Consider the following 876,329-nt stretch of genomic DNA (forward strand, 5'->3'; position numbering starts at 1 on the left):
TGCTACTTTGCAAAAGAGTGGGGAGGAATCACATCAGGAAGATTTACACATCTGTCTGAGCGGCCCTTCATTTCCATGCAGATGGAGCTAGGTAATAGTACATCTCTGTCTCCTTAAAGTCGTAAATAGTATCTCTACATGCTAGTGCATCTCTTGCCTATCTTACACTTAATTTTTATGCTACAAGTATGTGTAAGGTATAGATTTCTGTTTTGTTACACTGTTAATACTCTTTCTGCATCTGCTTAGTATGAACAGCATTTTTACCAGCTTTTGAATTAGATTTTGTTATAGGAAAAAGTTCTCTTCACCGTATGCTAAATTAAAATTTCATGCCTCTTCAGTCTGCGTATGTTTTTTGTCAAGGACGATACTGAAAATATTAAGGAGTTCATTAAAAATTATGATTAATTAACTTTATTACAGTAGCACTTAAAAGCCCCTGCTGAGACAGGAGACCTATTGCACTGGGCACTGTAGGGACACATAAAAGAGTGAGTTTCTGCTTCAAAGAGCTGAAAATCGAACCAGAAAAGACATGGTTCCCTTGGCTTCAAGGGAAACTGAATAAGGGCTTTTGTGGTATTCTTGAGCAAGCTGGACGCCCCATGTTTCATTGAAAACTTTTCTTTTTCGTTCCACAGTTTCACAAAAAATATATAATGAATGAAGCTGGATTCAATTTTCAATTAAAAGAATCTCAGGCGATCTGCTGCTCTGTCTCCACACAGCCTGCTCCTTTTGCTTTCTTCATTCTTCCTGTGCAGGAACTGTACAACAGCCCTGTGTTCCCGGTTCAGCAAACCTTTTCAAACAGCTACATTTGTGTCTTGTCATCACATTTCTAATATTGAATTTCCGCGTTTCAAAGGGGATTTTACTTCTCACTTTTGTTAGCTCTGTAGTCATGTGAAAATATTCAAAACTTTCAAAGTAGTAAAAAAGAAAAGGAGCAAGGACAGAATGGCCTCCCCTCTCTCATTCTCCTTTCTACTAGCTCTATTAGCAAAGGAGTTAGCAAAATGCTGTACGAGAAGTGCAATAGTTGAAGCCTATGCTCTCTCTTACCACTAGCCTTGAGTCAGCTTTTCTTCATTGTACAATAGGAAGAGGAAAAAAAGGAAGGGAGCAGAGCTGAAGGCTATTGCCTTTGTCGATGCAAAGGCAGAGAGAAATCTACCTTGAGAAACAATGTATATCGGCAGGCTACCAAGTTCACAAGATAAATCTTGCATTGTGCTCGGATTTGGCCTTAGTTTTCCTCAGTTTCTGCTCTGCATCTAGTGAGATGTCCCTCTAAGCTCTCTCCTGCCAGCCTAAGAATTTGGGAAAAAGTAGAAATGAGAGGGGAAGGAGGGGCTACGTGGGGGGCAGCCCCAGAGGGTGCCAGGCAAACTGCGAAGTGACTGATTAGTGCAGACAGGGACGGAGCAAGTTCCAGCCAAGCGTGATCACTTCTAAGAGGAAGCGGCTTTGTTTCAACTTGACTATTGTTCTCTGATAATCTGCGAAGCTGGAATGGAATTCAAAGCAGCGCTGGTCTGAGCATTAATCTCATGCACAGTGGTTCCTTGCATCTTGCTCTGATCTCCAATGCCTTTAATCTTGCAGTAAATTTTGATTTGATTTCTCTCTGTGATATACCTCCCCAAGGAGACGGTAGACAGGGAGCTGAGGGAAGCTGCCCAGGCCAGTTGAAGTACTAGGGGGCCTGCTTGAGGCCATTGTGAAGAAAAAAAAGACAGCTTCTCAGACTCTCTAATCTATTTTCTCTTATGAAAAACAAGCTGACGGTTTTAAATTGAGTAAAACAAGTGGCTAAATCACCTTCTGAAAATGAACTACTGAACAGGAACACAATCTCTCTCATGAATTTTTGTAGATGACAGCCAAGTTCCCTGTAGTCTCTCTCTGACACACAAAACTTATTTAGTTTTCTGTGGAATCCAGTGAATTATATTAGCTGACTCAGAAACTCCACGAGGACTACTTCTGTCTGCTCCAAAGCACCTGGCTTTCAGGGGTGTAACTGCCATTTCCCACTCTAAGCATGAGCTGCTGCAGTCCCCAATCAGTTGCAAGGCTCATGATGCTCCGGCACACCAGGACTGGCTGGTCCAAACCCAGGCAGCGGGACTCAGGGGAGGCCTGGATGCAATGTGAGAGCCAGCCTCTTCCCCAGATTTCTTGTTGTCGACATCTACCTGCTTCTTCTCGGGGAGGCTGCACCACCAGCTGAAGCGAGACCTTTCATGTGCAACCGTGCCAAGCTCCGGCAGAACTTTGTTCCACGAGGAGTAGCCCCGGCTTTCCCTCAGCTGGGTGATGCTGCCCAGGGGCAGAAACGTGGCTGTATCCCGCCTCGCTTCCCTTCGATTCAGCACATGCTGGTAGCAGCCTTGCGTTGTACTCGATCTAGTGAAAACTTGGGATCAGTTGGGGTCTGCCATGGGAGTCGGCATTTTAGTGTTTTCTCAGGAAATATAAAACAGGCAGCCCCTTGCCAGCTGCTCAGCTATGGATCCAAATGGAGCTTCTGAGAATATTTTAGTCTGTGTGCATTTCTTCCCCATTCCCCAAATGTTAGGAAGGTTAAAAAAAAAAAAAAAAAAATCCTTGTAAATTGAATTGTGCTGCTGTGATAATTTTGTAACCTTTTTTCTCATTCTGTACAATTTTAAAACTGTAATGGAAAATGAATTGGAATCTTTCAACAATTTTTAAATGTTTTTCTCCCCCTTGTATCAGGAATTTTATTATAACTGATATTTCCCATTTCAGTTGGGTGAATTTACATCTTTTTACCAAAAAAAAAGGAATGGGAAAATTTCTGACTGATAATCGCGACTGGCGTGAACCTGTTCGTATTATGCTTGTGGATTATCTAGGCAATATCACAGGAAGGTGGAAGTGCTCTTAGCTGCCGTTCAAATAGCTTGGTGGCACACGAGGCGTGCAGACGAGCCCTTTATGCCAGGCTGCGCAAACCACTCGGGTGCCCCCAACCCCTGTCTCGCTTCACCGGGGCTGCAGTGCTCTTTTCCCGTCCTGTGGATATATCGGGGGACTCCGGTTAGCCGAACTGTCAGTAATGGTAAATTCACCAACAAGCTTTTAATAACTAGGATAGTCCAAGAGAGATGTCTGGATTAAATTTGAAGCGAAGGTGAAAGCGGGAGGTGTATTTCAGGCACAGGTGTATGAGATTTGCGGAGGAAGAATGCAAAGTAGGCATAAAAGGATGAGTGGATTATTTTGTTCATTTGTTTCCTTTTCAGATGCCTTAGATGCTTCATGTTCTGCCGTTTCCAGCTTCTTGGTGTGCGCCTAAGTTTAAATTTTCATAGTACTCATCTCACCGCTTAGCCGTGTCATGTCGCGTTACCCTGTAGCACCAGGCATCAAAACTGAATAATGGAACAAACACAACAATCACTTTAAACTAATGCTGCCCCTCTTTCATTATTCAGTGAGTTACATCATGGGCTGCTGACAAAGATGGTCTTGTAACAAAATTTAAAGGCATATTTACATAAAAACTTCGTGTGTGTGTGTAAGTTAGTCATTTCAGTGTTCTTTTTCTGTGCACTCTGTTCTCCTCTTGGGAGAAAAGAGTCCTCATTCAGTACATGAATAAAAGGAAGAGCGAAGAAACACAAACACGAATTCTCAAAGAAGTACTTTATACACACAATACTCATTTGTAAACTCCGCTTCTTTCAATTCGGGAAGGTTTGCATCAACCTTATGGTTAATATGGCCTTATTTTACAACTGTAATTTTTAATATCATTCTACCTCCATAAACAAAGTTAAAAAAAAGGGGGAGATAGTCTTGGTGCAGTGTCTTGATGATGAGTTAAAGCAAGATTGTACTATAATGGTACGGTGAAATATTTACCGTTAGTTAGTTGTTGGCCGCCTGATTGGGGAAAATAACAAGACAATCTTAGTGGCTTTCTCTTTCTCCACAAAAATGGTGGGAGAACTAGTATGAATGGCAGAATTTGGCAAAATAGTGAGCATGCAATTGAGCACAGTAATAAAATAAACAGGCAAGCTGATCACAATATGAAGTCATACTGATCATTCACTTGGCGTGTGGGGGTTTAGTGCTAATTATTTATGATACTTCATACTGTGATAATGAATATTCTTTGGTATGTTTTGGAAGGCTAATGAAGTTCTACTGCCAGATTCTGACACCTTTATTTTTAATTATCTGTCAGTGATCATGTACATGATTCCTCTGACTTAAGGAGTACTATATCTCTGAACATGGGAAAGAGTAACAGACTTTGGCTCTTAGAAAAAAAGCAAAAACATTGGACATGTATGTGACACAGGACAATCTGAATTAATGAAAGGTTTTGCACTGATGTTCTATGGAAGCAAGAAATATATATCTGTTTTGATTTCAAGAGGTGTCTTGCTGGAAGAGGCTATCAAAAGAACTCCAGCAGAGGACACAAAAGCATTTAGAAAAGGCACAGTGAATTTTGACTGCCTTTGAATCTATTTATCAAAGCCATTGCTGTTCCCATTTCGACGCAGGTGGAACAATAATAAATATCGAACAAAGCAACTCCATCTGTATTCAGAGCATTTCAATACATGGAAAGTTAAATGCAAAAAGAAAGAAAGCTTGCAGAGTCAGACCTATTGACTCTTGCTACTTCTATTCCTCATTGAAAATGAGTGGCATGGATGGTGCACAAAGATCTGCAAGATATTTACGTTACTGCGATTAACATATAATAAGAAGCACATTCAGCAATGCAACTTTATTATTTAACCGAATCAATACTCTTTTACATCATAGGAACATAATTTAGCTGTAAACCTCGGCACTTCCTTTCATTTTAAGTGACTAACTTTACATGTCAATTTTCTGAGCCAGTGAAGCCATATTATTTCCCTAGCTGCCTTTTATCCCTATAGGAGGGACCTTGTGCCATGAATGGGCCCCTGTATGATAAAAACCTGCCTCTTCTGTGGAGGACAGGCAATGGGAAGACTCCACATTCAAGTTGTGAGTCCTGGCTTGCACAGGTGCCATCCCCTGGGAGCAGACAAGTGTGGCACCACCATCTCTTTCTCTCTGCCAGTCCTTGTTCGTAATCCTTTAAAGACCGTAGTGTCTGCAGAGCCTTCCTCCCTTGGGTTTTTCTCCCGCTGCCCCTATATTAGATACTTAAAGAAAATCACTGGAGAGTATTTCACCTTGCTCGGCCAGCGCGGCAGCTGAGGCTGAAGCCTGCCAGGCACTTGGCGGAGGCGGTGCTAATGAACCCGCCTTCAGAGGCAGGCAACTTTTTGCGTAATTCCTACTTCAACCAGAAATCCAAAGGATGTCCTTGATGATACAAAGGAAAAACAAATAAACAAAACCTGAACATATTGGGTCATTGTAAAATGCAGTTAAACATCTAAAGGACATCACAAGATCACAGAAAAAAAAGACTAATGCTCAGTTTACTGCTGCTGTCTGGGAAAAAAAAAAACACCAAAAACCCAACCCCACAAAAAACAACTTAGTCTAAAATTGCAATGGGTATGTCTCCTGGCCAGATCTAAAGTGCTCTGAGACCAATGGCAGAAACCTCATTGCCTTCTTTGCCTCCTCTGGCTTTTGGGTCAAGTCATCCAGTATAAATGAGTCTTTTATCTCCATGATTAGTGCCTTGCAGCAGATGATAAAAATTCAGTCTCTCTTTTTTGTCTTGAAATTTCCAAGGCTTACGGGTTTTGCCTGATTTCACCTGAGTATTCAGCAAACAGACTAGCACATCACTGTTTGCTTTTGGTCATTTGATCTGTCCTTTGGGCAGTCGTGCAGGCGTTTTTCATTTCAGATATCCTCATTCACAGTGCGCTGTAGCACTTTCCCAAAGCTGGTTCAGACCCTTAGAGCAAAGCAAAGAAGTGGATTTTAATTTTGAGTTGCAGCTGCTGTTGTCAAAGTTCAGTGCATTAAGCATGGATTTTGTTTTCATTGCTCTCTCATAACACCAGGAACTACATTAACTACAAAACACACATGCTTAAAGTAAAGTAATGGAGAAATATATTGTTCTTGTTATTTGAAATGTCACAAAACATTTTGGGTTCATTTCAGTAGCACAATGAAACCATGAAACCAAGCTGCAGTTTTCACAAAGGCATAGTTTTGGATGCTTAAAGTGAATAGATGAAATGATCTTTTGTTTTCTTTTGCTGTTGCTTCACAGCAACACAACAAACAACTGCCTCCATGTTGTAGCAATGAAGATTGCGCTGCCTTCTAGCTGCCTTAGGTTTTGTGGGAGTTTAGGGAGGAGGATCTGATGATCCCACCTCATTTACAGCCATATCCCCTCTGTTCAATTGGGCATGCTTTGCATCGCCTTTTACCCATGTATTTTCTTATCTCAAAAGCCATTACACTGCAAGTAACTACAGTGTTAAACTATAACTTGAATAAATTCATGTGGGAAACAGAAAGAGTTGGACAAAAGCCCGCAGCATACGTAAAGGATGGCTTGGGCATCGAACATACATTAAGGTGTAACTTCCCCAGCTGGCTAACACGGAAAGAAAAGGGCAGTGCTGCTCACCCTGGTGAGGCTGTCTTGAGTAAAGGTGTGTAGGCTATACTGTCTGCCTCCCTCTTTGCTCACCCCCCCATATTGCTTCCGTTTCCATTAGTAAAATTTTCATGTTTTCTACTCTACTTTCTGAGGGTTTTTCTCACCCTCTTCATTCCCTGGCTGTGTCATTGAATAGGTGAGACAATACCTGAGACAATCTCACTGCCTGGCTGGAAGAAAGGAAGAGGGAAGATTGGTGTTGCTATGGAGCAATGTTAAGGTTACTTCAATCCCTTTAGTATCATTTTGGCTGCAAAAGGGTTGCAGGGGAAAGTGCTTTCCAGAAGCTGCAATAATCCTGTTATTTCTTCTTTTTTCCCCACCCTTGATTTTAAAATGTAAGTACTCCAGAAAAGAAAAACAAACAAACATTAAAAAGCAATAATGTAAACTGTTGTAAAGTTTCTGATTGTCCACAGAGACATATGAAGTACAGCCCTTTATGTGAGCATATACATTGACATATATGCACATACATCGTTGTGTTTGTACATATATATTTATATTTATTACACTCATACCTTCTGTGCATGCCCATAAAAGCGTCAGTGTATTTATGGAGTGCCAAGATCTCAGCAACCCGCTGGAGCTCTCTCTTATACGCTGCCCATAGGCCCTTTGTAGCCATGCTGCAAGTGGCTGTAGACTTTTAAGAGAACAGCAATTTCAAGCTAACCAATTTGTCTGCACGTAGAAGGACCTCAGGTCACCTTTCTCTGTCCCGTGTTCTGTAAGGGCAGACAGCAGCCCGCGCTGATTCTATTCCAACTTTTCCAACGTGGTTGGAAAGACTTGGACAGTCGTCTACAGGGCATCAGTGGGGCCCCGGTACAGGCTTAGGGTGATGTACCCCCCACCCCTGGCTGAGCCAACACATTTTGGTGTGTCTCCTTGGCTCACTCATGCATCATCTGCGGGAAGCAGAGGTTGGCCCTTCCCTGTCCCGTTGCGGAGGCTGTAGCAGCTAGTGGTGGCAACCTGAGGCAGAACCGGGCTGAACAAGCAGACTGCTGACAGGCTTTCAACCAGCTCACTCTTAAGTTAAAAGCAAGGCCATCTCCGTGACCAGAATTGTTAATACAAATCAGAAGGCCGTCACCTCCACCCATCTCCAGTGGCCATATTTAAGACATGAATATTACGGAAACTTTTTTAAAGTTTAAATTGCCATCCTGAGTCCTGGGATCTCATGCAATTACATATCTAAATCTTGTTACTGGTGGATTCCTGCGTTGCAAAAAAGGAATTAAATCACTATTTGAACAGCTGGCTACAAATGATGAAATAGATGTTATCATATTACCAAGCAGAGATTTGTAATCAAATGATAGTTCTTTTTGTGGCTTGTTAAAGAGGATTTCATGGCATCAAAGAAGTTCCTAATAAGGAGATATTAATGATACAGAAGAGAAAACATTTTTGCACTCGGCATACTTATTGGAAGTCTCAGTCCAAAAGCCAAGCATATAGAAGGTGTAAGCATACGAATGGAGCTGTGACACTCACTGCTGCCTCTACTACATCTGAACCAAATTTTCCACATAGACTAGCTCTACAACAAGTTTCTTCAGTTGCAGTTAGGCAGCATTCACCACCGTGCCCTGTACAGCTTGCGCTCAGGACTTAGGTTCATAGTGTTATCGATCAAGCAACATAAACCAGCTTGAAATATTACTTAAAAATCAATTAACCCAGTGATTAGTTAAATAAGTTATAAGGTTTGACCAAATAAGAAAAGGCCCGGTATCCCACTCTATCTCCACTTATTGGCTGAATTGCATGAAGTGTAGAAACTGTCCTTCAGATTTCAGTGAGCCAGACAGAGCGAGAGAAGAGTTTCTTCCTTACAGAAGATTTTGAAGACCCTTGCTATGGGGTTGACTTCTTGACGTTTCCATCTCCATCTCTTCCAAATATGAAGCTACATTCCCTCCTTAAGTATTTGAAAGCTTTTTTTTTTTTGAAAGCCTCTGTTTTCATATATTTGTTTTGCTCTTTTTTTTTCCTTTTCTTTTTTTTTTTTTTCCTGTAACACTTCAGAAGCACCGTATAGCCAAAAAGCACTTGAAGGCCATAACTGATTATAAACTCCCCTCAGCGATGTATGGACTTTCGGTGAGCTGACTGCAAGAGAGTTTTCAATGAATAATGTCATCACTCTTCACTTGCTTTTACATCCTTTTCCAGAGATGGGAATCTGATTGCTCTTCTTTTAATCTGTTCCCGAGGTTTGCTTTAATTCTGTCTGATACAATGTGCGTACATCCTGTGAAAGTCTGTCAGACAGAAGTTTCTCACTCTCCTACCAGCTCTTACAGACAATCGCAACTGTAAATTGATTTGGGTGACTTGAAACTGCACAGATGTGAGCAGCAACTGAGTGTCCCATTGACTCCCAGTCCCAGTTCTTCTGAACTGGTCTGGCTGAAATGCAGATGCAAGCAATTAGAAAAAAGATTTACAGATTTAGCATCCTGCTTTAACTCTCACTTAGGTTTGCCTAGCTATAGAGCATGGACAGACATATAGGAAATATGAAGGATAGCTCTTTGCCACCTTCTGAATAAATTATTAGTTACTCATCTGAATGATTGCTTCAGTGCAGTTTTGGATTAGTGTCTCATGACGTGTAAGGTGAACACTGAGAGTCTGATGTCCCAAAGTACTGATGTTCAGGTTTTCAGTACAGCCCAAAGCAGAAGTTTATAGACTTCTCAAACCTGAATTTTGGCACCTTGGGATCGGGATGTTCCTTTTATACAGGCAGGTTTGGGAAGCCTGATTTCACAAATAGTGAGATATCCAGATAATGCCAGGGAATTAAACTATTCCAGAGTACGTTTTTTCCATAGAATAAATAGCAGAAAATCAAATTTGTGGCATGATGCAATTGTCTCAACTACAATCCCTCAGTGTGAGGCAGATGATGCATGGAGAGAATTAGGAACTGCATAATGCATGAGTTGAGAAAGAATAGTTTTCACTTAAATTATAAGGTTGAAAAAACCTGCACAAAATTTGAGAGAGAGGGAAACAGGCCAATGCTATTTTTAAGGCTTTACTTTTTAGACATTTCCTAACCAAATTAATAACACAGGCACTAGTTAAAACAGTGTAATGTGACACCACTGTGCGTTACTAAGCCTGGTGAAACTGATGGTAATTCATTACTTCACGCTTCATGGAATTTCCCAGTTCAGACTGACGTTTCACATCAATGATAGAAAACATTGTGCTCTCTGCCTGAAATACCCAGAACACGGTACTTACAGATGAGAAAAGACTTTGCTTAAGCTGCATACATAGAGTGAACATCTACAGTCAACTCGTGCCTACCAAGTAATCTTTGCATGTTATTGAAAGATAATCCAGGCCATACAATGACGTATAAACACTGCTTTTTTTCACACGTTTAGGCTCCTCTTTGCATTCTCGAATCTTTCCTTTTCGGTATAATAAATAACATCATTAGTAACAGGTTGATTGTGCAATTGTTGCTGTAAATGGGTCACTATATTGCTACTAGGAAAACATGACAAACGTAAAAACTGAAGGTGGGGAAACACAAAATAAAACATTAGATGATTCCAAAGGCTTTTTCAATATTGGCCACTTTTTCATACACCATATGTTCAATATCATCTGCACCTGCAAAAAAAAAAAATTCTGATATTTCAAAAGCTGTCTCCAAGCCAGGTTTGCAGCACTGATGATGTACTTTCCCTTGGTACTACCATGGGAAAGTATAAGTTTGGAGGCAGAGTAACAGCTCAAGATCTCAGCAAACTTTAGATAGTCCTTTCCCTTCTCTTCCTTTCCCTTTCCTGGTCAAGACTGGGATTTACTCTCCTACTGCAAAACCTGTGGCAAAGGAAACATTAGATGGAGACCAAAAGGATATATCTACTTGACAAGGACAAAGATAGACCTGATCGTATTTCCCATAAAACCTCAAAAATCTCATGAGTTAATCATATAACTGTCAGGAAATATTTAATTTGTAATCTACTGAGCTTATGCATTATCCCAGAAATAGTCAGACAGAAGGGTTACTATTCGTGTGTTTGACTTCTGGGAGAGTGCTGTGCTATTATCATTTATTTTGATCCGATAATGTAGTGCTGCACGATGATTGCAAATAGGTAGTAACAACCTTGGTAGTACAATTCATAAAAGCACATCTTCCAATAAGAATGGTGTGCATGCATGTGTGAAGAAAGGAACACTGGGGTGAAGGGAGGATGTTGGGGAGTTAATGAAAACTTCTCTAATTCAACTAAAAAGACAATAATTCTAGACATGGATGACAAATGGGTTTCCACAGCAATAAGTAAAGATATCCCCCTCTGGCTCTTTTACCACCTGTACTCCCCAAAACTGTGTATGTAGCACAGGAGGTTTATATGATAATACACACGAGAAAAATCCTGACTGAGCAGAGCCATAAATGCTCTGTTGCTGTGTGGTCTGCCATAATAATTCAGCATTTTTTCTTCACAGTTCTGACTGTTCCTTTAGCAATACAATAATTTTTTATTCCAACATAAATGAAGTTTTGATAAGGCTGAATACTTAAACTGTGTTTATATTTATTATATATCTTACAAGCTCTATTGGAATTACCCTTTTTTTAGATTTGTCTCTTGCTCACAGAACTTCTCCCAGAACTTGCTTTATGGCACCATACTTAGAAGTGAATTTTTCCTTGGGTTTCTTCCTGCCCTATGCCGCTCCTCCTAATCATCAAAATTGAGTATTGACATTTCCATAAATTTTTTTCCCCCATAAGACTCAAAATGCCTTAAAAATGAGAAGCATCTTTATGTGTGCTTACCAACTGGGAAAATGGAAAACAGAGGGGAAACATTTTGTCTGTGGCCACAGAGTGAATCACACAGAGCTTGGAATAAACCCCTAATTTTTTATTCCAGCAAGAAGATGTAACGAGTTCAGGGCTGTGTTGGGTAGACACAACCATCGTGCTTCTGGTTGCGAAGCTGGCATGGGCACTTCTTGCAGGGTGCACTGTCGTCAGTTTTAAGCCCTCCTCTCTAACACACAATCTGTGTTTCCAACCCTGTGTTTGATAACAAACACTGTAACTTATCTCGCATGCCTTGACCACTTATATGACTTTAAAAAATGCTTAACTATGGGTATTCTTTGCAGAGCTGGTTATGGAACAGAAAATATGCCAGGTAGAATAGAAGGATATATGCAGGTGAAAAGGAAAGAAAATAAATGATGATTATAGTAAGGTTGCTTTTTTAAAAAAAGAAATTCAGATGTTTTATTTACATTTGTTATTGTTAATCTGTTATTTAATGTGTCACAGTTGGTCTTGAGTCGTCAGTGTGGATATACCCATACGTAAGTGCCGCAGGGCTGAAAGCTGCATTGGATATTCCTGTATTCTCTCGTGTCCAGCCAGTAGAAAAAGATAACTATTTCTTTTCTATTATTTATTTAATTGTTGTTCTAAATATTATCGTTTATTAATAATTTTGAACCATAATAGTAGTAATAAAAACTCATAAAATTATGAAATGTAACACTGTAACCTTTGGAAGATGGGCAGTCAGACTTACAGTGTTTAGCATTCATGAGAAATATCTTTGTTTGGAATAAATGTCAGTACGGACAATATGTTAGTAGTATCCAAAATGCCTAGTACTCAGAATGCCAGTGCTCCCTTCTGTGGAGGATGGTGATTTAAGATTGGTCAATGCTTGGCTTCATGCGTGAACTTTATTACCAAAAATGGGCCATCTGGAAGAGAGAGGATGTTTATTCTTGCTTGAGGTATTACCTCTGGGAAACTAGAAAAGAAAAAGGGTGACGTAGCTGAGTCAGGTCTGGTAGTGAAGTGGAAGGAAATGATGGGGGGTGTCTTATGCAGGGCTTTGTCACAATTGCATATATTAAAAACTACTGGCAACACCAATAAAAAAAGAGAGGGACATTGGTCCAAAATGGAGGGAGCAATGGAAGAGGGAATAGCATGATGCTTTGCATTTGAATCCTACTATCATCAGGACTCATAAGAAGTATGTCTTTGGTCATTAACTTTTATGAAGCGCTGATTTCCCTTTTGGCTTCCACCAGTCTATCAGCCCTGCAGCGAGGGCTGTCTTTCTGCACACAGCTGAGGCGAGTAATTGCTCGGTGTGATCCTCGAGTACAACATTTTCTCACAACCAACCTCTCACCATCTACCTAATAGCTTTGAGACAGCCTCAGTCTGTTGGATTGAATCTCCACTAATGACCCAACTGTTCTTAGGAAGACGTAGCCTGTTTTTCTGCCAAGACTTAAAATGTTTCTATTATATTTAGTACTCATTGGGTGTATGATGCAGTGTAAAGCCAGCACAAAGCAGCCAGGTGTTCTCAAAGCCCTCTTTCTTTCCCCTGCCTCCTTACGTAGCCTCCTCATTCACTATAAATTACACAAAGCTTGCGTGTACAGCACTCTGAAAAGTGCAAGCCAGGGCTGATGGTGCTCTCTATGGCCATTTTGAACAGTTAGTGTGTTCGTTTTCAGAAAATAAAATGGTTCTGAGATGCAAAAACTTCCACTATCCCACATCAAGTCTTTTCTGACTTTTTACAGGAGAGCACAGATAGGTCTGAAGACTGAAGTGCAGTAGTATAAGTTACAACTTCTTTCACAACTTCACAATTATTTCACAATTCACAACTTACTAAGTATACAGTCTAAAGTATCAAACCAAAAAAAAGGTTCATGCTATGTGCTATATAAATATACAGGAAGAGAAAAGGATAACCCTGTAAACTGCATTCTGTACAGAAGGGTTTTTAATATCTCTTCTAAGGGACTAAGGCACAGAGAAACAAAATGACATGTTGACAGTGGCCAAAGGACTCATTGAAAAAAAACCACCAAACCACCCCAGAAAATGGCAGTCATTTGCTAACTGGTGGAGGGAACGTGGATCTGTGTGGGGGACCTTCTGTATTGTCACCAACTGGTCGTGCAAGGGAGTATCCAAGGCAGATGTTCCTAGAAAGGAAGTCTGGGATTGTCCAAAGTACCTGTATATCCTTAAAAGAAAGGACTCTTAGAAAGTCACCAGACCTTTTATTTTCTTTCTTTTTGCCACACCAGGAGGTTTAAAATCGCACCTGGATGGTAACCAATATGACAATGGTTAGAAACAGAAGAGAAGCTGAAAATAAGGAAGCTATCCGTGTGGCTAATGTGCACGGAAGTATTTCTAGTTTTCAGCGATTAAATGTGGAACTTTAACTGAACAACTTTCTCCCAGCGAAATGGTCGGTAGTTTTTCATCAAACACTGATTAAAAAATAGGTACAGCAAATATACAGATAGCTTTATAAAAAGGTATTTTTTACTTAAGTGTCTGCCCTAGAAAAAAAATGGGAGAAACAAGACAAGGGTATGTTTTCATGATATGGAAATAAAATGAAACCCGTGGAAGAGATTAGGTTTTTAAAGATTTAAATGAATGTTGTCTCTCACATATTTTTCTCTTTTTTAAAAACACCCTAATTAGGTATTCCTTTTCAGTTTCTCCTTGAAGAATAAGTAAAAAAAGTATCCCTTTTTAAGACAGCACTATTTTTGCGTTGAGTGCTAAATTCACTCTGTAGCCTGAGTGCTAAATCTCTACACTGAAAATCAAAATTTGTTTTGTATTTTATGAATTCAAGAAATAAGGAGAAAAAAACATAGTGCAATAAGACTTAAATGAACTAAAAAATTTTCCCAGTGATACCTTACATGAAGGCTTCTGCAATGCTTAAGACATAATATGAACCAATTTATACTCCTTCTGCACCATTTGACTGCGTCACTTCTGTGTCCCCTCATTGCTAGGTGTCACTGTACATGACCAGCACGTCACCTTCACTTTCCTCCTTTAATACTGCCAGGCCAACGTATCTATGTTTGTATGTAATAGAGCAATGTATGGAATGCACCAGTAAATGTAAAAATGCCTCTCTTTCTAAGAAGATATTTCTCCAGGCTATATCAGGCTGATTCCTAGAAAGGAAGGAAATCATCTCATGCTTCCGCTGAGGACCTCAAACTCAATGGCCCGTTCTGGAAAGGGGGGTTCTTCCGTCACCCTCCTCATCAGGAAACTCAGCACCTTGGTTTTTTCCTCTTTGCAACACTGTCCTCACAAAAAGGATAAACTGCCCAGACACTTGCTCTCAAGGAGCAGCAACCACAAAAGTGCGCTCTGAAAAATCTGGCACTAGATTTTTTGAACAGAGAAGGAATTCAGTAATGCTACTAATCCTTCTGCAGCAAAAAGCAGCCGATATTTTAGTAAACATTCCCTTTTGATATGAACTTTTCCCCTCTCCTATGTTAGGGGAATTGTTTACATATAATAAGAAAAAAAATCCCATTTCCATGTCTCAAAAAAAAAAAAATTGCCTCTGTGGGCCATCAGAGCTGAAAATAAACCAAGCTGGCTGCCTCTGGGGATTTATTGAATTCAAGTGCCTGTGACTTATTCCATGATTACAAAAAAAAAGAATACCTTTCAAATTTGCCACATGAGAGACTGAAACAGGGTTCTCAATGCTGCTGCCTGGTAGGAAAGAGGAAGAACGGAAAGGCTATACCAACTCCAGTACAAAATGTGGCCCTGTTTTTCTTCCCTAGCATCCAGTGGCCACCGCAGTCAATGGAAAAAGGTTTTTAAAAAATAATATCTGCTTTAAAGAGGAAGAATTTGAAATTAGCTGTGCATGCACTTGACAAGGGTCATCATCAGAAAGAAAATGAATGGTTTATGTGCTGAGAGTAGTGGACGCAGAAACAAAGATGCTATTAATAGGTGTTATTAGGAATACATATTGAAAGAACAAAATGTATGGGGAGACTCTTTCATCCTGATTCTGGTGAGGATGGAAGAGAAAAAGCTTTACTGCAAGGAGAGTGGAGACTGAACATTATGAATGCCAAATGAAATAGCAGGAAGTTCCCAGAAACAAGGAGTACTCTCAACACCATACCCTGCCCTCTGAAGAGTTAATGCTGCTTCTCCACTCCCAAGGTGGGAAATTAGGATAAAAGGGGGCAGCTGTGCAAGGGAGAAGGCCCACTTTAAATACAGGCTTCTCCAGGCAGAATGCCCCTATATGAAGTGGAAATGGTGCTTGGGTAAGCTGGGACTATGCTTGGTTTCAGGCTTTGCTGCTTGCACTTTCACATCCCTTCTTCTTCGTGGTTACACAAATACCTGTTTTGTTTGCTGCAGTCGGTAAAACCTGGATCTCCTCGACTGAGTGAGGACTTGTTGCAGTGGTGGTCTTTAGCTGCTTGCAAGCCGCCGATGAAATCTGTAAGTACTTCAAAATTGTGCAAGGCTTTGTAAATAGTAGATGGGACACTGCAACAATTTGGTTATACTGAAGATATTGGGAAGGCGGGGAGAATCTACAAGTGTGAGAGGGCTGCAGTTTGAAAAGAGAACGAACAAGGGAATGAGAGTCATGTATTTGAATGTGGGCCAGCCCATATTCTGCACTGGGTGGAGGTGCCTGATGAGCAAGGCCTGAGCCTCCTCTTGTAAATATATCTGTAGCTGCTTACCTACGTGAGTTGGTCCTAGGACAAATTTCTAGCAGGCAGGCAGCTAAGTCTAAAAAGTAATGCATCAGTAAAAAAAGAAAATGCGGATTAAGGCTGCTTCCTTACAGTCCTTGTTCAACCAGTCTTTGTTTATTCATTGAAGCAGGAGGCACCTTATTGAGAGGAGCTAAGTGAAAAAAAAATAAGAATTGAGAGTGTCAGACTTTAAGAGAAAGAATGACTTATGTTTTATGCATTCCTTATGCGTTTTTAGCTTTCTGGGTGAATTATGAGGATTTATTACTCAAAAATCAGTTCTTAAGTGAATTAATAAGCAATTAGTAGCATCGCGATCATCTGTTTCTGTATTTTATGCCTGCATGTCTCATAATGCCAACTCCTGCAGTGCCCTACAATTCACCACATGGAGCTCAGGGGATCCTGGCCCCAGAGAGGGAACGTGCTGCAGGATGTCCCTGGCCTGGTCACCTGTATGGCAGCTTGTGGGTGGCTGTAGTTCAATAAGTTGCTTTGGGAGCACAGGTGACGTGGGTCACTTCCAAAGAGATTAAAGTGACTCCTCTTTTGTATAGTCATGGCTGTAAAGTGGTTTGGCTTTCCTGTGAAGCCTTGGACCTATTCAAAGGAAATAGAAAGGACAGATGGAACATTTAGGGAAATAAGCAGAGATGTTAGTGGTAATGGTCTGAGTTTCTCTTTTCCTTTTTTTTTTTTAAAAGAAAGCATTCTCAATCTCTAAACTGCTGTGCTTGATGGAGGGGGGTGGAAATTGCTCTCTGCTCCTTCTGCTAGAAAGAATACAGAGGAACAGGAAAGGAGACGTGAACAGGGAGCCAGATTGTCTGTCCAGTGAAGCTGATAGTATCCATGATTGTGGATATCTTCTCTAAAAGATTGGCCCAAGGGAGATGGGAAGGACTGGAAGAAAAAAGGAAGAGATGCTAGAACTGAAGTCTCTTCTTTCTCACTCCAGCCCAGTTACTGAATCAACTGAAAATCTGACTTTTAACTCTACCTCCTCTTCTGTTGTTTGATTTTGAAAAATTCACCTCTAATAGACAAGAGGATACAGTTTGCTACTGGTTGATCCAATAGGATAATTCCTTCATGAAATCAGATCTCTCGCGCATGCCCATCTGCACTGAGCACAACATCTTCCCTAGAAGGCAGGCTGGCATTCATCTGGAGACATTAGACGCCCACTAATTCCCTAAGTATTTTCTTTTCCAACTTAAATAACATCTATAGAATCTGCTACATAAGATACTATGTATCTGGCTTTAAAAAGAAATCACAATTTCTATAGAATTTCAGGGTCAAATGCCAAGTAGTCAGTGTGAAGAATAGACTGAAAAAATAATTAAATTAAATTAAAATTCAGGTCTAGCTTTTTCCACACTTGTTTCAAAGTCTGTTGTCATAGCTACCGCAGCATAAGCTGGCTCAGTATGTTCACTTTTTCTTTAAAGACACATTCACATTTTTAAGAAAATTGAAGTAACTGAGCAAATATCTGTGCGAGAGGGGAAAAAAATAAAATCAAAGTTGACATTTGTGCATCCATAATTTTGTCATGAGCTATTATTTGGATGAGGAATATTCAGCCTTTATCAGCTAGGATCTGTTTATTCCTCAAGGCCAGAGAACCAGAAAAAGAATTAGATGCACTATAGTGCAAAACAGTTGCAAACTTCAAAAGGGTCAAAATTCAGCATGGCTATTTTCCCTCTGTCTCAGTTGTTAACATGACTTATCTAAAGATGTGATGGCCTCAAACTTTTGGCTTCCAGGAGCAACATAACGTTTCTATTTCTGGACTCAGGAGAGACGCAAAATTTAGACATCTCTGAAAATATCAACCTTTTAAATTTGGCTTAAAGTTCTGACAAATATCTGGGATTGCTTTGCTCTTCATTTGTATTGCTTATCCTACAATCTCATTCTTTTACTTTGAAATATCTCTAGATTTAATTCTTATATCACATTATTGGAATTTCTTGAGAAGTCAATTTAGATGAAACATTTTGCTTAGGTAAAAGTACGGGTTTTTGGTTACACTGGAAGTTGGAGGCTAATTATTATTTTGTTGCAGGTCAAGCATAATTTCTCTGTCACGTCTGTCTAAATCAACACGGGTGTCTGGGCTGTGAGCTCTCTCCTCTATCGTATTCCTCTTGTGCCTTCGTCCCTCTGCATGACTTGGGTTGTCTTGAGCGCGTTTCTTGGCAACTTAGCATAATACCTGTTATGGACTTTGTCCCTTAGCTGAGCTGTATCCTGTTTTCTTATGTTTGGGGAATTCCCTCTGGTCAAGAATTGCTTTAGATCTGCAATATGTCAAATACTAGGTACTGGCAAATATTTTCTCTATCAATCCTGTAATGATCTGACAGATGGGTTTCTTATCTCAAGAAAATACCAAAAAATAAATGTCTTGCTGTGCAGATAGGAAATATCTCTGAAACCCATGTGTCATGCACCAGTTGATAACATACACTGCCTCTGCTTTGCCTGGTGGCAAGCAGTTTTTTTGCCTTGCCCGGCATTTTTGACCTACAATGTGGACACTTTGAGTCATATTTTTGTCAGATTTTGAATATTCCTAAATCCATAATTTCATACTTTTTTTTCCCCAGCAGTCTGCAGTCCTAATAGCTATTTCTTTCTTTGCAGGGAAACTTGTTTCTATAAAGCTGACTGAGAAATGAGGAGGAATGAAATGGGGTGTTAATCAGTTTCAAGACAGTTTTCTAGAAGTTCCTACTAGGCACGTCTCTGACAAGAGACAAAACAATGGTGGTGCAGAATGCTTGAGCATTCAGACAATCCTGAACGTATAAGAAATCATATATCGAAGCTGAAATCAGTGCCATATTTAGCTTTTTACTCTCAACATAGTTATTTTTTTTGCTGTCCATGGGCTCGCTCACTGGCTTAGAGATATATATATATATGTGTGTGTGTGTGTATATATATATATTTCACTTGATTTGGATGTAATTAAACAAATTCAATCTAGTTTTGCCTCTGGCTTTTCTGGCTGATAGTGATGTAGTAATTCACGTGGACTACATCTTCCCAATTTTCACTCGTTTCTGAAACATGTAGTCTTTTGAGCCATGTAGAACAGTTCTTAACATGATCTACAAAGACATAAATTAATGTTTAATGCAGCATTTTACATAGACAATTATTACATGTTGCATATTACCAGTTATGAACTAATGAAGTAACTGTCTACAAGTGAAAGTTCTTTGAACTTCTCAATTATAATGTTCTCTTGTTCTGGCACTTGGCTTTCCTTAAGCGCAGCCCGAGAAATACCCTGTTGGTTAGCTGCCTAGGTTGCACTGCTGCTAATTTTTTCTCTACAGTATGGTCCCTTGTATAGAGGCTTAACGTGCCCTGTTGTTCAATATTTTAATTTTAAAAGAAGGAAGCTTCCTGTGAAAATAGGAATAAGCATGGTTTGGTTTGTGTGTTTTTGTGTAAGGGGGGGGTTACTAAAATGCTTAATGAACAAGCTTTAAGAGAACTGTGTGCTGTAATGGGGCTGGGAGGTGTCAGTATGCAAATGCATATATGTAAGCATGCAAACACCCGCTGATATCAAAGGGAAATTTTGTAGCAAAATCAGGGTTGTATTTTTTTTTCAAACAATCAACTTTTTAAGGACACTGAGCCGTATTTTCATGTAAAAACTAAAAATGCTTTATGTACACCTGCTCCCTCTTCCTCCTAGAGACATTTTGTGCCTAGCATAGCATGAATGGCATGGTTCCTCGTACATCTGGCTGCTTCAGGTGTGGGCATGGAGATAGGTTCAGCAGCTCACATCCCCTCCTCCCTTCTCTGTTCCTTATTGGGCAACATCTCCTTAGTATTTAAAGAGCTGTATCAGCTTTTTCTGAGCTCCCTTTGGCTGGGTGGAAGGCTTTCATGGCAGACTCAGTTGTAATGTGACTGAGAGGCCATGCTGCGCGCTCAGGAGGATGGGGTTAGTGGAAATGCAGCCAAACCCAGACAGTAGCTTGATGTAAAACACTTGTACAGCACAAAATGCTTCCATGTCACCTGCAAAGAGGGCTGTACAAGTATATGCTTGACTGGTGCAGGATGACACTGGGAAAAAGACAACTGTGCACTACGGGCCCTCAAGGCACGATGCAACCAGACTCCTTGGTTTCTGCAAACAAGCAGGTCCAGGCTGCAGTCGGCAATACTGGTGCATTACAAGTAAGTGTCTTAATTTAGCATGTCATACTAACTCACACTTAGCACAAGCTGTCATTTCACTGAAAAAGCTTTGAAGTCAACTGTAATGGGGAATTTTGCTTGTCAGCTGTCTTTGTGTTGCTGTGACGTTAATATTGCCAGATCATAAAATACTACTAGATAGCTGTTCAGATCTGGTAATACAAAACTTGGATCTGTCTCCCTTTTCTTTTTCTGAGGATTAATGCCCAGCACCCCCTGTTGCCTCTCTGAAATGGCTCTTGGGAACATCTATACCAGCCACCTCCCACTACTCCTGGGTGATGGGTCGGTCCATGAGGTGAAGAAACCTCTCTTAGAAGAAAAGAGTTTACTGGTTATCTTAGCTTTGCCTTCTCTACAAAATAAGATGGCCAGAGAAAGCTCGGGCTGTAGCATTATGGCCAGTATGTTGCTGAAACTATCCTTCAAGCAAGGTATAGTTGCTACAATAACTTCCATGTTCTGTTTGATTTAGTAGCACTAAGACTCCTTGACTTTATGAGAACAGATGAATAAGTAGATTTGGAAGGAACAATACAAAGCTGTCTCTGTTAATAACTGAATCAGATAAAATGTGATACGTTTGATGTGTTAGATGCTTTCTGAAGTCTGCCATCTGAAGATGCTTGGTCTGAAGTTGCGGCAGGGGAGGTTTAGATTAGATATTAGGAAGAATTACTTTACTGAAAGAGTGGTCAGGCACTGGAACAGCCTGCCCAGGGAGGTGGTTGAGTCACCGTCCCTAGAGGTATTTAAGAAACGTCTAGATGTGGCACTTCAGGGCATGCTCTAGTGGCAGAGATTGTAGGTTGTTTCGTTGGACTTGATGATCTCAAAGGTCCTTTCCAACCATGAAGATTCTATGATTCTATGAATATAACAAGCTGCTTCTGACATTTGTTTCATGCATTGTTTATAATGGTGTTTGAACATGGCAGCTTCTGCTGTTGTTCTGTTTCTCAGGCATGTTATCTCCATGAACTTCCTTTCACTGTTCTTCCAACAACCAACTGCATATGTAACTTTACCGCTACACTTGCCTCACTTTTTGGATCTTTGTAATGCCTCTGAATAATGAGTATGAATGTTTAGAGTCCTAGTCATGACCCTGTGGCCTATAAAGTATACCACATATCAATGGTCTGTACAGAACTCGGCTTATGACCCATTTTTAGTGCTTTCCATCACAAGCACACACTACACTGTTCCTTCTGCCATCTTTTTCTCCAAAGTTTTACTGCAGAATGTTTCCTGCCTGTCAGGTTGAGGGCTGCATTAGCCACTCTGAAGGCCAGGAAAAGTCTTCCCTGCAACTGCCTTCAGTCAAGAAGCTCTGATACTTCTTGCATCCTCCTTGTGAGTTGCAGGTTTCCTCTGTGTTAGTTACTAGTCCCTCAGATTTACATGAAAAACCTAAAAATGCTGAAAAGATGGAAATATGTTACCTGATGTGATGCAAGTTTGTGCCTCAGCCACCTCCCTGCTTCCTGCACGCGTAACCCACACCAGCTCAAATGTAACCAAAATTGCTGCTTCTTCAGAAGTGATGCTTTCTCAAATCAACCTGTTTATGTTACAGTTCAGAGCTTATGTGAGTTAATGTGATCTTATATTTCTGTTTTGGAACTTTCATGATGGAGAGATTTAGAACAAAGTATCTTCATGCGATTACCTGTAACTGGGTTTTTATAGGCAGCTGTGCTCTCTTGGGGGGAAAAAAGGTGAGGAATTAAGTTTGCTAGACATGTCCGTGATGAATCCACCATTAGGTTAATAGTATCAGTCATCATGAAGGTGGTTAAAGGTGGATATTTGTAGAGTATAACTCAAAGACTTTCTGGTTAGTGAAAAAAGACTCAGCTTTTATCTGAGGTGTTCTGAATCACCACTTGGCAAACATCCCTGATAAGACAGGGAGTCTAGACTGGTAGTTTAGGTACCGAAGTTAAACAGCAACAGCTCAGCAAGTGCTCCTTGATGTTTTCAGCAATAAAATTTGTTTGGATGGGTTTATGTGGGATATTTTTTTATATAAAGCATTTTATTATGTCATAGCAATATCCCAGCAGGTGCTCATCAATTTTAAGAGATACCGCTCACTTTATTAATATTTTGCATGCTTGTTTCCCATAAATTCATATTCTCTTTCTAAATTATATGTCCCAAGATTTTCTTTTAAATCTTTTAATATTTTATAATGGCATTGCGTTCTTTGACCTTGTGCATCCACTAAACACTGAGTGATCAGTATATATAAGAATATTCACCTCCTGTGACCCCTGCAGAAATGTGAAGCAGTCATTCTCTTCCAACAACAGAATCATCATTCATGTCTCTATTTCATTTGCATGTGTAAGCACACTTTCTATTTTTTCATTTTTAAATACTGCAGAAGTTTCACCTGTAATTTAGCAAAAACTGTATGTGAAACACAAAAATCATCTCTCTGCATCCCCGAGATAGTTTCTCTTCAGAAGTTCACATTAGAAGATGCTCAAGGGTAGTGACTGCAGACGATCTAATAAACCATCACAACGACATAAAGTCAATAGCACATTACTCAGGTGTGTCTTAGTCCCTGTAAAGGTATATTGCTTCTTTAAGAGATATAAAGTTTTAATAGCTTGGTCACTCTCTAGGTATGCAGTGAGAAGCACAGATGAGACAGAAGCATTTAGGAAGGGTATAATAAAATGCAGCTTAGATCATCCTATCTTCTGTTAATCTCTATTGCTGGCAGCTATCTAAATCAAAATAGTGTTGTATGAGAAGGGAAAATAGACTGTGGCATTCATGTAAGTAAGGCAAAGCAGCTTAGCCAGTGGATTTTTAACCAAAAGCACTGCAGAGAACAGAGCTATGCAGAAGGGCACTAACAGTCCCCATCCTGAGGCAGGTGGATAGGCTCTCAAAGAAATCTGCTTACTGTCCAAAACTTATTGGAAGGGAGGAAAATGCAGATACAGAACATGGGTCCTTCGTGGAAGTCTCATGTAAACAGACAGGAGAAATCCAGAGGGGCTGTTGATTACTCAAGCTTATTTTTTCCAAAGAATAACAGCCTCATAGAAAAAAAGCTTTCCTGAGGAAGTAGTCAGGGAATATTGGAGACAACCAGTAAGAGTATAGCCATGCATAAGGTTTTTTCAGGTAGAATTGGTACACTGAGGAATGGGGTCTTAATGGGCAATTTAGCATTAGGAAAAAGTCATCAGAATAGCTGAAGAATGGGGTGGAGGCGGGGAATGGACACAGGTTAGATATAAATAAGTTCTCATTAGAACCAGTTTGGCTATATCTGATAAACGTGAAGTACAACGAAGAATCATGTGTATGCATCAACAGCTGACCGTGACCTGCACAAAGCTCCCAGGAAGGACCTACTCATCCCCCTTTCACAGCAGGAGGAGGGACCTGCAAACAGGGAACCTCTCAAACTTCAGTGCAAACCGCTGCTTCTAGGGGAGCAGGAAAAGCAGAGTATGTCGTTCAGGCAAACTCAAGCAGCCGTGGGGGAAGAATTCATTTTAACTATGGAGCAAAATGAGGAATAAGAGGAATGATGTTTTTCTGACTGACCTATAAAGTTCTCAGCTGATGTCAAGACAAAAGTAAACTGCATCCCAGAGAGGAAAGATAGGGAAAGTTCAGCTTGTAGCACAAATATCTGTTTTGGAGCTGTGGTAGAAAAGCTGTTTCCTCAGCATAGCAGGGAATTGCGCTAATAAGCACAAGAGAAAATGTTAACAACTGGGTGCTGGGTGGCACGTGCATCACAAAAATGGGGTAGGGGGGAAAGGAGATATGATTTTTCTGGATGTGTTTGTTTAGGGTAGTCTACTTGGCCATTGCAAAAGCTCCAAGCACAAAACTGACTCGTGTTAAGAATAAGGCCCGAAGTGAAGGAGGATGACGAGGGAATTTTTGTAAGGTGATGTGTGGCTATTTTAAGAAATAAGATAGATGTGACCCAGACCTGTGAAAATCTTCAAAAGCGGATAAACTCTGTCACTTCAGTATTTTCAAAGAAATGGAAGGTCTTCACAAAAGTATTAAAATATGTATATTTATTGCAGGCTTGGTTAGATAACTGGGAGTCTACTGTTTCATTTAGTTCAATTGGATAAAAAGGGAAAAGAATGTATTGCTTTCAGAACTCTATTTGGAAGATGTCATTTCAAGAGAACATCTTTTGCTGTCTCTTCAGCACAAGACATATTCCAGAAATGATACCACACCATTTTTGCATATGGCAGGATCTGAAAGAAGCGCAAGACAAAACTAATTGCATGGCTGCAGATGAAGGGAAGCTGAATGTTAAAATGAAATGCAGACAAATGAAATTGGTGCTGACAAAATGAATTACTTGTGTCACATCCTGGAAAAACAAATAATTGGACTAGATTGGAACAAACTGAGAATAAAGCAATTCAAAGCAACAGTTCTTCCTACCTCTTCTTTCTGACCATTGGGTTAGGAAGGATTAGAGCCCGCTGATATTATTCTAGATAAGTAGCAATCATAGCACTTCTATAACACATTGAGTAGAAGGAGGGGGGATATCTTTAAGGAGCAACTGGGACATAGAGAAGACAAGACTTCCTGAAGAAAACTGAAGTTGGAAAACAAAATGCTAAAAATCAGTGTTTCAGAAGCAGTAGCTGGAGCTGAAACATTCTTGTAAGAAAACTCTCTGGTGGCATTTGGCTCAAGACTGCAGATGTCAGCTCTGCTGTCCTTAGCTCTTGTCACTGGATGTCAGAAAGGTGTCAGGGTGTTGCAGGGGGAGTGTGCATTGTGTGGCTGTATAGTTAAAATAGATCACAAAACTCACAAAAACATTCTCAATATAGCACTAGCTTTTGTATTGCTGAGACTCCTGTGTTTGTTCTTGATGCCACAAAGGTGAAACCTAAGGTGCAATATTGTTCTGAAAAGAATTTTCAGTAGCAGATTTGTTTCTGCAGTGTTTCAGAGAGATCGAAATAAAACAAAGAACAAAAGATAAAATGTGAAAGACTCAAAGGAACAAGTGAATGAGACACAATAACTGTTCTGTATAAAGACGCTATCAGAAATAGCAAAAGAAAGAGGTAAGTATTCATATAATTGTCCTGAAAGCAGCAATGCAGGCAACATTTCCTGTAACGAGTTCAAGCCAAGGTAACATTCAGCAGATGCAGTGTGGTTTTCATTATGGCTAGTGGATCTGCATGTGCCCCTGAAAAAACTTCAGTGGTTTTCAGTTTGCCTTCCATGGGCTAGCAGAAAAATAATCCCATGGACTAGCAGGAAAATAATCCCATGGTCCAGTAAAGCAGGTCCTAAACAAGGCTAGAGGAGGTGTTCAAAACCTTACCTTGGTTTTGCAGAGCATTCAAATCTCACCTGTGCCGTCGGAATTTCACCCATACATCTTGACATCTACAAGCATCTCTCCTGATTCCCAGCATTATCAATCATGGCAAAATGAAAGTTGGTTGGAGAGAGGAAGGTAGTAAAGTTCCCGTTGTTATAAAATGCCATAACTCTGAAATCTTTGAAACGAAACTTCGTAACTGGGGAGCTGATGTAGCTGGAGTTCAGTAACCAAGGAGCTGAGTTCATGGGAAGTTAGGGAATAGGCATCTATCTAAGTGTCATGTCAGACACCTGAGGATTGCTCCTATTAGTGCAGCCACACCTGATGATGAAAATACTAGCCTGAGGTGCTGAAACGGCCAGTGAAGAGAGCACTTGCTGTGATCCCAAGAAACCATTAACAACCACCTACCACGCAGAGAGAAGACACTAGGCAATTACAACTGCCACCGCATGATCCTCAGATGCCACTAATGGTCACGTGCCCAGGCACAAGCAGCAATGCTCCCTGCACAGTCTTGCCCAAAGAGTTGAAAACTGTGTGATACTTCCACCTAGGATTAACATGCAGCTTCATTAGTAATGACATCTCCTACCTGCCTGTGTGGCGAGAGTGGATATACTGTATTTTTGCCCACTGTGATAACTTCAAATTAATGTAATCAGGTCCTTGTTTTTCTGTCTCGGCTTTAGATCAACCTTGTTGTGTTCGGTTGTCTGGCATCAGCTCACTAACTGTGCTTAAGAATCCTGTGAGTCCCCACACAGCTATTTTTTTTTTTTTTTTTTTTTTTAAAGCTAATCCTCCCTCACAGACAACAATGGTGGCTTCCATGGGAGGCAAACGATTCATGGCCCAGGGAACGACTAAAGCATCTGCACTTCATTTGCTAGCGTGCTCTGTGCATTGAGTGTCCTTCCCAGTCACTTGTAAACTCCTGGAAAGCATTTCTGCAATGATTTAAAGTCAGTATAAGTTTGCAGGGCAAATTTGATAAAATGGGAAGCAAATGAAATAATAATAATGAACAGACCTTAGCAATTAGAGCAGTGAAGATGCTACTACTGGAAAGAGTAAGAAAATACAATTTTTTAAAGAATGATAAAAAATCCTGTTCAAAAGGTGGTTGTGTATATCAATGTTTGTCTGATATTTTGGGGGGCATGTAATATAGTTTTTAAGTGGTGATGTCCAGGAAAGCAAGTGCAGTCATTAGGGATAGTTTTAAGAGGTAGGGAGTGAAAAGTAGATAAGAATCGTGCATTATGACAATTTAGATATTTCTAAGATCTTAGGGTTTCAGTTAATAGGCTTTTGAATATTTATTGATAGCCTGATAGATAAAATTAAAATTTAGTAGCTGCACCGTGGGCAAATTTAATTTGAAAGATCTACCTCCTCTTCTTCTGCAGGCTTTCATTTACACATGCTGAAATCAACTCTCCCGCCCCATAAATAAATACGTAAATAAAATGGCTTTCCACATAAGCAGAACCAGTAAGGGGCGGGGTGGTGGTGGTGGTGTGTAGCTGTGTGTAAAGGGGGCTGGAGGCAACCTTTAGAAACAAAAGTCCTCTTCTGTGAGACTGGTTGCAGGGAGAGAAGGGCTTCTAAGTGCTCCTCCCCTTGTGCTTGGGCAGCTCATGCTGAGAGGTTCAAAAGCAAGGCTTAAAGGAGAAGGGAACTGTTGAGAAGTTAGCAGAGAAGTGGCTAATGGTGGCCAGCTGTGCTGCAAGTGCCATGGTCAAACAAGGAGAGGGGCTGAGAGGTGGCAGCTAGACCCGGTGGAGAGAGATAAGACCCCGGCTGTTGAAGCCTGTTTAACCTGTAGGCTTAGGATTTCTCTACACTGTGATCAGTTGCTTCCATTTTTGTTCATAATGAGCTAACCTGCTGTGACATGTCAGACTCTTACTGTCTTTTTCCTTGCCTGGCCTTTGAAGAGAGGGATGATCACCTACTAAAACACCTCTGGGCACAGAAGTCCTTATTTTCAAGTTGGTGCCTACAAAATTTTCCAGACTGTGTGCTTTGTAAACAGCTAGGTGGTTTGGGCATGGAAATGAAGGAACCTGTAGCACGCATAGAAGCAGACTGCAATTCTGACTGTGAGTGAAAGTGCTACAGGTGGATTTTGTCTTTTCCCTGAACATAACATACATACTTCATATTCATATTTATTTCAACTTCTCCATTCTCCTGTTAGAAAATCATTTGTTGTCTCGGTTGTAGCTCTGTAATTACTCAAAGCCACAGAAGTTTGCTTGATCAGTGTCTGCTTGTAACCAGACCATGTTGTGTATCTGAGGAGTTGTAAGACATAGTAACTGAGCTAACTGTTTTGTGTAGGGATTTTTTTAAGCTCTAATATTTTTCTCTCCAAGCTATGCATAATATTAGTGGCAACCAACCAGAAGATAATATCTCTAGTTTCAAATATCAATAAGCATCCTATTAAGAACAGTTACTCATAATGCCCAGGTGCATGTGCTCTGAGATGCAGGACAGGTGAGCCTTTAGGCAACGATGTCATTGTCAAAAGGTGATTCTGTTGGTTTAATTTCTGTCATTTCTCAGGGCTCAGTTGTCTTAATTTTGTGTGGGTTTTTCATATATATTTTTTCTTTTAATAATTCTTTTAAAATCCTAGCTAGGATTTTTCTCTGACTTTCAGCTCATCACCTGCATGTGCCTCCCTTCTGAGACATCTTTTGTTGTGTGGGGTAGCGACAGCAGAACTCTCTCATGAGCTGTCACAAGTACTTTCAACCGTTGTTTCCCCTTGGCATCCCCCAAGGCGTTGTTTTCATTAAGTCTCTTGGCTAGCGATGTTATTCACAACACAGGCTATTCCCATTTCTGCAGATCCTGACTCTGAGGTTTGCAGGTGACTTCTTGGCAAACGGCAATCTCTTCATAAAGAGGTAATTCTGAGTCCTGTGCTCGTGGCTGAAAATAATGTTCTGTCTCAGTCCAAAAGCACAGACAAGTTTCTTATTAGGGAATTGTGTAGGCTCTCAAATTCATAAGATGGGTTTCTGAACTTCAGAAATCCTTCCCTGTTTTTTTTTTTAACCTTTACTAAATCAAGTCTATGATTAAAAGAAGAAAAACCAAACCCCCTTGTGTCCTTTATCTTCACCGAGTCGGTAATCCTCAAAGTATGCCATTACAATGTTACATTAGGGTCCTAAACACCGTAACAAGTCCAGGCCTTTAAGGTATGTGTTCCTTTTCACTGCCATGAAGTCTGCTCTTCAGACCCTGTTAGAAGTCTTTAACCTTCTCTAGTCACTCTTCCCGTTGTTGAAGGGTTTGTCTTTTTTTCCCCTGACTTTGGCAGAGCTGTTAACTGTTCTGAGGGGGTTTTTTGTTTGTTCGTTTCCATTTGGAGTGTTTCCCTCTGTTACACTCCCAATAACAGAGCCAAAGTGCCTAACAGAGGTCTGCTTCATTCAGTGTCTGATCGGCAATGCTCAACATGAACCCCTCTACAGTAAAATCACCGTTTCCAGCTGCCATTTGCCAGAGTCAAATGGTGGCATGGTGATTTTGGTAAAGTGACAAAGCCAAACCTTAAGGGAATTATGGGGGCTGGGAGCCTTTACAGAGGAAAGCAGCAGTTTTGCTTGGACAACTAAGAGCTAATAGACTCCTTGGGAAGCTTATGGGCCCTCCAGCAGTGAGTGACCATTCAGACTCCTCACTTTATTGGTGACCTAAAGTCAATTATCAGCTTAGCATTTCTTTGCGGCCTTTTCACACTGATCTTTGAGGCATTGATCTACCTCAGTAACTGAAATGAGCTGATGCTGCTGTCACGACTGTCTTCGTACTTGCAGCTTGCAGTCAGCCTAGCAGAATTTAAAAAGATGGTTTTCCTTCCCTGTGAGGAAAGCCTTATTCTCCAGACTGACTTCCGAGGCTTCTGAGAATCAAGACTTCCAAACCTGGCATGAAGACAAAGCAGTCAATTTTATTTTAGGTCACCAGAACTTCTTAGGTGCCTCCTCTAGATGCATCGTTGACTTTTGATCTTGAGAATAGGTCCTAGACCTTGTAGATCCAAAGTACTGATAAGAATTTGTTTATTTGTTTTCTGATGGGGGGGGGGAATAGTTTAAAAAATACGTGGTTTTAACTGAATGGCCAAGGACTGAATTAATATCAGTATGATTTGCCTTCCAGAAGAAGGGCTGAGACACTGGCAAGACAACGTGCAGCGCCCTGGCTTGCAATCTTACAGCTTGGCTTGTACATGCTTGTAGTGCATGACTGCTTTATATTTAGTGCATTCTCATGCTGCCAAATGCTGCTGGTTAAATTTTTTTTCCTTTTCTTTTCTTCTTTTTTTTTAAATGATGTTAATTTGTATAGTGAATTTGTAGTCTGAACATTATTTGATCACAATACAGATTACTTCTTCCGTCTTCCCTAATTCATAACCTAGAAAGGATTGGAACCAGTGACTTCAGGCCAGCCCTTAGGAAACAACTGTTTTGAAACAGTGTTTTAACTGGAATCTTCTGAAAAGAAAATGCTGTATTGCCACAAGAGCTCTTTAGTTAGTGCTCTAGGTTTTATTCTGTCACTTGTCACTGCATCGTTTCACTCTGGTGGAAGAAAGGAAATGCGCATTTTCTTTGTAATGGAACGAGAAGTGACAAACATATTAAAAATGATTCAATTACATTATTGTATAACAGCTTAAAATTCCTTGACATTTAACAATGTTTACAAAGGATAATATTAACAAGTAAATATTTTTGAATAGCATAATTAATTCCACAAAACTGAAATTTGATGAAAAATCAATAAACAGTAATATATTGCTGTTTAACAAAATAACTATTCAACCATAATTAGATACACATAGGATTAATAATTACTTAGAAAAATATTTCCTTTTAGGAAAAGTAGGGAAAGCCATGGCGTTGTTCTCTGCTCCTATTTCCACTTCCTGAAATATTAATTTCTTACAGTTCTGCGTTGCAAGAAGATATATTAAGCTCGGAATCTGCATGCAGTCAAAGGGAAAACCCTGATGGGAGACAAGCACTTCCCATAAATTAGTAGCTTTATGAATGTTTGAGTTGGTTGCACTCATGGAGCATCCTAGGGGGTCGGGCCTGCTGTCGCTGTGGCTATACAATTATGCTTCTCCATGACATGCAAGTACTGAGCGTAATGGATCTGGGTTGGCTGGAGGCACACTTTCTGTACACTGATTATCATTCTGCACATGGAACTAGGGGAAGATTAAAATGGGGATAAAGAATGTTTTCTGTTAAATTATAAAAGAGAAGCATGCTGTATGGATTGCCCTCCTGTAATTTTCACTGTGTATGTATGTAATGAAATAATGCACGTTAGTCCTCATGAATCAATCAGGAATATGTTAAAAATGTTTAACTCATTTCTTCTTGCTGTGGGTGGCACTTTTAAAGACACCAAATACCCCGGACGTATTCCTTCAAAGGGGTAACACTTGAAAGGATAATAGCTGTGAACCCAACACACTATGAAAGATACTACTTGACTGTTTAAGATCCTCCTTTCACCTAAGAAGCTCTGAGTAATTTACAAGCAGGACTATTTCTAAGGTGTGAAAGTATTACTGCATCACCTAAAGCAATATGAGGAGCCAGCAAGGCACATTGGTCACCATCTAGAAAAGACACTTTTCTATTTTCTATTGTGTAGACAGAAGTCCCTGTTTTTAGAATGAGAGACAGATGACCTGAGCAAGCCAGTATAAGAAATCAGTGTCCAGTTCTCAGGGATACACGTGGGTTGCTGTCTTGGAGCTCCTACACAATTTCATACACCACCAGGGTACTGAGGGTCACCCCAAAGCTACTCTTGAGTAGCTGGAAACACAGGTTCATGTCCCAAGGAGATTCAAGAGGGGACAGCTCATCTCGTGTTCCATTTGGTGTCACCAAGTGCTCCCCAGGCACCACCAGAGATCTGAGATCCCAACAACTTCTGTTAGCTGGTCCTTCTGTAAGCACGTTTGGAGAACTGTGATGTATAGTTTAAAGAGTAATAGAAAAAGGTTAGTAGTTTTCATAAATGTGTAATTAATAGAAAGGTGATTAAGTAATGAAGGGCTAAAATTCTGTGGAAAGGGTTTTGGGTGACACCATGAACCTCAAGTGCAGAACAGCAGAGGTTTTCTCATTGTTAGCAGATGCAAGAGCCCTGAAAGACAATTTTCCTTTTTCTGAATATTGGATTTTTACTAATAAAGTATTAGAGTATGTCGGCAGCCTATTTCTGCCTCCATTGCTGTGCCATATTGATTATCCAGCAAGTCTAAGGATTGATGTTGTCAGTAAAAAGAACTTTTGCAAGAGAACTGCATATCTTTTGGGCTCACTTTTAACAAACTAGCTGATATGTTTATAAGTCTCTCTAAGTCTGGCAGATATTTTTACCCTTCTTCCCTAGAGCTACTTACATTGCATCTTCTATATTAGGCAGAGACATGCATAATTCAAAAGACATCATTAGAAAATTGAATATAAACACTTTGGGATAACTGTATTATGAGCACTGGAACTATTACTGTAACAATATGAAGCTGTGTTTGGTCTGCATATAATGTTACTGGTTTGAACAGGAGAAACAGGCTTTGAGAACTAGTCACATCTCAGACTCCTATGGAATCAGTCAGCCTGCGAGCAGTATTGCAGCCTGCTTCTGCAAAACCTTTCCAGGTGCCTTTCTGGAGAGGGAGAAGAAATAGCCAGCCATATGCAGATTAATCCTGTTGCAGAATGAGAAAACCTGTAAATTGCCAAGAAATTTTACAGGTTGGGAAGCCCATTTCCCATAAATCTTTATTAGCCAAATCTTCTTATCGTAGTAGAATGTTACTTTTCATGCCTCTTGACAGGTCCCAGTTTGACAAAGGAAGCTTAGCTTTAAAAAGCATCACTACAAAAAGCAAAACCATTATGGGGATTCTAATTAACACTTTGACATTGTATTATAGAGCTGGAGGTGTATGAAATTATTCCCCAGGAGTTTACCACCGCTGGGAAAGATGATTGATTCTGCTACCTGTAGAAAGTAATAGATAATGTATTAAGTAACACAGGGATGGTTTGTTTTGTTCGCACTAAGTAAAAGACAAATTTCATCTTCATTTTAATTTTTAGGTGAGAGGCAGCACCACACAGAGGCACAGCTGCAAAGCTCAAACTTCTGCTGCTCCATATTGGGACCCCAATGAAGCAGAACATTAATCTGTATAGCAAACAAATGACTATCATTTACATAATTACATTTAGTCACAACTTATAACATATTCATAAGCGCATGAGTGAGAATGATGCATTTGCTATGTAAGGGATAGAAATAGTGGATCAGCTTGGGTGTTACCGGGACAGGAAAAGTAACAGAAAGAAGTGATTTGCCAATTATGTTAGAAAACTCAGATCTGTGATTTGAGTCCAGCCATCAGTTACTTGTCCTTTCTGGTCTTTTTATACAGCTGGGTTTTACTTCTGCAAATGATTGTGGATTGAGGCTTCCTTTGTGTAAGCTTGTGGTAAGTCTTACAGTGATCATTGGGGAAAAAGGGCAAAAATTTATCTTTCTCTAGAAATGTTTCCATTAACAACTCATGATTTACTTGGAAAGGAAAGAAAGTGGATAGAAATGAGAGGAACCTCCAATAAACCTGCCGTGTATCTCTATTGCTCTTATGACTACCATTGTTCTACTATGTCAGTGACTAAATAGCAGAGAGTAAAGCTTCCATAAAGTTTAAGTCCGTGACCATTTCTTTCCCCCAAGATGAGTATTAACTAATAATCTTAGGCGCCATTTTTATCCCTCGTTGATCATCAATGCTTGCTTCCTCCTCTCTTACCTTTTTTTCTTACTTTTCTTATTTTCACCTTTCCTTTTCTCTTTTACTCTCCTCTTTTTCTCTTGATTTTTACAAGTCAAACAGGGAAGCAATCATCCCAACAGCTGTTATAAAAAACTGTTATGACATTTCTACCAGTTCCATCTCACTCTTCCTATTTCACATCATTTCCTTTAATTCTGCCATTTTTTAAGTTACTGGACATCTATTTCTGAGATTTCTCATTATTTGCTTCAACTATGTCTCTGAGGTTTAGACTTCTCACATAAACATGTCACAGCACCAGCTCTGTCATTCTGAAGAACGTGCAACTACAACACAGATTTTGGAGAAAAGAAAAAATAAAGCCATGATGTAAAAAGCACCTTGCCTGATATAATCAATTAAAACAGGAAAAAAAATACATGATTCAACTAAAAACAGTCTTGTTTTCTCCTGGAAACAACAACTCTGTCAGATAACTCTCTGTACAGAAGACAATCGGTCTTCTGTTCAGACTATTTTTTTTCTCCTGTTTTAACCCGGCAACTTGCTGAGGGATTGCCATCTGCTCTGAGAGCAGCAGATCAATAGCACAGCCTGGGGCAGTAAGGTGGAGATGGTGCTCCTCATTCCCAGCGTTGCCCAGGGTGTTTAGCTGACAGGGTGATCTGATGTTGCGTGTTCGGCTCTGGATGTTTGAGGGGTTCAATGGCAAAGGGAAGGACTTGCAAATAAGTAACCATGTAGTGAATGAGAACTACTGAAAAGGCTCTGGGATGTATGATAGTATATTGGTTTGGGCTGTACGTCACATATCCACCTTACAAATCAGCAAAGGGTCCTCGATGTTAATGTATCCCTCCTTGAATAGTGTTGCATTTAAACAGGAGGTGAGCAAGAGGGATGACAGTTTTTCTTCTGAATCAAAGCCTTCGTCTAAATTCATCTTTGGGAAAGTTGCCTACCATGAGTACTAATATTCCTACAGCTAGTTAGTTACTCCTGTCTTTTTACTGACTGAGCTATGTGACTATGTTGTGTTCAAAAGCGATGCAGTCAAAGAAATCCCAAAGAGAGCTTTTAATGCAATAGCAATGTTCGTATTGAACTCCCACCCATTTTATAAAAAAAAAAAAATGTGATAGTTTTTAGAGTAATTTTCATGAAACTATTGCTTTCTTCATAAAATCCAGTTTGATGCATCCTAATTGCACTTCGCATGACTTCTGTATTTTCAGAGATTTAAAAATCCCAGAACTCTCTTTTCATGCATTCTTAAACACTGCTTAAAAGGAAAAAAAAAAAAAAGTAGTATGTTACCAGAAGAAAAACTATTCCTCAATCAAAGTTTTATTTTTATCCTGGAAAATAAATTTACTAAATTAGAAAGACACATCTTGGAAATGAATTTACAAACAGTGTACATTTCAGGCCATCAGTACTGTCCTTTTTTTTCTTCTTTTTTTTTATCTAAGCATTTAATTTTTTAGGGAACATAGGAAAAGTTCTGTGACCACTGGATCACTTCAGGCTTCAGTCTTTTTTGCTTAAATAAATCTTTTGCCTTTGTGCAACTCTTATTACCGCTCTGGTAGTTCCCATGATATAATGTAGCTTTATGCAGAGCAAGACATTATTTTTCCTTTGCATGGGTATCTTGTATTAGCTTATCTTGTGGTTAATCTCTGGCCATAGGCAACAAGTGAAGCAGTTACACACTGAGTTACTGTAGTCTTCTGTAAATGAGGTTGTGCTGAAGGATTCAGTACTCACCTGTGAGGTTTCTGTCAGGGGCTCCTACTTTATCTTCTGGTTTCATCTTGATCTTGGGAACTGCAGGTATTCCATTCTGCTGGCCAACTGACTGTATGACTGACCCAGCCCTCTGAAATTTGAAGCATCAAGGAATAATTAAGCTTGTGAAACCTCAGACTAAGCTTTGGAGGCATGTTTTCCTTAATTTAGTTCTCGATGAGAGACCAGATGGCTACTGGTTTTCCTTTTTGAATGTTATCCCAAAGACCCTAAGGCCAATATTTCTAGAGGTCCAATCTTTGGTAAAACTTACAGAGAAATACTTTTCAAAACATCTGTTCTCTCTGGACTCAGCCATTCCTTTCAGCCGTACATGACTGATATGATATTTGATGTAGAGTAAGTAACCAATACAGAGAACTGAGGGACACAATAGAACAGGTTGGGATTTAGAAAACATGAGATAAAAGAAAAACTGAAAAAAGTGAAAATAAAGTAGTGAAGGATAACAGAAGACTGTAAAGAAGACTGAAGGGACGGAGGACACAACATTACAAATATGTAAAAGGCTCCTGTATATAGGAAAAAAAATGTATGGCGAGAAGAGTTACATTCTGGAAATGATTGTCCAGAGGAAATGGTAGAAATTGTATCACTGAAAGCTCTCTTAGGGAGGGTTAGATCAACACCTAACTGAAGGTATGTAATTTCAAAACCTTGTTCAGTCTGTTATGGACCCCTTTATCTCATGATAGCAACCTCTTCTCTTTTGTGAGCGTGTGAAATGCTGCACACCTCAGGCTGAGCTGTGCTCAGAAGGATGGTGTAAATATGAAACCTCCTTATGAAAGGGGGAGGCATTACTGTGGACTTCTGTAAGCAATGCAAAGGGATGTAATGGGAACTAAGGGGAATGCGTTTGCCTAGAAGACCATGAAAGCTCTTCTCAAGAGCGCCCTACTGTGGAACGTTTAATTCAGAGAATGTTGGAAGCATAAACAAAATAATTGTGAGTAATTTTTGTTACTAGGAAGTTTAAGTAGTTTTTAAGAAAAATCTAAAAATAAAGGGTTAATACATTTTTTGATGTGGCTGATAGGAAGAATTAGAATTGAGGCATATTCCAAGGGATCAGTAACATGATAGCTTAATACTGTGTGGTGAGTTGTTTTATTGTGTATAGAAATGTGTTATTGGAAAATGGAGACAACTTCCAGCATATGCTTTTCTCAATGAAATTATACAAAGAGGATCCCTAATGTCAATCAACGTGATCATTTAGCGCTAATAAAAAGCTACCTTCTCATTTATATTCACTATGCTATTACGGAACTGTGCTTCAGTAGGAAGCTGACAAGCCCCTTGGAAGCAATAAAACTGATAAGTTCTTGAAGATCACGTTCCAACCCAGCCTTCTGTGACTCTATAATCTTTAACAGGTTTCAAAACTTAGGGGATTTCTAACTGACCCTCATAAAAATGATGTATAGTTTTGATGATTAAATAACACTTGGGAAGGACCAGATCTGGAATGGTGGTCAAATCTGGCAAAGAAATCTGAGAAGAAAAATGTAATGAAAACTTGTTTTCTAGCCATTATGAAAGGGATCTCCATGATGAAGAGACAGCACCTGTGCTGCACAGGAGAAATCCAGAAACATAACTTCCTTCTGTATATCAACATACTCCAGCCCTGCCAAGAGTCGGTTTGTGGTACTTGCAAAGATAAGAATGAGAGGATGAAGGAGAGCACACTTTAAAAGAAGTGTCTATTTTCTCAACAGCTTAAGAGGATTTAGTGTTCATTTCCTGATGACACGATAAATATTGTCTTGGGCAATTCTTAAAACCTTAAGTTGCCTAAAGTATCCTAGCATGCTGATAATAAGCTCTCAGCTGTAACGAATACTGCGGGGTGGGTTTTGGTTTTGTTTATAGGATTAGGTACTTGGCAAAAAAACCCAACCCAAACAATAAAAAAAAAAAGGGTTTTTTTAAAAAAATAAAAGGTTTTCAGTTTTCTATAAAGCTACTGTGGTACAGGTTGCTATCTATGCACCCTTTTGTGGGAGAGCAGAGGAGAAGAATGGATTTACCACACAGTAGGGTGAATAATAATATTGTGATGAGTCATAATTTATGCAAGTGCTGTGAAAACTTTTTGCCTCTGAGATTTGTGAACACAGTTCAAGTTCAGTAAATTAAGTGAGCTGCTCGTCAGTCAATGTAGAGTGCTAGTGTTAGGTTTATCAAATCTCTGGGAGTTAAATGGCAATTTTATGATCCAATTCCATGTGCTGCACAATGGCATCAAGGAGGAAAAGTAATCTGTTATGCGCGTTTCCCTTCACACTCCGTTGCACTTTCTGGCATGGTTATGGTGTCCAACTCAAAATCCAGGCTCCTTTTCCTCCAATTTGCACAGGTGGTTCAGATCATGGTTACTTACAGCTTCCTATTCTGCTTCCTACCCCCTATTCCACAGTTTAGTTTTAGGATGTACAAGGCTTTGGAAAGCAGGTAGAACTTTAAAATTCACCCTGGTATTCAAGTCTGTTTGTCCCCCAGTGAGCCGTGCAGAGAATAGAGCCTGGTGGTTATTCCTTTTAAAGTAACACATCTCAGATCAGAGTATCTGCTTCCCCTCAGGGGACAGCTATGAAGTGATTATGGTGACTAGTGCCACAGGCTATAATGCATCCATAAGAAATCCTGACCTGACGTGCTGTGCAGCTTCATTTGAGCCCTGGCCTGTGTCTGGTTATCCATCCAGTCTGCGTCTACCTCAGGTGTCACAAAATGACAATATGTTTATCCCAGGATCATTTTCCCTTTGCCTGTTGGCTTTAGGCTTTGCTCACATCCTGTTCTCTTTGTTGCAATATTTCCCTTTCAGATCTTACTACTGGGGAAACACGTGAATTATTTGAGGAACAGGTGTATGTATGCGGTTGCAGTAATCACAAAACTCTCTTCAGAAGTAGAATACCTTTTTTATTTTCTTGAGTTTCAGCAAACTCTAGAAAAGATCTTATCTAACAAGCTGGCACAGGCAACAACATATGCAACAGAAAGAGGTAACTCAGCAACAGTACAATGATAACACAAATTAGAAGTTATCTTTTTATAGTACATTTATAGAAATCAATCATGGACTTTAAAGGTCACATGACAGAGGCTGATAGAAGATGACATCATATATTAAGTAAATGTTTACTGGTCTGGGGGCCTGCATCTCTTGTGTCCAAGGCTTTCTTCAGCCCCAACATGCAGTAATTGCTATTTTCACAAAGTTCAGCTTATTAGAGTATCTGAATGTCTCAGGGCAATGGAGGGCACATTGCAGCTGAAAGATCAGTGAGAAAACATCTTCCCGGGAAAAGTACCCTGTAATTGAAAAGAATGACTAGTTACAAATGAATCATTTGCCTTCCCTGGGAATTACTGGGTGTGATTGCACTTCAGGCCTGTGGTCATTCCACTTGCTGTTGGCCAACATGTAATGTTTGCTCACTGTGATCCCATTAAACCAGGAAAAAAAAGGAGACAGCAATAATTATGACTCCTGTGGATTCTGTGTTATGCTTCTACTTGATGCCCTTTCCAGAAAGGGGACAGCTGGGCCTATATGGAAATCAGTTCTGAATGTTGGTTTTAGGAAGAAAAGGGGTAATTTTTGCGTGGTTCACTAGTTGAATTTTGCATCTGGGTAATAAATAGGTCAATAAAGAACAATGATCTGGATGAGGGGATCGAGCGCACCCTCAGTAAGTTTGCAGATGACACCAAGTTGGACAGGAGTGTTGATCTGCCTGAGGGGAGGAAGGCTCTACAGAGGGATCTGGACAGGCTGGACTGATGGGCCGAGGCCAATGGTATGAGTTTCAACAAAGCCAACTGCTGGGTCCTGCACTTGGGTCACAACAACCCCATGAAGCACTACAAGCTTGGGGAAGAGGAAAAGGACCTGGGGGTGTTGTTCGACAGCTGGCTGAATATGAGCCAGCAGTGTGCCCAGGTGGCCAAGAAAGCCAATAGCATCCTGGCTTGTATGAGAAATAGTGCGACCAGCAGGACTAGGGAAGTGATTGTCCCCTGTGCTCAGCACTGGTGAGGCGGCAGCTCGAGTACTGTGTCCAGTTTTGGGCCCCTCACTACCAGAAAGACATTGAGGTGCTGGAGCGGGTCCAGAGGAGGGCAACGAAGCTGGTGAGGGGCTTGGAGAACAAGTCCTCTGAGGAGCAGCTGAGGGAGATGGGTTGTTTAGCCTGGAAAAAAGGAGCCTGAGGGGAGACGTTATCATTCTCTACAACCACCACCTGAAAGGAGATTGTAGCAAGGTGGGTGTTGGTCTCTTCTCCCAAGTAGCAAGCAATAGGACAAGAGGAAATGGCCTCAAGTTGCTCCAGGGGAGGTTTAGTTTGGATATTAGGGAAAAATTTCTTCACTGAAAGGGTTGTCAAGCATTGGAACAGGCTGCCCAGGGAAGTGGTTGAGTCACCATCCCTGGAGGTAGTTAAAAGACATGTTAGCTGTAGTGCTTATGGACCTGGTTTAGTGGTGCACTTGGCAGTGCTAGGTTACCAGTTGGACTCAATGATCTTAAAGGTCTTTTCCAACCAAAATGATTCCTTGCTTCTAAGTCAGAGGCAGTGTGCCTGTCTAAGCATCAGGCTAAGCCAAGCAAATTGCAGTTTCACATAAGTTCCACAGAAGTGGTAAAGTGGGCAAATTTCCTTGACGTGTTGCCTAGAGATGATCAGGGTCTGTGAAAGGTTTGCCAAGTCCCCACAGCGATGGACAGTTTGAGATGCTGCCTTTAAGGCAATCTTCAAATCTTCTTTTGTGATCTGAGGCTCACTAGCATCTATTCCTGTTACCAGAGTTCTGGAGACAGACACGTTGCTATTCACTGAGTAACTTTTCAGCATTGATGGTGTTAATCTAAGCCCTCCTCCTCATTCCCAATCTTCTAGTGCCTTTTGCAAGACACTACCTTGGGCTAGCTACAGTAAAACACATTGCTATTTAGCAGACTATGGGAAAGCTCAGCAGTGACAGTATATTGTATCCAGCCTTGAAGCAGATGCTACCTTTTAGTATAGAAAAGGATGTGAAAGCTTCAATTTGACTGTGGTGTTTGGAAAGAGGAATGCCATAGGAAAATCTGCCATAGAGAGACTCAGGTACTATGCAGTTACTTGGCTTTTTTGAGGAATTTCTTGTGGCAGACATTACAGGGAGCTTCATTTTTAGCTAGTGATTGCTGCAGAGAAAATCACAAAAAACTGTAGGCGCGGAAAAACAGTCTCAAGGAAAAAAGTCTTAAACAGAGTAAGTCAAAGGGGAGAGCGGCTAAATGGTTAGGTTAAAAGGAGCACCATCATAAGAGGAACAGTCCTACTGAAAGATAAAGATTGCAGATCCTCTTAGAAGAGTTTATGTCTAGATCAATATGTTTTGCGTCTGAGCTACGTTCTTTCTCTGATTACAGGACCTTATAAGGAGAGTTAGATATTTGTTTCCTTGCATTTCCCAAAGGCCCCCAAACACTCTGCCAACACAAGAGTGAGAAATGAAGAAGGTGGATTAAAGGCTCGTTTATACACATTGCAGAAACCTCTTCAGGAATTAGTTTGCCATGATGGAAATCCCAGAAGATCAATGACAAATCGGTATGATCAGCATTCTTTATTGACATTTTGAACCCTCAGTAGGGTTCTGCCTTTATGACCAAGAACAGTAATTGCATTTTAAATTGACTAATGCACGTTAGGTGGTAAAACCAGTATTTCAAACATCAGAAGCTGTAAGCTGAAACAAAATTCAAATTAGAAGTAAAGTGAAGGGGAATTTGCCTTGGGAGTAAAGGCACAAAGGAGGAAGTAGCATACCTCTCACTTAAAAGTTTCTAAAGAAGACAGGAAGACATGCTTTAGCTGGTTAGAAACTACTCTGCCCATTGCAGGAGGAAATTCTGCTATCTCTTAGACCGATGGTTGGGTTTCAAGGACCGTGTGATTTAGTCTAGCCTCAAGTCTGTAACCCCTTCCTCTGTAAAAAGACGCTTGCTGCTGAAGCTTCACTGGAGAGGGAAGAAAGGCATGCACAAAGTTTTGCCTAACCAGTGCTTAAGGTTGTAGGGCCAAGGAATACTCCTGCCAATAAGGAGAGAAGACTATGAGTCAGGACTGGCTGACCAGAGCCCAAATTCACCAACAATGCTTGAAAACGCAGCTCCAAATACTGTCATGTGTTTCCCCAGGAGCTGTGTGCAGTGCCTTTGCCATCTTGCCTCTGCTGTGGTGTGTTGGGAGTATGGCCAACAAGACAGGGAGACAGTGCAGATATTTCTCTGCTAACTAGATTAATTAAAGGTACTTGCTTGTCAAAGCACCTTCCCATGATTCCCTTGCTGCAGCTGGAACTGTCAAACTGCTGCATCAAGCTCGTGGTGCAGCTAAAGCCCTCATTCAAAGCTCTGTTGGCCTGGCACAGAACATGGCTTCCCATCGCTACCTACCCAGTGGTGCTGTCTTACATCCCACTTGCTTCCCGGTAGGAGTTTCAATGAACTCTTCACCACCTTCCTTCAGGCCACAGCACATGAACAGCCTCTGACTCTCCTCAGAGATTTATATTTTTGAACAAAAGTAATTCAAATGTAGCAAAAGAAATTCTTCCACTTCTATCTATCTGCCCTGGTTTCAGCTGGGACAGAGTTAATATTCTAAGTCATTGCTGTGTTTTCGGATTTGGTATGAAAGGAATGTCAATAATTCATATCGGTTTAGTTGTTGCTAAGTGATGTTTTCACTGGTCAAGGACTTTTTTCAGCTTCCCATAGAAGCTGAGAAGGAGCAATGGAATGGCCGATGGAATATTCTGTACCATAGGTATTATACTCAGTATATTGCCGGGTGGCAGGAATCCGCAATCACTGCTCGGGTCGGGCTGGGCAACCAATGCACTGGCTGGTGAGTGACTTGTCTTCTATATCCTTTACCATTATCATTATTGTTGTTGTTGTTCTTCTTATTATTATTTTCCTTTTCCACTATTGTTCTATTAAACTGTCTTTATCTCAACACATGAAGGTTTTTTTCCCCCTTTCCTCTCTCTTTCTCCCCCTTCTCCGTACCCTTCTTCAGGGGGGAGAGGGGGTGAGTGAGAGGCTGTGTGGCCCTAGTTGCTGGCTGGGGTTAAACCATGGTGCTGTCTTGCATTTCCTAGAGCTGCCTGTGCATCTGAAAAACAGCATCGACATGAAGATCTGCAGTCTTCAGTTCTTCACAGTTTCATAATGACCATATGAAAAGCATCTCCCCTTTCTTGGAGCTATGGCTGATATACCTCTGTGCATCTTGGGTGTCTGCTAACCCATGATAGAAGGCGTGCTTTTTGTTTCAGCTTTGCTTATTTGTCTGACGTGCTGTCGTACCTCCTCTTCTCAGCATACGTACCTTGCAAAGTGAGGCGGTCACAAAAACATGTGCTGAAGTTAGACACAGTAACTTTTGATTTGCCGCCCCAAGCATCAGGCCACTTCCTCTCTTAGGACCTCCATAGTTGGTCTTGAACCTATTCCCTTCGACACACCGTGCACCTGTGGTGTGTGCCCGTAGCTGGTTATTGTCTGTTGTCCTTGTTTCCTGCAGTTCATCTACACTGAAAGACAAATATAAATAGGAAAGATTTAGGAACAGATAGGGATACAAGCAAAGATTAGCAGCCTCAAAATGTATTGCTTGTGCACACTCCTGGGAGGGGATGGAGGACACAGAAGACAGAACTGCAAGCGTGTGGAATACTCTGCCAAAGATGCTGCCTCTGCTACAAGGACTCACGCAAATGTTTTGTTTTACACATGTGGCCTGCAAAAGGAGGACATTATCTGGGGAGGGAACTGAACATTTAACTTCTTTTATTCTCAGTTCAAGCTATGCTCTTCAGCAACACTGAAAATGCTGTCTAGGTTCTTCACTCAAAGCATTACATCAGGGTCTGAAGTGTTTCAGATTGATCCAAACTTGTTACGTAGCAAATAACCATGTTGTCCTTCCTGACTTCAGTGTCCTTTTTTTTTTTTTTCTGAATCAGAGGTTTTACAACGGTTTCCCTTTTGATCTGTCTCTATTGCTGGAAATCGCAGCTGTATTTTGCACAGTTTGCTAATTCGCAAAATTAGAGGGAGACTTCTTGCACTACCAGGGACTACGTGGCAATGAGGGGCACCACGCAGCCCCTGGAGCCCTCCCAGCAGCTCCATTGGGAAAATGCCAAACCTACCACCATCCACCATCAGCTCTCTCAGAACTGCAGCTTGATCAAATGTTCAAATGATTCCTTTAATTATTATTCACTGAAAAGCAATACGCACACGACCATCAGCAGCTTTACTTACCGCCCCCCATGACATCTAGACCTTATTAAATCTGTAACTGGCATAATACCATGTTTTGTTTTGATAGAGCCGAGAGGAAAACAATTTAAAGGGCATCCCTGTAACAAGTGATTTGGACTCTGAGGTTCGCCTTCACAAAGAAACAGATGAAGGCTTTTAAAATAAAATTAATTTGCACATGCTTAATTGTTTTTCTCCTTTAAGAAAATGACAAGATTTGAGGGTTTAAAAGGGGACTGTGTTTGTATCCTGATGTGTTTCGCTTCTTTCTGTGGCATCCATTTGTACTGGTTTACTGTCCTAGTCTTACTCTGAAGTAAAGCCTTAAACACCGTTTTCATTATTATTTCAAAACAAGGCTAAATGAAACACGGATAATAGTAAAAGAATTTTCTGTATTTTAAAAAACGGATTAAAAAAACCCAAGAAAGGTGTTTTAATCTTGCCTAAGTGTTCAGTGGTACTTCTGAGCTGCAAAGTGGAAGTGCCTATGTTTTTTCGTTGGTTCTAGAGGGCCATGAACTAGTACCCCTCCGAGCTATGGTCTTTACAAACACAAACCAGAAATGCTGCCTTTTGCCATTTTACAAAATAATCGTAGGAGTGCCCTAGCTTGGGCGCATCATTCGCTTATCCATGCATTGTCTGAAAGGTAACAACGCTCTGGGGTCACCTGTCGGCGTGTGCTGTGTGCTCTGAGAAGGTAGACCTTTGAAGTACTGATGTATATGCTCCTTCTTTCCATGTTTGTCAGTCACTATCCGTAACAGGAGCACAGCTGACAGTCAGCTGGCAATCTGCTTGAAATGCTGATGAGGAATAGGAGGTGAATATTACAACGTGGCTTGGGTACCTGAGCAGCAAGCAGTGCTTCCCATTCCTGTGCAGACAAAGCCTCTGAAGGAAGAGTATACCCATGCGAATGCTGCCTGTCTGCTCAGCTTCTGTTGGAAAATCAGATAAAAAATTGTTGGCTGTAACTCAGGGCACATCAGTAAGTCAGAATGAGTTCTCCCTCGACAGCCTTAACCTTATGTGCACTCGGCTTCGCTGTACATGGAATGCATAGATGTTTCAGCAGTTTAACCAACTTCTTTCCCTTTCCCACAACAAAACTTTAGTTTAAGCAACTTGCTGTTTCTTGTTCTTACACTACAAACAAAGCTCAATGATATGCAAACAGGGAAAAGCTATCTGAAGTAATAGCAGGAGGTTCTACTGAAGCTGGTCCTTTCTTTCTTCATCTTCTGCTGAAGGTGTGATGACTGAGATCCTTTTCTTCTCTTTTTTTTTCGCTAGGTTATCTATCACACATTGAACTGACACTTTGCTGAAAGATTTTTTTTTGGGGGGGGAAAAAAAAAAGTATTTATTTCTGTAGTTTCCACAAGATGTGAAGTGATTCACAAGGTTAACGAAATAGTTTCTTTATTACTTTAGGTCATTCCAGTTCCTAGTGGTTTCTGTTTTGTCCTTGACATCCCAAATTTTATTATTTTTTTAAAGTCTTTAACTGGATATCCTATTTTATTACATTTTATAGTAGATTAATTTCTCATTTGTAACCAGTAACATGTACTAATTAAATAAATACTTCTAAAAAGCATAGAAATGAATCTGATATAAAACTAATGAACAGGCATTATGTTCCACAGGGCATATTCCATTGAGCAGCATTGAATTCCCATATAAAAAGTCCTTCCTTTCAGACCAGGGCAAACTTTAAGAATTTGGCCCTGTATTCTGATGCAGACTTTTAGCTTCTAGTATCTTTTGTGTGGTTTTACGATAACTCTTTCTTCTTGAAAGCCTTTCCCTGCTTATCTGTTTTCTTTTTATAGTGTATTTATTTAATCACTGAGCCATAATTAATGTTTCACTTTTGTTTTCATTATTTACTACATTAGCAGCTGCTTGGTTAAAATCTTCCCACACACCAAAATGCAAGTCAAAATATTCAAGTGAAGTGCAGCTCAGTTTTTTTTCTATTTATGTTATTAAGAACTGAGCCTTGCAGGCAGAAGGTAAATCTGTTTGAGTAGGTTACTAAATCATTGCCTCCTAAATATAATTAACACATGATAGTGAACTTACATGGTCAAATGAAATTTTTAGTGCCAGAACACACAATGTTAGCAAACTTGGAGCAGAGGGTTTGGAGATTTCTGTTGCAAAATCTCTTCCCAGTTACTCTGTCAAGAGCAACTTTTAACTTGTCTCTAACTGGTAAGTAATGGTTCTTTAAATCCAGTGATCTTTGCAGGTCAGATGTACGTGGATGGTTTTGTGTCTCTCCAGGAATGTCTACGTTGGCAAGCAGTGTGGACCAATACAAGTGGTTTCATAATGGAAATCAATTGATGCTGAAGACCTGATGTCCACGTGGTGGGCATCTCGGGGAGCTGCAATTCAGATTAGGTCTAGTCTGATCCTGGGGACTGTCTGAGGGTAGGACTGCATCTTCCAGTTATTCTTATGCTCAAGAAATAAAGTTCAAGCAAGATCCCCAGATAAAGTTGTACGGACTTTGTTACTGGGCACCACAGAAAGATATAGCGAGTGATTGCAAATATATATTGTTAAAATTTCTTCTGACCTTCTGTTTGCACTCTTTACAGTCATATTCTTACACAGATCCAATCTGTATTTTCCATGTGCCATTTGAATAATGAAGCAGAATCCCCTTGGCTGGAGGATACACTGCAGATATTTTTTTTTCTGGATTTTTGTTCTAATCACATTTCAATTTTCTTTAGCACTGGCTATTGGAGGATGGCATTGTGTTTAAACTCAACTGGGGTGAGATTATCATTCAGCAAAAAGAAACAAGACAAAAATATTCTGCCTTTTTTTTTTTTATCTATATATTCTAATGTGAGGATAAATGTCACAGTCTTGCAAATTGCTTTTACTTGGAGGTAAACAAATAATGTAGTCATTTGGGGTCAGTGACTGACCTTACCCAGGGAAACTATGATAGAACCTGCTTTTTGTCTGTCCCTGCGATGGATGGGGAAAGCGTGCTGTGATAGGTAGCTGCATAAAGCGATAATCAAATACAGTGACCTTTGATGTGCTCTTACTTAAAAGCATGTAAATCTTCCATTTCTCTTCTATCAATGAAGTGTTTTCTCTTTGGCTCCTGTAATACTCTTGATACAATATTCCTAAATATCTTTAACCTCATTGTTCATCCACACAACATCTCCTCAGAGCACTGGTATCAATCCTATGACAACAAAGAAAAGAAAATAAATTATTTTCCCTTGACGTGCTAACAGGAATTCTTGATGGGAGCACTGTCTAAGGCCAAGTTCTTGCTTTCCCTTGTAGTCTCTTCAGGTTTAGATAATAAACGATTAAACACTGAAAATCCGTTTCTCTGAATTACTTCAGCCTTTTTTTATTCTCTCCTGAGAAGAGATTTCAGTGGAAAAGAGTTTTGGAACAGTTGTTATACCTTCCTGATGCTCAGGGGCCAGCTGTGTGTCCATTTTGAGGGCGGTTTGTGGGTCAAAGCACCGAACAAGCTGCTCTTCCCTGCATGTGCCTATTGCATCATCCCAAGGACTCTTTCAAAGTTGCCGCTGGCACCATGGCCTGCACATGTGGGTTCCTCTCCCTTCTTCTTTTGGTGTAGTGCGGTGCCAGCTTCGGATAGGATGTGTCTGGGCAGTGGCGAGGCTGCTCAGATAGAAGACTTCAGAGCTTTTTGTTTTCTGGAAGCCTGTGCAGACCTAAGGTAGGAAAGCAAGCCGTTCTGTGCGGTTATGCTTTTTCACAGAGCATTATGGGTGTGCTGTTAGAGGCACACCGGTTTGCTTTTTTAAACAAGTATTTTGGATAAACACTTCTTCTTACCCTTATAAGCCTTCCATTCCTTTGTGTCTCACGTATCAATGGATAGGAAGGGATTTTCTTTCTGTGAATGAAGGGAAAAATATATTCTTTTCACCTTTTAAAACCAACAGAAGGTAATTTATGCCAAAACAATTGAACAATTTTTATGTTTTTTTAGGACAAAAGAAAGGAAAAAAACCCCAAACCTCTATACTCTGCAGTTTTTCAGTATAAATAAATCATATATCTTGTGGTAGAAAACTATTATTTTTTAATAAACTTGTCCTTTCAGTTGTCACCCTTGAGTTTGCCTTATGGTTGCACAATGTGATGGTCCTCTTTCCCCCTGTTTGCATTGATTTACTTTCATATGTTCTGAGATAACATGTGAAACTTCGCCTACTTTTTTTCACTTAGTTAGCAAACACGGTGCTCTAGAATTCAAGTAAGTAACGCCTCTTCTGCTCCAACAGCTTTCCAGTTCACTGCAAATACCCACTACTGCAAAAATGAGAGCAGAGGGGGGCTGGTTTGTTTGCTTTTGTACTTCATGCCTTGCACTTCTTCATGACACAACCCCGTGTCACCTGAGCACCTATAAAATATTTTTTGTTACAGTAAAGTTGTTCTTAAAGAGGTTTTCTCATTTTACGCTTGGGTTAATGAGGGATGGAAAGACAGGAGGCCACAGTCGGATCTCCTCCTATAGCATTAAGGCAATCCTGTTGCTGTGTCTTTCTGTTAAAACTTTGGTTTTAACAGTCATTTCTTGGGTTTGGGGTGGGTGTATGTTGGTTTTTGGGGGGGTTGGGGTTTTGGGGGTTTTTTACATCATACAGAGGAGTTAAGTTGTCAGTGTTTGAAACTGAGAGATTAAACTCTGTACATTTTCATTTTAAAGATCTATCTTCAGCTATAAAACTAATTTTGCAACAAAAGGTGGGTTTCTGTGTCATCTGTTCTGCTACTCTTATCTAAAACTCCTCAGTTTATGGAACCTGAAGGGAGATGGAGGTGTAGAATGCAATGTGAGAGGGTAGCTAGTCAGGGTGGGATTCATCCTGGGTTTATACCTGTTCTCCATCTATATCACTCCTTTGATTGCAGCAGTCACGGCAGCATGTGATTAGAGTAACATGTTTGTATAAATTGGATTATGTAAAGTACCAATTTTGGGGCATGAATTTGTATGGATTATTTTCAGAGCGAAATCAAGAGCTCCCACTTTTGTAGCTCCTTCTGTTCCTTCAGAAAGTATCATTTTGGCAGTACTGGAGATATAACAGAAAATGTGCATTTTTATAAAAGCATTGTACGTTCTCGAGTGTTTGGCCTGTTGCATGTCCTCTGGCAAACAAGCTTCAGATTTGTTCTGGAAAATCTGACACTAGAAGAGGGCTCAGCTATGTGGCTTTGGCCCATCTGTCAGCGTTCCTCGGAACCAGTGGTTGTCATAGCCTCACATGGACACCTGCCTGCTCATTCCTCACCAAGGTCATTTCATGTCTCCATCCGTGCGAGATGGGGATGCTTTTTGGGATGCTGTCGTGAGAGGGTGGATGATATCTATGACAGGAGCTTGCATCTCGGATGGGGCCTGAAATTTTTGATTGTAAGCACATCGACATGATATTGGGTGTCTCTGAACTATGCTGAATTTCTATTCTGTTTTGTTAACTATGCACATTCTACCTAGGCCCATGGAAAAAGAATTTGTATTTTACAAAGTGGGAGGTTTGCTTTTTTCATTCCATACAGAAGTAGGCAGATTTCAGGAGTAGTAGAGACACAAGAACTGAAGAAGGAGAAAACAAGGACACAAGCAGTTCATACTCAGCCAAGCAATTTTGATGAAGTCACGGTGGCCACCGAAGTTATGATTTGAGCCGAGAGTAGTGACCTACTTGCTTCACCACATTGCTAATCACACCTTACGTTTATGGCGTCAGCCTCAATAACCAATGGATATCAAACTTTTCACTTAAAACTATTTTAGATTATCCTGAATCATATTCCATCCCAGCCCTGGGGAATATTAATCACCATTTTATTACATTCGGCTGGAGAAGTTGGAATTCATTATCATAATTTTTAACTACACATTATGGAGTAACAATGAGATTGAACTAACATACACACTTATTAATTAGCATTAATGATAATTAGAAGGAGAGGAAAACAATATGCTAGCAATAGATTTTCCCATATGATTCTGGACACTGTAGCATAGAGCCACCTGAATTACCTTACTTTGAATGCTTTATACAAAATTATTGCTCAGCATTTCAAAAGTACAAGTCCTTTTACCGTGAAATACAGGTCAGATCGTATTAGACTGGAATCTAATTTAATGTAGCTCCTAGTACTCTCTTAATTTCCCAAAGCACTTTACAAAGCAATAACAGGAACTAGTAGTGTGATACGCAAGCAGGTAAATCTATAACTTATTTGCAGTGGGACACTTCCAGGCTTGCTGTTAGCCTGTGTAGTTCCACTGCATGTGCCGGGTGGTGTGAGCCTGATTTACACTAGCTAGGATTTGGTCCAAAGCCAGAGGTGCATACATAGAGTGGTAAAGCATAGGAATTTTAATTTTAAAAGAAATGTTAAAGGTTAGTCAGGAGATCCCATTTATTCCTATTACTTTTTGGAGCCTCTTGATCCAGTACCCACAGAATTTAATAAGAAGTTTTGGCTCAGATCCCACATGAGCAATAAGATCCTAAATTTTTTCTCTAAAGGACACTAGCCAACGGACAAATGAGATCTCGTTAAAAGTCCCATCCATGAAAAGCTGCTTTTATAAGTGAAGGTGTACTGCAGGTACAGAAAAGTGTGTGAAAGAACATGTATCATTATATGCTCAGAGGAGAAAGATGGAAATACAGTATTGCTCCTGAAACTGTTTATTGTTTGCCCACTTAATAAATCACTGGCATTTTGCACTTTAAGTGAGAAGCAAATCTGAGGACAAGAAGTTGATCTTCTGTCCAAGTACTTGTCTGAAGAACACGCAGAAGTATCTGTAGTCTCACTGTCACAATTAATTTTTTTTTGCCCTTCTGTTTTCTAACCATCGTTTCCCACTGAGGGCAGCAGCTGCATGACTATATGTCGGGCGCCATTGGTACACCAGGGGTCCAACTTTAAGGAACATCTTATCTTTTGTCACTCAATGAAAGGCTCGTGGCTCACAACACTGTTCTAATATTGATACAGATCCAGTGGTCATTGCAGATAAATCAGAGTTTCCAAATTGCTCGTACTTTCTTTTTCCCATTAAAAATGCCAGCTCTGTTTACATAGCAGCTTCTGAATATCCTGCCCTTGACCTCTGTTGCTTTTGATATCAAATGCCTTCCATTTATTGCTTGCACATTTTATTTCTTGACTGGACAGCATGACCATAAATATACTACAGAAAGAAGAAGTGAGTCATATTTTGCATAAAATTTGCTTTGTTGTACACTACTTTGGTATTATGTGTACTTAACAATTTCCCTTCAGCTGTACTTCAGATTGAACTTTCTGGTTGGAAAAATAGGAATAACATTATTCCATTGTACACTATATATTTTGCTTATTTATGTTGAAATATCTTGGAAGGAGGAATTGCTTTTTCTGGTGCTTTTTTCCTAATAGTGTCACGGTAATTCATTTTCTACAGTAAAGCATTGATTTAAAAACTTTTTTATTTTTTAGCAAATCTGCTCTTTTTATTAGACTTTACCCTTTCATACATGCAGAATCTATGTTTGAAAATGCTGACTTTTTAGTGGGCTTAGGGTCTTACAGGGTTTTTTTTCCAAGCAGCTTCCAGGTTGTTAATTTTTTAATATTAAAAATCAAAAGAGTCACTTAAGGTGTTTGAGCTCTGTTGGCCATTGTTTTGGTACTGATGGCTGCTACTGTCCTGCAAGGAGCAATTCAAAACTGATAGGGAGAGAAACTTAAAGTTCTTTTTGTTCTCCAGAATTCATAGAATGATGAAAAAGAAAAGAAAGCAAAATTTAATGGCTTTGGCAACTTTTATTAGGATTTGAACAGTGTGGCTTTGACAGATATCTCAGGTGAATATGGTCAGTCCTCTGGACTGCATAAAATGAGACTAGCTCCAGCCAAGTCAATGTCATGTCACCGTGAGGGCTGAGTGCGGATGTGGCGTAGCAATAACCTGCTCACAGGCAGGCATTTCCTCCACGGCATGGGTTCGTGCCCATTTACGGAGTCAGCTGAGTATTTTATTTCACTTGGTGGAGATGGGAGACATAACATGTAGGTGGCGTGGATGTGCCTTCAGCACTGACAACTCTGCTCTCGAGCAATAAAAGCTAAGTTGATTTGTGTTTGCATTCAGGAACGACCCTGAGTTCCAGTACAATTGCCAGAAGAGGGTTTAGTTTCACACATGTATAATAGAGATATCGCATGTGCTGTCGTCTTGTCTATTATTGCAGTCAACCGCTTAATGATACTGTCTCCAGCTTTCCAAGTGAGTTCTATTAGCACCTATCTTCAGCAAATTGGAAAAGGTGACTGGCTCCTCCAAGCATTTCAGCTGGAGGTTTTGGAAGTAGTGATTATTTCAGCCTCTCCTTTATCAAAATGTCTACACATTCAGACAAAAATATCCAGCACTCGATCTACGGCACTGTTAGCTCTCCAGAGAAATGGAAAGGGAAGGAATCTCCTGTGGGAATTCTTCATGAACAGGCAACAGCAACACATCAGCTATTTTAGCTACTTCTTTGCAGATGGTTTGACAGTCTGTTACAAGTTATACCCCAACATGCAATCTTCCCTCTCTGCTTTCCTTCAAGTGATGATGTCTCTGGGTATGTAGCTCCAAAAAGTATTCTCCTTCGATCCTAATGACACTCTTTGTATGATGAGCTTTCTACAGATACGCACTGATCAGCAGGATGACTCCAGATCCTATTATAATCTGCCAGGTAGAAACAGATAAATCCATTAGCCGAGGCTGAGCTTGTTTCATCATTGTGACAGCTTCCCATGAGCCTGCATTCATCAGATTCCCTCAAAACAGCCAGCCCCCACATCATCTGACAGATAAATTTCCATGACCAGACTCTAGGTTAATACACCTTTAATCTTTATTTAAATACGCATTAATAATCCGGGTCCTGATCTATTTGCTTCCCCTTCCTCCCCCCTTCTCCCCTTTTTTTTTAATTTTAAATTGATTACTGGATGTTTACTGGGAGGCCCAACTGATGGCTAAAATTGCTGCCGTGAATGTTTTGGCCTGAACTTCCTGGCAATTATGTTAATCAAAATAAAAGAAGCACCTAAACGTCTTCTGCTTCTTATTAAAAGACACTGGGCCCATGCAGTTAAATATAGCAACAGGGTTCTGTCTAACAGAGGTGGCAGAAAGATTACTGTGCTATTGTACACGCTGCCACAGCCACTCTGGAAATCACATCAAACACGCGTATAAGCACTCTCCCTGCAGACCCTGCCTTGTGAATTATCAATCCTAAAAACATGCGTTCTGTTTTCAGGTGTACCAGCAAAAATCAGGAGTAAAAACAGATCGAGTGTAGAGTAAGTAGAAGGGAAGACTCAGACAGTTTTGATATACCGTAACTGTCACATTTCTGAGTTATCCCCACTTTTTCTACAAAGAGAGTATTACTGGAAGGTGTGAATTCCTGTTGTATTAGATTTAAACTGATTCTGGTTCTAATTTTCTAATTTTCAAAGTTCCTTGTCAATATGTACGTCAAAGGGAGAAAATCTGAGGTAAAGCGGACTGAAAAGGGCATAACCTTTTCCATCCCAGTGTAATTTGTTGAACAGTCAAATTGCATTAAGCCTGTATTTGCCTTTCTAACTACTGGATCTGCTCAAGTTGACCGCGTTATACTGTAACTATCTATCAGATTTCTGCATGGCATCCATGTGAGCTTTCCTGTCACCCAGCACGGGCAGACTCTCCTGTGAAGCTGCACTGAAAAATGTAGTGGCTTTAACCCTGGTAGGGTCAATTCTTTATTCAGTATTTTAGATCTTCAGCACAATCTCTGTCTCACTCAAGTCAAAGTCACGTGCCGTTTTCTACCCCTTTTCTACTATTCAAGTCACTGAAGTTCATTTTCCATCTTCGTTTTGTTGAAGAATTAGAAAAGGTAAAATGAAAACAGTTTCATCTTTACAGATAGAAAAATGGGAGATGCCCAAGCTGGTAACCACAGCATTGCTCTGGCTCTTCACCAAAAGCATGTATTTACCAGAGATAGGTGTTCCTGTGCACACTTTAATTCCACAGGCAACAATAGTCATGGTGGCTTTGGTTTCAGCTAAGTATCCATGGTCTTGTCTCAGCTTTGCAGCTTTCTGTGCATGCAAATCTGTTCATAATGATGTAAGATCATTGCACCAGGCCAGCCTTGAAAGTATAGCAAGGTAAGATATCTTACCTCCTATAGTAGAAAGCAGCGTACACCTAAGACACAGTAATATGGTCTCTGAACCTCCTGTGAATTGCAGCTTAAATCTGGAGACACGTATAGTGCCTGCATGGAGAGAAATCTCAGTGCATTTGCTTTTCCAGTATGTTTTGCAGTTACTTTTTGAACTCACATAAACTTCTAACATCTCAAGCATCATGCATCCTGTGGTAATGAGCTCCACAGTTCTAATTGCATTTTGTGTGAAGTTGTGGGGTTTTTTTCTTACACTTTCAAAAATCTGTCATCTATTCGCTTCATTTAGTTCCCCTTAATCTTTGCATTAGAAGAAAAATGAATAATTGTCCTCTGTGCACTTTTCCATTGCTCCATTGATTTTATAGACCTCTATCCTGTCTTCTTCACTTATCTCTACTCCAGAGTGAAAAGTCTTAATCTACTTAGCCCTTCCTCATATAAGAGAACTGTTCCTTACCCTGCTAAGATTACTATCTTAGCTAGCTACGTAAGTACAGATTGCAGTATGTCTAAACCATTGACAGATTTTTTTTTTATGCTGGCTGTAATGTTAGAAAAGAGGTAACAGCTCTATGGTAAATATTTGTCTTCAAAGATTTTTTAGTAGTCGACGTCTCTTAAATTTTCTGCACAGTAAGGGGAGGAAGTAGTGTTCCCAGTCTCCAACTGTTGCATAAATATTTTTCAGCCCCAGGATGCTGAATTGATTGAAGACACAGCTTTAGTGCCTGTTGCTCTCTATGTTAATCCACAGATCTCATCAGATATCACGGTTCTGATGAAGGAGAATTCCATGGAAAACAGAGGATGTGGAAGAAGCATTGCGGCTAATTAGCTCAATGACAAGAATATCACTTTCTTCGCTAATAAAGCCATTGTTTCTTCATAACAGTAGAGGGAACCGCCTCATGAGCAGCAATACCCGATTTATGGTTTCTGGCACTTGTAGTCAACCTATAGCCCTTCCCTGTTTCTGTTCTATGTAGCAGTTCTGCACCTGGATCCTATCTCACAGCTTTTACCTCTGGCAGCGAGGACCCACGCTTCTTTTGATGCAGCCCAGGAGATGGTTGGTTTTCTGGGCTGCAGACACACATTGCTGGCTCATGTTGAGCTTCTCATCAACCAACACCCTGAAGTCCTTCTCCTCAGGGCTGCTCTCAATCCATTCTCTGCCCAGTCTATATCTGTGCTTGGGGTTGTCCCAACTCATGTGCAGCACCTTGTACTTGGCCTTGTTGAACTTCATGAAGTTGGCCTGGGCCCACCTCTCAAGCCTGTCCAGGTCCTTCTGGATGGCATCCCTTCCCTTGAGCTTGTCAGCCACCCACTCAGATTGGTGTCTTCGGCAAACTTGGTGAGGGTGCACTCAATCCCACTGTCCATGTTGCCAACAAAGATGATAAACAGCACCGGTCCCAACACTGACCCCTGAGGGACCCCACTCATCACTGCTCGCTACTTTGACATCAACTGCAGCTCTTTGACTGCAGCCATTCAGCCAATTCCTTATCCACCGAGCGGTCCGTCTGTCAAATCCATGTCTTTCCAATTTAGAGACAAGGATGTGGTGCAGGACAGTGTCAAACGCTTTGCACAAGTCCAGGTCGATGATGTTAGTTGCTCTTCCCTTATCCACCAATGTTGTAATGCCATCATAGAAGGCCGCCAAATTTGTCAGACACGATTTGCCCTTAGTGAAGCCAAATAAATAATTGCAGCTTATGAATCCAAACTCGCAGGCCTACGTAAAAATCCATCTACTAAGAGAAACAGGATTTTATCAGCTTTCTAGGCCAGCCACTACACGGCAAAACTGTTATAAACCTTCATTCAAATTCCACCTCGGGAAGGCACTGTGACGAAGCAAACATGACACCAAAGCCATGTCTCTACATGAAGATGCAGAACAATCCTCTTCTGCACGGAGCTTCTTAGCTGGGCGTCCCCTCAGCAGCAGTGTTCCAGTCGGCAGGAGTTTTTCCCCAGCTGTCACATATCTCCAAATGTTGGACACAGAAAGGCATTCAGCTGTTACAGTACAGGGACGCTCTCCGATTTGTGTTCGTCTGGGAAACTGCTGGTGATGCGCATTTCATGTGTTTGGCGTCTAATGACTTCCTGGAGCAGAAAGGGGCAGGGATGGGTTTTGAGCAACGTCGCAGGGAATGGGCATGCGCAGTAAGTCACACAGAGAGACTGTAACATACGACAGCTTTCAAGTAGATAAATTGAGACTGATAAAAAAGCAAAATCAGCTTTCTCTATTGATCTGAGAGGGAGAAGGGGAGTCTCCAGTATCTTCACAGGGAAGGTTTTTTTCCTCTTTTTTTGAGGGATTGAGAGCTCTTCAAAATGAAAGTCAGCTAAACAGGAAAACCAAAACAAACAACACAAACACAGAGCTACACATAGATCAAAAAAAAAAAAAAGGCCAAAGAGAAGAGGAAAAATTTATATTAGCCTAGCAGTGGAGCTAGTACTGTGGCTGTGCCTTCAAGGTACGCTGTCCATATTTGATCACCCTGGCTTCAACTTCTCCTTCCTGGCTCCCCGTGTATCCACCAGGACACTGCAGTGCTGATATGAAGCACCAAAGAAGAGTGCAGTCCTGGGCATCGCTTCCATGGATCGCACTTCTGAGGAGAACACTCAGTGATTAAAGCCCTGGCGCTCGTTTTCACTTGTGACTTGAGTTGGAATATTCAATTTAAATCTCAAAAACTGGCAGTTAAAAGCTGCCAGTCTAATTGATTCAGTACTCAGAATGGTTTCCCTTTCATTTCCAAGCAAGGGTTCAGATTGATTTTTATTTTTAAATCCACATCACTGTGTCTACCCTGTTATGAATTACAAAGAACTTTGCTGGCTGGTTCCAATCCATTCTAATCTGTCAGTCTTCGGCAGAGACTACAACTATAGGCACTTGAAATTAGATTAATTTCTGCTAAGGCAAAAAGAAATTGCTGTTTTATTGTCAGCATCTATTTCAGAACTTGGCTTTCTGAGCACCGCTGGGATGTGGAATTATCGCTTTAAACCCTCTGGGCCAGCCCTTAGCATCAGTGCCACAAATTTGCTCCACCTCGAGTCACATCTGATTAACAAGAGGATTAGATCGATCCATTTGGCACTGTGGTTAATTCATGTCACTGTTTCACCAGCATTATCACGTACTAACCACGGCAAGGGAAGCAGCCCGGCCACCCGATATCTCCGTGGTTGTCACGATGCTGTTGGCATGGGTAAGGTTTTGTTGTGGTACCCAGACTCTTTGCCTGAGAGCATTCACTGCCAGTCATTGCTGCCTTGTCCCACACTCCTATAGCTTACGTGCGTTGTGACCCTGAAAGTCTTTGCCTTTTGACTTCCATGGTTTGCAGTGGGACATATAGCTCTGCTCTGGATACCTAAATCACATGTTTCATGTTCCTTCTTACGCTGTCTGGTTAAATCTCTCCATTTTAAATCTATGGCTGCTCAATCAAGGGAACAAAGGAGAAAATGCTGACTGCATTGTAAAACTCTCTGGGCTGGGAGGCTCATAGATCAGCTTTATTTGAGTAGTAACACTTTTTGGAAAAGCTACTGGCAATATGTCCCTGGGTTAGATGTGTGTTGAATATATAATTTCCTTTCTACCTGTTTTAAAATGGTGCAGATAGACTAACAACCCAACGCTGTTAATAAACCCTTCCTCCTGGAAGGACAGTTTGTTTCTTTTTGCTCATGCTGAAGAGTAGCTCACTATACTAGCGGTCCTTTCAGTTTCAAGAGGATTTCTGGGACTGGAAGGCACAAGTGGGTAGTGTAACACAAACTAGCATAGAGCCAGCAAAGGCTATATGCCTGGTCAGAGGCCAAATTAATTACCTTTGTATTTTGCATTTGCATTTCACTAGCTTTTCTGCTCACCCTCAGGTTAAGCTGGCCCGGCCTGGGAGAAAATAAAATAAAAACAAAAGCAGAAAATAAAACTACAGCATGAAGTTGTCAGCAAACTCAATCATTCACCTCTGTGGGAGATTCCCACACCTGTGTGATGACAGACAGCCATCAGAAGGAAAATCAATATATCTGAATCTATTTTTTTCATATGACTGGATGTGTGGCATACAGGGAGGAAAGCTGAGCAGAAAGGTGGTAAACCAAACTAAATTATTTCCGGATGAAAACTAGTTTTCTGTGAACAAATGAAAATATTCCTTTTAGCACTCTCTCTCTGGAAATGCTGCTCATTCGGGTTAAGATCCTGTTGTAAATTGGGGCTTCACTGAAGTTTAAGATAGTAGAAGGTTAAGAAACACTGGACCCGTATACATAACCTAGAAATAAACAGTTGTCTCTGCATGAGATTTTGCTTGTATTAAAACCAAATATCACAGTAGGAAGTAGATTTCACATAGTGGGAGAAGATCTTAGGAAATTTTGAGTTGAGTCTCTTTACATTTCACTCTCAGTAGACAATTCATATCCACAGACATCGGCACGCAGAGTCGCATTCATGCTCTTTCCATGTTCTAGAATGTGGAATAACATTTGTGGCTCAGGAAGAACAGAAGAAATCTCTGGTGTCTCTCACATGGTTCTTGTTCTGCATGGGACATTTGTTACGTATGAGCTAACTGGCTAGCAGCAAAAAGTTTTTACAAACATGTTATTACTTGCTGAATTTCACTGCTGCATGCAAGTAGTCTAATAAATATTTAATGAACAGTGAACTATATTCAGAGTTCAAAACAATGTGACTGCATTGAAATCTGAGTAAGATGAACATGCTAAGGTTTGGTCCAGCCTTGGATCTATTAAAAAGCTCTTTTGTTAAGCACAGCAGAAGACAATTTGCATTAGTGAAATGCAAAATAGAGAAATTAATCAAGGAACATCTTTTCTGAATAATATTCTGCCCGCTCAGTTTATGATGGATTTGCTGTTGACAATAATGCAAAATTAGCATGCAGAACAATTCCATCCCCCCGTAACAGATCCATGAAGGGTTTGAGCAGGAGCAGCTGGTGTGGAAGAATCTGTAGCAAAACAGAAGGATACAGTTACTGTGAAGCTGTTTGAGAAGAGGTGGACTTCAAAGGTGCACATCAATCAGGGAACACTGGAGATTAATACAATGTCTTGGGAAAAGCCTGAGTGAATCTTAGACAACGTAAGGTGCCATAAAGATGGATTTATAATTTCAGGGCTTTATATCTCCCAGAGTGCCATTTCTATAATATTGATAAAATACAGTGAAAAGTTGAAATTAAAATGGTTCCTTTAGATACACTATTATCAAAAGTTCCCAGCTTTTCTTTTTTTTTTTTTAACTTGACAACCCCACTTCTCTCTCCAGGTACCCGGCCTTGTAAATCTCTCTTCTTGTTAGACAAAAGTGCCATCCTGAAAATGAATAAGTAAACACATATCCTTGCTACCTGGATGTTCAAACACTCTCTAATTATCATTCCTTTTAAGCTGCTGATGCCAATCCATATTTTACCTACATACACCTATGGATCAAATTCTGATCTAAGGTATTTTGCCTTGCTTTGATCAGTGACGCTGCAGCTCATGTTCTGCACTCTGCTCTTAGTGACTGGAACGTTCAGGAGAGAGAAAAAAAAAGAAAAAAAGTATTTGATAATAAATTTCCAAAGACAGCCCAGAAAAGGGTGCACGTCTGGTGAAAGGAGAGTAGGAGGATCAGAGTGTAATCCCAATCTCTGGTTGCAGCAGAGGGATTGAAATTTTCCAAGGATTTCTTGAAGCTTCATGCTCTATTTTCCGTGGTGGCACTGTGCACTGGTTACCTCCGCTTTAAGCAGGATCACTACTACTACCATGACTGACCATATTAGTTACTTATATTGCAGGTAAGCACCAAAAATACCAATGCTGGGTATGACTGCCAGGTCGTGCATGTACCAGTGGTGATCAGCAGCAGTGAAATGCGTGTTCTTTAGCCTTGCGCAAGTCCAGTACCTAAGCGACCTTGCCCAAAACAAGTGGAAGTTCCACCCTTTGCCACAGCTATTCATGTGGTCAGTGGCACAAAGGAGGTGGCTACAGTGACAGCTGAGTACCTAAGACAAGCGAGTGTCATGCCCTCAGGGAGTGTTGACAGCAGGCAATTACCTTAGACCAGACATTTAACTTTTCGGCAGGTGAGATCAGCCCTGTTTTAGGTATGCAAGGGCTGGAATGCAGCCCAGGAAAACCGTTCCTGAGCATTTTCATCCAAGTGAGGGGAGAAATAACATCCTCCAATCTTAGGGCAAAGAGGAATTGTTGTTAGAAAGCAATGCTAACAGCTGCTGTAATCTTTTTCTAGTGAAATTAATCCCTACAAGGCACTCCAGTAAAGCTCTATTCACAACCTGTATTTTTCTCACATCCTCTCAACAGGATTGAGAAGACGTTGAGTGGTGCCCTCTCAAGCAGTTTGGCTAGCATCCTTGCCATGTAAATAATTTCATCAGTAAAACATGGGATTTTGTGATTTCTTGAAAATCCATAGCCCTACAAGCCTATGAAACATGGAGAGTTAAGGAGACTGTTGATAAGAAAGAATCTGTAATGAGATAAGGAAAAAGTACTCGGTGGTCTGCAAGATGGTAAGAAGGTCAAATAGTCAAAGCTGCTCATTGGCTTTCGGTGTATCTCCTTGGCTTAGTGTCTCATCATCTTAATGTGGATTAGGTCCGTTAGAGCCACAGGAACTGAAGAGGAAAACAGCAGCAGTTCCTGACACTCTAAAGATAAACAACAAAATATAACACTTGCAGCACAAGAAAGGTTGCCAGTTATACTTAGAAATATCTGTTTCTTACCTTACAGTGAAAACTCCAAGTTAAACTACAGCGACATTGGATTTTTTTTTCTTTTTTTCTTTTGGTTTTTCTGCTATATTTTTCAGTTTCCACAATCTCTTAATGTCAGACCTCATAACAGGAGAGGCAGTGGACATGATAGGGATAAATGAATCCAATAATTCCAGGGAAATAAAAAAACCTCACACAGATCAGTCATGTATTCCGAAGTAGTAAAGAATTGACTACAGTAAGATAAAGAGACAATAGCAGATTAATAACTCAAAAGTTATAAATAGAATGCAAGCATCCAGTTTAAATAAAGATAAAAAGATCTGGATCTGGAGTCAAATTATGTGCCTTGGTGGGAACGTGTACACTTTAAGGCTTCTCGGTCCAAAGTATTGAAAAATAAATATAATTCAGAATTATGGAAAATATAAAACAGCCTTTCTACTTTGTCTTACCAAACTTATTAGATGGACTCTCTCGCGACATGTGGTTCGTAGACTTACAAGTGCTAATGTTAAAGCAAGACAAAGAAACTTATAGCATATGACGTGCTGTTTAACTGGTGACACATATATGTCCAACTAAACATCTCTCATATCATTTGTTCTTTTGATGAACCTCAATTTGCTTTTGTGTGTATGTAACGTGTATTTCAGATGATGTATTTCTCACATGATGTAAGTCGAATACTGTAGTAAGATGACTTTCTCAGTCTGACCTAACCAAAATCATCTGACCAGAAGATCAAAGCACAGGCTGCAAAACATTACGTGCTCAACTCGTTACTTAAAGGCCTAAAAAAAGGTCAGAGACAATTCAACTACATAGAGAGAAGACGTATTTCCCAGGCAGCAGCAGCAGCAGCAGCAAGATTTTTCTTGCTCCTGCTAATGACATCAGGTACAGAGAGGCTGCAGGTGTGGGGAGACTCTGTCCTCTCATCTCGTTTGCTAAAACGTCTCCCTTTAAAACCTGCAGGTTTATGGAATGGTTGTTTCACATCCTTCTAATGCCGCAATAGTCCCTCTGCTCCCTGCTGCCCTCCTTCATGCCTTCCCCCCTGCAGCAGCTTGGTGCGTGGGCTGATGGATGGTTTGATACAGCAGCGCACCACTTGCTTCAATGGAGGCTCCTAAGCAGCTGCTCATGGCTGGTCAGAGCTTTGAGGACCAGTTCAGCAGCACGTTAAATCCATTTTAATATAGGAAAGTGTCTAACAAACAGGTATTTAACGCTAACTGCAGTGAGATTTTACCCAGTGCTAAAGGTAAGCAACAGCTGAGTTGCTACTCTGAAAAAAAAGAGGTTTCACCCAGGGATCTGGCATAAAGTTAATTTTCTTTGTGGATTCTTGTTTTGGATTTCCTATTTTTATGCTAGAGAAAAAATTAATTGCATGATATGTATAATTTTTGCCATTTTACCAGGTGGTTTTGTTGTGGTTTTTTTTTCTTTTCTATATCTTTGGAAAGTCAATTAAGTAATAAAATACATTTAAAAGTAAAAGTGACCCTCTGTTAGCCAGGCATTCTTCTAATAAAAACCAAATTATCTCCTACTGAGTATCACACCAATACACCTGCTTTCTGTAGGAAAATTTACATTACTATATAGATAATTCAATCTTGAGGTGATGTAAAAATGAAATAATATTTTTAACTACTGATAAATATCTTTTTCAAATTATGTTAGGTAGGGAAGAAGAAGACGTAGTTATAAACTGTTTAATTCCAAATGAAAAATAGATGAGGCTGCGCTGAACTTTGAAACACTGAAATCTACATTAAGGAAATTATTATAGAATATTGAAATCATAATAAAACATGGATTTCAAGTGCAAATACCAGCCATTTCAATGCAGATATATTCATATTTAATGCCCAACTGATGTTAATCTCGTCTCAAATGGAATATTCTGAGATTACACAAGCATTCTGAGGTTTTTCTCTCTCTCTAAGGATGTTGAAGATTCAGCTGTAACAAAGACATCCGTCTTGCAACAAATACTGAGGAGTGCCTTACTCTTCATTATATAGCCCTTTCTCTAAAACAGTTATTCTTTCTGTTACAAAGCCTCCTAAAATATAATTCGAAATTACTCAAACAACTTTCAGAGAGGAGTTAGTGTTATATATCACCAGTGGCACCACTTATGTTTAGATACAGTGCTAATTTATCTAGTCTTAAGAACAAACATCACAAAATTAAAGTGTTGAGCGTAATTTTAAAACAGATGGGTTGTGGTCCTTAAGATTCAGGGTACAAACAGTATGTGTGCAGAGCTTTCCAGATGTAAAAACACCTGAATCTCACCTATTGTGGGATTCTTGGGACCTCACTGAGATCCTTCCTTTTCTTTTACTCTACAGAAAAAATGTGGAGTAACAGTTACACAAACATAATATGTGCTAGACAAGCCGGAGTTAAATGTGTAGTGACTGTTCCCCTGTTGCTCAGGGAAATCCTGGTTCTCTGTTTACTGATATTAGCCTTTTTTTTTTTCAGAAAACTTCACTTCTGGCTTCCACTGCAGAAATTCAGCTATATACAGCATTGTAGAAAAGGTGAAAAATCCCAGTTTTGAAAACAAGTGCCCATGGAGGTTTTTGAAAGACTGTTCAATAAATTATATAGCTCGAAAACATAAAAATAGCATTATTTTATGCAAAGAATTTACTAGCAATATGGTAACAGAAGCCCTAACAGGGAGTGGGGAGGGAGGAGAGAAGAAATGTGTACTGAATGATGGGTAGCTTCCTACTTTAATGCTTCCTAACAGCTAGCTTCTGTGGCTGTGCAGCTCTCAAGTATAAGTTCAAAGATTGATTAATCATCCACTCAAATGCACCATAAAGTTTTAGAGTTTTTCCCTTGGTGGATGTCTGGAACATTTGGGGAAAAAAAGTAGGCAATTTACAAACAAGGACAAGGAAACCTGAATAGCTGTTATGATTTAAAACCAAGCATTTTCTGATAAAAGCTGCCTACTCACTTTCAAGTACTTTGATCACGGAGGATTGAGGGGGTTGACTGCAGTATGCCCTACCTTATTGAAGACTTCCCTAAACTGGGGCATGCCAGCCCTGTGAGCCATTAAGTGTTTCTTGGCATGACATGTAATTTCAGAATGTGTTAGTTTAGTAAATGATGCACTTTCATATTCAAAAGTTCTTCTGCGAGGGTTTGTTTTTTTAAAAAAAAAGAAAAAACACAAAAGAAGGACCTCAGCTGGAGTGAAAGGGCGCAGTCCACTGACTCCGTTAGAGCTATGCCAGGTAAGGCCAAACAAAACACCTGAAAAGCTGAAGGAAAGTGTTTCGAGGAAGGTATATCCTACCCAGGTTTAACCCTTATAAAGAAGCTGAGTTCTTGGTGGAAATAGCTAGGAAAAGACACAGAACTGAAATATTTTCCAGGTGTCAATGAAGAAGTGAAACAGCTATGTGCTCTTGAGCCTGGGACATGGCTCTGTCCTGACGGCCAGCATCCGGACATTGGTCATAATCTTTCTTCTGCATCCTTTTGTTCACTGGGACTCTTACACGAGAAGTCTAATTTTAAGTGCATCCTTGACATTTTCTCCCTCAGCAATAATTTGACATTTTCCACATCTTATTACTTGTGAAACCTGACATCATGTCAGTCTGCTAGCATGAACTTTCAGCCACTTCACTTTTCTTCCTACTTAATTACAGCCATGATTGAAGGAAAATTGTTAGCTGCTTTTGTCCAGCTAGCCCTCTTATGGGTAAATTATGACATACCCAGATCCGAATCATGTTTCTCAATTTATTAGCATATTAATATAAGGCTACAGATGTATGCATATATATTTTATGCATATTTGAATGTGCATGCCTGCCTAACATGTGTGTAAACATTTTACAGCATACACATCTCTGACAGTAAAAAAGTGTTAAATGACCATATTTTGCAAGGGACATTCAGTGTTGAGTCACTGTTAATTAAATTGCTTTATTTGTAGAGCGCGTGCACTGTTCCGACTATTTTCTTTTCCCTCTTGTTAAGGTAAACACTTTCAAAACTCTATACATCAGCACTTTACGAAATACAACTGGTCTTCTGCTCAAACAGCTTACCTGTGGCTTTGTTAGCCGCTTGCAGACGAGGATTTACCCGGTAGAAAACTATGCCCTAAATAGAAGGGAAAGCAGAGGGAGTAATTTATAACAGATCCTTTAACTATTGTGCTTTGATATGGCATTATCAGAAAGACAAAAAAAACCCCTGCTGCAGTTGTGTGATCTCTAGAATTTCAATCTTTGCACCTGCAGCTATTGGTACTCCTTTTGGCTATTTGGAAAGGAATGAGTAATAATGAATTTAAAGGCAACTTTTGTATCTTGTTTTTACATGAAGTGGAACTTACGTAAGCCCTCTGCCTCGTAGGAAAGCAGTGCTGAGAAAAATGTGTATAGTGAAAAGTCGTACTGCTTCTCTGTAGAAAGAGCCAAGGAAATCTTCAGGAGGGTGTTGAGTCCTGGGTGAGATCCCAGAGGCTTTGGGACACCTGGGCCAAGCCCCGGGAGTGGCTGGAGAAGCAGCAGTTGTGTCAGTCCCGCACCTTCCCCTAACTCCGAAGTTCCTGCTGCTTCCTAACGAAGGCGTGATCCCTCCCGGCAGATTGAGGGTAGCACGTAACACTACACTTAGCTTATTCTCCTGTTTTACTCTCACAAAAAATCCAAACCCTGGTGGATTTACTTCCCAGAATAGATATTTTTATTCTGCTGATTGGGGATTTTTAAAAGTGGATCCATGCTCCAAATTTGGGCAGTGAAACATCCCCGCTAGCCCCAGAAGCAAAACAACGAGTGCTGCTCAGGCGTTTTGGGATGGGGAGCTGGCGAGGGAGGCTCAAACTTCGGGGCCAGGCTGGTTCGCTGGCATGGCTGCGCTCTCTCCCATCTGCTGAAGTGGCAGCGTGCCTGATTAAAAATTACTCAGGGCTACAGAAGTAGGTTGTGTGCTGTAGGTGAAAATGGCAACTTAAACATTCATATTTGTCTTGTAAAAATGTGAGCGTTTTTCAGGAATTTTCAGTTGAGTTCCTTTATATGTACATATGGTGGGTGTTTGTGTATATATATATATTTATATGTTATACGCATATATGCGTGTGCATGTGTACACACAGATATATATGCCTCTTGTTTCCTCCAAATATAGATTATTTCCAAAATTTGTTTTCTATCTAACGGCAGTCCTTAAAATTGTAGATCCTTGTTTCTCTGCCCTTCATTTGTAACCATCAGTGCAGTGAGGAAGGACTGTTACCCACTCTTCGGGTCCTGTTCGTTGCCCTGGAGCCCAGCAGCTCCATTCCACAGTTCGCTGGGTTCCTGCCTTAGCTTGGAAAGACACACTCTCCCCGTCCCATCCTTCTTTCTTGTCCCGACTGACTGCTGAAGCTACACCTGGATGGGGAACGTAACATCAAAAATTAACTTTTATGAGGTGCCGAGATGATGGTCATGGCAGAAATGTATAAATTGCTTTTGCTACAGTGTGAAAAGACTTCTTTGAAGCTGTTAAGCTCCAGAATCCAACTTCCATATGGAAATAATAATTGAGAAGTTTGGGGGTTTAATGTTGACTCTTCTGTACGATACGAAATTTTCTGATTCCCCTGGTGACTGAGTGGAAGCGGCTTAGACTGATTTTTTTTCCCTTACGACCATCACTCACTTTCCATCTAAAAATGTCAACTGAGTTTCAGAGTGAAGTCTGAATTCATCTGGTCAAATTAACCTTCTCAATAGTCTTAAAGCGAGAGCTGACCTTTGCTGAGGTATAACTTACATCAAATGCTTTAAGGAAATCTTCAGGTTGTTCTGCAAGTGAGTTGCTGTCTTCAAGTTAAGAACACTATTTAATATATACAGAACTTGAATTTAGTCAAAATACATCAGAAAAAAATTTTCCCAGTATTTTTCCTTGAATCCTGAAGTAGAACGTTTAAATGGAGCCTCAGTTTCCACTGTAACAAAAAATTTCAAACTGTGAACCTGTTTGTCCATCTTGTACGATAGATATATTATGGACTAGATTTAAATTTGAAGCATAGTTTTCTTCTGCCTATGAAAAATTAATCTTGAATATGATTTGATTTCTTGACTCAGCATTTTGGGAGGAAAGGAAATGCCGGGAGGAATCCCTGCATGTCCCACAACAGGGAAAGAAGAAAAACCACAAATGAGACCCATGGTTTTTGATGACTGAAACCAGTCTATTACAAGCTCACTGCTTGATTGTATTTTATATAGCAAATGAAAATGAGGAAAAATACTGGTGCAAGTGGTAACGAAGCTGAATTTGATACAAATATTTCTGGGTTTAGGTTTGGGGGCTTTTTTTAGTCATTGTAATGCTCTGGGCAGCACTGCTATATACCCCAAGTCCCTACCTGTTCAAGGGCAATTTGATGCTTTGTTCTTTTCGGTTTGAAATTTGAGTAAGTGTTGACTCTTGATTTGCGTTGATCAGTACCGCGGTTTGTAAGGAAGAGGTACCCAAGGTCAGCTGCAAGAATTCAGAATAAATCTTACACATATGACACACTTGTTCTAAAAGCATAAATTGTAGGATTTGCAGATTCTTGGCTACTCTTAAGCATCTGTCCTACTTTTCTTCCCAGGTCTACAAGGGGCTGTTTGAAAAAATCCAGGAGCATAGAAATATATCTATAAGGCAGTGCCCTGCTCTTCTAAGAGCTCCAAGAGCTCCAAAGTACTTGTGACATTTTCCTTATACTGCAGATCTTGAATAGATGGTTATTTCAGCAACTTAGAACGGAGGGGATGATACTGAAGTTTAGTTGTCCCTGTGAAAATCTCAGTTGGAAGCATATGCCACAAAGCAGCAATTACTAATGATCTAAGAAAACTAGAAGAATATATTTTCACATATTAATCAAAGAAACTTTACTCCAACTACAAAGCAGCCTTGGGAAGGATTCTCCCTAGGGGAATAACATAGGTATGGCTGGAACTTGTGACATCTTTCCATCTTGCTGCTTAAATGGATTATGCAATTAACAAATCTGCATGTCACGCGTGCAGTGGAAATATGCCTGTTTCTTCTCTGAGCTGCTGTGCCTTGTAGTGAAGAGTCAGGACACCAGAAAACCTATGAGGGCTGGCATACGAGTGTGAGTTTGTATGTATCTGCATAGGCACAGCCTCCGTCTTTTTAGAGCCCCTCTTGTTCTCTTTCAGTGTAAGAAAAACAGACATGCTTTGGTTTGTTTATTTTTACTAGTAGTATATGGGGATCATGAAGGTCAATGCAGATCTCATCTGTGGTGCCATTCAGAGTGACAAGGAGGAGTTATAAGTACCAGCTTTTAGTATCAATTTGGAATCTAGGTACCACAGAGATGGGCTGAGAATCATAAAGAAATGAGCATCTGTTCAGCTTCCAGTGATGTTAAGCTATCTTATTCCTCTGGCACAGATTTATTTATATGAAGTGAAGCACTGAAACAAAATGTTGGCTTAGCATCAATTTCCTTTTTTTAATTTTTTTTAATCCAGTGTCATGAAAACCATTTTGGTTTGTTTCAATTGTAAGTTACAGTTCCATTTTCTTTTTTGTCATTGTGGAAAATTGTTTTCTCCAGGTAAATATTGGCAGTTGACAAAGGCTTATATGAAAACTGAATGGAAATTGTGTGAAAAATCAAGGGCTATCCTGAATGTTGTAAACTTTTCCCACCACCCTCCTCTAGGAGAAGAATATGGAGCTATACGTGCATTTCCAAGTGCTTCTGTACTTGAACTCGAAAGCCCAAGGTGGATTTCAAATGCATAGGTTTTGATCAACTTAAAAAATTAAAAGCAGCTGTGTTTCATATCAGATAAGCCCCCCAAGGTTAGATACCTTGGTTTAAAAGTAGGTTGGTTTGGATCTGCCTATAGCCTAAGGATTTCAACAGAAAGATTCAAAGGTCTTAATGAAAATTTGATCATCATCTCCTGAGAGGGCAGGGTTGTGTGTGAGAATTCGGCTCTGCCTATCTGCTTGGATTGGAACAGCCCTTACAGCTGTGTTTCAGCTTCTAGCCTGAACAAAAGTGAAAACATAACTTACTCTTTCTGCAGCCTCATTAAAATTGAACTAATTTTTAAGAACATTATACCGTAGTTCCGTACTTCGTAATAAACTGTTTATTTTTTCCCATATAAATGAGTGTGAACCATTAAGCTTTCGACAACAGCACCTGAAATAATGAGGAGGAACACATTTTTGTAATGAGGATAATTGTAATTGCAGAACTTTCCAAGTGATGCAGTAAATTTTCTCTCAGCTCTAAGGTTGGAGTTTCTGTAAAATAGATGCTTTAGTTTAAGTTATTAGGCTCATTACAGAAGTCACTGTGTGAAGTTCGGTGGCCTAAATTTTCCAGAACAGACTGACTGAGGCTTATCCTGACCTTAAAAATCTTTGAGTCTTTGAAAGAATCATTTACCTCATCATTGAAATCCATTGCATTTTTGCCATTTTTGTCACTCACAGTTTCGTCTGCTACCTGCCATGGTATTGAAAATTAGTATACACTAAAAATTATTTATGATGATAGAACAGGAATCAGAATTTTCTGCACAGGAGAAAAGCCACTGGTGTCCAGGAAAGGGTAATCCGCCCTCACTAGCTGCTGTCCTAGTCAGAAAATCCCCACTCTGTTCTCTATGGCCAGCCGCATAAAATGTTAAAATGGGTATTTCCCTGGGATGTAGCATAAAAGCGACATAACTGCAATCACGTCTTTACTTGGAATAACATTTTCTTCCCTGCTTTTTTTTTATGTAGTAGCCACAGGGTTAGAATCATAGAATCATAGAATTGTTAGGATTGGAAGGGACCTTAAAGATCACCTAGTTCCAACCCCCCTGCCATGGGCAGGGACACCTCCCACTAGACCAGGTTGCTCAGAGCCCCATCCAGCCTGGCCTTAAAAACTTCCAGGGATGGGGCTTCCACCACACCTCTGGGCAACCTGTTCCAGTGTCTCACCACCCTCATGGTGAAGAATTTCTTCCTAATGTCCAGTCTGAATCGACCCATCTCTAGTTTTAATCCATTTCCTCTGGTCCTACCATTACCTGACATCCTAGAAAGTCCCTCACCAGCTTTCTTGTAGGCCCCCTTAAGATACTGGTAGGCCACTATAAGGTCTCCTCAGAGCCTTCTTTTCAGACTGAACAACCTCAACTCTGTCAGTCTGTCCTCATAGGAGAGGTGCTCCAGCCCTCTGATCATCCTCGTGGCCCTTCTCTGGACACGTTCCAGCATGTCCATATCTCTCTTCTGGTAGGGGCTCCAGAATTGGATCCAGTACTCCAGGTGGGGTCTCACGAGAGTGGAGCAGAGGGGGAGAATCGCCTCCCTCGACCTGCTGGCCACGCTTCTCCTGATGTGGCCCAGGATATGATTGGCTTTCTGGGCTGCTGGTGCACACTGACGGCTCACGTTGAGCCTCCCGTCTACCAGCATCCCCAAGTCCTTTTCTTCAGGGCTGCTCTCACTGCCCAGCCTACATCGGTGCTTGGGATTGCCCCGACCCAGATGGAGGACCTTGGATGGAGGTTAGAGGTAGTCGGTTAGGCAGGGGCTGTTCTTGTCCTTCATGAAGATAAGCATAGGGGAAGACAACTAGAAAGAACATCTTCCTGCTCCTTCATACCACACAGGTGGTCACACTCACTCCCTTCTTTAGGGTTCATGTCATGAAGGGGTGAGAAAGGCTCCAGGTCTCCTTCAGCCTCCTGCTGTCCTTTAAATTACCCAGCAGAGCTCCACAGAATATGGGGTGGTTATCCTCAGAGATGCAACGAGTTTTTCTTGTATTTATTTCTAAGGATATGTTTAATTTCCCTTTTGAGGCAGGGCACGTAAGGGATTGTACGGCATTTGGTGCTTCCAATTAGCTTTCTGTTCCAAAATCCGACATCAAAACCTAATGAATGGCCCTTCAGGGTTTGACTGAATTGCCAGAAAAAAAGGAACAAATCTTCTCCGTGCACTCCAGAAGGAATTTCTGCTTTTTTTTTTTTTTTTCCTCAGTAGCAGACAGATTGATTTGTTCGTATGTCAATTTAACAAAGCAAACAGAACGGACTTCTAGAGAAGGAATATCAGAGTGAGGCGAGGAGGTCATGAAAAACACTAAGTGATGATTCATAAAATGATGCAATTATTTATGTAAGGGCTTCCACCCCCCACACCCATCTACGCACCACAGTTCAAACAGGTTTTTTCTTTGAACCGGTTCATCACATAAAATATGCATTGGAATCCAGGGAAATGTTTATTTAATTAACTGTCATATAGGCTGAGACAAAAAGAAAAAGCCTCCTCTATCAAAATATGCTAAAAATAAGGATGATACCACAACAAAGTGATTGTGTCAAGGATCTGAGCTTTTGTGCGGAGCTCTCCTGAATATTGGTTTGCTTTTTCGGTTTGACTGCTTTCACTGTAGTGTTGAACAGTCAAACTACAGCATCAAGGCCCCAGGCAAATGATGTTTGTTCTCACCAGACACCCAGCCCAGCACACCGTGATTAGTTAGCACCTCTAGATTCAGGGCTTAGCAATTTGGTCTGCTAATGTGCTTTTGGGCTGCCAGTTCTGGTACGCGCATTAGTCTGAGTATCATCCCTTTTAATGTCACTTTAAATGTTTAATAATCTGATTGTGATAAATGGTCTGGATATTTATCTCCTTCCTCACGGAGAAGGATCCCATTAGTGAATTCAATAATTTCAGGAGGGCCAGACTTGCCAGAAGTTCAGATCCAATTTAGCACAGGGTCCATTTCTTTCTATACCTTATGCCCTTATCAGAGGTATCATAAGGGTCCATTTTTCCACCACCAAATAGAGGACGAGCTGCCAAATGGTGGTGTAAAAAAACCAGTTCTGCTGAAAGGATCCCCAGCAGCCCTGAGGACCTTCAGAACAGCTAACCATTTGCTTCCCCTGACTTTCTGGATGCGCAAGCATTCACATTACTTACTCCCGGCTAAGAGACAAATGTATATTTCCTTCAGAAGGACATTTCTGCATGTCTCATGGAAGAAAAATTCCATTTAAATCAACAGAGAGGTTTCAAGTAAATTAGAATACAGCTAGTAGATGTCTCTTGTAAGATGCCGCTGTAAAACCTCAGGAAAAGTTTTGCTAGTTATGTAAATTATACTGTAAATAACTGTTGTACTGCGTGACTCTATTCTTGCCCTCCCCCATTTGTCCTAAAAATAAAATTTGCCACATGTTTCGATTACAATGAAAATCACTCTCGTGCCATAAGAATCTTCTTTCCACTATTTCTTGCCATGTCTAAGCTATTGCAAAATAGTAGCTCCAGGTTTGAAAAGATTATCTGAGGTCGGCAAGTTTTGAAAGACCTACCCGAGACTCCTAGCACACGTTTCACCAAAAACACGTTGATTTAGCTTAAAGAGATTTGCATCTGAAGGTGGTTTTGGGCACACTGGCCTTCTCCGAGTGATGTTATAATGAGATATTTGGATTTGATTATGGTGACTCAGAGATCATTAAGAGGGTGAGGAACTGCCTGGGCATATCCTGGACCGAAACAGGAAAGTATCATGAGGTCTTAGTGTCGCAGGCTTGCCGCAACGTCAGTCTGCTGCTGTCAGTGTTCTTGGGCTATTAAGTTGGTCTTGCAGATTTTGGTGTCAGCTGACTTTTGTTTAATATCACTTACTTTTAACTAGGTGATTTTTCTTCTTTTGCACACATGTTAATTCATACAGGCAAATCCTTCTGGAGCACTGGCTTGTGTCCTAGATTTCCCCTTCTGCTGATGGTAAGAAAGTACTTGAATGGCCCCCATAATTTTTCTTTTCATAGACAGGAATGGTATTAAAATGTAATGAAGAAAATTATAGACAAAATAGGAGCAATGAATGGCAGCTTTTGTCTGCTCTGAGATTTACTGTGCAGTTACAAACCCATCAACATATCGCAGACTGGAATATTTTGCCCTGTGTGCACACACACACAGGCGCTTCTTTGCCTGGTGCCTGTCACGAGGAGCAGCTGTAAATTCCCAGGGAGAGAGAGCCACTGTGAAGTGTGAAATCAAGTGTTTCATGCAGTACCCTGGATTTTCTCTCCTTAATAGGAAAAGCCTTGCAGAGGACACTGAGCATGCTAGCTAGTAAAGACAAAAAACGCTCTCAGCGGAGGAAATACCAGTTTAAGAAGAAAGCTTTTTTTGTGCCATTGGTCCTCATTTTTTCCTGAGGCAGATGCCTCATTCGCATTCATGTCAACACAAGAAGCCAAATCTTTCTAGACTGTGAGGATAAAATACATGAACTTGGACAAAAAGAGCAGGAGGGATCTTTCCCAGCTGCATCTCCAAACTATCTCTTCCCTCTGGCAACCTGCTGGGTGTCTGCTAACTGGGACTGTTAATGCCTCTCTCTCCAGAAACCACGTCGCTGCTTCTCTGATTGCCCCAGGGAGGAAATGCTAAAGAAAGTGGAGGTTTGCTGTCTCCTCCCTTGGACGGAGCGGGTGCCCCCTTTCCCTCCCCGCCACGATCTCCTCCCATGCGCTGGGCACGTGCCACAGGGCACAACTCTTTCCTTGAAAACAGAGCGGAGCTGCTCGCTCGGCTCCCTGGAAGCCTTAGCCAGAGCCTGCCAGTGGGGCCAACATTTTAGAAATCACTATTTGAGAGTCACAGACAGGCCATCAGGGAATGAAGATCAACAACACTAGACACAACTTGATTCCCTCGGGATAGTCAGGATACAAGTTGGATTCAGAAAGGCTTTATTTAGCCATGACCGTCTATGCTGAAAGTTACCTTGTTTGGGTTTTTTTGTTTGTTTGTTTGTTTTTTTAATTACTCTCAGGGTAGACAAACAGGTTCAAAGACATTTAAAAAAATATATCTGAACTAAGGTAATCCTTATTACTATGGGCAAGTATAGTCTTACATCTGGGAAGTGTTTGGCCCGAAGACTTGCATTTTCCCTCTGTTTTTCCTAAAAAATGAAACACATACAGCAATGCAAGTGATCTTTCACCAGTGTGAAAATTATGACCGGATTTCAGCTTAAAGTCTGAGGGCTGATGAGAGCACTCGGTGAACGTTGTGACTTGAATTTATCTTGCCTATCTTCGTGCATCTTGTTGAGTTGCCTCAGCACCTTGGACACCTTGGATTCCTTCTCTGGGTGGTGGGTCTTTGTTAGAGGAGTCGCCCTGGGGTTTATTCTTATCTTTTCCTCGATTATCGACACAAAACTTAATGCTTAAGTGGCTCTTGTTAGAGGAATCTAGGCCTTTGTACGTGCTTACTTTTAGAGAGTGGCTAGAGAGTTTTGTTCAGTTTTGGAGTGCTTTGTTGTTTTCTTGGTTTGTATACTGCCAACATCTGTGCTTCGATCTGATTTGGATTTTTTATGTGGCTGTGACCAGCCTTGTTTTCTGCTTTCCTATCAGAAAATGATGAACTGAACCTTTAAGAAGACAGTGATGAACAGTCACCCCAAATGCTTTGACTGTGATGAGTTGTTGCCTGTTAGAAATTGTTAGCAGCAGCTGCAGAGGAGACTCCCTTTTCCTTTCTTTCTCTCTTTTTTTTTTTTTGTGGGTTTTTTTTGTAAAACATTTGCTGTTTTACTCATAGATTTAATAAAGATGTTCAGCTCTCAGTCATCACGGCATGTCTCACGTGTACCAAAAAAGTGATGCCTTAGATAAAGAAAAAATTTCCTAGGTGAATGAATGATTTCCTGACATCAGTGAAGCATCCTCCAAGGCTGGTAGCACTTACTGTATAAGATCTACAGGAAGAGTCAGATGTCTCCCAGAAGGAAGATGGCAAGCCCCTAAATAAGAAAGTCATATGCATGACTTTCTTCAATTTTCAATTCTGTTTTGTTAAAATTTACTTAAAATAAAAGAGGCATCCTTATATAGACTATTGCTAACTACAGCAGCTTCAGAATATCTTCATTAGTTAAATCAGCCTATATTTTTTTCATAAAGCTTAGGCTTGGAAGGCAATGTGGGGTGTAGTCTGAATCCATGTGCCTTATCTCAAATATCGTGGATGCTAGTATCCACTTACACTCAAACTGTCTGGGGCTCCCACTGCTAGGGAAACTCATGGGATCGCAAAAAGAAGGCAGCGTAAGAAAACCCAAGCTAGTTATGACAGTGTTATGTGTTGAGTATGATGGAAAGACCTGGGGGAGGAAGAAACGATTCTCACAGCTCTCAGTGCATCCTTTTCCCCGGAGCACGGACAGGCTCAAAGGTGGGAACAGCAGGTGACAGGTCCCTCGGCACCCCCTGAGGCTGTGCCCGGGAACGTCCCTTTGGGGAAGAAGCAGTGGCAGGGGATGGGCGTAAACATTTCGTGTGTTAAATCACTAACTGGTCATGGTTTTAGACAAAAGTGCATTTCCTTTATTAATCCATATTTTTATTTTTTAAACAAATACAAGTGGCACTGCCATTCACCTTCAAAACAGAAACATAATTAGATAAGTCCTGGGGAATGGAAACATTTCTGTTAGATATGTATATTCATGAACATACAGGGAGTTACTGTAAGCCTAGGGAAGCCATTGCCATTTAATGTCAATTTTCTGTAGGTTTTATAAGTCTTATTTCACTCTGCTGTTTCCCCCAAATGATTGTTACCTTAGCAACTGCCAAGTTGCATACATACGCTTGCTCCGAGAAGCAGAGCTTAACAAAGCAAAGCACCAGTGTTTAAGGAGTCACCAGGAACAGAGTTTATATTGTGGATTTTTTTACTCTTATATATACACTTGCCTACATAAATGGTACATTTTTTTCTTTCACATTTTCCGAAACACCTTTTAGCAGGTAGTCAGCCATAGCATCGACTTTGTCTCTTCCTCTTCTTCCAGCTTCCTAACTCTTTTCAAAAACTAATATTCAGTTCATAATAAGGGTGATGAATTACTGCAAGGTCAGTGATGTGTGTGCATTGGGTTGGGATTATGTTGAATTGGGTAAAACGGTGGGTAAGGCTTCATGTGCCAGAGGATTCATATTCACTAGTTGTGTCTATCTGAGAGATGTTTTGATCCACATGCAGAGTATAACATTTGGCATGGAGGTACAGGTTAGGATAAAATCCAAATGAATTTTGAACCTTTTACCAACCACTCAAATCTGATTATATTTTTTATAAGATTTGAAGAAAATAAGTTGGAAACCCATCGACTTTGCAACCAGTCTTTTGCTGTCTTACCCTGTGTACTGCCGTTAACCTTAAATGAGTAGGAACTCTAACCTTTTATGCAGTAAATGAATATAGGTACCTTTTGCATCTGTCATGTTTGGTTACTCTTCCCCAACGTACCCATTAGGCAATCCTCTATCTAAAGAAGTGCATGTCAATAAGGGATGTCACAGGAGCACATATCGGTTTGTTCAAAGCAGCTTGTCAGAGAGGGCAGCCTTTATACTTGTTTTCCAGCTGATTTCCTAAGATGTAATCAGACAAGTGATTTATCCAAGGTCGCACGCCAAGTTATTGGCTAAACTGAGACTGTAAGATCCCGGGATGCTCCTCTTTCACAAGCTTTTGCTTTGCTTACTTCTGCCACAAGACCCCATTCCTGTGCTGAAGTCCCAGTACAGCGATCTTAGAATTGAACATTATTAATATCAATGAAGTCTTTTGTGCCCAGAGCCTTCATGGTTGGGGTTTTTTGTTGGTTTATTTGGTTGTGCTTTTTACACCAGCTGTCTTCCTAGATCTGGTCTTAGCGTGACACTTGGCTGGAAAAAATCAATTCCTTCAGTTTAAATAACCTGGTGAATACACAATGTGTGAGATATTTCTTAATTCATTTTGTTCTAAATCCAGTAGACAACACTTCTGCAGGACGTTATACCTGTAATACAAAACAGGAGTCACTAATAAGAAGTAGGCATCAGGAAATTACACTGAGTGGAATGAGTTTAATTTGAAACCAATTTCAAATTTGATTTCCTATACAATGATCTAAGAGCATCAACTTAAGTTGATTTTCTGGAAAAGAGTCACATAGCCACACCATTGGTACTCTTAAATAACCTCTTCTTGGGAATATTGAGGTTTTTATGTATATAGTTACATGGGTAAATAAGGAAGCAGGCAAGGGTAAGCCTTTTAATTTTGTACAAGCCTTTTAATTTTGTCTGTGCTTGAGTCATAGTCATCCAATCCTACGCCAGCCAAGGGAGGGGAGAAAAACATGAAGGGAAGGAAAAGGAGGAAGAGAGGTATTAAAATTCAAAGCTTCACTGCCTTATTACTTTCTCTTACAGATTGCTCTGTCATAGGTAAAAAGTCAAAATCAGCATTTTAATAAAGTGCATTGCGAAGAATTTGTTTCCCTTTTCTGCAGGTGAAACAGAATTGAGTCCTCCATTTATCACAGCACCCTGGCATTCCAACATGAAGTTCAACCATAGTTTTATTTTATTGAAAAATAGTTTCAAAGTTATGGCATTTCTGTTATATCCTATTCTCTTTCAATCTTCTAGCTCTGTTTTTTTTGCAAATATTTATATCAAAATCTTTGGTGTGGTTGAACATTTTAATCACGTTTCTTGGGCCTGTGTGCTTTTTTCTTAGCAGACTGTAAAAGAGTCTAGGACCTCAGAGCTCAACATTGAAATGAGATAGGTGGGAATCCAGCCATTCTCTTGAAAAAGATTTAAAAACTTAAAGAAAAAAGAAAAAAAAATCAGATTTACAGTCTGATAACACTGATGGGTATCATTGCAGGGTACTGCAATTCATTCAGCCCGTCCTGGTCTGCTTGGGGTGTCAGGGAGTAAAGTACCCGTGCAAAAATGGCAGAGAACTAAAACCAGGAGATAACAGAACAAAAAAGAATTGTGCATTTCCATTAAATGTGAGGAAAGAAGCAGAAAAGGCCTACTTTGAAAACTTGCAACCAAAAATACAATCAGAAGGTGAAGAGAGAACAACTGCAGCTGGAGTTAGTGCAAAAGGAGATGTCCAGCCACATTTTTTCAAGGAAAAATTTGAAACAAAAGTGGTGGGGGGGTTTCAGATATCAAAACCATACCAGCAAAAACCATTTTTTGAAACTTACTTTCGTTTCTGATCCCTCTTCCTGGTTCCAGAGAAGACCATTAATAGTGCTAAATATGTAAATCAACATGGTATATTCTTTTCCCTTCTTTACCAATGGTCTCTAAAATAAGACCTCTCAAGTATAAGGTAAAAGGTGAAAGCTGTATCCTAACATGAAAAAAATCCACATCTAACTGAATTAGCCAGTTTTCTTGGGTAGATAACGGCGGGAGGCTAGGGTACCATACTAACGCAATGATGAACCTTGCTAACGAACTAATTAGCCTGCCTACACACACCGTGTTGTTTCTCAGAGCGGTACCTGATAAAGACATTTGAAAATAAAAGCACTGCCATGGGACAGAAGGGCACCAATCCTCTTCTACTTGCCAAGCTCCAGTTTGGCTGTAGTTCATCTCACTTAAATTTTCCTTTTATTCTGCCACACATAAGAAGCCTTGGGTTTTATTTTCTACCTTCAGTTTTTAGGTGCTTCTTGAAAATCAATAAAATATAAAGGTTAAGAGAAAGGACAATAAGCTAGAAAGTATCAGATATCTCAGTGAAGAACTTTGGAAGAAATTACTTAATGTATTTGGCATTCATATTCTTCACAAGGAGGATGATAACACCTTCCAGACTGAGAGAGGTGTGTAAGGGTTGATATTTGCCAAACTTTTTAAAACATTTAAGTATAGGCTATGCTGAAGCTGAAGAATAAGATTTGTTATTGTTATTAACGTAAATAACAGATGAATTAACCACTGTGACAGTAGCTCCGTTAGTAAAATTTGAACACATCTAAGTGTAATATATATTCACTTAAGTGTTTTTAAATGGTAGCTGCTAGCTTCTGAAATGAACGGTGCTAGTCATAAGTCATTCTTCTCATCACTGAAGAAGTTCTTTTAGCATCCTTTGCTTCTGGAGGGAGTACACAGAGGCTAAGTGTTCTAGTTTATGAAAAGCAGTCTACATCAGATTGAATTCAGAAAAGCTCAGGTGCTGTCTCTTCATACGTGCTTCACTGCTAAATCTGTGAAGCATTCTGGCACAAATGCAGCAGCTGCCACTTGGCGGGGGGGGCGGCCTCTTCGTGGAAATGAACCTGAAGCAAGTTTTTATGGATTCAGTGATCTCAATCATTCATCTCAGTGGTTTTTCCAGAAGAAAGGAAGCAGATCTTCATAGTACCATAGGTGATCTTCCTACCTCATGTCTTTGGGGTCATTACAGTTTATGCCAATAGCAGTGTGGAAGAAAAGAGATGAAAGCAGACCAAGGTTTTAGCCCAAGCCTGCAACAAAAATCAATCCAGATCCAGTTGTTGTAAATGAAGCCTTTCTTCCAGGTTGGGATAAACTCACACCTTACTTTGTTCTACTGCCGAGGCTTCATGGAGGATTTGAGGTGTAAAAGATCTGTCTTCAGCCCAGTTTCACTCCCACTCCCATCCCAGTCTTCACCACTTGGTGAACTTTTGTGCTCTGGTGCACCAGTGCCAAGGGATGTAGATTAACAACTATTTAACAGAGTTGGTGCTACTTTTGAACTACAATCCTTTGTGCAGCCAAAATGCAACAGAACAATCCTTTCAAATAGGGAAAAGGCAGAGGGGAAACTTGACTTGTATTTCTGAAGCGTCAGAAGAGCTGGAGGATAATAAAGAGGCTTTCTGGAAAGCAAAGCATCTCTAAATTCATCGGTCCCTTTTCAGTCGAAGGAGCACAGGCTCAGCAGCAGCCACGCTGTCTCAGAAGGGAGAAGTCTGCCAATCAATCATTCAGTAACAGCGAGTTCAGCACTAGCAGAACAGTTTGCCAGATCAGTGCTAAAGCAAGTGGGGATTAAAAAAGTTAAAAGTAACATGGGGCTTGAGGGCTTTCTCCAGAGCCCACTGTTTCAAGAGAAACAGCTGACTTCAGGACAGTGATGACATCACGTGCCAGACGTGACTTTTGTATCTGATCTTTTTTATTCTGGGTTTTCAAATGTTTTTCACTTTCTCTTAACATACTGAAAGAGAAAACCCCAAGCACTAAATAAATAAGGAAGAAAGAAGAATAAGGAATAGGAGTGTGTATAATAATAGGAGGGGTATAATGTCTCAATGGGATTTATTAACTGAGTCTGCTGATGCAAACAATTGGTGGGTTTCTCTTCCTCCCTAAATCCTTGACTAAAGAAATGAAGTTAGAGGCAGCTCAGAAGATCTTCCCAGCCTTTACCTGAGCAAGGTGTAAAGTTTGAGGTATAAAGTTAAAGGAGTTAAATCTGAGCCACTGGAAGCAGTGAGACTTCTCCACAAAATGGGGCCAAATGAGCTAAGAAAGTTCCTCCTCTCTGGGGCTATTTTCTTTGGTCCCTGCAGCCCTCCCTCTGCTCCTGACCATCTTCCCTGGGCAGCAGAGAGATGGAATAAGCAGCTCATGGAAACAGAGTCAGAATAGTGCAACAGGAAAATGGAAGCGACGCTGGCATCCTGAACATTTCCTCCGTTGCCAGAAGTTGGAACAATGGGCTTAAAAAGAAAAGGGGGAAGGAGAAAGGAATACAGTAATTATCCACACCGACGACTGCAGCAGGGATGGAAACAAGCAAAACCTAACACCTTATTATAGTCTAAGCCTCTACTGTGTGCCAATACTGTCAAGAACACTGCATATGAGGCTAAAACAAAGCTATGTAAAATTATCGAAATCTGTATGATGAGCTCTTTGGGGAGGTCAGCAAATCCAGAGGAAATTCCTACTATGCAAATGGCTGTAAAACCTTGTGGCAGTTGTGGGGACAGAGATTATTGCTGCTGCTTTACATAGAAATCCCCTTGTCTGCACCACATTTTAGCAAAGAAATGTGAGAAACATCACTTCTTAGGCAAGCAATTCTTTTGTACATGCACATCCATGCATTGCAATCTTCTAAACAGTTCAGGTTTTTGCTCCTCTTTCTAAATCTTTCAGGTTACAATGTGGTTATGATATGACAGGCAAGATGAGATTATTGTATTTTTCCTCTATTGCCTTCTCTCAAAAAATCTATGAAATGAAACATTACATGGGTAAGCTATCTGCATGCTTGATATTTTCATTCTATAAATGGAAAAAAGATGAAAACAGAGGAAATTGTGATTCATGGAATCCCTTTGTTCTGCTGAGCTTCTTATACCTTGAGTGGTACTTCTCTCAGTTTAAGAAAAATCACTTCTCATTCCGTCTTCCTTCAAATACGTAGCGCTTTTGCTGCAGGAGTGAGACATTACTTAGATGCTGGATGTTTATCCAGCTCCCAGATCTACTTCTGTGTACTGCTGTTATTGTCGGAGCAATTCCCAAGAATTATACCACCTCTTTCCACAATTCTTTGAGAATTTTTTTCCATCTCTGCTTCTATGTAGTTACCACGATTGTAACAGAGGAGAGTAGGAAATCCTGTGCCGGAGGGAGTGAGTTGGACTCGGTTGTCCAAAGTAGAATTGTGGAACTGTAGTAGCCGAAGACCCAAGCCCAAGCTTTTCTCTTTGCAGATGGTTTCCAGGGTCAATTTCCAGCCAGGTACATCCAAGAATTACTACTAAGCTAAGAAACACTGCAGTGAATACATTTTTACAAAAACTACATTGAAATCCATATTCTATCTTGTAATGAAACTGTCATCAAAATTCATACTCTTTCCCTGTAAAAGTTTTTTTCTGGTAATTCTTCATTTATGTAACCATGCATATTTCTTTTTAAGCAATACTCTTTCCCTTGCCACTTCCGTCTCTCCAAATTACGCCTCATTTCTGTGTTTGTGGTACTAGAAGCTTTTTTAAATGAAGACATCTGAGGCTAGAAATCGTCTAACCGAGCTGCAGTGACAGGTGAGAGCGTGACAGGCCTTCACCCACTTGCCAGTTTGTATTCGTTGGCAAGGGAAAGATCTCACCCAGGTCAGTATGCAGCAGTCAGGCGCTGAAGGGCTCACAATTTCCTCACAGAAGAGCTTCCTCTAAATACCATCCAAACACGAACCACATTTAGCAATAAAGCTAAGTTATGAGAGCCCTTGGGAAATCCTATTATGCTATGAGCCTGAAAACTATCATTTCTGCCTCGTTCTTAAGTAGAATAGGAAACCTTATTTCCTAGCAGCTGCTGGAAGTGTGGAACGATATTGTGGCTTTTGGTGTAGGGCTATTCTTACATCAATCATAGTTTGTCCAAGGCAGGCAGGGCAAGGCCAGTTCTGTCAAGCAGTTCTGTTCTGGAAAAGGCACTGTCCCCTCCTTATCTTTGTCCAGCCTTTTGTAGTTTTGAGCAACCACTTTATTGCTCATAAAACTGAACAAAATGACTTTGGCATTTGCAATACAATAAGGATTGATCAGCGGGTGATAAAAGTCACCTGTATCTTTTCTTGGACTGTAAGATGGAATCTGCCTTACGTTTATTTAATGTCTTTCCAACCTGTTCAAATCTGCATATCTCTAAACATTGCTTATTCGCATATTTCATAAAACTATATTTATTAAATCTGGATGAAAGAAATCTACCTGCAAGCGTTTCCATAATCAGATAGGATGCTGGTAGGTACCTGGAGCGCCTGACAATTTATGGATGTTTAAGGGAACTCAATTATGTCATACACTGCAAAATTAACAATACTCATAAGCAAAATATTTATCGTGAGAGCACTGAAATACTTTCCTGGCCAAGCAAATAATGGTAGGTGTTGTAATGACAAAGCATAAATGGTTCCGAACATTTCAAAGTGGCAGACAGAGCAGCTGCAATATTTCTTATTTTGTAGGATGATAAACAGAGCTGCATTATGAACACTTCTCCTTCTGATGGAAAAGCATTTGTTTCTACTAAGGCTGCTGCCTCCATCACCTTAGTATGAAAAAAAATAAAAAAAATACTCTCAGTTAATCCTGAAAGCTTTCAAGACGAAAGTCAGCAAGATGAATGAGCACAGAAAAACCACCCTAATATGTGAGCTTACTTTTTCCGTACTTCAAAATGGAAATGAATCCTTGCCCTGAATATCTGGAGATGACCACGAAAAGGGTAAAAGGGAGGTTAGAAACATGGGATTTTTTAAAAATTTATTTGTAGCTGGAGGATTCAGATGGCCGCTTTCCTAATGAGAGATTTGTGGAAGAGGAACTGCTGGTCTTTGTCTATAACTTTTTTTTCAGATACATGTAGCTCCCTGAAGAACCACCAACAAATTCTAAAAGCATCCGGGCCCTCCCTGGGGTGTCTCGTGTTTGCTTTTACTTTTAGGTCTTATAGTTCTCTTGTAAGCATTGCTCCTGGGAGTAAGTTAAGCAGTTTAAAAAAAAATTGAAAAAACATGACTGTGAGGAAAAGATTACTATGAATAAGAGGAGCAGAAGGCCCCAGTGATAACAGCCCAGAGGCCAGGGTGGAGGTCACTTTGCCATTGAACTATCTGTGAGGACATAAGAGGAAAGGAAAAAAGAAAGCAGAGAACTGGAAAACCCCACAGGACATTTAAGAAATCATGCTAATGTATAAAAAAGAAGCATGTGTAGAAATAACTGGCTGTATGATTAAGGTCTATACACGTACCTGAGCAAGGTTTAAAAGGAAGGAAGGGCATGGAAATTTGAGATGAGAAGACATCAGCACTGGAGTACTTGGCTGTTCTTCTGGAAGTGGAAAGCAAACAATGGGAATACCATGAGCTGGAAGGAAATCTTATCTACGTTGGAAATATCTGAAGATAGTCTGGAAGTATTTTAGAAACCTAACCTTCAGAAACTTGGTGTGGGACACTGAAATTGGTCTCCTTAGCACAAATCATTGCACAATTCCGCTAGGATATGTTACGTGGGTTACCAGGAAAATGACAAGATATAAATCTCTTGAAGACAACCATTAGAGATAATTGAGAAATGGATGATACAAGGAATGATGAACTCACGAGCTGATACTGAATTCACATTCATCTGTCTCATCAAGATCTATAATTATACAAAATTACAAATTAAGTGTACTTTCATTAGGCTCACGCGTAAAAGGAAATGGCTTTTCTAATGATACAAGTAAATTTGCACTGGAGGCCCCCCAGTACCTGAGCCAGATCTTTTCTGGCAGCTTAAAAAGGGCCCCATTACCTTTTTAAGGTGAACTGGAAGAGCTGAACCCCACACTAAATTTGAAAGTACATTAAGCAGAACTAATTACACTGAAACCTCCCCTCAGCCTATCTCCTGTTTTCTCTCTGCCTCCGGGGCTCCTGTGTCTCATTTGTGAAGTAAATTAAGGCCATTGTTCTAGGATGAGCCACTTGTTAAGCCTCTTGAGCTCAGTCTTGTGTAAAAAAGTGGAACACTGTAAAATTTAAATAAATAAACAGACTTATTTTGTCTCGGCTTTTGCATAATAATCTCATCATTCTCTGTGAAACATTTCTCCTTATATCCCCGCAACTCTCATATTGTTTAGCCAAACAGTATAAATATACTCAGACAAGAGTAAAAGAGAGAAACAAAAATATTCCTCTGAGTTGCCTGGATTCTTTTCTTTGTGTGAAATGGGTGCAAGACCCCTACCTGGTTGTAAACCCTAGGGCCAAATCCACCAAAACTTGGAGTGAATGCTTCACGCAGAAATAATTGCAGTCCATTTGTGTTCCCGCTGGGCAGCCCCAGCCCAGTGGGACTAGAAATGCTTAATGCTGAGTGCTTTGTGAAATACTTACCTGGGCTGGGCCGCTGTGTGAAGGGGCCCCAAGACTGAGCTCTGTTTGATTGGCATGGATTTGTTATCTTCGTTTAGTAAGAAGGGGAATTAGGTAGCCTTCTTCAAATCCTCCTAAAACAGTTTTCCTTGTTTTTATATGTGAATCACTGGCAACTTTAGGAAAATTTGTCATGTTCGTGTTGCAGAAATGAACACCTGAATCTAAAGAAACGCCAAAACTAATGAAGGCAACATCAACTTTGGGGCCTCGCCGACCGGCATTGTCAGAAGCATTGCCTTGTATACCTCAGCAAGCTGCGTTCCCGGAGAGTTATCCAGCGGGACAGAGCGCTTCATCTCGTTGCTGTCTGCGAAGCATGAGGAAAGCTGAGAAGAAAATGGATGAGTAAGATCGGTGGTGAAGTTATTAAAATAGTGCTTAGAAAGATGGAAACTTGGGGGATCGTAGTTTTGTCACTTGGCTCACCAGAGCCAAGATGTCATTCAAAAAGTCCTAAGTCAATTAAAATATACCGAACAACTATGTCAATGAGGTAACTGTAGATCTAAAAGGAACACATACAAACTGATAAAATATGTCAATCTCATATATAAGAAAAAATGTTTCACTTCCTTAGATATTGTAACTGTGGGCTACAATGATGAAAAAAAGGGAAGGAAAAAAAAAAGGAAGAGGATATTTATAAAGCCATAATGTCAGTATTTTCTGATTTCTTGGCATCTTTTGCACAGCTTTAAAATACCCTGCTTTCCTATGGAATTTACCCTGAAATAAAACAAATATCGTAGCTTCAGCGTCCTTTACAACACAGAGATATCATAGGGAAGCAAGGGTCTCTAAAATGTTGGTAAATCAAATATGTATCAGACATCCGTCTAATTCCATTAAAATAGAGTTTTAGAAAAGATGACTTCAAAATAATCCCTTTGGATCAATTTGCCAGTAAGTCCCTTTTTGCCACACCCTCCTCAGGTTGCATTACGCAGCTCATTTTCTTCCTGTAATCCTGCCAGTCTCCTGTGTACTGCACATTAAACAAAAAGGAAAATTATGAAAGCAAGGAGATAAAACTGAATAGACAATTTGCAGATGTGAACCATATTGAATAGAACTATTGCTTCAACTGAGGAAATATTAATTTTCCCTGCTTTTTAAATGGAGAGGAACATTGTGAAGAAAAACAAAAGTCAAGGTAGAAAAGGATAAAGGGAGAGAAAGGAGTGTGTCCACTTACTCATGCAGAACATAAGAAATATTGTCAATATTTAGAACCTCCTTTTCTTACTGCTAGGAACAGAGTGCTATCAGCAGCTGATCTGGAAACAAAACATTCCATTTTTCAGCACAAACCCAAATTTTCCCCTTCCTAAGTGCCAAAAATGGTCTGTGCAAATATGCTTTGCTCTCAGCAGTGTGCAGATGAGCAGCAGGCAGCTTCTTGTTTCTGTGTACCGTGTCTGAGAAACCCATCATTTATTAATAGCTCTTTCGACGGAGTCACCTGGAGCCCCTTCATTTCCTCTGATTTCTTTAAATCCAGATTTGTCCAATGGTCCCTACAATTAAAGACCCAAATTCGCATTCTGTCCATTTCCTAAGAATTCCTGTTCAGGGATTACGTTTCTGCAGCTTTTCCCTAGCAGAACTAGTTTTCTTTTTCCTCTCCAGAGGGGTCTCACATCTCTTTCCCCTCTGAGGAGAGGAATGAAGAGGTCATTATATCAGCAGAGAGCATCTTCCTTTTCTCAGTGCTGGAGCGACAAGGGGTGGAGAAAGGTGCAGTGAGCTCCTTTTTCCATAAGGGCCTGCAACTCTGCCTCTGCTCACCAAGATCAGAGGTGCTGGCTGGCAGGAAGGAGAGAGAAAGCCCCATCTTACTGCTTCTTTTGGAAAACAAGAAAGACAGAAATTGCAGAAGGGATTCTCAAGAACTTTTAAGGATTTAGGGTGTTTTTTTCAACAGATAATGTGTATTCAAAGCCAAAACATTCTAAAAAAAATCAGTTTAAATACACTTCTAATTTTGTAATGTAAAGGAAGCTGATGAATAACAGCTTTTACATAGTTAGAAAACCTAACTATAGGCTTCAATAGACACATATGCTTTAATTTCTCAAGCTTTTATGGGAAAAGAATGTTTCATAAACTTTCTTTTCACCTAGTCTTCCAGTGAGTTTGCCCCACATGGATATCAAGGACAGAGCAGTTGAAAAAGGATTTGTCTACTCTTTCTTTTGCCTTTCTTTCTATAAATGAACCATCAACAATCTAATTACTTGTTTTAGACATTTTTTTATTATTCAAGAAAAGACAGCAATACAGTTTTATAACTACATATGTTTATTTAAGTGTTGGCAAACTGTCCAGATTAAGTGCTCTTTTCATGCCTGTATGATGTCTGGGGTCACCACTTGGGTGACGGATTCTTCATGACACAATCTGCTTTTTATTGCCTTATTTCATACCATAACATTTATAAATAGAAATAGCACCCCAGACAGGAAAATGTTATAGACAAAGAGGTGTTAAGAAATTAATATTACCATTCCGAATTCTCCCAGAAAATTGTATATGTATAAACACAAAGCCCCATTTTTCTAGAGATCTGTCCTTCTTCCTGACAGAGGCAGCAAAACATAAACCACAGCTAGCTGTTGGCAGCCTTTGTGTTTACTGTGCCTCTGGTCTATTCCGACTGCACCTCCTGTATGTACAAAGTTGCTTATGGCCAAAGCTCTGTGCTGTAAGTTAGTTTATATGAATAAAGCTAACACAGTCATCTTGTTTTGTGAAGACTGGGCAAAACGGGTTTCTTCGTAGCTCAGCAGTTGACTAGTTTGGTTTGCCTGAGCCAGTTATTTAATCTCTCTGAATTCTATTTTTCTCAGTTTTGAAATAGGCACAAGTATAATCTGGGGGTTTATGTGAGAAGTTTGGTCTGAGATCCAGCCAGTTTAAGGCTGAGAAGAACTGGTTTAAATAATTTGATGGATTGGAGAGTTTGCATTATTGTTCAAATATGGATGCCTTGAAATGGACATTCCTAGAAATGAAATACAGTTTCTGTTGACTTTGGAGCTGAGCTTAAGAACTGTAATAATGATGATGGAAATTTTCTCTCTTCAAAGACTTGTTTTTCCATGTTATTGGAATTGCCATCATGTTTCTAAGCAGTTGCAACACCGATCTCGGTGGTCTCCACGAGATATGTGGGGGTAACATAGGATTATAGATACTGTTGCTCTCTTTCTCCTTTCCTTTTCTAGAAAGATTTTTTTCTACACAGGTTCCTTTTCACCTACGCTGCAGCAGAGCCATATAACAGGTTGGTGGAAGAAACTGAGGTGGGCACCTGCAGATTCATGAGACATGTGGAAACTGCATGTAGCATTTCTGACCAGGAAATCTGAAGAGGAAATGTATTCCTCGGGTGAAACAACTAAGCTAGCACTGAAGAATTCCTGGCTTTTTCAGGCATTCCCTATGCAGTGATTAACAGCGTGCCTAATTCTCCAGGTTTACCTGTCCTTATCACTCTGCCAGAAATCATACTCTTTTACTCTACTCTTTGTCTTAACTTCTTTAAATCACAGTGTCTTCAGTGAGGAACTTCTTCCTCTGTGTACACCCAGTGAAAGTTTCAGCTCTGTTTGTGGGTGCTGGGTTTGCACACATTTGGATTCAACTGATTGCTGACAAGTGAGTGGGCAAATGTTTGTTTTAAATGAGCATTTTTGCTTGAAATCAAGCTCTAAGTTCCAAAAGGATTGAATTTTACTGATAATTAATTTCCAAATAGGCTATATCGAATAACATTAAAGGCAAGAAGAAGAACTAAAGTCCTGCAGATCCTAGGTCAATGAGAAACTGATTTTTCAGGTTTTCCCTTCTGCTGATTTATCTGGCTGCTATGGAGATTTATATTGTATTGGAGAGGACAAGAAAGCACATTGATCCATTTGTACACGCATCAGATACCACTGCCAACTGCAGTTAACTCCTTCACTCTACCTTTTAAAGTCTTAACCTCATACATAAGAGTTCTCACCTGGTTAAACTCACCCACCTCTATAGATTTCAATCAAACAAAGCACCAGGCAAAGTACCAGTTGTATTGCTTCGGTCAACCAATACCACATTTCATTATCTCTTCTGAAGCTGATGGTTTTCACTGACGAGATTCTGCTCCTTTAGTCCATTCTCACTACTGGCAGGAACTAGCACTTCCTCTGTTATTCTTTTCCAAAACCTTCGTTGAACTCTAGAATTTTATAATCCAATTTATGAAGGATCACCAGGACCTGGGCATTGTACTTAGCATTATACACCTGCAAAGCATGGTTGGGTTATCTTACATAATTAATATCTTTTCTTTGTCCACGTCTCCTCCACATGCCCTTTTGCAGTTGTGCGTTAAAATAAATCAATATCCCGTTTTGTGTGAAATATCACAAAATACAAATAAACTGCAGCAAAATGATTCAGAAAGAGAATTAAGATTTCATCATGAGATAAACCTTCCTGCTTCAATAACATTTTATTTTTGTGACATTTTATTTTTGTAAGAAAGAAAAAACTTGAACATTTCCTTCGCTATGGGGCCACTATCACTTCACTCATCTATGGGAACCAGCCTGAAATTGTTCCTATCAGGCACATAAATTGCAAATGAGAAAGTTGGATGACTTCTCTCCTTTGGCACCAGCTTCTCAACTGTCTCTGTTATTTTCATGTGATGTTACAGTTGTTTCTAAGACTAACATCCTTGATGCTGGAGAAACTGGATACACTGGCTGCGTTGCCCTGCCTGAAATAGGAGAATAAGGAACAATTCATGTGTGCTCATCCTTTGTGTTCACCACTGAAATTCAACATTTACTGCGCACATAAAAGTCTTGGGTAATGCTTTGAATTTCTGCTTTCCTCTGGCCTTCTACAGTAGATTGGCAAACTCACACGGAAGACTATGATGTAAAGGGATGCTGTTAAATCTTGCGGGATTTTAATTTCTGAATAAAATTAGAGGCAGCAGGCCTTGTTGGGTTATTGATTTTCATGTCCCCCTCTAGATGAATGGTATATCTACCAGTCCCACCTGCTTATAGCCAAAGGCGCTTAAAAGTTCCATAAATGTGGGTACCTAGGTAACTGCCTTGAATCCTCAATATCATTGATAATAGCAATGTGAGTATAAGAAGGTATTATATAGTTGTAATGCGCTCTCAGTGACACTGTGAAGTTTGGTTACCAATGCCTTCGTGTTCCCTAGGTTTTCCTTAAGAAAAAGGCTGATGATTTAAACAAAGACATGAGATACTTACCAGTATTATTTCAGGTGAAACCGAGCACTTCCTTGCTGTGTTTATGGTAACAGTATTTGTCTCTAGCAATGCAAAAGGCAGAAGTATTTAAATTTATTTAATATTTACGGAGAATTCTGAATTATGTTTTTATGTACTGTTTCAATGCTTTGTTATTACGCACAGATGAGGCATATTATGTAAAGACAGATTTAGAAGAATTTTTAAAATGTAGATTCTTGAGAACCATTCAGCAAATTCCTAGAGAAAATGTCAAGGTACAGAAACTGAAAGACTCTGGCAGCTGGAAAACTAAAGTTTTAGACTATGGTTAAAAGGAGAGCCAAGAAGTCAATCACAATTGTAAAAGTTGCTGCAAGAAAGCACTGCATATGACAAAGAAAAGGGCATACTCAGAATATATCAAAGAAAAAATATGAGCAGGACATCTTAGAGAGGATGTAATGTTCTCCAATTCTTATTCTGCTGCAGAGGGGAAATAAAGAAAAGATGAATGGGAAGCATTTAGGACACCTCAAAGTTGTGCAAAAAAATTTAACAAGAGAGAATTAAAAATATAAATAAGATGCATATCAAAATTAAAAATAAACAAATGACAAAGTTACATATCATGAAAACAAAATGCCTTTTGAGATGGCATGACCCCTAGGGGTAAAATTGGAAGGCTCTAGGTATTTCACTGCTTTCAGACCAGCCAGTAATGATGAAGGAAATCACCCCCATGAGAAAAAGGAGGAAAAAAAATGGGAAAGAGAAGTAAGAAATTAAATTTCATCTTTCTCGTGAAAGGCTGTTCATATTTAGATGTGTGTCTCAGCCTCTCCCAAGTGATCACAGTCAAAATCCACAGACTATGCCAGATGGAGCACCATGCTCCCTCAGCTGGATTTCTGCAGAGAAGTGGTGACATCCAGTGACTTTCCCCCCGCTGTTTTCAGTGAATTTGATCTGTGTAGGCAGCCCACCTGTTGTGGCTTTTCAGGAGCAGTCCCTTTTTTTTACAGCTGACGTTCCTCATCCCAGACAAATGCTGATAAATACATTGATGTATTGGTCCCTTCCTTTGATACATGTGTTTCCTCTTCTGTGGACTGACTCCTTTCTGCAACAGCATTGTTCATAGGGTCATAGAATAGCTTATGTTGGAAAGGACTTTTAAAATCATCAAGTCCAACCATTAACCTAACAATGACAAGTCCACCACTAAACCGTGTCCCTGAGCACCACGTCTACACATCTTTTAAATACCTCCACTTCCCTGGGCAGCCTGTTCCAATGCTTGACAACCCTTTCGGTGAAGGAATTTTTCCTAATATCCAATCTAAACCTCCCCTGGTGCATTTTGAGGTTGTTTCCTCTTGTCCTGTCACTTGTAACTTGGGAGAAGAGAGCAATACCCACCCGCTACAACCTCCTTTCAGGTAGGTGCAGAGAGCGATAAGGTCTCCCCTCAGCTTCCTTTTCTCCAGGCTAAACAACTCCAGTTCCTTCGGCTGCTCCTCATAAGACCTGTGCTCCAGACCCCACACCATCTTCGTTGCCCTTCTCTGGACCCGCTCCAGCACCTCAATGTCTTTCTGGTAGTGAGGGGCCCAAAACTGGACACAGTACTCGAGGTGGGGCCTCACCAGTGCTGAGTGCAGGGGGGCGATCACTTCCCTAGTCCTGCTGGTCACACTGTTTCTCATAGAAGCCAGGATGCTGTTGGCCTTCTTGGCCACCTGGGCACACTGCTGGCTCATATTCAGACAGCTGTCGAACAACACCCCCAGGTCCTTTTCCGGCGGGCAGCTTTCCAAAAGTTCCTTTTAATTCCTTCTGTTCAAGTGCAACCCATTGTCCGCATGCCTTTTCAGGACTTTCTACGTTAAGCATTCAAGATTAGACAGGCTGTTGAGAATGACAAACATAATTTCTGCCGTGCATTGCAAGGAGAGAGTAGTAGGTTGTTTCCCAGCCATACACACTGATTTGCTTTATGAATTCTAAGAAGAATTTTAAGGAAATCAAGAGGGATCTAGCAGAGCTAAGGTGATTAGAGGAGGTGATGACGCAGGAGTCATTTGAGAAGAATAAAAATGCAACACAAACTGTAAAGAAATGAGTTATAGCTAAACTGGCTTTTTTAATGAAAGGAAGTCCCGTTGTGGTGAGAGACTCGGCAAAGATGTCAACACTGTGCAGTAAGGGAAACGTAATAGTACTGTCATGACTGTTGACTGTATGTGCTTATCTGTTTCAGTGAAGGATTCTCCTGTGAATGAATCAAATACTGACTACCAAATTCAACTCTAGTGTTCTTCCCTGCAGATAACCATATGGCAGCAGAGCTAGAAAGCCTTGAGGAATGATTACTAGATTAGTATGGGAACTTGTACAGAGAAATTCATTTGACACTGTCTCTTAAGTGATGTGCAACAACGTGTTCTGTTTGCTTTATGGAGAACTATTCATGGAAGGAAGAAGAATTTGGCATGTGCTGAGAGAGCCATGGGGAGGCAGCGGGGCCTCTTGGACCGCGTGGCTTCTGGCATGGAGCTGCCATTTGGGTTCCTTCCAAAAGGAATCTGCTCTGGGGGCACCAGATCGCTCTGAGAACTGAACCAAAGGGCAGTCAGGAGATCCACTTCACAGTTGCCCCATTGGTCTGCGGCAAACCACTCATTTGGACACAGCCCAAGCATCCCCCCCATTCTCTCTTCGGACAGTGTAGTGGTTTGTCACTTTGCATAAATAACAGGATAGGGCCTCTTGATGCAAGTGTGTTTTGAGCATCTCTGTGGAATAACAACAAAAGGAAAAAAGTTTAAGCAACTCGGTGGGAAATGGCAGGGAATCTGCTTAGAAACAACACTAGGAGGTTTCACGTTATCAAATAGAACTCAAGTCACTGGCATGACCCAGAAAGAGAGAAGCCTAAAATTCCCTGCCTGTCACACCTCAGAGCAACGCAAATGGTAATGCTCACAATAGCTGAAATCTCTGTGTTCCAGTCTTGATTTTTACCTCATTTATCCCAATGGAGCAGCATGGGGCTGAGTTGCAGGAACCCTTATTTCCACCAGCATTGGTAAGATCAAGATCTTGTTTTGCAAATGAAGGAAATCTGACATTTGACATTACAAAGAGCAGTCAGTTAGCTGGTGCTTTGTGACAGCTTTTATATATGCACCTAACAAATGGTGGAGAATGATTACAACTGGGGCACAGAAGTAAGCATGGGTGCTATAGCAATAAATAAGAGCTGGTATAAATCACTGGCATTTTATTGACTTCAGTTCTGCTGGCCTGATTTAAATCAAGTACGAATTTGGCCCTAGGGCCTTGCAGAAAAATCCCTGGGTCTGAATCCTGCTGTCCTGACTCAGACAAATTTTTCCTAAATTTCAGTGAGAGTCATGGTTGAACAAGGATTTCAGGATTCTGCTGTCACATAACACAAAAAATAGCCCTCTCATCAGCAGTTCGTTTAGATTTGAAATGTATCTAAATGTCTTATGGAAATTACCAGCTTTAAAATTGTTCCCATTGTGTTTTTAATACTGAGGCATTTTCCACTCTTCATATGTTCAAAAATGTCACATTCCACAGTTTATAAAAATCAGCAGCATATGTAAAAACACTTCAAACTAAATAAATAAAAATTTTTTTTCGTGTTATCTAAAATCTAGAAGTTGCATATTAAATAGAAACAAGCAAAATATCAATGGATTCATAGGCACACAGCACTGTAGGTGGGGAAGTCAAGTAATATGAGGTTTCTTGATTTTTGTTTCTTGTTGCTTTTATTTTGGTGATTTCAACATAGACTCATCAACTTTACAGGAGTGTCAGACTGAACAGAGCCACACGTTAAAATAATTACTAATTATGGGAAAAGAAGAAAAAAAGTACACGAAAAAGACATTAATGTTTTAAGAGACCCAGTTGTCTCAGGGTTTTGTACTTCCCACGGAAAAGTAATTGCATTGCTTTTGAAATCGCAAACCAAGGCATGAGTATAATTTCATATTGCAGTAAGAGTGCTACAAGTGATCTATTTTTATGAGCCTCTGTCTCATTTTCAGGAGACTTTCCGTATCTATGTGTAAGAGAAGGACGGCAGGTTAGACTCAAAAGGAGCACGAAGCATAGCACAGCTTGCCTTGCTCCAAAAAAGCAATGTTCGTAACCTGGCATCAAATGTGGGAGTGCACTGAATCTCCCGTTACACCATTCACCAGCGTGACAACAGCCACGAGGGAACGGGAGGCAGGGAGGACAGAAACTGCCCTCAGACCTGGACATTGCTGGTCTGCACCACCCCTTAATTAGGTTCAGCTGCAAAAACACCAATCAACCCTAATAAGGAAAAAACTGGGAGGGCAGGAGGTATATAACCATCTCAGCTGTTGGCTTCTTGAGTCTGCTGGTTGGAGGCTTGTGCCTGTGCTCTGTTGTGAGGAAGCTTATGTTTACTAGACTGAAGTAGAAAAGGTATTTTTCCCTTTTGGCCTATGAAATATGTGGATGTAAATAATCATTTGAGGGTGGTAGGCTCAGGTGGTTTCTGGCAGTTTTTTATGCAGGTAGTGACTCAGACAAGAAAAATAATCAGGTCAAATGGAAATGAAATTTCTGTTTTATTTTTGATGGGGTGGGGGGAGAGAAAGAAAACCAATATGAATAACTAGCAAATTTATTTTAATCCTGAAGTAAGTATTTTACTTTCTGTGGGGAGCAGGAGATTGCATTCAGAATTAAAATTGTATGAATTTCAAAACGCAACTCTTATTTCCACATGAGAAAAGGAAAGTCGCTGTTTCCAAGCTGTTGCCTTATTTTTTTTTTTCTGTTTCCTTGCTGCTTTGTTCTGTTGAAATTGCTTGACCAGTTGTTGTAGACTCACAAAGTGATTCAGGCAAATGCGTGTGAGGGTTTTTTTTCTATGAACAAACTAGTCTTCTGAAATAGTTTTGTATTTCTTCTTCAAAGCACATATAAAAAATACTGAATTTGATCTTTGACTGGATAAGTGGCCCAGAGGAAGTCTTGAGTGTCCTCTGTTTCCACTGAAGCCATGAGATAATGTTCTGATGGTGCGTTGCGTTTCCCAGGGTTAGGTTGCCAACTCATGCTAAAGCCCTTGTAAACGCTTTAGCCTGCTCCCGGAACTGGGGCAGCAGTATGGCTCTGAAACGCCTGTTCTATGCAAGAGCGCTCTGCTCACATGCGTGTGAGGAAACTCATTGACTTTTCTGTACTGCAATATCTGCTTTTTCGTAGCAGAGAGTTTTACAGTCTGGATCAGGGTTGAGCAGCTCAAGGGAAATGGTGAAAATACTTAAGCTTTTTTCCTTTAAGATGCTGTGAGACAGAAGAAGCCATAACGCCAAGAAAGCAAAAGGTTTTTAAGCAAAACTTACCTAGAAATAATTTACGTTTACATACAGGCAAAGGCAATCCTGCCTGTTTATCCACAAAAATCGTATTTCTGAAAAGAAAATTCCAGAGTTCTATAGGGCACATTATGAGTACTCTTCAGCAGAAAAATTCAGTGAATGTCAATAGTCCAGGCAGAGAAAAGCAGTGGCCACAAAGTGGCTTTTCAGAGGAGCCAGCTGGGAAGGTGCATCCCCTCGGTCAGAAACCTGGCCTCGCAAGAGTTCCTGCTGGCTGTCCCCACCCAAGTCCTTTCTGGGAAAATTTGTGTGTCATTTGACATGTGGCCCTGCAGATCTTGCTACAAAGAGAGAACTGCTCTTTAATTTATTTTGCTTTGACTGTGTTAGACAACCATGGAGGAGTATGGTGCAATTCCCTGCAGGCCTGAGCACCAGCACGGTCACTGCTGTGTCACTCAGCCGTCACATTTTTAGATCGACCCCTTTCTGCCCTCTCTTTCAATGCAGGTTATTGCTGTCATAGAATCATAGGGTTGGAAGGGACCTCTGGAGATCATCTAGTCCAACCCCCCTGCCAGAGCAGGGTCACCTGGAGCAGGTTACACAGGAACATGTCCAGGTGGGTTTTAAATGTCTTCAGAGTTGGAGACTCCACCACCTCTCTGGGAAGCCTGTTCCAGTGCTTTGCCACCCTCAAAGTAAAGAAGTTCCTCCTCATGTTTAGGTGGAACTTCCTATGCTCAAGTTTGTGCCCATTACCTCTTGTCCTGTCCCTGGGCACCACTGAAAAGAGCCTGGCCCCATCCTCCTGACATCCACCCTTTAAGTATTTATAAGTGTTGATAAGATCCCCCCTCAGTCGTCTTTTTTTCCAGGCTGAAGAGACCCAAATCCCTCAGCCTTTCTTCATAAGAGAGGTGTTCTAGTCCCTAATCATCTTTGTAGCCCTTTGCTGCACCCTTTCCAGCAGTTCCCTGTCCTTGAACCGGGGAGCCCAGAACTGGACACAGTACTCCAGGTGCGGCCTCACCAAGGCAGAGTAGAGGGGGAGGATGACCTCCCTCGACCTGCTGGCCACACTCTTCTCGATGCAGCCCAGGATGCCATTGGCCTTCTTGGCCACAAGGGCACATTGCTGGCTCATGGTCATCCTGTTGTCCACCAGGACTCCCAGGTCTCTTTCAGCTGAGCTACTCTCCAGCAGGTCAGCCCCCAACCTGTACTGGTGCAGGGGGTTATTCCTCCCCAGGTGCAGCACCCTACACTTGCCCTTGTTGAATTTCATAAGGTTCCTCTCTGCCCAGATCTCCCACCTGTCCAGGTCTCTCTGTATGGCGGCACAGTCCTTCCGGTGTGTCAGCCACCCCCCCCAGATTTGTGTCATCAGCAAACTTGCTGAGGGTGCACTCTATCTCTTCATCCACATCATTGATGAATATATTGAAGAGGACTAGACCCAGTACTGACCCCTGGGGAACACCACTCGTTACTAACCTCCAACTAGACTCTGTGCCCCTAATCACAACCCTCTGAGCTCTGTCTTTCAACCAGTTATCTATCCACCTTACTGTCCATTCATCTGGCCCACTCTTCCTAAGCTTCCCTATGAGGATGCTGTGGGAGACCGTGTCGAACGCCTTGCTTAAGTCAAGGTAGACCACATCTACTGCCCTCCCCTCATCTATCCATCCAGTCATGCCATCATAGAAGGCTATCAGATTAGTCAGACATGATTTCCCCTTGGTGAATCCATGTTGAGTACTTCTGATAGCTTTCTTTTCCTCCATGTGCCTTGAGATGATGCTCAGAACGAGCTGTTCCATCATCTTTCCAGGAATGGAGGCGAGGTTGATCAGCCTGTAGTTCCCCGACTCCTCCTTCTTGCCCTTTTTGAAGACTGGAGTGACATTGGCTTTCCTCTGGTCCTCAGGCACCTCGCCTGTTCTGCAGGACCTTTCAAAGATGATGGAGAACGGTCCAGCAATGACTTCCGCCAGCTCCCTCAGCAGTCTCGGGTGCATCCCATCAGGGCCCATGGACTTGTGAATATCTAAATGATCCCTCATTTAATCCTCCTCAACCCGGGAGAAGTCTCCCTCTTTCCCCGTTACTTTCTCCAAAGCCTGGGACTCCTGAGGGCTGGTCCGAGCAGTAAAGACCGAAGCAAAGAAGGCATTCAGCAACTCCGCCTTCTCCTCATCCTCCGTCACCATGGCTCCTGTTTCATTCAACAGTGGGCCCACAACTTCTCTGGTCTTCCTTTTGCTTCCAAGATGTTTGTAGAAGCCCTTCCTGTTGAGCTTGACATCCCTGGCCAGGTTTAATTCCAAGGTGGCCTTGGCTTTCCTTGTTTCATCCCTGCATGCTCTGGCAGCATTCTTGTAATCCTCCCAAGGGGTCAGTCCCTTCTTACACTTATTGTAGACTTCCTTCTTCCACTTGAGCTTTTTCAGAAGCTCCTTGCTCAACCATGCAGGTCTCCTGCGTCCCTTGGCCGATTTCTTTCTCTTAGGGATGCACCGATCCTGAGCTTGGAGGAAGTGGTCTTTGAATATCAACCAGCTTTCTTGAGCCTCTTTGCCTTCCAGAGCCCCAGCCCACGGGATCTCTCCAAGCACTTTCTTGAAGGGGTCGAAGTTAGCCCTCCTGAAATCCAAGGTTGTAATTTTACTTCTTGATGTTTTGTGCTTGGTACCCGTGATCCTGAACTCTATCATTTCATGATCACTACAACCTAGGGTGCCCCCAACCTTAATGTCCTCCACCTCTGTGTTTGTGAGTACCAGGTCCAGAAGTGCTCCTCTCCTTGTTGGCTCCTGCACCACCTGTGTCAAGAAGTTATCATCAATGCACTGGAGGAGCATTGTTACTGATATTCCCTGCTGTTGCTCGGCACTAGGGCCAGAGCCAGCAGTGTCAGGTTTACTTTGCTGCTCAGGTTTCTCAGAAAAGTGCCCATGAGCCAAAGACCAGCACTAAGCCTGCAGCAACTGACTGGAAAGCAGTGGTTGACATACCCTGACCAGAAGGCCTGCCTCTACCGCTTATTATTTTGCTTCAACTCCACAAACATTGGTGTGCAAAATGCAAACCGTGGAGGAGGTCAGGGCACTGCACATGAGTGTCAAAGTTGCCTGCGAGTGTGAGAAGAAAAGGCAGCGATGCCGGTGATGGAGGCAGCAGTTGGCTGTCAAGCCTCGGTCTCTGGCACATTACACAAACTGCGCTTTGTGTCACATTCCTTGCGTGCACCTGCCAATTCTGTAAAGCACAAACTTTGCCAAGGGAGAGTTTCAGATGGCTTCTTGCTGTTTTGTGAGGATTTGGGTTTTTTAGAAAAGCGTGTTGGATGATTTTCCTTTGCAAGGCCGTAAAAATAAGAAATGAATAGTGGAGAATGGAAAATAACTGTTGAAGTAAGAAATAAAATGTATGTTAATTGGTATGTTTGCTTCAATTAAATTGGAATACTTTGGTATAAGATCATCCCTGTGTTCAAAAAGAAAGGTGCCCTTTATGTATAGGATAAAGCTATCTTTGGTAATTACTGTTTGCTTAGCCCTTAAGTAAAAAAAAAGTTGAAGAAGAAATGAGCAGCAGTCAACGATGTTTAGCAGAGTGAAATGATTAATCCTGTGTTATGTGGCTTAGGCATAGATATACATGATCAGTGTTTCAACTGAGCAAGGGGGGAAAAAAGGCTAACTTAGTCTAAAATGCAAATGAGAAGCAAATGAAATATACAGTGAAGGAGTATTTCAGCCAACTGGGGTAAAACACCATTGGTAAGAAAGGTCAAAGCAGAACAGGATTCTGCAAAAACAACTTGTAAAACAGAGAGTTTACACTTAAGAGCAATATTTGGAAAGAAATACCATATGATGATGGTCTTCCCTGTTTCTTGCAACTTTGAATGAAATACATTTAGTTCGTGCACTGTCTGGGTGAAGGTGATGTGTTCTGCATATGCTCTCAGCCCAATTTTTGCAGAAGAGGTAGGTGCGCGTGCTTCTAGGTGTATGGATGATTGCCTGAGCTATAGCAAACTTCAGACTCTTCTGAGGCTGATACGTGTGTTGGGTCTGGGGTGCCCCGAGATGTTCATCTTGACATTTCACTTCAGTGACAGAAATCTTTGGATTACACATTACTCCTTATTGACAGTCACATATCTCCATTAATAGGATATATATATCCATCACTACTAAATATTCAGAAAACCTATCTAAAGACCAAACTGTGAGCTGGGAAGAAGCTTCTAATAATAGTGTGGGTACTCAGCTAAGATGCTGTTGGGATTTGAGTATTCTAAACCTTAGTATACAACTGTGTTTTGGTGTTCTTTGAACCACTCTTCCCACGTACTTCTAGGAAAAGCAATTATTTGTGGACAACATATCACACCCTTGAAGAATAATCAAATGTTTTTAGCCACAGGAATAATGGACGGCAGCACAGCTTCAATGCAGAGCACAAATGGGTGGACATCCTAGGATCCTACCAGCTAACCCTTCCGTTTGGAGTGCAGCAGTACAACTGCCTAGACTGGGAAGTCATTCCCAGTCAAGAAGGTTGGTCTTCTGGGGAAAGGGGAGGGGCCCCCACCCATGTCTCATTCAACAGGATGAAAGTCCTGAAAAGGAAGATGTCTTTCCTAGCAAAAAATTGGTTTATGAATTAATTATTCAAAGTCATTTTTTGTTATTTCTAGAGTATGACATGAGACCCTGTCAACAGTGATATGGCTCCCTCTAGGTGTCTGACAGCCAACATTTTGTCAGCTTAAATACTGATTCTCTCCTAAGGCCAGTCAAAATGGTGGGAGAGCCTGGATTCAGCTGAAAGAAGGCTCCAGAGAGGGACTAGCCTTCCAACTGCCTAGAAACAAAAACCCACCTTTTTTTCCAAACCAAGAATGCTGCACAGAAGCTGAATCTCAGCAGCTGAGAGGGACCATTTTATCTGTGGCAGGTTGCTCTCCATCCACAGTAATCCCTGCACAGAAGAAGCAGTAGCTGTTGTTACTGTGCTCTCTGAAAAACATCTCCCTGCTCTGAGGGCAGAGCCCTCCTGACACCCTGCAGCCACCTGGGATGGAAAGGTGGGATGTTGCCACAGGGGACAGTGGGGTGGAGAGAAATGCATGCCAGTCCCACACAAGAGAGAGGGATGCCCTGAAATGCAATGGAGTGGGAAGACATAATTGCAGATGGGCACAGATTATATCAAGATGCACTTTCTTCCAAAATATGGAGGTCAGCGTGAGACACAAAATCAATGTCCCTTAGCTGGATGAATTGAATAGCTTAATGACAGGGTCTAACATTAAAGTGATATATGGGGGGAAAAAAAAAATGAAGACGACATCCTTCCCTTGGCATACAGAAAATAGTCTTCAGTTACAGTTATGTTCAGAGCATGCTCTAAGCCCAGGGATCGTGTCGGTTCTGGTGACAGCAGCCACCTCACTATAGAACGGTGATAACAGTGACACCAGGTTGCCAGTGCTTTTGATTTGTATCATCGCCTTGATTCTTCTTGATAGATCAGGTCTGCTTTTTGTGATGGCCACAATCTTACGTTAGTGTGGAAACGTCTTTCTTCCCTGAAATGGGCCTGCTGCCAGATGTGCGTGGCACTTTACATTTAGCTCTGTAAAAGACTTCACAGCTCCTTTAGAACTCTGCCTTAGCAAGGTGTCTCGCTACCATGGTTTCACTAATTCACACGAGCATGAGATCACCCATCTGAGCTTAAGCAAATTTGATTCCGAAACTGAGCTGTGTTCTACTGGCGTTAGTGTTTTGAAGACCATTCAGATGGGTTTTGAATGATTTGCTATTTATCAATCTGGGCCATAATTTATTATACAAACCTTCCTGTTCTTAAATCCATGCACAAATCTCTATTTTCTGGGAGACTTGAGTTCTGAGAGATGAAGAGATAAAAGAAGCTACATTAATGGCTTAACATTTTTGACAGTTCATAAAGTTCTGAAACATCTAAAAATTCTTCTCGGTTTCAGTTCCGAGCAGCCCTAAAGACCTCAGACAGCAACTTCAATGGAAACGCTGAGAAATTTAGTAGTCCCTCTGTTTTACGTTCAAAAATGCAAGCACATAGAATATTTTAAATATTTTTACTTTGGGTTTATATACCAATATAAGGAAGTAAATAAAGAGTTACCATGAGAAATGTCTCTGAAAGAGAACAGTCTTGAGTCTCTCTCCATGCAGCAAACCACAGTTTAACTGAACGTTTAGCAGCTGCCTCCAGCTAAAGTGTGCCACTGCTGGACATGGGATGAAATAAAGCAAAAAACCAAAAACCCTGTGACTTACGGCATTTACATATGCAGGGGATTTCCCTTTCTTTTCAGCGTAGTTGGTTAGTTAATTTGCCAGTTGTTGATGGGAGAAGTTGTGTTATTTTTGTTTGTCTTGTTGGATTAATGCTCCTGGTTTTCTTTGAATTTCCGCTGAAGTGAGAAACTCAAAGCAAGCTAAGACTTAGGGAAAGTGCCACATCTAAACTGTATTTAGAGATTAGTATTGAGAAAGATAATTGTGGAAATAACAAGGAGATATTGATGCTAATGTTTGAGCCTTTGTCCGACATGCCTCAAGAGATTAAATTTTCTGCTTAAATTGATATCAGAAGAAATACGGTAATTATTTAATAGTATTTAGAAATTAAGCTGAAGATATTTCATGGATTTGGCTGGTTTAAACTTAATACTATTTCAAGAAGATCATTGTTTTCTTAATTAAACGTAATTTTAACTGCTGAGTAACCTGGGACAATTAAATACATCCTTTTACGTTGCGGTTTTTTATTTTTAAACCTCCTCCCTTATTCTTCAGAAGATAAAAACAGTAGGAGTTTAATCTCCTATGTTTCTGCTTTTTGCACCAGCTGAAAGGCACAGATCAGTGTGACAAAGCATCATGGAAAAATCCTATCAGTCTTCTCTGTAGACCTTGTATTCTCTGCAGAGCCTGGTGACGTGAGGAGAGGCAGGGAAAAATCATAGATAGCAGCTCGTGGGAGTTTTCCCTGAGTTGGGCCAGGACAGGCTCTGGAAAGTCAGTTGTTCTCACAGCAAGGTGCTGGCCTGTTTCCAGATTTCCTAGGTTAAGTGCATGTCTGGGATGGGTGCTAGCCTCTGTATTATCTCCTGTGTCTGACTGACCCTCCTACATTGCTTCTCAGCATTCCTGGAGCCAAATAGGAGGCTGGGATGTCCCTTACCCGCTCCGCAACACCCACCTTGCCACATTTACCCCTGCCAAGGCCATGCAGCTTCCTACAACTCAGCATGGGGGGCCTTCAGCCCCTGCCTGTTGCTCACAGCAGCCCACCATCTACCTCCCATCTGGTTCTGTGTAGCATATGAGTACCCTGACTTGTTATTCTCAGAGATTCTTCTCACAGATGCGAACATGCCAAATGCAAGATTTGACCCTTAATACTAGATCTTCACTGTTTTTACCTCATTGACTGCGTTGTTAAATGACTAGCCTCTTCTGGGGACTTATGAGAAATATATAAAGGTGCTTTTGGTAATTTAATTTATATTTTCACTGCCTGGCAAGCTGGTTGTAGTGAGAATGGAAGCAGAGAAGATTGTGAGTGCAGTGAGTGCCTTCAGCTATGCCATAGCAAAGTCAGAAGCTCTTCCACTTAGCCAGTGGGAGGGTTACATTTAAAACTCATGAAGACAACCTGAAAAGACTAGATTAGTTCTGATGTGTTATCCCAGCCTTTACCCATTATACAAGCAGCAGATGGTTCATCATGTTATATTTTATTGACCTACAGGAAGTGATAGAAGAGGTGTTTTTGTCACTCCTACTTGCTACAAAACCTATAAAAGTTGCTTTTAGCTGTTAACTAGTGACTTTAAATTAGGTATCTGTCTTGTTTAATAAGGAGAGGAAAAGAGTAAAAAAAAAATCAATGAAAGTAGGGTTTGTAAATACGTAATCTGAATCCCCTGAGCTTATTAGGTAGGATATTCTCGTAGACAGCAAGAGCCATATGGAAATCCTTGAGGTAATTTCATGCCGTGTTGTTCCATACTTGTAATTCTTTGGCTGCGCAGATGATTTCCTATCTGACCAGCCTCAGTAAGATGGGTGAGTCACCAATTAAGAGGATTAAATGCTTCTGGCTAGAAGAAAGCAGAGACCAAGCTTTCATGTGTGTCATGGAGTCAAGCTACTATGATAAAAGAAACACAAAAAAACAATCTAATTTTCATTTCTGACATGCTTAGATAACAGAAGAATTTGGAGCTGCTCTATTTTAAATGAGAAACCTAAATGGCTTACAAAAGACCATTCGGGGTAAATCAAGTTTTGAATATGGACTACATGCCTAAAAGCAACCTTTGTAACTTTTCTGTGAGCTGTTCTCCTGAAACAAACGTAGTCTGGAGTTGTCAGTCTCTTGAATGTTTTATAGCCTTAGAAAGTTATGTCAAGAATGTGAACTTTGACAAAATTGTAACTTTAGGGCAAAGGAACTCCACCTTTTTAAGCTTGTACAGAGAGGTGGTTCTGTCTGAGCCAAATTCGGACAAATGGAGACTGGGAAATGTGACTGCAATTCCTGTAAGCGTAGACAAAACCCATGAGATGTGCAAGTGGTTTTGTTCAGTAAAATCTACAGATCAGTCATAAAGCTGGAAGGAATGTATGGACATAAAGTATTAATTTCAATCAGCAGGGCACAGGTGGCATTTACATGTGAAGGACTGAAGCAGTGGGGGTGAACAGATAGAAAAGCAGAGTTTAACAATGGGTAACAGTCCTCTTTCGTATCTAGCTTTGGTATGTTTTGCCACCTGGAACTTTCAGGAGAAAGTTGCATGTACTTAATTGAAATAATTTCTGAATGATGAAGGCACATAGCGGTGGCTCTGCTCCACAAATTGTTTGGCAGGTTATATCCCCAAGGAAAAATTTCAAAAGCAAAGAGCTCCGAGGTATTTAATTTCCCTGGAGTGGGTTTTGAGAACGTAACTTAGTATCAAATGCCTATCTAACTTTACTGTTCCTCTGTGTGTACCTTGGATGAGTCACCACTCTGTGCTTCATGCTTCAAATCTTAGAGTTTACAGGAGAGCGGCTGGCTGATGATGACTTGTGTTTTCTTACTGTATTAAACAAGCAAGGTACTACCATTCCACACAAAAAAAAAGGAAACGCGCTTCTACAACCCAGAAAAGAACAGAGTTAATTTCCAAAGGCTTCTTGAATAATAGTTGGTACTTAGGGCAAGATCCTTTAAGAGCTGGCAAACAAAGTTCAAGGCCAAGGCAACTATGGGCCTCTCAGAGGCATCATGCCTCGGTCTGTCATTTATACTGTAGAGAGGCACAGTGGCTGCTTGATGAAATAACACTCAGCAAGTTTCAGTTGGCGCTCAGCATATTTTTCAACTGGGAAATCTCCTGTCAGCTGTATAACAGCTCTCATTGACTGACAAGAGGCGGCCAGCATAGCCAAAGACAAGGGAAAGAAGTAAAAAATAATTGACTTAGGGTAATGCCCACGTCTTGTGGAAACCTGCTGTAGTAAAGAGTGGAAAAAACTCTTCTTAAACATTATTTCTACTTAAGCGTATTTTGAGTTGCTGAAGAAATGAAGACTAACAGCAATAAATCAGGGTCTGAACGAAACATGCATTTGAGATAATTTTCCCATGCGTCCCAGCAGCTTTACTAAAACAATTTGGTGTTGGCATCTACCTCTACTCATGCAACAAAGCTTTGTCTTCTAAATACAAATACCTCTACTCATCCAACAAAGCTTTGTCTTCTAAATGCAAAATAATCTCTTTTTGCAAACTGAATTAAGTCACCCAACTTGATGATTTTTCTCTAGCAAATCAAGCGTAAAAGCAGTTTATTCTTTGTCCTCAAAGCTTGGTGCAGACTTGGGTTGGGAACAGAATGAACTCCTCCTCTACTGTTCATAGAATCATAGGGTTGGAAGGGACTTCTGGAGATCATCTAGTCCAACCCCCCCACCAGAGCAGGGTCACCTTAGAGCAGGTAATCATGTTGAGTACTTCTGATAGCTTTCTTTTCCTCCATGTGCCTTGAGATGATGCCCAGAAAGAGCTGTTCCATCATCTTTCCAGGGATGGAGGTGAGGCTGACCGGCCTGTAGTTCCCCGGCTCCTCCTTCTTGCCCTTTTTGAAGACTGGAGTAACATTGGCTTTCCTCTGGTCCTCAGGCACCTCACCTGTTCTGCAGGACCTTTCAAAGATGATGGAGAACGGTCCAGCAATGACTTCCGCCAGCTCCCTCAGCACTCTCGGGTGCATCCCATCAGGGCCCATGGACTTATGAATATCTAATTGACCTATTGTTCCCTCATTTAATCCTCCTCAACCCAGGAGAAGTCTCCCTCTTTCCCCGTTACTTTCTCCAAAGCCTGGGACTCCTGAGGGCTGGTCCGAGCAGTAAAGACCGAAGCAAAGAAGGCATTCAGCAACTCCGCCTTCTCCACATCCTCTGTCACCATGGCTCCTCTCATTCAACAGTGGGCCCACAACTTCTCTGGTCTTCCTTTTGCTTCCAAGATGTTTGTAGAAGCCCTTCCTGTTGAGCTTGACATCCCTGGCCAGGTTTAATTCCAAGGTGGCCTTGGCTTTCCTTGTTTCATCCCTGCATGCTCTGGCGACATTCTTGTAATCCTCCCAAGAGGTCAGTCAGTGGTACCTTTGTGCTATCCTTTGGGTTCTCTCTTGATGAGGTCAGCAATAAGATCAAGGGTTTGTATTCCTTTACGTTAGCAATAAAAAGGGGGGATGCTATACCCTTATTAGCTGTTCTTGACCTTCCCCAACACTGGGTCTCTGACAACATGATGCTGCTATTCAGCATGGTAGATTTATCTCTGAAGCCTGTGATGTCTCTTAAAAGAGCCACATCCAGGGAGATTTGTCTTTTCTCCTCTAAGCAGAGAAACATTCTTTCATTCTAACAGGATCAGAGTTTATGGTGCTCTCATCTATTCCAGCATGTGCTAAATCTGCTAATGGAGGGAGATGCCAGGTCTGTTTTCCTTCTAACCATTCTCCATAGCAAAAGCAAAAGAAAATAATTAATGTGCTGCTCTTACAGGCTCAGTCTGTCCTCTCTTCAGAATTAACAGTGGACACTGAAAAAAACACTCTGAAAATGAGGGTTTAGTTCCATAACTTTTTTACTGTCCATTTTTGTTCATCTCTCCTAAACCATGGCACAAACAGAGCCCTAGGTCATGTTTCAGAGGTGATACAAAACAATGGTAAACTGTAGATTTGGTCCCAATGACTGAACAAACTCATAGAAATTTGGTGGTTGGAGACCAGAACACAGCTTCTTGGAGAATGTGGCAGGATTACCTGTGTAGGAAATCCAGCCTGCTTGGGCCATATCTCTTCTCAGTATGCATCTCTGTGTCCTCAAAATAGCTACCCTCGCCCCTTACCCCTGCGTCCTGTCTTCCTTGGCTGTAGGCATGGGGGCGATTGCCCCATGCACTAGGGTCTGAGCGCTAATGTGTTGTGGGCTGCGGCTTACTTGGAGACTAACTGGAGTCAATATAAGAATGAAGAGGTTCCAGCTCAGGAAGCATCTGTAAACGTGTTAGCTCTGTAATGTGCTTGGACTCGAAATGCAATAGTGGAGAGAGAAATAACTCTAATTCACTCACTGAAGGTCAGAAAAGGGGAGCAAAACATGAAAAATAGCAGAGTGGTGGCTACAGGAGGTACTTTATCTTGTATTCTTAGAGAAAAGCCCTGCAGAGCTGTGGGTATGTTGAGTTCAAGCCAGTACTTTTTTTTTTTTTTTTTTCAAAACTGCAAGCTTAACTGCAAAGCCGTGAGAAGTCTCCCTGCATTTGTGAGCAGTGGCTCGGGGCCTGAGAGCTCAGGGCCTGGCTGGCTGGTCCCAGGCTCCCCCCAAGCTCTACTTCTTTGTTTGCCCTTCGTTTGCAGGCAGGTCTCAGCCAACTTACTGAATGACAACTTGGGACAAATCGTGGTAATTTACTGTGTGAGCTTTGCTTTGAGCAACTTGTGCACACTGTGAAACGTACCTGCGTTGCCCAAGTATTTTTCCTAAATAGTATGTATGTAGTCATATTGAGAGCATATTTGGTATTTGAGAACTGGTTATGCACGTGAGTTGTTTGGCAAATGTTTTCTGAATAATGAACAAACAGTTGAGAAACCCAGTGTTCACTGACAATACACGCAAACAGAGCAAAGGTAGAATTTGTCAGCTACATTATTCATTACAAGTTATTCAACCGGTTCTAATATACTTTCCTTCCCTCTCTTGAGAAAAGATTAGGGAATACATTCGTCGGTATATTTCTGTTTGATTCCTTTTCTCACTGACTGGCTTTTACGTTTGAAAATTATAATCTGCTGCAGGTAAACTTTGTGAAAATGGTCTATTCCCCTATGTCAACCTACCATTACTTTTCTCTGTCCTTATGATATCCTACTTCCCCCCTACCCCCATCCAAAGAGTAGAATAGTATTTCCAAATTCCCAAGCTACAGCTCATTACCCTAGGAGGATCTCGTAGCCAGCACTTGCAAGGGGAGGCATGGAGGGGGATTCACACTGCTGTTGGAGCAGAACAGACAGAAAAGCTGTTGTGCTGTTATTTTAAACAGCTGGGTCTTCTCGTCAATAAAGTTAACAGACCTGTGCAGGACCAACTGCAGTGAAAAGATGGTTTCATCACCCTTCTGCTAAGGCTAGAAAATGTTGTTTGTCTCTCTTTTGAATTCATGAGTTTAAACCGTTCCTCCTGGATCAGCGAGATCTGGGGGATGGGGAGAACAGGGCACCCTGAAGGGTGTTAAAAATAGGATTTTCTCACCTCTCGGTGCTGCAGGCTCAATGGCAATGATCTGTGTCTCCAGCCAGCCGTCGGCAGAGCCCTTGGAGCCCATGCGTGACACAGGCAAGAGCTCAGATAATTCAGTATCATCTGTGCTCTCACACCCACTTTGCCAGCTCTCTGCACAACAGCAAAAGCCAAACCTCAAAGAAGCTGCTTTCATAAACTTGGCTGTACAGGTCGTTTGTTGGTCTGTGCCTTTTCCCTCTGGGCATCCCCAGGGATTCTCTTCTTCCTCCGCTGCTTCTTAACCCGATACCTGAGGGCTACGTAGTGTTGCTGTCGCCTTGTCCCTGCCTGGGGGCTGCCAGGCCCCCTCTGCCAAACCTGTGTTCTCCCAGCCCCTGCCAGCAAGCCGAAGGGGCCGTGGGACTAATACTTAAATTATTTGCCAGGTGCCACCTGAAGCTGTGTGCATGATAGTGTTGCATATGAATTTACAGACCGGCAGAGCCATGCTCATCGCCTGCCCTTTCTTTGGAAGAGAAGACAAGCCAGCCACCTTCACCTCGGCAGTTGGAAATAACAGACCCTCCCTGAGCTTGTTCAAGAAGCAATAACACTTCTCTTCCCCGCTCGCCTTCCCCCTCAGATGCTTGAGGCTGTTACCGTTTTGAGGTATCTGAATTAAACAATTCTTGTGTTTATTCTCTGGGTGTTTTCTCCCGGGTTTTTTTGTGGCTTTCTCAACGTGATATTTAAAATAAATTCTATTTTGAAGTGCTACAATATTTAAGGCTTTTCTCCCAGCAAACCCTGGGAAGTCATAGGCAGAAACACGTACATTTTCTGTTTTGACATTGTGTGCAGTAAGTGATATCTATTCTTCCTCATTGGTTATTTTTATCCACTTACCCTTTCTCCTCTTCTGTTGCTACTCTGCAGCTTTTCTAACCCTTCTCCATTTCTGTAGCAAAAATGAAACTTGGACGAAGAAAGTTTTTCAGCTTTTGGAAAGTTACCATGTTTCAGTTGTCCTTTATAAAAGTGAGATTGCCAAAGGTAAAAAAAGAAAAAAAAAAAAAAGACATGGAAAAAAAGCATCAATGATTCTGTTACATTCAGTGAAAACTTTAAGGTTTAGTTTTTAAACTCTCTCCTGTGGAATTTTCCAGGGCGGGGGGGTGGGGGGAAGATGTTGATAAAGAACTACTGGAAAAATGAACATTTGCTTCTGTGAAAGACATAACTTGGAGAAATCGGTCTTCCCTGGCACCAGCATTTGAATGATTAACAAGGAAACAGTTTCAGTAATTCTGTGGATAACACAAAGCTGATCAGGCAGAATTTGGCTTATTGCTATACCTGCTTCTGGAAATTTACACTCTATTCATATTCAATACGTGGCACAAATGTAGTTTGAGATCAAAGGCTACTAAGAATCAGAAGCAACCAGGAGATTGGGATTCTCATTTTCCAGAGCGGCTTTTTAGCCAGTAATTTCTCTTGGCTTGCTGGGTAAGAGACTTTGCACTGTTTGCAGAGTCATTCAGTAGCTGAAGGTCTGAGCTAAATGTGTCTGCAGCTCATGGAGTATTTTAGCTCTCCCAAGAACTCTCTTACTGTCTATGACAGGGAAGGGTTATGTTCGTGGTGAAACTGGTGATGTTTGGCTTTGTAGGAAATGGTGAGGTTGCTAAGGAATGGTTGGCTTCTCCAAAGGCAGGGCAGTACTGTGGGATGAAGTGAAGCTCATTAACACCCTAGGTTTTTTTCAACATACTACCCCCGTGTACGGGTTCAGACGTGGCTCAGTCTACTTCACACTATTGACCTAAGCAGGTGGCACAACGCAGCATTTTATTTTCTTGTTGTAGGGCTTGGGAAATTCAGGACCAGTTATTGATGCTTATTTATATTTGGATGTAAACATATCAAATGTGCTTTTACTGCCATTTCTTCCAATAGAAAGGTAAAAATGTATAATCTAAATGTAGACTTGTCCGTGAGTAATGAATAAAAAAGGACGACAAATAATAGCTAGTAAGTCAGCAGGCTTACTGAATGTGAAATACTATGGAAAAAAAAATAGAATAAATGCATACAGAAGGAAAAACAGAAGAAAATACATTTATTTTGAGGCAAAAAGTACAAGGAGGGAGACAATTGTAGTCTAGATTTCCATTCTGTCAGAACACAATATAATAAGTGCTCTCGATTCTTAAGGAAAGTCTTTCAATGTAGTTTTCTGCAGCTTTTAAAACAATTAAAAGCTAGGAATTAAACATGGATTACTCCTCTAAGGAACGTCTGCCACTGTATGCTTTCTCAAAACCCGTGTCAATAGAACCTCTATGCCATTGTGTTGGGAAAAAGAAAAGTGTATTTACCATTAAGATGATCTTCACAAGAACAACGTAAGGCAATAATAAGGTACTTGAGACAACAGGTGGCTTTTCAGCACCAAATAGCATTATCGCATGCTACTTCCCAAAGTCCGCATGGCTTTCATATGCAGCCCAGTAAAGCTGCCTTGTGCCCATCTTTCCCAGAGAGCGTCATGAACTTGTTAACTGTCATAGTGCAGCACTATTTGTAGCAATCTCAGTATTATCAGTATCAGTCTCTTCCACTTAGGGATTTTGCGATCGTATCTTTCAGATTGCATCAGGGCGACACGGTAGGATTATGCAAAAAGCTGGTGGGAGCTTTCTGTGAAAATGCATTTGGCCAATTTTGAAGAAATCTTTTAGGGATACACTTCCAGACAGTCTTTATGGCTGCTGGAAAGGAGAATAGGGCACAGGATCAAGGGAGGAGAGATGTTCACTGCTCAAACTCAGCAAATGCAAAAGGAACATTTATCTAAATGTAACTTCCTGCAAAACTATAAAAGCAAGCCTACAAAGGCTTTCTATGTTAAAGCCGTGTCCTTCGATGTGCTTAGCCAGGCTTAGTGGTGCTGCAGGCTAATGCCCTATCCATTCACCTTCATGCTAGTTGAGACTATGTGTAATTGCAGAAGAACAGGTCTCCTTTGGTCCCAAAGGGAACTACAGAGCAAGTACGACTAACAAAACTACTTTCTTTGGACTTGTGTCCCGTGGGTCAATTCATTTTTAAACTCAGTTATAGATGGAGTTTTTTGCTGGCTCCATGTATACCAAAAAGATTTCTCTGCCTTCTTTCCCTAAAGCCTTTCACCTTTTCCCCACACTGAATACTTGGCAGCAGTCAGCTGCAGAAAATAGAGATCTGCGTTAAACATCATCAGGGTTTTGTAAACTGCAGCCTTTCTTTCTCCAATGTCCTATTTCTAAAGCACGCTAAGGAAATTCCTGATCTTTGAGAGCCAGGAAACATGGGCATGTTCGGTCACTAAAGTCAGTCTAAGACAAAAGTATTGATGTAGCATTGTTGTGTGGTTCCTGTGCCATCAAAAACCTTTGCTTTTTTCCTTCTGCTGCATGTATAGTAAGGAAGTGTGTTCAGTAGTTGCGTGAGGATTTGCAATTGTGTGTATCCTTGAATCTCCTGTGCAGTAGGTGAGCTGTGTCTCGGAAATAATCTCATGGAACCTGTGCAAAGCCCCTGTCAGGTCAGCACTTTGCAAAAGGTACGTGGCTTTGTCTCGTACAGACCTTAAGTTGGTTATTTCTCAACTTTGAAATATTGCTTAAAATCTTTAGTAACTTGAAATAATAGAACACCTCAAGAGCTGCTTTTTAGAAGCCTTTATGACACTTGGAAATATATCTCCATGTATTTAACTCCCACGTGAGGGCACAAAGCATTCTTGACTTTGAGGTATCTCCATGCAGCAGTATTAATTTTGGAGGGTGAAAGTTGTTCTTGCCAGATATTGCACCTAAGCTGTGGATAAAGTGTTATTTATCCCATCCGATTGCGTTTCAGGGTGGGTTTTGGTGCTTTTCTTAGCACAGTCATAGTTGTGCTGCTCCAGTGTCAGCTAGGAGACAGTGCTGAGATTAAAGAGATCTGAGCTGTTTGACCATGTAGATTATAATAAAGACCTCAAAGATTTTTATTCTACGTTAGAGCAGGAGATTAGAATAATTTATTCATTTTTTTAATAGTAGCTTATTACGAAAGTCTCAGGTTTTACCACTGGTAAAATTATTCAGAGGACGCACCGAAGATTTTAAAGCAGAACAAATATCAAAGCAAAAGGGATTTTTGGCTATCAGAGTTCCTGAGTGATACATCTGAGGAAGATGCTTTTGTTTTACACCAGTTGCTTACCTTCTTAGTTTTATGTTGCAAGTCCTGCATGTTTTGGTTTGTGGTGCATTGAAAGATGAACATATGTAGGTTTTCATGCCATAATCTATTAGATACACTTGAGCAAATAATCTAATTTTAGGTTGACTTTTCCTTTCCCTGTCTTTCTTAAAGTAATTTTCAAAATCTTCTAAAGGCTGCCACTGGCAACATCACCTCAGAAAAACTTTTAGATTTTTCTGGATAACTGCACTGCTCAAAAGAAGAATGGAAATGTATTTTAACCAAGGCATTTAATTTCCCAAGTTCTTAATTAAATCAGTGCTTGCTTAATTTTCTTTTTCTTATTTTTTCCTTGCATCAGCTTTCCTTTTAACGTTCTAATGAAGAGCTATGAATCTGGTGTCCATAAGAGGAGTTTTTATCACTATATTTTGTCTACAAAATTCTGCTGGCACTTAACCATGACTTTTCGATTTCTTTTCAATATTTTCTTTTTTTTTTTCACTATTTTTCATTATTTGCTGTTAAACTAAGCCATCTTCTTCCCATCATAGTATTTGTCCACCTAAATATTTCCATTATTTCCAACAGCACTAGTCATGATTAATTCATTTTGGCAAGACAGCAAGCCTTTCAGCCACAATAAGCTCGAGTACAGTATGTTGGCAAAACTTTTGGTCCTTTTGCTCCCACAAAAGCTGATGAGTAGAACAAGCATGTTTGTCCCAAGTGCTGATGACATTAGTATCCTGGAGACTGATTTCTCTGCTTTTAAGATAGAGGAGGACTTGGTAATTTTTGTCTCTCTGGGTAGAAAAGCGTCAGCCACACTTCCTATAACTTCAACACGTACATGTAACGCAGGGAAAGTAACTATCCACTCCCTTCATCTGCCCTGGGGGTGCCACACCAGGAGCATCCTATTCCCTGACCCTGTGACTGTTGTTTCCCTACGTGCACTACACGGGAAAGAGACATTTCCATATATCATCGCTTTACTGTCCATCCATTATATGCTCTCTGGATGGTATACCTTGTGTTACACTGTGGAATTTGGATAATGAGGTGAAGTCTCTGTGCTCAAAGAGCAATTAAGACTGGCTTTGCTATCTCTTGTGCAACCCAGGGGAGTGAAGGCTTGTCCGGCTATCACAGGATACATAAATAACGGGGTAGTCTTGGGGAGCCAGGACAGCCCTGCTTTTTGTCAGCAGAGGCAGTAAAATCAAGATAACAGAGACTTTGTGTAGCTCTTTGTTTCCTTGAGAGGCTACCATGCCCGGTAATTGACCTTTGCCTCGTTACCTGTGAAATGCATATTAAAGTTGACACCCCTGTATACGCTAATGAAGATTTTAGAGATCATGCTAAACATATATGACTATAGCACTCGTCTCTCCACCCAAATCATACTACACGTCACCTAGAGGAGGGAAACCTCGTAATTTTGGGGATAAAAGGATGGAGAAAATGACTGTTAAATTGGGAGAGAAGACGGACCAGTCGACGGGCTGCTTTCTCTCCCTTCACCCCAGGCAGGGACGCCTTTCTGGGTACGCGCTGCGCCTTTCACCCTCTGGTGAATGTTACCCCGGGTTGTTGTACTATCGTTATTTTTGCTAGCAATATTAACCTTAAGTAATTAGCGCTATTGTAGTCAGTGAATTTATCAACGGCAATCTCAAATCTGTGACTGTCGCTCTCAATAAAGTAACTAATTTCGATTATTTGTGAATCTGATTCAGTGAAAGTCCTTTGGTGGGACTCTGATAGTAAATCAGTGAAAGTCCTGGGACTCTGACAGACAAATATCGAAACTACAGTCCTTTTAACGTGACATGCACCCATTGAGAAATATGTTTCTCTTTGTTAACAACGGAGAAACAAATCAGCCCAAAACATAATTTTCAAAAGGCACTTTTCCAGATCAGGTTGAATAGGCAAGAAGAGCTCCTTTGCGCTATTTCCACTGGTGTGTTAATGAAATATTATGAACAGGCAACTGCAGCAATAAAAACTCAAGAGCATCAAAGTTATGTCCCTTATAAATCATACTTTGCAGGGAAGTAATGCTTTTTGGCTGCTTTGACGTTTAAGAGCTGGATGTACACACTATCCGTATCTGGTGGTTGGGTTTGGCTTTGTCCCTACATGGTCTGATCGTTGGGAAAGGTTTCTGATGTCGTTATAGAAGGTAACCAAATTCGAGTTCGCTGTTTTGTTCAGTCCCTGGTCTTTCCCCAGTACTTCCCATCCCTATTGCCCTCAAAGCCCCCTCAGCCTGGCTCCTGCGAGGCCAAGCCTTTGCACAAATTATGAGTGCAGCGTTGCACCGGCAAGGCAGAGTCAGACCAAGAGTGCTGAACGTTTTCCTCCCTATCATGCTGGCTGTTGTCCCTTCTCTTTCTAGGAAGCTACTTATCGTGTCTTGCCTTCAAGGACAGTATTTCATTTTGATTTGTGTGGAACAGCAAGGAAATGGAGATCGAAGTGATCAGCTGCTGAATTGTGTGTCCTTTACCTTTTATTAGAGGTGTTAGTTCACATCTTCATGAAGGATGTGTTTCGTGATCATAGAAATAGAATAGATTTACCTCTTTTTAAATGCCTTTTATCAATTTCCTCTTGCCATAAAGTATGAATTATTGACATACCCCAGGCCTTCTGTCACACCTACCTCTCTGGTTTAATAGCCCTCTCCTGCATGCCCTTGTTGCTATGGTGCTCCATTTCACAGCTACAATGCATTATATATTGTAATAAGTGACATATGCTCAAGGCAGCCCGAAAACTCGGCATGCTGGCAATTAATAACTTTGAATTCTTGACTTAAGCAAAGTTTTTTGAGGGCATAAGGCAACCAAAGTGTTGACAGGAATGGCAAAGATGCTCATGAGATAATTCCCACGATACCTACCATTTGAAAATGCGTCATGGGACAAGGAATTTGCCTAGAAGTAGCAAGGAAAATATTGAATGTGTGCAGCAGAGAGACAGATCTCTCGGATATAGGTTATCATATTCTATTGACGTTTTTATTTAAAAATAAACAAACAAACCTATGTCTTATGCCGGTTTCCTTCTGTCTCATAAGTATAAAATTGGCAGAAAACGTGATGATGTCTTAAATGTGTGAGATCGCCGAGATTTTTGTGCAGCAACTTGAAATGAGAAGTCTGGAATTTTTCAGAGAGGGAAAAAATAAAAACCAGGAATCTTTGCATTACCTCTTTCCTTAGGATAACAACTTCTATTCTGTATCTTTATTGTGTGCAGAACTGCCAGAAAACCAAAAACAAAAAAAAAAATTAAAAAAACCCAAAAAACCAAAGGACAATCAAAATTTCTGTCTTGGGAATTGAACCTTCAGTGTATTCCTGTCTAAATTAATGAGATGGTGCTTCCACTTGTTTAAGAAGCTAATGGACAACTGTCCATCTAAAAATCACTTGCAATCACAGTATATTAAAATATACATTCATTGTAATACAAATAAAAAAATTTTGTAAAGCTACACTTATTCACGGACTACTAATATTAATAATAACAGCCCATGTATATTAATGTGCAGTAAAGTGAAATAAAATAAAGATATAAAGTAGCATTTGACAAGATATGCTAGAAAGTGTTGAGAGAAATGGGTCCAGGTGTAACTCATTTCTTGCTACGTTAAAACACAGTTGTCAGGAGTCATTTTAGAAGATCCTTTCTGCTAATGCCATGCTGAAGCAAAATACGTTTAAGTTGGCCAAAACCTTTGTTGTTTGTTTGTTTGGGTTTTTTTAACCTCAAAATGTGGAGTATAAAAGTGAGAAATAAGCCTGGTCTTAATATAAAGATACCGTTCTCACAAATTAATGAAACTGAAGCGCAGGCCCCCGGCTCCTCTGATGCTTGGTTGGGCATGCCCTGTAATGAACCGCCCACCCTGCTTTCAGCACACACGAAACGCTGGTAACAAAATGGTCAGAGCTGGCCAAGTCCATTATGAACATCTTAGAGAAAACGTTGAGTGTCCAGAGAAGTCTTGGTGAACTTTGAATTTTCTGGTAGTGTCAAGTTCCCTGCAAGGCGTAACCCACTTGGGAAATCCTCCAAAAGGAGGGGGTCATGTCTGGTTGGGGTTTTTTTTTCACATTTGCTTAATCCTGTCATCGCTGTTTTTTCAAGGTTTAAATCCCTAGCCCTTTTCTGGCTGCCCGGAGGTTGTACTGAGCTGATGCCCGGTGCCGCAGCATCCGGCACCTCACCCGGGCAGGTGGTGGGCACCGCTGCCCACCAGAGGTTACAGCACTGACGCTTCCCCTGTCCTGGCTACCAGCTGTCTCCTGCTGCCATGAAGCAGACATCGGTGTCTACCTTACTTTTTCCCTTGTGTCAGCTCATGATGTTTATCTAGTGAGCAGGAGTAACCTTAAAAATATCTCTTGGGAAGAAGTCTAACACCGACTTCGTGCTGTCTTTAACCTCAGGCAGACTGTTGTCAGCAAGAGACTTTTTAATGATTTTTTTTTTTATTATTTTTTCCCCATGCCAGCTTTTTTTTCTGCCAGATAGCATTGTACTGAGACGTAGAGACATAGGCTGTATTCCCAGCTCTGATGTTTTTGGTACCTGTCCTGATCCCTTTCCAGCCCTTCCACCATGTACCTGGCGTGTCATACACGACCTCTCTTGGGCAGCGATTGCTCTTCGCTGCACGCTTCTACACCACCTACCGAGTCTCCACTGGGGTCTCTGGTTACATGCAAAAGGTAAATAACAAAACTAAAGGGAAATTGCTAATGAGACCAGTCTCAGTATTTCTTTTTCAAAACATCCTGCTAAAAAGTCTTAATAAGAGGCATGAGGGGAAGATAGCCAAAAGCACAGGCTTTGTTTTCGCAAGAGCTAAAGTGATGTGTGTGTGTGTGTGCACTGTGACTGACAGGCAGAACTGAACCCTGTGGAAACTTTTGATACTTTAAAATGTGTTTTCAACCCAAATTGGACAAAAGGCTACATTTTGAGAACCTTACACTAAAATGCTCCCCTAACGTATTTGGAACTGCTGCTGTTTTGGTTGTGTCAGATCATTTTCCAGAGTGTAAAAGATATTTCCTTGCACGGAAAGAAAACAGATATCTTCTTTGGAATAGGGTCAAAACATTATGATATAAACATCAAATGACATCCATTATTAAGTAGGCTATATAAATAGCAATTACCGCTAAGTATTTCAAATCATGAAATCATTGAATAATTTAGGTTAGAAGAGACCACTGGGAGGGTTAAACAGTCCGACCTACTGCTCAGAGCAGGGCTAGCTTCAAAGAGCAATCAGCTTGCTGAGGGGCTCGTCCAGCCGAGCACTGCACACCTCCAATGATGGAGACTCCGCAGCCTCTTTGGACAACCGTTGCAGTGCTTATGCTTTTCGTGGTGTTTTGTTTGGGTATTTTCCCCAGCTCTAAGTTCTCTTGCTGTGATTTATTAACATTTCTTCATTCTTTTACAGTCCACCCCCAAGAAAGGTCTGGCTGTGTCTTCTCTGGACCCCTGTCTAGGTGGTTGAAGACTGGAGCGGGTTGCTCTTTTTCCTCCTCGTCTTGAGGCTGAGCGAGCCCGGCTCCCTCAGCCCCTCCTGTAAGTTGTGTCCTCCAGCCTCCTCCATGGGGGTATCAATACCTCTCCCCTAGTGAGGGACAGTGTTTGGGACACTGCACATCCGATGTGGCCGTGTGGGTGCCCAGTGGAGGGAAATAATTAATTCCCAACTGCTGGCAACCATCTTGCTCAAGCTGCCCAGGATGAGGGTGCGGGGCTTGCATTTGCCGCTGAGCTCCTTGAGACTCCCCTGGGTCCATCCTTGCAGCCTGCCACTTTCCCGGAACAGTAGCCCTGCCCTCTGGTAGATCCTCTGCGCACTGCAGTGTGGTGTCAGCACAAATTTGCGGAGGGTGCATCTTTTTCCAGTTATTTGAGTCCCTGGTAGAGATACATTAGTCCCAGTATTGACTCCTAAGCACACCACTCATAACTGGCCACTGGTTTGAACCCCTGCCCGATTTAAGCCAGCAGTACAGTTCAGGTTTTTACCCATGCCTAAAGAGAATAATCCTTATAGTGATTATAATATAATCATTATATTATAATTTTTAATACACTTAAAAATGAAGGCAAAGAGAGTCAAAATGGGAACACTGGCATGTTTTTTTCCAGAATTGAAATGGTGTTTCATCATACTTTAAAGCTGGTAAAAGTTATTTTGATATATTCATCTTTCCTTTCTCTGCTTTTCGTTTAAAATTAAGAGATTGCCAGAATCAACTTATAAATTATTGTATTTTTAAATAAAATTAAGTAGAGACACTGTCTCTGCCTGTTCTGAAAGTAGTATTAAGACATAAGAATGATCCTTTGAATTTCTAAAGGAGAGTTTCAGGATATTTTTTTTTTTTTTTTTGTTAAAGCAAAGAGCCAGATATGGTTGCCAGCCTGGATCTGAAATTATGAACACCAAGGAATAATAATACACTGTTGCTCAGTTTCCTGCTTTTATTGGCTTGCTTGAGTGTTATGCCTGCTGTAGAGTATCAGTTCTGCTGAGAATGTGTTTGACAGCAGCCAGACAGGTTCCCGCTGCAGAACCAGCACGAGCCCGGCATCTGAGCTGCCACTGCTTGAAATTCAACAAGGCGTTTCTCCAAAGCCCAGTCTAAAGGTTGTAATGGCCAAGATTTATCTTGGTAATTTTGGTCTTGGCCTGTTGGAAATGTTTTTTAGCCTTCAGACATGCTGCTGGTCAAAGCTTTCCAATGGGATGTGAGCCATAGACTTTCTCAGTCGTCGTAGCTGAGTTATTTTGCTACTCAGCTATGCAGAAGCAGCAGGCCTTTAGGCTAATTAATAAATCATCAACGCATTTGTGGTGTGAAAAATGAAATATTTATGCTTGCCAGAGTAATATTTCTGTCTTGCAGCCCCATGCTCTGTTGATGCCTGATGGAGGATGAAGTAAATACCAGCTGGTATAGAATGAGCAGAATATAATTACTTTCTACAAAGTTAACTGAATATTAAAAATAGAAGTCAGAGAAGCTGGCAAAAAGGGAAAATATATATATATACATGCCTGAAAGGCAGGACTTAGCCAATACACGAAGGGAACACTTGCCTAACTAGTGCCGTGGGGATAGAGAACCTGCAGGATCCATATTGTGTACAAATGTGTCACACAGAGGTCTTTTCACAGAGCAGTTAGTGACCAGCTGGAGTAGTTAAAAGGCCTGAAGGGAAGCCAAGGATGCTCTAATGTTCCAGTCGGTCATCATTAGGGGACTAGTGAAGGACTTAAAGCATCAGATGTTGTTGCTTTTCAAAAATGTGTCCACTATTAAAAGAAAGAAAATATTACCTCTAGGTTTTAAGGCAACCAGGAGCTAGTTTTGTTCTTTGTGCTCTGACACAATAGTAGATTTAACGGAGCTGCGTTGGGTGTGATTTTTGCAATCACTGCCCCAGTCCCTCTCCATGGAGTGAATGTGTGAGCACCAGGCCAATCAAACCCCTTGGAGAAAAACATTCTCATACAACATAAAGAGGATTTAACCCCTTATTTGAAGTAGAGGCTCTTTACAATAATCAGCTAAAAGCGATCTGCACAAAGGGCTGATTTCACATGCTGGCAGTTACAATCAGAGGGATTGAAAGGGCGCGCCATCAAAAAGCTATCCGGGCAGGTGGAGGGGTGGCATTGTGTGGGTCAGACATCAGCCTCCCCCGCATCTCCCAATTCTAATTTCAGATTATTTTTTTCCTGGACGATTTAGTCTGACTCTTTCCCATTGTTTTGTGTGCACAGTCTGAGGTTCTGATAAGAGCCAAATGTCCAAAAATCCAGGAAGAACATTCAATTCTTGTGAATTTTTTTATTTGCTTTCACAGCCATGGGAGATTACGTTGTTCAGGTGTTCAAGTGCAGCTGAGCAAATGAGCCTGTGTCTCAGCCAAACCTCAATGCCAAACCCTTCAGACTGGTGATACCACCTCTTATATATGTTCGAGTTTGGTGATTTATAGTAGAGTCAGTATGGAAGGACAGGATTCTAACTTGGATTATTGGACTGTTTTGCAGTGAAGCATTTATTTTAAAATAGCAAAAGAATATACTGTTCTTTTCAGGTCTTGACATTTCTGAAGTCGGTCAAGGACCTGAGGTTTGCACCCAAGACAGTGGCCGGCTCATCAAGCTGTTCCTCTTATGGGGAGCATTTGGCATCAAGAGGAAGAAAAAAAGTTTACAATTTGTGTTTTGGGGTTGGTTTTTTTTTGCTGTTAAAGTTTTTCCATATGATGTGCTCATAGCATTGCTGTCACTGTTAAATAATACAGTTGTCTTTGGTGTATCGTCAGGGCCATGTAATGATTGACTCAGTAGCGTGGCACAAAGCTGTCTCAAGGCCACGTGCTCTCTGCCCTGGAGCCCCCACCTGGGAGTGGAGGAAGCCAGAGTTTTTGCCCCTTTCCTCCCCATCGTTGTGAAGGTGCGAGCATCAGGGCAGTCATGCAGCGAGGGACAGTGGCACACAAGAATCTGAAAGCCCCGTTCCCATGTGGCAGCAGCAAACACGATGCAGCCAGGTCCCCTCAGTCCCCTCACCATCAAGCTGCCTGCTCATTAGGATTTGAATGAGCCGGCAGTATAGGTACGGAGAGGGATGAATGTACCCTTTTGCACTTGTCTGTCAGAATAAAATCAACTGCATTCAACGAATTTGAGAAATAGGTATAAATATTTCAGGAAGAGGTAAATTTAAAGATCTTCAAATGCTACTTTAAAAGGATGCTGGACCATTTGAGACTATCCCTTTTAAACAGAAGAATTACAGAAGTATTACAGAAGTAGCAAATGATATCTCTTCTCTTCCCTATTTGCAACAGGGATTAGAACTAAATGTCATATTTTAGGTCCATGCTTCATGTTTGCTTCTACGAGAACAGACAATTTAAATGTCAGTTATTATAGCTTGTCAATAAATTTCAGAATCTAAGCAAATCTGGCAAACATGACTGACAGCTACAAATTAATTTAGCTTCGTTAAATAACCAGCCAGCACTGCACTGCCATTGCTGACATGCATCAGAGTATAACACTAGTAATTCAGAGTGTGAGCTGTTGTGTTGTCATGAAATACAAATTATGCAGATTGTACTCATCTCCTAGGAAGAGAGAAATCTTTGAGGCTGTGATGCCCTTTAGGAGAAGCAATTAGTAATCCAAAAAGCTCTATGGTTTTATACTTAACAGAGCAGTAGTATGGTTTAAAACAAAGCAGGCTATCATCAGCGCATAAAATCATAACCACCAGTGTGGATGGTAAAAATTAGTATTTGCTGCTTAGAAAGAAAAGAAATATTGTGGAAATGAAGGCCCTCGCAAAGTTAAAAGAGTCAGTCAAAAGCCAGCACGAGCTACCGCTAGGTAATCAGAACTTTTGAATATGAAGCCATTTATTTAAGCACTTTCAAGTCACAATAGACTAAGTACAGGTGTGTGTGAAACACTAGGCTATATCCACACTGGGGTGTTGTACCTGAAAATAATAATCATATTAATCTTCCAGGTTAGAATTGCCAGATGCTTTTGTGGTAGAGCATATGATAAACAGTTTTCTTGACAGGAGTATTATTAAAAAAAAAAGAGAGAGAGAAACTGTGTAAGGAGATGTTTTATTCAGAGCAGGTGGCCAAATAGGGATGATCTAAAAATTCCCAAATTTCTTCTTTGACTCATCATAGAATCATTTAGGTTGGAAAAGACCTTTAAGATCATCAAGTCCAACAGTTAGCCTAACTCTGACTACTAATGTTAGCTGGCTTCATTGGATCATAACCCATACCAAGTACCCAAGGAAAAGTGGATGTTCCTCTCACTGACATAAATCAATGGTCTTGTCTTCAAAGCTTTCACCCTCTTCCAAGGGCAGTAGGCTGTGGCCCCAATGTTGTAGGTATCACCCACGATATTTAGTGGGGTTTGCCATGAAGCCCAGCTAATGAGCAATTCAGAACCTCTCCCACTGTGTGAAACACTGTGTAGGAGTTGTTCTGCACCCACTGAAGATTGATTGGAGGTGCGTGCTCAGGCATGCATGTACGATTAACTTTCTTGCTGAGCTTTACATGGCTGCAATTTTAAGGGTTGATTCTTTTTTCTATTTCCTTTTTTTTTTTTTTAAAGTCTGTTTGGTTTTAATGACCACATATTCTTCCCACACAGTTATTAGGGATTAACATGGGTAGAATCTTTCGCTGTTCAGCTCCGTCTTCAGTCTTCCCTGTTATGGATTTGTAGCTTGAACTTTTCTTTGATATAGATAGCTTACTAATTTATCATGTCAAAGATATGATATAGCTATGAAATAGGATTGCTTTTGATCACGACTGACACAAGTTGATGTGGAACGTCCCTCTGTCAGAGCTGGCACAATAGATTTCAACACTGATTTGTAGGGCAACAGATGCCACTGTATGTATTGTGCTCAAATCCTCTAGAAATATTTGACTTTTTTGTTTTTTCTTGGGTTTTTTGTTTGGTTTGTTTTGCTGGGTGTTTGGTTTTTTTTCTTAATTTTTCTCCATTTGACAGAGTGTTATGAAGAAGGCAAGGAAATTCTAGCTGTACTTATCGTAAGGCTACTCCTCCACCTGCAGAGGGATTCAGGCTGTATCTTCTCGCACAGAAAGCATAAAGTCATTAACCTACAAAAAATACAAAAGGCCTCAGTTATTTCAGCTGGCTGTTAGACCCAAGGTTTAAGGATGATGGTGCAAATTTCAGCACTATTAATTATTTCATGGAGACGTCTAGCAATGTTTCTGTCATTTGAAGCGTTTTAAGAGGCCAGTCAGCAAAAGTTAACTTTGGGGCTATAAAGGATCAAATAATACTCCAATTAAAGATTTTGTACTTCAGTAGAGAACCTGAGAGAGTAAAGAAGGGGGAGGCGAGATTTGTGGATCTCAGAGGGGAAATAAAGATATTCTAGGAGAAATAGAGGGACTGGATCATTTTAATAGTCAATTTTATTTAAAACCATTCAACCACAGTATGACTGATGTACTCTGTAATTCATTTGGACTTTCAGAGCTGTTGAGAAAGCAGGTTTGAAAGCACTTGAGCGATATTCTGCGGGGAGAACGTGGCAAAGTGGTTACAGTTTCTGTGTATGTACTAGCAGGCACCTCATCATGTATTTTAAAGTAACCCTTTCTCATTATTTGCCATTCATCTGGCTCAGCATCCCTCAGTCGGATTGCCATACGGTTGTAGTAGCAATTGGATCTGCCTGGTGCTGAGCATTGTGAAACCCCAGCTGTTTCTTTAAGGTCCAAAATAAGAGATGGTCTTTGTTTTGATGAAGACTGCCATGTGGCAGCCGAGGCAGTGATATCCACACAGAGAGGAAGGTTCCTTGAAAGTCAGGAAGCGTTTTGAAAGTTTTCAGTGGTTGCTTAGGCCATTTTCCCTGGCTGTAATCTTAATAAACTAAAGTTAAAGGATGTAAACTTAATAAACGAAAGAAATTCCTATGAATTTCAGTCTTTTCAAAGCCTACGAACAACCCTGTGACATCTTTAGTTTCGATCACAGGAGCCTTATTTCATCATGCGTTAAATGAATGTGTTATGACAAATACTGCAATATTTACCACTGTTAACATCTTATGTTGCTAGGTTCGGGGCTTCATCTCCCCCATCCAAGGGCTCAAAGTCCCTGTGCGTTTGATAACCACTGTAGTTAGCTGATCGAGCTTGCATGCCGTAAACATGTCAGGGTTTGGGGTTTGGGTTTTGTGTTGTTTATTTTTTTACTTCCTAAGAAAGCAATCATCCCAGAAAAAAATGTGGTATAAACAGAACATGTAATGAAATTGGCCTGAGTCTGAAACTCATCAATCTGGAACTCATAGATGCTGTAAACCCAACAGGTAATAGATAAAAGGTCATCCTATTTCATGGACATTGCTTTAGATAAAATAGCTGTTAGAGTTAATAATTCTCACTATAAATCTTACTAACATAAAGAGCTCAGTTATACAACTGTAGTTATTTTTATATCAATGACCTTAATTATTAATATGAACCCTTCACTGTAACAGATTTTGCTCTGTCAACTGTATGCCCAGAGTTTGGAATTCCCCAAGATGACCACTAGGGAAAGGAGTCCATATTATTGCAGTATTTAATATGCATCAGGTACCTTAAATCTACAATGGACCAGTTCTATCGTAATTAGGCTCACCATCAAATCACAACGTTGGCAGGGAGCCATATAAAGCACAATCGCTTTGCAGCACAATCTGCAAGCACAAACCTTGCAGAGCCAGGTTTTAGCCTCAACTTTCCTTGAAAAGGGCTTTCAGACCTGAAGAATGACCTGTGTAATTTTTTCTATGCTTTCAAATGATACGAGCTGGCCTAATGAGAGCTACCACCTCCCCATATAAGTCTGGCTTCCATATAAGGTCATATTCACACAAGTTAAATCCATTGGTTAAACATAAGATCAGGCGTGAGCAGCAATCTGGTCAATACTTCACATGGGCCACCTTTAGTCTGCCTACACTGCCTGAGTTTTCAGGTCTAACATGACCTCTCGCTCTTCTGAAGCCATAGAGCCAGACTGAGGCGGTCAGTGTTTAGTTTGAATTTAAGTGTAAGTGTCTGGTCCTGGGTTGTTTGTCATCATTATGTGCAAATATTTTTGCACATAATTTATTCTCATTTATGGAAAGCTTGCTTTATTTTTGCACTGGGAAAAAAACCTGAAAGTTTTCTGTCTGCATGGAGGAAGCCTGAGAACCACCTTGGGGGATCAGGGGCTAAGTGTTGGTAATTTACCTTAGTAGGTCTCCAAAATGAGCTCACTAGAACTTATCACGAATGTAACATATGTCTCGCCTAAAGATTATGCTCCTCTTCTTTGCCTGGAAAGAAGAAGCAGGGAATTACAGGGAAGACTTCAGATAATCTCTATGTTACTGCCTTGCTAGCTGTGACTTCATTCTGGTATTGTCTTGTGTTTTACTACTCAAAGATAAACTTTCCTTCTCTCTTAGATCATCAGTTTCCTTTCATAGCATCACGCGGGGCCTGCTCTGGGTATCACACCAGTCATTTGTTCCAGGACTAGCAAACTCCTTCTCCTTTGCTGCTGTGTTCATGAGAGAAAGGCAGATTTGGGGTTATTTTTTGAGGCTCCAGGATTTAGATTAATTGGTCAAGAGGTCTGATTCAATTTTCTGTAATTGTGCAGCCAGTAAGTGTCCACTGCCTGTGTTTATTCTTCCACTTCCAGCCAGAGGGCTGGGATAAAGTTTTTTAGTTTCTGAAAATAGGAAGAAACTGTTGTTGTTTCACTTCTTATGCAAATGGGGCACATTGCATATGAAACAGGTCAACAGACTCAAAAGTTACTTAAAGATGGAGGGGCAGACAAAGTATATGATCCCTTAGGTATCAGTTGATAGGTGGGTTGTCAGCAATAGCTTATAGGTGTGAAGAGGTAAATAAAGTTCTATTTTTTTGGACCTTCAAAACTCAAGATTATAATTTCTCTGCTCATTTTTTTTTCAAGATGACTCTTGCTTTGAGTAAGAAATAACAAGAAAAAAAAAAGAAATTTGCATTACAGTAGGGTACTTACGTGCAAAGCACCCAAGAAGACTTTGTAATAAGAAGCAAATAAAAAATAACTTATAAGACATTCTTCACTAGCATACTGGATTTCTTGGTGTTCAGTTAAAGGCGGAACTACATGAACTGTTATGCTTTATTAAGTGACATTAGTAGAGAAGGAGCTAGGGGAAGTAAAAACAGAAGAGCTGTAAGAAGCTAATGGAGTTAAACTCGTGAATTTAACATGGAACATTTCAAGTTTTCTCAAGTAGAGATAATCAAACCTTGCTAATCTATTTTACAAATTCTCATCACATAGGGATGATTATATTAAAATTAGTTCTTAGTAGAAAGTAGGATTCACTACCCATACTAATGTGATAGATCTCTTAAACTGTGTGCTTCGATGGGTGTTCCTTTAGTATGGTTCAAGGCATCCCGAAAGCTTGCAGTGAACTGACAAAGGTGCCTTTGAATACTTTAATTATGCATGGCCATCTTTATCCTATTTAGACTGAGACTTATCTAGATTACATGATTGGTTAGCCTTTCAGAACAAGTTGACCCTTAAATTAAAATGTTGCTTCTTTGAAGACTACCAATCAAATTAAAACAACCAGCCACACTTTAACCTCTAAAATAAATTGTTTTTTAAGTGTTCTCTTTTAATGATCAGTTCCTACAAAATAATTTATAGTTGTCAGCGGTCCACACTAAAGAAATTCAAACTCAATTGAAGACTGGGACTGTGATGGGCCCTTCTCCCAGCGCTTTGTGATCTTTGGAGCTATGGTTTTGGTAAGATCATAGAACAAATTAGAATAATGCCACTCTCAAATTGGGTTGATGGCTGAGATGAACTAAATAGAAAGCCTGAAAATCAGTCCTCTTCTGACCACCATGTGCAGAGTCCAGAGCTATTCTTCCACTGTTTATTAAACTCTGGCACATTTGTGGGGCTTCCCAGCATATGCCTAGTCCAAAGCCTTTAGAAAAGTTTCTGTGTTTTCACCATGTCTTTGCAGCTGACTTTAAGCATGAGACCCATGGTGGCAAGCTCCTCTCCTTCTTTTAGGTGTTTTGCAGGCAGTATCACACACATTGCAGGAGGCTCACTGAGCCCTAGCACGTTGTGTGGCTCCAGAGGGACCACTGTTTTCTCTCCTCCTCTTTGTAAAGCTGAAGTTGATCTGGAGGCAGCAGATGAAACTGCTGGACCTTCAGGAGAACATACTGCTGGTTTTTTTTTTAAATTTTGGCTTTCTATACAATCTGTTTAAAAAAAAGTATTCTGTAGCATACTATTCCAGTACAGCTAGCTGGCAGCAAATACTTTGTATATTTTTTGTAGTATTTCACATACCACTTCTCTAAAACACTAACTGTAAGAGCATTTCATGTCTATATTGACAAAACTGGTAATTAACGGCTGATGTAAAATTCCTGCATAAAACTTCCACATCACTCCTTTAGTGCATGATAATAATGCCTTTCTATTACTCATATTGATTTAAGCCTCAACATTGACAAAGTGAGTTTGTATCAAAAAAATGTGGTGTTTGATTTAAAGCAGTTTGTTTTTTGAGTATGGCTGCAAAAGTTGTAAACCTCGGAGATATCCTGTCTGTTCATTACAAAATACCTGAGTCTACATTTATTTTTACACAGATGTGATCAGTACATTTAAAATATTACTTTATTGCGAAATAGCTTGAGGCTGAAAATGTTTTTGACAATAAAAGGTCTGCATATGTCACGATGCTATACATGAGATAGGGGGGATCTGCTGCATCTTCATTCTGGTCCTGGTTTTCTTGCTAGGAAAAAAATTGGTGGTCTCAGGGAAGTGTTTGTCCCGTCATTCACGTTTCTGTCACTTTTCAAACTATTTTATTACACATGCAGTGCCTTTGAGATGATGCCCATTCTAGTCAGTATGTGTCAGCTGCACTATTGCAAACTGGTATTGCATCAATGGCCGAATTTAGCTATACCTATTTCAATATTTCCATCATACACAGGCATAGGCGAAGACATGATTATGTTCCTGGGTGCGGTTATTATTCTAACTGAGCAGTTAAACTGTGTCTCAGGCTTGAGCATTATATGCCCAGACCTCATGGACAAGTGTTTATGCAAAAGCTGAAGGCCCCAAGCAAGCGCTGGTTGATGTGGCTGTGCTTACAGTTTTAAATTAACTCAGCCGACGCTCTGATTTAGATGCTGGCAAAACCTAATCAGAGTGTGTTTACCTGGACATAATTCTTCAGTTGCTAGTGAAACCAGGAGAAAACGTACTGCATGAGAGAGCAGAGCATCAGCATCAGTAAACATGGCAACAAAACCAAAATCAATAATTATAAATAATAAAAGGTACCGTAACAAGGAAATAGCCTTTAATGCCAGTTCTCTGTCCACTTCCATAAACTTCTGAGGCGATACTTTTATCTGCCACTTCCTTCTTTCCCATCTCCCACACCATATATAGAGTCACATCTAATTTTTTATTAGCAGACACAAAAATCCCGTGATACAATGGCCTAAATACAGAGGTGCAGTGAGGAAGGCTTTTCTTCCCCACTTAATGAAAGAGTTATTCCAAGTCTCTCTATCTAACCTAGCTATATTGATTTCTGCTTCTCACATGTTAAGTAGGAAATTCTCTCTAGAGTTTTTATTTGTACTGGCTCTTTGTTGCCTTGAGGTTTCAGTAAATAGCTGAATTTCACCCAGAAGTTTCTTCTTTGTAAAAATCTTCATTTGAAGAAAGCAAATAAATGTCAAACAGCTGAAAAGGTGTCTACTGTTTTAGAATTGCATCTTTTCAGGGATCTTCCCCCTTTATATTTTGATATTACTTTACAGTTGGTTAAGAATTTCTGTACAGGTCTGGAGGCATTTCGTCATTTGGAAGACTGATGAATGGAAAGCTTATGCAAATAAATTTTGTCTATATTTATACTTTCATCTGTTTCCAAGTGCACCTTGGCAGAATACTCCTTTTTTCTCCCTGGTCACCAAAAAATGATAATGGTGACCTCCTCTAAAGCTTCCCTTGCTGTCTCTGATCTTGTGGACTCTTCAAGTGTTACTGGTGTAAACTGAAATTGCTTTCAAAAGCCCTTAATTGGTTTGTCCTGGCTTAGCATATGACTTGTAGTATTTTTGGAGGGTTTGTTTGGTTGTTTGCTTAATCCTCCCATAACCGTCTTGTTGATCTAGGCCACTTTAGATCAAGTGTTGCAAAAATGACATCATGACATTCTGGGCTTGTCTGTTTGAGCAAAAAACCATCTGTCTGGAGTCTGAGGGATCACAACTTAGACACTTCAAAGAAAGGGTATTTTGGTGATTTAACCTCTTGATTCTAATTAGAGTATATAGATAGATGTGTATCTTCTCTAGTTCATGGTAAATGAGGGAGATACTTTGAAGAGAAAAATCTATGATTATACACACACACACACACAAGAAGCCCAGCAATTTTAAACACACTTTGATTTTCTCCCATTTTTACTTGACTGTTGGAGTACGCAAGCAGAATAAAAATTAAAATGCTGTTAGATGACATTAATGTTGACCACAAAGCAACTGCTTTCCGAATACCATTCTCATGAGGATTACTATTGCATAATTATTTGCAAAATTGTTTGATTTTGTTATGACCTTTTATTGTTTGAGGTTTACCCAAATTTATATAATTGATTTTTTTTTCCTTTGTGTAATAATGTTTTGAGGGAACTTCTTCAGTGACCTATAACCCTGCCTGCATGATGCTTCTTTTTACTTATGGCCACTGCAGTTTGAGCCACTGGACAGAGGATACGTTTCAAACGTAAATCTCAAAGGATTTAACCTGTTCAGAAGAAAGTTTTGATTTACTGAACAACAAACTCCTCATTTAGCTTCATATGCATAAGAATGATTATTGCTGTTGGTTTCTAAGCCTCGTGCATATGTTGCTTGGAAATCCCACCTACTTAAAGTTTTAATGGCACACTTGAAGTGTTCTTTACCCATCTCATTATTGCAGAAAATTCATTAGTCTGGCCATATATTTGGGGAAAATGGGAATGCTATCTGAAAAGATTAATCCTTGGCACATGATTCTGAACGCAGTTGAGTCTGGGAGAAAAGGTTATGACTGAAGTTTGTCTTGATTCAAGTTTCTCTGAAGGGCAGAACCGACTTCATTAATGCAGTCCATGGAGAACATGGGCGAGCTCTACAACTCACTGGGTAATGCCCCTACTAAGGGCAGTTAATGTGTTAATGCAGTTTTATTTCAATGTGCTCTAAAAAAATGGTATGTTTTAACATCACCCCTCCCAACCCATCTCAGAACACAGTAAATTAGAAAACAGATTTCAAACATGTTTCTGTGTTCTTCCACTATAAAAAAAAAAAATAAATAGGTCTTTTAGGAAAAAAGCTTCAGAAATATATTGCAAAGAGTTGGACATCTTTTCCTTCTTTTTTGTCCCTCCCTAGCTGTTGCAGCATTCCCTCAGGAAGTCGCAGGCTCTGCAGGGAATCTCAGAAATGCTGTTTTGAGGGATTCTTTCTCTTCATGCTGGAGAAGCCGAAGTCGGGATATGGTTAATTTTGTAGGTGCTTTGGAAAAAAATCTTCTAACTATGTGCAAAGACACAGTAAGGTTAAGGGCATTTGCTATTATTCTTTAGGGAGAAATTGTTAGTGCTGAGGTTATAGTCCCTTGCCTGGTTTCTCTCTGTATCGGGGTTAATGTTAAGGTTGTATTCACAACAGAAGCTGAAAAACAGCAAAGTTTAATTTCTCCATCTACTGCAGAAAATTGCTCATAATTTTTTGATAGCCATTTAGTCTTGCTAAGGTCACATCCTCCAGCTAAACTAGGCTTAAACATATTTAGTCACCCATATTTAAGGCTGATAGCAAACAATATTTTAACTTTAACAAGTATTTCTAGTTCAGGATCCGTGTCAGGGTTTAAGCCAAGGGTTGTGGCTGGTTTCTGGAAGATGTGAGCTGGCCTACATTAAGGACTGTCCTGCAGGATGAGCGCCCTTGCCCAAGGGATCCCAGAAAATGGATCCATTTGCTCAGCTTAGTTCGAAGAGACAGCTGTTCACTATTAGTTATTTAGATGTGGAGTGCTGAGTTTGGCGAGCTGTGTTTAAAACCAAGGCCACCAGGCTGTATTTAGTGGTCACCCCTTCAGTGGCACTTGGGCTGTACTTACTCTTGTGGCTGATGGGGACTGCTTGAGTAGGATTTGTCACAGTGATGGTCCATCATTACTTAATTGGGGTTTTGAGATCCCATGAAAAACAGGATTGAAAACACAAGCCCCCACTGCCAAATGCAAGCTCCAGTCAGTAGCAGGTATTGTTCTGTTATAGTTGCCATCCTTGGAGAAAAAAAGTACAGTACGTTACAGCATTATTTTATTGAAAGGCTTAATAGACTTTGTGTTTCAAAAGCTTCCAAGTAGTTTACCAGGTTGCAATTCATCAAGAAATGCATTTGATATTAGTCCAAAAGGCACTTTCATAACTTGTTCGTTCTTTGGGAACATAATTGAACACTAAGTAAAATATCCAATTGCTAATAGGTTGATAGGATAAAGGTTGGGTTTTTTTTCTGGTGGGAAGAGAACAGAAATAATCCGAAAGGCGGCTTTGCCAAGTGTCTGGGGACAGTGCTGCCGCTCGAGGTGCGGTGTTTGCGAGCTGTCAGTAGCGGCAGGGAAACAGGCAGTCTCCTTCGCTTTCCCATTGACTTGCAGGCTGCGTCTGCCCAGGAGCAGAAAATCAGATTATACTGGATGGAAAAGGGAAGGCAAGGACTTTGCGAGGAGGCACGATACCAGGAGACACACAGAGTTGGTAAGTTTCCCCAGCAGCCTCTGCTAGGCATTAAAACTGCCATGCCTTGATAGACGTCTGAGAGGAACACGGGGTCCCAGAGAGGCCACCTGTGAATTCAGGCAGCGTTATGGGAAGACAAGAAATATAAAAACCAGCAGAGATGCTGGAGGTCTATTTCTGTAATCAAACCGATGCAAACGAGGTAAGCAGGAATGGGACTGTCAACAACACTGTTTTGACCATTAATGTATTTAGCATATAGAATTAAGTTTATGCAAGTATGTTATATTTAATTTTATTAAAAGCACAGTATCTCTTTTTGTGCGTTAGATAACTTAGCTGTGGAGGTTAGGTCTTTGACTCACTGTTGGACCTTGTTGTGACAGCTGACAAGGGTATAATCTGCCTCCTGGCCGTGCTGGAATTTGCTGTCTCTGCAACATCAACAGCCGAACAGGTCTCACCCTCCGCACCTCCGAGTGAAATTTCCTACTGACTCATCACCCATTTATAGCAATTAAAGGGCCACCCTGCAGAATGCATTGAGGCAGTGGCAAGCATGGCAGGTGGGTGAAGGTGGCCACTGAGGCGGCAACCTCTTGAGGTGCCGTGAAGCTGTAAGAGAGCAGCATCCCCAGTTGTCGCCCAGCCGTAGCAAGGGTGGCTCCCAGCACGTCAGAGGCTCAGTAGACCAGGGATTGCCCAGACTCGGGCCTTTCCAGTGGTGTCTGGGAAAGTCAGTAGGGTGTGACAGCAGTGGCTAAGCTGGTCCTTGTGCCTGGGTGGGCTGGCAGTTGTAGGTGATGTGAACAGACTGACATCTTACCGTGCAGCAGGCTGCTTCGCTCCTGGCATCGTAGGACTCCTTTTCAGTGTTTCATTAGCTTCTAGCTTAGCTGGTCATTAGTTGCTGGTAGGAGACTTGCAGTCCACAGCTGTTTCATGCTGCCATTTGATCTAAAAGCTATTTCAAATGAGCGCAAAAAAGTTTGCCTTCTGACCTGCGAGGAGCTAACATTTCAGCTCCACGTCCACGTCCAAGCCTCATGCCAGCGATACAAAACTCTGCATAGCCAATGTAGTCTGGTGTGTTTGTGTGTTTTACACATGTTCCTAAACTTTATTTACCTATGGCAAAGTAGTTATTTAAGAGATAGTAATAAGGCATTTTGAAATAGTTAACATATATAATTAGTTTATGTTTATATAATATTTCTTAGGTGACATCAACAGTGTTCATATCAAATTGATTTGAGTCTAAATGTTTTGATTTCTCGTTATTTTAGTTTGGATTTTAAAAATAAAAAAAAAAAACACCTCTTTTGAGAGCTGGCACGCTCATAGGACCTGGCAACCCTGAGCTCCTCATCATGTTTCCTAGACACCCCTTGCCAGGCAGCCGTTGGCAGAGCAGCCATCCTCGCTGTCGGCGCTGCAGCGTGAGGAGCCACACGGCCAGCAGCGTCAAGGGCTGTTTTGCCCACTTCGGCAGGCAGTGCCCGAGGCTGCACTGCCTTTGCATTTATGTACAGACTGATGGCGGCCTATAAGAAAAGATGTCGTATCCACTGCTCCAGCCAGCTGGGGTATCCCAGGGCCAAGACAAGGGATGGTGCTCCAAGAGCAGCCAGCACAGCAACAGCCTCCTTTTTTTTCCCCCTTTTTTTCTCTTTTCTCTTGAACTCTGGCCAAGGTAAAGGATGCAGCGCAACACAGTTCTTTGGCCTGGGTGTATTTGTGTGTGCATAAGTGCGGGGAGAAGTGACTTGAGCACCTACATAGTGTACCTCCGCCTAGGACGAGCCGCAGCAGGGCATCAGGCCAAAGCACTGACGGCATTTCCACTGGCTCACCTCCTGCGCTTTTAGAATTACTTTTGTAGTTAATGTACACACTGATGTCAAACAAAATGAAACCGTTACGGTGTTGTAAGTTGTCTGCGTGTTCCTTTGAATTTAATTATTTAAATGACCTGCTATTGTTCCTAAATTAAATATTTAAGCTTGCTAAATGGCTGCCATCCTGGCTTAGTTGTTAATGCATCATGATTGGTACTGACAGAACTGGAGTTGGATGCCAGTATTGGGGGGAATCTCAACCTTTCGCTGTTTTCTTTAGCGCTGTCACCATCACTGTGAGGGCCAGTTCCGCACCCCGGTACTGCATGGCAAGGCTCTTCCATGGAGACCTGTTTGCAGCCTTGTGGATGGGCAGCTATTTCTGGAGGCAGCTAAAGTCTCTGAGAGCCCCGGTTGTCCTCCTGCACTCACACAAGAGCACCTCATGCACACTAACACGCACAAAATGGGGTATTAACCCTCTTTTAAGGGTTAAGGTCTTCCCACCCCATGGGAGAGTCCAGGATGAATGGCCTCGCTGCTAGTGCCATGGGCACAGGGAGGAATGCCCTGGAGCTGTTTTTATGGAGCTACAACAGACTCACCAGGTGCAGGAGATGGGGCTTTTGAGTGCCCGCGGCAGGCTTTCCCCAAGCCCTTGAGATGAAGCATCGGTCCTGCTCATGGGACTGTGGCCCTTCTTGGTGAAAAAGGAGTCAGAATTCAATCAGGGAGAAAAATAGCCGGTCATTTGAGTCGTCATAAAAATCAATAATTTTCCTGAGGTTTCTCAGTTTGTATCTTTAACTTTTCTTCTGTTTAATAAGATAATGCAAGAAAGTCACTAGGGGAAGAGAGTCTAATTAGTACTGTGATCTTTATTTGATTTTTATGGATCTAGGCATGGATTTTATGCATCTATCTGCTATTCTAATTGTAGGTTTCTTTGTGTAGACCATTTCAAAGTCCTAAGACACTAAGGCTAACCTGTACTCAAAAACCTTAATTTGAAATGAAGAAGTAATAAAATAAAATATTAGTTTGTTCCCATCAGTGTGCTGAACAGAAAGGCCTGGGAATGTCTGATTCACCTTTGTTGCAAGCCTTTTGTTTAGGTTTTAATTAGCACAAAAAATGTTTGGGTTTTCTTAAAAGGCAGATGTTAAAATTCCAGCTACATGTTTCTTCTTTTGTTTTTGCATGGACTTTGAAACTTTTGAGGGCATGTAGAGTAGGTGTAAATACTTTTTAAATTATTTTTTAAATATGAAGACTAGGGGACAGTCCCATTTTCTTTAATGTAGTGGGAGAGATTCTAATGGTTATTTAAATTATTCATAAAACCTAAATAATTAGTCACTCAAGTTAATTTGCAAGTGGACAGACAAAGAATATATACTAACTAAATAAGGTCAGAACTCAGTTTTAGGTGTTAAATAGCATGACCGCATTTGTAAAATGTGTCTTCTAAGAGGTCCACCTTGTGCTTTTAACCACACAGACATCACATATTTCTTCTCAAATCTTCTGTCATCAAGCACTGATTCCATCCACGTAGAAGTTAATAGTTTTAGCAACCTTAACATTTTTAAGCCCTTTCATTTGTTGGTTATGGCACAGCGAGAGCCTGAAGGAAAACATGAGACCGGCCAGGCTGCATTAGTTCTACGTGCCCCTCATTATATCTCCAGTAGACACCTGGGTATGAGCTTAGGAGCAAGGCAAGTGCAGACTGATGTCCCCAGAGTACTCTGTCACCCATCAAGAATTTCTATGGCAGCTAATTTCTGAGCCACACGTACTGTCTTTTAATTTCTTTATCCTCACTGGATTTTTTTCCTCCATGGCTGTGTCTTGTTCAGTTTCGATTCCCTGCAGCCTAAAGCAAAGCTTTATCTCAGCATAAATTCATACCAAGAGAAGAAACACTTCCTTATGTTTGTTTTGAAACTAGCAGCCATCTGCTTATCTCCTTCGATTGTTCCTAGTCATTGTGTTCGAGATAACTATGACTATTTCTGACACACACCCACGCCTGTTGCCCAGATTTTATCATCCTCTACAAAGCTGTACTTAGACACATTACACTTTGGAGTGCTCTTTTTTACTTAGTCCTTCCGGGAGAAGCTGGTTGATACTTGATCATCCTTAGTCCCACCTTTAGTTTCTCTACACCCTTTTATGAGACGGAGAAGAGGGAAGAAAGCAGCACCGCAAGCAGTAACCGTGATGTAGGCAAACCAGAGATTTATATAATGTCTAATGATGGCTTTTTTTGGGCTCTGTGTCTGGCTTAAGATTCCTAATATCAGATTTCCTTTCTTCTTATTGTTGTTTGACTGTTAGCGCTGTGCTGATGCTGCCTTAATGCTAGCGTATGGGTATGGCATTTCCTGTTGGTTAGAGACCGGACAGAAACAATCATTTCATATGAAAAGCTGCAGGGGGGTGGGAAGGGTCTCCCATGTTCATTTCTGGCACTGAGTTTCCTCTGCTATTGTTTTATCTCTTAACAATAATTTTCTTTTAACCACTTAAGAGTCATTAAGTCTCGGCGGTTCTTTCTGTGGACCTGAAGGTGTGCCCCTCTCCTTTAAGAACCACATTTACTATCATGAGCAGATGTCATCCCCTCCCTATTAGCCACTTTTCCAGTCATTTATGACAGTGCATGCCTGCACTGGTCCCTGAAACCACCCCAGTATCCCTCATCTCGACTGTAAAAAGTGACACTCACATGTCATACTGGACCCTATTCTTCAGGCTCTTGCCTGGAAATGCTAAAAAATCAGATTTACATGAAGCCTGCCATTTTCCAGGGACAGAGTTAAGCTGTGTATTACACATGGCAGCCAGGTGTGCAGACACCCCGTCCTTGGGTTCTTGCAGTGGGTGACAACCCCTGAACAACCTGGTCTGTCATCACTGCTGCCTGGCACAGAGTGGCGTTTGGAGCCGGGGGGCGGCCTCTTGGCGTCCCTTCCAACTGAGGTGTCCCACGGGTCTGTGACTGCCACCCGCTCTTGGCAATTACTGTTCATCTGTTTGTTCCATAATGGCTTTTACCACTAACGTGTCCAACAATGTCTTCATTGTTTCCCTAATCCTTACCCCAAAACTTATGACCCAAATCATAGAATCAGAGATGCGGGTGGTCCCAGTGCAGGACTCTTGTTAGCATCTTCTCACATCACCAGAGATACCAAGTAACAATATTTTTTTGTCACGGGAAGACAAATACAGACCAAAATAAAAGAAGTAAGTACCGATTGCAAGTGTTCTGAATAGCATTCCTGTAAAAAAGTGGCATGGCAGTATCCTGTTGCCCACTCTTATGTGAATAAAATGACTCCAGACTTGCAGACACCTTTTGAATATCTGCCTGTGTGATACGTTTGGTAATGCAAGAAGGGCTGGAGCTCAAATACATTTTCACATTTAGAGACTGTAAGGACTTCTCTCTGGGGTGAAAAAAAATGAGGCACTTGAGAGCAGAGCAGACTGTCAGCCACGCAGAGACATGGCTCAGAAGTGACCAGTTTCGAAACAAGGGACTTGCTTATTTTCAGGAAGCTGAACTGTATTTCTTTCAACTCTAAGAAACAGAGACACATATGAGACAAATGTATGTCTTTGTAGTTTTGGACAGGGAAATTGATAAGGTGGTTTGTATCAAAGTCCTTAAATCCACAGGACTTTAGTGTTCACAGAACTTTATAATTATGACAAAATAATGCTGCTTTTTTTTTTTTAATAAACCTGAGATCTATCAGCATTGTTAGCACTGGGCCATTGATTTATTTAAAATTATTTTAAATGTCACATACTATCAGTATAGAAGGGATGATTCCTCGTAGGAATTGAACCACTCTGTAATTATAATAATTGTATTTACAGAGGGGAAATAAGTTTCTCTCGTAGGGAGGATATTTTAATCCGTCCTGCTGTTTGTGATGGCTCAATTTTATTTTTTTTTCACCTAGTGAGTAGGTTAAAACGTAAAAAGACAGAATTCTCCCCAGGAGATGGGTTCTCCCCAGGCACAATATATATTTTAAAAAGACTGCCGTCAATGTGATGTGGTAATAGACCTTCATCCCTAATGCAAGCGCTGGCAGCAACTGAGGCATCTGAGGCATCATTTACTAGAATATATCTGAGGATGACTTTTTGTAGCTTTTTGTAGCAATCTGAGTTCAATTCAAACCATAATCAGCTAATCACTGGCAATTTTCAGATATGAGTCAAGCTAATTTCAAGACAATCAGCCTTAGATAGTTTCATTGAACAGCCCTGGAGATGATGTTTATGTTCATGTCCATTAGTATTCCAACTGACAGCAATGTGCGCTCGGCAAAAAGAAAAACAACAACAAAAAAAAGCCACCGCCGTGCCACAGAAAAAAAAAACAACAACCGTTCTCTAAAATGAGTAACAACAGAAAGTCTGCAGGCCTGAAGTGCAGAAAATGGAAGTTTGTTTTTACCCACCGGTGTTCCCCAGTAGGTGATCTGAACCTAGGGTCGCTCTGTGGAAGGAGGCGGTGGGTCATTTAAGACGCTTACCCTGGTTTGAAAGCGTGGCTTGGCTTCTGTTCAGCTCTGAATGAATGTCAAAACATTTGCTCTGCCTAAAAATCACGGAAGCAAAAAGCGGTGTCAGAATCAAGTGTGTGTTGTGTTACATTTTGCAAGAGCTTTTAGATTCAAACCATACGCAACTTCCCTGCCGTGCATCACTATGGTATGTAAATGAGTCTATAATGGCACATGCTTGATTGAGTATTTTTTTTCCCTTTTTTCCCCTCGGTTTTTTTTTTTGTTTTTAACCGTTTCTTTAATTTCTTTTCCCTTCACAGCCTATAGACCTAGATACACATAACAGCCCGTTTGCAGAGCAATCTCCTTCAACCCGGAGGGATGCCTCGTGGAATCACACAGCCAAAGTGAGATGTTGTGAGAATAAAGTGGACAAGGAAATCATAGGAGCAGCTTTCCTTTATGCAAGCACCGTGTCAGTCCACCGGTATGTGAGCAGATATTGGATGGGTAAAGCCTGTCCCTGGCATGCTGCCACAGGGAGGTGTTTTCTGGCATCAACTGCAAGGTACAGGGGGAACCCTGAGGTCTGTTTCCTGAAGCAATATGGTATGTGACAAAGTTATTGAGGTATTAACTTCACTAAGAAGTATTAGTTTCATTTTGTCGTTCTGGTTAGCAAACCATGGAGATACTGCCATTGCTTCCTTGGCCTTCTGTGCGCCATTAACACGAAATTCAGGTGCTGTGGGCTCTCGTGGCCTCTGCCTGGGAGCTGCTGAGGGAAACCCCTCGGTGCCTCAGGGCCAGAGACCCGTGGGGTCCGTCCCTCCTGCATCAGAAGTGGTCTGGGCACCTCTTTGTAGTGGAGGAACAAGCTGGCGTTGTAGCGTGGAAGAGCATTTCTTACACGTAGACCCTGATGGGGAACCCACAGAGAGAGAGAGAGAGGAGTCTTTTATTAAAGCTACTGTTACTTGATCTAGTTAGAAAACAGGAAACCCCACAAAAATAGTGAAATATGCCGATTAAAAAGAAATCTTTATTTCAAATCATTCACCACTTAAGCAGACTGAATTGAACACTTATAAAATAAATAAATAAATTCAACCCCAGTGTACTGGGCAATCTGATATTCGGTGCTTCATACGAAGCAACACCAGCCAGGAAACACTTAAGCATCTGTCTCCTGTTTGGAGTCTGAATTAATGTGATCACTGAGGAAGGGGCCCTGTGCTCATAAACACCTTTGCGCAGAGTACAACAGGGGTCAGACGGCAACCAGAACTTTAATGCAGCTAAAAATGGAGTACGGAATAATAGAAAAAGCAGCAGAATGCTATTTTATAAATCAGCGCTCCTTCATCTTGAATAGCGTGTTCTGCCGGCTGCGTCTCAAAGATGTGAATGGCAGAAACAGGTCTTCAGAGAATGGAGATGAAATGATTGGTGTCATAGAAAAACTTTCATAGGGAGAGAACATGAAATGACAGTACCCATTTACCATGGATGAGATCAATCAGACAGAATAAGCTCCTGTTAGACAAAATAATTAATGGCCTACTTGTGCTCAGAGAGTTATTTTTTAATGAGATTTTTAAAAAATAAAGCACGATTTAATTATGGTGGGGACAGCAATCGTAAAGCTTACACTGACTATACATTATGTATCATACATTGTACATTATATTACATGTTGCCTGCTATGTGTTGCATGTCACATGTTACACATATCTTCTATATTATGTCATAAGTTATTTATTTTACATTTTATGACATATTTCGTATTATATTCTAATGTATTATATTATCCCACACATTACATATATATGTATATTACACATGTATATTATATACATATGTATATTATATACGTATATTACATTATACAATATAATACATTATGTATAGTATATACAATATATTATATACGCATATAACATATAATGTTATATGTATGTGTATATATATATATAAAAAATAAAAAATATAGTCAAACACAGACTTAATATGTTAACCACAAATATTTTTGGCCACGTGCAGTCACAAGTAACAAAGACTTATGAGGAAATAAAAGAAAGGAAGTTTAGGTGGATAAGAAGAAAATGCCTAAGTATTTTAGATATAATTACATAATCTCTCTATAATTTTAAATTATATGAGTAAATATATTTTTATAGACTACAGATGTTGAACTGTATGTCTAGAACACATAGCTTTAAAATAAAAATATAAACACAAATAAAGTATGTTATTAATTATTCTTAGGTATTTATAAAATATACATATATATACACACACACACATAAAAATAAGATGTATACAGAATAAGGGAGATGTCATCATGTTCTATGGGTATACTGATTGATAATTATCTTGGATAAAAAGTAATTTCGTCCACACACAGGTCATTCCATAATTGCCCACTGGTAAGTACGTTGCCAGAATAACGAAGACTGAGTAGCGGCGGGAAAAAAACTGCGGTGAATTACTGGACACAGATTTATCCCTGTGTCAATCTGATATATAATTTAAATGGTGTCACATTGCAAATGTCTGAAAGCAGGTACAAAAGGAAGCTTCAAGTAAGAGCCTTTTGTAGGAGCTCCTAACAGACCCAACTGCAAAACCCAAGATATATCCAATTGCAATTGTTTTGAATGCTGTTTCTTTGCTGTTGTAGCAGCTGATGCACTAGCCAGAAAGGTAGACTCGGATGCTAATTTCCTGGGGACGGGGAGGTAATAAGAACATTAACATGCATTTGAGAAGAAATCGCTGCTCCCTGACGGGGCTCCCAGCTCGACGGTGGGCAGCTGCTGATCCCAAAAGGCTCCTTGAGCCGTTTCTGCTCAGTGATGGGCAGCAGGTGAAGGTCATGCCAGTGTGAGGAGACCAGAGAGCGATTTAAAACACCTTTCGGTGCAGATTTTGCACAGCAAAAGCCAGCTGCACAAATATTCATGGAGAGCAAATACAAAAGGTGTTTGTGCAAAATGAATACCTTCTTTTAAAAGAGTTGTACAATATTCATAGGAAATATTTCTAGCATGAACTGGAAATTACTGACACATTTCTCCAGCTTTAAGTACTTGACGGTGGTTGGATTGCAGATCCTCAAATTCCTGAGACAGTCTAGGTCTCGGGCAGCTCAGATACGTGAAGGCTGAGACCCAAAGCTGAGGACTTGGGTCTGAGGGCTGACCTGAAATGTGGAAGTGGTCTTGTTATTTCAACGTCTGCGTAGCTGATCTATTGACGGGCTGCACCGCTGCTGTGCAGGGTCACACACCTCCAGCACTGGAAAAACACTGGTCCCAGCGTCCTCTATAAGGCTGTGGCCAACGCAGCTCTGCAGAGCCGGACGCCTCCTTCTCTCAGCAGGCCGGTGCAGAGGCTCTCTGGGCTGCCAGGGCTCCGGTGGCTGTCACTGACTGAAGACATGGTTGTGCAGCTCTAGCTGACAGAAGTCCTCTTCTCACCCCAGCTGAGACAGACGAGGTTAGGAAAGCACAAAGAGACAAATTCCTCTGCGTTTCATCTGGGATTTTTTTTCTGAGTTAATGAGATCCACCTAACTTAAAATTTCAAATATACTTTCCATTGTCCTTGTTTTTTTTGCTTTGGTTTGCATTCAATACCAAGTTACGTTCTTAAACAGTTTGCATCTGCACTCGGCAGTCTCAAGAAGTTTGCAGGGGTCAGAGACGAGACAGGACTGACAGAAAGGAGCTCCTTTGAGGGTTTCTGCATGCACAAACTGACTCGGGCAGCCCCCTGAGCTGAAAATGGTCAGAGGCGGGGAGACTGTTAAGAACAAGTACCCATGTGCTTGTTCTGTACTTTGCGGTACGCAACTGTACCAGGCCGTATGGACCTCTGGTCCAGCCTCATGGAGATATTCTGCTGGAAGCTCTTAGAGTCAATGTCATAGAATGACATGAATGTCAAGAATGACTTAAGTTAGGTGCTGCGATAGGTCGAAGTCAGAAGTTTAATGAAATAAATGTGGAATTGCCCTGAATAAGTACAACACAAGGAAGAGTATAAAAAAAGTTTTGCTATTAAAATGAGAATTTAGTCCCACATTTAAACAATTTTACGTTAAAAAATACAGCTCAAGCAGTAGACCTAACCATAAAAGAGAAAGGCAACGTCATGTTTGGTTGCAGGGATGCTGAACCGTAGTATCTCTGGGCTTCTCAGAATTATCTTTTAGCAGGATTAAGATTTATTGAGCCTTGTTCGTTTGAGATGAACAATGGCTTCCCCTCCATAACTGGTTACTGAGAAGAAGGTATTCATTCCAAAGGTGAAGAAAGGAATCAATATCCATTCCATTGGATATTGATTTATCTCCATTTTAGACTCTTACTTCCTTGAAAATGATGAAATAGTGTCCGTGTGGTAAACTTCCAAATGGATCAGCGTTATTAAATGGTGCTTCAAGCCATGGCTACAGCAGAGGCCACAGGGATCGTCTTTCTCAGGCTGATGTCTCAGATACATCCCTGTGTGAGATCTGGGCAATGCACCTGGAAGGCTGTGAGGAATAGAAAAAAAAGAAAAAAGGTGGTGCATTTAGCACAATCCCCAACCAAGGCACAGGGCACGGCTGACAAGCAAGAGATCTAAGACTGAGAAATGAAGTGAAACGAAAGTGAAGGCCCGCACTGGCAGTTGCAGCCTGGCTGTTCCTGTAGAATGCGGGGAGGGACGGGGACAGTGTGCCCCAGCCTTTCCCCACGCTCAGCTGCCTTTCCAGGGGGCAGCTCCAGACAGGAGCCCAGTCCCATGGCTGCGCATTGGCGGCTTACGTGCTGATGAGGAGCTGAGTGCAGTCAGACCTGCACCATCACCTGCAGGGACAATCTGAGATCCGAAGCCTCCAAGTCCTCCGTAGTAATTAACAGTATCAGAAAGCATCCTGGTGATACATCCTCCTGAAAGACACAGGCTTGGAATAGTCTTAATGTTCATTAATTTATTCATGTGCCAGATGGGCACCCAAACACCTGGGGTGATACCAGGGAAAGTCTGCAGCAATCTTCACTTGTCTCCAGGCTAAAGCCTCAACTTGGAGTGCTCCTGGGATGACTGGGAAAGGGGTGCCCAGAGACACAGTTGTCTCACATGTGCCCTTATTAGCACCCACTCATCTACTGCCATATGGCACCTTATGTTGAGATGTGCTGTAAACAAAATTGCAGGAGTCTAAATAATATTTAAGAAAAAAAAAAAACACCCAGAAATAAACAGCGTAGGCCCAGGTGTTTCTCAGTACAACTTAGAGGTGTAATTATTCCTTTTTCTCATCATTACAACTCAATCTGCTCAGCTGCCCTTACAGTGAGTTTCATCTCTCTCTAATTTTTTTCAAAGTTATAAGTGAAAGTTCGTTTGTAATATCAGACAATAATCAATGAATCACACAGCATTTGCATCGCGTTAGTGGAGTGCTGCTATGATAGCAGCTCAGCTGGGCTTCTATTGTAAAGAGATTGAATTTTCAGTAAAACTGGCATTCTTGCAGAGCCCACAGTGAAGTATGGTGTCTGTGGGAAGTCAGCTTTTCCTGGCAAGAAAAAAATTTAGTGAAAAGCAATTTTCACTTAAGAATTTCCTCTCTGCAACTCCTTCTGATGAATTCTGGAGCAAGGCTTCAAGTTTCTTTGTCCCTGACACCCACAAACATATGGCGGTACGACTGTAACACTTACTGGAGTAGTAGATGGAGAGTTAAGATGATGAAAGTAGTAGTGGTTACAAACATTATTCAAATCACATTTCAAGGAAATTTATTTTTTTTGTCTTTTGGAGAAGCCTTCTGTTGTGCAGCAGGACATGGAGGTACCACTTCTAGACAAAACCTAATCAGCTTCAATATCGGCTTAGCTCTGGCAAATCACCAACTGCAGCATATACCATCAGATGTATGATTCTTGTCATGCACACATTAAAAACACCATTTTCCTTCCTCTTTTCAGTAACTCTTTCCATTCAAAGCATTAGCTGATCACAATAAAGGACAAAACCATAATCACTGTAACTATGTATTATACCTGCATTTAACCTGACAGAAGAAAGTCCAGAAGAAAGTCAAAGAAAACCTTGCTCTAGTATTGGAAATACACTTTAAAAAAAGGGATCTTAAGCTCTGTCTGAAGTTAATTGGCAACAATATTTTTTTCCCTTCCCTTTCATTCCCAGAAGCATGTTCTTTGCTTTTTCCTACAAGTCACCTAAATCTTGGCCCTTCCTTGTGATGGCTGTATAGTATACGTGTCAATTAGCTACGCTGAGATACGTTTAGTTGCAAGTAATTATGTTTGGCCAGATGAAATTGTACAGTAAATCTTAATTATGACCAGATCTGTTCCAGTATAGCCTTTCAACCTTTGAATTGCCCAATATGCTCTCACCCACATTTTGACTTTATCTCATTAATTGACTCGGTAAGTAATCACAGACAACTATCTGTAATGTAACCATAATGAGGGAGCTATAGTAACTAAGCTAAAAGACTACAGGCCAGGCTGTGGCTTTACCTAACAGTTTCAGTAGCCTGAAAGCCCAGCATTTGAAAGGGCTGGCTTATGGTCCTGAGTCACTCCAGTGGTTTAGATGTTACCTGTTAACCTCCCTGCCAGCACGACAGTCACAGCTTCATTGAAATGAGTAGACGGTTTTTGTTTGTATCTACATTTATGACTCAGGTGACGCTGGGGACAAGACATGCGAACGGAATACATCACTTGGGTTCCCATTCACTTGGGTGAACACAAAGCAGAGGAAGAGCTTTGCCTCACAGGTTGGCTTTTGGTTCTCAGTGCAGTCCCACGGACACTAGTCTATGGGGCAGTCCATGTATCACTGCTGGTCTTCGGGCGATGCGTTCCTTTTTCAGAACAGCCCCGAGGGTACTAGAAGCAGGAAGATCCTTTGAAGAAGAGAGGAGCCAGGCTACTGAGACCTTTTCTCTGTCAACAGAAGTAAGTTCTTGCCTTTTTCTTTTATATGGCTCCCAACCACCTCTTTTCTAAACTCGCATTTCCTCTAATAATGATATATAAGACCGGAGGAAAAAAAAGGCAGAACTTTTACTGTTTATCCAGGAATCTTTGCTGAGTTTATTATAGGTATGACAAAATACCTTACCTAAGGGCTTATTGCCATGGTTTATTTAATATAGCTATATAAAAAAAAGATATTCCAACACCAAATTTTATGCAGAAGAGATAATTTATAAGGCATATGTTTGTTTATTAAAAAAATAAAATGAAGGCAAAACACCTTCATAATTCAAAGTATACTGATAGCCAATCTGCGCTTCACCACTGATACCGTGTCATCTCCTCTCCCTTTTGCATGCCAAAGAGGTTATCACTGGATAGGATTATTAAAGTAAAACCATAATGGACATATTTTTCATCTCCATATCAACTGGGATGTAAAAATGAAAAGGAGTCACGAAGCTTCCCTTTCTTAGAGAAGACTTTAAATGATGAAGGTAACACATTTTTGAAGTGTGTTAACCCAAAAGGCCTGGAAGAACAAGGTTTAAACTGAAGAGGTGGAAGAAGGGTGGGAGGAGGGGTGTGGAATGGTGGTGTCAATTAAACCCTGGGTTAGGGAATGAAAAATGACATCACCTGTGTATTTCTGACACCCACACCGCCACACAGGGCTGAGAAATACAGCAAATTCAAACTTGGTGAAGTGAGAAAGTTATGAGTAGATTTAAAGGGACAGCTTTGTCAAACGTGCTGTTTTAGAGGGGGAGAAAAAAGATAAAAATAAAACATTTTGACTGTGATGTATGTTTGATGCTCATCCAATATGATTTTGCCTGGCTCCTGAATTAGTAAGCTGCTTTCCTTAGAGGTGATCATTCTTCCCACCCTTTTCTTATTACTTTCGTTCCCTCCCACAAGATCAAGCTCTTAAGAAAAAAGGAGGAAAAAAAAAAAAAAAAGCTTTGAATGAGTGAGTAGCTCGTCCTCAAGAGCCTTTTATAAATGGAAGGCTCAGAGGTACACAGAGAAATTAAGGACTTGGACGGGAAGACAGAGTGGCATTTATTTCATTTCGTATATGCCATGTCACATAAACTGTCAAATGATCTCAGACTCGTGTTGTGGTCATATTTCTCACTAAAAGCCAGCGATCTTGGTGGGGCGAGGATAAATCTCCCTTGGAAGCACACAATTATCCTCTACGTGAAGCTGACCAATGGAGTTTAGAAAGCAATTACTTGGCCAACAAGCCAGGAGTTCATGGCTCGCCTTTGGATCCTCTGGACACTCGAGCCATTCTCAAAACAGAATAGGCAACTATCTCTTTTTTCTTTTTTCTTCTTTTTTTTTTTTTTTTCTTGGGTCCTAGCTAACAGAAGCATTTAGGATCCTGAGTGAGCAGATGTGTCTATGCCTTTAATATGGGTGTTATTGACATTTGGCTGTTACTGAGTGTGCACAGACAATCAGGGACAGGAGATGGGCAGAGTGCCACAGCTCTATGCTAAAACTTTACAAGGTAACTCTAACCTTAGAAGCTCATGAGCTGTGCTGGCAACGAGGAACAGCAAGACGCCTGGATGGATACAGGCCAGACCTTTCTCCAGTTGTGTGGTCACTGCTAGTGAGGAACGGGGAGAGCCTAACACATCCACATGGACATTTGAATAGCCCAGTCCTCTATTTTAAAGAGAGAAGGAAAAAAGCTGATAATAATAATTACAGATAAAATGTAGTTTGTTCCAGTAGCATTGGTTTCCAAAATTAGAATAGGCCTCTTCCACTGCAGTAAAATCCCACTACGATAATAACAATAAAAAAAAATAAATTTCCCAGGCTGCTGCTCTTCTTTTTCCCAAAGTGAATTTAATGGTTCAGAAAGTGAGAGACTCAGTCGTAGAGTCAAGCATGGTGTGGGCAGCTGCCCTGCAAACCTCCTCACGGCCCATCGCTTGAGTATCTTGCATCCACCCAGGCTGGCTGGCAGCACCCACGGCTCCCACATCCCTGCCCGATGGCCACCACACGTCACTGGGCTTCCCTCAGCCCCAGCAGGGCTCGCTGCTGCCCGCTGTCCCCAGCCCCCACTTGCTAATCATCATCAAGCGCCGTATCGATGGTTACAGCCGAAGGAAAGCAGTTTGCCCCTCGGGAGGTGAGTCCTCTGAGCAACTTTGCAGGGTAACCTCACCGAGCGGCTCCGGAAGCACAAGGTTACTGCACTAGCTTAATATGCAACCCAGCACTGTGTGTTTTCATACTTAATATGCAGATCTAATTGCTTGCCTGCATTTTGATTACCTTCTCTTCCTGGAGTTTGCTCTTGTGTGGCTAATCCTAGTGAACTTCAAAGCATGAACTCGGTGGCTTCTGGTTTTTTATTTCTGCAGTTTGTGTCTAAGACCAATGTCAAAACCCTTTGTTCAGAAGCAGGACTAATTTTATAGAGATAGTTTAGGAAAAAACAACAACAACAACAAAAACCACCCTTAGCATTCAGTTGTGCTCTTTTTTTAACCTCAGGACCTTTATTTTAGCTGAACTGGAAAGTTGCACATTTGGTCTGGTCACAGTTAAGACTTCCACATTTATCCTCCTGCCAGCAGCATCCTCAGTCCTGCTTAACTAATGCTAGCTTCAAGGATGGCTCATAGGTAGTTAAGAGAAAGGCTATTCTTCATTTCTGGGTGTAAATGTGAAGAGATTTGACTACTTCCCTGTTTCAAACTGCTAAAGCCAACCCACACAAATGCATTTTCCTGTAAGTGCCCTCACCTTCCTCCCTCTCCCCTACTTCTCTTTTCTTTTCCCATTATCCACCTCCCCAGCAATAAGTTTGTTTGCTTTTTTCGGCATGGTGACTGTCCACTTTAAATGCCACCTTGTTTAAAGATTAAAAAAAAAAAAGAAAAATAGCCACAGAACAAGCTAATCTCCTTTTCCAAATATAAAACAAAAGCTGCCTTATTTTTAGGCTTTGCAGCAGCTCATGTGTCATTTTCCTCATTTCTCTCTCTCTCTCGATGACTGAGAGGCAGTGAGAGGAGGCGAGAAAAAACTTTTTTTGTTCCTCCTGGAAAATGCATATTCAGAGCTTTCCTTAACCTGATTTCTTTCTACATTAAGTCATCCATAAACAAAGCTAAACCAGAACCTCAATGACCCGATACTTCTGTCAGCTTTCAGTGACCGGTACCTTGGTGATTAGACTAATAAAGTGACATCGGCAACGTGATACACAAAGGCTGTAATTTTTAACATTGTAAATCGTTAGATTTGCAGCCCAGGGCAGCAAACCAAGGGAAGCAGGGCTTCTAGAGATGATCGAGAGCAGGCTGTGAAGTAGGGCAATTAGGTTAGAAACAAACCAGCCCTTTACCCTGACAGTGAAAGGGAAGAAGTAGTGCAAGAATTGATTTTGGGTGGTTGTGGGCCCATTGGGTATCTTGCGTGAAGTCACGCAGGGCCTGACTCCAGCTCACTCGGATCAACAGAAAATGTCCCCGTGACTCCAAGGACAGTAGACCTGGTCATTAATTCTCTCAATTTCTTGGACCCTTCATGAGTAAAAAGATTTATATTTTTCTTCCCTTTTTTCCCCTCAGCGCCCTCCAGCAGGCAGATGCCAACACAACATGAGGTTTGAGCTCCTGCTCTCGAGACTTAATTTCCCCCAAATGAAAAATAATACGTACAGCACTGCAGCACTTATGGCAGCTGTCGCCTCAATGATCATGGGCAGTAATTCATTCTGACCTCTGTACATTTCTTCATATGAGGTTCTGTTAGCCAATGTATTATGATAATGGAAACATCTAATTTGGTTGCACAATTAAAAACAAAGCATTCTGTGTCTTAAGTATTTGACTTTCAGCTTAAAATGCCCCCCCCCAAAAAAAAATTGAATGCTTAGTTCATACTACCATGACTGGTTTATATCAAAAAGCCCTTTCAGTGTGTAAATATAATCTGCTGAATTCCTCTAGCGAAGGAAACGCGAAGTTGCCCAATAAGTGCTCTTGAAATACATTCTTCTATCCTCTCAGCTGCAGCAAAAAGAGAGTTATTCAGGGACTCTGCTAGCTGATGCACATTATGGTGATGTTATTTGTCTTTTGGGACCTTTGGTTGTTGATTAGAAGTTCCAAGTGTAACGAGTGAGCGCAGACGTGAAGAGCAGAGCGGGGCTGTGCCGGCGGGTTCCTTATTGCAGCCCTGCGCGCCGGCTGGAGGTCTGGCACCACGCGCTGTACTAAAGCAGTGATGCTGCTGTAGCCCGAGCGCCGTGTATAACTCTTCCCTTTTAGCCCCAGCGTCAAGCCTGTTTGCTCACCCTGGTAGTTAACCTAAATATTCGCTGCCTATACCATAACCCTATCTCCTGCTTCTGCCTTAGTCTTAACGGCCAAAAATCCACCCCGATCTGTCGCTGAGCTTTTTGCTTGAACCTTTGTCCCAGCTTACCGTCAGCCCTACAAAGGACTGGTCCCTCTACGCTAGACATACACCACCTTCCTTCACAGTCCTGCCCTTAAAAATAAAAGTTTTCCTGTTTCTGTCATGGACTGCTAATGCCTCTGCCTGAGGAGCTGGAATAAATTCTTAGTCTTTCAGCACACAGCTATCAATTAGCACTGAGTGTTTGAAAATCTGATAGACCTATTAATAGTAAAAAAAATCAGGCATCTAATTCCTGGACACTACAAAACTCAATTTCAATTCTGTTTGACCATCCGTGATTTCTCTTTAAAATTATCATACATATGTTTCTGCTAAACTGTGTTTCTTTATCCTAATGTTATCAAATTTGGTGCAAACTTGTTCAATGGATGGTCTGGATAAAAATAGGGCATGCAATCACACTTCCAGTTCGGCTGCAGACCGGGCTCACGACTAACGCAAGATCAAAAAAACCTGAGCAAAATGTCACTCCATTTAAAAAAAAAAAAAAAAATATCCTAAGGAAAAAAGACAGAAAAGATATTCAAAAGTGAGAAGTCCCAAGAGGTCTTTTGCAGGACTCCAGTACTGGACACTCAGAAGACACAATTTTTATTCTAGAGCTGCAGATTAACCTCTTCGCTTGTCAGCTCTTTTAAGGGCTTCGCTCTGCCCTGATCGTCAGCCGGAGCTGGCCGAGACCCAGCCTTCAGTACAGGGCAGCACAGAAGCTACGCTCGGCTGCTTTTAAATCACATAAATGGCATTAAGACAGGAGTAGTGTAGAGATGCACAAAAGCAAAAGTGTGCAAATCCCTTGCTTTCACCCTCCTGGTCCTGATCTCACACAGCAGCTTGGTAGTTTCCTACATGCTTTATGAGTAATAAATTTAAAGTCACCCAGTCATACTGAGTTGGTAGTTAAGTAGCACCATGACTTTGTTGTATTTCTCCAAATTCCATTCCCTTTCTTTAGCTCTATACATTGAAAGTACGTCTGTGCAGCCCTGCATACGCTAACTGCAATGAACCCTAACTTGGGTAGCCTGCAGAAAGATTTAAGGGGATATAATTTATTTCTTGCGTAGTTACATAGTGTGAATCTGAATTTAGGCCCTAATGAAAACACTTAGAGGGATCAGTGAAGATCATTCTCAAATGAATTCATCCCATCATATTATTTCTTCTATTCAAGAAAACATATCTGTGAATAGTTTCCCATGCTATGCAAAATGCTGAGTCTTTTCTCTCTTTTGCGTTTACACATTCACAGTCCCCTAGAAGTCTTTTCTTCATCTTTTGACGGAGGTAGGGTTGTTTTCTTTTTAATTGGGAAAAAGAAAATAGGTGGCTGGATAGATGATGAGAACTAAGTAATATGCCCAATAATAATAGTGACCTGTCCCTTTAGGAGACTTGAGGTGCAATGTAACATTGTCTCTCAGTTGTTTTTTCCTTTAATATTCACTATTTACCTATTGTTTTATGAAAGTCTCATCACAATTAGAAATTCCAGTTCTCATTCGTTAGCACTTAAAGCACACCATAATGTTAATGGCACCAGGCCAGAGCAAACAAACATCCTGCTTGTAGGATTATAACACTTTCTATATGCAGCATCACTCTTCTCATTCTGGTGAATATTACAATATCCAATATATTTTACATTAAAAAAAAAAAAGGAAACCAAAAAACCAAAACCAAACGAACCAAAAAAAGCACTGCACTGACAAATATATATAGAGTATGAATCTTGTACATTGTATCCTTTAAAAAAGATAAGTTCACCTTATTAGAGAAAACACTATGTTTCTGAAGTCCAGAATAACGATTTAAAAGAAAATATTACCTTAAAAGTGAGAAATGCTGAGAGTGAACAAATTATTTTGTAAATTGCTGTATTTATGTGTCCGTGCATGATCGTATTCACACCCTCATCACAGACCGTACGTGTTCCTCTGTCGTGCACTGTTCTGGACCTAATGCCATAGAAACTGATAAATGGTGATAAAGAAGCAGAAGCAAAGATGGGAAAGCTGTGAAGGATGAGGTTTTTATATCCACAATAGGGACCTGACTTTTAAAGATAACTATGCCCAATAAAGATCAATAAAAGAGTAAATTAGATTTGATTCAGGTCCTGAAATGGATCTATGGGACTTTGGTCTTACTTAGCTAACTAAAAGTCCTGTGTCGGTCTGGGGGAGCTGGGACAGGCTGTTTGCATGAATGAGAAGCTCCAAGTCAAACCAACGGCATCAACCGCAAGTATTGCCCTGTTTGTGTAGCCAATACTAGTACACGGGAAACAGTGCACACTGGATCCTTTGGAAAAGCAGAATCCCAAGAGAACAACAGGGTGTGGGGGACCAGGACCATCAACAAAAAATGTTGAAGTGTAGAACAAACTCCACAAGGACAAGATCTTTGCAAGGCAGCAAGCAGGGCTGCTGTGCCAGGACTAAACACAACTGCTCGTGAAAAGACTACAAGAGAGTCCTTTGCTGTAATTGTGAAAATCCGAATAGCTCTGTTTTATTGTATAAACTCATTTTTTCTCTCAGATGATATTCAGGAGCTATGCACCCATGAAATAGGTGAGCATATCTCATTAATCCTGAACCTTCTCTACACTTAGCGCTCCCCTAGAAGTAATAGCTCATTCCTCTGATCAAACACATTAACATTTGGAGCATATCCAGAGCTACAAGATCAAAATCCACACTTCTCGGGCAATAACTCACACCTAGCTAAACCCCCTGCCCATGCCAAGAATGCATCCAGAATCATAACTGTCTAAACAAACCGACTAAATAAAATTTATTCTTTTATAACGTAGTTTAACATTTTGGTATTTAGCCATTTTTCAAGTAAAACGTTTCTCTCTACAGTAATTAAATAACAATAATTTCAGACTCAGACGTACATTGAGGAAGAGTGCAAAGGTCAGTCTCCGTAATAATTTTGCTTTAAGATATATGCAAAATAAATCATACATTTATTTTAGAGAGAGTGAAAGAATAGCATATATATTTAGGACTCACATATATTAGAAACCTAAAAGGAGGGAAGACTGACGTTATTTATTTAAAGACTCAAAGCTGTGTAGAATTCTAAACTCGTTCAAAGACAGAATTTTAGAATTGGATGATTTTAAGGCTTTTCTCTTTTTACAGATAAAAGTCCACGATAGAATTACTCACTAGCAAAGGGAGGCTCTTAAACACTTTGTCTATATCACAATTCTTACAAAGTAAAAAAAGGATACCACAAAGGGCAATGTTCTCCAGAAAAGACTTCTCTATAAATTTTATATATTTCTCCACCGTGGACTTGCATTTCTGTCATGCAGTTGACAATCTCTCGATATGGAAAGATGAAAAGTCAAAACAACGTCTGTTAAAAATAGAATTTTTTTACAGTTTCAAATAACATTTAATTTGGAGTTACACAAGACATTTCAATGAGAAGGTTCAAAAGCAGATATTTGTCACAAAATACCCCAGAGGACTGACATATTTTTAGTACCTACAGAGGTATCTTCAGGGCAGGAGCTTTTCAGTCTTCCTCTCTCAGTTTCCTGACCTCTTGACTGGGAGAGTAATTTTTAGCCATCAGGATGCTTGTAATGAGAAACATGAAAAACAGAATTACTGTGAGAAAAATTAATTTTTTGAAAAACACGCAATGATATCATATTTAAAACTAATTCTAAAACTAAATCTGATTCATTAAACATCTGTATTCACAAGTCCTAAAGAATGATATTTATCCTGACATACAGTTTGAGTTGAAAATTGAAAAGAAAAACTTGTATTCAAGAGCATGGAACAAGAAAGATTTAGTAACAAACAGAAAGAGAAAAAAATATAGAAGAAACAAAATATTTCAGCAGAATTTTCAATAGTAATTTTTTCCCAAAGTTTTCTGTAAAGAAGTTGCACCTAATTTTATCTCCAGAGACCAGTAGTGTTTACCACTGATTGATTCATGATATTAATTATAGCCAAATTTACCAGACTGACTAAAAAAATCAGTTGCATAATTTGATGTCAGCTAATTTAATTAAATCCATAGAAACGGTGTTTTCTGTTGATTTCCATTGCATTTTTCATCTCCGTTTTTATCCTTCTGAATGTTTGGGTCCAGAAGGTGTAAGGACTCTCTTTAAAAAGTGTACATGTAATTTCTCAGCTATAAAGAGGAAAGTATACTCACAGTACACATAACTCTGCAATTTTTTCCCTTTATGGAGAGACTTGCCCCACTTGCAAACGCTTTGACTCCAGGCTCCTCCTACTTTTGTCTCCTGGTAGGCACTGTCAAATAGACTTTGATACCCTTGGTCCACAGCCACTGAAGCGTGCAATTCACTGACCTAACTGGAGTCAATTGTATGATTAATTATAGAATCATAGCATGGTTCGGGTTGGAAGGGACCTTAAAGATCATCTAGTTCCGACCCCCCCTGCCATGGGCAGGGACACCTCCCACTAGACCAGGTTGCTCAAAGCCCCATCCAGCCTGGCCTTGAACACTTCCAGGGATGGGGCATCCACAACCTCTCTGGGAAATCCGTTCCAGTGTCTCACCACCCTCACAGTAAAGAATTTCTTCCTACTATCCAGTCTCCCCTCCTTCAGTTTGAAACCATTACCCCGTGTCCTATCACTACACTCCCTGATAAAGAGTCCCTCCCCATCCTTCCTGTAGGCCCCCTTTAGGTATTGGAAGGCAGCTATAAGGTCTCCCCGGAGCCTTCTCTTCTCCAGGCTGAACAGCCCCAACTCTCTCAGCCTGTCCTCATAGGAGGGGTGCTCCAGCCCTCTGATAATCCTCGTGGTCCTCTGCTGGACCCGTTCCAACAGGTCCATGTCCTTCTTGTGCTGAGGGCTCCAGAACTGGATGCAGTACTCCAGGTGGGGGTCTCACCAGAGCAAAGGGGCAGAATCACCTCCCTTGACCTGTTGGACACGCTTCTTTTGTCAACACAAACTGTCAACACAGTGTTACTTTTGTAGGACCAAGATGGCTTTTTTTTCCTTGTGGTAAAACAGAAGGAAAGTTTTACTAGGGTTAAATTAAAGCTAAGCTAGAAGTACAGGTAAGGATTATTAACAGGCAAGTTATTTGTCCTTTTTATTTATACTATCTCTAAGCTAACAGATACTCAACTCTGTGAGATATTTAGATACTAGGTAGAAATTTGGAGGGCAAATTGCACGCCTATGTTCCTGGCTTTCCATGAGGGTGAGACAATTTGTCTTTTTTTTACCTTGCCAAAATATTTATCTTTTAGAATAGCCTTAAAACATGTCCAGCAGACTCTGTTTCACATATTGAAGAGCAACAGCAAAATTATGCCACTGCTGCACAGCGTGTCTGATGACGAGGGAGTTAGTTAGATTTTTGAGAGCATTCAATACACCCATATGCACACATATACTCATACCTACAAGTTATTAACAAAAATAAGAAAAAAAAAGTAGCGGTTAATCTGACTTGTGTTCAAATCATCTGTTGGTTAACCTCACTGCATATCAAACAGCTCACTTTTACCCTTTAGCAAAAGAGTTGCTTGAAAGCAGAGCAGTGACTGTTCTCTGGCTTTGCAAGCAGTTAAAATTTTGCTATTGTACAAAAATAGGATTAAAAAAATATATAGCCTGGGAGAAAAGACCAAGCCACTATGATCTTGATATATGCCATTTAAAATTCATCTGATTCTCCCCCGCTTTCCCTCATAAATCAAAACTGAATACACAGATCCCAGGGATGAGGAGCAGGTGGTAAAACAGCCTAAAAATCTCTTTTCTATACTTCAGCAGAGAACTAATTTCATGTTGAAAAGAATGGGTCATTTTTACTGCTAGTTTAGCCACATGGCTCCCAGGTACCAATTTTGTAAAGTATTACCCATTTTCGCTCCGGGTCATTTTTTTTCTCTGCAAATTTCCTTGAGACTTACAGAGCTGATACGCATGGATTTTTCCATCTATGCTTTTGAGCATATAATGGTGATTGGACAGGTTATCTTTATTTTAATCTGTGGAAGACGTGACAGACAATGCAGAAATTTTATCCTCTGTAATATAATACAACTTTCCAATCACAGCACCTGAAGGAGGCATGGGCATTGATACTCGGTAAATTGTCTGTTTCCCACGTTCCTGTAGGCCAGCTGTAACTGCTAAAAACAATACTGCCAGGCACAGAGATTGTCTTAGAAACAGAGGCACACAGTTGGAGGTTTTCTGCCGAAAAGCTGATTGCTTGGGTTCGTTCGAGAAAGAACTTTGTGCTTGCACAGAAAACACTATTTCCCTTAACCCTGTTACCAGCTTCTATGCCAATTACACAAAATAATTTGGTTTTCCTAATTCTTGAATATGTGTTTCTAAGTCTCTAGGCCCAGGTTTTCCCAGTTTCTAGCCCTGTGTCCTTCATACCAAAAACTTAATGATATCAAGAGTAGCAAGTCATACGCTGCTGAGAGCTGATACATGAGACTTGGCTGTCACCAAGTCACAGGTGCCACTGAGACCCTGGACCAAGCAATGACACAAGAACCCTCATGCTACGGCCACAGAACTCCTTTGGGGACAGCCCAAACTAGAAACCTCAGATGGGTTAAAACTATTACTTTTTCTAGCTTTTCTGTCTATACATATATATGTGTGTAAGCGTGTATGTACAGCGAGAGAGGGGTGGCAGCTGCGTAGGATGAGAGAGCTGCTGAGCTCTCGCCAAGGCAGGGCTGTGCGATCCTGGCACACAGGATAGGGCATGGGAATTAAATTCTTCTTAGTCATGGGACGGGAGAGGGCTGTGCTCAATCCTCAGACGTGGGAAGGAAATAAAAACCACCCCAAACCCAAGAGAGAGCAAAGGAAAGCAGTGCCCGGCTGTGCAAGGCTGAGCAACTCTTCTGTTTCCATGATGAGTGCGTTCAATCACACCGCGTTGGAAAACTAAATAATATTCTGGATGCTGAGTGCACTGAATAGAAATTCATATCAAGTTCATTCCACGATAGCAGACATGGTATGTCACTATGTAAGGAAATGTATTTGAGCTACACGAAGGCTGATGCCTTATGTTTTTTAATAAAGTTGAGGACAGATTACAAACCTTTGCTTTCAGCCCAAGGTTGCAGTGTATGAAAGCTATTTCCTTTGACATACTGAATAATTTGCCTTTTTTGAAGTTACAATAAGATAATGTAAAAAGCTTTGAATACCACATAATGTGAAGTGGTAAAGTGTTAAACTATAGCATCTGAAAGAAAAATGCCGTCGAACATACAAGAAATAGGTCAGTAGAACTAAACACAATGAAAGCCAAAACGCCCATGTGGTACCAATCTCAAGTGAAGGGTAGACTGGACGTTTGCTCCTTTAATTACAGTTTCTTGGAACGCTTTAACAATTTTACGCGGCACTCCTGGTTCCTCTCTGTGCTCTTGAAAAAAAAAAAAAAAGGATTTCCAATATTATTTTTAATGCTGCAAAAGTATTAGCATTGCATACATCGCACCACATCATTTGCAGCCATAAGGACAGCAATCACTGGTGACACTTTAGGGGGAACCCCATATCTATGGGGTAAAGCAAACCTTTACAGAGCTGATAACTCAAGATGTGACTCATCTACGTCTTCTTTCTTCTGGCAGTGCTCCTCAGCCATCAGGTCTCTCCAGCTCCCCCATGCCCCAGCCCCTGAGGCCAGCTGGCCCAGGCACAGGACAGGTGACATGTCTCCCTCCTCATTTCATAGCAAGCGCAGTCGGCAGCGAGGAGGGATGCTACATGGGCTCAATTGCACGGCACAGGCAGGATCCTGGAATGAGCCCTTTGTGGAGCAGCCTACATCTAAATAGTGGACATGTAAGACAAGTGAGGATACACATCAGGAACTCGGCTATTGGCCCACTGAAGTTAGTGAAAATTTTTTGATTGACTCCAAGAAGCTCAGAATGTCACATGAGTATTGGGATAAAGGAAAGAAGGATGTTGGTTACAGGAATAAAATGGCATAGTTACTTGTTAAAGTCCCCTGATCCCTTGAGGGTCCAACTATTTTGAGACATTGGGTATGAGTTGTATCCAGTCTATCTGAAACACAAAAAGCTTAGAGGCACAACTCTTTAGGCAACTGTTTCGGGTTTTGCTTTTTTACTACTGTATATGCTTTAATTTAATTTCTTAATTTCAGCCAGTGCTGGTTGTATAACTTCTTAAGAGAGCTTTTGAATACTGCAAAGAAAGATTTCCCAGAAGCAGATTTCAGAAAGCGGTTTAAAAATCTTTATCTGTCTCAGTGGCCTGGCATCCTCCCACCACAAAGCTTTCCAAACACAAATATGTGCATTTTTACGATGTCTCAGAAGAGGTATGTCAGCCTTGAGGGCTGGTTCCTCACGGTGTTGAGGAGGCTGTACAGCAGATGTAGGGAACTAAATCAAGCCAGTTGATCCCTGTGCAGTGTCATGACTGTAAAATCCTCCACGAGGAGCAATGTGGAAAGCGGTTGTACTTGTGCATTCATCATGCATGCTATGACAAATGACGGTTTTATGCTTAAATGCACTTGAATGGAAGGTTAAGGTTCATCTCCCTTCTCTGCCCTATACTTCATATATCACCTCAGGTAAAACTAAGAGCCAAATAATACCTTAAACAACAGATTTACTTTCCCTTGCCTAGCATTTCCAACTCGGGTGCAATAGCGATTCTTTCCAACCTTGTCTCTTCAGATTAGGCACATATGCCTGGAGGTTTGCTTGGGGCTTGGAGCAACGGGAAGCCTGAAGTCAGGCAAGGAGCCTGAAAAGATATACAGCAAAAGCAAAATACAACAGTACACAAAGCAGGCATAAATGAGGTCAGTCCTAACAGCAGTGAGAGACGGTGTTGCGCCATCCCTTTCTGATGCTCTGCACTCTCCCTGAGTCACCTCTCTTTTGCTGAGAGCTCCTGCATGAAGTTAGGCCCTTATGCTTTTCCACAGTTGTATGAGGAGCCCTGAGATTTAATTGAGCCACTGGCAGTTCCTATGGCATTAGGCAGATAACAGGCAGATTTTGTTCTCTCGTTTAAATAGGTGAATTTCAAAATACTCAAATCTGCAAGGAGTAAAGTACACATATTCTATGCATAAAACTAGGAGCTTGCAGTAGCCAAAATGTTTATTGAGGTTAAATTAACTGAAGCAGAAAAATACGTAAAGCAAAATGCTTACATGATTCTTGAAATTAAGTCAAAGGTAAGATTCTGAACATCTATGAAAAGCAGAAGGCAGTGAAACGGTGGGGATTGTTGCCATTTGACAGCTTAAGAACCTGTTTGTGTCTCCTCCCCATTACCTTTGCATGTTATGAACTATGAACAAATCTATTTCTCACTTTTAAAGGTCCATCGGTTCCTTACTCAGCCATGTTTATATACCATGTAATTTTTGGTAAGGGTTCAACCGAGTATGAATCTCTAGAGTCCAGGTATAGTAGTAACAGATTTAACATATACTTCCCCCATTCATTACCCATAAGCCATAAATACATCAACAGAAATAGCAAAATATAGGTAACCTCAAGTGGAAATATATCCCCAAAAACAAAGAGCTTTTGGAAAGATGGAAAGGAAAAGATGAAAGAAAACTGGAAACTCATTTTAGGGCCACCATGCAGGACTGGAGAGTGAACGCAGCTGTTTGGAAACTGGGGCAACAGGGAGACGAATTCAGTGAATGACAGGCAATGCGGGACCGCATTCTCAGATGGGGATGCGCATTCCCATACGGCCAGCTGCCCGGGATCGTACAGGCTGAGGACAAACCTTTGGGAAAGTGCACTGAAGGGATGCTCTTGGAAGATCCTACCATCTGCTGGGTCGCCCAGGAGAGGTCTCTGCCCCAGCAGTCGGGCACACCAGCCCAGCAGGCGAAGGCGCAGGCTCAGCCGTCGCACTATGACATCTGCAAAACGAATCAGCAGCGGATGGAGACAAAAGTGACCTCAGCAAGTAGGTGTAGCCTACCCTGAGCGCCAGGGTTTCCCCAGCTGAACCGACAAAGCATGTTGAGATTTATTTTTGCCTCGTATCTGCTGCAAGGAAAACAAGTATTTTATACCCCCCAGAAAAGGAAGGACTGTGTAGGTTAAATGCAAGAAGAATGGTGAGGAACAGTGACATTTCTTGGAGCTACTCATTTCTCTATGGATAAAATAATTTCTGAATTTAACTGTCTGGGTTTTTTTCCAGCACAGTGAAAGATAAGACGGATGCTGGATAATGATTGCACTGAGCCTAGGCTCCAATAACATGATTGTGGGCATGATGGAAGCTATATAATGCAGAGATATTGCACGTGATTTATAGGTTGTGAGTAGAGAAGAGGTTTTGCAGAGTTTTGTACCTTTAGCTCTGTGTACTAAAAGAAAGGATTTATTTAACAGTCTGGTTGTAACACTTTAAATGGATAGTATTGTACCTTGAAAGTACTGTGCTATCCTTGTCTGCTTAAATGTATTGAAACTATGCTTTATTCCTTGTAATTCCCATCCTGGACAGATATTTCAGAGGCCTTATGTGTTCATTCTGCATGCACAACTGCTTTACTTTTTGCTGCTTTACTGCTGGTAACCAAATGCCACATTTCTCCACTTTGGCTTTTTTAATAGGAATCAGAGGGAGACAAAAATCGCATTTATAAGGAAAACATGGCAGTGGCTTCAACTAACAATACCAGAAGAATAATAGTAGAAGACATATAAGACACAGACAAAAGAAAAATATATTCTTGCTAGAAAAGATTGTAGGAAAAAATCTGGGCATTGATAATCCATGTCATAAACTGCTTAGAGGAGAAGAGAGTCCTGAGTCAGTATTTCCCACAGTTTTTTCTGTGCTGAAGTCCCTTAGTAGCGTAATAAAAAAATCCTGGGTGGCTCATACCCCTCCCAGCATGGGCTTCTGTTTCTCCTCCTGTCTGTTTTTCCCCTCTTCTTTTTTTCTTTCTTCTCTATATCTGTTTTCACCCTCTCTCATGCTTTCATTCCTCTTCCTCCATCTCCTCCCTTGTACATCTGTTTTCTTGCTGGTAATTCTCTTGTTCCCTTCCCGATTATATCAATTTTGCCAGGTATTTTCCCCCCTACAGTGTTTCTTCAGAGATGGCGGAGATGTAAACAGTCCTGATAAAACTCAGGGCTGAACTGCTTATTGCTGAGAACAGAGTGAAGGAAAAAAAAAAAAAAAAGCTGAAGAGAGCAGGAACAGCTGCCTGAAATCTCAGCCTCTCACCCCTTCCGTATCAGCTGCTTCTGCGGGAATGTGTCCTGGGGTCAGGAGGAGAGGAGAGTTCACTGTGAGAGGGGGGAAGGATGCGAGAAGCTCACACTGAGGTCCAGACCTAGATCTGAGAGCTTTTCACGGACATAAATAGTGAACTACCCAGGAGCGGGATCCTGATAAAAAGAGGCACTAGTTGCGCAGGTTGGGAATTTGGAGCATTCAGAACATTTTTCAGACATACCTCTCTTCAGGCTAATTATTTCACATTTTTCATCCAGAGATGAAGGTCACTTGATGCATTGAGCTATCATCCAGGGATTTCGGGGCTTGGAGTGACAATTGCTCCATTACGAGTATCAGCTGTGATTCTTCCCAATTATGCTAAGAAATGTAAAGCCCCAAGAGAGCCTTAAAGAAACAAAACTTGCCAAATTTGTAGGGGACTCTATCATTCAGAGGCCCTGACAGGCACTAGTTGGATCCAGCTGTCTTACAGTGCAGCTCCCGTGATCCAGGATTAATCCATCAGAACTCAGCCAGAGAATGAAGCAAGCCCCGAGAAAACCCCTACAAAGCAGAAATTGCCAATGAACCAACTTCTCTTTCAGCTCTTCAGCTCATCAATATTTCTGAGGCTTTAAGAATTATCCCGCTTTAATAAAAATGCAAAGCTATTAATAGAAACCTCCATATGGATATTCTTTATACTGATTCCAGTTCCTAATCCAATAGCTTTACTAGAGTCTTGAGAAGAGCAGGTATAGCTTGATCAAGCTAAGTCTTGTGTTTTTCAGGACAGAAATGATGCAAAGCGTAGAAAAAACATTTGTCCACTGAGGCAAATATAACAGCAGAAAAAAAAATTTATTTTGATTTCATTGGACTTTGAGGTCTTTGGAGAAGCCATTTCCACGGATAGAGCCAAGCCAGGCTACTTCACAGTGCAAATGTGACCATGTATTTATGCGGTAGTTGCTGGTATCTAAAACTGCCAGCATCCTCAAGCTGGACGTCAGACCAGAACATGGATGTATCACCATCCGCTGGCTGTTGACAGCTCTGTGGTGACATGCTGTTATAGCAATGGATGAAGAAAAACACTCAGGACGTGATTAATTGCACTGAAACAGTTAATTTTTGTGAGTTTGCACATTTCGTCATGTGTCAATTTGGCTGGAAATTAATAGGATTATTTTTGACTGGCTGAGGTTAATGGTATTACCTGTTTGGCTTTTATAAAATCTCCATAATTTAGTAATATTTATCTAAGTCACCATAAAAGTATAGAAATTGATAGTAAAATTACAGACAGCTGGGTACGGGATGAAATGAAACAAATTAAACCAAACCCATGCTCTTAGGAAAACACAAATGCCAAATTAAGTATGTTAGGCTAACAGTTTAAATGATCCAATTTAACACTAATAAAGGTACTTTAGACCCAAGCCCTGCTAGATTTTATAGTGTCTGAGCGTGCAGAAGAAAACATCTGCAGAGACGTAGACAGCCTGGGCTGAACAGGGATACCAAGGCAACGAGCAGCTTGGACCACTGCAGCTTTCCATACTCATTTCGCATATTCCTAATAGTTTTTGATGAAAACTTCACTAGAGTAAACTACTTGGGCACAACCAGTTTTTGTCCTTGAGAATTACACAGGGACAACACTTATAATGGACAAGCATATGGAGCAATAATTTTTGAAATTTTTTTTTTTAAGGCTTCATGGAACAAAGGAGCAGCAGCGAGGCATTAGATAACTCTGAAATGGTTTGGTTTCAGATGAGCCTGGCTATGGCCAGCACTGCCCCTACCATCAGACAAGGTAAAATAAAATGTTTCCACAAGCCAGTGCCCAAGCAGCGGCGGACCAGACTTGGCGCTTTCTTTCCACAGACAATTTGGTGTCTGAGATGCTGAACCTGGCAACGTGAGAGGACAGTGGGAAAGATAACTCAGCCTGGATGGCATTGAAACGGGGTAGAAGTGGCGGTTCACCTGCAATAGGAGAGATGGCACGAGGCACCGCCTTCCTCTCTCCTGCTCTGGGGTGGTGGCCATGGGCAGGGGGGCAGCGGCACTGCCAGGCTGTGCGTGGCCCCTGCTAGGTGCATCCAGGGCATCCTTCCTGTCCCAGAGATTTCCCCCGGGGAGGAATAACTCATTTACACAGCAAGCAATTCAACCTGATATTTTAGTCCTGTGTGTAAGCCACTGTAGGACCTAGCACCCGCAGCTGGAGACTCCTTGAGACGAGGATCAAGTCTGTCTTTCTATTTCTCATTGCCTGTTCGGCCATGGAGAAAATAATGTAACTACATAAAATCAATACAGTTTTAAAGAAAATCCTATTAATAAAAAGATGGTGTTTGATTTTTCTTGGCTATGACTGTCATCTTGATTGTCATTGTCTCATGGCTAATATAGGCCTGATAAGTCTTAATATTTCTAATTGGTTTCTGTTATACACAGAGAGCCAGAGGCTGTTTTAACTTGTGGGTTTGTACCAGTGCCTCGTGGTTGCAGCTTTGTATGAAAGCGATGATTCAGAAAATTCCTCTTTGTATCAAAGGTATTATTTAGAAGCAGATTCCATCTAAAAGGGTTTCCTTATTATTTGTCCCTTCATTTTTTTTTTATATTAGCTAGTCCATTAAATATAATACATACAGGTTTTAAATAGTGATGCCTCTTTGAGAATTTTATTTAATGGCTGTTTCAGAGTGTGTTTCTTCAAAGGATATAAATCTTCCGTTCCCACAAGCAGAATCAAAAGAAAGGGTTTCAAGGTTTGAGAGTTTTGTTTCAAAAATGTACAGCATGTGGCCAGGAAACTAAAGTCAAAGAAATACAAACAAAATTGTTTTATGGCATGCATCAAAAGATTTCAACAGTTGTTCTGAAAAGCAAAATAACTGAATGCGACTGTCACCCAGAAAGAATGATGATGCTGTAACTTTCACACAAGATGCAATTTCCAAAGATCCTTGACTCTTCTTGCCACACGTAAACATTTTATACATTTTTTTCCCCTATTTTCTTGTAGCTATTACACTCTCCATCTGTTGCTATTTACATCTAATATGTGAAAAAATAAATAGATACTATGGGATGCTTGAGATTTTACAGATGTAAAAGATCTATTTGGATCCTGGCTAGAAGAATGCCCTCATAGGAAGTTTTACTCTAGTGGGCAAATACTAGCAGAGGCAACACTTCATCATGCATTTGTTTCAAAGTGAGAGGAGAAAAAAAATAAATCCTAGATTCGTAGCCTTGGAAAACTTTATGTATTCCTCTGGGGGGGGGAAAGGTATAGAAAGAGAAAAAGAAAAAAAGAAAGGGAAGTTAATAGATAAAGATACTTCATACAGTCACCTACATCAATTACCAGTGTATGAAAACATCCTAGTATTCTTGTACAAGAAATTCCACAGATATCAGTAAAGTTAGTCACTCAAGTCATTTTCATGAAGCAGCTTTTACTATCAGCACCTTAGACTTGAAGCCTTCTGATTCAAGGTCTCCTGAGGACTTTTGATGGATTTACAACAGAGAGAAGGTTGTCTGTGTTGACTTGCTGGAAAAAAAACAAACACACAACAACATATATATATTGCTGCATAAACATTAATAAAAATATGATTATTTGCAGCTCTACATCTATGCCATGTGGAGAATTCCTGGGATGCCGTATCACAAAAAAGAAAAAGAATAGTGATATCTAAATTTAGGGATGTCTGCTATTTCCTATCATAGGACTGTACATTCAGGGCTCATACTATGGCTGAACTCCTGCAGTTTAACATGAATTTTTCCTTATTTAAGCTAAACTAAAAAAAAAAAATCAGGCTAAATTTGAGATTAAGGAAACAATATTATTTCTCACAACTAATTTTTTTTTAATAACTACTTTATTGAGAGATTTGATATCCTTCATGATTTTGAAGAAGAAATAGAAATGCAGTTCTGTACCTAGACTTCTGCATGGGAAGAGATTATCTATATGCTGTCAGGTGCTCCAGGGTTTGGTTTATTGGGCTTTCCTGGAAAAGTGCCAAGCTGGAAAAGCACCTCCTCCTCTTCCTGTGGCAATTCAAGTGGGTAGAAGGAAGGGTAAGCCAGGAAAGTCAGGGAGGGACACGCTCATTAAGCACAAATAAACAAGACCTGGGAGATAGAAAAAGCCACCCTTGACCAGACAAAGGGATAATGGAAAGGACAGAGATTGAAATGCAAAGCCAGGAAAGAGTCAGGGGGCACCTACGTTAACGTTTTAGCTCAGGTTGCTCTTCCACTTCTGCAAACCCCTGTGTTTCGGTTTCCATCAGCAAGCAGTCTTGGGACATCCGAAGTGGGCTCCTTTCAGATTAAATTAAACTGAAAGGTGTTCTCCAGCCGGTCACCACAGGACCAGACTAGAACTTACCCAAAGCAAAATCTCCTAAAACGTGTAGAGGGTGGATGTCAGCCACCAGCTGCACACAAAGCACTGTCCTCTGCAGATCTTCTCCTTTGGTCTGTACTCATTTGTTAATGTCAGTATAGCCCAAGAGACCAAGACTTCTTGGGATGCAGGGACGGGGAGAAGACCCAAGGTTCTGCAGGCTGGGACTTCACTAAGAAACCTGGAAGGGTAATGCCTGGTGAAGCATCGAAATAACAACACAGAGGCTTGATCCCTCTTCAGCCAGTGGAAATAAATAAACTATAGTAGAGGAACTAGAGATTAAAGAAAGAGCTGGTGACCTGTCAGAAAGGTGAAGAGGGAACTGGAGGGGAAGGCTGAAACTGAAGAGAGCTCACAGACATTCTAGCTTGAAATTGTGAATATGCTTTATGTCATAACAAGCGTTTTATCAAACATTCGCTTTGATGCCAAAGCAAAACAACGTCTCTCTCTGAAAACTCTTATAATGGGCTCTGTTTAAAGTGGTTTTGAAATAATGCTGAAAGTGCTTGAAGTTTCTCTGCTACCAAATTAAAGCTTAGGGAGTTAGACTCATAGCCTATTAAAATTCTGTTTAGCATGCACATTTTAACACAGATGTTTCAATAAAAGGGGTTTCCATGTAATTATCTAATGACTTGCTACGTCAATCATGATAGGTCCCAGGTTTGTGACTTGCTCCTGAGAGTTAAACAGAAAATAAATATACCAGTTCTTACCTGCTGCCCTTCCAATTTGAGTTGCAAGCAGTAAATAGTCTCATGAATGTATCTGATTCAATTTGCATTGCTGAGAAAGTACATCCTATGAGAAAGAAAACTAGGCAAAAAGATCTTCTATTTTCTTTTCATTTAGTCAAAGTCATGTTCGTCTATGTTGGATGAGAATATAATGTCCCATATTTTCAACTTAACTGCGTTCCTTAGTTTCTCCACTCCCAAATGTTTTCATCCAAATGGTTACAAATCAGCAGATGTTAGCATTTCATGCCTGAACATTACTTGATTGAGCTATAGGATAATAGGATACTTCCCCCATGTCATGTCTCGGTATGAACTAATGCTCCCAAGGAAATCAAAAAGCTTACAGGCATCGGTTGAGAAGAAATAAAGTCAGCCAGATAGCACCCAGCCAGAGATACACAAGAGTAGGAGATGCAGCATCAAACAAATCAGGACAGCAGTGTTTGAGAGACTTAGCTCAAGCAGGAGACAAGCTAAAGGTTTCAGGAAACTGCATGGAGATAAACTGAGACTGAAGAGTAGATTCTTCCATCTTCAGCATCTGGTAATGTGTCCCAGATGCTGGAGAGCTGTCTTGGCCATCGCCTTCACTGGTGATGCCAAGAGAACCCTAACTCAGGCCACGACCTCCTGCAAAAAGGCAGAGCTCAGCCTGTCTGGCCCCAGTAGACCGTGACTGTCTCCCAAACTGTGGCGCTACACTGCTAGCTGGGTATCGGGAGAGCAGAGCAGAGGGATTTGGCATGCATCGGGACCACAAGGAGTAACACCCCCATCATTTACTGTTTTATGGCAGCCCATCCATCACATCCCATCAGGTTGTTATCGCCTAGTGGTGCCGATGTAACTAAGGCAGTACAAAAAGGATGCTAAGCCTCTGCATTACTGCTGGCAGTAGCACAGAGGGTCTTTCCTCACAGTGAGAAAAGATTTCTACATAATCAAGGTATTTTCTGAAAAGTTTCTAAAAATCAAGAGTTCTGCTTACAAGAGCGACCAGATTCACACACCGTTCCCATGACCAATCCTTGCAGACTCACAAATAAGCAGATTTATAGTAAGGACTGGAGAACAATTTACGTATCCAGATTTCTTCTCAAAACTTTTTTCACGTACTTTCGTGCCAGCAATGAGGGAACTATTTTCATTCCCCTTTTCCCATGTAAACGGGGCTCTGCACCTCGCAGTCCCTGCTCTTGTTGCTCGAGAGACCTTGCACACTGCTCAGCTGCACGCCCAGAGCAAGTTTAGGAATAAGAGCTGCTGTTTTTCTGAGCAGCAGTCGGTGAGGCTCTCCTCCTCCGAGGGGAGGGTCGGTGATGGTCGACCCGCACTGCACAACATCTGGAGATGTCTCTATCTAAATCAAAAAACAGGCTTCGTTACTATTGTGTTGTAATATTGCAACATGAAAAAAGAAGTAGCAGATAAAGTGTTATAACAAGCAAGAAGAATAAGTAGAAACTTACTAAAAATATGAAGGCAATATTTATGTGACTCATCATCCAAAAACTGTATGAATACTGTGCCTGCAGAACTGTAGAAAAATTAAGAAAGAAAAAAAACAACACATTTGCATTTGTTTATCAAACAGTTTAGAGTTACCCAGTTATTGGGATTTTTTCCCTTTTCATAAAGAGCACATTAAAAGGGGAGCTCATTGTCATTGTGCTGTTGCAACATCCACACTAATAGGGCTGTCCATCTTTCCAAAGAGCTGCTTCTTTGAAGGAAGCTACAGTAAATTGTTTAGGGAATTCACCATTCAGTGGTTCCCTCAAGTGCTGCATCCATCTTTCACTGATTAATAATGAAGCATTAATGAAAATGTTTCTGTGTCTCCGTGCTCCTACCAATTAAATGCGGTGCAGAAAAAAATACAGTCTTTGGAAATTGTTATTTGTCTCACTTGCCAGACAAGCAGTCGGGAGAGTAATTCTTTACTGGGAATATTGGTAAAACAAGACCTGCATTTAGGGGATTCAGACTGGTAAAGATGGATTTTTAAGCTGACATTTAAGAATCACTGACTCTCAAATACCACATTAGCAATCAAGAAATCAACAGTGTTTAGAAGAAATATAATTAGCTCAGCATGCTCTGCTTGAAACCACTACTGTAGCTATCAGCTGCACCAAATGCCAGAAGAGGAGAAACAGAGAATTTGTTTTCCGTTGAAATACATTCTATTTTACTTTATTAGAGGCATGAGAGCTTGAGACATTAATATTTCTGAGAAACTGATGGAGCTAGCTTAGATCAGGCTGGATTTTTCTCCATTAACCGAGCAAATTCTGGGAAAGCAATCCGTCTTTCTTTTGCTCGGTCTGTGCTAAACGCATTGCCGTGACATTGTGCAAGACAGCCGGGCAGAATGTGTGGTAGGTTATTAATATGGTTTCATTTCATTTAGGTACAGAAGTTACTGAGATCGTGGTTTATATGTAATTGCATTATGCATTATCTGAATAGACCTTCTTATTCTAGAATTAAGCGCGGAGGATGTCAAGCAAACAGACAACGAAAGCCAATACTTCTGGACACAGATGGCAAAGCGTACATGTAGAGAGAGAGGAGTAATTGCATGCAAGGCAGTAAATATTTACTCAAATCCGGTCAACATTGGTAGTGCTTTAATTTGACAGCTGCTTTGAAACTTATTGGAGTATATGGTGGTCTCAGATGACTGCAGAGCTGAAAGCTGCCACCTTTCCTGGATTTCTTAGCAAAGAAGATATGGATTAAATCCTAAATGTGTCTGGGAATTGAACTGTACTGTATACTCAAAGCTGATTGCTCCAGTGTATAATGTAGGACGACAATTAGCTTCTGCTGTACCTCTTCTCCAAGTGAAAAGAGGCCTTAAGTTCTTCACTGTCTATCACTTTAGCACTTTTCACAAGTATCTTTAGTGCATTTGAATTTTGTAGAGAGAGCTGGAGCATGAAATCACACTTCCTTAATTTGCTCAGTGCCAACACCACACTTTTCTCAGTACGGAATAAAAGGAAGTGACACCCTTCATGCCCTCGGACCTCACCGACACTAAAGGCTCTGTCCCTGCAAAATCAAAAGGTGCAGTTACCCGGGGGAAGCAAGTCACCAATCAGTTGCTGATAAAGCCCCCACTTTAGCCAGCAGTCTCTTAACCCCACTGAACCTGGACGCGTTCCTGTGCAACCTGCTCTAGGTGACCCTGCTCTGGCAGGCAGGTTGGACCAGATGATCTCCAGAGGTCCCTTCCAACCCCTACCATTCTGTGATTCTGTGATAGCGTGAGAAGCCTGTTGGTAACAAATTCATAGGACCACAGACTGACAAAGAGTTTTCTAGAATAGGCAAGAAAAAATTGAAAAGTACTGGGTTGGAGAAGAGTGACAGAAAAGGGAAATGTGCGTTTGAGGAGGAGGAGGAGGGCAGGGACAGAATTTACGGGGTCACGTTGCTCTTAGACTGCAAGCCAGCGTTCCTAGGTGCCGTGGTCAGATAAATAGCAATGCATTAGTTCTAAAACGCTGCTCTGAAATGTCACCTTCATCTCCATTGATCCCTATTACCAAACAGGTCCTTCACTGTCACTTGTGACAAAAGGCATTAGTCAATGAAAAGCTCTAAATAAACTTGAGGAAGACAAGCGAGCTCTTCTCTCATAGCCACACACAATAACATTATAAAAAAGCCGGAGAAAGTAGGGCACTGAAAAAAAGCGCCTAGTACTGAAACTAAAAATTGAAATATTCTATTCTAAACCTGTCAGGCTTATCAAAAATATTTGGCGGTGGGGTTTTCTCTCCCCCTCCAAAAAGGATGTTTTTGTCTGGATAATGAAATACCCTAGTGAAACATTTTTAATGTATTTACTTTAATCCCCACATTACACCAGGGTAATCAGTACCCACCCATCTCCTGTAAGGCTGAAATTTAACCAAGATGTTCTAAGGCTGAAGTTATGCTTGAACCACTGAACCATCTTCAATGAAACACTGGAAAGAATTGGTAGCTGGAAGACAGCGACCATACAGGCTACTTCAGCAGCCTTTTCAGACCACAGGGCCTCTACCACCTCTTATGGAAACACTGAAGCTCCACACACCCTGGCATCTCTCCTGCTGCATGACAAGACATTCACCTAGTATGTAACCGGAATGATGTGTTCCTCCGTATACTTGTGGTCACACTCTGGATGAAGTTTTAGGGTAGGCAGCTCCCTGGCCTATGCCTCAAAATGTATGTGCTCTCCTGTTTTGAACACAGACATGCATCCATTGTTCATACAACAGACAAAACTTGTGTTTTGGGTGACATGAGGTCAAAGCCTGGCTCACATATCACTCCCTGGTGCTCTGAGCTGGGGAAATGTATCATTACTGGTAAAGGACAACAGCTGATGGGAGAGAGAGGGCATTGTTTAAATTTACCCCATGGGTGTTTGCAAGGTTAACGCTCCATTTTCCTGTCCCAAGGGTCTATTGCGATATTTGTTCTCTGGGCAACAACCTTTTCTTGGTGCTCAAGACACGCAGTGTTGCCACATGTACTTGGTGTTCAATCCCAAAAAACATGTTCGTAAAACCAAGGAGAGTCAGTCGTGCTGTACAAGCACTTTTCACCTTCTGCCTGCAGTCAGCCTCTCCCAGGCTACGCTCCTCCAGCCACGCTAGCTGTGGAGGATTCTACCTGCCTGCCATTGTGCAGACCACGCCAGCATTTGGGGGCACATAAAGTGAAAACTTGGTTTGAACAGAACATCTGCCTACCAAGGAGTAAAACAGTAGGGGGTCAGTAATGATTTGGAAAGCTGGTTGCAGGAATTCATATGATCAGTTTGGACAGGCACAGCCACATAGGGGGAAAAAAAAACAGTTTTGGAGACATTCTTGTCATCACTTCATGTCCGTGTGATGAGCTGATAGCAGTGGCATCGCTGTAACCACTAACATGTCCATGAACTGCCACCGCATCCGTTTGTCAGAGCTTGGGTATTTCAGAAGCTGTCAGCGGAGAGGAGTCTCCTGGGAAATGATGTTTCTCTGTTCTTCCCTTAAATCTTAAACTGAAGGCAGACAAAGGTGGCTGTAAATCCCCCTGATGGTTGCCCAGTCAGAGGGGCACCTCCACAGCAGCGAAGGCTGAGGCGCAGTTTGAAGCAGCCCTTTCTGTAACACAGCCCCAGGACTGCTTTTCTCTGCTGACACATCCTTCATAGCAGAAGAAAAGAAACGGAGGCAAGAAGACGACGTTATGAGGGAGGGTGTGCATGTACTGGCTCCACACCACCCAGTACGATGCAAAGGGAAAGCTCAGGGCTCCCCGCGGGCCACCCCGAGCCCCTGCCCTGCAGCTTTTCATAGTTATTCCCTGTGCTCTTGTACTCTCCAGCACAAATGTTGAGCTACAGCTTCTGGCCCTTGTTTTCCATAAATATTGCAGTGGAGAATTAGCTGAATTTAATTACAGTTATCATGAAATAGCAAGCATTAATCAGATGCCAGTAGCAGCTGTATTTTGCTCTTTTGAAAGCAAGAAACTATTTAAAAACGATTTCATTAAAAGCAGAAAACTATTTTAAAAACAAAGCAAAAAGCGTTCTATTTATAGAGTGGCATTATCCCAGCGCACACAAACACCCTCAAAATAATAATAAAAAGGCCCTCTTAATAGGTTGCTGTCGTAGGGAACAAAATCTAGAGAAACATTTATTTGGACTGTGCACTGGATCTAAAAGAGACAGAACAACACAAAAGATATCTGTTTTCCCATCTCTCCTATTTAGGCTGCTGACACGTACTTTCTGTAGAGATGCCCATCTAATTACAGAACGATAAAGTTCTTTAAATGTGCATAAATTGCTCTAATTCACACATCAGTTCCTCCTTTGCACTTCAAGAAACATGTCAGTGCAATGAGGATCAAGCCCTTTTATAGATAAAAAGCTGTTTGCTTTTGAGATCCTCTGCTCATTAGCTTTCTGTTTTCCCTCCTCCTCCTGCAACGTGGGATCCATCTGGGATCAGGCGTAAAAGCTCAGAAGTGCTGTGGGAGGTTCCCACCTGCAGACCCCTGAGGACAGTGGGCAGGACAACATGTCTCAAGGGAGTTTTAGGGGAATGGCTGCAGACAATCGCGTTCGGCACGGTTTGTTGCCGGTCTCCTGCCAGAGCTTCAGGTTTCTGCACCGCTTGGGTTCTCCTGCAAGGTTTTTCTATGCTACAAAATATGGTACATGTATAATGTATATCTATAATGTATATAACCATTGAAGGAGTTCTGATTTAGGCACTCAAAATTAAGACAACACAAACTACACAGCATGTGGAAGATCAGTTATTAATTATTATTCACATGAATTATGATTTAGATTCTCTTTCTACTTTCTAGAAGCTGACGATCTCATTTTTCGCAAGCACCCCTTCTAAGCTTAAGATGCAGTTTTTATGATGCAGCTATTGATACTTATGATTAGACATCAGTTACCTGCAATCAACTGGATAACTCCATCATGGGCAGTGGGAAACACGTTTACAGCTGAACATAATCACAACTGGAAACAGTAAGTGCACCCCACTCATAGTTCAAACACCATCAAGCACACAAGCCCCCAAGACTTCTCACCCTACATACACATGACACAGTCTCATAGGTCCACTTGTCCATCGGCTGATGGGACGGACCCTGGGACATGCAGAAGCATTTTAACAACTGGTTTATTTTCCTCCAAAGCTGAAGTATACTATAGAATACATCAAGGCAGGGTTACAGTGCTTTACAGACATGCCATCTGGGGCATGAGGCCATGGTAAGATATGGCTTTGCATAACTCTTACATTGTAAAACAGTTTACACAGATTGCTTTTTTAACACTGGTACTTTTAACTCTCCTCCTGCCTTTGAAACCACTTCTGCTGCTTTCTAGGGCTTCTCAGAAGCAGCCAAGGAGTAACATATTTCATAAGTGCAGAGATATTAAAATGTGAATCATCAAGTCTCTCCCTATCCCCGATGAAGAAACTTCCTGTGATTCTTCACTACAGCAACACAGAAAGAGAAAAACTTATCACCTATGTCCGGCAAATATCTCAGAGCAAGGTAAGGTAAGCAACATAAATGACCTTCTCCCCCCCCACCCCAAAGTTAAAAGGCAAAGTTAAAAACATCCATTAGGATATCACGTAATATATTTATTCCTCCAGGCCATATGCTTGCATTAGTAGTTCTCAGTTTCTAGCTCCTGACACACTGCAGTGAGCACTTTGCACTGGTTATTTCCTCCCATTTTTGACAAATGAACCCAGATAAGTCTGAGATGCAGTCCTGTCCTCCCCAAACCCAGTTATTAGTTTCCATACGTGCTCCCTAAAGAATCCTAAAGACCACAAACACTTGCCAAGGACACAGAATCACAGAATCTTCATGGTTGGAAAGGACCCTTAAGATCATCGAGTCCAACCAAACAACCTACAATCTCTGCCACTACAGCATGCCCTGAAGTACCAAATCTAGATGCTTCTTAAATACCTCTAGGGATGGTGACTCAACCACCTCCCTGGGCAGGCTGTTCCAGTGCCTGACCACTCTTTCAGTAAAGTAATTCTTCCTAATGTCTAATCTAAACCTCCCCTGCCGCAACTTCAGACCATTTCCTCTGGTCCTGTCATTATTCACTTGGGAGAAGAGGCCAACACCCACCTCTCTACAACCTCCTTTCAGGTAGTTGTAGACACACGCGGGTTTGGTAAGTAAAAGAAAGCCAATGCAACAAAACGTACACAAATTTACAGGCAACACACCCCTTGGCACCTCAGTGTCAGGGAACCTGCCTGCATGGGGTCGCTTTTACGTAGGAAAAGGAAAGGGGACATTAAATATCTCTGACTTCAAAGGAAAGAAGAAAAGGATATATAAAGAATAAAGATAGATATATATATATATAGAGATATATATATATACACACACACACTGATGGCGTCCTCCATGCTGCATCCCTTTCTCTTTGCCACAAAGAGCCTCATGCCCGCCTTCATCCCTGTCACAGCAGAGTCTTGGTCCAGAGCCCAGGTCCAAAGTCTTCAGAGCCTGAAAAGTTTGGGCAAGTGTAGTGGTGAGGGGGAGATGCTAAACAAAAACTACCCAAAAATACACCTGCCTTCTGATACAAAGTCCCACTGCCTCCTGTTTTTCTTGGATGACTCCCCATGCAAATTCTCAAAAGTGAAGCCTTATTTAGCAATGAGATAAATCACAATTGTCACTGCAGAAAAGGAAAATGGCTGATTATCTTTACAGCAATCCCTCCGAATTCTAAAAATGGTGCCTAGGTCTTTCAGACTTTAATTTTAAAACGTCGTGTTGTAGGTAAACGGAGAAAGAATAGGTCTTTGAATGAATGAGTGCTGACAGCTGTAAAAAAAAAAAAAAAAAAGGTAAAAATCAAGCTTTGGTTTTGGAGCCTGCTGTGCATGGGAAACATTAACCTACTTTGAGTAAAGTTTGCTAACTGAGCAGCAGAGAAAGCAAGCAGGGCGTGCTAAAGGGAGTTGCGCGCAGCTCCTTCCTCGTGCCTTTAGAGCTGCAGGGACTAAACACAAGGAGAAAAACCCAGCCGAAAATCTGGCTGCCATCCAGAAGTTTAAAGCCTTTGAAAGAGCCCTATGGTGAAAATGAAGCTACTTAACATTTTGATTTTCCCCATCTGTTTGGAAAAAAAGGGAAAGACTAGATTTAATTATAATCAGCGGTCAAAAATTGAGTAAGTATTTTTTTGTTTGTTGTTCAAATGTTGGCATTGGTGGCTGTAAAAACCTGCCTTGGGTTGTTTGCAGGGTTTCAGATACCAGTTTGTCTCTGCGATAAGGTATCAAAAATTATTACTTATTGAAATGTGTAATCCCTGCTAAGAACAGCACTGCCAACATTTCCATCTCGTTCTGAGGATTATTGACATTTCCTGAGTAGGAGAAGGGATAAATGAGTATGGACCTCGAAATACGCCGAACATTTTTATCACGACAAAAGAGAAGCAATGCGCTGTAAAGTGGAAAACAGCTTTTAAGACATCATTTTCCTGGCAAAATTGCTTTCCTTTATGGATTATTTTTTACAACTTTACAATAAATGCTTCAAAAAAGGACTTTCCAACTGAGTATAAAGAAAACTTATATCCCTCTTTAACACAACTCCATTGACTTTTCACTCGTAGTTTGCCTCTTTATGCTAATTATCATATGCCCTCTATTATAGGAATAGATCCTTGCAGGGGATGCAATTAAAGATGTAAAAGATCTTCCACCCAGGTTTCCTTTTTTCCTCCTGGAGTTTCTAAGTTTCTGGCATTTGATTTTTAAGAAAGCTTTTAAGTCGGAACGGGTGGCATCGTAGTTTACAGAGCAGAAACCTCTATCGTATCCCAAATAGCAGCTGATGAATTTCAAAGGCTTCTTCTCAGATAAACATCTAAAACCCTGGATAGTTATCAAGCTCACCCAGCCTCCTTTTCTCTGGAAAGCAGAGGGCTGCGTGTACGGATACAGATGGTATCACAAGCTGTCCAGTCGTTGAATCTCAGGCTGCTGATTTCAGACAGGTCAGAATTTGTGTAAGGAGAGACATGCTCTTTTGATATTTCCATTTCAGAAAATTGAGATGTTCGCAGAACCAGAGAACACAGAGCTGCCTCTCGGCTTTCACCAAACTCTGAAGCCCCTGAAAGGCTTGCTCTGGGTTTGGAGCAGTAGTCAGATATAAATTCAGATTACTTTTTATTTAACCCACTCAGCTGAAAGCAAACCTAAGCATACTGCACTAAAGTTTTGTCTCTGCTCAAAGCCTGCTAGAAGATAACATTTCTATTCAGTACATATACAATTTAAAGAAGTGTAGTGATGAAAAGAAACAAAGCAAAACTCAGAACTGCAGTGTTCTTCATAAAATCTCTGTCCTCAGCATTTTAGACTAAGCCTGAAGAAGGAATACATTAAGGGGTTGAGAAGGAATGATAGACTAGAAATGATGGAAAGACTTTGAAAATTATTCCAAAGTCTGTGGGGGAAAAACCAGCGATACAAACTATTCCATTGCCTGGACAGTGGCTGAAATGAATGAAAAAGGAGCCGTCTGAATCCATGCAGAAAGCATTGTAGCATGGCGCAGACACTGACATCTGCATCACTTTCCCAGTAGCCCCCACTTGCCTGTGCATGAGCCCTTATTTAGCGCCATCGCACAAAGTCCTTGCTAGGTTTTTACCATCTATGGGAGGGGCTTTTTCTTTCTTTCTTTCCTTCCCCCCCCTCCCCCTTCTTTTTTTTCCTCCTTTGACATCTGTGGACTTTAAATCTCAAATACTTTGGGGCACCTTTGGGAACTAAACAAAATGCTGGCTCTGCTCTACAGTGTACAGTGCGCAACCTCTGACGACTTCAGCTGGACTAATCCCAGCAGAATCTGCCACATCTTTCTAGGACTCCTTAACAAGAACATTACTAACAGAATCACTGAAAGGTAAATGACGTAAGCACAACACACATAGAATATGCTTTATTTTGTTTGTGTCCCTCAAATTATCAACTTTAATCTGTCCCTCAGTTAGTGTTACCTCCTCCAGAACCTGTGTCAATGTCATATTTTTAAACAACTTGCCATGAGTTTCAAGACAATCCCAGGTTTCTTCTGAGTGAATAATTGACTCTTATTTTCAGTTTATAAAGTGACTGAAATATCAGAAGCATTTTCAGATCACCTGCTGGAAAGTTGCTTTTTCGAGAAAAAAAAATCCTCATGAATGTTGAATGAGCAATATCGTGGTGAATTCGGCAAAAAGCCATACAACCCGTGTAAAAAACAATACTGATTAATGAGCTTTGTGAAATGATTTGTCCAATAACATGGGGAATTAGTCAAAGAAAAGAATCAGACTTTCCCTGGGTACCGAGTTTAATTCCGCTTCAAGTTTCCCTCTTTAATTGGTACCTCAGGGGTAAATGTCGCCCTGACTCTTGGAAGAGCACTGCAGGCACCAAAAGAAGATCTGAACAGAAATTTCAAACACCTGAGGGTTTCTTTTTTCCTTTCTTCAAAATGGACCTCCCTTTCAAATTTCGAGGTCTTTCTGGGGGAAAAAATACAATCAATTTGTGGGGAATTCTTTTAAAATAATGTTTAACAAAAAAGATTAAAAATGAGGGGAGGAGATGGGGAGGTTGCTGAAATGTTTAAGGGAAAACTCTGTTTCAAACAGGACTGAATAGGAAGAGAACAAACAGGGAGGCAGGAAGAGATAAGGACAAAAGCTCTGGCTCTGTTCATTTTTTTGTGCTAGGATGTAATTATTCTGCTGCACGTGGGAAGAACAATGGGGCAGGGAGAAGCTCCGCAGATAAATCCTGCAACTTACCTCAAGGATGCTGCAGCACGACAAACTCGGCAGCACGTAAGGGCAGGCTCGGCTGCGGGGGGAAAGCACTCGCAGGACGGTGAGCGAAGGGGAAGGACGGAAGCCACACAGAGCAGGCACCGGTCACAGCGATGGGAGAGGAGTTACCACTGAAGCAGTGGTGGGAGGGGATCACATTCCCCAAGTACTTAACCTTTGTGCAGCAGATAAAGGCTTTTTTTTTTTTTCCCCTAAATATAATTATTGTTAAAGCGTCCGGGTTTGCTTGAAGAGTTGGGAGGGCTGTATTCAGACAAATGCGCGTAGAAACAGCCCTGCTGCCAAACACCTGTTAATTAGCTATCATTAAAAAAAAAAAAAAAAAATTCAAATCAACCATCAGAAGTTAACTTCAAAAAATGCTTCTGCCAGCAAAAGCAAAGCAATCCCCTCCCCAGAAAGCTCAATATTTAAAAAAACAAAATAATTCCTGTAGTCCGGTGTGAATTACATGGCTTTAGGATAAATTGAGATTAGAACCATAAAAGTTCAGAACCACCCAAATCCCCGAGTTTACAGAGAGTGGAAGGTAGGAAGAAAGGGGAGTGATCAGGCCTCCGAGTTCCTCTCCAGAAGGAGATAAACTGTCCCAAGTTTATCACCCTAGGGACAAACCAGAAGCTGTCCCCAGCTGGAATTTCCCTATAGACGGGTGCTCAGGGCTTGCAATCAAGATCAGGAGGAGGTATGCTGAGACACAGGTACACTCCTCAGAATTCAGGGGCCAAGGATGGAGGTGGATTCTTAGACCCATCTTTCCCCCAAGACTTTCCATATGCCCTCTAACTGATACTTTTAAAAGAACACCACTTCTAGTCTCACCAAGAAAGAATTCAAATTCAAATCACACAAAGGTGGGTTCACCAAGAGCGTACAGATCTCCTATTTTTTCCCTCCTTGGCCTTGAAAATTAGTCTGACTCTGCTCAGCCTCCTGAAAACATCTTGCTCATACCAAGCTGCGCGCAGAGGCTTCACGCAAGATCAGGATGGGAGCCAACAGTTTTTCCTCTCCTTAGGGCTCTACCAGGGTGTGCAAATCACTTCAAGATGATATTTTTCTGGCTGGCTTCCAGGGCTCAGAGCAGCAGCAACAAGTACGAAGTTGCTGCGGTGCTTGCCGAGGATGCGCTGTGCCGGTGACAGTAATCATCACCCTTGGGCTGCTTCTAGCCACGGGTGCGCCTTTTTACGTGCGTTTCCATCCTTCCTGCAGAGCGCTGAGGTAAAAGTCAAAAAAAGGGCTTGTATGGAGACGCAAGACACCATTTTCCTTCCCCGTACCCTTCCTCAGGGCTTGGGGAAAGAGTGAGCTGTAGTGCTGTCTCGCTCCCTCTCGTTTCACGCACCGAAAGCGATTTGGGGAAGCCAGAGGACACTGCTAATGAGGGAATCAAGGGAGTTACTTTTATTCTTTATGATCTTTATTTAATGATTTAACTTCAGAGAAATGGAAGATGGGGTCGTTTGGGAAGGTAAATTGTGGCTCAGGAAGACATAGAAAACGAAGCAAATAGGCTGTAGGTATCAAAAAACCCCAGAATTAATTAGACCAATGAAGAGAAGGTGCAAGCCAGTTTGGGTTCACTGAAATGAAATGAGAAATAAAAAAAAAACCCACCAAAATTTCCTCATCAAAGTTTTCTTTAATTCAACACATTCTCCCTCTTCGAACCCTGAAAAAAAAAAAAACCTGACTTTTTTTTTATTGACAAAAAATAGTTCAATTACGCATAGGTAAAAAAATTACCATCTCAAGCAGTATGAAACAGTTTGCAAGTGATGCAAATTCTGTCTCAGCCATTGCTTTAAAATACCTTTCTAAACCAAAAAAGATGATCAGGTTTCTTTCCAGTCTCACCTTTACTGATAGGGTTTGTCTAGAAATAGATTTTGGGGGCTTTCCAGTTAAATGAAAACCTATAAGGGAGAGATTTTGGAGGTGAGAGGGATGGGTTACTGCAAAAATTTCTGGGGTAAAAGCTGTGACAGGTACTGCAGCTCTCCCATTTTTTTATTGTTGTGACCAGGGTCAGAACCCACTCTCAAAAAACGCCACGATGGTAGCTTTTAAATACATCAGAAGGAACAGAAGTGTTCTCCTTTCCTAAACATCGTACGGGGTTCTTTTGCACCATTTAACATTATCTAAGAAGACAGCAGAAAACAGAAGCATAATATATTCAGATGTCTATATGTATATGTTAAGCTTTTTAGAAGCTGTTTTGATTTCTAATAAAGTGGATAGAGTTTATTGTCAAACATTATTTTTCCAATAACATTGTTCTAATACTATAAAACCTCCTATTTTTCTAAAAGGCTCAGCTGTGTTTCAACAGCAGGAATGAACAGAAATGACCTTTAGAAGTTGAAAGTTAGGTGTCAAGTTTCAGTCTGAGCAAACCACCAGTGCCTAAGGAAGGGATCCAAAGCATAACCTAGTTCTTCCAGGAGAAGAGATGAGGCTGTAAGTTCAGTAACGTAGCAGCTAACTTAGTGTATAGCAGCTGTAGGCTCAGAGGCACACTCCTCCGCAGCCAGGGGAAGGGTGAGGTAGGACTCTCACCTGAGTCCCACCACTCTCTCACTGCACATACAACAGGCAATTTCCATCAGCTGTCTGTGATAACAGCTCTTTCCTCCTTTGTACATCAGATCAATTCCGCCAGGCACACACAATTAAGGAAAAATATCTGCATGACCTTCTTAAACACACAGCCCTGCCCTCTGCACCAGGGAAGTGGGATTGGGTCTGTACATAGAGAAGATCATTACCAATACTCTGCTTAACCCATAAGGGCCAGATTCCCTCCCAGATCCAGAGAAATCCTTTCCAAAGAAATGGCCAAAGAAATAGGGCACATTCCTTGGGCTATTCAGCACAGTTTAACACATAGCATCTTCTCAAATGTGGCAGTCTGCGGTTGCAAATATGGTTATATCCAAGCTGCTCTGGTGAACCTCAACTCTTTCTCTCACTTCTTCTCTCCCCTCACTGAGGGGAAACCATCCCAAGCAACATGGCTAAGCGTGCTTAACCTCACACACGGAGCATGAAGAAGAGTAAAACAAAAGTTGGGGGGGGTGTGGGTGTGGTGTGTGTGTGCGCAATCTAAAACCTGGTTTTGTCACTTTTGGAGTTCACGTCAGGCTAATGACAGCCTGTGATTTCCGAGTTCCTTTTTCCAAAGGGGACAAGGATCGTAACTCAAAATGTACACCTGTGCTCATGATAACAGCTGAAGAGATAGGTAGAATAAGCATTTATTTTACATACCCTAACGCTACTAGATAAAGGCTGGCTGTTCAATTGCACAGCAAGATTACACAAATGCTTTAGAATGTAGTATACATCAAAATCACCTATACACTATAAAAGATTCCTTGCTTTAAACGGACCAGTGTGGAAGCAGAAAGACGAGATGAGCCCTAATAAGAGGCCATCTTCTCCAGGATGGAGGAGAGACCATGAAAAAGTCTGTCATCCTGGAAGTATAAAAATGAGTAACAAAAACGCTGACAAATGAAATGAACCTGGCAAATTCATAACCTGAAACTGAAAGCTGATATGGTTGAAATAGCACAGGTGTTTTACTACAAATCTGACTCTACTTACAGTTTTAGAAAAGTGGGGGGAGGTTTATTCGGTTTTTTTTCCCCAAAGAATTCTCTCAACAGTAGGAAGGCAGAAAACGAGCAGCTAAGCTGTCAAGCCCCCTTGCAACACATTTATTGATCATCCTGCCGAACACACATTTTGTTTTGATTTTGCCCATGCTGGGTTGTACAGTGCTATTCACTTCTCTGTACAAGTTTCTGAAATGGCTACAGGGATGTGTGGGCCAGATCGACAGTTAGCAGGCACTGAATTAATATTTCTACTGTTTTCAGTGGCACTGGCGCAGCCCCTCCGAGATGAAGGGGTCTCCACATCTACCACAGTTCACCTCAAACTCCTCTGGCAAAGCTCCCACCGCATTTCGCAGCCCCGTCCAGCTCATCTCCACAGCACCAACGTCACAGCTGGACTTGTCTCTGTTGCATGCCATATATTTTTATTTTTTTTTTTAGTTTTAGCAACAAATCATATGCTGCTCTAGGTATGATTATTAGTGTATGAATAGAATGGGAACATTTGACTTTGTCATTAATCACCTTGTTATATGTTGATGTAAGGAAATAAACAATTTACTTACCGCTCCATAACAAGTATCACTGAATCATATGTTACTGATATGAAATGTTTAACTTGCTCTTTTCAAAGGATGGTTGATTGAAGTCTTTGTACACCAATGACTGCTTATGCTTGAGGATATGAGGGGGACAAATTATGGCAGAATGAGTGTTAGAAATCCCCTGGAATGATAATGAATGATAAATTATTATGTGGTTGTGAGGAATTAGCTGAAATCTTCAACTACTTCGAGGCATGGGAGATTTTATTTCTGCTCGATGGAAGTAGAGCTCAATTACATTCACCTAAGTACAACTGTTACGTTTTCCTGTACGGAAATTCACTCTCATCCCTTTTCGGGATGTTAATGAACATGCAGTGCCCTCTGAATATATCTTCTTACCTAAATTAATTTTCACAGTAGTGACCAAGTTGAGCTACAAGTTAATGTACAACCTACTACTCGAGCAATCCAGATTTTTTTCTAAATCTAAAACTAGTTTCACTTCATAAATTACATGGAAGAAAACATTTCTACAATGTAATATATCATGGAAAGAGATTTAATGTCAACAGTACTGCTCATGAAAGTCACATCAGTGGTTCTTAGGATCTCAACCCAGGAGAGCATCGGAGTTTCACGAGGCAGAGTACGCTCAGCTCTGCCAAGGTCTGCCTGGCTGGGGTTTTTGCAGCTTTCCAAGAATTACAGGAAATCATAGAATATGTTGGGTTGGAAGGGACATTTAAATGTCCTCTAGTCCAACCCCGCTGCAATGAGCAGAGACTTCTTCAACTAGATCAGGTTGCTCAGAGCCCCGTCCAACCTCACCTTGAATGTTTCCAGGGAATGGGGCATCTACCACCTCTCTGGGTAGTCTGTGCCAGTGTCTCACCACCGTCATCGTAAAAAATGTCTTCCTTACGTCTAGTCTAACTCCACCCTCTTTTAGTTTAAAACCATTACCTCTTGTCCTATTGCAACAGGTCCTACTAAAAAGTCCATCCCCATCTTTCTTATAAGCCCCCTTTAGTATTTAAAAGTGCAATAAGGTCTCCCTGGAGCCTTCTCTTCTCCAGGCTGAACAACCCTGACTCTCTCAGCCTGTCCTCACAGCAGAGGTGCTCCAGCCCTCGGATCATCTTTGTGGCCCTCCTCTGGACCTGCTCCAACAGGTCCACGTCGTACTCATGCTGAAGGCCACAGAACTGGACACAGTACCACAGGTGGGGTCTCACCAGATCAGAGTCGAGGGGCAGAATCAATTCCCTCAACCAGCTGGCCACGCTGCTTTTGATGCAGCCCAGGAGAAGGTTGGCCTCCTGGGTGCGAGTACACATCGTTTTCTCATATCCAGCTTCTCATCCACCAGTACCCCAAGTCCTTCTCTGCAGGGCTGCTCTCAAAGCAGAGACTTTGCCCTCAAAGTAAAAAAGACAGACTTGGCCCTCGTCTTGATAAACCTGAAATATTCAAGCCCTCCAAAACCTGAAATGGGACTGAAGATTTTTAAGCATTTTTCAGTTTCTGGAGGGGGTTTCAAGTCTTATTACAGTCAGCTGCTGTTGATAGGGTACAGGTCAGGATCTGCTGCATGAGGATGTCAGAGAGTATCTTGACAGCAGGAAACTGTCAAGGAATCATAATCAGAAGACACGAAATATCTACATTGTGCTAAATAAATTCATTGTGACGGGGTTTATTACAGCGAATAGTAAATTAATTAATAATAGAGACACCTGAAATGCAGCAAAGTATTACTGAGCTAGGACGCCTTACACTCGAGGGAGTATTTAATGGAAAAGCCATGTAACAGTAGAAAGAACTTAGTTACAGGCTACCGTCACGGCTGGTCTCTGATAATAATAAGATTAAGTGTCAGAATCCTACAACTAAGATTCCCCCCCCCAACAGAAAGAAGGTTGGAAAAATGCAGTTTCTCAGCACTGTTTCAGGCAAGGTGCATCGCACCAACAAGAAACCAAGCTTCCATGTCAAAGGGGAGGGTCGGCTCTTCCACCTGCTCGTGCACGGCAAGCATGAGTAGCAGCAAGAGGCAGCGGTGGTGCTCTCGCTGTGCCTGACTCATGCAGTAATGAATGTGGTGTGTCAGTTTTGGGGACTGCACAGTTGACAACCCCGCCTGCAGCCCTGGCGGCTCCGCAAAGCACAGCGAAGGTCACAGTCAGCGACTTCCCGATTTCAGGTCAGTGTTGTGCAGAAAGCCTCCCTCCAGCAGTGTATGCGTTTCACACCTAGCTGCTCCTTTTGTCAAGCTGTCATATTTAATTAAAATGCTGACAGCCTTTAAGAATCTCTACAATGTGCAAAAAATACATAAGATCAACACTTCACACTTCTACCAGCGATTATTCTTTTCATACAGTAATTTAATTTGCTTCCTCTAGTTCTTGACGGTTTTAAATTATTTTTTCCTTTTGCTGTTCTCCATGAAAGGCAGAATAAGAACCTTCTAATCAGTGCCCTGAACTCCTTCATGCTGGTCTGTCCTCAGCCAGGACTTTCTCTGCCCAGAGAAACCCTGCCCCTGTCTGCTCGGCTTCTGCAGAGCGTGTGCTTGGGCTGCCCAGAAGAGAGCTCTCACTGCACGCTGGCCCTCTGGGTCCCTCATCAGAGCAGGCTTGGTTTGTTGGGTTTTTTTGTTTGGTTTTTTTTTTTTTTTTTTAAAACCTGCAAATACTTTGCTTGGGGTTAAATCCGTAGGAGGTTAGGGGAGGTCTTTAAAAGCCTTATCCCACTTCTGTAGTATTAACTCAGTATTAACCAACCATTAGCTTGGTTTCCTGAAGTTGTTCTTCAGGAAGTACCATGAGGTGACAATTTCACCACTGCGTGTACTCACAGCCAGACCCTCTCTCATCTCTTTCCTCCAGGCACCAGGAAACCTCAATGCTACCTGGGAAATTCTCTTTTTTTTTTTTTTTTTTTAAAAGACAGCAATAAGATACTATCATCATTGCAAATAATTCACAAGAGCTAGAAAGCGGAGGGAAATTCAAGGAGGTCTATGAGATATTAATCTTTATCAGCACAGGGCTATTGGCACTATAATTTTATGTGTGTCTCTCTCTCTCTGCATTAACCTGCTCTGGTACTTTGTTTTTGCCATTGCATACATAAATATCGTGGCTAGTGACACCCTGTGATATTGGGTCCCGAGTTGTACCAGATGCTCTACCTAAATAATTCCTATTAGCTGTGCGCATCTGACAACCTAGACAGACCAGGCAGGCTGAGAGAAGGAAAGCTCTAATACCCAACCTGGCCAGCGTAACACAAGAAACCAGAGACAGAATCTGAAATGGGCCTGATCCTCGTGAGCTGCGGTAACTAAGAGACCATCTACCACTCCCATTCTTGCATCTCCATGTGCAAACTTGTTCGAGATAAGCTTGCTCAGGCTGTGAGCGTAGCTATTTGCCAAGGTAAACTTACAGAGAAAAGCACATCCCCAAAAACCCATGACAAAAGACCTCTAAATTGAAGACAGTTCAGTCAGAAAACACTGATGAAATAGAAATATTCACTCCCAGAGCTCCCCTCCATGAGGAGTTCAGTAGCAAATCACTCATTGAACAGCATTTCTGCTTATCATCATTTGTATTTGCTACAAAAACACAGCAGCACAAGCATTTTAGTCCGGAGCAGGAGCGCACTTCTGAAGCTCCCCCACAAGCTCCCCCGTTACCCAGGCATTGCACTGAGGGGTGACCCCTGTGAGGTGCCGTGCCTCAGGAGCCGTGGGCAAGCAGACACTGCCCTGGACCTGCTGCTCCATGGCCACAGGGCACATCCCAGACCCACACCGAGCAACACTTCCAGCCTCCCACGCACATTCTGGGGGGCCTTTCCCAAGTTGGTCGGTCCCCAGGGTGTAGGAGCGGATGGGATGGGGCAGGCCGGGTCTGCCTCCTCCTCCTCTGTCTTGATCACCTTCATCTCCAACGATGGAGCCGAGTAACACCTGCAGGAGCCCTAGTCAGAGCCCCAGCTCCTTCCCCTGTTTAAAATCAGGTGCAAATAATTTCTACAGCTGCTCAAGGGAGACGCTTAAAAATGGCCAACGTATTCAAAAAATACTGCCTATCAGCAATTCATCTTTATAAAAAAATGCTCATGGGAAGTTGAATTGGTAGAAAATGGATTTTGCTTTGCAAATGTAATGATTCATATCATGATTATCTGTGCATTCATCCAGTCGCAGCAGAAGAACAATGTCATATTACGCATCTGACCAAACACAATTAATCAGTATAGACTGATTAAAAACTCACAGATACTCACAGAGGGGTTTTGTTGTGTTTTTTTTCCTTTTCTTTTTTTGTTTTCCAAATCAATCTGTATAGTTACATAAAATTTATACAAGACACTGAATTGATAAAAAAAAGTGATATTTTCTAAAATAGAAAATCTGTATAAATTACTCATTTTGATTTAAGTACTCAGTTGTAATAACTACTTATTCTATAAATACATTTAATATATATATTTATATAGTCTGAGACAGTGGAATAAAACTGGCTAGAAGGTCTAAAACTCGGGAGGATATACCTCAAAAATTATTTATACATACTAATTTAGAATATTAAATATTATTTAAGAACTTTAAAAGTTAACTGAAATTCTTTAGTATACATGAAGATTCTTCAAAGCTTCCATATGCCAGCTGCTGATTTTAAAGCCCTTGGTTTTATGAAGCTGAACGCGCAAAACTTTGCACAAAGATATTTGTATTCGTAAAAGGGATTCTAACAGGAAATCATTAAAAACGTCTTACCTGGGACCTGAATGAACGAGCTTAAGAACGTGAATAAAAATGAAGGAGAAAAAGCAATGAGCTTTGGACCAGTCTGCTTGGAAATAACTCTCTATCTGAAATTTATCAGAGGGTTTGTGCCTGCAAACTGCTGACTCCTGAGCTGGCTACTGGGTATCCCCAAGACCCTCATGCACTCAAAGTCACGAGGATGTGGGGTACCTCACCCAGCAGCAGGCCTGCTTAAAGTTGGCTGAGGAAATGCACCCAAAGGTGGATTAGTCCCTTGTAACCCCCGTTCAGAAGAAGCAGAAGCAGTTTCATTCCTAAAACACAAAATGTAGGCCATTCAGTCTCTGCAAAGGCCCAGATCCAGCTCTCACTAATGGCTTAAATTAATTGTGTCGTAGCTGAAGTTCTACATATGTTAGGAATTACGAAAAATTAAGCTGTGAGCCCTCTGGTGACTTGTCAAGCTCCAGGACACTTGGTGCATGGGCACTGAAATGGGCAGGTTTTCCAGACGCCATCTGGGCACCTCTCTCTCCGAGGCTACTCGATGGAGGTAGTTCACTCACAAAGGCTGCTCCAGGTTGGGGACTTGCAGATTCAGGTCCTACCACTTAAGCAGGAGGCTCAGTAAAGTGCTTCATGTTTCCTAGGAAAGACATCATTTTCCAGACTTCCTGTTTTAGACAGCTACAGAGTTGGTGCCTGTTCTCTGTAGATTAAAGCTAGAAAGTTTGGCTGCTCCTATGGGCAGCTGCAGAGCTCAGTGGAGGAGCCCAGTGTCATCTGCTGTGCTTGTCACCTCTGTGTCCTTATTTACCCAGGAGAAGTCAGATAATGAAAAGCAGGCTGCTCTCAGCCCTCCCATATTCCTGGCTGCCACCACAGGACTCGGCGGTGCCAGCGATGAGGTGCCAGCATTGCTGGGAGAGTCGGATGGTGAGCGGCACTGACCCGCAATGGCCACAACTCTGCCCCTGCTCCCAGGGACCGCACGTCATCCTCACCGCAGCCGCCCGCTGGGCTGTGACGCCCTGAGGCTGAGATCCCCAACCTTTCAAGCAGAAATCTCGAGCAACCACAGCTCTGCATGTAACATCATACTGCCTCAACTTGGACTGTTTACAGGAATATTGTTCCAGCAAATATCTAAGAGCCTCATGAGCATCATGTTGGCTGCTACCACTGGTTGGGACATGTTGGCCAAGGAGAATCAAAGAAAAGATATTCAATATTTTTTTTTGTGGGGGAGGAGGAGGGAGATCTATAATTTTATACACTGTCAGAAATTTCTGAATGACTCAGTTGTTTCCCTTTTTTTTTTTTTAATTATGAAGTAACGTCTTAAAATAGTCAAGGACTCATAATACACAGGACTACACTTTGGCAAGACACAAGCATATGCTTTTAACTGTGGTCACCTAAAAAGACACATCTAAAAGAGCTACTTTCATGGAGGGTTGGTTGTTTTTTTTTCTTCTTCTTTCTTTTCCTCCTTTCCCTTCAACATACTGATGTCAGTTGTTCCCAGAATGATTCAAAGTTGTCGAGAATCACAGTGACATGACAGAAGAAATTGAAAGCAATTCCTACCTAGCATGTGTCAGCTCATTGTCAGATGCCTGCTCTTCGGCTGCGCACATTTATGCACGTTGCTTCCATTTCTCTGTCTAGCTTTGCTTCTTTATCAGCACATCTCAGCGCAAGTCTCTCTTTTCCCCTTCTCTCCCACACTGTAGCTCCTTCATAAATCTCTCACAGTACAATGAGGTGTCACTGTGTTTACCCAGATCCAGCAACACAGGAATACATTGCAGCACACAGAATGGGCTCTTAACTCTTCTCTTGTTTATTAATCTGCTTGAAATGCATAGTGAGAACACGTCGATACTGCTAAGGTTAATGACTGATTGATTCATAGCAAGAGAGCGCCAGCATTTACAGTCAAATGATCCTTAGTAATTGTTGTAATAAAGACTGCAGATGAGCTCTCAAGGTACACAGTTACGTGCAGACACTCTCTGAAGCACACCTCAGTAGGAGGGCCATCGTTTAGGTTTCTTACAGAGGAGCAGCAGGTGCTGGAGGGAGCTGAGGAGATGTCTCAGCATACGGCTAATTGTCACCAGCCTGGGCCTGTACCTCCTGCCATACAGGGCAGTGGAAAGCCCGCTGCTCTCCCCAACAGCCTTCTGATGAAGAGATTGGTACTTGCACCTTCCACACTACAATAGATGATGCTGAGAACCAATGCATGCTACATTTTCTTTGTGTTTTATAATAGAGATATACGGTAAGGCAAAGGAGAGCTGGCTCTACACAAACAAAACCGTTCTTCACAGCGGATTTGTGTCACTAAGAAGAGTGTGGGAATTAACAGCTCACACTGTCACCATTCAGATAATAATGCTGTCCCTTTCAATAAATGAATATTCTAGCTAGGTAGTTGGTGTCAAAAGGATGCAATTTGCTGGAGAGATTTTTTAACCTGCAGCTTCAAATGCAACAGAAGACAAGATTACCACAATTCCCACTGGTGAATGATTGACATCAAATGAGCTGGGTGAGGACTTGCCAGGTACAGGTGAAAGAAGCAGCTTTGCATTTGATGGTTCAACATCAACAGGAGCCTACATTCACCGCGGGGATTTTATCTCAAAATGACAGCACCTAAAACCAGGGCTTTTGGTGGCCCTGGCTTTCCTCTGCAGAAGTACTCCCTGAGTCACATACCACTTCTACCACAGACTAAGAAAACCACCTGCACTCTTCCCGTCTCGAAGATCATTACCTTATTTTAGCTGAAATCACAGCTCTGAGTCAGAGAGAGATGAGATTCAAAACACCTTTGCAAACTCCAGGAGCCCTTTACGCACTGAGCTGTTAAATGAAAGGAGAGGAGCTCGGGGCTGCTTTGGATGAAGGAACCACCTTGTGTTGGCCTGCCCCAGAAAGTGCCGCATTCACTGCTGAGAGGGCTCTGCCCTTACACACAAGCATGTACCTCAATATTCAAGCAATTATGCATGTGATGAAGTGCAGGAATTGAGGCACTTGCTTTTCTGCCAGCAAACTTTCACGAGTGCCTTTAGAGCCGACGCTTTTCCAAGGTTAGACACAGGAGAGTGTCACCCTGCCAGCACGCACTAGCCTCATTAATGATGGTTTGCCACAAGGCTGAGTGGGAAAAAGAATCCCACCCCATGCTTTGACGTATCTTTGTCCCCTGAAAACACTGTGATTTGCTGGTGGGTGTTTTCAGATTTCTCTGTCCACCTCCAGACTCAGCTGACAGAGGTACTGGGAACACACAGCTTCAGCCCATCCCATGTTGATCAAAGCCAAATGTCCCTTTTAGGCAACGTAACCACGAACTAGGTGACGCTTCAGTTAGTTTGCCTTACTAGTTCAACATCAGTGATCCACTTTATGTAATTAATTTCCATCTTTTACATTTGGCAAGTTATACTTTTCAATAACAGCGTAACTGCTTATTTGCAAACTGAATAGAAAATAGCACCATTTTGCACAGTGTACGTGGAGTATTATCATGACCTTCATTTACATGAAGTCAGAGGCACTGTTCTCCTCATAAAATGAATCTCTCTCAATATATTTATTTGGAAGAGATCTCAGTCTCACCTTGTCCTACTTAATGCCCCAGAGGAAAGAGTGAACCTGTGCCAAAGGAAAGGCCCTAATCCCATTTTAGGCTGTAAGTACAGACATCCTCTCTGCCTCTGAAAAGACGAGGAGCAACCCCCCTCCATGCAGTCCTGCAGGAGCCAATCTGGATGCAAAAAGTGAGCAGTATCTGCTGTTTCCTTCAAGGACAGAAAAGGGAACGAGGTTTGGACTTCATTTAACCTGCATCCACACGCTGTGCTGCAAGAAGAGTTGAGCTGTGGCTGAAAGGGAATAATTAGCAATAATTAATTTCTGCTGCAGATCGTTAGCAATTTACAACCCCTGTGAGCAAATGAAAAGAAAACCATGGTTCATCAAACTCCTAAAATTAGCCCTAACTGAGTCTCTAACACTGGGGATGGCAGTTCTTTCCAAAGGGCTGGAAAGCAGAGCGAGGGACCTCCTGGAAAGCAGCTGCTGCTTGCCTGCGCTCCAGCAAATGCAGAGAGCTGTGTCTGCATCTCAGCTCTGGGGAGGACATTCACGTCACCAGTTCACCAACACCAGCAGCTCAGAGGAAGGCTCTCAGGACTTGAGATACTCAGTTTTCAGTAAGCGTGACTTTTAACCCCACCGACTGCCTTCCTGGTGGTTCTCCTTTTTCTCATTAACAAATTTTCAAAGTTGGAAACTGACTCACTACTCAGAGACGGATTATGTTAAAGCCCTCCAGATTTAGGCCTTTGTTTGGGAAAATTAACCGGAAGAAAAGTTTCTGTTCAACAGGTCTGTAGGTTATATGACATCAGCTATTTTCTATCTGGTATTAGGAACTGGAGAGATTTCTCTCAGACCACAGGAATGCAACAATTCATTAGTACAATTTTTCCCCCACAAATCCTAGCTTCTCTTCTGTTAACACAGACCTCAATAATAATAATAACTTCCTTCATATGTTCCTCAGGAAAAACCCCAAAGTAAAAAGATAACTACTGCATATGAGTGAAATAGATGGCCTAATTTGAAATTAAATGTTGCTGGCATGCCAGAAACCACAACAGAGGGCTGTACTGCATCTCTCATTTTGCGTCATGCCAAGATATTCTTCAATCAGGAATTCATTAAACTGAAACCTGGAGCAGGTCTTTATCAGCCTTGCCCTCCCAGTTCACATTTGAAATTGCTTTAAGAAATTTTTTAAGCCAGAAGTTTGCTTGCCTCTTCCCACAGAAACACGCACATCTCCACCTGAGTCATACCTGACATATATTACTCATGCTGATTTCAGTGAAACTGTTACTGAGGATCCATTAAAATGCATGGGTAAAGTTAAATCAGCTCGGCTATAAGCAAACTGCTGATTTGTGGTATAAAAAACAGACCGAGATCCAAGGTTTCCATCATATGGGCTGTTCCCACTCTTCTTTACAGATACTGCTCTGATTAGACTGAAACCTGGGGCTTCTAAGTTTTCCTATGGCTACTGAAAGTAGGTAGTAAAAATATTGTTTACCACTAACTGAAGGTCCCCAGGTAACTGGAGCCCTGCAGGGGGGACCCGCCTGGCAGCCCTCTCACTGGCCGCCTGGGGTGAAGCGCTCGGGACGGGGACTTCCCTGCTCCCTGGATGCTGAGCTGAGCCCGGCTTCCCCTGCAGGGAAAGGAAGGACTGCGGTCCCTCATCCAGACAGCAGGCTATCCCAGAGCCAGGACAAAACCAAAATTACCAAAATTAATAATAATCAGTCAAATGACTGCAGTATCTGAAAATGAAGTTTTTAACATCACCCGCCGGTATTGATGCTTTCGGGTAAGCCTATATACTGTGTATATACATCGAGAGTTTGAAAGATTCTGCTAAATTTAGGAATGCAATCTATTTCTGCAAGGCTCAGGCTTTAGCTTCAGGTAGTACTTGCTCATTAACACAAATCTCCACACAGGAAATACAACTTGAACTTTTAACTTGAACTTTGGTAATTGTAAAATGGTAGAAAGCACATTTTACATTCTAGACTTCCAGATTAAAACAATGTAATCTCCTTACTCTAGCATCAGTTACTGCACTGCTTTATTATCATTTATACATATTTATGCACATTCGATATCCATACGTATGTGGACTGTTGGTATAACTGATTGTTTATGGACACGGTCTGAAATCTGAGACGTTTTTGGCTGAATTCCCAGTCTCCTCTATGAAACTCTCTGAGACCCATGGGAAAAAAAAAAAAAAAGAAACTTTAATCTATTTCAGGTTTCTTACCCGAAACAAGGATGAGAAAACAATGGAGGTGATAATGCCTCTTTAGACATTCTTTGTCCTACAGATTTACATATAATAATAGTAACATCTTTGAGAACGAAGCATTTTTTACAGTATAAATTTGTGCAGAACTAGCAGCCTTGGGGGCCCAAGGATAATATTGTAATATAAATGATAATTAATTTATATTTAACTGGGAAATTTGTGCTATAAATATACCCAGAACAGCAGTCAATGGGAGATCACGCTATGAATCCACAAACCAGATGTGGATTGGCTAATGTAAGTAGAAATATATGTTTCCCTAAATACAAGAAAGCAGCAAATCTGTATATTGCCTACGGTTACGATGAGCCAACCCGCTGACCTGCATCGGCAGATGATAAAGCTTTCTGTGCAGACCTTTCTTTCAAGGAGGCAGTAACGTTGTTCATGCAGGACGGGGTTCCCCAGCTCTCCGGGGTCCCGGACCGACCCCCCAGCCACTGGCGCCAGCAGCCAGGCTCCCGCCTCTCCTCACTTCTCTGCTGGAAACCCACCCGAGACCGCCTGCTCCACCTGCATCCGCACTGGACACAGGTTTTTAAAAGCCGTTTAAGCACTTAAGTTCTACTAAAATTCCCCCTTTAACGTCCGGTCCTTTGGCAAAAACAGCACTGACCTGCCAGTTGTTTCAGCCCCGCCTGACAAAGCACACTCAAGTTTGGGCAATTTTTTTCCCCCTTGTCCTTTTCTCCAGCTTTCCAGCTGGTGAGCTCCCCATTTCCTCTCCTGGAGCTAGCAAAAGCAGCCTCAGCAGGTCCACGGCAGCGTCTGAGGATTTTCCATGGGCTGCAGAAATGCATTGCCACGTCTGTCATCATGCCTAAATAGCCTTTGGAGTACATCCCATGCTTTTGTTGCCAGATCTGCTTTATCGCTTCCTTTTTTTTTTTTTTTTCTCTTCAGGGGAAAGAAAAGAAGGAAGAATCTGTTAGAAAGACAGAGGCTCCTGGGTACCCCGATCAGCTGCAAGGCAGTAAGCACAGACTTACTGACACCATGCGAAATGCTTAGAAAACCAACATTAATGTAATTGCTTTAGGCAAAGTTAGCAGCCAAAACACTTTCTAACAGCTCCTGCCACCCTGTGCCATCCCTGCTCCTCTGCTGATACCAGCAGAACCAGCAGTGACCTCTGCAGCACTTAAGTACCACAATTAGGAGATATGCCCGCTTACCGACGATTTTTACTCGTTGATGAGATTTTTTATGAAGTTGTACCAACATGCACTCTGCAAGATCAGGCATGGTACTGTTTTCGTTTCAGCATTTCCCATGGAGACTTTATTTTTCCATTTGTATGGTTAATTATATACTCTTATATTGGTTCCTAGAGTAACAAATATAATTTGGCAGAGTCTGTAGGCACCTACCAAATGTGACATAAACACAGTGAAAAAAGTATTTTTTTATATCTGTCCCAAATTTATAGCTACAGAAAATAAAATATCATATCAAGTTTTTTTTCTATTCTATTATTCTTTTACTTTGTGTATTTTAAAATACTGTCTTAATATAAAGCCATATATAACCTGTAAATCAATACATTCTTCAAAGTGCTCAAACTGGAGTTTTAAATCCTTCAGAAATGGAAAAAAAGTTACTGAAGTCAATACGTATTAGCAAAACATATTACTGTTGTCAAATTTGGATATTTTGATGAGAAGCTTCATGCAAAAAGTTTCATTCAGACCTCTGCCTCCATGAATTTTCCACTTACAGTCTGTTAGATGTATATCCTACAAGTTACCCTCCTACAGAAAGTATCTGTTAATGGGTCACCGCTACAACTGAGAAAGACAAAATTAGATCTGTCTGAAATTGAATATTTCATTCTTTTTGTTTACCACTGTCTTAGCCTTCTGTGAGCATTTCTATTCTGCGCCCACAAATTCTCCCGAGTTACTTTTCCTGATTTGTGTCCATTTAACTCTCTTAAAGCAAGAGCACTTTCTTTCCTCAAATATTACCTCTGCTAACACGGCCTAAAGAAACTATTTGAACAGAGTCTAAGTTGTACAGAAATAAGAAATTATGAGCTGAATCTCCAAGGAGGGCTTCAAGCTACAGCTCCTGAGGCAGAGACTCTTGGGGAAAGCTTTGGCTTGGAGCCGGGAGCCGTGCGGGTGCCTGCAACGCGGCAGAGACGTCGCCCTCCGCAGGGGCGACTGGCTCCAATTTGGCAGGGACAGGTGGAGCAGAAGCGATGGAGCTCCCTTTGATCGTGACTGTCATTTTTGCTACGTCCTTTCATTAGCCAATAAAAACATCAATAGCTGAAGCGCCATCGCTTGTGCTACCTCGCACGGCAATTCAGTTTAAATCGCCAGAGATTTGTCGGCATTTTTAAGGCTAGTGATCCAGTTATGACAGCAGATGTTTGAAGTCCGATGGTTCGTATTAATTGCTTTATGGAACAACGTGAGCCAAAATTGATTTTATTGTTCTGAAGTCAGATTGTTTATATTAATTGTTTTTTGAACAACATGAAGCAAAATTGATTTTATAGTGTTGCAGACTGATTTATTCGGCATTGCATAAGTCATCCTCCAGTGTCTATATCCTATAGTTAATTGGCACTTTAAAAGTCCTCTCTAAGCCCTTCTTGCATCCGCTTGAATATGATTACAAGTGCTATGTATAAATCAATTCACTTAATTACGATTAAAGATTTCCAAAAAAACCCTCCTGAAGTGACTAAATTCATGTGAGTGAGAGGAGAAAGTGCAGCATAAGAAAGAGTTAAAGGAGTAGCAATATCAAATATACACTAGGAAAAATAAGATCACATCACTGTAGCTACCATTCTCTAATAAATAGGGACGATAAAGAATTTCCTTTCAGAACCTGGCAAAGGAAATGTTGTCTCCATGTACCTGCATTTTTGCACAGCTCCCTTTTCATAGAAGGACTCTTGGCCTGGAGACACAGATCCATTTTGGATCCCTCCCGAACAGCCATCACGCTCATGCCTTTTCTTTCTATTGATGAGAAAGGCAGACAGCACCAAACGACTTCTCTCTATTCAACACTTCGGAGCCAATGGTACAAACTGACAGCAGACCAAAGATCTTTTTTTTTTTCAGCCTGCTGTAACATTTCTATCCAATCCAATTAGATTTAAGAGGTGATCTCTTCATTGTATCAAAAGTGTTAAAAAAAAAAATAAATTAAATGTCTTTTTTCTTGTCTTTTTCATACTGGTATAAATTAAGTGACTTTTATTGAGTGGTATCAGATTTGCAGCACAGTAATTATTAGTAATAAGGGTATTGTCGTAACATTTTGGTATGTCCTAAATATCCCCTTTGTTTTCTGCATATACTGATTTTAAAATCCTATCTAATTTAAATATATAAATAACACCAGAAAGCAATCAAGATTTCTTCAGTATATGCCTCTCTCAGGATAATTTTCTCATACATATGTATTATGACCAAAAGACATGTTCTGCATACTAACAGTCGTTTTACAGCTCAGTGTTCTTGTTTGCTATGATAGGTCAAAATTTTTTTTTCTAGTGAGTTTTTAGTTGAACACTTTTTTTTTTTTTTTTTAACGATAAGGTGTTGCTTGCTTTGGTAAAGTTCAGTTTCTTATCAAAATAACAAATAGACAAATATCTCAATCTGGAAAAAAAATATCAATACTTCACAGAAAATGAATGTGTCTCTTCCTCCTTTCTCTTCTTTATCTGCCATTAAATTACCTTCGCACACCTAGCACCACAGTCCACTAAGTCCCATCGCAAGAGAAAAATCATGATGCATCGTTGAAGATAGAACCTGAGAATGGTGCAGAGAAACGCAAGACACCTAAATCACGTCCCCAGAGGAAACACAGCGGTAATTCAGAATTAAAATATTTTTTCATTTGGAACTGGAATAGATCAGGTTTTGATTTGCAGCTGAAAACAAAAAATATTTTCAGCTGAAGTTTTTACAGAAAGTTCCACATTTTCCAGTCGTCACTTTTATCCGTGATTTACACACCAGCTGAAGAGTATGCATAAACTTGCAGTATTTCTGGAAGAGAAACTTCAATTCCATAATGAGTTGTTGATAATAAACCTTATTACTACCACATCCATGATTCACAGTGTGCAGGCTACAGCCAAACATAGCCATATGCATAAAGGAGGAGGATACCGTTCTCTTTGCAGATGTGGATGATAACAAAGAAATATGCTTTATACCAGACAATGGAAGAGCGAGTCTCCTCACAGCGCTGAAGTATGCTTAATAACTTACTGAGAGAGTGACAATATAAACTATCTAGCTATTTTTTCCAGTATCTTAATGTGTCTCAGTGCATCTTTTTCATAAAGCTGTGTTTTAAAACAGCAAATACTCCTTTTCAGCAATGATTTAGGTAGGGACCTAGGCCTAATTTTCAGAAAGGACTAGGCATTCCACAGCTAACGGACCTGCTTTCAGAAAAACAATTTACTAATACCGAATTTCACTAAGCATTTAGTGTTGGTGGATGCTGAAACGTCCTCCCCTGTATATCCCACCAGCAGAGGAACTACTTATTGAATGCCATGAAACAAATACTAGTCTGTATGGTGATGCTCACACTTTTATATGCCCAACCTACATAATTTCCACTACCACCACACAAACAAAAAAGCTTCAACAGACAAATTAGGGAGGGCTTCGGTGCAGATTTTTACAGAGCTGAATGGTAGGAGAGTTTACACGTGGGCAGGGAAGCAGCAGCCCAGGATTGCCTCTGACAGAGGAGGGCTCTCCGTGGAAGTTTCTCATGGCTTGTGCGAGCCACCACACAGAAGTCCTTTATTTCGTACAGGATCTGGTCCTGTAAACATAGTTTGGATTTTTTCAGAGCCGGATCTGAAGGTGAAGTAAATAGTTTTGTGGGGTTTATAGATCCTGGTAGTTCTTATGCTCCAGCTGCCTAGTCTGTAGGGCTTTTCTAAGTATACCTTGAAGCAAAAAAGTAAATAATGAGGGAGTTTTGCTAAGAAAACCATGGACACCAACACAATTCAAAGTAGTCTAGAGTTAGGTGCAGAAGAATAAATTATGGTTGTTATATGTTAGGCTTTGTCACCTAGACAAGGCATCTTCTGTTTGTGGATCTAATCTTTACATTATCTAGAGAAGTGTTTTGTTGCCAGTAAGGAGGGAAAAGCTGTGGGAAAGGAAGGATGAGGTTTGCTTTTGGGTAAACCTGTGTGTGATCTCTGCCCTGGACACCAGGAGATTCCAGGAAAACTCACCTTCCCCACCCTTCATTCCTAGAGAGCCGCAAATTAAAAAAAACATCATTCAAATGATATTTCCCTCCACCATTAATAAAAATCTAAAATATTCAGAAGATCAAAGCAAAAAAATAGAAAAAAAACAACCCCACGTACACAACAAAACGAACGTAACAGCCACTTTGCTGTTTTAAGTAGTATCCTCATTACTGACCTTCAGAAGAGGTAGGGAGGAAAGGCAAGGAGGTGAAAATTAATAACCCTCCTTGCATACAGCAGAGAGCTGTCACAAGTTATGTGATCAGGCATTTCTATCCACTCCCCCCGTCTTCCAGAAAGACATAATTAATTTATAGCCATTTTAACCTGCAAATGACACTTGTGCATTTGGAGGACTGACAATCAACTTCCCATGCTAGCAGCAGGGTGTAAAAGTCTGAGTGCTGCAGCGTTCGTGCGGATGCACTGAAAAATATAATTGATGGGACCTCCTACCTTGTTAAGTGCAGTGGCACTAGCTGTAACTGCACACAGGCATGGGGGATACACACGTTTCTTTAGCAGAGAGAAACAAAAGTAAATAACATAAATTAAACAGTCGCTTAAAATCCTATCTTAAGGGATAGTTAACAGTAATACCTATGTCTGTCTGGGTTTTAACTCATAGGATGCGGTGGTGTGCATGCAAACTGTCTGGTATGCAATTTTATCTCATGTTTCAGATTGCAGTGAGATCGGGACATGACGTACACAGTTTCTGCTAGAATCACTGTAAATGACAAAACTCAATGGTAGACCTGGGGCGGGGGGGGGGGGGAGGAATAGGAACAGTAGACGTATGTGCATATTTGTATAACAGTTCAAGGAACCATAGATCACAAGGTCTCCTTTGCTAAAAAATCATTCAAATAAAATGAGCCCAATTTAACAGGATTGTAATAATACACAGCATTTTCAACACCTGGAACACCCAGAAAACAGACCTAACCTACGAACCTCTCCTACTATCACGTGCGCACCCAGGGCTCGATGGCCAACACTGTGTTATTAGTTGGAATTGCTAGTCTGAAGACTGGAGAACCTTACAAAGGCTTAGCACCTGCTTTACTGAGTCAGGCATTTTCTGTGACCTTCCTGGGTTACTAAAGTAGCATTAAAGTATTTGAGTTGGCAAATATCCTTAATATTTTTGTTAATTGAGGGCATATTCACTGCAAGGCTTGTCTTCACTCAAGAACTGCAGTCTTGTCAGGCTAGGTGACCCTAAAGCTACCCTTTTCTCATAATTACCAGAAAATCCGTGAACCAGTCTCACTTACTGCATTAGGTCCTTACAGTTACACATTTCCACCCCCTCACACCTCATTTTTTATTCCCTCTACAGCCTGGCCTTGCTTCCAACATACACAGGATGGTGAATACCAGTGACTCCAAGAGAACAGCTTCAGGTCAGGTTTTGCTCAACAGAAATAAAAGAGGCAGCGCCATTCAGCTCATTAAGCAAAAATTCTCTCCCCTTTACTCAGGCTGAAAAGTTTCCTTCGTTTAACTGGGAAGGAAGACCTTCCCATCTTGCAAAAGTACCTCTACAATCGGCCCTCTTTGTGCCACTTCGGCCAAAGCAAGCCCTTCCCCTTCGTGCCCTTTTCCAGCCTTATTTATGGAAGTCAGCAAGTACCATGCCCCCCGATACTGCGTTTTTATGGGACAGAGCTAGCTTTCTGCCAAGCCCCTAAAGGGTCAATATTCTTATTACAAATGCACCAGGTGCATGGTCATGTCCCCCACATCAGAAGGAAAGGCCTCTGCCTAAAAGATGGGTAGGGGCTGGCAGGCAGGGAAGACATCCACCCTGCTCTGGGTAGGAGAATACGCACAGGATACGGTCTTTTTAAAAAAGTTAAAGAGTTTAGAAGCATAGATCATCACATACTGCAAGAAATATATATATAGGATATATAACATATGTAGTCTGACAGAAAAACAGGCCCAGAGATGATAAATTCAATGCCACTGATTTAAAGTCGTAGAAAAATGAAGTTAAGTGGTAATCAGCATGTTATCTCCAAGCTCAGGTACCTAAAAGCTCTGTTGGTTATCAAATGTCATGTTAGTCAGGAGTTCATTACATTTCTTGAGTAGCACAACAGATATGAGCCTGCCTTCCGGAGGTGGGAGTTCTCCTCTTCTGTGGGAGCAGTGGATACCCTCGGGGCACTTAGTCATATGATCCTGTACCACTAAGCTAAAAATAGGGAATCGTGTCAAACTAGATTTATGAGATTGCTTTCTCTGCGTGCAGACAGCCTGATTTTAGATTTACATCCCATCTATGCTCCAACTGCATGAAAGTGGTCCCTCCTGAACACCTTCAGAGGCCATAAAAAAGTCCAGTGTAATACAGCTCTAGGTATACAAGAATAACTGTCCCACTGCCACTGACTCAGCTGGAAAAAAAAAGAAAAAAGGTAGAAAGAAGGGAAGCCTGCAAGAATAAGCAGCAAACATCACAAGCACCAGCTTCTGATCCATAAGTACATACATACAACCGTAGACACTTTAAAAAGAGATATCAATTTTATCAGGTCAAAAGTAGAACACGTTTTCTTTGGTCTTGGTGGTTTTTCTCAGTTTCTCTTCATCTAATCACTTTTCATTTCGTGACAGCTGAACTTATATTCTATTTTAATTCTTCCTTTAAAGGATCTACAACATGCTTCTGGTATAGCTCTGCCCACCCAAAGTGTAGAAGACATGACAGTATGGTATGAGGTAAGAGTTTTATTGGCCTGTATTTTGGATGACCAAATTACTCATGAACAGTGAACTCATGAATAAGTTATGAAAGTCATTACAACAAGTGCCAATAAAACCTTTTTATACAAGATTGCCATATATTCTACATATGCAACTTATTTTGCAGGAAGGAAAAAACTCTATATAAGACCCTTTTTAGAGAGTCTTAAAAAAATTTTATGGGGACCATTTCTTCTATCCTTCCAACTGCAAACCAGACTTTAATTAAAATAAGCCATGCTGTACTGTGCTCAGAAGTATAGAAAATTTAAAATATCTCTCAAACTTATTGCTGCAGCTTTTACTTTCTCAGAACTCATAACCCACAGCTTGAAAAATGTGCTGTCCCATTGGAAAAATACAGCTTCCCCTTTCGCAAAGGTGAAAAACTTCTAGGTACAATTCTGGGTGATCGCATAGTTAGAAATCTTAGGTTTATCAATAATCCAGGATCAAATATGGTCATGAATCATTACAGTCTTCTAAGGGAAGGAAGATTCCAAAAGGAAAAGAAGGATATGTTATGGTTAAGTTGGCTTTCTCAGAAAAATACCAACTTTTTGGAGATACTTAAAAAATCAAATCCCAAGAAGCTGAGTCAGTGGAGTGTCAATGAGGAAGCTATTGATCCCTGCCCAATTTTAATTTACCTCACAACTATAAGGCAACAACGGGGGAAGAAGGGCAAAGAGGATAAGTGTGTACACACACACACTTTTTTAAAAAAAGAAAAAAAAGAATTACACAACAGTCCCCTTTTAGTTAGACAAATTGTGATAGCAAGGATGTTTCTTGATACATTAATTTGTCCAGCATTATTCTCAGAGTTAAACACCTGCAGGTATTTTTTTCCTTACCAAAAGCCTGACAAAGGCTCAAATCCCCAGGAGCTGGTAACTGGCATTGTTTTCAGGGGAGCTGCGGGCACAAAGGGTATGAGATTCATTTGTCTAAATACAGGTTTCTCCATCTAAAACTTTTATTCCTTCCTGAAGAAATTAAAAAAAAAAAAAAAAGGAAAAATGAACTTAATCAGAACCCCAGATAGACTAGTTTTAAGCGAACAATTTGAGCTCTGGCAGTGCTTTCTTTCCCACAGCAAATGCGGCTCCCTCAATTCCACCCGTCTTCGCAGGCAGAGATGAACCCAACCCGACAAGTCTCATGCCGGCTGCCAACTTCTATGCTGGTTCGCTCCACACACAGCCACTTACACACATGTAAAATTAGTCATCAAAGACCTTTTTAACTTGGTAATGTTTTCAATTCATACTCTGCTAGGTCAGTGACTCCGCAGAGTGCATGTCAGCGGTTAATTTGTCCACAATTTTCTTTCTAGTGAGAGCAGCACTCCAATCAATGACGTGGCTTCTGCTGATACTGAGTCTGCAATTTGGACCACATTTTCACACACTCGCCAGACACATAAAGATATTACCTGGTGATTTTTATTATTTTTTTTTCAATTATCAGTTGTAGTACTGAAATACCCTTTGCTCGCCTACCTTGATTTCTGAAGAGATTTACCACTGTTGTCAAAATATCCGTGAATCAAGAAGCAAGTGTGTAGACATCAGCACTCCTTGCTGATTGTTAATTCTGTGTCCCCAGTACCATTCTTCCTCAAGAAGTTTACAGGCACAATTTACTTCAGATATAAGTGCTCGTGTTGTGCCTTACTACCTTTTCAAATCACTGAGCTGCTCAACTGGGCTCTTGTGCTCTTGCCCAGTGATTTTCAAGATATAATGTATGCGGCCAGTGGGGGGAAAAGAAAGAAATGCTAAACATACGCCACACTCCTACTGTTCTCCTGACTGCTGTACGGAGCGAAACCTCCATCTTCCTGCCAGAGAGCCTAGGGTCCTGCTGTGGTATGGGCTTCTCGTAAAGCAAGAAGGAGCAAGATGTGACAGGTAATAAAAGAAGAGCACGATGCATCCAACAGCTAAATAAATAAAAGACCTGGTAAAGCACTCCCTCGGCCCAGGCTGACAGTCAGACAGCCTGGCCAGCAAGCCAAGGCAATTAAGCCCTAGAAAAACTGGGCTGCTGGCTAAAAAGCCAGCCGATAACATCCTCCCTCCATCCAGAGTAGGAAATGTTCAGTTCAAAGCACTGGACAGCAGGTACACATGAGGATGGGAAGTTTTACAGCAGGATCTAGTTTGTTATGAAGAACTAATCTGGCTGCAATCTGTGGCATATCAGCATGGTTTGAACCCTACTGGTCAATCATTCACATGCTCTGATGAATCTTGGCTGACCACCATTTACATCCAATGTGTGTCCTTTACGTCAGCAATAGGAGGCAGTTCAGGATTAACACGCGAGGGCAACACAGCATCCAAGCCATGAGCGTGTGGAGTAATTTCCATTATTTTCATACAGGCTATTCCCCCAGACTCTTCTGAAAATGTGATCTCTAATTCTGGGCTTCCAACCTGCCATCTCTGTCCCATGCTTGGCCTCTTGATCTCCACCACCTGTTGATTGAGATGGCCACACTACACCACACAGTGAAGGCTGGCTGACCGCTTTAGGAATTTTTTTATTTTTTTTTTATTTCCAGCTGAAGCGAAACAATAGGGAACTGCACGACAGGAGAACAGACCAGTCCCTTGACGGCACTGGATGGCAAAAGCTGGAAAGCACCCGGAAAGAGGGTTCCTTCAAGCACCTGTCACAGCAACCTCTCATTGTCCACGATTTACATACTTACATCTAAACTCCTTGGGAAACAGGGGGAAGAAAAGCAACATGAAACACATCCAAGTTGCAGGGTTTTAACAGAAGTTAAAGCAGGAGGTACAAAAACTATTAGTGGCAAGGGAGGAGCGGTAGGGAACTGGGGGAAAGAACTTTTATACTAGCTGGGAAACAAATAAAGAAGGTTTTTTTTGGTTTTGTTTGGTTGTGGGTTTTTTTGGTTTGGATTTTTTTGTTTGTTTGTTTCATTGGTTTTTTTAAGTGCACACCACCAATTTAAGTTAAAAAACCCAGTAGCAGATTCTATAGTAACTGTGCGATGTGGATTGAGAATATCTGGACAGCCTAAATATTAGGCATTATCTCCAAAACTTTATTGATATTTGGAATAGTGTCCTATTCCCTGGGTCCTGAGCCCACTCACATCAATAACACACAAAAAAAGAAATGCAACCAGCCAGTCTCTCAGGGTAGGGAGAAAATGGGCTAGACTAGCATCCGAGCGGAGGCCAGGTGGTCCCCAGAAGCAGCAGGACATGGGGCAGCCAGGAGGCTGCTGTAATGCCTGCAGAAGGTCAGACTGGCCTCCAGCTACCCCTAGGCCTGGGAATTTGCAAAAGTAATTTAAAGAGATCATAGACAAGTTGAACAGGGCTTTTTCTTTCTGTCTAGTTTTAATAGCCTCTTCAATAGTCACAATAAAACGCAGCTCATCCAGTATCTCAGGATCTTACTGTAAGCTGAGTAATGAAGTCCCCGAGCATGCTTGGAGCAGGGACTTGAACATCACACCTTTCCATTATAACTCAAAAGGTGCAGTAATTGGCCTGGCCGGTGACACATTCTGGTTCCCAAGGCTGAATCAGTGTTATTTAAATGGGGGTGCCCAGAGGTAAGAAAACTGAAAGGACAGGCAATTTTCTTCTTTTGTGTGCTGACTTTGTACTGCAGCCCCATCCCTTTCCAGCTGCTATTTGTGTGCCCCTTCAGATGCAGAAGGGTAGCAAAGTGAGCCACCCCTATCTGCCCTGTAGTTTAGAAATGCCCAGCCCCATCTAATAGATCTGGTGTAAACCCAGGCACTAACCAAGACACCGAAGCAGGAAGCTCAGCGCCGGCTGATTTACCTCGGGCTCAAAGTTCAAAGCTAAACTACCTCGTAGTCTGCACCCTAGATACTTGCACTGTGTTTCTCAGGCTTAAAACACTGTCGTCTGTTTTTCCCCTTCCGGCTTTACTTGCCCTGATCTGAAGTGTAGCCATCAAGATGGAAAATGAGTTGGAGAACACAGAAAGAATGTTAACATTTCAGTTATGCCATTGTTATTTATACCACAGTGACCCCAAATCACTTCTGCATATAAAAGTGGCTGTAAACACTGACTGTATTTATGCCAATTATTCTGCCTGGCTCATTGATTTTAAAATAATTCTTCATAACTTTAGCACTTCCCTGAACTTTTCTAAAATCCAAGAAAGTCCTGTCTGTCAGCAGTGGCAGACACTGCTTTGCTCATCAAGGCAAGCTACTGAGGTACCAGAATTCAATAACAAAAATAAAAGATCTAAGGATAAAGGAGAACCACCTCCTTGCCATGAAGGCAATATACTGAGAAGAGCTCTGCCAGATTAACCTGACCCAGCTTGTGATCAGAGTCTGTGGTCAGTCCTGAGCAACCGAAGCGTTTTAGGAAAGACATTCCTTCTTCAGGGATCCCTGCAACCCTTGCCAAAGCATAAGCAACTCGGGGAAGTGCAAATCATCCTTACAGGGGACTGAAAGGGGGCTAATACTGAAAACACACGTGATACATCCCCTATCTAGGGCACCAGTTTTAGACCACATGAAGTTTTTTCCACCCCCTGGGGCAGAGGGGGACAGGTGAGACAGGCATGGTAGGCAGCAGCTCTGCCCAATCCTTCTTGAGACAAGCAACTAACCTCTGCTTGCTACTGCTCTAAATCCGGGGCAGTTTATTCCTCTCTCCAAACCAAATGCAAATCTCAGTCTAGAAATCTAGGTCTCACGATGATCTGGTCATGCTACCACAAGGCATGTGGTAGTTCTTCTGTGACAGAGCACATATACATATATATATATATACACACATACATGTGATACAACGATATCTTGGCTAAATCAAGTGTTTGCCTCAAGTCCAGAAAGCCCATTGAATTAGTCCAGATAAGGCATGTTATTTTTGATGGCTGCATCATGTTTCACTCCCAGCTCTGAACCGCCAGCGATGTACTTATGGCTCAGCTGGAGGCAATTCATGAGCTTGACACCAGACTCACACTCAAACCACCAAATCCTGACTACCATATCTTAATCCATATGTGCTTAAACAGCACCCAAGACTGCGCAACAGATGGCTGAGAACAGCTGTCCATGAAACACTCTGAGAAACAAGGATGAAACCAGAAGGAAAATAAAAAATCCCAAGGACTTCTTCCTCAGTGAAGGGGTAAGTTACTGCTTGGTCTTCTAAGAACCGAAGATAGCATGCAAACTCTTCAGCTCTACAATAAAAACTGTTACAAACTTCTTGAGAAGTGGGCACACAGTTTTATGGAGTGACCGGAGTGGTGAACAGCCTTTGCAGCAAAGTGTGTTTAAGAGAAAAGGCAAGCAAAAGATAAAAAAAAAGTGTACTTTTTGCCACTCAGAATATGTTTTCAATTCAAAATCATTTTATAGCCTAGCACAAGGTGCAACATAATGCTGGAAAGATTTGCCTGAAACATCATCCTGAAAAATATTTTCACTGACTTTCTTAGCAGAAACATCTCAGTTATCAAACACTGTATCAACAAAACTAGACACTTTTAAAAGCTTAAATTTAAAGTAGAACTATTGATTTTTAATGGCTTTCTCAGAAGACAAAATGAAAGATAAAAGAAGAAGACAAAAAGCTGAAAGACGCCTTTGATAGAAGCACTGTACTTTTTTTTTTACAGGGTTATGTTTCTGTATGTCTGAGCAAAGTATAAAGTTAAATATTTGTTTAATATAGGCAGACGTTAGCCTAGGACAACTTGGGGAAGCCAGTTAACACCTTGGGTAACACAGCAGAGAAGAGTGCGTCCTAAAAACCTCCAAAGGAGAGAGTCCCCTGCGCGGAAGGGACGCAGCGGCCTCGGGAAACTGAGGGGAAGTGACAAGTGCCATCCAGCAGTACCTCAGGTTTGTAGTGGGGACTGAAGCTGATTCCTAAACCAGCTGAAGCAATAGCAGCAGGCAGGGCTGCAAGAGGAGCTTCTGTGGGCCACGAGTCAGGAACTGGCAGCAATACGCTGGCCAAAAGGGCCAGCTAGTGGGCCGGCTACAAGCGAGGTGGGCGGTTGGGCAAGGTCTGGGGTAACGAAGCAGCGGTGGGTGGCTGCAGCAAGGGTGCCGAAAGGGGAGAGCTAAGGCAAGAACTCACACACAAGCCTTCCTGTAGGTCAGCTGGGGTAAGGTGGGAGAAATGCTGGAAATAGCATATGGCTTAGAGCGGGAGAGCAGTCTGTGCAGCGGTGGGGTTCTCCCAGCCCCAGCAAGGTCCTCAGGCAGGCAGAGCCACGGGAAAAGCTCCAGGCCAAGACTCTCAGACGATGCAGCTCAGGTGGGTGGACTCTGCTCACCCAACGTGGAGGCACCTTTCTTGGAATTTAGTGCATTTTCTTGCTCTGCCACTCTGGAGCACTTCTGTTCTAACTGTTCTGAGTGAATTAATGAGCGTCAGATAGGGAAGTCCTTGGCTCTGATGTCAATGTATGTTGTTAGTTTAGTTTTTACATTTCTGGATGGTGCCAGCTCCGGTTGTGTTGAAGATCTTCAACAGAAACCCCTAGAAATGGGATCTCACTCGCCTTACAGCCAGTCAGTTCCCAGCAAGATGACTTAAGATACTACCTCATCAATAATAAAATACACATTTAGCCAGCTAACATATATGATTTACTAAACACAGCAGTCAATGCACTGAGTATTCAGTGAGTACTCCTGACATCTGTGAAGAGATTTGCTTGATAAATAGAGATGCTCTAAGTGTTCCTGCCATATGCTTTTAGCTACAACTTTAAGTAACAGACTGGGATGTTTTGATGCTAATCAAGGTTTGGATACCTCTCCAACAGCTGAGAGACCACAGAGAGCCGAGAAGGCCAAGAGTCAGACTGTGGAGCTTCCAGCAAGCTCCTTGAAAGCTCTTTTAATTTCACTTTTTGCCTTCAAGGACATTTGCTGGGAAAAAGATTGACTTCTCTGACCGGCTCTAATTGCCAGCTCTGCCACCGACCCTGCTGTGAGACCTTTTGCAAGGCTTTGTCCCTCTGTGTCCTTTCTTACTCTTCACTGGTTTTTCTTATTTAGAATCAAGTTCTTTGTGAGGCTGTTCCCCAACATGTATTTTCGCAAGTCTTGGCACAACTCAGCTTTAATCTCTAGATGATGTCATAGCAACACAACCACGACACTGCAGTGCTGATAGCAGAAAGGCCAGACCAAGGGGTCATCTGCCAGAAACTCCCACCTGCAACACTTCCACTCTCTGGGTCGGGGCCAGGTCTCAGCATGACCACTTTCCCACGTGTTAGGAGCCCGCTCTTTGCAGAAACAGCCCAAACACCCTCTTGGGTGGTGTTAGCATTTAACCGAATGGCAGAGGAGGGGAAATGGCAGCCAGCCAAAGCCCTCCAAGCCCACAGAGAGCTTTGGAGACACGTTCCCAGGGACAAGTCCTTTCCTACAGCTTCTTTCTGAGGCTGCCCTCCGTAATTACACTATTTATTACTTTGAGGGATACACTGGGTAACCTGTGCATCTTCTGCGATTACATGAATGTGGTTGGTTTTATACTAATAGCTCTTTTCCAGAAATTTGATACTGGTACATCGTTGACCAGACAAAAAAAAAAGAAAAAAGAAAAGCTATTACTGAGGGTTACATCCAGAACGCATGCAGAAAAGCACAGTGGGCCTAATTTGGCTTCATTGTGTGCGTGCAGATCAGAATGCCTTCATTTTGGCAGAAATTAGCCCAACACTGGGACTACTGAAGCCTGTGACTGTGCATAAACACCCCTAGACAAGAGCGTAGGATCGTCATTGCATTTCTGTACTTGACGAAGCCAACGCGAGTCTGCGTATTCTGCTTCCATGTAAAAGGTGCAAAAAGACATACTCCCATTTAAAGGAAAATTAATGGCACCTTTATCCCTGCCACCAGTTCCATGGTTACCTTAAGAGCAGACCGCAGTGATGCGTGCAGTAGCTCTGCGTTGTTGGCAGCACAAGAGATGCCTGCAAGGGTAGGCAGAGCGCTGTCTTTAAGCACAACAGGCTTTCTTCTCTCCCTTCTGCTGCTCAGAGCATCCCTTTCCGCACACTCCTGTTTGTCATAAAAGTAGTAAGGTCTTATGTAAACAAAGTTAATCACTTTTTTAAAATACTAACTAGACTCTTAAAAGAACCATTCACCCATAGAGACTATCAGTGTTACTTCAGTAATAGTTCAGATGCAAGAAGTTGGCTTCTTTAGCCACCCCTATCTCCGCCAAAAATGTCGGTACAAGATTGCTGTGCTTTCAAACAACCCTTTCTGGAGCAAAAGAAAAAAATAAACTAATTTCCATTACAATAGCTTTCTATATTTTTATTTTTTTTTTTAAGCCCCAATTACGGCCTGAATACTTTGTGCAATTCTTCTGAGGAAGTAAACATTTTAGTAATGCTTTTCGTGTTGCAAAGGTGGCTAAGGACAGATGTTCAATACTTTTTTTCTAGTCTAACAAGAAACAATTTAAACTGCAAAAATGGTATACTATTTACTACAGTCTTTGCAGAAGGTTCCTATATACTCAGGAATCTGCAAAAGCCAAAGGCAGCACGGCAGGGACAAAATGCTTTCTACAACTCTCATATCCTTGTTTTCTTCATTCGCTGAGCAAACTTTAAGAAATCTGCACCTGAGCATATTTTTTTCCTCATGGTTTGCATGACCCAATGAGCATCTTCAGGAATTTCTGGATTTGGAGCAAAGAAAGATATGACTAGATGAGTTTCCATCTTTTTCTGTCAGACAGAAATGCAAAAGCAGAACAAGCCACAGAAGTTTAATATACGTTCTTGCTGCATTCCTCTCAGGCATTCATACATCTATCATAAAATATTTTCACTGTGTGATCAACAAGCTGTAAATGAGGTGACTTATTCTGATCGCGTACCCTCCTCTGCTGTATTTTAACAAAAATAAAGATTTGCAAAGGTGATCTGGGGTGCTAAATGCCCATATTCCTTTCAGCTTTCCATAACATAAAGGCTCTAAGCCAGGCATCATAGAAAAGCATGCTACTGTCTGTCATACACGCATGTTCTAAGATGTACTGGCTTGCAAAGATCACGAGATTGTTTGCCATCTTCTGATTGCAGCTCATCTGCTAATACCTGTGACCACCCATTGTACTGAAGCTCTATCAGTGATTTCTACAAGACTGTTGTATTATTCCTTCTAAGAGAATACTTTTGTGCTAAGGGCTTTCTTAAAAGTCCTTAAGTATACAGATTCCATAGTCTACTAATTTATGACTGAAATCCAGGAGGAAATGTATATAATTTATCAAAGCCCACAAACCTTCTTGATTTTTAACTGCTGTAGAGTCCCTGTTACTAACATCCTTGAAATTCACTGGGAATGCCACGTACCTCATTCCTGTGGTGGCAAATGTTCTCTTATTACTACATTAAACTTGCTAAAATAGTTCATGCTTTGATCATGTAATCATAAGAAAGAAATGAGCTTGGACTCAGTTGGAGACCAAGTCAGGGACCTGTAGGATGAACAAGTAGCACGGCAGTCTCTTTTCCAGAGTATTCTAGCAACAGATCACCTATGGAGCTGAAATGAGCAACCTGAAGCCTGCTTTTTTCCGTCGTTGCAAATTTCCCCATGACTTCTTTTAAATACTTTCCTTACTGCAGCAACTATTATTGTTGTGCTTTTCACAATAACTGAGAAAATCGCTGGCGTTCCTTCCCTATGTGGGAGCTGCACAAGCGGGAATATTGATTTCTTCACATATTGTTCTGCTTGGTATTACTGCTTGGCGTGTTTCTTCTTTCATTTCTCATTCCCGGCTTACTTTACATTTCTAGTAGTCAAGCACTATTGAGCATTGCCATAGCTACATATAATATTAGTTAGTTCCAAATAAACTTTTTAAGCATCTGAAAAGAGTGACTGCTTTTAGTAACATATGTATTTACCGTGGCCTTGAGTTGGCTGAAGGTTTGAAATGGATACGATTATAAACACCTTTCGCTGAGCTTTGCAAAAAAGCTAAAATAATTAACTTCTGAAATGCATACAGCTCAAAGCGAGGTACACCAAGGAAAAAAAAGAAAAATGGGGGGAAAAAAAAAAAAAAGACGACCAGCTGTCCTCCCACCTGCTTTGTCTTTTCAGGCAAATTCATTACTTGGTTTTATTTGTTCAATAAATTTCTGAATCACTAGACGCAGCACAGTGCACTTTGGACCCTAATAAAGTCTTGCTATCACTTCTGAAGCCAATGTCCTGGCTGCCCTCTCCTCCTCATTACATGATCTTCAGGAAAAGTTAAACCACCCAGCTCTGCACCACGTGCCTCCCATCCCCAGGATCTTTCCTTTCCTCGCCCCACACATGCCCTGAAGATGCCCAGGTCCCCAGGGTTAAAAGCAGTACCCCATGCCCTGTCTCACCCTGCTGCCTAAGCAAGGGAGCGCGGCACAACCGTGAGCAAAGCGAGTGATCAAAACACCCTGTCACCGTCCTGGTGAGCAATGCATGTATCACAAGGAATAACGTAGCCAGGGGCGTCTTGTCAAGAAGAAGGAAATACAGCCCACAACGAGTTTCAAAACCTCATAAAAATTAAATGCAATCAGGAAATAACAGCCCGTCCAAACAAGAAAGAAAGAAATCTTCCTTTACACCTCTGCACAGGCCGCGCTGTCTGTGCCTTGCCATAAGCGCAATAAATGAGGAAAGATTTTGTTCCTCTGCTGCAGGTGCCCCCCAGCATTACGATGTCTGAGAAATGCTCATCTATTAGCCAAGACACAAGTAACATCCTCTACAAGATGTAGCCTAAGAGGCTGAGAAGCTTCACTGCTGATATTACCTGCCAACATGATGCCTTGCTTTCCTAAAATGTAAAGGAACATCAAAGCTCCTTCCAGCACAGACAACATCTGGAGCCATTTGCCCCTGTTAATTTTGGAGCAGAGTCAGGAAGAGAAAGCCTGTTCTCCTGCTCTCGAGGCAAATATTTATTTGCCTAGATCCTGAATGAGTGGGAACTCTGATTGATCCCACCTCGTTCGATGTTGCGAGTGTTGGGTCACGTGCAAGGCAAGTGGTTTCTGAGGTCAACTGGTGGGTTCTCCACGTTGCTTACAGTCACCAACAAAATTCTGCCTACCCTGGGATGAAACTCGCCAGCTGCCATTCTCACAGAAATTTCCTTTTTACCCTTTAGGGCGTTTTTAAGTTCTTGAACCGCATCTGTGCTGGGTGCGGTGCATGCAGAGGGACTCTGATTCACCCTGGCACCACTGCCCAGCCCCGAGCTGCCGTCCCTGTGCTGGTGGGCGCTGGGGTACCAGCTCACTGGGACCAGACTGGGAGCTCTGCCACGGCACCGCATTGCGCCGTGCCAATTACTAACATGCTCTTTGTCAAGTTCAGCAAGTGCAATCTTCCTTGTTTTGCCTTGTACTTTCCTATAAATTCTTTTTCCTATAGCTTCTTTTTCCCTTTATTTTAGCAGTTCAAGCTGAGCTTTGGCTTCCCTAGCTTTTTGCTTCTTTGAACCACACTGCTTCAATTATTACTCTAGTCAGTGGTACTTTAGTGTTTATTTTGTACAGTGTGCCGAGGTTTGCTGTGCATCCTTTTATAAGCATCTCTTTTGAGCGTACAGAGTTTTTCTTGACTGATAAAAGGCTCAGCTTTTTATTTAAGGAATCCTTGCATTCTAGCTTTAACCCTTGAATTTCCCTGTTTCCTCTACATTTTTTAGACTAGTTGAAGAAACTTATTACTGTTTCTATACATTAATTTAGATTTAAGGTATTTCTATACAGACTGGGTAGCTGCTGTCATTTTTTCTTCATTCTTCCTTACCTCACCCCCCTGATACGCCTGTACCACCAGCCCACAAACATTTATATTCATCTTCATCTTTATTAGCACTGGTAGCTTCCACTTACAGCTCAAAGCACTGTTTAGACTTTTCCCTTATCTCCTCAACCATCTCCATAATTTTTAGGGCTGGAGAAGGATTTACAAGTTGAAATTCACACAGACTCCACAACAGCATAATAAGAAAAAAAAAAAAAAAGAAAAAAAGAGAGACAGAGAGAGGAAAAAGTTCTCCCTGTTCACCTGAGCAGGAGGTTCACCAAAGCAATGTCATCTGCTGCCTCTCCCCAGAAACCGTAGTTCTTTGCTTCTTCTTCCACAACTAGGGATGGCTGAGATACAAATAAGGTAGCACGCAACCAGTCTTTAATAATAGGAAATAACCACAAATCCATTCTACCTCTCTATGACAGGAGTACCTTAACAGAAAAGAGTGACCAAAATTGGTCCATCATATACCACACCAATACTGCTATAACGTAGCTCAGGGTCTCTTCACTGTGCCAGCAGCAACGTCCTGTGTGTAGTTGCAAAACTAGGTACCTAGGCAAGTAGGCAACTCAGAGACTATTTGGGGCACCACAGTTCAATGATGACAGAATAAACCCACGCACTTTTTGATCCTATCTAAAGCTGTCATGCCAGTGTCTTCCCTCTAAAAACCTTCAAGAAAATGCTCTTTGCTTACACATGACACGTTACAGTAAAAAACAGAAGTAGAGTATAGCTCTTTTTTTCTGACGCAACTGGCCCTACCAGGGATAAATTCAGAAACACCAGGGAAATAAAATACTGCCCTTTATTAAAACAAACGAGTTCTCAGATGTTATATCTAGTGTTATAATTTGTTATTTATTTTAGAGTTCTGTCGTATCATTCCATGTTTGAGTGGTTCCTCCTTTACAATACCATTATGAGATATAACTTGGTCAACCCCAGCTCGGAGACAGGAGGAAGAGGAAGAAGCGCTTTGCTGTGCACAGACCATAGTGTGAGAACTTGCAAGCTTCCTCATGCTTTTTGCACTGCTCAGCGCCGTCCCCCCTCAGTTTATTTTACGTTTGTACCTATGCAAAGGTTCTATTTGAATTCTGTGCTGGTCGTAAGCTCTAGTTTGACAGCTCTCAAAGCTGAAATTATTTATTTATCTAGAGAGCAGGCCTTGCTGCCCTATTGAAGACATTCAGTTCCTACCTGGCCTTATCCTGTAATAGGGAGGAAAGGACAATTCATCTCCCGGACTCATTCGTTATTCATAGCTCTCTAATGAGACTTCAGCCAAAAAAGCCAATCTGCACCAGGTGAGACAATGGCTATTGTTATGAGAAGTCTCGTGTGAGACCAAGGGTTCATTTCACACCGTGCTCATCTGGCGATTACAGCAGCAGTAGGGGCTGAATTCACGCTGAAGATCCTGGAAGTTAATTCAGCTCTGGGGCCTTTTAAAGAAGAAAGAGGAAAAAGCTGAAACCAGAAGAGCCTGAAATTAATTTTCTAAATATATCTGGGAACTGTGCAGAGAATGATAATTCTCAGAGAGTTGGGGAGTTTCAGCATTTCACTTTATTCCAGTTTGGAAAAGTTCATAACCTCCAATGCTCCAGTAGCCCAGAGCCATAGACACGCTGTTTTTCAGAGTTTTTAGATATTTGTCTCCCCCTCAACCCACCAATAGAGTGAGAGGACCCAGACAGACAGCTGACTGGGAAGTTTTGGAGCTGGCACCTCAGAGGAGTTGCCTTTTCATTATCTTGGGGTCCTAATGCAGCAAAGCAAAGTGGCAACAGGCCAGAGAGGACTCTGTCAGTCTCTCATTAGTCAAGACAGTCTTCCTGGGACAACTATATCTCAATGAATCTGCACATTCTGACATACCCTTGTTGCACCAGAGAATTTTGAACTAGGTCTAATGACACTCAGGCATCAAAAACACTGACCCACTGCCACCAGCCTCTGCAAGAGCTCTGTTACCTCTGGAGTGCTGCTTAAAAAAAAAATAAAAACCTTCCTTCAAGTCCCAATGCCTGTTTTAGGTTTCTGTTCACTAGAGGTATCCCTTTAGTCAGAGAAACAAAAATTTGAACACAAAGGAAATATCCTGAATCCTTTATCACTAATTATAGGTCAGAGTTGAAGGACCTCTGGAGCACCTGAAATGGAGTCTCATCTGTCTGTGTCCAAGAAAGACCACTTTGAATCGCTGCCTCACTCGCTGACATTCCATTTTATTTGACAACTGCTGACCATCAGTGCCCCGAGCACTTTTGAAACTCTAAGTTGTTCTTGACAAAACCTCTGACACCACCATCAAATGCAAAGTATGAAAGCTTTCGCAGTAAATGCATCCATTTGTCACTGCTCTTCTTATGATCAGTTCATCAGCCAAAACAGCAAGCGTTTTCTTTCGTTCTTCCCTTTCAAAGAGAAGGTGCAAGTGCTAGGCTTAACTGAGTTAATCAGGTCAAGAAAAGCAGGAATAACCAAGATACAGACAGCTGAAACACTTGCTTATTTGCCTTGGCCAAAGGGTAAGTGCAAGGCTCAGTGACCTCCTAAGGCAGGAGGGGCACAGGGAAGGGTAACACTGAGCTCAGACCCTACTCTCAGGTACAGGTGAGGCACCTGGGGTGAACTTAGTCTGATTTGCCTCAACACCTAGGCTAAAAAAGTGACAGAATTGGTAACAGCCTGTGGTGGACACTTGTCTCCTGCGCACCAACGAGGAGCAACCTGGTTAATTCCCCATTTGTATTTAATTCGCCACCATCTGCCATACTTCCAGGAACCCTTTTTGAGAAGGGTCAGGCAAAGGCAGGTCAAATGGGGCTCGGAGTCCCTTCTCTGGACGTATGGTGAGACATTTCACTCCCATTAAATCCACTATAAAGTCGCGCTTCAACATACATCACCTTTGTTCTTTTTCCTTCAGAAATTAGCACACACCAAGTGACTACATCTATTAGAGAAAATTGACCCTGGAGTCATTTAGCTAAGGATTTGCCAAAGCCCAGAGGTATTTATTATTCTTATGAGCAATGAGGCATATGGTTGACTTTTCCAAAAGCCATTTCAGAAAGAAAAGTAAATGACCGTTTCTTAAAACTGAAACAAGAGATATTTAAGAACCTTTAGTCCAAATCTGGGCAAGAAGACTTCATCATAAGGCTATATAGAAATGCACAAAATGTGAAGAATTGCTCTATGTCTGCTTCAGGATTAACGCTTCAGAGACCACATGCTGTGGCTCCTCCATGGGTGCTACTACTCTACCCATACTACACAAGCCCAGAAGCGGTCAGTGTCAATAGATGGGCAAAGTGCTTACCAAGTGGCTTTCTTACCTGTGCTCCAAAAGTTACATGGAGATGCTGTAGCAAAACCAGAGAAGGGTTCTTTAAGAGGGGGCCAAGGTCTGACACGAAAGCCTGGAGAAATTTCATTTTGAGTAGAGTCAAATTTGTAACTCAGATTCGAATCTGCAAGAGGTTGGATTAGACAATGGGTTCCAAATTTTCCCTTTTTTTGGGTTACCAGAATTCAAATGTTGTCTGTAAAGTGCTAAAATAGTGCTTCAGCAACAGCACAAAGCTGTCAGCACAAACCAAAAAAATCTCTTTGATGAAGAGTTAGCCAAAGCCACACATCATTTGTAACCAAATAGCAAGAGTTAGCAGAAGAAAGATGAAAGATGCCTCATCCTTGGCCTCAAACCAGACCAATATCTCTGTATTTGGCAACCTTCTATTCTTCAATCAAGAATTTCAGAGCTTCTGTGCACAAGAACAAGATATACAAGCCAAGTTTTAAAACAAACAAACAAAAACCAAACCAAAAAAAAAATTAAAGAAAAAACCCTATGGTTTTTCAACATTATTTTGATTACTTATCACTGCTTTGGAAGTCAAGAAAGGGTAAACTTATCTTTATGAGATAGTGTAATAAACCTAAAGAGGTTATTATTATTTATTACATGCAACATAAGTCTTTGAAAATAAGACTCCCTATATTTGATAGACAAACTCGTTTAACAATTTGATGAGCATGGGCATCAGTGAACTTTACTGTCTGTATTAGGAAAGAGAAGAGTAAAATAAACCCAGGGGTTTTTTGGTAGTAGAATAATTCATTAGTCTCAAAAAAAAATCTAATGCTATTTTTTTATGCGGACAAAGAATAAGAGATGTTCTTCACATTTAAGATACTCAGTTGGCTGCCTATGTCAGGAGTTGGTGCTGCCAAATATAAGGGCTGCTTTCCCAGAATTTAAACAGCCATGGTTAAAAAAAGGAAGATAAGCAGTAATATCTGGACAAGAGAAGTGCACAAAAGAATGAAGCATGAAAGAATGCAAAGAATCCCACTGCTCTGAGCAAATCCAGAGACCCATTTCACTCTACGAAGAAGTTCTCTGTGCTGAAATATGTGCGTCTCATGGAGACACCAAAAGCATATTTGTCATTTTTCTGCCAGCTACAAAGACTTACATAAAAAGTGTTTGCAACCTGCTTTACCAATCAGTAGTCCTTAAGTTTAGAGCCCAGCTGGTGATGCCTTTTCTAGCAAATAAACTGACCGTGCTGCTGTTGTGTTTCCAGTGCTATTCCCAGTCACTGCCAGCTGCCAGAATGGCTTTGCTGCTGTACACAGCAGCATTGGCCTGCCTTGGAAAAACCCCAACTTCTGAACTTAAAGTTACAAAGAATTATGTTTTGGCATGCACTCAACAGGAAAGAAAGAGTGCCAAAGGATGCTGGAATACCTACAACAAGAAAAACACAAAAGTTATTGTTCTACACAAGAGGAACGTTCACACAACACAGAATATTCCAGGCATGACTGGTTCAACATGCATTTTGCTTCGCTGAAAGCATTAAAAATGCACCAGGATGCCTAACCACAATGCATTAGTTCCTATGGAGCACCATTCACTGCAAAAACTCTTGGGAATCTTACAAAGACACATTTCTCCACCTGAAAATGACACTTTGTTAAAGCTCCACTATTCATGGGAAGAGTCATTTACAGCAAGTTCTCTTTTAAAAAAATATCAAAGTTGAAAGAGTGGGATATTATGACACTGCTAAATACAGCTTCTTTTGATGAAGGAGAACATCTTTTTTGTTTCAGAAGGTAGGTTAATTTAGGATTAAAGAAACTAGAAATGAAATGCTGTAAATGAACTTGATTTACATGACTGTTGAGCATTCTAGACTCATGAAAATTTCCAAGCCAGGCTGCTCATGATAATCCAAAATTCAGGAAAAAAAATAGTCTCATTTCAAAAATTTTTTTACATTATGGATTCATTTTGCCAATGGGATCAGTTCTGTTCAAAACCTTTCAGAGCCAGGTCAGCCTGTGAACCCGACAAGCAATTCTGACACACGAGTTCTGCATAGCGAATTCAACTCATTTCATGCCGTTTCCAGTGGAAGAATTCCTTTTACATTTTATTTTTTTTTTTTTTAGGAGTCCCTTCCCCTACTGTATGTTCACAGTGTGCGAGTCATTTGGGATTAGCTTCCTTTGACTCAAGGAGCTTGTTAGGTGCTGGCATTACAGTTTTCTTTGAGTTGCTAATCTGGTGGTGCTAATTAAGACTTGCAAAGACTGTTGCAATATTCTAATTACAGCAAGTACATGTCCCTTAAATCCATTTACTGTAGAACAAAGCGGGTTTTGCTATCCAGATTTTTGGCACTACGTTCACAGCAGTACGCTATTTCTTCCCCACGTTGAAATTATTTAAAAATCTCAACCATTAGAGGGACAGGAGAAAGAATTAGAGAGGGCAGCAGATACTGAATATCAGGATAATCTTAACAACCCCCTCTGCTGGAAAAAGTGTTCTTGCAACTACACACAAAGCTACTGCACCCGTTATAGGCGCCCTCCGAACCCGATGCTCCCGGGATGCTGGAGCACTTTCCTCTTACCCTCAATTCCCCTGCTCCAGCCATGAGCTGCCTGCAAGAGCTCAATCTGGGCCTTTCACTGGCCTTTTAAATGCCATCTCACAAGGGCACAACGAGAGAGGGAGCAGGTAGTGTCATCCCTTGGTGTTCCTCAAACACCTTTGTAGGCCTCTACAATTTACACGCTTTTACATTATTTCCTCATTACGAAAAAGCAAACTTTCTCTTGCCCTCCAGCCCCTGCTGCTCTTTGCGGAAATGCAGCACCACTGCATCTGTACACCACTTTGGCCTGGTTATTATTCACGGCAAGAATAAATTGGTCCTGCCTGGACCTTTGCAGGTTTGGCTCTCTAGCGGTTCCGACTTCCATTACATATCTCTATCACAGAAATTTGCAATACACGGTCAATGCTCTGCCCAGATGGTTGGGTCCATATACATTTCCTAGGAGATATGGCTTTGAGGACCAAAGTGTTCTTTCTTTTCTTACTGAGATTTTATTAAACATTTCATTTAGCAATTTCTACTTAAACTTAATGCTCCCAATCTAATATATTCCAAAGCCTCTGGTTTTCCTGCACATTGTGCTGAAAGGGGAGAATTCTCAACTAATGGTACGCAATTTCGTTTCAGCTCATGAACTTTTCACCATCTCCTTCATATCCTTTGCAGTCCTTTATAATCTGGTAGGATTCAGGTGGTGTCACGTTAGTTTTACCTCTTTTTGCCAAATATTATGCTTTCTTCTCAGCATAGTGAGGAACAAGGAGGCAACAGAATGCAGATGGGACAGTCAACTTTATTCCCTTATTTCCATCGCTGTAAGTTTGCATAACCCATTTCAGCTCACAGGTGTCGGAACATTTCTACAGTTCTCCCCACTCCAAACTGGGTTAAAAAAGAAACATCTCAAAGGAGCAAACTGAAAATCTGAAGCAAAAAAAAAATTCAATGCGTTCAAACCACTTTGTTTTTATTTCAGCTTCCCAATCACAAATTCACTTATATTTCAAAATGGAAAGCTCTCTTGAGGTCCAAACGCTCCCTTTCCATATGTGTTAGAACTAAAATAAAATCCACAACAGTGTGAAAACCAAAATGAAATGCAGTGCAAAGTGTATGGTTGGTGACACACCAAAGGGATGGAAACCAGCGTCTGAGAAGACTGCGAGCTGGTGTAAGGTTTTGTCACATCTTTGCAAAGAAGAAGGGGAAGTAAGACAAGCTTGTGGAGCGTCAAAACTTTTCATTCACTACCAAATAAAATTATTACCTGGCACACAGCTGTGAGTAAAGGATCGGCCAGGGTGGTGAAGCTGTAAGAGCGTGCCCCTTTAATAGAGCAATGAACTCATCTCGTTGACTAATGCCAGGACAAAAGGTAAATTGTTTCTAATGCTCTGATGCAGAGCTGTCAGAGGAAAAGAAAAAGTGTAAAACTCAATATCAGTAATGCAACCCCCCCACCACCCCTCAGCTCAGAACAAGGGACTCACGGAAAGCACTCTTCCTAAATGTCAAAGCTATTTCAATACTACATACAGCTAAGTATAAAGAAAGCCAGGTTAGTCAGGCGACCACTCTACACATCTAGTGACACTTGTCTTTTAACGTTTCTCTTACTTCTCTCACAGTGTTTTCAACCTTGCTGTTTGGTGGAAGAAGAAAAAAAAAATAAAGAAAGGGGAAAACTGGGAAAACCAAGTCCTCACAGCTATTTCTATCACACAACGAATATTGATTCCTTTCTGATTTTCATAGAAATTTGTCAAGAGTCTTGTCAGTGCAAGATTGATTTCTCTGCTTCTGGGAATGGTAGGTTATCAATATAATTGCTACCATCAGTGCATTTTCACAATCCTTCCTGACATTTCTGCTCCGGTGGCAAATTAGTGTGATGTTGACTATTTCCTCACCTGAGCCAGCTACCAATGCACAAGGATTTTTTTTTTTTTTTTCCCCTCCTTTTGGTAGAAGAGACACACACCTGCCCCAGCCCCAAAGCACCACCTTTTTACTGTCACTAAACACTAAGGAAACTGAAAGAGGATAGATTTAGATTAGATATTAGGAAGAAATTCTTTACTGTAAGGGTGGTGAGACACTGGAACAGGTTGCCCAGAGAAGCTGTGGATGCCCCATCCCTGGAAGTGTTCAAGGCCAGGCTGGATGGGGCTTTGAGCAGCCTGGTCTAGTGGGAGGTGTCGCTGCCCATGGCAGAGGAGTTGGAATGAGATGATCTTTAAGGTCCCTTCCAACCTGAACCATTCTATGATTCTATGAAGAGTTAACCAAAAGCCTAAATAACCATATATCTTTCCACTTATTCTGTTTAGTCAGGTTCTGATGCTTTTTCTTTTTTTCCCCCAGATAGCAATTCAGTGCACGCGCACGTTGTACCTTCCTGTGAGAGCATAGGGAATTTAGTGAGCCTTAAGGCTTATGTTGCATTACTGCACTTCACAAGTAAATAACAAAGCAGCAGAGTCAGTCAGGTGCTGATTGTGCAGATGAACCATGTCCGTGTTGCAACCAAAACCAGGAGATGCTGGGAAGCTCCAGCCCCACAGGAGGTTTCAGATATTCGTCGTCTTTCTGCATTAACCTACCGAAATGTGCTTAATTCCTTAGGAGCTAACACCACTATACAGTAGCTGGTTACACTGCAACTTGAGCATAGGAAGTTCCACCTAAACATGAGGAGGAACTTCTTTACTTTGAGGGTGGCAGAGCCCTGGCACAGGCTGCCCAGAGAGGTGGTGGAGTCTCCATCTCTGGAGACGTTCAAAACCCGCCTGGACGTGTTCCTGTGCAACCTGCTCTAGGTGACCATGTTCTGGCAGGGGGTTGGACTAGATGATCTCCAGAGGTCCCTTCCAACCCTACCATTCTGTGATTCTGTGTAACCCGCCTACTCCTCCAAGTTCCATGACCATCCCTGTCGCAGTCTTTTTAGCCAACTTTTTTCTCCAGCTTTAATTTCATCATAACTTGTAAATAAACTCTCCTCTCCCGTGGAGCCACAGATCACAAATAAAAGGATCTGCAGCTCACGGAACAGACTGGACACGGCGCTCAACTTACCAACCTGTCCACGAGAGACCTTCCTGCATCACCTTTTCCTAAGTATGGCACCCAGATTTTGGTCATCCTATATACACTATGAGAGGAGAAAGTAGGCTGGAAGAGTGAAAGCACTCACCCGTGCATGAATGAAATCCAAAGCAGCGCCCTGAGGCCGAGCCAGGTTTATTTATGACCTTCTTGCCAGCTCCCCACCAAGAGAAAAGCACACCATAAGGGCTAATTGGGGACCCATTGAAGTCTCTGGGCTTTGGAGCAGACCTTTAATTCCAGCCATCACAGCTTACCTGTGGCTTCCCCACATACAGACAGGTGCCTTGGAAACATCACATCCCACAGTAGCAAAAGGCTCAGACTCTCACTTGAATTGAGCTTTGATTTGGCTCTCAAGAGCTAAAGGATTTAGGATCTCTGGTGAGAAGTAATAGCGGGAGCTTTGCTTATCCAAGCCTTCACAGTAGCACATCCTTTGAAATAGAGCAGGTCAGAAACCTTCCATCAAAAAAAAAAAAAAAAAAAAAAAGTTGCTGTTCTTTCCCTTTTCAAACTGAGGACTTATTAAAGCAGAGGCTTTCTATGAGAGAATATCAGTTGGAGAACAAAGTGTTTCTTAGGACAGCATTTCTAAACGAAGACCAGTGCTGACCCCCCCCCTCAAAAAGAACCAGGGCACACAGCTGAGTGGAAACATGACTCAAACCCAAATTTGTTTGCCAAAAAGGCACCTGCTAGTCATGTGGCATCCCTATCCCTGGGATGCTCTAAATTCCTGTGCTATTTCTGGAGACCTCCCTCCCTTGGGCCTCTGAGCATTCACGTGCCTAGTTTTAATTGCAGTGAAGTCAAACGAACAAGCGTTGAAAAGTCCGTGTGTTTCTTTTGGTTCAGTGGAAGTTTGTTTCCAAGCCAAGCCTGGCTCTAAGCTTCTGCCATTTATCTGCCTCCCGCAGAGGCTTTCAGACACCGCCAGCCATCTCTGTCCCATTTGCAGCTGCAGGCACGCGCTGAGCGACATGTTAGTAATTCATCTGACGATAACAGGACCAGCAGCAATAATACCCTTATTGTGGCTAACAGGAACTCTCAAAGTCTTCGATAAAACCCTGCCTCAGTTCTGTGGAGCACAAGTTTGCCGTAAATCTCAGTAATGGGTATAAAGGTGGCCTGAGACAACTTAGATAATACAGTTTGCTGCCAGCCTGGGATGTAGGCTGAGCTGAAGCTGTACGTAACACCAGGCCACCGTCCCAAGGTGCACACCAGCTCCTAAGCTTTACTGCCAACATGTAACCACAAATTATCGACCCTGTGTCCCGTAAGGAAGGGTTGTTTGCACGGAGGAGACTTATTTAAGCGCTAGCGGGGCTGCGTAGGCAGCACTCCTAGCAGCGTTTAAGGCTGCAGAGACCTCTGCTCCCGAGAACTCATTTGGCAGCAGCTATGGTATTACAAGGTTAGACACAAATTCGTTTTCGCTGAACTCCTGGCCTATCAAACATACATTTACAGCAGATAAATATGTACAACATAAACAAGTCAGGGGGATTACCAGGATTAGCCACAGTCTTCTCTGCTGCTGCCAACGTTACAGGCAATCCCTCATATACAGCGAGCGCAGCACATCACGAATGCGTGGTACCTATAAATCACATACATTTGATGAACAAATGCACTCACTATGAAATGTCAAAGATACGCATGAAAAAGGTTTTGATACCTGCTCCTTCCTCCTGCTCACCAAAAGGAAATTACTGGAAACAGTGCACGTCTGTGAAGAGCATCGCCAGGTCAGCCAGCGCCGGGGCCGGCTCAGCGCTGCAGCTGGCAAACCGATGGCAGCATGTGGATCTCTTTCAAGTGAAGCCTCGAACACCTTACGTTATTCCTGGTAGCCCTCCAAAACACTGAAGGCCTGCTCACTTAGGAAAGACTTACAGCAGTCTTCTGCATCTAGTCTGCTCTCTCTGAAAGAGCCTGTGGGTTGGAGACGCCCGTGCCATCGCTTGGCAATTGACTGCTTTGTGCTCCAAACCACAGGAGCATCCTCTCTAGGATGGAGAGGAAACGCCAGAGGCAGCTACCAGCACTGGAGGGTAGTTTCGAACTAAAAAGATTTCATTTGGGGGTTTATTTGTCGGGGAGGGGGTGGTTTGGTTGGTTTTTACCTGATAGAACTTGATAGATTTTTTCCAATCCATTACAATCTTAAACACATTAACACAGTTAAGCATCTCATACAGTATCTGGGGGGACTCTGGGTATCTCTGTAGCAAGTGATTGTAGTCAATTATAAAGAGCCCCCTGCTCTGAAAGCTAGAGGGGTTTATCTTCTATAAAATGATACAGAATAAGTGCTCTTCTATAATATATGGGTATAAACACACACATCCACGCCCATCCACCCTTTATTTAACAAATAATGCCTCATCCATTAATATTCTACGGTAGTGAGGTCTGTCTAGCAAAGCATTAATATAACATTTCTCAAACAAAGTTCTTGTTCTGCTTGATCTATTTTGTAAATGTTTGGCAATCTATCTTGATATGCTCCTGTCTGCCAGGGGCTGCTCTACTTCACGCTTTTTGCTAGAAAAGGCAGACAGTGGCACTGTGAGGTACCTTCCTGGGACACTATAGCCTTTCTTCCTTAATTATATATGGGAACAGTTTCACTGATTTCAAAGCTGATGCAAAACATGAATAATTAGAAGCAATATGCAGTATTTATGGTCAGCATTTAACAATATATAAAGAAGCAGCGATGTTTAACTCAGGCTAGAAATGTCTCCAATCTTCCTTTCCTGCACTAAGGATGAGTACAAGCTTTTCACCAAGGATTTAGTACCGCAAAATTACAAGACAACCTGCATGGAAGCAGGTGGCTTCATTTTTGAAACTTATTTCTGTTGTATGTACCTTTTTGGATTTTTTTTCTGCTAATAATTCTGTATTTTACAAGCTAAGTTAATTTTATCTCTTTAGCCACTTACTAAAAAGGAATGGTGTCAAATTTGATAGCCACATAACGTGATTCACCATGGATATTTTCAGAGAAAAAGATGTCACTGAATTCCCTCTGTGAGGTTTGCTGTGGATTTTTCAAGTTGCTGTCTGTCTGTATACATTTTGCTTTCTCAGGGAAACCATAAGTTGTGGGTTGTTTTTTTTTTCCTATAGTTTTTAAAAACATGACAAGCCTCAAAATTCCTCTAAATCACCAAACCTCTACTATACCTCATTATTCCAAGGCTACTGCTGAGTAACAACCCACAAGGAATACCTGTGTAGTCATACACAAAGCTCCTGACACAGCACCACCTTCAAAAACATCAGATGCCATGATATTCTTGGTGGTTTTGGAAGCTTCTGGAGTAGATACTCCTTCTAGCAGGTGATGTCCAGCACGCCAGCTGCACAACTTGTTCCATAAAGTCTGATATTAAGGCCTTTGCTCCTGACCAGAAAACCTGCCTTCAACAAAAGGAGCAATGCCCAAGGAAAACAACGATTAGAAAAAGAGGGGAAAAAATAGAGAAAGAGCAAAAGAGATGGGGTAACGATGAGGCTTTGAGGGGGTAAGTCACTTCAGACACCTCCTGTTTCCTTCCCCTCTTCCCAGTTGCTACAGATATCTGCTCTCTCTGTCACTTCTGCATTCACTTTTAATTGACTTTAGTTGTTCCAAACACCTCTTTTTTGACTAGGAAAGGCCAAATAACAGAAGTTGCTACCAGTGCTGTAGCAGTGAGTTGTAGCTGGCCCCACATCAGGGCTGAGGTGACACCTTCATCCTCTTTACTGCCTGCTCATCCTGCAGGCAGCAGGGCCACCTCTGAGCCTAGGGCAGAGGGAACAACCTTCCTTCTGCTTAAGTGTTCCCCTTTCCCCCTCCATTTTCCCTTTTCCCCTGTTTTCCCAGGGCTGCTCAGTCTGGTATGGCACATTTGCTCGAGGCTCTAAACTCTTGCAGTCCCTCCTTGTACCTGCCACCCTCCTTCAGGGCACTGGAAGCCGGCAGACGTGGAGGTGAGTGAGCAAGCTGTCCTAGCACAGACACGCAACTGTGGCTGAAGAGACCTAGTCATGCACAAGCACCAGAAGCTGCACAAATAAAAGAGGCTTCCCAAGTATCTGCTGGCTTGAAAGCCGGTCACCCGCAGAGTGACGAAAGGGGTGGGAAGGGCATGGGCACAGCTCCCTTGAGGAGCACTTACATGACAGGGGCATGCAGCCATGGCTGGGCTGACCTGAGCAGCATTGGACTGACACAAGAAAGTTAGCAAATAAGGTTTCCCACACCACTGATTTTTATCTTTGTTCCTGCTCCTCTACTGTCCTTCAAACACATCAGAGGGACAGCCTTGAAATCCCTCTCAAGGACCTTTGGGTTTGACCCATAAGAATTTAATTTTTTCACCTCAGGCCTCCCAGAAAATGATGATAGCAGCACCCACGACAGCAGGCTTGGCAGATGGACAGGACCCAGCCAGAGATCCTACTGCGTCACTTCCCACTGAAAAATTGTTAACAATGGACCAAAGTCAAGTTCCTCAAAAGCACCTACATCCGTCTCATGAAACACAGATCCAGGCACTTCAGCACACTGAGGGTTAGGGAGGATTAGGAAATTGAGCTGCAGAAATAGAAATTATTTCACTTGCTTTTTTCTTGCTATAACTTTAACTAAGATAGACCACATTTTAGAAAGTACGAACTACCAAGACAAGCTCTCTTGAGCAAACACGGATGCCACTGCACAGGGAGGGGTGGGTGGACAGGGTACGGCCCCAAGGGCCACGGCTGCCCATGTCAGCACAAGGCTGCACAGCTCCAGCCAGGGCCACAAGGTGTTGCCCCCCAACAGCATTTGGGCACAGAGGGAGCACTTCTGAACAGCCACAAGGAACTGGAAAAGGTAAAATAAAAGGTACCTGTAAGAGGGTAAAAGAAGGGAAGCAGCCGGATGGGGAACTCAGCCAAATTAGCTCTGACACTAACGTGAGCTGTTGTTCTCCACCCTGCATGAATCCTGTCCCCAAAAGGCAAGAAGTATGCAAGGCCGTTGCTTAGCTACTACACCTGGACTTTGTGCAACTCATAACACTCCTCTGCCATCTGCTAATGGTATTTCACTGTAAAAGTTCTTAAATTGCGTACACGCGCTGCAAGTGGTATCTTCTTTCATGCAAACTATTAGCACAATCACATAAAAACCAAACTGCATTTGCTATCTACATTTGCATATGTTGGCAGCAAATTGAAGGTAAGAAATTAAGCCAGGGCTTGCGGTTTCAAGGGACAGGATTTGTGGTTCACGAGCGCTAGGACTGTGTACGATGTGTTACTGAGCATGGCCTCAGAGGAGCACTTTCTTTAGGTTTATCACCTTGCCTGTACATGGGTCTGACATTTGGAAGCTCCTTAGGTACAGGCCTCAAGTTTCTCCTTTTCGATGACACTCGTATAGTTTCCTCTGGGTTCTCGAGTAGTTTGACCTTCGGATACTAGTTCTCCTCCACAAAAACACAGGGAGGATTTTCAGTGGAGCGCTGCTTTAGAGCTGGAGAAAAGAGTCCAGAGCTCCCCTTCTGAGTAAAGGTAACTCTTCTGGCGGTAAGCCAAGGTCATCGCTTAGAAGAGAACGAGACACAGGACCTGTGGAGAAATGCCTGCTTTCAGGGAGTAAACACCCCTTGGCATGTGAAAATAAATACATGGGGGTTTGATTTGTCATCTCCTCTTCTTTTCAGTGAGGAGCAGAGAGGACCCTTTTCCTGCGAAAGGTGATGGATGCCCAATTCCTCTTTCAAATGAGGTGTATCGATTGGCTCTTGCTGCACAGGGATGCGGGTGGGAACGTGTTCTGGAGCTCACATTTAACCAGCACTGTTCCTGGGTCAGAAACGCAACTGCTAGTTAACACAACAACACACAGGAAGCATCCCCCTGCCCAACGCTTTTTTTAAAGGAGCTCCTTTAAAGTGAGAAAAGACTCCTTTAATTTACATAATGAATAACTCTGTTCACCATGTTTTTAATCTGTGTGTGTGTGTACACACAGACAGTCACCCGCACAGGTAAAAAGAAAGACTGTGCTGGTTTCCTGGAGGCAGAGCTTCACTGTGAGCTCAGTGTGAGTCAGCCCCGTGTTCTCCATCCAGAGGCCTCCACCTAGCATGTTTTCAGACACACAGGTGATAGTTACTAGTACATTAAAAGCATTCAAAATGAAAAAACAGGTTAATCGAGTATTGGAGAGGTAGAACAGAAGAGACAGACAGTCATTAAGATTTTGGGAAAGTTCGAAGGGTACGGCTCTTTTCAATGAGGCAAGATCAGTGTTTGGAAATGAGTCCTGTGTGTCTCAGGCCCGGGCACCTTGAAAGAAGAGCGGTCACTTCTCATTTCTGTTTGACCTTGAGAACCTAATTGCTAAAGCGGTGTCAGTGTGTTTCTGTTAGTAATTGGCAGTCACTGAGCTGAAGATTAAGCTGGCATGAAGACTGAATTACCACTCGAGTTTTATAATAAATTGGAAAAAATAGCTAACTAGCCTATATTACTACATAAGAACTAAAGGTTAAAAATGGCACCTTCTGCTCTTTGGGTTCATAAGTTACCTGATGCACTGAAAATACGATCAGTATTGACTTTAGAATGATACAGCCTATAGTGAAGGCAGCAAAGACCTTCCCCAACTCTCTACACTAATACAGGAGATCTGAGGGGTTTTTGCTGTGTGTTTTTTATTTTAAGTGTTCTATAAAACGTGCAGTACATAATGAAAGGATGCCTGAATAGTTTGTATTGCTAATTCTGCAGTTTTCTGAGGAATATTTCACAGCAGTGGAAGCTGAAGTTTCTGTAGTTATATTGATATATAACTCAAGAAGTAGAAGAATCAAGCCAAGGATATTTTTTGTGGAATTGAAGTGCACCTCCGACATCGCTTTTACCTCCTCCTCCCATGGAGGTAAGCCAGATCACTGCACTAAAACCAAGGAAGCTGCTTGGGTAAGGCTAAAAGGAGAACCAATGGACTTCATCTGCTGTCTACTCAAATGCGTTTGTAGTTGCAAGCTATAATCTACCACAAATAGCCACATTTAAAGAACGCAATTACACGGAACAAAGCTGATGACTCTTTCAATGCACAGAGATCATTAGGAAATGGTAACCAGTTGCAACCTATTATTTCTTTGCACCAGAGAAATAAATTGATTATGTGTCAGCTGATTTTCTGTCACACACAACTGGAGGTGTGCTTATAAAATCTACTCAAGCCTGCCAGCTCTTGCCCTGATGTTCACAGGGCAGGCATACAGAAGGAAAATAAGCTGTTCTGGGGACGCTGGGGAGGCCGCCAGAACTCCATTTGCTATTGCTGTTCCCCAGTATAGGGGAATACAAATTACAGCATCACTGGGGATGCACCAGCTCACCCCAGAAAACGGGTTACTGTCCAGAGGTAGGGCTGTCAAATGGCTTAAGACACTACTTGTGCACGAAGCCCAGATCCAACCCAAAAAGCTAATAGGATGGTTTCTGTAAGAGGTTGAATTTGGTACACCTTCATTTTTTGCCATCCCTTTGCACCAAAAATAACGTAACATTGAAGGATCTCCCTGGCGCCTATTGGGTCTCTCACTGCCATATGAAGCAATCGGAGTTTACAAAAGACGCTCTCCATTGGGTTACTTCTTTGTCTTTTCATTATACACCCAGCTCAGCTCACCCAACAGAGAGAGAATTTAAGCAGCTCGGCCTCACTTCAGAATGTTTTCAGTGCAAAGGTTGGGGACATCACTGTGGTTTTCCAGGGAAAACAAAAAATTACTTTACGCTCCAAATTTTACAGTATCCCAAAATAGTGTGCTTGGGTGACTCCCAAACCTTAACCTTTTGTAACTAAGTTCTGAGGTTTTTGCTATCATTATTCAAGGAAGCAGCTTTTCAATCTATTGTAGCCAAAAATCACTCCAGTGTCTGCTCCCATGCAGGTCAGCTGCCCTCGATGATGAAGGCATTTTGTCATTTGGAAGGAATTAAGTAATATTTACGGGACAGAAAATATTTCACCAAAGTTGGGTTTGGGTTTTTCCAGTCCCATTGTTAACTCTCAATACAAGAACAAACTAACATCTTTTGTAATAGTTTTCCCAATACTTTGCATTCCAAGAAAATTAGATTCACCCCCTATTTTAATTGGGGGAGGAAGTCTTCCAGTAGCAATTAAACTCACTCAGTTTATCCACAGAGAAACTTCACAGAGACACCATTCATTTTAAAGATTCTTCGCTGAACTCGTGAAACTTTAAAATGAAAATCTTTTGACTATGAACTGAAAGATCAAGTAGTTCATGTACAGTAAGAAAAAACCACCCTCAGAATCTCACATTAAAAATAAACACAGACAAAAAAATACCCTCACAAAAAAAGGTCAAAATCATCCCTTTAAATTCAGACAAAGCTTGGGTTACTCCATGCAGCTCAAATTAACAAAGCCACAGGGTTGCGCTGCTCTCAGGCAGCATTTGGGTGATCCGAACAACCCTCAGGAGTCTCCGGCATCATCAAGGCAGGTCACAGCCTCCACGGCTGCTGGAGGAGGCATCCTCACAGGCTGTCTTGGGCATCGCTCCACCTGCGGAGCAGGTGCTGCTTATCTCCAGTGCAAGGCTCTGTCCGGAGCGATGACCTTGAAAAGTAATTTTGTTGATCGATACCTGTTAGGGCTGAGATTAAGCAAGAGCATGCGCTGGTGGGGAGGCTGCGGAGAAGCTATCAGACTGGTAAAGACCATGGTTTCATCATTTCTTTTGTCTTTTACTCTTTGATATCGACTGCTACAGCTATGCAACCAGTTTCATCTTTTTACCTCCAGTTCTCAACCACTTCTATGTATAACAGCAGCAACACATAGTGATGGTCATCAATCCTTTGACCTGGCTAAAAAGATGCAACCCTAACAGGCTTATTGCACTAAGCTTGGCTTTGTATCCCAGCTGAGACACACTTAAGAAAGAAGGGAAGCAGTAATTCCCCAAACATGCACAGAGAGGGCCACGCTACCACCTTAAGGAGGGACAAAACAGTTGCACAATTCATAATGGGCATTTCAGAAACACCATGAAAAAATTCCACTTTCCCTCACCTATTCAGACAGAGGGGGTCTGTATCCTGGGAACCTGGAGGTGATGCATCTAAAAGATCTGTTAAATTCCCTCTAACCTGCCTGCTTACTTGCAATAAAAGGTTAAAAACAGTCTCTCTCAGAGTAAACACTAAATTCCCCCTTCAGATTCAGGGAAAGATTTCTTTCCGTTAAACAGTACTAATTTCAAGCTTTCCAGACAAAGGAGTTAGAACCAGAGGAAATTTTGCAGCAAGTAAAACCTTAAAAAAAAAAAAAAGGATTACTTTCTAAAGCTAAAATTTTAAATAAATACTTGTTATAAAACGCTTTGCTTGAAGTCTTCAAAGAACAAGAGCAAATAAAACAATGTTGGAGAAACGTATTTTCCAGATATCATGGTGTATGGTCACAGCTTCATTACTGCCACAAAAGGCTTAATTGCAATAGATTTTCACTAGCTCTATCCTACCTCTCACTTCCCATGCAGGCAGCAGGGTTAGACATAAAATAGAATGGCTTCTCTTCAGGAAGTGTAATTAAATAAAACGGGAATATAACTAAGGAAATGAGCCCTTTAAGATTCATTTAAGAAACAGCACACTGGTGCTGGTAATCTACCAAGGACTGTAAATCCTGGATGAAGGAGAGGCATAGAGGCTTCCAGAGAGCCTGTTGGGAGTCTCTTTTCTTCTGGAGGAAATACGTGATTGATAAAGGCAGAGAGTTGGTAAATTTTTCTGCAGGAAAGAAAACCATCCTGTCTTTTGTCCCTACATTTCCAAAACATTCTTGTGGCCTTACTCTCACTATTGACTGTATCTGTTCTTCTGCATCACCCTGGTGTGATTTTTCTTTTCTTAAATCCTAAATTGCTCGTGCATTATTATGATAAGAATACTAATATCTGGATGTATAAGTAGAGTACTAGGTATTAATTGCTCCCTTCTCCAGGAAATAAGTTTCTTGCAAAAAAGATAATTCCTTCCAGAAATACCAAGTTGAATTAGAGATGTTGCTGCTGAGGCTTTACCTATTCTTAAACAACCCAGGATTCAAGTTGACCATTGGCACTATAACAGATAAAAGAGTAGGTGAGTCCATGCCATACGTGAACAAAACCTACATCAGATACATTTTCATTCTTTCACCTTCTGAGGTAAGAGCTGAAACTTCTATTTGTACTATCCTCCAGGGTATTTTTGCTCCTTCTACACAGAAATTGCGGGGTTTTTTTCACGTTTAAGAACCTTGATAACTCATAAAACTGTGCTGGTTATCTGTATGCCTGGGATGGCTGTATTTTCTTACAGTTCTCACCCTGTGGAAGTACCCTGATTGTGGCTGTGAAGGCTATAAAAGCCCATATTTCACAGTCAACCTCGAAATCTGTTCAGCAAGATCACTCTGAAAATATATATTTAAAAAAAACCCAAAAAACAACATGTATATGTCTTTATCTCTCTCCATTAACAGTCAGCTTCTATAGTAGAGACCAGGAGGGTCACCTTTGCTGTATTCTAATTGTGATGCCCATACTGATTATTGTGACTGCAAGAACCACAGCGGCAGTGGTTGACCTGTCATCTCAAACAGGGAAAGGGTTTCCTACTTTGAGACATGACTGAGTAGTTGGTACCCGTGGGTGCTCGGTGTACAGACAGGCGGCTTCCACTGTCAGAGAGCTGTGCTGGGATAGAGAAGGCAAGGGCTATCAACTATTTCTAGCTGAAGGAAACTTGAGTCAAACCAAGACAGAGAGGGCAATGACACTTTATCCTGGCCCGGACAGGGCGGGATATAGGAGCTAATAAGCTATGGAGGTAGCATTTTGGTTTTTTATTCTGAGTGGGAGATGGTCCCCAGCTCCAGCTCCTCCATAACTAACCTTTACAGCAGGGTAGGTGTTTTGGACATGCCTCAAACTGGAAGAATCTGGTGACTTTGGTAAGCAAGGGAGGCAATACTGCAGAGGGTAATTTCTGATATTCTGGAATGAACTTGTCATTATATTTGACTAAAAATGTTTTGTTTTCCTCCCATCAGAAATACCGCTCTACAGGCAGGGGCAGCAAGTCTTCATCAATAGGTGTCATTAAAGAAAAGAGCCTTCATTCCTCTGATTAGATACTTGTACAAACAAAAACAGGAACTGGAAACAAAGGGTTTACCCTAAACCCACAGAACATTTAAGATTTCAGATTAACAAAGAAAATGACGAAAGGATCTAGACACACAGTTGGTGTCGATAGCTAAAATGTTTGCCAGATAGGCAAGGTAGGAAGGGGAAGAAGCTTAAAAGGACAACAAAGCCACTTTCTAGCCTTCTCAAATTTTCCATGGCATCTGAAAAAAATTCCTTCCACAAGAGACTGGCGAGGGACAGACAGGCTGCATGCCATTTTCTCTGCCTCAGTATCCTTGGTCACTCTTGGCTCAGCAATGCAAAGGGAGGTGTGGTTCAGATCCCAGCTGGAAACTCACAGGAACACAGAAGGATCATTACCCTTCCATGCTCCTGAGGGGGACCTCCATCTAGCAGTAAGACAGCATGTTCCTTTTTCTGTTTTTTTTGTCCTTTTCCCTTTTCTTTTTAAAAGCATACAGATAAACGTCAACGTAACAGCCACTGAAGTCATGCGAAACAAATCCACTTTCTCCCCAGTTACACAGGCTGACCTTTAGCTCAAAGTTGTGTGACTAACTTCCAGACTTTGGTTTGGGGTTTAAATGCTGCTCTGGGGAGAACATGCAACACTGCTGTTCCCTTGGGCTCCAGTCCTCAGCACACATTTGCCTCATCGCTTTGGGAGAAGAGCTACCAAAGTCTGCTGTAGGGACTTTAACTGGGCTGACACTTTTATACAGTTGCTTACAAAAAAACACTGACACCACCACCACAAACCCCTCGGATTCTGGCTGGGCAAGTAACAGCTACTGGAAACCAATGCCTGCTTAAAACAGTTTTAGCTTTATCATGAACTTTACTGAAAAAAAAAAAAAAGTATTCAGCACATCACTCAAGAAGAGAAGTGTGGAGAAATGTCATTACTCTCTCCAAAGTACAGAGCAGCTCTGAGTGACAGGGCATGATTACTTCCTTCCAGACAAGAACACAGAGAAAAGGGATTTGAGAAAGGAGCTGCCTCTCCCAGAAAGACCAGCTCGGGTCTGAGCTGGCAAGTCCTTTGGACCAGAAAGCTCCAAAGGATCCACTAAGACAGCTGGTTCAAAGGATGGTAACTGAGCATAGGCAGAAGTTTTATGGGGTGGGAGACACCTACAGCCAGGAAAAGGCTGAGAATAAAGCGATGGACTCACAGCGATGTATGACTGGATTGAGTAAGGAGAGTCCCATCCTATATATTTCTGTTTGTTATTCATTTATTCTTCACCAGCAACTTTCTGCATAGACTTCAGGCCCACCAGTTGTGCCTTAATGTCGACCAGAGACAAGCATGACCAGGAGCGCGTAACGGGACGACAGGGGCGGACATGAGCCGGTGCGGCTCCCATGGGACTGAGCTCTGCTGGGGCCGGAGCGGATCCGGCAGCTCAGACCCTTCCTGCGCTCTCAGCCCTGCAGCTCGGCAAGCACCGAGCCGCCTCGGAGGTGGCTCCCCCACAAGCTGCCAGGGAAGCCACAGGTGAGCAGGGCAACGCTCAGGTCTCGCTCTTTTTTCCAGTGCCCTCCTCCCAAATTAGCAGGTAGAGCCCATGCAGCAGGGTTTGTACAAGAACAAGCCTGTGTAGGGGGCGTGGTGGGCAGGCAAAAAGACCCCACACTAACCCCATGCTGTGCCTTTTCAGAAGGGGAAAGCCAGGCTTCTTAAATCCATTCTCCTTTTGAAAGGGTCACAAAGGATGATCCAGTTGGCATAATAAAGGTGCATTTTCAAGAATCATTTGAAGCTGTTCCTCAAAAGTACTTCTTAGTGCTACTCGGGTGTTAAGCAATAGCAAGAGAGCGTTTCTTGGACTGAGAATGGATTCATCTTTTAGCAACTTCTCTCTTTACACTTGACTAAAAGATTAAAAACACAAAAGTGGAAACAATTGGTCTGTTTTCAAAGGAAGTGCACTCCAAGAAAAAAAATATTTCTCAGCTTTCTGACTAAAAGGTGTCCTTATTTCAATTTCCTACTTCAAAAATGAGGATATCCATTCTTAAGGTTTAGAGGAAAACAATGGCTTGCTTTATACATGAAAAAAAAAAAACCCAACCCGCACAGATACACCTCAAATAGGAACGAAAATAAATCTTTTTTTGACAGAAGAGGTATATATTAAATATACCATCAAACCATTTGGTTTTTATTATTTAGCATGGAAAGAAGAAAGGCCTATACTGCTGTATAGGAGTAAACATTTCAATTAAACTCCTCTGGGATGTGTCAGAACACTTTCAAACACGTCTATACTTTAATAATGGATCAGTGATATATCAATTATTACGTACCAATAATCCAATTAAAAATACACTCTGAATAAACAATCTGGCCCAACTCCAAATCTGCAGACTATTTAAACAAGCTAATGGAAACATTAGGTGCCAGGATGCATATTTTGTTTTCCAATTAAGGTAGTATTTGGCTGACACAGAACCAATTTACATGTAAAAGCCAAACAATTAAAAAGAGTCGCACGACTAAGATTTAGGCATTTCGTACATGCAAATTGAGCTACCCGGTATAGAACAAACCCACATGTGCAAACAAGACTGAGTTACATTGCACGTGTACTCACTAACACAGAGACCTGTACCCAACCTGTGGCTTTATTCACCTTCTAATCACCTACAATAAAATCTAAAAAGCAGAAGAAAGTTAGAGAAGCTCGGTTATGGATGGTAGACTAAGATTCACACCATGCTTCTCTCCTCAAAAGATAATGGGAGCTGACTGCCCATCCTCTGTAGCAGGCTGAATATTAAAGTGTTCACTGATGGGATCAATTTTGGATGCCCCAACACAATTGTAAATCTCCTCCGCATCCGCAGGGCCAAAGATAGGCTCATAGTGCCTAAAGGAGAGGCTGTGAGGAACATGAAACATGGAGGCTCGGTGGAAACCAGACACGAATGCTTCTCTTGCGGGGCTGGGGAGGCGTGTGTCTGCCTGGGGCGGTGGGTGGCGAGCACGAGCTGGTCCTGCAGAGTTCCAGCTGGGGCCGAGCCTCTGCTCAGGCACCCCCACGTTCCCAGCCCTGGACTCAGTTTGCCAGCGGTGGCCTTCAAAATAAAGGCTACTGTGTGACGGCTGCAAAGGTAACTTACTAAGAGGAAAAAAAGAACTTACTAACAGGAAAAAAAAAAAAAAAAAAAAAAGAGTAAGAAAAAAAAAAAGAAAATACAGCAGCAATTGCTGTGTCTTGAAGCCTGACAACTTACTTAGCTTACCACTTTTTCCAGCGCTGACCCCATGCGATGCGTGGGGGCAAATCTGTGCTCTGCCCCTGGGCAGGCTCCGGCAAGAGGCACCAGGGAAATGCAGAAAAGCAGTCGGTACAGCGGGTAACGAAGCCAGCCTCAAGGACAAATATAGGCCAAGCTGAGAAGTCTTCTTGCTCACACTGGTGATTATTTTAACATAAATCTGCTATATATTGCATTCAAGGGACAAAGTTTTAAATCTTTACTAGCTAAACAGAATTAATGTCAGATATAGGAATTCAGATTTTGAAAGGATTTTACTTTTCATTGACTGCCGATTCCCGCCCCACCACCTCTTCCCTCTCCCTCAGCTGCACAAACCTACCCGAGCCAGCAAGAAGAGTTACTCCTGAGTTCACAAGTTACTCCATGAAAAAAAAAAAAAAAATAGGTGAGTCCAGTGGAGGAAATATCATTTGTGAGCCATGTCAAGCGTGGAGTGAACCAGTCCTTCGGGAAGGAAAAGAGTTTTCATGTAGACAAGTCTCAAACGCAGGAGCAATTAGAAAGCATTGATAAGATATCTGCAGTTAGGACTGTTGAAGCACATGGGAAGGACAAAAGAAAAAGACTAGTTAAAAATCTCGTCTTCCTGAGGCAACAAGACAGACTTTCAGCTCCAGCAAATCTTACTTACAAAAAAAGTCATTATACACTTGCAGCCTCAGTAAGGCGTCACGCCTGGTGTGTAGGAATATAGTTACACCGGCACAGTGGGACGAGTTGAATGCTTCTCTTTCCCACTCCTTTCCTTTTCCTTCAATTATAACCAGATCCCTTTTTTTTTTTTTTATTAATATTATTCTGGTTTGGAAATCTGAGAAAATTGCTAAGTGTGCCTGTCACAGCGAAGAGGGGTCAAGCCTCGAGGCGACATAATTAGGCACTGCACGATAGATGACATTTCACAGAAAGTTAGCCTTCTTTATGCCAGCCACAGCAATAGATGAAAATTTTCGGTTCTCCTGGAAGTTGGAATTAGAAGAACAGATTATGATTCAGCCACGAGGATGACAGCTGGGAATACAAGATTCTGCTAGACAGCAAGTAATGCCCTGGTGTTGAGGCTAAGGCCTTGCGACCTCTTTCTTTTGGGCATTACTCTTCACCTCACCAACTAAAAAACCCACACAACCCACGAAAAAAAAACAATGAAAAACCCCAACCCATACAAACCCACCACCCACCCCCACCAAAACCTACATACCACATGTTTTACTGCAACCTTAAAGGTAAACGTGCAAAGGGAAAGCAGAGAAACATTCCACATTTTATCTCTTCCCCTCTGAGAAGAACAAAAAAGAGACAAACACACTTCACAGCAAAAATAAAAATCTACCTGAAGAGAGGAGCAAAACATTTTAATTTCAAGGTTTTCAGCCAGGAAGAAGCTGGCTATTTTGTGCCCAGTTCCTCAAAAATGCTTTCAGTTTTTCAGACAGATTGATTCACTTACACAAGATAATTCTTTGTGCTTTTAAAATTATCGCACTTTGAATGAGAGCTGTAATACAGCAAATACAGGTAAAAATAAATATTCCATCCTACTCCCATTGCAAGAGGTAACACTGCCTTTGTGTTTACAAGCTAAGAAATATCATCTCTTTTAAAAAAAATATATATGACAGCAGATGCCGCATGAATTACTGAACTAAATTAACAAAAAAACCTGGAAAAATACAAACAACATTAGCATGAATAGAATATAAGCAAAATTTACTTGCAGTTTATTTAATAGTCTCTGCATTAATAGTCCTCGAAATGTACTTTCTTTCTCTATACAACATTAGGCGTGAAGTAATATCTGTTTACAGTGCTGAAAGACTCCTGTATTGCTTTTATTTTTGAACAGTTGGATTCTCTCATGGGACTTAAAAGTCTATACGACCCACAAAGGTGGGTTATACGGGATGTCTAATAAATATAAATATATTTAATATAAGATATCTAATAAATATTAAGTATTTGAAGATTTGATGAATCTGAAACGTTTTTACATCCTCAGAATTCCACAAGTACACATCCATTTCTACATTATCTGTGGGGCCGCAACAGAAAGGATCCCAGCTGATGACCACAGACCCCACAGCATAAGGCTCTGCCCAGAGGCAGAAGAAAGTGGCAGGTGCTTTGGGTGTCTCAGTTAAGAACCGCAACGTGAAGTCCCTCCTCTCGGCGTTCTGCTCTCCTGGCAGAAGAACACAAAACTTGCTGTCTGAAGTTTTTCAATTATTAAGATGGAAACATATTCAAAAATAATGAAAGTTTCAAAAATGATCAAAGTTAAAAAAAACAAACAAAAAACTACAGAACAAAGCAAACAAAAAAAAAAAACCCCAAACCCTTCCACAAATATTAGGGTATGGGTTTGAATCAATCATCCAAAATAGTGAAACAGCTTTGAAATCGCAATCCATACATCTGACATGACACACACAAAATCATGTTGAGCTGAATTCTACTTTGATCAGGGACTATCAAAGGGGTTCTGTGGAGTTAAGCTTATAAGTCTCACTAAAGTTTAATAGTTTGGAGACTTTAAATGTCTTAGACTCAATCATAGCATCAATTTTACCTTTTTTTTTTTTGGGCTGTCAGAAGACTTGAGCTATTTCTCTCCAGTGCTTGAAAAAACAAAGACGAGTGACATCTAAACATAATCAACATGTGCCACCATTCAATCTCTCAATAATGACTTAATAAACCCATCATAACTAAAAACAGGTAATTTAATGCTAATTATTTCCAATTAATTACTTCTTTTACAAACAAAAGCAAAATGCAATTTTAATATTTCTGTCTTTAATAACTATGAATACTCTTAATTTGCAACTCACTGAGTAGTCATTTTGACCTTTGTGGTATTTGTGTAATACTGACTAGCTAATTTGAACACAAAATTCTATGCATTTCCCACATAGATGAATTACAGACCCTCAGTTCCAATGTAAGCTTTGATCGAAATTCAACTCAAGAAAATTTTGAATATATTCCAATGCAGAAGAACTCTAGAAGCATGAGAAACTTCAGAGCAAGACTTTTTTTATTATTATTTTTTTTTTCTTAATTCATTATTATCTTATCTGCTCATCAAATCCCACATATACAATAGCTTTTGTCTTTGAGAAAATAAGCACTTTATTGGTGAGGAAAAAGCTAGAATTTTCCCTTAGGCTTTACTGAAATATAACTTTTTTTTTTTTTTTTTTTTTTAAAACTATCACCTCTTCTTAATGCCTGTTTATAACAGTTTAAGGTCAAGCCAGAAAGACAAAGTCACAACTGGTGAAGTGACCCCACTGCCAGCCCCGAAGCGTCTCATCTTGAGCCCACCCCGGCAGCGGTGCCGCTCGAGGCACCAGCCAGCCCCCACACAGGCTACCGACACGGCCCTGGTGGCACAGCAGAACTACTTTCCATTCCCCACCCTCAGGAAAAACTAAAACCCAAGACGCCAGTCAGTTCAAAAGCAGGGAGATTTCTGGCCGCTGGCACTGCGCACCTTGTGCCTCCTTCCACCCGCCCTGGATTTACAAGCCAGGCTCAGCGCACCCTGGCCAAGCCCGTCTCCTCCATCGCTCCCTCCCTCTGACTCCCTGCCTATCCACTAATCCGGCTGAAGCTGGACTCTGCCTCTCCCAAACAGAAGCTGCCTCCAACCCAGGCGCGACAGCTTTCCCCGATTGCTCTCCTTCCATCCCAAGGGGCTGCTGCCGCCTCCCGCGATTCCTCCCCAAATGGCAGAGAAGTGCTTCCTTTTCACAAGCCACGCAGGCAAAGGGATTAAAGTGATAAAGAATAATTAAATTGATGGTCTAATTCAACACTTTACATTTTGCGTGCACTTAATACACTTTTCATGGCAATTAATGCTGTGGAACTAAGCAGGCTTTACAACTAAAGGCCCGGGACCTGCCCAACCGCTGTTTAACATCCAGGCCAGCGCTGTAGGATGCTTCTTTCACAGCCTCATGGTCTCAGGGCGATGTGCCTACACCACTTCAGGAACTTTGCTCCGGGGCCAAGGAAGCTGTTAACCCCCCCACACACTCCCATACTGTCTCTCCCTATTTTTGAGATCTCTCTCCCATCACTCTGCTCCACCAGCCTTTTCTGGCAGCGATCCTTCAGCCCTTAGAGGTGTGCCTCATCCTCCAAATGCCACCAGGCAGAGCATGGGGGGGCCTCCACCTTCATGGCCCCCATGGACTGTGGCCAGACACTCCCCCCACCCGACACCCCTCTTGCTGTCCACGGTGGGTGGTTTCCCCTCCTGGTACCCTGGCAGTTTTTCAGGTGCTGTCTCAGAATAATCAAAGTTATCACCCGCACCGGCCTTTGGAGCAGAACAGGGATGATCAGCAGCTGCATGAAGCTGTCAGGAGCTGAGAGTGACAGGATTGATACCCCAGCGCGTCAGGATGGCCTGCATTTGCTGCATGCAAAAGATGAAACATCTACTTTCCAAAAAGCAGGGCTTGCTTTACCACAGACCTCTGCAGTGCCCAGAGCACTGATTTTTTTCCTGTCACTGAATGTAAACAAGCTACAGTCTGGAGTAAAATATGGTTTACGAAGCCACTGAATTGATAGAGCTTCATATTCCTCCGTGGCAGATGTTACAAATACGCAGACAGACAGTCCTCATTGATCCAAATGGTTTGCAGAAACTCCATTTGAAAGCATATGTTTCTCTGCTTGACATTTTGACATGAATGACAAGACAAAGCCAGGAATGCAAATACACAAGAGGAAACTGTTCTTGTGCTGTAAAAAGCACATTCCCCCTGTCAAAGAGTTGGGTAAATGTTGCACAACTAATCACAGCCCAGAAGAGACGAGCGAGCCCATCTACCGACACAGAACAGAGGGGGAAATTAAACCGCACAGACCTGAAACGGCAGCTCACAGCCCGACACCATCGCTATTTGTTCTCTCCATGTGCCAGGACCAGCCTGACCCAAGTTTCCCCATTTACCACCACGTGGATTTTAGGAAGCTTTTATGCAAATAATGACGGTGGCATCCAGCAACCTCCTTGTCCGCGGTTCATACCCTGGTGGGTATTCATACTCTGACACAGCATTTTCCCCGTTTTACTTCCAAGCCTCACCAACCCTTGCTGAGGGGTAATTCCTACCTCAGCGCCTTGTCTACACCATCAGGATTCCTCTATGGAGACCCTCGCCCCCCCCCCCCCCCAGCTGCTACCCCTGCTCTCCAGGGTGCACCCACATCCCCCTTCCCCAGCAGATCCCCCTCCCGCTGACGTTCTGGGGCTCTCCTCCACTCCTCCTCCATCACCAATGCAGCAGGTACAAACTCTCCAGGCAGCTCACAGCAAACGCCGACAGATGCCCCACTCCACATTTGCTTTGCCATCATCTCGGGGTGCCCCCCAAGGATGCGTGCCGAGCTGCGGGCATGCTGGTTCTGCAAGTTGAAAGCTCCCATAACTGAAGCACCCTCCCAAAAATTGGTTCTCCCCATAATTATTCAAGCTGGCTTTAGAATCAAGAAAAATACTGCAATGTATTTTCCTGGCCAGCTCTTAAATAGCAGCTGAAATGCAGGAACTACTCATTTTCAACAGCTTGTGAACGCTGTATCTGCCTGCGCCCACTGCTGTTCAGGAGGGTTTCTCCTATACACATTATCCACCCAGCAGCGGCAACATGGTGACACTGGAAAGCAGCACCCTGATGGACACATGGACACGTCCCTCTCCTTCACCCAGAGGAGGTGTCCCTTCTGCTGCCCTTCAGCTTGCTCCTTCTGCCGGGGGCGATGGCCAGCAACCAGGGCAGAGCTCCGTCCTCTGGGATCCGTGCTGATGTACCAAGATAGAAAAGGGTCTGCAACTGCAGGTAAAGATTTCCACCTACTGTCATCCCAGATTTATTCATGGGTGAGAACTCTCTGTCTTGGGATGAAGAAGTAGTTCCCAAGTCTAAGCTCATCCCCGTTTCCCTGTGCTGCTGGTGTGGCTGCTGATGGCCGTGGGACGCTACACCACGTCACGAGCACTTGGCACAACGAGCCCGGTTGCAGGGCAGCGCTGCCAAATGCCTGAGTTATGTCCTTTAGATTTTAACCAATAAGTATACCCACTGCAGCAGATTAAAATGATGCTTTCTATATAAGACAGGGAAACGTTACCGGTGTCTGCTTAGATTTATTTGCAAATATGCATTTCAGCACTTTGGTGGGCTGGAATATTTTACTTCTGGTAAGTATTTAATCTGATGGTATTGATCCAATATAAATCATATAAAAAGTACATTAAACAGAAGTCAACTTTTTTTCTGCTGATATATAGCAAAAAATACTTAAGTCTGGGATCTCTCTTCTTCACAGTTCATCGTTGTGGTTGCATGCTCTTTCAGCTGCAATGCTAACCTGAAGTGCTGGGCTCCTTTGTGCTATACTTAACCACTTTGAAAATAATTCCATCAGAAAACAAACACGTACATTTCACGAGAGGGAAAGAAATCAAGAAGAAATTGAAATACAGAAAATCTCAAAGATATTTCCTTTAATGAATGAGTGACTTTTTAGAATCAGAGTCTGAAAGTAGTCTGATAATTAACTAAAGCTGTTTTAAACCCTCTGGTTCCATATCCCTTCACATCCAGCTTCAGTTATGACATTATAACAAAACAATTAATAAAGAAAAAAAAAAAGGCATTCTTTCTTGTGAAAGCAACCTGGGGGCACATTGAGCTGTGATTTGTGGTTTCCTACCTGGAAACGCTTCAGATGATTTCTACGGTGCAGTCAATCACATGTAACATATCATTCAGAAATCGTTTTCTGTCCCAGCCAGTTATTCAAGCAATTGAAGCTTTGGCAAGAGGTGCAAATATATTTCTCCCCCCCCCCAAGTTTTATCCCTATCCAGCTACTTTACATATCTCTGTCTATCTACAATTGTAAGGACTTATTTTCTCCCTCTTACATTATATAGGGGGCAAAACAGATAGAAACCTTGATACCCTCAAAACTACAGGGCTTTATAACTATAACAAAAGAACTGAGCGGTTACTGAGAGATGAGACACCTTCTAACGAGACTCAGAAGAAAAGAAATAAAAATAAAGACAGAACAACTTCCTTGAGGTGGTGCTCCATTACAACATGACATGAAGGTGCTACCAGCACTAACCAGTTTCTAAGCAAGCTATCTGATATCAATTTAAATAGTGAAAAAAAAGAAAGTCATTTAAGTAACACGCTGTAAGTAGGCAGTTAAAAAAAAAATTTTTTTAAAAATTCCCTTTAATAAACCTGGCAGTAAACTTCACAGAAAATAAAACTCAGTGAGAGACTGAAGCACTTCACATTACTTGCTTCTGTTTTTAATTACCTTGTAAGCTCGGAGAGACAACACTTCTCTGCCGCTTCCCTCCAATACGAACATCAGCAAAGCAACATCCTTATCCAAAAATCCAGAGACACATACAGCAGATACTGCTAAGTCTTGATTTTAACCCCAAACCAGAGACGTTAGAGGTTTATGGGTAGCTGAGTGAGGCTGACTGGTCCCAGCTGTGGACCTAAACAGCCTTTGGGAGGGTTATCCAGCAAGCGGCCCCACAGCTGCTTTAGGTGCAAATCACTGATTGAAGCCGATCTTCCCCAGCTGAGTGAGAATCAAGCCAAAAAAAAAAAAGCTGGCATCGCCAAACAAATAATATAACAACTGTTTCTGGTAGAACAAATGCTGTTTTTATTTGTTTCCTAAAAATTTAGAAAAATAATAATTAACTGAGGCCACTGCTTGTATGATGGAATCTAGGCTTCTCATTCGAGTAATACAGCTTTGCTGGACTATGAGTTGTAATCACCCTTTTCTCCCCCCCTCCCCTTCACACGTGTTCATTTTTACCTTCAATTTTGCTTCTCCTCAGAGTTTTCTTCTAACTTTTTCCTTGCCTTTCCCAGGGTTGCCAAAGGATGTGGATTCTTTGGGAAATTTCCAGCAGGGTCCCCTAAATGTGTTGTATTTAGATCTATGTTATTCTTTAGCTGCTCACAACATAAGTTCAAGTCAGCAAAGCAAAATAAAAGAAAACAGAAAGGTCTGAGCAACTGTGGTTGCTGTACTGCCCAGTAACATGATTTTCTCTGAAAAGAATGCTCTGCTTGCCGCCAAGCCAACGGCTTTTAACCTTTCTTAGAGGAGAGGTATGCCTAAATTTGAACAGATTTTAAGAGAAAAATTGTTCTCTCAATTATTTCAGCATACAGTTTAAACTCAAATCCATGCCAAGTGCTCAAAATAATAATAAACGTTCCCCTTTCTGTTTCATTTTTGAGACTCTCAAAACATTTTCCTGTTCAGAGCTGTTGTTGAATACAAGTTTATGGGAAGCAGTGCTCTCAAGCCCAATATTAAGAGCCAAATCCTCACCAACTAAAATTCGGTATGGCTGACCCTTTCACTGGAAGGATGCTGATTTACACAGGTGAGAACCCAGGTTTAAGTGTTTTATTCTATCAGCAGACTAAGAGAAAGTGAGTTGTTTTGCTGAGACTCATCTACAGCGCAGCAATGGTTATCAAAGCAAGGCAGATATTGGGAATTTCACTTTGCAAGACAAATATTGCACATGTGTAGTTGTAACTCAGCATAAAAACGTTCTATCAAGTTTCAACTCTGAAATAAAAAAAGCACAATTACTGTTTTTTCCATTGCAATAGGAAAACGTGACATACTGAGAAATAAGAGCAATGCATTCTTCAGATTGCAAGCAGATTGCCTGTGGATTGCAAGCAAATAGGAGAAACAGCGTCACATTTTTGTATGAAAATAAAGTCATTTCTAAACTAATGGATCGATAGAACAAGACGCACTACAAGTGCTGTGCCACAGATGTCATTTTTGCAAAAGTTCATCAGCAAAAGAGCACGATAAAAGAAAGGTATAGGCACTCGTTTTCCATTTCACGTACAACCACCTTTGCAATGTAAACATCCTGGAGGAGCTGGAGTATTTGGGATCACACATTATTCCCTTTTCTTAAGCACGCTCGGGGCAAGTTCCATTGGAAAATCAAGGGCACAGCTTGGTCTTCAAAGTTTTCAGGAATTTCTGCAGTTTTCCTACTTCAACTTGCCAGATATTAAAAGTGAAGGGTCAAATCTGCAGACGGTGTAAATAAGCACAACTCTGAGAGAGCTCTGAGCTTGTGCTCATTTACTTCACATGGAAATTACATTTCTCACTTCTGTGAGTAACCACGCATGTATATTTATATGCATGAGTGTGTGGCGAATACATACTATATAGAAAGTGAATGCTTTGATCTGTCAAAATGAAGATATAAATATAAAACAGGAGACAGAATATGGAAATCATACATTCTGCATTTACTTTGAAAACGGAAAGTTACGGGGAAAGAAACATTGTTTATGTTCAAGGAGAACCCGGTGATTTGCTTAAATAATCTAAAACCAAACCACCACCACATGAAAGATTTAACAGCTTCCTGTCATGGTTGACAGGCTCGAGCTATGACTTGCTAACTTTTATATAAACAAATAATTACTAGATGGTGACATATCCATTGTGGATTCGTACTTTTACAGTATAGACCCTGGTGCAGCAAAGCACTCAAGACGGTTAACTTTAAGCAACTGAATAGTCCCAGGGAGTCACCTGCTTAAAATCAGCCATATATTTAGAGACGTGCATTTTAACTCCATCATTAATCAGCAAAGCACTTCAACCTGTGCATAACGCAGCTGCTTTCTATAGGGCTGACACACATGCTTAAATACTTTTCAGAGTGAGGACTGCGTGGTTTGATTCTTCAAGGTCTTGATCATTTTAGATGTAATCCTGCAGAGCACTCAAACAGGCGAGTCATATTTTACGCGTAAGAATCAGTGAGATCCAACGTTGTTTACAAGTTAAATCACGCTTCCAAACTTTATAGCATGTGGCAAGACTAAGCCAGGAGAAGAACACTGAATGTTAAAAGCTAATCCCCAAAATATACTGCATTCACAACTTATTGTACAAAGGCAGTTCTGTTTAAATTATTCAGTACAGTGGCTTAGACTATAATAAGAAAAAGACCTAATACGTTGTGTGAAAACAATGACACCTCAGTAAAGGAGGGTTTCAATCCCCTGCTCTGAGCTTTGCTGCACGAAATAAATAAAGTGCTTTGTAGGGAAACGGCAAGGGAACAGCTCAGGCAACCTCTGACAAGCTGCTTTGCTACAACATCGGTGCAGGACGTGGCTGGACAATTGCCTCATGCTGCCAAGGTGGCCCAGTGAGCTGCTCCCCGACCTGTGCTCCAGAGGATGCTCAGGACGACGGACTCCCCACTCTGGTACTGCCAGGGAGGGAGCACCAACTCCATCCAAGCCCTAGTTTTCAAATTGTACCCTTCTGGCTACGCAAGCATTTCCTTGAACCTCTTCTGGAGCACGTTCCTCCGTGATTGCTAAAATCTTAAATTGGTAGTAAAAATGAGGGATTTTTTCCTATGCAAATAGTTGCATGCTTTCTCCTAAGCATCGTTACAGATACCTAGGTGTGCATAGTCCTTCTGCGCAGCTACTTCTGCCAAAACGAATCAGAGTAGTCACGGAAGGTGGAGAAAAATCAGGGGGAGAAATCTCTCTTGTTTTTTTCCTGTGGTCATAGGTTTGTTAAGATAATGATAAGAAAAAGTATGACGAAAGAAGAAAGAAAAAAATCCCAAGAAAAAAAAGCCAAGTCTCTAAATAGGATAAATCTAGTCAGCTGACCACAGCATTATTCATTTTTAATTAGTTTGAAGCAAATAGTGCAATTTGTGCCAAGCTGCAAAATCACACTGTCTTCATGAGGAACCAGCTTGACAACAGAGACAAATTAATCCCTGCAAGAGCACTCCTTCTGTAAGCTCACCATCAATAGTCCTCATTTAAAAAGTAGTACGCTGAGTACGCTCTTCCATTAGGCTGGTTTTGTATCACAGTTTGACTTTTCTCCCCTACTGCTTTAACTAGAAATGTAAAAATTCGGGAACTTTTATCATCCCATAAATATACCTGTTGTGCGATTATGCAAATCAAATTTGGAGCAGTCAATGAAATGTTTATTTATCCAAAAGCCTGACCCAGATTGCCTGCTGACCGTCTCGGGATGTGAATGCATTTTTACCTCTGTTCAAACACAATTTTTCACCTTAATGCAGGCAGTGATTTTGTGGCACTGAGATCTACGGCCTTTCCCAAATAGCAGTGTTCTAATAAAGTGAAGAAATCCAGCTACAAAGGGAAATTACAAGCTACCTATAGGGATACATTCCAGAAGACGCTAAATTATCCCGATTTTGAAAGACAGTGATGGTCCATTAGCAATAGTGGGCGGTGGGGGGCTGGGATCAGTTATATTGGGCATTTGAACTACTATTTGGGAAGGAAACTGTGTTTTGGTTTTGTTCTGATTTTTTTGTCACTTGAAATTGCACTGATAATATTTGCAGAACAAGACATTAAATTCACAATATGTGTTTATGTTTGTCCTCTGATTGTGTTTCACAGAGAAAAAAAAAAAAAAAGTTGTTTTACAGCTATTTCTACCAAGACTATAAACATGGCCATTAGAATATTTCCTTTTACAAAATTAATGGGGGAAAAAAAAGCAAAGCTGTGCTTATAGTCATGAGCTTAGCCTTGTCATTCAGGGATATGACTTCTCCAGAGAGTGCTGCATCCATTATGCAGCAAATTCCTTGAAATCTTAAAGAAAGAGATGGCACCAGAGGGCACAGTCGCTGCAATGCCATTATTGCCTGCTCGTTGAAGCTATTCCTTGCCTCCCTCCTTTCAGCCATGGGTTCCCCCCCATTTTCATTCGTGTACAGAAGACACACAAAAAAAGAGCCGATCAGTTTTTCTTAAAAGCTTTCCCCTTAACCTGAAACCTGTTGTTTATCAAAGCATTTATATATATATATAATATATACGTCATATACATAATATATATATAATATATATTATATATATAACAGAACACAGAAGGTTAAATAAAAAGCGCCACACAGCACAGCAGACATGTGAAAACACACTTCAATAAGCCTGTGTTTAAACTCAGAAACTGTGTGGAAGTTTAAATCGTGGTTAGAAGGAAAAAGTTCTCTTTTTTTTTTTTTTCTGTTTATTGTTCGTTGGATTTTAGTTGTAATTCACATTTTAAACATTTGTTACTGCTATGCTAATACCAGCTGTTAAATTCTCTGAGTGAACTGCCATTTTGACTATAAAATAGGGTTCTGGGGAAAGGAGAGATCTGAGCATGGTAAACTTTTCCAGCAAGAAACGGGAAATATTTTTTTCTCTTAAAAAAAAACCAAAACAACTGTAAGGGAATAAATGTTGAAATCCACGGAAAAAAAAATGTACGGCCCTCAGTCCCAGTAACTGGTCTTCTTTGGCACTTGAGAACGATCACAAGTAGTTTGCCTTTTTATTCATATAGAACAAAATTTACAAAGTCATTCATACATTTTTGTTTGTTTTTGTTTTGTTTTTTACTGACTTCGAAAATTGGGAATATTCAAAATACACTTTTACCCCACTTCATTCTTTCATTATTTACAGGTATATACAAGAAAAATGTAAGAGTTTGTTTTGTGGTTTGTTTTTTTTTTTGTTTGTTTGTTTCTTTTAAATTTTGTATTAAAAAGCTCTGCTGGTTGTTTTACTGTTTGTTTTCATCATATGGATGTTCCATGCGAGGGCTCCATTGCTTCTGGAATGACTCCCCCCGGCACAGACTGAAATGACATTGGGATGGGGGTTTTCACGGGACTCTGACGAAATAGTCCTCCATTTGGCGACCTGTGTTTACACTGTATGGAGGGCATGGTGGCCGAGCTGCTCAGGGGCAGCGGCAGGTTGCTGCCGGAGGCAGCTGTGAGTGTCCTGCTGGCACCATGAGTTGTCTGTTCTGGTAAAAAGGTGGTGACAGAAAGTTGCGTGTTCTGGTATTCGCGTACCGGCTCCAGGGTCTGAGTTGGCTGCATGCCACCAATCTCCAAGGCTGAGATTTCAATGGACGCCGGAGAGATCTGCTTGTGGGCTATGTCTTCATCAATTAAACTGTTCATGCGCCTGTGGACCTGCTCCAGGTTCACTTCTTTGTCCTAGGGAGGAAGAAACCAGAACAATCAGTTCAAATGCAATCTCCAATCCCGTCCGGCCCCACTCCAGTTCCTCTGTGTGACAGGAGTTGCTGTTCACTCATTATATCACTTCGATTTCATCTGTGGCTATGCAAAACCTCAAGGTCTGCCCAACACCTCCAGCTGAGCAACACATGCTGAAGAAAACACCAGCTCAATGTCAGCCTGCAAAAGCCCCTGATGCTGTCAATCTCATCTTCCTTGGGGGTAAACCGATGGCTCTGGTTCAGCTAACAGGAGCTGGCACCAAGGACCAGCACCTCCCACAAGCCCTTAGCTCACCTTGCACAAGCCCAGACAAAAAGCATACGGCAGGAGAACAAGCGAGTTGGGACTCCAAATTCCAGCTAGCAGCTCGCCACTGTCTCATCTAGCTGCAGTGCATTTTCTAAGGAAGTTGTCAGTAAAACACCGTGCACAGCCTAGCTGACTCCAGGGTAGTCGCTTCAAGTGCCAAAATCTACTGGCTAAGAGTTGTGGTGGTGAGGAAGTCTCCCCTTCCCAGCAGGAGGCCCTGGGTCACCTACATGGCACAGACTATAGACTGGAACTGCACTCAGACCCACTCTGTGAGCCCTGGGCAGGGGACTGCTCACTTGTGTTTTGAACAGTTGTGTGACCAACTATAAGCTGCCTGTCATCTTGACATGTCATCTGCTAAAAGTCTCTCTGTGGTCAGAGCTTGGGAAAGTAACGCTGGTCTTCAGAAAATGCATCACCATCTTCTGAGAAGGCGTTGCCTAAGGCTCCCGGAGCGGTTTCTTCAAAGGACTTTTGGGAAAACTTACTCAGCGTGTTTTAGCTTCTGTGAGGAAATACAGCAGAAGAGGTTGTGTTTAAAACCTGAAGCAGCAAAGACCTACAAAGGGCTGTTTATCACCCCAGCGTGCCATTCCAGGTGCTCAAATTGGAAAGCAACAAAACTGGCAGGGTACAGTCAACCACCTGGGATGCTGTGTGACTGGATTTTAATAGCTAGCATTGTACTGCCAGTAAAAAGGTATTACATTATATCATTTCTCTATATTTCATAAAGCACAGCTATGATCTGCAGTTGTAGTTATTTGGTGCAAGTGTAACATACAGCAGAACTAGCAGCAAAGCACCTAGAAAAACCCAACAATCCTGGAACTGGAGAAATTCCCCTGTCTGAGAGAAACCTGTAATTTCACTAGGCAGCCAGCAAGATTCCAGCCTAAGAAGTGGGACTACCTGAAATTTTTGTGTTCCAGTAATCCCTGATTGGCCACAGATAAATGTGTGCTTAAACATTGGTCAAACCCAACACCAGCAGCCTTTCAGATGCTGGGATTCACACTAAAAATGAGGCTCTGGGAACAGAGGAATATAAGGTGCCTGTCCCTGCCACCCACCCCTCCTGATCTTTTGCCACTGGTGTTCAGGTGGAGCACAGAGAATTACACTATTATTCCAGCGGTATCCACTGCTATGCAACTTGGCTTTCACCTGTAAATCGACAAGTCAACGCCAACGCCCTTGATTCCAGTTCGTGTCAACTACAGATTTGATCCTAGCCTCCTGATTTAACACCACTTCTACATTAGTCAAGAACCATTGGATTTGCTAATCTCTGCATGGATTTAGAAATGAATTAGTGTTACTCGATGACGAACCCAAACCTCTGTCCCTATCTTAGGCTAAACCCCTATTGATTTCAACTGGAGTACAACTGTTCAACAATTACAGGGCTGAGCTGCTTGTTGCACCTCCTTTGCTAATCGGTAATGAATTCCTATTTCATTTACATCACAAATCCACCAAGCCCTCAATGAAGCTCCCAGAAACCTCGGGGATATCACCTTCCTCACCAGAGAAACAAACTATTTTTTTTTAAAAAATACTGATTTTTCATCTGCATCCTCTAATCAGATAATTTTGAGTTAGAGAAAATCAATGGACAATAAGTAAAAAAATAAAATTTTGTGGCAGAAAGGGACCGCACAATACTGGACCAGATAACCCCTGCAGCTGCATTAAGTCCTTCTTGCCAACAGCCGTACCTGACCTTTAAAGATCTTCATTCAGCGAAGTAGACAATGCATGAAGCTGATGGTAACACTGAGGCTCTTTCATAAACTCTGTAGCTAGGTAAATTAAGGATTTGTGGTATAACAGGCCAGAGGATTACATGGATTTAATTAATAATTTTATTTATTTCTAGTTCTTGTGGACTGTGAGAAGTGTTCTTATATTATCCCCTGTCGGGGGTAAGGGCTCAACCTCTATGGGTGGGTTCCGTTTGCACAGACGTCCGGCTGCGCGCTGCTGGGTTTTCCTCAGCTGTCTGCCAATGAACGCTTGCTGCAAAGTTCTGCTGAGCCACAAACCGCCACCACGTAGGACAATACCTGTATCTAAGGAAGCTAAATCCTAGAAGCCTATACAATATTTCTTTAGGTACCCTGTACTATTTCTTTTCTCAAAAATGCTGCTAGCTTTGATTCAGATTCCTAGGTTGGCGTTCTAGTTATCTGGGACCCATATGTTTGCTAAGCCTTTACTACAAAAAAAGAAAAAAGTAAAGAACTCAGGTTAGGACTGAGCAAATGCTAGAACAAATTTTCCTAAATAAGACTTTGGAGAAATGCTCATGACTCATTTGCATCTTTCTGAGCTTTTGCCAAATACTAATGCTTTCTTCAGATCATTTCAAGTGAATATATACATCAACATTTTATTTGTATTTTTTGATTGCAAGCACATCCTCAGTGCGTTCCATCCTGCCTTGCTACGGGAACAACTATCACGTGACTGGGATAACTAGCCAAGCCAGAGGGAAAGGCGGAGGGAGGTTCAGTATTTGCAACATGCAGTCATTAACTGTTTGCAGAGGAAAAATGCATCTGTGAACGAAGCGGGCTCTTCCTTTGGAGCATTTGTGCACAAAAGGTTACAAAATTCAAAGGAGGAATTAATCGTGCTTATATATTTAGCTTAGCTCTTTTAAGATGTAAACATGAAGGGCCACAGATGGGATGCTCTGAAGAGACATCTCCTGGTCCAGAGCAGAGGGACCAGGTCGTTTGGAGAGTGTCCCTCCGCTGGCCTAGCAGGATTGCCCTCTTCTACTACACACGGTCCAGCCCTGGGACAGCATTCCTTAGAAAATGGTGGATTTGCAATTGCTTATATTTCACAATATAAACTTATGTTTCACTCTGCTAAAGTTTTCATTATCAAGGAAAAGAAACACAATTTCTGCGCGCAGACATCACATGTTATCTACACCAGAAGATGAAGTAAGTAGAGAAGTAAATGCTTGGGGTATTTTTTTAGGAGGTAGGGGTGGGGATTTCATTTGCCTACTTCTACCTCTTTTTTCAGCATTAAGGACAACTTTCTGGCCTTATTATGATCAGAGAAAACTTTCTAAAGGCTTCCAAGAGCCCAGAAGTTCACATTATTCCTTCTTTTTGTTGTTAAAATAAAATGTTTGTAAAGGTTAAGGAAAACAACTCTGTCTCTGAGGAATAATAAAATCACATTTTTAAAGGTTCTTCACTTTTCTTTGTCTTATTAGATGAAGAGCAGCTAAATACCTAAATGTCAAGCTTTGTATGAAACTATCTTAATGCTGAATGAATGATTTTTCAAATGCTTTAAAAAACCCCTAAGATAAAAATCAGAAACCCTTGAAAAGATTAGTTTGTCATTACATACTAGAATACTGCCTTGAATCGCAAGATTTCCAGAACTGAAGATTTTGGGATAGCTTTATTTGAGAAGCCACGCTTTCAGAATTTGTAAATTCTGTAAACCTCATCTTTCTTTTCCTTTATTGTTTTCCTGGAAAATTCAGTAACAGCATAAGTTACTGAAAATTAATATGGTGAAAAAGGCATAAATGGTAATAAAGCCAGAAAAAAATACCTTAAAAGTTATGATGTTTTCTCCCTTGTCAGCTCAGTGTTCTCCTTTATTTTTAGTTCTATAATTCTCATTAAATACGAGCCATTTGTTATAATTTTTAAGCACTTAGTTAGCTTGCATTTTTTTTCATTTCCTGAGGCTTTGTCACCTTAATTGTGAAATGGTAATGTAGCATTGCAAAAGATTTTCAAGCTCTCTGATGCTGTAACTGCTCTCTGTTTTTGCTTTTCTCTATGACAAAAATTAATGAATTAAATTAAACAAATTACTATAAATTAATAAATTGAGGCTTGGAGCTAGGGAATGACAGAGGCACCAGACCTGGCATCTGGATAGAAAAACCAGGAGCCATAGTAGAGGTTGGCGTGCCAGTTTTCTAGCACAGAGACTTGCCTTGCCCAAAGGAGAGTCCCCCGAGGAGGCCTCACTGCTTCTCTTCAAAAGGTTTCTGGCTTCAGCTCCACTTAGCTCCACTTAGGTCTCTTCGAGAGCTGAATGAATGAGCTCCAAAATTAATACTTCAGTGTCTGTGACAGACATGTTACCAAAGGTTTATTCCTGCTTTTTTTTTTTTACTTAATATGCAAAACTTAGTTAATATTATAAACATGTCACATCGCAGACGTTTCATGCCAATTCAACTTCACTTTTCATATATAGCTATATTGGATAAATGTATACGCTTGTGTTGCCAGAAGATCAAATAGTTTTCCTTTACTACCTTCATAATTCTATTTTCAATATTAATATTGTACTCCAAATAGATCAGTTGAAGAAATTAATCAGTCAAGGGAAGAAAAAAATAATCACGTCAGGAAAATGAATTATAAACACAGGCTTATCCTCCTCAAACTTAAGGAAAACAGCTAACTAAACATTGCTGCTGGTCAGGAAATCATTTTATTCATAAATACCAATTTAAATGTCATTCTTCCCCAAGGAGTTTGAGTTCTGGAAGGGTGAATGAAGGGCATGTTTCTGATATGTCCCAAGCACCTGATCATGAACGACAGGTTCAATGGCCTATGACTGACAGCAGGAGCCCACCGTGGCAACCGTTGGCGTGGATGTGAAAGATGCTCACCAGAATTATCTGGGAACGACTAACACTGCATGACCGCACCTGCAAGAAACTATGACTCGCTCTCAGGACTAACGAAGTTTGGCCTTATCAAGTGGAGAGAAATTATGGCAAGATATAAATGCAGACAGGATGATTTACAGAGTAATCAATATTTATTTCTAGCTTATTTTCTGTGACTTTTGACAGTGGGCTCTAATAAAAGCACGTGGGCAGTCAGATTGAGAGAATATGAAACTACTTGGGAGGTTTGGAGTCAGTTAACATTATCAAATTTGAGAGTCATCTCACTGAGTGTTGGAAAGGAGCTACTGGCTGATGCTGTCAAGAAATTGCCTACATCACTCTAAACACAATTAATACAAAGGTAATACTATTCAGCTGCCAGGCTTGCAATACTTGGGATTTTCCAAAGGGGAGTTTTTTGAGAAAATTTTTTTTTTAATGACACTAATGTGGCTTCTTGGTCTTACTTGTGATTTCCTTGATCTTATCACAAAGTTCAAGAGAAGCCTCTCAAACTGATAAAAAGCGTTCCAAGCTGATGAAGCAGTTTCAGTGAGGCCAAAAAGGGAGACAAATGCCCCAAAAGGAAGGCCAAATATCTGCAGAAATTTGATGCTAAAACTCAAATGCCCCAAAAGGAAGGCCGAATATCTGCAGAAATTTGATGCTAAAACTATGCCAAAACTGTGATGAGTTGCATCTGCATCCCACACATGCAAATAAAACCACACTAGACTAGAGAAGAAAAAGGCTGATGGTCCTGACCCTAAATATCAAGCACTGAAAATTCAGAAATGTAGCCAATATGGGGAGACAGGCACATACACCGAGGGACTACCGTGAATGTGTCGATACCTCCCGGTCAGATGCTGATAACTGTGCCAAGTATGAAAAGCCTGTGAATGCAGTTCTTAATAAGCCTCAGGAGACAGGCAGAAAATAATGCTTTTAAAGTAATATAGTCTTAATCATCAGTCATGGTGCATTTCTGGTTCGTTTGTTTGTTTCTGTTTTGGGTGACAAAATGAAGGATTATCTTTCGGTGAGAGAATGAAACCAACACATAAATGTTAATATCACATTTTCCTTCTGTGAAAGAAGTATTTAAAAAAACAAGGCAATTTTGTGATGAGGACTGGGGTTCAAAATCCGAGTCAAGCCCCAGCCTCAGACAGATATTTCCTCTTCTGGCTTTGACCAGGTTACATGTCAGTCCCTCTACTATCCGTATAAGACACCTCTTAACCCATACCCATATGTTAAAAGCCACAAGTGTCAGCGGTCATGAGACACAGATGATGGAAGGCAGACGTGCACCCAGCTAGGCAGAAGGGAAGTCTCTGAGGCACTTGCATGCACAGAGAGACATGCCGTGTAACTGAAAAACAAAGCAGAGAAATAAAACTGGAATAGTGAGGTTTCCGCGCTCAGGTACCCACAGGCTATTTTCTTCTTAGCTCAGCGTCAAAACCCACAGCTCCACCCAGCTACCAGCTCCTGTCCGTGGGGTTTCAGACATCATGTACTCAAACATTTAGCTTATTAAGGAGAAATGAAGCAGCAGCAGCTCTGCATATGTACGTTTGTTTAAGATTATTTTGAAATTCTGTATTCACCCAGGGTCATTATCATTACTTTCAGCTGCAGCTACTGCATATGTAAAGCTGTAATTTTAATTTATTCCAGGAGGCTCTGACAGAGTGGCAAAACCAGACATAATTGGCTTGCTCACGAAGAAAAAGCAGTGATGATATATGTAATAGATGTGCTGCAAAACAATGACAACACAGTATGGTGTTATATTAATACAAATAACCCCTTTGTAATACGACTCAGTTTGCCACACTCATTATTCCAGAGATTCCACAGTCGGCAATGCAGTGAAATGCAGACAGATGTGTAAACAGATGCAGCGATGATGTATGTTTGTGCCATTAATTTAACACAGGCAACTGACCTAGTCACATAGCACTTACATAAAGTTACATAAAATTTGCGGAGTGGTTTCTGAGTGTACTCTGCTAGATGCCGGTTTAACCGTGACAGTATCTTATGGGAAATAAGTACAGATGCACCTCAAGAGTCCACTTGAAAAACTACTTTTATAAATAGGCTCAACTCTACAATCAAGCTTCTGCTCTTGTAAGTGGAAACTATACTGTGTATTTTAAATTAGCAATTAACTAAGCTATCATCCATAAAACATCTGTTAGAAGAATGCATCGGGACTGACATCAGTTGAGGTCCAGTAGACTGTTATCCAAATGAAAGGATAAAAGAAATGAAAGATTTTTGCAATATATTAATCTCATTCAACGTATAATCATCTTCAAAGAAAGAAAACTTCATAAAAAATTATGTACAAGAGGCCACCTTATTCACTAGGAGGTGCTCTCCTTCACCAGGGAGCAGAAATTCCTTTATGAAGAGACAGTAAGATTCTTTTCCCTTCTAAGTAAACCTGAAAAAAAGTGAGAAATAATAGAATGCTGCAAAGATGATATTAATGTAATAGAAAATGGTTTCAAATAAATGGCCAAAGTTTATTCCCACCTACCCACAACCAGAAAATATCTATAATTGGTGAGAGTAAAACCAAAACCCTAGAGATCAATCAAGTAATGGTGACTTCTTAGCTTCACAAAGGAGCTTCGTGAAGCAGTCCATCTCTTCCCACACTCATGTTGGCTGCCCCTTATCCAGGTTGGATTTATCTAACCTGAAATCACATCTAGCCAGGGAACTAATTCTGATGTTGGCTGTGACTGTCCCATAGTCCGTGCCCGTGAGGCTTCTCCAGAAACACACCGGACAATAAGCTCCCCACCAGGACGCTGAAGCTGATGATGCACACCAATTTAAACCAGCTAAACATCTGCCTTTGTTTTCTTTTTAATCTTCAACTGCATCCACATGCAATGTGAGAATAAATATGCAGGGCACAGTACCAATGTGACAAACATTGCACATCAGGTGACAGCAGGTAGCCCCCCAGTCTCTTGCAGTGATCTGCTCCCACATTCATCACAATCCGTGAACTCAGCGCAATCGCAGAGAAACACTGGCTAGTTCTCACAACCAACAGCAGACTCAAACCCGCAAGGCAAGAGGCTGTGATAGCATCCTCATTTGTTACTCAACAAGAAAGGGGACATTCAGCCTCATGCTGAGGTATTCAAGCTTTAAAATCCTTACCAACCTTGGTTCACAAGCATTAGAAGCTGGTATCTCAACTACAAAGAAAATGAATGACTGATTCGCATTACACAGATGTTGCCACAGTGTTCATGAGGTTAAAAATAAACAGGATAGTAAGAGAATGCAAAGAAACATTTTTCAACACGAGCAGCAAAATGCAGTACTGAATGAGTGCTGGTTGGTGAGCATGCCAATGTCTCCGCAAAGGAACTCTTTCAGGAGAAAGGAGAACTTGCACATAGGGAAACCTTTACTGTGCACACACTGCATATATTGTAGTTATAGGCATTTCCAACAACATGAACGTTAGGTTCAAGGGGAGTTCCAGGGAGAGGTAAAGATGAGGAGAAAACTTGCAAGGATTCATCTGTGCAGGCATTTTCAACAACAAGCCAATTATCTGTATGTTTATCATAAATTCTCACCATGCTTCTGAGGCCCAACATCACATTGGCCATCTCCAGATAGAAAGGGAAAGGAAGACGTGGGGAGAAAAAAAAGGATCAAGATAGTGAGGCTAACAATGTGATTAATATTTCACTCTTATTAGCAAACATATACTTATTACTTCTTATACTTCTCGTTTGAAATAGCAAATTCTAGCCACTGCAACCAAAGAGGATGGCCCTGAAGAGGGTGGCATTTTCAGAATCCAACTACATCTAAAATGACCCTGTGAGGTGACGGATTATTCTTTTACAAAGAAAAGATTAAATTAGCGAAGGTTCTGTTCCAAAACGCACTAAAAATTAATGGATTCTTTACATTGCTTTACACAGCTTTTAAATCCTAAATTATTATCTAGTCCACAAGGGATGTAATTTTTCACTCTACTGAGCCCAAAGCAAAGCAATGCTACCCTTTAACAGACTGATTTACTCTACTGGAGCATCAGGCATAACAGATTGCTCTATCATCAACCTTCTTCACCATTCCAGCCTAGTCACATTCAAATCTCAAAAGTTCCCATTTTTTCCTATTATGCCAGGAGTACAAGAGAGAGTTGGCACAGGAGATGCAAGGAGTTGCTTCTACAACCTGTTTGATGCCCAGCGATAGTTGCCTTGCAAAGCCTCTCCTCTCTACTCCAGCCATGTGAAAGCCTTAGAAAACCCCTACTCTTGTCTGTTAGCCACAAATGTTTTAATTAAAAAATTAATTTTGAAAAGGTTTCCGCACCCTCATTCAGAGCTTTATCTTGGATACTGCCCAAGCTCCTATTTTGACATGAGAAAAGACATGGCCAGCCAAATCATTAAAATAGATCAGCGTAATAAAAATCTGGCCATCAGTTTCCCAAAAGAGAAATCGTGGATACTGACTACTTCTGAAGAAATAGTACTTTTTACGTTGAGTAAGTCCAGGTAGGTCTTTTCTATATATGTGCTCATAAATGTGGTTCTGAACTTACTGAAAATCATAATCAAACCATCAAGTTGGTTTTTTTTTAATATATATTTTTTCCACAATATTAGTACCTGTGATTCCTTAATATTTTGCTAATATTGAGCACAGGTTATTTCAGGTATTATAAAATTATTTAAATTCAATAGATATTTATAATTTGCTTGTTAATATTATTGTACGGTAAATTCAGTCTTCAGCAAATCACTTCAATGCACAGGTAACTTCTAGTTTATGCTTTATACTTGTTGGTTTCAAAGCAACTCAAGTTTGATTTCTACACCACTAAAATGAATGGAAGTGTTTTGGTGATTTGGGTGAGATCAGGATCAAACTCTCATTTAATTTTACGTACATTTAAATGCTTAGTTGGATCAAGAACTAAGACATTTTACAAACCACAAAAATGAAAAAAAAAATATTGAGAAAACAGTCACATTTTATGTTTTTTATTTTAAACTTTTACTGATTTTTGTTATTACTGAACATTCAACCCCCCCCTTAGAATGTCACCTTTAAAATACCACTGTAGGCTGAGATAAAATATACAAACATTAGCTCTGTAAACATTGTGTGAAGAATCTAAGAGAATCTGACACATTAAGGCTCCAATTCAGTAAAATACATAAGCTCATGCCAAGCACGAGTAGCCACAGACGTTCTCTGGGGTAGGTGATGTAACGCAACTTAAGCAAGTACTTAATTTCATTACCAAACTGGAACTTCAAAAAGGTTGTTTCTTTTTGACTTCCCTGCATGGCAACATTCATTTTTTAAAGTTTATTTCTGCTCAATATTTTTTCCCCCCTACTAAGATTCATACTGTGTAAATCCAGATTATATCCCTAAGAATCCTATTAGCGGGGTTTTCTTACATGAGTGAGAGAAAAATTAAACCAACACAAAAATCCCTTCCTTCCAGCTAGGGAAATATGCCAGAACCAAACTTGAATGCTTCAACGCTGCTTTGGATAGCAGACGCCTGGGCCCACTGTTATTAATCATGGGGGTGACTTGTCACTTTTAAATCCATTACAGCCTTGACCTAAATCTACGGTGATCGATAGCAAGAGTTGACTGATTTCATTGGATTCTGGATGAGCACACTGTCTGTGACCAGATATTTCAGCATATCTGCTTCACTGCTAAGGGATCTCTAAGGAGAAAATCTTGTTTCTTCACTCATGTAAGAAGCCAACACTGAGTTAGTTAAGATGCCCTTCCAGCTATTACCAGTTTCTGTACAAGGCAATTTATATATTATATCCTCCTTTCTTTTTTTTCCCCAACTGATTCTTCCAGCGTATACTTCATCATCAAACATTAAACTTTGCATTCTGGGATGACCGATTCCTAACACCGCTTTGCTGATTTAAAAATGCTAGTTAAATGAAGTTTCCCAGCTTATTATATTCCAAGCTAGTCTGGAACTGAATTTCTACATGGCATTAAAATGCATTATTTTGCCAGTGTTTGCATGATTTATTTTCCCCCAAAAAACTTTATTTAATCTTAGAAAAGTAGAATACAATACAGTGGTACAAACAAATGATCATTTATATGCAACTGAGCAAAAAACGTACAAAGATTTCAGACGTCATAAAAATACAGAAAAAAATAATTTAAAATAAAAACAAGATAAAATATAGAGGACATGCAATGAAGGGAAAATAAAATATCCGTTTGATGATCTTATGTTTCCTTTCACTTTCAAAAGGAATCATCCCGGGGGAAATCAAATTGTCAGATAAAAAGATAACACCACAGAGGAGACAAGGTAAATGAAGTGACAAAGAAAAAGACAAGGAAAGTGAAAATAATGGTGAAAGCATAAGACTCTTTAATAATCAAAAACAACACTGCTGACACCATGCTGAAAGTACGGAAGCCTCGATTGCCACGGAGTAATACCTGGCTGGAGAACTGAAGTGAGATGAACACGGTGCAAACCACAATTCTTAGCAGTGACAAATTATGATCCATCGGACTCGTATCTGCTAGCTCATATTTCCACTTCTAAGGTACACTGAGCCTCATAGTCTTCTAATACCAGAGGAGAGTCCTAGGGGGTAACTTGCATGACTGCTAAAGCTGGAAATACGGATTTTTGAGGTAGGCTGGAATTTGCATATCATTGAACATGGAAACCAGGGAACTTAAGGCAGATGATACAAGGCTGCCGTGGCCAGAGATACAGGTTTTCTTTCTTTTATGCTGCATACTGCCAAGATATTTGTGATAATTTTTAAAGTAATTTTGCTACTTCCCACTATCCTATAGAGCTAGAGAGTATTGCAGAGTCTAGACTTTTTGAGATTCAATAACATTCAAAATATTAAGCTGGGAGTAGCAGGAAAGAGGAATGATAAGATGCTGTTACTAGTACACAAGTCTGTTCCCACTCTGGACAGTACGTGAATCGCTGCCCCCTTTTAATTATTTAAAAATACAAAGTGAGAACAGAAAAGTGAAAAGAGTTTGTTGAATAAAATGATTTTGCAGAAGCATGAGAAAGTTAAGAAATCACAAACTAAGCTATGAAGACTGTGATTGTTAATGAGTTATAAATTTGACACAAGTTATGAGGCAATGACTAGTAGCAACTCAGGACGTGGAAAATTATGCTATTACTTAAAAAGAAAAATCCCAAAACTTCATGCACTACAAAATCGCAAACACGCTGGTTAAAGTTTCTGAAACACTCATACTACTAGGAGTAGCACAGCCAGTTTGGAGAAAATACATTTCTGATGTATAACGTATATTATCTGAGCTAGAAAGAATCAAACCAAGAGTTTCTTGAGATCATCCTAACATTGTCTTTCAAGACCTATACTAACAATACATGAATCAATATCACCTTCTACGGTAGATGCAACAAATATCATTCAGCAGAAAAATCATTCTGTGTAAGTAACTAATGTTCTTTGATGTGGGGTTGCCTCTTAATTTGTTTTTAGTGAATACAACTTGTGCACAGTGAAAAATACAGGAATTCAACTTTCTTTCCATGAATAATATGATATTTTATCTTTGCTTCTAAGTTTTCATTGGTTTGGAGTATAGTATGTGGAAGAACTAGGAGTGCTTTCTTAATAGTTCTGAAGAGATCTCAGAAGTAATAATCTTCAAGGGGAATCGTACATCACAGTAAGACACAGCTGATAAAGCACAGAGGATGCTGGGGAGTCCACTGCAGTAAGCAGCTACACTTGATCATAATGACAATGAAGATTTGAAAACTGTCTTTCAGTGTGTTAAATGGAATAAATGATACCAACAACCTGATGATGTGGCGAAGCCCTCAGCAGTTAAATGATCCAAGTTATATTATAGCTTACTGATATCATGAAATAAATGCATAGGACTCATACCAAAACATACAGAAAACCAGAGATAATTGTTGAAAGCTCGACATTTCTACGGTACCAGGTTTCAATAACTTTATCTGATTGCTCAGTTATTCAGAATGGATATAGAGTGACTGAACAAAGATGCCAGAACAAATATTAATTCTCATTTTTTTGTTTTACAACTCCCCAAATTCCTGACTTTTATCAAAGTCAAAAGATCAGGTATGAGTATTGCAGGCTGAGTAGCAGCTGTGTAAATCTGAGATTTTAACACGCAGAGATATACGTATGAGCTGGCTAAATATGAATGTGGATATAGGACGGCTGAGTAATAACTATGATTAGGAGACGATGATTATAAATTCTAGTAAATCCAATTTCAAAAAGATGACCAAATGTAATTTTTTCTGAATTAGAAAATAATAAGGGCATTTAAACATAAACATTACTAGAGATCTTTCCAACTTTAAGAGATTACAAACTTGAGCCCTGATAGAAGGTCATGGCATGGTGTTGCAGCTATACATTGTTTCCTGATGTTGGAGCTAATCTTTCTTTTGTTAATCTGATTTGATAAGGATTAAATGAAGAATTAAAAGATTTTTACAGCAGAACTCACTAGAAATGTTTTTACAAATCTGCTTCAAATAGAATGAAAATATCTTGTATCGACACCCTGAAAAAGAAAATCAATCCAGCCTTCACTCTCCTAGCAAGACATTTAGCTATTCCTTGCATGACAGAATTGTGAACCAAAGGCAACTGTAGTTGTGGGAAAGTAAAGGAAGTCCATCTTTCCTGGAGATTTATCTCAATGAATTGACTTAATGGGTAGAAACAATATTTTTTTAATTGGGTGGGGCAGGTTTTCTTCATATGCAAACACTGTAAAAAATATTCCAATTGGAAGTAGTCTGCATCTGACAACTCTTCCTATAAAGTCTCTACAAATGTAGATCAGATTAATATCAAAGTCCAAGTTAGGCTGTCAGGTTTCAAAAGGTAGGCTTCCAGGCCCTCCCAGTTACATAGTTAACACTGTATTTTTCACACTCATTGTAATTAAGAGCTGTGATTTATACCACACAGACATCTGAGTCCTTGAACTCAATATATTGTCTCAGGATAACTTCCACAAAAGCCAAGGGACTACGAAGTGGAAAAGACAACGAACTGGCAAATATCAACACCTTAATGTCAGCTGAAAACATTTCTCCAATGCTAATGAAGGCTGTGCACATTCTTCCAGCCACAGACTTCAAAGACCCTCACCATAAAAAATGACAGTCTCTAAAAAAATCCTTTCTCTCTCTCTCCAGCAAGCTGCACGGCTGCCCAACCCTGTCATAAATCTGCCAGAGCAGTCATGCATCCATCTTCCCAACATCTCTTTGTCTTTTGAGTTGGCACTTGTTGGCATGATATAGCCTACCAAGTGGGTCAAGCCAAAGAGAGAACGTTACACAAGAGCTCTGCAAATTATGACAACTCCTTGTTCAATCCTGAATCCACTGTAATTTTCTACAATGGATTTATAAAGCTCCTAACAGGGTAAGGGTCACAGAAACCAAACACTGCCTCCTTGTCCTTCGCCTCATAAGGTGAATTCTGCATGAGGTGACAACAAAGTCTAATCTTAGCCTGCAAGAAAATCAGCCCTTTCCGTGACTCTCCTCAAGGTCTGCACTTCACAGAAGAAAATGGTTGGGAGACAATCCAGTTCCCACAATTTTTAGGTGATATCACAACACCCGTGTTTCGCCAAAGCCTTCCCAAAAGTAGAAGAAAATCAGCAGCATGACTTAAGTTTGCAGCTGTTACTGTACTAATGAGTTGGCTGGAGTATCAGATGCGGCTAAGAGGCAGATTTCCATGTTCTGTATATGCTATGCATATGCAGCTCTGTTGTTATGGCTATTGCTGTAGAAATGATGGATAATACACAGTGACAGAAATGAGATATCCCAAATACACTCCCTCCCGGAGATCAAATCTTTTTTCTTTGGGCCCCCTAAGCAATGCTCAGCCACTGTTCCTGACTCAAGCAGAGGGGTCCCCAGGACTCAATGTGCCCCTCACCCCTGGATGTTGTCCTTTCCAATGTTTTGAAACTTGAGTCTCCTAAATACATTGAAAATCTTCAACCAATCTACACCATCTCTTCTGAAACTTGGTTTCCTATCTTAATTACTGGAGCCATCGGCAATCCCACTTCAATCCCTCCTCACTAGTAGTACATAAATAAAATATCACTGCCCACTAATCTACCAAGAAATACCTGCTACATTTGTTTGCTAAGTTATCTGAGTGGATGTTGTGGCCACTGTGATCAGAGTGCCATCTCCTGGGGCAGGTGGCCATTAGCTGTGGGCGAGCTGGTCACGTACCCATTTCTGCTTTACAGGGGTCCCAGAGGCCCGGGAGAGGGGCCAGAGCTGCTGTGGCTGTGGGGCTGAGACCCCCAGCCGGGGACACCACCAGCCTTGGGTATGCGCTGGGAGCTCAGGGTATGGTTAATGTGTTATACAACCCGATCTGCAGGGGCTAGGGGTGGAAATGAAGCTTAGATTGTACCAACAACATGGCTGTGCCATGGTCCAGCCGAGGATCCCTGAAGACCCTGCCAGCCCATGGCACTGGGCAGCAGCCACCCCTCCCTCCATCTGCTCTGACCCGATCCAGAGGTGCTACTAGCCGCCTACCTCTCATTGCACCCAGCTGTGCTGCTCAGGGACCCCTCATGATGTTGCATCCCACCTACCCCACGTGCCCCTCTTACACTTTCCACCTGTCCGGCTCGGCCTGTGAGCCCTCATCCCCGTGCCTTCTCCTCGGGAACACGCACTTTCTCATTCAACCTTAACACCTACTTGTGCCAGGGCTCCCACTGACTGTTCCCTCTCTCTCCGCGGCACCCACACCACTGACCCTTTCTGAGCCTGTTCCTGTGCCTCAGTTTATTTTGCTTCCCAAAACCCAGACTGGCTGCATGCTAAGGGCAGACCCAGCCCCACACACAGGTGGATCTTCCCAAGTATGGCTTTACCGTATGGGTAACTTTAGTGTACCTCAAAAAAATGGAAGCTTAAAAGTATTCTACCGTTTGTCACAGAAACTGCAAAAGAGGACGTGCAGAGCCACTCTAATTGAGAATGCACGGGAGGGAAAGGGGAGGAGGTGCAGAGGGATGGGATGGGGTAGGCAGGGATCTGTAATAATCCATCTCACAGATATAAGAAAAGAAATAAAGGAGGTGGGCAAAAATAAAATATTTAAAGTCAGGAAGATGGAAACTGAGTATTTAAAACTCCTTGCAATAAAAGAGTGAATTATTTCACTTTACCCCAATATGAAACTGCCTTTGGGGCATATCCTCATTTCGCTCTACAAAGATGCACAAGGATGAGTCCCTGAGGGTAGAGAGGGGAACACGCTGCGGAGCACGGCAGGACGTGTGCACACGCAGCATGAGGACACTTCAAATAACGTCCTGGCCCCTTGCCCTGCCAGGCTTTCGCAGTGAGCAGTGAACCGTCTACTGCTAGGGTTTAGCCCTTAGCAACGCTAACGGGCGGGGGGGGCCTTTGGGGTTACCTGACAGCAGGAGTGACTTCTACAAGGCAGCAGGGGCAAAATGCTACAGTATTTAACCAAAGAGCAATTAAATACGCACTTCTGTTCATGTGAGAGCTTCTTTATAACCAAGAGTACCTACTCGTGCTCTCCCTGTGCCTGCTTTTGGAGTGCTGCATTGTGCAAAGCGGAGACATGCTTCCTTTCACCAAAATGTCCCTTTCGCTATTAAACGTTGCGGAGCCACAGGCAAGTGACTTTGCAGCTTTGTCCCACAAACACGGTACAGATGCTTATCACCGAACACTTGATGGATGAATTCAAATGCGAGAAGCAGGAGCTCAGAAGAGTGGAATCTTACTGATAAATATTTCACAGCATTACAGACTGCAACATATATCTTCAGATCCCCTTTGCCAGAATTGCTTACAGGTAATAGGTATGTCAATTAGTGTAGTACTCCTGGCAACCTGAGAAACATAGATTGGAATTGATGGGCTATGTACTATTTTCCAGCTGTAATGCACCTCACTGCTATTATTTGCTTGTAAAAAACATCTGTTCCAAGATGAAAACACCTACAAATGCCTCAGTGTCTCCAAAATTACAAGAGGTTAGTTTGTTAAACATTTAATCTATGTAAACAAACACAGGCTTCATGCAAGACAGATCTGAGTATGGACTAATTATTCTATCATAGCATTGCTAACTATTACTCGCTGCTGCACACGAAAACTTCAAACCCAAGAAATTCTCAGATATGTTTTCCAAGGTAAAATATGTCATATGAAGGTCGGTTTACTCAGAGGCTCCTATTTTTATAAACAGAACTGGTTTCAAAAGAAAGGAAGCATTTAAACACTGTCATGGCAATACAGCTTACTCAATTATTAACTAGCTGGTTTATTTTTAATTGCTCGTGTACCTTGTCAAACTCAGCCTAGGTCAGCCATGAAGGAAAACAGCTACCCAGCTGGCTGGCAGCTGCACAGCCTGCGCAGGATGGACATGGTTCTCGCAGCCGATGGATGGGGGTCTCAGATCAGAGAAAACATTACCACGCATGGCACAACTGGGTGCCCGTGACTGGCCTCCCCGTCAATCACAGCAGAGAGGCCGAGGGCATGTTTCTGAACTACTCTCTTACCCCTAAAGGTGGTCTCTCCAGGTCAGGGTTGAGGCACATTGGTGGGGCAATGTGGGGAAGTTTGCACTGCTGCTGCCCGTGCTGTATCTGCTCTATAAATAAATAGAGGACTTTAGTCTCCAGGGCTGTCAGTTTGGCACCTTCCATGTGCACAAAAGACATGGTTTGTTTTTTTTTAATTTGTTTAGAAACAACCACCCAAAAAGTTATATGCAAAGCTTAGTATGGCAAATCAAAATAAATCAAATTTATTGTATGAGAGCACCTAAAATCCCACAACTTCCACTCGCTCCCTCTTTCTTTTGTGTTTTCTACTTTTAATTGTGATAAGAATAAAAGTTATGGACCTCTTTCGGTGTTTCTTGATGACAACGGTTGCTGTTCCACCACAACTCCAATGCTGCCACCAAGCACGCAAGAAGAAGGCCTATTGCTAAAATGCAGAAAACGCCTGCAAAACTGTGAAGCTTGAGTGCCTTCCCATCTGTCTGTGCATTGGTGTGGCTATTCAGGTCACAACGTCCCATCCGTGGCCACCATTTCTGCTTAAGAACATCCAAATCTCCGCTTTCTTGCAACTCTAAGATCCTGCAGAAATTTCAAAACACAGGTATTACTTGCAATGATACTTTTTCAGTTTTTTGGTCTTTTCTGCATGTCACGTAACTCTTAAATTTCCTGTCCCACAACTGAAAAGTCCATCCCATCACCACCACCATGTATCATTCTTCATCTGTAACTCAGTTATACCAGGATTTCTTCCTACTCACAGCAGCAGGTAAATTCCACTGCGTGACTTCAGAAAAAGAAGAGACTGTCAAAAATTACACTGCAATGCAAGAAGCGTTTCCAAGGGAAATCACTATACTCCAGTTAGTCATGGCTGGTCTGGCTACATTCAGCTGCAACAGCTGGTCCCACAGGCAAAATGCTCAACCCACTCCACTGCTGCTCTCCCACAACAATTTCAAAATCATGCGAGACTAAACATGCTACTATTTGTGCACCACTTCATACAAATCTGTTGAAGCAGCGACCAACTCATTTACTTCAGCAAATGTAGTTTATTCAAAAGGGTTTTACTTCAATGCTGTTACTTCACGCCTGAATTACTGTGTTAACGGTTGCTAATTAATCATTGTTTTGCCTCTTGTGAAGTGTCCCTTCTCTCTGTGAATGATTCATTTTGGATTTGGTTTGATAACTGTTTTAGCTGTTTACTAACAATCTTTTCTCTTGAGGCAGCTTTGTCTCTGGTTATGCAGCTGAAGTTTTACCCCTTTTTATAAAGGAGCGAGACGAGGAAACAATGCTTCAGCTCCCTGCCTGGAGCAGAGCACCCGCTCGCCTTCTGCTAAGGCCACACATGCCTGCGCAACTGCATGTCTTCATTTCAGGGTACGCATTCCCATGAAAAAGGTATTCCTAGCTGATAGCTCAGAGATCACTAAATGGCCTAGTTTTGTAGTCTCAGTCTTGGCAACCCCACGCAACGCTCAGCACTTCTTGTTTTCCTGTACCGTTGTGAGGCTTCAACCTGTCTCTCCATCCCTGGTTTATCCTGTAGGAGTTATTCCTTGCTTACTGTAGGGAGCAACACATTGTTTCATAGCCTGCAAAACACAGCATGAATCAAAGATCACTCTTCAGCGTCTCCCTTAGCTCACCCATGGCTCTGAGGACATCAGCCCTTCTTCTGCCAGAGGCAGTGCTGCCTGGAGGTGCGCAGCCACACACAACTCCAGTCCCCTCCTCCCTAAGCAGCTGCACACCAAGCAGAAGTAGCAGCTTTGCTGAAGCTGGAACTCATAACCTCTCTGCTGTCACTTACTCGCTGTCATTTATTCAGTAATGGCCAAAATTAATGCAAACCACATATGCGATGCCTTGCTGATTGTGGAGAGGAATCCTATAAAACGAGCTTTGTTTCAGTTTACCTCTGAGAGAAAAGATCTCTGTAGGGGCTCCCATGCTGGAGTGCTATCCCGTATCCTTTGCTGCTGATGCTGTTTCCAATGACTGTCACAGAGCATTCATCATCCGTCAGCGCAGCATATTCCACCACCGTCACATCCCACAGGAAAGCATAGTTTCCTTTCTTCGCCTGCAAATACACCATGAACACAACAAAAATCTAAACTAAACTACATTTCGAGGTAGGGCAAAACCCAAGCAAGCAAACAAACCCTCAGCTTGTCATTACTCCACAGTAGTATTTCATCAGGTCACAGTTTATCTGTAGACCTCCAACATCTTAATACTTTTCTAACACACTCCTCTCCCAGCAGGACCTCATCTACTTCAAACCTTGCTAAAATGTCTTCCATTTTTAATAGGAATACATAGGATAATACAGCCAACCGTAAGTGTAGGCAAGGCTCACATAGCAGGTAATTATCTATAAATGAAAGCTATTGCCTTAGTTGATGAAATTTGATGTATGTTTTGTAGGAGACATGAGTTAGCAGGAGTGTGACCGGTTCCACACATTCATGGAACTAGACAGGTACGGTATGAGCACTAAGTAGTGCTTCCAAGTCATCACAGTTAACAAAATGGTAACTTTACAGCTTTCCTCATATAAACCTGCAAATAAATAAAGTCCCTTCTGAGAGCTATGTTAGTCCTGTAACAAAAGGCAGGCTCTGAGCGTAAAGAGTTCCTCTTTTTTTTCACAGGTAAGAAGAGTCACCAGCATCTCCTATTTTCTCAGTTTTTGGGACAAATATTGTTTTATTTTATCACACACCCACGCAGATATCCTTAAATGTCAGCATTAATTGGGATTCAAACCAATGCCTGCACGCAGTGCATATGATGAATGTAAATCGTCTTACTTAACATAAGATGTAAGAAACATCTCTGGATAGGGATTCAGTAAAGAAAAAAAGTCATCATTTTGTTTGGTTAAAGTAATCATTGGTCTCCTAATATATTTAAGTAGTATGTTTTTAAGTCTCTAGTGAACTTACAGAGCACAATGGAACAGATGGGCTGGAACATCTAATGCAAATAAATGAGTAGTCATGAATGTACACTTACAAGGCTTCTTTTTTTCCTTTTTTTTTTTTTTTAAAACTTTGGATGATTTCAGACTTTCTTTAGGTCAGAACAAAGCAAGGCTGGGAGCTGAAGTCCTGCATATATTTCTTTATGGGAATCATAAGTCATCAAGCTCCCCCAGCACACAGCTGCAGCTCTGACATGGAATTAGCTTATCCTTCCCCATATTTTCCATTTTTGTGTAAACTCAGTTTTGAATTCACCTGTAAGCCTCCCTTAGTTCTTTTATTATATTGGATTCCTCAGTTGAGCAATTAAGCTAATTTTACTTCACCGTGCTTTGATATAAACCATAGCTTCCTGAAGTCCCTGACAATTGTTTAAACATGACAATAAATCAAACAGGCGAGTTATCCTCTAGTGGGTAGAATCTAGGCAAACAAAGATTAAAGGTATGTCGTTTGGATTTTCTGTAAGCTACTTGCCACAATCCACCTCTTTCCCCCTCCCCTTCCCTTTTACCTGCATCAGGGCAATCAAAGATCCCCAAATTCATTTGCTTCTGAGTTAAACCAGAGTAAAAATGTGATATCCTTCCTCCTCGCTAAGATTTAAATGAGCTTGTACCGACTACTTGGAAAATATTTTTTGTTAAGGGTATGCCACCATGATGGGGTTTTCCCCAGTTCTTCCTTTGCCACCTCCCTGGTGAGTTATTAATACATATAGCCTCAGACAACTATTATTATATTAGTACAAAACATCATTAAAATCTAAACTAGAGTATGGACCTTACTGGAATTATTCAAATACAAGCCACAGAACTCTACTGTTAAAATCATACGCTGATTTAGGTGACATAACTTATTAATCTAGCATGTTCATAAAAATGTCTCGCACATAAACGTCACTATATGAAACCAGACCAGAGCAAGACTGCCACATCTGCATTGTGATACTATCCCTGGCTGTCTACCTAAACTGGCAATGGTGGCACACAGGAGGAAAGAAAAAAACCAAATCACTCTCTACTATACGTGACAGCCAGAAAAGGCTTCACAACCTATCAACACAGGGATGCGTAAAACATTAAGGATGGCAAGGGAGTGATTCCTCAAGGCATCTAAGCCTATAATTCAGCCAGCAACCTACCTTCTTGGAAGTCTAAAATGTGCTTTTCAAAAGTATTTTCGGAATGATCATGTACCCATAACTCACTGGATTGTTAGCAGCAAATCTCTGCACCCTGCCCTCCACTCTTCCTGTGATTGGCTTTAATGATTCACATTTTATGTTTTCACATCAGTGATGGTGCTGATGGGCCTCCTACCTGGTTATGGACAACTGGCAACGGGCACCAGTCCCACTGGTGTTCCTGGCAAGGTAGGACCATCAAAAGCCCTATTTTAGCACATCCCAGGCAGGTTGTGTTCTACGGTAAATAATACACAGGCTTTTGCTACCTATGATAGAAAACTGTCCAAGTTCAAGCGCATTAAAAATACGTACTCATGGGACCAAACACAACAGCATTTGTTACCGTACACAGAATTTATTCAAAATCTATGTTATTAAAGAACAAAAACTTGCCTGATGGATGTACAGAAAGAGGAGACCCAGAAAAGATCTGGCCTAAATCACTATGCTAAAACGTGTCTTGCAGTTTTCTGGTTGGTTTTTGTTGTATGTTTGTTTTAAATAGCTGTATATTTTAGTTGTTTCAGAATTGCTCTGTAAATCATCTTTTCCAATTTACAATTTACAAAAGAAGAACACTGACAACATGTCATACATTCCTCATCTTTTTCTTAGTAATACGTGAGGAACCCAGTCTTCCTCAAATATTCGATTTCAATTATAAGGCAATGTCTACAGCAAAATCACATTATTGATTCTACTTTTCAAGCCCAAGTTTTCTGTATGTTATTTTTTTATAAAAGAGCTTTGTACACTGACTTTCAGTGTTAGACAGATGATCTTTTGACAAGGTCTACTTCTCTTGCATTTGCAATGCTGCTATCCTAAGTTATGTCATACAACTGTAAGTCTACCAGGTCTCTTCATATCAATTTTATATTTTTTATGACATAAATCATTCTATCCAGTACCACATCTGTAAAGCATTGTATCTCCGACAGTCTGATCATTTTAGCATAAACAGGAATCTGAGTTTTAAACTCTTAGTTATGCATACTTCTCAACTCCCTGAAATAACGCATGTAAGGCTGTTTCTCCTCTTTGACTGCCAAAACCAGAATCTCCAAAGATCCCTTTTTCCTAAGGGAAGACTTGTCTCTTCCAAAACTTATTCCACTTGCCTAACGTTCTTCTCTGAAGACCTCATACTATTAGTGTGTTCATTGCATGGAAAGCTTCTTTATGACCAAATGTTTAGTTGCTGTCTAAATTCAGCATCCTTCATGTCTGTTGTGACAGCTAAGCAGTATCATTTGTTCAGTTTAAAAAAAAAATTACAAACTTTGAAAAACATATGTACAAAACACACAACTACAGACACACACGTGTGTTTGAGATACGTTTACTTTCTATATACCTTCACTAGGCAAGCAGTAAAAGCCAAATAAAATCAAATTGACACTTATTTTCAACTAAAAATCAAACCAAAAACTTTTAAAAAGTAGCTTACACATTTCATTTTCATCACGTGAAAGAATGTGTGCGTGCACCTGTGCATACCCCTCAGCTTCCAGGCCAGAGTGGTACTGGATGCAGGAAGACTAAGAACTACAGGAAACACCTGGCGCTGACCCATGGGGTGTACGAGCAGGAAGCACATCAAGGCTCCCTAGTTGCATATGACACAGATGTACCTACCCACGCAACCGAGTCCTGATCACAATACAGCACAGATCCATATCCTCAGGCTCTTGCATTCACAGCTCAGCCACCTAAAGCCTGCATTGTATGTTTTTAGGGCCCAATATAGAATAAAAATCTTCTAGTGATCAGACATCATTGCAAAGATTATATATAGATTGAGATGGTAAAAGGAAATGTGGCAAATGCCAGCTGAGAATAGGTAAGAGCTCGAATAAAGAATGACTGAAATGAAACACAGAATAATAAGCTAGAATTTATACTTTAGACTTTTAATTGGCTTTCATATTTTGCTCCTTTGCTATGGCCTTATTGCGACTCTCAGCATGCAGGCATATCACAGAACAAAACAAAAACGGTTCAGTTAAATTTTCAAAAAACCTCTTTAACAGAAATTCAGCCAAAGCAGCACTCATTTATTCCATGCAGGTGGAACTACTATGGTGGTTTACACCAAAGACACTAGATATATCTTTGGTTGAAGAGGTTTAAGAAAAATGATTTAAGAAAAAATGACGCCCCTAGGGAAAACTTCTATCAAAAATATTTCTTCTTCACAATCATAAAAAATTAAAAGGCCAGGGAAGATTGCCTCCTAGATATAAGAAGGACCACAAAGAGAATAGTAACACTTCAGAAAAGCAGTAAGCAACCTCATAGTGTCACTCTTCAACATGGAGGGAGACGGAAGAATATCGTTCAAGGATCCTGGCTTACTGACATAAAATGATGTTTTTGCAAAGAAAGCATGGTAAGAAATAATAACAACTTGAAAAAAGATTAATTTCAGATTAACAACTGATATGTCTGTGATTTATCTGAACCTTATGAAGAAGCTACCATACTAAAGACAAAAGTGCAAGAATAATGCAACATTCATCACTAATTTACTGCCAGAACGGAGTGTCACTGCAGCTGATCCCATTATATGTCTGGTACTTACAGAAATATCAAAAAGTGACCTTTACATTGGCATTAGTGGAATAGTTCGAAAACATGCCTGGATAACATTTATTATCTATAAAAAAGTGCTTTAAGAGAAGCAACACAGTTCTAATAAAGAGAAAACATGCCATTTAATCCTGTTGAAATGATTGAAAAATTAATATAATTAAGGAGCCACTAAAGGATGTAATATATTCAGGCTTTAAGGAAGCATTTTCTTTTACTCCAAAGGCTGATGGGTCAAGAATGGAGAAATTTATGAGGAACCATGAAAACACACGGATGAACAAGCACAATTCACAATAAAAAATTCATTGTGGACAATAAATTACTAGAAAAAATAGTTCTAAAAAAATTCTATTCATTGAACTTTTAAATTACGTTTGCTCTCAAAATAAAAATTAACAGAGGTGACTGTTCAACGAGAAATGCTCTGATTTAATGTTTAGTGTTCATTAACGGAGAGAAACTTTTTGAAGGAAGCAAAAAAGGGAAGGAATAGACTCTTAACTGTGCCATTGCCTAAATGAATGATACAGTCACATTATTTACTGTGCTTGGTTTTTATCACTTCATCAAAAGTGACATAGAGGAAAAAAGGAAGGATTCAGAGTAATTTTGGCACCAAATTGATTGCAGAGGGGAACAAACAGTCTCCACCACAGTAAGGCATTTAAAAAATACAGTTTGTATTTTTCAAATACAATTTTTAAATACAGTAACAGTTTAATTCTCCTACGTATCGATACAAAAGATATATATATATATATGGGAATACACAGGGATCAGACTACTTCATTCGTTCAAAACAAAAATGTCTGCCCACAAGGCAAAAAGCCACAGGTTATTACATATGTTGTGGTAACTAAATATGTAGAAGAACTGATTGCCACCGGGAATTATGCAAACAGTTTGCTAGATTTACAAAGGCTTAGAAATGTGTGTGATTCCAATACCAATGTCCACCTGGGACGAGAGGGCAGGAGCTACGCGCTGCATGCTTCTTGGGCATCCTGGCTGTAGCTTTCCATACGACAGCGTTAGTCAACCCTCATCTGTTAGAGTACCAGAAAACTCAAGTGGCAAAGCAGCGCTTTGTATGGACTGGTGATTTGTCTGGTAACCTCTTCTTACGCTATGCAGACACATTTGTGAATAGGAGGACGTTTTCCATCTGCAATGACCACTTTCAATTGCCTTGGGAGTACGACAAAAGCAACTTGCGCCCCCAGCTCTGAAACACCCTTCTGTCGCTTATGTGACTTTGCAGTGCATTAATGCCCTTTCCGCGGCTCTTCCAGTGTTGGAAAAGCTGTGCCTTGACAATGGGAGATGGTCACTGTGACTACAGGGACTGTGCTGTGTCTGAAAAGAGACCTCTGCCATGGCAACCAAATGCCACAAAAGCTTTCAGGACTTTCTTCCACTATTATCCTTTTGTTTTTAGCCAGTCAAAGGGAGTAGGAAAATCTCTGGGAAATGGAGAAACGTAAACTGAATAGAGACAAACATCTGAAATACCTGCCTGTACCATAAATAAGCAGCACTCTCCTGTTTTGCATTGAAGTGGCATTGCTCTGTGTGTAACTGCAGCTGAACTGTGATGCTGTCTGAAGAAAATGGAAAGGAGAAGGAGGGGAGAAAGGGTAGTAGTGATTTTTTTATTATTTTTTTTTTGCATTGTGCTGGGCAAGTCCTCATTCAGAAAAATGTGTTAGGGATCTTTTTATGCTAGGGAGCTTTAGATTTCCCATTTCCTATCAAACACATTTTTAAGGCACATTTACATCTCTCTCATGCAGCAGTACATGTTTATGGATGGAAAGTCCCATTTCCTTGGTTGACATCAATTCTCCTTTAGAAAAACAGAATTTCTATCTTTAATACTTGACACGGAAAACTTGTCTGTTTATTCAAAGAGCTCAATGAGCTAGGAAGAGCGATATTTAAACTATAAACACAACACTTCAGTTGACAATGTTATTAAATATTAAGCCAAATTTATGTAGGTGTCTAATCAAATAGCAGCCTTGGTCAGCTTTGGGGACTGAAGTAAATTCGGTTATTGTTGATGTTAATTGAATGAGCTGATCAAGTTATATAAAAATCACCCTACAATACTGAAATCAAACTTAATATGAAAAGTTATTATCACATAGATAGGACAAAGCTGCCAGCTCCATACAGACAACGTAATTGGTATTCTAAACAGTCTGACAATTTACAGTTACATTTCTGGCTTAGGCAAATCTAGCTATCGTAAATGGCAGCATGAAGTAGGCTTACAGAATAAGAGTATTTACAATCTCACAGCTAAAGAGCATCCACTGACATAAGAATGGTAAAAAAATTACATGAAAGCATGGTGACATGTGAAGGAGTATATGTGTTTTCTTTAAGTTTGGAATAAACAAAGAAAATCTTGCATTAAATTTCTGTTCTAAGAGAAATTAGTGTATGTTCAGTGAATTCCTTGATTCTTACTCATGTTTCCAATAAGTTCAATCCATCAACTCAGGAAAAAAACTCCCTCAAATGAGCAAAGGAAAAGAGTCAGCACCTGGATAATATAATGAATGACATTCAAAGCCATATTATCGGAGCTCCCAAAATAATTAGAAACCTTATGGCCAGATCCAAAGAAGGACTTACATACTGAAGACTTAGGCAGCGCAAAGGCAGTTAAATTCAAAACAATGACCCCAAAATATGATTCTTATCTGTCATCGAGTTACTAAAAGGAACTTTAGATAGGGGTGGGGTTTTTTTAATGACTATGTAATTGCTTTCCTGTGACTTAACATTGTTAACTCCATGCAAACAATATTGACACCGCACAAAAATTAAATAAAACCCCCTGTGATTCAGTCTTACCTTCCTGATGCCTTCAGAAGGGTTCGATACACAATTATCTGCCCCATTATTCTTGCTGATAGTCCTCCACAGTTCAGCAAATGTGTTATCCTGCTCCAAAGGGTTTGTCCCTTTTGCTTTAAAGTATTCATACACTGCTGAATCCCTGACTGTACCGTAAGATATATCCATTTGTTTGGACAGATCTTGAAATGTTCTGAAATTCAAGCAATATTGAGATATTAGTATTACACAGTACATTACCAAGATTTCATTCATTAAAAGGTTTACTTGTATGTCTGTCATTAGTCAGAAAGCACTTATCCTCACTGAGTAACATTTGCGTATTTCATTCTTCATCATAGAAGAAAACCAAGGAGTAATTTAATTGTATTGAGATCACATGAATTTAACTATACCCAAGCAACTTTTTGCCGCAGTAAAGATTTTTTTTTGGACAGATAACATTCATATTAAATATTACAATGCCAAGTTTGCACAAGAATATCATGCAATAAAGACTTACTCAAGCACAGGAAAAACTCAGATTATAAATATGAACTTCCAGCCCCATCAGCATCACCAGAAATACTTCGCAGAATTCAGTGGAATTAGTTTGCAGTTACACCAATACTCCATCTGACTCCAAATCGATACGACTGTTTTAAACAAACAAATAAAAGTCTCGCTTCCAATTTCCACTAAGTCTCTCTCTCTCTCTTTTCACAGCCTCCGGTAAAACAGGCATTTTTCATTCACACACAGGCCTACCTTTCATTTACTCATCATACCACTCTAGAAGTGTAAATGGGCCTCAATGTGAGTGGCTGTGAACGCACCATTTATTTTCAAATTGCACAGAATGTAATTCACTCCTGTTTTACAGCCTTTTCTGCAGACAAAGGTGTAAATCACTGCCTGCATCAATGAAAACCAGGCCAAGCTTCAAAACACTTAAGGTGGCATCATTGCCTTCGGAAGAAGCATCCTAGCTGTTTTCCACCTTCACACATTCGCCCCCATTCCTGTGACTCCTTCCTTTGTCCTCAAGTATCGCTTCTGTGCAGTGCCACCATTTTTTTCATCTGCGCGTACACACACACAAACACACATTTAACCACTGACCACCACATGCTGCAGCAGGGACCAAACCGGACCTTATAAATAATGGTTTATTTTATGTTTTATAAATGCATAACTTGATGTAACAATGACATGCTTCTGATATGACCAACTGACCAGCTGTTTGAGATCAGTCAAACGGAAGCAACCCTCCCCTGCCTCCCTCTGTTTCTTTTTCCCCAAAACTGTCTTTCAGAAAAAGAAAAGTCCTCCTCAAAACACGCGAAAAACGCACTCATGCCACCTCCCACCTGCCTCCAACTCCTGGAGCCAGGAAAGCAAAACATTTTGCCTTGCAGCTCTCACAGAAGATTTCTTCGCAATGCTCCTGAGGAACCTTCCCTTGGCCCTGAAGCTGTTTTCCACAGCTGAAGACTTGTCACGGACAATATTTTTCTGCCACCCTCTTCCCTGTTTCAACTGGGGGGATGCCACTGCTTACAGCTCATATCCCTGTAAGATTCCCTGCAATGCAATTTGAAGCAAAGCAATCTGGGCACATCCACAACACTACATAAAACTCTTCCATCTTCCAGCCTGTGTGTGGCCAAGAGAGTTGGGGTTGTTCAGCCTGGAGAAGAGAAGGCTCTGAGGAGACCTTATAGCAGCCTTCCAGTACCTAAAGGGGGCCTACAGAAAAGACAGGGAGGGACTCTTCATCAGGGAGCGTAGTGATGGGACGAGGGGTAACAGTTTCAAACTCAAAGAGGGGAGATTTAGATTGGATATCGGGAAGAGATTCTTTACTGTGAAGGTGGTGAGGCAGTGGAACAGGTTGCCCAGGGCAGTTGTGGATGCCCCATCCCTGGAAGTGTTCAAGGCCAGGCTGGATGGGGCTTTGAGCAACCTGGTCTAGTGGGAGGTGTTCCTGCCCACGGCAGGGGGCTTGGAACTAGATGATCTTTAAGGTCCCTTACAACCCGAACCATCCTATGATTCTATGATCTTCTCCGACACATCTCCTCCCAAGTTTGGCTCCAAAAGGGCCCCTTTGCCTGGACACCCTGCGTGGGAGCCTGCCAGCCCTGTCCCCAGAGCTGCAGCTCAGCAGGGATGCCTCTCCCACCCCCGCCAAAACTCTTCGAACTCACAAGGCTGCTTCAAACAGTTTAAGTGGTTTAAGTTCTTAAATTGTGTTAAGGACTTTTTATCATTTTAAGCTGCTAAGCAGCTTTAAGTAAGACTGTGTGAACAGTTTTTCTCTTTATACATTGCACACTTGTGGATTTGGGCTAACTCTGGGAGTTGCATCAAAGCCCAAACCTCCTGTTATTTCCCTAGCTCTGTATATGGCACTTTGGTAAAGTACAAAATGAACACCCTGGAGATTGCTGGAAATTCAAAATTCTAATGAAAAATTAAGGAATTCGTGTTGGTTTTCTTTCTATGTTTAGCAATCCCAAAAGTTATACTCTGGTCTCCTAAATGTTTCCTGTACATGTCAGTGAACAGGACCATTTTTCCTCCAGTCTTGATCTAAATAATTACATGCTACATTTAGGTCCTTCTTTATTTTTTATGATAAGTTACTCATATTCCATGGAATTGCTTCCATCCTTGGGATGGATGATCCGGCTGTTAAAAGACACGTTTCTGTCTATTCTATGCACAAATGACAAAGAAAGGTACTCAATACACACAGGAGGGTTTCTGTGGCAACCTTTTTCACACCCAGTTTGGCGTACAGATTTCAGCGTGTGTAGGAGTGCATGTGTGGTAGAAGCACAGTAGCAGAAACATGTTTAGCTAATGTTCTTTAACAGAGCTTTCAGCTGATAACTTTACAAGTGCCTACTGCTCACGCTGCTCTTCTGTTTGAAAGTTTGAATTCGAGAGTTTGGATATTAAAAAAAAAAAAAAGAAATTAAACCTGCAATTTTAATAATGTCAGTATTTTCTGGATCAATTCTACTGCCTTTACTGCTGTGGAAGCTTTTTGTCAGAAATATGCCTTTTGTTTTAGCTAAATTGTACTTTATTGACAATCAGTACTTTTGTTTTAGCTAAATTACATTTTATCGACAATCACTACTATACAAAAGCACAGCACATCCTGCTTTCCAAGCAGCACTTTTTCTTCAATTCTCTAAACATCACAAGGAAAAGCGCGCAAATTTGGGGTTTAAATCAAGTGCTTTGCTGGTCCAATAAACAGATAATCAGTAGTGGTGGCAGGGAGGGAAGCACAGCCTTTGCCTGGGTGTCGGGAGCGAGACAACTACTGCCCCTTTACCTGGCAGAATTTCCTTAGAAGAGATAACAAGGAGTATTGCATGCCCTGAGGATTGCATGTGCTTTTCTTGCGGTGCCCCCTTTGATGTATTATATGAACAGCCGCTGACACAGGAAATTCTCTGTTCTGTGGCACCATTGGAAATGCCTTGTGAGAGAGAGAGATGATCACCGAAGGACAGAGTGAGGGTCACAGCAGGTAACCAAGCTTACCATCAGTTCCTTTAGCATAAATTCAGAAGGACGGTGACTGTTTGAGTGAGAAAATAACCTTATGCCTTTACCAAATGGCCCACTTAGCCAAAAAGCTCCCTCAGAAATTATCCTGACAGGGAATGCTCTAGATCACTGTTCTTACTCGGTATAAAAAACGTCTCCATACTGTCTTTCTGTGCTGAAAGTGGAGGCAATGCTTAGCATCTCCATGGCCAGGGAAGTGATCGAAAGATCTGGGCATGGCGGGTATGGTCACATACATAAAAGACACCGAATGGAGATTAGTATCTTCTGGCTTTTACAGGATGGATTAAGATAATCACAAATGCAGGTTTTAACTATTGGTATTTTAACTCCCTCAGATCTGCCATCGCTAGACAAAATCATTCACTGCCACATTTTGGATACTGGTTGTATCTTACAATTGTGTCATTCTCTAAAGACAGCTGCTGTCATTGTTACTACACTTTATTTTTGCAACCAGCCATTAGCTGGGCCCATCTTCAGCAGCTACTCAAATTCTTGGCTCACTTTCTTATGGCAAAGATTTCATGCATTTAATATATAAAATTATTTGCAACAAAAATGTGTAGCATAGCAAGATGCCCCATTAACCTTACCACCTCAATTATTGGATCTCACAACCCATTAAGGACTCTCTGTAAGTGTGATTAAAGATAAAGCTTAGTAAAGCAGAAAAAGCCGATGTTCCTCACTTACAGTTATAGGAGCCGAACTTCAATTTGTAGATAAATACATCCACTGTGTGATTGCTGTAATAGGCAAGTACGTGTAAACCAATTGATTTAAGTAAATGTATCTGTGGTCAATCTAAACAAAAATGGTGTCTTTTAAAACTGTATTACCAGCCAAAATACTTAACATGTGAAGTTATGCCTGCTAGATAAATGCAACAATTGAGACATAATTTCCAGGGGAGCTGCAATTACTTCATGTAGAGTCAGCTGAAAACTGGACTTTCTGCTTGTTTTATTTTTTAGAAACACATTGACATAAACCATATGCTGCAGAATAAACAGTCAGGCAATAGCTGTACTAGCATTTATAATTAGACCTCTAGAAATAATTGCCAGAATAACAATACTGGTTACGTTACACTTTTTGGAGATGTTTTCTTACTAGTAAAAGATTCATGTAGCTGTAGATACCTAGCCTAAAAATGTGCTACCAGTATAGGTTTGTTTTACTCCAGAACTGCTATAAACCCAAGATTTTCTGGATGAATAATACGAACAAATCTTGTCTAAGTGCAGACTAAACCTGTCACTAAGTGCTTTGAAGTAACTGCGGATCAATTAACTCAACTGGAGTCATCAGGATCATCAGATGTGATCAAAGTATTAAAAAAACCAAACCAAAACAAAAACCTAGACAGGCTCCTGTCATTTCTAAGTTTTAAAAAAAATGGTATTTTCTTTCTTTTCATTGCAACTTTTTTTTTATTTAATATAAATAAAGTCTTTAAACAAAGGAACAAGGAAAATAGGCAAAAAATACTTACTGAGTTTTTCCTCATCCTTACCATTCATTTTTTTAAGTTTGCAGCAAGCTGCACCCCTGGACTCCGGTGTATAAAGTCTATGACTACAAAGAAGCCAATCAGCTAGCATCGCGGTGTCATGCAGCACTGATCTTTTACATTACAGTAATAACCGTAGCATTTTATCTTAACTTCAGCCTTAGAAAAACCATAATGGGAAAATCCTGACAGCTCCTTGATTTAGAGGTAGTTTCTCATTAGCATTCACAACTGCCTGTGTTCTGACACTGTAAAACTGGGGATTTTTCTAGTCTGTTATTACTTATGGGAAAATAATATTTCAGCAGTTTCTGAATCCACAGTACTATTTAAAAATGATGCAAGATTTTTCGTACTTAGCTCCTGTTCGTTTGCCTGCACATATACAATTACAGAATCACAGAATGGTAGGGGTTGGAAGGGACCTCTGGAGATCATCTAGTCCAACCCCCCTGCCAGAGCAGGGTCACCTAGAGCAGGTTGCACAGGAACGTGTCCAGGTGGGTTTTGAATGTCTCCAGAGACATCCCAGTGCTCTGTCACTCTCAAAGTAAAGAAGTTCTTCCTCATGTTTAGGTCATGTTATGCTCAAGTTTGTGCCCATTACCTCTTGTCCTGTCGCTGGGCACCACTGAGAAGAGCCTGGCCCCATCCTCCTGACACCCACCCCTTTAAGTATTTATAAGTGTTGATAAGGTCCCCCCTCAGCCTTCTTTTTGCCAGACCGAAGAGACCCAAATCCCTCAGTCTTTCTTCATAAGACAGGTGTTCCAGTCCCCTAATCATCTTTGTAGCCCTTTGCTGCACCCTCTCCAGCAGTTCCCTGTCCTTCTTGAACTGGGCGGCCCAGAACTGTACACGGGAAATTTATTAGGAATAATAAAGCTTAAGGTTAGACATGGAAGTAGTGATCAGCTCTCTACTCTTGTTCTTTCACGTTGTGAGTACACTTCAGAGTAACCTCTCCCTTCACAGCACTACGTATGTTTTGTCAAACAATACAATATTAATAATTCCTCTCAACTAAAACTAATTAATTTTCTAAATTAATATTAATCCCTAAGTCATATACCGGCAGTAAAAAAAAATTACTGCTTTTTCCCTATTTGGCAGAAAAGCTCTGTTCTTTTACCTAAGGAAGTCAGTACCCTGAGATTTTTTTGCTCAATGCAGCATAATGTTTTAGGTGATGGCTGCCATGAAGATAAAGCGTCCCAGAGATGATGAGACTTTTTAAGCTGCTCTACCGAAATGAAGCCTTAGAAATGCATACATAAAACGTATGGCACAAGTCCTAAATTTCTAAACACCTTGAAGCTACTTTATTTTCTTTTAAACTTTTTTTTTATTTTTCAAAAGCTAGGAATTCATGACATCTAAGTGTACGTGGAGTTCCTAACTATAGCTGTTTTCTCAACAGGATATATGGGAGCGAAACATGTGCTTTACACATTGGAAAAAACGTAATCCCACTAAACATCTAAGTAAAAATAAAAGTAGCTGAATTGATTTGACAATCTTACACCACCAGTATAAGCCCAAGAAACACCTATGAGCTGAAACCTAGAATATAAAATCCTATCTGAAAAGAGATTCATTTGATAAAGTTATCACCAGTGGAAAGCAATGAATTGAAAGAGAATTCTGCCTACTGTGAACTTCAGAAAAATGTTCACATTTTGAGACATAAAATTGCTCACAACTACACCCTCCATGGATGTATTCACCAAGACAACAAGAACAAATGAGAAAATAATGTTTATTGCTGGTGACCACATCAGTCCAACCACTGAGAGACGGAGCTGGAAGCCAGGCAGGCTTTGCAGGATCAGCTTCTCATTTGTACAGGTCTCCAGCGAGGGAACAGTCTGCAAAACTGAATCAAGGTTGTGGGTGGCAGTGTGGTGGAATGGATAATTTCTGCATGAGCAGAAGATCCTTCCGTTCAGAACCCGAGTCCCGTGTATTTTCTATATCCATTTTGCGAAGCAACAAGGCAATGGATTTGAGCTTTAGTCCATTACTCACCGATGAACAATCTTTGGACTTTGGATCTCCAGTTTTAAGTATGATTTATGAATGAGTATATCGTGTCTTAAAACATCTGAAAATGAGTTCAAACTTCCACATAAAAACATTCTCTAGAGCTAGTCTATCCAAAGTTGAATAGTTTAAATGGTTGAAGACCAGGAAAAAAAAATAATCATCTGTTATGGATATTAATAGCCACTAGGTGATGATAGTCTCATTGACTCTGAGACTTACGTGAAAAGTTTCAGCGTCTTATTGAACCCAAGTTACAAAAGCACAAGCCCACTTGAAAATGGAATAAAGAATAGCAGTTAGTCCCCCTAAATATTAGTGAAGCCAATACTTAATAAGTCTTCAAATATACTGGAAAGGGCAATGTATTAGCTGAATAATGAGATAACATTAGAATTGATCTATCTTTAGCATCTGCAAACCTCAAAAGTAAAAACCCATCCAAAAAAAAAAGTATTCTGACATATTGCTATAAATTTCCAACAATAGTCCCAGGTCCAAATAGGAATGTTACTAGGACGTCTTAAACTGGATGTATGATAAATAACCTAAGAGATGGGCAATTTTAAAGATGATTTTTAGTGAGGCCAATAAAATTGTTCAAACTATTGTTAGAATGACAGTAGCCACAAGAATATTAAAATCAAAGCAAGTTTATCTCCACATCTAATAACCTTAGACTTCATAAGAATTAGATCCATGGTTTTAATTTGTGCATCTCTTTGACTTTCTATGAAACTATGAATAATAAAGCTGAGCTCTTAAATCAATCACTAAATTGCCAACTTCTCTATAGTGACATGATCAAATTCTGCATTGTTCCATTTCGCTGCAAATCAAGTCACTTTAAACGGTCTTAATTCTGCCTCAGTGCAGTGTTATGCAGAGCAACGGGTTTCTTCAACAAATACACTAAGCAAAATCTTCACTTTACCGATAGAGTTAGCCCAGCAGAAATCGGCAGCAGTACTTGCATGCTTAGTATACAGTTTGCAGGATCAAGTCCTTTACCAGCAAATATATCATTCTATAGTTCATATAAAACTCATTTCATCAGCTGTCCATGAAAAATACCATCCACTTTATTCTAAACAAAAGCCTTCACAGAAAAAAGCCTCACGGGAGTTTCTACAAAGGAAGCCATAAGCACTGACAGATTAAACTACACTGAATCAATGGATTTGCAGCCCTTCACACCAGGACTAAACATTTCCAGATCACGGAAGGAGACAAACAGCACAGGCAGTTATGGCTATGTATGCACTCGTCATCATCAGTGGAGCAGGAACAGCTGCTACACAAGATTTCAAAGAAGCAGGGACTTTCCTCCAGTGGAAAAACCAATCAATTGGCATGTGTCACAGAACACGTTGCCATGCCAACTACATACTTTTACCATAGTTAAAACAAACAGTGGTTGAACTCCTCAGCAGGTAATGGGCACTACAGCAGCTGCTTATCATAGCAGCTGTTTTCATGGTCGTTACTGCCAGTGTGGTGGCATCTATGAGCCCGTGTCTGGACTGGGACTCACCTTCCTGTATTGGGTGCAACAAAAAGCAAAATACAACATTTAGTTACGGATTTACTAGGGGAAGGAAGCTAACGCCAGCTTTATTTTTGCCACAAGAGGCAGGGGTTTGCTACACCCCCCCTGCGCCACATGTGATGGCAACAGTTCTGTCACCCCTCCAGCGCAGGAAAAGGACCCTCTCTCTCCTGCTGGTCCAAAGAAATTTCTTTTTTAGGGTACCCAGCATACCTAACAGGTAGACCAGTACTGCTGAGATCAGTGAAACTACTCATGCACACAAAAGCACACACTCGAGGGTTTCCAGGGTAGGAGACAAAAGTGTAAAAACTAAGTGAAAGGCAAAACAAAATGGCCAAATAATACGTACACAAAGTACTATAAGCGCAGAACTTGTACAGCCTCCACAATGATTTTATTTCTTTAAAATGACATCCACCAGCCTCCATTCCAACATGCAAAGGGAAAGACGAGAGCACTAAGCTAAACTGTCTTCTAAATTCCCAATACAGCAATGCTTTCAGTGCAGACTGGGACTCTGTTCCTGCAGAGCTACTTCATGATTAAGTTGTATAAGAGGAGAACAAACTGTATGTACACCCACTGAAATGCAAAGGCAGTCCAGCTATTAATAAATGATACATGAACATGTTTATGATTTTAATAGCAATTAATTACTAGCCACACACATTGTATTGGCAAAACATGTGTAGGCTTTGTGTACTTTTTCTAAGAGTCTGAGAAGCAGCAGGAATACGCTCTATTACCATCACTTGAAAGCTCACTTTTGCTTTACTGATCTCAGAGCAATCTGCAGTATTTTTGCTAAAGTCAAAGAAGTGTGGGGAATGTAGGACAAAAATCCATACAACTAGGCTGTGTCCCATTGCTCACAGAACTTCATAATATCTTCCAGTGATTTATTTAGGAAACATGCCCATTTTCAAAAAAAGACTTAATAGTTTTTCTGCCTGCGAGATTCAACTTTGGATCCAAAAATCAAACAGGATTCTCATCATCATCAGTAAAACAGGTTCTTCTGTAAACAAAATTAGACCTCTGGTTATTCCTATCCATTGCTATTTCTAAACGATGCCCTCAGGACCACCACAGCAACTCCAGTCATCTGCAGTGATCTGCACAAGTGTGACTTGACTTGTCGCTGGATCACAGAAGTTCATTTTGCCTAGAGCTGACACTGGCTCTGCTCCAGCACTGCACGTAAAGAAATCTGTTAAACAGCTAGAAATAAGCTAAACATCTCCTGATTGCCAGTCCAATGTCTCTAACTATACTTCCAACCTTCCTCTCTTCCAAACCTCCTCCAGGCAATAAGAGCAAAAGTCACTTAGATTGCCGATTTTTCCATTAACTAGGTGGGGGGTTTTTTGTTGCTTATTTGTAATAAATCTTCTCTTTCCAGATGTCCTGTATTTTCTGCATTGTTACCATATGAGAAAGAAACCGTGATGGTCCTTACAGTAGAAGTTACAATTACTTTGCTTAAAAATATTTTTAAAAACAAACAATAGCATAACAAGTAAATCCATTACTAGTGGTAGCGACAGAAGCTAGTTTCCGAGGATTTGCATCACAAAGCTGGATCCACTGGTGCCCAATAGTTTGTGATGTCTGGATGGTTTCTCTCGTGGCTGGGCATTTATGATCGCGTGTGAGTTTATCTCACGTCTAATTGAGGGAGTGAAGTCTGGAGGCAGCCTTTACTTTATATTTACAAGGGGCATTTACAGGACTCTTCTTCACCACCCTGTTTTTCCATATTTCTAACAAATACCCTTGAAATATTACCCAGTTTGGCCACCATGTTTGCAATTAAACAATAGAAAGAAATAGACTGACAAAGAGAAATTTAGAGTAATCACACTGGAGTTTTTTTAAGATTTTTTTTTTTAAGATGTGTCCTTTACCCAAACTCCACATTCCATTCAACAGTGAGGAGGAAATTAAAACACAAACATCTCAAGAGCTTGTGGCCTGTTTGAGGGAAAGAAATACATCATCTGGACTACATTTACATATTTTTTTGCTTTACTTTTAAACCACTTTGCCATTGTGACCTTTCTCTGAGTACCTTGAAGGGTTAACATGTTAATTAAAGCAAGGTATTCTATGCCTTAAATTATTAATTAAAATAAAAACTGCAGCTGGTGTTTAACAGCAACTCGGTCCCAACAGCAGGTTTTAGTCACTTCACCTAAATCAAACATATCATAAAGTTGGCATGAAAATCATATTGTCTGAATCAAACACATCTGGCGACTGACACACGCTTTTAACTATAATGAAAATAACAAACTACCTCTATTATTTATGCAGATGCACTTTAAATTGTTTGCTACGCTGATGTCTTCTATCGCTCACATTTGGAAGCTAAAAATCCTAATGAAGATTAATGATTAAGATCCAGAGGGAAGAAATTGCTTTCTTCCTTCTCAACTGGTGTTATAAGTACTGCTACCACCGCCATTCCGTTTTGCACTCAGATGACAAAGAGTAGCTTTTTAATTAAATAGAGTGGGGAACAGATAAGCTTGGATCTTGGTGCTGGCTTATAAAGTCCTTACTCAGGGCGAGTGGTACTTTATACTGTGACTGTTAGGATATCATTATACTGTGAGTAGTTCCATTAAAGTCCATGAAATCCCAGTGTGGGATAAGGTCCTACTCAACTCTTTATTAATTTTTGATTTATCAGGAGCTGTGGCACGCTGCGAGAACGAGGATCTCGGTGTGGAAAGCTCTGGGCTGCTGCCTGCACCAGTGTCAGCAGTCTCGTAGCCAGCATGCAGGGGCTGGGTGAATTCACATGGCTCAGACCTGTCAGAGGTACAAAGTGATGCTGGAAAACAGCTTCACACCCTTCCCTTACCACAGGGAGTAAAGCAGAAGCTATCGATGTTGACAGAAAGAAGAGACGAAAACAGAAGGGCTCTGAAGAGGCATCTTGATTGCTAGAACATGTGCTGGGTACTCCTGGGAAATCAAAACATAGGGCTCTTCATTAATACTGAAAGCAGATATAGCATTCATCAGTTATTATTGATGTCTAAAGTGCATGCATTACATATGCATATTTTAAAGTCTGGAGGCCCACTTGCCTGTTTCTCAGAGGACCCAAACTACAAGCGCTGGGTATATGGTGTGCTTCCCACCTCATCCTGATGTACAAGGAGGGAAACAGAAAGAGAGACCTTACCCTTTTGCCTCTCTCTCCTCACCCTGAACATGAGTCTCGCCTGGATACCGAATCTTCTACTAGAAACACTGACAGCACTGCATCAAAACAACTAGCTGTTCCTTATATTGAGATCAATTAGTTTATTGGGTAGCCTAATTACATACCTTGAATATGAGCTTGGAAATTGCATTACTGCCATGTGAAGGAAACGTAGTTAACATCCACCCCATTCTGACTGATGGTTTTCTGCTCTTTTTTAGATAGATATGACTATTCATAAATCAATTAAATTAAATCAGTGGCTTATTCTCCTAGGCTGGTTTTAATGGTTTAGAAGGCAAACAACTTCAGTGCATGTGATTACATTTCTTTTAATGGAACTTTGGCAGCTGTATCAAAATAGCTTTTCTAAGGCAACACCCTTCTCTCCCTCATCTCCAGATGAGTCTGGAAACGCTCCTGTGTTACATTATATGGGGGCACACGTGCAGAAGAAGAGAACATTGCTCAGTAAGGCAGGTGAGCCCAGGACGTGGAAAGAACACATGCAATCCCAATCCTTCCCTTAGCAACACAGTATTATTTCCAGAAAAGTTTTCTTACCCTCTAGAAAATCTTTTGCAACACAGGAACTAAGAACTAATAGGAAAGCGCTTAGGGTAATAAACAGTAGCATCTTAGTTTCCAGAGAAAATAAGAACCCCCAGCTCCTTTCCTTCCCAAACACACATAACCTGCATCTATTGAAAGTGGGTTTGCTGGGTTTTTTTCTTTTTCTTTTTTTTTTTACACCATCAAGAAATCTCCTGATAAGGATATTAAATTTTTAAAGCCTTTTCTTTAAATGGCAAGTTTTTCACCTCATTGCAAGATGGTCTATAAACATTTTAGAATCTATTTGAACAACTTTTATTTCAGAAGACGAAATACCATCCTATGTATCATTTAAGGTGTTAAGAGTTTAAGGTGTGAGAAAGAATGATCTTCTATCATGGAGGCATTTATAAGGGGAATGGCTACTTCAGATTTGAATGAAAATGTCAAAGAGAAAAGTAATCAGATTAAAAGTGTTTGCAAGATGATAGAGCTCACCATCCTGAGGGCAAAAAAAAAAAAAAGAAAAAAAGCAGGAGTAACAGCATAAATATAATGGATTTCAAAAGACCAGACCTCAATAGACTTAAGGCACTGGAGGATAAAGTCTCTTGGGAAACTGATTTAAAGGATAAAGGACTACAGAAGGGCTGGCAATTCCTGAAAGAGACTGTGAGGAACCTGAAAACCAAAAAAAAATTTTTCTAAGTAATTATAAGAGAGAAATGTAACCATTTGAGTCAATATGCATACATCGTACAAATGCACGGGAGGAAAAAAACCCAACAGAGAATCAAAAATAAATCCTCCCCACAACACCAATGAATCCAGCTTATATGATTTAAGACATTACTGCACAAAGCTGTTTGCATCATGCCTCGACTGAAGCCCCTGTGTCCACAGCAGGGATGTCAAAAAGACACGTACCCCAGCTATCTCGTACAAAGTTACATTTCTTAATTTATGGCTGATTTCATCAGCACAAGATGAAAGAGACGACAGTGCACTGAGCTCACCAAAACTCAAACTCTTAACCTCACAACATACAGCGTAGCCATGCTCAGTCTTTAGTCTCTGAAAGAATGGCTGCTGAGCTTTGCTCCAAGAGATCAGCTTTTGAATTGATTGTATGAACTGAACTTTTAGCCTATACGATCATTACTTAATTTTTATTGCTGGCTATTAATTGAAACCTTGCAATGTAAAAGACGAATCATCTAAGTGGAGTACAGGACTGGCCATAGCACGGTGACACTTGTCAGTGTTAACCAACCAACCAACCAACCACTGCTCTGGCAGGATGGCTGGGCGAGCATTCTTCCTCTGCTCCTGCTGGCAAGTTACCTTCTTTATCCTCTTCTCCCTCCATCCAAAATAATCTAAAGAAATAAACAATTCAATGCATGTTCCTTATACTCACAGTCATCCTGCTGACACTGAATATGTGACAATGAGCAGAAGGTGGGAAAATTACTTTCCTGGCAGGAGGCTGGGAAATTCTGGTGCCTAACCACTGTGGTACAAGAATGACAGAACCGCTACTCGCATGGAGATGTTGGTGAGGAAATGTGCAAGATGGGAAGACTTCTTTTTTCCTTTTTTTCTTTTTTTTTTTTTTTTTTTACATGAGCAAATGAAGCATTTTCCAAAAGATGCAACAGATTAACAGAGTTGGAAGCTCACGTATGTCCTGTCTGAGCTGACAGCAAGTAAGCAAACAGGTACAGCTTTCCCTTCTTACAAGTAGGTACACCTACTTTCAACTTCATCTCATCATTTCACAGGGAGTAACTCACTGTGACAAAATGCTTACTAATAATAATATGTCCCACTGTTACACTAATGACTCCGACCAGCACAGGTAACAGTATAAAATACACAAAATTTTACAGGTGTTCTGCGTTTTCCAGCCAGCTGCTTCACTAGAAAATGTCATGAAGATACTTTTCTTTTTTTTCATGTTCTACCTGGCTTCCCACTTTGAGGGTCTTTGTTCAAATACGCTTCTGACAAAAAATACTAGTGTTTTTACAGGAGTGAAACTCAAATACTTGAGCACACTGGCCAGCCTGCTTTAACAGCTGTTCCGCACCCAGAATCCATTTCCAAAACAGAGTTCACCATGAAGTTTTTCTTCCTACTCCTGTTTTTGTCCTTAAAAACTGGTGGGCTGAGGTAGTCTTTACAGTTAAGAGACATCTGAAGCTTTAAGGCCACCTCTGTTTGAATTGCTGTAGTAATCATTGTTTTGCCTTTTTAATATCCTGTTACATTAAATTTCATTATCGGTTCATATAAGACATTAAATTAGCTTCTTTAGAGAAAAACAATAGAAATATAAATATGCTATTGGCCAAAAATCTTCTATTACTGCATTTTGTATTGTTTATCCCTTAGGAGCCAAATAGAAAGTAAAACCCTACAAAACAAGCCATAGGTACTATCCTTGAAATAAAAAGAAACCACATAGTACAGCAAAGAATGCTGAAGTCAGAGGCCAATGGGATTTAGTGTATGCAGAAAGCGTACAGCTACTCTATTCTATGGACAGACAGTGAATAACCGGTATTATAACATGAGAAAATCTGACTTAAAAGGTGACTCAATCTGAGCTGAGAAGAGACTGCGTATCAGATCTCAGATTTGAACCAATCCATGTACGTTTTCATGGGCTGTCACGAGGGTTGCTGCTCTTGCTAGATTTTTACCCTTCCAAAGCAAAAAAAAATAATAAACAAAAAATCATTTTATTACCTGCACAGATGGTAGATTTTGCTAACGTCATATCCAAATCATTTTCTTCTCTAAACTGTACGTGCATCTGAATGTCAATGCCTCAACCCACTTAAGTCACAGAACTTCCCAGTAACAAGAACAAATGAAGTGATGTTATAAGATAGCTGTTGTAAAAGTAAAGTTGACGAGGGTGTAGAATCACAAATCTCTTAGTTTTCCATTAATGTCCAATATATGCCACATTTTTATAATCACAGCTGGAGAAATGGAATGCAAGCTTGATTTTCAGCTGTGCATTCTCCTTTTTCCCCAGAAAAAATGTCCTTGGGAAATATTTGCACTTATATGCTTACCTGCTTGCTCAATTACAGGAGTAATTAGGAACCATTTTAAACCGCGGTTGAACGGCATATGCCAACATTCAGAAAGCTTTTTAAAAGGCTCCAGACTTTGTGAAGTCCTGGGTTTGCCAGAAGCACCCACTGGGCAACACCATCAATGAAAGTGAAATGAAAAGATGGACGGCGGGGGGGGGTTCTAGCACTGGCAACGCCACAGTGCCTTGTCCTGAACAGTGCCTGAAGGCAAACGCCTGGCAAGCTCTGCCCTTGAGCACTGCTGCCCTGCTGCACAGGCTGCAGTGCATCACCCATGACATCTCCTCCACGAGGTCTAAACAGGTAATTTTCTAGAAAGAAAATAAAAGTTTTGATTTTTTTGTCTTTGCTCATTCACTCGCATCTTTCTTACACTCTTTTTTAGCCTTCGTTTTCATGGATGAACTTAATCTAGTTATTTAATGATTGAAGCTTTTGCTCACAGGCATTAAATAATAATCACGATAATTATTTTTTATCATGCTCACTCATATGTGCCTCCTGCCAACGTGCCTGAGGTGCTGCACAGACACTGCAAAACATAGTACAAATGGAACATAACAAAATTAAACATAAAAAAAGAAAATCCAATGAAATATTTAGAAAGCCATGTATGATATTAACAACAGAAAGGCTGTTTTCACACACAAGGAATTTCAAGGCAAAATCACTGCAAATACAGAAGGATTCCTGTGAGGTTCTTGCTACCAACCCTATCAAATCCACTTAACTACAGCAGATGAAACCTTTGTTCGTTTCCCTCTAGCTGGCATCTTCAAAATATTTTCCTCATTTTCTTTTAAAATATATTGAGATTGTTTCTGGTTTGTATGCAACCCAGAAAATCTATCTTTTTTGATACCCGCAGAGCTATTATAATATGGTCATTTCTGGCCATCGTCTTTAAAGCAGCTAAACTGACAATGTGCCATATAAGATATTAAAAAATGTTTGCTCTGTTGTATAGAAAGGGAACTGAGGCAGAGAGGAGGCTAAGCTTGCCAAGATCAAACAAAGCCTGTGGTAGAAATAAAATTTGCACTCAAGTCTTCCAAGTGCCAGATTATGACCCCAACTAAGCTGCAGTAAATCTTCAGCTGTCACCAAAACACATGAAGTTTGGGGATTAAAACGCAAATAAAGAAATCCCGAATCATGAAACAACAGCTGTGAACTTGAAAGCAGATATAACATGCGTTTGTAAGCAGTCCACAAATGTGTATATATAGATGCCTTTCAAAATATCCATAGCATGTGCAAATGTTAACGATCAATTTGTTAAAATCTTAATTTTAAACCCTTTTGAATTTGCAAATAGCCTACTTTCTTATGTCCTATTTTTCCTGCATGATTCTTAACCTCTTGTCAGGCAAGCTCTCCTAGACCTGAGCTTCAGAGTATCTGTGCAGCTACTGAACTGCATGTAGTCTGCTTGTTAACAAGAAATGAAGCTGGAAGTTAAGTCACTGCTAATTAAACTCATAATTACAAATGGAAGGTCAGACAGCAGATCCAAGGGCTGTTTGAAAATGTAATAAGACAAAAGAAAGAGCAAACTCTCATGTAATAATTCAGCCCTTACTTGGCAGACTGACCCATTAGAAGACTTCTCAGCTGCATACAGTTCTGAAGGCAAATATTAGAATAATAAATGCAAAGCATTTGGGTTTAAACAAGTTTGTCAAGGATTAGCACAGGCTCTAAACATTACCTAGATTTCTATTTAAAAACACAAATTAAGAATTAATCATTTACAAAGCTAGAACATGGATCGCGGCCTCCTAGCCTGAGCTCCAAAGTGGTTGCCACCAGCACATTCACAGAAAATGCCTTCTCCTTTACAACGCCCACGCACCCACGCACGGTTGGGAAATCTGCTTGATGGTTCACTGTCCTGCCTGTGAATCTCCGCGAACATGGAATTCCTGAGGTAATGACTATATTGACTTTGCTCCCTTGAGATGACATTGGAGCAGAGACAAGATGAGAAGAGCAAAAGAGGTAATTTGGACAGAGGGCTCAAAGAAACAGAATTAAAAGAGCAAAGGGGTGCAGAAGAACCAGCCTCTAGCAACTGGAAAATGGAGGATAGCTGGGGAAGGCTCACACTATTTTCTGCTGTCTTTGACCTCCTGAAGGGCCAGAGGTTTTGATGTGGGTCTCAAACTCCACGTTCTCACCCTCCATATTGCCCTGTCACAGCGGGACATGATGGGCACTCAGGACACGTGAAGAGCAAGGCAGCACGAGCAGCCATGCCAGACCACAAAGCCAGTGCCTCTCCCCGTTATCATGCTTATGAGGAAGCCCTTGAGGGTGTGGGATAACCCGAGGAGAAGATTTTTGTTCTTTCCAAGACAAGCACATTTCTTACACGGGATGCGGGCACCAGGACAGCACAGCACTTGGGAACCCATTTGAGATTTAGGAAGTCTCTGTCAGGAAATACAGAAATACAGGCAGCATATCAAAGCTGCTTTCTGCTGTGCCTCCTGCTCTAGGTATTTCACCTCTCTGTGAGTCACAGGCAGTCCCTGAAGCTCGTGGCAGGGTGGAAATGCCTTATAAGTCTTGCCAATACCACAATTTAAAAAAAAAAATCCCTTATCAGCAGGCTTTCATCTGACGTGCTAATTCTAAAAATTTGCCTTCCAACAGTTCAACTTTGCTTCAGTGAATGTCTCACCAAGCCCTTTCTAATAAATATCATTTATGATTTCTATGACACACTTGTTTTGCAGTGAAATTGTGGAGGTAAGGATCACTGGGTTGATTGACACCTAGTTATTCCATCAAACGTACTCCTATTCCACTAGTCACAGACCACACATGTCAAATTTGATGCTGAAACAACTTTCATAAGGCATTCTGGAGGGGGCTTGAGGAGAAAATCAGTCTTGTAATGAAAATCTTAACTACGTTGCAGCTATTGCAGCACCATAATACTATTTTCTCTCCTGCTGGCAATTTAGCAGCAGCCGTACTGAACACCAGAGGACTTTCCTATGGAGAGAGAGATAACAGCACACATTTACAGAGAGGGTGGGGGGGCTGGTTTCTTAACAATGGAAGTACACACAGATGGATTTGGTAGTTCTCAGCTGGTGAGCAAATTTTCAGCTATAACTCATTGTGCCTCTTTGGGTGGGAAAAATGGATTTCAAGTAAGTATTCCTTTATGGCCCCATGAAAGATATAATATAGGCAGGCTGAGTGGCAAATTTAGAAAGGCAAAAATAGTCACTCCACACCATACGATGCTGAAGCTAAGTAGTACGGGGAGCTGAGAGACCAGGCCACAATGCATTCATGTACGGCAGTAACTTACTTCCTCAGGAAAAATATTTATTCTAAGTCTGACCCAAAATTTTGTACGATGTTTCTCCTAAAGAATGAGGACATGAAAATAACTTCATCATAGCTTCGAAATGGATGAAGGCTCAACAGAGTTTCCAGAGAACCTATTCCTTTACCCCATCCTAAGGGACTAGCAGTTTTCGATAAGAAGGTTTAGTCCAGATCTCTCTCTCTCTCAGAGTAGCAGGATCTCAGGGAGATTCTGCAAAATTTGTAAAATAGCCACAGGCAAGCCAAGCCAAGCAAGTCCCTTAATTGGTTCAGTTATGCCAACCAGTAAGCAAATCAAAGAGTTTTCTCACAGCGACCATTTCAGATTATTTGGGGGATGATTTGGGTGCCTAAGCCGAAGCATCCAAGATCACTTTAGACACCCCAGGCAATATGAATACTCCACATTGTGGCTGACACCACCTAATAGAGACTTCTGCCCTTATAGCCAAGTAGCTGGAGCACAGACAGTGAAGCTTATGGCAACTCAAATTACTTTACACATTTCTGGTTTGGCACCTGAATGACTCTGCTGGTGTTTGCAGATCACACTGGAGTGCTTTCTTCCTTTTGTATCCTCACCTTGTACAAGGGGATGTGGTATTGGGAACCTGAAAAGTGGCAGCTCCAATTAGGTACAGAAACACATTTAATTATAACTCTTCAGCTGCCATCTCTAACAGGAGAAGGGCATCTGGGCTTTAAAGCCCCAAAACAACACCAAGCAGCTCCTTTATCCAAAAATCTTCTTCCCCTCCCTCAAGATCACTAGCAATGCCCTTTCATTTAATAAGAAGGGGAATCAAAACCCCTTGTAAATGTAAAAGCTCAGCCTCAAAGGCCTCCTCTAATAATTCATAGTTCTGCTCTTAAACCCATCTCTCTCTGCAGATTCCTCACTGCATTTCACCCCAACTTTCGTCCGCTGAACTTTGCTGAGTTTTGGGAGGTGCTCAGTAGACCAAACAGATGATTTCTTCTGCCATGAAGGAACTAGAACTTTCAGAAATTTTTGAGAAAATCATTACTCAAACCTTATGGATAACTATTTCTGTCTTGGGTTTCAAAAGCAATTTATTCATTGAGCTTAACTTTATTCCAATTTCAGCCAGGCCTTGCAGGTACTCTGCAGTAGTTTTATTCTGTTTTGTTTCTCATCTTATTCCCAGAAATTAGTTCCAGTTCTTATTTCTATTACTGTTAAAACCCACTTATTTTGTCCAAACTAAGAGAAAATTAATTTAAAACCAAAACTTTTTATGGTTGTGGGCTGGTTATTATTATTATTATTATTATTATTATTATTATTATTATTATTATTATTATTATTTATTGTTATTATTATAATACTATATCCATACAAAGCATTACATTACCTGCAAGCACACAATGGCAAGTTAAAAATTGGAAATACTGTCAAACTCATGTTTATGAGAAATGCACTTATTTACGTCCTGTGCAGATACCACAGAGAAGGCAAAAGCAGCTTTTTTAAGTGCCAGCCTCACCTAAGTGCCAATGCCTCTGTTTCAGGAGCCTAGCACAAAGATTACAGCCCCAGTTTTCCCAGTGAAACCCCCAAGTAAGACCAACAGAGTAAACATGTCGTTCTCTAGCACCTAAAATCCTTGGCTCAGCATTTTCTGTGTCACACTGCCCATCATCCTCTGGCCACCTCTCTATCACCATCAGACCAAACATGAGATACCAGGCTCTAATCCCGTTGACACTGATGACAGAAGATCAACGGCCCTCCCAGTACTTCATGACAGTGTGAAGTTGGAAATTCTGTCCTTGTTTTGAGAGAAAAAATGAAAAAATTCTTTAGCCTTTAAATTTTCTGAAGAAAAAATTACACGCACACACTCAAATTGCCACCAAACAAGCAGCAGCTCTCTGGAGCTGCTCAGGGGTCTGGTATATCGAAAATATTCTCATTGGGTATGGATTAGTAGGCAAACGGCAGGGGAAAGAAGTCAAAGGGGCAAGATAAATTGCGTTTGTTACAGAAGCTGTAATTTATCATCACAATATTGCCAACACAACTGTAGAGAATTAGACATAAATTTAATAAAACAACTGCTATATTACATCTATTATCCTGGAGTCAGGTTCGGTTATCTTTTCCTCCTTGCGAAGAAGCTTTTTCTGCAAATAATGTCACTGAATCTGGCCGTTTATATTTTCGTCATTTATATTTTAAAAGACTCCCTATATTACCTTACATGCAAATAATAGCATAAAACCCAATGTATATCAAAATATTGAGAACATAAAATTACACATTGATGGCAAGAAGTGGAATGTTATATAGTTCCCTAGAGGTGACAGGTCCCTCTGATATTCAACAAAGAAATAAAGACAGCTGAAGCAGTTAGAGCTCTAGTTAAGCAAAATGCATATAAACATGAAAGACATCTCTTCTAGAAAAATACACAATTAAAGTGCCATTGTCCCCTCCACGCAACTGCCATAACTGCTTGGGGGTTGTAGGAGTGAAGGAGAAGGGGGGCTGAGAAGAGAGAAGCAGCCACTGCAAATATGCAGAGTATTTTATGAGAGAGTTATCGCTTTCTTGCAAGAATGAGTGCTCAAATGGATAATACCTTTCTGTGAAATCCAGGTTTCCAGCTTCATGTTAAGAAGAGACTCTTACCTTATAGGATTATCCATTCTTGATACTGTGAGAAACGCTGCTAAGTTGGCTGTGTAGGAAGAGCACACGATAAGGGTGAAGAGCCACCAGCTTCCCATTACAATGCGCATAGCCACAGAATTGACAGTAGATTCGCCCCCTACATATAAACAGAGAAAATGAGGGTCTCTCAGCAGCTTCCATTTACCATCACCCTCTGCGTGCCCTGTTATGTTAAATTTTGTTGGAGCTACCCCTCTGCATTTCTACTTCCCCTCCAGATTGCCCTTTCACTGTGAGAAAATCACTGCTTCCGTTAAGACTGATAATTTACAAACATTTTCTCCAGTCAGCCTCTTACCCTGGATACTGTGCTAGAAAATCATCTTTCAAGCTATTTCCTTTGGGAATTATTGAGGAGCAAATCTACAGAACATGAAAAATATTCTAAATAAATAAAGTTTAATGGTGAAGCATGACTAATATGCAGGAATAAAATCATTAGTGTTCAGAATACAGTAATATTCAATGACCATTTCAGATTCGGAAAAAACCCACAAAACTCCAATGGTTTGTGTGCTATCTGTGCCATATTTAAATCTGCGAAGACTGAAGCATTAGTGTCATTACTCGTTACTCTTTACAACATTTCAAACAACGTGAAGTGTTCTTTCTAGTAGGCTTCAAGCCCAGTTATGCCTGAACATTGTTGAAGGCCAAACCTTACCATACAGCTGGTGCTAGTCACTTCAGTGTATGTTTGCGCTGATTGTATCTTACTGTACTTAAACCCATGAGGGATGCCACCTTAATGAGATGAGGGACCAAGCGTCATTGCAATAGTAAGGATTTTCCAGCTGAAGCTTTATAAGCTTGCAATCACAATGCAAAAAAATGCAGGCAAATGTTAACGACATAGCCATATGTTAGCACTCAACAAAACCTGCCTTCCAAGAATAGAACTAACATTATAGATATGGGACAAAAACCGTGTGTGCAGATTTTGCCAACAATTATTTACAAAAATAACTTTGTTTTTGGTAGCAATCCTACTGAATTCAATAGGATTAGTCTTATGCCTAGAGATTCCTGAGCGTAAAGTTACTTACCTGACTACAAATCATTCTCCTATTCAGTTCAAAGAACCAAAAGATAAACTCTCACATTAGTTCAAAAACATATAAATTTCTAAAATTAAATTTAAACAATTAGAATAGGTGCCAGTTTCAAAGTTGGAGAAACGTTGCAATTCCGCAGCAAGCAGCTCTGTAGTTTATTTATCACGCGGTAATTTTCCTGAAGTGGAAAAGTCTGCATGGTGTGTTTTTTCTGAACTTACTGAGACAGAAAAGCACAACACAACCCGCCCCAAACTTACCTACCTCTTCCCACTTTTCATTAGCTGCTCTAATAAAACACATTACCTCCCTGTATGAGCCTTTTCTTTCACCTTTAGACCGTTCTGGCCAAGATTAACATGTCCTGACCTGCTTTATCCAAGGCAGAACATTTCTGAACATCCGTCAGCGGTGTTTATAAGAGAGTAAATACCTTGCTGAACAAAGGCGCCGTACACGACCCAGATGGCACTGTGGAGGGTGGAGGAAGCAGAAGGGCTCGGCTGGGAAGCGTTCTGTGCCCTGACTGCCTGGATGCGGTTCAAGACAAATATCAAGACACCAACTATAGGGATGGCTGCAGCAATGCAAGCCCACACCGCAAAGTCGAAAGGAGCAAAGAGAGAAAAGATGTTGATTTTCTCTTCGGGCTTTTTGATTAAGATCCCCACGGAATAGTCCATGTACCGCTTGCTGAAGTCCACAACGCTCTCTCGTTCTGGTGTTATAGTGATGGCTGAGATGGCCAGGTCTGCTCTCTGCGAGACAAACACAACAGATCAGATCTCTTCCTTTCGCCCTGAACTCTGCTAGCGTGAGCTTTAACGAGAAGCTTTTTAAGAACAAAGGGACTTCACGCATTGCTTTCTATAATTTGACAGATTTAGGCAAATTAAAATGAATTGTCTAAAAATAAAACCAGATTCAGTTTCATCATTTGAACACTAATTAATTGCACTAGTCTAAAGCAAAATAGTGAAACATAACCCGTCAAAGTATTCTACAATAAAAAGTGTCACCCTGACTCCTCTCCGGAATGAGTGCAATTTATTTAACATTTATCCCTCACTTGTTTTCCAAAGGATGCCTAAAACTCCAAACCATATTAACCTGGTGCACCGCAAGCAATACAAAAGAAACACCATATTTAGCTTGTGTATTTGATAGCAAGATGCGAAGAGCTAACATTTGTTGTTCTCCCTGCAGAGTTGCCAGCTGCCCATATTCATGAAGGGATTTCATATGACAACTGGGGAGATTTTCTTTGTTTTTTACAATGAATAAAGTGACTGCAAAAACTAGTAACTGGAATAACGCAACAAAGGCAACTTAGCTCCTGAAACTGCTTTGACCTCGACATTTAAAGCAAGCAGGTTTTACACATAGAAGGTCCTTAAAGAGTATGCAGACTCAATGAAAGATAAAGCAGGAGTTAATAAGTAAGATTCCCACAGCTTTTGAAGAGCTGCAATTAAATTTTGAAATTTTTCCACCTTAATAAAAACAGTTCTCTTCAAAAAAACAGAATGTACTTTTTGTTTCCTTTCTCTACATTTTGTTAGGAAAGTAAAGAAAATGTTAGGTAAGGGAGATCTGCTTTGAAATCCTTTGGAGTCAGTGGAAAAGCTAGTAGCAGAAATATCATTAAAAAAAATACCATAATAGATTGCTTCGAAGAAAGCAATTTCCAAATAAATTTAACAGGATTTCTTACCACATTTTCAAGTCAATAAAAGTCAAACAGCTTATGTCAATGCAAAGTAAGTAAAAAATTCTTTATGTTTCCTAGCACCGACCAAGAATATCCCATTATCATACACATGTTTGTTATTGCTTTAATTGCTTCTATTTCTTCCTAAACATCTACTCACCAGGTACTGAGCCGCCTACTTACTAGATAATGAGAAAGCTTTCACTTTCAGTAATAACTCCACTGCAGAACAGTAACCTTTTCTACAAAGGGCAGCAACATGGAATATTAATTCCTTTGATTCTCCTTCTTGATTAACATTTGTCCCATGTCAGATAGCGAGAACATGAACAAAATACACTCATTTCATTCTCCGGGAGATTCTAAGCTATGGACTTTTCCCATTTACTTCAATGGAGTTCAATTAACTTACTCCTGATTTGCAAGACTGTAATTAAGAGAAGAACTTTGGTCCTCTCTGTTTTAAATGAACAAGTAATCTTGAGATCAGTTTAAAGTATGGTCCTTCAAAACACTCCTTTATTGTATATTACTAGGAAAGCTTTTCCTGTTTTGGAATCAAACAGTCGATCATTACCAAATGCAATAAATTACTTTTTTCTATTTTCTATGGTCATTCACTCACACACACGTATCCTCTCCTCTTATTCTTACAGCTATGTAAACACAGAGGTTTACACTGATATAATTTATGTTGAGAACAGTTGGGAGCAAACAGAACAGCAGACTCTCTAGTTTTATCCTGTATACAGGGCCTTAAATTACACAATTTACACCACACTCAAACTACCCCATAGCTCAGAAGCGTTCTGCACTGGTTTTCATCCTAATCCATTCTCTTGATTTGGAATGGAGGAAGGGGGGAATTTAAATGACACCCTTATAAAGCTTTGGCAGCCTACTCCAAAGAGTCTTTTCATTTATTTATTTATTGATTTATTTTTAAAAATACAGCTTCTTCTCTGTGTACCTTATTAATAAGCTCCCCAATCATGCCATTCCAGGAGCTGTTTTGTAGCTGCTGTCCATATTTGCCATCAGGAGCTTGATATATCTCATATTTGAAGCCCAGATTCTTGGCAAGTGCATCCAAGACATCAATGGAAAATCCTTTATATCGCTTTGGTTGCCCAAGTATGTTCTCCGCCACCATCACAAAAGGTTCTTCCTGAGAACAAAACAATATCTTAACTGATACTTGAAACAAGTTTTTTAGTTTGCTTCTCTTATGAAAAATATGTTTCCTGAGTTAATTCTGGACAACCTGGCACGGATTTTGAGACACTTACAACCTTCTGAAGCAAAAACTGTAGGCCATGCAGGATACCATGAGGCATCCCAGGCAGACACCAGGGCTTTAGCACCTGAGTCCTGTCCATGGCCTTGGGTTTTCCACAGTTCTTGAGAAGAGGCAGAGAATCCAGAGGACAATTCAACCCCCTCTAGCACCTCCCTGGTGCCCACAGGATGAACTGCTCTCTGAAGTACCTGTCTCTTATCACTGGCTATATAGAGGGCACAGACACCTACCTTAGTGTCCTAACTAGCTGTCTAGAGTACAGATATTAAATTAAGCACATGAGTCCTAGATAGGAACATTACTACTGTCCATCTATCTCAGAGCATATCAGATTTAGAAAGCCATCTTTTACAGACAGTGATTAATCTTTTATTCAGGAGACATATTGAAACAAGAGCTAAAAATGCTGCATTTTGTGAATATTTAATATTTTGAAAATTCAAACAATAACCTTCATGGGTACTGGTTCCTGCAGTATTTTATATTAATGTACATTTTGGGACCATGGAAATGCAGCATTTTGTAGTATGTTTTCTGTCAGGCATGGGTGTCCTGCTCTCCCATGGGGGATTGCCAGGGCTGTTGGTGGCAGAGCTACCACGGTTGGGTGCCTTTTGCAACCTGGTACCTTCCATTCTTGTGGAAGGGATCTGCTCACCTCCCACGTAAGCTACAGTCAAACCTCACCTGTCACCAGTTAGAGGAAAGAAAACTGGGGGCTGGAAAGAGTGCCTGAATAATCTTACGTGATACTTCCTATTTGTACCATGATTCAGAAAAAGAGAAATAAAAATCACAAAAAGCAGCACATTCTGCAAGCTGCAAACTACAGTATTTTAGGCAGGAATGCATTCAAGCCCTAATTTGCCCCTAATTTAGCACTTAGCTGACAGGAGCTCTGCTATCACTCCGGATACTAACAGACAGTAGTCCCAAAAGCATAGTGATTTTTTGGAAAGACTACGCCTTTCTAAAAGATATAGTTTATCTCAACAGGAATTTATGAGCTTGATGGAGGAAACACTTGATTGTATTTTACAGCCTGCAGTGCACAACAGCCAAGATTAGATTATCATAATTGGTCCATCTGATCTTAAAATCCATGAAACGCTGGAAACTGCATAGCCGAGTTAGAGTACTGTATCTAGAATGCACCCCTGTGCACTCAGGCCCTGTGCCAGTTCCATGCCCAGTAGGAATTATAATGCAGAAAAATAGCATAAGCAAGCAAACAAACAAATGCTCTGTATCTCTGACAGTGCGCAGCTTCACATAAAATAATCAAAGGCCACCATCTATCTTCCTTGCTTACGTAACCGATCATCCAAAAATACAGAACTGAAAATGATAGGGAAAAACACTGAGGGAAGTGCCCAAAATACTTGGTCAGATCCTTTTTATTTTCAGCATTTGTTTCCTGAACTCAAATAAGATCATACCAAGACAGTCACCACTTTGAGTGTCAGTCCTTGTAAGTCATTGCCCAGACGTCGTTCTTGTAGACTGCCGTTCAGTCCTTTCTCAGAGTCCCACGTTGCCAACTAGAACAGAAAGTACAGTGAATCTGAAGGACTGTTAGGCAGAAATCTTTTAGTATTTACATAAACATTTAACAGTAGCTTGACCAAATCCAAAACTGATACAAAGAGGGTAAGAGAAGTGTGTGTTTTTTAATGCAGAATCAGAATTAGTGAGATTCTGGACAGAGATAAAAAGTACCTTGCCTGAATGCATTTTCATCGATGCCTGTAACATAACTGCTCTATTATCTGTAGTATTTGTCACATTATTTCACTTAGATCACTCCGATAGGACATTTTTTTCCAGTAAGTTTATATTGCTTGACAGTTTTCAAGCTTACCTGTGGTTTCGCTATACCACATTTCCCTCTCTGCTCAGATCCCTTCCTACTTTTCAAATCATTCCCTACTGCTAATCAGAGAACAACCTTTCCTCCTGCTGCACAACGTTCTCTCTCGCTGATGGTCATATATTCTTGACACAGACACTCAGACTTTCTTCAGATCCTGTCTTAAGTCCTATTTTCTCTCTTCTTGCCCTACTTCTACCTCATCAGTAAAACAATGACAGCCTCTCAAGTTCCCAGGCTCTTGATGATCAAATATGTCATAACCTCTACCAGTACCACATGCATCTGGATGTACCCAGATACATATTTCAGGATACCTCCATGGAACGTTACATCTAAATATTTTATTTTTCAATTAAATACATAGCTTTAAAAATCAATTTTACTGCATTTTCTGAAGAGAAATGCAGTAAAATTCAATACAATAGGTTCAATAGAAAAGTCAATCTTAAGTGACTTTTGGATTATTCAAACTGAATATGCTCTTCAGCAGTAGCAGTCAGACACTCCATTTGCCTTCAAACACAATCCATGGTGTCGTTTTGTTCAGAAGAGTCATAAATAGTATCAAGTCGAAAGTGTTTCCTTCTTTTTTTTTCAGCTCTACTCTTAAACACCAATACTATGCTCACATATGTGGAAGCAGTGTTGTTAGCTGAAGGCACGCCCCATAGAAATTAAACATAGTCCAAGACCTGTGAAATGTGGCTTCTTCCTGCCAGAAGCTAAATTTCATGTAACAAGTCAAAACCTTCTTGGAAAGAACTTATTTCACTGAAAACGCCTATGGCTAGATGTCCTACACGATTTATTTTTATGACTTATCCTAAAGCCTCAAAAATCAAACCAACAAATAAAACGTGATGGGAGAGATCTGTATAGTTTTATTTTTGTTTTGCTGTACTAAACTGATAAACAGGGAACTAGAAAAGAACAGGAAATTCAGTGAATATTCAGACACCATAACTATCATACAAGCATAAATGATGAAAATTATTCTATAGTCATTAAATCTTCAAAGTTAAGACACAGGAGAGAAAAGAATTAGGCTACACCTCCTTTATCCAGATGACTTGGAGGATGGAGGGGAATGACTGAATAATATTCAGCTTTCTAATGTCACTCCTGAAAGCTAAAGTATCTCAAATTGAAAATCCTCCCCCTGTGATTCCAGTTTGGAGTGACAAATGACCTTCTGCACATAAAAGTGTCTGCAGCAATACAGGTAGATACCTATAGCCACCGTATCTTTTAAATTTGAATTTAGATGCTTGCTCTGAAATATGTCCAGATGCTTCTTAGCTTTTGCTTTCGCCACACCAAATCGACCAATTTGTCAGATGATACAAATCAATATGGTTCAACAGACTTCAAGGACCTGTATAGGTGGGTGTGGTATATATTGTGTCTCAAATCTGTAAAGAATGTTTACTCTCTAAGCCTTCTTCAGTTGTCCTATGCAGTAAGTATATAATAAAGATACATGGAAAGTTTTGGCCAAAATGGCTTGCACAATCTACAGATGATGATTAAATATTTATTAAAATATGGGAAATGCAATACATTCATTTATTACTTCGCCACTGGTACACTCACATTTCAACTCCTTCTCCCACTCCTTTTCCCTTCAAAAACTCCATCTGGTTTCATATCAAGGCCTTAAGACTTTTTGAATACCCTACGTTTCGTATTCAGTGTTAACACTAAGAATTCCTAAAAGAAGTTGGAGACATGTCAGTGCAAAACCATAAATTTATTCCTTTTATTCAAAAGGAGAGAGACAAAAATTCGCATTTTACGCAGTAATGGTAGGTGCGAGGAAGAGCATATTTTATTTCAGCACAGAACTCTATAGTGTTCTCTATGGAGGTACAAACTTTTCAGTCTCTAAAGAGCAAACTATGCAGATAAATTTAATAAACAGAACATGAGGAAAACTTTTTCTAGAAGGGACTTTTTCCTGTGCATCCTTGTGCTTCAGAACATTTCATCTGTTGAGAAGTGTGCCAATTTTAACTTCCACTTCTTGCAGACAGAATTTTGTTTATAGGGCCGATGTATTTACAGATACGTCTACCAATTTGTGACAGCTGACCTGTCAAGATCAGTGCCCGAGAAACTAATTTCCAGCACTGTTAAACACAATGAGTACTGCTGTTATTTGATAAGGCCGTTAGAGTTTCATTCTTTGTAGAAATATGTACCATGTTCCTACCAGAAGTCTGAAGCCAAAGGTTATAGCACAACCATCGGCTGATAGGAGATAAAGGGCTTTTAGATCTGATTATGACAAACACCTTCTAGCAGAACCAGCACTTGTAGGACGTGTTTTAAAAAATCAATCGTCTCTGGAACATATATTTAATGGCAGTCTGGGTGGGGTTTTTTGATTTCCAAGTTACTGGGTTATGGCAGTTCAAGTTTTGAAAACAGCTACTTTAATAAGGCTTTTCAACTTAAACCTTCTTCCTATCTTCTCTTTCTGAAATAGCCATATCGCTGGGAATCCTATAGTTCTAGCCATACATCAGAAACTCAATCATCCAATAAAGACAAACCAGAGGAAACAACTGTGAAATTCAGAAAAAAAGGAAATTTGTTGGAAAATTCTGACTCAAGACACGATTCTGACCTTCATCAATATTTACTGCACTTTCAGCCAGAACTGCAAGAAAAAACTGGGAGAGAGAAAGTCACAATTTTAACATTGTTTTCAACATCCACAAGCAACGTATAGCTTCAAACACACATACTCAACACAAAAGCAAAACAACTACATGGCTAGGCAACCTGGGAATGCCAAATGATAATGGATGTCATCCAAAGTATGACACATGAACCTGCTGTTCAGGATTTTGACCTGAAAGGTATTGATATCTGTCAGGACCTCCAAAGAACATTTGATGCCACTTTAACTTTGGGGCTCCTGAGTTCCCATCGATAAATTAGAAGCCAAATTTACAAAGGAGTTTCATGACTTTGTTAATGATGCTGATGCTGGCTGCCTGACACTCACTTGAGCGATTAGTTTCCCAGAGGAAATGTCATGGTAAACTCATACCAGAGAACATCAGAAACAACTCTGCAGAAGTGTGAAGACCCTCATCAGCACAATGAGGCAGACAATCCTTCTTTTCAAATAAATCACGGCTGCATGCATTCAACCCCGATTTGCAAGATTTACTACCTCTTGCCACTTTCCTTTAGGAGATAAAATTGATGATAAACTCAGTTATTTGTCACACATCTGTTTGTCTGCGAGGTCTGGATGTTCATGCTGCTCTACTAGCCAATAATTACCTATTCTTTGAACCAGGAACTTGAATTTAGTTTTCCTAACTTTGCTGTGAACACTCACACCACTGGACTACAGCAAGTGTCTGTCTCCAGCCCAAACAAATGGAGACAAAAATTATCCCAACCTGCTAGTAAATACAGTTGAAAACTGACATTAGCATAAAAAGTGAATATTTAATGTTTATATCACAACAGTGAATAAAATCATCTACATTATTATAGTTTATGATGCAGTAGCTCCTGTCCAAATAATGCATGTCACTGCTGCCTAACACCATTTAAAGTATGACACCATCCTAAACATGATCTACTTTTCAGGGAAAATGTGATTCCCGTAAGAAATAAAACAAGATAATTTTCAGCAGATGTAGAGTAATGTTTGAAAGGGCTACAATCCATCCAGAGCACGCATCTTCTATCTTACCAAAAGCCTGTAAATTCTTGTCTGGTGACTCCTTTGGAGCTAAGGTTACACCATCCAAAGAAATAAAATTTGGGAACCCCTGCATTGAAACCTGAAGAACTTCTAACAGACAAGAAGTGAAAGAGGGAGGGTGAAGCAGGCAGTTCTCATGCCGTGAGACAGGGACACCTATATCAACCCAGAGCGCGTGTTCTGTAAATATGAAAGCTGTTCTGTGCACTGAGTTAAATAAATTAATCTGTGCCACTCACAATCTGATAATGCTTTTAGATTAAAGTTGAACTGAAATGGATTTCACTTGGATGACAACCTGTTTCTCAAACTTGAAGTCAACATAGTGCATATCAAATATGATGTCCTTGTACCACGTACGCATATATTGCGTGTTGGGGCTTCTGACTCCCTTTGCCAGGCCTGCAATATGGCTAAAAAAATCAGTGACATTTGACACTATCCAAGCAGATTTTAAGCAAACACGATAATCAAAAAACCCTCAAATAAACAAAATGTAAACAAGAAAATTAATGCTTACAAGAAACAAATATAAAATAATGCAGTGGCCCATTAAATAAATGGAGCAAATTGGACAACACTGCTGTGTTGCAGTTCTAAGGAACAAAAGGAATTCCATTTAAATAGTACATAAAGCAAACGTTTACATTTAAGCCCAGGATTCTTTTTTTTAAATGCAGTTATGTCAGTAATCTAGGGAATTTGCTGTCATTCAATATAATTCACAGCAAGGTATTAGTAGGACTCACACATTGGATTATGTGTCATTCTCAAGGAACTGACAGGATTCCCTGCAACATCATTTCCCTTTTTGTGACTGGAGTTGCCTTGAACGTACCAAAATCTTTTCATTTGAAATACGGGATCATAATAAAGAAAAATTAAAAACAAACAAACAAAGAAAAATTTGGACCATGCATTAGTATAATCCATAGTTACATAAAACAGGATTAGGAAAATATAAAAGTATCAATTCTCATACTTGCAAGCAAATCCAAACACTAATACAATTTATTTCTACAATAGCTACATGATTATCAGGAATATTTTAACATTTCTACTCTGAACCATAAGCTTATTAAGGATAAGATACTAGACAAGATCACCAGCTAAACTCATTTAAGGTATATTATGTGATCCAGCATAACTCGACCTTGTTTGCAGTGAAATACCTGCGTCCAGATGCTTATTCTATTCCAATATGCTGCACTTGTTTGTATTAAAGATGTAGCTTGCTCCTGAACATCCACAGTGGGTTTGGACTACCTTTGCACCCATAGCCACAGAGCTACCAAGAACTCCAAAATATATTAAAACTATGAAACAGAGGATTGTGAACCGAGTCTTAAGTAGTAGAGAAACTCTCAGTCTTTTGGGTCAAAATTTAATCACATCTTGTTCAATGCTCAAAATGCTCCATTTGCCATTACAGGGCCACACAAGGATTGCATCTGCACGGTAAAAGTTCAGAGAAGGGCACAGAGATCACAGAAAGCTGTTCTCTCCCATTCCCAACGCTTCAGCAAACAGCATCATCCATCTCCTGGGACACTAAGCCCTTTTAAAGGCAATGACTAGGCCAATATAAATATAAGACCAAGAACTAGGGAAGGGCTGCCTCCTCTGGGGCTACCCTGCCACTGTTGTCTGTCCAACAGGACCCTGGGTTTTCTGTGCAGGACAGTGAAGCACATTGATGTGACTGTTGCTGCTTTAACGGGCCTTTAAGAATGTGAGATCTTCAGGGAGAAGAACGCAGCTTATTCTAATTTTAGCGTTTTGCAAATTTATGGTGCTATATAAATGATAATAAAACATCTCTGGAGAATCACAGGAAGATGGGCATTAGGCTGCAAGGCCTTAGAATGAACAAGCCATTCTGGACAAACTTGACTGCTTTTTCAACAGTACTGCAGAATTAATAGGTAACTGAAATATGATGACAATATACTCATACCTGACTTTTAGTTCTGTTTCATATACGGTCTTGTGAAACCTCACCTAGGACAATTTGAATTCATTTCCTGAATAAGGGCAACATCAGATGATTTACAGGCTAACTTCTAAGCAACAACGAAGAATGATGTATCAAGATAAGGAGGGAAGTTCTGATGTAGCTTAGAGCAAGTCAATGTTAAGATCTTATTTACTTAATAGCTTTTTTTAATGATTTGGAACAGGAAATAGCAAATTACTGAAATTAAAATGTCTAAGATGCAAAGATATCTCAAAACCGGGAAGCGCTGCAAATACTTCAGACTAGAACAGTGAGAAAAATTAATGGGAGAGGGAAGAACCCAGACATGAAATAATAATATGCATCTTGCATAACTAGAAGTAAACACTTATGAAAAGGAAAAATAAGAAATAGAGACGCTTCAATTGAAGAAACAAACATGGAAATTAATGTTAAAAAATTGTGCAGGGTAAAAGTGAGTTGCAAGTGGGTGATGAGCTCGTAATACAGTATGGCTGCAAAAGTACCAGTGTGATTTTGGACTCCACAGGTCTTGTGGCATAGGCTGCACAGAGAGCAGTCACAACACGGCTGAGAAGAATATACAGTCTTAATACCACGTTTAGCATCTGACGGAACAAGATTTAGGCATGCTGGAAAAAAATCCAGGGAGAACAGAACAACTACTGGGGTGGAGGAGTCAGTTTGTACGAGAAGAGTGAAAGACATAACCATATATATATCTAATGTAATGATGACTAGGAAATGGGAAAATTAGAAACAAAACTAGATATAAGACAACAGAACCACTGCTGCTGACTTCTAATAATCTACAGAGACCCTCACACATGAAATACAATCCTTTTCCTAGAAACATTTATTCATTCTAAATGCAGACTGTGAAATGAGAAACAGATAAAAGGGCAGAGCTTTTCTGAGTATTTCTAAACAAAACAATTTTTCACAGGAAAGGTGTGGCACATCCAGCATATGAGGAAATAAAAGAAAAGCCTGACAACCCGGTGGTTCCTGAATTCAGCAGAGATATCAGGTCTGAGATGGTGTTTCACACAATGCTGGATCCCAGCCAAAGGTGACTGGGATACTTTTCTCGTATGTGGAACAACTTCATTCAAGTCCCCAAGTGCAAGGTTTAGCCTGTGATCTCATCAATTTACTACATTTCAGGTGAGTGGTTTAATCACCATCTTTAAGGCTACTATGGGGGCACATTATAATTCTCAAAGGTATTTGTTTAGTCTTTATGATGAATGGCATAATTCCTGAAGACTTGAAAACCTCAAATATTTTAATTTCCAACAGAAAAATCCATTCCCCACTGCTGAAATGAAGCCATTCCTAGAACTCAGCCAGGAAGAAACTCTGTAGAAAGTGCACAGGAGCAATTTAAGGTCCCAGCCTACAACCACTTAAAATTGTGCTTTAACTTAGCAAACGTACATAATGCCATTAAATCCCGAGAGTTACACTTATACAAAGTTAATTGAGCATAGACCTAGAATAGAAAATAAAGAAAGTTCAAGAACACTGAAGGGGGGATTTGAGTAGGAAAGAGCAATTCACCTAAACTGACATATCTAAGGAAACAGATATACACCACTGCACTTCTGAAAAGCACAGAGAGATAAACGGCAAATGTCTAGGATTAAGATGCCACATGAAGACTGCCCTTGAAATAGCATACTGCCCTTCAAACCATGCAAGGGAGCTGGCTCACAATTAAGAGAGAAGAGTGGCATTAACTGAGTCACTATCACATGGATAGTCCCGTGAAATTCTTATTTAAGATTTAAGAAAACCCAAATCTCCAATTGTGCAAACAAAACGTACTTCGACAAGGAGCTGCATAGTAACAAGCAGAAAACTTACACAAATTAGAACGAACATCAAAATAATTCAAAGGGCTCAAACCCAATGAAAAATGATAAAAATTTCATTAAAACAAAATGCAAATTAGTATCAGAAACATGTTTTGGCCATGTAAGATCAATTACAGTATTAAACCACTATCATCCAGAGAGTAATTAGAGTCTAGAATACATAGTCTCTCTCTCTGTATCATTTACAATAATTTCTACAAAATAGATAGGGAAAACCTACAGGGGAAAAACTATAACACCTAACCCAGAACTATGGGGGCAGTTTAGGAGGACAGCCGATTACAAACAGAGGTTCTGGTAGAGGAATTTCAGCATTAATATCCTTCATTCTCTAGAAAGCTGTGTATTTATTCAGCTCTTGCTCTACAAATCCTGCTGTTCATTACAATCAACAATTTTGACCTTACCTAGCATAACTCAGCAGTATCTTGCTCCACTATCTTTATGGTTCTTCATTGCAGAGAATATAAAATATTTTGATGTGAGAGAAAGTGGTCTCCTTTATGGTTTTAATTAGCCAAAGATCAGCTGAAATAAATGTAATGGCCATATTATTAAAAGCCAACTATTTTACATATAGTAGAGCTCTGCCGCATAAAGGAAGATTAGACACATTATGCCTTATACTACTAATATTAAGGAAGCTAAGATATTCTTGTACATGCATTTGTGTATACAGAACCTTTCTGCAGTACTATGACTGAGGAATTTCATGCAGAATTGAAGCAGTAATTTTCTGTAACCCTGCAGCTTTTATTGACACAGTATAAGACTTCTCATACCCCTTGGGAATGGATCAGCACCGTATACTTTATATTTTATATTGCATATACATCACATTTAATATTATGTTGAAAGACATAAATTATGAATATTATCTTTTTGCTGAAATAAGATATTGCTCCATTAATTGGCAGAATGAGACCATATTTTGCCAGCAAGTCAATGAAGGAGCAATGATAGCCAATTCAGGATTACTTCTCTTTCCATATTATGATAGCTGGTGAGCACCTCTGATCTCCTATGCAAGACAGAGAAACACCTCTGTTCTACTGTGCCAAGCCTCAGCAAAGCATGTACGGGGCAACAAATCTGCATGAAGCAGAAAAAGCAGCTGACAGGACATGACAAGATAAATGTAACCTGTTAATATTCATTATATAAAAGTATAAATAGGCCATCTTCAGCTCTGGTAGAATAAATCGCTTCAATTAATACTAGTCTTTGAAGCAGCAGTGACTGCAACATGCTGATGTTATTAGTGGAGGATGCTGCAGCAACACCGGCACTGGAAAAGATGTAGTATTAAATGAAGCAATCATAAGAGCGATGAAAACAATATTAACAAGAATATTATCCTCTGATGGCTTCTCTATAAAGTGCAGGCAAGTATTACCCTGTCCCCAAATTTTTGCATTTCATTTCCCTAACATAAAATCAAAATGCGGCAAAAACGGTGTTGAGAAGAAATTGGAGCTATTTTCTCCTAGGATCTCACAGCAGGTGTCAAGCAGGCAGCTGACCTCTACCCCTGTCCATGTGCAGTTTTGCCACTTTTCAAGGCTTTAAGATACGAACAAGACGCTACAACATAGCAACGCTGTTGTTGAATCAGATGGCAGTGCTGCTATAGCAAAAGAAGTATGTGCAGCATCACAACTCCTGTAAGGGTTGAAAAAACTAATTGTGAGTACCTAAGATACTGCTGAATCAAGCACTTCCCAGAGGCATTGTAAATTACCCATTGATAGGAATGAGCAGGCCTCTAAGCGTAAAATTAAAACTGACAAGTATTCATAAAAGTTACCCCAATCCAAATATAAAGTCTGCAACAGATGTCACAAGTGACCGGCTGAAAAACCCTAGAGCATGAGCTCCTTGCCACTGAGTTACCTGTTTGGAAGACAAACAAGCCCCTCATCTTCTGCAGTTTTAAAAACAAACAAAATTGCTGCCCAGTGAGAGATGGTGGGTGCTGGACTCCAAGGATACTCTGAACGCTGCTGTTAAGTACTGAAAGTCATGTAGTTCAAGAGTAGCTGCTTGTAGGCAAAACTGAACCGATTCCCCCTGCCATTACTCATTATGTGTGGGTAAAATGGAAACGAATCCACTTCACACAGAGAACAGATTCTTTTCAAAGCTTACAAATGCTTTTTGGTGGGAAATGACTAGCTTTTGAGAGTAGAACTACCTGTAGTTACCTAATGCAATAGTGAACTCAACAGACTATTCTGTAGACAAAAAAAAATATTGAAAAGTTGGATCTAACAACAAATACAAATTCATATTGATTTTATGTAGGTTCCTGTCCTTCTCTTTGCAGTGTAATAACAAAATACAACCCTGTAGTGATGTTCTGAGAATTTTACTGGGGTGGGAGACCAACAGAGGATTGTGCAACTGGAAAACTACATCTTTTCCAGTCGTTCTACGTGAGAGTTCTGCACGTAACGCAATTAACTGGCATGCTCCAATCAGCTGGCTATGCCAAAACATCTGCTCTTTTTTTTGCAATTATTTACTGTATTCCTTGGATATTACCTGAGCTGAACGCTTTTGACTTCTCACTACACATTCAAGAACGCTGTATACATCAACAGTTCTAGCAACTGAACTTCTCATAGCCTCCCCCATTCTGCGGTCATGGTAGAAAGGGACCATGGTGTGATTTCATCAGCTGTAGACCTTCTGAAGCTTGGCCACCATGAATTCACTTTCTGATTCTGGTTGATGGCACCGAGTCATCTAAGAATGAAAGCAAAGTTCAGCCCACTCTTTGGTATCACCTGTCGAGCTAGTGCTCAATTCTGTATTGAAAAATGCTCCTCTCTCAAACTCCATATACTTTTGAAAACCTCCTCAACTTCAAGAGTATTTTCTTGTAAAAATTATTTTAAAAATAAAATTCTTACTAAAATTTTTGATTGCAAAGGTTTGAGGTTCAGTGTCTTCTTACATTTTCCATTAAATTTGGATACATTTATTATTTTATTTCATTTTCCTACCATTGTTATTCTCTAATTATCTCATGATATTTTGGTGGCGGTGTTCTAGAGGAAAAGATATCCTATTCACATTTTAACTCAGAAGTTGTGGATTTATAAATATAATTTATAGAACAAATTGAAAACCTTAACACAAAGAGGTCAAAGTCTTAGATGAAATGCCGATACTATAAAATGAACGTTTTAAAAAACAATTAATATTTTATCAGAACTGCTGTCAAGAGAAGTTAATATCCTCTGGTGACATAGGTAAGAAACCTAAATGCCAAAGTTTTCCTGCTGAAGGTTTTAAGTTAATTTTGACCGGCTCTGGTTATCAGCACTGGAATCTAGATCTGTATCTATGGAAGAATGGAAATTCCTACAATAAATTTAAAAGTTCAGTTTTTAATTAACTTTCCCTTATTTTGATCTTTACAATATGACTTCCTCTTTATCCTTGCTTCCCATAGAACATGAGATAGAATGCCTTCAACAATTTGCAAACATTTTTGTCCTCAACAACAAAGAAAACAACTGAGTGGAAAAAACCCATAACTTGGTATTTGGTAACAGAGAATTACCTCTCCAAGAAACAGAACTGTAGATAGTATTAAAGAAAATATGAATTTTCTTCTGTGTAATAATATACATTTAATGGTTTTAATTAACAACAAGTTATACTGAGACAGCTTTCAAAAATATATTTATCCTTTTGGCTTTGTTACGTACATAGAGCAGGTTTTGTAAGGCAAATAAAATCAGCTTGCTCACAAAGCCAATTATCAGAGAATATACAAATATTATATCCAAAGATATTATCATTTCTATAAACTATATACCAGTTGCTAAGTATTCACAAGGAATATAACAATACACTTAGCTAATCTTTGACCATTTTTCTTAAAGAAACCGAGGGTAAGCACGGAAAATACTTTTCCATGTTACTGTTTACAAACCTTTTGCTTACAAAGTTTTTGCCCTCCTTTGTTTTTCCCCACTTCAAATCAACATTGCGGAGATTTTTTAGCTTTTTAAAAAAATACTGGAAGTCCAGAAGTTCTGAGCAATTTTACACACTGACAGACAGTGCACGTAGGGTATATAAGAAAGATTACAGTAATAAATACTTTTCCCCAGCTCCACAAACTAACATGTACCTGCATAACTCCATCACTAGAAAGGATGTGGCAATTTCAGCAGTCAAACGTAAGAAATGAAAGCAGGTAAGAAAGGCAGCCTGTACTATCTGTAACGCTTAAAGGCTCGCCTTTTAGATTCCCTACTATAGCTTTAAAAATAAACACTGATCTCCAAGAAGCTTTATCAGAGAGCCCTACATCACGTTTGGAAGGATAGACAAATTTAGTAAGTTTATGTAATTACTACAAAGCTCATTTAGTACTGCATTTGATGCTTTGATTCATGATGTTCCCAAAGTATTGAGAAAAGCTTTTAGACAGGTCAAACCTGACCAAATTAGAAAACAAGACATGATTGATGCGTGGTCCAAACTTCTCAGTGGGAGGAGGCACACTCTTTAGGCCCATGGTGGGCCACAGACATGTAGCAGGGCCTCTGCTGGGGAAAAGGCAGGAGCCCTCTGGGAATGGCCCACCGGTCAGATCTCATTTGCAGACCACCCTAGCTTAAAACATTACAAAATGTATTCCTATAGTGTAAATGGCTCTTGGTCACTGCGGGGCAAGTAGTCTTTCATCAATAAAGAGCAGAATATTTGTACGCAGCATTAGGGCTAAAATGGGCAATGCTTTCAGAGGAATATGTATGCAGAAATATGGTGAAGAACTACCACAAACGTATCTGAGTAGCAAAAAAACACTTTACCTTCATTAAATCCCTTCCTTACTGCTTTAACCTGATATTCTTTCCGTTGCTATGGTGATTGTTATCCAGCCATTTATACATTTAAAGAAAAAATCAGTATTCTCTCTCATGAAATTCTAAGTGTGAGAAATATCTCCTTAATGCAATATAAAGACTATTTCCTCAGTGGACCCATCAGGCATTCATTTTCCTAAGGTCTTCTGAGTCCATTTAAATTTCTTTCTTCCACACATTCTGTGGCAATGAATTTCAAAATATAAGCATACAGTCTCTGAAAATGTACTTTCTTTTATTACTTGGAAGCTGGGTACCTGTTCATTTTATTAAGTATCCTCCAGGTTTCTGTTATGAGAAAAAATGAATAATTGTTCCTATTTGGTCTTTGTTTCATAAACACATAGCCACAGTCCCCTCTCTTTTGCCTGTTTCCTGAGCTAAAGAATTATGTTCTCTATAGTCTGTTCATATAGAAGCGATCCGATATCTCCAATCACCATTTTTCCTTCTCTGTATCTCTTCCGGTTCTTCCATATATTTTTCAGAGAGGAAAAAAAAAACAAAACCTCACAGAAAAATCCAACCCTACCCAAATAATAGAGACTGGCCAAAAATCAGCCCATGGAAAACTGGCTTTCGAAAGCCAACTTTCTGATTCAGTATTAAATCTTTATTTTAAAATGATCTTAGAAGAGTTGCCTTAAAAAACCTACTTTTTCGTCAACACTGCATTTCAGCATTAAAATGCAGACACAGCTGAACAAGGAAAGTGGAAAGCAAATGTCACTTGCCAACAGAAATTGAATATATTTAGATAAGATACACTTAGAAAATGGAAAATAAATGCTTACCTACTACATGCACAGTAAGATGTAGAATTATTTAATTTTTCTTTTTCTTGGAAAAAGAAACTTTCATTCAGCAGAAAAAATGATAACACCCTCCATTGTATTAGTTGGGAACTCTTCCTAAAACCCTTCCCTTGCATAAGCAAAAGGTGGCATACATGAAGTAGAAAGCTCTGAGCTAACAATAATCTCCCTCCTCTCACTAGGCTCAGAGTTAAATAAATTGTTTGTTGGTATTGGCTTCCTGCAGCAACTCTTCATAAAGCTAAGGGGAATTTGCAGCAATTGCTGAACTTTCAGCATTTCTGTAGACTGTTCTTCTGTCTGCATAAAGCACATCAGGCCTCTACAAATGTTCCAGCCAACATGGATTTTTTTTGGTAATTCACGGAATTGCCTTGCGGGTCCCAGAATGTCTGAAGGCTACAGACTTTGCTCACAAATCAGATTAATTAAAGGAAACGAAATTAACAGAGTGTTAATAATTATGTGTTATTGTCCACATCTCCATGGTACAATATTCCCAGCTGCTTTGGAGCAGGCTTAGGGCAAGCACTGATGGCTGAAAGGCCCTACAATCTGCTGGCTCTCCATCAACTTGGAAGCTCGTGACACTTGAGTGAAAACTTGCCCATTACTGAAATAGAAGGGTCCGTGACAGATTTCACACTGTAGCAACTACAGGGAGGGATGAATGAATAGGTGACAAATATCATCATCACATCAGCCCAGGTGATGCTCCTAAAATGCTGCTGATTAGTGCTCCCTGGGTCACAGCTAGCCAACAACCTGTGCTCAGATAGGCATATAAAGTGGACAGTCAGAGATGGAGAAGAAACTCCAGCAGCTGAGGCCCTTTCAGAGTTGGCAGCTCAGACTGTGAAAGCTATGTCTGCTCCCTGCTCAGAGGCACAATAAAGGCTCCTACACTGAAGGCTGTCAGTCTGGTACCAGCACAAGCACTCACTTATAGAGTCCAGGAAGGGAAAAAGATGCGTGCGTCTCTCACCCAAAACTTCTTGAAAAGCCTGGCCAGCTGGATGCTTTAAGTACCCAGCTCAGAGGCACTGCATAACAAGAGTGACAAGATGCAACTCTTCAGGTGGTCCTTCAAAAGGCAGATCCTGATTAGAGACAGCTCCTCCAGTGAAGGACTTTGCCTTCACCCTGCCGAGTAACATAGACTTAATCATCTAAGATAACTGAATTAGCTAAAATGTTCTCCTTTAAAAATATATCCCTCCCTACATTCACCTAGAGCTGTCATAAAAATGGCATTTCTTTATCTCTCCTTTAGGTAACACGCACCTGGCATTAAACATATAAATATATGATATACGTTATATATGTAGACAGGTATATATGTATGCATAAAGAAGCCTGTGCAGTTATCCCTCATAAGGATGTGGCTAAGTTTAAATTGCCTTTTAGTACTAAATGTCACTGTGGAGAGCGACAACTTAAAGAAACTTACAGAAATAAAAAAAAAATAAATCCTCAATATTCTTAACTAGTTTTCATAGTTTTTTAACCTAGTTACTTGTTCTTCTTCTGGGACACTTCTATCTGCTTACACCAAGCCTTCTGGTCTTGAAGTGGTACCATATCAGTTAGGGGAAAGAATACTGGACCTCTCAACAAGCAGGAGTTTGCTGTTAGCATGAATAAATCTGCTGTCAATGACTTTCATCAGGACTTCAGTCTGCAGTAAGTAGACTGGCAATGTTACAGAGGCTGGATGTATACACAGAAATTCAGAGAGAACTAAGGCTTATTTGTATAATGGACTGCATATGAATACGTCACAAACTTGGGGTCAAGGAATCTCACAAGACTAAAAGACCAGCAAGCACATCAAACAATGGCAGTCACTAGAAGGTCACAGCCCACCATATCAACACAGATTTCTTCACAGACACGATAAATGTCACCTAGAGGATGGTGTGAAAATTGCTGACATTACAGCTCATGCATGATTTCACATTCAATATTCTTCAATAAAACAAACGGACACTCTTCCCATCTACGGCAGGTATGGCTTAGCATCTGATAAACATTTCAATGATGGTGTAAAGTACTACGGAAGGCTGGCTATTAACATGTTCCAGGCAAATATATATTATCACATTTTTAAGCAAAATAACCAAAACACTCATAGGGGGGTTGATTTTTTTTAACACCTTTTTTTTCTGCACTTTCCCTGAAAATATAATACTGCTGTAAAGATGACCTGGAAAACAAAATGTTCTACAATGGAGGAAAACAGAGAAAACACCTTTCTCTACTTTCCTGTTTAAATAGTTTCACTAGTTCTATTGAACAACAACTTTCAACGGAGGCATTTTGGGACAGGGAGGAATGGGGGAAGCAAAGTGCAGAGCATGTGCCGGCACCATCCCCTGCGTAACTAGAAGTTATATAGAAGCACTTGCGACTCAGGGTGTTAGCAGCCCCTCTGCTACATGTAGAAAGACTAACACCAGACTCATATTTTGACCAGATTTCTTATGTAACAAAGCAGTCACATATAAAAGAAATAAGGTAAAAGAAGGAAAAATTGAGGCATACTAGATCAAGCTTTCCTGCTTTTCTCAGATTTTCTATTTTTAACTTTTTTCATTTACATGTAAATCCAAATTGAAGCCTGCTTGAGTACAAACCCGTTAACCTCAGCAGATCTGCACTCATTCTGCTAGTTCTGACCTGTGGTCCTATCCGTTTCTGTTGCTTTACAGTAAACACCCTGCACTGCAACACAGACCAAAGGCATCTACCTCTCACCGCCATCATTCCGGCTTCATTACTCCTGACACCCATACTCTAGATCTCATTAGCTTTCTCCCAAGATACCTACCCTAAAGTAACATAAGCACAAAAGTTCAGCTCAGGCGTACTGCACCATGTCATTCCAGCTGTGGAACCGCTTCCCCAAGCACTGGCAGTCATTTCATTTGTTTATGTATGACTCACACAGCTTTTGTTAAAGGGTCAATGGTATTTCCATAACTAGTCCAAATCCAACATGAAGATGGATGGAAAACTGAGGAGAGAAGACTGAAACGTCAAGGTAGGAGCCTTAGGTTTGCATGGGTGGATTATACTGAAAGGCCAGCAACATATGATAGTGCCGTTTCTGCAGCTGAAGTATCAGAAGGAGGGACAGTTATTTTTCCATCCCTGTAACAATTTGATTACTCCTGGTTTTATCACTACAGTGATACTGAAATTGATATAAACACATTAATGCTACTGGAAGTCATAAGGGGTTTTGGCAGGATCTATAAAATGGGGAGGGAAGAGTTCGTTTGTTCCATTATGCTGATAGTACTGAAAAGCAAAGTGTGCCAGCCAGAATCCACCCCACACAACCCCAAACCTTTAATTAACAAAGCCTGATATTAAGTTGTACTCAATTACAACATGCGTAATTTGCCACTGTGTTCCCAGAGCTGGTCCATATGCTTGTGAGGTACCTTTTCAAAATCTCTTTTGGGCACACTATGACTATCATACAATGTGCTTATATTATAATTAAATTTGGCATAATTACTTTACAGAGTGATCAGTGACAGTCTATTGTTCAGGAAGAATTAATCCTCTGAGCCTTCCAACATCATTTTAGTTCCTGGTTCTAAATGAGATTTCAAAGAATGTAATTTATAATAACCAAAATCCCAAATGCACACTTTAATATAGCCTTCCTTTGTTATAGGAGTTCACTAGTAAAATGCTCCTGAATTAGAACATTCCCAGCATAATGAGTTACCTATGCTGCACGGGACCACTCGAAAGGGAAAGAAACCCAGCAGGAACGCTTAACAAAATCTACTTTGATGCTTTCTCCTTCTGCCTCCCTCCCAAAACATGGATGCTGCAGAATCCTTTCAGAACCCATTCTACTATTTAAGTATCATCCTTCCTCTAGGAGAATGCCTGCCTTTCCAGAAGCAGACCAAGAATTCTCTCATCTGAAGCATCACACTAATTGAGGTATATATTTAAAGGAGGCATGACGATTAGACTTGAGAGAAAACTGGAACTGCTATCATAGGAGAAACCAGGCAGTTTGATTTCCTCCTGAAATGGGATGTAGCGCTGAGCTTTTCCACAGAGAGAAACTCTGAGAAATCTAAGTTGGGCAGTGTCAAAACATTTTGTTTAGACATTTTTAATTCAAGTAAAATGTTTTGACAAAGTGGAATCCTTGGAAAAATCCTTTGCAGATCTCATCCATTCCAGTATTAAAACACATTTCCCTATTTTCTATTCAGTGCAATCCTAGTCCTCAATTTCTTCACGTGGACCAGTTGCTAAAACATATTATGTATCCCACTGAACAAATTCCTACAATGCACTCCAATCCCTCAGAATCATCATGTACAGGAAATACATAAGAAAACCTGACCCACGATACAAGACAGAAGATATTAAAATAGTTCAATACTGGGGTGGTTTTTTATTATCTTGTCAAAATTAAACCCATAAGGCCACTTATAAAATTCTAAATTTCAATTTAATAGGTTTCTACCAAACTAAGTTCTTTCTTGTGCAAATTTATCTACCAGAAAATCATTCCAATGAAAAACTCCCAATCAGCTATCATTATGGGTGATTTTTATTGGTGTGATTTTTTCTAAATACTATGTTAAAAAGCTTTCATTCAGTCTACATGATTAAGTTTTCTGAACTATCAAAGCTCAATCATTTTTAATGTCAGCAAGGTTCATCTGTGCAACCGAGGATGCTGGCCACTCAGCTTCCAAGGTGAGATTCCAGGGAAACTTCACTGTTAAGATGATCAGCACTCAATAATATGTGATATTGAAACTGAATCAAAGATCATAGCAGAACACATTTTAGGCAAAGTCTGATGAAATCTGCATACTTCACATGTCTGCCATCTAATAGGTAGAACATGAATTTGTTTAGAAAGCATATCAATTCTTTTTTATTGGTGGAAGTAATTTAGCGAAATAAAGCAGAAGACTATAGATTCGGTGCCAAGCACTGGCAGTCATTCTGTTCATGCATCGTGTATAAGGTTAGTAGGTTTACGAATTAGTTTGTGAACATTAACTGCAATGTTGCCAACAAGTCTGATGAGAAGCTTTGAAGTCTCCAGATGCTGCAGTCATATGATTATAAAGCCATCATATCTCTAATTTTAAAGAGTCAATCTCTAGCCTTTATGGCTAAAAGAAAAGAGATAGACAATATTAAAGGGAAATGTACGCACACCTGGACAAATTAAAAAGCCCTTATAATTTTGCTTAAAGCAATCAAGTTGATAAAAAATTATCTTCCTGTGTTTCTTTCTGCATAGAGATATGAACGGAAATATCTTTGTTGGAAAACAAAGATGTTTGCTGGGAGAAAAAGGAAGTTTTAAGTAATGGCATGCAAAATAAGATTTTTGTGCAGAGTTCAGCTTACCCTCCTCTCTAATGTAAAGTGTACAATAATGAAGACAGGGAAATAAGCAAAATTATAGGAGGAAGCAGAAGTGCCTAGTAGTAGCCAACTTGGTTGCAAAATCTGTAGGATACTATCTGACTTCTTGCTGAACTTAGTAACACTATCTGGTTTATCAACTTTCCCCTCAATAAAGATCTGGCCACAGCAATCCATAAATTAGAAAAAGCTCTTACAGACAAGACTAAATGCAGAGAATGAAAACATGTGAAAACTTCAGCTGGTACAAAAAACATCTGCTCTTTGGGTTAAATCTCAGTTGCACACTATCTGCCTTCCTCCTGCAGGTTCCCTGTCAATTTTCCATGATAATTTCAAAGCCTCATATTAAAATATTCATTTTGAGTATTCTTCATATTCAAATCAATCACAGTGTAAAATTTCAACTATATTTTGATCTATAAACCAACATCATAGAGGCATTCTTCTAAGACAGTGCAGATCACTAGACCTGGGTCACTTCCCAGAAGCGGACATCAAACATTCCTCATCAAGAGAACTGAGCTATAAGACAAACTTCCCAGGTGAGGAGTAAAATTAAAAAAAAAAATAATTTGAAAACATCAAAACCCAATTTCTTTGAAAAGGACACCGACAAAATCTTAATATCAGTTTACTATAGAAACAACAGTGGAAAATAACATAGCTTTTAAAACAAAAACAGACAGAAAAGAAGGGTGACAGGAGGTGTGCAGGGACTTGATACACCCAACGATACTATGTAGGTGATGGACATAAAAGAGAGAATATGCATGTTTGCATGGACACAGTTTAAAACTCAAAGAGCAGTGGGACAGAGGGTTGAGAGGAGGAGGAGGGAATGCCCCAGAAAAACATAAGCAAGAAGGCCAGGAGGTGGGAGAAAGATGGACAGAGGGAGAGGCACTAAGGACTGAGCAGAAAGAATGCCACGGCACAGAAGAGAGAGCAAGCAAGCAGGGACATGCCGCTTGTTTTCCTTGACTGCAGTCACCAGAAGCATCACTTACTGCTAATCCACCTGACAGGCTGATCAGCATATTAGCCAAATAGCACCCTTTAGAAAGAGAGGAACATTTGTTCCTTCCAGAACACCCTCTGATGTCATGGCAAAATATTATTAGTTGTGCTCTGATGAGCTATCTAATGAAGACCTCTTCAAGTCCTTCCTTCCACCATTCTGCAGATACCATAATGTGATATCCTCAAATTACTTGATAAAGCTGCTGTATTCTAACATAAACATTTCCTATAGCAGCGTTAGCAGAACTTCGAATGATAAAATATCAAGCATTAACACCTGCAAGTATGCTTATGATTTACATTATACAATCTCAGTTTACTCTTGCAGAGTAAATATACAAAGGAAAAAGGCAGATACATTATGGTTTTGCTACTTCTGTTCGTTTTCTGTCTTTCATTCATTTCTTAGAATTTGGAGATGTTAGACAGTTTTGAATATGTCTAAATTACTTACTAACTGTAACACTAGCACTGACATAAATTAATCCACAGTACAATAAACAAGTGGAGTAAACTCGTTCATGTTCACACACAAACTATTATCTTTTCATTTGAAGAGATGACAATATGTGATAAAGGGAGCTTGCAAGATAATTAGAACATTGTACATTGACACAGTCACCACATTCACTCCAGATTTCTTCTCTGGGATGCAATTTATGCACCACCAGCCAACCTGCCCTTAGACACAAGTATGAGGCTCTCACTGCAGACAACAAGAACTGTGTACATTAATAATGGGCAAAGTTTCGGCCTCAGTTCAGGAAAGAATTTAAACATGCCAACAGCCACTCTGGATTTTGGATTAGACTCAGGTTAAAGGCCTTGCTGCATCAGGAACCCTTCCTTGAAATTTAAAACATCATAACAAATAAATATGATTATTAGCCTCTCTCATGAGCTGTCTAGATAATTCCTCTGGTGCTCAGAGAAATCTGACAAGAACAAACACCACAAAATAAACCTGGTTTTGGGTAGCCAGCATCTTGTGAGCAATATAAAATTATCTGGAAAGAAACCCCACCACACTTAATTTGGTATGCCACTGCTTTCTGTGCTTTGTAAGTGCAGCCACTGTGCACAGGTACACTGTGAACACCAGAGGCCTAAAATAACGCCAGATCAGAATCTTCTAGTCTTCAAAGCCCCCACAGTCTTGAATTTACCATGAGAGGTGTAAGACAGACAAATCCCATCACTCCATGACATGGTAAAGGCTACAGAGCTGTACAGGTGGACCATCCCTGCAGCTGCCCTCACCTCCAGCAGCACTTCCCACCCACTCAAGGGTCCCTTTATTGTATGCAAATGGTGAGATAAACTGCAAGGAGGCAGAAACATTTCAAAAATATCCCTTTCAAGATAGGCTGCAAGATCATCCATTATTCAACGAAACATTAATCATCTTCTACACCTGGACACGTCAGATAAAGATTCTGATCCTGAAATCCATATTCAAGAACCCCAGAGGAACTAATTCAACATATCCAGTCACTCATTTAAGTAAGGGCTAGAAGGCAGGTTTTCAGAGTCAGCTGGGTTCTTGTTTGGTATAGAATTAAGTCCTTTCTGAGACAAGGAGCAGGACAGCCAACCAGTCTTTTTCCCCACTAACGTAATTCCAGCTTATTCTTGATTTCGGATCAGAATCAGGCATGTGTAAACTCTCTAGCAGACATATTCTGCATTCAAACGCTCTGCTCAAGCACATTAAAAGAGAGTTGCAGGATATCAGCAGCATTCAAATTTTTTACATCAATGAACATTTCAAGACAGGATGGATCCAGATATGAGAAATCGCTTGTTAAGAAACAATGACAAGTTCTTCAGAGGGAACATAATGCAGTTTAGACAATGAAATATTTTAGAACACTGACACTCTCCTACTTATCCACCATTTATTAGCACAATGCCCAAAGTAACATATGGTTGGATGAATATAAGCAGTTAATATAGCAGGCCTGTTTACAATAATTTGCATTGCTTTTACTGCATCTGTGTGACTGTACTTGCAAGGTTTTTAGCATAAACAAAAATGGGTTTTGCAGTCTGTGTATGAATTCCATGTTGCTGTGAAAATGAAACTAGCAATATCTAAATTGGCTAATTTAAAGCGAGGTTAGATATGGCTAGATGAACTGTTATTACACAGACTGCAGAGCAAATAGATGTTTTAATCCTATTGGACAAATCTGATCAAGACCCCTTGACTTGACTGCACTTACATACAGCAACTGAGGTTCCAGGTGACTCTTTCCCAGTGGTATCTTTGCTAAGTGCTCCTAGTGATTTTCTCTCTGCATTAACAGGAATATTTCAGGAACATCCACTCAGGACATTTTCACTTAGATCACTGCTTTCTATACTACGATATTGTGAACATCCACGTCATAGACTATATCACCAAACGATCACAGAGCGATCTCTGTGAAATTGGTATCTTAGATAATCTTATTTACAGCTTTTTATTTTTGCCAACTTTTTATTGGCTTCATTTGGTCATTCTTAACTTACCACTAATACAAGTGAATGGCAAACCAGTCTCTTTACACCTCCTAAAGTACAGTAGAAGCCTTAAATTGTTTTAATGTAATGAAGTGGTGAACAAGCATTCCATTTATAAGAAAACTACACTTTGGAACTATAGCACAAAACAAAACTATGTTTAATTTTACAAAACTAGAGGTTTTCCAAAGGTTTGTAAATGAAAGGAAAAATAATTTTTACAAATATGGTCTTAAATTTAATACTTATTTAGCTGTGTATATTGCTCAAGACGTACTGTAGGCTCACAAGAAAATAAGAACAAGTGAGTGGTCTTCCTTGCCTTCCGTTCTACACTGATCTCCTTTCTCTTCTCAATTAATTAAAACATGTTGAATATAGAAAGAGCTTCAAAAACATCTGACAATGTTATCCGCTACAGCAGAATTATGACAAGGTTAATCACCTGGTTTAAAGGAGTCTAACTTCCCCTTGCAGGCAATTGTTGCTACCAGTTTTCTTGTGGAAGGACAGTCAATAATGTCTCCTAATCTCTTATAACAGACATGGGACAAACATTCTATTACAACCTAAATAAATGAGAGGAACTTTAATTTTCAACCTGTCTATCAAAGTGATATTCCAGTAATTATTACAGCTATGGCTGGCATCTTTTTCTTTTTTTCTTCTCCAGGTTTATTTTTTTTTTTTAGCCACCGCTTCAATTAACTCTCATAATTATTACAAACAACGGCCACTTTTTGATACGAAAATACAATTATTTGCCACTTAGTCTTTGTTTTCTAACTTTAAAATATTCCCAACTCTGTTCTCCCCTTTTCAGTCACTTCTATATCTTCCTCCGCACTGCTTTCCCATTATTCCCCAAGTTAATTTATCAGGCTATTTACTCCATATTTAAATACAACTTCTGTTGTGCTCCTGTTGTCAAGTAAGTTTACTTTTTGAACAGCTACATATAAATCACATATCACCAGGCATATTACCACCTGACCTCCGTATGTATTTTTAGAAAGCAAGATATTCAGGGCAGATATAGCACAGAGAAAAATGACGGTAGCTCAAAATAAATAAAACAATGCAAAATTTTGAAAGACGATATAAAACACCACCAAGGTTATGCACCAGCTTTTCACTCGTTGCATCTCAATATTACATATACATTCGAAAACATGGAATTAGACACATATATCAAGTGTGAGGAATAAGAAGTCTTGGCAAACTCACATTTTGTTTTCACTATTTAGGTACAGATATTAGGCACTCTTAATATTTTGTTTCAGATTGCTCTGTCACAACAAAAAGGAAAAAAAGTAAAATGAGTATGATTCCAACATTCCGAATTAAGAACAAAAATGTAAACAACACTTCTACTAAACCCAAGCTCCAAGTGTATTTTTGAGCCAAGTACTCTTCTCAGAAATTCATCCACTCTGGGTTTTCAGTCTCACAGTAGTACAAAGAATACATATTTGTGAAACAAGGCTTTCTTTTTAGTAAGGTGAAAAATATCAGACAAATAAATGCATTTGGATATTAATGGGTACTTCCCTGTATTGCTAGGTTTGAACTGGACTCTTAGATAAAAAATAAGAATCCCAAGCAGGGTAAATCAGAGGCAACTGAAATCCAAAACGTTGTTTTTTTCCCCCCATGGTGGACACCAATCATGGAAGTCAGTTCCATTATCAGATTTTGGAGCTATTAGCCTTGATTTTAAGGCCAGAAGAGATCGCTATGACTACCCCACTTTGGATTCTAAGATTCTATGATTCCTGTACTACAATGATTGAAGACAAACACTTAGGCCTGTAGCCTCTATTAAAGTGACAGCATGTCTATTAGACATCTAACTTTGTCCTGAAAAATGAACTCAGAGATATTCCACATGTGTGCATAGAAGTTATTCAACTTTAGTTATCCTCATGTTAAAACAACGAAAAGTGAGTCATACACTTTATTCCTCTCTAAAAGTGGAGAAAAGCAAAGAAACACACAAAACCCTCAAACACAGCAAGCAAAAGCCATAAGAAGTTTGGAGCTTATAGATTTGGTTTCTGGGGTTTTCCTCGTTTTAGTCAGAAATAGATGAAAACCACAAAATAGACACTTCTGATATCAAACAGGATATTAACCAGATTAATCACTAACAGAATTATGCAAACCACTTTTAAAATTAGCCTACAGAGTAAATAAGATGAGAGCGTTCTGCCAGGTTTTTCAATACTTGCTGAAAAACATGACAAAAAACTTGATTTCCATATGTTTTGACACAAAAGGGAACTCTGAAGTACAGAAACAGTAAAATAAAAGGACATGAAGGTCATCTATCAAAGCTAGCTTGATAGCATGGAACATGCCTTCAGCTGCCTTGATTCTTTTCTAGATCAGAGAGAAGACTACAAATGTACTGACAATACTCATGCCCACAGTAGCCATCTACAGCAGTAACTAACCACCTAACTCATACAATCTTATCTTCCCAAATTAGGACGCACCACTGTTCTGGGCTCCAATATAAATTCTAGAATATAGAATAAGTATTATGGCTGTGGTGTTGATAATATTAATCAAACTACCCTGAACATTAACAAAACCCTATTCATTTCCTGGTTATGAAACTGACCCCATGATACCCTTTCACCGTCATTAGAGTAACAGGTGACAAGAGAGCAGCGATGAGAGAACACAGATCCTTTAATTTTAACCACAAAACTTCCAATGGCACAAACGACAGCTATTCTTGTGCAATGAAAGAAAAACTCTTATTAATAATTTCAGTCTTTTCATCTTCAACCTACTAATTTTCAACACATTTCCTAAGAACATATTTCTCCTTTATTACAGTTCTTGATTTAACCCAAAGTTAGTATCTTGTTTCAAGCACGTTGTACCATTCTACCTCATACCGGCAAAAAGCTTTTAAACAATCATCAATTCAGTATAACATCTACTGTGCTATTACCATAGAAAAGTGTTACTGTTCAAGAATATTTCCTCTGGATCATAATTACAATAAGAATAGGTTCCTGAGGGCATAATGTAGCGAAGTCCTGAAGTTGAAAGACTGTTTAAAACCTTATTGAGGTAGATGTCTGCTATTTTATTTCAAAAAAAACACATCTGAAGTTTATAACATGTCTGAATGTTTTAACAGTTTTCATTTTTTCTTGTATAGATGAAAAAAAGAACCACATGCAGTTTAGAATTTCATCAGTCAGAATAATCATTGTGCTACAGCGATTTTCATCCTAAAGGGCGCTCAATCTTTTTTCACTTGTATTCAGTCATTTCTGTGGTGAAATGTAACAACTGCTTCACAACATCAGCAGTTTAAGACATGCCAGGTAAATCATTTCGACGTACACAAAGTTGGAGAAGGGGAGAAAGTCAAGGGAGTTTTCAGGGGGATGGATACTAGCAGCTTACATTTATCTCAACAGAAGTCAATTCATGTCATGCATTAACTAAAATAGCTAAGAATCTGCTTCAAACACAGAAAAACAACGCAGCTGAAAATAAACTTCAAGGAGAAACTAGCCAAGCACAAATGGGCTAATTTTTGCACTGTAATACAAGCAAGTTAAGAAAAAGGTTATGGCCAGTATTATACACGTAAAGGAAACATTGGCTAGCATAGGAAAGAGACAGTGCAGAAAGGCTAATGCCCTGACTTAGGGGGCACATGCACACAGCACAGCGTCGTGAGCCCTCGCCTTGGGACAGGTCCAATCTTTTAACAAGGCAGCAACCTGGCATCGTCCTCCGGTGGCACACAGCAGGCTGGGCACAAGGGACAGACCCACAGGGTCACTCATGCTGCGATCAGATCCGAATTCATTTGGACTTCATTCATTTGTCTTTGGTCACCTCAAAGGCACCTGATTTTCATGAGATGCCACGCAGCTGCTCTTCTTGGGTGTCCTTTCCCCCCACCCCATATTCTCCAGATACATCCCTTAAAACAGGCGTACAAAATCATATGCACTACCGAGACTGGTTAGAAGCATTTTGATAAATAAGGCAGTTTCTATGAGCTTGTATCCTCATCCCCTATATTTAATTAATAATTTAAATTAAATGAGTTAAAATATATAAGTCACTATCTTCCAAATATGCATATTAAGAGGCAGAAACTATCAATCTGGGAGATGTTCAAGCAGATCACATCTTCTGTAATTGCAAAGAACTGGATTTTTTTTTTAAAGTACATTACTCTAAACAGTAAGAGATAATTTTTTTTTAAAAGTGATAAATTGATACCGGCGGTGCCCAATACCTATTGCCATTTGGAGGCAGTTGGCGTGGTTTGGGTCCTAAAGCATACCTGAGATCAGTATGACTATGCACCTTGTTCTCCATCTTGCTCTTCAGGAAGGAAATTCATATTCACGTTATACACAAGGCTGGTTCAGAAAATGAAACTTTTTGTATTATTAGTGAATTCTGTTTGAACAATTTGACATAACTGTTTATTGCTTTTCTGCAGCCGTCAGTCAATCACCTTCAGCATCCTCACTAGGTAAGATAGCTACCCACAGCTATGACACACAGCTGGGTTACAGCCTGCGTAATTGCATTTGAACCTTGAAGAACACCCTACCGCGCTAACTTTGATGGCACTGCTTATGCAGCATCAAAAAACTGCACACAGTCAATAACTTTACTGCCCAAGTAAGGTTACTCCCCTGTTGTTCAGGATACCTGCGCTAACAACCTCCAACATGTATCCTTTCAGAAAAGTTGTGACTGGCTATAAATAGTATTGTGGAGTCCTATCACATGCTGTAACTAACAGAACACAATAGTTTTGAAAAACCTATGCATGAAACGCTCATCAGTGGATATTCTTCTTTTCATTGCAAATTAGCTTATTTTCTTTGACCATTGGAGAATTTAAAATCCATTCAAAACCCATTTCCAAGACAGCCTCATTTCCTCTAACGGAAAAATAAAGATCTGCAGATGTACAAAGGTCTCCATATGAAGGTAACGTTAGGGAGATGGTATTTCTATGGAGACAAAACAGTAGCAGTAGCAAGAAAGACAACAAAATCCAGCTAGCTAGAAATCAATATTTTAGTCTTTACAAAGGAAAAGTAAAAAGGAAAAAAAAAAGAGTTTGAGCATTCTGTTTCAGATAATTAAAATAAATGCCAAATAAGAGTAAATTTTAATAAAGTAAGCTTTATAAATTAGAATCACAGACACACTCAGGAATAGAAAATACAAGCCTTTAATAATCTCTCAACTGAGGCATATATATGCCTAGTTATGACACACAGCCAAATCAACGGTATTTAGAGAGGCTGCAAAGAGAGGCAACAAGCAGAGAAAAACAAGACAGAGGACCACTACATGTTTTGCATGTTTAGCTAGATTACCTTACATGTGGTCCCTTTCTCCAAACAGAACCCGCACTTGCATGGGTTGTACTCGCTGCCTGACAGCTGCAGTGCAAGGAGTAATTGCTTATTATCTGCGACACTGGGGCAACATTTAGTTAGGCTTTCACGACTGAGTTCCTCATCCTTTACAGGAAAACAGCTAATGTATGTATATACATACATACAAAAAAATAAAATAAAATCCCTACATGGAATTAACGCACCAAACCAAAAATCAAAATGTTAAAACTGATAGTAAAAATATTTCTTACCTTTCTGAAAAACTGAGAGAAAACACGATCTAGACTGCACACTATCTCTTAGTGTATGATAAACTTCTATTGTTTTGAAAAAAATTACATCTGATTTAAATAAAACATGAAATATTTCTTCATGTGCTGAACTACCTTCTATTTTATTTATATCCAAATTTGCCCTCTCTCTATCTCTTTCTGAACTGTTACCAGAAAACCTGTTACCCATTTTTTGTCATTGCCCCAAAATACCCCTCAAACGCTCATCAGTTGCTAAGTGATACAGTAACTTCCAATTTTACATACTAAAGCGAAGCATCCCAGATGTCACCACCTTTATAGTATTTCCCAGCACGTTTGTGGCACACGAGCGCATTGCCCGTCCTTTGAGCAGATGTGAGTCTGCTCTCCCTGTGCGGTGACCAGACCAGGAGTCACCCAGATGTGCCACCTTGATGGGCGCCGGAGCTCAAATCCTCTGCGGAGTGGAAGGGTGAGAGCTGAGCACCATCCAGAGCACTAGAAGGGAGCCGGCATTACTGTCTTCACAATGTTATGTAGAGAAAACAGGGAAAGGCTTTTCTTCGCAGCAATATCAACATAAGTCCTAACGTACAGCCTGGAAAACATAATTGTATTTCTATCTTGTAGTCAGCCAAAAAACGTACTGATATCGTCTGTCAAGTTTATTGACGATTATTATCCATAATTTTTTTCTGGTTTTCTTACACCGCTGTATTTCCACTGGGCATGTTTTGTTTCTCAAAACCTGTGGTTTTGACAGCATTAGTCAGCACATCAAAGTAAAATAATGAATCTTACTGCTATGTTTTTTCCATCTCTAAAAGTGTCCATTACAAAGCCCTCAGAATGCCCCTAGAAAAATTGCTTTTTGTTGACTTGTGGTATTTTAAGCAACTGACAAGAAAAGCAGATTCGAATATGCCACAGAGGAAATTAAGATAGAGTGAAATCTATATATGCATGTATGCATGTATATGAGTTTGCATATTTTATAATCTTCCCCACAATTTAAGGACTCAGCATTTCTATGTAAATGGTTTACAGCAACAAACAAAAGGAGAACATCTAGATTTGCAGTTCAGCATATTGAGACATAAAAAGTCTGAGATACCGAAGACCAGGCATAATTCAGAATAAATATACATCAGGAAGGCAACAGAACTAGGCCTGATGTGGATTTCAGTAGAGTTGCTGTCAATCAAACCAGTATTTAATTCAACAGATTTTGTCAGCTTGCTTAAGTTACAAGGCCAGCTGGAGATCCCTTCCTCATTAATCACTGCATCCCCAGGTTTCTGGATTACTCAAATTAGCTGCCTGTACTCTTGGTGCACTCCCCCACAGAGCATTGTTCTGCTGCCTGGGTCTATGCCCCAGTTAATTTGTAATCAGGCATTTAGAGATGTCTATGGAAACTAAATAAATTCTGGAACTAAGGCAGATCAAGCTAACAGACATCCCAATTTCTATCCCAGAATCCGTTGCTAATGTTTTATTTTTGGTGATAGGAAGCATGGGGAACACCGCAAGACTTGAAGCGGTGACAGTGCGCAGGGTCATGGCCGCACACAAATGGCTTTGGGTTTAAGGTGCGTTAATTTCTAATGGAGAGGATGGAGGAAAGAATCGATCCATTGATCTGGAGCAGGGTTGATCCACATACTATCTTTCAGGACTGGACCATGCAACACCTACTGAAGCAAGCCAGAGCTAAGACACGAGATATCCGAGAGGTGTTTCAAAATCAGGATTAAAACACCTCACTTCAACAGGAAAGTCTGCCTGTACAGAGCCCTGCTGCTGGTCTGATCCTGAACTTCTAAGTCTTGGAAACAGTCATGGTTAGTATGAATTCAGAAAGGACAGGATTTCTGAAATAAAACCAGAGAAGCAGTAGGTACATTGACGTACCTATTTTATACCACCTACACCTAGAAAGTTAATTCAGCTCCAGGAAAGGATATTTAAGCTTTGCTGCAGCCTGGCTAACTACCATGGAGCAATGAGGATTATTAACGTGGGCAGGCTGCGTTGGGAGACACAGGAGGGGAGGGAGCTGAAGGGACCCTTGCTGCTTCGATTCCTCCTGTCCTTCAGGAGATCCCACAGACTCTTTCTTTGCTTCTTAAACAGTGAGAAAACAGGGCAACTCACCTTCAAAATCCAGCACCACAATTCAAAACACCTACTGTAAATCCTCCTGTACAGAGACACCAGCAAAACTAGTACAGGTCCTTAAAGTACATTTTGCTCAAAATCTGTGAGAGCAGAGAAGGATAATCTGGCAGGCGGCAGGAGCAGCGCACAGCGGAAGATCCTCTCTGAAGTGCTGCAAATGGTCAAGACCAGGCTGTACTTGTTCTCCTCAAGTGAAGCCAGAGGATATGTGCAGTGAGGGCAACTGATGTATTTTAAGCAAGGAAATTTGTTTCCTGGTTTTATTAGGATAAAATACTATAAGGGCAGCTATAGCTCAACCTATAAATGCAATGAACTCCTACGACATTTTATAGCCAGCCTGTGCTATAAAGAGCGTATAGAATAAAAAATAACTTGCAGACAATGCGTTGTTTCTTGAACAAGACAAAAAGCAATTAGACAACATCACAAGCATGCAATTAATGCAAATAAGAAACAGAAGATTGCTGCTTTGTGCCAGGCAGCGCCAGCAGACTTCAATTTAATGTGCTTCACGTATGTCACAGACAGAGAGGAATGTCCAACCTCATTCTCTCCACCACCAGTGACCCTTTCCAACTAGAAAGCACCCCTTAAGATGAAAGTTATTTATTTTCCAAAGCAGAAAGCAGTGGCTGACAACTCAGCTGTCAGATAATAATTACTCTCATATCCTCATCAGAGTGTCCAGTATTGAACTACGATATACTCAACAAATCCACCTTAATGATCACACCAAATTGGCAACGGGGAAACCGTGTGCTTTGCTGGGATGTTGAGTGTCCCTGCCCCCAAGGCTGGTTCAGTAACCGTACCACCTCGAAGCACAAAGGAGGTTGCTACAGAGATGTTTTGCTTGCAGCATGCTTGTTAAAACAGAGCACTAGCGCTGCGATAAGCTCTTTCTTGTGAACCTGAAAAATCATAATAAATTATACTGAAAAACTAATGTAATTGCAATAATTGTTCTAAAGCCAAAACTACTTAATGCCTTAAATTTTTCATTAATTCTGCAAAAAAGCCTCACTGGTCTAATCTGAACTCCTTTCCTTATGAAATCTGACTGTCACCAAAAGCTGAATTTATTAACAAAAGGCAATTCAATCCTTATTTTCCATTTCTTGTTCTTCTTCACTGGCTACAACAAATGACTGTTTTGCACAGCATCTTGGAAATGGAAGAAATAGAGAAAGGTCATGGTATATGGATAATTAAAAAGATTCAACAGGAGTCATCTTGGATGACGTGTTATGAAGATGGTAAGTCATGGCTGACATAGCTATAGAATTGATAATGCACAGAAGTCTTGTAATACCCATAGGCCAAATCTACAGAAATACACTACATAAATAATGAAAACATATATGAAAACTTCTCCCTTTCTTCTTCTGAGATTTAGCACTAGGCATTTCTTTTCCTTACTTTTATATTAAATCAAACCATAGTTAAAATAACATAGTTATAGATCTTGGAACAATTCGCCTGTCTTAGCCCAAACCCACCATCAAGATTCAAAACAGCAGCAGAGAAGAAACCAATATTGATTTGAATTCTACTCTGTCATATTGATTTGTGGAATGGATGGCATCTATTTAATTTCTCAGTTCACAACTATATGTTGTGTTCTATTAAACGTTGTGGTTCGGCAGCACAGAGGTACTGATCTTTCAGAGCCAAATCGCACACAAGGTCAGACTGAATTGCTTGCCGGAATAGGGGAGATCAAGGCTTCCATGGAGGCAAATGATCGTCCTCAACAAAGAGAAGCTTCCAGGGTGCACAACGCAATACACAAGTAAGGACCACATAGCTGGGGACGAAACTGAGGGATGCACAAGAGAAAGAGAAGCAAACTAAGTGAGCAAGCTCCTGACATCAGAGAGTTACCTTGAGATGCAGAGAAGATTGGACATTTTGTTTTAATCAAGAAAGTCACTAAAATGTCCTGCAGTGAGGTCTGTACCCTAGATTCAGATTCACTCTTTCATTTTAAGCCAGCTCAGACAGCAAATCTACGTTTTATGCTTCACTAGTTACTGTGTTCCCATTTGTGTTCAAATGAAAAAAAAGCTCTTGATGCTGAATGTCCTTTCAGTGAGTCTATCGAGGAAAAGTCCTCCCCTGAACACTCAGAAACCAATCAGAGTTAAATGAAAAATAATAACAAAATCTCAGTGCTCTTCCCTCACGCCCATAAAGTAAAAGTTTTGTGCTATCTTTTGCCCTCACTTGGTCTTATAAAAACATGGAGTAACAACACTTATTTCTCTTTACTATTTCTGGTGAAATTACCTTGTAATATCAATGAGCAAGTTCCAAAAACCTACCAAGAAATGCTTCACTGTCAATTTTTATTTTAGAACTGAGGAAGGAAAAAAAGCAGACAAAACTTCAGATTCAACTCCAGAAGTGAGCTGCTCCCTCTTCCTCGAGTTTGAACCACGAGTAGCAGTGTTTGTTATATCTAGCCTGAAAAACACACCGGATCCACAAAACTATTCATCCCTATCTTAAGCAAACGCCCAGGAGAAGTCCCCAATACTGAATGTTTTTAAAACTTAGGTTCTGGTAGCATTTCTCGGTCAGGATGGCAAACTACAATAGCACAACCACATGGTTTATGTATTACAAAAAATAATAATAATATAGTTAACTACCTGGGCAACTCTTGGTATAACAAAACTGTAGCCTCCAGGTGCTACTGAAATGTAAATAGCTGCAGTAGCCTTGTAGATTGGTATTGAATGGGATCTTGAATGAGAGCAGAGAGAATGAGAGAGCTCAGTTTAGATTCAACGCAGCTCAGACAGCAATCTTGCAAAGCATCTACTAACTTATGCCTTACTGTATTATTAATCTTATAGCTGAATAAATCGCACATAAAGCTTTAAGAAAATTATAGGTGGTGCTAGAACTACTCAAACTGAAATGTTCGCATAGTATTAAATATCACCCATGCTCCTAGTTACTGGTTATTAGCTTTGGTTTTTTTTCCATGTAAGCAATTACCAGTTCTTGCGCTTGTCTAGGACTACTTTCTGGTAAGGCTCTGGGGACTAAATGCTGCGGTACCTTCAGTCGCCTATCTGCCCAAGCACTGTATTTGGAAAGCTTTAGCCTGCTTTGTGAAAGAATACCTATTTTTGCACTCTGTCAACCTTGCATATATTTAGATAACAGTCCTTACTTAAAAACAAAACAAACGCCCAAGAACTGATATCAGCCAGATACCATCCCCAGATGGTACCATCTCAACTATTTTAAAACATACTCACTTTTCTCATAGCATTGTAACCAAATACTTAAAATATATGCATATATTACTATATATTGCTTAAAGAAAAATATTTTGTTGCCAACATACAGCTTAAAAATGTGTCCAGTTAGCAATCATATTGTGGGAGAGCTCTATTATATATTTGTACATCAGACTCATTATCATATTAAAAATACAAACATACTATAGCCTGTCACATAGATGTTGTGGTTAGGAAGAATACTCCTTTTTGAGAGTTATTATCTATGCCTCATACTGTCTCCATTCCAGTAAAATCATGTTGTCTCAAAATAGAAAACAAGTTTTATTTTGGGATGTCTGTGTATTTTACTCAAGTATATAAATTCATTCACCCCTATAGCAAGAGACGTGGTACTGGACCAGGCACATTTTAGAATTCTTTCCTTAACACAGGCTCACATTGATTGTAGATTGTACCTATTTTAAGGTAAAACTGAGTGTTTTCTGTGGGATCTGAAAACAGAAAGTCCTCAATTTAAAGGCAGTTCTGCCAGGCATTGGAACAGCAGCAGGCAACCTCTGCCAAGTACTGTTATTTCAGTGAATCAGCCAGTACAGACATAGAGGTGTCAGAACTCTGATGCCCTTTTGTATCATGTATCTTTCCAAAAGAGTAAACTGAGGAATTAAGGTTATTCTTTTTTTTAAGTAAAATGAAATTAGGGAACCATTCCAAAGAAAGTCAGATAGTTTGGGGCACTTTGTGGCACAGAAGTTCCTCATATCCTACACTTGGGCTGACCACTAAGATATCTAAGTTAACCTTTCTTTTGAAAACCTTCATGTCAAAGTGTTTGCTGGGATACGGTAATATAATCTGGCACGAAATGGGAGAAATAAAAGCAAAAATAAAAGGGGAATTTTAAATAACTTCTATTTCTGTTGCTTATTTTAATAGGACTAAACAGAAACCATAAAATGTTGTCATCTTTCTTGACAAAACTATGACGTAGCATGACCAAATAGCTTAACTACCTGTATTTAAACATCCGTTTTTTGACATATTGAATATATCAGAACAATATACAGATGAAGACAACATAATTATCCTGGATTTTAAAATTACTGCTGAAATAAATTACTTCATAAACTATGCTCGGCACCTACATGTATTTGCAGTTTACCAAATGATATAAGACAAGAATTTACTGTTGTCTTAATTCTTCTAATTAAGAATTAAATGCGTTTCAAACACTACAGAAGGGAAACTGTGCGTGGTCTCCCTCAACATACAGTCCTTGCAGCTGTCCTTGACACTGAAATCATGCTACAAATGTGAAGATGTTAGATCTCCTTAGTTCATGGACTTAAGAAAGCCAAGATGACGTCTATTTGACTTGTTAGTTAAAATAACTGCGCTTGTATTTTGCCATTATTGTTAATATTTCTCAAAGCAATTTTGCTAAACAGACACTGTGCTAAAAAAGCTAGGCTGATACTCAACAGAAAGTTCTTCTGGTTTTGGCATGGTTTTTAAACAACAGTCATGATTCAAAGATATTTCTTAGGGCAGAAAATAAATTAAAAAAAAGGACAGACTTTCCCTCTTTTCTGGAGTAGTGGGCTTATTGCCTTTGTTTAAGATTGATGCTGTGCAAAAGAGAATAGCAAATAATCTCTGTCTTTGGATTTCCAAAAAGGAAAAAGAATTTGTGAAGCCTTTTTTCAAATACTTTCTATTTTCTTTGGTGTTAAGCTCAGAAAATCTTGACCTGTTTCCCTATGGAAATAGATTTTTCTTCATAGTGCGCACACTTGAGCACAGAATTCTTCATGAGTAGAGCTACAGAAAGGGGCTTTCTCTTCAGCCCATTTGGAATACTCTCCCTAGGATCCATCAATAAATTATAGGAACTTTGAAGAAAACTCCATAATTAAAGATGTAACTGTCTTTAGAAGGCTGATTTTAACACTCCTAACATCCTAATTTTATATATTATTGCATATGTTTTAAAAAAGGAGAATGTTATACCCAAGATTCATTATAATCTCGTAAGTATGACTTAATATGTGACTTATGAATTAAACCAAATTTCTAAACGTCCAGGCAGTGGCATATGCGGGCTGAAGAAACTTCACCAGCGTCCTAATTGCTGTAGGTATCCTGGCCCTGCTCATAACTCAGATACGGCTGCTTTTTAAAATCTAGCCTCAAGCTTCATGCTGTGAAAATGTCATATAAACAACTGAACAGCCTTCCAAAGGAGAAGACCAGCATGATCTTATGCTTGGAGGAGTTCCAACCGAAATTTGCAAGACATCCCTTTTACTCGGGGTTGACACTGGTATAATTTGCAAATACGTAAAGCATTTTGTGTTTGCAAATACAAATAACAGTTTATGCAAAAGCATGGGTCCCATTGGCAATGCTTTCCAAAAACATAAAATAAAATAACGAAATTAAAAAGAACTATGTAACACATATTTCTAAATACGTGTTTACATACTTTTCAGTTAGTGAGTGTAATACTTCAGCTGTAGAATCATAGAATCATAGAATTGTTGAGGTTGGAAGGGACCTTTAAGATCATCGAGTCCAACCTTTAGCCTACCCTGACAAGAGCCACTTCTAAACCATGTCCCTCAGTGCCCCATCTACCCTTTTTTTAAACACCTCCAGGGATGGTGAATCCACCACCTCCCTGGGCAGCCTGTTCCAATGTTTAATAACCCTTTCAGTGAAAAAATGTTTCCTAATATCCAATCTAAACCTCCCCTGACATAACTTGAACCCGTTCCCTCTCGTCCTATCACTTGTCACCAGGGAGAAGAGGTCAGCCCCCATCTCTCTACAACCTCCTTTCAGGTAGTTGTAGAGGGTGATAAGGTCTCCCCTCAGCCTCCTCTTCTCCAGGCTAAACAACCCCAGCTCCCTCAGTCGTTCCTCATAAGGTTTGTCCTCCAGGCCCCTCACCAGCTTTGTAGCCCTTCTCTGGACACGCTCCAACACCTCAATGTCCCTCTTGTAGCGAGGGGCCCAAAACTGAACGCTGTAATTCTACAATGAAATCATACGGAACATAAAATATTTTAATTACCAAAAAGCCCCCAATTTGCAGAATTTGGGCAAACAGGGACCCCACTTCATTTCAGAAAAAAACACTCATGTTCATCATGTTTCTTCTCTAGTATTCTTCCATAGTTCAAAAATTGTTATTGCCATTTCCTATATGTTCAGCTGTATTTTTCACCATGAATAATTCAACTTGTGGAATATGCAAGGAATGCATTTATTTTTACTACTCAAATCCATCTTGTACAGAAAATTACAACCGAAAAATGAAGGATGTTTATTGTTTTGAGTAAAATACTCCCAATTTTTCTTCAGTTTGACATGATATATTTATAGGATGAATCGGAATACTCTTTTTTCCAAATTATTCTACTATGACACCCAATGAACTCAAGCAGAAAGAGAAAGTTAAACCAAATATAAATATCTGGAAATGTATTTTACCCAGAATGAGAGGACTGTTAGCCCTTCCCTTTGCAAGGTAACAGGGGATCTTCAGTGACCACAAGCAGCCAAGAGTTCTGCCTTACATTTCAGCTGAAAGATACCTTGGCAACACAGATTAAACTGAATTACTATACCCAAGTGCATGTTTATGAAGTGCTCAAAGAGGAGGCAGGCATCTGTTTTACATCTAAACTCAGGCAATTTAGTTATGTATTTTTCCATATGAGTAAAACTGATCCAATTACAGTAGTAACCACCTAAGATAATTCTCTTCAGTATATATCTTTTAGTGGCATATAATGTGACTTGGCAATATTCTTGCAGGTGAAAACACTTAATACTGCAGACCCCTAAAAATACAGTTCCATTTTGCAATGAATAAGCATAGGATTTCTCATCATGATAATGATGAGATTCTGTTTAAAAGTAACAATCACAATTAAAACACTTTATCAGACTTCAATAATGGGGCTTTGACAACTATGAAACATATCACAAAACTACTTACAGTGACTTCTGCAATCAGCCTCAGAAGTACTGGAGGAAACATTTATAACCGTTTGTGAAGCAGATGACATTTTGAGAAAATCAAATTTAAAAAAATGAAAACATACCAACTGACAGAAACAACTAACCAATGGTAAACGTTACCATTTTGAACAGAATGTTTCTTATGAAATACAGCATGTGTGTAAATCCTTAATTCTGCTTTTCTTAGAGCCAGCTCTGGAAAAAACTGCAGATTGCTTTACAAAAATATTATCCCTGTCATAAAATAACTAAACAACAATATAATTTCACACTTACAGAAGATCTTCCTGCCAAGGATGAAGATGACGATAATATTAAAGCTTCTTACAGGCGTTACCTAACTAAGCCTAATCACATCCCTAGAAGGGTAGTTAGTTGTTATGGTGCTCTCCGAATACATGGTCAAATGAGAACAAACAGGTTTACACCCCAAGAGCTCACTGTGACCTAGTGAGTCACTAGGAATACCATCCTGGAGTCCTGACTCCCTTATTTTTGCTCCCACAGCTGCATCATTAAACTATTACATTGCGTGGAATTCACCCAAGTGCAGAAACATAAGAAATATGAACCGGCTCAGCTGTTCTGAAAGTTACAGCAAGGCTTTCATTAATAAAAACTAATAATATAGATGGTCACTAGGGAGGGAATTAATCTAGTCCTGACCTCCTTTCCCATTTCATGTCCCTTGTACTGTGGAAGTGGGACATAGCTCTCCATTGACAATTCCAAACAAGCTCTGGAGGGACGGTCTCTCATACAATTACGAATATACAGTTTTTAATACTACGATTCATTCAATTTCTTGACGTCTTTGTTATAGTCCTTTTTTTTTCTAGCACACTTCAAAACTTTGTACAAAGCAGGCACGTACCCTCAACTCCACGCTACAGATGGGGACAGTGAGCCAACGAAGCAAAATGACTTAACAATCACCCCCAGCCATTGCCAGTGCTGGGAATAAACCAAAGGCTCGGGAAGCTTAAGGTAGAAGACATAAAAATGTAAACATACAAGAGCGGCTTTATGCATCCACGTGGGTAAAAAAAAATAAATTAATAAAGGCCAAATAAATAAGAATTTAAATGAGTAAAAAAAAGGGTCGTGTTGGTGCCTATAAATTCAGCACAAGACCATTCCTGTTGTATTTGATGCATACGCTCTTAGCATGGGAGGTGGACATGAGAGGTGAAATGAGAAGAAAGGGGTTTTCTATCTGCTACAAATGCAAATCCCCAAAGTCTCAAAGGGTTTTGAACATAACGGACTATTAGACTCATTCCAGCTGCTCCATGTGCTTCACCTGAACACTTTATACCACTTCTTCTTACTTTTACAAGTTATACTTCCTCTGTGTGTCTTTCGTTCTTTCTTTCATTCAAATTTCATTCAATTTGAAACATTAGAGTGGCATCAGCTATTAAATTTTCTTTACTTTTTCTTTTTGATTGATTTTGTTATGTTTTATACTTCTTGCAGTTCCCTTATCTCTTTATATCCAGTTCTTTTTCTTTTTTAAATATACAGATACTCAAGTTGCTATTTTTAAAGGTGTTTACAGACATTAGGAACATAAATCATACTGGCAGTTGTCAAGCACTAGACATTTAAGCCTTTTCAGTTTGGCTGACAATCTTATCCTTCAACTTCCAAATGCCCTGATAAGTCACCACATTGATCTCTCTTTTAAGCATGAATGCACTATGCCTTCTCAACCTCCGCATGCACACAGTGAATAGCAGGTAATCACCTGAGCCTTTTGTGAAGTAAGGTGGTATGCCTTAAGGGAAATACTGTCTTCTTTTGTGTTTAAACCAAAGAAATTAGAGCACTTTCTGAAGTTTCCCTTTCACTAAAGTACACCCAAACAAAGGAAAAAGAAAACACACACACACACAAAATACACAGAAGCCACTATCAGCCTTTACCACAAAAATATGGAGTTAGACTCATGCAATACAGGAGAAGGTACACTAAGCGAGCAAATACCTGTATTTATTTGCACTCATAACTCAATCACAGCTAGCAGAAGGAACTACTGTCTGCAGAAAGACCAGATCTCAGGGCAACAGGGATGAGTCAAGATGCCTGTATAGAAAGGCCCTGAAAATTCCTGCCAGATTTGGGTTACTGTCTTGGACATCCTCCCAGGAGTCCTTCTGGTGGAAATGATCCCTGAGAGACTTTCTTAGGGATGTTGAGTCTTAAAGGTTCACTAGCTTTTGACTGTATTCCCTCTAATGCTCAACACTGAATATTATATTTTTTTGGTCTACCCTGTCACAGATCCTAAGTCCAAAGACTTTTTCTAAGGTCAGGGCAGGGATGAATAGATCCGGCTGCATACAGAGGAAAAGAAAACTATGCAGAAAGAACCCCCTGGTTTTCACCAAAAATGTGTTCCTCCACAGATAAATCTGAGGAGAGGCTGATATGGAAACAACTGACAATAAATCAGAATTGATCTCTCATTCAAGTAATATAAACAAGACAAGCATGACTTTCTGAGCTTTTAAAAGTACTTCTGAGCTGTAACATATTTTTGCTGCAATAATAAGAAGTCAGACTGCCTATATAATTGAATACCAGCAGTTCCATGGTATTTTACTCTAAGAAATGTCATCTCTTCCAAGTTCTTCTGGAGACTTCTCTAGCATATTGCTGACTTCTTACTCTCTATATATTAGGCTAAAAAGATCATTTTCAGAACTTCATTTTAGCTCAGAATAGCATTCCACAGTCAGTAGCTTTTTATCCATTTAGAATTATGCTCCTTTTCATTTTGGAACCTGTATAGTGTTCTGCATTTAAATCCAAAGAGTTAAGCCTTCCTATGTTAACCACCTAATGCCAAAGTAGCAAATTAGGGATCAAAAGTAATCAGTAGTATATCAGTTTAGCCATTTTAGTCATTTTTCCATTTAGTCATTTTACCCATTTCTTTGCCTTGTGGTCCCTTTTGAGTGATATTTCAGGTATGTCTACTTCACACACCCGGATTATATCTCAATTTGTTCAGCGTGCTACACATACTGAAGTGCGAGCTTTTATATATGTGTTACCATATTTGAAATGCACAGTAGAAAAAAAAGTAATAATGTATACTCACACATCATAATTTCCCTTTAAGGCCTCAAACCTGTTCTGAGAGGTAATCATACCAATTTTACGGAAAGGTTAAATTGAAGTATAAAGTGATTGTGTGACTTTGAGTAAGTCACTTGGGAAACGTGTAACAAAATGAAACCAAACTGCAATGCCCCATGGCATCCAAGATATCTGTTAGGGGTAGCGCAGTACTGACAGAACACTCATGCCTTTCTGCAGTGGCAGCTGGAAACACAGTAGGATACTCCACAGCATCTCGCATGGCACCGGATACTTCTGGTTTTCATACTTGTGCATGAAGTGAGGTACATACTTCTGTTGATGAACTGGAATTGCTTCCTAGACTTCCTAAGCCAACTCTGTTTTATTAAACAGGCAACACTGTTTCCAAAATTAAGATAATTTTTTATCAATTCAGCTCGCGTTTGGAACTTAAGACTTCCTCATTTGCAGTAGAAATCTTCTAGAAGTGAAAGTGAACTGAGAAATAGCCTTTTCTGGTCATTACAATACAGGAGGGTGCCTAGCCAATCTGAAATCTTCAGAGACATTTTTTGGCAACAGAAGTTTTTCAATTATATCTCCTGGAGCTTTATGCATTTCAAATACTTCTCTTCCTTCTGTTGAATTTCTAATAGGTGTTGCAAGCCTTTGGCTGCATGTCCAGAATCCTTGTGCCAAATAACTGAAAGAATCTCAGGTCTAGCTGTTTAAGATGATAATGTAAACACAAGTTCTTTGCTTGTTTTTCCATTTAGACTCATGTAATTCAGGTGAATCAAAACAAAACAGAGAAACCAATCGTGAAATGAAAATAGAAAATGTCATAAATTTTAATCCTGCTCGGAATCCTTTGTTCAGCTGTGATTAATGTAGAAACCATTGACCATACAGTGGTAACGTCCATATTTCAACCAGTTGACCAGTTTGGGGACATTTTGTAGCTTGGGTTCCAATCAGAACTCACTGTTCAATTGAGAGTTTCAGGTATTTTTGGAGCATCCCCTCCACATGAACATGTTCAAGGCCGGCTTTTCAGCCTGTGACAATTTATGTTAGTAACCCCATGGAAGCACTTTTAACTGCCTTCTAATCCCCATCAATCTTTTTTTCCACCAGCTACTATTGATAGGTCATCCTTTACATGATATAGCATCAAATATTTTGGAAATTATCTTCCCTAGAGTTTTTTTATTTATCTCAAATTCTTGCAGCAGCGATACTTTGAAACATCCTTCTGTGTTTAGGCAATTTGTATTCTCAGCTTCCTTAGTAAGATAAGTGCCAGTAACACCAATTATATCTTAATTAACAACAAAATACCTGAGCAGAATTGTGCAGTATTCACTATTATGTTCACAGTATTGTTATGGCATTGCATCATTACTGCACATGTGGAAACAACTTGCAGGGCTCCTGCCTACCTATATAAAACTAGCTTTCAAGATTTAAGCATTTAAGATATTAGAAAATATTTCTCCTATAGTAAATTTCTTCTGCAGTGTAGCACTAATTCATTCTTAAAGAATACCACTTTCTCCTGTGAAGTAGAATGTATATTATTTAGAGGAAAACCAAAGACAGAAAGAAGCAGCATATCTTTACCCTCCGCACATCTTTGCCAAATGTTTCGCTGTAGCTAGTGCCCAGTATTTCGAATTGAACATAGGGGTTGGCGCCATCTTCTCTGAACTCCATAACACCAGTAAGCCCAGTTATGTGGCCCTGAGGAAATAAGTTTCAGAAATTTTAGAATAGAACAAATCTGCCTTTATAAACACTCCTTTTCATTAAAGGTATGTCAAATCTGCTTTCAAAGTGTTTACGGTGAACTTAAATGTGGCAATTACATGCTCTTCAATAGCTCAAACATAGCGCCAGACAAGAGAGGCATGAAGAAAAGATAAAATTTTATGTATTATTAAAACCTCTCTGTAAAAGCATCACCGGGTTTGATTTTGGGTTTGTAGCAAAGAAGCTTGAGATGACACTAAAGCTTGAAATAATTTCACAACAAAGGATGGTGTCATTAGGACCGGTTGGAGCCTAAAATAACACTTGATCAAATTGCATCATTTTACTAGAGGAAAATGATTTCATCAATATATATGGGCAAACAGGGTTTTTTTTTCCCCAAATACTTGCTAAAGTTGGTATACGGTAAAAAATGATATTGTTTTCCACTAGTATTTGTGATCAAATAACTTACAAGAAGTTACCATGCATCTGCAAAGCCACAGTACTGTCCATATTTAAGCAATTCAACATGCTACAGTAATGCGTAACTGTTAGTGACAACTTAGCTGAATCGCGTCCCTTTTCCTCTGGGCTACAGTACACAGATACTTACCAATGCTCAGCCAACTTACGGAGCCAGTTGAGCTGCAGTAAATGGAACATAAGTCTTAAACCTTATCGTTGGTCGGCCCCTTGAGCTCCTTAAGTTCTTCCCTTGGGGAAATTATTATGATGCATGCACACATCAATTTGTACGACTATTCCTAATCACACTACCTCCATAGAAGGTAGCAATGAGAACAACAGAAGTAGAACACACACCACTGCAGTGTGTGTTATTTGTTTGTAATAAATCATTCGCTTGTTTAATAGCTGTAGATCATTTCTGGTAGTTGTAAATCACTTGCTTGTAATAAATCAAACAGAAATTGAATAGAGGTCAAAAACCTCTTCAAAAGCTAATCTCAAGTGGAAATGAAGTGTCTTTTTCAATTGCTCACACAATTGTGGTTTGTCTAGTCTCACCTTCTTAATAGTCTCTAGCATGGATCGTCCTCCATTCCAAGGTTTGGTGGATTTCCTCATGCAGTTCAGACTTGCCATGCTGTGCCATTTCCTGTCCTCCAGTTTTCTGTGGAAAGCATTGGCCAGCATGAGCACACTGTCATACAGGTACAGGTTGGAAACCTGCAAACAATAATAAAAATGAGCCTCTTTGTTTATTTGAGCATCCTTTCAAAGAAACTTCAAAAACCAGCAAACAAACAAAACAAAAGAAGGCATAAGTAAAAAATAAATCTGGGTACATTTGACATGTTCAACAGTCAAGACATTCAACAGTCAAGACAATTCAGACAAATTCCAGCGCTCACTCCCATCTTCTTTCCTGCTTGGCACGTGGGCCCTTCTGGTCAAGGGACTCTGGCACACTTGCATCGCCTGTGCATTACCTACACCACTGCAATGCAGTGCTGTAAAGACGTAAGAGATCGCAGTCAAATGTAAGCTCAAGCTACGGACGGGAGTACAGCTATCTATCAATGAAAGACAAGGATTGCTACTTCGTCAGTCCTTTCAGCAAGGAGAAAAAGACAGAATAAAATTAAGCTCTTGTTCTTTCTGTTCCTTTGAGCAATCTCCTTGGTAATTTCTGGCACAACAAAATATAATACTAATGCAACTCTTTAGAACAGCAGGAGGAGAACTGACAGTATTATTTTGGTCTTATCATCTCGCTCCACCAAATATACAGGAGACTGGTTACTATTCTGCTTTCTCTGGAGCTATTGATTTTAGTCTCCTTATTCTTCAATCTACACAAGAGATAACAAGAGCAATAACTGACGGCAAAGGCTCTATTAAGAACACCACACTAGTAAAGCTCAACTATGTATTTCATTTTTCAAACCAAGACCTGGCCAGCAATACAAGATCAGATCCTTAACATGCAGCAGTACCGACCACAATTTGTAAAACTTTAGCAGTGGTAGTTGGTCAAGAGAAGTGATTAAAAAAATAAAAAATCCACAAATTTGCCATTTATCTTTCGGATTTCTCTAATTCACTATAGAAGATGGTGCCTAGAGACCAGGAAAGGGCTACGTATGGATGTTAATGCAGCTGCAGACTTTCTATAAAAATGCCACTCAGCTGTGAAAGCTTAAACATATACTACTCTTGGATCACTTGCTCCAAGTAAACTTCTGGTATCATCTTAAGATCCTAATCTTCAGAAACAAAATGCTTCATATATTTCATAATCTGTAATTTGACATAAACTGAGAATCTAGGCACTTAGAAAATCTTCTAGTGTAAGTGAATCTGAACAAAAGATATATAAACAAAATATCATTTTGAAAGACTCAAAATAGGAAGAAAATACACAAAAAACAGGTTGAGGATACCCACTTATTTAAGTGACTAAACATAAAAAGGGATCTTAATGTGAAAATCATGCAAAACCCATACTTTCACTGAGAATCTCTCCCATTCGGCATTGCCATCTTCTTCCCTCCTTTTCTTTCCAGACTTCCTGAACAAGCAGTCCATATTCCCTATATTTGCTATCTTATCCAGTTAATCCTTTTCCTTTTAAAAGAGTTTCCAAAGCAGCTACTTCCTAGATTTCCTCTCTTTTAAAGAAAATTAGGTAGTTAAAGAGTTAATAAGAGTCCCAGCAACTAAGGCTCTTCCATTGAGTTGCATTTGTCTCCATTTCTTCAGATATTTTCCAAACAACTTTCAAATAAAGCAACCAATCAAATCCTTATTATTCAACGGGGCATTTCTCCTCCTCTGTGTTAAGCTACTCTCCACAAAAGAAAAAAAAATCAAAACAAAAGCCCAAACGCACAAAATAAACCACCCTAAACCACAAAACCCACTTGCTTAGAAGTAGATTTTACCTGTATAAGGAAAAAATGCCATTTCTTATGTGCCATCAAGATCCTCTTTCCTCCCCACTGAAGTTGATTCTACACCCTCACTTATTGCCTTGGAACAGACACAAATCAGAAATGCTTTGTACTTTCTCAGTTTGTCACTGTTCTTTTTCAGTTCTGGAAAACGGCAGCCTTATTCCCAAAAAGAGTTTGCTTGATTTGCCAGCAGAGAGCTCTAGGGCAAAATATAAGATATACTTGGGTACACCGCTCTCCTTCCCTTTCTCTTTTTATGCTTGTGGAGAAGCAGCCACAGTTCTGCATGTATAATGCACTGAAAGCTTGAGAAAACTGCTTTTGAGGATCTTAGCCTATGTGACCATGCATCCAACTCAAATTACCTGATGCTGTAGAGCAAAACGAAACAATCCCTTATTTACCAACCTAATCCACATATTTTAGTTAGACCTATAATGGATTCTGTATTGATATTGTTTCGTTGTTTTCTTTTGAAAGAGTGATATAAACCGAATGACAGCAAGAAAGGGAGTTTCCCACTACTTAGGTCCTTCTGTCATGTATCTGGAGATACGTACCAAGGCAGAATAAAATGATGCAGTGGACACAGCGAGTTACTTTTTGCTATGAAAAGACTATTCTGCACAGTCTGTTGTACACACTTATCCACTGGTATTTTGCCACTCCAGATCTCTTCTACTGCAAGTCTCTTCCAAGAAATGAGTATATGGTACTTTTTAATGAGCAAAATTCCTTTTTCTCATATAATCATACTTTTGAGTATTTACTCCAGGAAAAATGATATACATGCATTACTACGTTTTACTCCTTTTTTACACCCTACTCACTGAAGAGTCAATATCCTATGAAAGAGGAAGTTGAATTTTATCCACACCATCAACTTTTCTTTTTTAGAACAGAAAATATGCAAGCTAGGAAAAAAACCCCAAAACACAACAGCAAAACCTCCACAACCAAGGCTGAAGTTCTAATATTTAAAAAAACAATTTTCCTTTTTTAATATTGTATTTGTTCAGTATGCTAGTTAAGTCATAAATTAACACAAAGTGTAGTAGTCCATCCTATTAAGGTCAGAACCCTTTAAAGCTTATGACTTATGACTCAAAACATCTGATTTTGCACAGCAATCAAAATTCAGTGTGTAAACAATTTATTTATTTAAAACAAAAGAAGGCAGGATGTTCACGATTTTATTGTTTTGATAGTACTCTAGGTCAAGGGCCACTTCTTTGAAGCGCAAAAAATAATGAAGAACAAACAAAAATATCCTAGTATCTTAGAAAATAATGTCCTTTTGATCCTTCACAGCGTGCAGAGCAAAACCCAGCTTCTGAACATCCACACTAGTACAGATTGAATGTCTTTGCCTAATCCCAAATGGGAACTAGCTTTATGCTGGAAAGCAGAATTATGGAATCAGGTCTAATCTGATGCCTGAGTATTGTTATGTGAGTGTAGCTGAACAATTGGTTCCTTCAAGGTCTACTATTAAATTACTGAGGTATATTTTTATCTTCTTTTTTTCCTGATTCCTTTCTAAGGTAGAAAAATAAGAATACTCAAACACCTCAAATATGCTCCTCTTCTCAAAATAATATTCACTTTCTACTGGAATTTATTACTATGGATGCATTTTCTTGTAGAAAAAAGTTACTTAAAACAAGACTCAGAAGTTCTGGCCTGATCTCACAGTAAATCCAAGCCTATAATAATTTCCCTTTTTTTTTTTTTTCTATTATATTCCTTTTAATCCAGCAAAATCTCTGCATATGTACCAGATTGTATTCACAACACAAGTTTGCTGTAACCTCCAGAATAGTGGTGCTGTGAAAAGAAAAAGGGTTCAGCAGACAAAGCCTGTATACCCTTGTTACTGCAACTGCACACATATTCTAATTTTCAGCTAACTATGGAACTCCCTCTGAATACAAACATGACCCCTGAAGAAGAATTTGTGAGATACCTGAGGGATCAGCTATGCTCTGTTTCCACCAGTGCTGTCAGAGGTACGAGAAAATAGTAAATTTAAAAATTAGTCTTCAGGTAGCATTCAGAATTGGTAGCAAAGCAAGGGAGAAGAAAAAATAAGGCAATGAACATGGCTATTTTAGGTTTCCCAAGTTCTAGAGCATTTCTTATTTCCCCTATTTATATATTCACAGGGGGAACAGAGGAGGGAAGGACATAGAATCATAGAATAGTTTGGGTTGGAAGGGACCTTAAAGATATCTAGTTCCAACCCCCCTGCCCTGGGCAGGGACACCTCCCACTAGACCAGGCTGCTCAAAGCCCCATCCAGCCTGGCCTCAAACACCTCCAGGGATGGGGCTTCCACAATTTCTCTGCGCAAATATGTCTGCCTGCAGGGATTCCCCTTCATATAACAAAACCTTCTAGATTAGAACAAAGTGTTTCATTTCTGTCCTGTTTGTAGAAAGAAACTCTAATTTTAAGTTCCTCTTTCCCTTCATAGCTGAGAGCTGTAAGAGCTGGAGGTGGTGTGACTGAAATGCTTCTTGATCTATCTGCTACAAGAACGATGGTGACTGTGTCACCAATATATTAAGGAGTTTGCCCTGTACATGAGTAATCTTAGGCATGTTCTGCTATATGTTCTGATAATTACTCCAGACTTTATGAACCTTTATTTTGTGATGAAGAAAAAATCCACCATACACTAGTAGAATAGAGCAGAAATTTTCAGTGAGAATGGAAATCTCTCCCTATCACATTATCAAATGTCATTTTATAGAGGGTTTTATGTGAATTTCATAAGATTTGCCAGAGTGATTTCACTTTTGAAGTTACACATGAAGATAGCTTTTAGCTCCTTCAGAGGCACTAATCATAGACAAGTGCTCTTCTGGGAAGGCCAGCAAGCCACAAAGATTGACCCCAACTTCTGAGTTGCCAGCAGAGCCAGTAGTCTAGCCAGACAAGGCCGCTGAAGAGACCAGCTGGGAAGACAAGCTGACACCCAGATGCCACTGCTTCAAAAACTCATTCCCAAGCTGGGCATCTGTACCCTGCTGCTGCCAAAATCACCCTGTGTGTGGCCACAGCAGTCAGCTCCAAGGATGAAGCAGATGGAAGAGGGGCTCAGACCAAGCACAGCCTGCCAGCAGCAGAAACTCTTCCTGCCTGGGGAGTGATATCATTGTGTTTGCGTATGCACACACCAGCATGCCCTAAAACCGTGCTTCAACTTTCAAAGTTCAAGTACTGCCAAACAGTTACGCACTCGTGTCTCTAATGACAGGATGCATCTTACTAGGAGCAGTGAAGACCGATGGATGGTTTACTTATGGTATAATGGTGTGCTTACAAGGATATTGTTAGGTTGGAGAGACTGAACATTTGAATTATTTTATTTTCTTAAATTAGTTTGCAGAGGCCATTGTGAGACTTTGCGTGAATGCCTATGTTTTAAATACATGCTTTGCTGCTCATGGAGAACAAAATCTCAGCCAGCAGTCTGGCATTCATGAGAAAACCAGAGTTAAAAAACAAGCATTCATTAAAAACTCAAATGTCAGCTTCAAACTTCCAAAGGGCTATTTATTATCACTGAGGCAAATGAAAGCCTGAATAAAATTTTCCTAAAACTACAGAAAAACAGACCTCAATTGCATATTTATTCAAGCCTTCTGGCAGTTGGGAATCTAACCAATGTATTATTTAGTGCTTTGCCCATTCTAGTTTAAGTGTCTCAAGCAATGGGACTTCCAAAGATTTCTTTGGAAGACTGCACTCTCGGAATCTTTTTTTTTTTAATTGATAAGCAACTTTTCTTTCCTTTTTGATTTCCCCCCCTTTCTACCGAGTTACACATCTCACACCACTTTTCCCTATCTACAGTTTCTATTCTCTGAATGCTCATTGTCCTTCAGCTATTTGTTATGAGTATTTATCATAATTATGAATGTTTTCTTACTCAGTGTGTTTTATAACAACATGTTAACAATAATACAAACCCTGGATTACCCTGTAATGCTCGAGCTTGTTAGCTGCAGGCATTGGCTTCACTCGCTAAACGTCTCACGAATTTGGCACAGCTAGCACTAACTGTCCAGGGAAAGTCTAGCAAGAGACATGTGATGAAGAAAACTGAACACAACTAAGAGTCAGACGTGAGGACAAGAGGTAATATTGGAATTGCAAAACAGAGTATAAGATTATCGTTTGCCTCTACCTCATTTATCAATAAATATGGGTGCAAATTAGGTTTCAGAGGCAATAAAACAATGAAAAATGGAGGTACTGACCCTTTCTTCTAGCCAACTGTTGCCCGCTCTCTGATAGAGCACTGAACACAAATTCAATGAAATACGCAAACAGAGAACTTCAGCAGTCAAAAGAGGCAGTCTGAGCAGAGAGGGAAAGCTCACTCCAGAACATACCCGGGGTTCTAGTCTCCAGAGCACTCACAAAATCCCACATGGCCAGAGGACACCCGCAGTTGTTTGGGCACTTTTAATCAATTCTTCTGCTAATGCGCCTTGTATAAAACACATGCCATAGGGCTTCAGGGAGAGATCATGCTGTGCAATGGGCAGTAAAGTCAGTTCAGGGATGCTTTTCATTCATGTGGTACTCAGGAACAGTTTCACTGCAATTGAACATCTGGCCAAAAGTCCAAATTAAACTTTGCTAGAGAGACATGCAAATACAGGTTTGTAATGAAAGGAAAAGAAAAATGTGGCTCATCAATCCTTTATGGGAGAAAGCAAATGCTTTAATAGGGCTTAATCAATATTTACTGCCCCCAGTAGCACTTAACAGCTGTGTAATAACAGCAGCGTAAAGAGGTCAAATGAGAGTAAGGCCATTTATTTGGACATAAGTGCAGGATCAGGCCCTGAAGTTTAGGCAGCCAAACACACCTCCAAAAAATAACTCCACTTACAGTAGTTAAATTGCAGTCATTCCTGAAGAGAAGACAGTTAATAAATAAAAACGCAGTTCTGTAGGAGCAACTGCTAAGAGATACCTACAAAGATGTCTGACAGTCAAGTCTTTGAAGAACGAAATTTTTACACAGGGAGAAGAGCAGCTCTTTTAAAGAATACCCTCCCACACTTCTCAACATTTTCTCTTCAAATATGCCAAAGCAATGCCTGGAACAGTTCTTCAGTAGGGAGGTTGGACTCTGAATCCTGTGAGGAATAACCTCAATAATTTTGTGACACAGTTTGCTGGCGTTTTCTTTTTGCCTTTTTAATCTTACTATATATTTTGGACCATGCTGTATGATTTCAGACACACACTGTGTCCCTGTGATACGTTTTAACAGAAATAGAATCTCACATAGATTGAACTTATTAACTGTATAAATGGTAACTATGGGAAGAACCAAACTGTAATGTGAATTACTTTTCTAAAGATAAATCTTTCTTCAAAAACATGAACAGAAAAAAATTGATTTTGAGTTTATGAACACATTGTGAATAACCTGATGAACAAAAAAAGATCTTCAAAAATCAAGTTTGTGGACAGGCTTCAAAATAAATATTTAAAGGGGAAGATTTTGGAAAGAAGCAGATTATGCATTATAATTTCTTCAAATTGACTCTGTAAACCTATGTCTGAAATAATCTAAAGAGTTTAAAAGCAGTAATCGCAACATTCAAATGCCACGCAGGGACACATACTAGGCCTATTTAGGACTAACTAGATTTAACTACAAATCTTGAAGCGCATCAGTATTCTCTCTCCAGATGAGGCAACCCTGACAACACTGATGGCCCAAACTACAGGATACTCATCGCCCATGGCAGACAGCAAGTTCTAATCTGTCTCTTTTCCACTTATAAAAAAAGTAAGAGAGCTGGAGACAGAAAATCATATATGAAGAATGAAAAAGAGACAAACGTAGCCCTCTGAAGTCAAATAAAATGACCAAGACAGGAAACTTTACAAAGCTTTTTCTCCAGTTGAAGCAGAAACCCAGCTGGGTATATTATATGTGCAAGAAATAAGGGCATTAGCAAAATTTTGACAAATGGGTTGATGGAATAAGATTGGATTTCCACAAAGCATTCAGAACAGATGAGTTTTTGGATGAGCTTGCAGAACAGCCTGATCTTTAAAAGCCTTGTCAGAATGCCAAACTGGGATGATCACCCACTGAAAAACAACTTTCCAGGATATGGTACTAAAGACACTGAGAACAAAATTGTTCCAAAAATATTTTAATTAATTTAGCCAGAACAAAGTTAATAATCCATGACGTAAATGTTTATTTCTTTACTAGCTTGTTAAAACCACTCAATTCTCCCCTATAAAAACCTTTCAGCTAGAGGCTGACAGAGATTAGCTTATTCTTCTTCAAAGTCATTAAATAAATAATTAACCAACAATTGCTGGTAAGTTACCTTGACAACAAAGAATTATTAATATGAGATTGCCCAGGGGAGAATGAGCCAGGGATTTCCAAACTGTGGTGTTAATCAAACTACTTCAAAGCAACGCAAGGACTCGGTGCTGGCAGGCGGTCACTGCCTCTGGTGGATTCATGCAGCCTGACACGGAGCTGGGAGCTACTGCAGCCTCTGGCAACAGGGGTAATTTAGTGATGTATTTCTGTACAGCAAAAGGTCAAAACTATTTTTTAAGCAAGAAAAAGGAAACAGAAGATTGGAAGTACCTGAATTGCAGGACCATTAATAACATGTCAGTCATACTTGGAAATTAATATGAGCTGTATGCCCACAAGGTGTTAGGTAAGATGTTTTGGCAAAGTCTATGGAAAAAAATGCAGCTACGAACTCTTCAGATGTAACTGCACATGCTAAAGCTTCCTATATTCAAGCTGTAGAAACTTAGAGATAACACAAGATATACCGGGGGCAGCTAATTTGAGAGACCTCACATGCACCCTTCACCTTTCATGATATTTCATTCCAGTGTGGCTGGACACGACAGCTATGGAATCAACTTCCAAAAGGTGAACTTTATGCCTCCACACTTCTTTGTATCTCTTTCTTGTTTCTAAGTTCGTAGAGAAGAAACTAATGGGCAAAGAATAACATTACTGTTCCGTTCTCTTAAAGAGAGTTTCTAAGGTGGTGTGTTATTTCTCAAAGATAGAAACTCATAATGCTTTGCTTCTCAAAACCCACATTTGGGAAGCAGCAGGAGGAGGGTCCTGTCTAAAGGGTTCTTGTCGGTAACGTTTAGTAATGGGGCTATTACTGCTAGCAAACCAGTTACTGTTTTAGCAACTAAGAACTTGCTCAGAAAGGTCTGCCAGAGCCCTTCAGATGAGTCTCTGAATTAGACTGTGCATAAACTAGCATAGGCAGCAATACTCTAAGTCTTGCTGTAATGTAAGATTGTTCCACAGTGAGTGATTTGTTGGTGCAGGACAGATAATTTTTTCAACATACTGGAAATTGCTTTGATCCTCTGAAATGAGTTGCCTTTGTTCTTATTACAGCATGCCTCAGAGTTACTAACAAAGATCAAAAGTGTCTTTTCCTTCTAAGCCAAAATAGGCATGGACTTTCCTCTATGCAGAAAGAACAGACCAGTGCTCAGAACTGCTGTGCATATGATTGGCATTTCCCAAACTTTGCCACTGCTATGACAGAACCTGAGTTGGCAGAGGTTTGCTTCAAGGAGGAAATGTCCGTATCTCCCCTCAAAGGATTTCAGTCTCTCCAGCTACAACATTTTAGCAGTGTGCAAACAAGTGAAAAAAACCATCCCCATCCATGTTCCTTGGAAAATTGTGACCTACCCACTTCCCTTCCTGAGAATCTCCCTACCTTTCCTGGTTTCCCATAAGCCTCGTTCCTTGCTCTGCAGAGCAGAAGCTCTTCCAAGCCAGTCCAAGTTATGCTCTGGGACGGACAGGACATCGCCTTCCTGACCAGCTGCCAGCAGCCCCCTCCCCACAGTCTCAACAAGCCCTTTCTAGATTCACACTAACACACCATACATGTGCTTGCCAACTCACAGGCTCAACCGCTGTGTCCTCACTCAATCCATCTCGGGTTAAGACTGAATTTGCAATAAAAACGTTCTAATCAAGCTTATATACTCAGTCTCACTCAAGTTTTCAGTTTTATCCAACAGCTTCAATAGCGCTAAAAATGCGATTCTTAACGGTGTCTAAAGGAAACAGGAAACACATGGAGTCCCACTGAAAGTCCAAGACCCGTGTTTCTAAATTATTGCACTACCCTTGGAAATAGCACCTAAAATTACATTTAAATTACTGCCAGAAAAATTCTGATATCTGGGATGAATTGCCAAGAAATCTTGACATGTTGCTTACGCTAGAGTCAAATCTGTTACCAAAATCTGGAACTTGAACTAGTAGTGCATATTTCACACGCTCAGACAATTATCAGCTGCGAGAGACTTCTGAGACTATTGAAATGGGACAGATTGAATACATCAGCTGGATTCAGTTCATTTAACTAAATATGAAATGCTCTACAGCCCAATACCCATCAGAGCTCTGTTATCCTCCCAGATTAACTCTTTCACAACAGATTTCTAACGGGCATAACAATCAGCAGTAACACCACAAGACTATAATGGCACAACGTTTTCCTTTTTCAAATAGAAGAAAATTCTTAAGAGTATCACATATCCCAAATCAGCTCTGAATTAGTGCAACCACTTGCTAGTATGGGTATATGGGTATAACATCACACATAAAGCACTCAGTCCTGGGAAGGAAAAGAAATAATTAAATCAAGAAAAGTTGAACAAAGGTTACATGCTTAGATTTATCTATACTAATTTTATTCTTCCTCTGAGGTAATACAGTCACAGAAAACTATCTCATGTCAAATTCCTAAGATGGACTTTTCTGCTGGGCACAGCTACTGACCTGCAGCATCTGAAGATAGCCTTCTTGTGGGTCGCACAGCAGTGACGATATTCGGTGATTGTTCCTCATGCATCTCTGATTGTTGTCCCTTGAGAGAGGGAAAATTTGCCGGATAACTGTCATCCTCCCCAGAGCACTATGTACCAACTCTAATATTTCATTATCAGTGATTTCCTGTGAATGGAGACACAGTCTTTTAAAAACATGTATTTGTCTAGATATTTTATATATTTCTTTCATTATTTGATAAATGTTTTTAAACAGACAATAGAAGAAAAAGATTACTGATGCACATGCTTAGTCTAGGCCAAACATTCTTATTTTTTGTTTGATAACAACAATGGTATTTTTTTTATGCATCATCTGAAACAAAAAGAAAACAGCTTAACCCAATACCATCTGTCTCGGCAATACTAACGTACTTCAGAGGTAGTTCATCACAGAAAAGCACCAAGATGGTCTCAATAGGTTTCTAAGTAAAAACCAAGAGCCTTCAAACCAAATTTATATAGACAGAGTTTTGGTTTAGCAGAATAGAACCTCACTGCATTCTCAGAACAAAACAACAAATAGAAAACGTAACCACCTTTAGGAAATATGGCTCTTAAACCCGAGAAAAACGTTTCAAGAAAGTACTTTTCCCATAAGAACAGTAAATCATTTCTGCAGACTAATCCTGATAATGACTTAACGAAGTCTTTTGATGTTATCTGTATTAGGAAATAAAAAATAGAAGCAACTTCATGGAAGAGATCGACACATTTAGGAATGCAAGTTTCTGCACACAGGATAATGTAGAAAAAGATATAAGGAGACCTCAAGGACAGGCTGCTCTTCTTTCCAGGCATTGCACTTTCTAAAGCTTCTCTGCAGACCCTCCCATGTCCCTGCCTCCTAATCCATCCTGTGACAGAGCCTGCATCTACTGCCCTTATATTGCATCTGAAGACAACTCAACTACACGCTTTATGTATTTTGTATTTAAAAGAAAACCACAAAACAAAAAGCTCCTTTTTTACCACACGATAAATAGTCTGAAAATCATGGGCTTAGCTGATCCTGAAATCACAGCAGTGGTACAGCTTGCGATGGTTATTTCCTGCCAGGAGTTCGCTGTGAGGAAGGACAGGCAGCACAACTGACTGCATTCCTTCCCCCAGGCGCCTTCTCCGCAGGGAGCATCTTTACACTCTTACCACTCCACAGCTCCTTACCGCTGCCACCAGCAGCCTCTGCATGTCACATCAGCCCATCTCCAGCACACGTTGGCTGCACAGATGGGCCAGCCCACTGCCCAGCCTGCACAGGGCTGCTCTGAGCCCCTTGCAGGGTAAGGGAATGCTTCTTGTAGCAAGATGCATCTTGCTCTACTTGTTCAGTCAACAGGGCCCACACCTTGCCATGTGTCATCAGCAGAAGCGAACCTGGCCCTGTAATTTAACATTCAAGAGAAAAAAAAATTTGTTTTCTTGCCATTTTCTCTGTCAAGCTGTGAGTGAAATGACCATGGGGTTATTATAATTACTTGTTACGGTTGACTAGTACTGTAGCTTTGGCTCAATTTAGTTGTTCTTTGCCGATTTCCCATCATTTTTTAGGAACATGAATTTTTAGCTTTGCAGAAGGTGAAATTCATTGCATTAACGACAGACATGCACACAACTGGTGTGGCGTGAAAACAGAAAATCAGAAAATAAATATATTCTTAAAGAAGACAAAGATTTTGAGGCTTAATAGAAAATACTGGGTGGCACCCATAGCCTCGCAGGGTAACTCCGAAGGAGACCCACAAGCGCTACAGATCCCTCCAGACTGCTGCCTTGGATTTCTCTTCTGTGGGGCTGAGGGGTGTTAAAGCCACATAGCGTGGCTAAGCTGCAGTCTGAGGGAGAGACAATTTTATGGGATACCTTTAACTCATAACCCTCCAGGCCACAACCCTTGGCAGGCTAATGCTGACTGAGTAGGTGGAAATGGAAAAAAAATAAAAGATCACGAATCAGCCAAACCTTCAGTTTACACCATACACATCTTGTGTCCTCCCCAAAAGCCTTTCAAAGATGTCTCATAACCTGCGTTAAAATGCTTGACCTGAGACACAAGCCTACACGTAGCACACCAGAACGGCTTCCTCCATGGGATTTCCAGAGGTAAGGCAGCAGCAGAGATAACAGTGACAGAGATTGTAGGGCTTTTTATGTGTGTGTATGGTTGGACTTGATGATCTCCAAGGTCCTTTCCAACCATGAAGATTCTATGATTCTATAATGATGTTAAGACACATTGACCCAGGTTCTTCCCACGTAGCTATAGGCACCAAGTGAGTCCTGAACGTAAAAGCCTAGTCACTGTACAGTCAAAGAGGAAAAATGGGAGCCTCTGGAGGGAAATTCAGAACGTAAATTGGGCTAAATCTGACTCTGAAGTGCCACCTTTTTCTGTGTGCACAGCTAAGAGTAGCTAAATCCTTCAATGTCTCAGTTCAGTACACCACCAAGGGGAAAAAGCTACTGTATCTTTTTCAGCTGATGGACATTCATACCAGCAAATGATCCATTCCTTTTACAAACTGGGTTCCTTTTTAGAAATGTAAAAGCATAGAAAAAAAGAGAAGTTGTTGGAAGAACTGGGAACAAAAGGTCTACATCCGCATTTTTGAGCTGGTGCTCTAAAAGTTCAAAGGTAACTATGGGCCTTTCCACATAGTTCCATTATGTGGCCAGTCCACAGGGCAGTACGGCCACAGGGCATCGCAGGGCACCTTGGGCATGTCCAGGAGCAGGACAGCGTGGCCGAATGCTGGGACTGCAGAGGAGAGCAGGTCACCACCATCCCACGTCGGTGCAGCTGGCTGCGGCTTCCCTGGCCATGGGACTGCACCCCTTCCTCTTGCCTGGCACAGGCAGGCCCTGCAGACTCACTTCCAGAAAGCTCATGGTCCTGGCTCAGCAGCACATGAAACCTTAAATGTCACATGCAGAAAGGTCACCCACATTCCAACTGTGATAAATACAGGGTGGGGGGGGGAAACCCCAAGGTAAAAAAACAAGCCAAAAAAGGAAAAACAAGTTTATGTGAAGTTGGTTATATACAAATATATATATTTATTTATTAAAAATATATATACACACACACATATATATATATAAAAAGGTTGGACCAGATGATCCTTGAGGTCCCTTCCAACCTGGTATTCTATGATTCTATGGTTCTGTGAAGTTGGCTCTTACTTTTACACCCATCAGAATAATAGCATATATCCAAAAAATAGTTCTAAGCCTTGGAATCACAGGGGAAAAAACATTTCACATTGATCATACAATTAAAATCTATTAATTTTTTTTCAAGTAATGCATTTTCTTTCCTGTACTGATATGAAAATTTTGTTTACACTGTGAAACTGACAACTAAGCAAATAATTTAATTTGGTGCTATAGGGTTGGGTTTTTTTCAAACAAATATATCCCAAATTTCCAATCTTGTTCTTGGATCATTACACAGCACAAGACAACACACATGCGTGAATGCTGTATGCTAAGCACAGTTTATTAGCTGGTTTGGCCAGGTAAGCGCTCCATACTAAATTCCATATCACATGCCCACTTTTTGGCCCTCATGATCCCATGATGTTGCTACTGCAACGTGGGGTAAATCTGCACTTAATATAGATTCTCATTATTGAATTTCTTGAATGAGGATGGAGGAAGAGCACTTTACTCAGGGATAAAAGATGTTCTCTTATCCTGAATTTTTCCATTATTAAGGGAAAGAATTTGGATATTCCCAGTATTTCAGGGAGCACTTAAATATTTCCATAGGCAGGCATAAGTGCAAGACTGACTATTCACCCAGGCTAGTAGTAGTTCTCACCATCCAACTCAACACTGAAAGGATATTCCTTTAAATACTATTTTCTGTTAATGTGGCATATTAATGGCAAAGTTTACTCTTCAAGAATTTGTGGTGTTCATTTATCTATTTATTTGCACACAAATATTGGTCATTTGGGGAATTCATTTATCTATTTATTTATCTGCACACAAAGAACTCCAGTTAGCTTGTAATACCTACCCATATTGCTCAGGGGAATATTTAAATCTGCTCTAGTTGTGCTCAACTATCATAACACAAATTGCAAAATGAGACAATTATGTTTCACATTACAATCTCTATTTTCCTAGAGGTAATGACAGAATATTATAAATTTTAATGACATTAATAATTTAAAGAACCAAAAGAGATTTCCAGAAAGCACATCCCTGAGAAAATCGGAGGATTAAACTGAATGGCAATGAGGACGAGGATGCTCACGGAGACAAGCTACAGATTTATGTGGAATTTTTGCATTAGGATCGATACTGTTTGTTGGGCTACTCTAATTCCCCTCAATGCACTACGTACACCTATAAAAGAACACTTGTTCACTTGTTGAAAATCCAGAAAACATCCCTCAATAAGCTGTTTTTTAAAACGTTCGCGACAGTTTACCATGCGGATGGATTTATTCAACTTTAACATTATGCTGGCTTCTCTGCATCCCACATGAACAGACACACGCACATATATATAAAGGTTAATCCTTTAAGGCAAGGGCACAATGCATTTTTCATAGCACAGAAAACATTCTAATACAAGTGTGCATGACCACCTGTCCAACTCCCATCCTCTTTGTCCTCCCACACATTCAACACTACCTCACTTCTCTTCCTTTTACTCAACGCTCGTAAAAATCTCTACAGAGATGTATTTACAATTTAACTGATTTAACTCTATTTCTAGATATAAGGATTCTGCACTGGGTGTTCAAAAGTCTTTCTCACATGATGGCAAGTGCCTATACGGTAAAAGATCCTCTGATTTAACAAAATATTATTCCATACTAAAAAGTAATTATCTCAGGGGATTAGAAAAAAAAAAGAAGAAAAAGAAAAGCACATAAAATGATAGTTCTCAAAAGCTGAACAAAACAAAAAAATCACTGTTGATTTTAATGTGGATTTCACTGGTAAAACAACTCATCAAAGCTCATCTAACCTTGCTCCCAGCTGACTATGACTGTTTCTGTGTAATTCAACAGCATTAGGATTATGTCCATTCTGAACCCTACAAATTTCTTTGAGCAGGATGCAGGTACACATGCAATACAGTTTCATGCCTAAATATACCTTTCAAGCATATATACAAAAATCACACATTTTTGTGAAAATAAATAAATAAATACAAAATCTGCAGTGTCTAAGATAGCAGCCATTTTGGGGGCAAGTAATAAATATAGATTACCTGGAATAAAATTGGAATAAACGGTAATTGTAAATTGGTACATTTTGCATTGAAATGTGTCAATTGCTAAATCTTAAGAAATTTTCCACAGTGTGTTCCTTGTATTTCTATTCAATTTTTTGACTTCTTTTCTCTGTGCATTTTTGTGTAATTTGAAAAGATCTTAGAATGCTTGCCCTACTTGGATTCACAAATTACCATTAAAAAGTCTGCTTTTTTTCAAGAATAAAGAAGGCATGGGAAAGCATAAAAGATTTATTAACTTGCTATCACAGTAAACACAAGCATCATTACACAGATTGATGCTTTAAAAAAAATAATAAATCTTTGACACTTCCATATGTAGAGAAAGACTGACCAGAATTCCAGCCTAACAGACAGTCCTGTTCTATCCAACTAAAAATGAAGCCATAACAATTTGCACATGCTTCTGGGTCTGTTGATCACCCAAAGTGCATATAAGACAGGAATTTCTACAAAAAAAGAAAAAGATTTTTCCAAACAAAAGTGAACAACAAGTACTGCATTCATAAGGGATCTTCTTCCAAAGTCGTAATTTTCCCCAAGACTACTCTACAAGCCCTGCACTAGGAAAACACTGTTCATCATGCATTATCTAACACCTTCCTACATGCTACCCTTGGGGAAAAAGTAGTTTGCTCAGATACGCTTTATCTGATAATTACTATTCTATTTTCTGCACATTTTTCTCAACCTTTAAAAAACATTTTCTAGAGGAAAATAAGAAAGAAGTGCCCAGATGATAGTTGAGAAGCCATATGATCCTCAAATCAAGAGGATGAGTAACTATGGATATAATAGGCATGTCTGACATGGTGAAAGGAAAGAAAACAACAATGGGCAGAAGCAATGGAGCTGCAGGATAGAAACGGAAAGAAATACGTCACACCAGGAGAGAGATGATGGCACATTTTCTCACCCCTCATATAACGAACTGCCTCCTAGAGACAGTGGGAGGTGGGTGGAGAGGTGAAGAGAGACCTATGAAAACAGCAGAAATAAAAGAACTGAGCTAAAGTCCAGAAAAGGATTAGCAGAAACGTGTTTTGAGTGAATGCTCTGAAAGGGGAAAGGAAATTTGTTAATAACAAATACCTCTTGGTATCTGATCTGATGAGGGTTAACCTGAATCAATGAGAATCAATTCAATGGAAAAAAAATAAATGAAAACTGTAGTCAAATAGAAGCTCTAACCTTCAGTTTTCAGACTTACTTTGTACATCTTACAATTAAATCTATTTTTAAAACACTGAAAGTGCCAGTAATTCATTACTAGGCATCTTTCTATCAAAACTACATACAATTACAATATAGTCTTCTGTTTTAAATGACTGATATCAAGAAATATGATGGTAGGTTCATCCCTGGCTAAGTCAAATCACTGGGGCCACCCCAAGAGTGGATTTAGCTGACAGAATCTAATAAAACACAATAACTCTAGCTCGCTCAGCAGTAGACAGAAAAGGATGGAGTTCCATACTGATTGGAAATCAAATATGAGTCACAGGTCCCATTAATTTCATGTTTGTCAACAAAAGCATTGAATAAATGATTTGATCAGAAGTATATGCAGTGACTATTTGTATAAACTGTCACTGCCCTATCGAAAAAAAGATATGTGGAAGAACAGAAGGTGCAGATCAGAAAACACCCAATGATGTTCATAATACAGTTGTATTTGTCTTTCCAAATTGAGATCTGAAAATATTTAGCAGACTTACATAATGTGTGTAGGATGCTGAAAAACAAAGATAAAAAACCAATAGCAGAACCAGGTGTGAAGACAGGGAGATGATGAGATGGAAGAAAGTAACCAAGGAAGTTGCTCCTATTCATTATCATATTTAGATCATAAACCATTTCCCAATACTCCATCTAATTTTTATTACAGATTATCAAATTGCATTTTCTTTATCTTTCCAGAGTAAACACATGATCATATTCTTCTTTTAATTATATCTGTTCTACTGCTACACCCCTCTTCCTCCATCTTCTGAGTTTCATAGGAGACAAACATAATTATTTCAACCTTTCCTCATGGGTCATACTTTACTGAGCTTTCATCAGACTAGGTGCTCTCCTCTGGATTTTCAGAATTATTCTGCATTCTCTTGTTTGGTTTTAAAGTGTCTTGCCCAAAACTTGTGATACTGTTCCAACAAGGCCAAGTTGATGTCAAGCACAGCAAAATAATCGTTCCCCTTATCTTACAAAGGATGTTTCCAGTAACATATCTGAGGACTAGATTTGCTTGTTTTGCAAGACCACAACAGTATTGATTCATATTCTGTTTGTTATCCACAAGGATTCTAAGTTGCTCCTGCAGATGCTCTCCAGCTATACCTCATTTCGTAGCCACACCCGAACGACTCAGCACTTCTCTATACTGAATCTCATCAGATGGAGTGCCTCTGATTTATTTAAATAAACTGGAACTACTACAATATGTTTTATCAGTCTGGTTACAAGCAATGGTTTCTATAAAGCCAGCATCAAGTAAGTCAGTAAACATTAAAACCTCCTTTTTCCACTAAGTAATCACCTTACGCTGTCCTTTATCATCTGCTGTATCTAACTTTTCTCGTTGCTTTTTATGGCCCCTGGTATGAGTCATTTTGCACCTCAGCCTCATTTTCTAATAATTTACTTCATTACAGCTTTATGCTCCTCCTTAACCCTTTTGTTCACAACTTTTTCATCAGAATTTCTCTGTCATTTTGAGATCTGTAAAGGTAACATGTTGGAACCATAACGATACCTTATTATGCCTTCATCTTCGCAGAACTCCACAGTTCTTCTGCCATCCTTTACTCACCGTGTTATCTTTCCAAAAGCAGTACTAGTTTCCTAAACTTGTGAAGTTGGAGAATCTTTTTATTGATGTCCATTATCTCTATTCTCCTTTTCTCACTTCTTCCTCTTCAAACAGAGCATGCTACCATGTCGCAATTTCTTTCACACCAATTATCTTCTGACTTCCTTACCCCATTCTTCCTTAGCCATGATGAAATCTGAACTGACGGCTGCCTTAACTTTTTAAACATGTGGGGATAATATTGTCAATCACAGGAAACTGTGACATCTTGTCTGTGTCCCAACATTGCTTTTTCAACTTCCAAGGAAATAAAAATCCTGCATTATTTCCATTTCTTGTCTTCGGGGCATTTCTGTCAAAAATGCTTTTTCAAAAAAAAGTCTTCCTCGGTGTATGTCTTTTGTGTATTTCCATGCAGCTATTCAACGAGTGTGACCCTCACCCCTCCTCAGCTTCAGAGCAAGTATGAATGGTTTGGACATGCAATGCTACATTGTCCTCAAGTCTACCTGTCCTTCACGAAAAATTATCTCCTATCGGAACCAATAGCCTTGTGATTTGTCCTACCATGTCCTACAACTTTCAATTAAACCTCTGAATAGTGATGAAAGTTTGCTGAAAAAGAAATTAAAGGAAGGATATGATAACTGTGAAACAACTCATTTGAGTTATCAGTCACATTCAGTACCCACTCCGTTTCCATGAAGAGTAGCTGATTGCTTTGTGTACTTTACTGATTTACATGTTAAAATAATGAATGTTTAGAAACTTGGAATTAGAATTAAATATATTGATATAAGGGAATATAATACTGTGTTTAATTTGAATATTTTTGATCCAAATTCCAGTTTTGCAGAACAATTTCTTTTCTCTCCAATTTGAATGGAGAAAATTTCAAAACCATGAAATGTCCCACAAAATGGGAAACATGGTTTCTAGTGCTATTTATACCCCTAGACCTATACCCCTAGCTGCTGCTAATAAAAAAGCAGACATGGACTGCTGGAGCACTGCTCCTAGTACAACCACGTACAAATTCAGTTTCAAGTATTGCTCTTGTGCATCTCCCACAGACATATGCCCTGGGCAATGCACAGCATTTTCTCTGAACAGACAGAAAAAGAGAAAGGGAGAACGAAAAATGTCAGGAGGAACCGACGGAGATGCTTGATGTCGGGCACCAAAGAGAAAGAAATGTAAGAGAAAAATAAAAATAAGAAAGAAAAACAGGAAAAAAGAGAGGAAATAATAAACAGGAAAAAAGAGAGGAAATAATAAACACCAAAAAAGTGGGGGCATCTACAACTGTGCCAGTCACAGCACAAGAAGAAACAGCACACATCTATCAAAGCTGGTAGGTCACTTCATCAAAACTTAAAAGCATAAACAGCAAAGGTACAAGCGGAACACCAGATATATTCTAACAGATCTTCTTTAGGGTCAAAAAATGCTGGTCATTGACAACCCCCAACACATTCAATTGTAATGTAATGTTTTGGACTAGGACTATTCTGAGACAAAGCTAAGCATGGACTGGTCATTGTTCTGAAGAGCTGTTTGCTTTTGCAAGCATCTATACAGAAATCACAGATATTCCTGGTTTTAAAAAGCTATGTGGCATGTTTAACACAGAATTCAGATAGAATCACTACCTAAATGAATGCAAGGAAAGATTCAGTATTTCTAGTTGGATAAAAGTGAAGACAATTAAATATAAATCTAAGAAGGGAAGGGTGGTTAGAAATACATTTCTTTTTTTCCCCTCAAATCTCCACTACTTTTGACAGCTCTGCATGTTTGAAACATAAAATGCCTGAAATGAGAAAAGCAGACATACTTACAAATATGTATTTTTAAAACAGTAAGGTTTTTATGACTTTGGCTTCAAAGAGGACATTATAAGGGCATGATATTGCCTGCGAAGACCTAACCCTGTGTATTCTCTTATCCTGAAAGACTTATCTTGGAACGTTTCAGCCTGCCAACCCCATACAATGAATCCAACTCCCAATTCACTAGCCTTTTTATAAAGATGACGGAGTCCTTTTGCACCCCCAATAGCATCCAAACTGAATAAATACCTCAGCACAGAGACTTGCGTTATTGGAAACTAACAAATGCAGAATCATGACAGTAAAGCTCTGTAATTTGAGACGAACTCGTATATTCCACATGTGTTCATTCGCTGTGTAATAAGCTTACCATCTATACAGTTTTAAGTTAGTTCATCACAAGCTTGGTGGCATTTGCTTACCTAAAAAAATTAAAGTGATAAAATATGTTTGAACTCCAAAACTTAACATCCTGCTGCATGGGACAGGAGCACAAGGGAAAAAAAACCCAACCCCAAATGTTTATTGGATTGTCAACACAGAGAGAGTAAAGTAGATCTAATTCAAGTAAGACAATAATAAAATCTTTTATTGAAATAATACTGTGCTATCCAGTCACTCTCACTATAGCAAGATAAGTCCAAGTTTCAGATCCTCCTTGGCTAGACGAGAGTCAGGAGACAAGACAGACTGTGAGAAAGTGCTCAAGATCAGGAGACCTCAGTAGTTTAACCTGTACCAGGCCCTTAAATGGTTCCCTGAATCGAGAAAGGCCTAAAGAGCCTGTTTACAATCCAACGTTCTTCATGCAAGGAACCTCAATGGAAATAATTGTTACTGTGTTCTCTTCCTACTACTGCCCCTTCAGGTCAGTTATCCCTGTACCTCTCTTTCCTTGCAAATGGGATCATTAGGTGACATAGACCATAGGGTGAACAAAAAAGCGTAGGATCCTCAATCTGCCTAGGAGAAAAAAAAGGACTGGCTAAGCGTTTGGTCCATTTATAGAATGGACTGCATCTGGCTTGCTACTATGGGGAATTACATCAAAAAGAGATGACTTGACTGTTGGGAATTAGAAGTTAATTCCATTCTGCAAGTCATAGCACCAATCAATGTCCAGTCAAAGAATAAGATCTTTTCCCTCTGGTACCCTTGCAGTTCTCACTGATACCAACTGGAAACACAGACATGGAAAGCAACATCACTCTGTCCTCTGGCCAGCACGGGGGTATGCACACTATTAAATAGGAAGCAAGCCCTAAGGAACATCCATCTTTCTACAAATATATCCATGTAGATGCTTAACATATCTTCTTTTCACAGTAGCTTTAAGCACACAAAGACCAACACTTTTCTGTTAGAAAAAGGATAATCGAGACATTTCCTCCTCGTTGTGCCTGCAAAGAGTTCTCCAAAGTTTCATGAATTTGAAAAGTTTCTGTATGTACGTGTACTAATGTTTTTTCACTAAAATGTTATACTTTAGATTTACATTTTGCTATCACAGCTTCCCTACGCAGTCTCTAGCCATAAAAGAGAAAAAATAAAACTTCCCAAAATACAAGTAGAATTGACATCCTGTGTGCTGTGTATGTGTGTGTATGCACATGTTTGTGCACGAGTGCTGAAGGTTTTTATTTGTGGTATTACAGATTCAGGCTTCATGAAGTAAGTTTTAACATCTGAACAATAACAGCGGCATTAAAAAATTCAAAAACATTCCCCCTCTATAAATGTTTAGTGAAATATGCACTGTATTATCTTTATGCGAATATAAACATTGACTCTCTGGGCATCTTGTTGATATTTTGTAATGGGTCATTATTGCAGCTGACAAATCAGCAGGTACTTAAATGTAACAAGGACTAGAAAGAATTTATAAAGCTTTTATAAGCAGAGATTTCACTCGCTTTCCATAACCCCTATTTAATTACAGAGCCTTTCTAATGCCACACAATACAATTTATAGTTACTATTAAAAGTAGCCTATCCAAAATTATTAGCTAGGTGCAGAGAAAGGAATGAGAAATTAACAAAGGAACTGGTTATTAAATTTGAGGCTATGCATTTATAATATAAAAATAAAACAGTGAACATGATTCTTTTTAACTTAAATATTTCACTATCTTTTAATGAATCATCATCAAAACTAGAAATATATAAAATGGTGCCATTTATCCTGAGCAATCAGTGATTTATAAATCATTATGTATCCTACAACATATTTTCAGCTTTCCATTGCTTTTTAAATACATGTCTGCACTGATCCCCATTCCGGCATCGTGGTACTAAGGTAAAATAAATAATCATAGTAGTAGGACAGGATACCTTTTGCTGCAAAGGGGAAATATCACATTTTAAAACTATGCTATCCTGGATCTTGGCCAAAACACCAACACAATTCTGCACTAGAGAAAACCTGCATATCATGTAAACCCATATTGGAACGAGCTCAGCCTGCACCTAGCCTCAGAAGTCTTTCCCCTCCTGGCATCTGAGTGCAGGCTTTCAGAGCATTGAAAGGTTTGATTCTAGCAAATATAGATGTGTGTACTCGAGGTTTCTTTTGAGATATTCTCTGCTTCCTAAATAGCCAAGAAGTAGGGTCAACATGAAGGTAAAATTAAAGTCTCCCAGCTACTGTGGGGTATATTGGAAGCTTTATTTTGACCTTTAGTATTCAACCTAAGCCAATTCAATTGAAAGAGAAAAGCAACGACACCACAGAGTTTGTATCTTGTACCATTCAAAAAAGAAAAATGCTAAGTGTATGCTCAGTTTGATGTGTCAAAAGTTCTGAAACAGAAGACAGTGATGAGAGAATGTACCAAGCTATGTTGTCTCTTTTGACTTTCTTACCTCATTTACATAGACCCAGTGACTATCCTTTGATGCAAGGTTGGTTTCCACAGCCTACAAAAATAAAAAAGAAATATAATAATAAAAATAAATAAAACATGTGAAACATATTCCAGAGAGAATTTACATTAAGAGGTACTATAAAGCTCATTTTGATTGCTTTCATTGCTATTGGCATTGTTTCAGTACAGTTCTTTTCATCTCTTCCACTGCTGCTTCATGGAATGGTATCTTATCGGTGGTAGTCGTATTTCTCTGACTTCAGTGTCTAAACTACAGTAACATGAAGATATTCCCTAGAGGTACCACAAAGGCATATTGGAGCAGGGTGGTACCTCAACATGATAAGGGATCCTATAATGAACAACTGCACACAGAACATGCAGTTCATGAGATTTAACTTCTGTATGATAATGCATCCCAGTAGGTTAGGTTTCTTTTCAATACGCCTCTCAAAATATACTGCCTCTGCCTCATTACAACTCTGATAGTTTAACTGTTAGCTAACCTATTAATGAAAAACACCACTCTACAACACTTGAGTGAAGTTCATATGAGTCATCCTCTCTTCAGATTTACATAAGACCCAAGAGAAAGTTATGATTTGCATGGACACTTTTTCTGGCTTCCCGGTGTGGACTTGGATAATCATCGTGTATGATAAAGAAATAGCCCATCTCATCGGACAGCATATTTATGTGTACTCATATAACCCTCATGCTTCAGTAAGACACAAAAATTGGGAAGGACTGCAAGCACAAACAGCACTACTAGTACTGAGGACCTCAGTGGAAGGATTTGGCAATATACAAAGAAGTTTCCAAATGCCCCCTTTGTTTGACATAGATAAGCTCACTTCAAGATATTTTATAGTCTAATAAAGCAATATCAAGCATCCAGAGGTGCACACTACAGTGATAACGATACTGCTAATGTCCTGCTTAACACACAGTTAAACAACCACTGTGATTCATCTCCCTTAATAAAACAGGACAGTCCCAGCACACACACGTATTTCAGGAGGCAGTTCATTACACAAAGTTTTGAATGTCCCTGCCTTCAACCACTTATTTCTTCTGTGCCAATATGACCCCATTTATTGAACTGATATTCTTATTGCTGTGTTATAAATGGCCCTATGAATCACTAAAATGAACCTGCTTAAAAAAAACAAATACAGATGAACAAAATCCTTCTAGTTACTGTTTTTTAACTTGGAAAATTTTGTCACTCTGTTGATTGCGTGTGGCCTCAAGAAGCACTGCACCACTACAGAGAGGCTCTGTAGACTGCGGCACTGAGCTGGGCAGGAACATCATCAACCACCTTCCTCTCCAGAACACATTTGCATAATAAGCCTCTCAGATATTTAGCGTCAGATGGCATGAATCACCTTCTTCCATGACACTGACTACAGATGACTGGCTTAGAATAAACGCCCACGACTTATAAAGCTGCAGCAAAATGACAAGGTATCCATCCTTAATATAGGCAAAGGGAGCGCTGTTACCTGATCCTAGCAATAAACAACCCAAAAACTGGCTAAGTACCCAACGCCAACATTTTTAACATTACTCTTAGTATGCTAACACATTATGCTGTGTTAAAAAAAAGGGGGGGGGGGAGAAAAGAAGTAGAAATTACTTGCCTGAAATTACTTGCCTAAGTAATTGTGTTTCAAAACTTCACTCATTTGTGTAGCCTGCATAAACCTAAGAGAAAATTGTGGGCAACACACACACCTCAAACTATTTCTCATGTCCACAAGGTGAAGCACTCCTTTAAAGAGACAAAAATCCCAAAAAAGAATCCACAAAGAAGCCGAAAGAGAAAAATCAACGCAGACAGGGCACAGTATTTCTCATCATCATCATAAACAGCATTATGGGAAATTAACTATCCCTGGTGTCAAAGCAGATGAGAACCACTAGAGACAACACTTCTGACAAGTTAATCCTCTCCTAAGCACGCAGTGAAAAATTGTCTCCCTTGGTAATTGTCTCCCTTGAATTTCTTTTAAGCTGGCAGGAAAATTAAACTGACCACCTAATTGTGGAATCACAGCTATTTGGAAAGCTAACAGTAATGAAAGTGAGGGCAAAAGCTTGTCGATTTTCTCCCTCTTCACCCTTCTAACACATTCAGACAAAGCCAAAATAGCCAGATGCTGTAACATATAGAGGAAAAGCAAAGTGCTGCCAACATTAGCAAAGCAGGACTAAATAACGCTCAGGTGCAGAGTTATTGCATTGGCTACATTTTGTGATTTATCTGCAACAGTGAGCAATTTGTATGAATAAATGCTAAGTCTGGGGAGCCGCAAGAGCCAGGGAATTTGAAATGAATTATTGTAACGCATTCTTCTGGGTTCACATATCTAGGCCAAAGTTTTTAAAATGAGGTACCTAAATTTAGGTTGCTATGAGTTTATCTTTAGTCATCGGAGTGCTAGACCATTCAGCACCTCCTACAGAAGTCAATGGCTCTGCACTCTAAAAGCCTAAAATGTATTTAAAAACACAACCGTAGGTAGCCAAGTTTAAATATCTATAAATATCTTCTGTTTAGGGCTGCAACACATAGCACGAAGCTTTGTTCTAAACCTATATATGTTGAGAGAAACTTCTTGCATGCTGTGCATCAGGTTTTGCACCATATTTACATGCTTGCTGTCCTAAAGTATCCTAAAAGGAACTACTGAAAGTCACATCACTTTCTGATGGCATTGGTGTCTCGGGGGTGTATTGCTAGAGGCACAGGGAAGCTAAACAGTGTGAAGAGCAAGGTCCTGAAGACCTTGTGATATCATAAGCAAATTCTCAGAATAAGAAACAAATTAGATACGTTTGTAACTTAGGGAGTTTCTTTAAAGAGGAAAAAGTAACACCACTTGGGAGATTATGGTCACCTGTTTTCAATTATTCAAGCTGTTCAAGATCTTGCCATTTGTTTAAGCTTGTGCCTCCATCCATTAAAAAAAAAAAAAAAAAAAAAGAGGTCTATGAAACATCCTGAAGGATCTATTACGGCCTGTTTCATGAATGCACTCTATATTAAAGTAAAGTAGTCCAGGAATTTGTGTGATCACCGTGGCTGAGGAAAAGTTATGCCATCTATGGCAGGATTCATGTGCTAAAATATGTTAGGGTTGGGGGTTTTTTGTGGAAAAATATATTAATATATGTGCAAAATATCCTAGTTCTTTATGTACTCTATATGTATATAGGGTCTAGTTGGCACTTGGGAGTAATGCCTCACAACACTTCTATCAAATAGAAAATCTGCTTTTGAGATACTGGAAATTAAAGAGCATCTGTCATTCCTTTATTTTCTCTTAGACTAGCAAATAGCTTCTGCAAATTTGGAAAAAAAGAGGGTTTTTTTGAGACTGTATGCCCTTCCTTCCTCCACATCCTTAAAATGCAGAACCCAAACAAGAGAAATACAATTCACTCAGTGGACCACTATTAATGACAACAAATGACTTTATCTGAATTGGGCCAGACTGGGACGAGGGGAAGGGGAGCAGTGAATGTAGAAAACTGTTTATAATGTCTCAGTAGAAAGCATTTGCAATAGAAATGAAATAGGGAGACACTGAACTTCAAAATACAAGCATTAAGATTTCAGATCTCATACCAACAATGATAAAAGAAAAGATGCTTCATGAGAAATGATCAAAGGTATTTTCATGTATATGGATGACTTTGTTTACTTATAAATGTATAACTTAAAAAAATTTACTGACAATAATCCACGACAACATTATTTTATTGGAGTACAGCGGAGAACAAATATTTACATGCCTTTATGAATAAGTAACTTGGTTCATTATTTTATCTAATGGCAGTTGCAGGATTAAAAGGAGAAGTTAGGAAAGTAAGCAATAAAAAGTGCTATGTTCAGAAATAAAGCAATTCTGCAGGAAAAAAAAAAAAGAAAAAAAAAAGGAACGGAAACAATCCTTTCCTGACCTTCTCAAAAAATCTTAAACTGAAAACATTTCCAAGTGTATAAAGGCTGGCTAGTAATAGGGAAGGTTCTTTTCCACAATACCTGGCTGCTTTGCCAGGGTCAGCACCTTGGTATTAACAGCAAAAGGCAGGTTGTGCGGAAAGGAATGTAGGGATGAGTGGCTGGACACAACTTAGAGAGAAGCTGGTGGGCGTTCAGACAGACACGGGCAGACTGCATTCCAGTGACAGCAGGATGTGCTGAAGAGTTTAGGCTTACACGCGTCTGTGTTATAGTTACAAACCTGTTGTCTCCTTACTGTGTACCCAGGGGGACAGGCAGTAGGAATGTCTGGAAGCCCCATATTCAAGCCCAGGATCCTAGAAGGAAACGTCTTGCAGATGGCAAGCACAGATGGTCCTGTTGCATCTACATTTTTGGAAACAAGGGCTGCCACCCTGAAATCCACAATAGGAAAGAGACACCAGAATGTTTTGCTAGGAGGGATATCAAAGTAGTAAAGGCTATTACTTGCACATCCTTTACTGTAATGGTGAGGATAAAGAGCATCATAGCTTTCTAGGAAAAAAATGAGTAAGAGGGTAAACTGAGGAGCCCACAGTTAGAAAATAATTGGGAGAGAGTGTCCTAAGAGATACTGAAAGAACACAAAACCAAAGTTGTTGCTAACCCATGACAAATTACAGCTGGCAGCAGAAAGGAGATACACCTGCAAGGTGGTGAGTGCTCTCTGTAGGCACCGGCAGACACACCTGACCATCTTGAGACCACAGCTCTGGGAACCAGGCCCTGTTACAAAGCTCCTCCTATGCAGCTGTCTTCCAGCTTGTCAGCACAGACCCCTGCCAACCAGACAGACTGTGAAGGGCCAGCCCCCAGGATGCTTAGAGCAGAAAACCAGGCACAGAGAGAGCTAGCCGGAGAGGGTCTGAAGAAAAAACCTGCTGGAGACCCGAGTCCTTTCAGAGACCAGCATGGTGGGGAATGATATTAGGACATATGCAAGGTCAGCTTTACTACTATGGAATAAGTAAAAAAAATATAAAATAGATATGCCTCCATCACAGACAAATATCACAAATCTCTGGTTCTTCTGTGGTCATGTGTCATCTTTCCCTTCATATTTCTAAAGCGACCAGCACGACAATGACAGATAAGCCTCTTTTTTTCTTCTTTTTTATTATTCATAATGAAGGCATAAGTAAAGAAGGGTTTGGGGAAGTAATCATGTCTAAATCTCAGCTCTTTACAAATGTTTCATGAGGGATCAGTCACAGCCCTTACAATTCATTACCTGCTCACTTTACATTTGCCACTGGACAGGTTTCAAAAGAAAACCATTTCCAGCTCCTATTGTCCCAAGCAAGGTTCAAGCCAGCGACCTGCTTCCAAAACCAGCTTTTTTTTTCCCCCTTCACATCCTTGGAGAAATTATTTAATTACTGTCTTTTCTTCCCCCCACAAAAACAGAAGAAAAAAATTTCAGAACCATTTTGAGATCTATTCTAGCAAAACAGCAACGGGAAAAAAGTCAATACCTTCTTTACAACACTTTGTAAGCCTGAACCAAACCTAGCTCCAGCCTGCTGACTTTCATTGCAGGAGATGGACTTGCATTTTTTGAAATGGCTTTGCTCTTGATTTAAGTGTCCAGGAAAACATCCTAGGAACCAGGGAACTGTTTTAGATCCCAAAGAAGAGATACAGACCAAGTTTCCAATGCAATACATCTGACACTAATTAATTGGATAGTATCAAAGTGCACCTGTTTATCTGAGAAGCTTTGTATATGTCTTGGATACAAATAAGTTAAGATAGAAGACATGAAAAAGTCAATTCTGGTAGAGCAGATGGGTTCAATCTATATCCCCTAGATACCCGATTTATACTTAGAAACTCCTTCAATTAAAATAGCGCAGTTCATGTCCAGGAGTGACTTGCATAGGTAATAGAACTTCACAGAAAAACAAATTCTCTGTACCAGTTACTGAGATTCTTGCAATTCATTAGAACTTTTCTTTCCTTCGCACTTAAAAAAAAACCCAAACAAACCTCTTGGCTCAGTATCTCCAAAGCAGCATAAATCCTATAGTGTTTAATAGATTAAAAATAAATAAATAAGCATTTCTAGCCACAATAAATAAAGTATTTATAAAAATAGTTTTCTAAAAAGACGGTCTGGTCTAATCTGCTTCTAATACTTATAGTGTACTACAGAATACTGCAAACTGATATTGTTTCTAAAGCTTAATTGGTAAGGGTACCATTAGAGTACAAGGATTAAAACAGAATTTTCCAGACCACAGTACAACATCCCAACTCTAGATGAAAAGTCATGTAAGCTAAGCCATTTTGGACTAAGACTCTTGAAGAGGAAAAATTCAGTTGCAGTAAACTGGATCAGGACTGTAAGTTTACTTTTCTAATTTAAATACAGGTTAATTAAAATTCCTAAATGTCATTTTAAAATGAAATATTAAATTCTTCTTTCTCTAAATGGTAAAATGGGAATTTAAAGAGGTTCCATGCCATACTTTTTCAGATCAGAAAATTCACTGAACCTGACCCTTTCTTACTGAACGTCATGCTTCATGGAGAATTTGTACTTTTAATAAAAAAGGTTTTGCCAGAAATTCTATACCCTTCCCTTTTCTGAACGTTTACCTAGAAATGTGCACATACACACTTTTTAAAAAAAACACGTAGCAGGCTCACTGAATCCTTATCTTTCAGTGATCACTACCTCATGTCAATGACACAGTTAATTTCTCTCCACTTACAACAGAAGCTATCAATTCAGAATCTCAGTATATATTAGCTTCCTACAAGTGATTAATGAACCACCAGCATAACGTGCTTTTAACTACTACATTTCTTGATAATTCAGCGTGCGTATTACTTCATTCTTGGTCTACGCTATATAAACATATTACTAAAGAAACCTCACTCAGTGGGAACAGTTTTTTTCAAGTTAGCATGCACTGTTACATTAAAACATGAAGCCTGGTATTTCCTTATTACTCTTCTGCAGAACTGTGTTGCTAAGAAAAGGTATTCTTCCCTCAGTGGTACCGACAAAGCACAAGCAATTACTGAAAGGCTATCAGGAGTTTGGATGGTATTTTAATGATTCTGGTTTTCTCCAGTAGTATAAGTGTATAAACCTGGCATATTCAGCTTGATTCTCCCGTAAAAGATGGGAGTCATATAGATCTCTACATTCTCCCACTCGGATGTCTGGTCATTAGTCTTGGATAGCTATCCAGTGTTCTTGTTGCCCACAAACTCCGTAATATTTCATTCATGGTCTCTGTCCAAAAGGTATGAGACGGTCCTTTCTTGACCATCTCTATCAATTTTTCCACAGGCTAAAAATCTCAACCTAATAAATGAAAAAAAAAAAGAGGGGGAAAAGAAAAAGAGGAAGAAAAAAAAGAAAAAGAGGAAAAAGAAAAAAACATCCCACAGCAAATCTCCAAATACCATCAACAACTGAGTTCCGTTTTCATTTGCTAAGAAGACATTTAATGTATACAGGACTAAATATGACCCAAACCTTCTCCAGCTTTTAGCACACACCCCTACAGTTGACGAATGCTAATTAGAAGGTGTACGTGACATTTTGCATGATATTATTTGATAATAACCCAAACTGAAATATACTAATAATATAAAGTTTTTACTGTACTAGTTTCCTCTTAGTTCATAGGCGATCAGAAAAAAAAACCTATACTGAAGAAAACCTACATAAAAGTTTAATATTAATCAAGAGAAATACTGACAATGAAGAAAACTATAAGGAAGAGTGGGAGAAGAGAAACTATACACTACAACTTCTGGCTACACAGCTGTAATGTAGAGTATCTACTGTAATATATGTGACATTGCCTGTTGTTTTAGCATTAATCATTTCAATGTAATGCCTTGGGATCTCTGTTTAATCTTATTCCCATTTTATAGGTAATGCTTATTATATTCAATCTCTGTTGTCATTCCATTTAATGCATATTCCACTGAATGATACATAAAAGTAAAGTACTATGTATGGAACTCTTCCAAAGGCACTCAGTAAGAATTTAACTTTTCAAAGCTCAAATGTCACATACTATTTATAAACGTGGTAACTGTTGACCACTTAACTACGTGGCACAGTGGTGACACCAGATAATTGCACAGCTGTCAGAAAGCAACATTTCCATAAAGACATAAATCTAATGTTAACTAAAAAACATAACCTCTGAGAAATCTTGTACTTAAAATTTTACCAAAGCCACACGCTGAGTTGACTTTGAAGACCCAATGAAATCTTTGAAAAGAATTAACTAAGTTTTGCTCACTTAGACACTGAATTTCTTTTTGAAGATAACAGCTTTGTACATCTATATTCTACTAAAAAGTCTCGGCTTTTTAGAGACAATTTTGTAATGCTTTGTTAAGAGCTGTTCTCTAGAAACAAACTAAAATTCATCAGAACTCGCCAGCATTTGGAGCTTGGGTTTTTTTGGTTAGTTTGCTTTGGTTCTCCTCTTAAGAGAAGAAATCACCACTAAAACAATTTAGCAGTTTAAGTTTTCTGTTTGTTTGGAATGCCTACATGGGGTTGGCTAGACATTTAGTTAGAAGGTTGAAAATGCCTTTTAAATCTATTTTCAGCATGGATGATTGCTCTCTATTGTCATAATGAGCAGCCGTTCCACAGTTGGGGTATAACACGTTTCAATATATACCACCACTCTCATACACTGTGCTTTCTCAGCTCTACTCAGAAAAAATAGCTTAAGTTCCAATTTCAGCTCACACTGGAAGTTCAATATAACTTTATAGAGTTTGCACAATTTTTCCCAGAGTTTGATCTTTTTGCAGGTACAAACAGCAGATGGTAATTATATCATTAAAGAAAGATGCAAACTTCTTAGTTTTCTACCGTGCACACAACACAGTGCACACAACACAGTGAAAACACAGTTTATACATTCCTAATTTCCTCTTTCAAAAGAAGTGCGTTTTGTCTTGACAGTATGATAGCTGTAGCTTCAAGAATCATGTTTCACATAAACTCTGAACTGAAAGAAACAGCTATAAGGTGAAGAGACCACTTTTTGATTTTCCTGAACTTACAGTTTTAATACTGATTCATTGCCCCTCGCACAAAGTTGCCCATCACATTGCAAGGCTGTTATTTTACATAGGCTATGGGTTTTTAAACTCTATGAACTTGCAAAAGTATAGCCACATGAAAGGTTACCTTGTCCTTTATCCATCTTTCAATCTGTTCACATCTCTTCTCTTAAATTTCTTAAAAAAACGTGTCTGGTTTTAAAGGAAAAAAGACAACACTAGTCTTGCCTCAGCCTCAAACATAATCACTTTCAAACCAGTCCTTTTCTGCCTACAGCGCGCTTATTTTAAATTGCAAAATAAATACATGAATAAAGCAAAATCCTTACAAGTCTGAGGACCTTCTTGTCAGTGATAGTGCATTTTACATGCCCAAACAGTGCCACAGGCTGTAAGCACTAAAGCACACCTTAAAGATCACCTTAACCATCTCAAACCAGAAGACACTTCCTTCCTCATCAGCTCTGCCGAGAGGAAAGAACATTTGCTTTTCTTTACACTGCAGGAGGACACTTGGCTTCTGTGTACTTGTCAAGTGACAACTCTTTCAGGCTGCTCCAGGAGGAAAGAAACCTTGGGGAGCAGTAATGGTGGTGATGGAAGGGCCAACTCTCCCTTTGCTTGTCCACAGTCTTAATGACTTTATGCAAAGCTGTACAGGCTGCGCAGAGGTACGCAAAGGCAGCAGTCACCTCGCACCGAGTACATACACAGCACACACCAATGAGAAACAGGCACAGGGAAGTTCACTTTTTGTTTACAGATTTTTCATCCAAGTAGGTGTTCAAATATTCACCATTTGGGTCAAAACCTATGACGCCTTGCACCCACACTTTCTCAAAGCTTGCAGAGATGCACTGGAGCCCCCGTGGTTACCTCATTACTGCCAGACTTTATCAGCTTTATCTTTGGCAGAAAGAATGATACTAAAAATATATATTACAGTAATGGGGCATGAGCAGATTTGACTGGAAAACATATTTACTTTTCCTAAATGCTTGCATACAGTTATTCAGAGGAGCGTGGTAAAGTTATTAATTTAAAAATACATATTTCATCCTTTCAAACAATTTCCACTTCAGCTGCCTAACACAAGCTCACACAGTGTTTGCAAAGTTATAGACAAATGGGTTTTTGAGAATGAACCTTTCTACATTGTCTGGAGCAACAGCTTATCTTCTGACTCCAGGGAAACCAGCATTCATTACAGATTATGTCTTTGATTCTGTTCTTGAAACCAAATCGTTTTTAGCATTTTAACTACTGTAATTTTCTTCCCATTGTTTCTGAGGTAGAATTTAGACAAAAACCAGATTTCTATTAGAATTTCCATGTACCTGAACTTCCATACAAATCCAGAGGAAGAAAATAGGGAAACTAATACGTTTTTCATTTTAAAATCTGAGCCTGTTTGGCTTGTGATATACTATCCTTAGCACTGATTTCTATTATTCCATCCATGCAGGTATGAAAGGATTCACAAGGGAAACTTCCATTATGTCTAATTAAAGTAGCCTACACCTCACTGACAAAAAATAAAGTACACATGGTATATCCTTTAGGCAGAATGATTTACATAGAGGACCATGAGTCTATGTGTTAAGCCTCTCATGACCAGCTGAGAGGAAAAAAACCCCAACAGTTCCCAAATATTATGGGATGAGCACAGTTTCTAAATTAACCACTGTGTTTGTGACAAACTATGACTAGAAAACAAATATTGTTTCAATGTATGTCCCATGAATAGGGATTCAGGTTTCAGACTAATACATGAAAAGCATCCAAAAATGTTAATTTATTTTTCTGAAGACAAAGTGAAAGTAACATATTGTGTAACAATACAACAAATAGTGCTGAACAGAGAATTTGGCACGAAATTTGTCCTCCTTGAGGGAAAATCTATGGCAGATGGAAACAGGAACCAAGTCTATTAGTTGATGATAGCTTTGTTCATAAAGTCTGTGGGGGGGTCAAATTTCCCAGTCTGCAGAATCTACTTGGGCACAAAGAACTTTTTAGTGAGACAAAGGCCATGTATTTGAGAGCGTACTGCAGGTATCAACAGCTATGGCTGATGAGCAGTTTAACTGCAAAACTTTAAAAAAAAAAAAAAAAAGATTTTTACCTATGGAAAATTTAAAAAAGACAGTGTCTTAGAAAGTTGATAAGCAGAAGGTGTCAAAAGGGGAAGTTTGTGAGAGTTAAATGTAATGATAAAGAGAAGAGGAAAAATGACATCGTAATGGACTGTATATTTATATAAGGTTTACATCTGGCTTTATAGGAGTCTCAAAAGAATGCGAAAATAAACATTACTAGCTCAAAAAAATGAATAAAGACACATCCTTAAGTGGTTACCTGATGGGAACATAATGCTATCACCTGACAGAAATTGTGGAAGTGAATAACTAAGGACTAGAGATGCATCTGGAGACATGAGAGAAATTCAGAAGTTTTTTGAAGTGAACACAGAGGAAAGAAGTGAAAATATTAATTTGACATGATGTGAGTTATAAATACCTGCAAACAGAAAGACTTGGAGCATGTAAGCACAAAGACAAGACAGAGGAGTGATCAAATATGTCAAGAGAAAGCATTGGTAACAGGGCAAGATAGCTGCATAGAGAAACAGAAATGCTGCATAGAACAAATGGACAAGGAAAAAAGAAATCAGATGAACCCCCCAAGCACAGAGCAAGATAAAATCCAAGGGCTGAGACCTATGGGTGGTGAGAACAACATACAGAAGATTAAAAAACATAAATGAAGGAGAGGGGAATGGGGACAGGGGAGGTAGGAAGTAAGAACAAACCAGATGAAGAAAAAATAAAATTGAGAAGACGGGAGATTCACACAATCCCAGGAACTGCTGAATTGCGTAAGGGACAAATTGACTGGCCTGTCATCAGAGAGCACAGAAGGAAGAGGTCAGCAAGCTATGACAAGAGACAGGGCCTTGAGGCAGAAAAGAAATAAGAAAGAATAATAAAAAAAATAATCTTTGTTCGCTTGGGTCAGGTGTCATTGTAAGGTTACTGCTGGATAAAGTTATATTTATACACAGGTGAGAGATGCACAGTGCAAATCAAAGTAGGATGTAGCTAATGAAGATGAACAGACAGACAAAAAAAGACTTGTGGTGAAAAGAAACAGTAAGTGTAACCACTGAAAAGTATTTTCATTAAAATGGACCTTTCTTAGGTGATCCTTTCAGATAAGGCTTTCAGTGCTGGCCTTGAGGGCGTTAAGTCTGAAAGTACTAGAAGAAAATTAAATATTAAAGAGCACACAGGGCTCACAGTCTCTAAAACTACTTTTAATTTGTGAAGCTATAAAAAAATATGTTAATAAGGCTATACTAACAGATATGTCCAAACAGAGAGGGCAGCGCAAGATATAAAAATAGCAATAAGAAGAATACAGGTATGATGACATTAGAGTCAGAAATAGAATTATATTTATAGCAAGATGACAGAGAACAAAGAAATAAATAGGGACATCATGGTAAAACAGACTGAATCTATGTAACGTGGGGGAAGTTTAATAAAGGAAAGAAAGAATTCCGGGGATAGGAGCCCTACAGTCAATGTTGAATATAAAAGAATAACACCTATGAAAAAGTTCTGCAAGGGTGGTGTGCATTTAATAGGTTTTAAAATCTTAAAGTAAAAAAAAAAAAAAAATAATTGATTTTGTTGGATAGCACAATCACGAGTTAAATGAAGCTAAGTACAGACAAGGTTCCTCACTTCCAATAGAGGACCTTAAAGAAATTCTAAGTTTCATCCACTACCTTTAGATTTTGAGCTTTTCAGTTATCCTATTTTCTCAGCAGTTACTCCATTTGAACCAGAGAGCTTTAGTTGGTTATTTAATACTATCAGTAATGATACTGACAAATACGATTAAAGGAATTAACTACAATAGGAAACTAGGAAGTATGATAAATACAGAGGTATTTACAGAGCATTTAAAAAGATGATGACTTCTGAAACCAGATAACATAATTATGTTGAAATTCACTACTATGAAAAATAAGGCCATGCACTCAGAGAACAATAAAAAATTTTGCTATTATTTGAGGCTTCATCAGTTCGAGAAACCAGTGGAGGCTTATTAGACCATTATTGTCTGTGATCTAGCAATTTGTGCACCCATGAACAATTGGACCCTAAGATGTATGAGCTGGAATACTGCTAATGGAGTAAGAAAGTATTAATACCAACAGAGAGAGACTCCTGTAGTCACTAACAGGTTGAGAATAGAGTTTAAGTTCGAATAGTTTAGTAGCAGAACAGTAATACAATGTGCTCGCTGTACTTCAAGTACTATTTTAAGTACCTCAGGAGTATTAAAAACAAAGCATTCCATTTGCTAAACTCACACTGCCATGCTAGCACCAAGACAGATACAAGTAGGATCACGGCTATATTCTGGCTGAGAAGGTTTCCAAGTATTATGGTGAGATTGTTGAATTCATCTCACAACAGCAGCGGCAGGCCAAAATACACACAGTTCAATTTCAAGAGAGTGCATGACCAGTTTATGGAAGTGATTATGGAATATATATTTATGTATTATGGTGGCCTCTGTTCTCAGGGGACAGGAGCCAGTAAGCCAGGAGTTCATTTCTCATCTTGTACCCCTGAGACAGTATAGAAATCCAGCAGCAGCTCCTGGGTTTCATGAGAAAGACACAAAAATATGCACTTTATACATTATAGACTACAGCAGAACTGAAGGAGTTAATATTGAGTCCCTGTTTCTATTAGGAACTCAGGCATTCAAGGTTTAATATCTCAGACGTTCCAAATTGCATCTCCTGGAACTTGGCAAACATCTTGTCAGCTTCAATGCAATTTGTTTTTCCAAACCTGAATTGTTTTTAAAAGATTAAGGTGTTCGAATTTTTTTAAGCAGTTAAGTACAAAAGCAGTAATCCTTTACCATCATGATAAGGATTGTCAACCATAATCTTTATTATTTACTAAAGCTTGACTGTCAAAAAAAAGGAACTAATTTTTCAAAGTCTCTTTAGGTAGCTGAGTTGCTATATTCTGAATTTAGGGCTGAGAAGAGAAGACTGATTACTTCAGCTCTGAAGAACTCAGTTAAAAAAAATGATGGTATTCCATGGAAACCACATGACTCAAGAATTAATTATGTAATAGGGGATGAATATTAGCCCCGTTCAAGTCAAGGGGAACAAGATTTCATTCACAGGAGTTTTCTGTCTCTCAAATACTGCTTCAAATCCTCCAAAACTGATAGATTTAGAAGATTATATTAAGAGCCAGTTAGTCCATATGATTTAGTAAAGTAACTCAGTTAACAGGTCCCTCTGGCCTGTCGACTGCACCACTCAGCTTAGTGTCATCAGCAGACAGGCCAGGGGGATGGGATGTCATCCAGAGGGACCTGCACGAGCTAGAGAGGCGGGCCTGAGCCAACCTTACGAAGTTCAACAAGGCCAAGTGCAAGGTCCTACACTTGGGTTGGGACAACCCTCGTTATCAATACAGGCTGAGGGATGATGTGATAGAGAGCAGCCCTGCGGAAAAGGACTCAAGGGTACTCGTGGATGAAAAGCTGGACATGAGCCAACAATGTGTGCTTGCAGCCCAGAAGGCCAATCGCATCCTGGGCTGCGTCAAAAGAACCGTGGCCAGCAGATCCAGAGAGGTGATTCTCCCCCTCTACTCTGCTCTTGTGAGACCCCACCTGGAGTCCTGTGTCCAGCTCTGGAGCCCTCAGCACAAGAAGGACATAGACCTGTTCGAGAGGGTCCGGAGGAGGGCCACAAAGATGATCCGAGGGCTGGAGCACCTCTGCTGTGAGGACAGGCTGAGAAACTTGGGGTTGTTCAGCCTGGAGAAGAGAAGGCTCCGGGGAGACCTTATAGCAGCCTTCCAGTACCTAAAGGGGGCCTACAGGAAGGATGGGGAGGGGCTGTTTGCAAGGGCATGTAGCGACAGGACGAGGAGGAATGGTTTTAAGCAGGAGCAGGGTAGGTTTAGATTAGACATTAGGAAGAAGTTCTTTACAATGAGGGTGGTGAGACGCTGGCACAGGTTGCCCAGAGAGGTGGTGGAGGCCCCATCCCTGGAGACATTCAAGGCCAGGCTTGATGAGGCTCTGAGCAACCTGATCTAGTTGAAGATGTCCCTGCTCACTGCAGGGGGGTTGGACTAGATGGCCTTTAAAAGGTCCCTTCCAACCCAACACATTCTGTGATTGTACGAACAGGTCCTTACAAAAGACTATCTATTACAAACAAATACACACCAAACATAAGCAAAGAAATCTCAGGCTCTGTTTTCTTGATGAAAGTAGGTATAACAGAGTTCTGGGGAGGGGAAAAACCCACACACCTACTATGTGTGGTGTGCAAATCAGGCTGGTACCAGTCCCAAAACGGTGAGCCCCAAGATGATACAAAAAGAGTTTTCAATAGAATGAAGAAGAAAAAGATAATAATAATGTAGTACTATTAGACTTTTTTTTCAGCTGGAAATTAAGACAGAGAGATCAAGTGCATGACAAACATCACACACAGCACATGACAGAACAAGGAGCTCAAGTCACTCGTCCTTGTTCAAGGCCTTCAATAGTAATCCTTGCTTTAAAAATCTGGATCCTTTCTTGCCTTCAGTAGCATTAGAAGGATTCATCACAGCAAAGGATGGGCTGAACCTGCTGCTTTCTGCTCCAGAAGAGGGAAAAGACAACACATGCTTGGAGATCCTCCATCGGCATCCCAGAGGCCCTTCATCACAAATGCATTCTTACCGTCGTCCCATTTGGTATCTCCGCTTGAAGAGTACTTTAGAGATGTGCACTCTTGGCTACAGACATAAATCATTGCCTTTTATGGATTTCTCCATGACAGTATTCAAACTGAAAACAAAACCTTAACTTACAAGAATATCACTGCAAGTTGCACTTGCAAATTATATCCTATTGGGTCGTGCCTCCAGCTACTCTTAAGCCTGGGGTTTGATTGTTTTCAATTGAATGCTGGAAGGTGGTAGAAGTATTTCTCCTTCATGAATCTGAAGCTGATAGCCAGAATTGTCCAGACACAACCTAGAATCACCCTATCCATCTCTGGATAGATACACACGTGTGTTTTCGTATGTGCACATTTGTGTGGATATACTCCCACATTTATGTATACCCACACAGATGTTTGGGGACAGGCACATAAAACAAACAGAAAAAGGAAAACGGAGGGAAGAAAACCAGGCCAGCAGTAACATCCAGAACATCCAGCTCCAAGCATAAAGGGTATTTTAAACAAAGTTGTGTTCTCGCCAAACTGAATGGGGACTCAGAAAAACTGACTCTTGGATTTATCATAAAATTCCTGGAAAAATATGAGCAAACTTTCTCAAGTTTGATGTATAGGAATAACTAAACCTGTATTACGTCTGTGCATTTAGACAGATACACACATAAAGTGTTGTAAATCTAAGACAGGTAGGCAAACCGTTGGTGGAACTGTTCCAGGGACCTGCATCATCTAGAACAACAGAACTGTATTAGTAGCTATGCAAGTATTAGTAGCTAACAAGTAAAAATTGTTTGCATATGTTTTGGCCATTGATTTTTAAGTTTGGCTATATCTAAATAGGATTTATTGGTCAAATTATACCCTTACCTGGAAATCAATATAAATCAATACACCACACAGTTTGTTTCTCTTCTGCTTATATGTCATGTATTCACTCCCTTCTGTGCCTTTAGAAATAAGAAAACAGAGGAGGGTGGTCCTTTTGAAATGATTTGCACATGTACGTTTTTCTGTTATCATTTGTTGGCTTCTGGGAGAACGATGCCTTTCCACCCAGGGCAAAACTTCTGGGACAAGTGGCAAGAAGCCATTTCCCCCACTAGATTTACTATTGCCTTGCCGTTGAGAGCGCATTTCACTGCTACAGTTGGCTGTGTCAGATGAGATACCACATGGCTGAGCTCTCTGCAAACTGCCTCTCACAGCAGCCCACGTACCATGCTCAAACATCACCTTCGCTAACCTCCCGTTGTTCCCTGTTTCTTTTCATTAAGTCTATTCAGCAATTCCCTCTAAAACCTGTGTCTTGGCTGTCTCTCTGTCAGCTGACTTCTTCCTGCCCCTTTCAACAAGCACAAGACATTACTCACCTATCTGCTGCACAGCTGAAACAGAAAAACTATCAGTCAAGTGAGAAGACCACAGCACCCTCCTATGCTATTATTTTCTTTTCCCTTAGCTACTCCATGCTCCCTATTTCAGAAAAAGATTTATTTCCCAAATTAGTTACAAGTACCTGACCAGTCTTAATTCTGGAACCCTCACCAGCTACTTCCTCCATTCCAAATCTGGGGACAGATGGAGCAGTTTTATCTGTAGATAAAACTACAAACATAAAACTCTTCCTCTCTCTCTGTACCACCATTTTTCTCTTGCCTCCCCAGACAGATTGAAGAGTCTAAAACAGCTGTCCAAAAACCCTACACCATTGATTTTCCTGCTCTTTTAAAAACGACAGACAGAACCTGGTATTTTGAGCCACACGTCTCTCTTGTTTTCTGGGTGTTGGCTAAATAAGGTATATTAGGCTTAATAAGGGATATTCAAAAATACTTTCATTTCCAACCCTAACTTTTTTTTTTTTTTTAACTAAGTTTTGGTTACTCCAACACCTTTTCTCCTCATACTTGGGCCTTCTTTGCTCAGAGACCTCTGCCTCTATACTTGGGATGGAGCTAATGACAAGATTCACCAGCTCTCACCCTCTCTGTTCTTCAGGGATGTGACCCTGCACCACCTGAAATTGTGCTGTGAGAAACAGACATGCAAAATAAGTCTTCACCAGCTTTCAAAAGCCAAGAAAAATTGTTTTTTACCCCGTCTGCCCATTTGGTTATAAAATAGGGGGGATATTTTTTCTTGGCCTCAGTAAACAGGAATAAATAGACTTTTCAATCCTCAATTCTCATTTACCATAACTACAGACACATAGACTTATTTGTGCAAAAGCTATGCATATGTGCATACATAACCCTACAAATACCCTCTACCACAGCATACTGTTGCCATCCAACCCAAGTGCCATGAATTCATCAGAAAAATTATACTTGCTCAAAAAACCAAAACAATAACAACAACAAAAAAACCACCCAAAACAACTATCTGGCATTCTTACACTGTTCTCATTTGAAATTCCCCTACTACAACCCATGATGGATTAAGAGCAACCAAAAAGCATAACCCCAGGATGGATTTTAAACAGTTTTATTCACATAATTCAAAACCAACTAGGATATCATACAGCTTTCCCAGGCTTCACAAGGGCCTGAATCCTTCTCTGTGACTACTGAGCGTAATTAATTTACCAAACTTGAACTTTCTCTTTCATTTAATAACAGATGATTAATTGCTCAATATACTGATTGCTGCTCAAGTCCTGCTCTTGAGTTACATGCCTGTGCAGCTTGGGAAACCACTATATACAATCCTAAGCTTTGCTATTCCATCCTATTGCAGGGAAGGCTCAAAATGTGTCTCAGATGAATAACTGTGGTAATAACTGAAATAAACTGAGATGTCTTTTTTTATCACTGTTTGAACTACTAGCACAGAAAATGAGGAGCCTTGGAAAAATGTTAGAAACACCTGTCTGATGCAAAAATCAAAGTTCCTTTGATGTTTTAAGTAAAGTGACATCAACTCAAAAATGGGTGTAAATTTTCAGTAATGTACTTTTTAAATAAATAGGATTAAAATGTACGACTAATTAGGTTCATACAAATCCCCCTTTTGAATTTACATATGTAAATGTTTGCAGAATTATCCTTTATCTAAGTAATTATACCACCCTTAGTTACATGATCTCTATCATATATGGTACAGATAAGATAGAAACAATGATAAATTACTGATCGACCTACAACAAGCTTTTCTCATTGAGTAATCTAATGACAAGCATGGGTAGCAAGGAGAAATTCAGAACAAAGCATCACCACTCCTTCCATCTGAATGTATCAAAGGCACATGGTTAATATCATACAGTATTTTCACAGCAAGGCAAACCCTGGCAGCTTTTCCCCAACCTGCACCTCTGACAGAGCTGACAACGTGTTGCTGCCACCAAAGTGCTTCCAGAAGACCCGTCATAGAAATACACCTTCCCTCTCTCTTCCAGCCAGGCCTGTGATTCTGCAATTCTTCATGCCACATACACGTCCAAGCTGACGAGACAGATTCGGTATCAGGAGGTGTCTTTGGTGCAGAAAGAGCAATAACTGAAATTTTCACCCTTGTTTAAATGGAGAAGTGGCAGTGGGGAGGGCTAAGAAGAGAGCAGCAGGAATGCCCCCCATGCCACCGTTATGCCCTGTGTAAGGTTTCAGAGAAAATGATGGAGGACTATCCCACATTCAAATATACCACAATAAAAATAGCTCCGGGGGCCTGGCGAATTTGTTGGCAGCTTTTGCTGGCTTTTGTTGGTAGTTTTACAGCCCACTTTGAAACACCTGCACTGAGGATGCTTTTCGGGGCCTTTCATGCCACTTCGTTCTTTCTATTCCATTTCTATAATGGGAGGTGGATCCTGAATAAATGACTCCCCTCAGCCTTCCTTAGAGATTAGTGCCTTGATCAGAAATCTATAGAAATTAGTCGGGCTCTCCAGTTGTTTCCAACAAGCATAGGCCCAGGCTTAGCAGGAAGAATATGAAATAAACACCAGTTATCTGTTTTCATTAAAACATTTTCATTAGACCTTATCATTTTTTCCTCTGGGAGAAAACTACTGCAACAGCTTTAATGAATATCTTGGCAGAAGAAATAATAATTTACATGAGAGGACAAATTAATATCTAAATAATAAACTCTCCATGCTCTGGAGTCATCTCTTCACAACTGAGCCCTACATGCATAATGTACCACTGCTGAGCGGATGACTTTGAATAATCACAAGTGACCTGAAATAACAGCAAAGTAACAGAGAAAACTGACTCTTTACCATCGTGTCACTGTCTCCCATAGGGACGTAGGATCCATTGTTCCACACTGTAAAATATTGTTCATGTAGATAATAATTTTGTCTTGTCCAGCTTTAAAGTTCACATTCACAGGCTTTTTTGATTAATGAAATGGCTTTGACAGCCAGCAGCTTCTTCCCAATATTAGAGAGAATGCGGGTGGGTGCCAATTTACAATTATTCAAACTAGTAATCTCCTGTGTCTCTGACTGCTATTATTCCTTTGCCTGTGACCCAAGCACTTAATGAAGTGAAATTAATTTACAGTAATAGGAAATTCTCAGAACTACATGAAAGCACAAGCTTTAATATGGGAAGAACAAATGGCCTTTTCATGCAAGGCTGACCACAAGCATTGTAAAGAAATTTGAAAGGACTTTATACCTTTTTAAGTAGCTATGGTATTAGCTGAAACAATACACTGCAGTAAATATGATAAATCGTCAAATGCCTCTTCGAAATAGAAAGCACCAACACAATTTTCTTTTTGTCACACAGCAGAACTTTCTCATTTGCATATAAATGTGTGACACAAATATTTTGTAAAGGTAAAACCAAGATCTCATCATCCTTCAAATCCCTTCTAACGCTTCTACCATGATACCCATGACAAACTGCCAACAGAAAACCAGTAACAGGGAGGTTGACATTTATTTTGGTTACTCGTCCTTTGCAAATGTATGTATCAGTGTACACTAGAATTGAAATAAATATGGTATTATCTTAAATGGCAAAATACAGCTCACATTTTTCTTCAAATATATTGTTTATCTACAAAATTCTATAAAAGGTTGAAATGGTAACTCAAACCCCTCACATTCAAGTATTTCCTTTCAAGTAGGAAAAATATCACTTTCCTAAGTTTTGCTCTATCATCCCTTCCCCACCTTTACCCTAAAAAAACAAGAGGGAGAGGTGTGCAAGAGACACAACAGCTGGAACTGTTGTTTTGGGGGTTTTTTTCAAAATACAATTCTTTAATTTGAAGTGTTCATAGAATCATAGAATGGTTTATGTTGGAAGAGACCTTGAAGATCACCTAGTTCAACCCCCATGCCATGGGCAGGGACACCTTCCACCACACCAGGTTACTCAAAGCACCATCCAACCTGGCCTTGAACACTTCCAGGCATGGGGCCCCCACAGCTTCTCTGGGCAACCTGTGCCAGTGCCTCACTGCCCTCAGAGTGAAAAATCTCCTCCTGATATCTAATCTAAATCTACCCTCTTCCAGTTTGAAGCCATTACCTCTCTTTCCATCACTACATGCCCTTGTAAAAAGTCCCTCTCCATCTATCCTTCAGACACTGGAAAGCCGCTGTAACGTCTCCCCACAGTCTTCTCTTCTCCAGACTGAACAACCCCAACTCTCTCAGCCTGTCTTCATAGGAGAGGTGCTCCAGCCTTCTGATCATCTTCATGGCCCTCCTCTAGACCCGCTCCAACAGGTCCAAGTCATTCTTCTGATGAGGACTCCAAATCTAGATGCAATACTCCAGGTAGGGTCTCACCAGAGCAGAGTACAGGAGGAGAATCACCTCCCTTGACCTGTTGGCCATACTTCTTTTGATGCAGCTCACACGATGGTTGGCCTTCTGGATTGCAAACACACATTGCTGGCTCGTGTGGAGTTTCTCATCAACCAACACCCCCAAGTCCTTCTTGGCAGGTCTGCTGCTCTCAATCCATTCTCCACCCAGCCTGAATTTGGGCTTGGGATTGCCCCGACCCAGGTGCCACTTGGCCTGGTTGAGCTTCATGAGGTTGGAATGGGCCCACCTCTCAAGCTGTCAAGGTCCCTCTGGATGGCATCCCTTCCCTCCAGCACGCTGATGGCACCACACAACTTGGTATTGTCGGCAAACTTGATAAGGGCACACTCAATCCCACTGTCCATGTCGCCAACAAAGATTTTGAACAGTACTGGTCCCAGTACCAATACCTGGGGAACACCACTTGTCACTGGTTTCTACTTGGACATTGAGCTGTTGACCACAAGTCTGAGTGCGACCATCCAGCCAGTTCCTTATTCACCAAGTGGTCCATCCATCAAATCCATGTCTCTCCAATTTAGAGACTAGGATGTCATGCGAGACAGTGTCAAACACTTTGCCTAAGTCCAGGTAGATGACATCAGCTGCTCTCCCCTTATCCACCAATGCTGTAACCCCATCATAGAAAGCCACCAAATTTGTCAGGCATGACTTGCCCTTGGTGAAGCCATATTGTCTGTTAGCAACGACCTCTTCATTTTCCACGTGCCTCAGCAGAGTTTTCAGGAGGAGCTGCTCCATGATCTTGCTGGGCACAGAGGTGAGACTGACTGGCCTGTAATCCTCCGTGTCTTCCTTTTTTCCATTTTTGAAAATGGGGGTTATGTTTCTCCTTTTCCAGTCAGTGGGAACTTCAGCAGAGTGCCATTAAATGTGTCTAACCTTTTTTCTAACTAGCTCTAATATTTGTTGTTTTCTCCCTCATACGTGCTGTATTTTTACACAAATTTGTCAAGCCTTCTTAGATCCCTTGGGGGAAAGAACGGTTTTCCAATGAAGCAGTTAACACAATGATCCTTCAATATGTCTGGGTGCTACAGAAGGACAAAAGCCACCACACAAGTATTCATGTATTCACATACTCTCGTTGCACACATATGGTTGTGATAATTCAAGCAATAAATTGAGAACATCCTTTGACATTTCTCATCACCCTCTCCCCCAAACTGGATTAAGACAATCTGAGATTTCTGGTGCATTGTCACACACTGTAGCTCTTCTTATTTCTGTTTTGCTTTTCCTTCCTCCCAGGCAGTGGTTGGTAGAACAGGATAAATCTTTTTCCTTCAAAAAACCTAAGGTGGCAACAAGAGGTTGTGGCAACACTTCTGCTTCAAGTAGAGCGTTTCCTGTTTTGCCCAGAGTTTCAGGTTATTTCCAGCTAAGGTCAACCTATCACTACACAATTCTTGCCTTTACAATTACTAAGGTTGGAATTGTTTTCCATTGTTAGTGAAAATCTGGATCAACTGCTAACAATGGATGGATCATTTGTTTCCGAAGAGATTGTTAATAGTTCATTGAATTATCTCACACAAACCAGGTTTACTTTCTACCAGACTTGGAGATCCTTATGCAAGGTCTGGGCTGCTACCTGAGGTATTATTAGCAGGTGTAACAGTTTGAGCATTAAACATGGTTTCTTCTGTATTTATCCTTATTTGCACACTTCTGCTAAGGAATATATACAGTCTAAACCAGTAAAACAATCTGTTGCTTTGGTCAGAGAACATGCCTGTTCACTACACATGCAAATTACACAGGACAACCAATGCTGCGGAAAAGCAATCATACTCTTTGCAAACACAATGCAAACTCAAGCCTCTTTCGGGTCCTTAAGCAAAGTGACTCTGATTGACAGACAGACACAGTGAGATACATGAAGAAAAGTTTTTACAAGATACCAAATGATTCATATCTAGGTGACCCTGCTCTGGCAGAGGGGTTGGACTAGACGATCTCCAGAGGTCCCTTCCAACCCTATGATTCTGTGAGATAATTCAAAGAATTCTCTCTCTCCTCCTTTATTCATTTGCTTGCTCAAATCAACTGAAAATCTACTCCGTCTACTTGATATAACAAACTCACCCTTTCAAAAACTGGTTTTCAAAACTACTATTTCATTTCTTTTCTGGCAGTGCATCTAAATCTTCTGTAATTCAAATACAATATACACACATTACCCCACTAAAGCTGAACAGGATGCGTTGGTTTGGCAATGTGTTCCAAGCAATTTTTCCTCAGGAATCCTAATAGATAAAAATGAAGAATCTTCATCTACTACAGGACAGCAGCTCAGAAAATATAAAGAAAAATATTTCAGTATTATGAATAAATAACAAAAGACAAAACAGAATCTTAAAAGAGTTAAGTGCAGTTCAAAACCAGTAATTTTAATTTTTAACGAATCTCAAAAGGCCCAGGAAAATGCAAAGTATTAATAGTTCCAAAATATAAAAAGATTAAGGGGGTGATGTACAGAGTCATACAACATGGATCCTGATATTCTGAGGTAATAAAATAAAATAATTTATCTATGACCGGTCAACCAATAATTAGATATTTAAGAATATCTATATTTGAGGGTTTGCGGATGTGAGTGTTTGTTTTGGATTGTTGGTTTTTTTCTTTAACAAGCTTACTGGTAAGATTCGGAAAAAGAAATTAACCATACAAATTCTTCAAGTAATTCAACTTAGTACTATACAATGTTTAATCTTTTAATAGAGATTTTATATGGATTTAGAAGAACAAACAGTGAATGGACTAGTGAATGGTTAATTCCCCTTGCCCTATCATTATGTTAATTCTGATAAGAAGTGTGAAATAAATTACACAGCCTGCAATAACCAAAAAGGTTAGATTATCTTTTGGTACCTTTTAGTATTACATGTTGCGAAATTGTAAAGTATTGAAGCAAATTCAGAGATAGTTACAAATACTTCAACCCACACAACCTTTAGCATTTGCCTATCCAGCATAAGGGCATTACTGGATTCACACCAGCTGCAGCATACTCTTAAAGCAGCATTTACTAAGACACTTGCTGCCATTTGCACTTACAAAAAACATGGGTTTTGCTCACCAGAGCAATCCATGTCTCTGACAGCCTGGGTGGCACATGAAGGCCGCAGGTTACAGGGAAGGAACTCAGTTGAACCATTACGCATTTGAGAAAAAGTAAGTTTGCACATTCAAAAAACGTGCTTAAAAATACTATTTAAAAATTGAAGCTCCATTCCAAAGCGCAGTGCATTCATCAGAAAAAAATGAAACCTAACTAGTACTCTCTGATTTACTTTCTACACACAGTGTGTCAGAATTCATCTCTCTCTTCTACCAAAAAAACCCCTAAAAATCATGACTATAAAGGCAGTAACTTGAAGTATTTTTACTGTGAATGATGGCCTATTCAAGCTATATACATCCTTATAAAAATAAGCAACTGCCCTGAGATTAATACATACTATTTTAAACTCCTTGACCTTCCCAGATTTCACTTTTAACCTTGAGCAGATGATTAAATATCCAAATACTTGGTTGCCCAGAATAAAAGAGGATATTAATGCTTCCTTAGATCATAAAGCTGCTGTGTGTGAAAAATTTATTGTTTCTAAAGGCTCAGAAACTATGAGGGCAAGACCCAGAAAAGTACACAAATACAGACACATATTTTGGGCTACAAAGTTCTCATTTTAAACGTAAATACAGAAACCTTAAATCAAACTCACCATTCAAAAAAATCTTTGGCTTTAGCAACTGAAGCAGTCTGGAAATTTGTATGTATAAAAGTTAAAAATTTATAACTCCTGTTATGGTTTGCCTTATAAATTCTCCATATAATTGTACCTCGGCACAAGGTGGGCATCATCCATCACTAATAGAAATTGATGATCTTATAGCACCTGAAGGTTGGTCAGAAGAGTCACGAGACACAGAAGACGGGAAAGCCATAGAACCACCAAGGTCCCTTCTGAGCAGCATGCTCACTACAACAAAAAGCAAGACCAGACTAAAGAAAAGAGGATCCTGAATCATGACAATACATGAAGCCTAACTGCTTGCAGACACAGATCATCTGCAGGCAGTTGCATATGATTTCTAATGGGTAAAGTGTAATGTATTTAGAAATCCATTTAAAATTTTGGGGGGTTACTGGCTTAAAGTTTCTTGCAAAATTCGGGAGGCACTTCTGGAATACCGGTGAGTCTGTATCTTAGTAAAACTCTGAGACTATGACTTATCTATACAGGGAAGCTGAAGTGAGTGTCAGGGTATGAAGTGGCAAGCACAGACAAGGTCTGCCTCTGAAGCCTACGACCTTGGACGTAGAGAGGCTGTGAACGCTGCCTAAACCAGCCAAGACCATTTAGGCACAAACTAAGGATGAAAACCATCAAAACACTAGTAGAACTGGTGTAAAACAACAACTCCTCACAGAAAATATGCTTCAGAATTTGTTTCCATTTCACATTGAAAGAAAATTAAATGTCTCTAACTTGTTTTCATGAAGCATGTGTCTCCAGCACCTCAGAATAACCAGCAGCAAGACAACTCCATCTTTCACCATAGCTCTGAGAACTACCGGTTTTGACATGAAAGAGTTGCTCTAACTTTCCCAGATCAGAACTTCCATCCTGCATCTAAAGCACAATCCTAACAACAGCTTTGTCAAATCCATTACGTTTCATAAAATATCTTGCTTTTAATAAAGCAACCAACTCAACCCATCACATTTGCAATTACAGGTGACAACAGGTGAAAAACCCTGTTACGGGCTGGAAGTATTGTTTCTTTACCCCCTCCTTAAGCCCTTCCAAAATTCTTCTCAGCATTTACCCAACTGCTGCACTGCATTTTGAAAGAAGGCTAAATTATCAATCAGACTTTCAGAATGACCTCTTATTGTGAGCTTCCTCAGCTACAAAGTTCACATTCAGAAATGAATTTACAGTCTTTTTACAGTGGGAATTGTGTGCTTTCTGCTCTAGATGTTCCAATAGCAGCTCCTTTAAGAGCATTCATTTAAATCTACATATGTGCAAAGAGATTTTCAGAAGGATGAAAGCTGATATGTGTAATTAAAGATCTTTCAAAAATCCAACACATTCAAAACGTAGGTACTCCAATCCAGTGTTCAAATATTATTCTCGTAAAAAGGTTGCTCATAAGGATTACTGAAAAAGAAAGGCTTCATAGAAAAATTAACACCACCTGAGAAATCTTCTGGAGATGGCCTGATACGTGTTGAAATACAATCTGAACAAGTTGTTCTTTGCCAACAGGAATGCAAAAATTCCCTGAGAATCTACTCATGGCAGGAAATGAAAACAGACCTTTTGTATTCCCCTGCAGACTTGGCAGCATATATCCATAGCCAATTCACACTTGACTGACTCCAGGGCTGATCCAAAGCTCACATTCCTTCCAGCACTTGCCAATGTGCTTTAAAGAAAAATCGAGCATCCCACAATCAAGTATGTACATAAAGGCAATACCTAGTATCTAAATGTGACAGAACAGGCAGTAAGTTTTGATACAGTATATAATGGCAGAACTCGTTAGGATCACTAACAGCTTAATTTTGGAAAAGATGTAGAGGAAAAAAAAAAGGGAAAGAAAAAAAAAGTGGTGCTGATAATCTGCAAAACTTTTCTGTTTGGATGCATCGTCTGGAAGTGGACAAAAATTACATGACTCTTTCTCTGTTCAAGTAAGCACTTGGACATGGTGGCCCATGGCTGAGCACCTTTTGAACAGGTCTATGAATGTTTATACCTTACCAGAGTTTTAATATTTACACCTCTATGTTGCTACTCTGAAACTGAGGCAATATTACAATAGCAAGACCACGGAAAACTTGGTCCTTGATTGCTCAGAAGTATAAATGAATATAGATACTATCTGTTTATATATATATAGATCAATGTGTTTGTACATATACACATTTTCCTACTCTCTGAAAGCTTTGGTGGAGAGCAACACAAAATTTACAGCAAACATTGTGCCTTCAAGAGAGAAAAATACGTCCCAAATTATATTCTAATATTATTAAGGCATTTGCTTATTTTTTTTCAGATCCTCTAAAGATTCTTCAGTTCCTCTTTGTTATTAGAATATCCCTGGTTTGGGCTTTTACTCCATTACACAATTATAACAAATTTGCAACTAAACACATAAACACTGTAGGGTAATATTTGGAAGCCTGTATTAGTGGCAGGAATGAACAGCAACACTCTAATGTTTCTGTGTAACAGTGTATATGAAGTGCTCTGTTTAACATTTAAGAGCTCTATTACTTTCTGCTAATTGGTGTGGCAAGAGAAGACTTTCCTCTTCTTTCACTTTAAGAGGGTGTAGGGAAAGATAAAACCAAACCTTAAACTGAAAAGCTGTTTCTGCAGCACAGTCTCTTACCTCATCTAGAGACTAGAGAGAGAGATAAGAAAAAAGGTGCTAACTGCTGAGGGATATAACAGCATGTCACTCACATTATCAGAGGAAAGGCGGGGGGGAAGAGTACCCTGAGTATGACATGAGAAAATGAAAATTATCGATATTATCCCATAAACAATAAAAGGCAAGCATCTACTATTTTACTAGAGCAGAAAGTGGTTCTCTGTAGTATAACATTAATATTTTTATATAAAAATGTTCCTGTAAGTGTGAGTTCTTGCTATTCTCCAAATTTATAACCTATTTGTATTTATCGTTAATAAAGAAATCCTCTGGCAGGATTTTTGGCAGAAAATCCTTCTAAGAAATTAATGTGTCTCACAGAATACAATTTTCTTGTGGATAAAAAAGGAAGAACAAATAAATTACATGAATATACTATATGCCTTTAATATTTTGACAAAATGCGACTTCATTTCACTTGTGAAAATAGGCTCAGGAAAATAGCGTGATAAAATTCCTGTAACATATGGACCTCCCCACATCTGACCCTGGATCAAATCCAGTCTAGGTCAATACCGATCATTTATCACACATCTAGTAATGATGAGATTTTAGCTGTCTGAAATTATATAAAGTCAGTTCCTGAGGAAAAATGGCTACATTTTAACATATTTGGAAGTCGCATAACAAGGAAAAACTAAGTTATAGTCTGGGTATGAAGGCTTCTTGGCAGGACTAGATGGGACCTGTGGATTACCTGCTTTACGGATAAAAATGAAATCCAGTCTATAGTAATCTTTGTATAGCAATTTCTGTGAACCTCCAGCACTGCATCTCAGTGCTCTGGTACTTGGGATCATTTCAGTTCACAAATACAGCTGAACCAAGCTCATTGATTTCAAAAGGCACAATGTACGTTTAAATGACTCAAACACTCTGTCTCCCGGTTATTCCATTCTGTCCAGTCAATGCTGAGGAAGTAAAAGGCAATGCCAAAACTGAATAAACTTCTAGTTCCATTGCCACAGTGTTGCTGGAGGTCATCTCTCATTAGTGTCTTTGTACTAGGAGTACCAAACTCTACTGGTGGTGAGTATTTTGGAAAGCAAGTTGAAGTCTTTGAGACAGGGTGGAAGTTTATGCTATGGGATGACACAGCTTCCAAACTCCTGTGCTGTCCCTTTCTGAAGTGAGATCAACAGTTCTTGACAGACATACGGTGTTTTGTGGGCGTCCTGAAATGGTTCTACATTCCTGCAGCGTGCTATGGAAATTCAGAGCAGTAACAATGGAGCCAAGGAAACAGGCAAAGGCAGGGGAGATGGAGCATGTTTCCAAGGTCAGAGACAGTCACTGTGGGACACATGATGAATAATAGCTCTATCTACTAATGGAGCAGTTCGGGGTTTTTTAAGTTGGTTTTTGTTTGTTTTGTTTCGTTTCCTTTTCTTAAAATTTTCACCACTCCTCCCAAGGGGCCCTAAAAATAGTTATGTCAAAGTGCCAATTTCTGACCCATAAATATTTGCTTTAAAAAACACATGACATTCAGTTTGAATGACAATGTAAATGCCTTTTGGTCTTAACTGCTCCGTTCTTTAGTTTGCAGAAAATAATGTCCTTTCACTTGAACAGCAAGGGGGAACTTTTCAAAAGAATAGTCAGGAAAATATTACTAATGACTCATACTATTAAACCTCTTCTAAAGCCAAGGATATTTTCTTGAAGCGCAATTAGCTTTTTAATACATTTCATGCAGTCCTGTTTAGTGTCTAAGATACTATGATTCCAAAACTTTGCTTTTTATAAGCAATTTTCATGAAACGATCATTATTGTCAACCTGAATATCCCATGTCATTAGGTGGTTAAGTCGCAGTCCCTTGTAGAGATCTGTACTGCACTCAGCACCACTTAATGACTTTTCATTTAGGTAATAAAGCTAAATGTGATAACGAGCAACATATTATTTTCAACAACAATTTTTTCCAGCATTAGAAACATTGAAGTCTTTCCTTCCCATGCACTTCGAAGAAACTTATCTCAGCTAACTTTAGGTATGTAAAATTAGGTGCCTAATCTAAGCAGCTCACTAGGAAGGCCTAGTCAATAGAAATAGATATACAGCTGCAGAGCAATTTATCCTATTCAAGACAGGTCTAATGAATCACCCTTTGAAGGTGTCTTTCTTTTGATTACGGAAGAAACCTAGATGATAAGCTCAGAGAAGGCCACAGTACTATAGATTTTCCTTGTTTTTCCAGTCCTTGTTTATTATAGCTCTGAGATGCTCCAACCAAGATTGGCAAGTCAGCAAGCCGTGACCAGTCCAACAACTAACTGGTGGAGTGGTGCAGGGAGTTCAGCTCCTCAGCCATGTCCATGAGCACTGGTGAGGAAAATGGCAGATTGCCCACAGCAGCAAAGTGTCAGGGACACCAAAGCCTGCTTTGCCCTATGTCAAATCAACCTTTTCACGGTCGCTGTAGTCATGGAGGGACAACAGAAGGACTTGGAGGGAATATGCTACTCTTCAGAAACAGCAGCTGACAATCTCCCTTTCAGCTTTTCTGATGGCAGTAGAAACAATAAGCATAGTTCTCCCAAACTCTTTCCTTTATGGCTATTTTCCCTTCTTCCATTTTCAATAGCAAAACCTCTGGGGTCTACATCCCAGTCCATAGGTTGCAGACCGAGTGAAGACCACAGGAGCAGTGTTAACAGAAGGGAAGCAGAAGCCAAACACCAGGGACTTTCTAGAGGGACTTGTAATAAAGGGGCCAAACAGTCTCTTAAAATTAGCAACAAAATGTGAAGACCATTTAGAACAGATATTTGTGTACTTCTGTAACGCACAGTAGAAAAACCTGTGAGTAATCTTCTAACACTGAGAGTCGGTTCACTTCAACAAGTGAAGAGACAGTAAAAAAGAAAAAAAACAACAAACAAACAACAAAGCAACCCACAAAAAAAAGCTGTCCACTTTGCAATTTCACAAAGTGCACAGCTTTTCATTACAATGTTTTTGTGGGTGTGAATCACACTATCAAGAAACAACTGCGGTATGAGTCACACAATGGAAATCTCAGCGTAACTCACTTCTCCTGACTGTCTGCACTATAAAGCATACAGAAGAAATGAATCCCTCTCTGCCTGAACCACACCAGAACGGCCAGCCATGCTCTTGATCCAGTAGCGCTCTTAATTAATCATGATTAATTCTGAGTTAGTTAGTCCTGTTTCCGAAAATGTCTCTGTTCATTTTCAGCTTAATACACACTTAGGTACTTTCCTGAACTAGAATCCATGTTTTGATTGAAGTTCATAGTTTTACGTATTTATGTGTTAGTACAGCAGAAAATGCAAAAATAAGTATAATCTGAAAGCATGAATTATAAACATTTTAAAACATAAACTGCTTATTAAATACCGACTTGAATTTAAAAGTACCATATTGTTTAATTCAAAGGCTCTATACTTGCTGACTTAAAATACATCCACTTAAGAATATAAAATTAAACAGCTATAAAAAATGCAATGGTCTAGAGGAAAAGAAATAAATAATAATGTTGTAAATAAAGCAAAATATGTATTAATCGTAACCAGGGAACAAAGATTTTAGTGTTATAAAAAAAAGGCTCCAACATTAAAATTCCACTAAAAGGGGCCACACAAGAAACAGTATGAGGGGAACCGTGAAGCTTTGTTTCTTCTTTGTCCCTCAAGATCAACATGTTTTTCCCTTTCACATTTTAACCCCTCTGCAGTTTCCCTGCTTTCCTTGACCATCTCTGCAAAGGCAGAAGGATTTCAAAACAGATGCTTCCAAAGGTCTATTTGGATAAGAGTGGTTTGGTTTTTTTATCCTGTTAGACAATAAAGGAAAGTGAATCATATACATAGGTAATGGTGTTATTAACATTTAATATCCACGTGGTAATAGGATACCATGTAAGCCTCAAAAGAAAATATTACCTTGCAAAACCGGATTAAAGATGCTATATGACAGTGCAATTTCTCTCATACCATTAACAGCTTGCTTACAGTATCTCTTTCTGCCAGGAAGAAAGTAAATATTTGAGGATTTCATAACCTATATGCTACAACTTTGAGAAAAAGAGCATCTTTGACCATGACTCATGACATATCTTTATATGACAATCCTTTTTTTTCATGTAATATGTCCATAAAATAAAAGCTATACGGGTTAATGCACCATTTGAATACATTGATGCTTCCACTCCAGGACACTGTTATATAGGAAATTTTTACAAGCAATAAATCTTTCATATGAAAACTCAGGAGGTTTGGTTTGTTGTTGTTTTTGGTTTTTTTCCTAAAACTTTTCTATTTCAAGAATAATCATAAAAGAAAAAAGCTACCTAGTTTATTCCTAGCATAATTTAACAGTAGAATTCTTCCTTCATACAAGTTAAAGAACACCTTTATTTTCAGAAAAGATTTTGCTGAGAAAGGCAGAGGGGGGTTGTGTTAAATATGATTAGGACCATAAAATGTTTTCCTTATGTGCCACATTAAAATGCTTTGTCCTTTCATAAAAAAAAAAAAAAAAAAAAAAAAAAAACCAACAAAAAACCACAACACTTTTTGTGATTGATGTAAAAATCTGTTCTTTATACTTGAACGTATATGCCTTATAAAGCTACTTGCAAGGCAAATTATATGCTGCTATAATTTCCTGTGTTTAAATACTTTTGATTAGAGCTCAATTAATAATGGCTTTTTTTGGTTTGGCAGACAAGTTTAAAGAAATGCATAAAACACAGTTTCAACTGAAGTAAAACAGTCTTTTCTTAAGAAAAGTTTTTCTGACAAAAACATTTTAAAAATAACGAGAAATTCAATTTTACGTCAAATGACAAAAGTCATTCAAACCAAACCCTTTTGTTTCTGTCCTAAAATGTAGCCGCTTTTCTTTTTTTAACAAAATGTTGTTTTCAAATGAGAGAACTCAAAATGCTGCATTTCAGTGCTCTGTCTTTGACTTAGCTACAACTAACGCATAAATTAAAATCACTATAAAGGTCCACCAAGCAGCTTACAACAGGGCTTCGGAAAGTGAGATAAATCCCTTCTATTCCTTTCCCATCTCCCTTTGTTTCTGAGCTTAGCCACAGGATAATATTGGAGTACTAACTGCATTAGGAAAGAGGGGAGACATCATAATAAATATGTTTTATATTTCTTCATTGTAGTACACTGCAATAGCTTCTGCTAACTCCCAAGAGATTTTTGTTGAAATTCTATCAGTAAAGTTAAGGGATTTTTTGCACAACCTTTTAGCCCCAGAACTACAACTTCTATGTCTTTTGCCACAGCTGAGAACCTCTAATAGGCATGTCATTTTTAGGGCACCGATCTAAATACAACTAAGTAGTAACTTTCCTGAGTGTATTAGCATGCAGTCTGGTCTCTGAAAGTGATTTTAATCGATGCCAGTGTTACTGGGCTCAGCGTATTTATTCAATATGTTGCATACATTGCGAATTCTTTAACATGTGGGTTTGGCCATACCTTGTACCACTCAAGCAGAGCACAGAGAGTCTCACTAGGGGGAGAGTAGGAGGCTTAGAGAGTCAGATGTGACACTGCAGCAGCGTGGATATTTCAAGGCTTAATATACAGTTTCATGAGACACTGCGAGAAAAGCTTTTGGAAAGTACCTTGTATTCATATACAGCATTCAGCCCTTGAAACTTTGGGGTAGGTGATAATTGATAGAAATCTTCCATAGCAAAACTTTTGGACTTAACATAAACTGCATAACCATGTAAATTCTCATTCAAGAAGCTGAAAACTAAAAATATGCTAACTGAAGACATAAGAACTAGATGGCAAAGACCTGGCCAGGCCACAACTGGATAAAGAGGGACAGTAAATCCTCCATAAAAAATGTGAACTGGGTCAGGATTTCATCCCTGTATCCTTGTTCTTTTTGCACTGGTATTCCAGTTATTTGCTTTGGCACAAATTACTGTTAATTTTCTTTTCTTTATGTCCTCTTTTTCATCTTTTCTTTTTTATTTATGTGTGTGTTTAGCATCTCTTGTCAGATTCGAATTTCCAGTGCTGATACCTCAATTAGGCTGTAAGAACTTCAAGGAGAAAAAACAGATTGCAAGAGAAAAAAAATACAGCTTTTTTGACCCATATTTATGACTGAAAACTGTAATAATATACCATCAACAATCCTGGAGAGCAGAAAGAACAGGTTTCACTACTGTTGGCTGTGTAGTAAAAGTCAATGCTTCTTTTGGAGAAAAGCTTACTAGAACTTTCTCCTTATTACTGCTATAGATCTTTATTCCTATACAACTCCTTAATGAAACTATAAAATAATGCACAATTTTTAAACTCCACATAAGATGTTCTCACCTGCTGGGTTTCACTTAAGAACCCTAGAATAACAGTTAAAAAGAAACAGCAAGTAAATAGTTGCTGTTTGACAGTTTTGCCCTATATTCCACTAGTGCTCATGCTTTAATAATTTCCAGGAATCAAATTTCACTATCCAGTACCACCTTGTTTATAACCTGAGGACTTCAAGAACATGGACACTACAAAAATGACCAGATCTCTTTTGTTTCTTCCAATGAGGCTTTAAACTGCTGTGAAACATTTCCCTTCCCCAAGTGTTACTACAAATTTTGACTCAAGCTCATAACAAACGAAACCAAACCTTTTAAAAGGTAGATCTTCTAAAGAGAAAATACTATGTATTTTCTAGCAATAAACAAAAAGCCCCATTTGTCACTGAAAGAGACAAGGATTTTATCATATCTATTAACATGGTAGCAACAGGAAAGATTCCTACTGATACGTAACTGCCAGTAAAATTTTACTACCAATATTTTCCACCAAAAGTTCAAAAAGTTATGTTAATCTAAAATTACCCTTCACAGAATTGAGCGATACATCTTAATGCTTTACCACTTTACTGCAGCAAATATACAATTAATGAAAGGATTTGGCATTATTCATTGAGTAATTTTTTAAGAGGGTGTGTTAGGAGGGCTTTTTGCTGTGCACCACATACACCAAACTGCACAGGCTTGAATTTGCAGTTTTCTTTTAGTTTTGCTTAACCACCAGATCAGAAAATGACAATTTTTATTTTTTTTTTTACTGTAAAACAATTGTGCAGTTACAAACATTACATATATACACGGAATCTGTTTACAAAATATATGTTCCAGGCATTACTTTTAAATCACAAGGATGCTATGTATATCCTAGAGCCTTAAGTTACTTTCCTATCTGACATGAAAATTTAAATTCAAATTTTTCCCCCCATTTCTTAAGTTTTGTAAAAGTATTATTTTTCTAAAAAAGTTAACAACTAATTTTAAATAAGAGGCTTCATTTAGCAAATGTTAAAACATCTTGTTTGATTATTTTTCCAGCATGACATTTTTTCAAAAATAGACCCTGGCAAAGAGTTTTGGCTTTAATTTAATGACACAGCTTGATGAAAGTTGACATCAGGATATTGTCCTCCATTTCTAGTGTTACACACAGTGCTGCTAATTCCCTCTAGGTTGCTCTTGAAAGTGTTTTAATGCTTGAAATCTTTGAGATTCAAAGCTTTGAGATGTATTGTTGAAAACCTCTGTCTAACTGCCAAGTACATTATTTTGCACACAGTATGGGATGAACTACTTGTCTTAGCAGGCATGGGCAAATACAGACACATGAGAGCAGATCAGTGAAGCCCCTCACCCCCAAGACACACATAGCAAGAGATTTTGGTCACAAGCAGAAGATTCATTAAGATCTTTAAGGCCCTATTTGTGATAAGAACAAATAGACACTTGAGTTGCCTAGTTTCCTCCGTACCCTATGAAAAGTAGTTATGCGAGTTCAGCGTAGCCAGAAGCCATTCCTCATGAGGGGAGACAGAGCAACAGCCTTTTGTAAGGAAAAGTCTTAAGGACCAGAATTTGCTTTATATCACACTTTTCCAGGATATGACTTTTATCTCCAGACGAATATTCATATAGGCAACAGCCCAAATTAGGTAACTCTTCAAGTACAAAGGCAGTCACTCTTAGAAGGGCAAGAGTCATTTCGTTGTGCTGCTGCTCTCATCCAAATGGATATAATTCAACTTAACTACACAGTGAAGGTATGACTTAGGCTGATCACAAATGTGGCAACTACTGATTCCCACAAGAGCAGCCAAATAACAAAAATGAAGAATATATACATTCTTTTTCAATCTGTAGAGATTATGCACTGCATTATCAATAGTGATAAAGCTGCTCACAAAGAAGCATCTCCTCTCCTGTCAGAAGAGGTTTCACTTCTTGCTCATCACTGTGAGAAACATCATGCCACCAAACAAAAATGACTCTCACTCTATCAACAGATCCAGGTCACAGGAAGACAATTCTGATCTCTACATTCAGGAAAAAAAAAAAATAAAAGCAGGTTTTTTTTAAAGTAATTCTTTTATCTGCACATTACCTATATGAACATGAAGTCTGGAATATTTCTTGTTACACACACCTTTCTGGAGTGCAAAGAAAGTGAGGCAACAAAAAACGTGTATCTGAGAAAGATGATACTTTAACACTTGACTGTAAAGAACGGCATTTGAAATGGATATGCCGACAAAGCCACACGATCAAGAACAGCATCATGCAACAAACTGGTGTAAATTGTATCTCTGGAGAATAAAAATCAACACCACCACCTACTAATTCTTTCACACACCCCCATACTAATTTGAGATTCTTTTATGATTAAACAACTCAGAGTAATTTCAGGCTGGTGAGACACCAGTCCAGATTGAACATGATCATGTTACAAACACAAACAACAAACAAAAGCATAGCAAATTAAAAAACACACAGAGAAAAGAAATGGCACTGCAGGGATCTAGTGGTTTTAAGAGTAAACTGAAGAAGCAGCTAGTTCATGCTAGAATGGACATCATTCTTCAACACTAAATGCTAATATTGCAGCTACAGATGAGAAGAGAGATTATTAAAAAGCTACTTGGCTGATGCCCCTGCCAGCACAGTGTCTGGAACATGGACAAACATGTCAGCAGCACCACATACATCATCATGGCTACCACTGAAAAACACCCTAATACAGTTAAAACACATTCAAGACAGAAAATGGGTACAAACAGGCTGTAAACATGCCCTTGATAAATGGAACTATAATGGACCTATACCGCGCAGAGGGCATAGACAGCTTTGATTATTTTTTTTCCATTGAGTTTAATAAAGTGAAATAGGACAATCATTCACTCAAATTCTGCAAAGTGTCCAGTCTAGTGAAGAGCCCAATCTTACAAACGTTTCTGAGTGATTTTGCAAAGTAAATGTTAAATAACATTCACTTTGCGTTGGAGACTTACGACTCATACTCCACCTCCAACAATCCTTGGTTTCTGTTATAATTAGGAAATACTATTTATTTTCATGGTAGTGCCTAGAGACCCTATTCCCCGGCACAAGGCACCACAAGAATACATAGGTGATCTTTTTAGTGTAAGCTCACTGAAAGTACTCTAAAAATAGAAATACCAATTTTTCTCTCTACCACTTCTCAGAAGGAACATAAGTAGCATGATAAGAGTCTCCGAACGTATTAATGATTTTATAAATGTACTCAGTTCTGAAGATGCTGAGCACTTCAGTGCAGGAAGAACTCTGTAGCATATGGCAGTCCTGCGAAAATCCTGTTTATAAGTGACCACAAGCCTCTCTGTGCTGGGAAGAAATGCTGGTCTGGGATTGAAAAGGCAGCCCAAATCCATAAACTACAGATGTGCTCTACGTGATTCGTTTTGCCTAAGTTATTTACCGTCTCTGTCCCCTACTTCCTCATTGAAAGGGCAGGCATCTCTGTCAGGCAGTGAAGTTAAGAATATAAAAAGTTGTGAGGAACTCAGACCCTGTGGCAAGGAGGGTGCACAGATTTATTTTAATGGACAGATACTTTAAGTAGAGAATATAGAATTCTTCGGCAGTAATACACGATATGCTGTTTCTTTCTAAACCACTTCCACTTTGCAGAGTCTCCTATTTTAAAGGTATAAATAATACTTTTCCCCATCATGTTTAAGTAACTGTGATTTTTGCAAAATATCCCCCCAGGACGACTTCTCAGTCACTCCGAGCAATGTGAAGCAAAGTAGTGGACAGCCTGCAACAAGCAATGCAGTGGATACTAGCAGATTAGAGCAATAAGATAACCATAGCAACAAGTGATCCTAATTGGAACCCTGTAATTAATTGTAATAGTCAACCTTAATTATGAGAAGAGTAAAATCTCTGACCTCTGCATTTGTTCATGTCTACTACATTATAGCTTTCCAGAAAAACTTCCAAGCACTTTACAAAGGTAAAAATGAGGAAGGGAAAACCAGAATACAATACTAAATCTAATAAATAGAAATAATACTAGGCAGCAACACATTGGCTCAGTAAAACATTCTCATTGTTGATTTCTACTAAGCTGCAAGCTATTGTTTAAGCGAATAAGAGCAACACATCCCCCGTCACTATTTATGTCACTTTTAAAACTCTGCACTATACCCAAAGCCTAAGCAGGTGCCAATGTTATATAAATGTCATTTTTCTCTCAAGTCCTGACAACTCTCTAAAAAAGTATGCAAAGGCATTCCAAGCCTCTATATAAATGGTTCTTACCCACTGACTTCACAGCCATGATGTAAAAATGTGGTTTCAAGTTAACCAAGAGAGTATCTGCCAATCAGCCCAAACTCTCACTGTTATGTTGGCATAAGAATATCCTCACAGTGGTAGCCCGGTATAGGGGGATGAATGTGACAGACAGAATTTAGAGTTCTTTATGAACAACCGTAAAAGACAAAGACGCAAATCACAAAGGGACATAAAAAGTTCACAGATTTTCACGTGTTATTTACCCAATGAATTTCCTTTCTTCCATTTTTTATCCTACAGGGTCACAATAAAATGATGACTTGTAACCTTAAAAGTGAGGTAGAAATATGCCCTCTTGGAGCTCATATAAATTTTAATAAAATGATTTTTCTGTGGAAATTACATACTGAACAAATAAAAATAAGAATTAATGGGTTCTTTCTGATATTGCAATAACTATTTTATGAACGTTTTGTTTCCTCATAAAACGTATTAGTAAAAGAGAACAAAAACTCCTTGTTGTGAAGGCTCCTGAAGGAAACTGAAAACTTTTTAGATGTAAGGGTACAATATTTCACCTGTGCAGACAATTCACAAATCTGTCTGACATATATTTCATTTCATTTTAAATGGAATGCTTTTTTCATAAGATTTCATCTCCTCCTGCTACTTATCCTCTTGACAATGCTTATGTATGCTCTCACCATAATGGGATTTAGTAGCAGAAGTGGGTAAATTCTTATAAAATAAAATCCCATTTCATGGAAATTTTCCTGGTAATTACAGCAAGAATAAGGAGAAATACAGAAAACCCATTGTACAAAGACAACTGTGTCTGCCTGGAACGTTTTACAATCTGAACAGCTCTAATGTAATTCAGAGACTGAGAAACTGAGGGGACCAAGAGAATAAACAAGCCGTAAATTCTCAGAGCCTAATGCAAAAATAATAATGAAAAAGTAAATTTGATTCTTTGATTTCAACTGAATTTAAAAGAATAGTGACATTTAAAAGTCACACTGTGAAGAAATAAATGCCATTCTATGAACTGCTGTTAGTTTACCTTGTATCTTGCTCTTGTATCTGACAAAGAAAATGAATCACATTAGGCATGTTTATATTCTGTTTGGTTTTCTCTAATGTTGTGCTGCACTGCAAGGAATGTAAGGATATTGATTTGTTTAAAAACAAGCTGTTTCAATTTAAAATTAAGGAAAGAAAGCACAGCACATTTCTATTCACCTTTGTTTTTTCAAAAATTTTGAGCTATCCGAAGCATACACCATCGGCCACATGTTGACACGTTATTAGTTATTTTTACTGTCTCCAGGTTTATTAACAAAAAGTGTATTCTGCATTTACAGAAACACAACTGTCTGTGGAATGATGTCACATTGAATGAACTGAAGCCTACTTACACTGTAGCAGGCCGTACCTCACCTCTATGTCATTACAAATAGTTCCTTCAAGCACCTGGTATTGTGCTTAGCTGAATATTCTCAGTAAATATTGCATAATCGAAGTCTATAAGCTTTGTTTGTCTATTTTGTATTGTACATCTATTGTTTGTCTATTGTTTGTCTATTTTGTATTTGCTGGGCCGCTCTCCATCATCTTTGAAAAGTCCTGGAGAACAGGCGAGGTGCCTGAGGACCAGAGGAAAGCCAATGTCACTTCAGTCTTCAAGAAAGGCAAGAAGGAGGAGCCGGGGAACTACAGGCCGGTCAGCCTCACCTCCATCCCTGGAAAGATGATGGAACAGCTCGTTCTGGGTGTCATCTCAAGGCACGTGGAGGAAAGGAAAGCTATCAGAAGTACTCAGCATGGATTCACCAAGGGGAAATCATGTCTGACTAATCTGATAGCCTTCTACGATGGCATGACTAGATGGATAGATGAGGGGAGGGCGGTAGATGTGGTCTACCTTGACTTAAGCAAGGCGTTTGACACGGTCTCCCACAGCACCCTCATAGGGAAGCTTAGGAAGTGTGGGTTAGATGAATGGACAGTAAGGTGGATAGATAACTGGTTGAAAGATAGAGCTCAGAGGGTTGTGATTAGGGGCACAGAGTCTAGTTGGAGACCAGTGACGAGTGGTGTTCCCCAGGGGTCAGTACTGGGTCCAGTCCTGTTCAATATATTCATCAATGACCTGGATGAGGGGATAGAGTGCACCCTCAGCAAGTTTGCTGATGACACCAAGCTGGGTGGGGTGGCTGACACACCGGAAGGCTGTGCTGCCATACAGAGAGACCTGGACAGGTTGGAGATCTGGGCAGAGAGAAACCTTATGAAGTTCAACAAGGGCAAGTGTAGGGTGCTGCACCTGGGGAGGAATAACCCCCTGCACCAGTACAGGTTGGGGGCTGACCTGCTGGAGAGCAGCTCTGTGGAAAGAGACCTGGGAGTCCTGGTGGACAACAGGATGACCATGAGTCAGCAATGTGCCCTTGTGGCCAAGAAGGCCAATGACATCCTGGGCTGCATCAAGAAGAGCGTGGCCAGCAGGTCGAGGGAGGTCATCCTCCCCCTCTACTCTGCCTTGGTGAGGCCGCACCTGGAGTACTGTGTCCAGTTCTGGGCTCCCCGGTTCAAGAGGGACAGGGAACTGCTGGAAAGGGTGCAGCAGAGGACTACAAAGATGATTAGGGGACTGGAACACCTCTCTTATGAAGAAAGGCTGAGGGATTTGGGTCTCTTCAGTCTGGAAAAAAGACGTCTGAGGGGTGACCTTATCAACACTTATAAATACTTAAAGGGTGGATGTCAGGAGGATGGGGCCAGGCTCTTCTCAGTGGTGCCCAGGGACAGGACAAGAGGTAATGGGCACAAACTTGAGCATAGGAAGTTCCACCTAAACATGAGGAGGAACTTCTTTACTTTGAGGGTGGCAGAGCCCTGGCACAGGCTGCCCAGAGAGGTGGTGGAGTCTCCAACTCTGGAGACATTCAAAACCCACCTGGACATGTTCCTGTGTAACCTGCTCTAGGTGACCCTGCTCTGGCAGGGGGGTTGGACTAGATGATCTCCAGGGGTCCCTTCCAACCCTATGATTCTATGATTCTATGATTCTACAGACTTAAATATTAAACAACTTGACTATCACTGCAATATCAGAAGTATGCCAGCACACTATCATTCATGCTACAAATTAGGAGTGAAAAAGTCAATTTATGAAAGATAAGAAGTAATGCATAAGTGGCAGAACGAGGTTTTACCTTTGGTAAAGCAATATACCTTTTTTGGGTAAAGAGTTAAGTTTAGGTAGAAGGCTAAAAGTGGAACAATGCTGGAACGGTAGACTTTTACGCTATATTTCAGTCAAAGGAAAATACTGGTATTCCTCCAAGAAAAACAAACCAGAGATCCAGATAAACAGCAAAACTTGAAGATGCTTATTGAGTCCAACTTTTACATCACTTTACATCCACTTTCAATAATTTATTGCTTATTTATTGTATGCTGAGGGGGAAAGAATCTTTCTGGTATCAATGTTCAGAGCAAAATAGCTGTAACGTCTGTCTCATCAGTCTGGACATATCTTAGAGAGATTCACTATCCCACTACACATAAAAAAGACCCCACTAAAATCTCGGATGCTTTGTCATTGTGCATCTGTTGTTTTGCAGGTGACTTCTGTTCCATAAACTAACTTCAATTCTTTTAAAAATGCCTTTTTTTTTTTTTTTTTAAAGTTAATGAATTCAAGTAACTCCCTTGTCCAAATTTTCACACAGTCTAACTGACAGCAAAGCCAATTTATCAAAATAGGAGAAGAAAAAGCAGGTTATATAAGCTCATAAGTTGCATTTAGTGTAAGTATTTCAAATACAGCTGGTCCTTTTGATGCCAAGGTTCTGATGTCTTTATAAGCCTTTATTAACCATGTGCATTTAATATCAGTAGAATTTCAGCTTCCAAAGAAACATGAATAACCTCCATTCTGCAAAGAAAACCTATTTTACAAGACACTTAGAAGCTATGTGAGACCAGATTATAAAAATTATAAATCAGAAACCATGTTCAATTTAGTGTTTTCCCAATGAGTTGGTCATATTCTACACTGCAACAGAAGTGTATTTATTTTAACTGAAAAACAGTAGCAAAGGACAACTCAGTCCTCACAGAATGAATCCCCCATTTTTCATCAGCAGGATCTGCACTTTGGGCCCTGTGTCTACCGTAGTAAATGTAGGTCTAAGAACCTTTTCCCACGTGAGACATTGTGAAAATCCAGCTTCTAAAAAACCAAAAGGTGCTAGTTAATAGACTAAATTCCTCCTGCTCAGTTCTCAGTCCAGACAGAAAATGATTTGACACGGTATCTCACCAGTCTCATGCATACACAAGAGAAACAAATTGTCAGGGAGGTCATAAAAGAGGACGCACCAAATAAAAAATGCATGCTAGTGTACACAGCAGTTTCATAGCTCTGAAAGCTTCAAAACAAATTCTGCTGTAGACACAGGGAATTGAATTCTGCAGTGATGATTAGCTGTAGCAAAGCATGGCAGAGCCTTGGAGCCAGACCTAGTAAGAGTCCACTGTAACAGAAAGGTGGGGGAATAAACCTTTTGGCTCTTCAGCTCAGGTAAACAGTACAGCTGGGTTTCCCTTTCTTCGTTTTCATACCAGAAGAAAATACAGAAAACAGGAGCAAAGAGATTATTAGTTTTTAAAAGTCAGACAAAAATTCTCCCAAATGTAAGCAGTAAAGGCAGAGCAGAAATGAATCTACCTGAAACATCTTTGCTGAGGAGACTCGTACAATAAATCCCAAGGGCCCCTATAAGCTCAGACATGTGACGACTGTGTTGCTGTTCTTAAGATTTGAACCAATGGTGGTGAGGAGTCTAAGTATTAAAAAAAGAAATGTGTATTTAAGCTTTTTAAAAAGTTAAGAATTAAATCTAAAGTAGCCCTTTGGGCACTGATACATATATAAATGCACTTAAAAGAAAACACAGGCTGTAAAAATGTTATTATTCAGGCAGAGAAACCCCCCCCTTTTTTTTTTAAATATCAAAATAGCAAAGTACAACCCAAAATAAAAGGCAGTCAATGCACCAGTGTGCCAGTGCCATGAGAAAGCTTACCCAGCTTTCAGGTTCAGAGCTGATTTCAAAGTCAACCCTGTTCTGAGCCTGGGATTGGACCAGAATAGGACCATTAAAACATCAATTATCTATTATATGGTGTTAATATAATTGATGTTTTAGCGGTCCTATTCTGGTAGATTATAGAAGACATTAACCTTGCTTCAGCCATAAACAATTTATTCTGAAATTGGGGTGTTCTATTCTGCTTCAACCTGCAGCAACAACTTCTGCTAAATGTCAATATGCGTTATATGAATCTGTCCTGGAAGGAACAGACATCCTCACAGTGAATTACTATACATAAAACTTCCTTATGAATTACTATACATAAATCTTTCCTTGGGTTTGGGTTTTTGGGGAGCGCTGAGGCAGGGAGAAAGCAGCATTTCAGAATTTTATACCATTTTTGCTACGTTTTTGTTGGTACAGTACAATATTGCAAGTAATTTCAAATAAAACATGACTCTTAGTTCCTTAATGACCTAAAATGGTTCCAGTACAATGGTTTTTCAGCAAACAAAGTTGAAACAAGTTGGCCGTGTCAGTCAAATGACTCCTCCACACGAGAAGTGACTAAATAGACTACAGCTTTTCAGCTGGGACAAGATATGACTGAGGGGATGTAGAATAGTAGCTCTAAAATTTTAAATAGCCTGGAAAAGGTGAATAGGAAATGATTATTCACAATTCAAGAACTAGACAGAGCCAAATGATACTATCAGATCGTAGTTTAAAAAAAGCACTCCTCCACTCAAAGCACATTAAAGTATGCAACTCACCTCCAAAGAACGAGTAGAAATCCAAAGATCTGCCTTCACGAAAGGAGGAGGCAGATTCACAAAGGCTACCTCCACCTCTCATGGAGCTCCTGGCTCCAGGAGCATTGAAACTGCGAAACACCAGATGCCGAGAGCGCACCTCTTCCCGCGCCCACTGCCTTGGCTGTCAAGCATCTATGACTGGGTGCTTTTACACAGAGGACTAGACGGGCCACTGCTCTGACTCAGAATAGCAGATGTTAAATTTTTAATTAAGGTGTCTACATCCCTTTGAAAGGATACCTGTGCACTGGGCTGGGGAAGGAGAGGGGGAAACAGGCTGGCGTGCTCCACCAGGTCCCTGTCTGGACAGCCAGAGGGAGGACCTGCAGCTGAGCTATTACAGGAATGAGGAATGGGCAGTAACCTCATGTCTCTATTTGTCTTTGGACTATGGTAAAGTGGGTGTCTGTAAGGAAACTTGTCCTTCTGCTGCTTGAAATAAACTCCTTGTGAGGGTGAGGAGAGGACGTCTCATTCCAAGTCTCTGCATCAGATTTCCTCTGTGACTGTTCACATGTGCAAGGGAAATAAAGCAAGCACACCTAGTGCCGACTCACCACGCAGCACTGAGCCTGGGGAGTTCGCAGCACTGATCAACAGATGGCATCCCTGATTTGCATATCATCAAGATTCACGGCCACAGTTTTCAATGATTAAACTATCAGAAAGATGTAACAAGCTTTTTAATTGGGAAAGAGGAAGGGGAGAAGAAACGATCATGCTCGGCCTCCGTGTTCTTGACAGCCTGAATGACACGCTGGCATGATAGTTATTTAACAGGATGGTTACTTCTAGAATATGGCCACTGTTGACTGAGAGCTTGGGGACAGATCCAAGCACGTACAATGAATACAGAGCACGGCAGACACAGAGGACAGGCACCACAGCCTGCAGGCACAGTCCTGCCGCTGCCTGACTCAACCGTGTGGCAGCCCGGGACACTCAGCAGCCACACTCTGCAGCCTTCATGCTTCCCTGTGCTTGGAAATTCTGCGTCTGTTCAGGACAATTTTGCTGTGCCGTTCCTGCCTCAGCCAAACCCAGGTCCAGAAAGCAGTAGTTTGCCTGCATAAGTCTGCCAGGCACTCACCCTGCTTAACACAGCCCAAGAGGGACTCCAGCCAGCGTTGTGGCCGTGCTTGGCTTTGTGTCAATGCACGGTCACACTACTCCTCTCCCCTTTCTCTAGCTGCTTAGAGGTGTCACCGGTGCTGGGCAGCACAGAGGAGCTGCTCACCAAGTCTTCTTGCAAGTGATACTGCTGTCTGTAATTCCCAGCAAAACACTTGCTGCTCTTGCAATTGCACGTTTCAGCTTGTGACACACTATAAGCATGAGATCCCTTCCCACTGGGCCGTTATCTCTATAGGCAGTTGGTCTCAATACTCTTTTTCGTTTTGAAATACAGACACAAGCTGGTTGAGATGTACCAGCCCTACATACCCCAGGACTCAGCTCCCCAGTGCCTTGGTATTCGCCAAAGTCAAAAAAATAAACTGATGGTCGGGGATTTCATCCCGCCTGAAGTGTCGTGCCTGGGAGAAGTTTAAAGAGAAAAGTTTTGTAAATTTTCTCTGCTCTTCTTCTAGGCTGAAAGACATGTTGTGTCAACAGTTTTAGTCATGTTAGTCATCTGCTTACACTTGTGCATTTTATCAAGGACAAAAGGACTGAAATTCTTACTTGGCTAAGGTGGTTTTAGTTTGATTAACAAGTAGCTGCAACACACCTTGAAACAGAAGAGCTTGAGCATAAAGGACTCACCACACTTAGGGATGAAAGTCTGTCTCTAAAGTGTATTTCTAATTCTATTCTTTATTCAAATTGCAGGCTTCATTTTGAGGTTTTTTACCTCCATTTTTAAAACACAAGCTTAAAGCAAAAGCAGAAAGGTAATAAGAAAAGCTCAGAAAGAAACAGAGAGACTCTTAAATATATCAGAGTCATGGGGATATGTGAAGATGAGAAATATTAGATCTGAAGACTGAGGAGAATTTTTAATTACATGTATTTAAAAAGCTAATTGGTAAGGATCTCTGGTACTAGCAAAGAACATAAAATAATGTATCACGATATAAAATGTATGTATAGGAAATTATGTACATACCGTGCATATACAATGCATATGTATATATTATTGTATATTATATATTTTGTATTTATTATGGATGTGACGTAATAGTGGATTCTAAAAAATGTTACAAACCTGTTACTGTTACATTATTCCAACTATCACAGAACTTACGCTTTTCAACATATGACACATTTAATGCTGTAAGCCTTTGCAAACCATTATGCATTTTATACCAAATGAGCAATACTAAAATACTGCATCTCACCAAACTTTGTCCAGTGTATTGAGGAAGCCCTACAGGCGTATAGACTTAACTTTAAATCTTAACCTAGCTTTGCTCAGATGTCTTTATAGCTGTTCGTGGCACCACTTCATCTCCTTAGTGAAGCTCCCTTGGAAATTACTCCAAATAATAGTTACTCCAAAGTCTCCTGAAAGACCATCTTGATAGGTACGGCAATTACCTGGTACTCAAGAGATTTAACTTCAGTACCTCTAACAGATAAACATCTCATTTTAGAAAAAAATTCCTTCGTTTCCATTTGGGCCTTAATTTCCTCACTGTAAAATGCACAAGAGATATATTACCTATGCATAAAAAACCCTAATTGTATATTAAGTTCTTTAACCTGTTGTCTTAACTGATACAGTAACAACACTTAGTAGCTTGCATGATGTTGTATTCTAAATCTGTGCTTCTGTCTTTTCCTAACTAACACACACCCTGGATCGTAACACAAGTTTAGCTCAATAAGTCTCATGCCATTCATTAAGTTAATGGGTAAGAGATGTAATTGTCTTGTATTGTAACGCAAACAAACCATACAAAAAATAATATGAGCAAAGAGACCACGTTCGCGAAAAGTTTAACCCTACACAAAACTTACAGATGAGAGGAAAATTTCACTGACATTTTGAAGGAACAAGTCTCATGTAGTTCAACTACCTAAACAGGGAACGCTTACTTTTATCAGAAAAGCACTGGAATCCCTGACGGTGTATCAGCCACTTACAGAGATTCAGCTTCGTGTGCATGGTCACCGTTACCACTCTGCGTTTTCAGCTGCTGAAAGAGGCAGAGGTCACTAGACCAGCTTTTCCCTCACGATATTCTGATGCTGTCTTTGTCAGGAGAACTAAATATTTATTGCAAAAGAGGATATAAACTGCCTGCCCTCCCTGACATTTATTGAACCAATACTCAACATTAAATTTCCTCTCTGGCATCCTAGAGTGAGATAAATAGGGATTTAAATGGCAGCAGAGCAGCAGAGGAACAGTGGATTTTTATTTATGCATCCCTTCTCCTAGAGCTAAGAATAAAGATGTACCAGAAAACAACATGCACAATGAAAAGTTAACATTGCCATCAAACTATAGGATTTCTAAAAGAAAAGGGGTAAATCAGTCTCTCCCTTAAAAGCTGAACCTCACTTGATAATCCCTAATAAAATTTGCCTAGTATAGAGCTGTTAAATAACAGAATTTTATTCAACAAATGAACTAGAGCAATAAAGAGATGGCGTCAGTAGCGGCATCTTCAGAGAAATATGAAGAAACAATTCAAAAGAGAAAGACATATTTATCTTATCATAGAAATAGTCCCAACTCTGTTCATTAGGGTCTTCCCCCCAGCCCCCGAATTATCAAGCCCAGTTTTTTCAACTCCTGTCTCTGCATCAGCAGCCCCAGAGCTTTCATCCACACAAAGCTCCCTGTTAGCAAAAATACATCTGACCAGGACTGATGACCTTCTCCTCTTGAAATCGACTCACAGAAAGTAGTTGCCCTCAGGGGTTTCTGCTTCCTGTACAGAAATACACCCTAGATCGGAATCTTCTTAAGTCCCTTGACCACATTCACCTTTTTTCTACTATGCAATGACTAGATAGATCTTTTTTTCCACTGGAGTTGTGTTAAACTTAGTTATTTAAAAAAAATATTTCAAAATGTTATAAAATACTCATTAAAATGGTTTTAAATTCAAGAGTAAGGACAATCAGTCAACGTTTTGAGGCAATAGTCAATTAAAAATAACACAAATAGCACAACGTGAAAACAGGTATGTAACTAAAGCATTTGTTGAAATATATCACAGAATCTGAGTCTGTCATTTACAGTAAGAACTAACTGAACAACTAAAAAGACATTTCTTCCTGATGAGTACCTGAGTTCAAGATATGAATATTTTTAATCTATCTGCCACACATACTGAAATGAAAGATTTACTCTCCAGTTTTGCAACCCCGGAAAATAATAATTTTATTCTTGTTTTCCATTTATAACTTTGACAAAAGATACTTCTCTTTCAGGTTCTGACACAAATACGTGATGATAGGTATGTCTCTCTCCAATCAGCAGATTGATTTTAAGAAAATACGCAGCTCTGGGAAAAATAATGTGTTTTAAGAGTCACTGTTACCCTAAGAATCTCCAGACTATCATAATAATTTGTCGTTTTATGGAATGTTTCTAAGCCTTGAATCTTTAGGGGAAAAAAAATAATAATAGGGGAAGTTATGATCTTCTCAGCCTCCTCAGTTACGTACAGACTACCCCACTAGACTGCTCCCACCGAGGCCTGCCCAGTCCTACTGCCATCCACGCTGCAGGCCTTGCTCCTGGCATGCCATGGTAATCGTGAAGTGCAGACACATTAATAGCTTGAGGCCAGCGACCAGCTTCCTCCCTCTATCTCAGCTAACTCCTCAAAACGCCCTGCCATCACCCAAATCTGAAAAATGGGTAAAGGTATGACTGTGGGTGGGTAGGAAAGGACCAGGACATATGTATCTTCTGCTGTCCACACCTGAGGATTGATCCAGGATGGTCCAAGTCAGCCTGAATTACATCTCTAGTATATGCTTAAAGACCAGACTAGGAAGTAACCTGGAATTGGGAATGAGTTATCTCTCAGTGGTGCCATGGTGCTGCTTGTCATCTGGGTTTTAACTGTATTGGAGTTGGGAGAACCGAAGAATTCTTTTTAGCCAAGGATTTCAAAGCTGCCCAAGTAACTCAAATGCTTAGATCTGTCAAAATGAATGGGATGTTGAAGTGCTATAGTCAACCTAAGCCTTCAGCTCTACTGTTCCTCGAGAAAGTGGGTCCACAGTGGGCACCACAGAAGCCCACTCCCCACAAGTATTTCCCCGGAGAGTACCCAGATAAAGAGGATCTTTCCAATGGCATCTGTATGTAGGTGGGATTTACTCCTACAAAAACTGTTACAGATGTGAGGGGGAATGGTTACATGCCTCAATATGGTTGTTTTCATTTTGGGTTTCTTATTTGTTTAAATGGCTACCGCCTGAACACAAGCACCGCAATCACAACTTTATTGACCTGGGAGCAAATGAGACCTCAAAAGGAAAGAGTCTCCTTCTCCCATATATTTTAAAATCCAGTTGGTGCAAGCCATCACCCCCCTCATCCAGCCTTCTTTTCTCAGAGGTCCCATTATTGACAGCATTCCCCCTGTGCTTTGACTTCAACATGAATCTTTTTGGACTTCCAGTTTTTTCATTTGCAGCCTAAGATAGATCTGAAATCAAAACAGTGATTTCACTTAAATTGTGGCCATATTTATTCCACTGGATGATTACTTCAACCTTGATTGCTTTCAAGCATCGTTGTCTAATTGAATTTGAATTGAAAGGAAACAGGAGTACGTAATACCTTATTTCTGATTCAAGTAACATTACCCATCAGAAGATGATTGGCTTCCAGTCAGGTTTTCTAAAACGAGTAAATATTTCTGAGTTGCTGATACACATTAAACTAATAGGGGTCCCTGCTTACTTCAGCTGGTGGATGTATAATATTTTTCCTTCAAATAATTGTTAAGAATTGCTGAGAGACACAATAATTCTCATGCTCTATATTCTTTATAGATCATGCTTATTTTAAAAGTATTTCATAACAACACAAGCATTATATAGGTTATTTTCTACAGAACCTGCCTTCCCCAGTGAATAGCAATGGTCAATAATCAACGCAGAATACTGCTACTGTAAATTCTTTTTGATGGTAAAATATTCAGACAATACAAAGAAGTAGCGCTCTTTTTAGTGAACTAAGCTTTTAACTCTCTACTAGTGAATAACGGAAAATGATGGAGGACAAATGAAACACTGCAGAGATTGTCTTATTGTTATTATGGTATTATTAGTCATTTAAAGATAAAATCTAATTTTAAAATTCTAAGAGTAGCTTCAAGTGTCCTGTATATTAATAGTCATAAAGGGGCTACTCTGCCTGACACAGGCTGGCCTGCAGCCATTCCCCTTCTCAAACCACAGCCTTGGATAAGGAGACGGTCATTGACTTAGAATTAGCATCTCTGCTGGAGTGGTACTTCATTCCAGGTAGAGCAGCATTTTTGTATTTTCAAAACACAATCAGGTCACAACCTAGTTCAGTATCTTGGTATAATGAGGTATTTTTTCAGTATTTTCAGTATATTCTGTACCTAAAGTAAGTGTTGTTAATGCCATCAGAAAAGTCCGTTCCACCGACATTAATGAGTTTGTATCACATGCTTTAAAAATATTTGCAGATATAGACTATCATAGCTAAAGCCAGATAATAATGTTTCTCAAGTGAAACTGAATCTTGATGAAAATTAAAGAAATAGCAGTGTTTGTATAGATAAATGAGACTTGCTCAGATTTTGAGACGTTATATATTTTCAGTATGCTGTACTAATCAATACCAGCTAATTAGTATAGTGAAAAGAGCCAAGTTTACCTTGGAGAAGGAGAAACAGTTCTTCTCTTGCTACCATTTATACAAAAAAAAAAAAAAAAAAACAGTCTGGAAAAAAAACCAAACCTGCTTCGAGCTTTGTAAATATTGAGATGGAATTGAAAAAGCACAGATATTATTGTCATTCCACATATGATGATGAATGAAGCTATTAAAGATGTTTTTGTCTAAATAGAAGAAGCTATCCAATGGGCACTTGAGCTTATTACTCATAACGTAAGCAAACATTTTCTATTTTCCACAACCAATAACAAACAGAATCCACATAACTTTTATTTATAACAATGGTTGTTATTTGTTCAAATGCCTACTGCATAAATGATTTGCCAAACTACTCCTGTGGAAAAAAAACAACCACCACAAACCATAACACCATCCCTTGACTAAAGACTAAGTCTCTGAGTTAGTCTAGGAAAGTGGAAATATTTTCTCCATAATGAAAAGGCAAACACAAGTCTAACTCAGTTTGTTTCTGTGCTTGTCAATATTTTTCACCAGAAAGTGTTCTGAGTCAGAACTAGTCTCAACATAAAAAAAAAAAAAAAGAAAAAGAAAAAAGAAAACAAATCAAAACCAAACAAAAAACCTCAAACCAAAACTAAAAAAAACCCCACAACTACAAATACAGGATCAAATTCAAAATTACAAGATGAAAGTAAAAAGCTTTATACGCCACTCTTAGTCAGCAAAGTTAATAGGACTGGGTAGTTCTATTTTGAGATCAATTTCATATATTTATAATCTTCATAATGGAGTAGTAAGAGGAGGCATAGGGTGAAAAAGAGACAACCTATTGAAAAATATGGTTCATGCAACAGAAATATGACAGCCAGTGCTCAAAGAGAAAAGTGTGAGCAGACAGGGGAATCAGTCACATTTTCTGCAGTGTGTTAAAAATAGCCAGGTGGAACATGCCAGATTTTTAATATATACTTTCTCATCTGATGCATGTTCCCTCAGCAGTCACTGCAAACCACCCTCGACTAGATATTTACAACAGTGTTGATTTTCTCCAGGACTTTTCTGTTATTAATATTCCCCACCTCTAAAAAAAAAAAAATCCTAAACCAAAAAAAGAGTAACAAAATGCAGAGATAGGCAATCACAGCACTGCACTATGCTGCTCAGACTCTCTGTGAAAAGTGCAGGAAATTTACTAGCTTTAAAACCTGTTTTTCCAGGCTTCTCCTAGTCATTTAAAAGCTCGTATTATTACCCTGGCATTACTTTCAAAATTCCCTTTAAAATTTACCTTATTTCTTTATAGCATAACTTTTTCTCTTTGTTTAATCTTGGTGTATAAATCCAGTTTTACTTACGTACATACACTGCATCCATTAGTGACTGCCAGGCTGCAGTACTGTGCTGCACACATTAATGTGTTTTACATAACTGGCATTAATCTAGAGAAAAAGGCACCTCCCGTATGTAGACTGTACAACCATGCATCAGCCGAATACCTGTAAACATTATCTTCTAACAAAAACAAGTTTTATGCATTTATTTTTAAGCCCTAGTATTTCTGTGATATAAATCTTCATGTGTAAGTCATATCTTCCCACATGTGAGTGATTTTTGTAGATTTATAATGGAAACTATGTAAATACTGATCTCCTTGAAGACATTCCTAATAAATTCTTCCTATTTTGACCTGCCCATCATGCCCTTCTTCAGCTTTCAGCTTATTTCTTCCCTAACCTACTATGAATTCCTGTAGCAATTAAAGTTATGAAAAAATATCCACACTGGCCACAAGATTCATATATATTTTGCCACAGACAGGCCGTGTATGCATCACATTCCAAAATATTTGCATATAAATGAAATTTTTGAAGATACAGGCTTATACGTGGCGGTGAAATTTAAAAGGTGTCCTGCCTCTATTAAGCCAAAATGATAATTTCCCAGCACTGCCATAACTGCACCGATCATTTAACAGTTTGTTAATTTTTAAAATCTCCATCACGGAATGTCCTTTCATTAAAATGCAGGCAATTAAAATAGTTTATTGGAGAAAGCTACTGTGTACCCCAGTGGGAAGCTGCTGCTTTTTCACATTTGTTTATTCTGCAAAAATTAAATACTTAGTGCTAAAATCACGAAGGTGACTTGGAAACCTAAACATTCCTTTAGCTGCTGAGGTCTGACATGTAGTAATAATGATGTTCACAAACCTCTGTCACCAGAAAACTCAAGAGACCTTCCTTGATTACAGAAGATGGAAATTTAAGCCTCTAGAGAAACTTTCAGCTAAGGACCACATTTTTTACATTATTAGCCTTATTTATTCTTATGGAGAAATTGTTCTGGTGTGCTTTCCAACTGTACAGGTACCACAGCAATTTAACACCACCAGAAGCAGAACATGTTCAAAGGCAGAGTTGCTGCTCAGTGATCAGAAAAGAGGTCAAACAGGCAGAGAATGCACAACCGCCTTGGGTAAAGCCATTGGGAGAATACACATTAATTCATCCAGCAGGGTCTCAGATCATTCAAAACAAAGAAAAGATTATATGTTACTGGATTTATGCTGTAGGGAGAGACAGGGCTCAGCATGTGGGACTGGTGATGCAGTTCTATACCTACAGCTCATTCCCAGTCCACAGGAATAGAGTGCTACATGAAGAAATGTCACATAGCTTGGCTCACAAGATCTTTTAAATGTCTTGATCCACATTAATAGCTAATAGCAAACATTCGTTATCATCTTTTTAAGCAGTTGGTGATTACAGATGGCACATTTTTAACTGCTGCTTTCAAAAGTTGTGAACAGATGCAAAATGCTGCCAGTGCAGTCTTAGTTCTGCTCTCCCAATTTACAAATATTCAAGTTTTTATCAACAGGGTGCTCATTCTCAAAAGGTACTTGATATCTGGCAGAGTTTTACATAACTGATTAAATAAATCTCAAAGTTTTCAGCTTCCTCCAGTTTAATATCAACTACATTATTCATCAATGTGCTGTAAGCCAAATAACGAAGACAATAAACTATATAGGAATCCAAAAGGTATCTCTCTGTTTCACTAATTTGGTGGAGCCAAGTAATTATCTTAACTTCAGTGGAACTGTACAAGCATTTCAACAGGAGAAAAATCTTACCATTTCAAAATCTCCTGCAGCAGAATGAGTTCTGGAAAAATGTTCTGGACGTGACTGAAACAAGGGCATCATTTGAAATATTAATATCTGACAGCCTAACTTTCAAAGCTGTCAATTCTACATTATAACCGTAAGATTTAGAGTCTCTGATGGTGAAAATATCAATATGAAATTAGAAATTGTCACTACTTGTATGTGCACACACGCACACCTACACGTAAACCACTGTTCTGACAACAGGTATGTGGTCCTTTTACAAATCATTTCCCATTAGCCATCACGCTCACAAGGTGCAATTAGCTTAGCACAGCATTCAGGAAACAAAATAATATTTTTATGCATGCTCTTTTCGACCGGAATGCATGTAACAAATTATGTTTTACAATTAATCACTAATTGATGAAGTAATTCACATTATTATGGAGTGCCATCTGAGAAACAGTACCTACAGTATTTTGCTTTGAGAGAGTATTTTCCTGTGACAAGCACTCCTAAAGTGAACAATGCAGACAGGATGTACAATGCAATTCAGGACTTTGTTGTTATTGTTACCCCAGAATCACATCAGGCAAAATTTCTGAAGCAGACAAAGAATGAAAATTACTGCAGAATATTAAGGAGAGATTAGAGCGTGCCAAAGTTGATACAGAGGTAGCAACAGCTCATGCTGATTCACACAAAGCTCAGATCTAATAGTGCCAGGGAACAACAAACAACAGCTCAGTTACCAAAACACTCTTTTCTTTTTCCTATGTAAAAAATTATCACTATTAAGGTTTTTTGGAAATTTTTAATTGAACTCTTCTTGTGAATTGTTGTTCATGTAAATTATTGATCTTCTACAACGAACTTTCAAGTCTTCATTTAAATACTAGTAGCTAATAAAAAGTGAAAGTCCTCCAAAGCATGGATGGGAGAGGGGAAACTACCTTGACATAACAGCTTATTTTTGGTTACATCCTCTTTGAGAAGTTTTAACATGGACACGTTAACATACCAAAGTAAGTTTTCTTCAAAATCTCTCTTGGTTTGGAAAAGCATTCCCAAATATTAAATCCAACCCTGCTCCAGTGCACAACCACAGTAGAAAAGCATTGTTTCCCAGACCATACTCAGATGCAATTTCCATGATCTTAAACAGAAAAAGTCTCCCAGCATTGTGGGAGATTTCTATCACCAGGCAGGAACACAAATCCAGACTTTATCCCTGATTTAGTTTCTAAACCAACACATAAAATATGTCTGATTCTGCAAACAATCTGCTTTTCCAATATGAAGGTATATGTTTCAGAGGAACACTGGGAATTTAGCCACAATCCATCCAGTTCTGATTTAACCAGAACCTCTACCAGTTGAAATCCCATTGACTTTAAACAGAGAAGCACTTTCACGTCCCAAGTTTGCCGAGTCACCCAAGTATCACCAGAATAACCTTAGCTTGGGCTTTACTATTATTTCTGGATTTATAGTATTAGAACTTGATCCCATATCTCAACTACATAAAGATAAATGCAGCAAGTGGAAGTTCTGCACAAGAAAAGTCTGTAGGGATCAAAAGAAAACATAAGTAGAACAAATAGTAAAATGAGTACTTTTTTGTAATATTTAACTTAAGGCAAAATTCCATGGCTTTTGTACCAAAATAGTGTCAGCACACAAATGTTCTAAATTAGATTTTTCTTAAAGTGACCTTAAAGACTAAAGCACAACTAAACAGAGCTTCTTTATCTTCATCAAACAGAGCTTCAGTATCTTCATCAATGACACAGACAGTGGCATCGAGTGCACCCTCAGCAACTTTGCAGATGACAGCAAGCTGAATGGTGCAGTTGACACACGTGAGGGATGGGATGCCATCCAGAGGGACTTGGACAAGCTCGAGAAGTGGGCCTGTGCGAACCTCATGAGGTTCAACAAGACCAAGTGCAAGGTCCTGCACCTGGGTTTGGGCAACTCCCATTATCAATACAGGCTAGGACATAAAGGGATTGAGAGCAGCCCTGCCAAGAAGGACTTGGGGGTACTGGTGGATGAGAAGCTGTACGTGAGCTGATAATGTGTGCTCGCAGCCCAGAAAGCCAACCGCACCCTGGGCTGCATCCAGCAGGGCAAGGGAGGAGATTCTGCCTCTCTGCTCTGCTCTGGTGAGACCCCACATGGAGTCCGGTGTCCAGCTCTGAAGTCCTCAGCACAGGAAGGACACGGACCTGTTGGAACAGGTCCAGAGGAGGGCCACAAAAGTGATCAGAGGGCTGGAGCACCTCTCCTATAAGAAAAGGCTGAGAGAGTTGCAGTTTTTCAGCCTGGAGAAAAGAAGGATCTGGGGAGATCTTATAGCAGCCTTCCAGTACTTAAAGGGGGCTTATAGGAAAGATGGGGACAGACATTTTAGCAGGGCCTGTTGTGATAGGACAAGGGGTAATGGTTTTAACCTAAAAGAGGGTAGATTTAGACTAGACATAAGGAAGAAATTTTTTACACTGAGGGTGGTGAAACACTGGCACAGGTTGCCCAGAGAGGTGGTAGATGCCGCATTCCCTGGAAACATTCGAGGTGAGGTTGGACAGGGCTCTGAGCAACCCGATCCAGTTGAAGATGTCCCTGTTTACTGCAGGGGGGTTGGACTAGACAACTTCTAGAGGTCCCTTTCAACCCAAACTATTCTATGATTCTTTCGGAACAATCTTTTTAAAGTTTTTTTAAAGACAAATAACATTTATATTGCATGTCAAGTTAATTTTGAGTGCCTCAATGGCATTTGTATCTCAAGCCCTAGCTTAAGGAAACTTCACAAACTTCTAGAACTGTTTCCTAAAACTTTTGTGTAAATTTAGCCGCAAATCCATCAAATTCATGCAGACTGCAATAATTTTTGATCACCACTGCAGCGGCTCTAAAGACAGATGAAATTGTGAGTTTCTGAACAATCCCCATTTCTTCTTTTTTTGAAACAAACAAACAAAAATAAAATTAAAAAACCCAACCAAACACCACAGAAATTATCTGAATAATTTTTGAAAGTCGCTGCATGAGTAAGCATTTCTTTTTTGTGAATGGCCATGATCTTATGTTTTTCTACAGATGAGATAACTATAGGAAATTCTGCTGATAAAAGATTATTAGGGAACGTCAAAAATCTAATGGTGTAACATGATGTTGTAATGGAAATATGACTACAAAGCTTCGTAGTTCGTTAAGGTTGAGTCATTCCAGAAATGAACAGAAAATGAACACGTTGTCGGACATAAAACCAGATTTCAAGAAAGCGAACTGCAACAGGCACTTTAACAGTACTATAAAAAGTAAAAATACAAATAAAAAAGGAGGACAATAAAACCCTGAAGTCTAATAATACTGTGATTGTTTCAAGGATACTTTTTGCAAATCTTTCTTTAATGCACCACCACATGAGTAGTGCATGATATTTGTTGGAAATGGAGTAGGTTACCATTACCCAAACTATTTCTTTAAAGCTAGCTATCAAGGGAGAACAAGAAAAGCAAGTTAGATATTCAGTGTCTATATAGGTCAATTTTTAGATGTGTGTTGATAACACATGGAAGTCTGAAGTATATGCCACAGATGTGATTTAGCTCACTATTTCAAAATCATTGAATTTCAAGATTGGAAAGCTCCATTATCCTATTTCATATAGCTGTGCACTGCACAACTTTACTCTCCAGACCATTTTCTAGAGTTTTGTCAATTCTAGTTATAAAAGTCTCAGGCGAATGGGTTTCTAATATTTCCCTAAAATGACTACTCCACAACCTAATATATCTCTGCCATAAAGTTTTTTTGCCATACAGTTTAATTTCTCCTTTGCTTGTTTTCATCCTATGGGAATAGCTCCCTGACCTTAACACAGCTCGGCATGTGCTTACATTTAAACATTACATTAAGAGCCTGGCACAAAATACCTTGGTATATGCAACAAAATGAGGTAATGGAACAAAGCTAGCTGGGGGGAAAAAAAGCTTGCACTATTAAAGATCAATTCACCAGCACAGATATAGTTCAAGTATACAAAGAGAAAAAAATGCTTTTGTATTTAGCCTTGAAGAGTGAAATCCATTTTTTACATCTAAAGACAGTAATGAATTTACTTAATTCCATCAGTACAACAGAATCCATACAAAACACTAAGCAAACGATTTAATTTCTGCTTCAATTCCCTTTGTAAAAGAGAGGTAATGATTCCTTAACCAGAGATTACTATCTGCTTAAATTCACTAGCTATCCACGAGGATAAAAATTATACAAAGAAATAATATAATCTCTGCATTTCTTTGACCAGTTGCATAGAATATTCTTCTTCACACTTATTTATAAATACATATAAAATACTGGACTGCAATTTTGCAAGTTCTGTTCCACACTCATGCACTGATAAATAGTGTTCACACAAAAACATGCCATTATCTATTTCATTATTCATTAATTCATTTTTATAGCAAAACTGTTTTAGCTTTTTATTTTAAATATTTTTTATTCCTTTTAGCAGGACTTATTGAATAATTTGATTACAGCAAAGACAGTGTTGCCATTTAATCGACATTGAAAGTTAAGCAGCAAACGTGAAGGAAAAAAAGACGACATTAGAAAAAACCATAACGGTAAAAATACTTTGCAACTGCACTTCAGACTTTTGTATTTACATTGCAGGGAGGGAATCTGTACAACACTCAAATTGCATTTGCTCATGCACTTAGATGAAAAATCCAACAGACTGCTTAATTAACTTTTTTTTTATACAGTTTTAGATATGAAAGGTCCCTTCCAACCTAGGCAATTCTATGATTCCATGAATAATCATAAACAAGCTTTTGTAAAGAAAGTCTACTGTCTTTACACAAGCTTCTTTTAGGTTATTTGGAACTTCATTTTTTGTTTCTGTAAATACAGTGCAAATATTTGTCTCAAAACAAATTGGCCACAAATGTTCCTAAATTTGGACTAAATATTAGACCTATGAGTAATTCTCTAGCTGTAGCTGTACGATCAGCCACTCTTCGGATAATCTACGGTCACATTAACTTAGATTTGGAATCCAACTGTTTCAACTTCAGAACAAGTGAATGACTGCACGTATTTATTCCCAACACCAATTTATCTCCGTGAAATACACAGGAACATTGGAGCAGAAACATCCAAAATTGATTTATCAAATAAAGAATTTCCTAGGTGCAGATAAACACACTGAAACGTAGAGAGCTCTAGAAAATGGATAACTGCCATCACTGTACCTAGACACATTAAAGTCAGCAAATCTAAATCAACATGCAGATAGATTAGTATACAGACATACAGGAATAAGTGAAGTGGAAGGCTCATATTCAGTGAGCTAAGCACAGATCATAAAAACACAAGCTTGAAATCACTTATGCTGCATTATGATGATTAATGATTTTGGCCCTGTGCTACAGTATTGCAGCAGCCCTGAGAAATGGTGCAATTACTTCTTTTGAAGAATGAAGTTAAAAAGACTTGCTACTAAAGGGCAGTGCATACAGTCCAGTGGTTAATTAAGACTCTTAGTGAATGGTTTCATTACCTTTCTAAATCCCATTCTCATCAGTTTTCCAACATTTCTATTGTTACAAAGTAAGTTACAAGTAATAAATTGACTAACTCACATTAATTAAAAATTATTGTAATTTAAAATTTTTCAATCACCTCAGACCCACCCTCCCAATCATCAAGCACTCAAACGTTAAAAAAATTATGAAAATCAGACAGAAAAGATTGTGTAGGTTTCTAAATTCTCCCTTTGCTAGTGACTACAGGTTTTTCCAGTCTTGCTGGCATGACTTCTATAATTTATTTTTCAGCCTAAAAGACTTCACTATTTATTCTACAGTCTGCTAGCTCTCACTCTTCAAAAGCTTTCCCTATTACCTTTTCTTCTACCTACCAAACACAAAAGCTGTGGTAAGTCTTAGGGCAAAAAAACTCTAAATTGCATTTCAAATTCAACAGTCTGCGCTATACGTAAGCGAATACAAATAATTCTACAAGCCCAGTGTAAACACCCAATGTAGCAAGGAAAAGGGATGTCTTCTATATTAATGTAGAATTATTGCACATACAAAATATTTACTTTTTAAATAACCATTAGTGCTCCATGCAGACTGTCCCTTTAACCATCAGCTTGTTATATGCTGCCTTTGGCACCATAAATTTACAGAAGTAATATATTAAAGATTATATAATGGCACCACTTAGACTTACAAAAAGAAAGGCTGGATCAATCGTTATTTGTGAAAGATAGCACTATATTCAACTACTGGCTCAGCGTCTTTAAAGACCGTGCAGAAATGGATGGAGGCACAACAGAGAAGCGCATCTTTGAAAGCACTTAAGCTCAGTATGGGAGAAGGCAGAGGAAAGCACTCAAAGCTGAAAATATCACAGAATCTTCCCACCCCTGTATTTTTTTCTAAACTATCTTCAGTGAGGTGCCATCCCTTTTACATTTTCTGAATAGCGTTAAATGCAGATGACGAACACCTGAATTTGTATTACTAACAAGCTAAATCCTTTTTCTTTTCTGTAAGACAAATATAGATACAAAATTTAAAAAGCAGTAATAAGCAAAAGGTTATTTTAAAAATTAAGTGTTAAGTAACCATGTTAAAGAAAACCCCAGAAACCCAGCCAAAACCTTCTAATTTTACTGAACTCCTCAAAGTTAATCATAGCATTAGACTAATTGTTAGAAAGCAATTTTCTTCAGAAAAGCCTATGTATGAAAGCTTATTATAGTATTTTAGTCCCCAGATAGAATTTATGCTGTATATCTTTTTGCTTGGTTACTCCAATTGCTTACAGGTAAAATTTGTTTTAAAAGTTTGCAGAAAATGCACTCAGTCACAGTCATCAAAACATGGAAGAAACTTGCTTTTACTTCATATGAAGGAGAAAAGGGAATGGAAGAAGAGATTAATTTTCTTCCGTTCTTTTCTTGTCAGAATTATTTAACATTAATTTCACAGTAATGGAAGTGAAAAAAGAGAATGCACCAAATACACAAACCCAGCAATTCCCAAAAGGTTATACAATGATGAACAAAGCCATCTATAATCAGAGAGCTCGTATCCTCAGCTGCACAGTCCAGTTGAAGGCACCTTCATTACACTACACAAATATGATGGAACAGGCACAACTTTTAGGGTATTTGGTGGCAGACTAGGTTGTGTCTTCCCTCTGACACAATGCTGATGTCAGATCTGATGAGAGTTCATCACAAGCTACTCAACAAAGCTAGTCTCCTCCAGCTGTCACAAAGAAATATCTACCAATTTCCACAAGTGGAAGCCATTCCATCCCTAGCAAACTGCAAAATAAGTTGTTCCATTATATAAATGATTATTAAGTTGATGTATCCTTTTGATTTACTTTTGTTCAGTCAAGCCTGTCAAACATGCTTGAAACCTTTTAGAAATGTTACCTAAATAGAAGGTATTATTCAAACCATGTGTGTTATACTGGGGTTCTGATTAGTAAAATTCAATCTAAACAATACAAGTTAATTTCATTTCTTTAGTTCAGATTCCTCTAGTGCTAGAGAAGTAATGTAGATTTTTCTTCCGCAATCATTTCAACTGACATTTTCTGATTGACAGAACATTTTGAAAAGAAAGCATGAAATTGTGCAATTCCTTGAATAAAACTTCAGACTAAAAGTATTAGCTCATACAGGAAAATATACACATTTAGCTGCACTGGATTATACATGTATTACACTGGTCAGTCCTTGCCAAAGTTATTTTCCATCAGAAGATGCTACTGTAGTGAAATGTTTCAACTTTAATGATTATTTAACAACTATCAGGTTCCCTTTCTCATATGATTCAGACTATTAATCTAAAATATCAGGAAGATACATTTTTTGTATTGTACTTCATTATAATATTTCAACTTCATGAAAAATTACTGTTTCTGAAACAGCACTCTGATGTTCTGAAATGTCTTTGAAAAGTTGAGGTTTGACACATTTTGAAACTAAACATATACTGAAACAGCAGAATTTACGAGATTCAAAACTTCTATCTCTACGAGGTCTCTGGGACTGTGTCACACAGCAGGCTCACGTGGCAGGTGGAGAAGCATGGCCTGAATGAACAGGCAGTTTGATAAGCTGGAAATGTGCTGTTCAGAAGGCAGCAATTGACAGTTCACCACTGGTTGTTGACTATGGCTCGTAGTGGGCAAAGTATCCTAGAGGCTGGTTCCAGAACTCTTATCCCATTGTCTTCATCATCAACCTGGATGACGGCACAGCAGCACCCTCAGCAGATTTGCAGGTGGCACCAAACTAAAGGGAGAACCTGACACGATGCCTGGCAGAGCCAGGTAAAAGGAAAGTGCAAAGTTCTTCTTGGGATGGTACAAGCCAGGACTGGCTGGGTAGTACCTCTCCTGAAAAGGACCCTGGGTTGATGGTGGGTGACGGGCTGAACAGCTAAGTCAATACAATCATTATGTCCAGGCCAAAGAAGATCAAGAGACTCACAATACGGTAATAAAGGGCCAAGGGATTACAAGGAAAAAGCACACATGGAATTTGGGTTACCTAATTAGGAAGGATCCAATGTCAGATGTGAAGCAACATATCTGAAAAAAGATTAAATCTATTACATTTTAAGATGTGGACAAAGGTGTCAGCTTCTGCCCTGGCTCCTCTTTCTCCATCAGGTGCTCTGTGAAGCACCAAATGTGTTCTGTGTCCCCCAGCACAGTGGTAGCCACGGAGCCGTGCAGACCTATTGAGGCTGGACTGTGTTTGCTCCTGCAAAGTCAATACACTTTATTAAACGTAATGTCAAGTTTCACTTCACTCTCAAACCATGATTTTGGAAAGCTATCATACTTTGAAATAAAAAGCTACAAGACTGGAAGGCAAAGAGCAATAATAATTTGACTATCAATGATTATAGTTAATATCAATACTTCAGTATTACTGACTTAATCCCTGCCCACTGATTTGATAATACAAAATCATTTATATTAATATTCCCCTCTCAGGACTGACCGCGGATATGCTAAACTGTCAAATATTGCATTCAAATATGGTAAAATTGCATTCAAATAAGGTAAATGTCTATTCTTAGTTTCAGGTTTAATGCACAGCTGAAGCTACTGTCAAGCCTACAAAAAAATCTCAGTGGCAGTTCTTACAGGATCTAGGTAACGTCACAGGGTAACATTAAGATATTACAAGGAATACAGGCCCAGCATCTGCCTTGGAGTGATGAGGCAAAGTCATGTTATAAGCACATATAGGAGTCATAGTCAAGAGCAAGAGCAAAGAACAAGTAAAAGGGTAAACAAACATCTCCTGTTGCTCAAAATCAGGACTTCCAGAGGAAAACACTCTATAGACTAAAAAGGCAGCCTGAGAATACACACTAGAATATGGGTTCACCTGTAAAGCATACACCCTAGGTCTTGAACCAAAGCCTCAGGTTTTCTCTGATAGGAAGGAAAAGTTGACTCCTGGGAAACGATACAGGAAAGGAAAAAACTTTACAGAAGGCAAAAGGGGTGTTGCAAGTCCTGAAGAAGGGCCAAGAGCACAGGGCATAACTTAAATCAGGCCTGAAAATATTTAATGTAATTACTGTAGCTGTATAACACAAATACAGGGCAGTTTCAGAGTGTGAAAGATGAGAGCTAGATACAAAATTATAAGTTGTATGCCTGCAATCCATAAAAGACTAAAACACACCTGGGGCAATATCTAAAGATGATCCTCAATGGCAGCATGAATGAAATAATGCTGTTCTTCTATGTGTGCTTAGGACATGGAGAAAGTGATTGTCCAAATAAAAAGCCCCTGAAGAATGGGTAATTTGCATTGATACACAGTACAGAACTACACAAATCAAAGAAGTTGCAAGTTGTTTTCTTTGGATTTGGGCAGCTATGGGGTGGGACAGCATTGGGCACTGGCTAGCCATAGCACCCGGAATGGTACCCCACTGCCCTGAATAACGAACCCTCCATGACAAAATCAGGATTGCACTGATCCTCATTTCTGGGCAATACTGACTGATCCAAAGACAGCTGAACTCAGATTGCAGAACAGCCAGCAGTGGCTGGGGGGGCACTCTGTAATACTAAAACTGCCAGCAGCTCTCGCCAGTGACTGCTAGGTAAGGGCAGGCATTAGAAGGAACAATTAAAATAAGGAACCCTTGTATTAGGGCAAATTGATTGAATTGATTTTTTGTAACAGATGAAAATCATTGGGAAGTTTATGTGATGTGTTTCAATACCAAGTGTGAATCCTACCTTGCAAAAAGGGAATCAAGGCCAAGCCCATGCTGCATAGTGGAGAGCAGAGCAGGGAGCTCCAAGCTAACACAGTCAGAGACCCCAGCTCAGTAACACGAGAATAATTCCACCTAGAGGGTGCAATTGCAATGTTTCCAGCCTGAAACTGTTCCAACAAGCCACTGAGGCCATCTACAGTACCTTCTACAATAGGCACACACCATGGCCTGCTGCCAGGTCAAGGTAGATGTCGACTCTGTCTAAAGTCAGACATCTTTAGACAAGATGTCTAAAATGACTCAAATGTAACAGAGAAATAAAGTTTCCCAGAAATGTAGGTATGTCATCATGGGAGAGCAGGCCAGTCTGGGTTGGGATTTAATCTGAAAACAAAACATTAGAACAGTTCAGCTGCAAGAGTCCCAAACCCAAATCCACTCTTCCCACTCACCCCAAATGCCAAGTAAGTAAAAATTCACAGTCTGTGATACCCAAAGGCCATGCTCACTTCCTGGGATGTTGGCATTTCCATTAGAAGCACACTCATCTAGCACAGCCCAAGAAGGTAACGTAAGACAATGCTGTCCCATAGCCTTAATTCATTTGGTCTTTTTTTCTGTATGTACCAGAACTCTTCTACCAATAGAAACTGTCATAAATTACATGGTATTTTACCTGTTACCACCATAACTGTTTTCAGTTAAACCAAGCTATATCTGCTGTAGTCTTTTAAGAACCAGATTTCAAACAGTGGTTAACATACCATTCAGTCTCAATAATTACTACAAATACATGGCATTTTGTTTCTTCATAGCTTGACTTCACTGGAAATAATATAGTTCTTTGGTCTCCACACAGTAATTGCCCTTACCCAGGGATAATTCTATAAACATAGATTGCCTCTGCAGCCATGACACTGCTTTTGCATCCAGCCCTGAATATACTTATATAATTAAAAAATAAATCTCAACATTTTTTTACGTTACATGTTGTTGATTTATGTGACCAATAGCCCCTCTGTCAAAGCTCTGAGGAGCTAATGAGCCATGGAGAAAATCTCCACTTAGGCTGTTTTCAAATTTCATGAAGTTAGATAATGCAAATGAAGAGAGCATATGTGCTGAGCCTTCCAAAGTCCTGATAAGGTGTTAATAAACCTTAGCAAATTCCGATTATGGCTGTCTTATTATGTATATTGTTGCATTTTCTACAGATAGCAATGTTGGTAAATGAAATGCAAAAAGTGCAATGTTTGAGTCTGCTCACCTGAGTGAGCAATGATAAGTAATAAAGGGCAACAGACAGAATCTCCCTATTTTTCTCCCCAGAGTTCACCAGGCCAAAGCAAATTTGTAGTTGTTTAAGATCTCTATTCTATTTCTAACAAGTATATGTCACTTTTTAGGAGCCAAAAGTGCATAAAATACAGTATTTTATTATCTAAATTCTTCAAACACTTTACCTGAAAGCCCAGGTGCCACCTCTAATCATAAAACAGCATACACCAAGCAAATTCTTTTGCCAAAATCTATTACATTCTTTGTTATTACACCATATTAGGGAACTGCTGACTCAACAACAGCTATTTTGCTGTAGAAGGGACGAATTCCTAAATAGGCACAGATGCGTCAGGCAGAAAATATTAGCAAAATACTTTTCAATGACGATATACATGCAAAGACAGAAGTAAATGCATTCTTATTAAATAGCCTTGTTCATCGTAGGGAACACGAGCTACGTAAAACATCAAGGTACCCGCTTCACCACAGACTTTTTCACAAGCAGGACAAGCCATGTGATTGCTTCTAGCCTTTTATTCTGCCCTTAACTTGGCTATGTGACCCTGGGAAGTCAGTCTGTGTTCTCTGCACCTCTGTAATGACACTGGGAAAACCAGATGCGAACTCTTAAACAACACTACATCTACAGATAAAAAGTTCTGCACACAAAAAAAGGAATTATTTTTAGCTCTTTCCACACATGAGCTGAATATTGGGTGACAGCAGTGTGGCAGAGCTGAGAGAAGCGGATCTTCACTGATGAGTGAGAAGCGGCAATGTGGTGATTGACAGAGGTATGTGGGACATGCCAAAACCATTACAGAAGTTAACTCAAGAAGTCCTGCAAAACTCTTGCAGTGGCCTGTAACAACAGCAAGGAAGAAAATAATGATATATAAACTTAATCAAACTCAGCAAGGTTCTCATTAGAAAGAAACCAAGGTGGCAGCAAAATGGGTGGGACAGGAAATACAACAAAGATTATTTGTCCAACATCACGCAGCAGGTAAGTAACAAAAACAGAGGCTAGACCTTATGAATCCAGAAGAGGAGCTTTCACAGTAAAAGTCAGTAAAAGAACATAAAAGCAACAGACATGTATACATAGACAAAACAAATTTTCCCTCTAAGAAGTAAAAAGTGTTTTATGAACCATCAAGAACAAACAAATAGGGGGGAAAAGTCACATTTTAATGTAGCTGGTCTCTCAAAAAACCTCACTGGCTTCTTTCTTCCACAGTGATTCAGATGTTTTCTAGAGAGAGGGAAAAGGCCCTTAGGTGTGTCCAGTTTCTGCTTCTTCTATTCTAGCACCTCCAACACTTACCAGTAATACTTAGGTTTAATTAAAGCATGAGGCTTAATGAATGTTTAGGGGAATGTAATACTTTAATAGTGTCATTCAAGGACAACTTTGTTTTCCAAGGTAGCAATCAGTCTTTCTCCAATCAAAATAAAATCAATAAAGTGGAACTCAGCAAATCAGACACAGCACCAATAATTGCAACACTAGTAGTCCTGTGTTAGCCATGAAAAACACTTAGCAATTGTCAACTGATGGTATGCGCATGAATCTGGATAAAGCCTCCTTTTATGCCATCCCTATACAGCAAATCATTCCTTGTTACACTTTTGGAACACAAGGAGCACATACAGTTATCCTTCACAAAGGAGTGCAAGAACAGAGTTGCAAAGAGTGCAAGAACAGAAAAACAAACGATGTGACGGACCACCTCCCCACACTTCCCTCTATTCTTGATTTGCGATGATGCTTTCCTGTGGAAGGGGCTAGAAACCTGCCAAATATGTATATTTGTTGGCGACGTGTCTGGGGGGTTGTGAGCACTTTTTTCTTTTAATCATTTCAGCAAACAGCTGTCATCTCCCAGGTCAGTCGTTGGGCTGCTCCATTCTGGTACTATTTGTAGTCACTCCTGCCTCTGCAGATAATGCAATGGCTGCAGAATGTGGCAGAGGAATGTGAACTGAATCCCAAGCAGGATGTGGCTGTTGCTAAAGCTTATGAACAATACAGATTATGGGCACTGAGAGAAATATAATTAGCACCAACACACCTTTGTCTCTTCCAGCTATCCAGCAGACCACGTGCCTTTTTTTTTTTTTAAACGAGGCACTGATTTTTAATTGTTTTTTTTTACTGTAGGAATAATGAGGGAATTACTCCACATGACACAAGCTTCATAGCACTGACTTTCTATACAGCACACTATCCTTCACAACTCTATTCATGACGTTCTAGTTAAATCTCTGACAGCATTCCTTTCAGAAACTTTTTTTATTAAGGACTTATAAAAATCATAAAGATGTGCTCTGGGCAGAAACTCAGCACATAACGGCTCAGCGAGGGAACACTCACACCACTTAAAGTGAATTTGGTATTTGTAAAGGTAATGTGAATGGAAGAACCCTCAATATCATCAGTAATTTTATAGTACCGATGATAACACTAATGCAAAATGTCTCCTCTCACTTTTCCCTCCCTTCTTTCCCTTTTTACTTCCCTCTCAGTATTATTCCACAATGATAAAGCACAGCCACTTCTTGGAGTGGGAAGATAATTCAATATAACTGACAATTCATCACTTGGGCTTCCTGCTGAAAAATCTTCCCATTGAGGAAGGATGCTCCTCCACACTAAAGGGACTTGGCCACAAGTGAGGTGTATCGGCTGATTTGATACCGGTTGTGTGAAGACTCTTAGAGGCCAAATGTTCAAGTCACAGAAGAGGTATGCTGGAATTCCTACTCCAAGGGCTTTACTCCACTTTATTTTATTTAAAAATCTATTCCATCCCTATACTCTTAACTTCATACAGAAATCTCTTATAAACCAATTTGTTGTATAGTCTCAAATTTCCTTCCTCTACAGAAATATAAAAAGGAATTTGTTTCCAACTTGAAGGCACCTGGTCAGCAATATGTGTAAATATACATATTAGAAGTGGCAAAGAAAAAAAAAAAAAAACACAACAGTTTGGCCTGAAATGCACGACAACTATCTTGACACTATGGAGAGCAAATGCACCCACTGACTGTCCCCTCTCAAAGATAAACTACAACGCTCTCAGCTGCATAAGGATTCTTTCAAAGACTGATTTTTTTTGCCTTTCTTTCTTTCTTTCTTTAATTACCGGAGGTGTTTCTGCAACCAGTCAATAAGGGAAGACAAGAAAAGGGTTTCTTCCCATAGTTCTGATTTTTGTGTAGGAGAGTGCCTTCTGCTGCATGGAGCCAAGTGACTGTAAAGAAAAAGGGTTCTCAAAGTCACAGCCAGGACCCTGGAAGGTCCATGGGGGTTCCTCTGATGTCCTGCTACTTCATTAACCTCTTACTTCTTAGACAATTTAGCTCCTCTCTACATACATCCTGCCACAATCCTTCTTTCCTAAAAAAAAACAAAATCAAAACAAAAACAAACAAAAAAACCCCCACAAACACACACAAAAAAAACCCTAGCAGCACTATAGTGCAAGAAGTCAGATGTTCTTTCTGCCATGAATTACATGCAGGCAATTAATAATCTTCTCTCAATGTTCTGCCAAAGATTTGGTTAATCAGGTTGCCCAGTTTAAAGAAAAGAAGAAAAGGAGGAAATCTAAAGATGGAAAGATGGCACTCAGAAAACATTTGGTATGTGCACAATTCCTGTGATTAAGCATTTCCAACTAAATTTTGAAAATACATGGAGAAAATGTATACTTGGATTATAAAGACTGGGTATTAATTTGATTCTTCTTTCAGAAATCAAAGTCAGGACATTGTAATTTGCCAAGCAAATGGTCCTTGTATCCTGTCTGCGTCAGTGAAGACAGCTTGTGCTAACGGTTTGGTGTAAACTAGATCAAACTTAAGTATTCCATGCAATATTTCATGCAGTGAATCTTTGTGAAGTGAGATGTGAGCCTCTTTTTTCATTTTCTTGGCTGCCTTACTCACATGAAAATTCTAATGGGGTGGCAGATGAAAATTATTTTGGCAGACCCCTATAACTTGTTTAGGAAGATCATAAAATCTTTCTATAATTTATACAGAAAAAATATCACTAAAAATATCAAATTCATAAAAATTAGACAGAAAATATTTTCAAGTGAATTCTGAGATGTCTAGGTAGCTTTTTACATACAATAACTTAGTATGTCTCGATACCAGCATGTCCACTTGAATCAGCATTACTGTCCCTTGATCAGTAGGCTGGTGATCTGATATTTTCCTCATTTGTATTGACTCCAGAATTGCATGAAACCAAAAAGAAAAAAGTTTGCTTAAAATACAGTTTGAAAACTATAGTTGGGATTGAAGGAAATATTCTGTTGAAAAAAAAATATATATACTATTTGCTGACACACAGTATATGTTTTTAAATTTCAGCTTTTACAAATTAAAAAATTTACTGGAAAATTGAACTTTTTTCATTTATTCAGCTCCACTTAATGGCATTTCATAAGAATTATATAGACCTACTACATTTACCCACACATCTCCCAGAAGTAGTGTGAGAAATAAGTAATTTGAAAACACTTAGAGTGTGAACATTATTAGTTGATCACTTGACTATTTTTAGTGTTTCCTCTCTGAAGAGGTCAGTACGGCTTCATATGGAAAAAATCTCCATTTTAATGGAAGATATTAAATAAGCTGAGAATATTGTAATTCTTAGGATTAAATGAAAAGCGAAGAATTATAACCGTTTTGGCACACATAATTTACTGCATTAGTTTAATCTATTATATTCATTGCAACACATGAAAAATGGTGACTTTGAAGTATTAAGCATTTGTGTGGTTTTGCATCACAACTTTATTACCCTCGCTTAGCCCTAAAAGAAGATAACCAGGATCAGACATCAGATTATACATAAACAAAAGTAAACAATAAAGGGGTATAAATCAGATTATTAGGATATAAATCAAGTGATTCATAATATAAAACTTGGAAATTAAAAAAAATATTTTATGCCTTCAAAGCATTCTATTTATTTTTATTATATTTTACAGAATATTTTGTAAAGGAAAAGTTTTTGATATATATCTGTCAGCAAAATAGCTGGAGGGACAGCAGGTCACATCCAGCAACACTCACAGTTTTCTCTCAGTGCAATGCTAAAACACCTCATTTCTGTTGCTACACTGTGCCAGATCCAGGAAGGGAATTAGTGAAACCATCAGGTGTGATTATTATGGACTCTCCATACTTGTAAACCTCTTCATACAACCCAGAATCTGTGTGTTTACGTGTTCAGGAACTAGCACCTTTCCTACTATTAGATTGTTCTTCCCGTTTGCTCCCAGTGACTGGAGAGCAGCTCATCCTTGTAAGCCTCTGGTATGCACTGGCACAGCCATTTTCATGTCCTCATGTGAAACAGGACCCACACTTCACTATTCCCTCTGCTCTTCAGGTGTTACTACAAGAACATCTGACTGCCAAACAGCTGCCTCCAGATGTTTTTATGGGCATCAACAAATTCCACAGAACGACAGCAGAACTTGAGACAGAAAACCCTTCAATTCAACCCTTCAACCCAAAAAATGGTCAAAGCAGGTACAAGAATGAAGAAAATGAAAAACTCAAAGACACAAAGTGCCATGAAGACCTCCATATTGTTTAATCTAGAGGCACTTCAGTTTCCTTCAAAGTACCTTTTGACCAGTCTGCAAACCCCAGTACAGGTAGTAGCTATGACAGCGGTTAACTCCTAGCAACTACCCAACCTAACCTGTGTCCCCAGTGTGGTTTGCAGCCCCCCACCCCACCAGTCATGTCAACACTTTGAAGTCACCAGCAGCCTGGAAATGAACTGGAAAAGTTGGTATCATCTTTGCTCCTACTTTTATGTCCAGAAATCAAAAGGGCAGATAGATACTATTACCACCCCTCTCTGCTCATGGAAAAGTCAAACTAATTTGTGCTCTTAGGCCTTAATGACAGCGGGAGATACTCTGACTCCTTGCTCTAGAGAGACTTTTGAATTACCTTGAGAGTCTTGAATTATCACTGTAAGCTATAAAAACCACGCTTATAAGCCTCACAGTTTACAGCTAACACCAATAAACCCTTTCCTTGCATCCTACAACAGATATGTGATAACAGCAGTGCTTGCAGTGTGGACTGGAGCACACACATTTATTCCAAAAGGGTCTGAAAATGTATCAGAGAAAGCTCTGTGGTGAACAGGAGAAGGACGAGATCACATTACAATCAAAAAGGGAAAAGGATCCCTGCTCAGCATCATCTTTAGAGAACAGAGAAAGAAGACATGTAGAGATGCTTAAGGTAGCTAAGGAAAATTATGGCATTGCTTAGGAGCAATAAGTACATGCAGCTCCTGGCACTTGAACTAGAAACACATCAGCATCGTGTGTTTTCTAGGCCAGAAGAGACTGCTATGCTTGTCCTCCAAAGGAGAAAACACTGTGTAGGTGGAAGTAGCAGATGCCTATGGGAGGAAGGATGGATGCTGTGATAAAAGGGTAGAGAGAATCATCTGATGTGAGACTGTGACTTCCTCTCATTTCTCTACTGCAGAGTCCAACCCACAGCAGACGCCATTAGTACAATAATGTTATGCATTTCATTTCTGAGTACATCCACTTTAACACATTTGAAGTTCTTCTGTTTTCTTAAAAAACAAAACAAAACCAACCAACCAAAAAAAAAAACCAAACCCAAACCACAACACTTCGTGATCGACTACTAGAGACAAAATAATGAAGTGCCCAAACTTGCACTGCTGAATACTGAGAATTTTTTTGTTGTCAGAACTCAATGAAGAAGAGTATAATCAATTTAATCATGGGCTAATAATGGGACTGAAGAAGAAAATACAAATGACGGGGAAAACCATTGTTAGAAGGAAAACAATAATCATAAGTTAATGAATCAGGGGAGCATTTTGGACTCCAAGTTATTTACTATGCATTTGCTAACATTTTTCTGAGGACACAATTTTGCAGTTACAAAATATTTGTTAACTGAAGCATTCCTCCCTCCCCCTCATCTCAAGGATACCTATTTTGTGACATCTTCTGAAACACAGGAATATCTATGTGATGTTTCACAATTCACCAGAAAACTCCCAAGTCTTTATTTTAATCTGCCTTGCTTCCATGCAACTAAAAACTTATGTTTTAAGCAAAAGGCTGACAATACTGGGTATTATTTATAATACATAGCCCTCTAGTCACTACGGCACAAAATTGCACTTAATCTTCTAACAGGGCAAACACATCAAAAGAAGCAGATTAAAAGTATTTTTACAATGGTTACATAGAGGAGCAAGTTGATGCAGAAAAAAATTGACAATGCCCTAAAAAGAGTCTGTTCCCGAAGGTCGGGAGCAACAGGTAAGTGAGAACACCTTAAGTGTAGTTTTAAGCACACTCCGAATGTTCCTCATTGAGACAAGCTCTAACTCTTTGACTGCTGGGTTGAGTAAAATAGATGGATTTTTAAGCACTACATTATTTGTCCTTGTAATTTGGTGGAAAAGACTTTCAAATGGACAGAGCTTTTCAATTGCCCGTGAAGTTCATCAGTGACAGGCAGAGAGGCACAGGAGGGGAAACTGCGAATGAGCAATTCCAAGGTCTGATAGGCAGGAGAAAAACATTTATACATAGTACCTACAATGAGAAGATGTCACATATTTAGGTAACATCCTGACAAAAAGCAGTATTGTTCTGAAGTTGAGCGTTTTACCTGGTGCTCCTGGATTTAGCACCTATGCTGCTGAGCTCATGGATCTCGCATTGCACGGTGCCTAACACCAAAAGCTGGCACGTACACCTGCAAGCTAAATGATTACAGGTGCTGCTTTGCTATACCACTTCCCTGTATAATACACTTTCTTATATCTTCACATACATAGCAAATATTAAAGTTCAGCTCTGCCTTAAATCAGGAGACTATTAAACAAGTTTGGTCCTCCTTTCAGTTCATGTGCAATACTATTGTAGAAGAAAGTGGAATTATAAGATGAGCTTTATTTTTGCAGAGAATACAAGAAAATCATCGAGAATTGAAATTTCTCATCGTCTTTGAAGTTCAAATTATTTTATACCTTTTGCTATCTCAGGCATAGCACAGCAAGTTTATAAATACATCAGGAAAAGGATTAAAAGGAGGGTCAGTATGATTCAGTGACTGAATTACAAGATCACTGAAAAGGCCAGTTGTATGGTTCACTACACAAGGTGCTCAGTAATTAGATAGCAAGTGACTGAGGCCAAATGGAAAGAAGAAAAAAAGACAGCTACCTCACCCACCTAGCCCTTTACCGGAGAGACTATTTAGCACTGAGCTTCTGGGACAGTCCCTGCTGTGCTGCCCTGCGACGGGCGCACATGATTTACAAAGAGATACAAGAGCAAGGGTTGCTCTGGAGACAGAGGTCAGCAACCCACCAGCAGCCAAACGTGCAAGGTGAACCTTGCGGGACAGAGCAAGTATTGGGAAATATGGAGGGAAGCATGAAGCAAGACAAAGGCAGGGAAAACACAATAAAGAACAAATGAGGCCGTGTTCTGTGTCACAGACCAGATCTGTCACGCATCACACTTCCCACCCCACTGTCCCCTGTAGCATCTGCCTGCTTCTTCTCTGGCAGGGGTGCCCTCCAACATCCCATAGAGAGAGTGTCCAGGCTGTGTGTGATCTCTGTTTCTCCTTTGCCTGCTCCCTGTAATCACAGGTCTTACACTGACCCTTCAACTTTCCACCGCTATCAGCCAACCTTCCTTCAAAAACAAGGTTTCTTTCAACATCCTTCAGCAGATCCTGCCGTGTCACTTTCCGCTTAATTCTATAGGATCCTATGCAAGCTTGGGGTCCTGGAGGAGCCTGAGGGAGGCCTTATCGATCTCAACTACATGGAAGGAAGCTGTAGAGAGATGTGCGTTGGTCTTTTCTCCCAAGTAACAGGCTATAGGACAAGAGGAAAAGGCCTCAAGTTACACCAGGGAAGGTTTAGACTGAATATTAGGAAAAATTTTTACACTGAAAGAGTTATTAAAGCATTGGAACAGGCTGCCCAGGGAAGTAGTTGAGGCACCATCCCTAGAGGTATTTAAAAGATCGGTAGACATAGAGAGATATGGTTTAGCGATGGTTTCTGTTAGTTAGGGTGATAGTTGCACTAGATGATCTGAAAGGTCCCTTCCAACCTAGACAACTCTATGATTCTATCTAATAATGTCTAACTACCCCTTTCAAGGGGTTTCTGTATTTATGCCTATCTTCCTTGTGCCAACCCTTCCCTCCCAAGGCTTGCCTATGAGAATGATCTCTTCTATTCTTCCGCAAGGGCCCTGTGCACCCCCCTTCCACCCTTTAGTCACCCCCGTGCAATATGCACCAAGGCAGGTCTGTCCCCTTTGCTGTGATGCTCGTGACGGGCTCCTTCCCCCAGACCAGCCCAGCACCAGCAAAATCCCCCAAAGGCAGATCTGCATCTTCTGTCTTCCACCTATGGCATGAAGTAGAACTATCGTTAGGGTGAAGGACATTACTTGTTGCCACAAAAAAAGGTCTTTGATCTACAGACAAATGCAAACGTGTTCAAACTCTGCTAGAAAGTAGGCTACCACTTTTCCCTGGGCTGACGTTCTGATATTTCCCCAAAGCAAAACACTTCTGGCCAGAGGTGCTGAGAACATCCTCTGATATTATAGAATTGATCAGGGCAGCCTTCAAAGGTAGGAGTTAAAGACAGATAAATTAGGTCCTGAGATAAGGTGTCAGACTAGTTGAGTAAGCTCACAGATGAAATTATGAGAAAAAAGAATCAGAAAAGAAAAAGGCAGATGCAGAGAAGGGCAGAGAGGAAAGAGGAAATTCTGTGCTGTTAGCTCCATACTCTTAACACTGAGGCAAACACATTTTAACCCTCAGGTTTTCTGAATTATGCTTTTCACAGGCTAGGCAATAAATGCTAGAAGGCACAAACCTTATTAAAAAACCAAAGTTTAACAGAGAGGTTGGGGGGACAAATATTAGAAATACACAAGTAATCTATTAAAATTCTTGAGGACTAATTCAAATTTTACTGAAATGCAAGCAAAGTCTATCACTCCAATCAAGTGAAGGGCCTTGAACAAATCATGTCACAAATACTTGATAAATGTTACTTGAAAAACCTCACTGAACTCCAAAATGCAAACATACTGTGAGAATAACATAGCAAACACAGGGCAGAAATTTCAAACTTTGGTCCCATGCTGTGTAGGAAACCGTTTAAAGCCCCCTGATTATTTCCTAATAGCAAAAGAATAAAAATGATAGCAACGATGCTAAATACTAGCACCCTCTAGCGTGCACCTCTGCTCCAAATGTCCTCCTTGAGTTTGTTCCTCCTCTGAGGTCACACAAAACTACAGCTCTCCTATTCGTTCTTCACAGTACCTGCCCACCTATGACTCACGCGAAAGTAATTCCCATTTATATCACATAGAATTGATGCAAGTTCACATCAATTAAAAAAACTCTTTTTCTTGTTTTCTTTAGTTTTCTATTGTTTTGTGGTTCACATAATAATATTTCCAGGCAGCCAATTAGCAAAGAAAGTATTTGCCAAAGAGCAGTCCTAAAACTTCCCCAGAGCTAAAATTAAAATATACATAATTACTCAGCTAAAGGTTTGAGATACGATTGTTTACATCTTAAATTATTCTTACAAAAAGGATACTCTATTAGGGAGCAACTTAAATAAAATATAAACAATAAACTAAACTGATAAAAAACTTTCAATTGGCTCTTCATTATAGAACACCTAACTTTTACCTGGAATGTTTTATATATTTTGTTCTAGTTCTGTTTTTTAATCATGCAAATTAATTTATTCATTAACAAGGCTTGAAAGAACAGTATTTGCATTTTTATAGTGTGTTGGCGGGATGAGATTTTTTTGAGACTAACACTCCACAAAAAAAATAAAAAAATCTTTTTCTAATCTTTTTATTAAAGCAATCTTTTTTGCATTTATAAATACAGCAGTCACCATTTCGATGTCAGCATTTTCTAACGCTTATGCAAAACTATCAGAGATTACATGAGGATCATCTATATGTAAGTAGAAGCTGTATGCTATAACTGAGAGGCAAAGGCTCACAAAAGTTGTCTTTCCAAAGAAAAATATATTTTGTTATTCTTTTTTAAATGAAGAAATAAGACGTTAAATGGAGTCATAGAATTTCTTCTTGCAGAGTTTGTTCCTGCATGAAAATGTACAGAAAAGGAGCTTGGGAAAGGATCTATAAATTATATACTCGAGCATTCAGCTGGATGAGCGCATGGAAAACAGCTACAGGAGAGCTAATGGGCATCGTGTGTCGATGTGGAGATACAAAAAACCAAAAGTTCCGGGACTGAGTGAAGGAGGAAACACCTCTCCATAAACACGAACCATCCTTCTCAGCAGCACAGCAGTGATGGCGAGAGCAGGGTCCTTGCAGGCGGCAGCACCCACGTGTCCCCAGGACACCTGGAACACCCTGGGCACAGTCGATGCAGCCTGCGAGGAGCCCTGGCCTCGTACGACCCTGAGCCTGCAGACTAAGTAGCGGCTGAGATGGGCTGCGGGGCCCTCAGCCGAGGCGTGCAGCAGGCAGCCAAACCTGCCACGGCAGATGGTTCGAGACACAGCAAATGGGGTGTCGCGTGCCTGAACAGAGCATCGCGGGTGAGGGACCTACTGGGAACTCCTCTCCTGTTTTCTGGCAGTTCTGGTAGGCTTTCGTATCTGTTTACTCTTCATATAGACAAATGTCTAACACAAAACACAGTCAGGCTTGGAATGAAATCTTCTCTGTGCTATTACACTTCTATTACCCCACTACTTTAAATGTAAGACCTTGTTAGGGGTGAAAATTCCCAATAAGCAAAGTCTAGCAGCACTGACCAAGTTTTACAACATGCTCATTGCCATCACAGCCAAGCACAGTGCTGAGGCCGGTGGTACAGAGTAAACAAATCTCAGTTTCCACAACATCTCTTACATTCCCTGCATGGTCGGCCTCCAAACCACCCCCTGGAAGGTCTCCATGCCATGAGCCATTCATGATCAGATGCGCAACTATTTTCATTGTCTGCTTCTCACCTGAAGCTGCCATTCTCCAGCACATCACAGTTAAACTTTTGTAGGAACACGAGTAGCTCACAAACAAAAGTAAATAGACAAATATTAATTATAATAAGGGAAGAAGCTCTTGAGAAAGAAAGAGCTGCTATACCAAACAGGAGTTCTTAAAATAAATAATGAGTCAGGAGAAACAAAATATGTTCAGTTAGCAGAATTGTTTCTATATAGACTGCTCTAAAGCTTTCCATATGGATAAACAGATGTTAGCATGTACTAGGGAAACAACAGATATCCCTTGCATGACATCTTGCACATTATTCCATTGGATTATATTTTTACCAGCTAAAAATATCACTTGCTAATATAATATGAAAGAGGAGGTCTATAAGTACAAAGAACCAGCTTTGTATGCTTTTAGAACTATTTAAAGCATCCTGTATCATCTTGGGCATTTCATATTTTCTGTGCTCACATGCCTTTTTAGTTTCAGGATGGTCATTTTTCCCTTCCACCTTCCGTGGTAAGCACAGAAGAGACTCCTGTTGCTCTTATACGCCAACTCACGAGCCTCTCTAATGCTCAAGGTGCCCACTCAAAAGTGCTCTGTGTCTCATTTAATCCTGTATTTGAATCATTTCTTGCAGTAACCAAAAAAAAACGTAAAAGAATACCCAGCGCTAAGTGTCAGATGCCTTTGCAATAAACCGATGATAAAATCAGATAGGAAGTCTGAACTGACAGCTGCTCTTACCCTCCCCTAACCAACAGAAGAGTAAAGCGGAAGCTAAATCAAAATCTAATCAATATCCTCCATGAACACCAATTCCTGTTCTGTCCTGAACCTAGCAGAGGAGAAAAAAATATTAGATTTCTTTATTTTTGAACAAAGCAATGATTAAATTTCACTGATGACCAGTAGGCTTCATGCTCTCCTCCTGGGACCACACAAACAGACGAGCCTCTATTATTTTACTATACTATCATTCATTCCTTCCATTTTTGTGGCTTTCGTAGTCTTCATCACATTGTCCCAACACTAAATTAAGAAAGACCTGAAACAGGGATTGGTTCACGTCTTTTGACTCTGCTTGCCCAGTGGGTCCTTGCAGCACTAACCCAGTGCAGCACGGGGAGCTCCGCCAGGATGGCCAGGCAAACAATTTCCCAGAACGTTTATAATGGCACAGCTCCACTTCAAAGAGCGGCAGTCCAAGGACAGCAACTGTGATGGTTTATGGTCAGACCTACATTGTGCCTGAAATACTCATGCCTTCACATGAGGGGAGAGCAGAGAGAGTACCTAAACATGTGCTAATCCTTTTCCCCCGTATCCCAAGAGATGGCAGCTATACTGGCTTTACTGGTATCTTCCTACAACCACTGCAGGACTGTGCCGCCGAGTCACTGAGGCAGGTCCTCAGCTTAACAAAACATTACTTCAGTAAATGACCTGGGGTTTCTCAATGGTAGAATACAGTAAAGCAGAAAATGCAGTATACGTTATTTGCTATGCCATAGCAAGCTGCAGCAAAATCTGCTTAATTCTACTGATACAATAAAAAGGGGTTTGTGGCAGTAATTGGAAAAAGTATTTAAAAGTCTGTCACACGTTGTAGGAGAAACAATTAGCAATGTGGTTTTATAATGCACTGGAAACTGTTTTGAGTGAACCTCAAAAGAAAAGAAATCCTTTTAAGTTTCAAAATATTTGGATCCCCAGGTGAGTTCATCCCATCTTTTTTTCTTTTGCAACAGCTTGATCCCTTTTTCTTTCTTTTTTTTTTTTTTAAAGTGGATTCTGTGCTTCCCATCCTCATTCTGCTAGAGCTCCAAGTCCTACTAATTAACAATATCATTCTGAAAACTTCTGTTCTCTTTTCCCAACTCCGATTCCTCCCTGACTCACATTTTTTTAAGGAACAATCTTATCCAATAATTTAGTTTGCTATTTCTATTAATGCTGTGAGGTTCGGTCACTAGTGCCTTTCATTCTTCCTAGTGATGAGTGTCTATAGACTATCAAAAGAAGTTACACCCCCATTCTGACGCATGATATGAGTTATTTAGAATATCTTACCATCAATGTTACATTTATTTAACAGGAAATAAAAATGCTACAAATGCAACTGCACGCATCATTTTGCTCTCATTCTCATTTAATACCACCATTTGATCTTAACAAATGTATTTATGGAAGTTAAAAAGGAAAATTGTAAACACTGTTTCCAGTAATGGGTACCATATAATACAAAATACCGTCCATTATACTCTTATTTGCCAAAATTACATTTTTCTGTTTTAAAAAAATCTTCTGTTCTTGGCAATCTCCAAAAGAATGGGTGCTGTACCCCTCTCTCCACACACCACTCCTGCTCCACTACATTCATGCCTGCCACTCTTTCCTAAGACTTGCTCCAATGACTTCTGAGGTTTGCAGAAAGTGAGAAGTGATGTATATATCATAGAATCGTTTACGTTGGAAAAAACCTTTAGGATCATCGAGTCCAACCGTTCACCTAATGCTGCCAAGTCCAGCACTAAACCATGTCCCTCAGCACCACATCTACATGTCTTTTAAATACCTCCAGGGATGGTGCCTCAGCCACTTCCCTGGGCAGCCTGTTCCAACGCTTGACAACCCTTCCCATTAAGAAGTCTTTCCTAATATCCAATCTCAGCCTCCCCTGGCACAACTTCAGGCCGTTTTCTCTTGTCCTGTCACTTCTTACTTGGGAGAAGAGACCAACCCTGACCCCACTACAACCTCCTTTCAGGTAGTTGTAGAGAGTGATAAGGTCTCCCCTCAGCCTTTTTAATATCCTTTTTAATTACAAAATATCTGGACCCCCAGATCTAAATACTCATCCCAGCCTCTTTTATTTCAAATCCACATCTTTATTCTTTCAAAAGCATGTCCACATGGACACATTCATGCTATTATTAGGGAAATCAAAGGAAAATGTGATTGCTGTTTACAAGCAGAGCAGCAGCAGTGTCCACAATTAGGAACTCAACATGGGCAACCTTTGCTTTGCTTGAAAGAAATTGATTGAGATACAACAGCATGAAATTATACACTAAGAAGCCAGAGCACAACAGTGTGGAAAAAACCCTAGCAAGATCTTAGAAGCAGCAACACCCCTCCACAGCACTTGCCGAACCCAGCGTTCAAGGAAGCTGGACCGAAGAACACGGCTTGCACGTGTGTGTGCATGCACGCACGGACATGAACGGCATACTTCCCGAGCATATTAAAATAACCTTTTTCTATTTACATAATAACTTACATAAGAGGTAAATAATAACAGGAAGTCACTTAAAACTCAAATAAGCCAGTTTCTGAGCAGCTTAACTGACACGTTAGTATTATTCCTGGAGTCTGAATTCCTGGAAACCAGGAGGTTGTCACAAGTGAACAATTTACATTTTTAAGCCAAAATAATTTGATTCATCCTAGATGAAGATTTTGATTAATTTTATTTGGTGCTCTGTTTAGAGGAAGTGCATTATGTTTCTATAGCCTCATCAGTGGATTGGTTTGCTCATTTATTCTAAAAGGCAAATAATATTTTTTAAGTTATACATTTGTTCTGGATTTAACTTTGGAAGCAAAGAGCGAGGTGTAGCAACACTACTGTGCCCTGCTCCCTCCCCTCGATACATGGGAAAGTAACAACTCTGAGGTTTCTACTTCCACAGAAAATCTGGCTAAAATAGGTCAACAAGTGTAAATCTCTAGACAAATCACACACGCTATCATCACGTAGTCTCACTTCCTTTTGATCGTTTAGCATTTTAAAAAGCATGGCATTTTTTGTTTAAAATGTCACAAACAAGGGTGTAATTACCTCAGATGAAAACATTTTATTTTGGGAAAAACATAATTATTTGGACTGATCTTTTTCTTTCAAAAAAAAAAAAACAACCCAAGAAAAAATGGTTTTGTTCAATCTAAACTGATTCTGTATCTGACTGTTCCAGGCTCCAGATCAAGAATTTCCCCCTCATTTGTTCAACTGCACGTTGAACCTGAAATAAAGCTGCAAACAACATTTTTAGGTGAGGTCTGGCATTTTTAAAGATCTACTAATGAGTAATATTTCAGAAAAAATAAGAAAATAGAAGCAATATACTTTGGCCACGTTCTCTTCAACACTTATAAGCAGAGACATTGTAATGCTGTAAGGGTCTGAGTTTCCTCCTTCATTAGTATTTATTTCACTGAGCTCCAAACTTTTTTATACCTGTCACTTCAGATGCTCACAGTTTTGCTGTCTCCTTCAAGATGGGTGTTTTGGGTGATGAAGAGCATAAGGGAAAGCCAGAAAGAGAAGCAAAGAAAAACAGAGCAATGAAGCAGTTGTCCCCCTCAATAGGTAACAGCTTTCTGACAAATAAGGTGTCATCCCATACTCGTACAGTTCATGTTGAATTCATTTACCTGACAAATTACTCCCCCAAACTTCTAGCTTCATTATTTCCTTAGATAATTATGCCTGCATTTTTTTTCTTCTGGAGTGATTTGTGATGGTAGCGAACATCTGGCATCATGTTATACACAAGTTTCTTTCCAATTAACACAAAGAAACAAATGTCAGTTTAGGAATGTTTTCTTTTGCAAAAAGGTTATGTCCTAGGTAAGCTTCACATATAAATGTAAACACACACACACACTTTTTCACACAGTCAAATACAGTCCAGTGTATGCAAAAATCAGTCGCATAACAAATACATGTAACCTTTTCACCTCACTGTGCTTATAATAAACATGGTATGACCTGTTCAGAAAGAGCAACAACAAAACATTTATCAGAGACTCACTTTCAATAAAAGCCAACAGTTACTAAGCTCTGTACTTACCTCTATTCGAGGACATCTCAAGCCTACATGACAGCGTGTTGCTCTGGAACTATTTATTGCCTTTTCAATGCATGTACTTTTTTGTCTTTTTCTCACTAAAAATCAGTCCTCTGGTAGAGCTCTTATTCCATGCTCCTGGTTCCCAAACTGAGGATGGAAAACCTTAAAATGTACGTGAAGATATTTATTATACACAGAGATAATTCTGTTGCAGAAGCAGCTGTGCGTACACTGGAGGGTATCTGAGTCAAGTGTATCCTCTCTGCACCTGGGTAAAGATGTCTGAACTAACTGATCCAAAAGAGGAAAGGTAACAGGGGAGTCTTTAAATCCTTCAGATTTTCAAATCCTTTGTTGAAATTCGTACCTCATGTACACGTCACATTCGTGCCCTGCACTGGGCTCAGACTAGATGGATTAAGCAGGTAGATTAGCCAAATTTCCCTAGAGAGTTCACAGTTGCAATGAGCCCGCTCCTCTTTGTCTCTTGGGATGGAATTTTGCAGGTAGGCTCACCTTCCTCTGAATTTTTGCTAAGAAGTACTTGTCTTCAGCAGTGTACTTGTCTTCACTGGTGAAGGCCTGGGCCTGCCCAGGTGTTCCCATCTGCTGCCGCAGCACCACAGGACACCATGACAGCCCCCCTCTCCAGCACAGTAATGTTTACAAACACCAGTTCAACAGCTTATTCCTGTGACAGAGGAATTAATATTCTCTGGAGCTTTTGTATTCCAGGAGACTTTCATACAACCGAACAATTGCTGAAGGGAGAAGTCTGATGAGGACGGTGGTGCTTTGGCCTCAGCCGGCAACAAGGAACCAGAGGCCGCTCTCTCGCCCCCCCACGGCCGTGGGAAGAATTGGAAGAAAAAGGCAAAACCAGCAAAGCGGCAAAGGTGGAACAGCACAGGGAGCAGGCAAACACCACCAGTAACACCGAGAGAGGAATGTACAAACGCGATCCCTGCACCTGCGGCGGCTTCCCGCCCCCTCCCGGCGGCTCCGGGCCACGGGCTGGGCACGGCCGCGTGGGATGGAATCCCTGTGTCCCTGGCAGAGCCTGGGGACAATTAACCCTATCCCGCGCGCAACCAGGACAAAAACAAACTCAAATTAACGCCAGAAGGAATAGTGCTAGGGCTGAAGGGTTCCTCACTGGAACGGAGCCAGCATATCTATGTCTGAAGTCTTAATATTCGTAGGAAATGCCACATGAAAAATCTCATGTAATATATCAGACATGCCAGGGCAGCAGGTCTCCTGTCTGTCCCATTGACATCTGTTGCATTCGGCTACCTAACAGTACCCGAGTTCTCGATGGTGAAGTTCCATCCAAATAAATACCAAAATTCACAGTCTGTAGGGCTGGCTGCAAACTAATTCCTTATTAAAGTACAGCGGGAGGCAAGGGAGCCAGTTCCCACATCACTGCTTGTGACTGCAGCATCTCTGGCATCAAACCAATTTTACCACGTCACCACAACCTCGACTCAATGTAGGAGGAAGAAAAGAATCTATAAAGATGGAATGTGCATTTATAAAAATATATAATTTCAAGCCTGAGGACAATAAATTGGCCATTTAAAAAAAAATCTTTAGCTAAACTCTCCTGTAACCCAACTTTTGCAGTGATGGGTGCTACACACAAAAGCTTCCAAATAACAGTAAACTCGACTGAACCAGGTCGAAGAAACTGCAAAGAGGTTTTAAGTGAACTCGACAGGTGTTCGCCCAATGCCTTGCTCCTGACAGACTCAATCAGGTACTGTCCGAGCTCCTAAAGATGTCCAGATCTGAAGTTAAGAAGTTTATTTTCTGTTTTCAACATTCCAAAATACAGCATGTGAATGCTGTGAGATAGGCCTGTCAACCTTTAAATATAAAAGGGAATTAATACCCTATCGTCTACTGGTGGTTTTTTGCTTTTCTTCTACAAATCCATGATATAAATTAAATGCCATAAAACTGCTTAGTATCTTTTCTTCCATTCAGCTTCTCTGTCTGTGTTATCTGCAGCTAATTTTATTTCCCCTGCCACTGTCTGAAAGGATGGGAAGCAATTACATGTACATTCACTAAAACTATGTAAATCCTATGGAATTAAAAGGATGGCCACTCACACTGAGCTTTGGAAGTTTGCATTTTATCATGAGAAAATAATTTTTACAATGACATATTGAAATAGAAGGGGGGGGGGGAGGGAGGCTTCTTCTGCCTGTGGCTACCTCATTACAAGGCCGAAATTGCGACTATTTGTAATGCTGTGTTTGTAGAACATACGGCACCAGTGTCAGCATCGTTCAACATGCTTCGACACAGATTTATTACCCAGAGAACTTTAATACTGGTAACTGTTTAATTTATACCTTCATTTAAAATTATTAATCTAATAGCAAGGCAGATGGATGGAAACTAGTTTCCATTTCCTCATGTAGGGCTTTATGCCATGTCCCAAACATTGCTGTCTTCAGCTGGGAATATTCATCTACTGAGGTCAATGCAAAATGCAAATTTACTTCAATGATACAAAATCAATTCTTAAAATCTGTGAAGTCCCCAAACCTTTCAAGGAAGTTTATTAATTGATGAAGCCTCATAAAGCTGCTGCTGGAGTGTAGCAAGGAGACTAAACCAAGGTGAAAGAGTCAAGAGTTCACAAAAGGAAGAAAGAAATGCAAATATGTTCAGCTTTCTTGTGGTGTTGTTCTTATAAGACAAATGACCATGTGCAAAAGGACAACATAAAATTCAATAGAGACATAATGAGCTTAAATGGGATTTTGTCCATGTTTTAACAACCGAGTTTTTCTCCGATCATGAAGAAGCATCAAGGGTCACACTAGACACAGCTACCACTGAACATCAAAGGCAGTCTCTCAAAAGCTCAGTGGGCATCAGACAAATAATTGATGTTAAAAGCAAGGACCTATACATTATATTTTGCTGGAGTAAAGGGCTTTCAGCAGAAGCCCCATGGCAATTTTACGTTGCAAAAACTGAACTATATTTACTATTTTCCCCATTTATTCATTTCAGTCTTTGAGCAAACTCCATGAAACCTTAAGCCTTTCAATAAAGCCAAAAATGAGCACAAACAACTCAGTGAGTTTCCGTAATGAAAACACCCACACATACATTGCACGGTGAGACTGTAGCCTGTCACAGTGAAATACCATTAAAGTTCCTATGCCTGTGCAGAGCCTGCAGAAAAGCACAGTATTTAACTGTCGGAATTTTCCCCAGTGCATAAACTTCAATCTTACATGATCTGAAATTACTGAGGTATTTAATGTTTCCTAGATTTCCATATCTTTCACTCCCGCCTGTATGTTTGTTTACTTTCCGTCAGGAAAATGTAGAATTCCATTGACAAGAATCTCCTGGGAACAGGATAGTTATAACAGAGATGATTGTTCAGTTATCGTCATCAACAACAGGACTTAAAAGAACATGCATTGGTGCCTGCAGAATATTATCTTACTAGCAGCTTTCATGACCCGTCAGGAAAAGAAACAAACCCACTGAAAGCCATGGTAACCACTTCTAGGAAAGAGTCAACAAATCCTTGTTGTCAAATCCTTGAAGTCTGAGAAAAGCCCTAATATAATTAGCAAGGGTTTCTTTGACAAGGCAAGGCAATCTAGCAGTTACTGCACTGGACTGAGATCAAAAAGCTGAGAGCTGATTCTTTGACTCTGCCACTGATGAAGCGAATGGCCTTGGGCAACTCTCTGCGCTCCCCTCTAATTTTCCTGGAACAGAGGGAATAAAGCTAATAATGACAGTTTGAGAAACAGGCCTGTGTCCCCCCATGAGTTCCTGTGGCTTTTGAACAGCATTTATCCTCAAATCCTTCCAACCACACTAAAACTTCCATTCTGGAGTAGAAACACGACCAAGGAAAAAGGCCTCTTCGGAAAACTAGAACATGGTCATTGTGAGGCTGCTGACATCAAATGTTCTTCCAAAAGAAGGGCTAATCAAGGAGGAAGCATTGATCACCATCACCTAAAATATCAGCATACATGCATGTATATTTTTATATATATACATGATATTCTATGATACTTCTCATACACACACCCCCACCTAAAACTTGGCCGAGCACTTTGCAGGCCCAGCTGAAACCCGTGCTAAAACCAGTGCTGACAACTCGAAAACTACCTGCACACCCCAGACTGCCCATTTATATCTAGCTGAACTGAATTCATACCGCACTGCATCAGTGTTACAGACTCAGATTTGAAATGCCCTGACAAGCCTACACAATAGAACAACTGTGTTTTGAGTATTGCATTCTCCCCTATACCTGAGCAAAGAGGTTTACAATTTTTCATGAGACTTGGGATGCAAAAGAAGCCCAAGTGGTCCTTTTTACACTGTTCAGTGCAAAGCCTGCCACTGAAACGTAGAATCAGCAATAAGGAGGTTTATGGCCTGAAAAATAATGTGCCTTTTTGTTTCATTGCTGCTGTAGATAAACTCCCAGACAACGCCCCTTACTGATGGAGAACCCCATTATTGTGTCCTTACAAAAAACTAATCCATCCCAGTACTTCAGTGAATTATCAGTCCCTTCCCAACTGCATTTATTCTACAAAAAGCTAAAATGATGAACAGGCTTGTTCATTGGGAAAGAATAAGGGCTCTAGACGGTCTCTGCACTAGAGACCATCAACTTGATATATTTTTCAGGAGAATTTTACATAGAAGTAACACCAGTGGAATAGAAGAAAGCACTTAACTCCATTTAATTACTACACCATATAATCTTACCTCCGTACCTCATCTTTACTACAGCACAGCACTTAGAAATAGCCCAGTAAGAGTAAATCTTTTGTCCATTATTTAGACAGAGGAAGATGGAAGTTTTTCTTTTCCATACAGACAATCCTACTTAAGGTATCTAAAAGCACTTTACAGGCCAATGAGTTAAATGTTGGCAGACAAGCAGTTATAGCTGAAACACAGCTGGGACCTGTTAAGGTCCCAATCCTGAAATGTGTTTATCTGCAAAGTGTGAGACGGTTATCAACCGCTGTTGCCTTCGCTGTTCTTATTTCAAGAGTTTGCTAGAGAGCGCGTGAATTTATAAGGAAACAGATTTGAAAGAAATCCACATTGTTTAATTCTAAGCATCGGGTACAAGGAAAAATAGCAGTTAGAGCAAATTATCTAAATGCCTTACTAGTGCAGGGAGATGCGCTTGAATATAATAAAATTATTGCCTTTATTTCAGAAGACAAATTTGTTCTTTATCACTTCGTATTAATTTGGCTAAATATTATTCCCACTTTAAAGCTCAATTCAAAACATTTGTATTTTTCTTCTAAAATCTTCAAATGAACATCTGTTTTCCTCAAAGCCTGTTAATAGCAATGGAAGGAGTCTCCAGCTACACTCCCTTTGTTCTCCTTTTTTCTTCATAAGGGTATTGCTAGCCTAATTAGCTGACATGCATTATCCCATTTTACAAAAATTACATGCCTCAAAAGTGTCAACAACTAAAAAACCGATAACAACAAAGAATTAAACTACACAGAAAGACCACCATGAAAAGACTAGTAATGACAAATCGAGGATTAAAGCGGGAATGCCCTGCAGTTTACTCATGGCAGAAGGCTGAGCCATGCAATAAGGATTATTTACTTAGGTAACATGACAAAAGAGGCGCCTGCTGTGAACCTCTCCTTCCTAAGAATTGCCTTTTGAACCAACACACAAAGCTGAGTGAATGTAAGACTGATTCTGGGCAATTTGCTTTCTTCCTATAAATCAATAAAATAGTTGTTTTGAGATTGGTCGTATAATCAATGATCAAGTGGGGGCACTATTTTCTCAAAGAGTTTTGTTAATTATCTTAGATGGGGATGATAATTTGCAGCTCCATTCATCAAAATAGTTGTCATTTCAAAATCTTCCTACAGAGAGCAAAATCCCAAAAGCTGAACTCTTCCTTTACCCATCAGTCTCTCTATCTTTCATTATCTTGAGTAAATCGTCACTTTTAAAAGCTGTAGCTGAGCACAGACAGGAGCACGTGACTTGGTCTTCACAAAACACAGTGTGGTTTATTCCAAAATACAGGCAAACTCATTGAATCTTCACACCAGAACATTCAATGTTTGGCAGAAAACCTTTGCTGTAATCCATTCCACCTCTGCATCACTAAAATTTTTTTCATTCATTTTTTTCATTTATTCTTCATTTTGCAAATCCACTTATTCCCAAAACCCAAACAACTTTGTCCCCGCAGGATGACACTCCCCTTAATATTTCCAATTCATGTGTGTCCAAAAAAACTGACTTAGGTTCTTCTACTAGGTGTTATGGCACTAGTATCAGATAGCTAAGATGATATATCCATATGTTTTTAAACATACCTTTTCTTTCCCGTAGGAACTTTAACTCTTGGGTCATGAACTAGAATTTGTTGCTACAGAAGCCTGTGGAGGCAAACATTTCCAATAGGTTCAAATTAATAGATAACAGGTTAAAAAAAAATACACTAGAGAATACAACCCTGCCAATTCTCTTTAATATTCCTAATCCAACAGGTGTGGATGCTGGGGAGATGATGGGCAGCAGAGGGTGGCCAGGCTTGCCTACTGTCCCTAACTAGCATCTCCTGCTGCCACCATCAGAGACAGAATGCTGCGAATGTTAGTCTGACCCAGCAGGGAATTTAAATTATTGCTATTTTTCTGAAAACTCATTTTTGAGCGCGGTCATTTGCCTTACCCTGACTTTATCACTATCTGCAGCTTTTCTTCTCAGTTGTGGTCAAACTTTCCTTTCTAGTCTACACAATACCTTCTTTCTTAATTATAAATACTTCAGATTCATTTTGCTTCTTCTGTGTAAAGGTCATGTTTGCTGCTAAAGCATCACTCTTCTACCTGACTGTAAAATGCTGTGACAAACCGTGTGGAGTACTGCAGATAAAAGAAAATTAAAGTTAGAATTATTTAAGGTTGGGGCTACTTCAAGGCATGCGAAGAAAAAACATATCATTGCACCTCAGTTAATTTCCACTCTTATGCCCTAGGCAAGAAGCAAGCATTAAGCCAGACACAGTTCCATGGGTTTAAAAAACAGCTGAAATACCTATGTATCATATGAAGTCTTAGGTAGTCAAAGTCAGAACTGCAGCTGAAGTATGCAAGTCAACGGGTAACACAAGAAGTAGCCCAGCACTTAGTAGCTACTCGAGGGGAATACTCTGAAAACAGACTGATGTGTATTCAGCCTTATGTGATAGACCCACACACACAAGATGAAGGAACCAGATAACAATGACAGAAAATGAAGACATCATCCTATATTCTACTTTACAATTTAGTAAGATCTGGTGAATTCCTAGGAAGAGGCCAGAGTGAATTTCTGAATTCAAGCTTGAAGATCTACTCAAGGCAAAGAGAATAGCTCTACATCCTCAGCCAGAAGATACGCATGTCTGATGAATACAGTCACTCACAGAATGCACCCACGTCCTTGTACTATGACTTAAAATCTCACTCTTGTTAAAGTCAATTGAAATAGAAGGAAAAAAGATTGCAGAATAATTACCATGAAAGTATGCCTAAAACAGTAATACACAGGTATGATTGCTAATCTTTACCTATTTCCATCACAAGAATCTAAAGTCTGCATGGTGAGGGCTCTTGTAAACATATTTTTTTATATCATTCAGTAAGTAAGTATAAGGACAAATACACATTATTTACATATATTATATCCTATAGAATGTATAATATGTGCATTATGTATATTTAATAAGAAAATACTAATTTAAAAATATAATACATTAAGCAGTATTTTTCATATACATATCTCAATCATTCATCATGTGCAAAACCAGTGTTAAAATATCTGTAAGAAAATACAAAAGATGATATCCAAGTGCATTAAGCATGTTTTAACTTAAGATAAATAATTCTGAAATTATTCTGATTACTCCATTTTGCCAGAAAGCATATTTACAAAAATAAGACAGGTTTTTAAGACATGAAGCTGGACAGAAATCATTAACTGGAAAGCCACACTTCTCAGTCTGAAACTACTGAACTGGACGTATTAATGTTGGAGTAGATGTGAAATTGGTGGAGGATTTTGTAACTTATCGTTACAAAGTCGCAAAAAAATAGGGGGAAATGGTGTATGACAGAAGTTCATTTACACATTAAGAATTAATATTTGTATCCAAATTACTTCTTTACAACTGAAACTTTTAATGAAGCCTCCTCAAATATTGGTATACTTGGACCATTTAGGGCACAAAATTTAAGACATAGCACAGGTAAATTTTATCTTTTTAATAGCATTTTTTTCCTATAGTTTCAAAACCACTTTAAAAAGAAGGTGATGATCCCTATTTGACAGATGGGAATAGAAGAAACAGAAGCAAGACAAAGTAATTTCCTGAAGTTATACCGTCTGTCACAGCCTGGAACAGAAAGCACTGATTTCTGTATCAGTGACCGGCTGGAAAACTCTTCTTATGTGAGGATGAATAAGTATAGTCTCCTTTTAAATAGAGGTGAAAAGACCAACCGTTGCTTATGCTTGTTTATAAGAATATGTTTGATCTTCAATGTGTTTTAAAGAGGAGGTCAGTGTCATTAAGCTCATTCTTACAATGTGGAAACTAAGGCACGCAGCACAGTAATGGCTTGCCAAGGTCCAAGGTCAGCCAGGCAGTGAGTGATAAAGCTGGGAACTGAAACCAACACAGCTCACTCTAGTCATGTGCTATCATCTAAGCTAGGAAACATTTCCGCACTGCATGCCCTTGGTAAGTACAACTCCAGATCAGTCATGTGTTACATCTTCAACATTCTGTTTCTTTCTTATGTACTGATTTTATTTTTCAGGTCTTTATATTCAAGGAACGGTAGCATTTCTTCCCCAAAAAAACATATAAGTAGTCGGGATTTCCATATAACAAGACTGGGAATTAAAACAGAGTTTTAAACTTACACTTCATTTACAGTTTAAATTATTTGAAACCCATGTACTATCATTGTATTATATATACAAATATACAGAAATCAAGTATACTGATGATGGGGTGGAGAGTGTTTGGATTAGGTTAAGGGCTGATAAAGCTGTTATTGCTGTGGGAGTCTGCTATAGACCTCCCAACCAAAGCAGTGAGGCGGATGAAGCTTTCTATAAGCAGTTGGGGAAAATCTCACAGTCACTTGCCATTGTTCTTATGGACTTCTTATGGACTTTAACCTCCCGGATATCTGCTGGGAATACAACACAGCAGAGAGGGAACAATCTGGGAGGTTCCTGGAATGTGCGGAGGATAACTTCCTCACACAGCTGGTAAGTGAGCCAACCAGGGAAGGTGCCCTCCTGGACCTGCTTCTTGTGAACAGGGAAGAACTTGGGGGGGAAGTAAAGGTTGGTGGCCGTCTAGGGCACAGTGATCACGAGATGATTGAATTTCTGATTCTTGGGGAAACAAGGAGAGGGGTTAGTAAACCTGCCACCTTAGACTTCTGGAGGGCAAACTTTGACCTGTTCAGAAGACGGATTGACAAAATCCCTTGGGAGGCTGCCCTGAAGGATACAGGAGCCCAGGAAGGCTGGACATACTTCAAGAGAGAAGTCTTAAAGGCACAGGAGGAGGCTGTCCCTGTGTGCCAAAAAACAAGTAGGCGGGGAAGGAGACCGGCCTGGCTAAATAGGAACCTTTGGCTGGACCTCAAGAACGAAAGGAGAGTCTATGACCTCTGGAAGAGGGGGCAGGTCTCTCATGAAGGCTATAAGGATATAGTGAAGCTATGCAGGGAGAAAATTAGGAGAGCCAAAGCACAGCTAGAGCTCAACCTAGCTACAGCTGTTAAGGATTACCAAAAATGTTTCTATAAATTCCTTAACAACAAAAGGAGGATTAGGGAAAATCTCCCTCCCTTACTGGATGCAGAGGGAAACATAGTCACAAAGGATGAGGAAAAGGCTGAGGTGCTCAATGCCTACTTTGCCTCAGTCTTTAGCAGTGGAACTAGCTGTTCCCTGGGCACCCAGCCTCATGAGCTAGGAGACAGGGAGGAGAAGATGAATGCGGTCATCACAATTAAAGAGGAAGTGATCAGTGACCTGCTACACTGCTTGGATGCGCACGAGTCTACGGGACCGGATGGGTTACATCCAAGAGTGCTGAAAGAGTTGGCGGACGTGCTCACCAAGCCACTTTCACATTACTTACCTGAAGTCACAGCTAACTGGGGAGGTCCCAATGGACTGGAGGGTAGCAAACGTAGGACCCATCTACAAGAAAGGCAGAAAGGAGGATCCAGGAAACTACAGGGCTGTCAGTCTGACCTCGGTAGCAGGGAAGGTCATGGAGCAGATCATCTTGAGTGCCATTACATCTCATATAATGGACAAGCAGGGGATCAGGCCTAGTCAGCATGGGTTTAGGAAAGGCAGGTCCTGCCTGACGAACCTGATCTCCTTCTATGACAAGATGACCCAATTATTGAATAAGGGAAAGGCTGTAGACATTGTCTACCTGGACTTTCAAAAAGCATTTGACACTGATCCCCATAGAATTCTCATGGAAAAACTGGCGCCTCGTGGCCTGGATGAGCATACGATCTGCTGGATCAAGCACTGGCTGGATGGACGGTCCCAAAGAGTGGTGGTCAATGGAGTTAAATCCAGCTGGCGGCCGGTCACAAGTGGTGTCCCTCAGGGCTCAGTGTTGGGACCATTTCTGTTTAACATCTTTATTGACGACCTTGATAAGGACATAGACTGTATCATCAGCAAGTTTGCAGATGACACCAAGTTAAGTGGGAGTGTTGATCTACATGAGGACAGGGAGGCTCTACAGAGAGACTTGGATTGATTGGACTGATGGGCCAATGCTAACGGTGTGAGCTTCAACAAGGCCAAGTACCGGGTCCTGCACTTGGGCCACAACAACCCCATGCATCGCTACAGGCTTGGGGAAGTGTGGCTGGAGAGCTGCCTGGCAGAAAGGGACCTGGGGGTTCTAATTGACAAGCAACTGAATACGAGCCAGCAGTGTGCCCAGGTGGCCAAGAAAGCCCATGGCATCCTGGCTTGTATTAGAAATAACGTGACCAGCAGAAGGAGGGAGGTGACTGTCCCCCTGTACTCAACACTGGTGAGGCCACACCTTGAGTATTGTGTCCAGTTTTGGGCACCTCAATACAAGAGAGATATCGAGGTGCTGGAGCAAGTGCAGAGGAGGGCAACAAAGCTGGTGAAGGGCCTGCAGAATAAGTCTTACGAGGAGCCATTGAAGGAGCTGGGACTGTTTAGTTTGAGGAAGAGGAGGCTGATGAGAGACCTCATCACTCCCTACAACTACTTGAAAGGCCACTGTAGAAAGGTTGGTGCTGGTCTCATCTCACAGGTAATTAGCGATAGAACAAGAGGGAATGGCTTCAAGCTGCAGCAGGGTAGGTTTAGGCTGGACATTAGGAAAAAATTCTTCCCAGAAAGAGTGGTTAGACACTGGAACAGGCTGCCCAGGGAGGTGGTGGAGTCACCATCCCTGAATGTGTTTAAGACTCATTTAGATGTGGTGTTAAGAGATATGGTGTAAGGGAGAACTTTGTAGAGTGGAGATGATGGTTGGACTCGATGATCCCAAGGGTCTTTTCCAACCTAAATAATTCTATGATTCTATATTACAATGTAATACATTATTTGTCTTAATTGCAAGTATCTAATTTCCAGTGTAATGCCAATCTTCTCATAAGCATGAAATATCATTCCCTTGATTATCAGTTTTAAAATATATATTTTATTAGGTTAACTGATGTCTACTCATCAATAACTCATTCAAATGTGCTGAATAACCTTGCTCTTCTATACTTCTGCTTAGGTCTAACTGGCAGATAATGTGGAAAGGAAGATCAATGATGAACAGAAGTGAACTGTTCCATACTACAAAGTTGCCCGTGTCTTTAATCATCAATGCTGTCAAAGACAATGTAACTAAGAAAATCTTTAATCATTATTAGTAAACTTGATAAGTAGAGAAAAAAACTGAATTCTAACAGGCAGAACTTGAATGATGGCAACTATCAGTCATTAATGTTTCAAACCGAAAGGCACTTTCCATGTATCATATATTACACCAAATTAAATGTGTGTCAGCCAGTCAAATAAAGGACATTGATTCATTAATAGAAGCCCCAAAGACAAATAGTACATGTGAATGAATCCATCAGTCTTTACAGAGTTATTTAAAACAATGCCACAGTATTTAATAAAAGTCTGAATTTGTCTTCGGTTGGTTAATGCATTCGGTTCCCAGTTCAAATCAGATGGCAGCTTAAGAAAGTTCATCTGAGGTCATTTCTGTGCTACACCACTTTCCATCTGATAATTTGTGTCCAGTGATGTTCTTTTGTATTGTTGCCCACTTTGCTTCATCACATTATGGTGCATATATGCTTTATGCTTCCTTTATTCAATTTCTTGGTATATTTAAAAAATGGCTTTCCTAGAGATCACCAATGGTGTCCGTTTGCAGGACAACACAGGCAGAAACCCACAATACTTCTATATTAGGTAAAAGAACTTGAAGAACTCAAAATGACAAGAATTCTCAAAAGCCAGGGAAAATTACTAGTAAGGAGAATTTAAATGATGAAATTACATTTAGCAAGATGATGAATAAAAGGAGATGTAATAAAAATACACTGAGCAACAAATTATCTAGAGAAAGCCGCCTTTGAGCTGTTATTTTGTTTGCCTCATAGAACAGTAAAACAAAGAACACTTTTCTCATATGACATTAAGTAAACTAAAATTCTATTACAGAAATCATGGAGATCAAGAATTCAGCATGCTTCAAAAACAACTGACACTAAAATAGACGTAAAAGATATGTAGAATTAAGAAAATTAATGATAATAAATATTTTGGAACCAATTGCAAATTTATTTTATGGGACCTCTCTCAAATAGTATCAGCAACTTCAGCATGTGGGTTTACCCAGTCCAGAACTTCCATGTTTCCTTCCACCCATGTGGTCCTGGGCATTAACAGAGCTTGATTTCATATTAACTCATCTCTGAGATCTGGTATGGTCGGGCTATTGCTACACTGCAATGACTTCAGAGCCAAAAGTGTAAATTCATCCACCCTAGGACATCTGAGGCCATCAGGAAGGGATGGCTGAGATCATAATGATTCATTTCTTGGGTCTTAGCAATTGTTGTATGCTCTCCAGGGAACGCAAGGGTGATTTCAGATATATGAGCAGCCTGCCACACTGAATGTCTCTCAAGAGGTAATTACTTTTGGTCAATACCAACTTATTTGCAGCAGTCTGGAAAGTGTTTGCCTAAAAACAGCACACTGCGAAAAAGTAATTACCTTGTTTGCTCATTGTTATGGAAGGGACACTGCCCCTGCCACACTGTTGCTGGGAATTTGCTTTCCGAAGTAACCAAGACCACCAGCAAGGAAGCCTGGGAGCAGTCATGAGAAGGAAAAAGTTAAGACGACAATTTTGATGGCCTCTAATTTGACCTCCTTTTTTAGGAATGAAAGCTTAGCTTTGGGAAATGAATGCAGTCTGACACAGCAAAAGGTGTGGAGTCTCTCTCAGATTTGAGCTGATATAGATGTGAGGATACAGACCTGAGATTGGAGGAGCAGAATTTCCTGTGGCCTGATAGAAGCAGAAACCCCTAAGTCTTGAAACGTCCAGGGTCTGGAGGCCAAAGGGAATCCAACCCTGTGTTACAGTTGAAGTAAATTTTAAGCTCTACTAGTTACAACAAAAAACAAGCTTTCAGTATGTGACCCAAGGGTAAGAGATGATACAACACTCTCCCATGAGCCTGCAGTCAGCCTGAAAGCGTAATGTGGCACTGGGAACTCCCTGGACCCTTTCTGGAAATACATTTTTAGAACCTACAGTCCTCGACACATTAGTATCAGCAAAGGAAAAACTTTGTTTATTACAGAAATTAGTAGCGTTACTTAAGAACATATGCCACTCCAGAATAAGTGCTAGGAGGTCCATCCATACACAGCCTCGCAATCAGATTCCAGTGTCATCCTGTGTCTGAATTTCTCCTCCTCTAAGATTTGCTTGAATTTTATTCCAATGGCATTTATCTCTGATTGACAAGAAATGATTTTAAATGCCCCGGAGGCAGCTGTAACCAGTCTGTTAACTGACCTATGAACTAGGAGTGTACTAGAATGCACTAAAAAACAATTCAACACAACAAAGTAGTCAAACTGAAGTAACTGTTTCATAGTCTTCTGCTTAATACAGGGCCCCTTCTCACCTAATTTCTATTACACAATAACCACGTGGCTTTACATTACAAAACAAACCCATTGCTCGCTGATAGTTCCAATAGAGATGCTGGTTGTAAACCAGTCAGTCCTCTTGACTTAAGTCAACAGTCCAACTCCTTGATTTCTCCAAAGCAACAGCAAAAACAGTGGAAAGCCGGTGACATTCATTGACAAACAGATAAAGCATCTGAATTGTACTTTATTGTTGAAAGAATATGAAATAATGATAGCACTGCTACAAATCAAGCAATAGAAAGGCCCGAAAGACACTAATGTTCAAAATTGCATGTATGTGAGTCAGCTGTATCTGTAAATGACCGTGTATCTAAGTATTTTCTATTGATCTGTTCTTCCCGAGACCTAGCCGAGCTACTGCAGACAGGCAGGAAAACTAATGAGTCATGGAAGAAGCTGAAATAACAAGCCATAAAGTTAAATCAGAGATCAGTTTAGTTTAGTATAATCTAGTTAACAACTTTCTCATTAAGAAAAAACACTCTACACTAAAACACCAAAGTAAAACAGTAAAATAAATTCTGTCAAATGTATCTAGCACTCTGCACACATTCTGTAGGTAGCTCAATACAGATATGACAACTTTGTGTTGGCTGTTTGGGTTTTTTGACATCTATAGGCAGAAAATACGATATGATCCTAAGTATGACCTAAGTCAAACATAAATTAATATCAACTTAAATTCTTATTATCGATTTTCTATGAGAGGCATGCCATTAAGTAGAGCTCCTAACATTTTTCAATTGTCTACTTATCTCAAAAGTAGCAGTTGCATGATTAAAACCATTTTTGATCCTATAAACAAGGATCTCCAACCAATTTTGAGATCCAATCAGACAAACAAAATATGGAAACGTCTGTTATACTCTGTTAACATATTGTTCTAAAGCAAGAACTATTGAGAACTGCACAGCTGGGGAAATGAGGATGAACATTGCGATCACTTCAAAGAGGGTATTACTGTAGACTAAACAAGGTAAAGCAGAATCCAAATTTCAGAGGAAAATAAAAAAAAATAGTGCCATTGCCAAAACTCATATATTTTACTGGATATAACACTTTACTGCCTGCATTTTTTGATTTCTCTATCAAAATTCTAAAGTAAAAGATTTTCTTAAAAATACTTGCATAGAAAAATGAAAGCACAGTAAGAAAATGCAAGCAGGGAGAGATAAGCTTGGGAAGCCTCCACGTTGGATAATGCAAAGAAAATTAAATCAAGAAAACAAATAATGAGGTCCCTAGACAAAGACCAAGGAAATCTGGAACCATCACAGATACGTAATAACAGATACACCTCCAGGTAAATCATCCAGTAAAGCCATTACCTTTATCAGCCACTACTCCCCTCTCTTCCACCTTATCCCTTGCAAACCCAGATTTTGGCACATATTAAGGTGGGCTTGTGCCTTTTCAGTTTGACATTCAAGATGCCATGCATTGAAGATGTCTGTAAATGTGGCTTATTTGCTAACAGTAGGCATTTTACCCAAAACAAAAATAGAGGCTTTCTTTTAAATTGCATTAAAAATCGTATACATCGCTATTCATACAGCTTTCTAACAACACTGATAAACTGTCTAAAGACACAGTAAAGTGTTTGGATATGAAGAGGGTAGTTACATGTCCAAGATCTAATTTATGAGCCCAGTTGTAATTATACGTTCAGAATATTATAGTCCATTATAGTCTATGCATATAAATTCATATTATATAGCAATACTCATACTATTTAACTACAACGAAGTCAATATACATTACATTTATTATATCCAGTTATAGCCACATGTGTGGATTTGAGAAAACTCATATGTAGCCTTAGCAACGTAGGTAATGAACTAGGTTTCTATTGGTAGTATTTTTAATAGCTTATATCATACTTCATTTGGTAATCTTAAAGGGAATTTACTATTTACTGGCAGAAAGAGCCGCTAACTCAAACCCTTCTCACTAAATTCCATTTAAAATTCATTATTTGTTCATAAATATTTAAATTAAATACAAACGGGATTCTTGCAAGGCAAGCCAAAAGACTCCCAAAAAAAAAATACAAGTGCCTGCACGCTCTCTCCAAACTTCGCATTCCCTTTTCATCATAAGTATTCCCTCTCAATGCTTTAGGTTAAAAATAAATAAATAAATATAAAATGCAGAATAATAGTGCAAGCAACATTCAAATATATGGGACAAGCAGAGGCTAGGAAAATTCAAGATGTTTGTTGAACCCTTTCCCTCCATGACGCACTTGTTCTTAGACATCAATGCATATTACCAAATATTCCCTTACCTGTACTAGCGTCACTGTCTTCTATGCAAAACAGGTATCACTCAATTTTCAGTCTCAACATTTTAGGACTTTTATTGAGCTCTAAGGTCTTGAGGGTGAAATTTACCCTTGATTAGGCCGTTAGCCTCCCATTTAATCCTGCTGGCCTCCTCAACAGAGATGAGATATAACGTGAATGTTAGCTTTATGAATCTGCAGACAGCGTTTCTTGATCTCAAAAGGCACTTCCCCTAATTCTAACAAAATCCTGTGACCCTGCAAGCCTTTCTTGATGCTCCTCAGCCTGCTTTCAACTTAGTTTTCAAGCATCACCAAAGGCACTCACCAGCACAGTCTGAATTCTTATTTTCACTCTATACTTTCTCTTTTTCTACCATCCCATGAAGTATGATTTTCTCTTTGATGCACAGTCAATTTTTTTCAAGTATTTGCTCCCAAATGGTTTGGGAATGTGTCAGGAGAATAAAAGGAAAAACGGCTCCTTTTTCGCTCTCGGAAAAAAAGCTGCTCTTGTTTTGAAGAAAAATGCAATAAATACACAACCAGAAGGCTCTTTACATAGATGTCTAAGAGTTCCCTTTGACTAGACTTTCTTCTAATTGGAGAAGGAAAAGAGGAAGACAGCTCTCACCTGCACCCCAGTCTATAGAGATCAAGTTTTGCCATTGAATAACAGTAATGCACTCAGAAAAGAGAGCAATGGAGAGCACTTCAAAAGCCTAATAAAGACCAGGTGGAAAAGTGGCAATTTCCACTTTCCATAGCCACACTGCGAAATTCTCTGCCAGTCTGCATCTTGTTTAGCCTAACTGAGGCACTTAACACAAGGAGCCTTGTGACACGCTACAGTGGAGCCTGCTTTTCTGAACACGCGTGCACTGCCAAAGACTCTCAGCAGGGATGCAACACTACAGGAAAATATCCATCTTATGACAAGGTTTGGAAACCTCTCGTGTTGCTTATTTAAAAGAGAGAAGAAAGGTGGTTTTCTGTTTGGTTTTGATTTTAAACAGGTGCCCATATTCATTTTCATCCATCAAACCGTGCCTTTAAAAAATTTCTTTGTAAAATTGAAAACTCAGTTTTGTTTGGAATAGGAATTGCTTATGCTGCGTTATGAACGTAGCAGGATTGAACTTTGTCTGGGGGACAGGTACCCTGCGGGCTTCTTCACTCAGGCGAAGGCGTTGAACAGGAGGACCTGTAGTCTGACCACTAACGTAAGAGCCTAAGAGATGAACAGAGGGCACAGGCACCTCCAGGTATTTAAAATACCTGCAAAGAAAATGGCTGGCAATTCAGCAAACAGGCAATAGAAGCAATTGTCCGTTGTCTAACCACCACCAGGTCACCATTTTTATTCAAAGAATAAAATTATTCAAAGAAATAATAGTTATTTCAAATAATTATTTGTTTTAATATATATACGCACACACACCCCCCACTAGTGCAATACAAAAGATGCAATTACGAGAATGTGGCTCTAATAGAACATTGCTATGAACAGCTCGACCTATCAACCAAAAGCCATTTCTTACCAAAAGCCATTTCTTACCAAAAGCCATTTCCACCAGCATCCACGTGTCAGAACCTTGTGCTTGTATTGGTCAATAACACATCCTACCCAAGGATCAGCTGTAGGAGCTAATTATTTGAAGCTTCAAGTGAAAGTGAGAGTTCATACCTTTTATAAGAGCTTCTTAATTGAAGGCAAAGACTATTACAGCACACAGTGGAAAAATTCTGCTCAGTGGTAAGCTGGCTGACCCTCATTGACATTTAAAAGCTTTTTCTATGCAAAACGGATCTGAAGTCTATGATCATTCAGTATAAGACAATAACGATCAAAAGAAGGATGCCCCTATGACAACATATGACAGGATTTCATTATATATTGCACAGTTACAATATGGGGGCGGGAGGCGGAATCTAACATTGCTCATTGTCTCAAATCAATAGATTAAGTTACATTGTGTCAAAAGTGTAAAATATCCTTATTTAAATTTCTTAATTCCAACAGATGTATTCATTTGGGTTTATGCCACCATGACATGATAAAAATCAGAAAAGAACAACTGAAGCTCTTCCAGATTTTCACAGAAAATCTGCAACTGGTTTTGCCTGTTGGACAATTACTGTGAAATAATGACAGTCTGTGTTACTCTGCTGTATATTCATAATAAATGGCTTTTGAGCCTGATTAGTGAAAATAAAGTGGAAACATTTAATCTTTCTCAGGAACTAGTCATTGCTTGCAGTCAAGAAAGAGCAAAAGATTATTCTTTAATAACATACAAACTCAAAGTATTTGAAAACAAAAACTTAATTCTGGCCTGGAACACCACCCATTCTAGGACCCCACCACCAAGAAGGAAAAGGAATCATGTATTTCTCATCCAGCAGTATATAATCTCAAAAGGTTAAGCACAGAAATGCAGAGGGGTGGCTGAGCCCTCATGCAAACTCAGCTGAACCCAGGATTCTCACCAAAAATATTTCTAGCTTTGGAACAGTGGAGTTTTACAGAGGCAGTATATGCAGGGAGCACCAAGAGGAAAGCAAGGTCAAGCTCAAACAAGGGGACTGGCACCAAATCTCTGGCTACCTTTGCTGCCAGAATTCTGGATGAATAGACTCTACTTTAACTTTTCCAGAAGCCATCCTGCCAATAAATAGTGGCAGGAAATGCACAAACCCAGCCATTTTGATATAGTTCTCTTGCACATAAGAGGACTTCATGTCCTCTTGTCAAAAGCAACAAAGAGCTGGAGGGAGTTTGCATGGGGTTTTCTTCAATAACATTTTGACATTCTTTAGAAGATTCAGCTGATGAGCGGAAATGTCCCTACTTGAACGAAGGCAAGGCAAACGCGGCACTCCTCTATTCCATTCTCTCTCGTCTCACATACAGATGATGTTAGTTTGCCCAGCTTTTTAAAAGACTAACCCTATTCCCTTTTCTTCATTCTTACGCAGAACCAAGGGAAAACAGCACAAGATTGGGGGAAAAACATGCACAGTAATAAAAAGGTAAGTTCAGAATCACTGTCCTCCGAATGTTAACACATTGTACAGAAATCAGTCATTCTTGATTACTGAAGAATTTGTTGATTAACAAAAAAGGTTTTCAAAGCACTTTCAATCGTTAATTATATGAATAGTTCAAAGTCAAGACTCTGACATGACTCTTCTTCAACAAACATCTGAGTTGCCCAGTCACCTAAACTACCCATCCACTTAGTTTGTCTTGTTCTCCTTACTTTGCTGTCTGGTGTCTTATGAGTGTTAGTGGATTTTAATCCTCACGTTTTTCCTGTCATAGGAAGAAGTTATCCCTGAAATATGCATATAATTACGTTTACTGCAAATAGAATCTCCATCTCCTCAGTCTTGATCTAGAAGATAAGCATCTGTTTTAGGACTGCTTATATTAACAAGTAAATAGTAAGCATTAACAAAAGCAGTGGCATACATGCTATGATTTCCCACACTACATTTGTCTTTATCTTTATTAAAACACAGTTGAAGCATTGCTGCATTCTCATTCTTTAAGCTTCATTTAGTTGCTTTAAAAATGTCAGTACCAAAGTACTTTTCTAACTCACACGTTTTTTCGGTTGGTTGGGGTTTTTTTGTTATCACAAGTCGCCATTGCTAGTTTTCCTGATCCTTTCACAAGCAAGTGACAGCGATAAACAATGAAATCCAGAGCCCTTGGAAAGCTGCTGCATCTTGGCTGGAACACTTGGCTGAAGTAATGACTCGATTCCAATAAACAAACAGGCAGATTCATTTGCAAATCAATATCAATGAGTTGAGTGGGAAATTGGGGGGTGCCATTATGCTCTAGAGCAGCCCACTAGCCTCTTGATTTATCTGTTCGGCCACAGCCACTGACAGTGTTCACAGCTCCAGCAACGTGGTAAAATAAATGGGACCTAAGCATTCACTTTTAATTATAACAGTCAAGATCAAAGCTTCAGTAGTTTGGAGAGATTTTTTTTTTGGATAAATTTTTGGCCAGGGTGAAAAGAATTGACTTCAGCTTTATACATAAGCAAAGCACCTTGATACAGCAATTGTTTAACTGGGTCATTACCTCCCTGTAAAGATTGATATGTACTCTTGTGCTGGTCTTCGCTGGGGTAGGGTTAATTTTCTTCATAGTAGCTGGCATGGGGCTGTTTTGGATTTGTGCTGGAAACAGTGTTGACAACACAAGGATGTTTTTTTCGTTATCGCTGAGCAGCTCTCACACAGCGTCAAGGGCTTTTATGCACCCCACCTGCGAGTAGGCTGGGGGGGCACAAGAAGTTGGGAGGGGACACAGCTGGGACAGCTGACCCCAGCTGACCAAAGGGACGTTCCATGCCGTGTGACACCACCCTCAGCATATAAAGCTGGGGAAGAAGGAAGAAGGGGAGGGATGTTCAAAGTGATGATATTTGTCTTACCAAGCTTCCCTGGGGATGGCTGAACACCTGCCTGCCCAGGGGAAGTGGTGAATGAATTCCTTGTTTTGCTTTGCTTGCGTGTGGCTTTTGCTCTACCTATTAAACTGTCTTTATCTCAACCCATGAGTTTTCTCACTTTTACTCTTCCGATTCTCTCCCTGTCGCGAGGAGTGAGCAAGCAGCTGTGTGGTGTTTAGTTGCTGGCTGGGGTTAAATCATGGCAAGTCTTAATTCTAATTTTAGATTAGCAATTGCAACAATGCAAACATATCTCATTAAGTGCCTACATAGCTCATTTTAACATCAGCACCACCATTATTTACTGTTAGGATCTCTTAAAACTCTTAATCTATTTATCACAAGTAGTGAGTTAAATTTATCACAAAGGGAAACATTTGAAAGGGGAGTGAAATAAAGAGAACAAGAGAAAGACATAAATTCTCTGGCTAGAAAAAAGCTGAATTTCATTTTTCAAAGTAGCAAAATCCAGAACAGAGATAAAGATTACATACACCCTGTTGTGAGAACCTGACTGTTATACTCCTGACATATAACACAGTCGCTATCACCAGTGCAAGCTGTCCAGTATAGACAGGTTGATGTAGAGCTCATAGCTTTTCTACTTAAAAGTCTACAGACCTTGCAACTCCTTTTCACATTCTTATTAACCACTAAATACAAGTAGCCAACTGGGCCTTTCTTCTGCAGACATGAGGAGGACAAGCCTTGAAATGGCAAAACTGACTCTTCTGCCTCAGGTCATTCACAAATCTGTTGATGCTTTGGCACTTCCAACTCAGACATTTCATTTGGGTTTGTTTTCCTTTTCAACTGTGATTGCAGCATTCCACAAGTTTCAATTAGAAATCACAAATAAGAGCTTCTGCACAAGTTACCATTAAACTATGGAGCATTTTTGGACAGAAGGCTGGCTGACTTTATCGCTTGCACTGAAGCGTTCCCCATGTTCCCCAAGAGGCCTCTGCACTTTGTGAGGATGCCAGCACCGGGGAAACTTTTCCCTGCTCACTCTCAAATTCAGGCTTTAACCTTTATTCATTTTACTCTTTGTGCCTTCACTGTTCACTTAAAATTCAGTGCCAATGAGCCTGAGCACGGTGGGTTTTCTACACTGTCTTTGTTCCATTTGATCAGTGTTGCAAGTCCCCTGTGTGAAATAATACCCAATTCCAACAGGCTTTTAAAGATACAATTCTCTACCTAGTTTACACTGAAAGATGTTGACACTATTTGCAAATATCAGTAGAGCACATCAGAAATGTGAATATTCTCAATGAGCTGAAACAGAGCAACTCGGAGGAGCTTGCACGCTCTGGTTCATTTCTGCTCCAGTATCTTTATTTTCTTTTTCCAGCTGCACAGAACACAAACATTTACTCTTTAGTCTTCCATATTTCTACACATACAAATTCCTCCTTAAGTGACTGACCTGGGTATGATATAGTATGCATGTTCTGAGTGTATATAATAAATACAATATAAACAATTTTTATATATATTACATAAGCATATATATTTTACTCAAACATGTTTAGTGTTACATATAATTGTTATTAACTAGCTTTATTAATAATTAACTATTCATTATTTTTGTATGGATATATAATAAAAACTGCTTGGGTGAAAATTAGATGATCTTTGGACAGACATTTCTTTTAAAATATGGGTAATATTGTTTTAAAGGCTTTTAATCCCTATCCATGGGGAATAGCATCCCTATTGAAATCCAGACATACATTAACAAAAAAGTATAAAGCATATTCAAACATAGTGAGAAAGATAGAAAAAGTTGAAGATGTAAATATAAACTGACGTTATGAGTATCCAAATTAGGAACCTAAACATGAGATTTGCGTGGTTCTCCAGTGGTTTGGGCTGTCTGAACCCTTTTGAAGAATTCTATGCAAGTTCTTTTATTAACCTTTTTAGAGAAACACAGAAAAAAAAAAAAAGATCAAAATTCTATTGTATACAATTCTATTTATACTACACAACATAAAAATTTTCCCAAAGGAAGATGGAGGATAGTCTGATTGCTGACAGAGGAGGTGTCCCGATGTACAGGATCCTAAAAGCCTTTACGCGTGACAACTACCTAGAGCTCAATTGTGCTGTTGGCAGCAATGTTTCACGCTTTGGACTCTTAATGAGAACCCAGGCAGTGACAATCCCAGCCATACATTCCCAAAGATTTAATTTGGCTTGGCATCAAGCCCCGAGGTCGTCTCTTTATCACAATTTTGTCTCTTTGGTACTTTTTTTTAACACTCCTTCATGCAAGACATTTTCCAAATCAGACACTTCCACTGCTTATTTGTCCTGGATGATGTAACCATCTTATCTACACAGTGGCATTTCCAGTTTTAGGGTGCCTCTTGGTTATGTGAGCTACCAGGGATGCATCTGACTTGAACTGCATACTTTTATTAAGTATTCATAACAGCACCCAGGCTGAAGTGCTGCATTTGCTAGATTGTTCTGACTTTAAATCAAGATGCATTCAGAACTGGCATCAATTTTTAAAATACCTTGAATGCTAGTACAGTTTAGAAAATAAACACTATGGTGTTATGGTTTTTGTTTGTTTGTTTTTTTAATGTACTGATATCAAAATATCCTCACTACTATTTAATAATTTTATGGGAAAGCATGTTGGGGAACTTGTAATATTTTGAAGTCCATGTATTTTCATTAAATACACAAAGTCACTGTTGCACCTCAAGGCTTGCGTTTTTTCCCTTTTCAATATTATCTAAAAATAATTTTAACGAGATTTTTTTCCTTTGGAAAGTTGGAAGCAAAATATGAATTATATAGCAAGACCAGTCACTCAAGGTGCTTTCCAAAAGAGTGTCCTTGGAATCCAATTGCTATTTGCACACACATTAATAAAGTGCAAAGCTTTTAAATCTGATTGCTTCAAGTTGAACGGATGGGTCAGTGCCAAACAAATTGATCTCATACACAGAGCATGGTCTATAGCAAACTATAACTCCATTACAATGAAAGGGCTCAATTCAATAAATAAAATACAGATTTTTAAAATTACCTGAGCAGCTCTTTAAATGCTCTGTAGGACTATATGTGCAAGCTGCATTATTTATCTGAAACTAAAGCTAACATGGACTAGTTGAAGAGAGTTTTAATATTTGACACAATGTGTATGGGTTAAAGGCTGCACATCTGACTAAAGGATCACTGTAGTGACAGGACTATCAGTTCTGTCAAATGAAACAATAGTTGTTGGGGTCAACGGTGGCAAAGACATACCTGGCAGTATCAAATGAAAGGATGACCTTTTGGGCGAGTTCTTGGATTGACATTTAAAAGTTCAGTCCCCATTTCAAGTGAACTCAGTAAATTGCCTGCTTTCTCTGTACCCCCAATGCCCCAGCTGGAAAAAAAGGGGACTAATAATCCTTTAGCTCCACATTTTATGTGCTGTAGGGATAATCATTAGGTACCTGCCTCAGCAGGAAGAGATCAATCTTGAAAAATGATCCTTGAAAAAAAAAAACAAACAACCAAACTTATGAAAATGTATCTGAACAAAACCCTGAACAAGCAGTGAATAAAAACAATGGCAAAACCAGCAAATCCATGTACAGACGCCTGATTATATTTCCTTCTATTAAAATTTCAACATGAAGACTTTTCCAGTAAAAAGACATTACTAAAAACTAAAACTCTATCAGAAATTGTCCTTACGACTCAGTTTATGTCCTGCCCCCCAGAGGATGCTGTCAGAGCTGCGCTTATTCCCTTAGCACTCACACTGCAAAGGAAATGATTCAAAAACCTGCAAAACTGTCTCTTTTCTCAGTAAGACTAAAAAAGGAAGGAATTCTGCGCATGGCCCTTTGCTTCATTTTAAAAAAAAAAAAAAAACAACACCCAAAACAACAACAAGAAAAAAAAAATCACAACAAAAAAAACAAAACACCCAGGGAGTAAAGTCTCTACTGCCTACTGATATACAGCTTTCCAACAGCTGGAGAACAACACACCAAGCAAACTGCATATCTGATAAGAACTGCAAAGATAATCGGGGTCAAACTCCTAATTTGTCATCCTGGAGAGCACACACGACCCATCTGAAAAGACGACGTAAGCCCCAGCCCGCAGCAAAGTGCTGCCACTGCCAACCTGCCTTTTCACTCCACATGTGCAACGTCTTCCAGTTCCTGGTACCTTTGAAGATATCTTCCACACAGCTGCCATTATAAGAATTACAAGATCATCTTGCATTCCTTTAAAGCAGCTGGTGTTGTCCCAATTTTCAAGAAGGGTAAGAAGAAAGACCCTGGTAATTACAGGCCTGTCAGTCTCAGTTCAGTGCCTGGTAAAGTTATGGAGGAGGTTATTCTGGGAGCTACTGAAAAACACTTGAGACGCAATGCTGTCATTGATCATAGCCAGCACAGGTTCACAACGGGGAAGTCCTGCTTAACCAACTTCATTTCCTTTTATGACATGGTCGCCCACCTAGTTGAACAACCAAAGCCAGTAGATGTGGTGGGTTTGGATTTTAGCCAAGCTTTTGACACTATCTGTCACAGTATCCTTCTGGCCAAAATGTCAGCCTTACAGCTAGAAAAGTCCATAATACTTTGGGTGAGCAACTGGCTGACAGGTCATGCTCAAAGAGTTATAGTAAATGGGGTTACATCAATCTGACAGCCAGTCACCAGTGGGGTTGCCGAGGGCTCAGTTTTAGGCACGAGTGTTCTTTAATGTTTTCACAAATGGCCTGGATGCAGGAATTGAATGTACATTAAGTTTGACAATGATACTAAACTAGGAGGAGCTGTGAACTCCCTCAAGAGAGACCTTACGAGAGATTTGGATAGACTAGAGAGCTGGGCAATCACCAACTGTATGAAATTTAACAAGAGCAAGTGCAAGAATCTCCACCTGGGATGGGGACAAGAAGCTGGAGAGAGTCCTGAAGAAAGAGATCTGAGGGTTTGGGTTGATGGCAAATTGAATATGAGTCAACAGTGTGCTCCGGCAGCAAAAAGGGCTAACGGTGTCCTGGGGTGCGTCAAGCACAGCATAGCTAGCTGGTCAAGGGAGGCGATTGTCCCACTCTACACTGCATTGGCACGGCCCCACCTCAAGTTCTGTGTGCAGTTTTGGGCACCTCAATATAAGAAGAACATCAAACTATTACAGTGTGTCCAGGAGAGCGATCAAGATGGTGAAAGGTCTCAAGGGCAAGACTTACAAGGAGTGGCTGAGGTCAGTTGGCTTGTGAAGCTTGCAGAAGAGAAGGCTGAGGGGTGACCTCATTGCAGCCTACAACTTCTTCAAGGGAAGCAGTGGAGGGATAGGTGCTGATCTCCTCTCTGTGGTGACCAGTGAGGGGACACGAGGAACTGGAATGAAGCTGTGTCAGGGGAAGTTCACATTGGACATTAGAAAAAGGTTCTTCATTGAGAGGGTGATCAGTCACTGGAACAGGCTTCCCAGGGAAGCGGTCACAGCACCAACCCTGTCAGAGTTCAAGGAGCACCTGGATGACACTCTTAGTTATATGATTTAGCTTTAGGTAGTCCTGCGAGGAGCAGGGAGCTGGACTCGATGATCCCTTCCAACTTGGGATAAGGGAGGGGTATAAAATACTTTCTGGCCTCAGGGCTCTACACCCATCACCCCGTTCTCCCTTTCCCGTCCGCCTGCAGCCCCTTTAATACGTGGTTCACATGTGCTGCCTTGAACCTTCTTCTGATCTTAGTCTAGATCCTCTTCATTCTGGTTTCTATCTTCTGCACTTGACTGAAATTGTTCCTACTGACATAATTTATTCACTTTTTTAAGCCAAACTCTAAAACTGTTACTCTCTTCTCTTTGACTTACCAGATGTTTGTTCTTGATAAATCTCATCTTCACAGCACTTCTCTCCTGGGTTTCCTCCTATGCCACTCCTTCAGCACAGCCTCTCCAAGGGATGCTTTTTTATATTCTTCAAGATCCCGAGGACGGTCCCACTCCCATTCACTCTGTAATATCCTCTCCTTACACCAACTTCATCCAGCAAGCAAATAAGTGAAAAATCCACTGCCATTCTCACATGCTGATGAGTCTTGATCTACCTCTCTGTGATGCATTTTTCATACTCCGTTCAGTCTAAATTGTTAGCCTGGTTTCTTGATACCCTCATAAGCTTCATGTAGATAATGAGGTTTCTCAACTTTCTGCCTTCAGGGAAAGGAAATCCTTTTTTCTCAGTCAAAATGGACAGCCAGAACATCAGACCTGCCAATTTGGACTGCAATCCCAGTGTCATCTTTGACTTTTACTTCTCTCAAAGCCTATCCTCCAGGATAAGCCCAAAATCTCGCAGATTCATTAGACATAACCTTTCTAATAAACAGTTCTTTTTACCTATCTGTAATGTTAAAACTCCTTTCCTAGCTCTGATGTCATTACATATTGATTACTACGAAGTTCATCTTTCTGACCTTAAGAATTGCAAGTTCCTCTCATATCTCACTGAAACTTCTGCTACAAAGAGGATCTATAACCCCTCACTTTGATCATTTCACCCATCTCTTCAAATTGCTTCAATAGCTTCCTTGTTATCTGTCACATCAAAGATATGCTAACTACCTTCACTTCCAACACCATATACTTTTTATTCCAATCTCCCAGGTTGCTTCTAATTCATCATCAACATATTGGCCTTGTTATCAACCTTCTTCACCTACCCCCATTTATAAAAAAATTTCCACAAATTTCTTAAAATCCCTTATATCTTTTTTTTCAAAATGCTAGTTTCTAAGATCCTGGTATGAAGACACTATTTCTGTCATTGAACAACATTCATCATCAAACCCTTTTACTCCCCAAATACCTCTGTCACCTCTTGCACACTGTAGATTCTTTGGGGGCACATATTCATACAGCACCTAGTAAAACAACATCCCAATTCATAACTAGACAGTTGGTCTAACGAGCATACTAGTTATAATAGCACCACTACTAACAGCAGCAGTAGGAAAAATAATTATTAGCATTGGACTATACTGTCTTTTCAAAACAATTCTTAAATCCTTGCTAATTTTTAAGGTATTCGCCACCCTCCAAGGTACAAAGGTAAATGAAGGAACTGACACATCGTGCTTTACGCTGATGATATACTGCTCTATTCATTTGACACAGAACACTCTTTGCCTGAGGAAAAGACAGTCTTATTGCACGGTTACCACACTGTCTCAAGTTATAAGCTTAATTTAATCATATCTAACTGCTTGTCCTTGATGAACAAGGTTCCCAAATATTTCTTCCCTTACATTTCCGGAGAGCTTCCACGAGCCTCTGTTTTGGATTTATTTTTTTTTTCCCCTGAAGGTCTACACTTTGAACTGTGAAGAAACGGGCATAACATTTAGTACTGTCTCCTACACACCGGGCAGTGCTGCATCACCCACACTAACTCTTTCACCTAAGCTGTGCACTGCCTGCCTGACATAGAAAGAGCTTTAAGAGAAAGAGAGCATCAGTCCTAGGACACCTTGCTTGGCATTAATCTTCCCAAAGCAAGATAAATCTTGCCCAAGCGTTTATCTCACACATAGACAGCACTATGCTGTACGCTCCAAGCAATTAATGAAGGCTTAAATCATTTTCTAAATTAGTTTGAAACTAAGTCTTGTGTAAATACCATATTATTTCACCTACTAAAAGGGATTAAAAACCTCCTGTGAAAAGATGCAAAGCAGGTGCAAATTATTATTTGCAATTATTACTCCTCCCTTCTAAGGATAAATGGCCTTCCTCTATAACCTCTGAAACAACTAATGAAATGATTCTGTCATTTTCTTAATCCAGAACACCAGGTCTAGCAACACATTTTAGGGGAGAGATGATTGACTGACTGTACAAAACCCTGTACTCCAAGTCAATCCTTGTGCTTAGAGACACTCACAGATGTGTCCGTGAAAACTGGTCAACTTGTAGCTATGATGTGTACACGCTGATTTTGAAGATGCAAAAAAATGAATATATAATAATTGAAGCATGTGTTTTCTAATCTTCAAAGTCAAGTCTCCCTAGCACATTAAGCTGAGCAATTCCCTGAAGTTGCATGAAAAAGTAAAGCTGGAAGATGGCAAACTGCTTCCGTAGGACCATTACTGTTTTCTGATTTTTATAAGGTAAACACATTTTCTCATGTACCTGTACTGCTTCTAATAGGCAAACACTGGTATAGTGATGAAATGCAAATGCAGGAGCTTATTTTAAAATTAATCATCCATAATTAATTACTAATCTCTACTTTCTGGTAAATTATACCTAAACTGCAGAAAATTATCCTTGCTGGGAATGATAAAGTCATCTGCAGATTTGCAGTATTTTAGAGAAACACTTTGCATATATTTACGTATTATAATGACCACAGATATGTCAGGGTATTTAACTTTCCACTACATTAAAAATATATATGTGTGTGTATATATATATAATCCTTATCCTTAAATTGCACAGTATTCCAGGAGTCAGTTGAACAATCTGACATAAAATAATTTGGAAAAAACAGACACGAAGGAGGAGATGAAGACGGGGTTAACTTTTTGGTAGCCTTGGTTTTTTAGTGCTTACTGGAGAGTTGTCCTGCTTCAGCTCTTGCAAAAGCTGATACTGGATGCTATTAAAGACAGTACTAAAGAGAGTGAACCGCATGTAGCCCAATACAACATTTCTGTGTTTTTAAGTCATTAATACCTCCTCTTCCTTCATCTCTCCTCCCTGCCCCCAGAAAATACAAACCCACCTGACAGTTAGAACTCCTGGTAAAACCTGTGCAGAGAGCTACTTCTGGAACTATGTTAACGTGGGGCTACACTGGAAGGAGAAACCCGTGAGCCCCAATGCAGTGCTACAGTAACACCAGCTCCTGCTTCCAGGACATGAACGTCAGCCTCCACATCCCGTTGCCTTGCACTGCACAGACATGTCAGCTTTTTCAGGGCCCTCCCACGGGAACAGTCTTACCCTACACTGTGCTGTTCAGCTTCCACATTTAACAGCGAGATTGAGGAAAGACAAGATATAACGGATGAGAAAAGTAACAAAGAGCAGGAAAAAAGGAAAATTAATGAATGAAAAATAACAACAGCAAAAAAGAAACTTAATGAAGCCCATGAAACAAAAGCGAATTTTAAGTTATTTCAAAAATTTTGTCCGTCAGATACCTGACACAGTTTCCTTTAGACTTGATGTCATTACTTGCGGACAGTAACAAAATTTTTGGGAATTGAGTCACGTTTTAGCAACTGAACAGCTGCAATGAAACAAGGACCCAAAAGTACACTGAGGATTAAGCATTTGGAGCAAGAGGAACGCCCAGTTCCTGTATATACAGATTTAATGACATTTAAAAATAAATGATCCCCTATGCATAAGTGCCCAGTCATCTAATTCAACATATGAGCAAAAAAATCTAGTTACTTCAGACCAGACATATTATTACCTACATTGAGGGACTTAGTAAGAATGCTAGTAAAGCAGTTTCTAGACTGATAAGGACTTTGTGTAACTCTCGCCAATGTATTCAATTTCCATAATTTTTTTCTCAATTGACACATAAAGCCTCAGAAAACTGCTATCGGTTATTGTTAGGGATGTACAAAATCGGATGCGACTTCATGTTTTGCATGATTTCAACATTGAGGTTCAAAATCTGGTGCAACGTGTGCTCCACTAGTGCTCCACTCTACTAGTGGCGTCAAACAAAGAAGATTTCTAAAATTATTGTCACTTAAACATACCTGCAGTAGTGAAAGGAACGTCGTTTACGTGAAGCTATGTAAGCAATTCATAAAGGCATTTATTCACGAAATTATTTTATTTTTCCCCTCTACAGTGCCTACAAATCTATAACAACATGTGTAAATGATTGTTCCAAACATATTCTCAGTGATTCCATAGCTTGGATTAATCACAGTGAAACGAAATGTGGGAGGGTTCCTGTTTTGGGGTTTTGTTGGCCCATTGAAAAGAAACCTGCTTCTAAGCCAATTTATCCCAAAATGGGAGGCTTTGTTTTCAGTTAGGTTTCAGCAGTTTAATGAGGCTTGCTTGAGTTTTAATTATAATTATTATTCTCTTTAAGCACAATGAGTCTTACTGTATTGCAAATGTCAACAATAGCAGACAAGATTTTAGCTTGGAGGAAGAAATAGAAAAACAGAGGAGGATTTAGGAAAAAATAAGGCGGGTATAATTTAACTTGAACTATTGAAAGAAGAATGTATTATTTCTACCGTTCTATTACCAGCACTCACAAATCACTACTGGCTCTTTAAACAAAGAAATTGCCTTCTAAAGCCAGAAAAGGCATAATATTTTTTTCCCCAAATTATATATCAATATTTCAAGATGTTTATATACTGTATATAAAACAGAGATACAGACTAATATGCCAAACATTTGCAACATAAATAAGAAAGAGATGTATGCCAATATGAAATGCCAAGTGCCAGAAAATTAGTAATAAACTTTTTTTTCCTATTAAATTCTGAAAAGTAAAGGTCTTTGCTTCCTATGAAAAACCTTTTCATACAATTCCTTGTGGGTGCAGACTGTTCAAGATGCCATAAAGAATTCCTGCAGCTCCAGTCAAGTAATAGCACGTCACCAACTGCAGAAGGGAGAGAGAGAAGTCTGGAGCATTGTTCACAAACAAGTGTCAACGGGGAGTATGGTACTCAGCATCCTCAATGACCAGGAATGAAAGAGGGCCACACAAATCAGTGTGAAATGATCCTGCAAAAGCAGAATATCTATATTTTTTAAAAGAACCCGTCAGAACCTTTGACATGAACTAGGGTAAAAGAGAAACAGAGAGCAGTCTTTGCTTTCCAGTGAGGACACAGACGTGACTACATAAACAGGACTGAGATAAGATACAACTGTTTAACAAACTTAGTATTATTTTCTGGAAGTTTATTATTATCTGGAAGTTTATAGCTTCAGCTCAGGTTGGGATTGCAGTGATTCAGAAAACCCTGCTGCAGTGATACAGGGCTTCAGTATTAATTTTTAATGCAATTAATCTGTTCTCTTTTATTATTAAACGTTGGGGGTTTTTTAACTTGTTTACTACACTAGGCATGCAAAGAGTTCTGCTTTCAGCTGGCATGCTGCAGTGATATGCATATATACTAGCACCCTTAGTGCAGTAAGCTTACCAGCTTACGGGCAAGATAGTCACAAGTAATGATAGCATTTTCAAAGAGGCACCTAAACAGAAATATTTTTCACTTCAGTGAAGCTGCCAAAAAACAAGTCATGCTGAGTTAAAGGTTTTGTAAAGCGAACAATTCCTTCTCTTTTCAAATCAATAACCACATGCAACTCTGTTGTAGCCTCCATTTTACTGGTTTTCAGAAGTAAAGGTACGAATACTGGAAAGCAGGATGATTGAAGTCTATAAAGCAACTGATACCACCTACAGTTTCAAAGAAAAATCTCATTAAAACACATATCCCAAACAAATCGTATGTGTGCTGTCAAGAAGAAAAAACCCAAACCCTCCACAGCTAACAGTTGCTGCACACCTGCAATAGGAAATTTGAGAAACGCTAAACTACAAGTTCTCTTCCTCCTCTTCAAATATGTCGTATACGAAATGTACAAAGTCTGAACTCATTCACACAACAAATGCTTCCTGACATGCCTTCAGAAGGACCCTGGGTCACCTAGAACATCCTTCAGACTAGTTCAGGAAAGATGGCTAGACTCAGTTACCCAAGTGTTTTATCTAGTGAGCTCTTGAACACCCTGAAGAACGATGCCTCGCTGACCTCTCTTGCCAAGCACTCACATTGTCTAATTGACCTCCCTGTTAGGAAGCATTCCCTGTTCAGCTTCAGGTCATTACTTCCTGTTAGACCACCCATCATCACCTTAAATGATTCCTCCTCCCCCTCCTCTCATGTTTCTTCTCAAGTATTTGTCAGTTATGTTCCTTTAGGCAGGCTGTATATAGCGTGTTCCTGAGACCTGCCTTCATAGGTCATGCTCTCCTACCCTTTTATCATTCTTGTCACCTCTCTTTGTACTGTTTTCCATGTATTCATGTCACTATGTAGTGTAGAGCCCTTAATGATAAAAGCAACCCATACAAATATACCTCTACTTGCAATAAAAGAAATGTATTCATTGGTAAGTGGAAGGGGCAGGTGAAATCTGGCTGTCTCCACAAGCAGGAGGTGAAGTGGGAGCCTTCTGAGTCTCAGATCTTGGGTCTGGGACAAAGAATCTAACAGAATAGCTGAAAGTAATAAATCCTCTTCCCATTTCTCAATTATTGGTTTTTCTTCTTTTCTTTCTAACGTATTGTCTTGCAAGGAGATCACATAGTCTTCAAAATATAAAAACATTTTTGCTGTTACATGCATGCATATAAACTGATATATAAGCATATAAACTGAACAATGCCAACACGCCAAACATATCAAGGATCTTTGCAGGTGGAGCAGGGAACATTTTTCTCAAAACAATTAAGGAGGGAGACACTTTCTTTAGATTAGATTTGCTTTAATCCCAAAGTGACCTTTTAATGCAAAACCTAGGGTAGCATTTTATAAATGCGTTTACCTTCTGTTTTCTGAATAAAGGCTGATTCTATGTTTATACCTATACCATTGAAAAGATTTTTCTTCCTCCTTCTCTTTATTCTTACAGTCAAATAATAAACCTTGAAAATTTACGAAAACATCAGTAATTTCTGCTGCAGTAAATTTGACACATGACAGAACCAGGCACTGAGGATGCTAAGGCAGTAAAGTGAAAATGATGCCTAAACAAAAATTAAAGAAATAATCCTAAAATTGAGTTCTTCTAGGATTTATACAGTTTTTCACATATGAGATGTCAAAGTCCCCTAACTCTGTGCATCCAAAATCAAATGAGATCTTTCTGGCCAACCCAAGAGATGATAAGTGAGGCTGAAATCTGTATCCACAGTTTTAGCAGGAAAAATGCATGACTTGCAATATTGAAATAGACAAACTAAATGTACCAGCTTCCAATGGCCGATGTTGATGATTTGTGCTAAGAAAGAATTCTTAAGACCATTCATATCAGTGTTCATAATCCAGACACTGTCCAAAAAAGTCTCTTATTTTGGTTCTGCATTCCACAGGAGGGTTTGTGTGCAACACCTAGTTTTTATGAAGATATGTTACTAACCAATAGACTTTAATAAGATCTAGTTGAAGTTTTTCCAGACTTTTTTTTTCCTGCTACAAAATATCAACTCAGCAAAACTCAAAATCTTAATAAGAAACCTCTTTTTCACATGGAATTTTCCATTTCCAGAAATTTATGGAAACAAAGCTTTAAATCCAATTTCTTTTCTTTTTTATTAAGTTCTTATTTGTATCTTGAGATAAAACAGAAAAGACAAAAAGAAAATATACCCCAAATTTAAAAATAAAGTCTTTGAATTTCCTTCTCAGATTACTACTTACATTTTTTTAGAGATCTAGATTTTTTTTTCCCCAAAATCTGAAAAGGGAAATTGTTTCATAACCTCAACTTCCAAGATGCAGAGCTGGACCGGTAACACCACTAATCCCTATATAGCTATAGAGTACCTATAGCATGGAATATGTAAACCCAAAGGCACTTACTGCTGCACATTGTGAATGATGTATTTCTGTAAATTATCTAATTATACATATTTCATTGAAGCTGAAAGCTATTATTTTAGACTGTCTCAAATTGTGCTATAGATAACCAGTTGCACCTACCAACTGAGATACTGAGGAATCACAGTTACCATAACTCTCCACAAAACGTAAACCCAGTCTCCGCTAGCGAAGGATTCTTCCCTACACTATGCACCTTGCAACTCAAGCCTTTTGAGAGTTCCTTTCTAAGATTTAAATTTTCTTTTATAAAGCTTTTCTGAATCAATAAAGATTCAATATAGGAAGATTGCCAAATAAATTACTTTTCATTTCTGCCCACAGTTAAACTCCTGCAGGGATCTGGAAATATATCAAGATCATTAGCCTTAATGCCTATAATACACACTGCTTTAAGGTGAAGTGAGTAGTAAAACAGTTTAATGCATTAGCCCCTACACTCGAGAGCCGTGCAGGGTCCTGACGGTGCTTGCACGTAACTCTTACAAACACTTCTGGAGCCTTGTGCACTGAAGGGGGACAGACTTTCTACCAGCGTGGGTCTGAATAACACACACGTGTTGATTTCTTTTTAATACCTGGTTTGGATAGTCTGTTAGGACTCACTGGAAAACTAAGCAATGTGTATTTTTGCTGGAGGCCTGCTATGAAGCAAATAAAACCCCTGACTGAGCTGTGTATAGCTTACTACACTTTGAGGGCAAGGACTGTCTCGTTCCTCTACTGAAAATCCCTGTGTATGCACAAACACGAGTAGAATTTGTCCCTGTACTAAGTTGTTCCCAAGCTTCCCGTCTGCCTCATTTATTTAGGATGCAATTTACTCTATTAATTTAAAAATCACCAATGAACATAAATGTGGAAAATTTACTTATGCTGATCTGATAAAAAAACTTAATGAGCTAATTTAAGTTGATCTTTTTTTTAATTTAGCAGACTTTGATGCAGCAAAACTGATAATTGGAAACAGGTCTTATCCATATTTTAATTTCTTCGTTCAGTCTTATCCCTGGTTAGTTAAAAAAAAAAAAAGATTTAAAAAACCCTACTTCATCGCCAAATTCTTAGCTAATGAATACATGTAAACTTATACTAAGGATCCAACTCTCATTCTCAACTCTGACACATAGAGCGCTGTAAAATAATTCATTATTTAATATTTAAAAAGCTGGATAAAACTAATTAATGTCAAAAATTAGCCCAGAGCGCAACATTAATTACTAGTTTGCCCAACAGCCACCTCCCTGTCCTAATTAGCCTCGTTGATTTCAAGAAACCATTAAGAAAAAGAGATAAACATATAATTCCTACTTCATACTTGATAAAAACCTCTGTGATTCGGCTTTCAAACATCAATAATGTGCCCTTTTAACAGGAATTTGGAGATTTCCACAGTAAAGACAACTCTCTCAGGCAAGTTATGTTTCATTTCTAATAGACTATAGTACATTTTTCTGGTCACTTGTTGACAGTGGTTGAAATCCAGGTCAAATGTATTGGTATGGAAGACAACCAGAAAAAAGAGCTGAATAGTATATTGAAAATGCCCATGGGGCCCATGCTGTCCCATTTGCATTAGCCACAAAGTATGCATTACATGGAGTACCTGATACTTCAATTCTTCAACACTAGGGTCTGACAATCTTATTTGACATTGACCAACCAGCACTGTCAAAATTTGCCACTTCAGAAAACAAGGCAAGGTATCACATAAGTCATCATATATGTTCCTGAAACGTTGACGATAAAAACAACTGTGCACTGACCTCGTTAATAAAAGTCTGGGCTCCCCGTGGGCTTAGGAGTAAGATAGCCCTTCGCAGTGTGTCCCGATAGCGGTTCAGCTCTTCTGTTTTCATGGTAGTGAAAAGGTTGGCAAAGACTCTGCTGATGTTTCTGTCCACTTTTTGTAATGATACATCAAGTCCCAGTCTTGAGGCCTGATCGAGAAATCCCTGCAGCCCGCGTATATCTGTAACACAGGAGAAAAAAAAAAAAACAAAAACAAAAAGAAAGAAAAGAAAAAAAACCACTGCATCAACCTTCGCCAATTAGGCAAGCATCACTAATTAGGTGGAAAAAGACTCTTATTTCCTGCAGTGCTGTCGGAAGAATAGAGTATTCCATACAGCCATGTTCCATAGATCCCTTTCATAGCCAATGCCAACAGGGAAATACCATCATTTACTTTTCCCTGGAGGTCTCTGAATGGCTCTTCGGAAGAGCCAGTACATGCATTTGGGTGGTTGTGGACACTTCCCCAGAAGCTCAAGGACACAGGGCTCAACACTGCACCAACAAAAAGAGACTCCCACCCCAACAATATCAGAGTTCAAACACACAAATCCAAAACAGATGAATAAGCAGGGGGATAAATCACTTACCCCTACATTTCTCTTCTTTTACCACAACTCATCTTACATAAGATCATGTCTGCCTGAAATAATTACAGTAACCAGAATATACACAGCCTTTCTTTTGACCCCCCCCTTTTCTTTTGCTCTTCCCCTCCTATAAATAACCTGCCTAACCAGAGCTTTACCATTAACCTGTAATCCTATGAAACAGTACACAAAGCCCCAAACTACTAGGATATGTTACAGTGTAAAAAAAATGGCTTTCAGAAGAGGAAATAACGCAAACAAGCTCCTTTAAAACCTCTTCCTTTGATCTCTATCCCTCAACTTCAGGCTGATTGAAAAAAATAAAAAAAAAAATAAATCTATTTTCCTCACGACGTTTCTTAGGACATTAACATGGAGGAACACACATATTATATTCATGATGAATATGCTCGTTCAAACTGCACTCTCTCTTCATGACTCTCAGCATTTTTCTATAATAGATGTCTGAGTTTTTATTTTCTAGTGAAAATTAGAGCAGGAAAAAGGTCAAAGCTTACATTGAACGAGGTTGCTCTCAAAATTACCAGTGACCTGATCACAGTTGTACCATGTCATTAGGAGCCCTTAAGTCTATCTAAAACACATATCACTTCTCTTGAATAAGAAAGTATTTAACTTTTTCTCACATTCATTTCTCACATTTTCATCATCAAATTTCAGCTCGTGGGTGAAGCTGAATGGTGTAAGTTAGAGTACATTTATTGTTCCCACAATAAAACCTGTTCCTCAGAAAACTTTACTGTAACGCTAATGAGCTCTATAAACTAGACTGTAACAGCTGGTGGTTGTTTTGGTTTTGTTGGTGTTTTTTTTAAATTCTGGAAATAACCAACTTCTGATGAAATTCTAAGTGTCAACACCACAGACATTGCTACAGTCAGGGGACTGAAAACCAGTCTAATTCAAGTGCCTCATGTTGGTGAGCTCTTAGACCACCACCAACCTTGGTGTTGCACGGCCATAGAATATACACATGAACTTCTTTTTTCTTACCCTAAAAAACATTGTGTGAAACCTGACACAAGTAACATCTTGCAAGGATACAACAGTTAGAGAATTTAGCTCAGGTACAGGTGCAGTGTATTATGGTCAACAAGGTAACTAGCAAAAGAAGAGCACTGAACGTTACCTTGAGTAGCTTTGCACTCTTATCCAAACATGGAAACGCTTGTTAATGTGATTAATTCAGCTTCAGAAAACAGCAGAATTACTGAGATACATCAGAAAGGAACAGAAATTAAGCTATGAATGTGCCAACCACAGCAGACTCTTTACTGCCTTCCTAACTTGCATTTAGTTGATAGGATCATTGCTCCAGCCAACCCCACCATCAGGAAAGATGCACTCATAAGGGTTTTGCTGCTGGCTTAGGCAAGTCTACGGCAGTTTTATCACACTGTCAAAGACCTGCTAGACTTGCTTACTGTCTGAAATCCTGAGTCACTGAGGAAAGGAAGGGGCTTATTGTTATGCAGGCAGTTCTGGAAAATGCCAGAAGACTTAAGCACTGGTATAACTGCTAAATATTGCAAGTATGTTGAAATAATGACGGTGACAAACAACTATTGTTTACAGGTTAAAGTATTTTATTAAAGTTGTCAGGCTAAGTTTGGATTTTGCTAATTTAAATTCAGTAAACTAGCATTCATTACTACACCTATGCTCGCTTTATGGATCTGTGCTACGTGAAACACAAAGATTTTTCTTTTAACGATGTTTAGTCCTTCAAAATTACTGCAGTGCTTGACAAGCAGTAAGAAAACTCCCTTTTTTATAGTTTAGTAATGACTTGTCTTTTTGTGTGAGCATCTAAAGTTATCACTGCACAAAGGAAAGCTGGTTACAAAAGATTAACTGTGCTGATATTGCTCTAGGTTTTTTCCTTTATGTTTTCAGCTGACCTGCTGAACTACTGGTTAGAAATATTGTTGTAGACCAGTGCAAAGTACTTGACGCACATGGTAAGGCGATTTGGACTTGGAAGAGCATTTTGCATTGCCTTACAAATTTTTCCCCCCAAGGAAAACAGGCTATTTCCCAGTTTGAAAAACAGAACAGATTCAGACTTCTACCAGCTTGAGAACAAAGTAATATTTAAGATGGAAGAGACTGTCCAAGCTCAAACGCACAAGCACAATCTGTCAGTTTTTCACAGATATAAGTGAATGTGAATTTATTTGGTGTTGGCAATTAGGAAGAACTGCATGACTGTATCTTCCTGAACGCTGACATGCCTGTTCCTACGTGACACCAGGGAGGAGGAGAAGGCTTGGTGGGAATTCAGAGGTGGAAGCGGGAACTGAAGAGCAGTGTTTTCAGAGGTGACAAACAATTTTAGCTGGTGCCTACATAACGGGATCTTTTTTCACAAATAATTATTTGCAATCACTACCAAGAGGGCAATCCTTTCTTAAAATGTATCAGTACATAAATACACAGACACATGCACATATGCAGGAGCATCTGTTTATAAATCATAATGAATTAGGCTCAGTTTTATTTTATCTGACATATCACATAAGAAAGTGAGTTTGATGCCCTCATTTTTTTTCCCCTCCATTTAGTAGATCACAAATCCATGCAACATAAAACTGAGCTTTGTTCCATGGCAACTCAAACAGAAATATTCACAGAAAGGGTTATGAATTTCTTTCCACTTCTCACAATTTAGGACAGTTAATCCTTCATTTTCTTCAAGACTAAAAGGAGTCTTACAAAATTCACATAGAATTTAATAAAAATAAAGGATTCTATAAATGCTTTTGTCTCTTGTAGCCTTATCAGTGACTTTTTATTAAAGAGTTCAGATTCTAACATTAGAAGGTTATCCTGAGCTATTACTAGTAAAATAATTCTTTATGCCCATTTATTTTATACTTTATAGGAAAAGTATAGCAATCCAAACTCAATCACAGTTAAACACTTCTGTCTAGAGCATGTGACAAACAAAAGACCAGTTTGCTGTAACTACACAGTCTACAGCTACCTCTGTCTTAAGTTTTCTGATTAGTTACTTTTGCTCAGCGTATGGCCTACATTCAACCATAAAAATCACATAGTACTATTTTAATAACCTAATTGCCCACCTGATTTGCACATGGTCAACATGAAGAATTTCAGAGACAATATTTGAAAATTTCTCTTTAGACGACATCGGTTGCATGAAGATGGTGATCTGCACTCACTCCAGAAGGAAAATGACACTATAAAAAATGCTCTCAGGGGAGCATTTCTCATAAAAGTCATCTGTAAAACCATATAATAATTGGATATGCTTACAATACTGTAGTGTCCACCACAATTGTATGAAACTAGCAGGTTGGAATTGGGACTAACTCACAGAGCTTCAAAGAAAAGCAAACTTCCTATGAACTTTGTGTCTCTTCTGTTACATCTGGCTGTTACATCATTCTTCCTCACTCTGACAGATACACCACGTGTTCAGGTCTGACAACAGAAGAACGAGACAATTTCATGGATAACTGTTACAAGGAGGGAAGGAAAGCCTTGATGCACTGCTAAGATATGAATTCTATCACTGTGACTGCAAAACTAATGCTTGCCATAAATAAAGGGCTTTATTGTACTATAAGGGATAATGGAATGTATCATTTCCCGCTGGAGGTTAGGCTGGTCACTGCACTGGTTGACTGGAACACAAACATAAGAGAATAGTACTAAATGTGGAATTAGCTACCTATATGTAAAGCTTATTGTCATCTACAAGTAGTTGCTTTTTTATTATATTATCTATAATCTTGTTTATATAGAAAAAGTTTGCAGAGTCTACCACAGCATTCATCTTTCATTAATTTACAGGATCTGATTCCTGTCCTTGACACAAGCAGCTTTAAGCTATTATTTCTGTGTGAAACAGCTGTGTGGCTGAGCACAGCTGGCCTTTAAGGATGGCTCACTGTAGAAAGAAATTTCCAGGAGGTAGGGAGCATTATGTTGTCTTTTCAACACCAGTTCCTAACCCCACTTGACAGAAATAGAAGCAGCACATGGCCAGGAAACATTTTACTTTGGGTAGAAAAAAGCTGGAAGCAAACTGAAGTACGAAGCCAGAGCTGAAGGCAAGGCTAAAGAAGCACCAAGAAATAATTTCACACTCTCTCGTTCTTATCGATCACCAAGCAAAGTCTGGGAGGACTGGAGTATTGTCACCAAGCCCTATTTTCAAACCAACCCTTTCACTTGTACATTTGTAAGAGGGAAAAGTAAATAAGTGTGAAAAACAATGAGATCATGCAGGAAACTCTCAGCTTTTGAGTTTTCTCATTTGCTGATTGTAGGCTTCAAACTTTCCCCCCCCCCCCCTCAGGTTTAGTTTTATTTGAGCGTTATTTTGGTGATATATTTAAGGTAGTGAGAGAAGTGTCAAGGAGACTCGGATAGTTTCATTATTTTAGTATTTATAAACTTGTAAACAACATTCAGCTTTTCCAACACTTTAGGAACAATATCAAGGCATTTTTCCTTATACTTAAGCTCCAAGAGAAGACAAAAATGACTATTTCTTACATCTAATGCAAAGGCACTCCACTTTATTGCAGGTTTGTCTCTCTAGACTGCAAATTGGACAGAATACTTCCCGCTTATTATTTAATTTCTTAAGACAGAATAAAATACACATTCCAGGATTCACTGATTTGGAACATAACCTATAAGCACTCTGAAACAGGTTTCCTAAACCACTTCCGTTTCGTTGCTTTCATTAATTTTATTTGGCAATGGCTGTTGTCCCTCATTTTTGCAACTGCAAATTGTTTAATATAAGAAATAAGGGATAATAGAATGGTGTAAGAAACAGAGATGCACATCCTGATGATTAGACTCCTGTGACACTGTAAGCTTTCTGAACGAATGATCTGAATATTATCTTTAGGTCCTTGCTACAGATAATAACCTACTTGAAGGATTTGAATATACTCCAGTATTTTAGAAAACTGGAAGTGGACATACTTCAGAAGTAGCTCCTATTCTTAAGTTAATAAATAACAAAATTCTCTTCCTTCAAACAATAAAGGAAAAATTACTATTTATGCTTTGAAAAGGGAATTATTTTGCCCAAATCATCTAGAAAAAAATTAGACTTTGAGCAAGCACTGAAATTTTCAACCTAAAATACTCACAATATGATTTTAACTGTTCAAATAGAGTGATTAGACCAGAAAGTATAATAACAAAGTCTGTTACAATAGATATGACTATATAAATATTTGAATGCAAATGCTTATTGGATCCCAGTGCAAATGTGAAATAATATTAGTAAGGTATATTTTCTAATTTTTTTCTCTGTTCTTATTTATTAATATTTTTTCCCCTGTTCTTAAAATTATTCTCCAATCATGTAACAACTCTCTCCCCCACCACATTTCCTCGTGTGTCTCTGCCTGCCATATTTTCCCTCAGACACTGCTGAGATAATTGCTATCAGACAGATAATTTTTCTACAAATGTTAGAACTCACAATTTCGAAACAATATCTGTGATTTAGTCACCCCTTTCCTAAGGAAGTTTCACTTCAAAAACTTTCTGCCAAAAAAAAAAAAATATCTTTGCCTTCTTACATGCTTTTAGATATGCCAGAGCTCAAAGTAACACTTTTTCAATTATACCCTACCTTTTTTTTTTTTTTAAAGAAAAGAAGGAAGCAGTAACTAGGTAATAGTTATTATAGCAAGTGCATATAATAACAAGCACAATAAATCCATGAATTAAATTGGATTTTTTAATCGTTCAGCTTATATAAGAACAGCTGTACCAGAAGTTCTGCTGAGCTCCATAACCCATCTCTGATAAACGGAGTGTAAAACAGCAGCAGTTGTGGAGCGATACTTCCCTCTAACATTCTCCCAACAATTCACAGTTTGCAGCGCAGGGGACTCCTCAGGCAGGTGTGCTCTCTATGTATTTCTGTGCACTACACAGGCATATTTCTGCATTATAACCCTTGACGGCTTTCTCCTCCATAGAACAGCAGAGTTTCCCTTTAAGCCCATGTACGCCACAAGCATCCAGATCAGTGCACCTTCAGCATTTTAACCTGGGAATTTTCAGGATCCCATTCGACTCTCCTTTCCCCCCTTTTTACACCTTTTTCTCCTGGATAGTTCTACTAACATCGATCGAACGCAAAGCAACACGCCAACACCTGCGCTGCTGGACCAACCAGGCACTACATAATACCATTTGGACCTAGAAGCTGCAGAGCCTCTTCTCAAAGTGATGAGAGAAAAGCAAGAAATCAGAGGTTTCTGGAAAGAATAAAACAGGCTATCAGAAATGTAATCTTTGAAAAATACAGGGAACATTGATTTGCCATTTAAATCTAGATCACAGGCTGACATTTGACCACCTCTCTGTAGAAACTGAAAATCTTACCACATGTGTTTTGATACAAGCATCAGGATTAATCAAATGCATAGGTCTGCTCAGAACCCCTTGTGAGATCAAAGGCTGAAGTCTGTATAACAGCTGCAGAATTTTTTTTATTGGGCAGTTATGCTACCTACATTGATTTTGTTATCAGGCTTTTAAATATGAAAAGGACTTTGAATCGAGACATGTCACAGGTATTGGTGATTTTCACTCCTGAACAGATGGGAAAGGGACAGAACACACCATAAAGCCAGATGTGTTGCATGCACAAACAGGTGTTTTGAGATTCAACTTATCATAGAAGGCAGACATCACTATTAAAAAAAATATATTAAAAAGTTACTCTGCACAACTGATGCTTAGTACCTGGAACAGCTGATCCAGTCTGAAGGTAACTGGAGCTTCCCAGGGGGCCCAGGAGCACAAAAGCCTTTTAAAGGCTACAACAGCCCTTTCGCATTTAGCATGAAAGGTCAACTACAGGTCTCTCCTGCTGGATTTTAACACTTAGCATTCAAAAGCACAAGAGGAAACCACCTCAGGAAATTCATTACTGTTAGAAAAAACGTGGACATATGCTACAATTGATGTAAAAAGGGAATTCACTGAAGAACTAGCATTTCCATTCAAATCATCCATTTAATTCTTCCAAGTGCAATAATTGCCAACTGCTTGCCCAATGGTAAACCACTCGAATGAGCTGTAACAGCTTCTCATCTCACTATTACTGTTAATACATTAAAACAATTTTAAAGGCACTACACAGTGTTATTGCTGTCTCTTCTTATGAGACAAAAATAGATGTATTGACAGAAATTATGCTTTTGCTGACATATATCATAAGTTTAAACAAAATATTTCTTTCACCTAAATTAACTATTACATTAAATTACTGAACCTAATGTTTGTTATGGCCAAGTATAAGCAATTCTAAAGATCCATCCACCAGTACATACCGAAAATATATCTTTCTTCTTTTGGAGGGCTGAGATGCACCTTCCTGAAGCCATATTATTTTACATGAACATCTGGATTAATAGTGTCCGTTTAGTATGTTGGGACTGTAAGGCTGTCTGCTTTAACACACATGCTATTACTGTATTGTAAGTTTGGTTATCACACGCTTTGACACATGGAGTATGTTGTTCATAAATAAGACTGGCAACCCTAAACTAGGGATAAGCAAATGCAAATAAGTGCATCCTGAACAAACCAAACGTGCGAAGGGAATGCCTTAAATAGAGAGGCAAAAGGTATCTCTTCTATTCAGAGAACACCAGAAGTCACCTGAGAATTTCAACGAGATTCAGTCTGTCTGTGTGTGTAGCTAAGCATCCAGCAAAGAGAAGGCAGAAGCACATCCCTTTGGTTTTAATGGATTGCAGAGTGAGTCTCCCTCTTGTTTAAATCAACTTTAAATACTGCACATTCCAATCTCTAGAGAGACTGCAATAAAATTACTGCAGATAAAGAAATTAAATTCCCCCTTGAGGAAAGGCTACTGGCAGGAAGACCTTCTTCTTTTATATGGGTAACAATAATTATTGCTTGCAACACCTTTCAGCTAAGGATCTCAATGTACTTTATAAACAGCTGTACAGTATAATAAAGTATACACTATAAATAAACATTACAGGAGCTAGTTGCTGTTATACCTACTTAACTACGTGTCAGCACATAATAATTCATCTCTCTATTGGAGAAACTTTCTACCGTTGGAGTATTTTGGTAGGTTCAGGTAAAAGTCAGGCGTCCCGGGCACAAAAGTAGCAGGAAGGCTGTCAGAGCTGCTAGCCCTCATGTTGTTGGCACCATCTAGGGATGGAGTCCTCTTCACCAAGGAAACTGGAATTCTCTTTAAGGTTGCTATTTCTCAACCAGCCTCAGAATTTGGACAACAAATTCTGTTAATTTCTTACTATCTCCAATCTTCTACATTGAGAAATCTAGAAGTCACTTTGGCAGATGCCAGTTTCACTCCATTGCTCACTTTTCAGAGTAGTCAGTACAAGGTAGTACAGGGGCACTGAATCTGTGCCTTGTCTTGAGCCTTATCACCGTTAGGTACAGTGCTTTCTGATCGAGTCAGCACCAGGCTGCAATCATCAGTAAGGCTCTGTGTCACCACACCACATGCACAATATGGTCACCAGCTCACATAGAGCCTGAGATGCACAGAGCTCACCTGCCCTGGCAAGTCCATCCTGGACTACCTGGCAAGCTAAGGACAACCGTGTGCATATTTTGAGCTCAGAACCCAGCAAGAACCACCCTCTGGCCAATCTTTATGTTACTTAAATGATGTCCATCAGGCTGAAATGAGGATGGTGGTATGTGGAGTTTAACTTCACATTTCAGCTAGCTGTTTGACTCACAAGGCGCATTTTCATATAGACACTGAATTCAGAAAGTTAGAAAAGTTATCTATCCCTCTTTAATTTCCTACTTTTTTACAGCCCATTTTTGGAATAAAGCCTCCATAAAACTCTGTGCAAAAATGCAAAAGGATACAAAAATCAATTATAGACTTATCTGTTTTTCAGTGTTTTCTGTTAAAAGCAAGATGAGAAGGATCCCTACTGAGTTAACAAATCTCTTGGCGGGAGCAGGAGGGTGTTGAAAACAAAAACTAAGTTCATGTCACATATAATGACCATCAATTAGTCCCTCTTGTAAGAATATGCCAATAACAAACAGGAAAAAAAATCAATTGCCAATTATTCATTTGCATTATGACAACTACTTTTAGTACGATGACAAATACATGTACTCGATTCTCTAACAACATGACTCTGATCCCAGAGGAGGAAAAAAACCAAACCACAAACAAACAACATGCTAGAAAATAACAACATGAATCTGGTTATACTTTATCATCAGCTAAAACCTCCTCAGGCATCCCTCTGGTAGCTCCACGCTTTTGGAATATAACGAGTAATGATTAGTGAAAAGACAACTGGTAACACTGAGGTGGTACGCTGTACCAAGATTAGTGCCAAAAGATTCCCCACTCATCATATTGTAAAGAAAAGTAACACATTTTAACAGACTGAAAAATGAGATGTTTTAGGCCTTAGTCTTACAGACATTCAAGTGTGTATTTAGCTTTGTGTGAGGAAACTCAAGCCAAGTCTCCTCCCACGTACGAAATCTTTCAACACATGAATAAGCGTTCAGATAGCTACTACACACTGTGATTTATTCCTATGATGATAACCAACATAAACACTTGAAACATGTTGAACGCATTTCCACCTTCCCAGATTTGAAGCCTTTCTTTCTTAAAACAGCAATGAAAGACAAGCAAAAACTTTCACTCCTTTTTAACCAATCCTCCTGCACAACCCTCGTCTCCAAACTACAACCCTGATATTTTAACAGCTTGTGCTCATGCCTGAATACATGGTCTTTGTGAAGGCACGGTAAACTTGCTCTTGACAAGCATACCTATGATTTGCTTCATACGTGCCCAGACGCAAGAGCAATTAGCCAGGTTTCACTGAAGCACTCCATTTGAAAATTAACAACCATCTGTAACAATAGCTTTTCTTCTTCTCTTTACCATATTTCTATAGAGCAACAGCACAGAGAAATATTTACAGGCTTAGGAAAATTGCATCTCCTCATTATTCAGCTATAGAAAAGGATAATGGGAAAACAGGAATAAAAGCAGTCAAGTACAGTAAGAGAATCCTTTGTTTAGTAGTCACAGCCATCCCGTTTAGCAGCAGAGTAAGTCTCCAAAAAAATTCCAGTCACAACTAAGTAGAAAGTTATTTTGAAATCTGCACTCAGGGATACCTAAGTGCTTGGACAAGGGAAACAAAACTTCACATTCAAAAGCAAGAAGTATTCAGAGTTCTCAGTTTGCTTCAGTGACACTAAGGAGTTTTATTTGCGTATTTATAAAATTGGGGGTTACTATAGCATCTACTTTACGTAAATATATGTGTAAATGAAATGAGAGCTATATGCCTCAATAAATTTAAATTGAGATTTGATTGTGGGACTCATTGAGACAAAGCTTCAGTGCAACTCCCCCAAAATCTGACAAGCTTTTATCTACTCATTACAGCCATTAATATGAAGGCCAGTTAGGAAGCCCAGTATATCCTAAGGTTAACATTACAATCAAGAGGTCTATTTTTCCCCCCTCAATTAACTTAATTCCTCAGCAAATGTCTTCTAATTTACTGGAAAGGAATTAGGCGATTCAGAATGTCAGTGGGAAAAATTTTATCATTAGAAGAGGCTGTGAAGAACACCTCTGGCTGAGCAGCACTATGCAGGTACCCGTATCATTCGTGGGTGCTGGCAAATCTGCACACCTTAATATAGTTCAGAGAAGCCGACACTGCTCATTTCAGCTACTTTAAATAAAGCAATGGCTTGGAAGAGGACAAGATGTTGTGCCAGAAAGGATAGGATAATATGTTACTGACGACCATCCAAAAATCCATCAATCATTACAGACAAGATTTTAACGTAATTACTGACTTCTCATTTTTCTATTCTCGTGGAATAGCTGGAGAGGGGAAAACAGAACCCTCTCCTTAAGAAAAGATTACATTACTACAACTCAGCAAAAAGAAAATATAGAAGATTGAAAATATAACTAGTAAATTCACATTACTTTTACATATTTCGATTCCTGAAAAAAAAAAAAAATCTGCTGAGTTCATGAGAACAATTTGACCATGTGGTATTTTAGTATAAAGGCCTGGAACGTCTATTTTGAACTCTAGATGAAACAGCTGCAGGTTTTCAGATTAACATACAGAGTTGTTATCTTTATCTTTCATTCTGCTCCTCACTTCAGGTAGAATCCCAGGTTTTTATTCCTGGGGAGCAACACATCAAGCTCTGTGTCTTTATAGCTTTAAAATAACTTCCACATACTGCAATTAATCATAAAATGACCACATAAAGACTAACATTTCTCATTCTACTGGATCATTCATGCACCGAGTACAGCTTATGCCTCTTGTAGTTGTTTTAAGGTTTAAGTTTAATCATCCTGATCATCACAGTGCTTTGATACTCCATAATATGTTCTAGCACTTCTGTATCTTTGAAATATATTTGGTTAACATGATTAATAAGTATTTGGGGGGTGTGGGGTGAGAGACTTCTTGTCAGGAGAATGTGACCCAGATCTCTGAGAGACCACTTAAGAATGCCAGCTGGAAATTTGTGGAATGTAAAATAACACCAAGTGATTTTCTTTATCTTAGGCATCTTTGTTATTTTATCGTCTCAATCTCCTCATTTTAACAAAAGTGAGGTTTATTCCAGTTCAGGTATGTCTTCAAATCTCTTCATTCACTCATACAATCATTCCTCTCGCTATCATGAGGTTGCTCTTGATCACTGAGTAAGAGATTTCATCTGCACCTTCTTCCTTCTCACCCTGAATGTTTATTTAGATGCATCTTCTGACATATAACTACAACGACTTCTACAGCAGCGCAGACAATATAGCTGTAAACTTCAGGGAATGAGACAGCCATGTAAACTGCTGGAAACACCCTTATTTCCAAACCTTCTGGCAAGAGGTTGCAGATACAGTTTCACACTTCATTTCTTTTGACATGTCCCCAGAACCACTGCTGTGCGTATCTAGTGACAGTATTTGAAACCTCACATCCCAGCCACCTCCGAGGCTCTATTACACTCTCTACTGTTTGCAAGAAAAAGAATCGTTTTTTTCCTCTGGAAACAAGCATTCAGTGTTTGTACGAACACAGCTCTTTTGCTCAAAAGAGTGGAATGAATGACCAGCAAAATGTGCTTTAACACCAGAAAGAGAGCGAGCTGGAAGTTATGCTTTTGAGAGTTCAGAGGTCACAGATTAAATTCTTTATAGAGAAGGATCTATTCTCCCCTCCCCCTTTCTTTCACCCCCTATTACCAGGTCTTCCAAGTTTGAAGAAAAAAAAAAAAAAAAAGACAACGTTTTCCTGTTCTTTCTGCTCATGTATCTCTGATTTGTGTACTAACATTCGCTTCCAATATGGTAACTTCCACATCCTCTTTTATTTCATACAAATAAAATGGGATCATATGAATGATACATGAATTTATATAATCTTAATTTTTCTATTTGATATTTCACTGATTAAAATATACAAAGTGGAATAAGTCCCTACTTATATAGCAGTCATTCATTTCCACCTGAAGTGATCAATGACCAATTTATTGATTCTACAATCTTGAGAGGTTTACCTACACTTATGTAAGGACTCTTTCCCAGCCCCAACTAGGAAAAGTCCTATCAAAAACACAAGTATCTGTTCAAATCTCTGTAGTACGAGGGGCAGGTAGGCGTAATAGGACTCCATTGCTATAGCAGTAAATAACAAGCAATAAAAATATTTCCCTTGAGCAAACATGGTACAATTTAAGTGCAGAAGCCAAAGGAGAAATATTAGAATGAATACAAACTAGTTAATTGAAGATAAACATACCAGGGAAAAAAAAAAAAAATTCTTGAACTTTGCAGTATGCTGATGACAATTTGAAGAGGCAGTGAGTAAGAAACCTACTTAGAAGAGAGGAGAATGAATCATCTGAAATTTGCAATGGATTTAGTGAAGTGCATAGTCCCATGGGCTAAAGAGATGTGAAGAGAGATACTAAGGTTGACTGTGAAAATGAAAGAACTGGACACTGAAGAGTGTCATGGGAACACTGTGGCAAATTCTTTTAGCAACTACTGAAGAATAGAAAGGAAAAAAAAAAACCAACACAAACTGAAGTGTATCCTCAAGCCTGTTACTTCATTTACATTTTTGACCTGGTTCTGAAGAACAAAACCAAAACAAACAAATCAAATAAAATCCACAAACCAAAGCCAATTGAGAAAAGTCCAAATGAACCTCCATGATAATGTCTGTTCGGTATTCAAACAGTTGGATTCCTTCTCTCAGAGGAAAACAAAAAAAAAAACCCAAAACAAAACAAAACCAAAGGTACATATTGCTTTAAACTTTTACTCAGAAATCAAGCATCAGCTACACTGTGCAAGATTTTAGACAATGGGCAGTTATCCAGGACAAGCGCCCATCAACATGGATGAATATCATAAAACCTGTTAAATTCCACCTTCAAACTGCCCCCTGTGCTGCCACCTCCCTGTTTCCACATGGATGCCAGCTCCTCCTCTTCCTCCTCCTCTCTCCCATTCCGCACAAGGCCAGGGTCCCCTTCTCACTGTGCCTATCCCTGCGATATCTGTGAATCATGTACATGCTCCCAAAGAAGGGACACTAAATAGAGTGCAACTCTCATCCTCTGTGAATGCCACTGCTGTCTTATGTGGAGATCCTGTTTTCCTTGTCTTCCAAAAGAACAGCTGGGAAAAGAAAAGATGTTGCTATGGAGGGTGCTTCCAGTAAATCATCATTCTAAAATAAATAAATTAAAGGTAAAGAATTCTTCCTAAATCACGTCTGAAATCTTCAAATTGAAAACGATTTCTGTGGTTACTGTTTTGGCCAATCTTTACTGCATTACATTAATTTTGACGGAGAAACAGACTCGTGTGCTGCTGAGGAGTTCATTCCTTCAGCAGAAGCATAAGCAGGTAATATCAAGCAGGCTCAGAGCTGCGGTATCACTTCAGTCAACGGCATACGGGAAGCAGCTACTTCAACACTGCTGTGCAGTTCCAGTGCCCACTCTTCAAAGGAAACATTAAAAACCCAGGGCAGAGCTACAGAAATGACTGAGTCTGGGAAGCACGCTTTACAGTGAGAGACCGAAGAGCTTCCATCTACTTCGTCTATAGAATAGAAGGTTAAGTCTAATGAAAATTTAAACAAGGATAAAACTTCTGATAGAACACTCTTTCAGTGAGCAGAAAAACAGCAGAGGGAGGTCTGTCAGGCAGAATCTAAATCCAATCAGAAAACACATAAAATGCATTTCTTAAACTAGTGAAAACAACTGGACTTATTAGAGCAATTTCCTTTGGGATGCGGTGATTCAGATTAAATGTTTACCAGTCCCCAATTGAGAGTTTTCCAGAAAATATGCAGTAGCTGAAAGAACTCCTGAGCTTAATTGGAAAATTAAAATATGATGTTCTATGGCTTGTGTTATGTAATGAGTCAGAATATTCTGGCCTTAAATCTTTGACTCTTTGAATTTAATCAACATTTGTGTGGTTTTGAAAACATATTTGCAAAGGTAACAAAGCAACAATATAAACCTGAAAATAAACCTGAGCAGAAACCAAGTACCTTCTCAGCAGTGCTGCATCATTGTGAGGAGGTGACTGCATGAGTGTGAGGAAGTACACACAAGGTTTCATGGAAATTTCCATCTCATCTGCATGAGGCATTCATACAGCTTGACCACAGAAGTTAAAAAAAGAAAGGATATATGCTGAATAACCGAAAACTGAGAACAAAACAAACGGAACTATCAATTGCCTTTGTATCACGTTCTGTAGGATTAGACGATACCGTGACTTCAGAAAGGATCTATCCCAAGGAAAGAAAACATTGTATAGGCTTATTGTCTTAATTCCTCCCTCACTCTGAAATCTGCCTTTACTAATATTTAAAGCAATATATTTTTTAAAATAACTACTAGAAAAACTCAGATACTCTGAAAACACCAAGTTAAAAACGTTTAAAAGAAATATCTACATTGGTATTCAGACAATATCCCACGAAAACTGCATTACATGGTTTGAATTACAGAAATCATACCAAAACCACTTTGAATCATCATCAAAATTTGCATTTTATACATATTATGATGAAAATAAGTTTACAGAATAACTGTTCAAAAACTTCTCCTTGTTTCCAATTTTATAATTCACTACTGGCAATGATTTTTTGTGATGTTTATCTTACACTCTTTGATGTTTCATATCTTAGTTTCTTTTCTTCCTTTTTTTTTTTTTACCCAACCTATCCCTTACTCCCATTGCAATAAATAGTCACTTTGATTTACAATACTCTTCAGCCAACTGAATAGGATTATATATATATTTAGAAAAGAAAAAATAGAAAAGCTAAATGGAAGTTCATATTTTATAGATTATTTCTTTTGCTAAGACAAGAGTTTGAACTTTCCTTGTTTTCTATTTGTAATTATGTTTACAATTTTATTGTGACATTGTCAGTGGAAAGATGAAAATAAGCTGCAAATACAGCCTTTAAAGATAGAAGCAGCCATTTGTTGCAGTTTTCTACATAAATAATTGGACTGGACAGTTAAAAGGACAAGTTATATGATGGAGGTTTAAAAAACGGGGTTGAACATCATTCTGATTTTAGACAGATACTACTACTTTCTTCCTCCTAAAGATTTTCCAAAGGTCTATATACACTCAAGCATCCGATGTCTCATACTCATCAAACATCCAGTGCCTATTTCTGTTGCAGCCTGCCCTTCAACTAATTTGAATGTCTATTATTAGTTCTCTAACTAATAGATTTCACAAAATCTGATTACTGTTACAAACAAAATGGTCAAGCCCCCCTTAAATTTTCCCAATTTCTTTTTAGCTTCTACTAAAAGCAGCTGAAAGTCATGTTAGACTGAAAATTAAAATTACTGTATCTGCAGGTTCATTAAATGTATCTGATACAATTTTTAGGGATTACACTACATGGAAAGTGATAACTCTGTACTTTTGCTTTCAATATGTCCATCTAACTAATGGAGATTTAATAAAATTAGAATTTATCCTTCTTCATGGCAGCAGTTATAAAATCTTTAACATCGCTCTTTCTTCTGTGTAATTCTCTGGACTTGACTCTGACCCCATCTACTCACCTCTGCACAGGAGCACCCTCACTTTCACCCCCATCCTCACCTACCAGTCACTCCTTCCATGTAATCATTCATGGTCTATCACCTTCTCCCCTTTCCCCTAAAAGGGCTCTGCCCCATTTTGAAGCATATCTAAAACAGTGTTTTCCGAATCCTTAGGGATTCGGTAAAATGGCAGGCAGAGCTCTCCCAAGCACTCCAAGTCAGCCACGGTGGCCACTGCCCTGTAAAGGACTTAGCCAAGCAAGGAGCTGGAGTCCCAAAAGCCTTTCCTAATTCATATGTTCTCATTTTTGCAGACTGGCTTACCCCAAAAGTCCCCTTGCTACAGGTGACACTGTAACATACATTTCACTAATGATGATGCCAGGATCCTTTCCTGCATCTCCAAACATGACTCTCTGCAGTGCCCATCAACTCCACAAGTGTTACTTTTCCCACATTTCCCATAGCTGATGCAGCAGGGAATGGCAGGATGGAGAAGAGGGCAAGAGTGCCACAAGAGTGGGGAAGAAGAGAAACCAGGGCTGGGTGAGGTGTTTTGGAGAACCATTGCCTTGTAGGCTAGGACCTGGCTGTAATTCAGAAAGTGAATGGTCAGCTCCTGAAGATCCATTGTGACACTTCTGCAGTATCAAACTCATGAAAAAGGCTAGAAACTCATTAGGATCAGGCCAGAATTATTCTCCTACAAGAAGGAATTAATTCTAAAGATTATTTTTTTTTTAGTTTGACAGTATATTTTCTTTTTATATACTGCTGCAGTTAAGAAGGTGACATTCCATAGCACACCCCCAAACTCCCCCATCACACGTGAGTGGCATGGTACCCCCTACCTCTCACTTGGACTCTAAGGCTCAGTGCATCCAAGTTCTTAGTGCAATATTCCTCCCCCTGCTGCTCCCCCTTCTTTTGCCTGACAGAGACCAAGACCAGAAAAGACAGCTTGGTCTACCATTTCCAGACAGAGAAAGAAATGGGCAAAACCAGTCCATTTGGATAGAGGTGGGATGTTGAGTTTATATAGAGAGAAAAGCCAGCTCTCCATACAGGAGCATTTTGGGTTTTTTTTTCCCATAGCTTCCTGCTGTCTTTATCCTGAACAATCTGTAGCGAACTGTGTTCATCGGTCTGTGCTTTGCCAGGCTGACATGCCCTTCTCTGCAGGTGGCCATTCCAGCAAACATCATCCAACTATTTTGGAAAGGCAATAATATTAAGAAAGCACTGTCAAGAAGTCTTTTTGTACTAGCAGATTTTGCTCATGATAATGCTTATTAAATCTGATACACTGTATAAATACACACATTTTTATTACACATCTAAGGAACTGTATTATCATGCATATAAATATTCAAGTTCTGATATTAACCTTTACCAAATGCTTGGGCTATGGTGAAAGAGATAAAATAATTCTAGGTAAAAATTTTGAAAGTACTGGGCTACTTAAATGAATAGACCCATGATTTAAATTGTAAGAACACTGTGTCTGTTCACCACATACAGGTAAAGGTACAGGTAGAGAGAGTTGAATATTTTGGCCACCAGCTACAGCATGCCTGGCAATGCAAAAACATAAACTCTATTAAAATGTGATTTATAGCATTGGCAGTGATTAATTTTAATCAGTTTTAATAACTGTAGCACTAGAAAGTTGAATTCCATATCTTTATTACCCATGTAAGTGGGCTTGTGATTATTATATTCATTAAAAAAATATAGCTCCTGAAGGACATGAGCCATAAAACAAGAGGGAAGATGTCCAGACTCCATTTAGACATCAAAAAATGCCTAAGTGATACAAAGTAATGATATCTGTAACTTTGATTTTAGATATGTAATTCCCAACTATTACTGGAAGAAAAATTAATCTTTTGAACAGTCTAACATTTGGCTTTACCTTAAACAATTTCCTAATATGCAAGGCACATGTGAATAAATATCTTGCCAATGCTTTTCACGTTTTTTCATTAGCAAATCATTCTGTGTTTACTTCATTGGGGAATAACAGCACACGGAGGCCTAACTTGCATGTATGTCATCTACCCAGCGATAGGTACTGTTAGCGCTTTATGAGAGAGGATTTCTCCTCTAAGGAATTAGAAATCCAATCAGAAAGGGAAGTTGAAGAAAGAAAAAATCAGGGAAAAATTATTTACACCTTCAGAGTTACATTAGAAATCCAATACTTCAGGTCTCTGTTCCACCTCTGTCATCTTGGAAGTCTTACAGGACCATATTCTTTGGCGTACTTAGAGGTCTAATGTTGCAAAGAGATGCCTCATGACAATTTCAGAACTTTTGAGTCTATTCCCCAATAAAACTGTTAGACAACTAGATACTTTTAACGCTTTTCTAAAAGAAAATAAAAATCTAATTCTAGACGTCTGTGCCCCCATTCCCAATCTAAATCATTAAGAGTATTTTTTCACATGGGTATTGCAAAGACAAAACACTTTAAACCGGGTAAATGATCCAGATTCTACACAAACAGAAGCAATACTCTCTTACTTTAAATAAATCATTAAGAAACACATCCAAAGGCTCAGAAACTCCTTACATTCTATCTTCATTAAGATCCAAACATCTGAGACTGACTTAATCCAAGTGACTGATAGCTCTGGCGTGTTTGCTTGTCTCCTGCTCTCTTCCCCTCCCCAGGCAAGAAGGGGGATTTGTAAGTGCAAACAGGTTCACGGGAAGCTGCTGCTTGGTGGGAAAGGTTTAAGAAAAAGCAGCAGTTGGGAAGGAGATTTGCACATGGAAGTATGTAAGGGGGAATAAAACAAACAAACAAAAAAAAATAGTTTTCACAAAGTTGTTTGGGTCTTCATTTAGGAGTGAGGAAGGGTCATTAGTGAACATGACTTGAACATTTTGGGTTTATTTTCCCAGGTTACTGGATGGAGACTTGAGATGTTGCTTATTAGTCAGATCGACAAATACCAGACCTACCCGGTACCATTAAAGATGTGAAAGGGGTGTTACATGGTTATTCACTTTTAGATATTGAAAGGAGTACTCAAAGTCTGTCTATGTAAGTAGCTCTGGTAGGAGGACAGACACTGACTCTTCTTTGGGATTCAGAAGAGAGGAGGCCCAAAAGAGCAAAAATCTCAATATGTTTAGGATGTTGCCACAACCTTCTCTAACAGAAGAAAACCACGTGAGGAAAAAGGCATGTGCATACATAGTTTTGTGTTCTCTCTCTTATCCATCAACTATATCTCTACATAGCCCATTAAAAAGTTGGATACTTTTCTCCTTTTGTACAATGATGCACTTTACATAATGTTTCAGGTGTACCTATGCTATTCTTGTGCTGGGGCAATGTGCTATACTTGGAGATGTACTAAAATTGAGTAAAAGAATTATTTTCCCTTCCAGAAAGTTTCCTATTCCAGACCCAATCTGCAACATCAGGAAACACTACCATAAGCTATCGTGCAGCACTATATGGGCTGCTATGAAGAAAGGAAACTCCATCCTAGCCAGGCTCATAGAGTTGCCCAAGTCATCCACTGCATTTCCCTTCTGGCATTGCTTGTTGCCATTTCACTCTCTGCCCTGTCATAGAATAGCCCCAGAATTTTACCCAGGGATGGATTTGCAATCCCACAGTACTAAGAGACAATCAAAATAGCAACATCAGCTCAATTTTAAAACCAGACACTAGCTAGATTTCACTTACTAACTTAAAATCAAACAATATCAAAATCTTTAATATCCTGGGACTGGATAGATTAAAACCATTTGCACTGTGATAAAATCTATTCCCTTACATTGTTTACTGCCAGCATGAAGGAATTTAGCATCTATAGTGAGTGGCTTATTAAAAATATTACCAGTGATTCTTTTTAAAAATCAATTTGCGCTGATCATTTCAAAAAAACACTAATTAGAAAGCTATACTGGCAAAATAAAGCTAGTCTAATAGGATCCCGGAAGAATCAATCACTATAATCATCTGCTGCCATAAACTCTATGGGAAGATTACAAACGCGATGCTTCAAAGGAGGGGAAAATTCTTTTAAAATATAATTTGAACTTTACTTCTGAAATATCATGACCGTCGTGATCCATCACCCACAATCACTGCCCAGACTTACAATAAATCAAAGCTATCATTCAGTGGTTACCATCAATCACGTGAGAGCAAATGGTGGGAACGGTACTGCCATGTCCAATACATGCATTTTAGATTATACGTGATAGACCGTGTTAGTAAATGGCAAACAAAAAGCTGAGACTGAATGCACAGGACTAATAAAACCTTATACAACAACTAATTAAAGCAAACAAACCGAAAAAGACAGAAAACCACCACAGAGATACAGCTGAAGCAAAGCTACATCGCCTAAGGTGCATGGGAGAGAGTGATTATTTACACATTGGAAATTAAAAGCTTACTCAAAAGACATGTTATATGCCACTCTATCAGAGGAAGTAAACAACCTTGGAAGAAGTTTAAGCTGTGAAAGAGTTATTTAGATAGAAAAATGACCAATTACCAGAACATAACTGGGGGCTGTTTTGCACGACCCTCAGAAAGTAAGGATTCTGGGGATGGAATTTATACAGGAATCAAGATATTTGCCCGTTTTCAATTTGTAAGAAAGATCCACTCCAGGCTACTCATACTTACAATCAAGAATTCAGTTTAAAAAATCTGTCCACATCAGGTCTATAATACAGTTTTAGTCTAAGAAAAGCCTGTCCCAGAAGAAAATCTCACTATAGATGACCAAAAAAATCCAGAAGTATAAGTGTGCAAAATCACATTAGATAATTTGCTAAGCTATTCCAGACACAAGATTATTTTTTTTAACTGTATTTGCATATCTACAGCCATGTATCTTGCTACCAGACAGCATTCTGACAGTCTTAGTTGCTGTAAGAAGTCATCAACCTTTTACTTCTTATTGGATAGCTACCAAAGACAAGTTGCTTTAGTCAAATACCTCTGCAAAGACTTTACCAGGATGGATGATTTTATACTTGCGCTCTCTAAAAATAAATCTAAATTGAATAATTGGAATATATCTTCTTCACAGCCTGCTTATATACTTCATGCAATCTATCTGAACTCTTATACTTCCATGCAATAAATTGTGAGAAACAAATCGTGAAGCACCATTTCAGAGCAAAGTAGTATGTAGTATAGCCTTCATTCACCATACAGGCTGAAATTTTAATACAGAAATTGCTTTCATTTCCTGTGAGGAATTAGAATGGCTTTTCTCCAGTAAACTGCAGATGTCTATTAAACAAAGTTATGGTGAGAAACAGAAGACGAACATTTAAATTCGCTGTCAAGAGTTTTCATTTTGATTATAGCAATTTCCAGTTTAAAGGAAATGAATATCCAGAAAAGCATTTAAAATTAATCCTTCCCTTCTGAAGTAGCACTAAAATTCAGTTAGGAGTGAAATATGATTATTTCATTTCAGATCTTGTCATCTAGAATAAAAAAGATTCAATTGTGTATTTATTTGGCAGTAGCTCACTAGGCAGAGTAAGGTGTCAAAGTCTTTAAAGGAGTTCTAAAATTCCAATTTCAGTTTTACTGCTTTCCTTCATAAACTATAGATCAGTGATAATTATGGTGCCAGTCTAGTTGTTCTACGTTTTCTTTCTTCAAATTCCAAGTATAAATATCAGTGAGGAGCACTACTATATTTTAAGGTAGAAAGGAATTGCAAACCCTCTGTCTGCATAAAGGTCATCTTACCTCTTCCTTTTCTAATGCAAAATGAGACATTTGAGCACAGACAAAATACACAGTTAAACATAACGAGAAGGCTAAATGCCATTTCAAGTCTGTCTCCAATTACTGCACACAATAAGCATTAATATTAATAGGAGTTCAAGGAATCCAACAAAACAACGACTTGAGCCTGCCTCCCATCATCTTGGGAAGGGCTGTCCTGGAAAAATTGTGCTTGTCATTTTTACTAGAATATGACTGTAAGAAAACTTGTTATCCAAAGTGATGTGTGCTCAAAAAATTACTTTAAGCAAATTGGCATGTTCTACTAAGACATTTTACTTCAGACAAGCATTAACATTTTGACCTGCCCTAATGTTAATCTGCCCTCCAGTATCTTTCCTATGTGGTCTTTACTTCATCCCCTCTTCTCTGGCTGAACAGCAGAAGCAGAGTTCCACTCTCCTTCCCAGATACTTCAATATCTACACACTGGGTCAGTCAAAAAGTTGTTGCTCCTTTCTTTGTAATATTTTTACTGTCTGCTGTTTCCTTTCCATCCTGTCACCACTGTGATATAGGTCTCTTATTTTTGATGTTGAATATGTACTCTTTTGAACTTTCCTAAGAGCCACTGCACCTTTCCAGTTCACACAAAGCGCTGGTTATCTTCCTGCTCCACTGTTTAGACTGTATCACCCTTGTGAGAAAACTTTCAACAGCACAACTGTCCTTCCTCACACTGTTCCCCCCCGTTTTCCACTCTACAGATTACATGGCACCCTGAGCGTGCTTCACCAAAAACATCAGTTCTATCCACCAACTTGCAAGTTCCTAACATCTACCCACCTGTACCTTTTGCTGCACTTTCAAGAACTTCAACTAGAATTTTATCCTATCAGGCCCCAATACTTTTCTGACATGAGTCTTGCTTAGAAAAAAAATACATTCTCGTGTATTTCATTTTTTTATATTTATGCACACACATGCTGTCTCCCTACATTTCTTTAAAAAGTTCAAAAGGAAGTCTGATAACACTTGCTAAATGTCTGGGAAGTTGGCAGAAATTTGAGATGGACAAAAGACACTGTTACACCTAATGCATAATGAGTCAGATTTCAGCTGTTATCAGGGGGTACCATTTCCCTTCCCACATGTAGCACTGAACAGAAAGATACCTAAACTATCTTGGACCCCAGAAATAGCTCAGGCCACTCCCCTTAGCTTTTGCCATTCTTGGCAGCGCAAAACTCAAAAGGGATTTGCACCGCGGTGTTTAGACCTGCCCTCAGCAAGGTGTAAACTCAGTAATGGCACGCTCAAGAGCGCATCTACTTCTAAGACAGTGAAGCTTGTGTGAAGGTCGCACAAAGCTTATTAAACTAATCAAAGCTGCCTTAAAACCACCAAGTGAAGTGATTCTGTGAGATCCCAGCCTTTCAAAGCTTACACATATCTACTTTGAAAATAACACAGCAATATGAAAAATAAGGTCCTCATTTTGAAAACTACGCTGTTCAGTATCAGAAAGATACCTCTCTGCTAAGGAAAAAACTAAGACCTTTAACCTCCCCTCAGTCAGATGCCATGATTCTTTCATTGTCTTTCCTATTTTAGATGGACCAGGAAAAATAAAGGGTAAACTGGACCACTTGAAAGACCTAACTATTGTCTGCTTTTTACCTTACTGACTCCGGCTCACATTGCAATTTCAAGTGTGTTGTTCCTGTAAGTGGCCCAATGTCGACAAACGTCTGGAAGGAAATCTTTCCCCTAACAGCAGTAGAATCTGTGTAGATATAACTAACACTGAGCTGCTCTGCTTCTCAGAGGTTGCTCTGTAGCAGCCACAGTCCACAATGACCTCAATCTCCCCAAGTAACCAACTCCCTTCTGGTAGAATAAAATATTAATCTATTGGGAATCCTAGTCCAGGAAAGTTGCTACTGACACACCCAGTTCCATGTTTCATTTAGGCATTTAATATTTTAAGAACAAACGTACGGGTTAATATTCAGAGTTCACCACTGATGTGACTCTGTTTAAAAGCAATAGCAATCAGAATAATTAAAGCTTAAATACTTTTTAATAAGGCCGCATAGCAGCTGTTTTTTAAACTATTTCTCCTTAAAAGCTTTATTAATATGGAAAAGCCTTGCACAGTCCAGGAACTCTTCAACTAGCTAATGATTTGAACTGAAGCATTTATGCCGTCCTTGTCACCATGGTATCCAGTGCAAACTCTGATAATTCCTTCCTACTTTGCTTATTTCAAGCACACTGGTCCAGCATTCATGCTAAAACTTATCATCCTGAAGATTTCAACGCTACCTTGCAAGCACTTAGCTCTACAGTTTCCACTGATCTTAATGAGACTTGTACATTCAAAAAATGTAAGCAGAGGTTTGAAAATTTGGGGCTAACATCACATGTCAGACCACATCAGCTCTTATTGCTGGCTGCAAAACAGCCCTTAAGCACATAACAATTTCTCAATAATTCTAGAAACACCCACTCTAAAGTACATAGTCATAAAGATAAATACGACCATCCTAAAGGATTTAGCGAAAACAGTAACATGGATAAAATTATATCAACCCCTCAGTACAACGTGTTTCATGGGCTTCCTGAAGAAATTGTTTTACAGCCTCCGTCCTTTCTTCCCCATCATTCAACCAGCTCAGGCTCCACATCCTTCAAGCTCTGCCACCTTGCAGGTGCACACTAATGCTCCCTCAGCATATGGCAAATGCACAGAGACTAAATCAATCTTCTCTTTCTCCCTGTCTCTTTCTCTAAAATCAGGTCAGACGTAATAGAAAAATACCAGTTTTGCACTATCTACAGTACGTGAATTACTCTGCAGTGCCTTTGGAATGGGCAATATCATTTCAAGAACAGGAAGACAGCGTTACACAGTCACCTGTCCCGGCACACCTACGCACACAACTGCACGGACACGCTCCTGCCATGGGTGGGACTGCTGTGCTTCCAACGTGTGGCATGCAGAGCAGGAGCTCAGAAGTATTTCTTCATCTTTATTATTTTTATGCCCTCTCATGCTAATCAGGGAAGGCAGAAGAGCAGGAGAAAGGAAAAAAGGCAATATATGCAACTTCTGCCAGATTAATTTCTTTTTAGGCTGGTGGAGAGTTTAAAAAAAAAAAATTAAACAAGCATGATTCATTTCCTATTATTCACTGTGAGATCCATTCAATTACTGCTCTAACAGTACGTTGGAGCAAGGATAGCTCTCAGACACAGGGAAAAGTCAGTCTGACCTCTACTTCTAAACTCAGCCTAACACTTGCTTCCAGATCATTCTCTTCCAAATGCAACAGTGGAGAACAAACACATGAGTCCATAATGCAACCTTGAAGCTGAGGACCCACTCTGGGTAAGAGAGGAGCTGTGAACCTTAAAAAAAAGAAATTATAGAGGGTATTTGCTGTGGGAGAGGGTATTTGCTGTGGGAGAGGGTATTTGCTGTGGGAGAGGGTATTTGCTGTGGGAGAGGGTATTTGCTGTGGGAGAGGGTATTTGCTGTGGGAGAGGGTATTTGCTGTTGGAAATAAACTGGATTTGAGGAGCCTGGCTCCAGATACAAAACAACCTTTCCAGTTTCCTAGCTTGCTTAAATACAACAATTTGTTCTGGTCTATTGTATACAAACTAATTATGCCTATGGGTAAGCACTAGCCTCCATAACATGCCATGGGACTTGTAGCGTGGAGAACTACCAGAAGAAACTAGCAAAATATGCTGTGAAAGGGGAAAAAACAAGCGATTTTATTTTCTAGTTCCCTCAACCCTAGAAGGAGCATGCCTTGTGGTGGATCTTCCCAGACTGGGCAGGGGGAGAAGTCACTTGCAGCAAGTCTTTCACATCAAACAGTTTAGATCAGAGGCTTAGGCATCAACCTCCGAACAAATTCAGACAGACAGAAATGTGGATAGAGAACCATGAAGATTATTTCTCAAAGGAAGGCAGAGGACAGATACACCAGAGCACCAAAATATGTGCTTGTAATTTTGCAGTTGTCTCGTAAGTGCTCGTGTCTTCCTGTCTCGGGGCAGGGGGGTGTGCTACACAAACAAGGGCAACGTTTTTCTTCATCAGTGATGAACTAGCATAGAAATCTGCTGGTAAAGACCAAACTGTAGAGACAAACACAGTTTTACATCATGCACTTCAGGTTCTGGTTCTGAACCTATCTCCAGCCCCCACCAGCACAGCCTCTGCTCTCTTTAGTGACCCCTGTCCTTGCCTTGATTCCTGTCCCCCCCACCTCAGTTTATATTTCCACTCTCACTCATGTCCCAACCCACCTCCGTCCCACAGCCCATCAAGACTCCCAAGCCAAAATAGAGAACTCAAATAGGTACTATTATCTCAGCGTAAGATGAACTTGCCTTTCAAGGAAAGAAACTGGTTGCGTTAGCATGATCAGCACGATAGATCATATCAAAACCAGACATGAAGCCCCTATCTAGCTCAAAACTTCCACAGTTTAATTTTGTAGGTTTAGTAGGTAGCCCACTGGTATTTAATTTCATATATATTAAATTTGTAATTGTTTGACAGCATTTAGATTTTGGACAGTACAAGATGCAAGAACAATGCTGACTTCAAACAGAAGGAGGAGACAAGCACGTACCATTTGACAGCTACAAAGGATACACATAGTTTTGTAAGCTCTGCTCTGATCTCTTCTTACGCAAGCGTGCCAATCCCACTTTGAAGTTAACAGACTGCCCCTTGCAGAATACACTTCAAGCAATAAGAGGAAAAGCCCCGGTGTTTTGACAAGGTCATGTGTATACGTTGTCTTATATTAAAAAGTCTTAAACAACTGTATTCAAAGTATCTTATCTATGAAGTCACACGAGTCACCCACTTTCCCAAGCACATGATGCAGCGGTTTTTCAGTGTGCACTTGGACTAAAAACAAAAGTTTAAAAAAAAAAATCCTTTTTGCACTGTACAAAATGGGAGCCTCCATTACCAGCCGCAGCTCTCCAGCTCAGAGGCCAGGCAGGTTGTGATTGACTGGGTGTTTAACAGAGAATGGCATTTGACTGTCTAGTCTGAAGGGCTGCAGCGTGAAGCAGCCAAAACTCTCCCCTCAGAAGACAAAACCCATCAACTCCATTACACAGCGTTCTCCTCCAGTTCAAAGGACTAAAGCCTCACTGAGCTTATCAAAACACCTCTTCCGCTTGGCAGGCTGGGAAACAAACCAGCATACATATATTCGAGACGACTGACAGTTCAAGGGAAACATAAATAACAAACAATTTAACCTAAAATGATATTTAAGAGCTCTAACATTCCCCAAGCATTTAACCACAGTTCGCCTCTTAAATTATTAATCTTACAGAGGACATTTGCACAACAATTTTATCTGATTTAAGAGGCAAGCTGTAATCTTCTGCTGCTGCTGATTCCCTCCCCTGTAGTTACACTCCTGTATTTTGACACAGTCATTATTTTAGCTCTAACCAATGATGCCACTAAGTGATGTCTATGACTCCAGGTGAGGAATACATAACAGCAGCCACTTGTTAGACAATCATAGGGTTTATGTCAGCACAAAACTTTGGAAAAGGGTTAAAGAAATAATTTTCTTTTACATTTCAAGCCATTTTAATGCTTCAACCCACTTAATCTTGATCTTGATCCTGGGTTTCACATTAACCCACTGTGCCAAAATGCGACTGTTGCATTGTGCTCCGCTGCAGCCCACAACTAGAGGAAACTACCGAGTTTCAATTGACTGTTCTAAAAGTCATGACTTCAATCGGTACTCCTCAAATCTCAGCTAAGAAAAACGAAAACGACAGCATTTAAAGATTAAGGATTTCCACTTACTCCCTGAATAAATACAGCACAAAAAGCTCTAACATAAGCTGCTACTGTGCCGTTCTCCGGGCCTCAGGTTTGAGCCACAAGGATCATTTTGCAGGTCAGTACAGTGTTCGTTTATTCAGCTCAGATAAGGGTCAAACCTATACTTAGTTCCAGGTTAATTCTCAGTATGAGTATTTTTACTAGAAGCAAAACTCACATATGTATAATTAAGCTTGTGTCACGTACTTCAAATATTAGTGTTAATCACTGCCATGGTAAGGACAAGAAGCTTGCCAATACATAATAGTATGTTTAGTGCTGCAAGTGAAAATTTAAAAAGCATTCATACAACTAAGAGTCTATACCTTATTTCTAAAAATAACGTAAGTACTTGGACCAGATACTTGGACATTTGAAGACTATGGAATTTTCTAATTCACACCCACTGTTTAAAGGAGTTGGAGTTAGCGGAGTCAGCAATCCACCTTAGTTGTAAAAACTGTTATAGACAAAGGCATATGCTGTTCTAAACTTGCCTAATTATCAGAACATTCCTGTACACTATTTGTATGAATCCAAGATAGAGTAAATGCTTAACCCAAGTTTTTCGTAGTGCTGTAAACCAGTCAGTATTTATTAGTAAGTTGAAGGTAAACAACTGAAACCAATGAAAATGAGAAAAAGAAAAAAAAAACAATAATCAAAAACCCAGTTAGAAATCAACAGCAGCAAAAATTCAAACATAACTGCATGTATTTACAGACCCTCACGTATTTTTAATATTAAAACCAAACAGTGCTGAAAGTAAATTGAAAAGGGTTTTAACTTCTTAGACACAAGCAAAATATAATAAGACTTTATTGTGTTACTTGCACAGCACTGCATCGTGGACTACAACTCTACGTGTTACTGGTTTGTTTAGTTTAATTGCTTCGAAGTCAAACCAAAGGTAAGAATTTTGTCCCAGCTGTGAGACCTGGACCCACAGCTAAACAAACAGATGAACAAACAAGTTAAATGACCTTCTATGTTTGGAAAAAATCTCACAATATGAAACATCATCTTTCTTGATAGATGCATACGTTCCACATCAAATTAGATCTCTACATAGTCTTTACGATTCCATGGTTTAGTATTTAGGAAAGCAGTATATAAATATTTAGCATGTGTGAACAACACAAAAGTCAATTTTTGTGAAACTGGTGTTTGGAGTGCTTAAACAAACAATACTGGTCATAAATTTTGTTTTTCTTTATTCAAACTAATGTGTTCCCCTTCACATCCTACCAAGTATACATCAATTAGATTATCTGTGTTTGCACACGCTGACTTCCATACACGTGTATGCAAATGCTTAAATGGAAGCTTGTGCTCTATTCAGTGGGTTTGTGATTTCATAATAACAGGTTCTAATCACAGTTATTACCATTATTTATTACTCGGATCATACCCCAGGTGTGCCTGGTGCCTTACGGGCAACGAAGACGGATTTCAGAGCAAGAGAGTTGACTGCATCAGACGCCATTGAGGAAACAGCAAGCACTGAGACAGTGACAGGACTAACAGCATGAGCATCTCTGCAGCGATCATAAAAATATGCACATAAAACTAAATGCAATTTTAACAAACTAGCCTCGTTCCACAGCACACTTTCTTCCCTGTTCAGATACAGCAGCAAATACCTGCTGTGTTTCAAAGGGAACAGGTGGCCGTGGCTTGTTGTAAGACTTCTACTTTCCACGCTCCTACCCTACAATTCAGAATTCCAGCTTTTCAGTCACAAAAAGTTTCTAGCAATATAGCTGCGATGAAGCCATGCAAACTGTGGTCAGACTCAAATGCCTGAGGAATATCCACTGCTCCATTCCTTAGAGATGTCAAAATTGGACATCTGGTTTAACAGGTTGGATAAAATTTTTTAAAATTTATTTCACTAATGAACAGGGCATGGCAGAAAGCAATGTGCTATTTCTTTATGTGATGTCTGATCTTGAAAGCATCCATAGATGGCCTACAACAGTAATTTATATCATCACCTTCTCTGATCCATTCAGCCTCAAAGGCAGAGAAGAGGCATAAATCTCTGTTAACCCAACGCTGCCTTTCTCCCGAAACTGCCAAGCCATTTGAAGACACCCCAGAGCTCTGGAAAACAGTGGGTGGCTTTTGGCCTATAGCTCTTCACCAAGTCAACTGGTCCCTACGATCTGCTCAGAAAACTTAAGCTTAAAACATGACGGGAAAAGAGCTTTGAGTGAAGACTGAGTTGCACTGTAGAAAGCGTACATGAAACTCACACACCAACCTGCTTTACTGCGGTCCATGGAGCACTAAGCCTTCCCTTAACACATGTAGTAAAACATCTCCAAAGGCCTTTGCTTTTAATGTCTTTTCACTTAAGGGAATGTTGTAAATCTTGCAAAGAGCAAAATATTCCTATTTTGCCATCCAGGCAAGCATATGCCACTTGTCAGTATAATTATTTGTACTCATGTCCATTTTATACACGTGACATTATCACAAATGTAATGATAGCAACAGAAAGCTCTAACATAGTCTACCTTCGCTATGGAAGGATGCATGAAATAGTACTGACCATACTCACATTTCTAAATAAAACCAAAACAGAGTACATCTCACCCTCTTTTTTACTTAACACATGATCAAAAAAATTAGTTGGATGGGGTTTGGGGGGTCTTTTTGTTTGTTTTTTTGTTTGGTTGTTTTTTTGTTTGTTTGTTTGTTTTTCATGTGCCTCTAATAGCTTTTTTTTTTTACCTCCACATTTTCTTCTTCCTTGACAGTTATTAGAAAAGTAGCATTTGGGTGTGTTATCTCTTCTTTCTTTGTTTCACAGCTTACAATCTTGCTTATAAGAATTTCAAATAAAAGCTTATTGGGCTGTATGGTAAAAATCTTACAATAAAATGTTCTTGCCTGGGGATAAACATTTTGTCAGGCTTTTATTCCCCTCCAGATTCTTACAAGATACCTGTTCAGCCTCGTTCAAAATCGTACCAGTGAATACGCAACAGTTGATGGTCAAGATTAATCCTTTTGTTTCTAGTAGCTGGATAGCATTTTGATTTAAACGAATTATGGTCTGCAAGTGATCTATAAAATGACTGACTTTGTAGCAGTGTCATTAAGTTGGAAAAGTTTCAAAAGCCTTCCTAGTTTGAACTGTTATTTTCAAACACGTCTTTCCTTTTTGTCACAAGGACTTGGAAGGGTGTTTTCTCAGCATTTCTTTCCCTGAGACTGAACAAGGTAAGGAACCAGCCAGCAGCTCTATGCACTAGGGATTCTGAACAGAAAACGGATCAGTGCAAGGATATCGCATTTTCCTAAAAAACCAGCATAAACAAAACCAAAAAAAACCTACACAAGCCAATGTGTTGTCCGATGTCTTTGCCATTTTCTAATTGGAATGGCTACAAGAAACCACTTGTTATTTAACATTCTGTAGCTGGAAATATTTGGTGTTTGTCTTTTGTTGTTTTAAAGAATCCTCTTATATCCTGCAGCTCTTCATGGTCAAGGCGACTACATTTCCACAGTGGAAGTCACATTGACAACTGGCATCATTTGGTTTCACTTACAGCCCCAAAATGCTCTACGTGCCTCAATGCACTGGCCAGAACTACACAAACTCCACCCTCTCCCCTGCCTACCAAAGGTGTATAGTATAAGTAGCTGCAAAATGTTCTGTGGAGACAGGTTAGTACCAGATTGATTACGCTGCCCGGGATGAATACAATATACCCTGTGTTCTTTCCTGTCAAATCATGCAATAATTTATACTGATTTTGCATGGGATCCAACCTCGTAATAAAGCAAAACTAAGGTCTCCTTGTATCAAAAACTGATCCAGACACTTAAATTAATTTAAAACAGGTATGATGTAACCTACTTTCACGGAACTACTATTTTTGATAAATTTGTCAGTTATTTTTAGGCTAGCTACCCTCATCAGTATGCTATAAAATGCCTCACAAAAGCTTCTGATGCAGGATTTAGAGCTTACAAGGGACACTCATGCATGGCTGAGAGTGAAAACAAAAGTATCACTAATTGTACACATAAAAACTTATGACTATAACCATCAGAGCTTGATTTAATGAGAAACGTTATTGCACCCAAAGTCAGGATTAGACCTTCTCCCCCCACCTTTCTTCTTTAGCATTGCCATAGGACACTAGCTTCCACTTGCACATCCATCACCAGAAGAGGCACAGAAAAAATCAGGGCTTATATCATCTTCTCTGAAGCGTAAACACCACCAGTTCTATCAGGAGTAAAGACAACAAAACTGTACTCACTCAGAGTTCAGAATTTAAACAATGTTCTGAAGATACTTAGACATTCATTTAAGTGTTCTGCAAAAATCCAGAGCACCTCAAACAACAAAGAAATAATACATTTTTATCTCATTTAAGAACCGAACAGGATTATTACTTGGACCTTTTAACTTGTGCATCTCACTCAGTATTTTATGTAGCCTTTAAAATGGATGTCCACAAAAAAACCCTCAGTAAAATAGAACCTAATTAAATATCCCCATCTGTTCCCCATCTTTAACTGAAGTTTTTAGTTGTCAGACACATTGGGAGCAATTCAAACACCTGCAAACAGGTGTGTCATGACATCTGAGATACAACGCGGGGCCTGCAAGTGACCCTGCCTGTTTTATAGTGGCCTAATGGAAGATAATGTAGATACCCCAGGCACCTACAATAGCATTAACCAGCTATTTTTAGGTACAGACTCACTACCTCCATATTTTCATAGGCTATACAAAATATATTATTCCTTTCTGCCAAAGTACATGCACTACTTGCTAATGTTAAATGGATTTACATGTATGCAACAAGAGTAAAGAGCTTACTTTGCTCACTTTTCTTTGCTCATAGTCAAAGAGTGATAAAACAGTAATGCCAGACACTCATAATACCCTTGACATCTTCTAAAGTGAGGAAAAAAAATCACTCCAATGTGATTACATGAACATGGTAACTAAGAATTGTCAAAAAACTAATTCATTTCTCAGAGGCTAAACTTTTCATATGTGAAATATGAGATGACATGATTTCCCACAACCACACATTCAAACTTGAAAGATGGTTTTAGCACAATCACACCAGTGTGTCTTGTCTTTTTACTTGGTACAAACATCTGAAAGCTGTTAAATAATCAAATGAAGCTACTGTAAATCTTTAATATATTTGGAAATTCATATTCAAATTTATTCTTGGAAATTCAAAAGTACTGATAAGCTTCATAATCACGAGGAAATTTGTGATTCGGGTGAGAAGCAGCACAAACGCTGTAAAGGTACCCTAGTTGTGAGCCCTCTAGAGATGGGTAATAATTTTTTTAATGTAGTATAGAAATGGTTTTTCACATCGGACAGGTGGAGTGTGAATTGTGATTTCTTCATCATACTGTGATGTGAGTAGCAAAGTGCAATTTCTTACCCAGTATTTCACCAAGCTTCAGCAACGGGTAGAAGACAGCACTTTCCAATGCAGATCTGAAATTATTCAATATTTGGATCTAAAATACTAGATTCTAGTTCTGGGCAAACAGAGGCGAAAGGCAAAAAGAAAAATTAAGAAAAATAGGGCCAGTAATTGTTGTTGCAATTGTGAACTTGTCTTCATATTGTGAACACTCTCAATGTGCTCTCGTGTCAAAGTCAGCCATTAGGAACTACAACCACTTGGCACAAAGGCAGAAAGAGATACTCTCAGTGACTTAATGAGAAATGAATTACAGGGAACACACCCTGAAACGAAACCACATCCAGATTGCCACATATAGATCATGCCTCCAGTTCAAGACACATTATTTGTGTCAAATTCACAACAAATTAAGAATTCTGAGCTCAACAGAACCTCAGTTCACAGAGCCACAAATGACCAAACTCCACTCTACACGTTACAGCTTGATTAAACTGTAATATTAATCATGCACTTGAAGTATTCTCTAATTAAAGGGTATATGGAAATCAGAATTAAGATGGTGGCTGACACACCAGAAGGCTGTGCCACCATATAGAGAGACCTGGACAGGCTGGAGATTTGGGCAGAGAGAACCTTATGAAATTCAACAAGGGCAAGTGTAGGGTGCTGCACCTGGGGAGGAACAACCCCCTGCACCAGTACAGGTTGGGGGCTGACCTGCTGGAGAGCAGCTCAGCTGAAAGAGACCTAGGTGTCCTGGTGGACAACAGGATGACCATGAGTCAGCAATGTGCCTTTGTGGCCAAGAAGGCCAATGGCATCCTGGGCTGCATCAAGAAGAGCGTGGCCAGCAGGTCGAGGGAGGTGATCCTCCCTCTCTACTCTGCCTTGGTGAGGCCGCACCTGGAGTACTGTGTCCAGTTCTGGGCTCCCCGGTTCAAGAAGGACAGGGAACTGCTGGAGAGGGTGCAGCAAAGGGCGATGAAGATGATTAGGGACTAGAACACCTCTCTTATGAAGAAAGACTGAGGGATTTGGGTCTCTTCAGTCTGGAAAAAAGACGACTGAGGGGGGACCTTATCAACACTTATAAATACTTAAAGGGTGGATGTCAGGCGGATGGGGCCAGGCTCTTTTCAGTGGTGCCCAGGGACAGGACAAGAGGTAATGGGCACAAACTTGAGCATAGGAAGTTCCACCTAAACATGAGGAGGGACTTCTTTACTTTGAGGGTGGCAGAGCACCGGCACAGGCTGCCCAGAGAGGTGGTGGAGTCTCCAACTCTGGAGACATTCAAAACCTGCCTGGACGTGTTCCTGTGCAACCTGCTCTAGGTGACCCTGCTCTGGCAGGGGGGTTGGACTAGATGATCTCCAGAGGTCCCTTCCAACCCTATGGTTCTATGATTCTATGGAGAAAACATACTGTCAACTAATAATGGAAGATAAGGTATAGTTAGTGTTCTCCATTTACTTTAAGAATAACAGAACAGTTTTCTAAGTACACTCAGAAAATAAATTATTGGGAAAATATGAATTGACATTTTTGTCTCAAAATGAATGAATGTAAAATTCATAAGTTACAAAGAGCCTATCCCCACTTGCTTCCTCACTGGAAAAGACCAAGTTTCTTGAATGTTCAAACTTTCAGAGTTTCATTAGATTCCAAAGCAGAAAACATTTCTCCCATGACACAGGGAGGTACAGCAAAGTTGCCATTCCAAGATTCATTGCTCTTTAACGACAGTAAAAGTACTGGAAGGCAAAGAAAAAAAGTTGGAAAACAAGTCCAAGTAGGCTAACTACCACACATATCATGCAGTTTCCACCTATACAGACTCATCTTTCCTCTCATTTTTTCACTACATAGCATAATGCTAAAAAGCCTAGTTCTTCCTAAAGGACGAACATGTTCTTTTTCAGTGAAGGAGAGGAAAGGAGCATATTCTAGAGTGGATAATGACTTAACTAAAAGAAAAAGAAATGCTAATTTTTCTTGAAGCTATGCAGACCTTCTGAATCCCCAGTCTCAACATTCAGAACTTAATCCAACACTAGCTGCAGTCCTTTGCTAATCTTTTTATTTTATTGAAAACAGCCTCTTGGAATCTAAAATTAAGGGTTGTTTTTCCTCCCCAGCAGAGTAATTTCTCATTTGCATACTTTGATGACTACTTTCGTAATGATTCAAACCTGACTTGAAAAGAACAACTGTTGTTCTATTTACTTCCTTCTTGTACCTCTGTGGCACTCGTTTCTGACAGAGCAGTAACTGTAACACCTTCATCTGCCTATCTGCACAAACTGAGGGCAGTAAATATACAAAAATAATAACAATGCCTAGCCCTGAGCCTGCTGGTTTAATCCTGCTGGTCAGAGAGCAAAGAGATCATAAACACAAAAAAGCAGCACTTCTGCCCCAAGCTTTTTGATAGTCTGAGCAGATACTTTTAGAGTAATTCAAATACACTGAGAACTTGGCATTATTCATGTTTTACTATTTTCAGCTGGTTCGTTTTTCTAATCTAATCAGCTAAACTTTGCCTTTTGAAATCATTTTCAGAACAAGAAATACATAATTCTTGATATTCATTCCACAAGACAAGTCACATGTCAGCTGAGAAAATCTGTGGATAATACGGGATGAATTGCTGCCAGGCTAAACTCAGAGCCGTCCTGTGTGACAGTGGCAGAGCTGTCTAAAGGGCGGCATATTGAAAAGAGGTCCTCCTCACGGCTGGACTCAATGTTAAAGGCCTTTGCCAACCTAAATAATTCTATGATTCTAATATTGCCAATATACTCTAATTCCGACCTTAAAAATTCCAGCATGCCAGGCTTCTAGTTCTCTTGGGGTGACTTTCATGCAAATTCATGACAAATTTTAAGCAAATCTGGGATAGAAGAAAGATGTTAGATTGACAGGGATGTCAACATTTTGCAAAAGGGGACAGACACTGGCAGGGCAATTGCAGCTGAAAGAGCATTGAAGACCGCCTCATTTTTTTTCAGATAAGCTTATTTCTGGAACAAAAGATTAGTTTCCTCTAATGCCACATACTGGTTTCTCTAAACCAGGATTTGAAAGGTATTAGCCACTATGTAAATAGCCCAGCAGATTTTAACCCAACATGTTAATGGGTGTAGAAGGCACACTGCCTTACCTACACTCAAAAGGCGATACGCGAGTAATTCACATCAACTTGTGTTTTCCAAATCCCAGACAACCCAACTCTTCCTGACTTTTCATGACAACGTCTGGACAGCTGTTCACCAGAAAACTAACTTTCTGTCCAGCCATTTTGCACTTACCTGCCAACAATGCAGTTTAATTACTACCACTGCATTTTAGCATAAATAAAGTGAGTACATAAGGAAAAATCCGTGGTATGAGCAAATCCTCCCTAATTTGCAATTCAAAATGTATACATTCTGAATATAAACAGATTATCACAAATCAAATCACGCAGACTAAAACATTATTAAAAACGGCAGGACATCTTGCTGTGATGTTCAAATTTCACAACCCTGCTCCATCCATTTGTCTTCAAAGTCAATGTTAACTGGATTTTCTCTCCATACACTTCACTAGAGAAATTCCCTTCCTTCTAATGAAAAGCACTCTGCCCTTAAAAACCGGTAGAAGCTTTTCAGCAAATGCGCTAGTAGGAATACCCGCTTCTTAAAGTATGATTTTCAATTCAGTGGGTTTTCTTTTTTTACCACTGATTTTTGTCCTTTAAAATGCATCGATTTCTTTTTTTGCTGACCTTTACAGTATAAATGTCATTGGCAGATAAAATAATGGAACCCAGTAATCTATGCACAGACCAAAGAAGATCTTTCACTGATTTCAACATGATATATCACAGTCTAATAAGAATCTAACTGTATTTCTTAGACATGTTTCTTTCCCTTAGTCTGATTCAGGTGGTAGACAGAACACAAAGTTTATACTGGGGAAACATTCTGAAAGTGATACTGATTGCTAGTTGCCATGGAAATAATAAATTATTAACGTGGTAAATGGTGCCCTCTCTTTGGTGAACAGGTAACTGCATGCAGCCCTCTTTATTTCCACGCAGGACGCAGGTTGCAAAGGAGGGTGCCAGCAGTGGCTCAGCCATGACACCACCCACCTTCTCCACGGTGCTTGGGCAGAGGTTGACCACGTTTATGTAATTTTTAGAGAAGCTGGAAAAAATTGTAGTCTGCATTACCGACAGTCAGACAATCTAAAAGCTGTATCATTTTTTGTATGTGTCTAAATTTAATCCTTGCCCAGTCCCATTCCTATAATCCATCTCATTAATGTACAACGCTGATGAAGCCACGTGCTCGCTCTCCTCCCTTGACTGCCAAACAGCATAGAGCTAGCGTGCACTGCTGGGTGTGAAGGCCTATCCATTGTATTTACCTGGAAACTTCTTATTGCCCTCAACAGGTATCAGATTAGGCCTTTAAGTATTATATTCTTGAGTAAAAGTCCTATTTTCTGTATGCCTTCTGCAAAGGGCAGTGACCAATGCTTTACAGTAATAATAAATTTGTCTACTCCACTGTTCAGTCACTGAGACACCTACATATCTCAGCAGGGGGGCAAGAAACTAACAGTCTTCTCAGCCTGCTTGCCCCTCTGACAAGATTCATTTTTATTGCTTTAGGTCAACCCCTCCCCATCCCTTCTGCCAAAGCTGTTCCACTGCACTGAAAAGCAGGCAAGATGCATCGATCCAAAGAGACAAAGCACAAACAGTAATTTTAACCCATTAGGAGGCAAAGCTCTGTTTTGAGAAAAGGGATGAGCAGTTATGAGTACAAAACCCCCTCAGTTTCCTCCTTCCCAGGGCAGGACAGTAGCCGCAAGCCCTCAGTATGCCTCATTCCTTTGGGTGACGGGGAACACTGCAGTGCCTGAAGTGGCAGCACTGGCTGGCCCTGCAGCCAAGGACGTGGCGGGGCTGTGCCTTTCAAAAAGCTTTGGTCTGGGATCCCCAAAACAAGCATAAGTCAACAAGGGCCTAAGATGCCCAGTTCTGTGAAGACAGGAACACTTCTGGGCATAAGCAGGAAGGAAACATTTTGTACCTGGAAAACCAGCAAAAATACAGGAAGCTTTCAGCTGTGTATTTCTGATACAGCAACTATTATGCCACGTTGACTCCATCCTCTCAAGGGGTTTCTGCTCAGGCTGTAAAATATTCAAAAACCACTGGAATCTAAGGCTGGAACCTTATTTATCTGCTTCATTGGCTCTGTTATGAGCTTAACTGGTGCTTTGTGAATGATGTCAGTCCTTCCTGGAGAAGACAGAGAGGTTGTACAGGGTGTTCAGTTGGAGCAGCTGCTTTTTCAATCAAGAGATACTTAATTAAGCAGAGAGGAAGAATACATAATGTACAGAAACAGGCTAGCTAGGGTTTTTTAGCCAGGCAATGAAAAAAGCGAGCTTGCAAGAAAAATATACCCGCCTATGTCCTTTGTATTAGGCTGGCTTTCTGAAGGAAACCTACGAGTGCTGTGAAGCGTGTTAGAAACACAACGTTCAGGAAATAAGAAAGGACACATCTGGGGAAGGCAGTCCATAGTCCGCTATGACCAGGGATGTCTGCTCCATGAAATTTCAGGGCAACAATTAGTGTTCACTTCCAAAAATATATAGTTCTTTAAAGCAAATGAAGCATGAAGGAAACCCAATTACAGTAAGTACAGAAATGATCTGAACATACAACAAAAATGTCAGTGGTCTTGCTGTGCAATGGTGTCATGCTCTGTGCCTCCTACCAGATTATGGGACTGTTTAAATCTATTATCACTTTTTAAACACTCTTTTCTAAATTTAATTTCATTGATACATAAGGAGAACTCTCTTCTCGTTCTTAACGAATTCAGCAGTTTTACTATTACTTTATGAAATGTCTGCAAACTCTCAAGCCCAGGCAACCAAGAAATCCAATGATCACAGTAGGTGTAGCAGGCTCTCATCTGCCTCTGGGCATTCACAAGCCTGTTATCACTTGAAATGCCTGCTTGAGATTGCACCAGCGTATAGTTAAATATTGCATTTTCATCACAAACCCACTTAATCTGGTCTTACACGTGGCATGCATTTCCTCCTCTGTCATGGTGGCTTAGACGTGCTTTTGGGGTTATTAGTATGGGCTGCAACACGAGGACTGAAAACAACGGTGGAGATTACGGCTCGTTCCCACAAACTGCTCACGCTCGCTTATACTGACGGGGTGCTCAGTTCCACTCAGATTTTACTACCTGAGTCCCCCAAAGCTCAAAATCAACTCTAGCTGCATTGTAACCCACATTACAACTATTCCACAAAGAGAAATAAAGCAGAAATTTCTATAGCATTAGCCTCCCATGTAGGAAAATAGAGCCATAGCTACGCAAAGAGAATTTTTTAAAAGTTACAGTAAATTGATGTAGAAAAATATTAAGAACTACACCATACCATCCTTGCCATATCCTTTCCATATTTTCAACATAAAAGAACACCTTAGACTGTCCTGCTCTTCACAGAGAGGAAATAAAAAGGCTGTCTGTGGCTTTCCAAAAAATTTTTGTGCTTCATAGACTTAAATCATATTACAACACATTTTTCTATACAAATTAACACCTGAATTGTCTCTGCCTGTATAGTCTTCATTTGCTAACACACAGTTGTTACATTTTCTTTCTCTACTATGAAAACCGGAGAAACAAAAAATCCCAAAGAAAATACATACATCACTTGTTTCAAGATATCTGCTTCAAAGATCACCAGTGAGGTAGCCACAGTCCAGACTGTTCTGACAACAATTTTATCCCAAGTTTACCACTTTGAAATTGTCTACACATAATCCTCTCATATTCGCCACCCCTCAGAGCTGGCTGCTACCTGAATAATTTCAGGTATCGCTAAGTCTATTCCACATCTCATATTCAGATGACTCAGTTTCAGTGCCAATCAATGGCATCAATTGTGCAGATTATGAACAGAACCGTAAAATTAGCATTAACAGCTGAGCAACTGTGGAACTGATAAAATCACTTTGATGTAATGGTGAGTAATCATTGCTGAACCTCTCCATAGGAACTCGGCAGGGAGGGATGGGTTAATCATGTGCATTTCCACTGAGTATTACAAATGAAATACATATCAGCCTTAACAAGTAGCAGTTTCCAGTGCAGATGATTTTCTTGGAGAAATCTGCAAAGGCATATAGCGATCACAGGCTTTTGTTGCCCCCTACCCCGCAACGGTCAGCATCTCAGCTCTAATTCATTTTGATGCCTGCTGTAAGGAGCCTGGACTGGAACGTGTACTTGGTTAGCCAAAGTGTGAATAACCACATAGCATCAAGATACATCACTAGCATTACCTACAAGCTACTATCTACAGGGCTGGGCTAGCATGACCCATAAACAAACGATTAGCACCAGTAACTCCAAGGAAACACTGGGATTTTTATGTTTCATCAAGAAAGCAGGAGCTAATAGCACTAGACACCAGACTATTGTCTAACTAAAACCTACGTGAGTCCACCATCTGCTTCTCCTCTTTCCCACACATCTATGAATGCATTTTTGATGTGGCCAGCAACACCAGAGCTTCTCAAAGGGAAGAGACAGCAGAACCATCCAGTGGGTTTTGCAGAACCTAAAGAGTGGAGTGAGTACTGACAAGCAGAAATGTTGCGGTCAATATTTACATTGGGGAACATTCTTCCAAAGCATATCCCTAATAAAAATATAGAGACCTACAGAAACATTGCATAGCTCTCTGTCATTCACTGGTTCTTGGACAGGGCCCTGCCTTGCAGCTTCTAACCATGGATGCAGCAAAGTGCCTGTTGCTTGCTCTCCTCCCTCCTCACAGAACAGAGGGCACCGAGACGCGGCTGCATCACCTCATGCCTATGATGTCACATTGCCCTGTGGTTACTCGCAGGCATGGGAGATCCCTGGGGTATTTTTTTCTTATTATGTTTCATATTATCCTTTTAAGCTTTAGGAATTTGTAAAATCAGTATTGCTGGTCTCAACCATCCAAAAATAAGGACTCCTAAACCAGTAATGCTTACTTTAAAAATGCAGATAGCTAGGTAAGATATGCAAATTTTTTTTCCTTTACTTTATATCACAGTTAGAATTCCAAGCATTTATTTTTTTCCCTCCCTAAAATCAGGCATAGGAGACACTCATGTTAAATAAACAAATAAGCAAATAAGCGTTATAACAATCACATTCTGTCATAACTCCTGGAGCTGGGATGGGAAGGGAAGAAACCAAATAGCACAATACTCTTGATGAATTCATGGAACTTGACAATACACTGCTGACGAGACAGGAGACTTTGAAAAGACCAAAACAATCCCTTTGATGATAACAACCTGAATTTTACCGAATCCTCAACACTGAATCCTGAATAACCACTTTTTAAAATGTATTAAAATTTACTGCAATAATGCCTTCCTGTCCATTTCACCACTTATAAAGCACAGAGCAGTCATCTAAATCTCCCATGGTAACATCTTCAAGACAGGAGCTTATCAGCAGCATAGAGAAGGAAAAATCCCATGGGTTGGGATTACACTTTTGATTATAAACTTCCTGAGAGAAAGATGTCATCAATCTACATTCTTTATGAACTCTACCACATAAAAGCCTCTTTTACACTAATAATAGCTGTCACATTTTGTGCAAGCAGCACCTGCAACAATCCTCCTATGTGGAAAAGAAAAACTTACTTGTTAGATACAACCCCTCAAAAGAAAGTAAGTCAGCATTTTTTTTTATTTTTTTTTTTTTTAAACAAGGCCCAGTTTATTTTTATCTTTCCATTGTCATCAGCATACCAGCTGTTACATATCCCTTTAAGGAAGATTAGAGATTAATAGACCTGTTTTCAAAATATATTTGAGTACTTGGTTCCTTACTCTATAATAAGTACATCCCAACACAGGAAACAATGGAAGGCCTATTTCTAGACATCACCAAAAAAAAAAAAAGAAAAAAACAGGTGATGAAGAAAAGTTCATCGGGATCCTCCCACACACTTTCATTAGAGATGTCAGTTCCACATTCGCCATCCTGGCCCCATTCAGCTCTTCTGTAGAGACAATGGCAAAGATCACAGTAAATTACAAGTGACTCAGAGCAGGAGGAAGCTCAGAAGCCCCTGGAAGGAGGCAAGTTGCCTGTTTCAGGGTCTAGGCAGGTGCAGAAGGAGTTTGTGTGGCAGAAGGAGTAGGTACTGCAAAGTGAGCTCAAAAGACTTAGTTCACTGACAGCATGTTGGTGTGACACTGCCACATTGTGAACCGTCACAGGAGCAGAACATGCGAACACCAGGAAGAATGCAAAGATGCCCCTATTAAACAGGCAATGTAAGCATTTAGGGCCTATTCAGATACCCACTAACCAATGTAATTCTGCATTTATAAAAGCACACTGTGGCACATCTCAGAAAAAAGCCAGTAATGAAAATAAAACCGGTTCCAAAATGAACTCTTAGCTCATACTATCCCTCTGACCTATCCCTACCACTTTCAGCACAAGTTACCCCTTCGTCTTCAGCCATTGCTAGCATTCTTTATCAACCTCCATTGAAACCAACACGTTTCCATATGGCATTGCACAGAAAACTTTGCTGAAACCCAGACATATAAGAACCACTGAATTTATTGTACCTAAGTAATCAGTGGACTTACCAAAGAAAGATATCACATTAGTTTAGTATACTTTGCCTTTAAAAATGTCATCTGGTTTTATCCCATTTACCTTCACCCATTTAAAAAATAAAACCAAAACACGTCTCCCCCTCCTCTAAATTTTTATTCTCTATTCAAAGTAGACTTACAAAGTCTGTTCTCCGGATTACTAGTTCTGTCTCTCCTCTGCCCCTCCACCACACGAACTTCGTAAGTACAATTCCTGAATATACTATTATGGTTGCTACTCATCAGTCACACAGTAATACCACTAAGTGGGTACAATCATCAGAAATGTATTTCTGTATTATCATAAGCCAGTTCTTTACAAATTCCAGCTGAGAGGTTAGCAGGTCTCTTCTGTACAACTACACCACACACTTCGGACTGTATTTTACCTTTACTTGTGCTGCTGTCCAATGCCTTAGCCTCCCTTTGATTAGCCATTCTAATTTTGCCAGAGTGGTCAATATTCACCAATCTTACTGAAATCCAAACACAAACTGATTTACTGAGATTTGCGAGCCTAGCTAGATCATCTTTTTTCTTTTTCACGTTTTTCATTGCTTGTTATTTATTTGGACAGAGAACCTTTTATTTATAAGTATTAACTCAGCTTGAATGCACCAGTTCTCATACAGCTCTAAAATACCTGGCCTCTAAGATGTAATATACTTCACTCGTAATCTTTTCCTTCTTTACTTGTTCTTTGAGATGATCGTTCATCCAGGTGAACGAGGGAAGGAGCGGGGTGTGTGTGGTGTTGTTTTAAAGAATCATCACACTCTCTATGTTCAAGTTCTTGAGCTCTTTGGTTCAGCAGAATTTGAGAGTTATCTCCTTCACTTTCTCAGAATTTCACCTTTGAAATCAGAAGCTTCAGATATACACCAATTTTTGTCTTTCCACTTAATTTAAAATCAGTTAATTTATTCTCTTCATGTCCAAGCTTCTTCCTTTACCTAATTCCTTTCTAATAGATTTCCTATTACCAGAAGAAAACCTGCAATAGTATTTTGTTGGTCCAGGGGACCTGTAAATAACATCATCTTTCTTTAGCTAAATCATCCCATACATTTTGAACTACTGTCTCCTCTTCATTTGGATAGGCCTCAGAGATCCAAATGCTCTATCCTCTTGCTCTTGATACAAAAAAAAAAAAAGCCAAAAAACCCCCCAAAACAAACAAACAAACAAACAAAAACAAAAAGAAAAAGGGAAAGATAAGAACAGAGAGGAGGAAGAGACTGTGTCTTGTTTTAAAGTAGAGGAAATGTGAAGATCAGAGAAAACTTCAGGAGGAGGTTGGTCATCGTAACACATTGTGTAAGCTCTGGGCTCAGGGCCAATCACCAGTTAAATTTGTGCCCTGGGCTTCAGCTGGCCGTGCCAGAAATAGTGATGCTATTCTAGGGAAGGTGCAGCTGGCTTCTTTTCTGTGATTCTGGCCACTAGCAGGTCACATAAAGGGACTAACCCAATTAGAGCAATAGGCTGGGCAGTGATGCTCAGCATAAGACACACCTCAATTTCTGTGCTTTAACAGGGGACCTCAGGCTTCAGTTTCCTTCTTTGGGCAGTGACGCCTTCAGCGCTATTTCAAACAAGAGTTTTGTGCTGAATCAAAACACAGTCAAAGCTAGTTTTGCATTTCTTCCTTTGATAGTTCCATTATATGCAATCGCATATTAAAAGAGACTGAAATACTTCACTTGCAGTGTTTGCTCTTTGTTCTTGAGAGAAATTCAGGGACCTACCTCCTGCTATGTTGGCTCTGCAGCAAAATGCTTTCAAAACAAAACTTCCAGACTTTCTATGCATGCTATTTATTAACCTAGGTTTTAAAGAAACATTTTGTAGTAGTCAAACTAGGGTTTCTCTGACTCTCATTCATAACAAAAAGGATCAGGGGGTTTTCAGGGTGTTCACTGAAAGTGCAAACTGACAAATCAGATGATGGAAACGTTCTCAAACAGGAAGAAGAAAAGAAAAAACTCTTCCCTCACCCTCCAAATAAATTCAGCGCTTCTATTTTATTTCCTTCTAAACAAATGTTTACTTAGCTTTCCTACTGCCCTGAGGTATAAAATTACTCTGAACTGATTAATTACAAAAGCATCAAGTAAGTCCCGGTACCTGTGTAAGTGCATGGTCTGTATTTGAAGTTACAGGTAAAAGACCATAATCTAGTCTCCCTGCACTCCTTTTGATAACTGAAGCAAACAAACACTTTCTAAAAAGCAGTATACAGACACGGCAGGCGAATGCTTAATATCCAACCAAACTATTCTTGACTTATGCTTTACCTTGTGCAGACATAAATGATAAGATATTTAGGAAAAAGTAATAGCCATTTATCCTTTCAAAAGCATAGTTCCTTCATTCTGTGCAGTTCAGTGCACAGCAACACTTACCTTGATCTCAGCTAAATCGGTACATCAGCAGCCTAGGAGATCACCACTGACAGTTATCTGACGTCTACATGACAATCATATTTCATAGAGGTGCTCAAAATTTAGCCCACACATTTTCAACCCGGCTCACATTTTCCAGCATGCAGACTGGAAGAATATAGTTTCTCTACTGGCACTCCTCTTAGCAAGCTGGGAAGACTTTCAAAGTTGAAACTAAATAACTCGAAGAAGGCATCAAGACATAAAATACCATTTGCCAAATACTAGGAGCATTATTGCTACAAAGTGGAATGCTCTCACTGGAAAACTGTACTACAGCGGATCTAACGCAGCAGTCAGCTGGAATGAGAGACTCTAACTGTGCCATTGCAGTGCACATTTTACAGGTCTGTCTAGAGCAAGACACTTCAGAAAACGAATGTGTTTAGTGAACAAAGCAACTTCATTATCCCAGCTGAACTTGTAAACCGGTATCTTTGATTACACCTCTGTTCTTGAGTAGCAAAGCTGCAGCGTTTTCTCAAAAGGTCTGCTGATGAGTGGCATATCCATCACACCTTTCTGCCCCCACACACATACGACCACCAGATCTCCTGATGACCAACTTTCCACATGTAGCACTTTGGAAGATAAGAAGCGGGGAGTATCAGTGGAAGTAGCAATATTGAGAGAAAGAAGCATTTTATATAAATAGCCAGCTGCAGACTAGCTAGAGAAATCCATACAGTACAGCACTTGTGTACACAACTGTTGCTTCTGCTGCAATTCCTCAGCAGCTGCTACGTTTGACCTGATGCAGGAAAAGAGAAAAGTGAAATCAGGACAGGAAAAAAAGAAGTAAAAAAAACCCAACCCCGAAACACAGTAACAGAAAGAGAGCAGACAGAAGGAGAAATAAAAATGTTGAAGAAGATATAAGAAAAGACAGGAGAAATATCTCACCTGATTTTTTTCCATGCAATACAAGTCACTTAATTTGGGGGCACTGAGTCCTACACTAGCTCAGTATTTACATATATATTTTATACATTTTATACTTGGGTGCCTTCTAGTGCACCTTTACTGGAAGACAGCTAAACATTTACAAATATTAATTCAGCCATCCAGCACCCTTTCCTGACACATTTCTTTCCTTCTTATTTTTCCCCAAAACTAGTCTTCATCATCACAATAAAGGTATGACATCAGCTACAGACTCTGTTAATAAATCTTTGTGCATGTGAACATCTCTCAGCATAGTTTGTGCAACGCAGGAAAGGACTTTTCATTAGTTTCATAAAAGAATTTATGTGATCGTAAAAGCACCATGAAAGGAACAGTGCATAAACACAAGACAGGACCGTCTGAACAGAATGATTCATAAATAGCATACGAATTCCAAAGACCAAGATGAAGACAACTCTGAATTTTCAGTAATAATGTCGGCAATAAGCCTAAGAACCAGAAATGTTCTTTTGTGACCTTTGCATAATTCATTTGCTTTTACATGCAGTAGAAGAACCACCATTACCGTTTCTTGTAGAACATTTCCAAACTCATTTTTTTGAAGCCTGTCACATTGTGATGAGTTTTACAATAACATTCCTGCCAATGCCACTTTCATTTTATTTCAGCTACAAGTTCCTGCCATGCAGTAGCCTGTTTCTCCATGTGCAATGCTCCCATATTTTGATGAACACAGAAATGATTCAATGAAAACACTGTTTTCAACAATGCCATCCTGGAAATTTTAAAAGGCGTGCAGCAGCCCCCGTCTTGGCCAACGCACATGGACGCAAACATCAAAGAGCGAGAGCAGATCAGAAAGGAAAGGTCCAAGAAGAATATCTGTCAATTCCTCCTCCTCATTGTAACAAGGAAGCTAAAAAACATATTCATCACCAAGTAAGGATGAAAGATGTGTAGCAGGGTTAACAGAAAAAGACAGAGAAAAGGAAAGGAATAGGTGAGAAAAGACTGTTTTGCTTTGTTTTTCCTTTTTCTCAAAAGAGGGTTAAGTGCAATGCCTAAAACGGCAAGTCAGAAAAAAGAAGTGAGAATCAGACTAATGGCACCATCTACTTGAGGCAAATGGCAGATTCTCCTTCCTTTGAGGTCCTTTGTTCAAGGTGAATAGCTCTCCAAGCAATATGCTATAACTCAATCAGTCCACTGCAGAAGTGATATTCAAGATAGATCAGATAAGATAATCCTCTCTGGCCTTAAAATACATGAATTCGTAAAAGGCTTAGATAAGGAAGTGAGCAGAGGTTACAGGATACAAAGGGCAAAACAAGGAATGATGTAACATATGTCAAAAAGAGTAACAAAGAAATTATGACAGTTTTCAAGCTTCAAAACAAATGTGTACCCATTTTTATGGGCATAATTCTCATTTTCATATAGATATGTACTCTACAATACTATTTTCTTTCCAAGACCCTGAATAAATACAATTATTTCCGTTGCTTTAGTTAAAAAAAAACCAAACAAACAACCAAACAAACCCAAACTAAGAAATTTAGGATGCAACTTTCCGTGAAAGAAGATATTCCACCGTTTATTAAATAGTACCTGGCAGGTTTCAAAAACAGAGCATGGCATAAACTTTCTAAGTATTTACTATATACAACTGATAATTTCTTAACGTTCAAGAATATTATTTCTTCTTGTAGAAGTAGTAGAGAAGACAAACAACTCCAATCAAACACAATTTCCAAGAAGAATGATTCAGACATTTCGTATTCTCAAAATTAGCAGGTATTCTTATGACAGAGGAATTTTCCAGTCCAGGTTTGCAATTACACAGCTATTTTGCTTGAAAGTCCATTGCACACAAGATTACAGTTTTTGTGACAGAAAATTTATATTTAAGATACAAAAACAGAACTCAGTGGCAGAGACTTCAAGCACACAAAATAGCAATAAAATAGTTATTACTGTCATTGAAAGTTGCCCCAGAATATTTCATGTTTCACAGTTTACGTGAGTTTAAATTTATGTCTGAATATATATCTCTTGTGAAAATATACTGCTGCTATTTTAGGAATCATAACTTTAATTTTTCCCCCCTTTTTGACACTGAGATTCCTTGCTTGATGTTTCCTTTAATAAAGTAAGGAAACAAAACAAAACGAGAAAAAAAACATGTACTGGCAGGAATATAGGCACTCTTGATACAAACACTGAATATGCAACTGAGATTCAACAAATTGCACATTTAGTTAAATATACAACACCCAGTTACTCAAACAAAAGACAAAGAACAAAGCCACAGAATAAAGTAGTTAGTACACAATAATATTTTTACTGCATCATTTGAGTTCACTTCAACACGCAGAACTCCCAATAAAGCCATGGGTGTTGTTATTCCATGTTTCTGTTGCCATTTGTATTTGGAGCCCCTCAGCCCAACACTGGTATGTTCAAAGTCAGGCGCTAAGCAACGAAACAACATTTTAACATTTGAGTCTCCTTATTTGCAAAATGGACTTTTCTTCATTAAATAGTGAGATAGAAGGCTTTTTTAATATCTGAAGTTGCTGAAAGACTTAGCAAAGGCCTTTAAGAAAAATATTATCTGGAGTCTAGTAAAGTATGTCCAGTAAAGCAAAAACCCAATATAAATGTATTTTCTCTCAAAGACATTATGCTAGTGCAGCCCAAATGACGGTGAGGCAAGTAGCACCAAATCGAAATACAATCATTTTCTAAACAATTTACCATTATGATAAGAGTAGCACACAAGACAAATGTTAGCCTAATAAATAATATATTTGGAAATTCATGCAACATGAAACAGATGTTGAGAACGTGACTTACCAGCAAATTCAAAGTTCCTTGCAGAAGCCATACCTGTGTACCCACAGCACTGCTCTGCACAAAAGCCCTTCAGGCTCAGTCTCATCACACAGGTGAAAGAGAATTGCAGAGAAAGCAGCTTGAAGTTTTCCAAGACTATGTCGTCAGCTAGAACGGGAATTTAGGAACTGAGTACTTGAAAGATGGGTGATTGCCTCAAGGCAGGTTGTAGCCAGCTGACTTCTGCTGCCAGCCAGGTCTCAACAGCTGCCCGAAACATCTAATTGTCCAGACAGTCTCAAATAATACCAACTAGCGTTTGGCAAGTCGGAAGCCAGACTTTGCCATCGGGGCTAGTGGGAGCACGTTGAAATAGAAAGTGGGGGTGTTAGAACATTTAACATTTCCTAACTTGTATTTCCACACGTAAGGTAACTAATAAATAATGTTTCTCCCCACCTGAATGCCTCAATAGCGAGGAGACTGATCACGCAAGTGAGTGCTCTGAATAAGAGCGTATCAGTGCAGCAGCCACAACATGAGTTAAAACCAGAAGCTGAAATGTATTTGGTGGAAAGCTCACCAGACCAGTTAGCATCTAAGCATGTCAAAAAGTCACCATGCCAGATTTCACCGCAAATACTCACTTTGGCCTTGAGGCAAGAGATTCAAGCCTGCTGCATGGACTAAGCTGAAGGAAGTTGTGAATTAAATTTGCATTATTGGATTAAAGTTACAATCAAATCTGATGCTGACTCAACACCAATGTATTGCCCTTAAAGTCAGTCCCCGTAGCATTCGCAGTCACAGCTGAGCATCCTATTCTTTTGGCTCCACTTTTCACTGCTAAATACTCCTTTAAATCTATCAGTATCTACCATTCTTCTCATATTGCCAGAGAAAATAATTCAGTTAAAGACAGAAAAAAGATGTTAAGTAAACATACACAAAGGAATTGCAGGAAATGGAGTAAAAAAACGCCAATACTAACAAAATGATTAAAGGTCCAACAAGTACTACTAGTAATATGGTACCTTTACTCTAAGATCTTAGCCTCAGTCCTTAAAGGAGGTGCACTGCTTCCACACACACCTAAGGCGGTGGGGTGTGTGTGTGTGGAATATGGCTTTTCTAGGACTTTCTTCAAAACACAATTCATTGGCCAAGAACTAAACAGTATCATGTTTAAAAGCCTATCCTACACGCACGATACTGAGGACATCACATATGGTCAGCAAAAAGCTGAGTGCACTTAGTGAATTGCAAGGTCAATCTGAAAATATTAAGAGCTAACACAATACACTTAATACATGCAAGATCATTAAGAGTACAATAGAAGACACTGGAATTTTAGTATGCTGAACATCATCTCTAATTTTCAGCTTGACGCTTTCTCTGCTGAGCTGACCAAGGCTTGCTATTGTTATTCCAACTTATTTAAAGATGGAACCTACAGGGACATGTCTTTTGGTCTTAATACATTTGCAGATGTAAGCCCATATTTATATTTTGAGCACACATCGGTTTTGATCTATCTTTAATTGAATAACTGGAAGCGGAAATGTTATTGAAGCACTTCAGAACTACTTTCACATTTATGTAAAAAAAATTTCACCTGATCCACATTGTTCAAATTGATATTGTTTCATCTTTTATCTCATTATATACAATCTCTCTAAAAACTGATCTAAGGAAGTTATACACAGCTGAGATAGGCATGGTACCTTAGAAAGTGAACTTCTACTTTATCTACATCATCTAATGATGACAGTTTATCATGAAAAAAATCATGAATATATTTACTCAACCTTTTCCCTGACAGTCACAAAAATACTAGTTTCAGAGTAATATTTGGGGAGTAGAATTGGGAGGGGGTGGATTTTGTTTGTTTGCCTTTGGGGTTTTTTTTACTTTATAAACGATTCCTCTGGAGTTCTGTATTCATAAATGAATTGTGCATTCTGGACAAGAATTCTTGGTGGAGTAAAAGACTTTGTTGTAGTCGATCATAATATAGGTGGCAAATTATTTGGATCTCAAGCTGCTACAATCACTAAAGCCAAGGTATCTAAATTGTGTGCACTCAAACACACAAACAAGCTATTATTTCCACACTTAACAAAACACCCATACTGAAAAACTGAAATCCTTTCAGATGAGGAAGGAAGCCAAAAAAGGCAGGAGCTGGGTACTGAACTACTTGATCTTCTTTCAGTTTGTACGTTCATTTTCTTTTTAAATTAGCAATATGAAAGCAGAGATCTCAAACATGAAATGCAGAGTAACTGACTAGAAAACATTTTTATTTCCCAAACATTGACACCAAACTCTTCCTCAACAGATCCCAGAATATGTAACAGAAAAATAAAGGCCCAATCTTCAGTCAGAAAAGATAAAGCAGGAAAAGCTAAAGCACAAGACAGAGAAAAGTCAGCAACTGGCCAACAGAGGACCCAAGAATAAAAGCCCAAACCATTGCCATATTAAGTTACTTATACTTCTTCCTGCCCAGACAAATGTTTTTGATCTGATGTTTCTCAACACAGCCCTACAAAATATAAATTCCAGTTTCTTTCTCATCAAAGAGAGAAACAAGTGTGACAGGCAAGAGTTTTCTTAAATTGTGGTTAATCACACACACACAAAAAAAGCTTTAAAAATATTTTCAGCCCCAGTTCTGCAAATCCATCCATGAAAGGATGTTATATCCCCTTGTGTGGAATAATTACTAAATTGGCCAAGAATACAAAGATACAGCATTGTTCACACATTAAGGAAAGTCAAGCTTCTGAGGTAGAACACAGCCACAGCTGGTACGTGAAGAATGCCACATCTGTGATTCCCTGTACAAGGTTGTTTGCGAAACTACACAAGGGATGGAACGGAACGTGATTGTTCTGTGGCCTTCCCTTGTGACGAATAGCAGATATGGGAACGAGATGGTACTACTGAACAGATAAGCAGCCTACACGCTACCCGAGCCAACATTTCGTCAAATGTTGATGAAATGCTGTCCTTTGTGCGAACTTTGCTCACCACAATGTACCAAAACACACCTCCATCCCGGAGGCTATCCGCCCCTGAGGTGCAAACACTCCTCCTTGAGTACATTAATCATAATAAAAGTACGTATGACTAAAGTCATTCAAACTCCACTTTGAAGATAAAAAAATAGTACAAAAATAGCCCAAGAGAGAGGGGATGCTAGGGAAGACACCATCACGAAGAATTCCATTGCTGATTTCCAGGATCAGTCAACAGGCTGAGCCTTTCTTCCCCCCCATAGGGACGCCTTTGGGTAAGACTTCGATTACACCGAGTGCTTTCTCAGGGACTTAGAAATTTCTCTAGAGAATCTCTACCCTACATTTATAGCCAGGCTGTATCATTTATAATTTTGTCACGTGTTTGTATACTTAACGATACCTTTATTTGCACGTGCTTTGCAGACAGTGTATTTATCACCGGCAATCCTAAAGAACCTGTATATCTGTTGTTTAAATAAACTGCACTGTTAAAGTAGCTAGTCATTTCGCTTTCTCACTGAACGCGACCAAAGACTCGAGAGAGGTCGTGCTAGTTCAGGAGCATGACTAGACTGAAGGTGCAGTCCACTATTAGTGTATCCAAATCGTAATAGTTTAATACATATTAAACGCGATTGGACTGATAGTGCTAAATTGGGCATCACTCAGAATTTAAACCTAGCCACACCTGGCCTCCCGCCTCAGTGAGGAGTGTTAGAACGCAAGGGGGTTTATCTTCTGCCAAAACCGCTTGACCCCTTTTCACGCAACACCTTGTACATACCACCCTTCAAGGTTTGTGTTAAAGTATCTTTCCTAAGCAGAAGTCATGAAGGAGGGGGAAGGTGTTGAAAAGGGTGAAGGAGGGAGCCTTCATGACAGCTAAGCCTAGAGAAAGAAACAAATGGCCAGCAAATGGTAGCAAATGGCTACCTCTGCTAATTCCCAGAGGTAGCTATGAACAGAGAATGCAGGTTTGCCAATATATGAATTTCTGGTTCCTGGCCCACAGTACTGTCCACAGTATTACCCACCTATATTCAAAGAATCAAAACATGGAACTACAACAGTTGATTTACAGTTTCTTCAACATTTATAGACCAAAAGACCCTGCTGCTACATGAAGTTCAGTGACGTTCATTGGAAGTGATGCAAATTCTAATTTACGTGGAAAGTAAGAAGTGGAAAGGAACAAGGTGGGTTTCATCTGCCCTATGTTTCTATGTAAAAAACGTACTCTGCCTGTTGATTTTCAAAGAATCCTAAGGCTAAAATATGAGACGTGCTGGTGCTAACATACGTGGAAAAGAAGACTTCAAGTTCAAGCACTAGCTCCTGCCTTCCATAAACACTTTTAACACATTTTGCAAAAATGTGCAATATCTTCCAAATTATATTATATTGTAATCTAATGTTAGTAATCACTGTAGCTAAAAAAAAAATTACAGGCGTTAAAAAAATAGATAACTAAAACTCCTTGGCACTTCTCAGTGATTCTGCACGTCTGTAATTTATCACTGTAATCGTATCACTGTTATGCCAATGACGCTCAAGCCTACTTTTCTATTTGCAGTAATATATCTTGCAAGACAGAATGCAAACTACCGTGTTTTGACTCTGAAGCTGTGGTTGTCACATAATTTTTTAAACCACATACTTACAACTCTGGGTATCGCTTGCTGCTCTAATTACCTGACTTGGTGCTTTTTGTTAATTTTGAAACCTGACTACCATCCCATCATTTTGGGACAATAGTTAGATTAACACTGGACTTTAAAAAACATAGGAAAAAAAATATCCCATAAACTCTCTTTATATGCAGTCAGATAGGCTCTTCTTCATCAACCCCACCACATAAGTTTGTAAATATGTGAAATGCAGCTAATTAAACCATTGCAAAAAGCACAAAGAGCAAACTTGCATAATAGCAGTTTTATACACTAAGACACTAGAGTAAATCTTATAAAAAGAAAGCTAATTATTTGCTCTTTTCCATTACCTTAAACTCAGGGACAATAGACATTTCCCATCCATGCTTTAACTGCTGAAACAGCATACCAAATTCAGAGTTCATTTCCAAGCTAAACACCACAAACACTGAAGAAATAAACAGGTGATATTCTGGTAAGATTGAATTGCTACTTGATTTTAGCATAAAAACAATTATTTTTTTTTTTTTAAGAACCTAGCTATAAAGAAGTCTTAAAGGTTAATTCCCATTCCCATGAAAGCTTATCTTAGTATATATTTGCAAACTTCTCTATCATGTTCCTTTTGGACTTCCTTAGCTATGCACCAAAAAGGAAGCAAAGACTTATTCACTGCACAGTCCTTTATTGACAAGACCTTTCTTTCTTTGCACAACACCTCTGCTGTGCTGTTTAATTTGTCGTCCAATATTACTATTTCTATTTCCTCTTTATATTTAAACAATAGCAAAAGAAAACTTTTTTTTTTTCATTTGTTTCCAAATTTTACAGGGCTACAGATTTTCTTTTTGGAGTGCCGTATGGGACTTTGAGACAGCAGTTCTGTTCTCGCTTGAAGACTAGGAGTTATTTAACTAATAATTTTTAAATCTAGATTAAGGATATCTTAATGCGATAAGCTTTAAAAATATGTCCCATTGCTTAATCTCTTTGTCATGCAGTGGAAGATACTGTCTTTGTATATGGGGTAAAAATTAGCAGAGCGCTAACTAGCCAAGTTAAAAATTAAAAAAAATAATTCAAATTTAGTACCTTGATATTATTATAGATAGTGGAAAACCTTATTTAACCCTTTGCAAAATAAGCTCCTGAAAGGTAAAGAGAGTTCATCAGTATTGCATCAATTAAGCACTTTTATGGTGGAATGCAAGGGGATCACATTGTCATCAGCAAATAGGTTATTTATTGCTTGTCTCCCTTTTGTTTCTAAAGAAAAGTAATAATAAAAGTGAGATGAAGTAATTGTCTTCAGAAGAAAACCAGCAAAACAGTGTCATGGGGCCTTAGGAGACCAAGGAGGAAAGGAGCACAATGAGATACCACCTCAAGGTGGTTTTGTTTTTCTGGTGGTTTGGTTTTTTAAAAAATTTAAGTCAGTAGGAGTTTTGCTTTCTGGCAGTGCCAAAGTAGAATCGGTTTGTTAGCTAGCTGCATATCCTCTCAGCAGGAGAGAACAGACCTGATTCTTTGCTGGAGCTGGGCTTGGAAGAAGAATAATTTGTGGGAGAAAACAAACCACAGTGCAGACACCTGTCATGACTGAGCAGAAAAAATCCCTCCTCGCTTTTTGTATGGGATTCTTTATACACCAGATCAGTGGAGGTTTTCTTTGCCCACAAATCCAGCATCGCTCCTTCCCATAAAGTATTCCCTGTGGTGAGAGGTCAGAGATCAGAACCCCATTACAGTACCAACACTGTATTCCCAACTAGAATTAAAAGCAACAGGATATTGTAAAGGCTCCAAATATCTGCCCCTGAGAAGCAAAACTGTGTAAGAGCTTGTTTTGCTCGGAAAGTCACAGCACATGAACCTTTCCATCAATTTGCAGGACAGTACAAAGAAAGCCACTGAAAAAATTCCCCACTGACTTTGGTGTGAATTGAGCCAGCTGCTCTATACATTCTGCCCTGCTTCACAGATCCTGCCCCTTTCTCTCTGTGCTTGCCTCCTTGTGGGCAGAAGCATGATAATAATGGGAAGTCAGGTGTGCGAGTCTGTGTAAGACACGTTTCATTTTACAGCAATCTACTTGGGATAAGATCTTCTACCTGCACAGTCTCTTGTAAGCCTCTCTCACAGAGATGGCTCCTCAAATCCATTGATATCTAAGGCACCTCTCTACAAATAAAGAAAAGAACCAACCACATTTAAATGATGTAAACAAGCAAAGAAAGGAAGAACGGATGGGGAAAGAGCTAAGAGAGAGAAAGAAGCTACTATCAGAAGTTTACATGTCTCCATCATACAAACAAAAACCAAACTAAAGCAACAACAACACCAAAAAAAAAAAACCAAACAAAAAAACACCAACCAAGCAACAGTTGAAACAAAGCCTTCAATAAACAACGTCTTTAGCAACTGACTTTTCAGTGATCTCTCTCAATTTCCACCTCATTACCCAGGAGAGGTAGCAGAGAAGTTAGACACATATTAATGGTCTGCAGTACATTTGAACTCTCTTGCATTCAATTACAAAGCATTCTGCCTGAAGCTATTACATTAGTTCTTTGTCACACACACCTAAAAGCCCACCCACTCTATATGAATTCAGATGTGATACTGTAAGATAATTACCCGTTCAGTGGAAAGTCAATGTTAATCTTCTCAAGGACTTTTCAAGGATTATCTCTGATACCTACCAGTCACTTTTTAAACACATAAATAAAATAGAAAACTCACAGTCTTTTCAGCTATTTCTTAAATTGATTAATAGTCCAGAGAGTTTTGCTGAAGGCAATGAAATATTCAGTCATTTAGGGTGAGGGGGGTGGGGGGCGTGTGTCTGTTCTAGTCCCATTGAGGAGTCTCCACAGCTTTTAATGTAAATATTAAAATTACCCTTCATTATTTCTTCACACAACACCACAAGTTCCTTTGCGTGTTGTCCAGTCCCTCACGGTTTGACTTTCTTATTGTTGTCTTGATTAGATCACCAATGGCTTCAAGGGTTTTCAACAATTATACTGGAAATTACTGCAGTAGCGCATCCTATATTTTTAAAGAATAGAAGAATAAGAGTAGTCTTCCACAGAGAGAATGATAGGGATTGTCAGAAAGGATTGAACTTAAAGATTTACTTTTTTTTTTTTTTTTTTTTTTTAAAGAAAAATAGTAGCTAGAGATAGAAATAATTTATGAATGGTGAGGAAAATCAGAAAGAAAACAGGTTTACCATGGCTGACAGGCTCTGGAAACTGACCTTACAATTTAAGGGAAAAGTAATGTAGGTCAGCAGTAAGTGCTTCCATCCTAGCAAAAGTTACATTGCCACATTCAGCCAAGAAGCAGCTCTGGCTGGCTGAATATAAGGTGCTCCCATTGTATGAACAGAGTGGACAAACATCATAGCTGTTTTGATGGATATTTAGATGTCACATAGATTCACGTGGCATACGAACCAAAACAGGCAGTTAGCACACGCTACATCTAAACAGACTTTGGAAAACAAGGAGGAGGAAGAATTGCAGGAAGAGAAGAACGTGGTGGGAAGTACAATGTCCCATATTCCAGTACTGCTTTTCTGTTTGGACAAGGCTCAGTCTTTCAGGAATGAAAGTCACAGCCACATTAATCCACGCATATGAACAGTTGTGAGATCTTTAGCTGGAAGAATTCCTTTAAATACCAAGACCTTTTAGGAATATTAGAGTGCAGCTCACCCCAGGTTGTGGATGTCTCACTTGGAAGCCTAATTCAGTGGCCATATTTCTATGATGTGTGCTACAAAGAAAGTAGGTTTGAAATTGTCTGTAGTCTCACCAGGAAGTGGGAGGTGATTGTTACAAAGTAGAAAATTACTTTCTGGTAATTAATCTTTTCATGAGAAAGCTATTCACAATGAAAAGTCCTCAAGTGGACTGTAACAAGCGCTTCACAGAGCTTCTAGAGCTGCTGATTAGCATTCTGTCCAAGCTATCCCAACTGTAAAATCTGGCACTTAACCTTTGAAGTTGAAAATACCGATCTGAGCCCCTGTGGATAGAAGTGTGCAATAAATGTGGCCAATAATCTTTTTAATGTGACAGTTAAAAGGAAAACAAAGAACACAGGTGATGTAGAAAGTCAGGCTTTGAGGTCTTCACAACTGAAGGTACACATGGCTTGTGACATGCCCAGGTTTGCTGGAGAGGACATGGTTAAACCCATGCTTTATTCACAGTTTTTCTGAAAAGTAAATCCAGAAAATACTACAGGACTTCAATGCTTGCAAGTCTTCACCGGCCAAACATCTGTTATAATTAAAATGGGCTCTCAATCCTGCTTTGTACAAACAAAAGAACCCCTGCTGATTCAGACCTTCTACATTTTTCAAACCAGCATGACAAAGAATGGTCCGGGATTAATCTTTTTTACTTCAGTGAGAAGTGCTCCTATGTTCTTCTGCATTCAAAAAGACCAACATGAGTTTCTGCACATGGGAGGATGCATGATGCATTCTCTGGGTGCATGAAGGAGCACCCAGACAATGTTGGATGGAAGCTGAACAGACAAGCAAGCTGAAACAAAAAACCAAACCACAGAGACATCTCAAACTTAGGCTGATGAGCAAGGAATTTGCTGTCTTTCTCCTACTCTTATAGTTTCTTAAGAAAGACTAAATGGAAAGGCAGTACCTTTCTCTTCCTCCAGGTCAACAGAGACACAAAAGAAGCTTAAAACAGTAAGAAGAAAAAAAAAAAGAAAGGTGTCAGTGATCTTTCCCGAGCATTAATCTCTACACTGGTAGTGCATCCCACTTGATGCTTTGACTGGACTCTTACTGCACTGGAGCATATCTAACCCCCGTAGTCACAGAAAACAGATGATGATTCTTCCTTACTGATTCTAGTGACACAAAATCTGTAAGTTCTTGACTGTTTCGATAATGCCTGAAGCTCCCTGCAGCATAACCCAGTCTCCTCAACCCACCAAGTTTAAGAACTAAAATTTTAAAAAATGAGCAATGAAAGCCCTGAAAAAGAGAAAATAGTTGCTTTCTATCCTGGCACTTCTGCTGCTGTTTGGAATTAATTTAATCTAACATTTATGAAAGCAGGATTAAATTAGTTGTATTATTCATTTTAGCTGATGGCTAGTCCAAACTACCATACTCAAACTCATGCCTTGTTTTCTTTTAATTATATACACATAACCATGTATATATTGAGTCTTTTTTTCCATCATTTCTTGAAATGACTTAGGCAAACAGCTGCTTCCTTCACATACTGTCAATTAAACCCAAGGCTTGAAGAACTAACAAACTCCTCTAGCTTTAGCTAAAAACTCAATAATGCCTAACTGGGCAGCAAGGGGCTCTCATCATCTACAGATCAGGCCTGAGGGAGAACATATCTGCCCCTAGAACGCCCACAAACACATAGAGAGGAAAGAGTTCCACAATCTCATGTTAAAACTCTAACTTAAATTCTAGTTCTGAACCAGGTTTTCTGAGAATTGAAATAAATGGTTTATTTTACTCCACTGATGATGCCAACTGGAAAAAAATTCATCTATCAAGCAGTAAGAAAAACATCCCACACATTAACTTCAGGAATAATGCTTCCCACTGAAACATTTAAGGCTTGATTCTTTAATTTATAAATCACAGAGAGCTGAAGTTCATTCATTGAGGAGCACTGCTTAACTGTCTCTTCCTAAACTTCTCCATTAGAGACCACCTTACATCTACTTAGCAGCTTTGAGATTCAAAGTTTTATTCTGGGAAATGTCTTCTAGCATGAGAAACTTCTGTGCCTTGAACCTCACTTTCATAAACAAACAAATATTCAAGCCACACACAGGACCAACTTCTCTCTCTTACATTTCAAGCATTTTCTGGGTGTTGTATGGAACTCCTGAAGTTAGTTAGTGAGAACAGTTTTGGGAAGTTTCTTCCTTGCACAATTAAAGCTGCTGAGAAGATCTAAACTGACAGAGAGCAACTCTGGGAGCTGGAAACTGGCCGGAACAAACTTAGCAGATCTCCTTTCCCCTTACAGGAATGCTGTGTGATAGCGAATGACAACAAGCAGCTGCATCTGCAGTGGTTGTATCTTAGATCGTCTGTGCTGCACAGTTAATGGTGGGGTTGCAGCTTTCATAGACACACATAAACCAGCTTTCAAGTGACAAACGCAAATACTGACAGTGCTGTGACCAAGACAGATCAGCACGAGAAAACTGAACTTAAGAAGTAGGGCACTTAGACCTCGTAAGTTTTTGTTGTTCTTGGTAACTGAATTAATCACATAAAAAATTAGACATGCCTTCAAAAGCTGTGGTCCAATCAAATCCTACTCTAAACTGTATTTCTAGAAACATAGAGCCTTCCCCAGCCGTTCAAAAAACTATACTATGACTACCTTACCAATTCAAACTAGTTCTTCCAGTGAGTCTTAAAAAAAAAGAAATTAAAAAAAATTTAAAATCGTCCGAGCATCAGCCGGTTTTAACGCTCTCTTTAATTTCTGAGGGGGTCTTCAGCTGATCCACATCTTTATTAAAACAGAGAAAGGGAGTGATTTGCCAGGAGTAGCTCCTCACAGCATGCTTTCCTGATGCCTTTCAGGCTGACAGTGCCTTGGCTTCTGGCTCCTTACCCCACAATTGTACCTGTTATCGTGGAAACATTTTCTCTATTTCTGGTGATTGCATGTGGGACTGACAACTTTTTCCTTCTGATTCATGTATTTCCCCTTGGGCCTTTAGACTGCTCCTTTACAGTATAATCAGTCTCAGCAAGTGACTAGTAATTACCATTTTAAAACACACATTTTCCAATGAAATAATTTTTGACTACGGGCTGTCCAAAAAACTAACTTTGTACAAGACCCCAAGTCGACTCCATTTTCTCCTGCACCGTAACAAATGAGTGGGCAAGAAGGGCAAGCTTATTTTTTATATTTTCTTTCATTACATCTTTACAGTAACTTAGAGGAGCTTTCCCCCTTTCTGCCCCTCTCTTTGGGCTGTTCTTTGAAAGGCCTAGATGTTTCAGCAATGCCTTGCTCCCTTTAACCATTACAACTCTAACCATTCTATGATTCTACTTAAGTCCAGAACCTCATTTGAAAATGAATATATAGATACAAACAGAGCGAAAACTCGGGATTTCCTGTGGCTTCTCTCAAATAGCACAGCTCTTAAAGCAACTCCCTACCTCAGTGCAGAAATCACAACACACGTAGAGGGCTCCACAGAATTATTAAAACTATTTGTATGGCATCATTGCTAGAAATCTCAACTCTGATTTGATTCGTTCTCACAGTACTGGTGGCCTAGCTGTGACAGAAAATTTTAATGCTGAAAAGCAGGTAGATCGTAGAAGATGACACAACAGGTGGCACTGGCAAGAAATAGTCTATTCACATGGATTTTCATAATGTTATAGTCTACAGACTAAGTCCTCACATCAGTGTTATCTATTTTCTTTTTTTCATCAAATGCTTCCCTCTTCTAACTATCAGTTTAGCACAGAATTCAGTTCCAAACCGTTTTAAGAAACCACAGACTCTATTGGTACGGCAATAATAATTCTATCTCATAAGTGCAGGCAACATCTACAGGCAGCTCTTTGGCCTACTCATTTCAAAATCCTGCGTACTTACTTTAATACTTTCTCTATGCTTATTATATTTGGGGCTTTTTGTTGTTGTTTTTAATACTGGGGTGAACTTATTAAAAGGATTAGGCATTATTGCAGTTTCATATACCAATCCCGAGCCTTTGCTGATTACACTTGATTACTGTTGCCAAGGCAAGTGGAGACTGTTGCCAAGCATTTTCAAATCCAACAGGTATCTGACACTACAATAACTGTATTTTCCTATCTTGGTAAATTATTTCAGAGGAGGCAACCAGAAACAAGGGCATCCATTTTCCGGCCCAACCCGCAGAATTTACTTTGTGAGCAAAGCAGCCTACGGAACCAATAGCTCATTGGCCTCTTGAGTCACCCCATGAAGACTGCAGTAGGCTGTCTCTATCTGAATTGGAATTTCTGTTACGTCAGGTCATGTTAAGTCCCATAATACTCCATACTGTCAGCTTGAAGGAGAACATGGTGCAACCTGACATGGTGAAAAACAACCCTGCAAATCTAATCTGAAGTGATGTGGCAGATAATACACTGAAACACACATTGGTTTCAAAAGCAAATGTAGTAACATACTGACCCTCTAGAAGTGACCCTCTAGAGAGAGAAAATATTAGGTGATCTCTCATTCTCTCTCTGGCAATACGTTATGTCTCTTTACTCCATAATTTAGGACCTGTCAAGGAATCCATTGCTGAACACTCTCATCAACAACAGGTTAACAACGAAGACTGATGGGCAGGTGACAGCTAGCCTCAATGGTGTGCTCTGTTATAGGCATAAGCACGAGTCAAAAGATTCAGTCCAAAACTTTGGATTCTTCGTTGAGCATATAGATAACTAAATCTCTCCCAACACTTCAGAATACTTCTGAAGCTGCTCTTTTAACTGTAATTATTGGTTTCCACAGACCAAACAAATGTAACGACTGTGGAAAAAGCAGGTCCCACCCAAGCTTTTCGTAATACTGTATAAAGACCTATAGTTTCTGATAAATATAAAAATATGAGAATGAGTTTAACATACATGTCAAATCATGTTACTTATAAATACATTCACACACATATGCATAAACACAAATAATCAACTATTCCTCAAACACACTTTTAAAGGACATCCATGTTCCATGTGACTACCTAACTTCAATGGGATTTACAACTAATTGAAAAACTGAGAAATTAAAAGAATTGGTTCTATAAAGGTATGGAAAAACTGGGAGCATTTTTGAACAAAACCAATTTTAAAATACCTTTGAAAGTTGGAAAGCACAAAGGATAAAACAAATAATCCTTTGTAGTCAATACTTTTTGCTAATTTTTAGTCAGTGTTAATTACTGATTCAGACAAATTAAATTGGGATGTCCAAACTGGAGACAAAAACTTGAAATCATGTGAAGAAAACACTTTTTTTTTTTTTAAAGTAGCGAATATGGCAAATGGAGCAGAAATACATTGACAAATCTGTAGAAAGGGAAGACTGCTTAGATTTAACATCATCTTTCATTAATACTTCATGTTATACGTAACAATTTGAAGAGCAATTTGCACATAAAAAAAAAAATAGAGTAAGTCAGCAATGAGCTCTTGATTGAGTAGTCTAGCTCAACTAAGCCCCCTAAAAAGCTTATCAACAGCGTTGTGTTTCTAAGACTGGAGATTATTTCCATTTTATTAGTACCGTAGAACTTGCAAAATACAATAAGGCTGTAGGGTCTGATGTACTGAAAGGGTTCTTCAATAAATACAAGGGTTAATAGGAAACAAGCAATGAAAGAGATGTCAAATGTTGGTAAAGTTTGCACTAAGTGCCTATTTAATATAAAGATCAATGTGTTGACTGAAGCCCTGCAATAATGAAATACAAAGTGCCTGCCTGGCAACAAACAGAAAACTAGGGGAAAATAATTCCAGAGATGAAAAGTAAACATTTCCCATTTACTTTTCAATTTATTTAATGTCTTTAAAAACACAGAAAAGCTCTGGAGATAAAAGTGAGATGCCTGCCTTCAAAACATCACTGGTCATTATTGCTGTTCTTGGAAGGTCAACATGCAAAAAAACATCTGCACCTGAAATTAATTTGGCCCTTTTCTCTTAAGTGTTTTCCAGAAAGACACATATGCAAGAGGAATAGTATTTACGTCTATAGATGGAATATATATAGAAGATTAAAAAATAAAAATGTACATTGAAGCACTTACAAACGAATTCAAAATGTCCCAAAAGAAAATAAGAAGTAATATAAAAGTAATTTTATATTTTGAACTCATGATCAAGGTGTTAAATTCTTTTTTTTCCATGGAGCAAACAGGCCCAGCTGAGTCAAATGTTTACTGACAGCGGGTCTGTCATGTCACAACAAAACCAGTATTTCTGAAGCTTCAGCTCCTTGCTAATGTCTGAAGATCCTATTGTCTCTGTATTTCTGGTGAACAAGAATTACTAGCAAAAACTACTTCTCACTTTTGTGAAAGAAAAACGTTAACAGTTTTTAGAGCATCTTGCAGCCTAGAAATGACCGAGATCTCAATTGTTCTGAAATATGTTGTAGCTGTTTTCTCATCAGCCCTCACCTGCAAGAAACCATTAGCGGATGCAGAGAACTGTCCCATGTAAATACCAAAACCCAGCCCTTCTTCAGGGCTACCACTGTGAAACTGGAAAGAGACTTTGTGTGGTCAATTTGTATTGAATCCATGTAACTCATAATGATCTATGACAGATGAGAGCTGTGAGAAAGACATCTTTTTTTGCCATGATCTGGAGTCATTTTGCCATGACCTGGTCTCTAGCATTTGGGTTTGCCAGCACTCCTTCTGGAGCCTTCTGATACTGCTCAACATCAAACCCCTCCTGACGCCGAACCCTTTCTCCAGCACTGCAGCACAAAGCGGAGTGCTGTCAGCGGGGACACCGCCTTTTCACTCCCCAGGGACAGATACATCCCCCACTGTCCAGGCATAACGTTGTTCAAAAGATTCTAATAAACAAGTTATCCTTCAAAGCATTATGAAACAATTCCTACCCTGATACACTCTTAATAACAAAACACAAAAAAATAAAAAGCCTGCTCTCCTGTCCTTCTTCCTCCCCTTCACTAATAGACATCTTCCATTAAAAAAAATCTTCAATCAGAAGAAGAAGAGAAGAAGATTAATTAGACATTTGCTATCTAAGCAAGTCCTACTCTCAAAAGAAAACATAATCATTTTTATGCAGGAAACCTCTCTGTGTAAACATATTAAACTTTCAATCATCAGTATACAAGGACATTAGAGAAAAAGAGTATTATCTGAAGCAGATAATACTCTTCTAGTCATAATGTTTGCCATATAAGTGTCTGAGTACAAAGAAACAGAGACCAATACAGTGGGAACTCAAAATTAATAAAGCATGATAGGACTGAGATTCTGTAATTATTTCCCTTTTAATGCACATTGGGTAGAAGAAACAAGTTCTCAATTATCAAAATGTCTTTGGGGGTGGGAACTAGCTTAGGCATCTTCATTCTGCTGTATTATGCTTCGTATGTCTGCTGGCCTGTATACCTTCTGTCAACTGCCTTAATAATGATATGAAACACTGCACATTACAGAAAGAAAATTGGGGGGAGGCTTTATTATTTTTTTTTTTTTTTAACTTCCCAACAGTAAATAAAACTGTTTAAAAGGGAAGACCAGCACAGCAAGGCAATGTCTCTTCATTGGTGGATCGTCTCCCGAGCACTCATTCTTATAATATACAGACATTCGGGTGGAAGTCCTTCAAAGTCCGATTAAATACACACTAAAATATTCTACTACCTCACAACTTTCAAACATCTTACCATCACATTTAATTTTTATCTCTCAATTTTACGTAGGACATATGTTAATCTCTGAAAAGAAGCTGCGTTTGACCTTGAGGCAAGTCCTTCAGTTTTTTATTTCAGTATCCTATAGGTTACAACATATTTTACCTTGACTATCATCAGGATTTAGAGCCAACCATTTCCAATATTTATCAGCTTGTCTGACTTTAATTATAATAAGCATGGAGCTAATTTCAAATACCACATCTATCAGATTAAGTTCGCAGCAGCTCTCAGGAAAATCCAAGCATGAATGCTAACTAGGGTAACATGGACTTCCTTGTGCTACTCATTTTATATCAGGCATTAATAATGGAATGCTGACTGAACGAGGAGAAATCAGGAAAAAGAAACTTCACTGTATGGTGAAGACAGCAGTACCAGGGCTGTCTTACCTTGGAAAGCCCCGATAACCGAGTGCTGGGCATACACTATGGTATATGCTGGAAATCATAGATTTTCCATTTGATATACCAGAGACACAGAGGGGGGAAAAGCAAGAACATGAGAAAATTCTAGAAGGTGGTCGGCTGCCAGTAAACACACAATCTCCTCTGGGTTTGCCAGATACTTTATGTTCACAAATCAGCATCACCTTACCTACATAGCCTGACCTTGACCAAAAAAAAATAAAATAAATAATAATAATAAAAAAATCACTCTCCAGGACAGACCAAACACAACAAATTTAATCTGGAAAGCAGAATGGTAAAGAAAGCTACCAGGGCTACATGGAAATAAAGTTATAACTTGAAAAGCTTTATAGCTCTAACAAAAACAGGTCCTACTCATCTCCAGGGGGTTTTGTTGGGTTTTTTTTTTTTCCTATGTTTACTTGCAAAGACAGTGCACATAGCTAACATTTGTCCTGTGCTCACACAGAGGATCTAGCACAATTGTACATGGTTTCAATGAAGATATGTTCCTATGAAGCCTGAATGTCATGCATTAGTTCTTACCCTCCAACTTCGTAACACTGACTTATTTGGGAGCCTGGAAAGCTAGATGTTGATTTGCAAAAAAAAGAAATTTGCATTTTTTTCCCCAAAAGATTCACTTTTTTTTTTTCTAATGTGTCTAAATGATACCAAACCAAACTCCTATTCCTACAAGCTTTTTCTATGCTATCTCTGTATTTAAAGCTGACCTTCTAATTACAGACTCCCGGTAACTGATGTTCATCAGGATAAGCACAAACTGCCTTTGCTCTTTGTTTACACAGATGCATAGATGTTTGTATGCCTATTGCTCTGTACATGTGTATGCAGATAAGTAATGTATGCATGCATTACACACTTCCAGGCAGCACGAGGACATGAATACAAACACAAAAATGCACCCTTTGAAATAAGTCTAAGCACATATGTGCATGGGTGTTGCGTGCATATGGGTTTATCCCATTATTCTCCTATCCCTTACTGATCCTCCAACATTGCCAATTAGTCTCAGCAACAGGTGGCTGGCCTTAAGGAGAGGCATGCAAAATAAACAGCACTTTCTCAAAAAGCTGGCTCTGCTTTGTTAGTTGCTGTGGCACGGTACAAGCTGCCGCTATCAAAGAGGCATATCCCTAATTGTGAAGACTGCAGGGAAAGGACGACAACCAGCTCCTGATTAGCCCCCTGATTAATGTTACCCAAATGACTCCACAGCTTTTCATGTCAGGAGGGAAAGCTCACAAGCAGAGGAAGGACAGAACCATAACATAGGCCATGAGATTTACATTCGAGTGAAGCCTCTGAAGCAATGTGTGATCACAAAGGGAGAAAGGCAGATCATTTTGATGGTTGTGACATGCAGCCTCAACAACTAAAGTGAGATATAAGCCTCGCTGCATAGTGTGACAGTGGTTATGGCTTCTCACCAATTACTTCTAATAGGGGTGGCTCCATTCCCCATTGCTGTATGAAGTGAGTAGAGAGACAAAGACTGTACCTTAAATAGACACAATAACTGTGAAGTGCATGGCTATCAGATGAACCACAAATGAACACGGAAGCCACTTCAAACTTAATAAATACTGATCTAACTTGCTCACCCTTAAAATAAAGAGAACAAAACTGCCTGTGAGCACACTGAGGCCCCTCCCAAAGTTCGTACTTCAGAAAAAAACAACCAATGGTTCAATAATCCCTTACCTTATTAAGCACTTTGGGTCAAAGTGTCAAAGAGAGGAGGAAGAGCCTTCTCCAACAAGAACGCTTAACAAATACAACCCCTATTATGAAGTAATGTTCAAAGTTTCTTTTCAAAACTGATGATAAAGTAGGACCATACCACCTTTTCTCTAAAAGTGAAAATTCCCAAGAAGTTTGTTTGAGATGTATGAACAACTAGATTCTAGGTTGGCTTCTGTTACTACCATTTTACTAAGAAGTGCTAGGGGCTGAACTTCAGCTCACCATAGCCATCAACTTCCTTTGTGATAAATAGTTATCCCTTTTAAAGGAGCAAACGATCTAACACCACCACCACCCTGCCCCACACCTGAGACCTGAACATTTGATAAAAGCTGTGGAAAAGTCACAGCAAGACAGATGTGAACATTCCTTGGTCTTAGTATTAGATTTAGGACTGCTGCAATCCATGGGATAACTGGAAGGTTGTGGGCCAATGCATGTAAACCTGACTGGTGAAGGCCATGTGCAAACTACTCTGATTGATACGAACAAGGTGCATTAAAGTCTGATTAACTGATTTGGGCCAGGATTCATATGACTGATGAGGACATCTACATGCAAGTATGGTTGGTAGGAGTATATATAAATCCTTCTCTGTGTGGATCTGCAGTCTCCTGAGACATTAGACTGAAATAGGGAAGATTCCATTAAATTCCAGTAAAATTCAGTTTTGCCACATTTTTTAAAAATGTAAAAGCATGTCCAAATGGCAAAATAGTCACTGGACCAAGCACTTAGATCACGTTAAAAACCAATGGAACTTGCTCATCACCCTGCCATTGGACCTCCAAAAACTTCTCCTTGGAAATTAAATAAAGTTCAAAGCATAGAGACAAAGCATCTTGCCAGCTTCTGTGGTCTTTAAGTTTAAGAATTATTTTGGCTTTATTTTGTTTTAAAGATACAACATTTCATATCAACAGGTCAAGTTCTGTAAGAGACACCCCACAATAAGACAGGCTGTAGGGAGATTCTGGTGTCTGAAAACATGGCTACATCCTACACAAGATTTTCTAATGAAAAACTTGTTTGTGGATGCATTTACACATTTCAAATAAATAAACTAGAAATTAACATCACACATTGCCATTGCTATACAATTACCACAGTAATTAACAGCAATAAACACTAAATGTTTAAAATCCTTCTTTCAGATCATTATCAGAGTCTTTCCTTTTTCCTTAAAAAATAAAATAAAAAAAGAAAGGCTATTTTCCCCTAACAAAAGATCTCTTTAGTACATAAGCAGCCATCCTCCCACCCAAGACATATGGGAAAGAAAGTTATTTGCATCTAGCCCCACAGGTCTCCTTTTGCTTGCCAATTTCCAGTCTTTAAATCATTATTAAGGGGAAAAAAAACATTTAGCTGCTAATTTTTGTTAGCATGTTTTGCTAAAGAGAATACTCAATATCAATTCCTCATAGCAGCATTTCAAACAGGTGATTTTATATTTTTTTTTCAGTTAGGTGGGTAATATAAATAAGAACATTCAGGAACACATTGATCTAAACATCTCCAAAATCACTGACATTTACACACAAAAGCCGTAGGTATTCTTACCTCCTAATTTTCTAATAAGTCCATGACAAAAAAAATGTCCCTATAGATTCTGCTGGAGCAATATTTGAAAAACAGCAGTGACCACAAATAAGAGGAAATTCGACTAGGCTTTTGCTTTTCTAAACAATCATTCAGAATCCCCAGATGGTTCTCCTGATGTTCTAACACTTAAGCTTTCATCATTATTAAGAAACAAAGATCTAATTAGCTATTGTTTTGCAAGATAGCAAAGGTAATCTTTCTTCCTACATTAATATTAAAAGCCTGCAATGAAAATGCACTCCTCTCCTGCAAAGGGTCAAAGCTTCTCAAATACTCCCCCCTGCCCCAGATCATTATTAGTTTTGTAAGGATTTTCCTTTCCCTCAGGTGGCACTGCCAGCCCTTCTGCAGCAGAAGGGTCTCGAATTTGTCTGGTTTCACTATAAAGTGATTAATAGCCACAGTGCACAGAAGAATAAATTTCATGAAGTCCCAAGAAAAGGAAAAGGCCACCTTCAGAGGAATTTTTTAAAAGCGAACAAGAGAAAGGCACATGTTGCATTAGCCATGGCAAAATTCAATTTTTTTCGGCAGATCTTAAGAAAGCACATTGACTACTGTAGATCAAGGTTTTCAAAAACCGTTTTAGAGATGGTTTACTCCATCCCAATCCATTATTCATTCTAATAACAGCGAGTCTTCCTGACATCAGCAAGATAAAACACAGAAGGTTAAACACTGGAACTTTAGCAACAAACCCTTTTCCTGAGCAATGGCAGTCATGAGTCCTGTGGTTTTGTGTTTGATGGTTGGATTACCTCATATTTAATAATGTCTAATTAAAACTTTTAGCGCTCTTGAATCTTCTGTAAGACCTTTTTCTTTTGGGATTCCCTGACTGTCAAACCCGAGGGAGCACCTGCTGATGTTGGGCTGATTCTTTGCTGTCTAATAGTTTGCCACTGAGTTCCCAGGGCAACCTTTTGCACAGCAGGAATCTGGACCACTCCCTTGTGTTTACCACCTATTTTTTTTGAAATTTACAGAAAAGTCTTGAGGCCTCAATTAGCTTGGCTTGAAAGTGGTGAACAATATCAAAATTATTCAAGACACAAGCAGCCAGACAGACGATCTCACATGTGCAGAGTATAATTGCAGAAGCCATATTTTTTTCAGGAAAGAAGTAAAATTCAACACAAACTGAACAATCCAGTCCTTGCATACATGTAGACAGCCTGTTCTGCAAACAGTTGTATGTGTTTCAATCGGAGGTTATATTTAGCCTTTACAAGCCCTCTATTCAGTCTAAAGATAGAGCACTTGGCACACACATGCATTTTGCAGGATAGGAGCCGACACAGTCCCGCAGGCCTCCTGGCATGGATGGTATTGGGCTCTGCCGCTTAAAAGTGCCTCATGCAGGTGTTTCCTCACATCAGGCAGACCTTTCTGCCACAGGATTCAAACTCAGGAGTCATTCTGAGTATTTTAGATAGGCTATAAATTCTCCAGTTCCATTCCTGGGATTACTCATTTCTATCTGAATTTCAAGGAGACTATTCACTCATTTAGATTTACACTGGTACCTCAGTTCTTGCGTAATTAGAGAATCATGTACATGTCCTTTCACTGACAAAGAAAGTAATAAAGTTTTCATCTTTATTCTCTATTATTTAAAACAACACAATCCAGATTCTATAATGTAAACAACAAAACAAAACTCAATCGACAAAAACTTCCTTCTCTCCTTCCCCCCCAAATGAAGCTTTTAGTTACGTTTTAAGCTGTTTTTTTTTTTAAATATACTGCAATGAAGTTGCTGAGCCAGTGAAATTAAGCCCTTCTACCACTGTCACTACACAAGCTAAGCCCATAAAGGGAAGCAGCCAAATCTCACTAACTTTGTAGTTTTCACTCTTGTCACTTAAGTCTAGTAAGCGTTTTTTCAATCACATCATGTTATAAACCATCAAATGGTTTTCTGATGCAGCTGTCTGAAGAGGCCCTAAATGTCTTATTGTTCTCTGACAAAACCACAAACATTCAAGATTTCTATTATTGCTAATTAGCTAATTTTCTGTCTGTTACTGTTGCACAGCAGGAGTTATGAAACCAGATCCAAAGTGAACTGGCTAAATTATAGTAATCCAAACAGAGAGTATTACTGGATACTCCGTAAAAGCCTACAAATACAAGGTCTGCTTCAGTTCTGCATACAGAGATGGACAGAAAACACAGAAGTACTGAAGAACGGGAGAACGGTGCCAAAAGGTGCACCACTATGAGCTTGGGAGGGAAGTGGACAGTCTGAGATTCCACCAAAAAAAAACCCAACGCTTCTGTCACCTAACGACATTACTACAATTACAGCAGCGTAACATCTTCCTGTGGACAGTTTGTGGTTACTGAGAGGGTTCTGTACTTGCCAAACTCACTTGTCTCTGGGCTTCCAACCCCTTCTGTTACCATCTTTTGTAATTTTGTTCCTTTCCAACGGTGCGAGTAGGATTTGAGAGAAAGAATACTTAATTAAATCTGTCACCAGTACTCAGTCAACCCCATTAATTGGCCAATAATCCAACATTTAAAGTCTCCCTCTTTCTTTGCCTCCCACCCTTCCTGGTGCACGGCTGCCCTTGTTAATTCCTCTTTTAGTACCGTAATATATTGTTTCGCTTAATTGCGGCTTGTCCAGACTTCGGTGACTGCACAAGATGGGAGAGAATAAAAGATATAAACCACCACAAAGACTCCCACAGATACTACTTTGTACAGCAGGGACAGAGTATATCACCAAATATTGCTTGCTAAAGTGAGAGAGAACGTGCCTTGGGCACCAGAACTATCATCTGCAGTCCGTGCTATTTTTTATTTATTTATTTTAAAATTTGATGAGCTTTTATATACTTCCATACAAGGTAATCATAACACAGCATCCTTCATGCAGAGCACCAGGGAAGATCTTCACTCAAAATTAAAGCACACTGCTGTTCCTTCAGCCAACAGGATTTCTATTACACCACAAGTGCCTTGTGGGGTATCCAGCTAGGTGTTGGTGCTCAGGCTGCGCTGACTTATGAACACAATGCCAGAATTTGACCTTTAATTATTCTTCCGCAGCAGGGGGGATTCATATTCCTACTTAAAAAAATAAATGGCAGACAGACAGTTCCTTCCTGTAAAGATTCAGTCATTTGAAGGATAAAGGTGATTACAGAGAAGTGTTGGTTCTAGTTAATGGATTATTCTTTTCTTAACAAAGTTTCCTTGATGTTATAATATGGCTTTTGGAAGACACGATATATCTTAATTCCTGTTAATGGCAATGTCAAATATTTTAATATCAGTGGGTCAAAGCGAAATGACTTTCAAAATCACTGAGGAGTTGCATTAGGACAAATGAGATCTCTGGGTTATGGTCCGTAATGCAAGGAAGGCATTTGGTATTTCAGAGACTGAATATTTCTGGGTCTTTTTGTTATAAGCATAACAATCATTCTTCCACGGCATAGTTTCTCTATTTTCCTCACTCCGCATGGGTTCTTTGCCACAAAGATATTTTGCTGCTGATATAAGCAAATAGTGGCTAGAGGCAGACCAGAGGAAATCACGATCCCATTGAAAATGAAATTCAAGCCAGCCATAATATATACCAGAGCTGAATTACTATCCTGAGCTCCCTTCCAAGTCTGCTATGTGACAGCTGAAGATTTATCCAGCCAAGGCTTCGATTCTTACTGATAGATGAGATAAGCTGCTGGGAAATGGGGACCATCAATAGTTCCTGACCTCGTAAGGCCTTCCAATGATGAACTAAACTACTGCCTCCAAACAGTGTAACGGCAGCTATATTTCCATTCAGAGCTCTCCCATTTCAGGGAACCATCAATGAAATTATTGCAAGACATATCCCCACTTAATTTTCTTCTCTTTCTTGAAGCCCTCCATGAGTCTGCCATATGTTTGTTAGAAATAGCCTATTTGGGTCTTGATTACTAAAGTGAGAGATATGAAAAAAAAAAATATCCAGTATTAAAAGGATCTCTGTAGGACTCACTGTTCCCCAGTAATGAGACTAATCCTATTTATTCAATTTGTACACAAAAAATAATGCATTATTTCCATTTAAACAAATGCTATAATAACATGATGAATATTAGATCACTCTCCAGTGGAACTCAGACATCCAGATTACATTCCTAATGGGCTCTGACTCTGAATAATCCAAATTGTGAAGCCTTTTTTCCTCCACTTTTTATTTAATTCTTCACAGTCTAATGATGCATTTGCTTCTATAATGATTGAAGTAACTCTTAAAATAACTCCCGAAGCAACAGATCTAAACATTAAATACACCAGGAAATAAACGCAGAAGGCACAAAAGTCCTGCGCAGCACAATTCAAGGAAGAGCAAAACTCTGCTACCTATGCACACCTCTGGCCAGGAAGGGAACCTTGCATAGCTTGGCAGCTATGCTAGACATTAAAAACAAGTTTCAGAACCTTACTGAAATCAACGCAAGATGCCTAGTTTGTAGTCACACAAATATCTTAGCGGTCCAACAGTGCCCATGTCTCTGCAATTTTTATACAACGGAACAAGCACAGCCACCTCATCTTGTAGGATGATGCATTAAACTGTAAATTGCTCAGCTGCTGTGATAAAAGAACCTCACTAAATGGACAGTTTAATGTAAAGCCATAAAGGTAGTGTATCACACAGATAACTTCAGTATATACTGAGCGTACAGCCTGGGGTTCTGCTCTGAGCCCAGACAACTCCAAGTGCTTTGAGATCCACACAGTTGAGGGGGTCTCCACAGTTTCACACCGAGTACTTCTTAAGAGAGGGAGTATCGAGATGGAAACTTGTACAATAGAAATCCCAAGAGTCCTTCACTGACAGAAAGTCATATTTCTTCATTTTCTACAATTTCCTGATTTAATAACCTCCTAGGCAGACTACAGAACTTATCTTTGCATCTATCTCCACCTGAAAAAAAAAAAAAAAAAAATCAGTCAAGCTTTGCTTATCCTTCTTGATCATTGCCCCTGTTTTTTTCAGCTAAGGAAAAGTATCTTGCTTTCCTGCTTGCTGTTACAAATTAACAGATTATCTTGCATTTCCATGAGGGCTCAGAGAACGGCCCTTGTGTTTAATTCACAGTATGAATGATACTTATTTCATATTCCACGGAGATCACTGCAGTACAGACTGTTTACAGTCTGAACTTGTCTTTTCAAAAAAAAAAGGAAAAAGAAATTGTGGCTTCACATTTAAATGCAATCTTGGATTGCACGGATCAGATCTTTCCAGTTCCTGGATGCTGAACAAAAGGCTGGCTCTGTCTTATAATTTTCCTACATTATGTATACACAAATGCAGTAGTGTACCACTTTACAAATGCATGAATATATCACAAGCATATGAATACTGTGCAGGAGTGGTAATAGTACAAATTTATTGATAGACACACCATATGTAGAAAACCATTTTGACCCTCAGGGCTCTCTCGAAATTACATTCCCTGCCATACTTTTCCTTTAAAAAGATTTCAGGAGTTTTACATTCATTGTGGTCCTCAAGATTAATCCCTTCTACAAAGACAATGACTAATAACGTTATCTCTTCTGTAATATACTCAGCCACCATGCTTTACAAGCAGAGGAGAAACAAAAATAAAGCTTCAGAGTACATTCAGTCGCTGTTTATTATCAATCAGCACAGAAAAGGAATAGTCCTGGCCTAAGCGCCAGCCCCAGCCTATGGGTGCTGAAGAAAGCCAGCAAACCCACCAAAAAGCTTAGCCATAAGAAAAATAAAGAAATAAAGCACAGTATCTAAATACAAAACATAAGAGGAGGAGAAGGAATGGGATTTCTGTCTCAATAAGGAAGACAGAGCAGTGATGGGTATAACAAAAATATTCCTCCATCCAGGAGGAAAGCCAAAGTCCTGCCCAGGATGGCATCAGAAAGATTACTAGGAGGGACCAGGCAAAGGCAGGAAGGGAGCAGAGGCAATACATTCCCTTGCTTCCATATATGAACTCATGTATACATTTACTCGCAAACATACACACACTCCTATGCCACTTCCCTTGAAATCCATACATAAATATAGGTGTGTGCATCCATATATGTGTAATCTCTCCCTCTCCCCTACCACTTTCCATGAAAGACAAGAGAAACTGGGAACCTATTCACCAAAGTTCATCACATATTGAGATATGTGAATATATTTTCTCAGAATGATACTACTACTGCCTTAAGCCCTACATACAACCTCCCGGACAGACTTCTATCCTTCTGCTGTTCAATTTCCAGCTATGCATTTATTGAACAATTTCTAAATGGATGTATAAACATTCACTCTCTAACAAATGGGAACTAAAGTGACTCCCTTCTGGAATTAGTTCCTCAGATTCTCTGCTCAAGTACACCAAATCATCCTTACATTTTTCCTTGTCATTCGCACATGCCTGAACAAACAGTTTAGCCTTACGCCACGGCTTGAAAAGTCAAGAGATTCAAACTACCATCAGTCAGGGAAAGAAAGTCCAAGAACTTAGGACCTTCTACAGATGACATGTACAATTTTCAAAGACCTCTCTGTTCAAAATGAATTAATTTGCACCCTCCAGTTCCAGGCTGCTGAACTTTGCACTGTCTTTAGACAGTGTGAGCTGTATTATGAAACATTTCTCTGTTTCAGAATATAAAGGGGAAAAAACAGAGTCACCAATAGCCACTAGCCTCTGCAAAGTTGAGCCTGGAGACTGTTACAATGAGTTGAAAGAGAGACAGTAAAGAATGCACAATGAATGCCTTCAGGACTAGATTAATAATCACTTTTGACCAGATGACTGAGCTGAAAAAACAGTGGAAAACTGCTTCTAATAAAGTCTTTAATTTTTTCGTAAGCTTCCCCCCAGAAATATACTTCTGAAGTCTTTTAAAATACAAACTGATTTTAAAAATAACTGCTTTGAATAATGAGTGCAAGACTTCTGTTTTCAGAGTATCACTCCATGGTATTTTTGATTTTTCAAAAGAACTAGCATCCTCTCTCTGCAAAACATTTTCAAACTATTTGAAAGGTCAAAATTATTTCCTTAACTTGCCTTGAATTTATGAGTGAGAAAAGTTGCCTGAAACTTACTGTCCAAAGATCTCTGACTGGCTTCTACTGCCATTGACCGTCCAGGTAGGTTAGCACTCATTCAGATTAAAGGCTTTACCATAACTTTAAGATCATTTGTATATCGTATCAGGCACTGTCCCAAAAGTATTTAGTGAATAGCTTTTATGGGAATCAACCTCTGTCCACTGCTCCCATAAACCTGCGAGGAATTAGGGGGAGTTAGAGAGGGGGAGGTCTTACTTCTGCTATTAGCACACTTACTCATACACCTTAAAAATCAAAGTACTAAAATTAATTTATAAGTAATAATTTGAAGTGAAATTGACTTTCTTTAATTACATTTACTGTTATATACTGTGATGAATTACTAAATAAAAAAATACTATCAAAAATGACAAAAATCCATGCTTAAGTAGGCCAATTACCTTAAGTGCTGCTACAGTCAGAAAAGTGATTCAAGGATAAACATGGGAACACACAATGCCATTTCTTCAATAGCTTCCAGATCAAATTCAATGTAACGGTCAAAGGGTCAATTTTTTTCCCCTCTACCCCATGGCATCACAAACTCCCCATGGGACTTGGAAAACTTGGCTGAATGCTTTCTTTTCTGGCATTCTCTGCAGCAGCAATGATGATTATACACTGTTATGAGACACACTCTTTTCACGGGAAAGCTTTCATGTTTTCCAGGTAGAAACTGAAGATTTTATATTAGTCTGGAGTCTCAACATCCAGCATCCCTAGTTATGTGTGAATAACCAGGCAGAGCAGAATTTGTGTAGAATAAATGCTCCAAGGATTCTGTTCCCTGTTGGATGAAAAGGCTCTTACACCCAGTCTGTTCCTCCCTTTATTATCTTACACAGCAGCATCAAGGACAGATGCCCCAGGATTCCCTCCCTAAGTCATTGCTGTTGCAGACTGATGACCTTAAAGAAGTTATGTTTCTCTGTGGCTGGCTGCTTAAACTCTATACATTTTACTATTGAAACATAGCAATTGCAATTCAATCTTCTGTGCAACAGTTCCAGCTGGGATGCCCCAACCAACCGAGAAACACACACAAACTCAACCATGTAGCACATGCAGAAAAAGTGTAACACTTTCTGGTAGTGTCAGATTTGCTGAACAGGCAACATACCAACATATGCAGTTGGTTCAGCACTTCTCAAGCGCCAGATTCCCTGTATTTGCATTAAACAAGGCATGCTCACTGGAAAAGCCTGTAGAGAAATATGGCAGCCCCAGTGATGCAGAAGTGGTTGTCTGGCAGCTGAGATAATGATGCAGGGAGCAGAAGATAACTTATGCTACACTGACAGGAATAAAAGAAATCTTAAAGAGAAAGTAGAGTCGGTAAGATGAAAGTAACTTATGTGCAAATGTTCTATTTTGCTTTTGTTGTGACAGCCAATGCTTTGCATCACAACTAATTTGCACATGGATTACGTAAAAGCATGCATTTCTCAATTTTCATTACCATATTCATTTGCAAATTAAATAACTGCAAGAGTAATGGCCTGTACAAAGGGACCTTTACAAAGGAGAGACCATCCCAGGACCAGTAGCTAGTTGTAAAACTATTGATAGCTTAATTGCTGTAACTTCCAACCCAGGGTGAGGCCCTTGACAGGCAGGACTCCGAAATAAAGCTGCCGTGTAATTGCTGTAGGAAACAAAACTTCCCAGGAAACTCATCACATTGAAAACCCAAGTGCTTTCTACACAGAAAGATTCATCAGGAAGCATTCAAAATTAGTGTGGCTTCAAGAATCGTAATAAAAAAAAAATCTCTAATCTTTAAAAGAAAAAAAATCAATAAATCGTGGGTTTTCTTTTTTCCCCCCTGTAGGAACAAAGTTCCATAAATGGATTTGAAAGGTCCAAAATCCTTCAAAAGTTTCTTCTGTAAAACTTTTGTACAACACTTTTCTAAACCACACAACACTCACTTCTTGACACCAAAATTTAAGAATAAAATATTACAGCTCCCTTTCACAGGTCTAATACCATTTTCATTGACAAAATGGAGTCATTAAAAAAACCTGTTTTATCTTACATTTTGTGATCTGGGTATGTGCGCATGTACTCAGGAAAGCAGAGAGACTTAATATGACCGCAGCGAAAAAGTGTTTTTCAACTGTAAGATTAATCTAGTGAAAACATAGCTATTACTCACGTTTCTTTTCAGAAACATGACTCGGTATTCCTCATTGTTTTCATTTTCACATCCAGCTTCCAAAATCCTTCTCAAGTCCTTCCTCTAACCATACATCTTTTTATTTGCTCACCCTAGACGCACACTTTCAATGTTTATTACCCAACTTCATCCTACTGTGGGGGCAGCACCCACTGCTTTTAACCTATACTCATTTTACAGCTCGGTAAGATTCTTTATGAAACTTGCCACGCTACCAATTTTTGTGTCAGAAAATTTGATTACTGATGCTTCTACATCCAGGAGGTCAGCACAATAAAACATTCAACTTTCCAGCAGGCCTTTACACACTGATATAATGTACGTAGAGGCACAAAAGCTCTCCTATAGAAGAAAAAAACAGTTCAAAACACATCAGTGCAGCTGAAGCTTTCTAGGGTGACACAACAGATCTGGCTTCTGTTGCAGGTTCTTCAACAGGTGGGTAGACCAATTTCCACAGAGCATTGCCTGACAGCCATTGATAACCTTGGGTCAAATGCTTTTTTTCTCCCAGAACATTCATGCCAAATACCATGATTTAGCACAGGATTTTCACAAAGACATTTAAAGTAAAATAGTGTATTTAACATGACCCTGGTCCCTTGAGATCTTACTGGAATTGCCTTATTCCTGAACATGCCATTTAATTCTGTTGCCTAAAGAATTTCTAAAGAAATTTCAAACACCACTTCAGTTACGCTGGGAGGAAGGTTTTTCTTTCCATTTCACACATGGGAAAAGGAAGCACACAGGGGCTAGAAAGCCTTCTCAAGATGACATGGCAAAGAACAGCAGGGACAGAGAGTGGGCTCAGTCTGTCTCATTCTGACCTCGAGTTCCAACAGCTCTACAACATATTAGCAAGAGAGGAGACTTGTCATCTTAGCTATAACTTACTTGACTTAATACAGTGCCTAACCATCATTATCATATCAGGCAGCAGTCTCATCAGCAGAAAGCTCCCATTGCGATCAAGGGGGAGTAGATTTCTGTGCATCTTCTGAAATGATGCACAAACCGTAAATGAGAGAAGTGGAAAAACAAGGGCTGAATCATGAAGATGCAGTATCTACGTGAACCTTGATCTTTCCTTGTACAAATACAGGAGAACTGTATGGATATATATCAACTGACCTTTCCCCCATTGGTACTGCTCAGTAGGAGAACAGTGTATCATCAAGAAGAGTTTGAATGCTGCGACTGTCAAGTCTGTGGTCTTTGAAAGGTCATTTCTCAAGAACCAAGCTATTACCCATTCCTTGCTATTATCCATTTCTTCACCACAAGTGATTAGATCTAAAATCTGGCTTCAGTTAGGTGGAATGCCACAGTTTATGCCTTGCTTTTAATAATTTAGCAATCTTCTTCTTTTAATCTTTCCTATGAAATCTCTTTATTTCTTATTACAGAATTTAAGGCATTTTACTGGAAAGGTCCATATTATTTCATATACTATTGTGCATACAGATTGCTATCTGTAGCTTCAGTGTAAAACAAGGCACATTTTATCATAAGCACAACAATATTAAGGGTTGTTAGACTGTTCAGTGACTAGTCTGTATTTCTAATTGCTAAGTCTGTTACTCTTCCTTAATTTAGCCAGCGCAGAAATTATAATCCAAAATGTATGTTTGATGAGGGACAAGTAATTCATGAGGTAAATAATTTTCAGCTCCAGCACAGCATTACTATAAACATGGGACTTCTTTAAATTGTGCAATGTTATTTTGTCATCAGAAAACCTAACTGTTTCCACAAGGAGGACACCAAGGGATTGGCCGATTTTTAGAGATCAGCAGATGGACAAATTAAAACATTACTCAAGGGGATAGTATAACTTCCAGAGAGCAGGTAGAGGAAGACCATACATTACAGTAAACCACAAAAGCTCAGTACGTGAAACTCTCCGTAATCATAAACACATGTTCTTCAAGTGACCTCGCTCCTCGTGGGCAGTGGTCAGCTCCTGCACATTGACTGGGGAAGCGTTGCTGGCGACGCATAAGCACGGCTCTGCTGAAGGTAACTAATGAGGGCAGTAGGCATGCCCTGGGACCCAGGCTGCTGCTCTTCAGCTCAGCGTGCACTATCCCAGGAACGAGGTTATTTGTCCCCTATTCACCAATGCCTGCCCAGCGCTGGCAAGGGTCAGTTGGCTTCTCTCCAGCAACTCCTCCCACCGAATTCTCACAAAAAAAGTCCTTCTAGTAGAATTAATATAAGAGGGTTGTTGCATCCGAGAGGAAGAGGAGAGGAAACAGCTGCAATACGCAACATGCTCTCCACTGGAAGGAACAGAATGCCTGTGGCAATTTTCCACCTCCTTTAGTGTCTGTCTTACTGGTACAGATTGAAGGTCAGTCTGTGATAAATGGAAAAGATAAATTTGATCATAACTGAATTTACAGCGCATGTGAATTAAGGGTTTCAGGATTTGGTACAAAGATGTTAACCCCTTGCAAAAAGGCAAACACCCACAGATACACTACTGGAGTAAGCAATACCATCATTCAGTAACCAGGCTTGCTACCAGGGAAAATGGGTGACAGCAGTTTGTACATAGAGCATCTGGGGTGTTACCAGGGCCAGGATTCCCAGTGGTTGAAAGATCCCCAACTCAAGCAGTTTTGAAAGGTTAAAGCTACAAATCAGCAGGAAAGAAACATGGGTAACTATCAAAGGACATTTGCAAGACATCTTCTTAAGAATTTTTTATTATTTTTTTTTTTTTCATTCTTGGAACTAACTGCTAGAATAATGCTAACTTTTTAAGCCAAATCCTCTTCTACAGAGCAACTTTCTCATCACTACCAGAAGGTCACCAAAAGAACACATACCACACACATCATGGGTTTTGCTTTCAAAGTATTCACTGGTCAAGCATTACATGGGACAGGAATTACATGGCGGTTTATTTGCTGGGTTGCTGGATTTTTGAGTCTACAGATTAACTGTACAAGTATCGAGGCATCCTTCTCATGCTTAAAATAATTCTATATAATTAAAAGGATGTTACAGCCTCAGTTGATTTCCCACTTAAAACCACTCTCATCATCTTCAGTCTACCTGTTAAAGAAACACCAAGTGACATCTCTGACAACTGAGAACAGAAAGCAGCAACCAAGGCTTCCAGAACTCATTCGAGCTCAGGTCCCTTTCATCAGCCCCCCCCGCCCCCTTTTTTTCTTTTAAACCAAGAGTACCCCAGCTTCAAAACAAGAGATGTTATTTCTCTCTGATTCACCATTGAAAATCTGTCATTGTATAGAGCAAATGCAAATAAAGATCTGTTTTGCAATTGTGGAAGACTATGTATAAAATGTAAACTATATGTGCAGATACACATAAGATTATTTTTCCAACTGCAGTTTAACCTTAATTTCCTTTCTTTGTATTCTGTTCATAGTACGTCATCACACCAAAAGCATACGCATCACATCTTACACCAAAAGTGTTTGTGGGGTTTTAAAACATACTACAGAAAATTTATTTTCCCCATTACAGATCATATATCCTAAGACGAGAGTACTGAAAATACCACAAGTTAAACATATGGAACAGTGCTCATATAAGTTGAGCACTGGGGGGGGGGGGGGGGGGGGGGGGGGAGATTAAAAAATGTTATGCACACAATTCCCTTTCACTCTGAGAGCTTGTCACAATGAGAGATTTATTTTTCATTGCTTCTCTATGCCCATCATAAGGTACTAAATTTTCTTGTGCAGAGACTCTTTCTCCTCAAGTTTCAGCCCAAAGTAAAAGTTTTTCTGAAGGAAATGCATCAGATGTAGTCAAAATGCTAAGCCTACTTTTTGGTTTAATGCCAGGAATAATATCACTATGAAATTTAGTCCAAATGGAGAATGGTGTGAGGAAGCATGTGAAAAAAAGATACGGTAATAGTTATTGTGGGAATTAATTTTTAAAGAGAACAGTACTCAGCTTTGATAGAAAGCATTTTCTGGGAATGGGTAGAGGCCGTGTTGAACTTCCTTGCACAGCTATGTGACCCCTGCCAATCAATGTCAACACTTTATTAATATTTTACTGAAAAAGTGCGAGATGATTCAAACTTTGGCTGTCTTGGTAGGTGTTGCTAAGCAACTTTGCTGCTTATCTGAGAACTAGTTTTCACAGCAACCTATCCTTCAAACCAAAGGCCTGCATCCACTTGAAACACTTTCCCCTTTGTCAATGAAGATCCCACCCCTCCCTTTATATTTTCCTCTCCGTTTCCCACTTGAAAGAAATAAATTTAATAGTGTCTGAAATTCTCCATTTTACTTACCATAATCACTATCATAAAATACTATGAATTTCTGCCACCGCAGCTCAGTGACCAGTTTCAGCATAACATCATTGAGGCGGACGGGCGGACGGGCAGCCAGCGTGTACTCCTCCTCCTCCAGGCTGGGGTTCAGGTGGCAGGCAGTGCGTGGGGAGCCTCCCGTGTTGCGCTGGACAAAAAGGTGTGGGATGTGCATGGCATCCGTCAGGGACTGCAGGGCGTTTGCCGAGGCACAGCCAGTGGACGTCACTAAGGCTAAGATCCCCAGGGTCATCAGGTCGCAGGCTGGAGAAGACAAGAAATAAATAAAGCAGGGTTAGAACAAGCTCAACAATTCCTTTGACCAACCTAGATGCTAAGAAGGGAACAAGACAGGCTTTGCCCTTGCTATTAACACAGATTTCTGTTACAGTATCAGCTGAAGCCTTTAGAGATAGGTCCTGTACCTTTACAGTAGGAGACAGTATCTGCTATCCATACCGATAAGACAAAGTTAAGGACAGATAACATTACTCCTGTCATTTCTTCAAACAGGAGCTAATGCGATAGGACATTATGACCCTTGCTTCAGGTCATTACTGGTGGAAACAGGAATTTAAATCCCATCTTTTAAAACCCACTTCACTGCTTTCACCTCTTAATCATTGTTTTGCACACTGGATGAGGACTTTGGACAATAAAGAGCAATTTCAGTTTCAAGGATTTGTCTTATACAATAGACTTTTGAAGGATTATTAAATTGATGAAAAAACATTCACTGTGTGTCTCAGAGCAATGAAGAAACAACAAAGGCACTCATTAGAACAAAGGCAACTTGTGGATGACTAAACAATTCTTAATAACACTCTAGCTGCCTTTAAAAAGATCTAGAAAAGCACATGCCATTTAAAAACACAGCATATACGTTTGAGCCCATCTGCTTTTGAGAATGAAGCGTTAGGTGAGTTTGAGACACAGGCCATGCTGGTTGGGCAGCACTGGGCAGCCTTGCTCTGCCGCTCAGGACACGGGGCAGCCTCTCGCATGACTCCTCCAGGTAAGACAACCTGATATTCAGCTAGGATTGGAAAAATGTTTCCCCAGTTATAACTCAGCAGCTCTTCTGTCAGTGGTGGTGGTAAGACTACAAGGCTGATGCCCATTTTCACTAAACCTCTTGAACAAGCGGCAGCAAAGTTGGCCCCTGAGAGCTCAGCACAGCGAGCGCTCATAGGTGAGCGGCTGCAGCAGCCCCAAGGGTCCCCCAGGGGCACCTTCTCATCCTTTGAGGAGGGCTGGGGGAGAGGTCAGGGTTTCATTAAGTGTTTCAGTCCCCAAGCAACCACCCACACAAGCAGAGCCTGCCCAAAGGAAAGACTGCTTCCCCAGGACAGAGGCCCACCATCACAAAGCCAGACAGGAGGTGACCAGAGACGCTCCACAGCCCAACTGCAGCCTGCCTGAGCTTATAACAGTAAGTAAACAAAAGAGCCTCCGGGTGCAATTCAGAGCCCCTGCGGGCCATGCAGAGTAGCTGAGCGGGAAATTTGGCTTCCAGATGGAGAGAGGAGGCTGCCCACACTGGTGCTTCCCAGTGGCACGTGCTGTGGGACTGCCGGGGCACGCATCCAGTGCGATCACGCAGAAGAGACACATTGCCACCCTGCTACTGACCATCCGCTGGGGGACATGGACTGAGCAGAAAGGTAGGAAAGTGAACACAATGTATTAAAAGGATTTATTTTTCCCCCCTCTAAACACTTTTAAGCATAGCTCCACTTTCACAGGCCAAAAAGTCAAAGGCAATGGACAGGTTATGAATAATTAATAGTAATTAACAGTTAATTATCAATTAATATTAATTACACAAAGCTACAGTAATTAAATACATTAAACTGTTTCTAATGCAACCAATGAACCATTTCACCAAATATCTTCTTAGACCAGACAGAAAATAAATACATTTCACTTTGATATGGGATAACAGAAGGAAAATGTTTGATCTTCTCTATGCACGGAATAGTCAACATGTATCCTAATGCAACGGAGAAAGATGAAGTGCTTTTAAAATTATTTCCTTGATGGTCTTTACAATAAACATATGTCAGCTGCATTATCTAAATTTACTCTGTGTTGATTATAGTTATATGAAATTGTTCATTGTTTTTTCTGAGAGCTGACCTGATTTAACAGCAGGGAGGCATTACATTTGCCAAATGGGAGACCCAGGTTCGGGAACAGATTTGATTTCCCAGGCTTCTTGCCAGAGAAAACTGAACATGTCATACAGGTAATTTATTTAGTCACAGTAGGGGAGGGAACAGAGAAGTGGGAACAGAGGGAGAGAACAGCAGAGCTGAGCTATAAACCCCTGCAGAGATCACCAACCAGCGAGCTTTGCTGTCACTGAGGGTAAGAGAAGCAAGCCACACGGGTCTGTAGGAGGAACAATTTACTTGCAAAGCAGACAGAAGGAGAGAAAAAACAAAGCCCTTTCTGACAGGAGGCTGCATTCAGAGAGTCACTTATTTGTGGAATACAGAGCTGATGGCCAGTTGTATAACAAGAGATAACTTCATTCGGTGGTTGGCACTAATCAAAAGCTGCTCACTTATTAGCAGCAAAAAGACTGGAGATACAACAGACCACAGCAAATGGACCCCCTTATCTGCCAGCACAGCCCACCGAACACAGCTGAAATATCTCAGCAAAGACTGGTTTGGGTGAGGCATTTTCCCAGTGTTTTGCAATTTGTGTCAATGGGTTAAAATGAAGAATTAGTCAATACGCTTCTACATTCTGATATTTTGACAATTGATTATGTTCTGCCTGAAGGCATGTGCTACACAGTAAGTGTTATCTCCTCTTGCCTCTCTGTTTTGAGATGGTAGAGTAGGCAATAAAAACGGGAACGACCAAGGAAAGTTTTCATATTTTCTGAATTGCTTGCTTTAGTCAAATAACAGAATGTGAAATAGAACATGTCATATTTCTAATAGAAGACTTCCACTATATAAAAATACGATGGATTCCAAGAAGTTCAACCTCTCCACACTTGTTACAGTGAAGGGCGAGAATAGGCTTTTAGCACATACAGGAAAAAAAAGTCTTACTTTCTACATGAGTAACGGAATGGGGAACAACTACATAGCAGACTCCAATTCATTAAAAAAATCATTAACTCTTAAGACATCTTGAAATTACTGAGCAAGAGAATGTTCAAGGATTATTCAATACCAAAAGAAAACTCTGGTGACATTTTTTTAGGATTTCCCCCCATACGCCTGTGCTTTCTTGCATAAAAAAAAAAAAATTGTGACAGACATGCTCACCAAGCCACTGTCCATTATTTACCTGAACTCATGGCTAACTGGGGAGGTCCCAATGGACTGGAGGGTAGCAAATGTAGCACATATCTACAAGAAAGGCAGAAAGGAGGATCCAGGAAACTACAGGGCTGTCAGTCTGACCTCGGTAGCAGGGAAGGTCATGGAGCAGATCATCTTGAGTGCCATTACATCTCATATAATGGACAAGCAGGGGATCAAGCCTAGTCAGCATGGGTTTAGGAAAGGCAGGTCCTGCCTGACGAACCTGATCTCCTATGACAAGATGACCCGATTATTGAATAAGGGAAAGGCTGTAGACATTGTCTACCTGGACTTTCAAAAAGCATTTGACACTGATCCCCATAGAATTCTCATGGAAAAACTGGCGCCTCGTGGCCTGGATGAGCATACGATCTGCTGGATCAAGCACTGGCTGGATGGACGGTCCCAAAGAGTGGTGGTCAATGGAGTTAAATCCAGCTGGCGGCCGGTCACAAGTGGTGTCCCTCAGGGCTCAGTGTTGGGACCATTTCTGTTTAACATCTTTATTGACGACCTTGATAAGGACATAGACTGTATCATCAGCAAGTTTGCAGATGACACCAAGTTAAGTGGGAGTGTTGATCTACATGAGGACAGGGAGGCTCTACAGAGAGACTTGGATTGATTGGACTGATGGGCCAATGCTAACGGTGTGAGCTTCAACAAGGCCAAGTACCGGGTCCTGCACTTGGGCCACAACAACCCCATGCATCGCTACAGGCTTGGGGAAGTGTGGCTGGAGAGCTGCCTGGCAGAAAAGGACCTGGGGGTTCTAATTGACAAGCGACTGAACATGAGCCAGCAGTGTGCCCAGGTGGCCAAGAAAGCCCATGGCATCCTGGCTTGTATTAGAAATAACGTGACCAGCAGAAGGAGGGAGGTGACTGTCCCCCTGTACTCAACACTGGTGAGGCCACACCTTGAATATTGTGTCCAGTTTTGGGCACCTCAATACAAGAGAGATATCGAGGTGCTGGAGCAAGTGCAGAGGAGGGCAACAAAGCTGGTGAAGGGCCTGCAGAATAAGTCTTACGAGGAGCCATTGAAGGAGCTGGGACTGTTTAGTTTGAGGAAGAGGAGGCTGATGAGAGACCTCATCACTCCCTACAACTACTTGAAAGGCCACTGTAGAGAGGTTGGTGCTGATCTCTTCTCACAGGTAATTAGCGATAGAACAAGAGGGAATGGCTTCAAGCTGCAGCAGGGTAGGTTTAGGCTGGACATTAGGAAAAAATTCTTCCCAGAAAGAGTGGTTAGACACTGGAACAGGCTGCCCAGGGAGGTGGTGGAGTCACCATCCCTGGATGTGTTTAAGACTCATTTAGGTGTGGTGTTAAGGGATATGGTGTAGGGGAGAACTTTGTAGAGTGGGATTGATGGTTGGACTCGATGATCCCAAGGGTCTTTTCCAACCTAAATAATTCTATGATTCTATGAGAAAAGATGTGTAATTTTCTATTTTACTTCATACTAGCTATGGATTTTCAGCAACAATCAAGCATTCTTGACTCTGTGACTCAGTAAATCACTAATTCTGTATGTCAGTTGCAACTTCATAAGCACTCAAAAGAACCTGCAATTTTTGCGCATGAATTTCATAACCCTCATCTTGATTTCCTTAAAGCTGAAATACAGAGACTGCAAGTACCTTGGTTCATGTCAACCCACTAACATAAGGAAAAGGGGAATCAAAACACCCCAAGACCTTTAATGATCTTTAATTACTATAGTTGTAATAATTTAACATTGTTATAACTAAGATGCTTTCATATTTATTTATCCTGTAGATAGATTTACATAGATGAGTTTCAAGAAATAATGCTTTCAAAGTATTTGTTCCACAGATAAAGACACAATGTTCTAGCAATCCTGTCCCCAGATTTCACTGCTATTTGTACAGCAATAGTTATTAGTTTATTCTACTGAATGCCTTCATCGCCATCAGGCTTCATTTTAAGAAGATACCGACGTCCTACAAGCCATACAGTATGAAATGTGCACTTTAACATAATGAAAACATGAACATGACAATGCCTAAAGAATAAATCTGCATTCATCTATTTGAGTAGCTTAAATTACATCACGATAGTTGTTCATTAGTGTGGACTCCGTCAACCGACCATCTCTCAAGCTTGCGTATTTCCCAAATTATTGTTTAATCCAGTTTTCAGTTGTTTCAGTGAAGTACCTCTCCTAACGTATTATTTTGAAGTCTGTTTTCAGAAACTCCCCTTTCCATATCTGCTTGACATTTTACATCTTGAACTGTTACTTCCATTACAGAGTTTCACAAGACACTGTCTGCTCTCTTCTCCATCTATTGCCTTGGCTTTTTCCATTTAGCTTCTCCGTGTCATCCCTCCCATGATGTTGGCAGAAGTAACACAAATTAATATATTTTGGGCATCTTCTAACATCCATTTGTCTAACTCGACTTTTACATCATAGCAATACATACTGAAAGTTTCTCTCATTCTGTGACTGACATCTCTAACTTCAGTCATATCCCATTAAGACCACACTTAAGCCTGGAAGAGCAGCTATTATTTTGCAGACTGCACGTTATCCATATGACCTTTTTTAAGCAGTGGAACTCCTCATGGCACACGAGATGATGCAAGGAGTCTGCTTTGCTACAGTCATGTTTAAGGTCTTGCTCTTCTACCATTGCCTTGTGTATTGCCATGCTATTTCTGAAGACAGGTGCAGATGGCAAAGTCCTGATTTGGCACCATCTTCATAGGGATATTTGCATTAAGAGCTTTAGCTCAGATCACTCTGTAATTAAATCCCCCTCTCTCCAAACTGCAGGGAATCAAAATACTCCAAGAGAAACTGTTATCTTGCTCCTGGCAACATGACAATATGACCATCTTTCAGTCTCCCTTTCAGTGGTTTCCTATTATTCAGAAAAGGGTAGAAACTTGTTCCTTTGTTTCCACAATTATCAATAGACCAGCTGCCACTGTAATTGCGGATCTAACAATATATCCACCTACTGGCATTCACACTGCCTCTTCAAACTTCAGTGCCTTTCTGTCTCTCACTTCTGTGTATCACTATAGCTGGTCCTACCCACTTTGGACACCATCTGATCATATCTGATAAGTCCTCTCTGAACCGTTTTTTATTTTTACTTGAAATTCTTTATTCCTTTTCAGTTTGACTAACCCTTAGGAGCTCTTTACTGCACTGCAAATAGAGAATCATCCTAATCACAAATAACTTGCATTTTAAAAAAATTCACTGTTTGAAAATTGAGAGGTTGCAGCTTTTTTGCTCAGAAAGATTTTCAAATGAAGAAAGAGAACTTCAGATCTGGCAAGAGAATGGAAATCCAGCCACACTGCATATACCTGATATTTCTGGTGTAGTACTCTGCAATGAAATGATTAACAAAGTTGGCACTTAAGCGTTTGTAATTAGGTTTCAAAGCTACCGTCCTGCTGAGATGAGATGAGGGAGTTCATCCTTGCCTTCATGCTATTGTCTCAGTCAATCTGCCAGAAAACTAATTTTTCACATTGTTTATCTTGGAAAACCAGTAGGGAAAAAAAAAATCATTTTATCATTAAAACATCAAATTCCAGAAAACACAGCAAACTGGGGATGGGGGGAGTGGGGAATCCATTTCAGGAATACAAATCCTAATATTCCATGAGATTATCAAGGCCTGTAATTTATTCTGCTGAAAGTGCATAGTTAGCAAATCTACCAACCAGACGAGCAAGCAGATACAGAGTATCATGTTGTATATACAAAAAAAACCACAAGGAACTAGCTATTGTATTATTCATGTGCACAAAATTTAATCAGCAACTTGGTTCATTAGTCAATTTATATATAAACAGATACACATTACAAAAGTTTTGGGTGAACCACTAGGATAGCGAAAAATTAGGAGCTAAAAATATATCGGTTCAGAAAGCTGATAAGCTGTATCTTTAATCAAGATGTAAGGTCTGTGGGAAGCACATCCGTAGAGGTATTCTTAAATTAAATGGAAAAAGTCCTTCCAGGAGGTTTGTCTGGAGCACCAAGATGAGATAGAAAGGATGACAATAGAAGGAAGACGACTAGGAAGATTAACCCTCTGCCCCCCACAACCAGGGCAACTCCTACTATTGGTGAATTAAGGACAACATCAAAATCGGTCATCTAAGCACTAGTTCAACCTGATGCTTCACTAAATGGGGTTTCCCCAAATAATATTTTTTCCTTACTTTACATTTTATGACGTTTGCTTACTCTTCAGCTCCTTCATTAACTGAGAAAGACAATTCATAATGAATTTGCATCATTGGCACCTAATGTTATGCTATGCAGCTGTCCTTCCTTTGGATACTCAGCAATAAACATTCTTCTTTGTTCTGTTTCTGTAAGCTTTTACTTACCTTTATGTTCTGCACTTACACTATGTTTCTTCAAATAAATAAGTATTTATTATTTTTGTTATGAAAACCCTACACAAAGCTATAGTTACTTGTCACAGAATAACTGTTAATACAGAGAAAAGATAAATGTAGACAGCAAAAATCTTTTATGTAGGACTTCTATTGCTGTATCACCTTATACGTAGCGAGGATGAGTATTTCTTAGTCCATTACACAGACCTTCAATCGAAACAAAATGCATCTTAAAACAAGAAAGCAATTTCACAATTAGGCCACTGTGGTTTGATGCAAAAATCAAAGCAACCAAAACCCCTAACTACTCCAACTTAGGCACGTATGGGTTTTGCATATAACATTTGAGAACAATAAATATTTCCTCCCTTTCATTTAAACAGCTCTTCTTCTGCATCTGGGACCAGGATACAGGCATTCTTAGGTCCCACAGTCCTTGATGTAACTATTTTGAAAGCCACAGGAAAGTCTGACATAGCCTCACCATAGTTCCTGATGGCACCCGGCTTGCTAGCATTCAGAGCTCAAACATGATGCCAAGTCTTCCACCAGAGATGAGAATTTCAAATCATGAAAGTATTCCCCATGTATGATAATGCATTGTGAGAAGGACCTTGGAGAGCATCTGTGACTAGCCTGGCCTTCAAAACACAAATGCGACCACTGACGAATACTGCGGAGACTCTTGCAATAAACAAAAAAATAAATAAATAACCAGTCTGAGAAACAAAGAGGACAGATCATGCCTGAAGTTTGTCAGATAGATAACACTCTTTCTGGACTTTGCAGAAACACAATGTAAACATAAACCAAAAGAACCATGTACCCAACACAAAGACAGAGCAAACTCTAAAGTTCGCCTCCTCAAAACCCCAATTTTCTAGAGTGTCACATCAAACAAACCTCCCTACATGTGTCCTTTTTCTGAAGCCATGAAACCCATACTGGGAAGAATTCACAATAGGTAAGTGCAGGGCTCTCTCCAGTTGCAGGAAGCCAAGTACACCTTCTCCTGCCAGCTCACAAGCTCAGAAAGAATGTCAAAATCTGACACACACCCCATATTGCCAGATCATCTCCGGACAAGATGCTGATGCTTTCCGTTGTGTAAATGTGTATGGTGTAATGTCCTTAAGTAATTTGCAACAGCAATAAAACTTGGGGCCACGGTCCCTAAAATCACAGACTTACAGCACCAAAGCTAAAAAACAAATAAGCCAACCTGTAGCAGGATCATTAGCATCTACACACAGACAAGACACTGCCGGAGAGGCACAAACTACCATTAACTCCATGAAAATTAGAGAAGCTCATTGCTGACCTGTGTCAGGCTTGAATTTTTCATTTTCAGGGAATTATGGAGGAAAACTGGTATTTGACATTGTGAGCCATCCTTGGTGTTTTTTCTGCTACTTAGTCTCCTAATAACTACCAACCAAAACCATTCCACTAGATAATATGTTGAAAAAAATGAATAATTACCATTTAGCCTGTTTTAGAATTCTTTCTCCATCCTTCGTTATCTCTTTTTTTTTTTTTTCTTAGAAAACATGAAACAAAGGAATCTTAGGTGTTTTTCTTATCAACTGAATCTTAGCAATGGGAATAGGGCTGGTCGGTCAGTTGATAAATACTTCCTTTTTTTTCTTTTAGAAAAGCTTATCGTAAATTGAACGAGTAAATTCCTATAGCTGGACACTTCACTCTCCAACTTAGGTAAAATTCTCAACGGGACAGCTCAAAGCACTTTGTGATCCAAAAATTAGATACGCATCATCGCTTACGTTTTCTAATATAATGATGATTATTTCAGTATGCCATCAGTTATGAGGAAAATATTCCAGAAAGCCAGCACATACATTCAAGACAACCTGTACTTACATACATTAGGGTGCACATTTGAGTGTATGTGTAATCAGGATATCAGAACATCCTTGACAAAGCAGCATCTAAAAACACCTCAAAAGCCAAGGAGAGCATGAGATTTTGAAGTGTTTACCAAAAAAAATTCAGAAAAAGTGTTATTAAAGATTCTTCCGCCATTCTTGGGCTGCCTTTTCATTGTTTTGCCAGCTTTCATCAGTCTAAGCTCAACAAGGAGGAAAAACAGGAGAAGGGATAAAAAAAAGAGAACATGTTTTTATATGTTTTTTTCCTCCAGAAACATGCTAACCGTTACTCGCAGAACAGAGGCACACTGGTGATACTGCCTTCCTTATGCTGCTTTGCCCACACTGCCTGTTTACCTCTTCTGGGGTCAGAAGCTGGCTCCATCCCCTCTGTGTCACTGCTCAGAGCACGAATGGGGTGCCTCATTGCTGCTTGTTGACACTGGCTGCTTAGGAGAAGCAGTATTTAGATCTTCGACGTGCTTTCAACTGCATGCTTTACTACCTGATGTCTTGTGGGCCAATTCTCAGCATGTATAAACTGTCAGAGCTCCCCTGACATTACCAGAACTGTCCTTTACCACTAAGTAATAGTCACTGTGCCTTGTTTCCTCCATTACACCCCCTTAGTTCAGCATTTTCAGTAAACCATCATTGTTGGCTTGTATACACACAGACACATCACCTGGTTTTGGTATGAAGGCTGCAAAACACTTATTTTATAGGACCTATACCGAACACACAAAATTGCTTAAACCCTTTTCCTAGAAAGCATATTGACTGCAACAATTGGAGGTTTTAAGCAATTTCCCTGGAAAAGCAAACCAAAAAGACTTTTCAATGCATGATAACATTCTTTGTGTCCATATCAATCCACTAAACCAGTAGCTGCCATGCTTGAAAAGTTAACCAGAAGCAGGAAGAGGGGCAGTCTAGAGCACTCTTCTGTTCATGTTTATGCAGATAAAGAAATTATTTCAAAATGGTAAATAATATACCAAAGAGAAGGAAAACATCAAAACTAGAGCTGTGGCTTTCATTTAATTTATGGGAGCATATTAATAGCTCTCTTCAGTCTTTAATAGTCGAAAATAAAACATGAAAGTGCTCTCACACCAAGCACACAACTAAAACTGCTCTACTGGCAAAGCAGTTTTGTTTCCATACAACTGAGTGATGCCATCAAGTGGTCAACAAATGCACCAGTTGTTTTCCAAGTAAGGTTTTTGGGTTAATCTTTATTGAACAGGCTACATTTTGCACGGTAAAAGCTACCACCATAAAATCAGTACAAGACATACTTCACTGATAAAAGTGCATTAATTGAGAGCACTAGTGACAGATAAGAGATGGCCTTGTTTTCACAAAGACAGATCTGATACTGCTCTCCAACTCCTCCAAAGAAGGTAAGAGTCTCTGAGAACAGAAACAGCTTCATAGTTAATAAACTGCTTTATGGATGAGTTTTGCTTTTGGTTTTGCAGTTGGGTGGATTTGGAAGACCAAATCAGGAAAAATTGCATAAGCTACATATTAAAAAGCAAATAAATAAATAATTTTTAAAAGTCAGATAACAATTTAGCAATATAAGTAGTTAAGGATGTGAAACATCACAGAATTTAAACATTTTCTCTGAATTAATAATAATTTAAAAAAATAAATCCCTAAAGCAGCTAAACAGTACCTTGGCAGTACAGAAATCCTCCAGAATAACCGTACTTCTGTTTTCTCAACAAAATATCATTCCGTTAGTAATGATTTTCTCCCAGAATCACAGCTTGGCATGAGGTTTAAAAATGTGACTAAGCATTTCTGGTACTTTTGAATAGAGCAAGGTTTTACAGCGCTACTCATTAATCACAATGGCACCAATACTATTGTACGGCACTAAGTAGAATTGAACCAGCTTTGAATTGTTTTTTTGTTTTTTTTTTTCCCCCTTTTCCCCCTTCAACACTAGTTCTGAGGTAGAATTAACTGCAAATCATCCCAATTATTCATGGGACATAAACAACAGCTTTTCTGAATTTGATTTCCATTCTTTGCAAGTTCTTCCATAATTATGTTTTCTTTTGCCCTTCAGCACAGAATAAACTGCACTTTCCCACCCTCTGTTTCTTTCACCTGCCTTTCATTATAAATCATAACCATATAAAAGTATTTTTTCACACCTTCATTAGCATTCTACAGGGATGCTTGACTTTGCCTCCTCCTTCGGGACTATTTTACATGTACACGCTGAGTATTATTTTAACGGCAGCGTGGCTCGGGCTCAGTTCTGGCGTGCACAAAAGGAAAACGCTCTCCTGCCATTTACAAAAAGCAGTCAAACGTAGCAACTCTAGACAAGCTGATAAAACCTCCCAGTTCTTTGGTACCAAGAAACTCATTTGGATTCTGAGCAGTATTGACAAGCAAGGAACATGTTAGCCCTGCTTGCCTGTCTAATTAGCAGCAATGATCCATATGCACAAGAAGTGCCAATAGAAGTTTGGTGGGGGGTCTCCCCCTCCCTTAAATTCTTCTCTCATGCCTTATGCTGAAAGCAGGAGGGATGAACATCAGTCTAAGCATCACGACATTGCTTCTGAACTAACTACAAAAGATTTCTCTAGTCTGTTGTTTCCCCAGCACATTAGAAGCACATGCCACTTGCTGCACACTCCCACTCACCTAGAGATTTTAAGGAAACAAAAACACTGGCACGTGATCTCTTTTCCATAACCAATCTGCCATTGTGCCTCCATAAAACACCCACTTGAAAACAACAAATTCAAACAACTGCAAACATCACTCCAAAGCAGCGTGTCACATCCTCTGACCTAAACATTAAGCAGGAGACTTAGAAGGGAGCCTCCAGGGTATATATAATACTATTAGGGCTGCTGCATTATGAGAAGCTAAATGTTACGAGACTCAAGGTAAATTTATAAAAGTGAGCATTGCCTCATGCACAGACAGCAAGTTCCATACTCCGACAACCAGCTCAAGAAATGCACAGCCCTAAAACTTATCCTTCTCATCCTCTCTATGATCTCCCCCCTCCAACAGCCGTTACTTCTGCCAGCGAAGTGGCCAGCAATATTATGTAAGGCAGATGAGACACCAAAAATCAAATCATGTCTCCGGGAAGCACGCCCATGGTGAAGGAGCTAACTTATCCAAACAGCATTCATTTATTTATGCCAACTGCCGAAAGTCTTGTAGTGTTTATGAATCTAGCTGTGACTCAGTACATATTTATAGCATATATTTATTGACAAGTTTTAGGGGTTGATCTATTGAAAGTTCCCTGCAATGTATCACATACTTACAATTGCATTCAAGGATTATGCAAATATCCCAAGCCTAGCAACAGTCTAAAGCCGCTATTTCATTTTCTAAAATCAACTTTAAAAGGAACACTTTCTTCTTTCCTCATCCATGAAACACACAATGAATGCCAAAATTATTTTTGCTCAGTACTAAGAAAAAAATCCTGTCCTCACTCAGCACCAGTATTCTTTACCTAAAAACCACTTTGCTTACAGCTCTCAAACCCCCATGACCATCGAAGTGCTACAAGATGGGCAGTATTAAAATTCGGCAAATCTTCATTCTCCAGTTTTCCTTTTAGTAGTTGCCCTAGAGTAATTTCAGACACCACACAGAACTTTTTAAACACCTAATAAAGCTACCCTAAATTAATGGAGTATTACTCTGAATTTCTCTTTCCCCTTCAGCTCTGCATGAATCAAATCAGGGAAAAACATCAAACCCCACAAGTTTTCAAGAGTTCTCATCTGCATACATGAAATTAGCCAGTTGTTCAAACGTGTTTAACACCTGATAGTTCCCACTGTGAACCTTAGGACAGGTTTTCAAATAATCTCAACATTTATGCACCTCTTACCCAGAGGCTGCTTGAAGACCAGGCTACTTCTTTTAATGCTTAAATGAGACCTGACCTCTTGAAAGTTGCTCCCATTATGGACTGCACGTTTAATATTTATTTTTTTTACTTTTATATTTATTTTTTTAACCAATTCAACTTCCATTTCTGTGGATAACCAGATATTACACTATGCATAACCAGGCTTACCTCATGCCAGCACAGATACAGGATATTTCTTTAATTTCATATTATTCAAAATTGTTTAAAAATTGGTATAATTAAACCTTGCACCTAAGGTTTCTCTACATATGAAAGTGTGTAGCTCTAGGGAAGACGCTAATTTGAAAACTAACAAGGTATCCCGGAGTGTTGGACAGGTTTGATAGAGGCGAGTGCTTTTTCACCTACATCTACTATGAAGGTGGAAAATTCAAAGTCACACCAAAAGGCAAATCAAGAGAGTCATTCAGCAGCAGTCAAGCCTCTCTCTTTGTGGGATACATTTTCTTTTCATGTTCCTATCAAACAGCAATACAGAGTTTCTGAAGGTTACCCTCCCTCTCCGTTTGATTGCACACGTCTCCCCAGCACACAAAGGCCACACAGCAGTATGCCCTTACTGCTCTTCCATGTGGCCACCCATGACAGTGCCAGGGAGACCTAGAGCATATCAAGCAGGACGACATGGCTCAGAGAGCAACGGCCAAGAGCAGAACACCAGTGTTTTACTCCTCAACCTTGCTAGGGAAGTAAAAGGGCTCGCGGAGGAGTGGACAGTCTGACGTTTTAATACCTGTTTGCACAGCTGGTATCAACAGAGCTTTTAGAACCATGGAAACCTCTTTCAAGATCAAGGACTCCTGGGAAGAGACAGGGGTGTACAAGCATCTTTGCCACCAGGCTGGCCAGACCTGTGAAGAGAGCTTTAAACTAGGGGCAACAGGGAAGGGAAATGGCAGCCAACAATCAAGTGAGGAGGTGGGGAACTAGTTTGATGAGCAAGGGCACAGACTCACGTGCATGAGAGAGACCTTGAAAACAGCAGAACAGGACAGAAAGGGGCCATGCCAAGTATACACACACAAATACAGGGAGAACATGATGGGGGAACCTTTCACACCCCCTTGAGAAAACAGCAAGGGTTGGTGCAGTCACAGGGCTACAATCCCCCAGAAACGTGGTGGGATCTCTTCCAGGACTGGAGTCCTGCAGTGACTGCAAGGTTTTTTTATTATTTTTTTTAATAGAAGAGTTTTATTTCTCCATTGTTCAGCTAGTGACTGGGTTCTAGGAATTCACTAAATTATTGGTTTTTAAAAGCACCTGAATCATAGCTGTGAAGGAGTCTGGTAATGTAATTCAAGTTTCAGAGAGCTATTCAGAGCAAATTTTATTTATTTTTTTTGTGTAAGCCTTAAAATTACTTGCTAAAGTGACCCAGAAGTAGGAGACAGGTTTATTAAATTCATATGGAAAAAACAATCATCTTTATACAGTACTTCATTGGACAAAATTAAATATGTATTTGTATTTTATTCCACTAGTCTCCTATTCTGCTTTAAATGGTGTCCGTCACTGATTAGCCCATCTCACTTTCCCTTTGAGCTTTCTGTCCTCTGTATTTCTTCCTTCTTCACTCTCATTAAAATTACACAGAGTACTTCTTGTAATCAGGTTTCTACGGATAAAGTACTGTGCTAACAATTAAAATGCTTTATTAGTAATAAGACAATTGATGCCACTGCACAATTATTCTAAAGCATCATATTTTCAAAGACCTGTAATTAATTGCAATTCTTACACATGCTATTGAATAATTCAAGGCAAATAAGATAGAGTCATATATATGAAACTAATCATTAAATTAGATTATTAAAATAAGACTACAGACTGCACAATGGGAGAGGGATCCAAAAGACAAATATTTCGTCAGTAAGGAAGCCTAAAGTGACTAATCCAGAAGGAAACACATACAAAAGGATCTGCTGTTAGAATTCCTCACCTTCCAGTGAAAGAGATTGTTTCACTTAAAGGCTCTGCTCTCAGCTGTTATACAATTCCTCCAACTTCATCTGATTGCAGTAACTGCCTAACAGAAAATTGTCAAAGTGGATAACAGAGAAGAACTGGAGCCCCACGACGCTATCTACACATAAATACGTTACTACACTTCTGATTAGGTGCTGCTTAGGCTATGTTACTAATAAAGCTTAACTGGCTGTTGTGCTTGTGTTCATAAAAATCTCATTATATAAAACATCCATGTAACTTTCTTAGTCACAGACTACAACCAAAATAATTTTTCCCTGTTCTCCTACCACAGGATTTGAACGAATCCTACAGCAGACCAAGGGAGCCACTGGTGTGCTATGGTCAGAGGAACTGATCCCAAGGATAAACAGTGACTAAGACATTATCACACGTGATGGGACAAGTAACACTCAATACGGAATTCCAATATCGCATCTTCACAAACCTGTTTCTACAGGGCATTGTAACACCAGTAACCATAGCTTGATGGAGAGTTAAACACAGATGGAAGGAAAATGCTTAAACTGACAAGAGAGACGTCATACCAAAGGTCTGCATCAAATTCCAACCCCTTACCTGGGGCACGCAGAGGGATTGGTTTAAGAAATCAAAAAGACGCACCTCAAACACAGAGGCAGAACAAGTAGGTCAGAGTAGGATCCTGCTTTCAAATATCAATTCTCTTTTTACCAGTCACAAAAGAATAAACGACTTATTAGAAAAGTTAATTCCTAATCAGAAGTACCACTACAAATGAGGATTTTTGTTTGTTTATTCATAGGTCACCAGCTTCTCACTAAAGGCTTTTACTACGTTCTCTAGGTGTGCATTAATTATTTGGTATCAGAGATTTTCTGAGAATATGTATTATAGTCACACGCTTAAGTCATAATCCAAGTAAAAAAAAAAATAAAAAATCAGAAGCCAAATGTTAGAAAGCCACAGCAGCTACAGCATTCTTACAATTCCCACACTGTCCCAAGCACTAGGGAATTTTACCGTAAGAGAAGCACTCAAATGCTAGAGCTATTAAAAATCAAGTTACAGCAAGGGACCATAGACAACAAAACGTCAGCTTTAGAGCCTGGACACACTGACAATAACTATGTTAGATTCCCTGCAAGGTTAAGTTGGGGTTTTGTTTTCATTTATCATTGTACGATTGTTATACTCTCTCAGATTTTTTTCTTTTGTTGTATATCATCTTTGTAAAATCCCTGTCCCATTTCAAACATATGCTATATACACTAAACTGTCACATTCTTTATACCTTTTATTCTTTTCTCATAATCACTGAGTTGTTTTCATAAAGTAACCTGACTATTCGGGGAGTGGCACAGGGAATCAATACCCAGGCCTGATGGTACTTTCCCGTTCTAGAATTTCACTTGTCTGATTTCTAATAACCTATAGAATTGGCATTGTGGACTTTTAAAGTTTCCCAAATCTCTCCAGAAGTGAGGCATTGCCTTCTGAGGCTTGCTCTCTAGACACATCGTGAAGGTGCAGTTTCTGAGAGCTCACACATTGTAGTCTGGTTCTGCAGGCTCAATGGCTACTATTAACTCTCCAAGCTTCCCAATTTATTTAAAATAACCCTTTCCCAAAGATCCAGTTTCACAAGCACTAGACTAGGTTATAATTTTTCATTCAAGGATCTCTTGACAGTCAAAATGCGTACCATAACTTTTGAAGTAGTTGCTAACACAAGAAATAGTGTAAAAATACTAACACTCCATTTCCAGTCTCCTCAACACATTAGCCTCATCTGGATGACTCTTCCTGATTTATGTTACTTGTCTGTCCCCCTCTCTTTCCCTCTGTTTCTTGCACATTCCTGACCCATTTTTTCCCACATGTAGTCTTTTATCATCTCTCCCTCTTTAAAACAAGGGGTTAAAGACCATGTTTTTTATAGTCTATTATGATGCTTTTCTAATTTTATAATACAGTCAAATTTGTGAAGAACCCTTTGGTCATTGGGTCACTGGAGTCCACACTAAGAATTTAGCTTCTTGCCTTAGAGTTTGGTCTTGAAAAACTTATTTTTTCCTAAACAGTAACAAACACTTGCTTCAAGTGCCTTCTACAATCACAGGTGGTTTGCGGATCTTTACGTTGCTACCTTTATACTATCAGTAAGAATTTCTGTCAAAAATAAGAGACAAAAGGAAGGGAGAATATCCATTTTTAAAGTGGACTTTCAGCTGCTCTATGTCTTCCTTTAGAGTTCACGATCTTGGAAATAAATCATGCATTGTAAATAAGCCAATTCTAAAGGAAGTTTCAAAATAAAATGATTCGCACATCACAAAACATTTTTCACACGAACTTAATAGCACAGCAGATGCATTTTCCCCATCCCCATGAGGTAAATCATTCATCACTACAGTGCTCCATCACCTTCAGGAAAGAGCTGCGCTTTGTTTTTCCCCCTTTCTTTTTTCCTCTTATCAGGTATGTTAAAGGTTTACATTGGTTAATGTAGCCAGAAAACTCTTTTTCTCTTTCATACCAGAAATGGTGTTTCAGGCTCTTCTCATCACAGATCTGAATCACCAAGATAGGCTTGCACATTAGCAGTCTATCTAAATGCCTTCCTGTTATTGTTGTCCCTTTCAACCTTTGTCACAGCTCACTTATCTTCTCTCAAATTACATTTTAAAGCTAGGACAGGACAATTGAATGTTTAGCTATGTCTGTTTAGTGCCTTGCCTTAGAAAGTTCCTAAAATCTTGATAGACAGACAGATTCTTCAGCAATGCAAGTGCACGGTTGTGCTAAAACACACTTTAGAAAGCACACACTTACCCATACCCCCACACACCCCCTAAAGTGAGTTTTATAGAGATCCTGAGCATTTTCTACAGTATTTATTATACATACAGTACTATGAACCTCTTGTGTTTTGGACCCAATTCATCTGAATAAGCAACTTCTTGGAAATGGAATGGTATTTATCCTCTCCCCAGGCTGAAACGATTTTGTGCAACCAGGAAAACTACCTCCTGGATAAGACATGTCAGCTGATTTCTCAGGGGGCTTTTTGTCAGAGATTCTCTCCATCTTTTCATGATAAGAATATTTTGATATAGTCCAAATCTACATCTTGACACTGTCTGTCTGGCAGACAATGACCTTGCACATTTATTACTCTTTGAAATTCCATAGAGATCAGTCTTATTTTATATATATATATTTAGACTGACAAGTATTTCTCAGTTCTACAAGAGAAAAGTGATTTTTTTCCAGTGATAACAGGGTTCCCAAGCTGTACAGCCCAAGGCATAATACATTATCATCGGCCACAGTACCAATGGAGGGTGTTAATAAAGCCCCAGCCTGAAGCAAGCTTAAAGTCTGAAGGAAATTTAGCTCCTTCTTGTACTCTTTGCACATTACATCTAGGTGTAACAGATGCATACATGGATGGTCCTTCCTCACAGCCCTCTCCTAGTGCAGGGTGGCTGCCACATACCAGACACTCTGGAGAACATGGACAACATCTACTGTAAAGACACATTGCTTTCTCTCTTCCTTGGCCTGGTGGCTACAACAAAGTGTGGCAAGATGTTACAGGTCAGCTGCAAAACCGGATTCTGACAGCAGGAGAAGGATCATCAAGTGCATTTCAACCTACTTCATGACAGGGAACCTGGGCAACTAGGGAAAAACCATTCTTCCTCCCTTCCACTCAAAGTCCTTTCCAGTCTAAGAGACATTTCTGTGCAGTGTAATGAAATGCAACACTTTCTTTTCTCGCTTAAGATTTTCCCAACCTCCTTGGACTTCTGTGTATGCAGGAGACTGTTGTGGTATGCTTGTTTAAGTGGGGGGAAAAAAAAGGTTCTAAATGTGAGGAGTGACTATAATTTTTTTTTCCAGATTAACTATGCACTCAAGTAACTGCATTGACCACAACTTTTCAGATAACTTTTAGGAATTAAGCTTCTTTGAACATCAAAACAGGATGAAAAGGGGTTTGTGAGCAACCAAATATATCAACCATCAGAAAGACTGCAAAACAGAAAGACTGTACAAATTAGATAGAAGGATGTGTAGAGTCCTAATGCAGGGTCTTTATTAGCTCCCTCTTAAGAACGACAACTACTTATCATACTTTGGGCTAAATATTTTTCAAAATCTGTTGGTCATTTATTTATGTTTGGGTTGGTGGCAGAGTAGGAAATTGGTAGAAGCTGAAATAGGGTCTCAAAAAAAAAATATTAAAAATCTTGTGTTCAACAAGTCTGAAGATTTCAAAATGATCAAGCAGGTCACTTGTGATACAGAAAACCACATGCAACTTGCATCACATCCATCTTTTACCTGAAAAGATACATTCTGAATAAAGAAGACTCATTAAAATAATATTAGAATAATGCTTCAGATACATGAACAACTGATGAGCTATTTATATAGGTAACACTCAATTTATAGACCGATTTTAGAACAGAGAAATGCATAGTGAAAAGAAAGGCAACATTTTCTACCAATGCTCTCAGCTAGCCTTATCTGTCTCTCCTTTGTGTTAATTAGAGGACAACTTTCACATTCTGCAAAGACACCCTTTTCAACATTCAGGGAGAGGTTTGGCTGGATTGCACCAAGCCCCAGGAGCGAACACTGGCTTCTAGTGACAACCGGCAGCTGGGGTGCACGCAGAGCCCCAGATAAGATAAGCAGCTAAATGGTTGATTTGTGGCCCCACAACATGCTAATGCACTGGAAAGGAAATATGGCCCCAAAAGAAGAAGTATTTTGAAGTGACAAGTTTCTCGCCCACTGACTCTTGCTGAAGTCACTTAAATATAAAGCTCTACAAAGCAAAAGATCAACCACGAGAAGTTTCATAAGAAGAACATAAGAAACTTTCTATAAACAAAGTTTAAAAAAATTATTTTAAATTGAACCTTTAAGTTTTGATACAGGTGACGCCTCTTTTTTTAATTTATTTTCCAACCTAAATACTTGCAAAACGCAAACATAAATACACAATTTTGTTTTGATTCTGAAACTGAAAAGCAGCAGGACTCAGCTGAAGTATACCGCACCAGCTGGAACTCGCCCTCTCAGCTGACAGTACGATGCTACAGCTGAAATCTCTCTAGTACCTGTCCATCCCAGCAGTCCACTCCCATGGATCATCACTGGGCAGCACAAAGAAAAAATGAGTAATGGTGGTTCAGTGGTTCCTATTCTATTGCAAGTCCTCAAGGCAAAGAGTTTGTTGCAAACATAGTATTGGTTTGCAGTGATGCCTGTATATGGATACAACCATGTCCATACAACACACTTCCCATCTTTCCAGAAGAAATCAGTATTGCTAAACACCTCTCTTGCACTCACCTACAAGGTTTCTCATAGGTGTATTTGGGACAACACTAACTCACAAGTGCACATACGGTGCTTTTTCTAACATACGCATATAGCATCTATTGATGCAGTAAGAAGTAAATTCCTTGTGAGCCAGTTTTTAACATACCTATACAGTAGACTAAACTCTGCCATAAATTCCAGAACATGTCCACTTCTCACAGAGCACTTTATACTCCTTGTGGGCTGATGTTCAGGTTGGTTGTCTCCCTGGAGGGCCACAGACAGGGGTGCAGGTCCTTGGTGTGTCAGCCAGGGGCCATCACAGGCTCTGACAATCCTTGCCAAGATGCTAGGTGAGTTCACCAGGCCAGAAGACTTTTGGTCCATCTCCTATCACCACCAAAGCTTTCCCATTCCTCCCTTTGCCACTTCATGACTCAGGCAGGACTCAGGTTGAGCCCTCTGGTTACTGACCCACACTTGACATCATCCCTGAGCAGCCAGGAGATCCTGTGGGTCTCAGCCACAGTTAAATAACCAGTACCCAACACCTGACTCTTCATACAGCCCATGTGCTACTTCAGCACACAAGACAGTCACTTTTCTCAAGGGTCTGCAAGCTAAAAAATTTTGGCAACTGACTGGCCTCTATAAATTCAGTTTGGGGTGAGCATCAGCTGGCAACCACTTGCTTCAGTTCTTCGCTATGAAGAGCCTGAGATCTCAAGGGCAAGCTATACAAAGCCTCCAGCATAAAGCACTGCCTGGCTCCCTTCGCTTTGGATACATGCCAGCTAAAAATGGTGACTGAATCTGTCAAACACAATTCCCAGTCTTCTGTTGCTCAGAAACCCTATCCAAAAATGACAGGCTTTCTACTTCACCAAGAATGCCAATGTTTGTTTAGAGTGCAGTAAGTGCCACAACAAGCACAGCGCTTTAAACCACTTACACAAATGAGGACAGACTAAACTTTTGTTACCTACAGGGTCAATTGGATTTAGATGGGAAAATTTATTTCTGATCTCTGCACATAGACACAAAGCAGTCACACAGATAATTTACACAGACAAATGAATGATAGCAATGTCTAATTTTCTTTGTGTAGTCATTTCTATCTATTTCTTTTCCTTGTATTTTCCCAGAGTACTTGCGTGAAGCATGCAATGGCGTTCTGTTTGAGCAGTTAATACAGCATGAAGAGAAATCCGTACTTGTCATGACATTTCAGGCCCTGCACAGCAAAATCACATGTAATATTATTTTGGGCTACTGAAAGCAGAACAGTGCAGACGCTATAAAAGAGCAAATAACCAGAAATCTGAATTCCTATAAACTATTTTTAATGTAAATAACTGTCCATTTATTTCTTGTGCAGTCCAGGATCTGCTCTCTGCTATTACAAAATATGATACAACATGTTCTTGCAGTCATCTCTTGCAGTTCTACTGAAAGATAACTTAAGGATGAAGTTTCTTTTGAGGCAAAACTTTTGGGGACCTTTTCGGGACTTCTGTTATCCTCTAATTGTTCCTCTGTTCGGGTTCAATTTCACACTCCTTGTGTAAGCAACACCTTCATAGAAGGTAAACACAATATTGAATCTATCGTATAGCTAGCTAGCTTTGTCTAGGCCAGTCTAGACCACGTCTTTTCCATATCTGTCACAAATAGCACATGACTCTTGCTAAAGATTGCAAAATCTTTTGCAGATGTGTATGAAACCAGACTCCCATAAGAGAATATTCTTCAGAATATTGTCATATTCATTGGCTTTTGTGCTGAAGCATGAGGATTTAAATTCTTTATGATTTCCTAATCCTATCAAATATAGTTGTGCATTTTCTAATTATCTGTACGGAGTCTAATCCTCAAAATAAATAAATAAATAAACCCTACTAAAATCCTAAGTATTCAATATGTTAACTTTGTGAGTTCAGAAAATTCTTGCTGTTTTTAAGACTTGACTCTGCCTCCTATGGAGTTAAAATAATAAAATGCCACTTGCTTTCTCTTTCCATCACCATTTCCCCCCCCTTCAATTATGAATCCTCTTTGCATAACAGCTCCAAGATTCTGCTCTGTTCTGCATCTTTAATCAGCTTTCACTTCCCTCTGAACACTTAAGCCTGCATCATGCGTATCTTCACAAAACATGATCAACAGGAAGGAAGGAGGAAAAACATGACATTCCTAACACGCTTACGTTGACCTCTCTCTCCTGTGATGCTTGGGCCCTCTTTTTTGTTGCTTTTGTTTGGTTGGGGTTTTTTTTCCCCATAAACTGTAATACAGCTTCCACGAGCACAACTTGACAAGCCTCAGCAGTGAGTTTCACCTGCCATTATGCAACCCATTCACCTACTCTTGTTAGGAGTCACTGCTGCCACTAGTCTGAACGTGTCACCCATACATAATTGGTCTTCCCAATTCCAGATTAGAGATGAGATTATGAAACACTATTTCTAGTACAGAATTCGTGGGGATTCTCAGCATTAGGTTTTTGCTCTGCTGATCATTCCTGTTTCACATACTTTCATAGACAGCTCCCTAATTAAGACAGCTTCTCACCTCCATTCTCCCTTTCTCCAAAACGGCTTAGATTTGCTGTTGGCTTCTGAGAGCATTTGCCAGAGCACAATTGTCTGAACATTCTGAAAAAATATCTATACCTTAGAGCCAATGTTTCTCCCTTTGGTGAAGTTCATGTTGTTTTATAACCACGTGTTCAATTGGGTATTGCTTTGGGAAATTGTCTTGTGGCTTCAGCAAAAGCCACAAGCTTTTTCATGAGATGTGAAAGGCATTGCAGCAGTCTGATTTTAATGAAGTTGCATCTGCAATGTTGCAGTAAAACATCTCATTCCCATTCCTTGAAAAGATGACAAACAAAACCAAAAGAATAGTGAGCTGATTATAAAGCTAATTCTACTTTTTTAAAGATTTAGTAGTGCCAAATCTCACCATCTCTGGAAAGATATGAAAAGCAGAACTGATATAAACCTGTAAAAGGACTTTATGTTTTGTCTACACTGTGCAGCTTACAGCTGCATCAGCTTCTGGAATGTGAGGTAGGTCATTCTGAAGTCACTTGCATTTTTCTGTGCTACAGCGCACTGAGCAGAGCAGGCAAGCTCCGAAGTGGCACATATCTCACAAACGCAAAGTAGGGCAGGAGGTCTGACGTTCTCGTTAAGTCTCACATGTTTCTGATGCAGTCAATGCAGTAGTTATACCGCATTGGTTTCCTCCATCAACAAATCTTGCAAAACACGATGGAATTCAAGATTCAACAGAGATACAGAATCCACTTCAGAAACCTACATAATTTCCTGGGGAAAATGGTATCACAAAAATAGGAATGATTCAGTATTGAATTGGATCTAGTTTGCTGTTACCCTTACTCTGGAATTCAGGCACAGGCTAAAAACGTCTTAGAAATGTTTCATAATTCTGTACAGAACTTTTTAACGAGGTTTTCATCCCATTATTCATCTGAGATGGAAAGGGATGTTATTCCCCCCAGTACAAATCTCTCTTTATGCATGTCACACAAAGGATTTACCACTTAAAACTGGAAATGAGGGTTACTTCTCATGGCTGAGATACAAGAAATTACTGCTTATTGTCAGCATCAGAATCCTTATGACTCATTTCTTTTACCCTCATAAGACACTTTAAATGGAAACGCAATTTCAGGACATACAGATAACCCTTTTAACATGGTGAATGATTTATTACGCCATCATGAACTTTTACAGTGCTGCTACTGGTTTTAGAGGAAGTTTTATCTTACATTTCACTTGGATTGCAACTGCACCGAATTTTCTATTCAGAATATTTGTTGTAGTTCAGTGAAGTGTGTGGAGATATATGCACATCACATACCTTACTATTTTATCCCAATATATTACTGAAGAATACTAACTACTTAAACTGCACTTTTAAGAATGAACTTTGAGGAGATTAAAAACAAAAAAAATCAAAGTTGTTTTTCTGAACCAAAGAGCAGAATCATGGCAGAGTTTTCATTTTACTGCCTCAATAACCATCAATTAAAATCACTGGGCTCATGTACACCATTGGATAAAGCAACAAGCAAATATGGAAATAGAACCTTGCCGCAGCATCAAGAATTCTTGCCTTTGAAGAGGAGCACCTCAGAGTTTTCAGTGCTGATTTTGCTCTGTTTGATCTACCAATTATATCTTGCACAAAAGTATTCGTTTACCCCTGACAAAACACTTTTCTATTTGCATTATCTTTGCTGGACTGTCATAATGCCCCCTCCATTTCAGAAGCTCTGAGAACACAGAATAGAAATTCAGACCTAATTTATCTAACAGCAGTCAAGACAGGCCTACTATTCAGAGCTGTATCAGAGACAGTGGACAGGAATAAAACCAGGACTTTATATTAAAGTAGTTTTTTTATATATGCGTGTGTGTACACACATACATTTTAAAGTCAACCGACATGCATAATGCTCTTCTATGATCTTTAGTAATTCACTGGCTATTAGTGGGCTGTACACTCAGCCACAATCCAACTATAAACATCCAGGAGAAACAGTGGCACTGCCAACGACTACAAAGAAACTAAACTAACTCCAAAGAATCCTGCTACTCCCTTTTCGACACAGAAGAAATATCAGGTAGTCCTTTAATGCATGCACAGCAAGTAGCCAAGAATACAAGAGGCTTTACAGTCTTTGCTTGGGACAGATCAATAGTTTAAGACAAATTTAGAAAATACATTAGACAGAATGTTCTTCAGTAAACTACCGCTTCTATTAACACTTAGTGTCTTATGACTATGCCTAAATAACTACTGCTGACTGCTTCAGATTCTTGTGGTCAGTAGAAGGCTCTACTTCAAAACTTAAGAACACTAAATCTGATATTCAAATGCTCCTGAAATCACTGAGAAAATTACAGTGTTTGAGTTGGGAAGAAGTCATCACGTGTCAATTCTCTTACCTTTTATCACCTACAGACATAAGTGATGGCCTGAATTTTTTTATTTTTTTTTTAAGAGAAAGGAAAACAAAATAACCCCATCCTTCTCCACCCTTGCTACCTGCCTTCCTCCCTCAGCTTCCCAGAACTGAAATATTTGGCCACAGTTCAAAAACTTGGCTTCACCAAAATGGACAAGTCCCAGATTTAAATGTAACAGCAAAAGAAAAAAAAAAAAAAAAGGGCTAATGAATGTGCCCACTTCTTTATGGCTTAACAATTTGGATCACTTCAGATAATATGAGATACTTGAGCGTAAAGTACTTTCTTCTTATTATAGAGGAACTTGAATGAAAAATACAGGTTCTAGAAAATTATGCAATGATTCAGAAAAACAATTAGAATAACACTTGTCTGCATGATAAAATCCATCCCCTGTTCAACCCTTAGAATTTTTCTTAAATCTAAAGCAAATACTGAAATTCAATTGATTACATTCAATTTTGGTTAAAACAGGAAAAAGCACTATCCTGAGATACTTTGTTGAAACAGTAGCAACATCCAACAATACCTAATCTTAAATGTTATGTTTAAAATATCTGGCCATAATGTAGAAATGAGAAAGCAGACCTAGTATGCCATTCATAGTAAATATGCCTCATGTATACTGCTTTGCTGGTATCACTAGGTAGAAAATTGAGAATACCCAGTAAATATTTTTTGCAGTGTTGACAGTTGCTTTTCTCTTCATTAGGTATCCTGCCATTGCTTTGAAAAAACTGTCTCTGAGCAGAGGTACAAAAAAAGTCAATTCACCTTCTAGGAAACCTTCTGTTCTCCCAGCCTGTAACTCCATGGCAAAGATTTAAAAAGAGAAACTGTATGCATTAGACAGTAGTTTAGAAAGTGACGTCTAAATGGCACCACTTTTACACTATTTTTTAAATTAGAAAAATAAAATAATACCTGATGATCTTATGATGACTAAATACTAAAAGCCATGCACTACAGAAGAGCCAGAAATGACTATAACTGAAAGGGAGTAAAGGAGCCACCAAGCCCAATACTACCTGCCTCTTTTTTCTTCTCCCCCTTTTAAAATAAACAACATTCAGCAGCTAATACTTACAGAAAGGCTCTATAAAGCAGAGTGTGTATTGTGTGACCCTCCTGTCTCTATACTGACAGTGGTTCCAGCAGCTCAACAGAATTAATCTGACTTAAAGCTGGCTTCCAATCCGCTTTTTCAGTAGTCAACAAAAGAACTATTCTTGAGAAAAACTGATGAATTTTTTGTCCTTTATAATTTGACTTCCTTAATACTGTGTGGTAACGAGCTCTGCCATTTAAATGTGCTTTCCATGAAAAGTACTCCCTTTTGGTAATTTTAAACCTATTTTTGTTGGACACCTCTCAGTTCCCATGTTATAAAATGCAGGTAATTCTCATTCCATAATCATATTTCTGTAACATCCATATTTTCACATACTACTGTTATACTATTATCATATCTTTTTATGCAGCAATCCTAATCTATTGTGTTTCTCCTCCCTTACAGGCAGCTCCTGTACCTTTAACCATTCTTCTTGTCCTTCTTCTAGGTTTTATCAGTTTTACTGTGACCTTTGAGAGACAGGATCATCAGATCTGCACACAGAATTTGGAATGCAGAAGTACACTTGAAAAATGAGGTTGTTTTGTTCCCCATTCCCTTCCTCAGAATCCCAAAGATTTATTTGTCTTTTCTTACTGCCACCAAGTATTCAACTAGTGTTTTCTGAGAAATACCCACAATAGACGCAACATCCCTTTCCCAAGTGGTAATAACAGCTTAAGAATTTACACTACTGCGTACACAAACACATATATATTCTGTGTGGAAACATGCACAAAGCATATTGCAGCAGGAAACGTTTCTTGACAACCCTCCAATGCTAAGAAAACAAAATGCCCAGGAAAAAAAATCCACATCATTCTCTCATACCGCATCAAAATAACAACTGAACTATATGCTTCTAACCCATCCCCATGTCTGCTCCCCCCAAAAGGATGATTATTCATAAAAGCACACAGAGGGAACTCCTTCCTGCTTTTGACAGTCTAAAACCAGGAGGACACACATTTGCACATTTGGTGTTTGGCCAGCATCCAAAAAGAAGTCAAACACAGGCATGTCCTCACCAGCTAATAGGCAGGTCACCATCAAATGCTTTTCCCACCACACAACAAGTGTCACAGGTGGCTGTTCGCAGAGCCAGGAGTCTCTCACTGCTCTCAGACTGCTTAAACAGCACCTCAGCTCAAAGAGGTAAATAAATTGCTTTGTCAGCTATCATGAAGCCTACACGGAGCAGGGACTGCAATTTACAGCCTGATCCAGAGTACCCCAACATCACTGGAAGTCACTGCACCTGAGATTTTGAGCTTCAGGCCCTTTCAGTGCAGTATAAGAAAAAGTTGTGTGAAGGCTGTCGTAGAGATCCCTCGGCCAGCACGCTGCATGTCAATATGTGGGTGTGTGCATAGCCATGCTCTGACTGGAGGCTTCTGCATCCAGCCTGCAGAACTGTTTTTTTGTTGTCTTCACAGGTATCATTACTACATCCATCTAAACCCAGGAAGATAACAGTAGCACACATGACAACAGGGATGAACACGGGTATTAACAAACATTTGATAGATACACCAGAGAGAGCAGGCACGAATGCATTTCTTGGAAACATGGGAAGATAAAACATATTCTGTAGAAATGCAGGACAACTAAATTCTTTTAAACTCTAGTAACTGCAGATACACATGACTATGTTCCTTTAAAAAAAAAGAACCCTTCTGTGCTACGTTTAAATTCATATTTTTCAGAAAACACGGTGAACATCTTTACCTGTCTCAGTGAAATCAAATAGCATATTATGAGGCACCAGAAGTTATTTCGCTGTCAGGGTTTCCATTTGTGTTTTCTGATTATCTGGGTGTTTTTTCATTTGCACCCAATTGAGCACTGCTACATCACCAGTTCCTGTGTACTGACCTGCTCATCTGTTGCAGTAACTTTTTTGTTTTCCAGTTGGTGATTCCATCTCCTAGCATCTATCATCCTGTTTTGCTACTTTATTCAATTTAACAAACTTGCCACTGAAAATTATTTGCACAAATGGAGACTGATTTCTCTTTACATTAGCTCTCCTCTCCTTAAGACTTGCTCCAGCAACACACTCGGCAATGCTGGGGCAAACGGTGGAAAGGAATGGCACAACTACAAACGGGAACTAATGAACTCGAGTGCTCAAGGAGAACCACACACTGACAAAAGTAACACTCATTTTATAAGGCACAGGAAACCAAGAAAGCTTATCTTACTCACAACCATCTTGGAAAAATATTCCTTTAACCTATTTTATAATCTGTACTTGCAGCATAAACCCTCCATTATCCACAGTTAGTTTCATAGAATGTGTTGGGTTGGAAGGGACCTTTAAAGGCCACCTAGTCCAACCCCCCTGCAGTGAGCAGGGACATCTTCAACTAGATCAGGTTGCTCAGAGCCTCATCAAGCCTGGCCTTGAATGTCTCCAGGGATGGGGCCTCCACCACCTCTCTGGGCAACCTGTGCCAGCGTCTCACCACCCTCATTGTAAAGAACTTCTTCCTAATGTCTAATCTAAACCTACCCTGCTCCTGTTTAAAACCATTCCTCCTCGTCCTATCGCTACATGCCCTTGCAAACAGCCCCTCCCCATCCTTCCTGTAGGCCCCCTTTAGGTACTGGAAGGCTGCTATAAGGTCTCCCCGGAGCCTTCTCTTCTCCAGGCTGAACAACCCCAAGTTTCTCAGCCTGTCCTCACAGCAGAGGTGCTCCAGCCCTCGGATCATCTTTGTGGCCCTCCTCCGGACCCTCTCGAACAGGTCTATGTCCTTCTTGTGCTGAGGGCTCCAGACCTGGACACAGGACTCCAGGTGGGGTCTCACAAGAGCAGAGTAGAGGGGGAGAATCACCTCTCTCGATCTCTGACCACGTTTAATTTAAAGGAGAGAAAAGAATAGTGGGACACTTCATGTTGTTTCAAATAAGTGAAAAATTACACTGCAGCAGCAAACAACTACAGAGCTTGTTTTAACATCAGAAAGATACACAGTCCTAGCAGGATCTAAGGAATGGGCTATATGTAATCTTGTCTTCAATTTCTGCTCATCAGTTGAAGCATTCCTATTAAATGGCCTTTATATACTCCCTAGTTCAAAAATTGCCAAGAAGTTAATTTAATCCTCAAAGTGGATACTATCAGAAGAAGCATGTCTTGTGCTGTAAACAGATAATGGAAAAAGTGTTTCAGAGTCAAGAACATAAAATTTCAGGTTTTTTCCATAACATTAACTTCTTACACTTCCTTACATCTGTTTTGTACATTTTATACGCTTTCCAAGCAGCACAAAAATTCATACTCTAATAAACATAGCTGGAGGCCTGGCAGATACTTATCTCCAGTCAACCTTTTAACCTTAACCACATATCACCCTCGTTTCAAGGAGTTTAAAATCTTTTTGAAATACCTCTTCATTTGTTTCAGAAGCCTGAATTGCTCCACATTCAAAGTTCAGGAAAGCCGAATTCTCTCTCTGAACAACGTGATCTGTACGTGTGTTTGGTTTTCCTTATTGAAATAGCATCCCAAGAGCACTCAGTTCAACTCATGTGTTGCTCATCAGGGATCAGCCCGATTCACATCACAAACAACTGATGATATCCCTGTACTTATTTCAATGCTACTTCAAGAAGGAAAAGATGACAAGGAGAAAGAAAACAGCCTTTGTCTTTCAGGAGCTTAATTTGTCAGAGCCATAAACAACAGGCTGAAAAGTTAGTCAGGCTTTATAGCTCGATTGCTCACAGCTGATAGTTGCCTACAGGGTTACAGATACAACTGTATGAAAAAGCACTACCTGGAGGAGCGTGAGGGTAGATGGAGACAGGCTGAATGACAGCTCCTGTCCAGGGAGGGATGAAGACTGTATAGACCATGCTCAAAGGGCACAGGGACTCACGCAGGTTCCAGATGCCGTGCAATAAAACACAGTCATTCACAGCTCTGTGTGCCTCATTCAAGCAAACTGACACAGTTACACTTTTAACTAACTGCATATGTGTCTTTGGACACTTGCAGCAATCTGTCTCATGTCAGTATTTAGAAGGTTTATTCATAAAAATCATTCATTTTTATGTCTTGATCACATTAATCTTAGTCAGTGGTTTTCCATCTTTGCAAGAAGGTTTCCCAGTGGATGGATGGGACACTGGAAATTTCACAAACGGTAGCACAGCCAATGTCACTTGCGCTCGTTTCGCCACCTTTTCTGAAAGGCTGAGCAGTCACCCTGGGCCCCCCAAAAGCTGGTGAACAGTTGACTAAAAATTAGTGGTGCAAGGCCTTATTTTATAGTTCAGGGAAACAATTGCAAGATGAATGCACTGCTAAGGGGCCTACAATGAACAGAAGTAAAAAAAGAATATATTAGAATGAAACAAGAAACACTCTGAAATCCAGAGTAAACTGATTTGGCTTAGAAAACCTCTCATTTCGGTATTCAAAAGTTTGTAATGTTTAGAATAAGTCTTGCATTAATAATAGTTAAAATATTTTTTTAATGGGCTTTTTACTATTACACATCATAAGCAATATTTAACAACACTTACAAATTATTATTTAAAAATTATGGCTTTAAAACAGTTATGATAAAGTTGGGGGGGGAGTAGGATTTGTTTTGGTTTGGTTTGGTTTTCCCCCATAAAAGTCATTATCTTTCTGCTACTAGGCACACCAGCATATTTTAAACCAAAAAAAGTAAAATGAGGATGTAATCAATCTTGTGGAATCACTGCTTCTTGATTATGAGTCATTTCAGTTGCAACAGTCCACTGCCTACAGCAGAGCAGAAATCATCTAGTTATCAAAGCAAAAGCAGCAAAATCCATAAATGCATACCTGTGCAAATAAAAATTTACAGCAACATTTCCAGAACTCGACCTCTTTCAAAAACTTGTAAACTTGTAGCTTTAGGGGTGCAATTAAAGCCACCATAAAAAGCAGCTGATGTTCAGACAGGAGGTCATCTGCACATTTTTAAGATGAGATTTTTCCACATGAGGTCTGGAAGTGACAGTCTTAAGGACAGGTGCACTAAAGGCCTCTGGAGAAATTCTAGCTCACAGCAGTTTGCAAATGCCCCCAGAGGAATACTCTAGGCAGAGGCGGTTACCATGGACCACCACGTACAACTCAAGAGCTAGACTGGGCTGTTTATCAGTGCAGAGGCAGCACAATCACGTCCCCGCTTCCTGCTGTCTCCACAGTGACGGCACATTTCTGTGTTCTGCCCACCTCTTTTCCAACCAAAGATGCAACTTTTAGCCGTGATTAACGGTCAAAAATTCCAGCAGATCTAGGGAAAGGGCACATGCCATTGCTCTCATATCAAATACATGACCAAAAAAAATTTTAAAATTACACTTGGGTGGGGTGCACGAGTTTCTGGCTGTTGTATACAGGTGGTCAGAGGAGATGGCTAGCAAGACTTTGATGATATTATAACAAGATCATGGTGTTCCCTTCCAGGCTCCACAAGAGAAATCTTGAAGTCGGTAATATTTATATAACCCAAAATGAGCTACATTAGATTTACCACCATGTCAATATGCAGCTGTCACTGATCACTTGGTAAAATCTAATATAGACAATAATAATATAAAACCAATAATAATAATACTTCCCCCTCTAAAAACCTGACATCTTCATTTCACTAACCAGAAATTACTATAATAAAGATTCATATTTGTTAAGGCCAGAAGGATATCATTATAGTAAACTAGTTTGAGCTGTTGCATCATATTGCTATGAAATGCTACCAAATGACTCTCCCACCAAGTCTAGAGCTTCTAGGATTCACATGTTCAGCTTCACTGATTCAATATTTTATCACTCTTACTATTTTAGAAAGTCTCTTTTATTCCAGCCTCAATTCTTCCTAACCTCAGGTTCTGTAAAAGTTTTTTTCTACAAGAGTATGGAGCTCCTTACTACCAGAAATATTGTCTCAAAGTCATTAAAGACTATCAAACTTCTCTTTTCTGAACTAAGTGAACCTTGTTTCTTAGAACAAGAGAAACAGATGTCAAATCAACCTTGTAGTTCTTTACTGAACATAGTGACTTGCCCATATCCTTTATAAAGCCCACACAACTGAGCCACACAGAATTTTAAGACTGTCTACAGTAACACAGTGGTACTACTTCTGTTATTCAATATTCTGCTCTCATAGCTGCTACGAGAGCTCTAAGAGCTTATATTTAGAAGTCACAGAAGGTAATGACCCATATTTGTTTAATAAATCACAAGTCCTCAAAAATACGTTCCTATGTCACACAAGTACGCTACACATCCTACATCCCTAGAACATCAGCTCATGAGACTTAATGTGATCACAGAACAGAAATGCTCTTTGCAACACCAGTAAGATATAGCTAAATATCAGCCCAAGTTACAAATCTTTAGTTAGCATATTTGTAGAAATTCCCCATGTAGTTTACCTGAAAATAACTTCTCTGTAGATGTTGAAATTTCATGTGTAACATAGAATGATAATAGTCAATAATAAGAAATACATAAATAAAAGTTAATTAATTCTTAGAAAATTTTAAAGTTAATAAATTTCTTTTATCAAATCCTAGTAATTATTTTAATCTTGTTGATGTCATCCATACCGAGCTATGGAGAACTTGTTATTAGGCACACAAGTAACTCACTGATGTCAGATGCCACTCCATTTAGGTGAGCAGAGAACACAAGGCTATAGCCAACTCTCACATTTTTAACCAATCTGTTATAATTTTACTTAATGATTTCTCCCCGTCTTTACTAATATATTAAAAATTAACCACATCCAAAGAAACTGCAGCTGGTTGGTACTCTCCCAAGATAAAAATTCTAAGCAGGGTATAACGTACAGGTAGGCATCTGAATTACTGAAAACATAAGTCACTATTTTCCCCACTCTACAACTGGATTTATGCATATCCAGACTTCAAATACTGATTAGCTTCATCTTTCACTAACACCAGCATCCATCAGACAGAGGGAAAGCTTGTAAGTGAGAGAAATGCCAAACTCACTTTTGTCCATAGTTCAGAAGGGATATGAATAGAAATTCTAATCTATAGGATGATCAAAGACCTCCAAAACCTCAGAGGTAAGGTTGCATGTTCCTAGAATTTCTAGCCACAACTCAGCTGTCCTGCATATACTAATTAGGATACAACACAGGAGAAGGTCAACCTCATAAAATACAAAGAGAATTAATACGTAGTGACCTTGCCATTTTCTTTGATTTGATTACACGTACACTGACAGAGGAAGACTTCGTGTACTGCATTTTATTCACATCGGCTTTGTCAAACATCTCTTGCAGAAAAAGTGTTAATCCCAAAATGCATTTATTCAGACTGAAAACTTAAAAATTGAATTGTATGTTAAAGAAGGCATGGGTGGCTTTTTTCCTGTTGTTTTTGTTATTCTATTCTGTTCCTACGGACTGTACATTTTTCAGTGTTGTTCAACCATAATATTAAAAAAAATACTAAATTCCAAGTGAACAGTTGTCCTTGTACTTTTATTCCTCATAGCTAACTATACAGCAGCCTACTCTGTGCTGGCTGGAACTTCTCTGCATAGTTCATACTCCTGGGTGCCACAGGGCCGGGCTGGCAAACTTGCTCACTTCTGCCCTTGGGAGCAGCACTCCAAGGTCCCAAACACAGAGTCTGGGGGACTTTATGTGGCATCCACCCGTGTTTGAGCTCCATGATACAATTCTCTCAGGCAACAAGCAGGCCTTCCCAAAACTCTTTTGGAGAGGAGACATTTCACCATCAGCAGATGCCAGGACCAGGTAGTGATTTAGGGATGGGCCACCACAGAGTCCTTGTACTGAAAGTTAAGTTCTCTTTATTAAATGAGAACAAAACATTAATAATGAGATTAGAAGGCTGAACCCACTCCCTTTGGGTGTCTTGACATTTGGGGTTTTTTTTTAAGTCGATGGGCAGAGGGGAGTAGCCGTTTGGCTTTAGTAACAGTTTGCATGTTTCATTTTTCACTGACAGGCTTCAAAGTTATGAACCATTTTAGGGGATTTTAAAAAAAAAATAAGTTTTACAAATAGCATCTTAGTCTTTGAAGTCACACTTTCATGGATAGGGCTCTTCCAAACAGTGGTCTGCTAAGTGATAAATCTTGCAAGAGCTCTTAGGCAAAATCTTTGGAGAGTATAACTACACCTCTCCTAGGCAGTGTAGTTCAGTGGGGCCACTGCCCCTTTCCTCGCGCGTGGGAGCACAATTGAGAATGGGAGCGTTTTCCTGGAAAAGATCCACACTCCTAACAACTGTAATACTGAAATGCATAACATTCAAGTGCAGCCTCTCTCATACAGAAGTATCAGCAACTACTGAGCTCGCTAACAGAAGAGAAAATAGGAAGGGTGGTTTTGAAAAGTGTCCTTTTCTTTTTTCTCAAGAGAAATGTCAAGAGGCTTCTGATATTTCTTGAAGAAAATAAAACGGTTGTAGATTTGGATATACATATGTATTTTATCAGTAATACCAGAAGGTAGCACTAGCTTTAAGGAGGTAATGACTTAGTTTCTTTAAAGTTTTTTTAAAGGTTTGGGTTTTGTAGGGTTTTGGGGTTTGGGCTGTTTTTTGTTTTGTGGTTGGTTTTTGGGTTTGTTTTTTGGGTTTGTTTTTTAAAGAATTTCACTACCTGAATAGCATGTGACTTGCACTGAAATGGCCCCAAATTCAACAAAAGCCAAACACACAGCAAGGATTCACATCTTAAATAAGAGGCTCACTTTCAGGACCAGCCACAGGGGGAATGTACTTAAACTTCCAGGTAGCCATCAATTTCTGCATTTAGCGAATCAGTAAGTGCAATGAGTATATTTCAATTCAAGCACTGGCCGGGTGAGGAGAAGGTTGGTTTGGTCTTTTAGCTGGGGTTTTGAGGTGGGGGGAGTTGTGTGCGTGTTCTTAGGTTTTTGGTGGGTTTGGGTTTTGTTTGTTTCTGGTTTGGTTTGTGGTTTTTTTTAAGAGCATTTACTGTCTTTGTGCCTAACAGAGAGAAGCTCCAAAGAAAAGCTTTTTCAATTTTCAATTAATTTGAGTTAATTAGAAAAGGAAAAAAAAAAAAAACTATTTCCTAAGTTTTGCTGTGAGCTTTTTCTGAATTTTCTGTTATGCATTATTCTTCCCTTCAGCCATGATTCAAGATTATGCTTCTCAACATCCATCTTCTCTCCCTATTTTTCATCCTCATTTCTAATAACTCTCAATGCTCTTTTGTGTTATTTAACTATTTTCCACTGTATTGGAGCTATCACGGTTCAGTACCTCCACAGAATTTAGTTTATATTCTTCATTTTCTGTGCTATTAACAAAGATATTAAACATTAGAACACATATAGCATTATTCCCTGGTTAAGCTTTTCCCAAAGCTCCAGCCTGATCCATTTAGTATTATTCTTTGTTTACAGTTGCCCTGCCAAGTCTTAGATCATATGGCAGCCTCTCCATCACAGTCAATTTGAATCAATTTTTCAAGTAAGATTTCACGAAACAGAGTATCAAATGCTTTACTGAAGTCCAAACATATTACATTTACTGCATTCCCTTCATTCACCACATTTGTAATTCTATCAGAAAGGTAATCAAGTTTGATATGCCTTTCACACCATACTTTTTAAGTTTCACATTTTCTAGCCAAAACATATTCATCACACCGTACTTGCAAAATGAAGAACCACTGTACATGCAAAGCTGAAAAGAAATACGTTTGTGGTCCCAGAGGTGGAGCAACCTTCATTGTGTGAGCATTTCCACATAAGCTACCTGAACTCTCCTTGTGATTCAGCATATACACAAATAAATCTAGGATGATTAAGCTGCCTTTGAGACAATTTGTACAATTGTATATAGCTCCAAAATCCAAATCACAGAGCTGTATGCAATCAACTTCAACACCCACTTGGCTCTGCATTCTGTTAATTCTAGACAACAAATGTGTCCTTTAATGAACAAACACACACCAGCTACATTATTTTCTCCCAAAGCCAGACATCATGGCTACTTCTGAGGTCAAGCTGTGAAAACAGTGGATGCAAGACACAAATTACGGATGGCTGTTCTCATCTGCTGGCCTCTTTCATTCTTGGCTCTGAAATGCATGTTATGATGGCCAGGGAATAGCTCTCACTCAGCTTGCACCTGGAGGCTCCTGCTTTGATTCAAATATAGAGATATACACATTTATTTTACAGCACATATTTTGCACTGTGAAAGCAACAGGCTACAGCTGCCAGACAAAGGCAAAGACTGGCTGCTGGTATGCAGGACCTTCATCAATACATCTCCACTTCCCAGCTACACCAGTACAGACCATCTTATTTTTAAAAAATAAAGGGGAGTTGCATAAGGAGTACAAGTCAAAGCTAGTTCCTTCCAGAAAGCAACCAACCTTCTGCATAAGCAAACCAAATTGGGCTTCAAGTCCCACCAAGTGAGAGGCAGACCCCCAGGTGGGGTGGCTGGGTAGATAACTGGGTACACACTACTGGCTCTTCATGCTATGGTTTTCAATAAAAATAAAGCAAAATTGTCTATGAGAATGCAGTTCCCTCTAAACCTCTAGAGCACTCCAAGTTCTCCGTCCCACTCTGCTCTGGCTGCTTTCTTTGTGATCTCTATATTCACGTGTCCTTAGCAAGAGAATCACCTCAGAGCCACCAGTGGGATATATCTCCCTTGTGAGAATCACAAGTTCACACTAAGACGTGCAAAGTACATCATGATGCTCCCCACGGCAGAATTAGAATTACATCAAAAAAAACAAAAACAAAACAACAAAACAGAAAACAAGACTAACATGCTCATTGGCCTTTAATTTGATATAGGTTACTTCTAAACAGTGAGCCTTGCTCAACCACAACACAACCAGGACACAACCACACCAAGACAGGAACCTACTATAGCATTTTCTTTTGCCTTTACTGCTGTCAATCTTTCAGTGACAATTTCTCCTACCATGCTGCTAGGTGGGAGTCATTTGCCCTCTCCGAAGAGCCACTGGCACACAAAGAAGCGAGCCACTCTTTGGGGCGCACTGGGCTGCGTGGCTGGGACAGAGCCCGGAGCAGTAATGTTCTCATGCAGCAAGCACTTGCCGCTCTTCCTCGCTCTGATTATGGCTTCCTAGGCACCACACTCCACTCAATGCAAGCCTTCATACAATCAGATACTATTCCTCTTGAGCACAGGTGGCAGGCTCCAAATCATGATGTCAGGTTTCCTTAGTCCTCACACTGATGGGCTAAATTTGACATCACTGCTAGAGATTTCCTTTGACAGTGCCAACACAGTACACGTTACCCTCTGTGCCGCTCACGCCCCAGGGTGCAGCACAAGGGAGCTCGTTCCTGGCATTCAAAAAGGGGTTTCAATTGCCTACTCCAAAATAAGCATACAAACCACTTTTCAAACTAGAAGCACCCTGATCTGTCTCAAGGATATAATTCCATTTCTTCTGCTTTTAAAACACTCACTGGCAATACCCAGAAGTTGGAGAAGTATAAAAGATTAAGAAAGAAAACGACAAAACGTATTTCATATACTTGGCATTGGTATTAGGGTTGAGTAGAGATGCAAATCTAGGAGCAGAAAATCTTTGTAAACATACTGCCAGTCACGAAAAAAACCACCAAACATTTACAAATGATGCAAAGGTTGTATTCAGCAGGATTAGTAATATTACAATTAAGGGACTTATAATGAATACAGTTTAAATCACTATGAGAATTCCTATTAAATGTAAGCTCAAAACAATTATTATTTGAAAAGGCTTTAGCTCTCTACTGACAAAAAAATTCTTTTTTTTTTTTTTTTGAGATACCGCCTTTAATCCTGAAATCACTAGAAAAACTACAGGAAAATCTTTAAAGTTTTATTTTATGTCTCTTGTTCAGACAAACCACATAAGATGTCGCAAACATGATCAGCATAGAAGTAAAGCATCCTGCCAAAATCAGACTAGTCAGTAAATACAGATACTCTCTGTTTAGACATTTATTTTATGTATACAGAAGCTGAAGAATAGCTATGCCACAAAGTCAGGTATAATTTGGTCCAGCGCTCCATAAATGCTCTTGTATTATCTGCCAATGTCTCTGAAAGTCCTTAGCTACCCAGCCCTTCTTCCTGGAAGTGTCTTACTCCTTACTCAGAACTGCTTCCCAGCTCTTACTGCTACAACACGAAGCCATTTTCATACCAGATATTTGAATTCTAATGAGATTTCACTTGTAGTCTGTTACTCAGTGTGTTATAGGCTATTAAAACACTATTACTCACCACACTAACCCAGACTTCAAAGGAGTAAATTCTAGGGAGTATATCCTATTCCAAATGGCGTGGATGGCACAAAATTTACTGACCTTCGGGGGGGGGGGGAAGATCCACACAACCCCAACCCCTGATTTCATTGGTACCAAAATCTTGGAAGAAAGACTGCGAAAAAATCCTCCTGATAGACAGCAGCTCCCCAGCCTAATAGGGTACAGCAGCTACGGAGTCAACATCACTGTTCCCCCATCCCCTCTCAGGGGTCTGTAGCTATTCATTGTGTTGCAAACAATGTCACTGGGATGTTTTCCTTTGTCAGTTCAGCTCCAACTTCAGCACAGGAGTTATACCAATAGCATCACTTCTGAATTTAACACTTCTGATTATCTCTCCCGTTCCACTCCGTAACACCACTTTATAGTACAATGCTTGTATTACGTCTATGGCATATGGGGTGATGGAGCTAACAGAAAGCTGTTATCCACAGGAATAACTAAAAAATTTACTGTGCTAATGCAAACAAATTCCCCAAGCGTAGATAGACCAAGCGAGAACATCTAATTCTGCGCATGGGAATTTAAGTAGAGATACAAACATGAAGAGGAAGTGGAAACAAAATACATACACAATGCTGATAGATGGTAAAAAGCAGAAGAATGTCCTGACCAAACAACAAAAAAGAAAACGAGGGCATGGCTGTGCCAGGGCCCAGTGGATAGATTTGTGTTCCTTCAGTGCATATTCTCCCACAAACACATGCTCATGTGTCTCATGTGCAATGCCACAGTTAGCATTGCAAGCACACACAAAAATATCACAAGAAATAATTCCCCACAGATGACGAAAGAACTGAGAGGAGTCTAGAGCATAAGGCGAACCGAGGCAAATGCAAGGTTTGGGAGCTGTTTCAATTTTGTTTAATTTTTTTTTTAAGCAATGCTCCACATAAGGTAACCTCACATTGCAGCTCAACACTGAAATGGCACATGGCCACACAGTTATGATTCGTGATACTTTGGCAGTTGTATCTAATCTGGGAAAAAACACAAACCATTTTCTTAAGTAGTAGCGGCACGTGGGACCCTAAATAATATTGAAGTGTTTTTCTGCCTTTCTTGTCTGTCTCTTTAGATGTATGTAAAAACCTCAACGTCTCCATCATTAGACTCATTTTCATTTCTCCCACTGAACAAGTCGGCAGAGGTGACCACTGATGTTTAATTACTGTAACTCTACGATCAGTTCTACAGGTACTTATCTTAGGACGCACCTTATTTTTTCCTACCATACTTGTTTTCTGTCATCACGTTAAATTAAGGATAACAGGGATTGAGTTCAAGCCAATTATAGAGTGGCCTAACGAGTGGATTCTCTGTCCTCTTCCAGTAAAGGATATTCCTCCCCCAGTACAACAACAACAACAAAAAAAATCGCTGCTGTTCTTATTTCTTACATAGATGCTGTCTTTACTTCTACAGGAAGGATGAAAAGACTGCTGCTAATCCTCATTTTCATCCATATGCTTTTTTTCCCCTTTAGATAATACCGGTTTTCCTGGTACTGCACTGATACGTTTACCCTAAAGTCAGCAGAAGTCCCATTTACTTCATAAATGTCCCACTCTTTTTCTATTGTATCCTTTCATCCTTTGCTTCTAAAAGGAGTACTTTTAAGATCACTACCTTGTCATCTGGACATTATTTATTGGTCCTTGCAAATTCATGTTACACACTGCAATTTTTCCTCTTTCTTCAAATGCCAGGCTGACACTTGACCTGACTTTCAATTCTAAATGCCCTTCTGCTTCAAGTTTCCTTTAAATGTTTATAATTTTCTATTCTATCCCTGGGATCAGCGTACTGCCCATCCTTCATTCTGGACTGGGCAGCTACTTCTGGTTGGCTAAATTTTAACACATTATCAAACGCTAATTCCAGGTTTTCCACAACCCCAGTACTATAATGTCGCACATTCGAACCACAACCCGGTTTCTTCTTGATGATGCATTGACGGAAAATCTCAGAACTCAAATTTTTAGACCATTTTTTGCCTTGAATTCTTATGTCTTGTTTTCCAGATTTTTGTAACAGGTTTCACTCATTAGCTTCCTTTGCCTTGGTTAACCTAAAACTACTAAAAATATGAAGAGTTTCAAAACCTGCTCCTACTCTCTCTCATTAAAGCTGTTCTACTATATTGCTGCACAAGCCACCTGTTGCTTCTGGTGAAAAATGAAGGGCCTTCTAGATGTCCTTCAGTTATTGTATACATTTCCAAAGACGTTGAATTCCAGTGAGGTATTTCCTCTCTGTTTTTTTTTTTTGATCTCTCTAGTTTGCTTACCTTGTGGCTGCAGTCACCGCTCAGACCCATGAATCAGAAAGAGATGCGTTTAGCCTCACATCAGAGTTTCTAACCGATTGGTATAACCAGTATCAGCCTCCGCACAGGGCGATCCACATCAGCCGGCTACTGCCAAGCACTTCTGAAAGGTTCAGTACTCAACAGGGGGATGAGCTGAATACAGCTTAAGTCAGAACCATCAGCAGCTACAGAGAGATGTTGAGTGCATATCCAAAACAAACTGTTGTCTAGCTAGCTTATATACAAAAGCTGTGTATTTAATAAATCAGCAAAGGAAAAACAAGGCTTATCCACTGAAGGACTTGCAGAGATACAGCACAGATAGTTAAAAAGACAAAAAACAAAGGGATGCTGATCAGTGCTATGGTCCCCAGCAGTGCAGTAGGAAAGAAGTACAGACCTCCACCACCTCAGTCTTAATCGGAGTTTGGTAGAAGTTAGACTGAACCAGCTGACATCTCCTCACTGGCATGAGGCCATTGCCATCAATGGATCTGTTGATCTCATTACAGTTTGTAGTAAATTATAGTAGACACATCAATAGTTATCAGTACTACTGTGACACTCGGAAAGGAAGTTAAGGGTTGAAAAGCTCTGGCCTCCAAGCAGCCCCTTCTCCCGCAGAGGAGTTCCCATCACATCACAGTTGGTAAATACTGCCAGATGTGGTAATAGCGACACAGACACTGACAGATTCAATTCTGTTTTGATGGCAATCCAAAATCTCTATCAGGAAATTAATTCATGCTAAAGAAATAAATCTACTCTCTTTAAGAGGTCACTTTATAATTAATTATAATCCAGCTTTTAAAGCATTTTGCAGAGTGCAGTTCTCTCATATAATTATCTCACAAACCGCATTTTATGGCAAATCTGAATTGAGAAATCTAGTCTGGAATGCCAACAGTGAGACTGCTTTAATATGAAGCTTCAGTAGGTGTTTTTAACAAGTATTGGCAAAAGCAGGTAATAAAACACTACGCAGCCTTGAGACAAAAATTAATGAGACAATAAACAGTAAGACATTAAGAAGCTGGCATGTATTCTGTTCCGGAAGCAGAAATGACACAATCAATTGTCTCTGAAGTATCACACCTTGTTTCCCATAGCAGAGCGCTTCAGTTGCCATCCCACGGGCCCCTCCAGCCCAGGCACAGCCCAACGGCACCATGTCCATGCCATGGGCAGCTCCCCACAACCAGCACAGCCCTGCATGCCTGCAACACCCTCCCAGCAACTCTAAGTGACACACTCAGCACTGCCACCCTCCCCCCGCCACAGTGGAAGGCATTGCTAGGCTACTTGGGGGAATATGGAGGCATTTGCCTTTCTCAGAGGGCTGCAATTACAGCTAACGGAGAGATGTATTCAAACCTAAGCCTTGCTCAGCATACACATGGGCGTCTGCTACCAGCATACCTGGCAAGGCAGTTAAAAACCAAGCACCAGCTCCTTCCACTGCTCCCTGGGCAACCCTTCCCACCAAAAACTTTCCCACACATCTTCCCATCCCACCCCACTCCTCTTCCCCACCATCCTCTGCTGTCTTCACCTCTGCAACATGGGGTTTTGGTCATCTTCTTTCACCCACTCTCTCCTTCAATATTTGCTCCCTAACTCACTCAAGCTGGCCAGATCCTCACTTATTTCCTCTCCTCAAAAAGGCAATTCTGCTCCACCTTCACACACAGTAATCTGAATTTTGCTTTTTCTCAGAGAAACACAGCTCAAACAATTAGCAATCACCCAAGACTTCAATGAGAGTTCAAGTTAAACCTTTAAGAAATTCAAGACAGATAGCCTTCCCCTGGAATTCTGTTCCTCCTCCAACTTACGTTAAATGATACTCCCTGGTTTTGCAGTCACAAAGGAATTATAAATAACAAGACTGAAAATACGTTTTTCATTCTATAGGAAATTCTGACATTTCAGATCATTTTTTCTAAATCAGAACAAAAGACTAAAACTCTAAGGCTGCTAAGTCATATTCATTTCATAGCATTGCACAATGTAAAATAGTAAATCAAAATCTAAAACATGAAATATTAGCTAAATTAGTTTCAAAAACACATTTTGTAATAAAAATTTAAAAAAACAGCGTAACATTAATCAAAATAATTAGCTATTATCAGAACAAAAATGGGAACATTTTTTCATCAAAATACAAACATTCCTACAACGGATTTTTACCAAAACTGCATTTATCTTCTACTACTGGTTTGCAGGCAGGAAGGCCCTGTGCGGTTTTGAAAAGCTTCAAGGTACTATCCAGATGTCAGGGTACTCTAACCCACCCGTAACACCACAGTCACTACACGTTCAAAGAAGGTCGCCCTTCACCTCGGCCAAATCCGACCTTATCACGATACACTTAACCACCTAAGCTAATGGATAGCTTGGGCATGATATTTACAAATATTCCATAGCAAGAAGTTTTAATCCACAACTTCCCACTTGCAACCCATATTTCCTGGCTGCTGATTTGAACAACAAGGTATCCTGGAAGTTTGTAGGTACAACTTTCTGCTTGATTGAAACTAAAATAATTCTCAATGTGCATTTATTTTGTGTGAAAACCAACTCTATTTTATTACTTCGTTGCAGAATTCAACTTTTATACTGCTTCCTAGCTATAGCAAACTGGGCCTCTCTGAGAAAAACCTCAATGCAAAATAGCATTTTAGGGTCTTTGTAGAGATTTTATTCACTTGTGACTATATCAAGCCTATTTGAGTCAGAGACACATCAGAATTAAGTACCCTACTTCAAATGACCAAGAGGCCACGTAAATGGCTTCCTACCAGTTCCCCAAACACTCTCAGGCATGCAGATACTCTCTCTGTGTAGTCTAAAATGATGTTCCTTTACACAGAGGAGTCTACAGGCTGGGCTATAAATGACCCTTGAGCTAGAATCAGAAAAAGCTATTGGGTAACATAAGCTGCTTCATGACTCACTGAAGCCTTCTGGCTTCCTTCACACAGACAGAAGCATAACGGACCACAGAGAAAATGACCAAACTCAATCTCTAAGCTCTGATAACAACAGAACAGCCACGTGGATTTCCAGTTAAGGAACGAAGCTTAAAAGATTTTCAGAGCTTGCCTGTCTTGTGGAATTTTAATTAGATTGTTCTGGACCTCAAGTCACACAGCGAGTCTCTGGAGCAAGGTGGTATACAGTTTGACCTTTTTAGGTATTATTAATAGAATTCAACATCTCTTGCAGACATGAATGAGTTGCTAGGCAGAACACAGATTTGATAAAAGATTTAAAGTAAAAGGAAAAGCTTTGTAAGTTATTTGCAATGATTATGAAAAGTTTGTCAGTGAAGGTAGTAGCAATGTAAACAAGAACATCTTGGTAGTGGCCAACCTATAAGACACACAAACACCATTTTTTAATACAACAATTACTACAGAGTGCTGTCTGTTTAGTATTAATTCACACTGAACTACTATTACCTAAATGGCACAATAAAGCAGCAAGCATATATCCTATAACCACATACACTGAATCGTTGGGATGGCAAGCTGTCCTTGGCCAGGTCAAAGCTCTGATTCCATCAATCTGGGTTATGGCAGTAACGCGTATTCAATGAAGATACAGAGTACATATGCTGGCTGTTCACCTCTACAGCATCAGACCCCAGAATTATTTTTGTGAGAAGTATTTGGCACATACTTACCTAAACATATAAATAAAAATGGCAACCAGATTTTAAATGATGAACCAGAAGTACAAGACTACAGTAGTTAAAAAAAGGCAATTTAGAACAACTGATACTATAGAAATTCCACTGACTCTGGGGAAGAAAAAAAAAGCTGTAATGCAGAATCTATGATTTCAAAATGTAATTTCAGAAAAATACTAACTACAATCTGAATCTAATTTTATTTTCTATATTCAAATTTAGTTGAATACATGCTACGAGTATTGTCTATTAAAAAGCCCATACAACAATTTTCTAAATATCTCATTTGCAATTCTGCTCAATCGTTGAAGACTTCTAGTACTGCAGCTGCAAAGTCTGCTAAATCTGCCTGTTTTTCTGACCATTTGCAGTTACACACAAAACTATCTGAGCTGCTGAATTCTTGCAGTTGTATTTCTGTTAAATTACAAACACTTCTGCTCAGTCCCCCACCCCCTTTCTCACTGTTGGGGCTTTAGGTTACACAATAGGCTGTGATATAACATAGTAATATGTAATATAACCAGATGCAACACAAAAAAATAAGGTCTTATCCTAGGTATACAGCACTGCAAAGGATATTCTCTGGATGCTTTTGTTGTGTTATCATGTGTCCATAGATTACACTATACGTTTGATTAAAAAAAAAAAAACACGAAGAATTTTCTCTTAAAAGATGCTTCACTAAGACAAGTATAATCTCTTCTGCTCTGCTTCTTTAATCCCTGAAGACCTTTTTAATAAGCCTCTCCCACAGCAACTGATTAAAATCCACATCTTTCATATCTTTTGATTACAAGAAATAGCACAAAGTAGTTCATATAAAGTGTCAGCAATTATGCTGAAACTGCATTTTAACAGACTGTTTCCTTTGATTTATTTATTTCTGGATGTCCACGAATGAGCATTGTAGGCCATTACATTACAATATTTCAGCATCAACAGGAAATCACAATCCAATATGATTTACTACACGACAACTCTAGTATAGGAATGAAATAAGAAATCAGCTATACTGGTGTTATTAATTACAAAGGAAATTACCTTGGTAGAATCTAAGATTCACTTAAAAGCATAAATATTTGCTACTTATGATAGGTAAAACCATAACTCCCCCCATTTCATGCCTTAGGTCAAAAAATAAAGAATTCAAAGTTGAACTTAACATGAGTCATCTGCATTTAGGAGTAGAATAAACTTCTATGATGGGACATCTCAGCTTCCTGTTAAAGCATCTATTAAACGCTATTGCGGCTCTTTTGTACGAAATAAGTAAATAGAAATTAGTTTTCTACTACAGGCTTTTGCAGTCCCTGCTTCAGTTTCAGAAACTCCCGCAGTCACACTGGCTGTGGAACACAAACTGCCAGGGAGCAGCACAGCCAGAGGGAGCGGAGCAAGGGCTTCACCCATGCTCTGCTGAGACATGGTAGGAGACTGCCTATGGATTAAAAGGATGAGGAAGGAGTGAGCCCTCACTACAAAGAGTGATAACAAAGAACGCCTAGCACTTTGCTGTATCTATTATTTCTGAAGGCCTTCTGAAATCACAAACTCCAAATAGAAGCTACACATATAGGAGAAAGCTACCAAAGCCCTGAGTTGCAAAACCACTGTCTTCTTCCAGAGGAAGATGAATACCACAGCCCTGAACAGATGTGCTACCGAAACATCAGGTATACATGTCAGACAGAACTGAAAACATTCACTCAAAATGCATCATTTACTTTACAATTCTTCTGTATTAATAGCTATGGGAAAAGTACAAGAGAACAACTTCAGCAGCCTCTCTCTCCGTGGCCTTCCCCTTTGTTCTTTAAATGGGTCCAATCTAGCTTCTCCCAGTGCTGCAGAAAAAAAATCACCTTGAGGGGCATCTTTAGGAGATCTTATTCCTTGTGCAGCAAAACAAGCTTCATCAAACAGGTACAATTTAACACTAAACTGAAAAAGACTGAAAATCATAAATTGTAAATACATACAAAGTAAAGCAAGACCATAAGACATACCAGGGATTGTTAACTCAAACTTCCTTGGTTCAACAACTCAAGGACGAATCTCACAGTGGAATCCACTGCTAATTATCTGAAACCTAACAGGAGCCTAATATGGTCCAGGCTGCTCTAACTTCCAGCCTTTCGTGTCTTGCCTAGGACTGCATAGACTCTAGCATAAATGAGTGGGAACTTGTTTCCCTTCTCTGGTTGCAAGGTAAACTCTTCAGCATCATTAGGTAGGCAGTAGAGAGCAGTATTAACATAATTACATATAAAACCCAGAGTTATCTGAAAAAAAAAAAAAAACAACAACCCCTTGCAAATCAAGTAGTGTTTTGGATGTCTGTGGGTAATTATGAAAGATATCTATCACACAAACACATCAGCAATAGTTTCCCAATCTCCAATCCTCATTGCCAGCTCCCTCACCCCCATAGTAAATTCTGTTGCCTTTTCTGACTTTGTGCAGGTTATCTGACAATATCAAGAAGGGACTTTCAAGGAGGTTCAATTCATGCATATGAAAATGTCACTTCTTACCATGGTTTACAGCTCAATTTTTGATGAAAAAATAGGATTTTGAATAATTCTAACAACTCTGAATCTACACATTAATAACTCATGGACAGGGCTGACTGACCAACCATACCGGTCTCCAAAGCAAAGCTCTGCTGAAACATGCTGAAACATGCTGAAACATGCTGAAACATGCTGAAACATGCTGAAACATGCTGAAACATGCTGAAACATGCTGAAACATGCTGAAACATGCTGAAACATGCTGAAACATGCTGAAACATGGTTAGCTGTTTCTTACAACACAACCAGAAAAAAAGGGCAAAGCGACCCCCATCTTGGTGACCTTGCCTCATAACTAAGAGAATGGTAAATTCTATCGGGCTCCTGGTGAACCTTTGTACAAAAAACCAAGTCATTTAAATTTCAGGTGGTCTGACGTTTTAAGCATTTGTAAAAATAATATTACTTTTCACACTTAATTAAAACTGACAGATACTTTGAGTGAATTCATTTGCTAATAGCTGATTTCAAAGCTGTAAGTTTGTGATCTAATTCACAAAGTGACATGATAAATATTTGTGTCTTGTTACAAATTGTTCACCCACTGTACAAAGTATTTATGCACAGTTATCCACATGAGCATTCCTGTTTAATACTTGACTCCTCTTCTGAGATTACTAATCAAAAGTTGTCAGGGTTGCAAGGGTTGTATACAGGTGTCCTGTACAAAACTAACAAGCTGTATATAAAATACCTACCACATTTCTTACAGGCCATGTAACAGCTTATCAGGTGGTTAAAATTTGACTGATGTGTTCAAATTGAAACCTACAACCTAGCGTGGTGGAGGTTCTCTCTCTCATTAAAAGTCCCCTGGAGTAGCTCCTTAGTAGAGAAACATTTTGCCTAGCGCCCTGTTTCTCAAATAATTTTGTCACTGAGCAGGGTATTTCCACCAACATTATGTGAGGCTGAAATAACAACTCAGTGAGGGAGAAACCCAAAAGAAAACAAGGCCAAACTCAATGGGCCCTGCAAAACAGGCTGAACACTTATTATGAATAAAATTCTCTACTAATGAGTTTCCAAGTCTCTGTAAAATCCCAATATTTGGCAAAGAGCTTTCCATTTCACATTTTAACAGCCTCTGGCATAAACTGTCATGCTTTAATTAAACACAGAATGCAAATCACATCCCCAGGAGATGATGCCTCTAGCTGCTTCTCTTTCAATAAGCCAGTATGGAAATCAACCACGGCAGTAATGTAGCACAGAGACCAGGGCAACTGTGCACCTCGTGGGGCTGAGCTTCTCAAACGCCACTCTGAGGGACAACTCCTGAAGAGTTATTGGAGACGTTGCTTACAGCCAGGCTCCCTGTTGGCAGACAGGAAGCCATCATCTTCTGCTGTTGTCTTCCTGATTGGTAGGCTGCATTTGCTGGCAAACGCAGTTTGATTAGCTAGGCTGGTCTTGCACACGTTTCATTTGCCTTCAACTCCAGAGGAAAATATCCATACTCAGAGGCTTTGTCCATGCTGCAGTTCCCCATGGGAAAGCCCCCACCAACCTTGTGAAACTATGGGAGCTATCCTACATAGTGCAAATAGCAGATAACACTTTGTTCACGTACTGTTTAAAACTACCCTAAATAGAGAACACCATCTAAAAATTGCACTTACACATTAAAAACATTTTGCCTGGTGACTGACTACCTCTCTATGAGGAAGCTAAGGAAAACACAAACACAATATGGAAACCAAAATCATGCTGACAGAGAAAGATTGTGTACTCCCAAGTATCGTATCAAGACGTTCAATATATCTTCATTTTCTCCCCCCCTCAAATCTACAAGGTCAGGTAAGTCAGACATTTATTTTCACAATAAATGAAACCTGAGAATGGGAACGAAACCAAAACTGTATTTATTTTATCGTACATGGAACCAACCAGAATTCTTCCAAGGCTGCTTAAAGTAAAATATATATAGATACAGCTTCCACATAGGCAAGAGTTGTTACATACGTCTTCGGAAAGTATCTCTTCTGACAACAGCTAATTCAAGAATCAGAACATATGTGTATAACGCACTACCCACAGTACTGGGAATCCACTGCTGAAGAGTGCCCTTTGACTTCAAAGGTGATTTCTGAGACCTAGGAACCCTGTACAACAGCAGGAAAAATCCTCAGGAGTCTTTCATACACAAAGAGTTTGTCCAAGATGACTGACAGAAGTGTGAAAGGTACAGCTCATCCCACAGCCCATAACGTGGAAAACAGACAGGCAAATAGAGGGTATGCATACATCATTTTGAAATACATGAAGCACTGTATTCTAGTGTGCATTTACTCATATTAAAAAAATGAAGAAAGTAAAATCCAGTCCACATCCACGTGCATCTTTCTAGACAGAGTGCTATTCAGAATCAGTATTCTGTGCTGTAGAGCTACAGCATATCTAACCTAACTCCTCCCCCTGTCACCATCAGGAATTATTTTTTTCCTCAAATTATTTTTTAAAAACCAAGATTTTGCATTTAGGGTCCTGCATGAAGTACATGAATGCATAAAACCTCATCTTTCTGCAACGTGCCTTTGCATCACTCAGGGTGGTGGGTGCCACGAGGTAATTCAGCGTCTAACTCGCTGCAGCCCTTCTTCAGACCTAGTTCAAGCTGCTGTAGAACTTGTGCTTTGCACTGAAACATTTCACTGATGCTGTCAGCATCTCCTCGGCTGAGAGAGACATGCAGGACTGTAGCTGGTAAATGGAGAGCGAGGGAAAGACAACCTCTGGAGGAAGTATCTATTTCACAGGGAAAACAAACTAATTCCTCTAACCAAAATAAATAGCTGTGAAGCATTAGATGTCTTTCATCTTGGGTGGAAGAAACAAAGACATTTTCAATTAGATATTGCACAGGGTTCAAAAGTTGAGGGAACCACATATCACAAGTTCAACCTTTAATAAAAAAATCATGAACATTTATTATTAACGATCCTTAGTGGTAAATACCTTCATCTAAAATTCTTAACTGATGGGGACTTTTCAGATTTTTTCACAGGGCAGCAAGAGGAATATTTCACTTGGGCATCTGTGTCTGTATGCACCTTCCTTCTCATGGGGGAAAAGATTATACAGTTTAAGTAAAATACAGAAGAAAGACATGCCTGTCTAAACAGAGTCTATGAATGCTAAAGAAGGGGGGATGCTCTGAAGCCGGTGAAGTTCTTAGAATTTCCACATGGGCCATACAGCATACATACCGTCAGCCCAATATTAATAAGCCACAACAAGGAGAATGGAGTACCTACATAGCAGAGCTTTCTTTAATGACTAGGCAATAGAACTATTCTTCAGGTCAAGATTCTTTTCAGGCTAAGAATCAGCAAAAGCTAAATCTCTAAAGATATTAATTTCTTTGTTTTGTGGCCCAGTTGATATACTGTGATTGAAATATCTAGGCTCTGAATTGCTGTGATTCTAAGCAAAATATTACAGTTTCTATCAGTGTGGTTAGCAATACTGGAAAATACACAAAGTTAACTTTTCTGAATTATAGCCCTCATCACTGATGTGATTTTGGGCAACGCTCAGCCTAAAGGTGTTGCAGACTTCAGTAAAATTGCAGATCATAGAACCATAGGGTTGGAAGGGACCTCTGGAGATCATCTAGTCCAACCCCCCTGCCAGAGCAGGGTCACCCAAAGCAGGTTACACAGCAACGTGTCCAGGCGGGTTTTGAATGCCTCCAGAGCTGGAGACTCCACCACCTCTCTGGGCAGCCTGTGCCAGTTCTCTGCCACCCTCAAAGTAAAGAAGTCCCTCCTCATGTTTAGGTGGAACTTCCTATGCTCAAGTTTGTGCCCATTACCTCTTGTCCTGTCGCTGGGCACCACTGAAAAGAGCCTGGCCCCATCCTCCTGACACCCACCCTTTAAGTATTTATAAGTTTTGATAAGATCCCCCCTCAGCCTTCTTTTTTCCAGACTGAAGAGACCCAAATCCCTCAGTCTTTCTTCATAAGAGAGGTGTTCAAGTCCCCTAATCATCTTCATCGCCCTTTGCTGCACCCTCTCGAGCAGCTCCCTGTCCTTGGAGAGACTGTGCTCCTCAGGGCAGGGGGCAGGAGGACAATGGGACAGGACACACAACAGCAGCAGCACCATCTAGAGACAAAAAATACCAGATTCTCTCTGTGAAACCTTTGGCCTTACATAAGAATGCAAATCACTTCATGCCATTTTTAGGTTTCTTTTTTTCTTTCACTTTCATTGAGGTCTTATTTCCCCAGAAAACAACAGAAACACAAATTACCAGCAAACAAAAATATTTGCAAATGCTAAGGTTCAGGCACTCCAGTAGTAGAAACAAGCATGTATCTTCTCCAAGCATATCCAAAATCTCTTTTGGGTGATTATCAACACAACTCCGCTCTAGTGAGTCATCAAGAGAAATCAGTTTCTTTTGCAAAATGCAAATGCTGATTCCAAACAACATGACTGTACTGACATTGGTACACACATGCACTATTTAGGGCAAATAATTGGTATTTCAATATTTAACTGGAAGATTACATGATTGTTCTTAACAGGTTCTGATCTACCTTAGAATTCTCCTAGCCAAACCAAAGGATATCCTACACATGCGTGTGCACTCTTTACACAATTTTTTTTTTTAAATTTATCATTATTCTACCGAAATAAAATAGCCCACCTTATTCAGTTTAAATACTTAACATTACTTTGAAAGAAAACTAGAAAATGCATTAATGTTAAGTCAGTTCCTGGGGCTTTTTTTTATGCAATCCTTAGCTAAATCCAAAAGAAAAAGCTGGCATGCTGCTTATTAAAGCCATTTACAATTTAGTTCATTTTCTCTAGGTGATGTATGTATTTATTCACAATGTGCTGTCACCTTATGGAGGCCTTGCTAGATAGTCACTGAAATTTATCTCAGAACAAAACAAAAAAAAAAAATCATGTTTTACTTTGGTTTTATGAATTTACACGTCCCAAAGCAACAAAAAAAAAGTCATATTTTCAAGGAAAATTCCCCTCCAACTTGGCTTTTTTCCTACCTGCTTGCTATTGCAAGATACTTAGCTTCTAATCAAAATAATGAAAGCAGGGCTTCTGTGCTCAGAGGTTTTCATTTGAATAAGCAAGGCAATTTCCATTTCAAATGTATGTTCTGTCATGCTTCTACAAAACAGAAGAGTGTCGTTTCTCATTCAATGCAGATGCCAAGTTATACAGGTTCTTATATCCCTCCAGAAAAAAAAACATAAAACATTCTCAGCTTGCTCACTGCTCAGCACAGCAAGCTTCCTTGTCCAGCCTGAGGTTTGTCTGCAAAGTTTAAATGCAAAGTCTGCCTGGTTTCTCTCCTTAAGTCTGACTCAGCATACAAATTTTCTGAGGTTGCTGCATCTCAGTTTCTCCCTTCACATTACTTTCCTCACACAATAGTATTTCTGACCCTAAAGTTTGGTAAAGACTTTGATATACTCAGATAAAAGTACTGTTCTTATGAAATTAAGCCATGGAACAACACGCGTTGTCAGTTGTGCAACGTCTTCTCCACCCGTTCACCTTGTTGGAAGAAATAACACAGACATTAAAGTGAAACTACAGATCAAAATTTCATGCTGAAATCCATTTTTAAAAAATCTTCTGAGAAAAATCTCTTCTTTAACCAGTAGAAGCAACTTTTTGCAAAGAATGCTTGATAAGTTGGTTTGTTTCATGGTGTAAATCTTTAATTTCACTTGCTGCCCTTGTTACTCTGACCCTAACAATAGTCCACAGATATTTAGGTAGCTTTCCACCAGCATGCTTTCAGCTTTTGAATACTAATGCTAGCTGTAGTGAAGAAGAAAAAAAAATGGCTGTAACAGACCATGGAACTAGCTGTGAATATCTAACCTGCTGTTTGTAACGCACCCTGTTTGCAGGAATTAAAGCAGTCATTACTAGCACACAGGAACCCATCACATTCTTAATGAATTGTGAGGCTGTGTTGGGAAAATAACAAATATCTTTACCTGAATAAGCATTAATGTTGTAACAACCAGCAAAAAGAATCAATAGCTGTATAAAGCCCAAGGCTAAGAACAGAAAAACAAGACTAGCATGCATACAGATAACCTTACCAGTGAAGAAATCGAAGAGATTCTGGTTTACTCTGCATCTCATCATGGTGCCTGACAGATTATCAACAACTTTAAAAGCATCCTTTGATATAAGCACAGTCAAGGCCCAGGGACATGACTTTTTACCATCTATATTCCCCATCCTGCAACACCCCAAGCTCCTTAGACCTCAAAGAAAAGATTTTACAAGACCACTCTTGGCAAAGCAGAAGCAAGCAATAGCATGGTGAGCCTTCCCACTGCTCCAGCCAGGAGAAATGCAAGCTTGAGAGGAGATTCACAGAATGCTCCCTGTTCCCTTGGTCAGCGGATGCAGCATCCACATTCAGTCTCCCAGGGGACAGGGTCGTTCAGTCCATGAAGAGGTATTTCTCTGCCAGCTGGCCAGATCCGTCAGACACACCAGATGTAGAAGCAATCGTTTGCCAATCCCAGCAGAGAGAGGTGCTAAGCATAAGTAACCACTACTACTGAAAGAGCAGCAGCGGAAAAGTTGCCAAAATTCACCTCTACCTTGCTCCCCGCTTCTGATAGAAGCCTTATTGAGGCTTTAATTCCTTCTTGTCTCCACTACTAAAATTGCCTTAAAAATTACCTTGTTACATTGCTATGCTTTCAGAACTGCAGAAAGGAGTTGAGAACACTGCAGCACAGCTCCCCGTGCTCCAGAAAGCTCATATCACTTCATCTCGAAAGCAAAATCTACCCTCCTAGTTTTAGATGTCATCCTTTTATTTTTACTGCCCATCCAGACATAGCTCCTTATATTCTCCCTTCCTACGCTCTGCTTCTTTCCAGGGACTGTCCAGAGTGGAGAACACCAAGTACCAAGGACTTGTCTCTCTTTGACATCCACTAGAATTTACTGATAGTAAACCCTCACCTTTTCTTTTTTGGTAATTCTTTTGAAACTACATTGTAAGGCTAAATGGAGCAAGGAACTGGGCTCCATCTTTTACAAAAGCAGAAGGGTAGCAGACTCTAAAATTTGCCTTAAGAGTCACCGGAGCAAGCTATGTTGGTGCATGTCCTCCCAAATCCTCCATTTTTTTTTTCCGTGGACTGAAAACTGAAGTCTCTGCCTGCTAAAAATGGATGAGCGATGACAAAGCATCAAGTCTAACAACATTAAATCAACTAGTAAAATTAAACAATTTTCTTCACATCACATTAAGCAGCACTTACACATGTGGAAATTACTTTTCTCTGCAAGTAACAATTACACTGAGCTCATAGTTTGGCCTCTGCTATAAGGCTCAAAACTGACTGGGCTCAACTAACCTATCATAGAATTACAGAGTCATAGAATCATAGGGTTGGAAGGGACCTCTGGAGATCATCTAAGTCCAACCCCCCTGCCAGAGCAGGGTCACCTAGAGCAGGTTATACCCCTCCCACCTCCCAGCACATTTCTTCTTTTCGCAAAAGCATAATGTATTTGTTTGCAGCTTTAAAAAAGGACAGAAAAACCTGCAAATTCACTTTCTAATTCCTCTTCCAAATTGAGTTAACAAGTTTCTGCAGCACATGACATAGGGCAGTAGTTATTAGCAAGAAGCGGGTTCCCTAAATCCTTTTGACAATTAAGGCTATTTGTCACTTTACACAACCATTTCCTATTTAGACTATATTTTAAGCGACTCTCTCAAGCCCACTACAAGCTGTCAAGTGTGCCATAGTGGAGTACCATTTCATTCTTGCAGTTCTGCTGCATGAAAGGGAGCAAAGCACACAGTAGAGCTCGCAAACAGTATGGCTCACAATAAAGAAAAATAGTCTATCTTTACCATAAATTTCAGTCACCACTGAGATAACAAGTGCCCACTGCGCAGGGCAAAGAGCATTAGTAGGCTGGAAGCTTTGTTTTCTTATTCAAGTAAAGGAGCTCTGTTGTTACTGCCGCTGGATTGCAAGTTCTCTTTTGTAGACAGAGTTTACTGGTAAATGTGAACAGCTGTTATTTGCTATATAGTTGTTACTAAGAGGATTTTCATTAAAAGATTTTTTTCCTTGTAAAATGAAAAAGCACTTAGGCACTATTTCTCAGAATACGTTGATCCAGATGAAAAGCACAGCTCCTAAACAGACCAGAGCTTCAGAACTCTCCTAATGCATATTTTCAGAATATAAGCCTCTAATATTTGAGCACAAAATCACCTCCCAGTGATACATCTTCCTTCCAGTATTTACACATAACATCAGCGTCTGACACCTGCTGTCTGAAGAAAAATTCTTTTCAATATTAACACTGACCCAAGGCTTCAGGGTCTCTTTAAGCTGCAAATTACCTATTCAGAGTAACATGCTTATACAAGCAACAACTCAAAAATTAATAAAGTAATCAGTAATAACTGAACCACAAACCGTATTCTTCAAATACTTCCTGTTTAACCAGCTTTCACGGAGATTTAATGACAGTTTGGGAAGAGTTAATAACAAGAATTTTTTCACCTTGAAGGGCCAAGGAAGCTAGTAGGCATTAATAATAGTGTCAAACCCTTGTAGTTTCTAAATGATGTGTGATTCAAAAGCGCTCTGCCCAATCGTTTTCAATCTTTGATTTCAGAAGTAACCCTGCCGTTATCAGGCCCATGCAAAGTTCCTAGCAAAGCATCTTTAATATAAAACAACATACCTCCATGCAAAGCAATGCAACTTTACTGATTTAGATGCCTCAACCCCCTTCACCAAAACACCAACCTTCTTAAAATCCCTAAGCAAACACTTAACAAGTGCTCACACACACACTCCCATCAGATATGGCATTTTCCAAAAGCACAATCCGGTCATTCAGCAAGTATTCAACCCTTTGTATTCTGAACACGCGTAACATCTCTGCCTTAAGCTTTCTTTGTGCAAAAACAACAGGGTTTAAAACCCCACAGTACGTTGTCATTTCTTTCATACAAATATTTTGGCAGTTTTGGTGTTGCTAATGCAGACTGCACATCCTTTCAGTATCATATTCTGAGCACTGAATTTGCAGAATGAACTGTGTGTGTAAGTGAAGCCTACAAGTACTGTTATTCCAAAAAACTATATGTACGCTACAAAGAAGTTTTTCAGAGAAAGAGCGCCTTTCAAGCCAGTTTCCTTTTACCCACACTTCTTCAAGATTAGGAATCCAGCAGCACCGGCAGTGCGGCTACAGAATCTATTAAGCACTTCATCAACAACATCAGCTCAGAGGTGTCAGCAGTCTGGCTGAACTAGAAGGGAATCACATGTGGAAACCCTCACTAAAACCTGCACTTAAAGTACCCCCGCTGGTGCTTGACACAGCATGGGGAAGTTGCACAGCTTCTGCTGTGCTGACAGAAGTACTGGCTTTCAGGTAAGTACTTAAAACAAGGTCTCTTTTGCTTACGTCTAGTGATTTTTGAAGAGAAATTAAGGATCCCCCGATTCTTTTCAAAATGCATAGAGGGAATTAATTATTATGTACTGGCCAACACAGCCTCTCTCAATAAAATGATACCAGTAGCCATAGCTTTAGCTATTGCTAACCATCTAATAGCTGCTGGGATCTTCTATGAGCAGTGCACTGCTTCCCTCCCCGCCCCCCCCCCCCCCCCCCGGCTTTTTCTCATTTCAGACAGACCTTTAGGACGTTTTGGGGATCTAAAAAAATACACGACCACCTCCTGCCATCGTCCCATGTACTGCTTACCAGGTTAGCACCTGTAAACTAGAAAAAGAAAATGCTGAGCCTGGCAGCAAGCACCACATGAGCCAGGCTGGCCCCTGTGGTTACCTGACAGATAACTGCATTCCTTATAGCTTCCCCAGCCTTAATGCTGCATTCCACGGGGTGGTTCATTTTGCACTGCTTCCCAGCACACAGTAACACTGGTACCTTCATTGTGCGCACCTAGAGGCAAATAAACTCATTTTTTCAGAGACCTTCTGAGTAAGTCCTGGGAACATTCCTGAATTCTCCCACTGTGGCAAGGCACAACTAACATATCTGTGATAGACCCTACCTTGTGTCGTTTGCTCCGCCAGACCGTGCTGGAGCTGGAGATAAAGAATTGATTCACCAAAAAGGAATCTCAATCCATGTAACTCACAAAAACAAGGAGTACGTTTATGGAACTCACCCTCTTTGCACCGGCCTGACCAGATGATTACATTCATGAAGACAGTTTTCAGGGATTTTCTCTATGATACCTTGGAAAAGAAGCTGTTTCAATCTTTTCCCTTGCCACCATGAACTTTTAATGAAGCTAGATCAAATTCCCCTCAGCCCTCTAAGTATCTGAGCTGCCAATGATGGTCTAAAAAGGTTCAGTTTCTCAACCAGTTTTCTTAAAAAGAGGAGTTGCTTTCCCTGCTTATCGTTTCTATCCTATACTCCACTGCAAAATTTCCCTAGAAGAATCAGGTTTACTTTGTCTTTATATTCATCAGCTGCATCTCCAAACTCTTTAGCCGCTCTGTTACTCTTGCACAGATACATACGGAAGCATCATCTTTCTTCGCTAGCAGCCTGTACTCCTCGCCCGCTCAGGGATTTCATCATTGGTCTGCAGCCAACTATGACTCTTAACAAGGCAAAGAGGTTTTACATTTATAGGCCACTACACATCAGCGGTTGTGACCAACGGGCAGATGCTGTATCAAATACCTCATTTGAAGGGAACAATACAAGCACATGCCCAGCAGATTTGTCCCATGCTTACATCAGGTTAGGCAGACTAACCCCAAGCGTGTAATCCCCCAAGTGTGGGATTAGGGTCACTAGCAATTCTGCAAACTGCTGTCTTCTAAATTCAGACTTACATTTACTTTACCATACTATTTTTCCCCCAGAAGACCTGTAAAACCTTGGACATCAAATCCAGTTTTAGCATCAGAGGCAAAAGTACTGTAAAAAGCGCACTTGTGTCAGTAAAGTGACACCGCAATACAAAAGTCACTAAAGTACTTGCTAGTATTTTTTTTAGACTCCTCTTATGCCTTTTTTTTTTTGCCAGAAGCTCCTGAATCCACACAGAAAATAGCACAACACTCAAATCAGACACATACACAACATTCATAAAATAAAGGCACCTTCCAGCTAATTTACATTGATTTCATAATCCTGAAATGGTGTAGAGTACTTGACCTTCTCAGTTACCTTCTGCATCTGGTTTTGCTCATGATTGTGTACTATACAGCTGATCTAGTCCCTCAAAGGTGTTCTTCCTGGCTGTGTTTGTCCTTTGTGGTTTTGTACAGGTATATCACATTGAATAGATAATATGATCTGTATCTACGTTCTGTTAGATAGGAAACAAGCGGAGCAGAGGAGCCACGATTCTCTTAAACTGATTTTTTTTTTTTTACGAGTTTCAAAAGCCATGATACTAGAAGATCGCATTTAAATTCAGCACTTAAATTCCTTAAGTCAGCATTTAAATTCTTTGAGGTGTGAACGAGGTGTTAATTCTATTGCTGACTTGTTCCATATTATAGTAATATATTTGTTGAAGCAATTAAGTTTAATAATGGGCTAATTCTTGAATAATAAGAATTCAGTTAGCCTGAAATATGCTTGAATTAGTAGATTGCAAAGCAGCTGTACCTGCAAACAAAACAAGGTCAAGCCAATGGTTGGAGTTCTGTTAGACAAGCACAGTAAGTTTTAGACATGACAGAGAAAGAGAAAAGCATATTGCCAAAATATTTTACTGATTAAAAGCTGTAAAATATAGATTAAGTAACTAGTTTAAGACTCTGCAGAAGCAAGTAATGCAACCAAAATTTGAACCCGTATCTTTAGGATACAGGCTTGTTTTCAAGCTGAAAAATGAATTAAAACTGAAGAATAACTATTTTCTTTGTTTTAAGTATTTGTGTTATAGCAGGCACGATTCAGGCTGACTTCAAAGCTTTTATTGTTTTTTTTTCCCCTTTGGGAGATTATTCTTATTAATATTTCTCCATTGTTTTTGTTTAATTTGTTCTATTATGGATTGAATTCACCCCTGAAAAACAAGTTTAATTATTTTGTGCCTGTTTTAATCACAGGTTGAAATCTCATTTCATAAATTTAATATAATATATACACTCCCATCACATGCCTTTACTAAGTGACTGCACACACAGAAAAAGCACCCAACTCTATGGATATACGCTGTAGGCACATAATCTGACCTAGCCACAGCCACATAGGCAGAAAGGAGGCCGTAATCTGCTCTCATTTGCACAAGTATAAATCAGTAACAATCTCATAGTGTTAAAAATAATTACACTCTTGTTTTAAAATATGTATATAACAAACACACACACATACTGTTACAGTGGGTTTGAAGCTTTATGTCCTCAGGTTTCATCACCAGCTGGGGTAACTAGTGCTGCCGGCCTCCAATCTGCAGGAGATCAGGGCTCCAATACTCGACAATTCTTGCTGCAGTAGCAAGGACATCCCACTCTACCAGAGGGATATCCGAGACATCTGCCTACACACATGGTCGCTTACTGGAAAGGGAGAGCGTGGGCAAGGAAGGGGCCGAGCATCAGCATATTTCATCCCAGTACGTGTGAAGCCAACCTGAGGCTCTGACCTTCTACCGCCCCGCAGGCTGCTGCTTCATCTCGTTCACGCAACAGCACAGTAAAAGCTAACAATTCAAAGCGTTCATGCTTTACATCCCTCCACCTTTTTACTAATGTAAAAATTGTACAAGGCTCAATACGAGACTTTAACAAACGGCACATCATGTGGCATTATCTTTATGTCGAGCTTGAACTCTCCTACTAAAAATTCCAAATATTAAAAGAAAAACAGTAATTTACTTTCCACTTTTCAGATGTTATATTCAGCTATGAGCTATGTAGCCTCTTTTACGCTCTCTCTATTTCTTCTAACCTATCTGTATGAGCACAGCTTTCTTTTAATTCCTGCATAAGAATTTCTGAATAGAAAGAAGTTGACAGCAATGTTTTCAGATCATGAAAATATTCAAATCGATATTCAGCTACATTTTTCAAAATAAGACCTGTAGCTGTACCAACACAAATCACTTCCGTACCAAATCGGTCTATTATCATATTCATACAAGTTATTTGTTTTACAGCCTTGAAATCCCTCCGTGGTGAATTTTATTATTTGTTCTTTGGTACATTAGCACTGTTATGCCCTTGGAAATACCCATGACACTAGTTTCTGAATCTTTTTCATGTTATCTATTTCAATAATAGAAAACACAACGTTATTCCTGTCACTCTTGAAAATAACAATAATACGGACACAGGAAAGCTGTTGGTGTATATAGAGGATTTATACAAAACAAGGTGAAGGGAGAGAAGGAATAACTGAGCACTCAGAGTAAGAGGTTCAGATAACTGACTGAAATTTATAGTTTTAATAAGCATGTAAAGGAAGTCAGGAACTTGGATTTGGAATCAGCTTCAATTGGCAACAAATGTAGTGTGCTGTGTTCTGCCATGACATTTACCTCTCCCATAATTTAAACCAAGATACATTTTAATGTTTTTGCAGTGAATAGCTGGTAGAGAAGAGGCACATAGATCACCCTGATAGAGACACATAGTATTTCAATCAGGCCATAAGTAATAAAATTTAACACAAAATGAATACTACTATTTCTATGTGAAAACGGGGAAATTTTAAAATTCACTATAAACTCACAAAGGCTCCAGTTTTTAAAATGTTGATCAATTCTTTGTGATAAAGACTGCTGCAATAAACAAACTGAAAAATATCAGTTAAAGGTCCCTTATGGCACTCAATGTTCAATGGCAAAACCATCTCAATCTTTAAAGTCTAAAGATTCTAGTAATTAAGGGAAAAACATTTTTACAAGTTTTTCCAGCTATATTGCTGCAATCTTCTCTTCAGAAATCTACTAGAAATTTTCACATTGTGCAGACTGATATACTCACCACAGAAAGCAGTTCTTAGAAACCTTAAATCATACAGACAAATTACTGAATTCAGCTGACAACTACATGAGTTTTGGTTTTTATATGCAGTTTTATTTTCTAAGCATAATGAAAATCAGCACTTTCATTCATCAGCATCAAGGTGTGCCGTTCATTTCAGAGTTCCCTGGTACCTCCTTCTCACGGAGCGAGGACTCCTCTAACTCTAATTTCAAAGCACAGAAGCCAACAGTCACCTCTATTCCATTCATGTTGTTAATCAAAGGACAAATGTGACTCCACAAAATTTTGTGGTCGTCCTAAACAAAAGGCAACTCAATTTACCTCTTTGCACTGTGAAAGAAAGAGATTATGGGAAAAATCCAATCCTGTCAAGTTAGCTCTTCTGGCGAAGGCCAGTTAATTCCAGAGAGTGACAAGCCAGCTGAGGTTGGAAGGTGAGATCACCTTCCCAACCCCTATCAGGCAGGGTCAGCAACAGCGGGTTGCCCAGGACCATTAGAGCAGAACAACTTTTCCACAGAATTCAGCAATTGCCATGAAAACCACTCTTCAGGACAAAGTGCCTCAATTTAGGACAAAGAAATAATCACTTGATTTAATTGTCTAACTCTTCAGAGAAAATTCTGTACTATGTCGCTGCTTTCATCTCCGCCAAATTCTTAAGCTTTCCTTGTTAGATATTATGCAAGATAAACACTACATATTTTTATTAAAAACCACATTTCTCAATAGCTACTCACTCACATCAATTGTTACACAATTCACTGCCAAAATCCAGATAGATTAGGTTTTCCTAATCAGTGGGGTTCCCCAACAGACTGTCATTTAGCATACATGGCATAATTCCATTTTCAAAACAAACCAGACCTACTTAATCCTTATGTACCTCATGTTTTACACTGCACAAACGTCAGAGAATAAAGCTGAATGAAACCTAGACTTCATGCTAATTTTATTTTAGTGGAAGATAAATGGAAGTTATATTGAAACCTGAAACTGCGAGGCATATGTAGATTAAATTCTCCCTCAATTCAGTTATGATAGACAGGTTTATATCTAATAATTTTATGCAAGTTCCCAAGTATCCAACTGATAATACATGGAATCAAGTGACCAACTAAACATACTAAAAAACCCCAAAACTTTGAAGATGAAAATGGAAAAGTTATTTTGTCAAACTACTTACTGCTATTTAGCAGCTACTAGCATACAGAAAAGTTATTGGGTAAGATTTAATTCTTGGAAACATAGCTCAGTATGTAACAGCAAATTGGTTTATCATAATAATCATATCCCCCAAACCAATTCAGATCAGTAATAAATTTTTAAAAATTAATCCATTCATGTTTTTGGGGTGTCACTGATAGACATTAAAAGGAAAGAAACTAGAACATACAAGACAAACTAAGTAATGGGAGACACTGACAAAAGAGTCAAATGCATAAATACAAGCTGCAATTGAAAGTCCACACACTTCAAGTGGGACACGTGGCTATTTAACAGTCTGGAAGTGGCTTAAAAAGCAACAAACCGTATGTCAGGGGACATGAGTCAGTAGAAGAGTAATTGTCTGGTAAGAGCAATAATGATTGAGACGTTATATCCATGACTTCTCTGATACAGATTAAATGGGATAGATACTGTGAACAAGAAATTTTACTTTCTGTAGCTTAAAATTCACTTAGATACTTTGCTGTTATACTAACCAAGACAATATTGCCATAGTTTAGTCCAACCTTGATCATAAATCTTTGTCTTCAACAGAACTTAAAACTGGAGATTAGATGTAATATGCATGTCCTTAGCTAGCGTACAAGGAGATTTTTTCAAGGGCATTTCCCCAAAATGAATCATCTGCAGATTAGATGTAATATGCATGTCCTTAGCTAGCGTACAAGGAGATTTTTTCAAGGGCATTTCCCCAAAATGAATAAGTTCTTTTCGCTTATTGCGCCGATAAAGGTATTTGGAATTTGAACATACTGCCTTTTAGAAAATTTTTGTTAGATATCCGATTGAGATAAGTACTTATCGCAGCTATAAGTTTCATGGGTTGAGCTAATAACATCTATGTATATATATTTTATGCCCCGCTGAACCAAAGTTTAACAAATTTCGTAACACATTCAGTGGATCTACATTCTCATTTGCAGAGATGTTCCACATCCAGTTCAGGAACATATTTAAGTTTATAGATTTCAAAGGAGTGGTAGTATTGAAAATTGCAAGTTGATTCCTTGGAAAACAATTTGAGTTTGTTTAATTAGGTCCATCTCATTGATTTAGTTCAATTTTTAAATTGCAGGTCTGCACATGCTCCTACACGATATTCACGGGAACAAGAACTGCTCTGAACATTTTTTCATCTCCTAACCCATTTCATACATATCTTTGAACAATTACCCAAATATAATAAAGACCATATTTAGAAAAATCCAATTTTAAATACGTTCCACTGCAACAAATGGCTTTTTTAATGATGAAAGGTGTGTACAACAGTTCCAAAGTTACTGCTGCTACCTGTGGTAATTTCAAAACACCGCATGACAGGGTCCTCTGTGCTACTAGTCTTGCTGCTGTCACTGTTTCTAGGGTAACCCACGTTCTGCTCGAGACCGTACAGCACAGGTAGTGTCTTTAGAGACCTCTTGCCTGTACCTCAAACAGATGAATATTTAATGTGCTATGGACTAACTCCAACTCCCGCAACAGCGTTAAAAAGCAAACAAAAAACCCCAATCTCTACTACAACAGTCTCTCATCCCACAGCCTATTATAAGTCACGCCAGAACTTCACAAGAAAAAGTCAAGAATGAACTTGGCACTTACATTATCACACCCCACCCCCCCCAAAAAAAGAAAAAAGGCAAGGTGAATGTTTTCCTTGGTGAGATAACTGGAGGCTGTTCCTCACCAGGAGAGAGAGAGATGAGTTTTAATGCAAATAACTGAAGGTGAATGATCAATTCTACAAACTTGGGTTTATCTGTCCCTCACCTCAATTAATTGTTGTGAACACAGGTACACAGATAAATTTGTTTATTGGCTTCAGAACTCTGGTCCTAAATGGTTCATGGCCTTTTTAATGTGAGTAACAACTCTCTGACAAAGAGGACCCTAGAAGTCATAGGTCATTTGCTTGCCAGCTCTTTGAAGTACCGAGCTGCATTAGCTCCTAGAGCAAACAAACCCATTTGATTTCCCAGTAAAATGAAACTGAGCTCAGCTGGAAGCACAAATGCAACGTTTTGCAAGAGCACGTTCAAGGTATGGCTATGTCACAAGATCTCTTCAGACTGATCAAGTTGAGCACATTTTAAGAACTAGGAATCTATTACACAAAGGAAACCCTGTGAAGTTGTTTATCTCGCTGCTAAGAGTAGAATGAAAGGTTAAGCAGATTTCTCCCAAAAGGTTACAAACAGAATATGTCCACACAACAGCATTTCTGGGGAATAAAACAATGGAGAAGCAGACCACTTTCCCCGTAAGAAGCCACAGACTTTACAAAACCCTCCAGCATTCTCCAGAATGCTCCTGAAGCTAATGTGGAGGTGACTCTACATGAGAAGAGTTCAGAGAAATGGTCATCAGCAACTGAAAAAGTGAATGAAGATGCTGAAACTCATCGGTCTGCAGCTGGGTTCTCTGCTCATTGTTCACACAGATTATGGCCTGCGGGACAGTAAGTCCTCCAAACCAAGTTTGTACAGTGGTTTTGCACAATACAATGAAAAAAAGAGGCAGGTGAAATGCAACATCACTGATCTGCTGCTGAGTAAGGGACTAAGGGACTGCCCAAGTGCTGCTGATGGAGATGGAGGGACAGCCAAGGCAGGGAATTCCACTCCATTATTTGAAGTGGCTGCTTATTAAATACAAATCTAATGTCTTTCAAGACATTGCTTTGGCTTTGTGGAAGACACTTGCTTTTTCCTGATATCTGGCTTTCCACAATAGCTACATCTTACTGTACCACTAAAACTGCCGTTATTAGAACTCTTCTGCACTGTTCTTTCATTTGTGAGAAAACAGCAGCCACAGACACCTGGAATCCAGAAGTCACTTCTGCAAGAATTAGGATCATATATGGCAAGTCCTTCAGCTTACCTTCCAAATGCAGTGTATAAACATACATATATACACAATCCTTATATTTAAAACTATACTCAAGACTAGACATGTCATACAAGTTAGAGGCAGAGGAAAAAAAGAACAAATCTGTTGGTAATTATTTAGCAGAGACTTAGTTACTATGGTGATGGGTTTCCTATAAGTACCATAGTCAGACACACAGCAACACACATTTTTGGCAACGTATCTTTATTTTTCCAATTATGTTCAGAACTGTCCTCTTGTAATGACTTACAGAACTATCTTTATCCTCCTCTAATGCTTTTAAAACAGACCAAAATACCATTCAAATAGACAGATTTGACAGGTGGGAAGTGCTAAGTACAAAGGGATTGCAAAGAAAAAGATTCTCCGTTATTTTTCTTATGCTTAACATGCGAATATTAAGCAAATACATTACTGAATTAAACATCAACACTAATGTATTTATTAGAAGTTAATATCAACTGAAATAAAACAAAGGCAAGAGACAGTGAATTTTAATATCAACTAACATAAGCACTCATTCTTTATAATTTTATTACAATACTTATTGTGACATAGATACAATATTGTTTTTAAGGTTAGCTCAAGTACAATACATGGGCCTGCAATGAACGTGAGCTTTGGACTAGATCAATGCTCCAAATCTCTAGAGGTTAGGGGAATTTAGAATTATATTTGCAACTGGTAGTTCAGAGGACATACATAACTCTATGGGGAGATGATTTCCAGCTGGCCTAAAGGTGGCAGCAATCAGCTCTGAACAGTTCGCTTCCTATCAGTCTTACCCAGTTTGCCATTTCAAAGTCAAGTCAGGACTCTGGGGAAGGGTTTTTCTAAGGGATTGGGGTGGGATACAGACACCCACCTGCTGTCATGGTTCTGAAAAACTCCCTTCCTCATAACAGAGCAAGCTACATCCCGAGAAGTAACACTTCTCACTTACCTACCCACCTATCCCCCAACTCTCAGCCACTGCCGCATACAATATCACTTTCAGAAGTCCTTGACCTTTCCATTCAAATCCAGAGAAAGCCCTAAGTTAAAGCTGGAGGTTTGGGGGGTTTTGTTTCTTTTTTATGGTATTACTTTTGACACTTGCAAACTCAGTTTCTAGATAGGATGACTATGGATAGGGTTCTCCATCAAGCTAGACGGGCATTAACCGAGATAAATAAAAATGCAACACAGTACTTTTCCACTTCCATTCGACTATATTTTCCACTGCAACTATACCTTGCAAGAGGGCTAGTTGTCCTTTACTCATACTTCTTCAAAAAAGAAAGAAAATAATTAGAAGCAGTGAATGCTGTTTGCACGAAGCATCGAGGTCCTCGGCACTCTCAGCTGCAGTTGCAACCATTGGGCTGTTCAGGGAAGGCCGGCTCACAGGATCCGGCCCCACATTCTAATATTAGAATGGATTATACTTGCTGCATTGACACTCTGCTTCTACTCATCTCATTGAGAGAGACATTTGGCATCAAAAGCAACATAGTAGCTCAAGCATGTGCACATCACCATAACAAACTGGCATATGGCTATTTTCAGATAATCTGCATTTGGCATCCGAGGTAAATTTTTCCGAATTCTAGCATCTGACCTTTCTGACACTGGAATGATGGAACTTTGTCTGAATCCTGCAACAACAGCTTTTCAGAGAACTGACTGTAACCATCTGGGAACAGCTGAAGGTTTCAAATACTGCAGCAAATGAGGCTGATCGCCCCCGACATTCTCCCCCAATATTTTACTAAATTCAAAATCTTAAAACAACATGGTCCTGTTCTCACTGCTTGCAATAAACTATTCACCTCATCCTCCTTAGAAAAGGAAGTGGTCCTTACAATAGCTATTTTTCTAAACAAAGATGAGTAATTATCTCCTGTTACTAATTGCTCGTGTGTGTGCATGTTAATATCCTTTTAATTTGAGATTATCCTGTTGTAACATAAAAGACAAAACTACAGATAGATAGTAGTGAAGGTAGATTAGCGGGAGGGGAGAAGAGGGTGGGTAGAAAAAGGGCAGCCTCATTGCTCCCATGTTACTTCCCAGCAGGGAAGGCAGCATCCCTGCGGCTGTAGAAGTACCCGGGGTCACTCACAGCAGTAGGGAAAATGGCACGCCTAGGTTCACTCCAGAGAAATTCTAGCCCCTAAACTTTTCTTTCACTACGCCACTTGCATTTAAATACTAGTAACCCCAATAGATTCATTCTAATGAGAAGGTGGACACTCTTAACAGGCAGAGCAGAGGCCTTAATTAGAGAAAAACAGTGGCCACAGCAGATGTACAATTTTGCTTTCTCTCCCCATCTCCCAGCTGTGTGGGCTGAAGGCACCAAATGCAGCTGACCCATGTAATACCATCTCCTTACAACCTCTGAACCTTCACCCTTACTGACAAGACTGGTGCAAAGGTTACTATTGAGTATCATCACTGGTGATTTACTGAAGATTCTCAAATGTAGGCCTGCTGAGATGGTACTAATTAGTACCCTTTTCACATCATTTTAGAGAAGCCAAAACTTGGCTGATCCAGCTTAGCTCCTATTAGAGCTGGCTTTTCCAGACAAGCTTGATATCACCTGGTATTTGAACCATTTCTGGCTGCTTGGTAGGTGGAGGGCTGTATTTGCCGTTAATTAGAGAAGATAACATTTTCCACATACTGACGTAACAGAGTTGAAAGAAAGATTTTTAAATCAAAGCTATGAAGATACCCAAAATGATAAAGGCATTGGGAACTTGCCACTTTCCAACTTTTGCCACTTGCAAAGCAAATCCTCTCATTGAAAGGGGGCTCTCAAGTTAGCAGACAGGTCAGCGAGCCATGCTACTGAGCACTGGAATCGGGACTGTCCAGACATAAGCCTGAAGGGAGAAAGCGAGGAACAGCTACAGCTCATTCTTTTTTTTTTTTTCCATCTAATTAAGTATGGGAAGTGCAGCTCCCAGGAGAAGGGCCAGCAATAACAGGGAGCACAGCTTGGTGGAAGCATTATTGAGCAGCCAGCTCAGGAAATGTCTATGATTTGGAAGACGGTTTTACTCAGATGGACCAAACTGACTCCACAACACAGCCCAACACTCATTCCAGGCAAAGAAATGCATGAGCTAGTTTGATATCAAGATGTATTTTTTTCATTTATCATTTTACATAGCTAGTTTTGCAATAAGCCACATATTTTTTTTCAGATATGCTGTGGCCAGTTTAGTTGACCTGTCCTATACTTTGCATTTCAAATGAATTCTCAACACTAGACACGTTATTGGTCACAGAAAATGCTGACATCTCTTCTAAAACCATACTCTCAGTGTACACTGGCATTTTCTAAACTACTTTTCTTGCTTATTAAATGCCTGTTTAATAACTCTACAAAAGCATTTCCTAATCATTGGTTGTCATTTGTCATTCGTACAACACAAAAATGACACCCTCGTCTAAAACAGCCTTTTGCCTGTCTCAGAAATCTGAAAGAACTTTTGTCATGATGAGTTTGCCCAAGATTTATCCTTTTGAGTCCAACAGCATTATTTTAAGGACTATTTGTCAGTTGAAAGGTTATTTTTCAAAAGTTAAACCAGATCCTGTAATTGCAATCTAACTATACCGCATTGCTCTGCTCAGTCTTAAAGAAAGTTCCGGTATTCAACTTTGTTAAAAAAAAAAAAAAAGAATCAAAACCAGGCTCTTTCAGGTTGCACAGAAATATTTTTCAGTTCTGAAAAACTGGAGAGAAAAGTATTCCACTGTAACCAGTCAGTTCTTGGCTGCTACAACATTGCCAAGCAATGCTGACACCAGGGCTTGGGTGACAGCCCTGGCTCTGCCGTTGTTTGTTGGCTGTGCAATCAACAGAGAGCAGTTTTAGGGATCTCTTATCTATATAACTTCCAGAAGAGTGCTAATTAGTTGCAGTAAGTGGGAGAGAGAAAGGCAGAGATGTAGAAAGAAATCAGGAAGACGGAAGAGAGTAGAGCACCCAGTGGGCAGGCAATGCGTGGCTGGCAGTAAAGGCAAAATGGGAAGAAAAGCGTAGCGGGTACAAGAACGAACAAGTGTGTCTGGTCCAGCTTTGTTGAAACAGAATTCAAATGGCAAAAGGTGGCACGTTCATCCCTGGAAACAGGAGGACCCAGAAAGACTAATTCTCTGCTTCCCTACTGCTGATAAACCTTCACTACTTTTACTTAACCCGATTACCACATCCTTGTAGTGCAAAATGGTATGAGCACAATATTGGCTCTCACTGGACTGAGAAGGAAGAAAAAGTTGTTCTAAGATTTTGTACGATTGTCATTTCATCCTTCAATCCACCTTTTATATTCTTCTTTATGAGTGTTGCCAAGGAGTAATGTGAATTGAGAAAAAGACAACTGAAAGTGCTAACCTGATTCATTTGGAATCACTGAAGAAGCCGTCATGAAATACTGTAGTACCTTTCTTTTCTTTCACTCAGTCTACAATTCACATAACACAACAGGATGACTACACAGGCCAACCAGTTAATTTTAAGACAGCGGTTCAGGTGACACCTAAAGATTTTACAATCTGTTATGTAAGACTGTGATACTGTTAATAACATTAGACTTTATGCAGGCTTTGAAAAGACTTCCCTTAATTACAACTCTTATAATGTACTCCTCTTCTTGCATTACATCTTAATATTGAACTTGAAAAGTTGAACTGAGCGTTTCTTTTTGTCAGGAATTGTTGTGAAGAAATAAACACACGCTAAGCAACCATAAGATTAACTATGTGACTATAAGAAATTTAGCTTCTTTCTCTCTTCACATTTTATTTCATTTAAAAGAACGGTCATTAAAACAATGCAAATCACTCAAATAGTACTGTTTAAGTAATCAATAAAACTAGAAGAGAAGAGAGATCTTCATCAGCATGTATGGGCAATATTGAGTGTCCTGATGTAATTAAATCGAAGAACCTCCCAAACATCCAAATATTTTCTGCTCATTGTTCTGCATTTCTAAGTTTTTTCTAAACTATCGACATTGTAATCAACAATAAAACCACAGTTAGTACAGCTGCTGCATCATGTGCAATATAGATGCCGTGTACACACATCACTATTGCTAGCATGAAAAGAAATGCATACACACAGCTCAGTGAGCCACAGTGACTTTTGTTACCTACTCAGCTTTGTCTTCCTTTTATATACCCCCAGTAGGCATTCGGTCCTACAAAACCAAGTACCTACAGCAAGAAGTAATAACTGATGGTTCTGAAGAATAACTTTATCCTTCTGCGCTGGCTCTTGGGTCCCCTCTCTAGCCACCGTGTCAGTCACATCCACCTCCCTGCTCAACCCAGCAAACACAAGATGGCAGGGAGGGCACCACACACTAAAGGGCTGCTGGAGAAAGGCCGAGGATGGGGCAGGTTCCCCCAGTGCTTCCATCTCACCCAACTGCTCTCCTGTCAAGAGGAACACACTCTTTCTTGTCTACGCCATGCATTCACACAGAACATATAAATTTCCAAGTGCATGTGCACACACAGAGGCAAGTCTGTTTTCCTGTCAAATCATTTTTTAAATTGTGCACTCGCTAAGCAAACCTGTGTAAACAATCAAATCCCTGAGTGCCAGAAGAGGAAACACCACCCATGTACCAAATGGAGGGAAACTGGGATCCTTGCCTGGAATAAGGCCAAACCTCCTCCTTCCTCTTCTATTTTTATAACGGGTGCTATGTGTAAGAAGTGGAATTAACAATCTGTCAACTTGGTTCTATGCCTTTTGATGCCCAAAGCACTGCAGGCAAGCAACCCCTGCCTGCTGAATGCTTCAACCCTGTAATTTCCTTGTTTTTTCTTACCATGCAATGTGAGATGGTCAAGCACTAGCTCTTATTTATATGCAAGGACAAATCACAGAATCAGCATCCGGACTTTCCCGGCATAGCTGCTTTCACATTAGCCAGCTGCCAGCTACGGAAAAAAGCAAACTGACAGAGAACTGCTAAGCCACACTCACCAGTAACTCCATCCTGAAAGTCTGGAGGAACCACTGTCCGGTTCTGCCCGTGAAACTCTTCTGAAACACTCCTGTCTTCCAGCTTTACAAGGCGTGTGATCTATGTCTTGTGACTGTTGGCCACAATACCATTGAACACACGGCTAGGAAAGCTGGCCATGGTCAGGCCATGCAATTCATTGCCATTGTCACTCCATTCATTTTAAATAGTTTAGACCATGCTCCATACTGGCCCAGTTAGGCTCAATAATTTCACATGTGAGGTTTCCAAATCTGCGGACAAATTGAACAAAACGGCAGATATCTGGCAAGTATAAATACTGCCACGACAAAGATGGTAGTGGAATAAAATTTCAACTACCAAGCCAATAAACTTGTGTCTTTGTAAACAGTTTAATTTCTAAGAGAAACTCCAATAACTGACTCAATGAAAATCAAGACCAGCAAGTCCATTCGAGATAGTCCACAAGCGTAAGTCTGTACTAGAATCCAAAATATTTTCTTCTGATTTAATGTACAAGCACTAAATATATATACACTTCCAAATGCATACACACATATAGCAACATAAAAAGGGGGTTTTATATGTATATATACACACACGTATAAAAAACAAACAAAAATTTGGAGATGCATTTCATGCACACAAGAAAGACGGACACCAAAGTAAGCTGGTTCTTCTAGAGGGACAAAATGGCAGAAAAAAAAAATTCTCCTTCCTCCCACAGAATAATTAGGAGGCAGTTAGCTGAAAAACTGGTTCTCATGGACAAAACAGAAATGAACACTCTTTACCTGGTTTCTTTTGTGTTGTTAAGAGAATTACACGGTCTAACATAACCCTGCATCACAAGTCTATATTTACATAGTTTGTATTCCCAGAGATAACGTTGTGGTCTCTGAGGTGCCTCTGGTTTAATGCAAGATATTGGAGAATAGTATGAATTATCTCTGCAGTGATTTCATGCTGAATTTGCAGTGGTATGTAGCAAACAGTAAAAATGGAAGAGGAGCTTCTCTGGACACACACAGTACTTTATCTTCTTTCCAGAAAATAAGTAGCAATAACATTTGTAATATTCTTACAGACAGAAGCCCAGGCTCTGCAGAGATAAGCCCTGTGACAAAGTACTTAACTAAGATAGAAAATGGTATTACTTGTGTTAAATTCAAAATGAGCATTTTGCCCCAAACAGTTTACAAAAAAAAAAAAAAGCATCATTAGTTACCTGAAGTTACAATGGAATCTGCAAAAGATACTATTTAGTAATTACACAAAAATACTGTAGCTATAGAAACAAGCATCATCAAATTCTTCGTATGTGATGATTCTGTGCAGATACAAAGTACTATTGTGTTTGGTCAATATGGGAAAGAAAGCAATATTCAATGTTCTAGAAACCTGTTTGTCTCTCATTTATAATAAATTTCTCTGAAAGAAAAATATTAATCTGTTTTCTTCTTTCTTCCCTATTCTAGTCTTATTCCCCTTCCCTTTTATGCTTTCTCTTTTTTTATCCTTTTTGGGGTATTTTTGATTTATGAGGTAGAATAGATGACAAGGGATACACACACATACAATGCAATGAGCTGTTGCATTGTTTCCAATATTTCATGTCTAATAGAGTTAGTGCTTTCAAGCTCAGAAATTATTTGCAAAATAACTCAAACTTGCTTTGGCAACTCCCTAAGCAGAGGGAGGAGAAAAGAAGAAAAATATCTAATTCATTTTTAAAACTTAATTAAAGCTATCCCGGGATCACAAACACAGCAGTACCATTATCAAAAACATATCACATAATTCCAGAAAGAGCAAAGATTCAACTCTGTGACTTCACTTTTAAAAGCTTGGACTTCTTTGGAGTATAGCCTTACTGATAAATTTTCTGCTGATTATTTTGTACCTATATTGCTTCATTTAAACACTAGTAATCCAAAACCTGGGTTGGATTCCATCTCAATATATTTGTCTTAGGTATGATAAAAATACTGGTTAGCTGATGTATCTTGCTATCATGTGCATAACTTAGAAAAGAGAACTTTTAAGTACTTAGTAACAGTTTCTCTTCATTGCATGATATTAACACAAGTTTAGATTATGGCCTGTTTAACGATGGAAAACTCTTAAAAAACCCTCTTTAGACATTCCAGGTACTGAGCAATTACAGATGCCCAAGAGAATGGATGATTTCCTTCTGTTATTTTTTCAAAATTTCAGGTCACTTTCCAACTAAGAAATTATGTTTTGTAAATAAGAGTGGGTCAGGCACAAAAACCTTTACTTAATCCACTTTGCATTTCTCAAAAATTCACTGAAAACTCACTGATAGGAGCTTTGAATCAAACCTCTCAGGTTAAGGCTAACAGCCTGGTTCTTTAATTCATGGATGATATAGAGAATCTCTCACAGAGCTAACAGTAACATATAGTAGTACACGGTGCCCTGTTGAGGCAAACAAGGATTCCAGCTGAATGGACTACTTAAATATACTCTCTTTGCTATCTGGAAAGTCCCTTGCTCCACTCAGTAGTTTAGTTCTGATGATCTGTTTTCCAGCCATTAACACCCATCAAAATTGGGCTAATTCAGGAAAATACAGGATGAACCAGATAGTTGGCTGCAGGAGGAGAAGCCAGAAGATGACACAATACAAAGAAAGAATGAATATGTTCTCCTTCAGCCTTCCTAAATCAGGGAAGTAGAAGGGGTAACCACAGTAACAATCTCTGGATACTGACTAAAGCAAACAGATGATCTTTGTTACAAGTGTAAAAAAAGCTAAACATGAAAAAAGCATGAATGCTCTGGGTATTCTGAAAAATAAGTACCACACTATATCATTTAATTATAATTCAAAATCACAGTAAAGCCTCCCTTCTGTTACCAGTAATAAGGTTTAGGCTGAAGGTTTAGGCAGAGCAGGGCCCAGCACCTTAAGTTTCCCATTCCCAAGTACGTGTCCTACTCCACCATTGCTCCTGTTGGGTAAAATTGTGTCAAACACTGGCATTTCTATAAGGATTTGGCTTTGACAATTCAGAAGACATTTTTAAACCTTCTAACTTCTCTGTTTTTAACGTTTATCTTGTACATAGGAAAGTGAGGTATGCATAACCTAAATTACCCAATATCTTTTAAGAAGCTCATGAAGAGGTGATTTCTCAGCTTTCAGTCCAGCAAGTCAATCACGCTATATATATATATATATATGTATATATCTGTAAATCACAGAATAAATTTAAACCCTGCTTGATGCTGAAGAAAAGGTGATCTGTAACAGGTAAACTTTTATTATCAGCCCCTACTAGAACAAATCTCTATTTTAAAATGGAGACTCCTGTCCATTAGGCTTATTTTATTACGACATTAGTCAGACAAGGATTTGTGAAGTGAAATCTAGTTTTCTGTTGAGGGAATAAGACTGAGAAAGAGAAGTGACAAGTCAAGTTCTGTAATCCTCAGATCCACATTATGCCATTTTTTAAGAGCACAAAAAAGTTTTGAGAACAGCTATGATGACAGAAGCCACACAATATTGCATTGCATTACATTGTGTTTTGTTGGGTATGTCTTTCCTCTAATGAAATTAAATTTGGACTGCTGAAAACAGAAGCAAATCAAGGCAGAGAACCGCACAAATCTTCCATTCAGCTTGTAGGGGCAATACAAGTCCTCAGGAGACGGAATTTTTCTTGTTAATGAAGTACACACATGCAATTCACAGACTCACAATGGCAATAAAAATACACATATAACCTGGAATACTGCATGGGAAAGTTACAAACAAATTGGTTTTTTTACTTCCCCCCCATATTCCACCTGCAGCACAAAACAGGGAAAAAAAGCAAAAAAGAAGGGAAAAGAAGTGTTATTAAAAAGGCTCATTGTTATTAAAAATACTCTGAGGCCTTTCCTGATGGTTACGTAACTACTGTAAAAGCAAGATGTTCTTGGCAATCAGCATAGCTTCACTGTGCTTGCTACACTGGTTTCATTAACTATTACATCATGCTTAATTTCCATAATTGGCTTCAACTTCACTTTATAAGCTAGTCTAATTTAGTTTTTATGCATATTTCAATTTAATACAGTTTGTTCTCCACTGTAAACCCTTCATGGGCCACATATTCATCCTGCACTACCTCATTTAGAGCTTTCCCCAAGAGCAAAACTAAAAGGACAAAGACCACAGTGTCTAGGAAGTGACCTTTTCTTTTAGCTCTGACAGTTAAAACTCCCATACAGGCCCTCTTCACACAGATTTTATTAGTAAAGCCTTCTCATTTTGTGCACACAAGACACAAGGACACACACCCAACAAAAAACATTAGTGAAAGAATCAAGTAGTTGTAAAGTCTCTACTAATTCTCTTTTCCTCACACAAGGGGAAGTTTGGGTTTTCGCCTTAACCTCCTTGGCTTATCTGTATATTTGAGTACATTTTCTCTCTTTCATCCAGCTCCATAGGTAAACATGATCAAGTATTCAGAGACTTTGGATTTGGCACATCAGACTCCACAGAGCTCCCCTTTCTCTCAAAAAAAACTCTGCTTCTTGTTCCCAGTTTCACTCTTCAGCTCCAGGGTACCCTCAATATATCCATCCGCTCCGCTCTCCTGATTCACATCTCCTCCAGATTCCCTTTTATGCTGACAACTCTAAGGATGAGCTAACAAAGGTCATTCCTTCTTTTATGTACCTTTCTTTCTATGCGCTCCAACTTTTACTGAGTAAATTCAGAATGTTTACTGATCTAATACACCCAGTTCTCACCTTTTTCCCCCCCAGTTTTACTTCTGTTATATCCTGTTTTCAACAGTCTAAAATTAGAATGGTATCACCTGAGGGTAGAGCACACTTTGTTATCTGAAGCTTGACAGCTTTTGTAGCACAGCTTTTACAGATACAATATCATATATAACACTGTAACATACAGAATAAGTGAAAACATGACACCAACGTAATACGGAGCCCAGCAGACCGTTTGTACCGATTGCCTTTTAGAACAGAACCTGCACTTTAGAAGAAAGGACTGACCTAGAAAGTGAGGCATTATTTGGATAGTTTTGTTATCCACTACGCATTAAACCTCACTCACTTTAAAGACATCTGTGCCATCTATGCTGGGGAAACGTTCACTCTGCTAACGTGATCAAGCTCAGTAGTATTCAGAGTTAAAGTCTCAGCACAACTATGCCTCCAGCTGCTACTTGCATTAATGTAGTGGGGACATGCCCACTTCTCCAATGGCCTCCTGAAAGCACAGTGGAAGGAACCGTGCCATGTTAAGAAGCTATTCCTGTACACCCCTCTTCATCCCAGTTATACAGGATCTGATGATGCTCACCAGACAGGGAACAAGAGTCTTTGTCTTCAATAGGAATTAGATTTTCATGAACCCTTGGATCTTTGTGATTTTTAAGCTGACAGAAATTGTCAGTAGTTTATTGGCTTCTGCAAAGAAACCAAACATTGAAAAAAACCACCAAACAAACTTGTGATGACTAAGAATAAAATTACGTTATGTATCAACTTTCCGGGGGGAGAATCTTTACTTAGACTGAATGTGATCCAGCCACAACAATTTAATGTTCTCCAGTAATCCTCTAAATCTTAGATTTGCACATCACACAACCCACAGTGCTTCCCAAATTGTTCTGAAAATAAATAGGTCAGGAGTCATATTTATCTGTTAATATGATATTATAAGACTCAGATTAGGGCAAGGACCTTGGGATACTGGCCACAGAGTCACTCTCAGCCATAAGCCAGTAACTCATCAGCAATGCCACACAGAGCTGACTGAGCTGGCATCAGAAGCCCAGCAGCAGAGCTGTGGCAGGTCCCAGAGTACCCAGGGACCATCCTGGGCTGCAGAATCCCATAAGGACAGGAAACACAGGGATGTTTCACCACACCCTCTCATGGTCCAAACATTTTTGGAAGTAACAGAGGGGAAGGTAATATAAAGATTGGTGACAGAGCTCCCACTTAGGATTTCTACTTTACCAATTTTTGTTCCGCTAAACATGCAAATAGCTTTAAAGGGGGAGTTTTGAACAGGCATGGGCCGCAGTACGGATCCAGACTTGAGAAACCTTTATTCACATAAACTTCACCTATCCTCCCCAAACTAATTACAGTAAATATTACTCACTGGCATAAGTGGCTATAGGATCAGGGCCCTGAATTAGAAGTAGTCCAGAGAACCGCAAACAGTTCTTGAGCTTTTACAGTCATGCACTTCCAGTTCTAAATGGTTTCCCATGACAAAATAATTTCTTCCTTGTTTCCCCCCACACCTCCCCGCCCCACAAGAACACCAATTAATCCAAGTTTTGAAACTGAATCAAGCCTCAAAGCAGTTCTTTGTCCTTATTTTTTTTTCTAGCTAAACTTTCATAATGCCTAAAGCCCTCCGCAAGTCAGCACGCACTCTGTTGTGTTTGCCTCAGAGGCGAGGGTCACTAGAGAGAATGGCAGACAGTTGTGGAGCAAGACAGACATTAAATCACAACAAAAATCATCAGAATAGGTTAGATTGATCCTACAGAAAGTCCCAGAGAACTACATCCTATTCTCAATACCAAGCCCACACCAAAGGGGTTTTTCCCCTCACAAGTATAAGAACTTTCAAATATATAGGTACAAACTTTTTAGCCCAGATCCAGTTTGGTAGAGGAGTAATTCCTCAATCTGAGTTAAGTGGGTTCCTACTCAGCTTTCTCATTGCTAGCAACAGACTTTCCTTATTGTGCCTTTTGCACAGCAGGAGCTTCCTGTCCTAGATCTCAGCAAAGTGAGCTTTATTCTGACAGTATTTATACCACTTTTGTCAGAGTTGACATTCAGGCATTACAGCACATCAGATACCAAGTAGAGCCCTTAGACAAGTAACTTAAAGGCTTGAAAGTCTCTTTTGTGCAATGGAGTCAAGTACTATAGGTCTATAGTGCGTGTTTTACCTTTTTTCTAAACCATAGCTATCCTCCTGGCAATACTGGACACTTTATCCCCGGTCAGTTTTTCAGTGCCTCCAAATACACAGATATACTTTATGAGCCAGTTATTTCTTGGGTGTAGTACATAACTTGTTAGACTGTCCAGTATCTTAGGAGATCAGCATCTATTGGAGTTTTTGATTTTCTGAAGAGAGTCAAACGACACTTCCAAAACACAAGCAAGTAGCACAGCGCTTTGTGCCAAGCTCTTGGACAGGTTCTGAGCTGGCTTTCCCTCAGAGCCCTCCCCATGCCGCAGGTCAGCCCCAACCTGCTTAGCCTTCTGTTATTGCACTCCCAGCCTCTCTGAAGCTACAGCAGCCAAGTAAGCCAAACAGTGGATGGAGCTGTGAAGTGGAGTAAGGCGCAATCTGAAAATAACTTTTCTTTTGGAACAGTAAAATCAAGTACAAGCAGCTAAAGCAGAAAGGCTGTCATGCACGCTTCGGTAGCTGCAAAAGGCCTATCAACCCCAAGACCATTTTAACAAAGGCAAAAGTAGATTCTCTGGAACTTTTAAGACTCAGACCAGCGTTTTATCTTACAATACCAGCTTACTTCAAGAGGATACAAAGCTGATGCTGAGTAAAGTCTCTCAGTCCAGGTTTTCCTCTCAACTCAGACAGCCAGAAGAACATAAGAGTAACGCCAGGATTTGGTAACATGGCAATGTATGAAGTGTTAAGAGATTCGTCTCCATAAAATAAAATTGTTTGCATGTGTTTAAAGACAAAGTTTTGTTGATATTTTCTGACAAAGCATTTCAGTTTTTCAATGACTTTTAGCCTTTTGCACATCGATTTTTTTTTTTTAGCCCTTTCATTGATTTTTAGCTATACATCGAACTGATTTTAAAGCAATAAAAGCTCCACTTGCAATGTATTACATCTGTTGACATATACATCAATATAACAGAACTCTCATTTGGGCCAAACAAAATGTTTCATTCAACCCCAAATATCTTTTCTCCTGTTTCAAGTCACTAAATAAATATTTTCATGTTTTGTCAACCCAAGGTGATTTCTTCCCCCATTATCAGAATTGCAAGTTAGCTAATAATAAGAAGAAAAAAAAAAGGTGCAACAACCATACATTTTCTATACCACTATGTTTTTGTAAAGGAGGGACTTCTACAAAGAACTGTCACCTTTAAATGCCCAGTGTAGACCTAAAATACTATTTGTTGGGTTGTTGGTTTTTTCACATGTAAGTACCTCCTATAGTCTTTAAGTGTGCCTGATAGAAGTAAGAATCCTGCATGACAGAACAAGACAGTTGGCAAACAGATTCACTTAATGTACTGTGTGGTATTCCTACAGGGCTCTGGGCACCCCACCCTGTTCTTTATCACCAATGATATCAAGAAGTTCTAACTGCAGTTTTAAAACAAAGTATTTTGAGCTTATACAAGAAGTTCTACAAAATTATAGAAAATTTAAAATAATACAAATTATTGCATAACTTGTATAGTTTAATGTATATATTTCAATATATTTTATTAAATTGTTTCTACAATTATATTATATAAACCTATGTAATACAGTGCTCAAAACCCATTACCTTCAAGTCCCAGGGAAACCTAACGATTTTCCTTGCTTAAAATAGCAGAACACTTCTTAGTTACTACTTAGAACTATTGTCTTGCAGTTATGGCTATGAGTCAAAAACTGAGGGAGTTTCTCTGTGTGTGACTTACCTTGTGTCACTGAATGCCCTTTGGAAAAAAAAAAAAATGCGTAACTGATTCCTAGCTATTTAACAATATTCACTTATAAACACACCACATGGCTTAATTAGTGTTTATAAACTACCCTCTGTTATTTGCTTTGCAATAGAATTGCACACACCTCCACAAACACCCCTGCAATAAAAAGTTAGTTACACAGCACAGGGTGGCTAACCAGAATTGGTGAGCCTTGTTTGCATTGTTATAGAATCGTTAACTACATGGTCCTACTTCCCCCCACCATAAGCCTTCCTCCCATGCTATCCAATACACCAAAAAAAACCCAGAATGGAACTCAGTAAGCAGACTGAAAAACAAAGAAAAATAGCGTCTATGACCACCCTCATATTTTTCATAGTTTCATCTTTGAACACAAATGTTCATTTCCTACAAGGATTTTTCTACGGTGTTTTTATTAAGCATCCAAGTGCTAGAAAAAATAGGTTTCGCTCATTGCACCCATTCTACATGTGGGACGGCATACATACAAACATACAAAGTGTTGACTACCCAGTTCAAAATTAGCAACCTACAGACAGTTTGATTTAGGCCGTTTGCTTAGCATTACGTTGGAATTTTGTAACAAATGCACTAAAAATACTTTATATACACACTTACCTTTTGTCTTTTTGAAACTTCAATGCAAAAGATTCTAACTTCAAGTGACTGCAGTAATATTCCCCTATTCAGACTCAAAGGCTCTCAAGAGATCTTTGTGGTTCTTTTTTTGGGGAAGGGGTTGTTGGTTTTGGGTTGGGTTTTTTCCCACCATTCTGAAGCAGCAAAAAGCTGTTTTAAGTTTTGAAAGAGCAACAAAATTGATACCTCTTATCTTGTATCTAAGTCAAGAAGCTTGCAGATACCAGGAGCAGGACAGCGAGGTTATCGGCCGGAACAGCCATTCCTTGGCAGTCAATACACAGCACACAGTGAATCCACTGAATCCAGCCTCTACCTGGTTATTACATATTTGAGTGACTCATTTTGGTTGCTGGCATAATAAGGTCACCAGAAGGTGGATCTTGCTCTCATCCTCTTCCACGCTGCAGATCTGCAATCCACATTCAGCATGCTGTCATATTCAACTAACCGCCAGCACACAGATGATGCTCTTTTTGATGAGCAGTCCGAATCTCCCTACAACACGTTCCTTCTCACACATGCCTCACAGAAGGAGATAAAGATACACAGGCAGAAGCCAATTACTTCGGATCAAAAAGAGAGATTAACAAAAGAACAAATGGCTGTTACATGCTGAAAGTCATCAGAACTGAGCACCTAATTCCCATTTGGCATTTGAAAAAATCTCCCTGTCACAGCTCAATCATTTGCCAAAGGTTCTCTTTGAGAAAAATCTGTATTCTGATGCTAGCATTCCTGCTAACAGACACCACTGTTTCAGCTAGATAGAAAAAAACGGCATTATACCAAGTATTCTCACAAAAGAATTTTCACATAAAAAAAAAAAGATAAAGTCTCTTCCTGAACAGGTTTACCAATTAAATATCATTGGTATTCACGGAATGTGCTGCTTATGGTACAAGATTTCCTTCAAAAGAGGAAATTACATTCCATCCAAGAGAAGACTAACCATATAAATCCATTTTCATTGGGTTTTATTTGATGTTTGTTTATGAAATTTAAAACAAACGCTGTTTAGATATGCCCCAAGACTTTCATAATTGGTTACAATTTATAAGTCATTCATTGGCATTCATTCAAATGTGCTTAATATTATAGACACACATTGTTAAGTGATTACACTTTATGGTGCTTTAGTCTTTGAGGATTGCTAATGGGATACAAAATTTCCCCTCCATTTGGGTAATTAAAAACCAGTTGTCCCCTATGTGTAGGCTGAGTCAATGTTCAAATCCTATCTGCTTCCTGGCCAATGTCAAATGAACAGCACAGGATGAAAGACCATGTAGAAATAAAAGGGACTTTTTTTCCCCTCTTAAGAGGGGAAGGCATCCAGCAAGGTCGTTTCCCACAGATAAACTGGAAATCACCGCCCTCTCATAGCAACGTATGTTTTTAACAAAGCTATCACTGAACTACAGTTCCACATTACATTTTCTTAGTCTGTTGAGCATCAGTTTTCTTCTTGTCTCAGAAAAATTCTATTACCTACATCAACATCTTCATCTCATTAAAAGTCATACAGTCCCCGTGGATTATTTGAAGCACTCATATGAGCTTCCATTCTGCTTACATCTCGTCCCCCACGTCTCTGGCCAACAAGATACTTGGCTATAAGAAAAGGGGCATTTTTCATCTGTAACAGGAACAGGCCAGGTTCATGAAGCCTTGCCAAAATACATTTTCTCAGAAACTGCCATAAGAACAAGATCTTACCTTCCTAAGTCACTGCAAGAGCTGTCTGAGAAAAACCATCTTTTCCCATTTGCAAAAAAAAAAAAAAAAAAGTAAACGTCTCTCAGGAAGACATTTCTGTTCATTTACACCAACTCATTAGCTGCCAAAATTGACCTCTGCTTTTAAACAACCTTTCTCCCTTCCAAATGGCATTTTCATTAAGATGAAATGCTGCTTGAAGACTTTGCAGAATTTGCATTTGTAGACACAGCACATTGTCATCGAATTGTATACAATTAACCTGAAATTAGAATGAACTACAGAAAGGCAATTAAAGCAAACTATTCAGTGAATACTTTTTAGAACAAATACTTATGGGCTTATAACAGGTCTATTCAAGAGAGGTCCAAGACACACCATACAATAACGGTGTAAGTCTGTCATTCTAAAAATCTTTCCATGTAAGCATTTGTCTTACCGTGCCAAATTTTGCTCAGGGTTTTCTCTGATGTACTCCTCAGTATCTATCATCCACACTAGAACTAGATGAAACTGTATTTTTCTTGTCTTATTAAGCCTCACTGGTTAGTGTAAAAACGGACATAAGCAGCAAATGCATTCTCCGGTCTTTGCTTGGTGGGGTGGTTTTTGTTGTTGTCATTTTGTTTTTTAAGCAACGCAGAGCGCAATTGTGGAACCAAGACAGGAAAAAAAGCCCTCGTGCACCAACTCTTGGAGGACTGTCAGTAGAAAAGCATATAGGCTCCCCAGCTCAACAGCTTGATGCAAAGTTCTAAGAAGCCACTAGGGACTTCCCATTTACTTCACAGGGTTTTGGATTAACTCTTCCAGAGCATGAGAATTCAAAGACTAGACTAACATCATTACAGATTTCATGGAAACTGGCTTCCCATTCCATACCTACAAAGCACCTAATAATGTTCTCAGTGAGTCACAGCCCTAAAGCAGAAAAGGATTGTTCCCTATACCAAACAACAAGTGCACGTGGTCCTTCCTCTTCATGCAAACAAACATATTTCCCAGATCTGATCTTAAAATTGCCATTTAAGGCACTGGCGTGATACTGGTTGTTAAACAGCATGACAAAGGGAGAAAACACAAGATGATGCCATGGCTTTTGCTCGTATTCTCGTCACTCTCCCCTTTCTGTGCCTTGTTTTTAAGAGCCAAACAAGCCTCCATACTGCACTCAGTCACATTTCAACACTAAGTCCCTTTCTGTATTCTAATGTCTTTGCATATTTCCACAACGGCAGTTCACCTTCTTTCTTCAACCTGAGCTGGGAGTTTTCTCAGGGGAAGCAATAGTCCCTAGGGACAACAGAGAAGGACTGGGCACCAAAAGGAGAAAGGGAAAAAGGAAAGCTCCATCTCAAAACAATTGGATCGCTGCTGGATTGTGAGGACAGCAAGCAGGAAGGGAACCAAAACCTGTTGCTTTGTAAGAGTGGTCCAGGCATAAGCTTTGCACGCCTCGGGGTATGGAACAAACTGAACACAATGGACTGGATCTCTATGGTAACCAAACTGCTTTTATTCTTTCTTTTACCAAAAAGACCCATTTTAAAATATAGATGCTCGAAACGCAGTTTTGCAGTCTTGTTTTGAAAATGCAAACAGAAATAAAAGAGCTTTACTTTGCATTATTTAAACAACAAATTTTACAGTATAAGCATCACTATGTCCCTGCCCACCCTGCAAAAACAGCCCCACAACTGAACATCAACAAGTCATGACAATCCAAGCACCTAACCTCAAGTCACATATTTTAAGGCAATCCTAGGGAAATAATATGCCTGGGAGGATATCCTCTGGAGTTTTGACTAATTCTGCAGCTTTTATAAATAATCCCAAGGTTCAGACCTCAAAGAAATGTTGGCTATTACTTCTGTGCTGCTAATTAATGGGACATAAATTAGTTTCTTCTCTGTAACCTTTAGCTAGCTTCAGAGAACACAACTGAAATGCTAAGAGAAATTTTAACAGGTGGCAGGTAGCATTTTCAAGCTGCCATTATCATAAACAAATACATGCATGAGCTTCATAGTTTGAGGAAACATCTAGTACATGGAACTTTGTCACCACGTTGCCTTCCTGCAGATCTTTTCTACACAGCAGCTGTACCTCTGTGAAAATGATGTGACCTTATGGAAACCAGACATTAGACTGCTGCACTTAGCAAAACGACTGACTGTTCCATAGCCTCCTTTCCTTATTTTAGCTATTTCTACAGTTCTGGATTCATAAGCAGGACACTAGGATTTCTAACTGTTGATCTCCTGATGTTTAAAAAAAGCCTCCAAAATAACTACTGCAATAACAGCTGTTGGGTGTAATATGCAGTTTTCAAAAGGTTCATCATGCCCATTACAACACAGGATGACAACTACAGTGCAGCATTTGTATTTGATTTTCATTTTGAATACCTTTAAGTAGCAGTTTCCAAATTAAAGGATTCAGCCTGTTCCAACACTGAGACTGATTCACATGACCTCTGTAGCCAGATGGAGCTAAACTACTTCTAAGTCAAACCTGAGGGGGCTTGGCTTGTGGTTTAAAGTATGGGGGGAGGAGGGGAGACGTCAGGGTGGGTTTTTTCCAAATTTTACACAGGACAATTTTTTTTTATTCATATGGGCAAGGGATTCATGCTAGTCTCAATTCCGCTATTTGTTGCGGGTATAGCTAAGCATAGCAACAGTAATGGAAAAACATGTGAGCTACACAGGTGACAGAAGGCTACTCTAAGTTTTAAAAGGGATATGGTCTATGTTTTATGACCCACACATTCAACACACAGTTATTCCAGCAGTGCCCTGCCTCCTAGAGCAAAGCACAGAAGAAAACCTCATCTACACTAAGCTCAATGAGGATGCTTCAGTTTGAAATTAAAGGGGGGGAGGGATGACACATGATTGTCTAGTGTTCAAGAGAATTGAGCCAACACATTCTCCCTTTCCCATGGTCAATGGAACCAGGAGCTGGAGGTTCAAACAATAAATCAAGCATTAAAAACATCTACCTCTTTTCATGCAAAATAATGTGATTTGTAAGGACTTGGCTTACTGCTCCAACAGCCTCTCCCATAATACTTCAGTCCTTTAATAGCCTTGCAGTGAGATGGTTGGTATCCTGATACTATCCTCTCATTGATTTCTTGAATATTTATGTCTGTAACTAGGTATTAATTTTTATATTTTGATTATAAATCCATGATAGAAGGGGCAGAACTGACTACTGCAATTCACAGAACACTGATAATAAACCAGTAAATTAACACATGTAAACACTGACTTTCTGCCAACAGCTCTCAACCTCTTAAACTATTGAGTGTGAATTACAGTAACAAATAGATAAGGCAGGAAGGAAAGTATTTTAATAATTACTGAATTAAGTATATTGAGATGAGACTTAGAACCTTGATTAAGAACCGTGGCCTTTCCTTAAGCACTTTATAGACAAGTAAGCAAAAGTACTAGCCGCAACAGCCAAAATAAAATAGATGAGTATCAATAACCGCAGGCAGTTTTTAAGCAGACGTCTTCCATGGACTATGCATAAAACTTAACAAAAATTGATTGAAACATTCTGTATGAATGATGGCAAAAGTAACATGACTATTAAAAAAATTGCTAGTACTTTGATCCAATAAAGAACAGCATTATGTATTTTCAACGTTTTCATGCATTTTTATCTTGCAATTATGCAGTAATGCTTGTTTTTATGCAGAACCCTTCTTGGAATGGCATACAAATCAAACAAGGAACAATTTTTCTTTCCTAGTTAGCCACCCCAACTTCTTCCTCAGTACAAGCAACTGGAAGAGGCATGTAATTTCATTTACAAAGTGCTTTCTGTGCCACATTTGTTCTGCTTGCAGTGCCACAGGTGTCCTCAGTGCTTCACAGACAGCGCAGAAAGTCTGTAGAATGCAGACACTGTAGCAAACCTGCTGGCTTGTTTCTGAAGTCTGGAAATGCACCTGTGAGTCTGGTTTCCATGATCTATATAAAATGAAAACTGCAAGATTTACTTATTCCCATGAAGTGTCTCAAAACCAAAGATGTTTATCCCCAGAGTGGCACAGTTTTGTGTGAAAGTTACACGTGGAAAAAACACACAGTCACCAGATATTAGCAGGTAAAAAATAAAAAAGAAGTAGTTTTACAGTATACTGCTATGACAGCTGACAATCATGGAGAAAGCCTCACTGCTCCTGACTCCACCAGTGAGAACATGAACCGCTGCTGGGTCTAGCTAGGACTGAAGGAAATGGCTGGCCACACCTAGAGCTGTGTCTTACTACTGTTCATCACGTGAGACGGCGCAAGGGTCTTCCAGCTTCTTGCATTTCTACCATAGCTTAGTGCATAATGAACTAGTAAGAGCAACTTCTTGGTAGCAGATATTACTTCTAGTCATTCATCCTCTAGTTCAATTATAACTTGAAAAAATACACATAGTTGGTTGTAAGACTTCCTTTAAATTAATGTTCAGCAGTTGGTCACAAAACCCACAGACAGAAATGTGTAAAATAAAAATAGACTAAGCCACCTAACCAGATCAAACCTCGTGGGTGCCAATATAAGTCACAGAGAAAGCAAAGCATCATCCAATCTTCACCTATATATTTGCAAACACATTTGAGGGTTTTCATTTTATGCAGTACCCGCTGGCATGAGGCCAGAGTCCAACTGCTTCTGTAAAATTAAAAAAAGAGGCGGGGGTGAGGGAGAAAGGTAGAGCAGGAGATGGGAAATAGGTGCAGAGAAGACATTTGTCCCTTCCTTTCTGGTCTACTTCTATGTAGAAAGCAATTGCTACCATGCAGTTTCAACTTCCTGAGCTAGGAGGACTTCTCTAGCCCTTCCCTAAAGAAGATCAGAACCAGAGGACAAACACGGGTGTGATAAGTGTGTAAAGCCACATGCCCAGTGCACCGCAGGCTGACCCAGTAACTGAAAGGCTGACCTGTGGAAACATTACCCCTTTCCCAAAGGTACGTTTGTTCAGCCTTCCTGCACAAAACGGAGGAAGATGAGACGCAACAGCATTTGGTCTTTTTTCCTTCTTCCACATACTTTCTCAGCAGACGCCTTCCGCAAAGACGAATCTTTGTGTACCTACTGCGTCCTACATACAAGAATTTTATTATACATCCCCACTGGGAGACTATGTCCATCTCAACAGTAATGAGGATGTTTTACACTTTCACCTGCTGCTAATGCAGTACACTTTTTCTGCTTTTTCCCAGCCAAGGAAAGAAGAAAGCTCCCTGGAATTTTTATTTGGTGCCAAGTGAAAACAGGACTGAACCTCAACCTCTCACCTATAGTTCCCACATCATAGTGTACACGATTCAAGCAACATATGAGCATTAGGTTTTACTCTAATAAGTTAGATCACTCAAGAGGTGGTCCTAAACTACTGGGGCTCAGCTGATTTTTCAGGGTATTGTATGTCTGTTAAAACTCAAAGGGACTGGGAGTGAAAGCAAGAATTATTATATTCTCACAATTCTCTTCCAGCATCATTCAAAGTAACTTCACACCAACAGAGGGTTTTTCATCTTCAAGGTGACAAGACCTTACCTTGAAAAGTCACGGGGATTTTGTTTGTTTTAAATGAAAGTTATCTGCATTGTAGAAATAAAGATCTAAATGGTAAGCTGTTTGTATTGAAAAATGGGACAGAGTGCGTGAAAACATCTCTCTCATATCATTAAGAAGCTTGCTCCTTGACAGAGTAACTGGTAGTCCTAAAGCAGATGCACAGCTGGACAAGCACAAATCCCCTATTTTAAATTGGACTTATCCCTTTGCTAGTCAGACAATAATTCCAATTTTGTAATTCCATTGCCCAGGCACTACATGGGTCAGAAATCCTCTCTGATGAAAAGGTGACTTCTCTTCCTCAAGTATTGTTATGAAACAAACATATTGGTCTCTGAGCCCTTTTAAAGCAGGGAACCAACTCCAGTACACAAAACTAAAAACTACATTGACATGAAATAAATTCTTCTCTCAAATTTTCAACCAAGCATCACTGCAGCTACTGTAAGCAGACAGGAGAGCACATCAGAGAAAGTTAGAACGTGCACAACTATACCAACCTTAACTGCCTGTGTTCAAAGGAGAGCACTTTATGGCTGCGAAACCAACTCTACCGCAGTGTGATAGCAACCAGACATACCTGGAGATGAAAGGTTTCACCTACAGAGTGCAGATGTTGTAGGTGTATTTTTCTTCGGATGAAAATTCTTATAGAGCCTGCTGTTTCAAATCATAAACCAAAAAGCAATTGATGGTGACATGCTTGCAGGTAAGAGTTGCCACTACTTCCCATACTTTTCCATTTCCTTTTAATATATGACAGATGAAAACAGGCTATTCGTTACTAAGGTATTTATGTTCTAGTTGCTCCTTTTCCATTAAAAAAAATAATCTAAAAATCAAAATAGCCTATTTATAAGACCACAATCAGCTACAGCTTCACCACCAGTTGTGATACCATGCAGAGCAGATTGTGTCTTTATATGGCGATATAAGCACAAAAAGCATCTTAAAGGAAGAAAAACTAAAGCAAGTAGAAAGGTGAGGGGAAAGGAAGCTAAAACCAAGGAAATAACAATTGAAAATATTTGAAATAGCAGGAGACTTGTTCCATAAAATATAACATTTTGCAATGAGAGCCTGAAGGTTTATAAATATGAATTTACTTTGAGGGTGGTGAGGCGGTGGAACAGGTTGCCCAGGGAGGTTGTGGATGCCCCATCCCTGGAAGCATTCAAGGCCAGGCTGGATGGGGCTTTGAGCTGCCTGGTCTAGTGGGAGGTGTCCCTGCCCAGGGCAGGGGGGTCAGAACTAGATGATCTTCAAGGTCCCTTCCACCCTGAACCATTCTATAATTCTATGTTCTATGTCTTGGACTCTTCAAAGAAAAGTATTTATGATGAGCAAGTGCGTGTATGCATGTCAAGAACTGGTTTACCTAGAAGAGCTGAGTTCCATCCTGCATTAGTAGGTTAGAAAGAGTAAATGTACATGTGTGTTCAATGCATGATAAAATCCCAGTTTTCATTCTGGATGATTTAGAGAAAGGAAGCACATGATGTCAGCAGATCATCCAAATGTGGAACAGACCGCCTGCTAAATAAAATCTGCTGGGGCTGCTGAACGAAACTAAGTTAATTTGGCATGTGGACTCCTAACCCAAGTTGCTCTTAATTCAGACACTTTTTTCCAGACTAGGGAGTCTTGCTTACAAGGCATCTGCAGGGTACTAGGATGGAACGCAGATTCAAATATGTTTCATTCTTCCTCGGGAAAATTCCCCAAAGGGTGCATTGCACTGGAAAAAAACAGAGCAACATACCATCTGGAAGTTCACAGTAGCATAGAGGCAAATAATTAGAGTTCAGAGTTGCAATGAGAATCCCTTCCCTTTCTCCCAGGGGGTCTCCAGAGTTTTGTTTCTTCTAACTAATTCAGTTAGACACCTGAAAGCTTGTGAATGAATGCAACAAGCAAGGCCAACCCTGACAACAAGCAGTCTGAGGCTTGTGAGGCATCTTTGTCCCTAGAGCTCCCAGTCCACCCTCCTGCCACTCCATTACAAGGCCGCAGCTGATCCGGCTTGAGCAGAGAGTTCACAATTGCATCAAATGGTTTCTTGTCCGCACATCAGCATGGCCAGAAGGTACATGAAACCTCAAAATGCACAAGACAAAACTCTCCTTCCACCTTTCCCACCCTTCAACAGGATCCAGGTATCAAGTTGTGCTTTCCAGATGAGGATGCAGGCTCAGGTTTTGGGAACTGAAGTGTACAGTAGGTAAGCAGGTAAGAGAGCACAGGGTTGGGGTGATGCTTCATAGAGTAAAGGAACATAAGAGGATCTTCAACAGGAGTGGTATTGTTTCCTCGCTGCAGAGCACATTTTCAACCTACACAGTGCTGCTGAAGTTTCACATCAGTGTCTATATTTAAGGGTTTCCCTTCTGCCTCCATTAAAGTAGAATCAGGGGCAAAAAAAAAATATTAATGTGGCAGCATGGTGACATCAGAGTGCACAGATTCCACAATTTTGATCTTTAACATACAGAGATCTTTGCGATTAGCATCATCTCAAGGGCTGCACACATACGTACTTGAGCAGCCTGTTTGAGTCACAGTTCCTTAATGACAGTGCCTGTCTCGCTGCCTTAGCAGTTATGCAATTGTTCCCTTTAGCCTGTGACCCAATGACAAGCTAAGATGATGTGAATGGATGTGACACTGTCCATCCCCTTTTTTCTTAATTCTTCTGGGATTACTAAATACAGGCTGTCAGGGTTTCAGAGCAGCAGAACTTCACAATTCAATCTTGGTTTTTCAGACTTACGAATCCTACTGTATGGTAGGGAAGACAGAGAGGTGCAAAGGATCAAGAGAGCCAGACTAGAACCAGTTCTTATAAAAAGCAAAACAATTATACTGAATCTTACTTTCATAACTAAGATTTTAAATGCCCAGAAAAATAATTTTGTAATCATTACACTCAAAAATGTGTACAACATGTTTCCAATATGCATGACTTTACATTTAATTAAAATTGAATATGATAATTATTGTGTGTTAAATAGCAATTTAAAAAGTACTGGAGTTGAAGAGCTATACAATAAATACGTACTGACTTCTGCATGCTAATTCACGCACAATTGTAACAAAGCTTATTTGAGAACTACTGAAAACCACCTGTGCCCAATACAGTCATGCTAGAACCATATCCTATATCCTTCAGGATAAACATGAAAAAAAGCCCTACAAACATATCCTCCATCTTGCAAGGTGAGTAGCCATACAGCATGTTTCTCAATTTTGAAGATATAGCCTTCCATCTTATTCAAAGAAGAGTAAGCCACATTTTCCAGATACTTGCATGTTAGCAATTCAGCATTGCCTCACATGAAATCACTCCTTCCCAGTACAAAAGTAAATGATGCCATATCAATTACCAGATTTAGGAATAGGTTTATGAATCCAAGGAGGCTTCACTAGAATCACTCAGAGCTTCACAAAACTCCTCGTTTACCAAAATTTCTTTGTAGCAGTTAACCAAAAATGCTTTCTATGAGTAACCACTTAGTTGGGGAGTTCCCTTCAATGAATTTAAGGTAAACTATAAGATATATTGAGAGGACTGGTTAGATTACCTATTAAAGGCAATGCCGCTGCATCAAAAACTCATTTTATTATTTTGCTACTCTTGCTTTTTTCTTTTCAACACCACATCACTGGCACAGTTTACGAAGCACTGTGAAGTATTGTTACAGCTATGCCTTTTAGCCTTTACACCTTTTAGGACTTGGAGATGTCCTAAATGAGGCATCATCAGTGGCTCTGAATAACACTTCTTAACTGCAAAGGAAAAGATAGAGGAACAAGAAAAAAAGAGGTCTCCAATTAAAAAAAAAATAAATGGAAGAATTCTTAAAATATTTTAAAACCTGATTGCTTTATGATGAAGATCAGAGGGAGACCCCTTTTCACAAGACTTTAGGTCCATCTCTAGAGTTTTTTGCCTTATCTGCCAGGCACCATTTCTAATAATTCCACTTCCTGGACTTATGATTCTACTTTCTGCATGGTGACTTCATGCTGACATCCTTGCAACATAATTTTCCTGATATATTACCGATTCTTTGACAGCCAAGAGGCAACTTTCAGACAGTGAAACTAAATGTTGAGCAACTCTAACACTACTCTGCAGCAGGGAATTTGTAAAATAAATAAATAAATTTGGAGGATGAGGAATTTATAAAAAAAAAAAAGAGAGAAAAGATTTCCTTACATTTGTTTTAATAAGTTATTTTTGTTTCTGATGTAGTACACGTGAAATAATCACTAACAATGACTGCAGAAATCAGAAAGAATTGCCATTTTTGTTATCCACATAGCTTCTCAAAGAAAATATTTTGAGATGAGAGAAAATACAACAGAGGGCAATAAGCATAAAAAGCAAACATGTGGCTTGCTTTAGATTTAAGGGCACCACAGGTGAAAATCGCACTGATTTATCCTATTTTTATGGAGCTATGGAAATAAATAGTGCAATAGCAGGCAGAGCTGCATCAGCTGTTCCATACAGCCAGGGAAGGGAAGAGTCAGAGGCTGCAATGACAAATCCACTGTGCTGCAAATCATTGAACAACGGAGAAGCTGGGAAGTACAGACACCGTACTAAGGAAGGTGGCTTGGCTCCCCGGTGTTGCATTTCTATTTGAAAGCCTTACCTCTGCATACAACTTGCAGGGAATGAAGTAACTACTTTGAAGAAAGATAGAGACCCTGGTTCTCTCCAAGCATAAATCAGAATATTCCTGACTAAAGAACTTTCATGCCAAGTTCCCTACAAGTTTCAGCTTTAAACAGCTCCTCGAAAAGGCTTCTGAGAGCAACGTGGTTTTATATTCTTTTTGGTATTCTTCCTCAGTACAGAACTTTTCACACCTTTATAAAGAACAGCGAGATGCACCACAACCATTCTTTTGGTAGAAACAGAACTACATAAAATTAATTGGACATCTTCAGGCACTAAAAGAGATGAGCATTTGAAATAAACATAAGGGTAAGAAAATGAGAAGTAATTAACCTTTTTGGCTCGTCTGTCTCCCTGTGCTTGCAACTGGGCACACAGCTTTGTCACATCAATGAAAAAAATAACTGATACAGTTACCGGTACTTTCATCAGCTCAGTATTCTTCAGTGTTCTCTAGGAGATGAAAATAAAGCATATTCCTGTTCTGAACCATCACCAGCATGGATGTGAGAATAGAGAGTCTATTTCTAAAGGCAAAATCCATCAAAAAAAATGAATTCTTTATTACACGAAGAGCTTTTGTGTCACATTTGAGCAACTGGTACAGATGCGTATCAATGAAAAGTGTGCTGCAATAGCCATTTTTGAGCCAATGTTCTCTATATGAGGAAATAATATGTTTGGAAATGGGGAGCTCAGCTTTTTATCCAACCAATCCCCTGAATTTTTTAAATCTAACTCCCTGATTCACTGCAGGAATAGATTAGATCACCAAAAGCCAAAGGGAGTTTTGGGTGGAAATCTGATGAAGACTATCATTCAAGAACAGGCTTGCAATGAAAACCAAGTGAGACTGCTATTGTTTAAATCACAGGAGGAAAAAACCCAAAATTCCGCATTTTTCTGAGCATAATATCAAGATATGATCTTGTTGTATAGTCCTTTAAATTACTACCCTTGCATTTCATTTTCCCATGATGTCAACAGAAGACCACTTTCAATAGAAATTTCAGTAGAAACTACCTTTCTTATATACGGCCAACTCTTGTTCTAGCTAAAAATAATTTTTAAAAATTTAAAAAGAAAAGCAACAAACTTGTCTTGTGTCACAGGAATGTTCTGAGAGTACAATCTATTGCATAACCGCAGTTTGAGGTGGAAAGACCAACATCACAAACCGCCAAAGAATTTCTGAGCTATTTACTTGGGGTCAGCATCATTTTCAGTACACGGGCTGGGGAGGCTCATCCACAGCTGGATGAGTGATCCCTTCGACGTTCAGCCAAAGCAGTTTAAAACAGTATTAAAAACACTGCTCTGAAGAGGAAGAAACTGAACAATGGTGACGCAAACTGGACATGCCCTGGAGAGTAAAGAAGCACGGAGAAAGCTGAAGAGGTCTCCCAAGTCCACGTCTGGTATTCTACTTGCTAAAGTACCCCAACCACTTCTCACTACCGATAAATGGTATTTATTAATGGAAGGGTTTAACAGAGTAAACTGTCAGAGTGCAATAACAAAGAAGAAATACGTATCAAACCAAATATTGTAAAAGAATGGAGTAAACAGCCTCTATTCCAACTCTCTTGTTACTGCACCACAGCATGAGAGGAACAAATGCTTTTCCAAAAGTGAGGTAAGAAGCAAAGCCTAGCAGAATTGTACTTGGAAATAGTCTGCTTTTTTTCTAGTCCATATTATGCTTGAAAATAAATAGCTTTTCACACCATACATATTTTACAAAAACCTTTCCAGAGCCCCTCACCTACCAGCACAAAGCTTATTTGAGAACTACTGAAAACCACCTGTGCCCAATACAGTTCAGCCAAAGGAGCAGTTCAGCAGGGTTGGCTGGAATAATTAGCAATTGCGAGTTAAGGCTAAGAACTTGCTATCACAGAAACAGTTCTCTTATTGGAAAAGAAAGTCAAAGAGAGACCTGTGAATTCCACGTAGCCCTCCAGCCCTCTAACAAGCAAAGACTAAAAGCGTTCTAACTGAACTGAAATTCACTTGTCTAATAATCTCAAACCCTATTCCTATTGTACTGAGATGGAACTAGAACCTCCTATAGGTATTTTCAGAGTGCACAACTGAGAAGAGTACTTTTTTCTTTAGCATCCCTTTTATCTTAGATAACAATGATACTGTAAGTGCTCCCAGTGGAGAGAACTGTAGGATTTCACATACATCCAGACTCCTCCTTCTTTCCCTCCCACCCCTTTTCCCACACCACCCCCCAGAGTGACAATCTTTTGCAATTTGTCATATTAAAGCCTGTCAAAATTAAAATTTATTCTCCATCACTATATAATCTCCATTGATTAGCGATCAGGAATCCCTACCAATTTACACAGATGCAGACTTCTGAAAAATACAAGATCTTTTCAAACTAACAAAGACTTGACTGATTTTAACTGCATGTAATCTCTAGTCATCTCAAGCTTTACTTTTTCCCATCCAAAAAGAGACAGTGATGTTGTCCTGGAGAGCACAGCCACTCATCTTGCATGCCTCGTTCCCTTCCTGCATCACACACGTGAGGGGAAGACTGATGCTGTGCCTGCAGTGCAAAAACAAATAGTGGCAGCAGGATTGCCAAGCTTTAAAGATAAAAGCTTGGCAGTACAGATTCTACCAAAAAAAAAAAAAAAATTTTTTTTTTCTTGCTATAGGTCACAAGTTTGAATTTTGTCCAAGTCAGCATCACACAAAGGTTGTTACCATCTGATGCCTGATCTTGTGAGGTGCTAAATGATCTCAAACTCTGACAGTTAGCAGAATCTCACCACCTTCAATTTCTAGGGGCTACTCTAATATGTCTGGAAGGGGTGGGTGATTGCATTTAAGTGCTCTGAGCACAAACCCATAGAAAAGCACCCTTATTGTATCTGTCACCTTTATATCCAGCTCTCCAGAGAGAGGCTAAAGACCGAGTGGCTCTAGTGAGTAAGTGACTTCATCCCCCGATTCCCCAGGGACTGAGGCAGCTCATCAACAAAACTTTGATATTATACCTATATCTGCTTCACGGGTTACGATTTTCCCTGTGGTTAATCAAGACCTTTTTACAGAAGACAAAAGTTAATGCAATAAAAACTAATAAACCAAGAAATTAAGAAGTAACAACTTATAAGTAAAAGGAAATAGGGCTAGTGGACCCAATAATTGCAAAGAAAACATCAGATTCTATTTTTGCAAGTAAGAGCAGGCGTTTCCATTAAACCAACAGAGGAAAGCAAAAGGCAAGAATCCTAAATCTGATGGAGTTGAAACATTTAAGTTGCTGTTAACATTCATAACACTTATTTCTGCATATATGCCGTCCAATGGAGGCAATATTCATAATAACATCTAACACTCCTAATCCCCGAAAAGATTAACAGATTTTTTACAATGTTTGTTTGTCCCAATGTATAATTCATATCCATTGCTCCAGCCCCAGATTTGAAAATAAATAAATACTGTTCTCAGCTCCAAAAAGATCACATTCAGTCTTGCTCCACTTACAGGTTACAGCTTTAGCATCATAAACTCCCACGCAATTAGAAATGGGAATTGCCCAATAAGCAGCAACACTTACATCTAGCTCTGAAGGTCCCCAGATACATGACTTACAATCTGTAACATTTTTATAGATCATGAGGCTGGTTTAGATTGCTTTTATAAGATGTTTTAAAATTTATAAGTTTTCATTTTCCCCTCCCTTGGAGTCCAGTTATTAAGGAAGAAAGGCTTTATAGGTAGCAGGGAACAAGAAAATGACCAGATTAAAAACAAACAGAAAAAACCCTGTAGAGTATTTCAACTCCTTCATTCTATAAAAGAGGCTGTTTATAAGGAACACATTAGTGTGGTATGACACTATATTTAATAGTGTCAAAATATATTTAATACTTTGGACACTTCTGAATCCATGTAAAGTTGTGTTATATGATATGACATCAATGCTAAAATTCTTTCTAAGTATATAGTTCAAATTAGAAACAACTTTTGAACAAAATTTTTGTTCAAACAGGTTTTAATTGGTAAGCAAAAGTTTCTGGAGAATTAGAGATTTAACAAAAAAGTTGAACCCCTAACATTACAGATAAGTTTTAAGCTTTTTAATGCCATCAAGTATTGGACATTATTCCTGTTATGCAGAAGAAAATTTGTACTTAGTAGTAAAAAAATCCCACACACAACCCCAAAATATCGCTGTTCCAATATTTAGAATGGTTTATCTCTTATTCTACTCTTGCTTTGGTATTTAAAATACTTGCAACTAGGTGGCTAAGGTTATTTATGGGGGAGGGAGGACAGATACCAATGAAGAACTACTATGCTTCAAATAAATATACTCTATACAGCTTAATAAGAATAAAGTACCACTACTGAGATTCAAATTTGATCAAACCAGCTCTAAGCTACACTGATAGATTAGGATCTTTGACTTAATCATACATTTTCCTCAGAGGGCTTTACAATTTTTTAATAAAGATTTTACTATTAATAACATGTAGTCTCTAGATCAGTTTAAGATACTTACTTTATCTTGAAGAATGAATCTTTGTAGTTGAAAGTTACGTTTTTATCTTATTAACTGCCTTGGTTTTAAAATTTTAGTTACCTTATTTTACTAAGGTAGCATTCACCTCTGTCTTTTACAGCATTCATCTCTATCTTTTAAAAGAACAATTCAAGAAGTGTGAAGATACTAAAAGTGTCTTGTTTTTAAATAGAGGAAATAGCACTTATTCTAATTATTACCATTAAAAAAAAAAAAGCTCTAGTAACTTACCCTTATATTTATCTTTCAAACAAAGAACTTTAGAACCATTTTTTCAGTAAGTTGCAGGCAATTCTCAAGAGGAATATTTTCAAAATTAAATTGAATAGCTTAACCCATGTCATACGTCTCTAATCAAGCACAGCAGTTTTAAAGGATAGATTTTCCCAAAAGAGACTCAGCATTTGAAAAAAAAAAACCCTACACTATATTTAAAAGCAATTGCATTCTTTATATCAAAAATAGGCCAGTAACATTCACACAAATGGAGTTTTGTGACAATCACAAGAGCAGGAAGCTGGACCAACTTTCATAGAAGCAAACATACTGCTAGAAGAGCAGTCACTTACTACAAGCTATTAAAGAAAATATTTCCAGAGATATTTAAAAAAAAAGTAAAGCAGAAGTCGAATCTCTAATAAAAGACAGGGAGGAAGACAGGGCTCACTTTTAAGTCAAGTTTGGAGCAAAGTTCAGAATTGCATTTTGGGATGCAAAACTCCAGTAGTACTTGTGCATTTCCCCATCTTCGTTTATCATCCTTCCACTTGTGGCTCCTTTCCTCAGGAAAGCCTCAGAAAGATAGCTAGACAAACATCAAGCTCAGAGATGTGAGGCTCCTGTTGACTCCACACAAGGTCATGGCTTGCATGCCTGCTCCGCGACTGGACAAATACCACATGGACTATCCCGGAGGGCACTGTGCACGAGGTCTTCAATCTACCAAAACATATCTCATGCAGTTTAAAGAACAGAAACAAGTTTTAAGGACATAAGCCTATAAATTCATTACCTAAAAGGCCCAGTTAAATTTGCATTATTTATATTCCTTGAACAAAGATGACTACCACGTTACGGTTATTCACCTCCTTATCAAAAGACAGTCTTATAACTGCACATAATCGTGCGCTCAGTCAGATATCGGTAGGCTCTGTCTGAAGCATGGTAGCTTACAGCTCCGAAAAGTGTTTAAGTGCTTAACTCTTTGCAAAGCCAGGATGTTCCATGGAGACTGCTGAGGGACCACATACATATAAACACACAATTCCGGTAGTACCCAAAAAAGCTCCTTCAGGCCAGACCACACAGCAAATATTAGTATTTGGTTGGCTTCTTTCCACAATTACTGTCAGAGACCTATCATAGTTGAATTATCTATTTCTCAATATTCACTCCCCTAGAACAGAGGAATTACACAGAACATTACAATTCAGCTTCCAATACTGCATCCAAGACTTAATGTGTTGCACACAAAGCACTAACTCTAAATATAGCTTGCAGGTACTTAGAACATGCCAGTTCACAGCATATAACAGCTGGATGTTTTACATTCAAGGCTCTGTTAAACTCATGAGTACTTTATCAAACAATTCGTCATCCAAGACTCTAGCACTCTGAAACATTTGTAATCTGCCTCATACACTGTTCCATGAAATGATAAGAAGCTCAGTATCTCCCCTACCGCTTTATGAGGTTAGCCTTTCTCTGGATTGAATAAAACATCAGTACTACAGAAACACTTATTCCTTGAGCAGCTTCTAAAAAGTTAAAAAATTCATTCTCTTCAACCCAGTCCACTACAAAATAGTAGCAAATCATCTTAATTATAAATGCAGACTATTTCTCCAGCTACATTTCGCTTCCAAAGAACAAAACTGTTTTCTTTATAGTTTACTAATGTCATTCAAATACCAAAAAAAAGGCTTCTACCCCTCCCATCTAGTTCCATGACAAACTGTCACACAGTTCAAATATAGAATAGCTGTAAGAAGTTGATATCAACAATTCATGACTCTGAAGTATCCTAGAAAACTTTAAAAGTAGAGCAATATTTAGCGCATTTGCTTTTATTGCTTCAAGTAATGTTGTCCAATTGTTCTGAAATTAAATAATTTAGCAGGATTATCAACCAAAGAGATTAATGAACCAAAGATAAGCTGTCTGTACAAATCAGATGTTGCAGTCCCTTTACTGCTTTAACAGAACACACTTTCTAATATTTACTTTTCTGAAAGCATTAAGTCACTGCTGTTCTATGGCGATTTCACAGGGGTGGGGAAGTATAACAAGTAGTTCTTTAAGCAGCAGAACTGGTCAAGTGTCATTTCCCATGGATTTGTGTCCTGACAGTAGCTGATTTTGGAATCTAAAGTATGAACTGTCTCACCAAATACAACGGCTTCCGTGGCTAAGCAGCATACAAGACTGCCCGCCCGTCCAGAATTTCTGTTGTGGTAAAAACAAGGGAGCACCTTCTCCAGGTGCAGGGGCTCCTTCACAGCAGGGAATGCTAATAGCATCTCCCCAAAACAGCCACCACCTCTTTGATTTTGCCCTCCTGACAAGTTCAGCTAAAATTAAACAAGACTAGAAACTACAGGGGAAGAGGAAATAGACATGCGAGCACAAATGAGTTTCCTTTGGAAAACAAGATAAAATGCTAAATGTAATAGGAAAGGTTTCTCTTAGCCAGGAATTAGCATAGAGCATAGTGTAATTATAAACAGAGACATGCACTAGTTGTGTATGCTACAAGTTCTCATCAAAATTGTCTTAAACTTCACATTTATATAAATAACTCTGTGTGTATGTATATATACATTCAAACTTAAATGTCTTGGATTATATGCACATATAAAACGTAAAACAAGGTACACTATTCCCCCTTTTAGCTATTCAGAATTATTTCACCTCTGAAAAAACATAAGCCTGAAAACACTTTGAGTTACCCAGAAGTCTCATGTAAGGAAAAAATGCTAATCAGAAAAATAAATACAAAAGGAACCTTTTTAAAGAAAAGAACTGAGATTTAATTACTTTGTCCAGGAATCACTACTCCATATTTTACTTCCTTAATAATTGGTAACATCCTATGTTACAAGACCAAAAAAAAAAAAAAAATTGAGTTCTGCATCAAAAATGCATCATTCATAAGAATACATCATTCATAAAAATACATTATCGTAACTTCTAGTGAGGATACATAGTTTTACATTTAGATTGACAGTACTTTTATCTAGAAGTCCCTTCACAGTTTTCATGTTACTTTAAGATTGAAAGCTCTTACAAAACACCTACAAAAAATGGTAATAACATGGGTGTATATGATTTTTTCTGTATGCTGGATTCCTGTTTCCCCTAAGGAAAATAGCCTTTTGGCACTGCCAAAGGTATATTCCAGCCCCACAGCAAAAGGATACCAGCACATCAAACCATAAAAAGGTTTGGCATGCTCTCAAACTAGAAACAACGTACCAAAAAAAAAAAAATCACAGTTCATCTTTGTGGATAAATAGTGGCAGGAAAGGAGAAATGACACACTGTTCCCCACAGTCACAATGGCACAAGCAGCTCTCAGGAAAAAATATATCGCCCAGGAGGCAGATTAAAAAAAAAAATAAAAAAATCTATAAGATGTGATGAAGAGGAAGATTGGAACAGTAGAAGAGAAGATGAAAGTGATACGTTGACATAACCTTAATTACTGAGTTTAGGCCTGGCCTCACCTTGTCCCATCCCCCGTTCTCCCCATCTGCATTTGCTTAATCTTGGGGAATTCAAAGTATAATTTTCTTTAAATCTTCTTATAATCACAGTCCTGAAATTGGCACTCAGTTAATCTTCATTGTTAAGAACATGACACACACACAACAGAAATTGCTAAAGCTGCCCCATTTTGCACTGTAAGATCAGAGCAGGGACTGGGACCTGGGGGCTGATTATCGACATCTTGAGCCATTCTCCCTCACTTCCTCAGTCTAGCAAACATATGTATGCAAAGTGGAACTCCTCCACGGGAAATACTGAAAGTAAAACAAACCCTCCTGTAACCACTGACAAAGCTGGCATTTGCCTTGCTCCTGGAAGAGTTGAGAGATGTCCAAGTCTCACCAAAGGAGAGATTAAAAGATGTTTCCCCCATATCTCAGGAAAGCACCCTACATGTTTCACTGACTATTGTCTGATGGAGCAGTGCTGTCATAATCATCCCTTGTCCTTTATGAACAGTGGGAAAGGCAAGATTTTCATTTATCCTCATTAAAATAATAAAAATCCAAGTATAAATAGTTTTATTCAAGTGAGAAGCACTTCTATTCTGATGCTTTCAGTTCATTTCAATAGATAATTCACAATTCTCCATCCCTCAACTTCAGTCCCAAATGACCCTTTCCTTTTTAACTGCACAAAAAAAATAAAAAGAAGTTCATTCCCATGCTTTATCTATATTAGCAAGTAACAGGAGATCCCATACCATAAGCAATGAACCAGCTGGTGCTGATGACCAAGCACTCACAAAATAGAATTACAGGGTTTTACCTGGGACTAGCACTCACCCAGTGCTGTGGGTTAACTGTCCCGTAGAAGCATTATGTGTGCTCCTGGAGAGCATCTTCCGGTTTAATTTCATCCGAAAAAGCCTAGTTCGTGCAGTCTAAAACTGCCTCATGACACAAATCAAAAGGCAGTAACTGGGGCAGAGACCAGGTTCAAAATTAACCTAGTGATTCAAGCTCACATAGACACACTTAAGTCCAAGTAGTAATCTCAACTTTTTTGTGAAGGTCACCCAAGAAAATGTGCCTGGTATCTCCATCTTCACTTGTACATGAAACAAAATATTCTCACAGCCCTCACCTGCGCAGAGAAGTACAAAGGAGAGGCTCAGTCCCAGCTGGTCCAAAGGCAGGTAAAACACAGGTGCTGCTTTTACAGCCCCTACACACACTACACCTGGCTTTTCACTGCATGATCTATTTCTCACCTTCTAAAGCATAAAATCACTCCAAGATTAACTTGAAAATGCTATTATATCAAAAGCTTAAACTTCTTATGAGGTCAATTACTATCAATCTTTGCCTCGTAAACATCATCTTCCATGTGTAGGCCTCTGCTTCTAAGTTCTCTACAAAAAGTCAGTAACGAACCCGAACTGGAATCAACAGAAACTTTTTTTTTTTTTAACTAAAAGGCTGAAACAAGCATATGTGTAAGCGTACTAAGACTAAAATTACTAAATATTCTGAGACTTAAATGTTATAGATATACCTTAAAAAAAACCAGCAAGAGCTTCTATATACAAAATATTTATTTTTTTCAGTTAAAACATTTAGATTTCAGAATGTACTTCTACATTTTTAGTAATATAGTGAGTTGACTATTGGTTTTGTTTTTTCAAGAAAGTAAAGGGAGCTCTTCATTATTTTTCCCTCATGCATAATGCAGTTACAAGAAAACCTTGAGAAATCATAGCTCCATGGTGGAAATCAATTATATTTTTAGGCATCTGTCAGTTCAGAACACAGCTCCTCACCAAATACAACTTTTGACTGACTTGTTAAATGTCAAAAGGCCTGATGAATTTACAATGAATTTACATTAAAAATATTATTTAACTTTGAATTTTAATTTTAAAAAAAATTTAATTTTAAAGTTATTTGACATAGCATGTGGGAAAAACAAAATACTTGCTTATACAAGCATCCAAGCATGTCATGCCACAAGTTCTGGCCAGGACACAGCTTCTGGTAGCTCTGACCTCTTGTGCTGGCCTATATCCAATAATCCACTGTTAATATACTGCCCTAGTTGGACTCTGGTATGCCTCAGTGACAGCTGATGCTTAACCTTGAAATTCTGCATATATCTGCCAGTGAACATGTAAATCATAGAATTCAAAAGCGTAGAGAGAAAGCAGAAATCTCTAACATACCTTACAACATCTGAATAAAGACATCCTTTCCACATTCATACTTGAAGCAGTAAGAAGCAACCTCTGGCTCTGACTGCTTTTCAACTAATTGAGTTTCTTTTTCCTTATTTTAGGCTAGAGGAGCTACCTCAATTTCTGCTCTGGGTCTGAAGAAGGAATGGGTTCAGTTTATCAGGAGCTGAAGGCTTGGCTGCCGTTCCCAAGGGCAGCTTGTAGGCATTACCATTTCATTAAGTTATTTCCCCTTTTTTGCCTCCCAGATGTATTTTTGAGAGGTAAAGCAACCCGTTCTACCACACCAGAGACAGTTAACAACAGTATAAGCTTTCTCATTATTAGCAGCACTCCAGATAAGAGCTTTCAGCAATGACAGTGATGAAAGTTTATGGTTTATAAAGCATTGTATAAGCAATACCTATGAATAGTAGGAAATAAAGTAATCAATGGATTATGTTTATGTATGTACACCATTGAGACATGAATCAGTCATTCAAAGTGTGAGTTAAAATAAAAACCTCTCTCTAGATGAGCTAGTGGGATCAACAGTAATCCTTCACAGCTGGAAACACACACACTACAGCACTTCACAGAGCTCAAAGAATACAATCTAAGAGTTCATTTACACACTGGTAGTTTAAGAACACTAAGCTTCCTTCCAGCTGATAGATGTCTCACAGTTTTTGCAGCCTCTGAAATAAATCCTTTTAATTCAAAGTGTGCCATTAGCATTCACAAAAGGTGAAACAGTTCCCCCAAACAAGAGCTAACTGTACCACAGAACAGTTACTCAGCAGCCTTTGCAAGAAGTTAATGCAAAAACCTTCTGTTTACTAATAGCAATTAAGGCCCTGGAGTGTACACCTTGTTTCATTTCAAACTCCTGTAATTTGTATGATTAAGGTATCTAGGAGAGGAAGAATAAAAATGAAGTGTCTGTTAAAATGCGAGAGATGTATACCTAATTATAAACCACAATAGGATTCAGCTGGTGCTTGAAGAAATTTGGTCTTAGCTGTCCTAGTACTAGAGCTTAGCAATTGCATAGTCAAGTTTTTCCAATTACCCTCCTAACTATATGTCCTCTAGTTTTCTAAAGGGGATATTGTTACGAGAAGAAAATCATGCATACCAATGTATCATCTTGCAACTTGTATTGTTTCTTACTTCCATAGCACCATTAAGAGTACGATTTTGCTGCTTGCCTTTTTTCACAGGTGAGAAGAGTTTCATAAAACAAGCAGGAGAGAATCAATCCATGGAGCACAGGGTGCAGTATCTTCCACCCAGCATAAAAACGGATAAGCAAATTTAAAGTACTTCCAGGTATACATCCTTCACCATCTGTACCGTTCATTTGAATTCCATAATATAACACAGAAAAATCTTAATCTCGTTCTAGTTTACTAACAATGAAGTGCCAATACAAAAGCCAAGCTGCACTAAATCAATCAATACACAAACCTAGTGAAATATACCTTAAAACACATACAATCATTGGACATGCAGTAAAGCTGCCTTTTTCAGGCACAAGAGTTATCTGTCCATGACTCCCAGGCACCCAACATACCTAAATAACAGATAAGTAGCAATCCGATAGCTCCCTGTCCAAAGGGGTTGCTACATCTGAATCACAGACAGATTTTTCTAAGTTTTTTAGCTTAAGTTTGACTTTTTGTACCCCCAAGTACACATTGATCTTCTCGGTCTAGGGTAATCTTGGAAAGGATTTATGCCTTGCCTAGCTCACAAATATAAAACAGACTTCCAAACACATACAAATATGTACACTCACAATAAGCAAAACTGACTCCAAAAAGCAAACCAATAAGCCTTATTTGTTACCTTTATAGATGAGCCATATCAACTTCTAAAACATAGAAACCCTGTCTGAGAGCTGTTGTTCAGAGGCAGACCTTCAGCACACCATCACCTCCCTTGGACACACCCAGTTTCCTGCTCCCAGCAAGGCCACCCCCACCCAGGTGTTGCAAATTCCCTTTTCAAGGTTCTTCACAGCTGCCTTTCCTTGCTACTCAGCAAACCCTCACCTGCCCACCACTCCGCTCTCCACCTAAAGTCGTCTGCTGGCCTCTAAACACACTCCATAACTGCTCTGCTTATCTATAGCGTGTGTAAAGCTGACAAAAACCATAAACCAAAACAGTGGTGGACTCAAGGTATCTGCTAAAAGGATTGACGAACTCTGGGCTTGACCCTGCTTCTGGTGAAGTCAGTGGTAACTCTCCCCATAGATTTCAATGCAACAAGGTCAGTTTCCTGCTGGGGAGCTGTGATATTCCACAGCATTCAGAAAGGAGACCATCAGGAGAAAAGATGCAGGTTTCTGTCCCACAGTGACAGTAGCAATCAGCCTTTTCACCACCAGGCAGACAGTTCAACCAGAAGAACTGCTGCAGGTGCAAAATCTCTTCTCAACAGAAGAAAATATCTTTCTTTAGCCCAAACAGCTGAGTATCCATAACTTTGAGAGGCAGAACTGCAGAAGTTTTGCTACTGACCTTGCTAAAAGCAGGATCAAGACTATTTTTTCCTTCAAGAAGTCATATTCTCCCTGTCCACTGAATCAAAATAATGAACAGAAAGGTAATACCTGCTCATTTACTCTATAGCATCCCTATAAATTTTCTATAAAATATTTCTGGTAGTTTTCCTAAACATCATTTTTAACTCAACACTAGGTTTTAAAGATTTAAGAAAGATAATGGAACTTTTCACGAAGGGATGGAAACTCAACCTATAATTGTATGCACAAGATGAAAGTCTTGATAAATCGATGATGCCAAACAAATGCAGGCAGTCATCTGCCCTCCACATCTGAAAGCTCAGTTTCTCGAGTTTGTCACATTCAATAAACACGATCCATTAGATGATGGAGAAAATGAATCCTGCTACATGCAAGTAATATAAAAAATTCATTTGAGATGCTGGATTTCATCTCAAAAACGTGGCCCTTTTCCAGGGGGAAGTAGTAAAAAGTAACACCATTTGCTTTAGCACAATAGATACTTCATCTTCATATGTAGGTAGAACTCTAAAAATTGAAACCTATACTGTGCCGTCTTCATCTTTGCACAAACTAACATACCCGTAAGCATACATAATTCAATAATTGTGTCAAGAGATTCTGAAAATAATAGCAAGTAAAAGAATAAATATTTAATTTAATAAATAATAAATATATGGGTAGATGTGACTTGAGAAAGACATGATGCATTGGCTGCATCCCTCAGTAGTCCAGGGAGACATTAAAAGTTCCAGGTATGAAGGGGGTATTAATTTCTTCTTCCCAGTGTGGATATATAAGTCCCAGTTCCCTGGCTCAAGAAGTTCTGCATCTTTGAACCAGCCAACACTACTAAACCTCTTGATGTTTATATAAGCACTGCTCACTCCATTTCACAGAAGAAAAAATGAAGATTAAAAAGATTAAAATTTTAAAAAAAGACAAAGACAAAAGGGCCAACCACTGCCATCAAAATAACAGAAGTGTTTCAAAGGGGCCTAACGCCAAAGAAAGGGCTAAAGGAGAGCAAGGGTGGGTAGAGAGAGGAAAGGTTGGTCAGGGCACCGAAGAATGAGATCTGGTTCCTAGCTGTGACTCCACAATAACCTGGCAACTCCTTTAGAAACTTCTATTGCGAACTCCTTATCTATAGGAAAATTATCTGTTCTCTGAAGGTATGGAAAGGTCAATTCATTTACATTTGTTAAATGTGCCAGTGCATTTAGATTGCAGTGCAACAAAATGAGAAGCTTTATAATAAACCTTGATGCAGTCATGACAATTATGGTGTTTTATTAGGGCTAGCCAGCATTTATCCAAAGTACGGTATAAATCCCTCATGGTATAATTTAAAAACTCTCTCTAATCTTAGGAATCCACCATCTAAAACCTTGATCCAACACACATTTAGAACATGCATTCTAGAGCCTGCGCCAACATCGACAAAAAGATAATGGAAATGTCTCATTTTTCTCCTTTCACTGACCTTTCTCTTTTCTTCACCTGAGCTGCAGTAGAATCAATATCTTACAAAATCAGAAACAATTCTCATAATGACAGATTTCATTTGCTCAGAAAGCAATAAGACCTTAACATAAATCATAATTCCTCACCATAATAAAAGACTTAAAAGGAGTTCTTCATCCACACTACTACTTTTTAATAGCAAGATACGTAAACCATATATATTCAAGACTTGAAACTATACTGCTTGCATATCAGGCACCTGGACCCTAGCAACTGGATTATTGTCTGCTCTGTCTGACATCCATCAGTTTCTCCGTACTTTACAGAGATCCAAGATAGTGAATTTGAGGCAGTGAGATGAAGGAGGGAGGTAGAAAGATGAGGAAAACTATCCCTGAAATTTCTTGGGTCATACCACTGCGTCAAATACCCTTTATCCCTTCCAGGCTCTTCCCTTCCATACCCGAACAACCTCTTTCCCCTCTCCCAAGGCGTGTACACAGGAACACTGTCTCTTCAGCTCCTATCATCATAATCTCTCAGTAACATGGAGAGTGAGTCTCCATCGTTATCCATCCGAAACACACTATAAAAGTAGATTTTTTAATTCACCTGGTGAGAAACATCCTTAAGAGGAAGGTTTGTATTTCACAAATTGCCTTCTAATAACCAGGAAAAACTACCCAGGTTTTTACTGCCTAGGTAATTCAAGATTAGTTTGGTATTCACCACCATGATGGTTTATGGCACTTAGGGGCCTAAGGAATGAGCATGCAAGATTAAAAAAAAATTAAAACATAAACCATAAACTTCCGTTATCATCAATGCCATCAATGCCATCAAAACCTCTAAATTCACAGTCTGTTTGAAAATGCACCCTCCTTTCTAGCTGCAAATAGCAAAGTCCTGATGTGGTTGCCAAGAAACCAGTACTTGCGATTCACAGAGTTCACATTTGAGAGATATTTGCACTTACAAACATTTATGAAAGCAAAACTGAAGCAAGTCGGAAAATGTGATATAAATTCCACTTATTATTTGTCATTATTGTCCTAAAACAAAGCACACATCCCAAACCTCCTATCCTCAGATTATAATGATATCTAAGAAATGTTTGTGGACTTTTGTTCCAACTGTTTCTCTAAAATACTGAACTGATTACCCATGTACCCTGTCACACCTGGACTTCATGGGTTTCACTGACATCTCTTCACAAATTATAACATGGCCACTAGGGTCCTCACCAACATCAAGCTCTTCTGCCTCATTGTCCCACTTCGTGGATTACTGCACTAGTTCACTGATTAAATCCAGAGTTAATCATGATTATTGTGCTGTAAAGCACCTTGGGAGACATGACACGAGAAGTACTAAAAAAATACAGTTGAATTTGATTACTCTGTATCTTCTCAAACCCATTTATATGTTAAAGACTTGCTTTTATTACATTCAATATTACGTTTCATACAAACTCGAGTCTCAATCTAATTTTCCCGTGCCATTTTTAATTATTAATATTCCTGTTTGCAACCAGAGATTTGACAAGGTTGGGTCCTCTTTGTGCTAGACCCTGCACAGACATAAAATAAATGACAATTCCTGGCAAAGATAATTCACAATGTGTAAGAGACAATAAAATACATGAAAGACAAGATGAAACAACTGTTTGAGATGAACAAACAGAAAGCAGAAAGGTGGAAGGAAACCAGTAAGGAAATTATAGATTATCTACGTAACTATTTTAAACTCAAGATTAAATTGGCTGCTGCTTTTTAACTTCCCCAAAATATATGTATTCACTAGCTCTCAGTCAAGCGACGCTGGTTTTATTTTATGTGTTCATTGACTTATATGAGATTAAGAATAGATAAAACATGTACCCAGAAAAGTTACAGGTAGTTCTGAAAATTTAAATCTGAAGACTGGAGATTTCTGCAATTCACTAGGCCACTACTATGATTGTTTACTTCATAGTATCTCATTGCAACAGAATACTCCTTATACCTATAATAGCTTTCTGTTGTTGGGATTTCATAGACACATACTTTAGAAGAGGACATCATAAGATGCTCCTTTTGACACTTCCACTGCTCTGGGGCTATTTTGTAGTTTATTAGGTGATCCTTGCTGCCCTTACTCACTCAAACAGATGTGCTTCATTACTTTCACCTTTTTTTATTTTTTTCCACTTTTTCATGTCTTTTCAGTTTTTTTTCAGTAGGGGTGTCACTGTAGAGGTATGAAAATGAAGAAAGCAGTTACTGAGTTAGCCAGAAGGGTAAATGTGTGTGAAATGTGAATGGCAAATCTCTGTGAAGTGTTCTGCAAATCTTTCAGGAATGAACAGTAACTCAGAAAGGGCTTCAGAAATGGTGTGATATACCAAAATTTTCCCAAGGTGCTTTTCAACTCATCTTCTAAAGGCTGAGGGCAGATGAGCTTTCTCCCTTTAAATAACAAGCTCTTCCAAGAGGAACAGATGTCAGTGAAGACTATTTGCTGCATATCCAACATTATATACATTAGATGACGCTTCCTTTCCAATACCCATTTGCAAGGAAAGAAAGACCAAATACTTGGTCTGGCAGACCAAATAATCTAGCCACAGATTTAGAAACATATCCAAGTATAAATTTACATTTTCCCTTTAGGAAATATTTACTTTGTTTAATGAAGAAGAAAAAAAGAATTAGGAAAAAGTCAGGATCATGGCACAACTTTGGCTTGCTTAGATTGACTCTACCAGTTCTTGTAACCTTAATCCAAGCATAACATCCAATTCTTTTTTGGTAAAAAACCTAATTTTAAATGAAAAGTCTTTCATCTATTTAAATTCGTTTGTCATCTCTAGCAGGTTACTTTTACCACAAAATCTGACTAACTATAACTAAATCACTTTCAGCTGATAATAGCATAGGCCCCTACAGTAAAAAAAAAAAAAAAAGAGAGAGAGAAGAAAAGCAAGTGGAAATTGTAAATGCATAAAAAGCACGTTCTTACTTATCTGATTAGTCCTGCCAATCTTCATGTATTAAGGTTGTATGCTTACAGCATTATCCTATTTACAATCTTAAAACATACAGGGCTTTAAGACTAACCTCTCTAAATATCAGTGACAAGCAAAATTCTGTTCTGATAAGGAAGGATTATTGTCTTCCTGTTTAAGAAAGCAAGTGAAGGGGAAAAATGAAATCAATTAACACCATCTGTCTCTAGAAGTCACTGTGATTCCCCTTATTTTAATTTCTGTTCTTATTAAGGCCTTCATCTAAAGCACATCGTCAGAAACAGCAGAATAGAAATATAAAACGATACCGTAACAGGTTTTTGCTATGATGACTGACGACTTGGATTCATCACTTTTTAGTCACTAAACAAAGAAAGGAGGAACGGGGGGAGATTGTATTGCAGTAATTAGCAGTCCAGGTTTATTAGTAAAGGATGCATTTATTATGCAGTCTAAAATAGCATTCCCTACCACAAATCAAGAAAATATGCACACATGCAAAACAAGTGAGGAATTTTTCCATAAATTTTTATATAGATATATGAAGTACAGTATCAAAGCAAAGCAAGGTCATTTTATTACTGATTTACCTATTCAGCAGCTATGCCAAGGATGAATTCAGTTTATTAGATATCTTCTCACAATGAATGGCAACCAAGTTTTTTTTATATCACAGAATATGCTCTTAAATGATCACGGTCACTGTTTAAACATACTTTTTCTCCCTCCAGTTGTGCCTCCATCAGCCCTTAAAGCTTTCAAAGTGAGTAGTAATTTTATTCAGGAGTTCCTTAAATACCGTAAAACAGACATTTGCCAAAGTGACTCAGCAACTGGCCACTTGCTGGCTAAAGAAAGCTGAGTCACTGCTTCTCATCTAACAGAAATGTCCTGCATCAGATTCAGAATATACATCAGTATGTTGTTTACCGACCTAAGAGGAAAATAAGTTATTGCTGTGAGTCACAGAGGGAAGGAAAAAACCACCAAAATGAAGATGAATGTTAGGAGCCCAGAACAACCGGAAACAATAAACCAAACTCTGACATGCAGAGAAAGCAGGAATTGAGTGCCAGGAAAAGACAAATACTGCTATAGATTCAGATGTCTTTCTCTGATAACAACCACAAAGATTACTGTTTGCTGCCAGCTAAATCACAAAGAAAAATTTTCTACTGTCCTGTATTATTAGATTGTATTGAACTGTGTAATTAGGCCACCACCAAATTAAGTAGAGCAAAAGTTCAAATTCACTTCATATAAATATAAATATGTTAAATGAAAGGGTTTGCTCACCGAAAATCAATAGCGATATATTCATGCATCACTTTAACATCTAAGATGACATGTTTGCTTCCCATTAAAAAAACTGCAGATTGGCCATGATTAAAGAATCAAACCAATAAAGATGAACCTTTCAGAGCCAGGAAGGAAGGACCAGCTCCACTCTAGTTCTGGCAGCAAACTCATCACCAATAAAATGAACTGAGGAAGGAGGGTGTTTCCAGCATATCAACGGAAAAGTATAATCAAGAAGCAGATTATATGCATGCTTCTTCTGAATGATTCATGAAGCATAATTTCTGCTCTTGCCTGAGTAATTAGAAGGCTTTCAACTCCAGTTCAGATCTCTGTTTTGGGGCATTTTTCATTCTCAAACCTATTAAGCTAATAGAGTTTTTTCTTCCTTTCAAGCATTGACATCAAGGCAAGAGGCGTAGAAATGCAAAATATACTTTCATCAGTCTGTAAGAGTCCAAGATTCAAAGTTCCCCAATACCATTCAAGGGGAAAGAAAAACCCAAATCACTGCAGGGTGAATTTCTGAGGAAGCATCCTAAACTATACCTCCTTGGTCAGGTAGGAAACATACAGAAAAGGCAAACAGTGGGCAATTTCACAGAATACCTTTAGGGCAAAACATAACACATCTTCTCACAAGCTTTTTTGACCCTGACCTTAGTAACTAAGGAAAAATAATTAAAGCAAACAAACCACAATCTGAACTTTACTGCCGACTCTGCTGAATTATACAACTACTTGGAAATTCAGCACAGAAATCTGATGTGAGCGCCTATGCTGGCAGAATTTACAAACACTAGGCTTAGAAGACAGATCTGTTATTTTTGTGTTCTGTGAAGGGCTAGTTTATTAGTTTGCTTCTTGCATTATGGGCTAATGAATGTATTACATAGGATAATGCACAAAAATTGTAATGAAAGATGATGAGCTTTCAGATGTAACATTCTCCTTCTCAGTGGAGCTGAGAAAAACACAAAGCCAATAACAAAATGAATGTCACAGATGTGGTGATGAAGCATGAAAAAGCTTCTTGAATGAACTCAGTCTTTTGGGAGAGCGAGAAAATACTTCCTCATAAAACATCAGAAGGCCTGTCTTATTTTTAACTCTTCTCCAAGTTCTTTAGTTTATTAAGTCTTTGTTGTTAGAAATTGTGTAAGTATTTTTTCATAAGGTTCCTTTCCAATTTCAGATTAATATTTTTTAATTCTAAAAGTCTGACCTTAAGAATTTCTCTCTCTCATTGATGTTACAGTAAATATTTGTATTACTAAATAGCTCTAAAACATAATCTAAACTTTCCACAAAGGTTCTAGATTTTGTAAAACGTGCGCTGCTTTATTTTGCACAGACTGTTCAGCAATTGCCTTTTACCTGCTCTGTATTAAAAAATGACAGAAACATGAAATATCCTATGTTCTCATCAATCATTTCAGCCATCCAGTTACAGATCATTTTTTCCATCACTTCTATAAGGGTTTTGGACTCCAGAAAGACTATCCATAACAACATCTAAGGGGAAGAAAATCTGTCCATGCTCTAATCCTTTAAAATGATTGTTTACTGTATTCTAAAGCAAGATGGTCTGCAAATCCCGATTCCTGGAGCCTTTAGCTAACTGAGGTATGGAGAAGGGCATTGCAAATTGTTTCAATTTTAAGTTATTTCAAGTCAGAGAGGCACTAAATGTCACATAACCTTAGCTCCTGGCTGCAGAGTATTCCTCGATTAAAACTCTTGTTCCTCAGACACTTGTGCACCTGTCTATTGGTGTGTGTATGTGTCAGTGCACGCATACAGCCTTCTGGCCAACCCACATTCAGGTGATTACATTAAGACGGCATTGTACTCACTCCAACCTTTTGTGGCTCCTTTTACGGCAGCAGAAGAAACAAAGAATTTTAGGCAACAAAGTATAATGATAAAGATTTAATAAAAGGTAGAAAACTCATCGATACATTTGACAACATTTTTCTTGACCTCTGCAAAATCACACCAGTGACAGGCATAAAGCAGGCTGCAACCTTACTGTAGAAGTCAGTAACTGAGATTACTTTTAAAGCAATAACAACAAATGTATTATTTTTCTGTTTCAAAACAATAAACAAGAGAATTACCAAACTTTCATCCTTCCCTGCTCTCTCCCAGAATTGCATTCCTAGACAATGACAGGATGTAGACATTGTACAATATTCATTTTCTATTTAAGAGCAATAACGCAGTCTGGGCTGTTACAAAGCTGCAAAGCCTCAATGGTCTAAGGTACACAAATGTGTATTTTTATGACTGTCTTCCCCCTGGCATTTAACAGGCACAAATTTATTCTTGTGGCACTGTCCAGATGCAAGGAAACACTGCCTCCAGATTACAGAAGCACAACTGCAGGGCACAGTGAACAAGTAACCTGACCAACATTACACATCCGCGTATCTGCGGCAGAACTGTGAGATTCTGGTTGAACTATCAAGCCCCTGAACTTAACTCAGTGAGTTAAGAAGACTTAACCTACAAAAGCATGCTTTCTCACTCTACGGAACAGGGTCTGCTTACAATAGGGTATGCTTGTACAACACGCTTTAGTGTAGTGGGTAGACTCTAAAGCTGCTTTTACATTAGCTACACTAGGAACGTGAAAGCAAGTTTTCATAAAGCTCAGTAGTCTTGGATATAACCTACAGAGATGAGAGGCACAGTAATGTGGACCGCACTGAAATTCATTCTGCCATAGAAATGGTTACCAGCGTCTAAGCCAGCTTGTTTAAACCCAACCAACCAGATTCTTTTACAATCTCAAATGCAGACATATTTGGGAGTTAGTATTCCAGCCCGGGACATGGGAAACTGAGTTGTCACTTTCTGCTCTGCTTCACACATCTTCCTGCACCTTAGGAAAGCCATGGTCTATCTTGTGTTTCAGATCCCCAGCTTTAAAACAAGGATAGCACTTTTCTGCTTAGGATAGCACTTTTCTGCCTCAGAAGTTTGTTCTGAGCCAAACTATCATAAAAGATCATAAAAACTCAGGAAGCGTTGTGGTCATCCCAGAGAATTATTAGAAAACATCTTTGTAGACTTTCTTTTTCCAGAAATCTCTCCAACACATTATTCTCATTGAAAGACAGCTTACCACTGCACACTAAATTCTTAAATTTACAGTTATTAATCTCTTGTATACTAAATGCAAATATATTCAATTAAAATGATGTTGGATCTCTCTTTGCAAATAATCTCTCATTTATTTTTCATATAAACAAACTTAAAATCCTTTCTTCTCTCAAGTTACTTGTTTGTAGGTTACATTGTCATACACTAATACTTCTTAGCTACGAAGGCTAGGAAGCTGCAGAAATTGCCAGCAATGTTCTATGGAAAAGAACCCCAAGAAGCAAAATAAAATAAATTATAGTGTGTATTATAGCAAAAACCTGTAGTGTAAAAGAACTGTCCTACAATAACTATAATAATTCTAATTCATAGTTTTACCAAAGTGATATCCTCGATAAATAACTAGGGGTCCCTCAGCCTGTGACCTTCCTGAAGTAAGGTCTCATCATTCACTTGTCCTCCCTGATGTGACAGTGTACCAATTATGCTCTTTCTGCTTCCTGTGAACTATAGGGGAATGTGCCACCTTTCTTTTCAAAGACTTCCTTTGAATTACTCTCTAGAGACTCATTCCTAACCCCTAGTACTAACAGGCATGTCTACACTATTCCTTTCTGCTCAAAAAAAAGTTATAACCTCTACTCATCTGCCTCTTCCACTGTGTCACTGCATTCATTACTCAGTACATTTCCAACTTCTTAGACAACAGGATGCTGACCCAGACATCTCCTGGAAAACAGATTGCATCTTCTTTCCTTTATAATAAAGCCATCAATGAAGACAAAGAGGTAGATGTTGGAAAACAAATCCTGAAGGACACCTCTGAAGGACACAGCCAGTGAAATATGTACAGGACACAACAAATAAATAAATAATAAAAATTAATTCAGATACTCAGCACAGCAGGCAAGAACCAAAGAACGTCCTTTTGAAATCTGTTCCCCTTGGACTTTACCAGGTTCCAATGGGATAAAAGTTTTAATATCACATTTATAAAGCCTTTATGGTACACCATTAGAAATTCTCTTCATTTAAGCATTTACTGACAAGCAAAGCACAAACAGAAAGAAGTTGACTCTGGTAGTTATAAATGAATCCAAGATTAATGATTGTATAAAAACTGTGAGAAGTGACGATTGTTTCATTTACTGCTTTGAGGTGAATATTTCACTTTCTGCAGCAAATCCTTACCTTTGGGATTATACATTTGCACAATAAATAAAGGATAATCTTCACCTACAGGAAATGAAGAGATCCTCTTTGTGCTGCATACTCTATAGATTATTTTTTTTTTGTTAATACAGTCTTATTTCCCACTGAGCCATGGAGAAAAATACAGTAATTCTTGTCCTTTCTGAATTATTTTTCCTACTTCATAGAGACGGTCAACTTTTTGAACGAAAAATGAATTTGCAGTCTAACACAGCGGAAAGATCTTTGCATCCAGAAGAGCTCTGTAACAGCTTTGTGTGCTTGTACTAGGCAAGCTTCAAACTCCTAGCTGTAATTATTTTTGAAGTTGATTAGCACAGCAGCCAAATAACCTGATCAGATTTGCATGGATGAGTCAGTTCACATACACTGACTATTAGTGTTCACTTTATATTGAACCTACATAACCCCTTTGGGGCAATTTCTAATATTCAGAGCAGAAAAATAACATGATAGGACCATCTGAGCAATGGCCAAACAATATTGATTTAAACAATGAACATCTGCAATTTGAACTTCTCTTTCTTCATAGAGACAGACCTATACTATTTATTAACTGGGGGTGTGAGGGGAAGCCAAAACAACCAGCCAAAATGCACTCCTGTCGTAAAAACCTGTTTAGGAAGGTACCTATAAAGAGTGTGAGCAACCTGTGGTTCAAAAGTCTCCTCTCTCTGATCTGAGAGATGTGCTGAGAAATGTGCACCTCATCCTCTAAAACTCACCTGTGTTGTGGAATTTGCAGCCTTGGAAATACTCAAAACTTAACTTGACACGGTCTTGAGCAACCTTGTCTCTGCAGGCCCTGCTCTGAGGAAGGGGATTGACAAGAAGACCTCCAGAAATTCCTTCAAAACTAAATTGTCCTATGATTCCTCTTACTCCTTTTAAAATTAACTCTTCACTATGTGTCTCCTCTTAACCAAAACATTTCGATTTAAGTTACTACTTTAAAATTTAACCATTGGTCCTATTACTCGAGCTTTCTGTTCTTAAATCTCTATTTCCATTTCTTTTAAAATAACAGAGTGACCAGGGCTGAAGTCTTTCAAATTATCACTAGTCACTAATACAAGGAGAAAGCAATTTCTTAGGGCTAATTTAATGCACTTCTGAATCCTGTAATTTATTTTGATTCTGTGTTCTCTCTTCCTTTCCAGGCACTCTGCCAAAGAAGTTAAAGAGGGTTTTTCTGGCTATATTTCCAATATTCTTCCCAGTTTGTTTTTTTTGAAGTGTACAGACATAGGTAGATTCATGGCACAGAGCCAAGCTGCAGTCATTAGTAAGGATTAAGCCATGTGAAGCTGATATTAAAGTAGAGAAAGTGAACACCTTTTATTGTGGCAAGGTATACCTTGAGAAGGAAGAGGCAGACATCTTTTCTTCTAGGGCAGATATAGGTAGGAATATTTCCTAAGAAATAAATGTTTGTTTTGTCAAGTGATCTTATATAAAGACCTCTTCAAGAGTTCAGGAAGACACCTGAAGAGTTTTACCTCCATGGCTGCAACTTGTACTAGACAAAATGCAGAAGGATGTAAATTTTAGGCAATTTTTAAAGAACAGGGAGAATAGGATCTCAGCCCATAAATGCGGGCATTATGTAATAAAGTAACTTACATGATTATCATCATCATAATATGTAGAACAATAAGCACTAGATTTAAACATGGATTTTATACTCCTTTCTAGTCACATATGCAGTAAATGGACCACCCTGATGCTCCGCTGATTGCTTTTTAATAACTCCTTTTTTGGTGAAGAACACAAAGCAATGTGAAATGTAACTGAACAGATAAAACAGGAGGAGAGCTTCAACCTCTTCTTTTTCTCCTAAACCCCTCTCTCCTTCCCTCCAAAAAAGTAAACAAGCACATTAAACACTAAAAACACTACTTCATGTTTTCCTGAACCAGCTGGCACCTTCACCAATGAAACATGGGGCTCTGTCTTAACTCCCATCCAGAAACAAGACCTGGCAGCTCCAGCTTGGTCCCTATGACACTACTGAGGGCACATGGGCTCCAGAGCCAAGGCTGCACATCCCCAGAGGGTCACTGACAGAGGATCTTTGGCCGGGGCATCAAAAGCTGCCTGCCCACACTGTTAAGAGGAAAGGAGGCTCAGACAGACACACAAACCCAGCAAGAGCACCACTCGGATCTTTTTTTTTCCCTTTCTAAGGTTGTTCTGGAGCACATAGTTCTTCTACAGCTGAGTAATGATCCAAAAAGGAACAGCAAGACCAAACACCATAGCCACCTGTGATTGCTATCACAGGTGTGCCAGCAGAGAAGGAATATAAACCTCCACGCAAAAAGATACATGCTTCAACTCTGAGCATCAAGATGACTTCTAATACTGTCTATAATTGCATGGCTTTTGCTGTGTCTGCTGGCTACAGAAACCATTTAGACACAGTCACTGTCTATCACACAAAAATACTATCCTAGCAAATTCAATTACACACCATTGCCCCATGGAAAATATACAGGTGCTCCATTTAACCGCCACATGATACCAGGTTACAGAAAAAGTGTGATCAGAATTTTTAAAAATTGGGTTCAAGTCTTCTTTCCCAATACCGGATAAAGAAGGTAGGGCTGTGGGGTTTTTTTAAAAAAAAGAAAGCTCAAAGGAGTTCTTCAACACTAATTATGTGACTTCAGCTGTCACAGTATCAGATGCTAGGTACTAAGCTCTCTGAAAACGTTGCTGCTCAGTAACATGCCTTAAAGGGGATAGTGAGTTGTCCAAGATCTTCATTCCCGAGTACTGAAAATAAGAGACTAAATTTAAAATTAGAATATATCTAAGAAGGTGGATTCTCACCTGCTTAAATCTCCTGATCCAACCAAGGCTACTCCTAACATAACCTTGCTGAAGCAAACAGAAGAAATAAATGGGAAAGATAGAGCTCTTGAGTTCACACTTAGACATATCAAAAAGCCATGAGGTGGTATACGTTACTTTTCTAGAGATGAAGATTTCTACTGATTTGAGGCCAGAGTGAGAGTTAATGTTCTTCATAGGGTAAAAAACAATCGTAAGCCAAAAACATTCCTAATGATATCTGAACTGTCTTTTATTTTTCAGTTTGCCTAATTCATGCTATGTAAATTGCTTTAGTACTACTGCATTCTCTACTTATAATGTACGAATGAATACAAACATATGAAAAACTTGGTCCAGAAAGGAAACCATAGCATAAGAAAAAAGAGCCCTTCGAATAACAGAACTTCTTGTGATCGTTCTTTAAACGAACAAGCTACATGAGAAAGACTTTCTTTGCTCTGTCTGATCCTGAAAAGATATTTTAAGGCATTTTGCTTTTTTTCTTGAGGGTGGGTAGAAGAGGCTAAAAGGACACTTCAGTGAATGTCTCCTTTTCAAGGGCGTAAGTGGTAACATAGAGGTCTTAAAGACTTAACCATTTAAAACCCATTTAAAACAATAGTTGACCACAAATTGCTCTTAAAAAAGAATGATCACTTTAAGAAGTGATCTGTCAGTAGCACCCTGTATTTGTCAAACGCTGTTCTTTCAGTCCTTGATATTGATTAGTATTCCACTTGAACAAGGAGATAATGAAGTAGATTATTTTTTTCTGCAGCACACCTGACACAATGAGAAAAGCTGACACAGAGTATTTTCCTACTTTCCAATTTGACTGCCCCCTTATTTTCTTTTCTTTGGAGGCCACAGGGGAGAATGGATGGGAAATAAATTAAGACATTCTAGAAAATAACTGAGAACAGTAATGAGGTGCATTTAAATTCTACACAAGACACAGGAGGGATGAATGGTATAAAGCAAAAATCAGATGCTGCATCCTTTGCTAACTATGAAAATATAGAGTTAAAGGTAGTTAAATAATTTCAAGTTTGCTATTCAGTATAAATGCTAATAGAGAAAGACAGATGTTTCACCAAAATAACATCTCTCACTTTAGAGCTATTTTTCTCCTGACGACATACACACACACGAAATCTCACCCTGCATGTTCATGTACTGAAGATGTCAGAATAAGTATATAAGTAATTGTGATTGTTAATTTATTCACAGAACAAAAAGCCAACAACAACCATATGGATTTCTACAGCTGGAAAGCACCTGGATAGCACCGTCTGGATAGCAAGGAGAACGCTTGGTGAAATGGAGGACCACACAGCCTCTAAGAGGGTCAGACTATGAATCCTTCTTTCATGTTACTATTTATGTAGTTGCTGTCCAGCCAAGTGCTATGAGATGGCAACGCACGCCTGGCTTCCCGGAATACTTGTGTATTCAGCCAGCTGCAGGGTAAAACAACCTGCTTTGGCACCTGTAATGAGAGTCCACCATATTTCGAGCCCCATTCTCTCCCGCGGCAGGGCCATATGAGTGAGGGTGGTACAGCAGGACCCTTGCAGGGATGCAGGGACGCTCAGAGAAACAAACAAAAGAAGATACTGGTATGTAGCGTGTAAAACGGGAATGTGGCATATAGACACTGCAAAGGATGAAAATACAGCATAGTCAGCAAAACACCCAGGAGAAGGTTTCATTTAGCTGTATCTCTAAGCCTTACGAATTTCAGTTGAACTCTGGGCTTTGCTGACCTAAGGCCTGTAGCAGTTTGCAAATGACTGTAGCTGCTTGACTGCCAAACAGAATCAAGACAGGAGTCCTTGGGAAAGGGAGAAGACTCCCTGCTTCCCAGCACACATTCAGGGACTCACACACACAAACGCAAATGCGGAAACGTATTTGCATTCTTTTCTTGACCAGTTTACATGTCTCTTCATAAACTTGCAGAGCCAGTATAATGCTATGTTAGCTTCAGAGCCCAGCATTTTTAATATGTCTGAATAACTGATTACTAAATACTAATTAGCTAGGCATAGTCTTTTGGGACAACCATAGCCAGAGTACCCCTCCCATCACAGGCCTTGTTTTGCTATATTAGCATGACTACCTGATAGGTGCACTCCGTTTTTAAATTTACTACCATTTCTGCAGTTCTAAGGATTACCCAATGTTCCCACACACTTGGGATGCATTTTTTGGAAACAGCTTGAGTTTAAAATAGAGAAGACAACCTTCTCTCTGAATTCCCTTCAGCGCTTCAAAGCAGTCTGCTGGCACTATTAGAAGGTAAGTTTGATCTGCAATGTGACGCACCAGCTATTCAAATCTGCATGTGATGCTCCTGTTTACCAATATTTGAAGAATTGCACTCTTTAGACATGGAAGTAACCCATGAGAACAGAAGTCTGCCCTGAAAGTGGATGCCTTATGGTACTAGGCAATGACTGAGAAGAACATTTGCATGACAGGATTTAGGATAAAAACAGCTCTCAAGCCTGAGGTGAAGTGTACAGCATTAGCATGGTATTAGCACGGTGCCCAGTCCTGATTCTTCTCTTCCCACAGTAGTCCCACAGACACAAAGTCTATGAGATCAGTGACAGTATAAGGAGCTGAACAGCTTTTTTCAGGCAAGGCCTGCAGGGCTTGAGAAAGATCATGAGCATTTTCCCTTCTGGAGGCCTTTCCGAGTCCCATCCATATTTCGCATCATATGTAACGAACACGAGGGAGAAGTAAAGAATATCCAATCTGACCAGGGGTTTTATAATTTCCAGGAACTGTACATAATGCCTTTCCCCAGCCTCTCCTCACCAATCACAGCTTTTCTCCTGGGCTGTTTTGACCTTCATCTTTGCGGAGGTTGAAATTCAGAGAATTTTTTTAGGTTTGGGAATTTTTTCAGTGAAATGCCAAATTTGCTGTTGTTGAGAACTGACATAATCCCTTTTACCAGAAGATTGAGCATAATTAACAACACCTAGCTAACAAGACACTGTATTATGAACATGGAACTCCTTTTTTCCCCTGTATGAAACTCTGATTTCAAGTATTTTTTTTTACTTTTTACAAGATATTTTTCAAAATCACCTGCCAAATCCCAAAGACTAGGTAAAAGCATAAATGGTTTTCTATTTACCTGACATTCCAAATAAATCTCAGCATACTGGAGAGTCTTAGCTATAAATAACAAAATCCAGCAAAACTTCTTTTCTTTTGCTATCTTCAAACAATGCCCAATTGTATTCTCCAAACCAAAGAAATTTATCATCCTTTTTTTTTCCAGTTTTGCCATCAATTCCTTCACTACCTTTACCCACAGCACCGACTGCATAGTCTGCAAGTATGAGATATACGTTACCAAGTTTTGAACAGCCATTGTTTGCTCCAACAGTTAAATGACATCCTTTTCAAGTTATTTTACTTGTTAATTATCTTACAAAATTGTACTTGCATTTTTATTTCTTATAAAAAGCATTCATATTGTGAAGTGTTACATTAATTACACATCAGACTGTGTTGAATTAGTCATGTTACCTGGCACCACATTTGTGTTGTGTTATAATGTTTCACAAGCAATCATACTGTGATAAGCTGTGCTCTAAAAGAAAATGACACTTCTTAGAAATGTGAAATCCTTTTTAATAAAATGTATTTTCTTAGAAATCAGAGTGTATGTTCTAGATTAACATTCAGGCACATTAGAAAGTCACAGGAAAAGCATGGAAAATAAAAGGGAATGGATGTGAAATATTACCTTTTTTTATTCATTCTGTAAGCTAAAAGAATAGTTCACAGAGTTCATACTTTACATTTTAAATGCCTACTAAAACATCACATTATGGATATAGTGTTGCTTCTCCAAAATACAGCCTTTAAAATAGGTTGTTAAGGTATAGCTTAGAAAAAGGAGGGCTTTAAACTATTCTGAATTGACAGGCAAGTCTTGGACTTAACAGAAGGGGCACGTATAGGCCAGGCAAAAATCTTTACCATAGTCCCCCTACCATGACATTGCCTTTGGTGTGTCACGGAAAGGTCCAAATGCGAGAGATGTGAGACTGTCAGGAAGAAATATCCATAGGCCTTTAGCCTTTCACAGATTAATAAAATAGGATAAGAAACCTATGCGCTATATTCCAAGTACTTTTGGAATTTTGTTCTTTGGGGGGAAAACCTTCATCAACTACAAGACATAGAGAGGCATACAGAGATCAGCCAGTAGCATGGTGACAACAGCATTCAAATCCTATCTACATATTAGCTTTATTCTGACCAATTTAGAACACCGGGGTCTCCTATCCCAGCAAGTGCCCTGCCCAAGGGATGCCAAGCCCTTGTGTAGCTGTTCAATGCCAAACAGTCAAATATCTCAAACAGAAATAGCCTGACTTCAAATCTCGTGTTCAGTGAAACAGCAAACAAACTAGCCCTATGTTCCTCCAATGGTTAGACACAACTAGCAGGGTATCAATTTGTCTGAAATCAGAATCGGTCTCCTTCTCAAGAAATTCTGTTAGGGGCCTGGGTATCTATTCCTGATGGTACCATTTCAACAAATTGGTATTTTCTGATCAAAAGCAATTCTTTTACTCATGTTTTTAAGGGGCTACAAAGACACACAGGACTTGAACAGCTTCTGTTTCCCTGCTTCCCAGCAAAGTGTGAACTGCTGTACAAAGCCACCTCTTCTGCTTCTTCAGGAAAATAAGAGCAACAAGAATTTCTTACAAAGGAATAAAGCATCTTGGGAAACAGAACGATATATTAGTATTTAACAGTATATGACAGAGGGTCAAACACACCTCTTTGCAACCTAATATCAGTGCTAATGGCCACAAAGAATTTGTTTTCATAGTAGTAACTGAGCTTATCCAGATATTATTTTCTTTCCTAATCTGGCTTGCATCACTACCACCCTTAAAGGCAGGCAAACAAACTGCCATAAAGGACACTGATACATTGTTATCATTATTACTAAAAATCTACTAATCTACTAACCCTAATCTATTAAAACGTAGAACACTACCAGTGTTTCACTGACTTAACCCAGCAGCCAGTCCAACAGATCAGATCCCAGAACCATATGACAAATTCTTCATCCCTTCACTTTTGGCAAAATGATTTGGAAATGGCAGTTCAGGTGGTACTGCCTACACTAAGTTTCACAACTTCTCTATTTCTCTTGAGGTGTTTTGGAGCTTGAGAGGAAGGCTTGAAATAGTGTTGTTCTTCCTTGGCAGTCACCCCTCTCTGAACCAATACAAAGTAGTAAATTACATTTAAATGGGCAAGACATTTATCACCCACAGTATACAGTTTTCAAATCAGATATTCTGTTGTACCAAGGGTGAACTGAGCCTTCCTATTTGAATGAAGATATCTCCCCCCAGGGACACAGCCATCAGTGTGTCAAACTTGTCCCTTCACCACAAGGAACCCAGAGCCCTGTGATCAGCGCCCAGAGTCCTCAGACTGCAAGAGGAGCTTAGTATGCACATATGCAAATCACAATGGCAATAGGACTTGTTGAGAGTACAGGTATGAACTAAATCTGCAGAGTAACTCAGCTAGGTCACATGAAAAAGAAGAAAGGAGGCCAGGAACGATCCCTTTTAACTCAATGGATCAGTGATCACAACAGCCCTTGGGAAGTCGGAAACCTCTAGACTGCGGATTTGAATAGTCTTCATCATACTGGTGCATTGTGCACCAGGCACAATCATGTCGAATTTGCTAATTGACATTAATTTAACATTGCTAAAAGAAAGAGAAAACTTACTAAGGGACTTGATAATATTTAATTTGCAAACAATGAACTTGATTCATTTTGAGGAATATGTCATACCCAGGTTTCTTATGCTAGGGATTGTTGGGTTTTTCTTCTTTCAGGGGGAGGGATGAAGGCGAAAGAGCTACAAGAATAAAAAGCATCTTCATGATCACAAGTGTATCAAGTAATCCCCATGAAATAATAACATTTGGAGAGTTCTAACTGGAAAATAATTGTGATATTTGTTCACTGAGGATACAATCACTGAGTTTAAGAATTAAATATAGCAAAGGAGAGTTATGTTATACTGTTTCCTTAAAAACAAAATTAATAGTACAAAAATTGCCAAGAAAAAGAAAATTCTTTTTACTCTTCATAGAAACAAGCATGATATGTAAATTCACTAATTGGAGAATTCATTTCACATGGGTTAGCTCTACAGGACATTCCTGTCTGAAATAACAAATGTTCAAGTACCTAATTACAAATGTTTCTATAAATAAAGTACTTTGTGCAACTATTTTAGTCATTATGCTAAATAACAACAGTAATCATTATACTTTAAATATGCTGAAATGTTGCAAGCATTCAGATTTGGTATCCCTGCATTTTGAGTCTGCATGTGGAATACAATGCTAACAAATATTTAACTTAGTAAATCACATCGTTAAACTTTTTTTTTTCCTCACATTGATATATTCATCTCCCGTTCCAAATGAATTTCAAGTCATACTTATTCCACACTGAGCTTCCAACAATAATATCATTATACTGACATTGTCTATCAATTATTTCTTTTTAGAGCTGTTAATTTTTATGTTGTAAACACCATCGATAATCAGATGGAAAAAAAAATTTTAAAAGCCTGATAACCATTATTACTCCATTTTGTTTTTTTCTCTCCATGACAATTGCTACACAGACAATAAATTCAGAATAAAGTACAAGCAACATCTGAAGTGAAACAGAACTGCCACCTCTGCAATTCATTTTAAATTTCTGTAGTTGCTCCATCCTTCCCCACCCTCAGAAATTCTCGTTTCTGTGCTGAATGCCACTTTGACTTCTAGCTAAGGTTATTAACAAAACTGTAACAAAAACAACAAAAGGAAAAGTACTGTCATTTGTAAAAACATTAATCAGTAAATCAATTACTGATTGACAACCATATTTCATACAGCATATGTGGCATACCCCCAGAGGGCAGGTGACTGGGGAACAGACTGCTCTGCAGATATGAACCCCTCTATACACTGCTTTACCGTATATGCAGACATTTCATGCCTTGAAATACAATTTCAGTTTCTGAGTGAAATTGCAAAGGATAATACAGAGGTGTTGCTTTCTCACTAAAAAACTAAAAAACAGGGGAGAGGACAAAGTGCTGTTAGCAGCAAGTGGAATACCAGTTGCAGAGCAAGTGCAACCCAAGCACTGCCTGAACACCAAGATTGACACATCACTGTGTCAAGGTCAGGGAAGGTCTGCACATTCCTCTTTCGCACAGTATCTTGGAGCCATTGTCTGTATGAGAACAAAGAAAGAAAGAAAGAAATGAAAACTCAAGTCTGATGCGACAAGTACAGCAAGAGGATGTCAGAATACAGCTATAGGAGACTAGCTGCTCCACAACAGCAGCAAAATTTGAGTACAACATACTGTGACCATTTGATGCGATACATTCCTTTAAAATCAGTACTATTGGGGAAAAATAAAGGAAAAGTTGTTTGGAGTGTTTTCTGAACAGCTAAGACAAAGGATAAGATGCATGATGGTTTCAAAAATAAGATCCTGAATTTTGAAGCCAATCCTTGGATGATTCTGCTACATGCTCAGGGTTTTCTTTGGGCATTGCTTCAACTTGCTGTCTCATCTAAATAAACTCCCAAAATAGCACCTTCCTTTTTATCTTCTTTACTTTCAGTAAGAGCTGGTTCCCACCAGGGTCTTATGGAACTCTGGAGCATGAGGAGGGCCAGCCCATTTGAGTCTCAGATACAATGAAATACTGCTTGAAAATGTGGATTCAGAACAGGGAAAAAACAGCCAGACCGTGTCCCCTCAAAGCTCTTTCTTTTAGATGAGAATTACTATGGCACTTGGTTCATGTCTGTAGCTTCCGTTAGGCTATCAAAGTGATGCTACTTTTGTATAAATACATACAAACCACAATCATCTTAAAAAAAAAATAAAAATCCTAGAAGCCCTTATAACCAGGAATTCCATTTTCCACATCCTTCTTAGCTACAGGAGCCTGTCTTGCCAAACAGCATTAAAAGAAAAGGCACCAATTTTACAAAATTCTCATGTTATCTATTTTAAACTTATGGGTTATCACAAATAATTTGCTAAAAGCCACATTATAAAATCATATAATCATTTAGGTTGGAAAAGACCTTTAAGATCATTGACTCCAACTGTTAACCTAACAGTGCCAAGTCCACCACTAAAGCATGTCCCTAAGTACCACACCTACACCTCTTAACTACCTCCAGGGATGGTGAATCCACCACTTCCCTGGGCAGCCTGTTCCAATGTTGACAACCCTTTTGGTGAAGAAATTTTTCCTAATATCCAATCTAAACCACCCCTGGCACAACTTCAGGCCGTTTCCTCTTGTCCTATTGCTTGTTACTTGGGAGAAGAGACCGACCCCCACATGGCTACAACCTCATTTCAGGTAGTTGTAGAGAGCAAGAAGGTCTCCCCTCAGCCTCCTTTTTTCCAGGCTAAACAACCCCAGCTCCCTCAGCCGCTCCTCATAAGACCTGTGCTCCAGACCCCTCACCAGCTTCGCTGCCCTTCTCTGGACCCGCTCCAGCACCTCAATGTCTTTCTTGTAGTGAGGGGCCCAAAAGTGGACACAGTACTCGAGGTGTGGCCTTACCAGTGCAAGTACAGGGGCACAATCACTTCCCTAGTCCTCCTGGACACACTATTCCTAATGCAAGCCAGGATGCCATCTGGGCACACTGACGGCTCATACTCAACCAGCTGTCAACCAGGTCCTTTTTCCACCAGGCAGCTTTCCAGCCACTCTTCCCCATGCCTGTAGCGTTGCATTATCTCACCTTATTTGTTTGTGCACGCATTTAAAGGAATCCATTGCAGGTTTTGTTTTACTTAACTTGTTTTGCTTACCTTTAAAAGAAGTTAGACTCACCTAAGTAATAATAATCTTGGCTATCAAAAACAAGGAAAAATAAGAGCAATCACCTCCAGATACTTAATTTGCTGTCCAGGTGGCCTATCTGCCATGTAGTCTTTGACGAATCTATTACTATGGTCAACTATAGGCAGCCCTTTAACGTGATGTTTGCATGTCAGAGACTATTTAGAACATGTAAAAGCAGTGATGGTTCCAGTTTGTTACTTTTTGTTTTGATATGCAGCACTCAGTCTCCACTGACTAAGGTGATAAAACTATACAACATCGTGACAAATTGACTGAATTTTACAAGCTTTCCCAAAGTGCTTTTTCATATTGTTTAAAGCTTTCCAGGGAAAACAAGCTGGCAGTACTAGCTGGGCAAGGTACTGACATGCACACAGCATTAAAAGGGAGCTAATACAGTGCTCTCTGTGCTAAAAAAAGCGTTATGCTACCAGCCTGTAAGCAATCTGCTCCTCTTTATGCATCTTGTATGGCTTGAACAGAAAGTAGCTGCAAGCATCTCTAAATAGGAGCAAGGAGAAGCATGTGTGATAAACAGCTACTCTTCAAAGCTTTCTTCCCTCCGGTATTTGAATTCTTTCCCAACCTTACCGGAGACAAGCACTGTGACAGGGTCCTATTCAGGGCATCATGTTTGTTCTGTACTACTTCTTCAGGCTCTGTGCAGCACCTTGTGGTGTTCGATTACTTTCTGCACCAGCAATTTAATTTCTTGCAGCAGAGACCTTCCTCATTCTTTCTTGAGCATGGAAAAGACCTCCAGATGTCTCTTAAGATTCCTTAAGTTACAAAAGGAAGGACACATTAAAAAAATATATGAATGGGGTAACACATTTCAGCAAATTAGGCAACAACATAAACAGAAGCAGCAGTATGTGTGGCAGGCTCTGTCAGGACATCATTCAGAGAGGCTTCCAAGTGCTACACTGGAATCTCAGCTCCATTTACTGGGATTGGAAGAAACATGATTGTACATTGTCTGTTTGTATTCGTGCTTTCCTTCATGTTGAAACAATACTTAAAACCAAGATAGAAACCAAAAATAGACAGAACCATGTTCTCTACTACACTTTTCCTGAGCATTGTTATGTATTTTAACTATTGAAATATATGCTTAACATTCCAAAGAATTAGCCAAATACACATCCTAATTTATATTCCAATGCTCAATCTATTCTAAAGCTCTCCTCTAAAATATTCAGATGTCCACCATCTCACCAACACCACTCAACCAAAATCCTCTTCCAGTCTGGCAATACTTTGGCCTAAACAGTTTAGAACATCATTTGCTTTGTGACATTTTTCAGCTAGTTCAATCCACCATTACTTTTTCCTACAGAAACAGGTATAGAAGGTATAGATAGCAAAGCATTTAATTACTGATGGGCAAAAGCACGCTTTGTATCTTGTATTTTTCCTGAAAACAGAATGAATGAAAACATGGGTATATTAAAGCCCAAGACCTTTTAACTGTCTGCCTTTTCTCCACACCAGGGGTCATGAAAGGATTCCTACAGAAGAAAATAGGAACAGGGTAAACTTGTTCCTTATTTCAACCTAATACTCATGGCTCAGGAAGCCAACAGTTTTCAGACTAGGGACCTGGATATAGTTTCTATGCATTTAATTACTCCCAGTGCATTTCTCTCCTTTAACTTTTCCAGACTTCCCTGTACCAATGTAAACTTTCACCCCCATACCAATATGTAACAAGAACAGACACTTTCTTTTATGTGTTCCAAACTTTTCACCTACTACATTCACCCAGTGAACCCTATGCTTGCATTAGAAGAAACAGTGAGCAATTGATCCCTCTCTATGTCAGTCAAGATTTTATAGACTTCTATCATATTCTTTTGCAGCTATCTCTTGTCTCAACCAAAGAGACTTCTCTAAATTCATTTAAATTGATTGACAATGTGCTAGTGTCACGGAGAGAAGACAAGATGCCATTCTATTTCACCACCTGACAAAACAAAAAAAAAATAAAAATTAAATGTTTCTAGATAACATAAGCACAACTGTCCAGTAGAAAAACAGATAAATTGGCAGACTGGGATGAGAAAATGTACTTTGTTTACCTCCTAGACAGCTGATTAGAACACAGTTCATATTAGGCAAAAGCATTAGGCATTTTATCTTAATACATGCTTGATGACCTATTTCCAATGAGGTTTATGGTCCCCATAAGTTACTATCATGACTGCCTTCTTTGGCAACAAGATTCACAGAGAGGATTCCCAAATGCCAGAAAATGAAACGAGCTCTCAGCCAGTGATCAGGGAACGATATGCCGAGATGGCTTTGGCTAGGCTAACATGACAATATGGAGCACTTTGAAATTTCTGGACAGGCAAGCCAAAGCCTGCTCTTAATAGTTGATGTATGCTTTTTTTTTAATGCTTCCTAATATAAATGAGGTATAAATGTGTACATATACATACCTACGCAAACACAAATTTATCTTCCTGGAGAAAGCAATTCTTGTTGAAAGGTTGCTTTAAGTGTCTCGTGTCTGATTTGAATTTGCTATTTAAATCTTTAAACTGACTTCACTACAGGACTAGAGGTTCTTTGCTTCCTCCCACCACCATCAAAACAGAAAAATATTTGCAAGGAACCGAGAATGGGAATGCCTTTAGAAAATGTAAATACACTGTAGGTGAATCATCTACTAGTATGGCAACTGACAGCCTGAGAGGAAAAAAAACACCTAATGCAAAACATAATACGTTTGTCCACAAAAAGTTCGTGAATATTTGATGTTTGATGCTATTTATTTTAAAATTACCCCGAACAAACTACATACTTGGGCACACTAAAGGTTCTCTTGAGTTTTTTTCAAAGCCTCCTTTAGCTCTCCTCATAGCAAATCTTGCTGGAGAGAGAGAACTACAATATCTCTTTGGTCATTGCTGAAGTACAGAAGACAAAGGTATTGTGGGGTGCTGGTGAATGAAACACTGGACATGAGCCGACAATGTGTGCTCGCAGCCCAGAAAGCCAACCACACCCTGGGCTGCATCAAAAGAAGCGTGGCCAGCAGGGCAAAGGAGGTGATTCTGCCCCTCTGCTCTGGTGAGACCCCACCTGGGATACTGCATCCAGCTCTGGAGTTCTTAGTACAGAAAGGACATGGATCTGTTGGAACAGGTCCAGAGGAGGGCCACAAAAGTTATCAGAGGGCTGGAGCACCTCTCCTATAAGAAAAGGCTCTTGAGAAAGTTGGGGTTGCTTACCCTAGAGAAAAGAAGGATCCGGGGAGACCTTATAGCAGCCTTCCAGTACTTAAAGCGGGCTTATAGGAAAGACAGGAACAAACCTTTTAGCAGGGCCTGCTGTGACAGCACAAGGGGTAATGGTTTTAACCTAAAAGAGGGTAGATTTAGACTAGACATAAGGAAGACATTTTTTACAATGAGGGTGGTGAAACACTGGCACAGGTTGCCCAGAGAGGTGGTAGATGCCCCATTCCCTGGAAACATTCAAGGTGAGGTTGGACGGGGCTCTAAGCAACCTGATCTAGTTGAAGACGTCCCTGCTTATTGCAGGGGGATTGGACTAGATGACCTTTAAAGGTCCCTTCCAACCCAAACTATTCCATGATTCTGTGATTGTTGAATGCACTGTTGTAAATGGCACTGAAATCATAGAACCAGTCATAGAATCATAGAATACCAGGTTGGGAGGGACCTCAAGGATCATCTGGTCTAACCTTTCTTGGCAAAAGCACGGTGTAGACAAGATGGCCCAGCACTCTGTCCAGCTGAATCTTGAAACTCTCCAATGTTGGGGAATCCACCACTTCCCTGGGGATATTATTCTAGTGGCTGATTGTTCTCATTGTGAAAACTTTTCTTCTTTTGTCCAGTCAGAATCCCCCCAGGAGTAACCTGTACCTATTACCCCTTGTCTTTTCCATGTGACTCCTTGTAAAAAGGGAGTCTCCACCTTCTTTGTAGCCACCCTTTAAATACTGGAACATGGTGATAAAGTATCCCCTAAGCCTTCTTTTCTCAAGGCTGAACAAACCTAATTCTGTCAGCCTTTCCTCATATGCCAGGCTTCCCAGTCCTTTGATCATCTTTGTGGCCCTTCTCTGGACCCTCTCCAGCCTCTCCACATCTTTTTTGCATAGTGGGGACCAAAACTGAACACAGTATTCCAGGTGTGGCCTGACAAGCGCTGAATAGAGTGGGATATAAGGATTCATCCAGTTCAAATCCCGATCTCCATGTTACAAAGCTAACCTCGCCCATGTTCCTATATGCTTCCATTTTCAATTTTCTAAAGATTTTTATTTTAATTTTCTAGCAATACGCACATAACAGACAGGGTTACAAGCCTATCATAAGTATATTGAGTAGCTGAGAAGTACACTACTCTTACAGAAAATTTTTCTTCTAAAATTGTTCATTCCCAGTCTCAAATCATTCCTAATAAAGCCTTTGGGAAGCCTGTGTCTTCATTTTAAATAAGGAAAACGTACATTCCCAAAGCTCAGAATGAAGGGCCAAGTTAAGGAAAGAGCTAGTTAAGTAACTCTCATCTCTATCATAAACACTGTGCTGCAAGTTTACATCTGCAGAAGGTGGATACTCCCTTCTTGCCCACTATCAAGTTCCCATTGTAGGATCTGCAGAGCTTGGAATTACTATGTTACTACGAACTTCTCGGTGTCTTTAGGTACAATAATAAAAATAAAAAGATGCCTCTGCGATCATAACTGAACAAATGATGAATATTGTTCTCCAAATAGGACCTTAGGGGGCAAATTCAACTCAGCTGTAAGTGCATTTAAATGTATGGAGTAATTCCAAGAATAAATTTGTCCCACTATCCAGAAAGGTACTTGCTTTATTGAATTAGTAGAATCGAGTGCACTCATCCTGTCCACAGATCCATTAGTCAGTAGTTATGACAGGCCATAAGCAAAATATATTACTATCACATTTACTGAAATGCAGTTTTTCACTTTTAGAGTCACTAGCCACAATCTTAAGACTGCTAGATCCTACTGAAAAAAAAAAAAAATACAGTTTTAATTTCAACTTCAATAAGTTAATACGCAAGCAGGGTTAAAGAGGGGGATCTTAGAACATGCTAAAATTTAAGAAAATCTCACTAAAAAGATTCATTTCATCAAAGCCATTTCATTATTTCAGAATAATGAAAAGCAGAAGCTTCCCTGCTGGATCTATGTAAAATTCTCTGTGCCTTGGTGCCAAGTGGTGGCCAGGCACTAAAGCAGAATTAACCAATTAGCAAAGTGTTCCATCTGGTACAGCCTGGACTTGCTGTGTCTCCACATCTCACATTATCATGATGGAAACTTCTAAAGGGACATCTTTAGCAAGAAAGCATCTGACTCTCTGAAACATCTTTCGTTTCATCTTTTCTACACACAAAACCAAACATGGTCACTTCAGAGGAAGCCAGAGTGTTCAGAGTTGGCCTATTCTCACTGCGAAAGGCTTTTTATATGTAGGCTTTGCCGTAAGTCAATTCACATGTTCTTCATCTATGAGAAGTAGAATACGGACATGTATCCCTTTGAGAAATGTAGTGGGTCAAGACAAATGTTTTTAAATTACTGAAGAAAATAGAAGCTAACGGACTTTAACATAAATCCATCCAATTTCACATAATCAAGATTTCACTAATTATTTATTGCAAGAAACTAATAGAAGATTCCAGCCTAACAACTCTGGATAATAAACTCTTATGCTCAGAAGACAGCAGAAGCACAAGCTTCCTGCAGTGCCAATTTTGCACCGTTGTCAACTTAGAAAGGTATCTTTATGTTTGAAAAAGGAGATTCCATATTTACAGTGGCTTTTGTCATCGCTCGAATTGCTAACCTGCATATTAATTATTAGAGACAAGCCAGTAACACAGATTAAAAACACACCTGAAACCAGACTGTTGGCCAAACAGCAATCTGGTAGCAAGGTCTCACAATCATTCTGACTCATGCAGAACCTGAAATGGAGACATGGAGGTTAAAAACGCCAATGCCTCGTCTCTTAAGCCACCTATCTGCCTCACAACTTGCATAATCTGAAACAGAACTCAGTCAAATGAAGCATTCGTGTCTCTCTGCTGAAAGAACAACAAGCCTATAAATCAAAGTCTCTTCTTCGCTGTGTCTGCAATTTGCAACATTTCAGTAGTCTCTTCCACCTCTAACGATGTGATATTTAAGCCTTGCACACAGCTTGTTTGGTGGTGCTCGACAAGATCACTGCAATGCAGCTGATATGAAGGCATGAGAATGTGCTCAGTCTAAAGGAGCTATGCATAAAAGAAATCACATCACTCCTTGCACTGCATGTGTTCTCCAGCAAACTGGGAGAGTTAATTCTCCATTCTTTAAAAGCAGAAACACAACCCAGGCTAATTTGTCAATCTTGTTTCTATTTCTTTTCTCATTATCATCATCATACAATCTATTTTTCAACAATAAATAAGCACAGACTGAGTGTAGAAAAGCCTCTGCTACTACTATAAATATCATTAACTATTTTTTAGGTAAATTATCATTAGGGAAAATTAAATGACAATGAAATTCCTAAGAGCAACTTGCTCAGTGGTGACAAGATACTGAATTATTTTCATTACTATATATTGAAACATATAGCAAAAGTTTAAAAATCAAGTTTAAATATAAGATTCTCAGGCACAAATGAAGTTGGTATTTGAATTAAATAAGTATACAAAGAGAGACTTTGTTTTCTTTCTATGACAGAACAGCATTTCTACCATGTTAAGTTTGTAAATCTTGATCATAAAATTTCGTAACAAATATAACAATGACAAAGCCTTCCTATTCAAACAAAGAAACACGAGGAAATAACACGTTCGCAATTTAGTGGCCATAAACTGTTCCCCAGAATTCATTTGTTTCCTGAAACTAAATAGTTTTGTGTATGTACATATCTGTGAGTGACACACAGGAGGTTGGAAGAGCTATTTCCTGGTTTTGATTTTATTTAGCATAATTGGGGGGGGAGGGGAAGTGAAATTGGGAAATTCAACCAATACCATCAGCTTGAAAAACAGTTTCATGGTTTGGAAGGTTTATGAGACATCTAGAAACAGAGATGCCCTTTCTCCAAAAATGATAATGGTTATAGCACTTTGCTGGGTCATAGGAAGTTCAACATCCTCCACCATCTTCTCAGGACACGCACACGCACACACATAGACATACACATACAAATCAGATCCACCTTTTTATCCGAATCTTCCATTTCCCAGGTTTGTATCCCATCACTGAGACACAGTATATTCAGGGTGGGCTTGTCTCTCAAAAAAATCATTGAGGAAAACAGAATAAAGTTTTGGACAATTATCTTGGAAATGGAACATTACTTTTCTTACAGAACCTTACATTTCCTCTAACTTATTTTATAATCTTAGCATATTCTAGACAAAATCAATGATGTCATTTGAGAGGACATATGCTATAAAATTATAGTTACCCTCTCTAGAAGCTTTAGCGTTTTCTGATACATTCTATTAATTTTAGTTCATTTTTTTCATTTGTTCCCTGTCAAGAATTCTGCAGAAGCAAGGGAAGTAAAAAATATACTACCTGAAAATAAAGCTTAAATTTCAGTGCAAATTACCAGATTCGGTACAACACAGACGCAATCCAAAGACAGAGAAAGAGTTGGGATCACATCTGCACTGACTTGCCAGATGAACTTCTAGTAACTACTGATGAAAGAAAAAGAGTTGTTGGGGAAAGAAATAGATTTAAATCAAAGGCAAAAAGTAGGTCAGCTACTACTTTAGGTACGAAAGTATGTAAACTGACAACAGATCCACTGCTGTGTTCAGAGAGCAGGCGCTCTCTGTCTGAAAGTAGGACTCTCTCTGGAGGCACACTGCTGGTCACTTTGCCTCTAGGGAAGACACTGGTGTTCGGAGTCCGAGCAGAAGAGCAGCACTACCACCAGAGCTGTACTGAAAGCTTCCCTCCTTTCCAGGACAGTAACATACACACAGAGCAGATGCCTGTTCCAATCAGAAGAAACATACATCAAACCACATTAAAGCCCATCTTTTACCTCCTCTTAATTTTTATTTTTTTTAAATAAAAAAAAGCAATTTTTTTCCAAAATGGGATGAGGGACAGATGAAGAGTAATGACCCATGAAACTGCTGGGAGCTGACACACAGAAAGGAGATCTTCGCTGCTATGTACAAAATGCGTTCGTTGATAAGATTCAGCTACCAAGTCTGATTTTTTGCCATGAACATGGGAAAACAGCACCCCTGAGCAATCCTGAAGGAATGGGGAATACTCTCTACTCAGGGAAAGCTATTGTTAGTTTTGGTTTTTAAAGCAGTGTGACTCTGCATAAATTTGCATTTTTCTAGTGTGTATACAATACTTCATTTTATAAGATACCAATGACACACTTGAGGGAAGGGCGAAAAAAAGGCATAGTATTGTTATGAAACAAAAAAATACTGTTTAAACAAAACCAAAAACAAACAAGTAAAAGCCCACATGCCCAAGAATTTTTTCCTGTCAAGCTACACTAAACCTTTTTCAAGGATGCCTGGAAAAACGATATCCAAAGATTTTTATTTATGTTCAAGCTGCATGAATACACTATCAACATTCAAAAGGCAAATTCTTTGTTAGATACATTTGGTAGATTTAAAGCGCTGAATATATCTCAAATAGTTCTTCAAAGGGTTTTGATGGCTTTGCTCTGAGTTGCATATTGCTCTACAAACAGTTCCTTTGACAATTTAGACTGCGCTTCCGTCACACAGACATTTATCCTTTACCTGAAAGTACACATGAAAATGTAGTTGTCAATAAAAAGTTAATATGGAGGGCAGACATATGACCATCTGGAGGTAAATTGGGGCTACCTGGTCATAATCCTTACAACAAAAACATATCCTCTAAGACACTGTCAAAACAATAATACTTTGTAAACATACAGAGACTGCAGCAACGCAAATTGTATTTGGCAGGGTTGCCCCAAGGTTTGTTCACTGACACTGCTGTGTTTCTGAACGAGCCTTGACAGAACCCTGAAGTTTCAGTCATGCTAAGGAGTATTCAAATGAAAAACGAAAGCGTAAGTCAGCTGTGAAAAGCTGCTTTGAAGACACGCTTGCCTAGTACACTGGTGCTCAGAAAACGAACCAGGCAAACGAAGAGATGAGGAGAGGGAACTGACCAAAACTGAAAACTTTTTGCTAAGAAAAAGCTAATGTGGCTGAATCAGAATCTTTCACAAGAAAATAGCAATGCCACCAAAACTTTCAATGGAAGAACGCTCATCAGTCTTCACCTATCTCACTTGGCACTCCAAGGTACTGGTACATCTAAACCATCTCTGCAAAATTTGAGAGCATACTCCAAAAATTTGACATCTGCTAATTCTCCCCAAAATCAACAGGGAAGGAGGAAACGAGGGAGGGAGGAAGGGAACAGTGCTTGTATACGCCATTTTCTGCCCCTTGTATGACACTATTTCAGTTTTGCAGAGAGTTCAAAAAAGGAAGAGAGAACAGAACTTAATCCCTGTATAGCTCTAATTTTGTTCTCTCAACAACTCACAAAACTTCAAATACTCAAAGTTTTTGGATGAAAATATCTTTTTTAGACTTGGCAACTAAATAATGAATACATTGTTAGAACAATTACTGTTTATAGCTGTATATACTTAGTAGGTTAAGAAAAAGCCCTGAAAGATCACTGAATACATGCTCCAGTCTTGCACAATTTTGTAATTTCCACAATATCCAGTAAGGCTCCACTAAACTGAAGTCATTGATGAAATAAAAAATAATTTGAAAACAAGTGAAGGTTCTGAAGGTTATACTGTATCCTAAGGAAGACATTCAAGTGCTCAGCCACAGCTCTTGGGGGAATCAAATTCAAATACCCACTTTTCTAATTTGGAAGAGGAACATAAACACAAGAAACAACTGAGCATAATAAGCTTAAGAAATAAGTAAACAATCTGAATCCAGGAACTGAGTTATTTTCTACAGTCATATTTCATTAAACTTACAAGTACTAGAAATTGCTTATGTAACGAACTCTTTGGGTAACCAGGAAGACTCAATGCGGTTGGGGGGGGGGGGGGGAAGCTGGCAGGGTGTTTCCTTTTTTCCATTACATTAACCTGCTTATTATGATTTTGTTCATAGATACTTTTAATTTACTGAAGTTCTTTGGCAAAACAGTTTGAAATATAGTGTCTTTGCATCAACGTCAATTGCTTTCAGAATAATCCGTTTGTAAGTAGTATTTGAACTGTGATAGCATACAAATACTCCATGGAGAACCAAAACTAACCTTGTTGTACTTTATATTCAGCACAAAGGATAGACTTATTAAATATCTCTGACTATGATATATTTCAACCCTAGCATCCTGCTTTTCCCTCAGGAATGAATCTCCAACTTAAGTCCCTGAGGTCTATACTCACCTAAATAGCTCCAGCTGGCAATACTTACTTTACAGATTCGAAAAGAAAATTCTCCTGTTGCTCTGTGAGCCAGGATAAATATTACACATACAACCTTTACTACACAGCTGCATATGCCCATGAGTTGCTTGATTTCTTCTTACAATCCTACAAGCAACCCTAAATCATCAAGTCAATCTCTGCCTTCACAACAGCATCTTAACAGTACAGATTTAAACATGACAAAGCACCCTTTGACACGATCCAAGATGAAAATACACGTGGAAATATAAAAATGTAATTCCTGCACTTTAAAACTTGTAGTGCATTGCCAAAAAGTTAGAAGCTCACCTAAAACTCAAATTATCAAAATCCCCACACATAAGAGAAACCCTGATATGCGGAAGTCTTGTTTGAAAATCTCAAGAGTCCTCTAACAGAATGACCACTGACAAAGAAATCAATAACAGACAACTAAGTGTTAGATCCATGTAATTACACTTTTGAGACCTATTATAGGTGTGTTGCAATGTCGGATAGCTGCCCTCACTCACAGGGAGGAAAAGGTCACATTCCTGTCTTCTAATTTATTAACACTATACAAATAAATATTTGAAAAGAGCATGAATATTTGATTGCCTATGCAACACTGGCGCCTTGGGCTTTTTACTACTGAAAATATTAGGTCTGAACTTTCAAAATCATGTGAAGAAAGGAGGTGAAATCACAAATGGGCTTGGGAATATACAGAGGAGAGAAAACCAAGACAGGAAGGGACCTTAAAGTAAAAGGAAATCCTTGATTTTTGGCAGTTGATGTATATAACATGCTTTAGTACGCAACAGTATTCAGAAACACTAGCTGAGGTTACAGTCACCTCATTTTAAGTAGCGTTTATCGTAGGAGACAGTCCTAGCTCAGACAACTTAGTGTCTCGATAGGCAAAACAAATTATCTCCATTTATAGAACTTCATGTCAACCAGAGTCAGAAATAGCACTGCATTAGCACAGAGCACACAAAAGCAAGGGGAGAGTCACAGCCTATGTTAAACACATGGTATATATTAAATGGCTTACTATAATTAGTGGTTAAGATTTCTTTTAAATAAATAAAAAATGCACCATATAATGAAACGCCTCTTCAATAAAGCAAACACACCAGAGGATCTGGTCAGCTTCACAGTTTACTGCATGCTAACAGTGTATCTGTGTATTGGTATTGCATTTTGGTGGTCTTTACAAATACCACATTGGTATTATTCCTAATACAACAAAAAGGTAATAACAACATGGGCCGGTATCCCCACCAGACTTTGAAAGGAATCTCTTTCCTTTTCCTCTTTTCTACGGCAGGTGAAGTCAGTTTGCCTTTTCCAAATAAAGGTGGTGGTTTCTATTGTTTGTTTTTTGAGGCAGAAGGGGAAAAGGAGAAGGGGGGGAACAGAAAAGAAGATTAAGTTATTTTAGAACAGGAATTGGTCTTCTTAAGCCCTCAGTCTAGGGCATCTTATCTGTATTCTGTACTACATTTTAAGAACTAAATTATAAAACATTAGTATTCACACACAGCATGGCATTTATTGCAAGCTAAACTATTTCTTTAAAACAAGATAATTAAAATGAGTTGTGGTAGGCATGAAATGCCTATGAAATCTTTCTATAAATGTTCACAGAGCTTGCCCTTGGACACAAGCTCATGACTGACAATGAAAGCACCCTGCCTATGCAAAGAACTAAAACACTTTTGTAATTTTCTGACAGTGGATGCTATTGAATTAAAGTGACTCATTATTAGCGTTTACCCTTTTGAAGTTATTTCTAATTTGGTTTGAATGCTCCAAAAGAAAGAATGGTAGATGAGCCAGAGGTGAGGCTTTCAATAAACTACATTTCTCTTCTAAAACAGACTAGTAGAGTTTCACTGTACAACTACATGGACTCACTTAGTATCTCAGTTGGTGGGGTGAGATGCTGAGGACTTTTCACTCCCTGGGGAACAAATCCATACTCTGAAATGAGTGGATGAAGGGACAGCATTTCACAATACCAGCGCCTGATGTGACACCATTCACAGTTTCTGCAGAAGACTTGGTCTCTTGCAGAATAGCTGCTAGCAGTGCAGGCAAGCCTGAGACATGTGAGCAAAATTTTGAGGGGAAGCTTGCACAGAGCATCATCTGAAACTTGCCCAGACAGCAACTGACTCCAGCCAATGTCGCTGGTGCTGAAGCAACAAAATCACTGATGGATTTTTGAAGGAAAGCAAGCAGTTATCGGACTACCCAATGGTTAGAGGGTCATAACCTTTCCTTTAGGGATGCATTGTTATGAAGGCATGTTACGGGGAGCACATCAGAGGAGAAATCTAACCACAACCCTGGAGCTTTTCAGAAATCACAGAAAAAGCATTTCTAGCACAAACACCATTAAAAAAAAAATACTGTACGTGTTCTCTTTCAGTAACTGTCATCACCAATGGCTCAAGTGGGCCAACTTGAACCATAGGGAATTCAGACATTGTTGCATTACAGAAAGCAAACTTTGACATTTACTTCTTTTAAAACAACTCAATTACTTTCCTGTAGTACTGAATTCCTAACATAAAGGAAAAAATAGCGTTCCATTCTAACTGGTTAAGGATGACCACCAGCAAAGCATAGCTGTTGGGAGACAGACCTTTACTTTCAAATACTGAAGTCAGCAACACAATTACAAAACAGTAATATTTTGATCCTGAAATGTCTCGCTTTAAAAAGCTGTTTATGCAGCTGACTTCTGAACAAATTTTCTTACATAAAATACAACGTGGTAGTCCACTGCCTTAGAACTATCACTGTAGGAAACAGTTTAAACTTTTAAAAGTTCTTGAAGTACATAGCACCAATTACATTTCTTTCTTCACTGTAAAACTCTGGATGATTAGGTAAAAGTTATAGCACTCACCGGATGACACACAGTCTCTTTCAAGTCTCATGACACGGACAGAGGGAGGAGGAGCACATAATCTACTTCCTTATGGCAATGCAATCCAAAATATTCCATGGTTGCCGATAGTGATCTCAAACACAAATGGATCTGAGCAAGAAGGGGGATGGCGTATGCCTGTGGCACTTGAGACCACATAGCTCCTGTGCATAATAAATCTGCCTAATACAATACTCAGGAATTCTTCCTTGATAAAAAAAGGAATGGAGCTACTCAAGCATGATCCCAAATATCCCCATGAGGTCCTAAAAATATGCAAATGCTCCTGGATGGTCAATAATATTGCAGATTGCTAACAGGTTTAAATAATCAATATAGACACCTAGCATTAGTCCATCAACCAGAAGAAATCAATAACAACATGAGAACTTAAATGGCATTTAACATACAGAGGGAGGCCTAAGTCAGTCTGAAAAGGGTAAAGGAAATCTGAGGATTCCAAGGAACATCAGATGAGAGTTGCCTTAGAGTTATCAAAAAATTCCACAGTAAAGGAAAATATTTGTGATAGGGCAGTATATGTTTAAGTGTTTCAAAAGATGATTTTTGAGCTTTCACATATTACTCACATGAAGGTAACTTTCACTTTGTTTTCCTGGAAGAATCTTTTGATCAATAAGAACTGATGCACTCTCCTCCAAAACCTTGAATAACTCATGAGAGGTATGGGCAAAAATATAACCCCACATTCTCCACAGCTCGTCAATGGAGACTTTTATTTATTACATCAGTCAAGATATTCCAAAAGTAAGCAGACACTCAGTTAATAAGCAATTTAGAAGAGATCAAGTTTTCGTAAATACACATCACTTATTTGAGCATCAAAATTTTCGTTAGTGCTTTGCCCTCTGTCTGACATGATAGAAGCATCAAAGTCTTACTACTAGCCACCACAGGCATATTTATTAGTTTAGATTTATTAAGCACTTATCATTTTAAGTGAGTCACATCCTTATATAAAACCAAATTAAAAATTGCAGCAGAGTGAAAGCATGTTTCAGAGTGAGCAATGTTTTACAAAGCTAATGTAAGCCAATTCTTGTAACAAATTTGACAATTGTGTCCTCTCCCCTTTTATAACATCAGAAGCAATGGGGCTGTTACCACCACTGGAGCCTATTCCAGTATGCAAAATTCTCATGCTTTTTTTTTAATTTCAAAGTTCATTTTGCTCAATTCTGTCTTCAAATAGCATATATATTTTCAAATGCTGATATGAAACAAGCTCTCAGACTATACACTGTAAACTTTTTCACAATGCTTTTTCCCCCCCTAAACTTTCTTAAAACACTCCAGATGATTTGAGGGTTTTCTATACACTTTAAGAAATTCTTATTATTTTACTATGAGAACATAGGATAATGAAAAACAGAAACTTCTTGAAGAGAAACTCCATAAGAAGCACTCAACAAAATAATCCAATTCTTTTACCTCAACTAAGAGCAGCATGCCTCACTCAGCACAAAATTCACAGCCCAACCTCATAGCCTCCTGGACAACATTGAAAAAACTACCAAAGTCAAGGAGGAGGTTTTGGATACCATGCCCCGGCAGCAACATGAAGACTAGACTGCAACAAACTGTATCAAAACATGAAGTTGATAACAGGTGGGACCATTAAGGTCCTGCCTGGTTTCACAGACAAAATTTCTGCTTATTTCAACAGTGCTAACTTGCTGTTGGAAGGAAAAAACATAAAGATGACACAGTTACGTGTAAATCTAAAATGCAAGGAAGTGGGGAAGCAAAGTTTCATTGATACTATTTTCTCTCACTAGGAATACTGAATTATAGTAACCATCACCTATGAAGTCACTTTATCAAATATTCCGTAAACTCATTTTTCATTCCTTAAGTTCATCGGAGCTTAATCATACTAAATTGTGTGAAAATTCATAGTAAATAACTACACATATATTTTTATAACCTTTAAATACCTGATATAAACAAAAAAGTGGCAATTTAGCTGTATGACAAACAGTCAAAAATAGTCATCGATGAAGAGCTGATAAGTTCTTCTAAGTTTCCAAGTTCTTGGAAAATATTAGTGTTTATAAATTGAATGGATATACATGCTAGGGTTTTACAGAATGTCTTTGTGACTCCTGCTATTATTCTAAGTAATGACAAAATATTATATAAATAGAAAATGCAGAAAAAATGTTGAGTAAATGTTCAGAATATGAAATAAAGGTAGTTGGTATTGTCATTGTAGTTAAAATAACAGAACAATTACTAATGAAAAGTTTCAGCTGAGTATAATGAAACTGAGATTGATGAGTAGCAGGTGGTCATAAAGACAGTATCATGCAATATCTGATACAAGCTAAGATAAAAAGAACACAAAACATATGCGTAATTTGACAGCAATAACGATAAATTCCCTCCTGAAGTTTTGGGTTTTATTTAAAGGATGTTGTTCCAGAAGCATTTTGACTCTGAGCTTAGTTACTCATTTACATAAATACTTCCTTAGAAAGGGGGAATTTTCTTACTTGTGTTCAAAATTAATGAAAAACATTGATGAAAAACATTTTAAAATATGTAAAAAAAATTAAGTAGTCGTAAGGAGGAAAGCATGTGGGATAATAAAAGAACTTGGTTTAGATCTTATCACTTAACATCTGATATAAGACTGGATGAAAAAAAGGTTAAGGACATTCATTGGTAAATGGGAATGTGCAACGAACAGGAGTGAGGAAGGTAGGAAAATATTTAAAAAAAAAAAACTATCAGAGAGACATGCAATAAGCGCAAAAATAAGCACTGGGAAAAGAGAACAACCAATGAATCAGGGGAACAAATAATTCCCAACTTGAGTAGCATTGGAAAGGAGAAACTTGGAAAAATGGTTGTGCTAAGAGTGTCTAAGGATCACTGGGAAGAAACAAAGTGATTCTGGCTTGACAAGCACTGTGATAATAGAAAATGCCAATGGAATTTGGACTAAGCCATCCATCTGGGAATAGTTCGGAGTTAGTGACTTCATTAGATAGCTCTTCCCTGATGGTTAGAAGGTTGCGCACTGATGCTGTTGCAGATAATTAAGCTGTGAATTCTAAGTTAATATTGAGGGAAGGGCTGTAATGACATTTTGCAGTCCAGAGCAAGGCAGGAATCTTCCAGTTTCAGCCATCCTCCAGCCAGGCCCATTGGAGTTGCATTAGCAGCATTTGAACACCCGTGCCCTGTACAAGAGACAGGATTTGTGCCTTAACTGAATAGCTCCTAGCTATTTTCAGTAGGGGTTTCAGATATAGATTTGACTAAGCAGATACTGAAGAAAGTGAGAGACTTTCTTTCAGGAAGACATAATAAAGATAGTATATTTGAATTACAAAAGTGAACATATTTTATCCTGATTTGCACTTCCAATACCTTTCAAGAAGGGAAAAAAGGTGCTTTGATTCTTGAACAGCATTGTTAAAATACTTTTTGAAAAAGCTCAGTTTTCTGTTAATGTGAGAAAGGTCTTTGGTGAGATTTTCTTCCCTCCACACCCCAGATTTTCTTCCCTGATAATGTCAAGGACTGTTCCCTCGTATGAATAAGTGTCATTGCACTGGCTGATACTTCTTACGGTGTGTAAGCTTTGAAACTTAAGATGGTGAAGATGGTGTAATAGCGACTGTGTTCTCCATGAAGCGGGTAGGCAATAAAATCCTTTGCTAAGAAAGACAACTAGAAATTCAGCTCGGTACAATTTGATTGGAAGGAGAAGCACTTTATCTTTCTGTGCAAATTAATGGCTTAACTGAACTGTGTTTAGTTCAGACGTTAAGAGCATTGCATTAATCCTCTGAACAATTTAAAAGCCCTAAACCATCCAGAACTGACTTCTAAGAAAGCTAGCAACAATATCAATAAATCAACAAAATATATAAGTGAAGAACACTGACTATATTTTTGTCTTAAAACTTTATCTCAGAACTTTTTTAGCCTTTGTAATGTCAGTCTTGTGCACACAGAACAAGAAGTAATTTTTCGTTCCTTCCAATGAGTAAGGTTTGATTTCTTCAGGACAGCAATGAAACACAACCTCCGGGTCCTTCAGCCCTGCAGCACATCCAGTAGCATTCGTTCCAGCAATCATTATTTTATGCAGTTTGCCAGGCAGTTGTTCGGACTAAGCCAGGCCTGGGGAACTGTGCCGTGACAGGGAAAGAATGGCAGGGAATACTTTGCCTTAAGATCAGGTTCCAGGTGACTGGTCTAGATAGGCAACAGACTGCAATATTATTTTCCCATTAGTACAATGAATGGCTTCCCCCAAAAAATAGGAAAAAAAAATTCCTTGAAAAAAAAATAAAAATGAGTAATTATATAGATGCTTCCAAGAAATGTAAACTCACCTACTAACATCTATTAAGTCTTTACTAAGACATTCTAAAAAGCAAACATTTTCTCTATAAAGCACTGGTCCTGAGAAAGATGCAGTTCTCTTTCTTGTCCAAATATTGAAACTGATTTATTTCTAAACAATTGCTGCTGTTTTAAAATGACTCATCGACAACTTAAAAAAACAACCAACTTTCTTTTCGTATGGGGAAAAAAGTATTTATCATCTGAACTCTTCAGAGATTCCAAAAAAAAATAGCAAAGGATCTTACTAAGTATAAATTAAAGAAACAAACAACTCTACCAAATTGGCAGCATGTCCAAACTCACAGTGTGTTATTAAATGAAATCAGTGACATTTAAATGAGTGCACCTGTATGCACACAAAAATAATTTCCTAATTAATTGGTTCTGCAGCTCTTGATGCCCTAATAGTTCAAAAGTACATTAATTATATCTAAACGAACAGAAATCTTTCACAGGTGGCCACGAACCCAGTGAATGTATCTTAACACTTCTGATTCCTGCAGTAGGAGATAAGGTCAAATATTCACTTAACATATTTTTCAGGTATAGGAAATATCATCGGTGGGAAGATGCTATATTACTGAGTGCAATTACAGAGATGGCACTGTACAGACACATAAGACAGCACTGCCCTGGACAGAGGGAGCTGCACACTTGTGGAAATAGTATAACTATGTGTTTTGAATAGCAGCATATTGAGAAAGGAAGTGAGTGTGTCAGGAAAGAGCCCAGAGGTGGAAGAGAATGGGGGAGGGAGGCACTGGAACCGAGGAGGAATGTGAGGAGAGTCTGATAAACAGAGAGCTGCAGACACAGTGATAAAACCCTCAATTACTGAAAAAAACAGCGGAAATAATGCTAAATGTTAATCAAGCATCTTGTACAGCCTTGCACTGTGATTCTGTTAGAGTATCTCTGCAGAGCATGCGCATCTATTTGACCAAATATCTTCTCTGAGTTCCATATTTACAAAATAGAATAACGAATTAAAAATTATTGGATGACTCAAACCTGTTTTAAAGACTGAAATACCATTTTTACTTGAATTTAAAGGAGGGAATTCACATTCAAACAAAATATCTATTTACTCATATTTCTATCTTTCTCCAAAACAAACCTCTTTCTTCAACTTTTCTACAATCTTCAACTGAAGAAGCAATAAACTGGAATAGGATCTTCCCCTGAAGTACCTTTGAAAAGTTCTATATCCTCTCTTGATATTTTGGGGGGTTGTATAAAGACAGTGACAACAAAAACATCTGGAATCAGAACATCTGTGCACCTAAATGAGGAATTATAAGTGAAAGTCCCTGATACCCTGACAACCTGTGTACTTCCAGGAGGGTTAGGAAAAAACTGTAGCTAGGATAGCTAATTCTTAAGTATGAATACAGCTTAGAGGAGCATTGTGTTTGTGTTGCTGAATCTTTCCGTAACTTCCAACCATTGTTTAATCTCTTTATTGCAACAGATGACCTACATGAAGCCACAGAAACCGCACACCTTATCTTCAGGAGGGAAGTGAAGAAGAAGGAAGAGCACAATATCTGAAGAATTGGTGAGTACCTGTCAATAGCAATAACTATACAACAATAAAGAGATCTAAGTGTAATTATTTTTGTGTTAATATTTTGTTTATTAGTTCTTTAGTTAGTTAAATTACATACACTTCTTTATTTAAGATCAGGTATGTTATCAAGTCAAATTTTCACAGTACAGTTTTTGCAAGTGGCCTGGGCCTGGGTATTAGACATTTGCTGCTGTGTCAAATCCAGACTGTTAGTTATTTGCAGGAATGGTGAGGGTTTTCAGAAGAGGAGAAGGTGGTATTCCCAAGGATAACTAACAAATATGATTGCCATTCAAGTAACAATAAAGGCACTGGCTAGATAATACACAACGCCACTACTGATTTGAACATGTACCACTTGGTTGCATACATTACATGAACTAAACTTGTAATTAAAGAAACCCTATGATTTTACTAGAATTTTACTATACTCTACCATAACTGCTTATTCTTTCATCCCAGGCATAAGGTGAATGGTTCCAAAGACAGAGTGAGCCAACATACCTATATAATGTGACAAGTCTCAGCTCCTGACTGGGTAAACATCAGCCACCATTGAACAGATTTCCCAAGTTGGGCAGGAAGCTAAAAATTGACCTATATATTCATAGAAAATCTCAGTAAAAAAAAATCACAAGTTATTCTCAGTTCAAGGCCATTCTGTTGTACATATTTTTGCTCCATGAGGACACAAAGGTCTCTCGAACTTGAAAGTAACCCATACAAACTACATAAAAACACAAAGTGGTAGAAAGGAAACTAACAGAAAAGGAAACTAGGAAAACTCGGTTTTCCTTTCCAAAATATTTGCCTTACAACACAAAAAAAATCAAAACAGGACTAGTTTAATCCACCATTCATATGTTGACTGTGTACAACTCTGGGACTGTTCAACTACTATGAGCTGTATTCTTCAGTATTCTTGAAAGGAATCTGTTCAGAATTTGACATTCTGATAGTCCCTTTCACACAGCAAACTCGTCTGCTTTTATTGCTTTATTAAGATTTTTCTCTCTGGGACTTGCCACATATCAATGATATCAAGGAGGGTCAAGTGTGACAAAAGCAATCAGATGAACCCTTCCAAAGATTAGTTTATTTGGGATGAACATAATATAGACTTCATCTTGTGTTATATCGTCTCAAGGTTGACTGCATGGTTTCTTCTTTCAGAATAAATAAATCAAAATTAGGGCAACAAAGCATTTAAAAATTCTCACAATCAAACCACATATTAATCAGACCAAATAAAGAAAAGTAACTGATCAACTTAAAACAGTGATATGAAGGCAATGCATGGAACTACAATTTCTGCAAACTATTTGCCCTTCCATTGAAACACAGCACTAGTCAGTAAAAAGATGGAGAAACAGCCGGACTGCTATGTAGTTTTCTATGAAAAGATGAACTGACAGCATTAATAAAAGACTTGTATAACACACTATTGATAATCTGATTTCTAACAGCCTTTTTAAAAACTGAAAAATAGGCACTAAACAGATTAGATTTTAATGAAGATTATTAGCCTTGACAGAACAATTACTTTATTCTATTCTTTTCCTTTCTCTGTGGATTTTTAGTGAAAAGTGACACTGAAATGCAACCAGCTGAATATAAACCCATGTTGCAAAAGAACTGAGGAGTAGGCTTGTGACCTTCAGAACTCTTGTCTCTCAGACCAGTGGGGAAATCATAACAGCAGAGAATTTAACAAGTTCAGTTTTCTTAGCTGAATGTAAGATTTTTCTCTATAGCACAAGAATTAGCCAGCATCTAGATTTAACTGTGGACAATACAAGGGCACCAGCAACTCAAAATGCTCTTGCACTGCTGACATGTGAAGACTGGCAATCATATCACTAGTCTCTGATTTTCAGCCAGTTCTGAGATGTAGATAAGCTATTTAATTACAGCAATTTTAGGACAGGAAATGAGGAGGCCTATCATAATCATTAAAACAAGACTCAGATAATTGTATTCTAACACATTCCTTATAATGAAAACACTGAAAGATGATGAAATAGCCTTGCAAATGGGGAAATTGCACTAAAAGTAAGTGGCAACCACCAGTGCTCTTACTATGTGTTATGAGATTTTTAATACCATAAAGTAGCTGTAGTATCTATTTTCTTTACTACCCAGAAAAGAGCACCGCCAGAGAAAAGTTAAAGAACTGGAACATTACAAGTCCAAGTAATGGTGTGTAATCATAAGACTCCCCTCCAGCACAAAAGTATCTCCGTAAACGTCTCACATACCAGAACAGAACTGGCCGAGCACAGCATCACTGGGCAAAACTACTGTGACTAAGACAAAGAGAGAGAGAGCTAGAAACTATAACCTAACAATCAACGTTTTCTCGAAAGCACATCGCTTGTTACATTTGCCTGAGTATTTATGGATTCACTGAAAACTAAACTCGTTTTTCAGAAGAACTCAGTGATTCTGCAGTTGTGGCCATACAACACAATTACACCATAACCACTTGTGAGTAACGCATCCCTCATGAGTGAGCCAGTCCTGTCAGTCTTTGCAACTATCATCCCCACATTGTTATTTTCTAAGTTGCATAAATGTATGATACATCAAAAAGCATTCAGTCAACATAAAAATTTTCATGTCATGCCATGGAGAGCTTTCCTGTTAACTGCAAAGATAGGCAGTATATTATGGGGCAAAATGTCTTTGTTACAACATTTTTCCACTGCAACAGTTCAAAGCTTAAGGCTACTGGACATGGTAGGAGAGGTATGGGGAGAGAAAACTGGAAGGAGTGCATTTCACAGTAATTTTGCTTACAGGACTCCCATTTTCTCTGCAAATACAATTTTAAGTACAGCGTTAAACTAATCCCTGTAATTTAAGCCAAAGGCAAGCAGTTGAGAAAGGGGAAGGAGGTGGACTATCCTTGCTATTGTTTAGCACTTCAGGTATTTTACAGAAAAATCTAGCTATTCTATTTGGAGACAATTACTGGCAAGCAAGATTTCAAGTGTACAAGGGAATAAAAGGAAGACATTTTGTTGCTTCAATACAAATGCGTCTCAAATTAGTAGTTGTAGACACATTTATTCAAGATTCTACTATGGCTTCTGATGTATTGAGTCCCAAATACACATATGTCTGAGAACTTCTAGCCATACATAACTACAAGGAAACAACAGTAGATGGAAGGAGTAATCCTCTCTGAAAACAGATTAAAAGGAGAACCATAAAGTATGCTGCCGCCCAACTCCTGCATCTCTTATAAACATTAAATTACTTTTCAAAGCACAAATATGTTCCTTGGCTTCACCAAAAGAAGCAAACCAGAATGCAACTTACTCAGCTGTAACACAGCAGCACTATTGAACTTTCCTTCTAATCAAGAAAGCAGCAAACAGGCATTTTTACTGGGTTCTGTTGCTCTAAACTCACCCCACACACACTAGTGCTACCCACAGGAATTGCGACTAAGAGACCAACAATATCATCATGCTGCTAATCATTTGGATCTATCAGCAAATACAACCAAAATATTTTTCCTCCCTTACATTTTCCCTCCTCATCTACTTGCAAAAAAATACCATGAGAGAGAGGCACCCTTTGCCGAAACACGGGCTCCTCTCATTGTTTTGCAGTTATCAAGCGTGAGAAGCCACTCAGTGTCATGAGAAACAAGTACATTGCGCAACACTATAACCTTGCTGGTCTTGCAAAATTCCCACTTTCACTTAGGAGCTCACAGGTGTTTCGTCACCATAGGATCACTAGAAGTCTCCCTACAGTGCTTAAAGAGTGTAATGCATTTTGCTGGAAAAGGCTTAAAATATTTGGGTCTGTGTCAAACCTCCCAACTTCTTTGATTATATGGGTTTACAGCACAAACTACATGGTTTTGTCACTGTCACACAGCTGTTCTAATGATACAACAGAGCTGATGAGTGTGTTGGCACTTAGCATAGAAGTGGCATACAGGATGAGGGAAAAGGTAATCACTGCAAGATGCCATCACTGCCCTGACTGAGGGGATATCAAGGAGAATGCTTTGGAAAAAAAGTACCCTCCCTTTTTCCAAGATCCAGGAGGCAGTTGGTTGCCTTACATTTGGGCAGGAATTTGATTGCAAGGAGAGGCCTAAACCTGTATAAAAGCTTGTAATGTTTTGCTATAAAATTGACATATATTGCCAATGGTGATTTTTAATTTAGTAAAACTAACCCCAGTAAAGCAGAGAGTTAGTCTTACCCTCTCCACTCCTGTGTAAAAATAAGAGGCTCATTCCAACAGTTTACAAGACGGGGTTTGTTCTTCCCTGACACTTGCATGTAATTCTCATTAATGAAAGTGGGAGTTTTGTGTGTGCACAAAGGGGAAAATTAGACCCATATAGCCATCATGTTGCAGTTTCTTAAGGGACTATCTACTAATCACTACCTTTCAGCAACATCTACTCCTTCCTATTAATTTCTTTTCAGCTTGTAAGTCTCCAAAGGAAAGCATTGGTAAGCAGAGCGCTCCTCAGTGTATCAGCAGTGCTCTGACCTCTTTAGGAACACACAACGTTATCTTCTGCAGCTTGTCCTTGAGTGCTTGACCTGGAAGAGTCTTAATCAGTTCCTCTAGAGCACCTTGTTACATTGATTTGGAATTAAGTACTGCAGAACAAATTACAGAAAAGCATAGCAAAAGTGAAGGCAGTGTCCCAACTGGCAAACTTTCCTAAGAGTGCCTGCCTCTGAAAGTACAAACGAGTTAAAAACAACAAAAAAAACCCCAAACCCAGTAAAACTTTTCGATGCTGAGGGTGTAACAAGGATCATCTCATTTGGAAGATGTTACAGGCACTTAAGACATGACAAAATGCAGTACAGGCATGCAGTACAAATTGAAAACTCAATTTGTGTATTGTTGTAAATGCAAATATGTGAACTGAAATTTCGAGGTCATTCCACAGAGAATGAAACTCTTTCATTTTACTTTAGTTTGTAAATTAATAATTAAATAAATACAAATTGCCAAGTCTGAAAGATTTTTTTCCACATGGATAAAATAGCACAAAACCAATATAAAAAATAGAAAAATAAATCTTTAACATTTCATTACAGTAAAAGAACACAGTTGCTTACCAAACTTCTGCATTGAAAAAAAAAAAAAACCAAAAACCGAAAACCAAAACAAGCAAAGACACATCAGTGTATTAACAAAGATTTTAATTGTCTGCGCTGCAAATCTAACTTGAAAATACAATAATGTACAACCTTTGCAAAGCATAAAAGTCAACGTGGTCTCTGTATGACCATGCCATCAAAACAAGCTGCTGAACAAAAATTGTATGTCATATGCAAACAATGATCTTGTCCCAGAAAACTATTTCAGTACAAGGACAAATATAAAGACTTCAACGGATTTCCCAAAAATACCCAGCCAACAATAACAAAACACAGGTAGAGACAAGTCACAAAGCAAAAATAGGATCATTGGTGCAGCCAGTGCAGCAAAGGAGAAATTGATAGAACAAAACACTTCATAACAGAGTACCAAACAAGAGAAATTTATTTCTCTCTGACTGTCAAAGATGATAATCTATTCAAGAAAGTGAAAGGAAAAAAAAAGAAAAGACAGTGAAACAGCAGGCACAGCAGCCCACTTTACAGGAACCTGTTACTTCTGGTTATATATCAAGGGTTCAACAACCTTTAACCTCCTGAAGGACAGGTTTCTTTCTTCCATGCTTTGGCACTATTGCTATAAATTAGCATGGCAAGACAGCCTGATGGAAGAGGCAAGGAGAATGATAGTTCACCTACTACAAATTCTCCAGCATTTGTTTCATCTGAAATTGCTGCACTCTTAAAATCTAAAGGTTTTATGGGAGAACTAATTTCTAATTTCTAAACGGGAACATTCATTTTAATACTTTTACTTATAGTTTAATACACTTTTTTTTTTAAAGTGACAGCAAAGAATTCTTGAGAGTATATTTTGGCTTTCTGGGAGAATATTAATAATATCTTTTCTTTTCAAAATTAATATTCATTAACTTTTTGAGCTCCTAGAATTTCACAAAGATGGGAATTGTTTTTCTCTTTGTGTTTTTCTGGACTAACTGTATTTATCCCTATATTTGATGTTCAGTATCAAATGTATACGGAATAAAGTGGACATAGAATTGTCATAAGAGAAATAGCCTAAAGGAAAGAAAGCGTTAAGGATGGAGAAAGGATTTGAAATGACAGGAGAAAGGCCTAATAATAATGAATGTAAAAAAATAGGGAATGGTTTGTCACATTTCAACACATGAGTAGTAGATATCATATTTACTCACAACTTGTTTGACTAAATTATTTCATGACCTTGGGCAAAGACGGTGGCATATTTATTCTAGCATCTATAAAAGAGATGTCATTCCTCCCCCCTTGTAGATATTGCTCCCACCTATCTACTAAAAAGAATGACCTAAGATCAAAGGTAAAAAGGTAAGTCACATTTTAGTCAACTTTATTCATTATGCCATATGCTATTTCTGGTTGGAGTTGTTCTTCCATTATTGTTATAAAACCTGCAATACACTATAAAACATGCTGAAGCTCTGTCTTTGTCTCCAAAGAAGTTAAAAGTTCCATGTCTTACCCACATTGAATCTGTTGGCAGTAACAGTCCAGCATATACAAGTTTCTAATTCTAAGAGACAATGAAAACATTCACTCCTATAAATCAAAAAACTGTCCCAGGATAAGACAAATTGATGGCCAACAATTTCAGAAATCAAAGAGACAAGAGCAAAGCCACCCCTACGCTGAGTTAATAAAAGCCTGTTTCTGTAGTTTATTTTTCATGTCAGAGTGCCCTGTTTTAAAGGAACATAAAAACCATTGTTGGTAAAATGAAACTAAAAAATTAGGCACTTGATTTTCCTTTAGCCATAGCTCAAAGTTTAAGTTCCACCCTAAAGGGTCATGCCTTGTTTTATCAATTTTTAAATATGAGTTAGTATGACATCACCATTTCTTCAGAAACACCACCTTAACTCAACAACAACAAAACAGTTTACCTGACAAATGGATAATAGGAAGTTAAATGATCGTTGTATCTTTTACACTATAGTATTAACAATGAGAATTACTTTTCCTACCCCCTCTAGAATAACGATTTTTGTGTGCCCCATAAAATAGGATAAATGAATGTTCCTGTACGTGGGTAAAATTAAGGTAATTTGAGAAGACAGCAAGTTAGAAGCTATCTTGCCTTGACAGAAGAACGGAAAGAACTTTCTCTCTTCTCTTCAGCACTAATGCAAAGCACACCAATTAATATTTGTGTTACTGTACCGCGAGAACAGGTAAGTAGTCTCTTTGTTGATACGACAAATGTGATAATCTAAAACTACAAATGTAACTCTGAACTCAACTACACATCTAACAATAGTATGTAACTGTAACTGTAGAACATAATCACCAGCTCATTTTATTGTCTGGTCATCCCAAATACAGAAAAGTTAAATACGTCTACTATGTACATTTTCAAGTCTGCTATGATTTATTTATTTTCATGAAGGAATATAAAAAAAAGAGAGAGATAAAGGATATAGATTTCTTGTAGCTGGATGATGACAGAATGAAAGGCAGAGAGGAAAAAAATAGTAAGTCACTCACTATTGACAGTAGTTAGAGAAACAAAATTATCTATTCATGTTTCAGGGACAATAGGGGGCAGGAAAAATAAACCAAACATCAAAACTTTGCAAAGGCGGCAATAATGGAAGGGACTGCATGCCATCCATGTATATTATATATTGCAACACAGGTCCTAAGCAGAGTCACTGAGGGGATGGTATGCAATACCCCACCACAGCATCCATCCCTGGGACACAGCAACAGAACAGCCACAGCCACTCAGGAACAACCAGCCACTACTCCTGCTCTACCTGGGAGGAAGCTCTCCCTAAACTTCTCCTCACTCTCCACTTTCTTTACAGTAACCGGAGGCTTCATCTCCATACTACTGCTCAGCTCCCAGATTGCCATCTGGAGTAGGCAATTTCTTCAGGCATCAGTCATCACTGTCTTCCCGTCCTCCTAATTGCATCTTTTTCTAACCTGAGGTCTGACTACAAATAAGCCACTGTCTTCAGAGCAAAGCGGCAACACAGCACGCGTTAAGGCTCTCACCACACTGTCTGATGGTCTGTATTTTCACACACGTTAAAACAATCTAAACCAGCCACTTTCACACCCGTAAGTCACGCAGTACCCTGCAGGCAGCCGGGACTGCAGCCCACCAGCAAAGCATATATGGCCTATTGCTCAAGGGCCACTGCGACTACTCTCAAAGGTGCCCTGCTCACCTGCCACTACCAGGGTATTAGTGGGAAGTACAAGCAAGAAGCACAACAGAGCAGAGGCCCCATGCTGACCTGGAGGTATCAGAGAAGACGACTGGCATGTCTCCTGCTCTACCTGTCACTTCAGCAGGGTCACAGAGCTCATATAGCTGTGCCTCAGCCTGACAGAGCCACTTGAGACAGACACTTGGAGCTCCCAGCTCCTGAGTCAGTAGGGACAGGGTATGTTACCTTTTACTGAAATAAGATAAAGCCAATTAGCTTCTGTCAGCAGGCTCTTACCTCTTGGAGAGTAGAAAGACTCTGAGATTCTATTGATCTAACAAATACAGTCTTATTGGTTAATCTCCACCTTTTTTTCTCCTTTTTATCCCTTACTGTACTTTCAACTACTGGCTTTCTAAGGGGATACATCCCAATTAGCGATCCAACCTACGAAATCAGTAACTCCAATTTACTGGGAAGTCCAATATAAAGCTGTGAATGCGCAATGTGCACATTTAGTAATCAGTCAGCAGGTAAGAGTTTGCACTTGCACACAACATTTGACAGGCATTTGCAAAACTGCTTTTTGCAGCATAAGCATGTATATGGAGTGAAAAACAAGGCCACATGGAGGGAAACAGCACAAAGATACTATATGAGAAAGGTGGCTAGAAACATTTATTGTATAGATAATGAATGCTACCCAGTTGCAGCGTAGGGCTGCAGTGATGAGGGGGAAGAAAGGGAGTGCAGCTTAACTAATTCCATTTGTTATCCTTTAGGATTTAATAGTATGTTAATCACTGTATGTTAATGATACATAAATATTAAACACATTAAACAGTTATAAGACATTTACTTCTCATGCAATGGTTAATATATATCTATAATGCATATGTTCCTAACTGATTTATTTTGCAAATGATTACTATACTATTAAATTCAAATTAAATACCTAGTTCTACACACTTATGCAGTTTAATTTAGTGACATCTAACTATACTGCATGCATTGTCATTATTAAAAAGTTAACATTGACTAGTATTTAATGTTTAGAATACTTGTACTTTATTTTTCTGTTTCTTAAAATAGAAGTAACTAAGTTCAAATGCTGCTGTCAACCAACCTTCCATGTATCCCACTGTGCATAGAATTATGGGTCCTATGGAAAGATTAGGATGCAATCACGTAATTTAAAAGTTTAACAAAATAACCTGGCAGAACCATCTAAAGAAATATCATCAAACCATAAATCTGGCAGTGTTTTAGTTCTGACTGCCGAATTTTATAGAAATTACCATTAAAAATAACAATGAAAAAGCCAGCAAGCTGTGTTCTGTAAAGTTGTTTCCTTATTTTTCCAAAAAGGATCTGTGACCTGGGCTTGCACGGCCCAAAATGCAGCATCACTTAGCAGAAGCTTCAAGAGGATGGACTCTAGAGGATGGACTAGCCACTAGCAGCCTCAGCTGGGTTTAAGCATAATTGAGTCTAAAATCACTCATATTTTATATAGGAATGTCTTCGCCATATCATATCCTCGTTCACAGAGGATTGTCTGGGCCTCTCATTTGTCTTTACCTACTGCTCAACAGGTGACGGTAAATTTGCCTGCCTTATGACAAAATTGTCTTTTTGGTCTCAAAAGGCAAGACATCTGTATTTTGGCCACAAAACACACATGATGCTTCCACGTCACAAGGCACCATGAGACCTTAGGAAATGGTGCAGAGAAGAGACTTTTTGAACCATTCTTCTCCCTTTCCTGAGTAATTATGAAAATCCTGAGGAAAGAGAAAGGAGAGGTAGAGGCTACGTGGATCTTTCCATGGCCTCGTAGTTCAAGTATCCTGTTGAGCACACATTCATGCTCACATCACCTAGAATTTTCTACGCAACAGAAGTCTGACTATGGGCTAAGTTTATAACACAATCAGAATAGAATTAAATAGAAAGACAAAAGGATATGTATCTCACAAGCTTTTCCTCTGAATCTCCAAAGCTGCTGAAGTAGAGCTATTAGGGCTGATAGAGAATTTGATGGAATTAATTGTGAAGTTTTGGTTTTTTTAAAATAGTACTGCATACAGAGTATATGTTGAGTGTCACACCTCCTCTAGCCTGTATTATCAGTCAGCAAACATTTGCTATCAATTGCAGTTGTTATACCCACTTTCACCATGAAAAATTAACTAGTGTTCTTTCTCATCCCCCCATGTAGCATAGGCATAACACCGCTTTGCACTCATTTCACAGAAAAGTAATTTTTAAGTGCTTCATGATCATTTCTCTATATTTTCATGGAAGGTGGAGAACAGAAAGAAAATAAAAACATTACAACTCAATCAGTCACAAGTATTTTATCCTATCAAATACACATTTGTCATCAGATTTTGCAAGGCCTGTTTTGAGACCACTATTTCTTGTTGCATTCCTCTTTGAAGTAAAGGTCACTGTTTTACTTTAAGAAGTTACAGAGTCAGTGGTCCTTTTGATTCTGTCAAATCAATAATTTCTTCCAACCGTTAAAAGAAAACTAACCTCTATTTTAAGGACTCTATGTTGAAAGTGTTTTGAAAAAAAAACACAAAACCAAAAAAAATTCACTGCCAAAAACCCACAGTTTTTTATTCTATTAACTGTTGGCTAAAATTCATTACCTCTTTTATTGAGCTGAAGGTAAGAAATTCCTCAAGGCTACTAACAAATTTGCTTCCCAGTCCTATGTTATATGGCAAACACAGTGACATAAACAGAACAAGAGGCTTTCTGGGACCTCTTTGTAAATAGGTTTGTTTCTTGCTTGTTTGCTGTCAACTATTTCAACTAACAGATCAAAAGATAAAGACAGAATCTCGACAGAAGAGAGGGACAAAGTGTATCTGAAGAGTACAAAAGATAATGTTTCTTGGCAAATTATAGACTTTTTGAGGGATGGGTACCATAATGAATGGTGCATGATTCCCAGTAAGGTATGAAACCACAGAAGAAGGAAATGCAAGGTTATATGTTTGCTCCAGTAAGCCACAATTAGAAACCAGGCAAGAGCTGCTAAACAAAATTCCTGACAAAGTGATGGAGGAGGAAAAGGGATGGCAAAACGTGAAGAAGAGCGTAGCACCTTTCTGAGCACAAAAAATTTCTTCTAAAGTGTTGAAGACATATTTTCGTAACACATCAGCTAGTTAAGCTAGTGAGAGCTATCCAAGTGTAAAATAGTCTCAACAAAAAAGGTAATAATAAAAAAAGAAGTAAATATTGAAAGATGAAAGTCATATGTATGTACACATCTAATGTAAAAACCAATATTGAATAAGGCACTCTAGTAAAGAGGTACCATTTCATTGTGCAAAGGTAATTTTTTCTTTTCATTCTGATTTCGAGTAAGACTGTTTATTTCTAAAGTTTAGCAAGATTAAGTTTATAAATTTGCCCCCAAAATTATTTTCAATTGTTATTTCAAATGATTTGTCATTATTTCATCTAACCGGCTAGTACTGACATCTTTATATGATGTTACTGTATAAAAAATTTGAATAATTGATTTTAAAAATTAATTTCCAAAAAGGAATTGTTTTTTATCACTGACTTTACCAGAAAGATTCCTAAAAAGCATTTGGTGAGAAACATCATCCATCCAAGTAACCAATGCAACCACAACTTTTTCCAACACAAAGAAACATGTTCAAGTTCTGTTAAAATATAAAATAAATATATAAATTAACCGTAACATAAAAGTGGTAACTTCAAGTGTCTATAGTGCAAGCGACTATAAATTTGACAAGTCAAAATTCTGGGATGCACCTTGAAGTTACCAATGAAGCTTGCATTTCACAAATATGCACACATTACCACAGTTCTGTTTGGGCATGCCTTGCACAGATTTTCTTTGGACACCACTCTTTTACTCATTACAACATTTTGACCAGCAACCTGAAATCAGAAGGAGTATGCCCAGGACACAGTATACCTTATGACTCTAGGGATATTCTACTCAAATTCTTCAATCACAAGGATGAAAGAAGGTGGGAAGAACATAGCAAGCGATATTATCGGAAACATATACAAATATATTTGTGTTGGTCTCCTCCTTCAGGAAAAATACAGATATTGAAGGCATGACAAATTAACCAATATGCACGCACAGTATTTATTGATGAAATCTTCATTTTAGTTTTCTGATTTTTGCAGTGACCCACTTAGGTGCTCTACCAAGACCATTTATCTAGCTTACGAGTGAAATGGGACATATAAGACTGTGGCAAAAGCACACACTCCTTCTCCCCTGCATACAATACCTTATCTTCCTAGCATAGAAGAAAATCAGGCTTGTTTGACCTGATTGGCAGCTACTTATTTTCTCCTCAAATCGCAGGTGTTTACAAATAGCTTGTACATTTTAGAAATGTATGTAGGAATCAAACTGACCAAATTAATAATTCTTTTCTCTTTTTCCTCCTTGGCCTCTTTTAAAGATGGACAAACCAGTGTCTTCTTTCAACTTTAGTCACCCTCCACAAGCTCCCAAAGGAGCTTCTTTTGATACAGCCCAGGGCGCATTTGGCTTTCTGGGCTACGAGCACACATTGCTGACTCATGTCCAGCTTTTCATCTACCAAAGTCCTTCTCTGCAGGGCTGCTCTCAATCCCTTCCTCTCCCACCCTGTACTGATACTGGGGGTTGTCCCGATGCAGGTGCTGGACCTTGTTGAATCTCATGAGGTTCACACAGGCCCACTTCTTGAGCTTGTCCATGTCCCTCTGGATGGCATCGCATCCCTCAGGTGTGTCAACCACACTGCTCAGCCTGCTGTCATCTGCAAACTTGCTGAGAGTGCAATTGATCCCACTGTCTCTGTCATTGATGAAGATATTAAACAGCACTGGTTCCAGTATGGACCCCCTGACAGACACAACTTGTCACCAATCTCCATCTGGACACTGAGTCATTTACCACTACCCTCTGGATACAACCATCCAACCAATTCTGCATCCCAATGAACAGTCCACCCATCAAATCCACCTCTCTCCAGTTTAGACAGAAGGATGTTGTGGGGAACCATGTCAGAAGTCCAGATAGATGACACCCTTAGCTCTTCCGTTGTCCGCTAGTATAGTCACTCCATTACAGAAAGCCACTAGGTTGGTCAGGGAAGACTTGCCCTTGGTGAACCCATGCTGGCTGTCTGAAATCACCTCCCTGTCCTCCATGTGCCTTAGCATAGCTTCTAAGAATATAAATCAGTGTTACTCTTTTATATCTGTTCTTAGCAAACTAAATAATTTTCTTTTCTACATAGAGCCAGTGGGGAGTTCATGATTTAGCCAAGTTAGTCTTTAATAATCTTCCTCTGCTATCCTTCTTCCGCAGATGGATAATTTTGAATTATGCTGTTAATGTCATCTATTTGAAAGCAGGTCACCTTACTTTCTGTTTTCCTTAGACTGTCCCCCAGGAGACCTGCCTTCTTAAAACCATTTTTTCTCTGTCCCTCTAGCAGTTCTCACTCAACCTACCTTCCTCAGAACTGGACTTTTCTAGATCACATTGAAAGCTGTTTAACAATTTCTGGTTTTGCACTGCGCCTATCAACAATAAATCAATAAACAAATACTTACCAGTTAATCAACCTGATGAATTCAAAGACCTTGCTGAGCATCCACCAATATTTTTGCCCTCCATAATGCCTCCTTATTTAAACTTCACAGTCTACCAAATCTTGTACTCTGTGTCATTATAAAATCATTCATTAAAAACCACCTCAACAGATTCCTGATTTCATCATCTTTTGTAAATTACAAAATGAAAAGCTTTTTTCCTTGCACCGTGGGATTATGGTTTTTAGTCTTGATAAACTTGTCCAAGTTGCTGGTATTTTGCTCACGTTGTCCTTTGACCTTTGTTTAAAGCTATTTCCCTAAGCCAGCCAAAGATCCTATACCACCCCTGCCCAGTGCCTAAATCAACCTGTGTTTAAAAACCTAAAATTTCCCTGGTGATAAATATTATAACCTGAAATACTTCCTGTAGACACATAATCATGCATTGAGTTTTCCCACACTCCCCAGGGGAAAAAAAAAAAAAAAAAGGTATATTAAACTGAAATCTCTTCAATCAAATGCTTGTGTCATTGATATCATGATATCATATGTGTCATTCTTTCACACCCACAGACCTAACCAGTAATTTTACAGGTATTAAAATTTTCTTTGATGCAAATTAAGGTTTCCATCAACTATTTCTCACCTTGAGGAATTACATAGTTCAAAACTTACTGTACATGACGGGATACTGCAGTCTGACATGACATATGATCTATTTTTTTCCCAGTCTGAGTAAAAGCCTTAATGTATACTTATTATGTGAAGAGCGAGGGAAGGGGGTGGGGGGAGGAATCTATGACATGCTGATAACAGTTGCACCACAGAGAGTTTGAAGTTTTGACATACTGCTTTCTATTGGGCACATATCGCTACGCTCTACTGCATATCACAGTCTCACTGTCATATACATTAAATACTATCACCTGCTAGCAATAAAAAAGCCAGGAAAATATTTTCCTGTACTTTTTTTAAACATATTCAAATTTCATTGTGTTTTCCACAAAGAATTTTGACTGCTTACTTTTAACTAGAATGACACACAGAATAAAGAAAATTGTTGGGATCTTAATAAATTAAAACAGTAATCCCGCTAGAAATATTACCTCATTAGCAGAAAGTACATATTCAAATGAAAATAATTGTGAGAGCGCAATTTCAGAATACAAAAAGAAAACAACAACATTCATCAGGAACTTGACTTGATTACTCAAATAATGAATCAGTTTGTGGATGCTGTATCTGGATTGATACTATCTAGAAACAGAAAGTAAAGTGAAATTAATCCAGCAGATAGTCCTAAACGATATCTTCACTAGATGTGGATACTTACATACATGCAGGAATTATTCCAGTTCAAAGTTCCAGTTCAAAGCTCAAAATTAAGGATATGAAAACTGTTCTCATTCTCACTGACTTGTATGGCCAAACAATATAATTTTAAATATTGTCATCCAGGCCTACTTGTTGATTATACAAAACAGACTACAGGAATCAGGCATATAGTTGAAAGCATCCCAAATGCATCTCATATGAGCAGTTTCCTAAACCTTACAACATTTTCGTTAGAAACGGTAGTAGCAATATACCACCAGGGAGGGCAAAGCATAGGAATGACAGACAAGAGTTGGGACATCTCCCCTCCTAATACATTCAGAACATTGAGTTTTGCGGTTCAGCTGAATATTGGAATGGAATTACTTGAAATTCCTTTTTAAGTTATCAAGTTTACCATGCCAACATTTTCCTTTTGGTCAATGAAAATTTCTCCTGGCTAGCATTTAGTTTCTCTTCTTAAAACAGAAGCTCATTTACAGGTGATTATGTATCTACATTCTTATTTTCTTTTTTAACCTGAAATATCATACTCTCAATTTAAAGTCTAAATTGTAATTAAGGACTGCAAACAAGAAACCTCAAGATCAATGTTTCATCATGGAATCAGAAGAAAAAGAACAAAAAGAAAGAAAATCTCATTACATCTCACTATGAAAAATAAAGACAGGATCTATAATGAAGATTACATTATAGAAGAGGACCTCAGATTTATTTTTGTAGTGAATCTATTGGTTTCAGTCAAAACATTGCACATAGGATGGATTTAGGAGGAAAAAAACTCCAAAACTAACTTTGAAACAATGCTGCTTTTCAAAACTATCTGTGAGTTTGGGAATTAAAATAGTTGTTTATACAAATTTCTGAGCCTAAATAATAGACTCTCTCCATAAAGACAACAGCTAGTGAAAGGTGGGAAGGTCAACTCTTCAGATATTTTAAGAAAACTTGTTGTCTTAATCAAAGTTCTTCTGGCATTATAATAGTTCCACAAAATACATACTTATAGCATAATAGAACAACTCCATCAGGGACTGTTTCCAGCTTTTGCTTGGGACCAAGCAAAGAACAGGTTTACAAAACAGCTTTGAGAAAAGACACCTTTCTGTAAAGCAGTAACAGAGAATAATAATGGGGGAGAAATGGAAGAAAAAAAGAGGCAACTGAATTTTTCATTGATTTTTACTCCAGATTTGTGCCCTTGTCCAGTGAAAATATTTCATGCAAAATCAGTGCTCAAACCTGTTCTTTTTCCCTCAGGCACGGTCTTGGATGTGGAACTTCGCTCAAGATCCGTTTTCAGTTTGAACTGACTCTGGTTCCTTACATTCTCTAGGATAATTGAGCTATGAAGTAAAGGGCTACTATTCAGTGTGGAACCAATAAAGGTAAAAGAAGCAAAAGAAGACTGCTCCAGATGGCCTACCAGATCTACAGACAAAATACGTGGAGATGCTTATAAAAATAAATTAAGAAAGAACTGACTGCATCTACAATAATAGTAAAACAACTTTACCTATTCCAGTGCAGCAGTCTCACAACAAGAGGCTTCAATACACAAATTGCAACTCAAGAGCCAGGTGTGTGTTTATGAGCTCTGGGCCCTTGAAATATGATAAATTCACCATGGGAAATAAAAATAACTAGCTTTGGAGAAAGTTTGCTTTTATCTTCCAGCACTCGTATACAAGTAGTACCAAACGCTCCCTTCTCCCTCTCTCCTCCTCTCACCTCCCCTGGCAATTCATCAGCCATTATGGACCATTTCAATGCTTTACTGAGTTGGGTCTCAACTCGTACTCAAGTGAGTCTCTCTGAACCTACGTATGCTCTGCAGAACACCTGCCCTGGCAAACATTTCCCAGTAATGTGCAAGTTGGTGAGGATCTTTCAGCAGATAACAAGCACCAATGAAAATATTTCTCCTATTCCCTCAGTAAAAGAAGGATGGGCTCCCACTCCATTTATGACATGAATAAAGGTTTGGGGAAAATGAAGTATCTGGTATATTTTGTTACCATGGTGACCACCCCGTTTGGAAGGCCATGGGATTTCAGTTTGTTGACAGAATGATTTGTAACTGAGTTTCACAAAAGTGTGCTGTTCATCATATTTTGACTGAAACAGCTCTTTTTTAGCTTTGTCTTCTGCCTTGTCTTTGGACTGCAGAACAATATGGCTAAAACATGAGAAAATCTGTTGATGTTATTTACTGTTCTGAAGCCCCTGGCACTAACAAACGAAGAGGAATGCTGTTCAGCACCAAAAATGTCTTCAGTGGTTAGCATGAAATGCCTTACCACTTAGCCCCATAGGACCAAGGAGGAGACAACTTACTTCAGATGCACTGTGCATTACAGTCTGTCTGGAGTGAAAGATTCTGCATCTTAGCTTCAAGTGCTTAGCCAAAATACAAACTGTACAAGTCTACGAATAATCATTGGAAGCTGTATGCCTGGGACGTTACCCCATACAGGAGGGAAAACAAGGAAGTGCTAAAAATCATTTTTATTCAACTTAATACCATCTGACATTCACAGCTGCTTATTTAACAGAGTAACACCTGGTGCAACGGGACAGCACGCTGCTGTTCCTCTGATCACATAGTGTGTGCTGCAGAGAAGGGCTCCCCAGCAGGGGCAGTACCAGGCCTGGTACACAAAGGACTCCAGGTACGGCAGGAGATTAAATATTTTAAGGCAGTAAAAGCAATTGCTGTTACCAAGAGAAGTCCTGCTTTCCTCTAGTCCCAAACTTTCCACCTAGTCCATGACACTCTAAGCCTTTGTGCCAGCATGGTTCTTCGTGTGGCTGCAGGATCATCTGGATCCCAAGGCTGAAACAAAGCCTAATATAAAGAGTCTCATCATGTCACTATGGAGGCATGAAAAGAAGGGGGAGGTAAAAAGGACAGGTAGCTACAACTTTGGTTTGGTGCCAGTGCTAAGCAAAAGCGCTCCTACCTCCCCCAAATCCATTTCCAGGTTTGAAGCCATAATTGGAAATTTAATATGTGAGCTTTTATGGCATTTGAATGTAAAAAAATGTTACCAGCTCTTTGGTAACTTTTTACCAAAGCCCTTTACCAAGCTCTTTACCAGCCAGACGTCTGCTGGGAATACAATACAGCAGGGAGGGAACAGTCTAGAAGGTTCCTGGAATGTACTGGGGATAACTTCCTGACACAGCTAGTGAGAGAGCCAACTAGGGAAGGTGCCCTGCTGGATCTGTTGTTTGTAAACAGGGAAGGTCTTGTAGGGGATGTGAAGGTTGGAGGCTGTCTTGGGAACAGTGACCATGAAATGATAGAGTTTTCAATTCTGCAAGAAGCAAGGAGAAGGGTCAGCAGAACTGCTACCTTGGACTTCCGGAGGGTGGACTTTGGGCTTTTCAGGAGCCTGGTTGACAAAGTCCCCTGGGAGGCAGTCCTCCAGGGCAAAGGAGCCCAGGAAACCTGGATGATTTTCAAGAAGGAGGTCTTAAAGGCACAGGAGCAGGCTGTCCCCATGTGCCAGAAGACAAGCCGTTGGGGAAAAAGACCGGCCTGGCTAAACAGGGAGCTAGTGTTACAACTTAGGGAAAAAAAGAGGATCTATGGCCTCTGGAAGGAAGGGCAGGCCACTCAAGAGGACTACAAAGAGGTAGTGAAGCTATGTAGGGAAAAAATCAGGAGGGCCAAAGCCCAGCTAGAACTAAACCTGGCTTCTGTTGTCAAGGACAACAAAAAAAGTTTCTATAAATATATTAGCAATAAGAAGAGGACTAAGGATTATCTCTGTCCTCTAGTAGATGGGGCCGGCAACATAGTGACCAAGGATGAGGAAAAGGCTGAGGTACTTAATGCAGTCTTTGCCTCAGTCTTCAGCAGTAGGACCAGTTGTTCCCTGAGTACCCAGCCCCCTGAGCTAGAAGACAGGGATGGGGAGCAGAATGAAGCCCCTCTAATCCAAAGGGAAATGGTGAGGGACCTGCTTCAGCACCTGGAGGTGCACAAATCTATGGGGCCGGATGGGATCCACCCAAGGGTATTGAAAGAGCTGGCGGAGGTGCTCGCCAGGCCACTTTGCATCATTTATGAGCAGTCCTGGACAACCGGGGAGGTCCCAGCTGACTGGAGGTTAGCAAGTGTGACACCCATCCACAAGAAGGGCCGGAAGGAGGATCCGGGGAACTACAGGCCAGTCAGTCTGACCTCGGTGCCTGGGAAGGTCATGGAACAGATCCTCCTCAGTGCCATTACACGGCACATGCAGGAGAACAGGGTGATCAGGCCCAGTCAGCATGGGTTTGTGAAGGGCAGGTCATGCCTATCAAACCTAATACCCTTCTATGATAAGGTGACCCACTTAGTGGATGAGGGAAAAGCTGTGGATGTTATCTACTTGGATTTTTGCAAAGCTTTTGACACTGTTTCCCACAGCATTCTCCTGGAGAAACTGGCTGCTCATGGCCTGGACAGGTGTACTCTTCGCTGGGTAAAAAACTGGCTGGATGGCCGTGCCCAGAGAGTGGTGGTAAATGGAGTTAAATCCAGTTGGTGTCCAGTCACAAGTGGTGTCCCCCAGGGTTCGGTGCTGGGGCCGGTTCTCTTTAATATCTTTATTAATGATCTGGATGAAGGGATCGAATGCACCCTCAGTAAGTTCGCAGATGACACTAAACTGGGCGGGCGTGTTGATCTGCTTGAGGGTAGGTTGGCTCTGCAGAGGGATCTGGACAGGCTGGACCGATGGGCTGAGACCAATGGTATGAGGTTCAACAAGGCCAAGTGCCGGGTCCTGCACTTGGGTCACAACAACCCCATGCAGCGCTACAGGATTGGGGCAGAGTGGCTCGAAAGCAGCTCGACAGAAAAGGACCTGGGGGTGTTGGTGGACAGCCGGCTGAATATGAGCCAGCAGTGTGCCCAGGTGGCCAAGAAGGCCAACAGCATCCTGGCCCGTATCAGGAATAGTGTGGTGAGCCGGACTAGGGAAGTGATCATCCCCCTGTACTCGGCACTGGTGAGGCCCCACCTCGAGTACTGCGTTCAGTTTTGGGCCCCTCGCTACAAGAGGGACATTGAGGTGTTGGAGCGTGTCCAGAGAAGGGCTACAAAGCTGGTGAGGGGTCTGGAGGACAAACCTTATGAAGAACGACTGAGGGAGCTGGGGTTGTTTAGCCTGGAGAAGAGGAGGCTGAGGGGAGACCTTATCACCCTCTACAACTACCTGAAAGGAGGTTGTAGAGAGATGGGGGCTGACCTCTTCTCCCTGGTGACAAGTGATAGGACGAGAGGAAACGGGTTCAAGTTATGTCAGGGGAGGTTTAGATTGGATATTAGGAAACATTTTTTCACTGAAAGGGTTATTAAACATTGGGATAGGCTGCCCAGGGAGGTGGTGGATTCACCATCCCTGGAGGTGTTTAAAAAAAGGGTAGATGGGGCACTTAGGGACATGGTTTAGAAGTGGCTTTTGTCAGGGTAGGTTAAAGGTTGGACTCGATGATCTTAAAGGTCCCTTCCAACCTCAGCAATTCTATGATTCTATGTTTCTTTTTTCTTTGGCATTTATTAACAAGGAACATTGTATTAAAACAATGCAATCATCAAGAATTCTTAAGTTTGTGAAGAGCTATTGCTGATCCCTCAAGCTGGTCATCTGTTTCTCTTTCAGACATCACAGTAAACATTCTGGAAAGTATTACTGTGCCAAGCAAAGAAGATTCATTCTGGTGCAGAATTTCATAGCAGGAGATGATACCTAAAAGACTTAACAGGTGCTTGGCCACCACCAAACCAGCTGTACCTAAAATACCTCATAACTGTAAAAAATAAAAAGTCACAAGCAAACTCTGTTAAGAACTCTCTGATGCAGATTTCTGGGATTTATTATTTTAGGTGTTGATAGGTTTTGGTTGGAAGCCAGACTTCTCAGGAAACTTTACAAGGTTTAGTGAGCCTCACTGGAAAAGAACTTTTGGATCCAGAATCAAGATTAGAAAAGACATACACCAAAGAATATTAATTAGCCCATTGTTTATGTAACTTATGGTAATATGGAAAGAACGCAAACGTTTCTGTTCTGTAATTCTGAAATTAGGGGTGACTGCATTCACTTGTTTACAGAGTATATCTTCTCTCTTAATTTTTGGAGCAAAAGGCCCACAATAACACTAATTTTGACATAAGAGTTTTCAAAATCAGACACTATTGCAGGGCCAAGTACAAACTGAGAGAAAGTTCAAATTTTACTGGAGCAAACACTATCAAAACCACATTACTATCCAGACAAGGGAGCACAATATACCCATCATAACTATTCCACAAATTACAGAGAATTATCCTACACTATACAGAGGATAATGGAAGAGGATTCTCAAATCTAAAAGTAAATTTAGATTAAAAATTTGGGAATCCGCACACAACCCAACATAACACAACATTTTCAACAAGGCTAAAATATACAAGCCAACATTTAGACTGTGCCCAATTAACATTCAGAGGTACGTACCAAGGCTCGTCCTAAGAAGCCCTAAAGTTTTAAAAACCAGACAAAAGATAGGAATGAAACAGATAGATGCATGGTGTCCAGAGAAGGGCACTAAAATCCACCATTTAATATAAGGTCTGCTTCCACATACTCCTGAGCATGTCAATGCTCTAGCCTCATTGCACTTGAAAGTAAAACCTCCAAAAGAGTTAATTAGAACAGTAGCTTGATATTTATCATGGAGATGCCATTCCTCAGCATGAGTTGCCTTTACTCTACGCTAATACTGAGCATAAATTTCATCTTTTATTGATTTATAAATACTTCACACTATGTAAAATATTGTCAGATTATAATTCTCTCTCCATAAAATGGCAAGCAAACGTCCAGCCATCTGTTTGGCTAATGAGAACAATCACCCAGGCTACTTTTCAAGCATAATGCATCCCAGTTTGAAACTGCTTTCAGTGTAAGCACCTGTTCATACATATCAATTAAAATGATAATTACTCTGTTAGTGAATATAATCAAAATAAAATAGTTACAGCTCTACTGTTTACCAATTAAGACTGCTGGGTTCACTGATAATATATTTCTGCACTCATTTATTTTTCTTCCTGACCCATGCTAAGACCAGATCAATTTCACACTAATTTAAGGCAATACACGTCTTAACATTTGAGAACGTACATTTATAAAACAGCAAAATCACAGAACTCCCTTTGGAGCCACGTGCTTCTCCTGGAACATGTCTCTCTTCATGACAGATCATGTTGACATACCTTCCCATCAAAAAGAGAGAAAGAGAGGAGACTTCTCCCATGAAAGAGAGGACCACACTTTCCAAGATGAACAAGTGAATGATGGAGCCAAACAAGAATGGGAACTCTGCTCTTTGTAGAGAGTTCTTACTACATGGTAATTATCAGACTTTTTTTTTTTACTAACAATTACTAGCAATTAGCAATTAACTCATTATACAAATTGGATGGCTTTTATACAAGGAGTGTTAAAACATTAAAGACAACTTCAAGACAGCCAACTCAAAAATGCAATACAAAAAGGTATACTAAATTGTCCCCTAAAAACCAAATAGGTATTTTCAAATTATTTTAGAATTAATACATTTTAAGTTCTAATTCTGCTCTCTGTGAGTAATAAAATCCCTTTAAAAAAGTAGATAGTAAGATCTCAAATCAGCAAACTAACCCATATGCAGATTTTAAAAAGAGCCAAATCTCTGAATATATTTTTTTAATGAAAAATAAAATTTATCTTCCTAGCAAAGAAAGGGTCATGAACACGATGACAAGAGCAGCACATCAGGAAGCCACATGTGGAGCCAACAACACTTATACATTGCAAAGGAAATGGAGCAACCTTGGAGCGAGGAACGTTTTAATGCTCTCACCTCTGCCAGTTGGTACAAGTTGTAAAGTTAGAAACTCATGTTATATTTGAAACACAGGAGCTAGAAAGAGCTTAGAAACATTAAGAAACTGCATCCTGAAAATGAAGAAAACTATTGCAAGCACAAGATTGTTGCAGGAAACCAGGTAGGATTACAAGTATATAGACAGGGCTCTCTTGAACATAAGTTTGGGTAGGATCATTTCTGGTGGGCTTTGCTGAGACTCTTACTCATTTTCCCAAGAAGAAAAGAAAGAGAGAAAAAAAGAGGAAGTCAAAGTTTCAGTAAAAGTAGAAGGGGAAAAATGCTCTCCTGTTTCCTTTTGAACAAAGGTGCAGCTTCTTCACCTAAAAAGTCTAGGACTGGACTGCTCGGGATGTGCTGGGAAAAAAGTGCCAAACCAGCTCATGCGGTACTTGAATTCATGTCCTGCACTTACTCAAGCACTTAACTTCAGTACAGAAAGTATTCTCCGAAACCTCACATAGCCTTTCCACAAAACGCAACGCTGCTGTTCACGTGTCTGTCACTCTGACAGTTTTGTTCAAAATGACTCTCAATGTAGAAGAAATTCTTCTCATCTGTATTGTTTACTATTTCTCAAAATCTTCCTGAAGTATGACTATACCTAGATGCGGGCCTGTGCTCCTGTCTTGTGACCAGAAGTACGTATTTTGGAGTGTCTCATTGGTACTTCACCACAGTAAGGCTGTTCTCTCTTTTTAAAATGGATGCAGGAGATTCACAGTACCATTCCCAGCTCTGATAGGTACTGAGTTTCAAGGACTCCTGTTTCTTGAAAATCAAACAGTTTAGCATCCAGCAGTCACAACAGCCTGAAACATTCCTTCCGCCAGTGCTGATGGGTGCCCCTATAAAGTCAGCGGGGATGAATACAGTGAAACCTTTTCACAGTAAAAACACACTCTTACTGCATTAATGTCCCTTTAGTTATCTCCTATATTAAAATCAAACACAGCTGCCAAATGCAACATCCTACTCCTATATACATTTTCTAAAATGGGCTTCAGGTATTGCTTGAAATGTATTTCTTCTGTAATTGAACCTACTTCAGTGTTGACGGAGGTAATTGACATTGAGAATGTAATTGTTGTGAATAGGGATTCTAACTTCTATATGACCTTAATTCATTATAATGTATACAAAAAAAGGGATCTCTCCAAAACAATATAAGATATATATGATAATATAAATAAGTTTCTTCCTTGCTGGCATGTAACAGATTTAGCCAGTTGACATAAGTAAGAATTGCATAAAGAAAGAATTGTAAATCCAGGTACTACAGCCATAATCGCCTTGATGCATGAGCTACCAGAGCAATACTTGTGCATGTGTATGAGATTCTCATATTGAAACTGCTTTTTCGTGGACACTGGAAAGTGAAACTCATTCATTCTCTTTAATAAGCTGAGAAGCAGTTTCCATGTTTTCATTTTCTAGTCTGAACTGATCTCTTGCAACCAATGAAACAGAGCTCTGATTCTCATTCTGCCTCTTGTAAACTTCCTTCAAGCACCTGTTTTTCCTTGCCTTCTTTGATTCTTACTCTCATCAGGCACAAGTCAGTACTGGAACTGAATTCAGGGGACCTCATTCCACATAGGTTAAATGAGGTGACACATGAGGGGACTTCTCTGACAACTGTGACTACATCAAATTTATGCTGGAACATACATGGATCAGGAAAGTTTGCTATTCACATCCACTCTTGTCTTCATTACCGGATGGAATTCGATACATCTATCAAACAAGAAAACTGTTTTCTGGTTTATGGCTACACACTTATTTTTTCCTCCAGGGAAACTCACTGCAAGTATTACGGTACAAAAAGAACATTTATATTTCATATACAGTGCTGTGACTAGCAACACTTTAAGAGATAACACAGTTTACCCATAGGTACTTTTTCATAGTTCACTGAAATGTGGTTGTCTGGTACAATAGATATTAAATATTTTTCTTCCTCAGTTTACTCACATAATCCATCAAAAGTAGACATCAGTAAACATGACTATGTTAACCAATTGCAACACTTTCCAATACAGCAGAGGTGCCTGGAAACTGACAGTGATTTTAATATTAGCTTTGACTGAGATAAACTCTGACACGACTTCCACCATATATTTAATTCTCTAAAGACCCTGATAGACAGAACTCATTTTATGTCCTCAGAGCACCAAGTGCACCCTGTCATTTTGAAAGATTTTGTTAGCCTTAAGTTACCCCAAGCCACCATGACAAAAAAAGCAAATGTCTAGAGTACAAGAAACTCGGAATGAAAGAAAATTGCTTTTTAAAATGGATATGTACTTAGTGACTTTTACGTAAAGGATTTAAATGTTCCCTAGTTTGTTTCTACATAAATAAATGTTGTCTGACAAAATACCCAAAGAGAATAAGCCAACCTTTTTGAGGTAACTGGCATTAAAAATAGAACAGGTAACTGTGGTCATATGGCGGACAGGTATGAAGGAAACATTCCCTTGCTCTAGACCTAAAATTTAAACTGCCAGTTTTGGGGTAAGTGGTGGAGAAATCATAAGGTTTTATTCTAAAAGCATTTATACCTAATTTAAATTCACAGATATGCATGAAAAATTTCCATCTGGTCTCACCGATTTTCTGTCCATTCCTCCTATTTCAACTTGCATTTTCAGTTTCAGATATTTTTAATTCCCTTTTGATCAACCACAAGAACTGTGTACTGGACATTCCATTTTTATTGGTTCCTGGTCTTTATGTAACTAATTCATGATACTTCACTCCTGTCAAATTTCAGATCAGCTTTCATTCAAAGGCAACATAACATAGGTAACATCAAATTCCATTAATAATATTAATTAACTATTTCTGAATATCAGCCAAAGAAAATATAACTGTCAGGGTCCCAGCAGTCAGTGAGCATATTGAAAACTCCGTCATCGACTTAAATGTACTTTGGATTTTCTCCTAGATAGTATCAGCACCATGTTGATCTTGACATGTGAAATATTTTTTTGTAGCTACCAGAGAAACCCTTCATCATGCTAAGCACTACAGTAAAACCTTGTTTTGTTATAAATGAAAAAAAACTATTATGTGACAAATTCAGCTTTAATAATGAGAAGTATAAAAGAATTAGCTTTATTCACATTATTTGGGAGTTCATAATGGAACTGATAACACATGTTCAAAAATATTTCTTTGCTTTTCCACTTGTTGACTGTCTGAGATGCATTGTCTGAAAACAGGCAATATGGATAAATTCATCCATTGGGAGCGGTGGCTAACATCAAATCAGGAACAGCTTACTCACTGATATTATTTCTACCACCTAACAAAGCATTACTAACCAGAACACATCCCTGGTATTTAAACGGCCATATCTTACTGCTCCCTCTGGAGCTGTATCTCTGCTTGTTTCACCTGCAGTCTGGCTGCTAGGATACAGCGGATTACAGGAAGAGAGGGGAAGGAAAGAAGACAGGAGAAAGGAATCAGCCTTAGTATCTTCCTCCACTGCTTCCTCCCTCCTCAGATAGGCAGCTTTGGAACTAAAAGAGCAGAAAACATTGTTTGTATTCCTGCAGTCAACAATGATCCTTCCGTGTGACTTTCCAAGACCACAGTTCCCACTCCTACTGTGATAGGGAAGCAGAAGGTCCACACTGCATCGTCTCGGGGAACCCGGGGTTCGGTGAAAATGACAGCCTAGGATTTTACAATTGCCTTAAGGCTTTTCCTCTGCTACACCTCTCACAGCTCTTTTATGGTCTGCTTGCTTCTCAGTGGCTCAGCCACAGCTTGAGCTCTTCACACAGCTAGCTTCAAAAAGGAACACATCTGGGTGCAACCTCATCCTTTTTTTCCTCCTCTTCCAAAGGGACTTCCCTTCTTCCCTTCCCAGTATTCACAGAAGCAGTGATGTTTGCCTTCCTGGCTGCTTTTTTCCCAGAATTACCTTTAGCTCTTTTCTGACTACAACTTCACCATGTTTGACTTACTGTTTCTCAATTAACAGCCCACCTAGGTTCAAGTAACATGTATCAACAGTATAGCCTGCTGCCCACATACTCATCGCTGAATATATACAAGGTGGCTTTATACCATTGCCTGACACCTGGATGACTAAACAAAAGTCATGTGCAATAAAACAGTAGGCGCTCAGTTCTGGGAAACACTGTAATGCCACATGGAATACAGAAACTAACAGCTAGTGAGAGGAAACCCCAAATGTCCCCTGGGAGAAGGATGTCATCTTCTGCACCTCACCTACTTGCTTACAAGAGAACCTGGGCAGACCCAACTGCTGCTACCCCTTAGGTGCAGGGTTGCTGCATGGGTCACTGCATAGACAAAACATCACAAACAATAAATTGTTGTCTTGCTACTTTGGCTTTCCTATCGTACTCCTGCTCAATGTTTTGAGATGGAGTTAAGGAAACTGATGCCAGATTCCGTGCTTATAATGGACAAGGTACAGGGATACTCCAAAACAGATGTTTTAACTGTGCGTACATGCACTCAGTGGCAGATCCCTACCTATTCTGTGCACCACTCAACTAGATCACATACCAGTTGCAGCAAACTATGATAAATTTTTCCATTTCTTGCATGAAATAACTTTTTGCTAAATAGCATACACATGTACACATTATATTAAAATATGTTATTTTTTGTTGGTTTTTTTTTAACAAAAACTTAAGAAGTGAAAAAATAAGAGCCACTATCAAATATCTAAGGGCTGCTCCGAAAGTATCTCCTGAAAACATCAACAGGCAAAAGCTCTTTCAACAAATCTTGTTTCAAAGAAAATGAAAATATGCTAAAGACAAAGAGCCTAGATACATCAAATACCATTTTGTGTGATTTTAGTTTATGAATAATAAATAAACCAATTAATTTCCAACCCTTACGCATATGTTCTAGCAGTGTGTTTTATTTAATTCCACAGATGTAATTAAATTTGTCATTCATTTGTTCTCCATTATGGTATTTCAGTCAAACATAAACAGCTTTCAGACTTCATTTGCAAGAAAGCTACTTTGAGCCAAGAATTTGCTAACTTCAGAGCAATAGCTTGAGAGGTCTTCACAGGCATTTAGCTGTTCTCCCATCTATTTACAAAGAAATTGAGACTAAACAGGTATACGCATACACACGTGTAAGTAAGTACCAATTTATCATGGCATTAACATAGAGTAAGTTGATAGATTTCTTCCCCCCCCATATGTTTTGATGGATGATGCCTTCACAGCATGTTCCTCCTATTCTCGGTAGTTTACAATATATTTAATCGTGCCTCTGGTTCAGCTATGCTCAGTGGTTTCATTTCATTTGACCAGTTGGAAAAACTGCGCTGCTGGCAGTTATGTAAAGGAGTCTGCTACGGTGAATGACTGAAATGGAGAAGAGGGGAAGGGCATAAAGAAATTGCGAGGGGAAGTGAAATACAGCATTTAATTCTTGTGTTTTAATAAACAAGCCCAGAAATCCAGCCTATCGAGGAACGTCCCTTTCATGTTACAAGTGATGTGGTTTGACTGTGATGGAATTCAGCTCAGCCATCATCTGCCTGAAAAAGCCCATTTATAAACGGGGTGGCGATTGCAAAATGAATCCCGGGAAGCATTTTTTCAGAGAGGAGGCTATTGACAAGGCTGTACTACAGAAAGAATGCACTGTGAACAGAATTATCTGTCACAAGATTACTCACTGCAAGGTCAAACGTTGACCTTGCACTGATGAGGCAAAAGAGGCTCTCAGGAGGCAATAGAAGAGGAGCTGTTTGAAGGTGGAATTGGGCCAGATCAGCTTCCTTTAGAAGACTGCAAGCAACTGTCATTGCTTTCTGAAAGGATTAGCTACCAACACAGGACAGTTAGAACCTTTTGGGGTTTTCACCCTGATGTGCCAAAAGTCAGGATTTTCCCATCTCTTGCCTACTGCACTTTGTTCTCAAGGCCTCAGGAAAGCCTGCTCTGAATATTTTCTATTATAAAAAGGCCCGTATCCCTTCTTACTCGTACCAAGTGTAAATCAATTATAACACTGTAAATATGAGGCACCAGAATAATTAAGGGATCACCCATTAAGTATTCAGAGCATGCCCAAGATGAACTGAAAAAGGCTACCTCATTCCTCTTCATAGACTGCCAACCTTACTAAATTTATTTGAAGTCCCGAAGCAACACATGTTCTAGATTCTCCATAGACGGACGGGTGAAAAGTTTTGTACGGTGCCCCTTCCAAAGGCCTCTGTCACTACACAAGTACTTCGGTATCCCACATGATGCCTGAGAGACTATGAACCCACTAAGAGATGTTCATTTCAGCCAGACATTCAGGTGTCAGCACAAAGTAGCTCAGTGCGTCACTTGGTTCTGTCCTTCACCTTCTTGAGATAAAAAATCACACAGTGCCTAGAAACAAAGAAGTATCTTCAAACATCTCTGTCAAGGCTCACAACTGCTACACGTCGATGTATCTAGGTGCTATCCCATCTATAGCGGGACTAGAAAATTTTTAATCTTTTAGTGGGTTCTCAGTTATAATATTAATGATGCATTCACAACACTAAAATCAACCACCAAAATTACTGGTGGTGCCTTTGATTACAGCTTTCTTCCAATTGGGTAACGAAGGCAGGAATTCCTGTTTTTTTAAGAGAAGTCTGGGTTTGTTGATTAAATATTTACTACTGCTAAAGCCCTACTTCTCCTTTAAATGTAGAAGATTTTTAAGAGACAAAAGATCTTTTCCTTTAATCTGTATCTATTTCTGTACTCCTCACGCAGTTTGCAGCTTTTTAATTCTCTGGTTTAACCTAATTGCACACCATAAGTGAAATGCTTAGACAAAACATTGTGTAACTATTGGCCAGGGAAAAATGCTAAAATTTAGTGTCTGAATCTGTGAAAGTAAAGTACTATCTGAAAAAGAAACTGAACAGAATTTTCCCAGAAAAAAAAAGAAGTGAATACTACTGAAATAAGAACTTGTCTAAGCAGTAAAGATTCAACTGGTTGAATTCAATTATTTCTGTTTGTAGGGGGTTTATTTATTTCAATATAATTTCATTTTTTAAATCAATTTGCTATGGTGTCCCTTCATATTTTCCCCCACTAAATTGAACATGGATGTCATTATACATCATAATTCTGTAATTACAAGTTTCAGTGGGGAGATGACATATAATTAGATGTAATGATGTTCATTATGTAAATGTAACACTAAAAATTTAAATGTACAGAAAAGCAACAAGAAAAAAATACATTCACAAGAAAAAAAATTTAAACAGATCTATGGGGTAAGCTTAACCAAAAAAAGAAACTGATAAACAAAGTTAAAAAAAACCCCCTGTCCACTAATGTAAATATCTCGTCTTACCTCTCTTTGAAATTTCATGTTCTTTAGCATATGTTTTTATTTTACTTTTTAAAATGCTTGCAAGAATAGGACCAGATCAGACAACTTACCAGCCCTTAGATTTAAGGCATTTGGAATATGATTCCCTCCCCTTCCCCAAATGGAAGCGTTTTTATTAACCAGGCAATAAAAGTCCCTGGACTTATTGATCACTGATAACTGAAGAACCAATACATTTCTCCTTTAGCAGTTATACTTAACCTCTTTTACTGCACTGCGGATTGTACAGCCAGGCTCCTATCTTTGCTGTAATCATTTAGGCTTGGGGTAACTGTGGAAGCCAATGTAGTTGTCTGGCTTCACATGACAGACACTGAGAGCTTAAAGCACCTCCTCCTGTAATTGGCAATAATATTTCTGAGGTAAATAATGCAAAAAACTCCCACAAAATTAGAGGATATTAGGAGTCACTCCATTGTATTCAGATGGAGTTAGGTCAGATCCAGACATGAAATATGGTCTAGGAGTCACTGGAAGGTGCTGGCTCTGCACTGCATCATTTAGTACTTTACCACTGTGATCACAAGCTTGCAAAATAAATTTTGGGTTGCTCTTTAATGTCTCTGGCAATGACTGGAAAGCATAAACAGTTTTTGTCTCTTCTTTCGTTGCTGACATTGTCAGTTACAACGACAGGGTGAGGTGCAGAACTCAGCACGCACTTAGGCAAGCAAAGGGGGAATAGGTTTTCAAGTGTTTCTTGATTAAAATATGGGGTTTAAACCTATGGGTTTAAACCCTTTAAACCTTCTCCTAGCCTACAGGTCTTAAAAACGGAAAGAACAGTTTTTTAAAAGCTTAGCCACTCACATTTTATGGGGGCTTAGCTAACTGTGAAAGTACCATTTGATTTAATGACTGAACTTTCGCAAGGTGAGATGAAGGATTTTTTCCTGCCAGTGTCTACAAGAGATGCCAAAAACTCTCCAGCTCTCAGGAGCCACAGGTGGTGGGATGCTTAGTCTTCATGCACGTAATTTCAGTAACAGCAGGGGCTGCTCACTTATTCCTGCAAGTGACAGTCTTTTCTGGAGGATTCAGCCTATAATACTGGTGAATTCTCCGTTGTTACCAATGGTAGGAGTTTAAGACACCTGGATATTATTGCATTCAGTATCATTTAAATAAACAAAAGCTGTAACCCATAAAAAAATCAATTATGCAAACATTTTATAACCATCCTTGGGGCCCTTGAGGTAGAAGTCAAGGCCTATAGGAAACATTTGCTTCCAAGACCAAAATATGCAAGTTATGATTTTGTGGCAGCATGTGGGAGGCTGTTGGTAAAGTAGCAGATGCATGTTAAAAATCCAATATGGGCTTGAGGAAAACATTTGTTATTTCCCATAGAATAATTCATCATATGCTCATAGCCAGACTATCCACAGGGCTCTGCTCACCAAGGAAATGGGAGCCGTTTTCATACTACAAGCCCATACTACCCACATTAAACAAGGCAGAACCTGGAATGGCTGTTGTTCAAGTGTATCCTGATGTCTTTGAAGACTCACAGCCTTTTCATCTTTCAGGACAAAAAATAAGTAATCAGTCATGCCTTTTGTTCTTATTACACTACACATAAAAAACAGCTTTAGCAGCTCTCTATTGTTCAAGCACATTTCCTCAGGTGCTCTTTTGTACAATATATTGCTGAATTTGAGTGTCTGAAAACCAGGTATGCTAAAAAGAGCCAATGTATTTGCCCCAAGGAAGTATTTACCATTCCTTTTACTCATGCACAAAGCCCGAACAAAAAAAAACCAAACCAAACCAAAAAAAGCCAAAAAAAATCTTTATCCAGAAAAAACCAAAAGTGTTAGAAGATCAAAACCTAACCACATATTCTAGAAGCCAGCTGATATTTAGACCTGGTCTGAACTTAGACTTAACAGAAATAAGAATAGTTGACCACTTAGTCATACCCACAAAAACTTGTATAAATACTCTTAATTCAAATTAAACTGTACATGACAATTCATGCTAAAAGCCACAACTTGCTCCAGTGTAACCAGATATGGCTTTTAACACGTCACAAATTTCATCAAACCCATATATATTTTAAATTTTAAAAAGGCTTGGGCAGTAAACTTGCGGCTGTTGACCAGTTAAGCTAAAGTCACGAAGATCATTGTGATTCTGTTATGCTGGAGTTTAAAAGGCTATGAGGTTGCTGAGTAAACAGTTCCCTTGTCCCTCCTACCTGCACACTTGTTTCCTGTACTTATTCTCAGTTTTATTTCTTCTTTCATGCCAGCACCCACACTTGAATCAGCCCACCCACTTTTCATCTGCCAAGCAATCATCCTTTGCTCCTTAAAAAATACAGCTACTTGGCAAAGACTCCCAACACTCTTCTCCAAGGATACTCTCATCCTTCCCTCTTTGAACAGTGAGCCAGTATCACGTATGTATTTACAAATGCCGTAGTAGAAAGCTTAGAGCAGCACCTCCAAATGGAATAAAACTGTGTCCATGCAAGAATTAATAATAAATGTGAACATGCAGTGTTGCCTAAAGAGTGCCATAATTTTTTCCACCAATACTCCTCCTCACAGAGACAGTTCTAGCTGCGGGTTTGTCACATACAAGATATGGAGCATGAAAGACAGGAGACTAAAATTCCCTTTGAAAAAGAAAGGAGATTCGGAAGCCAGGACAGATGGGTTGTGCACCTGATGCTGCACTCCACATTGGTATCTGTCTTTTGTGGAGAAGATTCTTAGGATACATTCACTTCATCAAAAGACTTCTGAGAAGGAAGAGGAAAATCCCCAGACCCTGCTCCTCAGAATTTTTAACCAAGTTAAGGCTCAAAAGCAAAGGGACACACCGGAAGAAGGAAAAGCAGAGAGTTAGTACCAGAGAGAAAAAAAGCTCTGCAGCAGCAGTACTTTTGCTACCATGATTTTTGAGAAACATGAGAATGTGAGGTCCTTATTATCTGAAGGGTGATGGAATCATTCTAAAAAGTCAAAATCCAAACTACTGGTCTCCAGTGGGACAGTAAACAGACAATACAGAAGATATGCTTCACAAAAAGTGAAGGTAAGCATTTGCAATAAGGCCTCAATTTCAACAATCAAGGACCTAAAAAATTAGCTTCAGTACATTATTAAACTCTAATAAGACTATTCTGTATACCATTTCCCTCCAACTTTTCTTCAAGAAAATAGGATAAAGAAACAGAAACTATTTGGAAAATAGACAATAAAACACTTTTCCTCTTGCTACAGATCTCTTTATAAAACCAAAAAAATTTATTTAAATTATGATATAAAATAAAGGAAAATCTTGCCCATACAAAGACAGTTTACATGGTGTATCATTGTAAGAAACAGGAGGAAAAATGAACCAAGCAATGCCAGATGACTGCATTCAGTCAACAGCATGGCGCTTCCAGTAGTTTTACTAGTTTCTTCTCCAATTTTGCACCTCATCATATCTGCTAATTTAAAGTCTTGGTGGCCAGTCGCACCTCTTTAAAGAAATACCACACACAAATAGCATTGTATAAGCAACAGTTCAGCAACAAATCTAAAGAGTTTGACAGGTACCAGAGCAATTACACTTCAGTTCTTGATGTCTAGGAATTCGTAAGTCTCCCTTTAACACTGCCATACAAAGCGTGCTACTTAAATTCACCTTCCACAGGCCACCCAGTGAACTTAGCACAATCACGGACAACTTCAAATATTGAAATTACTTTATACAAGTATTCATTCTTACAAAGAGTCATTTTTCAAGAGGCCTTGGTCTTCTGGATCTCCGAAGTAACTAAGAGTCAGCTCTGCAGCTGACCTTCTGAGACTGAGTCACAGAAGAGGAAACTGAGAAGATCCCACATGTGCAATTATAAGTGAAAATATTTCCATAAATTCTCCTGACAAAACAGAAGGTATCCTTGATTAAAGCTCTATGTCCAAAGAAGTTCGTTTAGTGTGGCAAATCAGGAACTAGCTAAGGGCATGTCCCATTTGCACTGTACAAGATACTTAGAGCTTTTCTCTCCCCCCTCACGCCGTTCAGTTTAAGTTAATGATTTAAAAGTAATTAAATTCAATAAACCGTGACAGATTAAATAAAAACTAATCAGTAAATAAATTACTGGTTTCACACATGTCTATTGTTTGGGGCAACAGAACAAAAGAAACTAGATGATGAGAGCAAACAAAAGCGAACAAAGTAAAAGGAAAAAACCCTTTAGCAGTTGAGACACATTACAACTGACTAAGATTAACTTTTCTGTCTGTTCTGCTGCAAAACAGACTCTGTATCAGCTAACAAGACAATCTAATGAGACCTATCAGGGGACTGTTACAACAAGATTAGAAGTGGGACCAGTGGCGAGGCTATTTCTGCACAATCGAGAAAAGGATTTGTATTTAATTAACAGCATTTATCTCAACAGTCCATTCCTAAGGAATAGTCTGATAAAGGCAACCAGTCTCTTGAACCAACTGGTCATTTAACCTCACAGATAGTTTTATAAGAATAAATCTGGGATAACCCTTTGTTGATTACTGTGAGGATATATTAGAACTAGCATTTGGTTGGGACTGAACTTAAAGTAAGTTGGATTTAGCCCTTCCATTCTCCTCCCAGAGAATCCTTACCCAGGACAAAACACATGCATACAGTTAAAGTTAATGTGTGCGTGTGTATAGCTCAAGTCATAAACACAATGGACCAAAGTCTTTGGAGTTTTTCCTGAATCTGAGACATACCCATCACAGCATGTTCATGGTGGAATGCAGAAAAGTAGCACCGTCGTCTGTACAATGGGTGCAATGAGGCATGCGGATTAACTGCTAAAGCCTGAAGATAGGTGCCTGACAGTTAGTAATAAAAATAATTTTGTAGTAATAAGATTAGGAGAAACCTAGGAGAATTAAATGCCACAGAAGGATTAGTTTTAGTACTGGGCTTAAATGTCACAAGTTTCTGCCTCCCAGACTTGCATTTAAATAATACTTCTAGTAATTCTTCACTATTATTTTCCTTATTGCACCCTGAAAGACACTGGCAAGTTCTTTAAAAATGACTTCACATGTAAGTACAAAATGAGAAAGCTGAAATATTTAGAGAGCAAGTACCTACGCACTTCTGAAGAGTCCCTGAACTTGAGCAATTTAAAACAAACACCATTCTGTACAGCTGACTGATCTAAAAGAGAGGCTATGGTACTCATCTCTAACTACAAGAACAAAAAAAGTACAGTGATGATAATTCTTTAATTCATATTTGTTCAGAACAATTGAACCTTGGGCTCTTTAAGAACCAGGGCAGTCGGCACCAAGGCAAAAAAATCTTGTTCCCCCTCCCACCTACCTTGGGCAAGAATAACAAACAACCTGCCAGTTGCTCCAACACAAAAATGCCGAATACAAAATCCTGCTGCTGCTTATCTCTGCTGGGATTTTCAGGTGTATTGTCAGTTCTGTTGTAGTTTTATTTCTTAATTTACTTAAAATCATTATAATTGAGCAGTTAATTGGCATATAAAGCTTTCTGATGATACTGAAGCCTCTAAACCTGTTCACTACATAGAAAATAAAAAACTACATAACTCTTGTTGTCTCTAACTTCCATTATTAACATCCTTCTCTCTAATTGTAGACTTTTGTATTGTGGCTGACAGTTTGATGCAAGGCTCATGGCTAAGACAGATCTTTTTCAGGCAAGAACTTCCTACAGGATCATTCCCTTAGTTTACTCCATGTCCCTTTTGAGGGTTTTGATTCACTTCATAAATTGGGGTATTTCTTTCACAATTGTCACTGCAAGGGGCTGCTCAGTAGTCACAGCATTTTGCATAATCAGTTTAATAATCAGACTCTACTGCACTGTATGAAAACAGCAGAAAATCTCCAGCTGCATAATTCAACTGTCACCTATCACACACAGACTACCAGGCTTCAGACAGTCTTAGACTAAGCAGTCAAGAAAGTTTTTGTTAGTAAATTATTCCTGAAGGCTTTTATAAATTAAATGTAAAACTATAAAGACCTGGTATAAGCCTTGGTTCCTTCAGCTGACAGCAATAGCTGGCTACTTAAGACAATTGGACCTTACAACTGACTGAGGCCGTAGAAACAAAATTCTCCACGTCTCACTTAGACAAAGGCATTTTCCCACTTGGAAAACGGCCTTACTGCAAACACGAACTCAGGACTAACGTATCGCCACCATTATGCTACACCCTCCAGACGGCTTAGTAGCAGTTAAAAGAGGATCCAGCCCTTGGCTGTGTGGCCATGAAGTACACCGGGCGCAGGAGGAAGCATGAACCAGCTCCCCAGATGGCAGTTGTTGTTTTAATGGGCTGCACACCATTAGCATGCTGAACAGATCCTTATCCGGTACTTTCCAACATGCTATATTGATCAGTGGATGCTTGTACTCACTGGAGACCTGATTTCACTGCCTTTAATTAATTTCATTCTCTTAGCTCCAGCTAAGTAGCTTGACACCTTTTTATTACATAAAGCCAATCTTTTGCAGGCTTAATCTTACATAGTTTTGATCATTAACAATGTGCTGTTCCAAAGAACTTTGAGTTCATTTAGAGGGACCCCCTCCACCCTCACGACAGTGAACATGGGAAATCCTACCAGATTTTTTTTCATGTTTTCAGACTCTCCAGAGCATAAAGAAAGTAGTTAGTCTTGAATAAACTGAACATTTCATTTAATGGAATCCAGGATTATTGAGTATGGATTCTGAGAGCTTATTTAGTCTATCAAAAAAACACATTCAATGCAGATCTTCTACAAGACTTGGCACTGTACTGCAGCAGACATGAAAACTATTATTGTAACTGAACAATCAGATGCCAGTAAAAATACTGTGGACTTTTCATTACAACACCTAATAGTGTCACAGGCAGCCCTTCCCCCTTTTTATAACAGTGCTTGATAATTCTTCTGTAATCCAGACACCCCTCCGTTCAGAAGATAATGGACAGTGCTGATGAAAAATTATTAGAAGCTTAGCGGTTAGAAACTTAGAAGTTAAAACTGTATTTGTCACTTAAATGTATCTAATAATGATTCAGTATCTGTAAAAGCTAAAATAAGCCCTGCAATAATTTATTTTTAGACTTTTCCCCCCCAAAAAAAGTTGGGGAGAAAAAAAAAAGGAAAAGGATAAATGCTTTAAACTTTCACAGTATATATCATGTCAGGAAAAAATATACATGTTTTGCATATATGCAATGCTTATTTCCAGAACTGTTATATTGCATAATGCATCCAGTTCACAAATGAACGGACAGTACTTGGCTGTCTTTGAGTCTTACCGCAATCAAAGACAATATGATGCACATACATGTAAAAAACAAACACAGACATTCTCTTGTTCTATTGTCACTGAATGCATGAATGCATTTAGAGGCTTGACACCTGACAATCATAAAACAAGACAGAGAACCTCAAATAGTGTAATTCTGAGCAATTAGAATGTACTGCACCTGTCACGCTTGTTATCCAGAGGAGTACAAAAACACTGTTCATGTTTCATGAACATACCACACCACTCGGATTCTTCCAACACGCCAGTATTCTTGGGTGTTGACCAAACTAATCCTTTAGTTGTTGTAAATCTTATTTTGCAAAATACTCTTCTACTCTTTTTATTTATAAGAAATAGAAAGATCTTCCTATTATAATCTTGTGAATCATAATGAAAGTATTCCCACTTGTTTGCACACGAACAGGGTTAAGAACCTTCCTAACCTGCTGTGTCAACAGACCACAGCCAGAAGCTGGCATTTTCAATTTCCAGCTAAGTTCAGAAGAAAATTGCCTGATAAGATATATATCCTTTACTTTACACAAAATGCTTGTTTCCTTCAAATTGTTCAACACGCTTCACCAAAGTCAGTAGCAGAACTTGTGGCTTTTTACTGATGTGACAGTACACATTGTGGACCTTTCTGAAGGTAAACTAATATCCTATAACTTATCAGAAAACAACCAAAAGAAAAAGACAAACTCACTTGAAAGGGAACACCCACCTCCTAACACAGGTTTGGTTAGCCAAGGCTTTACCTGAAACATCCTTCTCACTGTGACAATAGAAGCAGAGACGGAGACTACTGGATCCATCAGCAGCGGTGGTAGAACCATTTCTCACTTCCCTCTGAGAAATCCAGAGAGCACCAAAGCATCACTAGGTTTGTGACTCATATGAACACTTTGTGAGCCACATTTGATTTTCCAGTTTTAAAGATTTCTTCTGTTTCATGGCAGGTGATTACAGGTACTTACAGTTAAGTTTTACAGACAATGATGCTAGCAGTAAAAGAATTACAAGAAGAAAACTAAGAACTGCTGCTCTTTAGAAAAAAACACAGACGGTATTTTAGAACAGTCTGCTGAACAAGTAGAAAGGTACACAAATGGAAGTGGTGATGTATTCAATTATACACTAACTATAACTGCCTTTATTAAAATCAAACAAAAAACTAAATGTAAATATTTTGTATTAAATATTGGAGTAGTAAAAAAAAAAATATTTGTGGCATTGAAGCTGTGCAGAAATGTTAATCTGAACTTAACGGGAATCTGGTTCTGTTACAAATTCCTCTAGAACTCTGTATTTAAAGTGACCACCTAGAGAGAGACAATTATACTTTCATCACTCCCTTCCAGTACAAACTCGCAAGATATTAATTCTAATTTTAATTTCATAGTATCTATCTTTAAAATTTATTCTAAGAGCATTTACTTATTTTTTTTTCATATAACTTGAGAAAAGTGACGACCATATTACTTAAAATAAAACAGGAGCACAAACACAATGAAAATACAGTTATGCAACGCACAGGAACACATCACCAGCAAAACAGGGAAGTCCCATCTCACATCACTACGTCCTTACAGCAACATCAACCATGCAACAATTCACGGCATACAAAAAGAATGTCTATTTCACAAGTTTGTTTTGCCCTGATTTTATATGCACTTTTAAATGTTCATTCCAATTCAGAAGTCATACAGCATCAGCAAATTTTTTTAAAAGAGGCAAATCTATTCTCATGGATAAACACTGCACAAGCAATAAGAGATGGGGTTTTTCACATACAAGACCTGAATAAGTCATTGGTACATAGTGTTTACAAGTCTTCAATGTTTATGAGATGTAAATATTCGTCAGGGTGGAGATGACTGAAAACCTGCATTTTGAAACATGGTCATGTCTCTCATTGTGGCAAGGATGCCTGCTGCAGCCGTCTTATTTAGTACTCTGTTGGGCAGGATGTGGTTTTATAAATCGACTGGGGAAGAGAAATGAAGAGAAATTTGTGATCCAAGTCTCTGTGACCTTTCTTAGACAGCCGACGTGCAGTTATCATCTTTTAAGCTTAACGATGAAGCAATTCAGAATTTGTATTATGAAAATTCTGAAAATATCATTTTGAATAGCAAGATTCACACCAGGAGAAAAGGAATCAATTATTCTTTTTGAGTAAAATAGATGGCAGAGGCTGTAGTAATAGCTCTTTAAATAAAGTACACCGTTCCCCACACAGGATTTAATCTTTTAGACTGAAAAAAGATTACATGTCCTGGAAAATCCCACGCATATTTATTGTACTACTGCTGCTGCAGAAAGGAGAGCTAGTATCTCATTTGGTCTAGACAGACTAGTAACAAAATAGTTTTAGATTTTTTTCTAGATCCTCCTGACCAGGAGAATCTGAAAAACTGACAAGTAAATATGGTTCCAGTGTCCAGCTGTACTTTACCAGCTCCCTCAATGGTAGCTGTGATTTGTGAGTATTTGTTTATTTCAGCCATTTCCCTTGATTTCAAAATGAAGTAGAGTTCTCTCCAAACTAATATTAAAATCAATAGGAAAAAACACATGCAGATGCAACTAGTTTTCATAATGGATACAGTTTCTTATACAATAAAAGAAAAAAAACTTAAGTTGAAATAATTTGAATTATTTTTACTATGCCCTGTTCCTTCCTTAATCTTTTAATGCAATCATGCAGTAATATTTTGCCTTCCCCGTTCAAATGCATGACATGCAAGTTTCCAACACTGGAAACAAATATAGGAATAAATTTCTCAAAACATCATTGTGATTTTTGTGTATCTCTGATAGTCTGCTGTTCCACTAATCAATGTCTACTACAGATCCCATTCAGCAAATTTACTTATATATCTAATCCACAGGATGCTACATAACACACAAGGAAAACATGCAAAGGGAGCATTCAGGGAAGTATTTTACCACTGTGCATGGTAATACAATCACACATTTTTATACTTCTATGAAGTAAGTTGGGAAGAACAGTAAGACTTGTTTCTTATTTATCTAATTCACTTATTCTAATTTGTTCCCCTCTTCCAATTCGATAATCTTAGCTTTCTTAACACTGACTGACTTTGACTTACAATCTAGTATATTTTACAATGCACTGAGACTTACAACACGTTTGTTAGTAGTGTAACAGTCACCATGCAGGCAGCCATCATTTGAGCTAGGCAATTGATCTGCAGTTAAAAGATTATTCAAGCAATTTCACTTCCAACAACATAAGCTGCAAGGTGCTGAGTCACAAGCCTTTATTCTCCCTTTGCCATAAATCCAGTTAGAATAGTTACCATTCTAGATTTCAGACTCTCCTTGCTAAGGGTAACAGCGAGCAACATGTTAGATCCAGCCAGGACCTTTGTTTTACAATGTCGAAAAAAAAACCTGGTGGAAACTCAGCAAAGGCTCCAGCCACACGCCTCTCTTAAGCACTGGTGTTGACAGGACCACCTGTGCAGGGTTACCTTCCTGCAGCCCATCACCAATACAAGGTGAGGGTTGAAGAATTCAAGTTGACTGAAGAACGAAGGGGCATACGCTCCTTCTCAATGTCAGGCCAGTGCAGGACACAGTTTGATGCTACAGCTAAGTGCTGTGGATGTAAGACATAAACAGCACACAAACTCTATGCCAACTATAACGTGACTAATGTTCAGTTTCATCCAACTTTACCAACACTCTTTCTCCTGAAAAAACAGCATTTACTGTCCTGCATGTGCCCATGTTATACTGAACAAAACAAGCAACCAGCGATAAGTATTTTTTACATAAAAACAGAATTCAAAGCAGAAGGTAGTAACAGACTCTGGGAATGCAGAATTGCCTACCATCTTAGTGTTTAAAATTTGCAACAGCAGTAAGAAACTCAGAGAGTGACTAATTAATCCTGCAAGTTGCCCTACGGTGTAAGCAGCCTCCAGCAGAAGGGAATCACTAAAGTGGTCTTTACATGTGCAGGAGCACATGCTGTGTTACTGAGACACTGCAAACAAAGGTTTGTTAAATGACACGACTATGGGGGAAAGACGTAAGGGGTTAATTATAGTCAATTGCACATGAAATATTTTGCTCTCCAGGATTTTAACCTGAAACTAATAGTGCAAGTAAAACTGTCACCCTCCTGTTAATGGCAAACTACAATATCATTTATATTAGTTTTCCCTTAGGTATAATAAGCGTTGTACTATATGGGGGCTGTTAACAAGGGAATTCAGTAGAACTTAGAGGCTTGTAATTCCTCTTTTATAAAGGTAACCGCAGTACAGCTACAGTCATAAAACTTTACACTACATTCGTGGGAGATCTTCCAGCAGGCTTACTCCTGTGAACGGTATAAAAGAACAAAGGTTAAATATTCTTCAGATATTGCATCCTGAAAACTGATTTGGACATATCTAAACAGAGCCAGACAAAACAGTTTGGCCTATGACAAGCTTTAAAAGAGTAATACCACAGACCTCCAAGAATCACAACAGTGCCAACAACTCTCACCCTCCCTCCTTATGTGGCTGCATCCTTCAGTTGTGACACAGGCTTTTCACCAATGCAAATAATTCAAGGAAGACGTCAAATATTTCACACAAAGACTGCAAAATGGGAAAGATCCCAGGATTTTGTTTCCCATTTTAAAAATCACTACACCCATGGAACTTTGGAGAAAAGACAAACTCTTGTTTGAAGACCACTTACCTTCAACAAGAACATGTAAAGTCTGAACACAGCACAAATGTTCCCAGTATGGAGGAAACATTGTGTGCAAAATGATGCCTTTGGACTCACGCATACTCCCAACAACACTAAACATAAGAGTATTGTTTTAGCTGTCCTATAACGTAAAAGCAACGCTAAGCCTAATAGTATAGATAGCAAGTTATTAATGAATCTTATCACCAAATCCATATTGCATCTCCCAGTAATACCCTGGATAAGATAAAAAACGCACTTTCTAGAAAATGAAAATCTATATCAAGTCAATCAGCAAAAAACCCCATATTACCTCAACATCAATTTTAAGCATTAGGTTACACGTGGCTTTGAGGATCAGGTTAAATGTTCGTTAGGACCTCTGTAGACTTTATTGGTATGCCTCAAGATAAAGTTACTACCAGCTACGCAACGTGTATCAGTGAACTAGCAAGACTACATAGATGGAGTTTTCCTGCAACATTAAGTATAATAAAACGTTAAAATTACAACTTTCTATCATATTTTTAAAATTTGGTTAAAAGCCAGCACATATTGAATTTCATCTGTTCTCTCACTGAGACTCAGCCTCCAAGTGACAAAGTAACACAGTTTCAAGCACCACACTGAAGCATAACCCAAATAGACATATATTATTTCTGCCTTTCTTCTGCAATGAAGCAATTCTGTTTTCTTACAGCAATACACCTGCAAGCTGTTCTTTCCATAGGTCGTATATTGTTGCTGCCCAGTAAGACCACTGTATGCCAAGTAGCTTTTTTTCCCCTAATCATGGCTGCAACAGAATTGCAGACTGGGAACAGCTGGGATTAAATGACATCCTAGAGACATCACGTGCCATTGGAGCAAAAAATAGGTCTCTTCCACATTAGCATACTATAATGTACCTCCCTTCCTAACAGTTACACAGAATAACACATAGAACCAGACAAGGCCACCACACAATTGTATTTCCACTGTAGAAGAGAATTTTCACCTTTGCCTCTTTCTCCTTTTAATGCTGACCTACAGCAGTAACACAGAGTGACACAGACACAAACCAAGAACCACAAATCTGCATGCAGAAAACTGTCCTCTCAAACATCCTTGTAGTTGGATAACACACCCAAGATAGGTTTCACCTCTCCAGCTTTTAAAGAAATTGTCAGTATTTAAAGAAATTGCAATATCGTACTAAGTACCTCATAAAATAAGATGGTAAATATTAACACCATATAATACCCATGCCTTATGATCAAAAGTGTTTAAATGTCTATCATAAGGCTGAAGAAATTTATCTATTTGGAAGTTCAATACCCTGCCTACTCTGAGCAACAGATGTACAATGTTTTTTTACAAAGAATTAGGACTGCAACTTTACTATACTATTTTACTTTTTTTACTTTACTATTACTTTGTATAAGAACAGAGAAAAGCTCAAGGATTAATCACTAAACTACATTTTAATATCCGTTTTATATTACTGAAGCCAAGAGTTAATTGATAATTTAAAAGTCTCTGAGTGATATATATTCAAGTTTGGTCATATTCACATCTTCAATTTTATAAAAATCTACTATATTATCTAATGTAGGCATAATTTCGTTCCATTAAGCAATCTGTGCTGAAAGTAATTCTGGGATTATAAATCTAATGAGAACAAAATAGGTCTTATCCTATCTGAGCTAAAAGGTGCAGTAGAATGGTTCTGAATCTTACATGTTGAGATAATCTGCTAGTAAGACACTGCGATATGTCTCCCTTTATAGTAATGGAAAATTGAGGCCTGAGTTTTTCTTTTTGGTTTAACTCCACATCAGTATTAGGCAATGCGAATACATTAATGGAACAGATAGCTTTGTATCTTTACCAAATAAACGTTTTCAAGTCTGATTTTTCAAATCATAAAGAGCAGCTATTCAGAAATAAGATTTTAAGTTGGCTTCACATCCACACAGACAGAGAGGTTGTAGTCCCAACAAAGACCATTCACTCCTTATTGGCTTATGAAACCTACCTGCGAGAGTGGACCAACCCTGCATTTGTTACATGTATAGATTTGATATTAAAACATTGATACACCACTCTTTCAGATACCAGGGAAAAAATAAATAAAAACTCAAAGTGAGAAAGAACAAGACCAAAATTATTATAATACAACCAAAATGTCAACACACAGTTCTATTGCATATTGGGCTGAAATTTCATCAATCCACCATTAAATAAAGTCTAGAAAGAGCAAGTCGCATATAAATGAAGGGTGCAACCTGAGTCTTACAATACAAAGTGAGCCCTGTTGCTCACAGAAACAGACTAAAAATTTTTATCCAATTTATCAGAATACATTTTTACCTGCCTTATATAATGACAAGGAAAAGTAGGTAATAACAGTGCTTCGCATTAGAACAAGAGCTGCACAATTTAATATAACTAGAAGAAACGCAATATGAAGAGCAAACTATTCTTATATTTGCTTTTATCCTTATACAGACAGTAGAAAACAAGTTCAGCATCCTTCAAATTAAATACGGAAACCTTACAAATACTACTGTGCTGCTGCCGAGGACAATCAATTTTCTAATGATGACCGTAGTTGATAATTTTCTAGCTACTTATATAGAAGGCTTCACATTTACTTCAACTATCAGTAGTATCAGTATCCCAAGACACAATGAATAAGCCCACTGACTTTATGAGGTAACATATCACACTGTCACAGACAGCTGGTAGCCTTTAATTCTTCCTGTATAGGGAGGACATATTCTGAAGGAATATAAGTGCAGTTGATTTTATTAACACACTCCACATCCCCTTCCCTCCTCCACTTCTACTCTGAACCACCTCTAAAGATCTCAGTCAATACATTAAAACAATTGGCAGTTTTCCACTTCCCAGAAGGTTGCCTCTGAAAGGATCAGTCAATACACAAAATCTGCAGAGAACAAAACACCACAGAAAACAGCAATAATTTCAAAAGGCAACCAGCAAATGCCATTAAAAACAGACTGTTGTAATTCTGGAGTTCCTATTCCCTTTGGATTTCTCCAAGTTTCATTTATTTAGTCTCCTTAATAACAGCTCGAAAATTCTTCAAGCATATGGATTTTAAGTTGTATAAAAACCTGAATTAGAAATCCCTGGGTTAAAAGCCATGGAGCTCTTTACTACAGCTGGAAGCCTGCAATTCGCACCAAGTCCAACCAACCTGCTCCCTAATTAGAAAGGGACCCAAATGACACAGTATTTCCTTCCTACCTGCAGTAGTCTAAGATTAAATGGTACTTTATTTAAGCCAACGTGCCTGACAGTTCTAAACCTGTATTTGTAACTCACTTCCAGTATTACTGTATAAATTACAAGATCAACCAGTTCTGCTCTATCCCTTCCAAATTAATTTAAAAAAAAAAAAAACACCCCAAAAAAACCCTCCTGTAAACAACACAAACCATCAAACTTTACAATGCATTTCCAATATAATTAAGGTGATGTAGAAGCTAGAACTAAAACTAGTACAAGCACTTTAACACTAAAAAAATAAATAAAATTGTTTTTCTCAAGAAACAAGCTATAACTGTTCTGTTCTTGTCAAATCAATGCTACTGTATCAGAGAAAAACAGAACTAGAAGAAAACAATCAGTAATTAATAAATGTCTGTTTAAAACACGTCAGTGTATCAACAATGGAGTGTTTGATGAAGACCCAACCATCATGGAAATGCTTGTTCATAGAACAGACATGAGAGGCTCACAGGGAGTGGAAATAAAAGAGCCTAAACTGTATTTTATCCAAAGTTCAATTAAAATATAAAATCAAAAAAAGTATTTGGAAAATACAGTAGATAAGTAAGGAGTCACAGGCAAGTTTTTCTCTTTTGCTGAGATGCTGTGACATCCTCTTCAAGACACTCACGCCATTTATATTGGAGATATCAGTGATTGCACAAGAGGTGAGTCTTCTGTATGTGTTTTAACAGCACTTAAAGAAATTTGGAGAACAAAGATACCAAAAATAACCATTCAGAAATGGAAAAAATAATTAAATACTCCAAAATGACAGAAAAAGGACTGCTCTTCAGCCATAACTTTAAAATATGGCTTAACTTTTAATATGGCTAATTCCTGTACAGAGACACTGCTTGGTAATAACTGGAGATAGATAAAGTTGGAAAAAATCAGTATTTTCTTAAACCAAAACTGCATATAAACAACAATTATGCCTAATTCATCTGGTGTACTTCTTTGAGTTGGGTCAACAGAAATGATCCTGTGATGCAGCTGTTGAAGAACAACTGAAAAAAAAAAAAAATCACAAACTTCTAGTTCTTAAAATTGATAAATTGAAGAAGATTCAATTCTGTACCAAAACAGTTGCCCTTGAGCAGATTGATTGGTAATGGGAGCTCCCTTATGATTCATGGGAAGATAAACTTGTTCAGAGAGCAAAGGAACAGATTTTTATCACTTGTCCTGCTGCAATTCCTGTTTTGTGTTCATCAGGGCATTGGCCAATACCACATTGCTCTTCTGTCCTTGTTTTGTTTGCAAAGTTTGCAACAAAGGGTACTGGATGAAAAAGTACTTGAATGAAGGAAAATCCCACAATGCCACCTGCACGCTATCTTTGTGCAGTCCTGGAAGCTGCACACTGGCGTGAAAGGAGCAGGAGAGTGCCGTTCTTCCCGATCATAATTGTGGATACTGCTAATAGGTGTTATTTCAGTCAGGACAGGTAAAAAGATCCAAGGAAACTAACATCACTCAAACAGTTACAGAATGACCAAAAGCAGCATCCTATCAATATATGCAGTCAACTCTCAGCAGAACTGAAATAAAGGAGTGTTGTAGTCCCCCTTGGCCCTCCCACTGCAATTAATCTGGACTACCAGAGCTCCAGTGAAACTAATTAATAGTTATTAAGGAACATGGTTAATGACACTGTGGGCATGCATCAACACAGGCACTCCATTTGTATCTTTGCCAGAAATAATGCATTTTTACTACAGATAATTTGCAGACTTGATTTCTCACAATGTATTCCCTCCCTGAAGGGAATATTAAAATGCCAAGTTGTCTGCATGTACAGAAATATGCTGAGATATTTCATTTACCCATGATTATTTACCAGTTACAGCTTTTAGAATTATAGCTGGAACTAGGTTTAACAAAAAAAAAAAAGAAAAACAAAACCAAGATCTGCTACAGGACCAAAACACTGGGAAAAAAATGGATGCTTCTTTGAAGCAGATTTTTCTTTTCTTAAAAGACCTAATGTTTAATGAAAGGCATATTTGGCATTTTTGTCCTTTCAACAGTATTTCCTTTTAATTTAGAGAATTTTTACAGCGAAAAATTGGGATATATTGGTTGGTAATACTTGGAGATATAAGAAAGTTGGCAAAAGGTATAGAAACTTCCCCAGCCCGGCTTTACATAAACAACTGTCAGGGTTCATCCCTGGGCTACATTATTTCCAAAAGCAAAAAGTCAAAATATTTTATGTAAAGACACTGCAAGAAATGTTGCAATACTTTTTAAATTCAATTTCTTTCTGTTAAAAATTTCTTGCATTTCACCCTAAATTTGTCTATTTCCTCCTTCCTCAAAAAAACTCCAGTTTTGGCAAGTACAAAATCTACCAGGATCTAACTAGAAATATCACACGAATAGCACAAGCTGGTTTTCGATACCCATGTACTCTCACATTACATGGAATTTTTATGCATTTCCATATTTCTAATTATGAGAATGGAAGAAAATTAAATGGAAAAGGCAGGTTTAGGACTTTGGATTTCCTGTACACCCTACAAGAAACCCAGTGAATACAGAGTCATTTAAGGCCCATATTTCAAAAAGCCACAATGTCAGAAGCTGTAAGTATCTCATCCCAGAGTCCCAAATCTTGAACCTGTGATGGAAACCCAAAAGAGGTACTCAATAAAATGGCAAGGGTTGGTTAAAGGAGATGACTATTTGATTATGCTTCTTACTACTAATGCCACAAAGACTTTTTTAATATTATTTTAGTAATCTTAAGTCTCAGTTAAATTGTAAAAAGTGACAGGCTAGAGATCACTGCCTATTAAAATTATTTGAAAACAAACTTCCATCATGTCCATCCTATCTCTGCTTTCATCAAAAAGCATGAGAATAAATTCTTTTTGCTAGAAAGACTAGAAACAGAAGACATTAAAATTTAAAAAAAAAAAAAAAAAAAAAAAACAAACAAGGAGGACACACAAAGAAGCACACTCAGGAAGAATATGATAAAGATCATAATCCTCCTAGTACTTACTGTGTCACACCAAACTTGCACAGTTTAGCAGCAGGAATTATTTTACAGTCATGGCAATGTAGGACACATTTTCCCTCTCAGACAGAAAACTAGGGAGAATCAAACCAGAGAAAGGAGGGACACAGACTCTTTCAATTATTTTCATTTCCCACAGATCTTATCTACCTACTGGATACGACAAGTTGTTCCCTGCAGAAACAACACAAGTCTTCAGAAAACTGGAAACCACAGTATAAATTTCACGTATTGCAGCTAAATGACAATGACTGCATGGGTCTGGACTTATTTTTCAGACCTTGCAAACAGCACTCATTTAATGGCAACAAACGTTGACTCCAGAGCTTCAACCAAACTGAAAACATTAATCTGCAGATCCCTTTAAACACGAATTTTGACTAAAAAGACTCCAAATCAGCTGTCTTGAAGTCACTGGAATAAATAAAGCCGGAAACTTGTCTCACACATACAGAGAACAGAAGCCTTTGGTTTAGGCAAGCTGAAGCACAGCCTACTGTGAACATCCAAATTTCATAGCTAATTCATCAAGAAGCAACTACCAAGTACAGGGTTAAGAAAAGAGCATTTGTGCGTACTTTGGTCTCCCATCTGAAGACACTCATCCTACTTAACAAAATGGGCACAAACAAATGGAAGGAACAAAAAGTGAAACTCAAGCTTTCCTCCTTTCCCTACCAACATACACAGAAGTGTCCTTTCACTTACTGATCACTGTGCCCGAAATGCACCTTCTACAGTGCATGAAACCCCCACACTTGCTAGAAAAGGGGAACTCATCTCAGGAAGACCAGAATCCCACATCTCCCTATCCTGCTCAAGAGCCATGTTCATGAGCAAACTGGAGACTGGCAAATTTTGAACCTACAGCACTGTGCTCGTTTGATATTTGCCACTGTACACCCCAGATAAAAACAAATACTTGTCATTCTTTATGATTCAACATACTAGATTCAAGTCATCTCGATCCGGAAGAGTAACTGGGCATTTTATGTTTACTTATCAAATCCACAGAGGCAGGTTAACATGAAGTACTTCCCTTACTCTTTTGGAAAACGGGGCACTGCCCTTACTTCTCAAAAAAAAAAAATTATTTGAAACGCCACTATGTTCCTACAGAAGGATAGCCTCCAAAGCACCCACCACCTCACACTGAATAGCATGCAGAATGGATTATTATTACATACATTTCTGAGGACCTTGTCTCTCTATTGTGTCTGCAGATAACATATGCTGTTTAAAGATGAATAGTAGAAATGAAAGGGGAATCCATGGTGCTGGTGGGAGGCGATAGCCAAGCTAGAGACTATAATGGAAGTCTTTTTGTAACTGTAGTGTTTGTTGCTGCAAACAATGGAAGAATTCAGCGTTCATTTCAAGTGTACCCTTTAGAGTTCCAGCTGTGCTGATGCACAGAAGTTGGGGGGGGTGTGCAATCTTAAAGGATGAGATGTATCAGTTCTTCCGTTGTAAATAGGAAATACAGCCTAGAGAGAGAGGGAGAAAATACGCATTCCAGGGTACATAAAATCTGAATGCTGTAGGAAAGACACACACATGATGCTTTTGAGACCTGGACAATCCGAGTCAGTTTAAATCACTCCTGCTTTGACTTGCCACATAACCACATTTATGTACATCAAGTCTGAGATAAGCGTGCGCAAACAATAAGGTGTGGAGAAAATAATTCCACTCTGGTGAAGTCCTCAGATTTCTCCTGAGTGAGGAACACAAGGATTTTCTTCTGGTGCAAGGACCCCTTGCACTTTGGCCTCTCTCGCCTCTAAACAATGTGCAGTTTTGCTTCCTTTTTCTTTTCCACATAAAAGTTTTTCACATAAGCTTCATGAAAGTACTAAGGCAACAGACATCCTACATCACAAACATTTGATAACTGTGGCTGCACTGGTAGAAGAATTAGAAGAGAAGGGAGGTCTAAAAGTAAAGGCAGATAAAGAAAAGGAAAGGGACAGATAAGAAAAAAATTAGTAAAGTCCGGAGTGGTAGGGAACGAAATAGATGAGCCTGAAGAAAGCACTTCATGATGCAGGAATGTGCGATGACAAGATCAAAAGGGGCCAAAGAGACGTCAATACATCCAAAAAGGGAACTTGTTTGTGGTGCAGTGATTTACAGAATACAAAGCAAGTGTTCTGGAAAACTGCTGCTATCCACACACCCAGAAAAGGGGGAAAATAAAAGAGATGGTGTTTGTAAATGAAAAAAAAAAAAGATAACATGATGAAGAAATATATATATTTGCTTCCTAGGGCAGTAAAGCTACAGAATATAATGAGATCTGAAGGGAGATAAACTCAACTTTCAAGGAAGCTAGAAATGCATTCTGGCAGCTATCAAAGATATGTAGCAAATGAAGATCAGTCTAAAAGGTAAACAGAAATCGTGCAGTTTTCGTTTATTTTCCTTTAGAAAATTACAGGCAGATGCCAAGGGCCAAACCATGCCTTGACGTAGCTCTCTGAGGACAAATGTGTAAAACAAAGGGACAACAGGAAAGACTGGGAAAAGTGAGAGAAAAGAACTGAAAGGCTTGATGGACTTGCCCAGGTAGTTTTCATCAAATGACAGGATACTGCCACTCTCAAGATTTACAAAATAACAATATCATATAAATTCCTTCCATGCAAGAGCCTGCCTCCTCTGCCACTCAGTAAGTTTTCCAATGAAAAAAGACCTTCTAAACATTGTAGCTGATGACAGGGAACTGAAGAAAAGCCAGGAAAAAAAATGGTAAGACCAAGGATAGTTAATAGGAAAGCTGAGAGTCCTGTTATTTTTTGTGATTAATCAACTAATTAAGTATTACTGATTGCTCTGCAAAAAAACCTCAGAGTTGAAAACATCCTCAAAATAGATACCACAATGCAGCCAAGTTGTTGCAGCTTCAACAGGACCTTACTAGTTGTCTATTAAAATGGGTCACTCAGAAGACCTGCTATCAACTTCTCTTTCAGATTCAAAATCTGACACCAGTAGGGAAGGGACAGATACGCTCAAGAAAACTTTTGTTGCAAACCCATCGAAAGGCAATCAACACAGCAATTTCAGAGAGTCTCTCTCACTTAGGTGGTGCAGCCAGGCACCCCATCCCCACTATCTGAACACATATCCCTCAGGTCAAACACTGAAACGCTCTTTCCCGACCTTTTATTCTAATGCAAATGGAGAAAAGAAAAGCACTTCAAGTTCTTGTAGCAAAGGCTAGGTATCTCTGAATAAAATACATAAGAGCATGCTGAATATTCTTATCAGGACTTGTTAATTAATTCTCTCAGTGTTCCTTACAAGTAGGTAGAGCAGAAAGATTATATTATTACAGAGCAACCATATCAGTATCTATACAGTGATAGACAGTAAAATCGCCTAGAATAGCTAAAATATTTCTGTTTAAGAAGATACAGATTTACTGGAAAGTGACTGCCTTTTTTTCTTACTTCGAATACAGACTGAGATTTTATAACTGTGCTAGACAAGCCTGAAACTTATAACCATCCTGAACAATGAATGCATTTAGATGTACTTATCTGCCTCTCTGAAACATACAGGCCATAAAAAACTTTGACATTGCTAAAATGACAAAGACAAGGAAGTACTGAATGACTTCAAACAAGGAAGTACTAGTATCACCTTGCCTTTCAGCGTTCATCTAAATCCCTCTTGATAAAAGCCCTTTTAGAGTCCTTCACCATGACACACAGCTGTTATCCAAAACACAAAGAAGGTTATATCAAGCTAATAACTTTGTCTAACCCGAATCCTCCTCCTCTGCTGTGTAAGAAGCTATAGTTTCAGGGTTTTACTAATTTCAGTCATTAGCAGCTATATGAAGAAAAAAAATAATCCTCTACTCTGCAAAGCTTATCCTTTTTGTGAGATCTTACGGCCCTGTGCAAGTAGCGATCTCCTGTTCTTTTCAAGTATCTTTATGGAGGCTCCTGCGAAGATTTCCCCTGGATAAGAAAGATTTGAGGGGCTGTAAGCCAGACACACACTCCTGAGCCCTTCCTGTCACCAGGGATCTGGGTGAAGCAGCATTATATCTTCTCAAGACTATTTCAAAAGGGAAATCCACAGTGCCATCTCTAGAGCAGTTAACAGCTCCATCGCTGAGGCATCCCCTTAGAGGTAAGAATTACAGCCTCTGTTTTCTGTGCTTTAAAAAGTGCTCCCTAATCAAACACACGGTGCAGGTACGCAGCAACCTCCCTAGATATCCTTACCATATTTGACATCTCCTTATTTTATTCCGAGCATCTAGCTAATTACTCATTTCTGAACAGGAAGCATTCAGTATTAAAAATATGAGGCTTGCAAAGGTAAACCCAAGCACCATAGCTATTTCTGAAGCATTTGGCTGAACAAATGGCAATAGGAAAAATATTTTCAGTGGAAATGTGCCTTCTTTCTGTGGCACGAAATCAACAGGAACTGTCTTTATAGCAAGTTATAAGACATACATTGCTAGGCATCACAGCAATTCTTAATGGGATTCAAGTAGTGTTAAAGCTTGTGTGGAGTCCTTCCTCATGAAAGAAGGTATTAAATAAAGAGTTCAATATTCTGTGAGAAATAAAGACACCGAGATGGTCATTTAAGTACCTGATGGAAGAGTTCCAGTGCAAATGCAAACACAAGGTTATATATCAGCAAGTGCTGCAGGGACCTTGTGCCTCCAGAGCCGACGGCAGGGTCACCCGGAGCACAAGAGCAGCCTGGCAGAGGCTGGACCTGCTGAGGAGAGCAGTCAAGAAACTCCCGTTCAATGCCCTGCAGCGGCTGCAATCGGCCTGTCCCAACTGCAAGGATTTAAATGAAGAAATTCCTATGAAGGATGGGTTTAGCATAAAAGAAGACATACATTTTAGGAAACTCTTACTGAAAATTGCAGAAAATTGCATGAAAACAACAAGGTTAAATCTCATAAGAGACAGCAGAAAATAAAGACTAGTGCTAAGAACAGTGATTGCATCATAACAACCTTCTCTGTGTATGGCTTACCACAGCTGGGAATGACAGAAAAAGACTCCCAGAAAGAAAAAGAAGTATCACCTAACATGTACATAATCTGCCTAATGGTGAGCAGCTATTTTTATACATATATATATATATAGTTATATACATATTTAAAAGAACTTCACAGAAGTGGGAGAAATATAGACCAATTGGTTTGTTCAAGTTCCAGCTTTTGGGGACTTTTCTTGCCTCAGTTGGTACCTTCCATGCTGAAGTTAAACTGAAATTTTGCCCACAGACACAGACTTCAGTAATAAGTCTTGAGAAAGAGACCAGATGATCAGTGGTGAGCAACCCAAAATATCCTGCTCCCTCGTTAGACAAAAAAGCCCCAAGGACAGGTTGTTGGGTACCTTTTGTGACTGGCCCACAGAGTCAGACCGGAGTCCCCTGACGACTGCCTGTCTGCAAGCCTCAGCAAAGCCAGCTGCAGCATTTCTCCTGCTTCCCTCCCATGAGGAACACCTGCACAGAAGCAGGGACACCAGCCGGGTGTAAGGCAGTTCTGCAGCAGTGGGCCAGCACTGGGTGTGCCTCATTGAGCCCTTGGACCTAGCAACCATGGAATCATAGCATCATAGAAGGTGCTGGGTTGCAAGAGACCTTTAAAGGTCATCTAGTCCAGCCACCCTGCAGTAAGCAGGGACGTCTTTAACTAGATCAGATTGCCTATAGGGAAGGCAAAGCCCAGTAAAGCTTTTAGACAGAAGTCACATATTTTCCATTGTTTTCTAAAATACAATGAGGCTTTGTTGTCGGTTATTCAGCTACACTAAAAGATTGAACAGTTCCCTGGAGGTTATTTTAGTTAGGGGCTTCTACCAAATATTTTCAAGATATGAAACAAAGGGAACTATGGCAGGTAAAAAAAAGGAGCAGTTCTCTCTATGGACTGCCACTGCCCAAGCCTTATTAGCTAACCTTAGTTTTCAGACCAAAAATATTCTCTTACATCAAGAAGAATCTGCAGTGACGGTAAGAGTTTCCTTGGACGTTATTTGGAAGAGTGGGTAGAGGTAACAGAAAAGATCACTGTCACCAAAAATTATACATTCTGAAGCAGAAATTTTATTTTTTTTTAATAAAAAGCCTGTAACAGAAAAACTGCATTCTATTCAGCTTTCAAAAAAAAAAAAACAAAACCAAAACCAAAAAAACAACCAGATAAAATAAAGGATTTTTCCAACTGCTATTTCAAATCTCATCGAATTAATTTTTAAAAAAACAGTTAGGAATTTATATTTGATTGCATTTTCTGTTTTACGTTTTCTCAGAAGGATGATAAAGAGGCAAAGATGCCTACATGCCTTTTCACAGCACAGTTTTCATATTTTGCTGCTGAAAGTGCTTAAAAACTGATGATGGATCTCTAATCCACTGTGGAATACATTCTGTGCTACATGTAGCCATTTTTGTGTATTAAAAAATTATAGGCTCAGAACTCTTTATCTTCTGTATGTTTTGTACTATCCAGTAACAGCGAATACAGCTCTACCGTATCTCTTGCCATATCTGTTTCCAGATTCACTTTCTGAAGCCACAGTAAATTAGTAAATGCAGCCTGGCTTTTGAAGTAGACCCTTCCTCTTGTTACAGTTTATGGATACTTCTAAGAAGGGATACCAAGCTCTATTTGCACGGCTGGCACTAAGGTGTGAAAGACCCTTTTAGGGAATTGTCTGTTTTCATTTTCCCCATCGTCCATACTTGGTTAGCTCTTGCTCGCTTCTGTGTAACAGTCAGCTACTAGCTTAGAAAAACATCTGATGCTGATCGTAAATCTGCAAACAGACTCTCCTTGAAAGAGCTAGATACTCTCAAACCCAAAACAAGACTTTAAGAACTGTCAGCCCCACAGATCAGGTCCTTTTTAAAGCCTCTTTTTAGGAATTATTTGCCAATCACTAGTAAAACAGGCAATGAATTTTTAAAGCTATATTTTCTATAACTTTTACAGTCAGACTTAATACCTACTTCAGTTACCTTAACAAGTGTTGCAACAGATGCTTTTGGGTTTAATGAAGACACTCAAGCAGATTTATTGCCTATTTCTTCTAGAGGTGACTGAATAATTTTCAACAAATAACTACCTCCAGTACGGTCTTTATTTTTGTGCCTATATTGAATAGCAAATATCAGACTGCAGTTCTTTCTCTTAGAAATGAATCACTTCAAGTCTTTGCAGATCAGTCAAGTCAGCTGCAACTCATGACTTAGCTGGAAGCAGTCACTGCAGTGATACAGTCCTGTTTGACTTTCCCTAGCCAGCTGAGCATACCATCACCTGTGAGAACATCACCTGTGTATGTGCTAAAGGGGTGTAACTTTGAGAACACTCAGCATTCCTTCAATTCTGCATGGTGGAGCTCTGTCTTTGCAATTATTTTCCCATGGGCTGTGCCTTTCAAAAATAGGGACTCAGTTCCCACACAGGCAAAGCAGACAATGTTACCATATGGACAGTTAAACAGAGACAGCTCACATCATCTTAGCAGTTAAGGCAGAACTGAATTTTTATGCCACAAAGGTTGTTTCTGGCCAAGTCCTGGCTGCTTCTTCCATAGGAAAGAAATATGAAGGTACAAACCACCAGTGAAGTCCCACTGGGGCACTCAGGTGAGCAGAGCCTACTATTCCTGATGTCAGGAGAGATAGAATGGATCATATGAGAAGGGGTGCTCCTTCCCTGCCCCCAGCAACAGGCTTTCCCACATCCCAACCCTTCTCACAGGGCAGCAGTAACAGTTGGCAAGCTTCACAGAGCAACCAAGTTCATCATTAGAACTAAAGCTGATGCCACACTTGCAGGCACTTGTCACGGAGCTGCCTCCCTTGCACGTGCCTCGAGCCATCCTGCCTTTAAACCCGTGCATGTGGGAAGTTCCTCCCATGTGCAGGATCTGCCCATGGAAGGATCAAGTATCATATTTCAGAAATATCTTCAAAAGATTTCAAGTGGCTGCAATAAGCATAAGAAATATACCAACTTAATTGCTTTGTTGTAGAAGATGCCCACCCATTGAGGCTGAAGAGCCAAGCTAACTTGGAAGGAAAGTGGAAAAGAAATGCATCCCAAAGCAGATTCTCATGTGTATGCCAAGCTCTGCTACACATGGCAGGGTAGAGGAGATAAAGCTTGCATCCTGTACCTATAGGTAATCCCTAGGACTGGGTCTGGTTCATTTTCACAGTACTTAACACTGTATTACTCACAGGCCAGGTCTAAATGCATGTGAGCCTGGAAAGCTTTTCTGTGCACAAATCCTCAGCCTGCTTGTAAAAAAGAACTGTAATTTGCACTGTTTAGAATCAGAGTTGCTGCGGGGTTATGTATGGTCCAGAGCCTCAGCTAGAATGTGTCTGAGGATCAAGCCAGGCAAAAGTTCACATGGTTGTTGATGATTATAAGGTTATGCTTTCAGATCTCTCTGAACAGAAAGCAAGCAGGTTGTGGTCCTCAACTAGGCTTCTATGAATTGAACAGCACTACTGAAGTATTTAATAAATTTTAAAAATTTGAGTAGTAAAACATTACTGCATACAGTGATTTCTTGGAGAGATTTATTCATATTTCTAAAAAAAAAAAAATTCCTCAAAACCCTCACATAAATAATCCTTTCTATTTTTTATTTTAAGTAAATGGCCTGAGTTTTTACAAAATCATCAAATAGCTACTGTGTGCTACCAATGGCAACAAAGATACTCAACTTCAAAAGTTCACATACAATATACAGAAGGAAGAACTTCCAAGAAATTTGCTTCAATCAGTTCAAATAAGGCAGACGGGTAGGAATATGCAGCTCCTACAATTCAGAGTTAGTGCCAATATAGACTATGATATTAGATGTACTCAGCGACATTGTTGTACAAGAGAGGTCCCATTGTAGCACGCTGCATTAACAGCAGCAAAACCCTTGAGAATTTTCCAGGCCTTGTCAGCCCCGACTGCTTTGATGAATGGTATAAACAGAAGATGAAATAATCACTCACTAGTTTACAAGCACTGAAGTACAGCTGTTAAAGATTTCTAGTCTGCATTATGACAGTGGCACAGTCATGCTTGGCAAACAGGCCAATATTTGAGCTTATGGTTGTCAGACATCCCAAATTCCCATGTTCATTTTATATCTCTGGGGCTTATACCTCCAAAGATGTAGGGTGTTCCTCCTTCGCAATGTTATTTCCCTACAGAAAACAACTGAGACCTGCAAATTCAATGGGGTTGTTCATCTGCTTGTCAGCACTTAGATAATGGCTTGTCATTCAAGAACGTCAGTCAATTTTTCTGTTCTTTGTAGTTGGTTAATGATAAGACAAACCCTCAGTATTTAAAAATAAAGATTTAACAGACCATTTTAAGGAAACTAAACAGCACAAAGTTAACAACTGAGCATACTTATGCTCTGCGTCTGGGGGACAAAGCTGGAAAGATCATCTGGGTCACTGACTCCAATTCTCTGCAATCACAGGAAAATACAATCAAGGGGTCAAAAACACATCAGTCCTGTGAACACCAAGGATTATTTCCTAAATCTTATACCACTGTTTCAACTTGTGCTTCACAGACCAATCTAGGCAATCAAAAAAAAAAAAACAAAAAACGTTTGTTGTCAGTAGATTTAAATTATCACACCTCTCAGGAACTCTTCCAGAGGTATAGAAATTGAAAAAAAAACTTGAAAACAACTACCCTACAGCCACCCTAAACTCTACAGTAAGAGGCCAAAGGCCAGAACTACAATGCAACTCAAGCAGAGAGCAGATGAAATTCAAGCCCTCATGCTGGCCCAAACAATATCAAGAAATGTGTTATGTCAAATAGCTCAAAAAATCCTAAGAAATGGATCACAACCCACACAACACAGAGTACAAATGAAGTAAGCAGCAGGTCCCCACTTATCTCACCGGGGAGATAAATTCCTCCACAAGTCTAGCTTAACCCACTTCTGGTTTAAGCAAATGCAGTTTAGCAGTAACAGAATTAATCAATAGGTGTACCAGCCTAAGGTACCAAACATCCCATCGCTTCCTTTGGCCACTCTGGTACTTTGAGTGATGAAAGGAGGGGAGTGAAGAGAAGGGAGGGAAGGAAATAAGGGATGAAGCAAGAGACTACCATACACCTTAAACTAAGTTTCAAGAGCGAGATCCCTTCTTGGGCCTTATAGACAGGTCAGAAGGGGGCATGAAGTATGTGATAACACTACATGAGCACTGGTAAGAGGAACTCAAATCACAAGGACACCTACAGAGGTCACAAATTTTGTCCTCATTATTCAACAGCAAAAATTTCTATAGGTACATTAATGGTAAGAAGACGACTAGGGAGGGTGTGGGCCCCCTCAAAGGAAATGGGGGAGCTGGTGACAAGCGATACGGAGAAGGCCAAGGTTCTCAACAACTTCTTTTCCTCAGTCTTCACTGGCAAGGGCTCCAGCCACACTCCCAGAGTCACAGAAGACAATGACAGGGGTTCGACAGAACTGCCCATTGTAAGTGAAGATCAGGTTCATGACCATCTGATGAACCTGAAAGTGAATAAGTCCATGAGACCTGATGGGATACACCCATGGGTACTGAAGGAACTGGCGGATGAGGTTCCTAAACCGCTCTCTATTATATTCCAAAAGTCATGGCAGTCTGGTGAAGTCCCCACCAACTGGAAAAGGGGAAACATAATCCCCATTTTCAAAAAGGGAAAGAAGGAGGAACCAGGGAACTATAGGCCAGTCAGTCTCACCTCCGTACCTGGCAAGATTATAGAGCAGATCCTCCTGGAGGCACTGCTGAGGGAGAAGAATAACGAAGAGGTGTTTGGGTACAATCAACATGGCTTCACCAAGGGCAAATCGTGCCTGATAAACCTAGTGGCCTTCTATGAGAAGGTCACAACATCAACAGACAAGGGGAGAACAACTGACGTCATTTACCTGGACCTGAGCAAAGCCTTTGACATTGTCCCGCATGACAGCCTGGTCTCCAAGCTGATAAAATATGGGTTTGATGGACTGACAATTCAGTGCATAAAGAACTGGCTTGATGGCCGCACCCAAAGAGTGGCTGTCAATGGGTACATGTCCAAGTGGAGGCCAGTGACAAGTGGAGTCCCTCAAGGATCAGTACTGGGACGGCTCTTGTTTAACATCTTCGTCAGCGACGACTCCAAGCTGTGTGGGGCGGCTGACACGCTGGAGAGAAGGGATGCCATCCAGAGGGACCTTGACAGGCTGGAGAGGTGGGCCCATGCCAACCTCATGAAGTCCAACAAGACCAAGTGCAAGGTCCTCCATCTGGGTCGGGGCAATCCCAAGCACCGATATAGGCTGGGCAGTGACTGGCTTGAAAGCAGCCCTGAAGAAAAGGACTTGGGGGTGCTGGTAGACAAGAGGCTCAACATGAGCCGTCAGTGTGCACCAGCAGCCCAGAAAGCCAATCGTATCCTGGGCCACATCAGAAGAAGCATGGCCAGCAGGTCGAGGGAGGCGATTCTCACCCTCTACTCCACTCTTGTGAGACCCCACCTGGAGTACTGCATCCAATTCTGGAGCCCCTACTACAAGAGAGATATGGATGTGCTGGAACATGTCCAGAGAAGGGCCACGAGGATGATCAGAGGGCTGGAGCACCTCTCCTATGAGGACAGACTGAGAGAGTTGGGGTTGTCCAGTCTGGAGAAAAGAAGGCTCCGCGGAGACCTTACAGTGGCCTACCAGTATCTTAAGGGGGCCTACAAGAAAGCTGGTGAGGGACTTCTTAGGATATCAGGTAATGGTAGGACTAGAGGGAATGGATCAAAACTAGAGATGGGACGATTCAGACTGGACGTTAGGAGGAAGTTCTTCACCATGAGGATGGTGAGACACTGGAACAGGTTGCCCACAGAGGTGGTGGAAGCCCCATCCCTGGAAGTGTTCAAGGCCAGGCTGGATGGGGCTCTGAGCAACCTGATCTAGTGGGAGGTGTCCCTGCCCATGGCAGGCGGGTTGGAACTAGATGATCTTTAAGGTCCCTTCCAACCATGACAATTCTATGATTTTATGATTCTGCTATACACAGCAGAGCTTGGCAAGCATATGAGAAACTGTACTGGGAGCCCCATTTCTCTTCAGCTAGAAATTCTCATTCACCAGAAACCAGAGTTAGAGTCAAACTTACACAATTTAAAACTTAATCCAGGACCAGCATCCAGAAAATCAATTGACCTTTCTCTGTACCAAGATAACTAATACTCTCAACAAGCTTACTTCCTATATTAATATTTTTTCTATAGAAAAAGAGATAAAATAAGTTTCTTGTAAAATCTCATCAAAAAGAATATAATTATGGGGAGAATGGAATAATTCTTTTTTAAGCCAATATATCCATCTTGAGACAACCTTCAATATACTTTAGAATATTTCAAGCAATTTTATCAGCATTTAGGAAGGAAAAAGAACGCCTTGAGGCCAGCCCTGTCAGCAAATATTTCCCATCTTCAGCTTAAATCTCAATATTATTCCAGATGAATGCATTGCAGGCACACTTTTTTGAAGCACTATGAACACTCTATTACATTGATGGCCACTCTTTTCCCATGTGAGCCATTATTTGCAAATATGGATACCCTGGAAAAAAGGTAACTGTTAATCGTTTGGAAAGAACACAGACACACTTCATACTAACAACCTCTCATTAAGAAACTCAAAGGACATTTTTTTAAGTTAGATTTATGAGACCAAGACCAAAGTACATCTACAGTTGTCTCTATGGATTCATGAAGGTAATGACTTTGTCATATCTGTTAGAAAACTTCCGGCCATAAGCTAAAATAATTTTAAGTAATATTTTTTTAAGCATACATATAGCATCACCAGAAATATTAAAAGAAATAAGAGTTGCAAAGTTCCCATATAAACAGACCTTTTTCAGAAGGGATTTCATTTTCCCTCATGCACGCTTATTTGAGCTTTAGACCAAGCTTCCTCCGCTGGTTTGCATTTTATCAAATGCATCATAAGTTTTTCTATCAATTCTCAAGCTATTTATTAACATTGTAGTAACATGCTAAATCTTGAAGATCCCACTTAAAATTCTCAGCTTCCAAGTGCATTTTCCAAAGGTCCTAGAACCTATGACTATTTCCCAGTTAATCTAATGATCTGTCAAGCTATTTGCAAGTCATACATTCAAAGTAACCCTGAAGAGATGGAGATATATTTTTAAAAGAGAGAACTCTCCATATCCATATATTTATTTGTATTTCCTAAGTCCAATGCACCTCACCAACAAAGTACCTGGGAACAGATTTAAACGACAAATTGACACAAGCTTTTGTCTTGCCTTAAGGCACTTTCCAGGGGCACTGGAGCCAACAGAGCATTTCCAGCTGTCACTATGCTGTTTTACATTCAAAGAAACTCCTCCTATTTCTTCTTTAACCTCAGAGAGAACAATCTTACCTTATTAATTCACCAAACTGTCCCAGGAAGTGAACTGAGTGATGCAGGCTCACACCTTTTCTGCCTTGATCATCTTGAGACTGAGTTTAACTTGAATTTAAGTAGGTAAAGTGTGGCATGTATGTATGATATATATTTTTCTCTAAGGCCTTGTACAGTGGTTCTCTGGTCTCATGCGCTGCATTTTACAGTGTACAAATTTTACAGTTAACTTACAGTCCATGCACAGGTTATGTACAGAGGTAAACTACACCCTTGGGCAACTAACCGTGCTATTTCTGGAGGGGAAAAAAAAAAATCCAAACCAAAAAACCTCCAACTTCGTAAGTCTGTCACAAGTTACAAACTGTAAGCTTTTCTCCTGTGCAAGCCCAAAAGAACATCAACATATTAAAGCACATTTTCTCTTTTGAAAAACACAAGAGAGATCCAAAATAATAGATTTCCCTATTAATTATCCCACATAACAGTTTATTCATTTATTTTTTGGAGAAAAAAAATTTCAGAGCCAAAACATCACACAGATCCTGCTCCAAATGTTCCTCTTATAGCTTCCTTTTGGAGCTTTGCCACTTCCACTGACTCAACACAACCATTTATAACTTCTCAGGGCAAGAGACAAGACTCCAGTTTACAAATAATCTCCCTACAGGCCAGCAACAATAAAAGACTAGTTAGCAAGATTAGCAAAATCCAGTTCAGAGCCCAATTGCTGCCATGAGTGCAGAACATGAACTCCCATCCTTGATTAACAAACTATTTCTTGCATACCCATCAGGTGCTTTTCTGCAAGTTGCGCCGCCTAAAGGACAACGTCTCTTTGAAGATAATTCGCACAAGAAAGAAAATAAAAAGGCATCAAAATTATGACAATAGATAATCTACCTTCTAGTTCATGGACATGCTACGAAGTAGGTTTTGACCAAATTACCATTTTAGTCTGAATGCACTTAACTGCCAGCGCTGCCAGAGTGCCCTATAGCAAATATAACTGACCACTGTTGTCATTTTTTTTTTCACATTCCTGGTATTTTGCCATTCTTTAGAGCTGCTGTGATGCTCTCAAGGAGCACCTGTGGCCTCTTGTCCATGTGTGTTCTCCATTTCCTTATGATGTCAGAGACACACAGCTTTAAAGGTTAAAATCTAAAATAAAATAAAAAGGAGAGGAAGATTATCTGTCACATCAGTGGAAGCAGGATGAGAGACTTAACTCTGTAGTACAAACCCCAGGCTCACCACAGCAGGTAACATAGAGGAAGCTGTGTGAAACTTAAAGGTTTCCCCCGGTGGTCACTGAAAGGTGGCAAGTCTCTCAGAGACACACATTTCATTTTCATAATGCAGTTCTGCTTCTTTTAATGTAAATGGAAAAGACAAAACCTTAGCTTTCTCATGTACATATAGCAACCATTTACAAACCTTAGAATATGCTCTGAAAAACATCTGTATACTGCTGCCAACAGATGTTGTCGTCATGATGATTAAAGTGCAATGGAAATAGAATAATCCAGCAAATCACAAAAAGCATGTTCATAAAATATATTGAATCGAGCAGTGGCAGGGAAAAAGGAAGAGAAGGCAGGTAAAAAAAGACCTCAGAATTTGGAGAAATAGTTTATATTTACAAACCTCATTAGGAAGTAGAATGATGAATCTGCTGTGCATGTAAAATAGGGTATGGCTAGAAGTGAGGAGGTAGCTCTGAAAATGACAATGACAGACAGAAAAGTATATGTTTCACCAAATAGATGCCTTTGAGAAACTGGAGTTCTGGTGAAGACCCCAGGCATAAAGATGCCAGCTACAATAACATGGTCTCTGACTTGGCAATAAGACACTAAGAATAAACCAAAAGGAAAACAGAAGGAAGCCCTTCCTGAGGTAAATATTAGGTTATTGCAAAAAAATACAATGAAAGACAGCAAAATGCCTTTTGAGAACTAGGACTGCAGATTTGATTCAAAAAGAATCAGGCATCACTAGTTATTGAATTGCCCAGATGACTCTGAGTTTTAGCTGACATTATGTTTTATTTTTAAGCAACTGTGTAAAAACAAAGAGGACAGACACACCACGGCCACAAAAATGTAAACCGCCCTCAACAAATGACAAGGGATTAAGCCTTCAGAAACCCATTTGTGAACCAATTTTGCCACACCAATGCCACTGCCACGGGCAAAGAAGGGAGGGAAAGATTACTCCAGCCACCTGCTTTAAGAAAGCTGGTTGTAATCATGCTTGACAACAGCACTTCTGCCTGCCTGCACAGCTGACTTTGTGAGCACCCATCCAGAGGCAAGGCAAAACCCCACTGGCTGCCGAACCATTGTAACATATTTAATGGGTGTGCTAACTTGTGGTTAAGGATATTGCTTGTCTAGAACCTTGCTGCAAGATCTTCCTCCCAAGTGTTCCCTAACAATTACCAGACACAATCCACCAGCTCCCTTACAATTTGTTGGGGGTATTTTAAAGAAAACAAAACAAAACAAAACAAAACCAAGCCAAAAGCTAGGCAGTGCTGAAACGTGAAATTACTTTTCATGTGGACTATACAACACTTTAATCCAGATATAGGCACTCTCATTTCAAGCTGCCCTGGACAAGTGACTTTCTACAAACATAGGATCAGTCATCCTCAACTACTGCTAGACCATATCTTTCCCCATCTTGTCCTGTGAGCTCACTTTGGAAATGCCTTTTCTTCTCTCAGGAACGGAAATGCCTGTCACGGGCTGATTATTTGCAGACTGATTACTTGCTAATGCTGTGACAGTCTTGCCCTTCTCCAGCCTCTTTAAAAATCCATCCCCATACTGTGCAAGCATCTCTCTCAGACAAGAGGAAGCGCAGGCTTTTCCTGTTTCTGTTTGGGTCACTAAGTCCTACCTATATCAAAACACTATTACTTCCACAGTAACTGAAGTATTTCAGGACAAAAGCAAGATGAAATAAAATTTTCAGTAAAAATAAACTTAAAGCAGATAATTGGCTTGTTCCCTTTTATTTTTTGTGCACTTCAACACCCTAACCCTCTGTGTTTTGACCCTTGCAGACACCACATACTAAGTTCCTTTTCTCTGAGCCTCTCAGGTAACTATTCTCATTCAAAAAATATCCTCAAGTAGGGTAGAAAATGGACAAAACATTAGTCCTTTAGATTAAAAAGCAGGTAATATTCCACACAAGACGATGCTCGATTTATACAAGAGTTTTCCTTGAAGTTATGAAGCATTTTTTTAAATAAACATAAAATTAAGTCAAGGGTTTTCAAACACACAGAAAAGACACTGAGAGGCTCTGTCTCCAATAAACCAACTCCTCCGTCTGCCATCCCAAGTTTTACCTTTGTCCAGGAGCAGAGAGATTAAGAAAACAAAGGACTACGGAAATCCTGCTCTAGATCATTACAGTTTCTCCACTGAAAGTATTACCAAACAGCAAAGAATTGGTTTTTCCTAAATATCCAGTAATGCTATAAAACAGAGTTATCTACATGCTGACAAAGACAATTCTCATTAATTTTACAAACATTTGCTTACATGGAAAATCCTTTTATTCACTTTCTAAATAAGAAGAAACCAGATTGTCAATGAGATTTTGAGGATATTGAAAGTATTCCATCAGCAATGCTACTAGTTAAAATCTCAAAGACTCGGATAAGTTAAAAAGCAGAGGATTAAATAACTAGACTGAGACACAGGATACATAATGAGAGCTTGGACCCATTGGGAGTTTTTTGGTTTGAGCTTGTGGTATTTTTGAAGAGAGAAATTCATTTCTTAGATATTATTCTGTTGAATATAGAGAAAAAAAAATGTTTTCTTACTGTCCTTTTACTCCCTCTATGAAAGGTTGCTAAGGGAATGGTTCTCAGTAAGGTCAAGCAGTAGAAACCCTGCTGTGTGTTTTAATGCAGCCAAACACCACTTGAAATTAATGCCTCTTGGTTCTTTTTATGTCTAGGCGCTGGCTCTTAGTGCTTTCCAGTATTAATTCTTACTGCATATCTGAATGTAAATATAATAGGCAAAAGGAAATAAACAGACAGGCACCAAGATGCCACAACAGAGTCAAAGGAATGGAACTTCACAGAGACAGGGCTAGTACAGACAGTCTCTTTCTGATAAGACAAATTCAGGCTATAAAATGCACTCCAAAGACAGAAACCCAAATGCAGTTTCAAGCACAGCAATCAGGTCTCCAAATTATAATTAAATGCAAGCTATTAGGAAAAACATAAAAGAAATCTTTTCAACATATTTCTCATTTCAGATAGTTATTGCCTTAAGGTTACGTAAATGAAAGAAATCTTGGTGTATTAGCATATCATTATTATCTGCCTTTGAAATGATTACAGATCTACATATGATATAAAATGAGGTTCTCAAAATGTTGCACACTATTTAACAGTCTCACTTCAACCTTCTCATGGACAAGAACCCTAATAACCAAAGAGCTACACTAAGGACCAGCATTAGCTGGCCCCTTTCCTCAGTGAAGACTGATATGGAAAGGATTATCAGGATGGCACCTAGATTTCAACTTCAGAGCAGACACGTTTTTGTGTAAGGTAGTCTGCATAACTTGTACCTGCCCTGTGCGTAAAGTGTTTCATTCCTTGGTCTGAAACTTGGCCTCTTTCAATAAATTTCCAAATGGAAAGAACCACACAACATTTCTGTATGTAACAAAAATCACTGCAAGTTCTATTACATCAGAAAAACCTGTCAAAATGCAAAATTGGAACACTGAAGCCATTTTTCAAAATCATTAACTCAAATATTTGTAAATTATGGAAAAATCTCTTGCAAGAAAAGCAATAGCTCTGTGGGCCATTTCCATTCTAACAGGGCACTTTCCGATAAAAAAAGACAGCTGCTAAAAAAAAAAAAAGGTTTAATTTCATATAATTATAAGACTCACACAGCAGTATGACTCCCAATAATGCATGCTAAGTAAATTTTTTTCTGAGGGGCAAATTGAAAAAACACCTCTAAGTGTGAGATGACAGAGACAAATAAAGACACACAAATAAATTCCCCTCAGAGGGAATTTATTACGAATAAAAGTATGAAAAACATTTTGATCTTTGCCTAAAAAACAAATAAGAGTTTGACTATGATTCCTCTGAAATGGCAAAAAGTTAAATCTGAAGTAACTATTTCATCCACAGTCTTAGTGTTCCATAGTCTTATGGTCAGGCACTATTGTAGTTGTATAACTAGGTTTTGGTTTGATTTCCTTCCAGTGAATAACTATGGTAAGTCATGAACAGTTTTATAAACATGATGACATCCCCTCCATTGAAAGAATGTGTAGTTTTAACTTCTTTCACTGAATGGCTCAGCCATAGCATGATAAATCACATCAAAATATTAAATTCATCTCATTCTGCAAGTATGAAGATGTAATTTAAAACGTAGTACTTAGACAGTCAATCCTCTAATCATCTAGCTGGAAGATTCTGAGCACAGAAAGGCTAAAGGCATACTCCCTGCTGGACACATTACAGAAAGTCTAGCAATTAAATTATTTGTACAGGGTATATGGGCATGCCTGTATATGTATATGCACATACACAGATTGTATTTCGCAATTTACGACCATTTTCTTTAGCCGTTATTTTAACTAGATCAGGCTGAGGCGGTTTTGTATACTCATTTCACATTTACAGATCCTCCTCCACAGTAATGACTGAGAAAAGCAGCCAAAGCACTCAAAATTATTTTCTTCAAGAAAAAAAAAATAGAAAGAAAATCTTTAACCCTGAAACACATTAGCTAATATTTTTATGAACACCGCTTATTTCTGATCTTTTGGGATAATTTCTAGCACACTAGTTAATGATGTAGCATATTTTCTATAATGGAATCCTAGAATAAGAAACCCAACTGCAGCTCCTTGATAAATGCGCAGGTTCGGCATCAGGATCAGTAGGGAAGACCATTAGGTACAGAAAAAGAACTGTAGCCTAACCTGCAGCTACTCTTCTGTGTGAGATCCTTAAAATAGATGGGTGGCCCACACCCAACATGGAAATAAAGGCATTATTAGCAAGTCTGCATATTAGAAGAGAGAGAAGAAATGAGCTTAACCTGTTACGCAGATGGAGGGAGTGAAAAAAAAAATCTTTCAGACAAAATAAAACCCTTTTAATTGCAAAGCACGAAAATAACACGGGATTCCCTATCATCCCACAGCAAGCAGGGGCTGAGACACCTCCTGTGGCAGACTCAGCATGCCACCTCCCCATCACCAGCCTTCACCAAGCAGGGCTAGGACTCCAGACAGGTCCCATCCATACTGTCAGTGTTGCCACAAAAAAAAAACCTTTCTACCCTGGGATGCTAAGGTGGGAGCCCACAGCAGCACCTCCTTCTTCGCTCGACTCCTCACTGCCTGCTGCACTGTCTGGAGCTGGCTCCCCGGGCAGCTCAGCCCCGGCCTGAAATGATGGGAACCTCTGCAAAAGGAGCGAATGTGGCCAGGGTGTAACTAACCCCAGCACAGCCTGGGAAAAATCCCAAACCATAGCAGGGATACGTTTCAGAGGGACCACCTCCGCAAAGTACAAAATATTTTGCACCTGCAGTTAAATGGTGACCAGAACCCAAACAGTTGCGGCTACAAAGTAACAATCGCCAGTGGAATGAAGCAACAAAATAAGCCGTGTTTGCCCACAATCTGTAACCTACCTCCCAACCTCAGCACCAAAGGGGCTTCTTTACGGGCTACTGACTCCTTTCCTTCTTACTAAAGACATCTGCAGGTCCCTGCTTTCAGCATAACAAAACCGCAAGAAGGGGACGAGATGGATGTTTTAATTTGTTGTTTTCTTCGGCTCTGCAAAATGCTCTGGTTTATAATCCGCTGAGCCACACAACTACACAGCATAAAAACACAAGCACAAGGAGATGACAGTGTCACAGATGTCTTCACTGTGGCAGTCCTTAACAAGTCTTGGTCTGGTCTCGGAGGGCACAAGGAGGTAAAACTGTTAAGCACATTCACCCCACTGAGTAACAGCTTTTAACTGCATCAGACTACTAGAAAAAACGTGTCGTTGCACAGCAAGACCTCTCTGACCACGGGAGGGAACCCCTACCTACACTCTTTCTGGTTGTTTTTTAAAAATGTGTTGAAAGCTCAGATTAAAACTAGGGGGAAAATAAAAAGTATGTAACAATATGTTCTTTCTGGAGAGCTCAGAGTTCACCTGTCAAAAACTTCCAACAAGACCCTATATCCTGATGATAACAGTGTGAAATCTGTGTTCGAGCAAGCCGTGGAAGAGCAGATACACGTAAAGTTACATGACACTGAAAGACTCAAGAGAAGTACTTGAGAAAAATTAATCGATGCTTTATTGATATAAAACAATCCTTTGCAATTCTGGCAGATGAGAATTTTTTAATTTTTATGTTTTGCATTCAAAATCTAGGTACAGTCTGTGATTTCTAGCTAGGCCCCAAATTCCCCAATCCAATGCAGTTAAATCAATAAAGCTTTGTTTTTTTATAAAAAATGGTAATCTGTATATGCTGTATTTTATAAATTTTCTTTTTTGTTGTTTCTTTGTTTGCATTTGTTATATTCCCTTTCCTTTCTCTCTACTCTTCCCTTCTAGTATTAAAACATTCTAAGTCTAGAAACAACCTCCATTTCTGGGGCATGTGAAACTATAGCTCAACAAAACAAAATGTCTTAATCTGTATTTACACAAACACGTTTGATGTAGCTTTATATGGTGCTGGATCTGGGCTTACCCAATAGCAAGGAAAGAGTTATTACCATGACGCAGGGATATCTTTTCACGGTTGTTGTTAGGTCTTCCTCTTCTATATTTAATAGCCACCTAAGTTTAAATTTTTCCCAACAGAGAAAACAGTCCTTTACCTGAAGCATTTCGACAACACCAGGATGCAGCTTCTGGCCCACCTGTGGGTTTCTAGTAAGGGACACTTGCGCTGCCTTAAAACAGAGTCCCAGAGGATAAAGTCACACCGCTCCTCCACAACTCCCTGCCACTGGGCAAAGCACACATGACAAGTATAGCTCTACTTGGGATTTTGGCCAGGCAAATAAATGCCAGAATAGCAATGGAGCCACTGAGTTCCGTTATCCAGGCCTGTATTTCATCTTAGTTATCTACACATTGATCAGCTTATACCTTCTCAACAAATAAAACTGTTCGAAAGCAAGTGTGGTAGTAACTTGAAATACATGTGCTGAGGCAAGACAGTTCAAGAACTATGCCAAGTATGTATCGTTACCAAGTCCTACAGACTATGATAAGAGATCAGATTCACTCAACGGTATACAACACAGACATCCAAAAAATCAGCAGCTCAGAGTTGCCCTGAAACCACAGCAGCATACACGGGACTGACAATAAACCCATTTATGGAACACAATTCTTGCTCTCAAATCACATTTTGATTTTCCAAATTTGTTCTGGTTTCCAGAGCTGACAGCATTTTAACATCAACAAGCACACATACAAGGCTGCTCAAATTAGAAACAATTCATTTGAAATTGCTATGCAGAGAGAACAGCAAGTTTCAGCTCCAGGAAAGCTCCACAGATGTGCAAGCATCATCCACTGAGAGACAGGGTTTTAAAGTTTCGCAGCTTCCAAGTAACAACTAGCTCCTTTGGATCCCTTCTCCGAAGAGCACTATAGTATTAGCTTTCCTATGCCCCAGTTTTGACTCACAGCTAACTATTCCCCCTCCAAACACAACATTTTAAAACTTACACATTAGTTTTCCTTGGTTTTTAGTTTAAACATGCCATCATGTTTTCAAGCCCAGCTGGAAACTTTTTTGCCACCCATATGTCATACACAAAGTCCCTTTTCAACACCAACGGCAGGCTCAAAAATCCCAATTTGAACTGAAAGCTTTAAGGTGTTTCTGATACCTTTGAGCTTTTTTGAATCCTTGAATCACAGAAAGGTTACCACAGTACTAGCTTAAATACGCACCACACACAAACAAGCACTTATGATCTCACATCTCAATCGCTTAAAAGAAACCAAGCACTTAGCTCTTTTGGAAGTAAGGATATAATTTAACATCATGTTTGCGATTTGAGCTCATTTCCTTAAAATAATATGAAAAGAACAATGATTCCGCATGTATATTTTCCTCCCGTGACAGTCAGTGAAAAAACAATTTTTCCCTCAAGTAATTGCCACATACATAAAAGCAACATTCTACAAAACGCAATGACTGCTTGTAGGCGCAAAGAGACAACGAAGTCCTATTTTACGCTTACACCAGGGTCTGTTTATTCTTTACTGCTACATCCCTTGCCACTGGAATTCCTTCTACCTACTTGCCATGCTTTATCATAGAATATGAGTTTGATGGGGCCAAAACAATCTCTTTGCTTATCAGCACAACAGGATCTTGTTTCTGCAACGTATATTAAAAATGGAAGACAAAGATGGAACACAATTTACACTTTTTGTTAATTACTATTCTCTGGCACCCACCACAACTATTAACATGAGCGTTCACCAAGTCTTTGAAGGAAAAGGATCTCTGAATTTTATTTACCTACATCAGTCACCAGAAACTACCACAGTAGTGCCCCTTCTCTCTCTAAAGCAAAGTCCCTAAAGCTTTTCTTCAAAATCTTATGACACTTCTCAGCACCTTCCAGCATTGAAAACTACTCCATTTATGAAAAACAGGGTATCTTCTGTCTGGCCTTTAGTTCTGCAAATGCACTACTCCTACTGAGAAAACCCTACAGTTACTACTCTTCTGTGCTTACTACCCATGCAAAAGTTCTCTAACTGCACAATAAATGCCAGGTCAAATCCATGTTAAAAACTATCTCCATCAGTAATTAAAGTCCTGTTGCTATGTAATAGACATTGTTACATGTAGAAATGACTTTCCATAATTTTAACAGCACAGTATCATTGAAATGAAGGTCCTTGCTTGCAGCACTCTTTAAAAAGCACTTAAGGAATAACTTACAATGTCATCTCACAAGACTGTGCAAAAGACACTTCAAATAAAACCAATATTTTTGATTGGTTTGATTGCATGAACTATTCTGGTGGTAGTATCGCAATGTTCTAATTTTATTCCAGATTGGTTTTTACTGTAAAACGTTACATTGCTATGAAACTAATGCTTGCAACATTGATTTCCATGGCGCTGCTTAGAAAGACACTGCAGAAGAATAATGTGGGTGTCAGGGCATTTTACGTAGCAGCAACAAGATTCTGCGAGCAGTCTGGGCAGCAGATTTGCTCCAGGTTATTTTGACTACTATACACAATATTCTACCAAAATGAGCAGGACATCCGTATGGTGAAATACAATGAGATTTTGAATAGTCAGAATGACACCAAGTAACACTGGGCAAAGAGACACTGCTCAGTAAGAATAGCCCAGCATCTTGTACATCCCGTGGATCATTCTGTCAGCATGTTGTATAACAGTTTCAAAAGCAGGAAATTAAATCTTAAATAGAAAAAGACCCGACCTGAACCAACAAAACAAGCCACGAAATTGCGCAAAGTCTGATGCTCTTCTCTTAGCTCTCGCTCCGTGGCAAGGTTTTACTTGCAGATAGGATCATTTCACAGCCCTCACAAAAGAAGATGCATTAATATGCCTTAATGAAGTAGTGACAGAGAACATTTTCTCTTTGGAATTGTGAACATTCATCAACCACTTCCTAAATTCTCCAGTGTGGGATCAGTTCATCAAAGGGCGATTCTAGTTGCAATGGACACGTGAACCCTGAAAGAGCATCCTGGAAGGGATAGGAGGAAACATCTTTATTTACATATATTCAGGTAGCACAAAGACTCTGCATCAAAGATATTAAAAATCTGACCAGAGTCTTTTCTATGGCTTCAGCATGGATTTTCAACAGAGATATTTTGTTTTCATAGTAGTTTATATACATGCAAACTAATCTCCAAGGTTAGCAAATAAACCAATTAAAAAAAATAAAAACCCTACTAGATCAAGAAGAATCCTCCAGTTGGTCATGCTTCTCTGCTTTCAACAAAACTGAGCAAAAGGACTCTGTCCACAAGACTGTCAGCTCAGATCCCAGGGCATTCAGAATAGTTTCATAAAGTTTTACTTCTGAGAAGAGACACTGTTGAAAGCAATTGTTCAGCTAGCCAACTACTGTCACTTCCATGAATATGAATAAGCTCCAATATAGGACACTGAGCTTTTGCAAATGTAAGAAGATCCAATTGTTCGGAGTTAATCTTTGCCAATAAATCAACCCACCATTATTTAGAGATTTTTATTTTTCTCTGGTGTCTAACTATGTGGGTGGAGTTTTGTTTTAAAGTCCCCTTCTTCCCATTTTCATAAATATTTTTTCATACAGCCTTGCTAAGCTTTCAGAGCAGCAAGAAGAATCCTATTGTTAATGGGATCAGGTCCTTGAAAAGGTATATGTTGCTGTTTCTTCTGAATGTGCATGATATTAACTAGCACCTACTCTAAGGAAAAAAGATAGCAGACGAAATTGTTCAGAGTTCACGAAAATTAACATTTGGTGTAATTTTGTAGCCATAATTTCCATGTACACAACTTAGACATAAATACATATGGATTAATGCAAATTTTCTTACAGGGAAAAGATTCACTCTGTGCTCTGTAAGACTACGGGTAAGGCTGGTGATGAATCATTTTTTTAAATATTCTAGTCTGGGTATATAAATAGCTCTCAGTTTCTAGAATAATTACTACTGAAAAACACAGCTTCTGAAATAACCTAGGCCATAATTAACCTTGGCTTCATTAAATCCCAAATAATATCTTTTTAAAGTCTTATTTGTAAAGGCAAGCTGATTAATTTAAACATTTCCCTTTGCAAAAATCTAATTGAAATCATTTACCTATGTAGCTACTTGTCAGATCTTGTAAACTCTGGGAAGGTTTTCCTTGGTGACTCGGCCACCTTGCCCTCTCCCCCGCCACCCGGGAGGGAGCTTCTCTCACATGGAGGGTCGCGCTGTCGCCGCCGGCCGCCCCAGCCCTCCTTCCCCTTGCGGGGCGCAGGGGCAGATGCGCAGGTAGCGGTGCCGGTTTGTGCCCCGTCAACTCCCGCAAGCATCGACTCCCTCCTGCCCGGCCCCTCGGCGCCGCACGAACCCCCCCCCCTCCGGATGGGACCCCCTCGTCTGCCCTGCCGTGTCCACGCGTACGCCCTGCCTGGGGGGGACGAGGGCGGCGGTGGGGCCTGGCCTTCCCTCCGCAGGGGCGGCGAGAGGGGGGGCGCTTTCCGACCCTGGACCGACCTGGAGCCCCCCTGCCCTGCCGGCTCTCCCGCGGGTGCCGCCCCCAGCGTGGGTCGCCCTGCGCTGAGCGGCTGGGCACGGGTGGGCTGGGCACAGCGCCGCAGCCGCCGCACCGCGCCGTCCCTCCCCTTTCCTTGTAAGACAGCGCCAACCCCCGACCGAAGAAAAGTTTCCAGCCGAGCACCAGGAGAGGTCCGGGCTGTCACCGGCGCTGAAACCTCCTCCCCGCCAACCGGCCGGGAACGGTCCGCTCCCAGCCCCGTCCCGGCGCCCAGTCCACCCGCCCCGTGGGTGCCGCCCCGCGGCTCTCACCTTCCTGCACCGCATGGAAGGGGTTGTTGGCCTCTATGAGCTTGATGGAGTAAGTGATTTTCTCGCTCTGGAGGATGTCGTCATTGAGGTTCAGATCCGACACAGCCTGCTTGAACACCTCGTCGTCCTTGGCAGCATTGCCTTCGAAAATGGCACCTACGGGGAGGAAAGCGGCGGAGGGTGAGGAGGGCTCGGCCCCGCTCCTCGCCGCCCCAGAACCCCCGCTCCCCCCTGCGCCGTGGAATGCCCGGGCCGCCTCACACGGTGCCAGGCGGGGAAGCGGGCTCCTGTGGGGCCGGGAGCCACGCCGGAGTGAGGGACTGGCTTCGCCAGGGACGGGAAAGGGAGCGGGCTTGCGAATTTGACCAACTTTTTGCCCACTGCTTCGCCGCCCCCTGGGCTGCTGCCTTTCGGGCAGCGGTTTTATTGAGGCTCACATGCACACAGGAACGTGAAAGCCAGGATTTGTGTCCAGTAACCTGGAAGCTTTAATTTCACTGCCCTGTTTATACAGTTAACGTGAAAACATCTGGCGATGTGCGTTACATAAGATCCCCTCCCAACGGAGCGGAGCGCCTGTGTGCCCGCACCAGGCTTACCGCCCTGTGCGGTGCCGCGCTGGGGGAGCTTCCGTGCTGGCAGCAAAACAGCCAAAAAAAAAAAAAAAAAAACAAAACCAAAACGATAAAAACGTTATCCCCCAGCCTGGAAAAGTCCTGCTGATTCACACCGTGTGTGCCTGTGGCTGCAGCCCGTGTGAAATCACAATTCTGCACACAGCAGCTCTCTTCTCCTGCCCACCGGACCGCTATTTCTGCGAGGAGTTAGTTAGCAAACACCACTCGGGCTGAAGTTCGTGCGAGGAGAAGCCGAGGTGACACCATCCACCCGCAGGAGAACCAGGGGGCTGAGGGGGAGAGCTGCGGAGGTTGTTTCGCCCCCGGCCCGGGCACTTCCCCAAGGCGGCCCCACTGCCTCCCCGCGGGGCTGGCCCCGCTGCCGCCGGGCTCTGCCCAGCCCCGGGGAGCACCCCGGGGCCGGAGTTCCCCGCTGCGGTCAGGGCTGACCCCGTCTCCTTAATGGCTCCGCAATGCTGTCTGCCTTGGCTGCGCCCCCAGGCTCCGGAGGCGAGCGGCGCCGACCGGAGCCTCCTCCGCCGGCCACGGAGCCGCTGCTGCCGCCCCTTGCTGGGAAACTTGTTACAGGGCTGGTCCCCCATTCCCCTTCCCCGCCCCAGGTCGACACGGGACTTTCCTGCCGCCTCCGTGGAGCCTCCCCTGGCCAGGATCTCTCCCGCCCCGGCCCCCTCCTTTTTTTGATCTCCCATCCTCCCCAAAAGGCTGGTGGGAATTACGGCTTTCCATTTCCCGGCCGTACTCCCGTCTCCTCCTCTATCATCCTCCACAAGTGATTCTCACCCCACTCTCCGCCCCTAAACATCCTCATTTTCCTTCCTGCTGCTACCTTTCAACACCAGCCAAAAGGTGACTGCAGAGCCTCGCTTTTGCTTGCCAGGCTTCCCGCGGACATCACCGTGCCTTGCTCCCAGAAGCCATAAAAGTTCACATCAGCCTTCCCTTTGCCTCTTAATTCATCCCTCTTTTCCTTCCACTGCTGATCCAGCCTTCTTGCTGCCCAGGGGTTTTAATGAGATCTTATTCAAACCACAACAGTTGCGCGCAGAGACACACACACACAGACACTGCAAATCTCGCCTTTCTAAACCGTTCCCAGCCAAATTCCCCGCCCCCCCCTCCTCCCCCCGCATTCCGGCTCGGCTGACACCTGCTAGACAGGGGATGGAAACCAGGGGATTATCTCCCCGAAAGTTTTCCCTACCAGCACGTTCAGATTATGCCTTTCTCCTGCTCGGGTGTTGGGGGCGGTTGTTTGTGTTCGGTGGTGAGGAGGCGCGGAGGGGATGGCGGGGGGAGAAGAAAGCCTTTCCACGCAAACAGGTCCAAGTACAGGCTCCCCAGCCACATGGGAGACCGCAGCGGCAGCCCCGGCGGGTTCCCCCGCCCCGCGCCCGCTCCCGGCCCCGCAGCCCGGCTCGGCCCGGCGCACAGCCGGCGTTTCGCCCCTAACTTTATAGTCGGGGGGAAGAGGGGGGAATTCATCTGCCTTTCTCCCTTCCCTCCTCCTGTCTCTCCGCGGAGTTGGGTTCAACCGCTGCCTGTGACATTACCAGGGTTAAACGAGACGCTTCCTTCATTTATTTATTTATCTACCGCGTCCCTCTCCAACCCCCCCGCTCCCTCTCTTACCAATGTGGATGATGGAGTCCGCCCGCACCGAAACGCACTGAAATATCCAGGGGAAAAGCCAGAGCATCAACACTTCCATTTCCAGCCTCTCGCACAGCACATCAGCCCGGGTTTGGTGGAGAGACAGCAGAAAAGAAGAAAAAAGGCGCAAGGGCAGGTGGAGCGAGGCAGCGGGCGTGGGGGGGAGATGCCCAGACGCCCCCCCCCTTTGGACAAAAAAAATCCCAAATTCCCCCAGCACCCCAAGAATTTTCCAAGATTGAGGAAAACGGGCGATGGAGAGAGGGGAAAAAAAAAAAAAGCCGGGGCTCAAAAAGCACAGAGGTAGATCCCGGGTTGGCAGGCGGCGCGGCGGAGCCTCCAGCGCTCGGTGTGTGCCGGGGCGCCGGCAGACCGCGAACTGCGGAGCGGCCCCCCCCCCCGCCGCCGCCGCCCGCCCCCCGCGCCACGTGACTGCGGAGCCTGGGCGCTCGGTGCCGCCGGGGCACGGGCACTGGGGCGCCCAGGCGGCACGGCGGGGAGTTCGCGGCTCCGCGAGGAAGTGGGATGGCTGTGCAAGAACAGGGAAAATAATTGCAATTAAATATATATATAGATATATCCAAATATATAGATATAGTGTGTGTATATCTCCCAGGGGGAGAGAGGTAGGGGGCCGATGCTTTAAGCGCAGGGAGCTGAGGGGAGGGGGCAAGGCGGCTCCGCAACTCCTCGGCTCTCCCGCGGGGCTGCAACCCCCCCACGGCGGGCGCCCAGCGCCCCCGCATTGCGCGGCCTCCCGCAGCCCCGGCGCGGCGCGACGCGGCCCTGCACTACGTGGCGCGGTGGGACGCCCCCGGAGGTAAGGGCGCGGAGGGAGGGGTCGCGGGGTTGCGCTTGCCGCCCCTCGCCCAACTTCGGCGAGCGGGGGCGGCGCGGGGGCACCGAGCCGAGGTGGTGGTGGGGTGCTCCTTCCTCCTTCCACACGCTCGGGCCCAGGACATGATCCGCGTTGGACAAGGAAATGGAAATGGGAGATTTTTACCCCTGCGCCGGGGGCGAAGGGGTGGGGGAGAAAAGCGGTACAGCAAAACCGTTTCTTGTTTTGTTTTGTTCTAGCTTTCAATGAAATCTAATTCATAAATTGGACATGCTCAGGCTCAGAAGACTAATTCATCCCCTAAAACAAACGCATCAGTGATTGCAGGCACCCAAACGTGACAAGCGTCTCAATATGCCAAGGATCCAGAGAAAACAAATTCATTCAGGAGCCCGAAACGTAATTAAAACTACTGCCAAGAAAATGAGTCGAGAGCAGGATGTTACCAAGATTATTAAGTTGCTGTGGGGCTGAGGCACGGACCGCTATAGCGATACATACAGATAATGTCAACGTTTGGGTAACAGGAGGCAGAGCGATTCCTGGAGGTCGCCGTCTTTTAAGAGCAAGTCTAGAAACAAAGCGCCGGTGGCCGGATCCTGCTCCCGGGGAAGCAGCACCAGAGCTCGGGGACTCGGCGGGGGAAGGACGGGGCCACCGCCTGCTTACCCCCGGGGGTCTGAACACAGAGGGGCCAACGGGCTGCTCCCCCTGTCATTACACCCGCACTGCCATGTAAACTCTGCATACTTTTTATAACCATCACCTGTACATGTGCTCCTAAATTCTCCAGATACTTAGCACCGCTTGCGCACATGAGAGATTGCTGCAATGTATTTATTTAATATAGAAAACAGTTTTTCTTGCAGAGCACAGTACAGCAAAAAATGCTTAATGCCAAGGAGTAGGCAATACAGATAAGCTTTACAGTGGCTGGGGAGGCAGAAGCGGGAGGGAACACAGTATAGATGGAGCAGAGTGAAAGGGAAGGAAGCTGAAATGGAAATGATATGAACAAGAATCCCCGTTGATCCACATGCGTCAACAGCCTCCTATTCAGTGGTAGTTACAAGCACAGCTTTTGAACAGGGAAAAGCAGGGGGCAAATAAAACAAGATATACTTTTAAGAAGAAATCACTTGTTAACTACTCTTACTTACAATCCTTGTATTAAATATGCAATTTCACACTGATCAATGCAGAATGATATATACTACGTGCTGTATTTCATGTAATAAAAACACTTAATCCAGATAATTGGTTTCTGGGACAAAGATCAATAGAAATGTTCCTTATTTGACTATGTTAGCGAGTCAAAATTAATTCTAATTTACATTTGCTTCAAATCAATACACACTTAGTGACTTACACAGTCTCTTTAAAAAGTTAAGCACCTATATTGACCACAGTCATATATATGTCAGTAACAAGTACACGTGTGGGAATTACAGGAGGAGGAGGTGTTACCACAGAACCAATCTCTGACTTCCATAGAGGAAAGGAGGTTAAATTTATTTGTGTTTGAAAAGTGCTTTGGCATCCTAGCCTGAAACCTGTAGAAATATGCAGCTATTAACCCCACAATTTATGCAGGCATCCAAACACCAGTCGGTTACTCTCCAAGCACTGGGGAGCAGGCTTGCCCCTTACTTAAGTTTGTACAGCGAGGTCTTGACCTCAGCTGGGATGCCTCTGGCTTCTATTTTAATATTAGTAAAATAGTAATATAAAATATTAAAAATCTAAATCCAGTGAACTGGACAAGTTAGAAAATTTCCTGTGAAATCCAGGACCAAACATTCTGCACACAGAAAAGGATCCAGTCCCTGCCCGGGGGCGTGGGGGGAGGAGTACAGGAGCTCAGAATACAATAAAACAGACCAACTGAATCAGGCCCCAAAAAAGGGGGAGAAGGCTATTTGCCACAGTCAGAGGACAACAACAAACAAGGAAAATGCCTAGAAGAAATCTCAAATGCCATAAAACCTGATTTGTAACGTGCAAAGTACAAAACGACTTACACAGATCCACTACACCAAAGAGAACTGCAACTTCAGTAGCAGCTCTGCAAGATGGAGAGTTGCAGCATCTAAACTTCATGATGTCCGGTTTAAAACTTGATTTAAGTCAGGCTGCATTACCTTTTTCTTCCCCATTATATGCATTATCTTTTCTTTGTCTTCCCCCTCCACCTGTTTGGTTTGTTGGTTTTTTTACCTTTGGCTTGGATTATGTTTCTTATAACACTTACTACTCCTTCCCCTATTATTTCCCTCCTTCCAAAAAAGCTATTGATGTTGCATTTCTAAGCCCAGTATAAACGAGAGAGCTCATTTCAATTCTGCCATTCATCGTTTGCAATCTGTAGAGCGCTGACATTTTGCGGTGGGTGTACATTGTTTAGATGCAGCAGTCGGCACTAAAAGGCTAATCCATTTTGCCATTTTGCATATTAAGAATGTTATAAGTCTCCATGATATTCCATCATCATTGCGTAGGGGACAACTCATTACACCTTATTACTTAAGGTACCACTGGATTTACAGTACTGACAGAAGAATGACATCTCATTAGAAATATGCAAGGTAATGCCCAACTCGATTGACAGTCACTATTCAAAGTTCAGCTCCGTAGCAACAGATGCAATTCTATGCACATCTCTAACAGCTCTATTACCTTTGCAAACCACTGCAGTAATTTTAAGCTAACCTATCATGAGCTACTGCTGTGCTTATTTCTGTTGTCAGAACAAACATGGTAGGAAACCCGTACCAAATCGGTTTTGCTACAAGAGAATGGCCTGAGTAAGGTTCTGAAAACTACATTGCAGTTAAAAACATAGAATATCCTAGAAAGTTGAACTGAAAGGCTCGTGCGGTGCCACGCTCAGAGCTTTGCGCCCAGGGCTCTGTCTCTCTGTGCTGCCACAAGAGGAACGAGACACATTTTGAAAGACATCACCAGAACTACAGCTGCAGGATATGCCTGGATCTGGAAAGCCCCTCACATTCACTGAGCATTTACAAAGCTGCTTCATAAGCAGGAGTTCTGCAAGACCAGAACATTGAGTCTCTTATTGTATCATAGCCTATGCTTAGAATAAATGGAGTGCCTTTAAGATTCAGCATTTTTCCTGTCTTCTCCGAACTTCTACCCATTTACTATAGCTAAGATGAGGCTTCCCCACACAAAACTGGGACAATGTTAAGTGCTGAAAACAGTGTGAGAAGCATTGGAGGGAAATTATGGTTCTTGTTTGGGAAGGGAAAGAAGAAAATGACGACTCATAGTCTAGGTAGTTTAGACAGGGGAAATAATCTTCTCCAAAGCTACCCCTAGAGTTTTCTCAATAATCTTTATCTCTAGCAGGAGGAGGGGGTGATTCTCTAGTACTCCCAACAGCACAAATTCATAATGGTCCATGCATTTACACCTAGCTAAGGTAAGAGCTAGCCCCTAAAATATGTGCCTATATATCTACTATGTGTGTATGTGTAGCAATGACTATTATTGCCTCTGAAAGTGAATGGAACTCCTCCTCTATGTCAGTTACACAGGTATAAAGATGCAGCAAATATCTCCAATTGTTAACTGCTCAGTCTATGCAGCTGAAAGAATGAAAACAAAAAGTATTCAAAAGATTGTAATACACAACATGCTAACACTCTCCCTCCTTCCCAATAGCCAAGATATCTACAGTTCACACACACACAAGTCGAATTTCCTTGCATTTTAGAATAAGAAATTTAACAGCTCTGCTTCTCTTTGGAAATTATAATGCAAAACCTCAAACCTACTATATATTCCTAACTCTGTGGATGTTTATGTTTAAAAAATCATTTGATTGTCATTCTCCTGTGGTGACAGCCTGAGGTTTCAGTTGCTTTATTGAAGCTTCCTTTAGCTTATTGAAAACTTCTTTTCTCTTTTCATGGTTGATAGCATAGTATGATAATCTTCCAGGAGTAATGGACTAGAGTCTCTCTGCAAGAAGAGGCTGCTGAACTAAAGAGTTCTTTGCGGGATGGTTGACATTCTTGATTAATTTGTTGTGTGCCTACTAACAATCTGAAACTTTGCTACTGTCAACATTTTATTTGGATTGACATGCCTTTTAAGATGCCGTAAGGAAGGCAAAGCACTATTCTTTCCAGATTTTTACCTGATTTAATTCAGCAGAGTACACACAGCATAGATTTGATTTAATTCATATTTATTTTTGCTTAATTCCACCGGTTCAATATCTGTTGCATCTTGATAAGATTCATATTTATTTCCCTACTGCTCTCTTCCAACTGTGCCTTTTGATGCCCTGTTTTTCTTTAATGGGCATTTTCTTTACAATAGGTGAGGGCCCTTTATAGGCTTTTCCAGCCTCCCACATTTTCGTAGTTGTGTAAATGCACTCTTAATGTAGTCAAAGGCAAGATGTATCAGTGTTGGTAAATTTAATCTCTATCTTGCACTTGTATTTAATAAACACTTTGATTCAGGAGAAACTCAAAAGGAATCTGTTTATTCACAACATTTTAATACCACCAATACGTATTTTGTGGAGAGTTCTAACACACAGGTGGCCAAAGAATCCTTTATCATTACCATTCGGGATGTGAGGGTAACTCACAGGAAAAACCCTTTCTCCTTCACTGCTAAGCAAGTTCCTTGGCATTATATCCACTGGACACTGACTGGAAAAGGCTAAACGCTGTAAGCTTGTTTTCCTAAGCAGTGAACCTTTTTTTTTTTTTTAAAAAAGGAGCAAAGTAGGTATAGTTGCCTTCTTTGTTACATACATAAGAATGTGAGCTCCCCAAGTAAAAATGTTTTTTAATTATTCATAAAGTAATAGTAGCCACATCAAGACATGAACTGGCTTCACTGGCACTCAGATGAGGGGAAAAGTTTTTTACAAGATTCTCCACCAAAGACATAAAATCCTCTCCAGAAGAACTCCTGCTCCCAGATGTTAAGGCCGACAAGAGAGTAGAAATGATACTGCATCCATTGTCCAACTGGTTACTAGTTATTAAAAAACATCTTGCATGCCTCTTATTGATCCGTCCACATTGTACACACTGTCCAGTCTCATGAGCTGTTCAAGGAGCCACCTATTATAGATGACGAGGCATTGCTAGGACAGCTGTCCTCTGCCATCACAGCAACGAAGAGAGACAGGCAAATGTGAAAAAAAAAAAAAACAAAACAAAACAAGAAAACCCCCAGATCTCATTACTTGTGTAACCACCATAAATATATACTGACCAACCTCACACTTTCTCAGGTAATAAAAAGCCAAGAATCATACCTATGTTGTATAGATACTTCATTGTGAATACATTTCCCAGTACTCCCACTATCAAAGACTTATCAAAACTTGACTGTAAGAATATACCCTCGTTTTGTTAGAATTGATTGAAAGCGCAAGGTGGGTACACCAGCCAAAGGAAAAAGCAAGTTACTAGAAGTATCCTGCAGTTCACTTCAGCTGGCTGAAGACTCTGGAAAAGTTGTATTCTTGCTACTTCTCATTTTACCCATCTAGACAGTAACAAAACCGATAACTGCTGCATGGTGAAGCAGATAGCCAGAAAAGTCTGAATACGTACATTTGAAAAGTTCTGCCCTCCAGCCAAGACACGGTAACTGATCATGTGTTTGTTCCTACTTCACTGCAAACGCCATTGAGGAGTGATGTAAGCAGAAAGATTTTGCTACAAGCCAGGAACTTGAACACTGCCCTTTGCTGCATCTCAGGCAAAGAACAGGGACCTTTTCAATTGCACTAACTCAGTCTTTTGCTATCACTAAATACTGATACAGTTTGTTTGTGCAGAGTCCTTTAAAAGCCTCACAATGGAAAGTACTCTAAGTGGAAAATAATTTTACCTTTAAGAAACCCCAATGTTTCTCAACAGTCCATTCTAAACCATATTATATTTAATGACTGTCTCACAATGGGCCACTTCTCCCATTGGTAAGGCCTCTCTTTTCACTGGCAGTGCTGTGTCATGGAATATTTTTTTTCCAGTGTCTTTTTGCAACATCTACTTTGCAGCCATTTGTACAAACAAGGGCACATTTGCCTTTTTGGTAACTCCATTAGCATTAATGGCAGTCACACACACAGAGGAGGAGAGAGTATATTCTCCCAAGGATCTACATTCTCTTCAGGAAATGGTTGCCAGTCATGGAGTTCATAATTTATACCAGTGTTTCCAGGAAGGAATGAAATGAAGATTTTATAGCAGAAATATCAGCTTGACTCTCATTGCATGCCTGACTTCAAAATTTATCCTAGCAAAGCCTTTGCTTATTGTATTTCTGTCTCTTAGAGGAAAGAAAGAAAAAAAAAAACAAAGAAAAAAAAGAAGAAAATAAATCAGGCCAACCAGTATGGTAAACTGCCATGGCATTTCTTAAATTTCCTACTCCAAAAAGGGGATCTTTTCAAAGGGCAGTGCGATCCAGCCATTGGAGCAGAGGGACCACGATTCCTGGGCTCCATTCCCACCACAGTCACCAATTCATTTCATGACTAATTGAGTGGACTGTTGCATGAACATTGTATTCAGTTCTCAATTTAAGGGTGAACAAGAACATCAAGTTCCTTTCCTCAGTTACGGCACTCATTCAGCTGCCCTACTTCTCTAGGAGGTGTAGGGGAAACAAGGTAGGTTTATTTTTGGCTGATCAAACAGGTAATTTAAGTAATTTCAAGTTTGTAAATCATACAGAGACTATAAAAAGTTTTCTGATATTTAGAGTAATTTCAAACAGAAAATGCTTCATGTGGTCCTTCCTTGGAACCAGCCCATTCCATGTAGCTGAGTCTGGATGCAAATGTTCAGTATCCAAGCTCCATTGCTGACCTGAGTGACAGGACTTCAGCTGTCTAATGATTTTTTCTTTCAATTTTTTAATCGGGGGACAACACCTTATATTGGGAAGGACAGGAAAAGCTCTAGAGGCAAGCCTACCCAGAACTACAAGCTGGTTATACTCCCGTCTTGGTTACATTCAGGTCACTTCTTCAATTCTGCTAGAGTAGGCACCTGAACTAGGTCTCCCACCTGAGAAAGGGGTGTCCTGATGACTAAGTGTTGGGGAAGGAGCGGGGAAAGAACACACACCTCTTGAGAAAGAGAGAGAAAAAAACCACCCAAACACAAACCACCTTGAAATATTTCCATATGGCCTGGTGAGAAAGGGGGAGAGAAGAGAAAAAGAAAAGCACATCGCCTCCTTCCTACTTCTGGGCTGTAGAGGGTGTTTTTGTGTATGATCAGAGTAGTAGCTTTCTAACCCAGGTAGGTTTCTCTGTGTCAACAAGTTTGTTCATGTCAGGTTGATTTTCTGTGGGTATTTTATGCTGCTGCCTGAAAAGTAGCTATTTCCATGAACCCTCCCGCCTATGAACACATACAGGCATTCACAACCTTTCCAATGGTTTAAGTCACACAAGCCACATCTTACTGGTGCCTCATCCCTTCACCACCTATCCGTTCCCATTTACACAGCCCCAGTATAAAGCTTATGTTGAAAACATAAGTGTATATCACAGATAGATTTGCAGGAGTTTTTATCGTGTGGCCAGAGTGAACAGGCAACCCAGGACTCCATGGCTTTGTAGCATTCCACATAGCACCGCTTCAGTGTTATTACTACAGTATATACATTTATGCCACAGTAAAAATACAAATTAGTTTAAGAGCTCCAAAATACTTCAGTTCCTGGTACACAACACCTGAAAGCACTGGAAACAATGACCTCTTTTTATTGATTCCTATTAGAAATGAACTTAAAACTATTACTTTACACATCTGGCTCACCAGTTCTGAAAGAAAGAATATAAAGAGACCCAAACATTTTTTCTGGTCTTCTGACAACTCAGAAATATTGCAGTAAAGGGTTTATGCAAAGGGCAAGGAGGATAAAAAAAACAAGAGCCACTTTAAGCATCCAGCTCCCCATGAGTCACAGTCCCTGTCAAAGCATCCTTGTGAAACTTCACTGACCAAAGGTTTCTGAAGATCCCAAGTTCTCCAGTACCTCCATAATATCATTTAATACACTCTGTCATGCTTCCAATCTAAGCTGTGCTGCATTATAGAGCAATATATTATATTACAGCTATATACTATCCAGTTGAATGCAAGTCTGCAGTTGAAATAGCTTTGTCTGCTGCAGTACTGTATTATCACATATGACTATACCAGGCAACATTGATTTTTAAGCAATGGCATTGATTACAACTCTTATTTTAAAAATGCTGGCAGGATACAGCCCTTAGATAAGTACTTCAAGACCAAATTTGAATTGCATTTCCCAGAAGCTCTCCTTTCTTTACAGAGACTATATAATAGAATTATGAATAATGCTACTGACTTCAACGCGTATTGAGGATTTACACCAGTATGGTTTCAGTAATATGAACTTTTAGCACTTCACACTTACACAGCTATAATACGTTTAGAGGTTTTTTTAAATGCAAAACCTTCCCCCCCCACTAGCTAAGAAAGATGCTTGTTTTCCTGAGAAATGAATTTATTAAATTGAATTTGACCTTTTAGAGCATATTTAGGTAGGGATTTCTGCTCCCTGGAAACACAGATTCTTCACATACTGCTCTGAGTCACACAAGAGTCTACAAGCAAGTATAGCAAACTACTCGTGGAAGAACTCTTTACATTAAATAAATTTTACATGGAGAGGAAGGTTGGGGAGGAAAAAAAAATATCAAGCTCAAACCCAAAGCATATCCTTGCACCTACATTTCAAATGACATATTTGAGGGTACAAAATCATTACAGAGTTTTCATGCTCCCAAGCAGTCTTCCAGATTTATCACCACCATGTCATTACTTGACCAGTTTCCCTAGGGTGCTGCTTACTCCATTCCAAAAATAACTTTTAAATACCTCTCCAAGATTTCTGTGCGGATTGTGCTTTTGTTCTCATATCCTCAATGGCTCCCATGCTGGTAAAAATCTCCTACTTATTTTACTGCTTTGCCAGCTTAATCCCAACTTGCTAAGTGGATATCTTGCAATAATGCACAAGGACCATTCTTTTTCACTTCTGGCTTCTTCCTGCCAGGAAGGCCACTGAGTGCATCAGTGCTTTCACCTGTGCTGGTCTATCTGCAGATCCACAAAACCTGTTACCCAAGTAGCTAAACATCCTTTTCCTCATACAGTATCCTCCCAAGAATAGTCAGGCTTCACCCTTCTAACCACAAACTCCTTGTTCTACTCTCAGGACTTATAAACACCAGGAATATAAAAACCTGAAGTATGCAGTGACCCTTATGTCATGTGTTACAATAAAGAAAGCTTCTGTTTCTGAGGCTTGTTTGGAGCATTACCTCTAAATTGTTATTAGTCACTTATGCTTGTGATGGACTTACCATTATGGATAAATAACATTTTTACTTTCGTCAGTGTTTTGTTCAGAGCTTTGACTCTACCACCTGACCCAGGCTTATTAAGAAAGACAGCTTTCTCTTTCAAGGGTCAGATTTACAGTCAGTCTCCTAAGAATTACAGTAGAAACACTAATTGAAGATGCACCCATTATTCAATCACTCCACATAGTTCCTATAATTTACCAAGTAAAATGCATTTAGGAGAGATAGGTGACATGGAAGCATTTGCCACCCTTACGCCCTATTGTTTACTCCAAGCCTCTCTTTCCAACCTGCGTTCATGGATTTCCCCTTAATTAAGGGAAAACCAGTCCTAAGAAATGAATAAAAGTCATAGCTGCTCCACCACCTTCATCTATGTAAAATTAATTAACACGGTTTAGAGGGAGGAGCACAAGAGGACCAGCAGCAAGTGCCATAGTCCTCCTGAACCCTGAAAAGCTTCTACATTTGATTTAGGAACAGACCACCAAACAGAGTGACTTGCCCTCCCCTCAGCACGGGGCAAAACCAAAATTTCCATACAATAAGAGAAGAAAGTCAGAGTGGCTGAGGATCAGCACAGTGAAATTGTCAGTTCTGCACAGGTCCTTCATGTCACTGCCATTGTTGTTCAGAGCCCTCCTCCACCCAGAAGAACGCAATTGCTCTCAGCACTATTACACCATGGAGTGCTGCTGGACAGTTTTGCCTCAGCCATGCAATCTTCTCCCACTGCTCTGTTGCCACCTACTTGGATTTCCTTTGAAAGCTCAGAAGTTCTTTTTACTACAAACTAGCTACCGACCACCTTTGCATTATACACATAAAAGAAGCCTCTTAATAACCACATTACAGACACCTTTTAGTGAACTTCTACCTCCCTCTAATTCCACATTGAAGAGAAATGCTATTATAGTAAGGAACAATTATAACAAAACATATCCCTGCATAACCGTGCTTCTTGGTACACTTTATCAATGCATAGTTATATCCTCTCATCCATTTAAAAAACAAACAAACAAGCAGCACCACTTTGTTTTCTTAAAACCTGACATGCACATGTAATTATTAGGTGGAGTACTTAATTTAACAGACATACATTTTTTCCCACAAGTTTTTTTCTTTTCACCCCAGCATGCACAAGACACCCAGTTCAACAAGTTTTTCGCAATGCCTGATATATGGTAGTAACGATGACTTTTTCTCTTCCCTGTTCAAAGTGAAAGTAGATATGGATACATGGATTTTGTGTAGTAACCTGGGATGAGTAACTTTTCATTATAATCTGGGCTCAGTATTGTTTTCAGCAGCAGCATTTCTGGCCCCAGAAGCTGAAGCCTTCCACCAGTGACATCAGTCCTTTTATTTTTGCCCACCCACTCACATCATTGCCTGACTACAAAACCACATGAGCAGAAATAAAATCTATCAGGTCCTTCAAAGTCATAGATCATCACCCGATCATGCACTCAATATTATATTTATATAGATCATTACTACTAAAAAAATCACAAGCTCAGACGTTTCCATTATGTGGATACATACCCTGGCTATGTAGGCCATCTACAGGCCCAACTGCCACTAGATGGAGAGCAACCCTAGAAATTTGCTTAGCAGTGTTAAAGAGATGGAAAGCACAAGCTGCCCCGCTGCCTATGGAGGTTAATCTGTGTTTGTGGTTCCTGCATGACACCTGCTACCCAGGTACACGGACACAAATCCTCAGCTTCTCTCACTTTCAGTGCAGTATCCTGTCCGTTCAATTCCATCAGCGATTGCCACCGTATTTTATTGTGCTTTGGCCAATACGGCCTGAGAGGATGCATTTTAAACACACAATGAATGATTTCTTCTATTTAGACTTCTAAATGCTGGAGCGGAAGTTCTTACTATCTGCAGTTAGGAGTGAATCATGTGATTTTCCGTCCACAGGACGAAAACACCCTTCTATTGATGAAGGTGGTAACACACCAGCTCAAACGATTTTCCATTAGCACGCAATCGAACTTTATATTGCTTATAGAGGGGAAACAGATTCAGGATACTGCCTGAGTCTAAAAGGGGCTCTTGATCACTGGTGAGGAAACAAAACCAAGAGGCAACCAAATTTCTCATCTGTTGGTTTCTATAACATTGAGCTCATCTTGTTGCAATGTAGTGGAATAAATCTGTTCTGTGCATTTATGGATTTCATTTCAAGGCTGAACAAGGAAAAAAACCAACATTTAAATAACTATAGTTGTACTAAGCTGATTCACTATACAGTTTTACTAAACTAATTAAAGACAGAATAATACAATGAACAAAATTGAGTGAACAGTTACAATTAAATCAATAGGTTCAAAGGATCAGATCACTAAATTAATACAGCAACAGATAACCAAATCTGCTCACAAGAAGAATAAGCTTTCTAGCTCACAGGAAAAAGAATGAATTGCTTTGGATTAATGCTATACAGAGAGGATTTAAAGGAAGAGGCAGCTCCCTTTCAACACAAGGCCACAGCCAGCAGTAGCTTGTATGTAGTTCAGAAACCATGCTGGTGAGGAGCACAGGCAACCACTCAGTATACTGTTTCAGATTTCAAAAGACAATAAAATATAGGTAAGGAAACAAAGCCAAGTGGCCAGCAGCAGGTGTGACCTCAAACTGAAGCCAAGAGAAATTTCCTAACACTAGGGTGGTATCCCCTGGTTCTTGGCCAGTGAGGCTGCGCTTACTGGACTTCACAGCAATGTCACTTCCCGCTTATCCTTCATTGCTATCATATACTACTACACAGTGTTAATTCTTCTTTTACAGTAACCAAAAGATGACCTTTAACAGTAGCTTTTCAGCTTTACTGCTTAGTCCTCAAAATCTACTAATTCACCAAAGCATTTACACTTCCTCTTAGGAATTTTTTTGAGGTGGTCTGCCCACACACTCACTAAGGCAACATGTGGTTCTGTACACAACAGAGCTTCACAAGACTGTTTTATAAACTTACAGTATAGCCTTCTGTCATCAGGATTATTCATTTTGGCCTCTTTTCTCTACCTGCATATCCTTTGTCATGGAATTTAGATTTTGGTTGGATTTTGGTTTTATTCTTGAAGAAGAGGTGGGAAAGTGAAACACATGCATATACTGCAATCACCCAAGTTTTTCCCACTTTTTACAAAACTAGGCAGATAAGTAAAATATAGAGGTCTCCATTTAGAAACAAGAAATAAAAATTTAGAGCTCACCTTTCTAATGCCTTATTTCTTGGTCTCTAGTTCACATAGTAACCAGAAAAATCTTGGCTAGTTTGAAATGTGTGAAATTTTTCTAGGCTGACTTCTTATCAGTAGCTCAAATTTTCACCTCTCCATTTCTTTTTCATTTTCCCACCAGTGCAAAGTTTATCAGGAATACTCTTGCAGAAAGTGTGGCTGCCTCTAGTACTTTGATAATCAGGTGTAAGTTAGAACAGAATCCAGCCTTCTATATCTCATTGCTCTAAAAAGACAATGGGAACATAAAAATCAGTCTCTACAATTTAATGATCACCCTGATAGACAAGGGCAACAAACTGGTTGAGTGCACAAGTACTGAGTCTGTGGGCTCATCCCAGGGATAGTTTTAAGCCCAGGTCTCATGATTTAACCCCAGCTGGCAACTAGGACCATGAGCTGTTGTTCATTTCTCCCCCTCCCCAGTGGGATGGGGAGAAGAATTGGAAAAAATACGGAAAACTCATGGGTTGAGATAAAGACAGCTTAATAAGTAAAGCAAAAGCCACGCACACGAGCGAAGCAAAACAAGGAATTCATTCACCACTTCCCATGGGCAGGCAGGTGTTCAGCCATCTCCAAGGAAGCAAGGCTCCATCACGCCTAATAGGTACTTGGGAAGACAAACGTCATAACTCCAAACGTCAACTCCTTCCTTCTTCCCCCAGCTTTATATGCTGAGCATGACGTCATATATTATGGAATATCCCTTTGGTCAGTTGGGGTCAGCTGTTCCGCTGTGTCACGTCCCAACTTTTTGTGCCCTCCTAGCCTACTCACTGGCAGGGCAGTGGGAGGAGCAGAAAAGGCCTTCACTGCTTAGCAACAACTAAATACACCAGTGCACTATCACACTATTCTCATTCCAAACCCCAAACATAGCACTATACCAGCTGCCAGCAAGAAAGTCAACTTCCTCCCAGCCAAAACCATGACACTGGGCTTTGGACTGTATTTCCTACCACCACTACCCTGGCTGGATTAACACAGTCCTGCTCCACAACTACAGCACAACCTCTGGCTCTTAGGAGGGATCCAGAGAAGCCAATGCAGCTCTCAGGGCCAGCCTATTGCAGCAGAGTGGCTGCACCACAAAATCTGTAGCAAAAGATCAAGTTCCACTCATAAACAGCCATTCATGGCCCCAGGTCCAAATCACAGTTCTATAATCATTCTTTATGCATTTTGACTAATAGACAAATAGCTATTAATGAAGCTATTATCAGGCTACTGGTCTCACTCCTCATTAAGACAAAGAGGCAGTTTTATTCCTTTCATGACATTATCTGCTGACAAGCAGTGCAAAACAATTCACAAACGAACAAAGCTTCTATTTGTCTTTTTGCAATAAATTTTCCTTACTTTTTTTTTTTTTCTGGAATGAAAATACAGCAACTTCCAAAATAAGTACCACTCTGTGTAAAAAATCAACCGCAGAATGCTACAAACCGAAAGAAATGCTGGTAGGAACCATCTTCCTTCTTGAGCGCTGAGGAAGTCCCAGATGACCTGTTACCTTGGGAGAGATGAATCCTTGCCAAGGAATCACTAGGAACTGCTGACATGAAACCAAAACCTTTATATGGATGTAGCATCAACAAGGCCTTAAATAAGCTGACAGGAGTTCAAATGCACAAACAAAGGAGATGTACCAAATAACAAGGCTTCTTTCTCTTTAATACTTTCTCCGTTCCAAAGCACACTTTTGATTTGCTGATCTATTTTCTTTTAATAAGATGGTTTAGTTCATTACTTCTTACATGACTAAAAGCGGCACATTGCTTTCCTTCTACAAAAGACAATAAATAACATTAAGGGAGTTATATGAGAGAAGGTAGAGTAACTTTACAACAGAAAGAATCTCATAATGACAGGATACAGGATAATAGTCTTAAAGCAACATCATAATAAAATGTATGGGTTTTACATAACACCCTTTTAGATTCATTTTTCTACATTCCAAATGCTCCCATAACCATCTTTTGACATTTCTCCTGCACAGCTGGTTACACCATCCATAAGCAATCTCTGTCTACCTGACAGTATTATTATTTTAAAAGCAATTTCTTTCACCTCTTTTCAACTAAGACTTAGGTTGAACCTAATTGCCAGTTACCACCCTCCCGTCTAGAACAAGAAAATCTGATCTCCAACCGTTTGAAATTCATCCTTATTGTAAACTACAATATAATCATAATGTTAGTATATGCACATTATAGGAATATGATTAGCAGAAGACAAAAAAAAGTGGGTGCCACGTGTTCTCAATGTCTAGCTTGAAATGTTAACTCACAGATGAAAATAGCCTTACGATAATAACACCATGTATATTACAAACAGAATTACCAGCAAGAGGCAAAAAAAGGTATTAGTTACTTGCTTATGATTATTAATTAAGTAGTTAACAGAGAAGGAATATTTTTCTTGCTGGGTGCTCATTATGCATTTGATAATCTCTATTTATAGGACAATGAAACATGGGGTTTATAAAATGCCATCTGTTGGTTTCTTTCTAATGTATAGGATTTCTGACTTCAGGAGCTGCAGTTCAGCATGTTGGTAATGCTACAATACGTAATACTAAAGCCTTTGGTTATGAGACCTTGAGCCATTAAGCAGCAAGAAGCAGGTTCGATAGATACCATGAAAGTATATCTCCTGTCTTCTTATTCTGATCTATTTAAAAAGCAATTTACACTTTCATGTAATTCATTTTGATCAGTCATTCAAATAGCATAACACACACAAAATGATACATTGCAATGATCCACAAATGTGATAGAAGTGATTTTGTTCTTTGATCTCCACAAGAGAAGGTGTCTCATGAGAGAAGCTCACAGATCTAAAACTACTACAGGCAAAACAGCAACTACTCTTTTTCTCTAAAAAAAAAAACAAAACAAAAAAACCAAAAACAAACCCAAAACAAAAACACAGGCATAAAAAAAATAAAATCTTTCTTAAAGCACAAAGAGTTAGAATCAGATATATCTGCAATAAATTTGTCAGTGCTACTTTTCTTACATATTAACCATGAAAATAAAGCACTCATAATGAAGGTTAATATTGGAGTGTATCAGCTGTAGTAAGTTTGACTGTTATTGACATCTACACCTAAGTAAGTCACCAAATGGCCCAAATATCCAGAGCTTAGTTTCCCTTTAAGCATAAACTGCTGCTTTTCATGCAATTAATGACATTGCGATTGATTTATTTTGAAATGGGTTGCTGTATATTCATATCAGCATAAATTTGGAGGGGGTTATATCACTGGCTAAAGGTCTAATTAGGACTACTGACTCCAACAGGAATCATAAACACTAAGCTGCTCATAGGGCAAGCAAACACAGGAAGAAATAGCTAAGCACTGTCAGGGACAATTTACACTTCGACAGTTTCTTAGGGATATCAACATACAATTTCTGTTTCCACTTTCAATTGCTTTCACCTCAGCTGCAGCCTCTGCTGTTGCCTCAGTCTTCCACCCCTGCCTTGCCACAGTTCTTCTTTGTGTTCGTCTCTCAGAGCCTGTCAGATAACTGGAAGCATCAGCTGCCCAGGACAGGAGCTGTCGTCTTTGCTATTTCTCTACAGCACTACAACAAAGCAGCCTGATGTCTGAACCAACAGGATTATAATGCCTTCCATCCCAGAATACAGGATTTGCTTCCATCTTGGAGGTTAGATAAATGGTAGAAATCACTGCATTTCTACCAAAAATTAGGTTGCTGTTTCACTGTTCACAGCTCTCAGTGTTAAGACAGGCTGACAGAAGTATTTGAGGGAAATTGAAAAGTTTTGACAATAACTTTGCATTTTAATTTTTGATAAACAAAGAGCGACATGTACTGCTTATAGCCTGGACTCAATCAGTCTTAAAAAAAAAAAAAAGTGCTGTTTCATGAAAGGGCAATCAGAAAACCTCCAATATTGATCTTTTCAGTAATGCAACCAAAAAGCAAACTGGTGTTCTCCTTTCTCTCAGAGACACAGTTTACAGGAAATGCTGGAATTTGGCCAGAAGATCAAGACCAAGTGCAAATGGACTGCAGCTTTTGGGGTGGATACGGAGAAGTTCCTATTTGTGTCCTACAGTTGCCTTATGAAGGAAACCATATTGTTTTTCTAGGCAACCCACTGTCAGTCAGGTATTCTTAGAAAACTCAGTGTTAAGCTAATGGCAGCCAAGTTTAGCAGAAGATCAGGGCAATTCAGTAAACTATGTCAGCGCAAATGACAGCAACCTCACTTAGTTTATGAAACGTGATGCAGTAGTAAGCAGAGGAATAATGAATAATACCAAGAAGGGCTGAGATGAGGAACTAAAATGCTTTCAGGTGGCACAAATAATTCTAAAATAAAAATTGAAAAACAATGCCTGTAATTTACTTAAGTGCCACTACTTAAAGTTTGTTCAAACTCATTTAAATGAATGGTGGTTATCTCTAGGTGCAGCAAGTGAATAATCAATGTACCCTCATGTTGAAATCTGCCTTAAGTGGAAACACAAATGGATGTTGTTTTCACCTCTTTGGAGAACATATAGTCATGATTCAGCTTATGCTTGCTAATAATATCTCTTTCTCTTTTTCCCCTCTTCTTGTATGTTAGATTAAAGGCTGCTTTTCTATCATTTACCACAGAATATTTCAGTAGTAACTAGTGGTAAGTTTGTTAGAGCAATGTTACAGGTTATGCAACATTTTTTCATTCCTATATTTTGCTTTGTGCTTTTGCAGTAGCCTAGAATCCCCATATGCTTTATATTTAAAAAGACACAGAGCTCCCTAAATGGAGCCCTAGAGAACAATACTATCCATGCTTAGCTTGGAGAGACAGTTCTCTGGAGGTATTTTGGGTCATTTTAAATAAATTGTTCTAAAGGTCACCAAGGGGCATCAGACATCAATGAGCCAAATACTGAGTGGTTCCCACTGCCTGGAACTTCTAATGAGCAGGAGCCCTGTAATTAAACAGTTATAAAATGTGGATTTTCTTTAATCGATCTGAATGGAAAGACAAACACGGGCTTGTACATGTCCAGAAAGAAAGAGGATCCCCCTTAGTACCATACAGAGTGTCCAATTCAACAGTAGCATGCTTGGAAAGATGAAAAGTAAAGTACAAGGGAGTTTATTTACAGGCTACACCTTGAGCCTTGTCTAGTTGAACCAGCGAAGTGAAGAGCACACACAGAGCTCCCTTTGGCTGAAATTCTGCTCAGGCAGAAACTTGCTGCCTTGATCTCTCCCCCACTCCCTTCAAGGGCTCCCAAAAACAGTAAAGCAGAGCCATCTGGTTAACACACTTCCTTCCCACACATCCTTTTCCCTCAGCCCCTGCACGTTACACTTTGGAACCTGACATGCCTTAGACCTCTCGGCTTGAAAAACGTGACTTTGCTGTAAATTTTCCCTTTTATCAGTTGCTCTAAACAGAAAGGATGCAAGGATCTAGCAGCCCAAGCAGCTCTGACAGCCACTATTGCTTGGCATCTTTAATCATCCCCAAAGACAGTTTCATTATGGGCCTCTATAACTCGATGACCTTTAATACACAAGTCAAGTCCTTCTCTTCTTTTACTGTAAGGAATATTAACTGCAGATCAAACACTCTAAGGTGAATGAAAAGATAATTAAAGCACTTACTTCCAATCCTAAGAAGTGAAAAATGCACGTCTTATTTTCAAAACGTGAGTGATCGTAGTAAAGTGGCTTAAAGAAAGCCCTTATTTATTTGCAAGTTGTAACAGTTTTACAAAAAGTGTCTTCCTGAAATCCAGTACTAATGTGGCCATCACTCACACTTCATTTTCACAAGTTTAAATCACAGTTGCACAGGGAGACATTTGTTTCTGTTGACTCCTTCAGACGACATGGCATACCAAGTCACCAAATGGGAGAAGGAAACAAGATCACTCAACCAGTTCCATGAAATAGATCTCTCATTTACGACATCTAGTTTATCAAGTAAAATACCTTATGCTGTTAGATACTTCAGGCACCAACACACATTCTTTAACAGGTTATGACGCACAACTTCCATAACAGTGGTCAAAGAAATCCTAGGAAACAGAGAGAACTTTTATATGGCTCTTGAATCCAGATGCCATAAGTTTGGCCAAACTAGACTCCACTGTGAAACAGTTCACAAAGCACATCAGGGAATTTCTAAATTCATTCCCCAATTTCATATTATATAGCTGGCACAATAAAAAATAATAAAAAAAACTTCTTCAGAAGACAAAGCAAAAACTTTCCTAATTAAAAAGAGGGCAACTGAGAGATTGTTTCCTCATAGTAAAAGTATGTTATATCCTCAAATAACTATTTCTAGTCATAAAGCATATCCAAAACTGGCCCTGCTCCTTATGCACTCAGTGTCAGTATGTTTTCACTTGTCTTTTTTTAAACTCTTTAGCAAGTACAGTTTAAACTCTGTTATTCAATGAGTATCATTAAAAAAAACTATCCTCAAATTTCTGATGTACGTAGTAAATACATGCTTTAAAGAAAGGCATAACTTTACCCACTCCATGTGGTGGACTACCCACTAGGCAGAAAGCTAGAATGGACTTCTCCAGGGAAGCCTTGCATTCCCCACAGAAACACCCGTTCTGCACTAAGGGATCTGTGAAGTCCTAGAGAAACTATGAAAAGGTGGGTTTCATAGTCACAGACACAGACCTTAAAAACCTAATGTCTTCCAAGAAAGACACTCCTTTATTTTGTTTTCTTGCATAGAAATGCTATGTAATTTAAAGGAATTTACTTCTAGAGGAGGAAAAAGATATTAAGATTTCAGGCCTGTAGTTTAAATGGATGAGGCTACACTAACACAAGGATGTGGGGAAGGAAAATTCTGAATACTTATCCATAAATCCACAACCTAATCTTGTTGGTGTGAATACTCCCTCTGTAAAGGAATAAATAAGTCAGAGTTAACCTTCCAACAGTGACTTTATGAGGTCTATGTCCAAAACCCCTATCCAAATAGGGCTTTGCAAGAGTTTACATCTTGCAGTCCAAACCAGGTTGCTTCATAAAGGAATATTCTATGTAATTAGATACGTGCCTCCATGTAATAACAGATATGTCTAAGCTATAGCAATTCAGAACCAAGTTTAGATACTGAACAACTGGAATCCAGCAGTATTTGCCTCCAGAATTCAGATTCATCTTTAGCTGTGGCAGATATACAATCAGGACATTTCATAACTGCCTTTCAAAACCTTATTACAACTACACAGTTCAATAGTCTTAAAATAAATAGTGCATCATCAGCTAAGTATTGAAATAAATATTTCACCACTTTACGCATCATCAGCCTCATTTCAATGCATGGTAGGTCACCAACATTTTGACTTGCAGCCCAACTTCAGTAGCACGAAATTTCTAAGTGCCACATATGCTAGATTAGTTTCACGTGTACATTCCTTATCATGAATGGTAGGCAGAACTTTGCTGAAGACAACTAGGGCTCAGGTAGGATGTTCCAGGAAAAGAAAAAGAAAAAAAAAAAAAAAAGTGCAGGAGGAACACCATGATCAAGTACCTTGGCCTGTTCTTAATGAAGAACATTAGGAGTTTTGCATGACATTTCATAGAGTGCTTCCTAACAATGTATGGTCAGTTTGAATTTCTAAGTTAAGATTATAATTTTTTAAAAGTGAAAAAGTTTAGCTCTTCTTTAACTTGCTGAGGTAACATTATGCCCTAAGATAGTCTTGATAGGAATGCAATGAGTAAACACGAACAAGTCCTTCAGCATCTGTACATTCGTTTCCCATTTCTGAAACAGGAATAATGATACCTCTGTTTTCAATCATGTTAATACCTATCAAAGCGTGCTTGCCATTACAAATACAGATAACTATTTTGTCCTCTAAATTCTTCCACTTTATTCCTATATTACTGCAGTGTAATTAGGTTTACAATATAATTTTATGATTTTTCCAGTCTAGCTTTACTTATTTCAAGTTAAATCATATCACTGATGACCAGCTGTTTACATCAAGTGAAATAATTTTCCTACAGTGTTTCTGTCTTTAAAGGTTCACTTTTTCTATTCCTAGTTCCCAGAAAGGAGTCATCACATAACTACACAGACAAACACATATGATCAGGCGATGCTTAAAGGTGAAAAATTCACTTTGCTCCAACACATTTTTTGAGGAATATTCTTCTAAATTCAAAACCCAAACCAAAACAACAAACAGAAAGAAAATTACTCTGTCCAAAGCATCACCTGAAAGAATATTACCTTTACTATGCAAGCCCCCAAATGAAACAAAACTAGGACATTTCTAGTGTGTTTCTGTTCATGCTATTTCCAGGCTACCATGAACATGACTGTGGTGGCACTGCATGGCCAGTAGGTAGATGAGGAATCTTCTGAGACAGGCTCCCTGGCTATTCTGCTGGCCCTTAGCCTGTTCCAGCTAGTTACTGCCTCACTAAAATTCAAGGAGTGCTAGGGGGGAAAAAAAGGGCGGGGGGGGGGGAAGAGGAAAAAAAAAAAAAACAAGTTTAGCACCTTTTCCACTAGGCCATCTCTTTCTGAAGGAGTCCTAAGGACAGCTATCAAACTCCTGGCCAGCATGGATCATCAGCAACTCAGGAAAGACAGGTTGAATACAGTTTTGAAAGAAGCAGACTCCAGAAGTCTTAACTAGAGTATCCTAAAATAGCTAACCAACATTTCATCTCCTCTTTCCAAGGCAGACTGTGAGACTGATATTAGCATATATATACCTTCCTTGCACTTGGCCCTTGTAATCTAGGTATGGACTTAGAATAAACCAAAGGACTTCTTAGTTAATTATCTCTTTCTAGTGATGGATGAGAATCAGACGCCTCGTAATAATGCTGCTATTATTAGCTTGATTAGCTGCCTTTGATACTGTCACAGAAGCATACAGGTTATCTCTAATCTGATTTATCTTGTCCAGAAAATAAATTGACTTCCTTAGAGTAGGAAGGCCTCGGAGCCGAGTCACCTACACACCTCAGCAGGCAGCAATAGGTCCTGCCCTTCAAGTGAGAAATCGAGCTCCAGTAAAGCAGCTCACTTTGTCCTTTCTTCCCACAGCTGGCAGGAAGGATGAGGAGAGGCGAGTCCAAGTTGAATAAAATATTTTTTGTCCCAGAACTAAGCATAGTGAACATTTCATATGTACTTGAAACTAAATGCCATGTTAAAACAATTTTTTTTTTTTTTTTTTTTTAAGTGCAGTGCCAAATGAAATAGTCTTACCAAAATTATCTGTGTCTTTTCCCTCCCAACTCCCAAAAAACCTACATGAACTCATATCACACAGATTGTTTTTGCCTGACTCAGTCACACGTTTTCAGGGGAAGGGAAATTTAAAAAAAAAGAAAAAGGAGAGTCAGAAAGATAAAGACTTTGGTGCAGTTTAACTTTTCTTTTGAGAGGTTTCATTCTTTTCACTTCAGACATTTCTGCTGACAGTCACGGACATGGGCTTCTTTTTTTCCCCCACTAAAGGTTTCACAACACCGGTTTGAAGTGGCTGGTGAGTGACAAGGGGCCTAGGCAAGAAACACAAATGCCAGTGTTTTTTTGTTTACTGACTCATGTCAGCTTTACATCTTTACCTCATCTGACTTGTACAGTATAGCTCAGGACCAGTGTTCATGCCTTGCTGAAATAAAGATGGAGGTGAAAATGAGACAGCCATCTTTCAGGTAAAACTAAGTCACAGTGGACTAGTAGAAGAGAACCAGAGGTAGCTGTGCTCCTCCAAAGAAAAGGGACTGAAGCAGTTAATTTCAGCCGTCACATTACAGCAACAGCCTGGTCAGCTTCTCCTATAACCTGTATTTTAAATGCAGACTTTCCCATTGTTACCTACACTTTCATCACCTCAAGACTGAGGATGTTAAGAGCACATCCCAGATGGGACTTCACCTGAGAATCACTGGATGACTGAAACGGAGTAGATACTTCACTTCCATGTGCTGATGTCAGGGCTCAAGTAACAGCTCTGACTGCACTAAACTATACTGCCTTACACAGCCAAAGCCCATCCTTCAAAAGAAAAAATGTGGGTCCATCTACCATGTTCCTATGACTGTGGTGAGCCAAGACGAGCAAGCTGAATGCTCCTTCCACACCCAAACGTGTGGACTGGGCGTCCTTCAGAACTGGCCTCTTGCCCTAGGGAATTTCTGGCTGAACTGCAGAAGACAACAATATATTATTAAGGCTTTGGAGAACAGAAGCTTGCATTTTCCAGAATAAGAGAAAGGTAGAAAGGAGTTTCTTTAAGTGCTTGCTGGTTGAATTCTTGTGGAAATGATTACTGCCATGGTGCTGAGAGTTTTTTGTATTATTAATGATTTCTCAGAGCTTCACACAGGTGTTTCATTTTAAATCTAAAATACATAAGAATGCCTTAAACTATGTCTACTGGTAACATCCAATTTAGATGCATGCTAACACATTCTTTTTGGGGTTTTATCAAAATATAAAATTCCTGGTAACCCAGATTTGATATTTTATGCAGAACTATTCCAAGAAAATCTTGCAGTGATGCATCTGGTTTATCTGCTCCCTTCCTGGTAAATACCAAGCCCTTTTTATAAATAGAGACATTTTGGATGGAAGGCTGAGGAGCTACAGTGCAACAGTGCCATCCCCTGTTTGCAAAAATCATTGTCTCTCTCAGAAAAGCCAAGGACTAAAACGCTCCACCAGTGCCTGCTGCATCTCGATGGAAGGTTACGGGAGAATGGCAACATAAGTGCCATGTGCACTGCATCGTAGTAATCCTGCTGGGGAATTTCACTGTACAACCTCAGTTCTGAAAGAAGTTCCTTCCTAACCAGCGCCATCAACTTTGTGTCAAAATAAATTGCAAGAGATTCCACAAATTTTACATTTAAACTCACTCTTCAGGGTATTATCCAGCATGCAGTCTGGGGGAGGGAAAGCAATTTGCATCTTTTTGTAGTAAGCAGAAAGGAGGAAATTCCCACACACTTCTAGAAAACCCTGAAGGAAATCTGTTCATCTATACTACTGCTTTGCGCATCCACTCCTGTTTCTACTGGAAGCAATGAACACTTATTATTAAGTGTCCAAGCACTGTACCAGCTATAACACCTCACAGCTGAACATACGTAGTCTAAAAACTGAATTAGAATGGAACATTGCAACACAAACCAGGAGTCTGAAGAAACTTAGGAGTAAGCAGTCAGAGGTATGCTTAAAGGTATTTCTCCCCAGAATTTTGGAGGCTGTTGCATAGACAATTAGTATTTTTCATTTATAGGACTCCCAGAGGGACTTACATGGGTTAAGGGCATGGGCAAGACACATTTGTTCTGATCCCTTCTTTTTTAGGTGCTAACTTTCATCCTTTCCACAGTAATAGGACAAGAACAAACTGTAATTAAGCAACAAGCTGACCGTGAAATTAGTCATGCACAGTTACCAATTCCCTGCACCTGGCAGTAGAAATTCAAGCTCACCATTCTTTACCGGAGCTAGGAACAACTTATGTGCCATCTACAAATGTCTCCTTCTCTGAAGATTAAAAAAAAAAAAGAAATTAAAATTAAAAAAAATATCCTATGCTGATACCCAGATTTGCAAAGAGAAAAAAAGAAAACAAACCAAAAAAAACCCCAAAACTACCCACACCACACAACTAGTATATTGCACTATTAGTGTCTATTTCCTAAACATATCTCAAGTGCAAGTAAAGCCAGAGCCATTTGCATAACCTCCTCCAATGTTCACTTCTTCCAGTATAATACTAAATCAGTCCTGCAAACCAAGCACAGGCCTACCTTCTAAAGAGAGGGAAGTCTTTTATCTCTTACATGCTATCGATCCTCTAGCACAGACCACCATGTGATTACTTTAAGGGAATGCTAAATCTTAGATCTCAAAGGTTGTTGACCCCGATTACGCTGTTTCGAACAACAGAGTTCAAAACCATCTTTAAAGCAGCTGCAAGTCTGTTTTGTTGTGTTTTTCATATCATCTTTATTATGGCCACTTCCACTGAACAAGTACAGGGTACTACAGCCTTTTATATCACTGGAGTTCAAAGTTTTGCCTCTCTCAATTAGTCTCTTGGGAAACTGCTGCTGCAACATAACTGCAGATTTTGCAGTACTTATGCTGCTGCCCTATAATTCCCTTGCTTCATTAGGAATAAATGAAATGTCAATGACCTGCTTCTCCTTTGGCTTATCTACACCCACACTACCCCTCCTTGAGGGGACCAGTCATAGGACTTCACTAGGGCCTGGTCATCCCTGCCAAGCCAGGTTGCACACGTCCTTTTCATGTTTCTTCAGGGCAATAGCAAAAAAAACACACCAAGAAAAGCAGAAAAGAAGCCTTACTCTTCATTTACTGCTGTCCCTAGAATAGTTTCAAGAAACCTCAGCTTTCTTCTTTGTGGTTATGGGTCCTTGTAGTAAAACGATTTTCTAGGTAACCAGACAGCATGCCAGGTTCAACTTGCTATTAATGCTCCAGTTTCAATCTGCAGCTGGTATTAGCTCAAAGCTCATAAGGCAACTCCATGGGATGTGATAAAAATTACAGGCATTGCATGAAATATTTTATTTCTTATTTTCATAAGCCTGAAATATTTTATTTGAATCCTATCTATATTAGAAGTAGCATCTGATATCTATCTAATATCTGAGCTTGCACTGAGCAAGTCAGCTTTCACTTTGTTGTGAACTGGTTATTATAATCAAAACTAACTGCTAGAGCCCTTCCACAAAAGAAGGCGGGGGTGGGGGGAAGACAAAACAAAACAAAACCTAACCTCTAAAATTAATAAATTGCCAGTTAGCATGTAATAGTTAATTTTACCTTAGATATAACTGGTCATCTCTACCTTTTGTGAAGGCTGATGTGATCTCTTCCTCCTCAAACATTTACATGTTACCTTGAGTTAATCATCTTAAACTAACAACTGGTTTAAAACAACTGTAAAAGCTCTCCGTAGCAAGTGGCTCTGTGGAAAGTCTCAGACTATCAAGAATTTAAGATCAGCCTATCCAAATAAGCAGAAATCAATGACCAGTCATACACAAGGAAGAAAACTACAGACAAACTGATATGACCGAGAATTAGTTATGCCACCTATCTCAAAGAGGCAGGTTCGTCAGTTATAATTTAATGAGGAAATATTGCTACAGGAGTTACCAGGTGCTACTGTTGAAACCACTCATTTTATTAGAGAAATTACATCCACGCTTTGAAGAGATACTGTCTTGTTAAACTCCCTCTTAGATATAATCTTGGAGCAGGATTATGCTAGGAAAAAAGTAGTCTCAACACTTCTACCAAATTTCCTGAGAGAGGTTTCTTCACATCATGCTTCTCAGCAACCCTACTCCTAGACCGAATTTGTAGGAAGACTTGTTTACCTTACACTAATAAAATACAGAGATTTTGTCTCTAACATAGAAAACTGACTTAGGGAGCCCAAGCTACAGGATAAAACTGAGGAACAAGATGAAGCCCAAACTATGTCCTAGACCCAAGAATCAGCAAACTATTTCCACCAGGTTAACAGAATTACCTGGTTAGTTCTGAGGCTTTCTGCTTCATGTGGGGTTCCTTTGTAGAATATTCACACTTGGTGGTTATTACACAGAAGAGAGACCATTTATTGAGATATGGAATAAGAATTTTTTCCCCCCCTTACAAAAGGTCATTACTTTTTCATTTCTGACAAGCAGCCTAATCATCATCTTCATTGAAGAAAATACAAAATTGAGGCCCACATGGAATTACAGTTTTTCTTAGTTCAATATTGTGAGTCATGGTATGCCTAAATAAATTACCCTAGAAGCTGGCAAAGGCATGGAAGGCTTTTATCTCTGTCCAACCAGGATACATTGAAACAACTTTTTCCAAAGCAACTGATTTTTTACTCCCTAGAAATAGAACAAGGATTGTACAGAAGTGACATTTGGATCCAGGATCACAAAAATTCTTCTTTTACATCTTCTGTGGTTAATTTAACATACATGATACCACTTGGAAAAACAAACAAACAAACAAAAAACCCCAAACCCCAACAAAACACAAACAAAAAAAAAATACCCAAACCACACACCAAAAACTAAACCCTAAAGAATTCCATCACCTTAGCAAACTGTAGAAGTGTTTCAGAAGAGAAAGGTAAAACACAGAACCTCTTGCAGCAGATCCCCTGTTATATATTCATTGCTGCTATTCAAAAAGTGAAGAAAAGTATTTCCCAAAGAAACATCCACATGAATTTTATATGTCCAATCCACTTCCACACTCAGTTGATTCTGGGTAGAATACTGTTATATTTGCACTAGGTAGAACAAGGTCTACTTTAACCCAGTTCTCTTCAAAGCTAAAGCAATCTTGCTGGCAGAGAACTTAGCCTTCAAAAGATGTCAAGATGAAGCCATCAAGGAGGAGGAGTAAAATATCCTATGAGTATATCATGTGCCTCTCTGTTTCATCTTTAAAATACTGGTGTCATGCTAGCAGTCACAGATTCTGTTCTGTTCCAGAAAACAGAAATTAAGAGCTCTTACCAGAGAATATACTAGCAGCATTAAAAAAAAAAAAAAAAAGAAGAAAAGAAAGAAAAGAAGAAAAAGAAGAGCAAAATGCATGTTCTCTGCTACTGGGAAGTTTCTTCTACAAAGAATTTTTAAAAATGCATCACAGAATAAGTCAATTCAGATTCAATTAGCCAACACCAGCCCCTCACAGCAGCCATATTACTCACAGGTAATGTGCCACAGGATCTTTCAAAGCTGCATATGAAAGCTCAAGGATTTAACCACACATTCTCTAGACATGAATGTACAGTATAAAAAGGTAGAAGGAAAAATGCAGTCATCCCCACCCGGCATCCAAAGCCTTTTGTTAACCCATAACATCACAACATTTCAAGCCTGATGTCTGTTGGCCCCAGCTGGAAATATTTACAGATCCTGAAAAATACCTTGTTTCCAAGAACCCCCATTTTGTATCACTAAAGACATTAGCACCAAGTTACATCTGTGCTTATGCTGTCTCAGCCAGGCTTCCAAGCATGACCTTTCTGCCTTGGCCAGCAGCACTGTCATTCTCCATCTTATGCCAAGAACAGGAGTTGGGGGCTGCTTTAAATTTAGGAAATTCCAGATCAGCCTAAAAGCCCTCTGGATTGGAGGGAAAGATTTTTTAGTTTATTATTATTAAATTTGATTACAATTAGGCAAGGGAACAAAGATGAAGAAAGCAACTAATTTATTTCCTAATATTTTGTTTAGATTTTTTTTTAAACCCTACACAACTCCCTGTTACATGAAATCTCCACCACTTACTCTCTACTAGCATTTAATTAACATACTTCATAGTTTGCTGCTTGTACTTCTCAGCAAGTCATGGTTTTGCTTTAAGCCTCTGCTGACTCACCTCTCTGCAGGCTCTCTTTCATGCCAACAGCAGCTCTCTTCTTTCCAGTTTAACCTCATTTAGGCCAATTTCAACATAGCTACACGCTCAAACATTAAGAAGTCAGACTGCTAAGCAGATCCAAACAACAGGTGTCATTAAAAGCCACACCAGAATTAATGCCTCCAGCAATAACTTCTTCAGAAAATGGTAGGTCATCTTCATTTTTATGTTATGCCAAAGCAAACTTTCAGGCCACTACTTCAGTGGTGTTTTAGAAGAACAAAAGATCTATAGACAACAAACACAACACTAAATCATAAGAATTAATTTCCAAGTGATCGGTGGGAAGTTAGAACAACAGTTTCCATAGAGGAAAGTGCTTGGGAACACACGTCCTTTACAAAATCTTTTCTAGCAGGTCAATTTTAAGAGCAAAGTCTAGCAAGAGCCTTCTGTAGGAACAACTGTTGTTCTACCTCTTACCAAATAATAAATAACTTCAGACGGCAGTAAAAGAGCCTAAGGGTCTAATATTGAAGATCCACAAATCCTGGAAATAAAAAAGGAGGTTGCTCTCTTCTTGTCTGAAATCATCCAAGCCACAAATGGAACACAATAACCTAACCCCCAAGTGGGGGCTGTCCCTAACTGGGCAGCTATAAGTCTTTTTCAGCAGTTATATTCTGCAAGAAAACAATAGCCCTTCATGGCAAAGTACTGAACCAGTGCATTGCTCTCCTTTTACTCTTTACAATCGCAGTTCAATGCCATATCACTTTCTCAGGGGTGCAAACAGCCTGGGCTCCTGACTGCACTGGAACAACAGGGGTAATTAAATAACTTGGTACTTTCAGACCTCTATATGGTCCACAGAATAAAGTCAAAGCCAGTAAACTTTACAAGAGTTTTGGTGTGGAAATACTGATCAAGTGGTGACACTTGCTAGTGCCTACCCAGCCTTTAAAAGAAGTACACGCCACAAATGTATGAATTCCTATGTTAATGTCATGTTAAATAGATGCTTCTTAAGTCCAGATACATATAATTGCTAATGAAAGTCCCCCACAGATGGGGGGAAAAAAAAAGAATCCAAGAACTAGCCAAACCACGAAGGCTGCCATCCCTCTCCTTCCTAAGGGAAAGCACATCCCACAAGCTCTGTAACCCAAAACGCTGATTTTAATACTACTCCTGAGGATAATGAATAGCATAAAGCACTTAAATACCCTTTGAAGCCTTCATGTGTAACACTTACCATGAAGTGTAGTACATAATGTTGTGTAGATACTGTTTTCCTTCCATTTTAAACAGAACGAATCCCCAAGCTTCTCTTAAGAAGCTCTCAATGCAATTATCAATCACGCTCATATGCACATCAGTTTCAAAGCTGTCATTACATGTGCCAGTTTCAAGTATTGATCTAACACTTCATACAACCTACTCTGGCATTTAACTCAGTTTTCAGTCTTTGTGATACCTCCTGGAAACTGAGTGAAGAATATCTCTTTGCTATGACTTCAGGGCACACAACATAGGAACCAATACTTAAACTCACATGGCAATAAAAACAAATGCCCTCTTAAGCTGTCTTTGTGTTGGTAGAGCCACCTTCAGATCCTGGGAGTCCTGAGCGTAACTGCAGATGGCAAGTGCAGCTCTGTTATTTTTCCCTGAAACCGCACTATTAACAAAGACAGAGTCACTCCCTGTTCTCTATACACCTATCCTTATCCCCTGTAGTTATAAAAAAAAAAAACAAAACCCAATCCCAAAAAACATTAGTATGCAGTTTAACTACTGATTCTGCAAGCTTTGTGAAATTCATGTTACTTTAGGCAATGGGGGGGGGGGGAACAAAACCAAGACCACTGCACAACCAAACAACACAGAAAACAAGGCAATGATCACAGTTTCCTTCTCTCTCCCTTCAAACCAAACCCTCAAAATGAATAGTCCTGGAGAAACTAAACTCAAGAAGTGTTCCATCAAACCAAAAATCCCCACAAAAATCTTCTCACCGAACTGTGAATATCTATCCATAATATGCTCAAAGAAGCTCCTGAAGGACAGAGGGGAAGGGAGAAACAAGGGCCCTGGAGAAAGAATGCATTCAAACAGAAGGCAGAAGATTAATTTGATCAAGAGTCTTATGAAGAAATTCAGAATCTCTCCTCTCTACCTGCTCCCCCAAAATATGAGACAAGGTCACAGTCACCACCTTGAAAGTTAAAAAGGGGGGGGTGGGGGCAGGGCATGTGTGTCAGGCTTCCTGATATTATGACTGCTTCCTAAACTCTCCTCAAATCAAAATCCTCCTTGTGCCATAGGAGTCCTTTAAGGCAAACATTCAGCAAGGCACTTACACACGTATTTAAATCAACATGGGGGGGGGGGGGGGAAGCAGTTGTCAGCATCAAACATACTATTTGTGAATCTATCCTAGAGTGAGCCTCCTGACATGAGTTTTTTGATTTAGGAATATGAATCTCAAGGAATAGGAGGGAGTGTCTGCTTCCTAAACAGTCAAAATAAAGAGATTAGATGCAATGAGTCACAAAACACACTTACTGTTTTTTTCAAACTTAACTCCAAATAGTCTATCTGTACAAAAAGATTCAATACATCGTTGTGTTGTCTTCTAACACCAGAGAAACATGTTGTGACTGAATCCCTACCACAAGTTGATAGGTATTAGAAGTTTGACTTCTCCAGAAGACATAAAATAAATCATCAGGGTACACTGCAGAACTAAAGTTTAACAAACAAAAAATTTAACAAAAATAAACAACCCACCCAAATTTACCCACAGTCAGATGATGGCAACCTGAATACTCATAGGTGGTTTTCTACTCCACAGGAAAAAAAAAAAAGAAGTAGAAATGGCACATCAACACTGGCGCATATACAATAGGTTCATTTCCATGCAACTTATTTTAAGTCTCAATTATGATACCAACAAATGTTCATATCAGAACAACTCCACCCCTACTGGAAACAATTTTAAACGCTTCTTGTATATCTGCAGCATTTAGCCTGTCACTTAAGGAACTGCCTTTGCTAAGGAGTTTTAGATCTATGCAGAAGTTGTGATAATAAAGTTACTGAAATTGAGCATTCTTTTCTACCAGTAAATGAAAAAAGACAATTGAGTTTCCAAGCAACAATTCTGCTACTGAGACTCACAGATGCTAGAGCATGAGGGAAGAGTAATTGCAAGATTTAACAGATGGTAACAGAAAGCCCCTACTTCACTAGCCATAAAGTGTATTTGCTTCTGTAAAGGTAGAGCAGACCTGGAGCTCTGTTTTATATATCATCCAAGAATCTGTTTGTTTGGGCTTTGCTTTTTGGTTTGTTTTTACCTTTTGGAGGTGTGCTTTAATGCACTGCAGAAGTTTTAGACTGACATTCCCCAAACCAATATCCTTCCTGTTTGTGGGACAGCCTTCATCTGGACAGAAGTAACACTAGCTCCCTGAAGTGGCCTACCTTACCAAAGGAACACAGCTAAAAGGGGTGTGGTACTCCAGCATCCAAATCAAGCTTTTCTAGTGTACTCATGGGCTGGCTGTGTGATGTCCCTGAGATTCAGCACTCTGCAAGGTCTTTTAAATTCTTTTGTTCTGCTACACCTGCCAACAATGCAGACCTGTCTCGTTGTGGGCCTGTCTGCGCCACCCTGCTCTTCAGTAACACCTCATCGAGTTTGCCTGACTCCACAGCTCGGTCCAGCCACCTCAACTGCTTCATCCTCCTGCTTCTGTGAGGCTACAGGCTTTCTCCTGCAGAAGCAGCTATTCTTCCCAGTCTCCAAGGTTATCTACGGCTTCTGTATGAAACATCCCAACACTAGCAATCTTCCTATATGGTCCATGTTTGACCAAGGCACTGTGCACAACTGTTACTCCTTAGGTAGCTAGCAACCCTCTCTCATCCTCAGCATACTCTTTGACAAACTCACACTCTCTCCAGTACTTTTCAAGCAGAAAGCCTGGGCTTAAAGGGCATCCTTCTGTTTCCAAGTGTTTCTGAAACAGCTTTTTTAAGTGTCTATTTTGCATAGACTTTGCCATTTGTGTCTAAAATATGTCCCCGTTGAATTTGGGACATGCAGCCAGGAGCACGGGCTTTCCATTCTTCAGCTCAGCCCAGTCACAGGCTAGCGAGGTGGATGGAAATCTAGGGTAAGATTGCAAAGGCTGCTTTTACTCTAATGCTAAAAGGAGCACAGACAGAGTTTCCTCTGTCTGGCAGATTGAAAAAAGGAAACAGGATGCAGATTCAGAAGAAGGAGAGTTTGCTTTATAACATACTCCACCTACACAGCTTTAAAGGCTGATAAGCACTGTAAACAATCACAGTCTCTTGGGGTAAGAGGGAAGAGAGGTACCCCTCCTCCCCAAACATTTTTCCTTTCTCTGAAGAGGTAAAATTCATCTTAAGCAAGTGACTGAAATCAACAATAGATTGTTAATCATGTGGGCCAAGATACCAGAGAATACTCAATCTAGTTTAATGGTCTCTCAGCCAGCTAGAGTGAACATTTCTATGCAGAGTTTTGCTGTGAGAAGGCAATAGTTGTCTATTATCTGTCAGGTGATGCTGGTTACTTTTTAACCAAAAGGCAGTTTTCTCATTTTGAATCTATGTAGTATAGTTTAGTTTAATGCTATTGATTAACATTAGAGCAACCACAGCTGATATGAATGATCTCCTAAACACAGGGCTTTTGCAGTAAGGTGGATATAGCATATGCTCTCTTTCTACAGACTAAGTACCGCAAAAAAAACCCAAAAAACAACAGAACAGTTGCAAACATTGCATTACCTTATTTCAAATGAGAGGTATAAGAAATATACCAGTATCTCTTATAATTTCCTTCTCTCCTCCCATTTTACACTTTCTCTGCACTTTTTTTTAATTAAACCAGAACTGGAAGTTGAAAAAGAGCTGAAGGGGTATGCGAAGGACCTTAAGTCAGACCTCCCAACAGGAACTATGCAGGCACAAATACACGGTCCTCAGTTTTGCCCCATACCTATGCAGACTCTTCCTCCTCAAAAATCAATAAGAGAACACAATGCAGAGACTAAGACAATAAGCCTACAAAATATTCACAGTAAATAAGATGGGACTAGGTTATTTTTTCCTTAGTTTTCTTGCTCCCACTCCCACCTTTTCCTATTTTAGAGAGGTAGAAGACAAGATGAAACAATGTTAACATCCTCCAAGTTTTAGCTTTTCCCTGTCTTGTAATAAAAGAAGCTATGTTAGTTTAAAACCAGATTAAAGGTGGTGGGAAAGAAGGCACATATCGTAACTCTGCTCAGCAAACTAAATCGGATTTGAATTCTCCGCCTTTGAGACATGAAGTAACTATAAATCCCACTAGGAAAAGGCCGTTTTCTGACAGAGATCATAGATAGCAGGTGTTAAATTACCTACTGTCCATTGCCTCATGAATACAAATGTATTGAGAATTACCTTTCAAAAAGTAATAATGCAATAAAAGAACAGAGTTCAGACTGACTCACTGGGGAATGATGTAAACTAGCCAAGATAACATTTCACAGATCATAGCTGTTTCCACAGATCATAGCTGTTTTCAAACAGACTGGCTAGGGGATGTTTGCCCAGCATTTCTTTCACGTTACATTAACCTAGAGCTAATACAAGACTCATTTTCACAAACACCATATTTAGATAAGCATGTTAAAAAAAACAAACACAAAACCAAAAAACAAAACACACCCAGGATCCCCTGCAAATGAACAGGTAATACCTGTTTATTATTCGTGGCATGCAATTACAGAGGAAACGGGATCCCAAGTTTGTTCTTACTGCACACACACAAAATTCCTGAAAAGCCAGTATTTGCTAAATCAAATTCTACAAATAGGGAGAAAAGACAGTATATCAAATATATCCACAATATACTTGTTGCGATATGGCAACTAATTTCTTTTTCTCTAAATGGTTAATATCGTAATAATCCACTTTTCAGGTTCTCGCTCATTCTGATAACACAGCTCACAACACTGCCTTAATCAAAACAATATATATGATGCCTAAACAAGATAATCTTGTGGCTAAGCTCCCATTCCCACTTGTGGATAAAAGCACTGTAGCTAGGTAGATATAAATTGCAATGCACAGGTGTAACCCATCACAGAGAAAGCTACATCTGAAGAGTGCCAATAAAAGGACATCCATCAGGGACTGGGGCTGTTTATTTTTGAAAGGAGTAGGGGGAGAAGATAAGGCAATTGTAGAAAGCAGTTGTTTTTATAAACACATGCAGGTTATTCCTGCAATGTCCTTCAGTAACAGATCACTAACAAGAACCTCTTTTCTATGAAGGATGATATCTCCCTGGTTACATTGCACAGTGCCTCTCATTACTGTTTCAGCACATCTTAACTTTTTGCCCCTACAGAGGCATAGGAATCTTTACTGAAACTAGTCACACATTTCTGCAATATCATTTTTTAATCTTGCATACAATAAATATTTGTTTTTGTTAATGCCACTGGCCGAGTGGCCTTTGATAAACAACAAATACTGCAACATAGTTTTCTCATCAGTCAAGCCATATAAAAGGCCAATACAGCAATTTAATCTCCTTTTGCTGCAAGCTGTCTAAACACAGTGCTTTTTAACAAGACAGTTTTGTTCTAAGAGTACACAGTCCATCCAACTGTTGTCATTAATTTGAAAAATTACATGCACAATTCCTGGTCCCCAGGAAGCATGCAGCTATCTTACAACTATTCTTTAGAACCACATTTCTTTTCAACAGAGTTGTAATGATCACTGACACAATAGCTGTCAAAGCAGAAAAATAAAATTTAAGATCCATCAAATGATTTCTTAACTGTTTTCTGTTTTCTTAAAGGTTTTCTTTGTTGGTTGGTTGGTTGGTTGGTTTTGGGTTTTGAGACATGTCCAGATTCTAATTTCAAATTTAAACAGAGGTCAAACAACTCAAAACGAATTACTTGGTCACACCTATTACAAAGTGTCCTGGTTCCGGTGGGGATAGGGTTAATTTTTCCTGGTATTCCATGCCATGTGAGCCTTGCCCACCCTGGCCTGCGGGCCGAGGGGGCAGGAAGTCGCCGCTGGGAGCGGGCTGGGGCGTCCCCGGTCCGGTCGGTGAGTGGCGGTTCCGTAATCGTGTTTGTATATTCCTCTATCCGTGTTATTGTTGTTGTTTGCCTGTTCCCTTTGCTGTTCTGTTAAACTGCCTTTGTCTCAACCCAAGAGTCTTGCCTTTTTTTTCCTTCCAATTCTTCCTGTATTGGGAAGACCCAAGCGAGCCGCACGTGGTTCTTTGTTGCCGTCTGAGGCTAAACCACGACACAAAGGCATCACATTTTAAAAACCAACCAATCAACCAAGAAAGCATGCATTTTTTCCTCTCGCTTTTTTCCTAAAGCGGAAGAGAACTCCAGTTATTGGAACCACATATAGATTATTTTTACGCACACAGAGTCAATAGTCTGTTAATGTCTTTCAGTGGCCACAACATTTGCTACCAACACTGGATTTATCTATTCAAACACAGCATGGCAAACTGTATCTGTATCCCAGCTATGCCCTGCAGGATCAGATGCTCCATCTAGAGCAGGGAAGTTAGAGCAGACTCGAAAGACGACCATTACAGAAACCTGTGGCAGCCTTCCAATAGGAGCAGAAGGGGCAAAGGCCCAGCCTAACTTATTCTAAAAAATGAATATTTTTATTGGAGTTTATTGCAAGGACTGTATTACACAGCTGCTAAAATTCAACAGCCTCTTCAGCTCACTGTCCAAAAACCATATTTCCCTCCACAGGTTATATATCACAAACTCACTAGGTCTTCAGATCAAGAAGTTTCACAAACTGACTTCAGTTTTTCATTCAGTCTCAAGCTCAAGTTGATGTTCACTGCAGCGTCATCACCCTCTTAGTAAAGATGACTAGCAATCAGCAAAAGAGCTCTGAACAGCTGGTCAGTAGTGATGAGTTCTGCTGGATTCAAACTGATGATCTATTATGGAAGTGAAAGTCTTTCTAATATTTTACTAATCCTTCAAGCAACCCAGTGTGCCTATTCCCTTATCTCCTACAGCCTCCAGTAAAAAGAAGGTAGGCAAGAACAGACTGAAACTTTGCTCCAGGAAAGTTCCCTTTGAAGTTATACATCATTCATGCATTATGTAGAGATCTCTCTTATTTTGACTTGTAAAAGTCAAACTCTCTCCTGACCTGAAAATGTGAGCAGGAGACCTTTTCAATTTTTCATCATGGAAACTCATTGTAACAAATTAACATTTTAATCCATTTACCTTCCCAAGCAAATTTTAAAATGTCAAGTATTTTACACAAAACGTACGACGACACAGAACATTTCTATCCAACAATGCTGGAGTGCCTTTCAGAATTATTCAAAATAAACAATCCATTAGTGAGAATGGCATAATTTCCTAAGGTCTTAACTAACTAGACAGTGAGTGCAAAACCTGAATTGCCATTTAACAAAACAGAAAAGTTTAATTTCAAACTTCAATTTTATCTTTCTTTGGGGCAAAAAGTAATTTAAAAGTGTAGCACAAGTCCCATGCATACACAAGAAATTTTTTCAAACACTTCCGTTCATAACATCGGAAGATCAACTGGCTGTTTGGACTTAATTCTCACTGTTATTCAGGGTATGGATGCAAAAGGAGTTTAGGAATGCATGGGGTGGAGGGGGGGGAACAAACAATAACCAATCAAAACAGAACAAGAAAAGCCCTATTCACTCTCATCCCTCTGCAAATCCAAAAGTGGAGAATGAAGGTGAAGAACACGGTCTAGAAGCAGCCAGGAGAAGCAGAATTGTTCTGTGCTGCCTGGGACACCATTGCTTGTCTAAAATCTAGGAAAATTCCCCGTGATGATAGGCCAATCACAGGTAATCCCACTTAAGAGTCCACATAAATACTTGAGTTCTCCCAGCTGCCTTTTGTTTCTTGCACTGAAACAGAAGATGATGACATCCCAGAAGAAGAGACATCCCAGATCACAGAAGAGGAGACATCCTAGGTGAAAGACAGAATAGGAATTGCTGTGCTAGGAGACAAGACTTCGAAATCTAGTGCCCATCTGCACAGTGGATAATTGATCTCCATCAGACAGAACTCACTACCAGTAGTCAGCTTGTCAGTAATTTAGGGATCACTTCCCTGAGAAAGTGATGATACAATGATGAACACCAACCCGAGCCACAGACTAGAGCAATGTCTGAGCAATATCATCATCCCGAAACACCAAAAGCCTCCGTCCTCAATGGACAGGTGGAAAAACCTCCTCACAGCCACCATATTCACAAGCTCTCCAGTCAATTTCAAAACCAATGTTGCTCGTAATCCAGTCAAGGAGATAAACTGAAACGGGGCGTAGGAAATGTTAAAGATTGTAGAGGAGGGAGAAAAGAGAAGAAAAGAACATCGGAGCAAGGACTTCTGAACTTGGAAGGAAATCATACAGAAGATCCAATTGTATCTAAACAACCAAAAAAAATTTGCTGAGTGTAATTCACAATGAAAAATACAACTTTTGGGTTTCATTTAAAAAAATCTCATGTCTCAGCTAAAAGAGGGATCCAGAAAAAAAAAAAAGTGTTTGCTGCAGCTGGGGGGTGAGAAACTGTAACAGTGGATTTCAAGTACGACAGCCTAGGTGCCTATGGGTCTTCTCATGTAAATATTCATAACAGTGGTGGGTTTTTGTGGTACTAACAGTTACTTCATCAGATTCTTCTTCTGAGCCAGGAGGTGAAATAATTAATCTTCACATTACACACAAAAATGCCATTGTCCTTTCTTCAGATCCTATTCCCTACGTTAATCCTCCATAATTCAAACAGAAAAACACTCAAATAATCAAGCATGATTCATATTCCCAGTTCAAGAAAAACCTCAAATCCAGGTAATTCTGTGACTAAGTTAGCCATCTTAACTGGGATGGCATTTGGCCTACATATAACACTTGCTTCAGGACAGTGCATCTCTTCAAGATATTTTCATCAGGGTCTCAGAATTGAGAATATCCACACAAAGCACTGCATAACATCTGACCAATCTGTTCTCTGTTCCAGCCTATGCTCAGGAGATGAGAAAATATTCTCAATCAACCTTTTAGAGGATGAAAATTTAACAAGTCACATGTACTTCCCAGAGTCTGCAGGTACAAATCCTGAATTAGTGTTTTTAGCAGCTTCTGAAATAAGGAAGATTTCTTTCCTCCCTCAAGGAAAAAGGAGGGGGAAGGAAAGAAAATCTAGCTTACTTTTTCATTACTGCACATTTTAAAGCCTGATTAGCAATTATCTCAAACTTACTAAAAAAATAAAGTTTTAAGGCATTTATTAAACTAACCTCCTGAGAGACTAGGTCTGTACCAGCATTCAGCAAAGCATCCTTCTGGCTGTCCCTTGTACATCGTAAGTTTAGAGAGCCATTTTCCAGTCACCACTTTATGTTCATTGATATTCAGTATCTAATTACTTTTTCTAGGTTGCAGCTCTTTTTAGTGATGGGAGGAAGGAATAAGGAGACCAACAATTATTGGAAATTTATACTTTTCTAAGCTGTCCCAAATTTCTTATTCCAGAGGTGCACTTTTTCAGTGAGACTTTGACAAGAGAAAACATGAAATCAACAGAATGTTTAGACATTCATGGCGTACTTGGAACTCATTTGAAGACTTAACTCAGCAACACTTTTGCCGTACATGTTGCCTGCTCTGAAGGGGTTTTCATTGTTGTCTGCATTCAGGAAAAGAGGCAAAAAAAGCAATAGAGATAGATATAGGTGCTCATGTGAAGAGCAGCTGCTGAGTTTATTGCAATAATCTGCATGAAGACTGAAGGAGAAGAATTGTGCTCTTAGGAGCTATTTTATTAATTTTGGACATTTGAGTATGTTATTATTCACCTAGGGTACAAATTCAAACATACTGTGATAGAAAAATGAGGTTCAGAATGAGCTTGCATTCTGTTGACAGCAGTTTTTCAACGGTCTAAGTGTCATATTACCACTCTGACAAAACTGATCTGTGACAAAACCGATCTGTGACAAAACCATGCAACAGTTAACTTTAATAAACTCCACTGCTTAAGTAAAACAGCTTTGACTACTGCTTTTGAACACCTGGAGGTCAATTTCTGTTCTTTTTTCTGTAATCTTGAGGAAAATTACCTCACCTGAGAGATCTTGGAGACTTCTTCCAGGTTTTGGGTTTTTTTTTGTTTTTGTTTTTGTTTTGTTTTTTTTTTAAATTCTCTCAATCTTTGTAGAGTCCCTCAGAGACAAACAAATGTCAAAAGTGAGCGCAAAGTGGTGTTCTGCTCTGAAAAGTGACTCAGTAAAACATTGTGAGATTACACATTTATTCTGTCTCACTGTTTTAGTGATCAGGTTTGTCTTGCTAAAAACAAAAAAAGCTTTTTTTCTTAGCTGTGGCCCTGCAAATTTCACCCAAAGTCTCAAAAATTAAGCTATATTCCTTCATTCTAATTGATTATCTGCAGACATGGCTCCCTGCAGTTCCTTACAGTACATACCATTCTCCGGGCAATCTTATGGCAATGGGGCCTCTGATAACAGACCCTTGGTTGTGCAGAGAGCTAAGGAGAATCCTTTTTGCTCTCCAGCAGCCATTTGTTCCTACTGTCTGTATTGCAGAACTCAAACATCTGTATTCATCATCTCTCACAAACACAGATCTGCCAGCTATGAAGGTGCTACATTTTTACCTTCCTCAAGGTCCTCATGCATTCTATTTCTAAAGTTCAAAACTAGAACTCTTGTTCCTGACATGAAGAAATACACGTCACCAAAGAATTCTGACTTGAACTTGCATTCCAGGTCTCCTCTCCCCACCACACTTAAGTTTTCAACCGTGCTCACAATGTGACAATGCAATTTGGAAGTTATTTTAATCTGGTCAGGTGTCTCAAATAGTCAGTGATTATTTTAAATGTTGTTTACGCTGAAATAACCACACACATTTGGAAGAGCTAAACAGGGTTTGTCCATATAACTCCAGAGAATCTAGCATTTGACTGTCTAAAGCACTATTTTCAAGGTGCGCTTTCCCCTCCCCCTCTAATTCAAAATAGAGGTTACTATCATGAGCCTCTATGAACCTTATTTCATAGTGAATGCCAAAAACTAGGTTAAGGCATTATTAAGCTTGTACAGATAGGCACACAAATACATCATGAAAGGGAGAGCTGAACATGAAAAAAAAAGTCTATTCTTTTTCATTGTCTGTTCTGCTGCCATGCTCTTCACATGAAAGCATAATTCTTCTAATCAGTCAAAAAAGTTATTTAATATAACATAATTATGAATCTGAAGACTACTGTAAAGAACATTCAAAAGGGCAGAATCAGACTATGCATTCACTCATTAGCACCTTGTAATCTATGCAGTGAAAACCTCATTTCACATTGGTAAAACAGTGCTTTTTTAATATAGCAGGCATAAAAAACAGAATGAGAGAGAAAATGCATACCCCAATATTCCAGATGTGAGCTGGCCAGTTATTACCTAAAAAATATCTTTATCAATGTAAACAAGCCTTTTAAGAATTTAACTAAAGCAGCACAGCGATCCTTTATGTACTGGATTCCATTCCAAAATAAGGAACCATTACAGATTTTCCTGGACTAGTTTAAGAAATCCTCCTTTGAATTTTCAACCCTGGACAGCAATACCAACTGTCCCATCCTCCCAGACTGAGTACAATTAACAAAAGATTGTAACTGAAACCCACCTGAAGCTTTGGTCAATGCTTGACTTTTTTTACAAGGTAAAACATTCCTCAAAGTAAGACCCAGGGCCCTCTATGCAGGAGGCTGGCATAGGTTAAAGGTGAACACTAAGTAAGCCTCTATAATTTCAAGCGTAGAACACTATTTCTTTTCTTCAGGGAACAGGTCAGAAGTCCCTTTTCCCTCAAACAGCAACAATAAAACAGAAGTGTATTACCTAGTAATTCCCGCAGCAAGACTTCTTCACACTGCTGTCTCTACTTGGCAAACAATAGGGCTTACCCACATTAATTAACAGCAGGAGTCACAGTAAAGACAATATGGAGATGTTTCAAAGGAAGACTGAGTTATATCTCATGAGGGGCTCAAATACAGCAACTCTGCTCTAAGAGATCCCACATGGAGCACATCCTGGCATCAGACATCCCAAGCAATGGCAAAACAAGTCTAGGATACAGCTTGTGCTAATGATGATACTACCCTTGACACAAACTTGATATTTTATTAAAGTGAAGGAAACAGCTTTACTTGCCCTTAGCTTTTTCATACAAATAAACATCAGGTCAGGAAAGAAACCTTGTTTCAGGGACACACTGTAAAAATGCTTTAGGAAGCAAGGCAACAAGTAGAAATGGGATGCTACTTGGGGATGCAGCTTGTTATCTTAGCTATATCAACACCTTATCAACAACTCACACGCCTGAAGTGATGAATGCAATTAGCATTCTTTCTCCCTTCCCTCTTGAGGAGTATTTCTGCCTTTTTCCAGAGTCACCAAGATATTTTTAAGCTCTGGATATATAGATATGCCCAGTCATTTACCCAACCTGACCCTTGCTTGGCCAGGAAATAAATGGTCTTCATGATAAACAGCTTCATAATGTAAAATCTAGAAGACAGTGCAAGTCTGAATTACCCTCTTTGATGAGGTTACCCACTGCAGGTCCCATAGGGAGTGGCAGGCCTATTATAAGACAGCTGTGATCTCCTTTCTCTGTCACTGGACAGGATATTTAATTCTGTACCAGTGAGAATTTTAGGGGACCTTGTCAGATAATTAGATTATGAACTCCCACTGTACTATGGAGGGGTTATTTACTTCTCTATGCTGGTTTGCATTCACACCTACTCTTTACTTTTTTTCCTTCTCCCTTACAAGTTAAAGGCTAAGCATAGATTCAACAAAAGACAAAAATTAACTTTTAGATAACCTTGGCTTGACTGGAATTCACAAGTTACCAAATGCCTCTACAGTGACTGCACAGGAAGTGGGTACCAAAACAAACATTTTGGAGGTTTTAGGGTGTTAACCTCTAGGAATACTGGAAAGAAATTAGATGCCTCACCTCCATTCAGTACCAAAACCTGAATTAAGATGTTTCCTTTGTTTACATTGAGCCCATACCTGCTGTATCCTAAAACTCTACTTTGCTGTGGGCTGTTATATTCTCAATTTCTTATACAGAAGCTGGCCCACTCCATAAAGGCATTCAATCATTCAGTAGGCCAGAGAGTGTGAATGACTCTGACGTCCCTATCCCATATGGCTAAAATACCACGCACCCACACAAATAAAGGAATACCCATGCTCCTCCTCTTTGCTTTGACTCATACCACAGATTTGAACATAGAAGGGAAGGTCCTAGTAGACTTCAGGCATGCCTGTCAGATCAGCTACCCAGGCAAGAGGTACAGAGATTCCTCAGTTTTAAATTCTAATGCAGCTCATGTGTGGTGCAGCTCAGAGCTGCAAATGGCTCTGAAACATAAGCAGAAACAGGATTAAGCAGCAGCTGAGCACAGATTTTGTGGTGGAGGGAGATGAGGAGTCCTATTGGCTAAATGTGAAACTAGAAACAGAACAGAATTGCACAGGAGCAAATTTGTACTTGAGATAATTATCTCTATGGAGAGCACAAATACAAGTGCCTGTAGAGGCTAAAACACGGTATATTGGTAAACATAAAAAATACCTAATATCATAGAAAGCACGACCTGTATGCCTCAAATCTGATCATCAATAGTATCTATTCTCTAGGGCTAGAGAAACTATGAACAAAAACCAAGGAGTAAAGGATAGGCCAAACTCATTAGAAAGCAAGGTAACTTGCAGTCAAATACTCAAGTTTTAGCACCTGCAACCTGCTAAGCAAAGGAAACACCTGGAAGAGTTCAACACCATAACCCCTTCAGACACTATCATTTAGAATTCTTGCCCATCCTGTTCTTGTCAAATTCACAGCATTTATACCCATTAGGTAAACATATCCAAGCTAACATAAGATGAAAAGGAAAATTATTGCTAGTTCTTAAGTTGTTTGAGCAGTTTGGAAGGGTATTTAATTGCAACAATTTGATTGGGAGATAACTTGCTCAAAGTTATATATGTCAGAACTATTAAGTAGTTTCATTATCAGTACAGAGACTTTTCTTTCCCCCTTTGTTGCAATCTCTCATCTTGATTTGTCACTACCCAGCACTCATCTCGCTGTTGCAATCTGCAGCAGCAGCAGCCAAGTGATAAGGCTTCATGTTTACCTTTAAGAATGGCAATTGTTCGTGCTGTCAGTGCTCAGGTTTTATCACCAGTTCAGTGGCAGTGAAATTGAGTTCTGGGAGGAGGGAGCCCATGTTATGTGAGAACGATTAGATGCAAGGACAGCAGTATTTTTGTGATTGAGAAGTCAGCTGCAAAGCCAGCATTTAGTATCCATTTGAGTCAGCCATGACCACAGAAGCGAGCCTGATGGCATGATGATAGCCAATTTGATTGCAGATTTTGTGTGCACAGAGAGTTCAGTGATTCTCAGATTTTGCCTGCATTCCACACATGGTCTGCAGAGTAGAAATAGTGAAATATATATTATTTTGCAAGCCACATTGCTCTCTGCAGGAAAGCAAGCAGTCCAAGACTTTTCATAGGCTTGCTAAAGGTGTGTTTGTTTGGGTTTTTTGTTTAAGTATATTTGAAATTGGGAATTTTTATCCGCACCTCATTTGGCTTTTTTGCATGGAGGCAACTTAGTGGTGATCTCACCATTGGAGGAGTAATGCATTCAAATAGACGAAGGTGTCAATCTATCAAGCTATGTTGAGAAATTATAGCACAGATAGAGAGAAAAAAGGTAACACAAATAAATGAAAGAGCCCATAACTCCAGGGAAGGAAAAGGCACAGATACCTACAGGAGGGTGTACTCAAATGGATAATTTATTCATACTTTTTACAAATTACTCACATAAACCAGAAATATACAGCAGGAACTATTTCTTGAAATCCAAAGTGAAGATACCAAATACTTTTAAAAAAAGTCTCGCTAGTTTTTCAAATGCTTGGATTAAATTGGAGAGCAAGAATAAACAAAAATAAAAGAATTTCTCCATTTCAAATGCAGGAATAAAATAAAGTTATGGTACAACCTTTCTGGACCCTAGTACCCAGGACATTTTATCTATTCTAGCAGGATAATAACTCTTACCTTAACTGCAAGAAACTTATGAGATTACTCTTACTACATTTAAAGAGGGAAGATCATCCCATGTTTAATGATGATATCTAAAGACCAAAAACGATAGGAATAAAAGCAACAGAACTGAAGACCTTGTACTGCAGGTGGGATCACTAAGTGGACAGCCTGTGAACATAGCATTCTGTCAAACGCCCATCACTAAAGTTACATGCTGCTGCATTAATAAAAAAAGGGAAGTGTCCTCATAATGTACTTAGGGGGACTGTGAAATCAGGATCAATGGTCTGATGCTGACCATTGTATCAGGTGGTAAAGTTGGATATTACTCCGAGTTCCCAATGGGCTAAACTTTTGTTATGTTAAGACAAAAAAAGAGGAAATATTAGGAGGGGGTATTTGTAATTGGTATGTATTGCTTCTCTAGAAGAGTACACAAAAAAACAACTGGAAGGATGGATTTATCAGAAGATTTGTAGGAAGTAGCATAAGGGCCAGTGGAGTGACATAGACATGAGGTCAGTGCCTGACAAGATTCAGAAGTCCACGTTCCCTGCAAGCTTAACTCTTCCCAGAGAACAAAGGAAATCAAGAACAGAGGCTTCAGTGGATACTGTTCCTATCTACCAAAGTATTTATTAACTTTTCACTCCTCACCGTACAGGTGGATTTATTCTATCCTCATTTTACAGAGGGAAAACTGAGACATGGAGCAGAGTACCTCAGTCCCTCAAGGGGAGAGGTGCTTGGTGGCTGAGTTAGGAGCCAGGTTAAGTGGACTTCCTTAACCTGCAAACAAAGGCTCCTGGCTGCTATGATCAGGTCTATGTACCCAAACTCAGGCTAAGGAACCAATGCAAGAACTTTGCTGGGAACACAACGTCCATGCAAGGTGCACAAGCAGTAATTCAGTTTAAGCAATATGAGTAGATCAATATCAAGAATAAGACAGGGGTCAGGTGGGATAAAACCTGCAACACTGAGCCCACATTTAACAAGCAGTTGGACAAGAGTGCAGGCAAACATTTCTTGTCAGCATTTCCCTATGTTATTCCCTGCTAACTGGAAATTAATACTGTTCAAGATGGGAGCAAGATGTTGTAACTAGTTAGAGGACTATGGTCACATTAATTCTTAAAATCAGTGATGCAGGATATTTGCTAATTGGACAGCAAAGATGCTGGACTAAATAAGGCCTCAGAGTATTACGTCCATTGTTCTTCGTGAAATGAATAAGGAGAGGGTGGAGGAAAGGAGGGTGTCTTGGCAGAAAAACATGTTCTGTTCAAGCAAACTGTCATGTATGCAAGGACAGCACAAGACTTCCTCCTGATGTGACTGACTCAGCAGAGGCTCTGCAGAAAGCTTTGCCAGCATCTTAAACCCACAAATTAAAGCCCTCATTTGATTTCCATGTAATTAAAGCTTCCACATCTGGTATTCTGCTATCATTTGGCCTTCCCTCTTTTCTGCATGATACCAAGGTATCCTGCTAAAAGAAAGAACTAAATAATTGTTACAGCTGTTCCCACAGACATCTAAAGCTCTGTTCTCAGGTAACAGATTTTGTTAAAATTATTTTACTAGAGTTGTCATCTGTTACTATTTTGCAAAAATCTACCTCTTTCTTATCTGTAACATATAATAAAAAGCGCAGTAAAATCCACAATGCGCACTACTGAAACAATTCTCTTTTTTTGTCTACTAGTTAGTAATCTGGTTGCCAAATTAACAGAATCCAAAAGAGTACCTGACACGATTTGCAAAACTTTTGAGCTATTCTCAGTTTAGAAACAATTTTGCTTCTTTGCTGGGAGCAGGTGTGTTTTTTGGTTATATTACTACAGTAGCTAATATGAAACCTGTATAATTACTTGACATATCTTCTACTCCTACTGCTTATTCTCCCCATCTGAAACCACATTCTTATGAGATAACGATCTCTACAACAGCCATCTCCGATGTCACAAGTTGATTATAACTTCACTCAGAGAAGAAGCAGCAGGAGCCTATGAATTCTCAAATACTGAATCCTCATGCAAAAGTATTTGGCAATGAAAAAATGAAGTGAGGAAAGGAGAAATAAAAGTGCCTGCATAATTGCAGCTCAACAATATACTTTTCAAAGTTCACCAGCAGAAGTCAGTAACTCCGTCAGGAAGTTCATGTCTGTGTGATGAACTAGAACTAGTCCCAGGCAGAAAAATCCTTTTGATACGCTACCCACTGCTAATAGTAATATACTCAGGAGTTTAATGGTTCCTTTTACATTGAAAGTTTATTCTTGCTAGGAATACTTTATTATAATTATTTATTTTGCCTATGCTTCTCTGGGAATATCTACATCAAGTATTTTCTTTGTCTCATAGCCTTGTCACCCAAATCAAACCAGTGGGAATTTGAATGGGATGGCATTACAGATACTGCGGAAGAAGTTTATACAAACATATGTTAATAATTACAAATCCATAATAAGCACTCTGACTGGATAAATTAGTAAACGTAGGTTTAACTAAGGGGCATACTGGTTGTTTTTCAATTTAAACAATATTTTCCTCAAACGGAACAGAATAATCTCCTCCCTCTTCTGCTTAACAACAGCAAGAAGAACCTGTATGAACCCAGGCTTCATTTTCTATTGTTACAGCAGCTGCAATAGCAGCATGTGAGCTGTTCTGATAGCTGTAGAGTGCATCCATATTGGTAAGTGCCTTTTATTTTTGTGAGTACAAATAACATCCTTTTTTTTTTTTAACAGAAATGAAAGAATAAAGGGTGTCATCATAATTTCCACCAGAGTAAAAGTTTGTCAGCTACACTGGGGAGAGGGATTAACTGACAGCAGAGCTACAGATAAACATTTCCTGAACTGCACATAGTGCCATGAAACTACATGAGGAATATTTTGCTCTGAGAAAGACAGGGAAGAAAAAAACTCCACCAAACCCACTACAGCCATTGCAATAATTTAGTGATATTTGGGGCATATCTCTCTGTCAGAGCGTGACTAATTTCACTCTCTCAAAACCTAAGTAATCTAATTTGTTAATTTGACAAGAGTTTGAGGTGGAAGTAAAAAACCCCACTGGCATAGCATGAAGCTGATGAAGGAACAATAAGGTTGCTTTTGGTTGCCCGTATTGACTGTCTTTGGACCTGATGTTCCATCACTGCCTTTTACACCAGTTTACCAAGTTTTGGCATATGGACCATCCTTAGTGACAACAAAGACTCCCTTCCATGGCTCCTCCTCCTCCCTCATTAATTAAAATCCAGACCTGAGGAATAAATGGGGTGCAGGGATTCATATTGACCTTTGGGATTGGATGAAGTTCAGTGGTTCCCAAGACACAGCATTCTTAAGAGCAGCAAATTGCTATGGCTGAAGTCACTGATGCTCTCATGTGTCTGCAGAAGAGTGGGCAATTGCAGCTACGTCATGGAAGAGGGTACACAAACATGGAAAGATCATCAGCCTGCACCTGCAATTTGAATGTAACTTGTAGGTGGTGCTATAAGCCAGAGAACAGCAATGGAAAATAAACAGTTTACTTTGTGTAAGGGGATGTAACTATGTAACTTCCAAGGATGGGCTTTCAGAAGCAAGGATGCATTTTCTCTAATGTGCATCTTCTACTGCACAGCTTCCAGAAACCTGCAGCCACCTGGATTATAAAACTTCACAGTGTAACACAAGCACAAAGATAATTATATAGACTTTCCCCAAGGAAAAGGATGATAAATAACCCAGCAAAGCATTTCATTGTTACAGAATACTACACACACTCCAACCAAATAAAAAAAAAAAACACACCAAACCAAACCCCAAGAAATCTAAATTACAGGATTTAAATAATTAACAGAAATTTAAATTAAAGACATTTAAATTACAGAAATTTAAATTCTGAAAGAAACACAGAACCTGGAAAAAGGAAGCTTAACGAGCTACCTCACTACAGGAAGCCTTTGTATCTGTAATTAATTTGATGTTTCCTTTCACATTTATTTTGGGAAGGGGAAAAATGACTGTAACTAGCTTTCTAAAAGGTGAACATCAAAGCTTTAAAGTGATACTATTTCAGATCCAAAATTTCTATCACTGTGTGTGTGCATGAGTGAGCAATTAGCAGCAGGCTTTAAACCAAAGACTGATATCTAAAAAAAAAAAAAAACCCCAACCAAAACCAAACCAACAAAACACCAAAACATTAGTGATTAAGTGTCTTGATTTTTGAATGAACAACTTAACATCCTCACCAGGAGTTATTTTCTGAGGGTTAGGCCTTTCTTCCCTGGATTATGGACCCTGGCAGCAAGTCAAACTGAAACCCAGAGTTACAACTTCCAGGAATCTCAACCAAAATCCTAGAAAAACCAATAGCTTCAATTTCAGGGCTTCTGTTCTATATTGTCCTATGCTACATTAAGCTTCTAAAGCAACAGGTAGTAAATAAAAGTACTATTCTTAGCTGCATCTCGTGTGCCTTTGCAAAGACACCATCTTCTACGATAGATAAAAAGCGAAGCAGCCCCGATCTGGCAGGCAAGTGAAGGATGAATGAATTTTATTGTGACGAACTGAATCTCTTATGATAAAAAACATCAGCTCAGTTAAAAATGAGGCATGTATCACAAGCTCGCTTTTGTTATGCAAGTTAGGTATTTATGCAATTGTGCTGACTCCAGGTTTCAGAGCTTAGGCCCTCAATGTGCACTGCAATATACAAACACAGTGGCTTAAACCTACCACTTTATGTATTCTAGTGCTCCTACCATTGTGTCTACTAGTATAGATGAGGCAGTCACAGCAGCTGAAAAAGCTTGGAGGAGGAGGGCCAGATACAACCACAGACATCTGTACAACACGGCTCTGTTCCCAACTGCTGCTAGCAGCTAAGCTGTAGACCAAAAGCCACATCCCACAGAGAAGAGAGGACAGAGAACTCTGCAAAAGTCTTTACTAAATTATGTCCCATAATAAATACAATAAAGCTACCCGGCTCTATAAGTCTCTTCCTTGAATTCAGTCTTGGCTGCTAGAACTATTCTTTTGGTCTTTTATTTAGCTATTTGATGGAGGTTCCAATAGCACCAGATTTTTTTTATCTTCTCACACTTGTCGTTCAGACTTTCTGCAGCATTCAACACAGCTTTCTCCTCTACGCTGAAGTGTACTAGGAGCCAACATATCTCAGTTTTCTTATCAAATACTGACCTATCCGAAAAGCACTTAATGCCTGCAGATAACCTGAACATTCATGGTTTCTTTCAAACTGCCTTTCTTACTGTTCTGCATTTACTTCTGTGGTCTATGCCTTTTACTAGTGTACAGCACTGATGCACAACCATCCACAGCACGCTTCTAAAAGAGAAGAAGCGTTACTCCTCCAGAGCTCCAGGGATGATGTTATTAGAAGTCTGATTCCCATAGCAAGTACACTGCAACCTTAATAAACCATGTATTTGCATCAGAGGATTATGTCCATGAGTGCAGGGGAATGGACTCAATTAATAGTCTTTCTCTATCCCTGACTGCTGTGATCCCTACAGCAATTCTGCACTACAAAAAACATAGCTCCAGAATGACAAATTGATGCGTTTTTTTCCTTTTAAAGCAAGTAACTTCTTATTTTATGGCCACACCAGATGCACTTTCCTCACTTAGATTTAAGGAGGACAAGCTGGTTATATTTCTCTATAGTTTTGCCAGAAGCTTTGTATTTGTGCTTGATGCCTCAGGACAGGGCTGATCTAATTCCACAAACTATGGTTGATCTGTTTTGCTTTTTCTGAGCAATAGCTCACATAAATAATCTCTATGATCCTGACTGCAGCAATTGGGCAGGATTATAAAGTCAAAGGTCTCACATACACAGGCATGTACCTTTGTCTTCAATTTTGTGTGCCTCCATTATCAGACAGTAATTCAGATAATCTTCCCTTTGAATTTTAGATAAATAACTCCTTGCACCTTTTTTCTTGGAGTTTTATCCCCTCTGCATGAATAAAAATATATAGACAACTACTACTGTGAAAATAAAGCAGTCCCCTTGTGTTGGCTGTAGGGTGCCTGATATGAAAAACCTCTCAGGACTAACCGTTGGCACCAGTTAGCATCTTTCTGGCAGTCTTGGACAGGCTGCCAATGGCAGAGTGAACTCAAGATTCACTGCATTCGTGCCTCCAGCGAGGTTCTCACTTTCTACAGTAATGTAAGGACATACTGGTAGATGCAGGCAGGGCAGTTTGTACTGCTAATGCCTCTGCTGTCTCTCTCACATGCCTAAACGGCTTATTTCAAGATACGGTGCCATCAAATTAATTCTCCAGAACACATTTTTAAGCCTTTCCCTCTCACGATGTAAAAGTTGTCCATCTTCTCAGTGAAAACTGTATTTTATATTTGTACTACAGTGGAGTTAGGCAGCCACATGCACATGCAGAATTTTGTTCCTCAGCTATATCTGTCCCAAGCAATGTCAAAATCAGTCGTTTCCCTTGGTCTCCTTGCTCTTGTTAAGTGTCTCAGTGGAGGAAAATGAGACTTCACAGACTCATACTTCTGCAGGTCCTAAAGAAACTTTTTTCTTGCATAGTAAAAATTCAGGCAGAATAAAAATTCTGGAGCACATACAGAGATACTTCTGTGACAGTCAAGTGGCTCAGTCCTGTGGCTTTAATCACTGACCAGTTTTCATTTTTCCCAAACTACAAATTCCATCTCTTCTGAGTTAGCACACAAACTACTATATTGTTTCTCCCAGTCACAAGGGAAGCTCTTTTCCCAACTGTCTATTTCTGTTCCTTTTGCCTCTTTGCTTTCTAGAAGTTCATAACCAATCTCTCAAACTCTCATGTCCTCCCTTTGGTCCCTCATTCACTCAGGGTGAAATTAGCCCTTTAAAATATCCTTTCCCAGTCCTAGTCTGTCTCTCACTCAAAACCACATACCAGCATTGTGGTAATATATAAAGGATGGATGTCCATACCTACACTGCCATCAGCATTTGAACTGAGTGATGAGCATACAGTTTCTTCAGCAGTGAACACAGTAACAGAAACAGAAAATACTTTTGAGAAATATACCTTGTGCATACTGCAAACTGGAATTTGACTGGGCTTCTGGTGGGCTTTAGAGCTCCATCCTATACGCTTGGATTTAAGGTATGTATGTTTCAGACTACAAATGATCTGAGTTACACTCCACTTGACAAATTGCAGGCAAACACCAGCCTATGCAAACATCATCTTCCCAAGTAAGCAATTTATATGGTTATGCTGAATATAACAGTGTTATATAGTCTTTAAATGAAAGGCAGCAGTGAAGGAGACAACATCCACTGCAGGATAATGGAGATCTATATACCCTAGCCAGACCCAAATCTATTTCCCTAAAACATCAGGAGTGAAATTTGAACCTCTGAAGTCACAGCAGTTATACTTAGGATCAATCCAGCCTTTAGCCACCAGTTAGGATAGGTATTCTTAAAAACAAACAAACAAAGAAAGAAAAAAAAACCAGCAAATTTACTTTTTTTTTAAATAAAAAAGAACTTGGGAGTCATTTTGTTTTTTTTCTTCCATCTTCTGTAATTTTTCAGGTTGCTTTGCTTGCTGCCATGTAAAGTCTATATATTTCCTGAACTTGTTTTCTTCCTTTGGGAGTGATACACTGATTTATTATACAGTTCCCCTATACTTATTCACTTAGGAGAAGTTTCTCCAAAATGGCTGAAGGATTTAACCATACAAATCCCTTTGACTCTCAGTGGGATTCGTTTTCCAAAATTCTCCAGATGCTTTTGAAAACTCTTAAACCCCAGTCCTATAATAAGTCTGCTTTGTGTTCTATTGTGTTTTTATTTCACAATTGTTCTACTGAACTGGCTTACAGGCATGCATATTTGCTGATCAGCACATTTTAAGGAACCCTGGAGAATACATTTAAAATTCATGTCTTCTGTAAGGTAATCATAAGCACTCACAACAGAATGTTTATGTGTCTTATGCTACCCCAACTCACACGTGAGTACATCAGAATTCAGGAAACTGACTTTGAAGGATCAGCAGAAGCCAAGAGCGAGTGGGAGAAATGTTTCATTGGATAGTTTTAAATCTCCACTCATAAATCAGAGGAAACTGTGAACTGTTTTGAATAGAGTATTAGCCACATTCAATTTATTCCCTGACACACAGCGGGGCAGTATTTTGGATCAAATTTACCCTACTGAACACGCAGAATTCGTCCGCTCTCCTGTTCAGAATAGTAATACAGAGGAGGCAGGTGAGGTGAATCATAAAAGATCGGAAAATGCCAAATCATTGTAGTTACCTTTCAGTTTTCCTACACTACAGTGCTCACCAAGTAAGGCTGTGGCATCAGTGCACAAGGCTAAATGGTGACCAGGTGTGATGAGGTTGAAAACCTGAAACATCTCAAGTGGGATCATCCACACAGTCCGCCCGCTGTGGAACATGAAGCAGCCTTTCATTCCTTTATGTCGCAAGTTTAAAAATCAAATTGATTGACAGAGTTCAGCCCAGGCTCACTGAACTCAGTTAGACTGGCACATCCAGGCTCATGACTATGTCTATAAGGAATAAAATTTTTCTCCCCCTTGAGACATAATTGTGTTTTTCTCTGACAAAGCAACATCCTCTAGCACAGTCTGTACATTTGTGAATGTCTGAAAGTCGCTTATTAGAAAAAAACTGAATGAACTGTCCAAATTGTTAATTTAGCTCACCAGGTTATAATAAAAAAATGTATTAGAGAAATATACCTGCTGAAGCAACAGTCATTCGAGCCTAGAAAATCACAACTCAGCAAGCTATTCCACTATTGTGAACAACTCCCATTGACCCTCTCCAATACTATTTTATGCAATAGAACAGTATGCAAACTTAAAGTAAGTTAGTTTTCGAGCAATCATTTTAACAGGTTTTTTGTTCAAAAATTATTATGCCCTATGTCAGTCAAAATTGTACACAGGATAGGTGAAGGAAGCAAAGATGACAAAAGGCTGCAGGTAAAAAAATATTCCAGTACCTCAGCCTACGGAGCCTGTAATTACAAAGCGAATCACCATGAATACACAATGAATAGCTACATCATTACCTACCTATGGGAATGATTAACTGGATGATCAGATTGGTAACTTTCTGTTAAAGTCTGAATTTTTTTTAGGCTAAACAGAAGTAGTTTGGCATCTCTGAGTAGTCTGGGAAACAAATTCATCTGGCAGCATCAAAAACTAATACAAAGCCTGAAATGGCAACTTGTGTTGGTAAGCTTTTTAAAAATAAAATCCCTTCTTACTTTAGGGTCACAGTTTGTATTTTGCCTTTTACAGCTCGTATGAGCTCAACCTGAATTTTCTTTTTCCATCCTCCTACTAATTACTGGTAAAGATTTAACATTGAACTCTGTTTCTGATCTCCTAACTTAAAATAAATCCATGAAAATTAGTAACAATGAATCTAAGGAAGTTATCAGCAAGTAAAAACAACAAGTAGGTGACTGCAATGGAACACTGATTGTCCCCCTCCCCTTTCCTCCTGGTCAGCTAACCATGACCAAAGAGAAAATAGATCAATTGTAAGGTCATTGAAAGACAAGAGAAACACAATAGATATTGATGTAAGAAAAATCAAGCTTAGAGAAATCTAATTGGTAATACGGTCATTTTAATGGAAGAACTATTCAAGTGGGATAAGGCCCACTATATGCCCTCACTCTCCTATAGGAGACAGAGGTCTCCTATTATTAGCATACATGCCCAATTAACTACTTACTCAGCCACTCATCTGCAAATGACCCAAACTTGGTAATTGATCCCAGTGGGACCACCAGGGTTTCCCCAGTTGTGTGGAATTATTGAATGTTTCATTATGGCATTCAGCTGTCACCTGCACGCCAAAGAAACCCATTTTATGCTAAAAATGCTTTGTGATACTTCCTTTAAAATGTATTCATGTGAAGGGACATTTTGTGAAGCAGAATTCTTAAAAATAACCACAATAGACAAGCAATTGGAGTGAATTAATTTTACCCGATTCAACTGGTAGCCATTATGATTACAAAACCAGCCCGGCTTGCTATAGAATTCTCTATTGATCCACTTTCATCTTGTAAGAGGGATAAAGAAAGAAAAGCATTTAAAGGTACCTTATTATCTTCCTGATTATAGATGAGGGCAGGAGCTGAGCGTGGCTCTCACTATATGCTAGCTTCAGTAACTAGTTTGTCAATAAAAGGAACAAAAAGTAACAGAACTTGCAGAGTCACTTATTCCATAGAAATAATGGTTTAGCAGCTATAGACAATTCTACCATTAAAAGACAAAATTGGTGTAGATTTTGGAATTCAATCTACAGGTTAATTTATCACCCAAAGTAATGCTAGGAGTCTGACATCATAGCTGACGTCTAAAATTTGAACTGCAACATTGCAGACTACTTTTGCTTGAATGCTATCTCCAGTGTCAGTCTCAGTACAGTTATGACATAGAAATGAAAATTTGTGTCACAGATTTACTTACTACAATACAAGAAAAAGATACACAATGATCCTCTCTTCTAAAATACACTTGCAAGTTTAATTTATCTTCTGAAACCTCCTGAATTACATACTTGCAAGTTCTAAACTTGTGTGTTCTGAAGACATTAAGATAGCAAAATTAACTCGTTATCACAGTTTCAGGAAGACTGCAATGGAAAAATAAATCCTATGATGAATATCTGGCAGAAACAGGTAAAACAAAGCCAATACAGAGTGGCCAAAGGATTGAAATTGGCCAAGGAATAAGTAGCAACAGACTGGTTCACATTTTCCCTGCCCCTCATCTACGTGACAAAAAATCTTTCTTGAAAGAGAAATTGCACCTACCCACTTTCCTATAAGAAGGACAGATCACTGAAAGTGATAGAATGTCAACAGCAATTTATCTACATAACTGTCTGGTATAAGACTGACACATTTGATCAGCGTTTTCTCTTAATGATGCAACATGACAGATACAGTTATTTTGATGGGTACTATTCCTTTTTTCCCGTTTGCCAAGAATAGCTTTTGTCAAAACACAAAAAGTATTACACACTTGCTCAGAAAGTTGTAAAAACAAGCACTTACAAACTTATTTATTCATCTATGTGAGAAAGGAAAACTCTGCCTTAAGAAAACCACCAACCAACCAACTTTCAATGGCCAGATATTATTCAAGTCCAAAAAATAAAAGAACATATAGGTAGGAATCAGATCTGATTTCAGTGTTGATTTGCAACAGTCTTCTGATGTTATAGCAATATCTAGCAATAAAATGTTCTGTACTAACAGATACAACACATTTCATCATACTGCTTAGAGTTTCCCATTTGTTTATTTTTCAAATACGCTTTTGTATTATGACCTCTCTTTTCATAAGCAACATGATTTACAGCAGATTCAGGGCTTGATTGCACAGGCCATTAGTACCAAGTGAGGTGGATGTGAATTTATTGCTCACTAGCTACTTTACAAACTAAGTCTTGATGTGGGTAGAAATTTTAGCTGTTAAGCTTTAGCCAGTCTTTGCTGAAACATGTATAAACGCCAGTGTTTTGATAATTCAAAATTCATTCAAAGTTGTGTACAGAGTAAGAAAGTTTTCCCTGATATGAAACATCATTCCTACTGTATAAGTCTCTGTTTCAAAATAAGAGATTATTACAAAAAAAAACCAAAAAAAATCTACATATGTTTTTATTCCAGGAAAAAAGTATCACCAGTATGAAAAATTTCAGACCAAATGTTTTATTTGAGCTATAAACCACTAAAGAGATCTCTTGTAACAGAAATCAGTTTAAGTAATACCAAGTAATACCAGACCTACATATATTGGGAAAAATATCCAGTCTACAAGAATGCTGAGGCAGACCTGAGTCATGCCCTGTCTTTATAACTGCCCATCAGGGACATATTGAACATTACACAAACGTGAACGTGCAAGTAGTTGCCTGAAACTTTTTGTCCAAAGAGAGAGCAAGTAACCGTCAGACTCAAGATCTACTGAAGTGAATAGAAAAAGTCCCCCGTTGATTTTAAGGGACTCCCGTTCAGGGCTGTAATGTTTGTTTTCATGTAACCCAAGCTATTCTGCAGATTTCCAGCCTGACTAATCTTCTAAGCATGACTTAAAATGGAAACTGGAATGCATTCAAATGTTATTGGCTCTTCAGAAGTGGAGTTAAATTCACACCAAAAAAGCACTGTTTGACAGTTAGGAATATGCGCATGAAATTGTGTAGATTCAAATGACAATGTTATGAAAACAAGAACTCTTTTTAGGCCAGGGGAGAGAGGGGAATGTTAGCAATCTGAGCCTGTTCCAGCCTCACAAAACACAGAATATCACTTGGTTTGCATCACATCCAGTGATAACAGAAGGTAGCAAAGATCACTGGAGTCTTGTGGTTATTTAAAAGCTGTTTTAATCAATAAGTTACTTACATATGCAGTTTTCCAGCAGTGTATTTTTCAGAGGTAAATAATGCCTATTAACATCTTTCTTCCTTATAGTGTTCAAATTGCTGTTACTTAAAGTTTAATACAGCATATTTCCATATTTTTAAGCTGGTGTTTTAATTCTGGGACCCTGTAGAGGGCAATAGGAAACACAAACACTGCCTCTTCCCAAGCTCTACATTTCTGGGACTGTAATGGGAGCAGAGCTAATAAGGATGGGCTGAAATCCAGCAGATACACACTTCTAATCACTTCTGCTGAACAAATGAAGTAAAAGAATCTCCATTTTTCTGCTGCCAGAAAACCTCCCAGATATAGCAGGGTCTGTGATTCTTTTCCTCAACCTGAAATAATTTTTTCTCACTTTTTTGCAAACGTGAAGTTTGTCTATGAGATTGCTGCAATTCTGCCTTAAAAAAAATGCTATTTTTCAATGTAACATAGATTCTGCAAGTCTCACTACTAATATTCAGTGCAGTAATACTGAAGCAACATTTCCCCTCCTAATCTGATTATTTTCCTTTTACTCTTTAGTGTTTTCTCCTGTTGCAGGGATTTCTCTACCTTAGGAGTGTGTTTCAAAGGTGCTTTTTTTCACTCATGTTATTCTCAGATTTCTTTTTTAATGAAAACACTAACGACTTATTTATACAACAGCCATGCACACCAGACAAAACAAATTAATTTCAAAAAAAACCCAAACAAACTAAAATTTCCAAAGGCTCTAAGTGTTGGAGAGTTAGACAGTGAGAGCATTCAAGTTGTTAGCATGGCTTATGTAAAGGTACTTGGAGTTCTCAAATCAAGTAGCTCAAAATAGGTTATTGCCCCCTTATAAAGAAGAATAGTGGAATCAACAAAAAGTTGTTTCCTATGGGCTTGAGGCCACCACCACTATCCTTATTCTTAGCAGCAGCTCCATCTTTCTTTGTGATAACTCCACAGGAAAGGACAGCCAGTGTAGGACTAAGCCTGTGCTTCCTGCACAGCTGGCTGACGCCAAAGAGAACACAGACAACCTGAAATCTGTCAGTATGGCCTCCGTGGGAGAACCCCTTGGGGTATTTCTCCCCTTTATTCAGCCACCAGCTTCCATGGCATTTACCGAAATTCTGTCTTTGAGATAATTCAGTTAAATGTGATTAATGGGTTCATATGGTATTAGAGAAGAATTGAGCAGACAGACAGTGCAATAGCACACACCTCATTTCCTCAAGCTAACACCATTAATACCAGGAAGTTCACTAAGAAAAGCTCCACGCCTTCCCAGTCCATTGAGTGGCACCAAAGTTTTTCACTTCACACTTTGCTTTTCTGTTTTAATGCAGAGAAGAAATGTAAATCACTGCAAGACTGGTATCCATCTTGCAGGGTGGTAGTGACACTTCCGTAGAGAAAAGATCCCCATAAATATCCACCTGCTTCAGGAAGGGTCTGAGGAAGAGGATGGCAGGCTTGGATAAACAGTAGTTGGGCTGTTTCAGTTATGGAAAATGGTCTTTTTCCCTCACCCCTGGAGCAAATGGTTTGTTCTTGTAAAAACCTGAAAGCCACCAGAGGACTCTGAGGACAGTGACAGCTCCTTTTTTGATCTCTCATAACTTTTCCATTCCTTGGATGGTGTGTTAATTGAATAAGCAAAACAGACCAAGCTGTCACAGCCTCTGCCTATCTTTCTAGATTTCTGAAACAGTTGAAGCTCCCAAGTCTTGAGCTCATTTCTATTCAAGAGCATGTGGAAATGTGAGGCACAACGGGAGGGGGTGTCTTTACAATAGATTCGCACTGGATTAATCAAAGTGGAAAGCTGCATGCCTCTTGGTTTTTTTTTCAGAAGAGTGTCTAATAGGATTACTTTGAAGGTTGTGGATGTGAGTTACCATGTTTTCTTCCAAGCAAGGCAGAAAGGGCCATGGTGCAGGGCATTATGGGGCTCCCTGCCAGCCAGTTCTGCTTCATGCTTCTTTGCCAATTAGTCTTGCAATGTCTGCTCCAAACAAACAGGTTACCAATGACCTTGCTCATTTAGCATAATTTCTGTATCTTGTTTTCCTATAAAAACAGTCACTTGTTTTTATGCTCTGGAGCTGGCAATTCAGAGAGAAGAGGCGAAAGGTAGGAGAGACACACAAAAATACACCTGCATTTTCTTCATTCTTGTTCCGATAGATGTCATTAGGGAACATCTGCCTGAGTTCCCCAGTAGCAGATCTGCATGGGGAAGGTAAGAAGCAAAGTGAGCTAGTGAGAAGCTGCCCAGCCTTCAAGGACTCATGCGCAGGCGGCTATCACTGCTCTGTGAATTGTAGGCCACAGTATATTTATGCTTAAGGAAATGTGTGTTTGCAAATAGTTCTCAGCAACTTTGCTCTGCTGGATATCACCTTTTGGGGATGGGGGTGGGGGCAGGGTGGAAGGACTGAGGCATTTGTTTTCAACAGAATAACTGCATTTAGAGGTGCAGTTGATGGTCATGTACCAAAGCAAGTAAAAATCACTATTGTTCCCCAAGTAAGTTTTGATAAGGATCTAGACCAAGGATTTAGAAAAAATATGCAATGCAAATTTAGAGGGGTTTAGGAAAGGAGAAACAAGTCTGCTATGGAACCTAATAGTAATAGATGCTCACAGTTTTGAGAGTCACTTAACAACATAAAACTTTTGCAGATTTTTGAGCTAAGCAGAAGGGAATCAAAGTCAATGGTCCCTACTCCAGCATTCTCTGTTGCAGAACGTCAGTCTGGATCATCAAAGTGAAAAATTCTTTGAGTTACATCTCTACTAAACAACATCTACACATGGTAACTCTTCAGTTATGAAGACATAGCACTGAAAGGCTTAAAAGCTTGCTACTGTGAGGCGACATTCCTATTTTTTATTGGCTGAATTTTCCTGCCTGCTGTTTCTCATTTCAGAATGTATGGTTATCACAGAAAAACGTCTGGTTTCTCTTTCTGCTGTGCACTACATGTCACAAACAAAATTGTAAAGCTTGTCTGGGCAAGTATTTACCTCTTCCCTTCCCTACCACTCCCAAGGAATCTCTTTGATGATTGCTATAAGCCTGATAAAGTTTTTGCTTCATGTATTGTACTGCATCAAATTTTCAGGAAGCGCTGAAGTACAGATCTCAGAACACAGTCATTAATATAATCTGGTCTAGAGGCCTTTTTAGGCTTTTTGGAGATCTTTGTAGCTGCATTAGAAAGCGGCTAAGAAACTGTACTATCTCTACCACAGGGGTCCACATCACATCAATTCTTCTGCCAACTACAGTCTCCACCACCATCACCCTCTTGCTAACCACATACACATCCATCCAGGCTGACAGTCACTACCCTAACAAGGCTCTCGTATGCTCTTCTACCCTGAAGAAAGCCTCTGAGACAGCTCTGGAGCTGGGTGGAAGGTGAAGCCATGGCCTTTAGCTCCAAGGACAGGAGCAACTCTACTTACCCTACTAATTCTCTTCAGCTTAAAGAATTCCAATATGCAAATTGTAATTAGAAGGAAGTGTTAGACCAGCCACACTAGTGCTAATGTTGCAAACACACTGCAGCTTGGTTTACACAAACACATTTTGACAGCATAATTATGTCAGTTAAAAACAGGGAGAAGAACACAACTCCAGCATCTTAGCTATGATGACCAGTTGACAAAATCAGCTTTTGACCTTGTTGAGGTCACAGTGAATCTGACATACTTTTTTCTGAAGCAAAACTAGAGTTGCACAGGGACTGCTCAGTTGTCTGTCAATGGATAACAAGCTGTGAAGGCAAGAAAGTATAGCCAGGGAGCAACGATGAACGATTGGAAGCAATACAATTGGCACACATGGATCCACAAGAGAATGACCACCTCCTCTTTTTCCCTTCATTATTTTCGCTAGGAGAGACACTCCTATTGAATTCACTAGGCTACTGAGGTTCTGCCACCGGGTAGGGTCTATCTAAAATTCACAGCAACTGGGATGGGCCCATGATCATAACAATTAAATATAATCATTAGGAATTTGGCTCAGCTGCAACTAACTTTCTCAAATGCAGCCTACTCACAAGCCTTCCTATACTCTTAAGTACATATAAAAACTTAGTAACAAGCAGCGTATTACCTAGAAACATATGGGATAAGAAAAGAAGTGATTCAGCAGAAAGAAAACTTCTGCTTTTAATTATCATTATCAAGCCAATGTTTACCTCATAGTCCTCAGAGAAGCCAGGTTTTGCTTGAAGATTTTGTACTGTGAAGTCAATGAAGACACCAAAGTCTCTATAGAAAATGAAGAGATCGAATCCCTGTTTTAAATGAGAAAAAAAAAAACATTGAAATTTCAAGAACAGTACAATTTGTACTTCTGTAATGGGATGTGCGCAGTATGAATTATGACTCTGATATTAAACAGTTCTGGTCCATCTATTACTCTTCCCTCAAGAGCAACTTCAATTTTCATCTCCACTGAGGTTAAAAAAAAAGACTGAATTAGAAGCATGTTTCCTTTCCAATTCAGTTTTCTTTAAAACAGAACAGTGAAGTTAAAAATGGCTTGGACAGAGGGCAAGGAACTATGTATAGCTAAAGCTAAGTCAGCAGTATTGTGGCATAAAAACATACACTCAAGTTTTAAAATAGAAACTGCATGCCTGGATTTTAGCAAGGAACCACTTACAGCCCTTTTCACTCCCTGTGTAATGGTCAGGATCAGGAAAAAAAACACAAAACAAGGTATGTATTCTATCTAAGTTGTTGTCTAACCATAGAAATTAGAAAGTGCTTTTGGCAGTGAAACTCCTTAAGAAGTCAAAAACCTCCTGAGCTTCCAAAACTGAGTAAGCAGTAATACAGTTGCAAGAGTGATTCCTTTCTATTAATTAATCTATATTCCACTGGAGTCTTAAATCTGGAACACAGTGGTATTTTGACAAAACGCTGCCCAGAAATAAAGTATCCAAGTCACATCTTCACTGTTTATGCACTTCAGTCTCTTCTACATTACACAGCATGTTTTCTTCTCAGGTAGTATCTATCTTCTATCTCCTGCTTCTTAATTATTAATTGCTTAAGCTCCAGCCATCATCTGCTTAGTTTCTGCAGTGTTAAATTAGGCCATTTTCTGTTTTATGCAAAGATCTTTAATGGTATAAGCACGTTGATCAAGAGTCAAAGCCACTTACTAATAGGTTGGGGGGTTTTGTAAGTACTCCATCATTTCACCTGCACATACGTGAAAAAGAATTTTTCTTAAAGGCCCAAACAGTAACATGTCAACCTTCATTGTATTGCTTTCTTTTTGTCTACGTGAAGAGTGTGCCTGCCTCAGCATTGGTGCATCCCTAGGGGCCAGGGTCTATTTCATGTTTTGTTTGCAGTTTGATGCTTATGTCCTTTCACACAGAGTTCACATCTACAGGAACAAGTGTTCAATATTGAAGTAACTGCAACTGAATGGATCGTGTCATTAAGCATGCATCCACTTGCTGGTAAGCTCCCAAGTAACGAGTGGCACCAAGTAGCTTTCGTAACTGTCTACTATGGGTAGCCAATTATGCCCAAAATGATTGCAGAAGTCCTTTTCTAATTTCTACAGAAATATGCGCCTTCAACATCGGTCACTCAAATTCTGATCTGTTTCACATCAGCACCATCCATACATCTGTAAATTACAGCAATTTCCACCATACAGCAAACCATCAGTACTGTTCATGCTTGACTTTCCCCATCTAGCTTTTCCACAGTCATACAGGTCCTACCACGGACTATTCCTGCATACATATAACCCTCAGCCTTTGCATAGAAGGAAAGCAGATCACGAGCTGGCATACAGGACAGCAATGGGGATGAAAGGACTGTGTAGCGCATGGTGGGGAGAAGTAAATCACGCGGCATCAAACACTGCTGGCATGGGGGAGATAATGACTCGGTAGGCAGGGTTGAAGGAAGATGTGGGACACAGCAGCATGAAGACCACAGTCTCCCTCTGGGGCAGAGGAGACACAACACACCTTCAAAATGTGGATCTTAACATTTAGAACCATGTTTTACTCACTTTGTCTGGTCTCCTAATGAAAAAGGAGAATGTAAATTTCCAAACTGAAGAGTAAGTTAAATAAATAAGAGTAGTTAAATTAACTACTTATTAAGTAAAGTAACTTATTAAGTAAAACTTAATAAGTTAAATAAGAGTAAGTTAAATAACATCTTCATCAACAACATGGACAGTGGCATAGAGTGCACCCTCAGCAAGTTTGCCAATGACACCAAGCTGTGTGGGGCAGCTGACACGCTGGAGAGAAGGGATGCCATCCAGAGGGACCTTGACAGGCTGGAGAGGTGGGCCCATGCCAACCTCATGAAGTCCAACAAGACCAAGTGCAAGGTCCTCCATCTGGGTCGGGGCAATCCCAAGCACCGATATAGGCTGGGCAGTGACTGGCTTGAAAGCAGCCCTGAAGAAAAGGACTTGGGGGTGCTGGTAGACAAGAGACTCAACGTGAGCCGTCAGTGTGCACCAGCAGCCCAGAAAGCCAATCGTATCCTGGGCCACATCAGGAGAAGTGTGGCTAGCAGGTTGAGGGAGGTGATTCTCACCCTCTACTCCACTCTCGTGAGACCCCACCTGGAGTACTGCGTCCAATTCTGGAGCCCCTACTAGAAGAGAGATATGGATGTGCTGGAACATGTCCAGAGAAGAGCCACCAGGATGATCAGAGGGCTGGAGCACCTCTCCTATGAGGACAGACTGAGAGAGTTGGGGTTGTCCAGTCTGGAGAAAAGAAGGCTCCGCGGAGACCTTACAGTGGCCTACCAGTGTCTTAAGGGAGCCTACAAGAAAGCTGGTGAGGGACTTTTTAGGATATCAGGTAATGGTAGGACTAGAGGGAATGGATCAAAACTAGAGATGGGACGATTCAGACTGGACGTTAGGAGGAAGTTCTTCACCATGAGGATGGTGAGACACTGGAACAGGTTTCCCAGAGAGGTGGTGGAAGCCCCATCCCTGGAGGTGTTCAAGGCCAGGCTGGATGGGGCTCTGAGCAACCTGATCTAGTGGGAGGTGTCCCTGCCCATGGCAGGTGAGTTGGAACTAGATCTTTAAGGTCCCTTCCAACCCTAACAGTTCTATGATTCTATGAAATATATTCCTGTAAACATTACTAAAACTGGATACATCAACCCTATTCAAATTAATTCATATTTTTTTCTTCACGTCAGAAAACACAGAATTCACTATTGTTTTCCTACAGTTTCAACTATAACAAATCACTATAACCTTTTATATAAGGGAAAAGGTTTCCACAGGAAATTCACAACTAGTTGTTGCCTCAAACACAGCCCTGGAGAGCAGCAGAGGAGTGGCTGTCTCATCAAAAGTTCACAAGAGAAAACACCTTCTTTACCTACAGAATTTTACTATGAGTTCTGACCTGTGAAGAATTTAATGCCTTAACAGGTCATCCTCTGGTGGTTACTAAAAGCAAATAGAAGCAGTGAAACAGCTGGGCTTTTTTAGGCCTTTGAGGCCAAGGGGTGTTCTGGCACCTAGTGGCAACCACATGGGGAGTGGCCATGTGTCCTTGCAAGGTGCACAAGCATGGTGGCATGAAGTTGCTTCCTCCTTTCTTGCTGGCGTAGAGCTGTCACCTCTCCCCAAAACCCAGGGGAAGGAACCACTGGCCAGCACCAGCTGAGTTGGGGCTGGCGAGGGCCCTGCCTGCTGACCTGCCTGAGAAACTTTCTGGAAGCCTCCAACTCCTGCTGCTGCTGGGGAGCCACATGTCTGTGCAGGACTGCGGGCATGGCCCTGAAGGCTGTCGGCAGGACTTGGCACTATGCTGTCGTGGTGCAGGGCTGGCCGTCAAATTCTCTGGGTGGCATGGCCCCCACCCCATCCCTTACCACTGTGCCAGGGCCACAGCCTCCATCCCTGCAGATGAGCAGGTGCTTGGACATCTGAGGCATTTGGCACATCTTGGTTTTCACACCTACATGGCAGCCTAGACTGACAGAGGAACTCTGAAGACAGCCATCCGGGATGGATTTTGGGATGAGGGGAGGCTGCAGCTGGTGAGAACTCCCCTCCGGCTACGGGGTGACATCCCACCGCCTCCCGGCGTCGCACCCGGGGGAAGCAGCAGCGAGTAACTAACCCGAACTGAACGGATGTATTCGACACACTTCCCCCCAGCGCTCCCTGAGGAGCTGAGGGGCGGCGGGAGGGGCCATTCCTGTCAGCGCTGAGGGAGGGCCCCGCGCGCGCGCCCGCCCCGCCCCCGCCTCGCGCCGCCAACGGTCGCTAGCGGCCGCCAACGGCTGCGGCGGCCCCGGCCCTGGCCGGACGCTGCTCTCGGCGGCGTTGCGGGCCGGAGCAGCGCTGCGCAGGGCGGGATAACAGCCCAGGGCCCGGCCCAGCAGATGGCCGCCGCGCTGAGGGGAGCAGGCGGGTGCGAAGCCGGTGCCTGCCCGCGTAGGCGGGCTGCCACCTGGACGCCCTTCGCCTGGCGTGTGGGCCCGGTCACTGCGAGGAGGTAACATGCACATCCTCGTTTTACAGCCTGGCCTAGAAGCAGGAGGGCAGAGATGTTTTAAGCTCACTTCGAGCCTTTGGGGATTTGGGTCAGGGAGAGCTGGTAAACGCTTTGCTCAATCCCATTTGTGAATTAAACTAAAGCATGGGCTTAGCATCCATTCTGAAGGTTTAATGAAGTTTTAGCTGGTGTGGCCTGCCTCGTTAACTTGGATGAACTTTCTGGAGTGCGCCAGGGTGGGGAACTTCAAAGGGCATTTGGTCAAAGTCACTTCAGAGGCCTCTGGACAACCATAAGCCACTTGTCTCCCAACTGCTAGGCCTCCTGGCACAGCAGGGACTACTGCTTCCCTTCCCTGGTTACAGGGAACGGACTCATCTGTAGCCTCATTGTGCTTCCAGTGAAAACCAGATGGTGTTCCTGAAAATATGCAAAGTATTATTTAAAATGTGTCTGAACCTTGAGCTCTTTCAACAACCTTCTTTTATAAGAACAAAGTATTAATTTTTAAAAGCTTGGTACTTGTGAAAGCAGCGTTTCCCCTGCCAAGATTTTTTTACTCTCATAGGACAGAGGGACTCAAATCTAACAAAGCACATGGAGCAAAGACTCTGAAAAGATTTACCCAGTTATTTGACAGGCTGAGGAATTGCCTCATTTTGCCTTCTATTTTAATAACGAGCTGCTCTTCTCACTTCCCTGGATTGAACAGGCTGATCTCACCAGTAAGCTATTTTTCCACTCAAGCATCTGCCCAGCCAACTTGGAGCGAGACCGTAAAGGCAGGCTGGATTCTTTTATTGTATGAGCAGTAATTAAGATCCCAGATGTTGCTGCTCTGCACCTGTATAGCCTTATTTTTGTCAGCAGGGCAGGCACTGCTGTAACTGCAGCTGGAAAGTAACACAGCAGCATTACTTACTGCATCGCTTACTGCGTCCCGCTGATGTGACGGTTGCCTGCTTGTAGCCCTGTATCAGACATTGACACTGTTAATAACAGGCCACGTGCTTTGAACTAAGTTTGCAAGGCTTCACACTGAGTCATGCTAGGCTTCCTTCAGCTGAATATTTGCTGACCTGCCTGCAAGTTTTTTTTTAACTTGGCTTAGCTGTAACAGCATTTTTTCTACTGACCAGGTGGTTATAGATTTGTTTTTACTTTTGCTTATCCTTGTATGGTACCACCATAGTTGTGTACAGACAGGAGTAACAAGTAGTTGTTCTGTGCAGAACAAGATACAACCAACATAACGATGTAGCATGGAGAAATACAGGCCTGGGATGATAGCGGAGGCCTTGAGAGGTGGAGATACAGGATGCAGTGGGGAGGAGTACAAGCGCAAGATGACAAACTATGAGGCACAGCCTTGCCACTGGAGACTCCACAGCTATAAACTAATCAACCATTATTTTCCATTAAAAAGAAATACAGACCTAGAGTTAGACAAAACCACGTTTTTATGAATAATGGAAAAAAGAACAAGTTTCTAGTCTATGCAAGATATATCACATACGGTAAATTTGGATATCGTGTGGAGTTGCAAACCAGTGATGAAACAACAAGGTGTGAAAGCCTGTTGTCAAACATAAAAAAGACTCCAAGTGGATCGCAGAGTGAGAAAGATGCAGCCATCAGCATCACATTCCTCCCAGCAAAAGACCCTATGTGCTGGTGACCAACCTTAGCACCCCTACCACCAGACTAGAAGCCACCAACCTGAAGATCCCAAGAAGCAGTGGCAGGAAACACCAGGAAAGGGGGAAGAAGCTAGGAAGTGTGAGTATAACAATTTTGACTGTATTGTTAATTTTATTATTATTGCAACTTTTTCTGTAGTGAAGTGTTTTTTATTTTTCTGTAATAATTAGATCTGGACTAATAATGATTCTTTGATTAGACTTACGATTTCAATTATACTAACATAAATACTTGACTTTTTATATATGATATGCTTTCTTTCTTCATAAAAAAGATTTTGAAGGTAACATGCTTTAAGCCTGCTCTATGTTGTCGCAGTAGTATTCAAAGAGCACTCAGAGTTAAAAGTGCAGGATGAAGGTCCTTGCACATGGTGAAGGTTCCAGACTACAGATCACTTTTCTTGAAGAAAGTACAGCAAAAAAAAATAATCAAGTCGTAAGAAGAGAATGTAGCAAGATTTAAAAGTTGTCATGGTAATGTGCTCTTAAATTTAAATTAGTCTATGACTTTAGGCAAATGATACTGAGAGCTGCCAACTGTTTAAGGATATTTTTTTTGTAAGAAAGATCGCAAGTGTTGCAATTTTTTTTTACTGTACTTGTTTTAAAAGTATACATTTCTTATTGGCAGAATAGCAGATTACTTGTTGAATTTAGCTTAAGACATTTATATATTTCTTTGAAAGAATCTCCATATTCTTGTAAACCAACTCTTCCTGCCTCCCCCTTCTCTGGATTTATATTTATATCCTAGGCAAACTTGGCACTCTGTGATGTTAGAAAACATGGCTAAAGCTCATAGGATTGTTTAGCATTTGCAGTGGGGAGGGGACAGGAAAGGAATCAAATAGGTTTCTACAAACATTTCTACTAATAGCAGTAACACCTTTAAAATAAAGGTTATAATTAATTAAATACTTGACATTGTGATGAACTTTCATGGAAGTAAGGTTTCAGACATGTGGAATCTATTGCAAATGACGACTAAAAATACCACTCCTTAATAATTAAGACAGAGCTGGACTTACAGCAGAGCAGTGTACATTTCTGCGAGCTGCTCCTTGAATTTGTGTCACTTCCATATGCAATTAAGTTTAGAGAGTCCTGTTTGAAGGCTGACTTTCCTAACCATGCTGAGTCCTTGGATGGACTCAGAACAATCAGTGTGTGATGGTGCAGGGGTTGAGCTCAGCATTACCACTTCATGGGGATATGAACTGTGGTTCTCAGCATACAGACTGCCCTGAGACCAGCATTCCATAGGGTACATGGGAGCGTGCCTGTGGCTCCGGCTGCCCCCTCACTGATCTCCGTGGCTGGACATCCATCTCACAGCTCCCTCCCTGTCATCCTGAGGAAGCCACAGGGAAAACGTCATTAATGAAAGAGCTGAGCTCCCTTGAAAGGCGTGTGTAATGTGCCAAGCAGTGAGCAGCAGAAAGTCTGGCTAAGGAGGTTTCTCACCAGCCTGGTTTCATGTGACCTGAACAGCTCAAGGGGATATGTATGACAACTGAACTGAAGCCATCTCAAGCCATCAGAAACTGGAACTCTACCCAGGGTCAAAATGTGAGCAAGATCTGCTGCCATGGCATGTCTGTCTGACTCTGGTATTTATTTAGTATTTTTGGAAATGCAATCTGAGTGTAGCACGTTATTCAGAGGGGACTCAAACTGTTTTTGAAAATAATACAAATTATTTATATGGGGGTTGGAAGGCATATGGAGTCTGTGAGAAAGCAGGGAGGTGAAGGGAAATTAGAGCTAGAAGAGAAGCAGGAAGGGGATAAATGGATGTACAGTGAGCTCTGGAAAATATATACAAAAATTATGGAAGAAATGGCAATAGACCCATGCTACCATCCAAGCAGATGCAAGGACATCCTTCTGTAGAAAGGAGAGTGCTTTAGCAGTGGGGGTGGAAACCTCCTCGCCCCATGGGGGAGCCAGGGTCTGGCCAGTCTGCCACGCTAGGATTGTCAGTCAGGGACACGACTCTTTAAGCCCAGCTAATCCTGAAGCATAGTGGCGTCTGGGACACTGCTGTCTAAGTGAGGAATTAGGCTCCAAGTAAAGCTGCTCCTGCTGCATGTACACACTGCAGAACATATGTACTGCCACAAACGGCACAGTAAGGAGTGGGGGGACTGATGCAAAATTTGAAAGGAGAGACCAACACCAGAGAGACCTGCCACTACTCCCTCATGCATTGCTGTGAATTTTAGCTGCCTTGTATGCAAAGGTTAATGCTTAGCAGTAAGATGTTCAGAGTGAATAGTTCCCAGTATTGTGAGGCAGCAAGTTCCACAGTTTAATTCTGTGCTGTGTTAAAATGTACTTTCTTTTGCTTATTTTAAATTCTGTTACCTGGTAATTGCACTGGGCTCCGTCTTGTAGGAATGAAGGAGAGCTCTGGGAGAATCAGTCATTTCCTATTTATGTTTTCCACATCGTATTTGAGTTTTTTGTTCTCAGTCGTATACCTCCAGTTGTTATTTCTTCGTCAAGCTGAAGAATTCTGGGCTATTAACTTCTTCTGGCTAGTCCATATTGCTGGTTATTCAGGTATAAAGCAGAAGAAAGGAAGATAAAGAGGCTGAGTTTTGCATCTGCCTCTGTCTTGCTATCTTCTAAAATCCATGCTGTATTCAAAACAAGGCAACATCATGGATACATCCTGTGATATGACGATGGTTCCTGTTTTATTTTTCTGTTTGTTTCCTAATAAAGCCTAGTGTTATAATTGTCTTTCTGCCCTCTGCTGAAACTGACTAGTTAGACTTTTTTTTTTTTTTCTAGTGGTGACAGTTAATTTGTACTCTAACTTAATGTATTTGACTATCATGAATAACCAAATACCCGCAGACTGCCAAACACCTGCAGTCCATCACCCTTCCCACCCACCACACTCCCCTTGTCAAGTCAATCACAAACCCATGCAGCACTGCAGCACTCAGCTGACATCCCTTGGTAACTCAGCAGTGTCCTCCATTCCTGCAGGGATGGGGTTGTTATTTCTTCTCAGCTCTTCTCTTTTAAGCTCTTGGATTGAAGGTTATCAGTCCAATAGAGGACTTTTCTCTCTATGCGTAGCTTAGGATCTCTAGGAGGCTTTAGCGAATACTTTTTAAAATTTTTTTAAACATTTTTTAAATTTGACAAGCACACCTTATTTTTTTCCACTAGGAGACTAGTACAGCACTGGTGTGGTTTACTTAGAGAGGCTGTGAAATCGCCATCCTTAGAGGTTTTCAAAACTGGACTAGACAAAGCCAGGGCTGACCTGAAGTAGCTTGGTCACCCATCTCACTTCAAGCCCAAGTCTGGGCTACATGATCTCCCGCGTTCCTTTCAGCCAACATTTGCATGGTTTTATATTAACTGTGTCATGCCTATCTGCTTACTTAGGAGCTCCTTAGGAGTTTCATGAACAATCCTTACTTGCGGTTTCTCTTAATATTACAGCAGCTGGTTCCCCCAATATTTAGCCAAGTACTTCATCAGCAGCCTCTGCTTTATTATAGTGTGTAACTTCTAGCAATTTCTTTTGGAATGAAGTTAAACTTGCTAGCCTAGCCTGCGGTTAGTAGGATCATTTCTGAAGCTCTTTTGAAAGCTTGTGGTCACAGTCTTTCCTTTAGTTCCAACTGTAAGTGACATGTTATAAACCACAGCCATTTGCTGAGTTGCTTTAGGGCTCTTGATCCACACCAGTTGGGCCTGGTAGTCATTGATAATCAGCTCTTGTCATTCCTATACAGTTCATGCTTTGACATTGGCACCTACTTGACACTTTTCCCTCCACCAAGTTTCCAAGAAGTCTATTTTTAATCAATATGCTCTTGGTCTTCAAATCTTTTGCAAATAGTGACAAACAGTAAGAGACTAGAGCATTGTGTGTCTGCCAGAACGCTGGCAGTGATGTCTCTTTAGTTAATCATGTGTTTAAGCAGAAGTGCTGCAAGGAACCTAACTAGAGACATCCTACATTCATGTAAAATCTCTTTCATAAAGTCATCTGTGGACTCCAGCAGGTGTGGTGGCTTTTCTCATGTTTCATAATCCATTTAACTCTATGCAGGATGCAATTTAACACCTTATTTTCACTTGCCTTTCATAAAATCTCATATTCTTATCCCAAATTCCACATTATTACCAGCAATCTGTATGTTCAGAAGATCTCCTTCGAACACTTTTCAGTCTGACCAGAGCACAGTACCTGTTATGCAGTAACATGAGCAGTTCCCAGCCAGCGTGACAGGAACAGCATAAACCAGTATGACAGCTTCTGAGTAGCAATGAACTACTCTGCTCTCCTTGTGCTGTGTCCCCCACATAAGCCTGCAAGTGTGTTTACAGAGCTCCTTGCAGAAATGAGGCATCTAGAGCCAAGTACGGACACACACACTTACCTCCTTTGCTCATATGCATAGCAGGGCAGATCTCAGATCTCCCCCACCACCATGGGGCACAGCATCACAGAGCCAGGACTTAGGACATAACTTCAACAGCCCTTCAAGTGCTCTGGAGAGCCAGAGAAACTCAGCAAGAGAATTCCTTGGGGTTATTGCCAGCTGCCAGGGAGATCAGAGGAGGCAGCGTCACAACATGCCTCCAACAGTTACTGTATTTCTACAGAGATAAAGGAGTCAGCATGAAACCTGCTAGAGGAATACTTGTCGCTCTTGAGCTCAGGATCTTGAGGAGCTTGTTTTGGCAAGCTGTATTCAAAGCTGGGTTGTGAATCTTCGCGGGCCTCCTGGTTCTCTCCTTATGAGAGTAAAAAGAGCAAAAGACCTGCAATCTTCCTTTTGTTCCTTTGCAGTTTGATGCTTACAACAATGGTTATTCTGAAACACTGAGAGTAAGAGATTATGGGTTTCACACTTTTCACAGCATCTTGAATAACTAGTTATACTCCAGTAAATATCTATTCTTACAATTGGACATCGTGGCTGGTGAGTTCACTTCTGATTAACCACCTCCTATTTTCTACCACTACTGGGTGGTGCTCTGCAGACCAGTCAGTGCTGGCCCTTACTGTGATGTGAAAAATTCAGGATTGATAACTTCATGTCAGCTTAGTATTACTGTGGAACTGGAAAGCTGGGCCATAAACCCAGTGTCATGAAGCAGCCTGGATCTTATACTGGTGGAAGCAAACCTCGGCATCCTGAAATGGCAGACATTTTGAAAGAGTCTTTTCAGTAGATCAGGATGAATTTATTTTTTTCTCCCTAGAACAAGAAGAGAATAGAATAAAAGTTTCTTCCTAGTGCTGAAGAACAACTCTTGGGTACTTCTGCTTAAGTAGGACTTTTCTCTTTAAAATTTTTTTCAGTGGTGTTATTGAAGAGAGATGGGGGAAGAAGTAGAGGGGGTGATGTAAAGAGATTTCTCAGCTGTGTACTGCAATTTTCAACTGCATTCAGTGGAAGAGAGCAAAGCAGCTCTTGGCAGCCTATTGCCACTGTGGTTCTGGAGCCCACCATCATATTTGCAGATGTTATGCTGTGTACCACCAAACTTAAGGCAGAATACTGACCTTAGCTGTATCTTGATAAGGTCCCAATGTTGCAACCAAGTTGCTTATGGTGCAGTAGTGCATGTACTCTTCGTGGCAACTGTTTGTAGGTGATACGTTTTGCAATATGCTGGGAAATAGCAACTTAATCCTACACGGCATACGGTACTACTGGAATCTCATTTGGGAAGTGAAAGGTACTTCCGGGCTAATTGCCAACCCCTTTGGAGCCCCTCAAAGACCTCAGTGGGATCTTATTCTCACAAGAAACACTTGACACTTCAGAACAGGAAGTGCTGTGCATCCACATGCCAGGCCCAGATGTTGATCCAGTTTCTGATATGTCATAACTTGCACGCTGGGTCTTCTTCACCCTGTCAGACCTCCATGTCTCTGATTCCATCTCCAGGGAAAGCTTGTTAACTAAGGGTATTCTCTGTCCCCACCATTGGTCACAGATGGATGACAAGTTTCAGCACTAGCATGCTAACAAATATTATTTTCTTTCACAAGTCTGAATCTCTAGATTTCTTATTTACAGATATCAATAATTCCACATGCTACTGAAATAATCTGACATTTACTGCGGTTGAGGAAACATCATCAATTAAGACAATGACTAAGGCTGTGCAGAACAATCCTGCTTTTCTGGATATCCTTGTCTTACATATGCCTAAAATCCTGTTTGAAAGGGAGATGATCTCCACCTCTCTAAGAGCACGTCTCCTGTTTGGGAAGTCAAACTGCATACTCACAAAGTCTAAGTAGAATCTCATGTATGTAGTTAGTGAAATCCGGGTTCATAGAACTCCTTTTGATCTTTTGGTTGTGTCATTTCCAGCATCTTAGTGCAATTTTTTTTTTTTGCTAGAGTCAGGAGAGAAAGTACATTCCAATGGTGCCACATGCTCCTCTCACTGGAATGTTGCCAGCAATGGATCAGCAACCAGGGGTATTTTGAATCTGGGCCGAGGAAACACACAGTGGGGGTTCCAGTATCAGCAAAACCTGGTGTTCAGCAGAAACAGCCCAAGCAGGTCCCTTCCCCAACTTCATCATATAGTTTTCCTTTGTGAACAGCTTGAGCTCCTGCGCCAGAGCCTGAGACAGCCACTTCTGGTGACCTCAGCAAAGCCCCTATAAACATGCCAACTTCTTCAGATGTATTTGGTGTCATGTCCCTGCTCAGTGGATTTCAAGTGCATAGTGCATGGGCCTCCACAAGCCAGCCTCCTCTAGGTCTGACCTTATGTTCACACTGACTTAGGAGGACTTTTGTTCCTGCTGAGACCTAGGCACGAACTGAGCACTGCCTGAGGCTTTCTCCCAGAAAAAGGTATATAGGCTGAGCTCAGCTTTAAAGAACAGCAGCATAATGCAGGAGAGCCTAAGGTTAACAACTTCAGGCTTTGAATTCAGCGTTTTGAAAACTGCGTCCAGTAAAAACCCTCACAGAGAAGGGTAGGATTGTGTAGACAGCTGTGGTTCAAGAGCCACTTCATTTGGTCCCAGCTATCAAAGTTCAAGAACCAAAGCAGACTCTTAGTGATTTTCAGAAGATTTAAAAAAGTTGAAGCTACATTACGTACGTTAATCAAACAGCACAAACCAGCTCTCCTGAAAACTTCTGAATGCTAATCACAAGTGTTAAATAAAATTACAGTTGCAGGGCATTTCATCTTTGTATAAACCTCTTAACACTGTACGGCAACACTAGGATAGCCATATATTTCTCTCTTTTTGTGAGGAACGTATAAATTGATTTAGTTCTGTCAACAGAATTATTTTTATTTTTTTTATTTACAGTCTTAGACTGGATGTATAATAGACCAGCATATTGTTCTAGAGTACTGGTTTGTACCAGCGACTTTAATTGATGTTCTACAGGAATATGTAAATGACATTTGAATTTTGTCTCACACTTGAAATTATACTTGAAGAACCATTATAACTTATACCAAATAAGGAAGGAGGAAATTTTATGATTATCTGGGATAAAATAGCTACAAAATTTGTTCTTGCAAAATCCTCAATAAGACTCTCATTGTAATCTAAGGTATCACAAATAAAAAATGTGGTTTTGCAAGATGAAGCTCCATTTTAGAACTAGATGTGTGATATGCATGAATATACTCACCACACAATTTCCAATTGTATTTTTCCATTAGGAAGATTAAATTTTTCTTATTAAAAATTTATTGCCAGGTTTTAAAAATAGTTAGGGCAAAGGAGACTACAAACAATAATTGCATCACTTCTATTTAATTTACAGTGCTCCATTTCTGCCGCTAAAGTATAATTTCATTATAGCACTTTAACGTAGACAAACACAATGGCGTTTTTAATTTGGATAAGCTTTGCCTTAAAATTCCTTGTTGAATGAAGACAAAAATTGAAGGCAGCAAAATGACACCAGATGTTATACAGCAGTTTATATAACACATTTCTAAACTAATTTTTGCGGCTCAGTAACCTGAATATCAACCTGTCAAACTTAAATTCACGCCTAAGAGTAAAGCTGTGACACAAAGTGATCTTCCTGCAAGTTTTCCTTATGGTTTGTAGTTAAAATCCATTCAAAGAAAGACTATAAATTAAACATCAGAGCAGAAAACAACACAGGCCAGACATTTTAAAACTTTTTGCCCCAGAAGGCTTTCAAGAGCCACATGTTTGGCGAAGGAGGCCAACAACAAACACACACATCCATGAAAAAAACCCAAAGTGTCACAACTTTGGGATCATTCCGAGGGGCAGTAAGGTGTGTGCGGAGCTCCTGAATGGCCCCATTTGATGCAAACGCAACTCCTTTTCCTTTCTCATTCAGACTTCTCCAGCAACGCCCTTCACCTTGATTTTCGTACATTAGGTACTAGGGAGAAACAAAATGACTATATATACAGGTATCTACGCTGTGTGCACGTGCACACATCCATTCCGATGTACTTTCCATCAAGGTTTGCTTTCCACCAAGTAGAATATTGTAACACAGAAGGAAACCAAACAGCAGCAGCTGGCACTAGGACATATCTCACATTCACGAGTCCTTCTCCCATCAGACAGGCTAGTTAAATATATTTTCTTTGGTATGGAAAAAAGTAAAAATATTTCTAGTAGCTGTTTGTTGGGGGGTTTTTTGTTTGTTTTTTATTTATTTATTTATTTCCACCAAATTGTAGCCCTTGTAACTTTTCTCAAGTTTTGGTTTCTATTGATTAAACACCAGTGAAGTTGAAGGAGAAAACAAAAGTTAAGAAAAACCCAAAAGTTAAGAACCTTTTGAAGAGGTCTGGTTTGGGTCTTTAACAGATGTATATTAATCCAGGTGGTAAATCTTCATCTCCACAATTAAACATAAACTCTTTGGCACACCTGGTAGAACATTCTCTTTTCAGTGTCTTTATTCCTTATTTTCAGTGGTGAGAATACATTTAATCCTCTTAAGCGGGTGAAGTGACAGAGCTAGAAAGTTCAGGGAAAAGAGCAGCAGAGACACAAACTATTACTACTCCCTCACCTGACCAACACTGCACTCTTCTTCTAGGACACAGTCACAGGCTCAGCTTTACAGGTGGAATGAAAACCATTTAATCCACTTCACACTCCAGGTTAACACCCTTCCTCCCCACTTAAAAAATTAAATGCAGAGACATAACTAGATCTTCTGTCGTAATACAGGAAACAAAGCATTCCCACACTAAACAGTGAATCTAAATAAAATTCCCGTTATTCTTTCCTTTACTTCAAATAGAGTCCTCTTTTCTGTATCACCTAATTTTACCCTGCAAATGTTTATCCTATTAACATTTATCCAACAATCAACTTTCCTCTATGTAACTTTGGACCACCTCACCACAGATGAGAATTTGGGGTCTACACCATGGGCATAGAAGGGAATAGGTATTACTGTCTGAAGAACTCTTTTTATTATTTAGTAATCAAGCTTTCCACACATCAAGAAATTCTTTGGCCTTTACTCCTCTAAGCTGGTGAAATG

General features: G+C 39.7%; 1 protein-coding gene across 12 annotated transcripts; it reads right to left on the bottom strand.

Moving 5' to 3' along the window:
- Positions 1–221,681: 221,681 nt before the first annotated feature.
- On the bottom strand, positions 221,682–808,712 carry GRID1 (glutamate ionotropic receptor delta type subunit 1). Of its 12 annotated transcripts, XM_074590686.1 has the most exons (19): positions 798,863–799,102; positions 796,596–796,751; positions 573,998–574,282; positions 490,739–490,944; positions 371,111–371,164; positions 358,301–358,474; positions 347,561–347,722; positions 346,403–346,522; positions 303,877–303,978; positions 302,108–302,305; positions 299,860–300,184; positions 298,330–298,468; positions 276,757–276,952; positions 269,034–269,200; positions 267,444–267,684; positions 243,620–249,404; positions 227,077–227,345; positions 223,240–223,329; positions 221,682–222,182 (listed from the first exon to the last, which is right to left on the bottom strand). In XM_074590686.1, exons 1-16 carry the CDS (start codon positions 798,939–798,941, stop codon positions 248,976–248,978), a joined length of 3,033 nt encoding a protein of 1,010 aa, XP_074446787.1. In that variant the 5' UTR covers positions 798,942–799,102; the 3' UTR covers positions 221,682–222,182; positions 223,240–223,329; positions 227,077–227,345; positions 243,620–248,975. The 12 variants fall into 12 exon arrangements, with proteins under 12 accessions (XP_074446787.1, XP_074446781.1, XP_074446783.1 ...); XM_074590680.1 differs by lacking the exons at positions 221,682–222,182; positions 223,240–223,329; positions 227,077–227,345 and adding exons at positions 233,538–234,847; positions 236,580–237,539; XM_074590682.1 differs by lacking the exons at positions 221,682–222,182; positions 223,240–223,329; positions 227,077–227,345 and adding exons at positions 235,776–236,790; positions 237,462–237,539.
- Between the last annotated feature and the right edge of the window lie 67,617 nt (positions 808,713–876,329).

Source organism: Larus michahellis, chromosome 6, assembly GCF_964199755.1.
Source record: "Larus michahellis chromosome 6, bLarMic1.1, whole genome shotgun sequence".
NCBI lineage: Eukaryota > Metazoa > Chordata > Aves > Charadriiformes > Laridae > Larus > Larus michahellis.

Excerpts from the sequence above, each read along its gene's own strand:
- GRID1 (XM_074590691.1), bottom strand. The coding sequence starts at position 798,941 with ATGGAAGTGTTGATGCTCTGGCTTTTCCCCTGGATATTTCAGTGCGTT. Across the intron at positions 302,306-303,876 it reads TCAAAGTGGTGACTGTCTTG|GAAGAACCTTTTGTGATGGT; the intron begins GTATGATCTTAT and ends TTTTGTTCTCAG. Across the intron at positions 249,405-267,096 it reads TGGAGAGACCACCTTTAGGG|GACAAAGAAGTGAACCTGGA; the intron begins GTAAGAGAGTAG and ends CTTCCTCCCTAG.